This window comes from Puma concolor, chromosome B3, assembly GCF_028749965.1.
Source record: "Puma concolor isolate L17-30 chromosome B3, mPumCon1.1.hap2, whole genome shotgun sequence".
Lineage (NCBI taxonomy): Eukaryota > Metazoa > Chordata > Mammalia > Carnivora > Felidae > Puma > Puma concolor.
The window spans coordinates 145,528,863-146,673,326 of NC_141672.1; the positions used below are offsets into that span (position 1 = coordinate 145,528,863).

The following is a 1,144,464-nucleotide window of genomic DNA, read 5'->3' on the forward strand; positions in this document are numbered from 1 at the left end:
AAAATAAATAAACTTTAAAACTGTATTGCATTGAAACACTGTAACTTACTTATCTCTGCTTTCACTTCTGCATCTTAGAGATCCAGGAACTAAAGCCACATCAGATGTTTATTTTAAGGAGCTAGAGAAACATCTAAGTCCATGCACCAAATGAGACAGGTAAGACACATGGCACCAGGTATGAATATTTGAAAATTATCTCTACGAAACAGAAACCGTATTAATGAATAATCTCGGGGATGAAGAGAAAACCAGTGGCTGATAATGAAGGCTTCGGGGATTCCAACAGTTACTGGATAGTAAGCTAAGAACCCTGCATATTAAATAGAGGAACATTTATTTAAATAGAATAGAAGCCCTGTCTCCTCAGTAACTACAGGAGACGCCTGCCAACCTAGGCACTAAACGTTTGCTGGGTTGGACGGAGCGCGCGGCCGGAGGGAGAGGCACCTGGGATGCGGGAAGAGAATTCGCGGACGGCATACGTGTTGGGGCAGGGGCTGCAGCGCGCAGGTGGTAGTGGAATCCACAGGAACAGCCACAACTCGTGCGAAGAGTGTGGAGGATGAGGAGAGGTCAAGGGCAGAGTCCCGGGCACGCTGGCGGCCGAGAGCGTGGGGAGTGTCACGGTAGCCCGGGGCTCTGAGCACGGCCTCGTCAACAACCCCACCCCAGAAACTCTTCCTGCCCGACCCGGGTGGACGGCGCTGGCAGGAGGGCTTGGGGACCTTTAGGGATGTCTGGATCAGCAGGGGACTTGGGAGGGGAGAGCAGGGGAGAAGGGTTTTAGGGCCTAAAAAGAGGTCCCTATCACCAGGGACCTGAAAAACGCACAGAACTCTTCCTTCCCTAACAATACAGTTTCCCCTGAAAATGGACCTAATAATAGGCCTCACACTACTACCACGGCTAAATTGGACTCCACTGACTCACAAGTCTTTTTATGTCTTCAGTTCCGATCCCTGCTTCCCATACAACTCGGTAAATGACAACACCGTTGTTCTTTCGCCGAAGAATCTATTTCAGGGACGGGCAGTGGATGGTCTCCGGCTGTGTGCTATTATTACCTGCGGCGTAGCGGGGCCTTTTATAGCATTCGTTTCAAACATAAAGGAGAAGGGGGAATGCAAAATGAAGCGGAGTGCTGTCTTGCAAGGCAAATCTCCTGAGATGAATGTCTTTCTCCCGAAGTCCCCGGTGTCAGGGGGAAACACCGGACGAGACGGCCACTCCATAAATCTTGCCGCACGGTGTTTGCGCGCATCCTCGTGGGTTAGAAGCAGCATTCGACCGAGAGAGTCTGTTGAGTGAAACATCACCGGCTCCCGTTTGACCAAAAATGGCTACAGATAAACAAGTCTCATCCCTGGCAGGATGCGGCTCCGTCTGGCAAATGTTTATCAAGCGCCAGCTGTGTTCCAGGGATGCAGAGGCGGAGAGCCACGGTCCGTGGCCCCTGGTAGCCCCCGGGGTACACCGGGAAAGGACACTCTGGGTCATCGATGGGAAGGAGGCAGTGCCTTCGCAAAGAACGTGTATTGTTCACTGTCAATTAATAAACTAGCATCTGGTTTACTCAGAAACCGGTGGGGGGGGTGTGCTAGCTTACACAGCTTGGTTGGCAGAAGCCAATACTCAATAGCAAGCAACTCTGATCTCTGGATGTTTTCAGCTGAGGCCTGGATCGTGCCACAGGTGCAGGTCATTAAAAATCCCTGGGGGGGGAGGGGCGGGAGGGGCAGGTAGAAGAGGCCCAGGGTCTCCTTCCTGCCGGCAGGGTGCTTGGTGCTTGGTGCTAACACTGTTATTCCCTCAGTCCTGAACCAGGTGAGGGAACAGCTGGTGGCCAAAGGCAGGGGATGGAGGGAGTGGGTGGAGGTGGAGACAGACAGACAGGCAGACACACACACACACACACACACACACACACACACACACACACACACACACACAGAGGGAGGTGGACAGATGCTGTTGGGGAGGCACAGACACTAAGGGTGTCTTTTTTTTTTTTTTTTTTACTGTGACACCCTTTTCAAATTTTAGTAATTGTGGCACTGAGAATGTCTTACCCTGACATTTCTCTTTGGATGTGACAACTCTTACAGTGGAGAATTTATTTAAATATTCAAATGGATTTTAAAGGATTCCTGGAAGAAGCTATGGCTCTTAGTATTATTAATCTGACTCTGCTGAAGTCAGTTCGCTTCTGGACCAGGAACTCAAAACCCTCCCTCTCTGTGGACAGAGAGAACGGGGGGGCGGGGGGGAACCAGCCATTGCTGCCAGAGCCATGATTCCTATCACGATTGTCATCTCTCTGAGGGGACACATCCGGAGGCAGATGACTCAAGGTTGGATGTTTGAACGCTGAGATCCCAAGTATTTACTCCTGCCCCTAACATTTTCCGGGCCCCAATCTTCTGTGCTCTGTGGTCCTAAACGCTGGGCTTTCACTCGAGTGCTCGCCATCTGTTCAAACAAACCCAAAGCCACTGTTCTTTCTTCTCTCCCGGGTAAGTTACGCACCATAAAATGCACCCGTCGTATTTGTATGGTCCAGGATTTTTAGCAAAGTTATGGACCTGTGTAACCACCACCACTATCCAGCCTTCAGACGTTTCCATGGACCCCCTAAAAGCTCCTTCATTGTCACCTGTAGTCCGTCTCTCTCTCCCACCCAAACCCCACAATCACTGATCTGCTTTCTATCTCTATCAGAGCTTCTTTTTAGAACACAGTTTGGGTTGTGACCATCCATAAATACTTCTACATGAAGCTGGGGTGGTCCTCTGGGTAAGAATACAAATTGCATTCCTCAATTTAAAAAAGATTAAAAAAATATTTATTTATGTTTGAGAGAGAAACTGTGAGAGGGGGAGGGGCACTCAACCGACTGAGCCACCCAGGCACCCCTGCACTCCTCAATTTTTTACAACAGAATGTAACCTCACGCCTGTGTGTCTGTCTTTGGCCATGACCAGTCCTGCCCAAGGAAAGCAGCGCAGTGGACATGAACGGAAAATTGTTAGGCCTTGCAGTATAGGAGCAGGGAGAGGGAGATTGCTGTGAATTCTAGCACACACGACAGGAAGTTCAAGGCCTAGGATGTGGCTATCGGGCCCAAGTAACTTGGCTGTCCTCCGAGTAGCAGACAGACAGCTTTACATGGAGGTACAAGCTGTTTCTGGGTGATAAGCAGTAAACGTGGTTCTATAGGTATTGGACCCAGCGGACATCTCATTTTGTGTGGGCTCGCAAGACACGCCTCAGTGAGATATGGAAGAGGCAGGCATCAGAGAACTTCCTGGGAGCGCCTGGGTGACTCAGTCGGTTAAGTGTTCGACTTCCACTCAGGTCATGATCTCACGGTTCGTGAGTTTGAGCCCCGCTCTGTGCTGACAGCTCAGAGCCTGGAGCCTGCTTTGGATTCTGTGCTCCCTCTCTCTCTGCCCCTCCCCTGCTCACGATTCTCTCTCTCTCTCTCTCTCTCTCTCAAACATAAACATTAAAAATTAAAAACACACAAAAAAAGAGCTTCCTGATTCCTTTCCTCATTTGTACGTGTTGCATCGCTTTCCTCCTGCTTCAGAAATAAGCCAAAGCCAGATGCCTGGTGGCTCAGTCGGTTGAGCGTCCGACTATTGATTTCAGCTCAGGTCATGATCTCACGGTTCATGACATCGAACCCGGTGTCAGGCTCCACGTTGATCGTGGAGACTGCTCATGCTCTCTCTCTCTCAGAGAGAAAAAACAAACAAACCAAAGTAAAAGTAACTACGAACCATGTCTCCGCTGTCACGCAACACCCGACAGACTGCGTTCCGGCTCGAGCAGTGTCTCACATGAACGCACACGGCATTTGCCTCGCTCACTGCCACAAACATCTGGATGCTCCTTTCTCAACCACAGAGGGCAATCTCGACTGGCCTGTCATACAGCTCGCTTCTCAAAACTCCAGAGCAGACGTCTCGTTCCTTAGCTTCTCTGGTGCCCCTTCCCTGGGAAGGAGAGGGTGGGTTCCAATCTCGCTTGCCCTGATGCTTGTGCGAACTTGGGCAAGTTACCCGTCATCTCCAAGCCTTGTTTGGACAAGTCAGGTATCTGCCTCGGTGGGTTATCCTGAGGATAAAGGAGATAATGTAGGTACAGAGTACTGCCCGCTGCCTGGCATGTAGTCCGTGCTCAGTAAACAGCAATGGTAGTGGTGTTTCGACATGACTGGTTTCACAAGCCTGTCGCCCAATGTTTGTATCACAACGTGTCCCTGCTCAAACCAGGAGGTCAGAATGTTTCACTTCGGTTTGGGAAACAGTGAGGGAGTCGAGGGGGCACTAACATTTCTTAATCCTTATCATCTCCACGGTGGAAAATATCAATCGTTATCATCTCATTTTAGAAATAAGGACACTGAGCCTCGTTCTTGGCGGTAGTCGCTCAGGTTGGCCTGCATGGGAAGCCGGTGCCCCTCCCGGCTCAGGATCTCAGGGCACCTGGGTGGCTCAGGCAGGTAAGCGTCCGACTCTTGATTTCAGCTCAAGTCATGATCTCACAGTTCTTGAGTTCAAGCCCGGTGTCAGTCTCTGCACTGACAGCTCAGAGCCTGCTTGGAATTCTCTCTCCCTCTGTCTGTCCCTCCCCTGCTCACTCTCTCTAAATAAATAAACATTAGGGGAAAAAAAGTTACAGCAAAAAAAAAAAAAAAAAAGCTAAAGATCCCTGTAGAGCAAAAGCTCTCCAGTCACCTGTTGGCGGGGGAGGCAGACTCTCACCTGCCTGGAGGGAGAACAGAGTCAACTCTCAACAACATCTAACTGGAATTTGCTGAAGTCGAAGAGAAACACGCATTTCCCCAAGTCAGCAGAGGTCACAACTCACATTCCAAATATGACAGGGATGATGTTACACGGCGGGTCTGGGGGGGTGGGGGGTGTCTCGGGACAGAGGGTGGTAAAGAGCTCTGCAAGTTGGCCTGAAGGAAATGGAGAAGCATTGGGAGTCTTGCTCCAAAGAATATTCAACAAAGAGTAGCCTGTCTCCATCCTCCACACCCAAAATGCATGGTGCATGTGTGTGTATATGTGTGTCCATGTGTTTGAGCACTTGCTGGAGACCCGCCACCTTCCCTAAATGTGTTCGGGTTAATTTCACTTGCTCTGAGTTTTCCCTCATCCTAAAGTCAGTCTACACTTAGGTGTGTGGCTGGAAGCATCTTTCCCTGCACTGCAGTCGGGTTCCCTTGTGCTGTTGTCCATCACGTGTATGCCACGACATGACCATCTTCTGCTTGACTCTTTGATGAGATCCCGAGACCGTGTTCTGCATTTTTTCACTTCTCTCCATTCCCCCCAACATTTAACCCAGAAATATGCTGGAAATGGATAGATGCTTATGGAGTGATAAAAAAATAAGCAAGGTCACAAATCCGAAGAAAGACTTTAGATCTGGGTTTTTGTTTTTTTTTCCTAGAGTTCTATCTGAACAGAAATCACATGTTAAATAAATGACTAAACTTTGTGTTAGAGTTCACAAAAAATGAGCAAATTAAAGTGAAATGCCAAAGGGGCAAGGGAAATAACTTTCGCTACAGAGAAATAATGAACTTTCGGGTCATGTCTAGCCAATGGGGGCTTAGTCACAGGGAAGCTGTCAAACACCTTTCGGAGAAGCTCTCGAGGCACACGTATCACTGGGGGAGTGCGTGGAGGCCGGCACCGGGTGCAGCCGGGCGCCTGTGACCACGTGCATGCGTTGTTTTGCTGATGTTCCCGATCCCGTTGGAGGGTTCACCTTCCTTCTGACTCACTGTCTTAAATGTTTCCCTTTGTATCTGCCAACTGTTGGAATTGGTGTTTCAACTGTTCTGACCATCTGCTGGGAGAAAACTTCCAGATTATGTCACAGTTTTCGGAACCTCAAATCACACAGTTTTGGAGTTGGAGGACTTAGGAATCAGCAAGCCTAACTCCTTCACTTGCGGGCTCACAAATGCTTCTGCTCCGCCTTGAGTGTCGGCCCCAGTGCCGGGTGCTGGGGAGGCAGAGATGGCTCATGAGGTCCTGGGGCTCCCGGCACCTACACTCCAGCAGGGAAATCAGATTCTGCAAGGTGACCCAGGTGCCCCAATAAAGGGGTGTCCAAGGGACACATACGCTGTGCACGGGAGGGGGGCGGAGACTTTATACATGGTTGAGTGTTTACTGAGCAGGGGACAATGTAAGTGGGAAAAGATTAGTCAAATATAAAACTGGAGAGGAAGGTAGGGGCCGGATCAGTAAACATTTACTGAGCACCAGTGACGTATCAGGTCACCAGACTGTATGCTAATTGCCAAAGATGTGAAAGCGACAGCTTTGCCCTCAAGGAATTTATAATTTAGCCAGATGTGACTATATACATTAAAGATATACAGGAAGGGATCATCGGCTCTCCTTGGAGGTGGGGACAGAGAGGGGTGTATTGCGGAAGGTACCCGAGGATGCCGTCTCAGGCTAAGGCTTCCCAGGTGGACCAGAGTGGGGAGGGCATTGTAAACGGAAGGAACAGCAAGTATCCAACACAACACGAAGTCTTTCAGGAACCTGAAACAGTGTGATATGGTCACGCATTTAGCTCACTTGGGGAGAGTGGCAGGGGATGAGGTTGGACAGACAGGACAGACAGGACAGAGTGAACTCTTACCCTGGAACTCCACACTCAGCAGCTTCGAGTGTGCCCTGGAAGTAATTAGGAACCTGTGAGAGGTGAATCGATCAGGGGACAGATGCAATCAGGTTTCTGTTTTGGAAAGAACCTACTGTGGGCGCTCAGTTGGTTAAGCATCTGACACTCCTTTTCGGCTCAGGTCACGATCTCATGGTTTGTGGGATTGAGCCCTGCATTGGGCTCTGTGTTATCAGCTTGGATTCTCTCTCTCTCTCTCTCTGCCCCTCTCCTACTCTCTCTCTCTCTCAAAATAAATAAACTTAAAAAAATAGAAAGGACCTACTCTTAGCTGGCTGGTACACAAGAATTGGTTATACCGTTATCAATTCTTTTCTGTATGTTCCATAATAATTACAGAAGAACACCCACTAGCAGGGTGGACAAGTGTCTGATGTCTGACGGGGAGCAAAGATGGGTAGAGGGACCAGTTAGAGGCTGTCGCCTGGTCTATGTGGGAAGGGATGAGAGTCAGAACCAGTGGCAGTAGTCTCTGAGTTTGAAGAGCTGGTCAGGAGCTGAGGTCCCCCGGACGTGGGGTGGGGGGAGACTGGGCGTGGGGGAAAAGTCCAGGGTGACCACCAGCTTCCGGTGTGGGTAACTGGGAAGGACGCATTCTCCGGAAATGGAGACTGAGGTGGATGAACAGGTCCAGGAAGAAAGATGAACTCACATGTAGACGTGTGCTGGAGATGCGGGTCAGATAAGCAGATAGAAATTTCTAGTAGGCAGGAGGATTTATGAGTCTAGAGCTCAGGTAAAGTAAAGTAGGAAGCAGAGAGGAAACAGTGACCTGGGGCCAAGGAGGATCCTGAGAAACTTGGAAACGAGGGGAGAGAAGGTGTAAGGGAGGAGGGAGAGGAAAGCGTCGGAAGCTGCACAGATACTGAATAAAGTGAAGTCACTGCCTTTGGCCCCAGCTCAACTCTGTCCCAGTGAACTTTGCCAGAGTGGTTTCAGTGGCCCGTCTGGAGACAGAAAAGGGGGTGATGTACTACTGCAGGTGTGGAGGGCTCTCTTCAGGGACTCACCGTGTGGAGAAAGGGGATCCGAGATGTTCAGAGGACACAGGATTGAGGACAGGGTATCGGTGAGACTTAGAAACTTGAGCAAATTTACGTGGTGGGGGCGGGGGCAGGAGGAGCTGGTAAAGGGGGGCAGCTGACAACAAAGAAGACAGAAGGAGTGACTGCAGGAGCATGGACCGGAAGAGCAGGCTGTGCACTGACCAAAGACACAGCAGCAGCAAGATACTGGCAGACAAGAGGTGGGAAGGGGCAGAAAGTGGTCACACCACAGTTACGGGATTGGGACATCGAGGGAATTGAGGCTGAAGCCTCAACTTCACCTGTGAAGCGAGAAACGAGGTGAGGAAGGGAAGGCCCAGAGAGGTGGTAACTTGCATGACAACCGCTAGTTTGCCAACTGTCCCCGGGACACTGAAGGCAGGGAGGGACCAAAGAAACAGGCAGGCCGCTCCAGACTGGTGGGTGGTGGGTTCGAGAAACATGGGAACTGACATTTGAGGCTTATCTTGGGCGGCTGCAAGACAAGCAGATTTCCACACCGTCTGCCAGAATCTTAGGAGTTCAGCCACGTATTCAGGACAGACGGTCTCAACACCTTGCTCTCTCAAGGCTGCATCCTTGAAAACAGCTTGGGCTGCGGGAAGGCCGGCAGGACGTACACGACCCGGCTGGGGAAGAGGTGAGGGGCCTCCCATTGCTCCGGTACCGCCCAAGGAGCAGCTGGCGGTCACAACCTCTCTATGACCTCCTCCAACAATAACCCACGGGGAGTAAGATTTTAACTCAAGTGTCTTGACTCCTTGCCTGGTGCTCTATTCCCTATGTTATACTCACTTAGGTTGAAGATACTTATGTCACTTGGAGATATGTTAAAATGGGGCTTTTTGGACTTTTCTCTTTTTTTTAAAGTGTATTTATTTCGGGGGGGGGCAGCGCCTGGGTGGCTCAGCCAGTTAAGTGTCCGATTTCGGCTCATGTCATGATTCACAGTTTGTGGGTTCCAGTGTCGCATCAGGCTCTGTGCTGACAGCTGGGAGGCTGGAGCCTGCTTGGGATTCTGTCTCCCTCTCTCTCTGCCCCTCCCCCACTTACACTCTGGCTCTCTCTTAAAAATAAACATTAAAAAAAATTTTTTTAAGTGTATTTTTTGAGAAAGAGAGAGAGAGAGAGAGGGAGAGAGAAAACGTGGTCACTTGGGGGAGGGGCAGAGAATCCCAGGCAGGTTCCGCACAGTCAGTACAGAGCCTGACATGGACCTCGAACTCATACACCGAGAAATCATGACCTGAGCTGAAATCGAGAGTTGGATGCTTAACTGACTGAGCCACCTAGGCGCCCCTGGACCTTTCTTTTGAAAGATCACTAGACAAGGCTGGCTTCATATGAGGGCAGAACAGGCCGCCTTGTCATCAAAGACAAGAAGCTTGTCAAGACCCTGGATGGAGACCTTCTGAAAATGGGGAAGACAGCAGAAGTTGACCCTCAGATAAGGATCCTGACTTACTCGTGCCACTCCCAGGGGCTTAGAACTGCGATTTTCACCTCGGTGAAAGAGATTCTGGGAAACTACCTGGAGAAGAGCATATGGAGGCGTGGGGGAAGGAGTGGTTGAGAGTGAATTCTGCTCAGGTCTTTTGGCCTCTCTGTACATTGCCCTTCGGAGCGTAACGTGCATGTCTGATGAAGAGGTGGATGGGAACACGACACTGAAGCAGGTCAGGAGAGCTGGCCAAGGGGGCAGGCAGAGAAAGCAGCCAGGAAAAGCAAAGGAAGGACGCTAGAGACGAGAGCCATCACGGGGTCTTGCACGGGCCCCGCCAGATGGAGTAAAATCAGGCAGATACTGCGCAACTGGAATCCCAATCACCTCCACTTAGAAAAACACAGCCTGTGCTCTTGTTTCCGTAACAGGCATTAGGAAAAGGAGAGGAGAAACCCTTCACGTCGCAATCACAGATCTTAGAACGGGAAGAGACTGTGCTCCCAACCTATTAAGCCCAATTCACAGCCTCTTCTTCCCCCAGATTGCCGGTCTTTCCCCCTTCTGTGATTTCTTCAATGATACCAACTGGCTTCTAGGGGCAGTAGTAAACTTGGTTGGTTGAATGTCAAGCAACATTCAGGCCAGGTCATAATCTCACGACTTGTAAGATAGAGCCCACACCGGGCTCTGTGCTGACAGCACGGAGCCTGCTTGGGATTCTCTCTTCCGCTGTCCCTCCCTCTCTCTCAGAATACATAAATAAACATTAAAAAAATATTTTAAGGGGCGCCTGGGTCACTCGATTTGTTAAGCATCCAACTTTGGCTCAGGTCTCATGATTCATGGGTTCGAGCCCCACATCAGGCTCTGTGCTGTCAGCTCGGAGCCTGGAACCTGCTTCAGATTCTGCATGTCTCTCTCTCTGCCCCTCTCCATTCATTCTCTGTCTCTCTCTCTCACTCAAAAATAAATAAACATTAAAAAAATTTGTAAAATATTTTAAAACTCAGGTAGCAAACAAACATTGGCTCGCTCCCTACCCCGCACAGAAAAAGTCCCCTACACAAAGGACTTTTCACATGGGAGGGGGACACTGAGGGGCGGAACTGCATTAGGATCTTGTCATCTCTGATCAGAACAATTCTGTGTAATTAAAGCCACAGGGCTACAGATGTGAATCTGAACCGATGCCTCATATAACCTGAAATGTTTTCTTGGAGCTTAAACATTTATGTAACATATAATAACTAATTGTCACTAGCATCCACATAGCATCTTTCTTCACTTGAGCCTAAAGCACTTTATTTATGTTAATTAATTCTTACCATAACCTCATGAGGAAGAGAAGCAGCGAGGACTATTATTCCCATTTTGCAGAGGATAAAGTCAGGGCAGGGAAACATGCTGACATTCCCCCAGGTCTGAAAAAGTGAGCAGAAGGCAATCATAATTTAATTCTTGTTTAGGAACTTATTTATTGGGTTTCATTCATATGCTTGGCTCTGTGCAAGATGGTCAGTGTGCTTATGGATGGGGTGGGGAGGTTTGGAGTGCGGCAGGGAAAGGTCGTTTAAATAACACACTATAAAGATAGAAAGACACAGGCGCCTAGGTGGCTCAGTGGCTAGGTGGCTCCCTGGTGTTTACTTTTTCACTTGTTCATCTTCCCCATGAGAATGGAAGCCCTCTGAGGGCAGGGCTTTTATCCTTATTCATTAATGTTTTCAGGGCCCAGAACAGTACCCGGCATCTAGTGTGTACTGAAAAGATATTTGTTAAACCAATGAAGAATGCCTGAGGTTCACAGTTCCAGTTCTGCCACTGACCAGTTTGAGCTTGGAGAAGTCATTTCATCTTCCAGGGCATTAGTTAAAAAAAACCAAAAAAAGTGGGGTGCCTGGGTGGCTCAGTCAGTTGAGCATCCAACTCCTGATGTCAGCCCAGGGCATGATCCCAGGGTTGTGGGATCGAGCCCCGAGTCAGGCTCTGTGCTGAGTGTGGAGCCTGCTTAGGACTCTCTCTCTGACCCTCTGCCCCTCTCTCTGCTCGTACGCTCTCTAAAAATAAAAATAAATTTAAAAATAAAAATAAATTCTTTAAACGGTGAGGAATGTGAGGAAATAGGTATGTAGCCCTGGCTGCACTTTTTGGTGGGGAGGCCGCAGGGGCAGAGTCCTGTCTTCCGCGGCTCCACATCCGTCTTGGAGTGGAAGAGTCTGGGCAGTGGCTCATGATGTGTGGAGTATGGAACGAAAAGAAAACTGTGTTTCACTGTGGAAAGAGCAGCAAGGCTTTCTGAATCATCACTGACTTGATCCAAATCCTGCTGCCACTTACAGCTGTGGCCTTGAACCAATTACATAACCTCTGGAGCCTCAGTTTTGTCATCTTTAAAGTGGCCATTGTCCCCAAACAGCCAAAGCAATCTTGAAAAAGAAAACCAAAGCAGGAGGCATCACAATCCCGGACTTCAAGCTACACTACAAAGCTATAATCATCAAGACAGTATGGTACTGGCACAAGAACAGACACTCAGATCAACGGAAAAGAATGGAGAACCCAGAAATGGACCCACAAACGTATGGCCAACTAATCTTTGACAAAGAAGGAAAGAATATCCAATGGAATCAAGACAGTCTCTTCAGCAAGTGGTGCTGGGAGAACTGGACAGCGACATGCATAAGAATGAACCTGGACCACTTTCTTATACCGTACACAAAAATACACTCAAAATGGATCAAAGACCTAAATGTAAGACAGGAAGCCATCAAAATCCTCGAGGAGATAGCAGGCAAAAACCTCTTTGACCTTGGCCGCAGTAAATTCTTACTCAACACGTCTCCGGAGTCAAGGGAAACAAAAGCAAACATGAACTTTTGGGACCTCATCAAAATAAAAAGCTTCTGCACAGCGAAGGAAACAATCAGCAAAACTAAAAGGCAAACGACGGAACGGGAGAAGATATTTGCAAATGACACATCAGATAAAGGGTTAGCATCCAAAATCTATAAAGAACTTATCAAACTCAACACCCAAAAAACAAATAATCTAGTGAAGAAATGGGCAAAAGACACGAACAGACACTTCTCCAAGGAAGACATCCAGATGGCCAACCGACACATGAAAAAATGCTCCACATCACTCATCATCAGGGAAATACAAATCAAAACCACAGTGAGATACCACCTCACACCTGTCAGAATGGCTCACATTAACAACTCAGGCAACAACAGATGTTGGCGAGGATGCGGAGAAAGAGGATCTCTTTTGCACTGCTGGTGGGAATGCAAGCTGGAGCAGCCACTCTGGAAAACAGTATGGAAATTCCTCAAAAAATTAGAAATAGAACTACCCTACAGTCCAGCAATTGCACTACTAGGTATTTATCCAAGTGATACAGGTGTGCTGTTTTGAAGGGACACATGCACCCCAATGTTTATAGCAGCACTACTTACAACAGCCAAAGTATGGAAAGTGCCCAATGTCCATCGATGAATGAATGGATAAAGAAGATGTGGTATGTATATATATATACATACATACATATACATATATATATATATATATATATATATATATATATATATATAGTGGTATATATATATATACATACACACACAATGGAGTACTACTTGGCAATCAAAAAAGAATGAAATCTTGCCATTTGCAACTATGTGGATGGAACTGGAGGGTATTGTGCTAAGCGAAATTAGTCAGAGAAAGACAAACATCATATGACTTCACTCATATGAGGACTTTAACACACAGAACAGATGAACATAAGGAAAGAGAAGCAAAATAACAGAAAAACAGGGAGGGGGACAAAACATAAGAGACTCTTAAATATGGAGAACAAACAGAGGGTTACTGGGGGGGTTGTGGGAGGGGAGGTGGGCTAAATGGGTAAGGGGCATTAAGGAATCTGCTCCTGAAATCATTGCTGCACTATATGCTAACTAATTTGGATGTAAATTAAAAAAATAAAATTAAAATAAAAAAAATACAGTGGTCATTGTCCAAGGTCACTCACAGCCTCTGAATGAAGGACTCTTTAGCTGCCAGGATTCCCCAGGGACGTCTGCTGGTGTATTTTGCCTCCAGATCACTGGGTCAACGTGAGGCTTAAAATTATGGGTAAATGAGGTTAATTTACAGAGCTATTTGAGGAAAAGTCATTGAGATATAACACTAATAACAGAGACAAAAAAAATGTCAACTAACATAGGGCAGTCTTTTCCAGATGTGTCAACAGGGCCAAGGACTTTACTACCCGGCAGAGCATAACGGATGCTGTGACAGTAAGCTTTAGTTGCCAAGAGTAGTTTAAATCATGTCCCATTTTCTGTGTTCATGGCAGAGAAGTACTACGTTTTATGTACATTTCTATCAAAAGTGGTTCCAGTGAGGCGCACCTGGGTGGCTCAATCGGTTAAGCGCCCAACCTCGGCTCAGGTCATGATCTCACAGCTCATGGGTTTCAGCCTCGCAACAGGCTCTGTGCTGATGGCTCAGAGCCTGGAGCCTGCTTAGGATTCTGTGTCTCCCTCTTTCTCTGCCCCTCCCCTGCTCACACTCATGCTCTCTCTCTCTCTCTGAAAAATTAAAAAAAAATAATAAAAAAATAAAAAAAAAATTTTAAGTGGTTCCAGAGAAAACATTTTAATGCTTAAAGGCTAAATGTCCGTTATCTGAAAAATTTCTTTTCATGGAACAGATTATTCCCCAATGATGCCAGAAAATGAGGTATAAAACTGATAAAATATCAGACAGAATATAAGAAGACATTATGGGCAGAAATAGTCTCACTTGAAATTGGTCAGAATTATCTACAGTTCTTCCCAGAAACTCTCAGAAGCTTGGAGCTCCTAAGCGCTTACGAAATTAAAGAAATCACGCTCTTTCCGGTGCGAGTCCTCATTACCTAGAAGTAATGCCCTAATAAAGTCAGAAGGCAGTCAGCAAACTGCTCAACAGCCCTCTTTTTCCCAAATATCCTCCCTGCCTCCTGATACCAGGTGGGGAAGCAGTTTTCTGAGTTTTCCAACTGTGACATTGCTACCATGTATTTATTCTCATCTTTTCTTCCAAGTTTATATTTCCTATTCCTGCCTCCTAAATAGGAGTATTTCCTGAGGCGTAGGCCTTGGCCTTCTGCTCTTCTCTATAAATACTTTCTCTTTTGGAAAGATCATATACACTGAGGAGTTCAACTGTTGTTTCTTCACGGATGACTCACACACTTATATACTGTGCCATAACCTCTCTGTCTTCAGCCATCTCATAGTCTCCAAATCTGTTTGAGATCTGAGCTCATTTTTTGCCTTGAAACCAACCTACCCTAGGGGCACCTGAGTGGCTCAGTCAGTCGAGCGTCAGACGTCAACTCAGATCATGATCACACGCTGTTCACGAGTTCAAGCCCCACGTCTGGCTCACTGCTATCAGCGCAGAGCCCACTTTGGATCCTATGCCCCCCTCTCACTCCCCCTCACCCGCTTGCGCTCTCCCCAAAATAAACATATATTAAAAAAATTCACCCTATGGGCATTCAGTCTGGATTTCTTGGCTTACAGAACTGGAGTCCTCCCTGGTTGCTCATAATCCTTTCCCCCCACCATCCACTCGGTCACTAAGGAGAGCGCTACTCAATTATTGCAACCTTGCTCTTTCCCCTCTCACCTTTACTATCCAAGGCGAGTAATGACTATCGGAGCTCCTCATCCATGCTGTCCTAGTCACTTTTACTAGGTCGGTGCTTCTAAAACATGGCCTGGAACGCTGGCAGCTCCACATTCGTTCTGCATTTACGGAGTGCTCGCTTTATACAAAGCACAGCGTCACACATTCCAGGATGCAGAAGTGATGGAGGTCTGTTTACAGGCTAGGAGGGGGAGGAATTGTACACCCCGTTTTAATTCGAAACTACGAAGTGGTAATAACTGAATGAATACATGAAGAATGGTTTGGAAAGTATGATGGACATTCCAAAGAAAGAAAATTTATTTCTAGACGGCGAGGTCACTATGTGGCTTTAAACAACGGGCAGAATTTCAACAGTGTACGAAGATAGGGAAGAAGAGTATTCCTAAGGAGGAAGAGCCAGGAGCAACCTTTAGAAGGTAAAGGGAGGTCGGGAGAGATTCATACGGTCTGGTTTCCCACCAAGGGAGGAGGAAAGGGGGACAGCAGAAAATCGTTCGTTTTGAATCCAAGTTCACAAATTAGGTCCTTAACCTACAGGCAACAGGGAGCCCGTGACAATTTCTGATCACAGCTGTGCTTGAAAAGGACTACAGGGTTGGCAAGTGACTGACGCTAGAGGAAAAGTACTGCACTTGCCCCGTTGAGGGGACGAGACCCTCGAGGAGGTGCAGGCAGTGTGTACGCAGAGTGGCTGGATGCCACAATTACTGCGGAGGTAGAATCGATGGCACCTGTCAACTGACGGGAGCAAGTACAGGGGGAAAAGGGCATCAATTGTGGACGTCAAAGTTTCCAAGGAGAAACGGGAGGTAATCCTAACAGAAGCGGGGCGCACAGTTCCGAAAGCCAGTCGCGAGGGCGGGGGCGGGTCACGTCTGGGACACCCGGCACTGATGGAACCGCAGGGCCTCCGAGAAGAAAAGGTCACAAGGTCACGGCGCCCGGAGGTAGCTGGGCCCTGACGACTTCACTGCTGCGGGGGAGGGGGGGGGAGGTGTCGGGAAAAACGGGCACCAACGGACTGCGGGCACCTTACTACCGGGGCCTGGCCAGGCAGAGGTGAAAGCTGTGGCCTCGCCGCGGCGCCGCCCTCGCCTCGCCCGACCCCGGGAACAGGTGGCCGGAAGGGGCCTCTCCCTCTCCTCCCCGCACATTTCCTCAGCGTCCGTCCCCGCCCGCCACCGGCCCCTCGCTAAGGAGGCCTCACGCACAGCGGTGTCCTGTCCAGGGAGAGCGGGCCGAAAGCGCACGCGGGTCACCGCCACCTCCGGCGCGACACCCGACGCCCTCCGCGCGGGGCTCGGGAGATCGAGGAACCAGGAGAAACCTGCACTACGGTCCCGAGATCTCGCGAGACTTGGCAGGCCGGCCCCCCGCGCTGGCCTGCCGGAAGCGGAAGTCGGCCTGTGGCCCGAGTGGCTCCGTTACCTTGGAGAGCTGAAGTAGTGGGAGATCCCGTGGCCGCGCTGTCGGCCGGAGGTGGGTGCTCCTGCGCGTGTGGCCGGCGGGGTGCGGCCCGAGCTGGGCAGACGCAGCCCTCGGCGGGCGATCGTGGCCCCGGGGAGCAAGGAGCCGGGCGGGCCGCGCCGAGTGGCCTCCCCTCGCCCTCGCGTCTGGGGAGGGAGCAGGCCTGCCAGGGCCGCGGGAGACCAGCCCAGTGCGCTCCGACAGCGGACTGGGAAGCCGGTGCGCTTCCCCCCGGGCAGCAGAAGCCCCCAGTGGTCATTCATCCCCAAGGTCGCACGCCTGCACCACTGCGCCGCGCGGTTTTACTTGTGCTCGAGACCGGTCCGAAAGGCTGAGCCCCTGCCTTCCACCGAGGGGCACGTACCTTGTGCCGGTCGTGCCTGAACCGGCTTCTGGGTCCTGAAGGCCCCGCGCTCTCCGCCGCCACTCGAGCGCTCGCGCTCGCTTTCCAGCCAGCGTGGCAAGTCTCCGGAGCGCTTTTAGGACAGCCCCTTCACTCACTGAGGCCCTTGTGTTCCTCGCCCTCCCCACCACCTTTTGAGGGTTTCCTTCCAGGGAATCAAGCGTTTTTCTCCCTTCCCCCAGATCGAAACAACATAAACATTAGACAGTACAACTGCCTCAAAGTGCTGGGGTAAGTAAAGCTCAGATCGATTAAAATTATATTTAAGTTTCATTGTCGTGAGTAACAATAGAGATTTTTGTTTACTTGTGAGAAGGGGACCGTAGGAGAACATAGAAATAGAGTGGCATTTTTGCCTTGTCTTGTAGTTTCTACTCCCCATCTGGTTGGGTATGGGTCATCCTTCTGGTGGTTTCTGTGATTCCTATAGAAACCCAGGCATGATGGTCATTGGCTGAACTTATTATTACAAATCATACCTTGGGTTTGAGAATTTGACATCTGAGAAAGTGGAAAGTCTGAGAGCAGCAGCCTAAGAAAGATTAAAACGTCTAGGTATTGCTTCTTGCATCCACACAGTAGTCTTGGTTTAATATTGCTGGGATGAGGTTAGAATTATAAATATTTGCATATGTTTTGGGGGATTTGGATGAGAAACAAACTAATGAAGAAACTGTCTTCCACTATCACGTCTTTGTCAAAAAGTTTTATTGTAAGTTGAAGTAATACAATAAGAAAAATAATTGCAGGATGTCCGATTTGAAAGTTTTCGTATGATGTCACATATATCCCAAGTCATAAAACAGGTGTTAGGAGTCTTGAGGCAAAGAGTAGAAAGATGAAGTCTGGGTTAGGAAAGACAGGGATGGGAGTCCTCACCAGTATGTGGTCAAGGAAGACTGGGAAGGGGGGACCTCCCTACAGCACGCTGATTGGCTGGCTTCCAGGTCTTGGATAAAGTTTGAAAGAAGCGAAGTCTTTGTCCCTTGGCGTCTCGAGGATGAGGCCTTTTGTCACCTAAGCCAAATCTTTTCTTAGAGGTAGAGGGCTCCCGGAGAATGTGGGTAAGGAAATACTACTTGAACGAGTCCAGAATGGGCCTGGGAAACCCAACTAATACAGGTTTGTTAGACAGTGTCTATAGTAGTTTTCATTTTGTCACAGTACAGGAGCGCATTGGATGCCATTATAAAGTACCCTAAACTTGAGTAGCTGTTCATTTAAATGCCTGTTTGCCTTTCCATTTTTGTGTCTCTCCTGTATTTTCAGTCTTTCACTTTTTTACTGGTTCTTTTTTCTTTTCCTATAAACCTAACCTCAGGTACTTTGTCCTGGGAAAAATTGGAGATAATTTTCCAGTAACCCTTTAGCTACTGCCTTTTTCTCGTTTTCAGCGAAGCTTCCTGAAAACTTAGTCCGTAGTCAGTGTAGATTTTTAGTTCCTTACCTTCCAGTTACTTTTCAATTAACTGCAGTCCTGTTTCAATCCCTAGTACTCTAAAATAATCACCTCCTAATGGCTAAACCCAATTAGTTTTCTCTTCTTGGTTCTATCATTGTACTGTTCAACATTGAGGACCATTCACTCTTTATTCTCTTGCCTTCTATGGTAAGCTCACTTTGCTGGTTCTTATCGGTTTTCTTCTTTATCTTCAACTCCCTTATACGTCGGTGTTCTCCAGGATTCTGTTCCTTGATACTCTCCTTATTCCACAATCTTCCTGAGGAATCTCCTCCATTCTGACAGCATTAACCACCATCAGAATTGCTGATGTCTCCCGTATTTATCATCAACTTGCTTCTCAGTCCCAAATAGGTAACTGTGAGCTGACTCTCCGTGTGGATGGGCATAACGTAACTAACTTCAGACTCTTGTGAACCCTTGCCCACCCTTCTTCCTGTGGTTCCCATGGCACCACAGGCCGTGCGCTCATTTGGCTAGAAGCCTGGAAGTGATCCTTTGTCTCCCCTGCCACCCCACAACATCTAGTGAGTGATTAATTTCTCCTGGAATCTTACGTGTCCTCACAGTTGCTTCCTCAGACTGAGCCCTACAGCAGTGCAGTAAGCTGCCTTTGGTCTGTCCTCGCTGCTCTGTGCTCTGCCCGGTTAGAAGAGTGATCCTTGTAAATAGTCGGCTTGCTCTGGAGACTTCTCTGCTTAAACCACCTAGGACTCCCCATTTCCTACCAGAATAAGTGCACAGTTGTTTGTGTGGAATACACAGTTTTTCACAATTTGATCCCTGCCTCTTTTTCCAGCTTCATTTCTTGACATTCACTGGTCCTCCCTTTATACCACGTCTGTCTTACGCTGTAGACCAAGAGTTCTTTGGCGGTAGAGACCACGATATATTGTTCATCTTTGTATCCTGGGTGCCCAATTAGTACATCTATATTACAGAAGTCAAGAAACACTGAATTGAATGTTTATAACTATCTGAAGTTTAAAAGTACACAAAGACGTTTATGAATACCCTGCCTAAAATTGTTCATCTCTTGGTTTTTCACTATCTGGTAAGATAATGTGACTTTTTAAAAAAATTCTCAGAGCACTGTATTAAAAACAACAGAATTTCAGGATGACGGACGCTTCTGAAGCTGTTCCAAATTTTGAAGAGATGTTCGCCAGTAGATTCACAGAAGATGACCAAGAATACCAGGAATACCTGAAGCGCCCTCCTGAGTCCCCTCCGATCGTCGAGGAGTGGACTAGCAGAGCCGCTGGGAACCAGAGAAATAGAGGCAATCGGTATGTATCATGGGAGGACACCTGCGGATGGCTGACGTGGGAGAGGACGGCTTTAATCCGTTAGCCCCCGAGGCCAGCGAGGGCAGGGACCGATGTTTTTGTTTGGTACTCCTGGTGCCGACCGCCTGCCTGCACGGAGCAAGCGGCCAGTAAACGTGTGCCTTAGTATTTTGTCGGCACCGTGTATTTTTCCCTTGCTGTTCAGTTGTGTGTGTCTTAATGTTCTTTTTTAAAATGTTCTTCCTGTGGACATTTGATTTTCTTTGCAAATATACTTGAAAATCCCAGAGTCTTCTATAAAACTCTGTGTTAGATTCCATAGAGAAGGTACTGTCTTTGGCTTACACTTGAGAAAGAAATTTATACAATAGAAATTATGTCTATGTAATAATTCAAAATACATGAATAGATAACCATACTGCTTTTGTACAATCGAATAGAATTCAGTTTGAGAACTATTCTGTTGTTTTGGGTTTTGTGTTGCGGTCTGCCTATTTCTCTGCAAAGCGTATCCAGTGTGATAGTGGAAGAATGATTTAAATTTTGGGAATGTTTTGACCAACTGGTGCTATAACATTCTGCGGAGAAAAATGTTTTTTACCCCCTTGTGGACGGAATATTAGACTGAAATAAAATGCACTGGGATAGAGTTGTCATTTGTGTTTTTTAAAAGAGAAGTATAAAAATCTTTTTGTTTTGCTGTTGTAGGTTGCAAGATAACAGACAGTTTAGAGGTAGGGATAGCAGACGGGGGTGGCCCAGTGACAATCGATCAAATCAGTGGCATGGACGATCCTGGGGTAACAATTACCCGCAGCACAGACAAGAACCTTACTACCCCCACCAGTACGGACACTATGGGTACAACCAACGGCCTCCCTATGGTTACTACTGATGGAAACGGCAGCAGCTTTTAGTAAAACCATTACTCTGTTAACATGACAAAAGTTTGTATCTTCTGTTGGTCATAGTTTTACGTTTGATTTCAGAGAGTGGATTATTAACTTTTTGGCACTTCTGACTTTTTTTTTTTTAAATGAGATCTTACCGGAGACATTATGGTTGCTGGGAATAAGAATGCCTCTAAAAAGTTGTGGATTTAATACCTGACTTCTACCTCAGATTTCTTCTTTGTTTCATGACTTAACAGTCTTTGAACTTGCCGAGTGTTTTCTTTGTTTGACCTCCAGGAGTTCTGTCTTTGTTTTACACAGAAATAAAAATTTTAAAGTAGAAAATGCCTGATTTTACTTTTTTTTTTTTTTAATGTTTATGAGAGAGAGACAGAACAGGAGTGGGGGAGGGGCAGAGAAAGAGGGAGACACAGAATCCGAAGCAGGCTCCAGGCTCTGAGCTGTCAACACAGAGCCCAATGCGGGGCTTGAACTCACGAACCACGAGATCATGACCTGAGCCACCCACGCACTCCTGCTTGATTTTATTTTGTAAGATAAGGAAGTATCCATTTACTCAGATATGCTCATTCCGAAGTTTTTGCAGAGGTTAGTACAGTCAACTCATGAATGCACAATTATGCCTACTTGTACTGTGTTGTGTGTGACCTCAGCAGTTGAAAGGTAAAACAATTGTAGATACTTCTTTTGGCTTTTGTTATGACCGTGGTACTTTATAATTACTCCAGGTATGAGTCAGCTCCACAATCATTTTGTCTCTTTTTGGAGGCATGTCAAGAATAAAGCTGTAAAATAAGGAAGGAACTCTTCTCAGTTTCAGTGTCTTGATCTAGTGGTGGGTGAGATTAGGGCACACGATCATTTCATACAAACTATAAGGCTTTTTGCCAACTTAAACCTAGCAGATGAAAACTCATGTTATGCAAAAGTTTAACTCTGTAAACCCTTTCTTTTCCAATGGTATGTATATAACGCTGCATCCTGACCGCTTTCATGGTATTTAACGTGGACTGATTGAACAGTGTTCTATCCACTTCCAAATGTGCACCTTTGCTGCTTCCTCTTGTATAAATAAAGTGACACCGTAACTTGCTTTTACACTGATCGTTTTGTTTCAGATTATTTTAATGGCCACTACAATGATGTTATTCAACTAATAAAATACTTAAGATGAAACAATTTCTTCCTCAAGTTTTGGCAGTTGATGTGATGAACCTTCTGGTTTTTTATTGCTCTTTCCTTCATATCTGTTGAAAAGTTTATTTGGCTTAAGAGTAATGTTAAGAGTAGAAGTTTCATCATAGGGAAAAGGAATTTAAAGGCAACTTCTTAAATCTTAAACTTAAAAGTTTAAACTTTTTAAACTTAAGAAGTTTAAAAAAAACTTCTAAATCTGCCTTCTGCTGCCTTCTCTCTTAACACTCCACTCTAGGCCCTTGAGGTTGACTTCTCCATGCTCTGGAGCCAACTCTCCCCTCCCCCCTTCCTGAAGAGCCATCCTTTCAGGTAACTTTTATTGGAAAGGATCTAATAAGATCAGATCTTCACATTCAGATGTGAATGAAATTTTAGCAATAAGCGTTTTCCCTGTACCCCTCTAATTACATCAATAGGCACAGTGCTGTTACAGCTTTATCTGGATACCACAGATACTTAGCCTAGAGAGTTAAGGATAGCCTCACAGCACCCCCAAGATCCTGTCTGAAGGCAGATGGGTTATTAAAAATATCTGTCAACTGGTAAAGCACAGGCACTGACTCACCCGGATAGTAACTGGCCACAGCTTTACAACAGGATCTCTGCCGTACCGGCTCCTGGCCCTAATTAGGGAGACCGATGGGCCCACGGGGCAGGGCTGGAGTGAGGGATGGGTCTCAGGAAGCTCAAAGGAAAGGTTATTTTCTAATAGTATTTAAATCTCTTAATCCTAGTACGGTAAGATCACAGATGGCCTGAGACTCAGCCCTGCTTGAAAACAGGAGTCCTTTTAACGCGAGTTATTTCTGCATTCTGCTAGAGTAGCCTATATGGTGGTGGGTTTTTTTCTTTTTTTTAAACAGCAGTCACCATTAGCCTGTCCCCTATATGCTTAAAACTGAGAGGAAATAATAGACACGGTTTCTGCTTCATGTGGGAGAGACTGAAAGTAACATTTAAAAAAGGATAATTTAAGAGTGAGAAGAATTAAAATCGTGTCAAATGGAATTAATCTCGAATAGACCGTCTGTTGTTGACAGCATCTAGCATTAGCATAAGGAGTCCTGGCTTCCAGTCCTGTTCTCACAAGGTGTGTGACCTTGAGAAAATCACTTACACTTGGAGCTTATTTGCTTCCCTGTCAGGATAAGGAGAACACTCACCCTGCTACTCTTCACAGGGTGATCGTGAAAAGAAGTGAGCAAACATACAAGGGCTTAAGGTAGAAATGAGAGCTTGTGACCATTACACCCCCAGCGGTATGTAACCGGTGCCGCATAAACGTTCGTTCCGTCAACGGGAGGGAAGGACGTGGTGAGTGGTGAATCACAGCACGGCTGTGAAGCATGTGGAGTAACTGACAGAAGATGGCGGAAGAGCAGGAGACACTGCGAGTGAAGACTTGTGATTCTTATGTGAATTAATACACGAACTAGCAAAAGAAGAAATTACATGCTTCAGAAAATAACAAATTTCAAATATCAAATGTATATAAACATTAAGCTAAAAATTAGTAGCATTTGCTATTTGGAAATCCCTGATTTTAAAATGTCGAATGCTGATGATGGAAGCACATCAGGTTAATACTGACTGAGACCAGCTTGCTGGAGACTTGAGATGGAGGGGTTGTTTTTATTTTCTTTCTTGAGTGCTAGAGGGATTTGAGGTTATCCAGAGTACTAATAACCATCGGTCACAGCTCCGAGTACAGTTTGAGTTCTTGAAACCAGATAGGAAAAAGAGATCTGGTGAGACTTCTAGCATGGTTTTGGATTTCAAAGCTGCCTTCCTTATAATGTTCAACAGACAGGATGTAATTTTTCCCTTTGTAATTGATTCGCCTAAAGGAAAACACAGAACTCTGTGACAGAATTAAGAGTAATGAAATGTCAGTTTTAAGTTTAGAATACTAAAATGGAAGGAAATGATTTCTGGCCCTGAAGATTATTGATATCATAATTCTGAACTCTAAAAAAGCCCTACACTTTGTTTCTAAAACACAGTTATTTTAACACCTTTAAAATTTTCCCAGACCTATTCCGTTTGATTCATTTAACCCAAACAAGATTTGGCTGTGTATGGAAATCTGTACCCCTGGCCTTTGACTTCTTTTAATTAGCACTGTTTATAGTGAAAGGGAATTTTTTTTTTTATTAGGAAATGTGGGAAATATACTCCCAGCTTGAGGCAACTTGTACCACTTAATAACTTCAATCAGTTGGAAAGATTACTTGTGAAAGTGCTTCCTTTGGTAATGTTAGACAAATTGAGTTATCACAAACCATTCACTGAAAACCTTACTTGGGATTTCTTTCAGTATCTTGTATTTTGACCAAAGAAGCATATTTGAGATAGATAAGGATTTTGAAATACTAAATAGGCTTTGGCTAATTCTGTGTGAAAAACCTAATTATATGGGTCCCTCAGTGTCTTTCCTCTATTTATGAATTTAGAAATGTGTGCTTTTACAGTCCTCTCGCTTTTAATTTAGAATGAATTAAGGCCAACAGGAGTAAATACTCTTGACATTGGTAGGAGTTCGTGATGTTAGTTTTTAGATTACTACTTCAGAATTCACATATATTCTCTGTATTCTGAATTACCTAAACCAAGATTTCTCCTGGCTCCTAATTACAGAGCCAAATAAACAACTAGATTCAAACAGATTATACCACTGGACTCCACGGTAGACTTGAGCAAGTACTTCCTCCTTTCCAGAAGTCTAGACCTCTACTAGGACCAGCTTTTGAGGAAAATAGGGACAGTGACAGAGATCCTTGAGCCCGTGGACATTCTGGGAGAGAACGGCCCCGGGTCAAGCTGGCCGCATGGGTCTCATCAATAAGGCTACGTGGTATCGGGAATGTGCCAGAGATGAAGAGGAATTAGCTTCAGCCCCTGGAACACTGTCGAAGCCACAAGGCGCAGTGATCTGGGGAGCTGGTTATCAGTGCCCTCAGTGCAGAAAAGTGGAAAAGAGGGGCGCCTGGGTGGCGCAGTCGGTTAAGCGTCCGACTTCAGCCAGGTCACGATCTCGCGGTCCGTGAGTTCGAGCCCCGCGTCGGGCTCTGGGCTGATGGCTCAGAGCCTGGAGCCTGTTTCCGATTCTGTGTCTCCCTCTCTCTCTGCCCCTCCCCCGTTCATGCTCTGTCTCTCTCTGTCCCAAAAATAAATAAAAACGTTGAAAAAAAAAATTTTAAAAAAAAAAAGTGGAAAAGAGATGTGGGTAATACCACCCCAGATCTTTAGATTTACGGGACAGTATGGGAGAAGCAGGTTAGTGATGAGGACGTCTTCCATCAAAACGGCTAACATGTCATCGGACTGCCCCCTCGCAGGACTAAGTGAAAGCACTTCCACGCTATGCATCACGGGGCTGGGCACATTGCAGGTTGTGAGTCCGTGTCGGCTGTGTGCCTCCAGAAGTAGTAGTGGGGTGTGGGGCACCTCTGGGCCGACGTGGGTGCAAGAGGTGTAGCTCGCAGGTCCTTCGCCAACGTCTCCATGAGCTGGCAGGCTAATTCGGTTGGTGTTTTCATTCCTGTCCCTAAGGGCCCACAGAGCCCTATGTATCGATTACCAGCTAGATTTTCTCCGAGTTTCAGCAGCTTCTCTTGAGACAGCTTCAGGGCTGATGTGATGATGATCTCATGGTTTTTTCCACCACCCGTGCCTTGAGCTCCCTAAGGCCCTCCCGCCTTGCTCTGAATTACATAAATGAAGCTGCTCTCATTGCTAAAGGCCGGAGCTTTTTCATTTGAGTCTGTTTTTCTCCTTTAAAAATTTCTTTCAATATATATGTTCGGTGTGTATACAAAATAATAAATGTTATAAAAAAGTGAAACACTACACCTAGGAAGGATCTGCGCTCACCCAGCGGTCATGGCCTGTTGTGTACACTTCTCTTTTATCATGCCCACCCAAATATATATAAATTAGATATGTATTTTTCCTTTATTACAGATTATATATGTGTGTGTGTGTGTGTGCGCGTGTGCACACACACATATACACACACACACACAGACACGTACATTATTCTTTGTTCATGCAACATAGACATCGCTCCAGGTCAGTAACTATAGATTAAAAGCTAATTTTAATAGCATAATACTCTACAGTATGGATTTGCTGTTGATTATATGATGAGTCTCCTACAGGCAGACACTTAGATTGTTACCCTTTTTTTGCCCATATACTCTGGCATTTTTTGTGTTCTATGAGGCATTCTCAAAAAGTAGGATTATTAGATTAAAACACCTGTATTTTTAGTAAGTGCCACATTTTCTAAAACACTGTAGCAATTCACATTCCCATTAGCAATGGGAGTGTACATGTGTGTGTCTCCCCCCTCCCTTCCTAGGTTTGTCTAGATGGCCGTAGGCTTTTTTGTTTTTGAAGTCAGAGAACTTTACTAGGTTGTATCTCCTTGTCAACCATTTGTCCGTATTTCCCCTGGGACACTGCACCTTTTATTCCTTAAATTCATATTTTATTTTTTCAATATTTTCTTCATTTTATCTTGAAATCTTTGTTCTGCTCCAATTTGGGGGGGGTTCTTTTTCAGGACCCCAGTTATGTCTGTTGACTGCCCCTTCCTGACTTCTAGATCTGACATTTTCCTTTCTTTGCTCACCTCCTTCTATCCTGCCCCCCAAATTCTATGCCGTATTTTCAACCTTGTGTTTCCAACGTGGCCTTTATTTCCGTGATGCTTTCATTAAAAAAAAAACTGATCAGCCACATTTCAAGTGCTCAGTAACCACATGTGCCTAGCAGCCGCCACACTGACAGCACAGCTTTGGAAGAGGGCTAAAGGTTTGGAGTCCCGTTGACGTGACTCCCTCCCTTATTCTCCACGGCTCTCCGACCCACCCAGGTATCTCTAGAGAAACATAAGGCTCTGAAACCATGTGAAAGCCACTGTGACAATAAAGCCACATCGTGGAGAAGTTTCATGTAGAAATGACCACAGAGTCTATACAAACTGCTGCCAAGTTTGGGGTTCTCCCCCGCTGACTCTAACAGCAAGGGGACTAGATGCATCCTGTGGCACACACCTAGAAAAGGATTAGAAAATGCTGAGAACCGTATCAGTTGAATTCTGAGGATTGTCTGAGGACAGCCCACGTGGGCAGAAGTAGGTGGTCTTCTCAGAGCCTGGAAAAAGGGAGCATCAGTGTCCAGTTGTCCCAGGAGAGGGGCTGAGGAGACAGAACGGGTCTATCGCAGATGGTCAGAGCTCCCTGCTCCGCCCTCCTCCCTCCCCTGGTTCTGATCCCAGGCTCTCCAAGCACTCTTCAGATGCTGACTGGCTTCGTCAAGAGACTTCCCAAAGTGACAGAATGTTCTCGCTGGAGGATCCCACTATACAGTCTGTTTGGCAGGTGTGTTCTTCACTCAAATTAATAAATTGGCATCTTGTTTCGAAATGAATTCCTTGCTAATTTTCCAGCCCAATTCCATTTTCAATCACCAACTAAATGGGATTTCTGAAAGCGGCAGAATTAAGGGAGACACTTAAGACCATGCTGACTCCACTAAAGCACTGAGCCAGACTCCTGAGTACCCAGCCGAGTAGAGGGCAGTTCACACACCCTGGCCTGAACTGAACTCAGGGAATGAGGGGATAAGCCTAAGAAATGTCTCCCAGACCAGACAGAAGAGTGTGGGACACTGGCGGGCACTAGAGACTTCCTACTCGCACTGCTCACTTCAGATTAACGAAGCAGCTTTCTGCCGCTGCATTATGATGCCACCTCTTGGACGTAAACTGCAAATCCAGCTTCTTAAAATTTTTAGGCCCTAGTCACACGCATTTGAAAATTCTGTAGTGGGGGCCCTGGTGGGTTTTTACATTTATATTCTGCACTACGGTTAAGGAACCACCTATGTGTTTGGAACCTGAAACACCACGAGGGTGCCACCCCATCCTCTGGTTCTCCCCCACCCCAACCACCAAGGAGTGGGGGGAAGCCGAGCGGGAGCCCGCTCTTCCGAGTGGCGTCTTTTCCTGCCGGCTGCGGGGGGTGGGGGTGGGGAGGGCGGTATGTGGACGTGAGGCCTAGGGCTGCTGCCTTTTTGCCTCCAAGTGGGCACGAGGCCGAAGCAGGCGCTGTCAGCTGCAGTGGGTCCTTTATGATGACACTGAGCTGCTGCCTCTGGACTTGCCAGGTATCAGGCCAGTGAATCTTTATCGCGTAAACCGGCTGGAGTTGGGTTTCTGCTACTTGTTCTTAAGCCAAGACCAGGTCCAAGGGAGACACATCTGGAGGCAGTATGACATAATGGCTTAGAAAAGAAGGCCGTGGAGTGGGACCCATGCTCTGCCATTAATACTGACCGTGACCTTCTCCTTGGTTCCTATCCACAGAATAAGAGTTGACCAGATGACTGTTTCCCAGCCCTTTCACCATCAACAATTTTTATTATTGTTCCTTCTTTGTGGAATTTATATTTTTAAAGATTTTTGGGGGCGCCTGGGTGGCGCAGTCGGTTAAGCATCCGACTTCAGCCAGGTCACAATCTCGCGGTCCGTGAGTTCGAGCCCCGCGTCAGGCTCTGGGCTGATGGCTCAGAGTCTGGAGCCTGTTTCCGATTCTGTGTCTCCCTCTCTCTCTGCCCCTCCCCCGTTCATGCTCTGTCTCTCTCTGTCCCAAAAATAAATAAACGTTGAAAAAAAAGATTTAAAAAAAAAAAAAAGATTTTCGTTTCCCCGTACATTTTCTCAGGTACTTGGACAAAAGCACACAACTGCTTTGGTTCTGATCGGCAAAGTAATGAAATTATGTACCTTTACCAAATCACTATAATTTGCATTGGAGATTTAAAAACAAGATCTTTATTACTCGCTTTTGAAGCTTGAATATACATATGATTTCTGACAGGCCTTTACCAATACTGAGAATAGTTGCCAGGTCCTCCTCTCTTAAGGCTCTCTGGAGAGTCTTCAGAAATACCAGATTTGAAGACTGCAGCTAGCATCCAAGGAGGACGAAAAGTCAGTGACTTCCCCGAAATTACAAGTCTTAATTGTTCTTGCTTACTTTTTCACAAAATGCTCCACAGAGTTTTAAAAAGACACAGAAAACATTTTCGTATTTAGATATGCCTTTTAAAATACAAACTAAGAGCACAAAGCAGTGTGACAGGTTTTCTTCTGTCACCTGTGAGCTGGACCTGAAGGCGATCCTCGGAACCCTGAGGTGGCTGCAGAAATAGCACTTTAATTCACAATCACGATGAACTGCATCCAACCAGGAGTCCAGGGATCGGGTTCCAGCTGCCACCCTGCGCCATGAGATCCCGAAGAACTCTCTCAACTTCGGGACATCCGAACCCCCATCACAGAACGAAACGGACTGAGTGAGGTCATCTTAAACAACTTTTCCAGCTCTCTTATTTTGTGATGCCACGAAATCAGAGTAACATACTCCAAGCTGGGGTCAGGGATTTTAGAACCTATATTGAACGTAGAGTACTTTTAAATTCCTATTTCTTGCGTTCTGTTGTTAAACATGTATTTTTTCCATGTTCTTCTGTGCACTGAAATAGATTTTCTTATTTAACAGCGTCTCCATTAATAGCAATAAAAAAGCTTTCCAAGGATGTGTTTTTCTCAAAACTGGCTTTTATTTCTTTTCCACTTGCTGCTTTAATTTCTCCAAGATCTCTTCTGGAGTTGTGGAGGCCAAAAGCTTCACCACTTTCTCACGAGATTTACCACCCTGGACCAAAAGGAGAAAATGGTGTCAGGATAACCCCGAGACAGCAGACCTCAGAGGCACCCATCATGGCAGTGTCCTCATGGGGCCAGCGTGGTGGCCTGGGGCTGTCCTGACAGCTTAGCCATCGCTTTCCCCCGGTCATTTCTGATTTCAACACAGATTAGCTCAGATTCCACCTTCCTACCAATTTTTGCACTCTAGACCTAGGGATTTTACATTCAAGTATCAATTTCTGTAATCATAAGAACTGGCATTACAATTTCAAAATGAATAGAGTCCAGATGTAGAATGCTGTTTTTAAATAACTTCTTTGTCGAAATTAAAAGTTAAAATTATTTTTTAAATTACCAAAGCGAATATTGCAATTTTATATAAACTTTGTGTAAAAATAATTCCAAACAAATTGTTCTCTCTGTTCCACATTTCTGAAAACTCCAAACGAAAAGCAAATGCTATAATACTCGTTTTGAAACATCTTTTAAAGAGGGTAAAATGTGAGCAGGGATTATTTCTAGGGGTAGAAGTTGGACTCGCAGAGGAGTGGGAAGTCCCCTTCAGGCAGATGTCAGGGCACTGGCAGAGAGTCAGGAGTTTCCTGCAACACAAGGGGGATGTATCGAGGGTAGGGGCCTGATGGGAGAATTTTCAGATGCAGCCTATTAACCAAGAACTCTGAATGCCAGCTGGGACCTAGATCTAGAGAGTGTATCACGAGAAAACAAACTGAGCTTTAAGAAACATAAACGTGGTTGGGTCTTACTCCTGCCAAGTCTATTTCAGTGAGTCTAGAGATGTCCAGGAACCTGTGTTTTAGAAATCAATGCCAGGTGATTTTGATATCTACCCCTAGAGCAGACCCGTTGTGTGAATAACTTCATCTGGCCTCTCTTCCTGATCAGCTTTTCCAGGGAGCAAGGATAACGTGGGGAGACCAGAAACACCTGACAGACTCGCTAATGGAGACGATAAGCAACAGGAACCCTTTCAGATTTTTAGAATGATGACGAAAGAAGAGACAAAACCAATCTGCCAGCAGATACAGGAAAACATGTGGAAAGAGGGAAATGCTCGAGATGGTGGCAACTAAGGACTAGACATACAGAGCGTGGTCACTCTGAGTAAGGGCTGAGGCAGCAGGAATGGAGGAAACTAAACAGAATTCACATATTTTCGTGATGAAATGAATGGGAGTTTTTTCAATGATTTGGAAAAGAAAAATCAGCATTAACATAATAATATCTGACATGTAATAATCAAACTGTTTTGAGAGAGAGACCTACCTTCTCCAAAACCACATCGCTCTTGCGGAGTTCTAAGACCTTGGAAAGATAGCGACAGAGCTCGGCATTAGCCTCTCCTTCCGACGGAGGCGCAGCAATGGCCACACTCACAGCTTCAGGTGTCAAGTCTGGAATGAGATCAGTATGGACTTGACCCTTAAGGAGTTGTTTTTCTTCAAGAGGTGAAGCTATTTTGTAAAAGAGTTTGCATTCACCTGGCACATAGTAGGTTTCCAATGAATAACTATTGCACGAAGAAATGAACGAGCAAACTACTCAAGCTTTAGGGAACACAAATATGATAAATAAGCCCTCACCACTTCAGGAAAGAAAGCCACAGAAAGTCTACATCTAGCCCCATCCTGCTGATCAAGAGAAGCTCAGAACCTGGGCAGTGTCCTGGATGTAGGCTACTGGAAACTGCGTGGGGTGGCAGGACGAACCCCAAGGCAAGGTCAGGAGCTGGGTCAGCAGTGTCACAAAGGAAGCGGGACGGAGGCAGCTCACTGCACTGGACAAGGGTTGTTCGGGGCTCAGGAAAGGAGAGGACTGCCTGGTTCAGCTCGCGTGAAATGCCTGTTTCATGTCTTTAAGGTGCAACATTTAAACATTTACACAGCACTTGCGCACGGTAACTTGAGGGCACACGTGTTTTAGGGACTTCACAGATATTAACTTGTTTAATCCTCATAAGAACCTCACGAAGAAGATATTCATACTATTATTATCTCCAGTTTACAAACGAGGAAACCGAAGTCAAGATGTGCCCAAGGTCACCCGGTGATAAAGTGATGCTGTAACTCAAAAGTCGTTTGGCTACATGCTTTGAACTCCAGGGCCAGTCTGCACAGTGGCCGTGACCCCCATCAGTACAGCCTCTATAAAGGGCGGCCCGCCTGCAGCCCTCCACTGTCCTTCCGAGAGCGGAGTTCTCACAGTAGTTCTCAAGTGGGCTGAACCTGGTCCCCGACGTAGGGATTCTCAGGCGTTCTCACATGCTTACACCTTGCCTATGTCAACCACACGGCCACAGAATCTCGTACAACAGCCCGCCTCCTGGCCTGTCACCAAATCTAATTCCACCGTGCGCTGTGTCAGTACCTTTCAAATCCAGACACATCTCACAACGGACGGAAAATCAAGTGTTCGTACGGATTTTGTCTTGCTGGTACACAAAATACCTGTGTACCTTCTAGCTGATGGCATCTCAGACGCGATGAAACATGGTATGCTGACACGAGACAGGGTCCACAACAACTATTCAGAAAAGGCAGAGCCTGGTGGGTGCGGCCCATGCACAGCCAGACTAACACGGCCACCAGCACAAACCACAGCCTAGTACCCCAATTCTGAGGTCTTGTTTTCAAAGTGTAAAAACAAAACAAAACAAAAAAACAAAAAAGAAGGAGCTTTAGAGGTAAAAAAAGACCTTCAAAATAATTCAGATCAATAGTTTTCAGACTTCTCATTCGGAATACAGCCCTTCCCCGCCTCCCCGGCTCTGCACCCACAGAAGTTCCCCTGGGCTCCCAGCATTTAAAATAAATGTAAACATAGCTGCCTGCTGGCCTCCCCTTGTCCACCTAAAACACCCCTGAGGCACCTTTTGGGCTCCAGGGAATAGCCTCAAAGCTTCCTAGTCCAGTATCTCCTCCCATAGATGAAAAGAACTGGGCCCAGAAAAGCTCTTTATTGTTTTAAAACAAGTCTACACAGGAGCTGATGATCAGGACTCTCAGACACCAGGTTTTCTCTTCCTCCTTGGGCCAATGGTCATTAAACTCGACCAAAATGTCTCTTCTTTCTTTCTCTGGCTAATGTCTGCAGTTTTGAAACAGGACAAACACAGTAATTCTACGCTGCACATGTTTCCGCGTGTGTCCTTTTCAAAATACCGTATTAAAAAAAAAGAAAATACACAATAGTTCATCTCACTTGGTATGCTGCAAATATCATATACTCACTTTTGACACTGGATTTACTTACACTTTTACATTAGAATCTAGAATCTTAAAACGGAGAAGCCTCCAATCACGAATATGAAAACCCTGACTGTACAGACCAACTTTCCGCTAACCAAGGCAAAGGGAGGATGGAGGAGAACCCCCCCCCCCAGCCCCAGCCCCTTCGTGACCCCCACCCCCGGGGCCAGATGTACCTGTTACAGCGTTTTGTTTGGAACCAGGTTTGGCATGGATGGCTACGGTGACACAACCTTTAGGATCAACTGCCACAGGACCTAAGGGAGGAAGTGGTGTCTCTGGCTCCTTGGTCTGGCTTTTACCCTAAAACGACAACAACCACACTACAACTTTACAAGCTATAAAATATGTTTCCGCACATCTGATCCTTCCTCTACTCCCTTTCACCCTTAACCAAGACGAATGACTCGTGTCCAGGGATTTCTGGCCACCCGGAAAGGTTTTCCAAGCATTCCAAGTCAATTCTTCCACGAAGCCCTCCAATCAACCCAACGGAGTGTTTTGTTGCTGCCTTGGGGGGCCGGGACTCTGGCTTCCACACCTGAGTGCTGGTTCCTACCGTCTGCGCTGTATCCCCCGTTCTCCAGGCGCAGACACCACTTACTACTCATCTCTGCATCCCCTGCAGCCCGAGGTGAGGACCGTCCGCGAGCAACTAGGCCGGAAGCGTGTGTGTATTGGGGAGAGAGGAAGGGACGACGGAGGTAGCTCTCTAGCAGAGCCTCCCATGCCTGGACCGGGGCAGCAGGTGCGTGCCCGCCAGGAGCTCAGCCCCCGCCGCCCGGGACCCAGAGCGGAGGGCGGTCGGGCCGGGGGCGCCGCCGCGAGCCTCCCACGCCGGGTGGCGCAGGCCGTGCGGGGACCGCGGGGGCGCCTAGCCTGCGTGAGGGGCGGGCCCCCTGGGAGCGCGGGGACCCGGCCTCAGAGACGGCAGACGGGTCTCGGGGAGCCGCGAGCTGCCGGCGACCCTCGCCCACCCGCGGGGCCCGCCTCTCTCCCACGCGCCGCCCACCCTCCCCTGCCACGGGGCTTGCCACTGGCCTTGCTCGTCGCACCAGCTTTCTTGGGCATCTCCGCACTTAAAGGGAGCCGGCCGGAGTCTCCAGCCCCGCGTCCCGACCCGAGCCGCCTCAGCCCGCGGCCCAGCCGCAGCATCCCCGCGGGGAAGCCGGGCGGAGGCAGAGCGGCGCCGGAAGAGCGCTCTGCGCCTGCGCGCGCGGCCGGCGGAAGCGACCCCACAGGCCAGCGCCTCCGCTCCGGCCCGAGGGCGACCCCTCCCGGCCGGCGGGAGCACGACCCCTCATCCTGGAAAGTAGCCCTGGAGACGGAGACCAGGATCCCGCCCCCCACCCCCCTCCGGCTCCGCACACGCAGCAGGTAGGTAGGCGGTGTTACTCTGCTCTTCTCTTTCCTCCCAAGAATAAAGGATCGCAGTGAGAGGCAAGGAGTGCACCGGGGCAGGTGTCTTGTGGCTCCCGCTGCCACCACCATGCGGACGCTGCTTCCCATGGCCCACAGGTGGACGTGGAGCCTCGTGCGGCCTCAGCCCTGGGGTGTATCCCACGTGCCGATGGAGCACCTGCCTTGTGCCGGGCGCTGAAGATTCCACCGTGTCAGGGGCGAGGAAAGCACATTCTGGTGTGGGATGTGCGAGACGAGACCGGAGAAGTGGGCAGAGGCAGGACTGGCGCGGTCCAACCCGTGGTGTTTGAGAAAGACCGCCGCCTGCAGCGTGGCCCGTGGACGAGGCGCGGGACCTGCCGCTGACATGCCAGACGGCAGTGGGACAGCGAGCTCACGGCGGGTCAGGGCACGGATATTCGGGAGGGAGAGACCTGGCTTTTCATCCTGCCTCCCCCCTTACCGACCTTGTTAAATGTGACATTTCCCCGCCTGTGAAGTGGGTGTTAGTACTTACCGCAGCCTGACGCGAGACACAAGTGAGAACGTGTGGCAGGGACTCAGCGCAGAGCCTGGCACACGGGAATCACTCTGGTAGCTGCTAGTGGTACTACCCAGTGGGGACTCAGTCCTCACACAAGTCTTCCTTCTCCCCCTCCCGAGATTAGAACAGGCGAGAAAACCCTGAGGCCAGTAAAAAAGGTCCAAGAAGCACAGAGGCAACAGCGGTCATTGCTGCGGTTCCGACGCGTTGCTTTAAGGCAGCAGCAAGGCGCTCATATTTTGTGCTGCAATAAATACCTCCATTCCTTACAAATAACGTTAAAACCTCAATTAACTAGAAACCTTGTTCCAGAACGCGGTTACACTCAACTTTCGGAAGAAAAAGACAAATGACCAAAAAATAAATACAAGGATAATATTTATTTTTTAAAAATTCCAGGGGATGTCCCAGATCCGTAAACAGTTCCGGTTCTTGTACGTTCTGTAGCACCTTCAGTTACAATCCTTGTTCAGTGCAACGTACTTGAAAAGCCCTTGAAATGCCTCTAATGTCAAAAACCATGAACTTACTTACCTATTCCACACTTTAAGGTGGAAGTACTTTCCATAATGGTTACTACAGCTGGTTAATGTGCCTGCCAGTTAATCTGTAATTAACCACAACGACACATTCCATAGATATTCCAGTTAACTGAGGTTTATGTCCATATGATCATGTTACCAGAGAAAAATTTCCCTTCTTCAGCGATTTTGAGACCTCTGCCACCGACACACATCACTACCTCCTTGAAAATATAAAATGAAGTACTATTTTAAATGAAATTTTTTGTCCTAATTACTATTTAGAAAAAATTCTTTTTAAGCTGTTACTTAAAGAATTGTGATTTTTTTAACCATCTTCCCAAACTATGTGATAGATCTTAATTACACATAGGGTTTTTTTTTTTTAACAAGATAATCGTTTTCAAGGGAAAAAGATGTTATTTATATAAAAATTTTGCTTTATAAAAAAGTATATAAATGTTATTCTGCCAGGTATACTTCCTATCCCCTCCCAAAATGGCTATAACCTGTGACATGAAGGAGGTATAAACATGAAACATACCTTCCTGGGTAGAACTGTGTCGGTGACAGAAAGTACACTTTTCAGCAGGAGTGATGCTGTTGGAGATCTTTAAAATTTCAAAGTAGTTGTCAGAAAGGTTAGTATTTTATTCAGTTTCCTGTTGTGTTAGATTATCGCCACAATGTGGAACTGATGCCCGTGTAGCCAGTCACCATCTCAGTCTCGGGCATCCTCAGGACCATCCCCCGGACAGCTACCAACAAGTGCAGTGGTGCACCTTAGTGATAAAGAATCCAGTCCTAGACTATACCTTTAGATCCTCTGTTTATATCACATTATTGTGAATTTGTACCAACTCCATTTATAGTTTAAAGCTGTACTATGTAACACATGACTATACTATTATAAAATATCCTTTTTTGTAAATGCATTGAAAATGTTCTTGGGCATTTATTAGGCCTGCTTCTAGAAATATTATGAATGCTAACAACCAGATATTTCAAAACTCCAAATATAAGGTCAGTTTTCTTAATTTTCTGAAATCAGTTATTTGAATTAATAGGAATTCTGAGGGAATACTGACCCGTCTCATCTCATGTAATCTTCAAAATAGATAAGCCTAGAAGTCCATCTCATCTAACCCTCACAACAGTTAAAACAACAACACAACCATCTGTCTAAAACAAGAATCTTTCAATTATAAAACTGTGCAAAGACCATGAGTCAGCTCACCTATGAAATTATACAAGATAAAGCTGAAACAGCTTTTTTAAGGTTACACCCAGTTCTCTTTTTCCCTAAGGTTATAAGAAAAAGGAAAATCTGCTTTTAAACCATGCAGAGATTTAAATCAATATTGTTCATCTCCTCTAAGAAACCAAAATGTTTCTTATCTCACAATTATAAATATTCATGACATTCAGACTATTTTTTGTGGCCAGTTTTATAGGCCTTTGAGACTAGACTGTATGGTACTCTTTAGCCAAGATGTATCAGAATGCTGGATTATGTATAAAATATGATTTCTGGTATCTGTCCATCTTCTATCGAAGTGCCGTTATTATTGCCCGGGGAACTAAAGAAGAAAAAAACAGTCTTGCCAGCAGCAGGTGCCTCATGCACAACTTTCTTCAATCCTTTTGTGCCATAGTGGGAATCTGGGCCCTAAGTGAGAACAAAAGGTTCGTTAGTAATTTTCATTTAATAAACACTCAATTTAATGTGGTGTTTTAATTAGGTTAATGATCTATTGTATTTCATTACTGTTCTTGTATGAAATTTTATGCTATGTCACTTCATAAAAAATGGAATTTTTGCTACAAAACTAGTTAACGATTAAAAATAATGTAGAACTCCGCTTTTAGAGAACAGGGAAATGGTTTTAAGAAAATAATTATTTTATCTTCTGTCAAACATTCAATCTCCTACTCAAGCAAAGGGCTACTGCTTATAAAGAGCAGTAGCTTCTTTTCTCCAGAGCATGTCAGAGCAGAGCTTCTTTTCTCCAAGCAGTGGAATATTTCAGCTCCCAGCTTCCTTCTTTCCCTTCTTCCTGAAGGCTTTATTATCTGTGACTCTCCGTTTCTATGGAGAACACACTCTCTGTAACATGGGAGAGGAAACCCACCAGTTCACCATCGAGAACATTCCGGAAGGCTCTTACTTTGAGTGTGGCGCATGCTGTGTAGCACACATTGGGCAGGATCTCTATAGGTTCTTTGAACATGACCCTGAATGTGTTAGCAGTCCCATCACAACTGAATCCGGTATCATTCTGTCCCAGAGTTTGTTTTTTTTCATATTCAATGATCTGTAATTTTTCAAAGACAAGTTACACTTAAGTGAAATCAACTGAAGCAAAGTTTCACAGAAAAGCCCGCGGAGCCCTTAGGAACAGTAGAGTGTAAGTCTTGTCTACTTCTCTCTAACCACCAGAGACGGCTGGAACACGCGGTCGGGGTGGGGGGCGGGGTGGAATGCCAGCTAACCGCGACTCGGCTGCAGGACACAGGGGCTTGCCCAGGAGACACCAACCCGGGGAACTGGTTTTTAGAACACCTGGATTTTAGATACCTGAGGAAAACAGGCCTCTCCTCCTTGCTAGCCTGTGTCTTGCTGCTAGGAAATTCCCATAGCGTTTCCTATGTCTAAATGTTATTTACTGAAATTAAGATGACCTGAAATGCAGTATTCAGGTATGCAGATATTAAAAATGTGAAAAGCCCATTTTTTCAATTTAGTTCCATAATCTGTGCCAGACACTGAGGGTCACGCCCTCAAGGAGCTTCCAGTCACTAGACACGTGTCCAGCGACAGTGCATGCAGAACTGGCAGTAAAAGAGCAATGCAGAAGATGAGAATTTTATTTTGCCAGGAAGGAGGGAGAGTTGGAAGAGCTCCAGCCAGGGCCTACCGGGTTACAAAGGTACAAAGGCACAGAGGTCCATGCGAGGGAACATCACGTGCAGAGGCAGAGGCTCACAGACCTGTCTGTTCACATACATTAGATAAAAACAGTAACAGTAAAATAGGCCAAAACAATCAATGCTGTGCCAGGTCCGGGCAGAGATCACCTCCGCAGGGACAGTGACTGGAGAAGACCACAAGGGGGCTCCCGGGGCGCTCTACATGTACGCACCATGTACAAATATGTGCACTTTTCTACATGTATATCACAGTTCAATAAAAAAAAAAAAAAAAAAAACAAATAAAAAATACAGCACAGTGGTGTCCTGGGGTAAAGTAGGGAGACCCAGGATTTGGCTGTGGAAATCTAATCCATGGCAAACCGCTACACTTCTGAGCTGCAGTTTTATTGTTTACTTTGGGGGAAACCTTGCTTTGCCTTCTTCCTCAGGCTGTTGTAAAAATCAAATTAGAAAATTCCAGCAATGGGGCGCCTGGGGGGCTTAGTCGGTTAAGTGTCCAACTCTTGGTTGTGGCTCAGGTCATGATCTCACGATTGTGAGTTTGAGCTCCGCGCCAGGCGCTTATGGTACGGAGCCTGCCTGGGATTCTCTCTCTCCCCCTGAGCTGTCAGCACAGAGCCTGATGCGGGGCTTCTACTCAGGAACTGTGAGATCATGACCTAAGCCGAAGTCGGACACTTAACCAACTGAGCCACCCAGGCACCCCGCTAATGATGAAATTTGAACACAAAGTTCACCAAGGTTTTTGCTATTAAAAATAATATGTTAGGGGCGCCTGGGTGGCTCAGTCGGTTGAGCGTCCGACTTCAGCTCAGGTCATGATCTCACAGTCTGTGAGTTCGAGCCCCGTGTCAGGCTCTGCACTGACCGCTCAGAGCCTGGAGCCTGCTTCCGATTCTGTGTCTCCCTCTCTCTCTGCCCCTTCCCCGTTCATGCTCTGTCTCTCTCGGTCTCAAAAATAAATAAAAACATTAAAATAAAATATTAACGTTTTAGAGAAGGCAGTGTTTTTCTACGGATAAAAGTTTGAAAGTGTTTACTTCCTTTTCTATTCTTTGTGTTTTACTATAGAAGCACAGTATTGTATATGTACAGCTTGTAAATACAAGTCCAGCACAGACATGTTTCAAAAAAAATTTTACTAACTGGGGTGGACTCTCAAAATAGTGGGAGAATACTGGTCTACTGAAGGGAATGAGAGAGGTATTTAACGTTCTTCCCGATTAAGAGCTGAGGTGGAACAGATCTAAAGACTAAGGCAGGGTATATAGTCAGACAACTGGAAATCAGAAGGTGTTTCACAGTAGTTTTGAAAAATTAGACCGTTTCAAGCCCTAGAGTTCAAAGTGCCAGGAAAAACAGCCTACAGATGTTTTTAGACAGTCAATGCGCAGCAGAAGGGAGTGACAGAAGGGGTTTCCTGGAGAAGGGAGGCTCCTTGTGTGCTAATGCTTCTGTGAAGGACCCCAGGAGTCCCAATTCTCTGAAACTGCTTTTCATCGGTTGTAAGACAGAACTCTCTAGGCCTTCTGATGCCTTTGAGAACTATACTGAAATTTGACTTTGTCAAAATGAGATCTTACTATAAAATTACATTTGTTGTATTTCAAGATGATAAACAGTGAGGAAGAACTGTACCTGTATATTCACTTGATAATCCGTGGGTCCGTGGATAGATCCATACAAACCAAATCCGACTATAGAGATTCTTCTATTAACTGTGAACCTGAGAGAATGAAGCCAAATATAAAATAATATACATAATTCATTAAGTATTCATAGTCTGAAGGCCTATAAAATTTTTAAGTGCTACCTGGAATACATTTTGCTCATAAAAAGGAAAACTGTCATAAATTTGATATCCTTGGAAGTGTCATCTGCTTACCAAAAAACTCTTTCAAAAAAAATTTTAACTTAATGGGAACTTAAGTAGAAGTTGTTTTCTGTACTGTACATTTTTGAGAGTCAAAGGAAATTATTTAACCTAAATGCCCACTTTTGTTGTAATGACCATCTTAATGATGTCTTAGTCCAAATGTCTGCACATCTTCATGATACAAAGGCCCAGAGCCCAGCAAGTCCAATCTGTAACAACTTACCAGTTCTATGAATACTTACTAGGGGCCTGTCAGAGTTAAATACTGGGCACCACACTGCGTTTAGAGCCCAAAGGAGGACATGAATAATAAAAAAGTAAACAAAGGGATCAGTCAACAACCGTAGGTTGGGGTTAAGAGTTGAGAGGGAAGCTGCTGTAACAGAACACTGGTGGTGCAGGGCTGGGGCCAGGCCCTCACTTACACAGATGGATCAGAATGAGGGTTCATACTAGAACAATCAGCAGGAACAGTTTGGTCATAGGAGTTAAGAAACAGACCCATCTTGCTCCACTTTACCAATGTAGGAAAACTGACCGAGAGTACAAACAGCATGAAAGATGTAATCAGAGATAATCCGTCACATCAAGCAGTCACCCTCCACACGTTCAGCAGCAACTTCGATGATCAATATTGTTGCCGCCACGCCGAGTACTTCCTGTGCTGGGCGCTGCCCGGCCATCCTTTTACATGAATTATTTCCTTGAATCATTGTAATGGCTGCATAGACTAACACAGTGTTGTTCGTACCCCTGGTCTTTACAGTGGAGGCAACTGAGGTTTAGAGAAATTAACTTGCCTGGGGCAAGAAGTGTGGCGGGCCAAAGGGCCCGCACTCCCCCACCGCTATGCTAAAACTCCCAGCACAGGGCGAAGACCACCTTAACATTTTTTAAATATGTCATTTATAATATAGTTTTTCCTTATTTTAAAAAAGCAATATATTCTCTGTGGGGGCAAAAAAAGTAGAAATGCAGCTAATCAAATACGGAACATTTTAAAGCATCTCTAGATCCCATGTAGCTTTTGGTGCTTTCTCTTTTTAGACTTAGTCCTATCTTTTAGCAATGGGAAAATAGACTTGTTTTCTATGAACATGTTATTTACAAATCATCTCAGTTGTATATATGTGTATAAATACTTCTTTTTCATTTAAAAAGGTAAAAGATTACTACTGCTCCACTAGATCTGATTTCTCATTATTGGATAATCCAGGTTATTTGCAGTTTTTATTATGTGACAGTGCCATGAGGAACAATCTTGCAGCTAAACCACTTTGCGGAGCCTTAATTATGTCCTGAGAATAAATTCTTAGAATTGCTGAGGAAAATGAAAGGCGTGTTCTTAAGGCTTTAGATAAACGTTATCAAACTGCTTTCCGGTGGAAGTGTTCACCCCACAGGGAACGAAGATCGTTTCTATCTGATGCTCGGCAACTGTGAGTATTTCTATGTCTTTGTGCCACTGACAAACTGATGACTGACAAATTCTATTCTTTTTTCTTGGATTATTAATGAGTTAAAACATTTGCTCGAATATTTACCGTCTACTGGATTTTCTCTTTAATAAAATACTCATGTTCTTTCCCCATTTTTCTCTGCTGCTGAGTATCTCTTTCATGTGGATTTGAAAGACCAGGTTATATAGCTATGCTCTGTCAGTAACTATCCATTATGGCAAGTGTCCTGTTTGTCATTTACTTATTAACTTCATGGTGGCTGTGGACACAAAAACTTTGGATTACCTGTAGTCGTATTATGACCCTGCCAAGTGGAGAGAGGCCTATCTCCTCTGCATCACAGTCACGTGTTCTTTTTTTTTAATATTAAATAAATGGATACAAATATTGGCAGATGATATCAGCAGGGAATCAAACTGTATTTTCCCAGTGGTTGATCCTTTCCTCATCTTCTAAGTTTCTCCCCTCACATTCTATGCTCATTTAGGTCAGTCTGCTTCCTGGACTCTGTAGAGTGTTCCATACGGCACGAACTTATTTTAACTTTACAGTAGTCTTACATTGGATCCATACTGCTCTTTTAAAACGAGAAAATTTACTCTTCCAGCTTAATTTTAGAGTAACTGGGCCAAGCCAACGCTTCCTGCCAAGAGCACGTCACTCCTGCAGGCAGCTGCAGTCCACGCACTTAGCTTGGCAAGACAATGGCTACGGGCAAGGTTCTCCCGTTCTCCATGAAGGTGCTGTTCTGTCTGCTTCCTACGGAATCTATTCCTGTTCCTTTATGTTGTCACCGTTGTAAGCGAGATCTTTTTTTTTACTTAATATTGTAACTGAAAATCTAAACACGTTTAAATTGTATCTTTTTGTTGTGGCAAAATATGTAACGAAATGTAACATCTTAACCATTTTTAAGTGTGCAATTTAGTGGCACTGAGAACATTCACATCGCTAGACAACCCTCACCACCATCCATCCGTCTCTGTAACTGAATTCTGAGGACATACAGGACCATCACTGGGACTTGTATATACATTTCACAAATGGCCACTATTCTCTTTTATTGGTTCTAATAGATTTTTACTGATCCTGAGGTCATCGGGATGGATCAACTGTTCTCGAAAAGAGTCCCGGCCCCACGGAGACCATGCTCTGTTTCCCACAGAGGCTCAGGGGTTCCAGTGGCAGCAAGATTTACTGCAATGATCAGGACGGTGTCTGAAAACAAAGAATCCCAGCCAATTTTCAAGTGTGCTGTCGGAATTCATGTAGGTGAAAAACTTGTTTATAACTACAAGAGCTCAACCTAAGTGTCAACCACTTTCTTGACAAACTACAGATTTCGGCATCGTTCTAAAGCCAGATTACTCCTGCAGACAGTGTGTGTCTCCCGTCTGAGCACAGGAAGGACTTAAGGGATTACACTCAACCCCCAGTTCTCCTTGCAGAGCAAGGGTCCCCGAGTCTTCAGCACCGCACAGTGTTTCAGCACAAACCAATCATTTTTATGGCAATTTTAATATTCAGTGACTTTTACAAGACGTTACTACCATATAAATAGAGGAAATATTATACAGTCAATTCTCACTATTTGTAGTAATCATATTCTATAAAGTTGCCACAGATACTAAACCATTGCTCCTACGGGGAACATGCGTACACACGGACCCACACACCCCCCTCTCACATGGGTTGTAACCTTAAATCCCCCAAACAACTCATCCTCGGAGGTTCCATCTTATTTTACAAAAGAGAAAACAGGAGTTCAGAAGTGTCAAGTGACTCGCCTGAGGCCACTCCCAACAAGTGCAGGGTTAGGGGTCAGCTGCCCAAACGGCCCCGGGGCCAGTGTCTGGCTCTACACTGCGCTGCCCCGTGCTGTCTCCGTTTCCTCAGGAGGGGGGTCACCTGTGCGACCTCAAATAGGAACATACCTCCGGGCAATTCAGGTCTGTGATAAGGAAGCGCTGCAAGTATTGATTTGGGAGTACAGAGAGGCTTTAGTGAGCAGGTGAGCTGCAAATCTGGAAACTAAACAAACAGGATTGACCGTACTGTTTTATTTGAAACCTTTAAAAAAATGACATGATTGGCAGCAACGCTGCTCACGCTTTTTGACACATCAACATAACACACCTGCCCCGGCAGCCTGTGTGGCACGCACACGGGTGCTTCCGGCTGCCTCCTGGTGTCCTGCTCAAGCATCTACGTACTGAAGGACGGGTTTTATTTCGTCTCCGTTACGTTTACTGCTCCGTTACATTAGAGCTAGGTCATTATGCTGACCAAAAACAACGCGTGAGGTATGCAGTCTATGAATTTCACCAGGTTACTAAAGAGGGAGTACAAAATGTTTTATTATGAGAAAGGGAAAAGTGGTACTAATGTAGACAACGTCATCTGCAAATTCGGAGAAAGACTTCTTCCCTTCCAATATTCAGGGTTCTAATTTCTTCATCCTTCGTGACGACGTCACCCAGAATTCTAAGAATGCTGCTGAAGTACAACGGTGCTGGCCAGCATCCCTATCCTGAGGTTTCAACAGTGAATCGCGTTCAAGATCTTCTAGACCTAGTCTATTAGTAGTTACATCTGGAATGAAGGTGAAATTTTATCAAGCCTTTCTGATACCTACTGCAACGATCAAATCGCTTTTCTTCTTTCATCTGCTGCTGTGGTGAATATATATTAATACATTTTTTCAATCTTCAAATAAACCCTGTTTGCTCAGGTATTATTTTTCTGAGGTATTGCTAGATTTAAGACACTGATACCTTACGTAGAAGTTGTTCTTCTCTATAAATGAGATTGATCTAGAAACTTTCTTGTTTTATCAAACTCCTGTATAAGGGTTATGCTTCTTTCAATAATGAACCAAGAAGTATTTTCTTCTTTTAATGCTCAAGGACCTGTTCCTTGAAGGTTTGATAAAACTCACCTGTAAAAACCACCTTGTGAAGGGACAGTTCTGTGATAACTTTTAATTCCTTCCATTGGTAACTGGTCTATTCAGGCTTTCTTCTTCAGTCAATTTTGATAATTTATATTTGCCTATAAAATGATCCATTCCATCAAGATGTTCAATTTATTAGCACAGAGTAAACTCAGAATTAAAATAAAAACTGCCTTAGTATATGATTATATTCCCATTATTTCCAAATGTATGTTTTCTTTCTTTACTATCTCTGCCAGAAGTTTATTTATTTTATTGATCTTTTTAAGGAACCAACTTATGGATTTCTTAATTCTATTTTTAATTCATTAATTACGAGATTTATCTATTTCTCTTTCCTATTGTTCTTTTGGCTATTTGTTTTTTAGCTACTTGAGTTGAATGCTTAAATCATTTATTTCTACTCTAGTTTATTTAGTAAAAGTAGATCATTGTTACTGTTTCTTTGTGTGACACTTTGGCCTCATCTCATAAATTTTCATATATGATATTCTCATTGTGAGTAATTATTAAATAGTCCACAAATGCATTTTAAATTTCCATTTTAACCCAACGTTTCTGAGTTCTCGCCCCCAGAGTTGTTTTTTTAACAAGCTTGTTATTAGCTCCTAGCTTTATACTAAAGTGCTATTATAAATAAGTAAAAATCCAAAAGGTATATTTTATGGAAACTAAAACATTCTATTTTGACATCTAGCCTAAAGAAAACAAGGTAGGGCAAAGATAAATTCCTCAACAGGATTATATACACACGTCTCAAGATTCTAGATTTTTCACTCTTTTGTAACCGTACATAGAACTATCTCCCGTGCAGTATCTTTGCAAACATAAAGCTCACATTAAACACAGTAGAAGCAAGTGTTTGATTAATGAAGGTGTAGACCCTGCTCTCCAGCAGTAGAGATCCAAACAGAATCCGTGCTGTGGAAAACCCCACCCGGCCCTCTCTAAGTTCACTTGTTTCCTGAGAGATCCCCTCACTCCCAGTGCAGCGAGGACACTGCTGTATCTTCCTGACTCTGGACTCCTGTAGTAACTCAGAAATGTACTAAACAAAGCAGAAAATAAAACGTGGTCAACTGTCTCCCACGACATGAGGACAAAAGAAAAATGCTAGGTGCGGCCCCATGTCACCCCCGCGCCTGCAACGCGACAGACACCTGATTCGGTCGCTCGTGCCGCTGTAGCCCCAGCGGCTCTCCACTTGCTGGAACCTACGGATACAGCACTCCTTTCCTCGCAGGCAGCACCTGGGCCGGTCGATGTATTCCACTCGGGGCTTGGGGTTGACCGTAAAATGGAGAAAGAGATTTACCACCTCCCGATCTGACAAAATTCCGGACTGGGCAGGACCTGCAGAAATAAAAATCTGACCTTAGTAAAAGCGACTGGATTTCAATCCCTAACTTTGTAACACTCCAAACGAAGTGAATTCAAATCCGGAAGAGGTAAAGTAACAATGAGGCAGAAAATTTTGAGCATGTATTTAATTGTAAGGATTTCAAAATCCATTTGAAGTTAACCTAATAGGTCCTAAGTGTGAAAACCATTAGTAAATAAATCAAAGCTTAGATGAAACCCTGAAATCACAGAAGGATCTCTGGATTTTTCTATCCACCCACCCCCTCTGTGCACCACAGACACCTGTTCACCAGGAAGAAGAGTCATTCCCTACGGGGGCAATGCTCACGTGGTAGCCAGAGCTCTCGCTACCTCTCTACCCCCCACCTAGAGGGGGAAATACATGGGAGGGTGCTTGCTTCCGGCGTTCAGAAAGCAGAGGGCAGAAGCTAGGACTGGATGAGCTGTGCAAGCAGCACGTCACGTATGTTACAGTGTTCCCATTCACTGCTTCTGAAAAAGCCCGTTCAGTTTAAACTTATCCAGGAATAAATGCCACTCCTAATAAAAAGAAGCCAGACCCCTTACAAGACTGGTAAAAGCAATCTAAATAAGAGACTGCACAACACTAGAAATTTGGTTTAGAAGTCCTAAATTCAGACAGTACTGTAAAAACCCCCGATTTTAAACATTAGATCAATCTATCAACCTGCCAGACCTGGCCCCAACAGTGATTTGCAGCCTCTGGATGAGGAAAGAGTGTAAAAAAGGGAAAAAAAAAAAAAAAAAAAAAAAAAAACTAAAAACTTAAAACCTGCATTTTAGTAAAAAGAACAGAACTGGGAGTGCTAATATCAACAGAGATGGGGATGAACCCATGTGACTTTCTCAGAATGACGAGGACTAACATAACACAAAAGAATTAAAATGTTCCAGGTGAGTAAAAACGATAAAAAGCAGGGACACACATACAGATCACAAGTGTTCCTGAAGAACGAATAATAAGAAATAGGACGCAGGGGCGCCTGGGTGGCTCACTCAGTTAAACATCCAACTTGGGCTCGGGTCATGGTCTCGCGGTCCGTGGGTTTGAGCCCCGCGTCGGGCTCTGCGCTGACAGCTCGGAGCCTGGAGCCTGTTTTGGATTCTGTGTCTCCCTCTCTCTGCCCCTCCCCCACTCACGCTCACTCAAGAATAAACAAACATTAAAAAGAAAATTAAAATAAAAAGATGATGTAATAATTCAAAACTATAATAAAACTTCCTTAGTTGAAAAAAGAAGTCTTCGGATCAGGAAACTGTTCTCAGATATGAGCCATATACCTACTGCAAGAAAGTAATCAGATACGACCTAGTATGACCTAGAACCAGGCCCACCACAGTTGTGTCACCGTAACGTGTTGTGTGTGTGTGTGTGACCAGTCACCGAGTGGTCTGCAAAGGTTGAAAGGAATAACACACCACTGTAACTTTCTTATCTCCAATAGGGATGAGCAGTAAGTATTGTTTTATTGTGAAATGGAGAATTAAGAAAACTGAGGGGGGAAAAATAAACACAGAATTTCTAATTTCCAAATCTAGACAGGGAAAAAAAAAAAGCAAACATACTCAACAGCAAAATAGATAAAGGGAATTCTTCATAAAAACATTTTTAAAAGCACAATACAGAGGTAACATAGGGAAAAGAATATGCCTAATAACAAAAGAAACATTATTTGACTACATAAAAATACTAAGGAGTGTGGTCTGTAGGATGGAATCATCTACATCACAGAACAACTATGGATGAAATACATAAAATAGCTATTTTTAAGTTGACAACAGCTGAGGCGGTCAGTGTTTGAGAAGGGAAATGTGTTGAGATGAAGCCATATATTTGTCACTATTTCTTCCCCTTGGGATATTTGCTAATCGGCTTCACAGGGCATAAATGCCAAACAGAAACAGGCAACCTAGAAATCATGTAATCCTCACTGGACTGAGGAGACAAACACTGGAATTTAAAGCTACCAAAGCAGCCAGACAACAATGCTGCAGAAAGGGGGTAAGAGAGGTAAGACCAACATTTTCTGCACAATTTCTCCAGGAAGTGTTTGCTGATTCCTAAGCTATGATAAGCAAGGGAAAATTATGAGACCAAGAAACCAAGCAGAAAGAAACTGCTAAGAAACTAAAGATTTAACAGAAATTTCAGGGGTCTTAAAATGCTGGGGGGAGAAGTCCCCAAATATTTGAAAATTTGGCTGATATCATGGGTCATAAAGAAAAATCACCATGAAAACGAGAGAGTATTTTTTATCGAATGATAATGAAAATACGTATCTAAACTTGTGAAGTGAAGGGCACCTGGGTGGCCCAGTCGGTAAGCGTCTGATGTCGGCTCAGGTCATGATCTCGCGGTCGGTGATTCGAGCCCTGCACTGGGCTCTGTGCTGACAGCTCAGCTTTGGATTCTGTGTCTCTCTCTCTCTGCCCCTCCCTTGCTTGCACTCTGTCCATCTTTCTCTCTCAAAGATAAAAATAAACATTCAATAAAAAAAAGAAAGAAAGGAAAAAAAACCCACAAAGACCGACAAAATAATCCCTAGCAAACTAAAATCAAATGAAGGAAATAATAAAAAAGCAGAAGTTAATGGAATGGAAAACATACATACAATAGAAAATATTAATAAAGCCAGAAGTCGGTTCTTAGAAAAAATTAATTAAATGTATAAACCACTAGGCAAGGCTGATCAAAGAAGATACAATCTACCAATATCAGAAATGAGTATGGGAGGGGCGGCTAAGGGCTCAGTCTGTTAAGAAACCAACTCTTGATTTCGCCTCAGGTCATGATCTCACTGGTCCTGAGTTTGAGCCCACTTGGGCTCCAGGCTGACGGTGTGGAGCCTGCTTGGGATTCTCTCTCTCTCCCTCTGCCCCTCTGCCGCTTGCTCTTGTGCTCGCTCTAAAATAAATAAACTTAAAAAAAAAAAAAAAGGAAAGAAATGAATATAGGGACACAATTTAGACTCCACAGATGTAGAGATAATAAAAGGATATTGTAACATTCATGTTAAAAAAATTAAAAGGCTAGAGGCAACGGTTACAAAAAGAAATAGTGCTATGCTACTCTATCTAAGAAATTGAATCTCTAATTAAAAACCTTCCACAGGGGCACCTGGCTCACTCAGTAGTGTGCAACTCTTGGTCTTGGGGTTGTGAGTTTGAGCCCCATGTTGGATGTAGAGATTACTTTAAAAAATTAAAAAAAAAAAAAAAAAGATCTATTAAAAATGTTCCATAAAGTAAACTCTGGATCCAGATAACTTCACTGGCAAATTTTCCTAAACATTTAAGGAAAAAAAACAACACCAATCTTACACAATCTTTTCAACACTGAAAAAAACAAGCATTTATTAAGTTTTGGATGAAACCAGCATAAATTTGGTAATCCACATCTGACAATTACAAGAAAGGAAAATTATAGACTAATTTCTCTCATGAAATAGTCATAAAAATATTTTAAAATTTAGCAAATTGGATCTGGTAACATAGGATAAAGCGTGACAACTAAGTCTACCTTACATAAGAAATCCAAAATAGGTTTAATTTGGAAAATCAGTCTAGTTCACCAAGTTAAGAAAATAAAGCAAGGAGCATCTCTCTACTTGCGAGATGGGATGCTGCCCAATATATGAACCGCTTAGTAAGGCCAATTACAAATAAGAAAGAGAAAATAAAGGGGAAAACCACTGTATCATGACAAGATGAAGAGAAGTATTTGATAAAATTCATTATAAAACTCTTAGCAGACTAGTAACAGAGGGAAACTTGCTTAATCCAATACGAGGCACCTACAAAACATTTACAGCAAGCCTACTCTGGGGAAATAGTAAAGCTTTGTGTGTAACACTGGAATGAGACGAGATGTTCACTACCAGCACTGCTATTCACTAATATGCCAGAGGTCCTAGACCACATAATAAAGCAGGAAAAAGAAATAAAATGTCTAAGGATTAGACAGGAAGAAGTAGAATTATTACTGTTTGCAGTGGCATGATTGTACATGTAGACTATGTACAGTGATCTACAAATAAATTATTAGAATCAGTGAATTTAGCAAGTTCACTAGATACAAGGTCAATATAGAAAAATCAACTGTATTTCTATCAGTGAACAATTGATTATAACATGGAAATTTTAAAGACAATCATTTACAGTAGCATTTAAAAAATGATGGGGCGCCTGGGTGGCGCAGTCGGTTAAGCGTCCGACTTCAGCCAGGTCACGATCTCGCGCTCCGTGGGTTCGAGCCCCGCGTCGGGCTCTGGGCTGATGGCTCAGAGCCTGGAGCCTGTTTCCGATTCTGTGTCTCCCTCTCTCTCTGCCCCTCCCCCGTTCATGCTCTGTCTCTCTCTGTCCCCAAAATAAATAAACGTTGAAAAAAAAAATTTTTTTTAAAAATAAAAATAAAAAATGAAATATCTAGGGGCGCCTGGGTGGCTCAGTCGGTTAAACGTCCAACTTCAGCTCAGGTCACGGTCTCACAGTCTATGAGTTTGAGCTCCGCATCAGGCTCTGTGCTGACAGCTCAGAGCCTGGAGCCTGCTTCGGATTCTGCGTCTCCCTCTCTCTCTGCCCCTCCCCTGCTCATGCTCTGTCTCTCTCTGTAAAAACAAAAACAAAAACAAAAACAAAAAAAGAAATATCTAGGGGCGACTGGGTGGCTCAGTTGGTTAAACGTCCGACTTCAGCTCAGGTCATGATGTCACGGCTTGTGGGTTTGAGCCCCGCATCGGGCTCTGTGCTGACAGCTCGGAGCCTGGAGCCTGCTTCAAATTCTGTGTCTCCCTCTCTCTCTGACCCTCCCCAACTCGTGCTCTGTCTCTCTCTCTCAAAAACATTTAAAAAAATAATTTAAAAAAAAAAAAAAAGTATCTAGGTTAGAATAAACCTCCCAAAAAGCACACAAGACCTCTACCAGAAAACTCAAAATATTACTAAAAGAGATTTTAAAAGACTTAGATAAATGTTGATGGATTGAAAGACTCAATATTACAAAAACGTCATTTATCCCCACACCAATCTAAGTTCCAATCAAAATATGATAATTTGCGGGGTGGGGGGTGCAGGGGAGAGGTAGAAATTGACAAGGTGATTAAAAAATTTACTTGTATGTGGGGCACCTGGGTAGGTCAGTCTGTTAAGCATCCGATTCTTGGTTTCAGCTCAGGTCATGATCTCATGGTTTGTGGGTTTGAGCCCCGCGTCAGGCAGGCTCTGTGCTGCCAGTGTGGAGCCTGCCTGGGATTCTCTTTCCTTCTCTCTCAAAAAATAAATAAACTTTAAAAAATACATTAATATGAAAATGCAAAAGACCAAAAATAGCCAAGATAATCTTGAAGAAGAACAAAGCTGGGGAGTTTTCACTATCAGATTTCAAGATTTGGTGTAAAACTATAGAACTAAAACTATGCAGGATTGGTACAAGAATAAACAAATGTAACAGTGGAACAGAATACAGACACTCCAGAAACAGATTCATTCACACAAAGTCACCTGATTTACAACAAAGTTGGCCCTGCAATGTATGCGAGGCAAAGATAGTTTTTTAATATATGGCTTGATAGGGAAAAAAATGAACTTTAACCTTAACTTTTTTTTTTAATTTTATTTTTTATTTCTTAAAATTTACATCCAAATTAGTTAGCATATAGTGAAATAATGATTTCAGTAGATTCCTTAGTGCCCCTTCCCCATTTAGCCCATCCCCCCTCCCACACCCCCTTCAGTAACCTTCAGTTTGTTCTCCATATTTATGAGTCTCTTCTGTTTTGTCCCCCTCCCTGTTTTTATATATATTATTTTTGTTTCCCTTCCCTTATATGTTCATCTATTTTGTCTCTTAAAGTCCTCATATGAGTGCAGTCATATGATATTTGTCTTTTTCTGACTAATTTCACTTAGCATAATACCCTCCAGTTCCATCCACGTAGGTGCAAATGGCAAGATTTGGCATGCAACGGAAATGTTTACATATGTCTCCTAAGTGACATGTACAAGAATGTTCTTAATGGCCACCAAAGAGAAACAACCCAAATGTTCAACAACAGTAAAATGCATAAATAAATCATGGCACATTCCTATGGCAGATTATACAACAGTGAAAACACTACCTCAAGGATGAATCTAACAGACATAACGTTAAGAGAAAAAAGCCAGGGGTGCCTGGGTGGCTCAGTCGGTTAAGCATCCAACTCTTGATTTCGGCTCAATTCATGATCTCACAGTGGGTGAGCTGGAGCTCCACATCAGTCAGCACAGAGCCTGCTTGGAATTCTCTCTCCCTCCCTCTCTCTCTGCCCCTCCCCCACTCACTTACACACTCTCTCTTAAAGATAAACTTTAAAAAAAGAAAAAGCCATATACAAAAGAGCACATACTGTATGTATGATTTCCTTTATATTAAGTTTAAAACACAGAAGACATGAACAGACATTTCTCTAAAGAAGACACAGAGATGGCCAAGAGACACATGAAGAGGCTCAACATCACTCATCATCAGGGAGATGCAAATCAAAACTACGAGATATCACCAGAATGGCTAAAATCAACAACACAAGAAATAACAGGTGTTGGCAAAAATGTGGAGAAAAAGGAATCCTCTTGCACTGTTGATGGGAATGCAAACTGGGGCGGCCACTATGGAAAACAGTATGGAGGATCCTCAAAAAGTTAAAAATAGAACTACCCTACGATCCAGCAATCACACTACTAGGTATTTACTCAAAGAATACAAAGACTCTAATTCAAAGGGATTCATGCACCCCTATGTGTATAGCAGCATTACCTACAATAGCCAAGATATGGAAACAGCCCAAGTGTCCATCAATTGATGAATGGATGAAAGAGATGTGGTGCATATGTATGTGTACACACACACACACACACACACACACACACACACACACACACAATGGAATATTACTCAGTCATAAAAATGAATGCAATCTTACCATTTGCAATAACATGGGTGGAGCTAAAGAGTATAATGCTAAGTGAAGTTCGTCAGTCAGAGAAAGATAAATATATCGTTTCACTCATATGTGGAATTTAGGAAACGGATGATCATAAGGGTGAGAAGAGAGAGGCAAACCAAGAAACTACAGAGAACACACTGATGGTTACCAGGGGGAAAGGGGTGGGAGGATGGGGTAAACGGCTGAAGGAGAGTTGGAGGCCCAGGCCGTCAGTTATGGGATGAACAAATCATGGGAATAAAAAGTAACAGCACAGGGAATATAGTCCATGACACCGTAGTAGTCTTAGGTGGTGACGGGCGGCTACACTTGCGGTGAGCATACAGCCCCGTAGAACAGAATCACCACCTGTACCCCAGAGACTAACGTAACACTTGTGCACACTACAGTCCCCACCCAAAAAAGAAGAACCTAGTGCACATATCAAAAAAAAAAACTAACTTACAATGTTATCTTGAAGGGCTACCAGAAGTAAAGGAAATTACACACACCTCCATGTGTCATGTGACTAGAGCTCAGTAAGTACCAGCTTCTTTCCCTCTTTTGCACAGGGAGGCTGGCTGACTGCCTGTTGGCATAGTTTCACACAGATTTTGGTCAAGTTATAGCCCTACCTGCTGCAAACTCTTCAATGGTCATCAGTGGAAACCGGATCAAGGACAGTGCTTTCCCTAGAACTTTCTGTTTGTTTCCAAAAGTCACAGGCAATTGTTGTCTTTGACATTCCGCTTCTGCCCATCGTACAACGGCTCCAAAAAGTCGACTCTCTCTAATACTAAGTGTGTCTCTTTCCAGAACGGCACAGAGTGTGTCTACAGGGAAAATACAAGAATAAATCAAATTAGGAATATTTTGATCTTTAACAAAACACCAACAAACAGACTTACATTAAGTTTTCAAATCTCAATTAAAAAAGGAGATTAGATACTTAAAACTACAGCCCCTATACTTAAAAATATTAAAGAATGAAAACAATTAAACAGCAAAGTTTTCTTTAAAACAGTGCTATAAAGTGTGGTGCCTGGGTGGCTCATTTGGTTAAGCTTCTGACTCTTGATATCAGCTCAGGTCATGACCTCACGGTTCATGAGATCAAGTCCCATGTCGGGCTCTGCACTGACAGCACAGAGCCTGCTTGGGATTCTCTCTTTTTCCCTCCCTCTGCCTCTCCCCTGCTCACGTACTTGTCTTTCTCTCTCTCTCTCAAAATAAACATTAAAAAACAAAACAAAACAGAGTTTAGGGGACATCTGGGTGGCTCAGTCAGGTAAGCATCCGACCTCAGCTCAGGTCATGATCTCACAGTTTGTGAGTTCAAGCCCCACGTTGTGCTCTATGTTGACAGCTCAGAGCCTGGAGCCTGCTTCAGATTCTGTGTCTCCCTCTCTCTTTGGCCCTCCCTCGCTCATGTGCTCTCGCTTCCTCTCAAAAATAAACGTTAAAAATTTTATTAAAAAAAAGAGTTTAAATAATTGCTATGAAGTTAATATTCAACTTTTTCTTTACCATACGTGGAAGCTTAGGTACAGTATCTCCTTGTATATTTGTGCCATTTATTAAGCAAACTCAAATACCCAGAGTAAGATTAATTGTAAGTCTGAGAAAAGGGCTTCAAATTAGTGACATACATAAATCTATAAAGACTACAGATAACCATTCATTCGTTCCCCAAATATTCCTTATTAAGCACTCACTGTGTGTCTGGCACTGTTCTAGACGCTAAGGATACATCACTGAATAAAAAGTTAAAAATAAATCCCTTGCCTTTATGGAGCTTACATTCTAGTGGGGGTTAACATTAAACATAAATAGATTTAACAAGTTAGATGCTAAGTGTAGGACAGACCGTAGGGTGAGAGGAATCCTAAGTGCAGTTTAAAACAGGATGGCTTTGGGGCACTTGGATGGCTCAGTCGGTTGAGCATCCAACTTCAGCTCAGGTCATGATCTCACGGCTCATGAGTTCGAGCCCCACGTCGGGATCTGTGCTGACAGCTCAGAGCCTGGAGCCTGCTTCTGCTTCTGCGTCTCCCTCTCTCTCTGCCCCAACCCACTTGCATTCTGTCTCTGTCCCTCTCAAAAATAAACATTAAAAAAAAAAAATTGTTTTTAAATAAATAAATAAATAAAAACAGGACAGCTTGGGCAGCTCGTCTGAGCCAAGACTTGACGGGGGGTATGGGGGAGTCAGCCAGAGGCCTAGCCAAAAGTGTTCGGGATGTCCAGTGTGACGGCTCTCCCATCAGTGTGCCTGGCATGTGTGAGGACCAAGCCAGGAGGCCAGTGTGGCTAGACTGCAGTGGGCAAGAGGGAAAAGAGGTAGGCGAGGAGGCCAGAAATGGAGGGAAATGGGGTACAATCTTATAGTACCCTGTCACTCATCTGGCTTTTACTCTGAGTACAAAGGAGAACGAACCCCTGGAGGATTCTGAGCTGTGACATTTTATGTTCTAGAAGGATCACGCTGGCAGCCATGTTGAGAGGAGACTCTAGTGGAGGTCAGAGTGGAAATGAGATCAGTTAGAAGGCTCCTGCTCTGATCCACATCAGAGGTGATGACGGCCTGGACCAGGAGGAAGTGGTGAGAAACCATCAGATTCAGGATATACTCTGAAGGAGGACTCAGTGTGATGTCCTAACAGACTGAATACTGGGGGTGATAGGAGTCAAGGGTAATTCCCGGGTTTATAATCTAAGCAACGGACAGACAACAGTGGCATCAACTGAGATGGGAAAGCCTACAGAGGCGGCCTTGGGGGATGGTGAGAGGGGGATCTGGAGTTTCGTTTGGGACATGTGAAGTGTGAAATCCCTATCTGACGTCCAAGCATAAACGTCCTGCCCAGAACTCAGGCCCTCACTCAGAACCTTTCTCCTTTAATCAGAGGCAAAACTCGAATCCGCTCAGCTTTTCTATAGTAGACCAAAAGCAGGAAGTCCAGAGACAGGCCATAGAGGCCAACAGACCAGAACAAAACGACAGGCTGCACCCAAACAGAGACAGAGGAGAGAAGGAATGTGTGACAAGTAGATGGAAGTGCTTGAAAAGCATCACAGTCCAAAGAGTCTTTCTGAAGAGGAAGACTGAAAACCCAAGACAAACAAAAAACACATCAGAGGCCTGAGGGCTTCGCTAATACAATAACTGATACTCATAATAACAACACTTAATCATCACAGGATTCAAATAAAAACGAGGATGCCGTACTCACATATATTCACTATGCTTAAATTACCCAGTAATACACATCTAAGAAAAATTTATTGAAAAGAAATTCGATTCCGTAATGGTCTACACATTCATACTACATCCAAACATCTGGTCAGTATTGAACCACAGCTATCATTCGAGCAGGTGTCAGCACAGGGGCTCAACATTATGTTAAAAATGAGTAGGTTATACATAATTTTTTTTTTAAATCAAGTTTTTCCTTCTCTGGTAGCTGAGCAGATGAATACAGAGTACGGTTCCATAAAGCTTTTCCACAGGTAAATGAATGTAAACCAATATACCTCAATATTCTGTAGGATTAGGAATATACACTGACCAAAATTAATCATTCAGTGGGAAAACAGACAACTTTGGATCCACATATCTCTACTTTGTATGCTAATAAACTTCAGTAAAGATAAACAAAGAACCTTAACATATCAGCAGGGGAAAAAGCACATTATACTGGCCTTGGCATAATGTAAATTTGCTTTTTTCTATCAATGTGACACAGTACCTTCTTCCTTTAGCAAAAAGCTCTAAGAGAGAAACAGCATCTCTCTGGAGGAAGCACATGCCTCCAGAACGTATATTCAAATCCCAGAGGAGAAAAAGCTTCTCTAGAATCTAAAACTATAAAAAGAGCTCCTGGGGTGTTCTGGGTGGCTCAGTCAGTTGAGCATCTGACTCTTGATTTCAGTTCAGGTCATCATCTCATGGTTTGTGAGCTCAAGCCCTGCGTCAGGCTCTGTGCTAACAATGTGGAACCTGCTTGGGATTCTCTCTCCCTCTCTCTGACCCTACTGTGAGCTCTCTCTTTAAATAAGCAAACAAACACACATTTAAAAAAAAAAAGCTCCTGAAGCATGGCCCAACCTTCTTTCTCTCAGCTCCTAGACTTCTCTTTCATCCCAATTTTTAACAAGTACACTTGAAGCAAACTGGACTATGGTATGGAAACACACAGGTCTTCTATTGGCAGATATGTTACAGTAAGAAATTACAGCTGAGAGCCCAGTAAAGATCATAAAAACAGCTAAGATTATGTTTTGTACACGTAATGCAAGACTAGATTTTAATATAAGCAATGGTGAATCAAATCAAATCAACAAATATTTCAAGTATTTACACTGCACAAGGCACCTACTTCAAGACCCCCAGGCTCCAATGGCACGCCTAACATAGGAGCTATTTACAAAACAACTTCCAGGACAAGTCGCTCAGATGCAAGCAATGCTATTTCAAACATAAACTGAATTACAAATGGAGTGACAACCCCCTAGGGGAAGAAAATTAGGATTAAGCAATGTGTCCCAGCAATGTGAGCAGTGCCTGGGGCTCTCAAACATCCAGTCAGTGGATATTATGTATAGTGGGGAGGACCCAATCTAGCCCCTGCCCTTCAGGATAATTAATGCAAGATGATTGTACATCCTTCCCGAGGTACAGTGCAATAGACAGACAAACTCACAATGGGATGTGGTTATAACAGAATACACTAAATGTCATGGAGGAGGGCAGGGTGTCAATTCTTAAGAAAGAAGTCACTGCAGAAGTATAATTTTAGCCAAGACATTAAAAATGAGTGAGAAGTAGGGGCACCTGGGTGCCTCAATTGGTTAAGTGTCCGGCTCTTGATTTCAGCTCAGGTCATAATCTCACAGTTAGTGAGTTCGAGCCCCATTCGGCTCTACACTGACAACGCGGAGCCTGCTTCTCTCTCTTCCTGTCTCTCGGTCCCTCCCCTGCTCATGCTCTGTCTCTCTCTCTCTCAAAATAAATAAACATGAAAAAAAAAAAAAAGGATGAGTGAGAACTAGCCAAGGTGGGAAGGAAAGGAAACATTCTAGACACAGTCCAGTTGGTCAACAAATACTAACTGAACAGGTACTATGTTCTACTGTCTTTAGTGTTACAAATACAGTGGTAACCCAACAAAGTCCCTGCCTTCAAAGAGTTTACAATCAGGGTGCCTGGCTGGTTCAGTTGGTAAAGCACGTGATTCTTGATCTCGGGGTTTTAAATTCAAGCCCCATGCTGGGTGTAGAGATTACTGAGAAATAAAATCTTAAAAGAAAAAAAAAGATTACAATCTAGCTGGGGAAGGTAGATAACCATCATAAACGTACACAGACAAATACACAGACACATACAAAAATACCTACTTAAGAATTTCAGATAGTGAAACCTACTGTGGATAAAATAAATCAGAGTAACAGAAAAGGATTGTTTAGGGGAACATGGTATCTACTTTGACTAAGGTCTGGGACAGCCTCTCTCAGGTCTCATCTAACTTGGTATCAGAATGATTAAAAGGAGGAAGCCACATACAGATTCAAGGCAAAAGGATTCCAATTCGTGGGAATAGTAAACACAAAGGCTTAAAATAGAAATAACCCTGGCTAGTGTTTATGAAACACAGTGAATAATGGGGAGAGTGAGAGAAGACAAGGTCAGGTACAGACAGAGACAGGCAGTGAGTACTGGCTGTTTACAAAACATCTGTTTTCTCCTCTTCTTGAGATGTGACTTGTAGCTCCTAGCTTCCTCTGAATTTAAGTGGGATAATGTTACTGAATCCTAGACAATGAAGTAAGAACCAAGATGAGGGTGCCATACCGAGGCCAAAGCTTTTAAAATGTGGGTGTTTTCCCTGCCCATACTTTTTCCTGTCTACTGGCAAGACAGATAATAACATAATAATACACAACAGATAACTAATATATATTTTATGTTCATCATGATGAAGAGAATATTTAAAGCCATAGGCCTAGATTAGCTGTCTCCTCTCCTGCAATAACAACATTCAGACTCCCCAGCCTCATCAGACGGGATGTGGTTATAACAGGATACACCAAATGTATTTAATGTACAACCTGGTTTACCCTGCCTCGATCTCACACACACTTCCTCATGGGGCTCCACCTGCTTCGAATGTCGCCCTCTCTTCACTCCCCAAATACTACCCATTCTTTAGGGCCCATGGCAGAATCTCCTGTCAAGACTTTCATAACACTACTCAATTTGAGGTAATCCCGCCATATTTTGGATTTGAAGAGTAATTACTTTCTATATGTGTAGCTTAGAAAAGGTAAAAATCACATTTTACTGTATGTTATCCAGATTTTTCTATTAAATCTTAATTTTTACATGCTTGTTCCTTGATTCCCCAATTAGATCATAGTTTCCTTAAGAAAAATCACATCTTACTCCTCTTCGTATTTTTTTAAAATAATTTTTAAAAGTGCTTGTTGGGGCTCTTGGGTGGCTTAGTCGGTTAAGTGTCCAATTTCAGCTCAGGTCATGATCTTACAGTTGGTGAGTTCAAGCCCCACAATGGGCTCTGTGCTGACAGCTCAGAGCCTGGAGCCTGTTTCGGATTCTGTTGTCTCCCTCTCTCTCTGCCCTCCCCCACCTGTACTCTGTCTCTCTCCCTCTCAAAAATAAATAAACATGTAAAACAATGTTCGTTTACTGATTGATTGACTGACTGATTGGGCGGGGAGCTGGGGGGGAGCAGAGAGAGGGAAAGAGAGGATCCCAAGCAGGCTCCACCGACAGTGTGGAGCCCAATGTGGGGCTTGAACCACAAACCATGAGAGCATGACCTGAGCTGAAATCAAGAGTCAGATGCTCAACTGACTGAGCCACCCAGGCGCCCCTCTTCTTTGTTTTTCTGAAATGATCCTACTATAATGCTGTGCACATGGTGCATTCGGTGAATATTTATTTATTTATTTTTGAATGTTTATTTTTGTTGAGGGGGGAAGGGTCAGAGAGAGAGGGGGACAGAGGATCAGAAGTGGGCTCTGCACCAACGACACACAGTCCCACTCAACCACTGAGCCAGCCACACAGGCACCCCAGTGAATATTTATTTGATTTGACATTTTGTAAAAGGTGATAACGTAGAATTTATCACCAAAATAAAGAAAGCAAAAATTTTTAAATGTAGACTTATTTAATTTGGAAAAACCACTATTTTAAAAACAGCCCGTTCACCAGAAAGGGTGACTGTTAAGGTGTTACTGTATTTAAACCATATGATCTGGGGGCACCTGGGGGGCTCGGTCGGTTGAACATATGCCTTCAGCTCAGGTCATGATCTCACGGTTTGCAAGTTCGAGCCCCACATCGGGCTGTCTGCTTCAGATCCTCTGTCCCCACCTCTCTCTCCTCTCCCCTGCTAGCTCTCTCTCTCTCAAAAATAAACATTACAAAAGTAAATTAAATAAACGGCACAGTTGGAATCCTGGAGGACTCACCTATATCGATATCAGTAAAGCCCTCTGCACTTATCGCATCCATCGTGCTTTTGTCTATCGTGTCCAGGCAGAGACTAGCCAACTGAGGTTCATCAAATAATCGGGCCTAAACATACAGAGAGACAGTTATTTTATTCTCATAGTTATCTTACTTTTAGACAGTACGTATTCAGTTAATGCTGTAGTTACAATTGGTAATTATGTAAAAACACCAACTTAAAATACCATTATAATGTGTATATATTCTTAAAAGTTTCCCTTCCACAATCAGAAATGAAAAGCTAAGAGCACAAATGCTCTGCTTAGATAACAAATACACACTGATGACCTGTTATTTTCCTTTCCATCTGCTCATATACACACACTGCCTGGTTTCTTATACATTACTTATTTTGATCCTTAACAAACGCTGTAGGTTAGATAAGGCAGACATGATTATCCCATTTTCCAGATGTGGAAACAGGCTTAGAAAGGTGTGCTGACTTGCCTAATAGGATCTGGCTAGTCATGCTGCAGAGTCATTATTAAATCCGAGTTATAGGATACTGTCACTAAGTTATATCAATTGTCAAGCATACAGTACAAACAGATCAGATTTATTTTCTTCCATTTTCTGTCTTGATGTGGGGAGAGAATGAAGTACAGGAATTTCAGAGCACGAAAGCTCTGGGAACCTAAGCAAACAGCAGGACAACAACTGAAAAGCAAATAATAGACACACGACAATCTTATACGACAGTGAGGATGATCTACAACTACATACAATAATATGAGTGAAACCCACAAACACAATGACAAACAAAAGAAGCCATAGTATAAACTGAGCAAAAAAATATATACTGTATGATTCCAATAAAGCTAATCTCGGCTTTAAGAATTCAGAAGCCAAGCTTATAATACGTGATTAATCAGGATGTGTATTATAATTAAAAAAAAAAAAAAAAACAACCCAAGTTTAAAAGCCAGGCATCGGGGAAGGGGTGGGAGGATCCAAACTCAAATGAGACTTAAAAAACTGTAACACTGAAAACAGATGTGATGATAGGTGTGCCAGGGACCAAGCTTTCATTCTGGCCTAGTATCAGGTCCATTTACATTTAACAGTATGGACAAACGAGACGCACACAGGTACTCATGCTGGCAATAATGCAATTAATTAACCATTATTTGGCATGGCTGATGACTCTTATTTGTAAAGTAAAATTCATTTTCAAAGGATTCAATAACTCAGGTGCTACTGACCTATCACGTTAACAAACATCCCTAAACTAAAGAGTTATCTTGTGTTTTATGGGGGAGAAAAGACAGCAATAAACACACTGGAATGAATTTAAAATAGATACACACATTACAGATGATATGTAACTGTACTTACATGTATAAAATATGCATATATTTTTAAGTCAGTAGAACATTTCTTAAAATTATGCAATACTCAAACATGTCTGAAAATGCTCTTCTTGAGGCCCTTGGGTGGCTCAGTCAGTTAAGCATCGGATTCTTGATTTTGGCACCGGTCGTCATCTCGTAGTTCATGGGTTCAAGCCCCGTGTTGGGCTCTGCACTGACAGTGCAGAGCCTGCTTGGGATTCTCTCTCTCTCTCTTTCTCTCTCTCTGTCCCTTCCCCACTCTCTCTCTCTTTCCCAAAATAAACAAATAAACTTAAAAAAAATTGTTTTTAATGTTCTTCTTAGATTATATATTGGGCTTATATTAATTTGCTTAGTCAAAATTTTCCAAAAAAATAATATAAAATCTGTATTTAGTAGAATAAAATTAACTCTATTCCTTGTTATTTTCCCTTAAAATGTTTTTAATTTAGAAATAATTTCAAATTTGCAGAAAAAATGCAAGTAAAAAGAATACCCATATACCCTTTACCCAGATTTACCTATCTAAATGTTATTTATCTAATATTTCACCTCTTTATCATTTGTGCTCTCTATACACACACAGGCGTGCGCGCGCGCACACACACACACACACACATTATATATATATACCCATATATGTATGCATATATATGTATATATAAGTGGGGAAATAATGTATAAGAAAACAGACAATGTATAGTGAGTGTGTGTGTATTTGAGGTGAACTATTCAAGAATAAATTACAGCACCACAGCCCTTACCCTTAAATACTTGAATATTTCTTATATAACCATAGTAATTAACTTTGATAAATAACCATACAATATTTTTATCTCATCTACTGTATTTCAGTTTTGCCAACTGACCCAATTTTTTATAACACTTTTCCTGCTAGAATAGGATCCGGTCTAGGATCACAGTCTAATGAATTTTTAAAATATGAAAAACACATTTTTATCAAATGAAATTCTAGACATTTTAACTGGCAGATATTTTAACTGGCCAACTCAACTATATTTCCAGTGTTCATGCAAAAATTGATCTTTCACTCTAAGAAAAACAATTTTTATAAAAATTATTTTATTCAGAACAGCAATATTTCAGTTACTCTTCAGTTACACAGGCAATATCAAGTTTCCTAGGGAATCTATTGTTGCTCCTTAGGGTAAAATACATCCTTCTCAAAATTTAGTTTGAGTCTGGCATCATCTCTGAAAAAAATATCACTTCCTAACAAGCGTCTCTTCCCGGTCTCACTCATGCTGGTACAGCACACTGGCCTCCTGTTTCAGCGTGAAGCTGGCAAAGGTCCTCTCAAGTAATTGACATGCTCAGTGCAAATGACTCACTTGGCAGGAAGAAGAACTTCACATGACAATTCGTGGGCTAATTCACATGACCCCACCAGTGAAAAATGTGCAGTAAAATTGGGTTCTCAGACCAACCACACGCTGAAAAGCTCCTTTTCTTTCTCGTAGTGACAGCTGTTAACCCTTACTACTCAAAGTGTGGTCCAGAAGCACTGGCATCATCTGAAAGCTCATGAGAAATGCAGACTCTTAGGTCTCACCTTGGACCTGCGGAACTAGAAACTGTATTTTAATTGTCAGAGTTTAATTCATTGGTTTCTGAATTTTTCCATAAGCTTTTAAAATAAAAGTAATTAAGTGATCCCCTCCACATACCTTAAAACCCTTGGACGATAAAGAATCTTAGGAATATCAACTTCCATAATAGATTTTCATCACAAACTCAAAAGAGGGGGAAATGCAAGGATATGCTGCTTAACAGTTCTATGACCTTGGTCAAATTGATTCATATTTCTGCCTCTGTCTCCTTACCTGTTAAGTGGGGACAGTAAGAAAACCTACCCCTCCCCAAGTTACTGTAGAAGATTAAATGAACTAATGCAGACAAAGTCCTGATACACAATCACCACTCAAGACATTCTGCTATCATCCTTACTATCAGTATCACCACACCTTAAGAACGACTGGTTGAAGGTTGGGATCTTAGGTTTAGCACCTGCCGTCTAACGTGAAGTAAGATATTTACCCCTTTACACTTCCATTGCTTCAGCTTTAAAATGGGGACAACAGTAAATAGCACCACAGAGCTGCAATGCGGGCTAACTGTGATAATACACGCAAAGTGACTAGCTTAGTGTCTGGCGCACCATGTCCAGAATGGAGTTCGGCGATTACGTCCATGAGGTGACATCGGTCTGCTCTTTCTTCCCTAACCTCAAATATTTGTTGACAGATGACTGAACAAACAACAGCAACAAAAGGTGCCATCATACAATTTCCGTATGACAGAACAGACTCAGTGCCGGGCAACCCGAGCTCTGGGCCCCGGCCCCAGCCAGCCTGCTGGGAGCCTTTGGGCAGGTAGTCCATTGGCCCAGGTTTGAGTTTTCCAGTTGGAAAATGAAAGAGGTGAACTAGGGGACATCTGTGACCAGTTCCAGTACTAATAGTCAACAGGATTATATATTATCAGCTTACAATTGTTTTCTCCTCATTTTAACTTGCTTACCTCTGTAAAGACCCTATCTCCAAATAAGATCACATTCTGAGGTTCTGGGAACTGGGATTTCAACACATAAATTTTGGAGAAACAATTCAACCCTTAGCACATGGTATAGGCTGGCTTGGAACTTTTTAAACAATTCATACAAGGGTATTATAACTTGGTCTAAAAAGAAAAACAAGTGATTTATTTATATCTGAAGTAAAGCTCAGATTACAGGCGTTTAACAAATGCTAAACAGTATGATATAGACGGGCTAATAGTTCCACAGATGTGTTCAGTTTGTAAAAATTCATCAGACTGAGTGCTTAAGATAATGTGTACTTTTCTGCATGTATACTATATTTAGTGGAAACTTTTAAATATCAGAGAAAGAACATTTCACATAAACCTGAAATTCTAATTCCTCCAAGCTTTCAGATTAAGTACAAAGACAGTAAACCTTGGAACTTATCTGGACTTAAAAAGTCCAGATCCAACAAAAATCTTTATTCCAGATCCAACAAAAATTGAGACAAAAGACGTCCAGAAAACCCTATGCTATCACATGCTCAATCACAGCAGGAACAAACTGGATCCCAATTCCAATTCCAATCCTAAACATCCGTGTGACTTTGAGTCACAGTAGTCTGCTTACATAAAGCCTCAGTTTCTTACATGATACTGTATTGACTCTAATTTGTTTTTCTAAAATCATATGAATCTGATATACTTCCCTGAATGGTACCATAAAAATAATTACATATACTTTAAGTTAATCTAGAATTCTCTAGGAAATACTTAATACTCATGTAGTTATGAGGATACGGACCTTAGCTACATTTACTTACCTGAGTAAGTAACATAAAGGCATTATCTGCCCTAAGATGTTTGGTGAGAAATTCCACACAGTGTGCTTCCAAGGCTGGGACTGCATATTTCTTAGCAGTATAAAGAGTGGTCATAACCGTCTCTGGGCCAATTTGAACTTCATCTGAATACAGAAATCTGGAAAGCAAATGGGAAATTACAGAGATGGCCATTAGTATTTTAGAGAAGCAATCCACCAGCATGAAACCTCTGAGGAATATTTTCAAAGATAATGAGCACACTGAAAAACCACCTGAAATTTACACCCAACTTTGCAGGGCTACGGGGCCTTTGCACGTACATCATCTTATTCTTACTCAGTCCTCAGTAAGGCAGTGTCTCCATTTTACAGACAAAACTGAAGTGAAGATCACAAGACAGACTCCTCCCTCTTAAGCCAAATTTTCAGAGGTCTTTTAGCAGCTCAGGACAGGAATCGTTCACTTATCTTTCCGTCATCAAAGGACGTTCATTTAAACAAATCTACGGATAGCTGAGGTTCATACCTCTAGGGGTCAAACATTCATGTATTTGCTGATAATGGTGTCTTGTTATTCTGGGCATCTTTTAACCTTTTATTATTATTTCCAAATTAGCAAAATGCCCACAGACGATCACTGGGGCTTTGGAGGAATAAACAATTTAATAATATCTTAAATGACCCCTGTTATGTGCTTTTGGGTATTTAGGTCCAATGTTCTCTCAAAACACTATCAGTCCAATACTGCCTCCTCCCAGTTTGCTGCTGCTAACTGCCAGATCGCTAGATAGATCAGCTTCATAGAACTGCGAATAAAGCATACGATTCTCAGTGAAGGCCTGCGCAGTTCTTGTTGAACTATCCGGGAGCTTCTACATATCAACTCTAGGCCCCTGTTGTGGCTCCTCAGAGACCCTGCACGGACTGTCCAGTTCCCAACCACATGCAGGAAAGTCGAGGGGAGAAGTATGGCATTAAGAACAACTGCATTTGATGGGGCGCCTGGGTGGCGCAGTCGGTTAAGCGTCCGACTTCAGCCAGGTCACGATCTCGCGGTCCGGGAGTTCGAGCCCCGCGTCGGGCTCTGGGCTGATGGCTCAGAGCCTGGAGCCTGTTTCCGATTCTGTGTCTCCCTCTCTCTCTGCCCCTCCCCCGTTCATGCTCCATCTCTCTCTGTCCCAAAAATAAATAAATGTTGAAAAAAAAATTAAAAAAAAAAAAAAAAGAACAACTGCATTTGAGAGATACTAACGACGTTACAACGCTTATTACACGTATATTCCTGGGCCCCAAGTCCTAAAACAGGAAAACCTATTAACATCTTTCAGAACCTTCTATGCCCCGGGAGGCCGCAAAGAAGGGAGGCTCTATTTCATGTCCCTATCCTCCGGCTTTCCAGTTCCTCTCCTTTCATTCCTGTGTCCGTAGTCACCACCCAAGGCGAACCGCTAGCCCCTCACCTCCCCGCAGCCTCTCGCCACAACCAAACACCGGCGCTCCCCTCATAGCATCAGCGAGCTTACAACTATCCCAGGTGGAGGCTGCTCGTGCTCATCCTCCTCCATAGCTCAACCTTGACAGTGAAGGCTGCTGTGTTTCAGGATTACACCATTTCAAAATACCGTATTATTTTTTTCTGGGGCGCCTGGGGGGCTCAGTTGGTTAAGTGTCTGACTCTTGATTTCGGCTCAGGTCGTGATCTCACAGCTCCACGAGTTCGAGCCCCATTGGACTCCGCACTGACAGCACGGAGCCTGCTTGGGATTCTGTTTCTCCCTCTCTCTCCCTGCCCCTCCCCTCCTCTTTCTCTCCCCAAAATAAATAAACTTAAAAAATATATATTTTTTTCCAAAAACCTCCTTTTAGAGACTCAAGTCAACATTCTGTATCACCCTCATACTATTTAGCTTAAAGTTACGTGCCACACTTTGTGAAGAGCACAAGGAATTAAAAACCAAGGAAGGCACAATCACTTACAGTCAGGGGGAAAGGGATGAACAAAAGGAAGAGAGAAAATGAACATTTGTTGAGTGCCTGCCATGGGACAGGTGCCAGTTCATGTAATCCTCCCACAAGGAAGGCAGGTGCTGTTACCTGCATTTAGAAGACGAGGAAACACAAAAGCTGTCTAACATCAACACCCCCTTTCTGCACTGTCTGCCTCCAGTGCTAGACTGTCATGCCCACCAGGTGAGCGCCATTTTATCTGTGTGGCCTCAGGAAGAGATGGCTTGGGTCTGGGCCTGTGCCACCACCTGCCAGCCATGTGACTTTAAACAAACTACCATCAGTGGTGCTCCCTTCTGAAAAGAGAGGAGAGTGACAGTCTCCCCTTCATAACGTGCGCATGAGGATTAGTAGAAATTATAATTCGTGAAGTGTTTTAAATAGTGCCTGACAAATACTTAGCCTCAGCAAACGTTAGCTATTTATTTTTACGTTGCTTCATTATTTTATGTCCGCTATTTTCCTCTGTTTTAGAAGATCTTGCTGTTGTCTCCCGGCCCTTCTGTTTTTCTTCCCAGCAATCACATGCTCACATTTCTAAGAATTCCTAGTTGTCCTTTTTCACCTCCACAGCATCATGTCTGTTTTATGGATGCAAAAATGTTAAGTCTCCAAGATGCTATTAACCAATGTTTTCAAGGTTCCTTTCCATTTCCTGAATGATCTACTTCCTCCAGGATCATCTGTTTCGGTCTTTGTCGTTCATGTTCTCATTTTCCTCACATGTCAAATGCCCAGTGGTTGTCTCCGGTTTGGAATTCTAGTAGCAGGCTTTCTCTGCGTCTGTAGATGGGCCTGTTTTCCAGCTAAAACCATCCCCCAAATGAACGGGCCAGCTGAGAGCTCTGTACGTGGGGACTTGCCGAACAGCACCTTGCATGGGAGTGGGAAAGGAGCTGGGGCAGGGGCCGCCTCACGCCATGACTCTAGGGTCCCTGAGCTGTCCCAGGCAGTTTGCTCCGTTCATTTAAAGAGGAGCCTGTCCCGAGGTCGTCATCGGCAGTTAGTCTGCAAGAGCTGGCCAAGGATGTAGTCTGCAAGCCAGTTTTAAATTTGACTCCCATGTTATAGCTCACCTTCTCATTTCCCCCCATCCTCACTACCCACCCGGGCCTCGAGGGCCTCGAACTGCGCGGGGCTGAGCCAGGGAAGGCAGCGCCCACCCCCGCAGCCCCCAGGCTCTGGACTCTGGGCTCCAGTCATCTGCTTGTTTTCATTACCAGCACACTTTCAACTGCTCTGTCCCTTTTCCACACTGTTGGCTTCCAATCCATTTCCCTTCCTCTCTTTCCATGAAGGGATTTATTCTCTTTTGTATCTTCTTACAGTCACTTGAACTGGGAGAGAGATAGAAGGCTGACTGCAAGCTCACTTCCCCTCTTGAATTAGAAACCTATGACGTTTTAATTTTAAGGGCAAGGTAGGAAGAATCTTTACGTCTATCTGCTTTAATTTTTTTTTTTTCAGGCAAAAATTACTAGAGTTACAAAATAAAGAACTGAAATGTGGGGCCTTTATTACCATTTGCCTCTGTATGTGAGTAGATTCAAACTTCAGAACACAAGTACATGGCTCTGTAAGCATCTACAAGTGGGGGCTTTGACATCTGCAAAAGTCCCCTAGAGAAATTTCTACTTGAGGGACGATCTAAAAGATGACCAGAGGGTGGGAAGAACACGCCAGGAACGAGAGAGAATTGCAGTTTTAGACTATTCTATTTGAGACACACACACACCCCGTTCAATTTGCTTTTATTAAGTTACAATTTGGTATTACACCTTCGGCTTACATCAAGGAATATTTAAAAAAAACATCTATATCCAAAAACGCGGATTAAGGACACTGTTCATTTCAGTAAAGCCTTCTTTATGAGGAAACCTCGCTAGGAATTTTTTCACTCGTCTGATTATCAGACAGAGCTGTGCATCCCTAAGCAGGTGGTTTCTTTTCAACCTGACAAATACTATGTATGAATTATAACTGACCAGCTAGGTTTCTTGTTTTGCATTAGCTGCTAAAACAATTAAGGTGAAATCTGTAGTTTCCCGATAGCATGCATTTTTGTGTTAGCTTCATCTTGGCTTTATTTATCTTTGTGTTTTTTGGTAAGACGTTCTAAATTCTTTCTGTTGTATGTAAACAACAAGAAAAGGAACTCTATGCTTCTTGTATTTTCCCCCAACATCTTTCCTACAATACCAGGCACAGTGTAGGCACACGGCTAACCCTTAATATTTACCTATTACCTAACTAGACAATTCCATACAAGCTTCTATGTAACACAACAAAGGAATCATTTTCATTTCTAATGAGAAAATAGGCTATTTAAAAATCCAGGAACTATCTTGGTTCATATTTTACTTACATGTTTTCTTACATTCTATTTAATTATTAAAATTGCTAGAATATGAAAATAAGCCAAGCCTTACAAAATATAATTACAAATTAATGATATTACCACAATTCTTTTTATTTTAAAATGAACATTTCAGCCCTCATTTACTACCTTTAAGGACAAAGCCCTCCCAAAGACTAAAGGTTTTCCCAAAAGAGAAAACTCAGTATTTAAGCAAAAATTTTTAAAAGCAATGGGAAAAATATGATTTTAAATTAGAAAAATTGTAAGATTTTTATTATTTGATTATAAATAAGAAAAATTATAAGATCGCGTATACGAAACTTTGTATCACCACTGACTCATTCATTTTACTCAAAAACATTTACTGAGGGACTATAATACCAAGCACTGGGATAGGTCTGAGAAATACAAACCTGGATAAGACAGCCCTGCCCGCAGAAAGCTTACGGTTTGGTAATGAAATGATTAAAGAGTAGCGTCACAATTACAACAGAATTATTTATCAGGCACAGTGTGATAACTAATCTCTAAAGATAGCCCGAATCAATCATGCCTTCTATTATCCATGGCCTTATATAGATCTGTCCCATAATAAACCTGGGCTGGCCCTGTGTGATTCCCTTTAACCAACAGAATGTGGCAGAAGGGACACCGTCCCCATCCGCGGCCTCCCCTCGGAGGATGTCTGGCGGCTTCTGCTTCTGTATTCTCAGAAGACTGGAGCTGCTATCCAAGAAGTCGAGATGCCCGGCTGGAAAGATCAGCTGGAGAAGCCACGCAGGGAGGAGAAAGGCTCAGTCACCCCAGACTCTGCCTCACACCTCCAGGGGACTCCAGCTCCACTGCCATAGGACTATGACTGCAGGGGGACCCAAAGGAGACGTCACAGAACCACACAGCTGACCTCAGTCAACCTGCACAACTGTGAAAGATAATAAAACTAGACTTAAGCCGCTAAATGCTGGAGTGTTTTACTCTACAGCAATAGATACTAAACTTGCTATGAGAGACATCAGATGAGGCAGTGCTCAATTCTGCCTTCGGGTGGGATTATGTTTTACAGAAGAGGTAAAGCCTATGTGAAGTCCATCTCAAGTGCAGTGATCATGAAGACCTTCTAGCAGACAGACTGAGAAGTACAAAGGCCTCAGAAGGTAGGCATTAAAGGGGCGCCTGGGAGGCTCAGTTGGCTGAGTGTCCGACTCTCGATCTCGGCTCCGTCATGATCTCACGGTTCATGAGATCGAGCCCTGCACTGAACTCCGAGATGACAGTGTGGAGCCTGCTTGGGATTCTCTTTCTCTCTCTCTCTCTGTCTCTCTCTCCTTCCCTCCCTCCCTCTCTCTCTCTCTCCCCCTTGTACTTCCCCCTCCCACTCCAAAATAAATGAATAAACATTAAAAAAAGAAAAAAAAGAGGGGCGCCTGGGTGGCTGAGTTGGTTGGGCATCCAACTTCGGCTTAGGTCATGATCTCACTGCTTGTGGGTTCGAGCCCCGCATCGGGCTCTGTGCTGACGGCTCGGAGCCTGGAGCCTGCTTCAGATTCTGTGTCTCCCTCTCTCTCTTCCCTTCCCCCACTCACTCTCTCTCTCTCTGTCAAAAATAAACATAAAAAAAAAAAAAAGGAGGGCAGGCATTAAAATAAGAAATGAGAGGCAATTAGAGTTGAGGCACTGAGTAGTGGAAAGAGGAAAGGGAAGATACAGAGACCAAGTCACAAAGGTCTTGTGTGTCCCCTAAGGTGCTGACACGTCATCCTGCATGCAAAAAGTCAAAGACTCAGGGGAATTACATGAGACTATATGGACATTACAGAGATAACCCTGTTAACAATGTAGAAAGTGAAGACAGCTTAGACTAAAGGCATGGTCTGGTTGAAGCAATGCAGGAAAAAAAAATTAGGAGGAGGAAGTGGAACCCTCAGGAATGGTCCGAAAAGGATGAGAAACAGGTGGGGCAGACTGGAACCAAACCACAGCTTGGAGTCAAGCCCACTGAAGTCACTTCCCAACTGACCCACAGAGTGAGAATATTCATGGGCAGGAATGTTTTTCAAGTCCCCCAACACCCTAGGGTGCATTATAGCATTACTGTGGCAAAAGCTGACTGATAAAAGAGTGTAATAATAGGAGTGTCTGCTCTGGGAGCCTGGCTGGCTCTGTCGGCAGAGCACGTGACTCTTGATCTCGGGGCTGTCAGTTCAAGACCCACTTTGGGTGCAGAGATTACTTAAAAATAAAATCTAAAAAAAAAAGAGTACCCGCTCAAAGACTGTGGGAATTTAAGTGCACATAAGGTACTCAGCAACAGTAAGTGGCACGGTAAACACTCACTAAATGTCACACTATTCTTATCATTTCCATGTTCACCTGCATGGGTACTAGACATTCATTTGTGAATGTGCGGCTGGAAGTGGGATTCTAAAACCGAGTGGAAGTCTGGCCACATAGCTGGGGGAGTATATTAACACCAGGAGTTAACAGAAAGGACGAGGGCAGCTGAAGACAGAATCCGGTCACCACTCCGTTTCTGTTCCTTTCTGCCACACAACTCCTTGAGAGAGCTGTTGAGAGCAGCCATCTCCAGTTCCTCACCTTCTATTTTCTCCCCAACCTATTCTAATCCAGCTGCTAAAACCACTCTTGCCAGGGTTATCAACGGCCTCCATTTTGTCAAAACCAATAATCGATTCAATATCCTCATTTCACCCACATCTCGGCAGCATTTAACATGGCTGACCACTCTCTCTTTATCGAAAGGCTTTCTGCAACTTGAGTTTCAAGATACCCCGCTCCTTGCTTTCCAGGCTAACTCCACTGGCAGCGGTCCCTCGGCCTCATTTTACTCTGCCCCCGGCTACGTCTCTCTAGGTTGGAGGCTCCCCGGGCTCATCTTCATACCTGTCTTCACAACCCGCATTCCCTCCCTACGTAACCTCATTTGGTTTCATGGTTTAAAGACCAGTCATTCACTCTTAGCTTTCAGATTTATGTTCACCAAGAAGCTCTTCCCCAAACTCCGGGTTCGTATTTCTGGCTGTACTCTTGCCCTCCTTGGATGTCTTAGAAATCTTCCTGGTTCTACCTTCAAAATACAGTTGACCCTTGAGCAACACAGGAATCAGGGGCGTGGCCTCCACTCCCCATTCCCCTCCCTCCCTGTAGTCAAAAACCTCCATATAACTTTTGACTCCCCCCAAAACTTTACTAATAGCCTACTGTTGACCTGGAAACTTACTGATAACGTATAAACAATTAACACATATTTAGTATACGCATTATATACTATATTCTTACAATTGAGGAAGCTAGAGAAAAGAAAATATTATCAAGGAAACCGTAAGAGAAGAGAAAATACATTTACAGTACCGTACTTTACTTGTTTAAAAAAAAAAAAAATCTGGGGCGCCTGGGTGGCTCAGTCTGTTAAGTGTCTGACTTCGGCTCAGGTCATGATCTCACGGTTGGTGGGTTCAAGCCCCGCATCGGGCGCTGTGCTGAACGCTTATTCAGAGCCTGAAGGCTGCTTTGGATTCTGTGTCTCCTTCTCTCTCTGCCCCTCCTCCACTTGTGCTCTGTATCACTGTCTCAAAAATTAATAAACGTAAAAAAAAAAAAAAATCTGTGTACAAGTGGGCCCACGTAGTTTAAACTCGTATTGTTCAAAAGTCAATCACGTATCTGCAGCCCGACCACTTCTCCCACCTATCCCCACCACCCTGGTATAACCCTCCACCATATGTCCTGCCTGGACTACTGCAAAAGCCTCTTAGTTTAACTCTCTGCTGCCCATTTTACTCCCTCTGCAGTCTAATCCCCGAACAACTGCCAGAATGAGTTTTTAAAAACGTAAATCAGATCACATCACTTCCTACTGAAAACTCTCCAAAGGCTTCCCTCCTAGCACATACCCACGTCCTTCCCTGGCTATACAGCCCTGCACCACCTTGTCCAGCCTATCCTCCTGACCTCATCTTCCACCACTTTCCCCCTTATTCACTCCGTTCAAACAGCACCGGTTGACCTTTGCAGTTCCTGCAACAGGAAAAATCTAGGGCCTTGAACACGCTCTGCCTTGCTTAGAATGCTCCTTCCCTCACGGCTTGATCATTTTTCCTCAGCACACTTACCAGTACTCGCCATTACATCTTTGTTTCTCCTTACTAGATTATGAAGTACTTGAGGGCAGCGGCTTTTTCTTCTTCACTGCTGCACCCAACATCTAAAACACCAACTGGTGCAGGGAGGCACACAGCATTTCTCAAATGAACAACTGAAGAACATCACTTAAAGGTCAGGCAGATCAAAACAAGTAGTTTCTTATAATGTTAACTGATTCAATTTGTAAACATAATAAAAATAGGCCAAGCTAACCTGTTGTCCCCACTCAGCAAGTACTATGGGACACCTGTTTGTCACACAATAACAAGCAAGGACGGCATCTATGTTTCACAGGTGGCCAATACCTTCCAGTCCAGATATCATTTCACAATAGAACAAGACTGGAATCGGGGCACCTGGGTGGCTCAGTCGGCTAAGCGTCTGACTTCAGCTCAAGTCATGATCTCACGGTTCGTGGGTTCCAGCCCCATGTCGGGCTCCCGTGCTGACAGCTCGGAGCCTGGAATCTGCTTCAGATTCTATGTCTCCCTCTCTCTCTGACCCTCCCCAGCTCATGCTCTGTCTCTCTCTCTCTCTCTCTCTCTCAAAAATGAATAAACATTGAAAAAAAAAAAAAGAACAAGACTGGAATCTGAAGGACAAATACCATAGCCACACTGAAAAGAGGAAAATTTCAAAGACTTTACAGTTAATTCACTTATTTTCTGTTGATAGGAAAGGACTAACGGCTTCAGTAAAAATACGAGCTAAGCATTTTTCCCTCTACATTCTTATTTACCGATCTCTATTTTTTTAAAGGAAAAAACTCCTCGGCAATATTTTTAGAGCAGGGGCTCTCAGATTTAGCTGGTATTAGTATGTCGGAGAGTATTAAAAGGGCTCTCAAGGTCCCACCTCCAAACATTACAATATTTTAGAGAGGGAGGAAGGGATCTCGAATTTCACAAGTACTCAAAGGGATTATAATGAGGTAGACCAACAAATCACTCTAAGATACTTATAAACGAACTACAACAATCCTCTCATCAGTTCAAACCAAAATCCAAAATGACCCAGATCCTAGGTTTTTAGCTAATTTTTCTCTCTCTTCATAACTGTAATTTAACTAAATTGCAGAAAACATGAGAAACAAAGGAAAAAAGAAGAAAAAAAAGCATTATCATTTTACCGGTCCAATACAACTTTGGTTAGCATTTTGTTACGCTTCCTTCCATCCATGTCACTAGGTATATGTTTGTTCTATTACTTTTCAGTTTTATTCACCGTGCGCAGTTTTCAGGGCTATTTATTACACACGTTTCTCGTGTTCATATAACCTAGTCTTCATCAGTACCATGCTCAGTGGCATTAATTCCATCTAATGCACCCAACGTTGTTTATCTAACCATTTCCTCCAGCTGACTACTTCCATACTACTATAAATAATCCAGCTGTAAATATTTTTGTACACATTTTTCAGTACTTCAATACTTCGGAGGGGGGGAGGGAATCTGTAGTGCCAAACTGTTTTACCATCTTCGTCACAGAGGGCTTCTCCAATATATATATTTTTTTAATTTATTTTTGAGAGAGGGGGAGACTCAGAATCCAAAGCAGGTTCCAGCCTCTGAGCTCCCAGCATGGAGCCCTACGCGGGGCTCGAACTCACAAACGTGAGAACATGACCTGAGCTGAAGTCAGACGCTTAACAGATCGGGCCACCCAAGTGCCCCTAATATTATCTTTAAAATACTAGGAATTTAGTATTCGCTTCGCGTTTAATTTTCACTTCTTTAATTACTGAGGTTAAACATTCTTTGTCAATTAGTTGTTATCTTTTCTTTACCTAAGTTATCTATCCTGCCCATTACCATTTGTTTATGGGATCTTGCTATTTCTTTTCTACTCGTTTTAACTTTGTACTCAGTTTCCTACTGATATTCCCGGTTGAGCTGTGAGCCTTTTGTGGGCTATTTATCCGTTCACTGACCTCTTTTTTTTTGCCTCAGTACCACCCAAGACTCTGCTCCTTTCCGAAGAACCCACTGTGGTCAGGCAGCTAAAACCATCTCCATATAATAAAATACACATGGTCTTCCCTAGGAGTTTGCTGTTACCTCCGCCAGTCACTGGACTTTTCTGGGCCCCGGTCCCATTTGTAAAAGTGTGGAAAACAACACCTCCTTAACTGGACTTCTGCGAATAAAGGCTATTAACGTCAAACGATAACGTTATCCAATATTAACGTTACCCAATATTAATATCCAAAATTAACCAGAAGTCGATGTATTATCGACTGAAATAGGCAAAAAAGGAAACTCTTAACACCCGCGGCTGGATTTGGTTTTTAAGCAAATGTGACGTTGTCTGCAGAAACGCCGAGCCAGGTAAAGCCACACCTACTTGTTTTGGCATTCCCTTTCCTGGGTCCCGACAACTAATACACACACAAACGAAAAAGGAGTCAGAATTTAAAACAAACCAACCAACAGGGGGAAAAAAAAAAGCCGTCGGTCCGCCAAGTCTTCTCACCTCTTCCCCTCTCCCCCAACAACAAAAAAAAACCCCTGAAACTTTGCAAACGGGCCATCAAGACAACCTGGTCCACACCCGTTCCACGCCCGTTCTCTAGTCCCGAAGGTCGGGTGACAATGCCGGACTGGAAAGGAAAAGCGCTCGCTGAGCGGACGCAGACTGAGACCGTGACCCCGACGACCGGCGGTCGGCCGTGCGGCCGGCAGAGGGGGACGGGGACCCGCCGCGCGTCCCTGACCCGGGAGGAAACTGAGGCCGCGGGGGAGGCTCGCGCGCAGGGGCAGGCCGGGCGCCCGCCGCTCACCTCAGCAGCGCCAGGAAGGCGGCGGGCTCCACGTCGGGCAGCTCGATCTCGGCCGACGTGGTGGCCATGCCGCCGTTGAACATGGCGTCGAAGACGGCGCTGCCGGCCGCCAGCACGAAGCGGTGTGCTGGGATGCGCTGCGGGCCCCCGGCGGCCGCGCCGCCGCGGCCCTTGCCCAGCACGAAGCGCACATCGCTCAGCAGCTCCGAGTTGAAGAGGAAGGCGAAGCGCTCCTTCAGCGACGCCTTAGTCGCCTGCCAGTTGTACAGTGGCTCCCGCTGCAGGGGGAGCAGGGGCCCCAGAGAGGACGGCGGCGGCGGCGGCGGAGGAGGAGGCGGAGGCCCCGCGGCGCCCGGCTCCGCCTCGGCTCCAGAGACCTGCTCGCCCGCAGCGGCCGGCCCGAGAGAGGCCATCCTCCAGCGGCGCGGCTCCTCGGGCTAGGCAGACAGCTCCCGCCGCCCAGCCGCCATCGCCGAGGCCGCCCCCGGAGGCCGGCGCCGCCTCGGTGCCTTCCGGGAAAGGCGCTTCCGGCGTCCGGACGCCTCCCCGGCCCCGCCCCCGCCCTCGCCCCGCTCCGCCCCGCCCGCAGCGGCCCGGAGCGCGTGCCCGCCACGCGGGGATGCGGGGGCGCACACGGCCGCCCCAGCGGGGCCGCGCGGATCCGCGTACTGCGCTGCTGGATGGTCACCCTGCTCACCTTGTGCGAGCCCCGCGCTTGCAAGCCCAGCGCCTCCTCCGGCCCGCGGCCCGTCCTTCTCTCGGACCCCTCCTCACCAGCCGCGGCGCTTCCCACGTGTACTAGGGGCAGGTCCCTAGGCTGTCCCTCCTGGAGCTTCCTGCCTGCGTGGTGGGGGACGGGGGCAAGGCCCGGGACAAGGCCCAGGGAGCACGTTGGAGGGGACGACAGGATTCCCCTGGGCTCCCTTTTCCCCATCAGTGTCCTAGTCACCACTCCGGAGGGGAGCGGAGCTTTCAACCCCTTCTGTGTCCAGCAGCCCACATGCGTCCTGTCTTCTGTCTCTGTTTTTTTCCAGTATCACTGTGGACTCATGGAATTCTTTTTGAATATGTTACAATCCGTTGCTAAAAATTAACAATATTTTAAATTTTTTTTCAACGTTTTTTATTTATTTTTGGGACAGAGAGAGACAGAGCATGAACGGGGGAGGGGCAGAGAGAGAGGGAGACACAGAATCGGAAACAGGCTCCAGGCTCCGAGCCATCAGCCCAGAGCCTGACGCGGGGCTCGAACTCACGGACCGCGAGATCGTGACCTGGCTGAAGTCGGACGCTTAACCGACTGCGCCACCCAGGCGCCCCAAAATTAACAATATTTTAAATCTCCAGGGGTGCCTGGGTGGCTCAGTTGGTTAAGCCTCTGACTCTTGGTTGGGGGTCAGGTAATAATCTCACTATTCATAGGATCAAGCCCTAAGTAGGACTTCACGTCAGGGGGGGTCCTGCTTGGGATTCTCTCTTCCTCTGTCTGTCTCTCTCTCTGCCCCTTCCCCCCAAAATAAAGAAGTAAACCTAAAAAAAAATAGATCTCAAAAAAAACTCTCAAATGTATCAGAGCAAAACTAATAGAGACCACATTATCTGGTACCGAGCAATGATCATAATTTAATAGAAAATATGAGGACGCTGCATATCAAGACTTATGGAACGCAATCAAACCTGAGTTCAAGGCTAAAGTATAGCCAAAAACACTCCCTTTGCCAAACGGGAAATGATAAAATTAAATGAAGTAGGGGGCTCTGGGAAGGTGGCAGAGAAGGAAGCAGGAATCTGTCTCCCCTCCTAGACAGCAGCAGCTGGCAGGATCTGTCTGATGTGGCTATTTTGGAGCTCTGGAGCCTGTTGAAGGCCTGTAACGCCTAGGCGAAGACTTGGACAAGAAAACTTGCTGTTAATTTCCACCAATGTCAGCTCTTTGCACAGAAGGAGCTACCATCCCTCATCCTCAGCCACATGGAAGGCAGATGTACACATGTTCATGGAGCATGTGGGCACCATGGTGGGCAAAAGGAAACTGTCCTCCAAATATCTGGGCCCTAGGCACAGATTCCTGCTAGTAACCAGTGTCCAAAGAGGCAGGTGGCATTGTTGTTGCACTTACCCCTTTGTTGCAAGCATCTCCACCCTCCAGCTGAAATGACTTCCCAGGTATTTAAAGGGCCAGCACCCAATTCACCCTCCTTTTTTTTTTTTTTTTTTTTTTTTTTTTTTTTTTTTACCTTTTCCCTTTTGGCAGCCAGACATTAGAGACTAGTACAATTGAAACAAAAACAAACAAACAAAAGTGTGCAATGGGGCAAATTAGAAAATGACCATCCATACCCAAGGAAAGGCTGAGAGATGACCTGGGAAGACATTAAGTTTACACCCCAGGCTGATCCTGGCACAGAGACAATAATCCTACAGCAACCAAAAAACAAAACAACAAAAAACAGCAAACGCTGGGGAAGTGGGAGAATCTGATTTCCAGAGTTATCATGTTACTAGATTCAAATATCCAAGTGTTCAACAAAAAGTCACAAGGCATACAAAGAAATAGGAAAGTATGGTCCATTCAAAGGGAAAAAATAAACAGAAACAGTCCTAATGGCAGATATACTAGATGAACTTTAAAACAACTGCCTTAACGTCGTTCAGGGAACTTAAGGAAGATGTGGAAGAGACCAAGAAAACTATGTGTGAACATAGTTGGACATGTAAATAGATAGAAACACAACGGACATGTAAATAAAGAGATAGAAAATTTAAAAAGAAAGAAACAAACAAACAAAATTCTGGAGCTGAAAAAAGTATAACAATCAAAGTGAAACATGCACTAGAGGGATTCAAAGGCAGAATTGAGCAGACAGAAGAAAGAGTCTGCAAACTTGAAGATCAGACCATAGAAATTATTGAGGCAGAGAACAGAAAGAAGAAACTTAGAGGAAAAACAAACAGAGCCTAAGGGAGCTACTGGACATCATAAAATAGATCAACCTACACATCATGGGGGGCCTGGAAGACAAGAGGCCGGGGGGAGAGAGAAAGGGCCAGAGAGAATATTTGAAGAAATAATAGTTGAAAACTTAACAAAGCAAAAACTAATAGGATTGAAGGGAGAAACAGATCTACAAATAACAGTTGAAGATTTATTGAAGATCCCACTCACAATAATGGATAGAACAACCAGACAGAAGATAAATAAGGAACTAGAGGGCTTCATAGAATAAACCGTCACATTCTTGGCACACATTCTTGCCAAGGGCACATGGGACATTTTCCAGGATAGACCACAGATTAAGTCCCAGTAGATTTAAATAGATGGCATACAAAAGATCTTCATGGGCCACAAAGGGATGAAATTAGGAATCATTAACAAAAGGAGAACTGAAGGGGTGCCTGGGTGGCTCAGTTGGTTAAGCATCTGACTGTTGATCTCAGCTCAGGTCTCCATCTCAGGGTCATGAGTTCAAGGCCCACATTGGGCTTCACGCTGGGTATGGAGCCTACAAAAAAAAAAAAAAAAAAAAAGGAGGGGCGCCTGGGTGGCTCAGTCAGTTGAGTGACTGACTTCGGCTCAGGTCATGATCTCGTGGTTTGTGAGTTGGAGCCCCGCGTCGGGCTCTGTGCTGACAGCTCAGAGCCTGGAGCCTGGTTCTGATTCTGTGTCTCCCTCGCTCTCTACCCCTCCCCCACTCATGTTCTGTCTCTCTCTGTCTCAGAAATAAATAAACATTAAAAAAAAAAAAGGAAAACTGGAAAATTCACAAAACTGTGGAAATTAAACAACACCCTTTTAAACAACCAATGGGTCAAAGAAGAAATCACCAGGGAAATTAGAAAATACTCACAGACAAATGAAAATGGAAACACAACATACCAAAACTTATGGGACACCGTAAAAACAGTGCTAAGGGGAAAATTTAAATGTTTACATTAAAAAAACATGACAGATCCCAAATCAACAACCTAACTTTACAACTTAAGGAACCAGAAGAGGAAGAACAAACCCTAAAGCTAGCAGAAGGAAGGAAGTACTAAATGTTAGAGCACTGATAAATGAAATAGAGAACAAGAAAACAGTACAGAAAACCAGTAAAACCAAAGGTTGGCTCTTTGAAAGATCAACAAAATTGATAAACCTTTAGCTAGATGGACTGGAGACGGCGGGGGGGGGGGGGGGGGGAGAGAAGACTCAAATTACTAAAATCAGAAAGGAAAGAATGTTACTACATATGTTACAGAAATAAAAAAGGGTTATAAGAGAGAACTATGAGCAATTGTGTGCCCCTGAAATTGGATTACCTAGAGGAAATGTTCCTAGAAATAGAGAACAAAAACCTTTTTTCAGTACTCGTTAAAGTGGTCAGGAAGACTTTATTCAAGACTGTTGCAGTAGGGGAGAATAATCAGGCTCCACTCTGAGGGTGGCAATAATATCTGGGGATTTACAGCCAACCAGCAAAGTTGGGGACGGGGGTGTGGGTTTCAGTGGATGGAAAATTACCAAGAGGAGGCATCAAGGGTAGGGGCATTCTTGCTAAACGAATTCAGAATTCTTGCTGAAGGCAAGTCAAGATGATCAGATATCAAGGGTGGGGAATAAGGAACCTGATCGGATACAGAGAATAACCAGATAAAGGGTGAGGGTATTCTCACTAAACTAACTTAGTGGGATTCTTGCTAAGACTGAGTTAGGCAGACCAAAGATAGGCCTGGGGCCAAGGTTGAGGTCCACTTGAGAAAAAAGACCCAGAAGAAAGCTCTGGCTAAAGTTTGGTCAGATGCAGTCTCTGTCAGTGTCAAAGAATAAATAATACAGACAAGACGTGAGGGACTGGGGTCCTTAAGGGAAGAACTGACCTTTACTTCTGCTTTTTCCCTGAGAACATTTTCTGATCCCTCGCTTGTTTCTCAATCAGTAACAACTCAGTTGACAGAGTATGAAACTGCCGAAGGAGTTGGGGCAAAGTCCTGGAAAGAAGGGAACTACCGAGAAGTGAAACCCCCAAATCTTCCTACAAGTTCACTTCATGCTCTTGGATAGCTTCTTCTTCTTTTTTTTTTTTTTTTTTTAATGTTTATTTATTTTTGTGAGAGAGGGAAAGAGAGATGGATAGAGGGTCTGAAGCAGAGCTCTGCACTGACAGCAGAGAGCCTGATGCGGGGCTGGGACTCACAAACCATGAGATCATGATCTGAGCCCAAGTCAGATGCTTAACCGACTGAGACGCCCAGGTGTCCCACCTTGAATAGCTTCTAAGTGGCACATGTACAAAGAGAAACAATAGCAGTGGGAGGCTAAGAGCTAACTAGAGACGTCACCCCAGCTGCACAATGCCGGGGAGACCAAGCTTGTAGTTCACGCCCACCAAGGTGGAGGAGCCCTCGTACAGTAAACACGAGGGACTTTTGGTTGAGATCCCAACGGGATGTGCCCTAGAAGTAAGGGTTACAAACCAGTAGTAAGAGAAAAATTAATTGGCTAAAACCAATCTTTGAGAGATTTAAGGTGCTCTATATAAGCCACCACAAGGACACTAAATCATATTAATCAAGATATACCATCCAGAGACTCAACATTTTTTTCTTCTACAATGTTGTCAGGAAAACTTAAAATCATGAGGCATGCTAAAAAGGAGAGAGAGACCGAGAAGGACAGAGAATAGACAACAGAACAGATCTATGGATGATTCTGTTACTGGATTTATCAGACAAGGACTTTAAAATATCTAGGATTCATATGATGAGGAAAATAAAAGAAAGATGGAGAATTTCACCAGAGAATTAGAATCCATGAAAAGGGGTCAAATGGAGGCTCTCGATCTGGAAAAATGCTATGACAAATGAATACCTAAATAATATGTGTTTAATAGCAAATTAGACGGAGCAGAGTAGATGATTAGGACAACTAGGACACAAGTCAGTAGGCATCCAAACTGTAACACAGTTAGGAAAAAGGACAGAAAATATGGAAAAGAATAGATGTCTGTTAATCACACAAGAAAGGACTAACAGATGTATAAGGTAGTACTAGAAGGGGAACAGAGAATGAGGTGGAACAGTATTTGAGTAAACCCCAGCTGGATATTTCCCAGAGCAAGTGTCTTGAGAAAACCGGGTAAAGCTGCATAACTTTTTGGGGCATCGCCTAGAAGTCATGCAAGGTCATATCCACTGCGTTTCATTAGTTATAAATAAGTCACTAAGGCCTGTCTGGATTTGAGGGGAGGCCGATACCCTACCTCTTAATAGAGGAGTATCAAAGAATTGGTAGACATGTTTTAAAACCTCACACTACTAAAGCTCCAGCCATTAAACTCCTGGGTTATATATCCAACAAAACCCGAGGCTTATGCCCACCAAAAGAAAGTATGTGAATGTGCATAGCAGCTTTACTAATGATAAATGGCCAAATGGGGGCACCTGCGTGGCTCGGTCGCTTAAACATCGGACTCTTGATTTTGGCTCAGGTCATGGTTATGAGCTGGAGCCCTGACAGTGAAGAGCCTGCATGGGATTCTCTCTCTCTGCCCCTCCCCTGCCTGTGCTTTTCTCTCTCTCTCTCTCTCTCAAAATAAGTAACAAAAAACTTTAAAAATATACAGTATATATAAAATAATAAAAAAATAAATGGCCAAATGATTACCAATAGTAGAAGGGATAAATGGTGGTATATTCGTATAACGGATGAAAAAGAATAAACCCCACTCCTGAAACAACCTGAATTAATTTCATAAACCTATTGAGCTAAAGAAGCTCAATACATAAAACATAAAAACACATCACATTTCCATTTATATGAAGCTTCACAATAGGCAAAAGTCGTATGTGTTGCTAGAGGTCAAAGGAGCAATTACCTTTTGCTGGTTGGGGTGGTTGACTGGAAGGGTGCCTGAGGGAAACTTCTGGGCTAACAGAAATTTTCTTTATCTAGAGGTGGTGATAGTTACATGGGTGTTGCTCATGGATAGTTACACAGTAATATACAGTGTAAGAAACCAGCCCCAAACCCAGCGGCTTGAACGATTACTTGTTTTTCTCATGAATCTGGAACATGGGCAGGACTTGGCAGGAAATGGTCGTGTCTGCTCCTCCCAGAATCATCTGGGGTGTCTTGACTAGGACTAGAGGATCTCTTTCCAAGAAGGGCTCACTCACGTGGCTGGCCAGTTGATGCTGGCTGTTGGCTGGGAGCTCGTTGGACTTGAGGGCCCAGAACCTTGTTTTCTTTCCACGTGAGCCTCTCCATGTGATTGGGCTTCCTCACAGCATGGTGGCTCCAAGGGCACATGGTGGCCTGAGAGAGAGAGAGAGGGAGAGAGAGAAAATTGCAAGCAGACTTCGTGCTGTCAGCACAGAACCCAACGTGGGGCTCAATCTAACTGTGAGACCATGACCTGAGCTGAAATCAAGTCAGATGCTTCATTGACTGAGCCACCAAGGAGCCCCTGTTGCCATCTATTTTTAATCTTGTTTCCTCCACTTCCCATATACTTCTAGGGATGGGTCCCAGAGGATCCAATTTCTATTGTAACAGCCCCATGTTGCGTATAGAGATTACTTAAAAATAAAATCTTAAAAAAGAAAAAGAGTCCGGCCCTGTACTCTTGTGTCGTGATGCTGGGTAGGTTGGCACAATAGGGCAGGGGGAGTATTCCTGGAAGCTATTTCTACAGTGGGCATCGAGCAAAATTGACTGGTAACTATATGAGGAAATCCTTCTAAACCTAACTGAATGTATCCCTGACTCAGCTTCTCCTTAATGCCAGAGGCCACTCCAGTGCCCCCCAGTGACATAAGGGGATTGTGATGCAAGATTCATCAGGAACAGCAGTATTAACCAATTGTGATTGCAATACCTTATTCTCCAAATTTTACAAAAATATAACACTGTGTGAATAGCTTGCTAGAGCTCCTCCCAGGATCTTGGAGGAGGTTTGTGCTATGGAAGGGGTCCTGAAGCTCAAGCTTCATTAGTTTCAGGATTAAATCTGCCTCTGCATAGACTTGATGTGACCTTTAACTGAATTAATATATGGAAAGCATTTGGAACAGCCTGACAAGGAAGTAAGTGCTCACTATATATTATCTATTGCATACTACTGATATAGAAATAAACAGATAAATACAGAAGGCTCCAGAAGCAGGCTCCAGGCTCTGAGCTGTCAGCATAAGTGGACACTTAGCCAACTGAGCTACCCCGGTGCCCCTAAAGCATAATACTCCTAAAAGTAAAAAGACGTGGGGCACCTGGGTGGCTCAGTCGGTTGAGCGTCCTACTTCAGCTCAGGTCATGATCTCGCAGTTTGTGGGTTCAGACCCTGCATCTGGTTCTCTGCTGTCAGCATGGAGCCCGCTTCAGAGCCTCTGTCCCCCCTCTCTGTGCTTCTCCCCCACTATCTCTCTCAAAAATAAAGCATTTTTTTAAGTTAAAAAAACCTAAAAAGACAAAGTAGGAAGAATGTATAATTTATGATTTTATGAAAAGGGAAGTATCCTTTACATATAAAGAGCCCTTACGGATCAAGAAGACAAATAACCACCCATCTCCTTTTTTAATGGACAAAGGACATGAACAGGGAATGCATAGAAATAGAATCTTTCTTTTCTTTCTTTTTTGTTTGAAGTACAGCCTTTCTAAAGAATAATTTAGAAATGAGTTTCCACAGTTTAAAATCTATGTGTCTTTTGTGCCAGCAATTCTACCTATGGTAATGTATCCGGAGGAAATAAGAGCTGGGTACAAAATTAAAAAACAACAACAACAAGGATATCAAAACATTATACTTTTTAAAAATGAAAGCAACCTAGACAATGATTGGTTAGGCAAATTATTGAACAATCAACCATATAATGGGGGCAATAAATGCCTATTGAAGAGTGTTTACTGATATGAGAAGACGTTCTTGGCCCATTATGCTGAGTGGAAAAGCAGGAACAAGGCCTGGAGCATCCCATTTTGTGCTATGGGCTCACGGGACACCATCTTGTTTAAATGCCTATATTATATACATAAAAGACCATGAGTTTATAACCACTGCTATAAATGCAGTATATCCCAGTGTGATGAGATTCTGAGTGATTTCTCCTTTTTTTTTTTTTTTTTTGACAGTAAGGAAGGTTTTTTGTTTTGTTTTGTTTTGTTTTTTAAGTAAAAATATTGTGAGATTTGACTGCATATGATTTTTTAGTTAACTAACCGGTAAGCTATCGCAAGGACAGTAGCATGCCCACAGCCATAAGATAGAATTTCTTTCTTTGATCTTCTCTCAACTGTTAGGTATCGCTTCTCATTTGACTAAGTGCAACTTAATTCAGTTCAACACACGCTGCATGCCCCAGGTGCAAGGCACTAGACCTGAGGTTACACGGATGACTAGAACATATTACTTGCCCCAAAGACTCTAATAATTTAGTGGGAGGGGGAACCCTGCTGGGACCTGCTCAACTGGAAATAAAACTTCTTTTTTGGATTAAAAAAAAAAGGCAGCAGCAAAGGCAATTTGCCATGCCCCAGACTAAATTCAGCTTCTTGCTTATGGAGCTCTTTTTCCTTTGCTTGTCACTGTTTTCTGGAATTCAGCCTAGCGAAGTAATATATGTCACCATGTGTGCTGGTCTATAATTAGAACAAATGCGAGGACTTATGAGAAGAAGACCTATTGGCAAAAAGCGTTTAGTAAAGCTCTAGAAAGGCAGGCAAGGGAAAGAAGGAGGAAGAGATCTATTTTGGAAGTTAATTGAATGCCAAAGGAAGAGAAGACATTTAAAAAATATAAAAGGCAATTATATGTCCTTAGGATTTTTATATTCCAGGAGAGCATGAAAATGTAGCTGCTATTGGATTACCCTCTGATGAGCATTGTAGGTATAAATAGAAGCTAAGGTCAAGAAGCTAAAGGCAGAAAAAGACTCACGTGTCCAGCAGGGCCTGATAAGCATGTGAAATAATACCCTCAGCTCATAAGGCTGCACCTGTGCCCGTGACCCGGGCTTGAGCTCCAGGGAAGGAGGGAGGGTAAAAATCAGAAGGACCCGAGGTTGCCCTTCTCATAAATCTTTTTATTTTGTTTTAGAGAGAGTGTGTGTGAGCAGGGGAGGGAAAGGGAGGGAGAGAAAAAGAGAGAGAGAGAGAGAGAGAGAGAGAATCCCAAGCAGGCTCCCCACCCAACATGGACCCCGACGTGGGGCTCAGTCTCACAACCGTGAGATCATGACCGGAGCCAAAATCAAGAATCGAAGGCTTCACCGACTGAGCCACAGGCGCCCCAGCCCTTCGCATAAATGTTAAACCAGTCCCAGCCATCACCAAACCTCACTGTAGCACGAACACACAGTGGAGAATCAGTTCTAAGATGACAGTAATCTTCTCCCCACGCTTTACCTTTTTCTAGTCGAGCATCAACACGTGTCTGAAACGTGTGGTTGGCCTGAGCCCCAAACACCTACCCGAGGCTGCCCTCCCTTTTCAGGATCCATGGTTCCTGAGGGGACTCGGCTTCCCCAAGAAGACTTTCCTGGCGTGCCCCCAGGAATGAAGAGGCAGACAGGCAGAGGGTCACCCCTAGGCGGGAGCTGCTGGCTTCTCTACCACCTTTCACACCCTGGCCCCTCACCACGCTGACCTCCCCCCTCCCAGGTTTCCCACGTCCCGTTTCCCCCCACGGACAGAACAGGGACGTTCAGCTTTCGTCCTTCCCCACTGTCCTGTCAGCTTTGGTGGATTGACTGTCTCTTCTGGACATCTGACCCCCATCCCTACATGTCCGGCCTTTCTTCAAGAAGAGGAGAGACAGGAGTCTGGTCTCCGAGTCTTTCTTCTGGATTTCAACGAGAATTGAACGACTACTACACATTTTTAGTCTGGGACCCACCTGGGAGAGAGGAGACTTGTCTACCCATCCCCGACAGGTGCCTGGCACCAAGGTACTGGACTCATGGGTGAGAACAGGAGAGAGTGCCTGCCCTTTACCTTTTGGATCTATCCTACCTCGTAGGTCCCCTCAGGCAGTAACACTCCTTTGATCCAGCTTCCTGGGTGATGACCAGGGAAAAGTGAGGTCGTAACTTCAAAGGGCCTTGGTTTCTTAACTCAGACACAGGTCATATTGGCCGGACCCAAGACACATGGCCCATCTTTATTGCTTCCCCACCCTTTTTCTTACGAACCCCAGACCCCACGAAACTCTCGTGGACTCCCTGAATTCTTCATCGTATGTCAAAACTTCACTTCCTTCGTCTGACCCCGTTGGAGCATGCCATTATCCTGGGCCAGTAGAACAGAACCTAATGTTAGGTTTTTAATTGACTCATGTACAGGGGCTTGCTAAATAAAGAGGAGTGCACAGGGAAAGCTAGATTTGTTAATCAAGTAGAAATCAAAGTCCAGGCACTCTGAGGACTCTTTATTTAGATGCTGCCACAATAGTTCTAATGATGACTTCAAATATCTATTATGAACTAAATTTTTATAACTTTTTTTTTTTTTTAAACACTGGCCTATTGTTCTTAGATACGTGTCGTCTTTTACCTCTTTTACACATGTGGACCTCACAGGACACAAAATACTTTCCAGATCTAAATGTGAAAGGCCCCCCCCAAAAAATCTGAGAGCAAAAAAACATACAAGAGCATACTGGAACAGACAAAAATGTCACGAAAAAAAAAGCATTTCACCCGCCAAAGAAAAATTAGTAAATTGGATTATATTAAAATTATGAACTTCTGGGGGGCGCCTAGGTGGCTCAATCGGTTAAGTGTCCGACTTCGGCTCAGGTCATGATCTCGCCGTCAGTGGGTTCGAGCCCCACGTCGGGCTCTGCACTGACAGCTTGGAGCCTGAAGCCTGCTTCGGATTCTGTGTGTGTCTCTCTCTCTCTGCCCCTGCCCCGCTCATGCTCTGTCTCTGTCTCAGAAATAAATAAACATTAAAAAAAAAAATCTAAAAAAATAAACATGAAAAAATAAAGAAAATGAAATTAAGAACCTCTGTTTATCAAAAGATGCCAAGAAAGAATGAAAAGGGAGCCAAGGTTTAGGAAAAGATATTTGCAGTACGAACATCTGACAAAGGACTAGCATCCTAAGCGTGTACGTGGATAAGAGAAAGGAAGCTAACTGCATAGAAAGTGGGCAAGAGGTTTGGATGCGTACTTCATTGATGAGGTTATGTAAAAGGTCAAAAACACACGAAAAGCTTTTCCACATCACCATGATCACGGAAATGTAAACTAAAACTACAGTAAGATACCACGACACCAGGACCACAGTGGCTACCAATTAAGTGACTGATGACAAGTGTTGACAATCAGAATGCTCCTGTCCTGATGGGAATTGCAATCAGTTTGGATTTTTTAAATGTTTATTTATTTCTGAGAGAGAGAGAGAGAGACAAAGTGAGAGCGGAGGAGGGGCAGAGAGAGAGGGAGACACAGAATCCGAAGCAGGCTCCAGGCTCTGAGCTGTCAGCACAGAGCCCGACGCGGGGCTCGAACTCACAAGCCACGACATCATGTCTTGAGCCATAGTCCGACACTCAACTGACTGAGTCAGCCAGACACCCCTAGATGCAACCATTTAAGAAAACAATCTGGCATTATTTCCCAAAGATGAAAAAACCTATAATCTATGACCTAGACATTCGACTCCTAGGGATAACCCCGACAGAAATATGTACACACACGTTCACTAAAAGCCATGCCCGAGAATTTTCACAGGAGCGCTTTTTGTAGTAAATAAAAATATAGGCTATGCAAGTGTTCCTCGTCAGTAGAACAGAGATATAAATCGTGGCACGTTCACACGATGAAAATCCACACCAAATGAACCAATACATGTAATGGTATGGATGAATTGCACAAACATAACACTGAGTAAAAGGAGCCAGACCCCAAAGAGAATGTGATGTATAATCCTACATATGTAAAGAGCAGAACCAAAAAAAAAAAAAAAAAAAAAAACAACTTTGGTGTGAGAAGCCAAGTGATGGAAATGGCATGAGGTGGGCTTCTGGTGCTGTTGGTGTTCCATTTCCAGACCTGGGCGTTACTAAAGGGGTGTAGACTCACTTTTGAAAATTCACTGAACTGTATACCCTTAAGATTTGTGCAGGTTTCAGTGAAGACTAGACCTCAGCAGAGTTTTCCAAAACACGTTGGAGATTTTTTCTCCAAATTCTTGTATTTCTTTGGGATTTCTTTAGTCAAGAAGTTTTCCTTAGGCTCTTGCTTTTACTGTCATTTTCCTTAGATTGGTTTTTGCTTGCCTGAGTACTGGTGACAATGCTCTGAACTCAATAAATGGTTGTGTTTTATTTCCCTCTTACATAACGTTCCCTTGTAGCTTTCTCTTTCTCACATGGGAGGCTTATCTTCCCAGAGCAGGGAAGGGTGAATGTTTGGCCTCTTTATCAAGGTGAATGGTTTAAAATTCCCTGAGCCCCCTGAGGGGCTCAGTCGTTTGAGCATCCGACTTCAGCTCAGGTCATGATCTCAAGGTTCGTGGGTTCAAGCCCCGCGTCTGGCTCTGTGCTGACAGCTCGGAGCCTGGAGCCTGCTTCAGATTCTGTGTCTCCCTCTCTCTCTGTCCCTCCCTTGCCTGAGCTCTCTCTCTCTCTCTCTCAACAATAAACATTAAAAAAAAAAAAAAAGAAAATTAGGGTGGCTAGGGAGATGTATAGTTTCCTCCTGAACTTCTTTTAGTTCCCAGGAATGCAGGGTCAAGAGCCAGCAGCCCCGCCACGGATCTACTGGGTGGGGGAAAGGTGACCCCACCACCTGGACCTCCTGGTTAGGGGCCAGATGAACAATGTGGTAGCGATTCAGTGGAGCCCATAGGTCAGTAAAAGCCAAGGTGAGGTGGGGCCAGCTGGACAGCAATGCCCAGGCTCCAACCAAGAAACAACAGAACTGGACTACGGGTTACAGTGACCTCAGGGGTCAGCTGTGGACACCGGAAGCCAGGGCCCAGGCCAGCTGCCCTGCAGTGGTCACCAGCCCACACATACCGAAGGGCCGGCACGAGGCAGCAACAGCTCGAGGTCAGATGTGGCCCCTTCCCTGCACCCAAATGCTACGGTAGAGATAAGCTGCAGAGGGCAGTGGCTGAGTCATTTTGTCTCTGAGGCGGCCTGATGGAGACAGATCGGTCACATTCCCGGCTTGGACTAATTGTACTGGAACAGACTGGAATGCATTTGTTTCCACATCACCTGACCAGTGGGACCTGGTAGGACCAGATCACTTAAAAATAAATAGAGGAGCTATATTTCTTCAGCACTTCTGACAGTAACGTCACTAAATTTGCAGCTTTCTCTTTTAGTTTTCTTTGATTTTTCTTCTCAACGTGTTAAACCTTCATGGCTGCTGAAAATAGCTCGTGTTCGGAATTTTTCTAGGTATTTGAATAGAAGGTGGGAAGAAATCTCCTGGCATGGCAACTCCCCCACAATCATCCTTTTATTGATTAGTAAAGCGATTTAATAGTTTCTCTCACTTTTCCAAGTGACTCGTGATCCACCCTCTATGTAACCCTCCCAAATAATAAGCCCCTGCCAGAGTTTGAGCTAAGAGATGATCGGCAGTCCTCGCCATCAAGTTTAAGTGCAGAAGATGTGCAAACAGCAGACACTGTTCCACGGTCACCTTTCCAGGTGCCCACGTGGGCTCGTTTCCACTTTTGGCATCTTGGCATTTACACAGGCAGGCATCGTTCAAAGCCCTGGGCTCCTGGACCGTAGGACACGATGACAGTAGTCTTTGAGAGTGTCCTTGTTTTGTAGGATGTCATGATATACATCCGCTGCCCCAGACCTGGAATCAGCCATTTCTCTAAGGAACCTCAGTTCCCTTTACTGAGAAATATATTTAGAAACCAGAATCTGGCCTCAAAGGAAACAGCTCACTTCTTCAGGGCTGGTTGCTATTTCTAGTTCCCTTCCGTGGACAGAGATGAGAGAAAGAACACCAGGAGAGGAACAGATCTTGGAAGGTAAAAGAAAAACTAATTTTTTCTCAGTTTTCCCTTATCAATCATTGAGTATTTTTTATTATACTGAGAAATACATCTAGGTACTTTCATTTGTAGTTTTTTTTCCCCCTTTGAATTCATTTGCTTGGGATAATTTATTTCTGTAGGTTTATTAGGACAAAGGGCAGGAGTTCTCAGGTGCCTTAATTATCTCTTCAGAGGCTAGTCCTCTTTGCAGGACCAGCTGCACGATTTGTGGCCCCTGTAAGATGAAAATTCAGGCCCTGGTCCAAAAAATAGGAAAGAAGTACCATGAAGGTACTCAACTTGAAAACTTTAAAAAAATTTTTCCGCCGTCTCTGCCTCTTATCCCCCCTCCACTTGTGCTGGTGGTGTTTTATTTGCTATTTGATGTCAGGTTCCCCTAGGCACCGGGATACTGGCAGGCTGAGTGCCCACCTCACAGGTGCCCACCGGGCTGTCCCCTGGCACCACATGAGGACCATGCCAGCTGCTGACTTCCTCCCTCCAGCCAGCCACCTGAATGATGCCAGGGATGTTCGCCTCCTGTAGACCTGCTGCCCCAGCCACGGGGATGGGCACCCGAGGGCTCTGCAATCTTCGTGCCAGGACTTGGCAGGTGTCTAGATCTGGGGATGGGTGAGGGATTCACCCTGTGAATTGTCCGCTGGACTCCTGGGTCAGCTTCTGCCAGGCCTTCCCCTGAGTGCCCACGGGGTGTATGTGCCCGACTGGGATCCTTCCCGTGCTAAGCCAAGGCCCCCACCAGGGACGAAGGGGACAGTGGTTTCCGGGCAGGAGCAGGGAGGGGAGGCCATGTGAGGCCCAGGGCACCAGGGGATGAGGAACAGGTGACTTGAGTTGGTCCCAGGGAGACAGGGAGGCAGCAGAAGCGGGGACAGTTCATGGGACAGTGCTCTGAGCCTCGGTGCATGCCCCATTGTCCCATCGAACTTCACCTACAGAACACAAATTCAAAGATAAAATTCTTTGGGATTTAAAGACGGCAACTGCGGAGCATAAAACCCCAAACTCAGGGCTCTTGCAAGCACACGGTCCCGTGTGATTGCACTGGTCCTACGCCCATGAAGTTGTCCCTTCCTATACAGTAAACAGCAGCAGGTTTTAAAATATGATCAGGGCCCCTGGGGTTCTTGGACACACTTCCAGGGGTTCTGTGAGATCACAACTATTGTCATAGTAACACAAAGACATAACACTTTCACATTCATTGTCTCAGGAGCGCATGTTGAGGTTCTCCTAAAGCTGCCTGACAGTGGGGTATATTTTAACAGGTTGAATGGAGAAGAAAGAATCCAGATGTCTTTCCTGAAGCCAGTCATTCAAGAGGTTTTTAAAAACGTAAAGCGGGGCGCCTGGGTGGCGCAGTCGGTTAAGTGTCCGACTTCAACCAGGTCACGATCTCGCGGTCCGTGAGTTCGAGCCCCGCGTCGGGCTCTGGGCTGATGGCTCAGAGCCTGGAGCCTGTTTCCGATTCTGTGTCTCCCTCTCTCTCTGCCCCTCCCCCGTTCATGCTCTGTCTCTCTCTGTCCCAAAAATAAATAAACGTTGAAGAAAAAAAAAATTAAAAAAAAAAAACATAAAGCAATACTACTCTTTTCACTAATCTCTGCAGTGGAAAAAACAGTTATTTTTTCATAAAAAGTATTTTGCTCTTATTTGGAGATTTTACATATTTATTTCTATGTGTTTGTTTTTGTTGTTATTTTAAAATGAATGACCAAAGACATTTTACATTTCCCTGTTTTGATTCCTAACACAACAAAATGGGTAGATATTACCCATTTAAACAAAAGCCTGTGCACATCCTTAGAACTTTTTTAAAAAAGTTTATTTATTTATTTTGAGTGAGACAGGAAGCATACACAAGTGGAGCAGGGGCAGAAAGAGAGGGAGAGAGAGAATCCCAAGCAGGCTCCACACGGCCAGCACAGAGCCCAAAGCAGGGCTTAAACCCACGAACCATGAGATCATGGCCTGAGACAAAACCACAAGTTGGATGCTTAACCGATTGAGCCACCCAGGCACTCCTTATCCTTGGTACTTTTTAAGGTGAATACATTTCAAAAATTGAGGTTAAATTCACATAGCATAAAATTAACCATTCTAAAATGCATAATTTGGGGGCGCCTGGCTGGCTCCGTTGGCGAAGCATGCAACTCTTAATCTCAGGGTCTTGAGGTCAAGCGCCATGTTGGGCACGGAGCCTGGTTAAAAAGCAAAGCAATGAAGTGCACAATCCTGTGGCGTTTAGCACAATCACTGTGTTGTGTGACGACCTCTCTCTGTAGTTTCGACATTTTCATCACCGCAAATGGAAACTCCACCCCCACTAAGCAGTCACTCCCCATTCCTCCCTCCCCTGAGCCCCAATGAACCCACCGTCGTCCTTCTGTCCCCATGGATCTGCCTATGTTGGATGTTCCGTCAAGGGAATCACCCTACCCATGACTCTTCTCTCACTGAGCCCAATGTTTTTGAGGTTCATCCACACGGTAGCATGTATCACTATTTCATTTCTGTGTATACTCCATTGTAGGGTACGCCATACTGGTTTACCCATTCATCAGACCATGGATATTTGGGCTGTTCCCACCCGTTAGCTACTGTGAATAGTGCTGCCATGAACATTCGTGTACAAGCGTTTGTGAGGAAATGTACTTTCAGTTCTTTGGAGTATGATACCTAGAAGTGAATCATTGGATCATACGATAATTCTACATTACATTTCTTGAGGAACCGACAAACTGTTTTCCAGAGCAGCTGCCTCACCTTACTTTCCCACCAGTGACGTAGGAGGGCCCAATTTCTCCATATCCTCCACACTTGTTTTTTTCCTTTTTAAAAAAAATTTTTTTTTTTATTGTAGCCATCCTAGTGGGTGTGAAGTGGCAGCTCACTTGTGGTTTTGATTTGCATTTCCCTAATGATTAGTGATGAGCATCGTTTCATGCGCTTACTGGCCATTTGTACACCTTCTTTGTAGAAAGGTTTGTTCAAATCCTTCGCTCATTTTTAAATTGGGTTGCCTTGTTTTGTTGTAGAATTGGATTGTCTTTTGTAGGGTTGTGACAGTTTTCTAGATTTTAGATATTAAACCTTTATCAGATATACGATTTACAAATATTTTCTCCAATCTTGTAGGTTGTCTTCCTACTTTCTTGGTAGTGTTTTTTGATGCACAAAAGTTTTTCATTTTGACTAAGTCCATTTGTTTGGTTTTTCCTTTGTCACTTGTGTTTTTGGTGCCATTTCCGTATCATGCCAAATCCAAACTTATGAAGATTTACCCCTATGTTTTCTTCTAAGAGTTTCGTGGTTTTAGCTTTCACATTTAGGTCTATGATCCACTTGGAGTGACTTTTTTGTTGTTGTTGATGCTTATTTATTTTTGAGAGAGAGACACAGCACAAGTGGGGGAGACACAGGGAGAGAGGGAGACACAGAATCTGAAGCAGGCTCCAGCCTCTAGCTGTCAGCACAGAGCCCAATGCGGGGCTTGAACCCATAACCTTGAGATCATGACCTGAGCCGAAGTCAGACGCTTAACTGACTGAGCCCACCCAGGTGCCCCAGAGTTACTTTTTGTACATTGTATGAGGCGGAGGTCTAACTTCATTCTTTTGCATGTGGATATCCAGTTGTCCCAGCATCCTTTATTAAAGAAACAATTCTTTTCTCCATTGACTGGTCTTGGCACTTTTGTTGAAAGTCAATTGACCGAAGATTTATGAACTTATTTCTGGACTCTCAATACTATTCCAGTGGTCTAGTCTATATACCTGTGCTTATCCCAGTACCATAGTGCCTTGGTTCCTGTAGCTTTGTAGTAAGCTTTGAAATTGGGAAATGTGAGTCCTCCAGCTTCGTTTTTCCTTTTCAATTATTTTGGCTATCCAGGGCCCCTTGTAATTCCTTATCAATTTTACCATCACCTTGTCAATTTCTGCAAAAAAAGATCATTGTAATTTTCTTAGAGACTTCATTGAATCTGTGGATTATTGCCATCTTAACAGTATTAAGTCTTGAAATCCATGAACACAGAATACCTTGCCATGTATTTAGGTCTTTATTTTCTTTCAGCAATGTTTTGTGGTTTTCAGTGCACAAGTCATATACCAACATAGCTAAATTTATTCCTAAGTATTTTATTCTTTCTGATGCTATTATAACTGGAATTTTTTAAATTTTATTTTCCTAATGTTCATCACTAGTATATAGAAATACAACTGATTTCTGAGTCTTGATCTTGTGTCTGCCGACTTTGCTGAATTCATTAACTCGCTCTAACAGTTGTGTGTGTGTGTGTGTGTGTCTTCTTTGGGATATTCTACATATGATGTTATCAGCAAAGGTACTTTTTGTTCCCCCTTTCCAATTTGGATGCCTTTATTTCTTTTTGCTGCATTATTGCTCTGGCTAGGACTTCCTGTCCAGTGTTGTTGACTAGCAGCGGTGAAAGTAGGCATCCTTGTCTCGTTCCTGATCTTACGGGCAGTGTACTTAGTCTTTTATTATTGGGTATATTAGCTTTGTGTTCGTTGAGTGTTTTTATCATGAAAGGCTCAACAATCTTTAAGAATGTAGTGGGGTCCTGCTGGGATAGAGTATTCGTTAAGAACAAGGGAGTTGAGATCCATCTGCTTGGTTTGAACCACGGCTCGGTCACTTCCTTGCTTCATGACCTTGGACAATTTGTTTAACCATTCTGTGCCCCAGTTTCCTTACTTGGAAAGTGGAGATGACAACAGGGACATAATCTACCTCAGAGAGTTAGGCGAAGGTTCGATGGAGGAATACACATTAAAGCAGTGCCTGATGTGGAGTCAGCACTCAGTAAATGTTAGCAATTATTCAAAGAAATGAACCAATTGAAATGTTCACTGGCAATTTCTGTATTACTATTTACCTCAAGTCTACCCCCCACGGATTTGACAATTTGACTTTTGGTTTTGCTTATTTAATAGATGGTAGGTAGCTCATTTTTCAAATGGTATTTACATTCCCGTAATTACTGTGGAGGCTAAACAGCTTTCAAATTTTTGTCACAGTTGTGACTTCTTTCCCTTTTTAATCTGTTTTGACTGTCCTGTTGTACCCTCCTCATTGGCTGTCTCATATACTATTTTGATGCAATCAAGAACAAGATACGTAGCCAAAATTAGTCCAGTTTATGCCCCATTATCAAAGCTGTTGTCATGTTCATAAAAATAGTATTAGGGCTCCAAGGACATTCAGGAGCTGGAATTATCTGCCCCACTTGTTCTGAGGCTTTGAAAGAAGCCACGGAGACCGAGCAGTTGCTGAGACTGCCACGGCGATCTAAATGTGACCTTCCACAAAAAAGCATGTGAGGGCCAGAAATGAAATTCAAAACAGCAGGCTGGGTTTCAGAGTCCACATCGCTAGAACACACTGCCCCTCTGGTTCCAGGGAGGTAAATATAGAGCAGGCTGATTATGTGAACACATTTCCTTTAACTTTGCCCATCGCTACTCACGTCCAGCGACGAGATGAAGCCCATTACAAGGAGGTTGCCTGTTATCCCCGCATCGGCCTCAGAAGCTGCCCTCCTTTACAGGGCTGATTTCTCCGCCTTTGCTCTCCAGTTCATTCCCTTACTACCTGGCTGTACTCTTTCTCTCTTTCCTTTCTGGTGACTTGAATGTCTCCATTTCTACGGGCTCCATTTCTTCCTGGTAACCACAAATACATAAGTATGCCCCCTAACAGAAAAAAAATGTCCTCAGCCCTGTGTCAGCCTGGAAGTGTCCCCCCTTCTTCCTCCTTTCTATCACAGAATCTTCACTTCTTTATCTCCGGCCACTCCCTAAGCAACAGTGTGGCTTTGGCCAGTGCTCCACTGAGCACCTCGAGGCTGTTGACTGGTCATCTCCTCACCGCCAAGTCTGGTGAGTCCTTCCTGTTGTTTCATATGACCTTGTGGACGTGACAGGTGACCACCCCCTTTGCCTGCGTTTTGTGATGCACTTGCGTGATTTTTTTTTCATACCTTTCCTTTCCAGTTTCTTGCATGATGAGCTCCTCGTCTGTCCTCAGTCGTAAGCGTTGGTTCTACTCAGGGCTTCATCCTTGGTGCTCCCTTCTTTTCTCCCCTCCAAACACACTGTCTGCATGGCCTCATCCGGTCCCATGATTTCTGGGAGCCACCGTGCTAGTGATCCCCCTGTCTCTGTCTTCATCCCTGATCGTTCTTCTTAGGGTAACATTTGTTTCGGATATTCAAATGTCTACTAGAAATTGCCTCCTGGACTCCCCCAAGCACATTGAACTGAGCTAAGGACATCTTCCCTGGAACCTCCTTCAAGACCTTATAAGATAAATTGCTGCTACTATCAACAATAGCCAAAGTATGGAAAGAGCCCAAATGTCCATTGATGGATGGATGGATGCATAAAGAAGATATGGTGTGTGTGTTGTGTGTGTATATATATATATATATATATATATATATATATATGGAGTATTATGAGGCAATCAAAAAATGAAATCTTGCCATTTGCAACTACATGGATGGAACTGGAGGGTATAATGCTAAGCAAAATTAGTCAGAGGAAGACAAAAATGATATGACTTCACTCATATGAGGACTTTACGAGACAAAACAGATGAACATAAGGGAAGGAAAAAAATAATATAAGAACAGGGAGGGGGACAAAACAGAAGAGACTCATAAATCTAGAGAACAAACTGAGGGTTACTGGAGGGGTTGTGGGAGGGGGGGATGGGCTAAATGGGGAAGGGGCACTAAGGAATTTACTCCTGAAATCACTGTTGCCCTACAGGCTATCTAATTTGGATGTAAATCTAAAAAAATAAAATTAAAAAAATAAATAAATAAATTGCCGCTACCTGGCTAAAAAAAAGAAAAGAAAAAAGAAATCAGCTGCAACCCTGGCATTTGTCAAAGTGGAAAGAATGTCTGGCTGTTGGACTTTAGCCTTTGGCCTCAATAGATCAACTGATATCAGAAAGCAACAGAAGTGTGTTCTGTATGTCGTAAAACCGTGTTTGGGAACGAGGGAAGCCGAGGGTTCACACCTGTCTCAGGGAATGGCTCTACCAACCAGCCAGCAGCCTGCTCTGGCAGGAAGTCCCCGAGCCGGGGTCCCTGTCCTGGTCTGCTCATGCCTCACTGGGTGAGTGTGGGCAGCATTTCAGCCGCGCTAAGCTGTCACTTCTTCATCTGTCAAATAAGGATAATAACATAGCAGTTTACCCACCTTAGATAACCCCAAATGCGAGATCCTTCCATCAGGCTCACAAGAAATCAGAGATGTTATCCCATATTGGCCTTTTCTCGTAACTCAAGAGATACACGAGGCTTTGAGATGGGAGACCTGAAGTCTGGGGCGTCCAGAGTAGCTCCAGATCCTTCCTCATCACGTACGGGTGCATCCTGGCCCAGAACGAACATAAGAGGTCCCTGAGGGCTGCGCGTGGGACACCGCTTCCAAAAAGGGGGCAGGAAACAGCTTCATTTTATACTCTGGTAATTACACAGCTGATGCTCATGTTTTCCCAGAGTGGGGGGCGGAGGGCGGGTAGGCCCCACGGAATCCTGCATTTCAGGAGTGCCTTCCACAAAGAACTTAAACAGACCTGTTAGATCCTGGCAAGTGCCTCGCAGAGATAAGGCCTTTGTGTTTTCTTTCTCATGGTAAATGCCAGCAAGAGGGATTTAGGAGGGAGCTGACCTGGGTCATTCCTTTTTGTCTTTTTGTCCCCCCTCCTCCAGGGTCTTGAAGGCAGGAAACTTGACTTAAGGCCACTACCTACCTCTTATCTCCTCTTTCTAGCCTGTAACAGCTGATTTTATTTGGGCAGCAATACCTGTAGGGGCTGCCCAAATAAAATAGCTCCTTGTGAGGAAGGAGGACTGGTCCCCAGGCCTCAGAGGAAAACTACAACTGGTTCGAGTCTTGCCATTTGCCCTGGTAGCCACGGCTTCTGAAGTGAGCGCGCAACCAGTTTGGCCAAGGAGATGGGAGAAGCCTGGGAGCGGGCCCTCGGGGAGGATTTTGCCGTCCAGTTCACGGTAAAAGCCCAGGGGCGCCTGGGTGACTCAGTCGGCTGAGTGTCCGACTCTTGATTTCAGCTCAGGTCATGATCTCACCGTTTGTGAGTTCGAGCCCCGCATTGGGCTCTGTGCTGACAGTGCAGAGCCTGCGTGGGAATCTCTCTCTCTTTCTCTGCCCCTACCCTGCTTGTGCTGTCTCTCTCTCTCTCTCTGAAAATAAATAAATAAACTTAAAAAAAAAAAAAAGCCAAGAAAGGGCTGTGTGTCGACCCGCTTAAGGCTGAAAAGCCACTGTGCTCAGGATGGGGATTAGAAAGACAGGGGGTGCCTGGGTGGCTCAATCAGTTAAGTGTCTGACTCTTGGTTTCGGCTCAAGTCATAGATCATGAGCTCAAGCCCCACGTTGGGCTCCGTGCTTATAGCTCAGAGCCTGGAGCCTGCTTCGGATTCTGTGTCTCCCTCTCTCCCTGCCCCTCCCCGCTTGCACTCTGTCTATACCTCTCAAACATAAATGAAAATGTTAAAAAAAATAAAAAAAAAATACATCCTATATTTCTTACAACTACTACCCAACCGTTTTTTCTTCTTTCTTTCTTTCCTAGTTATAAAACTTGGTTTTATTTGTGCAGCAATCAGCACAAGGGAGGAGGACCGTCTCCAAGCCTTAGAGAAAAACCACCATAGGTTTCGACGTATCTCAGCCTCCTGGTTCCCTCTTCGTTTCCTTCTCCCCAGCCAGCTGCCATTCCGTTTTCTTTTTCCTTTTTTTTTGTTTTGAGAGAGAGTGCACAAGCAAGTGAGGGAGGGGCAGAGAGAGAGAGAGAATCCCAAGCAGGCCCTGTACTGTCAGCACAGAGCCCGATGCGGGGCTCCATTCCAGGAACCACGAATCATGACTTGAGCTGAAACCAAGAGTCGGACGTTTAACCGACTGAGCCACCCAGGAGCCCCAGCTGCTGTTCCTAAACTCTTCTCTGGTCCACACCCTTCACATCCAAGTAGTCACAAGCCCTGGGGACTCCATTCCTAATTAGCTTCTCCTTTCTACTTGTCACCGTCTCTGCCCTGGTTCAAGACGCTTTCATTTTTTGGCTTAGATCGCAGCTCCTCTCCTCCCTCTGCCTCCTGTCTTATCCCTACACCTCCGTCTCTCCACACCTATCAGGGCAAGCTTCCGAAATGGCCAACCTGAACGTGTCCCTCCCTCTCCAGCTTGAAATCGTCACGAGTTCCTCTGCCCCCAGAGGTGGCTGGTAGCTCCCACGTTGTACGATGGTATTTTCGTCTCTGTTCCACTCTATATGTTCTAGGGAACCTCTTTCTGAGGTGCTCTCTCTGCTCTGGTCCTTCTGGGAGCACTTCCTCTGACTTGGCTGCCTCCCTGGCTAAATTAAGCACTCTCTCCCCTGGACACCTTTGAAATACATTATTTTTGTCCTTCTCAGGTACAACTTTGTGAAAGTTTGCTTGCATGGCTGAGTCGCCTGTGGATGGTGAATGGGTTGGTAACTTATTCACACTTTCCAGTTTACAACCACAGTGTAGCACACTGTATTCAGTCAATAAATCAGTGTGCATTGAGTGGGTGAAGTTTTTTTTTTTTTTAAATTTTTGTTTATTTTTGAGAGAGAGGGAGAGAGACAGAGCATGAGCAGGGGAGGGGCAGAGAGAGATCATGAACTGTGAGATCATGACCTGAGTTGAAGTTGGACGCTCAACCGACTGAGCCACCCAGGCGCCCCTCGAATGGAGGAGTTTTAAATTTGATTGCATAGGCGTTCAGCTAGCTCTCCAGTGCTTGGAGCTGGTTCTAAAATGTAAAGCTTAGGGGCACCTGGGAGACTCAATCGGCTGAGCATCCGACTTCAGCTCAGGTCATGACCTTATTTATGGTTTGTGAATTTGAGCCCTGTGTCAGGCTCTCTGCTGACAACTCAGAGCCCGGAACCTGCTTCCGGGAGTCTATGTCTCCTTCTCTCTCTGCTCCTCCCTCACTCTTCTGTGTGTGTGTGTGTGTGTGTGTGTGTGTGTGTGTGTGTGAAAAAATGGATAAACATTAAATTTAATTCAGGGGTGCCTGGGTGACTCATTCAGTTAAGTGTCCGACTTCAGCTCATGATCTCAAGGTTCATGAGTTTGAGCCCTGCGTCGGGCTCTGTGCTGACAGCTCGGAGCCTGGAGCCTGCTTCGAATTCTGTGTCTCCCTCTCTCTCTGCCCCTCCCCCGCTTGTGTTCTGTCTCTCTCTCAAAAAGAAATAAATATTTAAAATTTTTAAAAAAATTAATTCAACTCAACACAAATATTTACTCATGCGTACTGGATGTCAGGTGCCTGGCTTCACTGACCAATGAACAAATCAGGCAAAGACTCCTGTCCTCCTGGAGCTTATAAGTTAGCAAGGAGAGACAGGTCATAAATAATAAGCGTAATGGGGGCACCTGGGTGGCTCAGTCGGTTGAGGGTCCGACTCTTGATTTCAGGTCATGATCTTGCGGTTTGTGGGTTGAGCTCCATGTCGGGCTCTGCTCTGACAGCATGGAGCCTGCTTGGGATTCTCTCTCCCGCCCCCCCCCCCCCCGCCCCTTCCCTATGCATTTACTCTCTCTCTCTCTCTCAGAATAAATAAATAAACTTAAAAAAATAATATGTGTAATGACTAAGAAAGCTGTATAGTAGGGTAGCAGATGGAAAGTGTTCTGGGAAAAGGAAGCGAGCAAATCAAGGTAAGGGAGGTTGGGAGAGTTTGGTGGGGGGAGGTTAGTCTTTTTTCTTTAATTTTGCTCAGTGGGCCTTCTCAGTCTGGAATAGTCATGTATTTCTTGAACTTAAGAAAATATTGTTGTTACTTCTCTGGTTATTTTCTCTCTCTACTTTCTCTAGTCTTTCGTAATTGGACAGACACTGGACCTCTTGGGCCCTTCTCCACGATCTTATATTTTCTGCCTCTTTTTTTTTTTTCCCCCTTGCTCTACATTCTTTAAGATTCCATGATTCTATATTCACTGACTGGTCTTTACCTGTGTCCAAATTATTACTCAGCCCATTAATTGAATTTTTCCTATTGCAATCCCATTTTTAATTTCCAAGAATATTTTCAGGTCCTTTGTATTTTTATGATAGCCCCTTCCTCCCTTTTCTCAGCTGCCCCATCTCTAAGGACATTAACTGAACTTTTTATAAAGTTCTCTGTTCCTTCCTAAACTGTCTCTGTTTCCTCCAAGATCATCTTTTCTTTTGGTTCAACTTGAGCCGTCTCTTTCATGCTATTGGTTTTCCTAACATACCTACAACTTTGCTTTCCTGCTTAGAGATGTGAACGAGAGCTATGTTCCTTACGTGGGAAGCTTTCATGAGCGTCTTTGCGTGTTGGTGGGTCCCCGTCCGGCCTCTCCCTTGGCTGACAGAGCTGTCTGAGGGCGATCCAGAACACAGAAACCTTTTCAGGTATCAGGACAGGAAGCAAGTAGTCAAATTACGGACCCTCACAGTGGTCCCAGTGGGTTTGGCTTCATTGTCAACCTGCCTCAGACATTCTCCAACCAACAACCTGCCTCAGACATTCTCCGTGCAGATCGCCCACCTACCTGGGAGAGCAGGCTTCCTGGTTAATGCTGCACAGGGACACCCTTGCTCCTGGCCCTTCCGTGTTCGTGTCCGACTCTCTGCATGGTTCTCGGTGCTGTCCCTGAACGCCCATCCGATGTCTCCTCTGGTTCGCATTTATTTGCTGTGAACTCGGGCCTGCACCTTGTCTCCCTCAGGAGGAATCTGGTGTGTGAGGCTTACATTTCCTCCGTCTCCTTCCCAGGTGTCCATTTTTCGGGTATCTGCTGCTACATGACAAAACACCTCAAACTCCAGTGGCTTAAAACACCAAAAATGTGTTATTATTATTTTTTTAATGTTTATTTATTTCTTTTGAGAGAGAGAGAGAGAGAATGCGTGCATGTGTGTGTGCAGGTGAGGGGCAGAGAGAGACAGAGAATCCCAAGCAGGCTCCACACTGTCAGCGCAGAGCTCATTGTGGGGCTCAGTCTCACGAGCCATGAGATCATGACCTGAGCTGACATCAAGGGCTGGACACTTAACTGACTGAGATGCCCAGGCGCCCCCCAAAATGTGTTGGTTTTTTTATGATTCTGTGGGTTGACCATGCAGTTGGTTTTTTTTTTTTTTTTTGGTTTTTTTTTTTGTTCGTTTGTTTTTTTGCTTTGTGGGGTGTTGATGTTGGGATGTCAGGGAAGTCCAAACCAACCTTCTTCCCTGTTGGTGTTGGCTAGAGCCTGGGATCTCAGCTCAGGCTGTCTGCCAGGGCCCTTGGTTCTTTTCCGTGTCAGCCTGTCCATGTGGCTGCTTGGGCCTCCTCACTGCATGGTGGCTGGCTTCCAAGAAAGCATCTCAAGGGCACAAGCTCTAACGTGCAAGCTCTTATAAGGTTCTGTTTCAATGATGCTACCTAAGGCCCCATTGGCCAAAGCAAGACAGCCACATGCCGGGTCCAGAGTCAGTGTGGCAGGGGTCTATAAGAGGGCCTGAATAAGGGGAAGTGTGGTTCAAGGGGCCCCCAGTGTAAAAGCCACCACAATCTTCTTCTTTTTTTTAACATTTTTTAACATTTATTTTTGAGAGACGGAGAGAGAGCACGAGTGGGGAAGGAAGAGAGTCAGAGTGAGACACAGAACCCAAAGCAGGCTCCAGGCTCTGAGCCGTGAGCACAGAGCCCAACGTGGGGCTCGAACCCATGAACAGGGAGATCATGACCTGAGCTGAAGCTGAGGCTTAACCGACTAAGCCACCCAGGCGCCCCAGCCACCACAATCTTCTACGTTTCTTTCAAATTTATGCTCAACTAGGAGTACCCTTTCCTGTTTCAGGCACTGTATTATTTATTCTTAAAAAAATTTTTTTAGGGGCGCCTGGGTGGCGCAGTCGGTTAAGCGTCCGACTTCAGCCAGGTCACGATCTCGCGGTCCGTGAGTTTGAGCCCCACATCAGGCTCTGGGCTGACGGCTCGGAGCCTGGAGCCTGTTTCCGATTCTGTGTCTCCCTCTCTCTCTGCCCCTCCCCCGTTCATGCTCTGTCTCTCTCTGTCCCAAAAATAAATAAACGTTGAAAAAAAAATTAAAAAAAAAAAAAGTAAGAAATCCTTTAAAGAACAAAAGGCATCTAGAGGGAAAGTCAAAAAGTCACTGTTATGGAAACCCCCCAATCTCCCCTCCGGTCAGTTCTCTCTAACCCAAACCCTAACACAAGAGTGAGGTCTGTTTGGTGTCCCTCAGGAACAGCGTGAATACTGCAGCAACCTTGGGTTAGGATTGAGTCTTCGCCCAAGTGCTCAGTCCTTTCATGCAAGAATGTCAAGCCGACCTCCGTTTGTTTGCCCGTCAACCACAATGTTCTGTCCTTACCAACAGAGAATATGTCTTCTTTCCTGCCAGCCCCTGCAATTTCAAACTCCCTACTGCCTCATTGGACTGAAACATTATTATACGAAATACCATTCCTAGAGCATTGCCTGAAGGATATGCCTGAATACCCTCTGATCAGAGCTGGCGGACAGAGTCAGGCTGGCAGGTGACAAGATCCCTCCGGGGGTGCCCCGTTGAGAAGGGCTGTGAGTCTCCTTCCCTCCGGAAGAGAGTTTAGTGACCACTGCTGACCTCTGCCCCGGCCTTGGACTGGAAGCAATGGTGTGCCTGTCGGGAAGGTACTTTCCCTCCTGCCCCCCAATATTGTAGAATTTATCGCTGAACCAAGCCAAAGCTTCGGAGAGTTGCTGATCTGTGTGAAATTCTTGTGGCTCCTGGAGCGTATTGAGTGGGTCTGGTGCCACGCCAATCACCCGCACCCAGGGTGAGCTGAGACGGGACTGTTCAGGATTTGATTCTATATTTATTGTAGGAGTGTCACCAAGGGCACACCGTGTGACACGGTGTTCCCTTTAGGAGGGGCCAGGGGAGCCATTCTGAACAACGATCTGCTGTTATCCTATGGATCCTGTGACTGTTGTAATAGTATGTTTCCTTCCTTGCTTTGGTTGCTAGGAAACCCAGGGCAACAGTGCAGACCTCATCTGGCGACTGCTAGACTTCTGCACCAGCGTTTTACACCTTACTTTTCTCTCCTTTCGTCTTATTTTCTTGCCGTTTTCCTACAGATTTCCATCCTACCCTGTCCCTTTACTCTCTCTTCATCTTTTCTTTTTTTTCTCTTTTTTTTTTTTTTTTTAATTTTTTTTAATGTTTATTTATTTTTGAAGGAGAGAGAGACAGAGTGTGAGTGGGGGAGGGGCAGAGAGAGAGGGAGACACAGAATCGGAAGCAGGCTCCGGGCTCCGAGCTGTCAGCACAGAGCCCGATGTGGGGCTCGAACCCACGAACTGTGAGACCATGACCTGAGCCGAAGTCGGACGCTCAACCAACTGAGCCACCCAGGCGCCCCCATCTTTTCTTTTTTAAGCCCCACCTTCCGTTCTTCCTCTCCCCTTTTTTTCTCTTCGGTTAACATTTATCGGGCATCTGCTCCATGGCTGGCACCCTGTTAGGGGCTGGACAGACAGCAATCGTCACCCCAAAATATCTGTGTTACTAACTGCAGCCCTTATCAGGGCGCTCATGGTTACCGAAGAGAAACCTGGTGCTTAATGTAACTTAGTGTTTCTCTGAGTGGACTCATCACTCTCTGGTCCCTGCTCCGGACAGGGTTCTAATGATCTACCCACTAAGGCACACCAGCCTTACCCTGGTCACTGTCCGGTCACTGTCCCTATTCACCCCACAGAGAGGTCTGTTTGATTACCCCTGGCACATTCGTCTCGAGTGTGCAACTGTGCATAAAAACACAAACACAACTTTTATCGGAAGGATTTAGAAGGGGGGAAACTGCAGCATGTGACAAGGGAAAGCTCTGGGGCTGGGGTTCGAGCGGCCTGCGGGCTGACGTCTACATTGCCCTTGTAGGAGAGTGTTACTCTGTGTCCCCCCAGCCCCTGCCCGCACGTTCTCGGTTCCTACCTGCCCAAGTTCCCCCTGTTCTGCTTTCATTTCCCCTCCACGGCAGACACCGGATTGGGGAGGGGGGCTTCGATTTAATTCCTCATTAGTCAATTATTTTGAATCAATGTGACAAAAACCTGTGTCTTTCTCATCCGAGAACGGTCAGTGGGCTCACCTCCAGGTGTCTATTTTTCCTTGCAGGAAGCTTGGGGTCAAATTTCACAGCTACAGTATTATCTTCATGGCTTGCAAGATGGATGTTCCTAAAACACACACACACACACACACACACACACACACACACACACCACCACCACCACCACCAAATAAAAAACCAAACAACTTTACTGTCTGAATACCTTTTAAGTCATGTCCAACCCTCTTTCAAGATAGGAATTTAATACTTACTGATGGGCATGGAGTAGAACTCCAGACCTCAGCTTCCCGCACGAGTCAAGTGGCTAAATCATCTGCCATTTCTAAGGCGCCCAACGTGGTGCGTGGTCAGCCGTGGCATCCCGGGTATAGTGACTGAGAGAAAATCTGGATTCAGGTTCACCCTCTCTTTTGACTTTGGGCACGTCATCTCGCCTCTTTGAGCCTCAGTTTCCCCATCCATAAAGGGCTCTATGTTCTTCAGACAGCTGCTGTGAAGATAAGAGAGTTAATGTCCATGCAAATGCATGTGAGCCCTTGAAAAACATGGGTTTGGACTGCATGGGTCCAGTTACACGTGTATTTGTTTTTTGATAAATACAGTCCAGTCCTGTGACTGTATTTTCTCTTCCTTATGATTTTCTTAATGTTTTCTTTTCTCTTAGTTTCTTGTAAGCTTTATGGTATAATATATGCAACATACGAAATACATATTAATCAACCATTTATGTATTAGTCTGCCAGTCAACTGTAGGCTATCAGTATTATGTTTCTAGGGAGTGAAAAGTTACATGCAGAGTTTTTTTTTTTAATGTATTTTTGAGAGAGACAGAGACAGGATGATTGGGGAAGGGGCAGAGAGAGAGGGAAAGAGAGAATCCCAAGCAGGCTCCACGCTGCCAGTGCAGCGCTCAAACACACCGAACGGTGAGATCATGACCTGAACCAAAACCAAGAGTCAGACGCTTAACCAACTGAGCCACCCAGGCACCCCGACATGCAGAATTTTGACTGCACGGGGGGTCGGCGCCCCTAACCCCTGCCTTGTTCAAGGGTCAACAGCACTTTGGAGTCTACAGAATACTGTAGTGTTGTGGAATGAGATTATATTCCTGGGGGAACCTGTTCACCACTCGTAATTTTGGCATTAAGAGAAATTGTTGTCAATAAAATCCTAATCCCCAATATGGTTATCACAGTGTCCAAAGCTTTGTTGTGGCCCTTGAGTCTCTTACAGATTCTGAGGGAAGAGCTCTCAGGGTTGGGATGTTGGATGCTTCCGCCATGGTGTTCAGATGCCTTTGGGCTGCCCTGCTGGTGGCAGGTGCTCACCAACCCCTCTCTGATGGCGTCTGTTAGTGTTCTCTTAGACCCTCCCCTCCTCCTGGGAAAATGAATTCATTTCCTTGATATTCAGCCATACCTCTAGGCTCAGGTTCCCCAAATCTGAATCTGCGCTTTTGCCTCTCTGGCTGCCATAGACCAGTATCCCCAGTTGCCTATGGGACAGCTCCTCCTGGGAACCCCACGGGCCACGGGCACTGGCAACCCAGCGTGTCCCAAACCAATCCCGTGCTCAGCCCCTGCCTCCCGACTTTCTCCCCTTAGAATTTCTATCCAGATCTTTCTCATCTGCCTTTTCTTCCCTTGGATTGCATTGGTTCTGGTCCTTGTCATCTCTTGCTGGGACAATTGTCATTATTCCTAATTAGCCTTCCTGCCTCCTGTCTCTCCTCCTAAACCATGGTCCACACCAGCTGCCAGGCAGGGCTTTAAAGATGCTACTCTTGGGGCGCCCGGGTGGCTCAGTCGATTAAAAGTCTGATTTCAGCTCTGGTCATGATCTCATGGTTTGTGGGTTCAATCCCAGTGTTAGGCTCTGCACTGACAATTTAGAGCCTGGAGCCTGCTTCCGATTCTGTGTCTCCCTCTCTCCGTGCCCCTCTCCAGCTTGCGCTGTCTCTCTCTCCCTCAAACATAAATAACAACAGTTTTTAAAAAAAAAGATGCTACTCTTTCTCACTCACAAATCTTTAAAAAAATTTTTTTTAACATTTATTTATTTTTGAGAAAAAGAGAGCAAGTGCAAGCGGGGGAGGGGCAGAGGGAGAGGGAGACACAGAATCGGAAGCAGGCTCCGGGCTCTGAGCTGTCAGCACAGAGCCTGATTCAGGGCCCGAAACCCCATGAGATCGTGACCTGAGCTGAAGTTGGACCTGAGCCAAAGTCGGAGGCTTAACCCACTGAGCCACCCAGGCTCCCCTCCCACTCAAATCTTAAATGCTCCCTGCACTTGAGGTCTTCTGAGATCGAGGCCCTGGTCACCTGTCTTCACTTCCTGCCAGCCCCCTCGTGCGTGACATCCCAGTATCTTCAACCAGAGCAAATGGCTTGAAGTTCACCAAGATGCTCCCACACATTTCTGCCTTGGACACGTGCTGTCCTCATTGCCTGGGAAGCCCCACCTATTCCTGTCTGCTTGGCCAGCTTCTACTGGTTCGTCAAGTCTGGTCTAAAGCCTCACCTCCTCTCTGAAGCTTTTCTTGGTTCCTCCAGATGGAACTGTTGGTCCCTACGGCAATCTGTACACAGATCTTTTACGCCTTGTATGGTAACTGTTTACATATCTCGTTCTCATGCCAGACGGTGGTCTTCTCGGGCAAGATGTACTTGTCATTCATCTTTGTGTGACCACGTCTTAGAACGACGCTGGAAACACGGTAGAGTCCCTCAGGACATTTGAACAAGCTTATTAGCGATGTAACTGCCACACCCATTCTTAACAGCAGCCAGCAGAGAGCGCAACTGAATCCGGGTCAGCATGACAGGAGGGGTAAGTCCGATACAGATGCCACTGGCGCTGTGACTGCTGAGTCCTTGAAAGGTGGCTGGTCTGAAACGGAATATACTGTAAGCGAAACACATAAAATTTCAAGGCATACAAAAAGGTCAAATATTTCGGTATCTTTGACATCTATGACCTATTGAAACAATCACCTTCGGACATGGTAGCTTAAATCAAATATATCGTTCCACAATGAATTTCACGTATGTCTTTTTACTTTTTAAAAAATGTTTCTTTATTTCGAGAGAGAGAGAGAGGCAGACACAGAGAGCGTGCCCACGGAGGAAGGAGCAGAGACAGAAAGAAGGAATCCCAAGCAGGCTCTGCGCTGATGGCACAGAGTCTCAATATGGGGCTCAAACCCATGAACGATGAGATCACGACCTGAGTCAAATCAAGAGTTGGATGCTCAACCAACTGAGCCACCCAGGCACCCCTCTATTTGCTTTTGTAATGTGACTACTGGAAGGTTTAAGGTTACAGGGGCCTCTGGCTGGGTTGGTTGGGAGAGGATGCCACTCTTAATCCTGGGGCCATAAACACAAGCCCCATGCTTGGTAGAGTTTACCTAAAAAAAAAAAAAAAAACCTCCAAAATTAGGTTATACATGTGGCTCACATTCTATTTCCATCAGACAATGATGATCTGAACATTCATCCCCTGAGCAAAGATTTCTTGAGTACCCACCCTGTACCTCCTCTGTTAATCTGAATGATGGGAATAGAACTGTAAGCAAGACAGATAATTTCCTGATTTATCTTTAAGGAGCGTACATCATACCGGAGAGAGGGACACAGAACAGAAGGCAGACATGTAAGCGAGATAATTTTGGATAGTAAGAGTGACGTGAAGGAAGCGAAGCTTGACGGAGAGGGTAAGGGAAGCAGGAGGGTGGTCAGATGAGGCCTTCTAGAGCCGGTGGGATCAGAGGCAGAGAGACGAGGGGGTGGGGGGGGGGCATGGGAGACAGAACAGACCTGAACAGACAGTAGGGAGTAGGGGTGCAGATGGGGAGGGGCAGACGTACCTGACAGGCGTTTGCTGCAACCAGAGGGATTTGGGATTGGCCAGAACTCAGGTGGACTCCCAGGGGTCCGGCTTGGACGACCAGGTTTGTGGTGATGCCACCAGATGAGAGAGAGCTGTGAGGTGCCTGTGGGACGCCTCTGTGGCAGCACTGAGGAGAGGAGTCAGTCCTAGGGATGGTAATTCGGGATCTCTGAGCATAGACAAAGGTATTAAAACCAAGCACGGGGGGTGCCTGTGTGGCTTAGTCCGTTAAGCCACTGACTTTGGCTCAGGTCATGATCTTGCAGTTTGTGAGTTCGAGCCCCGCGTCAGGTTCTCTACCGTCAGCGAGGAGCCTGCTTGGGATTCTGTGTCTCCGTCTCTCTGCCCCTCCCCCACTCTCTCTCAAAAATGAGTAAACATTAAAAAAACACAAGTGTAGATGAGAAAGGAGAGAGAGTAGGTGGCAAAGGGGAGGAACCTCTGGCCCAGGGAGCATCCTTGTACATTGGGACATAGTTGTGTATGTGCCTTGGTTGAGGGGAAGGACCCAGGGCAGCCGGAGGGGTTCAGGGTGTGACAGAGAAGGCAAAACTGACCCAGTCAGGTTTGGGCAGTGATCGAGGGGCTGGACTGGCCTCAGGGGTTGGGTGGGAGGACAGAAAGGGGCTTTAGAGGAGCTATCTGTTGTCCGGAGGAAGTCAGAGGTATTTTGTTTTTTAACGTTTATTTATTTTTGAGAGAGAGAGAGAGAGAGAGAGAGAGAGAGCGCGCGCGCATGAGCATGGGAGGGGCAGAGAGAGAGAGGGAGACACAGAATCTGAAACAGGCTCCAAGCTCCTAACTGTCAGCACAGAGCCTGACGTGAGGCTCAAACCCACGAACGGTGAGATCATGACCTGAGCTGAAGTCAGACACTCAACCCACTGAGCCACCCGGGCGTCCCTAGAGGAAGACAGAGTTTAAGGGGAGTGACATCCAGGTCACAGGTGAGGACATCTCTTGGGAGAACTTTGGGTGTGTCACAATTTGGGCCAAGGTTTTCTCATTCTGTCCTCAGAGTTGGAGAAGCCTCTAGGAAGCGCCAGGATAGGGGATTAGGGGAGCCAGCTTGGGAAAAGTTGAGTGGCCCAGAGCAGGTAGGTCACAGCCTCTCTGTGGCTCATTTTCCTGGTCTCTAAACTGAGCTGAGTGATGTCATCAGGTCGCTGGCAGTGGTACCCTTCCTACACTAAGTACATGCCACCTCCCTGGGTTGTTTGAGCTGCACTCTGTTTGAACCTACTTTCCTTCCCTTTCCGGGACAGTAGACTAATCCAGGCTCAGTCCTGGGGTGGGGGGGGCTTTCTGAGACCTGGTCACCAACATGGTCAAGCAGCCAGGGCAATACTCGGCTCCCTTCTCTGTAACTAATGGGCATCTGACAGCCGTCTGAGCAGGTCTGAGCAGCGTCCTTGTCTCCCAGTCCTTGTACCCGTGCAGGGCCCAGCGCAGGCTGTCCGGGGTGACCTGGCCTCCAGGAACGCTACCGGGGATAGAAACGAATGGTGCTCTTGTGTCTTAAATCATAGCATTTCTCCCTGTGTCCGTTTCAACCCCCAGAACGGGAACGGCGGGAGCCGGCCGTGGCCGACGCGCACCAACCAGCTCAGTTGCTCCCACAACCACACCGCCCCGGGTTACCCCCATTGTCAGGGAAGGGAAAAGACACAGGACTTGAGTAACTTGGCCAAGGTCAACAGCAAGCTGAGGGAGCAGCCAGGGCTTGAAAGGGATATTCGCATTCTGCCCCCTGTCCGCTGCCGGCCCAGAAGATCCAAGCCTTCGGGATCATCCGTCCCTCCGTCCCCGGCCCTAGGGCTCCCCACGTGGACACCCCTCCCGGGTCTGGCTCCACCCCCCTCCGCTCTGCCGGAGCCTCTCCAGGTCGTCGACGACCAGCCCCCGGCTGCGCCCCCACCCCCCACCCCTCCCGGGCCGCCGCCCTCCCGCAGATCCCCGCCCCCCCCCCCCCCACCTGTCCCGGCAGGGGGCTGTCTCCGCCCCCCCTCGGCGCCGCCCCCCGCTGGCGGCTGAGCCCCCGCGGCCCTCAGCAGCGCCCCCTCCCGGGACTGCAGGGCGGCGCCGCGCTGCGCTCCGGGGCGGCTGCGGGCCGGCTCGCCGAGGGGGCGCTGCTGAGGGCGCGGCGCGGGACGCCCCGAAGGGCACGGACTGGGGGCGCGGGCGCTGCCGGAAGCTGGGGCGGGGCGCCGCGCGGGATGCGCTGAAGGGCGAGCGGCGCGGCGGCGGCGGCGATGAGTGCCTCTGCGGCCACCGGGGTCTTCGTGCTGTCCCTCTCGGCCATCCCGGTCACCTACGTCTTCAACCACCTGGCGGCCCAGCACGAGTGAGTGGGCGCGCGCGGCGGGGGTCGGCGCCGGGGGACGGGGGAGGGGGGCGGCCGAGCAGCAACTTTTCCGAGGGGGCCCGAGCCGCACCGGGCGGGGGCCGGGCAGGGGAGGCGAGGCGCGGGGTGGGGGTGGGGGCGCGCGGCCCTGGGGGGCTGGTGGGGGTGCGGCTCGGGCGGGCGGGCGTCCGGGACCTGCGGCGCAGCCCTGGAGCCAAGTGCCGGGCGCCCGCGCGGTGCGGGCACCGGGGAGACAGAGGTCAACGAGGCGATGCCCCTGCCCTTGGGGAGCCCAGGGGCAGGGGTCCCGGGCGGTGCAGCAGCGACAACCACGAGCGCGGCCGTGTTCCCCCGGCTCGTGCGGTGAGCGTTTCCACGTAGGGACACACATGCTTCTCATTTCTTATTAATTTTAGAAACTGTTGTGAATGACTAGCAGAAATAGCCCAGGACCAGCGGGCAAAGACCTGGGTTCTAGGCGTGGCTTTGGCACTGCCCCGGGGCGGGGGGGGGGGGGGGGGCGCTGGCCTCAGTTTTCCGGTCTGTCAAATGGCCTCTCTTTGTATCCCTGTTGTCAGGATCCGAAGAGACCTGTTCGCGAAGAGGCGCTGTGCAGGACAGACAGCTCAGGGGCGAGAGGCAGGGCCGTTGGAGGCTAAGGAAATGGGTGGAGCCCAAAGCCGGCCTCGGGCTCGTGCGAGGGGTCCCTGGCTGAGCAGCTGTGCACCAGGCAGCTGCGGGCCCGGCCGGGCAGTGGGACCGGTGCCAGGCCTCTGTGCCTGCTGATGTCCCCCCGCTGTGTGTGGGGACGAGGAAGTTAACCTGTTATGTTTCCCACAGCAGTTGGTGCTAAGGAAATTGCATCAGTCTGTAGCTGCAACCCCCCTCCAGACCTTCAGGCTGCGGATAAGTGTCTGCCCACAGGGCGGTGACCTCCTTCTCCCCTTCTGTGTCTCTGTCTCTGCCTCTGCCCCTCTCCTGGGGCCACCACTTGCTGACAGCCTCACCCACCCATACTGAGCACTCCCCAGGCACTGGCATCGACTGCCCTTGGTCTGACCCAGTCTTGGGGTGCAACTCCTGCAAGCAGCAGCTCTGGGCAGCGAATGTCACGAGTCTGTGAATACAGTGCACGGGGGACCCTGCGTTCCTCCAATGGCATTATGCGCAGTTCAGCAAACATTTATTGAGTCCATAGGCTGCGCGCGACTCTGTTCCAAGAATTGGGGATATGGCTATAGACAAGCCAGGAAAGGTGGGGGACACGAGTGTTGAGACAGACATCAGTAAGTAAAATGGGGCAACCCGAGTGCCTGGGAAGGGGACTGGTGGTCAAGGAGGGTTTCCTGGAGGAGAAGACTTGAGGTGCAGGAGGTGGCCACCGGAGGATGTGGGGACAGAGCCTTTCAGGGCGGGGTGGGGGGACGTGGCTGGGTGTGGGGGTATTCTGGAGGGAGGCGGGGCAGCTTACTGAGAGACTGCATGTCCTGGAGAGGATTTGAGGATGACTCTGAGATTTTGGCCTCAGCCACTGGCAGGATGGCGATGGCATTTACCGAGCACACACTGAATTATGTATTGCTGTGTATTATTGAGCACACTGCTAAGCCCTGCAGAGTTCTGAATAATTGCTTCTAGGCATTCTTCCCTTCCCCCTGTAGGTTAAAATTCCAGTGGCCTCTGACTCCTCTCTCTTCTTTCTCCACCACCCACCCCGCCACCGTCCCCTTCCACAGCCACAGTGACCCCAGGGCTGGGTTAACATCTGTTTCCTCCCTGCAGTTCCCCGGGCACTGGCCTGCTGGAGCTTCCCTGGCCCAGCCCTTGGATGCTCCTTAACTTCCTGCTTCCTTGCCCTTCCTCATGCAGTTCCCTCTGACTGGAGGCCTTCCTCCCTGACCTGACTTTTGAAGCTGCACCAGGACTCTATGGCCTGGGGTAAAATGCCAAATGCCTCCTCTAACTTTTCCAAACCCTCCCTCCCAGTAGATGTGATCTTTCCCTCCACCCGGCCTCCTTGGATTGCACTTTTCCCACCAGTTACTTTCCTGTGGCCAAACTCACCTTCCCAGACCATACATAGCTCACCTGAGTATTGTCTTGCCCAGCACAGGGCCTTGTGCATAGCAGACATTCAGTTAGGTTTGAAATAGTTGGATTAGTTGAAGCTTCCTTCCCACCAAACCTTTTACGAAAGCCTGAAAAACAGAAAAAGCAAGTCAGGTTAAGGAGTCAGGGAAGAGTTGGGATGTCTCTCTCTCTGTCTCTCTCTGTCTCATACACACACACACACACACACACACACACACACACACACACACACACGCATGCACACTTTCTCTCTCTGCTCGTACTCACCCATACATGTCCCCTTTGTGTAGGTGTCCTTTCGTGGACACCTTGTAATGCCTCCCATTCCAAGACCCATGACTAGCAACTTTTTCACCCTGGGGTGAGTCTCAGCCCTTACCCCATCTCCCTCTCCCCCTAAGTCCCTGCTGGGTTCTGCACTGGGCTGCGACTGGGATGCACACAGGATCTGCTGCCTCAGTTTCTCTTCATGCTTTGCTCCTCCCCCAGGTGGCGAGTGTGAGGGGACACGTGAACCAGTTTACACAGCTCTCTCATACTGTAGAAGAGCACCAGCTGCGTGATCTTGCCGGCTGTAGGCATAGGTCCTTGGTAGGAGCAGGAATGGGGGTTACTTTCTGGCCGCCACCTGACTCAGGCTGTGATTAAAATGCCTGTCAGCTTATATAGCACATCTAACCTCTTCCCTCTTCACGGGATGCTTCAGTTCAGTATCATGTTCCTGACCCACATCAGCTTCCTCTTCTGTCGTCTCTTCGTTTTGCTCATCCCTACAGGAGGAGCCTGGAACAGCCACTGATGGGCACCCCTAGAAACTTCCTATTTCAATTTCTTGCCTGGACATTGACAGTCGTCCTCATTCTTATCATAGAAGTGTGCCATCCATGCATCCATCCACCATCTGTAATCTATCCATCTGACCATCCACCCATCCACCCATTCATACACCATCCACCATCCATCATCCATTCACGCATTCATTCACCATCCATCATCCATTCATCCATCCACCCATTCATTCATCATCCATCATCCATCATCCACCATCCATCATCCATTCATCCATCCATCCACCCACCTATCCACCCATTCATTCACCATCCACCATCCATTCATCCATCCATCCATCCATCATCTGTCATCTGTCCATTCATTCACTATCTTCCTTCCATCCATCCATCCATCCATCCATCCATCCATCCATCCATTTATTTCTCTTTCCTGGCTTACTCTCCCCCTCTTTCCCTCCCTCATCTATCTATCAATTCTTGTATACCCTAGCAGAAGTCCCCAGGCAGACTTTGTGGCATATTCTCATGCCCTACTCCAAAGTATTCAGATTCTGCAGGTCAAGGTTGGCCTATGCTGATGCCCAGTGTCCATTCCCTGACTCTTTGTGGGGTCTGGGGCCAGGTGCTGAGGATACCGCTCTCCTGCCCCTGCAACCAGTCTCCTTGGGGCCCATCTACCTGAAAGTTGGATGGATCACTTCCCACTTCCCGACTGACCTCTCTTACATTGGGGGCAGATTTCTGACTGGTGCCTAACACCCATTCCAGCTACAGGTGTGTGGAGCGAACTTCAGCAGGAGTTTGTCCTTCAGTTACTGGTAGGTCTTATTGGGTTGTGGAGCCTGTGACTGAGAAAGGTACTTTCCAGAAGTCTCAGGGGCAATGGCAAAGGTTACCCAGCAGTTCTCCTGTTGGGCTGGAGTAGTGTGGAGGGATTTCAGCTGAGGAGTGGTGCCTGTGGGAGCTCTCGAGGGCTGTTGAGGGGGCGCTGGTGTAGCAGGCTATAAGAGAGGGCCAGGCAATACTTTTGTCTATAACTGCAAGCCCAGTTGGTGCTGGAGGTGAGAGAGAGCATCTGTGTGTACGACTAGAGGTTACCTCCTGGGCGAGAGAGCTCAGAGCTCATTCAGATGGGACCCTCCGTGGAGACAGGGACCTCCTCCATGCATCCACCGTGCCTGGTACATAGGGGTGCATAATACATTTTATCCTTAATAGGTTTAAAATTAGTTCATGAACAGGTGATGAGACAGCATGGCTTTGGCACAGCTGCACAGTTGGGCAGTGGCTGCGTAGGGGCCAGAGTGCAGGGGCCTTGACCGGTGACTGGGCCCAGCCTCACGCCCTAGTGCTGCCCCATGGGGAAGGTGGCTTGGCTTCTGGCATCCTCGGCGCCGTGCCCTTTCCCTGTGCCCAGCCTCGCCTCACCTTAGCTCCCGGGTGTGGGGTGGACGCCGGCTTGCTGGCCTTGGGTGTGGGGAGCTGGCTTCACTCTGGCCGCAGGTCGGGCCACACGCTTCCACCTGGCCCTCCTTCCTTGTCCTCCTGAAAGGTCTGTGCAGTTGTGACTCCCGTGGCTCCCTGGAGCTCAGTCTGAGGGTTTCTGGCCGGCCCTGAGGGAGGTGGCGGGATTCGGTGGTTAGGCACATCCGTCCCCGGAGAGCAGGGTTTGGGGAGGCGGGTAGGCAGAGGCCATCTGCAGGGGGGGGATGGGATAGGATAGGGGGGAGGGTGCTATGCAGGTGGGCAGCATGGGACGAGTGAGAACCTGGTGGCTCCAGTCCCTGAAAGTCACATGGGTGGCCGGGGAGGGGCCAACGTGCTGCAGAAAAACGTCAGGAAGCCCACAGCACTAGAGCTGTAGGCAGAGGCAGAGGTGGGAGCAAACGCGATCAACAGCCAGGAAATTCCACACACTCATGTATTTATTTCGATAAGTGACCACCTCCCTGTCCCGGTTGTTGCAGTTCCTGGACAATCGTAGGGGTTGCTGCCCTCATCCTGCTCCTGGTAGCCCTGCTGGCTCGTGTCCTCGTCAAAAGAAAACCACCCCGGGACCCGCTGTTCTATGGTACGTGTCCACGGGCCCGTGGGACGGAAACTGTTGGGGTCCACTCAACAGCACAACACTTGACTTTTGCCTGCATTATGTTTCTTCTATGAACAAGAAGTCTGCCTCCAATGCCCTGAGCCCGCTGGTAATGTGGTAGGAAGCGTAGGAGTAGTTCAGGGCCACACAGTCCTCCCTCCTCCCCTCCAAACTAACGCCTCCTCCGGGCTGTGGACCCCACCCTTTCCCAGCTGAGATCAGGGCGGAAGGTCACTGCCAGGGACAGCCAGGCAGGATGCCCCTCTGTTCCTCACTCCAACCCCAGCCGTGCTCTGACCTCTGATCTCCACTCTCCTTCCTGCACCTCTGGCCCTCTGGCAAACAGCTTCACCTGGTGTGGAACTTAGCTGTCCAAGTACAGTGGCTCGGTCTGCACGTTTGTATAATGAGGAAACTAACAGCACTTACCACGGAGGGCCGGGGCAAACATTAAACAATATTTGTAAAATACTTATAACAGCGCCTGAAAAATACACACGTGCATTAAATAAATAAAAACACCACTGATTAAGCACTTAAGAGTGTGCCTGGGGGCGCCTGGGTGGCTCAGTCAGTTAAGCGTCCGACTTTGGCTCAGGTCATGATCTTGCGGTCCGTGAGTTCGAGCCCCGCGTCGGGCTCTGTGCTGACAGCTCAGAGCCTGAAGCCTGTTTCAGATTCTGTGTCTCCCTCTCTCTGACCCTCCCCCATTCATGCTCTGTCTCTCTCTGTCTCAAAAATAAATAAACCTTAAAAAAAAAAACTGTGCCTGGTCGTGGCCACTGCAGCAGGAGTGTTTTATTTATTTATTAAAAAAAATTTTTTTTTAACATTTATTCATTTTTGAGACAGAGAGAGACAGAGCATGAACGGGGGAGGGTCAGAGAGAGGGAGACACAGAATCTGAAACGGGCTCCAGGCTCGGAGCCATCAGCCCAGAGCCTGACGCGGGGCTCGAACCCACGGACCGCGAGATCATGACCTGAGCTGAAGTCGGACGTCCAACCGACTGAACCACCCAGGTACCCCAGGAGTGTTTTATTTAATGCTTACAACAAATACCCTCCAGTTACAGATTAAGAAGCTGAGAGATGAGGTCACGGTCGCATCCTGAGACCGGCATCGACCCCAAAGCCCGTGACCTTTGTGGCCCGAGCCGTTACCGCCTTCAAGCGCTTCCCCTGCCGGGAACTTTGCTGGGCGTTTACTCATTCAGTGTCTGCTTTAGCCAGGCTGCGTGTCAGACACCCCCCAGGCCCCAGCTCCCTGTAGCAGCGGCACGCGCTTTCCATACTCCCCCCGCTTCGCTGAGATGCAACTGACAGGTGACCTTGTGCGACTGTGAGACGGAGGCTCGTATGACGCGATGCGCGCATACGCTGGGAGATGGTGACCACGACCAGGTCGCTTGCCTTCAGTAAGGTCCTTCACCTCCCGTAATCACCCGTCTCTGGTGCGCGGTGGGAACATGAAGCACGCGGCGCGGTGTCGTCGACCACGGTCACCACGCGGCAAATCAGATACCGCAACTCACTGGTCTTACCCCCGGAAGTTTGTTTGGCTGCCATCTCCCCGTTTCCCCCGCTCACCAGCCCCTGGCAACCACCGTTCCAAGCTCTGTTTCTGAGAACTCAGCTTTTCTAGATTCCGCCTGTAAGTGAGGTCATACGGTATTTGTCTTTCTCCAGATAACTTATTTCACTTAGGACAATGCCCTCGAAATCCATTTATGTTGTTGCCAATGGCAGGATTTCCTTCTTTTTTTTATGGCCAAGATTCCATTGTGTCTGTGTATCTTCTTTATCCATTCATCCATCAATGGACACGTAGGGTGTTTCCATGTCTTGGCTATAAACATCTATTTTCCTTCCTCACGGGTTGGCCAGAATGCTGTGCTTCAGGCTGTGGGTCAGATCCAGGGCTGTGTCATGTGTCTCCTTGCTCTTGGACCAGTAGCTCCCCAAGGTGTGCCCTCCTCCTGGCACAGGAGACTTGGAGTTGGCCATTGTCAAATTCCACTGGCCACACGTTCCACTGGCCACAGCAAGTCATGTGGCTGAGTCTATCACCAATGGCATGGGGCACATTCTCTGCCCGCAGTGGATCTTGGCAAAGGTGGGGAGGCAAAGAAGAATTGGGAGTAACTAATTTCTCCCAGCTTGCGTATAAAAAACCCTAAAGTTGAGGGGCGCCCGGGTGGCTCAGTCGGTTGAGCGTCCGACTTCGGCTCAGGTCGTGATCTCACGGTTCGTGAGTTCGAGCCCCATGTTGGGCTCTGCACTGACAGCTTGGAGCCTGGAGCCTGCTTTGGATTCTGTGTCTCACTCTTTCTCTGCCCCTTCCCCACTCGCACTTTGTCTCTCTCTCTCTGTCTCTCTTTCTCTCTCTCTAAAATAAACATTAAAAATTTTTTTTGAAAAACTGTGAAGTTTAGGTAAATGATGCAACTTGCCTAAGATTGGATAGCCAGTCAGTAGATTAGCTGGACCTGTCCCAGTTCAAGGCCCACATCTTCTCCTGCCCCACACTACCTGCCTTTGCTCTGGCCCTGGTCCACCTTTCTAGACAGGTCTCCTGCTGCCATCTTCCCCCCGCCGGCCCCCCGCCACTCTGTGGTGCCCATACTTAGCTGACTTGTGTCTGTCCCGACTCCCCAGGGTTGAGCACCCTTGCTCCCACACCCTCGGCCCTCTCTCTTTGTCTCTGTCACAGCCTTGAGCACACGGAAGCCTCAGGGCGGGTGCTTACCACCTGTGACCCAGCATCTGATGCTCCTGTCAGCTTCAGCGAGGGTGGAACTGTCCAGTGATCAGACGCTAAATGCTTCCTTTCCTGGGAGACATATGGTGACTGATCACTGATGGCCGACCCCAGACTACCAGGCCTGGACCACAGGCCTGGGAGGCAGGGCGTGCACGGCAGGGCAGCCGTGGGCCTTCCGCTCCCAGTGAGAATGTGAACCCCGCGGCCCCAGCTGCAGACTCGGCAAGGCCAGCTTCCCCTCTCTGTGAATTAACCTCTGCCACTCTCCTCCCCACTTACTTTTTCATGGCTTCTGTTTTATTTTTTTTATTTTCCAATGTTTATTTATTTTTGAGAGAGAAAGAGACAAGACAAGCAGCGGAAGGGCAGAGAGAGAGAGAGAGAGGGAGACACAGAATCTGAAGCAGACCCCAGGCTCCGAGCTGTCAGCAGAGCCCGATGTGGGGCTCGAACCCATGAACCATGAGATCATGACCTGAGCTGGAGTCGGACACTTAACTGACTGAGCCACCCAGGTGCCCCTGAGTCATTATTGTAAACATACCCACCTCATGGTCACCTCTATTCTTGGCCACTGGTTACTGGTTTTGTTCCCTCTGTGCAGATGGGGTCCTGGGCAGCCACTTGTAGGGAGCGGAGGACGGATGGGGGGGCCTGGTAGAATCCTGTGGGACAGTTAGCAGGTGAGTTTGTCATTCTGTCCCCCTGGCGGGTGTCTCCTTGGACAGGGCACTTGGGCAGTGACACAGGCAAAGGTACCAATGTGTGTGCAGGAGGGACCTTCTGTTAGCCCATGATGAGTGTCCACAGTCACATTAAAAACAAGTCACTGTTACTGGTGAATGCCAAGCTCTTAGTCATTGTCTCCTGACCTACTGCTTTTTGTTTTTTTTTTTTTTTTAAATTTTTTCAACGTTTTTATTTATTTTTGGGACAGAGAGAGACAGAGCATGAACGGGGAAGGGGCAGAGAGAGAGGGAGACACAGAATCGGAAGCAGGCTCCAGGCTCTGAGCCATCAGCCCAGAGCCTGACGCGGGGCTCGAACTCCCGGACCGCGAGATCGTGACCTGGCTGAAGTCGGACGCTTAACCGACTGCGCCACCCAGGCGCCCCTGCTTTTTGTTTTTTTAATTTAATGTTTATTTATTTATTTTTTAGGGGTGGGGCATGGTCAGAGAGCCAGGGAGAGACAGAACCCCAAGCAGGCTCTGCACTGTCAGCAGAGAGCCCGGATGCAGGGCTCGAACCCACAACCATGAGATCGTGACCCAAGCCAAAATCAAGAGTCAGATGCTTAACTGAGCCACCCAGGCGCCCCCTCCTGACCTACTGCTTTTTAAACTACCGCTTTCTCGGGGCACCTGGCTGGCTCAGTCAGTGGAGCGTGCGACTCTTGATCTCAGGGTTGTGGGTTTGAGCCCCAGGTTGGGGGTAGAGGTTACTTACAAAAAAAATGTTTTTTTAATTAAAAAGGAAACTCTCGCTTTCTTTGCTCTAGTGTATGCAGTGTTCGGATTTACCAGTGTGGTGAACCTCATCATAGCACTGGAACAGGACGGAATCATTGACGGGTTTGTGACGCACTACTTGAGAGAGGTATGGCATCGCTTAGCAACCGTAAGCCTGACGCCAAACGGTCAGCAGCCTCAGCCATGGGGCTCAGAGACGAAATCCCTCCGTTTGGTGTAAGCAGGCACGGTCCGTGGCATCGCTCACTGCCACGGACGCAGCGGGTTTACTCACGTGCAAAGCGGGGGGCACTCCTCTCCAGAGTTCGGCCGTACACCTGTTCCCTCACACCCGCTCCACTCCCCTTTTCCAGGAATGAGATCCTCCAAGTGAATTCAGTGTTTGGTGTCTGTTACCGTGAAACCATTACTACGGCCAAAAGCTCAGGCTGGTCTTACATGTGGAAAGTGGCGACCACCACGGCACTTACGGAAGCCACTTGATTGCGATGACCATCCTTCCCTCCCCGTCGTCATGTGCTAGTGCTGCCCGGCACTTGAGACACCTAATCCTCCTCCCTGTGTTACGGTGGACGAATCCGGCCCCAGAGAGCTTAGGTCACTTGCTCAAGGTCACGCAGGAAATAAGGAAGGAGCAGAGCTGAAAGTTTCGCCTTCGTCTGTGTTTCAAATAATGGAGAGCTTCGTCTGCAAGCTAAGGGGGTTTGGACTTTATCTCACACTCGAGGGAAGATTTTGAGCCAGGGAGCGATGCAGTCAGCTCTAGGAAGGATGGGCTCGAAGGGGAGGCTTTTGCAGGGCCAGTGAGGGCAGGCGGGTGGCCAAGCACAGGAGGTATGGAGGAGGGACGAACTTCAGAGAACCGGAGTCTTTGGAGTGAGCGGGACCCAAGGATGAGTTGGGGGTGATGGGAAAGTAAGACATCCTGCCTCCTGCTTTTGGAAGTATGCAGGTGTTATTAAGCCCAGAGGGGCGAACCGGAGGAATTTACTTCTAAAGACAGTAGCCGGAGTAGACTGTGGGGTCACGAGACCTGCTTTCTCCCGCCAGGAGCTGTCTCAAGTGGAGACAAGTCCTAGCTGTCCTAGGAGCAGTGATGGAGGCACACACTGGGCACACCGTATGGGCACACCTATGAGATATCACGGGTTCGGTCCCAGCCTGCTGCGTTAAAGCAAGTATCATGACAGAGCACCTCACATGGATGTTTTGGTTTCCCAGTGCATGTGAAAGTTATGTTTATGGGGCGCCCGGTGGCTCAGTCAGATAAGCATCCGACCTCGGCTCGGGTCACGACCTCACAGCTCGTGGGTTCAAGCCCCGCGTCGGGCTCTGTGCTGACAGCTCGGAGCCCGGAGCCTGCTTCGGATTCTGTGTCTCCCTCTCTGTCCCTCCCCTGCTTGCGCTCTGTCTCCCAAAAATAAATAAGTAAACATTAGAAAAAAGTTATGTTTACACTACACTGTAGTCTGTTAAGTGTGCAATAGCATTAGGTCCAAAAAGCATACATACCTTAATATTAAAATGCTTTATTGCAAAAACTGCCAACCACTGTCGAAGGTCTCGGTGAGTCATCTTCTGCTGGTGGAGGGTCTTTGCCTCCATGTTGGTGGCTGCGGACTGATCAGGGCGGTGGTCGCTGAAGGTGGGGGTGGCCGTGGCCGTTTCCTAGGATAAGACGACAGTGACGTTTGCCGAGGACAGGAAGATGCTGTGCAGGGAGGTGCAGCGGTCAAACACACCCAGCAGTTGCTACGTTCACCGTCTTGTGTGGGTGCGGTTCGTGGGGCCTCAGAACAGTCACAATAGTAACAGCAAAGATCACCGGTCACAGATCACCGTAGCAACTCTGCCAGGAATGACAAAGTTTGAAATATTGCCGGAATTACTAAAATGTGACACAGAGACACAAAGTGAGCAAATGCGGTTGGAAAAACGGCCCCATGAGACTTGCCTGATGGAGGGTGGCCACAGAGCTTTAATTCGTAAAAAAACAAAAAACAAAAAACACAAGACAAACAACTCAGTGTCTGCGATGCACAATGAAGCAAAAGGGCAGTAAAACAAGGTGTTACCTGTGCACAGAGGAAGAACTAAGTCCGGAAGCAGTCAGGGGAGTCCCCATCGAATTTGTGATACTGCTCTAGCATTTTTTAAAAAAAATTTTAATGTTTATTTTTGAGAGACCAAGCATGAGCAGCGGGAGGGGCAGAGAGAGAGGGAGACACAGGATCCGAAGCAGGCTCCGGGCTCTGATCTCAGCACAGAGCCCGATGGGGGGCCCGAACCCATGGACTGTGAGATCATGAGCCTAAGTCGGACGCTTAATTGACTGAGCCACCCAGGAGCCCCTAGCATTTTTTTAAATGGCAATGACAGTGGATGATAAACATTTTCCAGATGGACTGGGGTGGGGGCGGGGGTGGAGGGCATTCCGAGGGGAAGGGACAGCTTGAGCGAAAGCTTGGAGGTGAGAAACAGCAGGTGTCTCCCCACAGTCAGCCTGGGGTGCAGGTTTGCAGGGATGATGCTGAGTTCATCTGGGGACGTGTGGAGTTTTGGGTGCTTGAGGGACATCCTGGCAAATGTTCTGGTTGGCAGGGCTTGAGCGCTGAGGAACATTCCTGGCGGAGAGATTTGGGGGCCATCTCAGTGGGAGCCTGCTTGGAAGAAGTGGGGAGAGAGGAGATGCCGGAGGGTGGAATATGGGAGGCCGTGACCAGAAGAGCCCCCTGAAGCAAACTGCGAAGGGACAGGCCGAGACGCCGAAGGGAAGACTGGGGAGCCTGGGGCCACTGGGTCCAGAGGGGGCAGGTTTTGGGGAGAAAGTGGCTGCTGAGAGGGCCCGGAGGTCGAGCTGCTGAGAGTGGTGAGCCCTGAGGCAGACAGGGTGTGAGAAGGTGGGCCGGTGTCACTGTGGGAAGGTCGGCAGGGCCAGGTTCTGGGCACCCGGCTGCCAGATACAGGAGGCGGGCCTGGTCCCGCAGGCGGAAGCTTGCTCTGGAAGGCTTTGGAACAGAAGAGCAATGTGTTAAGAGCTAATGACTCTTCATTTGGCAGGTGGATTGGAAGGAGAGCAGGCAGCTAGAGGGACCGTTTGGGAATGGCTGAGTGAGGGGCAGGGAGGGTTTGAACCGGAGGGAGGGTGGCCCGTGGTGACCTCATAAACAGAAATGAAAGGACGTGCCCACACACTGCATAGGAGAGAGGGGTGGAAACAGGACCCTGCGGCTTTGAGCTGGGCAGGCAGGGTGGTGTCATCCTTAAGATAGAGGCCTCGGGGGCACAGGGATGGGGGTGGGGGCAGGGAGGGGGATGGGCGCTCAATTGAGCATCAGCCTCTTGATCTCCGCTCAGATCATATCTCACAGTTTGTGAGATCGAGCCCTGCGTCGGGCTCTGTGCCGACAGTGAGGAGCATGCTTGGGATTCTCTCTCTCTCTCTGCCCCACCCCCTGCTGGCTCGCTCTCTCTGTGTCTCTCAAAATAAATAAACTTAAAGAAAAAAAAGAGAAGCCAGCTGGGGCTCAATTGAGGGCAGGAGCTGATGCGTGAAAACTCTGAAGGGCCCGTGGGGCATCTAGTTACAAATGTCCTGGGGCACCTGGGGGTTCAGTCGGTTAAGCCTCTGACTTCAGCTGAGGTCATGATCTCACGGTTTGTGGGTTCGAGCCCCGCGTCAGGCTCTGTGCTGACAGCTGGGAGCCTGGAGCCTGCTTCGGATTCTGTGTCTCCCTCTCTCTTTGCCCCTCCTGCCCTCGTGTTCTGTCTCTGTAAAATGAATAAACCTTAAAAAAAATTTTTTTTAATTAAGAAAAAAAAGTGTCCATGAAGCCACCAGGGGAGCCAGCACCGGCTCCGAGAGCCCGATGTGTAGGCATGAACAATTAAAGTCATGAAATCAGATTGGATTGTTCAGTCGAAGCATGTCAGGGAGAAAAGATGTGCGTCAGGCGTGGGCACAGAAGTCCAGCTGCTGTGTTATTTCTGCCTCCTCGCTAGTTCTCATTCCATCTCGCTTGCGGGGAGAGAGGACCGGGCAGGCCCTGCCCCGGGCACACCACGCTTCGGAGGGGCCCCTCCTGGCTGGCTGATCTGACTGTTCTGGCCGCAGAAAGGACTGAGGGCATCTTAGGAAGACAGGCCAGAAACAAGGCGGGATGGCATGGACGTGGGAGAGAGAAGAAAGGAACACGAGACTCAGAAGGAAACGAAAAACCCATGCGAATCGGACAGTGATCTTGTGGTAGCCTTCTGGGAGCACGACATGTCGCTCGTCATGGGATCTCATGGCTATAAGATGAAAAAATCCTCAGGAGAAGTATGGCTTTTCTTGACAGTATGCTCTGTGCTAGATGTCAACTGTGTGACCTTAGGCTGGTCTCACAACCCCTTGGCGCTCTGTTTCATCTGTAAAATGGAGTCAATCGTGGTCTCTCCCATAGGGCGGTTGGGTGCCCGTCTGTCTGTCCATGTGTCCAAGTGCCTTCCTCGTCCTCACTCATGCAAGCCTGGGGATGAGCACGTAGGTGAATCGGGAGGGTCGGCCAGTGGCTCTGGTGAGCAGGGTCTCCTCTGGCCAGAGCTAAGCGCCCTGAGTCTCATTTTTGACTTGGCCTCAGTGCGTTAGCGGATTGTCCACGAGGCTGTCTGTCTTGTATCGCCATCCACGGGCACTGGCCCAGCTGGTCAGACGCTGGCTGGGGATTCTTCAGGGCCATCCCGCGGCAGGCTCCAGTTTTGGGGGCTCCAGGGTAAAGCTGTGTTTTCATGTGCCTACCAATTTGTAATCGTACAGGATTCTGCATAGTTTCAAGTTAGCAGACAGACACAAGCTGGTTCTGCTGTTTCATTTGACTTGAAACACAGGTCTGGAGTTCTGTGTGGAGATGTCCGAGTCGTATGTAAAGTAGACTCATTTCTTAATCTCTCCTTAGGGTGAACCGTATCTGAACACGGCGTACGGGCACATGATCTGCTACTGGGATGGCTCTGCTCATTATTTGATGTATCTGGTGATGGTGGCAGCCATAGCATGGGAGTAAGTCGGTCCGTCTGCTGTGTGTGCCTTTGCCTTAGCAACCGGTACGCGGGTACGGAAGGAAAACACAGATGTGGGGGCAGATACACAGACAGGCATACACGGACATGAACATATGCTCCTTGGACACAGGTTAGACGTGGCTTTGTTTTCTTGGCATCGCTGCCTTTTGAACATGGCCCTCTGGATCGTCCCCTGCCGTGGTGACAAGCTTGGGCAGACCGCTCGAGTTACTGACTGTGTTCTAAGGACCGTCTTCATTTGCTGGAGTGAAAGCCCAGTCCGTTCTGGTTTTAAACTTCCATCTCATTTCGGTTCGAAGCTCTGTCTTTCCTCCACCTCCGGTTCCCGTGTGGCCCTGAGGCGTGGGGGTCTGCACTGAGGTCAGGGCGTATGGCCTCTCGTTTTGTTCTTTCTCGAGTCGCCGTGCAGCTGGCCTCTCCGGGAATGTGTGTGTACGTACACGTGGAGCTAAAGGAAGAGGGGCAGGGTCTTAAGTGACACTTAGTTTTCTGGGGATTGATGCCCTCCGTTAGGATATGCTAGGTCTGTCACGTGGAACACGTGTGGCCTCTCGGGAGACCCTTCCACAGGAACCTGGGCGTTGCAAATCCAAGCGAGCAGAGCTCTCTCTGGCTGAATGCGTGGGACTCCTCTGCCATTGGTGGTACACCCGCAGCTTCTTTCCGTTGGGGTCCCTGTAATCTAGATCGCATACCCTTTGGGGTAGGATCTCTTCAAGCCCAGCTAGGTTCCTGGGCCTCCCCTTGGCTCCAGGTTAGAGAAAATGGTGCATTCTTGCCCCATGCCCCTGCTGCCTCAGTCATGAACTCAGGGACAGCTCCCGCTAGGTTTTGGACTTTTCTGGGCACTGGCTTCTCTCATCATGAAAGGTACCCAAGTTCCAGGGACCACGTCACGTATTTCAGAGAATGCCTGGGCTCTGCTCGGAGGCTGCCGGGAGTGGGTGAGTTTTGTGGCTCAGTTAGCATCCTGCTGGGGAAGAAGATTCTCCTGCTGACAATCCCAATCATTGTGAATCTGCTGCACTTGGTTTGGGAGGTGGGGTAGGCAGAAAACACAGTATCGGCCACCTGTTTCCCTTCAGATAATCTCCTTCTGATTCCTCATAGCCCCTTGTGGAGGTGGGCTGTCGGGGTTATCGGCTGAAAGAGCTTTTTGTCCACACTGCCTGGTAAGGTCAGGGGTGTCTGGTGGCTCCTTTTGAACACGGGGGAGGGGTTACATATTATCTTTGTCTCTAGAGCTCTGGCCAAAATTCTGACACCATGAAAAGTCCACTTACCATCCTATCACTCATACTTACAGTGATTTAGAATATGGGTCCATTTCCTTTCTTTTTGCGAACTTTCTTTTTTCCTTTCCTGCTGGGAACTTCTTACAAAACCGTCAAAAATGAGGGACTTCCTTTGACAGTGATTGTGCTGTAGATTAACAGACGACCAGTGTTGCAAGCGAAATTCCTATTCAAAAGGACACAAAGAGGGTTCTATGGTATAGATCACAGGTGGAAATGAAGTTTGATCACCAGGGTCCCCGAGGGTTGGTTTTTAACTATCGATTCAGTAAGTTTCGGTTCATGGACTTTACTAGTTAGGATACCGCTAATAATATGGATCATCTTTTGCTAATGGGTGTTCTAAGACAAGTGCACTAAACCAAGATTTTTTCATTACAGGGAAAGCTATAGAACCATTGGCCTCTACTGGGTTGGATCTATTATCATGAGCATTGTTGTTTTTGTGCCAGGAAACATTGTGGGTAAGAAACTTTATCTTAAAATTCACTTTCCTTTTTCTGAAACAATGGGGAGTGTTCTTAAATAGAGGAGGTATCTTGGTTGTAACAGAATCAAGAAATTCCAAGCTTATCACAACGCTGTTTGGCAGAATTCTTCCTTTTCCCCTCCTTAATCTCACTTTTTAAGAAACGGCTTTTGAGCAATTTTTGGAAGTAGACACTGAACAATTAGACAATGTTGTATCAGGGCTTTCTGACATATAGGATCTAGAGGGGGTGAGTATTGTGTTTGCGACTATAGGCAGTGTGCAAATGCTTCCTACAGCTTTGTGTATTATATGTAACTCGATACATTCGATAAATACATTTAAAAATGAAGGCTCTCAAAAGCTAATGTAAAAGGTAATTTACATGCGCAAGAAATCAGGGCATTATATTAAATATACTTTAAAAATACAGTGGATAGAATGTGCCTGTTAAAAAGCACCTGATAGTTTTAATTTGACCTGTTTTTTTGTTTGGTTTTTTGTGTGTGTGTCTCATTTAAGAATATTACCTGGTCCCCAGCACAATTTTAGACGGCTTGAGGTGGGGCGGTATCCTAAATGTTGCTTGTGTTTACACGTGCTTGTGGCAAACTTTTGACTTTTTCTTTCTTTCTTTTAAATAGGGAAGTATGGAACACGCATTTGCCCTGCTTTCTTCTTAAGCATACCATACACATGTCTTCCTGTCTGGGCTGGTTTCAGAATCTATAGTCAGCCGTCAGAAAATTATAATTATCCCTCAAAGGTGATTTTATTACGTTAACTGTAACCTGTTCCCAAGCGCACAGGGCTCACTCACATCTCCTGGTGATTGCACTGAACCACGCCTCCGTGGACGGGAGCATCTGGGGCAGCTGGTTTGACTGTATCGATTCTGTGCATCGGTCACGCCTTAGTTACAGTGGCAAGGGAGGGTGTTTCTGTCTGCTTCAGACATCTGCTTCAGTGGGCCAGGCCGTGCTGTTGGTCCATACCGGCTGTTCCCATCAGATGCTGCATTAGTGCATGGCGTGTGTGGTTTGTCTGAGGCTGTTTATGGCCTGGCATTTGAGCATCCGGGCCCCTCTTTCAGAGATGCCAGTGCATGTACTGTCCCAAGGGGAGGCTGGAGAGATGCTGCTATTCAAGGTAGCACACACAGCCACAGGGTGTGATTTACCCAGAGATCCAGGCACGTGGAGACTGGCTCCATGACGTCTTCTGAGACCCCTCCCATTCACAGCCAAGGTGGTTGAAGTGAAACAGTACTGGCTGGGGGCGGGGGGGGGGGGGGAGGGGGTACTCTGTTAAGGTCTTCATTTCCAAGGTAGTAACGTCTTTCTAAGTTTCTCTTCCTTTTTATAGGTATTAAATCCTCAGGCAAGATTCTTTAAGCGAAATGATATATGAAAACATGAATTACCAGAGATAATCAGACCGTGATTACTCACACTCATTTTACTGTAAGATTTACGTAGAATTCATTAACATCCATTGTGATTTGCAAACACTTCATTTGTAAACAAGTAGACACCTGCTGAGTAAACTCAGGTTGGGGCACTGCTGGCTTCTGTTCCCTTACATCCTTTTGAGGAACCAGGGGGTAGCCAAAAAGAAAAAGCAAGCAGGAACCATAGCCTTGGGCTCTGCTGCTTTTAAAGTCCCCATGTCAGTGCCTCAATGGAGTGTTCATGTCATAAGACACATACAACTGTTCATGATCATTTTTTAAATGTTAAAACACAGTGGTGGCCAGGGAGAAATGGACACGGTCACACAGTGCTGATAGGAATAAATTCAGAATCGCTCTGCAGAGCAATTTGGCAGTGTTTATCAGCCTTGAAATATTTAACCCCTTAAATTCTGCGTCTAAGGCCCTACCCTCAGAAAATCATCAGAGAGATGCTAAGACTTATGTACAGAATTGTTCAACGTCACATTAACGGTGAAAACGCATAAATATCCACCCGTGAGAGAATGGCTACAATATGTTGTTTCCACATGATTTTAAAAGTTTTAGGAGAGTTTTTAATAATGTGGCAAAGTGCTCATAATATAGGTAGATGTTGAATGTCAAAAGAACACTCAAATTATGTCAAATTATTTATACATAAAGTCATAATTTTGTAAAATATAAATGCGGTGTATGTATGTGTATATATATATATATATGTGTATATATACAGAAATTGACATATATGTATACGTATATAGTGTGATGGGTTTATGGTTTACCTTACTTTTAAAATGACCGTATCTCATATAATGATAATCACAAAACTGCTATCTCAAGAAAACTTTAAGGACTCCTAGAGTTAGAAGGAAACTTCAAGGTGACCTGGCCCAATCTCCTCATTTCACAGATGAGTAATCTGGAAGCTGAGAGGAGGAACATGATTTTCCTAACTTATGTGCCTAGTGGTTTAGGATATGAATCCCTCCCTGTCCAGCATCTCAGCCCTCCTGCTTCAGTAGACCTCAGACTCTTTCTTGGCGCTTTGGGCCTGCTCATGGGTTACAAACTCTATTTTAGGTCGTTCAAGAAGTGCAAGCAAAGGACCTGCTGAGAAGACCATTTGATTTAATGCTGGTCGTGTGTCTCCTCCTGGCAACTGGATTCTGTCTGTTCAGAGGCTTGGTAAGTGTAACAGATCAAAGTAACATTAAAAAAAAGAGAGAGAAATACATATTTAATCAGACTTTCTAGAGTCTGGAGGCCTGACCCTGCTTGCTGCCACTCCCACCTGTGGGGGTCACCCCCAGGCCTTCCTCCCTCCAGGGTGGCCCCTGCCTGGTCCCTGGATGCCACCTCCTTCGGGTCCCTGGATTAAGCCCCACCCAGGGGTCTCTTCCTTCCCCCGTTTTAGGGTGCCTGAAAAATTAGCCATTAGAGTTTCATTCTTTTGGTTTGAATGTTTCTGATTCTGATGTAAATGTCTTTGGGAAGGGTGATACCTGAAGAGTCCGGTAAGGCTGTGTTCTCAGGGATTGAGGAAGGTCCCTAGAAGGAGTTAGAATCTTGGCTATTTACCTGCTGTATGGCCTTCGGAAAATGACTTAGGGTCCTTGACCTCAGTTCCTTTCGCTATAAAATAACAATACCTACCTAATGGTATTGGGTTGAAGATTAAATAAGATAATAGACATCAAAACACGTACAGAGGACCCTATACGTGGTAAGTGTTCAGGAAACGGTTGGTGTTACTCTTTTTATCAATAGATGATCCTTGGTGATGCCCCAGTTTCGTGATTTGTTTTTAGCAGAAAGAAATAAAAGTGGCCGGAATGATACGGATAATTATACGCATCGTCAGTGGCAGTTACTGCCCTAAGGCTGCTGGCATTGCACAACAGTTGGGGAGCCAAGTGTGAGCTGCTGTAGCTGATTGACTGTCTTGGGGTCCTGTGCTGCTGGCTGGGATCAGCGCGAGAGGCTGTCTTAAGAGCTGTCTCTATCAGGAGAGCAGACATTTCCTGCAGTAGCATCTGCTGACGGGAGGAGTGGCCCAGGGAAGAAATGCAAAGAAGCAAGGCTTTACTCAGACCACAGAGCAGTTAAACTTTTGGTTTTTTTCTGCAGTAATCTCCATGCCCAATGTGGGGCGTGAACTCACGACCCCAAGATCAACAGTCGCAAACTCTACCGACTGAGCCAGCCAGGCACCCCCAAAACTGTTCTTTAGTTTGCTGTCGTTCCCAATGTGAAAAGAAACACAGGAACAACAAAACGAGCCCCAGCTGTTCTCACACAGGAGAAAAATGTGTGCATGTGGGTGTTTGCACACTCGGTGGGCGGGGCTTAGGCAGACGGGCTTTTAAATTGGGGTCCATTTTTACCAACTCTGCCACTGGTCTGTGTCCATGGATGTGATCTAGGTGGGACAACATTCATGGCTGCGGACGGGAGGGGCGATGCATGAGGGCAGTGACTCAGAGGGGACCCCGTAATGTGCCAGAGACACTTTGTTCTGTGTTTCCTTTCAAAGTGGACACACGATGTGGCTTCACACAGGACTCTGCTTTTAAATCCTTATCCTTTACTGCCCCTAAAGGCCATATACTCTGAGGCACTTGCTGGAGGGAGGAGGATGCTATTTTTAGAATATTGCAAAGCACAGTAAGATGAATTTGGTGTGAACACGAATGGGCTTTTCTTAAGAGTGGGCCAGTGATTTCCAGGAAGTGAAACTGGTAATCCAGCGTGAGCTGTGCTTTGGCTGCTGAAGTCTAGATCCTTAAGCTGAGTCCTCAGAAGGTAGCAAGAACAGAGCATTAGCCATTTCCTGCTCCTCTCCTAACTCTCCTTCACGTCCTCAGAGTAGATCTGTAGACTTTCTTTTCGTTCCCTTTTACTGATGACCTTCTACAACACACAGTTTTTGTTGAACAGCTTGTGGCTGTACTTGGAACGTTTAGCCTTATCAGCAAACCATAAGAATCAGATGGGAGTATGACTTTATAATTAATTCGTTTTTCTTCTCAGATTGCTTTGGATTGCCCAGCTGAGCTCTGCCGATTTTATACACAATTTCAAGAGCCCTATCTAAAGGATCCTGCTGCTTATCCTAAAATCCAGGTCAAGTAGTTATGAAGCCTCAGATTTTTCTTTTTCTTTTTAAAAGAAAAAAATTTTTTAATGTTTTTATTTATTTTTGAGACAGAGAGAGACAGAGCACGAGCAGGGGAAGGGCAGAGAGAGAGGGAGACACAGAATCTGAAGCAGGCTCCAGGCTCCGAACTGTCAGCACAGAGCCTGACGTGGGGCTCAAACTCACGGACTGTGAGATCATGACCTGAGCTGAAGTTGGATGCTTTAACCGACTGAGCCACCCAGGCGCCCCAAGCCTCAGATTTTTCTAATGTTAATTTTCTTTCTTGAAGAATGGGGACATGTGGGGGCACCCGAGTGGCTCAGTTGGTTAAATATCCGACTTGGGTTCAGGTCATGATCTCACAGTTCATGGGTTCAAGCCCCTCATCGGGCTCTGTGCTGACAGCTCAGAGCCTGAAGCCTGCTTCGGATTCTGTGTCTCCTCTCTCTGCCCCTCCTCCGCTCTCTCTCTTCCTCTCAAAAATGAACAAACATTAAAAAGAAAAACAAAGAAGAATGGGAGCATGTGGATCCACGTAGGAGATGGGAATTAGAAACGTTCAATCTCTTGTACTTTTCGTCGTGTGCGGTTAACTGTTACTTTGCTGACGGTGTTCTTTCTCTGTTCAACACAGATGCTGGCATACCTGTTCTATTCTGTCCCTTACTTTGTGATTGCGCTTTACGGCTTAGTGGTTCCTGGATGTTCCTGGATGCCTGACGTGACACTGATACATGCTGGAGGTCTAGCCCAGGTACCCAAAACACGCTCTATTAAGAAAGTTCGCTGGGGATTTGGCTGTCATTGTTGAGTATCTGCAAAACATCTCTGCTTGGTGTTTAAGGAGTAGGAAATAGTTACTAGACACATCCCCTTTCGTTTTATGGTTCTTTGGAAGACGTTTCTGCACGTGCATTTTATTTAAATCTCACAGTAACTAGATATGTGATGGTTGCTGTGCCATCCAGTTATACAGATGAGGAAACTGAGGCCCAGTGAGGTTACATGATTTGTCCAAGGTCACATACCCAGCAGGTGCCACCACAGCCTTCCAGGACCCTTCCCCAGGCTCTGAACAAAAATACTTGAGAGCTGTTATCTTTAAGATGCCTATCTAAAGTTAAGACTTCAGAATTCTGTTACAGGACGGTATCCCGAACCAGGGAAATGGGTTTGGAGAAAGTTCCATTCTTTCCTCTTGCGACTTAGCCAAGTCCCTGCCCTAGAGTGAATGCTTATTTCATTGAACTGGAATAAATTTATCTAGGAAATTGTATTATTATACAAAGCACATTTTTACAAGATAACTAGCAAAACAAACTGATCTTAGGAACAAGGAAGAAAATTATTAAATGATTTTATCTCCCCCCCCTTACTATAAATAAAAACAATAACAAACGAATTCATCTTTTTAAAATCATTCTCTGCATCTTGCTCTTTTCAAGCTGGCCTAAGAATGAGGTTCATCCGGAAACTGTCAGCATGTATGGCTAATTATGCTCCTGGTTATAGTAACTGGGATGGCAAAAGAACACTTTAGAATTTACAGGGTGGAAAAACAGCTACGGTATTTATGGGTTAATCCTTTGGGCTAAATCCTTCCAGTCTGAGGTCTTTAAAAAAATTTTCTTAAAACCCACGAATCAACTGCGAGATCATGACCTGAGCTGAAGTTGGACACTTGACTGAGCCACCCAGACACCCCTGAGGTAATTCTTAATTACAGAATTAGAATATTAGTATCAAAAAAGCTGATGCAGCATCCAGAGCAAGGGTTCCTGTTCTTTCCTTGGAGGACTGAAGGGGAAGAGAACCAAGATTTACCCTCTTAGCAGACCTCTGAAGAGGTCTTTATTTCCATATCTTTCAATACTATAAGCTGACTTCCAATTTTCTGTCTTTAGCTCCAGCTGTCCCCAGACTCCTATACCTAATCCCAAACTCCGTGTTTTCACGCGGCTATCTCGGAGTTAGTGTCTAAATGCAACAGGACTCCTGACCCTCCTACACCCGCTGTCTCCCCACCGCGGCCTGCAAACAGATCCTCCCCCGCTTTCAGCAGCTCCTTCCCATTCCCTCACCCCTACCTTCTAGCCCATCACTAGGTCATTGGTCCTGTCTCCAGAGTAACCCTCAAACCCCAGTGAGTTCCAGCCCACTGCCCTGCACTGGTCTGAGCTCTCCTCTAACTTGGGTGAGGCAAAGCAGGCTGTGCTCTACTTACCTACTTGGGTAGGGACAGGCTGTGCGCTCTGCCGGGGTAGCAAATACTCAGTGGCTTAACACACTAAAGTTTTATTTCTTGCTTGTGCAAAGATGATCATGTGGGAGAGTTTCCACAGCCAGGTCTGGCACCACCTCGGCTGCAACGGAAGCAGACAGAGGCGGTCTTCCTGTGTGCCCGTGCCCTGGAACCGTGCAGTGAACCCACAGCACTCCCGTGTGCCCGTGCCCTGGAACCGTGCAGTGAACACACAGCATCCTCCCTGCAGATTTCTTAAAAGCTAAGAGAGCTGAGGCTGAGGACAGCTTGTTACTCGCCTGGGTCACAGTTACTAAACGGCAGGCAGAATAGGGGAATAGGGGCACGGAATCCTGTCTGACCCCAAAGCCCATCTTCTTCTCTACTGTTCTCTCTCTTCTCCTGCAAGCAGCGAGCCATGGTAGTGGCATGGCTCAAGCAGTGAGCACAAGGCAAGACTTCATATGGGCACGGAGGCGCTGGAGAGCCTCGGGGGGGGGGGGCGGGGGGTGGGAGGCAGTCACACGTGAGCGGGCTCTGTGGGCTGTCAGGCTGGGCAGGGGTGCAGCAGGCCAGAGGGCAGGGTGAGCCCTGGCCTGGGTTTTCTTGGCTGCGTTCTCCTGAGTTCCCCCGGAGAGGGCTCCCGCTCAGCTCACTCTTACCGGCCCCCTCTCTTCGAGGATCATCAGCTTGCTCAGGGTTGGACACGATCGGATTTCCTCTGTGTGTCCTGTGCCTTGCTTGGTCTGCCCCCCGCCGCAGGAACACAGGGTGTCATCATCTAGGAGGCTGACAAAGGGAGGCCAGGTGTAGGACCCAGTCAAGTCTCGGGAGACAAGTGGAGGAAGAGGCAGGAAAAGTAGGTCAAGGCCCAGTCACGTGGGCAGTCAGCAGTCAAGAGGCTTGGGAAGGTCATACCTTGGGGGCAAGTGGGTGCTTGAACCTGGGGCACTAGGGCTAACCCTGGGTTGTACCTGCTGGGGAGGGCTAAGCTTGCAGACAGGCACCCGCGACTCCAGCCGGGTGGTTCTGGGAAGGGCAGTGTGGATGGCAGAGCCCCGGGCCGCAGTCAGCAGCTTCAGCCAGACCCCCAGGCCTCGCAGGAGCCCTTGGGCTCATCCGTCACTGCCCACTCGGACAAGGCAGCTGGAGGCTACAGACTAGATCCTGTCAATGTCAGAAGGATGTTTCTCCCAACCCAGTAGAATGCTGGCATCCGAGAACTGTTGTGTCTGACATTTCCATGACTCTTGGCTTGGCTTTAGTATTTACATATTCAGAGAGCTCAGCCTAAGGAACAGTTACAAATCATAACACAACAGTGCACGCGATGAGAATGCTGAATTTGTTACGTGATTTGTTTCCTACCTAGCCAATACTTGCTCATGAAATGAATTCTCGCCTTGGGAGGGTGACACATTCATCACAGAAAACACCCTCCATAACCCCGACTAACATCCCTAGCTTGCTAAAACGACCATTCCTCATTTAGGGGTTTTGTGCATTCCCAACCCCCTAACTTGATCAAAACCTGCATTTCTTGAAAGGCCTAGTGAACTCCCAGGAGTCTATGTGATTTAATAAGGAAAACAAATCTTTGAAAAATTCCTAGGTCAGTACAAGTCAGTGAAAAACATGTTAGTTATTGAGCCCCTGCCTTCAGATCATGGAGGAATCTGCCAAATCTCCTGCCTTCAGAAATTGAAATATCCATCAGAAAGTAAAAGAAAACAAAATCAAATCAAACCACGACACATTTTTTACACCAAAGAGTTCCAGTGGGGACTTATTCAGAACCCAAGTGTCTCTTCATATAAAATTCTTACGTAGGATTAAAGTTGCAAATCTAGTTTGAAATAGGCTGCTCAGACCCACTTATATATTAGTACTTTCTAGCAACTGAACAATTGTTCTCTGCTAAAATATCACTGGAAATTAAAAGAAAACAATCAGAGCCAATATAGTCAAGATGGTTAAGAGCATGAGCTCTGGAGACAGACTGGCTCATTGCTCAGACTGTCACTGATGGGCTCGTGACCTTGGCTACCTCGGTTTCCTCTTCTGTAAAGTTAGGATCATACAGGACCTTTGTCATAGAGCTGCTGAGGATCACGTGAGGTAATAATACATGTAAGAGGCTTAGAACGGTGCCTGGCACAGAATGAGCTGCAGATTTTTGGTGCTCCTCCTCTTATTGGTAGAAGATTCCCAGTAGGAGTCTAGAAATGCCTTGTGCTGCTCAGAAGATTCATTCATTAATCTGTGGCCATCTGTGGATGTTAGTACCTAAATGGTAATGTGTGGACATTATTACCTAAGCATCAAGGATGCTGGGAGGAAGCCCTGGGACAGACTCACGGCAGGCCTGGCAGGGAGCCTGTCACGCACCCAGCAACACCCATGGAAACACAACAGCCCTGCTTCAGCCAGGCCCTTCCCGCTTGTTGCGCAGACTCCCCGGCCATGCGGGTGCCACGGACCTCCTCACACGAGGGTCTGGAAGCTTATCTGTGGATAATATGGTTTGTAGAGTTGACTCTGCTGGAGGCGAATTTTGTCCCCCCACCCCCCCACCCCCCCATGGAAACCTTTAGGAAATATCTAAAAGATTTAGGAAGCATGTGGATAGCTGGGATACTAATGCAAGTCCTATTTAATAATTTGCTTCCAGTGTAATTCATCACGATACACCTTTAATTAGTATCGAGGTTAGACTTTGGGTGTAAAGTCTTCACATGATTATCCTTTGGTGGAGACAGTCTTAAAATTGTCAGCAGGTCAGCAAGGGGATCTGAAAACGAAGAGCCCACCTGAGTTCTCAGCCAAGCAGAACCCCAGGTCATGGGCAGGGAATTCACCTGCCACTCTCCTAAGCACTTCACAAAGATCATCTCATTGCACCGGCACAGCAACGTGCCCTTATTATCCTACTTTTACAGATGAGGAAGCCAGAGAGGTTACATACCTAACCCAGGGTCATACTGCTGGCTTGTGGTACAGCTGGGACTGGGCACTCTGTATGGTTCCAGATTCAGAATTCTTAACCACTGGACTGTGCTGCTCAGAAAACCCTAAAAAATAACACAGTTCTGGATTAGCTACTTCTGCTGTATCGGCCAAATAGCCTGGCTGTTGCCCCAATGTTCACATTAGTTTTGGCCTGTGATACTCATGTGGACACATAATACTTTCAGCTCTTCCTTCTGGAACCGAGATTGTGACTTTTTAGTCATCCTTTCCAGGCTGTCTCTATAAATATAAGAAAAGAGAGCTATTAAAATGTAACCGTTCTTTGCCTTTATTGCCTCGTTTTCCATCCCAATCATCCATTTCTTTAAAAAAAAAAGTCAAAGCAGATCTTTTAAATTCGTTCGAGGTGAAAACAGATTTAGAATGATAAGAAAGATGATGAGAGACTCCACCTCACATCACTGAATTCTGCAGACATTTCTGGGCTCTACAGGTTGCACCTGTCACCCTGGGTGACAGTTGGTTCAGCAGCCCCAGGCCAACTGAGCCACCGACCCAGCACCAGGTGCCCGGCTGAGCTCTGAGTCCTGCCGTCAGGAGGCCTTGTGTGCCGGCGGGAACAGGACCCACGAGACACCGTGCAGGCCCTTAGCAGCCCCGTGCTTAGGAAGGAAACTGTCCTCAGGGGAGGCTGAGGTTTCTCTGAAACTTCAGAAGCCGGGCACTGGACACCGTGTGCGTGGGGAGGAAGCTGTGGCTGGGTGCTCACTCAGCGGAAAGGCGTGGCCACCAGCAACACACCCATTAGAAACTGCACAACACTGGGCTCTGGGCTTGGGCCCTCGTTAGAGGATTCTGGAGAAAGGAGGCCTACGGAAATAGGTATAAAAATAGAGAAATGCTTTGCGGAAGCTGTTTGTATTTTGACAGTCACAAGACCATTATTGATTAACGTTTATTGAGCTCTAACAATGCGAGAGGCGCCACACAAAACATTAGACACAGTACCTGCCCGGTGGGCTTACAGTCTACTCTAAGGACATGACCATTTTGGAATGCTGCCAATGATTTTTGCTGATTTTGAAAATGAGGTATTAACTGCACTGGTCAGTGCAGGAAGAGAGCCTACGGAATCACTGACTTGGTGCAGGTTCCCCTGTGCAAGTAGGTACGACTGCTCGTATCACTCAGTCTCTCAAAGAACGGTCGGCACTTCCCCGAACGTGGTGACTTTTGTGACGTAGTACATGTGTCTATAGAGACACCAAACCCACATTTTTGAAAATCAAGGTTCAAACCTGGCCCCTAGTCCAGAAGTTTGGTTATATTAATTCAGAAAATCACTGCTGTTCAGAAGAGGCTCTAGGGAAAAGTAGGGTTAACGACAGGGGCCACGCTCCTGCTCCGTGTTCCCAAGACTGTACAAGAGCAGCCCCCCGGGCAGCCTCTCGAAGGCCCCGGACTCTCCAGGTCTTGTCTTCAGAGCCCAGCAGATGGGACGCTTCCCATCTGCTGGGCTCTGCTCGGCACCTGCTCTGGGGGACGCGTGCTTGAGGGCAGAGCCCTTGCCGAGCCTCGTGGAGCACGAGGCGGAGGGCGTACACAGGCTATTTCTGTGGTCCTCGCGACACATCACACTGACCGCTTATCTCCAGAGAGTAGCGAGACTGTACCAGAGGTCCCAGGACGTAGCAGCAATCTGTTAAAATACCTGCAATGGACACAAATCCATACAAGTGCCACTTGTGAAAGCTCATCCTTTATTTGTCATGGAAAAGCCGAATTTTGTCTGTTAACCACTTCGCAGAATAAACTGGTTTCATACGGAAGGAAATGTAAGATAGCTTGTATGTATTTAAAGCGAATTATTTAATTTTTCATTCTTGGATTCTGTGACTTCTTTCCACTTTGATCCTGATGAACTAATAATTCATCACTTCTTATATTTAGATTTCCAGTCCTTTATTCACGTACAGCGTGGATTTCAGTAAGATATGAAAACACACACTGCAGGGTTGTGTTCTGTAAGGACATGAGAATGCTGAGGAAATCCTCACACAGAAGCGTTTTCTAATACAGTTTTTCCCTGTGCTTATGAAAAGTATCAAACAAGATACATTCTGAATGTATGTTATGAACAAGTACTTAAGTACAAATGGGAAACTGGTCTCAGGTTATGGTGACAAGCTGTACTAAATAAAGGAGAACTTGATATGAAGAGGTCGCCTGCATGTACACATGCCATTTTATGAAGAGCAACCATAATCCTACCCTCACCCACGTTGGTAACAACCTTACCGACGAAACAACCCTTAGTAGTTTTTAAAGTTGCATAAGCAACAAAAACGTGAAGAAGTAAACAAAAAACATGTAATGAAGGGCTTTGGGCTCTTGTTCCAAGGAATAGGTGAAAAGACTGATTAATGAAGCTGAGGTCCCCATTGCTTCTCTTTAAATGGCTATATAAAAATATTTTTGCTTTCTAAGCTCTGTACTTCCTTCATTTTTGCCGAACACACTTAGTAAGCCACAACTGAGTGCCTGAGTGTTTAGGATCTCCAGAATGCAAATCAGGGGGAAAAAAACCAAAAAACAAAACGGAGATTTTGTTCAGTTTTTCTTTTAAATTGAGCCACTAATGTTGGGTAAGGGGCACTGCATGGCATGATAAAGCCAAGCTAAGGAAGGTATACTTTGAGTCGTTACATTAAGACTGGTCCTGAATTCAGTGAAATCCTGAAGACTGTGGATTGTTTGAAAGTACTGGTTTTGAGGGCACAGGAAACATGGTCTGAATGAATCGTCCGGAACACGTTGTGAATCCGACTGAACACAGAGCTCATGCTGACCTCCCCCCCTTTTTTTTAAATGCAACAGGCTCAGTTTTCTCACATCGGTGCTTCTCTTCATGCTAGAACCGCTTATGTCTACAGAGTCCCTGAAGAAGCGAAAAGCCTCTTTCTAGCGTTAAACATAGCATATGGAGTTCTTCCTCAGCTCTTGGCCTATCGTTGTATCTACAAACCAGAGTTCTTTATAAAAACAAAGGCAGATGAAAAAGTTGAATAAAAGTATTATTTCTTCCTCTCTACATGACTGACTTTTATTCCTGGTACTGATCTTCTGTCCCATTTTACTCCCTTCCCACACAGCAATACTTAAAAATATGTAAATTCGGGCTCCGCACTGTTATGTGTGAGCTCTCACATGGTATTGTGTGGGTAAATTTTCTTCTCTTGAAGGATAAGTGAAGTTGAGAAACAGTTTAAAGAAATCTATTCAAAATTATTTGTGAGTAACTTGACCATCTATTTCAATATTCTGTCTGCACATATTAAATATAACTGTAAACATATACAATTTAGCTCCTACAATAGTGAGCACGAAAATGAAACTATTCAGAAGTGAATATGGCCTGTGCATATTAAGGAATTTAGAACAGCAGATACATTCAGGAGAAATACTTTTTGCATATAAGATATATATGCATCATTATCAACCTCAATATAAAAAGCAAATTATCACATTATTTTAAAATGTTATTTGACAAATGTTTTCCCAAGGAAAGTATATTATTCACTGCTGTTATAAACACTGCTTTTAATAAAAAATTTTTTGTGAGTCTAAATGGCTAAGGAGGGATCGGTGACTTTATCAGTACCCTTAATGAATACCTGTTTTATTGGTGACTGGAAATATTTTTATTGTATTTCTGTGTATATTTTTAATAAATTATTTTTGGCCTTTTATGAAAACAAATCTTAACGAATTTGAAACATTTTGTATTTTTTTTCCAAAAGCAGTTTTGTAGTCTTTAGGATTTTTATTCTAAAAATCTGTCAGTTACATGTTCCAATTCAAAATGTCAGCTACATTCTCCTTATGCTTTAGTGTGAGCAATGAACAGGACTTTTGAGGAACTGATTACATTTCACTAATTTACAATTAAAGTAAAATATTCAAAGTTAAGAAGTACTCTTCAAGGAAAAAGAACTGGATTGGCATCCCTAGTATCTTTTAATGAACTTTTCATATCTGGAATGATGAGTATAGAGAAAAATTACAATTTGCTACATGAGAGAAACAAACCAGAAATACTAGCCGCCTTCTCAGAGCCTTAGAGGGGTAGGTAGACTGGTGCTTTCATACCCTTGGCTGCCATAATCGTAATCCCATCACCACCACCATCGTCAATGGCCCTGGGCTCTTAGAACTTCTCACATTTTCTCTTCATGTTATTTATTTAGCTCTTCACCAAAATAAGAAAACAAAAAGAAAACAGAGTCCAAGTCAACGCATGGATAATGTCAAGTGTGCGCATTTAGGGTCCACTGAGCTGGTAAATAGTATCTGAGACGTGCAAGCCATCATGTAGCCATTCCTCTCCCTCCCCCATGTTTACAAAAAACCTAAAACCCCGATGTTCAAAAAAAAGAAAAAAAAAAGGAAAAGAAAAAAAAAGAAAACCCTCACCTGCACTTGATTCTCTTGTCAACTTGCTGTTAACAATTTTTGCTTTAATATACGAATTACATTAATACCTCACATTACATATATAAAGCCAAATTACACTAACGTAGTTGTTTACAACCTCAAATCTTACTCCCAGTACACATTCCAATAAATTTATTCTGTAAAAACAATACATTTTTTTGTTTTTGATTTTTTTTTTTACAGTAAACTTTTCAACTACAAACCTCGAATACGCGAAAGGTGGTCCAAGGACAAGCATAACAGGATTGGTGAAACCCAAACTGACCAAATGAGCTCTCACAATATAAGCTGGCAGAAAAATAAATAAAATTCTCTATTATCACAATAGCAACAATAATGTACACGTAATAATGGTTTGTGGATGAGTATCAACTATTCTAACTCTAGCTCCAAAAGAAAACAATGGTTCATTTAAAAGTCAATGCTTTGTCTGGTTTCCCATAGGGCTACTGCTGATTCCAGCTTTAAAATGTAAAGTATCCACCCTTGAGTGATTAGCTCAAATTGTACTGGCATTGGGAAAAAATAAATCCTTGCCTTTATTTTGGAATAACACAAAAGGACTCACTAACTTCACATATAAAAACTGAGTTTGTGTACATAACAGTATGAGTTTTGAGAAGTATAAGCTGTTGACTAGCTATTTCTAATACGGAATAGATATTTTACAATATGGTTAAACTTTACACATGGCCTCAAAACTGAAGGACAATTTCAATTTTATCTTCAATATGCCAACGTTATGTGTTTAGGAACCGGTTCCTGGGTTCTGTCACAGAGAAGAAATCCCTTAAGCATTATGTGGAGTGGTCGTTTTAAGAAAATGCTAATTTATCTTTAACTGAGCCTCTGGTGATAGTGGAGTCAAGGCAGGAGAATGGTGAACACAGCCACCTTGATAAAAGGATCCTAGACATGTAGAAGTTTGTGCAAAAATCTTGATAATCCTTAGTGGTTAAGGGCAACTTCATGCAACCAAATAACATGAAATCAAATAACCTTAAAAAAGGCTAAAATGTCTTTTTTTCCCCCAAACACAACAGAGAGGAGTGTGAATAATGTACATACAAACTGGGGCTCTGTCAATGACAACAAGGAGTATGTGTTGGTTCATATCAAATCCGAGATTATTAGACAACCAAGTGTGTAACCTTCTTGTGGTTTCTCTTAATATGCAGCATTCGTTATGGTAGTTAGGTCTGTAAAAAAAAAAAAAAGAAAGAAAACAAGCCTTTAGATGACTTAGGATATGAACAATAAAAGCGATCCATACCTATAAAGTACATAGCTGGGATTTTCTGAGATTTTAATCTGTACTGCAGTGGAAATAATACTTAGCAAGAACAGCCCGTGAGGCTTTGCTTCCTACTACCTGTCAGTTCGATAACCTGGAGGAAGCGCTGGGGCATGTTTAGTGCCCCGCTGAAAAAAAAAAAAAAAAAAAAAAAGGAAACAACACACGTTGTCTACTGTTTGGCAGGGCCCAGAGTGGTGTGCACTCTATACAACTCAGGACAATGTGTATTGCTGGGGTAAAGTCCATGGAGAAATTGAGATAACCCATCTTTGTGAGGACTGTAGTGTTAGAAAGGTAATAAGCATTTGGAATGTATGCAAATTATCATGTATTATAACTTAATTACTTGGGACACGCGGCTGGAAGAAATAACGAGTGTTAACAGAATCAAGACGTATGAAGAGAAAGGAAGTCGAGATTTCTTTTAAAATTTAGATGGCACATCTGTGTGACAAAATATTTCCACTTCCTAAAAGAATGATGTTTCAATCTGGGTCCTAGTTTAAATTGTGTCAGGTTACATTTCCTCATAGGGAGGCTATTTTTGTTTTCTTCATCATTAACCCAAATACATTAACCCCCTCGTAATGCTCCCAAGGGATGAACGAAAGAGGGAACTCAGGCCCCAATATTTTTCCTAAAACACCTTGCTTCCATTCTTTTTCCTTCACTGAGTGAACAAACTTGCTTGTGAGCAAGGAGTGCGCTCACTCATGGGTATGTTCTCAAGTATCCAGCCGAAATCTATGTGTTCGTTATACCGCGTATCAGTAAAGAGGAAAAGGTACTAAACCTCAAGATCCCAGACATTAGTTCTCTTGGCCTGCTCTGCTCCTACCAGAAGGAGACAGCCAACTTTAAGAAAATATTAAAAGTCTACTTAAAATCTGTGAACTTGCAAAATACAGGGACTGGTCACTCCTAATTATTTATTGACAAAAATACTAGATACATTATACTTATAGCCTTTGGAGGATTTTCCTCCTTTGTGAAGGAGGAAGACACCCATTTTAAGCAATGAAAAATTGTTAACCGAAGACATTTATTTAACAGTGTCTTTTTATTAATGTCAATGTGAAAAGCAATAAAATCTATGTTTACATTGGTAGAAAATTCATAGTAACAACTACTCAATCCACATTGAAAAACATTTTTGGAACAGATGGTCCCACAGCAGCATCAGAATAGAATTCATGCCCGAAACAAAGTAGCAGTGGTACCAGAATATAACCACAACTTTAAGGACCTGGGGAATTTTTTGGTCTTTAAACAAGGTGCTGTCAAATAAGTGCTTAAAAGCAAATTATGAATCCATGTTTAAAAATTTCTCATACCATAATCACTCTATTTGCATCTGTGCATCAAAAAAGTATCTTGCTAGAGCACCTGGGTGGTGGCTCGGTGGGCTTAAGTGTCCAATTCTTGATTCCAGCTCAGTTCATGATCTCAGGGTCCTAGGATCAAGCCCCATGTCTGGCTCTGTGCTGGGCATGGAGCCTGCTTAAGATTCTCTCTCTCCCTCTCCCCATTACCCACCCCTCCCCACTTGTGCACGCTCACTCTCTCGCTCTCTGTCAAAAAAAAAAAAAAAAATCTTGCTAATCATAATGGTACGTTCTGGGCATGGAGCTCGGGGTGTTGACTAGACAGGAAGTCTCTGGGGAAGCAGCCGGAAGTGGTTCCTTATGTGCTGGCTACCGTGCTCTGTGCCAAGCCACCCTCAGCAGACAATGGCTGACTACTCCAATCAGATTCTCTCTTGAGGCATCTGAATTCGAGGCACATTAAGAGGCTGCAGGGTGGAGGCAACGCTGAAGGACAGCCCAAACACAGCAGAAGTTAGGAGACAGTATAAGTCATAGGATCTTTCCCTGGAGCACCATTTTCACTTGAAAAAATGATGGCAGATAAACTATGGTTATTCAGACACTCTGTCAGAAATAAATGAAATGAGCCTATTACATCAAGGAAGACAAGTGGCAGTATTTGTTGCCAACAATAACATTCAAACTTTCAAGTGAAACTTAGAATTCTGGAAAACTTACATCCTCCATGATCAAAATTTCCCAGTGAAGGTTTTTCTGACAAGATATACTTGATATTTAAAAACGTGATTGTGGGCGCCTGGGGAGCTTAGTCAGTTGAGCATCTGACTCTTGATTCCGGCTCAGGTCATGATCTCATGGGCTGTGAGTTCAAGCCCTGAGTAGGGCTCTGAGATGACAGTGTAGAGACCGCTTGGGAATCTCTCTCTCCCTCCCTCTCTGCCCCTCCCCAGTCCGTGCGCACGCTCACTCTCTCTCTCAAAATTAATAAATATTAAAAAATGTGATTAAAAATACTTCATGATGAAATATTTGGAAGACCCAAATAATGCAGGAAACCAGCATTTTCCAAATGGGTAAAAGTCATTCAAAGTGCCAGACTGTCCAATGGATTTTAAACTAACAGAATACAGAAAAGTTCAGATTCCACACTGCAACTAACCTTTAAGAAACTACCACTTACAGAGCTGGTCTAATACCAAAGAATATTCGCAATGGTCTGGAGAAACTATTAAGATACTCACTCGTATCTCCACTTTCAACTACATGTCTGTGTGAGGCCACAGCTCCTTCATATACCTCAACTGAAACAACATATTGCAAGAGACTGAGTACAGAGACAGATGTAAGAGCCCTTTCTATTAAGTTAAACAAAGACATTTTTAAAAATGTAAAACAACGTGGGGGGCACACTCGGTAGAGTGTGCAACTGTTGATCTCAGGGCCATGAGTTTGAGCCCCATGGGTATAGAGAGTACTAAAAATTCAATAAAAACTAAAAAAGAAAATGTAAAACGATATCATTTTTCTCAAAACAAAACACTTTCTGAAACATGTTCTTTTTCATAAAAATGTGTTATTTATGTTAAATAATGAGTATTTTTTATAATGAATAAATTTTTTAAATTAACATTTTAAAATTTGTTTTTATTCCTGATTCAATAAATATCCATGGTTGTAACAAAAACTCTTGGGGCCCTCAATTGCTTCCAAGAGTATTAAGGGGGTCCTGAGACCAAAAAGTTTGGCGAACCCCTGGCTTTGAAGAAATGAGAGTAAATGGTGAGAGATGAAGCCGGAAAGATAAACTGGGGCCAGAGTGCGAAGGCCACTGCGTGCTGCAGTAAGGAGTCTGGATTCGATCTCGAGGGCAAGAGTAGCTGGCCCTCTGCTGGCCCTCTGCTGAAGAAAGCGGGTCCAGAGCCCGAAGAAGAAAAGCATGGACATGGTGGTTATGGTGATCGTGGCAGGTGTCCTCCCAAGATTTACTCTATCCTCTGCCCTTCCCTGCTACTCTGTGTGGCCTTGTGATTCGAGGACCTGACTCTAGCTCCAGCGGGGGGGGGAAAGGGGGGGTAGAGCCTGACTGGTCCAAGCCAGTTTCAATCTCTTTGTTATCTGTGGTTAGTTTGGGGATGGGCAACTTTCTGGCACTGCAATGAGTCCTGCTTCCTGGTCCTCATACCCTTGTGTGACCCCCTCCCCTGCTTCTGTCTTGCAAGCTCTCGCTCTCTCTCTCTCTCTCTCTCTCTTGCTGATGAAGCTACCTGTCATGTAGGAGCTGCCCTATAGAGAGGCAAATGTGTCAGGGAACCTAGAGGGCCTCTGGCCAAAGTTAGTGAGGACCTAAGTCCTGCCAACAACTACTTGAGTGAACTTGGAAGGGGACCAACCCCCAACTGAGCCTCAAAAGGATTTGAGCGGCTGCTAATACCTTAATCGCAGCCTTGGAGAGACCCTGAGACGAGGGACTCAACAAATTGTGCCTGCCTGGAGTCCTCATCCAGGGGAAAATGCCAGACAATAAATGCTACTTGAAGCCCTAAGTTTTGAGGTAATTTGTTACGTGGGGATAAACAATACAGCAGCCCCGAGCCAATCAGTGCACGGTACCCGGGTCGTGAAGATTAGTAACCTCTACGTCGTGCCCCACGAATCGACAAGGGACGCTCCACGTGAGCCCTTTTCTGCTTTGTGCTTCCCCTGGCAGCAGTGAGGACGGAGCCTGAAGGGGGGGCCCCAGAACTCTGTGGGTTCCTAGTAAGAACCCTTACCAATATGTGTGACCTCAACACCCCCACGCCTCGAGACTATCAAGCCTTTTATCCTTCTATCCTTAGGCTTATCTCCGTGACCACAGATGGGCTCCTGAGCATGTCACTTCCTAGACTCTCATCCGGTCAGGTTAGTACATGTTAGTCTATGACCTCATCTCTCTCTCCCTCTTTTTAATGTTTTTATTTACTTTTGAGAGACAGAGAGAGCGAGAGCATGAGTGAGGGAGGGGCAGAGAAAGCGGGACACAGGATCTGAAGGACACACGCGGGGCTCGAACCCATGAACCGTGAGATCGTGACCTGAGCCGAAGTCGGACGCTTCACCGACTGAGACACCCAGGCGCCCCTGTGACTTCGTCCCTTACACTCTCCTGCTTCCACCCAGGTTCCGCAGTCTCTTCCACTAGGCCCCTTGGACATCACAGCCACCAGCAAATCTCCATATTCCCCACAAGCGTTTCTCAGGTATTCTGCCCCCCAACTTGTTCACAAGAAAGGTTCCCCCTGGGGATCGTGCTGCTGCTTCTGTGACCTCTTTTCTCAGCCACAGCTCTTGGACTGCTGGCCCGGCGGTGGAGGCGGTGTTCACCCAACCCTCCTCACCTTGAACGTCCATGCTGTGAACCACCCCCTCTCCTGCCTGCAGTCACTTCCGGACCCCTGGGGTCACTCCCTACAGATTTCAGCTCTGCCTCACCATCATTCGATATTATAATCACTGGGGATGTCTCTCCATGTAGACGGTCTTTCCAAAACTCTGACCCCTCAGTTCCTCGGCTCTCCCCTCCAGAGAGCTCGTTCTCCGCCCTACCTCACTCACCCCCATGGCTATTTCTCAGGCAGGCGGTTCTCAACCACTGGGAGTGCAGCAGTCCCCCCCCCCCCCCCCCCCCGCCCCTGATGGGTGGTTTTGCCTTCTTTGGTCAAGTGTGGTCAGGAAGCAGTAGCCTTCACTTTATCTCATCCTTCATCGAGCAGGGAGGGTGAGTGCCGCCCAGGAAGATATTTTGAGGGGGATCACGTTCACTTAACTTTTATTGCAGTATATTGTTACAACTGTTCTATTTTATTCTGAGTTACCGTTATTAACCTCTCACTATGCCTAACTGATACGTTAAGCTGTATCTTAGGTGCGCGCGTGTAGGAAAAAACAGCATACGCCGGGTTCGTGTCATCCACAGTTTCAGGCATCCATGGGGGGTCTTGGAATATGTCTCCTGCGGATAAGGGGGGACACTGTATCTGCAAATATGGTTTGAAGTCACCGTTCTGGGGGGCAAAATTATGGAAGCATTTTAGGTTGTCAGAAGAACTTGGGGTTTCTTTGGCCTCTTACAGGCAGGAGTCAAGGGGACTGTGTTGTGAACGGTGCTCACAGGATGAACTGTCCGTGCAAACACCAGCACCAGCTGCCTGTCAGCGGCAACCACTGGTGTCTCCAGCTCTCTTTGTAGCTGGACTCCACCTCTTCCAAGTGCCTACTCGGTCCCATTTCCTGCCTCTCGAAATTCCAACACTTCTTCCCGTTACCTCCCTCAGATGCTGACCTTGCTTCCTAAGAAAACGGACGCAGTCAGGTGAGGACTCTTCCAAGCTCTCACCCCTAGTGCCCGCTTACCTGCCTCCCCCCTGCAGTGGGGGAAGCAGGGCAGCCCCCCGCACGTGCACTAGGTCCTGTGCCTTGTCTTCCGAGGAGCACTGCTTGCGCAGCTCTTTCCTACGTGATCATTGTGCGATCATTCCTCATTTGACTCATTCTTACCAGAACGTGTGCTGTAAATTCTCCCATCGAGAAAAAAAAACCCTTTTTGCTTTTCTATCTTGGACTGTGACTATTACATATTTGAAAAGAAGTTTAAGATCAGTCTGCTGGCCCCACGAGACATCAGCATTCATTATAAAGCTGCTATCACTATGAAAAGCATGGTACTGACCAAAGGAACTGAACAGAGAACCCAGACAGAGAGCCATGCCTATATGACAGAGGACACTGAGACCAGAGAGGAAAGGAGGGACAGCTTCATACATGGTATGGTTCAAATGGTGACGCTGTGGGAAAAAGGCAACAGGACCCTACCTCGTACTGTGCCCACATCAATTCCAGATGGACTAAACAGCAGCATGTTAAAAACAAAACTTTATGATTTAAAAAAGGAAATACAGGAGCATACCTTTCTGATCTTGGGAAAGGGACAGGCTTCGTAAACAAGAGAAAAATGCTAACCACAAAAAGAAGTTTGAGACATTTGACTACAACAGAGAAAGTCTGTTCACCTAAAGGTATATAAGAAATCAGACAAGCCACAGATGTGGAGAAGGCACCTACAATGCACATGACCAACCCCATTAGTTAGAGTCCAGAATATGTGAAGGAGCGAGTCCTACCAATCAGTAACGCAAAAAATCCCACAGGAAATTGGGCAAAAATGCAAAATCCAGCACCGCATGGCAGAAGAAACATGGGTGGTAGGTAAATCTGAAAAGAAACTCAACCTCACTACTAGTCAAAGAACTGCGTGGAGACTATCATTTATACTCACTGTACGAGCAAAACTTTCAAGTTTGACAGTGACACGTTCATCACAGGGAACTTGTGCATTGAAGGTGGGTGCGTAAACCGGTCCAAACACTTAAGAACGTAACTTGGCATTATCTTGTAGAGTTAAAGACCCGAACTCACGAGCTGCCGTGTCCAGTTTGGGTTTATATACCCTCAGGGACCTCTTGCCTATGTGCGCCAGGAGGCAAGCAGGAGGCTGAGCCCAGTAACACATGAAAGTCACAAAACTGAGTATTATGCTGCCGTGAAAGATGAATAAACCTTTCTATACATGACCACGTGAAGGACTCTTGGAAGCATGGTAGTACGTAAATGTCACCATTTTTCTTAAGAATCTCAAATGATTGGCAGTATGGCGCAGGGATTAAGAGCATGGACTCTTGACTCAGTCTATTTGGCTCTGAATGCCAGCACTGCCATCCATCAGCGGCATGATGGGGAAACTGCTTAACTTCTCTGTACCTGATTTCCACATATGTAAAATAGTGATAATAAAAGCATCTGTCTCAAAGGGAAAAAAAATTTCAAAAATGAGAGAAACTAAGGAATATATTATTTAAATATATACCTATACGTTAGATAGGAGTTAAAATTCTGAAAATGAAAGGAAATAATAAATACAACACAAGTGGTTATCTCTGGGTATAAAGAAGATGGGGCAAGGGAAGAATATGTAATTAGATATAAGTTATGATTCTGTTTTAGTTTTGGGGTTGACTGGGAGGGTCACTGGTATTCATTGGAATACTATGTTTATTACTTTACATATATTACCTATATATTCTTTTGTATAAAACAAAAATATTATTAAAAATGGGTTAAAAATAAAAGGATCTGACGTTTAACAGAGTGGGTATGAAGGGAAGATAATTCAACAAAATAAAGGCCATCTATGAAAAACCCACAGCTAACATCATACTCACTGGTGAAAAACTGAGAGCTTTCCTCCTAAGATCAGGAATAAGTCAAGGATGTCCATTCTTGCCATTTTTATTTAACATACTAGTGACGTCCTAGCCATAGCAAGAAAAAAAAACCCAAACACATCCAAATTGAAGTAAATCTGTCATTATATGCAGATGACATGATATAACAGATAGAAAACCCTAAAGACTCCACCAAGAAACTATTAGAATAAATGAATTCAGTAAAGTTGTAAGATACAAGTTTAACAGAGAAATTTGTTGTTTCTACATAGTAATAACAAAGTAGCAGAAAGAGAGATTAAGGAAAGAATTCCATTTATAGTTGCACCAGAAAGAATAAGACCTAGAAATAAACTTAACCAGAGGTGATAGACCTATATTCTGAAGATAATAAAACACCGATGAAAAAAACTGAAGAAGACACAAACAAATGGGAAGATATCCCATGCTCACTGACTAGAAGAACAAATACTGTCAAAATGTCCACACTACCCAGGGGTGCCTGGGTAGCTCAGTCGGTTGGGCATCCAACCTCAGCCCAGGTCATGATCCTGCGCTTTGTGGGTTCTAGCTCCGCGTCGGGCTCTGTGCTGACAGCTCGGTGCCTGGAAGTCTGCTTCGGATTCTGTGTCTCCCTCTCGCTCTGCCCCTCCCTTGCTTGTGCTGTCTCTCTGTCTCCCCAAAATAAACATTAAAAAAAAATTTTTTTTAAATGTCCACACTACCCAGAGCAATCCACAGATTCAATGCAATCCCTACTCAAATACCAAAGCATTTTTTAGAGAACTAGAACAAATAAATACTAAAATTTGTATGGAACCACAAAAGACCCCAAACAGCCAAAGCAATCTTAAGAAAGAACAAAGCTGGAGGCACCACAATCCCAGACTTGCAAGATATACTACAAAGCTACGTTAATCAAAGTGTATGGTACCGGCACAAAACCAGATACGTATATCAATGGAACAGAACAGATAGCCCAGAAATAAACCCATAGTTATGTGGTCAATTAATCTTTGACAAAGGAGGCAAGAATATACAATAGGGAAAAGACAGTCTCAATAAAGGTTGCTGGGAAAACTGAACAGCTACCTTCAAAAGAATGAAACTGGACCACTTTCTTAGAGCATACACAAAAATAAACCCAAAGGAGATTAAAGACCTAAATGTGAGACAGGAAGCCATGAAACTCCTAAAGGAAAACACAGGCAGTCACCTCTTGGACATCAGGTGTAGCAACATTTTTCTAGATGTGTCTCCTCAGGCAAAGGAAACAAAAGGAAAAATAAACTATTGAGACTAGACCAAAATAAAAAGCTTTTGTTCAACAAAATGAAAAGGCAACCTACGGAATGGGAGAAGATATCTGCAAACGATACATCTGATAAGGGGTTAATATCATATATATCTATATATCTCATATATAATTATCTATCTATCTTTCTATCTCATACAACTCGAAACCAAAAAAATAGCTCCTATTAAAAAATGGACAGAGGACCTGAATAGACATTTTTCCAAAGAAGACATCCAGCCAGATGGATAACAGACACATGAAAAAAGGTTCAACATCAGTAGTCATCAGAGAAATGCAAGCAAACCAAAATGAGATCATGTGACACTAGTTACAATGACTAATATCAAAAGAACAAGAACAGGAAGTGTTGGTGTGGTTGTGGAGAAAAAGGAACCTTTGCGCACTGTTGGTGGGAATGTAAATTGGTGCAGCCACTGTGGAAAACAGTATGGAGGTTCCTCAAAAAATTAAAAGTAGAAAAACTGTATGATGCAATAATTCCACTAGCAAAGAAAATGAAACCACTAATTCAAAAAGACATATGCACTCTTGTCTATATTGCAGCATTATTTCTAACAGCCAAGTTATGGAAGCAAACCAAGTGTCTACCGACAGATGGATGGACACAGGTGGTGTATATATACAATGGGGTATCACGCAGCCATAAAAAGAGATTTTGCCATTTGCGACAATGTGGATGGAACTAGGATGTATTGTACTAAGTGCAATAAGTCAAAGAAAGACAAATATCGTGATTTCGCTTACATGTGGAATCTAAAAAACAGAACCAGACCCATAAATACGGAGAACAAACTGAAGGTTGCCAGGGAGGAGGGTCAGGGGAGGGGCAAAATGAGTGAAGGGGAGTGGGAGATACAGGCCTCCAGTTATGGAGTGAGTCATGGGACACGGTACAGGACAGGGAACAGTCAATGACACTGTGACAGCACTGTGTGGTGAGCACAGCATAAGGCAGCCTTGTCAAATCACTACGTTGTGCACCTGAAACGAGTGTAATATTGTGTGTCAACTGCACTTCAATTTAAACGAACGAATGAAAAAATGAATGGATCTCAGGCTCTTGTTCTACATTCAGGCTCTTACCAGCTATGTGACCCTGGGCCAATCTTTCCAGCCTCAGTTTCCCCAGGTACACAACGGATAAGACCTCCACCTACATCCTGGGATTTGTGTGGGGATTAAATGAGACAATGCATAGATAGCATTTAGCACAATCTGTGGCACAGAGTAAACTGTGAGCCATTACGACTCTGACTCTGCTGCTGTCGCTACTGCTAATGGCAAGTGTTTCCAGAAGTGCTTTCAAGATGTTCGAGTAGAAATGGGTTTCATAAATGGTTAGAAAAATGGATCTACGATGCAGGAGGTACAGTGGGACGTCATCAGTAATATATCGAAAACAGCTGAAACCACGAGAGTGGAGAAGATGGACGCGGGGAAGCTTTCAGAAGAGTAGCGTGCCAGGAAGGAGCTCTGCAGAGGGACTGAGAAGAGCTGTTGTGGAAGCAGTAGGTGGCCTGGAAGCAAAGTCCGGAGGAGAAAGGGGTAACGGCACTAAATGCTGCAGAGGTAAAATAAAGACTAAAAAAGACCCTGGACCTGGCAGGGAGACGATCGGCATGGACCTCTACAAGGGCAGTCGCACTGAAACGGTGAAGAAGCACCTCGAGTGTAATGGAGTAAGGCGGGTGTGTGCAGGTGAGGAAGTGGATGCTGGGAGGAAGGAGAACTCCTTTAGGAAGTTCAGAGATGAAGAGAAAAGTGAAAAGAACAGGGTATGTGGGGAAAGGCAGGTATGTTTGAGGTTAAGGGAGGCCTGATACTGTTTCTAGGCAGGAGAAAGAAGAGAAAGGTACAGGATGACTGGGTTGGCCTTGGAGGAAGGACGAGGAGACGACACTCTGGAGCCTGGTAACAGAAAGGTGCAGATTAATGCCTCTCAGACTTTAATGTGCATATAAATGACCTGGGGAATTGGTTAAAACAGATTCTGACTCAGAAGGCCTGGGCGTGGGCCTGGGCTTCTGCATTTCTAACAAGCTGCCGGGTGCTGTTGATGCGATCTGTCCATAGATCACAGTCTGAGTGGTACAGGTGTAAGCCATCTTTACCTCTGTCACAGGAAGGGCAGCCAGAAGTGAGTTTGGTCACGGGAGAGACAAGTTGTGCGGGGTTTGCTGTATGCATACTGAAGCCACCTGGGGTGGGGACGGCAAGTGGGATAAAAAGAAAATCAAGAGTCAGGTACTCAGGCCCTCGGTGACTGTTAGGGATGGTTCCCAGGAGGGCTGCTGGCAAAGGTGATGACAGAGGACTCTCTACCGAAGAGGTGAAAAGAAGAAAGATCCTCAGAGGCAGGAGTAAAGCTGAGTGGCTAAGAGGGATAAGGGAGCCGTTAGAATCGTAACCGGGGAGTAATTTTGGAAAACTGGATGAAGGAGGACTTGAGAGGTAAACAGTACTGACAAGAATAGTCGAGAACTCGGCTGAAACCAGAATCTAACAGAAGAACAATCAGAATGTATTTTGTGGATTATTGTTTCAAAGTGATTTGCCGCTGTCCAATTAGTCTTGAAAGAGAAAAGACTAACGGAAGAGGACCAGGGGCAAAATGTGCCTTTGCTAATAACACTTTTACGAAGGCGGACTTGCCTGCCACCTAACAAGTTAACGGAAATTAGGACGGAAGACACGCAGACGGCCAACAGTCCCGTGAAGAGACGCTCAGCACCACTCATCGTCAGGGAAATGCCAATCAGAACCACAACGAGCAACCACCTCACACCTGTCCGAAGCGGCTAGAATCAAAAAGGTAAGAAGTAACCAGTGTTGCAAGATGTGGAAAAAAGGGAATCCTCGTGCACGGTTGGTGGGAAGGTAAACTGGTGCGGCCGCTCTGAAAAACAGTATGGAGGTTCTTCAAAAAGTCAGGTTTACCAGTAATTCCACTTCTGGGTATTTATCCGAAGAAAATGAAAGCAGCACTTTAAAGAGAAACATGCAACCTTATGTTAACTGAAGCATTACTGACAATAGCCAAGATATGGAAACAACCCAAGTGTCCACTGACAGATGAACGGACAAAGATATGGTGTGTACGTGGACACACACACACACACACACACACACACACACACAGACACACGAATATTATGCAGGCATAAAAAAGAATGAAAGCTTGCCACCGGTGACATCATGGATGGACCTAGAGTATATTACGCTAAGTGAGATACGCCAGAAAGAGAAAGACAAATGCCATATGATGTCACTTACGTGGAATCTAAAAAAACAAAACAAACAAACAAACATAACAAAACAGAGTCCCAGATACAGGAGGCACACTTTGTCTACCACCAGGCGGAGGGGCTGAGGAGTGGGTGAAACGGGTGACACAGGAGAAGGGGACTAAGATGTACAAACTCCCAGTTGTAACACAAGTAAGTCACGAGGGTATAAAGTACAGCACAGGGAAGAGAGTCAGGAATATGGTAGCAACTTTGTCTGATGACAGACAGTACCCAGGCCCATCACAGCGAACACTCAGTAATGCCTACACATGTGGACTCACTGTTGTACACCTGGAACGAACACAATATTCTATGGCAACTATACTTTAAAAAAGAGTTAACAAAAATTCAAAGTGGACAAGTCTTCCCCTTCGGTACTTTAAATACCAATGTTCACGTGTTGTTTGAATCCTTAAATACTTAAAGCCCTGTGGGTATATTAAAGTACAAACAAACTGCTTTTAGGAAAGAAACAGCGGCATGAAGTCTCCTATTTTGGACATGCCATTCATCTTATAATAAAATAAATCTAACTGTAAAATTCTGAGATGGCATTTCATAATTTCAGTATTTCACATCTTACTTTTTAAAAGACTCCCAGTTGGGACACCTGGGTGGCTCAGTCGGTTAAGTGCCTGGCTCTTGATTTTGGCTCAGGTTATGATCTCACAGTCATGAGATCAAGCCCCAGGTCGGGCTCTGCGCTGACAGTGGCAGAACCTGCTTGGGATTCTCTCTCTGCCCCTCCCCTGCTTGTGCACAAGTGTTCTCTCTCTCTCCCCCAAAGTAAGTCAATAAACACTAAAAAGAAAAGAAAAGACTCAAGCTGCTCAAGTTAGTTTAAAAAAGAATGAACTGTTCACAGAGTTCCACACTGACAGGCAGGTGCACTTCCCACCTGGCTCTCTCTTGTTCTCAGACTCTATGCAGCTAATCATTCATCCAGGAGCTGCGTGCACATCCACGTATCAGGCTGAGAATCTTTCTCCATCTACTAGGACAGTGTTTACCAGTGACTGTGAAGCACTGCTGATCTCTAGCATCTTCTAGGTTAGAAGGGCAGGGAGGTTACACGCCGTCCTTACCCCTTCACTGGTTTTCTGCAAGTCTGAAGTTGTGTTTCTTGTGTCGTTGCCGGCGTCTCCACCCTCGGAGCTGCTTTTGTTCTCCTCTTCTTTGCAGTCCTTGTCATCTTCATCTCCTGGAGACTTCCGGGACTGTTTAGAGGATTTCTAAACGTTTGGACAAGTTAGAAGTTAGAGTCAAAGGGACAAATCCTGACGCACAAGGGCAAGTAAGAGCTGCCGAAGTGGCTGACCCACGGCCAGTCTTTGTGGCCCCGCCACCGGATATACGAGTGCAACCAGGCGGCGTGCCGAGGCTGGGCGAGGTGGCCCGGGTGAATCGTTTCGCCTCGCTGGGCCTCAGGGTAACAAGCTGGAGAAGGAAGTAGAGGTGAACTACATGACCTGTTAGTCCTTTCCAGCGGTGCCATGTTAAAAGCAGTACATAAAGGTTCGTGTACCCAGGACAGTATTCGTGAATAAACAGTAGCTGGATGGACACCACCTTAGGAGCTAAGAGTGAGAAAGCACCGTAAGGCCGTCCTGTCCTTCGTCGTCGTTTTACAGTAGAAACTCAGGTCCACAGAGTGAGGTGGACTATCTCACATGATATAGGAGTATTCATGTTAAGAAATCTGCTGAAGCTGTTTGGTTGACAGGATCCACGTAATATAAACTACTTTACTCTTTTAAACTGCAGACAGTTATTTAAGAACCCAAGGGAACTAGCCCCCCCCCCCGCTTTTTTATCACCATGCATTTGAAATCAAGATGAGCTTAAGGAAAACGAAAATACAATTATAGTTTATAGCCAAAGCTGCTTTGCAGAATAGCATTAAAAGGATCAAAAGCTGGCCCCACTGTGCATCTTTAAGAAAGTAAAATGTAGCATTTCACTAACATGTCCTTTTTGAGGACTTTTAAGAGTCTTTAAGCACCTGGCAAATAAGAGCTGAGGCAAAACCGGTTTGGCCAAGTCACCTTTGGTCTTCCAGAAATGAATTAGCAAATTGGAGATTCCTTAGACAATCAATATTTTAAATACAACTCCCAAAGAGAAAGTATCTCCTAGCTCTGTGATAGAGCACATAATTACATTGCTTCTGTTTTACTTAACTGAAACTACCAACTAAGCCCGAAATGTCAGCTTAAAATGAGGTCATCTTTACTTTTCACACGAAGGAAAAGCAGAGATTTAATAATCCAAACGTGGAGTGTCTACCGTTAAAGCTAAGATCAAGTAGGACAACATAAAAAGCAGAATATTTTTTGTTTTCCTAGTAAATACAGTATAACTATCGAAATAGAGTAACTCAAATAATAATTCTCAAATAATAATCTCTGACCTACAGTTCTTAGAGGTAATCATTCACAACTCCCTAAAATTTCTAATGCTTACAAAGGATACTTATGAGTAACCCCACGAGTGAATTTATACGCCTTATAATTTGGCATTACACAGACCAGAATCAGGCCTTTCCTCAAGTTTTGCTGTCGAGCCACAGTCAGCATTCTAAGAAACCTGGCCCCCAGGCTGTATTTGGTAACCCTGAAAAGCTCTTACTGTGCTGCAAATTCAGATCAGGGCAATTCCTGTAATTGTGGGGAGGGACCCTTTATCTGTTTCATCACTGTGCTCCTGAATTGGTTGTGTCCAACTGTTGCCACCTTTGGTTTTTTAACTTAAGATTACTGGTAGTTTAGCACCATCATCAGTTTACTCTGCTGTGAGGCTCTCTGATTTGCCCTACTTTATGCAGTAATGTGCATGCAAAATATTTTGACCTATAATTTTCCAGGATCTGTGATGGCTCATATATGAATCATCCATATACTTACTGCCAAAGAGATACACATAAATCTTCAATTATGTTCAAATCTGCTTTTCACTGTGAACCACTGCTTTTCAGTGGCAAAGGAAGATTATTCAACTTTAAGAAACAGGGGTAAGAAAAGATCACCATATTCGGAAAAAAGGAAACATTTGGGAAGTCAAGGACAACAAGGAGGTTACGTCAGGTAAGCACTTCTCTAAATGTGGTTCCCAGATCAGAGCCATCAGCCTTACCTAAAACTTTAATTCTCAGACCCCACACCCAAGACCTACTGAAACAGAAATTCAGGGGGTGAGGCTGGGCAGTGTGTGCTTTAACAAGCCCTCCACATGGTTCTGAAGCAGGTGGAAGTTTGAGAACCACTGTGCTAGGTTCTCAGTTAATACTGAAAATGAAAAACCATTTATGTTCTTCCAAAGTCTTTGTGTTTGTGCATAATTCTTTTGACAATAAATAAAACAGTAAAAAGTGAAAAGAAAGTCACGGTTCTTAAGTGCTTGTGAAAGTTGTGATCTGGAAGGAAAAGCAAAAAAAGATGATCCCTTAATTGAACACAGAGAAACCGCAGTATGTAAAGTATGTCTTTACCCCTTCACTGCTTTAAATCACCTACCCGCACTAGGTATGAGCCCCATTACTTCTGGGCACCACAACAAGCAATAAAATAATGACACTCAAAAGCCCCATATCCACACTATTAAACGCTGCTACTACGTCAGGTAGCTTAGATAATGGAGGGTGGTACAATACACTGCACAGCTCAGCAGGCAATCATAAATTTAAAAAAACCAATTCGATTGGGTGTTTAAGTGAAATTCAAAATGCTAAAAAAAAACTCAGCTTAAAAATGCAATGGAAGGTACGGTCTGACAAGGAAAATTCTAATTATTTTTTTGTGATTTGCAAACTGTATCCCCATCCAAAGCAAACACCATGTTTTTCGTTAGGTGCAAAGTAATATGTATTCATACGTTTTTACCTGTATGCCTGTGGGGTAGACTTTACAGATTGTAAAAGAAAATGCTGATCATCGAATAAAGTCTTGGGACTTGGTTCTTAAGGAGTTTCCCAAGTCTGGTGTCCAGCTACTAAATACCAGAATCTAAATGGAAGTAATTTATTCAATCGTGTCACAGGCCAGTTATAGTGAAACTTGTGCCAATCTCTGGTTTTCAAAGATCTATCTTACTTCCAGTTTCTAAAGGTGAACAGTTTTTACAATGTCATAGTTTGTTCAACTGTATGTCTGGATTACTGTGAAAAACCTAGACTTTCAATTTGTAAATCTAGGATCACGTCACTCCTATTACCGTCACACTGGGAATAAATCCAAATTCCTTCAGGTGGCGCACAAGTCTCCGTGACTGAGCCTTTGCCTGCCTCTCCCTCTGGGTCATGACCCCCAACCACGCTGGTCTTCTAATTCAGGCCAGGCCAGGCTCTTCCTGCGTCACATCTGGGCTGCTCTGTCACACACGCCCCCTTCCCCCACCCCCAGCTCTTTCTTCGGGCCTCAGTATGAACTCTGCCTCTTCTCTTCAGAAAGGCCTCGCCCTCTATCTAAAGAATGTTCTCCTACCACTTGTTTCCTTCAGAGTCCTCTCTTCATTTACATGTATTGTGTGTACATTCCTTAGAGCAGAAAGACAGATTAAGGGTGTATCTTTATATTTACCTAGACTTGTCCTCAATCGTACTGAGTCTCCTATATTCCTAAAGTCTTCAGAGCTCATTTGGAGGTGACTGTAGGAGGCACACCTGCTCTTGTCCCCTTGGCTGAAGAACAGACCTTCTCCAACTGAGCGGCAGTATTTTCAGTGCCAGGTCGGCCTTGAAGGGTCCACAGCCAGCTGCCCTCACGTGTAAGGTCACCTGTCCTATCCCCTTGGCTGTATTACTGTCCCTAGAGGCAGAGGCTCCACAGAGCTAGTATATTTCTATGTGCCCAATGGAGGAATTAAAGATCATCTAATGAATGTGCATATAACATTAATAACAATGGAAACGGTTCTCAGGCACCTTTGAAGTGTAGGACTTTTTCCGTTTAGAGCCCGCTTTTTCATTCTTTCTTTTGCCTTTTCCATCCTCTTCCACTCTATCCCCTTCCTCCTCACTGCTCGCATCTGCAGTATTTCCACCTTCTCCCTCCGTTTCCGAGGAGCTCTGTTGCTGAATTGCCTACGAAATAACAAGGTATTGGCTAATTACATTTTTGAAAAATTTTCACGGACACTGTGAAAAAAACATTCTATTTTAATCTAAAAGGGTTCAGCTTACTCTTAAGATTGCAAAATAAAGAACTGTCAACCTCAATTTTCCAGTGACCACTTGACTTGAACCCCCTTGAGTAACAGAATTGCATTTAATCCAAAATATTACCGGAGCTAAATTCTGATTTCAAATAGATGGAGAGTAACTACTAGTATAAGAGGACATATAACAAAGACCCCAAAGAGAGTTAAAACCAAAGAAATGAGATCTAACAACGAAGCAAAGCATTACCTGGTATCCAGTGAACTTCACTCCTGGGTTATTCTCTATTTCCCACAATCCTTCATTAAATCCTTTCCGTTTGTTTGACTTTCCAAACTTGTCTTTGTATTCCTTATATGGAAAAAGGTCTTTGGGACCTAAAAATGCACTGCAGAGATATTTTAGAAATAGGATACATTTGACCTTCAAAGGTACAATATTTTTAATATCAATATCAACAAAGGTGTCAGAGCATATTTTAGTAAACAAGTTAAAAGTATAATAAACCCTCTGAGTTAGGCACGTAGCACAAAATGTTTTACACATGCACTTCAAAGCAGAAAAAATAGATAGCTGGCTACATAAACCAGCAACTCTAGACTGTGCTTTGATCTTACTTAAAAAAAAATTTTTTTTTACATTTATTTATTTTTGAGAGACAGAGAGAGAGCACAAGTGGGGGAGGGGGGGAGAGAAGGAGACACAGAATCAGAATCAGGTTCCGGGCTCTGACGGAACAGGGCCTGACGTGGGGCTCGAAGTCACAAGCCGTGATAATATGACCTGAGCTGAAGCTGGAAGCTCAACCCACTGGGCCCCCCAGACGCCCCTGATCTTACTTTTAAATTACCAAATTATTTTTGTTTTAAAACTGGCTTTTGGTTACAAAGATAGTTTTAAACCTTTAAAGTTTATTTATTTTTGAGAGACAGAGCATGAGCAGGGGAGGTACAGAGAGAGGGAGACACAGAATCCGAAGCAGGCTCCGGGTTCCGAGCTGTCGGCACAGAGCCCGACGCAGGGCTCGAACTCACAAACCGGGAGATTACCACCTGAGCCCAAGTCGGAAGCTTAACTGACTGAGCCACCCAGGCGCTCCACAAAGGTAGTTTTAAAGATGTCCCCTCTGACCACTTAAATCATCATCTTAAACTAAGCCTTATTTATGCTAATCTATACACCACATTAGCAAATTATTCACTGTTCTTTCTGTAAATTAAAAAATCACATTGGTGCTTAACGAGGCACTAAACAAGAAAAAAAATCAGAAGTACTAACAGATACGATGGTACACAATTTCAACCCTACCTTGGACGAATCACAGCCATAAAAAGAAAGTCAGTCAGAATAAATCCCGCGGTTGGCTAACAGATCGGAGCGCTCACACTAGCGTCTCGGCATGACCACCCGTGACATCAACCCGGCGAATGAGACAGCGGAGGCCCGCATCCCGGCTGACACCCAAGAATCTTCCATTCCAAACTAAGGCTCACGTGTCCAGCCGTGAGACAGACCTGAGCGGACGCCTCGGACCAGTCAGGCACCACCGCGGTGTTGCGGCTTCCGGGGGGAACAGACGAACGCCCCCAGCTCAGGGAGCACGCGGTCTAGCAGCGCGAGCGGGGGTTCGGACAAAATCGGAAAGGAAAAACCACCGTACCGCGTGCTAAGAGAGACCAATCAGGGAAGGGGTGGCGAGTGCGGGGGTGGACTTCACCACCCCGGACACTGAGGTCACGGGCGGCCTCGCGGACGAGGCAGCGATCCACGCGAGGAAACGAGCCGCCCGTCACCCGGGGGAGAGCGGCGCGGACGCAGGGCGGGGCGCGGCCGGAAGGCCCCGACGTGGGAGGCGCCCGCTGAGTTTAAGAAACAGGCCGGCACGACTGGGATGAGGGGGGCAGGGAGGGCAGGGCGAGGGGAGGCCGTTGAGGGGGCTGCGTCGGGACACAGATGAGGTGGGCCTCGAAGGCCGCCATGGAGGCTCAGGGTCAGACGAGAAACCACGAAAGGTCTGAGAAGAGAAGTGACAGCTTGTGTTCTAACAGGATCCCTTTGGCCACCGTGCTGAGAACAGACCGAAGGAGAGGGCACTGGGGCAGAAGCAGGGAGACAAATCGGGCCACTGAGGTAATGCCGGTGACTTGGGCCAGGGCGTAAGCCGTGCGGTCGGTGGGAAGGCGCGGGTTTCTGAATTCACTCCCAGGAAAGGGCTCACACGATTTGTCAAGGGGCTGGAGATGGCACGTGAGAGGGATGGAGAACTGAGGTTGTCTCCAAGGTTGTAGACTGAGAAATGTGAAGAACAGATTTGGCGTTTACTGAAATGAAAGATTTTCTTTTTATATAAAAGAATTTTTTTATGTTTATTTTTGAGAGAGAGAGACAAGAGAGTGAGCAGGGGTGGGGCAGAGAGGGAGACACGGAATCCGAAGCAGGCTCCGGGCTCCGAGCCGTCAGCACAGAGCCGGACGCGGGGCTTGAACCCACAGACCGCGAGATCATGACCTGAGCCGAAGTCGGACGCTCAACCGACTAAGCCGCCCAGGTGCCCCTGGAATGAAAGATTTTTGAGAGAACAAGATTTGAGGGTGAAAAGCTCAGATTTCGATGTTAAGTTTGAAACCCCGGTCTGACATCCAAGTGAGGAGGTCAAGTAGGGAGCCGGAGAGGCGATTCTGGCACTCAGGGGAAAGGTCCGAGCTGGAGGTATCTATTTGGAAATTATCTGCAGAGATGTTGGAAACTTTGAGACTGTTATTTAATAGGTTACTGTTGAGTGTTATAAATTCCACTTTCTGACTGGGGCTTCGTACTGATTCCTCACTGCCTAGCTGATGGAAGTTTTCAAGTTGATAAAAACACCCATGGAAGCTTTCTGCCCCCGACCACCACAACTTCCTTGACCTTTGACAGCTTGGTCAACATGACTCTATCTCACTGAATCCAGACATAATTTTGCAGGTCACTGGACATTTTAATCAAAGGATGCCAGTGTCTTGCTTGACAAACTGAACAGGAGAAAGAAATGGACTTTGTCGATATTCCTTTTAGAGAAATGTGTCCTGCATTGTTAGACCATGGCTTTTGACTTTTCTCCGGCCTCTGACGCCACGTACAGGAGCTAACTGCGGGCTAAGCTGCCCGAGGTTCGCGTCAGCTACTGATGCTCGCCAGGGCCTGCCTGCATTTCTGTGCTGCCACGGGAGGCAGGGTTAATATGCAACTGGCCACGCCAGCTGTTGCCAGAAAGAAGAACCCCGAATGAACTGTTCTGAAACAACTACTTATTTGTTGATACACAATGTTTTTTCCTAGAATATAGACAGATAATTCCACAAATCAAATCTCCTCCCAATTGGTTAATTTTCCTGCATGTTTTACAAACCTTAAAGGGTAGGCCAGAAAACAAAATTGTTCAAAGTTCCATGCTCTGAGGATGTTATTTTTTTTTCTCCTGGCCAAGGCTGTCTTGAAAATTGTCCAGACTAAAACTACTGGGGTTAAGTTATATGGAACAGAAGAATTTGGGGGTCCAATTACCTAACTGTCTGGGCGTTAGAATAAATTCCAAGCCATGTTCTGAGGAAAATTCTAGTCTGCTTAGGGGTGCTTGGCTGGCCTGCACACAGCTTTCTTGTGAAGTTCCTCACCTTTATTTCATTTAGTGAATTTTATTCATCCAACAGCTATTATTTTAAGCACTTCCCACTGGCCAGGCGCTGTGCTAAGCACCGTGTCTACAGGAGCGAGCAACACCCACGTGTACTCTGCCTCCACAGACGGGCTGAACATTAGGTACTTGCCAGGGCGTATAATCTCAGGTTCAGGGACACCCGATCCCTAATAAATGCTCTGCTGCAACAAAGTCCTGGCAGGTTTTTTTGAAGTTAGTTTTCCTCTAAATGTTTCGAAACCTACCTCTGTATAATCTAACCAGTAAAAAACGAACATGTTGACTATATTATATCGCTCCTTGGTAGAACTACTTTTACTGAACAGAGCCTCGGAAGGATGCCGTTGACTTAGATTAGTAATGCGTTAAGAATCGGTTCCGGGAAACCCTTCACACTGTTCACTGGGATGACTGTTACCCTCACCAGCTGCACACCAGGTGGTAAGCTCTTTATTTATAGTGCTTTAAAGAATGCCCAGAAAATGTTTACTAAGAGAAGTGACCACACAATGTTAGTAAATGGTTGATTTGTCCTATACAACGAAGAGGGATAATCTTGTTTCTTAAATCCTGCCAGGTCCCAGCAATACAATCAAATCATTTGGAAACCGGTCTCAGAGAAAAAGCAAAGTAATGGTATAGATGCAAAATGGAGAAAGGAATGAGGCGAATGTAAAAATACGTAGCACGAAGCCCTCTGCGCTTATTATAGATAAAACATTTACTTCTAAGCTTTCTAGCAACCTCTCTAAGGAGGAAATCATGGTAAGCTGGATATGGCACAATGACTACTAGATAAAAACAAAAAAAGGATAAAACTAACTTCTTGAAAGAAACGCAACTATTTCTCACACGAAGACAAGAAATAAATACATCTTAAGGGCCCCCTCTCCCCTGGCTAGCTCTCTTTCGAGGCGAGCATGAACAAGGTACCAGAGTGGCAGAGGCAGCAAGCTAAGAAAAAGTTCCCGCCTGGCCCTACTGCATTCAAATGAACACAGGCACAAGGGATGACCCTGAATTTGGAGATTTGTAAGATTTCATGACAGGTATTCTTTTTTAGAAAACATTTTTAAGTTTTATTTATTTATTTTGACAGAGACAGAGCAAGCAGGGGAGGGGCAGAGAGAGGCAGAGAGAGAGAGAGAGAGAGAGAGAGACAGAGACAGATCCCAAGCAGGCTCTACACTGGCAGCGCAGAGCTAGACAGGGGGCTCGAACCCATGAACTGTGAGATCATGACCTGAGCCGAAACCAAGAGTCGGATGCTCAACCAACTGAGCTACCCGGGTGCCCCTCATGACAGTTTTTAGCTTCCTCCACACATACAATCCCTATTCCACTTGTGTCCTTGTGTGACGGACCACACACGTTTTTAGTGTGTCGAGACTGACCATCATCTCCTGGTATCTAGTAACCAGCTTCCTTCTTTCAATGATGAATTATTCCTTCCAATTTTCTTCCCTATTACAGTTGCCTAAGCTAGACACTATGCTTCCCATTTCCCGATGGCAACACGTGGTCACAGGACCAGGTTTTTGCCACAGCTGTGCGTGCAAGTATAAGTGACATATGCAACTTCCTTGTCACTTCCTTACACACAAGTGTCCTGTTCTTCATGTTTTCTAACCACCCTCCACTCCCCTCTACCTGGAAGATGTACAGGTGATGCTGAGCCAGTTTTCATTTGTTTTTAAATAGCAGACAAGGCAACACCCCAGGCGATGGCAGGACAAAGTGACAGAAGGAACCTGGGTCCCCAGAGCAGAGCAGTCTACACACCCTGAGCTACCTGCCTACCTCTGGATTGTTTCAAAGCAAAGAAAGAAATTTCTGCTATCTAAGACGCTGTATTTTCAGCTCCGTTTATCCAGCAGTTTAGTCTGTACTCTAACCAACACAATTTAAAAACCTTATTAAGTTGGTATGTTTGCTTCAGGGTTCAACAAATTGAAAGGGCCTGAGAGAACCTAAGTTTGTTGTATGAAATATGAATGAAGGAAGTCTCTCCAGAAGGGAAATATACAAGAGCAACAAAAGAAATTACTGGGAGTGGGAAGGAGACCACCCAAGGACTTACAGGTGTCCTAAAGGAGATTCTGGGTAATGTCCAACATTTACACAGAAATAACATTCGTAAGTAAAATGAATGAAAAATCTTCACATTAAGAAAAATACATTATTGGGGCGCCTGGGTGGCACAGTCGGTTAAGCGTCCGACTTCAGCCAGGTCACGATCTCGCGGTCCATGAGTTCGAGCCCCGCGTCGGGCTCTGGGCTGATGGCTCAGAGCCTGGAGACTGTTTCCGATTCTGTGTCTCCCTCTCTCTCTGCCCCTCCCCCGTTCATGCTCTGTCTCTCTCTGTCCCAAAAATAAATAAACATTGAAAAAAAATTAAAAAAAAAAAAAAAAAAAAAGAAAAAAAAAAAAGAAAAATACATTATTAAGCTTGCCGATTTTATATAATTGTGCTCATTTTAATAAGACCAGGTATAAACAACGTAGCCTCGTAGACCCAAATTAGAGGTGCTGAAATTTCAGGTTGTTTTGTTGACTTACGTTTCATGGGTGCCAAAAAAGAAGATAGGATATTTGTTTGCTGGAGGCTTCACAGCTCCCTCTGGGAGTTCATCAATCTGTTAAAGATAAATTTAGTTTTTAAATATTCAGTTAAATCATGTAAAATAGCATAAACAAAATATTGTTCTGATAATTTTTTTGCTAATTTCAAAATAAAATGATTCTAATCAAAATCCCAGTAATTTTTCTTCTTTTGAACCTTCTAAGTGATTCTAAAGTTCGTATTTGGCCCACCACATGGACAGTAACACTGTAAATTGACTATAACCATTATGGTGATACATCACCAGGAGCCCAAACTACTCATTTCTTCTGACTCAACAGCATTACTTCTGGAATCTGTCCTAGCAAAATAGTTAAAAAGAATAACAACAACAACAAACAAAAAGATGGCACTTTTTGGAGAGGACGGTGAATTTACACACACGCACACACTACACCTAGAAACATACATGCTGTAAGGCAGAGAATTATTATGGAAAATTAACTCAGTGAAATATTATACAGTCATTAACAATCACCATCTCTTTCCTGGACTATTCCAAGTCTCTCTCCACTCGTTTAAGCTGGAATTACATTTAAAATGCACATTTGATTATCTCACATCCCTGCTTCAAATCCTTCTATGGTTTCGCATTGCTTAAAGCATCCTTAACTGTGCACATGAAACCTTTGGAACTTTAAAAAAATGATACTTAGGGTGCCTGGGTGGCTGAGTTGGTTAAGCGTCTGACTTTGGCTCAGGTCATGATCTCACAGTTCGTGGGTCCGAGCCCCATGTCGAGCTCTGTGCTGACAGCCTAGGGTCTTGGAGCCTGCTTCAGATTCTGTGTCTGCCTCTCTCTCTGCCCTCCCCCACCCGCACTCTGTGTGTCTCTCTCTCAAAAATAAACAAACATAAAGAAAGAATAATGTTACTTTAGTCCCCCCCCCCCCCAGACCTACTGATTCTTATGTATGGTTAAGGTTGAGAACCTCTAATAAGATAAAGTCCAAATTCTTTAGGCTATGGCTATTATATAGTTACATATTCATAATTCCTTACAATGTTTCAAGAAACGGAAACTTGCAAATCTCCATGTGTAGCCCCAACCTTTCCTTTGAATTCCCATAATTCCGACAGGATTATGTTGAACTGCAGGCATGAAATTACCAATGTCTACAAACCATTTCTATTTCCAGGTCCTACAAGCAGCTCAAACTAAAGAAAAGGCTACAAAGAGGAGAGGCACACTGGAGTTCAGAGAGCAAGAGACCAGGCCTGATACCCCATGTCTGGAAGAGATCTGCGGGCTTCCTTCACTCACATGTGGCAGCAGCCTGGGGGTCACCCCACAAGTTCGTCTCTGAACTGAACGAACCATGTGTCAGAGCAGACACTCTGTGTACTGGGGAAAGACGAACTTTGAGTCTAGAACTCGTAAAGTCCTGCTTCTGATTTTAAACTGTGCCATCGAGGGCTTCGTTTCCTCTCCTGGGGCCTTGACTTTCACATCTGTAAAATGGGATGGTTGCACTTGGTGACCTCTGGGTCTCCTTCAATCTTGAAATCCCATGGCTTGTCTAAAACTGAACTAATTTCCCTTGAATCTAGTGTTGTTTTCTAACTTAATTATTGGCATAGTCTGTTACCAGGAAAGAAACCTTAATCTTTTTATTATTTCCTCAAGCCCCATATTCAGTTTTTTACCAAATACTCCCAATTCAGCTCCAGGAATGTCTCTCAAATTGATCACTATTCCCCTTAGTAAGTGTTGTTCCCTAAACAAGTTCTCATGATCTTTTAACAAGGCCATTACAGGTCTTTCAAAGTACCTCCTTGTCTCCAGGCTTTCCTGTTACATTCAATACGACCCTCCAAAGACAATTTAAAATGAATAATTTCATTTGAATAAATTCACTAAACGTTCAATAATGTGTGTCTGTGTGCGTATATACGGTAAAAAACACGACATAAAATTTTCCATCTTAACCATTTTCAAATATACAGTTCAGTAATGTTAACGATATTCACACCGTTGTGAAACAGATCGCCAGAAAATGAGTAACTGTACTTTAAGTGGACCAAGGATAGAACTTAAAATGGAAACGCATGGTGACCAGGTGACAAAACACCGTCACGTCATGTTGGGTTTTTTTTTTCACACTCAGAAAAAAACTGCAAGTAAACAGTTTAAAAAGAACTCTTTTAGGGGCGCCTGGGTGGCCCAGTCGGTTAAGCGTCCGACTTCAGCCAGGTCACGATCTCGCGGTCCGTGAGTTCGAGCCCCGCGTCAGGCTCTGGGCTGATGGCTCGGAGCCTAGAGCCTGTTTCCGATTCTGTGTCTCCCTCTCTCTCTGCCCCTCCCCCGTTCATGCTCTGTCTCTCTCTGTCCCAAAAGTAAATAAACATTGAAAAAAAAAATTAATAAAAAAAAAAAGAACTCTTTTAAAACTTTCTGTCAATACAGCTTTTGGATGAACTTTTTCTTTGCTATAATGTTACATGAGTAACATCTATTGCAGAGGCTGCACAGCGACGGCCCTCAGGCCATCTCTGGCCTGAAGATATATTTTGTTTGGCTCGAACGGTGTTTTTTTTTTTTCCCCCCAACTGAATTAGTTACCAACACTTTAAAACAGGAAGATTCACATTAAAATCCAGAACAGCTTGTGTGAAAAAAAAAAATTACAGATAGGGATGAGCAAGCATTCCTACAAGGAAACGATTAGCCAAGATGTTCAACAGATGCAACAGATGCCACCTTGAGACCAAGTATGTTACACTTCCGCCACACTCTAGAGAGTGTCAATGCCTGCGTTCCTCATTCATACCTTTTAGCCGGCCCCTTTGGAGTACTTGAATGTGGCCCCTGTAATAAATATTGTCAACGATCTAGTAACTGGCCTGACAATCATGTTGGTTCCCCTATAAAGGTGTTAAGTAGGTTGACTTGTATTGAGTCTTGTTTTTTTTTTCTGCCTGTTCATTTTTGAGAGGGAGCGCAAGAGAGTGTGCACACAAGCGGGGGAAGGGGAGGGAGCTAGAATCTCCAGCAGGATCCACGCTGTCAGTCGGCCCAGAGTCCCACGGAGGGCTCGAGCTCATGACCCTGATATCATGACCTGAGCCAAAACCAAGATCGAACACAACCGACTGAGTCACCCAGGTGCCCCAAGAGTCTTGTTTTTAACTTTTTTGAAAATTGTACTTTGGCATTTTTGGAATAACAAGTTGTTCAAATAGATACACCTTCCTGAACCAATTAAAAAGTGCACCTCCCAGGCACTGTTTTTTGGCTTCTACTGTGAATACCAAGTGGCAACAGAATTTTACTTTCAGTTTCTGTTTTGTTTTGTTTTACTGTTTGTTTTCCTGACTTTGTATTTTTACTTTTGTTCCCAGTTCTCAGCTACGTTTGTTAGGATTCTGGTTTGCACACAGCCCATGTGTTATTCCCCATTACAGGACGAGGGTGACCTACTGTCTTTTGGGTGTGACGTGGCAAAGAATCTGGTATGTTAGTCTTTTAGTCTGTAGAATGTCTTGCTTCCTTTGGACAGAAGAAGAGTCCTTTTGAGACCGAGATCAGTGAATGTGTGTATTTTATGTTACCTTTAACCTGTAGCTGAAGTTTCAGACCTGAAGCCAGAAGCTCTCTGTGTTTGTACTTTGACAGAGTGTTTACTCCTTCTGTGATTTTGAAACATTTTTCTACTTCTGGAAAGGGTCTTAACAAATTGGGTATAATTTTCTTAAAAGATCTGTTTCTATTGGTTTACAGATAGTAATATGACATAAAAATATAAAGGAACATAAGAATCCTCAGGAATTAAAACAGTGAATGTACAATACTTTCAATATGGTAGCCTTTTTGTTAATGTTCTTTATTGATTTGTCTGCTTTGCTCATTGCAGAGACACTCAGGGGATGTCAGTTAGAAACCAAGCCTGTAATCCCTTGAAGTTTATAAATCCACAGCCCTATGGACTCGGGGCAGGAGGGAGGCAACCTCATATTTCCTAGAAAACGTGTCCTCAGAGTTTCATCTCTGCACCATCACCATCAGCCGTTACATGGGGACTCATCAGAAATACTAGTTCTGAGTCCAGAATTCTGACCAATTGACTTAGATACTTTGGGAGTTAAACCCAAGAGTCAATGTTTTAAGAAACCTCCAGCTGATTCTGAAATACATTATAAGACATTCCCCCTCTTGCTGTGGTTCCTGTGGATGGACTGCCTTCATTTCTTGTGCTTAACAGGAGTCTCATTATGTCTGCAGGATTTCTGCAATGTGATTGCAAAAATGTACCAATGCATGATTGCTTTCTTAATGCTTTAAAATGTACAAAATAGCAAAATTCCTATTTTTTATTAAAGGAATACCACATTATATTAAATGTGGTGGCCTTCTAAGAAAAAAAAATCCTTCTCACGGAAACTGACAGGTCAGAGGCAGTTATACGTAAAAAACCATGGGGCGCCTGGGTGGCTCAGTCAGTTAAGCATCCGACTTTGGCTCAGGTCATGATCTCATGGCTTGTGAGTTTGAGCCCCACATCAGGCTCTGTGCTAACAGCCCTGAGTCTGGAGCCTGCTTCAGATTCTGTGTCTCCCTGTCTCTCTGCCCCTTCCCTGCTCACGTTCTGTCTCTCTCTCAAAAATACACAGAAACATTAAAAACAAAACAAAACAAAAACAAACCAAATTTAGGGGTGCCTGGGTGGCTCAGTTGTTTAAGTGTCCAACTCTTGATTCTGGCTCAGGTCATGATCTCATGGCTGTGAGATCAGGCCCTGCATCGGGCTCCCTGCTGGGCACGGAGCCTGCTTAAGATTCTCTCTCCCTCTCCCCAGCTCTCTCTCAAAAAAAAAAAAAAAAAAAAAATCCAAATTTAAGCAATCAAAGTGAATCCTTGAACAAATCAGACTGGTTGATAATTCTGTTGTAAAAACAATTCTGTCTGAATTTAATCCTTATAGAATGTAATATAAGTATATGTTTTACTTTTTAAGTAAAATTTGGGTTTGTTTCCTCATGAAGACACTAATTACATTGGGACTTCTTAAACAGGTCTACTGATAAGCTAATGCTGCTTCCATATAATGTTAATGGTTAAGGAAAATATAAATATAAACGAATTATATTTCTGACAAACTTTTCTAAACCGACAGCTATTATATTCTGTGGTATATTAGATTAAACATAATTTCCAATACTTAAATTTAAGATGCTGGGCTAGTATTAAATTGAATTAAAGGATAATCTTTGCATCCTTGAATAATTTCCACATAGAACAGAATACTGAAGCACTGGGAGCCGTGTGTGGTTTTGTGTCATATACAAATAGGGATTACAAGTAGGGATTAAGTCTGCTACTCTAAGATCTAAGACACAGGAAGGATATGTGCATTATGATTGTCCATGAGCTTTCATCGTTTGCTAAAACACTTGTATGGGACAGTAATTCCTCAGGTATCTGGCTCTCTGTAAAACAGATGTCACTCTGGGTAAATTATAATTAATATGGAGATTGAGACTCTACAGAGAACAACACTGGCACAGAAGTATAACCAGGCAGGTGAGGTAACAGGAGGTGTTTTCGTTTACTAATGGGAAAAGATTAATTTTGTACTTGAACTCAAGTATTTAGGTTGTTCCCACATGTGGGAGAAGATTAAGGACAAGGCCCAGATGAATGCTGAAAGTTATAGGTTTGTGGAAAGGGAAACTTACTTGCCTTGGACTGTGTAACTGCAAGTGGTCTAAAAGTTTATGCAATGAAATATTAAAATGTTGCCAAAGTTGGATGTTTGGTTTTTATCAACTGAATTATAACTGACATATAACATCCTGTTAGTTTCATGTGTACATCACAACCATTCAACATTTTTATACATTATAAGATGGTCCCCACGGTGAGTGGTCGTCATCTGTCATCATATGAAGTGACCATGACATTGGCAACTGTATTCCCTATGCTGCACTCTACATCCTGTGACGGTCACTAAGTTTGTGCCTCTCAATCCTCCTCACCTACTTTGCCTGTCCCATCTCCAACTCCTGCCTGTTCTCGTAGCCAACAGTTCCCTATATCTATGCGTCTGTTTGGTTCATTTTACAAGTTTCCGGTTTTGTGTTTTTTAGGTCCCACATACAAGTGAAATCATACAGTATTTGCCTTTCTCTGACTTACTTCACTTATAATAATACCCTCTAGACCCAGCCATGTTATCACAAATGGCAAGGTTTCATCCTTTTTTCTTCGGTAACATTCCACTGTATACAGATCCCACATCTTCTTTATCCATTCATCTATCGATGAACACTTGGGTTACTTCCATATCTTGGTTATTATAAATAATGCTGTAATATATAGGGGTGCATGTATCTCTCCAAATTGGCATTTTCATTTTCTTTGGATAAATACCCAGAAGTGGAACTGCCTGTTTGCATGGTATTTCTAATTTTTTGAGGAAACTCCTTACTGTTTTCCATAGAGACTGCACCAGTTTACATGCTCAGAACGGGGTGTGAGTGTTCCCCTTTTTCTACACCCTTGCCCACACTTGTTATTTTTTGTCTTTCTGGTACAGCTGGCTCAGTTTTGATTATTTATTCATAAGATTAAAAAGGGTGAGCTTACAAATCCATTAAGGTCAGATATTTATTAATACAATACCAAAATTTGGTTTTCTCTGTTAAAATAACAAATTGGTCTTGGGGTATCCTGTCTGTTCCTAACAAGATGTGGTAAAAAAGGTTATTCCCTAGCCTCAGAATAATCTGCCATACTTCATTAGAATAACTCCCAAGACTTTGTGCTGTCATATCCTTAAATTTGTTTTTGAACAAACAAAAGTTCTTTGCTGAATGAAGAGTTTTGGTCCTTAAAAAAAGTGGGCTACCATCTTCTATGTGATTTTGAAACATTGTATTATTACTTTAAGCCATTATTCATTATTCTCAGACATCTAAGTTCCTCTCCTAATCAAGTGGTCACATCTCTGAGAAGTCTCATGACGTTGCTGAGATTGAAGTGTTCACTGGGAAACAAATTCTTTTGGCTCCGACTGTGGTAGGAGATCAGAAGCTCAGTATTGCCAGTGCTCTGAATGATTCGAACAATCCAACCACATCGTTCTGTGGGGGCCCCACGCTCTCAATGCTACAAAGCCCACCTCTCTCGGCCCCCTGGCTGTCCACTCTGTTCCTCAATGCAAACCCCAAGTGGCTCTGGGTGGCATGTGGTATCACCTCTTCCTCTGGGCGACGCGGGTGTGAGTTTATGTAACTAATAAGCGGGGGTCTATCTCATCTGTCCAGTGTTGAGTGTCGAGCCATTCCCATAACCACTCCCTCTCAGCAACAGGGCGAATAGAGGATGAAAACACAGACAGGCACCAACATCAGGGGAATCTGATCGGAATACTGGGGGTCAGGGGTCCCACATGGTGGCAGCTTCATGGTTTCACTGCAGTCCACCTGGTGGTTGGGGGTGAGGAGGAGTGGAGGGTGAGAAGTGCTGAGAGCCAGAGGGTAGGTACAGACACCCAAGCGCCCTCCTTCGGCAATGCCCTTGCTCTTAGAAATGCTCATGGACCATTCCCGTACTTTGTTCAAATCTCTGCTCAGGTAGTACCTCATCAGAGAGCCTTCCCTTACAACCCAATTAAAAATAGCACCTCTCCCCCTGTCCTCCTCTGTTCCCTTATTCTGCTTTATTTTTATTCTTAGCACTTTCCTGACACCGAGTATTTTGTTGGCCTCTTCACATTAGAATATAATGTCTGTGCTGGGGAAACCTGCGTCTTCACCACAGTAGCCCTACTGCCTAAAGCAGTGCCCGACACACGGCAGGTGCATAACAGATATCCCTTGAGTTCCAAGGCTTCCTTACTGACTTAGGACCTGAAGAAGCCTACACTTGCTCATGGAGGAAATCAGTGACCTCAACTACGACACGGAAGACAAAGTACATCATGGAACGCTTTTGATAACAGATTACTAAGGAAAATTATTTCAAGGTTATGGTATAAAGGAGTCTCTACGCTTAAGAAAAAAAATGTGACAAGCAAACCTGTCTATTCGACTATGCCAACAAGAACAATTTGGGGGGCTAGGAGCACCTGGGTGGCTCAACTGGTTGAGCATCTGACTCTTAGTTTTGGCTCAGGTCATGATCTCTTGGTTTCGTGAGTTGGAACCCCATGTCAGGCTCTGTTCTGTCAGCACAGAACCTGCCTGGCATTCTCTCTCTCTCTCCCTCTCTCTGCCTCTCCCCTGCTCATGCGTGCTCTCTCTCTCTCTCAAAATAATAAACTTTAAAAAAAATACAGAAACAGGGGCGCCTGGGTGACTTAGTCAGTTAAGCATCTGACTCAAAAAATTAAAAAAAAAAAGATAATAAAAAAATTAAAAAAAGAAAGATTTGGGGGGCTAGCTGAAAAGAACAGGGAGAGAAAAAAAGACTATTTGGGGTATAAAACTGTATAAAGTGAAGTTAAATTACACAGGGGAAAAAAAAGCTTGCATGATGATGTTACAAAAATGGCTTTAGATAGAGAGGTCTACAAATGAGTCAACAAATTTACTGCAGGCTAAGAAAAGGGAAGCACATCATGAAACAAGGAAATGTGCACAAGATAAAGGGGAAAGAATTTTCTAAATGTGACTATATTTGGCTTAATAAATAGGTTACTCATCAACTTAATATTTGAAAATGACACTTTGTTAAAAGAACCACAAACACAACTATATGGACATAGCTTCCAAAATAACAATTTGAAAAATCTGTAGGGGCTCTCGGGTGGCTCGGTCTGTTGGGTGTCTGGCTTTTGGTTGCAGCTCCAGTCACAATCTCAGAGTTCATGAGTTTGAGCCCCGCGTCATATCCCGTGCTGACGGTGCAGAGCCTGCTAGGAATTCTTGCGCTCTTCACTCCTCCCCTTCTTGTCTCGCTCATTCTCTCTCAAAATAAATACACAGGGGCGCCTGGGCGGCTCAGTCGTTTAAACGTCCGACTTCAGCTCAGGTCATGATCTTGCGGTTCGTGAGTTCAAGTCCCGCGTCAGGCTCTGTGCTGATGGCTCAGAGGCTGGAGCCTGTTTCAGATTCTGTGTCTTCTCTCTCTGACCCTCCCCCGTTCACGCTCTGTCTCAAAAATAAATAAACGTTAAAAAAAAATTTTTTTTAAATAAAAAAAAAATACACAAACTTAAAAAAAAAAGAATGAAAAATCTCTAGGAAATCGGTCCCTAATATCTTTAAATACATAAAAATCATCACCTATTACTTGATAGAGCTATTTCATAAAGACATTTTGTTTTCCACGTGATGAAACTTTCAGAACCTTGACAGTTTTATCTTTAAAAGAATTATAAATAATTCTGAGAAGATACACTTAGAACGCAGTGTTTTTATTTGTGATGGGCTCTCTGTAGGGGACAGGCCAGATGACTTCTTGAGGGCCCTCATTAGTGTTTTCTGTTATGGTTTCTGGAGAAGGAGCACGTGTGGGCAGTCATCCACCCTCTGCCCTCACAGGGCACCTTAGGGAGAGCCAGTCTCTGACAAGGGGAGAAGCTCAGGTTGAAGGGTAAAAAGCGAGGGATTTGGTTTGTGACTGTCATGGAAGATCTCCACTTAAACGTCCACGTCCTCTTTTTTCAATTTCAGAAATCATGTTTACAAAAAACTTTTTTTAATGTTTATATTTATTTTTGAGATAGAGAGAGAGCATGAGCAGGGGAGGGGCCGAGAGGGAGACACAGAATCCGAAGTGGGCTCCAGGCCCTGAGCTGTCAGCACAGAGCCCGACACGGGGCTCGAACTCCTCAACCGCGAGATCATGACCTGAGCCGAAGTGGGCCGCTCAACCAACTGAGCCACCCAGGCACCCCCAGAAATCATGTTTTAAATGGAAATGCCTAAAATTCTGGCATGTTCCCTCAACTCTCCTTTAGTCCCCATGGTCTTCTAAGCAACTGTCCCCACAGCTTCAATTTTGAAGAGGTACAAAATACACTTGCTTTTAGGGTTTATTTTCAGTTTTCACGAGAAGTTGATACATCGTATACCCATATAACTAACCTAATCAAGTATATAACATTTAAGTCATCTCAGAAAGTTCCTTCATCCTCCCTACCAGTTACTTCCCACCCACCACAGGCAACCACTATCCTGATTTACATCCCCATAGATCAGCTCTGCTGGTTCCTGAATTCAAAATTAAAAAGGTAAGAAGTCTGGGTATTGGCTTCTATTGCTCAGTGTTTTTGAAATGAACTGAATTCCTATTACAGAAGTAGTTCCGTCTTACACGTGGCCAAGTTATGTTCCACTGCACCCATTCTCCTACAGATGTACTGATGGACATTTGTTGTTGTTGTTTCTGTTTTTGGACATTTGTATTGTTTCCAGTTTTGGTTACCGTGAATAAAACTGCTATAAATATTCTTGCATTTTTTTTTTTTTTTTTTTGATCTATGGTTTTACTTCTCTTGGATAATCCCAGGAACAGGATTACAGGGTAATAGCACAGGTAAATGTTTAACCTTAAATGTAAGAAACTGCCAGACTATTTTCCAAAGTGGTTATCATATCATTTTACATTCCCTCACACAACATAAGAGAGCTCAGATGTTCTACATCCTAGCCGTCGTTGGTACAGCCAGCCTTTCTAGGAGGTATGAAGGGGTATCTACTGTGATTGTCTTTTAACATACGAAACTGTCACATCCTCTCTGCACGGACTCAAGAGACATGAAAGCACATGTCCACAGAAAGATCTATATAAAGATGCACACAGAGCTTTATTCATAGTAGCCCAAGTGTGAAAACAGCCCCAGTGCTCATCAGCATGAGAGCGGCTGAGCAGGCTGCGTGTGGTGTATTCAAGGTTCACACAAGGGAATACTATCCAACAACGGGAAGGAATGAAGTTCTAGTCAGACAACAACATGGACTAATCTCAAAAACATGCTAAATGACAGAATCTCACATAAAAGAGTAATACTGGGATACTGTATGATTCCATTTATATGAAGTTCTAGAAAAGGAAAAGCTAATTTACGGTGAAAAGATGTCTAAACAGTGGTAACTTCTGGGGGAAGGTGGGTGTGGTGACTGAATGGGAAGACGCGAAGACGCAGGAGAAAATTTTCTGGGGTGATGGTAATATTTCATATATTGATGGGGGTTGTGTTACACAGATGTATACGTTTGTCAGAACTCATCCTGTGAAACACAAGATTCATGCATTCACTGTATGCAAACTTTACCTCAAAAATGTAAATAAATTTTAAATTCTAGTTAAGTATACATATGCTGAAGTGCTTAGGATGAAATAACATATGCAAATTAACTTAAAATACAGGAGAAATAAGATGGATGGATGGATGGAGAGAGACTGTTGGAAGGACAGAAGTGTGGTAAACAAACCCAGCAAAATGTTAATTGTAGGGTCCCAGAAGTGGGTATATGGGATTCACTTTACATTCCAACTTCTTCTGTATGTTTCAAAATTCTCATAATAACATTTTGGTGAAAATAGTAGGGGAAGGGAGGGAATATGAGGGTAATATAACAAGTTGGTTACATCCTTGTCTCTTAAGCTAGAAAGTCAGTGGACTGTGTCTAGTCAATAAGTGGAGGAGACAGGAGACTTGTATTCCGCTGTAAGTAAAAGTTTTTTGTTAAAACCATGTACGTACTTTAGCTAAAAACAATTCAGAAAGAATTTTTAAAACCACCAAACTGCCAATTACAGAGATCGTACCAGTCACACTTCCACCAATAATATGTGAGTTTCTATATTCCCGTAACTTCACTATTCATGGGTATTAGCAATATACATATATATATATATATTTTTTTCTCAATTTGCTATGTGAAAAATGATGTTTTGTTTTAATTTGCACTTTTTTTTTTTTTAACGTTTATTTATTTTTGAGACAGAGAGAGACACAGCATGAACGGGGGAGGGGCAGAGAGAAAAGGAGACACAGAATCGGAAGCAGGCTCCAGGCTCTGAGCCATCAGCCCAGAGCCCGACGTGGGGCTCGAACTCGCGGACCGCGAGATCGTGACCTGAGCTGAAGTCGGACGCTTAACCGACTGAACCACCCAGGCGCCCCTGCACTTCTTAATTAGAGATGATGTTGGGACATCTTTTCATACATACTATATTTTCTACACACTGCTTTTTCACGCCCAGTACTCACTTTTCCACTGGGTTATGGGCTTTTTGTTATCGATCTACAAAAGCTCATTTTGTCTATATCTCTCTATATGTCTCATCTCTTTTTCTATCATATGCTACAAATGTTTTCACCCATTTGTCATTTGTCTTAATTTCATTTGCAATGGCTTTTTGGCCAGGAGAAATTTCTTCATTTTTATATTACAAGAGCTATTCATCTTTTTCTTTGTGGCTTATGGTTTTGTATCTTGCTTTTAAAGTGCTTTCCTATCCTAAGACTACAAAAAAATTTTCTCCTGTTTTCCCTTGTTATTACTTTTGCGGTTTTAATGAATTATTTTCTTAAGCTAGAAATGTGCTTAACAGTGAGTGCAGGGAAACCAGCACCCACATACACGATTACACAAATGAAATGTAAATTGCTACAAACATTTAAGAAGCGGATATGATCGCATACATTATAAAATTAAAAACATACATACCACACAGCCTAACAATTCTACTTTTAGGAACCAATCTATTCTATAGAAATAAGAGCACGAGCATGTAAAGATAAACAAACCAAGATGTTCACTGAGGTTCTCCTGCCAAAAGAAGAAACAACTAACGGGCCATCAGCGAAGAGACGATTAACTGAATTATGGCGCAGCTATACCATGGCATACCCATAGCCAACATCTATATGTATTGACTTGGAAAGCCAGCAGTATGTCAAGGGCAAGTGAAAAGAGCAAGCTGCAAATTAAAAAATGTCAACTGCATCAAACTCTGAGCGTGTGCGTGTATACGCATGTGTGTGTGTGTGCCCGCGCGCGCGTGTCTGCATGCGCATGTGCTTCTTTAAGCCTAAGAAAATGTTAGGAAGGGTACAATGCTACATCGGGGTAGGAGGAATGGTAGTGTCACAAAACTGTATTTCTCCTGAAATTAAAAAGAAAAACGTTAACTATTTTTATTTTTTTATTTAAAAAAATTTTTTTTTCAACGTTTTATTTATTTTTGGGACAGAGAGAGACAGAGCATGAACGGGGGAGGGGCAGAGAGAGAGGGAGACACAGAATTGGAAACAGGCTCCAGGCTCTGAGCCATCAGCCCAGAGCCCGACGCGGGGCTCGAACTCACGGACCGCAAGATCGTGACCTGGCTGAAGTCGGACGCTTAACCGACTGCGCCACCCAGGCGCCCCGTTAACTATTTTTAAAAAGTAAATCAATGAAAATACTAATGCTCAGGGCCTGTCCCAGAATGTCTGATTAAAAAAAAGAACTGCAGAATGGAATCTGTATTAGGTAAAGAACACGTGGACAGTTAAACTTACTGGACTCTTCTACATCCGTAGAGGATGACTTCTCCTTTAAACTCAACCACGGGGACCTTGTCTGATTGGATACAAAGAGCACCTTTTCCCACCAGTCTCCAGCTCTACACCTGGTTTGAATTCCTAGGAAACTATATTTGCATAACTTTGGCCTTGCCTTTCCCATTTCCTTAGCAAGGAGTCTTAGCTGGTCCTCCACCAGCAAAACTTCTTTAATTATACACAAAATTTATAAATTACATTTTAATAGAGAGAGAATTTACTGCTTTATGCAGATCTTCCAAACCCTGCTTCCTCCACCAAAAAACTCAGAAAGATGATCATGTGGAACTAAATTTGGATACTTGTGAATCCAATTCACAAGACTTACGCCAATTTGGGCACATCTTTTATTTTTGATGTCAATTTCATTGGCCTTTATGTTGTCAATATAAAATGATATGCACTATGCTTTTTTTCCCCTTAAATTCTATTTTGTCTGATATAAATTACTGCCTTCTCTCCATCTGTTTTATTCAGTCTGATAAATAGATCCTTCCAATTTTGGAGTAATTTTTACCTCCCACTATTTTGTGTTAGGTCAGCCTCTTACAAACATTGTTATTGTTGGATTTTATTTATGGATCTAAATGGAGAACATTTATGCTTCCAGTATGTCTGGCTTTTTATATGCCTCTTTTCTCTCTTCATGTTTACCTTTATTCTATGAATTAAACTCAAATTTCATAATTTTAATTCTACAAGTGCCTCAAACATTTCAAGAACACCATTAAAACAATAATAATTACACAATAACATGAAGACAATATTTATCTATTTATTCTAATCTGAAACAAAATAAGGTATTTAGTGCTTTCCCCCATCTTCCTCCCTTCCCTTTCTCATTATTTATTCATCTTTCTCCCATCTCTTCTCTCTTATGTTCCACTGTTTGATTTAATAAATTGGTAATTATTTTTCTTGTTGCAATGACTGTAGGCAACCACCCAAGGCAAATGCCTTCAAAGGATTAGGAAAAAGGCAAACAGTAGATGAAACAGGATGTCAATATGGAACTACCCGAGTGTCAGTTTCAGCTGAGGATCCAAGAATGTTGTCAAAATGGCTCGTAAACCTTAGCTCTAGCAAAAAAAAGGTTACAGATAAGGAGAGTTCAGAAAAGGACCTCCTTTCCCCACCCTGACCTAGGAAAAGAAGCTTCAACAAGACCACATGGAGAGCGTGGGACATGTCTTCTAGACCTAGGGAGTCCTAGAAGACCAGTGACTGACTCAAAACTGAGAAATCTTGAGAAAGTACAGGTTTTCTGGCTAGTTGCTCTGGTGGTAGACTGAAATGGGTGGTGACTATGCTGCGATTGGCCTGCACTCCCAAGTTTCTGGTGGTAAAGGGTGCATGTTTTCCATGGACCATTAGCTAGAGATGGAGGTTGTCTTAAATCCTGTTCAAGAGGGCCACCTGGAGGTGAGGGGACCAGAGAAGAAAGATGTCCAAGGGGGAGGGAGTTATAAGTGACTACTCAGAAGAGAGATACATTTGCCTTTATCAAGAGAAGTGAAGATGAGATAATCCCAAGAATACTGGTGACGGGGTGGCAGACTGCTTCTAAAATGGCTCCCAATGATCCTGATTTCCTGGTATTCATGGTCCGTGTACCGCCCTCTTCTTGAGCGTGGGCTATATCTAGTTACTTACTTCCAATGAACGGAATATGGCAAATATGGTAGGGTGTCATTTTCAAGATTGGGTTACAAAGGACTGTCACTTCCATCTCTTTGACTCTTGCCCTTTTGCTCTGGAAGCCAGCCGCTATTATGAATTGCTCCATGGAGAGGTCCATGTGGCAAGGTACTAAGGGAGGGCTCTAGCCAACAGCTCATGAAGAAATGAGGCCATTAGGTCATTAATGCTTGAGAAACTGAATCCTGCCAACAACTACTGGAGTGAGTTTGGAAGCGAATCTATCCCTTAGACACGCCTTAGGATGACTGTGATCTTGTGAGAGACACAGATGTAGAGGGTCCAGGTAAGCCTTGCCTAGAGTCCTGATCCACAGAAATTGTGATAATAAGTGTGTGTTGTTTTAAGCTATTAAGTTATGAAGAAATTTGTTATGTGGCTAAAGGTAATTAATACTGGGTGGCTCTGAAGGAGCTACAAAAGCGCTCATGAGCAAAACAATCAGCTCTAACAGGTGCAAAATCCAGCTAGCAATCAGCACCAGCTCACAACAGTTATAGTAAGTTCCACTAAAATCTTTCTTGCCACCTTCTTCCCCACCTCGTCACTAGAGGGTTGAAGAATGCTAGAAGAGCAGTCAGTATGGTAGTAAAGTCAGAAAAATTAGTTGACCTTTCCTTCCCACTGTAGTAGGCCAACCTACTTCAGGAGTTATAAGCTTCTTTGGAAGGGAGAAATTTTGGCTTTAAAGACAGTTTGGACTTTTAAATTATTAACTGACCATATTAACTATTGAACTTGGTCTGCTTTTATGACTAGAACTGATTTGGGGGCTTTTCATTAGCAGAGAATGACCAGAACAGATACAGGATCTTATCCAGAGGGACAGGAACAATCTAGCATCACATAATGGCTTTGAACACAGAGTAGAAGCAAAACAAAGCTTCAAACAAGTAAAATGAGGAATGAAGACACAGCAGCTAAATCACAGAGAAAGAACAAAGGTGGGCGACGGGTCGAGATGAACACCAAGTAACACGCGAAACAAAGACAAGAGAAAATCAGCCCAGGCTAGATCCCACCTTCTGTAAATGGTAGTTTCCTAACCCAGAGGCTCCCATGGATGCTGAGAAGTTCACACAGTTAATGGCAACCATGATGTCTGTGTTAATTTCAATTTAAAAATCAGTAAATACACTTAAACCTGTCAGAATGGCCAGAATAACAAGTGCCAGCAAGGATGTCAGGAAAAAAGAACCCTGTTCATTGTTGGTGGGAATGTAAATTGGTACAATCACTGTGAAAAACGGTATGGAGATTCTTCAAAAAATTAAAAATAGAACTACCAAATGATTTAGTAATTCCACTACTGAGTATTTACCCCCAAAAATGAAAACATTAATTCAATAAGATATATGCGCCCATGTTTACTGCAGCATTATTTACAACAGCCAAGATACAGAAGCAACCCAAGTGTCCGCCAATAGATGAATGGATAAAGAAGATACTGTATTTTTACAATGGAATATTATTAAGCCGTAAAAAGGATGAGATCTTGTCATTTGAGACAACATGGATGGACTTAGAGGGTATTATGCTAAGTGAAATAAGTCAGAGAAAGACAAATACCATATGATTTCACTTACTTGTGAAATCTAAAAAACAAATGAATAAATAGCAAAATCAGACTGATAAATACAGAAAACAAACAGATGGCCGCCAGAGGGGAGGGAAATTAGGGGATGGGCAAAACAGGTTCAGGGGAGCAGGAGGTCCAAGCTTACAGTTATGAAATGAGTAAGTCATGGGAATAAAAGGGAATATAGTCAATGCTATTGTAATGGTGCTGTATGGTGATAGATATAGCTATACTTGTGGTGGGCACAGCATAACATACAGAGTTGTCAAATCACTGTGTCATGTACCTGAAACTAATGTAACATTGTGTGTCAACTATACTCAAATAATAATTAAAAAAAAGCATACAATACATATTATTAAAAAAATCAATACTAAAAAAATCAATGAATATATTTTCTAATATTGAACGGTATAAGACCCTCTGTACCTCCTGAGCAAATATGTACACGATAGTAAATATTAGATCGCTCTGTTCATGGTTCAGATATGCAGTCAGGTTCATCACTCAACAGAATATACCTAGCTAGCTACTTGTGGGTTTGCCTGCTAATCTGTTCTAATTTTTATTTTTACTTTATACCCAGAACAAACTGCTGGTTAAAGACTGAAAGCTAAGAAAGCAAAAGGAAAACGGATACTGAAATAGAAGTTAACAAAGAGCATAAAATGGTAATAATCTTGTACACATAAAATTATTCTTTAGAGGGGTGCCTGGGTGGTTCAGCCAGCTAAGCATCCAACTTTGGCTCAGGTCGTGATCTCACGGTTCACGGGTTTGAGTCCTGTGTTGGGCTCTGTGCTGACAGCTCAGAGCCTGCAGCCTGCTTCAGATTCTGTGTCTCCCTCTCTGTTCCTCTCCTGCTCATGTTCTCTCTCACAAAAATAAACATTAAAAAAAATTAAAAAATTATTCTTTTGAAAATGGAATTTATCTTGTCAATTTCAAGATTCTCCATTTAAACCAGCACTGAAAGGAGAAAAAAACAATAGTGACAAGTATATTCCAATCTAGCATTTTATTTTAAAAAGTTAAATTATACCTTAAAAAGTTAATTATACTTTAGGATTATAATTTTAGTGATGATCTTCTCATGTCTTTTATATATAGGCACAAATATTCTACATAAATGGGAAGTATCACAGAAGCTGTTTTATCTTGGGATCCTTTTTCTTTTAAACAGAGATGTATGTTTGTTTATTGACTGAGTGAGTAGAGGCTTACCTCCAACAACCTTCCCCAGATTTACTTATTCTCAGGCAATCGTTATTTAAGAACTATGCTTTTCTCGGGGTGCCCGGGTGGTTCAGTCAGTTAAGCGTCCGACTTTGGCTCAGGTCATGATCTCATGGTTTCACAAGTTCGAGTCCCACATCAGGTTCTCTGCTATCAGCACAGAGCCTGCTTCAGATCTTCTGTCCCCCCACACCACCCTTCCCCTACTCTCTCCCTCTAAAAAAAAAAAACCCAAAAACACAAAAACTTACCTTTATATATATAATCATCTACAAAAGTTTTATATACACAGGCAGAATGAAGGGGACTATGGTGTTTCACACAGCACACACATGCACAATTGTATTTTATAAAATTCTCTGCATCGTGAAAGGTCCTTGACGTCAACTGGCTGCATAACAATCCAATAATTAGACAACCTACAATTTAATCAAGTTTTCCATGAAAGATGGGTATTGACTCTACTTTTAGTGTTTTTGCCCTTTATTTTTATTCATTAAAAAAAATTTTTTTAATGTTTATTTATTTTTGAGAGAGAGAGAGAAACAGAGTGTGAGTAGGGGAGAGGCAGAGAGCGAGGGAGGGAGACACAGAATCCAAAGCAGGCTCCAGGCTCTGAGCTGTCAGCACAGAGGCCGACGCGGGGCTCGAACTCACAGACCGTGAGATCATGACCTGAGCTGAAGTCGGATGCTTAATTGACTGAGCCACCCAGGCGCCCCTGCCCTTTATTTTTTTTTTTTAAATGTTTATTTATTGTGTGAGAGAGAGATAGAGAGAAAGTTCTTCAACAATCAGTTCTTCAGACCCCTCTCGCTCTCCCTCTCTCTCAGGGGGAGGGCAGAGAGAATCCCAAGCAGGCTCCATGCCTGGTACAGAGCCCGATGTGATGCGGGGCAATCCTACAACCTTGAGATCATGACCTGAGCTGAAATCAAGAATCAGATGCACACAGATGCCCTGTTTTTTCCCTTTAAAAAAGGCTATAATAAACATACTTAGATTTTTATGCACTGGTGCTCCTATTTCCAGGAGACAGATTTCTAGGAGTGAGACTGTTGGATCATAGATTTTTCATTTTAATAGAGATTGCCAGACTGCTTTCAAAAAAGGCTGTAATCATTCACATTTCCCCTAAGGTATGAAAATGACCTCCCTTCCAATATTTGACAGCATCAGGTATTACTGCTCTTTTAAATTGGCATTTCCCTGATTAATGGTGAGGTTAAGCATGTTTTCATAGGTGTACGGGCCATTAGGATCTACCCTTCACTGAAGTGCCTCTTCATCTGATTTCTGCATTTCTCTACAGAAGTCTTTTTACTGTTCTCTCAAAATACACTGACCTGGGATCTGTAATCTCTACTGCAAATGTATGTTTCCATTACATAACATGCCTACTGAAACATCTTCTAGAGTTCCTGAAAGCACAGCACAGCCCCTGGCACTTCCCCCCTCACCGCCTCCCTCCACAGCCTCCCTTCTCTGCTACACTCACTCCCTCGGTGCTCCCTTCCAAGCTTTTGAATGCCATGTACACGTGCACGTGGATGAGTCTCCTATTTCTACCCCTGAACTCCAGACCTCCCTTCTGAGAGCGTCAGGGTCACATGTCTGAGCGGCTCACGGGCATTCCAAATTCAAGAGGTCTAAGAACAAACTCTTAGTCTCAGGGCCCCACCCGCTCATGTTTCATTCCCCATGTAAATGGCATCACCGCCCACCCAGCTGCTCCCAGTGGAGACTCCCTCTTCATACAGATCTACCCCATCTATCACTAAGTCCTTTCAATTACACCCCCCAAATATATCACTGAACTAACTAACCACCTCCTTCTGGATTCGCCACTGTCCCCTTGGTCCACCCCACCCTCACTGAATGCCTGCACTTCCACAAAAGCCTCCTAACTGGGCCTTCTGCATCCTTCCCCCAAGCCCTCCACCTCTGCCCCCAACAATCAGTTCTTCAGACCCTAAACATAAGTCAGATTATGTCATTCTGCTCAAAATTCTCCAATGACTTTCCATATTTTTAGAAAGCCTATACTTATTACTAAAACTGAGACCCTACACAGTATGAATTTTGTCCACCCCCTGGAACTCTCTCTCCTGCCCACTCCCCCTTGTCCCAGCTCATTCCCTATCAGAACTCATCTGCCTTCTTGCTCTTCCTTGTAAATGCCAAGCTCCTTCCTACTTTCCCCTCCAGAAAGTTGTAACACTCTCTTCCACAGGATGTTCAACTCTTCCCAAATGTTACATTTGGAAAAAACCCTCCCTTGAGCCGCAAAGACAGACAGACAGACAGACACACACACACACACACACACACACACACACACACACACACACACCATCAAATCATATGCTATCCTTTTACTTTGCTTCAACTTTTTCCACAGCTCTTATGATTATGTTAAATTACATATTGTTTTGCTTATTTATCCATCTGTTGCCCTTAAACTAAAATGTAAGCTTCATGAGGACAGAAAACTTGTCCACCTCTTTCACTGCTGTCCTTAGCACCCAGAGTGCTGTCTGGCACAAAACAGGAATGCAGCAATTTTTTCTTAAAAAAAGAATGAGTAAAATATTGTTTTATTATCTACTTTTTGACACGAATCATTGTAAAGCTAGCCTGTCTGCCCTGAAAACAACCAATGTATAGCTGTAGTTCATTAGGTTTTAATGTTGTATGTTTTTTTGTCAACATACCCTAACTTCATATTCCATTCTTTGTTAAAGGACATTTGGGTTTTTTCCACATTTCTTTTTGCCATTACAAATCGTGTTAGTGTGAATATTACTGTCCACGTCTGCTGGTATACATGGTTAAGTTTCTCCAGGGTACACAACTAGGATTAGAAATGCTGAGTCAAAAGATACACGAAATTCAACTTCACATCATAAAGTTGAATTGTTTTTCAAAGTGGTTGGACCAATTTATATTCTCTCGGTGGTATACAAGAATTCCTGTTGATTCACATCCTCTCCAATATATGATCTGGCAAATCTCTTAATTTTTGGTAATCTCAGTATGATCTTAATTTGCATTTCCCTAATTACTAATAAAGTTGAACATCTTTTCATAAATTTGTAGGCCTTAGGTATTTCTCCTGTGAAATGGCTATTCATGTCATTTTGCCCATTCTTCTATCAGGCTGTTTGTCTTTTTCTGACTGATTCATTCTGTATACTAAAGCTTTATTGGTTCTGTGTGTAGCAAGGATCTTCTCCCAGTGTGTGACTTATATTTTCAAGTTCATCAGAGGATTATTTTGTTGTTGTTGAACAGAGCACTTGACTTTAATATACTCAAAGTTATTAATCTTTACTTTCATGGATAGCCCCTTCTGTGTCTTCACGGGAAATTCTTCCCATTCCAGGGACATAAATATTTCCCCATATGCCCTAAAAGCTTTTCACTCTTTCATCTATATAGAAATGATTTTGTATACTGTGTGAAATACAGATCTAATATTTATTTTTTTTTATTTTTTATTTTTTCAACGTTTATTTATTTTTGGGACAGAGAGAGAGACAGAGCATGAACGGGGGAGGGGCAGAGAGAGAGGGAGACACAGAATCGGAAACAGGCTCCAGGCTCTGAGCCATCAGCCCAGAGCCCGACACGGGGCTCGAACTCACAGACCGCGAGATCGTGACCTGGCTGAAGTCGGATGCTCAACCTACTGCGCCACCCAGGCGCCCCCAGATCTAATATTTAAATCATAATAGTCTCTCCACATCCCCTTCCTCTATCTGCAATGCCACCCTCGTCACATATCGTGGTTCCATAATCTGTGGACCAGTTTCTAAGTAACCTTTCTGTTCTACTGTTTAATGCATCTCTCCCTGAGACAAGCTTTGTCTACTACTAACTACTTTTTGAAGAATTCTACATTTCGATATTTGGTAGGCTAAATCCATCATGTTATTCCGATTCAGAAACACCCTGTCTTGGCTTTCCACCCTTCTATATACATTTTAAAGAAGAGCAACAAAAAGAAAACATTATTTACAAACAAACACACACATTTATAACAGCAGTAGAAAGTATAAGATACTTAAGGATATATTTAAAAAGATGTGCATAGAAAATTATAAAGGGGTGCTTGGGTGGTTCGGTTGGTTAAGCATCTGACTTCGGCTCAGGTCATGATCTCAGTTTGTGAGTTAGAGCCCCGCATCAGCTCTGTGCTGACAGCTCGGAGCCTGGAACCTGCTTCAGATTCTGTGTCTCCCTTTCTCTCTGCCCCTCCTCTGCTCGTGCTCTTTTTCTGTCTCTCAAAAATAAATAAATGTTGAAAACAAAAATTAAAAAAAAAAAGAAAATTATAAAACAACTTAAAAACATTTAAGCAAGCCCAAATAATGGAAAAATAGACCACATTCACGTTTTAGAAACCTCAATATTATTAGATACCAATTCTCCCCATATTAACCCATAGATATAATCCAAATCCAATCAAAATCTCAATATAATTTATTGTGAATCTCAACTGTTTGCCCCCATTCCTTGATTGCAAGCATACAGAATTTTAATACAAGATGTAAGACTTTGACCAATGTATGTCTTGGAACCCAAAACGTGGCAAGCCTTATCTATTTCTAGTGTTAGAAGTTTTTTTTTTCCCCTATTAAAGTCTAGAACATTTCATTATAATTCTGATAATCAGTTTTGAACTGTCTGTCCTATCTTCTTCTAGAGTTCATGTTATTTGCAACTGACTTTTTCTGAAATAGATTTGATGCTTAATTATCATCTCTTTCCTTATATTTATCTCTAACCACTTCTTTTGCTTTTTAGGTATGTTCCACGAAGTCTGTTTTCTGTTTGGCTATTTTTCGTAACACTGATTCTGCTTGCTGGTTGGGAATGTCTATGTACTCTCTACTCTGGCCTTACTTAATACTCATTATTTACATACATTTTTCTTTAATGGAAAAAACATTTGAGGAACGCAGATGTGGTAGACTACCAGAAAAAAGGGCTTTGGACAATCATAAGGCATAGCACAAAGGACTTTTAAAAAGCCTGGGAGAGGGGCACTTGGGTGGCTCAGGCAGTTAAGCATCCAACTCTTTTCAAGTGCACATGGAACATTCTCCAGGAGAGATCATGTGTTAGACCACAAAACAAGTCTCAATAAATTTCAGAACATATTGAAATCCTATCAAGCATCTTTCTTAACCACAATGGTATAAAACTAGAAATCAATTACAAGGAAAAAAAAAGAAAACCCCAAACATGTGGAGGCTAAACAATATGCTACTAAACGACCAATGGGTAAGTGAAGAAATCAAAGGTGAAATAAAAAAATACAGGGAAACAGATGAAAACACAACAATCCAAAATCTTTGGGATGTAGCAAAAGCAGTTCTAAGAGGGATATTATAGTGATGAAAGCCTACCTGAAGAAACAAGAAAAATCTCAAACAATCTAACCACACACCTAAAGAACTAGAAAAAGAAGAATAACCAAAGCCCGCAGTAGAAGGAAGGAAATAATAAAGATCAGAGCAGAAATAAACTATATAGAGATTAACAACAACAAGAACAGATCAATGAAACCAAGAACCGGTTCTTTGAAAAGATAAACAAAATCAACAAACTTTTAGCCACCAGACTCAAGAAAAAGAGAGGACTCAAATAAAATCAGAAACGAAAGAGAAGCGACAATCTACTAAAATACAAAGGATTATAAGAGACTACAATGAAAATTATATGCCAACGAACTGAATAATCTGGAAGAAATGGGTAACTTCCTAGAAACACACAATCTGCCAAACCTGAATCAGCAAGACAGACAATCTTCATAGACCAATTACTAGTAACCAAATTGAATTGGTAATCAAAAAAACTCCCAACAAACACCAAGTCCAGGACCAGATGGCTTCCACAGCTTAATTCTACCAAACATTTAAAGAAGAACTAATATTTTTTCTTCTCAAACTATTCTGAAAAATAGAAGAGAAAGCTTCCAAATTCATTCCACGAAGCCAGTATTACCATGATATTAAAACCAGACAAAGTCATTACAAAAACACAAACAACAAAAACCTCACTATAGGCCAACCTTGATGAATACAGATATAAAAATCCCCAACAAGATATTAGCAAACTGAATTCAATAGTATTTTAAAAGGATCATTCACCACAATCAAGTGGGATTTATCCCAGGAATGCCAGGATGGTTCAGTAACTGCAATGTGATCCATTACATTAACAAAATGAAGGATAGGGGTGCCCGGGTGGCTCAGTCGGTTGAGTGTCCGACTTTTGCTAAGGTCATGATCTCATGGTTCATGAGTTCAAGCCCCGTGTCGGGCTCTGTGCTGACAGCTCAGAGCCTGGAGCCTGCTTCGGATTCTGTGTCTCCCTCTCTCTCTGCCCCTCCCCAACCTGCACTCTATCTCTCTCTCAAAAAGAAATAAACAGTAAAAAAAAATTTTTTTTTAAATGGAGGATAAAAACTATATCATCTCAATACAGAAAAAGCATTTGGCAAAATCAAACATTTTATTCATGCTAAAACTGTCAACAAAGTGGCTTTAGAGGGAACATACCTCAACATAAAGGTCATGTGACAAACCCACAACTAATAGAATACCTAATGGTAAAAAACAGAGCTTTTCCTCTTAAGATCAGGAATGAGTCCAGGATGTCCATGCTCACCACTTCTAGTCACACAGTACTAGATGTCCTAGCTGCAGCAATCAGACAAGAAAAAGAATAAAAGGTATCCAAATTGGTTAAGGAATAAGTAAAATTGTCACTATCTGCAGATGACATGGTATCGTATATAGAAAACCCTAAAGACTCCATCAAAAAACTAGTATAATAGGGGCGCCTGGGTGGCTCAGTTGGTTAAGCATCTGGCTCTTGGTTTCAGCTCAGGTCACGATCTCAGTGTGTGAATTCGAGCCTCCTATGTTGGGCTCGGTGCTGACAGTGTGGAGCCTGCTTGAGATTCTCTCTCCCTCCTTCTCTGCCCCTCCCCTGCTTGCTCATTCTGTCTCTTTAAAAAATAAATAAAACTTAAAACAAAAATTAAAGAAACTACTAGAATAAATGAATTCAGTAAAGTTGTAGGATACAAAATATACTGAAATCTGTTGCGTTTCCATATACTAATAATGATGTAGCAGAAAGGAAGATTAACGGTCTTATTTACAATTGCACTAAAAAGAATACCTGGAAATAAATTTAACCAAGGAAGTGAAAAGACCTGTATACTCTGAAAACTATAAAACACTGATAAAAAAAAAAAACTGAAGACAACACAAATGGGAAGATATACTGTGTTCACAGACGGAAATAATTAATATTGTTAAAATGTCCATACCACCCAAGCAATTTACAGATTCAATGAATCCTGACCAAAATTATCAGTGGCATTTCACAGAACTAGAATAATCCCAAAATTTGTATGGAACAAGAGACCCCAAATAGCCAAAGCAATCTTGAAAAAGAACAAAGCTGGAGATATCACAATTCTGGATTTCAAGATATATTATAAAGCTACAGTAAGCAAAACAGTATGGTACTGGCACTAAAATAGACACACAGATCAGTGAAACAGAATAGGGAGCCCAGAAATAAACCCATGCTTATATGGGTTTTAATCTATGATAAAGGAAGCAAGAGTTTACAATGGATAAAAGATAGTCTCTTCAATAAATGGTGCTGGGAAAACTGGACAGTTACATGAAACTGGACCACTTTCTCATACCAGACACAAAAATAAACTCAAAATGGATTAAAGACCTAAATGTGAGACTGAAACCATGAAACTCCTAAAAGAAAACATAGGCAGTCATCTCTTGAACATTGACCTTAGCAACATTTCCCTAGATATGTCTCCTTAGTCAAGGGAAACAAAAGCAAAAATAAACTACTGGGACCACACCAAAATAAAAAGCTTTCACACAGAGAAGGAAACCATCAACAAAATAAAAAGGCAACCTACTAAATGGGAGTAGATATTTGGAAATGATATATACAATAAAACATCAATATCCAAAAATACATAAAGAGATTCTACAACTCAATAGCATATATATCTTTATTTATTTTATATATATATATATATATATTGTGTATATATATATATATATTTTATATATATATATATATAATATATATATATATATATATTTTTTTTCCCAATTAAAAAGTCAGCAGGGGACATGAATAGACCTCTTTCCAAAGAAGACATACAGATGGCCACAAACACATGAAAAGATGCTTAACATCACTAATCATTAGGGAAATGCAAATCAAAAGCACAATGAATTATGACCTCATACCTGCTAGAATGGCTAGTGTCAAAAAGGCAAGAAATAACAGGTGTTGGTAAGGATGTTGAGAAAAGGGAGCCCTTGTACACTGTTGGTGGGAATGCAAATTGGTATAATCACTGTGAGAAAACAGTATGGAGGTTCCTCAAAAAATTAAAAATAGAAAGATCCAGGGTGCCTGGGTAGCCCAGTCGGTTGAGCGTTCGACTCTTGATTTGGGCTCAGGTCACGATCCCAGGGTTGAGCCCCACGTTAGGCTCTGTGCTGAGCATGCAGCCTGCTTAAGATTCTCTCTCCCTCTGCCCCTCTCCCCCACTCACTCTCTCTTCTCTTAAAAAAAAAAAAAGTAGACATACCCTATGATTCCAGTTTTTATACTATGGAGAATTTACCCAAATAAAATGAAAACGCTAATTCAATAAGATATATGCACCCTTGTGTTTACTGAAGCATTACTTACTATATAATAGCCAAGTTACTAAAGCAACCTAAGTGTCCACTGATAGGTGGATGGATGAAGAGGATGTGGTATACATATACGATTATTACTCAGCCATAAAAATGAAATCTTGCTATTTGCAACAACACAGATGGACCTAGAGGGTATTATGTTAAGTAAAATAAGTCAGAGAAAGACAAATGCAGTATTTCACTTACATGTGGAATCTAAAAAACAAAACAAACAAAACAGAAACCATCTTAAATACAGAGAACTGGTGGTTGCATGAGGGGAAGGATCTGGGGGATAGATGAAGGGAATTAAGAGATACAAATTTCCAATTATCAAATAAATACATCACAGAGATGAAAGTACAGGGGAATAGAGTCAATAATATTGTAATAACATTGTATGGTGACAGACGGTAACTACATTTTTTTTTCAACTTTTTAAAATGTTTATTTAATTGGGGCATTCACTTTTGAATGCCCCCTCTCTGTAAAGAGAGCTTTCATACTATTCTTCCTTTCTGATCTTATATTCTAATAAACTTGTGCCTGCTGCTCAATAAATAAACAAACAGACAAATAAATAAATGTTTATTTATTTTTGAGAGAGCAAGAGTGGGGAGGGACAGAGGATCTGAAGCAGGCTCTGTGTTGACAGCATAATGTAGAAGATTGGTGAATTGCTGCCATACACCTGAAACTAATATAACACCAAATGCTAACTATACTTCAGAAACCAAAAAAAACCCCAAACACCCAAAGGACTTGGATGCCATTTATGGAAAGAATTTCAGAATACAAGGAAAAAAGTGAAAGTAAGGAAAATAATCATATTGGCTAAAACTAGAACCTGCTCCAACATAATAGAACACTATAAAACAAAGAAGCCAAATCACTAAAGAAGTGAAGGAAATAAATAAGGAGACCAAAATGGAAGATAATTTGCAAAGACATTATTTGCAAAAGGGAAAGCATATTGAACAGAGGGGAACAAGGTAGACACTGATTCACTGACAAGGAGAGACAACTAATAAAAGAGGACACTTTTAAGATTAATAGGTTTAGACTATTATTGCGTTTTGCATTCACAAAAAACCTGTGAAAAAGGTTAATCTGTATTCAGTTTCATGTGTACCACCATGTGTGTTGGCAGGTTGGGAAAGCTGGAATAGGGAAGGAAATGACCTTAAAATTATTTACTAAAACTAGTTTGGTTTTTAAAAAAAATGTGCACCATGACCAAGAGACTATTTTGGGAATGCAAGGTAGATTCAACAAATCAAAATCAATCAATATAATATACCATATTAATAGAACAAAAGACAAAGACCACATGACAATCACATTAGACACAGGAAAAACATCTGAAAAACTCCGACATCCTTTCATGATAAAAACATTCAACCAAGTGGGGATAGAAGTGGGAATAGAAGGAATAGACGGAAACAACCTCAAGCTGATAAAGGGCATCAATAAAAACAAAACAAAACAAAACAAAACAAAACAAAACACCTCAGCTAACATCATACTTAATGGTGAAAGACTGAAAAATTTCCACGTAAGATCAGGAACACGACCAGGATGTTCACCCGCCATCGCTTCTAGTCAACATTGTACTAGAGGTTCTAGACAGAGCATTTAGACTGTTGGGAGGGGCGCCTGGGTGGCCCAGTCGGTTAAGCGTCCGACTTCAGCCAGGTCACGATCTCGCGGTCCGTGAGTTCGAGCCCCGCGTCAGGCTCTGGGCTGATGGCTCAGAGCCTGGAGCCTGTTTCCGATTCTGTGTCTCCCTCTCTCTCTGCCCCTCCCCCGTTCATGCTCTGTCTCTCTCTGTCCCAAAAATAAAATAAACGTTAAAAAAAAAAAAAAAATTTTTTTTTTTTTTTTAGACTGTTGGGAATGTAAAGTAGTAAAGCGGCATTAGAAAAGAGTCCAGCAGTTTTTCAAAGGGTTAAACACAGAGTAATGATACGACCCAGCAATTCCATTCCTAGGTGTATACCCAAGAGACTGAAAACATGAAGTCCACATAAAAAATTGTATACAAATGTTCACTGTGGCATTATTCATAACAGCCAGAAGCGGAAACAATCCAAATACCCATCAACTGATGAGCGATTTTAAAAAATGTGAAATACCCACCCAGTGGAATGTTATTCAGCTATAAAAAGGGATGAAGTGCTGACACTTGTTATACACAGATGAAATACGAATAAACATAATGCTAAGTGAAAGGCCAGACACAAAAGGCCACACAGTCTAGGATTCCATTTATTTATTTATGTATTTATTTAAGTTTAATTTATTTTGGGGGAGACGGAGAGAGAGAGGCAGAAAGAGGCGAGAAAGAGAGTCCCACCAGGCTTGGTACTGTCATTGCAGAGCCCGACGTGGGGCTCAATCCCGTGAATCGTGAGATCATGACTTGAGCTGAAATCAAGAGCTGGACACTTAACCAAAACTAAGCCGTCCATGTGCCCCTATGATTTCATTTAAATAAAAGGTCCAGAATGAACACATTCATAGAGACAAAGTAGATTTGTGATTGTCGGGGTCTGGGTGGGTGGGGAGTGACTGCTTAATGAATACAGGGTTTCCTTTTGGGGTGATGAAATGTTCTGGAATTAATGTTAACGGCTGTACCAAAACTTGTGAATATAATAAAAACCACTGAATTGCACAATTTAAAAGGATGAATTTTATGGCACCTGAATTACATCTTAAAACACACACACACACACACACACACACACACACACACACACACACACACAGATATGTTTATATACTGAGACAAAGTAAGGTATATTCCAAGTATGCAAGTATAATTTAATATTTAATCTACTTATATAATTAATACAAAGGCTAAAAAAGAAAACTTATATGATTATTACAACGGATGGTAAAAAGACGGTTGGCAAAATTTAACTTAAAAAAAAAAGTTTATTCTCAAGCAGGCTCTGTGCTATCAGCATAGAGCCTGACGTAGGGCTCGAACTCATGAACCATGAGATCATGACCTGAGTTGAAATCAAGAGCTGGAGGCTTAACACTTTGAGCCACTCAGGCACCCCAAAATTTAACTTCTTAATAAAAATTATTTAAAAAACAAGAATAAAAGAATATTTCAACATAATGAAGACAGCCAAATCCAAATACAGTAATAAAACAAGATATATTCCTTAAAATCAGGAAGGAGGCAAGGATGTCAATTGCCTCCAGTGCTTAACACTGTTCTGGAAGTTCTAGTTAATATATTAAGATAATTCCGGGGCGCCTGGGTGGCGCAGTCGGTTAAGCGTCCGACTTCAGCCAGGTCGCGATCTCGCGGTCCGTGAGTTCGAGCCCCGCGTCGGGCTCTGGGCTGATGGCTCAGAGCCTGGAGCCTGTTTCTGATTCTGTGTCTCCCTCTCTCTCTGCCCCTCCCCCGTTCATGCTCTGTCTCTCTCTGTCCCAAAAAAAAATAAAATAAACGTTAAAAAAAAAAAAAATTAAAAAAAAAAAAGATAATTCCTACCCCACTTTCCAACAAACAAATATTGCAACAGAAAAGACAAAAGAATCATAATTTGCATGATTTATGAAAAAGTATATCATTAGAAAAACAGAATTAAAGTATAGCAGGATGACAAATAAGTGAAAAAAAAGCCTTGGCATGTTATCACCAGAGACCAGATTTGAAAATATAAAAGAAAAAGACTGAATTCAATCCTTCTACAAATATTTACTAAATGTTTTTTTGTGAGCCAGTCACTGTTCTAAGTGTTAAGGATACACCAACAAACAAGAGGCAAAAATCCCTGCCCTCAAGGGGGAAAATAAAACAGCAAATAACTCTAATAAATAAGTAAATTATTTAGTATGTAAGAATATGAAAAAAGAGCTGTACAAAATGAGTCAAGGACAGGGTTGTAATTGTCAACAGGATGGTTTAAAATCTCTCATTGGAAGAGGCAGGCCCGAACAGACTGGAGGGGGTCTGGGTGATGCCCGGAGGAGGGAGCCGGGACAGAGTCCCTGAGGCAGCACTGTGACCCAGGTGTAAGGAACAGGGAGGAGGCTGGGGCTGGGCTATATCAAGGAAGGGAGGAGGCTGGTCGACCCTCTATGTTAACGGGATGACTGTTGCCCTTGCTGTACCGCTAAAAAGAGACTTTCAGAGGGCAGGGGTGGAGAGGGAGAGCAGCTAGAAATCTACTAGAACAGTAAAGAGACAATAGCGGTATAGACAAGGATGGTGGCGGTGGAAGGGTTTGCAACCTGCTTGTACTCTGAAGTTGGAATGAACGGGGTTGGCCAGCACACTAGGTATGGGGAGTAAAAAAAAACTGTTAAGTCAAGGATGATGCCAAGGTTCTTATTCTGAGCAACTAAAATTCAGTTTATAAAAGCATCAGCAACAGCAAATGACACCCAGTAATTTTTTTAAGAAGTGTGGTTCCTTTAGGAAGAAAACCTCAAAACTCTACTAGACAGAAAAAAAAAAAAAAGAAACATTCCATATTTCTGGCTGGAATGTTTCAATATTGGTAAAAGCGTCATTTCTCCTCGTATTAATTTACAATTTAATTCACTTCAAACTAAAATTCCATTGAGATTTCTCTTGAAATTCATTCAACGTATTGCTAAAGTCAATCTAGAAAAACAACTAAGTGAAAATGGTTAAGAATACTTATTCTTTGTTTTTTATTAAAAATTTTTTAATGTTCATTTATTTTTGAGACAGAGGGAGACAGAGCGCAAGTGGGGATGGGGCAGAGAGAGAAGGAGACACAGAATCCGAAGCAGGCTCCAGGCTCTGAGCTGGCAGCACAGAGCCCGATGTGGGGCTCGAACTCACGGAGTGCATGACCTGAGCCAAAGTCAGTGGCCCAAACGAATGAACCACCCAGGCGCCCCCAAAATACTTATTCTTAATAAAAAGATTACTTCTGAGAAACTTGCTCTTCTCTGCCTAAAATGCTTTCCCCACAATATCCACAGGGCTCTCTCTCCTTCAGATCTCTGAGTTCAAATGCTGTCCTACGAGAGAGGCTTTCCCCAAACACTCGCTATACGACACAGCAAGACCCTTGCTTCCTCTGTACCACTGCCAGCACTCCCTATCCCCTTCGACCTCTGGGTCACGTTCTGCACTATAAACTCCGCCTGGAGTAGAGGATGTGTCCGATAAATAGCTGTTCAATGAATGGACGAATAAACATTCATTACCAGAGATAAACCACACAATGTACTGGAATGGTTTAGAATACAGGCTGTGGAGCCCAGTATCAGGTTTATCATTTACTGTAATTGGGCAATTTTTAAGATATTTAAAATCTTTCTCAAGTTCAGAAAGTTTTTTCACATGTAAAGACAGGGGGCGGGGGTCATGAACATCAACAGCACAGGGTTATTGTGATGGTATATAAGAAGAAATGGCATACAAGCTCAACAATTAATGCTAAGACTTTCATTTAATTCTTCTTCCTTAAAATAAGCCCACTTAAATCAGTTCCCTCAAAATTTCTGTCCCCTACCCTCTTGCACTGTTGGTGGGAATGCAAACTGGTGCAGCCACTCTGGAAAAGTGTAGAGGTTCCTCAAAAAATTAAAAATAGAATTACCCTATGACCCAACAATAGCTGGGTCCCCAGCACTAGTAGGAATTTATCCAAAGGATACAGGAGTGCTGATTCGTAAGGGCACATGCACCCCAATGTTTATAGCAGCGCTATCAACAATAGCCAAATTATGGGAACAGCCCAAATGTCCACCAACCGATGAATGAATAAAGAAGATGTGGTGTATATATACACAATGGAATACTACTTGGCAATGAGAAAGAATGAAATTCTGCCATTTGCAACAACGTGGATGGAACTGGAAGGTATTATGCTAAGTGAAATAAGCCAGTCAGAAAAAGGTATCATATGTTTTCACTCATACGTGGAATTCAAGAAACTTGACAGAATACCATAGTGGAAGGGAAGGAAAAAATAAGTTACAAACAGAGAGGGAGACAAACCATAAGAGACTCTTAGATACAAACTGAGGACTGATGGGGGTCAGGGGCTGAGGGGGCGTGGAAAATGGGTGATGGGCATTGAGGAGGGCACTTGTTGGGATGAGCACTGGACGTTGTATGTAAGTGATGAATCATGGGAATCTACTCCTGAAGCCAAGACTACCCTGTGTACACTCTATGTTAGCTAACATGACAATAAATTATTTTAAAAAAATTTGTCCCCTAACTCTAGTTGTAAAAACTATCAGAGGACAGAAGAAAGTAGTATTTGTTTAGGTTCAACCATGTGTTAGGTACCTTTAAATAAGTTCTCTCAGTAACTTTGTGGGGGTAGATAACACTAATTCCACTTTAGAGAAGAAGAGGCTAAGGGAGATTAGGTAATTTGCCCAAGGTCACACAGGTAAGTGGCAGAGCATCATTTGAACCCGTATGTCCTTAGCTCCAGAGCACATGCTCTTTCTGCTCTCCTATACTTCCTATTTCTTCTTTCGTAGGAGTCCCTTAAATATTTGAAAATTACTATCGCTATGTACATCTTTCCTTCTTTTACAAAACATTCACATCTCTTATTATTTCCTTATATGTCTTTATTTCTAGATCCCTCATGGTCAAGAATTCATTCTAGTTTGTTGAGGCCCCTTAACAAACATGGCATCTTATGTTTGAACTGCACGGGACCACATATACCTGAATTTTTTTCAAAAAAATATAGTATCGTAAATATATTTTTTCTTCCTTACGATTTTCCTAACAATATTGTCTTTCTCTAGCTTACTTTATTATAATAAACATATATATGTGCTAATCAACTATTTATGTTATTCATAAGGCCTGTGGTCCACAGTCGGCTATTTGTAGTTAGGTTTTTAGAAAGTCAAAAGTTATACCTGGGGGTGCCTGGGTGGCTGAGTCAGTTGAACATCCGACTCCAGGTTTCGGCTCAGGTCACAATTTCACCATTTGTGGGTTTAAGTCCCATGTGGGGCTCCGTGCTGACAGTGCAAAGGCTGCTTGGGATTCTCACGCGCTCTCTCTCTCTCTCTCCCCACCCTCTCTCTCTCTCTCTCTCCCTCTCCCTGTCCCTCCTGTGCTCACCCTCTTTCTTTGTCGAAATAAATAAACTTAAAAAAAAAATTTATACTTGGATTTTTGACTGTGGGGGTTGGTGCCCCTAGTCCCTGTCCCCTTGTTGTTCAAGGGTCAACTATAATTGTTTTTAAAGGGAACAAAATCTTGCAGACCCCCATAAAATTTTATGATAATGTTCTGAAACATGCACAAAGATAACAATTGTACTCACAACCATATACTATAAAACCACGATTAATTTGTATATCAAGCAGAAATAAAAGGACCTCAATAAAATCCAAATTAATAATATTAATTTGATGTCCTATTGCTTTGTTGAAATTACACCTTGTTTGTCACAACACGAATGTCTCAGGTTCTAAGGCATGTAGCACCCCTACTTTGCCTTGCGCCGTGTGAGGAGTCCGATTTCACAGCACTTCTCTCTACGTGAACCTTAGTCCATCTTGACACCATTAGGTGACCAAGTAAGATGTGGGAATTAAAGAAAAAAGAGCACCTGGGATAATCTGAGGTCTTTGTTTTGGGGGGTGACTGGCCGGATAGTAATTTTTTACTAAAATAGGAAAACTTGAGGGGCGCCTGGGTGGCTCAGTTGGTTGAGCATCTGACTTTGGCTCAAGACGCGATCTCGCAGTTGGTGAGTTTGAGGCCCACATCCGGCTCACTGCTGTCAGTGCAGAGTCCACTTCAGATCCTCTGTCCCCGTCTCTGCCCTCCCCTGCTCGTTCTCTCTCTCTCACTGCCTCCCTCCCTTCCTCAAAAATAAATAAACATTAAAAGAAAGAGAAATACTTAGGTAGGGAGGGATGACTAGATTAGTTCTGACCACGAACTTGTGGTACCGGGGCTATTAGTCAGAAAACGGAGGTGTGGATTTGAGTCAGGGCCTGAAACAGAGGTCTAGAAGATATTATTCTGAAGATGGTGGCTTGAAGTCAAAAAAGACACTACAAAGGCACAGAGAAATAGAAGAACCTTTCAAGAAAAGCAATACATGAGGGAAGCCAAACAAAGGAAGAGCATTTTTTATTTTTATTTTTAATTTTTTTTTAATGTTTATTTATTTTTGAGACAGAGAGAGACAGAGCATGAATGGGGGAGGGTCAGAGAGAGAGGGAGACACAGAATCTGAAACAGGCTCCAGGCTCTGAGCTGTCAGCACAGAGCCCGATGCAGGGCTCGAACTCACGAACCGCGAGATCATGACCTGAGCCAAAGTTGGACGCTTAACCAACTGAGCCACCCAGGTGCCCCTCGGAAGAGTATTTTTTAAAAGGCAGTATTAAATTCCACCGAGGCAAAGTAAGGATGGAGTGCTCTCTGGATCAGCACATCAGGGTGACCTTTGGGGGAGGGGGAAGAATGAGACAGTAAGAGGACCATTTCTGGTCTGAGGAGAAAGAATTCGTCAAGGGGAAGAGGCTGTTTAGGTCAACCCTAGCACCTGTTAGAGCACTTGGGATATAGCAAAGATTCAAAAAATATTTACTGAATGTTGATGAAAGAAGGAAAAGGGAGGAGTCATGCAAGAGGAGGGTCTTAATAAGCAGCACAGGGAAGAGGTGAAGGGGAGGGAAACAATTTTTTAATTACGTTAAACTCCAGGCTGTTTATGTTCAGAATCCTCGAAATGATAAGAAAAAGTTGTTATTGTGCCCATTTTACAGATGAGTCCATCGAGGCCGAAGGGATTAGGTAACCTACACGAGGTTACTCATCTACTCAGATGTGGCTTCATCTGCCCACAAGACTCTTGCTCTTCTACTTCACCCTGAAAAGGAACACGTGAAACCTGAAAGTAAGAGAATTTGCTGAAAATGAGGGGAAAGAATCTGAGCTGGAAGAGGACAATGAAAGTATCTCGCCACCAGCAAGAAGAACCATGACCAGCACTGGGGGCCCAGATGAAAGCAATCGGGGGCGGGGGGGGGGGCCGGCCCAGGCTGCAAGTCTTTGTGATTACAGCCAGTTGCTTGCAGGAGACCGTTTGCTGGAGCAAAAAAGGCAGGCGAGAAGAATGGCCAGGAAGGGGCTTCTAGAATGAATGTATCAGAGTAAAAAGGGGGAGAGCAGTTCAAGTGATCATGTGGGTTCCTTCATGTAAGAAGGAAGGGAAGCCCAGAGGCAGTGGACAGACCAAGAGGAAATGGGGAGGTCAAAGGCTTCCAGAGTTTACAGTAACACTGAATGAGAAACAATTTTCACGGACAAAGGAGGAGTCCTCGGTCACCGTCACCTCCATTTCACTTCGGCAAACTTCTCCAACTGCCCACTCCTGGTAAACTGCTCTACTTCTGTAATTTGCTCTTGTGACAACAGAAAAACAAGGGACACGTTTGTTCTGGGTTACCTGATCCCTGGGAGTCAAATAATCTTTGCCCCAGACAAGGAACTTATTAAAAACAAACAGTGGAAACCATACTTCATAACTCTAGCAAAGGCTCTGTCTCTTCCCTCCACCTGGCCTCCCACAAGGTAGAACCAGCAGACCACAGCAGTGACAGAGGGACTGAGCTGGACAACAACCAGAGCTCTTGAATACCTGGCATAACATGAAGATTAACCCAATCGTACCCTTTCTGTTCCAAGATAAGTTCCATTTAGTACAGTGGGGTTCTTCTCTCATAGAAGTGTACTCGTTTTGTGTGAGTCAATCAGCCAGATGTGAGATCTAAAACTGTGCTTACTGTATCTTTTCAGAAAGGTATCTTTTACAGAAACTGAAGAATGCCTCACTATCCTCAATACTAGGTTCTCTCTCTACTGAGGCTGCTGTATCTAGTAATAGCAAGAAGTCTCTTTTTGATTAGACAAAGTGATTTAAAAAGGAAATATAGGGGCGCCTGGGTGGCTCAGTAGGTGGGTCGGGTCACGATCTCACGATTTGTGAGTTCAAGCCCCACATCGGGCTTTGTGCTGACAGTTCAGAGCCTGGAACCTGCTTCAGATTGTGTCTCCCTCTTTCTGCCCCTCCTCGCTCAAGCTGTCTCTCTCAAAAATAAACATACATTTAAAAAAATTAAAGAAAAAGAAATACAGAACCATTAGAAACGTGTTAGTCCCGTGACTTTACACCCACTTCAGAAACTACCACACCGCCGCCCCCCCCCCCCCCAAGTACAAGTCTTCTGGACTTAACAAAAGCCCTTCATCCTCAGTCCTGGATAGCCTGATACCTCCAGGCTAGCCTCACAAACTCAAGAAATCCCCAGAGCTTCAATACTATCATCCAGGGAACACCATGTAGTCAAACACTGTTCTGTAGCTGGATAGTTAAGAAATACATGGAGCTTAATATCCTTAAGAAGGCATATATATGAAGCTATAATTAGCATCAACAAAGTTGTAGATCCATGTGCAGTTTAAAGATTAGAAGGATGATGAGAGTAGAAACACTATATTTATATACCAAGCCTTTTGAGATCAAGGGAAAAACTGGCCTGGATGGTTAAATGACCTAAAATAATGTAACTTTCTTTTCTTACGTCCATGTGATTTTCATGTAAGACTGCGGCTACAGCAGAATAAAAAGCTCAGGACTGCTAACTCGTCTCCAAAATCCATACACACAAGCAAAACTCACACAGATCAATTTCCCTTTGGCCTAACAGACCAGATCAGTGCTTTTTTCAAACTATAGGTAGTGAAAGTGATTTAGTGAGTTACAACCTGATTTTACACAAAATAAAAATATAAAAATATCAGAATGCATCACATATAATATGATTTGGTGAAAACTTTGTTCTAGTGTGTGTATGTATATATATGTGTGTGTATGAAATTAGTATTTATGGGCTATAGTAAAAAAAAAAAAAGGGGGGGCGGGGCTGAAAGCCATCAGACTAGACTGCATCAGAATCAAGCAACAACGATGACTCACTGCTAAAATCTAAATATTTTCGAAATTATTGACTTAATCCTCACATCACAGTTCGAGGAAGGAAATAAGAACAGTTATATGCCTTGTTTGAAAATAGCTGGTCTCATTTTGAAAGTCAAACAGAGGTCTAGAGGGAATTAATTTTCAATTCACTCAACATATGCTAATTCTAAAAAAAAAAAATGAACCAAGAATCTGTCATACTGCTCCCTGTGAATAAGCATTTCCTCCTAAGTTAAAGATGCCCTTAGCATAAAAGTTCTATTTCAGTGATAAAGAAAAAGGAAGAAGAGATCTAAAGCGATGAATTTATTTTTTGACATTTTTTCCTCCATAAAAATTTTCGAATCTTCTGTGACACTCTTTTTTACATTGCTTACCACCTCTGAACCTAACATACCCAGCACTTCTAACAGCTCTCATCTTAAATACATTTTGCAATAAAAACCTAGAAGTTAATGCTATGCTAGCAAGAATTTTCCAGTCCCCATGGAGGTAACTTTGTTGTTACCATGGACTCTCCTATACTTCGAAAACCAGATAACCTCCACTTCTGGGTGGCCTTACAGACTATAATCAGACTTAGAGAATCCACTCCGAGCTCGCATTTCAGTGATCTAGTGGACTGAGTAGTTTATTCAGAGGCCTTTTTTGTATGCCACATTGTCCAACTTAGTTTGCCCCCAAATAATGAAACTATTTGGAACCTCTAGAAATGGCCATCATACTCAGGAATCTGAATAAGGGGTAACAATGACAAGTCCCTACAATGGCTAGAGCCTAGAGCTAACTCATGAAGCCACGAGGAAACTACTGAAAGACACCCACCCACCCACGAAAGCATTTGCTGAGACTTTACTAGGTTTCTAGCATTGTACAGTAAGGAGTTTGGTGTTCCTGGTGGGTGACTGTACCACTACACTACACTAGCAAACACTAGCAAACACTTCTTTCATGTACATTTTAACACATGATTACTAGGGAAGAAGAAGGGAAAGTGAGTAAGAATTTGATAAACACAAATATTTCACTGAATTTCTTTGGGTACAAGTTAGACAGAACAGATATATCATCTATGATCCTTAACTAGCAAACACTATTTCATGCACGTTTCAATATTTGATTCCAAGGAAAAAAGGGAAAGAGAGTAAGAATTATCATCCTCCCTATTTTACAACGAGGTTGTAGTAAAAGATGCCCAAACCTGACAAATTGAGACAGTGGTGGAATGAACTATGTTGTCTTTTAACTCTTGGCTTCGTTGTTCTTCCCAATATCGTAGGAAATCTTGTTCAGGTATCTGGAGGATCCTTCTAAAGGCTTGAGCTCACCAATTTTAGATTACTTCATTCTTTTTACCTCTATGTAGCTCTCTGTGACCATACAGCTATTTACCTAACTGCAGCAAATTCCTAGTGGTAAAAAGATATAATAGAAAAATTCACTTACTACCATAGCTGAGAAGCAATTACATATATGAACGGCAGTGAAATAACACAGGAAAATGCTGTTATAGGGATTAAGAATGCAGTAAACTGGCAAAAAGCTACACAGGCTAGTAGTAGTCCTTATGATTTAGCTTCTAGGCTCTACTGAACCGGTAACTCTCGTTATACCTGCTCTTCAAAGTCTATGTGTTCCATCACACATAAAGGTTTTAGAACCTAAAACTAAAGTCAACACTATGCTATTCATTCAGAATGGATTTTAATGGGATCTGCTTTCTTTATATGCATAACGGATATCTTATTTACTTTTATACTGCCTTGTGTCAAAGGGCTTTCAAAGACACAGACCAGAGAAAAATAATAACAAATGTCACAATAAACGTTTTCTGACTTGAGAGTGCTGGCCTCCCAGTAGCTTATAATACATACACATACATATACATACACACACACGCACACACACACGTATACATATACACATATGTAATATATATAATATACATACAGTCTTCTTACACAGTGCCAAATGCTTCTTCAGTTCCTTCACCTCATCTATTTCCACATTTTTTTAAAGTTTATTTTTATTTATTTTCAGAGACAGCGTGTGTGTGGGAGGGGTAGAGAGAGAAGGGACACAGAGAATCCCAAGCAGGTTCTGTGCTGTCAGCACAGAGCCCGATGTGGGACTGGATCACAGGACGCTGGGATCATGACCTAAGCCAAAACCAAGAGCCATACACCTGACTGAATGAGCCACCCAGGAGCCCCTGTTATCACATTTCTTATGTTCCTGTGGCATTCTTAATGGTCTAGGATTAACACACTTCACTCAGTGTATAACCTTAGGTGAATTTCTTAAGTCTTGGTTTTCTTATGGGACTATCTACCTTAGAGTAGTGTTATCATATATTCATCCTAATTTGTAATCAAGACATATAAGATACATGATTCATATATGACATATATATTCTGCCTCAATTGTCAACGAGGAAATTAATTCTATTAAATATCTGTACTTATTAGGTTGACAAACATTTTTTAAATTTTAAATCATCTCCTTTTAATGAATATGTGAGAAAACAGGTATTTTCTTATTCTGCTACTGGTTAAGATGGTTAAAACTTTTCTGGAGGGCAATGTGACAATATAAATCCGAAGTTTTAAAACATGCACGTGCCCTTTGACTAAGAAATGTGATTCCCAGATACCAATCCTGAAGAAGTAACTAACGGTTTAGCTAAAAGCATGTGTCTCAGAGTATTATTTTACAGTATAAAAAACTGGAAATAACCTAAATATCAGTATAATAGGAAGTTATATATGGTTATATGGTAAATATGGTTATAATTTATAACAAATAGGTCTGTACCATAAATTACCAGATGGCTATTACAGATAATGTTATAGAAATACATTCACTGCCACTGAAAGACATCTAAGATACAGTGTTTAAGTGAGGATAAAAGGTTGCAAAACTGAATGTATTATAAAAATTATGTACTTACACATGTAGGTGCATATTCATGATGCTTGTTACTAGGTAGAGGGATATTAATCTTTCTACAATGAACATTATTACTTATGTAATAAAATTTTTTTACAGACATGAGGTATTTATAACATAAAGGTTAATCCATTCTCTCTTTTAAATAGTTAAAGATAGGTTAAATAATTTACAGTATAAGCAGGAGTGCCTGGCTGGCTCAGTCAGGAGTATGTGACTCCTGATCCTAGGGTTGTGAGTTCAAGTGCCTCATTGGGTAGAGATTACTTAAATATAATATCTTTAAAAATCAGTTCACAGTATGAGCAGGTAGTTTTAGATGCAAGGAACTCTACTGACCTTTAAGGGTTCTCTATAGTCAGTATCCATTTGTGGTGAAAAAAACAGCATTTTTTGGTTTGTTTTTAATTTCTAATTTGTTACAGATGGGCATTTTTATAAAATACATGAAAGAGTAATTATTAGAAAAATAAAATTAAAGGCATATAAAATACAAGCCTCATTTTATTTATTTATTTATTTTTTAAACATAGATTTATCAACGTTTTTTATTTTATTTTTTGGGACAGAGAGAGACAGAGCATGAACGGGGGAGGGGCAGAGAGAGAGGGAGACCCAGAATTGGAAACAGGCTCCAGGCTCCGAGCCATCAGCCCAGAGCCCGACGCGGGGCTCGAACTCACGGACCGCGAGATCGTGACCTGGCTGAAGTCGGACGCTTAACCGACTGCGCCACCCAGGCGCCCCACAAGCCTCATTTTAAAAATAAGATTCACAAGGGGTGCCTGGGTGGCTCAGTCACTTAAGCATCCGACTCTTGGTTTTGGTTCAGGTCATGATCTCACAAAGCTGGTAGGTTTAAGTCCTATGTCGGGCTCTGAGCTGACAGTGTAGTGCCTGCTTGGGATTCTGTCTCTCCCTCTCTCTGCCCCTTCCCCGCTTGCACTCTCTTTCTCTCTCAAAACTAAATAAACTTAAAAAAAAAGTTTCTAAACTTTTACTCTCAATTTCTGCACCTATCTTGTCACTGTCACCTATCCTGGCCACAGACCATACTTCCAGTAGCACGGCTCTAAAGGATAAAAAGCCATTTTGCAATGGACTAACAGCTATCAAGTAGACTAGCTTCTGACTATCTGGGCAATCTTCTGCAATCGAAGATAACTTTTTCCAATGAAAAGGAGCATTTGGGCTCTTCCCCTATTATGTTTACCTTATTTACAAGCCTACAATGTTCTTCTTATGCTAACAGACATTTTCAACAGTCATATATAATTTTAAACCATCAATCCTTTTCCAAAAGAATCAAATACAATCTCATATAGTAGAAACCTGACTTCAGAGAATTAACATTTTACAAATCATGGGGAAAACAGTAGTCATTAGGGCATTCCAAAGGGGATGTGCCAGAAATACAGATTCACCTGGGTGAAATGGGAGCAATGGAAAATGTACACGTTCGTATTGAGAGTTTAAGCTGCCTATTTGTTCCCAGAGTTAAGCAGAAGAAAAGGAGACAATTTGCCAGGTCCTTGCAACACGAATACAGTCCCTGGGGAAAAGGCTGACTGAATCTGTGTCACTCTACCTGAGGAATGAAACAATGACGGACTCGTTTGGACTCACGCCAAAGAAATGGAAAGTGTAAACATCTTACTTTATGTTGAGATTAAAAAAAGTTTAAGTCTCAAGTGATTCCCTGAAGCGATGTAGCCTGGTCTCCAAAAATAAAGGTTCACAGTTTATTGTCAAAGATAAAAAACGGAAAGTGCAACGGATCAGAAACTAAGGATTCTCAGCCTTTGTATTAATACAAGGCATAGAAACACTAGTTATTTAATTATAATATTTTTAAGTTGCTGCAAATTTAATCTGTTGGTAGAAAAATGAAAAACTATACCTAGGCACAGTGTCTTACACACAGTAGGTGCTCAACAAAAGCTCACTAAGCATTTAGCTCTTCAAGATGTCATAGAATGGTAGGTCAAATGCTGTATTCTTAAGTTTTATCAAGTGAGAGGTTGAGAGCTAGATGAGAAATAAGAGGAGCAATGATTTAATATGAAAGGAACAGAAAGACTCTAATATATAAACAAAAGACAGAGGCAGAAACCAGAACTAAAAAGAAATGTAAAGAAAAAGCTGTGAAGTAGTAAATGAAGTTTCTAAAATAGTCAAAAGGGAACAGGAAGATGCAAATCGGTAGCACTGAAGTCTTAAAGGGAAAAAACTTCTCACTGAAAGCCAAGAATGGTGAAATTCAATCCGTGAAGAAGTTTGGAGTATTAGATTCTTTCTCCCCACTTCATACAAAGTATGCATTTTTAAACTGAGGTATAACATATACAGTCTGGTGCACAAATCTTAAATGGACAGCTTGATATATTTTTACACATGTACACTTCTGGGTACCCACCAGTCAGATCAAGATACAGAACACCTTCAGGGCTTCCTCCTCCACCCACCATGAACTAATCACCACTGATCAATTGTGCCTGTTTTGATCGTCATGGTTAGCATACAGAATGTGCGCTCTGGTGTTGGCTTTCTTCACTCAACCTCAAAAATCTTGAAATACATCCATATTTTTGTGGGCATCAGTAGTTTGTTCCTTTTTACTGCTGAGTAGTACTCCACTGCACGAATATACTACAATTCTGCTGATCCGTTCTCCTGTTGATGGACACCTGGGTTGTTTTCAATCTCCTGCTATTATGGATAAAGCTGCCATATATGAGCATTCTTGTACAAATCTTTTGGTGGACACAAACACTCATTTTTCCTGGATATATGCCTAGACCAGACAGCTAAATTACAAGCTAGGCGTGTGTTTAACTACAGACGACCAGGCCAGCTTTCTAAAGTGATCATATCAATTTACTCTCTGATTACTCCTATAAAGTTTTTAAATTTAAAAAAGTTCTTTCGTTGAAACACAAGAGTTTTGAGACCTTTTTGTTTTGTTTTGTATTTCTATTTTTTAGAGCAGGGGTAACATAGGCAGAGTGCTCATATCTCAGGGAATGTACAAGATGATGGGGGCTGGGGAGGTGTGAGAAGAAAATAGTGCAACTTCTATTTTAGTTTCCTATTCTTTTCCCTAAAAAGTAAGTTTTACTAATATTTAATACATAAGTTGACACTGGTGTCCTTTTTCAGATGGTTGTATTTATTCACTTTGGGCCTACTGTGGTTTACTGCCATTTGAGAGTGCCTGGTTGAGCAAAATTATGGAATATTCACTTCTAACTGAACTCTTGCCAAATGAACAAGTGGCTAAAAGGAGTCCTATAAGAGTACTAATAACGTAAGCATAAGCAAACAAGGAAATGGCCAAGCTGACAGTTCTGTTATAGAAAATCTCTTTAGATGATAAAAACTGTGACTAGCTAGTCAGATCTCCCATGAAACAGGCAAAAAATAACATTAATATTTTTAAAAATATAAACAATCTATTACTCTTAATATTTTGCTAATAAGAATTTAAAAATTTTTAACGTTTATTTATTTTTGAGACAGAGAGAGACAGAGCATGAATGGGGAGGGTCAGAGACAGAGACACAGAATCTGAAACAGGCTCCAGGCTCTGAGCTGTCAGCACAGAAACTGACGTGGGGCCCGAACTCACCAACCGCGAGATCATGACCTGAGCCCAAGTCGGACGCTTAACCGACTGGGCCACCCAGGCACCCCGCTAATAAGAATTTTAAAATTTTTTTTTCAACGTTTATTTATTTTTGGGACAGAGAGAGACAGAGCATGAACGGGCGAGGGGCAGAGAGAGAGGGAGACACAGAATCGGAAACAGGCTCCAGGCTCTGAGCCATCAGCCCAGAGCCCGACGCGGGGCTCGAACTCACGGACCGTGAGATCGTGACCTGGCTGAAGTCGGACGCTTAAGCGACTGCGCCACCCAGGCGCCCCAAGAATTTTAAAACATAAATTATTTATATCATTTGTCACTCCCTTCAGATTCTCTTGTATTTGTTTCATAATGTACAGAATAGTACAAAGTACATGTATACATAATTTTTTTAAATGTTTATTTATTCATCTTTATTTTTGAGACAGAGACAGAGCATGAGCGGGGGAGAGGAAGAGAGGGAGTCACAGAATCAGAAGCAGGCTCCAGGCTCCGGAGCGGTCTGACGCGGGACGCGAACTTGTCAACTGCGAGATCATGACCTGAGGTGAAGTTGGACGCTCAACCGACTGAGCCACCCAGGCGCCCCTATGATTTAAAGTAAGTTTACACAAATTTTTTTTACCAATAGGGTACACAATCAAAAGGGTTCAGAGACTCGTTTTAGTATATTTTTAATATTAAGCTAGTTAATCCTTGGTTACAAATGAACTTGTAATTTTTAAGTCATATTTAATCAAGTATACTCCATTAGAAACAGCTAGCTGGCTACTGAATGTTAACACATCTGAACTGGGAGGAAGACAGGAATTAACTGAGAAGAGGAAATGGGGGAACTTTCATCGGTACTGATACTATGCTGTATCTTGCAAGAGGTTTGGACTATACCAGTGTACGTATTTGTCAAACTCACTGGTACATTTAAGTATGTTTCAGTTTATGTAAATTTTACCTCAAAAGGCAAAAAAAAAAAAAAAAAAGGATCTAAAAAAAAATATTGACCTCTAGTTAACGATAATTCATGCTGAAGTGTCTAGGAGTAAATTATACTGATGTTGGCAACTTACTTTAAAATGCATTAAAATAAGATGGACTGCTATATGGATAGAGGGATGGATATATGAATAACATGATAAAGCAAGTACAGTAAATGCTACTTATAGAATTTGGGTGACGGAGAGAAGGGTGTACGATTCTTATAACTTTTCTGTGTGTTTGAAATTACTCATGATAAAATGGTGGCAAAAAAGAATCAATCTACTCCTAAGTTGAAAATTAAAAACAGTATAGTGATACAGGCTAGAAATTCAAGCTAGAAATTCAAAAAGGAAAAAAAGGCAGGAACATTCAACCACCAGTGCTTGATGCTTTTACATACGTTAAATCCGTGAGGGCTGAATTATGTCTATTTCGCAAACTAAAACTTAGAAAGATTACAGAACATGCCTAAGGTCAGAGAGTATGAAACCCAGCCCAAAACTGAATCTAACCTGACCATTTTCCTAGATGCCTGAATCCTCTTGGCCCACATTCCTCACAAGGGGCTGCCTAGAACCAAACGTCTTCACTGCAGCACAGAAGCTGGTTCTCCATCCAAGCATGGACCACCTCCGATAGAAAACTCCCTACGGTCTGAACCGAAATCTGTCTCCCCCACAATTTGCCTCCTACGTCTGATCGTCTGATCGCTTGGGGCCATATAGACTTTAATCCCCACATGACTGGTCTTCATAGCAAGCGACAGAATTCAAATAAGTAGAGTTTTTTTCCAGTGAGTCCTTTATAACATCATCTACAAGCTATGACTGGGTGTAAGTGGGGATAATGCCTCACAGAACTGGAGAAGAAATAAAATGAGAACATATGTGAAGCATACAGCACAGTAACGAACAGAGTAGGGACTCAAATATCTTTTTCTAACCCTTACCTTCCCTTGGAAATGATAACATGCCACTCACTATAAAATAATACTTTTTTAATTTAAAAAAAGAAAGACTTAGGTCCTTCCCTTAAGTTTATGTTAAATGTGAAGAGACTTAGATTTTTCTTTCCTGTATTTACTATACCTAACAACCCAACTGACTTTGTTTCCTCATTTCACTTTTCATTTTGCCTTGTTTTGGAATTACAAATTCTAGGAATTTTATGTGGATTAGATATACAACTACGACCACTTCTGCAGCACACGTTTTTGTTTCAAAATTACTACAGGTGGCCAACCTATGAAAGCAACTTGTTAAGGAAACTTTAAGTATTTTCTTTTTGACTCTCAGAAGATATTTACCAAAGGTAAGATTCAAGGAAGCCACTGGATTACAAGGAACCGACCAACTGGTGGTGATAATCTTTAATTCACTTTTGACCATGTGTATACCAATGAACCCTATAGCTGTTTATTTCTTGATAAGTATACTCGGAGATTCCCTAAAGGATGCCTGAAGTCACAAATCTTGCCCCTTTAAGCAGGATGGCACTTCAGTATGAAAAGTAACTACTTATCCTACCGTGAGGTTGAGGCCAACCTACAGTTCGCATGTGGAGAAGAGTGATTTTCACAGCCTAATGGAACCTGAACCTCATTTGAGATCTGAGGTTGTCAGTATTGGAAGGAATCCTACAGATGATCATTTTAGAGTTGCAGAAATGGATATTCAGTTGAAATGATTAGCCCACAAAGACCAAATACCAAGGCCCCCAATTCCTGGCACAGTGTTCTCTCCATTTCACAATCATGTCAAACTAAATACAAAAAAAAGTGATCATAACCATCCATTACTTCAACTTCACTAATTTCAGCCTGGCCACCCGTGATGTCACTTCCTTTTGTGAATGGGTGGGTTTTTTTTTTTTTTTTCCTTTCTTGGTCTAGCTATCTGCACTTTACTGTAATACAACATTTTAGAGCTCACACTCTTATTTATGCCAGTATTTCCCCTCATCTACCTCTGTTCCCCAAAGATACCAACAAGCCTCCAAGATGCCTTGACCCTCCTTTTCACTGTATTTATTTCAAACAACTAACTGCCAAGTATGATCAGAATTAGAAGTAAAACTGATTTATTTTTAAAACACAAAGCACACACGGTAGTGTTGATCTCTTCCCCAAAAGGCCTGCTTAAGAAAAAAAAAAAAAAATCGAATGCTGTGCGTTACACGCAGATGCTTTCTAGAGAAAAGAGCCCGGCGACAGCCTTGCTAGATAGGAAAGAGAGAGCTATTGTGGACTGTAGTGGAAGGCCAAGGAGAAGGTCTGGGATCCGACCTAAAACAAATATGGAGGTGAAAAGGCACGAGGAGCTTCCTGGACCCAGCCGCCGGGGCCAAGCGGCGAGCCCCCCTCCCCCCCCCCCAGCTCCTCCGGGTGGGCTCGGGAGAACGATGGGCAGCGGGGATGCACGTACCCCAGGACAATGATGGGGCCCGCGGGGAACCCGAAATCGCGCGCAGGGAAGACTCAACAAGTCTGGATGGCGAAGGATGCGCCGAGGGATGGATGAACGGCTGCCAAGAGGCTCCCGCTGGCCTCGGGACGGCCACGGCCCCTTTCCAGGATCCCCGGCCGCGCGGCGTCCGCCGGCCCGCCGCCAGCCATTTGCATTACGCTCCCCTACGTGCCCCGACGTTCGCCCGGGACCCGGCTTCCCACCCGCGACCCTGCCCGCAGCGATGCCTGCCGCCCAGGCCCGCCGCCCGGCGGCGCGGGCTCCCAAGCCCCGGCGGCGGGCCTGCCCGGGCCGGAGCCGCGTTCGAAAGTGGGCGGAAGGATGGCCGCCCTCGCGGGGAGCGGGCGCGGCCCGGAACCCTCGCCTCCGGCCCGGGCACGTCCGCCGTGCGCAGCGCCGCCCGCGCCTCCGGCCCCGGCCGCGGCCGGCTCGGGGCGCCGGGCTCCCTCCGGGCGCCGGGCTCCGGGCTCCGGGCCGAGGCGGATGGGGACGGGGGGGGGGGGGGGGGCGAGCGCGCCATCATGAAGGGGAAAATGGTGGGCGGGCGGGCCCGCCCGCGGCCGCCGTACTCACCCGGGCCGGCCAGTGCGGGTAGCCCTTCATCTTGGCAAAGACCAGGTCGCCCGCCTTGTACTCGCGGGGCCGCGGACGCGCCATCCCGGCCGCTTCCTCCCCCGGTCGTCCTTGGTCGCCGCGAAGATGCCGGGAGGCCGCCCCCCCGCGGGCCGACGGACTGCGCCGCGCTCCCCGCGGGCCTCGAGCGGGCGGGCGGACGAGCGGCCGCTCCGACGAGGGGAAGCGGCGAGGCGGCGGCTGAGGCGAGGGGTGGGCGGGGGGCGCAGCAGGCCCGGCAAATCACGGCCCGGCAGCGGGGGAGGGGAGCCCCCGGCCGCTCGGCTCTCGCCCGCGCCGAGGTCCCCGCCGCCGCCGCGCGCTGCTCACAGGCGCCGCGTCGCCTGCCTCATGCCGCCACCGCCGCCGCCGCCGCCGCCGCCGCCGGCCTCCCTCCCGGGCTCCCGGGCGCGGCGCGAGCGCCGGGCCTCGCGCCTCCTCCGAATTCCTCCTCGGGCAGCGACCGCAAACACGATCTTATTATTGTTCTCGCGCGCGCTCAGCATCCCCCCCGCCCCGCTTCCCGCTCCCCTCCCCTCCCGCGCCGGCCGGTTAATTCCTAGGTACACGGCCGGCTTTCGCCCAGAAACCGAGCGCGCCAGCCCGGCTGCTCGGCGGGCGGGCGGGCGGTGGGCGCGTCCTCCCCCAGCACCGAAGCCCGCGCGGGGCGGGCGGGAGCGCCTACTCCGGAGGACGCCCGCCGCCCGCTCTCTTTTGTTCTGGGCCCGGAGCTGCCTGGCGCAGCCCAGCCAATCACCACCTGGCCGCCCCCCTCCCCGCCGGCCAGCGCCACACTGGGGGGCGCTCCCCCCCCCCGCCCCCGCCCGGCCGCCCCCCGCGGCCACTGCTGCGGATGCTCTCCGGTGAGTGGGGCACAAAGGCGCTCCAGGCCTGGGGGACGACTGCGGAGGGGACCCGAGCATCACCCAGGCTGCTTGGAAAGAGCACCGCTCCGGAGTCGGCGATCTTGTCCGGTTCTCGCCCCAGGTCTGCCCTTGACAATGGGTTGTGACCCACCTAGGGCAGGCTCTGGAGCCGGGGTCGCGGGGGGTGCCGTCCTGGGCCGAGCGGCACAGTCGGGATTCGAACGCGGACCCGCGCGCCTCCAAAGTCCACAAAAGCTTATGCTTCTCCTTGCGTGGATCCTTACAGGCCTGCAGTTTTGTGGAAGGGACTGAACTCTGGCAGGTCACTCGTTTCCAATCCTGCCAACGTTTTGGACAACGTGTGTTGAATCTGTCTAATGATGACCGCTACTTCTTTATAGCATCCTGAAGCCCACCTTTGGGAAGTCAGCGGGCGCAGCTCCTGAGTGTAACCGACTTTCTGTGGCCTTCATCTTGTCACAGGAACAGTTCTTGTGTGCGTCTGTCCCCTCTTCTGAGCTCTCCTGCCCTCCCCCCCTTTGATAGCAGCTATTTCTTTCTATCAGCATCTGCCTCCCTCACTTGCCTTGTAGAACTGTGTGTGTGTGTGTGTGTGTGTGTGTGTGTGTGTGGAATACCAACCCTTGCTCCTGTTCCTAGTGCTGGGCTTCCAATAATGGAGCTCTAAAGTCTCTAGACTTTCTGATGATTATGTTGTTACTAGTGCTTGACATGACCCCCTAATGCATTTCCTTACCACTTGCACCTGGTGATTTTCCTTTTCAGATATGACCCCTTCCTCATAGCTCCTACAGGCTCACCTGTCTTGTTTTCTCACTGTACAAAACTAGTCTAGGTCCTTTGGCCTCCGTTACGATAGCCAGCATCAGCCGGTTCAGGCTTCTATAACAAAGTACCATAGACGGGGTGACTTAAAAACAACGGAAAGTTTATTTCTCGCCGTTCTGGAGGCTGGGAGGTCCAAGAACAAGGCAGTTCTGTTTTTTTGGTGAGGACCGGCTTCCTGGTTCATAGAGGACAGTGTTTTCCGCAGTGTCTACCCTGTGTCCTTCCACAGGTAGGAGTGGGAAGAGGGCATGGGGGCTCCCTGGGGTCCCTTTTGTAAGGACACTAATCCCATTCATGAGGGCTCCACCCCATGACCTCATCCCCTCCCAAAGCCTTCACTTCCAAATACATTTGACATTAGGATTTCGCATATAAATTCAGGGAGGACACAAACATTCAGTCCATAGCAGTCTGCTAATGTGTCTTCCATTTGCACCACCTGTCATGTGTATCTGTCATCATGCCATCATGCGCCGTCCGTGAACCTGTGAATGGTTCCTATGTCATCTTATGTGAAACTCAATCCCTCTGACTAGCTTCAAAGCCCTGGCTGTTGGCTGCCTGCCCCCTATGGTCCAGCCTCCCTGTGGGCCTAGGGTGGAAACAGGGGAGAGGAAAGGAATGAGAACGGAAGGTTGTCAGTTGGAAACCACAGGGAGACTTTCAGCAGAGAAGGGACATGGTCCTGGTTTGGGTCCAGACGAATTACTCTGGTGGCCAGCGCGGAGGTGGATTTGAGGCTAAGAGTCTGGAGGCAGGAGCTTAGCTGTGGTGGTGGGTGCTGTCACCAGGAGACAGAGGGGCTGTGACAGGGCTTGCTGACTCACTGGGTGGTAACTAGGGAGGAAGAACCAAGTCAGAAACCCTTCCCTGGTTTCTGGGTTAAGCAACAGGATGATTAGTTTTGGCACTCAGATGAGGAAATCCATGAAGAAAGGGCAATTTGGGGATGAGATTATAAGTGGTTTTGTGTGTTGAAATTTCCATGGGGCGTCTGGAAAGGGATGCTTAGCGGACAGCTGAATATACAGCTTAGAGAAGGTGGTCAAGACAGAATATAGAGATTTCAATGATACCATGATACCAGTGGTGGTTGAAACCCTGAGGGAGGTTCCCAGGAGACTGTGTCCAATCAGAAAAGCAGTGGCCAAGGATGGAGCCTGGTAACACTGACCTTTAAGGATCATGCAGGAAAAAAAAGAAAGAGGAGTAGAGTGCTGGGGAAACCAAAAAAATCAAAGAATGTCTAAAAGGAGGGATCCTTCCAGACAGATGCCCACAGGAAGGTCAAGTGGAATAAGACACGAGATGGACGCATCGAATCTGGTGACCGAGAAGTCTTTGGTGACGTTGGTGGGAACTGTTTCACTGACATGGTGGAGGGGAAGAAACCAGGGAGCAGCAGCGGCCCAAGAAGCAAGTGAGATGCGCGCATGTGGAGGCAGCCAGTGTAGACCCCTCTTTCCAGGCAATGGAGGAGGACGAGCAAGAACGCAGGAAGGGTGAGCTCTCCTGTCGTGACTGGCTGCTTTTTAAAAGATTGGAGAAACAGAGGAGTTTACAACGTGGAGAAGCAGTCAACGGAGAGGTTGAAGACAGAGTCCGAGGGGGGCGCGTCACTTGTGGGGCCAGGAGATGCCTCCCAGCTGGGCGTTGGTTTCAGGGTTTCGTCTGAGCCTGATCTCACCGCTCAGCACACGTCACGTGCCTGCCTCCCATGCCCTAACCAAGTCAGCCTTAATAACAGACGCACAGGGCATCCCCCGTGATCCCCTGGCTGGTCCTCAGGAACCTCCTAATGTGCCTGGCTGAGAGCCCGTCCGTCTCCACGTCCAGGCTGAATGCAGACCACCTTGTCAACACAGTGCTGCTGGGGTTGATGCACTGCCCTGTGGCTTTCACTGCAGACAGGGCTTTCAGACTGGTTCCTCTGCTTTTATGCAAAGGACTGTTCCTGTGGTGATACCAGAACAATGCTCTATTCAAATATTTAACAGATAATAAGTAACCCTTTAGAGACACCAGGAAGGCCATTAAGACTCTGATGTATTTTATTTTAGTTTGGCCCCAAGAGCCGGTCTCGGTCTCTTCGTTATGTCAAAATAGAACGCATTAATTTTACTTCTGAAACTTGGAAAGAACTCCGTTCACAAATGGTTATAATAACTTCCTTTGATCACTTTTGATTTTATTATCCTAAAATACCTCCGGGTTCCTACTTCGCCCTGCCCTTGGCGCTCTGGCCTTTTTGCCACTCCTCTTCCCTCTCACACACATCCACATGTCTGGCTGACCCTGTCTGGTTTTCTTTTCTCTAAAATTTTTTTAAAAGCTTATTTATTTATTTTGAGGCAGAGAGAGAGAGAGAGAGAGAATAAGCGTGGGAGGGGCAGAGAGGAGGAGAGACAGAATCCCAGGCAGGCTTCACCACCATCAGCTCAGAGCCCAGTGTGGGGCTGGGACACACGAACTGTAAGATCATGATCTGAGCCTAGATAAGTGTTGGACGCCTCACTGACTGCGCCTCCCACTACCCTGACCAGTTTTCACCTTCTCCTTTCATATCTTTACTCAGGTTCTTTACAAAATTCTAATAGTTCCTTCAAATGGCCTTCCCTCCCCCCATTCACCCACTCTATGATGCTTCGTTTGCCTAAAATCAATCCCTCCTCCCCAAATTATGTATGTGATGATACATATAAAGCACCTAGCACAATCAATGCCTGGCAAATAGTAAGTACTCATTCAACATTAGTCGATAGTCTTACCTTTGTTTTTGTTGTTAACATGGTGCAGTGGAAAGATTTGTGGAAAGGGAGTCGGGAAAATTTGGTATTCTCTCACACACACACACACACACACACACACACACACACACACACATCAGTTTGTCCCCGGGAGCTCCCTGAACTTTGCATCAGAGTTCATTTCTATTACTTTTGCCACTAGAGGCACCTTTCAAATGTCCTCTGACCTGGTCCCAGAGGAACTGGTCTCTCCATTCCTTGAAAGAGAAGTGGCTGTAAGATATTGACACCTTCTTGAGAGTCAGGGAAAGGACTGGAATGTACTACTTGTGGTGAGAGAGAGAACACCACCTCGGCGTGAGCATCGGGCAATTCTAGGTTGGCAGAAGGAACCATAAAGTCAACATGGGCCATGATAGGACAGGGTATGGGTCAATGGTTGGGGGCAGTCATCACGGCTGGGTATAACAGCAACAAATGTACTCAGATCACCAAAGAGGGGAGAAGAGAGCACCCCGATAATGATCCCAGAAGCATGGTGATGGTCTCTGAAGACACTACTTGAGCCACCTGGGATCTTATCTGCAGAAAGAAAGGAAGATTGTTTCCGGTCCTGGGAATTCTCCCTGATACTCAGAGCCCAAAGGCTGTTTCCATTGAGATTTCTCTCATTCTCACCCCTTCACTGTCCTGTTCTGGGTCGAGGAGCAAACTGGAGAATGTTAATGAATTACTAGGTTTTTGTAGGGGAAGGGATTCAGGATGTAGAAGACCTTAAAGACTTACCTTAACTTTGCAGATTTGGCTACCATTTTGGCTAGTATAGTTCCAATATTAGCACAGACGCTGCTGAAGAAAACACTGGGTCAGCAGCTTGCATTCATTTCTTCATTTATTGAAAAAAAACATTTGCTGGGGAGTGCTATGCGCCCACCACTGTCTGAGGTCTAGGGGCCATGGAGAATAGGGACGATGGTGAAGGAGTCAATACCATGCTGGATGAAGTGATGTTGCAGCAGTTTGGGGAGAGTACGGCAGCTGAGTTCAACCATCTGACGGGCTACTTTGTGGACTGAAGGATGTGGGAGAAATGATGCCTTGCTAGTTCTAGGCCTAGGCATCAAGGCATAGAGCACCTTCCATTTTCACCCTGTTGGCGTTCCGACCTACCGTGCAATAATTACAGATACCCTGCTGGTATGGAAGGGGAGGAGCACGTGGAGAGAGACAGGCCCTAGAGAATGGAAAAAGTGGAGAGAGAGAGAGAGACATCCAGCCAGCCCCCAACTCTTCCGGTCCCCCTCACTGAAGTGCCAGACATGTGAGCGAAGTCATTGTGGATCCCCAAGCCCCAATTAAGCTAGCCTAGTCCACGTCACATGGCCCAGGGACATACTGTCCCTATTGAACCTTGCCTAAATTGCAGAATCATGTGCAAATAAATGGCAGCAGTGGTTTTAAGACACAAAACTTTGGGATAGGTTGTTACGTAGCAACAGATAACTAAAGTGGAGAGTAATAGTAGATTAGATACAGCTAAAGAGAGCTAGTGATCTGGAAGATAAATCAAAAGGAAAAATATACAGACTGAAGCCCAGAGAGAGAAAAGGGAAAAACAGAAAATATCATAGTATAGTCACACCAGCTTTCTGTTGGTTCGTATTTGTAAGGTGTTTCCTATCTGTGTGTTACAATTGGAAAGTGTAATATGGAGTCCCAGAGGGTGAGATAATAAAGAGAATGAGGTAAAAGCAATATTTGGAGCCACAATGGTCACAAATTTTCTAAAACTAATGAAAACTATTATGCCATGGGTTAAAAAGTATTTTGAGTGCCAATGCTGATAAACAAAACCTCACCCAAGAACATCGTAGTAAAATTGTTGAAACCCATAGACAAAGAGAAGCAGAAAAACACATTCTCTTCGAAGGTGTAGCCAAAAGACTGATGACTGATTTACCAACAGAAAGAAAAGAACCACAACCTGAAATCCCACGCCAAGCCAACGGCCTTTAAATAAAGAGAAAGATAATTGTTAGGCAGGTATAAACCTAGAGAACTCAGCAATTGTAGATCTCACTAAATGAAAGACTAAAGGGAGTTGGTCAGGCAATAAGAAAATAATCCCAGATGGAGGCGGGAGAGGCAGAAAGAAATGAAGAACAATGGAAAACATGAATATTCAAGTCTAAATAAACATTGACTATATAAAGTTAAGAAATGATGAATTGCTTTGGTCCTATTTATGGAGAAATAAAAATTCACACGATGTGAGATTGGGGTAAATGGAATAGAAAGATCTACAGTCCTCATACAGAAGGTTTTAATGGAACGACACAGAAATTGGTACACGTCCGCACATTACATTTTCATAGGTTAGAGATACATGTTGTGACCTCTAAACAACTAAAAGAAAAATAATAAAAGGATGCTCAACTAATGGGATGAATAAGAAAATACTAAAATAATACAGAACCCAAGAAAGTAAGAAAGGGGAGGAAAAAAAGAACATGGAAATAACAGAACATGGATATAACAAAAAACATAGAACATGGATTAAATATGAAATAAATCACATAGCATATTTATTTTTAAATGTTTTATTTATTTTTGAGAGAGAGAGAGAGCACGAGCAGGGGGGTGCAGAGAGAGGGAGACAGAGGATCCAAAGCAGGCTCCACACTGACAGTAGCAAGCCTGAAGTGGGATTCGAACTCATGAACAACAAGATCATGACCTGAGCCAAAGGAGGATGCTCAACTGACTGAGCTACCCCGCTGCCCCCATATAGCATATTTAAACCCAAACATATCTGTGATCATATTAAAAGTAAAAGTGACAAATAACTCCAATTACAATTAAAAGATTGTCAGACTGGATTAAAAAGACAGTCAACCTAATGCTGCTTATGAGAGACACATCGTTTTCTTTTTAAATAAAGTTATTTTATTGAGAGAGCGAGCGAGCACAAGGGGGTAGGAGCAGGAAAAGAGGGAAAGAGAATCCCAAGCAGACTCTGTGCTGACAGCACAGAGGCCTAGACGGGGCTCGAACCCACGAACTGTGAGGTTGTGACCTGAGCCGAGATCAAGAGTCAGGCGCTTAACCGACTGAGCCACCCGGGCACCTCAAGAGGTGCCTCTTAACTAGGGATATTGAAAGGCTGGACGTAAAAGATTTTCTATTGCAAATACCAATAGAAACTGTCTTTGCTAACAATCAGACAAAATAGACTTTAAGGCACAAAGCATTGCTGTAGATCAGTGGTTCTCAACAAGGAGCGATTTTGCCCCCCAGTGGACATTTGGCAATGTCTAGAGATAGTTTTGATTGTCACAGCTTGGGGTGGGGCTGCTACTTGGGGTGGGGCTGCTACAGAACAAGGATGCTGAAATATCCTACAAGACATAGGATGGCACACCATCCCCCTAACAAAGAACTATTTTGCCCAAAATGCCAACAGTGCCACAACTGAAAAATACTGCCATAAAGAGACATTACATTAAAATAAAAAGGTCGGGGCACCTGGGTGGCTCATTGGTTAAGCATCCAACCCTTAATCTCAGCTCAGGTCTTGATCTCAGGGTCATGAGTTCAAGCCCCGTGTTGGGCTCTGGGCCGGGCATAAAGCCTACTTTAAAAAATATAAAATTAAAAGGGCAACTCACTAGAAAGAAATAAAATGCTTAATTTATAACACTAATAACACAAAAATATATAAAGCCAAAAGCTGACAGAATTAAAAGAATAGACAAATTCACAATTACGGTGGGAGATTTCAACACAGTTTTCTTGGGAGCCAATAGAACTAGTAGACAAAAAAAAAAAAAATCAGTAAGAAGATAGATGGTTCGAATAACAGAAGTAACAAACATAATCTTGTTGTAACACGGCACCAAATATCTGTAGGATCACAGCATTTAAAAAAATTTTTTTTAACGTTTATTTATTTTTGAGACAGAGAGAGACAGAGCATGAATGGGGGAGGGTCAGAGAGAGGGAGACAGAGAATCCGAAACAGGCTCCAGGCTCTGAGCTGTCAGCACAGAGCCCGACGCGGGGCTCGAACTCACGGACCGCGAGATCGTGACCTGAGCCGAAGTCGGCCGCTCGACCGACTGAGCCACCCAGGCGCCCCCAATCACAGCATTTTTAAACACACATGGAACATTTACCAAAGTACCATATGTTGGCTCATAGAGTTAGCCCCAATAGCTTTCAAAGGATTAAAATTAGGCATGGTTTATTCTCTGACCACAGTAGAATTAAGCTAGAAATCAACAGCAAAGAAGAAACTAGGAAATTCCCCAAATGTTTGGAAATTAGACAATATTTTTGTTGCCTAATTTTAAATAACCTATGAGTCAAGGAAGAACTCACAATGGAAATAAAAATATATTTTGAATTGAATAATACCAGAAACACAATGTATCTAAGATTGTAAGATGAAGTGAAAGCTGTTTAGAAAGTCTTAAATACATATATTAAAAAAAAGGATAAAAAGCAATGTTTATGCATCTATCTCAAGAACTTAGAAAAATAACAGAATACCCTTCCCTAAAAAAAGAGAGAAGGAAGAGAATAACAGAGAGCAGAAATTAATAAGCTATAAAAATACATCATAGAGGGGATCCTCGTAGCCAAAGGCTGGTTTTCTAAAAGGACTAATAAAATGAATAAGCCTCTGTCAAGACTGATCAAAAGAAATAGGGAAAGCACAAAAAAACAAATATGAGGAATGAAAAAGGGGACACTGTTTCAAATTCTACAGATCTCAAAATAAGAAGAAGTACATGGTGGACAATTTTATGCCAATACATTTGAAAATTTAGATGAAACTGACAATGTCCTAGGAAGACACAAGAAGAAAGAGAAATATGAATAGTCCTAAATCTACCAAAGAGAGAAATTTCATCTGTAAGTAAAATCTTCCCCCAAAGAAAATTATAAGCCCAGATGTCTTCACTGGTATATCATACCAAACATTTTAGGAAGAAAGAGTGCCAATCTCACACAAACTCAGAGAACAGAAAAAGAGAGAAGCCTTCCCAACTTGTCTTATGAGGCCAACACAATCTTCTTTTCTTCTTCAATATTTTATTTTTAAGTAAAATCTACACCCAACGTGGGGGCTCAGACTTACAACCTTGAGATCAAGAGTCGCATGTTGTACTGACTGAGCCAGCCAGGCACCCCCCAACACAATCTTTATACTAAAACCTGACAAGTACGATACAAAAGACAAAAAACACATACCAGTCTCTCTTATAGATGAAAAAAATCTCAACCAAAATATCAGCAAATCAAATCCTGGTATATACAAAAAGAATAATATAGGGGCGCCTGGGTGGCTCAGTCAGTTAAGCGTCCGACTTCGGCTCAGGTCACGATCTCACTGTCCGTGAGTTCGAGCCCCGCGTCGGGCTCTGTGCTAACAGCTCAGAGCCTGGAGCCTGTTTCAGATTCTGTGTCTCCCTCTCTCTCTGACCCTCCCCCGTTCATGCTCTGTCTCACCCTGTCTCAAAAATAAATAAAACGTTAAAAAAAAAAAAAGAATAACATATCATGACAAATTTGAATCTAGTCTAGGATACAGATTGTTTAACATCTGAGAATCAATGTCATTCACAACATTAATACATGCAAGGAGAAAAATCACATGATCCTTTAAAGAACTTTTTTAAACGTTTATTTATTTTTGAGAGAGAGACAAAGTTTGAGCAGGGGAGGGGCAGAGAGAGAGGGAGACAGAATCTGAAGCAGGCTCCAGGCTCTGCACAGAACCCAACAAGGGGCTCGAACTCATGGACCTCGAGGTCATGACCTGAGCCGAAGTTGGACCTTTAACTGACTGAGACACCCAGGCACCGCACACGATCCTTTAAAGAGATGCAGGAAAACTGATAAAACTCAACATGCATTTTTTAAAATAGCAAACTAGAAATAGATATGAATCTTCTTAATGGAATAAAGGGTATCTATCAAAAACTTACAACAAACTTCCTACTTAATAGTGAAATATTGAAAAATTTCCCTAGGATTGTGAGTAAGGCAAGGATATTTGTTATTACTTCTTTTCAAGATTCTTATCCTATGGAATAAGGTAAGATGAAAATGCAAAAAATATGTGGCATCTGGGTGTCTCAGTTGGTTGAGTGTCTGACTTCAGCTCAGGCCATGATCTCACGGTCTGAGAGTTCGAGCCCTGGGTCAGGCTCTGTGCTGACAGCCCAGAGCCTGGAGCCTGCTTCTGATTATGTGTCTCCCTCTCTCTGCCCCTCTTCACTCACACTCTGTCTCTCTTTCTCTCAAAATAAATAAATGTTAAAAAAATTAATAAAAGAAAACAATGCAAAAACTAAAACTATTGTTTGCAGATGACATAATTATGTACGTAGAAAGTCTAAATGAATCTTATCAATAGACTATCAGACTAAGGGAATTCAGCAACGTCACTGCACGAAAGGTCAATATAGAAAAAAACATCATTGCATTTCTGTATACCAGCAATAAACAATTAGAAAATGAAGTTTTAGGGGCACCTGGGTGGCTCAGTCGGTGGAGCATCTGACTCTTGATTTCGCCTCAGGTCATGATTCCAGGGTTGTGGGATCAAGTCCCGCATCGGGCTCCGTGCTGAGTATGGAGCCTGGTTGAGATTCTGTCTCCCTCTGCCCCTCTCCTCTGCTCGTGTGTGCTCTCTCTTTCAAAAATAAAAAAATAAATCAATAAACAATAGAAAATGAAATTTTAGAAATGATACCATTTGCAATAGCATAAAGAAAACATCAACTATGTGGAATAAATCTAATGAAAGATTTACACAGAAAACTATAAAATATTATTTAGAGAAATTAAAGAAGACTAAATAAATGGAGACAGATATTATTTTCTTAGATTGGAAGACTCAATGTTATAAATGTGTTGATCCTCCCCAAACTGATCTGTGGGTCTCAAGTAAACCAAATTAAAATCCCAACATCTTTTGTGTATGTGTGGAAAATGACAAGCTGATTTCAAAACATATGAAATGTAAAGAGGCAAAAATAGCCAACACGACACTAAAAAAGAACAAAGTTGGAGGACTTACTTTACCAGATATGAATATTTATCAAGGTAAAGTGTTTAAGGCAGTAAACTTATAGCACCAAGACAGATAAATAAACAATGAGACAAAAACACAAGAGAAACCAACCCACATATATATGGATATTTGACTTACGAAAAAGATACACTTTGGGGAAAGTTCTGCCTTTTACATAAAGAGTGCTGAGTCAATAAAATATATTGACTTTTATCTTAAGATATATGCAAAAATCAATTCCAGGTATATTGTGGTTTTAAATGCGAAAAGCAGAAGAATAAAGTAATGAATGTGGGGAAGGCAAAACTTTTTAAAATAGGATACCCCCTTCCAAATCCCTGAATAAACATAAAGAATTGATTAATTGAAGTACACTAAAATTAGAAATTGAGACTCCATTAAGCCAGTAAATAGACAAACTATAGAGTGTGAGAAAATATTTACAAGACATGTAATCATCAAGCGGCTTATATCTAGAATATAAAAAGATCTGTTAATCAGTAAGAAAAAGCAACAATCCAAAAGAAAGACAGTTAAAAAACTTGAACAGGCACTTTACAAAAGGTTTTGGACATACGGCAAAGAAACTAATGAAAAGCTTCTCAAATCCTTACTTATCAGGGAAATGCAAATTACAGTAACAATGAAATAACACAACCCTGCCACAAGGCTTAAATTAAAAGTACTAACAATACCAAGTGTTACCAAGGATGTGGAGTAACTGAAGCTTCCCAACACTGCTAGCAGAAGTACTAATTGGTGCAACCCATTTGGAAAACAATTTATCTTACTGAAGTCGAAGATATGATCCACTCAAGTTTAAGAGAAAAAAAAGACTCCTTCTCTAAATATATAAATGCGAACATATGTGCAACAAAAGTCACACACAAGAATTTTCTTAGAAGCATTCTTCAAAATTGTCAAAACCTAGAAACAGTCCAGTTGTCCATCAGCACTAGAACGGATAAACTGTGGAATGGTCATATAATGGAATACTTCATAAGAATGAAGAAACTACTCTCACGTGCAGAAACATGGAATGAATTAATCTTACCGCGTAGAACAAAAGAAGCCAGACCCATGGAAGAATCGATACTGTGTGATTTCATTTGCAAAAAATTCAGAATGTATCTTTGCTGTTAGAATTTGGGACAAGCGATTACCTTTAGGAAGAAAGATGCAAATAATTGTTGGAAAGGGGCACAGGCGATTTTTGGGTGCTGGTTATGTACTTTTTCTCCATCTGGGGAAGTGTTCGCACAACTCTGTTCACCTTATGACAATCACGCTGTACGCATGTTTTTGTTTTTTTTTTCTACATCTTTATAATTTCTGTATTTGGATAAAGTTAATTTCAAAATAAAAATGAGGCTTGGGTTTTTGGGCCATGGCTAAAAATTCTGAAATCAACTCCATTTAAGAGCTTTTATGTCCAATGCTGCTTTCTTTGAACAAATTCCTAAAGGATGAAGGGCATTTCTAGCTTTCAAAGAGATTTCAAGAACTGAAGGTAATTCTTAGAAGGTATATAGATTTCCAAATCATTAAGGGCCACTTACCAGTCAGTGGGTAAAATTCTGTAAATTCTCCCCCTTGAACTTCTCAAGGGGAGAAATGATTTCATTCACTTCTGGATGCCCGAGACCTATCATATGAGCGGACTCAGCTCTATACCAGATGTGGCTGACAGGTTTCACTAACTGTGTCAACTCTAAATGGTGCCAACTCTAATGGCTTCCTAGAACACTGTGTAGGAGAGAATGCATTCTGAAACTTCACCCAGGATCAAGATTCTGTGATCAGTTAGCAATGTCTGCCATGGGTACCAAAACCAAAATGGTGATCTATGCAACTCGTACAATTCCCGTGGGGCTGAAAGGTGCCATGACCACGGAATCTTGGCTGATGATGCAGAACACTGAATTAAGAGCATCATTTGTCCAGGAACTCACCATAGGACCAAAAGGCTTTGAGGCTAATGATGGCCATTAGGAAAGAAAAGTCAGTGAATGAGTCAGGAAAACTAATGACTGTGGAGGAAGCAATGTTTGATGGAGAGAAAAATAATAGTAAAGGAAGTTGGCAGTGAAAGAGAGTGACACGGAAAGAATTCAGAAATAGTACTTAGGACCTTCAATGTCGACACATCAACTCGTCCCCAACGAATGTTCTGCAGAAAACTGCCCTTTTAGGACATTCCTAAGCAGGTTTGCTCCTAGCATTGTGAGACCCCAGACAAGAACATAAACTGAGGCCACGTATCAAATGAAAATATTTAAAACTTATAAATCATGCTAACATACTATTAGATAAAATGTGTTCTGCTCATCTACTTTGGCAAATAAATGTACCTTCGAAATGATAATACTGAAAAATGTGTAAGTCTGTATCGTCTTCATGTGATTAAAAGATGACAAAAAACAAAGATGATGAACATAATTATTACTAATGTCCGTGATATATAACTGTAGTTCTTGGGTGGTTTTTTTTTTTTTTTTTTTTTAATTTTTTTTTTTTTCAACGTTTATTTATTTTTGGGACAGAGAAAGACAGAGCATGAACGGGGGAGGGGCAGAGAGAGAGGGAGACACAGAATCGGAAACAGGCTCCAGACTCTGAGCCATCAGCCCAGAGCCCGACGCGGGGCTCGAACTCACGGACCGCGAGATCGTGACCTGGCTGAAGTCGGACGCTTAACCGACTGCGCCACCCAGGCGCCCCTCTTGGGTGGTTTTGAAAAGTTATTTCCATTGGGAGAAATGCAGGTCTGCCGTAAAACTGTAATTGGCAATAACATTCTCAAAGCAATATCTGGATTTGGAAATAAACCGAGAATTTCACATGCCATGTATATCATGATAAGCAGCAATGGGGCTGCATATATAAAATGGTCATTATTACAGAATAAAAAAAGTTTTATAATGTTTACTTAGAGAAAGACAGAGTGGGGGTGGGGGAGAGGCAGACAGAGAGGGAGACACAGACGCAGAGAGGGAGACACATACAGAGAGGGAGCCATCAGCACAGAGCCTGATGCAGGGCTTGAGCCCATAAACCATGAGATCATGACCTAAGCTGGAGTCAGACGCTTAACTGAGCCACCCAGATGCCCCAATTACAGAATTGTTATTAAAATATTTTAATTTCAGAGTGCCTGGGTGGCACAGTCAGTTAAGCATCTGACTCTTGATGTTGGCTCAGGTCATGATCTGACGGTTCATGAGGGCAAGCCCCGCATTGGGCTCTGCGTTGACAGTGTAAAGCCTGCTTGGGATTGTCTGTCTCCCTCTCTCTCTGTCCCTCCCCTGCTTTGAAAATAAATAAACATTTAAAAATATTTTAATTTCCTCATATGTTATTAATATTTATATCATGATGTTTATTATCTCCTAAAGGAACATCTGGATACTCATGGTACTTCTTTTTTTTTCTTTTTAAAAACAATTTTTTTTTTACATTTTATTTATTTATTTATTTATTTAATTTTTTTTTAACGTTTATTTATTTTTGAGACAGAGAGAGACAGAGCATGAACGGGGGAGGGCCAGAGAGAGGGAGACACAGAATCTGAAACAGGCTCCAGGCTCTGAGCTGTCAGCACAGAGCCCGATGCGGGGCTGGAACTCACAGACTGCGAAATCATGACCTGAGCCGACGTCAGCCGCTCAACCGACTGAGCCACCCAGGTGCCCCACATTTTATTTATTTTTAAGAGAGAGAGAGAGAGAGACAGAGCACAAGGGGGGGAGGTGCAGAGGGAGGGAGACACAGAATCCAAAGCAGGTTCCAGGCTCCCCACAGCTGTCAGCACAGAGCCCGACGCAGGGGTTGAACCCATGAACCGTGAGATCGTGACCTGAGCCTAAGTCAGTTGCTTAACCGACTGAGCCACCCAGGCGCCCCACTCACGGTATTTCTTAAGTTCTTACAAGATATTTTTCAATGTTGAGATATTCCAGAGAAAACAAAAAATAGCAGTATCCGGCTTGTTTCAAATTTCTCTTTAATTGACATACTTTTATCAGAAAGTGGCCTCCATAGAAATTAGTATTAGAATCATTTTGTAAGTAAACCTTCTCCTTCAGAATCATGCACACTCTTGTTTCCATATTCTTTTTTTTTAAATTTTTAAATATTAATTTATTTTTGAGAGAGAGAGACAAAGTGTGAACAGAGGAGGATCAGAGAGAGGGAAACACAGAATCCGAAGCAGGCTCCAGGCTCCAAGCTGTCAGCACAGAGCCCGACGCGGGGCCCAAACTCATAAACTGAGAGATCACGACCTGAGCTGAAGTTGGACACCCAACTGACTAAGCCATCCAGGCGCCCCTATTGTTTCCCTGTTCTGATATCCTAATATTTTATTGGGCTTGTACCCATTGTTGTGTATTTCATCTGCAATTCTCAAAAATATTTTCTCTAAAATTAAAAGATTCTAATCCTTTTTAAAAGTGAAATCGGGGGCGCCTGGGTGGCTCAGTCGGTTAAGCGTCCGACTTCAGCTCAGGTCACGATCTCGCGGTCCGTGAGCTGGAGCCCCGCATCGGGCTCTGGGCTGATGGCTCAGAGCCTGGAGCCTGCTTCGGATTCTGTGTCTCCCTCTCTCTCTGCCCCTCCCCCATTCATGCTCTGTCTCTCTGTCTCAAAAATAAATAAATGTTAAAAAAAAATTAAAAAAAAAAAGTGAAATCTTTTTTTTCCGATTAAACTTTTGCTAACAATTTTAGTAGCTAGCAACAGTTAATGCCAAATAACGGCAGATAGCTCAAATTCAAAATTATTTTTAATGCCCAATGAACACCATGACTCATTTTTTCATTTGAGAATTTTCATTTATTTCATTGAACTCTTTTTGGGCATTTCATATCTCATCTCTATTAAATCTAACTGCCTTAACAACATTCAGTTGGATTACTAGTTAGCGTCCCAGAATGGCTTTAAGGTCAAATTTGGTACATTTTCATCAAGAATGTCTTATCTTTGTCTTATCTGTTACTGGGGCCTCAAAACGAAGCTAATAAAGGCACACACATTTTACTTCATGTTAATATTTAAATTTTTATATGTATGGAGGCCTTCATAGAAAACCAATTAAGACCACAAAGAAGTGGTTACGCCCGGGACTTAAATACCATTTTAACAAAGGGTGATGAACGTGGAGAAGAGATAAGACAGAGGAAAAGGGGTTTATAGGTTCCCAGAGGTGGTCAATTGTGGGAAGGTGAGGATATGGGGGAACTAAGGGAAGATAATGATTATTTTAGCAAAATATGTTTGTGCACAGCACCTTGGTGCTGACTTTCTGTCTGCAGTAGTAAGAACGGTTCCCCTGATACGGGAGGGTGGGGGCGGGACTATCTTCACAAATCTATGTCTTACTTTTAGGAAGATAGGGGGAGGGCAAAAAGTTGGGTTTTTTGTTTTGTTTGTTTTATTTTATTTATTTATTTATTTATTTATTTATTTATTTATTTGCATTTGCTGCCTTATTGCCTTCAGCTCAAAACAATCCTTATGTCAAAGAGGCACATTTTGAGATGGCATATTCTGATGTCCTTCAATATCACGTATAACCTTTGAACTGTTTCAGACAATGTCTCTGTCAGAACAGATGAGGCTGCATCTGATATCAAATTCAAATAATATGCCACATACGGCATAAAGAACATTTCTGGATTTGGGGCCAAAAATCTGGCTTATGCACTCTTCTCTTTATTAATTGCTAGTGCCATTGACAATTTTTTTCCAGCTTTATTGAGATATAATTGACATATAATGTGAAAGTTTTGGTACATAACAGGAAGGCTTGAAATACATATATGTTGTGAAAAGATCACCACCACAAGATTAGTTAACACACCCATCACCTGATGGAGTTAGCATCTTCTCGTGTGTGGTAGGAACTTTTAAGATTTACTCTCTTAGCCGCTTTCGAGTATATAATCGGTATTGTTAACTATGGTCACCATGTTGTACGTTAGACTTCCAGAACTGAGTCATCTTGTAACTAAAAGGTTGTACCCTTTGAGGGCGTCTCGGTGGCTCAGTTGGTTAAGCGTCTGACTTCAGCTCAGGTCATGATGATCTTGCGGTCCATGAGTTCAACCCCCGTGTCGGGCTCTGTGCTGACAGCTCAGAGCCTGGAGCCTGCTTCACATTCTGTGTCTCCCCTCTCTCTCTGCCCCTCCTCCGCTCACTCTCTGTCTCTCTTTCAAAAATAAAAAAAACATTAAAAAAAATTAAAAAACAAAGGTTGTACCCTTTGACCACCGTCACCCATTCCCCACCCTCCCCCGTCCCTGGGCAACTGCCAATCTACTTTCTGTTTTGTGACTTCAGCTGTTTTTAGATTCCATGTATAAGTGAGATCATACAGTATTTGCTTTTCTCTGCCTGACTTATTTGACTTAACATAATGCCTTAAAGTTTTATCCATGTTGCTGCAAAGGGCAGAACTTCCCTCCTTCTGGTGGTTGAATTATAGTCTATTGGGTATACACCACACACACACACCCCACATTTCTTTATCCATCCATCTGTTGATGGGCACTTAGGTAATTTGCGTATCTTGCCTACTGTGAATAATGCTGCAGTGAACGTGGGAGTGCAAATATCTCTTCGAGAGAATAACTTTACCTCCTTCAGATAAATACCCACAAGTGGAATGACTAGATCATATGGTAGGTCTATTTTTAATTTGTTTAAGTTTATTAATTTTCAGAGAGGGAGAGAGAGAGAGCGTGCACTTGAGTAGGAGAGGGGCAGAGAAAGAGAAGGAGGGAGAGAGAATCCCAAGCAGGTGCAGAACCCGATGCGGGGCTCCCACCCATGAACCATAAGATCGTGACCTGAGCCAAAATCAAGAGCTGGGCGCCCAACGGGCTCAGCCACCCAGGCGCCCCAGTAAAAGCGGTCCTCCACAATTTTTGATATGACTCACATTATTTGTATAAAACCAAAATGTTTTAATTTGAACTTTTAAATTAATTAATTAATTTATAAGTAGGCTTCATGCCCAGCGCAGAGCCCCAATGCAGGGCTTGAACCCACGACCCGGAGACCAAGACATGAGCTGAGATTCAGAGTCGGGCTGAGCCACCAGGCACCCCATTAATTTGAACTTTAATTAAACTTTATATTTTCAGGAAATAAAACTAGTTGCCATCCACAAATAACATGTCTACTTTGGGCCAAGGTGAAGAACTGGTATCACATAGTGTTAAATGTAGGTGTATGTACATTTACCATTAGTTTTAATTGTTTAGTGTTGCAAAATGTTCTTCAGCCCCCCTGTGCAACTATTGGCTGGTACTATGCTAACTAACACTAGACAATGAATGGGAATACAAAGAAAGGAAAAACAGGAAGCTGAGTCCCACCTGGAAAAGATATTTTGTTATGCAAAAATGCATTGTATTCAAGCTATCAGAGAAGATTGGACAAGTTTATTTTTCTCTTCTCTCTCCTAAGCCCTTCTCCCCCTCAGCTGTTGAGACCCAACTCCCAGTGCTGACCATCCCCTCCCCACCCCCACAGCAGGGCTGCCCACAAACGTCTGTGTTTTGACTTAGTCACCTTTGGTTTTAAGGTCGCAGGGAAACTGACGGACAGAAGCTTTGCTCTGAGTCCTGAGCACTGTTTGTGACAGGCAAGGCCTAGGGACAAGGATCCCTGTTGCCTGGATCTGTGACTGGTACGGTAGTAATAAGTATAGGGCAAAAAGAATTTCATGATCCTGTAAGATTGGTAAACGCTAAGTTAATTCACGGTTAAGCCATCTTGACTGTGGGGATTCTTAGAGCTTCTAATTATGTTCGAGAATCTAACCCAAGAGCCGTAAATCCAACAAAACAGGGAATCTTCACAAGCGGGACAAACTATGTAGCTCATCCCCAACAGATTCACCCGCGAGGTCCTTTATTCTTGGGAGAACTCGTAGGACCGGGGCTCCAGGGAGCAGAGTTGGGGAAATGTTGGCAAACCTCAGCACACAGGTTTCCTCTCCACAAGGGATGGGCAGGCAGGATCAGGAAGCTACCCTGTAGGGCAGTGCAGTGTTTGTGAAGAAGCTCTCGCTCACGTCTTCTAACCCAAGTCAGGGGGGCCCCAGGAGAATCATTCCCAGAATTTGGGGAAGGCGGTAAGAAGGGGGAGACTGAGGCTCGCATTCCAGATTGTGTGCTTGCGTACTCACTCCGTTCGTGCTGCCAGGGCAAGGGAAACGAGGGTTGGAGAAGTGAGTACGGGATGGTCAGACCGAGAGGGGGCCAGGACCGCTTCCCCTACTTGCCAGTAGCCCAAACAGACGAAGAGAGATCCCATAGAAACCCAGGGGCCCACAGACAGCAGAGGACGTAGGGAGCCCGAATCCTGCAGGGACCACTTGCAAGAGGAATGAAATGGTGCCGACATCTAAGGAATGCAGCATGATTCCACCAACGGGAGATGTGGCCGCGTCTCCTAACGGCACCAGTACGAGCCCCGCCCCCGTCGTCCACACCAAGCCACTGGGCAATGAACTGAGAGACGTTTGTGACGTGGAAGAGCCCAGTTTTCTATCCTTTCTCCTGCCTGGAGAGAAGTCACCGGGAAGAGGTGGGCATGGGAGCAGACCTGTCCTGCTGCCTCCATTTTACAATATGACTCTCGTCAGGGAGATGAGACCCAGGGGGAGCTTTAAGCCACATTTGCAATGGACACATTAGAGTCAACTGAACTGGATCTTAAAAAAACAAAAAGGTGGCTATTAGCATGAGAAGTGAAGAGAGCCCTCCATCCAGTAGTGTTTTTTTTTCTTGTTTTAATTCTTTAATGTTTATTTATTTCTGAGAGACAGAGAGACAGAGAGTGAGTCAGGGAGGGGCAGAGATTGAGGGAGACCCAGAATCCAAAGCAGGTTCCAGGCTCTGAGCTGTCAGCACAGAGTCTGACGCGGGGCTCGATCTCACGTACCTCGAGATCATGACCTGAGCCGAAGTTGGACGCTCGACCGACTGAGCCGCCCACGTGCTCCTATACTTAGCTTCTGGAGGAACCTCCATACTGCTTTCCAGAATGGCTGCACCAGGTGGCATTGCCACCAACAATGCAAAAGAGAGCCTCTCTCTCCGCGTCCTCGCCAACGCGTGTTATTTCCTGAGTGGTCACTGGTAGCCATTCTGACAGGTGTGAGGTGGCATCTCATTGTGGTTTTGATTTGTGTTTCCCTGATGTGACTGTTGTCAAGCATCTTCTCACATGTCTGTGAGCCATCTGGACGGAAGACTTTCTTTTTCGAAAAGGTATGCCACACCTGCTCCTAGGAGAATGCTGAAGGCATCATGTGTCTAATGTCACTTGATGTGGGCCACCAGTGGCTCAGTTGGTTAAACAACCCGACTCTTGGTTTTGGCTCAGTCGTGACTTCACGGTTTGTGAGATCAAGCCCCTCGTGGGGCTTTGCACTGACAGTGTGGAGCCTGCTTGGGATTCTCTTGCTCCTTCTCTCTCTGCCTCTCCCCTGCACGCTCTCTCTCTCTCTCTCTCTCTCAAAATAAATAAACTTTAAAAAGAAATGTGATGTGCTTTGATACCAAAGCAATAAATTGGACATGATTAAAAAGTAATCTTATCAAAAGAGTATTGATTAGTGGATTCCTGGCAATCGGGGGACAGGCTCTGGTGATATGTACCTGGTCTCTATTTTTGGCCTTGTTCTGATCAGCAATTAGACATGACTTCAACATGTGAATTAATGACCTGATGACCCCCCCCTTTTTTTTTTTTAGATTGTGTAATGGGAAGATATCATTAACACCCTGGAAGAGAATAAAAAACAGATTTTAAAATTTAGTTAAACACGTAGAATAATATCTTTGTGTTATTTATAACATGCAAAGAAATACATAAAAGTAAAATCCCCCACCTCCCATCCCATCCACTAATTCCTTATGCAGTCTCACTCGCTAGTTCACTATTAACATCTTCTAGTTACAAAAATCAAGAACAGTATCCTCCGAAACGTACTGGTCTACAACTTGCTTTTCTCATCTAACAGTCAACTGTAGGTAACTCTTCCTGTCTGGAGATAAAGATGTATCTTTACACTGTCTCCAAATTTTCACTAACAACGCTGCCATGAATATCATTGTGGATATAGGTCTCCATCATTATGGGAGTGCTCTTGAACAAAATTCCTAAAAAATAAATTAACTGGGTTACAGGTAGAGCTGACCCTTGAACAATGCAGAGGTTAAGGATGCCAGCCCCTGAGCAGTCGAAATCTATGTGTAGCATTTGACTTCCCCAAGACTTAACTGCGAATAGTCTACTGTTGCCTGAAGGCCTTACCGATAACATAGACAGTTGATGGACACATATTTTGCATGTTACATGTATCCTATACTGCATTTTTACAATAAAGTAAGCTACAGAAAAAGAAACGTTATTAAGAAAATCAAAAGGAAGAGAGAATACATTTACAATACCGTATTTATCGAAAAAACTGCGTGTATAAGTGAGCCCGCACGGTTCAAACCCGTGTTGTTCAAGGTTCAGCTATACACACATTTGAATTTTTCATCAACATTACCTCCAAAAGTTTACCAGTGGACCCTCCCAACTGCAACACACCTGTTTCTTAACACACTCATCCACATCCATCTTTAGGTATTTGCCAACCTCAGAGGTGGTAAACCCACTGATGTGCAAGGTAACCAGCCTCCAAGATGGCCTCGGATCATTCCAACCTCCCGGTATGCGCACCTGAGTTTCCTCTCACACTGAGTTTGCTCTGTGTGACTGTGGCTGGCTTCAAAATTTGCAGGGCTTGGTAAAAAATAAAAATGCTTTTTCCAAAAAGCAGGAAAAAGTGCTGATAAAGGGACTAAAGGTACTATAAATAAAGGTTTTTGTCTTTCTTCTGCAGTTCTCAAGGTGTTTTTTTTTTATTTGCTAAATTTATGTCATCTTAAGTAAAGAAAAATCAAAATGTTAAAATTTTACTAAATTTTACCATTCATCTTTGTATGTGCAATGCCAGTTTTAAAGGCAATTATCAGAGCACTTAACTCACATGTGGAATCACCCAGATCACACAGTTCATATTACATAGCTAATACATATTACATACATATTACATAATACATAACATACATATTACATACATTACATACAAACATACGTATGTTTTTCTTACCAGAGCAGTGGAAGTGATGTACAAAATTAACTTAACTCTTTTTATATTTCATTTCTCAATAAAGGCACATTCTACCAGCACTCTGGGAGCTGTGGTTTCCTAAACATATTGACCTTGTCCCTGCCTTTTTTTTTTTTTAAGTTTATTTATTCTTTTTGAGAGAGAGAGAGAGAGAGAGCCAGAGAGAGCACACACAAGCTGGGGAGGGGCAGAGAGAGGAAGAGAGAGAATCCCAAGCAGGCTCCATGCTGTCTGAGGCAGGGCTGGAACCCACAAACTGTGAGATCAAAAGTCTGATGCTTAACTGACTGAGCCACCAGGTGCCCCCACCTTGTCCTTGCTTTGAGTCTCACTGAATCCCCACCAAAATTCTGTACATTGCTGACACTATACGCAAAGGGTTGGCAAAGAGTAGCGGTGCACCCACGTACATGTATCTCCTCTGCTCCCGTGGAGTCTCCATTGCTCCCATGGACCGCGCTTACAATGATCCAAACATAAAGTGATTAAGAATATCAATATGGCGACACGCCTGGGTGGCTCAGTTGGTTAAGCGTCCGACTTCAGCTCAGGTCATGATCTCGTTGTTTGTGGGTTCGAGCCCTGCATCGGGCTCTGTGCTGATGGCTCGGAGCCTGGAGCCTGCTTCTGATTCTGTGTCTCCCTCTCTCTGCCCCTCCCCTGCTCACGCTCTGTCTCTGTCTCTCAAAAAAAATAAACATTAAGAAAATTAAAAAAAAGAATATTAATATGGCCATAGCAGAGCTTCAAACCGACTGCAGGGCTTTTGTGAATGCGGATCCTGTGTGACTGCGCAGGATGCACGCCCATGAAGCCGGCCCCAGGGGACCAGTTGAAGTGGCATACCTGACTGCCAAGGCTGGTCATACATGTCCCTGTAGCTTCTGCTTCGCTCCCTTGGATTGCTTGTCTAGGGAAGTCAGTCACCACATTGTGGGAACACTCACACAGCACGCCGGAAATGCCCGCTTGGGGACAATCTTGCTAGTCAGGTGAATAAGCCACCTTTTGCAAATGGCCCCTCAGGCTCCATTCATGCGTCCCCATGACTGAGGGGCAAGGGAGCATCTTGATGGCAAATGTAGAAAGACCGCAGACAGAATCTCCCAGCTTAGGAGCTCTGAGTCCCCACCCACAAAAATACCAGAGATAATAAACATCTATAGTTGCATTCAGTCACCCCAAATTGGGTGATTTGTCACATAGCCATAGGCAACCAAAACGATGCTTTCATTCACATTTGCTCTATTTCAATATGAGTTGGCCTTTTTTGCACGTTGGATGGCTACTTATCTTCTTTCTTCTTTCACTTGCTCATTTAATTTCTTTATTTCCATCAGGTTATCTTCATCTTACTAATAAAAAAGAGTTACAGCAAGGAAATCAGCCCTTTGCTGGTCGTAGGTACTGCACGACGTTTTCACAGTTTATAATTTGTTTTTGTTTTGTTTTTGTTTTTTACTATATTTCCCATTACGGGAGTTTTAAATTTTTATTGCGGTTTAATTGACCAATGTTTCCCTCTATGCCTTTTAGGTTTTGTTTTAAACTTATTAGAGGTTTTTTTCCTTCCACAGTTATAAAATGTTTACCGTTGCTTTGTTTTAGTACTTTGATGATTTCATTTACATTAGAATTTTTGATTTAATAATCAAACTTTTTTTGGGTGGGGGAGTACATATTGTGTGGGGGGGGACAAAGACAGAGAAAAGAGAAACACAGTCTCTCTACTTCACAATATTAGCCCATTATACAATTTCAATTATTAAATAATCCTCTCCCCACTGATCTGAAATGTCATCTTTATCACATCCCAGACACCTATTTTGGGGTTTATTTCTGTATTCTCAATTCTCTTCCATTGTTTTGTTTATTCCTGTGCCAATGTTACTCTTCTATTTCTGGATAGCCTGGATATTTTCTATGGGTTTCATTTCTCTAGAACGATCTTGGAATCAGTTTTCAACTTCAAATAATTAAGTAAGTGAATCAACATCCCTTGATATTTTTCCTGCACCAGATTTATGAAATCGAGTATCCCCATGAGAAAAGTCTGCCTTTCCATGAATTCACATCTATTTTATGGTTTTTTAAAAAATTTTTTTCATGTTTATTTCTGAGAGAGAGAGAGAGAGAGAGAGAGAAAGAGAGAGAGAGAGAGAGTGTGAGCAGGGGAGGGGCAGAGAGAGAGAAGGAGACACAGAATCCGAAGCAGGCACAGAGCCCAATGTGGGGCTTGAACTCACGAACTGCGAGATCATGACCTGAGCTGAAGTCGGCCACTTAACCAACTGAGCCACCTAAGCACCCCTATTTTATGTTTTTTGATAGACTTTTAAGATCTTCTTCATTTAGGTCCTACATATTTCTTATTAAGTTTATTCCTAGGATTTTTTATTTCTTTTTTTAAAATTTTTTTAATGTTTTTATTTATTTTTGAGACAGAGAGAGAGCATGAGCAGGGGAGGAGCCGAGAGAGAGGGAGACAGAATCTGAAGCAGGCTCCAGGCTCTGAGCTGTCAGCACAGAGCCCGACGCGGGGCTCAAACTCATGGAGTGTGAGATCATGACCTGAGCTGAAGTCGGATGCTCAACCGACTGAGCCACCCAGGCGCCCCAATTCCTAGGATTTTTTAAAAGTTTATTTATTTATTTTGAGGGGCGCCTGGGTGGCGCAGTCGGTTAAGCGTCCGACTTCAGCCAGGTCACGATCTCGCGGTCCGCGAGTTCGAGCCCCGCGTCGGGCTCTGGGCTGATGGCTCAGAGCCTGGAGCCTGTTTCCGATTCTGTGTCTCCCTCTCTCTCTCTGCCCCTCCCCCGTTCATGCTCTGTCTCTCTCTGTCCCAAAAATAAATAAATGTTGAAAAAAAAAATTAAAAAAAAAAAAGTTTATTTATTTATTTTGAGAGAGACAGGGACAGCCCAAGTGGGGGAGGGGCAGAGAGAGAGGGAGAGAGAAAATCCCAGAAGGCTCCATGCTACCAGCACAGAGCCCCCATGCGGGGCTCAAAGCCAAGAAGCTGTGAGATCATGACCTGAGCCAAAACCAGAAGTTGGATGCTTAACTGACTGAGCCACCCAGGTGCCCCAAGTTTATTCCTAGAATTAAAAAAAAACTGAAGTAAAACTGATATACAGTAAACTGCATGTCTTTAAGGTGCACAACTTGGTAAGATTTTTTTTTGTTTTTGTTTTTGTTTTTAAGTTTATTTATTTATTTAGAGAGAGACAGCGCCAGTTGGGGAGGGGCAGAGAGAGAGGGAGAAACCCAAGTAGGATCCACAGGGTCAGTACAGAGCCTGACGTGGGGCTCCGGGGCTCAAACTCATGAAACTGTGAGATCAAGACGTGAGCCAAAATCAAGAGTTGGACACTTAACCGAATGAGCCACCCAGGTGCCCCACAACTTGGTACGTTTTGACAAATGAGTATAATCACAAAAGCGTCAATGCGATCGAGATAATGGACATACCTGTAACTCTCAAAAGTTCGCCCTTGCCCCTTTGTAATCATTACTTTCCCCAAGTGACCACTGATGTGCTTTCTGTCACTTACAGATCAATTTGCATTTTCTAGAATTCCATCCAAATGGACCTGTATAGTAGGTACTCTTTTATGTCTGCCTTCTCTTCCTCAGCATAACTATTTTGAGATTCATTCACATTGTTCCATGTATCCATAGTTTGTTTTCTGCATTGCTGAGTACTATCCCATTGTATGAATAAACCACAACTTGTTGATCCATTCAATTACCGAAGGGCATTAGGTGGGTGTCTAGTATTTGGCTATTACATACAAAGCTTCTATAAACACTTGTGTACAAATCTTCGTATTGACATGTGTTTTCTGTCTTTTTTCTTTGATAAATATGCAGGGGTGAGATGTTTGGGCCATATGATAAATGTATGTTTAACTTATGAAGAAACTGCCAAGCTATCTCGCCAAGGGGCTACACCGCTTGACATTCCCACCAGCAATGTAGGAGAGTATTTGAGATCTTATTTTTTTTCAATATATGAAATTTATTGTCAAATTGGTTTCCATACAACACCCAGTGCTCATCCCAAAAGGTGCCCTCCTCAATACCCATCACCCACCCTCCCCTCCCTCCCACCCCCCATCAACCCTCAGTTTGTTCTCAGTTTTTAAGAGTCTCTTATGCTTTGGCTCTCTTCCACTCTAACCTCTTTTTTTTTTTTCCTTCCCCTCCCCCATGGGTTTCTGTTAAGTTTCTCAGGATCCATATAAGAGTGAAACCATATGATATCTGTCTTTCTCTGTATGGCTTATTTCACTTAGCATCACACTCTCCAGTTCCATCCACGTTGCTACAAAGGGCCATATTTCATTCTTTCTCATTGCCACGTAGTATTCCATTGTGCATATAAACCACAATTTCTTTATCCATTCATCAGTTGTTGGACATTTAGGCTCTTTCCATAATTTGGCTATTGTTGAGAGTGCTGCTACAAACATTGGGGTACAAGTGCCCCTATGCATCAGTACTCCTGAGATCTTATTTTTTTTTAAATTAATTTCTAGCTTGATTGCATTACTAAAACAGAATGGGGTCCGATTTTATTCTACTTTTTTGAATTTATGTAGGTTTCCTTTATGGCATGACAAAGGATTGATTTTTATAAATGTTCTGTTGGTACTTGAAAGTGTTCACTGTGCTCAGGATACGGAATGCAGCCTTATTGATTATATAATTCAGAACTTTTATAGCCCTATCTATTTTTGTGTCTGTTGTATCTGTCATTTGCTCAGAGAAATGAATTAGAGTCTTTTACTGCTAATATGCTTTTGCCAATTTCTTCTTCTTCTTCTTTTTTTTTTTTTTTTTTTTGCAGTTTTGTATTACGGAGTTTATTTATTGCAAAAAGATTCACAACTGCTATAACATTTTAACATTCTAAACCACTTTTTCACTTAATCTAACCGTCTGATTTTAAATTGTTACCCTGATATTATTTTTATTAAATCTTCAAAACTTTTCATTGTGGAAATTTTCAAACATGGGCAAAAGCATGACAAAATAGTATAATGGACCCACATTGTATCCATTACCCAGTTCCAATTATTAACTGATGGCCAGTCTTGTGTAAAGTCTGGAAACTCCCCCCATCCCTGGTTTATTTTGAAGCTGATCTTATATGACTTTATCTGTAAATATCTCAATGTGTATCTGCAAAAGATAAGGACACTGTAAAAATAACCGTAATATGATTATCATTCTTTTAAAAATCAACAGGAATTCTCTAATATCACTATGAAAAACATCATAGCATTCAAACTCACCTAATGGCTTCCTAATTTTTTATGGTTTCTCCAAACCATGAATCAGATAAAGCCCGTGTATTGCAATTGTGTTTTAAGCTACAGGTTTTCTGCTGCACCTCTTTCTTTTCCTTGTAATATATTTGTCAGAGACACCAGAGTTTTCTTCCTCTGTAGCATTTCCCGGAGGCTTGATTTTGAAGAGTTCTCCCCCCTGGTTTTAATGTGTTCCTCAAGCTCTTGTATTCCCTTCAAAATGGTATTTAGATCTAGGGGCTTGATCAGATTCAGGTTCAACACTTCTGCAAGAATCCTGTGCTGGTGGTGTTATATACTTCCATCAGTCAGCACACGATGTCTACTTTCTCATTTTGCTAATATCTCATTTTCAAAAGATCCACTTATTCACTCTGGGTTCAAAAATGGTGCAACATCGTATCCTATAATTTCTTCTTCATTTATTAACTGGATTATTTCTCTAAGAAGAGACCTTCTAATCAACTATTCAGTTACTTCGGGGTACAGTTCACATGGGAAAGTCAGTTCTGCTTACTTAAATTTTCAAAATAATGAGTTGGTATTCCAGCATTCACCAAAGGTAATCCATGAATGCCTCCCTTTTTTTTTTCTTTTTCTTTTTTTTATTTTGTAGTGTTACTATGAACTCATAGATTTAAAAATATTTGATGTCTGGGGCACCTGGGTAGCTCAGTCAGTTGAGCATCCAACTTTGGCTCAGGTCATGATCTCACGGTCCGTGAATTCGAGCCCCGCGTTGGGCTCTGTGCTGATGGCTCGGAGCCTGAAGCCTGCTTCAGATTCTGTGTCTCCCTCTCTCTCTGCCCCTCCCCCGCTCCCATTCTGTCTCTGTCTCTCTCAAAAATAAGTGAACATTAGAAAAAATTTAAAAATATTTGATGTACTGGAGTTCATTGGAAATTGTCATTTTTATTGATGTTCAAGTCGTCTCAGCTCCGGACTGTGGGTGCTCCTCAAGTTACATTATGAGTCCTTTTGACATGACAACCATAAAAGTCTTTGGTATGTCCCTCGCTTCCTGATATGATGAGATATCCCAGATTTAGTTTTTTGTCCCATATATGGAGTCAGTCATTCCTCTAAGAAGTTCTGACTCTCTTGAGCGGGTAAAGATATTTAGAGATCATAACTTAGGTGCTAAGCACTGTTTTCTTTGTTTTCATTTTCCTGCTATGCCTGTGTCCACACTTTGCCTTTCAACCTTTCAGAGATGTTGTATTTAAATACACGAGTTAGGTTTTGTTCATTAATACATTCTGAGATTAACAAAATAATCCATAGTTCTTTAACGTGGATTTGAAATCTTTGTATTTAGCAACTGCAAGACTCCTACATCGGCCCCCTGATCTGTGTGAGGGCTACTATGATAGGAGGAGCCAAGAACCTTCCTCCCCTACCAGGACGTAAACCAAAAACATATCTGGAGGAATTTCTGAGGTCAGGGCCACCTCAAAGACTTAAAAGCTACAGGGAGGTTAATTCAAATGCATGTCTGTTTCCCTTGCCTAGTTGGCCTGGACAGAGGTGGTTGGATCTTGGAGGGTGACAGTTGATTATCATAAACTTATTCAGGTGGAGATACCAACTGAACTTGCTCACAGAGTCACACTGGGCTCACGAGGAGTCACAGTGGTTGCAAATATGGTATTTTTCCTGGGGCAAATCAACTCACTCAGCTCCTTCTATTTAGTACACAGCTATTGAAACGGCAAATGCTTCTCCTTCCGTATCAGTTTGCAAGATCTCCTGAAGCAGTTTACTTTCACCTAGCAGAGAGAGTGGTACATTTGCCCCTCATGCTCTCTACCATCGTCTAATCAGTAGGGATCTTGGTTGTCTTGACATCCTATAGATAATCAAAATAACCTACTACACTAATGGTATAATGACGGCTGGTTCATAAACAGGAAGTAACAAGTATCTTCGATGTCTTATTTAGATGCATGTGTGTCAGAAGGTGGGAACAAAGAACTACAAGATTTCAGGGATGGGCTTAAGAATGGTTTTTGGAAGTTCATGGGTCTAAAGCATGCTGGGATATCCCTTCTAAAGGGACTGACACATTACTCTCCCTTACACTGCCCACCATTATAAAAGAGACAGAGTGCTTGATTTGCCTCTTGGAAGTCACATACGCCACACTTGAGTGCGTTCCAGTCTTTCATAGCATACCCTGTCACTTCCGAAGGGGACTCCAACAAGAAAAGACTCCGCTGCCTGTCTAAACTGCAGTGTAAGCTGCTTTGACACTTGGGTCTTATGACCCAGATGTACTTGGAAGGTCTATGGCACAAAAAGAATGAAGTCTTTGGAAAGCCGTAAAGGAGAATACTGGGATTTAGAAGCAAAGTCATGCTTCCAGTCTCCAGTTTGAGGACCAGCTCCTCCTGGGTTCTGGTAGAGCCAGAATGTTTAACCACGGGACATTGAGTGGCCATGTAATCTGAGTTCCCCACCCATGAACTGGGTGTTATTTGGCTCACTGAGCCATAAAGTTGATCATGCACAGGAGCAATTCATAATTCAACAGAAACCATGTAGTAGAGATCAAGGTTAATTCAATAGACACCGTGTAGTAGAGATCAAGGTTAAGCAAATCCTGAAGGCACAAATCAACTACACGAGCAGTTGTCTCAGACTTGTATGATGCTCACTCTTGCTTCACTGCTGTCTCTTCCACTATGAATACCTAGAATTTAGTGGTGATTTCCTTATTACCAATTGGCCGCGGAAGAAAAACTCAGATCTGATAGATTCTTCACAAGATACTGGCACCAACAGGAAGCTGACTGCTGTAGTATTGCAACCTCAATTAAAAGTACTCTTAAGAGTACTGAAGAAAAATTCTCTCGCCTAGCAGAACTTCAAGTGGTCCCTTCTGCTGGCAACTCAGTCAGGTGAAATGCCTAAGGGCAAGAATCTCTGTTGATCTGTGGGTCAGGGTTAATGAGTTGGCCAGCTGGTCAGGAACTTGGAAAGAACAAGATTGGAAAATGAGAGAAAAGGAGATCTAAGGAAAAGATATAAAGATACAGAGATGAACCTTTTTGTATGTATGTATGTATTTTAATTTACATCCACGTTAGCATATAGTGCAGTAACAGTTTCAGGAGTAGAATCCAGTGATTCATCCCCTACATATAACACCCAGTGCTCATCCCAGCAAGTGTCCTCCTTAATGCCCCTTGCCCATTTAGCCCATCCCCCCTCCCAGGACCCCTCCAGCAACCCTCAGTTTGTCCTATGTATTTTAGAGTCTCTTATGTTTTGTCGCCTCCCTGTTTCTATATTATTGTTGCTTCCCTTCCCTATGTTCATCTGTTTTGTATCTTAAATTCCACATATGAGAGAGGTCATATGATATTTGTCTTTCTCTGACTAATTTTCGCTTAGCATAATACATTCTAGTTCCATCCACGTAGTTGCAAATGGCAAGATTTCATTCTTTTTGATTGCCGAGTAATACTCCATCGTATATATATATACACTACATCTTCTTTATCCATTCATCCATTGATGGACATTTGGGCTCTTTCCATACTTTGGCTATTGTTAATAGCGCTGCTATAAACACTGGGGTGCACGTGCTCCTTCGAAACAGCACACTTGTATCCTTTGGGATAAATACCTAGTAGCGCAATTGCTGGGTCGTAGGGTAGGAGATGAACCTTACTGAAGGGGCACAGAGTAAGGATATTTGTGTCTCATGTGGTTGCTCACCAAAGGGCGTCTACCATAAAAGAAGTAACTAGAAAAGAGGACATGATTTGAGGAGGTTAGCCAGTCTCTTTCCCCAGCAATCTCAGTGCTTGCTCAATGGGACATGTTCGACGTGGCCCTGATGGCAGGGCTGGGCTCAATAACGTACGCGTCTTCCTCACTAGATGTTACTAACTTGCCGAGAGCATAGGCCAACGATGATACCCGAACATAGAGTGAGTACTGATTTGTTCTCATCAGAATAATCACTTATTATAGATACAGATTTACCTTTTCTGTCTGCAATGCTTCTGATAATACCACCCTGCCTGGATTTAGGGAATGCTTTACTCACCATAAAAGTACTTCATACATCACTCTGACCAAACAACTCCTTTCACAGCAAATGAAGAGTCACAATGGGCTCAAGATCTTATGATCACTGGTCTTACCATGTACCCCCACACTCAGAAACAGCTGGCCTGGGGAACAGGGGAATGGCCCACTGAAGACAGCTGTAAGTTGGAAGACAACTGAAGTTGGAAGACAACACTCTGAAAGGTTGGGGTATGTCCTACAGGATTTTTTTTTTTCTTTTTAGATCAGTGATCAGTACATGTGCTGCTTTGTCCATACTCTAGGACACTCAGGTCTGGGAATCAAAGGGGAGAAATGGGAGCATTCCCTAATAATCTGTCTGCAGAATTTTTGCTTCCTATCCCTGATAGGTTCCTGCTGGTTTCAAGGTCTTAATTTCCAAGAGAGGAATGTTTCCACCAGGGAACATAATGGATTTACATCCATGATTTGTAACTTGGGACTTCCATTGGCCGTTTAAACTCTATGTGCCACTCAGTCAATGGGCAAAGAAGGAAGTTTATTTTAGTGGCTGGAATGGTATCAATTATGTTGAGGAACTGAGTTGCTAAGATACAATGGAACTCAGTGGCTTCTTGAGGCCACCTCTTCCATGTCCAATAGAAAGAAGGAAAATATAAACTAAATGAAGACTAATGGGGATTAGACCTTTCAGGAATGAAGGCTTGGGTGAACCCCAAAGAATCTGGATGTGCTGAGATATTGGCTGAGGATAAAGGGGACTGAAATGCATAGCAATGTAGGTACATATGGCTATTGATAGCTGCCGCTTGAGTACTGGTTACAGACATGGGGTAGAGTAGCTACACATATTTTTCCTTGCTTGATATACAGATGCTTATACATCTGTATATATATGTTATTTTTTCCTTACCATTTTCCCTTGTTATTTTTTTAATGTTTGTTTGTTTTTGAGAGACAGAGAGAGACAGAGCAGGATTGGGGCAGGGTCAGAGACAGAGAAGGAGACACAGAATCCGAAGCAGGCTCCAGGCTCTGAACTGTCAGCACAGAGCCTGACACGCTGCTCGAACCCATGAACTGCGAGATCATGACCTGAGCCAAAGTCAGACGCTTGACTGAGCCACCCAGGCGCCCCCATTTGTTTACTCTTTATTTAGGAATATCATTTATCTGTGTGCTTCTTTCATAGTCTTCATTTTTTCTCTAATTGCTTTCATTTATTTGTCTTTTTCCTTTCTGTGGAATTTGTGTGTGTGTGTGTGTATGTGTGTGTGTGTTTGTAATTCATTATCTTCCGTAAATTTTATTCTTTTTTTTGTTTATTTATTTTTTGGGGGGGAGAGAATCCCAAGCAGTCTCCATGTTGTCAGTGCAGAGTCCAGCATGGAACTCAAACTCACAAACTGTGAGATCATGACCTGAGCTTCTGAAATCAAGAGTCAGACGCTTAATCGGCTGAACCCCCAGGCACCCCCTTGAATTTTATTCTTGTTTATGAATATGTTCCATACAGACCCTGTTTTTTGCTCTTCAGTTTCGTTCTTTGGCTCTGAAATCTTCCTATTATTCTTAGTCTATTGAATTATATTTAGACGTTTTAACCTTTTCTTTTTTTTTTTTTCAACGTTTATTTATTTTTGGGACAGAGAGAGACAGAGCATGAACGGGGGAGGGGCAGAGAGAGGGGAGACACAGAATCGGAAACAGGTTCCAGGCTCCGAGATGTCAGCACAGAGCCCGACGCGGGGCTCGAACTCACGGGACCGCGAGATCATGACCTGAGCCGAAGTCGGCCGCTTAACCGACTGCGCCACCCAGGCGCCCCTAACCTTTTCTTTTAGACATTTCATGTTCTTTAACTTTGAGGACACAACACATTTATTGTCAGGTATTCCTTTTTTCCCCCTAGGGTACCTCTATTGCCCATAAGGACTTTTCACTTGTTCAAAGGTCTGGAATCATTTCTCTAGGGAGTGTCAGTCCATCCTTTGTGAATGGCCCGAACCATCATTATTACACTTGTTCACCCTCCCAAAGAAATTACCTAAGTACTTGTACCAGTCAGAGTTCTCCAAAGAAAGAGAACCAAATAGCATGTATGTATCTGATGGGGTAGGGTGGCAGGCTGGAGACTCAGGGGAGAGTTGCAGGTGGAGGCCAAAGGCAGTCTGCTGGCAGATTTCCCTCCTTTTCAAGAGAGGTCAGTCTTTGCTCTATGAAGGCCTTCACCTGATTGGATGAGGTCCACCCATATTATGGATGGCAATCTGCTTTACTCAAAGGCCAATTTAAATGTTAAATGTTAATGTTACACCATATACAAAAATAAAGTCAAAATGGATTAAAGACCTAAATGTGAGACTGAAACCACAAGACCCCTAAAAGAAAACACAGGCAGTCATGTCTTGGACTTGGTCTTAGCAACAGATTTATGAATATGTCTCCTAAGGCAAGGGAAACAAAAGCAAAAATAAACTATTGGGACGACATCAAAATAAAAGGCTTTTGCACAGCAGTGGAAATCATCAACAAAACAAAAAGGCTACCTATTGAACAGGAGAAAATATTTGCAAATGATATATCTGATAAGGGGTTAATATAAAACACGAATAAAGAACTTATAGGGGCGCCTGGGTGGCTCAGTCAGTTGAGCCTCTGACTTCGGCTCAGGTCAAGATCTCACGGTCTGTGAGTTCGAGCCCTGCATCAGGCTCTGTGCTGACAGCTCGGGGCCTGGAGCCTGCTTTGGATTCTGTGTCCCCCTCTCTGCCCCTCCCCAACTCATTTTCTGTCTCTCTCTCTCTCTCTCTCTGTCAAAGATAAATAAACATTAAAAAAATTTTTTATATATAAAAAAGAACTTATAAAATCCAACATCAGAAAACAAATAATCTAAGTAAAAATAGGCAGAGGACCTGAATAGACATTTTTCCAAAAAGACATCCAGATGGCCACCAGACACATGAAAAAAAATGCTCAACATCACTTATCATCAGGGAAATGCAAATCAAAACCACGGCGAGATACCACCTCACATCTGTCAGAATGGCTAAAATCGACAACATAAGAAACAACAGATATTGGTGAGGATGTGGAGAAAGGGGAACCCGCTTGCACTGCTGGTGGGAATGCAAACTGGTGCAGCCGCTGTGGAAAACAGTATGGAAATTAAAAATTAAAAATAAAATAAAAATAAAAATTAAAAATTAAAAGTAGAAATACCCTATGATCCAGTAATTATACTGCTGGATATTTACCCAAAGGAAACGAAAACACAAATTCAAAAACATACATGCACCTCTATGTTTATTGTTGATCGCAGTACCATTTGCAATGGCCAAGATATGGGAGTAGCCCAAGTGTCCAACAGTAAGTAAATGGATGAAGAAGATGTGTGTGTGTGTGTGTGTGTGTGTGTGTGTGTGTGATTGTGTGTGTATATATACACACATATAGCAAATAAACAAACAAACTCATAAATACATAAAATAAACTAGTCTTGCCAGAGGTGAGGCAGTTGGGTGGACAGGTAAAATAGAGGAAGGGGATAAAGAGGTACAAAGCTCCAATTATAAAATAAATCATGGAGATGAAAAGTACAGCATAGGGAATATAGTCAATAACATGTAACAATGTCATCCGGTGATAGGTCCTGACTCCACTTATCTTGATGAGCGTTGTGTATATAGAACTGTTGAATCAAAATGTTGGGAACCTGAAACTAATACAACATATGTCAAGTATACTTAAATAATAAAAATTTAAAAAAATGTTAATCTCATCCAAAAAAACCTTCCCAGAAATACACAGAATAACAGTCGATCAAATATCTGGACACTGTGGCCCAGCCAAGCTGCCACATAAAGTTAACCATAACAGTACAGGCCAGTATTTTCTGAACGGGTGGTGTTGAGAAAATGGGTAACCAGAAATGGACAAATTATCTTCAGACGTGTAAAATGGATTTCATGAGCCAACGGTACTTTCGAGAAGCCCAAAGCTTCTGAGGTAAATACCTGTAGTCTTTAATACAGGTTGATGCAGTAGATGGCATTTTATCCATTCAAGAGGATGGCAACAATTACCAGTGACGAGTCAGTAACTGAACTCACAGCTTTGGGAAGATCAAAATTTCTTCCAAGCAATCAGAGAAAGCAGGGAACTTACATCAGCTAATGACGAGAATAAAGCACCATTATAACTCACATGGATCTTACCAGATGCCCTGTTACCAGCTTTGTGCATTTTCTCTCTTCCCTGACTGCCCTTTGTTTGAGGGTTCCCTCCCTTCACTCCCCAGTTCTGTTCACTTCTCCTGTACCAACCCTCCCTGCCCCCCAGGGTTTAGGCCCCTCTCAAATGCCGACTCACAAACTGTGAGATTATGCCCTGAGCTGAAGTTGGACACTCAACTGACGGAGCCACCCAGGTGCCCCAAGGGTACACTTTCTTGAAGATTCATGTCTTATCTCTGGACACACATGTGGGCAGGTAATGAGCTATTCACATCTGTCCAGAATGACACTATACACTTTTTCTTAACATCGTATTTAAATGGTGCTGTAAAAGTATAATATCTTTATATAAGATTTCAGGGCTAAATGGCAAATTTGAGTAAAGCCAACTTACTCCTATCTAAATCCCAACGAAAATAAACAGGGGGAAAAAAAAACACTGGACATTGTTTTATCCCTTTCTATGGAAGAGGACAGTCACATGACAGTAAATTAATTTCTTGAAGTCACAGTGAGCTGGAACATGGTCAAGAACACCAGGAATTAATTTGTAATGCCCTTTCCAAGAGAGCAGCTTGAGCTGTGCATTCTTAAATCTAAGAATATTTCCTAGATTTCTTTCTTTTCTTTTTTCTTTCTTTTCTTTTCTTTTCTTTTCTTTTCTTTTCTTTTCTTTTTTCTTTCCCTTTCCTTTTCCTTTCCTTTCTTTTCTTTTTTTTTTTAAGGTAGAAGGAAACATTCAGTGTTTCAGTGTGGGCTAAAAGACACATAGGTAACACTCAACCCAGTACCTTCTTGTCTATAAATATCAGTAACATTTAAGGACCTTGGTTCATGGTGCAGAATTTCTACTAGATATAGCGAAGATAGAGACCTTTGCCCACAGCTCTGGCCCCCTCCCTGCTCCCTTTGAGGGACTTGATCATAGAACCATAACAAGTTCTTGACCTTAAGATATGAAGGAAGAATGCGATCAGTACTCGAGGCATGCATGCAATGATCGAAGAAAAATGGAGGGGCAAATACAGGCATGGCTGGAGCTCTCGGCATCCAGGTCTGAATAAATACATGTGCACACACAAATAAGCAATATTCTGTGACTTGAAAGGAGGCTAGTAAAGTGCTCATGAACCAGAAAAACACATGTTTGCAGGAGACATTTTGTTTTGGGCTCTCAGAGTGCAAGAGAACTTCTAGGTATTCCTGGATGCTGGTGGCCCCCTAAATTTGTATCTTCCCACATTTCCTCCAAAACACCATACAGAACCACAAGAAAAAGAAGAACAAATAAAACCACCTTTAACCTATGCCTTAAGCATACTAGAAGACAAAGAATACTACAAATTCACATTCATTTAATGTATTTAATTATAGCTCTAAGACTAAAAGAGGAGGGAAGGGGTGGAAGAAAAATATACAAAGGGGACAGTAAACTAAGTTTATGGATTGTTGTAGAGGCGCTAGGGAGAAGTCAGAGAAGTCACTTTTCAAAACTGACAAACCAAATGAGTAAAAAATACAGGACAGAGATTATTGTATAGGGTTTAACTATAAAGGCAACAACTAAACAAATATTCTATGACTTGGAAAACCTTCCTAAATATCAAAACAAAATGTAAAAATTAGAATAAAGAAAACATCAAATACAGAAAGAAACACAGTAAATACACATACGTAGTAATTATAAAGTAATAGGACAGAATTGAGGCCAAATATATAAACCATACTAATAACTGTTAGTGGACTTAACTCACCTAATAAAAGGATTTTCAAGTTGGCTCATAAAGCCGATAGATTTTCAGAAAAGAAAGGCAAAATAAATCAGGTAAATGGAAACAAAAAGAAAGCTGGAATTGTGATATTGGTATCAGACAAATTAGTATTCAAGTCAAGAAGCATTAAGCATACCAAATAAAGATGTTAAAACCACACCTTATAGTTAAGATATGATAATGAATAGCCATGCACCAAATAACACAGCAACCACCTACAGAATGAGAAACTATGGAGAGGCAAGGAGATACAGATAGAGATACACTAATAACAGGAGATTTTAACATACCACTATAAGTACAAGACAGATCAAATGGTGAAAAAAAGAGCAAGAATAATGACTTAAACAGTGTAACCCATAAGGTAGATTTTATGCATATATAAAAGATTTACACCCTGATTATGAGAAATACATCTTCTCAAGCACACATGAGTCATTAGCAAAAACTGGTCATACATAAGGTCACAAAGAAAATATTAAACTCCATAAGGTAGAAAATTACTAATACTAATAGTACTCTCTGTTAATGGAACTAAAAATTAATTAAAAAATGTAAAAGATCCTTCCACTTAGAAATTTTAAAATATTCTATTAGGCTGAATTTTTCCAATGTCTTTGGAATATCTACAAAAACTGATTGTATATTAGGCTACACTGAAAACCCCAATTAATTTTTCAAAGCTGAAAATGCATAGGTCACACTATCTTATCATGATATAATAAAGTCAGAGAGTAAAAACCCAAGATTAAACAAAAAAATATCTTATAAAACTTAGAAATAAAAACACTTTTTATTAAATCTTGGATCAAGACAAAATAAAAGTTAAAGTCAAAGCACACAGAAAATAATAATAATAATAATAAATAACAATGGCATAACATTTCAAAACCTCCATAATACAAGGAAGATTCTTGGTGAGAGAATAAAGAATTGAGCATTCAACTCATGAAAATAGAAAACAAGCCCAAGAGAGGCAGGAATAAGGAATTAATAAGGATAAAGTATGGTTTTCGTGAATAGAAAAATGAAACAGTGTTATTAATAAACAAGTTGAAGGAAAAAAATAACACAGATTTCTGGCCAGATTCATCAAGAAGGAGTAAAGAAAGTGCATATTTAAATTACCAAAATTGCTCAAATAAAGTATCTAACCTCACACCTAAAGGAACTAGAAAAAGGAGAACAAACAAAGCCCAAGGTGAGTATAAGAAGGAGATAATAAAGATTAGAAATGAAAAAATGATGTAAAGACTAAAAGAATAGAAAAAAAAATCAATGAAACTAAAAGCTGATTCTTTGAAAAATTGAACAAAATTGACAAGCCCTTAGCCAGACTCATCAAGAGAAAGGACCCAAATAAGTAAAATTAGAAATGAGAGAGGAGAAGTAGCAGCTGATACCACTGAAATACAAAGGATTATGAGACTACTATGAAAAATTATATACCAACAAATTGGACAACCTACAAGAAATGGATAAATTCCCAGAATCATATAATCCCCCAAAACAACCAGGAAGAAACAGAAAATCTGAAAATACCAATTTACAAGTAACCAAATGGAATTGGTAATAAAAAAAACTGCCAAAAAATCAAAGTTCAGGACCAGATGGATTCATATATGATCAATACCAGACACTTAAAGAAGAGTTAATACCTGTTCTCCTCAAATTATTACAAAAGATAAAAGATGAAGGAAAGCTTCCAAGTACATTCTATAAGGCCAGCGTTACCCTGATACCAAAACCAGACAAAGAAACCACAAAAAATCAAAAAGAAAAAAAAAGAAAAAAAAAAAAGAAAGAAAACTACAGGCCAATATCCCTGATGAACATAGATTAAAATCCTCAACAAAATATTAGCAAAACACATACAGCAATACATAAAAAAAAAAATCATTTACCATGATCAGGTGGGATTTAATTCCTGGGATGAAAGGACTGATTTAATATTCATACACCACATCAGCAAAACAAAGGATAAAAATCATATGATCATCTCAATAGATGCAGGAAAAGCACATGACAAGATACAACACCTGTTCATGATAAAAACTCTCAACAAAATGGCGCTAGAGGAAAAATACCTCAAAACAATAAAGGCCATATATGAAAAACTCACAACTAACATCATCCTCAATGGTGAAAACTGAGAGCTTTCCCTCTAAGGTAAGGAACAAAACAAGGATGTCTATTCTCACTTTTATTCAATATAGGACTAGAAGTCCTAACCACTGCAATCAGAGAAGCAAAAGAAATAAGAGACATCTGTATTGGTAAAGAAGAAGTTAAAATATCACTATTTGTACACAACATGAGAATATACATAAAAAATCCTAAAGATTCCACCAAAAAACTGCTAGAAGTAATGAATGAATTCAGTAAAGTGGCAGGATACAAAATTAATATCCAAAATTTGGTAGCGTTTCTATACATTAAGAATGAAGTTGCAGGAAGAGAAATTAAAAAAAAAAAAAACAGCACCATTTACAACTGCACCAAAAATAATAAAAATCCTAGGAATAAACTTAACCAAAATGGTGGAATACCTGTATTCTGAAAACTATAGACCACTGATGAAAGAAATTGAAGAAGACACAAACAAATGGAAAGATATACCATGCTTATGGATTGGAAGAATTAATATTGTCAAAATGTCTGTACTACCCAAAGCAATCTACAGATTCAGTGCAATCCCTATCAAAATACCAAACAGCATGTTTCACAAAAATAGAACAGATAACACTAAAATTTGTGTGGAACCACAGAAGACCCCAAATAGCCAAAGCAATCATGAGAAAGAAGAAGAACAAAGCTGGAGGTATCATAACTCTAGACTTCAAACTATACTACAGAGCTGTAATCAAACAGTACAGTAATCAAAACACTACAGTACTGGCACAAAAACAGACACACAGTTCAATGGAACAGGATAGAGACCCCAGAAATAAATCCACACATATGTGGTCAATTAATCTATGACAAAGGAGGCAAGAATATACATTGGGGAAAAGACGATCTTTTTGACAGTGTTGGGAAAACTGGACAGCTACATGCAAAAGAATGAAACAACTACTTTTTAACACCACACACAAAAATAAACTCAAAATATATTAAAGACCTACATGTGAGACCTGAAACCATAAAAGTCCTAGGAGAAAACAGGGGCAGTAATTTCTCTGACCTCAGCCATAGCAACATTTTTCTTTTTTTCTTTTTTATTTTTTTTAAACGTTTATTTATTTTTGAGACAGAGAGAGACAAAGCATGAATGGGGGAGGGTCAGAGAGAGGGAGACACAGAATCTGAAACAGGCTCCAGGCTCTGAGCTGTCAGCACGGAGCCCGACGCGGGGCTCGAACTCACGGACCGAGAGATCATGACCTGAGCCGAAGTCAGCCACTTAACCGACTGAGCCACCCAGGCGCCCCTTTAGCAACATTTTTCTAGATAAATCTCCTAAGGTAAGAGAAATAAAAGCAACAATAAACTATTGGGACTACATCAAAATTAAGAAATTTTCACAACAAAGGAAACAATCAACAAAACAAAAGACAACCGAGGGAATGGGAGAAGGTATTTGCAAATAACATATCTGATAATGGGTTAATATCCAAATTATATAAGGAATGTATAAAATACAACATCAAAAACCAAATAATCTAATTCAAAATGGGCAGAGGACCTGAATAGACATTTTTCCAAAGAAGACATCCAGATGGCCAAGAGACACGTGAAAAAAATGCTCAACATCACTTATCATCAGGGAAATGCAGATCAAAACCACAGTGAGATATCCCCTTACACCAGTCAGAATGGCTAAAATCAAAAACCCAAGAAACAACAAGTATTGTTAAGGATGCAGAGAAAAAGAAACCCTTGTGCACTGTTGGCGGGAATGTAGATTGGTACAACCATGGTGGAAAACAGTATAGAAGTCGCTCCAAAAATTAAAAATAGAACTACCATGTGATCCAATAATTCCACTATTGGGTATTGACCCAGGGAAAATGAGGACACTAATTCAAAAAGATACATGCAGCCCTATGTTAATTGCAGCATTATTTACAATAGCCAAGATATGGAAGCAATCTAAGTGCCCATCAGTAGACGAACAGATAAGGAAAATGTGGCATATATATACACACTGGAACATTGCACAGCCATGAAGAAGAATGACCTCTTGCCGTCTGTGACAATATGGATGGACCTAGAGGGTATTATTCTGAGTGAAATAAGCCAGAGAAAGACCAATACCATTCTATTCCATGCGTAAATGGAATCTAAAAATAAAAATAAAAAATAAACAGGGGCACCTGGCTAGCTCAGGCAGCAGAGTGTAGGACTCTTGATCTCGGGGTTGTGAGTTCCAGCCCCATGTTAGGGGTAGAGTTTACTTAAAACAATGTTTTTTTTTTTTTTGTTTTTTTGGTTTTTTTTCATGAATAAACAAACAAAAAGCAGAATCAGAATTAAAAATACAGAGAACAAACTGATGGCTGCCAGAGCGGAGGGCGGTGGGAAGGTTGGCCAAAATGGGCGAAGGGGCGAGGAAGACACAGGCCTCCAGTTACGGGATGAATAAGTCACGGGAATAAAAAGCAGAGCATCAGGAATACAGTCATTGTAATAACGCTGTTAACGGGACAGATAGAGCTATACCTGTGGCGAACACGCCATCATGTGTAAACTTGTCAACTCACCAAGCTGTATACCTGCAACTGATATAACATTGTGTGTCCACTGTACTCAAATAAAAAGCGAAAATGCCAAAATAGGAGAATTACTTAAAATGTAATAGAATCACTATTAACATTACCGTCAAATGACTATGAAAAGAAAGTCATTTCCCCCCACCTCCTACTACTCCCTCTCTCAAAGCTCGCCAAAAAGCATATAATTCAGGCTCTGCAACAGGCATGAAGAGAGCCCAGGGCAAAACAGTGGATTCCGTTTTCTGGAAGGGTGGCTGGGAGGGGTCTGGCTCTGGGTGTGCTGTGGCAGAGTTTCAGGGCATCTGGACCCAGCGACCACAGGTTCAGCCGGTGCATGGTTTTCAGAGGCAGCAGAAAAAAGGTCTTTGCTGGGTGAGTCCTGCTGTGGGGACGGGCAAACATTGCTTCTGGCTGGGTAGCTTCGAAATCTGATGAACTCACCTAAAGGTTCTGTGAGCTACTTAATGTCCCTTGATAAGTTCCTTTTCTGATTAAAATCGCTGCAGTGAGTTCTGTACTTAATGACCAAGAACCTTGATCGATAGGAAGGAAGTCAGAGCCCTGAAAGTCTATTGCTTGGGGGAGTCTTCTCCAAAAATTTTTTGATGGCAATCTATTATCGGAATAAACTAGATGAACCTGAAAATGTATTACCCTAGAGCTTATATACGGACAATGATATATTCATGAGTCATATAAATGATAAAACAGATTGAAGTGTAAGTTTTAATCTGATGAGATAGAAATGGGCTAAATACTTAAAACCAACTCATTTTTCTTTTATTTATTAATGGTACATCTTGACTGATATAAAACTCACTCTCCAAATAATTTTCTTGATAAAACCTGGCTCTTTTTCTTTGGACTGACTTTTGGTAGATCCGATGAGATTGCTGTAGTCTCTAGTTTGTAATGAAGATTCATTGCTGGCAGGAATACGGCTGCTGTTTCTGTCTTACGGTCTTGCTTGTACTCGCATTTGTATTGTCTTCAGGCCACAGTTTTTTGTTTTTGCTTTTGTTTTTGAGGGCGGTGTTTTTTGTTTTGCTTTGTTTTGTTTTGGCACGGATTTTTGTGGAGCCCTCGTTCACTTGGTGCTGGGTAGGCTTTAAAACTACGTACTACAATTGCTAATCCTCTAAGCTAGGCACACATAACTGCACTATTTTGTAATTTGCCAAGAAGGATGAGGACAGGAGCCACAGCACCGGGAAGAGTGACTCAGCCTCTGAGCCAACCACCCACTCGGAAAGTGGAATAGGAGGCGAGACTTATTCCCAAGACATAGGAAATACTGGGGGAGCCACTGCTATTTGGCTAACTCAACAGACAGTTCCAAAGTTTCTCTTTTTTGTCACCCCCCCCGTAGAGGCAAGGCTTGAATATTTGCTTTCTCTTCTCCCCTGCTGCTCAGTGTGGCCGGTGACATGATTCTAGTCCAGGCTAGACAAGTAGGTTTCTGCTAGGGCCTTCTGGGAAAACATTTGCTTTTCTTGATAATACAGAAAAACACATAATTAGTGCCACTCCTCTACTCCTTTTTCCTACCTTCAGTTCAGGTGTGATGCCTGGAGCCACAGCAGCCTCCGCTGTTCCCCGAGAACACGGAGGGAGAAGTCAAGCAGCTTGCACGGATGATGGCCCTGACCAGGCTGGGCCCCTGACCAAATACCAGCAATTACTTGTGCCTACATTCCTCGTTATTTGGAATACATTCTGTTTGCTTGACACTAGTTGTTTTTTGTTTTCGGATTTTCTGTTGTAGGCTCTAAAGCATTCCTAAGCACTGCAGGGCACCCACATTATACGGTAAAATTACAGACCATTTCCTCCGCCACCCAGCCTGTCTCATCTCTGCCTATTCTGCAGCACGAAGCCAGCCCCATTCAGAGGAGAACTCGTTGCAAGCAAACTCGTCCAGGTTTTGGGCAAAGGGAACAGCAAAAGCAAAGGGGGAAAGAACCATAGGGCAGTTGGAAACCATGCATCTCAAGAATTACTCCTTTGAAACATGGAGCTAAATAAATACCGTATTATCCAAAATAATAGAAACATGATAGCCAAAATACATATTACTTAGATAATGATGAAAAGTAAATGCTTAAACACTCTCTGCCTCCCCACCCCGCCCCGTTTAACCAGAGAAAGGAAACAGATGAAAGAATGTTGGCAGGGTGGTAGCATTGTATGTGATCTTTCCTCTATCTTTGTCTTTTTTGTGTGTTTCCAACCCCCTGCCCCCAACCCCCCCTGAGTTTGTATTACTTTCGCATTCAGAAAAGAACCCCAGTATTTGAGAAGAGTTCACACGACTATATTCTCAGGTCTCTACTCTGGTGGCTTGGGTTTTAGGTCAGAAAGTAAGAGCTGTGCTGCCCTGACTCTCTCTGTATGTATCCATTTCTTACCCAAGCATCGTGCGGCACCGTTGTTCCCTACCCCGTCCCTCTGATGCTGACCTCAGGCCAGTCCAGCAGCAGCCCCAAGAGCCCTCGCCTGAGAAGCTTCCAGGAGCCCAGTGGGGTCTGAGCTGCAGGCAGTGGATGCGGAACTGAGTAAGGGCACCCGGTGGCTGGCACGCTCCTGACCACCGGGCCGTGGAAGTCGCCGATCCAGAGACTCAAGCAAGCCTCAGCGCGCTGGTCAGGAAGAGGGAGGTCAGAGTGGAGGAGGGGACAGGAAAGTCAGGATCTGGAAGTAAGGACAGCAGGTTGTTGAGAACGCTCACCTGTGTCCTTCCTTCCCAGGCCACAGGTCCTGTGGGGTAGGGGTGGGGGGTGGGGGGGACACCTGGCCAAGGGCTGTCCCAGCTCTGTGGCCTCAGGCCCCTACGGCTCTGTGCACGTCTTTACCTGTAAAATGGAGCTGCCTCTGTGGCCCTTATGGGGATGTTGTGAAAATGAACTGTGTTACCTGCTCTTGAAAATTATACGGTGCTTTGCAAAAACACAGGCGTTATAATTAATCAATATAGTTTATCAATAACAATGAAAGAGTGGTGATGGGTTAGTTTACCTCTGAGTTGCTGTTTTGTTTTGTTTTGCCTGAAAGCCTCTCAGGTATTTAACACTGAGGTTTGGGTCTTTCATGACTAAGACAGTTGGATTTTTCCCAGCAGCTACTATGGATTCAATTAAAGCATTTCAATAGATATGGTGATAACTTTAAAAAAGTTATTTGTTGGGGCACCTGGGTGGCTCAGTGGGTTAAGCGTCCAACTTTGGCTCAGGTCATGATATCACAGCTTGTGGGTTCAAGCTCTGCATTGGGCTCAGTACTGACAGCTTGGAGCCTAGGGCCTGCTTCAGATTCTGTGTCTCCCTCTCTCTCTGCTCCTCCCCCACTCGTGCTCGTTCTCTCTCTCTCTCTCTCAAAAATAAATAAAAGATAGGGGTGCCTGGGTGGCTCAGTTGGTTGGGCATCCGACTTCGGCTCAGGTCACGATCTCGTGGTTTGTGAGTTCGGGCCCCGCGTCGGGTTCTGTGCTGACAGCTCAGAGCCTGGAGCCTGCTTCGGAATCTGTGTCTCCCTCTCTCTCTGCCCCTCCCCTGCTCATTCTCTGTCTCTCTCTGTCTCAAAAATAAAAAAAATGTTAACATTAAAAAAAATAAATAAATAAAAAATTAAAAAAGCAAAAAAAATTATTTGTTTATAAACACAACAGACTTAAGTCTCCATTTTTCCATAGCAAGAAGAAAATAGTTAATGCCTAAAATGGATGATTAAGCAACAGCTTTAGAAGCACATGACTTTGAAATATAGAGACAGATATCCTGTGTTCATGGAAGAATTATTATTGTTCAAATGTCCATATTACCCAAAGTGATCTCGAGATTCAATGCAGTCCCCATCAAAATTCTAATGGCACTTTTCACAGAGAGAGAAAAACAATCCTAAAATTTGTAAAAGACCCCAAATAGCTAAAGTAATCTTGAGCAAGAATAAAAAAGCTGGGGCATCACACTTCCTGACTTATTACAAAGCTAGAGTAATAAAAACCACATGGTACTGGCATAAAAACAGACACATAGGGGCGCCTGGGTGGCGCAGTCGGTTAAGCGTCCGACCTCAGCTCAGGTCACGATCTCGCGGTCCGTGAGTTCGAGCCCCGCGTTGGGCTCTGGGCTGATGGCTCAGAGCCTGAAGCCTGCTTCCGATTCTGTGTCTCCCTCTCTCTCTGCCCCTCCCCTGTTCATGCTCTGTCTCTCTCTGTCTCAAAAATAAATAAACGTTAAAAAAAAAAAAAAAAAAACCAGACACATAGACCAACGGAATAGAAGAGAGAGGCCAGAAATCAACCCACACATATACAGTTAACTAATTTTTGACAAAGGTGCCAAGAATATACATTGGGGAAAAGACAGTCTTTTCAATAAATACTGTTGGGAAAACCAGATAGCCACGCACAAAAGAATGAAATTAGACTCTTACACAATACGCAAATTCACAATGGATTAAATACTTAAATGAGAGGTCTGAAACCATTAAACTCCTAGGACAAAGCACAGGATAAAACGTGCTTGACATTGGTTTTGGCAGTGATTTTTTGGAATTGATACCAAAAGCACAGGAAACAAAAGCAAAAATAAACCAGTGAGATTCAGCACAGCAAAGGGAATCAACAAAATTAAAAGGCCCTGTATGGAATGGGAGAAAATATTTGCAAACCATCTGTCTGCTAAGGGGTTAACATCCAAAAAATCTCAGGAACTCCTAATTCAATGGCAACAAACAAACAAATGAAAAACCTGGTTCAAAGAGGAGCCAAGGAGCTGAACCTTTTTCCAGAGAAGACATCCAGATGGCCAACAGACATGTGAAAAGATGCTCACCATCACTCATCATTCGGGAAATGCAAGTCAAAACCACAGTGAGAGATCACCTCAGACCTGTTAGGATGGTGATTATCAAAGACTCACAAGATAACAAGCATTGGCGAGGATGTGGAGAAAAGGAAATCTTGTGCACTGTTGGTGGGAATGCAAACTGGTGCAGCCACTCCGGAAAACAGCATGGAGGTTCCTCAAAAAATTAAAACTAGAACCACCCTCCGATCCAGTGCTCTCTCTTCTGGGTATAGATCTGAAGGAAACAGAATCACTATCTCATGTTCACTGCAGCATCACTCACAGTAGCCATCAACTTGGGAAACAACCCAAGCGCCCACTGACAGATGAATGGATAAAGAAGATATGGTGTATATACACACACAGTGGAATATTATTCAGCCTCAAAAAGGCAGTAAGTCCTGTCATTTGCAACAACCTGGATGGGCCTGAAGGACAAAGTGAAACAAGCCAGACACAGAAAGACGGATGCTTTATGGGCTCACTTCTCCATGAGATCTATAAACAGAAAAAAGAAAAAGGTGAACTCACAGTAACAGAGAGGAGAATGGTGTTTTCCAGAAGACTGGAGTTGGGGGAGGAGAGGGAGATTCTGATCAAAGGGCACAGACTTCCAGTTATAAATTCTGGGGGTCTAATGTAAAGCATGGTGACGGTGGTTAATGATAATGTATTATACATCTGAAACTCACGAGGAGAGTAGATATCGAGTGTTCTCATCATATACACACAGAAAACTGACGCGCAAGGGGATGGATATGTTAATTAGTTTGATTGTGGAAATCATTTCACAATGTATACATACATCAAAACATTGTATTGTACACCTTAAATACATATAGTTTTTATTTTCCAAAAAATAAAATATTTTTGATATTTTCTGTTTTTAAAATTTATTTATTTTGAGAGAGAGAGGGATAGAGAGAGAGTGAGTGGGGTAGGAGCAGAAAGAGAGAGAGAGAGAATCCCAGGCAGGCTCCTCACTGCCAGCAGAGCCTGACGTGGGGCTTGATCTCATGAACCCTGAGATCATGACCTGAGCCAAAATCAAGAGTCAGATGCTTAACCAACGGAGTCACCCAGGCGTCCCTGTATATATGCGTGGGGAATAAGCTTCGAATTCCCTGAGGCTGCACCGATGGGTTAACAAGGCATAAAGAATTAGAAAGCCACAGAATGAACACACCCAAGTTTGGGTAAATAAGATTAGGTAAATATTAGGTAAATGAGGCAAAGGCCCCCGGTATAGGACAAAGGTACAGGACAACAGCAGAAAGCTGCTTTCACAGGAAGGAAGGACCAAATTACGTAAGCAGGTTAATAGGGTTATGGACCTCAGCAAAGTTGCCCAGAACGGAGCTAATTAACAAAAGAAAGATGCCTTGTTGACGCTGAGGCAGCATGCTCTGTCTTTCTTGTCCCCTAGGCCAGTTTAGGTAAACAGAGGTGGGGCCTCACGTCTGCTGTAAACAACCTTTCGCCCAGCTCCAGGATTTTGTTTTGTGTTAACCCAAACCCCTAACACCACATATCTCCAAAACCCCCTTTCCCCCACGCCCATGAGTTAATGTTCATAGTTTCATTGTCTCTTTGTGTACAACCATCACATGTTTGTAAGCCTTCCCATCCTAATAAAAACGGAGCAAGGACCCTTATTCGGGGCTCTTGTCTCCTCCCAGACATTAGCCTCGCTCACATTTTCAATCCTGCGTCTTGCTCTCTTGCTGGACAAGAGAGAACTCCAGACCCAGAGTCTACAACAAATATAAATATAAATATAAATATAAAATTATATAAAAATAATATGTATATAAAAACCTACTTAAAATATAAATATATATATTTTATATTATATATACATCATATTTATATATATATTTTAAAATAGGCTTCATGCCCAGAGTGGAGCCCAATGTGGGGCTGGAACTCACGAACCTGAGATCAAGAGCTGAGCTGAGATCAAGAGTCAGACACTTACCAACTAAACCACCCAGATGCCCACCCCCAAAAAATATATATATAAAAAAAACAGAGATAAAGGTGTAAATATCTATAAAGACCTTTATAGCATTTAAACCAAACTTCACAGGGTCTGGTATTCAGCATCAACCATTGCCTCAGACTTACATTTTAAATGTGAAACTTTAGAAAATGTACAACGGGGTGAGCCAAGGAGCCAAGTCACCAAACCTTACAGACCAATTCCGGTGAGCTTGTTTTTACCGACCAAACACAATGTCCTCTTAGAGGACGGGCAATGACTCTGGAATATGACAAGGTACGGAGCTTGCTGCTACAAAACTGGCTTCGGAGGGGCCATTAGCACACACACTGAGCTCTTACTTTGGGCTGGGTGCTGTTCAGGGCGAAGAAGGAGATCACCCTCAGCCCTTACGATTCTCTTTAATCCGGCTTGAAAAGCGGGGCTGGGTGGCATGTGGTGTGACACTGGGACACGTCTCCTCACAAATGTCCATAGGGCAGGAGTCAGAGAAAGTGCTGGAAGGACTTGAGAGATCATTTACTGTCATGATTTTCAAAGAAGAAAGTCTTTCTCTCTCTCTCAGCAGAACACAAAACAAAATACTAAGCCCTAATATATACAACCAGGTAGAAGTGGCAGGGACTCTGGTGACGGAACTTGCCCGCCGGGCTGCTTCTCATGTTCCCTTTGGCCTGCGAGGCTTCTATGAGGTCCCTGGGGTCACCCCAGAGTACAATCTGAAACCACCGTTTTACAGATGAAGAAAGAGAGAGACGTTTAAGGTGCTGCAGCTGGGGGTATGCATTGGAGGAAGCAGGAGCCAGGAGCCCAGGGGGCCCCACACATGTGCCTCCTAGCACATCACTTCTCCACGCATGGGCTGGGTGGGGAGTCACAGGGACCCTGTTCCAGGAGGGCTAAGCTGGGGAGTGTCGGAGGGGGGGAGAGGTCTGTGTGAACCCGACCCTGACGAGTGTCCTAGGCCCTAACCAGTGTCCTAGGCTCAGGCACTCAACTCCAGGATGCGGGCTTAAGAACATTCAGGAAACACATCCTCATTTCAGCCAGCCTTGGAGCTGGAAGACAAGGTCCGCTCACCAGGGGAATTTCCAAACACACTTGCCTGGCCTAACGGGACTCAGCCGCAATCGCAATAACCAGAAAATTCCAGCAGAGGGCACTATTCCCCAACAATATGAAATGCGAACCAACCTCCAGGAACGCTGGAGAACCCAGAAGCTTTTAAAAAATGGTCTTCTCCCTCACCGCCCAATATTCCCGGCCCTCTGCAAAGAACATAAAGAAAGTATAACAATTCACACTAATTAAAGCTCACCAATTGCACAGATTCCTAGGGTGTAGCTTTAAAAGCATCAGGTGACCAACAGACATTCAGTTCCTTATGTATTTTGCTTGTATTGTGGCCACTTTTAACATTTCTTGGAAAATCTGGTTTTTAGGACTAGCCAAAGATTTCTGGCAAAGAAGGGGCTACGGGTGAGGAGGGGAGGGCGACAGGGACTGGGCTACCTGATCAGGACTTCACACCTGGTGTTGAGAGTTCCAGACGCTTCTCTTGTAGCCAGGGAGCCGGGAAAGGGATATCATTTCCCCAGGCGAGGAAATCCTGGTTCAAGGGTATTGCCTCATGGGGTCTCAGGCCCTAGATCCCCCCGGGATCTGGGAGGAGAGTCTGAGAGAGCTTGCCCAAGCTAGGGACCAAGTCTGTTCTCCTCTTGAATGGGATGAGTGGCAGGACCCCTCCCCTTTAGGTATGTTCTAGACCAGTGGTTCTCAATTTGGTCATCCAGCCCACCAGGGCGTATCTGGCGATGCACGGAGACATAATTAGCTGCCGCAATTTTGGGGGTGCTCCTGGAACCTAGCAGGTAGAGGTCAGAGAAGCAGCTAACCACCCTACAATCAGAGGGCAGCTTTCTACCCAAGAAAGAATTATCTGGCTCAAAACATGACGAGTGCCAAGTCTGAGAAACCCTAGTCCAGATGCTAGATCTGGGATTCTCAAAGTGTGGTTCTCAGACCAAGTGCATTAGCATCACCTGGGGACTTGTGACACGTGGCCTGCGTCAGACCTGCTGAATCAGAGGCTCCAAGAACAGCCTGTACTTTAATGAGCCTTTCAGACGATCTAATGCTGCTCAAGTTTGAGAACCTCTTGCCTACAGATGACACTGCTTGAGATTAAGTACTCTAACACTGTACTTCTAAGATATTAGTGTGTTTACAATCACTACAGAACTGTTAAAAGGCAGGTTCTGATTTAGTAATAGTTAGAACGTTCATTTCTTACAAGCTCCAGCTGGCGCTGGTGGGGGGCCCACATTTGGGGAAGAATCCAAGATACTGGTTCCCAAACTTGCCAGATCACAAGACACCCAAAGTGTCTGTTGAAACTTCAGATTCCCAGGCTCTCCCCCTCCACCCCCCGGGGCCCACTAAGTACTGAGGACATCTCCAGAGGAAGGGTCTGGGAATCTGCATTTTCTTTTTTTTAATGTTTATCTACTTATCTTAGAGTGAGCAAGCAGGAAAACAGCAGAGGGAGGGAGGGAGAAAGAGAGAGACAGATAGAGACAGAGAGACAGAGCGAGAGAGAGAAATCCCAAGCAGGCTCCACACGGTCAGTGAAGAACCTGACACAGGGCTGGAACCCATGAGCCGCAAGATCACAGCCTGAGCCTAAATCAAGAGTCGGACACTTAAGTGACTGAGCCACCCAGGCGCCCCTGGGAATCTGTATTTTCAAAGAGTGCCCCAGAACATTCTCATAATCAAGCAGGTCTGAAGACACTGACTTGAGAGGGCAAGCTATTGATTAATGATGTTATCTGTGAGTCCCTGTGTCTGAAATCCTCAACCTGGGCTGGGAGAAACCCCTGGGGAGCTTTGAAACTCTCCGTGCACAGGCCACAGAGCAGACCGATGATCCCAGACCATCTGAGGGAGGGACTAGGAAGCAGTACTTTAAAAAATGCCCAGAGTGATGGGTATTGAGGAGGGCACCTTTTGGGATGCGCACTGGGTGTTGTATGGAAACCAATTTGACAATAAATTTCATATATTGAAAAAAATAAAAAAATAAAAAAATAAACAAAAAAAAAATAAAATAAAATAAAAGATGCCCATATGATTCCAACGTGCAACCGTGCTTATGAATCAGTGCCTTTATAGGGTGCCTGGGTGGCTCAGTCAGCTGAGCGTCCGACTTCGGTTCAAGTCACAGTCTTATAGTTTGTGAGTTCGAGTCCCGCATCGGGCTCTGTGCTGACAGCTCAGAGCCTGGAGCCTGCTTCCGATTCTGCGTCTCTGTGCCCCTCCCCCCCACTCATGCTCTCTCTCTCAAAAATAAATTCACATTAAAAACAAAAGAATCAGCGACCTTATGGGGTGCCTGGGTGGCTCAGTCTGTTGAGCATCTGACTCTTGATTTTGGCTCAGGTCATGATCCCAGGGTCGTGGGACTGAGCCCCAATTTGGGCTCCGTGATGAGCATGAAGCCTGTTTGGGATTCTCATTCTCTCTCTCTCTCTCCCTCTGCCCCTCTCCCCTCTCTCTAAAATAAAAAAAAAAGAATCAGTGACCTTAGAAAACAGGCTGGTGTCAAACACACTTACCGTAAGACCCAACACTTCCAGCCTTAGACACAGACCCACGTGAACAGAAAACATGCGTCCAAACAGAAACTCGTACGCCCGTGTCCACAGCAGCATCATTTGTGACAGCCCCAAGGTGGGGACAACCCACATGTGCATCGACTGATGGGTAGGAAGACAAACTAAAACGGATGTGGTAACTCCACACCATGGATTCTTCTTTGGCCATAAGAAGCAGCGATGTATGTTACAACATGGATGAAACTTGAGAACTTCACGCCAAGTGAAAGAAGCCAGATACACAGGACCACGTCGCGTGCGATTCCATTTACATGACATGTCCATGCAGATCCGTAGAGGCAGAAGGTAGATTAGTTAGCAGACTGATGGGGAGTGACTGTTACTGGGTACAGGGTTTTATTTTGGGGTGGTCGGAATGTTCTGGACTGGACAGAGGTGGACGGCATAGTGAGCGTACTAAATGCCTCTGAATTGTACACTTTATTATTTTATTTTTATTTTTTTTTAATGTTTATTTGTGTTCTTGAGAGAGAGAGACAGAGAACACTAGCAGGGGAGGGGCACAGAGAGGGGGAGACAGAGAATCCGAAGGAGGCTCTGTGCTATTCGCACAAAGCCCAACGTGGGGCTCGAACTTTCGAACCATGTGATGCCAACCCGAGCTGAAGTTGGACACTCAACTGACTGAGCCGCTCAGGCACCCCTGAATTCCACACTTGAAATAAAGTTTATGCTGTGCAAATTTCATCTCAATAAAAAAAGGAAAAAAAGAAAAACAAGCAGTGATGTATCAGTTTTCCTAATCGAGGGCGATTTTGAGAAATCAGACAAAATCTGGGTGTGGGACGATTAGCCACTTAGGAAAAACACCCCAAGCTAGGCCCAAAAAGCCATACGTGTGGCCCCTCCCTGGTCTCTGACCCTCTGCTAGGTTAGGCAGTAAATGGGGTTTGAGAGCTTGGTCACAGGAGTCCATAATATCAGATCCCCGTGATTAGGGCCAAACAGCCCGTGTTCGTTCATCTGTCTGCTGAAGTCGTGTTGATTTGAAAGTATGCTCTCAGGACCCGGGAGGCTCGTGTCTGCTTTTCTTACGTTCAAAGGCTGATGGGGAAAGTGATTGCTGAGGTCAGTCTTCTGAAAGGCGGGGGCGGGGAGGAGGGAAGTCTCATGTTATTTAATTTGAACGTAAACAGAAGGATGACCCCACGAGGCTGGCGGTTTAGGGATGTGCCCGCAGCTGACAGCTGAGTTACATTTATGTAGCCACACGCCTGGGAAGGGAGACCCGGAGTCCCAACCTTGAGGAGGTGAGGTCACGGGGAGGTCACAACCCTGTGCCCTCGGGCCTAGCCGGGACGGGTGCTAGCCGGAGACACTGGACAGAGAGACCTCTCTTCTGGGAACTAAGCTTGCATAAGTTTTCATTTATTTGTTGACTTAACATCTGTCCTCCTTATTCTAAATTCCACAAGAGCGAGCCCTGTGTCCACGGCATGTAGCAGAGTGTGCTCGGCGGTGCCTGACGCACAGTAGGTGGGTTCTCGGTCCATCTGCTGACTGACAGCTGGAGGCCCCTCGGTGAGGGGTGGGGATGGCGCAAGGCAAATCCGTGAGCAAACCCTGACAACACAGGGGGGCCCAGAGGGCTGGCTTTACTCCACCCTGGGAGGGAAGGAGGGGGAGGTCACGAGGGGCTTCCTGGACGAGAGGGCACCCGAGCTGAGTCTCAGGGGAGGACAGAGGGTTTGGGGTCAGAGACTGGCAGGGTGGTTCCCGGAGACAAAGCGACACAGGCAGGGCTTTGGGGACCGACAAGCCGGGGTCTGTGGGGCGACCGCGGGGGTCAGCCTGGCCGGGGCCGGCCTGGGGGGACCCCACCCTCACGAGGGCAGCGGGAAGCACCTGGAGGAGGAGGGACAGTCCGCTCTGTGCTGTTGGGAGGGCTCCCTGGGGCTGCTGTGGGAAGGTGGGCTGGAGAAAGCAGCAGCCGCAGGAGGCTCCTGAAGGTCTCGGGAAAGGAGGAGGAGGAAGCAGAGGGCCGCCCTGTTGAACGGATACTGACCAACCGGCACGAGGAAGGGGAAGGATCGGAGGGCATTTTCCGGTAGGCAGGTTTGTTGGAATTTGGTGACGGATGGCCGCCGCCGGGCGTGAGAAGAAGAGCAAGTCCGGGGTAGAGACGACGCTGACAGCGATGAGGACGACGGTGACAAACAGGATGGTTACGGCGAGGTTCGCGGAGCCCTTACGAGGCAGCGCTCACGTGTTCCACGCCCTTGAGCCTCATGAGGATCCGCTGAAGTAGAGACTCTTTCTGTCCTCATCATATGGACCAGAACACGGAGACCCAGAGAAGCTGTGAGGTGGCCCAAGTCGCCTGGCTGGCGTGTGGAACAGCCGAGGACAGTCAGACTTGAAGAGCCACGTTCTTGACCACAGGTGGTGGTGTCCCTGGGGTTTTGGTGTGGGTTGGCCACCGCTCCCTCACCCCGAGGAAACGCAAGGGGGAAGATGATCGGTGGTGTGGAGGACGACAAATTGGGTTGAGCACCAGCTGAGCTGGATGGGGGTGCTGTGGATTATTCTATGACTAGCAGCGGGCATCTGCTAGTCACGAGGGCAACTCCGGAGGTGTAGACTCAGAGGCGTCAGCCGACAGATAGCAGTTGGTAGTCATAGGGATGAACGAGACATCCCAGAGAGCATGAGTGTGAGGACAGAAAAGGCCAGAGGGGGACGAGGGTACACCACAGAACCAAAGGTGTCCTTTGGATGCGGCCGTCTGGGGGTCACTGGAAGCTTGGTGAGGGCGGGGCCATCGTCAGGGTAAGAAAGAAATGCAGTGATTAGGGGAGAGGCAGATCTATTGTAAGCACCTGGCTGTACAAAGCCAAGGGAGGAGGAAGGGCCACCGGAAGGGGTCAGGGCTCTAGAAAGCTATGTTTTCTTTCTTTCAATTGTTAAGATGAGAGAGATTTTTAAAAAATGTTTATTTTGGGGACGTCGGGGTGGCTCAGTCGGTTAAGCGTCCGACTTCGGCTCAGTTCGTGATCTCACGGTCCGTGGGTTCGAGCCCCGCGACGGGCTCTGTGCTGACAGCTCGGAGCCTGGAGCCCGCTTCGGATTCTGTGTCTCCCTCTCTCTCTGCTCCTCCCCCACTCATGCTCTGTCTCTCTCTCAAAGATAAATAAACATTAAAAAAAATGTTTATTTTTGAGACAGCAGAAGCAGGGGCGGTGCAGAGAGAGGGGGACAGAAGATCCAAAGGAGGCTCCACGCTGCCGGCACAGAGCCCGAGGCGGGGCTCGAACTCACTACTCGGGAGAGCATGACCTGAGCAGAAGTCGGACGCTCAACCTCCTGAGTCATCCACGTGCCCCAAGATGAGAGGGATTTGCAAGAGTTCTAGGCTAGTGGGACGGAAGCAGTAGAAAGGATATTTGATAATGGATGGGCAAGGGAAGAGGTGAGGGGGCCCCCATCGTTGAGACAGCCGGAGGGCTGAGTGAGGGCATTGGCCTTCCAAACGAACGTGGACGCCACTCTTAAGTTCGGAGAAAAATGCAGGCTTGAATCCACCTTGAACAGGACCCAGGGGCTTCAGATAAACACAGGACTTGGCCAAGGGCTCCAGGTACTGTGCTCTGAACCCATGGCCACATTTGCACGGAGGCCACACTTCCCACGGGCTGCTTGCAGCCAGACTGAGGGTAGCAGGGATACGACCCCCAGGGAACCCACTCCTGGGAGAGGGGCGACTGCTCTGCTGGCTGACCTGGGTTAGAGACCGCCCCCCAGGGGCCTTGCCCCAACCTTCCCCAGACCACACGGCAGTCTCGGATTCTCTCACGCAACCTTCCCTCCTTCTCTCCTTCACTAGGAGGTCAGATCTGCATGCCGTCTGCCGGCTCCCCCAGGCTCCCTGGCTCCCTCCTGTTTCCTCTCCGACAGTACGGTCTCTCTTCATAACACCCTCGCACATTTAGTCCTTTCGGTATCTGCTTTGGGCGCCAGTGGAGAAAATCAGAAAGGCTGTGCTCGGGGAACTCAGAAGCCTCGGCAAGGCCACGTGGGGCTGAGTGTGGCAGCAGAGTCTGGCCAGATGAGACCATGTGAGGACAGGCGAGAAGGCAGACAAGCTGAGCAGGGGTCGGGGGTGGGGGGGCGGTGGTGGTGGGGGGTGAGTCCCAGGGGTTCCCACCAGTTCTCTGAGGGCAGAAAGTGAGGTCGGCTACCGTAGCCACGATGAGTCGTGGGGTGGCATCCTGCAAAGTGGGGGTTCAGAAGGGTGACCACGAGGGAAGACAAAGCCCACAGAGGTTGTAATGCAAGGTGAGAGGGAAGGATGGAGAAGTCGCAGGCGTGGGAAGACGTTTCAGGACCCTGCTGGCCTCGAGAGAGTCTCTGGATTTTATACTAGCTGCTACCGGAGGGTTCTGAGCTGGGACACACACCCGCTGGTGGCTCCCTCCTCTTGATCCCCCTGAAGCAGGGACGTGGAGTCCTCCCCCGACAGAGGGGTCAGAAGGGAGAGGGGAGCATGCTTTTATCTACTGGAAGGGCAGATAAAAGAGGTGAGGAGGTGAAAAGATTAATTACAAAAACCTGACTCAAAAAAAACCACAACAACTCTGCACGTTTAAGAAAGAAAGAAGCTGAAATTCATTCTACTTTGAGCCCTGGCTGTTAAGACTTATCTTTGACAGTATTTTTAAGCAATCATTGCATTTAATTTTTGAAAAAATGTTAACGTTTTATTTGAGAGAGAGAGAGAGAGAGAGAGGGAGAGCATGAGCAGGGGAGGGGTAGAGAAAGAGGGAGACACAGAATCCCAAGCAGGCTCCAGGCTCCGAGCTGTCAGCACAGAGCCCGACACGGGGCCCGAACTCGTGAACTGTGACATCACGACCTGAGCTGAAGTCGGACGCTCAACCGACTGAGCCACCCAAATGCCCCATTTTTGTATTTTCCTTAATAATAAATTGATACCTGGGCGCCTGGGTGGCTCAGTCAGTTGAGTGTCCGACTTCGGCTCAGGTCGTGATTTTGCAGTTTGTGAGTTTGAGCCCCGCGTCGGGATCTCTGCTGTCAGCATGGAGCCCGCTTCGGATCCCCTCTCCCTGTCTCTCTGCCCCTCTCCTGCTCATGCTCTCTCTCTCAAAAATAAACATTAAAAAAATAATAAACTGACACCCAGCCCCTCTTCCCCGGGAAGTAACCACTGCTCTTTCTTTGGAACTCATTAATACTTGCAACTCCTGTTTGGATGTGGCCATAGTTACTGACGCTAGCACCTGTCTGCCCGCCTGCCCTGGGTTTTCGGTTCTGTAAAATTCATTGTGTGTGTGCCTGTGTGTGTGCGAATGACTGCAGCACGTGTACAACACGGCGTCCATATGACAAAACCAGCCTTACAAATGTTTGCCTTTTTAAACAAAAACATGTGGCATATATTTTTATTAAATCATAGAAAACTCATTTGTATACAAATTGGTTCCACTTTGGGGAAACTGGAATAATAAACAGCTGGGTAACAAAACGGTGGAAAGATACGTTTCACTTTACGCAGAGACCAAGTGTTGTCATATTTATTTTTTAAAAATGTTGAAACAATCCGTAACAGGTTGTTGGCTTTTTTTTTTTTTTTCACCCTTGTGCAGGAGGAATAATCTCTCTCTTGTAACCCCCGCTTCTCTCTGAGGATGTTTCTCATTACTTAAATCAACGGTAAGCTTAAAAGACGGTTAACCTGAAGTCTTAGTACGAAGTCAATTTCTTTCCCTGCCACGGGCTTGCCGAGTACCGTGAATGTCAAATTTCAAGAGATGGTCTCTTTTCATAGGAACTGATTAAGCTTCCTTTCTACAACAGCACATGTGTACAAGGGTGTGGAACACATTTCAGAATAAGTTAAATATTAAGACGTACAGTATGGCAGTTAACGCCCTATTTTTCTCCTACCGGGTAAATCGGAAAGTTCATCCTAACCTTACACGTTTATAAAAGGGTGAGGGCCGAGGGACCCAGTGATACCAAAAATGCACCACAACCATCAGAACCGTATTCTCTAAGCGCTCTGGCCGAGTATTTACAACGGGTCCTGCCACAGTCACGCCTGCAATCCTTCCACGGAGGATCAGAACGGACCAGACTCCGAGGTTCACCACAAGACCACGGGCAGCGGCTTTGAAGTTCAGGCCGACATACTCCTTCTGCCCTGGAGCAGGGACCCAGGGGTCACACCGTGACGCGTCTGCACTCACCCCGACTACTCACGTAACAAACACAAGTTAAATATTATCAAAATTACTTTAAATTAAATTGAAGACCGCGATGTTTAAGTGCATGAAATCCACCCCCCGCCCCCGAGCTTCCTGAACGCACACGACACAGCAAGAACGGACATCCTTGGGAACGACATCCACGTTCCTCTGTGTTGAAACCCATCTGCTTCCTCTAAGCACTGGAGGTCCGTGAGACCCCTGAAAGGGGAGGGGAAAAAGAAAAAAAAAAAGCAATTCTCCACTCCAAACGGAGGCATAGTCTCAAAAAGTCATTTTCCCCAAACCTGAGTCTGGATGGCAGACTCATTAAAGCAGGAACTGAAAAATGCGCACTTTGGGACTGGCTCCTCACCCGTGGCGGCAGTCTGCTTCCCCGGGACACTCAGCTGACCCTTAACACTCGTGCAAGGCTGACATCAGGCTGCCCCCAGGTCCTGGGCCCCTGTTGCCAACCTGCAGACCTGGAGCCCTCCCAGGGAACGTGTAAACAAACGTGGGGAAAACGGTGTTTCTGCCAGTTTTTGCCAGGTCAGGGAAAAGCCTCTTGGGCCACGACAGAGAACAGGGCCTTAGTGCGGCCCCAGTGCTGACTTCCTCCGAGGCTGGTTTTTTGCGCATTCTGCTGCAGCAAGACGGTGAAGTCAACTCAAAGCCTTTTTGCCTGGCTTGCCCCAAGTGGTGTTAAACAAAACCAGAGACGATTCTTTGGACTACCTTATTCCTGAATTCTGATCCGCACACGTGTCCTTGCACACCTGCTCCGCCCTCTTGTTACTGCAGGTGACCCGGGGAGGCGGCCAGGCTCTTGTGCAGGTTGGGATTCTGGCTGTGTCTGTTCCGGCTGCGGACAGATGAGAACATGGTGTTGCAGCCCGGAACTTTGCATTTGTGGAGCTGGCGGAGATGCACAGTTTTGTAGTGAGCCCTGAAGGTCCCTTTGTTACTGTACGTCTTTTGGCAGAGGTGACAAGTTATGGGCAGCCCAGAAGGCAGGCTGGCAAGGCTCTGGTCGGCCTTGTCCATCAGGACACAGATGGGGTACTCATCTTCCCCAGGGACAAGGCTCGGCCCGTTACAGTCCTCATCACTGTCCTCCATGAGCACGGTGCCTTCCTCGCTCGCCCCGTCTGAGTCCCAAGAGGAATGGCTGCTGTTCTCAGACTTCATGCTCGAGGTAGTACTCAAATCCAAGATGGTGCCCTCGCTCGGCGGACCAGAGCTGTAGCTCTCCGGGCCGGCACTGTGGACTTGGGTTATTGGGTAAACCAGACTGCTCATCCGACTCGTTCCCTTGAAGATGACAGATGTCTGGGGGGCCTGCTGGGTGAAAGCCACATCCCGATAGGTCTCCTTGGCCACATCTTTCAGAAGGTAGGCTGCATGGAAATGGTCTTCGGTGCTCTCCAGTGCCTCTTGGCTCAACACTTTTTGGTGGAGACTTAGGTTTGAACTGTGTCTACAAGAGGGAACATATGGTTAGCAATAGGTCGGGCTGTTGTAAGAAACAGTCAACATTCCAAGTGGAGACACGAGCTGGATACCGCAAAAGGCTCGTGGCACGGAAGAAGCGATGATAAGGGGAGAGGGGTGAAATGCAGGTCTAGTGGATGCTGGCCCAGGGCTGTCCACCACCCGTCAGAAGTTAGCATTGAGGAGGAAAGCGGATAGTCTGGAGTCTGGGAATACGCAGTCCTTCTTAACTTAACTTCGTGATGGACACGAACTTTCCTGGACCTCATCTAGAGAGAATGCCTAGACTACTTTGATCAGGTCAAGTCACCTGGGACCCTGCAACCAGGGGACCCCAGAGAAAACTGGTCCCAATAAGGAATTAAGTGGAGCACTTTGTTTCAAAAAAAATTTTTTTTTAAGGTTTATTTATTTTTGAGAGACAGAGAGAGACAGAGCACAAGCAGGGGAGGGGCAGAGAGAGAGACACACACACACATACACACAGAATCCGAAGCAGGCTCCAGGCTCCGATCTGTCAGCACAGAGCCCGACGTGGGGCTTGAACTCACAAACCTTAAGATCGTGACCTGAGCTGAAACCAAGAGTCGGTTGCTTAACCGACTGAGCCACCCAAGTGCCCCTTGAGCAACCTTTTTTTTTTTTTTTTTTTTTTAGTGTTTATTTATTTTTGGGAGCCAGAGAGAGACAGAGCACAAGCAGGGGAAGGGCAGAGAGAGGGAGACACAGAATCTGAAGCAGGCTCCAGGCTCTGAGCTGTCAGCACACAGCCCGATGTGGGGCTTGAACACATGGACCGCGAGATCATGACCTGAGCCGAAGTCAGAGGCTTAACCAACTGAACCACCAGGCACCCCACGTGGAGGGCTTTATTTCAAAGAAACCAAGAAATATCTTCTAGAGCTGTACTGTCCGGTACGATAGCTTGCTCATTCGTGACCACGGAGGCCCTGAAACGTGGCTGCGACATACCCAGAAATGACAAGATTTCGGATAGACCGAATGAAACAAAACACATTGTTAAGGCTCACGTCACCGGAGCTTCTCATACTTTCTTAACGTGCCCACTAGAAAATTTCCAATTTTCTGGGTGGCTTGCATCATGGTCTATGGCATTAACACACCTGTCAAGTGCTCACACAGGTGAGCAAACCTGATTGGCTAGAAATTGTGTGTTCTAGCCAGAGAGAGAGAGAGAGAGGAGGGAGGGAGGGAGGGAGAGAACGCTAAGTTCGGTTCATATTTGCAACGTTTCACTATAAACCAGACAGGAGTTTTGCAAGTACAGCATTGAACACACTACCAGCCTTCTACCCAACGATTATTCCTGAAGGGCAGACACATTATGACACATGCTTACTCACACGATATCATTTAGACATAACTTGTCAATCAATGGTGGCCTCGCTCACAGATCCCCTGCTAACTTCTGGCTGGCAGAAACAGCCCTGCCTGCAAGGGGTACGATCTTACAGGTGACAGGACAATGGTTCCAAGTGGAAAAGAGCCTCCCCCACCAGGACAGACGAGAACGTGTGCCAGGCCCACGCTGGGAAAAACGCACGGCCCCCTCCGCAAATAGCTAGGAACTGAATTTTCTCTTCGAAACCTCCCAAGACGTGGTGGTGGGGGTGGTGGGGAAATGGCTGGAAATTGCATCCCATTTCAAGGAAAGTGTAAAACCTGCTCTTCGACTCCTCCCTCGTATCCCTCGCACGTTCTTTTTCTGGACGTCCTCAGCACCGCAGTCTCGGATCGCCTTGCCAACTGCACTGCTGCCCTGTGATTATGTCAGCGTGCCGGGCTGAAGGGGCAGGTATGCGTCGGCAGAAAACCAGACGTTAGATTGACACGTAGGTCCCGGGACGCGAGAGTGGTTAGAAAAAAGTCAGACAGACACGCTCGCTGGAACTTTGCACGGGAAGGTCCCTGCCGTGACGAGGCCAAGCTGTCAGCCTGAGCACCCCCAGGAACACCGAGTGAACGTGTGGGATCCTCCAACCTGCTCCTTAAGCCTTCCTGGGGTGCCATGTGCCCTTAAACCAGTCACTACCACAAACGCAAAACCCACTGGCCCGTGTGCCAGCTTCCCGCTTCCAGGATTGCTAATGCTGTGCCTGCTGGCTGTGTGCGTGCACGCGTGCGTGCGGGTCTTCCCTGACACTTCCATCCCTGTCCTCCTCCCTCGTCCTCCCCGGTTTCTGCCTCCGTAGACTAGTGGTTCTCAAAGTGTGGTCTGGGCACCCCTAGTGGCCGTGAGACCCTTTCAGGGGTACCCTGAAGTCAAAACTCATTTCATAAGGACACGAAGACATGATCTGTGATGACATGATTTGTCTTTTTCACTGTCGTTCCTTCCCGAGCGTACTGTGGTTTTCCGGAGGCTACGTGACATGCGGTCTTGGAACAGGCTGAACGCAGAAGCTGATGTAAGAAGGCAGCTATTTTCTGCTAAGCCAGACGTTACAGAGATTTGCAGAAACGTAAGAACAAAACCAGTCTTCTCATTGAGCTTTTGCTTTGGAAAACAGGCTTCTTTTTCATTAAATGCTATGTGTATTACTTTAAGGGATGAAATATTGATTTTTTTTTTTCAGTTTTAATCTCTAATGCAGTAAACACTGATACTTATAAACCCAACTAGACCACCCAACCGAGGGCTCTTGAGGGCCCTCAGGTTTTAAGAATTTGTGAAGGGGTTGAGACCAAACCGACTGAGAGCTGCTGCTTTAGTCATGCCCCTTCTTCCAAGAAGCTTTCCCTAACTTCTCAGGGGCCAGTAGGTACCTCCACTATGTGCCCACAGCAGCCTGTATCTCTCACATGATAGCGGCCACCACATTCAGCTGAAATTGCCTATTTACTGGTCTGTCTCCTCCGTGGGCCTTGTGAGCAGTGACTGTGTCCACAGCACCTGACAGAAGGTTCTTGAATACACACACACACACACACACACACACACACACACGGCTAAAGAAGCATCTAGGGTGCTATTACAGTCCCTTCCTGAGGGACCCTAGTGACTGCTGCTGGCAGTGGCTCTAAGAAGGGAAGAAAATCATCCTGACAACAGAGTTCTCATCTCTGACCCCCAGAAGAGGGGGGTGGCCCCAGGCCTGCCCACAAAGCTCCTTTTATTTATTTATTTATTTAAAAAAAAATTTTTTTTTTCAACGTTTATTTATTTTTGGGACAGAGAGAGACAGAGCATGAACGGGCGAGGGGCAGAGAGAGAGGGAGACACAGAATCGGAAACAGGCTCCAGGCTCTGAGCCATCAGCCCAGAGCCTGACGCGGGGCTCGAACTCACGGACTGCGAGATCGTGACCTGGCTGAAGTCGGACGCTTAACCGACTGCGCCACCCAGGCGCCCCACAAAGCTCCTTTTAAAATGGTGCCACTTCGGGGGCTCCCAAGTGGCTCAGTCAGTTAAACGTCCAGCTCTTGATTTTGGCTCGGGTCATGATCCCACGGTGTGTGAGATCGAGCCCGCATCAGTCTCTGCACTGACAGTGTGGAGCCCGCTTGGGTCTCTCTCTCTCTCTCTCTCTCTCTCTCCCCCTCTGTCTGACCCTCCCCTCCGCTCGCTCTCTCTCAAAATAAATAAACAAACATTAAAAAAATAAGAGAAAATGTGCCATTTTAATCAGATTCTAGGCCAAATGCCTTCCTAGTTCTAGACCACTAAAATCAGGAGTTGAAATTTAGAATTCAAGATGCGTTCCCGTGGTGGGGGAGGGGGCCTTCTAATTTGGTGGGCGCTGTGGGCCAGAACGCTGTCATAAATATCGAGGATAATCTGCCTGATAGAGCTATCTCTTCTTCAACAGAACAGCCTTGTCATGAACAAAGCCTCCTGTTGGAGGATGAAGGAAAAGGGCACGTTCTCCAGTCAGGGGATCCTGGTGGTTTGGTTCAACACGCCAGCGAGAGAAAACAGGAATTTTAACTCCTAACACCCTTGCTCTCTCCCCCTCGCTCCAGGCGAGTATGTTCTTATGAGCCCGCTCCAGGAACGTGCGGGCAGTGCCTGTACCTTCCCCCTCTTCAGGAAATCAGGTGTTACGCTTTGGACGAAGGTAGCTAGCGGGGATGCTGAACTGCTTCAAGTCAGGCTTGTCTGAGCAAATGCAACACGGTTAATATTCTGCGAACCCTCTAGCATTTATCATATGGCATTTCATCAGAGAGCTAGTCTTTTCCTTAAAGCCTCCTGGGGTCACCTCCTGGTTACGCACAAGCTTCCCTTCACAGGCTGGGGAGGAAGGTGGCCCGAGGGGTGGTTATGGGACTCAAGTTCCCGAAGAAAAGCACACACAAGGCAGCAATGCCCGTGCTGTGTCCCGGAGTGATGAGAGGCGCTCTGTACCTGGGCGCTTTGCAAACAGGTTGACGCTGTGTTGTGCCTCACAACACCCAGTACCCAGTGACTCTCGCTTTTCAACCAACATCACAAACCCCAAAGGAACCTACTAAGTGTCTTTTTTCTTTGATGTCTTAATGATTAAAAAATCTTCAGGGTGCCTGGTGGCTCAGTCGGTGAAGTGTCAGACTCTTGATTTCGGCTCAGGTCGTGATCTCACGGTTCACGACTTCGATCGGGCCCCGTGTCGCTTGGGGTTCTCTCTCTCCCTCTCTGTCTGCCCCTTCCCCACCGCTGCGTGCCCTCCCTCTCTCAAAATAAATAAACTGAAAAAAATAATTTAAAAACCTTCAATCAAGCAGCTATTCTTTTTTTTTTAACGTAGCTGGTTAAATAGACATAAAAGAAAATATTTCATCCGGTGGGCTTCATATCATAAAATGAAAAGCAGACAAGTTTGGGGGAAGTTACACTCAGGATTGTAACGCCCCTCCCCACCACTGCCTCATGTGAGACCAGCTCACGATTCCTTACCCCCAACCCTTTGGGCCAGATGTGTTTCTGAATTCAGAGTTGCTTAGACTTTAGAAAGGCAGAATCATTGCGTACACTGTAATATGTTGTTCATGTCCCCATAATGAATCCATTAGTATTTCTGCATGGAACATAGAATAAGAAAATCCACGCGTAGGGAGATTAAAAAAAAATAAGATTAGCAACAGGCTCATGTCATTTCAGATCAGGTTTTGTGGCCAAGGGCGTTTAGATTTGGAACTGAGAATTCGGGAATGCGGATCCGTAGAACAGTGTTTCTCAAACCGTGGTCCCTGGAACAGCAGGAGCGGTAATCCCCTGGGAACTCAGAAATGCAAACTCTCGGGCCTCCCCCCCCGCCCACCGTCTCCTGACCTGCTGAAGCAGAAATTCAACAGGCAGGGCTCAGAAGTATGTGTGTCTAGGTGACTCAGACGCACTGTAGAGTTTAAGAATCGGTGCCTTGGGAGACACGATTACCGACGGGTGTCTTACCTGTCTCTGCTCCTGCGCGAGGGGAAGGTGGCGTTACAACCTTCCACTGTGCACACGTGGGTTTCCCTGGCGTGCATGTTCTTGTGGTGCATTTTCACGCCGCAGGCGTTCTTAAAGGTCTTCTTGCAGACATCGCACTGGAAGCGGTTTTCTTCCTTCTGCCGGCCGAGTGCACGCTGACCCGCGACGTCTGGCTCTTTAGACTCTTCGAAACAAGGAAAAGCCATCCCTCTGCTGGACAGAGCGCCCAAGAGCCCGCCGGCCAGCAGGTGCTGCTGCAGTCTGATGTAGTCCGGAAAGGGCACGCAGGGCTCCGTCCCGGGTGTGAGGTGAAGCTCACGGCCGCCGTCGTCCGGCCCCCTTGGTACCGCGGGCTCCTGCTTAGCCTCGCTCTCCGCGCACTGCGGGGCCTGCTCGGGGCTTCTGCTGATGGCTCCGCCGGCCTTCATCCCCGAGTCTCCGCGGCAGCCCGTCTCTCCTCCTGACCGCATGTCCTGGTCCCCGGGGGCTCTGTCCGACTGAGGACTGCAGGCCTCCGGCTCGTCCCCGCGGGCCACCCGCGGGGGCACGTCTTCATCCGAGCTGAGCACCTGCCTCTTCTCGTTGGCGATTCCCACGGTCTCCTTCTCGATTTTGATGGGCATACTGGATTTCCGGGATTTCTTCTTGGGAAGGGCGTCAAGCGGCCCCTCGTTCGACACCAGCTGTTCCGGGATGGAAGATGACAGGAGAGGCAGAGAAGGCAGCACCCCGGGCGTGTTCGCCAGCTCGGCCGGAGTGGCCGGGCTGCGGTAGAAAGGCAGGACCGGCTGGACCGTCTTTAGGTTGGGGAAAAGCACCCCGTTTTGCCCAAGGCTGGGGAAGGCCGGCTGGCCCCCGGAAGCCTCCCCCGCACCGAAGCCGGCCAGGGGCCTGCAGTCGGCAGAGCTCACCGTGAAGGCCGGGCGTTCGTAGCCGTCCGAGGCGGCCAGGTTCAGGCTGCTGCGCAGGTCTTTGTCCCTGTTGTTCCTGTTCATGGGCATGTGCAGCCGGGGGTTGGGGTTGGCGCTGTGGCGGTTCCGGCTCCTGAGGGAGCTGAAGACCATGTTACAGCCCTCGATGGTGCACTTGTGCTTGATCTTCAGGTGGACGGCGTTGTAGTGGATCTTGAGCGTGCCCTTGTCGTAGAAGGTCTTCTCACAGGCCGTGCAGAACACCCGGCCCTTCTTCGCGCCCAGGCTGGTCCTCTCGGGCTTCGCTTTGGCCTCGGGGGACAGCTGTGTCCTTTCGAGCTTCGTGACGATGTTGTACGGGCTGGAGTCACTCAGATGGGCGTTGTCTTCCTTTTTCGTCACCGGATCCGGGCAGTTTAGACACTGCTCTCTTTCCACCTGAAATGGTGTGGAGCTGGAGGTCACAAAGCCACTGCCGGGGAAGGGTCCGTGGATGTCCTGCTTGGGGTCCTGACTTTGGTCCTGACCCTGCTCCAGCACGTACTGCTCGGGCAGGGACCCTACGAGTGTGGGAGGCACAGGGTTGAAGAACTGGAAAGGCAGCATGAAGGTCATGTTGTTGATGAGGTTCTCAAAGGGGTGCAGGCTGCTGGGGTTCCCCTTGTCCACAGGAGCGGGGAGGCCGGCACCCCTGTGGCTGCAGCTCTCGATGAAGGCCCTGATGTCCACGTTCGCCGTGGACGGCGGGATGATGACGGACCGCTCTTCTTTTTCCTGAATTGCCATGAGCTCCACGATGGACTTGGTCTCCCCAAAACGAAGGAACTGCTGCAAGGTGGCCACCTCCTCCTCGCTGGTCATGATGCTCCAGTGATCCAGCACCTTTCCCGACGCATCCTAAGCCGGAATTAAAAAGCGCAATTAATTTTACTGCTCCTCGCCTTCTTCTCTAGAAGGAGTCACGCGGTCAGGGCCCCCACGAGCACCGCAGGGCGCCCTGGCGCATACTGGAAAACGAAAACGAAACGCCCCCCCGGACGAGCACGGGGCTCGCAGAGTCCGGCCCACCCCCCCCCCCCCCCACCCCGGTCACACTACTCTCCTAGGCCAGAGACTCTGTGCAGAAAATAACCTGCACCAATTATAAGCGGTGGTCCAGAAGAGAGAAATAAAATTATATTACTCAAGCCTAAGGGAAATTAAGTGATTATTTTCCATCTTACTTCAAACCAATTGGTTGTCTGGCATTAGGCATAATAATTCCCCCCCCCCCCCCCCGCCCAAAATTAAAATATGTATCATTTGAACAACAGTAACTTCTTTATCTAAAAAGTATAGACAGAGCAATCAGGCCTAGCACAGCTCAAGTATTTATTTTGCTGCGAGTTTAATAATCTTCCCAAGCAACTCACATCAGAAAGCAAATGAACCTGTATTGATCCACTGGCCGTGTTTGCAAAGCAGAGATTTAATTACACTGGAGTGTTGGAGATCTTTCAAACTCTAGCAAGGCCTAACTTTTCCCAAAACTACAATAAATATTTTATCACAGAACATGTATTTGATGGCCTACTGAGATCTTTCACAATGCATGTAAGAGTTCTGAAGATGATGAGGGATGTAACATCATAAATTTTTGATGCACTAGAGGTTCAAGGTAATTGATTCCATATTTTTAATCCTAACACTAGAAAGCAAGATTATTAGGATCATTAAATATTGATCTATGTCATAATGTAAGATCATAATGCTACTCTACATAAAAGGTTGCTTTGAGCCTGCTGGGGGTCCTGCATCCAAGGTGAGCAAATATGCCTTTAGAGGAATATTGTGGGTGTCAGGGTTAGAAAGAAACGGGTTCAAATCCTGGGTTGGCCACGTATGACCTGAGTGGCTTTGGCCACGATTCAGAGGCACTTGGAGCCTCTGGCTTTTCAGCTGGAAAATGGGGATAATTGACCTGCCTTGTGAGATTTTACCGGAAGAAGGTCCAGGTCGATAAATGGTTGTAAGTGTTCGTGTTAATGACACGGCCTACCTGGAGGAGACTGAAGCGAATGTCCGTTTCAGGGAAATTGTGACATTTCCTAGCGTGGATGTCAAAGCAAGAAAAAAGCTGCAGCTGTGTCAGATGTCAGAGAAATGCTACCATTCGTACCAGGAAGGATGTCCTTTGCTTGCAGATATGACACGTGAGGCCTACCTCCACGACCTGGTCGAGGAGGAGGTAAGACTACTCTGCAAAATAACGGAAGGGGAGAAGGGGAGGAGGGCACGGCACAGCCGAGAGATGAGAACACGTGCGGGGGCCGGAAGGGAGTCCAGGAGCGAGAGAATGAGCGGGAGCCGGAAGGCAGACACATCCCAGGAGGGTGGAGCCCGGGAAGGAAGACCGGAAGTGGGGCAGCAGGAAGCTGTTAACGGTCCGCCGTGCGGTTCTGGAACTCCTGTTCTCCCCCACCCACACCCTCAGTAAAATCTCGCACAGGCAGGGCCTTGTGTCAGTAGGTGGCTTGGGGACGGACAGTAACGTGGGGCAAACGCTTCATTGCAGGAGGGCCAGCTCGGTGGAATCTGAGTCAGAGAACATGTAATTGCTCCCACATCCGGAAGTTTCACGGGTATCTGGGGGAAAGCGCTGCGTTTTCCCCAGAACGCGAGGTGGGGGCTTAAGCCATTAGAAAAAATTTTTAAAAAGATTTTTTTTTAAGTTTATTATTATTATTTTTTATTTTGGGAGAGACAGAGACGGCATGAGCAGGGGAGGGGCAGAGACAGAGGACGAGAACAGAGAATCCCGAGCAGACTCCACACTGTCAGTGCAGAGCCCAGCATGGGCTCGAACTCCCGAAACCATGAGATCGTGACCTGAGCTGAAACCAAGAGTCAGATGTCAGATGCTTAACCAACTGAGCCACCCAGGCACCCCAGGAAAAATATTTAAGGGGATGATGCCCACCAATGACTGGAGCACTACAGGCGACCGGGTTCCATCATTTACTGGAACATGGATTCGAGACGACGTTCCAGGAGAACTATGGCCACGCTCACCATACCTGTAGCACGTATCCACGGATATAATCCTGAAGGGTCCAGTCCAGGGCATGGAGAATCTGGAGAACCTCATCTTGCTTCAACACACTGAAGAGCCGGTCCAGTAGGATTTTCAGGCGAACAGGGATGGCCTGGGTCCCGTACAGCATGAGGCTGCTGATGTCAAACACCACATTGGACTGGACAATCTCCACCTGGCTTGTGGGATACACGGGAGGGATCCTCAGCTTGCTTAGAGCTGAAAAATCAAATTGAAGAAAAGAAAGTCCATTTGTAAAGATCCTACTGCTAAGAGAAACACGGAGAAGGTGGTAGGCTAGTGTGAGCTCTCAGGTGTGTGTTCCAACAGAAAAAAACAGTAACATGCAAATGTTAACAATCTTTTTTTTTTTTAAGTTATTTTGAGGGAGAGAGAGAGTGCGTGAGCAGGGGAGGGGCAGAGAGAAAGAGGGAGGGAGAGAATCCCAAGCAGGCTCTGTGCTGTTAGCATGGAGCCCGACGTGGGGCTCAAACTCACGAACTATGAGATAATGACCTGAGCCGAAATTAAGAGCTGGACACTTAACCGACTGAGCCACGTAGGCGCCTTTGATTAACCACCTTAAGAGCTATCAGGCTCTAAATTATTCACAAGAACTTCTAAAATAAAACGGCCCGGCTTGAGATTCTTTTTTCTTCCCTGTGTCATCCCTAAGGAGTAAGAAATAGCCCCACGTAGGACAGACACAAGGACAAGGAGTGAAGACAAATGCAGCAGGTGCATAATCAAAAGATAGAAAAATCAGGAAGAACAGGGTCTGCCGGTGAAGATCTGACGGATCTGGGTTCGTGCCCTCGTCTGTCATCAGGCTCTGCCTTGTCGTCCAAGTCATCAGGCTCTGCCGATTTAAGCCACCGAAATCTATGCCGTCCAATGTGACAGTCATCAGGCACGCACGGCTGCTTAAATTTATTTAACTTTTTTAACTTTAACTGAATTATTTTTCAGTTAAACTGAAAAATAACTTTACTTTTAATTTTACTGAATTATTTTTAACTTTAACGTGTTTAACGTGTTTAACTTTACTGAATTATTTTTACCTTATTAAACCATTTCATTCATTAAATTCAATCAAACTGGAAATGGAGTCCTTCAGCCACACCAGTCACGTTGCAAGTACTCACCAGCTGCACAGGGCTGGTGTGGGGTTCTGGGGTTTGGCAAACTGAAATACAGGACGCCCAGTTACACACGAACGTGGATTTCACATAAACAGTGACTGAGTGGGATACGTTTATACTAAAAATATTCACGGGGACACAGTTAAGCTTAAGTTGTTGTGTCTCTGAAATTCACATTTAACTGAGCATTCTGGGTTGTATCTGGCAACCCTGGAGGCCGTTGCATGAGCTGCTGTCGCTGCAGAATGACCCAGCACACCCCTCACGCAGGGTCGTTCAGGTTCAAAGGGATCGTACACAAAGCTCCTGGCCTGTTAGCCAGAGATCGGGGCCACACACAAGGGTTCGCCGTCTGGGAAGGGATTTAACGTTAGCCGTTCCCAAACCACTCTAGGTTATTCCGAGGGAGCACGACAGGCCACGGGAAGAGGACACATAGTTACCGTGGGCCACCCATCCGTGTCTGCACTGCTCACACTGGCGGTGGTTGATCTTCCCCGGCTTGAAACTCTGGCAGCTACAGTTGAGAGTGCAGCCGATAGCCTGCGGGAGAGAACACAGGCCCACGGGGAGCGTGAGTGACACACACAGGGCTTTGCCGAACACCACGCGGTCGGTCCTCCATTCAGTGACATTCGCCGAGCAGCGTGTGCCCACCGTGTCCCAGACCCAGGCGGGTACGCGGTGCCCCGGGAAGATGAGCAGTGGCCCGGGAGGCGAGGAACACGTCACCAGCTGCTCTGCATGCGACAATGGGCTGGGAACCAGTTCCGTAAGAGGAGAGCGCGGGCTGGGAGGGGACACCTTGCTTGTTACTAAGAGCACGGGAGGGGTGAACAGTCCTATTTTCGCCAGTCTCTATGTTGACCAAAGCAGTCGCCCCAGACGGTGACACAGGGGCCGCCCTGGATGATCTGAAAGAGTGTGATCTGAATGGAGAATTATCCAAATGTGGACGTGGTTACCCCCCAACGTGTGGTACAGGCTAAAAGTCCACCCAGATGGTGGACACGATGTGGCCAAGCACACTGAGGACTCCCTGATTCCACCCTCTGGGCTGTGTGGCTCACAGCCCTGTGCACACGCCCAGCTGCACGTTCAAGTGCTGCACGTGTGTGGGGGTGCCCGGTGTGCAGTGGGGAGCACGGTGGGGGTGCACGCTGTGCAGACACACGGCTGAAAGAGAAGACAGGGAGGTTCTTGTCAGCTAAGTTCTAGTATTAAGAACAAGCTTCCCATATATTTCTAAGATGAATTCCTCAAAAGGGGATAGAGGCCTGAAGAATATAACGTATTACTAAAGAGAGAAAGCTCTCACAGGAGTCCCGACACAGAGGCTCTGGGGAATAGCTGCTGGGCGGAATCTCCACGATTCCGGAGAGCCCTGAACCTGGGGAGTGCGTGTGTGCATTTGGGGGGTTCCTCCATCTTCCAATTGAGGGGCTATGCGGTGCCGTATGGGGACAGGGAAGGGTAGACTCCATCCCAGGACTCGGGAAACCCAGCGTAAAGAGTGTGTATCTAGTCTTCACTTAAAAATCAGTTGCTGCCGGGATTGTAGAAATGGTACAGCCACTTTGGAAAGCAGTCTGACGGTTCTTCCAGAAGTTAAACACGGGGTTCCCATATGACCCAGCAGTCCCACCCCTAGGCACATGCCCAAGAGAAATGAAAAGACAGGCCCACATAAAACCTGGTGCCTGAATGTTCACAGCAGCATAATACTTATAGTGGCCCAAAAGCAGAAACAACCCCAATGTCCGTCAACTGATGAATGGGTCCATGATGGAGTATTATTAGGCCATGGAAAGGAACAAGGTGCTGCCGTGTACTACAGCACGCAGGGAAAGATGCTAAGTGGAACAAACCAAGGACAAAACATCACAGGTTGCAGGATTCCATTTACATGAAATATCAAGATGAGGCCAATCTCCTGATGTTACCAGGGGCTGTGCAGGTGGGGAGGAGGGACGTTTAATGGGTGGCGGGGGGGGGGGGGGGGATTTATTCTTTTTGTTTGTGCTCATCTTTTTATTTTATTTTATATATTTTAAAAAGTTTATTTATTTATTTTGAGAGAGAGAGCAGGGAAGGGGCAGAGAGAGAGGGAGGGAGAGAATCCCAAGCAGGTTCTGTGATGTCAGCAAAGAGCCTGATGTGGGGCTCGATCTCATGAATCGTGACATCATGACCCAAGCTGATATCGAGTCAGATGCTTAATTGATGGAGCCACCCAGTCACCCCTATTCTGATCTTTTTAAAAATAGCTTTTTTTTTTAAATTACAATTTTTTTGGGGGCGCCTGGGTGGCGCAGTCGGTTAAGTGTCCGACTTCAGCCAGGTCACGATCTCGCGGTCCGTGAGTTCGAGCCCTGCGTCGGGCTCTGGGCTGGTGGCTCGGAGCCTGGAGCCTGTTTCCGATTCTGTGTCTCCCTCTCTCTCTGCCCCTCCCCCGTTCATGCTCTGTCTCTCTCTGTCCCAAAAATAAATAAAAACGTTGAAAAAAAAATTTTAAATTACAATTTTTTTTGTTAATGTTTTTATTTATTTTTGAGACAGAGAGAGACAGAGCATGAGCGGGGGAGGGGCAGAGAGAGAGGGAGACACAGAATCCGAAGCAGGCTCCAGGCGCTGAGCTGTCAGCACAGAGCCTGACGGGGGGCTCGAACCCACGTACCGTGAGATCATGACCTTAGCCTAAGTGGGACGCTCAACGGACCGAGCCACCCAGGCGCCCCAAAACACAGCTTTAAGTTGAGACGCAATTCTACAATTCACCCACTTAGAGTGCAAAATCTGTGATTTCTAGCACGTGCACAGTTGTGCCAACATCATGATCTAATTTCGGAACGTCTCCATCACCCCCAGAAGGAATCCTGCATATAACTTGACGGTGGACATACGTATTCACTTCTATTTCTTCCGGGTACATTCCTAGGAGTGGAACTGCTGGGTTACCGTGTAGTAATTCTGCTTAACTTTTTAAGAAGCTGTCAAGTGGTTTTTCAAAGTGGCCGCACCACTCTGTATCCCCACCAGTGATGTACGAGGGATCCGATGTCTCCACGACCCCAACACTTGTTGTCTGTCTTTTTCTGTAACAGCCATCCCACTGGGTATGAAGTAGTCTCTTACTGTGGTTTTAATTCGTATTTCCTTGACGGCTAATGCCATTCAGCATCTTTTCAGCAGCTCATTGCCCATTTAGTTGTAGATCCTCCCTAGGGACACATCTATTCGGATCCTTTGCTCATTTTTCAATTGGGTTGTCTTTTAGTATTGAGTTGTATGAGCTCTTTATATACTCTTGGTGCAAGTCCCTGAACAGGTTATGATTTGCAAATATTTCCTCCCACCTGTGGATTATCTTTTCACGTCCCTCATGGTGTTCTATGAAGCACAGATGTTTTAAATTTTGACCAGCAATGGGGAGCCTGGGTGGCTCAGTCGGTTGAGTGTCTGACTTCGGCTCAGGTCACAATCTCGGTTCGTGAGTTCGAGCCCTGTATCGGTTCTCTGCAGACAGCTCAGAGCCTGGAACCTGCTTCAGATTCTGTGTCTCCCTCTCTCTCTGCCCCCCCTCCCCTACTCATGCTCTCTCTCAAAAATAAATAAACATTGAAAAAAAATTTTTTTTTTTAAATTTTGGCCAAGTTGCTTTTTTAAGGTGAAGGGGATGTTCTAAAATTACATAGTAGTGATGCTTGCACATCTCTGGGGAACATAGTGGAACCACTCCATTGTATACTTTATAAGGGTAAATTTTATGGTAAGTAAATTGTCTTAATAAAAATATTACTGAAGAAACCAGGCCATTACACTCCTATTAGAATGGCCAAAGTCCAGAACACTGACAATACCAGATGCTCACGAGGAGAGCAACAGAGACGCTCACTCACTGCTGGTGGGAATGCAAAATGGTGCAGCCACTCTGGAAGACGGTCTGGTGGCTTCCTACCAAGCCAAACGTACCCTCACCGTCTGACCCAGAAATTCTGTTCGCTGGAGCTGAAAGCATACGTCCACACGAAAACCTGCACGTGGATGTTTTACAGCAGCTTTAGTCATCACTGCCAAAACTTGGAAACACCAAGATGTCCTTCAGGGGGTGAATGGATAAGTGAACTACGGTCCATCCAGACAACGGAATGTTGTTCAGTGCTAAAAAGACACGAGTTGTATCAAGCCACAAAGAGACACAGAGGAACCTTAAATACATATTGCTAAGGGAGAGAAGGCAGTCTGAAGAGGCCACCCACTATGTGATTCCAGCTACATGAACCTTCTGGAAAAGGTGAAACTATGGAGGCAGTAAAAAGCTCCATGCTTGACCGGGGTTAGGTGAGGGCGGGGGGCTGTGAACAGGCAGAACACGGAGGATATTTGGGCAATGACAATACTCCGTGCGATATACTATAATGACGGATATGTGTCATTATACTCTTGCCTGAACCCAGAGGGGGTACAACACCAAGAGTGGATTCTAACGTAAACTGTGGTCTTTGGGTGATAATGACATGTCAAAGTGGGTTCATCAATTGTCACAAATGTACCCTCCGGTGGGGGATGTGGATAAGGAGGGGGTCGCTGTCCATATGCGGGGCCAGGGGGTATATGGGAAATCTCTGTACTTTCAATTTTGCTGTGAACCTGAAAGTGTTCTAAAAAATAAAGACTTATTTTTGTATTAAAAATTTTTTTTAGGGGCGCCTGGGTGGCGCAGTCGGTTAAGCGTCCGACTTCAGCCAGGTCACGATCTCGCGGTCCGTGAGTTCGAGCCCCGCGTCGGGCTCTGGGCTGATGGCTCAGAGCCTGGAGCCTGTTTCCGATTCTGTGTCTCCCTCTCTCTCTGCCCCTCGCCCGTTCATGCTCTGTCTCTCTCTGTCCCAAAAATAAACGTTGGAAAAAAAAAAATTAAAAAAAAAAATTTTTTTTAGAGGTGCCTGGGTGGCTCAGGTGGTTGGGTGTCCGACTTCAGCTTGGGTCATGATCTCGCGGTCCGTGAGGTTGAGCCCCATGTCGGGCTCTGTGCTGGCAGCTCAGAGCCTGGAGCCTGCTTCGGATTCTGTGTCTCCCTCTGTCTCTCTATACCTCCCCCACTTGCACTCTGTCTCTCTCAAAAATCAATAAACATTTAAGAGAGAGAGTCTGAAAAATAAACATTTAAGAAAGAGAGAGAGAGAGAGAGAGAGAGAGAGAGAGAGAGAGCGCGCGCGCGCGCACACATGCACCAGTGGGGGAAGGGCAGAGAGAGAGGGACACGGAATCCGAAGCAGGCTCCAGGCTCTGAGATGTCAGCACAGAGCCCGACGCGGGGCTCGAACCCACAAACCAGGAGATCATGACCTGAGCAGAAGCTCAACCGACTGAGCCACCCAGGCACTCCCAAAATAAGATTTTTTAAAAAATCAGTGAGCTGGCTTAAATACAGGTTAAAAATCTCCCTGATTTGACTGTTTTCTATGACTCCCTTTGGATTACAATGGGCCCGAGCAGATCAATCAGACAAGAACTTCTCAGGCGAAGGAACAGGGCTGTTCATAACGGAGGTACACGGCCCACAGCAGTGCGTTACCCGATCCCTCCCAGAGGCTATCGGAAAACAGAAAACACGTTTGCTCTTTGTAAAGCCATCCAATATCCTACAGAGAACTCCCTGTGATCACAACGTCCTCTTACGGTAATAATCCACGCCTTCTCCTCCGGGGTGATACCATCCCGAGGCGGTGAACACTGGCCTTGCGGGGAGGAGGTATATATATAAAGCACAGAAACACATACGTAAACAGAACACCGGAACGTGGTATAATACTAAAACTCCCCTGGGTGGGCGGGGGGGGGGGGGGAGGCACAATTAGGAAAATAAGAAATCTAGTCTCCTCGGGTATACGGGGAGTAATGACAAAAAGATTGAGAAATTACTGCTTTAGAGCCAGAAATTATTTCACCTTCTGGCTACAGAGATTCTACTCCTATACATGTAAACGGATGTGTTAAATACACAGACGCATACGTCTATATTCCTATACACGTAATTACATAGTTATCTCGACCGGGAGGAGAAAAAGAGGACCGGTTTAATGCCTGTTACACACCGTCCCAAGAACTGGAAAGGCACCCTTAGTTTTGTTTGCAGCACACCTAATATGCTGTCCGGATTCTCAAACGTCCCTGCGGCTCTGAACGCCAGCTGACCAAGGAAGCAGCCATCTGTATTCTCCACAGCTACCAGCATATTCCGCACTAAGCCTCTGCAATATTTCACAACCTACCTTCCCATCGACAGGGCTGTTTCAAAGGAAGTTTTGTTTTGTTTTTACATTTCTTTATTTTTGAGAGACGGAGAGAGACAGAGCATGAGCAGGGGAGGGGCACAGAGAGAGGGAGACATAGAACCTAAAGCAGGTTCCAGGCTCCGAGCTGTCAGCACAGAGCCCAACACAGGGCCCGAACCCACAAACCACGAGATGGTGACCTGAGCCTAAGTCGGACGCTTAACGGACTGAGCCACCCAGGTGCCCCTCAAAAGATTTTTAAAAGCAGAGAAATTCTTATTTGGGGATCCTGTCCCTCAAGATGCCATTCATTCTTTGCCAGCAAGATGCTGGAAGCATACACAGAAAATTCACATTCACTGATGCAGAAAGTAGGACCCTGCTCCAATCAGAGAAAAAAGACGTGCTTCAGCACATACTTCCTCTCCTTCCTAAAGATTCTGCTTAAAAGGCTCTCACTCAGGCAAAGCCTCAGGAAACTCTGGGTGATCCTACCTCGGGCCCAGCACGGTGAAACTTCAGACGGAACAACTCCAGGCACATTTCATAGCCTGAGATTCAAACTCACTTTTTCTGTATCTCTTGACATCTGACTCAGGGTTTTTCAACTGCAGCATTATTGACATTTTGAGTCCAATAATTCTTGGTGGCGGTGGCTGTCCTGTGTGCTGTGGAATGACTGCTATGTCCCCAGTCTCTGCCCACCGATGCCACAGAAACGCGTCTCCCTCTTACGGTTGCGAAAACCCCAAATCTTTCCAGACTGCGGTCAAGACCCACTGACCTATCCTGACTATTTGCTTTTAGCAGCTTCTAGTTTAGGGACAGATTTGTATCTATGGGGACATAAACCCAATGTATGAATGCTGTTTTTTAAAAATGTTTATGTATTTTGTGAGGGAGACAGAGAGAGAGAGAGAGAGAGAGAGAGAGAGAGAGAGAGAGAGAGAGCATGAGCAGGGGAGGGGCAGAGACAGAGGGAGAGACAGAACCTGAAACAGGTTCCAGGCTCTGAGCTGTCAGCACAGAGCCCGACGTGAAGCCCGAACTCACAGACCATGGGATCATGACCCGAGCCAGAGTCAGACGCTCAACCAGCTGAGCCACCCAGGCGCCCCATGAATGCTGTTTTATAAGAAATATTCATGTGGCTCTATATGAACCTATTTGAATAAGGCTTAATAAAGCTCATTATATATCCATGGAGATAAATCTCAGAGGAATTATTTATGAACTAAAAAAAAGCTAATTACAGTGCCTTAAGAAAACTTCCGATATTAAGGGCCCAGGGTTTTCCCACTCATATCGGAATTCCCACAATGTGGCAAAAATTATAGCACCATTATTTAAAGAGAAATTAACACTTCTAAAATGAAATCAAACCCAAAAATTCTAATTACAGGATGAAAAGTACTCATGCAAATCGATACGGAAAACTCTTAAAATGTACATCCTTGGGGCGCCTGGGTGGCGCAGTCGGTTAAGCGCCCGACTTCAGCCAGGTCACGATCTCGCGGTCCGTGAGTTCGAGCCCCGCGTCCGGCTCTGGGCTGATGGCTCAGAGCCTGGAGCCTGTTTCCGATTCTGTGTCTCCCTCTCTCTCTGCCCCTCCCCTGTTCATGCTCTGTCTCTCTCTGTCCCAAAAATAAATAAACGTTGAAAAAAAAAATTTAAAAAAAAAATGTACATCCTTTCCTTAGGAATCCTAATACTTGTTCCATTCTTCGGAAACATAAAGCAGATGTTTTACAACATTCTGAACTCATCAAGACATGATAATTGCTTTTTTATGCACTCATTTAAAAAATTTTTTTTAACGTTTGTTTCTCTTTGAGAGACAGAGAAAGAGCATGAGCAGGGGAGGGGCAGAGAGAGGGAGACACAGAATCTGAAACGGGCTCCAGGCTCCGAGCTGTCAGCACAGAGCCCGACGCGGGGCTCGAACTCACGAAACGTGAGATCTTGACATGAGCTGACGTCGGACTCTTAACCGACTAAGCCACCCAGGTGCCCCTAAATTATTTTATTTTTTAAGTAATCTCCACACCCAACGTGGGGCTTGACCCCGAGGTCAAGAGTTTCATGCTCCACCAACGGAGCCACCCAGGCGCCCCTTTACACACTCATTTTAATCAGACTATTTCCGAATTGTTACTAGACACTTGGATGTGCCACCAATCAACATCCGAGGTTCTGGCGTGCTTGTCCGTAACTGTCACTTGTGCTCCAGACATCACCGATGCCCCTGGCATGTGACAGACGAGTGGTTACCTGCAGTGTCGGGATGGAAAGCTGGGACCTCGTTTTTAGGTTCTGTGTGAGGGTCTGTCTGTCCCTCCCTCCTTTCCCTGCTCTGCGTCCAGTTTGGGGACCAGGCGTCCGGTCAGGACAGGCTGCCTTGAATCGCCAGCAGCAGCGGGTAGCCACACGGACATCCACCGCTGGACGGTGCAGGCCTCCGAGGGGGTTCGAACGACGGAGCTGGAGAATAACGAGTGTGCCTCCGCTTCAAAGCCGACTCATCTCCTGTACATGCAGACGTTTTCCTATCTCTCAAGATAAGGACTTCAGCGGGGAGAGTCTCAGGGAGAGACGGGAAGAGGAAGGAACAAAATTACACACAATTTCAGCAAGACTCTTCGGGGTTTCCAGGTCCACGGGGTTGCCTCTTTGAGGGGAGCCGTCTGTGAAGCGGCTTAGACACAGGATCGAACTGCGTACCGGCCGGGCAGCTGCGTCGGCTCCCGGTCCTCACTCTGCCCTGTCTGATACGGTGGCCGCTCGCTACCGTCTAAGTCGTTCAAATGGCCAAATTTAAATGTGGCTACTTACGCTAATTATAATAAGACAGAATCAAAAGTTCAATTCTTTGGTGACACCAGCCACGTTTCGGGTGCTCAGCAGACGCATGTGGTTTAGCGGCCACCACACTGGATGGTGGAGATACAGAACGCACCCATCATCACGGAAAGTTCTACCAGACGCTTCTGAGGCCAACGGTGAGGCAAGGTGTCCTTCCGGCATCTGCCCTCCGCGTGGTAGTGTGAATAGGTGTTCTCACGTAACCCTCCCTACGTCGTCGTGGGGAGGGGATTATTCTCAGGAAACTTATATTTATACGGAAGGTCAGTGATTTTCCCAAAGTTGTACGGTTGGTGAGCTTTCCTGAGCACTTAACTGCATGCGAGGTATTGCACGAAGCATGCTCGTGTACTGTCTCGTTTCTTTCTTCCAACCTCCCTGGGAGGTAGGTAATACTATCCCCATCCTAAGGCTGAGGGAGCCAAGGAACTTGCAGCCTATCAGGGTCGTCTCCAATCTGGACACTGGAGGCAGGGTATACCTTGAAACATCCATATTCGGTGCAAACCGTGCTTACACTTAAGGTTTCATCTAATGCCTACGGCAACTCGGAGAGTGAGGCATTATCAGCCTGCATTGAGGACACCAAAGTTTCACACTCTCAAGAGACTTCATAATAAATGAATAAGTGGTTACTGAACATTAATGAGCCAGGAACTGTTTGTTCGAAACTCTGGGGGTCAAAGTGTTGAATAAGACGGACGAGGTCCCTGCCCTCCAGGGGCATAATCCCGAGGAGACAGAAAATAAACAAGTAAATAATCAGCACCATTTCCCAGGAAGCTAGTGCCATGAAAAAACGACACAGAACGATGCTAGCAGTTTTACTGGGTGGCATGGCGGGATGGGGTATAAGTAAGTGCCTTTCCAATATTTTTAAGAACTATTATTTTTTTGAGAGAGGAAGTGAGCAAGGGTGAGAGGAAGAGGGAAAGAGAATCCCAAGCAGGCTCCACACTTAGTGTGGAGCCTGCCGTGGGGCTGGCTGGATCCCACGACCCTGGGATCGTGACCTGAGCCGAAACCAAGAGTCAGACACTCAGCCAACTGAGCCACCCAGGCGCCCCAGTAAGTGCGTTTGAGATAAGGTCATCACTGAAGATTTTTGAAGTGGTGACATTTGAACAGAATCAAGGGATGGCTAGGAGCCAGTGAAGACCTGGAGAGGGAGGAAAGGTTTTAGGGCAGAGGGCATGACAAGGGCAAAGGCCCTGAGGCACAAAAGAGGCTGAGTGCTCAGGAACAGAAAAGGAGCCAGAACCTATGTAGACGGAGTGAGTACGGTTAATGGTAGGAAATGTGGGTCAGAGAGGTGGCAGGGAGCATTCTGCAGAGGACCTTGAGGGGCAGGCCGAGGACTCTGGAGTTTGTTCTCGGTAATCCTTTGAAAACAGATATGAAATGAGTGTGATTTGCCTGTTGAAACGATTACTTCCGGAGGCAGAGGTGGGGAGCCTGCACGCCTCGCCCCTCGCCACAATGAGCCTCTTTCCCGGGATGGTGGTAAAGGGTACTGGTGGCTTCAGGTGACTTAGGTCTTACTTCCCATTAAACCACAAAACCTTCAGCTCCATGCCTTGGACTCTGACGGAAACAGGCTGGCTATCTGTTTCTGCCCACCCTGGAGTTCTATCAGCCATATGAATGAGGATACACAGGTAAGAATCGCAGAGACCGATTGGTACAACCAGAGCGCTGAATCACAGCAAGGTTCGTGGGTCCTCTGGGCTCTGGTGGTCTGACTCCACTGACAGAGCTACCAAAACTACCTATTACAAAACCCTCCATAGAAGTTGCTGCACAATGAATCGCTCCAAAAAGAGGCAAGGGACCAGCTGAAACCCCAAACCAACAACACCCAGCCGCTAGCAGGGGGCCGGATCCTTCGTAAGCCCTGCACTGGTGTTATCTGAGAGAGTAATGAATGAACCGAGACGGCAGTGGCACTGTGCTTCCGAATTACAGATGCCCATCCCATAGCCTTTCGTCTCATCTTCCCTTCTGAGTCTCTGCTGGGGGCCAGGTGATGAAGTACTGGCCGATGGTATCCAAGTAGGAGTTACCAGGTGGAGCTTTACAGAAAACCCCTTGTAAATGGGAGCTGAGTCAGCTGGGACACTTCTTTGCTGTCCTCCTCCTTCCATCCTGGGATAAGAATATGATGGTTGGACTTGAGATGCCATTTTGTAACCATGAGGCAACTTTGCGGTCATGCCCTGGGGGACGGCTGTGCAGGAAGGATGGCGACTGTTATTTGGGAGCCTTTACTAGCAGCCAAAAGTAGTTCCTAATTTATACACAGGCTGTCTGCTGGCGATGGAGAGGGCCACATAAAAATCGTGTAAAAATGCCTAACTAGGAGAAATCACCAAGGCCAAGTTTAGAGCCTGCTGCCCTCTCTTAAGTGTGAGATTCCAAGGCTGTGCCAGATTCTCGGTGATAAGGATCATAAAAAGCCAAAGGACCCAATCTGCTAAATCACAAATCACTTTTGAAGTCATTAAGCTTTAGAATAAAACTATTTCAAGTTTTTCCAAGCCGCGTTTTTAAATGCTGATACAGACGATTGTTAATATGTTTGAGTCTCAGAAGAGTCTGGTGCAGATCAAACCGTGCCAGTCAGGATCTATAACACGAAACACCTCCTAAGGCAGCTGGACCACCCTCAGCTTATGGGGAGGGGACCTGGTTTCTCTTCACTTACAGCAAAATTGTCACCCCATTCTCTCTGTGGCTGCAGAGACAGCCTTCGGGGTTCCGGAAATTGCATCATTCAAGAAGGGGTGGGGGGAGGTCTCTACTTCTTAGATACATTCTGTGCTGCTTCTTTTAGGAGAATTTGCCTTTTTTTTTTTTTTTTTTTTTTGCTCCCTAACTCTTCTCCTCCCATTTTTTCTCTAACTTCTTTCAATTTTTAACTTTTCCACTGTTTTCGTTACATACACCAACTTGCAGAGGCACAACTAGGATTCTGAACGCAGTATCATCATTTGCCAGACGGGCGACAAGGACAACTGGGAGGAAGAGAAGAGAAAGGCCAGGTGGGCTTCTCGTAGGAGGCAGCTGGCAGCATTGGACGGAAGCCCACCTAGGGAGAGACACAAGACCAGACGTTCATGCCATCTTTCTGCACGAGTAGTTAACGAAGTGATACAAATTTATTTAACAAATTGCTTTTGTTGGCGGTGGTGGTTCTCATTTGTTTTTAAAGCATCTACTACGTACTGATAATTACAAGGAGCCTCCCGGGGATACAAAGCTGAGGAACTCCCAGTGTCTGTCCTAGGGGGTGTATGTGTTCATCAGGGAATAAAATTCTACAGCTCGACTGGTCAATGACAGCAGAGAATAAAGTTTTTGAATTTGTCAAAACCTCACATGATTCATTCACTATATTCAAATCTAGAAAGTCAAGAGATACTAAAGACAAATGAAAAAAATCATTAGCTGCCTTTAGGGAATGCTAGGGAACCAATTCATTGTCCCCAAACCTGGTAAACAAAGGGATAGATCGAGTATAAATCCTTAAAAAAATTTTTTTTAATGTTTATGTATTTTTGAGAGAGAGGGGAGGGGCAGAGAGAGAGGGAGACACAGAAACCGGAAGCAGGCTCCGGGCTCCGAGCTGTCAGCGCAGAGCCTGACGTGGGGCTCGAGCCCACGAACCGTGAGATCACGACCTGAGCCAAAGTGAGACGCTCAACTGCCTGAGCCACCCAGGCGCCCCAAGTATACATCCTTTTTAAAAAAATGGTTTATTTATTTTGAGAGACAGACAGCACTTGTGAGCTGAGGAGGGACAGAAAGAGGGGAGTGGGGAGAGAATCCCAAGCAGGCTCCACGCTGTCAGCATAGAGTCTGACACAGGACTTGATCCCACGAATTGTGAGATCACGACTTGACTGAAATCAAGAGTTGGAAACTCGGGGCGCCTGGGTGGCTCAGTCGGTTAAGCGGCCGACTTTGGCTCAGGTCATGATCTCATGGTCCGTGAGTTCGAGCCCCACGTCGGGCTCTGTGCTGACAGCTCAGAGCCTGGAGCCTGTTTCAGATTCTGGGTCTCCCTCTCTCTCCGCCCCTCCCCTGTTCATGCTCTGTCTCTCTCTGTCTCAAAAAAAAATAAATGTTAAAAAAAAAAAACTAAAAAAAAAAAAAAGAGTTGGAAACTCAACTGACTGAGCCACTTAGGTGTCCCAAGTATACATCCTTTTTTATACAAATCGTGCAAACCACTGATGAGACAGAGATTCCCTTTATAGAAGTATCTAGTGAATAAATAAATGAAGAATTAGAATACTACCATTCCACAATTCCAAATGTAGAAGTTGACAACCAGGTCAGTTGCCTCTGATTGGAAAGATACGTTCTACTACAGATGGGGTGTTCTTATGAAAAAAGTCCAGATCTGGGGTGTCTGGATGGCTCAGTTGGTTAAGTGTCCGACTTCGGCTCGGTTCATGATCTCACGTTTTGTGAGTTTGAGCCCCGTGTGGGGCTCTGTGCTGACAGCTCAGAGCCTGGAGCCTGCTTCCGATGCTGGGTCTCCCTTTCTCTCTGCCCCTCCCCTGGTTGCACTCTGTCTCTCTCCCTCAAAAGAAACATTAAAAACAATAAAAGAAATAAAAAAGTTCAGATCTGAATCAGATCAAGCCCCTTGGTCAACTCTGGTGCACAGAATATGCAGGGGACAGAGGAACAACCATAATGTAAACAATACCACAAGGAAGCAGTCACTAATTCAGACTGGGGGGCATTGTGTAGAATAAATGACCCAGCTTTTTCAACAGATACATTGCAAGGAAAAAGTGAAGTGTAAACCTACAGATTAAGAGAGACAACATATGGACCTTACTTGGATCCTGGTAAGGAGACACCAACACTTGGGGCGCCTGGGTAGCTCAGTCAGTGAAGCGACTAACTCTTGATTTCGGCTCAGTTCACGATCACCTGGTTCGTGGGACTGAGACCCACGGGGGGCTCTGCGTTGATAGTGCAGAGCCTGCTTGGGATTCTCTCTCTCCCCCTCTTTTCTCTGCCCCTCACCTGCTGGCTCTGTCTTTCAAAATAAGTAAAAACATTAAAAAAAAAAAAAAAAGAACATGTACTGACCTTCAAGAGTTATGTTAACTTTTTTTAATTTTTATTTTTTTGAATGTTTATTTATTTTTGGGAGAGGGAGACAGAGAGACAGAGAGAGACAGCGTGAGTGGGGGAGGGGCAGAGAGAGAGGGAGACAAAGAATCCGCAGCAGGCTCCAGGCTCCGAGCTGTTAGCACAGAGCCCGACGCGGGGCTCGAACTCACGGACCATGAGATCATGACCTGAGCTGAAGTCGGACGCTCAACCGACTGAGCCACCCAGGCGCCCCAAGAGTTATGTTAACTTTTATAGGTGCTGCATGAGGCCAGGGGAGGCTTCCTCCACAAGGACCAGGAAATGCCATGGTCCTAGGCTCATTCCGTACATGAGCGTGAAACCCAGGAGGCCAGCCACAGAGTAGAGGCTTCTGTCCCCGGGCCACGAGAGCACACCTCGAAAGGCAACAGCAGGTGAGCTGAGCGTGTGCTGTCCAGACCGGCAGCCAGGCCTGTTGGCTTCATGGAGCCATCGGGATTCCCAGCCGCAAGGAGACACCCCCTTTCCCATGAGCGCAGTTGTAAAAAGGGACCCGGGAAGCCTCAGAAACCAGGAGGCATCATTTGCAAATACAAAACCCCCACCGAAGACCCACCCGACAGAATCTGCTTTCTCACTGCAAGCAGGGGGATGAAAAGAACAGATCCCGGGGGGCTCGGGGCTGGGAGAAGGGTCTGGAAGGGTCTGGCAGAGGAAGGGGCAGCTGGGAGGGAGCAGGTACAGATGTTGGGCCAAGTCTACCTGTGAGGAGAAAGCACGCGCGACACCCTTGCCCCCTTCTCGTGCTGCTCGTCTTCAAAGAGGATGGTGGGGAAAATACTCGTTCTTTTGATCTCTTTAAATCAAAGTATAAACTCTGTGCCAAAATCATCTAACAGCTGTGCCCTTTTTTCTTAAAATTATTAGTTCCGAAAACAGAAAATATAAAAAGTAGAAAGATATGCAAGTGTTACTTTATGAACCTAACCAATTATTTCTTCATTAGAAAAAACACACCTAACAACAACAACAAACTATATGGAAATAAAAGGATATGTACACATTTCCCCCCCCTTTATAACCTAAATTTGGGAGGACCTCAGAGGCAATCTTCAGAAACCTTTGGTAACAAAAAACAGAGGGACGTTATAGGTGTAGGGAACTTTTGAACGCAAGAGACAGCTCTGGGGGAAAACACACAAAAACCAACACAGAAAAAGGACATTTATACTTCAGGATAATTTTAACGAACGTAGCCAGTTCTGCAAGCATTGCAACTTCACGTCCATTGCAAGATAACAATGAAAGGGTGAACATTTCTAAGTAAAATTTTGCAGACACTTCTTTTCAGGGCTTAACGAGAACTCGATTTTCAGAACTGAGTGTTAAAAAAAAAAAAAAAAAGAAACAAAAAGCGACCTTAGATTTTTCAAAATGAAATTTTGAAAAAGAAAAGGCCAGAGTTTGCAAATTACCGTCCTTGTCACTGCCTTAAAATCCAGCCTGGAGAATCACGAAGCGCTCGAGTTGTCCGTATAAAAATTTTATCTTCATAACGAGTAACGCGAGAAACCATCAGAGGGCTACGGAACCAGGCCAGTGCTTCTGGAGGCTGGCGCAGAGATAGAAACTACTTGTGATGTTTGTTTGGGTGTATGGAAGGATCCTCCAAGGGAGAGTCTGTAAGAGGAGACAAACTCACACAACCAGATGCAAGACAAAGTAGCCTGAATGAAAAGTTTACCTTCACGGAGACAGTCATTTCCTTCCACATAGGTTGTTTGGAGCTGGCCTTGACAACATTTTATCCCTCCGTCTCTCTTTGCCCTCAAGCTAGCCCTGGGAGATCATCCCCCCAAGGCAAACTTCTCCTATGATTTGCTAGGCTGGTTTTCAAATAATGAGTTCAGGCGTGGACGAGAATGGCGGTGGCCCTTTTCCCTGCAACACCCCAAGTTTGAGAAGGCCCCAGATCGGAGCATGGCACAGCGGGTCTGCTCTTTGTTTTGATCCACTGTTTTCTGTTTTTGGTTTTCGGGGATAAAAATAGGCACGTGTCCATGCAGAGAAAGGGGGCTACACCGGGAACTTAGGATTTCCAGAATTAGGAGAAAGGGCTTCAAAGGATGACAAGATAACAGAAGATAAGGTTTTCAGGTGGAAACCAATTTAAAAGGAAAAAAAAAAAAAAAAACAACCCCACAAAACTTTCCAGATGTCTCTTCCGCGCAGAACCCAGTTATCTTTAACATCTCACAGATACGGCATCAAAAATAAAAGAGGCAAATAAATAAATAACTACAATAAAAATCTGCAATAGGGTATTTGGAGGAAGGTAATTAAAAAATATACTGGCTCTCTAAATCTTGGTCTTAGTTATCAAAAAAAAAAAAAAAAGTGTGGCTCAGCAATGAGATTTCATCTAACCTAGGGTATTTCTAGGTCTTCTTGAACAGGGCTGTTTCTGACAAAAGTAACTCTAAATGCCATCTGTAGAGGTGAAAACTCACCCGGGGGGGCGGGGGGTAAAGCTTCCTCCTCCTGCAAGTAATTTACCTTGCGGAAGCTTCAGGGCAAGGCACTCGCTTAATGGCCACTGTCAAAATAGCTTCTAAAGCCATATACAAAGGCTAAAAGACACTTCTGCCCCTCACCCCACATGCAGCAATTTAATCTTACCGACAAACTGAACTTTCACGATGTTTATGTTTATCCCTAGGCATTCATAAATGATAACAGTATGCTTAAAGAACAATTATGATTTGTTCTGCAGGGAAATCTCTATGGCTTTTCTCACCCAATGGGGTGGATCCTCCTTTCCAAGCTGAGGGTTCTCAGACACAGAACATGGGCCTGCGAGGCCGGCCTAACGGCTGCGCGAGAGAGTTGTAACAATACACAAATAAAAATAACGCTCTATGCAAACCTCACGCTTCAATACACAAATAAAAATAACGCTCTATGCAAACCTCACGCTTCCACAGGAATTATTTCATGTTGGTTAACATTTCTGATGTGAATTATTACCAGAGCAAACATGATTGTTTCTCATCTTAGCAGGGATCAAGGGCCAAATAACCCCTCCCAACTTAACCACTTTCTGACTGGAGGAGGGGCCTCTAGCTAAATCCTTGCTATTCTGAATGGAACAGCATTTACAGGTACGGATGATTTTCCAAATGAAATTATGCAGGTGTCTGAACATAATTATGAGTTCCCAAAGCATGAGCCGCGCTTGAGCTCAGAGAAGATTTCACCACCTTTTCCAGGCATTGAACTAGAACAGGAACACGTTCAACCAACAGTTGAGTTCAAATAGTAATAATTTCTCGGTGAAATTAAAGTTAGCAAACCTATCAGATAAAAAATCAAATGATGACTCACATGTTACTCTCTTAGGTACGCCGGAAAAGATAAAGTTATCAACAATATTTACCAGAGCAAAAATGGTGTCTATCTGTTCACACCCATTTAAAGCAAAAATCAGAATCCTGACCAATTGCTAACATTTGAAGTAATGTGGTTTTTTTTTTTTACACGACATCCGAAAATTTTATTTTGACATATTACACTTTAAATGAGGTTTTAATAATATATATCAACGTGTTCGGGAAGGGACAATTTGAGAAGCCGGTGTATTTATCACTGAGCAGAAGTTTTAACACGTAAGCATCTAAGTGCAAGCGAAGAGTCTAAGGGATCTTCTGAAAAGATCCCATGAGCTCCAACAGCAAATTAAAACGAGAAGCAAAGAATGAAAAGGCACCAGAAAAAAAGGAGAAAGATAATCTGCCCAACACTATTTTTCAATTCACTTACTGTCAAATCAAAAATCTTTGTCACTCTGATGAGAATATATTAAAAAACAAAAAATTTGTTGCTACATCTGCTGTGTGGGCCCAGAGCATGCAGGAACACATGTTTTCCCCAGCACGCGCGCACGCGCACGCACACGCACACACACACGCACACACGCACACACTCACACTCACTGACAGGGATTCCCAGGATACCACTGGGGCCTTTTTTTAGGCCCCTTAAGTGTTAACAGCAGAGGCCTGGCTGCGACCAGGCGTCTGGCCCGGTTTAAATGCCCTGTCTTCAGCAGAGCTGCGGTGAACACGGCCATAAACCTAGGGGGACATAACTGAACCTTAGAGTGTCTGACACTCACCTCTCCACCCCCCACCCCCCCGAAACACACACACACAAAATTTTACTCCAACAATTAAGGCTGCTAGTTGGCATTCCATTTAACTGTCAAACGGCGACCGGTGGCAGCCCCACGGCCACAAAGAGATGCCTTAAATGAGAAGAGCATGTTTCTACACCGCATTTGAGAAAGTTTGGCTCCGAGCTATGCACTGATTAACATCAGATCTCCTCCTTCCCTCGCCTCTCCGCAATCTTGTCACATCTGGCTGACAAATCCGTAGGGGCCGACGCAAAGCCAGGCGGCCGGCGGCGGGGCTGGGGTCTGGCGGGGGCAGGGGCGCCCGAGGGGGCAGGGGACAGGCGGCGCCCCCCGCCCGCCTCCCCGCCCGCGCGCCGCGCGCGCCCCTGCCCCCGGGAGCCGACCCGGCGCTGTCCCCCCACCTGCCCGAGTCCCGGCTCGGGGCGCGCGGGCAAATCAGCGCCTCCGCGGGGCCGGCCGCCGTCCCGCCCCGGCTCCTGCCCGCCGGCTCCGCGGCCCCGGCCCTCGCGCCTGCAGCCCGGCGGCCGCACCCCCTCCGCGCCCTGGCGTCCCCGGAGCTGTCGGAGCGACCCGTCCGCGGCGCGCTTCGCGGGGCCTCACGAAAGATCGGGCGCCCCCGGGCCCGCACGTCTCACACCGACCCGAGGTTCCCGCGCGCCCAGTTCTCGAGAAACAAAACCCGGGGAGGAAGACGGCCCGTGGCGAACAGCGGCTGTTCCGGCGCGTGCGAACGGCCTCGGCCTCGCGGCGGGGGGCGCCGAGGGGCCGCGCGGGGCAGGCTCGCTCGCCGCGGCCGCCCGGGCCCCGAGTCCCGGGCGGCGGGCGCCCCCGGGGCTCGCGCGGACCCCGCGCCCCGGACGCGCCCAGGCCGCCCCGGGAACCCGCCCGGTTCGCGCGCGCGCCTGCGGCTCGGGGACGTCGGGCGGCGACGGGTCCCGGCGCCCCGGAGACGCTCCCGCGGGCCGGGCCGCGCCGCCGCGCAGGTGGCCCTCGGGAGGTGGCCCCGGGCGCGTCCCCGGCTGTGCCGACGGAGCCCGGCCGAGCGGCGCCCCCCCCCTCCACCCCGGCCGCCCCGCCCCGCGCGCCGAGGGGCCCCCCGCGCCCGGGGAGGGAGCCGCGCTTACCTCGGCCATCCTGCGGCCGCTGCAGCGCCGGGGCTACCGGCGCGCGTCCCCGGCCCGGGCCGCCCCGCGTCCGCCCCGGCTCGGCGGGCGCCGCCGCATCCAAGCTTCGGCCGTCGGGGCCCGCTGCGGCGAAGTGGGCGGCTCCCCGGGCGCCCCGGCCGCGCGGCGCGGTGGCCGCCCCCGCCCGCCGCGCACCGCGTGTGCCCGCACGCCCGCCCCCTGGCGCCCCGGGGGGTGCCCCCGCCGCCCCGCCCCGCCTCCCCACCCCCCTCGCCGGGCCGCCGCGTCGCCCGAGGCCGCGGGCGCCGCCGCGCCGCCCGGGAAGCGCCTCCCGCCCCGGCCGCCCGCGGCCGCTCTAACTGGGCGCAGCTGAGGCGCGGGCCGTGCCCCCGCAGACGGCGGAGACCTCGCCGGCGGCCGGCGCGGAGGTGTCTGCCCCCGCCGGGCTTGAAGGCACTTGTCGGCGGAGACCCAGACGTGTCCGTGTTTGCCTCTCCCGGGGAAGGGCGCAACGCTCTGAAGTTCTCTGGCTCCCGTCTCGGGGGATGATTCTGCCGCCCTACCTACCCCGGGGCGCCCTCGGGGTCCCACCGCGGCCAAGAAGAGGGCTGCGCCACCCTCGCCACCAGAAAGTTTACTTCCAGAGGAAGTGTGGGTGCGTGGCCCGGGAGGTGGAGAGACGGGGTCCCCGGGAGGCTCCAGGAACTCAAGAAACACCCCTCTCCCCTCTTCCTTTCGTGCCCGGCGTTACAGCCCCGGCTTTACCACGGCCCCGGGAACAAGTGACTTTGCTCTCTGAGCCTCGGTTCTTTCCACTGTAAAATGGAATTCTAGTTTGACCTCTCCTATTGGGCGCTAAGGATAAAGTGAAGTGAAATGTCCCGGAACGCCAAACAGGAGCTTGGCCCCCAGGGACAGAGAGGGAGGAGCCTTTGGGAGAACCGGCTTCCTGGGCCCGAGTGGAGAAGGCTTCACCCCAAGCTGCTCACAGAGATGGCCCACAGCTGCTGAAGCTGGGCCCTGACCAGGACGACACAGAACCCGAGGGGGATCGGGCCTTCTCTCCTCTCCCATTTCAGTTCCCTAAAAGATTCTCTAAAAGCTGGGCGCGGGGGGCGGGGGGGGGGTGCCCCGCTTCCCCATCCTGCCCTGTTATTTTACCTACCTTGCTGCTGGTGTCAGTCCTTGGGCGGGGGGAAACAAAACCCATCCTTGATCTCAGGTGGGGGGAGAAGACGGGAGATGAACGGGAAAAACAAGTTGCTGTCAGGTGGACAGAGGGTGCCAGGTTCTGGCTCCGAAAGGCGCAGACCCCTGAGGGGAAAGAGGAAGGAAAGGAGCAAACGGGGGCGTATGTGGAAGAAGGCGTGGGTCCCTGGGCTCCTGGGTGTCCCGAGGGCCCTGCTGCCTCTCCGGAGGCTGGACACACATACCTGGCCTTCTGGCCACCTAGGTGCCCTTCCTAGTGGGTCTGAGGTCACCTGCCTTACAGGTACTGGGAAGATTCGTGCTTTCTCCCGTTGGCTAACTGTAGCAAGAAGCTTTGCTTGCTGAATTCCACACCTAGACTGCTCACCTTCCATTCTTCTGCGGACTCCCCCGTCCCCACCAGGGTTCAGCATTCAGGCCTTCTTGCTCCTCTCTGCCTGTCGCGACACAGCGCACCCTTCAAGGCCTTCCTCGAGTGCCACTGCCCCTCAGAAGCCTGTCCCCCCACCCGCCAACCCTTCCCTGCACCGCTTGTATCTGCCTGTCTTACTGTGCTTCTGACGTTCTCCAGCCTGGCTGGGATATGTCCTCGTCTCAACTTCTTCGGTCCTTGCTCACCTCTGTGGCCTCCGTGCTGTGAGCTGCCGTAGCCGGCAAAGCTCAGGGTTTGGGGTGGGGATGACCCAGGTGTAGCCAGTTCCCAGCAATTGGAAACCAGCCGCGGAAGTCCGTTTCCTTGGCCTCACTGTCCTTGTCTGTAAAAGTAGGTATGAAACCCTGTCCCTGGCCAGATTGGTGGGGGCTAAATAGGATGGTCTCTGTTCTACAAACGCTGCTCTCTTCCCTTCCTTTCTGCTGCACATAAAGCTGGCTTTTGGATTAATTTAAATTTGTTACCAGAGGAGTCCTTGTTTGCGGTATTACTGAATGGCCATATATGCTTATTACAAATATCCCAAAATGTCTAAGTCCCAGGCAGTGGCCCATGGAAGTACTTTTAATCTGCCCAGTGGAAACGTTTTGGTCAGCATCTTTGTGTTGGTTCCAACTGAATTACATTGATTTTAGTAAAAACTTCCACTGGCAACAAATAGTAGGATCAACCCGTTTATTTCTGGTTAAAAACACAAGGAGGATTTTTGGCAATAAGTAATTCGAAAACCTCAAAACAGTCTACTTCTCCCAACGCACACCATCAGGATCAGCAGAAGCGTCTCTTCAAATATGACAAACCTGACCGGCCTGCAGGGAATCAGTAGGTCCAGACTCAAAACAGAATGTCTCCCCTCACTTTACATTACCAGGGATTTAAAAAAAAAAATCTTTATTAAAAAGAGGAAAAGTTGGGGCGCCTGGGTGGCTCAGTCGGTTAAGCATCCGACTCTTGATCTCGGCTCTGAGGTCACAATCTCACGGTTTTGTGGGTTCGAGCCCCTCGTGGGGCTCTCTGCTGATAGCACAGAGCATGCTTGGGATTCTCTCTCTCTGCCCCTCCCCCCTTCATGCTCTCTCTCTCTCTCTCTCTCTCAAAATAAATAAACATTAAAAAAATTTAAAAAGAGGTAAAGTTGAGAAGACACAAAATCAGAAAATCCCTGTGACCCGTTCTTGTGGAGCTGTCTTGGGTTGGTCTGTCCCTGCGTGTGGGTGTGCTGAGACCCTGTATCCTGAGAAATACCCACTAATGTTGGGGCGCCAGGCAGGTTAAGTCAGAGGGAGGCAGGGCAGGTGCGGGGCCGTGTGAACCGAGAGCCAGTGCCGTCTGAAGCAGGCAGTTGTTACTTTACTTGCCATCAGCCAGGAATGTGAGCTCGGTTTTGCCAGGTTTCCTGAGTTTTCAAGAGAAGGTGGAAATATTCTGATATTTAAAAGTTGGCAACAAATTCAAATTTTTTGATAGATATGGTGTGAGTCACACAAAATACGTTTGCAGGCTGAACCTGGCCGACGTGCTGTTCATCTGCACCTACTGTTCCATGCGGTGATGTCTTCTTGAGGCCTGGGCTTAGCACCTAGTAGGTGTGCAATAAACTTCTGTGGCGTGTGTATCACTCTTGAGGGGAAACGGCTCGCAGCCTGTCTGAACTGCACATTGAATTGTCAACAGCCACACAGAGATTAGTAATGACCTTTTTGTGTTGCCTAGCAAAGTCCACTAACGGGCTAATAAGCTTTTCCAACATTTACACTCTGGGAAGGCTTGCTGTAGTTGTTCATAATTCTGTTAAATGCAGGATAGCTTTCTCCTTGGGAAGCTAATTCTCACAAGAAAACTTTCCCCAGCAGCGACAAACGAATTTGAAAAAAAGATTTTTTTTTAAATTAAAAAAAGGCATTTTAAAAAATGTTTATTTATTTTTTGAAAGAGAGACAGAACGTGAGCAGGGGAGGTACAGAGAGAGAGGGAGACACAGGATCCGAAGCAGGCTCCAGGCTCCCAGCTGTCAGCACAGAGCCCGATGCGGGGCTGGAACCCGTGAACCGTGAGATCACGAGCTGAGCCGAAGTCGGATGCTTAACCCACTGAGCCACCCGGGCACCCCCCCCAAAAAGGCATTTTTAATCATGGGATCGTTGTATTAAAGAGAAAAGAAACACCTTTAGCTATGGAGGTTTGGGAATGAATGCTGGAAACTGCATATCACAGGAGCCAGGCCGGAAGCTGCTTCAGACCCGAGCCCACTCTGGTTCGGGGGCGGAGCCAGCCCTGGGGGTGCGGGCAGGACCGCGTGAGGGTCATGGGCGCACGCTGACAAAGTCTTTTGACATTGCAGCGCGGCCAGAGAACTGTGGCTCTGTCAGGCTTCCCGAGGTGGCCTGGCCTGGGTCCTCCACATTCTTCTGGGGACACTGTTGGGAAACAGCAGGAGGCAGGAGTCACAGTTGTGCCGTCACCTCCCAGCCCAGACGCAGACACCTGGTGGCGGCAGGTCCGGGCACATCCACAGCTCAGCTCTGCCTGGGAGCCTGACTAAGCAGCATTCGGGCCAAGCTGCCTGCTGGGGGGCAGGCCGGCCCGCCACAGGTCTGGCTCAGGTGTCGCAAGCTCCCTCCTCCAGTCCCTGGGCTCTCCCTATCGAGAGAGAGACAGGAAGCCATTCCAAACGTGGCACGGGGTTTTGGTGGCAGAGAAGTGACCCCCCTCCTTCACCTTTCACACAAGGTGAGGGGTTGAAGGGACCGGAAAGGGCTGCAGGTCCCGCTAACACAGAGAGGAATGCGCTTTTGGCTTTTGATAGACAAGACTGCCAAGTCTCAAGGAGGCGATGTCCGTGGGGAAGAGTGATAAATAACAATCGTAAATTCCAAACTCAACACAAACCCAGGCCTGATTCTACCCAGTGGCTTCCCTGGACGCACGTGCCTGGGGTTTGCAACTTGAGGGCATCGGGGCACCCTCTGCGATCAGGAGAGGGTACTCATCTCCGACACGGACAAGTGGAAAGCTTCTGATGATGGTTCTTCCAAGTGTAAGGCTCAGGGGAAAATGTGGCAGATTTGGCTACCGCTGTTTTGATACGTCTGGGGCGGGTGAAGCCAGCCTGTCCTCCGTGGCCTAACCGCAGTCATACGAAGTCTGTGACCTGCTCTCTAAACAGCTCATTCTCCCCTCAGCAAGGCGGTGGGAGGAAACTATCACAGGCAGGCTCCTCCCTGGACACTTCATTTATTCCTCCAATTTTTTTACTACTCAATCTCTGAACTTAAGGGGCTCTATTTCTAATTTTTTTTTTAAGTTTATTTATTTATTTTGAGAGACAGAGACACAGAGAGAAAGAGAGAGAAGAGAGAGAGAGAGAGAGAGAGAGAGAGAATCCCACGGAGGCTCTGAGCTGTCAGTGCAGAGCCCGATGAGGGGCTCGGACCCACGAACCGTGAGACCGTGACTTGAGCTGAAAACAAGAGTCGTACGCCTATCCAGCTGAGCCACCCAGGTGCCTAAGGGGCTCTATTTCTTTTTTTTTTTTTCCCCCCAACGTTTATTTATTTTTGGGACAGAGAGAGACAGAGCATGAATGGGGGAGGGGCAGAGAGAGAGGGAGACACAGAATCGGAAACAGGCTCCAGGCTCCGAGCCGTCAGCCCAGAGCCCGACGCGGGGCTCGAACTCCCGGACCGAGAGATCGTGACCTGGCTGAAGTCGGGACGCTTAACCGACTGCGCCACCCAGGCGCCCCAAAGGGGCTCTATTTCTAACTGAAGTGTAGAGGAGATGCTTAGTTATTGAAAAGCCCCGCACTTTGCATACTGAGTTGATGAATCTGGGGTGAGTTTTACGAGGACAGGACAGGCACTACTTTGATAAGTTTTCCAGAGGCTGGTGAATGTGCATCAGAAGAAAAGTTTTAAGGCTCATTATACCTTGGAACATGGCATCTTCTGCACATTTAGTAACCCCTTATCCAAACTGAAGGAGAGACTATTTGGGCTATTCTCATAGCCGAGAATTCCAAATCAGCTTCATGTTGCTTTTGGAAGTTGAGAAGAAAGGGTTAGGGACGATGGGCTATCCAAGGGCAGATTTAAAATAATTCTCAATTATTCACTTATACCCAACTTTAAAAAACATTTCTTTGGGGTTTTCAGTGCATTCTTCAGGGCAAAGAGACTACGAAAAAACAAACGCAGAGTCAACCCATTCTGTTATGTGTTTGAAAAAGGAAAGCCATCTTTAAATATCTGACTTAGCAAGTTTATAGAGGAAATAGATTTCTCTTTACAGAGCTTGTATCTGATATTGAACAAAAATCAGTTAGTGATCCAGAGTCTGTGGATGAAAAAGGACTGTAGCAGACTTTATCTACGCTAGAATTGCCTTTTCAATCTCCATTTCATTTCTCCCCTAGCAGGTAGCAGCCACATCCTCTAGGTGGTACCCCACCTCAATCCCACAGGTTGACTGGTGTAGGTAACATGCGTAAACCAATCAGCACCCAGGTGTTTTTCTGGCCACAGGGATTGGCTCCAGAATGGCCCAATCAGCTCAGAGCTCAGGACTTTTGTCTGATGGTCATGAGAAGCCAAGTTCTTCTTTTCCTATAGTCTTGAAGAAAAAAAACCTCAAAAACCACGTGGTCCCTGTCGTTGCTGGCAACATCTTGTCACAATAAAGGAAAATCAGAAGGGAACAGCACTGACACATGGAGTTGAGTAGAGTTGAGGGAAATTGTGGGTGGAGTCACCTGAAGCCCTGATCAAACCATGCCTGAAGCCTTTGGCCTTTTCAATTTGTGAATAATTAAATCACTGTTATCATTTTAAGCCAATTTGACATTTTCATTTGTTTGTTTTTTCCAGTAGAAAGCTTTTCAATGGATATAGAAACTTAATTCAGTTTTACCAGAAGAATAGTTTGGGCTGAAGGGTGAATGAAATACCAAGTACCCTCTGTGATAACAGTCTTCGTTCTTTTCCTTTTAGATGACGTTGGTGATCCACAAACCCTGGGCCAAGTGAGGAGATTCTTCTAATCAGAGCACACCGATGCTGTAGTCATGGTCTTCTCCTTGATCGTAAGTATTTTCCAGAAATGTACGGACCACATATTTTAATTCTTGAAAAGACTCGTCTTCCTGGACTTTGGGGAGTAGGGTCTGCTGATTTTCAGTGCAGCTAACACTTTTGTAGCAGCAGATGCTCCATAAACGTGGGCTTTACCCATCCGTGTATAAATGAAGAGATTTAAAAACACATTCCTGACTTGTAGCTGCTTAAAAGTACCTTCTTGTAAATGGCATAATTGAGGACTTCTACAAACGTAATTGCTAACTGCACTTGGAAATCCACTTTGTCAACCCGTGGCTTCTAACACCTTGTCTTTGACACCGAATCAGCTTTGATACTGACGTTTCCCAGAGGTGTGGCTTCTAATCCTCAAATTACAACACAAGTTTCAACAGGCCGTTTTTTTTTTTTTTTTTTTTTTTTGTCTGTCACCAGGAGTTTAGTAATTAACAGAAGGCCCCGTCACTAATGGTTTATCAAAAGGCCAGTGAGCAAATAAGAGCCACGACGCAGGGAACGGACCTGGTATGCTCACTGAAGGAACCCATGTGAGGAGCACCTGTTATAGGTCACGCTCAATTGGGGCCCACTCCCTGAAGTTCAACGTAGGGCCGAGAACAAGGGGCCAAAAGCGAGCCCTGGGCAGAGATCCTACGTAGGAACAAAATCCAGTGACCTTCTTGATGACCATTCTGGAATCACACACCCTCAAATCATTTTCACAGCCACGGGTCTTTTGCAACCGGCTTCTGCTATACACGCTTCCATAAAAGCTAGTGGTTTTCCTGGGAGTCTGAAGCAGGGCGCATAACAGCCAGTGAGTAACCCGCGAGTAATGCCCGTGGTGACAGTTCTCCTCTGTTCCTTTGGAGCGTGAGAAGCCGAGTCAGGACACGGGTCGTCCTTCATGAGGGCTGGGAAAGCCAAGTCTGCACGCTCGAAGCGGGGAATGTTCTCTTTATCTGAGGTGCCTGCCAAGTCTTAAACACTAAAACGTGTAGGTGTACTTGGGAAGCGCGAAGGCCCTGACATTTTAAAGATGGCTTGATGGAAGATAAGAAAGAAGAGGAACTCGGGTGTTGGGGAGAGATGCGCGCTCACCCCTGGCAAGGTGACCTTTTTCAGAGCCTCTGTGTCCTCAGATCCTGGCGGGAAGGTCCACACACATCCTCACGCTTGCGTTTCTGCCGAGCGGGCTTTCTGCTCGAACCTCACCTCTCACTTTCTCTTTTCGGGACACCCCTAATGGATTGCAGATGTCCCATTTGGTTAGAAGCACGTTCCAGATACATCTGCCCTTCTTGCTTTCATGCAAGAAACACCTGCAAATCTTTATCTCCGGTTAGATTTACCACACATCGGAAGCTTTGAAATTTTGGTCCGGTGGGAAAGAGGAGTATGTCACCACCCTCCTTCTTAAGTTGGATTCCATAACGGACGATAGCCTTTGGGGAGATGTTTTCATTTTTCTTGAAGGAAAATAGGAAGGCCTTAGGAGCCTCAGACCTGCTCAGCTGAAGGCTAACTAATTTCTTTAGTCCTACAGAGTCTGTGGAAAAAAAAAAAAAAATCTACGGTGACCATAGGCGGACAGCCATTGCGTGTGCGTTTCTCTCATTTTTCGGAGTCTTAACAAAGATGAGACCCCAACGGCGGAAAAAGAGAGAACAACGGGATGTTGGCAAGCTGGCAAGGATACAGTTACAGGACCAGCTTCCTTAGATGTGCCTTGAAAATACATGTGATGTATTTCCAATAAGTGAGTAAATCCCTCAAGGCAGGGTTTTTTTTTTTTTTTTTTACCACTCCCTTTATTCATTTGACTTCAGGATATTCCATCCCAGCACCCAAAGAATGACAAATGCCATTTAAATAGTTTTGAGGTAATCAAGCCATGGGCTGCCTCTGGGAGGGCTGAGAAGGAAATTCACACCCAGTGTGGTTTTATAAGGAGGAAGGAAGCTCTGGCTGGCCGAACACAGGCTGTACCTTTGAGCAGCACATTTTGCCTTTCGGAGCCTCGGTTTTCTCATCCGTAAACTGGGGATGCAAGTCAGTTGTTTATTCCACCAAAGCTATGACGACTGAGTGCCTTAGATGTGCCCGTCACCCCAGTGATGCCCGAGGACACCGCAGACACAGTCTCTGCTCCCACGAACGGCCCCTCGGCAGGGCTGTGTTCCCTGCTGCCCCTGGGGACCGGCTTAGACCTTTACACCCCGCCCGGACCTTCGCTAATTCCTGGATTTCAATGTTCATGTGGTCTGCCCGTCCGTAATCCAGCCCTACGATTCTTGGACCTCCTCGGGCTTCACCTTCTTTCTCACATCTCCAGTCACCCTGGAGCGTATTTTGAACCTATCGAGATCTCCAGATGACTCTCTCCGGTAACCCTCAATTCTCTGGGGTCACTATCCTCCCGTGGCACCCCACAGCCAAATTCTCAACTTGGATCGATACTACAGTCAGCCTCCTCAGCTTCAACATGAGTGTGGATGAAGGAGCAAGATGGCCGTGGAGTTGGTGTTACCACAGATGGTACCCTGGGGCCACGTGTCTCTACCCTGGTGCCACGTTTCCATGGACAACTCCCCCTTTAACTCCCCTCAGCGATTTAACCAAAACATACCCATACCTGTTTTTAATCTCTCTTCCTCCAGTCTCAGATGATGGTGCTCCTCTCCCTGCCCCCACCGAATGCACCCTCCGGGACCCTGTTAGTAAGAATCTCTACTGTATCTTCAATGTCTCCCTTTCAATTAGTTTGGGGTCTGGCTATAAACATTTTTAACTCTGTCCCATATTAAGGGACAAAAACCACCCTGCCAGCGGACGATTGTGTTCACAGATCCCCAGGTCTCTCTGTATGCACACCCTTGGGTAGTCCCCTCCCAGGTGGACCCCAGGCTTGACCATGTAATTTGCTTTGCCTAAAAGGTCATTAGCAGGTGGGGTACAAGCAGAGCCTTGGTAAGTGCGTGCATACTGAGCTTATCTCTCTTGGATGATTCCCTTTTGGAGCCCAGCCACCATGTTGTAAGAAGTCCAGACTGTCCTGCTGAAGAGAATGCTCACGTGGAAGAGGCCCTGGCGTAGGAGCGACCACTCTGGGAGAGAGGTCCTGAGACCACGTGGAGAAGCCGAGTGTCCCAACCCTCCCAAGCAGATGACCCACCAGCTGCATACAGCCCCAAGAGTGACCAAAGGGGAGACCAGCAGGAGAGCTGCTGCATTCAACCACAGAAGCCTGAGAAATAACAAATCCTTGTTTTAAGTCGTAAGTTTTAGGGGCTCAGTCTGGATGGCTCAGTCGGTTAAGCATCCGACTTCGGCTCAGGTCATGATCTCACAGTGCGTGAGTTCGAGCCCCGCATCGGGCTCTGCGCTGACAGCTCAGAGCCTGGAGCCTGCCTTGGATTCTGTGTCTCCCCCTCTCTCTGCCCCTCCCCCCGCTTGCGCGCGCTCTCTCTCTCTCTCTCCTTCAAAAACAAACATTAAAAAAAATTAAAAAACAAAGTTTTAGAGTGGTTTGGTATGCAGCAGCAAATATCTGAGACAACCTTGGAAGCAAAAACCAGAATACTCCCTTGACCTCAGTCCTCCTCCACTTTCTCTCCTTGCCCAAGCTTTTCCTCCTCGTCCACACTTGCTGTCTCTCTCCATCCTTGGTTTCTTTTTTTTTTTTTTTTAACGTTTATTTATTTTTGGGACAGAGAGAGACAGAGCATGAACGGGGGAGGGGCAGAGAGAGAGGGAGACACAGAATCGGAAACAGGCTCCAGGCTCCGAGCCATCAGTCCAGAGCCTGATGCGGGGCTCGAACTCACGGACCGCGAGATCGTGACCTGGCTGAAGTCGGGACGCTTAACCGACTGCGCCACCCAGGCGCCCCTCCATCCTTGGTTTCTGATCTAGTTGCGTGTTACCTGCCTCCCTCGTACCCACTGGTCTCTGCCGACCGCAGTCTCCCTGCACGCCATGCGCCCTGGGTTCTTGGCTCTCTTTGTTCCTCTCTTGCCTGGTAGTTTCCACGGCCTCCGTGGGCTCCTCCCCCACCTGCCCTTTCATGCTCCTCGGGTTCTGTCCACAGCCACTTGCTTTTTTTATGATTCACACTGCCTCGTTTGGTTTCAACCCGCTGAATACAACACGAGAGACGGGAGGCATAGTTCTAAGGCAGCGTGGGATGGCCTCACGCACTCAGCTGGAACATCGCTCCCCACACCTCCCTTCTGGTTCTTTGAGACTTAGCTCAAGCACACTGTCCTCTGAGGAGTCTTTGCTGGGAACCCCGTTTTCCCTTCCCATGCTGGGCTAGATGTCCCCACTCCTTGCTGCACTCTGAGAATACCCTGGGAGCTCCTGGATGGCAAGGATCATATCTTACTTGTCATATTTCCCGGGGTTTAGCACGGTGCTTGGGGGTACCACCTGTGCTCAGTTATAGGCACTCGATAAGTGGCTACTGAGGGACTGAATTGCAGAGGTCAGTGTCCCATGGCATTCTATCCCATCTTAGGTTTTCGTGTAAGGGAAATTGGCCTACAGCATGGAAATCAAAGAAGTCTGGACTCCACGGACACGTTTCTTTTGTGCAATCAACTGGTAGCTTCCCGCTTTCCCAGGGCCATCAAAGAGGTTTTCCGGGGCACCTGGGTGGCTCAGTTGGTTAGGCGTCCAACTCTTGATCTCAGCTCAGATCTCGATGTCAGGGTCGTGAGTTTGAGCCCCAACCTGGGCTCCGCGCTGGGTGGGGAGGCTACTTAAAAAAATGAAAAGTAAAAAAATTTTCTAACACACAAACGATCTGCTTTTCTAAGATTTGACAGGACCCTCCTTTATATTCACTTATTCCTGATACCTGGTGACACGGGTTGAGATTTTGTTTTTACAATTTTTTTCCTATTCGTATTCATCTAAGTGTCTTGTTTCTTTGATTTCAATTATTCACTTAGGGAGCAACGTCCATCTAACTGCTATTTTAAAATTCAAAAGCACATAGATTTGTACCATTACGTAAAACTTAAAAATATGTTATCGCTCTCGTTATGGCGATTTTCTCAATTCTAATTTTGCTTCCCCCCTCCTCTTAACTGGATTTGCTACTATCTTGTTGATGTTATTTGTTTCTTCAGAGGATCAGCTTCTTTCAGCTTTCTTATTTCCTTCCTCTCATTTTCCCTAGAATTTCTTTTTTATTTATTTTTTTTTAATTTTTTTTTATTTGACGTTTATTTATTTTTGAGACATAGAGAGACAGAGCATGAACGGGGGAGGGTCAGAGAGAGAGGGAGACACAGAACCTAAAACAGGCTCCAGGCTCCAAGCTGTCAGCACAGAGCCCGACGCGGGGCTTGAACTCACGGACTGTGAGATCATGACCTGAGCCGAAGTCAGTCACCCAACCGACTGAGCCACCCAGGCGCCCCAAGTTTATTTATTTTTGAGAGAGACAGAGAGAGCGAGTGCAGGTGCATGCACCTGAGTGGGGGCAGAGAGAGAGAGAAACAAAAAGAGAGAGAGAGAAACCCAAGCAGGCTCTGTGCTGTCTTTGAGGAGCCTGATGTGGGGCTCAATCTCACAAACTGTGAGATTATGACCTGAGCTGAAATCAAGAGTTGGATGCTTAACTGACCGAGTCACTTAGGCACCCCATAGGACTTCTTTTTCATTTTAATTTTGGAAGGTTTAGTTGAATGCTAAATTCTTTTTTTTTTTTAAATTTTTTTTTCAACGTTTATTTATTTATTTTTGGGACAGAGAGAGACAGAGCATGAACGGGGGGAGGGGCAGAGAGAGAGGGAGACAGAGTTGGAGACAGAGTCTCCACAGAGTTGGAAACAGGCTCCAGGCTCTGAGCCATCAGCCCAGAGCCTGACGCGGGGCTCGAACTCCCGGACTGCGAGATCGTGACCTGGCTGAAGTCGGACGCTTAACCGACTGCGCCACCCAGGTGCCCCGAATGCTAAATTCTTAAAAGAAATGAATTTCCTCCTGTAAGTTCAATGTATATCTTTACTCTCATTTTCTGTCTTCTTGTGTAACGTTTCCACAACCATTTTTTCTAACCCATCTCTTCTTACACTATTTCCCTTTGAGCCAGATATTATATAAGGCTTTCCAGTTAATCGATGGCTTTTTTTTTGTGTCTTTAACTGATGATTTCTCACTTTGTGACCCTATGACCAGAGACTGTGGCTGGTGTAATTCCTACTTGCTTGAATCTACTGTGAGGGCTTTGTCAGAAATGATGTTTCTGCTTATGAAATTTCATCTACTAATTCTACCTTAACATTGCATTATCCATAGTCTCTATTCTCTAATTCTTCTTTGTTGCATACTCTGTTTAATCTGTCACAACTAATAACAGTGAATTAAAAATTTTCATTGCAGTCCTGTGTGTGTATGTGTGTTAGGGGTTGGGAATCTTGGAAGGCCACTTGGAGGAGAATGTGGATAGTTCCAAACAGAAACGGTTAACAATACCAAGGTGGAAAGAGTCACATCAATCAACTCTCATGTCCTGTACTCTTCTGGTGGTTTGCACTTTCAACTCTGTGTTGCAATTGCCTGTTTACATGGAGTCCGCCTGGCTCACCAGGTATCCCCGGAGGTGCCCAATAGATGCTTGTTTATGGAATAAGTCAGTATTGTTGGATTCTCTTTTTTTAAACCAACCTGAGACTCTTGGTTCTCTAAAATAGTACCCGATCTAAATGTTACCCTCATTCTGCCTTTACAGATCTCATTTCCTACTTTCTTAGTGTTTCTTTTCTGTTTGTTATGCTGATATATGATGGGGCCCTGTTTACTTTTGGCTCTTTGGAAGTCCATCACTATGTTGTCTACCCTACTCATAATTTTGTTGAAACATGTAAACTTCTGTTCTGTCCTCCATCAAAGCTGGTATCTTCTGACTCCCCTTCGTGGAAAAAAGAAACAGTAAGCCCTTCTGAGGCCTTTTCTCTTCTTTTCTTCCTTTTCCTGTTCTTCTAAACTCAAAAATCTAATCAGATGATAGGTATATATTGCCGCGTAACAAATTATCCTAAAACGTAGGTGCTGAAGGCAACGAACTTTTAGTCTCAGGATGTGGCTTAGCTGGCTCCTCTGGCTCAGAGTCTCTAGTGAGACTGTAGTCATCTTAACCGGGGAAGGATTTGTTTTCAAGTTCACCCATGTGGCTGTTGGCAGGCCCCAAAAGATCCACTTCTGGGGCACCTGGGGGACTCGGTCGGTTGAGCGTCTGACTTCAGCTCAGGTCACGATCTCATGGTTCATGGGTTCAAGCCCCACGTTGGGCTCTGTGCTGACAGCTTGGAACCTGGAGCCCGCTTCGGATTCTGGGTCTCCCCCTCTCTCTGCCCATCCCCCACTCACGCTCTCTCTCTGTCTCAAAAATAAACATTAAAAAAACAATAATAATAATAATAATAAAGATCCACTTCCAAGCTCACTCACGTGGCTGTCGGCAGGCAGCAGGTCCCGGCTGGCTGTTTGCCAGAGAGCTCAGTTTCTTGCCACATGGGTCTAACCACAGGGCCGCTCACAACATGGTGGGACTTTGCTCAGAGCAAGCAGGGGACGGAGCAGAGGAAGCAGGAGATGGTAAGCAAGATGGAAACCAGAGTCTTTCCATTACCGAACCTTGGAAGTGACAGTGCATCGCTTCTGCTGTACTTTGTTCGAAGAGCATCACCAGGCCCAACTTACACTGCACCATAAGAGAGTTCACAAAGACCTGAATCCCTGGAGGAGGGCTCTGTGGGAGCCCTCTGAGAAGCTGCATACTGCAACACAAAATGCCTGCTTTTTATCCTCTTAAGATGTTTTTTATTCTTTTGGTCCAATATCTGTATCCGTTATTTAGACACCAGTAACACTTTGTCCCCGTCGATGGTAAAAACCTAACGTAGATTTTTAAACTTCACTCCATCACTTAACTTCAATAACAATCACTATTTTTTTTCCATTGTCACCTGGCAATGAATAATTGTCTCACTAATTTTGACCACAATGATTTGAACACTCTTGAAGAATATCTTCATAAGCAGCACCAAGCTTATTAATGTTTTCAAGTCTCTGCAAATCTTTTTTTTTTTTTAATTTTTTTTTTCAATGTTTATTTATTTTTGGGACAGAGAGAGACAGAGCATGAACGAGGGAGGGGCAGAGAGAGAGGGAGACACAGAATCAGAAACAGGCTCCAGGCTCTGAGCCATCAGCCCAGAGCCCGACTCGGGGCTCGAACTCGGACCGCAAGATCGTGACCTGGCTGAAGTCGGACGCTCAACCGACTGCGCCACCCAGGCGCCCCATAACCTATTCTTAATCAGCTGTTCCTTCTTTATTAAGAACGTTCCATTCACAGTTTGGCTGTCAGGTCGGTGTCCTGTTCTTATCTATTGTCTTCTTTCGCCTCATTTAAAATATTTTATATTGGGGCGCCTGGGTGGCTCAGTCGGTTGAGTGTCCGACTTCAGCTCAGGTCACGATCTCACAGTTCGTGGCTTTGAGCCCCCCATCGGGCTCTGTGCTGGCAGCTTGGAGCTTGGAGCCTGGAGCCTGCTTCGGATTCTGTGTCTCCCTCTCTCTCTACACCCTGCCCACTCACATTCTGTCTCTCTCTCTCAAAGATAAACATAAAAAAAAAAAAAAAAAAGCCAGATGCTTAACCGACCTGAACCACCCAGGCGCCCCAGCTCTTATTGCTTTTAATGAAGACCCGCTTTCAGCTATTATGGGTATAATTTTGTTGCATTCTCTTTTTATGCTGACCTGTTTATTGATATAATGAATTCCTTTATCTCACTGGAAACAGAAAACAGTTTTATCTTCAGGTTAATTTATTTGAGGAAGAAGATTTTCCTTTGGGGTCTTACACGTTCCTTAGTGCCGCAGAAGTTTTTTCAGGTCCCATGCTCCTTTGCGTTTTTCTAGAAGTCTTTAGTGTGTCTGTCTGGAAGACTAGAGGGACTGGATTGCTAAAAAAGCCCCACATGCCATGATTCATTTAAACATGGAGAGCTCTCCCTGGGATTAGCGCCAAGGGTTCAACCGAAACACTGCCAACAACTCCCTTGGGAAGCTCCTGGATCTGAAAACGAAGGATAGACCAGGAATAGCTTCAGGTTAGCTAACCTAAGTCTTTCTTGGAAGAAGACTGGAGTATAAATCAATCAGTAGGTGCAGATCACTGATCCCTCCTCTGCCGGATGGTTGAACAAAGATCTCGAGCAGACTAAGGAGTTTCTTATTCACACTGGTGAATTCTTTCTTTGTCTTGGCTCATGTTTTCACATTTCCTCCTTATCTGAAGCATCTTCAAGGTAACTTCTCGCCCAAATTTATGGTCCACAAGTGAATCTACCAATATATGGTCTCCCTAGTTAGAGCTTTCTTTGTTCACATGCCATTCTAGCCCCTGGTGTTCACTTTTCTTCTTGCTGAAGTAAGTCCTTTGGTAGTCTTTTCCGTGAGGATCTGTGAACGGCGAATACTCTGAGACTTTGCAGACCTTAAAAGATTGTAGTTTGGTCTTACTTGCCAATGATAGTTTAGCTGTGTGAAGAATTTTGAATGGTGGTTTGTTTTTTTTTTTTCCCTTTCAGCACACGGACCATGTTTTCCTACGAGAAATCTCTCGGCTTCTGAGACCGCTGAGTGAGTGAGTGACCCCTGTTGGTCTAACATTCTGTTGCAAGAATAGGTCTTGCTTCTGGCGTAGCTTTGATCTTTTTTTCCTTTTTATCCTTGGTTTTCTGCAGCTTCCTAATGATGGGTCTAGGGAGGATTTGTTTTTTAGTTATCCGGCTCAGTATTCGGTATGTTTATTCTTTCGATATGAGGAAAAATTCTCGTCCAACATTTCCAACTATTATTCTACCTCATTTACTATAGGCTCTTCCTCCAGACTACTGTTAGGCCTATCCTGGAACCTGCTGGAACCTCTCTCTCCATCACCTGGGTTCTGATCTCTCTTTGTTATCTATCTTTATTTTGCTGTGCTCACTTCTGTGTAAATTCCTGGTGCTACCTCTCAATTTGCTACTTTTTTGTGCCCAACACAGAGGAATGTTTTTTTACCCTAGTGAATATAGTTTTCAATTCTAAAATTTATTATAAGTTCTTTTTCATAGTCCCCTGTTCTTGTTTCATTTCTACCTATTTTGTGTCATAGCTTTTTTAAGTGCTTGTATGGATTCTTCATTTACCCCTTGGAAGACCCTCAGATAGTCATTTAAAGTCATTTCCAGGCAGCTCTCTCACGGTCATGTCAGCTGGAATGAATTCACCTACTCACCGTTGACTTAAAACTTCATGCAAGAGTCATGACCGGATCTAGGATCACTATATAAAAAGTGAGATCAACATGGGACTCCCTTACCCATTAAAGAAGGCTGAAGAAAAACAAATATGGCCTTTCGGGTGGTGACGAGCTCCCCATGAGAACATGCCCCTCATGCAGGACCTCCTCCACACGTCCCCAGGAGAGGAGAAGAGCAAGTGGAAGGAAGGAGCGCCTAGTGCAGGGCCCCAACTCCTACTCCACGGATGTGAAGAGCCCGGGAGGCTATGAAACCACCACCGTCTTGAGCCATGCACCACCAGCAGGAAGGAAGGCAGGCTTACAGAAGGATGCTCCTTTAGACGGAAGCAGCACTAAAAGCACCCTGAACCAGAGTGGGTGGGAAACCACTCCAATAAACACATTTTGGATAAAACAAATACGCTACGACTGTCACCTGGCCCCCTGGCTCTTAAAAAGCCGCGTATCTCTGGAGGTGGGAGACATCCCACCTGGTATCCAGGGCCCGAGAGAAGCCACCTCATTGCTCAGGGTTTGAATCTGTGCTGTTTTGCAGTAATCCTGGGTTTTGGTTTCCTGTCTCTCATGGAGTACTTTTGAACCCGTCAACTCTGCTTACCGCTTGTAAACTAGTATTTTTGATAAATTTATAGTCCATGGAAGTATTTCTTTTCTGTTTTGAGCTTGGCTATATATTTTTATTTTTATGTATGTATGTATGTATGTATGTATGTATGTATCTATAAAGCTTATTTATTTGAGAGAGAGAGCACACATGCAAGTGGAGTAAGGGCAGAGAGAGAGAGAGAGAGAGAGAGAGAGAGAGAGAGAGAGAGAGAATCCCAAGCAGGCTCTGCATTGTCAGCACTGAGCCCGATGTGGGGCTCAAACTCAAAAACCATGAGATCATGACCTGAGCCGAAATCAAGAGTCGGATGTTAAACTGACTGAGCCACCCAGGCATTCTAAGCTTGGCTACATGTTTCTAGTATTCTGTTTTTACATTTTATCTCATTGTCACCTGCAGAGGTAGAGAGGAACTCAAAGTGTGAACCCAATTTTGACTGAGTCCTCCTTCCAAATGTATAATTTATATTGGAAGTTCAGTACGCATTCACATCTTCAGTGTCTCTACATCTTAATAAGGCATTCTGACTTCCAGGAACAAATTAATTAATTAATTAATTAATTACAAGTTTATTTATTTATTTTGAGAGAGAGAGACCAAGAGAGCACATGGGGGAGGTGCAGACAGTGGATCCCTAGCAGGCTCTGCACTGTCAGTGTGGAGCCCGATGCGAGACTCGAACTCACAAACCGTGAGATCATGACCTGAGCCCAAACCAGGAGTCGGACGCTTAACCGACTGAGCCACCCAGGTGCTCCACCAGGAACAATTTTAAAGTTCACTTACGACACGCAAGTGTTCGATATGGTTCTTTCATTTTGAATTTCTATTTTTATCACCTATATTGAAAAGCAGCATAACCACATTACACGTTATCGTCCCAACCACACCCTAAATGCCTTATGGATCTCTGGACTGTAGATTTACGGCAAGGGATGTGGACATTCTACTAAACAACTCCCAGTGTAAGCTATTTCCAGCTCACAGGTCTTGTTTATACAGATTCGGTTGGTTCTCCCAGACAGAGGTATTTATTGATGACTTTGTGCTCTGGCTCAAGGGCAGTACTGGGGCCTGGGGACAATCAAGTGCACCAGACATAGGTCAGCAGGGGCTCTGGACCTCAGTGCACGCTTGCCTCATTAAACATCTGTGTAATAGCCACAACAAAGCGATAACATGGTGGGGGCGGCAGTGATGTCCCTGCTGATGACTAGGGAAAAGATTTGAGATGATGGTTACCCCCATATCCTCTCCTTTCCATCCCACAGTCACCAAAGTATCGCTGCAACCTCTCTCCTTTGCTTCTTTGTCCCCAGGGTGCGTGTGTGGGAGTACAGACACAGGTATGTGCCCCCTCACGCTTTGTAGCTGCAGGGTATAAACTTTTCAGATGGCTGTCTTAGCTCCCCATTGTCCCGCCCGGAAGGGAGGACTCCTGTGCAGGGTTTAATATTTGGTGCTAGGAGCACAAAACAGAAGGGCATTGAGAGGGAAAGGGCTCAGGGCTCCTATCAGGAGCCAAATCCAGACTCCAGGGGCCAGGACTGCATCCTGGTTCTGCGGGAGCCTCTAGGATCATGCACCTAGCAGGTGACAGCTACTCAGCCCGCCCACATGTATTCCCACCCAGAGAGTGCCACAGAATGGGGAATGCCGGGGAGACTGTGGCTCAGAGAATTTGCTCATTCGCTCATTCTGCCGGTTTCAGGTGAGAAAAGTCAGACGCATAAAGTCATTAATACCCACCCGGACACTTGCGCTGTTATGTGCAAGACAAAGGAGGGATTTTTTCATGTTCCTCAAATCTGGGGATATGATATAAATTTTGTTTCCCATCTTGTTATACAGGAGCTCTGGTAAGTGACTCTTGTCCCAATCCATGACCTTATTACAAGAATGCACCCCCATATTTTTATTTTGTTCTGTTTTATTTTATTCTATCAGAGTCCATTTTATTTAAACACAAAAAGTCAAGTGTTCATGAACGGATGAATGGGTAAACAAAATATGGTATCTCTCTCTCTCCCTACAGATATATAGATATCTCCCTTATGGATATTTATGGAACGAAATGCTATTTCACCTTAAAAACGATGGAAATCCTAGGGGTGCCTGGGTGGCTTAGGCGGTTAAGTGCCTGACTCTTGGTTTCAACTCAGGTCACGATCTCTCATTTTGTGACTTTGGGCCCCAGGTCGGGATCTGCACTGGCAGCACAGAGCCTGCGTGGGATTCTCTCTCTCCCTCTCTCTCTGCCCCACCCCTGCTTGCACTTTCTGTGTCTCTCAAAATAAATAAATAAGCTCTTAAAAAAAAAAAAAAGATAAAAATCCCGTCATGTGCTATCACATGGATGAATCTTGAGGACATTACACTAAGTGAAATAACCAGGATTTTAATAGGAAATACTAGAAGGCAAACACTGTATGATTCTACTTATTATATGGGGTACCTAAGAGTAGTCAAATTTAGACAAAGAAAGGGGAAGGGTGGTCGCCAGGGGATGGGGGAGAGGGAAGAGGGGAGCTGTTGATGGATACAGAGTTTTAGTTTTACAAGATAAAAGAGTTTTGGAGATGAATGGTGGTGCCATTTGCACAAAATGGCGACTATTCTTCGCATGATTGTTATGTGGTATTTGTTGTTGTTTCAACCACACACAAAACGCAATGAGGTAATTATGACAAAGCAAGTGGGTTTTGATGGACCCCCAAAACTCTGGGGTCAGTCAGGGAGGTCTCCCCAGAAGAAGTGGCATTTAAGCCAAGACTTGAGGGATGCGAAGTTAACCATGAAAAGGGATGGGGGGACAGGCTGAAGAAGGCTCTAGACTGTGACCAGGTGAAGCAGGCCTTATCAAATCCCGTGTGGGTTACTACCATCAACTGGCTTCCTGTTTTCAGTCTCTTTCCACGTACACGTGGATACCAGATTAATTTTCTAGAACACTACCTGGATCATGGCACCTTGCCACCTTCCTGGCTAATCCTTCCAGAACGTTTCCTTTTTGCCTGCTGCATACCGCCCCTGCCTGGCCCTGCAGGCCTTCTTCTCCTGGCCCCACCCTGACCATTCGGGCTCCCTCTTCCATCGCCAGCCCCCACGTGTGAACCCTACACCAGCCACGTCCCTCGGCCACGGTTCCGTGGACACACCTCTGCTTATGGCATTTCTCCTGCCACGAATACCCTCCCTGCCCCCCACCCCCCCATGTCCTGGTCCCTTTTGTTCCTTCAAGCACCCCCTCAGCTCCCTTTCTGGATTCTGTAACATGTTATTTCAGCGTTTGCTTTCTTATCTTTTAACTCTGCCCCTCCGTCCCGTGAATGGAGCCTTACTCACGCGTGGGTCCCTAGTGCTGAGCGCCATGTCCTGGAGACTGACCACACTTCTCAGTGCCTAACCGTCATCCTGAGAGTGAGTCCTGACTCGGGGGCTGTGGCCCGCCCAGGGAGCTGCGGGACCCCAGGCTGCTGTGCACCAGGGGGCCACCTGCTTCCCTCGGGCCCCAAGCTCGGCTCCCGCACACTTCCATCTGCGCCTGGCATTCTGGGCATCTCCCCAGCAGGCCCTCCAGATGCTTCCCGGGGTGATCTGCCCAACAGCACGGCCCTCCCAGGTGGGCGATTCTACCCAGGGAGAAGCGAGGGCAGGAGAAAGCACAGAGGCACATTTTCGCCAAGGCCAGAGGGCACCCTCTGGGGCTGGTGTGGCAGCCAGGGGCACCGGGGGAGGCGGGGGCGGCCCTCCTGTCCTCAGAAGCCACGCCAGTGGTTCAACTAGGGAGAAATGCCGCTTCCCGCAAACTGCAGATTTGCACGGTTTGCACAGTGCACCACGCGGCCAGCCGCGGCTGCGGGCGGCAGGGGAGAAGCGGGCCGGGGGAGGAGGCGCGGGGGTTGGGAAATCCACCTGGACGCCATCAGTCTTGCCAGAGTAAACAATGCTGACAGGAGTGCTTGCCGGCAGCCTGGTACAGGTTAGGGGGGGGTCACGGAAGCGGCCTGGTGACCCGCCTGCCTTAAGGTGGAGACGCTCTGGAATCTGTCACAAAGGACAGAGCTGAAAGCCAACGGCTGGTGGAATGATCCCGTGTCCTGGCATTCCGCACAACCTGGGAGTGCACACTCTCAACATGTCTTGAATGTAAATCTGAGCTGGGATCAAATACACACATTGGAAGCCAAACAAAAGAAAGATCCACCCCCAGCGACCTCCGAGCGGGATCCATCGCCTACGTGGCGCTAGCAATAAAAAAAATATATATATGTATATATATTTTTAAAAGCTGTTTCTCGGTTTTTCTTGAAGCTCGAGGGTCTAGAAAGAATTGCTGGAGTTATAAGGAGAATCTACCACCTAATTATCTAGAACTCTCCAAAACCACGGCAGAGCCTAACTCGATCGAGCAAAGGTCTTTTGTTAACATCCTAGAATACGGGAGGTGGAAATCACTGTTCCTCTTCCTCAGAGCCGAACCCTGCAAACACCCCCTTCTTAGTGCAAATGTGAAAGTGACAGCAGCGACACGTTTGGGATACTCAGGGGGAGAGAAACTGTGAGCAAAGGGGTTTGGGTAGCTCATAAGGGATTCTGAATCGGAAGCACCAGCATTTTCCCTCCCTTCAGCCGACAGGCACCGAGGGCCTGTTACGTGCCTCAACTATGTCAGAGGGGGTGTGTGTGTGTGGGGGGCATCCAGACACTGCAAGTCACGGCCAAGGTCCTTTAGCTGAAATGACACACACATGGTTTCTTCTGAAGAAACCCTGTAAGATGTCTGGCTAATCTGTCTTGTGACCTTGGGCAAGTCACTTTACCAGCCCGGGTCTTGTTTCTTCACCTATAAAACACAGATAGTAAAACCATGGTGCCTTCGGGGTATTCCTGGCACTAATGAAGGCTCATAAAGTGCTTTGAGATCCTTAGGATGAAAGTCTCTTCAGAACAGTAAAGCCTGATTATTACGCTTCGAACATGACATTCCCATGAAATCCCTGGTCAGGCTCGTAGCCCGCCTCTCAGTGAAGATTTAATAGCAGAGACTTGTCGTAAGTTCGTAAAGGACAGAGACCTCCATTACTGATACAAAATATGCCGCAGTGAACTAGTATATTAAGGGCTATTATCATGAATAATTAAGGCCAGGTTCTACTTACAGATTAATGAACCAAGTCTATGTTGTGATGTAGTGGGTTTTCATTGTGGCTTCCTCAACCAGCTCATGTCATGAAATTTACTTATTCTCAGCGGATCGTCCAAGGTTGCATGGATTAGCAGGTTTATCCCACAACATAGGTTGGCAAAGTAAACTTCTGAAGGATACTTACATGCCCCACTGTAAGAAATAAACCCAATTAGAGGTCTCTTAGTGCAGATGAAGAAGGTTCATTAATGATAATGAAGGGCTGACCTACCCCGGGCCCCTAAGTTTGTAATTAATCTTGTACAGACCTTGCAGCTTGACTGTATTGAAGAATATCAAAGTCATGTACGTTACTCCAGGCTAACACACACGCACGTGGAAAGGAGAACTCAGGCTCCTGCGCACTTTGGACAAGGTAATGTTACGTCTGATGACGCATTCACTTGAGAAGGTAGAGCCGTATTAATTACATCAAATAAAAGCCTTTAGATAACTCTCGGAGTTTGAATATAAAAATCCGTAATTTCTGGGGCGCCTGGGTGGCTCAGTCGGTTAAGCACCCGACTTCAGCTCAGGTCATGATCTCGCTGTTCGTGGGTTTGAACCCCGCGTCGGGCTCTGTGCTGACAGCTCGGAGCCTGGAGCCTGCTGCGGATTCTGTGTCTCCCTCTCTCTCTGCCCCTCCCCTGCTCGCACTCTGTCTCTCTCTCAAAAAATAAATAAATACTTTAAAAAATCCATAATTTCTGAATTCAACAGCATTAAGGAAGGGATGTCCAGGGTAAAGGGTAGAGTGTGGATTTTAAACAACCTGGCAAAGAGGAATTATAGACAGTAATGTGAATGTACTGATTAGTGGCATGACGTAGGCTAGAACTGTCCCAAGACGAGTTAAAGCAAATATCTAAAGTATTAGTGTTTATATCATGTGCTCCTTTTCTCTGATTGCCATCTTCTCCTGTGATTTGTAAAATCATGCTGCTATTGGAATTAGCCAGCAGAAAGTAATTAGCAACATCAGTGTGCCTGTGACTGCATACAGCGAGAGAGAAAACGAGATTCCTTTCTGCTGGAGATAAGGGTCACTTTTAGAATTCTGGAACGTTATTTGAGAAGGAAAGGAGCTGGGTCACAGAAGAGGATGTTACAGCAGGGAGCTCTGTCTTTGCAGCTGGGGGACTCACCTGCAGCCCACCTGGATGGGCCCAACACTGAAAAACATAGTTAACGCCATTCGGAACCATTAGGTTTCTAGATAAGCAGGGTAAACTAACTTTCAAGGGAATGTGGAATTCTTTTCCTGACTCAAAGCCGAGTTTTCCAAACATGCTGGGCAGTGGTATGCCTTTGTGCCTTTGCTCAGCAAGGACCTCCACCCACTCACCTCCTCCTCTGCCGGGGAGACTCCTAGTCGTCCTTCCAGATGCAGGTCTAAATACCTCTTGCTCTGCCCAAGCCTTCCTTGGTGTTTGCAGATAGAAGTATACGCGTCCCTCTTGCTGCCGCCTCACACTCCGCTTACGCCTACGTCTTCTTCGCGCAACTATCCTATTGGAAGGACTTCAGTGCTGAATTCCCCCTCGAGGCCCGAGCCTTCAAGCACCGGGGCCACCTCTTAATCACCTTTGTTGTGGATCTAGCAACAGCAGTGACAAGACAGAGTGCCTGGTGCCTAATACGAGTCCATTGATTCTAAATGCCAATGTTTACAAACCAACATGGCACGGGCTGACCCAATCAGAGTAAATTCTGGCTGTCACCAGTTGTTAGGGCTGTTCTGGAATACAGCCCTCCACAGACTGCACAGCACACACTGGATGTTTATTAAAATAAGTTCAGCTGCAGCCAGAGTTACAAAGCAGGGCTTTTACAGCACCAGGGCTGGGTGTCACCATTCTCCCACCTGTGACGGGAGAGCAATGCCTTCTCCACGATGTTGTTATCAATCCGAGATGAGAAATCAAACGAGAAAGTGCTTCGTGCTTAATACGGGCTGACTGGTTCCAAATGTGTCTGTGCTTAAGTCGCCAAGTATTAGAAGCTCTAGAAGAGTGGCCCTAAATTCATCATTTCGAAAGAGATCGTTATCTTCCTAGTGGTGAGGGATCCTTTGGGGAGTCTGGCCTGGACCCCTTTCCGAGAAGGTCAGCTTCAAGGGTCTGGGTGAGGTTGGTGGTTCTATGACCAGGAGGCCCAGCCCTAGGTAAAGGAGACCAGTCAACCTGGGGATAAACAGTGCCTGGTGGAAAATGCCCTGGGCGGTTCTCAAATTTTGCTGCACATTAGAATCACCTGGGGGAGCGTTAGAAACTGCCCTCCAGGCTATTCTCCAGGTAAATTAAATCAGAATCTCTAGGGGGGTGGGGGGTGAGGGGTGTGGTGGGACCCAAAGACGGGTATTTTCCAAAGCCCGCTCACATTATTCCAACGGGCAGCCAAGGCTGAGAACTGGAGTCCAGGGCGTCATGGCCACAGAGGCCTGGCAGGCCAGGTGACAAGCCTGTGCAAGACAATTGGAAGTAGTGAGGACCGCGGCAAACTGGAAAACACACGTCCTGTTTGCAGATTTTCCACTTTTAGAAAACAAACACGCCACTGAAGCCAACGAAACACAGCTGTGGGCCGGATTTGGCCCATGGGATACGGGTTTGCAAACCCCACCTGTGCTAACATTGCCTGCGAGGCCGCGGAAGGTTCTCAGAAGATGTCAAAGCCGGGCCTCAGGAAGCCATCGGCTGTGTACTTCCCAAGGATTTCCCCTACGTTCCCCTCTCTTTTTCCCCAAGCGGTGTCTCCCCAGATGCTATTGTTAATTGGCTTTTATTTATTTTACCTGCGTTTACATTTCAGGCGCCTAGAAAACGTATTTTTAGATGCCGCCACAGCGCGTGCCTGTGGAGGTTCAATTCCATCCTGGCAGAAAACGGATTCCCTCTGATTCCTGCTGACACGGCTCTAGCGGGTCAGCCAGTCCCGGTTCCTCTGTTTCAAGGGGAGGAAGCAGATCGGGCCGGCAGGCTGTTCCTTCAGTAGAACGGTCCGGTGTCTGTAGGACGGGGCTCCTTTTCAGGACCAGCCTGGCCACGTGGGGCATTTCTCTTCTGGAAGAGGACGGGATTGGGCCACACTCGCAGGAGCGCGTTGACATTTTTATTTCAAAGCCCTCGGTCCAAGCTCCACTGTGTTCCTTTACGTTCTCCGGGTTCAGAAGTCGTTGACTAAACTGGGTGTGGCCTGGACAAGGCTGAACGAGTCCTATCATGTTTTCCTTCCAGCCCATCCCCACCCGTTGTTAGTAAGTACTTCCCTTACTATGCCGAGGTCCCGACCGGGCCCTGATGGCGGCCAGCCTCGGTGGGGTGGCTGGGACGCAGCCCTTCCCAGGAGGTTCGGCCCTCCTGCACACCGGCAGGTTCCGTTCCTTCAGCAGGTCTCCATAGACGCCACAGAGCGAACGGACCACGCTAGCTTCCCGTGTGGAATGTCTGAATCTCCTTCCAGAACCGTCCCCGCTTTGCACGGAGTTGCCATCCCTCCGGCAGCTCTGCCGTTTAACGCCTTTCACAAATGAACTCGCTCGGGTCAAGGACTGTAAAGAAAAACAAACGCCACTTTACCGTAATGATAATTGCATAAGAATAAACCAGCACACGCGGAACAAATGAATGAACGACGGCCTCACCCTAGCCCGTATTTATTGCAAACCCGTAGCGGACAGGTTTCACAGGGAAAGAGGAGGACAGCGTGTGATTCTCTTCTCGGTGTCACTGAGCAGTTTTGAGCCTCTGCTCTGTGTCCGTCCCTCTGTTACAACTGGGGGGACAGAGAAGAACTAGGAAGCGCCTGCCCTCAGGTAGCTCCCCGCAGAGTGGGGTGATCTAAGCGCACAAGCCAGCGAGCCCAGTGCTCTAACAAAGGGGTGTACAGAAGTTCCTCCAGAAGGAAGTGACTAACCCTGCCTTGGGGCACAGGGAATGTCTTGCAGAAGCTGGGACATCAGGGCTGGGTCTCAGAGGCACGCCCTTTCCCAGCATGAGCCTGACTCCAAGTTGGGGACAATGTCTGCCCTCAAGGGAAAGTCGAAGTTGGGCCCCATGCCTGGTTCCCCAGCTCCGGTGTCCCAGATGCCTTCGCAGGGGCGGACAGGGCAGACACAGCCTTTAAAGGCCAGTCCCCTCCCCCTCTCCCATCACCCATTTTCCTCACCCACCACTTGGGGGACAAAGAACCCCAGTGAAGAGGCAGGGCATTGGGGGTTGATGACTCACAAATAAAATGGCAGAAAGCTGGGAATGAAAGCTGGTATGCAGTATGCCCAGGTGTGTGTGTTTGGGGGGGGGGGCTGGTGGGAGAGACCCAGATTGGGGTCCTTTATCACTGAAATTGTTTGGAATTGTTGGTGCATGGAGATGATAAAAAATAGATAGACTTTGTGTCAACCATCCTTCAAAAACAGACAAATGAGCAGGTCGAGTTCTGTTATTGTTTTGAATTTCTCTAGAGACAACGTGCTCCCTTATTCCATGCACTCCAGGTGGACTCCTCCCATGCTCCTGGCCCCATTTGTCACGGAATAAAATAACTTCCTGAAAATTCAGAAAAAAACCTGAAAATTCCAGAGCACTGCCCACGCCTCGGGATTTCAAACAGGATCCGGCTCTTGGTGTGCCCGGCATGTCACAGCCGGCAGGAGGGACCCGGGACGTGACTTACAAGTCCTGAACCCCCTGAGGATAAGGTGTTATGAGGATCCATCATGCCAACAGCCCAATGGTTGCCCCCCCCTCCATCTTGAACCCATGGGGCAACGGGATTGGGGAGCAGGGAAGGACCTAGGGGGTCCAAGGAACCCTGCCTCTCCGGGATCCAGAGTGGGTGGATGTGAGATGATGCAAAATGTGTCAACGATTACTCTGATCCTCTCTGGAAGAGACACCAGAGCCTCGTGGGGAGGTAAAGAAACTTTCCCAAATGACAGCAGCAAGAAGTTTGTTTGGACCCAGAAGCATAAACTTACTGTTTTTTTTCAATATTAAAAAACATTTTTGAATGTTTATTTTTGAGAGAGAGAGAGACAGTGAGCGAGCAGGGAGAGGCAGAGAGAGAGGGAGACACAACATCCGAAGCAGGTTCCAGGCTCCGAGCTGTCAGCACGGAGCCCGATGTGGGGCTCGAACCCACCAACGGTGAGATCGAGGTCTGAGCCGAAGTCAGACGCTCACCCGACTGAGCCCCCCCTCCCCCCCGGGGCCCCTGGATGTATAAAGCTATTGTTAAAAAGTCTTATAAAGACTCTACAGGCAGAATGTTTAGATTTGAACACTGTGAGCTTAGGCAAGTTACCTCATCTCTGGGTGCCTCAGGTTCTCATTCTAACATGGGGATAATAATAGTACCTAGAGCATTGGGTTGCTGGGAAGATTAAATGAGTTAATACGTGGAAAACACTTGGCTCGGAGCCTGGCAAGTAGGAAGTGTTGAACGACGGTAACCATTCTCGCTAGTGAAGGTGACACCCGCTAAGGTGTTCAGGTCTGATGTCCTTACCTTCCCAGTGATCTGGGGTCTCTGACTTCTCTCCCACAGGAAATATTTAGGGAAATAAAGATTTCTCCAAGAACACAGGGTACTCTTCAAGAAGCACCGTCTCCCTGAAGTTAGCAAGTGGCCTCAAGAGCAGAGCACCTCTGGTTAGCAGAATCCTGTACTATCGTGGTAGGAATCCGGCAGAAAGAGAGGGGCCCCTAAGGCATCTCTGCCTCATCCTTCAGTGGACACATCGCCCCTGGTTTCCATTTCCTGTCCATCAGAGTGTCATCGGAGAGAATGGAGTGTCCCCCTCAATTGTACGTTACATTGCTTTCAAAAGTGAAAATTGTTTCCTTATTACACAAGCACTGCAAAGCGCTTGCAGAAAAAAACAGCTTGAAAGAAAAAAATCCCCCATCTATGCTCCTCACCTAGACACCTTCTGGAACGCCAGGTGTATGACTTTCTGGATCTTCTACATCACATACACAGCGTAAAAAAAAAAAAAAAAAAAAAAAACCCAAAATGTTGGCTCAGTATATATATAATTTTGTAACCTGTATTTTCCATTTGAGAGTATATCATGAGCATTTTTCCATGGCAGTAAATATTAATTCTACAACAACATTTTTTAATGGCTGAAGAGCATTTCATGTAACAGTCTTTCCATACAACTCTTACTGTTTCACGCACAGCTCCTTTCTGATTTTGAAATCTTTTGTTTTTTAATGTTTATGCATTTTTTGACAGAGAAAGAGAAACAGAGCGTGAGCAGGGGAGGGACAGAGAAAGAGGGAGACACAGAATCTGAAGTAGGGTCCAGGCTCTGAGCTGTCAGCACAGAGCCTGACGTGGGGCTCGAACTCACAAACCGTGAGATCGTGACCTGAGCCAAATTTGGACGCTTAGCCGACTGAGCCACCCAGGTGCCCCTGGTTATATTTCAAAACTGAGATCTAGACCATATAATTCACCATTTTAAAATGCAGAATTCAGTTGGGTTTTAGTATCTTTACAAGGTCACGCGACTATCACCGCTAATTTCTAAACGTTTTCATCACCACCCCACGATAGAAACCCTGTACCCATTACTCTGCTTTCCTCCCTATCCCAACCCTCGAAAACCGTGAATCTGCTTTTCGTCTCTGTGGATTTGCCTGTCTGTGGATATTTCGTAGACATGAAACCATACGCTATGTGGCTTGTGTCTGACTCCTTTCATTCAGCGTCATGTTCCCAAGGTTCATCTGTGTGCTAGGATGAATCAGTATTTTGTTCCTTTTTTATAGTTTTCATCGTACAGATATGCATTTTCTTTATCCATTCATCAGTTATTGTAATTTTATAACACGTTTTCTAGTACCTCAGTGGTTCTTATAGTCCTCAGGCACTCAGCATCACCTGGGAACTTGTTCAAAATGCCAATTTTCAGGTCTCACCCAGACCCACTGGAATTATAGCCCCTTGGGGGTGGGGCTTAGCAAACTGTTTTAGCAAGTTTTTCATGTGATTCTGACGCCTACTTGTTTGAGAACCACTAGCATACCTTATTACACTTCTTAAACACTTTCTTGGCTTTTCTGGGTGTATTATTCCTCTGGCCAAAGTCACTAGTGTTTTGGAACGTATATCCAGGTTCAACTTTCATAAGCTGTTAAAGTTCCGAAATCTTTCATCCATGCTTCTTTCATTGTTAGGGTCAATAGTTACCTGATACTTAAATTCTCCTCTCCTCTGTTTCTCTTGTTTCTAAATCCAGTCTGGGGTATTAGATCCAGATTATTATATATTTTTTCGAAATGTAGATTGTCTTCAAGAAAAAGATGTTCACCTTTGTATTCGATTGTGTGTTATTTAGAAGATCATCTGTTTTAGCTGGTGTTGGGGGCCCACTGTAATTTCTCTGTTCTTGGGCTCTTTCTTTGATACTCTGAGTTGCTATCGAGCACAAAAACTACAATTCCCAGAATGCACTGCGACCAGGGTTCTTATGTCTCCATTGCCTCACTTGTGGAGACCACATCTCAGGATAGCCAGTGCGTGTCACCCATTTGCCTGCCTTCTCTGTGTAGAGAAAGTTATACTGGGTGGGGTGGGGTGGGGCAGGCATAGTGCCCAAAAGGCAGAAGGCTAGTGGCCTGGTTTTCTGGCAACGATAAGGAAGCTACAGATATCATCCTTTCTTTTCTTCTTCTGTTGGTCTCTGTTTTGAGACCCGAAAAAAGATCATTCCACGAACTAAAAACAACAGTACATTTATAACATTTTTGCTCTGTCCACCTTATTGTTTAGTATCAGTTTCTCCAAGATTCTGTCTGTTTCTTGAAGCAAGGGTGTCTTCGTTTTCAGCAATGAGAATTAAAAAAGATATATTTCCCTATGTTTTCATGGGCACGTTGAGAGAGATTGGTTGGATATGGCGGCCACACGCTTGTTTGAAATAGGGCAGCACATTCACCTCAGAGCCTGTGTCTCAGGTTCACTTTGGTTTAAAAAAAAAAAAATCACATTTGGACTGAAAGGGAAAGAGATAGTACAAAATGAAAAGAAGTCTTTGGACTCCCAGAATTCTATTGGTGAGAAGCAAGCAAAATTATGCAGCTGCAAACACAGGTCACCTTTCATGGAAAAGGAAGAAAAATTTAGACGTAGAAATGAGAGCCATGAGAATCACTCCTGAGCAGATATGGGACTGAATCCTAGACAAGGAACTTCCAACATTTGCCCAGCTGGATTTCAGGACGGCTACCAGCCAGTGGCTTTGGTGTACCTCCCGGTTTCTTACCCCCTTTCGAACAGGTGCATCTATGGTGGTTACTCTGTGCCTGTCCTGTCATCATATGTTTGGGAGGGGGGGTGGTTTGGTGCAGATAACGTGTATCTTTAGTTCACAGTGAGGGGAAGTGTATGTAAGGGGCTGCACTCAAAGAACTCTGCCCGAGGAGCTTCAGCTGCATCTGAACTTGATTCAGACAATGAGATTCTGGGCTTTGAGCTGATGTTCAAATGGGTGAGAATTCTGGTGGCCTTGGAAGGGGATGACGGACTTTTTACATATGGGAAGGATGTAAATAATTTGTGGTTTGGAGGGGGACTCTGATGGTTTTAAAGATATAGCCACAAGAGGATATACTGTGATACTTCTCCTTCAAGAGGTGGACTTTAATTCCCCTCCCCTTGAGTGTGGGCTGGACTTAATGACTTGTTTCTGATGAACAGATATGGTAGGAAAGATGATGTGGGACTTCTGAGACTAAGTGATAAGAAACACTGAGGCTGTTCCTTCCGCTCCTTCTTACCGGCTCTGGAGGACACCAGCCGCCATATTGTGAGGACACTCAAGCAGTCCACTGGAGAGATTCACATGGTGAGGAACTTAGGCCTCCTTCCCACAGGCATAAGTCATACTGGGCGTGAATCCTACAGACTTAGGTAAGCCTTCAGGTGACAGCAGCCCCTGCCAACAGCTTGCTGCAACCTCCTGAGAGAATCTGAGTAGGACTGCCTGGCTAAATTGTTCCTCGACTTCTGACCTACAGAAGCTCAGAGATAATAAATGTCTGCTCTTTAAAACCACTAAGGTTTTTTTTTTTTTTTTGGGGGGGGGCGGTAATTTGTTACACAGCAATAGATAACTAACACACTACACTGTAGCAGAGCTTGAATCCTGATACCTTTTGATTCTTGACATGGAAAGAAGGATCCAGGCCAAGAGCTCTCCAGGGACAGTACATGTAGCAGAGAAAGGTACCCGTGTCATAGGCATAAAACTCAATAAATCTGTACAAACTGAAAACCTGTGCAATCAGCACCTAGCTCAAGAAGCGGTTTATTGTCAGCACCCTGGAGCCACATCTCATGTCCCCTTCCAGTCCTTATGCTCTCAAGGGAAGTTACTATCTTGACCTCTAACAGCAAAGACAAGTGTTGCCTGTTACTATACCTAACATACATGAAATCATATATTTTTTTTGTCTGACTCCTTTTACTCAACATCGTGTTAATGAGATATGCCCAAATCGTTGTCTATAGTTGTGGATTGCTCATTATAATTGCCCTGTAGTATTCTATTGTGTGAAATCCTACAGTGTATTATCCATTCTGTTTGTGATGGGCATCTGGATGGTTTCCAGCCTTTGGCTATTATAAATAGTCCAACTATGAACATGTAAAGATAGGTTTTATGATGGATATGTCTAAAGATTGACAAGTCGATAGGCAGATGACTTTCCATATCTTAATTTTTGGATACGCAAAAGAGGAAACTGAAGGTTGTCATAATCGGAATCCGTGTTCCCAAAAGCTAGTTTGAATTACTTCTGAATCACAAAAGGGTTTCCGTTGGGACTGTTCATTCCTGCACATTCACGCTGCCTACCGTGTGCAAAACTCTTGATAGTGCTGTATGTCAATGAGACCTTAATTAAAAAAAAAAGATCTCTTGGGGGAGAGCCTGGTCCTACTCTCCAGGAGTTTTCTACGTGGCACAGATTAAGGGGATTGGGCAAGGAGCCACGTGGCTGCAGGGCAGGGCAGAACTCCGTAAAAGCCACAGAGATACTTTAATGAAGGGAGTCAGGGAGATGAAGGGGGGCTTCTTGGAGTGTGGGTCTTGGATAATAGACATAATTAGATGCTCAGAGTTGGGGATGGGGTGGATGAAAGGACATTTCAGGGGGAGGAAACGGGAGGAGAAGAGTCACAGAAGTTGACGTTATTTATAGATCACCCACCTCATTAAAAATGATTTGAAGAATCTCAAGGGTGGGAAACATATCTTCATTCCAGTGCCCGCCTCCCCCCTCCGCTCCCCCCCCCCCCCGCTTCTCCGTCATTAAAATGCACGCAAGCCATTTTGTTTCCTCCTGTAAAGAAACCTTAAATCAGATGCAGCTTCCTTTTGAACCAAAGCTTACTTTATCAGAGATGGGTAGGTCTGAAAGATGCCAAGTTCATCCGTTCATCCACTGAACATCGCTTGCGTGTCTGAGTCATGGTCCCCGGCCACCGGGGGTGCAGGTGGGTAACGGATGGCTCCAGACAAAGCAATCCCCAGCCATGCAGTGGCTGTAAAATAACTAAGCAGCAAATTCCTGGCCAGGCCTTGCCACAGGGAGCTCGCTGAAATGGATGATTGTATCTGCACGGTGGGGGAGACATTCTTCCCTTCACCGAAAAAAAAAAAAAAAAACAAACCCACAAAAAAACAACCCAACCCTCTTGGCTGCAGTGGCGGTCAGAGAGGCAGACTGCTGAACGGAACGAGCTTCTGGACAAGGTGTGCACGGCACAAAGATAAGGCTCTGCTAGAGCTGTGCGGGGCGTCTGCACTGTGTGTGCACAACTCACGGCGTGTGCCAGTGCCGGCGGGGGAGGGCTACCCGGAGCCATGTGAATTGTGTTCATGACAATGTGCTTCCTGCGTGACCTCTGAGCGGCCGTGGGTGCAGAGATGCAGTCATCGCTATTGATACGGGAACAACAACCAGGAAGGGGGGACCTCCCCGTCTAATCTGTGTTGAAGACGGCACAGGACGTGGAAAAGGACACCGGGCTGACGTAAATCCCAGACGAGGACCAAAGAAGGGGTTCAAACAGTGTGTGAGAGGCCTTTCCACACAGAGCTGAGGACCTCAGCGTGCAGAAGCGGACGCGGACATCGGAGCCCTGACGTGGTAGGGCATCGCGTCACAGTAACACACGCACGCACACACTTGGCGATGGTTCCGGAAGCTGTGCATGGCGCATTTTGTATGATAAGTTCAATTCTCAGTAACGTGAGGTGCCTGGATGAGACCAGCCCAAGACGCAAAAAGACCAACCACAGTATAATTCTTCATACTGTCTTTAAAGTCCTGAAAAAAAGCCTTCTCAGTATATTTCCGGACAAGGTGGACTGCACCCCAGCGACTAGAGTCCATCGTGCGGAAGGGCTGGGCCGCACGGGCTGCTCCGGCCAGACAGTGAGGGTCCCATGATTCGGGTGTTCTCCCTGGGGAATGTCTTCTAGTTCCGCCTCAAGATCGGCTCTCAAAACACTGTTGAGTCCATGCAAAGTCGTTGTGCTGGCAATCGGCATAAACTAGACAGCGAACTTGGCCACCGAGAGGGAAAAGTCCACCCTCCTCACGTGGAAAGCACTCTATCGCCCTCCTACCTGGGGTTTTCAAAGTTATCCACCTCGCCCCACCTCGCCCAAGCCCTGTGAGCGAGGGAGCGGTGACCCATCAGACGTGCCCTCGGCTCGGAGCGCTCTCGGAAGGAACCTCTTCTCGGGAGGCCGTTGAAGGGCCTCCTGTCATCAGCGTGGCCAAACGCCGAGAGGGGCCCTTGGGGGAGCGTGAGGGAATGCAACTCCTCACACTAGAGTTAGAGAAGGAAGCTAAGGGAGGCGCTCGTTCAAGAACCCACGTTCCCAGTGGGCCTCCCCCACCCCCCACCCCTGCTCTAAGCAAAACAGCTGTGTGTTTAGGCTTTCTTATAATCGGCCTGCATGGTGCAGATGGGGAGCAGAGGGCAGAGATGCTGTGGCCTGTCCAGGTCCCGCTGACAGTCAGTGTCGTACCCAGGCAGAAACAGCCCTTGTTCTGGACTCCTTCTCCAAGATCCTTGATCCTTCCATTAGCACCTCCGCTGTCTTGCGCCCAGAGCCCCCTTCTCCTGCTTCCCCCCAAAGCTAACTGAAAACCCCTCCGAGCGGTTGCCCTCAAATCTAAAAATAAAAGGAAAGCTGTGTCTGTGTTGCCGAGGCCGGTCCACCCCAGGTCAGGTCCTCGTGGCTGCGGCTGCTTCTGGCAGAGGACGACGGGTCAGGCGAATGGACACGTCCACCCCGCCTAATGACAACGGCTGCTGAACTGAGATACGGGGTTCTGGAATACTCAGAAGGGCTTAATCCTCTCTCCTGCGGCCTTTTCTCCTGGTATTTCCTGAGGACAGTTTGAGTCCTGCAGCGACTTGCTTTGGGTCTGACTAAGCGTTTTCTCTGGAGAGGAGCAAGCTACAACGAGGGCCTCATTCCTGGACGGGAGCAAGGCCCAGGAGAGGCCCAGCGAGGAAGAGAGCCGGGGCTCTGGGCCTGCGGCCTGGCTGTCCCTCACAGAGGGGAGAACATGTGTAGCGTGTGGCTCTACATTCGCAAGGGCAGGAGTTTAGCTGCAAGATCCCCTTGGTTTTTTCTGAATCGAGAGCAAACCGCGAATTCTCCCCCAGGGCCAAAGACAAAGTTGTCCTCCGGGAGCACTTCTTCCTCCATCGTGGAACATCGGGTCCAGGAGGACCCCTGTGTGCTGTGACACACGGGCGGCACAAAAATCCTTTGATCTGAGCCTCGACTTGGCCCTCCCGGGCACCTTTGTGGCAATTCACAAAACTGCTGTCGTTTGCGTATGCGGAGATGTTTGTTAAGCGGCAAGACCCCGAAAAGAAAAGGGCCCTTTTCACTACTCCGTGGTGACAGAGAGACTGGAACGGGGCGGGGGGGGAACCTTCACGGGTGGGCTGGTGACAGGGAGGGGTACAAGGGAACCTTCTGGAGAGCTGGGAAGGTCCTAAACCCTCGGCCTCTGTGGTGGCACTGGGGGGCACGTGCATGTGTGAAAATTAAAAAGTCACCACGGTGTATGCTTCAGATCTGTGCCTTTTGGTCGGTGTAAGTTATGCCTCAACGCAAAAGAGAAATGCCGTTTTCATTGCTTGGATACTCCGGTAGTTTGGGAAGGGGACTTCTATGTCCAAAAGCTAAAACATGCGTAACTTCCATATTTCAAGCCATCCCTGGGCTCCCTCCTACGATACCTTCTGTGCCCAAGCTCTTACCTCATAAAACATGACCGACTTTCAAGGGTCAAAGATGATTTTTCCCCATCTGTCATTCTTGTCCGTGGCGAATGTGGACATGTCACTTGGAATGTAGCACGGAGGCCCTGATGAAATTGGAAAAGCATGTGGAGATAAAAATCATCCTGGGATGAATCCAGACACTTCCTGCCACTCTCCAGATGTCACGGAGCTGGGAGCCACCCTCCCGGGGGGGAAGTGATTCAGCCCGCCCCGGCCAGATGTGTAGGAAGCCGCCTCGGCCCCGCATGCTAACACTGTCCTGATTGTGCAGAGCATATGTGTCCGGTCAAGAGTGAAAAAATGCAGGCAGGGGCACACGCCAGGAGTCTTTCAAGCGTGGCCCACCAGTCAGCCTACAGCGCGAGGCCCCGATCCGTCCAGTCAGCAGATGTGTGTCACCGGGACGCAGGCTGAGGCTGGTCAGACGGTAACAGAGCTCAGTGACCTCATGCACACACTCAGCCCTCCCTGAGAACCTCACGCTGCAGTTGTCATGCCGTGGGACGCGTGTCAGCTTGATTCCGAGGCTGCCTGCCACATCCACGCTCGAACGGCACCGAGTGGCAGAAACGCCCTTTCCTGCACCCAGCAGCGTGCCGGGGACTTCCACCGGCGGGCGGACGGGACCAGCACCCCCGGGTGCCCCAGCGCGGACTGCCGACTCCGGGTCACTTTGAGCCGTCTCGAATGCAGCCGCATGCAGGCTGTTTGGGGGAAAAAATGTCCCATCGCCAGGTTGTCTCTCCCTCCTGGTCTGGCCGGGGGCCCAGGCTGCCCACGACACCCCTGCCCTGGTCCCCCGGCAAGCCTTCAGGGCTCCCACCGGCCCGGCCCGTCTACAGCCCGCCCTGAATGTGGAGTTTCTCCAAATGTTCTACACTTACTGAGAAAGCCTTTGCAAGAGCCCTGGCTGCTCTCACGAAAGAGGGTTAAACGTGCGTGCACTCTCGCACAGGCACACATGTGCATACACACACACACACACACACACACACACACACACACATTCCTCGGGAAGAAACAGGGAACCACATACGATGTCACTCAGAGAGAGGTGGACAAAGGGCAAGGCCAGAGACACTCTGGACGAAGCCAGAAGGCCTCGTCAGGAAAGCCTCTGTGTGCCCACAACCCCTCAGTTGGCCAGCAGCGGGGGATACTGTTCCGAAACAGAAGTCACGGTATGTAGTCCTCGTGGGCGAATATGGCTGGGCAGATGTAGAAACATTTCTCAACGCTTGTTCCCACCAACTGCTTAGAAACCAGGTCTTGGAGAGATCTGCACCCGCCCCCCCACGGCTTTCACCCGCAGACCTCCCAGCCTCTGAGGAATTCACGGCCGGCACAGAAGGACTCTGTTCCCGGGGCATCCATAGTCCTCGTGGGCTGTCATTTTTGGCAAAGGCACACACCTGTTCTCTTTCCACCCAGACACCAGGAAAGCCAAAAGGACTTCAATCATCACGTCAGCTCATCCAAAAACTGTTGCCTTCCTGTCCACACAAAGATCTCCCTTTACAATCATGGCTCTGGTTGCTGAAAAGCTGACCCTCAGGACGGCAAGGCCAGGGGGCCCCCCTCGTCCACAGCACACCCCCTTCCTGCAGGGAAGTGTACCGTTCTGGACTGTGCAAACCGACGTATCTGCCAGGCCCCGTTTCAGTTCCAGGCACCGAAAGCGGTTGCTGAAAAGCTGACGGAACATCAGGGCTGTGGGGTGGATCCCCTCCCCTCGCAGGGAGAATTCTCCGGGAAAAGCAATGGTCGTGATAATACATACCTGTGGCTCATCACCAGTCATTTACTTGGCTTTAGAATTTGTTTTTGTGCTTACGTTGGAATATGGGTCTGCCTGAGGCTGTGGGAATTCACAGCACTTTAGATAAACTCCGTGTCCTTCCCCTTAAAGACCTGGCTCAGGCAGAAGCAGACTGGGCCAGTCTGCTGTGCTGCCTCCCCGCTCAGAACCAGACATCACGACGACCTCCCGAGGCCATCTTTGGCTGCCACTGTGCTCCAGGAGGTGACAAACCTTCCCTGTCCCGCCACCTGCCTCTGTGCTCCCAGGTCACCGCCTCCCTCTGACATCTAGTCTCCTAAAAAGCTTCTCACGTAATGGCAGGGACTTAAGCGGGCCACCCTGGGCATTTCTGCTTATTTGCTGGACACGGTTTAGATGGCTCATTGCCTTTAGGGAAAAGGACTAGAGAGGCGAATAGTGAGCAGGAAATTATGGGGGAGAAGAATATCGTGTCTAGAATGTGAGCGTCCCAAGGGCAGGGGGTTTTTCTGTGGCCGCTTCTCCAGCACCTAAAACAGCACTAGCAACATCATGGAGAGTCAACAGACATCTGTCAAGCCAATGAGAAGGATCAAGGACTTCCCATCTCTAGAAATTCTGTGACATTGTTTTCTTAAAAACCACGAGCAAATGAGCCCTGGGAAAACTCCAGACAAAAATCCCCTCAAAGCATTAACTCCTGATTTTCTGGGGAAATGGTAAAGCAGGTCTACTCGGGTTTATTTGCGCCATTCAGCACACATTTCTCACCCCCAGTCACGTGCCAAGGACGGGGCCCAGATGTGTGGGGCTGGAGCTCTAGGAAGGCCGGCAGCCCCCCTCCCCACCCCTCCCCGCCCCCGCCCTGCACCGGCCGACAGACGGGGCCTGGTGATCCCGCACCACACGGTGTGCTGAGTGCTTCTCAGTGCTGGAGACGGGCTCTGGCAGCCAGGGAGGGAGTGACTAACTTCTCACTTTGCCCGGGGGCCTTGGGGAAGGCTGGGACTTGAAGCCTCAACAGGAGTTCACATGCCTGGCAAGGGGCAGAGAGAGAGGGAAGGAGTCCAAATTCTCATCTTGGACCATGGTTCCATCAGATTACACATTTACCAGAGTCGCTGACAAGGAGCCAAACGGACAAGCAAAGGTTGGCTCTTCTCTCCTTTTCTCTCTTCTCCGGAGAGGGATGCTAATAATGAACAACGGTGGCCCAGAGGCAGGTGAGGGTGAGGAAGACACGGGGAGAACGGGCCGCCTGGACAGCCAGCCCCTCCGAGTCACTGGGGCCTGGCCGTATGTGCTGTTCGCCACGCAGATGGGGGTCTGAGAGCCACATGGCTTCCCCATCAGGCTGGGCCCTCGGAGGTCCCCGCCACGCCGTGCACCTGCCTGGCACCTTACAGACAGCCGGCCGCCGGGGGGCTGCTGCATCGGGACGACGGACAACAGGACAGACAGGCAGTCCTGAGACAAAGGGCGCTCTCAGGAGAGTGAGTGCTGCTGAAAACCTGCTGCCCGTTAATTGCCGGGGAGTGAAGGATGCCAAGGTATCTTAATTCAAATCTTACCTCACCGTCCCAGGGACCTTTTGTTGCTGTAAGTAAGGATGGTCCTCGGTTCCAAGAAGAAAATTAAAGGCTGCTCCCGAGATGAGCACAGTCATTTGGATGAAAGAAAACACACAGTTGCATTTAGAGATCAGATCTCAACAAGACGGGGCACCACCTCCCGCCCAGGGAGGACCGGGCCACAGGAGGCAAAACTGGAACTCATGCGAGAATCCTTTGCCCCTATTACAGCACCTCTCGCCGGGGATCTTGACACACATTTCAGGCGCTAATTAGTTCTTGCGGCTATTGCCACGGGTGCATATTACACATGTCCATTTTCCTGATGGGAAAACTGACAAGGACATGGACAGGAGAGACGTTCTTGGAAGGAAACCATCCTACGTCTGCTTAACCGGGTTTGCCCAGGGAGAGCTGTGGCCTTGTCGCTTTGGCCTGGGGGCACCGTTTGCTGCGGAGCTCAGAGGCTCTGCCCTCCTGGGTCTGGTGCCACCATCTGTCCCCGAATTGGGAATAAAAATGGCAAAGGCTTATTCTGGAAGCTGAATGCTCACGGGAGTGCTGCCTGCGAAGAATAATGCCGTGGCAAAGGGCATGACCTCCGGAGCCAGCTTCCGTGGGCTTTTCTTTTTCTTCTTCTCCTTTTTCTTTTTCCTAGCTTCCGTGGGTTTAAACTCAGGCTCTGGCACTTACCAGCTACGTGACGTTGCTAAGTTGCTAAGTTTCTCCAGTAAGAAACCAGGCCCAGGTTTCCTCAGCTGGAACACAGCCTTGATGGCAATAATAGTTCTTTTCTCACAGGATCCATGAGCCTTCAAGGAGTATTTGTGGAGGTTTTGAAACAATACCTGAGCCACAGAAAAAGTTAAGCATTGGGATGACACGTACGGAGTCACCGGCATCTTGAGCACAAGAGCCCCAGCTCCAAGCCGCGGCTCATTCTAATTCAATAACAGAGAAAGGGCTTTATTTAAATATCATTTACAAAACAATTAGATTTCTCGTATTTTCATATCTCATTGGTATTCTATTAGTTACCGCCAATTTATTACTGTATTTATAATATTGGTTGGTAGTATGCTTTTTTAAATGTTTTTTGTTCACTCACTTATTCAAATACACTTTAAACTAAAAAAAATTTTTTTTAATGTCTATTTACTTTTTGAGAGAGAGAGAGAGAGAGAGAGAGAGAGAGAGAGAGAGAGGGCGAGGGGCAGAGAGAGAGGGAATCACAGAATCCGAAGCAGGCTCCAGGCTCTGAGCTGTCAGCACAGAGCCCGGCGCGGGGCTTGAACTCACAGACCTCGAGATCATGATGTGAGCCGAAGTAGGAGACTCAACTGGCTGAGCCACCCAGGCTCCCCCAAATATACTTCAAAAGCAATGTGTAATACCCCCCCTTTTATTTTATATTCATCATGATGCATCACAGGACGGTGTTGGGTATCATGTGCCTGAATTGGTAAGCCAAGTTGCAGGTAGGAAATGAAGGGATCAAGGTGCCCGCATTCTAGGTTAGAGAACCATGGCCTGGGGCTGCTGGGGGAAACACTGTGGCAGGAAGTGTGAGCATCACCCCCACTTCCCCCAGCCACAATCCCCCAACAATGGCTATAGAGACCGCCAGGCCAGGTGTGCCCGGGGAGCTGGGAATGGAGAAACTTCTGTCTTTGAAGCGGGGGAAGGAGGCTTGGGGAAACCTCTGTCACACTGGTGGGGTGGGGGTGCGGTGCACTCCTGGCTCACGCAGGGACCAATGGGGGCCCTGACCCAGCCTGTCACCGCGGTGCCCGGGGTGTGTAGGAGCAACGCTGGGGGCAGCTGTGTGTTGGGAGCCGTGGGTGGAGACCGGGGGGCGGGACCCACCCCCCCATCTGTTGGCCCCTGATCTGGAGTTTCCATCCCAGCTGGAACATGAGATTGATTCTACATGTGCCCACGGGTCTAAGAGTTGGCCTGCTGAGGGTACGTGTGTTTGGGAGCCCGTGACCACACTGAGGGGAGCATCGGATCTGCACCAGGATGCTGTGAGCTGGCCAGGAAGATACAGGCCCAAAATCTAAATGGGCCATCGATGGGGGGCTGCCCGGAAGGGAGCCCTCCTCTGGGGCCTCCTGAAGGCACCACCGGCCAGCATCAAAGCCATGTAGAGTACAGTATTGCTGGGTGGGAATTATGTCCCCCTTGCTGGGCCAAGGGAGATGACAGCTGTCTTCCACTTCTTCCTCTAGGCCCCAACGCCGGCTTTGTTGTGAAAAGCCGGAATGAGAACGAAGGAGGATGAGAGAGATCACCAGAACAGCCAGCAGACACAACCACCGGCCCCGCAGAAGGAGAGGAACTCTGGGCTGGGTATAATAATAGCCAAACTTACACAATGTTTCCTTTGCGAGCTTGGCACTCTTCTTTGAGAGCTTTAATTGTAGCGGCTCACTTACCCCTGGCAATACTCCTTCCTGAGAGGCAGGTACCATCATCATCCCCATTTAACAGATGAGGAAACTAGGGGGCACAGAGAGGTGAAGCAACTTGCCCAAGGCGCTCAGCTCGTTAAGTGCAGAGTTGGATTCAACCCCGGCAGCTGGCTCCAGACTCCGTAGTTTTTCACTGAACAACACTGAATCTTAAAAAATAAATAAGACCGTTGGAAGCAATCACAACCAAAAAAAGAGGATGAACCAAAAATAGCCAAGAAGTTATAGAACTGGAATGACATACCATCATGGCTGCTACTCCCCGACAGGAAAGGAGGGTTTGACAGAACATGCCTAATGGCGAGCTTTAGATAAATAAAACAATTCCTTGTTTACTCACCCCCGTGAGTTGAGATTCCCTGATAAACTGCCTTCCCACAGCCTTCTCTGTTCCTTCCTGCAGGCCTGTGAGGCAGGCACTGCCAGTATTCTCACTTTACAGACAGGGAGACCAAGGTTCAGAGGGGTTAAATGAGCTCCCAGGGTCACCCAGCTACAAGGTGGGTGTTTGAAACTAGTTCTTACTGGCTTTAGAACCTGAGCTCCGGGGAGCCTGGGTGGCTCAGTCGGTTGAGTGTCTGCCTGTTAATTTTGGCTCAGGTCACGATCCCAGGGTCATGGAATGGAGCCCGGCATCGGGCCCTGCACTGACCATGGAGTCTGCCTGGGATTCTCTCTCTCTCTGCCCCTCTCCCTGGCTCCTGTGCTCTCTCTCTCTCTCTCTCAAATTAAAACAAAACCAAACCAAACCTGGGCTTTGAACGTCTTTGGTGCTGTGGAGGATACCAACATAAAGCCAACGTGGATGGTGCCATGTTTCCGGTCTAGTTATGTGAGGGAGAAGGCACAGACAGGTGGTGAGAATGACACGTGGGGCATCCGGTTGGGCCAAGGGAAAAGAAACTCCAAGTGGCACTTCCCCAAAGGACTTAGAAATGACAGGACTAATGACACTGTGGGACAGTGCCAGTGATGGCTGACATTTTGAGCCCTTTACACTGGATACATATGGCTTCACGGTGACCTGAGGACAGAGGGAGTGTCCACTCCATGCTGTGCATGAAAACCCAAGGCTCAGTGGTGCACCCAAGGTCACACAGGCAGAGGCAGGCCTGGACGGAAGCCAGGCCCCTGCAGTTTCCCTGACTTGACCATCCACAGGGACTGGAGGCAGAGGAGACCCTGTTATTCCCACCATGCGGGGCGGGCGGTGCCGGACCTCTCTCTGGCCGAACCTCTCTCTGGAGCTTGTACCTGCACGTGCAAGGACCCGCTGGACATCCTCCACCCGGATGCCCCCTGCCGCTGCCTTCCGCCCACCACAACCTGCCACGTCAACTCGTCTTCCTCCCAAACTATTCTTTCATTTTCCCATTTTCTCGTTGACCTGGTCAACAAATGCTCTCCTCCCCAGGCTCTGGAGGAAACAGCGAACATCTCTGTGGCCAGCAATACTTTCCGCCTGGTTGCCTTAGCCACGAACACGGAGACGTTCCCGCACACCCCACCCGCCAACCCTCCACAGCCAATTATTCACAAGTTCTTGTACTGCTCCTATGAGATGTCTCTGCAACCCATCCATACCTCCCCAGCCTCAGTCACCCTCTCCCTCCCCGGGCAATTTCCACCGGGTTATGCTGCACTTGTTTTCTTGTTTTGGTTTCTGGAGCTTTGTCACAGCACTCTTGCCCCCCCCCCCAGGGTTTCACACATCCTGTCCCCTCTGGCAGAACACTCCTCTGACTTCTTCACCTGGCTGATACCCGTGTGTTCGTCTGATTTAGATTTAAATGTCTCCTTCTCAGGGAGTCTTCCTGGACCCCGTGTATTGGCTGTCCAAGTACCCTGTATATTTCCTATCCTGCCGGCCATCACTCATTAATGTGTTAACTTATTCAGCACATCTTCTCTGCAAAGACCGTTGTCCTGCCCACCAGGGGATCCTTAATGATGGAATGAACGTATGAACGAATGGAGCAATGAGTGGATGGATGAAGGCCCAGGCTCGTTAAGATCCATGGCAAAGTCAGGACAGAGGAAGGATCTCTGGGGGCTCCGGCAGGGAATCTGGGGGGAGGGGCAGAAATGCCAGGTGAGGATGGAGAAGTAAGCAGGAGCTGGAATAGGGTGGTCCTTGTCAAGGGTTTGAACATCATCTTGCAGACAGGAGCGTTCTGTTCACCGGAATAGATGCTCGCTCTGGAGACAGATCTGCCTTCCTCGTAGGCAACACTTCCGTCAAAATTACCATCTGTGGACTCACAGGATGCCTTATCCACCGTCGTAGTATTTCACGCGGCATGGTTTCTGAACAAGAAACTCACTTCATAGCGAATGAAGTATGGTAATGGCTCACGCTCGTGAAATTCACTGGTTTTGTCACGTCCCCCACCATCCTGAGGTGGCTGGGAAACAGTGGAAAGGCCTTTCTAAGACTCGGGTAGAGCATCAGCATGGTGGCAGTACCTTGGAGGCCGTGGGCCAGGTTCTCCAGAAGGCTAGATAGCCTCTGAATCAGTGTGCAATATATGGTGGTGTTTCTCCCCTGGCCAGGATTCACGGGTCCAGGAAGCAAGGGATGGAAATACGAAAGGCACCATTTACCCAAGCATCACTACTATGGCCCAGACCCTTCGCAAATGAAGGGTTGAGTCTTCCCACCAGATAAAAAACCATGACCGACAGAGGTGCTTGCAAAGGCATATGCAATGGGTAGAGAAAGAAGGTGTTATATATAACTACCAGCTATGACCATGTAACCAGTGACAGAAATGATTATTTCTTTCTTATTCTGTTATGAATAGGAGTGGGTGTGTATCATGTAACATAAGATGGATATATTGACTGTATAGGATAGTATTTAAGTATTAACAATTTTTCCCAGTCTTATTCAGATATAATTGACACAAAACATTGTGTAAGTTAAGTCTTGCTAACTTTACATCACAGTATTCAAGATATAAGATATCAAGAAGAGTAAACATCACTCAAAGAGTTTGTGCCCTCTTCTGGGGAAAGGGTTAGTTCTTTTTTTATGTTTATTTATTTTTGAGAGCAAGCAGGGGAGGGGCAGAGAGAGGGGGGGCAGAGGAAGTGGGCTTTATGCTGATAGGAGTGAGCCTGATGTGGGGCTCAACTCACCAACAGCGAAATAATGACCTGAAACCGACTGAGTCACCCAGGCGCCCCCAAGGGTTAGTGTGATTTTGGTTGTATGAAGGATAGTTATATTATGATAGGCATAAGTGTGACCTTGTTATTGTCTTTATTCAGAGATTACTTTTTTAATTCTTTTAAGTTTATTTATTTACTTTTGAGAGAGAGAGAGAGAGCGAGCAAAGGAGGGGCAGAGAGAGGGAGGGAGAGAAGGAGACACAGAGAGAGAGATTAAGTAGGGTTTAATGAGATGTGTATGCCAAGTTGACAAGGGGTTAATTTCATGTGTCAGTTAGGCTGGGTCATGGTGCCGTGGTATTTTTTCAGACATCATTCTGGATGGTTCTGTGAGGATGTTTCTGGATGAGAATAATGGTTAAATCAGTGGGCTTTGAGTAAAACGTATTTCCCTCTATGATGTGGGTGGACCTCATCCAATCAGTTGAAAGCCTCAACAAAACAAAGACTAGCCTCCCCTGAGCAAGAAGTAATTCTGCCAGCAGATGGACTTTTGGACTTGAACTATAGCAGTGACTCTTCCTTGAGTCTCTGGCCTGCTGGCCAACCCTGCAGATTTTGGACGTGTTGGCCTCCATAATTGTGTGAGCCAATTCCCTAAAATCTCTTTCTCTCTCTCTCTCTCTATATATATATATGTATATAAACACATACACATCTTCTGTGTCTCTGGAGAACCTTGACTTATACAGTTGTCCCTTCAGACTGTGGGACAAGCTGATCCTCTCCGCACCTACTTGACTCATCATTCTCAATCCCCCAATCTGTCCACATAAGTCCCAACAAAGTACCTTTGGGAGCCCCTTGTCCGTGGGGCCAGCTCTAGTGACCGAGTCCCTGCTGCTTCCTGCATGAACAGAAGATGTGTCCTGATGTGTAGCTCAGGTAGGCTCCTTCCTAAGAGATCACCTGGACTGTCACTGTCAGTTCTCAGATGGGGAAACTGAGGCCCAGAAGAGGAGACTTACCCAAGGTCACAAGTCAATGACATGCAAGGCTAAGTGAATTACGTGTTAGAAGCAAAACCTCCTTGCCAGGTTCTTGTTCTAGGGCAGGTGACATGAATACATCATACTGCTCATCTGTTTTATCTCAGTTTATTTATTGTTTCCTTCAGAACAGGCCCCCTACACAGAAAAGCACAGAGCTAGACAGGAGCAAGTCCAGTCCTTTGCACTCAAAAGGTGAGATTTTAAAATAGTCAAGGGATGGTTACTGATCGAAAATACTTCACTGTCTCAGCACAGTAAACACTTAGATTAACAGTGTGATAATGGGTTGTAATTCATAATGTCACAAGGTGGTTAACAAGAACTTGGAAACATGATCCATGACAAGTGCTCTTTAAATGGTTGTAAATCTAAACTGGGTTTCCTTTTGTGTTCTAATTGCAGGGGTGTTCAAAGTTAGTCACACAGCACAGTAAAGATTTAATGCCACTTGGGCTATATCACCAGAAATACATACAAAAAATTAAAAGGTTGTACTGACATTTTAATTGATGATAGTGGAAGTTTCTCTTAAATATTATTTAATAATAATATTGAACAAAGAATATTAAAAGATACGGGTGCCTGGGTGGCTCAGTCGGTTAAGTGTACGATGTCGGCTCAGGTCATGATCTTGTGATTCGTGAGTTCGGGCCCTGCGTGGGGCTCTGTGCTGACAGCTCGGAGCCTGGAGCCTGCTTCGGATTCTGTGTCTCCCTCTCTTTCTACCCCACCCCTGCTTGCACTTGGTCTCTGTCTTTCAAAAAGGAATAAACATTAAGAAAACTTAAAATAAATATTAAAATAAAAATAAATAAATAAATAAAAATAAATAAAATAAAAATAAATTAAAAATAAGTATTAAAAAATAATAAAAAATTATTTAAGTTTCTCTTAAATATTTTCAGGCACAGCCACCTTACAGTTGAGGTCCAGGTAAGAGCCTCTCTTGAGAGTATCAGGCTCTTGTATTGAATAATTCTGGAGATTTGCTATTTTCCCTAAAATCTAACTGCGGAAATTCTACGTTTACCAGACAGGATATGCTGTGAGAACTGTATTGAATATTTGATCAAGTCAGGGTTAATGAGATAAAACGAAAACTTACCTATGTCAGGTTCCACCTTAGAATAGGACAAAAGCTGTTAAAATCTTCCAGTAGTCCTACCATTTTTATTGCTATTGAAAATGTTTTAAATTTTAGCATTTTTATTATATATCTTTCGATTAAGAAGTATCTTTGTTGAGAATTTTCATGCCTGTGGGGACTGTAGTGATGTACCCTTTTTCATTCCCAATATTGGTTATTTGTGCCTTTTCTCTTTTCTCCTTGATGAATATTGCCGAGGGTTTATCGGTTTTGTTGTTCTTTGTGCGGACTCAACTTTGGGCTCCACTGGCACTCTCAACTGTCCTTCAGATCCTTATTTTACTAATTTGTGCTCTTATCTGAATTCTTTCCATCATTTAGTTCTCCAGCTTCCCACAATAAATACTCAAATAACTGACCTCCTGCTCTCCTAATAGGTGCATGTAAAGCTATCAATTCCCTTCTGAACCTAGCATTACTGGCATCCCATGCACTGTGATGTCAGATGTGACTTATCATTTAATTCAAAATATTTTACAATTGCTATTGCTATTTCTTCTCTGACCTATGGGTCATTTAGAAGTATACTACTTAATTTCCAAACATTTAGGGGATTAAAAAAAATTTTTTTTAACATTTATTTTTGAGAGACCGAGAGAGAGCATGAGTGGGGAAGGAACAGAGAGAGAGGGAGACACAGAATCCGAAGCAGGCCCCAGCCTCTGAGCTGTCAGCACAGAGCCCCATGCGGGGCTCAAACTCACAGACTGTGAGATCAGGATGTGAACCGAAGTCGGAAGCTTAACCAATTGAGCCACCCAGGTGCCCCATATTTGGGGGATTTTTTTAAAAGCTATATTTGTGTTACTGATGTATAGGTACTTTTACTGTGATCTTACAACATATCCCGTATAATTTAAAAACTTTGAAATTTGTTGAGAGTTAATTTTTGACCCAATAGAATATGGTCACTTTTGGTAAATGTTCCCAGGTATACTTAAAAAAGAGTGTGCCCTCTGCATGTAATAGGTAATGTGTACATTGTGTTGTGTTGTGTATAACAAGAGCAACTTTGTCCAATTCTTTCCACATCATATCTTCTGTCCGCTCATCATCAGTTACTACCAGAAGCATGTTGATATCCCTTACCACGAGGCAAAGCTGGGCTGGCTTTAGGGCTGGTGAGTGCTGGTCTATCCCTGGTTCTTCCTTATTCCTAGAGCTCCAGTCCTCCAGGAGCCCCGGATGAAAGCCTGAATGCTGACCACAGCCTGTCCTCCTTAGTGGGCCCTGAACATTTGTTCCTGGCCAGCCCCGTGAGGCTGCTAAAGGTTCTGCTCAGCTTCCCAGCTGCCCTGCCCCAGCTTTCTGCTCTGCTCACAGCTCCCTGGCGGCTGCCTTCCAGGTGACAGATGCCTCATGGGGGAAAAGTGTGCTTGCTTCTCTTCTCACCAGGATCCTGCCCCACCTCCACTCCACCCCCCACGCCACCCCCCAGCTCGGCTGCCTGCATAGCTCTTGGGTGACTCTAGAGAGGTTGTATCTTCTTAGTATTTATCTGACTGATGTCGATGGAAGGTCGGTGGGCAACAAGATATCTGCCATTGCTGGAAGGAGACCTCCTTTTTCAGAGAGTTTTTATCTTTTGGAAACAAATATGAGGATATGAGATTCAAAAGATTAAGAGGAAGCTGACCCCACGTGGGAAACAGTGCCATCTTGACATCGTTCAACTAAGAGCCTAAATCTCGGGTGTGATAACTGATAACTGATTTTTCGCTTTGGGTTCCTCCTCCCCAGTTTTATTCATTACAGAACGAATAGTAACAAAGAAAAGCAATCAATTACCCACAATCTCATGCTCCCAACACGCTGCTATTTTAATTCTTATTTTTGAGTATGTGTGCTTATAATCTGTACTTGTGCATAAATTCTACCTACAGTGTCCTAACCTATATATTTTTTCACTCAACATCACTTCATAAAGATACCATAGCAGCTTATGCAATCCTAACTTTAATAGCTATGTACTGAAGCTGAGTTGCTTTAAGTGTTTTTTTTTTTTTAATGTTTATTTATTTTTGAGAGACAGAGTGTGAGCAGGGGAGGGGCAGAGAGAGAGGGAGACACGGAATCCAGGCTCTGAGCTGTCAGCACAGAACCTGATGTGGCGCTCGAACTCACGAACCATGAGATCACGACCTGAGCCGAAGTTGATGCTTAACGGACTGAGCCACCCAGGCGCCCCTCAAATGGCTTTCTTTTTTTTTTTTTTTTTCAACGTTTATTTATTTTTGGGACAGAGAGAGACAGAGTATGAACGGGGGAGGGGCAGAGAGAGAGGGAGACACAGAATCAGAAACAGGCTCCAGGCTCTGAGCCATCAGCCCAGAGCCCGACGCGGGGCTCGAACTCCCGGACCGCGAGATCGTGACCTGGCTGAAGCCGGACGCCAACCGACTGCGCCACCCAGGCGCCCCGAAATGGCTTTCTTTTAAAATCCACACTATTTTATTTACCAAGGTGTTTATTTATTTATTTATTTTTTTCTTCGCATAGTTAAATCTGTCAATATGTTTCCCTGGTGATTTCTTTGATTACAGAGAAACCAAACCCTAGCTGGCCCCTTGCATTTGCTGAGGATATACTTTAGAGTCCCCCCCCCCTCCCCCCGACTTTACAAGAAATTCTACGGGTATTGCACTAGTCCCCTCCTAGTATAATAAGAAACAGGTGTAGGTGCACAGAGGAGACAAGGGTGGAGACAGGCTCTTGCCAGGGACAGGCTTGCCCTCCACGCAGGAGGGCAGGGATGGTAAATATTCTTCACACACAGCTACTCATGCTAATCCAGTTGTGATGACGATGTAACAGAGGCGTCAAGAAAGTAGCTGGGAAACAGTGGAAGAAGTTAGGGGAAAACAAGGTGAGTGTTTTGCTTTCTTATGGTCCTTCACACTGGAGGAATCAGGGCAGACTTAGCTGAGAAGGTGAGTGAAGTAGGAATGGTCAGTAGAGAAATAGAGGGGATTCTAGGCAGATAAGGAGCTCATGCCAGGACACGGAAGCCTGTGACTACATCAAGGAGCTTATGGTAAGTCCAGGAGCGGCGCGCGAGGCGCACTTCACACCCAAGGCCAACGTGGGAAAGTGGTGGCCGACGCGGCCACAAGGATAGGCTGAAGCCTCTCTTACTTCTTTGCCCATCAAAATTCCTCTTCTCCAGGTGCTGACATCAGCAGGGATTGACTGCAATGAGGTTTGACTCTAAGGGCTTTTGAATTGTCATCCAGATTAATCTAATTGGTGGAGAGCATATGGAAAATGTTTTCTTGAGCAGGGCACCTCCTGTACCTATTCCAGACGACCATCCCCTCCTCTCTGGGAGAAACCATTCCTACCCTTTCCTTTGCAATTTGGACTCAGGAAATATAAATATTTATTGCTTAAAGTTGGCACAGGGAGCCATGGACATTTTCATCCGTCGGTTAATGAGAATTTCCGAGTGACTCTTTATGAAGAGACCCGGAATTAAATATTAACTCAGATCACTGTTTTCAAGAACCCAACCATACGCCTATCTACACCATTACACTGGATTGGGTGGTCACAGAGAAGTCCTTCGGTTACTCTTGGCAACTCTAAATCAGCATTAGGGTAGTAGAACACAATTTATTTGTTTGTTCTTCAAGGAGAAAAACCGGAAAGAAAAAGACACCACGGTTTTCACCCTACTGACGAACTTTTGTCATGCTTAATTCTCGCTTCTTTCCTGTTGGCATCGTACCACGTGTGTCTCCATTCTTCCTCCTTGCGTCCTGGCAGACGTCACCGGTTGATCTTGAGGACTTTCCAGCTGAGCCACAGTGTGGCCTCAGACGCTTCACAACCTTACTCCCAAACATCACAGTCGTCGGATGCTAGGTGTTTGTGACATGAAACTTATGTGCTACCCTAGCATCGTCTCTGCTCTCTGACACAGGGAACTGGTACACTTAGAACACGAGTCTCCAGCTCTGTGACATGCATGCGTCCTACCCCGGTTCTGGCTACATTCATAATTTTATTTTCCCTCTCATTCTCTGACCACAGAAGAGTCTCCTAACATCCACGTGACAGAAACATCGACGGCAAAACAGCCAGGCTGGGAACTTCTACAGCAGCAATGAATCACCCACATAGCAATCTCTTCTAAATCCCAGGAGAATTAATTCTAAACAAGAACACGAAGAAACCAGTCTCTTTCCCAAAATATTCCTAGCGGTGAGATTCCCTGAAAAGCCTTTTTTTTTTTTTTTTTTTTTTTTTAAGTGTAAATGATGGTAAAGAGATGGCCCTGAAACAGCCCCAACTTTCTGGCACAGAAGGCTTTTCTTTATACAGCTTCTGTCTGAACTCACACCAGACTATTTACATTACAAAAACAGTGCATATGTGTTTATTGTAAAAACAGCCACAAAATATAAAGTAAAATGCAAAAGTCCCCACTCTCCTTTCCAATTCCCTAAGGGTAATTACTGTTCAAAGATCTATAAGGCAGTCTTCTATGCACATATAAATATACCCCTATGTGTACTGAGAACAGTTTTTTTTATTTAAAAAAATTTTTTTAAATATATTTTTAACATTTATTTATTTTTGATATGGAGACAGAGTGCGAGCGGGGGAAGGGCAGAGAGCGAGGGAGACACAGAATCTGAAGCAGGCTCCAGGCTCCGAGCTATCAGCACAGAGCCTGATTCGGGGCTCGAAATGTGAGATCATGACCTGAGCCGAAGTCGGACGCTTAACCAACTGAGCCACCCAGGCGCCCTGAACAATTTTTTTTTTTCCAGCAAGAATGAGAATATATCATATATTATTCTGAAATTTGCTTTATTTCCTCCACACGATCAATATGTGTGTGTATAGAAACATATTTTTCCACGTCAATACTTATATCTTCCCCACTCTTTTAATAGCTGAATAGTTTTCCATATTAATAGACGTACCACAATTACTGAACTACTCGGTAACGACTGGACTTTCACACTGTTGCATATTGTGCTGTGAGACCAGCTTTACGTACTTGAGTGTAAATACTTTTCTACTTATGTGATCGTTTCTATAGGACAGATAACCAGAAATGACATTTCTGGATCTCAGGATACGTGGCAGATTTTATGACACTTTTACTAACACTAGGTGTTATCAGTCTTTTTGATCTTTGCCAAAATAGTAATCTTTAAAGAAAAATCTTTACATTTCCCTGATCACTAGCGAGGTTAAACATTTCTCCACACATTATTAGCCATCTGTATTTCTTCTCTTTCTACCTTTTTATGTGCTTTGCCCATTCTTCTATGAGGTTGTCTTTTTATTGTTTTGAATGTGCTTCACTGTGTTGAGCCCAGGGATTCTGGGTCGCAGCTGCCTGGTGGAATCCCCTAGGACACTTCTCGATCCAGGTCCCCCTTGAGGAATATTCTTTTTTTCTTTTTAAAAAATTTTTAATGTTTATTTTTGAGACAGAGAGACAGAGTGTGAGTGGGGGAGGGGCAGAGAGAGAGGGAGACACAGAATCTGAAGCAGGCTCCAGGCTTTGGGCTGTCAGCACAGAGCCTGATGTGGGGCTCAAACTCACAAACCACGAGATCATGACCTGAGCCAAAGTTAGACGCTCAACCGACTGAGCCACCCAGGTGCCCCTGGAATATTCGATTCTAATGGGTTGTGGTGAAGTCCAGGCTTCCCAGGTGAGTCTGAAATGCAGTCAGGGCTGAGAGTCACTGGCCCAAGGTGTGGCCACAGCAGTGGGTGGTTTAGGCATGGAGTTCAAGGTCACAGGAAACAAGAGGTCAAGGCACTGAGAGGCCAGAATGTTGTGTGTGGGGTTGGAAGTCTGCTCTGTTAAGGTACCACAGCACAGTACCACAGACTGGGTGACTTAAACAATTGTGGAGGTCCAGGTCTGAGATTCACACTTCTGGAGGCCAAGGTCCGAGATTCACACTCCCGGAGGCCAAGGTCCGAGATTCACACTCCCGGAGGACGAAGGTCCGAGATTCACACTCCTGGAGGCTAAAGGTCCAAGATTCACACTCCTGGAGGCTGAAGGTCTGTGATTCACACTCCTGGAGGCTGAAGGTCTGTGATTCACACTCCTGGAGGCCAAGGTCCAAAATTCACACTTCCAGAGGCCAAGGCTCGAGATTCACACCTCCGAAGGCCGAAGGTCCGAGATTCACACTCCTGGAGGCCGAAGGTCCGAGATTCACACTTCTGGAGGCCAAGGTCTGAGATTCACACTCCTGGAGGCTGAAGGTCTGTGATTCACACTCCTGGAGGCCAAGATCCAAGATTCACACTTCCGGAGGCCAAGGTCCAAATTCACACTCCTGGAGGCCAAGGTCCGAGATTCACACTCCCGGAGGCTGAAGGTCCAAAATTCACACTCCTGGAGGCTCAAGGTCCAAGATTCACACTCCTGGAGGCTCAAGGTCCAAGATTCACACTCCTGGAGGCCAAGGTCCGAGATTCACACTCCTGGTAGGCCAAGGTGTGAGATTCACACTCCTGGAGGCCAAGGTCCGAGATTCACACTCCCTGAGGCCAAGGTCTGGCAGGGCTCGGCATCTGGTGAAGGGTCTCCTTCCCGCTTGCAGACTGCTGCCTTCCTGTTGAGCCCACACAAGGTGGGGAGAGAGCTCTGTTTCTCTTTTCCTTCTTCCAGAAGGCAAATTTCAAGGGGGGGGGGTGCTGCATCCTCACGGCCTCATCTAAACCTACTCACCTCCCAAAGGCCCCGCCCCCACATACCGTCACTCTGGGCTTCAGCACACGCCTTTGGGGGGACACAGACATTCAGTCCATCGCAGGGCATGGCAGTGTCCGTTAGTGCGTTACTTACGTTACTTTGAGTTTACTGTCTCTTTTTTGCGAGACTAGTTAAGTTTTCTACGTCAGTGGTCTGGTCTTTGCGTCCTTATTCCCTACATCCCCTCCGTTGCAACGCGCTTCTGTTCCCACAGTCACGCCGAGATGAAGTTCAGGTGGCAGCCAGTTTGGAAGGTCTCGTTCTTCAGCGTTTACCCCGACGTTCAGATAAATAAAAATGCTGGTGAGTGGAGATTAGTGGGGAAAAACGCTCTTGTACTGTTTATTCTCAGCCACCCTCAGTAGACCTAGACGGTACCTAATTTTGAGGAGAGTTCTGGGGGGCAGAGTGACGTAGGAGCGACCAGGTTTGGACTGGAGGTAGGAACACATGCCTGCAGCCACGCGGAATCCTTACAGCTGATACGTGGTTTCAGTTTGATCAAAAACGCCCTCGGGGGCACCTGGGTGGCAGAATCAGTCAAGCGTCCAACTTCAGCTCAGGTCAGGGTCTCACAGTTCGTGAGTTCGAGCCCTGTGTAGGGCTCTGCGCTGACAGCTCAGAGCCTGGAGCCTGCTTCAGATTCTGTGTCTCCTTCTCTCTCTGCCCCTCCCCCACTCATGCTCTGTCTCTTTCTCTCTCAATAAACAGTACAAAAAAAAAAAAAAAAAAAGCCCTCGGCTGAAAGCAAGAAGGCCAATAGCAGTGAAAATAAAAGGGAAAGTCAACAGGGAGATGTGAGATGCTTGCTACACAGGAAGTCAGGAGGGTGGTCCCAGACTGGCCCCGTCCCTAACTGCTCCCACTGGTAACAGAAGGGGCTAGTGGGATCTCCAGGGTCTCTTCCAGGCCTACGTGCCTTTGGCCTGGAAAACCACATCCGTCGCAATTCTGCGTTTGGAATCCAGTTGTGCTGTGATACAGGCTATAATGAGATTTGCACGGTACCTTCTCCCCACTTTACAGGGCTTTCTCAGAATGAAATCCTTCAGTTGAGTGGAAAGAATTGGGATGATGTGGTCTAATGACATCCAATGACATCTTTCCATCTGTCCGTGGTCTCAGCAGGTGCAATGTTTTGTTTTTTTTTTAATTTTTTTTTTTTAACGTTTATTTATTTTTGAGACAGGGAGAGACAGAGCATGAACGGGGGAGGGTCAGAGAGAGAGGGAGACACAGAATCTGAAACAGGCTCCAGGCTCTGAGCTGTCAGCACAGAGACCAACGTGGGGCTCAAACTCACGGACCGCGAGATTGTGACCTGAGCTGAAGTCGGCCGCTTAACCGACTGAGCCACCCAGGCGCCCCTAGCAGGTGCAATGTTTGACAAGTACTGGCTGCTTGGTATGGGGCCATTTTATCCCATGGTGGTGTTGAAAGTGAAGAGGAGTGGCTTTCAAATATGAATATTAAAATGTTTATAATACGTACGTGTAGGTCTATTTTTAGAAAATTTAAAGGAAAAGAGGGTTTTGTGGCACCAAAATTTTTTCCCGATTTCCTTGCCTGCCTTCCTTCTATGCACAAATACATGAGTGTCTTCTATGTGCCCGCAGGATGACTAATCCCCCCAGGTTTCCCTGGACAGTCCCCGTGTTAGCACCACATCCCACGAACACCCTCCTTCTCAAACAAATGGGGCAGCTGTTCAGGCACTCTACAAGACACCGGGTATCCAGCGGTAAAGGGACAAAACCCGAGCAACTATAATTGCTCCTATATCCCAGCCATTGTTTCAAGATAAAATCTGTATGAGGGAGAGAAATCACTTGCACCAGACCACCTACTTTCCCACGGAGAGCTCCTAAGCTCTACTTCCAGTGCAAGTCTGCAGATTACCAAAAGGTGGATCTCTTGTATTTGGCCACCGTAGCATGAAAACACCGAGATTATGAAGGAATAATTAACACAACGTGGAGTCGTCCCTGGGCACCGACACGGCCAGGTCCCACATGAACTCAACATCTATTCAAGACCGTGTTAACGACTCACGGCCAACTTTACTGCGTTCTTTCATCTTTTTCCTCAACGAACAGTTTAATAGCGATACCGCTGGCCATGTCTGTACAGAGCGTTAACTTATAAGGAGTTTTATAGATAGATGTGTGATAGATACACACAGGTACCGTGCAGCTTGGAGAACTGGGCACAGTGAACACACTGGGGTGACCCTTTGAAAGCAGGTGCACCTACGTCATCTCATTCACCTGTCACAGCCACCCTGCAGGCAGGCAAGACAGATACTATTATTTCTGGTCCACGACCGAGCCACCTGAACTTGGTGCAGGGTCTCCCTGCTGGGATTTGACCCCTGGTCTCCCTGATTCTTGCTGTCAACCCATGGTCTCCATTTCCTGTGTTGGATAATTATATATGCGGCAGAAAGAAAGAGGGAGAGGAAAGACGGAGAGACCTTACCAAATCACATTTCTGGGCAATGGGGCCCCAAGGGGAATAACCGCTCATTTGCTTTCGGGAAAGAGAAAATTCAGATATTCAGCACAATCGGACTTAACATTAAGACCTCTTTCCTTAAATCTCACCAGAGTCTATAAACAGTAATTTGTCCTCAAATGTTCCCAGGGTGGGACGGACACGGAACAGGCACGCACGGAGCCTGTCTGCAGTGTGAAGAAGACAGTGGACACAAAAAAGATTAAGGACGCACGGGGACTCCTTGGGGACGCGGAAACTCGTAGGTGACACATCACCCAAATGGCCGCGTCTCAAGAGCGGCGAGGGCAGCTCCACCAAAGTGGGCTAGTGGGTGAGCCGGGCCTGGGAGGCATTTAGTTTGAGAAGGGGCGGGGGCGGGGGGAGTGGTTCAGGAGACAGGCCCTGGGTGGGTGAAGGCCGGGGAAGAGAAAAGCAAAGCACCTGTTGGGAAACAGTGCCTCCGTTGAGCTGGGGGGGCCGGGCTAGAGGAAGACGGTGCTTTGGTTCCTCAGCACATCCCAGCGCTTTGCCGGGACACTTGGGCCGGAGCTGTCCCTGCACACACCTCTGCTGATGCAATTTACCTTCTCCCACGGGGCTAGCTGAGGGAGCCTGTGGATTCATATACCTGGCCGTTGGAGAACGAAGGGCAGACACAGCCTGAGGTCACAGAGTGAGCTGGTAGTAACATCGCAGATTCCCAAAGGGAAGGGCAGTCGGGCTGCAGCTGCGAACCCCCCAGGGCAGGAGGCAGGCGTTAGCTTGGCCTCCAACACGCGCCCCTGAACACGCTTTTTCTGACCGGAGCAGCCAGCGGGCTCAGTACACAGGGGAGTCCTTCCGTGTGGCCTGATCCGACGTGCTTCTCAGTCAAGAATCAAACCCACAAGGGTGTGCCTCCCAGGGGACACCTACAAAAGGCCAGTGCCATGGGCAAAAGGCTTCCTTCCCTGGCTTAACGGGTCTTGAAACGGTTGCTAATTCTGGCTGCCTTTCGGAGATCACGGCCCGCCTGGACCGCACCGGAGAGCGTCGGTACAGATGTGGACGGATTTAAGTGGCTACGCACGAAAGGGAGACAACCGTGCCCGGGCCTACTAGGCAATGTGCGTTTTGTTTTAAAAACAGAAACCCATTTAGAACCCAGAATTCAGCCCTGTGGCCCATGACCGAATGTTAGCAGGTCTACCTTTGAACAGAATCAGAATCCAGATTAGCTGTGCCGTGAACTACTGACTCGTTCTGAGCAGTGGAAATGACCGAGGGCACTCTGGTCCTTTCTTGACCGCCGACGCTGAAGTTTTCGCTTCAGGTTAGAACACATCCCCTGATCCTCCTCGAACATGTTGTGGTCCACAGGCTTCTCCAGGAGAAAGTGGGTGTTTTAGGAACAGAAGCATGTCCGCACCCAGACAGACACACATCCCCTCGGTCTCCCCGACAGGGTTCAGAGACGGGCACTCTGTGGGGTGTCCTGCTTGCAGATTTACATCCGATTCTCAGCTGCCCCGGCGGGGGGTGCTGGTCGGGATTCTTGCAGGCACTCTCTTTGGTCAGAGCCTGCCCCACAGGGTGACAAGAGAGGAGGCCCTCTGGGCTCCCGCCTCCGGGACCCAGGTGCTAATTCACAGGCCCAAGATGTAAGTGCTCTGCTCCCCTATTTTACAATAGTCCAAAAAAAAAAATACACTTCGCATAGTATTTTTCTCTCACGTCATCCTGCAATTGGAATCAATGCACACAGCTCAACTCAGAAGAATTAAATGCACAGTCAGGCCCTGCCTGAAAGTCAGCCTCGTTGCTGAGCCATCGGCCCCCTGCGCAGCCTGCAGACCTTCCCGGGGCTCACGGCCGGCTGCCGGGGAGGGCTGAGGCGGGACGTGGGAACGTGGAGCCTGCTTGGAGCCTCACAATCAAAGTGTGAGCCTCTCCTCTCCCCTCCCCTTCCCTCCCCCCCCTTCCCCGTTCTCTTTGGGGCTCTCTTAAAGCAGTCATGTCTTCTACGAAAGGCAAGGCCTGTCTGGACACGAAGCAGCCACGGAAGGTCCTCCAGGGAAGGCTTCCCATAGACAATGTGGCCAAATTCATAAATTAAGTTGAAAATTTGATCCTGCTTTTGCTGCCAAGCGGGGCTAATTAATTTCTGTAGAGACTGACGAACAGGAAGCACACTATTCATATTATTTCATCAACAATTAATTCACTAAGCTCGGATTCATTAGTTTCTTGGCATTCGCCATCCTAAACAGTGTTGGAAGGTGTTTGTGGAGGGAGCCCGGCTATTTTAAGCCTCTTGGAGAACACCTGAGGCTTAGCTGCCTCCTTGCAGGTGACTTCACCCTCCCCTGGAGAGGACTCATTAAGGATTGTTTTGCAGCCCCGGGAGGCAGGCCTGGGTGGTGCTTCATTCCTCCCTGGGACGTTCTGGAACTTTGCGGCCTCCCTGGCAGGAGGAAAGTCATGCTCTGGGCCTCATAGTAATCGCTGCCTCACTAATGAGCCTCACAAAGGCCCCCAGGTGCTCCCAAGGACAGGAAGCTGGGGGGAGTGGCACTGTGGCCCAGTCTGCTTCAGGTTGGTCTCCTCAGCCCCTTCGGCCCTCCTCAGGCTCCCTGCGTTCTAGAGCAAAAGGTCCCCACGTCAGAGCCATCATCAATCAATCAGTAGGCACCAGATGCAATCATGGCTGCAGCCCGGGAAGACAGAGGAAGAACAACATAAATGCTCCGTAAGAAAGTAAGTGCCACTAGGGTAGGGACCCCATCTGTTTTATACCTGTATGTCCAGCTCCTAGCCCAGGTCCTGATGTACGGTAGGTGCTCAACAAATATGAGGGACAGGTGGAGATGACAGCCAAAGCCATGCTGTACAGTTGTATAGGTTGTGCACTGCATATTTCTAAGGGTACCCCTCACACCTCTGTAAATCTAGAATTATGCAGTCTGCAACCTGCACAACTGTTCACAGCAGTCTTAGCAACATGGGGATAAAGAGAGCATTTCAGGAGCACCTGGATGGCTCAGTCAGTTAAGTGTCTGACTCTTGATTTCAGCTCAGGTCATGATCTCATGGTTCGTGAGCTTAAGCCCTGTGCTGGGCTCCACACTGACAGCATGGAGCCTGCTTGGGATTCTCTCTCTCTCCCTCTCTCTCTGCCCCTTCCTCACTTGCACTCTCTCTCTCTCTCAAAATAAACAAATAAGTTAAAACGAGAGACAGAGAGAGAGCACGCACATTTCAGGCCGAGGGCACTGCATGTGCAAAGGCCTGGAAGTAAACAAGAGAAAACAAGAGGGTTGAGCGACTAACAGAAGCTCAGATTAGCTAGAAAAAGCCTTGAGGGTGGAGATTGGATTTTCTACTTCCCTGGTCTTCCTCACGGTACCTGTCACACAGCGGCAGGTGAGGGATGGTTCCTGAATTTCAGTAAACCTCAGGGTTCCTGCTAGCACGAAGAGATCCTAAAACTCCATACTGAGGTCCAGCTCTGTGATCCTTCCCAGCACCACAAAGGGGATGCTCACTCTACCGGGGACCTCCCACAAGGGAGAAGAGAGGTATCTCACATCTAGGCATTGTGCTACGGCCCTAGGAGGAGAAAGAGAACTTTCGGGGTTCCCTGCTTTCCCTCTCTCCCTTTGGCACAGTGACTTTTAGGTACCCACGGTCTGGGTTTATGCTGTACTATCTCAGTGTGTTAGAGCCATAAAGGGCCGTGGAAATGGTCTTGTCCAGTCCCCATTTCACTCTGCAGGAGACGGTAGCCTGGAGGGGGAAAGAAAGTCCCCAGAGCCACCCTGTTAGTTAACAAAGAAATCAGAGCTCCAACCTTGTCCTTTGGAAGTTCCCATATATCACAGCCTCAGCAAACATTCCTCCCCTCCAGCGCCCGCCTCCCCCAAACAGGCATGGCCAGCCTGAGGCGGGTAAGGTGTGGCCATCTGTCCTAATCTGCTCTAAGTCAGGAGGGGCTTGTCTTTTCTTGGGTCCTGAGTGACACTGTGAAGGCCCATCCCAGTCACGTGGCCCCCCAGGGCAAGCCTCTTGACCTCAAAAAGTGTTTGCGAGACTGGCTGGCCGAGTGGGCCTTGTAGGAGAAAGGAAGGTGACAAGGTGTGGACAGAGTCACAGCCGGCCCCTCCCAACCCCCAGTCCCCAGGAGGCTGCACAGGACAGGCAAACCTGGCTTGGTGACCACGGGCATCCTCATTCAGGCTGGGGAGCAGCCATAAACAGCCCTGCAGAGACACGCTTCCGTTGGCCGGCCACGGGCTTGCACACAGACAGCTGGTCAGGTTGGTTTACCTGCTGGGGCTCCACCCTTGTCAATGAGGAAGATTCCGGCTCTGCCTCTTGGAAGCAGCCGTCCACCATACCCTTGACCTCCTCTCTGCTCATGGATTTCCTTTTGAGTCTGTGCATAGTAGAGTGTTGTGGCTGCAGAGGGCTTGGGCCCACGGGGCGGGCAAGTCCGAGCCCTTGATGGTGGCTTTGCACAGAAGCCCTGACTTGCTCAGACCCTGCATCGCTGCGGAGAAACCACTCACATTTCGCCCTCCTGTGCTCTTTTTTTTTTCCCCCTGGGAGGCTTTCTCTCACCCCTGCTTCCCCATTTCCCCCGGGTGGTGCCAGAAACAGCATTTTACTGAGGCTCCGATATTTGAAACATTTTGCAAGAAATATTAAATACCGCCCTCTCTCTCCCATCTCAAGCAGGGAAGACAGGTTGCATTGCAAAGCTGAAATACTTCAGAAAGATTTCGGGTTGAACAAGCAAAACACGGCACCCTCAGCTCTACGGGTAACACGGCCCCTCTTCACAACTGGAAAATTATGGAAGAGCCATAAAAATGGGGGGGGGGAGGAGTCTGGATTCATGCTCGTAGCTGGGTACAGGGTGCCAAACGACTATCAAAAAGTCTCAAGGGGTTTCTGTTAGGTTGAGAATAAATGGTACAAGATGAAAAGTTCACCCTGTAACCAACCGAGTTTCCCGATACAGGAGCAAAACTTCGGGGGAGAAGGGGGGCAGGTCCTGGACCTCATGAAATGTCTTCTAGTTTAAAGGGGTAAAAGGTGGAGGGAGAGGAAGACCCAGGGGGGAGCCCAGGCTCAGAAGCAGCACAAAGCTGGAGGCTTGGGGGATGGGGAGGGGGTGCTGTGGAAGCTGCCAGCCCAGGCCCAGGGTTGGGGGGCCACCGAGCAGAGAGGCTCACAGTGATGGCAGGAAGGGAGGGCTGTCTACGCACGGGGCTCAGGGTCCCGGTGGAGAATCTGGTAGCAGAAACATGCAGTTTCAAGAATCCCTCCTCTCTCTCCCTCCATATACTCCGGCGGCTGGACCCCTGTTCTAAGATCAAACAGCACACCACGTCAAATGGCAATACTGAGGCCAAGGGGACGGGAGGGAGTATTCTGGAATCACCGAACACCGGGTTTGGTTTATGTTTCGTGGGAAGAGGGGAAACAGGTCTGAAGAAAACTCTGTGCAAGGGTGAGAAATACCCAAAGGAGAGGAGAGTCTACGAAGAATCTATAAAATAAGGAAGGTGATGCTACTCCTGAAATCATTATTATACTATATGTTAATTACTATGGATTTAAATAAAATAAAAAAATAAAGTAAAGATGATCGTAACAATAACAATTCTAGCAGTGGCAGCTAACACTTGTTACAAGTTACTAAATGCCAGATACAACATTCTAAGTGTTTTAGTCCTCAAGAAAAACCCTATGGGGGCGCCTGGTTAAGCATCCGACTTCGGCTCAGGTCATGATCTCACGGTTCAGGGGTTCGAGCCCCGCATCAGGCTCTGTGCTGACAGCTCAGAGTCTGGAGCCTGCTTCCGATTCTGTGTCTCTCTCTTTCAGACCCTCCCCCCACCAACTCACACTCTGTCTCTCTCTCTCTCTCAAAAATAAATATAAAAAAAAAGCCCTATGAGACTTCTTAGTGTCGCTCTCCCCATTTTATGGATGGGCAAATAGAGGCTCAGAGAGGTCAAGGAACTTGTAGGAGGTGGAGGGGAAGGAGTCACTTCTGAAAAAATATTCGCGGCAAAAAAAAAAAAAAATACATCTCACATGGCATCCGCTTTATTCTCTCTATAAAATTCAGGAATGCCTTCAAGACACAAAACCTGAATTAAGATGAAAGAAAACATAGGAAGGAAGTCGGATGACATAACAATAAAACAATGTGAATCTCAAATGTTACAGTGGAATTTGGAGCCTTAGAAGCAGGAAAGAACAGAATTTATCCCGGAGAAAATGAAAATAGAATCCATTTCATCCTCTGCTGACAGCCTGGACAGAAGGAGGGGCGAGGGGGCCAGGCTAAGGTTTAGGATCATTAGAGGCTCGGGCCCACGACTTGATTCTTTCACTGGAGACATTTACACACTTTCATCCGCCTGGAAGGATCTGGAATTGATCCCACCCAAAGAAAGAGGGTCAAACTAGATGACTCGGGTTGCTTTCCAGCCCTTCTAGTCCGTGAGTTTTTCTATCGAGTTGGGTAAATGGGTCCTATCAAAAGTTAGGTTTGAGGTAGAGTGATGTTTGGGGGGTGGGACTCTTTACCTTTCTTAGATTAAGTAAGAAGTCCGGTACCTTGCTCTTTCGATGGGGGCTCTGCCTGGCCTACTCTATCTGTGGTTTGGGTGGGCCTCCCTCCCCACCTTCCCCTGGCTCCCAGGGTGGACACAAGCATCTTCAGTTCTCTCTTTCCCGTGGGCTGCAGTACATGTCTTCTGACCCCCCGCAGGAGACCCCGTCTGAGAACAAAGTCAGCACACCGCGAGAAGGGAGCCGGGCTGAGTCAAACATAGCGTTTGGACCCTGCCTGCTCAACGGTCAGCTCACCACTGAGCCCAACTACGCCAGGACTGTCCAGTTATCACAGGCCAACAAATCCCCTTTCTGCTCGAGCCAGCTTGAGTTGGGGTTTCTAGCACTCGTAGCTCCAAGAGTTCCAACCGGTTCCCCCGGGGCAGAAGAAATCAATCCTGGAGTCTAAAGGTAACCTTACTTTTCTGAGAGCCTGCAGGGTCCGATGCAGCATTAATCCTGACGTCCGTGCACGTGACAGCACTCCATCTGAAGATACTTTTTAAGAACGATCCACGGAAGGAAAATCAATGAGCTGGACAGAAATGGCACGCACAGAAACACCACTCCACTCATGTGTGCTTTTAGTATTTCAACGGTCCCCAGGGGCGGCCTTCCTAACCAGGTTACCGACCCTCAGGGCCTCCAAGACCAAAGGAAGTAAGAAGCTGGATGAATTGAAAGTGACACGTCCCCCTTCCCCAGCACCAAGCCCACCCGGTCTGCAGAGGGGGCTGGTGGGTTTCCGAGTGGGCAGAAACAATCTCTCTCGAGCTACGCGTGGCCGTGTCCGGAGAGCGCAGAGGGACAGGGGAGACAATGTCTTCTGTTCGTGGACCCAACATTCTCCCACCCTGTCAGGTCCTTAAATTTTCCCTGCTTTTTTCTGCTTTTTCCTCCACATCCGTGTCCCTTCACAATGTCAGCCTCTACTCTAATCTCAGAGGGTAGCCTAACAACAAAGCACCTGTTGAATAAAGCCACGTAGGAATCCGTGCTTTTTTCCTTCTTTGGGGTTAAGGAGGATGAAGGAGAGCGTTTCTTCGTACATTATTTTTGAACTGAGATTTTTTTTTTTCCTGCTAAAAAGCTTTTTCTTTACTGAAAGGCTGCTATACTATCAACTGATCTTGATCTTCTGTTTCTTCGGAGGAGGGGAAGGGAGGTAGGCGTGCTTGGAGCCGAGTGGAGGAAGGAAATAGGGACCGGGTGCCGCCTAGAAACAGGGTCTGTGAGTTTATCTTTGTCTGGATGCTTGGGTGGCCTGTTTGGAGGAGGAAACAAGAACCACGTGGATCCTACTTCTGGAAGGGAGTCTGACCTCTGCGGCCGGAAGTCAGGTGGTGGGTTCTGGTCGTCGGTTCGAATTCTGATTTGGAATAAAAGAACGTTAATCCATCAGCCCTGCTTAGAATCTTCCCGTTTGCCCCTCTCCCAAGGCCCTGGAGAACTATGAAGAGAGAAGAATATGCAGGACAGAAAAACAAGCCCTCTCTCTCTCCTTTAAAAAGTTTTTTTTTTAATGTTTTTATTTATTTTTGAGAGAGAGAAAGAGAGAGAAATAGAGCACGAGCTGGCAGAGAGAGAGGGAGACAGAGAATGTGAAGCAGGCTCCAGGCTCTGAGCTGGCAGCACAGAGCCCAACGTGGGGCTCGAACCCACGATCCGTGAGATCATGACCTGAGCTGAAGTCAGACGCCCAACTGACTGAGCCACCCAGGCCCCCATCTCCTTTTATTTTATTTTATTTTATTTTTTATTTTTTTTTAGAGAGAGGGAGAGGGGCAGAGGAAGAGAGAGAGAGAGAGAGAGAGAGAGAGAATCCCAAGCAGGTCCCGGGCTGTCAGCAGAGCCCAAGATGTGGCTGAATCTCACAACCATGAGATCATGACCTGAGCCGAAGTCAACAGCCAGACGCTCGACTAACTGAACCACCCAGGTGCCCCTCTCTTTCTCCTTTTAAATAAAGTAAATGATGCCTCATCAATTGGGGGAATATTATGGATCCATTGAATAGTTGATAAAAATGTGAAACACGATCATGCTATAGAATTAAATCCGAAAACAGAAACAGAAGCGGGACCCAATCTTTTAGCTACAGAACAGTGCACGGCAGGGCCTGGCTTACCACCCCTCCTCCTGGGGGCCCTGCCCTCTGCCTCCACCTTCTACACCCACATTTCACTCACACCTTCCCCCCCAGGACTACCTCCCTCCCCATCATGCACAGCTGCCCTCGATGCTGCAGGCCTCGCCTTAAACATCTCTCCTGCCGGAAACCGTCTGCTATACCCAGGGCCTGAGGAGGTGCCCGAGGTCAGGTGCCTTCCCTATGTGACTTCAGGCCACCACACTGGACAAGGGTTCCCCTCTCTCTCCATCTGTGACTTCAGTCAGAGAGCACAGAATCCTTCACTGGCCTAGCCCCCAGCACCGTGCCTGGCACAGGGTCTCAGGAAGAATTTGTGGAACACAGACCGGAGGGAAACAGCCCAGAATGTCGCCAGTGGCTGCCTCCAAAGCGGGGCAACTCACACCGGTTTATGTTCCTTCTTTATCCTTGTCTGTATTCTCCAAATTTCCTACGATAAGCATGCATTACATCTGGGATCGAAAACAACAGCCGCTCTTTGATCGTAAAATATCTGGGGAGTACGTGAATAGGGGGCAGTATTGAGAGCGTTTTCTGTTTTCATGGGACGGTGGGGTTTAGGTCCCACGTAGGAAAAACACACACGCCCGTGAGCGAGAGTAATGGAGCCGGCGGGCTCAGCGAGGACATTCTCCCAGGGAGCTGCATACGCTGGCAAGCCCCACCCTGGCAAGAACAGGGGCTTCCTCTCTGTTCCTCCAGCACCCGACTCAGGGTCTGGAACAGAGCAGGCGCTCACACACATTTGCCGAATTCCCTGATACCAGTTTTAGGGACAAAACGAACTCAGGCGATGCAAAGAAACACACCGTGTGTTTCGTGCCGTCGTTCCGGAAGTCTGGGCTACATGACAGGGAAAGTTCCCTCTGCTACAGAAATACCAGCACGACGGGCAGGTGTGTAAATGCAATTACACTCCACTCACCTAGAAGTAAGATTTAGGGAACCTCAATCGTCCAGACGATGACTGAAAACAAAATCAAGCAAAAAAAAAAGAAAGAAAGAAGGAAAGAAAGAAAGAAAGAAAGAAAGAAAGAAAGAAAGAAAGAAAGAAAGAAAGAAAGAAAAAGGGTACAAGAAAAGAGGATAAAAAAACAGAGAAAAAGGAAAGAAAAAATAACAAAAAAAGGTCACAAGGGCATGGTTCATGCCCTGGAAATGCCCAAGAGCTTTGCAGAGCCTCCTTCTGGGACTATGTGTGGGACCTTGGGTTCCACTGTGAAAGCAGGAGTCCCAAGGGGTCCCAAATCGTCACACCCTGTAGATGTTGCCACAGGGGACACCGCCTTCCGCTGCAGAGGCATGCAAGGACTGTACAGAAAGCACATTCTTCTTCAAATCACACGGCCGAAACAGTAAAACTGTGCTGTACAACTAACAGATCAAAACATCACAGGCTCCCGGCTCCCTGTGCCAAGGAGGGAGCTGAGGGTCAGCATGACCGAGTGAGGTCAAGGACGGCAGGGGAGCGAGCCCTGTGTCGTAGGGTGATTCCCAGCAAACATTCTTCTCATAGTTTCTTAATTGGTTCCGAAGGCTGATTACCCTCAGTCGTCTGAAGTTCTGACTTCTGGGCAGAGTCCCACTGCCCCACGTTGCCGGACAGAAAAAGTACTCCTTAATAGTCATGTTCTCCATCCGTTGTTGCAAAATGGGTTCAGAACAATCCCTCCCCCCCCCCCCCCACACACACGCACACACATGTTTTCGATGTCAGCCCATTGGGCAGACTGGGTGCTTTCTGAAGGCAGGGTCCGACACGCCTATTTCCATACAGTGTGCCTGGGGCAGTGCTTTTTCTGGGTGAATGAACAGATGAGTGAACAAATGAATGCACAGTGAAGTCTTAGTCGTCCATGCAGCACGCCCATGTCTCGAGGCCAATTCTTAAAATCCACAATGTAGACACATTGGGTATGACAGGAAGTAATTAACACAAACCCTAAGCACTGAGGGGGAAGGTTGTCAACACTCATTTCTTTAACCAACGAACAAAGTGGAAACTGCATTTTTCCCTGTAAACGGGGCGGGGGGGGGGGCATGCTGACAAGCAGAAACGCGGAAAAACCCTAACACGGTATGTAAAATCTAGTCGGGAAGAAAGAAACCACACACGGTGGGGATCGTCTGTATTTTCAACGCAAGATTTACAACCATGCAGTGTTTTGGGGTTTTTTTTTGGGGGGGGGAGGAATTTTAGGCTCTTTATTACATGACCTTTATTTCATTCCTTCAGTCATTGTTCTATCTTTCCAAATAACTTTTCTCAGGTACAAAGACATCCACGGCAACCATCTGCAACACACGCGCGCGCACACACACGCACACACACACACACACACACACGTAATTTTGCGTTTCTTTTGCTAACTCACCTTTCCCTCCACGTGTAACTGTTAAAACCATCCTCCTCCCTAGGTCCCTTATTTAGCACGTCCTTAAACGTCAAGCTATTATTTCTTTTAATGAGCAAAATTTGGGGATATTATCCCACTCATCTGCTCTTTTCTGAGACTACAAATTATCAGGACGCACCTCATGTCTAGACATCCACAGGTGTCATTTGAATCACTGATTTAAGCTGTTTACACCCCACATGGTTTTATTTATCCTTCAACATCAGGTCTCTGTTTAATTAAAATTTTGCTTTGGTCCTCCCGGCGAATGCCGGCACCTTCTCCATCACGGTGCCCTCCTGAATTCCAGCTTTGCCTCTGTGTGTTCTAGAAGGTTCCCCGAGCTTGCTTCCCCCGAGTGCCCAGAGTCCTGAAAACCACAGGCACTTGCCAAGGATGCCTCCCATTTACAAGCTGTTCTCCAGCTAACGCTGATCTTCCCCAGACGCTAAATCATAATCTTCATGTTTTTCGTATTTCACATTCTAGCCACAATTTCAACATCCCATCCCCGTGACATTAGGGAATGATAAATCAGCAGGCGGGACAGTTCCCCTGCACAGACTGGTACGGGCGGACCGGGCTGTGCCAACACCCTCGCTCCCGCCAGATGTCGGCGCCCGCGGGGTTAACCCTTTCCCGGAGCTCTGCCTCGGCCGGCCGGCCAGCCAGCCAGCCAGCCCCCCGGGAGCTACCCCGGGGCGGCTATTTTTAACAACATGCAATAGCTTTTCTCTCTTTTCTTTTTAAACTTGCCTCTTTTTCTCCCCTTCCCTCCTCTCCTTGCCTTGCTAAACCTCCAGGTACTTTTAAGGCAGATAAAAATGCTCTCAAACCACAGGCAACGTAAACATAGTGTTTTCTTACACGGGTCTGTCTGTATTAACATCTGTCTGCTCCGCTCTCTCCTCTTCACCGAAGGGGAGGAGGGTGGATAAAGCATATTTGAAGGTGGGGAAATGCCTAATGCTAATAGTTGGCTGATGGTGTTGCTTTTTAAGGAGCTTTACTCAAGTATGACTTACCGACCATGGAATTCATCCATTTTACGGGACAATTCAATGGTGTGGGGGCATATTTATAGAAGCGTACAACCGTAACCATAATCTAACTGTAGAACATTTCTACCACCTCCCCCCCCCCAGCACAAACCCCCCATTTTCAGTACTTGCCACCCCCCTCCCTAACCTCAGGTAACAGCTAATTTACCTTCTATCTCTATGGGCATTTCGTACAAATGGAGGCATACACGAGATGCTCTTTTGTGCCTGGCTTCTTTCATTTAGCCTAATGCTTTTGAAGTTCAGCGCTAATGGCTTTTATTAGTTGGCAAAGCCGTTTGGACCGGCCAAACTGTCCCAGAAGACTACATAATCTAGTGTGTACATGCTAAAGTGTGCTCTCAGAACACACGCTGCATACATGTGTCCCATGCAACAGAGTGAGAAGCTCACTTTTTCTGTGTAGGGTCAAGTTCTAAGGTGCTGCAGGGGAGGACGGCCAGCCAAAGGGCCGTATGCAAATAGAGAGCGTCTCAATTACCAGCTGGTATGTGTTTTGACTTAGAGAGAGAAAAATCCAAACCATTCAATTCACCTGTTGCTTAAATGACGGCTCAGGGCCCAGGGACTTCTAAGATAAACCTAAGGGCCTTTAAGCTTTCTCCTTTTATACTCTCTAGTGAGACTCTATGTTAAAGTACTTTGTATACAGCAACGATATGCTCATGGGGAGTCTTTTTTTTTTTTTTTTAATGTTAGCTAAGATCATATATCTTTGGAGCAGTGAGAGAGAAAGTAAAGACAGAATGAGAAGTCAAAGGCAAGCAGAAGGAAGAGGGAGGGCTGGGAGGGAGGCAGGTCTGGGGGCAAGCAACAGAGCAACCTTGTCTGTCCCTGCCCCAGCGGCTCTCAGCAGCGAGACTTTGTAGCTCTTTGGCTGCTGTTTCAAACTTTCACCATGGAATGTTCACAGCAGGTGCCCTGACAAGGAGCCCTTCTTCTACCTGGAGCTTATGGCTCCGAGCACTGGCTTCCAGCCACGGCTGCACATGAGAACCCCTTGGAGAGCTTTTAAAGTACACCCAGGTCCAGTCTCACCCTAAATCTGTTCAATCAAAGTCTCTGGAGGTAGGGCCTGGGCATAAGTACTTTTGAAATCTCCCCAGGTACTTCTAACTCAGGGCCAGGGCTGAGAGCCTGTAGGCTACACCGCTTATCAAACTTATATGCATACGTGTCACCTAAGGATCTTGTTAAACTGCAGATCCTGATTCAACAGGTCTGGGGTGGCTTTGAGAACACGCTCTCGGGTGATGTTGATGCTGTTGGCCCCCAGAGCACACTCTGAAAAGTGGGGAGCTAGAGAAAATCCAAGGTTTTGCATGTACAGGGCGTTCTATCATCTACTTCTGTTCCCGACCAGCAAGCAGGATCAGCATCACCTGAGAACTTGTTAGAAACGCAACTCCTTGGGCCTTACCCCAGATTCACTGAAGCAGAACTCTGGGGGCAGGACCCAGCAGCAAACCTGTTTTCATCAGCTCTCCAGGTGATTCTGATGCACGTTATGGTTTGAGAGCCACTGATCCGCTTGTATTTCCTAAACACGAAATGCCCCTATTCGTGTATCCCTTCTGGCTAGATGACTTTTCTTCCTCCCGATCCTCCCTCCACCAAACTCCTATTCATCCTTCAAAACCCATCTCTTCTGGGATACTGTCTATCTAGTGCCGCACCAATAAAGTGTTTAACGATCGGCCCTCCAGAAGCTGCTTTTGGAGCCTTTGTCAGTTTCAAGCTATCAGTTGAAGATTCAGAAGGCAGAACTGGGATGAGACTTGCTAGCAAGACATGGGCTCTGGCCAGCGGCCTCCAGCACACCACTTCCTCGGTCCTATTCATACTTAACCCACTGCAGTAAGTATCTGGCTGGGCCGGCTGACTTCTTGCTGGACGGTGAACTCCTTGAAGGCTGGTTCCATGCTTTTCCTCTGCCTCTCTCCGTCATCCTCAAATGGAGGGGGGGGGGCTACATATAGAAAGTCCTTCGTGAACCTTTCCCGAACTGAACCCAACCTCTGTTGTGACAACGGCATATACCCATTCCCCCCCACCCCAATGCAACTGAAAATTTCAAAATGCAAATTGCTCATTGGCGGAACGCCTCGGGGGCTTCAAAGCGTCCGACTTCGGCTCAGGTCGTGATCTCACGGTTCGTGGGTTTGAGCCCCGCGTCGGGGTCTGTGCTAACACAGCAGAGCCTGCTTGGGATTCTCACTCTCACCTCTTACACTCTGCCCCTCCCCTACTTGCACTGTTTTTTCTCTCTCTCTCTCTCTTAAAATAAATAAACTAAAAAAAACTTAAAAAATTAAAAAATAATTTTAGATTGAGCATAATAACAGGTACCATCTAGAATTTATTCCAAGATTTGGGCACATGATGTATAATTAACTATGATGGTGTTCACTAGAAGTCTCCTGAATTAGAAGCACTGCTTTGGTGTAAAAGTATGCACAGAAGTGCGGGGCTGTGCATGGTGTCCTTATGTGGTGGAGGGACCTTGGGGCCAGGAGACATATCCCAGGCTCTGCCACTGACCTGGTCTCAGGGCTCCCCGCCCTGCTTTCCATCTGCGAAGGGAGTTGCCTCACCCGATTACTAGCTCTCAAGATCTGTCTCTAGATGTTAAATAAACAATTTAGGACTCAAATGCTTTTTACGTAGAGAAGAAAGTCTGAATTCAGAAATGTTTTCCCCATTAAAAAAAAATAATAAAACTTCCTATTTTTTGGAAAGGGTTAAGTACCTAATATGCCCTCAAGCATTAAGGGCTTGGCATCTTGTCTTTCCTCCTGATGAATTGCCTGACACTTCCCTGATCCCGCAGATCTTTTCCTTAGAAAATAACATTTGGCTCCAGTCAGGGCAGAAGCCTGGGCTTTGCTGATTTAATGCTATAAAGGAATGTGACAGCAAATTTAAATACTTTCCTATCTACAAAAGCATGGGGTCCTGAAATACACATGTTAGCAGAAAACACTCTGTTGGTTTGTTACGCACAATAGAGTTATCTCCAATCGCCAGTGGTTCATGTGTCACTCGCACGCCTGTCATTCTCGTCAGCAGCGGCGCAACCTGAGTTCGGGGATCGCTTTCTGTATTGCTAGACCATGTTAAGACTGGACTGTAATTTCCGAGCTCAGATCTCAACGGACTGACTTTACAGCATGAACGACGAGGAAACACGCTTTCTCCTTTTACCACGGCCCTGCATCTCATGAGTGATCACAGCACGGATTCTGTAGAGAAAGAACTTATCGGTACACTGTGTTGTGGTGTTTGAAGGCACAAGTAAGCTGTGCCGATAGAAGAGACTAGTTTCCAAAGATTCTCCGAGGAGGCTTATAATGTGTTTGGCAAGTGGGAGGCGGGAGTTTAGGGATAACTATTCCCCCTGCAACTCAAAAACATAAATTAGGATCCTTGTTCTGGAAAACAGAGAAGGAGATGTGCTGATAAGTTTGAGCTCCAATTAAATAGTGTCTTTTTCAGCTCACGCTTTGACTCTAGCTACGTCTCCCTTTTGGGAGTTAACACTGTCCCAAGACCCACCGACTTCAAGATCATTTGTCTTATCCCTTCCTCTGGGTTGACAACTCGGGTTTCCTCATTAGGTAGAGGAGAACAGAAGATGGTTCTGAACTGAAACAAATAGTGACTTTCAGAAAAATGCCGCCGCAATGGGTTTACTCATTTCCTACTGGGGTCTCCTTATTAATGTGTCAAACTGAAGGTGTGACAACTTATCTAGCTCACGCACGAAAATCAGGTCAGGGTTTCTGCAGTTCCCTGGGATGCCACTTTCCGTTTCACATTCCAGAGGGCTTTGCTTTCTTCCCTCTCTCACCTTCCATATCCAGACCATCATTAAATCCTGGCCAGCTATTGCTTGTAATGCGTCTAGAATAGACCCTCTCATTTTTTTGTTCCTTCTCAGTGTGAGAGTGCATCATAATCGCCTAGGGAGCTTCGTAAAAATGTACCACTCCGGGACATCCCCCCAAGATTCTGATTCAGGACGTCCAAGCAAGGTCCCGAGAAGTCTGTATTTGTAACAGTGCAGACAGGTGACTTGGGGGGCCGGGGAGGGCGAGTAGTGGCAGCCAGATTCGGAGGGAAGAAACATGTTCCAGACAGTGAGGCCAGGAGTGAGAGCCCTGGGCGGAAGGGGGGGGGGGCCAGGAAGGAGGGACAGTACGGACAGAGGGCAGGGAGTAGCCTGACGGTGACCTCCCATGCGGGGGCCTCCCAGACCATGTGAAACAGGCCTAAACAGTGATGGGGGTGGTTGGTTCCTGGGTGGCTCAGTCGCTGAAGCATCCGACTTCGGCTCAGGTCATGATCTCACGGCTCGTGGGTTCGAGCCCCGCTTCGGGTCCTGTGCCGACAGCTTGGAGCCTGGAGCCCGCTTCCGATTCTGTGTCTCTCTGCCCTTCCACCGCTCGCACACTCTCTCTCAAAAATAAATAAAAAACGTTAAAAAATTAAAAAAGAAAATAGCGATTGGGGAAGGTGAGCCAGCAGACGGTACAGGAGGAAGAGAGAAAAGTACTGTAAAAACCAGGAAATCAAAGAGAAAGTGGTTAACTATGTGACCGTCACTCTAGCATTTCTCTGTGCCCTAAATCGAGCAGGTATATGAAAAAAAGTTTTCTGAACGGACTGGAGAGGCTTCCAGATCTCAGCAAGGTAAGAACTATGGGGAGGTTGTTGAATGGAGCACTTAGAGGGTCCCTGCCCACCCCCCCCACCCCCCGCCGACCCAGGCAAGGGCAGCCTCAGTGGAAGGGGGGTGAGCGGCTCATAGGTGGTCATGGAGGAACGGAGTGGTGGGGTGTGTGGACGGCAAGTGTAGACGCAGAATAAGCCTCTGAACAAGGGGAGGAGAGGGGACGGCAGCCAGGTGCAGAAGCGGAAATGAAGGCTGTTCGATTTTTCCCTGGATGGGTGACCCCGTTCCATCTGGGGTACCTGGGCTTTTGACCCCTGAGCTAACGAGAGACCTTCCCTTACAGGCCTCCCATCTTTGTCCTCACTTGCGGGCTGTTCAAATGCTATCGTCAGGACTTCCTGTGTCGAAGAAACAGTTCCTTAAATGGCCACGACCTCTGCTTTCCTGACCCACGGGATCCCTGACCTAATGTCGTCTGACCGGGATGCGTGTGTGAGGTGCCTCTTCGGCAGGGCCCGAGGCCATCCCCCGAGGGGGCGGGCTTTTGTTCTCACTCCTCCAGGAGGAAGGTGGCCTGCAATGTCCCTCCTCCAAGAGGTGGTCAGGCTGGGATCCCAGCCGGGCTCTGTCTGACTCAGAGGCCTCGTCACCGCGCTGGGCCTGTCCCGGCTTCGACTGGGTGCACGTTCCACAAGGACACCACCGTCGTTCCTCCAGAGTCCCTGACCTTGTTGCATTCCACACAGTTCTCCGTGATGGAGGTGGGGTTTCTCCCCCTCCGTCTGCCTCACCCCTGCACACACCACACAGGGACCCGGCCGAGGGGAGCTATCTACCGCTCCCCGCGCAGAAGCACACGGCCGGCCCGCACCGCACCGCCCCTGCCTCACCCCTGCCTCACCCCTGCCTCGCCAGCGCAGCGTGCCCGGGCCAGCCTCGTGTGTGGTCCCTCGGCGCTCACAGAGCCCCTCCCGTCTTCCAGAGAAATCGCCTCCATGTAGTACCCTTGTCAAGTTGCCTGGAGGAGGGCATCTCGCTGCGCCTGCCTCCTGCCACGAGCTAGATGCTGGCACGTCCATCCAACATCCGAGGCGATTACACCTGCGAGGGGGGAAGTCACTTCCAGGGACACCTACTCAGGGGGGCAGAGCTCGGACTCAATTCTTGCATCTTTTTTTTTAATGTTTAGTTTTGAGAAAGAGAGAGAGAGAGAGACAGTGAGAGTGCATGCACAGTGGAGGGGCAGAGAGAGAGGGGGGCAGAGGATCCCAAGTGGATTCTGTGCTGACAGCAGGGAGCCTGATGTGGGGCTCGAACCCACAAGCCGTGAGATCATGACCTGAGCTGAAGTCAGACACTTAACGGACTGAGCCACCCAGGCACCTCCAAAATATATCTTTTTTTTTTTTTTTTTTGAGAAGATATTTTTATTTTTTATTTTTTAAATTAATAATTTATTTATTTTTTAATTTACATCCAAGTTAGTTAGCATATGGTGCAACAATGATTTCAGGAGTAGATTTCTTAGTGCCCCTTCCCCATTTAGCCTATCCCCCCTCCCACACCCTCTCCAGTAACCCTCTGTTTGTTCTCTATATTTAAGAGTCTCTTAGGTTTTGTCCCCATCCTTGTTTTTATATTATTTCTGCTTCCCTTCCCTTATGTTCATCTGTTCTGTGTCTTAAAGTCCTCATATGAGTGAAGTCATATGATTTTTGACTTTCTCTGACTAATTTCACTTAGCATAATACCCTCCAGTTCATCCACGTAGTTGCAAATGGCAAGATTTCATTCTTTTCGATTGTGGAGTAATACTCCATTGTGTGTATATATTATATATATATATATATACACACCACATTTTCTTTATCCATTCATCCATTGATGGACATTTGGGCTCTTTCCAAACTTTGGCTATTGTTGATAGTGCTGCTATAAACATTGGGGTTCATGTGCCCCTTAGAAACAGCACACCTGTATCCCTTGGATAAATACCGAGTAGTGCAACTGCTGGGTTGTAGGGTAGTTCTATTTTTAATTTTTTGCGGAACCTCCATACTGTTTTCCAGAGTGGCTGCACCAGCTTGCATTCCTACCAACAATGCAAAAGAGATCCTCTTTCTCCGCATCCTCGCCAACATCTGTTGTTGCCTGAGTTGTTCATGTGAGCCATTCTGACAGGGGTAAGGTGGTATCTCATTGAGGTTTTGATTTGTATTTCCCTGATGATGAGTCATGTTGAGCATTTTTTCATGTGTCTGTTCACCATCTGGATGACTTCTTTGGAGAAGTGTCAATTCCTGTTTTTTGCCCATTTCTTCACTGGATTATTTGTTCTTTTTGGGTGTTGAGTTTAATAAGTTCTCTATAGATTTTGGATACTAACCCATTATCTGATAGGTCGTTTGCAAATATCTTCTCCCATTCTGTCGGTTGCCTTTTAGTTTTGTTGATTGTTTCCTTTGCTGTGCAGCAGCTTTTTATTTTGATGAGGTCCCATGAGTTCATTTTTGCTTTTGTTTCCCTTGCTTCTGGAGACGTGTTGAGTAAGAAGTTGCTGAGGCCAAGGTCAAAGAAGTTTTTGCCTGCTTTCTCCTCAAGAGTTTTGATGGTTTCCAGTCTTACATTTAGGTCTTTCATCCATTTTGAGTTTATTTTTGTGTATGGTGTAAGAAAGTGGTCCAGGTTCATTCTTCTGCATGTCGCTGTCCAGTTTTCCCAGCACCATTTGCTGAAGAGACTGTCTTGATTCCATTGGATATTCTTTCCTGCTGTGTCAAATATTAGGTGGCCATACGTCTGTGAGTCCATTTATGGGTTCTCTATTCTGTTCCGTTGATCTGAGTGTCTGTTTTTGTGTCAGTACCATACTGTCTTGATGAGGACAGCTTTGTAGTACAACTTGAAGTCTGGGATTGTGATGCTTCCAGCTATGGTTTTCTTTTTCAAGATTGCTTTGGGTATTCAGGGTCTTTTCTGGTTCCATACAAATTTTAGGATTGTTGTTCGAGCTCTATAAAGAATGCTGGTGTTATTTTTATAGGTATTGTATTGAATATGTAGATTGCTTTGGGTAGTATCGACATTTTAACAATATTTGTTTTTCCTATCCAGGAGTATGGAATATTTTTCCATTTTTTTGTGTCTTCTTCAATTTCTTTCATAAGCTTTCTATAGTTTTCAGTGTATAAATTTTTCACCTCTTTGGTTAGATTTATTCCTAGGTATTTTATGGTTTTTGGTGCAACTGTAAATGGGATTGTTTCCTTGATTTCTCTTTCTTTTGCTTCATTCTTGGTGTATAGGAATGCAACTGATTTCTGTGCATTGATTTTATATCCTGCAACTTTGCTGAATTCATGGATCAGTTCTAGCAGTTTCTTGGTGGAATCTTTTGGGTTTTCCATATAGAGTATCATGTCATCTGCGAAGAGTGAAAGTTTGACCTCCTCCTGGCCTCTTTTATTTCTTTGTGTTGTCTGATTGCTGAGGTGAAGACTTCCAATACTATGTTGAATAACAGTGGCTTCAACAGTGGCTTGAATAAGAATGGCTATCCCTGTCTTGTTCCTGACCTTAGCTTAGGGGGAAAGCTCTGTTTTTTCCCATTGAGGATGATATTAGCGTTGGGTCTTTCATATATGGCTTTTATGATCTTGAGGTACGCCCCTTCTATCCCTACTTTCTTGAAGATTTTTATCAAGAAAGGATGCTGCATTTTGTCAAATGCTTTCTCTGCATCTACTAAGAGGATCATATGGTTCTTATCCTTTCTTTTACTGCTGTGATGAATCATATTGGTTGTTTTGTGGGTATTGAACCAGCCCTGCATCCCAGGTATAAATCCCACTTGGTTGTGGTAATTCTTTTAATGTATTGTTGGATCCTGTTGGTTAATATCTTGTTGAGGATTTTTACATCCATGTTCATCAGGGAAATTGGTCTCTGGTTCTTGTTTCTAGTGGGGTCTCTGTCTGGTTTTGGTATCAAGGTAATGCTGGCTTCACAGAATGAGTGGAAGTTTTCCTTCCATTTCTATTTTTTGGAACAGCTTTGAGAGAATAGGTGTTAACCCTTCTTTAAATGTTTGGGTAGCATTCTCCTGGAAAGCCATCTGGCCCTGGACTCTTGTTTTTTGGGAGATTTTTGTTTACTAATTCCATTTCTTTACTGGTCATGGGTGAAAACATATTCTAATCGGAGATGTTACCAGGTGGCTTTCACTGCCAGATGTGAAGCCACTGATCCAAAGACGAGGAAGATTTAGCTTGAAGAGAGGACAGAGAAGAACCACTGGGGGGGGTGGGGTGGGGAGCAGAAATGTTCAGGTCAACAACACTCATCTGCTGGGCCACCCTCAGCCTCACTCATTCTGGAATTCAAGCGGAGCTGCACAGTCCACAGCCTCACAAACATTCAGTGAAGGTGTGGCTTAGGGTGCCCACACCCCCTTCTCTGGAGTGGGGGGTGCCAGTGTACTTGGTCTCAGGACCTGTGGAGCCTCCAGCTGGGAGGTGTGCAGCTGCCCAGGACCACAGCCCGGACTCCAGCAACCTGGTCGGCCAGGGAGCCTCCCTTCGGCCAGAAGAGCAGACGCTGTGCAGAGCATTCAGCACCCTGGCTGCTGGAAGGGTCTGGAAGGGTCTGGAAGGGCCGGAGGGAATCCTCCGTCATCTCCACTCCCCTTGCCAAGATGGGGGCAGAGGAGGGATGAGCCACAGCACACCTGTGCCCAGCTGGGAAGGAATTCTCAAACATTTCTCTCCCATGTGGAACCCCTGTGGATTTTCAAGTGGAAAGCAGAGTAAATTTATGAAAATTTATAGAGCTTTCCTAGTCTTTTGGTCAAGCAGTGAAGGGGTTCCTCAGGAGTCTCTCAGGCAGTGTGTAGTAAGATGCCCCTGGAAACAGGGCCCGAGACACCCTCTTTCTTGAGTTGTTCTGGAGTCATGGATCCTAGCCGGCCATCCAGCCCCGAGGTAGAGATCTAGACCTGAGATTCACGACACAGTACTGTGGGCTTCTGGAGCTCTGGGGACCCTCCTTAAGCATATGCAGTATGTTATACACATTCTTTTCTCTGTAACCATCACCGGAGTCTTAAGGGACCCACGGACGAAGAGGCCAAGTGCTATTTGCCTTGTGTTTTGTTTTTTATTATTTTTTTTAACGTTTATTTATTTTTGAGACAGAGAGAGAGCATGAATGGGGGAGGGTCAGAGAGAGGGAGACACAGAATCTGAAACAGGCTCCAGGCTCTGAGCTGTCAGCACCGAGCCCAATGCAGGGCTCAAACTCACAGACCGCAAGATCATGACCTGAGCCGAAGTCAGCCGCCCAACCGACTGAGCCACCCAGGCGCCCATTGCCTTGTGTTTTTGAGACAGTGGTCAGTGGGGCTGTTTACAGATGGGAAAGAGAAGGCTGTCAAAAGACTTGGATTTTATTGCATTAAAATTTTTTTTTTCTAATGTTTATTTTTTTTTTTTATTTTTTATTTTTTAAATTTTTTTTTCAACGTTTATTTATTTTTGGGACAGAGAGAGACAGAGCATGAACGGGGGAGGGGCAGAGAGAGAGGGAGACACAGAATCGGAAACAGGCTCCAGGCTCTGAGCCATCAGCCCAGAGCCCGACGCGGGGCTCGAACTCACGGAGCGCGAGATCGTGACCTGGCTGAAGTCGGACGCTTAACCGACTGCGCCACCCAGGCGCCCCTCTAATGTTTATTTTTGAGAGAGAGAGAGAGAGACAGAGAGCGAGTGGTGGTGGGGGGGAGGGGTGGCAGAGACACACGCACACAGAATCTGAAGCAGGCTCCAGGCCCCGAGCTGTCAGCCCAGAGCCTCACGGGGGACTCAAACCCATGAATCATGAGATCATGACCTGTGCCGAAGTTGGACGCTTAACCAACTGAGCCACCCAGGCGCCCCTTTTTTTATTTTGAGGACCCTCCATACTCTTTTCCAGAATGGCTGCACCAGTTTGCATTCCCACCAACAGTGCAGGAGGGCTCCCCTTTCTCCTTCCTCACCAACATCTGTTGTTTCTTCAGGGTGTGCTTTGATAAGCTGATTTTATTTCTGTTCTTCCTGGTACTGGGAGGGGGGGGAAGGGGAAGTCAAAAAAATCCCCTGAGAAATCCTGCCTCCTTTATAACCAAGCTTCTTTAAAGAATTGCCTATCCTGGATTCTCTGCATTTGTTCCCTCATTCATCCCTTAAACCTCAGTGATTTGACCTCCTCTCACCTGTGTCCCGAAATCGCCCACTCCAGGTCACCAATCCCACTTTGCACCTAACTGTCCTTAAGATGCTTTACAAGTCCTGCCCTACCTGCCTTGCTTGTAGTTCTTCCTATGGACTTAAATAATTAATCTGTATCTATCTTTCTCAAAGCATGCACTGTCTACAACACTATCAGCCATCATTCACAAACTCCCTAGAAAAAACAAAGATTCTTAACTAAATTTAACCACAAATTCTGACCCTGCTAAATGAACTTGATATCAGTATTCATCCATTCCTTAAATAATTGTTGAGGACCTATTGGGTGCCCGTCACTGTGCTGGGTCCTGATGATGTAACGCTGGCCCACCCTGTGCCAGCAAAGTAGCATTCTAGAAGCTTTCTAGAAGGAGTGAGTGACGTCTGGGTGCTCTTAGGAGAATTGCTCTGTGGTTGGGATCTCAGCTGCTCCTACTGGAACTACATCATTCATCTGGGCTGGTCTAGGCTCCCTGGAGTGTTTAGTCCTCACAAAGTTAAGACAATCAAAAAGTACTTTTCCATTACACACACACACACACACACACACACACACACACACACACACACACACAGAGACACGAGTTAGCAACAGTTCAATAGTTGGGCTAAAGCGACCAACAAGGCTTCAGTTTTCTAAAGTACTCAAGGGACCTCAAAACAGATATAGATATATAGATATAGATATAGATATAGATATAGATATAGATATAGATATAGATATACATATACATATACATACACACACACACACAAAGAGAAGTTTGGCCTGAACTACTTAAAGACTCAGAAAATACAGCATAGTTGCACCTCCAACTTGAGAAGTTTCCAATCTGTCAGCATGAGAAGGCTCAACGTGTTGCCACTGTGGATGTGAATGCAGGGACAGTGGATGACTAATCAGGCAGTAACAGGATGAGAGAGGGATTTTCCTGTTGTCTTGGAATCACAGTGAAGTCAGCAGCTGAATCTCGAGAGGATCCAAGGTCTTCCAGGGAGAGTGGCCACTATCAGCAAGGCTTGCTGGGAGGTGCAAGGACCAATCCCACTTTCAGAGACTCACTTGCTCTCCCACCCCCAACAGAAAGGGCCATGAGAAGGTTTCTGGCCTCAAGGGGGTTGTAATGTATGGGCTACTCCTCCCCTTCTCCATGTGGAAGCGGGGAGAATGGAGGTACTCCCCTAAAGCCAAGTGATGGAGACTCTAAGAGAATGACCACTGAAGACCGCAGGGTCTAGGCAAAGGGGGCTGGGGTGAGGGATGGTGGTGGAGAGGGGCTTCAGTTCCTGCTGGCTGAAGCAGCAGAACCTGCAGGTGGTCTGTGGAGGAGAAGCACAGGGGTGTGGGGGGTGGGGGGCGGAAGTCCCATGGGAAGAGAATCCTGGGAACATAGGCGCTTCAAGAATTGTCTTTTTGTCTTTTCAGGTCCTATCTACCCACTTTTCTAAGTCCTCAAGACCTCCAGACCACTTCCCAGGCTACCAACCCTCCCCAGCTGACTAGAGGCCACACTACATGACCCCTGGGGCATTTCCACTAGACCACAATGCGAGCTGTGCAAATGGCGGCCCTGCCCATTGTGCCCGCTACGATGTGCTCAGCTGCAAGTAACAATAAACCACAAATGGCTTCATCCAAAATGGCGCTTACTGTTCCTTAACAAGAAGTCTGGAGCTAAGCATACTAGCCATACTCTGTCATTCTCAACATGTTGGCTTTTTAGCCATTGCCTGTCTCCTTGGGGTTGCAAACGGGACCGCGGTGGCTCCAGATATTATATTTTGACACCAGTGGCTCAAGGTGGAAGGAGAGGGGCAGGGAGAGAAAGCTACGTCTTTTGACAGAAAAGGGCTGTGGTCCAGAGTTCCTTTCTGTCTCATTGACCAAAACAGAAGAGAATAGAATTGCTCTAAATGGTTCAGGCCAACCATGGTGCTTGCCCTGAAGTCAAGGACCCACGAGCATCCTTTTATCAGTAGTCAATAGGTTGAGTAAACTGGCTGAACAGGCAATGACCAGACCCCTGTTTCTGCCTTCAGTTGTTTTCTTGATGAAGCCGGAACACAGGCTCATTTCAGGCATCGCCTCCTTCACTCATGAATTCGACGACTGTTCATGGGATAACGTCCACATGGCGGGCTCTGTGCTAGCCAGGTCCTGGAATCATGGGTCAGTCTCTTTAATGACACACTCAGGAGTTCCCTCGGTCTCTTGGTCCTATCTTCTTCTTCTTCACCACCTCCTGACCCATGCCAATTCCAGTCGAGCCTCCTTGGTTCTCACTCCCGGCTGGAGCCTTGCTGACCGGTCCATTGAAATACTAGATGTTCAGCCTCATAACTGGATTCCTGACACATCCCAGCAGCTCTTACACCCACCCCCAAGGCGGCCATTCCAAATGTCCCCCATTGCCCACCAAACCCCACCCTACTCTTCTCATCAGATATTTTCTAGTTCCTTCCCGGGCAAGCTGAGGTCACGAATGTGTTCTTTCATCTTTACTCCCCTCGAGAGGCACACTTAGTTACCGTAAGTTCACTCAGTCTCACCTGGAGCTACCGTTTCTTTTCTGGCCCTTCTTTTAAAGCCCAGCTCAAAGGTCACCTCCTTTTTTATGTTTATTTATTTATTTTGAGAAGAGAGAGAGGAGGAGAGGGGCAGAGAGAGAGAGAGAGAGAGAGAGAGAGAGAGGGAGGGAGAGGGAGAGAGAGAATCCCAGGCAGGCTCTTCACCATCAGCAGAACCTGATGCGGGGCTCGATCTCACGAATCATGAGCTCATGACCTGAGCCGAAATGAAGAGTGAGATGCTCAACCAACTGAGCCGCCCAGGCACCCCAGTTACTTCCTTTTCAAAACCTTAATAGGAATAATCCCATCACTAGCATTTACTGCATATCTGACCCTGGGCTGAGCATTTGGCATGAATTACCTCAATTTTATCCTCGCACGAAACTACGAGGGGGGGGGGCATCATGTCCATTAGGGAGACAAGAAACGGAAGCTTAGATTAAGTTATTCCAGGGTGGGGCTGGGATTCAAGCCCGGATCTGCCTGGAACTCGAAAAGTCCTGCTCCTCAGCACTGAGCGGAATCTCCTCGGGCTCACCCAGTCCCTGTCACTTGTGTCCGCCCTGCACATGCACACGCATCCTCTCCGCAAACAATCACCCCACTGATGACACCTGTCTCTCTTCTTGTCTGTTTCCCACCCTGGACTGGGAGTGGCCCCCGGGGGCGCAGAGATCCTGTCTGATTCACAGTGTCCTCCCCGACACCTGCCATTCCTGTTACGCGGCAGCCACCGGTGGAGCCTCAGTCATGACCGAGGGGGCTGAGTGACGCCAGCGGAGACCTGGGCTGAATCAGGACTGGTTCCCAGCAAAAGGGGTGCTTTGCCACGAGGCGCACCTTCCTGCATCATTCACTCAGCAAATATGTGCTGGGTGTCTTCTGCGTGCCGGGCACTATTTTAGGTGCTGGAGACAGAAAAGCAGATAAAGATCCCCACCCCTCGGCAAGCTGACAGCCCAGGGGGGTGTGGGCTCAGGCTTTCTCCAGGCACCGTGCCCAGCTTTCTACTGCCCTGTTTCCCCATTTCCCCTCAACGCTGGGACACTCACAGCGTTTACTGTCAACCTGTCGTGTATCTCCTAAGACTTCTATCTTCTAAGTTCATCACTCAGGCTAAGCGGCTGAAGGACCTTCAATAAAAGCAGGTACCGAAGGGACAAAAGCTGGAGGCTTAAAAGAACCGCCCCGCCCTGGCCAAACTGCCACCCTCCACAGGGCTCCTTCTCTAGCCGCTGTCTGTGATTGTGAGTCGTCCACTGAGCTCCCCGGGAGGGCACGGGGTGCAGCGACTGCCTTTCCCTATGACATCAGGTCCCCTTCCACCGTCCCTCTTGAGGATCAGATCACCTCCGTTCTGGAGCGCACCCATTTCCCCCCGCCCCGCGCTGGGGGTGAGAATTTGCCCTTCAGGACTGGGTGAGACGAGGGGCTGCTTGCAAACCCCCCAGACCTGGACCAGAGACGGCCCCGATGGTCATTCCACCAAGACATCCGTCCGTCTGCAGCCTGACCGTCAGGTACATTCTCGCCACGCGTCTTCAGGAGAGACCGCAGACAAGGAATGCAAGTCCCCACGGGGTAGCTGACCCCCCAAGCTCTTTGCTCTGGGTCACACCATCCAATGCACCCGGTGCACCTCCCTGGGGGTGCGGAGAGGGAGGTGCACACGGCAGAGGGCTCCGTCCGTGAGCGCTGAGGTCACCCACCTCTCCATGCCTCTCGTGGCTTGACAGCCAGAGGCAGGGGGCGCGGAGCTCAGTCTCTGCCTCTCCCAGGAGCCCCTGTTCCCGCCGAGGACGACGACTCCAGGGCCGGGAGCCGTGGGCTCCACCAGTGACGGCGTGTCTCAGGCCGAGCCACCTCCGCCTGGAGCGTCCAACCCCGCCCTTGGCCCTGGCCCAGGAGTCCCTGCCACGGTCTGCCCGCTTCTCGCCCCGCTTTTCGCGGAAGGGACGTTCCCACGCTGGGCATGTCCTGATTGCTGATTCCAGAGTTACGGGTCCAGGGCAGGGCTGGGGGTGAGCTGAGCCACCGACATGTGCCCAGGGCCGGCCAGGTGTGACCGGACAGGCATCGGTGCTCCTCCTGTTCTACTTTTTTTTAATTTTAATTTTTGTAATGTTTATTTTATTTTTGAGGGAGAGAGAAAGAGACAGCATGAGCAGGGGAGGGGCAGAGAGCAAGGGAGACACAGAATCGGAAGCAGGCTCCAGGCTCCGAGCTGCCAGCACAGAGCCCTATGCGGGGCTCGAACCCGCGAACCGCGAGATCAGGACCTGAGCCAAAGTTGGACACTTAACTGGCTGAGCTCCCAGGCGCCCCAAGTTCCCCTCTGTTCTAAATAGGGCAGTCCTGAGCCTAATTTTCCTGCCAGGCCACCCTTCTCACCTCCCACCTCCACCCCCTGCCTCCAACACCCCTGTAGCCCCGTCCAGGGGTCCGGAGTGAGCAGGCCCACCGAACCCAGGCTCCAGTGGAAGGAGCTGGTTTTGCAGCCACATGGCGGGGGGTGGGGTGGGGGGTCTGGGTTTCCCAAGGCCCCGCAAGAGGGCCCAACCTCACAGGAGGGGACGCAGGAAGGGTTTGGATGGGCAGCGGCCTGCATGCCAGATCCAGGCTCCGGAGTCCGCAAGGACATTAAGCCTCCAGGATGCATCCTCCTGGGAAGAACCTGCAGGCGGTGGCCTCGGCACGTCCCAGGACAGGCCACTGTGCCTCTCCCAGACTAAGCCCCGGGCAGACGCTCCCCAGCCCCGTCAGCATGAGGTCACCCTGCCGGTAGGAATTTCCTGTCCCCCAAACACTGAGTGGAGACGGTCCCACCCTCCACCCCATCCGTGGGCTCCCGGACTCACCAAACACCTCGGGCATTCATTGCCAGGCAGCGCTGGATCCTGGCCTCCGGGCCTCATCGAGGCTGGAGACAGGACAGGGTCCACCGTCCACGGCAGAAAGCAGAGCCAAGGGGGCGGGCCTGTTCCGTGGCCGGTGCTCTGTGCACCAGACAAGCCTGCTTTCCTGAGCAGCAGACCCACCGAGCCCCATCGTGATTGCACCCTCCCGGTACTTAGCACAGTGGGTGGTGTGGGATCCCGGGTCTCTGGGGAAACTGAGACCTAAGCGACAAGGTACACGATCGGGTGAATCCTAGTCAGATGATGGTGACAGAAACCTTTCCCGGCTGGGACGCGAGCCCAGGCATGCACTTTGCCACACGCTCCGCGAACCCCGCGAACCCGCGAACCCACCCCAGTGTCCGCTGTGAGGAGGGGGGAGATGGCCTCAGAAGCAGCAGGCCGTGGTGGCTGGGCTGGGCCAGGACTCGGCGTGAGGTTCCCCGAAAGCAGGACCGAAGGCAGAAGTGGAGGGGCTGTTTGCGTGTGTGGGTAGAGACGCGGAAGGACAAGGGGGCCCAGCTCTCAAAACGTGACCAGAACAGGAGAGAGAGGCCGCTGTTCACTCTGGAAGGGGCTCGGGGTGTGAGGACACCAGGCGCCTGGGCCTCACGAGGGCCTGCTGTTTGCACTCCTGGGACGCAGAGTCCTCGGATGGGCGGGCGTCCTGTCCAGACAGGTCCCTCCGGTCACAGAATCAGTCACAGGCGCCCTCAAGTGGATTCACAGCGGCAAGAGGAGGAGGGCGGACAGGACGGTGAGCATCTGTCACACCCTACCCCCTTCCGGAAATAACCTAGCGGGGCTTCCAGGCGGCCAAGAGTGGCCCGAGATGGGTCACGAGACACTGACACAGAATGACCTCTGATGGCGTGCCCACATTTGTGTCCACAGGCCGGAGAGATCGGAGAGAATCGGAATATTTAAGCAGATGGGGTTTTAGTCCTTACAGTTCTCATTTGTCCCCCAGTAGAATACCACTCGCTGAGTGTCTTCGCATTACAACTCAGTATTTGCTCGTGAAGGACATGTGGACGATACAGAGGAACCAGAAGAGGACAACAAAGGTTACTTGGAAGCGTTTCTCCACAGGTAACTACTCTTCACTTTCCGTGTTACGTAAACACACTGCGTTGTGATTCACTCTATCCTCTTAAAAGTACACTATGAGTCGCTTCTCGTGTCAACAAACGCTCTTTGACATTCTTTTCTTTTTTTTTTTTTTAATTTTTTTTAACGTTTATTTATTTTTGAGACAAAGAGACACAGCATGAGTGGGAGAGGGGCAGAGAGGGAGGGAGACAGAACTGGAAGCAGGCTCCGGGCTCCGAGCCATCAGCCCAGAGCCCGACGCGGGGCTCGAACTCACCAACCGCGAGATCATGACCTGAGCCCAAGTCGGACGCTTAACCGACTGGGCCACCCAGGCACCCCGCTAATAAGAATTTTAAATTTTTTTTTTTCAACGTTTATTTATTTTTGGGACAGAGAGAGACAGAGCATGAACGGGGGAGGGGCAGAGAGAGAGGGAGATACAGCATCGGAAACAGGCTCCAAGCTCCGAGCCATCAGCCCAGAGCCTGACGCGGGGCTCGAACTCCCGGACCGCGAGATCGTGACCCTGAGCTGAAGTCGGACGCTTAACCGACTGCGCCACCCAGGCGCCCCTGACATTATTTTCTAATGTCACTTTAGCATGCCTTTCCTATAAGCCTGACAGAAATTGTGTAACCAATTCTTCTATTGGCCACTAAGGCGGCCTACAACCATGAGCCGTACAATTAAAAGCTGTGTGGACCAGCCAGAGAAATCTACACACACACACACACACACACACACACACACACACACACACACACCCCTCATTCTGAGGATGAATTCCTAGGAAGATACTTGCTGGGCAGGTGGTATGCACATTTTTAAGGCTTTGATACACATTGGCGAGTTGTCTTCCAGAAAGGTTGTTTCAATCTACATCCCCACCTACAAAGCCGGAGAATGTCTCTAGCTCCCCAGCCTCCCCCACAATCCCCTCCGGGCCTCCCCCTGCACACCGCAAATGGGGATTATCCGTCTTTTATAATCTTTGTCAACTTGCAAGTAGAAAGTGGTCATTTTTAGCTGTTTAAATACCCATTTCTTTGATTTTTAGTAAGGGCAATCAGAGCATCTTTTGACTATTTTCATTTCTTCCTATGGAATTTGCCTGTTTACATAAATTATTTTATTACTGGATGCTTATTACGTCCCAGACATTGGGCATTCTCTACTTGGTGTGTTCACCTTTTCCTTACCAACCTTTAGGAGCTCTTTATAGGATATTAATATTTGGCTTTTGCTTGTCGTGCTATAAAGACTTCATCCCTGGGGCGCCTGGGTGGCGCAGTCGGTTAAGCGTCCGACTTCAGCCAGGTCACGATCTCGCGGTCCCCGAGTTCGAGCCCCGCGTCAGGCTCTGGGCTGATGGCTCAGAGCCTGGAGCCTGTTTCCGATTCTGTGTCTCCCTCTCTCTCTGCCCCTCCCCCGTTCATGCTCTGTCTCTCTCTGTCCCAAAAATAAATAAACGTTGAAAAAAAAAAAATTAAAAAAAAAAAAAAAAAAGACTTCATCCCTCTTTGTCTTTTCTTTCTCTTTTTTAAAAATCTTTATTTGTTTTTGAAAGAGAGAAAGAGAGAGAGAGAGAGACAGAGTGGGAGCAGGGGAGGGGCAGAGAGAGAGGGAGACACAGAATCGGAAGCAGGCTCCAGGCTCCCAGCTGTCAGCCCAGAGCCCGACGCGGGGCTCGAACTCACGGACTGCGAGATCATGACCTGAGCGGAAGTCGGCCGCTCAACCGACTGAGCCACCCAGGCGCCCCTATTTGGATATATTAGGCAAAAATCTAACTTTACCTTTTCCCCAAAGAGTTACCCAACGGCCCCCAGTAGTGTTTATGGAGTAATCTTTTCCTTTCTTATTGGAACTGTCACTTTTATCACACACTAAATTCCTACAGGTACCAGGTTCTGTTCGTTGGCGATATTCTGCCTCTGCCCTGCTTTTAACTCTGAGATTTCCACCCTACAAAACCACAGTCCTGGACCGGTCCAACCTCCGTCTTCCCACACCTCCTCTGGCTGCCGAGGGCTGATGGGAAGTTGCTCGATTCCGCTGGTTGGTGCTGTCCCGCGTCCACAGTGTCGAGCCTCAGCTGGGCCCCAGCTCTGCCTTGCAGTCAGGCCGCCTCCCACTCCCAATCCCATAACAGCCATTTCAAACCCCCATCTCCTTCCTCCTCCACCCCATCACCAAGATAACCTTCCCTTCTAGCTCAAGAAACAATAGAAGCCCTGTTGGATCTTTCGCAACTTCTGTACCCATCAACCTTCCCTCCTTGAGGAAAAACAATCGCCAACGTTTGCTGAGTCCTCACTGTTTTAGCCACTATACGTGCGGTCCGTCCTCACAACAACTTTGTGGAGCTGGTCCTCTTATCCCCAGATAACAGCAAAAGAAACCGGAAGCCAGGTTACGTAGTTTGTCCAAAGTCACACTGCTAATAATGGCGGAAAAGTGTGACTGGACTCCCGGGCAGTGCCTTGAGAGTTCAAGTTCCTGACCACTCACTCTTGTGTGTGACTCTTTTCAGTCTTGCTGTGCGTTAGCACGTGGGGAGTGCGGATTACCGCGGCTTTAATCTTTGTTCTCTGGTGTGGTAGGAAAATCATTCCCTTTTTCGTTTATTCCCCAAATACTGGAGCCCCTCTTATGTGCCAGCCACGGTGCTGGGGATCCAGCAGGAGGCGAAACCAGACACAATCTCCATCCTGCCAAAGCTGATGGTCTGTTGGGGCCAACAGACATTGACCAAAGGATCGTATCGCCAACAAGCACAAAACCACATCCCAAGCAGATATCCCAAAGGACAGGAACGTGGCTCTGTGGGAGTGGCCAGTCAAGGCTTGAGCAGCGGGGGTGGGGGCGCAGGGGAAGAGCCTTCCTGAGAAAACGGCCAATGAGCTAAGGACCTAAGACCGAAGGTGAGGAGGAATCAACAGGCAGGATCCAGGCGAGGGCAGGGTATGTCCCAGTGTTCCCTCCACGTTTAGTGACATGCCGGGAGAGGCCTCCAGGCAGACGCAGACACAGGACTGTCCGGGACCCCCCACGAAGCTCAGCCCACGGCTGCCCCAAGCTGTGGTCAGGAGTCATGAGTCGGATTTGCAAGGTGTGGGATGAGGAGGTGATCTCCCTGTCCAGTAGTGTCATTAGTGACTGCAGCTGTCGGCCCCGCGACTTGTACCCGTATATGAGGCCACATGACCTCATCTGTCCACAGACTCTCCTGACTTCCAAAATGTTAACTGTTACATTTTTTAAAAATGTTGGTTTAATTTTGAGAGAGAGAAAGAGAGAGAGAGAGCACACACAAGTGGGGGAGGGACAGAGACAGAGGGAGACGCAGAACCGGAAGCAGGCTCCAGGCCTGACAGCTGTCAGCCCGGAGCCCAACGCGGGGCTCGAACTCACGGACCGCGAGATCATGACCTGAGCTGAAGTTGGATGCTTAACCGACTGAGCCCCCAGGTGCCCCAAAATGCTAAGAACTCTTATTGGAGAGTCATGATGATTCTCTGTGGGGGGAGGAGGGATGTCAGGGTCTAAAGCAAACCTGGCTTTCATCCACGTTTGGGGAAGACCATCCATTCCCTTGTTGTCATGTTTTCTAGTGCAGGAACTTCTTGCCTCTAATCCTGATCCTTACTCTCTTCATAGGAATGAACCGAGTTACTGGATCAAAAAGAGGCTGACATACGCTGGTTCACATTTGGAGGAATGTGAACTCTCCTTCCCTCTACCTGGGACAGGTGCCAGGCTGCCATCCTGGGTGAGTATACGTCGATTACTGACCTGAACTTTCCCCACGTGGGCTGTCCCGACGCCTGTCCAGGGGCAACACGGAGGGGCACGTACGTAGCCAGGGCTGGTGAGCCCTCTTGGCCAGGCGTCTCAAGACGCATTTTCCAATCAGCTCGTTAATTACAAAGCCGATGGGTTAAATCTCCACCCATCTGTTTCACATGTCTTCTATTTATCAATTGGTTCCATATTTGGGAGATGGAAAAAAAAAAAAGGAGTGTTATTTATCCATCGCCCTCCCCACCCCAACCCACCTGTAGGACACATATTGAGAGTATTTTCCCTGCTTAAGGCTCTGGGGTCCTAAATCAACTTCTGTAACGAAATGCAGGTGAAGATCTCTTAGAACCCAAGGATCAATGCCCACTCCCTTCCTCCACCCCCTGCTTGGGAGGTGATGGGGGATCTGAGATGGGAAACCCCGAGACAACAGTTCAAGCCTCCGACGTTATGTCTGAAGCTATTTTCCAGGGCACCCTCAGTTAACCACCACCAGCAACACACAGGCCGTCTCCCCATGATTCACGATGTTGGATCATCTGGGCCTCTTCAGCCCTCTATTAACACAACTACTTGGGAGATGTTTCCTGTGGCCAAGAGGCCAAACCAAAGGCGTCCCAGGGTCCCTCGAGGGCACTGGAGGCGGGGGGAGACCCTTGCCCTCGTCGGGGGTCCTGCCTCGCATCTGTCAGTAGGCGACAGAGTTCTCACAGGTCATCTGGTCCCACGGCAGAGGGAGGGGCTGGCGCTAGGGTCAGACGCTGTTCTGGGGACAGCGGCGGTGGGGGGAGGAGAACAAGGGGTGACCCCTGAACAGAACCTTACGTAAGGGAGTAGGCACTCAGGGGGTGCTGTGGAGAGACAAAGGGCAGTTGTCCATCATCAGAGTCACCAGGTGGAGACAGGGTCGTCGGCTAGGGGGTGGGAACGGTACTGAAACCTCGAAAGGGGCTGGTTGACATCATCATCTCTGGGCCCCCCTTTGCCAGTCTGCATTTTGCCAGTGGGAGAGGTGGGGGGGGGGACTGAAGAGAGGTGGAGGGCGGGCACTGAAGACGACTGACCTGAGTCAGGGCTGCCTGTCTGGGAAAACCCATCAATGTGGAAGTGGATTCTTGGTGATCTTTAAAGGCTTTGTGTTTGCACAGCTGGCAAGGGCGGGCCCATAGCAGCAACAGCGGCTGGCATTTTTGAGACCTTAAAAGTATGCTAAGCATCATGCTAAGCCATTACATTCCGGAACGCTTCCCCTGGGGAATAGCAGAGGGCGAGAAGGGGCGAGGCTAAGGTTTGGCTGAAAGCGCACTTTTAGGAGGAAGGTCTGGCCTCTGCCTAGGGTGCCAGGGGCAGCCCGGCACTAACTCATGAGAAACATCCTAACAGCCACTGTCTGAGGCTGCATGGCAGCCTGGGGACTGTCTGGCAGGGAAGTGTGACTGGAGGACACCAGGTGGTGAGCGGGCGGGTAGAGGCATCCACGGAGGCCTGCCAGCCCTCTGCTCCACCATCTCCTGGGGGCCCCAGCATCTCCTCTACCCTGTGCCCTCCCACACGGGACAGGGGGCTCGCTGCCACCTCCTGGCCTCAGCTTGGGGCAGCTCTCCCATCTCAGAGGAAGGGCAGTCCCACCCCCACCCGTGTTTGCAAACGCAGACTTGAGAAGGAGCAGGTTCCTGGACCTCTCTGCACACCTCCCCTACCATGAGGCCGGCTGATAATCCCAGGACTCCCACAGCCTTTGACCTCCTCTTCGCAAGAGAAACGACAGCCCCTCTCTCCTGCCCCTGCTCTGGAGGAAACACGACCTGGTGTTTCTGGAATCCTAACAGGCACACGTAGGTCCAAGCTCAGGTTCAGGAATGGGCTCCTCCTCTCAGCCAGAGAAGATAAAAGAACCAAGACCTAGAGGGGCAAATATCCCTGTGGACGCTCACGTCTTCCCTCGGCTTTATTTATTTTAAGAATAGTTATCTCGGACCCCCAGAGTTTACAGTGTTTCAGTCGGCTGCAGGGCTCTGACGCGGAGCCTGGTGTGCAAAGCACACACACGAGGGGGGAGGCTGCCTGCAGAGGGAGGAGGTCATTTTAAGAGTTTTAGGGAAAAGGTAGAGCCTAAGCCTTCTGAAACCTTAATCATTATTTATGGCTGGGATGCTGATGTGCCCGAGAAGGATCAGGGCTGCTGCTAGCAAACAAAACCAAATTTATAAGCAAACAGGGCACTGCCACGGCCGTGTCAAATATTGGGCAAATTAACGTATTGTTAAGTCTTGAATATCGCAGGCCTTAGCCAAATCTCTCCCTCTTTTTCTCCGTCCCCCAGACTCCATTCAGTCCCTTTACAGTATTTGAGAAGGAAGCACTCCTAAGCCCAGAGAGTCTGGGTTCTCTATTTTAGCTTCTTGAATTTAAAGTTAAGTATGTGATTTGTTCGCTCAGCAGTAGTCTTTGACGGGGATGTTTATCTTGTCTGAGAAATGTTTGGAAGTATGAAATATCCTAGTCATACTCAAAAGTCAACTTGGCCTGCTTCTCTTCCAGGAAAGGAACCCCCTCTGCATAAGGAAAGGAACCCCCTCTGTATAAGTTCTGTTCCAGGTTGAAACACAGAAAACTCAACTGAAAGTAGGCCAAACAATAAAGGGTTTTATTGGCTTTTGTAACTGGAAGCCGAGAAGTAGTTGGGTGGGCTTCAGGGTTGGTTTGATCCAGCAGTTTAGTGAGGAACTTAAGGATGGTAATTTTTTGCTATCTTTATGCTCTTGACTTCACCCTCTCTAAAAGCTTCATTCTGAAGCTGGTCTCCCTCATGATGACAGTTCCTGACTTCACAGGTGCACACCATGCCCTCCAGAAGATCAGAGAGTGTCCTTGCCTACAGTGCTCTTGGAAAGGTGAGCATTTTTATTTTTTGGAAGTGCTTCATCTCATGGTCCAGAGAACTAAATTGGGTCACAAGCTCATGGGAGAGTGCTATGGACTGAGTAGTTCAGGCAATCATAATGACAAAGGATTTGTGATTGTCCTGGTTGGCTTAGACCAAAAAGAACTCGCTCTTGGAGCACTCCTATCACACGTGCTACACCGTGGGGTGTGGGTAAGGGGTGGACGTTGCGGACATTACCACACAGTCCACCCCATTCTCCCTAGCACTGCCGCCATCTTTGGCAAGGAGTTACTCAGCTTTCCGTCTCATGGGTGGAAAGCACATCACTGCTGGGACAGCTCATGCTGTGGTAGGTCAGCTGCGACATGGTCCCTTCTCGTGCGGAATAGGGCTGCCTCAACCTTCTCGCATCTCTACCTTCTGGACCGTCAGAGAACAAAGCCAGCTCCCCATTTTCATCGGCCCTTCTTTCTTCTGAGCAGAGGAGCCGGGGAGATACTGATTTTTCAGGGACTAGGAGGAAAACGAGTTAACTGTCCTTCCTTCCACGCTTTTATCAGGGTTCTTCCTTAAGAAGGCAACTCTTGGGGCTGTGTCTTACACCAGCACCCGTGGCAAAGGAGGCATAGTAATGAGACCCTAAAAGAGGAGGGGGGAGATCTTGAAGATGCTTGCCTTGGGATGATCCTGTGGGTTCCTCAAGCAGTAGCCCTGCTTCTGGTAGGTCTTGTCCATGTCTATGGATGGGATGCAGTTCCTCTCCCAGAGCCAGTTTGGGGAGCACGGAATGTGGTTCATTCAGAGACTACAATTACTCCTGATGGTCACGTTTCACCTGGCCTTGTGGGTGCCACACAGACAGGTCTTTGTAATATTCTCGTCACTACAATTTCAGCAATAAAATAAGTTACTTCTTGCCCTCCCCGATCAACCCACTGGCCTAAAAGCACATCTTGCCCCAGAGGCTAATACCGAAGACGGCAATGAAGCCACATGAAAATAATGACGTGGGTAAACTTCTTTTCCAATCTTTGCTCCCCATTTCTTTTTCATGTCTTATTGCATAAAAGAACCTTTCTATGTTAATAACGATGGTAACGACTAGACAGTAGGCTCCCTGAGAGCAGACATCACTTTTATACGGCTTTGTATGCCAGCACCAAGCACCTGGGATATACCTGAGACCGTGTGCACACAGACAATGATGAGACCAAGTATAAAAAACAGAACTGTGACTTCCATCCTGCAGCAACGCACCCAGGAAACCAATCATTCTATCTGCAGTAATTAGTCTAGGAAGCTGCTAGAAGCCAGACATGCAGGAGGCCAGACTGCTGTCTCTAGCAGCAATCCAGGAAGCTAAGCTCTTTCACAATCAGCCCCGAATGGCCAGACTTCACGAATAACTAAGAGCTTCCTTACATTTTGTCTTTGTTTCCAATTTAGGACCAACCAGAGCCAGCCAGATACGACCCCTAACCGATCACATCGGATGTCCTGCTTCTGGTTAGTTCACCTGCCGCCTCCCCACTCCCAGCAGCCTCCGGTCAGGCCACACCTGAAGCCTCGCCTTTCTCCACGGTAAATCTTGCTCCCTGCCCTGCCTGCCTTCGAGTCTCTGCCCCGATGCAAGTGACGGGGATGGACTCCCGTTCTACAGCGGGTTCAGAATAGATTTTGCTTGTGTTATTTGGATTTGGTTTATTTCTACATAGTCGGTTCTCAATAATTGTTGCGTGGAGGAAGAAAAGGATTAAAGATGTTGAGGAAATCTATATGGAATACAATTATCCCCAGCTTTACTGAGCTACAACTGCCACCATGTTGCGTAAGTTTAAGGTGACTTGCGACACGCACAGCTACATAATTTTTATTCGCCAAGCACATGTAACGAAGCTGGGAAAAATCCACATTAAAAAAAAAAGAGCAAAGGAAGGAAGTAGGGAATCTGTTGTTTCTTTGTGTAGAGGGACTACTAGATTTTTGCCGTTTGACATAGTTTTCTCCTTTAAAAACAATCAGGCTGAGAAAAGAAAATTCAACATCTCACGTGACTGAACCATGAGGTTAAAATGTGGGTTCTGATCCAGTAGGTCTGGGGTGGGGCCTGAGGTCCTGCGTTGTGACAAGGTTCCGCAGGGAGCCGGTGCTGCTGGCTTGTCCCGCACTCAACGCAGCCAGAGCTTCGAGGTCTGGGAGGTAACTCCAGGCGGACCGCGCCATTTCTGTCCCCAGCATCTCAAAACCAAGATGGACAGCCTACGTCTCAGATAGAGAAACTGCATGTGACGGTCCCCGGTGGAAGTCAATTCCTCTACAGGTTACCAAGAACACAGAAAACAATGTATATTTTGATTCCAATAAAAAAAGGGAATGATGTTCCCCGGCAGCCTTCCTGTTCAGAAACAAAAACTCCTCCTCATGCTTTGATTGAAGGTGAGGTGCTTTCTTAATCTGGACTTATTGACTGCACAGCTGGGCAAATCCCGCTGCGGCAAATTATTGCCAAATGTTGCGGAATCTCCCTTGCCATGCTGGTTCGACGGTTTGGTTGGAATTCTGAGCTAGGGGGAGAAGGATATTTGGGAAATTATTTTGCCTCGCTGAACGTGACAGACCCTGGGACTCGTGTGTGATGATTACCAAAACCAGTACTCACGAGCGCTTTCCCAAATTAGGACTCATTCCCCTGAGCCGACTCTTTACGACATGCGCTGAGCCCGACCCATCCCGATCGCCCCGTTTTGTCATCTGACTTGCAGACGGGTGCCTGATCTCCTTTGATATACCGTACATGACATCCTAACAAACCCTTCTCTCTAATCAAAGGGATCGGACATATGCCACCATCAGGAGCCGGGCGAGGCGAACACAGACCAGATGTGCTCCTACAGGTCCGACAGAATGAGTGGATTTGGAACATACACTTGCCATAGTCTCGAAATTAACCCTAGGATCTAATTTTAAAACAAAATCCCACATTTTTTCACAAGACAGAGACAACACAGCCAGCCAGCAGCTTTCAACAGCAGCAATACAGCAAAAGTCCTGGGATGACTTTTCAGGCATCCGCTTAGAAGTAAAGCATCATCTGTGAAAGTTCTTAGGCCAGACGGTCTCTAACGGGACTGTTTTAAAATATCTAACGGGAAAACACTTCCACAAACACCAATAGGCATATGTATCTACGGGTTTTAAACCAGCCTTGCAAATAAAGGTAACTATAATATTCGCCCACACGTATTGATTTTTAAAAATCTTATTGCCGCATGGATGTCTACAATAGGATGAAAGTTAGGTCTTTTTTCTAACAATTCTGTCAGACTGTTTTCTTTCAAAAGGGGAATGAAAGCTCAACAAGGAGGCTGTGCCCATGGATGTGGTCAAGGAGTGCCAGGATGAGAGGAGTCCCTGGGGGGGCTCAGTCGGTTGAGCGTCCGACTTCGGCTCAGATCACGATCTCACGGTTCGTGAGTTCGAGCCCCGCGTCGGGCTCTGTGCGGACAGCTCGGAGCCTGGAGCCTGCTGCGGATTCTGTGTCTCCTTCTCTTGCTGTGCCCCTCCCTGCTTGTACTCTCTCTCTCTTTATTTCTGTCTCAAAAATAAATACACACACACACACACACACACACACACACACACACACACACACACACAAAGAAGTGCCGGGATGAGAGGCAGGTGGTGAACCAGAGGCTGGTTGAATTATCTAGAAGGGCCCTCGAAGCCGGAGATGTCTGAGATTCTACATCTGACATACCCACTCATTTCCTCCACTCCAACTCAAGACTGCTGCACGTGGCCAGGGAAGGGCCGTGCTGGCCCCTCGGTGTCATTTCTGGAAAGGGACAGACCAATCGAACCGCTTTCCTAGACCTTCTCTCCCTCACCCATCACTGTCACTTCTGGGAGGCAGAGCAAGAAAACAGTCTGTATTCTTTGCTTACACAGATCTGAGTCCTAGCTCCCCACTTATCATCCGGCGACCTCGAGAAGGTCGGCTACGGTTGCTCCAAGCTTCTTTAATTGTCTTGTTATTTCTGTACGTATTCAGTGCGTACTGAGTGTTTACTGCATGTCAGGGTTGACTGTGCTGGGTTTGGGGAGTGTGGCAGTGAGGAAGACACCGCCCCCCGCCCCCACGTGGAGGAGATGGAAATAAGGAAGGAAACGGCAATGCGAGGTGTCGGTGACAGCACGGTCGGGGTGACAGGACGCAGGACGACAGCCAGCCTCCTCTTCTCTAAAGAGGCAGCTTCTGGTGGCAACGAAGCGTCAGTGCCAGTCGGACGAAGGATGGGGCACGGCAGGCGGAGGGCACGTGGGGAGTCCAGGGGACGGCACACTGTCCGTCGTGGCCACAGCCCGGCATCGGGGAGGGGATGCGGAAGGCGGGGAGACGAAGTGGAGAAATGCAGCTGGCAGAACAATCCGGAAGCAGAGCGTAAGCCTCGAGATGAGGACACGGGCTTGAGGCATCTTGTGGGGAGTGACAGGTCTTGGTTTCTCTCCTTCTCCGTCCTGCCTCGTCCACGTCCACAGAAAGTCCCGCTTCTCTGCTTCTACAACACACCCCAGACCCCGCTCCTCATACCCACGGCCCCCCGGTTCCGGCTGATGTGAGTCCAAACAAGCCCCAGCCCGTTCCTTCGGCCCGGGTGACAGACCCTGCCGGTCCGAAGCAGTGCAGGGGGGCGGGGGCAAGGGGGTCCACCCCCGGGGGGCAGGCAGCCTGCTAACACTGAGCTGGGCGCTGCAGGTGAGGAATCCGGACCCGGTCCCTGTTCTAGTGCATGTTACTGTCCTCTGGAGGAGGGAGGAATTAATAAAAAGTCACATAAGTAACCGTAAGGCTCCAACAGTGACAAGTGCTCTGAGGCACCTGCCAGGTACAGGTAGCATCTGGCCCAGTCAGAGCCTTTGACGGAGGATGTGTCCCTTCTAGACGGTCAGGGAACGCTTCTCCAGGGAGGTGCCCGAGCTGGAAAGGGAAGGGGCGGTCATTCCAGGCAGGGGGACCTGGAGAGGAGGACACGGGAGCCCGGGGCGCCCAGAGCACGGCAGGGGCCGTGTGTGCGAGCCCGGGCTGGAGAGGCGCGTCGGGCTCGGGGGCCCGAAGGCGTTCGTCGTCCTCCAAGGAGCGTGTCACAGTGGCTGATGTGGTGGAGACGGCTCGACTTTTGACAGGCACACTGCTCCTGTGTGGACACCGGGTCCGGGGTCACTGGCGGGCAAAGGGGGTGCGGTGAGGAGGCTGTCGATGGGGTTTAGGGGAAGAATCATGGGGCCCTGGAGCAGAGGTGTGACGGGGGAGCTGAAGAGAGCGGATGGTGTCTTTGGGAGAAACTGAGGTAAACCCGACAGAACCTGGGGATGGAGAGAAGTGTCCACGGTGAGCCCCGGAGGTCCCTCCCAGACCTGCCATCTGATACGTGGAACCCGGTGCACTGAGCTACGGGGGGGTGGGCTGGGGAGGCCGTCCCCAGCTCTGCGGTCAAGTGTTCGGTCCACACGCATGAAGATCTGTCATTGAAAGGAAGGAGAGAAGGGGTAATAGGGGACAGTCAGCATCTTCCATCGTAGGGAACCCACTAAACACTCGTAGGAAAACACCACACTCCACTCCAGTGTGGTCCTCGAAGACCTTGTGGCCTTTCCCTGAAGAGTGGAAGAATCCGAACCCCGTGTTGGGGCCGAAGGAGGGCCACTGTGCTCCTAGAGGAGATGCCCGGGCTGGGCCTCCCGAGTCCCCTCATACCAAGGCTAAATGTCTTCAGCACTTGAGCTGACCGGTGGTGGGTTTCTCTAATGAGGGTGGGAAGGGAAAGACTCCACTGGAGGAGAAAAATGGAGAGGATGAGGGGCGCCTGGGTGGCTCAGTCAGTTGAACGTCCGACTTCAGGTCAGGTCATGATCTCACGGTCTGTGAGTTCGAGCACAGGGCCCTGTGCTGACAACTGGGAGCCTGGAGCCTGCTTCGGATTCTGTGTCTCTCTCTCTGCCCCTTCCCTGCTCATGCTCCATCTCTCTCTGTCTCAAAAATAAATAAAAACGTTAAAAAATAAAAATAAAAATAAAAATAAAAAAAAAATGGAGAGGGTGGCATCTCTGATGAAACTTGCTTTGTGTTTTATGGCCGTCGTGTGCTGCTAATGCCCCCGGCAAGCTGCCGCGAGGTGGAGACAGGCCTTGCAGCGGGACAGGCAGTTCATCCAGACCGCGCCGCCTCCTGGGCCTGCACAGGGACAGTATTTTATTTTATTAAAAAAATTTTTTTAACGTGGGGGAGGGGCAGAGAGCGAGGGGGACACAGAACCCAAGCAGGCTCCAGGCTCCAAGCTGTCAGCACAGGGCCCGACGCGGGGCTCGAACTCACAAACCACGAGATCATGACCTGAGTCGAAGTCAGATGCCCAACCAACCGAGCCACCCGGGCGCCCCTGCAGAGGGACCGTCTTTATGCCACAAGAAACTATTCATTAAGCAACATTCACCGTGAATACCGTTCAATGCCAGCCAAAGACACTAAATTGTGCCTTAATATTCCATGAGGACAGGTGCTCACACTAAGAAATATTTCCGGACCCCCCAAGATAAGAGCAACCTCAGGCAAGTGAACCCTCGTAACATTAAACTGCTGCATCTGGCCTGACATGCGTGCCATCCCATACCCTGTGCCTTAGCTGTTTATGCACACGTTTTCATTTCCCGTTCTCAGCAACCTACTTGGACGAATGACATACTTGAGTAAATGGCACATGAGTTGAACAGTTTTCTAGAGAGAGAACCACAGAATGCTCAGAGGTGTGGCCTGGCTGCTAAGACTGTAACATACACAACGTGCCATGGGGTTTTGGTAGAAGAAACCGAGAGAGGAGCAGTTGACCCTGAGGGAGGGAAGGCCTTTGCTGAGCTCACGTAGGGTCCCAGGCAAAGTAGCTGCTGGGCATATATTCATTTTTCCTCTCTACGCAGAATTGAGGGGACAAACTGTCACCACATGGAAGCATTTCCACCTTGCAAAATTATTAATTTTTTTTTTTCAACGTTTATTTATTTGTGGGACAGAGAGAAACAGAGCATGAATGGGGGAGGGGCAGAGAGAGAGGGAGACACAGAATCGGAAACAGGCTCCAGGCTCTGAGCCATCAGCCCAGAGCCTGACGCGGGGCTCGAACTCACGGACCGCGAGATCGTGACCTGGCTGAAGTCGGACGCTTAACCGACTGCGCCACCCAGGCGCCCCAACCTTGCAAAATTATTCCAAGGAAAGAAGAAATGGTTGGCCAAGAGCAAAATGCAATGTAGACTTTCAAACACTGCCAGAACCACAAAACCCGTCTGAAATTAAGAAGTGTCCCAACGATTTGAAAAAGAAAACCCATTCGGAATGGAAGTGAGGGGACAGAGATGGGACAACAGTCTTCCCACTATCCCTAGTCCAGAAGTCCACTTCCTGCAGCCACATCATGAACAACTGTCCAGTGAGCATCTCCGTGGGACTAAAATCACAAACAACGAATACAGACTTGTCACGTTCAACTGTTCTGTTTGTAGACAACACCTGAGGCTTTGAAATGGGGCGGGAGACGCAGCCATACTCATGCGAAAGCAACACGCTTTTTCCAGAAGACCACAGTCAATAATGGGAAATGCCTGCTAGCAGGAAGCTTTTAAATTACCGAGACCATTAGATGCAGTGGACATGACTTGAGCACACATACGTCTCTTGGAGTCAAAATATGAATGGATAATGGAATCTATGAAAGAAGGGATCAATGAAGCATTGCAATCTGCAAACCAAGGGAAGTGGACAGATGCCAGAGGAGACAGGTGAATGTTGGGATTACACCTCGCCCAGCTTTTTTTTTTTTTTAAGTTTACTTATTTATTTTGAGAGGGAGAGATAGGGAGAGAGAGCAAGGCAGGGCAGTGAGAGAGAGGCAAAGAGAAAATCCCAAGCAGGCTCCAAGCTGTCAGCACAGAGCCCGATGTGGGGCTTGATCCCACGACTGTGAGATCATGGTTTAAGCCAAAATATGAGTTGGTGGCTTAACCAACTGAGCCACCCAGGCGCCCCATACCCAGCTTTTTTACAAAAGCCTTGAACTAGGAGTAAACAGACTGGCTGTAAAGAGTAGCAGTTATGAAATATTTGAAATCTTTTGTAAGATTTCGGTTTTATATACACAATGGAGTACTACATGGCAACGAGAAAGAACGAAATATGGCCCTTTGTAGCAACGTGGATGGAACTGGAGAGTGTGATGCTAAGTGAAATAAGCCATACAGAGAAAGACAGATACCATATGGTTTCACTCTTATGTGGATCCTGAGAAACTTAACAGAAACCCATGGGGGAGGGAAAGGAAAAAAAAAAAGAGGTTAGAGTGGGAGAGAACCAAAGCATAAGAGACTCTTAAAAACCGAGAACAAACTGAGGGTTGATGGGGGGTGGGAGGGAGGGGAGGGTGGGTGATGGGTATTGAGGAGGGCACCTTTTGGGATGAGCACTGGGTGTTGTATGGAAACCAATTTGACAATAAATTTCATATATTGAAAAAAAATAAATAAAAAATAAAATTAAATTAAAAAAAAAAAAGATTTTGGTTCAAGACAGTGTTTCTCAACCAGAGGCACTTCTGCCCCAAGGGGACGTCTGGCTCTATGTAGTGGGATTTATGGTTGTCACAACTGGGGGGCGGTGGGCTTCTAGTAGAAGCCAGGGATGCTGCTCAACATTGTACAATGGACGATTCTTCCATTCTCTGCCACAATGAATTATCCAGCCCTAAATGTCAATAATGTCAAGGCTGAGAAACCCTGGCCAAAGAGGAAAAAAATGCATGCAAAATTAAAAAAGGGACAATAATCCATGATTCCTTGAAATAGGATGTGTATCTGACAATATGAAGTTGGACCCTACTAAGGATGAGGCAGGAAAGCTGCATTCATGCCGTAAAACTTCAGAACCAAGCAAGAAGCAAAGACTTCAAACCCCGGGCAGTCCCTGCAGTTAAATTACTTGGTTTTTTATTCCAGTCACACTTTTTGTTGCTACAAAAGTTGCTTTGGAGAATCTTGAATACACAGTAAAGTAATAGAGACAATATGGTATTAAGAAACTATAAAAGGGGCACCTGGGTGGCTCAGTCAGTTAAGCGTCCAACTTCGGCTCAGGTCTCGATCTCGCAGTTCGTGGGTTTGAGCCCTGTGTCGGGCTCTGTGCTGACAGCTCGGAGCCTGGAACCTGCTTCGGATTCTGTGTCTCCCTTTCTTTCTCTCTGCCCCCTCCCTGCTCACACTGTCTCTGTCTCTCAAAAAAAAAAAAAAACACATTAAAAAAATTAAAAAGAAAAAGAGAAACCATAGAGAATGTGGCTTGTCAGTCATGTGGGCCACCTCAAGTCCCTTGGGTCCAGGTTCAAAGGCAGATGGGAAGTTTGGAGGGCCAGCTACTGCGCGGTCCAGATTCCAGGATGGGTGGCAGGCGGGGCCACGGTGCTGGAAAGGCTCACTGTTGTGGCGTTGGGCTCAGGAGCCCCACCTGGGCATACTCTTCCACCAACAGACATCAGGGGGTCTGCTTTTACTGTGCTACCTAGCTCTTTACCGTGTCCTCTGCAGTACGTGAAAGAAACTCATCTGTGCTCACACACCACACGATAAACCAGGACTGGGAGCTACAGAGGATTTTGTCTCAACTCCTATTTCAAGTTTTTAGATGCCCATGAATGAGCTGTCTCATTTTCTTGCTTTCCTTACTCAAAAGTGACTCATCCTCACTTTCCTGTTAAGCTCAGAAGAAGTACACCACATCTTTCCAAGTTTGTTGTCACAAAGGATTCTGAACTGGGTCTCTCTTGGAGACTTGTATCAACTTTTCTCTTTTTTCTAACTTCTCTTGTTCCATCTCCTTCCTTGGAGCTCATTCAATGACTGTTGATGCAGGGACATAAAGGGCCAGCCTCCTCATTTGAACTTGGAACATCTGGAAAGGGCCATCTGGGCTCTAGGGATCCCCATGGGAAGGACTGAGGCTTTTGTCAAGAGAGCATTATGGTTCATTTTCTTTCTTTGCCCAATCCTGCCTTCCTCCCCTCTCTTCCAGAGGTGTTGATAACCCTAGGAAGGGTCCTGAACTCTCCACTCTGTCTCAGATTCTGCTTCCCAAAATACCCACTGGAGAAGCATATTCTGGCTCTCAGCATGATTTCCTGTCTCCATCTAGATTTCGCAGATTTGGACAGCTTTGACCCATCAAAGATTACATCTTTTCTCTATTTTTTTCCCCATGAATTTTGAGGTATGGGAAAGGAATAAAAAATACATTCATTCTTGCTGTGTAGTTCAAAAGAATACAGAATCAAAATAACTAACTCTTAAAACTTAATTTTGATACAATTTCAAACTTGAAAAGTTTGCAAAAATTGGACCAAGAACTGTATCCTTTACCCAGATTTATCAATTGCTTGTATATTGCCCCATTGTCTTCCTTATCATTCTCTGTGTGTGTGTATACATATGTGTGTGTGTGCCATATCTTTATGTATATTATTACTTGAACCATTTGAAAATAAATAACAGACATTGGCCTCTGTGATAAACTCAGTGTCTGTGCCCCCCCTAAATTCATATGCTGAAGCCTAATCCCCACTTTGATGGCATTAGGTGGTGGGGCCTTTGGGAAGGGATGAGGTGATGAGGGTGGAACCCTCGTGAATGGGGTTAGTGCCCTTAGAAATGAGCTCCAGAGAGTTCCATTGCCCCTTCTGTCGTGTGAGGACACAGTGGAAGGACGGCCATATATGTACTAAGAGGTCCTCCCCAGACACCAACTCTGCTGGTGCCTTTCTTGGACTTTCCAGCATCCAGAACTATGAGAAATAAATTTCTGTTGCTTTTAAGTCGCCCACCGTATAGTTTTCTACTAAGGCAGCCCAAACTGATGAGGACAGCCCCCTTATCCCTGAATACTTGAGTGTGTATTTCCTACGAACTAGGACATTCTCTTACGTAATCACAGTGTAATGATCCTAATTGGGAAGTTAACACGGATACAGTATCGTCAATCCAGGGTCCATATTCAATGTGTTCAGTTGTCCCAATTATATCCGTTATAGCTATTTTTTTCTGGTCCAGAATCAATTTTTTTTTTTTTTTTTTTTTTTTGCATTTAGTTGTGAAATTTTAGCCTTTTCAATCTGGAAGGGTTCCTCAGTCTTTGTTTTTGTTTTTGCCTTTTTTGACTTTGTTGTTTTTCGAGACTACAGGTCAGTGATTTTATGGAATGCCCCCCCCCCCCCATTTGAGTCTGTTCAGTGTTTCCTCATGATTAGATTTGGGTTTTTAGTTTTTGGCAGATATGGTGACAGTAGTGACTTGGGTCACTGTGTGTCATAGGAGGAGGGACAGGATGTCAGTTTGTCCCAGTGTTGGTGACGTGAATTTGCTCAGTCGGTTAAGGTGTCCACTAGGTTTCTTCTCTGCATTTAATATGCGATTTTATAATTAATTGTAATTAATATGCAATTTATGGCAGCTCCTTTGACATTATGTAAATATCCTGTTATTCATCAATTCTAGCATCCACTGGTGACTTTAAAGTTATTCCTACATTATTTTTCCCACGTGTAGGGAAGAGCGTCTGTATATATTTACTTACATCAGAGTGGACTAGTGGATTCTGACTTTATTCAGGGGGTTAGAATTCATTCACTGGGATGACATTGTTTCCTCATGATTATTTAATTTGATTCCCAAATGGTTTGAGATTTGGCCAGTGGCAGCCTCTTCAGGTAGGCTCAGGCTCTGTGTGCTGTAGACATGTTCCCACCATTGCTTGAACACATCTATATCTTCTAGTGGGACAAGACTTTTCAGGTTCATATCGTACTTTCCCTTCCCTATCCCTGGAATCAGCCCTTTCTCCAAAAAGCCATTATCCTTTCAGGAAGAGCAGTATTTAGACATCAGATCTGGGCACTGGGTGGGTTCATTGCTACTGGTATCATGGCTTCTAGGCCCTCTCGGCTGTCAGGGCTAGGAAATACACACACATACATATTTCTATTTATATATCAATGTGTAAATTAAAAGCCATATATCGTAAACCGTTCATACAATACCTCTCCATACCAACATTATTAAGATTTATTGTAGTCTTTCTTTTTCCATATTTTTAACTCCCTTCTTCAACAGTGAGAGATCTGGCTTCCATAATCCTCAAAAAATTTACTTATTTGTTCCAGCCTAGAACACACAGAAAGTGGCTTCTGAATTACTGACATACCCCACTGCGAAAAAGCGAACCCACTAATTAGAATGGAATATGTGTTTAAAGGTCTTTCACTTTGTTAGGTAAAATTTACATACGGTAAAATGCATAGATCTTAAGTACACAGTTCGATGAGATTTGATCAGTGTGTATACCTATGGAACTCTCATTACGATCAAGACAAAAGATATTTCCATTGGCCCAGAAAGTTCCCCCATGACCCCTTTTAGTAAATCCTATGCCCCAAAGGCAATTACTGTCCTGAATTTTATCACCACAGATGAACTTTGCCTAGTCTTGAATTTCACAGAAATGTTAAAAAAAAAATTGTGATAAATGTGATAAGTGTTGGCTTCTTTTACACAACTTTTTTTATTTTTGAGATTCACCCAGGAATCTCAAATTCATGTATAAATGAACTCCCTCATTCATTAGTACACGTTGTGGCATGTATCAGTTGTTACAAATAAGTTGGGATTGCTAAAAAGGAGCCCGTAGTGTGAATATATTACTTTTTGCTTATCTTTACTCCTCTTGATGGACATTGGTTGTTTTGGGTTATTATGAATAAAGTCGCCATAAACATTCTTCTACAAGTCTCCTTGAGGAAAAATGTTTTCATTTTTCTTAATACCCTGCATGTCTTACGACAGTTGTGTGCTTAACTTTGTGAGAGGTGGCCACACCATTTTCAAAGTAGTCATTTCTTTGTGTATCCCTACCGGCACTGTGGGAGAGAATTCCAGCAGCTCCACATGCTTGCCAATACTTAGTGTAAATAGTTTGCTTTAATTGTGGCCATTCTGGTGGATATAAGAAAGTGTCTCATTATGGTCTGAACACCCACCTCCCTGATGACAGGTGATGATGAACATCTTTTCTTAGGCTTATTGGTCACTTGTAGATCTTCTTCTGTGGAATACCTGTTCAAGCGTTTTGCCCATTTTAAACAGAGTGCTTTGTCTTTCTATTATAGCTGTGTAGTTCTCCATATTGTCTAAATACAGTTTTGGGGGTCACATATGTGTATTGTGATTATATTCCTCCAGTCTGTGGTTCTCTTTCTCATTTTCTCAATGGTGTCATTTGCTAAGAAGAATATCTTGATTCTCATCTGGTTTATCAAAATCTTTTTTTTAATGTTAGTACCTTTTGTGTCCTTTATAAGAAATCTTTGCCTAGCCTGTTTTTATTCTAGAAGCTTCATACTCTTAGCTTTTTTATGTTTATATCTATAAATCCACCTCAAATTAATTTTTGTGTGTGGTATGCCTAAGAGGTCAAAGTTCATGTTTTTTTCCCCCCCTGCCTGATTGTCCAGTCGTTCAACTCCATTTATTGAAGAACTTTCTTTCTCTCCACAGAATTGCCTGGGTGGCTCAGCTGAAAATCAATTGGCTTTATATGTGCAGACCTATTACTGGATTCTATTCTCTTCCATTAACCTATTTAGTCCTACGCAGATACCATATTCTCTTGATCACCAGGGCTTTATAATACATTTTGAAATCAGGTAGTGTCTTTGTTCTTCTTTTTTCAAGATTGCTCTGACCATTCTCCGGCCCTTTGCACTTCCATATATAATTTACAATTAACTCATCATTTTTCAACAAAAATCAGTGTTTCAACAAAAATCGTCCTTTGGGATTTTGACTGGAATTAATTTACAGGTTAATTTTGGGAGGGATTAAAGTCTTGACAGTAAGGTGTCTTCCGATGTTTGGACTTGGAGTGGACTTGATTTAGACGGTGACCCTTTGTATTTCCCTCTCACAATGTACGTGCGCATGTACGCATGCATTTGTGCATATGGCGGATGGTTCTACTCAATGGGGTTCCTTTAATCTTCTTCTACTGAGCTGAAAACTAATTCCAGCTGCTAGCACCTGTCTGCCTGGCTTGGAAGGAGGGATATTATGTATACAAGCTGATTCTGGGAAGAGTGGGCAGTAGGGATGATCGGGAGACAGGCACGGCTTCCTCTGAACTTGCAGGCATCACAGTTTATGCGTAGCATGTAGCACTGGTGGGAAACAAATGGGTAGAAATGGGGCAAATGCTAATGTGACGGAATGCGCTCGGCGGGGGGAGAGAGAAATTGCATACGTTCTGGCTGAAGTGACCGGTTATTTGAGGAAGTTGATGGAAACAGTAGCCGCCATAGGCAGATACACCCCCTGTAAATATATCTTCCTCAAAGGGGCTTGTATCCCCTTTGAGGCAAGTCTGTCTTTGGGTCTGAAAGATAAGCAGACTTTGACTTCCCAGGGCCGGGCACCTGTGGGGATATTTCCCTGGAGCAGAGAATACCAATACTATAACATGATATAAAAACAGCTACTATTTATTGGGCACTCATTCTGTGCCAGGCCCGATACTGCCATTCTACATTTCCTTTTCACAACCCTTTGGGATGGGTACTATTAGCGGTCTACCTTACAGATGAAGAAACGAAGGATTTGAACAGTAAAGTGCACCCGGACCCCACAGTTAGCAAAACGGAGACCTGGCTCTCAGCCCCGACCTCCTGTCTCTCCGCACAGCTCAGCACTGATTTATATTATCACTTTGAATCTCACAGTCCTGACGCCCCTGGGACCTCCTCATCCTGGGGGAAGCCCCGCTGATGTCTGATTCGCCTTCTTGGCAACTTCTCTTCTCCATAAATCTAGACCAAGGCCGGGGCGAGCTTCTCTGTCAGCTTCTGTCTCCGCCATATGCCTTAATTAGCCAGTGGATGTGGAGCACCACGGCCGTCAGGCCTGGAAATTAGACTTGGGGAATCCCTGGTGGTGTTTGGGCCATTATTACCCAGCCCGGGCTTGCTTCTGGGCTTTTAAGTGCATTAGCGCACCCTGCACTCGCTTGCCTGGCTGTTGCATGCTGGCTCGCCTGTCAAATTACCTCTCATTTGTACGGCTCACCTGATGCTGTTGGAGCACTTTCCTGGCAATGGGAGCTGCCGGTTCATCCTGAGGGATCTGGGGACCGGGCCTAGTTTTACAGACGGGGAAGCCGAGACGGGGCTGTATTGAGTAAGTGTGTTTTTGGTCTCCTCCATATGCTTAATGTTTGCAACTGGAGTGACTTTTTTTTTTTTTTTCATGTGGCTGGATCTCACGTTTCAATCTGGCAGTTTAATGAGCCTCTGAGCAAGGCTATGTTCGGAGTATCAAGGTGAAGCAGAGGGAACCGACTGATTATTGAATATGGGCCCTTGTAGACCACTCAAAAGAATACCTCGGGTTTGGGGGCTGACGGGCATTATCTCAGTTATCTGGATGCATGCGCTGGTGGTCTCGAGTTACCCAGCATACTCTAAATGGAAGCTGTTTCCCGGAGGCCGCCCAGGGGTGGTGGCACAATCAAGACAGCCCTGTGATCTTATGATGTCACCCGAGATCAATGCTACCTCTTTACTTGGTAGGAGAAGGGGCCGGAAGAAAGGGAAGGGACAATCTGTCCGTCCGTCTGTCCGTCCATCCATCCATCCTTGCAACCCTACAGCATGCTAGCTTTGGCACCTGTAGGTGCCACCTGTGATGAGGCTGGTTGCTTGGCATCTGAAGGGAATGGGCAACCAAGCAGAGTGCCCAGAAATGCTCCAGAAGCAACCAGCAAGCGGGGCGAGGGCCTCAGTCCCCCAAAGCACCAGCAGTGACACTAAACACAGGGACAGAGCAGCGGGCCATCTGGGCTGGATCACATATTGGAGGCGGAGCCAAGGTTGCTGGAAATGCCTCGTCCTGGTGACCCTACTCTACACCCTTATCCAGGGGAGGAGGGGAGCCTGCGGACTTCCCACCTCAAGTCTGCATGCTGGGGTGTAGGAGTCAGGCTGAGCTTTTCAGTAGGGACACTAGGCCACCAGGAAAGGGAGTGCGGAACGGCCAACATCGGGGCATGAGATAAGGGCTTGTCAGTAAAACTTTCCAGATTGACCAAGTTGGAAAACTGCTGCTCTTGATTGCTATTCTGCTATCAAGAATGCCCCCCCCCCCTTGCTAGCTGCACCCAGGTGCCCCCTCTGAAGGCACAAACCTCTACTTCAGTGAAGTTCTCAAAACTGAGGTTTGCAAAAATAATGGTGTGCAGCTGCTGTTAAAATGCTTTTATAATTAAAAAAATGTTTATTATTTTGAGAGAGAGAGAGTGAGAGTGCGCAAAAGTGGAGGGATAGGCAGAGAAAGAGAGGAAGGCACAGAATCCGAAGCAGGCTCCAGGTTCCGAGCTGTCAGCACAGAGTCCGACACGGGGCTCGAACTCGTGAACCGTACTGAGATCATGACCTGAGCTGAAGTCGGACGCTCAGCCGACTGAACCACCCAGGCGCCTTGCGAATCTGTATTTTCAACAAGCCAAGCAGATTCAGGGGCATATGGGGGAATCTATGGAGACATTTCTAGAAACACCACCAAATCCCACTGGCACTCAGCTCTGGCCAGGGCCAGAGGAGAAGGAGAAGCCCTCCATGTGAGGTTTGGCTGCAACCAGTTACAAGTAATACTTTGAAACTGAGAAACCTGTAAGAGCCAATGGTCTGGGGAGACAGCACTTTTGCACCCAATTCTGAATTGCTGGTGGAAAACAGAAGTTGAAGTTTCATGACGTTTCTTTGACTTTTTCTTCCGGGGAACACGGTTACATCACAGCAACAAGAGAAGGATAATTACAAAGAACTTGTGAATTTTGTTCCACAAACCTAGGACCCTGAGATTGGGTATCATCTGAATGAGACGTGCCCCTGTGTACGTCGAGTCTAAATTTCGCAGGAAAAGCTCTTTTCTCGGAACCCAGAGGCAGCCCCGGCAGGAGGTTTAAATCTGTGAAACTCATTTCTTGCCCCTCACTTCCTGCTCAGAACTATCGTCTGACTTTCCCACAATCTCTAGGACTCTCTGCTCAATTCATCTACAAACTAAATGAAGGAAGCAACCAAGAAATTAACAGCACGACAACAATGAATTCAATGTGTAACCACTACCAGGAGCATGTAGGTTTTAAAAGAGGGTCCAGGCTTCTTCTTCTTCTTTTTTAAACGTGTATTCATTTTTGAGGAGGGGAAGGGACAGAGAGAGGGAGACACAGAATCTGAAGCAGCCTCCAGGCTCTGAGCTGTCAGCACAGAGCCCAACGTGGGGCTCAAACTCATGAACCACGAGATCATGACCTGAGCCAAAGTCGGATGCTTAACCAACTGAGCCACCCAGGTGCCCAAGAGGCTCCAGCATCCTTCTAAATTTTCAGAGCCCACTGGTCAGTGTCTGCCTCATCTGTCATCCAGTGGTGACAGCTCAGGGTGACACTTTGGAAGGCAGTGACCATGGCAGGTAGCACCTATGGTTGAGAGTGAGCATTGACGCCTCCTGCACCAATCATTCTACACCGTCCTCCTGGCCTCAAGTGACTGGTCTGTTGATGGAGACCTGACATACATTGGGGTGAATCAGAGCCCTTTGGTGGGGCCCCAAGCCTGCCAGTGATCATGTTTCCAGCTCCTTCGGGAAGCTGGGCTGAGAGAAGGAAGCCAACAATAGGGAAAATCATGAAGATAGAAGATGAGACAGAATCTTCCATGATCCTCTGGGCACAGAGCGACTTCAGGGCTGAATGAGTTTGCTAGGGCCACCATGACAAAGTACCACAGGCTGGGGCATCACCAGCAGGAATTTATTTTCTCACAGTCCTGGAAGCTGGAAGTCCAAGATCAAGGTGTAGAGAGGGCTGGTTTCTTCTGGAGCCTTCCCCTTGCTTTGTAGGCGGTCGCCTTCTCCCTGTGGCTTCACGTGCACGTCCTTTTGTGCATGCCTATGTCCAAATTTCCTCTTCCTCTAAGGCCACCTGTCATATCAGAGTAGGGGCCAACCTAATCACTTCACTATAACTTAATTACTTCCTTAGAGACTCTACCGCCCGCGACACTCATGTTCTGAGGTCCCGGGATTTAGCACTTCAATATAAGAATTTTAGGGACACAATTTGGATCGTAACAAGGGTCCAGTGACAAAGCGTAGCACGTTGACTCTTCGCACCTATATGTACACCCCAGCCTCTCTCAGGCACTCCAAGGGGTCAGTGGCTGCTACTAATGGTATTTTTTTTTTCTTAGTATATTTCTACTTGGGTATGGTTAGTATGTAGAATTTTTTGCAAAGTTCGTCAAAGAAGGCCACTGTTTGTGACACAAATTGCAAATATTTTCCCAGTTTGTTATTGGAGCTTTGCTTTGTTCGTTGTTTATTTTTTATTCAATATAATTTGTTGTCAAATCGGTTTCCATACAACACCCAGTGCTCATCCCAACAGGTGCCCTCCTCCATGCCCATCACCCACTCTCCCCTCTCCCCCAACCCCCATCAACCCTCAGTTTGTTCTCTGTATTGAAGAGTCTCTTATGGTTTGCCTCCCTCCCTCTCTGTAACTTTTCCCCCTTCCCTTCCTCCATGGGCTTCTGTGATAAAAAGCTTCTGCACTGCAAAGGAAACAATCAACAAAACGAAAGGCAACCGACGGAATGGGAAGAGATATTTGCAAATGGCATATCGGACAAAGGGCTAGTATCCAAAATCTATAAAGAGCTCACCAAACTCCACACCCAAAAAACAAATAATTCCGTGAAGAAATGGGCAGAAGCTTTGCTCATTGTTTAAACCATACGATTAAAGAGAAATTATTGCTTTGGGTTTGAGCGAGAAAGGTAAATAAAAATAAGAAGGCAGAGAATGTGGGAAGATGGTTATAGCTGGGGTCTGGGAATACCAGACGGAGGAGGTCAGAGATGTGGCTGAAGCAAGTAAGCCTCTTGGGGCCTCGGTTTCCCTTCTTCTGGGATACATGCTTCTCTTTCCACGTTCCTATTCCCAAGCTCACCCTAGGAATAACCTTTGAAAAAAGTAGCTCTAAACTTTCCAGTGTCTGTTTGTTTCTGTCCAGGAATCCGGGGGAGGGGGACCTCAAACGAGTATATAGTTAACAACCTGTCACATTTCTCTAGTTTTCCATCAAAGCAAGTGTGGCCCAGAACACAGATCCTATCAGGTCAGGGGTAGAAGAGGCAGGGTTCGAGGACCCAGACTGGAAAATCATTAGTTGCCCTCCGGCCTGCTGTCTGGGACTGTCAGATCCAAGCAAAACTGGCCAAGATGTGCTGTTCTCTGAAGTAGGCTCAGCTCGGGGAAAACTATTGATTCTGACCACAGCCATCCCTGTTTCAAAAGCTATTTCACGTTCGAAAGAAGTGATGTAGTTGATGAAAGGAGATGAAAATGTCTCTACGTGCCATGCAGTGTCCATGAAATTGTGTCCTTAAAAATAGAGCTTTCGTGACTGCTGCCTCTAAAGTTGTCCCTTGGGAGGGGACTGGACGTTTATCCCCAGAGGCTGCCTCATTTCTAAAACTCCTGCTTACGGGTAACGTCCTTCGAACGATGTCCACACCCTATGAGGGCAAAGCAGAGTTTGGGGAACAATCAGAAGGCCTTCGGGGGACAGGGAGGTCAGCGCTTCTCCTCTGTGGTGGCAGCGGTGGGCTGATCAAGTTAATGCCCCTCACTTGCTGGGGCCCCCCCCAGCCCAGGATCTGCAGGTTCCCCTCCAGGACAAAGGAAAGAAAATAGTCAGCCCAGCACATCTCCCCTCAGGGTGCTGCCTGAGCCGGGCTCCCTCCTCCACACGTGCCGCACCCCCAGGGCAGCCTGCTTCCTGCTAGGAGGCCACCTCTGTGTCCCCCCACCCAACACCCAGCAACACCCAGACCCTCACTGAAGACAGTGGTGTGTGATTCCAGACGGGGCGTTAACACGAGGCTCTAAAGCTGATGCAGACTGTTCCTAAACTATCGATACTAAAAAAAGTACATTTCTATCAAGCATGCTTGAGGAAAGACTGACTTTTCTATTCTCTCTAGAGAACACAACAGCACAAGATCGGCGTCATCCACCAGCCCAGATCACGGAGGGGACGTTTCCCAGCAGGAGGCAGTTAATCCGGAAGGTCACCAAATACCCACCAAGGAACTTCACCACCTCAGATTTGAATCTGTTCATGACAAAACCATACACCTTTTTTCAAAAATTAATAGGGGCCCCTGGGTGGCTCAGTCGGTTAAGCGTCCGACTTCGGCTCAGGTCACGATCTCGTGGTCCGTGAGTTCGAGCCCCACGTCGGGCTCTGTGCCGATGGCTCGGAGCCTGTTTCAGATTCTGTGTCTCCCTCTCTCTCTGACCCTCCCCCGTTCATGCTCTGTCTCTCTCTGTCTCAAAAATAAATAAGCATTAAAAAAAAAATTAAAAAAAAATTAATAATACACAAATGATTGCTCCTGAAGGTCGGATTTCCAAACAGGATAACATTTTGGAGAGGAGATTAAATGTGTCATGGAATGGTGTGCGAGTTGTTTTATTATCAACCGGTTTTGACTGCCAGTGAAAATATTTTCTACGGATGATCCACCCCGTCAAGAATTTGTCCACGGAGGGTGGAAGATTTATTTATTTATTTATTCAGCTTTTAATGCTTTCTGGCTCCCTAAAACACCAAGGATGAGAAGTATCCCAATGATCTTCTCCTTTAACCAAAAAGGATTTGATTACAAATGCATAGGGATCTGCATGAATGAATGAATAAGTGAATGAATGAATCCTGGGGGCATATGGAGGTATTTCGTGTCAGGAGTTTTCGACGTTGGCCGATGAAAATGTTCATGAATTTCTTGTCTGTCTCTCCCCAAGAGAATGTGAAGATTCGGATCTGTTTTGTTCACGGTTTTATATTCAGATGGTGCTGACATATAATAACTACTTAGTACGTCTGTATTAAATGAAAACAAAACAACAAAACACGATCAGCGCGTATTAAGAGGTATTTGAAGTGTATGAGGCCAAAAGGGGCAAGAGAAATATACAGTAGGGTTGTGCTGAGCTATTAATGGATAGTGACAATGACAATGGTGTAATTTTTCTAGATGTTGGCGTTGTGCCAGTTATCACTTCCTTGTCTCTCAGCTCCCGCCCAGCATCCCACGCACCAGAGACCCACGGTAAGTAGTGAAGAATGGCAGCGGCGAGATCTTGGAGGCAAAGAAAACCCCGAATGTGAGCTCAGCATTAGAGGCTGCCTCCCCCCCGCCCCCCTCCGGGAATGTGCCTGTTCCAGAAGAGGCAGTTTGAGGAGAGAAGCCAAGCTCTTGTAGCCTCAAAGGCTAGAGGGTCATTGCTGAAACCTCCTTCCCTCATTCAGTCTGTCACCCAGTCACGTCTCTGTTGCCCGAGGATGTCCCTGGAGTCCATTCACTTCCGGCTCGTCCCCCAGAGCCCCATGTCTGAAGAACTGCCTCCCCATCAGTGCCCCTCTGAGCTGTTATCCACGCCACGGCAACCCCACCAATGCAGCCAATGTGATCAGGCCGCTCATCTGCTCACTGCTTTGAAAAATGTCAATTCCTCTCTATTTTCAGGATTCAGACCCGGATCTTTAACAGCACCCACAAGGCCGTGTGCGGTCTTGCCTCACCTATGGCTCCAGGCTCATTTCACGTCACACTTCCTCTGACTTCAGACGTGGCCCAGCACCCTGGCTTTCTTTCAGGCCTGTGCCCTCTCCTCAGCCACAGGGCCTCTGCCCATGCTCTTACTTCTGTCTGGGAGGCTCTTTCCAATCTCTGGCTCTATCCCTGGAGGGCATCCTGAAGAGGAAAAGGTGAGTATCCTCTCGTATCTAATCAGCTTTCAGGGATGGAAGAACCATCAGGACAAAGCAAAGGCTCCACCATTGACTGGTGCAGGGTTATCTTGAGGGACCTTAAAAGGGGAATACTCGGAGTGAAAGGGACCACGTGTTATAATCTGAAAGACAAGACACATTTGAAGTTGGCCTCTCCTTTTCCTGAGAGAGGTCCGGTATTTTCTCTGGAAGCCAATGGTTGTTTCTCTTACAGGGGCTCTTCCCTGCCCAGCTAACTCACCCCAACTGACCCGACTGGACCCTATCAGGCTGTACAGTGTAGAAACGGAGGAACGTTAAGGGAGAAAATGAGGTGACTTAAACACTGGTGGTCCTAGACCGTGCAGGCCAACAGTTTCCTCTAGTTGCCCTGGGCAACCAGGGGGCCACAGTTGCTGGGGGCAGGGAGGGGAGGCAAAAAAACCTTACAGGAGCGAATGGATCTTCTCCCCAAGCCTGAGAGGTGATCACGTGCGTTCCTGGGGGGCGCACGCTAATTGGGGTCCGTGAACATTGGCATTTCCAGCATGGCCCACGTGCGCGTTGAGCATCCTTAACAGAAAGGCAATTAATTGGTCATGTGTCTTACTTGCTCGCGCCTCCCTCAGGGAGACGACAGGAAGTACCCGAAATGGGGAAAAGCCAGGCTTGAGGGATTTCTAGGGGAGCGGGGCATTGACACAGCGCAGGAAAGAAACATGCCGTCTCTGAGAAAATTCACAATGGTTTCTAGATGCCAGATTTGCTGTTCCATCTAGAAAGGGGGCGGGGTCTGCACCGTGTCCCTGAGTCTACTGGGAGCGGCTGCACATCTGAGCGAGCCCTATGAAACCAGTGCCGGCCCTCCACTCGCTCTTGGTGGGACATCACAGCCTCAGAGGCACGTGAGCCTGTACCCTCCCCACGGTCACAGCGTTGTACCGCCGCAGTCCAAGGGCAAGGGCCACGCGATCAACCACAAAGGTGACTGGCCCGCAGCACTGCAGATTTCAGTAACAGCCTCTTCCAACGGTGTTTCAATGCACACCCAGACTTTCATCTCTTCAAGTTCAGAGTCTAAGCCCAAGTTTTAGTTCACTATTTTCCACAGATCAAACTCTCTCATTGAAGCACTACCTGCCAAAGAGCCTGCACTGCCGGACTCCCCCAGATCAGGTGACACCAGATCCAAATGCTCCCACATGAACAACGTTCTAAGATTTTATTACACTGAGGGTGACGGACTCCTCAACCCGGTCCCGAGCCTTCTTTTCAGCTTTCTCTTCCTCTGATCTATTTCCTATTTCCTATTTTCTTTTCTTTCCTTTTATTTTTATTATAGTTTTATTCTTTTCAGGCTTACTGTTACAGTTGACCCCTGTACAGCACAGGGGTTAGGGGTACCGAGCCTCCATGTTGTTGAAAACCTGAATGTAATTTTTCGCTCCCCAAAACTTCACTAGTAATAGCTTGCTGTTGACTGGAAACCCAACTGATAACATAAACAGTTGGTTAACACATATTTTGTGTGTTATACGTCTCATATACCGTCATCTTGCAGCAAAGGAGGCTAAAGAAAATGTTATTAAGAAAATCGTAAGGAGGGGCGACGGGACGGCTCAGTCGGTTAAGCATCTGACGCTTGATTTCAGCTTGGTCTTGGCCTCAAGGTCGTGAGTTCAAGCCCCTCATTGGGCTCCATGCTGTGTGTGGAGCCTACTTAAAAAAAAGTTGTAAGGAACAGAAAATACACATACAGCACTGTACCGTATTTATTGGGGGAAAAAAAAAACCCCATATGAGTGAACCTGTTGTAGTTCAAACCCATGTTGTTCAAGGATCGACTGTACGTTTTTGTGGTGAGAATAGGTGAGAAGTACTCTCTTGGTGACTTCAGCGCACCATACAGGCACGCCTTGTTTTAGTGTGCTTTGCTTTTTCGGGCTTCGCAGATACCGCATTCTTTACAAATCGAAGCTCTGTGGCAACCCTGGGTTGAGCAAGTCTATTGGTGCCATTTTTTTCAGCAGCATTTGCTCATTTTGTGTCTCTGGGTCACGTTTTGGTAATTCTCACACTACTTCAAACTTTGTCATTATTATTATATTTGTCATGGTGATCAGTCATCTCTGATGTCATGCAACGTTTTGTGTGTTCTGACTGCTCTGTCCACTAGTTGTCCCCCCTGACCCGCCCCGCTCTCCCCCGTCCTCCAGTCTCCCTGATCCCTGAGACACAACAGTGTCGAAATGGGGCCAGTTGATAACCCAAAGTGGCCTCTACATGTCCAAGGGAAAGGAAGAGTCACCCGTCTTTCACTTTAAATCAAAAGCCAGAAACGATTAAGCTCAGTGAGGAAGGCGTACTGAAAGCCGAGATAAGCCAAAAGCTAGGCCTCTTGCCCCAAACAGGCAGGTTGCAAATGCAAAGGAAAAGTTCTTGGAGGACATTAAAAGTGCTACTCCAGTGAACACACACGTGGTAAGGGAAACAGCCTCTTTGCTGATGTGGAGGAAGTCTTAGAGGTCTGGACAGGAGATCAAGCCAGCCACAACCTTCCCTTACGCTGAAGCCTAATCCAGAGCAAGGCCCTGACTCTCTTCACTTCCGTGAAAGCTGAGACAGGTGGGGAAGCCACAGAAGACAGGTTGGAAGCAAGCGGAGGTTGGTCCATGAGGTTTAAGGGAAGACACCGTCCCCATAATATAAAACTACAAGGCGAAGCAGCGAGTGCTGATGTAGAAGCTGCAGCAAGTTCTCCAGAAGCTCCAGCTGCAATCGTTAATGGAGGCAACTTCACTAAACAACAGGTTGTCGATGTGGATGAAACAGCCTTATCAGAAGAAGACACCATCTAGGACCTTCAGAGCTGGAGAGAAGTCAATGTCCGGCTTCAAAGCTTCAAAGGACAGGTTGACTCCGTTGGTAGGGGCTAATGCAGCTGCTGGCTTTAAGTCGAAGCCTGTGCTCATGTGCCATTCTGAAAATGAAAACCCTAGGGCCTTTAAGAATTATGCTCAACCTACTCTGCCTGGACTCTGTCAAGGGAACAACAAAGTCTGGATGACAGCACATCTGTTTTTTTTTTTCTAATTTTTTAATGTTTATTTTTGAGGGGGGGGGCAGAGAGAGAGAGGGAGACACAGAATCTGAAGCAGGCTCCAAGCTCTGAGCTGCCAATACAGAGCCCGATGTGGGGCTCCAACTCACAAATGGTGAGATCACGACTAGAGCCGAGGTCAGACGCTCAACTGACTGAGCCACCCCGGCACCCTGAAAGCACATCTGTTTATGATGTGGTTTCCTGAATGTTTTAAGCCCACTGTTGAGGCCTGCTGCTCGGGAAAAAAAAAAAAAGATTCCTCTCAAGGTACTACCGTTTATTGGCAATGCATCTGGTCACCCAAGACCCAAGAGTTCTGATGGAGATGCTTCGTGGCTGTAACACAACATCCATTCTATAGCCCATGGATCAAGGAGTAATTTTGAATTTCAAGTCTTGTTATTGGATAAATATATTTCGTAAGGCTACAGCTGCCATAGACTGTGATTCCTCTGCTGGACCTGGGCAAGTAAAATGAAAACCTTCTGGAAAGGACTCACCATTCTGGATGCCTTTAAGGACATTTGTGATTCGTCACACGATGAAGGGATACCCATAGTTTCTATGGGCCACCTCCCCAGGCATATCCTCCGGGAGGTCTGCAAAGCATCTCCTATGTTGCAAAATCAGGTGTGATCCCAGTCCCCAGTTGACATATCCATTCCCAAACCAGGTGCCCTTTTAGAAATTGCTGCACAGGTTATCATTATCCCTTGGGCTGGGGCCACTTTTACCGCTGGTCCCAAGGCAGGTACATCTGGACTCAGTCTTATGGAATTCAAGTGGGCGGGTCAGGGTACTGCACCATAGTTCCATGATCCTGGACAGCCATGGCCTTTAGGTTGGAAGGAAGGCTGGAGCAGCTGACAACGGAAATCAGTCTTACTGGTCAGCTGCTAGGCTAGCTCCACGTTGGGATCTCTTCAAATTGCTCTCGTCTATGCCGAAGAAATCCTCGCACCTGCTGGTGATTGGGGGAGCAGAGGGGTGGTCTAATCCTCTCCCAACCAAGAGCACACACACACCTAATTCTAAAGAATGTTCAACAAACTCTTTCTAAAAATGTCATTTAATTCTCACTAAAGCAAGATGTGTACATCATTTTAAAAGTCAAACGATACTCCATGACTTAAAGGAAAGTAAGCAGTTGTCCTGCCCCAGCTTCCGGAACCTCAGTTTCTGTTTCCCATCTCCACTGCTCACTGGAAATGCTTTAAAGTCTTTTAGCATTCTCTTTCTTTCTCTTTAAAATTTGCTATTTCTATACAACACATTTATATTAGTAATTGTGATTTGAAAAAATTTTAAGAAGTCACCTATTCTTACTTTTGAAATTCTGTTATGTTTTCGAGACAACCATACATCCCCTGTCCCCATCTTGCCAATTTACTTATATCACAGGTTTTTTGGGTCAAGTTAATATTTCGTATTGTCATCATTATGGTTATGCAAATGTTCACAGAGACCATGCGCCATATTGTGAATTTACTTCCCTTGTTACATTTTTATTCATTGCCTTATTTTTTTGCTGACTTAGTTTTACAGCAATTACTTATCACTGATCCATTCCCAAGCATTCTTTTTTTAAATGTTTTTATTTTTGAGAGAGAGAGAGAGAGTGAGCACAAGTAGGGGAGGGGCAGAGAGAGAGGGAGACACAGAATCGGAAGCAGGCTCCAGGCTCCGAGCTGTCAGCACAGAGCCCGACGCGGGGCTCGAACTCACGAGCCCTGAGATCATGTCCTGCGCCGAAGTCGGATGCTTAACCGACTGAGCCCCCCGGGCAGCCCCATCCCCAAGCATTCTAAAAGAACGACTGCTCTGTGTAGTCAAACATGCCTCCTAACCCATCAGCTGCATGGTTTTCCCTTTGAGCCAGCCCTTCGGGGGGCTGGCATTCGTGGGACTGAGTGGGGTGGCAGTCTCCCTGCACAGTCAGCTGACGTTCACTTCACGCTCAGCCAGCATTTCTCTGGTCCAGCCTCCCTGGAGACGAAGTCTTCTGTCTCCTGCAAAGACAGGCAGGGTCATTCCCGCAGCTGTGTGGGCTGGGCTTGGAATCCGGACACCCAGCTCCTCTTTATTCAAGCTTCACCCCAGTTCTGCTTTCTGCCTGCACCATGAACCCTGCTGTTCTCTCTCTGTGAGGGTGCTTGTGCCTCGGTTCCTGAAACTTCCCAGGCTTCTGTACTGGGAATCGGGGTTTTACCAGTTTTGTCTCCTCTGCCAGTAGTCAGAGTCCTGCTTTCACAGCTCGGCCAAGTCAGTGCCATTTATTCACTTTCTCCAAACTCGGTTGACGTCTCTGGTCTGTTGTCTCTTCTCATTCTCTTACTAAGTGTCCTTTGGTAAGACTTTGGGAGGAGGTGGAGATAAATGCCTTGTTCAGCCGAAAGCCTCCTTCCATTAATTCTTAACCTCGTGTTCGAGTGATAGAATCAATCTGTTTGGCATCCAAAGGGGTGGTGGGGACAAATCTACTTGGTTCATCTGCACAGACCATTCAAGAGTAGCAGTTCTTGTTCCTAGCGTTTTAGAGCAACCCTACAGGCAATCACGCCTAGTTGTCTGCTCGGGATCTCTTCCACACTTGGTCTCAGTCTGCAAAAATCCAGCTCTGTGCATGAGCGGAAACAGATCCCTTTGGAACTCCTCCTGGCCACCTAGCATCCCCACCCCCCACCCCCCGTCCTTTTATCCCTCATCTCCCTAACGTGGCTGCTCTGGCCATGCATGGCCTTGGTGTACGTGGGGCCTTTGGAGTAAACGTCTCTGGTTTTCCCAGACCCGCTGCTGGAGACAGGGTGGGGGAGCCTCAGATCCTGCTGGTGGGATGGAAAAAGGCCATTATGGTCATCTGGTCTCCAGGTGGATTATCTCAAAAATGTCAGCTACCTTGTGCTGTTGGCATATCTCCTGTATTTTATTATCCTGAAGCGTGTCTGCCTTTTCCCCAGACTTGGGTTATATTATGAACACTCTTCTCAGTTATCCTCCTTTTGGAAGGTGCAGGCTTTAGAGAGAACAGAGGACAAAAAAAAAAAAAAAAAAAAAAAAAGAAAAAAAAAATCCCACAAAAACATTTCTTAAATTTGTACAAATAATTTTGGAAGTACTGATCAGTATTTTGTGATCCCCAATTCATTTATGTTTATTTAGCTTTTTACTTTTGTTTTTTAAATGTTTACTTTTAATTTATTTTTTTGAGAGAGAGCGAGTACACAAGCGGGGAGGGGCAGAGCAGAAAGAGAGGGAGACACAGAATCCTAAGTAGGGTCCAGGCTCTGCACTGACAGCAGCAAGTCTGATTTGGGGCTTGAACCCATGAACCGAGGTCATGACCTGAGCTGAAGTCAGACACTCAACCAACTGAGCCACCCAAGTGCCCCATTTTTTTTTTAGCTTTAAAAACAAGGTTTAGTGGAGCTTAATATACTTATGACTCTTCCTTCTTTTCATTTTAACCATTGGGCAGGCCTCACTAACTTGGCCTAAATCCTCCATATGCTATAATTTACTTAATAATTCCCTATGGTGTACCAGGTTCTATAAAACTCGTATTTAAACAGTAAAGTAGAGGGGCGCCTGGGTGGCGCAGTCGGTTAAGCGTCCGACTTCAGCCAGGTCACGATCTCGCGGTCCGTGAGTTCGAGCCCCGCGTCAGGCTCTGGGCTGATGGCTCAGAGCCTGGAGCCTGTTTCTGATTCTGTGTCTCCCTCTCTCTCTGCCCCTCCCCCGTTCATGCTCTGTCTCTCTCTGTCCCAAAAATAAATAAAAACGTTGAAAAAAAAATTTAAAAAAAAAACAACAGTAAAGTAGAATTAAGACACTCCCAAAAGATAAATCTGATACTTTGGGTATCTAAGATTTCTGTCAATTTGTTAAATATGCACTAGGAACATGAAAATAAAGTTGAAGAATCCTTAGAAGGAATGGCTAAGACATAGTCACTGATATGATCAAAAGTAGAGTTAGACAAAAAGAGGAGACACAGAATATGTCCCAAATGAAGGAACAGGACAACCACAGCAAGGGACCTAAGAGAAATGGAGATAAGTAATATGCCTCATAGAGAATTCAAAGTAACAATCATAAAGATACTCACCGGACTTGAGAAAAGAGTGGAGGACATCAGTGAGGTCCTTAACAAAGAGATTAAAAGGAACCTGTCAGAGATGAAGAACACAATAAATGAAATAAAAACTATGCTAGGTGGAATAAATAAGAGACTAGAGGAAGCAGAAGAACAGATTGATGACCCGGAGGACAGAGTAATGGAAATTAATCAAACTGAGTAGGTGAGAGAAAAAAGTTATGCAAAATGAGAATAGACTTAGGGAACTCAGTGACTCCATCGGGTGTAAGAACATTTAAATTATAGATATCCCAGAAGAAAAGAGAGAAAGTTTATTTGAAGAAATAATAGATGGAAAAATCCCCAAGTCCGGGGAAGGAAAGATATCCAGATTCAGAAGGCACAGCGATCCCCTTACAAAATCAACCCAAGGAGATCCACACCAACACACACAGCAATTAGAATGGCAAAAAGTAGTAATAAAGAGAATTTTAAAAGCAGCAAGAGGAAAGAAAACAGTTTTAAATAAGAGAACCCCATAAGGCTATCGATGAATTTTTTAAAGTTTATTTGCTTATTTTGAGAGAGAGAAAACAAGCAGGGGAGGGGCAGAGAGGGAGAGAGAGAATCTCAGGCAGGCTCTGCACTGTCAGCACAGAGCCTGACACAGGGCTTGATCCCACAAACTGTGAGATCATGACCTGAGCTGAAACCAAGAGTCGGATGCTTAACCAACTGAGCCACCCAGGCGCCCCTATCAAGGGATTTTTCAGCAGACACTTGGCAGACCAGAGGCAGTGGCATTCACAGTGCTGAAAGGAAAAATACTGCAGCCAAGAATACTCTATGCAGGAAGGCTATCATTTAAGATAGAAAGACAGACAAAACAGTTTCCCAAACAAAAGTTAAGAGTAAACCAGTCCAACAAGAAATGTGAAAGGGGATTCTGAGTGGAAAGCAAAGACCATAAACAGGAGTAAGAAAGGTAGGAAGCATAAAAGCAGTAAAAATCAGTATATCCGTAAAAATCAGTCAAGGGACTCACAAAATAAAAGGCTGTAAAGTACGACACTTTATACCTCAAATGTGGGGGAAGAGAGGAGTAAAGAATGGGTTCAACCTTAAGCAACCAACAACTTAATATAGACGGCTATATGAGTAAGATGTTATATACAAACCTAATGGTAACCACAAATCAAAAACCAGTAACAGATATGCAAAACATAAAGAGAAAGGAATCCAAGTCTATCACTAAAGAAAGCCAAATAATCATGAGAGAGCAAGAAAGGAACAGATAAGAACTACAAAAACAACCATAAAACAAGTAACAAAATGGCAATAAATACATACCTATCGATAATTACTTTCAGTGTAAATGGAGTAAACATTCCAATCAAAAGACACAGAGTGATGGAACAGATGAAAAAACAAGACCCATCTGTATGCTGCCCACAAAAGACCCCTTTCAGACCTAAAGATACCTGCAGATTGAAAGTGAAGGAATAGAGGGCACCTGGGTGGCTCAGTCGGTTAAGCATCCGACTTTGGCTCAGGCCATGATCTCATGGCTTGTGGGTTCGAGCCCTGTGTGGAGCTCTGTGCTGACAGCTCAGAGCCTGGAGCCTGCTTCGGATTCTGTGTCTCCCCCTCTTTCTGTCCCTTCCCCGCTCAGTCTCTCTCTCTCTCTCAAAAATAAATAAGAACATTAAAAAAAAATAAAAAATAAATAAAGTGAAGGAATGGAAAAGCATTTATTATGCAAATGGAAGTAAAAAAGACAGCTGAGGTAGCAATACTTATATTGGATAAAATAGCCTTTAAAACAAAGGCTGTAACAAGAACACAGAAAGACACTATATAATCATTAAGGGGATAATCCAACAAGATGGTAAATATTTATGTCTCCAACTGGGAAGCACACAAATACTTGAAATAGTTAATAATAAACATAAAGAAAGTGATTGATAGTATTACAATAATGGTAGTGGACTTTACCACCTACTTACATTAATGGACAGATCATCCAAACAGAAAATCAGCAAGGAAAGAGTAGCTTTGAATGACATACTGGACCAGATGCATTTAACAGATATATTCAGAACATTCCATCCTAAAACATCAGAATGCACATTCTTCTCAAATACACATGGAGCATTCTCCAAAAAAAATCACATATTAGGCCACAAAACAAGTCTCAACAAATTCAAAAAGATCAAAGTCATACCATGCATCTTTTCTGATTACAACACTCTGAAATTAGAAATCACACAAGGAAAAATCTGAAAAGAACACCAATACATGGAGGTTAAATACTATGCTACTAAACAATGAATGGGTCAACCAAGAAATCAAAGAGGAAATCAAAACATACATGCAGACAAATGACAATGAAAACAAAGTGGTCCAAAACCCATTTTGGGATGCAGCAAAAGCTGTTCTAAGAGGGAAGTTTACAGCAACACAGGCCTACCTTAAGAAGCAAGTAAAACCTCAAATAAACAACCTAAACTTACACCTAAAGGAGCTAGAAAAAGAACAAACAAAGCCCCAAATCAGTAGAAGGGAGGAAATAATAAAGATTAGAGCATAAATAAATGAAATAGAAAAAAAAAAAAAAACCAAAAAACCAATAGAACAGATCAATGAAACCAGGAGCTGGTTCTTTGGAAAGATCAACAAAATGGATAAACCTTTAGCCAGACTCATCAAAAAAAAAATCAGAAATGGAAGGGGAAAAATAACAGCCAACACCACAGAAATACAATAAGTAAATACTATGAAAAATTATATGCCAAAAAACTTGATAACCTAGAAGAAATGGATAAGTTCATAGAAACATACAACCTCCCAAAACTGAATAAGGAAGAAATAGGAAATGTGAACACAGTGATTACCAGCAATGAAATTGAATCAGTCATCAAAAACTCCCAACACACAAAAGTCCAGGACCAGATGGCTTTCCAGGTGAATTCTTCCAAACATTTAAAGAAGAGTTAATATTTTTTCTTCTCAAAAGAAAAAGAAAAAAAAAGAAGAGAAAGGAAAATTTCCAAATTCATTCTGGGAGGCATGCCTTACCCTGATACCAAAACCAGATAAAGACACTACAAAAAAAGGGAACTACAGGCCAATATCTCTGATGAATATAAATGCAAGAAAAATCATTCACCATGATCAAGTGGGATTTACTCCTGGGAGGGCAAGAGTGGTTCAATATTTGCAAATCAATCCATGTGATACATTGCATCAGTAAGAGGAAGGATAAAAACCATATGATCATTTCAATAGATGAAGAAAAAACATTTGACAAAGTACAACATCCATTCATGATAAAAACCCTCAACAAAGTAGGTGTAGAGGGAACATAACTCAACATAATAAAGACCATATATGAAAAGCCTATCCTAACATCATACTCAATGGTGAAAAACTGAGAGCTTTCCCCCTAAGGTCAGGAACAAGACAAAGATGTCCACTGTCACCACTTTTATTCAACATGGTACTGAAGTCCTAGCCACAGCAATAAGAAACAAAAAAAGGAACAAAAGGCATCCAAATTGATAAGGAAGAAGTAAAACTTTCACTATTTTCAGACGACATGACACTCTGTATGGAGAACCCTGGAGACTCCATCAAAAAAGTATTAGAACTGATCATGAGTTCAGTAAGGTTGCTGAATACGAAATCATTGTACAGAAATACGTTGCATTTCTATAAACTAATAATGAAGCCATAGAAAGAGAAATTTAGAAAGCAATCCCAATTACAACTGCACCAAAAATAATAAAATATTATTAACCAATAAAATATTGTTAACCAAGAAGGTAAAAGACTTGTACACTGAAAACTATAAAATACTGATGAAAGAAATTGAAGACGCAAACTAATGGAAAGATATTCCATGCTCACGCACTGGAAGGCCACATATTGTTAAAATGTCCATACTACTCAACACAATCTACAGATTTAAATGGAATACCTATCAAAATACCAACAACATTTTTCACAGAACTAGAACAAATAATCCTAAAATTTGTATGAAACCACAAAGGACCCTGAGTAGCCAAAATAATCTTGAAAAAGAAAAACAAAGCTGGAGGTATTACGATACCAGATTTCAAGATATATTACAAAGCTGTCATAATCAAAACACTATGGTATTGGCAAAAAAAAAAAAAAAAAATCGATGCACAGATCAACAGAACAGGATAGAAGGCCCAGAAACAAACCCATGATTATACGGTCAATTAGTCTTTGACAAAGCAGGAAAGAATATGCATTGGAAAAAAATACAGACTTTTCAACAAAGGGTGTTGGGCAAAATGGATAGCTACATGCGAAAGAATGAAACTGGACCACTTTCTTACACAATATACAAAAATAAACTCAGAATGGATTAAAGACCTAAATCGGAGACCCGAAACCATAAAAATCCTAGAAGAGAGCACAGGCAGTAATTTCTCTGACATTGGCCACATTTTTCTAGATAGGTCTCCTGAGGCAAGAGAAACAAAGCAAAAGTAAACTATTGGGACCTCATCAAAATAAAAAGCTTCTGCACAGCAAAGGAAATAGCCAACAAAACTAAAAGGCAACCTACTGAATGGGAGATGATATTTGCAAACGACATATCCAATAAAAGCTTAGCATCCAAAATATATAAAGAATTTATGTAACTCAACACCCAAAGAGCAAATAATCCAAATACAAAATGGCAGAAGACATGGACAGACATTTTCCCAAAGAAGACATACAGATTTCCAACAGACACATGAAAAGGTGCTCAAGGTGAGTCATCATCCGGAAAATGCAAATCAAACCTACAATAAGATATCACCTCACACCTGTCAGAATAGCTAAAATCAAAAACACAAAATGCAGGGGCGCCTGGGTGGCTCAGTCGGCTGAGTGTCCGGCTTCGGCTCAGGTCATGATCTCGTGGTTTGTGAGTTCAAGCCCCGTGTTGGGCTCTGTGCTGACCGCTCAGAGCCTGGAGCCTGTTTCACATTCTGTGTCTCTCTCTCTCTGCTCCTCCCCCGCTCGTGCTCTCTCTCTCTCTCTCAAAAATAATTAAACATTAAAAAAAAAAATTAAAAACACAAAATACAAGTGTTGGCGAGGATGCGGAGAAAAAGGAACCCTCTTGCACGGTTAGCGGGATTACCAACTGGTGTAGCCACTCTGGAAAACAGTATGGAGATTCCTCAAAAAGTTAAAATAGAACCACGTTATGATGCAATGATTTCACTACTGGGTATTTACCTAAAGTACACAAAAGCGCTAATTCAAAAGGATATATGCACCCGTATGTTCAGAGCAGCATTATTTCAATAGCCAAGATAGGGAGGCAGCCCAAGTGTCCATCAGTAGATGAACGGATAAAGAAGATGTGGTGTATACATGCAATGGAATATTACTCAGCCATGACAAAGAATGAAATCTTGCCATTTGCAGCAACATGGATGGACCGGGCGAGTATTATGCTAAGGGAAGTCAGTCAGTCAGAGAAAGACAAATACCATGATTTCACTCATATGTGGAATTTAAGGAACACAAATGAACAAAGGGAAAAAAGAGAGAGACAGATGCGTAAACAGACTCTTCACTATAGAGCACACCAGAGGGAAGGGGGTGGGGAGACGGGTGAAATAGGTGAGGGGATGAAGGCGTGCACTTGTTGTGATGAACACTTGGTGATGTATGAAACTATTGAATCACTATACTCAAATTACACTGTATGTTAACTATGCTGTAATTAAAATTAAACAAATTAATAACAAAATTTAAATAAAATTAAAAAAAATAATTAAAAAAATGCAGAGGAAGCAGAAAGCTGTCAAAAGTTACCCCAAATACCTCCCGGAGAGTGGGCAAGGGTTCCATGGACAGTTGTGCAGGTTGTGCCCTGGACAAGGTGTCCAGCTGTGGAAGCAAGCTTACACTCCCCTCCCCAGGTTAGGTAACCATGGGAATGCACAGATGCCGTCGGGGACAGAGGAAGTCCTGAGAGCAGAGGCTACTTCATCATATGTGAACCACAACAGATATACGACTATACATTTTGGGGAAATTTATCATTAGGGAATTGATGCTTTGGCTTTTGGGCTAATTGGGCTTCTGGGGGGCCCTCCAGCAGTTTGGGAACCGGATCGAGTGGTGCCTGGAGCTTCCCTGCTGGATGCTTTATCTCGCTCTTGTGGAGGACGGAAAGGCCAGGCTTGGACCTCCAACTCGCAGGCTGCATAACAAAAGTGCCCCGTTTAGAGAGCTAAGAAGGTTCTAGGTACTCAGAGAAACTCAAGTGTTTCGGTCCATTTAATTAAAGTGTTTTCAAGAGCTGAGCATCCAAACTTTCAAAAGCACTTAAAATTAGGTCCCATAGATGTCTGGAAGACTAGCAAATGCAAGGCAAAAAAATCAAACCGTTAAGACTGTAGAAAGAGTGGCCTCACAGATCTCTGGGGAGGGTCCCGCCAATGTCCCAGAGGGGTGTGAAGGGAGTTCAAGTTATTTGCCCGAATTTAAAAGCCTTGGGAGTGAGTGGGAGTTGGGGGGGAGAGGGCAGGTCTGGGAGATCCTGAATTTGCTGCCTGTGGGGAGGGGCTGACCTTTCGGGAAGTTAGATGCAGAAAGGCAGAGAGGAGATGGGCTCCTTGCCCCCAGGCTCAGGGGGAAAGATGGGGGAAAACGGGGCTTCCCGGGATCGGATCGCATTGGTGGAGATGAGGGGGGCTGGAGGGAGCTAACACCACATGGACTCAATTTTCTATATAAAAATCAGGTGAGATCATCCAACGAGTGTCTGTGGGGGGAGGGCAACGCAGAATGGAAAACAGAGAGAAGACGGGCCGTTTTTGAAGTTTTTAGCCTTAAATGTGTTGCATGGGGGTGGCCAGGATTAGGTAATTGGTGATTTGTTTTGTTTTTAAGCAGAAGCATTGGGTCTGCCAAGGAGAGAATTCGGGGCATTTGTTCATCGTCATTGACTGAAGCATTATGATTTCATTTCTGCTTTTAAAATTGCTGCTATATGTAGTCAAAACCTTTCAAAGTTATGAACTTCATGCCTTTTTTTTTTTTTTTTGCATCTAGAAAGTGCCCATATATTTTAGGAGGACAGCTTAACGTTTTCTCACAGCACACACCCTCTTACGTGCCATGCACCGAGAATGAGAAATCCGACATCAGCAGCCCCCAGAAGCCTCATGGGTCTTTCCAGCCAGGACTGTTACTCCCAAGGGTAGCCAGCACCCCGATTTCTAACAGCATAGATCAGGTTTGCCTAAACCCAAATGAACTCTGAGGTCAATGCCTTCCTGTTCTTCAAAACCACAGGTCAGATCTTGAGTCATTCACTTACTTCTCCAATGCTGTGGGATAACAGAGTTTGGGGGGTTCTCGGCTAGTCAGAGTGGGTGTGGGTGGGCGTGTGTGTAAGGGTAGAAAGACACGCTTCTTCCAGAAGCTTGCTCCAGGCGAGCTCACAGTCCGTGAGAAGGATGGGTGGCTTGTGGGTGCACAGCAGTATGCAAGGTGCAAGTCCCAAGGATGGGATAGTGCCAGTATTGACACATGCTTACTCAAACTTACTAAGACTTTTTTAAAATTCCAGCTCCGAGTTTCATAGGAGAATGAAGCCACAACTCAATACAATGAGATAAGGGTCACATTAATGCGTAAAATAACCCAGACTCCAAATACACACCATGTGATACCATGTGAATATTCCTGAGTTACCCTGTTCAGGGGAAACACCCCAAGGGGTCTGCGGTAGGGACACCCATCAGCCAGCTCCCTAGACTCTGGCTTTTCTATCTCTCTCTCTCTATAAAATTTATTGTCAAATTGGTTTCCATACAACACCCAGTGCTCATCCCAACTCAATGCCCTCCTCAATGCCCATCACCCACTTTCCCCTCCCTCCCACCCCCCACCGACCCTCAGTTTGTTCTCAGTATTTAAGAGTCTCTTATGGTTTGCCTCCTTCCCTCTCTATAACTTTTATCCCCCTTCTCCTTCCCCCTGGTCTTCTGTTGAGTTTCTCAAGATCCACATATGAGTGAAAACATATGGTATCTGTCTTTCTCTGCCTGACTTATTTCAGTCAGCATAATACCGTCCAGTTTCATCCATGTTGCTACAAATGGCAGGATTTCACTCTTTCTCATTGCCAAGTAGTACTCCATTGTGTATATAAACCACATTTTCTTTATCCATTCGTCAGTTGATGGACATTTAGGCTCTTTCCATAATTTGGCTATTGTTGAAAGTGCTGCTATAAACATTGGGGTACAAGTGCCTCTATGCATCAGCACTCCTATGTCCCTTGGGTAAATTCCTAGCAGTGCTATTGCTGGGTCATAGGGTAGATCTGTTGTTAATTTTGGGGGGGACCTCCACTCTGTTTTCCAGAGCGGCTGCACCAGTTTGCATTCCCACCAATAGTGCAAGTACACTCTGGCTTTTCTTAAGACTGTATGGGACTCTTCGTGGAAACCTGCCCACGCATTTCAAATACCAGCCCCCACAAGACAAATTCTGATTCCTCTGTACTGGCCCAGCCCCCAGCATAAGGCCAGGTATACAGCAGGTGCTCAATAAATGGATGTTCAATGAATAAGCCCGAGTGATCTCAGAGCAAGGATATTCAAATACATCCAAGTCCTGATTCTCTCCAAGGCCAAAGCTTGAGAGGTGGATCAATTGCATCTTGTTGGGGGACAGTTCTCTCTCTGAGTGGGTCTCTACTCCCTGAATTGGAGACCACACGTATCTCACTTCTTTCCCCCCCGGCACGTGCAGGGGCCGCCTAGGGAGTCTGCCACGGCAGGTGACTGAAGGCCACCAGTTCCAAGCTTCAGGGGTGAGGGCACATTCCACTCTTAGGGTAAAATCTGGCAAAATCAGGCTCAGCATTCTACACCTACAAGGGGATGACAAATAACATTAGCCTCTAAAGTTTACCAACAGCGTCGCCGAGCCACAAAGGAGAAAATGGCACCCCCAAGGTCAAGGGAAAAGACACTGCTGAAACTCAGTTGTTCTCAATCCAGCCAGTTCATCAAACACAGGAACTGTTGGCCGTGCAAATTCACGATTCACATGACAAATGTATGTAAAGAACACTGCACCCTGGCTCTACAAGACTGTCATTTACAGCCTTGCAAGTCAAAGTGTGGTCCCTGGCCCTGTAGCGCTGGCATTGCCTGGGAGTTCGTTAGAAATGCAGAATCTTGGGCTACTGCAGACCCAGGGAATCAGCCTGCATGCTAACCAGATTCCCAGGGGACGTGCGCGCACCTTGAAGACGGAGGAGCACTGCTTTAGACAGCCAGGGAATCTCGTGTTTGACCATTCGGAGCTTCACGTTCTGCTGTTTCACTCTGAGGTTCCTACTGCCCCCTATAGGCCATAATAACAATAGCAAAGGACTAACAAAGATAAATCAATCCAGGGATAGATGCTGTATGAACCTTTCTTTTATGATTAGAGGCACATATAGCACAAGTGGCAGATTCTTGAAATGCCAGATGCTGAGTGCATGCTGTATCTGTAAACGCAGCCAATCCTACACTTACAGGGAACCACAATCTCTTAACGCAAGAGCAGCAAAAATAGGAATAGAAACCCCAATAGAAATAGGAAGTCAGTCTGGGGATTGACTTTCCCCCAGAAAATGGGGGCTCACAGGAAAATAGGTGGACAAAAGTACTTTTTAATAGCCCAGAAAACATTTTTTTTTAAGTTTTATTTGTTTAATTAACCTCTAAACCCAGCACGGGGCTCGAACTCATGACCCTGAGATTAAGAGTCACACACCCCTCCAACTGAGCCAGCCAGGCACCCACAGATAGTCTTAAGATTGAATATCTGTGGGGGCACCTGGGTGGCTCAGTCGGTTAAGCATCTGACCTCGGCTCAGGTCATGATCTCATGGTCCGTGGGTTCGAGCCCCGTCGGGCTCTGTGCTGACAGCTCAGAGCCTGGATCCTGTTTCAGATTCTGTGTCTCCCTCTCTCTCTTCCCCTTCCCTACTCGCACTCTTTCTCAAAAATAAATAAATGTTAAAAAAAGATTGAATGCGTCTTCTCTTTGGGTTTTCTTAGAATAAATCAGTGATCTACAATTCTATCACTATTATTGCGGAGTCTTGAGAATTGGTAGCTTTAATGTATTCATTCAGCACATTTTATAAAAGGAATGTGTTTTTTTTACCCCCTGGAGTAGAGACAGGTAGGGAACACGAGCGAGCCTGGACTGATGAGGTCTAGGGCCAGGATCCCCCCGGCTGGTGAGGGTGTCCGCACTTCTACACAGCCCCGAGCAGTGACCAGGAGAGGAATCAAGCCATGAGTGATAATGTTCCTGAGGAAAATGTCTCCTGTATTGAACAAAACTTCTGCAACACCTGTGAGAGCATTGTGATCAACCTCATGGTCCCCTTAAAGAGCTAATCGGGACAAGGTCACAACCAGATGGGAACTCCCCACCTCCAGGCTTCCCGTGCTCCCCAGTCTGCGGGCCATCCAGGCTCTGGCTGCAGAGTGTGTCCACACTGTTCCATGGAACAGCTCCCGTCACCTCGGCTACGCAGCGACACCTCACCGTGTCCTTGGCTCTTGGGGCCATCCACTTCCCACAACCCTTCCCTGACCACCACCCCAACTTCTTGCTGGTCTACATCCTCAGTTTCCCTCCTCAGAATCATATTTGTTCCTGACACGAATGGTTATGTGTATTGAGCAGCTCCGAGAGGCTAGTACGAAAGCAGTAATCACAGGGTTAACACGACTAATCACAGCTCTTGCCTAACAAGTGCAGCTGCAACTATTTACCCAGACCTTTTGCATTTGCCTTTTCCTTCTGACTCGACTCTCCTCCTTTGGGAGGAGGATTTGAGGCTTCCCCCCTCCCCCCGTGTCCTTGTCTGGCCGCCTTTAGAAGAAACACTTTCCTTGCTGCACACTCGATATCTCAGTGATTGTCTTTTTTTTTTTTTTTAAGTTTATTTATTTACTGATTTTTTGACACAGAGAGGGAGAGAATCCCAAGCAGGCCCCACACGGTCAGCGCAGAGCCCGGTGCGGGGCTCACAAACCGTGAGATCATGGCCTGAGTCAAAATCAAGAGCTGGACGCTTAACCGACTGAGCCACCCAGGCACCCTGGAACAGTTCTTGAGACTCATAACGGTGAGACCTGTAAGAGATTTCTAATTCACGGAAGTCCCGGATGTGATCTGGAATCTCAAGGTAACCAAGCTGTAGCACATGTTTACATTTAATGCCATCCAGATGGGCTGCTGTGACCTGACTGGAGAGGTAGGAGTGTGCTTCCTAAAAGCTCTGAAATACAAGGAACTCGCAGGTATGGAACCACTGGCCACCATGCTCATGGCTCCCGAAGGTTGACTTTGCCACTTCTCAGGAGCACCACAAGGTGGCAGGAGTAGTTTACAAAAGCCGCGGCTCCCATATCCCCGGCCCCAGGCGCAAACTGAACAATCCTTTATTAGAAGGGACAAATCAGTCCTCTGGGGTTAAGTGTGAACATGAAAATGGCATCTACGTAATTAACAAAGGCTAACTAGAGGAGCTGCATGACCCAGAATTCTAACTGTGCACAGAACCCAGAATAATGGAGTAATGTATTGGAGAGAACTGATATGCATTGATTCACTAGGTAATTATATTTGCTTTCATTGTTGAGAAGGTGCCCTTCACCCAGTTTCATTTTTGCAGAAATGAAAACACTTTGGGTTCCCCCCCTCCCACTCTACATTTAAAAATGAAGAGATTTCTTTGGCCTTTTCTTGACTGATCAGTTGGCTGTCCATTAGCTTTCTGTAAAACAATAAGTGAAGAAAATCTATACGTTTGTCCCCAGTTGTGATCTTGCAAGTTCAAGGCAAATTGCCATGTTCGACATGTGGGATTCATCATGTCTGCCGTTACCTCATCGTCGGGCACATATCTTTCCCAGATGTGCGAAATAAAAGGCCTATGAAGTTACGAGGAGAGCAAAAACAGTATTCATGCTCTCAACATCTTGCTGCAGCCAGGTAGGTGGGGGTGGTGGTAGACTGGGGCAAGGATGCTTCTAGGTCTGGTTAATCCCAATACGTGACCTAATGAACAAACTCCGTAGAGTGGCCCAAAGCCGCTCAGTAATCCAGGATGCCTCTCTGGAAGGGTGAACGGGTGAGCGCTTTCTTTAAGGAAAAAGAGAGAGAGAGAGCAATGTGGAGATCAAGAGAGGTCATGATTAGCCTAAGATCTGAGGATTATTTAATGTTTATTTAATTTTGAGAGAGAAAGAGAGAGAAAGAGACAAAGTGTGAGTGGGGGAGGGGCACAGAGAGGGGGAGACACAGAATCTGAAGCAGGATCCAGGCTCTGAGCTGATAGCACAGAGCCTGACGTGGGACCCGAACCCATGAACTGTGAGATCGTGACCTAAGCCGAAGTCGGATGCTAAACCAACTGAGTCCCCCAGGCGCCCCCTGAGGATTATTTAAGACATCAGGATTTGAAGTCAGCTCTCCAAGTTCTGCCTAGAAGTGCAGTCTGGGGCTTGCATCAGGCCATACGTTTAAAAACATAAAGTTCAAGGCAAATGGAAGATAAAAATCCACACTTCTTTGTCCCCCCCCCCCCCCCATTTTTACAAGATTCTCCTCTCAATGACCTTGGATCAGGGAGCAGTATGTTATCAATTTGCACTTAGAATTGTTCCAGTCTTTCATGCATTAATTTTATATCTGGGAATCTATTCTAAGGAACTATCCCTAAATACAGAGAGAAATACTAATATGGAAAAAGATGTTTAACGTGGCATTTAGATGAAAAATTTGGGGGAAAAACTTTTAAATTGAGTAGTGACAGAAAATAATAAAATTTAATGATACGTCTACACAATCGGTTATTCAGCTGTCACGAAAATGACTGCGTGAAGACTAGGCAGAATAAAAAGTTGCTCGTGTAATTAAGAGAACAAAGAAGAAAATAAGGTAGTTTGCACAGTTGTGACAGCATGTTTACATTTTGTGTCGGAAATCGACTGTAAAGGAAAAAGGTGCCAAAGTATTGAGAGTACTTGCTTCAACGGTGATTCCGAAGGTAAATTTGCCTCCCCTTTACTTTCCCGTAGTCTCCAATTTTTCTTTAGGTGTTACCATATGATGGAATATACAAACTTATGGAACCTTTTACTTTGGATTTAAAGTAATTTCACTATGCGTCCATCTCAAAATTCTGTCCAAATTGTCTCCTACGCAGCTTTGCCTCCCTGACTTGGAACCAACACCTTGCAGCCCAGTCTTCAGTGGGTTGGTGTTCTGTTTCCCACGAAGGGAACTGGACCCCAGTCTCTGCTGGAGACTTCTCAGATGGCTGGGGTCATTGCGGGAGCCAGTCTGCGTTGAAGGAGGAATGAGCAAGACACAGTCCAGGTGCCCTGGCTCATGGTCATCATGCTATGGCTTTGACATAACGTTTGATTGTTGATGTTGACCGAGACTGTAAGTTCAAATATTTTATAGAACAATGGTAACCACTGGTTGAGTGAAACTGGGTGTATAGTTTCCAAAAACAAAGGGGAAGAAGAAGTAAAACAGACACTAGTCATAGAAGCAACTATTTGAAGGAGGGGGGAAAGAAACCCGGATAACAAGCCATAAACTGACAAAACCGAGACCAAATATATCCTTTTCATAATAAATGTGAATGCTTGAAATCTTTCTAACAAAAGGCAAATACTCATTTTGGCCCAGAAGCAAAATTAAATTTTATTGTTTATAAGAACACATGCCCAGGGGCACCTGGGTGGCTCAGTCGGTTAAGCGACCAACTTGGGCTCAGGTCATGATCTCGTGGTTCGTGGGTTCGAGTTCCATGTCAGGCTCTGTGCTGACAGCTCATGGCCTGGAACTTGCTTTGAATTCTGTGTCTCCCTCTCTCTCTGCCCCTCCCCTGCTCATTCTCTCTCTCTCTCTCTCTCTCTCTCTCTCTCTCTGTCTGTCTTTCTCAAAAATAAATAAAAGCATTAAAAAGAGAACACATTCTTGAAACAGGCTGAAAGGTCAAAGGACCCATACTTGAAAGGTGTTAAGAGAGTAGGTCTTAAATGTTCTCACCATTAAAAAAAAAAAAGATAATTATATGAGGTGATGGAAGTGTTTACTAATGTCATTGTGGTGATCATTTCATAATATATACATGTACCAAATAATCACATTGTATGTCTTACGTATACACAATGTCATAGATCAATTATACCTTAATAAAGCTGTGAAAAAAGAGGACAAAAAGAGGACCAGTTAAAACAGACGAAACACATATAAACAAAAAGTAATACAAAAATTGATATATGATGAAGTACAATGGAAGCAAAAAGTCATAAATGGAAAATAGGTTACTTTCTATGGATAAAATTCCAACCCACAAGGAAGACACAACAGTTATACACACCGACAGACTACCATAGCACTGAAAACCATTCAAAGCTCAACTCCCAAACATAAGGCACAACAGACACAATCCTAATCGGAGACTGCAGACAATGGCCCTCGGTCTTCCAGAAGTGAAGAAACCACTAATCAGGATACAGATCATTTGAACGGTAAGTCCAGAAGACTTGATTTATGGGCTACATACTGGGATACGTTATCCTGCTTTAGACAATCACTACGCCCCCTCCCCCTCTGTCCCTACCCAGAGCTCTCCTGCTCCCATCCACGCAGGATGGTCATTCACCACAGGACCAGATACAAAGGTTGCAAATACTGGACTCGGAAGCGGGTCTAAGCATGAGAGAGAGAAAGGTCAGTGCATCCCAGCATAGCACTCTGTGTACCAGGGAAGGTACAGGGGGCGTGGGAAGCAAGGACCACAAGAAAAGGAACAGGAGAACACCTGTGCCACAACATGGGCCATGTATCCAGACTGCCAGAGACAGCCACGGCATCCCTCTTGTCACTGACGCGTGAAGACCACCGAATGCCCCCAGATTCTTCAGTTTAGAGCGATGCTTATCTGTGCCTCAAAGCTCTCCTACTCCCACGCAGGCAACGCCACCAAATAGCCCAAGACGTTTGTTTATGCCTTCCTAAACAGGTTGAGGAGCTGTGGCCCTTGGGTCATTGGAAGGTGACATAAAGGCTAAGCCTTGAACTGGCCAATGTGACTCCAGCTAGTATGAGTTTGAAATCTCCCCCTGAGCTAGGAGCTTCAGTGGAAGGTGTGCCCTGTTATGGATAAACAGAAAAACTGTACCACAAAAACAGAATACACATTATTTCAAACCTCTATGGTACATTTATAATATAGAACATTTAATGTAATAGGCTATGTAAAAAAAACCACTTTAAGATATGTTATTTGACAACTGTACGAGCCTAGAATACACAATGAATAAAAGAAATCAAACCACCTAGAAAAGATTTAAAAAAAATTTTAGTATTTATTTTTGAGAGAGATTTAAAAAATTCGAATATTTATGAGAGAGAGAGATTAAAAAAATTCTAATATTTATTTTTGAGAGAGAGGGAGGCACAGAGAGTGGGGAAGGGGCAGAGAGAGAGGGAGACACAGAATCCGAAGCAGGCTCCAGGCTCCGAGCCATCAGCACAGAGCCCCACGCGGGGCTCAAACCCACGAACTGCGGGACCGTGACCTGAGCAGAAGGTGAACACTTAACTGACAGAGCCACCCCGGTGCCCCCACCTAGAAAGGATTAAAAAAAAAAAAAAAAAAGCCCTGAACATTTAGACCAAAGAGGACATTAAAGATGCAATCACAAGTCTATTTCGAAAACAATCAGAACTGTACCACATGATGAAAACAAGGTATGAAGCCAAAGCCGTACGCAGGGAGAAAACCTGTAGCTTTATATGTGCTGATTATCAAGACAGGAAAGAATAAAAACAAGTAAACCACATGGTCAACTGAAGAGGTGACAGGTCCCCAAAGAAAGGTTAGTGGGCATTTGTGTTATTGTTGGTTTCTAGATCGTTGTTTCGGCTGCCTAGCCTGTGAAGCTGCTTCCTATATTAAGGAGTTCCACCATGGTGTACGTTTTGGACATCTAGAGCCGGGTACGTATATCATCGAGACTTAGCCAATCAGATGCTGCCCCCTGGAACTCTGCGTCTCCAGTGAGTGCCCGAAAGAAGCAGGGAGGAGCTTAGCCTTCCTTCTGGTAGCCACAGCCAGCATTTAGTGGCCGAGCCAGCACCTCCCAACAAACGACCCCACTGGGCTTGCCGGGGATCTGACCACCCAGATTCCTCATTCCTGCTCATTCCCCGACCCGGTCCCCTAGGCCCCTCTAAATCTCTGGGCCACCTGATATCCTTCTCCAATACATTCCTTTCCAGCTTACACTAATCAGGACCAGTTTCTCTTGTTAATAACCGTAACGTCCCGAGCAAAACAGAAGGAAACAATATATAAAAAAGGAATTAATGAGAGAACAAAAATCCATGGCAATGATGAGTCAACTCAAGAACCATTTTAAGAGAACAACAAAACTGGCAAACCCTCTCATGAGCCTAAGTTACTGAAAAAGTAAGATCGCAAATACTTTTACAAAGGAAAACACGTGCATGAAAGATTCTGACGTTGAAACATTATGAGAATATGATGTACAGCTCTATACCTGATGAAATTAAGAGATAAATTACCAACATTAACTGGAGTAGGAAATGAATATACTATCAGCAGTGGAAGAAATGCCAAAAAGTTGTCTTAAAAAATCACTCCCTTCCCAAACGGCCAGAGTTGGATTGGGTTAGGGTAAATTCCTTCAAATCTGTGTTATTTAAACCATTCGGGGTCACGGAGAAAAAGGGCAGATGAGCATGCTCCCAGGCAGTCCTGAAGTAGCCCAGGACAAAGGGGATCCCGACTCCAGTCCCTGCCCCCAGCTGCCTTTGCCTCAGTGGGTGGAGCCTACTGTTGAGTGGGGTTCAGCCCGCTGCCTAGACAGATCACCTTGCTATATTATTCTGATCCTGCTATGTTACTTGTCTGTGGCCGTAGGCCAGTGAAGCCTACGGCACTTACCTAAGCCATACTAAGTAATCCTTGGGATGGCCACCTTTATCTCCCACACTAAGTTCATTTTCTCCGTATCAGAGAAAGGATGCTTCTGCTCACTCCTGTCCACACCCTCTAAGGGAAAGCGAGGAAACATTACCCACTAATCCTCACTGGCATGATGTCAGGGATAAGGGAGTCGAGAGCTAATGGCAAAGGACTTTTTCTGGAGAAGCGCAGGACGCCCACAGCGAACGCCAGGGCACAGCAGGTGTAAACCAGGGGGGTCCTGGGCACACCATAGCTCTTGGTCATCCCAGGTGGGGCCTGTTGAGGGTTCAGAGAAGAGGAACTCCTTTTTCTTAGGTGGAGCCTGGAGGGGAAAGATGTCTGTTTAATTCAGTGCTAAGCATGGCTAAGAGTGGGTTGCACGTCTTGGGAGCCCCCGGGGGTCCTTTGGAGGCAGGGCTCAGCTCAGATGCCGGCCTGTTGGGGGGCAGCTCAGGCGCAAGAACCCACAGGACGCTCCAGGCCGCAGACTGGGCCTCAGCTGTGCAACATGACGCTCAGTAACCGACGACACAACTGGTAGGAATCACGGAGGGGGATGGGTCCCGCGTGCGCTGCACTCCCGAGGGAGGGTACGGAGCGCGCTGTTCACAGCTCCCTGGAGACAGGCGCTCTTAAGCAGTTGACAGTGGGCTTGGCGCTCCGTAGAGGCGAGCACCACATTTATTAGCAAATTACCCAAGTGTTGCCCCCCCTGTTGGCCAGAGTCATGTGGGCGGACTGCACCCAGGGCACCGCGCGGGGAAAGAAGAAACAGCCCCGCCGCCCTCCTGCCGCAGGTCCGCCGTCCGGTCGCATTTCTGTCCCCCTAAGCTGACCTGGGAGCGTCCCTACCCAAATTGCGCCTGAGGGAGGCGATGTTGCCCGCGAGCAAAAGCAGGCTTCGCACCAAGTCCCAAAAGCGCGGAGAGGTGAACCCTCTCCCCGCACCCGTGGCCGCGGTACAGCCTCCACCCCGCAAGAGGCCCCGCGTGGGCCTGCCCCCCACGCACCCGGGAGCTCCGCACGCCCAGCCCCCCAGCCCCGGGCCCCGCTTCCCGGTGGCTCGGCCCCCGGGTCTCCACGCAACAATGAGGCGTGGGCGGCCCCGGCGGCCTCATTTGCATACCGCCTCGGCTCGGCCAATGGGCTGCGCAGGGGCTTTGGAACGCCGTGTTGCCATCTGCGTGCGCGCGTGTGTGCGAGTGTGACAGCGGCGGTGGCCGTGGCCCTGGCCGTGGGAGGCGGGCCCGGCGGAGCCCAGCCGCGCGGGGACCGGCCCCGGCGCCCGCTCCCTCAGCGCGTCGCGGCCGCGCTGACCGGACGAGCCCGGAGACCGCCCCCACCCCCGGCCCCGGCCCCGGCCGGGCGCAGTCGCGATGTCGGTGGCGGGGCTGAAGAAGCAGTTCCACAAAGCCAGCCAGGTAGGGAGGCACGGGGGAGGGCGGGAGCGGGGGGAACCCGGGGCTGCGGTCCCCCGAGGCTTCGGGGCTTCTGTTGGGGGCGCGGACGTGCAGTGGGGGCCGCCTGCTCCCCCCGCCGCCGCCCCCCGCGGCCCCCCGGCTGTCACTCGGAGGGCTTCCGGGGACCGGGGGCAGCAGAGGTGGCGGGCCGAAGGGGCTCGCGCGCGGGAGAGGAGGCGTCCGGAGGCCTGCGCGCTGCGCTCGGCGCCGGCCCCCCTCCACCCCCCCCCCCCGCCCCGCGCTGGGCCGGGGCGCCCGGGCGCCGCCGGTCGCCTACCTGGAGGTTGGGAGTCCCCCGGGGTGCGTCCTGCAGCCTCGCGGTGGGTCCGGCGATGCTGGGCCCCGCGCGCTCCTGGAGGTGTACCCCGGCGGACCGCGCCGCGCTCCGGGGCTCCCCATGGCGGTGCCTAGCCCACGCGCCGTCCTGGCGGCGCCCGCCCGGCTCCTGCCCCCGGAGAGCGGCGGTCTGGCGCGGAGACGCGGGCAGGCGCGTAAACAAACAGCGTTAGACGCACCTCCGCGCGCAGAGCGCGGCAGACAGCGCGGCGGGGGCGTCCGGGAAAGCTTCCCGGAGGAGGAGACGCGTGGTTTGCGAATTAAGCACGAGCAGGAATTGTGGTTGCGGGTGGGTGTGGGAGGGGAGGGGGAAGGGCGCTCTGAGCCGAGGAGACAGGGAAACAAGAAAACAAGCGGTGGGGGTTGGCGGGGAGGCACGAAATTGCTGTGTGTGCGTGCGTGCGTGTGTGTGTTGACAAGCACATTTGAATTCCAAGATTGCGGTCCCCTCCGGCCCCGAGAGAGCTCAGATCGTAGAACCTGTCCCCCACCTGCAGCCCTGGGTCTGTTGCTCTGTCCCTCCGTCCCCTCCAGGCCCCCAGTTTGGCAAGCACCAAGGTAGACACATTTCATTCACGACCCACATTTATGAGGAGATCTCATCCTGCTCCTCCCACAGATTGACAAGCAGCTGAAATTAGAGCGTTCTCTCCTTCTAGCCTCAGTCCCAGGCTGAGGGCACTGCTGTCCCCTCACACCCCTCCCATGAAGAAACTGGGCGATGCGCTTATTCAGGTCGGGGACACTGGGTGAACAGTGGTGCTGTTCAGGGGGATAAGGAGCCCTAGGGGAGGGGTCAGCTGGGTGACTGGGGAGATGGTGTATTCCTCGCTGGCCATGGGCCCTTTGAGGGGTCTGTGTGACGTTGAGATGTCACTGGCCTGGGGGCAAGTGCATGTCCTGATCTGGGGCTCAGGGCATGAAGCCAAGATTGGAACTAGACTTTTGGGGATGTAAGCCCTAAATGAACATGGAAACATGGAAGTACAAGAAAGTCAGTGCAGGATGAGCTAACTATAGACTCTAGGGAGCAGCCACATTTAGGGACAATGTTTAACAGTGGCCACTCAATAAATATTTATTGAATAAAGGAAACTTTTGGGGGTGGAGGAGCACAGGAAGGAAAGAGCTGGTGGAAGGCAGGAGGGAGAAGAATGTCATGGAAACCGGCGTGGGGGGGGGGCATTTAAAGGCAGGAGCTTTCAACAGGTGCTGCTGTGAGCTAAGAGCTAAAGCAAGCTCTCAGCCTAGGCAGCGGGAAGGCTGGGTGCCCCTGTGGGCAGACCAGGGCCAGAGTAGTCTCAGGCTGTGCCTCCTTCGCTGCCTTCCTTAGCTCTGGCAAGGAACTGGCCTCCTGTTTTGAAGATTTTCATTTATTTGGTATGAACTTCATAGGAGCGCATCTCAGAGATGATGGAGACATAAGCCCTAGGATGATTCAAGTTGGTTTTGGGTTTTTTTTTTTTTTTAAGTTTATTTATTTATTTTGAAAGAGAGAGAGGGAGGGAGGGAGGGAGGAGCAGAGAGGGAGAGAGAGAGCATTCCAAGCAGGCTCTGCACTGTCAGTGCAGAGCCTGATGCAGGGCTCGATCTCCCAACCATGAGATCATGACCTGAGCCGAAATCAAGAGTCGGACGCTTAAACTGACTGAGCCCCTCAGGTGTCCCTCAAGTTGGTTTCTGACCACTAGCCAGAGTGAATGGTTGGAATCTTAGCAAGTTATTGGCATTGGAGAAATGTCATGCTAGCGATGAGGTCGTTTAGTTTCACCCCCTGTAAGCAGTCCATTAATAAAATGAGAGTGGGTCTAATTTAGGCTTTTTTTTTTTTTGGCATGAGCTGAGATCTTTTGTGCATTTATCTGAAAAGAAAGGCATCACAGATTCTCTGTGTGCTTTATAAAAACCACATTTTGTGGTCAGCGTGCCCAGTAGATACATTTTTAGCTGTTCTAGAAGTCTTTCTAAGAAATCTTGCAATGGGACAGATTTCGTGGAGAAATTACACTGGGTTTAATATAAGACGGAGCACGACATTAAAACATGCCAGACATTCATCTCAGGCAGCGTCGTAACAGCAGGTTTTAATTCATGTAGAACATTCCCAGGGCAGGGGAAAGGAGTCCCAGATGATGTCAGTGGCTTGATAATTCCCAGGGATCCAGGCCTGCCTCTGCCACTGACCAGCTCTGTGACCTTGGGAACGTGACTTAACCCATCTAAACCTTCGTTTTGTCTGTACCTTGGATTAGAGGATTTGGAAGCTATGTCTCTTTTCTAAAATTGATGGCAGTTTTGTTTGCGCAGCTCTGTGACTATTCCAAAACCATGCAATTGCATACTTCCAGCGAGTGACGTGTATGGTATGTGAATTGCATCTCAGTAAATACCTCCCAGTTATGAAATTCTTAATTCACGTAAAGTATGTCAGAGAAAGATGGTAAAGTGGATATTTTGCAAGTAAGAGAAGAAGGACCGTGGTGAATGGAGATGATTTTACTCAACAACAGGCAAGGTAAAATAACATAAAGCCTCCTGATGAACTGATCCTTCCTTCTCGGTGCCTCACCTATCTCCGGGGGAGAAAAATTCCCCTCATTTTACAGAGAATTAAGAACTGTAAACCCCAGGGATTATGCATCATTTTGGCAACACATGGAGACCAACAGGAAGAAGGAGAAATAAATGGCAAGAGTTCAAGTCGAGTTGATCACAAAATGTAGTTAATTGTTTTCTTCAGCACTTGGGACTTAGAACCCAAGTGTCCCTAGTTCAGAATTAAATACATTTCTCCTCTTGGAAGGATTATTTATTTATTTATTTATTTATTTTTTAATATATGAAATTTGTTGCCAAATTGGTTTCCATACAACACCCAGTGCTCATTGGAAGGATTTTTTAATTTGCCCTTCTACTGGTAGGGGTAGAGACTGAGTTATTAGAGAAAAATACACATTGCTTAGAGATGGTCTTATGGTTTCTTATTAAGCATGGTGCCTGATTAATAAAAATGCAACTTAGAGTCCTTGCATTAGTGTTACCGCTGATTGACTTGTATCAATTATGTTTATTTCATGGTACTTTTCCTGACAGTGGTTATTGTTGGTGCAGGATGCTCAGGCCTCACCTGTACTTCCTCTGGCCCAGACACTGTGCGAATAGCCGTATTCTTTCTCTTTCTGGACTTCAGAAGACTTGTTCCTCATCCAAGGAAAGTCTAGAGAGCAGTTTTTTTTTTTTTTTAATGTTTATTTAATTTGGGGGGGGGAGGGGCAGAGAGAAAGGGAGACACAGAATCTGAAGCAGGCTCCAGACTCTGAGCTGTCAGCACAGAGCCGGATGCGGGGCTTGAACTCCAGATCATGAGATCATGACCTGAGCCCAAGTTGGACGCTTAACCAGCTGAGCCACCCAGATGCCCCCTAGAGAGCAGTTTCTCTTTCCTCTTTTGCTGCTTCTCTCCTCAGGTTAACCTTAATAGTGATGACCCTGGATGGTGGTGAATTTACTTCTTCTTGCCCTTGTGTGGTGGTGCCCTTTAACCTTTGTCCTGTGACCCAGCAACAAGAGGGAATGTGTGGATGCAACACAGTGTTTTGGGGGTAACTCCCCCCTTTCTCTTTTAATGCATTAACCAGAAAAATGATGAGCGGTCATAAGGGGCCTAGACATTTTTCGTTTGACAACTAACTGCACATATTGGCCATTTATGAGTAAACCCTTCAGAGAAGGATGGTCTTTGTAAATTATGAGAATCTCCAGGGAGGCCATGAATGTCTCTTGTTTCACTGTCTCGTTAGAGAGAAAGATAAAAACGCACTTTACAAAATCCATAATGATTTATTTTTTTCTCTTAGAGGCATCAGAAAATATATTGAGCTAAAACGTTCTTGCTCCTTTCCACATAGACTGCTTGATAAATTCATCTATAAATTTTTGCAGTTTTTTTTTTTTAAGTCAGGGTGCTAGAATAGATGTCCAAGCCAAATTGATTTTGATTTTTTTAGACAATATAATCCAAACATTTCTTACCTCTGGTGACTTTTTTCCCTTTAAAATAAACGTAATTTAGGATATTACTTGGAATTTGGTTTAAAAAGGCACTTGCAAGCAGGGATCTATTTTGGCTGTTTTTTTCAGATTAATTTTTTAGCTTTATAAACAAATTGAATGTAAATTACATTTCTCAAAGTTAAGTGTGTGTGTTTTGGTGGCGGGGGCGGATCTTGTGTATTTGGGGGAACTGTTATTGGCATATTTTATTTTTTATTTTTTTTTAATGTTTTTATTTATTTTTGAGACAGAGAGAGACAGAGCATGAGCAGGGGAGGGGCAGAGAGAGAGAGAGACACAGAATCTGAAGCAGGCTCCAGGCTCCGAGCTATCAGCACAGAGCCTGATGTGGGCTTGAACTCATGAACCGTGAGATCATGACCTGAGCCGAAGCTGGGTGCTCAACCGACTGAGCCACCCAGGCGCCCCTTGGCATACTTTACCCAGGAAATAAAACTGCTGGTAAATAAACACTACTCCATTTGGCTAAATAATAGACAAATGTATCCTGGAGATTCTACATCAACAAAACATGGACAGTTGGATTTTGTTTTTCAGTAGAAACCCAGGAAAGTGTTGAGTTGGGGGAAGGGTCTGGGGGAAGCACTGGGGATGGGATTACGGAGGTTTTATTGCAATTATAACCATTCTACTTCTGTGAAACTTGTCTTCCCGTGCAATTCCCAGGGTCTTCCCCACGTGTTTTTATCACCGCACCAGCGGCAGTGACCTTCCCGGGCCCGGTGTTGTTCCTTCCGGCTTTCTTTCTAGTCCATCAGATGGCAGCGCCTTGCCCCCTGGCCCTGGGTAACTCTTTCTCGACCGCTGATGCTCTCTTTGCCCGCTCAGAGCATTTGTCCCTGGCAGAAGCTGTTGTTGCTCCCGGCTGGATGATTTTCCTCTGGCTTCCTCTTCCAGTCTCCACTGCTATTCTCATCCCCCTCGGGACATGCCGGAGGGCCCCAGGGCTCTGGCTGGGGCACCTCTCCTTTTCTTCAGCCTCCACTCTGCCAACGTGTCTTATCCAGCCCCTCGGATGTATAGGCAATCTATATGCCGATCACTCTGTAAATTGCATTCTCGTCCGGATGCTCCTTCTGAATACAGACTCCTGGCAAACTCACACGTCTCACCACCTACATCACCTCCCCCTCCTTGCATATTTAAAAGGCTGTCGAGCTTAAGATATCCGCACTTGAACCCTTAATTTTCTCCACCCCAACTTGTTCTGCTGGCGGTCTCTCTCTCAGTAAACCACGCCAGTGTGTGTGTGCTCAGCTGCTCAAGTAGAACAAAAGGCAAACTGAGAGTCCTCTTTGATTATTTTTTCTTCCCCCCCTTGGAAAGGAAGTTCATCCGAAAGTCCTTTCTCTTGGTTCTGTGTTCAGAATATACCCTAGTCCATTCATCTTTCTCGTATCTCCGCTGCCACTCTCCCCTCCCGGTCCTGGCCATGGCCTCCAGCCTTCCCGGCTGGAGCCTCCCGCCCAGCTCCCAGACCTTTATTCCTACCGGCTGCAATCCTACCCACCGTGGTCAGGATGCTGTTTTTAAATTGTGTCTCACACCATATCATTCTGCTTCTTGCAAATCTTTAGTCCTTCAGCGGCTTCCACTTGCATTTAGAATAAAACCCAGACTTCCTCCTCTGGCCTGTGAAGCCACACACATCACTTGGCCTCCCGTTTCCCTCTCCTGCTGACGCTCAGACGCACGGACCTCTCCGTTCCCTTAATGCGCTGAGGTTCTTCTGATCTTGGTGCTTCTGTGGGGTAGCTGTTTCCTCAACGTGGCATGCCTTTCCTTTTGTCTTTGCAAGGCATCTCCTTGTCACTGAGATCACAGCACAGATTACCGGTCTGCCTCATCACATGATTCTTCCCTGACCACCTGATTCAAATAGGTAATATACCTTTCCTATCACATCACCTGGGTTTGTTGTTGTTTTTTTTAAAAACACGCATTACAAATATTTTCATGTTTTGACAGTTGAATTCAGTATGATTGGTTTTCATTATAATCCTGTTTATTTTTAAACTTTTTATTTTGAGATGGTTACATGTTTATAAGCAGTCATGAGAAATAATGCCCCTGTACCTTTACAGGTTTGTTTCCCCCCTAGGTGACATTTTGCAAAACTATAGCACAGATTATAAGCAAGCTGCTTACCCTGATACAGTCAGGGTGCAGAACAGATCTGTCACTTTGAAGATGATGGCCAAACCCACTTCCCTCCTCATCTCGCTCCCCTTAATCCCCGGCAACCATTAATTTCTTCTCCTTACTTTAAATTTCGTCATTTTGGAAGTGAAATAAATGGAACCATGTGGTCTGTAACCTTTTGGGATTGGGTTTTATGTCAGCATAATTCTGTAATCTGGATTACATTAATTGACTTTTGAAAACTGAACCAACTCTGCATCCTTGGAATAAAATGCACCTGGTCATTGTGTATATTTCTTTTTCATACATAGAATACATTTAGAGGAATACAAGAATTTATTTGCTCATATTTTGTCATGGAATTTTTGGGTCTGTATTCATGAGGGATATTGGTATTTTGGTATTTTTTGGTACTGTGTACATATATATATATATTTAATTTAAGTAGGCCCTATGCCCAAGGTGGGGCTTGAACCCATGACCATGAGATCAAGAGTTGCATGCTGTACTGAGCCAGCCGGGAGCCCCTGTCTGTGTAGTTTTGTATCAGGTACTGGCTTAATAAAGTTACTGAATTGCGAAGTATTCTCTCCTATTCTGTTGTCTGGAGGAGACTGTGTAGAATCGGTGTTAATGTTTTTTTAGACATTTGGTAGAATTTTCTAGTGAAACCATCTGGGATTAGAAATTTCTCGTTTGGGGGTTTTATTAGTTTGTGTTTTTCAAGGAGTTGGTCTGTTTTATTTAGGTTATCAGTTTTATGTGTGGAGAGTCAGTGTTCTCGTATTTTAATGTTTATTTTTGAGAGAGAGAGAGAGAGAGCATGAGCAGGGGAGGGGAAGAGAGAGAGGGAGACACAGAATCTGAAGCAGGTTCCAGTCTCTGAGACATCAGCACAGAGCCTGATGCGGGGCCGGAACTCAGGAACCATGAGATCATGACTGGAGCCGAAGTCAGAGGTTTAACCGACCGAGCCACCTGGGTGCCCCTCCCGTATTATAATTTTGATGTCTGAAGGGTCCCTAGTAATACTAACATTGGTAGTATCTTCTCTCTTTTTCTACCAGAAGTTTGTCAGTTTTATTGATCTTTTCAAAGAACCAGGTCTTTGTTTTGTTTTCTCCATTGTTTGGCTGTACTCCATTTCGTTGATTTTGACTTATTTCCTTCCTCTGCTTGCTTTGGCTTATTTTGTTATTTATTTTATTTTTCTGTGTTCTTGAGGGAAATCAAGTCATTGATTTTGAGATTTTCCCTCTTTTCTAATATGCATCGGTGCTCCATATTTCCCCCTCGGCACGGCGTTAGCTGTATCTCACTAGCTTTGGCATGTTGTATTTTAACTTTCATGCAATTCAGCGTACTTTAAGTTTACTTTTTATTTCTTTTGAGAGAGAGAGAGATAGAGAGGAAGTGGGGGAGGGCCAGAGAGAGACGGACAGAGATAGAATCCCAAGGTGATAGCACAGAGCCTGACACGGGGCTTGAACTCGACGGAACCGTGAGATCATGACCTGAGCTGAAATCAAGAGTTGGATGCTTAGCTGACTGAGCCATCCAGGCGCCCCAGTTCAGTATACTTTTTGATTTCCCTTGAGACCTTCCCTTCAATCCGTTGGTTATTTAGAATCGTGCTTTTTAGTTCCTAAGTGCTTGGCATTTTCCTGTTACATTCCTGTTATTGATTCCTAGTTTGATTCCATTGTCATTAGAGAATGCACTCTGGGATTTCAACTTTTAAAAATTTGTTGAGGTTTATTTTCTGGCCCAGGATATGGTCCCTCTTAGTGTATGTTCTGTGGACACTTGAAAATGACATGTATCTGCTCTTGTTGGGTGGAGTATTCTAAATATTGATTAGATCCCCTTGGTCAATAGTGTTGAATTCTTCTATATCCTTATTGATTTTCTTTCAAGTTCTACTAATTGTTGAGAGAAGTCTCCTTGCACAGAAGTGTAGATTTGTCTTTTTCCTCTTTCACTGCCATCGGTTTCTGCTTTGTATAATTTGCATCTCCACTATTTGATATGTACACATTTAGGGTTGCTGTGCCTTCTGGGTGGATTTACCCTTTTAAATTGATTGTCACTATAAAGTGTCCCTCTCTGTCTCTGGTAATATTCTTTGCCCTGAAGTTTCTTTTATCCGCTATTAATGTAGCCATTTCTGCTTTCTTTTGATTAACGTTTGCATGATACAAATTTTTTCCATGCTTTTACTTTCAACCTGCCTATACTGCGATATTTGAAATGTTTCTTGCAGACACCATATAATTAGGCCATGCTTTTTTTTTTTTTTTTTTAATGTTCATTTATTTTTGAGAGAGAGAGACAGAGCACCAGCAGGGGAGGGGCAGAGAGAGTGGGAGACACAGACTCTGAACCAGGGCCATGCTTTTTAATCCCGTCTTCCAGTGTGTCTTTTAATTGGTGTATTTAGACCATTTACATTTAATGTAATTATTTATATGTTAGGGCTAAAGGATACCATTTAATTGTTTTGTTTTTTTGTTTGTTCTGTCTTTTATTTCTTGTCTTTCCCCCCCCCCCCCCCCCGCCTTCCTTTGTGTTACTTGAAGATTTTTAGAATTTCATTCTGATTTATATACAGTTGGCCCTTGAATAATGCTGGGGTTAGGGGTATCCTCACAGTTGAAAATCTGCATATACGTTTTGACTCCCCTAAAACTCAATTACCCATAGCTTGCTGTTTACCAGAAGCCTTACCAATAACATAAGTCGATTAACGTATAATTTGTATGTTACATGTATTATACACTGGAGTTTTACAAATAAAATAAGCTAGAGAAAAAATGTGATGAAGAAAATCATGAAGAAGAGAAAATACGTTTATAGTACTGTATTTGTATTCACTGAAAAAAAATGTGTACAGGTAGGGGAGAGAGGTACACAGTGGTAGCAGGGACAGGTGTGATCCCAGGATGCTGGTCTTTCACAGCTTAGTGGCCTCAGCTAGGCAGTTGCAGCCCTGGGTGGCCCCTGGGCTGCATCATAGGGCTGGGGGTACAATACAGGAGTCCCATCTGCCTGGAGGTGTACCACTGGCTTGTGGCCACTGGCGGCTACGGGCATGCGTGAATGTGCCAGCCTGGGGAGGGTGACATGGCTGGTGGGAGTGGTCTGCACCTCATGGGGAGGGGGCTGAGGTGTGTGGCTTCCCCGGTACAGCCCTGGAGCCCAAGTGTGTGCAGAACTCTGGTGGCAGGAAGGCCAGGGAACCTTCTGGACCCAATCACCCCCTCAGCACACCAGGGGACCTGTAGCCATGCCCGGTTCTAGATCCTTGGGGGAGCTGTTAACGGCCTCCACCAGGTCCCCCTACACTTAGGGCAGCAGGACCGACCTCTGCTCAGTCTCTTTGTTTAGGTCCCATGGAGAGTGGGGTGGACAGTTCTCAGTAAACGTTTTGTGGCTTTTGCCGTCAACCCTTAAAAAAATCTGCATATAAGTAGACCCCTTGCCGTTCAAGCCCGTGTTGTTCAAGAGTCAACTTTATAGTGTGTTTGAGTGTATCTCTTTGTATAGCGTTTTCAGTGGCTGCTCCTGGTATCATATTCTATCTACATAATTTATCACAGCCTCCTGGTGTCATCATTTTACCAGTTTTAGTGAAACGTAGACTTAGCTCCCTTTATGTCCCATTACCCTCCTCCATTTGTAATATAATCGTGTTAAATATTTCCTCTGTGTTGACTATTTCCTGTGTATGTTTGGACGCATATCAGACAGTGTCCTGTGATTATGATTTAATTGTTGTGATGTAATGAGCATCAGTGATTGCTTTAATCATCAATTGTAATTTAGAAAACTCAAGAGGAGGAGCCTATTCTAATTACTCATATTTTTGCTTACTATGTTCTTTCCTCCTCCTTGATGTTCTGGGGTTACTTTTATCATTTCCTTTCTGTTTCGAGAAATTCCTGGAGCCATTCTTTTAGGATAGGTCTGCTGGCAACAAATTCTCTTAGTTTTTATTCATCTGAGGATGTCTTGGTTTCCCCTTCATTCCTGAAGAATATTACTCTGGTTATAGGATTCCTGGTTGACAGCTCCTTTTTGTGTCCAGCACTGAAAATTGTGCCACTTTCTTCTGACCTCTGTGATTTTTGATGAGAAATCTATAATTTGAATGTTTTTTTCTTCTATACATTAGGTGTCATTTCTTTCTCAATGCTTTTAGAATTCTTTCTCTTGTGGTTTTTAGAAGTTTGGCCATGTTGTGTCTTAGAGTGGGTTTCTTTTGCTTTATCCTGCTTGGGGTTCGGCAAGCTTCTTGAATCTGTAGGTTTATGTCTTTTGCCAAATTTGGAAGTTTTCAGCCCTTATTTCTTCTAGTATGTGTGTGTTTTGTTCGTTTTGTTTTGTTTTCAGCTCTGCCCTCTTTCCTCTCTCCTTTTGGGATTCTGATGACATGAATGTTAGATCTTTCGTGATAGCCCCACCTGCCCCTGAGCTCTATTCTACCTCCCTCCCCCCCTCCCCCCCTCCCCCCCATTTATTTCCTCTCTTTTGTTCAGATTGGGTAATTTCTGTTGTTCTACCTTACAGGTCACTGATCATCTTTCCCCTCACTCTGTGGTTGAGTTGAGGGTTGCATCTTTTTATTTTAGTTATTGTGTTTTTCAGTTCTACTATTTCTGTTTTGTTCTTTATCTGTTTCTTTGTTAAAACTATTTATTTTGAGAGAGACAGAGATGGCGTGAATGGGGGAGGGGCAGATAGAGAAGGAGAGAGAGAATCTCAAGCAGGCTCCGTGCTGCTGGCACAGAGCCCAACCTGGGGCTTGAACTCATCAGACTGTGAGACCAGGACCTGAGCTGAAATCCAGTCGGGACACTTAACTGACTGAGCCACCCAGGCGCCCCTGCTGGAACTTTCAATTTCTTTGCTGAGACTTTCTGTTTTTTCTTTAGTTTCAAGCACTGTCTTAATTGCTTATTGGCTCTTTTAATACCTTTCTCACATAATTTTGATTGTTCTGTCATCTTGGTGGTGACATCTGTCGATCGTCTTTTCTTACTCCGTTTGAAACCTTATTGGTTCTTGGCACAATGGTGATTTTTTTACATTGAAACCTGCGCATTGTAAGTATTATTTTATGCGCCTAGGTCTTATTTTAATTGTCTGTTGCTACTGGCTTTCTTTTCCACTGCTCCAGCAGGGGAAGATGGCGGCACTGCCTTGGTACTTCCAAGTGGGGGTGGATACCCTGGTTCCCCACTCAAACTCTTGATACTCAGTGTGAGGGCTCCTCCTTCCTGTTGAGCAGGAGTTGGAGTTCTGGCTCCCCACGGGGCCTCTCACTGATACCTTCCTGGCTGGGGCAGGTAGAAGGGCCTTGTGACTGCTCCCCAAGTGGCTTCAGCTAATGCCGTGAGAGTGGGTGGCCTCATTACCACTGGACGGTGGTGAGAGTCCTAACTCTCAACGGGTCTCCCAGCGGGGAGGGATGGGGCACCTCATTACCCCTTGGGGAAGTCGAGGCTCCCTTCATAGTCCACTGACACCAAAGGTGAGAGCAGAGTGGGAGCTGTTACTCCCTGGTGGAGATGAACGTCCCAGCTCTCTACTTGGTCGTATCTGGCACGACCCCAGAGTTAAGGATGGGGTGAGGGTTTGGTCACCTCATTACAGCCTGGCAAAGGTCGAGGCTTCCCACTCACCCTATACTGGTGTGGATGTTGGCAGGGTCCTGGTTCTTTCTGTGTGTTTGGAATAGAGCTGGAATAGCACTGTTATTACCTAAACATTTTTTAAATGTTTGTTTATTTATTTTTGAGAGAGAGAAAGACAGAGTGGGAGCAGGGGAGGGGCAGAGAGAGAGAGAGAGAGAGGGAGACACAGAATCCGAAGCAGGCTCCAGGCTCCAAGCCGTCAGCACAGAGCCCGACGCGGGGCTTGAACTCACGGACCGTCGGACGCTCAACCGACTGAGCCACCCAGCCTCCGCAAGAATCCAGATTTTGTATAAAATGTCCTACTTTTAAAATCTTGGCAATTTAAAAATTTAAAAAGCCGTGCAGGTCAAAAGGAAAACCATGTGTGTCGAATTAATTTGGTCTATTGCCGAACGGTTGGCAACTTTTCCTTAAAGGTCTTAGACCAGCGTATGTTGCTTGAAGGTTTCCTCTACAGGTCGGCTTTTTTCTCGTTTGACTAGGAGATGGGGTGATTCCCGGTTGCCCGTGCCATTGCCGGGACTTGCTTAGGAGCTAAACGTGGTTTCTGTCAAGGCAGCTCTTGGCTTTTTGTCTGGGGATGTTCTTGGAAAGTTCGTTGGAAGGCGCATTGGATGGAGCTGAACTCAGCATTTGCCCGTGTGCTGTCGTGTCAGGCTCTCCAAAGGAGCTTGGCTGGCATAATGTGGGGACTGTGGAATGATCAGGTGCAAGGGCAGAGAGCTGTCGGGTCGTGGTACAGATTTGACGGTGCTGAGTGGGCAGGGTGGCAGAAGGCAGGCTCTGCAACGAGTGGGCAGCCTCACGCGGCTGTGCAGACACTGGCAAGAAATGAGGAGGAGCTAGTGCCTTGATTGGAGTGACCTATTTAGGAACATTTTGAGAAGAGGATGCGAGAAAAGGTAGTTTCTAGAATGTTCTAAGGCAGATAAGACCCCTTGTGTGGTGTCCTCGTTGAGCATTGGCGTGTCGTACGTAAAAGTCGTGTATCTCAGAACAGTGGTTCATACATGTTTTGTGACTCATAAAATTTGTTTTAAAAAAGTTAACCAGCTGGGGCACCTGGGTGGCTCAGCCGGTTGAGCGTCCGACTTCGGCTCAGGTCATGATCTCACAGCTTGTGAGTTCGAGCCCCACATCCGGGCTCTGTGCTGACAGCTCCGAGCCTGGAGCCTGCTTTGCATTCTCTGTCTCCCTCTCTCTTTGCCCTGCTCAACGCTGTCTCTCTCTGTCTCTCAAAAAATAAAACATGAAAAAAAAATTTTTAAAAAGTTAACCAACAGCCTTGAACTTTATCCATCATTGGATCCCAACTATTCAAATTGATAACTTAGACCAAATGCTTTTTCCAAGTCTAAAACACACGATCATGTCTCATTAAGGGCTAATTTCTCAACATGATGGAATGACATCTGGGCCATGAGTGATGTTGTACCGTTAGCATAGAAGAAATTTTGGACGGTAAATAGCATATAAAATCCCATAGTTTTGGGCATAAATAGCGAGGGTTTGGGCCTTTGGAAGCTCAAGAGCCAAGAATTCACTTCTTTTATTTCTCTTGCTTTTCAGCAGTGGCATCCTGTCCTGGGGACGGCGGGGGGTAGACCCAGCTTTGGGGACAGTGTGGGGAGACCCAGCTTTGCTTTGCCGGCATAGCAGCGGGAGTGTGTATGATTAGGAAACTAAGGGAATTTCTCTTTTCTTGCCTTTTTCCCCCTTGATGGCCATTGTTCGATCAAGTATATTAATTGTGCCTTTCATTCAACTACATGCTACAGCGTTTGGGGGCTAACCTTCCAGGGCAGAGTCTATGTTGATGTTGGTGGAAAAGCTTGGACGTGCAGAGGCCGGGTGTGTGTTTGTGGGGGGTCTGCCCTTGAGTAGTGGTTGTGCCAAGATGGAGGAGCTTCTGGCCCCCCCCCCCCCCATCCTGGGAACCCCGTGAGGGGGGTGGGCCAGAGGGCAGCTAGCAGGGAGCCCCCAAAGAGGGTGGGATTTGGGGGCGGAGGGAACGGGTTTCCCCTGTTTGCCGGGAAGTGTGACTTCAGGGGAGAGTAACTTAACTCCCCTGGGGGTTTGAAGCCCTCATCCCTGGAAGGGAATAATGAGACCCTCTCTCTGTTTATTGAGCGATTTTTGTTTGCACGTACTTTAGGTAGGTACTCAACACACATACATAAGGTTCACAGCAACCTGTTCGAGTGGTTGCTAGTTTCACCATGTTAACCAATGAGAAAAGATGAACATCCTCTCCAGCGTGCCTGGACCTCCTTCCTCCCTGCGTCCCCACGTCTGCCCCGGGGTCTCGTCCGCCTACCAGATGAGTGAGGAGCCCAGAGAGGCGGAGGCGTGTTCTCAGGCCCACAGAGCTGTCTCATCTCTGAGCAGGGGCTTGAACTCAGCACCTATGAAGGCCTCCGCGTGTGCTGCTTCTCTCCATGTAAGGAATACAATCTCTTAAGAATGGATGAATTAATGCGCAGGCCCGATAAACGCGTTCTTCTGTGGGATAGGGAGAAAAGGTTTGCAGTATTTTTGTTTGCCGTCATAATTTTTTTGTTTATTTATTTAAAAAAACCTTTTTAATATTTGTTTTTGAGAGAGAGAGACACACACAGAATGTGAGTGGGTTAGGGACAGAGAGAGAGGGAGACACAGAATCCAAAGCAGGCTCCAGGCTCTGAGCTGTCAGCACAGAGCCCGACGTGGGGCTTGAACCCATGAACCGTGAGATCATGACCTGAGCTGAAGTCAGATGCTTAACTGACTGAGCCACGCAGGTGCCCCTGCCGTCATAATTTTTAAAGTAACAGGTTAAGGGGCTCCTGGGTGGCTCAGTTGTTTGAGCATCCCACTCTTGATTTCAGCTCAGGTCATGATCTCACGGTTCATGGGTTCAAGCCCCACATTGGGCTTTGTGCTGATAGTGCTGAGCCTGCTTGGGATTCTCTCTCTCTCTGTGTTTGTCTCTGTCTCTCTCAAATAACTAAACTAAACTAAGATAATGGGTTAAGTGAAAAATTGAATCATTTATATGCATTTTATTGTCTGTGGCAAGGTTCCCAGGAGCTACATAAGGAGCACATAGGGCATGTTCAGTGAGCGAGCGATACAACAGGGCATCCGTGAACCTGCTGCTTTGGCTGATGGCCGTTGTTTCCCACTTACCTGCACATGCCTGGGAGGTGTGGTCTACGTGTGTGTTTTCCTTGCCTCTTTTCTTCTTGTTCCTTGGGTGTTCTTGGCTTCGAAGCTGGCATCCATCAACCCCCTCCACCGTACCCTGACCGCGCACGCGCGCACACACACACACACACACACACACACACACACACACACACACACACACACACAGTGATTATAGACCCGCAGAAAACGCCATCTGTCTCTTCTCTGTTACTTCCGTCTGGAACATTCCACTCCCATCTTTGTAGCCTGCATAACTTCACCTGGCCCGGCTTCCTCATACTCTTCTTTCGTCTCCAGAGCTCTTGCTTGCCTTTACGCTCCCCGAGCCCTGAGGCAGGCTGCTCTGCTCCATAATGCCATGTTTATGGTGTTGAAAGTATTTTGGTTACTTGTTGGGCCCCCGTTCTAGATACTGTAAACTGCTCTCACACAGAATTCTTCGGAGGTGCTGGCTGAGTGAATAAATGATTACTTATGTTGCATTCTTTTTCCACGAGTTCGAGCTCACAACTTTTCCAGAAATCTGAGGTTTCTAGATTCCCGAGAGCTGGATAACTGAGGTGTTGTACCAAACCAAAACGCCCTTGTATTGTGTTAGTTTTGTGTTGAACTCTGGCCATCTACTTTGTTTGGAGTTTTGGCTTTTATACATTAGGAGTCGGGATTTCTAAAAATCTTACCTTCGTATCCAGGAAAAACGATTTGCAGTCGACCAATCTAGCATTGCATGAGTATTATTGTAATGCTCATTGAGACTGGCTTTTCTTTGCAGAGGGGCTGGGTGCTGGGCAAAGTATTTTTAGAGGCAGGATCTCACTTCATCGCTACTGTAACTCTGTCAAAAAGGTACTTTTGTTATCTCCCTTTTACACAGGAAGGAATGAAGGCTGGGCAAGTTTAAATAAAACTTGTTCAAGGTCACGCAGCTGGAAAGTGGTCCTTGCGGGCACTCAAGGTCAGGCCTGTGTGATTCCAAGACAGGACAGTATTTGTCACCATCATATGAGATAAATCCATTGCTGTCCTCCACCCTCTTCCTCATGATTTTTAATATCTGCATAAATTCAAGCCGTTGTCTTCATCCTTCATTTGAAATAGATGCTGTCTCTTTAGACCCTGTGGGCTCAGTACAGCCCATCACCTATTTTTTTGGACAGATTGTGAACTAAGAATGATTTTTATATTTTTGTCATGGCCGAAGAAAATAAAAAGCAAAACAGTATTCTGCGACCCACGATAATTACATGCGGTCCGGACTTCAGTGACCACAAATAAAGTTTTATTGGCACACGGCCACGCACCTTGCACGCGTGTTGCCTGTGGTCACTTTTGCCCTCTCATGGCAGGGTGGGATAGTTGTGACAAGTGACAGCCCGCAGCAGAGAGCCTGAATTATTACTGTCTGGCCCTTTGCAGCAAAAGCTTGCCAACCTTGGCTCCGAACCGTTAAGTCTGGGGAATGTGCGTCTGCTGGTATGCATGTTTCTGAACACCTGGCCAGAGCATTAAAAACATTGTGTCCGCATCTGCAGTCGGGGCTGTGCATCTGCAATGGGGCTGTGCGTTTTTTTTTTTTTTTTTGGAAGCTCTCCAAGCACTTAGCGATTCCGATTCATCCCGGCGACCTGGGAAGGGGCTTCGCTCTGGAAATATATACTTACTGTGCAATTCAGGAGACTCCGGGACCCAGAAGTCACCTGTGCTAATGCCTCCCCTGGTGTTACGCACCTCTCCCCAAAGTTTACGGCGCTGGGGAAGAATGACCACAGTGTACTGGGACGGGGAAGCAGGGACCTCAACGTGTCTTCTGGTTACAGGCTGTTTGGCATTTTGTCGTGCAGCGTGTTGCGATTCCTCACACAGGGAGACCACGCTTGCTCCCCTGGCCGGGCTCCCTCCACTGGCATCATTTCCTTCTTGTTTTAATTATTCCGACTTTCTTTTGCTCCTCCTTTGCTTCGTTTTGGAAGAGACCCAATTTGCTTTTCTTGCTCTCTCCTCACTTCTCGGGCTCAAAAATGATTCTCGAGACGGATGTCATTTCCATGTCTCTCTTTCTTCTCTAGCACGACTTTGATTAAATATGTGTATTTTAATGGGTGAGCTGTGTTCTAAGGGAGTTGAACGCTGTATCTCCTCGCAGGGACCGTGGCCAGTCTTTGCCTCAGCTAACCTCAGTTGCTTTGTACAATAGCAGTGGAATGTTCTGGCTTCCGTTGCAGCAAGAGTGGATCATGTATGTTCCATAGGCTTTTCAGAAACCTCATGCAGAAATTATGTGAACCAGATGGTACCCTTTTGAGTTGCCAGACATGCATATTTTAAAGAAATATGGTGTATTTATTCTCCTTGGGAGACTTGGGGGGGGTTCTTTGGAGATAGAAGTCAGCTAAAATTGCCATAATTGAAGAATTTTTGGAGCTTGTCATCAAAACGAGGAGTGTAGGAATATCAGGAGGCCAGCACAGATTGTTAGGAAACAAATATTATTGGATTTATTTAATTTACTTCTCAGAACGAAAGCCCCGTAGACTTAGGTAAAAAAGGAGGATTAATCCATGATGTTTTTTCTTTGATAAGACTAATGATTTGCTCACTTCGAGCTCTTAGGGGGCTTTTGGGGGGGGCCCTGAGAGTAGGGGGTAGGAGGTGGGTTAGGCTGTCTGGGTCCAGAGGGTAAGCGGGGAGGAAGGGCCAAGGCATTTAACTACAAGCTAATGGCGCAGGGTGAGGAGAGGTCGCTCTGAGACAAGACTTGGGAGAACTTGCAGGTTATGGAAGGGGCAGAGCTGATGGGAGGCCCGCAGGGGGTTTCCCTGTGAGCTGGCAGGAGAGGCAGGTCAACCGGAGCCCCCCCTGAGCCCTGACTCTGAGCAGGGACCGCAGGGGAGGAAGCCGCATCCCTCTGCACACGGTATGAAGAGCGTAGTGGCCCAGCCAGCGAGGGAGAGCACAGCCTCCCTGGCTCTCTGCACCAGCACCTGCTGGGGAAATGTTTCCTTGTGCCTCAGTCTTCTTGCCTGTAAAACGGAGGGGATACTTGGTGGGGCCGATGTGTGTGTGAAGCTTACATTGTATCTGTTGTCATTCTAACTGGTAGGCTGTGGCGAGGCCCAGTCATTACTTATCTAAAGTGCTTTGCATACAATACAAGGTTCAATGGGAGGTGATTTTCTGATAATGATCACTGGGGCTGTATAGGTTGTATAACCTATTGGTGATGAATTTGGGTTCAGAGTCAGGGAGACCTGCTGGGCGTTCCAGCTCAGCCAGTTAGTAGCTGTCCGACCTTAGACCAGTCACTTCCCTTCCGCAAGCCTCAGTCTCCCTCTCTGTACAATGGGGTGAATAGCAGCTCCGGACGGGAGGACTTGCTTAGAGGTGACCTAGTGACCTAGTGCACGTGGAGCAATGAGCACAGGGCTCGTACATGATACACATGCCATGACACCAGCTGTGAGCTTTCTCTGCTGGCCTCTTGCCTGGGACAGAGAACCAAACTCCGCTCCTTCAAGCGAAGTTTGCCCAAGAGTCACCCTCACAAGCTCCTTATCCCCCACGAGAACCCTCTTCTGGGTTCTTGGGGAGCAGAAGACCTGCTTGGGTGACGATTCGGGGCTCTCAGCTCCTCCCAAGCCCTCCACGATGCCACATTTCATATTGCGTGTATTGAGTCCCGCACGCACTCACCAGTTTATGATTTAAGGGCTAGGTGCATACTTTTGGGGTCCTTCAAAGGTGAGCACATTTGAGATCGACACTGAAGGAGCACTCCCTGTTGCTTCATTTAAATCGTAGGCAGTGTAGCCTGATGGTTAGAGTATTTGGGGGGGGGGGGGTCGGGGTAGTATATTGCTGGACTTTGTGGTTTTTCTTGGTTTGGAGGTCCCAGAGGCAGACCTTGAGACCAACATTTCTGGAGAGGTAGTTTTTTTTTTTTTTTGGTTGTTGTTGGTTTTGAGGTGATCCCAGGAAAGCCAGCCGGAGAGTGGGGAGGAGAGACCACGGGGATAAATGGCTTCCAGTAGGAAGCCACCAAGTTAGTTACCTGTGAGGGCGCCTGGGCTCGGTCCTGCTGGGGAGGGGACTCCCAGAGACGGCGTGGAAGCCACCGGAGAGGTACCCAGCCCGAGGGAGGAGGCTGGGGGCCTCGATCCCCGACCTGCCCTGGCCACCATTGGCCGAGGGCTGCACGTGGGAGCATTGCCAGTTTGCCCGCCACGTGGGCTGATGCCGTTCACGTAGCTGGGAGAAAGCCCAACGAAAGCCAGCCGAAAACTTGCAGGTGCTTAGGGGCGCCTGGGTGGCTTGGTCAGTTACGCGACCAACTCTTGGTTTCGGCTCAGGTCACGATCTCGCGGTTCCTGAGATCGAGCCCCGCATTGGGCTCTGTGCTGACAGCCTGGGGAGCCTGCTTGGGATTTTCTCTCTCTCCCTCTGTCTCTCTCTGCCCCTCCCCCGCTCGCACTGTCTGTATTTCTCTCAAAGTAAACATTTTTTAAAAAGTTAAAAAAAATTCAGGTGCCTGCAGCAAACAGTCTGGAGCATCTAGAAGCGAGTCCTGGGACCGTGGGCAGGGCGCGCATGGCACAGCCCTCTGCCTGGGAGGCGGAATGTGCCTCTCCCAGCATCTGATCTTGGGTATGCTGTTGATTGTGCCTTGGTTTTTTCATCTGTAAAATGGGAGGTGGTAACAGTACCTCCTTCCTAGACTTGTGAAGAGAACTAATTGAATGGATATGTTCAAGGCGCTTGGTAGAATGCTTGCCATATAGTAATTGCTAATGAAAAATTAGCTTGTATTATCGCGTGATTTTTCTCCAGGTTTCTCTGGGTTGTTTGTCGGTGTAATTAAATTGGCCACGTTCATTGTGGTGTAAGATGAAAATCCTCTGAGGGAAAACTAATTTTTAGCTGTTTCCTTGGACATCTAAATAATTTCTCCAATTTTTATTTTAACACTATTGCAACACCAATGAAAAAAATGTAAGGTTAAAAAAAAAAGCCTCTTTAATCCTATCACCCTTACGTTCCCATTTTTATCTTTCTGTTTCTCTGGAGTTTGTCAATATAAATCCACATACCTACACCATTGTAGCAATTAGGGACCCACTCCGTTTTTATCACTGATCTAATACTGAAATAACAACCATGTATTGGGCATACATTCCAGGCTTTATCTCATAAAGTTATAGCAACTCTATAAAGATGCCACCGCCCCCATTTGACAGATGGGAAAACCGAGGCACACAGAGCTTATGCAGCTTTTTTCAAAACACACAGTTGGCACTTTGTGGGGCCCCTCATGTTGCGTGAAATAGAACCTACATTAGAAGTGTGTATCTGGGGCACCTGGGTGGCTCAGTTGGTTAAGCGTCTGACCCTTGATTTGACCTTGGGTTATGTCCCACAGTTCATGGGATTGAGCCCCACATTGGGCTCTGTGCTGGCAGCATGGAGCCTGCTTGGGATTCTCTCTCTCTCTCTCTCTCTCTCTCTCTCTCTCTCAAATAAATATTAAAATAAAAAAGAAGAGATAGTCACTAGGACATACTGCCTTTTGTGGTGCCTGTTTATTTGCTTGTTCTGTGTGGATTAAGGGAACTAATTCCTACCACAGAGAGTTGAAACACACTGAAATGACCTTTCAACAGCTGACTTTGCCCCTGACCGAGGCGACATAACACTAGGACATTAGGTGGGCATTGGATTTCCAGTAACTGGTCTGTTTTGCCCCCCTCAGGTGGAGCTGTATTTTGACCACCTCTGATCTAGTTCATTTGAGAAATGGCTTAATTTGTTGAGTTCCATTCAACCAGGCAAAGCATATTTTCTAAGAACAGAAGTCTCAGGCTGCAAAAAGGGAACAGTGCAACATTTTTCTTGAATCACACGTTTGAAAGAGCGCAATAGTGCATTCCGACGGCAGAACTTCGTATCCTAGAGCTGTGTGCTGGAAGGTTCTGGGAGACTCAGGGGTTGATGGTTTTTTTTTCTGAAGTAAATAGCCTCCTTCAACTCTTGCAGAGAAATCTGCGGTTGGAAATATGCGCAAGGAAAGAAAGCTGTCCTTGCCAAATCTGTCTGGCAGGAGTGCTGCTGTCAGAGGTCTGTTTTCTACCTGAGACCATCTGTCTGAGAGACGACACTTGCCCTTGGAAAGGCTCTGGGGTCTGGGGTGGGGGAACCCCCCCCGGAGGGGCGCTGGGGTTGCCGGGGGGGAGCCCCCGGAGGGGCACTGGAATCCAGGGTGCAGAGAACCCCTGGAGGGGTGCCAGAGTCCGGGGTGGGGGAGTCCCTGGGAGGGGTGCCGGGGTCGGGGTTGGGGGGAGCCCCTGGAGGGGTCCTGGGGTCTGGAGGGGGGAAGCAGTCGCTTTTCTTATTAAAAGAATAGGACAGGGGCGCCTGGGTGGCGCAGTCGGTTGAGCATCCGACTTCAGCTTGGGTCATGATCTCGTGGTCCGTGAGTTCAAGCCCCGCGTCGGGCTCTGGGCTGACGGCTCAGAGCCTGGAGCCTGCTTCCGATTCTGTGTCTCCTTCTCTCTCTGCCCCTCCCCCGTTCATGCTCTGTCTCTCTCTGTCTCAAAAATAAATAAACGTTAATTAAAAAAAAAAAAAGAATAGGATATTAAAGAGGGGACAGTCATTTCCAACGTGTCAGCAAACCAAAAAAGATGATTCTAATGCATCTCGTCACTTCGTGATGTTTGAGAGGGCCTCGTTTGGCATATACCCTTGCTAACCTGGGTTCCGTTATTTCCTTCTTTAAATTTCGCCATGATGATCGACGTAAAAACACGTTATAGTGTTTGGATTTGGAACACTGATTTCATAGACGTGCTTTTCTTCTTTTACAAGCTACCTTTATAGTAAATCTTTAAGTGTTTGGTTTTTTTTAATGTTTGTTTAATTTTTTTAACATTTATTTATTTTTGAGAGAGACAGAGAATGAACAGGGGAGGGGCAGAGAGGAAGAGAGTGACACACAGAATCCGAAGCAGGCTCCGGGCTCCGAGCTGTCAGCACAGAGCCCGACACGGGGCTCGAACTCACAAACGTGAGATCATGGCCTGAGCCGAAGTCAGACGCCCAACTGACTGAGCCACCCAGATGCCCCAATGTTTGTTTATTTTGAGGCACTCCCATCGTAAATCTTTAAAGTCAGATACTGGGGTGCCTGGGGGGCCCAGTCAGTTAAGTGTCCGACTTGGGCTCAGGTCATGATCTCACAGTCAGTGGGTTCGAGCCCCGCCTCGGCCTCTGTGCTGAGAGGCCGGAGCCTGCTTCAGATTCTGTGTCTCTCTCTCTCTCTCTGCCCTTCCCCTGCTCGTGCTCTGTCTCTCTCTCAAAAATGAATAAATGTTAAAAAAAATTTTTTTTTAAATAAATAAGTAAATAAAAAATAAAGTCGGATACTGTCAGTCCTCCAACTTTGTTCTCCTCCTTCAGTATTGTGTTGGCTCTTCGGGGTCCTTCGCCTTTCCAGAGAAAACGCTAGAATCCCTGGGTCGATATACCTCGGCCCCGTCACGTACAATTAACACCATTAACACTTTGCTATCTTGGCTTCACTGCCTTTTTCTTTCCTGAGCTAACATTTCATTCCCAAACCGTCCAGACTGCACGTCTCAGACGTTAGGGCATCTTTTCTGCTTAACTGCGCCGTGATCATACCTAACAGTGCTTCTTCGTATCACCCGACGCCCAGCCTGCATTCAGACCTCCCCTCGTGTCCCCAAACGTCTTTTCTAGTGGGCCTGAACACACGGCAGTCTAATCAAGGACCGCGTATCGTGTCCAGTCGTCGTGCCTCTTAAATCTCTCTCTTTGAAAGAGTCAGGGTGAGATTCACGTGGCACAATTCGCTGGCATTTACTACCTTCACGGGGTTGTGTTCTGTCTGGTTCCCAAGCAGTTCACTCCAAGATTCAGCTGCGTGCCCCCGAATGCCGTTACCCTCCAAGCCCTTCCTGCCCCTGGTCCCCGGTGACCACTGATCCGCTTGCTTTCCTTATGGATTTGCCTATTCTAGATATTTCACATAAGTGGAATTTTCCAATACGTGACCTTTTGTGTCTGCTTTTATTTGCCGTGATATTTTTGAAGCTCATGGCACGTCGCATCAGGGCTTGATTCCTTTTTATGCCTGCACAGTATTCCATGGCATGTATGTACATTCGTTTATCCGTTTGTTTATTGATGGACATTTGGGTTTTTCCACCTTGGGCCATCGTGAGTAGTGCTGCTGTGGATCCTTCTCTTTGTTAGCTTGGGCTGCTGGAACTAGGTGCCATGGAGACTGGATGGTTTTTTTTTTTTTTATAATTTTTGTTTGTTTGAGCAGGAAGGCTGGGAAGCAGGGGTGACAGGATCTGCCTTTTTAATTTTGTTTAATGTTTAGTTTTTTTTTTTTTAACGTTTATTTATTTTTGAGACAGTGAGCACGAGCGGGGGAGGGGCAGAGAGAGAGGGAGACACAGAATCAGAAGCAGGCCCCAGGCTCTGAGCCATCAGCCCAGAGCCTGACGCGGGGCTCGAACTCACAGACCGCGAGATCGTGGCTGAAGTCGGACGTCTAACCGACTGAGCTACCCAGGCGCCCCTAATGTTTAGTTTTGAGAGAGAGAGAGAGAGAGAGAGAGCGAGAGAGAGAGAGAGAGCATGAATTGGGGAGTGGCAGGAAGAGAGGGAGACACGATCGGAAGCAGGCTCCAGGCTCTGAGCCATCAGCAGAGCCCGACGTGGGGCTCAAACTCACGGACCGCCAGATCATGACCTGAGCTGAAGTCAGATGCTTAGTTGACTGAGTCACCCAGGCACCCCCTGAATGGTTTCAAGAACATTTATTTCTTACAGTTCTAGAGGTTGGGACACCCATGGTGCCAGCAGGTCTGGTTTCTGGTGAGACCCCTTTCCTTCTTGCTGTGTCCCCACATGGTGAAGAGCCCGAGCTCTGGTTTTCCTCTTCCTATAAGGGCACTAATCCCATGAGGAGGGCCCCACTCTCATGACCTCGGATAAACCCGATTACTTCCCCAAAGTTCCACCTCCAGATACCATCACACTGGGACTGGTGCTTCTGCATACAAATTTGGGGTGAGATGCAAACATTCAGTCTGTAGCATTCAGCTGCCTTGTGCCCTAAAACTCGTGCCCCTTTGGTATGCAGAATCCATTCATGCCATCACAACAGCCCCAGAAGGCTTCATTGCATCGTCAACAAGTCTATAAAGTCCAAAGTCTCATGTAAATATCCTCCAAATCAGGTGTGGGTGAGACTCCAGATACGAGTTATCTTGACGCAGAATTCCTTTCCAGCTGTGAACCTCTGAAACCAGGTGCGTTGTGTGCTTCCAATTTATGAAGTGACACAGAAGAGAGATTCCCAAAGGACGAGATCAGGAGGAGGGAGGGGGTGATGGGTCCCAAGCATGTCCCAAACCTAGCGAGGCAAATACCATTATATCTTAAGCCTTAAAAATAAGTCTCTTTGGTTAAGTGCTCTGTCTTTGGAAGCCACTTGGGTGCTGATCCCACCTTCAGGACCCCCAGGGTGGCCCCATCTCCCTCCATCCCTCTGTCAGTTAGAGTTGTGCCCCCAAGGCTCCGGGGACTCCCCCTACCATCCCACCCCACGTTGAAAGTGAGCACCCAGCTCTCATCACTCTGAATTGCCTTTGGAATCGTTCTTGGGTTGGCTTGCAGACCAGTGCATGTTCACAGCTAAATAGCTCTACGGTCCAGTCCCGTAGGATCTAAGAAGCCCCTTCATTTTTTTTTTTTTTTTAAATTTTTTTTAACGTTTATTTATTTTTGAGACAGAGAGAGACAGAGCATGAGCAGGGGAGGGGCAGAGAGAGAGGGAGACACAGAATCTGAAACAGGCTCCAGGCTCTGAGCTGTCAGCACAGAGCCCGATGCGGGGCTTGAACTCACAGACCGCGAGATCATGACCTGAGCCGAAGTCGGACGCTTAACCGACGGAGCCACCCAGGCGCCCCTGAAGCCCCTTCATTTTGACCTTACCCCACTTTGTTTCCAATTGGCAGTGCTCCTGCTGGGTGGCTGACTCGGTTCCTGGTTCACACCCACGTTGATCTCCTAATTAAATGGCTCGTCAGCCACACCGCTAGTGAGCTCTCAGAACGAGCTTTTTCTTTTCTCTTTTCTGTTCCTTTTCTTTTTCTGCTTCTTTTCTTTGTCTTCTCTTCTCTTTTCTTTTTTCAGTATGGATAGGCTGAGAATTGCCCGAATCTTTAGGTTCTGGTTCCTTTTTTGCTTAACAATGCGCTCTTCAATCAATTTCTCTCTCCTCCCATTTTAACCATAAGCAGTCAGGAGAAACCAAGCTGCTCGTCCCATATTTCGCGTAGAAATGTCAGCCAAGAATCCGCTTCCTTCGCTTACGCGGGCTGCCTTCCACAAAACCCTGGAACGTAGTTTCAGCCCCATTTGCTACCACTTTTCATCAAGGACCGCCTGTGCCCACTGCCCACGAACATGTTCCTTCTTTCCATCTGAGGCCTCCCCAGAGTGGCCTTTACTCTCGCTATTTCTGTCGACATTTTGTTCATGGTTATTTCTGTAGCTGTAAGAGGAAAGAACCATCTTTTCTTTCTGAGCTCTTACCAGAATCGCCCGTAGGCCCGCATTTCCAGTGGGCACCTCAGACTCCTTGAGCCTCGACCCGCCCAGTTCCAAACGTGCTTGCACGTCTCTAGGTATTTGTCACAGCAACACCCCACTTCTTGGTGCCACTGGCTTAGTCAGCTTGGGCCGCGTAACAAAATACCTGTCAATCCGATGGCTTAAACGTCCCTGGCTGGAAGTGCAAGATTCAGTTCCTGGTGAAAGCCCTGTACTGTTCATCATCTTGCCATGTCTTCAGATGGAGGAGAAATAGAGCTCTGGACTCTCTGCATCGTATGAGGATACCAGTCCCATCTTGGGGGGGGGGGGGGTGTCTCACCCTCATGACTTTATCTCAGTGTAATTATCTCTCAAAGGCTCCACCTCCAAATACCATCATTTGGGGGTTAGTGCTTTTAGGTGTGAGTTTGGGTGCGGACAGAAACATTCAGGACACAACAGTACTCGAATGTACGATATGTAAATGTTTGAGTACCTTTTCAGTTCTTTGGGTATACGCCTACGAGTGAATCGCTGGGTCATTCTTAAATCTCATGATCCAGAAGAGTTCCCTTCGCTTGATTTCTTTCTTTCCTCCTCCCTTCCTTCCTTCCTTCCTTTCTTCCTCTCTCCTTCCTTCCTCTCTCTCTTTCTTTTACTCTCTCCATTCTTTCCTTCTTCTTTCCTTTTTTTTTTTTTTTGTTGCTTTTCTTTTTTCCCTGTGACCTCACTTAATGGAAATGACCAGGCCAGCTGTCCCACCTTTCACCCTGGCCTAATAGTTTCCTCATGCTGCTTTTCAGCGTGTTCCTTGGGCGTCACATTTCCTGCTCTTTGACGACAGTGTTTTCATTTTCTCTGCCATCTCTGCTTTCCTCCCTCCATTCTGTTTGGCAGACTTGAGCCTTCTATTTTGTCCGGGGCCCGTGTTTGGGGAGTGCGTCCTTGTTTCCTGCCGTGGACCCGGAGCAAATGCTGCAGTAAAGCTTTGTGCAAGGGGGCCTTTGCTCTCAGTCCTCGAGGGGCTATTTTTGTCCTCCTATGCTTCAGATGCTGGTCACAGGCCTCAGACTTGTGCTTGTATTACTTACCCGTGAAAAGGCCCAGTGTCGGCTCGGGAACGTGACACACCGTTGGCTCACCGCGCCTCCCTGTCCTCACGGACAGGCCACAGGCCGGGGTCTCCAATGGGACCGGTGTGGTCTACGGCACGGCACGGGCAGGTCTTTCCTGGCTGACACGGTTTCTCTCACCGTCTGTTTTCTGACAAGTGGTAATACGGAAGTGGGCTGTGCGGGACCGGATGGGTCTTTCCTGCCGCTCCTTCCGGTGCGGAGGCCCCACGCCCGCCCAGGAACGCAGCCGGCCTGGTCGCCTCCCTCCATGCTGCTCCCTCCGCAAGAGCAGTAGATTCAGGATGCACGAGGGGTACGAGTTCTTGACGAGACAGGGACTCAGCCTCGTTGGAAGGTGGTTCCCAGCGGCGTTGGCCTGGGGGCGTGGCTTGGATCGAATCCCTTGGGACTTCTGTGTAGCGGGCAGCCGGGGAGGTAGGATGCTAACCCAAGTGGTGCTCTTTTTTGTGAATTAGACCTCAAGACCCTTTACTGGCACGGGGGGGGGGGGGGGGACACGGTCATGCTGGGCTGAATTTGTTAGAGCGGGCCTTTGCCGTGGGCCACAGCACACACAAACCTACATACGGTGCCTGCGATGGAGGAGGCCGGCCGTGTGGCCACAGTGCCACGTGCTCAGCTGCACACGGCAGCCACTTCGGGTTTGGTGGCTGGTGTGCGTGGTCAGTGACCGGATCCCCGTATTCCTTCCCGTGAGTAGAAGACCTTCTGGTTTTGCCACGTGTTTTTGGATTCTTACCTTTTCCGGACCTGTTGCTACCCGGTCCTCTCCAAACTCTCATTCGTTTTCGCGAGGACATCGGTGAGCATCCTGGCACTGTTGGTCACCTGCTTCCCCTAACCCAGACGGACCGTGGCGACTTCTTGACAGAGGTCCTGGCGAGCTCTGAGGCTGTAATGCCGTGTGGCAGGGATGAGCGGGGGGGGGGGGGGGGGGCTGACCGTTGGGCGTTGTCTGTGCCGGTAGGCGGGTGCTGAGTCGGTCGCTGGTCTGTTTCGTGGCTTAGGAAGTGCTTTCCTCCCGAAACCGTTCTCCAGGCGCACGTTACGTCCTGTGTGACTCCCGGGAGCTGAGGCTGGCTTCTGAGCGGGTCTCCAGGAATCAGGCTCATCGGTCTACTTTCTCTGATTGTGACGATCCGTACTTAGGCGTGAAGAAATTTGAAGCACACGGCAAAGCTGAAAGGAGAAGGCAAAAGACCGCCTCAGATTTCCACCATCCAGGGTCCACTGCTGTTACCTGCCCGTCTCTGCCGCGTTCCTTGTTTCCGGGATGACTCCCGCTTCCTGTGATGGGCTGAGGCCTTTTCCTAACCGCCCCCTCCCCAAGTCAGTGCCTGCTTTCCTCTCTCCCCGGCCTTAGCTGGCGTTTGGTGGCCCAGGGGCAACCTCAGGTGTTGCAATTTGCAATTCTACCGCAGTCACAAACACAAGGCTCCTTTAATGTTGAAGGACTCAGTGGCCCTGGGGCACAACAGTGGTAGATGCCATTGCTGTGTGTTCTTGGGTGAGTCCCTTCACCCCTCTGGGTCTCCACCTCTCAAATGGAGAGGCTGTACCAAAATACCCTTTCCAGGCGAACTCAAGCAGGGAGTTAGGCCTGTTTGAGAGAGAACAGCCTGTGGGGCACATTTATTCCCGTCGTCGGTGGACTCTGGTGGGAATTGTCTGAAGCCACGAGAGGGAGAGCTAGCTAGCTGGACAGACAGATCAAAGGGAACTGAACCGTGTCTCTGTGGCTTGGGCATTTCTTGACGGGCAGTGGGGATGGGATCACTGGGGACACGATTGTGTGGTTCACAGTCTGCTGAGATTACTGAGTCTGCTGAGACTGATGGCCTTGTGTGAGAAGCAACCTCCGGGAGAAGGACAAGGTCGGGCCTTCCGGAGGTCTCCTCGCTTGATATCTGGCCTGCCCTTCTCTGTGGGTCTAGGCTGCCTCCTGTCCACTGTGGTGTTATGTAAACACTCGCCCGCTGGTGACCTCTGCATGCTTCTTTCGTTGCTGTTATCTTCAGAGGACCTTCCTTAGCGGCTACTTTGCTCTGCATACGTCCTGGGTGACTCTTTTCCTTTTTTTTTTTTTTTTTAAATTTTTTTAATTTTTTAAGTTTATTTATTTTGAGAGAGAAAGAGACAGTGTGAGCAGGGAAGGGGAAGAAAGAGAGAGAGAGAATCCCAAGCAGGTTCCGCACTGTCAGCGCAGAGCTAGACTAGCAGGGCTTGAACTCACGAAACCGTGAGATCGTGACCTGAGCTGAAACGAAGAGCCGGACGTTTAACCGAATGAACCACCCGGGTGTCCCCTGGGTGACTGGTAACATACTGATCACTGGTGGACAAAGTCTAGCAGGACCCCGGCCAGCCATCAGGCTGGTTCGGTCTCCACATGGGGAAGAAGCCAAGGATGTCTTTCAGGGAGTCTGTTGGGGATAACAGGTTTTTTTGTTTTTGTTTTTCCTGGTAAATGTATTGGGTAGAGAATGTAATTTATAGGTTCTGAAATATCCATAGGCATAGTGAGGAAGGGGACGGTGCTCTGGAGGCAAACAGGAAGCTAGTGGTCACTCCCTCAGCCCAGAAGTAATGCGTTGACTAACCCAGTTCAGCCTAAGGTAGCTGTGTATATGAGTGCCCCTGGGTGTCTCTCTAGGGGGGCTGGCACCCAAATATCTCGGCAAACAGACCAAGCTCTCTTCAAGAGCAGTACCGGCCTCTGGAATTTGTTTGCCTTTAATTACAACTTAGCCAGGAGTTTTCATGTTAAGACGACCATCTTCCCGGGAAGGGCAGTGTCATAATTGTGAAGGACTGTCCTGAATCAGACTGTGAACGAATGGACGACATCTCCACCGGGATAACGTGAGAACGGCTGGGCCTGCCGCCGGGTCACGAATGGATGGACAGAGGTTGCGGGAGGTGTTGGGGAAGATGCATACCCTTCCAGAACCCATCTCGTCGGCCCAGAAGCACTGAAAGGAAAACGGACCCGCGGGCACACCTCACGTTCCCGTGCTCTGCCTCATTCTGCCGCACAGGCGTCGCGTGTCTTCCAGATCAAAGGTGTGCGGCCACCATGGCGTGAGCAAGGCTGTGGCGCCTCCTCTCACTTCCTGTCTCTGTCAGTGTCTAGTAATTCTTGCAATACTTCATACCTTCCCATCGTTAGTTGTTTTGGTAATCGGTGATTAGCGATTATGACTTGCCGAAAGCTCAGGTGATGTAGTTAGCATTTTTTTGTTTTTTGTTTTTGTTTTTGTTTTTGTTTTAGCAAGAAGTGTCTTTTAATTAAGTTTTGTACATTGGTTTTTCAGATATAATGCCGTTGGGCACTTAATAAACCACAGGATCGCGTAAACATAACTTTTATCTGCGCCGGGAAACCAAAATTCACGTTCGACCCGCTGTGTCGCCGTATTGGCGATATTGCGGTGGTCTGGAATGGTTAACCCGCCCCGTCACCAGGGTGCACTGTCCCTGCAGGCCTGTGTGGTGAATGGGGGCAGCCCTACATTAGCAGGGAGTGATGACAGAGCGAGAACTTAGTGTGCTGGGGCCCAGGCCCTCTGGATACCGAGGAGAGCGAGAGGTGGTACCTGCCCTTGAGAGGTCGCCATGCGGCTGTCAGGAGACAAAACCAGAAGTGGGCAATTACGGTGTGAGGGGAGTGCTGGGAGAAGATGGCAAGGGCCATGGCACTTGTCTAGAATGAGCCCCACTGCACCTGGGAAGGGGCTGTGTTTTGTATAGCAAGGCTTCTCCGTGATGTGACGTCATTGGACGTTCTGTAGAAGATAAGCAACACCCAGAGTGTCTACAATAAAATAAAATAAGGAAGTGTTTGATCTTTGTCCCTGGTTCCTGGCATACAGCTCCTAAAACCCTTGGAATTTCCTGAGTGACAAGTGTCTTTTATACGCACTTGGTGAGCGGGGCTGGGAACCCCCAGATAGCTTGAGGTGGGGCCGGTTGCCAGAAAGACCACAGTATGATAACATGGTTGGGGGCCTTGAGCCCTACCTTTGACTTTGGCGGGGAGGGGACAGAGGGGCTGGAGATGGAGTCAATCACCTGTGGACCACAATTTAATCAATCATGCCTACCTGATGAAGCCTCCATAAAAACCCTGAAATGAAGATGTTTGGAGAGCTTCTATGTTGGGGAACACATCGAGGGTGGAGTGGTCTGCCCACAGAGGGCATGGATGCTTCCGCCCCACGCATCTTTTCAATCGGGCTGTTCCTAAAGTGTATCCCTTAGAATACACTAGTTAGTAATAGTAAAGTGCCTTCCTGAGATCTGTGAGCCATTCTAGAATTATCATACCTGAGGAAGAGACTTTGGGGAACTCCCAACTTATACATAGCCAGCTCGGGCTGAAGCATGGGTACCCTGATACCTGGGACTGGTGTCTGAAGTGGGGGCTGAGCCCTCCAACCGTGGAGTCTGATGCTAACTCTAGGCCATTACTGTCAGAACTGGATGGAATTGTAGGACACTAGTTGGTGTTGGAATGTGGAGAAATGATTGGAGGAAAAACCCACACCTTTGGGGTCAGAGTGTTTTGAGTGAAAACAGATCAGTGTCTCTAATGGCTTTAAGACGTAGAGACTGGAACGTTGTTGGTCTGGGGTGACGTTGAAGGCGTTGGCCTCATCGGGGAGGTCAAGAAAAACTGTCCCACCGGAGGTCAGCATGGTTCCTAAGCTCATCAACACTTTAGTAGGTGTTTCTTGAATGAGTGAACTGGAGGCAGGTGGAAATGACGTTGGATCGTTAACCAAAGTACAGTGAAGATCCTTCCCAAACCTCAGTGGCTGTGGATATTCCGGATCTTTACTTGTTAGGGTTGCATGAAACACCGCATTGGACCAGATCATTCTCTGAATTTAACGTTCGCATTCCTTCAAGAGCCTTAGTCTGCTTCTTTAGTGCGCACTCTGTGGCGTTGCAATCAGCCGGGCAGACTTTCCTTGTGAAATACTGTAGATAAGATTGAGAGGCTCGGACTGCCTCTGTGCTTCGGAATTTGTGGAAGCGACGGTGTAAACGGATTCACACGTCCCAGATTCAAAGTCAGAAATACGTACGGTGCTTGCACGGCTCTGGGGTGTGAATTGTTCTCACAAGGAGCTTGATGTTTGAAAGGTGCTCTCAGGAACGAGAGAATAAACGACACCTTCAGGTGAGTGCGCCAAGTCATGAGGACACCTGCTCGAAGTCCGCCCGCAAGGCATCTGGATGACCCCGGGCCTGATTTGTTCACTTTGGATTTGCCTGGCTTCCAGCACGGGGAGGTGGTTGGCCTGCTTGGGAATATGTCGAATGAACCAACCCAACCAACCAATGAAACAGGAGGCAAGCTTGTCTCAAGCGAGATGACGTTTAATTGTTCGAGGACTTTCCTGGCGCTGTTGGAGGGAGGTAGCATCACCTATAGGTTTCCTCGTCAGAAGTTAGAATCAGGATCTGATCGACCTTGTAATTATTCAGTTTACGGTAAATATGCAAGGGGACGCATGGAAACAACACCAGTCTGGGGGTGCAATCTGCCAAACGTAGAGTGTGGAAATGATAAAGGATAGAGGACACATTTCGTCAGTAAGTGAGTGGCAAAGAGCCAGACGGGGAGGGAGATGGAGGGGACGTCGACTGGTAGGACTTGGGCTCATGCAGCTGGTGCTCCCCACACTCTGCACCTGGACGGCCTGGGGGCCTGCTGGCTGGGGACATGGCGACCCTCTGCCTGAGGGCTGTTCTCCAGCCTGGCAGAGCATGCCTGGCAAGCAGAGCAGAGCACCAGAGAATTAATGGCCTGGAGAGTTAATGTCCCTCAGCCTCAGCCCATGATGGACAGGGAGGTAGACAAATACCCCAGTGTCCTTTCCCCCTCCCGGGGTTGGGACACCCTCAGGGGCGCCCCACGCTTACTCCTGGACCTGTCCAGAGGAGCTGTGCTCCATTTGTCCCTGTGGCACAGCCTCAGGGGCTTTGTCAGCCTCCTTTCCCTCCCTGGCTCATGTCCCTGTTCTCCCACCAGTTTTGCTGGTGTCCCCTCCCAAATGGACTGTTTGCAACCTAAGTCATTGCCTCGGGGCCGTTTTCCACGGGAACCAAACTAGGACAGAGGCATATCAATCCAGTGCAACTTGCAGACCTTATCTGCACCCCACATTAAACAGACCGTCTGTACAAAAGGGGAAATATGAACACCAACCCGGATGTCAGATGATATTAAGGAATTATGGTTGAATTATTTTAGGTGTGAAAGTTATTTCTGCTGATGCTGAAAAAAGAGTACTTACCTCTTGGAGATACGGACTGAAGGATTTGCAAGTTTTGGGATTTGCGCTGGAATAATCCAGGGGTGGAGGGAGGGGTAGGGGGGGAGCTGGCGAAATAAAGACCATTTCGAACAGTTGTTGAAGCTGAGCGATGGCTCCGTGGCGGTTCATCACACTGGTCTGTCGCTTTGGTTGATACGTTCAAAATTTTCCAGCATAAAATGTGAGGGTGGAAGCGTGGGAACACCCTTGTGGCCCCCCCTCCTCTGTGGCAAGTTTATGCTCTTCCAGTCTTGGCGTCATGACACAGCGGCTTTGGTTTGAGTGGGACGGGGGCTCATGAGCTCCCAGCATCTCTGTTCTAGGCCCTTCTCACGCTGGCGATGCTTTTCCCCCACTGCATTTCCGTAGCCAGAGTAGAGACTGTGGCACCACTCAGACCTGCTTTATTCTGAAATCTTAAATCCCTTCCTACGAGCTTCTGCTCGAAAATCAACCTATTCCTGGGGCGCCTGGGTGGCTTAGTCGGTTGGGCGTCCGACTTCGGCCCAGGTCACGATCTCGTGGTTCATGGGTTCAAGCCCTGCCCTTGGGCTCTGTGCTGACAGCTCGGAGCCTGGAGCCTGCTTCGGATTCTGTGCCCCACCCCCCCAACCCCTCCCCTGCTCGTACTCTGTCTCTCTCTCAAAAATAAAACAATAAAAAAACTAAAATCAACCCATCTCTCTGGTCCTGTTATGTCTGCTTTCCAATCTGCAGGGCCCTTTCCCCCCGTGATGCATGCGGTCTTGACTGTTACATGCCAGAACTGACAGGGTAGGTGGTTGGGTGTGTGTCTGGGGCCTGGGGGGGGGGTCAGGCCAGGTTGTAGGGCTTCTCCTTTAAAGTGTCGGTCAGTAACTCCAATGGGATGTCCAGGAGGATGTGATGAGTTTGACCTTGGCAATACTCCAGGAGAGTCATGGGGGAGGGACAGAAAAGGGGGATGTGGCACCACGATTCTAAGAGACAGGATGGAAACCCCAGAGGTGGAGAAAGCTAGGGTTGCAGCCGGGGTATTAGCCAAGTGGCCTGGACTCTTCCAGAATGAAATAGCACAATCAGGAAACTGAAGCAGAAGTCCGATCTTGAGGACTGAGCACATTGGTCAAGTGGCGTGTCTACTGCCCAGGGCTTGCCACAGGTAGTCTGTGCTTTGGGGAGCAAACAGAATGGTAGCACTCAGCCCCTGGACGGGTTGGTGCCAGTGCCCCCTGGGGCTGGTTTCTGATGGGCTTGGTCACTGGAGCAGGTGCGTTGAGGGTGGCCACGGAGAACATACATGGAGGCTGAAGGTCTTTTATGTTTGTCTTATTTACGGAGAGGTCTCAGCTCTGTACGTAAATAGAAAGTAGCTTTATCTTTGTCCATCGCTGGTTTCGCTGTGCTGGAGTGAATTCTTCTTTGCTTCTATGGAGGGACCCTGCGGATACCATGGACAGAGCCGTAGCTTTCCTGCAATGCTCAAGTTTTAAGACATTTTTCATTTCTGTAGTTGTGGCTTAGCCTGGTTAGAGGCAGGCTCCCAGCTGCTAAGGTGGACGAGGGGCCGTGGTCGGGCTTTCTGGTGCTGGGTGCAGGGGCACAGCTGGGGAGGCCGAGTTCCCAGCGTCTCCCACCTGGGATGGTGTGTGTGCAGGGTCCCTGGCCTTGCCCTGGGTGAGTGGCTTTGCCCTGGTTCCTCAATTGCTGACGGCCCCCTGCTCCAGAGTGGTAGCTCTGTCTTCTCCCGTTGGTCCCACCAGTGGTATATAATCCCCCCTCTTCTCTGGTTTCATGTGCCGTCAGTCATCCCTGAAACTACCTGGAGAGCCCCATGGCCCCCCTTCTGCTGCTCCCTGCCTTGTGCCTTCTTGCTGAGTCAAGGGAACTCCTAGAGTCTTCTCTCGTACCCTCTGAGGACCACAGAGAACAGTACTCCTTCTTTGAAGGCATCCGCTGTCTTTGCGTGTGGTTTTCCTGGAGTGCTCTCCTGACTGGCTTTGGGGAGCGGAAGGTATTTCCATCAGGTTCCCACAAGAAGGGGAAGAAATAGGACAGTCAGCTAACACTGACATCGTGTGATTGATTTAATCATTGTGACAACCAGACTGAGTAGGCATTATTATCGCCATCTGATAGACGAGAAGTCTGAGGACCAGAGTGGATATGCAATGTCCTGGGTCACCCAGCTTATGAGTCGCAGTTCCAGGACTTGAACCCAGCTTGTCTTGCTTAGCTGTTACATGTTGCTCTCACCCTGAAGGGCCCTTCTCCCCACAAGGCCGGCCGCCCCCTTCCTCTTGTGTGTCCTCTCCCTAGATTGATTTGTGGAGTGTTTGGGTGGGAGGTGGGGCAGCTGTCGGGGATGGGGCCGGGGCTGGCATTGCTTGGTAAGTATGGTGTGGAGGCTTTGCTTGTGGCTGGAAGCTTGTTGGTGATGCTCCGAATGGGGGATATTGTTAGCCTTTGATCTTCAGCTTTGACCTTAGCTGTGATTCCAGTCAATAGGAAAGTTCCACTCAGCTTGCCATTTCTGATTTATCTCAGCAGCATGACGGCCCCTGCTCTTTTCCTGGAGCTCTTTCCCCAGAGCTGGGTATCTTATGGCTTCTCTTCCTCTCCTGCCTGCTTAGCTGCCACGCGGGGCAGACCCCTCCACACACCCCCGCAAGCCCCTCCCTGCATCCCCTTTCATGCTTCCTGCAACTCTTGAGCCCTGGAGCAGCCTGACATCTGTCTGCCCTCCTGCCAGGGGCTGCTAAGCAGTGCCGGAGAGAATCTTGTAACCGTGCTGAGGTTCCAAACGTGTGGCTTCAACTTCAGGATGAGTCACTAATCCTTATTACGCCCCCGAATGGCTCCCTCTTCCGCTCTCCGTGGTGGCTCTTCCTGACCCCCTACAGCCCCGAGACCTCTGGTCATCAGTCCTACCTCTCCTCCTCATCTTCACCCTCTACTTCACCACCCTTAGTCAACCCTTGCTTGGCTTGGTCTCCCTCCAGCCCCTCCCAGCTCACTTCTTTCTTCATGCCAGACTTTTACAAAGTGGGTCTCCACCATTGTTTCCCCTTCCTTACCTTATTGTCACCATCAGCCCAATGCAGTCTACCTTTCCTTCCATTCTCGCTGGAGAAATGCCTCGGTTACACTCACCACTGTCTCCCTAAGAGAACCCAGCAGTCATTTGTGTCTTTATCTTGTTTGCTTTATTGTGCACGTTGACGACTTCCTCCTTGAAACACCTTCTGCTGTGGTTCCCACTGCACCACCCTGCCGGGTAGACTCTTACTGCTCTGTCCACTGTATTTTGTGGTTCCTCTTTCTCCGTCCATCTCTTTAACCTCCGTGATCACTAGGAGTTGGCTCCTGGCCCTCTGTCCTCTCCCATGGGTGATCCCGCCTACTGTCAAGGTGATCCATGTGACCTCCTTCTGATAATTCCCAAATCTGTATGCCTCCTGACATTTCTCCTGAGCTATAGACAGCCTTCCTAAACATCTCTGCCTGGGAGCCCCACGCACATCTCAAACTGTCCAAAATTGTGCTTTTTTATTCTCCCCCCACCCAACCCTTTTCATCATTCCAGTTCTAGAAACCATGCAACTGTTGTTCCCCTTTGGAAGCTTGATTACCCAGGTTTCAATCCTTCCTTCTCTCTTGAGTGGCTGGGTGAGCTCAGGCAAGTAATATAACCTCCTTGTGTCTTGATTTCCTCATCTACAAAATAAGCACAGTAAACATTAACCTGCCTCAGAGGATGCATGTAAAGATGAAATTAGGTAATAAAGGCAGACCTCTTGGCAAAGGTCTCAGTGTGTAGTGATGCCATGTTTTGTTATTGTCGCCATGATTCTATTCATCATTCGACATTTGTTGATTGCCCTTATTTACTTGGCACTGTGCGGGGCACCCACTCCACACCCGCATTTCTCCACACTGTCCCCCTCCCCCACATGCTGTAGATTTTACTTCCTAAGTATTCTAAGATCTGTTAACCCCTCTCTGTACCCATTACTGCCTCGCTGACTGTCACCTACATGGCTTATATACTTTGCTGTGTTTTCTTCTTCTCCAGACCATCTTCCTTCCCTATGCTTCCAGTAGGATCTTCTGAAAACACCAGTTATGCAATACACCACTAAAAATCCTCCAGTGGCCTCTCAGGGTAAACCTCTACTCCTTCCCATTGCTTCCAGGACTTGTCCACCCTCTACCTCCATCTGCTGACCCAACTCTGGTCATCCAGAACCACTTGCGGTTGGGTTGAGTTACCACTTTGGACCATATCCATGCTCTTCTCTCTACTGATAGTTGCTTCCCTTCATCTCCCTTCATTGTCTGCCTGGTGATTGTCTTCTCTCCTTTCAGGAACTTATGCAAGCATCACCTACTGTTTTTTGTCATTTTTGCCTCTGTTTTCTGCCCCCTCCATCACCCACTGGGGGAAGTTGGCTGCTCCATTGCCAGTGTTCTTACAGCACACACATGTGTATAAATGGACACACCTGGCCTGTTGTGATCCAGGAGCTGTGACTTTCTTGTCCCTTGGTTTTTAATGTCTGAAGGTTCAGAAAGGGAGATTTATGCTGTCTGGTATTTTATCCAGTGTTTGATTCATTAATGTCATCAATGTAAAAACTGATTGTACGTTAAACTTTTAAAAACAGCTTACAAATGTTGTAAATGCATTTGTAAACCTAGTAATATTTGTGTTAAAAAGAAAAGCACTCATTTTATTTGTTCTTTGAATAATGCTCAATTTATAAATTTAACCAATTAAGCCATTCAATTAACACCATTTATATGTTCCATTGGTTAATTTAAATTTTTTTTTTTTTTAATTTTTTTTTCAACGTTTATTTATTTTTGGGACAGAGAGAGACAGAGAATGAATGGGGGAGGGGCAGAGAGAGAGGGAGACACAGAATCGGAAACAGGCTCCAGGCTCTGAGCCATCAGCCCAGAGCCTGACGCGGGGCTCGAACTCCCGGACCGCGAGATCGTGACCTGGCTGAAGTCGGACGCTTAACCGACTGCGCCACCCAGGCGCCCCTCCATTGGTTAATTTAAACATTTTACAGTATAGCTACAAGTTCAGTGTGTGTAACTTTCATAAGGCTTAAAACTCCGTAAAAGGTAGACACACACACACATATAAAAATGCCTACAAACATTATTACTATTATTGTACCTTACTAATCATTATATCCAATTCAGAAGCATTCACACTAGAGATTTCTTTCTTTTAAAAAAATATTTTATTTATGTTTGAGAGAGAGAGAGAGAGACAGAGAGAGCACCAGCAGGGGAGGAACAGAGAGAGAGGGAGACGCAGAATCCGAAGCAGGCTCCAGGTCCTGAGCTGTCAGCACAGAGCCCGACGTGGGACTTGAACTCACAAACCATGAGATCATGGCCTGAGCCAAAGTCAGACACCCAACCGACTGAGCCACCCAGGCGCCCCTCCACCAGGGATTTCTTTATTCCAGTTGTGGCGCCCAGCATTTTGAACCCAAATGCAGTCAAGCTCCATGCTACCGGTTGGAGATTGGCGGGATCTGGCCAGAGATTGTGGGGTTTCCTTCTAGAAGGATTATCGAAGCTGGCATCTTTGCAGTGGGCGCCCCTCACTGGTGTCAAGTCAATATCAACAGTCAACAGGGCTTCCCTACCCTGTTCCTGTCAGTGGGATCTTGTCCAATTTTATATGTCAATTTTCAGCCAACGGTTACCTTTTCCTTAAATGACACATCTTCTAGATTATCAGGGACTTGCTAGGCTCTTGGATTCTTAATTTCATTTTCTAGAAGTTTTCTCAGATCTCCCCATTCTGTGCCCAGGCCCTGTTGTGTTGTATAGTTGTCGTGTATTTGTTTGCACCTAAAGCCCTGAATACTGATGGGGTTTCATGTATGTTACTCAGGTTGCAGTAACACTAGTTACAACGCTGGCGATCGTTTGCTCAGGTTTATGATCAGTATCATTCTCATTGTGTATTCTGTGGTCGTTTTATTGATTCTTAATCACCGAATCTCTGGGCCCAGAGCAGTGTCTAGAGCACCTGCTAGGCTTTCAGTCCACATTTGTCTAGAAATGACGTCATTCCTTGAGTAGACTTGGATCTCTGTGAGGAGTGGAATTGTCTTATTGTTTTGCTGGAACCTAGTACAGACTGGGCTGGATCGTGGTACCTCCTCATTACGTACACACACATGAACGAACGAGGCAGAACTTGCTGAGTGTGATTGCCGACAACATTAAAACAATAGGACAGGGGTGCCTGGGTGGCTCAGTCAGTTAAGCGTCCAACTTGGGCTCAGGTCATGATCTCATGGTTTGTGGGTTTGAGCCCCGCGTCGGACTCTGAGCCTGCTTCGGATTCTGTGTCTCCCTCTCTCTCTGCCCCTCCCCTGCTCTCACTCTGTCTCTCTCAAAAATAAACATTAAAAATTTTTAAAAAATAAATAAAACAATCGGACAGAGTCTTATTTTTTTTGAAACACAGACCTCAAGCATCTCATGAGATTCTCTCCCTTGCTGACTCCTTTTGACCCTCTCCTTCCGAGCACCTGACTGCTGCCTTGGCAGGCCCCTTACAGAGCTCTCAAAGCAGGCTGGTGTTCGCAGGTGAAGCCCTGGGCCAGCGTGGCCTTTGGGCCCACAGGCTGAGCTCTATCAAATGCCAAATCTCCCTCCACGTTTGGTCATGGGTGAAATGCCACACTGCAGAACACGGGGCCTGCTTCCTGAGTGGCTGCTAATAAGGGCTGGATGGTGAAACCCAAAAGGTTGGGTCCTTGGCTTCCTGTGACGAGCCTTAACCAATGGGACATGCTCAGAGGGAGCTGCACAAATAAATTTTCCTTTCTTTCTCCCTCCTGTGGGCTACTCTGAGGTACAGCTTGTTCTTATAGCTCTTCCTGGGAAAGTCTCAAGTACCAGGTGGATAATACACCTGCCCAGTGGCCTGCTGCCTCTTCCCGGCTTATCTGGGAGACGCCCAGCACCATCACCTACTGCATTGCAGACCCCCTAGTATCTTCCCTGGTGACTCTCTCCCTTCTTCCTCAATCTCACAGTCCTGCGTTTGTGCCTCTCAAATAAATTTAACCCTTGCCTCAGGCTCTGCTTTCTGGAAGACACAAGCTAAGAGATACACTTTGGTAAAAGTTAATAGTCATGAATTTCAGAATATTTCCCTTTGCCTTCTCACTGTCTCTGAAACTTAGCACTCTGGGCGACTGGTTAATGCAGTCAATGACGAGAAAATGTTACCTTTTTTGTTGTTTTCATCTGATTTGTTTTTCGATGTTCTGCAATTGTTATATGCCGATCAGAAACAGGCAGGAGCTCTGCAGTTCTTTGAAAGCCAACAGTTTTTTACTCTGTTGTGGCACAGTTAACAATTTTATGAAGTTTGTGAAAGTAAATTGAATAATTTGAAATTGATGAATGGATAAAGATGTGTGTGTGTGTGTGAGAGTGTGTATAAATATAAATATTTGCAATGTGGATGGAGTTAGAATGTATTAGGCTAAGTGGAATAAGTCAGGCGGAGAAAGACAAATGTCAGATTTCACTCATATGTTAAGAAACACAATAGATGAACATAAGGGAAGAGAAGGAAAAATAAGATAAAAACAGAGAGGGAAGAAAACCATAGGAGACTCTTCATGATGGAGAACAAACTGAGGGTTGCCAGAGGGGAGGTGAGGGCAGATGGGATAGATGGATGATGGGCATTGAGGAGGGCACCTGTTGGGATGAGCACTGGGTGTCGTGTGTAAGCGATGAATCACTGGGTTCTACTCCCAAAACCAATACTGCATTGTATGTTAACTAACTTGAATTTAAATAAATAAACTTAGGATAAAAAATGAAATTATTTTCTGAAAAAAAAACAAACCCTGTAGTTTTACATTCTATGAAACCTAACAGTGTAAGCAACCCAAGTTATAAAGGATATAGTTCATATCTTGAGAAAAATTCTAATTTCATATTTGTAAAGTGCATCATAAGAGTACTTTTTGACCTAATAATTGTTTTCTCCTCCTGACCTACAAATTAAAAAAAAATTAATTTTGCTAATCTTGATCCCGTTGAATATTCTTGGAACAGTTAGAGGTGGTATTCAGAGTAGGATTATTGGTCACAAGGGGAAGAGACATTCAAAGGTCAGTTTACTCATTTTCTTATTTGAGTGCAAGATCTCAATTACTCATCCTGGACATGTGGGAATCTATTTTGCATTTAAGACTTAGCAGCCTCTTTCTGGACAGTTTGTAGGAGAGGAAGGAAACCCAATGACTCATTAGAAAAATAGGGGTTTTATAAATCATGTTAATTGCAGTATTTCACATGCAGACAACTCCTATAGAGACCAAATTCCTCTCTAAGAATAGTATAAATTTCTCATCTGTAGAATGAGTTAACATCATCACCAGATGTGGTTAACTTTTTAGACGGAGTGACAACTATGTGTCTAAGTTGTAGCTGTCTCTCCTAGAGTCTAATTTACTGTTTCAGGATGACCTTCTCCCGGGTAGAAGACATCCCCTTCACCAGTGTGCAGAAGTGGAAAACAGATCAGAATTGCAGAGCTAAGGTTGTAGAGCCTTTATAGGGCATGTGATGACCCTAGACAGGTCGTGGTGCTGCCTCAGAGGCGGTTCTGGTGCCCGGGGTGAGTGAGGTCTGTAACAGCTGCTGTTATCGGGACTCTAGGTATAAACCGGTAGGGGAGAGGGTGAAGCCATGACCTCTGTGTTCAGCCACACCTGCTTCCTGAATTCAGTTGGGGTTGATTTTTCTTCTCCATACCTCTGTCTCCTGCCCCGCTCAGGACCGGGGCTTAACCCTTTCTGCTTTGTCTCCTGGAGCACAGGGCTCTGCACACTGGAGGTGACCTATACATGAATGAACGTGTGGGAACGACTGGGCCTGAGGTTCTCTTACAGGTTGACTTGCTAATTGTCTTTCTCCTGGTATAACTCGTTCACGTTGTTTGCCTGTTCACCCGTTGAAGTCCTAAGCCAATTCGGATGAGCTCCCAATATACATATCAGAGGCTTCTGTGACCGGAGGCTGGCAGGAACCTAACCTCTATTTCCACTAGGAGCAATGGCCCGGTATTCACTAATTAGGGTTGGAGCTGACTTTGTAGAACACGACTACTGAGAATAACGAGAATCCCCTGGGATTGGGCCTCAATGTCAGGGGCCGTGAGGGAGCCAAGGTTGTGTGAGATCCCACTGCTTCGATCAGTGGGCTGCGGTTAAATACACGTACTTAAAAAATGTGACCCTCTCTAACATGTGATGGGGTGCTGAAATTTTCAAACCTGTAGGTGACAACTTCATACCTCTTGGTTTTTCTGTGTGCAGCGTTTTGGATCTTTTAGTTTGTAAATTAATCATGTATTTCACACATATCTTGTTCATTGAAGAAAAATTGTAAAACACAAGGAGAAAAGAAGAAAAAAGGCATCCGCATCTCATTACCATGCATTTATGTTAATCTTCATATTTGGTGTATATTCCGTATGATTACATTTACATTTGTTTGTGAAAATATAAAAATAACATATACCCGTTTTAAGCCTGTTTTTTTTCTCTCACCTGACACATTGTGACCATATTTATACCCTGATAAGTACAGATCCACATTGTAATTTTTAGTAGCTGTGTAATAGGGATGTCCTATAATTTATTGAAGCAGTTTCGTATTGTTGGATAGTAACTTTGTTTCCAATGTTTTGCTGATAGTCAAAGTTGAGTGTGGTGTCAGGTGATGAATTAGGATGTTGCTATGTGTTGCAACCTCACGAGACCAGAGCCGGAACCCCCCAGCTAGGATGCTTCTGGATTCCTGAGCCTCAGAAACTTTGTGAGGTAATACCCATTTGCAGTGTTAAGTTGCTGAGTTTTGGAGTAATGTTACATAGCGATGGATAACAAATACAACTATTCTGACTTTTTATACTAATGATTTCCTGGCTTATAGTTTTACTAGCTATGTGTGTGTGTAAACAATATAGTTTAGTGTGGCATACAACTTTTAATTTTTATGCATGGGACATACTGTGTGTGTGTGTGTGTGTGTGTGTGTGTGTGTGTGTGTAGTAATTTAATGTTTATTTAGTTTGAGAGAGAGTATGCAAGAGCAGGGGAGGGACAGAGAGGCAGAGAGAGAGGGAGACTGAGAGCGAGAGAGATTCTCAAGCAGGCTCCATGCTGTCAGCGCAGAGCCCAATGCAGGGCTTGGTCTCATGAACCATGAGATCGTGGCCTGAGCCGAAATCAAGAGCTGGTTGTTTGAGCCACCCAGGTGCCCCTCATACTATATTTTTTAATTGGGTCTTCAATATTATGCATATATGTTTATCCACGTAGTTTCATTATTTTTTAAAATTATTTTATCTGCAGCCGAGAAATCCACCGTATTTAGGTATCTTTTCTCCTGTTGATGTTCATTTACATTGTTTTCCAGGTTGGTGGGCTGTTATTAACAGTGTGGCAGTGAATATTCTGGACACATTTCCCATGGCACATTTCACAGGTTTTCCTGGTGGTACAATCGCTGGGCTGAAGGGTGTGGGTGCCTTCATGTTTCCTTTAACTTTCCCAGATAATGCCAGATTATTCTAATGCACACTTCCACCTTCAGGATATGAGAGTTACCATCGTTTCGTGTCCTTGGCCACACTTGGTATTGTGAGACTTTCAGATTTTTGCCCATCACGTAGTGATGACTCATTGGGATTGCAATGTACATTTCCGTGGAAACCAAGCGGTTATAAACTCTATCGTTTATGTGGTGGCCACTTGAATTTTCTTTTTAGTGACCTGCTTGTTCAACTATTTTGTCCGTTTTAGAGTTGGCCGTCTTTTTCTCATATGTGGCAGTTCTTTATAGATACTAGATACTAGTTCCTTCTGTTGTATGTTGTGCATATCTTTTCCTACTCTACATAGCTTGCCTTTTCACCCTCTAAAGACAATGATGTCTTTTGATAAAAACATTTTTTTTATTTTAATGTAGTAAGATTTTTTGTACTCAATTTTATTAGTCTTTCCCATTATAGTTTCTGATTTTGAAATTATATTTAGAAAGGCCTTTCTGCTCAGATTACAGGATTACACAAATATTAGTTCATCAGGAATCTTTTTGACTCTGGGTTGATGGCAATGTTTTTTTTTTTTTTGTTTTGTTTTGTTTTTTCCTCCAGGGTCATGAACATGGTCAGTGAGGTTATAGACTAATTTGACCTCTTGCTACCAATCTTAAATGCTACTTGTATTGTAAAATTGCATCCTGGATATATTGGCTTTATTTCTGAAGTTTCTGTTTTGTTTGTTGTCACTTTTGCTGACTTAGGCACTCTCTGCTTTTTAAAATTACTGTAGCTCTGTGGTACATCTCTAGTAAAACCTGTTCCTATTCCTTGGTGTTGTTCTGCAGCATTCCTGACTTTTTTTTTTTTTTTTTTTTTTTTTTTTTTTTTTTACATACTTATTTTCAAGAAGAGTCCTAGGATCCTTTTGTCCATTTTCTCAAAATATTAACATCAGAATTATTGGGGTTGTTATAGATGTATCTGTGGGAAAACGGACTTGTTAGGGATTTTGAATCTTCCTGCTTATGAATGTGGCATGAATCACCATTTACTTTCAAATTCTTTTATGTCCCTCGGTATAAAATCTTGCAGGTTTTATTTCAACATGGGTCTGGCAAATTCTTCTTCAGTATTCCAAGTATTCTTCAGTATTCTTAATATTTTCTGCTGCTGGCGTGAATAGCCCCTTTTCTTCTGAGTGTTTTATTTTTTTATTTTTTTTTTAATGTTTATTTATTTTTGAGACAGAGCATGAACGGGGGAGGGTCAGAGAGAGGGGGAGACACAGAATCCGAAGCAGGCTCCAGGCTCTGAGCTGTCAGCACAGAGCCCGACACGGGGCTTGAACTCACGGACCGCGAGATCATGACCTGAGCTGAAGGTGAATGTTTAACCGACTGAGCCATCCAGGTGCCCCACCTGTATATATATTATTTTTTAACAAATGACCTTTATTGATTTTATTTTTGTGTGTGTGTGTGACTCATCTTGGATATCTAGGTATTCATTCATTCATTCATTTGAAGCGTCTTTATTGAGTACCCACTGTATACCAGTACTGTTTTAGGTGCTCGGAATGTATCTGTGAACAAGACAGATGAGTGTATTGTATGGTAAGTTCAAAAGCGATAAGGACTGTGGACAAAAAGAAAACAGAGGGAAGATGGATAGGAGCGTTAGAGGCAACTGTGGGGCAGTCGTATTTAAGATAGGGTCGTCAGCGTAGGTCCCATTGACAAGGTGAGGTCTGAACAAAGACTTGGAGGGAGGAAGTTGGCTGTGCAGGTATCTGCCGGAAGGGTGCCCTAGGCAGAGGGAACAGCCTGAGTGAAGGCCTTGGGGCAGGCGCGTACCCAAGGAATTTGAGGACCAGGAATGAGAGCCGCTGGAGGAGACCGGGTGACGGGAAGGAGGGTGGTCTGGGAGGATATGAGGGACTCTTCATGTGGGGCTCACTTTAAAGACTCTGATTTCACACCAAGTGGTAAGGGGAGGCTTCTGGAATATTACAGGAACAAAGTAGATTGACATTTTAAAAAGATCATTCTGGGGTATGTGGGTGGCTCAGTCGTTAAGCATCTGACTTCGGCTCAGGTTGTGATCTCACAGTTCGTGAGTTCAAGTCCTACACCAGGTGAGCATGAGCCCTGCTTCTGGTAAAACACGAGTCCCAGGTGAGCCTCAGTTCTCTCTTTCTCTCTCTCTCTCTCTCTCTCTGCCCCTTGCTCACTTGCGCCCTCTCTTCTCTCTTTCTCAAAAAGATCATTCTGGTTGTTCCATGAAAATAGACTTAACTGGGGCAAAGGTAGAAGCCAGGAAGCTGTTAGGAGGCTGCTGTTGCAAAGGCCCAGGATGTTCCTGTGAATCAAGACTTGGTGAGCCTTTATAGAATGAACACTTTGATTTTTTATACACATGGAGTATTTTAGTATGCTTTAAAAATGCCCACACATTAGGGGCGCCTGGGTGGCTCAGTCGGTTGAGCGACCGACTTCGGCTGAGGTCGTGATCTCACGGTTTGTGAGTTCGAGCCCTGTGTCGGGCTCTGGGCTGACGGCTCGGAGCCTGGAGCCTGCTTCGGATTCTGTGTCTCCCTTTCTCTCTGCCCCTCCCCCACTCGTGCTCTGTCTCTCTCTGTCTCAGAAATAAACATTAAAAATTTTTTTTTTTTAAAAAAGCCCACACAGGGGCGCCTGGGTGGTTCAGTCAGTTAAGTTCCAACTTCAGCTCAGGTCGTGATCTCGCAGTCCGTGAGTTCGAGCCCCGCGTCGGGCTCTGTGCTGACAGCTCGGAGCCTGGAGCGTGCTTTCGATTCTGTGTCTCCCTCTCTCTCTGCCCCTCCCCTGTTCATGCTGTGTCTCTCTCTGTCTCAAAAATAAATAAACTTAAAAAAGAAAAAAAGCTGCTGAGGATTCAACTCAGTTAAAAAAAAAATAAAAATAAAAAAGCCCACACATTTAAGAAATATACATTTTTCTTTGTAAAGTTTTTATTGATTGATTCTGAGAGAGAAAGAGAGAGGGTGAGTCGGGGAGGGGCAGAGAGAGGGGGAGAGAGAATCCCAAGCAGGCTCTGTGCTGTCAGCGCAGAGCCCATCATGGGGCTCAGTCCCATGAACTGTGAGATCATGACCTGAACCGAAATCAAGAACCAGATGTTCAACTGACTGAGCCTCCCAGGTGCCCCAAGAAATACACATTTTTTTTAAGGAAAGAGGTGGAACAAAAGAGTGAGGGTAGCAGGGTTGTCTGTGGAACAGGGCGTCGTGCTCGAGCCTTGTCTTGCATGGGGAAAAGTAGGAAAGGGAGCTCGACAGGCGTTGGAGGCCAGGAAGCAGGAGGCGTCCCCTGCATGTGCTGGGATCAGAGCCCGGGGATGTTACTGGGGTGAAGTCCCTCTCCCCAGCCCCTCCCGGGGCGTGCCAAGGACTTACTCTGAAGTCCGTGTTTTGCTACCAGATGATCCCTGGCTGTCAGCTTTAAATTAGTGTTTATTTTCTGCCGTCTCACTTGGCTCGAGCAATTCACCCAGGAGCTCCGAACAGCTCGGTAATTTGTTGCTCAAGAGTGGGAGTAATGAAGAACTTTGTTTTAAAGTTAGGACGCCCTATTTCAAATCCAGTTTTGTTCGTGTGATAAAGGTTAGTTTCTGTTAAATCCCAACAGGTTGGGTCCATGCTGGTGCCTGTTAAACTTAAGAACCGTGTTTACACTTTAAGAAGACGATTTAAACTTTTGGAGAAGGAAGGAGGGCCAACTTCTTTAAAGGAAATGCTGTTTTTATAATGCCTCTGAGATTATCAAGAAATATGAATAACTCAGGGGTTTAACCCTAGAATGAGTAGAAACTAGTTTTCACCGTCTTAGAGGAGCTCACCATCACTTTGGGGAGCTCACACTTTCCGCCCTCACCTCCAATTTTATTTCACACCCTTGGAAGATACTCAACCAAGAAGAGCCTAGAAACATTTGGGGTGGAGTTTCTTTGCCTTGGTCCTTTTGCTGTGGGCCCACACACACTTTCTCCACCCTTCTGGGGCATGCCCTGTGCTAGGCTCGAAGTGAATGCATATGACGTATGGGTTCGCCAATTGGCCTTATGTTGAAGGAAAGACAGAAGAGAGTGTCATGGAAGGCTTAAGGATTTCTTTTCTTCTTTGGTAGTACAAAGTGCTTTTTGTTGTTAATGCATGTGCAATCAGACAGCTTCATCCACAATGCACAGCAATTCAGTAATATGGCTCTGCCTGGTGCAAAAATACCTCATTTTGTATAGAAATGCAGAATCGCTTCATGTAGATAGAATAGAAAGAATCTTTGCTTTATTCACATATGAATAAAACGTCTTTGTTCATGGGAAAGAAAAGTGCCTCTTATTGTTTAGAAGCTCTGTGAATTGTAAATTAAGCTGATGGCCCGCTATATTATATCTTTCAGGGACAAAAATAGCTTTTCTTCATACGAGTTTGGGCCCTACCAGCTAATATGGTGGCATAAAATGATTTTTGCTTTGCAGTTTGGTTATTACATAAAAAGGCCTTACGTTTGCCTCAGCTATCACCTCTCAGCGAATGGTTTTAGCAAAATTTTATAATTTGAACTCAAAAGTTATTTTTGTTTGTATTCTCTGTCCCACGTAGGATTTGAAGGAGCTTGTAAGAAATTTAAAAAGTAAAATGTTAACTAGAATGATGAATCATGATCAGGGAAACTATAAATACATCGTGGTAAAGTCAAGGCTCGCGGGGGTCTGTGGGAGTCGATGTATATGTAAACACATCTGTAAAGAGGTCAACAGAGTTGCTATCATTGATCCTCAGATTTGATGTTGAGCTTCCTATCAGCCAAAGGGAAAAGAGGGAAGCGGTCGGTTAATCCTCTCCCTGGCTCTGCAAAGGACTACTTTCGAAGCATGCCCACCACCCAGCAGGGGTAAGGCGTTCAGGCTTTCCCAGAAGGGAACTGGCCAATCAGAAGAGCAGAGTGCATAAAAGGATGCCTTGGGCACTGGCACCCCAGGGTGCATGCCGGCCTTCCCCTCCATAGGAGGCATCTGCTCCGGAGAGCCCCCCGAAGGACTACAGGTAGAGTGCCTGGTACCCACTCAGACAAACTCTCCAGCTCCACGTGTGGATTCCTTCTCTGAAGTGTTCACTGGTCCTCCGCAAAATGAGGAGAGTTAAAGACAAATACGGAAAAAAAAATGAGTTTCTGTTGAATCTGAATTTCCTTGATTTCGGAGATCATGATCTACTTATAATTTTAGTATTTAAAGGCAGCAGCAGTAGTTTAAAAAAAAGAAGCATTGAAGTAGCCTTTCCTTTTTAAAATTTTTTTTAATGTTTATTTTTGAGAGAGAGAGAGAGAGAGACAGAATATGAGCGGGGGAGGGGCAGAGAGAGAGGGAGACACAGAATCCGAAGCAGGCTCCAGGCTCCGAGCTGTCGGCACAGAGCCCGACGCGGGGCTCGAACTCTCGAACCGTGAGATCATGACCTGAGCTGAAGTCGGACGCTCAACCGACTGAGCCTTTCCTAAGAATGAATAGTTAGAAACACTTTGTTGTATGGAAGCAATAATAGTAAATTATTAATAATTACTGTAATGTCTTATATTTATTTATTCTATAAAATAAATACATATTTACAATATATATTTTATAGTACCTACGTAATACATTTGTAATAATATATTTTTTATTGTTCTTACGACTACTAGTACTACTGTTGTTATTTACTGCCTTTAAAATCCCAAAGTTTTGTGGGGCGCCTGGGTGGCCCAGTTGGTTGAGCATCTGACTCTTGACATCGACTCAGGTCATGATCTCACGGTTCGTGAGTTCGAGCCCCAGGTCGGGCTCTGTACTAACAGCACGAAGCCTGCTCGGGATTCTCTCTGCCTTCTCTCTGCCCCTCCCCGCAACTCGCTTGCTGATGCTTCTCTCAAAGTAAATACACATTGAAAATGTTTGCGACGTTTAAACATTTAAAAAGTTTGCACACTGCCGTTCTCTTGGGCTGTGAGCATCCCTAACCACCTGCTGTAGTCTCCAGGGTCACGATGAAAGGGCCCCAATTGCTCTCCCCAGGTGTTCTGCATGTGTGTTCTCCCCTCCACCCCCAATTCATGATGGCTCCTGAGAAGCCACACCCCCTTACCTTTGCCACCTGTCCTGGGATTTTCTCCTAGCACCCCCACCTCAGACCTGGCGGGTGTGGGGTAGTGCCTTTGCCTTAGGGTTGCATATGGATAAGCTCACGGGGGTCCCAAGGCAAGAGGGGGCTTTGTCACTTGGGGCGATACTGGACCTAAAAGGGGCCAGGCCCTCGGATGGACAGTCACTCATCCTGTGGTTCTGAGTGGTGTCGGCAGGACAGACTCCCTGCCGTGGGAGGGTCACGTGGAAAAGCAGTGATACAGGATCTTCAGACCAGGTCCCACGAGGAGGTCTGGGATGTCCCTGATAGGTCCTCCCCAGGGAGGCAAACACCACCTGTTCCTTAAGGGACGTGGCCCAGCCCTGCTGGGGGTTTTGAAAACTCCTCAAGAAATCTTACTGCCAGCGTTGGGGCTGTGGGTGAGGTTGCCTTCCTGGAATGAGGGACGTGGACATTAGCTCCGTACCAGAGTAAGAGACAGTCTGTATTTAAGGCATAAAAAAAAAAAACAACCAAAAAACCCACCTTGGGTAAAATGTATTTAATCTTTGCTTTCTTAACAATTCTCTGTTTATTTAATATGAATCTAATTTCTTGCCTTCTCTGAGGTCCCCTGACTCTTGGAGTCAGAAGGCTTCTGGGAGGGGTGCCTGGGTGGCTCAGTCAGTTAAGCGTCTGACTTCGGCTGAGGTCACGATCTCATAGTTCGTGAGTTCGAGCCCTGTGTCGGGCTCTGTGCTGACCGCTCAGAGCCTGGAGCCTGTTTCAGATTCTGTGTCTCCCTCTCTCTCTGCCCCTCCCCTGTTCATGCTCTGTCTCTGTCTCAAAAATAAATAAACGTTAAAAAAAAAAAAAAAAAAGAAGGCTTCTGGGAATTTAGGTTCCAAAAAATTTACTTCCAGCAGCACACAGAGCGTGAAAGCGTGGTGCTTTTCTTGTCCCCGATGTCAGCAAAGCTGCTTCTGGTTCTGATGGAAGCTGCTTCGGTTCGGTTTTCGAAACCTGCAGATTGGAATTAGGAAGGTCTTCTGTCTCTCCGTTCCCGTGAGGGCAGCCAAACTGTGGTCCTGTGCTGGCCGTCTTCTCCCTGACCTTGGCTGTCTTCTCCCTGACCTTGGCCGTCTCCTCCCTGACCTTCACGCCTCTCTCTCTCTCTCTCTCTCTCTCTCTCTCTCTCTCTCTCCGTGAGTTCGAGCCCCGCGTCGGGCTCTGGGCTGACGGCTCAGAGCCTGGAGCCCGCTTCCGATTCTGTGTCTCCCTCTGTCTGCTCCTCCGCTCCTTGCACTGTCTCTCGCATTGTCTCAAAAATAAATAAGCGTTAAAAAAATAAATAGATAAGAACAAAAAGATTGTGTCTTTCTTCCTTCCAGAGCAATGTGAAAACAATCCTCTTTAGAAAAACTTAGACACCACCGGGCCTCACGACACATCCACGTGCCCTTTCTCTCCAGTCAGGTCTCAATGGCCATGTAATGAGGTAGAGTCCGCAGTACACAGAAGTTGTGCTTTTCCTGTCGTGTGTCTGTCTTTCTTCGAGGGGCGTGTTTGTGATGTCTTCCTTGGCCCACCTCCTCCCGGTGGTCCCTTAATCCCAGCAGAGTTCAGAGGCATGCAGTTGGAGGGAACTTGGAGAAGTTGTTTAACTGAGATATGACTAGGTCCAGGTTTTGAATTTTAAACTTGTAGGGTGTGAGGCACCTGGGCGGCTCAGTCGGTTAAGCGTCCGGCTGTTGGTTTACATGATCTCGCAGTTTTGTGAGTTCGAGCCCCATGTCAGGCTCTGCGTTGGTAGCACGGAGCCTGCTTGGGATTCTCTCTGTCCCTCCCCCACTTGTGCTGTCTCTGTCTCTCACAAAATAAATAAATGTGAAAAACCTTACAGGGTGTTAATTACTTGGTGATGGGAAGGAGATTTCTTTCTCTGAGAGAGCGATCGTGACTGTGGAATAAAGACCGTCAAGTAATACAACATGGCGTCCCAGCGTTCCTGATCTACCCAAGCCCTCCATTGTTGAGCCACATCGGGTGTGTCACCTTCTGTGCCTGGACACGTGGCACCTGCATCCCGTGGTGCATTGGCTCATGCTTTCCCTTCACTGGGAATTCCCTTCCCCCTCCTCTCAGCCTCCCCAAATGGCGCTCAGTCTCCAGGGCCTAATGGCCATCCTGCTCCCGCCCAGAGCGCTTCCCTCACCCTCTGCCCTAGACGTGACTTCCTGTCGCTGTGCTCTTTGGGGTTTGCACGTCTGTCTCTTCCAGTGTATGCTGACCCTGTGTTGATTTCTGCCTCCCACTCAACCCAGGGCACGATGAATCTTTGCCAACTGGAAGTTTTTCCGTTTCATCCCCAAAGTGACCAAGAGCAGAAACGGTAAATGAGTAAGGATCAGAAGGGGTGATCGTCATCGTACGTGGATGGTTATGAGACGGACAGGAAGTACGGAGCGCTGTAGACGTGGTGGAATAGCTCTCATCCCAGAGGGGGTTTCAGTTTACTTAGGATTCGCACGTAGAGAAAATAATGTGAAACAACCCATCCCTGAGGGTTGTTTTCCGTCGTTGTTCCCTCTGTGCTGTTCGTGGGCGGCTTTGCTGAGCTCCTGGTAGTGGAGGGAGACAGTGCCCTGCAGGGACCTGCTCACGAGAGGTCTGGGGACCCAGGGCGTGGGATGAAATAATGGGAAAAATAACTTTTCCGTGATACAGTGAGGTGTGATGCTCCACTTTCCAGAACGATGGCTCATCTTCTTTGAATGTTGGGACCTGAAGAGACTATTTCCCTTGGAAAACTTTTCCCACCGACATTTCAGCCCAGCAAACTCTTTTAAAAGCTAAAGTGCACGGGGGTGTGTTTAGGGTCGAGGGGGGCATCACGTCTGCCTATGTGCTCAAAATGGCTTAGGGAAGAGAGAGAGGGAGGGAGACAGAGGGGCTTGGGGACTAAAAGGACATGAAGTGACATTTGGGAATTGGTGAAGGGTATTGGAGAGCTCTGTAGCACAGGGGAGCTCTCTGTAAGAGTCTCGCAGCTTCCCTGTAAGCCAGACGTTTATTTTAAAAAAGCTATTTTTAAAAATTCTTTTAGCGAAGCAAAAGAGAGGGGCGCCCGGGTGGCTCTGTCGGTTTTGCATCGGACTCTTGATTTGGGCTCGGGTCACGATCTTACTGAGGTGAGATCGAGCCCGTTGGCGGGGGGCTCCATGCTGGATGTGGAACCTGCTTGGGATTCTCTCTCTCTTCCTCGCCCTCAGCTAAAGAAATAAAGAAATAAAGAAATAAATAAAAAAGCAAAAGAGAATTCTTTGAATTGTTTTCCAGTTAGAAAGAATGTGGCAGTTGTAAAAATGATGGTGGTTGTTGTTGTTGTTGTTGTTTTTAATCTACGGTAGTGCATTGTAATTAAGATAGTTTTTCCAACATCACGAAGCAGTGAACTCAATTCTGACGCAGTCTACCTGCAGGCAGCGTCACACCCCACAGGTGAAGGGCTCCGGCCCACGTGACCGGCCCCTCGCTCCTGCTTCTGCCACCAACTGCAACTCCAGGCTGTCACCTGTGCTCCTGACTTACCAGCTGTACCTAGGAGGTTCCCACACCCCCTTCTTGGGCTCATGAATCTGCTAGAGCGGCTCACAGAACTCAGAGAAACTTTGTACTCACTAGATCACCAGCTCATTATGAAAGGATGTCACTCTGGAATGGCCAGATGGAAGAGATACTTGGGACAAGGTATATGGGGAGAGGAGAGGAGCTTCGGTGCCCTCTTCGTGAGCCACTGTCCCCAAATCTCCACGTGTTCACCAACCCAGAAGCTCTCCGAACCCTGTCCTTTTGCGTTACTATGGAGGCTTCATTAAGCAGGCTCGACTGATCACATCATTGGCATTTTGGCAACTGATTCTCCCCTCCCCTGGAAGTTGGGATTTGGACTAAAAGTTCCAGCCGTCTGATCACTTGAGCTTTCTGGTGACCAGTTCCGTCCCAAGGCCCCCACCCTGAGTCCTTCATTGGCATAAACTCTGGTGTTGCTCTAGAGAGGCAGTCCTTATGAACGAATGACCAAAGATGCTCCTATCGCTCAAGAAATTCCGAAGGTTTTCAGAGCTCTCTGCAGAAACCTGGGAGGAAGACCACGTACATTTCTGCTACCACAGTAGTTGAACGTCTGTTTGTGCCCCTTGTTGCGTTTGTGCCTCTTGTAACCCTGTCTTAGGTCAGACCTCTGCTACCTGGGTGTGAGCCCCTAAAATGTCCGCGTCCTAATCCCTGGAACCTGTGAATGTTACTGTATATGGCAGGGGAATTTTGCAGACGCGATTAAATGAAATCAAATTAATTAAATTTAATTAAATCAAATCTTGAGAGATGGGGCGATTATCCCAGATGACCTGGTCGGGGGTCTGATGTAGTCACAGGGTCGTTACAAAACACTGGAAGAATGGAGGAGAAGGTAATGTGAAGATGGAAACAAGAGGTTGGGGTGATGTGATTCAGGGGCCAGGGGCCAAGGGATGCGGTGGCTTCTAGAAGCTAGAAAAGGCAGGGAGAGGGATCGTCACCTGGAGCCTCCAGAAGGAACGAGAGGTGTGGACACCTTGATTTTCGCTCTGGGAGACACATTCAGACTTCTGACCTTTAGGACTGTAAGGAAATTCATTTGTGCTGGTTTAAGCTGCTAAATTGTGGTGATGTTTTATAGCAGCTGTAGAAAACAAGTATACTGGGTGAGGGCTTTTCTCCATGGGATCATAATTAAGCCAGGAAGACGCCTAAATAGGAGCCTGAGCTTGGATAATCATCGTTAGCATTTCAAATACACTGTTCTCACACTTCACTTACCCCCTGTGCCTTAATTCGGTCCCCAGCTTTGATCACCTGTATGACAAATGGAACTGGAATGACTTTCAGAGTCAACAGGCAGAGAGCCTGACATCACCACATGGAAATGATGTGGTTTATTTGGGAGGTGTTTTGCTTGAGAGGGCCTGGCTTTTGGTGGCAAGTTGTGGCCCCTGGGGATGACGTGGGGAAGGGGGAGGTGGCAGAGCGAAAGCTGATTCCCAGGCAGGGTTTCTCAAACCCGTGTGAAGGAGGGACCCGGCTTATAAGGAATTCCTTGTGTTGAGTTAAGTTTAGTTTTGTTACGAATATTGTTACTTAAATATGTGTAAACATAAAAGTGAGTGTGAACTTACAGCTTTAAGGCAACTATGGAGTCCAAAGTTGTTTCGAATTAAATGCAAATAAAACTGCCAACCCAATTTTGCATTTGTTTTATTTGCTGAGTCTAAATGGATGCTCTCGACGTGACCTCGCACACACTTGTGAGGTTCTAGCACGCTATCGTCGTTCCAGCGGGACCATGTTTAATTCTCTACAGAGATACTATGTTGAAGAAGCGTATGCATCACGGTAATTCATTGATCCGTCAAGAGCAGTTTTCAAACCCAAATGCAAACATTAAATCGATTCCCATTTGTATACAGATCAAAACAGACTGAGGCGAACTGTCGTATTTGCTAGTGTCCACTTCGCGGGTAAAAGTCAGGAGAGTGGCAATCTTGGGGGTGGGGGGAGATGGTTGTACTGCAAAGGGGTGCGTGGGGACCTTCTGGGTTGCTGTTGGTGTTCCATGTCTTAACCTGGGTATTGTTTCTTTAGTAGTTTTTTCTCCCCCTATGCTATGTTTTTAGAGTATAAAACACACGCGTGCAGACCTTTGGATTATTATAAATTGAATAGTCAGAAATCAGAAATAGAACATTACAAGCACCCCCCAGAAAATGTACTCTGTACTCCTTCTATTTATAGCCTCCTCATTCCCCCTAAAAGTAGCTCCCGTCCTGCCTTCAGTAGCAGTCACTGACTGCTTTTATTTATAGTTGTACAACCGAAGTGGGGACCCCCAAATACTATGGTTCCTTTTACCTAGTTTTGAACTTAAAGAAAACGAAGTCACGTTGTGGGCCGCAGGACAGCTGGCCGCTCCGAATCTGTGCTGTCTGTCTGTCTGTCTGTCCACGGTCTCTCAGGCGGTGGCATACCCTGTGGAGGTAGGGCTGACGGGGCTCTGTGGATGGTGGGGGAAGGGGGGGGTACCAAAGAGAGAGGGTCAGGAGGGGAGGAGTCGTCTTCTTCATCAGATCTTCAAATGTGTTGGTGTCCACCCAGAGAAAAAGCCACCATTTAAGACAGGCCCGCATGTCTCTTCACCTGTTAAATGTTCCGGTATAAAGTTGACTTGAGAATCTGAAAGTTGAGTCATGGGGAGTGTGGGGCCCAGAATTAGCTGCCTGTCCGGCTGGCCTCTTTCTGCGGTTTTAGTTCCTTGTTACCGATACTGGTTCTTCCCTTTCCAGTCTGAAAACCAGTCTCCTTGGCAGAATAGATGGTAACCAAATGTCCAGACTTCTGCAGTGGAAAGTGAGGTTTTGTGAGTAAGACATGAAATCTGTAACGGGAGTAAACAGACGGTCGAGCGCAAGAGATCGTGTATCATAACTCACGGAGCAGGTAGGCTGTAGGAACCACGCTGAGTTTTTCACGTACGAGGGGTTTCTGCTCAAATGGGGGCTGGGGGGCTGAAGGAACCAGCATGGAAGCCGGAATCATCTAGAGGGTAGGAACTCAAGGAAGAGGGTGCTGCCTGCAGGGGTGCGGGGCAGAAGGAAGGGGCGGTACTAAAAGCCCCATGCGGTCAGAGGGGAGGAGAGGAGAGGCTGTCCTGGGCCGTGCCCGCCTGCAGGGATGGTTTGAGCTGGGACACCAGGTGCCCGAGCTCCCGGAAGGGTGGAGGCGGGACGCAGCGACAGCACCCTTTTCTTCCCTCTGCCTTTGTTTCCGCTGTTGGAACATAACCAGAAGCCCGAGCGATGCAGATTTTGGAGTCCCGTCCCAGAGCCACCAAGCAGACGCAGAGGGTGGGGCTGGAGCGGAGACGAGGTCGTCGTCCTGCCTCAACACGAAGGCCGTAGTGCGCTTCGATTGCTGGTTCCAGAGCATGTGGCCTGGGGGTCGTTTTGGGGTGGTGGCCAGCTCTCTGGTGTTTGCGCACCAAGTAGTGGCTCCTGGCAGGGGCCGTGTCCGCACTGAGGCCGGTCTCCTGTGGTCAGCAAGGGGGGCTCAGGGGCAACAGTTGCGTCTGATCATTTCCCAAAGGCAAGTTGGATTGGTTTGAGATTTTTGTGCCTTTTCCAGGTCAGAGCGACAGGTCACGACATCCGAGGTCTTGTTCTGGGTCCTCTCCCAGCCCCCTGGGTCTGTGTGGGTCTGGAGCTGTCTGGGCAAGGGGGCCAGGGAGAACAGATGCCGGGTGGAAGGGGGGATGAGGGGTCTGGGGCATGTCGGCTTGGACATCCAGGAGGCAGCTGGGTGTGTGCATCTGGATCTCAGGAGAGTGATTTGGGGCTGGAGCTGCTAATTTGGGTGCTTGGTGGTAAGTGAACCTTTGAGAGTGTGCAGAAGTTTCCAGGAGTGTGAGAAGAGGTGAGGGGAAAGTTGAAACCCGACCTTGCAGGACCCCCAGCATTTTCTTTTAAAAAAAAATTTTTTTTTAACGTTTATTTATTTTTGAGACAGAGAGAGACAGAGCATGAACGGTGGAGGGTCAGAGAGAGGGGGAGACACAGAATGCGAAGCAGGCTCCAGGCTCTGAGCTGTCAGCTCAGAGCCCGACGCGGGGCTCGAACTCACGAACCATGAGATCATGACCTGAGCCAAAGTCTGACGCTTAACTGACTAAGCCACCCAGGTGCCCCGAAAAACTATTTTTTTACAGAGCTTAACTAATTACCTTTTCCCCTCAATCATAAGAGATGTTCAGCATTTTAAGAGAAGCTGATATACCCACATATGAATTTATATGACAAATAGAAGGGCGATTTTTGCACCATTAACACCCTTTCATTTTTTTTAGCAAAGGATTCTTCGATGACACTTTTAAGCCTCTAAAGTGAATTTAAAATGTGTTTTGAATGATGAAAACCAGGTTTACATGCAATTCAGGGACACATCCTGGAGAGGAAGTACAGTTGTGAAATGTTGAGCAAGGCCGCGGAAGTTTTCATAGGAAGGAAGAGAATGCAGTATTCATTTCTACCTTTCCTTTTCTCTTATCAGCATCTCAAAATAGACCGGCCATACATTTTATTGTTACTGTTTCTTTGCTACTACATCAATGACAGTTCACTTGATTTTAGCCCTGTAGCCTTGGGCTAAGATGACATCGTGAAAACAAATGAGTATTTATTTATTTATGTATATACTTACGTATTTATTTATAGAGCGTTTGCACACCCAGGAGCGGGGGAGGGGCAGAGAGAGAGGGAGAGAGAAAATCTCAAGCAGGCTCCAGGCTGTCAACGCAGAGCCTGATGTGGGGCTTGATCTCATGAACCGTGAAGTCATGAGCTCAGCCAAAACCAAGGGTCCGACGCTCAACTGACCGAGCCATCCAGGCGCCCCCCCCCAAACAAATGAGTATTTTAAGGTGCCCGTCCTTGGAGGAGTTTGGAAGGGCAGGGCTCATGGGAGGGTTTGCTGAGAGGTGCGGGGTGGGTGCCCAGGAGAGTGGCAGAACATGTTGGAATAGAGTTGGGAAGGAAGGTCCCGAATGGCACATGGTAGGACCCTAACTGAGGGTGCCCTGTGATGGGTGTGGATCCCAAGCCATTCCAGACAGCGCTGTTTCCTAACCCAAAGTTTGGAGTTAGGAATGAGTTCACATCCTCAGTTTTGGGGAAACTTCTATGAAATCCTGGAGATGTTCTGGCCTTCCTCACTAGGTGCAGACCCAGCCTTAATTTATGCATCTGGGATGGCCTCTGTTTTGTTTTTGCCATTATTCTTCTCATCCCTCACTGGCCTCAAATCTCCAAAAACACCTGACTGTGAAGTCCGAAAAGATTGTCTTCCCGGCTACGAGAGCCACGTGCTGGCGAAGGCAACAGCAGTCCCCAGAGATCACCAAAACCCTCCCGCAGTGAACTGGGAAGGCCAGAGTTGGTGCCCAGCAGTGTTCAATGTAACCAAACAGCAGAGGTCAGAGGGCGTGACCAAGGCCATAGAAAGTGATCATACTACACAGATGATGTCTTCTCTGCCTGTTGGGAAGCTATACTTAAGTCTGCCTATTTTTTTTTAATGTTTGTTTATTTTTGAGAGAGAGAGAGAGAGAGAGAGAGAGAGAATCCCAAGCAGGTGCTGCATTGTCCACCCAGGGCCCAACTCACGGGGCTCAAACTCACGAACCATTGAGATCATGAGCTGAGCCAAAGTCCGATGCTTCACTGACTGAGCCACCCACATGCCCCAAGCCTGGCTTTTCTGAGAGTCTCGGGGAGTGAGGCAGGGGAAGGTGGCAGTGGGTCACATGCACCGGTCGGGAGCTCTGAAGGGCCTCTGTGGCCCCAGAGTCTTCATTTGCAAGGTGGTAGGTGAATCAGCTTTTTCTCCCCAAAGCTTCAACACATCCAAGTTGCTTATACTGGCCGTTTTCTGTAAAAAAAAAATCTGGGTTCTGTATTCTTTGTCGTTCCATTACGAAGGATGTCTCTTCCCATGTCCAAAGAGAAATTGTGTAGCTATGTGCCTTTCACTGGTTATTTCTGTTCAGCTGTTTTCTTTTCATAGGAGGAATTTTTCAAAAAGCTTTTTGGGATTACATCCCATATAACTCGTGTACAGTGATGCAGATAAAATCATAAATTACTAATTCTATTCTTTTTTTTCTTTTTTACTAAAGTTTACTAAACTAATAGGTTTGCTTTCCTTTAGTGAATAGTCATGATTTTCTCTTATTACCATCTAGCAACTCTGTGATGAGATTTTTTTTTTTTTTTTTAATAATCTTTTTAACTTCACTGAAGGTCTCCAGGCCAGGAGACCACATGTTTTAGAGATCTTATGGTTATTTCCTTGCTATCATTCAGGGCCCGATTTCCCTGGACTTTAATTGGAGACAAGTGTCACTAATAGAAATTCAAACAATATCGTTAACGTGCCCTTGAGTGCATTTTGGGGCAGTGGTCTGTGGTCAGGAGTCAGGACAGACCTGTCTGGTATGCACTCTTCTGGTGGTGGGGACACCATGACGAATTAGGCAGGCACAGTCTTGTTTCCAGGGATCTCAGAGGCCATTGCGAGAGGCTACCACGTCATAAACTGCTGCGTGGGGTGATAAGGGGTGATAAGGGCTGCATTAGCACTTACTGTATTTTGGTTTTGGTTTATTTAAATCCAAGTTAGTTAACATATAGTGTAATAATAGTTTCAGGAGTAGAATTTAGTGATTCGTCACTTACATATAATACCCAGTGGGGCGCCTGAGTGGCCCAGTCGGTTAAGCGTCTGACTTCGGTTCAGGTCATGATCTCGCGGTTCGTGAGTTTGAGCCCCGCGTTGGGGTCTCTGCTGACAGCTCGGAGCCTGGAACCTGCTTCGGATTCTGGGTCTCCCTCTCTCTCTGCCTCTCCCCGACTTGCGCTCTGTGTCTTTCTCTCTAAAAAGATAAACATTAAAAAGTCTTTAACACCTGGTACTCCTCCTGACAGTTGCCCTCCTTAATGCCCATCCCCCAGCTAGCTCATCCCCCTACCCACCTCCCCTCCAGCAACCCTCTGTTTGTTCTGTTTGCCTCCCTCTCTGTTTTTATTTTTCCTTCCCTTCCCCTGCGTTTATCTGTTTTGTTTCTTAAATTCCACATATGAGTGAAGTCATATATTTGTCTTTCTCTGACTTATTTCACTTAGCATAATATACTCTGGTTCCATCCACATTGTTGAAATGGCAAGATCTCATTCTTTTTGATCGCCGAGTAGTATTCCATTGTGTATATACCACATTTTCTTTATCCATTCGTCACTTGTTGGACATTTGGGCTCTATCCACAATTTGGCTATTGTTGATAGCGCTGCTATAAACATTGGAGTGCGTGTGCCCCCTTCAAATCAGCATTTTTGTATCCTTTGGATAAACACCTAGTAGTGCAATTGCTGGGTCATAGGGAGCCCTTATTGTATTAAGGGGACCCACAGGAGGGGCCCCCAGCTAGGTCTCAGTGATGCAAGCTGGCTCAGTCCAAGAGCCCTGGGCCCTCAGGACCAGCCAAGAGGGTTCTTGGCTTTGCACAGGATAGAAATAAAGTGTGAGCTGAGGGGAAGTGAGGACAGGTTATTGAAGTCATAGAGAGAGTGTAGATATAGACAGGGCATCCGGGAAACTCAGAAAGACCAGAAGAAGGAGTCTCATCTTTGTGTGGTCTCTGGGGTTTTTATTGAGGATGTGGTCCTTCTCAGACATCCACAAACAAAGGTGTCCTCCATAAGTCACTTGTGCCCTGGACAAGAGTCGGTGGTCTTGGAAAACCAAGAGTCGTCATGAAGTTCATGATGACTCTGCCGGGTCACTCCTTATATGTTACCTGTTGTGCTGGAGGACTGCAAAGAAACTCCGTGACCTTTATGAGGAGGACATCCATATCTGTTCTATGCGGCATGTGTGTGGCAGGGGCATAGTCCTAGCAAGAACAGAGCAGGAAAAGGAGAAACAAAAGCAGGTTTTCATGGGGTCCCTTTAGTTTTCCCTGTCTTATCAGGAGGCAGGCCACACATGGCAGTGACACTTGAGCTGAGCCTTGAAGGTTCGCTGGGTGGGAAAAGGCTTGTGGATAATGGAAGCAGCACGTACAAAGGCAGGAAACAACAGGCTACTTTGGGGCGCCAGGGTGGCTCAGTCGGTTGAGTGTCTGACTTTGGCTCAGGTCGTCCTCTTGCGGTTCATGAATTTGAGCCCTGAATCAGGCTCTGCAGCTGGTGGTGTGGAACCTGCTTGGGATTCTCTCTCTCTCTCTCTCTCTCTCTCTCTCTCTCTCTCCCTCCCTCCCTCCCTCCCTCCCTCTCTCCCTCTTTCTGCCCCTTCTCCGCTTGTGCCCTCTCTCTCGCTGTCTCTCAAACTTAAAAAGAACAGGGTGCTTCTATGTGACTCAGAATTTAGGAATGGAGGAGTGTGGGGTGCTTATGGGGGGTGGCAGTGAATGAGACTGGAGAGAGGTGGGTGGCGGCCAGATCACGGAGGTCATGGTATGGTGTGTTTAGGAGTATGGGTTTTCTTTTAAAGGCAACAGGGGCCACTGAATCCGTCTGGGGGGTGACATTACCTGGTTGGTGTTTTGGATATCTCACTGGCAGCTGGTGGAGGGGAAATGGAGGAGCCCGTTTAGGAGGCTGTTAGAATAGTTTGGGGGTGAGGTGATGGTGGCCTGACTGAGGATGCATTCAAGGGGATGGAGAGAAAGAAATGGAATTGGTGGCTGATTAAGCGGCAGGGTTGGGGGGAGAAAGCGTGGGACAAGTGAGAGGGAAGACAGATTGGTAGCATTTTGGCAGCTGCTCACTTTCATTTCTATGAGACACATGCGTGCACGCACACACACGCACACTCGTTTTTCTGGGAGTCCCTTAGAGTTTCTGTAAAGTCTATGACAACTTTATCAGATTCCAGACTTTATCAACTGTGCGAATGGTGGTTCCACCAGTTGAGAAAGGGATATGGGCCAAGAAGTCAATTTGAAGAACAGAATGATGAGTCTGTTAATTTTTAAATTGTGTGTTTGAGGTGTCTTTGGAATATCCAGAGAAAATGTCTGGCAGACACTTGGGGTGTGAAAAGAATTGAAGTTTAGGAAAGAAGTTTGGGCTGGAGATATAGGTTTCCAAGTCAGCAGCATATATAGGCTGATCTAGATGGGTAAATCCATGGGAGTGGGTTGAAATACCTGGGGAGATCCTATAGGGCCAGAGAGAGAGGGATGGCCGAGGCCTAATCACGGTCGAGTAACACAAAATCATGAAAGTACTTAAAGAGTGTCTGGGGAGTAGGGGGAGAACACTTAGGCCACGGAGGCCAAGAAAAGGGAGACTTTCCAACAAAGAACGGTCAGTAGGGTCCGAATGAAGGCAGGCCATGTAAGCGAAGCGCTGAGATTTATTTGGGGGATTTAGAAATGAGAAGATCCCTGAAGAGAACAGTTTAACTGGAGCCAGATTGTAAACTGCACCGATTAGGAACAAGTTTGGCTGCAAGTAACCCCAACCACGTACAGATCTGGGTTTATTTTATTCAGATAATGCCAAGCCCAGAGGCGGGCGGCTGCTGGTGTGTGTGTTTCGCCGCTTAATGATACCACGGCTGCAGTTCTTAAAGCCTTTTCCTTGTAGTCCCTACTGGCTGCTGCAGCCTCGGACACCAGGGCTCACGCTCAAGGCCGGAAGAAGGAAGAGGGAGTGTCACCCCAACAGCTCACCTTTACACCGGAGTTTCCCGGAACCCCCCCCCCCCCCCCCCCCCCGCCAGCGCACGTCCGCTCGGGTCTCATTGGCCCTATCGGGTCACGTGATTAGCTGTGGTCGCGAGGGATGCTGGGAGAGCTGGGGGCCGGGACGGCACCTGCCGCCTAGCGATCCTCCGCCCGGCCTGGGCGCATTGCCACCTGGAGCAAAGCCCGGGCGCCGCGGGCACCGGCGACGGATGGAACCGAGCGGGCGGCCGGCAGTGTGGTGCTGGCCCTGGCAGGCGGGGACGGGACCGGCCCGTGGGAAGACGGGGATGATCCGCGTGAAGGCTCCCGAAGAAGCGGTTCTGAGAAGTAAGGGCTAGACTGGCAGCGTGCGGGGAATGCAGGGAAACGGTGCACGGTTCCGTGGTAGGACGCGAAAGGCGTGAGGACGGTGAACGTCGATTCCGGGGAGCGGGAGACGTTGAAGAGCCAGGGTTGGTTTTCACAGCCTGGGCCGTCCGCCGTGAGATGGGGGTCGGGGGAGCATGTCCTTTCCTTCACCTTTGTCCGGGGGCCTCAGCGGCCTAGGAAGGAGTGCACACAGGTTGCGGGTGTGGACGTGTATCCCCCTAAAGCTGTCCACCCCCAGCCTCCGCGTGTCCCCCTGTGAAGGCCGCTGCTTACGCGTGGCACACGGGGTCAGCCTGGCCGAGAGATCTTGCAGGCCCCTGCGAGCATCGCAGCCCGAAGGGTGCCTGGAGCGGGGCTTCTCCCCTAGCCCGGCCGGGGCCAACCTCAGCCGGTCCATTGCCATCTGGGAGGGTGCGCCCCCGTTTTTCTCTCTGAGCCTCCTTCCCCAGAGCTGCTGGCCCCCAGGATTTGGAATGTGCGGTGGGAGAAGGGGACAGTGGGGCGGGGGAGCTTCTGGGTGTTGTGGACGATGCACATGCCTCTTGTTGGTCCCTGACGGGTGCTCAGAGCAGACTTGCTTCACTCTTGGGCCTCTCTGGTTGGTGTTTGCTTGACCCCTGCCAGGAATGCACTTTTTTAATGCTGGTGGCACTAGCCCGCTTTTTCAAGATCCTCATGGGGAGGGTCCCTTAAAAATATTTTTTTAAATGTTTATTTATGTTTGAGAGAGATGGAGTGCAAGTGGGAGGCGCAGAGAGAGAAACACACACACACACACACACACACACACACACACACACACACACACACACACAGAATCCGAAGCAGGCTCCAGGCTCTGAGCTGTCAGCACGGAGCCTGACGTGGGGATTGAAGTCATGAACCGGGAAATCATGGCTGGAGCTGAAGTCGGACGCTTAACCGACGACTGAGCCACCCAGGTGCCAGGGAGGGTCCCTTTAATACCACCGGCCCCACTTCTGGCCCCAGGGTGTGCTGACCTTTGATCTGCCCTGAGTTTAGGGGTTCGGTTACTTCCCAGAACAGCAGTATCTCTTCTCTCTTCCTCATGTTGGCACAGGACAAGGGACTCTGGACCTTTTCTTCTGTCTCTGGGTTTTTAAAAAATCCATAAATTAGTTGACCTGCTAATGCAACTCGCAGGGGCTCCATGAAGACTAAGAAAAACCAACGGGGAAAAGCCACTTGACTTTATAAAAAGAAATTAATTTTTTTTCCAGGATAAAGAGTTCTAAACATGAGTATCAGAAAAAATCCTTCCCTTAGTCTTTCCTCAGTAACATTAAGTGCCAGAAAATACTATAGCTCGCAACATCTCCAAAGTATTGAAGAGGGAATAGATTGACCTCCAAATATTGTATGTAGCTTGGTGCCTAGAGGGCACTCCAGTGTTTTCTGTTGAATGAATTCCAGAATGCGAAGGTCTCTTCTTTGGGGTGGTTATAAATAAACATGTATAACTTATTGTTACTTTTGTAAACAGAAATGTGTGTGTGTGTGTGTGTGTGTATGTGTGTGTGTGTGTGTTTAAATTAGGTAAGAGGTGGGAAAAACTATCCCTACTGTTAACAGTGATTATACCTGGGAGTAGGGGGACTTTTGCCCCCTTAATTCTTGTACATGTCAGATTTCAATTGATAATGTTTTACATTTTGTATTTCTCATTATTTTAATTTTACAAAATGCCATCTACATAAAAGAGCGCTATCATAGGTCAGGGCCTAGGTATGCAATTTTAAAATTCAAAACAAGGGGTTCCTACTTACTCATGAAAAGAAACGCACAGGTGTATCATTTGTGCCAGAACTCTCTTTAGACCGACATTTATTGGTGAGCGTTAGGAATAAAACGTTCTCAGCATCAACTTCCTACCTCCTTTTGAAGGTGCTGAAATTTTCCTGGGATGACCCAGGTGGCTTAATAAGAATGAAATACCTTTTTTCCAGCCAGACTGTTTCATGTGGTTCAAAACGTATTATCTCATCTGATCTTTTGTAACTCCCCTCAAGAGCCATTTGATCCTGTCCTCATGAGGTCTTCGCCTACTTAGGTCAATGCCAAGGGTTCATAACAGAACAAATCAAAAGAAAGGAAAAGAGTAACTTCCTCCCGAAGTCCCAGTGGAACTCTGGGCTCCAAAGTGGGCCTGTCTGTGGTCTGGACCCCACGCACAGGGCCCCAGAAAGAGAGCAGCCTTCTTGATTAATTACATTCCTGAAAGACTCTGCCTTAACCGTGCAGGGTCTTTTACAAAGGAAATCCTGCAAGATCACGTTTTGCTCTGAAAGGGATCAAACACAGAATACAGGCTAGAATCCAACTTTTGAAAAGGTCAGACTCATAGAGCCCTATAGCTAATGATCATTGGATTGGGTACATGTGAGCAAACTTTTAAAGAAACATAATGACATCTATGGGGAAAAAATGTCAATCTCATCCATCAATCCTAATTGAAAATGGCCAAAGAAATATAAAAATGGATGGAAACCGGCATCAGTGCTGGAAATAGAGAAGTCCTCCATTTATATGTCTTCAGCTTGGAGGAAATTCTGCCCAACAGAATGCAGACTTTCTCGTTGGCCAAATCATAGCTGTCTCTTCTTTTTTTCAACGTTTTATTTATTTTTGGGACAGAGAGAGACAGAGCATGAACGGGGGAGGGGCAGAGAGAGAGGGAGACACAGAATTGGAAACAGGCTCCAGGCTCTGAGCTGTCAGCACAGAGCCCGACACGGGGCTCGAACTCACGGACCGCGAGATTGTGACCTGGCTGAAGTCGGACGCTTAACCGACTGTGCCACCCAGGCGCCCCATAGCTGTCTCTTCTGAGAAAAAGCAAGGGTGTGCAGAAAATGAATAGAAGAGATTCTGGTACACTCTGCTCTTAGTGATAGCCTCCAATTTCTAGGTGTGGAGCTGACAGGGTCAGGCTCTGAACTTACTGGGACCATTTACTCCCTTTCCCCATGGTGGGTCCACAATGTAGGATCAGCTTCTGTAGGGAGCCCAAAGTCAAACCTGGCCCGAGGACAGCAGGCCTTCCTGATAGAATGGGTGGGATGCCCAGAAGGGGGGTGGTCCTGGGCACACAGCTAAAAGGGGTCGAGCGAAACTTCTTTCTCCTTCCCATCTCTTGTTGGGTTTTGCTGTAGATTCTGGGACACATTTCCTTGACTCTGTCTTCCCAATAAGCAATTCATATTTCAGCTTTGTCCGTTCTGTGCTCACCCTTTTTTTTTTTTAGTTTTTTTTTTTTTTTTACCTCATTTTAATAGCTCCTTTTTTTCATTGGAGCCTTTTCTTGTTTTATGTATACAGTAACTTCTCAAATATCTCTGTGGGTGTTAATGAGAAGTTTTAGAAGTTCCCCTCTGCACCTTGATCATCTCTGCTTCCTTTGGGTCATAAACTTTCCTCTTTGACACTTCCCCTCATGCACCTAGTTTTCCTTAAATTTCCATGATTCCTGGCCATTGGTTGATAAGAATGAGGGACACTGTCCAACACTTAGGTAGTTGGCTTAAGTTTTGTCTATTTGTATATTGGCAGACAATGGAAGGACTGAGTGTTGGGTGGGTGTGGCAACCAGTGGGCTTCATGCTAGAGTGAGGGCCACAGGACAGCAGACAAGAAGGCTGGAGAAAAGGGTTTTACCCTGGAAATGGAGTTCTTCTATTCTTGGGCAGTACTGCCTCTCCATGTTTCCCATGGTATCTGTTGGGATGTTTGGAAGGATCTCTTGCATCTCTCAGGTCTTTATACCCACTTTGGGGCCCAACGATTAGAGCAGTCTGCTCTCTTTAGGTTGCAGGTTCAGGACAAACACCCTAGCTGCCTGTTTCTCAGTGGTAATATTAATGGTTCATGTTTAAGAAGACTTAACAATGTCAGATGCTTCCCATGCATTAACCCTTATGAGATCGTTACTATTATTATTTTATCCGTATCTTGCAGATAAGGAACTGGAGACACAGAGAGCTTCCCTAATTTGCCTGGAGTTACGTCTCTAGTTAGCAATTTGAGCCAAGATGGTGTAACTTCAGATCCTGCCCTCGCGTATAGAGGTGGGCACAGAGATGGGGCTGGAGGGGCTCCATTGATCCTTATTGCTTTCTATACAGTTCTTTTATCGTGTCTCTTGCTGATCTCCCAGGGGCTCACTCTCTTCTTTTCATGTTTACGTTATTTAGAGTTGGAATTTCTCTGTACAGTAGTCCCCCTCCCTGCCCCCATCTGTTGTTTTACTTCCTGTGGTTTCAGTTACCCGTGGTTCGCCCTTCATAATTTCAGTTACCCGCTGTTTCATTTATCCATGGTCAGCCATGGTCCTCAAGCTGGTGATCCTCCTTCTGACATATTGTCAGCGGGTCACTAGTAGCCTGATGCTGCGTCAAGTGCCTACGTCATTCACCTCCCTTGATCTCATGATGTAGGCATTGTATCCTCTCACGTCATCACAAGAAGGGTGAGTACAGAACAGTGAGATACTTTGAGACAGAGAAACCACATTCACATAACTTTCATTACAGCTTAGTGTACCTGTTCTTATTATTAGTTGTTGTTAATCTCTTACTGTGCCTAGCTTATGAATTACATTTTACTGTAGGTATATATGTATAGGGAAGAAAGTAACATATGTAGGTTTTGGTACTGTCTGTGGTTTCAGGCATCCACTGGGGGTCTTGGAATGTACCCCTTCAGAGAAGGGGAGACGACTGTATGGGCTTTGGGCTTGGGAGCGGGTTTCTATGGTGTAGGTATTGCCCTGTTGCTTCCTAAGTTCTCTGGTCCCATCTGCTGTCTGTCTTCTGGGCATTTGTCACCATTTATGACCTACTGCTGGCACCGTTTTTGTTTCTCAGCCCTGTTATGTATGTGTCAGATGCCTCTCTCTCTCTCTTTCTGTATGTTTACAAGTTCATTTAAAGGTATTTGGTACAGGGGCGCCTGGGTGGCTCAGTCGGTTAAGCGTCTGACTTCGGCTCAGGTCATGATCTCACGGTCCGTGAGTTTGAGCCCCGCGTCAGGCTCTGCTGACAGCTCAGCCTGGAGCCTGCTTCAGATTCTGTGTCTCCCTCTCTCTCTGCCCCTCCCCTACTCATGCTCTGTCTCTGTCTCTCAAAAAGGAATAAACGTTAAAAAAAAAATTAAAAAAAAAAAGTATTTGGTACAGTGGAGTGGAAGATGTATGTATTCAGTCCACGATCTTGATTCCATGTCTGATAGTTCCTTCCTGTATGTATTTTCTCTGCCTCCTTCCCCTTGGCGAGATGAATGAATTTCTTTATTATGCTGCCCTAATAATTAAATCTGAAGTAGCAGCATTTAGGGTGCAGAGGACACAGTCACCATATAATAGCCCCTGGGGCTTTTTTTGTTCTTTTGAATATAGATTATTAGGTTCTGTATGGTTAAGTCATGATTTGACTGAGCAGAGACTTCCAGATGCGGATAGTCAGATGTGAATGTTATTTCTACTGGTCAGATGCAAGAGCAGGAAACAGGCCAGCGTTGTTTGTTAAGCTTCCTTAGAGACAAATAAATCATGGGAAGTGTGACGGGTGCACGCATTGAGAACACCGAATGCAGGGTTCACGGGAGGGTGTGCTTCAACATTTTCTACTGAAATAAAAACACATGCAGGGAAGTGACAGGTCCTGTGGGTGCCACTTGCTCTGTTGTGACAAAGTGAGCACATTCATGTAACCAGTTCTAGACACAGAATATTACTAGCACCCCAGGGAGCCCTCTTTTATCATAACTTAAAGGTAACTGCTACACTTTCATTACCACGAATCAGCCTTTTCTGTGTTTAAATTTTATATGAATGGAATGATACAGGATGTTCCCTTTTATTTCTGAACGTTTCATAATCAGAATCACACGGCACGAGAGTGTTCCATGAGAGTGTTCCGTGTTCCGTCTGAAATCTACCTATGTGTCGCATGCGGAAGGAGTACTTTCTCCTTTTTAATTGTGATACCGTATTGCATTTCTAGAAGTAGCTGTGATCTCTTCACTCTACCATCATTTAGGTGGTTTTGGGTTATTGTGAGTAATACTGCTTGTATCTGAATTTTGGTTACTTATAAGGTGTTTCTTTCAGGCCTTTACCTAGGAATGGAATTACTGAGTCATAAGAGTATGGCTTTTTATATATTCAGTTATAGTAGACTATAGTAGACCGTTTTCCCAAGTCGCGATACCGATGTAAACTCCCTCCAATGGCGTAGGAGTGTTCCTTCCGGTTGCCCTGTTAACCCTTGGAAAAACTTGTATTATTGTTGTTTTAAAATAATTTTAGTTACTCCGGCAACGATGAAGTGTCATCTTCTTGTGGTTTAACTTGCATTTTCATGGATGATCGTGAGACGAAAATGTTTTCGTAGGCCTGTTGCCTGTTTGGATACCGCCCCCCTCCCCCTTTGTGAAGTTGCTTCCACAAGGCTTTTTTTTTTTTTTTTTTTTTTTTTGCCCATGCTAAAAAACAGGAGTATGCTGCCTTCCTCTTAGGGACCCATAGGAGTTCTTTTTAATATCTGAATGTGATTCTTTGTCAGGTAGATTTATGGAAAATATCTTTTTCTACTCAGTGATTTGATTTTTCACTCTCTCAGTCTTGAACGGAGTCTGATATATCCGGCTTTTCTTTATAGTTAGCGTTTGGGAATTGGTCAAGCTGTCTCCTGTCCCAAGGTAATGTTATCTTACAGAATCTTTCAAGTCTTACCTTTTGCATTTAAGGTCAACAAGGAATTGTTTTTGATATATGGTGTAAGGTAGGGGTCTTAAATTATTTTTAAGAATATCATGAGATCCTGAAATGAAAGAGTTTGAGAACTGGTGCTTTAGAGCTATACGATCTCCTCTTAAGAAATAGCTCTAGAGGGGCACCTGGGTGGCTCAGTTGGGTAAGTGTCTGGCTTTTGATTTTGGCTCAGGTCATGATCTCATAGTTCATGAGTTTGAGCTCCGAGTTCTGTGCTGACAGTGTGGAACCTGCTTAAGGTTCTCTCTCTCTGTCTCTCTGTCTGTCTCTGTCTGTCTCTCTGCCCCCCCCCCCACTTCATGCACACGCATGGATGTTCTCATTCTCAAAAATAAATAAGCATTTAAGAAAAAAATAGAAACAGCTTTAGCTACATCCCACAGTCTTAAATACATCTCTGTATTTGGTATTACTCACTTATAAATATTTTCTAACCTTCATGGTGACTTCATATTTGATTCAGTTAATTTTGACAAGTTTAATTTTCAAATAATTTGGGAAATTTTTCAGGTATTGATTTCTGTGTTAATTTCACTGTGGCCAGAGATCATACTCCGAATGATTTTCGTCTTTGACATTGTTGGAGTTGTGCTTCATGACTCAGCATATGGTCTCTTTTGGTAAATGTGCCATGTCTACTTTTGAAAACCATCGTTATCAGGGCACCTGGGTGGCTCAATCTGGTCGGCATCTGACTCTTGATTTCAGCTCGGGTCATGGTCTCACTGTTCATGGGTTTGAGCCTTGTGTCAGCCGCCCTCCTCCCCTCTCAAGATAAATAAATAAACTTTAAGAAAAAAAGAAAAGAAAACCACCTTTATTCTGCCCTGTTTGCTGTAGTATTCTCCATATGTAAATTAAATTGTTCAAGTCGAGTCAATCTAACTGGTGGTTTTTTTTTGTGTTTTATGGGTTGCAGAGAGATGTATAGAAAAATTAAAATATTTGGAATCATTTATTTATAGTTTTAGTTTTGTAAGGTTTTCCTTTATACATTGAAGCTATATGATTAAATGCATACAGATTTAGGATTCTTATTTCTTAATTTTGGATTGACCTTGTATCATTTAAAAATTTTTTTTAATATTTATTATTTATTTTTGAGAGAAAGAGACAGAGCACAAGTGGGGGAGGGGCAGAGAGAGAGGGAGACACAGAATCCAAAGCAGGCTCCAGGCTCTGAGCTGTCAGCACAGAGCCTGACGCGGGGCTAGAACTCACAGATCGCGAGATCATGACCTGAGCCGAAGTCGGACGTTTAACCGACTGAGCCACCCAGGCACCCCTACTTTTTATCATGTTTTAATGTCCTTCTTTATTCTAGTAATAATGTTTTTTGTCTAAAAGTATATTTTATATGTTAGTATGAGTTTCTCAGTTTTTTTGTTGTAGATGTTAGTGTTTGATACAGTCTATCTCTTTATTTTCTTACTGTGTCATTATATTTAATGTGCATCTCTTATTGGCAGAAAACAGTATAGTTTAGTATTTTATGATCTTGGCTGATGCTTTTTATTTTTTACTTGAAATATTTAGTCCATATACATTTAAAGTAATTACTGACATTTTTGCATTAAATCTATTTTTTTATTTGTCCCGTTGATTCTTGTGTCTTCATTTCTCCTTTTTTAAACTTTCTTTTGAATTAATCATTTTTATTATTCCATTTTATTCTCTAGTGTCTTGCCTGTTATATATTTATGATTATTTAAAAGCAACCCTAGAGATTACAACATGTATTTTTTATGTGGTGGAGTCTTTCTTAAATTAGTACCTTAAAACTTCCAAGCAATAAAAGACCCAGTAACAATTTATCTCTACCTCTTTAGTGGTGGCTTTTGTGTCATTGTTTTCATGTTTTAAAATTTTAGATATGTTTAAAACCTCACAAGATAATTGTTTTAAGTTTTCAGTATTCATATAGATTCATCTTTCTGGTTCTCTCCATTTCTTGCCTTATTTCCTTGTTTCCATCAGGGATATTTTTCTTTTATTTGAAGAACTCCCTTGAGTGCTTCTTTTGGTGTGTGTCTGGGTCTGCCAATGAGAAATTGTCTCACTTTTGTGTGAATATTTTTATTTATTATTATTTTGTTAAGGTTTTTTTAAATGTTTATTTTTGAGAGAGAAAGACAGAGACAGAGTGTGAGCAGAGAGGGGCGGAGAGAGAGGGAGACACAGAATCCGAAGCAGGCTCCAGGCTTCGAGCTGTCGGCACACAGCCCGATGCGGGGCTCAAACTCACAAACCACAAGATCGTGATCTGAGGCATAGTCGGACGCCCAGCTGACTGAGCCACGCAGGCACCCTCTTGTCTGAATGTTTTTAAAATTTTGCCTTCATTTATGAAGGGTATATTCGCCGAGAATGGCATTTTAAGTTGGCAGATGATTTCCGTCAACATGAAAAGATGTGATTTCATTGTCTTGTGGCCACACTGTGTGACCATTGTCAGCTCACAATCTTTTTGTTGCTTTTTTGGTGCATTTTTTTTTTTTTTTTATTAAGTTTTCCTGTCTTTGGTCTTTGGTAAAAGACTTGTTCAGGGTATGTTTTTCTTCATATTTATCCTGCCTGAGAGTCATAGAAGAGCTTTAATTTGGAGCTTGATGTCTTTTGACAACATATATTGAGTAATTCCTGGCCATCTTCTCTTCAAATATTGCCTCTTCTCAATTATTCTGTCCTCTCATTCTGGAAATCAAAAATACACATATGTTAGGTGTTTCCACTGTGTGTTCTATGTTTATAATATTTTTTTTGGTGTTTTTAATCGTCTTTCTCTTTATGTTTCAATTTAGATACTTTCCAGTGGTTTATCTTCCAGTGCCCACGTGCTCTCTTTGTCAGCATCTAATTGTTATTAAAGTTTGCTGTGGAACTCTGAACTTCAGTTATTGAATTCTTCAACTACAGTTTTCATTTGTTCTCTTGAAATGTTTTGCAGTGGTATTTTACATTGTCATCTATTTTTAAACTTAGTTTAAGGGGCATCTGGCTGGCTCAGTTGGTAGAGCATGTGATGCTTGATCTTGGGGTTGTGGGCTCAAGCCCCATGTTGGGCACAGAGGTTACATCAAAAAAGCATAAAGAAAATTTAGTTTCAGATTTTGTTGTTGTTGTGGAGTCACCTGGTATACCAGATGGGTTTCTTAAATTATTGTTTTAATGCCAGATACCTGTGTGCAAAGACTTGGCAGCAATTTAGGTGATGTCTCCCCCCAGGGAGGATTTAGTTTTATTCTGACAGATAACAAGGGGAAAGGCAGTCCTGAACTCCAGTTTTGTCTCTTGATCACTGTGATTCTGCAGAAATCTCTGCTTAGATGTTTAGCCTTCTAGCAGCCTCCTCACACTGGTATCTTAGCATCCTGCCTCGCATATGTGCAGCCTAGGAATTGTCAGAAACCTCTAAAGGAAGTTGCATGTAAACTGTCGTGTTCACTTCTTTATGGTCCTGGAATTTTGGCCTCTTAATGTCTTGGTTTCCTTGGTTACAGTGCACTTCAGTTTTCCTCTCCCCAGCCTAGGGAGATTTCTGCAAGTTCTAGGCTGGTGCTTTCTGCTCAGCTTGTATGTTCTGTGTTGTAAGGCAGAAATTTTTCCAGAAGGAAAAAGCAGCTGTAAGTGTCTGACTCTTCCCAGTGAATTTTTCTTCATCAGATCCTGACTGCCTTGTTTGCTCTCTGAAACCTTCAGAGATTAAAAAAAGAATTAATTTTGAAATAATTTAGACTCAGAAAAGTTACAAAACCAGTACAGAGAGCTCGCGTATGCCCTTTTCTCATCTTCCCCTGATATTAAACTTACAAATAACAGTTCGTCATTGAGTAATGCCATATTTTCCAAGCTGATAAATTCAGAGCATGACTGCTAATTGTTTGAAAGAAAAAATAAAGGGAGCTAGAGGACAGGGTGACATTTTGGTGCAGGGCTTCTCAAAGTAGATTTCTCAGAAATCTTCTCTGAGATTTTTCCTTGTAAGAGACATCTCCCATGACCAAACGAAGGTGGAGAATGCTACCTCTTATATGCCCCTCCCCTCCATGGAAATCCATGATGCCATTTTCATTTTAAAGCCTGTGAAAAATGTTTTGGTACAGAAATCTGCCAGTTCTGTTTATCCCAGCATTTCCAAACTAACATGACCAAGGAGTTCTTCTTTTGCTGTGTGCAGCCAGTGTTTTGTGGCCCACAAACTAGAAAGTACTGTCCTGGAGAAGTTTCTAATTTATCCTGGGGTATAAATTTGCTTTTTTACATTCTCTCCTAGGTTCTGGCTTTCTTGCTGTTTAATTTCTTGCTTCATTAAAGGGAAGAAGATGGAGAAGCCAAGGTTTCTTTGAAAACAGACATTTGCACAAGAAGGCGGCCAAGGCTGTGTTGACATTTACCACTAAAACCCCAGCGCATCTAGCTGAAAAACCAAATGCAAAGGCTTTGTGCTTCCCAAATACACTTCTTTTACATCAGTGCTGTTGCGGTCTCTGAAAACGCCTTTTGTTTTCCGATCATCGATGAAATTGGAGGCTACCCAGAAGTAGAGGGCCAGTGAGGGTTCTCTCTGTTGCACGGAGGTACCGTGAGACAGGCCTCGTTTCCGGCATGATCTTTTTCACATGGGCCACACTGACTTGGCCACACGACTGTATTTTAAATTTGCAGCTTCTATCTGGCGAGCCCAGGTCAGACGCGACGTTTGCGATGGGGACGCTGAATAGGTGAGGGCCGTTGGTGTTTGAAGTTGAAGAAGGTAGTTGGGAGAGTTTCGGAGTTGAATTTTGACACTCTTCCCTCGTCTGCCTAGTCTGCCCCTTCGTGTGGGCATCCCTTGTGATCCCCACGTGGAATCTCCCCGTCCGCCCTCTGGTGGCTCTCCAGTGCCCTTCTCCTGTGGGCCATTGGCATGATCTTCCCGGATGAAAGGCGGACCTGTTCGTACCACTCACCTGCTTGAGCGTCTCCACGGCCTGCGTGATTGTGCGTTCATGTTCTCCTGGGGTCAGTCTTTCGTATCAGTTACCCTTGTTGATTGCTGTTTCCCGAATGCCCTCATGTCTTGTGTCTGAGCTTATGCTGTTCTCTCTGCCAGAAATGCCACTCCTCCTCTGGTCTCCTGGGGTGCACACCATATATCCTTCTAGGCTCTGTTCTTGGCACCTTCTCGTCCATATGACTTGCCTCCTCTGTCTGAGTTCTAATAGCAAATTCCGCATCTGTGTTAAAGGAGGGTACTTCCCTCGTTGTGTTCTGGCCATCGGCCTCTGCTTCGCAGTGGCCCGTGAGCTCTGGCCTGGAGAGCGATCTTCGTATCTCTACCGCACGGATGTAGTCAGTGGACTTTCAGATATTTGTTGAATTGGATTGAATGGCATCGTGTCAGTTTGAGATGTTAAGCTGAAGTGGTTTTTTTGTTTTAATGAATTTAAAGTGATACGCTGATTTCTAAGTACTGCCTTTGCTGTCTTCCCACACAGGTTTTGATGGATACGATTTTCATTGTTAAATTAAATAGTTTTTGAAATTTCTTCTAGGGCTTCCTCTTTTTTTTTTTTAATGTTTATATTTGAGACAGACAGAGAGAGAGAGCACAAGCAGGGGAGGGGCAGAGAGAGAGAGGGAGACACAGAATCCGAAGTAAGTTCCAGGCTCTGAGCTGTCAGCACAAAGCCTGATGTGGGGCTTGAACCCATGAACTGTGAGATCATGACCTGAGCCGAAGTGGGACACTCAACCTACTGAGCCACCCGGGCACCCCCGATCTGTCAGTTTTCTGGTAGAGTGGTGGTAAAATCTATGATTGTGGACTTCACTGTTTTCTCTCAGTTTTTGTATTACTAGTTTTTTGAAGCTGTGCTGTTTGGGTGCATCATTATTATAACAGAATTTTGGTGGAATGTTCCTTCTATTATTAGATCAATTCTCTATCCCTACTGATGTTTTGCCTTAAAGTCTTTTTTGTCTGATGCTATTGTTATCAGCTTTTTTTAAAATCAGTATTTCCCTAGTAGGTGTAATTTATCTCCTTATTTCCAGTTTTATTTTAGGTGTCTCTCTTAGAAGCTACATGTAGTTGGATTTAAAAAATCTACTCTGGGGGTGCCCGGGGGTGCCCGGCTGGCTCACTCAGAAAAGCATGTGACCCTTGATCTTGGGGTTGTGAGTTTGAGCACCACATTGGCTGTAGAGATTACTAAAAAAAAACAAAAAGAAAAAAAATTAAAAAAAAATCCACTCTGTCAATTCATCCTTTAACATTTTCAGTTTCATCATTTATGTACATAATAATTACTGATGTATGTGGACTTATTACTGTCTTATATTGTGGTTTCCATTTGTCATCCCTTTCGTTCTTCTCCCCCCACCCCCGCTTTGCCAACCTTTTTTTTTTCTTGTTTTGTTTTATTTTGTTTGCCTGGATTGGAAAAACTCGATTTTCCACCAGTGTGCTAGTGTGCGTGCTGTGTTGTAACATGCCTAGCATACATAACATATACGTGTATTATTGTTTTATACTTTTAGTCGTCACCATTAATTATGTAACCCAGACAATTCTTCTCTATTATTTCAGCAATGTTCAAGTTTGTCCATTTCCCACCTTCGCCTGAACACGGGAGAAACACTCTAGTGCTCAGAGTATCCACTCAACACCCTCCTTCCCATCTTGTTATTACTTAAGGTTGTAATTTGACCCTTTTATAAACTCATATATTTGTTTTTATATATTTGTTTTAAGTAACAGTTGAGGGAGACACAAAATTCTGGATTTTTCACATTTCTAAACACCTTTGAAACTGATCTCTGGTATCTGCTGTTGCTGAAGAGAAATCTGCTGTTAATTTTCTTGTGGTTTTATTCTCCTGTGGGAGTTTTAGAATTTTTTATTCTTGAAATCTCAACATGTGAATTAATACCTTGCTTAGCACTTGAATGTACTTCCAAACTGTGGGCTCATACCTTTCCTCAGTTGTATACAAGAACACCCCCCCCAAAAAACCCCCCAAAAACAGAGCTATTAACTCTTAAAATACTGAGTCCCCTATATTCTGTCCTTTTTTCTGGAGTGCCTGTCAGTTATAGCTCATCCTCTAAACTGTTTAACTGATATTTCATATTAAAAAAAAAAAAACCCTCTTTTTTTCCTTTAAATATTTTTGTTCTTTCAGTATATTCCTTAGTAATATTTTCTAGTTTACTGGTTCTTTCTCCAATTGTGCCCAGTCTGGAGTTGATTCCAATTATTGGATTTTTCATTTTCATTTTTGTGTGTGTTTTATTTCCAAGGTTTCTAAATTTTAATAGCAATTAAAAATTTTCCATTTTGTGTAATTATTTGCCTTTTATTCATAGAGGTTATTCCTTCATTTATCATATTGATAATATCCTAAGCATACATATAAAGTTTCTGTCCTATTGTTTCAGAAGGTTATTTTCACCAGAAGTGAATTCATGTTGCAATCTGATTTTGTTGGCTTTCTTACTTGGTCTTGCATTTAGTCATGTGCCTTGGAATTTAGATTTCTGGGATTTTTATTGGGGAGGATGTTTTTTCTCTTTAAAAAATTTTTTAAAATTATTTACTTATTTGAAAAAAAATTTTTTTAATGTTTATTTATTTTTGAGACAGAGACGTAGCATGAGCAGGGGAGGGGCAGAGAGAGAGGGAGACACAGAATGGGAAGCAGGCTCCAGGTTCTGAGCTGTCAGCACAGAGCCCGACGCGGGGCTTGAACCCACGAGCTGTGAGGTCGTGACCTGAGCTGAAGTCGGAGGCTTAACTGACTGAACCACCCAGGCGCCCCACTGTTTACTTATTTTTGAGAGAGAAAGACAGACAGACACACACACCATGTGAGCAGGGGAGGGGCAGAGAGAGAGGGAGACAGAATCCGAAGCAGGCTCCAGGCTCTGCACCATCAGCACAGAACCCAACACAGGGCTCGAACTCACGAACCGCGAGATCAACCTGAGCTGAAGTTGGATGCTTAACTGACTGAGAGACACCTAGGCGCCACTTCCAAAGGGGTATTTTAAAACAGGGATCTTACACGTGGGCTTCTGCAGAGGGTTTCAGTAGCCGTTAGAAATTACAGGCAACTGAATCAGTCAATTTTTTGCTATGTAACAAACCACCTTAAACCATAGCGACTTACAATGAAAAACCATTGATTCACAATTTTGTGGGTTGGTATTTCGGGCGGGGCTCACTGGGCTGCAGGGCTCACTGAGCCCAGCTGCTTATTCATCTGTTGGTGGTGAGCTGCCGGGTGAGCTCAAGGCCTGGTGCTCTGAGATGAGTCACCTTGGAGGGTCATCTCTGCTCAGAGTGGGCATTCATCCTCCAACGTGGTAGCTCAGGCTAATTCATGTGGGGATGGTTACAGTGGACCTCAGAGGGTAAAGTGTCTACACAGATACTTTGTAGCTATAAAGTATTTATAAGACCTGAACTCAGTACTCTCCCAGTGTTGCTTGCATTCTGTTCTATTGATCAAAGCTAGTCCCTGGGGAGAAAAATAGACTGCGTGTCCTAGTGGGAGGAGCGGCAAGGCATTGTGGCCATTTTTTCAATTTACCATGCAACAAAATGAGTGTCCCCCTCCCCCCCCCCCCCGGGGTGTGGTTGTATAATTTTCATTAGATTCTCAGAATATCACCTCCAAAATTAAGAACTAGTATTTTAAATTATTTCACATCCTATTTTGGCTCAGGTTGTGATCTCACCGTTTGTGAGTTTGAGTTCGAGCCCCGTGTAGGGCTCTGTGCTGACGGCTCGGAGATTCTGTGTCTCCCTCTCTCTCTGCCCCTCCCCTACTCACACTCAGTCTCTCTCTCTCTTCTCTCTCAAAAAATAAACATTAAAAAAATTAAAAAAAAGAAATGATTTCACTATTTTTTAATGTTTATTTATTTTTGAGAGAGAGATAGCGTGCGAGCAGGGGCGGGGTAGAGAGAGAAGGAGACACAGGATCTGAAGCAGGCCCCAGGCTCCGAGCTATCGGCACAGAGCCTGATGTGGGGCTGGAGCTCACGAACCGTGAGATCATGACCTGAGCCGAAGTCCGACACTCAACCGACTGAGCCACCCAGGCGTCCCAAAATGACTTCACTATTGAACAAAAAGATATTTGGGGGACCTAACTGATGGATACTTCCACGTAAAGACCTTTGTGTTTAGCAGTGGGATTACCAGTTGTTCCTGTTGATGCTTATACCTTGTACCGAGGCCTTAGGACAGTCCTCTCTGACTTCTCGACAGAGCCTGAAAAACCAGAACTATTGTCTAGTGTATCAGCCAGCTTCTGTCGAGTAACAAAGCATTCCAGTGTTTAGCGTCAGACCACCACCACTTACTCGACTCATGTTTCCACGGGTGAGCGGATTAGGCCGGGGGCTTTCTCATGTGCCTGCAGTCGCTTGCAGGTCCTCTGGTCCTGGAGAGTGACTGGTTGTCCTGATGGGGGTGTTTGGGCCACGTATCTCTCACCACCCAGCAAATCAGCCCAGGCCTGAATTCACTTGGGGGCAGCAGGGTTTCAAGAGAATGGCTGAAAGCATGCAGAGTCTGCTAAGGCCTGGGCTTCCGTCTGTGGTTCAAAACAAGCATCAAGTCCGGCCCGGAATCGCTCGAGGGTAGACAGACTCCAGCTCTGGCCAGGAGGAACTACAGAGATCTAGCGACAAAGAGATAAAGAATCGTGGCCACTCTAGTCATCTCCCCCGTCTCCTCTCAATTCTCTCTCACCTCACATTTAAGTTAGATTCTCTACACCTGGATTCCTCCTATTGACTAGTAATTCTGTGTTTGCGATAGTTGTGGAAATAGTAGCAGAAAGTCACTTACATTTAAAAGAACCCGCAGTTTTTTTTTTTATTAATTGATGCTAACCGCCCCCCCCCTTACCACTGGTTTTTATGTTCATATAAGTATTTTATTTTATTTATTTATTTTTTAATGTTTATTTTTGAGAGAGAGACAGAGCGTGAGTGGGGGAGGGCAGAGAGAGAGAGAGAGAGAGAGAGAGAGAGGGAGACACAGAATCCAAAGCAGGCTCCAGGCTCCGAGCTGTCAGCACAGAGCCCGACGCGGGGCTCGAACCCACGAACCGTGAGATCATGACCTGAGCCGAAGTCGGACGCTTAACCGACGGAGCCACCCAGGCGTCCCACACATAAATACTTTAAACATGTAAACAAATTATGTTGATGCGATTTTCTAAAGAAAACGATGTACTTTCCCCTTCCAGTCCTCTTCCGTGTTCTCTGATGCAACCCACTCTGCAGCCAGAGCTGCTTTGCTGAAGGATCTTCAGGGACTTCTCAGCCAGACCTGTTAGCTTGGCTTTTGAGAATTTGTGTGATCTGGCCTCTCTCCCTTTCAGCTTTTATTTCCCCCCATTCTCCCTCGATCGCTATTCATTATAGTTAAGGCGAAGGACGCGTTTGCCCTGCGCAGGCAGTGACTCCTAAGCGTCCAGAGACCTTTTGCGGTTGTCAGTGTGTGGGTGCCTGTGCACTACTGACGTTTAGTGGGCGGAGGCCAGGGATGATGTTCAACATCCTACAGGGCACAGGACAGCCTCCCACAACAAAGGATTATCTAGTCTAAATATCAGAGTGGCAAGGTGGCAAAACCCCATCCTACACGTTGCTGTCTTGGGGGGATTTCTAAGATGTCTCATGCTGTAAGCAAGGCTCCTTCGGCGTTGCCTGTGGAAATGTCCCTTGTCCTTAAATGGGCAGCTCAAATGCCAAGCCTTGTAGGAAACAGGTCCTGGGTGGGTCCTGGGTGTCTCCCTGCCTCCCCTCCACTGCAGGCTCTCAGAATCATGTCTCTGAACCACTGAAATGTCTATTACTTGGTGTGTTGACAATCATTTGTACCCGGCACTATTTTGCTCGTATTTTTCCTCCCTTATATTGTAATCGAGTGTGTGTTTATTAACTCTTCTGCCGCGCTCTGGGTTCCCGGATGATAAGGATCTTATTTATCTGTGTTTCTGCTGGAGCACCTTCCATGTGCTTTACATACAGTAGTTGCATAATTAATACCTGTTGCGCAGGTGAAAAATGTGTATCTTCCCATGTCCTTTGATAGGGTTACTCCTTCCAACGATTTTCTTAAAGGACTTGGTAAAAAAAAAAAAAAATGCAATGAGCTGAATGGAAGTTTTTTGTTGTTGTTGTTGTTGGTTTTGCTGGTAATAATTTGAGTCAGAAATTGTGGTAACAAATTATCATACAACGCAATTACTTTGTTTATTTCTGCAGCTATTTAGCGAAAAAATAAGTGGCGTTGAAGGAACGAAACTAGATGACGAATTTCTTGACATGGAGAGGGTAAGAGAGCACGCTGTTAATGTCAACTGTATTACAAACTTGATTTTCACGTGATATGAGATGTACTGATACTGTAAAGGATATTAGAGCGGCAGCCAGGGATGTAAAGACCCGCTAAGGTGGCGATGGGATATGGGTAGTTGGTGCCCTCTAGTGGACAAAAGTCAGAATGCTCAAAAGACGGTCAATTTTGGCAAACCATTATTGCAAGGAAAAGACCGTAGTAATTGTGATGATTTTGATGATCTATCCTAGAAAATCAAAATATATTTCTGGGACGAGACCATTCAAATGCATAAAGATTGATACACCCATGTGGTGTACCAGATTCTGACTCCGTTCCCATGTGTTGTAGTAGCTGTATAACAAATAACATTGATCTGGGTTCTGAGAACTGGCAGCGTGAACTTGGATAAGCTTTTTCCTCTTTTCTGACCAGTGACACAGGTGGATAATGTGTGCCCTGCTTGCCTTACATGGATTTGGGGATAATTATGCCTAAAAATTAATGAAAAATATGAAAGCACCTAGGAAATATGATGAGCTTGTCATAGAAATGATTGTAACAGTCTCCAAAGGAAGACTGTAGAATCTGTGTCCTTTAACCTGTTTCCTGGTCAGCTGTGTGGAATAGCTCGGGTGGAGGTTGAACTGGGACCACTGATAGTTCAGCTTCCTCAGTTTCCTTCCCCTTCGTCTTGGGCCCTTTAACCGTAGCCTTGTTTTAATAATTAGACTCCCCAGATGAGAGAGGGCAGAGAGAAAGCAGAACATCTACCTTCAAGTGTAACATCAAGGATACAGGAGATTGAAGGTTGTAGAGCTATCAGCAGGTACAGGGGAAGAAGTCCAAGCCCAGGCTGTGGCTTGGGAGGTTCCTATCTTCCGGATACCTGGCCCTGGCCAGACTGTCTTCCAGGAAGCTCCTTACTTTCTGGATGAGCACTGCTAAGTTTCTAGAAGTGTTAGCACCTTGAGAGGAAAAAGCACGTTTTGTTTTGCTTTTGAAAAACATAATTTCTAAAAACTGAAAAACATGGAAATAGTTTAACATCGTTGGCCTACCCGAAATGACTTTTAAAAATCCCTTGGTATGTTAAGATATTATAGGTAACTTTATTACTAAGAAAATGATTCAGTTTAAATGTTAAATTTATAAACACATTTTAGCAATTTCAGTTTCAGTTGATGGACTGAGATCTCTCTTGTTTACTTCCTTTCCCTCCTAAAGCCCCAATGAATGACAGAAGAAATATAAAAGTAATATCTATTTATTTCCTTACAACAGTGAAAAGCAGGGAAATATCTAACATGTGACCAGAAGTTTTAAGGACTTTCTGGAAGAGATGAGTTAGATGGTATCAGATCCACCTAAAACATGACATGGAAATGACAAAGGAATGGAGATATTTCTTGACAAATCCTAAGCACACAGAAGTAGAGGACGAATAGTAATGTCAAAGTAAAATTTGATGCAAAAAACACTAAGTAGAAAAGGTTATAAAAAAGTTAATAAAAAGATGCAGTCATGCAGTCTATCAGGAAATTGTAATGGTTATGAATCATTATGCACCATATAACATGGCATCTAAATACGTAAGGTAAAAGTTGTCCAAAATACATGGAAAATTGACAAAGTCCAGAGTAGAAGATTTCGCACACCTCTCATAAAATAACAGAGTAAGTTGACAATAGTAGATTGGCTCATAGATGATTAGTACAAAATATGATTCATAACTTTGTTTATAAATAGATACAGACCTCAAGTTGAGAATCTATATTCTTTTTAAGTCCATTTAGAACAATTAAAATAGTCAATCATACATTAGGCTCCAGAAAAACTAAAAAAATTACAAGGAAGGTATACTTTCCCAATTCTGGATGTTTGGAAATTGAAAAACATGTGATTATTCTTAGTTGAAAGAGGAAATGACAAGTAAAATCAAAGTTCATTTGGTCATGAGAGACCAAATTCTGTATGTTAGAACCTGCGGTATATGGCTACATCTTACGTACATTTAATAGAAAATATATGTTTGAAGGAAATGAATAAATCATTTAAGCCAGGAAGCTAGGAAAATAACAGCAAATGAAATCACTCTAGGTGGAAGGACAGAATTGTAGAGATCAATAAAATAGGAAACAATAACGACAAAACCAGGCACTATTTTGTTTTCAAAAAGCCACCTCTACCAAGTGTGACTAAGGAGCACAAACACATTACATAAGGAGTAAGAAGGAGATAATGACAGCTATGGATTCTTCTTTAAAAAATTTAAAAATAAACCAGCATTGCTAGCAGCCCTCTAGCTGAGGCTGAGGTCCGGGATAGTCCGTGGCAGAGGATTTGGGGCACCAACATTTGAAGGGAATTCCAGATTTAATCAGCCAACAGAGATGCCTTCACACCAGGTAGACATCACAAAAATAATTTTTACCTCTGTACTCCCACCTGTCTGTCACGATGGTTTGCAGAAGCCGTCACGTGGCATTTTGTCAGCTTGAACGACCCCCCCCCCCCGACATTCTCAGTTATTCTGGGAGGGAAGTTTCTATTCATTAATTCATTCATTCACTCATTCATTCATTCATTCATTCACTCATTCATTCATTCATTCATTTTTTAAACCACATGGATTATTTTTCCAGTGTTCGTCTTGATTGCCCATGTTTGTCAAAGTGGTTAGTGGGTGTCCTCTTTATTTTCTCAAGCGTTCGTTTGCAGTTTTGATTGCTGGGCTGTCCTAGAAGCTGTTCCAGGATGGGCACGTCAGGCTGTTAGTTTTTGGCCATTTGGTCCTTGGCTTTTTTTTTTTTTTTTTTTTTTTTTTGCCCCCAAAGAGAGAAGGATCTGAAGTAGAAAGTACCCCTGCCCCAGATCTCACTGTCACCCTTCCAAGATGGCTCCTGATTTCCTGGTACCTTTTCATGTCCGAAGAGGGTTGGATACATGGAAAGGAACACTTAATTACTGTCAAATTTCTATAACTGGAAAGTTACCAACCTAAAACCTAGTTTTTCTTAAGCTTAAGCTGGACTTACGAATCTTATTTATAAATTTAGTAATTTCAACATAAAAATCATTTTCAGTTAATCTTCGTGTTAGTTTCCATTAAGTCATAGGCTTAACAGGTTAAATCCTTAAACATTTATCTCGAGTTACATAATTAAGCAAATTCCCTTAGACATTGCAAATTAGAATCACAAATGCAATGCATGGAACTCGCCCCAACGTCACATCAGATTTAGAAAAGCGTTTTCCAGAGCATTTAAATTTCTCGAGACTGTAATAATACAAACGTTTGGGTGATCATATTCTCTTAAACATTTCAAAAATCTTCATAAACAATCGAACACACAAGAGAGTTCAGAGCTTACAAAACTCGCTACAAGGCCTGGTGCACATACGCACAGCTGGTGTGTGTGCATCAGTAATACAGGTGTGATTCGTTTCTTCATCATTTACGTGCTGTCTTTTTAAACCTTACTGGGGCCCCGAATTTAGGCGCTCAGCTAATGGGAACAAATCCAATTTCAGGCTGGTTGAGCTCACTTGGTTGGAAGCTTCTGACCCTGACCAGATCATAGATTTTTGAACTACAAAAATGAATTTCTTGTATTATAAATCACTCTACAACTTGCTTTCTTTCCTTGACAGTGTGCTGTGGGCATCTTCCCAGTACATATGGAGCTTCCCCCCCCTTTTTTTTTTTATCTTGTGATTCAGGAGAATTCCTTTATTTGGATGTCTCACAGTTTACCTAGCCAGTCTCTTACCGCTTATAATTCAAGTTGGTTTCAGTTTTTAATAGACATAGAATGGCCTGACATCCTTTTACGTCATTGCCATTGGCTGGTGTGTTTCCAGACGCTAGGTCCCTGGAGGTCTGCCCATTAATAGGTTCTTGTCCCTTGATCCGTTTTGCACTCCCAGTGTGTGTGAAAGCGCCCATCCCTCCTCCATACCTGTATGACACCTAATATTGGGTCGGATTAATAAAAAAAAATTTTTTTTTGTCAATCTGTTGAGTGGAAAGTATCTCCTTTTTGATTTACAGTCTTTCTGGATATTTTGTCAACTGTTTGAACTTGTATTTTTCCCCGTTTGTTTTCTTGCCAGTTTATATTCTTGTCCTTTCCAATTGGGTTGTTTTATTTGCTGCTTTTTTTCTTAAATGGGAGTTTTGAGAATCCTGGACGCTAAGCATGGGTCCTTCATACAGTTTCCTTTCTGTTTCATTTTGCCACTTTTGTCAGACTTGGTGTTATTACATCTATTCACTGTTCAGTCTTTAATTTTACAGGGTCAGAATTTTGGGTTTTGTGTTGTGCCTAGAAGATTCTTCCCACCCCTGTATTTGGGAATATTCTTCTGTGTAATTTAGTGCCTTTGTAGACTGTTTTTAGGTCTGTATTTGTGATCCAGTCTGTAGTATGCGGCGTGAACCTAAGTTTAATATTAATTTGCCAAATTGTAACCAAAAAAGAAAAAATTAAAAGGAACATAAGATTTGAATTAATTTTATGTGTTGATTTGGGGGAGGACTTACATCTTTGCACAGTTAAACTTTCCCGTGTAGGAACATGGCTCTTCAGATAGATGTTGTACATTTTCTCCTTATATTTATTCCTTATTGTTGTGTATTTTTATGTTGCTCTTATGAATGGGATCTCCTTTTCCTTTATATTTTCTTTCAGGCTGTTGATGGTATGAAATGAAGCTATTGAAACGTGCCTGTTTAACTTTATTGTATATTCTCACATTCGGTGTTGGGCTAACCAGTAGCCAGTGTCCAGAAATGGTTTTGTGGGGGGAAAGATTCAGTCTCAACATAGAAAACCTTTGATATTAACATCTGCCCACAGGACACTTGGGTGTCGATTGTGAGTGGTAATGTTAGGGAGAATGATTCTTTCGTTGTTGGTTTACTGCCGTAGTTTCTAATGTGAATTGCTATTAGGGAGTCCTTATAAGCAGAGACACTCAAGTACGCCCAGCAAATAAGGAAAGTTGGGCTGAGACATGCCTGGTGTTGGCTGGAGAGGCCTTCAGGTATGTCCAGTAATCGAGTGGAGCATAGTAACTCGTCTGAGTTTTGTAAATAATACATGACCGCTCATTGTATGTTAAAAAGAAAATGAAATGAATGTTCTCCAACATCATGGGGAGGAAGAGCTGTCCCAATATCATAGTGAGAAAAATAACTGCTTCTCCCCCAAAATGTTGAAATTCATTTGGATTAAAATCTGTTAATAGTATTATACATATTAAATTAACGCATATTACCTCTGTTTTCCTGTGAATTCGTTGTTTGTCATTTACCAACATTTTTATGTTTGTGTGTGTGTGTTGTTGTTGTTTTTTTTTTTAAAGAAAATAGATGTTACCAATAAAGCTGTTGCAGAAATTCTTTCGAAAGCCACAGAGTATCTTCAGCCAAATCCAGGTAAAGTTAGAAAATGTCTCGACATAGTCTATTGTTCATTCACTGTCATAGACTAACAACCCATGTTTGCTTGGCATATGGCTGACGTAACTTAGAAACAGTGTTTTCTGTGTCCGAATAATGCATTTCAGTTTTTTAAAGTCAAGCCGCCAGCGACCGAAGGTAGTTTCAGGGAGTCCTAGCTGATGAGAAACAGAGCAGATAATCCCGTGGTCTATGGTGACATCATGTGGATAGAGACTTGGTCTTAGCAGCAAGGCGCTGCTCAATAAAGACATGTTTTAGGAGATGCCTCAGAGACCCACTGAATGTTTGGTATGTTTTCTTATTCAGGCGTCTCCTCTTTTAGAAAAAAAATCTGTCATCCTGCTCTAAAGGTATAATTGAAATTGTAATTTCACTTTGTAGCTCGGATGCTAAAGAAATGAAGCAGGAAAAGCAGCATGAAAAGGCCCCTTGTTGCATCAGCTTCTCGACAGAAGGTTCTTAGTTCCGTGGTTGTGAAGCAGCATCCCTTGATGGGTTTTTCCTGGGTTGTAAATGACAGAAACCGACAGGGGGCAGGGCCCCCAAGCCTTGAATTCTGCAAATTTCCCAAACTGCCTTCCTTTTTAGGAACGTATTATTTGCAGGGAGTCGCTGTGACTCCCTTGGGCGTTAGGACTCTCCTACAGACCCAACCACCTGAAAATCTAGACAGGAACAATTTCAAAACATAAATTTTATGAAAACTGCGTCCAGGGAGGTTGGCGGGTATAGAATTCTTTGGAACTGTGTAGAGGTTTGTAATTTCAAGGGCCGCACTCCTGCCTCTCTTCTCTGGCCTCCTCAGTGTCCGAGATGAGCTATGTAAGTTCCTTTTCCCGATAAATCAGCACAGATTTAGCGAGGGCTTCCTCTTGGCAGAGGGGCTTTCCCGGTTCCTGGGACCCAGATCCCATCCTCAGAGCTGGCGTTGGAATGGGGTAGGAGCGGGGTTGGCCAGCAAGGACAGAGGCCTCTGGCCGTTGCCAGTTTAGTGGGTGTCAGCCACATGCCTGCCACCTCCCAGTCCCCACCCTGGAAGTGGGAAGGAAGAGCCACGTTTGCGTGTGGCTATTGGAGCACAGGGACCAGAAAGAAAACTGCTTTTAAGCTGAGGCAGGCAAGATTCAAACAGGCTGGCACCAGAAGTGTCTGAAGCCTTGCTCCTCAAAGTGTGGTCCGCGAACTAGCAGCCTCAGCCACACCCGAGAGACTGGGAAACGCAGAGCCTTGAGCTCATCCCAAACAGACTGAACCAGACTTGGCGTTTTAACAGGATCCTCGGGTGAATTGTAGGCACCTTAAGAGTTTGAGAGGCACTGGCCTAGAACACATGAAAACAAGTGTGATTATTAAAGTAGAAGAAAATGAAAGCGTACCTCTTTACTTCCTGGAGTTATCACAGACGCCACAAGCTGGTACGTGATTCGCTCTCTAGCCCGGGGAATAAAAGCCCAGGTTCTTAGCTTGGTATTCAGTTCATAGTCGTATTTTCCCATAGATCTCTCCTGATTCATCCTGGTTTTGTTTTGTTTTGTTTTGGGGGGGGGCACAAGTGAGCGAGGGGCAGAGAGAGGAAGAGAGAGAGAAGCGAGGTTCACTTAAAGCAGGCTCGTGCTTCCCTGATGTGGGACTTGGACTCATGAACCGTGAGGTCATGACCTGAGCCGAAGTCAGATGCTTAACGACTGAGCCCCCCCCCCCCCAGGCGCCCCCTGATTCATCCTGTTTTAATTTCAGCTTAGGTCAGACTGGCCTCCTCTTTATCTGTTGGTTCTGTACCATAAACATCCCACCTTCTATACTGTTGACATGATATCTGCACTTTGTAGGCACATCTTGCTATTTGTATTCAGCATATTGTTATGGTCACACCACACTTTATTTGCCCGGTGCATCTCGTATATTCTGTCCCGCAGCGACTAGCTCTGTGCTCCTGTAGGGCAGCCGCTGTCCTGGGTCCCTCTGGAGCCGGAGGAGTTAGCGCTGTGTGTCACACAGAGCCGGGATCAGTAAGCACTGATGGCCTGAGTCGGGGAAGAGAAGTTGAGAAGCAGTGGCCGCCCGTCCTTTCCCTCGTGGCAGGGCATCTGACCTGCACCGTGGAGCATCAACACAGACTCCTGTTCACTCAGCAGGAGTTCGTCTCCTCCCGTTGGCTCTTCTTCCTCAATGGGAGTGCGCCAAAGCCCTTCATCAGGATATTGAATATAATCACTCCGAATAAATTCTTGGGACAGGGAGGGTGACAGGGGCCTTTTGGTGGTTTGAAACATCCACCTCAGCGATGCCGTCCTTGGTGTTCTGTTGGTCCCCGGGAAGGATCGCCTCCCCGGTACTGGCATCTGGCTCTGGGCGTGCGTGTTGCAGGCCCTGCTCGTGTGTCCCTGTGCAGCGGGGACACTTCTGATGTTCGGAGTCAACGGCGTGTGCGTCGTTTCCATTTCCCCTTGCTTAGCAACCCCCTCTTCCCCCCACCGCCCGGCCACTTGGAAAAAGAATCTGGAAAATCATGTGAGAGGTGAAATAGGTCACACAGTCCCTTTCAGATGCTCCAGGTGTCCCACGTTTTGCCCACCGGGGTGACCTCAGTTTTGGCGTCATTTGTTAAATGTGATGTACCTGTCACTCCGCCTTGTCATTTTAAGGAATTACAAATGACAATGTTTTTAAGCATACAGAGCTAAGCTAGGGATGCTGAACACTGTGTCGAAGATCCGAGGACAGGTGAAGACCACCGGGTACCCGCAGACGGAAGGCTTGCTGGGCGACTGTATGCTCAAGTACGGGAGGGAACTCGGGGAAGGCTCCACCTTCGGTGAGTGTTTGCAGATCGCCTGGAGCGCTTTGTATGAGTGTGTGTGTGAGTGTGTGTGTGAATGAAGGGGGGAGGGAAGGGGAGGGACAAAGAGAGGAGTGGGGAGGCTCCACCTTGGGTGACTGTTCGAAGATTGCCTGGGGGCTCTTTGTGTGTTGGGGGAGAGGGGGAGAGGCAAAGGGGGGAGGCTGCACCTTCGGTGACTGTTCACAGATCACCTGGGATCATTTTGCCCCGGGGGAGGGGGCAGGGTAGGGGGAGGGGCAGAGAGAGGAGAGAGAGAAAGGGAAACCCAAGCAGGCTCTGTGTTGACAGCAGAGAGCCCGATGTGGGGCTTGAACCCACGACGCATGAGATCATGATCCAAGCTGAAATCAAGAGTCGGACACTCAACTGACTGAGCCACCCAAGCACCCCACAATACCTTCATGTTAACAAGCTTTATTATTATTATTTTTATATCACCCAAGTAATACACGTTCGTTGCAGAAGGCTTAGAAAATATAAGCTAGTGAAATACAAGAAAGGAAGTGCTGACATCACCCACAATCACGTATCTGGTGATGGACCTTTTGTGTATTCTCATCCCTAGTCATGTACACCTTCACAGCCCTTTGTGTATTCTCATCCCTAGTCACATACACCTTCACAACGTTTATTCTCATCCCTAGTCACATACACCTTCACAGCCCTTTGTGTATTCTCATCCCTAGTCACGTACACCTTCACAAGGTTTATTCTCATCCCTAGTCACGTACACCTTTACAAAATTAAAATGGAGTTATGGTATCTCTACCTTTATACCCTTTTGTAACTTGCTTATTTCTATCGACTGAATCAAGATCCATGTCATAAAATGATTAATCTTCTATGATACTGTTTTTTTTTAAACTTTTTTTTCTTAACGTTTATTTATTTTTGAGACAGAGGGAGACAGAGCATGAATGGGGGAGGGACAGAGAGAGAGGGAGACACAGAATCGGAAGCAGGCTCCAGGCTCTGAGCCATCAGCCCAGAGCCCGACGCGGGGCTCGAACTCACAGACCGCAAGATCGTGACCTGAGCTGAAGTCGGACGCTTAACCAACTGCGCCACCCAGGCGCCCCTATGATACTGTTTTTAACGGCTGTATAATAACCCGTCTTTCATGGCAGACTTTGTTCAGTCAACCCTAGTTATTGGATATTTAGATACTTTTTTCTGTACGTAAAAAAATTTTACATAGCATTTATAAAACCATTTTCATAATCTTTAGGGATATCCAAGATTATGTTCGTGGATTGAAATCCCTGGTAGTGAAATTGTTGGGTTGAGAATATGCGTGTTTTTTTCAGATTTTTGAACCATATTCCCAAAGGGCCCTCCAGAAGGGGTGTGCCAGTTTGATACTCTCGCCAGGAGTATGTGAGAGTATGTTTCCCAGCACAGTTATTGATTGTGGGAATTACTTTTTTAGCTTACTTCTGAATCACAGGTACTTTGATACATAGCGTATAAAATTGATCTCTTAGTGCTGTGTTAACTTCACCTTTTGGATTATGTGTAAGGTAGATTTCTTTCCTCTTTGTCATCATTTTTGTGAAATGTATATTTGTATTTTTTGCCTATTTTTTCATTAATACGTTCATTTCCCCCCCTTACTGGTTGGCGAGCTCTTTCAAGGGTTAGGACATTTGCTCTTGGTCTGCCTTATAAGTTACGCCCCACGTAGGCATTCGCCTTCTGACCTTGTGGACGGAGGCCACTGAAACGGAGGAGCTTTTGGTTTTCATATAGTTTATGGCCTTTATGGTTTATGGCCTAACTCTTCCTTTATGGTTTATGGCCCTGTTGCTTTGTTTAGAAAAACTTTTCCACCCACCCACCCCCACAAATCGTGTCAATGTTTATTCATACTTTTCTTTCGAAACATGTTTCCTTTTCTTCCCTTTAAATTTCCAAGCTCCTGATTTTAATGGGCAGATACTGTGCAGTAGGGTCCTAATTTTGTTTTCTCCCAAGTAAGTAGCTGGTTGTCCTAATACTCCATTGAAAAGTTCAGCCTTTCCCCTCTGGAGAGAAACGTTTTGTTACAGACTAAATTTTTATATTTTAAGTTTGTTTCTGATCTTTTTTTTTTTTTCTCCTGTTTTCTTGGTCTGTACCTTGTTTTTGCTCCAGTGTCGTATTTTAAGAATTGTAATTTAAAAGTATATTTCAATATGCTTAACTAAAATCTCCCTTGGTTATCTTACTGTAAACAATACACGGAGATGTTTCTGTCAAAGCCAAATTCGACACTCTGTGGCTTGGGCAGTGGTGGCCGAGGGTCAGAAACAGTACCCTCCGTTTCTAACCAGTTGGGCAGGAAAGAGTCCCTGGGCTAGGAAGGGATGTCTCCTCTTTACCTTGGGATGATTTAGAACCTGACAATGGAGAGCGAGTTAAGGAAACTTAGGAGGGATGAAGCTACCAGTGGAATTCTGACCAGTGGTAATTTAGCGTAACTAAATTTCCACTTCTAGTTTTCTAGTTCATTTCTTAAAAACAAAAAAAGAGGTGAGGCTTCATCGCTATTGCTGTGTTACAGGTGAATAAACTATGCATGGCTGGACCAGTAGGTGTGACATCTTGAAGGTCAGAATTTGCTAGAAATGTGAATTCTTGGGCTGGCCCCTAAGGTCTTTTTCTAGCCTGGGAGTTGAGAGACCCCAAACTACATTTTCACGAGGTCGATTTGGAAAACTCCAAAACAGGAAAAATAGTTTGCTTTGGTGCCTCATGTCCCAGAGATGCCTCTTAGAGAAACGGCCTCTCGTTCTGCTCCGCTACCAGGACTCCTGCTTGCACATTACTGCGGGTCAGCTGACACTGAGATGCCAGAGTGCAGGCCAGCAACACCTGCCGGTCACAGCCCCCAAGGCCAAGCGCGGCTGGCTTGGGGCTCATCGCAAGAGAAGGCCTTGCCCATCCCGCTGAAAGGCCGTCCCATGTGACACGGCCAGGCTTTCTTTGACATCAGAAAGGGTAAGGAGCCTCGGAACCATCTGAAGGCTCTGGGGACTGACCTCAAGATCTAGGAGCTAGAAGCTGACAAGAGGTTTTGTTCCCTTATTTCTATTGTAATCTTTATTCCCTGACACTTAGCCCTGATGAATGAATCCTTTTTAGAGTTTACAAAGAGCAATTTTGTTCTCCAGCTTCTAAGGAACCCTAGGTGCCAGTTCACAAAACTACAGATTTCCCTGCTCTCCGAAAGTAGAGCATTGCCATTGTAAAGCCTTTTGTAAACCAAAATGGCGTAAAGCAAAGAAATTACCGTTAATTTATGTGGAAAATGTTTTGAGCATGACCAGACCCCCCAAAACAGGCTCTCTTACACTTTTCTGACATCTTAGGATACATCTTGCTAATGCGTGCACAGAATAAAATCGAGGCAAAGCTCAGATGCTCACGGACGCAGTTCAAAGCTGCCGGGACGGGGGGCTGATGCCAATGTTCTGTACACAGTTCAGTTCTCACTACCTGGGGTCTGGGCTGCCTCTAGTGGCTCACTGCAAAGCGGGGGCTGAATGTTTTCTCATTTTCGTCTTTTTTTTTTTTTTCTTTTTTGGTGAACACAGAAATCCTCTTTGGATTTCTTCCAGTTAGCAAAAGCAGGTACTAGTTATTGTAGGTCTCTGGTAAACTGATGGGGTGCGGCACAGACCTTCGAAAAGCAGTGTGCCTGTCACCAGTTTGAGAAAGGAGCTTTATCCCCATCTAGTGGCCAAAAGGGTAAATGCTTCGGTCTGTCTGAGCCTCCTACCTTTATTTTGTAGCGCAGACTACAGAACGTAGAGAGGAAAATACAGAAAATAAGACGTTCAGAAAAAAAAATTTTTTTTTTTCTCTGAGTCAGGATTCAGCAGTCTCAGGGTGATTCGCTTGTTTCCATGGCCCTCCACAAACGTTTGGGAAAGAATGAAGTCAGTATCACCGCTAACCTCGAGGACCCTGCCGAAGACCCTTTTTTAATTTGTATTTTCTATTCAAGGTAGTGCATTAATAGAAGTCGGTGAATCCATGAAGCTCATGGCTGAGGTGAAAGACTCTCTTGACATTAACGTAAAGCAAACTTTTATTGATCCACTTCAGTTACTACAAGACAAAGATTTAAAAGAGATTGGGGTAAGTCTTGCGGGCTCTAAATCTACCCGTTGCTACTTTTTTTTTTTTTTTAATTTTTTTTTTTTTTCAACGTTTATTTATTTTTGGGACAGAGAGAGACAGAGCATGAACAGGGGAGGGGCAGAGAGAGAGGGAGACACAGAATCGGAAACAGGCTCCAGGCTCTGAGCCATCAGCCCAGAGCCCGACGCGGGGCTCGAACTCACGGACCGCGAGATCGTGACCTGGCTGAAGTCGGATGCTTAACCGACTGCGCCACCCAGGCGCCCCTTTTTTTTTAATTTTTTTTTTTTTCAACGTTTATTTATTTTTGGGACAGAGAGAGACAGAGCATGAACAGGGGAGGGGCAGAGAGAGAGGGAGACACAGAATCGGAAACAGGCTCCAGGCTCTGAGCCATCAGCCCAGAGCCCGTACCCGTTGCTACTTAAAGTGAAGTTCATATTTAAAACCATCAGAGTGTTTCTGTAGGGATTCCGTGAAAGCATCGTCTTGTGGGTGGTGAAAAAAATAACTCCTATTTACCTGGCTCACTGGGAAAGAGACCCGGGACCTCTTAGCTTTTTATTCTGTATCTTATTTTTTTTTTACTTTCTTAGGGTTTTTATATATTTTTGAGAGAGAGAGGAAGAGAGAGAGAGAGAGAAGATGAATGGGGGAAATGCAGAGAGGGAGAGAGACACAAAATCTGAAAGAGGCTCCGGGCTCCAAGCTGTCAGCACAGAGCCCGACGTGGGGCTTGAACTCATGAACAGTGAGACCATGACCTGAGCCGAAGTAGGACGCTTAACCGACTGAGCCACCCAGGCACCCCTGTTCTCTATCTTATTAAAGCCGGCTAGAAGCCAGGATAAAGGAGCACATTTCCACAGCCACTTCTCACATAACAAAATGATCCCATAACTTTGTAGTGGATTTTTGATAATGAAAATCACAACGGTGTCAGTCATATCTTTTGATACTTGGCACCAGTAGTGATTATTTTGTGCTGCTTCTCAAGGAAACCAATAAACAGGAATTGACATTTCATGTTTGGAAAACTGTTAGAAGTGGCCTTCCAGAGCGTACATGTGAGCTCTCAGGGACCTGTAGGTGATCATGTGCCTCTTGCTTAGTGGTGTTTGTGCGTATGTGCACAAACAGCGTTGAGATTTCTGCCTCACTGGACTTGTACTCTGGCGGGGCAGCCTGTGTTGACTTTACGCTGGCGGGGCAGCCAGCTGCCCCGATGACCTGCCCCCAGGTATCTTCAAGAGTGATCTGAATGCAAGTCCAAGCCAGCTGGGAAGTCATTTGAACCTTGGCATCCATCCTTCCTTCCTTCCTTCCTTCCTTCCTTCCTTCCTTCCTTCCTTCCTTCTTAATGTTTATTTGGGGGTTGGGGGGATGAGGGGCAGAGACAGAGGGAGAGAATCCCAAGCAGGCTCCGTGCTGTCAGCACAGAGCCCAACACAGGGCTGGATCTCATGAACCCTGAGATCATGACTTGAACTGAAATCGAGTCAGACGCCTTACCGAGTGAGCCACCCAGGTGCCCCGTCCGCTTTCCTCCCTTTCCTTTCTCCGGGCACGGCGCATGTCATGGGGTGGCCCCTGGACCGTCAGCATCAGCATCACATTAGAAAGGCAGATGCTGGGGCCCTGTTCTAGGTTTCCCAGACGGAGAGTCCTGGATGCCTGGAATTCAGGAAGGTTGAATGAAAAACGAAAGCAACCATTCAGGGACTCCCAAGAACATTCTGCTGCCCCCCCTCCAGAATGCCCCCCTCAGCCCCTTACTCGTGGTCTCTGTCCCATCCATGTCAGGGAAAGCAGTGTCCTTCCTGACCTCCGAGGTCTGTCCTCCACTGGACCCCGGAGTCTGTTGCCACATCCATTGTCCTCTCTCCTGAATCTCCATTCTCTCCCTTTCTATCACCTCCTCTCAGTTAACATCTGGACACATCCACACAGCAGCCCTTGACTCCCGGCACCACACCCAGAGCAGGCTTCCTGAGACGCAGACTGTCGGCAGCTGCCCGCAGGGGAGGGGGAGTGAAGATCCACTCCAGCCTCTCCTGCCCTCTGGGGCCGGATTCTCTGGCCTCTCCTGCCCTTTGGGGCCTGACCTCGGCCCCTTCCTACTGTTACCTTTAGCCCCCCGGGGTGTTTTGCTGTGTTCTGTCCCTCTGTTCCTGGCCTTTCTCCCCCTCCCCTCCCCTCCTGGCTAAGTCATGTCACCTCTCAGATCTCAGACGCTCTTCCCTTTGGGAAGCCCCTGCCCTCCCCTCACAGAATCAGGGGCTCCTGCGCTCCCCACATGATGGCACTGAGCGCCTCGGGGGTAAGGATCCTGCCTCGTCCACTTTTGTGGCCACGATGTCCAGCATGGCATTTGTGCTTCCAAATTACTAAAGAACAGATGACTCTAGAGAAGGAGGGGTGTCCTGGGGACAGGGGGGACCAGAACAGCCTTTCCAAATGCCGAACCTTAAAACCAAATGCCCCCTTTGTTGAAAGATGTAATACACCATTTCTTCTCGTGCTGTCGTCCTTGAGGAAAACCACAAGTCCGCCCCACAATGTAGGTCTTCCGTTTGACCTGCTTCAGAGCCGGCTGTGGACACAAATGTGGGTCGGACTTGTGTGCAAAATCCACCTGTACTTAAGTGTTGGCATTCCCCATGCAGCAAAATAGTACTCTAAATGGCTTCCTTGTTACTCAGCTGCCATCTGATACAGAAATGCTATAAAGCTACACTTAAATCCTAGAACGATCGAGAGTTAAGAGTCTACTACTCAGAAGCCATTCATAGTCTCGACCGTGCTGCTGCGTCTCAGACCTCAGGAGTGGGGAACCTGCCCATTTAACACACGGCTGACTTCTATCTGTAAGGGGTTTTGTGGGTTCAGTTCTTGGCCCGTCAGCAGCCATCACCCCTGTTTTACAGCCACACACGGAGGCACAGAGGGAGTCACAGATCTGCCCAGAGTCACGGAGCACATAGGAAAGATGCTTCTGGGTTTTTATCCCATATGCTCTCTTCACCTCTTCATTATGGAAGTGGAACCGGTGTGTTTCATTCACTAAAGTGCTAAGTGATGTTACCTGCATACTTCGCTGGGATGGCCTGTTCTTGTGTGTACGTTTGATGTCAGATACCTGTTTTCCAAGGATTGTAGGCATAATGCCTTGCCCCATACAGCTGTCCTGCCGACAGTATTTCTGACATGGGATCCCTCTGCTGGAATACAAACTGTGATGGGGGAACTTACTACCACACAAGGCAGCCCCTTCCGTGAATGCACACGTCTGATATTTACAGTTGTTACATTCTGTTAGAGATTCTTTTTTTTTTTCTTTTTTTCTTTTCTTTTCTTTTTTTTTAAAGAAATTTCACCGTTCCAGAGGTTGTGAGTGTCTGTTTCTCAGTGTGTACATGTTCACTGGTGGTATTTATTCAACTTGTTCTGTAATTGTTTGGGAACTTTATGGGAGACGCCTAAGTATTCTAGGGGCTACTAGAAATTTGTGCTTTTATAATCTCCTTTTTGGCAAGGACTTGACAGTTGTGCCAAAGGAAACATGAATGTTTTTGGCAGAGTTAATTGGCTGGAAATTATCTGGATGTGTTATTAGAGAACTGAAGTGAGGGGCCCTATAGACAACTTTGGGAAATGGAATCTGAGTGCTGATACTGTGTCTTTATGTTCATATAGGTATTCATTCTGCCATCCATTTATCCATGCATCCATTCACCCACCCTTTCCTCCACCCACCTGTCCGTCCATTGATCCGTCCATCCGTCTAACCATTCCCCATGACTTGAGGACTGTCAGTAAGGGTAGCCTCTAGTGGATGCTGGGGACACACAGACGTGTAAGATGCGTCCCTCCCCCTAGAATTTAGGTCACCCGGAAGCAGTGGCTGTGATCATGGAAATAACAAAAGTTTCATTGCCCCGTGTTTTGAATGTACAGTTCTCTGAAAGACTCTTTTGTCTTGTTCAGCACCACCTGAAAAAGCTGGAAGGCCGCCGCCTGGATTATGATTATAAAAAGAAGCGAGTAGGTAAGATACCAGATGAAGAAGTCAGACAAGCGGTAGAAAAATTTGAAGAGTCAAAGGAGTTGGCTGAAAGAAGCATGTTTAATTTTTTAGAAAATGATGTAAGTATTTAAACCAACCAGGAGACTTTAATGTGAATGAAAACATTGACCATATGAGTAGGATCAACATGTTGAGAAGCTCTGGAGCCTTAGTTTACGAGAGCTTCCAGAATTTTCCATAACCATTATGTCCTGCCTCAGAAATAGCTTCAGACATTTGGCAAGTCCCAACTCAGACCTCAGATCTCAAGAAGGCCTGTTTATCCCAGGACTGTTCCGGAGACATGCTCCAGGTAGCCCCGGGGAGGGGGATGGTTTGGGGACTTGCATAGCAGACCGGCCTTTGTGTTTGGGGCCATAGCATTGTGACTTTGCAGTGGAACGCGGGGCCCACGTCATGCGTAACGTGCGCTTTTGCTAAGACTGAGAGAAGCGCGCTGTGAGGCAGGTGTGTGAGGAGGAGAGGCTCTCCGGTGCCCTGACTTGTCATCGCGAACATGCAGGATATAAAAGCGTGACCTGCGTTGTTCAGCTGTACCATAGCGGTACCTGTGAACTCAGGAATGATGAAGGTCTGGACACACATCCCTCAGAGACGCGAATACCCTGTTGTGCTGTAATTGCCACCACCAGCTTTTATTTTATCTGTTCAAGTGAAGTTGGATTCGGCATCCCTGAGGGGCATGGCAATCCCCACCGGGGCACCATGAAAGCCGAAGGCCTCCCTTCTTTGCCTCACTGACGAGTCCTTGGGCGTTTGTCGTTACTGCCTTTTTCCACCTGCTTCTGTGTGGCGTCCCTGCCCTGACGCTGGCCTTGCTGATGCCCTGAGCCGTTTTGGCCCAGCCTTAGCTTTGGGCCCCATTTGCTGAACTTTCAAACCCGTGGAGACAAGTCAGAGGATTTATTTATCTGCAAAACCATGTTCTACTTACAATAGTTTATTAAAAGGTACATCAAGGTCTTGCGCTTTTGAGTCAAGTCAGACAGAACGTACGGAGCATCTTTTTTATTTGCCGTGGTGACATGGGGGGCGGATTAGTATGGTCAGTATTAGCAAGACATTAGTTTCAGAGATAACAATTTGAAAATCCCCGCGTCCATTAAACCTGAGTGCTGAAAAGCACCCTCTATTATGTTTCTCCTTTTAACATTTTATCAGGGCGCTTACATCTTACAGGAAGTGGGAAGAGGTCTACACAGTTGGCTGTTTTCCTTGTTTATTTATTTTCCCTTAAAAGTAGAACTTGCCTCTTGAGATTGTCCCCAGGCAGTAGGCGATTTTGGTTTTGTCTCCGATTGCTGCATTTGATTCTTTGACGTGTTGAGAAAGTGGGTTTGAAGTGCAGCATGTCAGGTGCACGTCATCCTTACCAGGCCGTTGCCAGCGTTGCCCTTCCCGTCCTGTGCCTGTTTGTGGCGGATTTGAACTCTGAAGTTGAGTCTCGTGCATCAGACGTGCTGCTCCCTCAGCTCAGGGCTGGGTCCACGCCTCCGCCAACGGGCTGTGCTGGCTCATTTTGGGGACGGCCTTGCGCCTTCTGGCCTGTCCTTTGACAAGAGCTCCTGGAAACCAGCCGTGGAAGTGGGAGGAGACCGAACTCCTTGGCAGCTGGGGACTGTCCCGCTGCCTTGGGACTGGGCTCCTTCCTCTTCTCTGCCCTCCTGCCCGTGGCCGCCTTTAGCCGCGGTGGTGAGCCGGGTGCTCTGGTTGCTGACTCTTGCGGGAGTGGCGGTGGTAGTGCCCAAGAGGTGGCTGGTGATGGCGATGCCGACAGTGGCAAGGGGGCCATTTCTTGAGTGCTCACGGTAGAGCGTATGGGGTCCTAGGGGCGTCCCCTGTGTGACGACACCCCTGCTTTTGCCTTTCCCCTTCCCGGGGTTATAGTTGAGGAAACCCGCAAGTTACTGACTGTGTGAGCCTCAGAAGGCTGCCTTCCTTCTGTTCGTGGGGCACCAGCGGGCAGACCCAGAAGGGGACCGCCCTGTCCTTTTCTGTGTCCGTGTGTCTGGGCAGTCCCTTTGATGAGACGAGGCGTGGAAATCTTCCCCAGTTTAGCCCTTGGACCTGCCATGCTAATGCGGAGGTGGTTGTGTTTGGGGATCAACAGCGGGCGACTTGGTGGGGGAAGACGGGGAAACCAGTGCATGGAGGGAGGAGGCGTACGTATGTGGAGCTCTCAGCCCCGTCCTTGGCCCCTCTCTACAACCAGGCCAGGTCCAGCGGGTCTGCAGCCCTCAGGACCCTGACTTCCTGCTCTCTCCGGGTCATCAACCCCACGTCCAACCTTGCCACTTCACCCCTCGTACCTGTGTCTGCTCATCCCGTAGGAGGTAGCAGGTTGTGCTAATAACGTCTCTGTGGTCAGATGAGTTTGGCGGACCATAGCGGAGACAAAATTCGCAGCCTTCTTTGTCACCAGACTTTTCAGAGTCTTTATATGATAATGTGAAAAATTAATCTCTATGAGCTTGCTAAGGCAGGATACTCTGGGAAGTCTCTCAAACTTGTTTGGCCACAGAGCTTGTCTACAGCATCATCGTTATTGCTGTCATTTCAAGGGACGGGTGCCATGTGGCATAAGGTACATTAGGAAATTCCGGACTCGCTGAAAGAAAGCTCCCAGCCAGGAGTGGACGACCTGAAATCTGGTTCTGGTCTCACTTCTGCTCAGCTGTTTGCCCCTGGAGAGTCGCTTCGACCTACAGGTATCGGGCCCGACGTGAACAAGTGCAGGCAAGACACCCTTTGGAAATACGAAGTGGGGAATAGAAGTATAAGAGGCTGTTATGTCGGCTACCGCTGTCATTGGCTTGCTCAGACTTTCTCAGAAACTCTGAATAAAGCTCTTGCCCCATTGGAAAGGGCATCTGTTTGTGATCAGACTCCTTCAGCTTCTCCGAGGAATTCAGAAAGAGTGGAGGTCTTTGAGACGACAGAGCAAGAAGTCACTTTGATGATAGCGATTCCTATCGAAGTTGGCCTCCCTTGGAAACGTGCCATTTCGGTCGTGAAAGGGGACGGCTTGTCACGTTCCAGAACAGGTGCCTTTCCCTCATTCAGGCATGCCAAGCACGCTGCAGACTCCAGAGATCTGGGCGTAGGGCATTACCTACTCGTGCCCAGTATCTCTCCTCGTGCTGTGGCCCTCAGAACGTGCCTCTCGGCCCACCTACCTGGCTGCTGACCAGTCCTGGCAACTGACTTCTGAAGATTCTGAGGAGGACAGTTCACAGTCCTGCTTCCATACCACCCCCCCAAGATAGAGAGCTGCCCTTATTACAGTCTGTAAGCCTTTGAGCCCTTCTTCCTTTGGGTTCAGCCCTAATCCTTTGCCCTTGGCCCACTGGCCAGCCAGTGGCTCAGAGCTCATTCAGGTTTCCACCACCCTGCCCCGCCCCGCCCGGGAACCCCTGTATTCCCAGTGCACAGTAGTATGGGGACGTCTACACTCTGCCTCCATCCCCACGGCTCAGAACCCCCGGCAGCCTCATTGGCTTATAACCGGCCACTGGTTTGCAGCTAAAGAGAGGGTTTTGAGGTAGAGTGCACCCCCGGGCGACACCCAGTCGATGCACGGCCTCTCGCCCCTGGGAAGAGAGCGAGGAACCACGGCGCGGGGTGGAGTCAGCCGTGAAGTCCCCAGGCTCAGCCACGCGGGCACGTTCCCCACGGAGTTGGGTTCCTGTAAGTCTCAAGGCAACAGCTCCCGTCCCCCGTGAACAGGGGACCCTGACCAGGGCTATTTCCCTTGCTAGGTTTTGCTTCTTTTGAGAGAGACTAAAGTAGCTCAGAAGTAGCAGTTTCCTCTTCCTCTTGTAACGAATCACCGCACGCGTGTGCCTTCAAACAACACAGACCTACCGCCTTCCAGACGGGAGGTCAGAAGTCCTCACGTCACGATACTGGCAGGGCTGAGTTCTGCCTGGAGGGTGTGAGGGAAGCAGCCACGTCTTTGCCTTTCCCACCCGCCAGGGGCACCTGCTTCTCCTTCAAAGCCCCCCGTTTGGCATCTTCACACCTCTTCCTCTCTTCCTCCCATCACCTTCTTTGACCCCCCTGCCTTCTTCTTCTAGGACCCTGTGATGCCACCGGGCCCACCCACATAATCCAGCTGATCCCCTAGTTCAAGACCCTAGTTCAAGGCCCTTTTCCTCTCCACCACAAGCTCTTCCTGGTTCTGTTCTGGTTCCCCTGGTCGCTCGTGTGGCCTCCTCCTCCCTCACTGTCAGCTTACTGGGAAGTCTGGTCGAGTTTCCTGCCTCAGGTGCCTCACATGTGCCCCCATCTGGATGGCCAGGGCAGTTTACTCTGAGACGGGAGTCAGCTGTCTGGCGGTTCTCCCCTGCGTGTGTCGTGCGAACCCTTCCACGGGATGAGGTCACACCTTACTTGCAAGGTGACGCCAGCAAAGGGGTGGCACCGGTCTCAGCGGAAGCGGAATGAAACCTCTTTTCTCATCCCAGTGACCTTCCCCGAGTCAACAGATGGAGTGGTGTGGCCCGTGGAAGAAACGCTCTACCTTCTGGACAGGCCCTCGCAGGGCCTGGCTTTATCGCTGCCATGTTTCTGCCTGTCCTGGTGTTTGATTCCAGCTGGGGATGGGAGGCAGAGGCCACCCGCAAAACACCTTGCCGCTTATGGCCTGGAATCCTCCCTGTCCTGGCATAAAGGGGCAGATGGTCCCCTTGTGACACCGCGTGGCTTCGCTGTCAGCCTGAGACTTTGCAGCGGAGTCCCAGCTCTGCAGGAGTTGTGTTGAGCAGGTGCCGTGCCCCACTGCAGTCCCTCCCGGGTTCTGAGGGGCCTTGGGGTTCCTTTCCTTCCCGGAGTCAGCCAGAGAATGAATAGTTCCAAAGGCACCTCTAGATCGCCCAACCTCTTTTAGCCAGCCAGACAGGACAGCTGGTAGTCTTTCCGTCTGCACCTCCCTGCTCCCCACCCCCCCCCGATATGTTTCGAGGAATATTCACTTAGCTCTTTCGCTGTTCCTTTGAAAATGAGAAACGTCAAACATATTTCAAAGTGCGGATTAAAATAGAAACTAACTTTACTGAAGATGGGGAGGTGTGGCCCAGAGTTGACCCAGATCGCAGCTCTCCCACCGTCGGGAGGAGAGTTCCTTCTGCCGCGCGTTCTCCTGTGGTCAAGTTAGACCGAGGCACTGGACTTGTTTGAACGTCAAAGCCAAAGAGGTGAAACTTAAGAGATCCATAGGATTTTGTAGGGGCTCGGCTGTCTTTGTTTTGTTTTTTGGGTTTGGGGAAATTTAAGGCCTGGCTTGTTGCTTTTCTAGCCCCAGGGCGTGGTATGGTCAGTGTAACGCAGCCGGATTTCCTCGTTCAGATGCTGATCACAGTGGGGCACAAGCGGAACGGATGGCTCAAGTGTGCATTTGAACCCATGTTTAAAATGCTGGGCGCGGGTAAGGAAAGTGAACGAATAGGCAGCTGAAGCTTGGTCTGGAACAACAGATGGGAGCAGCTGGGGTCTTTGAAGGTGAATGAATCCATGGCTGGTTTTATGGGGTGAGTATGTAGGGGTGAATGAGCAGGGCAGACTTTGCCCCAGAGCTACTTAGGACTTGGAGGTGATACATTAGGCTTTGGGGAATCTTTGGAAGAGGGGGATTAATTTCGGTGTGTGTCCTCTGGAGTTCATGGGACTCGTGCTGGGGTCCTCGTCACCTCAACGCAGAGGTTCTGCCTCTGAGGCTGGCCGACATCAGCCTAAGGAACCCTGCTTTTGCATAGCAGCTGCTCAGACACGTTGGGGAAGCAGGGAAGCTCCCAGGCCCCACAGGAGAAGTCTCTTCCTCGATTCATGCCTCCCCAGGTCTTCTGGGCTTTCTTACGTGACTTCGTTTTTTTGACATCCACTGTATTTTGGTCACTAACTTCATGAATGTTGTGATTCATGGGAACGAGAGATGCCAGAGGCTGTATGGTTCATTCCTTCTTGCTCTGTGTTTCAGGGCGATGATTTTGTGCTGATGGCAAAAAAAAAAAAAAACAAAAAAAAAAAACAAAAAAAGCCAAAAACATCTAGGGAGCAGGCAAGCCTTTGCCCTGGTGCACACTCTGTCGCTGATTTCGCTTCTTACGTGAGAACAGTTTCATTTACTTAGTTTCTTGATTCGACTTAGCTAGAAAATGCCCGTAGAGACATTTCACTAAGAAAGCAGTTCATTTACTAAATGTTGGCCTCATTTGTAATTGGAAAAGCTTTATCTCTCTGTTTTCAGATCCATGAACATTAGAGCGCAAAAATCTGCCGGGAGTATCATCTAATTGGAAAAAACAAGCTTTTATCGAGTTAAATCAAATTTTAATCACAAATAAATTTGAACATGGTTTTCCAGAATATATAGCTTTATACCGTGACCTGGGTGATTATTACGTGGGGCTCCGAGATAAAAATGAAATGAAATGAAATGGACCAGAGCTGGGGAGGACACAGGGCTTCCCTGCAAAGCTGGCTCTCTGTTGCTGGTTTCCCTTCTCTCTGAACACTACATAGGCTTTGGAATCATTTTCCACTTTCGCTGCAGGTAGAACAAGTCAGCCAGTTGGCTGTGTTTATAGAGGCGGCTTTAGACTATCACAAACAGTCCACAGAGATTCTGCAGGAGCTGCAGAGCAAGCTACAGATGCGGTGAGAACCTTTGCGTTCGTTACAAGCCCGGGCTGCAGGGTTGGACCCCATCAGAATCAATCCCTCTGTCTGTCCCATCGTCTGCTCCTTCCCACCACACCATCCTGTTTTGAATTTTCTTTAGCTGGCTTCCATGCTTGGGTGTGGGATAGCACTGAGAGAATACGGGGCTCTGGCCAATGGGACAGAGCCGGGAAGAGCAGTCTGGCAGGCTTTCTCCCTTTTCGTGTTTCTAAAGCCCTTTTCTGTGACCTGTGTTCAGGGCACTCAGACACAGTTGCTCACCTTACAGAACCGTCCTGGCTTCATGGCTGATTTGGGAACTTAAGCTGGGGATGGCGATGGCTTATACCTCCTTGCCAACATCTAGGGATGTGGAGAAGTGTGACACGATACTCAGAAAATATGTAAAAAGATGTGTTTTTACCTCACCAGTACAGATGTGAGGCCAAGTTCATACTACTGACTCTTAGAGGCGTTGAAAGAGTCCAAAATAACCTTCTGAATGATCAAAGAAAGACTGCTGTTTCTCTTAGCCTTTAATGATGCTGTGTTCTATACTTCTCTGAAAATCAGTAGTATCATACGTCATGTGCCCAGTGACCCTATTAATTAAAGTAACGGGTTAACAAATCTACCCTTTTTCTTGACGGGGTTTTGTAACAGAATATTGTTTTTGTATGAGATTATGATAATGGGAGAACTGGGAGGGATGTTTGCTTAAATCAGTGCCAGAATTCTAGAGGGAAGACACAAGGTGGGGCTGGTCTCTGAAGCATCCAATTCGGTAGGCGGGGCGTGCGCGCAGCGCTCACGTGAGCGTGTTTGCGTAATCCTCTCTCTGTATGAGCAGAAGGAGAGAAAAGGCAGCCAACGCTGTGGAGTGTCCAGTGTAACCCTGGCGCCTGACCGATGCCTCAGAGACTCTTACGAGAGACACGCTCTTGCAGATACAAAGTTGAAAAACTCCACTGGGCACCTACACCTATCACTTTGAGCTACTCACGAATCAGTGCGTAAAAACCACCCCCGTCACAACTGCCACCCGTCACCCAAGTCTGTAGGCTCCTCAAGGCAGAGCAACTGTATGTCTGGAGACTCGGGCTTCTCCCTCGGAAGTCTGACCGGTCTCAAAATATATTTCAGAATATCGGCCGCATCCAGCGTTCCCAGACGAGAATATAAGCCCCGGCCCATAAAAAGGAGTCCTAGTGAACTCAATGGGGTGTCCACCACCTCATCAGCGAGGACAACAGGTAAGATGACCATTGTGTGTTGCTGAGTGTGCTCTTCAAGGAGGTGCTGCCCGAAGCTTTTGCTTACTGCTTGTTGCTGTATTTGGCGTGACCCTGTATTTGACCCTGACTTTTTTTCTTTGGCTGTTGGGTGAATCCCCTTTCCCGCCCCATTAGTGCCCCTTTTCCTGCTTCCTGGTTTTGGATACTTCTGTCAAGTTTTGAAAACCAGCACCAGGAAGAATTCCATCACTTACTGCCTTCTAATACGTTAAAACCTTGGCCGTGGAACCTTCGTGCTACATTATCCTCTGTCTTTACATTTTTAACTCTTTCAGAATATTTCCCTAGTTTTTAGAAAAGTGTGAACATTTGTTGAGCTCCTGCAAAAGCTAGGCACTGTCTTAAGTGCTGCATCATTATTTTTTAATTAGACAAATGACACATATATATTTTTGGCTGAAAGGATCCAACAGAGAAAAACAACATTCAGGTGGTGTAAGTCATGCTGGAGGTCTTTTGGTCACCCCCTCCATCCCTGTCCCTTCCCTAGATGTAGCTGCTGTTAACAATTTGGTATGAGCACTGTCCTGTTTATGTGCACGTATACGCATACACCCGCACTGTATACGCACAGTTTTAGATTATTTCTGTTTCTCAAATACAAGATCTTACTAGGTGTATTCTTCTGCGTCTTGCTTTTGTAAATGCATCGCTATCTCTTGGAGTTATTACTGTGTCATGCGCATAGATCTATCTCTGCCCCACAATTTTTTAACGGCTTCATAGTTTTCTGTTATATGTTACCATGTCCCTATTAGTGGACGCTAAGGTTGTTTCCAATTATTTGCTAAAAACAGTATACTTTCATCTGCCTCCATGTGCTCATGGCAAGTCTTTCTTGGAAGTGGAATCCTGAGTTAGAGAGAATGCAAATTAGAAGTGATAGTAGCTATTGCCAAATTACCTTTCAGAATGGGCACAGTACTTTTGATGTAGTAATGCTTGTTGCCCCACACCCACAGCATTCGACTTCCATTTTTGCCAACCATTCATGGGTAAAAAATTGTATTCTACCTTCCTTGTCGTAAATAGGGAAGTTGAACATTTTCTTCCTCTCTATATTTTAGTTTGCCATTTGTATTTTCTCATGTCTGAATTGTCTGTTCGTGTAATTTATTTGTTTTTTCTTTTAGTCATTTACTTTGTCTTATTATTCATAAGAATCCCTTACATATGGGCATATTGATAGCTTTTTTTCTGTAGTTTGTTGTTGTGTATGTGTGTGTGTTTCATTTTTTGTTTTTTGTGTTTTGTGTTCTCGTTTTTTAGTTTTATTTAAGTGATCTCTGTGCCCAACCTGGGCCTCAAACTCACGACCCCAAGATCAAGAGTCACATGCTATTCCTACTGGGGCCAGGTGCCCCAGAGTTGTGTTTTTAGAGTTCTTTATATATTGTAAACACAAGTCCTTTGACAAATACGTGGTTTGAAAATATTTTCTTTCACTCTGTAGCCTTTTATTCTCTTAATAGGGTTTTTGATAGATCAAAAGTTTTTAATTTTGGTGCAGTCCAATTTCTCATTTCTTCCTTTTAGGATCATGCTTTTGGTGTGAAGTCTTAAGAATCCTTTGACTGGCCCAAGATCCTAAAGATGTTCTTCTGTGCTTTTTCCCCAAAGTTTCACACTTGCACATTTCAGTCCATGGTCCACTTTGAGTTAATTTTTGTATGACACTGAAGTTGAAGTCTCATTCGCCCATGAATTTCAAACTTCTCTGCGGCACATCTGCCCGTGGGAGCTACACGGTCTGGATTTTCTTCCAATGCTATCACTATCCTTTCAGATTTTTTTTTTCAATTAAAAAATAAAAATGATGGGACTAATATGTGTATATAGTCCTAAAAAGAAAATGGTGCTACAAGGCCTTTAATGAAAAGCAGCTGTCTCCCTTTATGCCCTCTCCCCATCTTCATTTCCTGTTCTCGGAGGGAAGCACTTTCATCTCTTTGTTGGCTATTTAGCTCCATTGTTCTAAATAATATGCTGTTAGTTCTTGATTTTTTTGGTTTGGGATAATATCTGTGGTTTCCTGATACGGCAGATGAGCTCTTTGCTCCCTGTCCTCGGCCTCCCGTACACTTCCCCGTCCCACTTCCTCCTTCCTCCTTCCAGGTTACTCATAATCACCATTTTCGTTGTAGAACCATCACTTTGATCATGCAGAACTCTTACGGTGCCTCCCCTCTGCGCCTCGTTGTTGTGTTCAGTGTGGTGGCCTCTGCTGCTTGAGGGAGACACGGGCGGGCCCGTGACATTTCTGGCTGCTCTTGGGTGACTCACTGGAGTGTGTGAATGCAGGCACACGCAGCACTCAGAGCGCTGCCTCATGTAATAGTCACCGTGCCATCTGGATTTGAAGCTGGGCTTCCCCATCTCAAGCTCTGGCCTGTTATGAGTGTGAAGATTGGTGTCAGGAAAGGGGTTGTAGTTGGCCTCTCCTCTCTTTTTCCGTCTACCACTTCTGTTCTTAAAGCTCCAGGGAGCATATTTCCAGCTCTCTTACAAGTCTTTTTAAATGTCTCTCTCCCTCGGGGTACCTGGTAGCTCAGTTGGTTGAGCGTCCCAACTCTTGATTTTGGCTCAGGTCATGATCGTAAGGTCATGGGATTGAGCCCTGCATTGGGCTCCACACTGAGCATGGAGCCTGCTTGGGATTCTCTCTCTCTCTCTCTCTCTCTCTCTCTCTCTCTCTCTCTCTCCCTCTCTCTCCCTCTCTCTCCCTCTCTCTCCCTCTCTCTCTCTTCTCTCTTCTCTCTTTCTCTCTGTCTCCCTCCCTCCCTCCCTCCCCCCCCTTCCTCTGCCCCTTTCCCCTGCTCGCACTCTCTCTAAAAAGAAAAAAATCTCTCTCCCATGACTTGTTGTGAAATAAGAAAAACATAAGACATCCCCCTCCTTCAAGCTCTCCAGAAATTTCTCTAAAAACCCTTTCTCGTCTCCATCTCCTGACCCATCTATAGCATAGATGAGTTTGGGGTCAAGAGTTGTGAAAACTGGTTTCCCATCTCTTCTGGTTTGGTTTGTGTGTTTGCAGGTTCTACGTGGCGGTCTCATGGGCATCCATTTTTCTTTTTTAAATAGTTCTGGAGCCTTAGATACGACTTTGATTTTCGTATCCTATAACAACCATTTATAATGTTATGAGCATAAAAATAATATTCACAGCAGTATCACATAGTGTTCTATCGTTACATTTCCATTATCATTCATACTTCTGTTGTCTTGCTCGCTTTGGCCTCATCGTAAGTCTTGAAGTAGGGCGGTGTTAATTCTCTAGCGTGGCTTCTCTTTCAAAGTGGTTGGGTTGTTCTAGTAGCATTTCCATGTGAATTTTAGCATCCGCGTGTTCATTTTTACAACACAAAGCATGCTCAGGTTTTGAATTGGTTGAGGTTGAACCTGTACATCAATTTAGGGGGAATTTACAACTTAACAACATGGGCCTTTCGAGTCTTGAACACAGCCTACTTTATTTTCCACTTATTTAAGTTTTATTAATTTCTCCAGCCATGTTTTACTATTTTCAGCAGATAGGTCTGGTACATTTTTAAATCAATCTCTCAATACTTCAAAAATTTCATAGGATTTTAAATAGCATTTTAATAAAATTTCAGGTTTTAACTTCTTATTGCTAGTGTATAGGTATACAGTTGGTTTTTGTGGATTGGTCTCATTTCCTGCCATGTTGCTAAATTCACTTATTAGTTCTAGCAGCTTTTTTGTAGATCCTGTAGTTTTTCTATAAAGATGATCATGCCATCCACAAATGAAGGCAATTTTACTGGATGTCAGGATGGCTTTTATTTGTTTTTCTTGCCTTTTTTGCACTTGCTAGAACCTCTGGTATCATGTTGACTAGGGGAGTTGGAGTGGACATGCTTGCCTTGTTCTTGATATGAGAGGAGTGGCATTCGGCATCTCATAGTTAAGTATGATGTTAGCTGTAGATTTTTCATAGATGTCTTTTTTCAGATTGAATTCCCTTCCAGGCATAGTTTGCTGGGAGTTTTTTATCAGGAATGAATTTTAGATTTTGTCAAATGCCTTTTTTGGCATCTGTGGAGATGATAATATGTTTTTATTTTAGTTTGTTAGCATGGTGAGTTCAGTTAAATTAATTAAAGCGGTCTTATATTCATGGGGTAAACCCTTTGTGAGAAAGGTTGTTTTTTTTTTTTTAAAGTAAACTTAATTTTAGAATAGTTATGGGTTTATAGAAAAGTTGCAGAGACAGTACACAGCATTCGTATATAGCCGTAACTGTTTCCCTTGATGTTTTTCTCCCCTTATTATTAACATCTTACTAGTTTGGTAATCCAGTGAGACTGTATTGATACATCATTAACCAAAGTCTGTACTTGATTCACATTTCCTTAGTTTTTACCTAATGTCCTTTTTCTGTTCCAAGATCTCCTCCAGGACACTGCATTGTATTTAGTCATCATGTCTGCTTAGACTCTTGACTGTGACAGGTTCTAAGACTGTCTTGGTGTTTAATGAGCTTGGCAGTTTGGGGGAGTAGCGTTCAGATATTCTGTAGACTGTTCCTCAGTTGAGATTTGTCTCGTTTCTTTTCAGGATGAGACTGGGGATTTGGATGTGGAGTCAGGGTCACACCACAGAGGCCAGGTGCCATTCTCGGGGTATATTCCATCAACACGAATTATTTATTACTATTGATGTTAATTGTAATCGATGCTGTCGTTGACCCCCCTGGCCAACCCAGTGTTTCTCAGCTTTCACTGTAAAGTTACTCTTTAAAATAAATGTTTCCCTGTGCAGAAGTTTTTTTAACCACAAATTAAATTTCCTTACAGATCTCAGGCTATTGAGGGCATCTGTTTCTTCTGGAGTGAGCTCTGGTAGTTTGTGTCTTTCAAGGTATTCGTCCATTTCATCTAAGTTGCCAGATTTACTGGCATAAAGTTGTTCATATATTCCCGTATTTTCCTTGTAAGCTCTATAGAGTTTGTAGTGATCCCACTGCTCTCGTTTCTGATAGAAAATTTGTATCTTCTCTCTTTTTTTCTTGATCAACCTGCCTATTGATGCCTCGGTTTTATTGCTGTTCTCAAAGAACCCGTTTTCTGTTGCATTGATTTCTCTCTTGCTTACTGTTTTGTAGCTCACTGAGTTCCACTTCGATCTTTGTTATTTCTTCTCTTTTGGATTTCGTTTGCTCTTCTTCATGTAATTTCTTGAGGTACAAGCTGAGGTCACTGCGTCCTTTCTTCCTTCCTAATCTGTGTGTTTAGTGCTGGTCTTTCCCTCGAAGTACCACCGTTAGCGGTAACCCATAGCTCTTGGTATGTTGTCTTCATTTTCGTCCTCTTTGGAGTACTTTCTAGTTTCACGTTTGATATCGTCTTTAACCCATGGTTTACTTCCCTACATTTGGAGGATTCTCCAGATACCTTTCTGTGTTAGATTTCTAATTAATTCCATTTTGGTCGACGACGTAGTCCGTGCGAACTGTACCCTTTAACATTTTTTGAGACTTGCTTTATGGCCCAGAGTAGAATCCATCCTGGTAAATGTTCTTGACTTGAAATGCACGTGGATTCTATTCGTGTTGGGTAGAGTGTTCTACAAATGTCAATTAGGTCACGTTGCCTGATAACGTAGTTCAAGTCTCCTGTGTCCTTATGGATGTTTTGCCTATTCTTTTCTATTAATTTTCAGGTGAGGGGTATTGGATGCCTGACCCTAGTTGTGAAGCTGTCTTTTCCTCCTGGCAATTCTAGCAAAATTACGGGAAGATCGGTTATATTCCCCTACTCACCCTTAGTTCTCACTGACCCTTTAAATCTTATTATTCATATTGTTTTTTTTTTTTTAATTTTTTTTTCAACGTTTATTTATTTTTGGGACAGAGAGAGACAGAGCATGAACGGGGGGGGGCAGAGACAGAGGGAGACACAGAATCGGAAACAGGCTCCAGGCTCTGAGCCATCAGCCCAGAGCCTGACGCGGGGCTCGAACTCACGGACCGCGAGATCGTGACCTGGCTGAAGCATCGTTTTCTTCTTGCTTTCTCTGTCCGTGTTGTTTTCACTCTGCCCTCTGGGGAGATTTCACCTTTTATATTTTGTTTCTTTGACTGTTCTGTACCCATTCATTTATTTAGCCCATCTACTGAATTTCTTTTTCCAAGTGAATTAGCTTCCCGCTGGTAACAAATTACCACACATTGTATGGCTTGAAGTAACACACATTTATTCTCGGTCTTACAGTCTTACAGTTCTGGAGGTCAGAAGTCTTAAACCAAGGTGTCGGTGTTCCTGGCTCTGGGGGAGAATCTATTGTCTCTTCCACCTTCTAGAGGCTGTCTTGTAGCCTTGGCTTGTGGTCCCTTTTTTATGTTCAAAGCCGGCAGTTTACGATCTTCAAAACTATATGACTTCTGCTTCCATTGAAGATACATCTCCTTCTCTGACTCTGACCCTCCCGCCTTCCTCTTATAAGAACCCATACAGGTGATTACGTTGTGATAAAATTGGACTCGCCCTCATAATTCAGAGTTATCTTTCTGTCTCCAGACCTATAATCACATCCTCAAATTCCCTTCTGCCATGTCAGGAAGAAATCTACAGGTCCTGGGGGATTAGGATGTAGACATCTTATGGGGTGGGGGTGAAATGGTTATTATTCTGCTTATCACCCCAATATTCTAATTTTTTTAATTTTAAGATTGAATTTTACAAGTAATTAGATTCTTCATATCCCTTTGAGAATATGAATTAAGCTTTTACAAGTCTGCATGTGATGTCTCTGTTAATTCTCATCTCTTTGTATGTTTCTTGGCGTCTGGTATCTATTTTACGAAGCTGTCTCTCATCCGGCACTGGATGTTCGTGCCTCTGTGCACAGTTTTTTATGTGGGATATCATGTCGGTTTGCCCATAGTGCCGTGTCTGTGCCTGCTGGGTCTACTGAGTGAGGTGCACCGGTTTCGGGTTTTGTGGGTGTTTGCACCCTCAGGGCACTGCTCCGACTTTGTGTTCGGGTCCCTGCGCTCACTACTCCTTCCTGGGGGCAGATGCCTCGGCCCCCAGGTGCTTGGTACAAACCCAGAATGGGGGGGGGGGACTCCCCTGGCCGCTCTTTTCCCAGAAGGCCAGCCGGTCACCCAGCTTCCAGTAGGCACGGAGTCTGCTCTTCGGGCGTCTTCGGGGCCCAGTCTGGAGCATCCCTGTTCGGGAACCATTTTGAGTTTAATTTCTTCCATCTGCCACCTTCCCACTCTCAAAATATCCCTCGTGTTCTTCGTCATTTTTGGTCTGCCAGTGGTCATTCTTGTCTCCGAACTTCACTTGGAAACTTAAAACATACCTACTTTGTAATTGCTGGCGATTCGGCATTAAAGCCAGGCTGCAGCCTGTACTCAGTATCAGCGCAGGACTCTCTCGGGTTGTACGGTGCCACACGTCCCCCTAGACGCGTCTCTCTGATGCTTGTTGCCTGGCACAGCTCTAGGTGCTGAGTGGTGCAGGCCTAAAGGACCTTGAGTGACACCGTAAGAAAAGCATCCTTCTCTCACTCCTTGACACCAGTTGGTCTTCTTGTTTTGTTTTATTTTGTTAAAAAAAAAAAAAGGACCCCAAAGTGCAGCCGGTGCTCAACAAAACGGGGTCTTCTCAGTGATGCAGCAGCCCGGGAGAACACTCTTAGATGGGCTGTGTTCGCGTCGTCCGCGGAGCCCCCCACCCCCGGGCTGGTCTGATGGCCTCTCCGCCAGCCTCACTGCGTGGCTTCCGCACCGTCCTGGCCGTTGCCACGCCAGCCACCAGGCAGGGGAGAAGGAACAGGCTAGACACTGCCTCTCGAGCCCGAGAGGCGGGAGTGACACACACACCCGCGGTCCCGGGAGGAGACCTGGGTCGGACGCCCGCAGGTGGTGGCGGAGCCGGGAGTGCGGTCTCTGGCTGGACAGCCACCCGGTTCCCATGGGGACGTGCGGCAGACACTGGTCCCTGAGGGACGCGGGATTCTGCTGGACAGGCGTTGCCAGCACCCCGTCGCGTGGCCGTGGCAGAGGTCCCTTGATCAGACGCTGGTCCTGCTCTCGGGAAGGAGCAGGGGACCTCCCTTGGCCCGGGCCCTGTGGTCCCGAGATCTGCCCTCTCCGGGGTCCTTCGTATCGTCCACACCCGCACTTCACGTCGGAAGCGGACCATGGAGCCCGCCCCCTTGCAGAGGTGCACTCCCTGTGCTTAGGGGCCTTGCAGGGGCCCTTCAGGCTTCAAGAGATGCAGACGTGTTCGGGTTCCACCTGTTGTCTTCCCTTCACGCTTGGTGCCTCCGGAACCTCTGCCTCCTGGCTGGTGACCCCCCCCCCCCCCGCGGCCCTGTCCTAGACGTAGCTCTTCCGGCCACCTTCTTTCCTCCTCTTCTTGTCGAGCCTTTTTCTTTTTAATTTAAATTCAAGTTATTGATTGATTGAGCACTGCAGCACCGGTTTCAGGAGCAGAACCCAGTGATTCCTCGCTCCCATCCGACACCCAGTGCTCCTCCCAGCAAGCGCCCTCCTCGGCGCCCATCCCCCATCTAGCCCCTTCCCCCCCTCCCCTCCCCTCCGGCAACCCCCAGTCTGGTCTCTGTATTTAAGAGTCTCTTATGGTTTGCCTCCCTCTCTGTTTTTACGTTAGTTTTCCTTCCTTTCCCTGTGTTTATCTGTTGTGTCTCTTAAATTCCACATAGGAGCGAGATCATATGATATTTGTTAAATCAAATTTCTCTGACTTATTTTACGTAGGATAATACACTCCAGTTCCATCCACGTTGTCGCAAACGGCCAGATTGCATTCTTTTGGATTGCCGAGTAATATTTACATTGTATACGTTTACCACATCTTTATCCATTCGTTTGTTGATGGACATTTGGGCTCTTTCCATACTTTGGCTATTGTTGAGAGTGCTGCTATAGACATTGGGGTGTATGTGCTCCTTCGAACCAGCACACCTGTATCCCTTGGATAAATACCTAGTAGTGCATTTGCTGGGTCGGAGGGTAGTTGTATTTTTAATTTTTTGAGGAACCTCCACATTGTTCTCCAGAGTGGCTGCACCAGTTTGCATTCCCACCAACAGTGCGAGAGGGTTCCTGTTTCTCCACATCCTCTCCAGCCTCTATAGTCTCCTGATTTGTTCATTTTAGCCACTCTGACCTGTGTGAGGTGGTATCTGAGTGCGGTTTTGATTTGTAGTCCCCTGTTGATGAGTGATGTTGAGCATATTTTCACGTGTCTGTTAGCTCTCTGGGTGTCTTTGGAAAAGCATGTACTTATGTCTTCTGCCCATTTTTTCACTGGATTATTTGTTTTTTGGGTCTCGAGTTTGGTAAGTGCTAGCTAGATTTTGGATACTAACCCTTTATCGCACGTGTCGTTTGCAGATGTCTTCTCCCGTTCCGCCGGCTGCCCTTTAGCCTTTCTTAACCTGTGAAGGTTACCTCGAGGCTGTCTGAGTCAACACGGGACTGGGAGTGGGGAGGCAATACTTTTAACTTAATCCTTGCCGCAAAACTGGGTCCTTCATTTGGTTTAGAGAAGTCCCAGAGTGATTTGGGATGACACCTTGCTCATCAAGCAGTTAGCTTTTCTTTTTTTTTTTTCAACGTTTATTTACTTTTGGGACAGAGAGAGACAGAGCATGAATGGGGGAGGGGCAGAGAGAGAGGGAGACACAGAATCGGAAACAGGCTCCAGGCTCCGAGCCGTCAGCCCAGAGCCCGACGCGGGGCTCGAACTCACGGACCGCGAGATCGTGACCTGAGCTGAAGTCGGACGCTTAACCGACTGCGCCACCCAGGCGCCCCAAGCAATTAGCTTTTCTAACGCACTGCAATCCAACCTCGGCTCTTTTCTCTCCTCCCTCTTACTTTTGCTTGCAAACTGGGCAGTTCTTGTTGTCTCTCTTACAGCAATTTGTGGCAGCACCACGGAGCGGCGAACACGCACTAGCGTTCTGTTTTATCCATCTTTTTTCTTTCGAGCTGCTGGCACGTGATATGCTCTCCGACTGGTCATAGGCCAAAGTGTCACCAAACACTTTGCCACGACCCAGCGAGGTCGTGGCTTCACGCCTGTTATTACCCGCGTCTTCCTCATCACCTCCTGCCCGCAGAGTCGGCACCACAAGTCTCGTGGTGGCAAGACCCCACTTCTGGCGCCGTGTTGTGTCAGTTAGGTAGTAGTTGCTGTTGTGTGGACACTCCAGGAAGCAAGTGTTCAAAAAAGGTAGAAATTCAGACTGGGAGCCCAGGCCAGAGATTCCCCTTTAGGAAATGAGCCCCACATGGCTCACGTCTCTTCCACTCCCAGTCTGGCAGGAGCGGAGCCTGATGGCCTCACTTGGCTGCAGAGGCTGAGTTGGGGGCGGCTGGGGGGGGGGTGTGGGGAGAGTCACATCCTACCTGTGTTGATAATCCTGGGGAAGAAGGGAAGAGGGGGTTTCGTGGTTAGCTCGTGGCTCGTACCACACTCACCGACCACACACTTGTTGTGGAAGAAGACCTCTGTTCTGTCTCGCTGACCTCCCTGTAGGTCCCACATAATTCATTTCTGTGAGAGTGTGGTCCCGCGTCCGTGCCCACGCTGCTTGTGGGAAGGCGTATTAAGGTAAGCGAGAGCTGGCAGATGTCTTCCGTCGGGGGCCGAGTGGTAAATACTTTAGGCTTCGTGGGCCGTACGGGCTCTGTTGTAACCACGTGACTTGGTTACAGTGGGAAGCGGCCGTAGACAGCGTGGAAATGAATGGGCAAGGCTGTGTTCCATTAAAACATTATTTGGCCTGCAGGCTATCATCCGTCGACCCCTGGGGTGACTCACTGGGAAATCAATTTAGCGGTATCTATCAAAATTAATAAAAATGTTTATGCATTCTCAGTGGCTTCATGCCCGGACATGTGTCCTAAGGAAATAACTTAAGCAACAGCATATTCCCCGTTCTGTTACACCACTGTCTAGAGAAATAAAAAGTTATAAGTGAAAATAACCTAATGGCCAGCATTCATTTATATATATTTGTCTGTAATAGGGCAACGGTACATCAGAGGGGTTGTTATGCAGCTACTTAGACTTATTACTGTGGACATTACGTAGATGCATAAGCCTGTGTAGGTCTGAAAATTGAGTGGAAAAGAGACGCAAACTTGTAAGTACCCTGCGATTGCAGTTCTGCAAATCGGTGTCTGTGAAGACCAGGTTAGTTGATAGTAGGATCACGGACAACAGTTTCCTTTCTTTCCGAGATACTCTTTCGGTTGTGTTTTGATAAGAACATTCAAATAAGAACATTTGGATAAACCTCCAGGAAGCTCAGTGCCGGGTGTGAGGAGAGGATCGTGGGGACCATTAACGCGACTGCATCTGGCTCACGTGCTTCTCCTCCCCTTGGGCCACGGCAGCCCTGTACCCTCGTTCGCTTGGGACAGTCCCCGTAAACTGTCCCAAGACAGTCCCATCTCCGTCGCTCTAGTTCAGTTTGTAATAACGCCCCGCTTTTACTCTCGGAAGTTCTCCCGTTTGGATGACAATATATTGTTTCCCTAGTGTTTGTGGCTTTGCTTCTCTACTTCTGGTCCAGAAACACTAGATTCTGAATACGTATATTATTATAAGCCACTTCACAATTTCTGTTTGAAAAGAAGCGGGATATAAAAAACTAAAAACTTTGAAAGTGAGTCCGACCCCAGGCTGCCCATCACCCCCCTCCCCCCCCCCCCGCCCCCTGCACCGTATTGTGTCTGAGGGAAGCCCAGTTAGCAGGAGCCAGGGGCCAGCTCCCAGGATGCCATGCTCTCATTTGCTAGGAGAGAAAACTCAGCTCTCCTTTGCGAGGGGGTGTCCTCGCCTACCTGGAGGATGCTAACTGGACCTCTCAGACTGACAGGGTGAAAAGCACTGTACTCTGGGACAGTGAAGGTGGATTTTAACTAAAGCATCACTTAAGGCCATAAGGACGTAGCATTGGAGTGCCAGAAATATGCCAGGTATCATTATTTGATGCTTTATATACAGAACTCATTTCATGACCATAACAACATTTCAAGGAAGTGGTAATAGTAGAAAATAAGAGAGTAACAAATAATAATATAACAACATAGCAGTTAACACTTCCTGAGTACTTATTGTGGGTCCGGCAGTGTACGAAATACTTCATACACATTTCTTAGATTGTTGTTATGCACATTTTGCAGATGCGTAAGTGGAGGCTCAGAGGGGTTAAGTGAGATCTTTCTCAAGGCCACAGAGCCAGTAAGTAGCAGTGCTGGGCACTTTCCCTCACAGATATTTCACTTTATATCATTAAGAAGGAATCCAGGGCAACGTCTAAAACGTCCAAGAGCATTGGGGATGATTTATTTCCAAGATTCTTGATCGCAGGGACGCTGCAGCCAGCAGGTGGTCGCACAGAGAGTTGGTCGTATGCATCTGACCTGGAAGAAGAAAACGCGGATAGGACAGCGAGTTCCCTGGCTTTCTCGGCCAGACTGTGCATGTCAGTGCTTTCGTCCCCTCCTTCTTGGCCAGTAGCTAGGCCCCTGGGCAGATTCAGTTGTTAGAAGGGCCCTGGTCGGCCAGAGACCAGACCACAGATGTGCAAGAGATGGTCTCTGGGAGGCTCCGGGTCTAGCCGCCGGATTCTCGGGTGCTGCAGGCTCCGAGTGCCACCGTTCGACGCGTGCCTGTGCCTTCCCAGGCTGCCTCTCCGAAATCGCCCCTGGCGGGAGCCTGGGCCCCGGACTCCAGCATCGGGCTTCGGTGATTTGTGGGTGGAATCTGCGAGTGTAAGGGGGTCCTGTACTGTTTGTTTCTGGGGCACGGTTTCAAAAGAAAATGGCATTTTATAGCCTGTATCAATGGGAAATTACTTTCCATCAGGATTCTGGATGATTTGCACATAATGTTTATAAAGTGAAGGAAAAATGTCAAGCATTTCACTAACAATTTAAAGCGAAGCTCGCAGGACTCTGCCAGGAACGAATTCCAAGAACATTTTCTCCATCGTTTCTTTCTAAAGGAAAAGAGGGAGATGAAAAGGGTGCAGGTCAATCAGGCACAATCCGTCGGGACTGAGATGGAATCTTTGATAACATCATTTCTCGCTGCTTAAGAGAACGAATAGAATGAGCCAGGAATGGAGAAGGGGGAGGGGGATGGTGGTGGAAGTCACGTGTTGAGATGATGAATTGCAGAGCCCCGCTGTCGCCCTGGCTTGGAGAAAGCACCGCCCGGCCGAGCCCGTGAGTGCAGGGTCACGACGCTTCACCGGCATGTGCTGCCCCTGGGTCCCCAAAGACACGAGGGGGCCAAGAAAAGTCTCCAGGCTGAAACGTGTGCCTGGGTTGTTCCCAGAAAACCCTGGGTTTTGCAGAAAATAGTGTAGGAGTTTGTAACCTGTGCTCAAGTATCTTCCTGGCTCATTTTTACCGGGCCCCACATTGTCACTTAGTGCGTTACAAAGTATAGGGGCGCCTGGGTGGCTCCGTCGGTTGAGCGTCTGACTTCAGCTCAGGTCATGATCTCAGGGTTTGTGAGTTCGAGCCCCGTGCCGGGCTCTGTGCTGACAGCTCGGAGCCTGGAGCCTGCTTCTGGCTCTGCCTTCTCCCTCTTTCTCTGCCCCTCCCCAACTTGTGCGCGCGCTCTCTCTCTCTGTCTTTCTCTCTCTCTCAAAAAAAAAAGCATTAAAAAAAATTTAAGAACCCTCTAAGTTACAGTAATACTTGGCTGTCCTATCTGTTGGGTATACTTTCTTCAGTTTGTTGTTTTTTCTTCTAAGTTCTCTTTAACATAAAGGTAAGAACAGGGGCGCCTGGGTGGCTCGGTCGGTTTAGCGTCTGACTTTGGTTCAGGTCATGAGCTCGCGGTCCGTGAGTTTGAACCCCCACGTCGGGCTCTGTGCTGACAGCTCGGAGCCTGGAGCCTGCTTCCGATTCTGTGTCTCCCTCTCTCTCTGCCCCTCCCTGGCTCATGCTCTTTCTCTCTCTCTGTCTCTCTTTCTCTCTCTTTCAAAAATAAGTAAAACATAAAAAAAAAAAAAAAAGACAAGGTATATTTTATGTTTTTTATCAACTCGATTATGTGTGGAGGGTTCCCCCTCCCACTTGGGTTCTTAAAGAGGGTGCCACTTTATATATTCACGATTTAGGGTTAATATGCTCCGGCCTGAGATGGGCTGAGATCTGTGAACAAGTGTGGGCTGCGAGTGCATGCCGTAGGCGTTTCAGAGCAAGGCAGAATAAATCTCTCAAAGGGCCTATGTGAAGACAGTCCAACTCCCTTCAGGTATAAAGGAGACTTTTATAAAGTTCTTGACGCTTCTCAGAGGGGCTCGGAAATCCCGTCTCGAGTCTGAGTCGTTCCCCCTGTTGGGGCAGAATCTCTGGGATTACGTTAGAAAATAAACATCTCTTCCAAAGTAAAGTGTGAGGCTTGAAACTCGAAGAAGACGAGCACTTTGCAAATAGAAATATGTGCTTTTTTTTTTAACCTAAATTTCCAAAGAGGAAATTAAAATGTCACTTAACAGCGACAGTGGTGATTGCTTCGTGGGCAGGTTGGTTTTTACTTTTTCTTCTTTCCCTCCCACAATTTTCTTGCTTGTTGCCCTCCCCACACATCCGTTTCTGTATACTATCAGCGGTGGGTCAGTCAGTGCTATTGACAGGAGAGAAATAAACAAGGAAGTGCAGGACTCCTGTATTGTAGCTCAGATCCATGAGCTGTGTGACTTTGGGTGAGTTTCTTAACATCTCTGGGCTGATTTGACCTTGTTCCTGAGTAAAATGATCGGCTATAACACCTTCCAAGTTTCTTTCCCAGCTCACTCTGTGGCTGTAGTAATTATCTTTTATGAACACCTAACATTCTTAAAAACTTGAGAAGTGTACAGACTTGAACATTTTTGTATGTTCTGTGTTTAAAAAATATTTCTTTAAAAAGGTGAAATTGAACCATGATTCTTATTGTTGATCAGCAGCCATTGATTCGAGAAAGGAGAAAAGCCCTTCTCTTATTTTTCCTCCGAAGGAAGCTTTAGAGGGAAAGGCTCTCTCCCTGCAGGGAATGGTTTCCTGTAATTCTTCGAAAAAGTCTATGAAAAGAGGTTTCCAAAAGCTGTAAGATGTAACTTGTAACTTAGTTGTGGCAAGTTTAATACTACTTGGCTGAGATGGTGATACGATTCTGTTATCTCAAATGCTGCATATTTAAAAATGTTGATATTTTGCAAGGTGTTTAAGCTAAATTTTAAAATGTCATTATCTAAATATTAATATAGGTACTTATATATTTTTAAGTGTTTATTTATTTTGAGACAGAGGGCTGGTGAGCAAGCTGGGGAGGGACAGAGAGAGGCAGAGAGAGAGAGAGAGAGAGAGAGAGAGAGAGAGAATGAATCCCAAGCAGGCTCTGTGCTGTGAGCACAGAGCCCGACGTGGGGCTTGAACCCACGGACCCCAAGATCGTGACCCGAGCTGAAGTCGGACGCTCAACCGACTGAGCCACCCAGGCACCCCAATCAATCTCCTGATTTTTAAGTGTTGGCATCTAATCCATACTATACGAAGCGAGGAGCAGAGCAAAGGAAACACATCTGCAGGCTTGGCCCCGTGCCGGCGGCCAGGAAGCCACCTGTGATTAAGGCCACCGTTTGTTTTCTGCTTTCCCTTCACTCGGAGTGGCGAAGGGGACCCACAGACGCTGGGCCTGATGGTCACAGAGGGTCACCTCCCAGGCCTGGTTGTCACAGAGGGCCACCTCCCAGGAAGCTTCCATAAGTACAGGGGCCTCAACCTTCGAAATTACATCTCAGGACAAGCAAGGCTGTGCAGGGTGGAGGGCACACGCCTTACTGGTCACACCGGGGTGTTGCAGTCTTCATCAGCTGGGGAGGACTGGTATTAAGGGTAAAAGAAATCACACATGCTCATTTTTATAGACGAGAGTAGAATCATGAAGCTTGAGTTCCGCTGACCAGCAGTTTCAACAAGTCACATCTCCTGTGGATGAACACAGATGTCTTATTTCTAGAAAGACAGTTCGTAGACTTCAGTAGATTTGTCTTAGCTAGCTGGGCATCTGTCGCAGAACACCACAGACCAGGGGCTCAACCAACACACTTAGTTCCCACAGCACTGGAGGCTTGAGGTCCAAGGTCACGGTGCCAGCAGATTCCGTGGCCGGTGAGGGTCCGCTGCCTGGTTTGCAGACGGCTGTCTTCTTGTTGTGTCCCGACATGGTGGCTCGGTCCCATTCCTGCGGGTCTGCCGTCGTGACCTAATCACCTCCCCAGAGTCCCACCTCCACTTACCACCGCACTGGGGACTAGGCTTCAGCGTATGCATTTGTTGGACATTCAGCCCGTAGCATTAACCACAGATTAAAGTTGAAAGTCAGGGCCCAGAGGTGACCTAATCCAGAGCTAGAAACCAGGGATCTGAAGTCCCTGTCTACTTTATTACCAGCGGACAAAAATAGGATTTTATTTAATTTAATTTTATTTATTTATATTTTTAATGTTTATCTTATCTTTTGAGGGAGAGAGAGAGACAGAGTGTGAGTGGGCGGGGGGCAGAGAGAGAGGGAGACACAGAATCCCAAGCAGGCTCCAGGCTCCGAGCCGTCAGCACAGAGCCCGATGCGGGGCTCGAACCTACGAGCTGTAAGATCATGAAGCCGGACATTCAGTCGACTGAGCCACCCAGGCGCCCCAAAAATAGTGTTTTAGAGGTGCTAAACAAAATAGGCTTTGTGGTATTTATCATAATTCTGCTGTGTCTGGGTCAGCTAGCGGGAAAGTGTTTAGCTTCCAAGGAATTTTTCTACAAGTGCTTGAGATTTTAGACTGATTAAAAGAAAAAGAAATTATAACTTGCACCAAATATGCTCATTCTAATTCAAAAGAGGTGGCATCTCCTGGGTTGAGTGTGGGGTCTGGCCCGGAGTGCCTGAGAACGAGTCTGAACTGGAAATAAACTTGAAAGTTTGAAACCGGTCATGCGTCCCAGCCTGTCAAGAGCTGAGCTACCCTATCGTCCGATGGTGGGGGCACAGCCACATCTCAGGGAGGTCCTGGTGTGCAGCTGAAGCCCCCCAGAGGGGGTAAAGGGTCCCCCATTCCTGCTTGGGTTAACTCCATCCATTGACAGGAAACTCCCTCTCTGCCCCTTAGCGGCCCCACCAGTAGTGTTGGTGATAACGGAAACACCTCTGAGCTTCCAGACTTAAGACCAGGAAGGCGGCAGAACCTGAGCCCGCCCGGCTGCGATGGGTGTCCCCTGCAGTCCTCACTGTCAGATGGGCTCCGGAGCCACAGAAGTGCCCACACCCTGGCTCTCACCCCGTGCCTCTGGGTCTCGGTTTCACCCTCAAAAGGATGGGAATTAGCACCCTGACCGCACAGGTTTATTTGAAGGTTGTGTAAATCGAGGTGCTGGGCATGCATAGGGCTGCAGAGTAAGAGCCCACGACCCAGTGGCTGTTGATGTCACCTAATGGTCCTCTGATTTCCTAGCCTACAGCAGACTGGAAGCAGCAGATTAGAGAGGCCAAGGGACAGCTTCGGGAAGGCCCACTCACGGCATGACAGTGACGGGTCGTGGCCCGACCACAAGGGAGGCAAGAGAAAGACTAAAAAAAAAAGCAGGAACAAAACACTCCAAAGGCACAGAAGTCTGGGGCATTTACTAAAAGACAAAGAACCCTCCTCAGGTCAGTAGCTTCTGGTAGATGGATCGTTCGCCAGTAGGCGCTCACGTCGGCAGCAGGTGTGCGAATCACTTCTCTCTCCCTCCCCTTTCCCCTCCAAACTATAGGAGTTGGGGGGTGGGGTCGTAGCTTGCCTTGCAGTTAGTTGGGGTGCTCTGCGGGGGGGGGGGGGTTCCGGGTAACGGGATGCCCAGAGTCGGGGCCAGCAGAGGAGAGAGCAGTGGGGGCCTCTGAGGGTCTGAAAACAACCCAAGTTTAAATGCGGCCCAAGATGGCGATGTTTTCGTGCCGCGGAGAGAAGGATTGCCCCCCGCCCCGCTGACCGCTCGCTCCCCGTCCCCCTCCACCGCCGGCAGCGGCAGGGGCAGAGACACGGTCCTTGAGGGCAGGCCGGCAGATCCTGGCACGTGAGCAGGCCCGGCTGCAGAATGCCAGGGACATCTGACGCCACGTCCACTCTGGTGGCTAATCTGCCACCTGCGGTGGATGCCAGTGTTTGTTTTGTTTTTTAACTGAAGCCTGAGCTGCTCACTTAGAAGCAGAGGCTCAGGCAGAGGCAAGCGGGACAGAGAGTAAGTACCCAAAGGACGTCCTTTGAGCATGACTGGCAAGGCGAGGTGGGACCTGGGTGGGCCTCGGAGGACCAGGGAGGGGTTTAGGGGGGACCGCTCCCCAGAGGGCATCCCGGGGCCTCGGAGCTCCCCCGAGCGTGCCAGGCGGAGGACACATGGGCTCACCGAGCCCAACGGATGGACCCCGCCCTCCCCGCACCCCAGCTTGGGGTTGGCTCAGAAATTAGGTGGAGATGGACCCACCAGCTAATGACTTTCAGATCGAGGGTGGGCTCTGGACCCAGATGGAGGCGCGCCGTGTTGAACCTCTGTATGCCTTGGTTTCTCCATCCATCCCACTGGGGGAAGTAATGGAACCAAAGTGGGCCCACTGGTACCAGCGAGGCACTCGGGATATTGCCCTGGCCCGTGGTAAACACGTGTCACCCCTGTCGCCGACTGGCGCTGAGGACCAGGGAACCACCACTGGAGTAAGATGTGCTGGGTACCTCTGTGTGAGTCGCCCTCTGCGGCAGGGACTTGGGGGCACGAAGGGCTGGCTGGGGGAAGGGCACTCCCTGGAATTTTACCGTTGTTAAAATAATAAGGGGGGGACCCGATATTGTTAGGAACGAGGCCAAATTATCGCCTAGAGGGAGGGAAACTTATTTTAGGGAGAACAGGAGCTCCCTGCCTGTCGTGTGCTGCCGACAGGGTGCTTACGGACCAGCCACCTTGAAGCTCTTGTGTTCCAGCCTCCTTTGTTTCTTTTTCTCCTAATGGTGTGGATCAGGACAGGAATAATAAATATTTAACAGGGATACTCCCTTTTCTCTGTTAAAATAATCTTTGTTTCAGGGCTTTAACAAGGAAGACTGTGTTTTTCCCACCTCTGCTCTCGTGTTACGTTAAGCCAGGTCTCAGGAGTAAGAGCAAATAAACACAGGCCACTGGGCCAGGGCGGGGGCGGGGGGCAGGCTGGGCGGTGGGGGGCTGGGGGGTCAGCTGCCTGCTGTGCAGCACACGCGTGCACATCGGCCGGCGAGGTACGCGAGAGCAGCTCCCCGCGGGTCCGGGGCCACTGCTGCGTGTGGGACAGCCAGAAGGTGGGCGTGGTCGAGGAGCACCAGTTGCCAGACTCCAGGGGGACAAAAGGCACACGTCGTCCCCGAGGATGGGACGCTGGGTACAACCCATCTTTTCTCACGTGAAGGTTTCAGCAAAGGTGCCGGCTTCTGACTGTGGGAAGTTGGGCATTCGGGCACCTTGCAGACGTTTGTGGCTGGTCCCGTTTGGGAGACCCCACTGAGGAAACGTGGTCTGTTCTGCCCGGGCCTTTGGGCTCCAGCCCTGGTGATTCTGACTCCTCTTTTGTGGAGAGGGAAAATTCATACATTATCACTTAGGTGGGCAGAAACTTTTATTTCTCTTTAAGTGAACTGAACTTGCCTCCATTTAGACCAGTGGCGGAAACAAGTTAATCTTTTTTCCATTTCTACTGTTGGCCAAAAAAAAAAAAAAAAATTAATCTTTTTTCCATCTCTTCTAATGGTGGAAAAAAACATAATCTTGCCATTTCAAGGTAACTCGGTCTCTTTCAATAGAAAGTAGACTATCCACTTATTACTTGGTCAATTTAGGACTTAAATTCACTTTAAGCCCCTGTCAGGGCTGTTGGTTTTCCTCACCGGCCCTCTTCTCCCCACGTCTCGACCCCAAGATGTGGCCCGGCTGCCAGGGAAAGGTCACTGGACATCGTGGTGGCCGGCGAGGAGCTTGTCTGGGCCTGACCTGCTCGCACTGTTGAGATGACTTATCACTACAGGCCCGGGCCTGGCTCTGTGGTCCAGGCCTCCAGCTCTGCCTTGTGGGGTCTCTGCCTCCTGTGTGCCCACCCCTAGGCCGCGCCCGGTCCAGCTGCCACCCCAGCACCTCCTTGCTTCCAGGGGTACTTGAGATTTGTTCGCGGGTCACAGGGAGCCAGGGGTGGCTTAGTTACACCACCCCACCATTACCACTGTTTGGCCCCCCACCCCCTGTGGGGCTAGAGCACTTGGGGGGGCGGGGCCCGCCTTCTCCCAGAATTCCAGTGGGAAGTGGGGCCCAAGACCACCACCCCCTGCCCTGGATGGAATCTGGGGAGCATTTCAGCCTTCTTGCCCAGCCTCTTCTCTCTCTGGCCTCTAGAAAGAGCTTGTGTATCCCCTCTGGGTGGCAGGGAACAGCCCTTCCCTCTTCGCGGCTTGTAATAGGATCTCCTTGCTCTGAGTTCTTCACATCCTGGTTCCTTGGACCCCAGGAGTCAGCCTATCTGGCTGTCGGTGTGTCTCTCTCTCTCTGCCTCTTAAATCTCAGAAAAGCCTACCTGGCGCCGGCATGAAAGCCGTTCCCCGCTGTTTCATAGCTGAAGTGGCATTATTTTGCAACTTAGAACTTGCCACATTGACTGCACTGTCCACGTGCGGGCTCTCCCCTTTCCATCAAGTTAGGGAGGCCACCGCCCCTTGGATTAAGGGCCCCAGACCGCAGACGCGAGCCAGCATGACAAGTGCGTGGGATGATCCTCCAGAATATCGTCTGCTGCTTGTGTCAATCAGGACGGCCAGCCCAGCTCTAGCCGGAAGGTGTGGATTTACGTGGTGCCCACACTGCCGGAAGTGTGTTCGGGGCCGGGGGCGGCGTGGAGCTGGCCGGAGAGAGCCAGGTGTTCAGGCCTCACCTGAGTCAGGGAACTGGTGTCCAGGGGTCTCTCCACTCAGTGGTCTCAGCAGAGACGCCCTGTTTGGGGCTCATCTGCTGATGGAGTGTGATAGGAGTGCTGGTCGCTCTCCAGCTCTTAGAAAATCTAAGTGGGCAGCGTGGCAACGGCCCCTTGCCTAGAATAAATGAGGTGAGAAGTGAGTAATGTGTCTTTCCCCCGATGTGTTCGGTGTGTGTGCTGGGAGTGCACACGTCTACACATGCAGCTGGTGGTCGGGGTCAGCGCGTGCCTGCAGTTTAGCATTTATTTTAGTCGTTGCAGGTAGCTTGCAGAGTAAATGGGAGGAAAAAATACATACACTTAGACCCGTGGTCAGGGTGGTAGCTCATAAAATGGCTTGGCAACCCTGAGTAGCGTCCTGGATCACGTAGGAGGTGACGTCCGTCGGGTAGGTCACAGGCTGGGGTCTGGAGCCCTGGCGTCCGGCCCTGGCGCTTCCATTAGCCCCGGGGCCAGGCTGTTGTCACCTCTTAGAGGCATCACTGTCTCTCCTTCACAAAGAGAAGGGTCCGTGGGAGGACCACCAAAATACCTTTCTGGCGCTGACGTTTCGCGTTCAAGGAAGTGCTTCCCGAGCCTACCGTGTGGTTTGGCAGCTGCCTCCGGCTCCCTCTTCATTGCACTGGTAGAGTGCTGGAGATGCTCAGAGGACGGTAATCACCTTCATAGACCACATTAAAGCACGTATCCATTAATAAAGTTGACTGTGACTCAACGGCCCAAGTTGCCATAGATTTTCGGTGCCCCAGCTCACCGGCCAGGCTTTGCGTTTCCAGAGGAGAATGAAAAGTTCTGCAGGCAAAACACTCCATTTCCCAGTGCTTTGAAGTAATTGCATGTTATCCTGTTCAAATTCAAGACGATGAGCCGGGCCTCCACATTGAAATCCTCCCACCGCCATCATTGTGACAAAAGTTGGGGTGGCATGGAGGTCTGTCGTGGAAGGAGCCATCAGAAAGCTAGGAACATCAAGTACATTCTAGAGACCGTAGTGCAGGTGCATCCAGATTCTAAAAGGCTGGTCTACGTGTAAGTCACCACATGGGAAGGAGCTTCCTATCTGGAGAGGGAGAAGAGGATCCCGTTCCCTACCATGACCACTTTCCCTTTCCCCAGCGGCTGAAACGCCATGACACTGCCAAGCTCTGGTTGACAAAAGCAGAGGGAGGGGGGAGGGCCGTTAGGCTGATGATTTGCAGCTTCCCTTGGACATTGGAATCCCCCGAGAAATTTTAAGAAGCCCTGACATCCAGGCCCCACTGTCAGAGCTTCTGATTTAATCGGCCTGGGGTTCAGAGCGGCTGTGGGCGTCCTAACGTGCCGCCGTATCGAGAGCCGCGGTAACAGGAAGGCAGTGGGGTCCTGCTGAAGGAGGGCCGCGCCACCAGCCAGAGAAACGGGCAGCGCACGGTGAATTTGCTGCCTGGGACAGAGGGGCTTCTCATTTGGCCAGACACAGAAGTACCCAAATCTGTATTCTCTTTATGTGGACATAAAAGATGCGGTGAGGAAGGAACACAGTCGAGGCAGAACTTGCCTCAACTCTCAGTTGAAGTTAGAGAAAGGAAACTGTTTCCTGATTATGGAAAAAAGGAAATCAAAACAGAAAGCATAAAAGAGGGTGGCAGAAGTGAGACGATCTAGGCAGATATTTCCGTCACGTGCAGGGGTCAAGCTCTTGTGAAAGGACACAGACTGTGAATCCGATGTGGTCTTGTCCTGGGACACTGCCTCCCGCCTTTGCAGACCTCCCTCTGCTCCTGTGACAAAAGGAAGCCGTGAGGAGTCGGCTGTCGATGGTGTGGAGTCCTCCCTGGTCTCCTTCTGGATGGCCTGCTCTGTCTTCTGGCGGTGGTCTCTGTCCACGGGGCGGTTACCATGTACACGGGGCGCGTGGTTTTCCCGGGGTGGGGCTCAGCTCCCTTCCAGCTCGTTCTTCACGGGGACAGTCACATCTGCTCTGCGTCCACCAGTGGTCCGTGAGCTTGACCCTCTGGTCAGGCGTCACCTCCCCTGGCCGGGGCAGCCTCTCCGCTCCTGCTCACCCCCTCGGCTCCGCTCCTCCACAGGGAATCATGAGACTGGCTGAGGCCACGCGTCCTGTTAGAGGCTGTCGTGCCCTGGAGTGGGGCCACACACCTCCTTTGTGGACACTCTTATGTTACTGCCACAAACTATCCAAGAAAGCATTCCATGTTCAGAAACCCATTAGCCTAGATCACTGGGGGCAAACGTTCTCAAACATTCAAGACTGAATATTTTGGAGAATAGAAAACAAGTTTCTGGCATGTTCTGATACCAAAACCTGACCAGAATGGAAAAGGAGAGTAATTTCGCTTTTGAATAGAGATGTGAAAATCTTAGATGGTTAACAAACCCGGTCTCTCTGTCGGATGGAAGTTTAACACACGTGTAAGTGGTTCTTTCAGGGAACACAGATCATCGCTCATTAGAAAACCTCCTAAAACTAGTCTTAATACTTAAAAAAATATGATCCACTTGCAATCAAAATGCAGTTCTTAAAAAGTAATCTCTCTGCCCAGCGTGGGGCCTGACTCATGACCCTGAGATCGAGAGCCACATGCCGTACCAACTGAGCCAGCCAGGTGCCCCCAAAGTGGGATTTTTATTGGGGGGACAACACTCAATACATTGATACTTAAGTTTGCCTGGTTGAATGATTTCATGAGAATAGAAGATTTTGAAAGATTAGAAAGTGATGAGGAATTTACCTTATTAGTAATTAACGTTTACTTGAAAGCCACAACATTTAAAATGATGCATCGCTGCAGGTGCCTAAATCGATCAATGGGAAAAAAATAGAAAATCCTGAAATACATCCAAGTGCACGTGATAATTAAATATATGGTAAAGGTAAAAGTAATATTTGAAGTCAGTAGAGGAAGAAAGAATCATTTAATAAGTTGTGTTGAGATAACCCTTGAGCATTGTTAAAAGTAAATAACACCTCTATTAGCCAAAATTCAATGGAGTTAAGAGTAAACATTTTCACGTGAAAAAGTTAAATCATTGCTGGGATTAATTTAGTTGAATATGTACATACGAACGAGGAGGAGGAACCTGGGATGCAAAGGTTGATGAACTTGACCTGTATGTATGCCAAAACCAAACAAGACCCCCTTCCCTGCCCCACCCTCAGGACACATTCCAGAACAGATTGAAGAAAGCATGATACACTGGGAATAATGCTCACAGAAAAATGACAAAGTATAGTAATTAGTATAGTATAGTATAAAAGGGGGCTCCTAAAACTTTTAAGACCAAAAAACAATAGACAAATAAATTGAAGAAAGGGGGAAAGAGGAAGGAAGGAGGGAGGGAAGGAAGGACCTTAACTATCCAGCAATAGGAGGTTAGTTAAAGAAGTCATGTCATTGGGGCACCTGGGTGGTTGGTTAAGCCAGTTGGTTGAGCGTCCAACTTCAGCTCAGGTCATGATCTCCTGGTTCGTGGGTTTGAGCCCCGAGTCGGGCTCTGTGCTAACAGCTCAGAGCCTGGAACCTGCTTCAGATTCTGTGTCTCCTTCTCTCTCTCCCCCTCCCCCATTCACGCTCTGTCTCTCTGCCTTTCAAAAATGAATAAATGCTAAAAAAATTTAAAAAAAAAAAACTTAAAAAAAATCAGGACACCTGGGTGGCTCAGTCGGTTGAGCATCCCAACTTCGCCTCATGTTGTCATCTCATGGTTCGTGGGTTCGAGCCCCGCGTCGGGCTCTGTGCTGACGGCTCAGAGCCTGGAGCCTGCTTGGGATTCTGTGTCTCCCTCTCTCTCTGCCCCTCCCCAGCTCACACTCTGTCTTTCTCTCTTTCTCTCAAAAATAAATAAACATTAAAAAAAATCATGTCATACTGATATAGTTGACAACTGCTCAGCAATTAAAAGTAATCTGGAGAAAAAGTCACAATAATATGTATAGGAATGTCCTTTCATGAACATATTTATGTAAATACATATGCAGATATATTCATAAACACATCTGGAAGCTTCTCCACCAAAACGTTAAATCTCACATTGGTTATTTCTGGGTTAGTGGGTTACAGCTGACTTTCCTCGATTTTGCATATTCTTCTCCCTCCCTCCCTCCTTCCTTTTCTTCTTCCTTTCTTACCATTGCCATGTTTTAGTTTAGAAATTAAAAAATAACTATTTGGAAACCATTATTCCGAGAACTTCCTATAATCAGCCCAGCACGTCAGGCTGGTCTGTGAATAGTCCACCTGTTCTCTCCAGCATCACATCCTGCCTCATTCCGTGTCCCGGTCACCAGCTCCGAGAAGATGTCCCGACCACACAGGGCTTTTCTGCTCCTTCCTTCTCTGAGCTTCTGAGCTATAAGTGACTCAACACCTCATCTTTGTCCTTCAAATGTTGCACGTGTATTGTCCGATCTTCACAAAGAAACCATAAGCTCCCTGAGGGCAGGGGTTGGGCCTTGTAGTTCTGTCTCTCCCTCGGGCTCCATGCAGAACCAAGGAGCTGCTTCAGGAAGGTAGGCCGGGCCTGACTCCTCTGGATGGGGGTACCCAGGGGAGAAGCCGTGGGCCCAGGAGGTCTGCGAGGGCGTCATCTAGTGAGGGGCAGCCGGGACAGACCCCAAGAGCGCAGCATCAGTGGGCCGGGTTGAGCCAGCCTTTTGGGGAAGAAGGCAGATGACCTGGTGTTCATGACCCCTCCAGCTCTCCACCTTCCCCCTTCTCCAAAGATCATGTGTCCCATTAACCTGTACTTTTTGTCTCCGTATGACGTGGACAGGTTCTAACGTTCCCATGGACCAGCCCTGCTGTCGTGGTCTCTATGATTTTGAGCCAGAGAACCAAGGAGAACTAGGATTTAAAGAAGGAGACATCATTACATTAACCAATCAGATAGATGAAAACTGGTATGAGGGAATGCTCCATGGGGAATCTGGATTCTTCCCCATTAATTATGTTGAAGTGATCGTGCCTTTACCTCAGTAAATGTGTAACTCAAACTTTGGACCTACTTTCATAACTGAAATGAATTCACACCAGTGTTCTCTCCGTGTGGCGTTCTGTGACATCCTTGCTCTTTGACCCACTTAATGACTTTTGTATGTGTGTTCTCTTTATAATGTATTTTGTATCAATTTAATTTGTATAAATGATTTTCTTGTCTTAGCTACATGAAAATATACTTTCCTTTCTCGCTTAGTGTTCTAAAAGTCTTCGGTTGAATAAATGTCCGTGCTTCTCGTTGCTAAGAATAAACCACACCCATTGCAGTTATGTTAATGAATTGCCTATATTCCTCAGCTGCAACGGAATGCAAAATTTGAAACTTAAGAAATGCTAAATATTTTGTTTCCTGACGTTACTGATGTCATCTGGTCTTTCCTTTCCTCCTGTTTTAGCTGACCTGTGAATAGCCCAATAAATATGACACACCATGTTGGCAAAAGGCCGTGGTTATTCTTAATGTTGAATTGGCTTTCAAGCGTGGCGGTCCAGCTGTAAACTCCCCCTGTGCCCCGTGGCTGACCGGGGGGCGCCGGCGGGGGGGGGGGGGCGGTGGGCGCAGTGTGGATGCGTGCATGCTTCTTCCAGACTAAGTCCGCAGGTCTGAGAGGGGGCTTTCACTGTCCCCCTGATTCAAACACAGCACACCCTCCTTCCAGTTCAGGGATACGGGACTTTTCCATGCACTGTCAAGTTTATTTATAATAGAACCTAACACAAGCTTCTGCAGCTGCCAAATATCGGGTAGGTTTTTCAAGCAGGTCCCGTTGGAATGCTCTGGAAGGAGCAGAATGGGGAGTTGGGTTGAGTGCCAGTAACAAGATTGCATAGTTTCAGAGAACCAGCCCCTGGCCTCACCCAGGGTATGCACTCGTCACGTACTTTGATCCAGGGGCGGCCACAGCTGTCCTGGGGGAGGGGGCAGGTATCCTTTCTCCTGCAGAGAAGGAGGCTCATTGGATGGCTTGCCCAGGATCAAACAACGGTGGTGTGAGAGGCAGAGTTTGAACTCAGATTATTCACTGAACCCCACGACTCACTGAAGTGCTCACCCAAGCCTTCTGCAGAGGCCAGGTTGGTCTAAGGTGACCAAAAGCAGATTTCTCAGTCTTCCGAGTCCGTGGTACATCAGAAAATTCCCAACATCCGGGATGCTTTTCCTCCTTTCTTTTCCTACCAGTCCCTCTCCCCCACACCTTCTCTAAAACAGTTGTATCTATAGTGTCTGTAATAAAATAATGGTAACGGCTTTTATTGAGTACTTACTCTGGGCCAGGTGCTACTCTAAGCATTTAAATGAATGAAGTCACTTAATTTTCATAACAGTCCGTTTTGCAGATAAAAGAACTGAGATGTAGCAAGGCTAGGTAATCTGTCCATAGTCACACAGTCTTTTTGAAATGCCACAGGTGGGCTCCTAACCTAGGGAGTCTCCTTGCCTCTCCTGTGCTCCTCACCCCTGCCCACACCGCCTCTCCGACCATGCATTTTCCCACATACACTCACAAAGGAGCTTTTTGTACCCCATCAACTTTTCTTTTCCAGCTGCCATATTTGAAATGTATCACACAGAAGGAGAAGTCCAGAGTCATTCTCAATGCCTGTACTGTGCTTTGGCCTCTTGTTTGGGAAACAGGAATTACAGCTACCTGAGAGCTGTAGACTGGGGGGCTCTTGTGAGGCTCCAGTAAATGGCTCCCCTCTTCCCCTTCTGAGTTCTACAGAAGCTGGGGCGTTAGTCAAGGGGGAAAGCAGAGGAGAACCAATATGTAATTTGCATTGTAAAGGCCGTGTCACAAGATGTAGCTTAGGATGAGAGCAAAGCATCTGCTGAGCCCCGAAGGAGTCAGACACCTGGTCTGGGGGGAGGTGGACCGTCCTTACCTCCTCTTACGGCGACAGAGCCTTTAACACCGAGCTTACTGCAGAGCTGGCAGCAATCAAGAATGCACGTTCCCGGGTGTCCAGGCCGCTCAGTCAGTTCAGCGTCCGACTTCGGCTCAGGTCGTGATCTCGTGGTCCGTGGGTTCGAGCCCCGCGTCGGGCTCTGCTGACAGCTCGGAGCCTGGAGCCTGCTTCGGATTCTGTGTCTTCCTCTCTCTCTGCCCCTCCCCTGCTCATGCTCTCTCTCTCTCTCTCTCTCTCTCTCTCTCAAAAATAAATAAACATTAAAAAAAAAAAAAAAGAATGCATGTTCCCTGCCTGCAGGCCAGCTTCCAGGGAGACGGGGGGGCTATGATACTCGTGCCCAGTTGCTAACCCGAACTCAGTCCACTTCCTCAACTAGCTAGGGCTACTTGGAGAAAATCCCTCCTCATAGAAACTGGGAGAATGGGGAAAAGGTATTGCCCTCTAACTCTGGGGAATGGAGATGGGAGCATACCTCAAGGAAAACTCAAGTTGAGGCCCAGACACACCTATATGAAAGGGGAAAGGGAGACATGTGGAAGAAATACCCTTTATAACTTCTTTAAAAAATGAGTGTATATCCGTGCAATAAGGCAAGGAAAATAAAAAAGTGGACTAAAGATTGAAAAGTAAGAAACACAACTGTCTTTATTTGCAGAAAACAAGATTGAATAGACAATTATTAAAGAAGCTATAAAAAAATCTAGAATATGTATATATACTAATGTATATACTAGTATATATGCTAATGTTATATATATATATATATATATATATACACACACACACACACTGTAAATTTGTCAAGATCCTGAGATTGTATACAAAAACCAATTATGTTTCTATATACTGGAAACAATTATTAAATATCAAATTAATCATATAATAGTGAAAGGCAATGTCATTTGTAATAGCAGCAGAAAGTACAAAATACTTAGAAAATATCTGAGCGAAAGATAAGCAAGACCTTGGCCCTGAGAACTATATAGCTTTGCATATAAAAATCGAAGACCTAATAAATGGAGAGAGATACTCAGTATTGTGAAAATGTTCTCCCCAAAGTGATCTATAAATTCAATGAGATTCTAATCAAAACCCCAACAGGCTTTTTGTTTAAATTAACTAGCTTCTAGATTCTAGATTCTAGAATTTTATGGAAATGCAGTTAGCAAAACAGTATGGGATTAGCACAAGTTTGGAGAAGTAGGTCAATGGAACAGAACAAAACGTCTAGAAATAGGCTCTTGTAAATATATGGTCAATGTATTCTCAACAAAGGTGTTGAGATAATGCAGTGGGGAAAGGAAATCTCTTTTCAACAAAGTAAAAGAAACTTTGATCCTTACCTCACACCGTACATTAAAATCAGTTTTAAATGGGTCATAGACCTAACCATAAAAGCTAAGACCTTGAAGCTTTTACAAGAACACATAGGAAAAGGTCTTCATAACATAACCTTGAGGTAGGCATAATTTCTTAGGACACAAAAAGCAATAGCCCCAAAAGACAAAATTGATAACTTAGACTTCATTAAAATTAGACATTTCTGCTCATCTAAGGACAGCATAAAAAAATAATAAAAAGACAAACCATAGGTGAAAGGATTCACAGAATGTATCTGGAAGAAAAATATCACAACTCCTATCTCTCAACTATAGACGTATGCACAGAATATGTGAAGAATTCTCAAAATTCAATAATAAATAACTAAGAAGCCCAAAGATTTGAAGACACACTTCACAAAACAAGCTGTACAAATGCCCAATAAACACATGAAAAGATGCTCAAATCATTGGCTGTTATCAGGGACTGGTCCTTGGGTGGTACCAAAGAGGCTTGGAATTATAGCATACTACATAAGATACCCCCCCAGTTGCCAGGCTAGCCCCATTCCCAGAGACATTAGCAAAGTGAGGCCCAGGACTAAGACACTTACCAGCTAATTTGTAGCAAATAGGTTCTAGCGGTCATTACTGAAAAAGAAACAGTAGTTTAGAGCTGCATACCTACAGAAACATAGGCAAAGGGCAGGGACTGTTGTGTCCTAAGGTTTCTAAATATCTGCCCAAGGTGATACCATCCATAGATGTAAGAGTGGAGCCACTGAAGATAGGCTGAGCGATAGAGTCGTCCAGAATGTTGAAGAAACTCCCACTGAAGTCTACTCACTGGCACAACAGCAGAAACTGACTAGACATATATTTTAAATATTAAGAAAAGTAGAGGTTCTGGGTGGCTCAGTTGGTTGAGCATCAGTCAGACTCTTGGTTTTGGCTCAGGTCATGATCGCATGGTTCGTGAGTTCAAGCCCCGTGGTGGGCTCCACGCTGAAGGTGTGGGGCCAGCTTGGGATTCTCAGTCTCTCTCTGCCCCTTTCCCCCACTCTCTGAAAATAAATAAACTTTAAAAAAAGTCTTTGATTAGCAAATTCCCATGAGGAAATGAATATATTGTGCCTGGGTCCTGATGCTGAACACATGAGCTGCTGGTGACTGCTGGTGGATCCGAAAATGTTACCAAGTCACCCTCACAGAAGCTGTGTTGCTCCCCTGAATACATGGTCAGCATCAACGATGACAACCATGGCCAATACCCCTCCTCCCTCTCAAAATGCAGACGCGCAGGCAGCCAGCTCTGCCTCTCCTGGGCTGATTTGTAGGGTCTGAGCTGGGCAGCTACTCCTGACCTTGTCCCTTCTGTGTTTTACCAGACACATTTCCTGAAAACCCAACATTCCTGTTAAATTTTGAATTTCACTCCGTATATCTATGCTCCAGATCCCTTTCAGTCTAGCACAGATCCCTCACAGTCTAGCACTGCTAACCAGGTGAGTTACGGCCTGCAGCACAAGCACTCACGTGATGGACCCACGATACTCTCTTGCTTCTGGGATTCTGTGGTTGTCTCAAGGAAATCAATCTAGGGAGGATCTAAGGAAAAGAGTTCATCAGACAAAGTGGTTGCCGCTGACCTGCCCTTGTAAAACTCCCCTATCTGTAGCATGGGCAGATACAGGTGTTCTGCGCCTTAACTCAAGTACTGACCCCTAGGTGCCCGCCCATCGATAGCAGGAAGGACTTTTCCTGTAGTATGAGGAATGACAAGAGGCAAATAACCCAGGCTTCTCCTCTCTCTGATATGTTTGGTTAGGCCAACAATGTAATACAGGGGGTTTTGAGAGGTCAGAAGTACACCCAACATTAGGTGAGGCCAAAGCCGGTGCCCAGCCATGGCCACACGCAGTGTTTCCCACATCAGCCCGTGTCCCTCACACCATGTCAGGCAACGTGTTCAGACGCAATTTCAGGTGGGACAGAGAATACAGAATATAGAGATTAAGCCTTGGTGGTGACAGTGGGCAGAATAATGGTCACCAAAAGGAATGTCCTAGTCCTAACCGCCCGGAGGCTGAGAACGTGACTTTAACTTGGAAATAGGGTCTTTTACGTGCAAGAAAGGGTCTTTTAAAGTCCAGGGTTCGGGGCGGGCCCTAAGTCTAATGATTGGTGTCCCTACGAGACAGATGCAGGGAGAAGGTCACGTGAAGATCACGTGGAGACAGAGGCAGAGATGTGGGGGGCACAACGGCAAGCCGAGGAAGACCCGACGCCACCAGAAGCTGGAAGAGGCAAGGAAGGATTCTCCCCTAGGGCCATCGGATATAGCGCAGAATTGCCAACACCTTGGTTTCCGACGCGTGCCCTCCGGGACAGTGAGAGGCCACCTTTGTGTTGTTTTGAGCCACTCACTTGCGGTCATTGGGTATGGCCGCTCCGGGGAAGCTAATGTAGAGGCCTTGGGGTTCATTCAGGTGTAGTATCATTCAAATTCCCGAGAGTCTTCCAGAAGAAACTGTGTGCTGCCCGTGACAACACTGCAGCAATGGCCTCCTGAAGACAGGAAGGGGCTTTCTCTAAGCACCCCCTGGGAGTGCTGGGGTTGGGGCTGGTGGCCGATCCTTCTTCTCTACTTCGGCCTCTGTGCCACATACAGTTGGCTTTGCTACTTTGCTACGCTGCCCTGTCTGCACCCTCTAGTTCCTAAGTCCTGGGCCCAGAGGGCGACGGAATCAGCCGGTGACTTTGGAAAAGGGGACCAAGGGCCTGGGCAGGGGTCGCTAAGCCGCTCCCTTCCTCTTCTTGGGAGCAGCGCATCAGCAGAGAGTGGACAGATGCCCAGTCACCACGGAGATGCTGTGGTCTTCCCGTGCGCTCCTCTTAATTGCTCAAGCTTTGGGCCGAGAGACGGGGGTTGCTCCCCGGTTCCTTTGAACGCGCGCCCTAGCCATAGCTCTTATTTCTGGCTTTAGGCTGGCTGATGCTTATTATCTTACTGTCCTGTCCTACTTCGGTCTACATGTATTCATTCAGTCTATATGGATGCGCTTATAATTGTCGGCACGAAGCCACAGGAGCCGTAAGAGATGAAATTATACGAGGACGCGAGGCTGCCTTGCTCTTGGCCATCACGGACTCCACCTCCTGGATCTCCTGGAGTCTCTCCGACTTAGGAAATGACCCTTCTCCGAGGCCCAGTGACTCGCGAGGGGTCAAAGATGGAGGGGGTTGGCGATGGGAAGATGACCCATCTTGGTCACCTTGAACCGAATATTTCTTTAAAACCATGGTCTCTGGTTTACATAGCCAAGAGGAAGGCAGAGGAGGAGGCTGGCAGGAAGCAGCTAGGAAGGTACCACACAGGGGAGAGCCCCCCATCACACACACACACACACACACACACACACACAGACTGTCCTTGTCATGTCGCAGGCCAGACGCAGTGAAGAATCAGTTGATGTTGAATCTCCCACAAGACACCCACGGAGAAGGCCAGCAGAGAGCATCGCTAGCCTGCCTCCTGGCGCTGGGTTGACACCAATCCGCTTCCAATCGACCGTTGCAAAGAAAACCGGATCATGTGCTTGTGCCTAAGGCTCCCTATCAGCAGGATTTCACATCCAGAAGCATGTTACACAATGTGCATCTAGCGTTCTTAAAGCTGTTCTGTCTCTCCCAAAGACCCAGTCGCCACATCAACCTTTCCTCTCATTTTCTCCTGATCTCTCAACCTCTGCCCACTGCTCTCCTCGTCTCTCCCCCTGGATCCTTTCTTCTCTGGGTCGGTCCCCATAATTTATTAGTAGAAATCCTTCGGCTTTTTTCCAAGCCCAAGAGCAGTCTCACAGCTGACCGAGCAGGGAAAGAATCACTCCATCCTTGAAGGCAGAGCAGGGAAAGCAATATTGCCGACCTGTATCATTTGCTTTTTTTCTTCTGTACTTGTCAAGAACAGTCTCCTTACCTTCCTGGCAGAGTCAAGGGAAGACATTCATGGCGCACGGCTCTCTTCCCGCATCACGAGGGCCATCGTTGGCAGAGTTACGGCTACTCCTGTGTCTCATCAACCCTCTGCGCCCCAGCGGTGGGGATGATTTCCTTCCCCGGTTTCCAGCACTAATGTAGAATTTTTTTATCCTATCCATTTAGTGGCTTCAGTGGGGGAAGGCATGGTTTGAGGAAAAAATTTGAGCTCAAATCATCTTCTTGGATCAGAAGTCTCTGCCTGACCTGAAATTTCATGTCAATATCAGTTTTTTATTTTAAATTTTCATTTCCATTTTCTTTCTTTATACTTTGCAGAACATGGGACATTGTGTTCTCAATTTTCCCGACTACACACGTGAATTTAGGAATATTTGTTTCATACAGTCTTTTGGTTTCTTTCTTGGTTTTCAAAAACAACAATAAAAATACACTGTTCCAGCACATATTTAATGAAATAGCATTTAGCAATTTCATGGGGAATGCCGAGTAAGTCCCACTCTTGCTTTGATGGTAAACCAGGGACCCAGGTTAGGGTTGAATGTCATACTTGCCTTGGTGGATTCGGGTGCTTCTGGGTGTCTTTCAGGCTGATGTTTACAATGGAAAAGCAAGAGAACGGAGTTGAGAGAACATCCTTCAGGCCTGAGCCTCTGAACCATATGAGCGAATGATGAAGATAAAGGCAGAAGTCAAAAGTGGCTCAAGGTAATTGCTTCTTGGTTTTGTTGTGTGTGTGTGTGTGTGTGTGTGTGTGTGTGTGTGTGTGTGTGAAAAAGACGCAAAACTTGATATTTTCACTGTTTAGGGGAATTATAACATATTATATGCACATTAGAGAATATTTAAAAACTCCTTTCCCCATAAACAGACATATGGACAGATGGTGGATGGGCAGATAGCTGTTTTCACGCACACTATCAACTTCCATGGCTTCAAGGGTTAACCATATGCTGACAAGTGTCAAGCCTGAGTCTCCGGCCCAGGTTGTCCTGATTCTAGACCACAGGCATTTCCCGCTCAAACTCTTCCAAGTGAAGCCATTGTCTCTGTGCTGCCTCTTCCCACCCAATATGCTCCTTCTCTTATGTTCTCTGTGTTAGTGAATGACAACTGCCACTACCCAAGGCCAGTGTCAAAAACCGGGGCGCTCGCCTTGACTCGTCCCTTCGTGGTACCCTACATTGAAGTCATTCGCCAAGCCTTATCAGCTCTAACAGCTCTCAAATACACCTATTTCCTTCTGTCTCCACGACCACTTGGGCCAGGTTATGCCTACGTGAGCTCTTGCTTGGATCGTTGAACATAACAGCCAGAGCCATCACTACTAAGATCCAATCTCGTGCCATTTCTGTGCCAGATGTTATACTAAACAAGCCCCTGTGCTTAGGGTAAGTTCCAAAACCCCACAGCATGGCCTATGTGCCCTTCACAAACTCGCCCCCTGCCTACTCGTCTATTTAACTTGGGCCAATCCCCGATTTTCACTCTGGACCCCACATGTATTAGTCTGCATAGGCTGGTGAATGCTGATGTAACAAATAAGTAAAAGGCGTCAGAGGTTCAACAGAAAAAGGTGCTTTCTTGTCCGTGTGAGATCGAGCATAGGTCGGTTGACTCTCCAAGCCAGCCGTCCTTCGCGGACCAGCCACCCGGGATCTTTTCATTTGTGGTGCTGCCGTAACAACACACAGCATCTATGTTCACTGCCCAACTTCTCCTGCGGACAAGCCACAGCAGCTTTCCACCGCCTCGACCAGGAAGAGATATGCCGCAACTCCAGTCTTATTTCACCGGCCAGAGCGAGTCACGTGGCTCTGCAAGAAGGCTGGGAATCGTAGCCTCCGAGAAGGAGGCGTAGGAGAAGGGATTCGGCCAACTGGCAGCCTTCCGTCCGCCACGCCAAACCTTTACAAAGCACGTGGCTGTTGAATTGGAACGTTCATCTTTGGGTCTTTGCACGTTTTCCTTTTTGTCTGGAATTCTTACTTCACACCCAAACCTTCTCATGAATAATTCCTGCCCAGAACTATTTTGGGGAGGAATGCATGGGAATGCCAGGCTAGAACCTCTTTCTCAGGATTATGAAAGCTGGAACAGTACTCTAGAAGCTGGCTTTTAGCTGGCATCCTTGAAGTGAGATATAAATTCTGTCCTTTTAAATTTGATTTTCAAATCAAATGGAAATGTTTATTTATACAGATTTTTCACATCTTCCTCTATGATATAAAGAAGTTATGCTGGATCTGATGTGTTATCCAGCCCCTTTCACACCTGATACCACTGAGAACATACTGGGAAAGAGACAAGAGATGAACAAGGACCCTTAAGCTAAGGATCCTTAGCTCCTTGCCACACGAGTGTCTCTGTTATTGGCTCAAGTCATCACATCAGACAAGGGAGAGTCTCCTGGCAGCAGGGAAGTGACAGTGTTACATCACTTACTCAAAGAAGTGCTGTCCCAATGACTTTGTCAAATTCTTTTTTGTTTAATTTTATGGTTCTATTAACACAAATACAACATGCACATAGACTGCCTGTTCATTTTCTTTGCTGCACAGCCTGGCATTGGGACTGGGGACTCTGATGGCCGGCGGGGCTCCTCTTTCCACAATGGCTTTGTGGTTCTTGGAGGGGACGTGAGCAATCTCTGAGGCGCAGTACGATTTGTTGCACATCAGCAGCTCTGCAGACTCCTTGATATTGTGGACCAGGAACTTCTGGAAGCCACCGGGCAGCACGTGCTTTGTATCCTTGTCGCTCCTGTATCCGCTGTCGGGCAGCAAGACCGGGCCCTTCCACGCACCCCATTGTCAATGCCTCGGGGTTCCCACTGGTTGTGCCTGATTTTGATACGGTGTCTGGCCGGTGCTGGATGAACTTCTTTTTAACGATCCTGGGCTTCGTCGGAGGTCTGGGGGTGGCCACGATGCCTAGCAGGAGATGGCTGTCACCTCCGCAGGCAGCACCGAGGAAGAGAGTCCTTTGTCATATTCTATTGCTAGAAGTCACAGGTCCTGTCCACACTCGCAGGGAGGGGATTACACAATGGTGTGCATACCAGGAACAAGGATCATTGGGGGCCCCACTAGAATGTGCCTAGATACTCTACAATGTTCCCACGATTCCTAGTCTGAAGGTGCAGGCATATCACATGTGTGACCATGATGGGAGTGGTCACATAGGGTTTGTCCTAGAGCATGTGATGCATTGAGTCATTCTTTCCTAGATCTACACCCCTCACCCCAGCCATTTATATGGTTTAAAAATGTCTATTTGGAATAGTAGACTGTTTCTCATTGGAGGAGAAGCACAGAAGGAGAGTAGCTTTTTTATTTCATTTTATCTTAATTTTTTAAAGTTTATTTATTTTAAGACAGAGAGAGTGAGAGAGAGAATCCCAAGCAGGCTCCGCACCACCAGCACAGAGCCTGACATGGGGCTCTATCTCCTAAACTGTGAGATCATGACCTGAGCTGAAATCAAGAGTCGGACGCTTAACCAACTGGACCACCCAGGCCCCCGTTTTTATTTTAAACCAGAAGATACTGTGCCTGCACTTAAACTTCAGTTCTCAGCTGAAATATCACCTCTCCTAAGAAATCTCTAACACCCCCATGACTGAATTAATTGCCATCCTACCCAATTCTTTTCTAGCTCCCTGTTCTGACACCTCTGGGAACACGTATCCCACCGTATCTCATTTGCTTCTTCGGGGAAGAGGCAATGTCTTATCACACCATCGTGTTCTCAGGACCTAGCGCATGCCTGACACGAAGTAGGTCGTCGGCTAATATACACTGCATTTCACTGCATTGCACTGAAGTTTTCCTTAGGTTTGAAGCTGACCCATAGTGGATGGCGGGATCTGAAGGAAACTGGTTCTTCATCCTCATCCATAGAACGTTTTGGCCTGAGTCTTGGTAAAGAAGGGAGAAAAATGCCTAATCGGCTATCAACACCATCCCAAAGTTAAGTGTGTTTTGCAAAACAATGCTTTTTGTTGTTGTTGTTGTTGAACTTATATGTGAAAAGAGACTTTCAAGTATTTCTTGGAGGCATTTCCAACCCAAATATTGCCAGGCCGGCACAGCAAGGGGCACGTAGGAAGCCGAGTAAACAGGCAGGTTTTTGGGGCAAATCGATCAATGCTGGAATAAGACGTTGGTCTCCAAGAGTTGCCAGAGGTGATGTTCGAGATGTGAATTTTCAGAAGGCTGAGAGCAAAGAGGTAAAGGAATATATATTGCTTGGTTTTGTTTTCTTTTTCATAAATTGAACCCTTTTGTGAGTGAATGTCTTTCTAAAATGTTACATGTACTTCCATACATCCGTAAACAGAAGCTAATGAACAAATGCATTTATAAATAATCTGGATTCGTGAACACAGGACGGTGCCACGACATAGTGATTTTCTCGAGCCTTCTGAGGGGGAACAACACGGTCCCTGACTATGGTGTCTTTTTCACTTCTTTTGTGCCTTTTACGGTTTTTCTGTAGTGACTTTGTTCTTATCTCTTTTCTTAGCAGGCTTTCTTTTCCTTTCAAATTTACAGCTCTAAGTTACTCTTGAAAACTAGAACTATGTGCAGAGAAAGAGTCAATAGTCGAGCGAGACCTAAGTGTTTGCTCATATGCGATATGCTTAAATCTGATGTCAGGTGGATGTTCAGAGGCCTTTTCTTTTCTGGCTGTGGTTAGACCCACAGAGACTGCTACAGCTGAGTTCTAGATGGGGAAGGTGTTGCTCTATTATACAAGCAGAGTATGAAGACAATCCTGGAGATGACAGTGGAAGGACCTGTTGTCCACAATATAATGGAGAAAGCTGGTGCTCAGAGAGGTGAAGCGATTTGCCTAGAACCCCCCAGTTTGTGGCCGATTCTGGGCCACAGGAGTGGATTTCCTGATGATAGCTCCATGTTCCCCACTCGGCCTGTGCCTCTAAGGAGAAGATAAGGGTTGTCAAGGGCGGAGTGAAATGGTTCAAAGGCACTAGCAAATCCATTCTTGCCTGGGAACCTGCGGTTTGCTCCTGTTCCACAGTGGACTCTATCTGCACATACGTGTATGTGTGTGGGTGCAGATTATCAGAGTATGAGATGCCCACAAAACCGGGTCAGGTCAGCACCTTCCTAGCCCTGGAGGCCACATGGGAACCGGCCTTAGTTTGGGGCACAGAGAAACCTGGTTTGCCGGCCCTGGGAAGGGCCCCAGCACTATTCTTTTGTAACACTTTGGGGCACCCTAGCCCTCCTTATCACACCCCTAAAGATTCGAAACTTTCTAGAAAAAGTCTGTCCGACTTCACCCACCTGACAGAGAGATCCTGACTGGCTCAGACCTCCAGAACCGCAGCAGTCCTCATTCCTAAGCTCCTGACTTGCAATCATGGATCCGGCTGTTCTAAGAAGTCATGAAATCATGGATCTGGCAGCCCGAGGCGCTCCTTGGGGATCTCTGTGCAGGATGAGAGGAAAAAGCAAGAATGAGGCTGTGCCAAGGCACACAGCGCCCCTCACCAAGTGGGACTGCCTCCTGTCCCCCTCCTCTCGAGGGCTTTTTTTTTTTTGCTTATGAGGCAGAAAACTTGAACACATTTTGTACAGCAAGTTTCTCTTCCAAAGAAGGACTCCACCCCGCCCCCCCCCCCCCCGGCCCCAGGCAGAAAACTACAGCCCATAGGTGAGCATGTTCCCCACGTGGGGCTAAGGAGACCCGAGAAACTGCGTAGAGCAGATGCTGTTGGTGCAGATGTCCCGTCAGACCCTCATCATTGGCAGGTGTGCCCATCCCTCAGTTTAAGAGAATGTGGCTGCCAAGGGCTCACACCTGACGGCTTCTCTGGAGAGCTGTCTGGTTTATGGGAGCTGCCTGGGGAGTTACAGCACCCCCCAACTCTAGGGGAGGCAAAGCCTGACTGCACGTAGATTCCACAGCTCAGTCCTGTTGTCTTAAGACAAGGCACGTCTTGGGGCGCCCGGGTGGCTCAGTCGGTTGAGCGTCCGACTTCGGCTCAGGTCATGATCTCACGGTTCGTGGGTTCGAGCCCTGCGTCGGGCTCTGTGCTGACAGCTCGGAGCCTGGAGCCTGCTTCGGATCCTGTGTCTCCCTCTCTCTCTGCCCCTCCCCCGCTTGTGCTCTGTGTCTTCTCAAAAATAAATACACATTTAAAAAAAAAAAAAAGAAGGCAAGGCACGTCTATGGTGGAGCTCCTGCTCTAGGGCACCTGAAGTTCAGGCAAAGGTGAGACCGTACCTGGGGCACAGGCTTGCTCTCTGCTCTTACCTCTTCCCTGTCCTGCGCTCTACTCCCTTACAGTTTTTTAAATGTTTATTTTAATGTTTATGTTTGAGATGGGGGAGGGGCAGAGAGAGAGGGAGACACAAAATCTGAAGCAGGCTTCAGGCTCTGAGCTGACAGCACAGAGCCTGACACGGGGCTTGAACTTGTAAACCGTGAGATCATGACCTGGGCTGAAGTCGGATGCTTAACTACTGAGCCATCCAGGTGCCCCCCAGTTTTTTTTTCTGTAAAAGCACCCCCTTAGCAGTCTTGCACCCCTAACACACCATGCTCACTTAGCACTCTTGGCCTCTTGTCTCCTGCTGGCTTTGGGTGACAGCATGTCCTTTGCACCTATTGTAGGCAACTGCAATTTCCATAGGATTTGTCCCCAGAAGCTCTTCCCTCCCAGCCTCCAACAGAGTCTTCTTAAGTGTGTTTCCTGAGCCCATCTCACAAGTCCTGTAGGCAGAGAGAGCAATTCTCTCTCAAGATTGATGCCCTGAAGTGACTTCCTCTCTCTCTCTCTCTCTCAGGACAAAATACACACATACTCCAACAGTGGCATCGCCAGGAGTAACCTCTCAGGTCCTCCCTGCACGCCTTGTATACAAATGCTGCATTGTTATGCTGGTCTGGTTGGGGTCAGCAGGCCAAGCTGGGAGTAGGGGCAGGAATCCCCAAAACTCTCCCAGGGAAGAAGCAGATCCTGTCACTGGTAATGGAAACCAGGAACTCTGGAATATGGATCATCAGGTGAAAATGGAACTTGGTTTCTTAGACCTCTCAGGGTTGGTGACATTGCTCTTGGCCTTAGGTGGTGGGAGATGTCTTGGGGGAGGTGGGGTAGTCCGAGGCCTGAACCCCCAGAAATAGATTGGGTGGGCATCTGTGCCCGATGGCCTAATCCAACCGACTGACTTTCTTGGGGGTTCATTCTCTTCTGTTTTTCCCATTCCCCATTCCTCCCCCACCTCTGTGCCTTGGGCGATGTCTTATTGAAAGGTTTTGGCCAGATCTCAGGGGAGGGGAGAGTGGGTGGGCGACCGAGGGCAGGTTTGGGGTCTACACTTGGGCAGAGTGGTGAAGGAGAGTCCTAATGGGGGGTCAGGCAGGGAGTCTGGGGGCAGGACCTGCAAGGTCCAGCCAGCCCTCCCTGAATGGAGTGTACCTTCCATGGCTCTCTGTTATCCTAACGCACAGTGCCTGAGCCACAAACAGGATGGATTGCTTGATCTGTTCCTCCAGATCAAGGAGGAACTTCTCCATCAGGGTCTCGGTGATGTTTTCTCTTCTTTTCACTCCCAACCAACTGTTTCTTGAGGGGCCGGCCTGATAGGAGATGTAACCCGAGGGAGAGAAGCTCAGCCCTGGCCTCCACACCTGATGCAGGGCACTGCCTGGGGGGTGGCTCAGGAATCAAGAGTGCCTAAGGGAAAAAGAGACAGGAGTCCTGCGGAGCCATTAATTCCAGGAGAGGAGCGGCTCAAGTGTTCCCAGCACACCTTCAGCTCCAGAGACCTTCTCCGTGCCTTCCTGAACGGCAGGCACCGGGGGCTCAGCTCACCCCAGCTGCACGGGCATAATATCTCTTTGAATTCTCTATTTCATCTTGAATATTCATGTGATTTTTTGCAACAGACTCCACGATACATCAGGGCTGGTTTTAGAATAGAACCATGGGACGTTCTAGCTGCTAAGAACATGAGGTTAAACCTGTCCACCGTGGTCTCGTTTGTAAAATGGAATAAAAACCATACCTACCCCACAGGCCACGGGGATGACGGAGCTAACGCAAGTCAAGTAAGTGCCTGGTGCTCCATAAATGTTCTGAAATGTTATTCTCCTACTGATAGCCTGATAATGAGAAGTGCATACAGTGGGTCCTCATTATTTGCATATTCCACGTTTGCGAATTCACCTACCTGCTCAGATTTATTTGGGTCCATAAATCAGTGCTTGCAGCTCCTCTCGTGGTCATGTGGCAAAGGGGTGGAACCCACGAATCGCCTGATCCATGGGACCGGGAGGCGTCCTGCTCTGCCTTCTTGTTTCATGGTCTGTTCAGTGCCACTTTCCGTATTTTTGTCTTCTTTGTTGGGGATTTCGCTGTTGAAAATGGCCCCCGAGAGCAATGCTGGAGCGCAGGCTCACTGCTAGGCACAGGCTGTGACACGCCCTGCAGAGAAAAATCCTCGTGTTACATGAGCCTCATTCAGGCAGGTGTTGTACCGCACCGCTGGTGGCCGTGGATTCAGTGTCGATGAATCAATAATACATGTTAAATAAAATGGTTTTAATGAGAACCACGTATAAAATAAGGCTGTGCATTGGTTGGTTGATAGACGGGACCAGAAGCTGGCAGGAACCTAACTGTGTTTCAGGGGTTCAGTATTCATTGTTCCCGTGGCTTCGTAAGAACAGAACTTTGTATGGCAAGTGACGAGAGCTGATGGTACGTAGGTGCGTTCTTTGTGGTTCAGCCTGGCCCTCCCTGCCGCTGACTGACTGACTCTTCCCCTGCTTCCTGCCCCTCTGCCCCCTTCACACTGAATGTCCTCTGCTCACTTTTCCACGAGATTCCAGCCCTTTCACATGGGGTGGACGGTCAGGAGAGCCAAAGGAGTCACCCGTCTAAGGAAGGTAAGGAGGGGAAGCAAGGCAGGCAGGGGGTCCACCTCTCTTGGTAAAGCTCTAACACTATCTGCAATGTACCCCCTACAGACAGGCAGGCAGCAGCTTTGGGGATGGATAACAGAGGGACTTCAGAGGGAAGAGGTTACCAGCCCCAAACTTGGCTTCGCAACTCACTGTGTGCAACTTATTAATCTCCGGGGCCTCAGCTTCCCCACTGTGAAATGGGAATAACGATCCTAACCAACGCCATGGGGCCCGTGGTGGAGACCAGACGCACAGGAGGAGCTGGGCGCAGTGGCCGGCACACACGGGGCACCCAGGGACACGATGCGGGTGACCGTACTTAGGTGGGGGCATCAGGCCGACTTTGCAAGCAATTCCCCAGCCGCTGGCTTTCTACCGCCGAGGTTAGGCCAAAGCCGGGGACAAACGGTTCGTCTTAATCCCACAAGGAAAGTCACCCCAGTCCCCGGTCCTGACACCCCAACCCTACCCCTCGTCCGGGGCCTGGCACCCCATTACTTGGGCAGCGGCGGAGCTCTGTGCCCGAGCCCGGCTCCCACGAGGCGGCGGCCGGTACCTGGCGCGCAGGCGCCCCTACCCGGGCGCTCGCGGACCCCGCAGCCGGACGTCCGTGGGTGGGGTGAGCGAGCTCCGGGCCGCGGCACGGGGTCGGTCCCGAGGTCGGGACGTGTGGGCCGCCCGGGCCGGGGAGGCTCGCGGCGGCGGGTGGGGGGCGACGGCGGCCCTCCTCCCGGCTCCGGTCGAGGCGGGGCGCCCCGGGCTTGGCTCGCGAGGCCGCGGCCGCCTCTCCCCAGCGCGCCTGCCGGCGGCGGCGGCGGCGGCGGCGGTGGCGGCGTCGGCAATCCCGGCTCTTGGCACCACGCCTGGCGGCCGGCCCAGGGCGAGGAGTGGCTTCCAGGAAGCGGGCGGAGGAGCGTTCCAGCCGCGTCTCGCCGTCGCCGAGGCCCCGCGCGCTCCGAGCGGCCCGCGCCCGGCCCCCTCACGCGCTGCCCCCGCGCCCCGGCGCCCCCCGGCTCGCGCGCAGGGCTGTGGCCGGCCGGCCGGGCGCGCCGTGCACTTGCCGGGCGGTGCAGGTGGCGGCGCGCGCCCTCCGCCGCTGGGCCCCGGGCCAGCGCCGCGCTGCGCGCCCGGAGGGGGCGGGAGAGGCGGGGCGGCCCCCGTCCCGGCCCCATTTAACTGCGCGGCGGCGGCGGCGGCGCCGCGGGCTGGAGGCCGGCGTCGGGGAACGTCCTGGTCCCGGGCTCCGCACGAGGTGCCGCGGCCCGCCTCTCCGCCGCGCGCGCCGCCCGCGCCGCACGTCCCAGAAGCTTCTACGGCGCCAGGTGGGAGTCGCGAGCTCCGCGCGGGGGTCGAGGGGAGGCTGTCCCCGGGAGGCGGGCAGGGACACCCGGGGCAGTGGCCCCCGGGCAAGGTTGGAGGGGTTACCTCGCGGGTCCCGGGGCGGGGCGGGGCGGGGGGGGGGGGCGGCCCGGAGACCTCGGGCCGGCACGCTCCGTGGGGTCCTGGAGGACCCGGACAGGGACGTTCGGGGCTGCCGGCGGGCGGGGATGGGGGCGCTCCTGAGGGCGGGGGCCCCTGTCCGCGAAGGCGGGGGGGGGGGTCCTCGTGTTGGGGCTTCCCCGGCGGAAAACGGGCTGACAGCAGCCAGTGGCCTTGAGCGTCGGCGGGTCGCGAGCGCCTGGAGCGCGGGGTAGCGGGCTGGGGCGGCGCGGGTGCGGGCGCGGGAGGAGCCTCCGCCGGGCGGCGGGCTCCGGCGGGGTGTGCGGCGGGGCGGCCGGTGCGAGCCGGCGAGGGGGGCGCGCGGTTCCCCGGGCCCGGCACTGGCCGCCTCCCTTCGGCCCAGAGTCGCCGCCTCAGGTCGGAAACAGCAGCACATTTGCGGATCGCATTAGGCCAGGCCCTTAATGCTTTCTCCAGATGGAGAGAAGCCACCGACCCGCCCCCGGACACCGGCTCCGCCAAGGCGCCCGCGAGGCGAAGTGAGAGGCGAGGCGAGTGTGACCTCGGCTTTTCCAGTCTCGGCTCGTACTGATTTCCCTGTAAATCGTCAGGGGGACTCTGCAGGCCCCCCCCCCACCCCCCTCGCTGCCCTCCTGGGCTCAGGGGGCCTCTGCCCGTTCGCCCTCACCTACTTTTGGCAGAGTGTGCCCGCGGGCGCTGAGGCTGTGCGCTCTGAACCTCCCTGAACTCAGCTCTCAGACCTCTCTGGCTGCAGGTCTGGGGCTTGGACGGTGGCATCTCCTGGGAGAAAAGCCTCGAACTGTTCGAGAACAGTCACCATCGTGCTGTGTGACCTTAGGCAGGTCCCTTCCCCTCGCTGGGCTGCCTTAGTTGGCCTCAGATTCATTTTTGCCTGAAGTCGAAGAAGCTGGCAGGTGCCCTAATCCTTGGCTCCATGCTGGCTTCCTGAGTCAGAAGCCAATCGCCACACCCTGCTGTTGACACATGAGCTGGAAAGTGGCTGGTGCAGAGATGTCTCAGCTTCTGGAGGACTGGCCGTGTGGGTTGCACATGGGAGGCAGGTCCAAGTGCCCTCCTGACCTTGATGTGGATGCCTCTTAAAGATAGCCCTCCATGGCCTGTACCTTGAAATAGGCACCCCATCCTGAATCTACACAAACCTTTTCGAGACATTGTTGGCGGGGGGCGGGGGGGGGGTGGTTCAGGGTCCCTCCCTCTGATGGGTCTCTTAAGTCATGGGTGCCGCCACTGGGGACAGAGCTGGTTGGAAACCAACTTTTTGCTCTCTTGTAGGCTCAAGAGAGACTCCCAGGAGACCGGACCCGATGGCTTCGTGGGAGAGTTCCTGGTGGCCGCTGATCTGGATGGTCGTCATGCACTCTGCCTTCCTACAGGTACTGTGCAGGGGAAGAAGGGTGGTGAGCTTCCCTCTGCTTGCTCAGAAGCAGTGTTCTAGATCACCTAAGATGTGGTATGAGCAGTGTTCATCCTATCCCAGAGAGAATCTCATTTTCTCCCTTACCCCTGGCAAATGGCATTCTGGTTGACCTAGCTGTAAGAATGATCCAAATCCCTTGGGTCCTCGCGGAGCCCTGAGCAGGGCTCTGAGACCGCTTGGGTGCCATGTACCAGCAATGACTTGGGGGGCTGTCGTGGACCCTGTCTTTTCAGTCTAGAATGGCTGTCTGCATGTGCCCAGTGGAGGCTGGGCTGCTAAAGGCCAGGGCACAACGAAGGGGCTGAGCCCACTTTCTGACCTTTGCTCAGCCACGAAGTAAGTGTTCTGAGTTTACTTGTGTCAACACACATCACACTATTTTGCGGTTCTTTCTTAGGCTCCTGTCTCTCCCACTAGCCTGGGAGGGCCCAGCTCACCCCTTGCGTCCTCATTTGCCCACAGGGCAGACTGAAGTAAAGGTAGCATTGCCGGAGAGACAGGAGGAAGTGGCGGAGACAGTGACAAAGTGGATGGCTCATGCCCCATCTAGTGAGAACAGCCGCTGCCCCACTCCAGCGGAGCCAGGTGGGAACACAGGCCCAGAATTGCCGTATCTTCTACTTTTTTAAAGAGGGCTGGATCGTTCAGACCTCCTAGGAAACCTCCCAGGTTTTAAAGCCATGAAAGCCAGACATATATGTTTGCATCCTGGATTTCGCCTAGCAGTTTGGAGCCCATAGTCTAAAGGTGCAGACTGAGTCTTAGTGTGATGTCCCCAGGGCCACTGTTAGCCCAGTACAGCACCTTATGTGGGTTGGAACAAGGCAGTCCCTCTCTTCAGGCGTAACTTCTTGGGCATATGGCTCAGGGGCCTGTGTACCCTCCGGGTCTAGCAAAGGGCCTGGCCCTTTAGGAGGGCTTTGATATCTTTTCAACGAGGTTGCACACTTGAATAAAGAGACACACTGTGGGACAGATTGATCAGGCTGAGTCTCAGTTCACTTTCTCGGACACGGTGTTTCCGAAGCCTCTTTCAGCCCCAGTGCCCCACGATTGCGGTGGCTCGTGGAAGCTGGCTGTCAAGGTACGGTTTCTCCCCCGTGTCATTGATGCTGTTCCGTAATCACATTCTAATAGATACGTTTCGTTAGCACAAAAATATATATATATTTTTTAAATTTTTTTAACGTTTATTTATTTTTGAGACAGAGACAGAGCATGAACAGGGGAGGGGCAGAGAGAGAGGGAGACACAGAATCTGAAACAGGCTCCAGGCTCTGAGCAGTCAGCACAGAGCCCGATGCGGGGCTCAAACTCACGGACCGCGAGATCACGACCTGAGCCGAAGTCGGACGCTTAACCGACTGAGCCACTCAGGCGCCCCAGCACAAAAATATTTTTAGGGTGATTTTAGGGTTCCTGTAGTCAGTGAGGTGTAGGGTTGTGGCGAATGGCAGAGACTCACTTTTCGGTCCGGTCAGCAGATCTGAAACAGGCTGTGAGAGCTTCGCATATTTCTTCCTGGGCAAATGGGGCTGAGGCTTCAAGGCACAGCGTTTCGTTTTGTCTTCTCGCACCCTATAAAAAATTTAAATGTGCTTTGAGGCAGTCTGCTGACCTTTGGCCAAGGGCAGCGTTTGCCCAGCTTGAATCGCTCAGTGACCTCTTTTGGATTTTTCCATATCTATGTGCCTCTGGCAGTGCTGTTTCCACGTATGGGGCGGCGGGGGCAGGAGGTCGTGGAAGGAGGGTTCAGACTACAGCGCCCTCTACTCAGTCCACCGCTGGAATCCCGGCTGCACTACCTCCTGACCCGTCCACCCAGACTTCTCCGCATCTGTTTCCACATCCGTAGAGAGGGGTGTCTACCTCAGAGAACCATTTGAAGGAGTTAATCCGCTGCAAGTGGAGAGAAGGAGCAGACAAAACAAAAACAGTGTCTGGCGTGTAATAAGTGTGCAATAAACGTGAGCTCTCTGTGGGGGCTGTTGCCTGGGAACACCAGGGTTTAAGGGGTGCCTGCAGTTTCCGCTGTGGTACTGTAGGGGGCGCTCAGGAGGCGTCAGCCGGAGAGAGAAGGCGCTGTACAGGCGGGGAGGAGGTGGGGCCGACCTTCTCAGGGGAGTCTCCCGGCAGGTGTGAGTGGGATTAGCCAGGGCAGTCTCGCTATGTGGGCGGTGGGAGAATGTTCTAGTGTAGGGTAGGTCAGTCCTGAGATTCTACTTGTGGGTTGGACACTTGGCTGTCTGCCTAAGGTCAGCCTGGGTTTGATTCAAAGCTGCCCCTCTGGGATATCTTGAGATTTTGGTTCGTGTTTGGGGGGCCTTGAGTGTTCTTCAATATCTCCCCTTTCTTTGTTTTGTTTTTGTTTTTGTTTTCTTTTTGAGAGAGAGAGAGAGAGTGAGGGAAGGACTCAGGGAGAGGGAGAGAGAATCTTAAGCAGGGGCGCGACCCGGAGCTCCATCTCACCTGGGTGAGATCAAGACCTGAGCAGAAATCAAGAGTCGGACACTTAAAGACTCAAGACTGAGCCGCCCGGGCGCCCCTCCCCTTGCCTTGTCAGTGTGGCCGCTAGGTGGCTGGTAGGGAATTAAAAGATGCGAAGCCGAGCCACAAGGAGCAGGGGTGTGCCAACTCGTTTAATAAAAACTAGATTTCCTTTATTAAATCAGCAAAAAACTTAACCTCTTCTATTCACTGACCGCAAGCAGTTGTGACAGATCGCAGAGCAAACGCATGAGGTCGGCCGCCTTGTGTTTTTCTAATTTGTTCTTGAGTGTTTCTGGAGCAGCTTCCTGTTTCCCTCGCCCTTCTGGGTCAGGGGCCCCGGCCGCGTCCTGTCGCCCCAGGTCCTCTCCTTGGGGACCCCGGTCTTCCCTGAGAAGTCAGCTGCCACCGCTCCAGTGCTCCCCTGCAGCTGCCTGCTTTGGGAAGGTCTTACACCCACTCAGGGGGTATGAACACGCTGCCAGTCGCCGGCTCCAGCCACGCTTTGGCCCATCCCCTCCATGTCCATTCCTTAGTGACGTCTTGGGCAGATTTACTTTCATTTTTTTTTCATTTTAAAAAAGTCCAGTCCGATTTCAAATTTGGATTCCCCGCTTTGGTTTCAATGTCACCTCCCTTCTGTCTCGTGTAGGCTCCACACGTGGCTCCAGGCATGTGACGTGACGTCCTGCCGTGGTCTTTCTCGTCTCACCTCAACCAGTGGTGAGGACTGGTTCGGGGATACTTCTGCTGGGTCCAGCCTTCCTGGCACTGGAAACAAGGAGGGGGGACGGGGAGAAGAGCAGACAGCTTTCTGTGTAACTGGACACCTCTCTCTGGTAGTTGCCACTGCCTGTCGGGCTGTCGGCGACTCTCCTGTCCTCGGGTGGCTGGTGTGAGTTCTTCAGTTCTCCCTTTCCTGGAGCAGGAGGCCCAGCGTGCCCATTGCTGCTGAGTTCTCCTTGCCTAGCGGGCAGCTTCGTGGGGTGGGGTCCAGGCATGCAAGGCGTTGTAAACCCAGCTCCCTAGCAGAACACACGGACTCACCCCATCACCATCTCGTCCACCTGCAACAGACGTCGCATTGTGTGTCAGCCACACTCCAGTTAAAGAGAGACACCCCAGCTCCCTTTGTCATTGCCCGCTTGATCTGTAGGGAACGCACGCTTCCTTGCCGTGCAGACGGTGGAGGCATCGGATTCTCCACGCCGCCTCCTCTCTCTGTCCTGCCAGCCGCCTTCGGTTCTCCACTTCTTGCTCGGGGAGGCCCAGGGACGTATCAGCAGAGCCAGTCTGAGCGGATGCACATCTGGGGAGTGGAAGGCCAGTCTTGCCTTGCAGCCCCCCCCCCCGCCCCTCGTGCGTTCTCTGTGAATGATCTTTTTCTTCAGTGAATCTCAGTCGGGCTTAGAGAGTAGGGAGGTGATGCAGGACTTGGCCTTGCCCCTCCCTGCGAGCTCTGCGGCAGGTGTGTGCCTCATGTTAGCCCCTCTCTTTAGAATGTGAGGTCCTTACCTCCCCTTTGTCACCACTTTGGCCCTTAAGACCAATGTCTTAAGGTCTTAAGGTCATTGGGAAAGGTCCCATTGAATGTCTTGACTCCAAAAGTAGACACTGAGCTCTAGTTAGTGCGAGTCGTGGTTGCTGTTCTGGTCCCAGCGATTTGGGTTTCAGTGGTTCTGGTCTGAAGTTTTAAGGGTTGTTCTTTCATGTGGTTCTTGGCAGTTCTGGTCTCACTGATCCCCTCCGGTGTTATTTCTGGTCTTTGATCCTTCCTTCTGGTTCCATCAGTTCTGGAATCGAGAGGAGTTGTGGTCTCAGAGACTCTGGATATTTTGGTGGTTCGGGTCTCAACAGCAGTTTTGTCTGGGTGGCCGTCACCTTGGTGGAGGCCTCGGCGTCTGTGGTGTTGGCTCTCATCTCGGTGTTGGCTGTGGCCATGGTGGTGGCTCTTCCCTTCTCTCACCACAGACATTACACCATAATAATTAGACCGCTTGGCCTTCACCCCGTCCCTGTTGCATCAGAAGGCAGAATCCAAGCACAGGTGCAGAAATCCCCCTTCTCCTCAGAACCTGTCCCCTGACCCGGGAGAGGAGGGCGGCAGACTCAGCCGAGGTGACAGGTGTGTCGGTGTGCTCTTGATTGACTTGGGTCCTGCATGGGCAGTGGTTGTAGAGCCACGCACACCTACGCTCACCCTTCACAGTGGCTTCTTACGGCACCACGGAACCCCCAGTAGAACCGTTTTCCATCCCTCTTACTCTCACCTGCCTGATCCCCCACCTTCAGGACTTCCTGGCCAAGTTCTGGGGCATTTTTCCGGCCACTCCCCATCTAGAGAAGAGGTCTAAGAGAATGACAGTGATGAGTCGATTGAGCTCCTTGCCATAGCTTGACATCCTGTGTCGAGCGGCACTGACCGCTAGCAGGTAAGTTATGTGCATAAAAATTTAAGTTGTAGAGGGGCGCCTGGGTGGCGCAGTCGGTTAAGCATCCGACTTCAGCCAGGTCACGATCTCGCGGTCCGTGAGTTCGAGCCCCGTGTCGGGCTCTGGGCTGATGGCTCAGAGCCTGGAGCCTGTTTCCGATTCTGTGTCTCCCTCTCTCTCTGCCCCTCCCCCGTTCATGCTCTGTCTCTCTCTGTCCCAAAAAAATAAATAAACGTTAAAAAAAAAATAAAAAAAAAAATAAAAAAAAAAATTTAAGTTGTAGAAACATAGCGGAGGTAGATAATGAAAGGAAAATCAAAGTAAAAAATCTGCCTTACCCCTACCACCCAGCAACTATCGATGTTTTCATGTGTGATCTTCCAGGCTTTGTCTATGCACCGATGTCATATAAATACACGTGTCATGTTTTGATTAGTGGGATCATGCTAAACACACTGTTAGACATCATTGTTTTCAGTCAGTATATCATGAATATTTCTCCCTGTCGGTATGTATATGTCTGCGTTTCCATTTGGAATGGCGGTGTTCATTGCACTTATGGATATACCGTAATAATTTGTTTACACACGTTGTTTCTTTGTTGGACCTTTGGGTTGTTTCCAAGATGGTTCGGTCGCCTGTGTTTGCCATCAGCTACCTGTGATGGACATCTTACGCTCACGTCTTTGCTTACTTATTTGAATATTCCTTAGAGTAATTTTTCCGTAGTTGAATGTGCTTTGCTACACATTTGGTACACCTCGTGGCGCTTTTTCTCTTCATCCTGTTTTATTCTGGGTGGAGTTCTTCCAGCACTCTGGGTTTTATGTCACACGTGCATTCCCTGAGTGACGTCCCCCTCCACAGTGATTTGGGATGCAGATTCCAAGCTGTGCTGATTGACATGACAGATCCTGAGCAGAAGGACTTAAGCTTGTCCTGGAGGCAGAGTCCGCCTTCTTACCAAGCTGCCCCCAAGGCCTGCACCTGTAGGATGGAGTCATTGGGTAGATCCCGTGAGAATCCAGTGGAAGAATGCAGGGGAGCCCTCTCCTCATTTGTCATTGTGACGCCTGATGCCTTTCTCTTTGTCTCTGTGTCCTTCCCATCTCTGGCTCTTTTTACAAGCTGCTCAGTTCCAGAATTCTGCACATTGTCTCTTCTGTCTTCATACGCTCTCCCCAGGCATCTTCCGTCAGTCACTCCTCTGGGTTTGTCTCCAGAGCCTCCTGCCTGGGGCTTATCACCAGGGGACCCAGATCTCAGAGTGATTCAGGCTTTCAAAAGTTCTCTTCAAGTAAGTTTCTGCATACAATCAAAAGATAAAAAGGTATCTTCTATTTTACATTAACTTCTAAATGTAAACATTGGAAATAAAACACAAGTTTGGTAAGTCTCTTTTGGCTTTTCTTTTCTTTTCTTTTCTTTTCTTTTCTTTTCTTTTCTTTTTTCTTTTCCTTTCCTTTCCTTTCCTTTCCTTTCCTTTAGTTCCTTTTCCTGTCTTTTCTTTTTTCTTTTTCTTTTCTTCCTTTCCTTTCCTTTCGTTCCTTTTCCTTTCTTTTCTTTTCTGTTTTCTTTTCTTTCCTTTTTTCCCTTTTTTTCTAACTCAAACACTTCTCCAAAATGGAAGAGGCGCAACATCTCGGAGAGGCTTCTGACTGTCTCTTCCGTGAACTGCACATCAATATCCATGAGCTACTAGTCAGCTCCCTAGGATATTCCCTGGGGGCCTTAAACATGATACCTCCTAAAGGGAAGTCCTCAATGCCCTCCCCCCCCCCACCCCACCAACTCTGTCTCAGTGCTTAGATTCTCCATCATTTGGTCATTTGAGCCAGAATCCTGGGATCACCATAGATGTGTTCTTTGCTGCCCTGCCCTGTACCCATTCTGCCACCAACTTCCATTTGTTCCATCTCAGAAATGCCTCTTAAATCAGTTTCCACCCCTCTGCTTCCATTGATACCATATGTTTGAAGAGTAGGGTACGTGGTGGCACCAGGTATAAACAAAGGCAGTTTGTGGTCATACCGGACAGGACCTTGCTGAGCAAGTTGAATAAGTCATTGATAAAGAGGGCTTTCTTTGGCGGGCAGCATGGAGTCCTGTGGGTGTTCAGGAGGTGATGGGAGGCACCATTAAGATTCCCTCGGACCACTGGTGATGCACATGAGCAGAGGGTACTCGTGAGGCAGCTGGCACCGGTCCAGGTTGGTAATGAGTCCTTCAACTCAGTTCACGAGAGTGTGTGGGTGGGAGTTAGCCATGGACAAGAGGGTGAGTATGGAAACATTTTAGAACCTGATGAGCTAGATCCTGACAAGTGATCGTGTGGGATAGAGAGGGGCGGGGGAAGAATTGGAGATTTCTTCAGGTTTTGAACAAGTTTTAGGGGCACGTGAAAATGAAAACTTACCCTGATCTTGTGAAATGGTTGGTGATGGCTGAAGGAATAGTTTCAGGGCAAGATGTCGATTGCAGAAGGTGAGGCACTGAATAAAGGACATGTGTGATGCTCTTTGAGAGGGAAGTAGGCTGAGCAGAGTGAGCATTTCAGTATATATGTACTCCTCAGGGAAGTATCTAGGAGAAAAGAAGGGATTAAAGATACAAGAGGAAAAAACCAATTTTACGTAATTGTTTCATAACAGAAAAGTGGGCAGCGTTCCCCCACTACGTTGCTAATGGATCTAAAAGCACCAAAGCTGACATCTTATGGAAACCACATTGCAAGGTTTATGATTGTGATTGCTCTCGGTTTATTTTTACAAAGATGCTAATTTCCATAAATAGCATGGAAGCATAAAGCAATTTCCTCTCCAAGTATTTTATGCAATTACTTTCTGGAATTTGTCAGCACTGAACAGCTCCAGCCAATGTATGCTATAAATTATTGTGGTCAAATACTCAGAAATGCATTTGTTCTCCAAGCCTTCGCTTATAAATATAATAGCCTTTTATTTTGAAAATACTTTTTAAAAAGGAAGAATACCTATTTTATTAATAAGAACTCATTTATGGCATTAAAGGACTTTAAATTCTCTTCACTCTTTTGAAATTTCCATTGTATTTTTTCCTGATTTAAAAATATAAAACATATTTATTAGAAAAAATATGGAGAACACAGGGAAAGACAAAAATGCTAAAAATAACCATTAATTCTACCAATTATTAGGATTTTGTGGTATATATGTATTGCTAATATTCTTCCTGGAATATTAACATGTGTAAGCATCTTTTAAAAAGTGATTACACTGTATTTTGGTTATAACTTTTTAAATATTTAACAGTGTGAGGAATATTTCCATATGTCCTCAAATATTTTTTCTATAGTAGTATTTAATGTTTTCATAATACTGCATCATTTAGATGTCCTATATTTTGTTAACTAATTCTTTACTGCTGAACCTTCAGGTTGATTGGTTTTTTTGCTATTACAAATAATGCTGCTACAAAAACTCAAGCAGAACCATCCTTGCTCACATTTGTGATTATTTTCTTTGAATACATTTCTGGAAAAATGTATTCGTTGAGACATAATTTGGGGGTCAAAAGCTATGTGCAGTTTTAAGACCTTAAATTTATATGATCAAATTGTCTTTTCAGAAAGCTTCTATCAATGTGTGTTCTTACTTTGCAAAAGTTAGCAATATCAGACTTAATTAAGGAAATCTTAGTAATGAGAGATTCTCAAAAATACTTTTGGGCTCTCCTTATTACTGGTTTCGTGTAAGGTTTCCTTAAGACGTTAGAAATAGTATAACAGATTTTATCTTCATATTTTTGCCTATATTTTTCTACTGAGAATTTCTTGTTAATTTGTAAGTGTTCTTTATATATAAAGTATATTAACCTCCTGTCTTTCACATGTTGCAAGTAATTTTCCCATTTTGTCATTAATTTTTATCTTTATATTTTGGATACACTGACATAATTTTCAAGTCGTATACTTTGCCTCTGCATCATGCTTGGAAATAACTGAGAGAAAATATATGCACGTCTGTCTTCTTCTAGTCTTTTTTTAAACATTAACATTTTAATTTTGGAATATATTTAGTTAATTAATCTGTCAGTGTCTTCCTGTGCTAATACCATATTTTTTAACAAACTATTTTACTATAGCTTTATGGTGTGTTCAGTATCTATTAAGTCAAGACCTGTCTTCATTATTATAGTTTTGACTAATCCAGAGGTCTTTCAAAGGATTTGGTCAAGTTCCAAGCACAAAAATTCTGCTGTTTTAAATGGGATTTGGTGTAATGGGGGAGTAACAAGGATTTTTTTCCCTCAAAACTACACAAAACAGACACACAACAAAAAGAACAAAGTTTATCTTCAGTGTAACAAGGAAATGGAACTGGCCTCTCAACACAAACCGTGAAGCATTTTTTTCTGAGTTCTGTGGATTCTAGACCTGAGTGAGAGAGGATCCTGGAGGCTGACATGTGTCTCCTTGGACTGTGAGCAGGACAGAGATTTCCCCAAGGGTGACTGTCACAAATTGTGCCTATCTAATAAACTTTTGGTAAGGACAGTGGCATTGGGAGCCTTGATGGGGCTCAAAAAGAAGTGGGTATTGTCCCCAAAGAGGCCTTACTTGACATCAAAAATGGCAAGTGACCCAGAGTTGAAGGGGAAAATTCTTGACACACATTTTTTTTTGTCTAGATGTTCAAGGTGACCTTCTGCCCAGGGAGTCTGCTGAAGGGGAAAGGGAAAGGGGATGAGGTAGGGGGAGGGAGCCGCACTTCCCAGAACAAAAGGCTGTGGATTAGGGGCTCCTCCTAGACCTCACGGACCTTCCAGTGGTGACAGTAAAAGGAAGATACTGTTCTCGAGAAAAGGAGAGACCTTAATTAGAGGATGAGCCAGACAGCAAAGCAGAATTGAAGCACTGGATGGCTCATCCCTCACGTCCTCCCCTCCCTCCTCCCTGTGCTGCTCTTCAGCAGTGCCGACTCCATGAGGAAAAGGAACACAGTGGGTTAAGCAGCTGGGGATGTGCCAGATCAACGGACCTTCTACCCAATGGAATATGAACAAACGAATACATGACAATCGAAAACTGATGAAAGAAGATCCAACATACGTATAGTTAATATATCTTAAAAAGAAGAAAAAAATCAACGAGTTAAAACGTTTCTCACTTTTTCCCTGAGGTCTTTGTAAATATCGACTCCGGGCCTTTTGGCGTTGGATATTACTGAAGAGAACTGTGTGGCCAATCTGATTTTTTCCCCTTGTGTGTGCCTTGGTTTGTCTGCCATGATAGCTATGTGATTTCTTCTCTGTTCTGAAGTCCTGTATTTTCATCTGGACATTATGTATATAATTTTTATGTAAATAGTTTTTTTTTTATCTTTATAAGTGTGTATTGTGTGTGCAGGAAAGGCTTTTTACTGTGATCTTCAAATTTGTAATGTTTTGGGGCACCTGGGTGGCTCATTCAGTTAAGCATCCGACTTTGGCTCAGGTCATGATCTCATGGTTCCTTTGGCGTTGGACCCTGCACTGACAGCTCAGAGCCTGGAGCCTGCTTTGGATTCTTTATCTTTCTCTCTCCCTCTGCTCCTTCTTTGCTCTCTCTCTCTCTCTCTCTCTCTGTCTCTCTCTCTCTCTCTCAAAAACAAATAAACTTAAAAAAAGACAAATTTGTAACGTTTTTATTTTTTATTTTCACCATTCTTTTTCTAAGCTCACTTTTTCCACAATCTTATATGTTTTCTTTAAACTTTAATATTTCCACTGAGCTTTTTAAAAGAGCGATCAGGTTGTCTATAATTTATCTGTGGCTGTTGTTCTGAGAAATTTATCTAGTGATACGTGTTCATTGACTACATTTTGCTTATGTTTCTATTTAAAAAAAAATTGTATTTGTTGACCTTGTGAGGGTTCTGTTCTGATGGGGATTTTTTAGAATGGGGGTCTGCTCCATGTGTCTCTTGTCCCCCCTTGGTGAGACCAGCAGGCTAGCCAGGGGTCTTCCTCTCTTGATAACAGACACACACGGGAATAAGTCCGAGTGCACAACGGTCTTTCTTGTGACTTGTACTGGAGCCATTTTTGCTAACATCCCATTGGCCAAAGCAACTCACATAGTGGAAGCCATAGTCAGGGAGTGGGGAGGTACCTTGACCTGCTGTGAAGCCTGGGCAAGTTATAAAGCTAAGCCCCAATCACTGGGGTGGGCAGGTAAGCTCCTCCCATAGAGATTATGTGTGTGTGAATGTGTGTGTGGTAGTGGGGGGTGAGGGGTAGGAGTGAATTTTTTTTTTAATGTTTATTTTTGAGAGAGACAGAGACAGAGTGCAAGCAGGGGAGGGGCAGAGAGAGAAGGAGACACAGAATCCGAAGCAGATTCCAGGCTGTGAGCTGTCAGCACAGAGCCTGACATGAGGCTTGAACTCACGAACCGTGAGATCATGACCTGAGCCAAAGTTGGACGCTCAACTGACTGAGCCACCCAGATGCTCTGTGAGTATTTTCAGTTAATCTAATCTAATCTGGTAAATCCAGGATTTTCTTTTTTTTTTTTTTCAAAGTTTGATTTTAACTCCAGGTAGTTAATATACAGTGTTAAATTAGTTTCAGGTATACAATATAGTGGTTCAATAATTCCATACATCACCCGGTGCTCTTTACGGCAGATATATTCCTTAATCCCCATCACTTATTTCCCCCACCCCCTCACCCACTTCCCCTCTGGTAACCATCAGTATGTTCTCTATAGTTAAGAATCCATTTTGTGGCTTATCTCTCTCTCTCTCTTTTTTCCCTTTGCTCATTTGTTTTGTTTCTCAAATTCCACATATGAGTGAAATCATATGGTATTTGTCTTTCTCTGACTGACTTATTTTGCTTAGCCTAATACACTCTAGCTCCATCCATGTCATTGCAAATGGCAAGATGTCATTCTTTCTTTATGGCTGAATAATATTCATTTGCATGAGTGAGTGAGTGAGTGTGTATGTGTGTGTGTGTGTGTGTGTGTGTGTGTGTGTGTGTGTGTGTATCACATCTTCTTTATCCATTCATCAACTGATAGACACAAAACCAGGCTTTTCAACAGAGTGTAGATAGCTCTGGAGAGCACGCTTTAATCACCACATTTACACCATCATCATCAACTAATATCACTGAACTGGGAAATTGTAGCAGTGTCTCACTTTGCGATGTAAAGTCAGCCAGGAAGAAGTATACTTTACATCATGACTCAATGCATGTATGTATATATGTGTTCATATTACTGGAACAAAAGTTTCAAGAAACAAGGCTTATCCTTTCTATGAAGCCTTCATGGTGACATTTGCTTTTTTACCCAGTCCATTCCACTTGATCCTATGGGGAAAAAAATGGCTGGTTAAGACCTAATAAATTAAATTCATGACCCACTAGTGGGCTGTGTTTACAGTTTGAGAAAACACCACCCCAGTCAATAGACCCCATACTCTGTGTCCTTTTGTGTGTATTGATTGTCCTTCTCTGACATTTGGCTGGAGGGAGAGGGTTGATGAGGGTTGATCTGGTTACCCCTCACCCAGTGTAGCTCTGGTCTCCCCGGAGTGGTAGGTTCTTCTGCTGAACTGTTGCCAATGGTGTGCCCGGAGAAGTGTCATTGCCAGCATGCATGTTATCAAGGCTCTTCAGAATGATCTAGATGCTCATATTCTTTTACTCCTCTGACCTACTAACACAATGAATCATATCAGTGAGCTCCCTAATATCGAATCATCTCTGTGCTCCTGGCATTAACTGTACTTGGCCATGATATATTGTCTTTTTAATATTCAGCTGGATTCGGTTTGCACATATTTTGTTGGAAAGTACAACATCTGTATTCATAAGTAATGTTGGTTAGTATTATATTTTTCAGGTTTTTATGTCAAGATTTTTGTTCACTTCATAAAAATGGGTTAGAGCATTTTCCATCATTTTTTTTTCTTTTCTTGATCTGTTTAAATAGCAAAGGAATAACCTGTTCCTTGAAGATTTGAAAGAACTTGATAGTAAATGGGGCACAGAACCTTTTTGGGAAAGTATTCTCTGAAGGCTTTTTAAAAATTTTATATGATTATTGGAATATTCAGGTTTTCTCTCTTTTTTATTTTTTTTTTAATGTTTGTTTTTGAGAGAGAGAGAGGTAGAGGTAGACCGTGAGTGGGGGAGGGGCAGAGAGAGAGGGAGCCACGGAATCCAAAGCAAGCTCCGGGCTCTTAGCTGTCAGCACAGAGCCCGACGTGGGGCTCGAACTCGTGAACCGTAGTGAGATCATGACCTGAGTCGAAGTCGGACGCTTAACCGACTGAGCCACCCAAGTGCCCCATCAAAAAAAATTTTTTTAAAGATTTATTAACTTCATCACCCTTAAATCTAGAGAGAAGCAACTGCCTTGGTTTTCAGAGCCTGGAATTCTGAGCGTTGGTGTAGCTCATTTAGGAGTATATTTTAAGCAATGCTATGAAATGGATTAACTATGACTTTATAATTTTATGAAAAAAAGAGGCCCATACATGTTAAAGTCCAAAAATACAGTGCCCGTCAGTTGGGGGAGGGGTGGGTAAAATTACAAGGAAACTTGCTGTTACTCAGTGGGATCTGGGAGACAGGACTCCAGATGATTCTGGAAAGGAGAAAGCAGGCAGAATCTTCTGCTGGGGTGAAGGCAGGGCTTATGAAGACATCTTCTGCTTGTCTGGTTCGGCTCATTGGTTTGGATTCATGCCCGTTTGCTGGGACTGAGGGTTGGAGGTACTGATGGAAAGACGCCAGCCCGAAGGTCCAGGGCATGGCTGTCCTTCTCAAGGAAGGGTTGCCCATCTGTTAACAATAACTTGTGTTCATCCTTCGCTCGGGTTGGGAGGGAAGAGAAGAAGGGAATGTGTGCGATGGGCAGGTTGAAGCGGGTCCAATGCCCTGTGGCTGCTTAAAACAAATTCCTTTCAACGCACACTTTGCACTTAGAACACAGAGCCTCCTTTCCCTGGAGCGGTGGCCAGTGGAACAGTAGCTACTAATACTCCCTCCTTCATGGTCCTCTGATGAGAGAAGACCTTCCCAGACCCTGGCCAGGCCTTTGCCTCGTGCTTCAGGACGGGCTTTGTGGCCTTGCGTCCTGGCGGAAGCCCGGTGGCTGTGAGCTGACCTCCAGGCCCTCCCTCCCATCCTTGGGAGGCCCAGCATGTGGCAGGCGTCACCGTTCACGGCTTCGAGGGGCAGAGCACTTGCGCTGCAGGCTCTGTAAACCCTTTCTGGGATGCATCTGCAGCTTCCATTGTGAGAGCCAGGAGCGCATTTGGTGCGGGGAGTAGGGAAGGGATGCGTGGCGTGGCAGGTGGCCACGGTCTGGTGGGCTCCGTTCAGCCCCGGTGGGAGGCCGCTGTTCACCTGGGTGGTGCCCGCTGTGTACCGGGCTGCTGACTGCCGGTGGCTGGCACGTCCTTGGCAATGTACTTAGCGACCTGGCACTTTAGCAGACAACGGGAGGAGCCCAACACAGGCTGCAGAATGAGCGAGCTGCGGTTGATTATGTAGTTAATTGATGAAGCCAATAAATAGGCACCCACACACATAGGGGCACACGGTGACACAGACGGTGTGCCGATGCAGGCTCCCGTCCTTCCTCAGTAGGGCATTGGTGAATCCCTTGGGAGTGACAGGCCACGTGTCTCCGTCCTTGTTGACCTCATTCTGGTTGTTTCCTGTGTCATCCGCTGATCTGCTTTGGGGCCCACCCCAGGACACAGGTGTTTTGAGCAAGCCTTGGCTCCCAGGATTCTCCCTTGGCTAGCCCTTGAGTGGTTTCCTGGAGAGAGTTAACGGATTTTTCCAGTCTAGGAATAGCCAAGGAAGCTTGTCCTTCCAAAGGCACGTGGCACATAGGACGTGGGCATCTTTCTGTAACTGCCATGTGGATGTACTCACTGAGCTCAGAGCTCTGTTTTGTATTCAAAGACAGTGGGGTTAGCACATAAGTCTGAGATTCAATTAACAAGTCCATTGACTGACAGTCCCTGATGAGGTCAAGAAAGAAAGAGATCTTCGTGTAAACTAACAGGAGACCAGAGCTGGCGGTAGAAGTTCACAGGGCGGCCTAATCTGTGTTCCGCATTTAGAATTCAGATATCCTTCCCCGCTTTCTCTTTGATAGAATGGTCAGGATAACGAAGGCGTTGTAGCTTCTCTGGTATGTTAGAATTCTCTCTGTGGGGTTTGCTGTTTGCAAGTATTTTTTCCTGGTCTGTAGCTTGATTTTTTAAAATCCTCTGACGTATGGTCTTTTGTAGACCAAAAGTTGTCAGTTTTGATGAAGTCAAGTTTATCCGTTTTTTTCTTTCTTTTTTCAATTGTTTTAATGTTTATTTATTTTTTAGAGAGACAGAGACAGAGCACAAGTTGGGGAGGGTAAGAGAGAAAGGGAGACACAGAATCCGAAGCAGGTTCCAGGCTATGAGCGGTCAGCACAGAGCCCGATGCAAGGCTCGAACTCATGAACTGTGAGATCATGACCTGAGCTGAAGTTAGATGCTTAACCAACTGAGCCACCCAGGTGCCCCTCATTTTGTTTTGTTTTGTATTTTTTTTTCATTTGTGAATCATGGTGTTTGTTGTCATGGCTAAGAACTCTGCCCAGCCCTAGGTCCTGAAGATTTTCTCCTATGCTTTCTTCTCAAAGTTTCATATTTTGTTATACTTTGTGTTTAAATTCGTGATTCATTTTGAATTTTGTATAAGGTGTGAGGTTAAAGGTAAGGCTTACTCTTGCCTGTAGATGTCCAAATGCTCCAGTGTCATTTGTTGAAAAAACTATCCTTCTTCCAATGAATTACTTCTGCTCCTTTGTCTGAAATCCTTTGGGAAAATACCTGTGGGGGGTTACTTCCGGACTCTACATTTTGTCCCATTCATCAATATGTCTATCCCTCCTCCAACATGACATTGTCTCTGTTACCGTAACTATAAAGTAAGTATTAAAGTCGAGTACAATGCTCCTTTCCTACCTTATTAACTTCTTTATCAAGATTACTTAAGCTATTCTAGTACCTTTGCATTTCCATATAATTTTGGAATAAGCTTGTATATGTACAAAAAGTCTTCCTAGAATTTTGATAGGAGTGATGTTGAACCTGTTGATAAGTTTGAGGGAGGATAAACATCTTAACTATCTTGAGTCTTCCAATCCATGAACATGGTCTGACTTTTTATTATTTACATCAATTCTGACTTCTTCTGTAAGTGTTTTGTAAAATCCTGAACATGTCTTTTAGATTTGTACCTACACGGTTCCTCTTTTTTTGAATGGTTGTAAATGGTATTGGGGTTTGCATTTCATTATCCACATGTTAATTGCAAATGCATAGGAAACAATTGGTTTTTGGGTATTGCTCTTAGAGCCTACAACCTTTCTAAACTCGTATATTGTTTCTAGGAGGTGTGTGTGTGTGTGTGCGTGTGTGTATTCCTTAGGATTCTGTAAATAGATGACGTGGAGTAAGGTGTAAAATTAAGGCCCGATATTATGTGCTATGTCGATATCTGGGGAAACTGGGAGGGTCTAGAACGGTCTTACTATAGGTTCTCTTCCCCACTCTGCTCCCACAGATATGGTCCCCTAGACAAGCAACCTTCCTTATGTAGAGGGCCAGGCAAGATTCCTGCTTTTTTTTTTTTACTACTTATTTTTATTTTTGAGAGAGAGATAGAGCATGAGTGGCAGAAGGGCAGAGAGAGAGGGAGTTGTGGAATCTGAAGCAGGCTCCAGGCTCCGAGCTGTCAGCACAGAGCCCGATGTGCGGCTCGAACTCACAAACCGTGAGATCATGACCTGAGCTGAAGTTGGATGCTTAACCGACTGAGCCACCCAGATGCCCCTATTCCTGCTTAGATCCGAGTAGTGGATTTCAGTTCCTTGCCAGACTACAGAATTACTCAAACAAGCCAATCACATCCCCCATAAGGAACCAAGAGGTCACGTCTTGATAATACCTGCCTGCCTGCCTCTGTCCCTGCTTGTTTATTCTGTTCCCCAGTGACACCCCCATGTGCCACTGCATGGCATGATGTGTCCTCTTCTCCCTGGGCTATGAGTATGTGATTAGTAATCCGTTGTCTGTCTCATTGGTCCAGTGTCAGCTGTCAGGTGTCTGGCCATTCCTATAACCCTGGAGGAGAATCCCTCCCTCTCCAGTTGGGCAAATTGGAAGTGATTAAACAGATAATCACGTCATCTCTTCCTTTCAATCTGTATGCTTCATTGAGGTTTGTTTTCAATGTCCCAGAATGCGGTCTCTCTTGGTGAACGTTCCATTAGACGAAAGAATGTATATTCTGCTGTTGTTGGGTGGAGTGTTCGTTAAATATCAGTTACGTTTGGCTCTTCGACAGTATTGTTTACTTCTTCTCTATCCTTGCTCATTTCCTCGCTAGTTATTCAGTCAATTACTGAGAGGAGGGTGTTGAAATCCCCATTGTGGATTTGTCTGTTTTTCCTTTCAGCTTTATCAGTTTTTGCTTCACGTGTTTTGAAGCTCTGTTGTTTGGCACATAAACATTTAAAATTCCTGTGTTTGCTTGGTGGACTATTCCTCTGGGTCCCTGGTAATTTTCTTTGCTCTGGAGTTCATCAGATATTAATGTAGTCTCTCCTTTGTAAAAATTGCTCTTAAACATAATACTAGCACAATATAAAATTTCCTTTTACTTTAGTATTCTTTCATTTTCAACTTATCTATATATACCGTTATATCTGAAGGGAGTTCCTTATAGAGAGAATATAGTTGAGTTGTCTGTCTGTCTAGTGCATTCTACCAGTCTTTATCTGGTATACCTGTGCGTTTGGTGTATTTCGATCATTTACATTTAATGTGTTTATTGATATGTTACAATTGTATGTTATGTTAGGACTTTAGCCTGCTGTTATTTTTCTTGTTTCCTCTGTTTCTCTCTCTTTTTAAAAAAAAATTTTTTTTAACATTTTATTTTTTTAAGAGACAGAGGGGGACAGAACACGAGCAGGCGAGGGTCAGAGAGAGAGGGAGACACAGAATCCAAAGAAGGCTCCAGCCTCTTAGAGCTGTCAGCACAGAGCCCGATGAGGGGCTCACACCCATGAAAGAGAGATCATGATCTGAGCCAAAGTCAGAAGCTTAACTGACTGAGCCACCCAGGTGTCCCTCTCTCTCTCTTTTTAAAAAATACTTAGTTTTGAGACAGAGAGCATGAGTGGGGGAGGGGCAGAGAGAGAGGGAGACACAGGATCCAAGTCACATGGCCACACCTGACTTCCAGGGGATGGGAATGTGGACTCCTGCCATGGACCCAAGAAGGAAACTGGGTGTCTTTAGTGAACAAAACATCTGTTCTACCATAGTTTCCCCATTGTTTGCTTGGGTACCATAGAAATCCATCTTTAAGATTGTGAGGAATGGATCTGGGAAGAGTTACGCAACTACCACCAGCCTGGCTGTAGCCGTAGTTACAGCTGACATCTGATTGGCTGGTGCCTGTGCCTTACTAGTTGTTAAATACTTTAAATACCGTTCTTGATCATATAGTTTCTTTTATCACAACTTTATTCATCCAGCACCATAAAGGGCTGATTGTGGGAGCTGGGAGCACAGACTCGTTTTGGTGTGGCTTCTCGCTTTCCCAGCTACCTTTGACTTTGAGCCATGGTTAGAGACTTCCAGTTAAGTTGTTCCTGCCTCCCCTGTCTTTGTTATGGTTCCCAGCTGTCATCCCTCCACATCTCGGAGTGATGTCATCCCTCCACATCTAGATTTTGTTTACTTACTCCCATAATGTTCCTAGGCACCACTTCCCTAAGAACGGACGTTTAAAAACCTGCCCTGGGGCGCCTGGGTGGCTCACTTGGTTGAACATCCAACTCTTGATTTTCGCTCAGGTCACGATCTCACAGTTGGTGGGATTGAGCCTCGCTCAGTGCAGAGCCTACATAAGATTCTCTCTCTCTCCCTCTGCCCTTATCCTGCATGCACCTACACACACTCTCTCTCTGGAAAAAAAAAAAAAAGATTTTCTCTCTCTCCCTCTGCCTCTCCCCCCACTCGTGTGTGCTTTTTCTCTCTCTGTCTCTCTCTCTAAGAAAATAACAAAAATAATAAAAATAAGGATCTGCCCTTAGTGACTTTTTCTTCATCTGGTCCTGCCTGCACTTGATAAAAAAAAAAAAAAAATCTTAGAATTTGTATCATATGATTAGCATCATTTCAAGTCTCTTATTCAAAACTATTGGTATTCCGAAGGTCTGTTTTTCTTGGGTCATTTGGGACAGTTTCTGGGTAGGGGAACTTGATCATGTCAGTTACCTGAATGCTGATGTTTTGACCCTCTGGCTCTTGGGGTGGGCTCAGCACTGTAGCAGTTTTCTCCGCATCGTCTCTGGCATCATGTGGGGTAGACCAGTTGTGTTTAAAAACTCAGGGATAGGAGGGGCGCCTGGATAGCTCAGTCAGTTGAATGTCTGACTCTTGATTTCGGTTCAGGTCATGATCTCAGGGTCATGGGATTGAGCCTGTTTGAGATTCAGTCTGTCTCCTTGTGCCCCTCTCCCCTGCTTGCGTGCACGCGCTCTGTCTGTCTCTCTCTCTCTCTCTCAAAACAAACAAAACAAAACCCCCTCAGGGATAGGACAAACAGAACACCAAAGATCACGGAGCCCCCAAACCAACCTAACAAGGTCTCGGGACAGGCGAGGGTCAGAATGAAGACTAGATCCTCTTCTCTAGTTCACTTGGTGTTTTGTACTAGACAACCTACGGCATCAGTGCCAGTGGCTCGTGGCTGAGTCACTCTGCCTGGCACTCTCTAGGGCACATTTTCCTTTGCGTCTTTTCTGTGCTTCCTCTTCCACCCATTTTACCCCTCTTCCCCCACATATGTCAGGTCTGCCGAAGGAGCCTACCGGTAGAGCTCATCCTTGCTCTTGGCACTAGGTACCGAATAGATTACTATGTGTTGGAAGGAGGAGACATGTCTAGTTGGAGAACATTGGTGTGAAAGGGTAGGGAGATTCAGTATTTTGTTTATTGTACCGGGAAGCGTGATAGTGCTGTAGTCTAAATAATACTAATTGGGCTTTCTCTTGGCTTGGCCTGAATCATGCTGTTCTCCTTAAATTTTCCATCAGAGAGCAGATGTCATCCAATGACTTTCCTACAACTGTTTGCTTTCTTAGAAGTCGGCTGTGTTTATTTCTGCAGTTACAAAAATGTGTTGTTTATAACTCGTGAAGAAATGTGAATGGATTCTGATTTGCTTCCCATCCTCTTTTCTCACTGGGTCATTACCCGGCCCGCTGTCAGGTGGACCAAACAGGCTCCATGGTGTGGCGGTGGAGGGAGACATCCCAGGTAGGCCTTCAGAGTTGCCTCATTCATCAGAGGTTAAGGAGTAAAAGGAAGTTGACTGGGAAATACTTGGACTTAGGCCACGTAATCAGTTTCAGGTATTGGCTCAAAAAAACTGGTCATCCTTTGAGCCAAGATGAAATCAATGGGCAGAATGGAAGTAGGTAGACAGTTGCTCACACCTTCTATTTGCGGTCAGTGAGGAACCACTGTTGAGTTGTTACTCTGCCTTTGTATGTGGCTCACCATTTCTCCCAAATAGTTGGCTGGTCGTGTGTCCATGCCTCAGCCGAGCTGAACTCCTGTTCACACTTTCTTCTGCTCATTCTCCCCCCTCAGTCCTTTCTCCACGTGCCCCTCTGTTCTTAATTCTGGCTATCTTTCCAGATTCAAGACGATCGCAGAGTCTTTCCCAACCCTCTCGCTTCCATAAATCTCTCCTTTCTCGTGTCCTACCTTGTCACTGAATTCTTTCTGTACGTGTCTTTTCCTCCCATTGGACTTCACATTTGACTTTTCTCGCTCATTCCTTGGGGTCTGTGTCTGCTTTCCCTTTGGGCCTGAAGTCTAGCCACATCCTTGGGCATTGGGAGGACTCATTTGAGGGCATGCTCTCTGCTTTGGAGGAAGTTCATGTTGAGTTGGGGAGAGACAAGTAGGTGACGTGAGAAGCATAGAATGGGTCCTGATGTAGCTTTCCACCTTCCCGGTGTCTGATGCAGCCATGCCCCTGGGCCCTTGCCAAGTTTGGTAGAGTGTCCCTTGTTCCTCCCAGTCTGGGGCCTTTTCCGCATCTGCCCCATACTTTCAAAACTTGAGCCTCCCAGGTGCCTGGGTGGCTCCGTCGTTTAAGTGTCCAGCTTTGGCTCAGGTCATGATCTCACAGTTTGTGAGTTCGAGCCCTGCATTGGGCTCTGTGTTCATAGTGTGGAGCCTGCTTGGGATTCTCTGTCTCTCTCTCTCTCTCTCTGACCTTCCTCTGCTTGCTTTTTCTCTCTCTCAAACTTAACAACAAAGCAAAACGAAAAAAATGAAACTGAGCCAATCATATGGGGCAACCTTGGCCGTGAGACCTCCCAAAGGCCTGGCTTAGCCTTTGACAGCCTGAGACCGTTTATTCTAACCTCTTTTGTTTGTATTTTCTCATTCTGCTGTTTGGGAAAACATTTAGAGTTTCTCCCTCATATAATAGTACTTTATGTCCCTGGCTGCATGCTTTATGCTGGTACTCGGATCTTAGGGCTTCCTGGTAGATTGGAAATTCAAAGCGAAGCTTACCTGTTTATGACTTGTCAAGACCAGCATTGATTTATCTTCTGAGAATCCTTGCTTATTTCTTGTAAGTATTGTGTTGTTTTTGAGATTGATGCTTAGTTTGCTAAGATCTTTCTACTGTGTAATAATTAAGAATTAGAAAGGATTAAATAGTAATAATACAGTGCATACTCACGTACCACCTTTTAGTGTAGGAAATAAAATATTGTCAATACAAAGACTCTCTCTTTTTCTTTCCCTTTTGTCCCCACAGGTAATGACTCTTTGAATTAAAAAAAAATTTTTTTTAATGTTTATTTATTTTTGAGAGAGAGATACAGAGTGTGAGCAGGGGAGGGGCAGAGAGAGAGGGAGACACAGAATCCAAAGCAGGCTCCAGGCTCTGAGCTGTCAGCCCAGAGCCCGACACAGGGCTTGAATTCACGACCCGTGAGATCATGACCTGAGCCGAAGTCGGACGCTCAACCGACTGAGCCACCCAGGCTCCCCGACTCTTTTGAATTTTGAGTTTATAATTCCCTTCCTTTTCTTTATACTTTTCCTGAATAAGTAAAGGATGTGGTGTTGTTTTGTACTTTTCAAGCTTAATATAAATGCAAAGAGACCTTGAGTGTTCTGTAGCTTGCTTTTCTTAGCAGTCTGAGCAGTGAGATTCACCGATGTTGTGAAATGTAGCTTTAATTCATTTATTTTTGTTGCTGAACAATTCTGTACATCTTCTTTTTGGAGATTAGTTTCTCTAAGGTCTGTGCCTAGGAGTGGAATTTCTGGGTGAAATGATGCATCCGTCTTCAACTTTACCAGCTACTGCCAAATTATATTTTCCAAAGTCATGGCACCTATTTATGGTCTAGCCAAAAAATCCAGGAATACCCACACCATAGTAGCTCCAGCCTGATGTGGTCAGGCTTTTTCATTTTTGTCAGTTTCTTGGTTGTTAAATGGCACCCTTTTGGTGTTGTAATTTGTATTTTCTTGATTACTAGTAAAATGCTCACCTTTTCATATTTACTGGCATTTGGGTTTCCTCTTGAGAGTTGCTTATTCATGCTTTTTGCTCATGAGTTTTCCTGGTGTTTTGGTCTCACTTATTTGTAGATCGTAGCTCTGTAATCTAGACACTAATCCTTTGTCGTTCACATGTCTTTTCTCAGTCAGTGGCCTATATTTTCACCTTTTATGGGGAACAAAGGTGTCCGTGGGAATTTTAATGTAGCTTCTCCCTAGCGTTATACGTATATCCCTGGAGACTAGGGGTTTTGGTCTCTTTTGTGCGGCGATGTATCCCAGGTGCCTGGAGCGGTATACGGTCAGTGGCTGAGTTTCCGAAATATTAATTGAATAAAGGAGTGGATAAGCATTTATCCCTCTTGTCATTTATAGTTTGCCTTTTTTCTGGGTCTTTTTAGAGAAATCCCTTCTTGCCTCGACGCTGCGCAGATATCCTTGCCACAGATCTATATTTTCCTCTCAGTGCTGAGCCTCGTTAATTTTTTTTTGCCCAAGGAAAAATTATTTTATATCCTGTACGGCTCTGTGAAGAGGAAATGAATGCGTTTTCCAGCGGGCTTTGCTGCTTATTAGCCATGAGGATAGACAGCTCTCTTTACCTCGAGAACCTCAGTGTTGACCCCTTATTTGAGAAAGGGGGAATGATGTGAACTTGCCTTGCAGGGCTGATGTGAGGTTACCTTAGATAGACTGTGCCAAGCACCTGGTACATGCCTGGGACGTAGTAGGCCTTCAGGAATGTGGCTGCCCGTTCCTGCTCTCTCGTTCCTTCACTGAGGACAGCAAGGCCCCCGGAACATGAGACCGTCTTTCCCGGTGACTTCCCCGTGGACGTGTAGAAACCCCACGATGGGCTCTTTTCGGCCTCTTTTTGTCAGCTGGCCCCTTCCCCCCCACCCCCCCACCCCACTACCCCACTCCTTCCTCCTGGTCTGGCCTCATCTCCTCAGCCTGGGTTTCTGCCCTAAGCCAAGTAGCAGACGTCTCTTTTTTACAACCTGTCATGAACCCCTGAGTAGGTGCAGGCAGGCCTTCGAGCCACAACGCTGAGCTTCCCTCTAAAACACTTAAAGACACTTTTCATCAGAACAGAGCTGTTTCAAAAAAAATTGTTTTAATGTTTATTCATTTTTTGAGAGAGAGAGAGAGAGACAACTGGGGGTGGGGCAGAGAGAGCGGGAAACACAGAATCCGAAGCAGGCTCCGGGCTCCGAGCTGTCAGCCCAGAGCCGGACATGGGGCTCGAACCCACGAACCGCGAGATTGTGACCTGAGCCGAAGTCGGACGCCTGACCGACCGAGCCACCCAGGCGCCCCTGGGCATCGCTTCTAACAGCGGGCGTGAGCTAGGCCGAGGAAAATCGGTGTAGCCACGCTGTTTGTGTCATGTTCACATGCGGCTGCTGGGAACGGAAGGCGTGGAAGATGCTTCGTGTTCTTACGTAGCACGCACCACCACAGTGGGGATGTTTGTGCTGTTTTACGGCTCCTTGCTCAAGAGCCACGTCGAACGTAGTTGTTTGGTTTCATTTTGGCATTGGCGTGCGGGACTTTTGAGGTGCCATCTTGCAGGTAGGCCTCTCACGCTGGTTTGTGTTTGATGGCCTTTCTCCTCAGAGCCAATAATTGAGGCGCGGTTGGAGACCCCTTAGCATGGAGACTGCGACGCCAACAGGGCCTGATTATCCCTTTCTGAAGCCCCTCCCCAGGTCTCATGCTTAGTCGTGGCCCCAACGCGGCCTCTTGGTGAGTAGGGGGCGCCAGAAACAGCCCCCTGTCTTGGGTCAGTGGGCTTCCTTCTCTTCAAAACTTTCGGGGAAGTAAGGACTACTCCAGGATCCTGTCTTGTGTCGTTCAGCAGAGATGTGATGCCAGTCACAGAGGTAACCCTACACTTTCTAGTGGCCACATTAATAAGTGAAAAGAAACAAGATTGGTTTTTGCAGTATGTTTCATTTTGCCCCAAATACCCAAGTGTTATTTCAACATGTAATCAATACACAACTTCTTAATGTATTGATTTGGGTTTGTTTCTTTTTTTTCCATCCAGAGTATTTGAAACCAGGTGTTTATTTTCCACTGACAGCCCATGTCAGTTCAGAATACAGGAGTCCCCCTCTTATTCCTGGTCACATTTGCCACAGTTTCAGGTCCCTGGGCTCTGCTGCGGCCCTGAGGCAGATGATGCTCTTTCTGATGCGTCGTGAGGTCAGTAGCAGCCTCACACTACGTCACGCGTCCGCGTCCCTCGCCTCACCTTGTCTCCTGCTCTCGCAGGCGTTGTGTCTGTCACCTCGGCACAGGAAGGGTTATTAGCACAGACCAGGAGGATATTTGGAGAGAGAGATCACAGTCACATAACTTCAGTGCAGCGTATCGTGCCAGGTTCTATTTTATTATTGTTTTTTGTTGTTAATCTCGTACTGGGCCTAATTTGTACGTTAAACCTGATCATAGGTATGTACGTATAGAAAAAAAATAGCGTGTACAGGGTTTGGTGTAATCTGTGGTTGCAGGCATCCGTGGGGGTCTCGGAGCAGATAAGGGGGGGATGACTGTAGTCATGTTTCAGATACTCAGTTGCCATGTCGCCTAGTGGCTAGTGGTGTGTCGGAAAGTGGGACTTCTCGGGAAGACGTGGGAATCGGCATTCCGTGCCCCGTGTCTCCTGCATCACTTCGACCGCAACTGGCTAATTTCTGGTGTCCTTTGCTCCTCGCAGGGAGATAACCGGGGTGGGGCCGGATCTTCCATGGGCTGGAGTAGGTAGAAGCCCCATTCCCCTTGCTTTTCCGCACCGATTAGCTACTTAGGACTTAAATGTGTTCCGGAAAGTTAATATTTACACACGAGTAACTTTGAGTGTTGTTTCAGCACTCCCCAGTGTTAGTTTTTAGGTTGGGAGGTAAAGCAGGCATATAATTAGCATATTTTAAAATTGGCAAAATTTGCCCGAAATGCTCTTATGATAATTGCTTTAGAATATAAATTTCTTGAGGGGAGAACTGTGTCTGTGGCTCTTACTGTCGTGTCCTCAGTGCCTCCCGCATGGCCTGGCACAGACCTGCTGCTCAAAAATACTGAAGGAATGCATCCGTGAATGTGCTAAGGTGTTTTATCTTCCCCGGTGTCCTATTTGTATTGTAGGTTTAGCTATGTTAGCTTTTTAAAAAAAAATTTTTTTTAATCTTTATGTATTTTTGAGAGAGAGACAGAGTGTGAGCAGGGGAGGAGCAGAGAGAGAGGGGGACACAGAATCTGAAACAGGCTCCAGGCCCCGAGCTGTCAGCACAGAGCCCGACGTGGGACTCGAACTCACGAACCGTGAGATCATGACCTGAGCTGAAGTTGGACGCTCAACCAACTGAGCCACCCTAGCTATGTTAGCTTTTAAACTTGGATTTGTTTTGAGATTGTATTTGGGATGCAGAATTTTTTTCTGCACATTAAAACATTTTTTCTTAATGTTTATTTTTGAGAGACAGAAAGAGAGCACAAGAAGGGGGAGGGACAGAGAGAGAGGGAGACACAGAATCTGAAACAGGCTCCAGGCTCTGAGCTGTCAGCACAGAGCCTGATGCGGGGCTTGAACCCATGAACCGTGAGATCGTGACCAGAGCCGAAGTTAGACGCTTAACCAACTGAGCCACCCAGGTCCCCCCAGTGCACATTTTTAAAGTTAGGATTGCAGTGTGTTCTTTATTTGAATTTAAACATTTGAAAGTCCAGTTTGCTATATTGTGTTTCAGACATGAACCTTGCCAGCAGTGGGTCGTATTTTAAAAAGTCTTTGCCAATCCGATAAGCATTTGGAATTTATTTTTTATTGCTGGTGACATTCCTAAGCTTAATAGCTATGTTCATTTCTTCTTTTATGGGTTTCCTATTCATGTTTTTGCCCATTTTTCTATTAAGCTATTCCTCATCTTCTTACTGATTTTTAAAAGTGATTTTAATTAATAGCTAATAGTTAATAACCTTTTCCCTGTTAGTTATGTTTGAAATATTTTAATGTTTTATTTTTCACTTAGAAGTTTTTCTGAAAGGAATTTTTTAAAAGTTTTTATTTAAATCCCAGTTAGTTAACATACGGTGTAATATCAATTTCAGGTGTACAATATAGTGATTCAACACTTCAGTACATCACCAGATACTCATCACAACAAGTACCCTCCCACCTCCCCTCTGGGGACCAGCAGGGTGTTCTCTATAGTGAAGAGTCTGTTTCTTGGTTTACCTCTCTCTTTTTTCCCCCTCTGCTTGTTTTTGTATCTTAAATTCCACCTGTGAGTAAATTCGTTGGTAATTATCTTTCTCTGACTGAGTTATTTCACTTAGCATTATACTCTCTAGCTCCATCCATGCTATTGCAAATGGCAAGATTTCATTCTTTTTTTATGGCTGGGTAATATTCATTGTGTGTGGGGCTGTGTGTGTGTGTGTGTGTGGCTGCACCAGTTTGCATTCCCATCAGCAGTGTAAGAGGGTTCCCCTTTCTCCACATCCTCACCAACACCTGTTGTTTCCTGTGTTGTGTTGTTAATTTTGGCCATTCTGACAGATGTGAGATGCTATCTCATTGTAGTTGTAATTTGCGTTTCCCTGATGACGAGTGATGTTGCACATCTTTTCATGTGTCTGTTGGCCATCTGTAGGTCTTCTTTGGAAAAGTGTCTATTCATGTCTTCTGCCCATTTCTTAATTGGGTTACTCCTTTTTTTGGTATTCACTTTTAAATTTTACCTAAAATTTTACTTTTGACATTAATTGAATACATATTTTTATGGTTTCTGCCTTTGGAGTTGTGTTTCTAAAGATTTTTCCCCCACACCAAGATTTTATAGGCATTAAACATATTCCATTCTGTCCAGTAGCTATACCAGAATCATTTAAGGTCATGCAATCGTATGGTGATAGCAGATCGAATTGGTTCATGCGACCCTCTCCTCTGAAGCCATTTAAGGCCATCCACCCCTCTGGCAAAGGGGTGATTCTGGGGCTGGTGGGCAGGCTGGTCTGGAAAGAGAGTCCAGGCTGTACCAGCTCCTAATGCAGACTGTACATTAGGATACAGGCTCAGGGCTTTCTCCCGCTGGGAAGAGAAGGGGGCTCAGGGTCAAAGGCGACGTCTCCTTGTGCCCTAGGAGACCTCCGAGTGGCCAGCTGGTTCTCTGGCGCCTTCAGGGACATCGGTTGTGTGTCCTCCTTGCCCTGGCTGGTATGGCAGCCTCTTGGAGCAGACTCGAGCAGCATCACGGATGCAAGAGCACAGAGACCCCACATTTAATTCCAAAACCATCCAGGGTCCTTAAGGAGATTCCGCGCCAGCCCCAAATGGCTTTCTTAAACTGAAAATAACTGAGGCTTTCAAAGCGAAAATGCAGTGGGTGAGTTGAAGGAAATGCCAGGGGACGAAACGCTGTGTAACACAGTGGAAAACCACCAAGTATCAACCATGAGGGAAATGCTGAGAGCCTTGGAGAGCAGACCCCGACTGAGGATACCTGGTGTCCACACGACAGCCACAGCAGGAGAGAGAGGGAAGGATGGAGAAGAGGCCACAGTGAGGGGACTCGAGGGGAGAGCTTCCTAGAATGAGGAGAAGGCTGGAGCCTAGAGGGTTACAGTCAGGGCCGATGAGAAAAGACCCAAACGGAGACGTACCCGTATTCTGATAAAACGTTTGACTTCTAAAGATGCCGATGAGAAGCTTTCCAGAGATGCCACATTATCATATTTAAAGTGTCTAGTTTTCAACAAAAATTTGCAACCCAAGCGAACAGGAAAGCATGGCCCATGCACACGAACAGACAGCCATCAAATAGAAATGGTCTTTTTAGGAAGCCACATTCTTTGACAAATGCTTAAATCAGCTTTCATACGTACGTTCAAAAATTCCAGATGAAAGAAGTAATTTACAGTGGGAAGACAGTCAGATGGCTGTTAGACCTTTCTTTCATGATTCTTGATTCTAAAAAAAGGTATATCGGGGCGCCTGGGTGGCGCAGTCGGTTAAGCGTCCGAATTCAGCCAGGTCACAATCTCGCGCTCCGTGAGTTCGAGCCCCGCGTCGGGCTCTGGGCTGATGGCTCAGAGCCTGGAGCCTGTTTCCAATTCTGTGTCTCCCTCTCTCTCTGCCCCTCCCCCGTTCATGCTCTGTCTCTCTCTGTCCCAAAAATAAATAAATGTTGAAAAAAAAAAAAAATAAATAAAAAAAATAAAAAAAGGTGTATATATATATATATATATATATATATATATATATATGGCAAGATATGTTTGATGTGATGTATTTGATATGATATAACATACATATTTTAGCCATTATATTTTTCCACATGGAATTGATTTTGGTGCATTGATTGAAGAGGAATCTGAGTTTGCCCTTTTTCCTCCTAATTTACCTATTGTCCTAAAGAATTTCTTGAATGAGCCACGACTTTCCCACTGATATAAGAGGCTGTGTGTATTTAGTGTTAAATATAAACATGCATATACTACAGGTCTAACGTGAAACTTATTCTGTTATCTATAAGTAAATACAGGTAATATATCTATAAAGCAACTTATATAACATGAGTTTTTCCAGTTTTATTCAGAGGTGATTGACATACATCACCGTATGGGTTTAAGATGTGCAGCATAATGGTTTGACTTACATATATTGTGCAATGATTACCACTCTAGGTTCATAACATGATTTTTACTTTATTTTATTTATTTTATTATGTATTTAGCTTTTATTTAATTCTGAGAGAGAGAGAGAGACAGAGAGAAGGGCAAAGAGAGAGGGAGACCCAGAATTCGAAGCAGGCTCCAGGCTCCGAGCTGCCAGCACAGAGCCCGATGCAGGGCTTGAACTCGCAGACCGCGGGATCATGACCTGAGCCGAAGTCGGGCGCTTCACCAACTGAGCCGCCCAGGTGCCCCTAAGAGTCAGTCTTGATTGTTTAGATTTTTTTTTTCTAAAATGTTTTTATGTCTCCTGATGTTTCGAACATATTGGCATAATTTTTTCCTTGAGTTCTGAGACACGTTGTGGCTCAGTCCCCTCTCTGTTCTCATTGCCACCGCTGGTTCTCTAGCAGGTTCTCTGTCTGCTAGTCTCTCGGCCTTCTGTCTGCCCCCCTCCTGTCTTGTCTCCATAGTCGTAGCCTCGCTTCCCTGCTCAGCGTCGGTCATGTGCTTCCGAAGGTTGAGCACTGACTTCTGGATCTGTCAGTGGACCCCCGTTGCCAGCCCACGCCTGCCTCTCCAGCTCTCCCTTGCTTCTCGCTCGTTCTGTGCCCGGCCCCTCGTCCAGCCTGCCCTCTTGTCTCCAGTCTCCTGTTTTGCCCACACCGTTCGTCATGCCCGCGTTCTTCTAGAAGGCTCTGCTCCCCTCTCCTTGTCTCCATTTCCCCAATTCCTCCTTGTTCTTTACGTGGCGGCGTGGCGGCTCTGGTCTCCAGGATGCCTTCTGTGTGACCTCTGTCCTCGGCCTCATGCGCGTCCCTCTCGCGTGCTCCCGCGGCGTTCTGCTCCTCCTCTCCTGGGAGCCCTCCTTACGGGGCTTCAGGCGGCCTGTCCTGTCCCCACCGGGCCGCGGTGGTGCCCCGGAGGACGTGCCCTGTGCCTCGTGTGGCCTCTGATGGTAGCACGGCACCCGCAGAGAGGAGGTCCGCGGAACGCTCACATTAAACACGCGTTTTGGGGGCTTCGTGACGACAACGCTCATGCTGTCCTACACCGTGCAGCTTCTTAACATTTTAAAGAGCACGGCCATTTGCGTGATTCCATTAAACAGTCACAGCCGTTGGGGAGGTAGGAGGTTTTTACCGCCGCTTTACACGTGAGGAAACGGAGTCTCCCTCCGACAGCACAAGTGCACCTTACGCAAGCTCTCTCCGTGGTGGGCGGGGGGGAAGACTGGACTGACGTCTGCAGCATGGGCTCTTTCATCCTGAAGATGTGTCATCCTGGGTTTTTCTTTAAACACCGGGCTTCGTGAGGCTGCATCTGAGGGGCCTTTGAGTCACTGAGGGGGGGTCACCGTGCTGTTCTCTCCTGGGCCTGCTTTTGCTTTAAGAAAAATGCACTGACTCTTAACCATGAAAGATGCCAGAGTTTTACTTTGACTGCTGGGGATTTTTTTCTCTTTTTCTTTTCTTTTCTTTTTTGTTTTTGTTTTTTGTTTTTAATATATGAAATTTATTGTCACATTGGTTTTCATACGACACCCAGTGCTCATCCCAAAAGATGCTGTCTTCAATACCCATCACCCCCCATCAACCCTCACTTTGTTCTCAGTTTTTAAGAGTCTCTTATGCTGTGACTCTCTCCCACTCTAACCTCTTTTTTTTTTTCCTTCCCCTCCCCCATGGGTTCCTGTTAAGTTTCTCAGGATCCACATAAGAATGAACACATATGGTATCTGTCTTTCTCTGTATGGCTTATTTCACTTAGCATCACACTCTCCAGTTCCATCCATGTTGCTACAAAGGGCCATATTTCATTCTTTCTCATTGCCACGTAGTACTCCATTGTGTATATAAACCACAATTTCTTTATCCATTCATCAGTTGATGGACATTTAGGCTCTTTCCATAATTTGGCTATTGTTGAGAGTGCTGCTATAAACATTGGGGTACAAGTGCCCCTATGCATCAGCACTCCTGTATCCCTTGGGTAAATTCCTAGCAGTGCTATTGCTGGGTCATAGGGTAGATCTATTTTTAATTTTTTGAGGAACCTGTACACTGTTTTCCAGAGTGGCTGCACCAGTTTGCATTCCCACCAATAGTGCAAGAGAGTTCCCATTTCTCCACATCCTCTCCAGCCTCTATAGTCTCCTGATTTGTTCATTTTGGCCACTCTGACTGGCATGAGGTGATATCTGAGTGTGGTTTTGATTTGTGTTTCCTTGATGAGGAGCGACGTTGGGCATCTTTTCATGTGCCTGTTGGCCATCTGGATGTCTTCTTTAGAGAAGTGTCCATTCATGTTTTCTGCCCATTTCTTCACTGTATTATTTGTTTTTCAGGTGTGGAGTTTGGTGAGCTCTTTATAGATTCTGGATACTAGCCCTTTGTCTGATATGTCATTTGCAAATATCTTTTCCCATTCCGTTGGTTGCCTTTTAGTTTTGTTGGTTGTTTCCTTTGCTGTGCAGAAGTTTTTTATCTTCATGAGGTCCCAATAGTTCATTTTTGCTTTTAATTCCCTTGCCTTTGGGGATGTGTCAAGTAAGAAATTGCTACGGCTAAGGTCAGAGAGGTCTTTTCCTGTTTTCTCCTCTAGGGTTTTGATGGTTTCCTGTCTCACATTCAGGTCCTTTATCCATTTTGAGTTTATTTTTGTGAATGGTGTGAGAAAGTGGTCTAGTTTCAATCTTCTGCATGTTGCTGTCCAGTTCTCCCAGCACCATTTGTGAAAGAGACTGTCTTTTTTCCATTGGATATTCTTTTCCTGCTTTGTCAAAGATGAGTTGGCCATACGTTTGTGGGTCTAGTTCTGGGGTTTCTATTCTATTCCATTGGTCTGTGTGTCTGTTTTTGTGCCAATACCATGCTGTCTTGATGATTACAGTTTTGTAGTAGAGGCTAAAGTCTGGGATTGTGATGCCTCCTGCTTTGGTCTTCTTCAAAATTTGGCTATTCGGGGCCTTTTGTGGTTCCATATGAATTTTAGGATTACTTGTTCTAGCTTTGAGAAGAATGCTGGTGCAATTTTGATTGGGATTGATTGCATTGAATGTGTAGCTTGTTTTGGGTAGTATTGACATTTTGACAATATTTATTCTTCCAACCCATGAGCATGGAATGTTTTTCCATTTCTTTATATCTTCTTCAATTTCCTTCATAAGCTTTCTATAGTTTTCAGCATACAGATCTTTTACATCTTTGGTTAGGTTTATTCCTAGGTATTTCATGCTTCTTGGTGTAATTGTGAATGGGATAAGTTTCTTCATTTGTCTTTCTGTTGCTTCATTATTAGTCTATAGGAATGCAACTGATTTCTGTACATTGATTTTGTATTCTGCGGCTTTGCTGAATTCATGTATCAGTTCTAGCAGACTTTTGGTGGAGTCTGTTGGATTTTCCATGTATCATATGTCATCTGCAAAAAGTGAAAGCTTGACTTCATCTTTGCCAATTTTGACGCCTTTGATTTCCTTTTGTTGTCTGATTGCTGATGCTAGCACTTCCAACGCTACGTTAAACAACAGCGGTGAGAGTGGACATCCCTGTCGTGTTCCTGATCTCAGGGAAAAAGCTCTCAGTTTTTGCTCAGGAGACTTTTTCTAAATTCATACCAACAATACTCCTTTGATACTATAAAAAACGCAGTAACAGTAAAGAAACAAAATCACTACATCTACATCTTCTTGCCTGGTTTTCCTCCCGTCGTGGGGCATTTTGGAGCTCGCCGAGGCTGGTCCCCGTGTTTAACGATGTGGCAAGGAAGCCCTGGGGATGAGAAGGGTGTGTGGAGAACCACACGTCTCCTGTGAAGGTGGGCGGGAGCCCGGAGCCCGGATTCCCAGCTGCAAATCCGGCTCCCTTTCTAAACTTGACCGTCTGTCACCAGTTGTAACAGGTGTTTGGTGTTTCCAAGTGTGGCTAGTGTATGAACGTGATCCTCCACGTATCCAGTACCATGAGTAAAACGAATCCTGTGTTTACTCAGGACTTAAAAACTACATGCCATTTTCGTGTCAAACACATATGGAATGGTATGATGATGTTGTCAGCCCTCAAAAGAAATGTGGCAACTTACACACGTAAACCTGTATCATGACCCACATCTCACTTGGATCAAAGGCTATAGTTTGTATCTCCGTCTCTCACTTTTTTTTGTAACGAGAGGCAATGTGTTCGTAACGCTTTCTTCTGCTGATTTATGGTTCCAACATGGCTTTGTTACCATTGGGGTTGATGTTAGCATCTTCATTTTATAAAAGTAGCACTTTTTGTTTCCAAGAAGTCCTTGGCATTTTATGTGACAGACCCCCCAGTTTTCACACAGTTTGTGGAAATTAGGGGGATGCCCTTTTATACACACGGACCAAAGACACCCTGCCTCTGAATCACTCTCTTCCTGTGTCTTGCTTGTTTAAGAATTCCGAAAGACAGGAGCATCCCAACAGCGAACTTGGCCGCTCTGCTGACGTGTTAGCGCTGAAAACTTCCTGTCTTGCTAAGCTCAGAAAAACAAACCGGCTTATGATGAATATAAGTGTTTTTCCGAGTATGTGCAAACAGCACATTTCTGTCTTTTCCTTCTCTTGGAAGGCTGCATTTTGGAAGGCTGCATGATTTCAGGCACACAGACGAGCTGTTTCCTGAAAGAAATAAAGCCGTAGGGGTGAGAAAGATCTTGAATAAACACGAATATGTCCCTGGACTGTGTCAGGTTGGGTGGTGTCTCATTGCCAAATCGGGAAGAACTGGTAATGTTCTTCGTTTCCTTTCCTTTCCTTTCCTTTCCTTTCCTTTCCTTTCCTTTCCCTTTCTTTTCTTCCTTCCTTCCTCCCTCCCTCCCTCCCTCCCTCCCTCCCTCCCTCCCTCCCTTCCTTCATTCCCTTTCCTTTCCCTTTTCATTCTCCCTTCTTCTTCTCTCTTTCCCTCTTCCTTCTTTCCTCCCTTCCTTCCTTCCTTCCTTCCTTCCTTCTTCCTTTCCTTTCCTTTCCCTTTTCATTCTCCCTCCTTCTTCTCTCTTTCCCTCTTCCTTCCTCCCTCCCTCCCTCCCTCCCTTCCTCCCTTCCTTCCTTCCTTCCTTCCTTCCTTCCTTCCTTCCTTCCTTTTTCCTTGCTTTTCCTTTCCTTTCCCTTTTCATTCTCCCTCCTTCTCTCTCTCCCTCTTCTTTCCTTCCTCCCTTTCTTTCTTTCCTTCCTTCCTTCCTTTCTTTTTCTCTTCTCTTCTTTCTTTTTTTCATGGCTGCTGAGTTAATGCAAATTCATACGTGAGGGATACACAGAGATTTGCTGATACTCAGTCATGGGCTCTGAGAGACACCAGGCCTGCTGAGTATGCCCTCATCTTCTAGGGCTGTTTTCTGCACACTTTTACACCATGCTCGTGTTATTGGGGCCTGCTGCCGGCTGGGCTGTGGCTCGCTGGAGGCAGGAGACCTGGGAACAACCAGGGAGGAGCGCCAGGGCCCCGCCTGGCTGGAGTCGGATGCCTGTGGAGGCAGAGTGGCACTTGGGGCCAGGGAGTCCAGGGTCCCACCGCCGCTGTGGGCAGGAGCAGACGAGTCCCTGCGGATCCCCGCCAGGGTCCTGGAGAATGCAGACAGTTTGAAACCTCCAAGGAAAATGGCAGGTTCCAACTTGTCAGTTCAGAAAATTAGAAAATGAAAACAAGTGATTTCTCAAGGGCATCCGGACCGACCTTGGCCTGCCCTGACCACTCCGTTTGAACCTGCGGTTCGTACTTTTCCCCCGAATCTTTTCCCGCGTGACGTGATGGACACCTTACCTGTCTCTTTTGTTCATTTTCTGCTTCCCCTAGTTAAGTCTATAAGCTCCTTGGGAAAAGGGATTCTTGTCTGTTCCCTTGACTGCTGAACTCCCTGTGTCAACAACAGCCCCGGTCCGTAGTAGGTGCTTATTAAACACGTGTGGACCGCGCGTCTGAACCAATGCCCTGGACCCAAGAATTGCTTGGATGTGCCATGCTTGGGGATTACCCCTCTCCGCCACTTTGGTAAAATAAAATACTTGTTTGTACTTTATTCAAAAAGCAAAAATGCCTTCTCTCTGCCAGAGAGATAATCATGTGTGTTAGTGGTGAAGAGGCTGTGGGAAAATGCACCCTCCACTTTCGGATCAAAGTGCAGATCCCAGTGGCCACACTGGGCCTGAGGGTGCTGCTTCCTGAATGTCGAGGCCCTGTCACGGAGCAGGGAGGGTCATGGATGTGGCCCCAAAATACCAGTTTGCCACGGTCGTTCCCACATAGCACCCTCACCCCACAGTGGCTGCTCCTGGTCCTTAAAAACTGGGGGTCCCCTCCTCTGCCGACTTCTGGGGTGACTGGACCAGGGGGTGGGGTGGTGGGAGAGGGACGGCCTGGGTTAGCGAGTTCACAGTCTAGCCAGGTTTGAGATGACCATGCACCTGGTGGTTTTTTTTTTTTTTTTGGCTTAAAAAATTTTTTTTTCATATTTTCGTTTATATTTGAGAGACAGAGACAGGGCCGAAACAGGCTCCAGGCTCCATGCTGACAGCACAGATATGGGGCTCAAACCCAGAAACCGTGAGATCATGACCTGAGCTAAAATCAAGAGTCCGACGCTCAACTGACTGAGCCACCCAGGCGCCCCATAACATCACTGATTTTTAATGTCTTATTTATTTTTGCGAGAGAGAGAGAGAATGAGAACAAGCGAGGGGGAGCAGAGAGCGAGGGAGACACAGAATCCGAAGCAGGCTCCAGGCTCTGAGCTGTCAGCGCAGAGCCCGACATGGGGCTCGAACCCACAAACCGTGAGATCATGACCTGAGCTAAAATCAAGAGTCAGACGCTCAACTGACTGAGCCACCCAAGCACCCCATAACATCACTGATTCTTTTTTTTTAAATATTAAAAAAAAGTTTTAATGCCTGATTTATTTTTGTGAGAGAGAGAGAGAGAGAACGAGAACAAGTGAGGGGGAGCAGAGAGCGAGGGATACACAGAATCCGAAGCAGGATCCAGGCTCTGAGCTGTCAGTGCAGAGCCTGACACGGGGCTCGAACCCACAAGCCATGAGATCATGACCTGAGCCAAAGTCGGACGCTTAACCGACTGAGCCACCCAGGCGCCCCTAGTGTTTTTCTTTACCAGTAGAGCCCTGTTTGGGGGACACAACGTTCAGTGTTTTTCCCCTGAGGTATTTTAGGGCAGAGTTATTTCCATGCGACCTTTTGCTAATTGAAGCTGATTCCAGTGGGTCAGCTTACTTCAAGGTCTTGAAAAATGAACTCTTAAATAAAATTGTTTTGGGGGTGGGCTCCGGCAGAGGAGGATCTGGATTGTGTTTATTGGCAGGGCGAGGCTTTCCTTCCTCTCCAGGCTGAGAGTCATCGTGGAGCTCTGAAATAGCCCCTTGTGAAGAAGGGCCAGCGTGGTATTCAGGCAGAGCATTTTGGTCTTTCTGTGGTGGAGAGAATATTCTGGCGTCAGTCATGCAGGGCCCTGCGGGGGCGGAGGGGGTGACCTGTGTGGCTTTGATTGGGAAAGAAAGTTAATTGTCGGATGTCTTCCATGCACAAAGCCCAGCTCTGAGCACTCAAGACGGCTGAAAGATGGGGGGAGGGAGTAGGACTCCTCTGCCAGGTTTTCTCCTTTAGGGAGCCAGAGATGAAGTCTGTTCCAGCACGATCTTTTCACCCATGACTCTTGGTTCTGCTTTGTCAGTGCTGTTTAAGATGTGTTCGCCTTTGTGTGTGTGTGTGTGTGTGTGTGTGTGTGTCTGTGTAGGGGAGAGGGGAGGGAAGGAGAGAAAGAGAAAATTAGAGAGTACATATTTAGAGGCAGGATGACTAGTGCTGTGAATGATGTTTATCAGCTCCAAATTCCAGTTTGCTAACAAGAGTCTTAACGTGATAAATTCAGGGAAAGACCTGTGTTTAGCAGCTCATTCTGAATATGCACGCCCAAAGGCACCCCCCTCCCCACTCACAGCTCCAGAAGGGATCCAGGAGGGTCTGCCGTTCAGATTTCTTTGGCAAACGTGACCCAGAGTGACGCTGAAGTTTGAAACTACATGGCATTTTACCTGAGGTGTACTGAGATATTTATCCAAATGTCCAGTCTTTCAGCCCAGCGATATTAAGAGAACATATTAATTAGTTGCTGGTGAGCGGGGAAGACAAATCTTTTTAAATTTTTTTTTAAGTTTTATTTATTTATTTTGAGAGAGCATGTGCATGAGCAGGGGAGGGGCAGAGAAAGAGAGGGAGAGAGAGAATCTCACACTGACTCCACGCTGTGACCCAGAGCCCAACGTGGGGCTTGAACTCAAGAACCATGAGATCATGACCTGAGCTGAAATCAAGAGTCTGCCACTTAACCGACTGAGCCACCCAGGCACCCTGAGAAGACAGATCTTAAGTCCCTAGCATTAATTTGTAGAAACTAACAACAACAACAAAAAAAAAACCCGGTAAAACAAATTTTCTTTCAGCCCGCTTTTCCAATCCTGCCAAAGTAAATATTATCATATTTAATCAGGGAGCGTTGGGACACCTAAGAGTTTGAAAAGTCTTGGAATGATGACATCCTCCTTGAAAAAACAAAATGGAAGGCTTTTTGTTTTGTTTTGTTTTTAACCTTCAGGTTCAAGAAACAAAATGCACGTTGTGCTTTTTGGAATGAAACTGTAGTTGGTATGCTGAGCTTAAATAGTATTGGTTAACCTGATTTCCCCCTTCGTGGGCTTTGGAAGGTGCAAACTGTAAGGTCCTGTGCCATCCAGGCCGCTCCAGAGAACAGAGTCCTTGCAGACTGTCCCTGAGGTCTGGGGGTTCTGGCTGCCGCACCTGCAGGGCACTCTTCTGGACTCATCGAATGTTACCATTGAAAGGCGTGGTCCCAACCTCCCATCCAGGTAGTGAGCTCACACCCGCAGATCTTGGTTGCCATGAATAGAGATCGACTTCCTGTGCACTGATGTTCCAGACGGGAGCCTTGCCAGTTTTCTGCTAAGCGCTGGTGTCTTGAGGAACCGTCCGTCCTGCATTAGTGGCTCAGGGCTTTGCTTTCGAGGGGTTCGCTTCTGTCCCAACCTTACTAAGATCTGGTGGGATCTCGGCTCTCCCGTGTACCATCTTACTTCGTGGGCTGTATCACTGCAGATGTGAAGCATCTGGCAGGGTGTTTCTTGAATCCCTAAGTGGCCAACATGGAGACATCTGAAATGAAGGGACTGTCAGTCCGGAGACAGGCTCTTGGTGGCTTGGTAAGGGGCCCGGCCACCGGCCCTGTTCCTGCTCCGTGTGTGTTGCAGTCAGAAGGATGCACAGAGGGCGTGCTGCTGAGATTTGGGCTGACACAAAGCCACGCGACAGCGACGTGGCTGTCGGTCAATGGAGCTGGGATCCAAAGCCTCGACGGGCTGGAGGGTCTTGAGAATGTGGACGGCGGGGAACAGTGCGGTCTGGCTCTCAGACTGCGGGGTCGTGGCTTTGCAGTGGCACGTGGCTCAGAGGCTTGGTGGCCTTCACTGAGCGTGAGTCTGTGGAGGTTAGCGGCGTGGCGTTCGGAGGGAGGGAGATGGATGTTCCATGTCACATGTGTGTTCAGAACAAGCTGGGAGAGGTGCTTAAACAGGAGTCACACTGTGTAAAAGTCACTGCTTGACTTTTGAGGCACGTGGGGCCCCATTCTGTGCTGTAGGATGTCCTCTTCTCCTTCTGGCTCTCTCTCCTTCTGGTATGTCAGCCAGACCTTTTGCTCAGTCCTGATAGGCATTCCCCATCCTTATGGAGTACAGACTGAGGCCTGGGACACTGAAATCTGGTCCTTGACTTGCCATCACATATTCACTCCCTCCTGCCAGAGTCAGAGCCTTCAGCTGGAGGGGGAGTTGGGGGGGGACACAGCTGCGTCCCCAGGTCTCAGATTCACAGTCCCTGGAGGGGCCATTTGGATTCCTCCTGACCCCGTCCCTGGTGACTCGGCAGCTGTGGACAGTGGCTGGGGGGATGATGCATTCTGGCAGCTTCTCTCCGGGCCCTGGATCTGTGCCCTGGGAAGATTGCACGCTTCCTGGCCCGGCTTCCCTCCCCCTGCCTTCCCTCTGACTCTCGCTACTTAAGGGCCTGACATCTTGGGTCACCTCGTCCCGCGAGGAGCCGCGCACTGCCACCCCCCTGACACGTAGGAAGTCCGCTGCCTTCTGGGCGAGGATGTTGGTGCTGCAGCCACCAGTGAACTCAGCCGGTTCTCCCGAAGGAAGGCCCACTCTTCCGCAGACTGGTTTCCCCAGAGGGAGGCAGGGAAGCCAAACAGAGGTGAACTTGCCCTTGGCAGCTGGGAGCTCATGTGCCCCCCTGCACAGAACCACCTGCCCCCCCCGTGTCTGGGTTTCTTCGGGTGAAATGAGGTGAATGGCACCCATGTTGCAGGGTGCATATGAGGACACAATGAGACCGTCTACACAAACCCTGTCTGACAGCGATGCTCGGTAGGCTTGATTTCCTTCTTCCCCAGCCTTCTCTCCAGAGGGCCTCTAATGAATGCCTTGTTGGACGGTCGGAGATGCGGGCTGGGATTAAAGCATCTCTAAAGTTCCCCGCATTCCGTCATTCTGGCACTCCGATGCTCACTGTGTGCAGACTCTGGAACCCAGCTCAGCATGTGTGTGTTTGGAGGGGAGGTGCAGGGGGCGGCTGGGGGAGAGGGCGGCCAGAGGGCAGTGCTGGTGGCCAGGGCACCTCATACCTCCACCGGGGAGCAGCGGACCTCTTCTGACCAGTTGGGCGTCTGTGAGCTTGCTAGATTCTGACACATCCCTGTTGCCTTGGTAGGGAGGGAGCTGCTCATCATGAAAGGTATTCAAGTAGAGGCTGCAGGGCATCTGGCAGGATTTCTGAGGTAGACAGGCTGGATTAGATCACTGAGAAGGTCGTTTCAAGTGCTGGGCGTTCATAACCCTGGGATGACACAGTACAGCTCTTCAGACATCAGGCAGCCATGGCCGTGCCCTGTGACCTTGGTGCGGCCTCGTTGCCATCCCAGGGAAGGGACTTGGGCTGTACCAAAGCTGTGGAATCAACTCCAGAATGATTGGAAATTTCCTCAGGAGTAAGGGACTTGATAAAAGGAGTCGAGTGCAGAGTCTTTTTAAAAAAAATTTTTTTTAATGTTTATTTATTTTTTGAGAGAGAGAGAGACAGAGAGACAGAGCGTGAGTGGGGGAGGGGCAGAGAGAGAGGGAGACACAGAATCCGAAGCAGGCTCCAGGCTCCGAGCTGTCAGCACAGAGCCCGACACGGGGCTCGAACCCACGAGCTGTGAGATCACGACCTGAGCCGAAGCTGGACGCTTAACTGACTGAACCACCCAGGCGCCCCAAGTGTAGTCTTCATTGTCAGTAACAAGGACTGGGATGCGGGTGTGGGTGTGGAGAAGGATCTGCCTGGCCCGGGGACCAGTGACCCTGAGCCCCCTTGGCCCGGGGACCAGTGATGCTGAGCGTCTACAGGTGGAGCTGGGGCTGCTGAGCAAGCCGACCCTGGCCTGCGGGGCTCAGGTCGTGCGGTCCGCCAGTCTTTCCTTCCCGCTGCCCACACACCTACTGTGGGGACACGGCAGACGTGGTAGAGACCCTGTTCTCAGCCTTAGGGAACTTCCCCCAGAATGCAGCACCAACGTGGTCCTGGCAGGAGAGGCAGAAGCCTGGGCAGGAATAACACGTGGGGCAAACATACCTCGTTTTACCCAACCTGAGCTTAAGGGGACAAAAAGAAAGCTCACGAAAGGAGCTTATGAAAGGTCTGTAGATATTTTGAACAGTCTAGAAACACAGCGATGAATGCTCTGGCTACGGAGGACTGTCGTGGTGTTACAAAAGGAAGCTCAGAAGATTTCAGGGATGCCCGGCTCGGGACGGCCCCACCTTGCCAGCGAAGGCGGCCGGTGGGGAGGAAATGCGGGCCATGCATTCTTTCAGGTGTGGGACGGTTCCAGAGAGGCCAAGGAAACAGCAGCTCTGAGGCCAGAAAGCCTACTTGGGAAGCAGGGTGATAGAAACAGGTGCGTGATCTCAGGCCCCGTTAGAAGGGTGTCTAAGGAGTAAGCCCAGGGAAGACGGAGGGTCCAAGTCAGGAGTCCGCCAGTGCGTGTGGCGTGGGGTAGACTTAATTCGCCTTTATGACAGCCAAGCTTCTCCACGCACAGCATGGACCCATTCCTCCTATCTTCTCAAGGGCTTGGCACCTGCGGTGTCTCGTCTCCTCCACAGTCCCTCTTACCACTGGATGATTCCCATAACCCAACAGACGTGCTCTGGTTTCTCCCGTCTTTACCAGTTCTGCCCGTACCTGCGCGTTCCCTCTAGCCGTTGCCTGGTTCTAAGGGTCCCTTCCTGGTCTCTTCTTCCTCTTATCTTAGCCACTCCTCAAACCATTTCCGTGGTCCCTGCAACTTCACTGTACCTCCTCTTGTCCAGGTCAACAATGACCTCCTTCTTACCAGACCCAGGGGACCCATCTCTGGTCTCATCTTATTCAGTCTCCCAGGGCCGTTCAAGGTAGTCGGTTGCTCTATTTGATGCTGAACCCATCCATGGTCCGATATTTGTCTTTTTTCCCCCTTTATTCCTCTCTAAATGATGACCAGTTTTAATCTCTTTGGCTGGCTCCTCCTCTACTCACGGCTAGACATTAGAATTGTGGAGGGTCCCAGACAAAGCCCTCTTGTCTCTTTTCTCTTTCAGGAGGTGTGTATATATGAAAACGTAAACAATGACTTCCAGATCTCTGGCTTCAGGCTGAGACTGCTTTTCTGAGCTCCAGACTTGCATATGACACAGCCAACCCAAGCTCTCTACTTGGATGCCACGAAGGCATCTCAGACGTCACGCGACTCAAACACAGCTATCACCTCTCTGCCCCTCTCTTCCTGCTGGGGCTGCCCATCTATGGTGCTCCTTTATGGCCTGCTGCTCAGGCCAAAACCCCAGAAATTATCTTTGATTCCTCCCTTCTTCTCACCCACCAGCAGCTCTTGGAGGATCTACTTCTAGCCTATTCAGCTCTCCCTTCTCCACTGGCATCATTTCGTCCGGGGAGTCATCTCTTCTCACCTGGATTAGTGCAGCCGCCTCCCAGCTGGTCTTTATGGCTCCATTGCTGCCTCCTCTAACCCCTCCTCCATGAAGCAGTCAACCTTTGAGATACTCCTGGTGGTTCTCTAACCCCTTGCTTGGGCCCACAGTGCTCTGAATGTCCTGCCTCTTCCTTCCATTCTCTCTTGTCTCCCCTTCAGCTGCTCTCTTCCTCATCCACATGGGATCAGCCTCACTGACTCTTTCTGCAAACTCAACTTTATTTTCCTATCACCCTGTTTGCTTCCTTTAGAGCACGTAGAACTTTCTTCCTCTTGTTTATGGATTTGTTTACATACTAGGTGTCTCTTCGCCTTAGAAGGCAACCTCCATAAAAACAAGGACCTCCTCTTTCTTGTTCCTCAGTGTACCCAGAGCTCTTAGAATGGTTCCAGGCATATAGTAGGTGCTCAGTAAATACATGTGGAATGTATAGGTCACTAAATAGAAATCACTATAGTAGGGGGCCCCTTGTATTCAGGGAGCTGTTTTCAGGTGATGCTCCCAGACACCTCCCAACGACCCCCCCCCCCCCCTTTTGGTAACTAGATCTGTGTCTTCACACATAGCTGCTCATGGGTTCTGGGCCTGGCTTCTGCTCTGTGGTGCCAGGCACACATGGCAAGTCTCCTTAGGCATTTAAAATTATCATTCTATGAACACTGAAGGCAAAAGAGGCAAATCACAACTATAGCAACTAATTCTCATGGACTATTCGCTAGGCATTTTAGTAATCAGGTTACCTGAACTGTCTTAAGATGAAGTCCATCATTTTCTTGCAGTTATGTAAGATTTCCCCTGAGCTTTACCTAGATGTGTTTTTCTTTGGTGAGAATAATTGATCTTTGACACATATTCAGACTTCCCAGGAAACATACACAGAAGTAAGAAATTGTATCATTAAATTCACCTCCTATTTCTACATGGACTTTTTTATTCCCATATCACTGTTTTTTTAATTTAAAAAAATTTTTAACCTTTATTTATTTTTGACAGAGACAGATTATGAGCAGGGGAGGGGCAGAGAGAGAGGGAGACACAGAATCTGAAGCAGGCTCCAGGCTCCAAGCTGTCAGTACAGAGCCTGACGCGGGGCTCAAACTTGTGAACTGTGAGATCGTGACCTGAGTCAAAGTTGGACAGTTAACCGACTGAGCCACCTAGGCACCCTCACTTTTGTTTTTTAAGCCTGATAAAATTGAAAGATTGGAAAAGCAGGTCAGAAAGCAGAAGGTAACCAGCCATAGCTATAATCAAGCTATTTTTTTTTCCTATGCTAATAAATACCGAGGAGTGAAAACGTTAGTACTGGAGAGGTTTTTGCTTTTTCTAGTATTTCATGTGGAGAGCCATAAAAGAGCACTAAGATGTGTGAGAGCCATGTTGTCTCTGTGGGGTCTGTGGTATTAGCTCCTCTTCCTTTTCTTTCCCAGGCCACTTAAAGATAATGTCCAGCAGTGATCAGAACGCTGGCTGGCCGCGTGTGATAGATGCAGTCTGTACCCCTGGCGGGGCCTGGACAGACTTCCCTGCCAGACCTTTAACACCCTGGCTTTGCTGCAGGCTGCAAGTGTCCCCATAACTTTGGCAACACAGCCTTCTCCACAGAAGCTGGCATAATAGAGAAAACCTGCCCAGAACACAGCGGTGGTCTGAACACTGAGGTGACAGGCCTGTGTCAAGGGAGGCTTTGCTGCTTAACAGAACTTTTACAGGTGATCTTCCTATTTTCCTCACTTCAGACTAGAGCAATCCAGACTCAAGCAAGCCACTCTGAGGGAAAGCAAGGGGGACGTGGGGATGCATGGCTCTGGGAAGATTCCTGTCACCCACTTGGTGCTGCAACCCTCATGTGAATGAAATTTAATAAGAAAATCTTGAAATGTTTGTGAACAGTCTAGGGCTAACCAAAAGAGAGAGTTATCTGTTCTATGTGCCTTCACAAAGGTATCACATACTGATTTCTCTCTCTCTTTTTTTTTTTTTAAAGTTTATTTATTTTGAGAGAGAGAGAGCTTGTGAATGAACACACAAGAAGGGCGGGGGCGGGGGGATCCCAAGCAGGCTCCTTGCCGTCAGCACAGAGTCCAACGCGAGGCTCGAGTTCACGAACTGCGAGTTCATGGCCTGAGCTGAAACCAAGAGTCAGATGCTTGACCTCGCGCCACCCTGGCTCCCCTGCTTTCTCTTCTTAAAGCGTGGTGTTCAAATGGATGTTTTGCTTTAACCAGAGTTCCTGCTTCAGTTTGAGAATGTGACCATTGGGGGAGCAGGGTATTTGAGGGGTGCTTTTATTGCTCACTCTTCCTGTTTGCAGAGAGTGTTTTCCTCAGTAACACCTGTGGCCTCTTTCTTGGATTCTTAACTCCTGCCCAAGCAGGCGGAGTGAGGTCCCCTGTGGGAGACGTAGTCCTTGATCGGCGTCCTTGGATCGGATGGGGCTGCACACTGGGGGCTCCCCACCTCCTGTGTCTCTTTCATCCATTTTCAACAGTCAAGGCAGTGATCCTGGGAGACACCATGTAGCCTCCAGCACCTTCTCGCTTGGGCTTCCCCAGGCTGGAGGTGATGACAAGTGATGGTAGCAAGTTCACTGGGTCATTGTACCCAACCCATAGTGTCTAAGAGATGACGTCCTCCCTCCTGACTCCCCTCAACCCTGACGGCAGGGGCTTATGTCTAATGCTTCAGTCGCCAGCGTATGAGCTTTTCCTTGAACCAAATGGAGTCTTCCTGCAAGAGCCATGTTTATTTCATCTTGGATTTTTACATAAACATACAAAGCATTAGGAGAAAGTAAAGTCTCAAAGGAAATATGCCAAAACAATTAAACGTGGTTATTATAGGTTGAAGGGATTACGGGGCGATCTTTGTTTTCTTTTGTGTTCCTCCGTATCTTCAAAGGTTTCTTCGATGAATGTGGATTTCTTTTGTAGTAGGGAAGAAAATTTGTTTCTCACTCCTTCACCAAACAAACAAAAACAGGAAGGAAGGAAGGAAGACAGGAAGGGAGGAAGGAAGCAAAAGAAAGAAAGTCCTAGAAACAATGGATTTGTAACAACAACACTTAATAATCAAGTTAACCGCAGGGTGCCTGAGCGGCTCAGTCAGTTGAGCGTCCAACTTCAGCTCAGGTCATGATCTGTCGGTCTGTGAGTTTGAACCCTGCATCGGGCTCTGTGATCACAGCTCGGAGCCTGGAATCTGCTTTAGATTCTGTGTCTCCCTCTCTCTGCTCCTTCCCTGCTCATACCTCTCTCTCTCTCTCTCTCCTTCTCTTTCTCTCAAAAGTAAATAAACATTAAAAAATTTTTTTTAAAATAATCAAGTTAACCACACTGTAGCTGAATCATTGGAAGGTTGTGGGGAGGGGGCAGGTGTCGGGGAATAAATAACCGTGTGCGCCAACTTGAGGTGAAGCTGTGTGATATCCTAGCCTACCAGTGCCTCAACACAGACACCTGGTGCTTCTCACCTTGGCCTTTACTAAGAGAGGTCACTTCCCTTTTCTTAGTACAGACTTTAGTGGGTACAATCACGGTTTTTCGGGGGTGCTCACTGGAGCCTCGTTTGTAACCAGGTGACCTTGCCTTTCAGACCGCAGCAGAGAAGTCTCCTGGAGCATATTTCCTTCCTGAGTTTGCACTTTCCCCTCAGGGAAGTTTCCTCGAAGACACAACCGGGGAGCAGTTCCTCACCTACCGCTATGATGACCAGGTAAGAACCTCACAAAAGAGCTTACCTTTGGCTTTGCCATTTGCTGACGGGCAGGAAATGGTTTCTCAAAAATAACTTCAAAATAATTATATTTTCCCCCTTGGCACAGCTAACACAATAGGCCTTTGACTCTCTGGAGGGATCCCGAGACTGCTGGCCTGCCCATGCTTGTATACAATTTCCTACGCAATGTGTGGCTCTTGCTCTGGTGGGGAGGTTGGCTTGAGTCACTTTTTCTTATTTTCATCAGAAATATACATGACGGCTTTGTTCATTTTACTCATCACCAAATTTATTATTCAGTTCTGAAGTTGTCCAACGGCACTGTTTTCTGTTTTCTTTCTTTTTGTTTTTTTAAATATAAATTATTGTCAAATTGGTTTCCATACAGCACCCAGTGCTCATCCCAACAAGTGCCCTCCTCAGTGCCCATCACCCGTTTTCCCTCTCCCCCACCCCTCGTCTACCCTCAGTTTGCTCTTAGTCCTTCAGGGTCTCTTATGGTTTGCCTCTCTCCCTCTCTGTAACTTTTTTTTTTTTTTAACCTTCCCCTCCCCCGTGGTCTTCTGTTAAGTTTCTCAAAGAGCACTGTTTTCTGATTAGGCATTAATTTTTTCTCTCTCATAGCTTTTACTTCCTTTCTTTTAACTGTGCCGACATTGATTTTTTTTTTTTTCCTTCCCAAGCCCATTTTCCAGAAGGGAACAGGGTGGGGGTGGCTGTGTGTGTGTGTGTTTCAAAGACTTCCCGACGGCTCACCGCGGAACAAGGCTGTGCCTGGCGGAGGCGTGCAAGCTGGGCACTGGGCGCCGTGATTCTCTTCCACTCGCGGCTCACGTTGTCGCCTTAACGGCGTTAAGGGTCATATACGTCTTTGAGGTCACTCACACCTTGTCTGCAGCAGCGTGGGTCAACTCTGCCAGATGCAGAGGGTTCTAGCCGGTAGGGCCTGAATTCACTGGGCGGTCGGGAGGGTTTTGGAGGATTTGGCGGATCTTGGTACCCACAGGGCCAGGTGCAGATGCAGAATGGGGCTACACTGTGTTCACAGGGCACACGATGGGGTGGAAGAAGACGGGCCTATGACCGAGGTGTCCTCCTCTGTGTGGTCAAAGCTGGCAAGTTCGGGCTTGAGTGCAGCAGCTGGTTCGCAGGTGGAAGGTGCTCCTCAGGAGCAGAGGCTCTGGCAGCTTGGGCAGATGTGAGACGTGACAGCAGGGAGCGGTCCGGCTGTGGGCAGGCCGTTCTGATCCTCTAAGCTGCCGCTGAGTGGCCTGTGCTCGGGACATTTGGCCGTGGGGCTGGGGTTGGGGTGAGCTGCACGGGGACCCACCTGTGGGCAGGGAGCTACCTGGGGGCTCAGGGGCAGGAGTGAGATAAAGACTAATTGTTTTTTTAAGTCTGTTTGTTTTGAGAGAGAGAGAGCAGGGGAGGGGCAGAGAGAGAGAGGGAGAGAGAGAATCCCAAGCAGGCTTCGCACTGTCAGTGCAGAACACGATGTGGGGCTCGAAACCTCAAACCGTGAGATCATGACCTGACCTGAAAACCAAGAGTTGGGTGTTTAACCGACTGAGCCACCTGGCTGCACCGAGACCAATTTTTAATAAAAAATTTCGACATACGATCAGGATTTTCAAGTGTCTTGAGAAATGAGTGTGTGAATAGTTACTGTGGGCAGCACGGCTGGGCAAGGGATGATCCCGTGTTCACATAATGGGGCCCAGTTAACACTTCGGATGGGCTTTGGGGCCTGGTTGCTACGTTCTCATTAAGTTGCTTTCTGCCCTTCTCCCCGGTGGATTTTTACAGGGCCTGTAATTTATGGCTCCTTGTAATCGAGAAATCAATGATCCAACAGGTTTTCATAGGAAAACTTCAGGGAACTAATTGAGAAGGCATTACGTGATAAAAGAGGGCATCTGGAAAACCATGAGCTATGTACTTTGTAATTAAAGAGTGGTTAATGCCCGCTCCAGGTTCTACAGACATTATCCTTAATATAATAACAGTGTTCAAGCTGGAGGAAAGTAAGTTCCCTCAGCCTTTTCAAAAGGCCTAAAGAAGACTCTAAAAAAATGTTTTTTAATGTTTATTTTTGAGAGAGACAGAGACAGAGTGTGAGCAGGGGAGGGGCAGAGAGAGAGGGAGACACAGAATCGGAAGCAGGCTCCAGGCTCTGAGCTGTCAGCACAGAGCCCGATGCAGGGCTCGAACCCACGAACCGTGAGATCATGACCTGAGCTGAAGTTGGACGCTCAACTCACTGAGCCACCAGGCACCCCAGGCCTAAAGAAGATCTTAAAAGTGTGTGGCATACTGTGGAAATGTTGTCCTAAGACATGGTGTTCCAAAAAGCCCCAGCGAATAGCATATGAAAACATTCTGTATTCTCCCCAGCGTGTGTTTCCCTTAAGGGAAAGGAATAAGGTCACACTAGAACCAGTCGATAACAGCACCTGCTTTCTGCTAACAAAGACCAAGCAAACAGGCTGCACAGGCCTTTGCACCAAACTTGGTGTATTTCCTGAATGAACTTCCAGAATGTTCTCAGCTAGAGACGATCCATCACCCCATGCCTTGGTTCCCTTTCCTCTTAACGCTGAGCGTGCTGGCTGCATCGTACTAGGGGAAGCCTCTCGGGCAGAGGGACGAGAGAATGAGTCCAACCTCGCCCAGTGAGAGAACTCCCCTGGGTCTGCACCGTGCAGTGAAACATGAACACCAATTAAGAGCATTGCTTTGGTTTTGAATCCCTGTTGTGACACGTGACCGCTTGACTTCCCTTGTGACTCTGGACCCGTTACTTCACTTCGCACGTCACACTTCCTGTGTGAAATGCGGACGTGGATGGTCTCTACCCTGTGGAAATGCATTAAGGCTGAATGGAGGTAATTCATACAGGTGTCTCTGCACAGGGCCTACTGCGCGTAAGCACTGAATGTAGATACTGTTATTACTGATATGCTTCTCAGGGGCCCCATTCGGAGAATCTCAGATATGCTTATGCTGCAGAGGAGGAAGAGACATATTCTCCATTGACATCGGGGGACCTTGAGCCATACTTAAATTAACTTATTAAGGCACGGCACGGTATAGGCAAGTGCACGCGTATCTGAAGGGGAGAACTTGACGAATTTTTAAATGTCTTTATACCTGTGTCGTCGCACCCAGATCAAGAAATGGAGCGTTTGCAACACCCTAGTTTCCTCCCACTGAAGAAATCACGCCGTTCTGGCTTCTGTCACGATTATACTTCTGCTTTTTATTTGTAATTTTACATGAATGGAGTCGTATAGCACGTAGCCATACGTGTCTGGCCTCCCTCATACGGCATCATGTCGGAGAGATTTGACATGTTGGCGGGTCCGACATAATTTAGGCTTTGACGTCCCTGTAAGTTGTATTCTTTGGAACAAGTTGTCCCGTACTGGGACACCACAGTGAATTCGGTGGCATGAGGCATTGTTCCTGGCTCAGAAATTCCCCAGCTGTCCCTAAAAGGTTTTCAGGGCTGTCCCTCCCTCACCGAGCCCACATCCGGAGGGTGGTGGGGGGCAGTTGTCTGGTGTACCTGTCACCTAACTTCCACCCCCCGCCCCCCATCACCTGCTGGCGTCGCCTGGCTAGGAACAGGTGCGGGTGGGTGCGAGTGGCCGTCCAGGCTGGTGTCTGTGCTGTCACACTTGCAGATTTGTGCAGACGCCCCTTTCTGCTGGGGCAGAGGCCTGAAGCCAGAGTGACACAGAGAGCTTCTGTCCTTGAGGCTGCAGCCTGCCTCTGGGGGTGACTGCATCGGGACTGGGTTCCCGAGGATCGTCCTACCCACAGAGCGCTCGTTTGATAAAATGGGAAGCGGGCAGGTGGTAGATCGCTAGTTGCCGTCTTCAACCGTCCTCGTAGGGCTTTTTCGAGTATTTCATCCCGGCCTACTTTGCACGAAGACCTTTAAGGTCACCCTTCCAATGGCTCCTAGAGGAGGTGTCTGGAAAACGCATAACCCTGAGGCCAGTAAAGCACAGCTGTGATGTAGGCTGCGTTTAATGAGTCACATAAAAGGCGCACTATGGATTATGCAGGGGCCGAGGCGGCTTCTGGTGCAGGAAAGCAGTGCCGAAGCCAACTGGGTAACCGTGTGGTTCGGGGCCGACCGGCTGGTAGTCAGGCAGCCCTCGTCTTGCTTCTGCTACGAATCAGCTCGTAATTTAACAACGGCTTTCAGCATCTTTGCCGTCAGATTTCAGCGTCAGATTCTCCATTTGTTTTGAAAAACAAGGTGACTGTGTTGCATGATCCGCATGCCTTCCACTTTGAAATTGTTGGGTTTTTTGTCTGTTTATTTTGTTTTGTTTTGTTTTTTTTAAACTACAGCTAGAATAGTCCACACTGCAGAGTGCTAATTGGATCATTCCGATTCTCAAGGTGGACCTGCCAGCAGTACAGTAAACTGTTACTTAGAGAATCATAGAATTTTACAGCTGCCGCGGACCTTGGCTCAACGCCTCGTTTTACGAGTCAAGGAAACAGAGACTCTGGATGTATAAGTGACCAACTCAAGGACACCCAGACAGGTGTTTGCAAAAACTAACACTACTGCACTCCGATTTCAGGCTGCCCCTCTGAGATATAGCTGCCTGCTCCTTTCAAGAGAATCACCCAGAAAATGATCTCCTTTCCTCGTAATCCTGCTTCTGCTGTTAAACCTTAGCAGACCGTACTAGACCCAAGGGAATGACTTAATATCACTGAGTTGCTTCCTCAGCTCATTCTTAACTTAGCACCTTCAGGACTTAAGAATTAGCTATGCCGATGGCATTTATACACATGATTATTATCACACCAGGAACGGCATTTTTCCTTCAAAGTCCGGGCGGAACATGATAGCTGATGTTAAAATGGCGCTGACTTCCCATTTGGTGAGCATATCCTTGCAATGGAAGCATCCTGACATTTGGTTGCATCAGTCATACAAGGTGGTTAACCCGTGTTCGGTGAAGGGCTTGTGGTCCAGAAGGGGTAAATTCTCTGGGGTAAATTCTTTTGTCATTGCTCATGGTGGTTTTGGAGTTTATCCCAGGGAGGACCTGTTCACAGGCAAACGGCTGAAGGCCGGTCGGTTCTAGGAAGCGGAGTCTTGAATTGTGCAGTTTGTTCTTTCTCTGTGGCCGTTGTGGCGGTCAGTCACGTCACCCACGTCTCCTTCTGGGAAGGAGGAAGGCAGCCCTCACCATCCTCGCCTGTAGTGCACTGAAACTTTAAACTTGGGGCCTCCAAAGTTTATTATGGGGACAGATTTAAAAGTCTGTTCCAGGCTAGTCTTTCTTGGTGGGAAGTCATTTCTTTTTTTTTTTTTAAAGTTAGCGAAACTTGGGGCACCTGGAATGCTCAGTCCTCTAAGCGTCCGGCTTCGGCTCGGGTCATGATCTCACAGTTCGTGGGTTCGAGTCCTGCGTCAGGCTCTGTGCTGACAGCTCAGAGCCTGGAGCCTGCTTCGGACTCTCTGTCTCCCTCTCTCTCTCTCTCTCTCTGCTCCTCCCCGACTTGCACTTTGTCTCTCTCAAAATAAGTGGACGTCAAAAAAAAAAAAAAAAAAAAAAAATGGAGACTCTACATTGACAAGAAAAAGTTAGCAAAACTCTTTGTCTTGCACAAAGTCGTCTCTTATTTTTGTGGGTTTTCGTTATTGTTGTCGTTGTTGTGTGTGTATGCGTTTAGCGTTTGTTAGGTGTGGGGAAATACGGAAGGTGTGTCTTCCCAGACCCTGTGGGTTTGCTGGAATACTCTTCCTCTTACTGGCAACCATCGTGGGATACAAGGAGGTTACGCACACTTAGGGATCAGCGCCCATGTTCGTTTTCCCGTGGTGCGTGCATGGTCTTCGCCTGCATACATGCTGGTGTAACGTGTGCCTGGCCACCTTTCGAGGACGAGACACACAGAGGCAGAACAAAGCTTTAGTAACTTGGACTCCAGGCAGGCAGGACAAGGCTGGGTGTTGAGTTAGTGGTGGGTTCTGACTTCCCCCAAATCAACCTAGGGTGAATTCCGATGTAAGCGGGTAGCCATGCAGAACACACCTTGATTTCGTGTTGCAGAGGTCCTTGTACACCTGTTTGTATCCATCATGCCTTCTCCTCTGTGACCTTCTCAATTAGGTTCAGTTACTACCTTCAGTTAGGTAAGGAGCCCCTAATTTGGCATGTGTTTTGTCTCTTCACTGCCCACGGTTAAGTGGATTCAAGATTTTTTTTTTTAAGTTAAAAATTCTGTTTCCTACACTCTGATCTATCACTTCCCTCAGTGACCAGTTGATTTTCAAACACTTACTGTCTCTTGCTACTTTTCCCTATGCCCTTTAGCTCTTACAATCTGACTTCGCACACCTCCCTTGCCCTGCCCCAGCCTTGCCTTCGACGGATGTCCTTTTTAAGAATTTGAGTTACGCTCCCAAAATCAAACCCAGGCTCTCACGTGACTCATTCCGTGTCTGTAAAATTGTGTACTCGTAAAATCCTAAGGCGTTATGATGCTATGGATGCGGTCACAGTTGACTCTTTCCTTTCTTGGACGCCATTGACCGCCTGTTGGTGTGATTTCTCAGTTCAAAATGCCTCTCCAACTTGTGTTTTCTCTACTGTTTCCATTGCCGGGGAGGCGGAGGGCTGGGTCTGTGGCCCTGACAGGCATTTGGAATTATAGCAAGTCAGAGTGGGAAGGACATGTAGGGATTCTGTTTTTTCAGGTGAGGAGCCCCAGCCCCAGAGAGGAACAGGGTCTTACCCAAGATCACACAGCCAAGGCGGTAGCAAAGCCAAGTGCCTGTTCTTTGCCCTTAAGCTCAGTTAAGACATTTTTACATCTAATCTGTGGGAAGGAAAAGTATGAGAGAAATGTTTGAATGAATTTTTAATACTAGTAGTAATAATAATATATTAATAACGAAGTCTTTGTAGAGTCTCATTTCCAAACTTCTTTTAAAAGTCTTTTTTCTTACACCCTTACGACAAACCTAATTTTCCTTCTCCTTAATGTAACTATTGACTTATGCATTTTTTTTTCCTAAGGAGAAGAAATGTGTTTGCTGTGAGTACGTCTTTCTCGAAGGAACTTCTTCTGAACTTTTCATGAATATCTTGGCGATGAGCTTCCTGGTGGTTCAGCTGTTGGCAGGCCTCAAGAAATATCACTTGACATTTCCAAGTTATTTATGTAATAGTTTGTAACTTGGGAAGTGTATACCAACTTCTGAAATTTCTGGTGGAGGGAGACAGACACAGCCCTCGCACGTATAGGGTATTGTCAGCTCCTTCCCCGGTCAAAATGAACGCTCGCGTATTCTCCAGATAGGAGAGTTTCTGTGTTGTTTCTGGCCTGTGTGGATAATGTTTTTAAGCAGCGCGCCATTTGAGCTTGAATAGCTCATTCCTTTGTTAGTGAGTAATCTTGGTCAAATGCAGTTATGCTCCTTAAATATTCCAAAGATTTAGCGATCTAATGAGAAAGCGAGCTCATGGTCTGTGAGGAGAAGACAAGAATGTGTTAATTGGAATAACTTGTACTCTGTTCCCAGTCGAGGCACAGAGCAAATACATGAATGTTGTGCATGCGGCGGGACATGCTGTTCTGACCGGCTTTGGCACACGTGAACGCTGAATGTCATTATCATTGAGCTTTTTGCAAATCAGCTGATTCTCAGGCATGAAGAATGGGGTCTGTTATTGGAGACTCGGGCTCTAGCTTTTGAACTATGCAGACACTTTCCTCTTCTAACGCTGTCTTCCTAGACTCATTTGGGGGGGGGGTGGGTACTGTGTATTATTATTATTTTTTGTCACTTTCACCAGGTAGGTTACATGGTGGGTATGGGTGCCGTAAAGGTCAAGACAGCCCCAAATGCAACTTCCCCTACAAGTCACGAGTGCTGAGAGACGGGTCCCGTCCTGACAATGCCCTTGCTGTCTGTGCTCAGACATCCCTTCTCCCTGAGAGCAGGCTGGTCCCTGCTCAGAGATGCTCTGTCTTCAAGCACCGTGAGACTGGGTCACTTCAGGCAACTCCACTGCGTCACCCTCTCTGCTTGGACAAAAGTAAGTGCGCTCACCTCTCAACCTCTCATCTCTGCCGCCGAACACGAGTTCCTCTGCAGGGGATGCCAGGGCTGGTATTCTGCTGTGGCAAAGGCAGAGGTCTCGTTCGTGTCTGCCATCTTGGAAAAATGCGGGACTTGGGACAAGGAGCTGTACTGGTAGCCTTCCTGTGAGGATGAAGTGGGGGCTGGGGGGAGCCTTCTCGTTTCTTTCTTTGGTCCAGGAGAAAAACCAGAGATCGAGAGAGCCACAAAAAAGAGGTGAGTTTATGTGCAGGCCAGGGGAGAGAGAGAGAGAGAGAGAGCGAGTGAGCCATGTCCGGCAAGAAAAGACATAGGGCTGGATGTGGAGGCAATAATGGAATTTATTCCCTATCATGAGGGATTTTAAGCATTATGTTTGGATTGGCTTATTTGGAGTTTGGAAATGTTTCCTTTTGTTGGGCCAATTCTGGCCTACATCGCAGAAGTGCAGGCATGGCTTGCAAAGAGGCTCCTGACGGACTAAGGTTCTGTGAGGCTCGGGTCATTCTGTGGACACACCGTATTCTCTTGGATCTGGATTGGGGGCGCGCCGAGGAATTCTTGAGGGCTCTTTTGGGTGGTGGGGAAATGGCTGTGCCAGGCTGATGCCTGGGGCCGGGTAGAGAAGTTTCTTGAAAGTGTCTGTTGTGTTGCTCTGTATATTGAGTTACTGTTTATAACGCTCTTTGTATGAGTTATGTAAGCTTCTGTAGGGCGGCCAACTGTCCCGGTTTTCTTGGGACCGAGATGGCCCAGGCAGACTGGACGCGTGGTCCTCCACCTTCACAGCCTGGACTTGACTGTCCCCTCTTGGGCTGCGGTTACCAAGTGGGATCTGTGGTCCCGAGGCGGGTGCTGCTGGCTGCTGTACTTGGTAGGACATTCCAAGGGCAAGTGGGGGACGAGCATGTGGCTGTTAGGGATGCCCCACGTGGATGTGCTCTGGGCACTGCCTCCCAGTGAATTTCCGGGCCTGGTTTTACCTACGAAGCTTCCCCGTGTCCTTTCTCGTGGCTCTTCTCCAATGGCAGACATTGCGCAAATTGTCCCAGTTCTTGGACCATCGCCCTCTGCCTCTTATGCCCCGTGTCTCTCCCCTGTCATTCATGCGAGCCCTTGTTTATGTTCTAGTTCAGTCATTACGTTGTCAGGGGAGCCCCTGATGCCGTCCTTGCCTTCCCTTCCCACCCAGGTGAGACTTGGTCTGCTTGCTTGCTGGCTTCCTTCCTTTAGCATCTTAGGAATTATTTTCTTACAGCATTTCCTGCCTCCTGAGCGGACTGTGACCTTCCTGGGTGGTGGCGGGGGTGGTAGGGGGGCGGGGGCTGAGGAGAGGAGAAGGCGGCTGTGGTCCGAGAGGGCACTTGGGCAGTTTGAACTTCTAGTGCTCGTCTGGGTGGCTCGTTTATCCAAACAGCAAACCCCGTGGGGATGCTGCATCACAAATGGTTCCAAGAAACCCAGTCCAGGATCTGAGGTTTGGAGCACTTTCTGCTGAGCCTCACGTCCCCGGGGTCAGCAATGATAGTCCTGGACAGTGACTGATGGCCTTTAATATTGCCTCTTCCCAGAAGTGATTCCAGTCTCTTCGTCATTCTGCACACGCGCAATTGTTTTGGACAGGTTTCCACTTCTGAAAGTTAATAACGTGTGGCTGCTTACATGAATACATTCGAGTCGTGTAGAAATTAACGAACATCACATAATGTACGCCTCCCTTCCCAGGGCTGGGTCTAGCTAATGAAGTACTTTCTCCATCAGTCTTCCCTCATCCCCTTGGAGGTTCTCCCATCGATTACTCATCCTCAGCCCCCAGCACGGCGATAATTTCCTCCCTTGACTCTCCCTCTAGACTCTGAGCCCCTTAGGGGCAGGGGCTTCTGCGTCTTTTCGCCATTATACTCTCAGATCTGACTCACAGCCTGGCACAGAGTAAATGCATAGCGGACATTTATTTGTTGAAGGTTCTATCCCTTGTCAGAAACCTTAAGTGGGCCCCATTTGTGCCCTCCTCTGAGAGTTCAACCCCTGAACAACATTGACGTTCTTACGTAGCTTGGCCTGGGCTACCTGGCTTCTCTTGTCCCTCATTTCTTTTCTTTTTTTTTTTTTTTAACTTTATTTATTTCAAGAGAGCGAGAGAGAGAAAGAGAATCTCAAGCAGGCTCCATGCGGTCAGCACAGAGCCTGATGCAGGGCTCGATCCCATGTGAGATCGTGACCTGAGTGGAAATCAAGAGTCAGATGCTTAACTGACTGAGCCACCCAGGCGCTCCTCCCCCATTTCTCTCATGTGCCCAGTGCTGTAACCAAACCGGACCTGCCTTCTTGAACCTTTGCCAACGCTGGGCCCTTGGCATGCCAAGCTCATCGGTGAACATCTGTGACTCCTGCAATGCCCACCATAGGTACTGTCTCCTCCATCCGTCTCCAGGGAGGTCGTCAGCGTATAGTGTTTTTTTTTTTTTGTTTTTTTTTTTCCTGCTCTTTGGTGAACAGCAGCTCATTCTTGCTTGGGACCCCAAAGCTTCATTTGGGTTTGTAATTATTTGCATGGACATCTTCTTTCTTCTTCTGGATTGAGAGCAATTCTGGAGCAGGCCTGTGTGACTTCTCTGTGTCTCCTGTGGACACAGAGTGAATAGAAGGTCTATTTCCAGGGGTGACGAGACTTGACAAAATTCTGATTATACCTTTGTTTCTGAGTTTTCTTTAAGGAATAAGAGAAAATCTTCAAAAATGTTCATTATCCTTTGTCATAACAGAGTCTATCTGGATTTCTTTCTTGTGTGTATGTGTGTTCAATCCTGTGTGTTCAATCCTGTTCTACCTGAAACTGAGGAAATAATTTCTTTCTTCCAAACACTGTTAGTCCAGAGGCTTGGTTGGAGAGTCACATCATTCTCTTTTTGGACACTGGCTGTTCTGCCTCTAATTCTCTGCTCTTTCCACATGGCAGGTCACCAAGGACAGTACTCCTAGTCCACTTAGATGATGCCTTCTCTTGATCCCTTCCCTCTGGCATTTAATGCTGACAAGCTTTTAATTCTGCCAAGTTCAAAATGGTTGAGCAGAGTTTCCTTTCTGATCAGGACAAGGCAAGGTTTCGGACTCAAAATTTTTCCTGTGTATTAGGTTTTCGCTACATTAAAATATACACGTATCGAATAGAGCAGTGATGTGTTAAATGTATGCATTAAATGCAACCATGCTCCATTTAAAAACCTAATCCCAAACACACTGTGCCCACGAAAAGATTAATGATGCTTTGCACTGTGGCCTTTGTGTTTGGCGTCCGTGCTGGCAGCTGTAGGAAGTCTAAGGAGAGTTATTCATTCAGGGACTCATTCAGACGTTCCCTCAGCAAATATCCAGGGACTCTCTACAGCGTGCCAGACACTGTGCTGGGTGTGGGATGAACAATAATGTGAGAAAGGATTGTCTCCAGGGTACCTCATGCAATTCCAGTTGAAGACTAGAGAAGTGGGGGCTTTTTCTTCTTTGGAGAAGATTATAAGATACAGATAAGATTCTAGTTGCCCTTCAGTAAGTGACCTCCATGTACAGGCGTACTGCGTGTGCGTTATAGTTACAGCTACTTTGCAAAACAATCGTCTGTGTTTGCTTCAGGAGCACATCTACTAAATTACCAATACAGAGAGTATTAGCATGGCCCCTGTAAGGTGAGATGAAGTTTGTGGAGAGTTGAAAACAAAACAAAACAAACCCAAGAGCTAACATATGGGAAGAGAGAGAATAAGGTATAGAGGAGAAGGATGGGAGCTAAACTTCTTCCTATTCATCTGTCTTAGACATTTTACTCTGGAATCTGCAGAACTTTTTACAAAATTGTAAAATGACATTACATTTAAAAAGTATAATCTCTACAAATCGAAAATAAAGAAACAAAGCTAAAGAAAAATCTGTGCTTTCAGTTGGTGGCATTAACCGCACAGAGAGAAGAATCATTCCAAATGACTTTAACACATATAAGTTTGACTCTATGCGAGTATATCCAAGGACAAAGAGAACTAAAAACGATAAAACTTTCGACGGTAATCTTATTGTGGGTGGCAGCATTTGAAATGCTACCTGAGACCGCTGTGTGGGTATTGTGGGATAAAGCAAATGAACAATGCAGAAGTGATCGTCCAATATATTTCTGGTATTCTTGAGAGCCCAGCTTCTTGGTGTGGGAGAAATGAGAGATGGGTGTAAAAGAGAAATGAAAACCTGATAGTCCTAAAGTTGAACTGTAAGTATCTGTAAGAACCCCTGAGGAATTTGATCTTAAACAAAAGTAACAAAATAGGATGTGTTTTCTAGCTCCATTCACTGAAAAGTCTTAGAAACAATGACCAAATGACCAGCTTACCTGCAACGGCACCCCTCGTGCCCAGATTATGGTTTCTAAATATCATTTCCCACTTAGCAGGACCTGGGACTCATGGGACAATGGCTCGGGGATGGAAATCTGCAAAATGAGACTGGAAACATTATGTAATTAACTCTGGTAATCAGGATTCCTAGAACTTCATCACAAGGACTCAGGAGCCAACTTAGCATAGGCTCTTACGAGCATAAAATGGGACAGTCTGGGCATCAATAAGAATAAAAACGACATGGCGGCACCTGGGTGGCTCAGTCAGTTGAGCGTACGACTTCGGCTCAGGTCATGATCTCACAGGTCGTGAGTTCGGGCCCCACGTCGGGCTCTGAGCTGACAGCTCAGAGCCTGGAGCCTGCTTCTGCTTCTGTGTCTCCCTCTCTCTCTGCCCCTAACCCACTCACATTCTGTCTCTGTCTCTGTCAAAAATAAATAAACATTAAAAAAAAAGAATGAAAATGACAAAGGATTTAAATATATGAACTGTGTTTAATTCCCTAAATTAATAATGATAGCGAAATGCATTCATCAGTGTTGGTGGGTGCAGTCGTACCACTGAGTGACCAGTGGTAAACGAGGAAAATATATCTTTACAGAAGTATTCCATCTATTAAAGAAGGGATGATAGAATGAGATAATCATTTTGCAACCGCCAAGGCAGTGATGGTTCTAAGCGCAGTATATCAATACCTGCTAATGAGATCACAAAAAGAGACACCTAAACATTGTGTGTCTCTTGATGAAAAACACAATACCATCTATGAAGTACTCTTGCCCTCTGTGGTTCCTACCCCCCCCCCACCCCCGCTGCATGTGAAAATCACGGCTCCAGATCTAACATCCAGTTACAAGGAATCCAGCGTTCAGAGAAATGTGTTAAACCAAGCCATGGTTCTGCAACCACCAATATCCAGACAGTGGGAAACCTTACAGGACAAACAGCCCAGTTTCTTCAACAAATATATTTTAAAGGAAAAAAAAAACACAACAAAAAAAGAAAAGAGTAGATGGGTAACTGAAATGATCAAATGAAACTTAAAAGATACATCAAGCATTTGCAATATATGGACCCTAGTTGGATCCTGACTTTAACTAACTAACTAACTAACTAACTAACTAACTAACTAACTAACTAACAGGAGTTACAATACCATTGATGATATAAGAAGATTGGAAAATTAATATTTTATTGTCAATTGCTAATTTTTAAGCTGCTAAAACAGTATCATGATCGTGTTAAAGAAGAGTATCTTTTATAGATGCCTATGAAAATATTTACTGATGCAATGACACGATGTTTTGTATTTGCTACAAAATAATGGGGGAAGGTGGGTAGTGGGTGAGTCAGGATTGGCTTTGGGTTGTTGATGGGGGGGCTGAGTGAGTGGCCCTTGGGGTTCCTTATACCATTCTATCTTTACACTTGAAAATGTCCAGAGTAAAAAGTAAAAAAAAATTAGCAATTACAGAACAAACAACAAGAAAATAAACCCTATGTTTATTTATGAAACCCAACGTTGCTATGAGGTGGTGTCATTGCATTATTAGTAAGGAGCCTGAAGGTCTGGAGGAGGCAATGACCTCACCAAACCCAGGTCTTGCTCAAGGGAAAACATCTTTACTTCTCACTGCCCTAGATCACATACCTAAAATTAAACAATGCAATTTAAACTATATCAGATTCTCAAGAAAATCAATGAATTTAGCAGCAAAACATTCTATAATTAGTTGCCTCTTCTATAGGTGTTTCTTAAATGTGTGGCCCCTGACCTCTGTCACACTGAAATATGAGAGAAAATAGTTCTGTGTTTTGTCCAACATTGCAAGTATCGTAAAGTAAAGTTTAATTTTATTCGTATTCCATTGGGCCTGGTGAAAGCATCCCATGATGGTTCACACATTCTGACATGAGCACATGTTTGAGAAGCATTGATTTAGGGGTTGGTGACAAAAGGTATTGGATTGTCAGCATTTACAAAGGTTAGAATGTGTCAGTGAGCCTTACACTCTGAATAGCTATGTTAAGCACTAAAATATTTTAATGACAGAAAATATGCCCTGCTATTGGCAGTGAAACTGTGTTACCATTAGCATATTTTACAAGTTGAGTCTATTTTGTGTTCTGACTTGAAGCAGCTTAATTTCCTGCCCCATTACAGGATAGTGCTCTTATAACATCAAGTGAGTGTCCCAAATTCAGCCCATTTTAAGACATGGATTTATAATGCCATGAACTTAGTGTAAACCTTTAGCTAAAATGTTTTAAAAGCATATTTTTTCCTCACTGTTCAGTCTTACAATATTCTACTCATAGTTTTTAAGTTAAAAAAAAAAAGACATCATTAAACTTGCCAGATTTTATCGTAGAATATTAGAATAAGAGCCTGCAAAATAAATGCAAAAAACATTTGTTCTTTCCCAGGTTCAGATGAGTATAGAAAAATATTTCTGTACAACTTAGTTAGCGATTTTTATATTTTTATTTTTTAATCTTATAATTTATTTAAGTAAAAAAAAATTTTTAAATGTTTTTATTTTTGAGAGAGAGAGACAGAGACAGAGTGCAAGCTGGGGAGGTGCATAGAAAGAGGGAGACACAGAATCCGAAGCAGGCTCCAGGCTCCAAGCTGTCAGCACAGAGCCTGACACGGGGCTCGAACTCACAAATTACGGGATCGTGACCTGAGCTGAAGTTGGACGTTTAACCAACTGAGCCACCCAGGCTCCCCATAATGTTGTAATTTATTTAGATGCAGCATATTTATTCTTTAATTTAGCAAAGTGGACTGGACCCGGGATTGGAGCTATTTAGCATCGCTGTAGGAGGTTGCCTTGAAGCTCAGTTTTGCCTGCCATGCGTGATCTTGTGGCTAGGCTCTACACCTGCTAGGGCCAACTGTTGCCACATGCCATAGGAAATCTTACTTTAAACAACCAGAGTTCATCTGATCAGCAATATCATTAAACACCTGGCAGGCCTTATCATTCGTGAGCGTTTTGTAGTGTTGGACCCAATGGCCATGGTGTCTTATCGATATGTGCACACTGGTGATTCAGACTCACACATTCCTTAGTAAAGGATTTGGGTGAATAAGGTTCCTTGCCCCAGGGGTCTTTGAGAGATCTCCCTTCCCAACTCCTAATTCAGCCACTCGGTTATTACCCAGATCCAGATAGATCAGCCTCTCGAAGAAATACAAGCAAGGAATACCCCCGAACCTACAAAACGTTCTGCGGTTTGCGAGAAGGGGACCTCCACTTCTCTAAACGCTCCTAGATGTTGGCTTCCTGCAAAATAGGTGTACAGCCAGAAACCTAAGAAACATGGGACACTGACTTGTCTTTTTACAAGAGGTTGCCCCCGTGAAACTAGCTTAGACTCTCAGGAGGCAGGGTGGCCTGAGGTGACAAAGGCTGGAAAGGGAGAGGCATGATTTCGGGTGAAATTAAGATGCAGGAGAAACGGAGCGTTCTGGAGTCAGCAAGGCATCAAAGCTGTGGAGACAAGTGTCAGTAGTCCAGTCACACAAGAAAAGGACAGGGAGATAAAATTGATGACAAGGAGACTGTAACTATGTTGTAGAGATAGCAGAGAGCCAACCGATGGACTCAAGAAAGAGGTGAGACGGAAGAGACGAAAAAATGAAGTAAAGGTCTTAAGACATCTTTGATTTACTAAGAGCTCGCGAGAAAAAGAATCCCCAGAACTCACTCACTGTGTTGATCGTGAGATGTATTGCATTGTGATTTCAAAAATCGAAGAAAAAAGAAAAAAACAACTATGAAAAGTGGCATTTTAGAATTTAGGAAACACAGAAATAGAAAAAAAAATCAGATAAGGAAATTGACACAGGCCACATTCTCTGAGCCTAATGTGAATAGACATCAGGGGAGATACTTTGAGATACAAACTGTAAACGTTTAGAAATCTTAAGATATTCTCCTAAAGCAATTATCGACCAAGGAGAAAATAAAAACTACAGTGATACACTGTGTAGGAAATAACAAAAATGAGAATATCTCAAAAGTTGTAATGTCACTGGAATCTCTGTTGGAGAAGTGAATATTTTACCTCAAATACTTTCAGTAAATGCGAGCACTTAATATATTCAACAAGTGGTATATTGGAACAATTGGTTAACTATTTAGAGAAAGTTAATTTAAACCTTTGCCACATGCCAAAATAAATTCCAGATGGATTGAAGAGTTAAATAAAAATTAAACCATAAAAATATAAAAAGGCCATAAAAGTAGATGTTTCTCAAATTTCTAAAAATTACAATAAGAAACTCACAATGAAGGGAAAACGAAATGTATTGATGGATGGGTCTACTTAGAAGGCTTAAAATGGGTATTTGTCGAAAAACATTCAAATGAAAAATTGAAGAAAAATGACGTGTAATGGAAGCGATGTGAAACTGCTCACTGTACAAAATAAAGTTTTTTTCAGGTAGGCAAGAAAAATGGAAGGTGGTAGATGAATATTTTAAAGGAAAAGAATCCATTCTTCTGTTTGGAAAGCCAGTGGTTAGCAATCCCTAGGAGAGATCCAACTTATAAGCGATACGATGTAAATTCAAGCAGTGACCAAAGAGCATTCTTACCCGTAACATTAAAGAAAAGAAAAAGTATGAAAACCTCGTGGTGGAGTTTGCGGGGGCAGAGATTAGGTGTCTCGTGCTACTGAAATAAATACAGGGCTTTCGATAAGCAGCTTTGCGACATATCAAGACGCTCAAAACTATCTTTACTTTCGGATCCAGCAAATTGCCTTTCCTGGGACTTTTCTCAGGGGAATGTTCTAAGTGAAACAAAATGTTTTATGCAAAAATACATGAATATCATCGTTATTTATAACACGTGAAACTCAGAAACAGTCCAAATCTTTGTAAAGAAATGGCTGAGTAAATTATGGGATCTCTAAGATGGAATATTACAAATTTTTATTATATTTACACTTTTGAAATAACATGGGGAATGTTAATATTACATCCATAACTTAAAAGATCAGGTCATAAAATCTTACAAGTCTCCAATTTGATTCATAACATGAACAGAAAGAAAACATCAAGAGACACCTCAAAATGTTAACAGTGGTTGTCTTTGGATGGTGGAATTATGAATGTTTTAAATTTCCTTTTCAGTGGATTTCTCAGGTTTTCTGCAAGTGAGGATGTAATACTTCGATCTGGAGCACATGATAAATACTCTTCCTAAGTGGTGATGAAGGAGCACTCCGGAGGAGTGACTAACCCCTGTGCAGGCTGGGGGCAATTTCCACAAACAGGAAGGATGGGGGAGTTGACCTCCGGGACCAAATACTTATTTAATAGTGTCTGCCTTTTTCTGTGTCTGGTGGGGAGTCCCCTTCTGGTTTTTCTTTGAGGAACTTCACTAAGAGATGATGACAGAGCTTAACTTCCCATTTTTCTTCTATAGAGAAAACTCTGTTGTCTTGTGGCACCCCCCCACCACCCCCGCCCTTTTTTTTAAATTCCTTTTTCAGAACAGGTAAGTCTACAGGATTCGTGCTGGGACAATGCATGTACTCAGGTGTTCATTTTCACCTGCACAAACCCACACGCGCATTGCCCCTCCTTCTAACGTTTGGGTGAAACCTTTTAGTAAGGTCAGTATGAATATTCATCTATCAATACAAAACTGGTCAAGAGTTGGTTTGAAATCTTAGCTTGCTTTACTCCTTAAAGTTGCTCAGATCAAAGCATTTAATGGAATATTTTTGTGAGTAAAAAAGGTATTGGGGCGCCTGGGTGGCTCAGTCGGTTAAGTGCCCAACTTCAGCTCAGGTCATGATCTCACGGTTTGAGTTCAAGCCCCATGTGGGGCTCTGTGCTGACGGCTCAGAGCCCGGAGCCTGCTTCGGATTCTGTGTCTCCCACTCTCTCTCTGTCCCTCCCCCGCTTGTGCTCTGCCTCCCTCTCTCAAAAATAAATAAGCATTAAAAAATTAAAAAAAAAATTCACTGGGAATAAATACTGTACCCCTGTGGATCTCCATTTGAAAAAGACCACCCAAGACTATGGTTTGGCTTTAATCTCTGAGGGACAGAATTGTCACAGAGCAGGGCACCTAGTGGCGTGGTTGGTACCTGACCTACAGGTCCTAGCCTTTCTCTTTAAGAGATGCATGATGTTGGGGCGCCTGGGTGGCGCAGTCGGTTAAGCATCCGACTTCAGCCAGGTCACGATCTCGCGGTCCGTGAGTTCGAGCCCCGCGTCGGGCTCTGGGATGATGGCTCAGAGCCTGGAGCCTGTTTCCGATTCTGTGTCTCCCTCTCTCTCTGCCCCTCCCCCGTTCATGCTCTGTCTCTCTCTGTCCCAAAAATAAAAATAAACGTTGAAAAAAAGAGATGCATGATGTCTAAAAACCAGAGTTAAAAATCTAATGTTTAAAAATGACGTGGAACTTTGTAGAGGGTGCCGGGTTGCTTATGAGTGCTGACTGCCTGGAGGAGGGCTTGCTGACGAGGCCAAGAGCCCTGGCCACCCACGATGGGCCCAAACGATGGATTTTTCTAGGCGGGAACTCTATGCCTAAAGCCTGCAGGGTTGAATCTGAAATGACATCCAGAGCCTGCAGTGGTAAATCTCTTGAGAAGGATGGGCTGGAGAATCTTCTGTGGAGCGGGGCCCAGGTCACTCTGTGTGGCAAGGACAAAGGAAGGGGAAAAAGGCCGTCGGAAGCTGGCATGGAGACTGGGGTAAAAGAAACCGTAGCACAGTTTCGCAGCAAAGGAACAACCAACCTCAGGGACTCGGAAGCTTAGCAGTTGGCAACATTTAACAACACAACAAACTTACCCATTGCTTTTATAATAGTGAGTGTTCCCAGAAATGATCCTGAGCACCAAGAAGGTGTTAAATTATTGTCAGCCCTGTCTAAAGGCTGTTATGTGTCCTTTCCATTTAAAAAGAGCTAAACTAAAAATGATATTTGGGAGAGCCACCGTCTATTACCTGGAAAATAACTCATTTTCCAACTGGTGTCAGATAAATTAGTTATCACTGTATTTTATCTAACAGATGCTTCCTCTGTCAGATCAAAACATACATGAGTCAAACTGGGATTCAAAAGAACAGGTTGGGGGCGCCTGGGTGGTTCCGTCGGTTAAGCGTCCGACTTCAGCTCAGGTCATGATCTCTTGGCTCATGAGTTCGAGCCCCGCGTCGGGCTCTGTGCCGACAGCTCAGAGACTGGAGCCTGCTTCGGATTCTGTGTCTCCCTTTTTTTCTGCCTCTCCCTTGCTCACACTCTGTCTCTCTTTGTCTCTCTCTCTCTCAAAAATAAACGTTAAAAAAAAAAAAAAGAACAGGTTGGGATTGATGTTATTCCTTAGAGATGGATTTTCCCAGAAAATTCTGTTCTGTTTCAATAATAATGGGCAACAATAAGAAAGGGCCATTGCTTCTACATTTATTAACGAGTTTGGGTCACGAGAAATCTTCCCGGACTATATTAGAAGTTGTGTAAACAAGGTTCAGCTCTGTTTTACCCAGATGATTATATTCCATAAAACCATCATTTGTATTCCACTGACATTTCATGGAATTTATTGACTTTTCCTCACTTGTACCAGATTGTCTTCCCACTTCTCACGTATGGTTGGATTTTCATCAGAACATCACACATGCCTATTTCTCTCTCTTCGTGGGGAAGGGGTATGTTTCTTTAGAAACTGACAGCTTCGGAGACGGTGTTGCTCTGAATGTGATTCCCGTCAGGTGGCAGTGAGTGCAGGTAATGGATATTGTCATAAATGACATTTAGTTCATTGGAACCCGCCAAAATGCGCTGGAGAAATGATGGCCCCTGGAAAGAGCACAATACCGCATTGTATCGGGAAGCACACTCTTCAGGAATTCCTGCGCTGGCATTTATTACAACCCGCCACATCATTTCCATTTTCTGCGTTTCATTAAATTGACCGTCTGGGTGTAATCACAAGAGTGAAATGGGAAATGTAATGTAGAATGTCTCCTTACACCCTCCTGAACAGAAGTGAACGGCGTCTTTCATTCAATCAAGCAAGGTGAGCACCTCCTATGCCCCGGCTCGCAGGGGAAAAAACGAGTTAGCAAGACAGGTTCTGTGTCTTAACTGGTCCTCAGCCCAGCAGGGAACCTGAGTGGACACAACCGGTGCTAATGTGATGCCGTGACAGAGGTGTTGATAGAGAGTATCACGGGGGCGAGGGGTGGAGGCAGGGATGTCTACGATCTAGGCACCCACGTGGGTGAGCAGAGACTGTGAGTCACGGCCTCTAAGTGCAATTACAGTTCTGGGGCTGGTGCGAAGTTCACTGTCTTTCGGCATTTTTGTGGGCTGCGCGCATTATACGGGTGGAATTTAATGTCGTTTTAACTCACCAGAGAAGGTTTGTGGGTCTAGAGGTTTGGAAGATAATTCGCTCGGCAATGTGCTCCATTTTCGTGCAAACCTTTCAAACGATTGCGCCGTGCTCGCTAAGCTTTGTCTGATGGAAGCTGTCTTGCTGTTTGGAGGAAACGGCGTTGATTAAATTTACAGGGGGATGACTTTATTTAAAAATCCCCTCTAGTTTGTTGACAGCACTCATGCTTCATAAAACAGGGTGCACGGTCCTGAATTTCATATGAGTAAAAATTTATTAATTTTGGCGTCTATTTTGAATGCTTTAGATCATTTACTTGGCTTAGCGCCCAGCAAAAGCAGGAGAGTGACTCCGACATCAACCGCAAAACAGCCCAGGGACTCCTTCCCGCTGGATAGACATCTGGAATGGTACATGAGGAGTAGACATCGCAGGCGGACGCTTAATTAAAGGCTGGTATTCAGACCGGAGGAAAGTGTGGTGAGCCTCCTAGCATAAAGGGAATAATGAGTCTCTGCAACAAAAATTAATTTTTTTTTGTATTTTATACTAATGCTCTACAGCTTGAACCACTTTCACCGTAAAATACAAACTATGAACTCATAACGACATCAAGTCCAGATAGTAATTTTTACGGCAACAATTTACGAGGCATCTGTGTGGGTTCCTTAAAGGGGAAAAAGTCTTTGACGTGTATTTTGCAGTTTGTGTGCAAAAACAGAAAAATCCCCTCTTGGGTGTGGGATCTCTTTGGGATCTGAGTGAATACGGCAATTGTAAGGATTTTATGGAGTCATCTATTAGGCTAATCTGGATATCAGAATAACTGGCGGAGATTATTCCATTGGTAATGACACTGACAAGAATAATAATTTAAAACAATGACGTTTTGTTAATTTCTAAAAAAAAAAAAAAAATTCATCCTCAAGCTGTCACTAAGCTGGTATGGGCATAACTGGGGCAGAGCTGGGAAAGTCAGGGACGGGAGTCCTAGCTCCCTGTTCCCGGAGCTGTTCATACAGGGGTCCCACGACCCCATAGCTGAAGCTGTTCAGCATCACAGCACCTGCGCATCTGTCTTGTGATAAGCTGTCTCTGCTGACTTACACCTGCCCACTCAGGTACAGGTGTAACCACTTGGGGAGGGCGGATGCTCAGGAAATAGTCCCGTGGTTTCTAGATATAGGCACCAGGCATAAAGGAATTAGAACATCTCTCCTCTAAACCGTGCAGGCACAAGTCATCATTGGAGCTAAGAAGAAGCGGGTCTCCTTTTCAGACTCCACGGGGCATCAGGCTCAGCCCTCCCCCAAACAATTCCCATCTCACCTTGGGAATGACCCATCTTTTTTTCCGGCTCCTTCTCTGCTAGCGGGGTGGGTGAGAGGTGTCATGCTCCATACTGCATCTCTGGTAGGAGGTCATCCATCCAGTGGGGCCTCTACTCCCACTACGGGTTTTCTGTTCGGATTATGCTGTGTTCCGAGCTCTGCTGGTAGTTATACAAGTCAGTCCATCTTGACGACAGTGAAACTCTATCCAGTAGCCTTGTTATGCAAACGTTTCAGAGTAAGAGTTTTTGTTGTTAAAAAGTTACGTCTGATTTTAAACAAGGCAGCCTATAAAGAGCTTGAAAATCTGATCAATACAGGGCACCTGGGTGGCTCAGCGGGTTGAGCGTGACCTAGGCTCAGGTCATGATCTCGCAGCTTGTGAGTTCAAGCCCCACATCGGGCTCTGTGCTGACAGCTCAGAGCCTGGAGCCTGTATCAGATTCTGTGTCTCCCTCTCTGCCTCTCCCCTGCTCGCGCTCTGTCTCTCAATAAATAAATAAATAAAATAATGTTAAAAAATTAAAAAAAAAACACCAAAAACCTTTCTTTAGGAAAAAAACCTCTGATAAATAAACCAGAACTGGCTGCAAAGACAAGGTGAGAGGCACACGTTTGAGCCAGGAATAAGTTGCACGAAAGATGCAACCCACAGCGTCCCACATACCTGCTATAGGATGGGAGAAGGTTCCATTCTGAGCTCCCTAGCAGACGACATGGAGAGAGAAACCCAATCAATTACATAATTGACAGAGTCCATAAGATAATAAACTAACAGTGTTTCTCAGGAGCAAAACCAACCGTTGTTTATTTTAAGATGGCAAAAGCTACTGATTTTATAAGCAAGTAGCCTCTAGTCCACAAAGATCAGGATACTTGGCTTTGAAAAAATAAATTCCCGTGATAGGCTTCCTTAACCTTGCTTACCAGATTCATAGCTTCAATAATTACGTTCTAGAAGCTTCTTCCATTAAGAATCTTATAAGTGTTTATAAGAACTTTTTTGGGGGAGATTTTTAATAAACTGAAACATGTTTTTATTTATTTTTGGCATCTTAACAACCTAAAGTAGGTTGGTTGGTTTCACTACTAAGCGGCATTTGTGACACCAGCTGCTTCATACATTTGCTTCATAAATTAAATTGGGTTTGGGTTTGCCGTGACCTGCTGGTGACAAGAAGAGAAGCTTCACCTTGATGTACCTCTACACACTATAGAAAATTGAGGGAGTCTTTGCCTAGAAAGTTTTAACAAGAAAGTTAAGGAGCGACACTTTTTAAAAATTTTAGTTAACCTACAGTGCACTGTTGGTTTCAGAAGTAGAATTCGTCGGTTAAATGCACCATCCCATACTCATCACAAGTGCCCTCCTGAGTACCCATCACCCATCTAGACCATGTCCCACCCACATCCCTCCATCAACCCTCAGTTGTTTTCTCTGTCATTAAGAGTCTTTTGTGGTTTGCTTGCCTTTCTTCTCTACGGCCCCCCCCCCTTCCCATATGTTCATCTTAAATTCCACATGTGAGTGAAATCATATTATTTGTCTTTCTCTGACTGACTTATTTCACTTAGCATAATACATTTTGGGTCCATCCATGTCATTGCAAATGGCGAGATTTCATTCTTGATGGCTGAGTAATATTCCATTATATATATATATATATATATATTCCATTATATATATGTACACACATATACACATTATATATGTATATATACACATTATATATATATATACACATTGTGTGTGTGTGTATATATATACACACACACACACACACACACACACACACGCACACAGACCACATCTTCTTTATCATTCATCAGTTAGTGGACATTTGGGCTCTCTCCATAGTTTGGCCATTGTTGATACTGCTGCTGTGAACATTGGGGTGCAGGGACCCCTTCGAATCTGTATTTTTATATCCTTTGGGTAAATACCTAATAGTGCGATTGCTGGATCATAGGGTAGTTCTATTTTTAGGTTTCTGAGGAACCGTCACACTGTTTTCCACGGTGGCTGTACCAGTTTGCCCTCCCACCAGCAGTGCAAGAGGGTTCCCCTTTGTCCACATCCTCACCAACACCTGTTTCTTGCGTTGTTAATTTTAGCCATGCTGACAGGTGTGAGGTGGTAGCTCATTGTGGTTTTGATTTGTATTTCCCTAATGATGAGTGATGTTGAGGATATTTTCATGTATCTGTTAGCCATCTGGATGTCTTCTTTGGAAATGTATCTGTTCATGTCTTCTGTCCATTTCTTAACTGGGTTGTTTGTTTTTTGGGTGTTGAATTTGTTACGTTCTTTGTAGATTTGGGATGCTAACCCTTTATCATCAGATATGTCATTTGCAAATGTCTTCTCCCATTCCATAGGGTGCCTTTTAGTTTTGTTGATTGTTTCCTTTGCTGTGCAGAAAATTTTTATCTTGATGAGGTTCCAATAGTCCATGTTTGCTTTTGTTTCCCTTACCTTCAGCGATGTGTCTAGAAGGACCTTGCTTTGGCCAAAGTCACAGAACTTACTGCCTGTGTTCTCTAGGATTTTGATGGTTTCCTGTCTCACATTTAGGTCTTTCATCCATTTTGAATTTATTTTTGTGTATGCTGTAAAAAAGTGGTCCAGGTTCATTCTTCTGCATGTTGCCACGTTAATAACAGAAAGGATAACAACCGTATGATCCTGTCAGTAGATGCAGAAAAGGCATCTAACAAAATACAGCATCCATTCTTGATTAAAAACCCTCAACAAAGTAGGGATGATTGGAACATACCTCACCCTCATAAAGGTCGTAGATGAAAGACCCAAAGCTAATACCATCCTCAATGAGGAAAAACTGAGAACCTGTATGCTCAGGAATAAGACAAGAATGCCCACTCTCACTTTTACTATTTAATACAGTACTGGAAGTCTTAGCCTCAGCAACCAGACAACAAAAAGAAATAAAGGGCATACAAATCAGCAAGGAAGAAGTCAAACTTTCACTATTTGCAGATGACATGATACTCTATGTAGAAGACCCAAAAGACTCCACCAAACAATTGCTAGAACTAATACATGAATTCAGCAAAGTCGCAGGATATAAAATCAACACGCGGAAATCTGTTGCATTACTATACGCTAATGATGAAGTAGCAGAAAAAGAAATCAAGGAATTGATCCCATTTACAATTGTACCAAAAACAATAAGGTATCCAGGAATAGGGGCACCTGGGTGGCTCAGTTAGTTGAGTGGCCGCCTTTGGCTCAGGTCATGATCTCACAGTTTGTGAGTTCAAGACCCACACGAGGCTCACTGCTTTCAGTACAGAGCTCACTTCGGATCCTCTGTCCTTTACCCCTCCCCCACTTTCACTCTTTCTCGAATATAAATAAACATTAAAAAAGATACCTAGGAATAAACCTAACTAAAAGAGGTAAAATATCTGTATTCTGAAAATTATAGAAGACTTATGAAAGGTATTGAAGAAGACACAAAGAAATGGAAAAACACTCCATGCTCATGGATAGGAGGAACAAACATTATTAAAATGTCTATTCTACCCAAAGCAATCTACACATTTAATGCAATCCCTATCAAAATACCACCAGCATTCTTTGCAGAGCTAGATCAAACCATCCTAAAATGTGTACAGAACCACAAAGACTCTGGATAGCCAAAGCAATCCTGACAAAGAAAAACAAAACTAGAGACATCATGATTCCAGATTTCAAGCTATATTTCAAAGCTGGACTCATTAAGACAGTACGGTATTGGCACAAAAACATACCCATAGATCAATGGGGATAGAATAGAAAATCCAGAAATGGATCCACAACTATATGGTCAACTCATCTTCAACAAAGCAGGAAAGACTATCCAAAGGAAAAAAGACAGTCTTTTCGACAAGCGTTGCTGGGCAAACAAGACATAACACTTTGGATCAAGATGGTGGCCAATAATTTTGCCTCTACTTTATTGCATATTGCAAATCTTTTGAAATGCCCTCAAAGATGTGTGAAGAACAAGAACTCAATGGCAACCCCAGAAAAGAAGAAAAAGTTGTGCCAACAAACTAGAAATTCTGGGGAATTACTAACATTAGAAGTAGGAGTTCTTCTAGACCCTAGGAAACTGTAGCCTGCAAAAATACTCAAGAGAAATTCTGTGGTGGAAGGCATTCTGTGGAAGTCCTAAAGCTAGAATTAGCAGATGAAAAGGGGGTGGAAGGAGAGTGTGATGTGGCTGTTTCAGCTGAGAAGTATAAGGCAATAGTATTTTTTCTTACATAGCAGTAAGTGGAACACTGGTGCCGTAGAATCAGGCTCATGGTCCAGGAAGCCAGCGACCACTAGGAGAGAGGGGATGGGGAGCCCAAATCTAGAAGATACCTTATCATTGTGCTCCACAGACCACACATCCTCTCCTAGGTATAATTAATACAAAGTTGAAAAATTAGATACAATGGATAATTTTAATATAAAACCCAAATTTCTAAAATAAGTAATAGAAAACATAAACTATAGAAGAAGTTGAAAAAGTGACCGGCTGTCTCGTACTTAGAAAGACACCAGGCCAAGATATTTTTCCATATAAATTCTAACAGCCATTCAAGGAAGCATGTAGTTCCTATTATTATAAACTGTCTACAGCATAGAAAGAGCTAGAAAGCTTTCTAAAAGGCTAGTACGTTATGGATACCAAAACAGCAAAGATAATCCAGAGAAGGAAAATTATACCCTAGTCTCATGAACCAAATGCTAAAATCCTAAATAAACTATTAATTAGTGGAATCTAGAGGCTTTTTTTTTTCTTTTTAGGTTAATATATCACAACCAAGTGTGATTTTTCCCCCTAGGGATGAAGGAATAGTTTAAAGTTCAGTCATTTTAGATGAAAAATTCAATCATTAACAGATTATAGAATTGTCTCCATATGTTGTAAATACTCAACATAGAATACTAATAAGGACTTTTTTTTTTTTTTTAGCATAGTAGGACTATAAGGAACATGTCTTAGTATTATCAACCAGCATAATACCTGGTGTTAAAACATCCTATTGAAATGAGGAAGTGGATGATAGAATCATATAATAATATTAAGTATTAATTTGGAATCCCTGCCAAAGCACTAAGAAAAGGCAAGGCAAGGGATGCCTGGGTGGCTTAGTTGGTTAAGTGCACCCAACTCTAGCTCTAACGAACTTACGGTTCGTTAGTTCAAGCCGCACATCAGACTCTCTGCTGTCAGCACAGAGCCTGCCTTAGATCCTCTGCCCCCAATCTCTCTGCCCCTCCCCGCTCTGTCTGTCAAAAAATAAAATAAACATTTGAAAAAAGGCAATAAGTAAAGACTTCAAAGAAAGAGACAGAACTATAATTATTCAAGGAAATTATGATCAATATAAAAATTTAAGAAAACTCCAAAACTATTGGAAATGAAAGGTGAAATCAGGAGGGGGATATAAATTGAAATAAACTCAGCACATTTAATCTAACAGGTTTATACTGGACTCTATGTTTCCCAAATACAAAATATGTTTTCCTTTAAAAAAACAAATTATGGAAAGTTCCAAAAAATTACCATGTATTAGTTCATAGGGAAAAGTCAGTACGTTTTCCATATTAGAGACATATACCTCATTTCTTATCACAATGCAGTTAAAATTAGGCATGTGCAACAAAAGTAGAAATTAAATAGATGTAGCCATTTGTAAATTGATGTAAGCCTGTCTCTTAAGCCAGCAATTATTGGATCAAAGAGGAAATAAGATCTGCAATTATAAGTTATTTGGAAAATAATGAAAATGAAAAAAAAAAAGCCTCACATTAGAACATACATTAGGAATAACAAAGTAAAATAACATAAAAATAATAAAATAATCCGTGGCCACTATGATTTTTCGTAGCTTGTAACCATGTATGTTTTTCCTGTCTGGAAGCTTATGAGATTAGTTCTCAAACTCTTTATTGCCAAAATTTTGCCTGGATGTGCTATTGTGAGGGTGTCTTTTCAGTGATGTTGCCTGAAATGAACCTCTTCAGTCTCTGGGGGGAGATCTGACTTCAGCTCGGAAAACATTCTTCCTATCACCATCAGCAGCACTGGTTATTTGTTATGACATTGTTCTTTGATGGCCACAAGTATTATTTCCTGTCTTGTTTTAATTTGCTGATCCTTTCCATTAGCATTCTGAAAGAAGCCTTAATATTTGCCTGTTCCTTTTGTGATTCAGATTGATGTATTTTATTTTCTGCTTGTTAGCACTTAGGTTCATCTTTAATTCTCCTGGCCTATTACGACTGTCCTTATATGTTAGCTTCATCTATATCCGCTCCCTTTGTTAAGAGTTCGTTTACCTAATCATTCCCTTTTTATTTCTTCTGCCATTGTGTCTATCTGCCTTGAATTAATTAATTAAATTCAGGTTAGTTAACATATAGTGTAGTATTGGTTTCAGGAATAGAATTTAGTGATTCATCACTGATGTATAACAGCTGGTGCTCATCCCAACAAGTGCCCTCCTTAATGCCCATCACCCATCTAGCCCATTCCCTTGTCTCCCTCCCTCTGTCAACTTAGTTTGTTCTCTATATTTAAGAGTCTCCATAATTATGGTTTGTCTCTCTCTTGATTTTCATCTTATTTTATTTTTCCTTTCCTTCCCCTATGTTCATCTGGTTTTTTTCCCCTAAATTCCACATATAAGTGAAATCATGATATTTGTCTTTCCCTGACTGACTTATTTCACTTAGCATAATAACTTGTATTGCCATCCATGTCATTGCAAATGGCAAGACTTCATTCTTTTTGATTACCAAGTACTCTTCCATTGTGTGTGTGTGTGTGTGTGTGTGTGTGTGTGTGTGTGTATCACATCTTGATCCACTCATCAGTCGATGGACGTTTGAGCTCTCTCCATAAACTGGCTGTTGTTGAAAATAGAACTACCCTATGACTTAGCAGCTGCACTACTAGGTATTTATCCAGAGGATACAAAAATGCTGATTTGAAGGGGCATGTGCACCCCAATGTTTAAGAGAAACATTTGCCTTGAATTTAAATGAGAAAAAAGAGGAATCTGACATTACTTCTTTTGACTTTAACAGATGTTTTTAAAAATATGCTTTCCCTTGCCTTTTGAGTGGTATACTCTTTTGGTTTCCCTGCACAAGCATCTGTGTTTGTAATTTGTTTGACATTTATGAAATTTAATTTCTCTGCCTGCCATTGGGGGAGGATGGGGAGACTAATAAAAGGTAGATGTTAGTTACTAGAGTCTAACATTGTGCCTTAAAATATAATAGATAGCTTTTAACGGTTGTATGAGGAGATTGAGTGAGAATATTAAAAGTACTGAATTTTAATCTAGTGTCATAATTGATGTTTATAACAATAATAGATCTAACAAGAAATGTTTCTTCAATGCAAATAATACCTAAAGAGGCAAACTTTCTTTATGTGGAAAGTTCATTTATGTAGCACGGTTAGTTCTAATCATTCTAGAAAAGCAGAGCATTGCTGTATAAGAGAGATTAAACCACATCCATGACTTAATATTTGCCAAGAACACCAAAGATACTTTTGTTCAAATTTCCGTAGTTCAGATTCCACGATTTTCTCCATTTTTGCCTTGTGTAAAGGAGAATCCTTTCCCCTTCCACTGGATATGAGAGGAAGAACTCCCCCATACTTCTCTCACGGCTGCTCAAGCAAAGGTGATCTCTGAGCATTAACTTTGAATCAGTGGTCTGTCTGCAAGACTTCAGTGCTTGAGATTTCCCACATACGCCTTTCTACAGAAGCCATTTGTAATGTCAAAAGGGTATGTTTGTTTATTATATAAAGTTATTGGCATTAATACATGAAATGGAAATACATAGAGCGGGACTTGGTTTATGCCATTGGGCAGTATGTGCTATGGACAAATGTAATTTTTATGGTAGCCTACTGTCATGGAAGGAGGGCAAGCTTTGGAGTTGGACAAACCTGGATGTGCCAGGTGCTTTACCAAATGACTTCGATATAATATCTAGTCTCTACGATAACCCTGTATCATTTGAGTATTTTTAGCTGCAAGAACATAATGCTATACCAATAGTTACTTAAGTAAGGCTGGTACGATAGGTCAGTGACACCATCAGAGATCCAGTCTGCCTTTCTGTTTTCCGTACTCAGTGTGTTGTCTCTTCCCCTTGTCACTGCAAGATGGCTATCGCAGCAGCAGACACCACACTGAGGTGCTGGGAGGAAAGGAGGGAAGAGGAATGGAACCACTTACGTCCCATTAATCAAAACAGCGATCTTTGCTCAGCACACCCAGGACAAATGTCTTCCTACGTATTGTTGCCTGGAGCGGGGTCATGTAGCCACCCAGCAAGGGACACTGGAGAGTGGGAACGAGATGGTCATGTTGGGTTATGATTCGCCACCTGGGATTCTGTTAGCAAAAAAAGAAGGAAGGTGTGGATGTTAAGGGTCAACCAGTCGTGTCTGACACAAATCCTCTATTTGTTGTACACACGGCAAAGTCCAGATTCAGATAGGATAGATGGGCGAAAATCACCAGCCTTTGGGTGATGGTAGATCAACAGGGGTCTATTTTACTGTTTAGCCCGTGCTTCTGACTATCATGCGGTAAGCCAGGGCCATTTTGCGCAGGACATCAGGGAATGTGCGTGATGTTCACAATATCGGTCAGGCGAGGAAGCTAGCCTTGGGTGAACACAGTAACATTTCAGCTTTGAAGTAGTTTTTCATTTTGTTCAACGTGAAGCAAAAGAGGAAGTTTCCTTCCCTGTCATTCTGATGGAATGATTAATTTCCGGTAATGTAAGGCAAAGATTTTTGTCATAGATTTTCCGGGGGCGGGGGCGGCGGGGAGTGGATCCAAGGACTCTGGTACTGCCTGAGAATTTCTCTCTGTTTGGACACCAAGCAAATGTCCAAAGCTAACAGAAGGGACAGGTCAGATTGGGTTTCAAAGGACGCTGCCCAGACAGCATGGTCTAGGCGTAATTCGGAAACTGCATTATATAAGGAGGTGTCGGGTGGCCCTCTTGCTGCGAGTGCCCGGAGTCCCCCTCAGCTGAGAGCCGGTTCTGACCGTGCCCGAGGTTTCCTGCTTCCTTGGCCCCCTCCCCTTGCGTCCTGTTCCCGTTTGACTTTCCTCTCTGTTCATCTTGCACTTCCTCTGTCCTCACTTGGAGAAAGTATAGAAACCACATTTCATGACTTGGCCCCTCAAGGCGGTGGTGGTGTCCCTGCTTTGGACCGTGTCTGCCCTGGCAGAGAAGGAGAAGTGGTTTCGGTACATTTTTCCGTCCCCCCCCCCACCGCCCCCCCCGAGCTATCCTGTCCCGGTCAGATCTGTCCACACGTGGGAGACACGGGCCGGATGCCGCGCCTCTGGCCAGCTGGGAGCGCTGGTGACAGCGCACCTTGCTGGAAGCCGGCGTCCGGCGTCAGCTTTGGTGCCTTGCCCAGAGGCTGGGGCTTCACGTTCCTTCTCAGGCTGGGCTCGCGTGTCGCAGCATTCGGGCCTTGGCTCTCACTGCCCGTAGCGGGTCGTTGGTGAGTTTTGGTCTACTGCGTTAAGAGTTACCGTGATCCGGTTTTGTTTCGACAAAGACAGACCCTCGTCTCCCGAACACCTATTGTCTTCCGTGAGAAGAAAACAAGAGGAACGGCTTGGCTTGGCTGTTCAAGGGTGGAGAGGCGGCTCCTCCTTCAGAGTGCGGATCATTCTGGGTGGACGAGGGCAGCTTGTGGTGGCGGAGGCAGACTCACTGGCACCGGAGAGGAGGGTTCTCAGCAGGTGTACACTCAGTGTCATCCAGAGTCGTTCAGGCCTGGGAGAAAGGCCTCGTACGACCTTCTTTCCGTGTCGTTCCCCTTAAACATTTCTCCTGCTTCTCTTTCTCTCCTCCCCTGCTCTGCTATGGCTCGGAATACAGATACAAAAGCACTCTCTTCGGCGCCTGCTATAAAGAACCAGGGAGCGTCGCCTGGGGGGCTCAGTCAGTTGAGCGGCTGAGTTTGGCTCAGGTCATGAGCTCACGGTTCGTGGGTTCGAGCCCCACGTCGGGCTCTGTGTTGACAGTCAGAGCCTGGAGCCTGTTTCAGATTCTGTGTCTCCCCCTCTCTCTGCCTCTCCCTGCTCTCTCTCTCTCTCTCTCTCTCTCTCAAAAATAAATAAACATTAAAATAAAATAAAAAACAGAACCAGCGGGGATAGCAGTACTCTGCTCTCAGGCACCTGTAGTCGGGGGAGAAGAACGGCCCTGGAGTTGAAATGGATTGTCCATTCGGGATTTGTTAACGTCATCGTTATCGCCACCAATGTTACCACGCGTCGGTCCTTCACGGTGTACGTGGCGTGGGGCTCGTTCTTGAGGATACAAGCAGGTGCAAAGCACAGTGGGTGCTTTTGACACCACGGACCTATGAGGTCCTCAGCGGTACGGGGCAGTGCCTATGAATGGGACGTAAGTGACAGGGTCTGTATGTGCTACAGAACTTGCGAAGAGCGGGGGCCCGGGGTGTAGACGTTGAAAGAGAACGGAGGCTGGCGTTTTACAGCAGGGAGTGTCGCCTGCCGGGTTGTCCGGGGAGCAGGCTCTGAGGAGAGCCCAGCGTACGAGATGTTTGTTTGGGAGTGACGCCCACGGAGGAGGGGATGGGAGGGAGGGGGGAGGAGAAGGAGGACAGGCAGGGGGAGAGGTGGAGCTGTAACGCAGCCCACCCCGCAAGGAGCTCTGCAGCGAGGGAAGCCTTTAGAGTTGCCGCAAATTGCACTGAGATGGCCAGGCCCTCGGACCTGCCCTCGGATTAGTCACCGGCTGCAGACTGCCCCTGGGCATGACCCTAGAGAGACGCCTTTCTTCCGCATCTCTTCCAGAAAGGCCGATGGCTCTTTGATAACACACTCCTGCAGCCGAGGCAGTGAGCTTCATCGCTGGGGATCCTGGGCCCCCACTCACGCATCCCCATAGGCAGAGGGCACAAGCGAATGCAGGCATGGCCTGTGTGATGATCGCTGAATGGTGCTGGCTGTCCCTGCAGTAGGAACAGAGCAGGAAGTCATGCTGATGTGTCGGCAGGAGGCAGCAGGTGGAGGTCTCGCCTGCCCGGGCCAGAGACTTCAAGTTAATCCTGTAGATGTTAGGAATATACTGAATAGTTTGAGCAGCGGGTGAGTGTGACAGATGGGAAACTGTTTTCAAGAGGAGACATCCGGCTTAGACATGGAGGATAGATACTCGTGGCAGAAGGTGAAAGGCAGAAAGGCTGTAGGTTAGCCGTTCTTGAAGGTGGGCATCGCGGTTGGTGAAGAGTCCCGCGTTGCAGGCGGAGATCGGCAGTCCTCATGCGAGCCCGCTGGCACCCAGTTCACTGTGTGGCTTGTCTCTGGGCCTCTGTTTTACCACCTGTAGAAGTGATAAGCCTGGGAGTTCCTTGGCAGCTCTGACCACTTGTGATTCTACGTTAAAGTTACCTATGACTTTGTGTGCCTTAATTGTGTGTGTTTTTTTTTTTATTAAAAAAAATTTTTTTTAACGTTTATTTATTTTTGAGACAGAGAGAGACAGAGCATGAACAGGGGAGGAGGGTCAGAGAGAGGGAGACACAGAATCTGAAACAGGCTCCAGGCTCTGAGCTGTCAGCACAGAGCCCGATGCGGGGCTCGAGCTCACGGACCGCGAGATCATGACCTGAGCCGAAGTCGGCTGCTTAACCAACTGAGCCACCCAGGCGCCCCCTTAATTGTGTTTTTGAGAAAGATGCCACCAGCTAGTTTAGTGCAAAGCCAGACTTCTGGAAGCTTTGGTTTGGATACTGAATGTTATTTGATTCCTTCACACTCATGGCCTTCCAAATACCACGATTTATTTTTCTTTAAATGTGTATTTATTTGTTTTGAGGGGGAGGGGGCAGAGAGAAGGAGAGAGAGAGAGAGAAAGAGAAAGAGAGAGAGAGAGAATATCCCATGCAGGCTCCACGCTATCAGCTCAGAGCCCAATGCGGGGCTCCAACTCACAACCCATGAGATCATGACCTGAGCTGAAATCAAGAGTTGGATGCTTAACCAACTGAGCCATCCAAATGCCTCTCAACTCCCTCTGTTTCTGCACACATTTTCGAAGCCAGTGGATTACAGACTCAAACTGAATCTGAATCCTGTATCTGCTGTTACAAGCCTGAGAGTTTTGTGTCTTAATTATAACATATCCGGTAACTTAGCCCAACTCCACAGAAGACAGAATTAGCTTTCCTGGTCGTACAGAGATGTATGTGATGTCTTCACCTAAGCTTCTGCTTAAGTAGCAATGAAAAAAAGAATTACACTGGCAATTAAAAAAATGAGCCAGTTTGAGCCCACACTCGTTGAGGATTTAGGTAAGATCTGTTTCTTTCTCTCCCTTGTTGGTTCTGTGGCATAGTTTGGTGTCATGACCAGAATCAAAAGGTCATTTAGAGAATGACAAAAACAAGACAATAAACAAAGATAAACTCACTGATCAGGACTCTGGCCCCGTTTGCCTTCAAAATGGTCCATAGAGAAAATTTTCTATATTGGAGAAATTTCAATTTCTTGGTTCGTTATCTCAAAACATGAATTTTTATCCCTACACATATATTATTGAAAGTATTAACTCTGCATGTGTTTGCCCATTAGCTAAATTACTAATTCATACATTCCTTTAGTAAATATTTTTATTAAGAGCCTCTCGTATATCAGGTCGCATGTCAATGCTGGAGATACCCTGGCGGATAAAACTCGATCAAATACCGGATTTTATGGAGCTTGCAATCTAGTCGATGAGACAGACATTAACCAGATAATCACACGGTTTTCTTCTTTTATTTTAAATTTTTTAATGTTTATTTTTATTTTTGAAAGCGAGAGAGACAGAGCGTGAGTGTGGGAGGGGTGGAGAGAGAGGGAGACAGAGAATCGGAAGCAGGCTCCAGGCTCTGAGCTGTCAGCAAGAGCCCAACGCGGGGCTCGAACTCACGACCTGTGAGATCATGACCTGAGCCGAAGTCAGCCTCCCAACCACCGGAGCCACCCAGGCGCCCCCACATGATTTTCTGTATATAGTAAACTCCTCCCTTATCTATAGGGGATACATTCTAAGACTCAGCGGACACCTGAAACCAAGGATGGCGATTTATACCAAGCCCTGTCCATACTATGTTTTCTTCCTATACATATATACCTGTGATGAAGTCTAATTTATAAATTAGGCACAGTAGGAAATTAATAATAACCAATAATAGAACAATTATAACAATATACTGTAATAAAAGGTATGTGAATGCGTTCTCCCTCTCAAACTACCTTATTCTGTACTCACCCTTGTGATGCGGATGTGAAGTGGTCCAATGCCCACGTGAGGAGAGGAAGGGAGGTGAGTGACGTTGACACGGTGACGTAGCGTTAGGCTACTGCTGACCTTCCGACGCTGCATCAGAAGGAGCATCGCCTCCTTCCAGGCCACGGTTGAGCGGGGTCACTGAAACCTTGGGAAGCAAAGCTGCAGAGAAGGCAGGGAGACTAGTCGCAGGCTGAGGTCCGGGAGGATTCCTCCGAGGACACGAAATGGAGCTGAGCGCTGGGGATGAAAGCTTGGTAGACTCTGGTGATCAGTCGAGGTGGGACTGAAGCTTAGAGTCACTGATGAATGTTTATGTCAAGGGCATTAAGGTTTCCGGCACTCTGTTATCATGGGAAAAAGAAAAGAAACCCACTACCTGATTTAACCAAGTGTTGGAAGTCATCCAGTAGTTTAGAAGCAGAGTCAGGTTTACCGTGGACTTGAAGTCATCTCCAGTGACAGGGAGACAGCCATGGTTCTGCTTGGAGCCTCATTGGCTGGTGCTGCTGAATGGTATTTGGAAGCTCCGGGTCCAGGCAGAATCAAGCACCAATGGGGCCACGCCAGACGTGAACCTGTGGGCATTTGTGATTTCTCCCAAGTAGATTTTTCCCCGACATGCTCAGGTCCTTTCTCAGGAGGTGAGGAGCCCTGCCAGGAAAACACTGGTATGAACAGAAAAGTACACATGGAATTCTCATTCTTGGAGGAGGCATCCTTAGTAAATGCAGAGGAGAAATTGTAGAGGCGATACTGTCTCTTTGGCGTTAATTTCAGTCTTGAGTCACACAACCCGCCCCTCATTCATCGCCCAACCCTAGGTGTGAGGAATGTGCCTCTAGGGTCCAGATGGGAAGTGAGAATCGATCCGCCGAATGAGAGCCTGTCCTACAACATTTTGGGGCAAACACCAGCTCAGAACAGATCACTCCTTGTACAATGGATGAAAACCAACAACAGTAATGTGAGAAATGTGAAAAGAAATATTTACGTATTGTGACCTAAAACTGTATCCTAAAAGAGGTAAAAAGGAATGTTTAGAAGGTAATTTATTGCAGGACATAAATATGGCTTAAATTACGTTTGCTTTGGCAATAGATGAAATTGAAGAAAACATCAAGTATATGAAAATAACAAAATGAGATGAAAAAGGCTTAAAAGTTCAGACAGGTATGCAAACAAATGATGAAATAGCAGGATTTTGATGGCGCGATAAAGGACAAAATTAGCGTGGAAAAAACTGAATCCATGACAGAACATACAGAAATTAAAATGCTCATTTTTGTTTATGCCTACTCTCATTTCTGTTATTTTTTTTTGCTTTATTCCTTTATCATGTTCATATTTTGGGGGTACAGCCCAATTTTTGGTACATTTCTTTATTTTTGGTACTTTTCTCTCCAGACCATAGTTTGCTTGAATTCATGGTCTCTGATGATTTTGAAAGTCTTAAGTTCTGTAATTAAAAATCCCCACTGGATATTTTTAAGTTAATCACACACATGATTAAGTAAAATAAATGATTGGCTTAATAGTGTAAGGTTGTATCATGCATGTATGCATGTGTGTGTGTGTGTGTGTGTGTGTGTGTGTGTGTGTGTGTGTGTACATACTGACCTATACGCTTTGTTTTCCAAGAAAATTTTTGGCTTTGCTTTCAGATTTGTGACCATATTTCCAACAGTCATTTATACCATTGATGTCTAGCAGAACTTTCTGTAATTATGGAAGTTTTCTGCATTTGCACTAACGCAGTAGCCACACGTGTGCACAGCAAGCACTTGTAATGTGGCTGGTGTATTTCAGGTCCTATTTTGAGGTAGATAAAAATCTCACGTACATGATACAGAGCTCTACAAGTGACCATAGTCCTTTGATTACTCTATGTGCAACCCACTCAAATTTATACAAGTATCTCCTCCCTTCCCCACAAATTACAGAGACTCTTTGCTCAGATATTCACTGCGAGGGTTTCATAAACACCTCTTCATCCACCAAGATTCGGCCGGAGTGGCACCTTCTCAGGAAATGATCCTGACTTCCCACGCTGAGGGTATTTGTCCTTTGAGCACTCAGTACCTGCTTGAAATCATGTGCTTTCCTTTATCTTGTTACTAGCTCAGTCTTCTTTAGGGCAATGACTAAATTAGGCTTGGTGAAGTTTAAGTTTGCTAAACCTGTGGAAACTCTGGCTAACTCTCCGGAAGACTCAATGGACCTGAACGTCAACCATTTAGCAGTGACCTAAACAAGGCCATTGTCATTTAACCAGGGAGACTCTCCTGCCATTTTTAGTCAAGGATTTGTGGTTTTGCCATGAACTCGTCCAGTCTTGGGATGTGCAGAATGTTCCGGTTTCTCTCTTTACCCGCAGTGACATGCCACGCAGGGGTAGCCCAGAGCTTGCAGACTGCCAGCCAATCCCAGAAGGAGAGGCATGAGATAAAAACAACATGCTGGCTTCTTTCATTACTTACTTTTGTAGCTGTCAAATAATATTTCTTGTGGGAGTTTGTTTAAAGCCTGTGCCCCTAAAATGTGGTCTGGGTAATATTCTCGATGAGTTGTTGGCACAAAACCTCTGTTTTTCTATGTGAAATGGCTAACCATGGATGGAAGTAAATCACTGAGAAAAGTCAAAAAAGAATTTTTTAAAAACTTGGTATCATTAAACTTGAAAATCTATGCTGCTTTTTTCCTGGGAAAGAAAAGTCCACTGCGGATTGTCAAATATGAATGCTTTGAATATGGTTTGAGGTATGTTGAAATTAAGAGCTTCTTAAGGCTATTTTGTGGTTCTTAATGTAGGGCAAGAAAGTATATAAAGTAACTGTCACAAACCTACGTTAAATAAAGTAACTGTCACAAACCTACGTTAAAATAGGAAGAAGCATTATACAGACGCAGGGTACGATTTTGTTCCGTGGCGGTGAGCATAGGTAAAACCCTTTGCGTTGTCTCCAGACAGTGCCAGACGTTGACCGGGGCGGGGGACAAAACTGCCCAGTTTGAGAAGCATTGTTCTAGAACATTCGTTGCAATGTGTGGGGCTGGAAGTTAATAATCTGGAGCATCCGACTGCTGGCCTTTGTCCAGCAGCCTTGAGATGCCCTGAGGCAGTTTCCATAAATACCCCTTCCAGGAATGCCAGCCCCCAACACCGGCTTCTTGGCAAGCGTTCACCGGGGAGACCCTGAATTGCCTTGGGTTTCGAAGCCACAGCGGGGTGACTTCTTTGGATGCAGGTTGGACTTGCTCATTTATCAGAATAATTGACATGTAAAAAAAAAAATGTTATGACTGCTCTTTAAAAAAAGTCCAGCAGTATAGAAAACTGCAAAGAAAGCTACAAATCACCCCCGTATCCCACTTTCTAGAAATAACTAGCGTTTGCATTTGGCAAATAGCGTTTCTGGACATTTTCAACACATTACACAAGGAAGACTTTGCATGGGATCAAGAAATTGACATAAATCTATGAAAATGCTATCCCAGGATGTGTGCCATTTTAAGTTAGAAATATTTAATTTCTGTGAATTTAGTAGATGATAAGGAAATTAAGGACTTGATAACCTCGGGATAAATGCTTCACAGGAGAATAAATCATTTCCCCAGGGATGTCCCTAAGAATGAGATTATGAAAAACACAAGGAATTTGTGGTGAAATTTCAGACGATATTTACTTGACTTCCTTACGACTTTCCTCCATTCACCACCACCACCCCCCCCAGTTTTTGTTATATTTTTACTCATTTAATATGTTCCATCCTACAACCTTCATGGCTCCTGATGCTGATTCATGGTTCCATATTGATGTGGATTCGAGACTCACTGTCGTTCCTTTTGTACAACTTGTACAATCCCGTTCTTGACAATTTTGAATCCTCTCCTGGTTGACTAGACTCCTTCATCAACTTTTTAAAGAAGGGCTCCGTTTTCTGAATTTTTTGCTTTCGTCATTTGAAAACGGTAGTGTTGCTTTTCTTCTTTCTATTTCATTCGGTTTTCCATTTCATGTGGTAAAACACACGCGACATAAAAGTCACCGTCTTAACCGTTTGTAGGCGTGGCGTGCATGGTGTTAAGTAGATTCACACTGTTGTACAAACACCCCCACCGTCCATCTCCAGAACTTTCTTCATCTCACGAAACTAAAAGTCTATACGCGTTAGACAACGATTCCCCATTCCTTCCTCCCCCCAGACCCTGCCAACCACTATTCTGCTTTCTGTCGCAGTGAATTGTCTATTCTAGGTACTTCGTAAGTGGAATCATATGCTGTTTTTGTCCTTTTTTTTTTTTTTTCTGGTCTGGCGTCTTTCACTAAATATCATGATCTTCATGGTTTATCCATGTGGTAGCATGTGCCAGAACTTCATTCATCTTTCAGGCTGAATAATATCGCGTTGTTTGGATATATCACACTTTATTTATCCAGTCATCTGTCCCTGGACATTTGGGTTGTTTCTGTCTTCTGGCTATTTTGAATAAATGCCGCAGTGGACATGGGAGTACAAATATCTGTTTGAGTCCCTGCTTTCAGTTCTTTTGGATATATACCCAGAAATAGAATTGCTGGATGACACAGGAATTGTATTTCATTTTTTGAGAAACCACCAGACTGTTTTCCACAGGAGCTGCACCATTTTACGTTCCCACCAGCAAAGTACAAGGCTTCTCATTTTTCCACATCCTCTTCAAAACTTTTTTTTGTTTTGTTTTTTTCTGGTTTTGTAAAAAAAATGAACAGTCATCCTGTGGGTCTGAGGGTGGTATCTCATTTTGGTTTTCCTTCACGATTCCCTAATGATTAGTGATGTTGAACATCTTTTCATGTGCTTACTGGCCATCTGTATGTCTTCTCTGGAAAAGTGTCTATTCATGTCCTTTACCCAGTTTTTAATTGGGTGTTTATTTTTTGGTTGTTGAGTTGTTCTCAATATATTCTGGATATCAGTCTCTTATATGATATATAACTTGTAAATATTTCCTCCCTTTCTATGGATTATCTTTTTACTGTTAATTGTGTCTATGGATGCATAAAAATTTTAAATTTTGATAAAGTGCCATTCTTTTTTTTTTTTTAACGTTTATTTATTTTTGAGACCGAGAGAGACAGAGCATGAACAGGGGAGGAGCAGAGAGAGAGGGAGACACAGAATCCGAAACAGGCTCCAGGCTCCGAGCTGTCAGCACAGAGCCCAACGTGGGGCTCGAACTCACGGACCGTGAGATCATGACCTGAGCCGAAGTCAGACGATTAACCGACCAAGCCACCCAGGCGCCCTAATAAAGTGCCATTATTCTTGAATAGGTCTTGACTGAGTACAATATATTCTTGGATGGTACTATTTTTATTTATTTATTTATTTTTTAGAATTTTGTACGCATTACTTCTGTGTCTTCTGCCATTAAATGTTGCTGTGGAGGGGCACCTCCTGGGTGGCTCAGTCAGTTAAGCGTCTGACTTCAGCTCAGATCATGATCTCATAGTCCATGAGTTGGGCTCTGTGCCGACAGCTCGGAGCCTGGAGCCTGCTTCGGATTCTGTGTCTCCCTCTCTCTCTGCCCCTTCCCCACTTGTACTTTGTTGCTTGCTCTCTTTCAAAAATAGATAAACATTAAAAATTGTTTTTTAAATGTTGCCGTGGAGAAGGCAGACTTTTCCCCTTGCAAGTGACTTGCTTTTGCTGCATGAATATCTCACAATTTCTCCCTATCTACATTCTCCAAGGAGTGCTCCCCACCCCCTTTTTCAATTAGAAAAAAAAAAAATCTAAAGAAAAAGAAAAATGCAGAGACTAGTGTAACAGACTCACGCACCCACCATCCAGAATTAATTAATACTAATGTTTTGTCATAGTTGGGTCACAGTAATTTTTTTAATCAGTAGTTTACATGTATGTAGTTTAAGAAATTTATTGGGTTGGGTCCTGAGAGGCAGAGCTGAGATGATGAGGATTCGTGTCCAAGTAACTTATGGGGGATGTAGTTCCAATGGAGCCCAAGAGGAAGTGGGAAAAACGAGACAGGGGAGGGAAAAGGGAAGGAGCACAGCAGAGGTAGGATTTCAGGTGGAGTCCCAGCCTCTGCCTCGTCTTGCAGGGAGCTCTGGAGACCAGTCTGCCGAGTTGGTCTTATCTCAAGGCAAGGGAGCTGGGCCTGCCTCTCAATTTTGAAATATACTAGTATACAGATAACATCCCCCACCCTCTTGTTTTAGTACACAGCCTACAAGACACTCATTTTATTTTATTATTTTTTTTAATTTTTTTTTTCAACGTTTATTTTATTTTTGGGACAGAGAGAGACAGAGCATGAACGGGGGAGGGGCAGAGAGAGAGGGAGACACAGAATCGGAAACAGGCTCCAGGCTCTGAGCCATCAGCCCAGAGCCCGACGCGGGGCTCGAACTCACGGACCGCGAGATCGTGACCTGGCTGAAGTCGGACACTTAACCGACTGCGCCACCCAGGCGCCCCAAGACACTCATTTTAGACCCAAGAGCACCTGCAGATTGAAAGTGAAGAGACGGAGAATTATCTATCATGCTGATGGACATCAAAAGAAAGCCAGCATAGCCATACTTATATCAGACAAACTAGATTTTGAAACAAAGACTGTAACAAGAGATGAACAGGGGCATTGTATCATAATTAAGGGGTATAGCCATCAAGAAGAGCTAACAATTATAAATATTTATGCCCCCAACTTGAAAGCACCCAAATATAAATCAGTTAATCACAATCATAAGCAAACTTGTTGATAATACCATAATTGTAGGAGACTTTAATACTCCACTTACAGAAATGAACAGATCATCTAAGCAGAAAATCAACAAGGAAACAGTGGCTCTGAATGACACATTGGACCAGATGGTCTTAACAGATATATTCAGAACATTTCATCCGAAAGCAGCAGAATACTGCTGCTTGAGTGCACATGGAATGTTCTCCAGAATAGATTTGGAGTCACACATCAGCCCTCAACGGGTGCAAAATGATTGAGATCATACCATGCATGTTTTCAGATCACAATGCTATGAAACTTGAAATCAACCACAGGAAAAAATTTGGAAAGCCCCCAAATGCATGGAGGTTAAAGAAAATCCTACCAAAGAATGAATGGGTTAACCCAGAAATTAAAGAAGAAGTTAAGAAATAAACGGAAGCAAATGAGAATGAAAACACACAGTCCAAGCCCTTTGGGATGCAGCAAAGGCAGCCCTAAGAGGAGAAAAACATTGCAATTCAGGCCTATCGTAAGAAGCAAGAAAGGTCCCAAATACACAACATAACCTTACACCTAAAGGAGCTAGAAAAGGAGAAGTGCCTTCAGACTCTGTAGTGATGCTCCAGATTTCATTCTTGGACTTGATGTTTAGTGATTTTTCTCTCTTTTTTCTTCAATAGTCTTGCCAAGGAATTTTATCAATTTTATTAGTCTTTGTAACAAACAGTTTTCAGATTTGTTGGTTCTCTTTCTTCTATTTTTGTTTTCTGTTTTGTAATTGCTGTTCTCATCTTTATTATTTTCCTTCTACTTTCCATGAGTTTTATTTGCTGCTGTTTTCCTAATGTCTTGAAATAATTTGAGATTGTCGATTTGTTCAACTTCCTCCTTTTCAAATATCTATATTTAAAACTAAAATTTCCTATGTTGTCTTCTAGGAGTTTTACGGTTTCAGGTCTCACATTGAGGGTTTTAATCCATTTTGAGTTTATTTTTGTGTTTTGTGTAAGAAAGTGGTTCAGTTTCATTCTTTCGCATGTTGCTGTCCAGTTTTCACAACACAATTTGTCAAAGACACTGCCTTTTTCCCGTTAGATATTCTTTCCTCCTTTGTCAGAGATTAATTGACCATATAGTTGTGGGTTTATTCCTGGGTTCTTTCTTCTTTTCCATTAATCTGTGTCTGTTTTTGTGCTGGTACCATACTGTTCTGATTACTGTAGCTTTGTAATATATCTTGAAATCTGGGATTGTGATACCTCCAGATTTATTTTTCTTTCTTAACTTTGTTTTGGCTACTGAGGGTCTCTTGTGGCTCCATACAGATTTTAGTATTATCTGTTCTGGTTCTATGAAAAATGTTGTTAGATATGGTGTATACAAACACACATACACACAATGGAATATTACTCAACTGTAAAAATAATTAAATCTTATCATTTGCAAAAACATGGATAGAGCCAGAGGGTATAATGTTAAGTGAAATAAGTCAGTCAGAGAAAGAAAAATACTATATAATATCACTCATATATGGAACTTAAGAAACAAAACAAATAGACAAAGGAAAAAAAGAGACAAGCCAAGAAACAGACTCTTAATTACGGAGAATGAACAGATGGTTACCAGAGGGGAGGTGGGTGGAGGAGTGGCTGAAATAGGCCCTGAGAAATGTGTAGAATTGTTGAAATTCCATAACATTTGTAGTTGAATTGTGTCAGTATCCTATACTGTTACTGATTTGTCATCTGTTCAGTAAATTAATGAGAGTTGTGTTAAAATCTCCCACCATGATTGTGGATTTTTCTCTTCTTTAAAGAAAAAAAATTTTTTTTGCATTTATTTATTTTTGAGAGACAGAGAGACACAGCATGAGCAGGGGAGGGACAGAGACAGAGGGAGACACAGAGTCCGAAGCAGGCTCCAGGCTGAGGTGGGGCTCGAACCCACGAACCGTGAGATCATGATCTTATCCGAAGTCAGATGCTTAACCGACTGAGCCACGCAGGCACCCCATGGATTTTTCTATTTTGCTTTATAGTTCTACAGTTTTTGATTTGTGTATTTTGAAGTTATGCTATTAGGTACTTTTAGAATTTTTGTTCTATCCCAGAGAATTCAAACTTCAAACATCATAAAGCATCCCTGTTTGTCTCTTCCTCTTAAAGTTTGACTCTGTCAGAGCACCTGGGTGGCTCAGTTGGTTCGACATCTGACTTCGGCTCAGGTCATGATCTTGTGGTCCGTGAGCTCAAGCCCTGCGTCGGGCTCTGTGCTGACAGCTCAGAGCCTGGAGCCTGCTTTGGATTCTCTGTTTCTCTCTCTCTCTCTCTCTCTCTCTCTCTCTCTCTCTCTCCCCCCCCCTCCCCCACTCATGCTCTGTCTCTCTCTCGAAAATAAACATTAAAAACATAAAAATTAAAAAAAATTAAAGTTGACTCTGCTTTGTGTAATTAGACTAAATTTATTTTGTTTAGTAGTCTTGTTGGGTCTCCTTTCTCAATCTTATTTTCAATCTTTGTGGTCATTATGTTTAAAGAATGTGTCTTTTAAAAAAAAGAATATAAAAGGGGCACTTGGGTGGCTCAGTTGGTTAAGCTTCTGACTTCAGCTCAGGTCATGATCTTGTGGTTCGTGAGTTTGAGCCCTGCATCGGGCTCTGTGCTGACAGTTCAGAGCCTGGATCCTGCTTCAGATTCTGTGTCTCCCTCTCTCTCTGCCCCTCCCCTGTTCGTGCTCTGTCTCTCTCAAAAATATATAAGCATTAAAAAAGTTAAGAAAGCATATAATTGAATTTTAAATTTCACCCTGATAATCTTTTAATTGGTACATTTTATTTGATTTGGATTTAAAACAGTTGTTGATATATTTGCATTTAAATCTTACATTTTGCTCTGAGCTTTTTAAATGTATTCATGTTAGCTATGTTCTTCTCTCCGTTTTGCTTTCTCTTGGATTGATTCAGTATGTGCCCTTAATGTATGTTTTCCCATCTATTAATTTGGAAGTTATCATTCTTTTCTGTTCTTTTAGTGGTAATGCTAGAGATTAAAACATGTATCCTTGAGTTACCAAAATCAATTGTTAATTTGTCCTTTTATCGTCTTCCTAGATGATATTGACTTTGAGTATATTGACTGTTACCTACCGCTCTTGTGACGCATACGCCATTGTTATCACGTAGCCTGATTACATATAAATATTTTAAGCCCCATAAGCCATTATAATTGCTGTTTTATGTAGTTTCTCTCCATTTAGGTTTACTTACATGTTTGCCGTTCCGATTTTGATTCTTCATTTCTTTCTGCATTTCCGGTCTTCCTTTAACCCTAAAATCACCTTTTACTATTTCCTTTAAGACTGGTCTGATACTGATGATTCTGTTTTTGTCTGAAATGCCTTTATTTCATTCACAGAGAATATTTTTTCCTTTTTGGTTGCCATCAGTGGGATGTTGATCCACATTACCTAGCCCACCATGACTGTCCATCAGTCTTTTACAGTTGGCAGCATTAAGTGTTCTTTGCTGGTCAGTCTTACCGGATGTTGTGCTGGACATGCCTCATGATGGTATCTTACTAAATCTTTCTCCACGTAAAGTACATTTGTATTTAGGAGTTTGTTTTTAACAAAAAATAAAACGAAAACAAACCAAAACAAAGCCGTCATAGTATTTGGGCATTTTTATTTATGTATCTTAATATAGTTGGAAAGGAACTGGTTATGGTTCTTTTCTAACTTGTCCAGTAGCCATGGAAATTGCACTTATGGTGAGAAACATTACCTAGATGTTTGCATCCACAATCTAGGATTGTGCAAGGGTTGTGATGGAGAGGTGGCCCTGGGTGATTCCTGGGCTTCCTGGGGACCATGGTGTCCCATGTGTTGGTGCCAGCATAGTATCTTCCAAAATATTTGTCTGCACTCTGGGAATTTTTATTTGGGCTCTTAAAATACACTAATATTTTGGGGGCACCTGGGTGGCTCAGTCAGTTAAGCATCCGAATTCAGCTCAGGTCATGATCTCACGACTTGTGAGTTTGAGCCCCGTGTCGGGCTCTGTGCTGACAGTTCAGAGCCTGGAGCCTGCTTCTGATCCTGTCTCCCTATCTCTCTGCTCCTCCCCTGTTCACTCTCTTTCTCCCTCAAAAATTAATAAACATTAAAAAAAGTATAAAAAATACACTAATATTTTATATATAACTACCCCAGAGACAAATCCCTTAGGTGCAAGGGGAGTTAGAGTTTAGACAACGAGCATCATGGAATAACTTCTTACATTCTGCTTCTGTGCACCTTGCTGAACTCACTGTCCAGTGAAGATGAAAAAGTGCCCTTTGTTTTCATTTTAAAGTTATTTGTATCTGTGCTTTTTACTTGTGTTTCTTACTTGTTTCTTACTTTCTTATGTGGTGTTGTTCTGCAGCAAGTTTGTAAAGAATCTGACATCAGTTATAAATACACATGCCTATTGATTACCTCCATACCGACAGTCACTTGTCACCAACAAGCTCCCCATTTGGCCTCCAGGAGCCAGGAAGATAGTGTGAATCCTCATAGGGGCTGGATGAGGTCTGTGAGAAGTGGAAGTCATGGGCCCTTTAGAAATGTGGCCATATCGTGGCTCTTGTAAATAATGTTGCAATAAATATGGATGAATGGATAAAGATGATATGGCATATATATTACAGTGGAATATTTTGTTAAGTTTACTTTGAGAGACGGTGAGCATGAGGAAGGGAGGGTCAGAGAGAGTGGGAGAGAGAGAGAATCAGAAGCAGGCCCCATGCTGTCAGCATGGAGCCTGATGTGACACTTGATCTCACAAACCGTGAGATCATGACCTGAGCTGAAATCAAGAGTAGGACCCTTAACTGACTGAGCCACTCAGTCACCCATATATTACCGTGGCATATTACTCAGCTATAAAAAAGAATGAAATCGTGCCATTTGCAATGACAAGGAGGGAGCTAGTGAAATAAGTCAGTCAGAGAAAGATACGTATGATTTCACTCATACATGGAATTTAAGAAACAAAGGAGCAAAGGAAAAAGAGAGCTAAGGACATACTAAGAAACAGACTCTTAACTACAGAGAACACACTGTTGGTCACCAGAGGGGAGGTGGGTGGGGAGATGGGTGAAATAGGTGATGGGGATTAAGGAGCCACTTGTAATGAGCAGAGGGTGGTGTATGGAAGGGTCGAATCATTATATTGTACACCTGAAACTATTATTACACTGTATGTTGATTATACTTGGAAAAAAAAAAAACCCACGCGGCCATGCTTAGTTCAAATCGTTGCCATGCTGGGATGTGGGTCCTATATTGATTTCTTTCTTCTTTTCTTTTTCTGAGAAGTCGGAAGTATAGGTTTTTATGTAAAATCTCCATATTTTTAAACATTAGCCAGTGAGTACTTTTTTTTTTTTTTTGGTAAGATACTCAATTACAGTTAAATAAATCACATCGCTTCTCAGCCTTTTGGCTAAGATCAAGTGTACAGTTAAATAAATCAGATATGCAGTCAGATTCCTCCTGGGACCACCGGTTCACTCCCTTTATCTTAGCCGTCATCCAGGCACTGCTTATGTTTTATGCACAAGGGCACTGAGAGTCTCACCTCAAGGGTGGGGTTGGAAGGTGGTTGTGAGGCCTGGAGACGTGTGAGATTCACATGTACCACAAGCCACTTAGTACGGAAGCCCAAGTCGCCCTGGCACCCCTTTCTCCCTGCGGCTGGGCAGCTGACACGTCCTATTGATTCAAGCTCCCGAAAGCTTCATGTCTAAGAAAGTCGACCTTCAAAGTTCTCATCCCAAGAAAAATACATTTTGTCTCCTCTTCCCACGGTCCTCCCCCACATCCCTACCAGAGCAATTTTGCCAAAGCAACCATTTGCCAAAGTCTCTTCTCTGTTCAAAATCATTCCAGTGAGTCGGGGCACCTGGGCGGCTCGGTCGGTTAAGCATTCGACTCTTGGTTTCGGCTCAGCTCATGATCTCACGGTTTGTGAGTTCGAGTCCCTGCATCGGGCTCTGTGCTGACAGGATGGAGCCTGCTTGAGATTCTCTCTCTCCTTCTCTCTCTCTCTCTCTCTGCCCCTCCCTTGCTTGCATTCTTTCTCTCAAAATAAAATAAATTTTAAAAAGTGTTCCAGTGAGTCAGTAAATTACTGTGCTGGAAAGCCTCCCTCTGCCCTCCATGCCCTCTCTCTGCTGCTGGCCACCATGTGCCACACCCACCCAGGAGGCAGGCCTGTGGGGACCGCATCCATGGTCTCCCTCACCCTCTGGCTCCTGGCTAGATCTGACTGCCAGTTGGGTGAGGACTGCAGGGGATTAGCAAGAGGGAGGAGAGCCGTGTATCTGTTTCCTCAGCTCCCACCTTGTGGGGTTGATGTGGGCTGTAATTCTTTTTTTTTTTTTTTTTTTAATTTTTTAATGTTTATTTATTTTAGAGAAGAGAGAGGGGGAGACACAGAAGCCGAAGCGGGCTCCAGGCTCCGAGCCGTCAGCACAGAGCCCGACGCGGGGCTCGAACCCATGAACCGCGAGATCGTGACCTGAGCCGAAGTCGGATGCTTAACCGACTGAGCCACCCGGGCGCCCCTTGTGGGCTGTAATTCTTAACCAAGGCCTTAGCTCCTCTCAGGCAGCCTTTGGGCCCAGGGTCTGCCCGCCCTCGCCCCATCTTTCATGCAAGGCCCAGGCAGATGACAAGAATGTCAGCATTCACAGAGCCGGCTCGGTACCGGCCCCTGGGGCGGAGGGGGGTGCTGCAACAGCTCTGGGGTTTCCCGGTGCCCCGTCCACACCTTGGTAAGCAGTGGGTTTTTAGGATGCTCCTCGAGTGAGCCCCATCTGAAAGTGGCCTCGGTGTCCCCACTGGGACCTGGTCCTCCCACCTAACACAGGGGACTACGCTGCTCTACTCGGGGCTGCCTCACTCTCGCGGGTCTGGACGTGCTCAGCGGGGGCTCCTTCGTCTGCACTTGGAGAAGCCTTGGCTGCCCTGATTTGGGAAGTCTTCCTAACATTTGTGGGAGACAGGAGGTCCAGCCACCTCCCAAATTAGGAGTTTGGGGCGAGGGTGTGGACGAGGAGGTGGACCCCGCAGAACCCGGCTGACTCGGGGGAGGGGCTAGATGAGGTGAGGAGTCCCAGGACGGGGGCGCTGCGTGGCCTCCCAGGTGCTGGGGCTGGCGGGAACCATCCAGGTAGCGACGTGCTTCCTCAGAAGCTCTCCTGGACCGCACTGACCCCAGGCTCAGGGAAGATGGCCCGTCTGGCTCTCCGCTCGCTGGTCTCCTGCAGAGAGGGCTGCCCGACGAGGAGGGTCTTTATACCGCTTCGGAGTTGGCCACGGGACGCAGATGTGCTTGTGTCTGGGGGACAATGAGAGTTCTGGTGTGCTTGGATCTGGAATGTGGTGTGAGCCCGAGGCGTGGAAAGGGGGCTGGAGAAAGAGGTAGAGCGGGTCGCAGAGAGCCAGGAGATAGAGGACGTGTGTCTTGAGGGATCGGTGAAGGGTTTGAAGAAGGTGGTGAAATAATCAGGGCCACGTTGTTGGAAATGGTCAACCGAACCCCAGAGGTTGTTGACTATCAGGGTCATGAGTTGTGGATATTCAGGAGTCTCCCCCCTCCAATCGTGGTTTCGGTCACTGGAGATCAACCACAGCATCACCCTGAGGGAGACGATCCTCCTTCTGACCCAACGCCAGAAGGCCAATAGCACCCCAAACTGCATCACACGCCCACGTCTTTCACCTCCCTTCCTCTCCTCAGGTAGGCATTCTGTCATCTCACATCATCACAAGAAGGAAAGGGGAGCGAGAACAAGAAGATATTTTGCGAGAGGCTGCATTCACATAACTTTTATTACCGTGTATTATAATCATTCTATTTCATTACAAGTTATTGTTATTCATTTCTTACTGTGCCTAACTTATAAATTAAATTTCATCATAGGTATGTATGTAGAGGGAAAATATCGTACATCGAGGGTTCAGTACTGTCTGTGGCTTGAGGCATCTACCTGGGGTCTTAAAACATATCCCCCATGGATGAGGGGGGACTACTGGATACATTTTTCAGTAGAGGGTCCAAAGGGCTGAAAAGGGAGAGGGGAGATACAGGGTTATGGAGCGTTTCTCAATAGTGCCTCGCACACCACTTTAGATACGTCCGTACTTAATATATTCTGGTTGAATTGAATTGTTGAGTCTGTGTGACAGCTTGAGTGGCATTTTTATGTCATTTACCTAATTTATGTATTTTAAAGATTTTTGTTGTTAAAGACCTTAAGGTCACATTAACCTGAAAGAATGTATTTACTGTTAACAAAATCTGGGTCATTTGAGATCTCCTTAAATAACCTTTGTGGTCACATTGGAATGAACATTTATTTGATGTCTGGGAAGTAATATCCCAGTGGAACTTACTTTATTTTGGGTTGTTTTTAATATGGAGCTGTTAATATAGCATTTCCAATAAGTGACCTTATATGTGAAATCTGTGTTTAATTACTAACATTTTTGCAAGACTGGTTAGAACTGTACTGTTCATTATAACTCTCAGATTTAAGGACTTGTCAGGAAAATATTTTATGATTTGATTTATGCGTGGAGATCCAAGAAAGGCAGGGAGTCCTAGAGTCTTTATGAGATTGTGAACACACTTATTCCTGCAATACTCTTGGCTTTTACCAGTCCTATTATATAATGAGTAAACAATATCTCTTTTGAATTTTTCATCCAAAAATATTCCCCAGCTATAGCTTCACGTAGGAAAATATGATTTCCTAAGAGATCTCTAAGCCTGATAGTTTTAACCAAACAGCACAAGGCACAGTTTACTTCTCTGGACGTGTTTCTATAGGTTTCCTTTTAGTGGTTCCCCCCCCCCCCCCACCTTAAAAAAAAAGAACTTTTATTGGGTGTTTTATTGCATAAACTGTACATGTTCACTGTATAAAATGGGGAAATATAGATGAGCAGAAGGAAAAAAATCGGCAAGCATTATAATTCTATCACAGTTCCAAAATAGAGATGAAATTAAGACCACACTTGCAATCATGTTGCAAGACAGAGGTGGAAGGGGTGCTTGGAACAGCAGAATTGGTGCATCCTTGGAAAGCGCATGTCCCTAACGGGGTAGCATTGCTTCTTCGTCAGTCTCCTCGCTCTGGGCTCCTGTATCTGTCGCTGTCCAAGCCCAACGGCTGATTCTGCATCACCGCGTCCCTCCAGGGTCTGTCACCTGCTGCCTGGCTGCCCTGTGACCCGTCCAGGCTGGTCCTCTGGGGACACCATGTCTCGAACATCAGAAGCCTTCCGTCTCTGTTTGTGTGTGGGAAATTAACAAATGTGTCTGGGTTGTGAGCATGTTAAGAATGTGTCTCGCTCGTGAAATAACCTAGATACAATCAAATACAAGAAACAGAAGCACAGTTCTGCTCAAAACACAGAGGAAAAAAGAGAGTCTGCACTGAAATAGCAGGGGAGCTCTGTGGTCAGGTGGGGTCACAGCAGCAGGTCCGCCGCAGGGGAGTGCCGTGGTCAGGAGGGCCACCGCAGCAGGTGCTCTCACTGCGAGTGACGGTAGGGCGGCTGCTGGATTCATTGGGTTCCTGGTCACAAACGCAGCGGGGCATCCATGAAGAACACACAGGCTCGCCAGGGTCAAACAGAAGGGGGTTCCCCCTGGGCTCCCCCTGCGACACCCGACATGTGGTTCTCCAGGCCACAGTCGCTCACCTGTCAGAGGGGGCTGGTAGTACCCCCCTGGAGGGTTTGTGAGAAGGTTACAAGGACTGCAGGGAAAGCGCAGACAAGCAGTACTTTCTGGGGGTAGAAAACCTATAGATAGGGTTCAGGCAATGGCTTGTAGCGTACTTGCAACATGGGCTTTAGATAATTAGGCAAGACAGTGTATGGAGATGTGGGGGGAGAGGCTGCCTCTTCGGGGTGACCGTCAGGCCAAACATGGATCTGCTCTCCAGCAGTCAGATTTTACCGTCACTGCGTCTCAGAGCTGGGGCTGACAAATGCCCCTTCTCTCGGGAGGCTCACCACCACACTCAGCCCAGGGACATGGGCCCCACCTGATCTAGGTCCCCCGATGGCAGGTTTCTTCCCTCCCCTCCCCTCCCCTCCCCTCCTTCCGCCTCCTAATATTTGATCATGGCGATTGGTATTATTTCGTATTTTCACTGTAACATTAAACTGTGTTCACAGATTGCAAGGCTGATTAGTTTGGCCGCTTACTTGGCATTATGGTCTGCTTACTGTTTAAAAAAAAAAAAAAAGCAGAAATATGCATTAGTGGAATTCTGTAAGATTAGGAAGCTATGGCCAGCACATTTATCGGGGACTTGGGCGGAACATGGAAGCTGCGAAGCTGAGCGAAATGGCTCAGAGACGGGTGACAGGATCAGGATTCCAACAGATCTCAGCAGGCCGGTGTTCTGGGCCAAAAGCAACAAGAGGAAATTCAGCAGTGATTAACGTTAAGGCTTGCAGGAGTAAAAACGGGGGAGAGCTGGCCCTGCTGTGGCTGCTTTGAAAAAGATGTGCTTTTGCAGGATAACAGCTTACACGTATCAAGACATTCACTTATTACGTTTATTGAGATGATGTGTGGTTCGTGATATATGTGTTATTTTATTTAAATCTTGCTGGGGTGAAGGTTATCATCTCCGTTTTATAGATGAGTTTTACAAGGGTTAAGAAACGGGTCCAAGATTGCACAGCTTTTAACCATTATGTGATACGGCCTCTTTGATGAGATCCAAGAAGCGGTGTGACTGAAGAAGGAAGGAAGGAGGGAGGGAAGGAAGGAAGAAGAAGGAAGAAAGGAAGGAAGGAATGAAGGGAGGAAAGGAAGGAAAAAGAAGGAAGGAGGAAGGGAGGAACTCAGATTTTACTGGAAGAAAGCTGGAGAGTGGGGCAGTGCTTAGTCTGTGTGATTTTCAGATACAGTGCTGTATTCTGGACTCTGCATTTTAAGACTGAAAATGTACAAACATAAGTGTGTGCAGAGAAAATATCGACGGAAGAGCTGGGGTGGTTGAAGGCACGAGATGGCTTGAGAACACTTGGGGAGGGCTGTTGTGTGGAGGTGGGTGGGGGCCCGCTGTCCCCTGCTCTGGGAGGCCATGGGGTCCAGGAAAGAGGTTCGGTGTTGCTGTGAGGACGAACACACGGACGCAAATGTCCAGGAAGGACCCAGGTGGCCTTTGTCCTTCCACAACAGGGCTTTTTTCCGAACGTTTGTGCTGTCTTCATGCTCCCAGCATCAGTGGGGAGCGGCGGGATCCAGGTAGAAATAGGGATGCTCTTGCTGCTGTCTGGGTCAGAACAGGGAAGACTGGCTAGCCGGCTGGGCGCTGGGGTTTCAGGGCAAAATCCCAACTTCATCTTCACAGTCAAGGACAGGAGAAAAACTCAAGGACCCCTCTTGACATGTGATTTTCTGTTTTCTTAGGGGGAAAATCTCTTACCCAACCAGAGAAACCAAATGCCTGCATTTATAACATGTCTATTTTAGTTATTCTAGAATCCAGATTTTTTTTTTTCTTGTAAGTAAAGGTGGAGAAGTTATGGAAACAAACCGGACTCTAACTATAAACCGAACAGATGGGATGGTGGGAATAAAAACAAATTAAAACAATATTGCAAAGAACTCTCAACTTTCATTTAAAAATATATATGATGATGTTTTTCAACTTCTCACATTCAACCTATCGGTAGATCGAGTGACAAAATGAAAAATCAATTTCAGCTGTGTGTATTTTAAACGCTTGCCTAAATGGTTTGGACTCACCGACCTAAACGTCCAGATGAATGCATTAAACTGACTGTGTTTTTTATGAATTAAAACTTTATTTTATGTTATGTTACAGACAGGACACAGCTCCATTTGGTGACGTTTAGTGTAGAAAATTGAACTGAACAGTGATCTAATTAGAACAGTAAATAGTATGGGTTTAATTAGCCCTTATTCGTGATGACAGATTTGATCAGTTGCCAGATATATATCCTTTCCTTTCACTTGACTGTTCCTGAAATATTTGCCTCTAGTAGGGCTTCTTGCTGTGCTATAAATAGGTAGCTTGGCAGAAAGCCATGAAATCCACTGACTGGTGAGTCTTGGGTGGAAGTTATTGGGAACCCCTCCCCCCACCTTGCTTCATTATTTCATTTCAGTTTTGAAAGTCCTTTCTACAGATCCCCCTCTTAATTTAAAAAAAATTTTTTTCTGGTTGGATGAGGTCATGTGGCCTAAGGGCTTGAGGAAGCCTGGGCAGTGTCTCGTTCAGCTGTACGCTGTGGTTTATTAGCATTAGGGTTGCCTTCATAAGTGTTCATTGACTGTGACTTAGGGCTTCCCTGTTAAATTCCCCCTGACTTGAACTTTTCTGCCTGTCAGCAGGATGTGTTCTTTGTTCGTTTGACTGCCTGCATTTAATTCAAGTTTGAAAGTGTTTGCTTAAAAAAAAATTTTTTTTTTGTTTTTTTGTTTGCAAAATGCAGAGAAAGAAAAACAAAAGAGGATAAAATCCTCCAGAGTCCTTGATCCCGGAAGTAGCCACGGCGAACATTTTAATTAACTCACTTCTTTCTTAATGCAGGTACCTGGTTACCTGTATGAAGAGTGACAGAGACTTATACTGTGCTCTGAGGATTATCTTTTACCCCCTCCATTAAAAAAAAAAAAATTTTTTTTTTAAAAAGGTATTTCAAAAAAAATTGCAAGTTCAGATACAGCTAATATCTGTTATAACACTACGTGGCTTCATCAGATGTAAGGTTTTGTCATATTGGCTTCAGATCTTTTATGAGGGTGTAGGGGATAGAAGACATTCAGTCAGCATCCCTTCTGTGTCTTCCGTGAACAGCATTGGCTCCTAGCCCCACATTTTCCATTCTCAGAGGCAGGTGACTGTCTTTCTTGCAGCCCGTATACTTGTACTTTATGCATTTTGTGGGCGTGCTCACATACATGCACCTTTATCTGAAGGTGAAGAGACAGGAAAGGCCTTGTGTGTTCGCATTTTAGTGTGATTAAACCTTCCTGCCTTTTCCTTTGTGGTTTCTACTTTTGTTGACCTATCTAGGATGGTCTTGCCTACGTCAAGTCTATACGACTGTTAATCTATAATATTTCTAGTATTTTATAGTCTGAGTGTTTTTAATAAAAATTTCTCATATATCTGGAAGTCATTTTTGGGTATTTTGTGAATGAGTCATCTATGGTTTTTGTTTTGTTTTTAAATACCTTCACGTTGACGTGTGGTCCCATCCTATGTCCTTCTACTTGAGTCTGCTTCTGGACTCCCTCACCCCCCCCCCCCCCGCCCAACCCTTTTTTTAATTTAATAGATTTCAAATGCTTATTACTATGCCAGTTCTCTACTCTTAATTGAGGCAATTTCCCTCCAATTTCCCTTCTTTTACAGTTTTTGTCTTGGCTCGTATAGACATTTATTCCACTAGATGAACTTTGGAATCATTTTGGTGGGTTCCAAGAAGGTTCTCTTGGGGATTTTGATTGGAGTTGTTATACATTTATAGATTAATTTGGAGAGAATTAACATTTCACAGTACCAAGTTTATCCATTTACGACTATGATACATTTCTCCGCTTATTCTGTGGAGCCTACCGTAGGCCCTTTAGTAAAGTTTTATAACTTTATGTAAGCATTGCACATCATTTCTTTTCACAGCTACACTTACGTATGTCTATATATTTTTAACTTACAACTCTCCCCTTTTCTCCAGAGTATTCCAATATAAGTCAATGATGGCAATTTCAGAAGACTAATTAAACCAAAATGTATTCATAATGGGCCCTTCTCTGTTTTCTTGGATCCCCAAGGCTTTGTTTACTTTGTTTTCTTGGGATGGAGCCCTTTTCAGGAGAGAGAGTCCACGAATCCTTGTGCAGAAGCATTTCCTTGGAGCTGGTGCCCGTCTGTCTGATGGATAGGCAACTCAGAATTTCAGTGGTGAGAAAGTGTTAGGTGCAAGGTGTGACCCTGCTGTGTAGGTTATAAAACATGATTTAATCTATTTAAATTTTGGAATGATAAAATTTCAGACTTAAAACTGAGCTTAGAGGGGCACCTGGGTAGCTCAGTTGGTGGAGCATCCGACCCTTGATGACAGCTCAGGTCGTGATCCCACGGTCATGGGATTGAGCCCTGCATCAGGCTCTGTACTGAGTGTGGAGGCTGCTTGAGATTCTCTCTCTCTCCCTCTCTCTGCCCCTGCCCTGCTCATGCATGCATGTGCGTGCACACTTTCTCTCTCTCTTTAAAAATAAACAAACGTTAAAAAAAATAAAACTGAGCTTAGAAGCTGCCTGGACCAAACCTTCATAAGGTGGAAAAATACTCACATGCCACTAGTTTCCATATAAAACTATCTGTGTGTGTGTGTGTGTGTGTGTGTGTGTGTGTGTGTGTGTGTGTGTGTTAATGTAGTCATCAAGGCAAAGCATCTTTAGGCAACTTTGGTCTCTGTGAACAACTTAGAATAAGACTCTGGGAAAACTGGGGAAGCTTTGGAATATTTCTAGCATATTTGTCTACAGTGTATCGTGTTTTCTTTTTCATGTTCTAGACCTCAAGAAATGCTCGGGCCGAGGAAGACAAAGACACCAACTGGGATGCTTGGGGCAGCTGGAGTGACTGCTCCCGGACTTGTGGGGGAGGGGCATCATACTCTCTGCGGAGGTGTCTGACGGGGAGGTAAGTGGGGGCTGGTTGTGGGATGTCAGGGTCTTTGAAGGGTGGGGCTGGCGAGACAGCTCGGCTTCCGGCCTCGGAAGGTACTATGATGGTGATGTGACATCTGCTGTGTGTAAATATTAGTTATCCTCAAGTTACCATAGTTAAATAGTAATGGTCCCATTTTCACGAGTGTGGCCATAGTCCATCCACGTGAGACCCCCAGCTCAAAGGAGCCTGGGGCACTAGGCGCTTTAAGCTTTGCAGGAGGGAAGGCCTGGCGTGTTAAGTTACTGGCCCCACATTGTCAAGATTAGGGATAATGGCTCGAGTATTTTGGGTGCCACCCTTGAGTTATTTCACTTTTAATTCATTTCTTGTTCACTTTCTCTGAGCATCCCATCCATTAAAAAGGTAAAGCGAGTTCTGTTTTCACACCGTAGGTATGCTTATATTAAATAACGTGTTAAAATACAAGATTGGCTTCTTAAAAAAAACACATTAAATTTGTAAGAAGCCCATGGTCATCACTGCGTCTGAGACAATTTGAGGTAACCCTTCATAGGGCAGTTTAAGTCCCAGCCAAGAATTCACCTCGGGTCTCAGAGAAGACAGAGCCCCAGGTTGATGGAACCTGATGTCTTGGTCCTAGACCAAAGGAAGGCTCCAGGATTATGGCAGCCATCGTCAGATTTGGGATATTGTCAGGCAGAAGGGTAACTTGACGTTCCCTGAATAGTGTCAAAGTGTAGATCAGAAATGCAGGGAGAGAGCATCCTGTGTCTGGCTCAAGCAGGGTTTCGTTGATGTTGCTGTTTTATGGGATATTAAAGAGTGACCACATATGTCCTGCAGTTTTCTTGAGACAGCACACAGCGGGGCAATTGGGAGATTGTGATGTGGCCTTGGAGAAGGAGGATGCTTAGTCCACTGTCGGACAGCAGGGGAAGGCTATTGGAGGCACTGTCGGTGTCACTGCCCCCAGGCCGAGTTCCCGCTCAGAGCATTGACCCTAAGTGCGTGGTTGCAGAACTGAAATCTAGGGATTAGTCTTGCACAGACAGATTGGCGTACCTACACCCCCTGTGCTGTTGATGTGGGGAGGAAACGAAGGCTCTGTTACTCTGAGTGCGTCGTGCACTGTGCAGGGATGGTAGGGTATGTGCTGTTTGGTGCGTATTGATGCCGGTGAGGTCTGCAGTAGGAGGGCCTTAGGCCTGTGGGCAGGGGTCAGGGAGGGACTTCTCATGTGTGGGATAAGATTTTTCCCACTGCCATTCAGTCACCTGGGGGAGAAGTTTCCAGCCTAGAGTCTGATGTGTGGAAGGTAGGACTTTGGCTCCACTCTGTGGCCTCCAAATCTGGGGGTCTGAATAATTTGCATTCACTGGTGGGGTTTGGATGGGAAAGGAGTGGGGGTTATTTGTGTTTGTCCTTTTTTTAAAAAATTTTTTTAAATGTTTATTTATTTTTGAGAGAGAGAGAGCAGGGGAAGGGCAGAGAGAGTGGGAGACACAGAATCCGAAGCAGGTTCCAGGCTCCGAGCTGTCAGCACAGAGCCCGACGCAGGGCTCGAACTCATGAGCCATGAGATCATGACCTGAGCTGAAGTCAGACACTTAACCGACTGAGCCACCCAGGTGCCCCTGTCCTTTTTTTTTTTTTTTTTTAAAGTATGTACTTTTATTTGTTAAAAACAATTGGAGGAATATATTAACGACCATGAATGACCACTTTAATTCTATTGTCATACAACCAAAATGCTCACATATTCATTGATTATTTTATTAATTAAAAAATAACCTTGACTTGGGAATATAGTTTTGGTAATTGATCTATCTCCGTGTGTGTGGATTTGCATCTTGTCTCTCCTAACTGGGGCCAGCTGATCATTGAACGCGTCAGATAAGGAAGGGAGGTGGCCGAGTTTCTTCTGTCTTTTCTGCACCTTCCAGGAAAGGAAATTTGGGATGAGGACAGCAACAGGAGAGGAGAGGTCTGCCTTGACTGTAGCGAGCAGGCCTCGGTGCTCTCTGCTTCGGCAGGTGTTTGAAGCTGGCTGCTTCTGTTGTGAACACTTGGATGGATTTCTCTGAGATGCCGTGTCCCCTTTGCCCCCAGTCCCTTGGCCTGTCTTGGCAGCAGTTCCCTCCAGATGTGTGTTCAAAACCCCGTCTTGCTAATACTGCGCCTTCTTCGGCTCTTGGACAGCTGGGCACCCTCCAGGCTTCTTCCTGTTGATGTCTATCCTCACCCCTTGGCGGCCATCTTGGTAGGTTCCTGAGACAGCGCCATGCTGCCTGTGTCGCACGTGGCCCGCGTCTGGCTCACCAGAAACCGTCTTGCCAACTTCGCTAAATGAATTCTCGAAGCTCAGTGAGCCGGTGCGGCAACAGCTACTCTCCGTACACAGGTGCTGCGGCCAGTCTCTCTGCCCTTAAATTTCTCAGGTATGGATTAGCCACCAACCAACGGCCGGAGGTACAGATTGAACTCTGTAAGTGCTGTCCCTAACATTTCTCCCCCTTGGTTTGGGGTTAGCAGATTGAAGGCCTCATCCCTTCTTTTTCTTGGTGGGGCAGAGTGAAAGGTAGGATCATTACACAGATTTCTCAACGCTTCAGAAATCTTTCCACTCTATAATCCTCCACTGATCTTTCTGTCTCCAAGCACCAGACCCTTTTAAAAATTTATCTGTCTGCGTATCTATTTAAATTCCAGTTAGCTAACATATAGTTGTATTAGTTTAGAGATACAGTATAGGGACTCAGCAATTCCGTACATTACTTAGTGCTCATCATGGTAAGTGTGTTCTTAATCGCCTTGACTTATTTTCCCCCAACCCCCATCCACCTCTGGTGGTCACCTCTATAGTGAAGAGTCTGAGTTTTGGTTTGTTTCTTAAATGGTATTTGTCTTTCTCTGATGGACTTATTTCACTTAACATCATACCCTCTAGATCCATCCCTGCTGTTCCAAATGGGAAAAATCTCATTCTTCTCGATGGATGAGTACTATTCCAGTGTGTGTGTGTGTGTGTGTATGTGTGTGTGTGTGTGTGTGTGTACCAAATCTTCTTTATCTCTTCATCCCTCAATGGACACTTGGGCTGCTTCCATAATTTGGCTATTGTAAATACTGCAGTAAACATAGGGGTGCATATGTACCTTTTCAAATTAGTATTAGTATTTTCGTTTCTTTGGGTAAATACCCAGCATGGAATTACCAGATACTATGGTAGTTCTATTTTACATTTTTTACAATTTTTTGACGAGCCTCCACACTGTTTTCCATAGCGGCTGCACCAGTTTGCATTCCCACCAACAGTGCACAAGTGTTCCTTTTTCTCCACATTCTTGCCAACACTTGTTGTTTCCTGTGTTGTTGATTTTAGACATTCTGAAAGGTGTGAGGTGGTATCTATTGTGGTTTTGATTTGCATTTCCCTGATGATGAGTGATGTTGAACGTCTTTCCACGTGTCCGTTGGCCATCTGGATGTCTTCTATGAAGAAATGTCTGTTCATGTCTTCTGCCCAATTTTAACCGGATTGTTTGGGTTTTATTGGTGTAGTGTTGTGTAAGTTTTTATATGTTTTGGATGTTCACCCTTTCATTGATGTGTCATTTGCAAATATCTTCTGCCCAGACCCTTTTTATATCTTGACGTACGCAAGAGTTTAACAATTGTGAAGGACACTAACACAAAGTCTGCCCCCGTGGTTCTTATAGGGGAGGGATATGGAACAAAATATTCAAAGGGTGGGAGCAGCGTGTGTAAAAATGCTGGAGCAGGAAATGAAAAGAGGCTTTTATGCTTGGAGAACAATAGAGAAAGGAGAAAACAGAACGGGCCAGTATTGAAGAAGGAGGTAGATCTGTAGGCCAGGATTCAGAATCTGGTTCTCAGACTTTTGAATTTCAGACACTTGTAAAATTTCACAAGAAGCATATTTGGAATTGATATAGGTTGTCAATTTTTTATTTCATTAAATAAGGACAAAAACAACAACGAGCAAACAGAACGCAGCTATGGTCTACCATCACAGCCTTTTCAAAAAAGAATTACAATCAGGGTCTTTTCATTTTAGCATCTAAAAGCAGGGCATACTCTTAGATTTAAAAAACCTGCCTTTAAATTGAATTCACTCAGCTTTCTGAAAATCCACTGTTTATCTCTTATTTGTCACACTTCACTTTGGACTAATATGAACTATCGCAGGTATTAACAGCTCAGCGATGGGCAATAGGGAAGCAGAAATTGAGAAGTAAACATAGTCATGGACTCAGAACTTGAGATTCTAAGATCCCTAAAGGAAGCAATATGCAGAAAAGTGACTTTATCTGAGCCATATTTTTCATCCAGGCATTCACTGATTCTTAAGCAATGAGAGGTAGAAAAGCCAAGCAGAAGGCAGTTACAAAGAGGCTGAGACGGTAAGCAGATTTATTGACAGTCTCATGGTCCTGGGACATAAAAATTGGGGTTCAAAGCCCTGGTAGACACCTCAGTGATAAGCTGGTATCCCTGAAGAACTGTACCCTAAAAGTAAGGGGAAAAACCAGTTCTAATTAGACTAGATGTTGCTAAGACTAAAACTTAGTCTTGAATGAGCTCAACCCCAATTTGAGTGATAAAATTTGTCACTATTCCACCTGCCTCCAAGAAGCTTTAAAAAAGACCCTAAAATACCCTGGAGATTACATGGATTTTCATAGATCATGCCCATAATGTAATAAAATTACCAGTCTTACCATGAGACAGGATCAAGATGAAAAACAGAATAGAAACAGGTACCGGAGCTGTTGGATCTATGTGTTGAAAAACACGACAAAACAAAAACGCTGTAATAAATGTGTTTGGTACGAATAGATGACAAAATACAGGATCTTACCAGAGAACTGGGATCCATGAAATAGCATCAAATGGAAATTTGAGAACAGAAACGTATGATAACTAAAATTGTGAACATAACCACAGATTAGAAATAACAGAAAAGAGGGGCGCCTGGGTGGTTCAGTCGGTTGAACGTCCGACTTCGGCTCAGGTCACGATCTCGCGGTCCGGGAGTTCGAGCCCCGCGTCGGGCTCTGGGCTGATGGCTCAGAGCCTGGAGCCTGCTTCCGATTCTGTGTCTCCATCTCTCTCTGCCCCTCCCCCGTTCATGCTCTGTCTCTCTCTGTCTCAAAAATAAATAAACATTAAAAAAATAAAAAAAAAAAAAGAACAGAAAAGAGTATAAAACTATGCTGGCTAAATTATAGAGGGGGGAAAACACAGAAAATAGAATAAAGGATATATGGTATAAAGTAAAAAAGTCCAAAGTATGTGTAATTGGAGTCCTAAAGGAAAAGAAATGGGCATAGAGTACAAATACGATTTGAAGAGTTAGTAGCCGAGAATTTCCCAGAACTTCTGAAAAAAGTTACTGCTCTGTAGGGATCAAGCCACAAATTGATGCAGCCCTGAAAACCCCAAATAGAATAAATACACATAAACCCATTATAGTAGAAGAAAGTCTTAAAATAAGTCAGAGAGAAAACACACATTATCTTCAAAGGAGCAAAAATCAGGTGACTGTAAATTGTCATCAGAAGATAATGAAATGACCTGCTTAACGTCTTGAAAGAAAATAACTATTAGAGTAGAATTCCCCATGAAGGAAAAGAGCCTTCAAGTGTGAAGGTGAAATAAGGTATTTTCAGGCAAACAAAAACTTTAGAATTCTTTGCTACTTGAACTGTGCTAAAGGGAGTTCTTCAGGTAGAAGGAAGGTGACCCCGTCTGGAGAGTGGAAACTCAGGAGGAAATGGACAATTGAGAACAGAAATATAAATGAATACAAACCATTTAAAGTAATAATAGTATGTTTTGTGGGGGTTTAAGTATATGTAGAATAAAAAAAAAAAAAAAACAAACCAGGGAAACCATCACATGAAATTTGGGAAGGGGGTAAATGGAGTTAAAGTATTCTAATGTTTTTGAATTGCCTAGGAAGTCATAAAAGTGACTAACATTTGACATTTCAAAGTCACGGGTGCATCTTGTAAGTTTTAGGGTTACCATTAAAAGCCTAATAAAGAATTCTATAACTACCAACCAGCTATCATAGAAATAGAATAATGGTAAAATGTTTGGTTGATTCCAAATAACTCAAGAAAGAAAACTCATGGAGAGAAGATGGAATATGGAGAAAGTGTGACAAATAGAAAACAAACAGCAAGGTGGTAGATGTGAACCCCTGAATATATCAGGGTTTATATTAGATGTAAATGGACTAAGTCCAGTTAAAAGATAAAGGCTATTAGAGGCAAAACACCAATATCATACGCTGTTTACTAGAGACAAATGTGAAGTGTACGGACACCCAACGACTGTAAATAAAAGCACAGGAAGAAGCCATAACGTGACACTAATTAAAAGAAAATTGGTAAAGCTGTACGGGTATCAGACAAAGTAAAAACTAAGGAGAGAGGAAGCATTATCAGAAATAAATCTTTTGGAATAGTAAGCTCAAGCCATCTTTGTAGGGAAGTGTATAGCCCAGAATATACATATCAGAATATACATATCAGGGTTGGCTGAAAACAATCAATGGTCTAAGCTTCCATTTAAACAATAAGAACAAATCTGGGGCGCCTGGGTGGCTCAGTCGGTTAAGCGTCTGACTTCGGCTCAGGTCATGATCTCGCGGTTTGTGAGTTCGAGCCCCACATCGGGCTCTGTGCTGATGGCTCGGAGCCTGGAGCCTGCTTCGGATTCTGTGTCTCCCTCTCTCCCTCTCTCCCTCTCTGCCCTTCCCCTGCTCGCTCGCTCTCTCAAAAACAAACATTAAAAAAATTTAAACAAACAAATTTAAAAAAATAAGGATATATGTATATGCGTGCGTGTGTGTTTTATTTCTGAGTCCCTCTACTCCAAATAACAGGGATCTGGATTTTTGGTCAGAATGTGATCAAGTCCCTAGTTAATTCAGTTCTGGATCTCCATGGGAAAAATGCCCTTTTGTCTGGGTAAGAATCACTGTTCTAGATGTACTGCATCTTTGGGTCAGTATCTCCATACTGAAAGATCAACAGGAAGCGTGGTTGGATGGCATTCATGGGAAGGAATATTGCCTTTCTGCTAAATGAATTTCTTTTCTATGATTTTCGTGGCTTGCTTTTATTTGGAGATAGTATTTATGGTACCTATACTTTATGTAACCTTTCCAGAGTACCCTAGCCCGTGTAGGCACTGAGATACCACAGGGACCTCCATCTAGTGGGATCTTAGGTGTCTTTTGCTAGTTACCCCCATCCTGTTATTTGCAAGGAATTCTGGCTACATCGTCCACTTTAATTTAGTGGGTAAAGGTAGGTTCTCACTTAGCCTCACTTTTATGTACAGTGAATGGTATATTTGTGCACCCCCTTTAACTTGCTAATTTTTTTAATGTTTATTTATTTTTGAGAGAGAGAGAGAGATAGAGCATGAGTGGTGGAGGGAGCAGAGAGAGAGGGAGACACAGAAGCTAAAGCAGGCTCTAGGCTCTGAGCTGTCAGCACAGAGCCCAACGTGGGGCTCGAACTCATGAACCATGAGACCATCATCTGAGTTGAAGTCAGATGCTTAACCGACTGAGCCACCCAGGCACCCCCACCCCCTTTAATTCAGACTTGCTTACATTATATCTTGAAGTTCCTGGTTTGTGTATAGCCTCTGTGAATTTCCACGTATAATATAGAGATGTCCACTTATTAATGTACTAAGGTGGTCATTTCACTAGGCATTTTTAAGAAAAGGAATTCAATATATGTGCTCAGATTACTATTTCTATTTAAAATCTTTCTCTTTTTTTCTTATGTTTTTGTCTGAAATTTAACCTCTGGTAATTTGGAAATTATATATATATATTATATATAACATATATATATATTATATATTATATATATAATATATATATTTTGCTGCCGATGAAATTGAAGATGTTTGAAAGCCATATTTTAATAATTACTTTATAGCTACCAGTGCCAATGCCAACAATAAAATAGGTTTTTTTCTGATTTCTCCCTGTACAGACGATGAATATTTTATGCTTTTCCACTTCACTTCCACCTCTTGGGTTTTGTCGTTATTATTTGAGATTTTACATTTCAGTGTATTGGCACCAGTATTTTGCTTTATAGCTTTTCTTTTATGATCATATTTCAGACCTTTGTTGAAACTTAATTGTGTGTGCGTGCGTACATTATTTCAGTGCTCATTATCTGTCTTTGTAGTTTCTTCATTTTGAATCATCGCTTTGTTGGCAGGGATATGTTTTGAGCAGTGCTTCTGGAATTTTAATGTGCATATGAATCACCTAGGGATCTTGTTAAAATATAAACTTTGATCCAGTAGGTCTGGAGTGGGGCCCAAGAGCTTTCATTTCTAACAAATTCCCAGGCGATGTCAATGCTGCTTGTCCATAGACCACACTTCAAGCAACAGGGCTTTATAGCCTTTTTAATTTCGGGACAAAGCTGTGGGTCTTATACTTTACGAGTCCTGATGTATCTGAAAATGTCTTTTTCCTGCTTTCACACATAAACAGTGAATGGCTTATTTGGGTATAAAATACCCAAGACACAAATTTCCCTTCTCAAGGCCCAGAGTTCTTTTTCCATAATGTTTGGTGTCCGTGTTGCTGCTCATAGACCCCTCAGGCCAGCTTGGTTGTTGTTTTTGTTGTTGTTGGTCTTTGTAGATAACCTATTTGTTCTGTTTGGCGGCCTAGAAAAGACTTAGGGTTTTTTTTTTCCTTCATAAAGTCAAGAATTTTATAAGATTGTGTCTAGCTCTCACTCTTTTGAAATTCATTTCTCCTTGGCACATAATAGCTACTTGTGCAGATTTTCATCCTTATTTATTGGAGGAAAATTTTTCTTCTATTATATCATTCACTGTTGGTTCTTGCCCCTTTGTCCTGGCCTTCATGACCATCAGTTGTTTCTGTCTGTGTTCCACTTTTATTGCGTTCTCACCAATCACTTTCATTGCTTTTTTCTTTAAAAAATTTTTTTAATGTTTATTTTTGAGAGAGAGAGAGAAAAAGACAGAGACAGAGAGACAGAGCATGAGCAGGGGAAGGGCAGAGAGAGGGGGAGACACAGAATCTGAAGCAGGCTCCAGGCTCTGAGCTGTCAGCAGAGCCCGACGTGGGGCTCAAACTCATGAACCGTGAGACCGTGACCTGAGCCAAAGTTGGTCGCTTAACTAAGCCACGCAGGTGCCCCACTTTTTTCTTTTTCTGTATATTTGAGAGCGATTTTTCAAGATCCTTGCCACTTGAGTTTGTGTGTGTGTGTGTATGTGTGTGAAAGGGAGAGAGAGACAGAGACAGAGACAGAGACAGACAGAGACACAGAGAAAGACAGAGAGAGAGACAGAGATCTGTTGACTTCTAATGAAGTTTTAAAATGCTCCTGTGGCATATTTCTTACCTTACATTCTTTCCTTCACATTAAACCTGGTCCTTTTGTGTATCAATTGCCTTAATCACTTGCATCGCATCAGGCAGACTTTTGTCTTTTTTTTAAGTATGATATCTGGCTAGTTCATACTTAGTGTTCAGGGTCATCCTCATTTAGGAAGTCTATTTTGATGCCTTGCTGTAGCTTTGATGTTTGTCTTTTGTGCCTTTTAAATTGTTGGCAAAAAGGATTCCTTTTAGGGAAGGGTCAAACACTTCCCCACTCCAACGCCTAACGTAGTATCTGACATAATATTGGGACCCAAACAGTGCTAAGTGAATGGGTGGGTGAACGTGAGCTCACTATCAACTTTTTTTTTTTTTTTTTTTTTTTTTTGGTCATTGCTCCTTCTTTCTGACTAAAGTATCTTTTTCTCCTTTTCCTGGTTGACACATAGCCGACCTTGAAAACGCCTTTGAATCCTCGTTTCTCCCGTTAAGCATTCGTTGGCAATCCCTACCCTTTCCTGGGTTATGTGCACCTCTTCGGTGCTTCCTTGGGATCTTGTGAGTGTTTTTACGAGAGTGTTTCTTCCACCATGTTGTTTTATTTTTCTGTTCTCCACAGTTGAGACTAAACTGAAGTTGTGTGGATTGTTTCTTTCAGCCCTTTACTTTACGTTCCGTGTTACTGCTGACATATATTGGAAATTTAGTAAACTTTATTTTACAAATAAATAGCTGAATTAATACATCCCAGGGCTGATTTAGAAAAAAAGCCTGTTTGACTATAGTGCACGTCTGTGGGATGGGGAAGCGTGGTTCATGTGGTGAAGAATATTGACAGCTGTGTTGGGGAATATGGACTTTTTACAGTGAGATTTGTAAAAAAGCTTTTACATGTTTATTTATTTTTTCAGAGATGTACAGGAATATAGTTTAAACAGCCAAATAGCTCATCTAGGCTTGAGGTGAAAAGCAACAATCTCCTGATCCCCTTCCTGCCGTTGTTTGATTCCCCAGGGGCGGCTGATTATTTTTATATTTATTCTCAATTCCTAACGCTTCTTTTGCAACTTCTTGATTGTTCAGTTGTGGGCATTATCTCTTAGATTCTTATTTCAGAAGATGCGGAATTTAGCAATCTTTCACATTTCTTGTTTCCGGACTGTGCATGTACGTACGTTCGCATGCACACACACACGTGCAAATACTCTCTTTTAGTTCCTCGTCTCGGTGTCATGTGCAGCTTTGGCTAGACCACTGTTCAGGGTTTAAATTATTACAACTTATGGGGGCACCTGGGTGGCTCAGTCGGTTGAGTGTCTGACTTCGGCTCAGGTCATGATCTCACAGTTCATGGGTTCAAGCTCTGCAACAGGCTCAGAACTGACAGCTCAGAGCCTGGAGCCTGCTTCGGATTCTGTGTGTGTGTGTGTGTGTGTGTGTGTGTGTGTGTGTGTGTGTGTGTCTCTGTCTCTGCCCCTCCCCTGCTCACACTCTCTCTGTCTCTCAAAGAAAAAAAACCCAAAAAAACGCTAAATAAAATAAATTATTACAACTATGATCTTTCTACTACTCACAGCTGAGTGATGTAAAATAGTATGACTATTTTTCCTTTCCAGAGTGTATTTTTCTTTTCTCTAGAATCCAAAATTGGCTCATTTGTTTTCTTAGTTTTGTACATTTTTATCACTAATTAAAAAAAAATAGTTATTCGGATTTTCACTCATTTTTCTCATATTCATTCTCTTTCATCTTCTTTCTCTTGGATTTCCCTCCTGGAGAGTTCCTAACAGCTTTTTAAGCTGAGCTAGTTGCCTCTATAGCTAGGAGCTCAGGGTGTCCTGCGTTTCATCGTACTGTCATCCCGGGAACACCATCTACCTCTCTCCTGGGTTAGATCTCCTGTTCCCCAATCACTTCTCTCTCTTTTTCTCTCTCTTTTTTCCCCCTTAACTTCCTCCTTCTTTTTAATTAGTACATTTTTCAGGAGCTCCCTGGATATTTGAAAATGTCTTTATTTTACTCTCAAAGTTGAAGGATGATTTTCGAGAAATAGGATTATATAAAAATTATTTTCCCTTAGAAACTCAAAGGCATTGCTTCACCGTCTTCCAATATACAGTGGTGGTATTGTGACATCCGAAGGCATTCTGATTTCCTGTTCTTTTTTCCTCCTCTCTGGATGTGTAGAGAAGCATTTGTCTCCTAGTTCTCTGAAATGTTATCATGCTGTATCTTGATGTGGGTCTGTTTTAGTTCGTTGTATGTACTCACCATGGATTCTTTCGCTATAAAATTTATTCCTTTCAGTCTTGAATTCTTTCTTTGATGATTTCTCCTCTTCATTTTTTTCTGTTTCTCTTTTGTTGAAACTCCTATTATTCAGATATTAGATTTTTTATTTTCTTCTCTTTGTTCATTTGCCCTATTTTCTGGGAAATTTACCTAAACTATTTTCCAGCTTGACAAGCATTCTAAATGTATATGTATATGTGTATATACATATATATATACACACACACACATACATATGTATATATATATTCTAGAATATTCTGTATATTATATATAGAATATATGTTCTATATTATATATGTATATACACACATACATACATACACACACACACACACACACACACACACACACATATTCTCTCTCTGTTTTCTTTTTCTGAGATATTTTTTGTTCCTCGAGTTAAAAAGAATATAGCATTCTGTCCCTGATTTCCAGATGCAATATATTTTCTTTTATTTCTGAGTATATAAATAGACTTTTTGAGGACAAAGTTTTCTTCTCACATAGCCTTAGTTCCTTCCAAATCACGGTTTTCTATTTCATGTATGTCATTGTGGTTCATGTTAGAGACTTTTGTAAGATTTCAGGTGATCCTTATTTGTTCATATTTAAGAAAAATAATTGTGAGCTTGATTGTAGGGGGTGTGGCTAATCTATCTTATTACCTAATGATGCTCTAGGTGTTTTATTTTGGGCTGGTCTGTCTTGTCAGATAAGGATCTTTTTTTTAAATGTTTATTATTTTGAGAGAGAGAGAGAGACAATGAATCCCAACCTGTTAGCACAGAGCCTGATATGGGGCTTGATCTCATGAATAATGAGATCGTGACCTGAGCCAAAACCAAGAGTTGGACCCTTAACTGACTGAGCCACCCAGATGCCCCCAGACAGGGATCTCTTGATTCCAATAGTCTGGAAACCAGTGGAGCTGAAAACTATGGTCTTAGCACTAAATAGATGAATTTTTAAATTTAATCCTTGTTTTCAATATGGTTACCTTTGCCCTTAATTGAACCCAGTTATCTCTCAGTCTGGAAAACTTTTTGTTTTACTGTCTTTAGATAATAACATGCAGCATTTTGCCAAAGTAAGGAAGGAGAGCTGGGAGTCTAACTGCTCCTTGGGCAGACTTTCAACGAGTTTTACTGTTTTTGGCCCCAACTTTATCCCACTTCCAGAAATATCTGATGTGCCTTTTCTGGAGCCTTTTGTGAATTCTGCAGAGCAAATTGAATTGCTTTTAAAAATTCCCCACTGCTGTCTTTGGATTTTCTTTCTTCAGTCTGTGAAATCCAAACATATCCTTAATATGAAGGAATATGTAGCTCCATAACTATTATGGAAATTGAATTCATAATGTAAAAACTATGTACCCCCAAACAGTCTCCAGGCCAAGATTGTTTCACTGATGAATTCTACCAAGTGTTTAAGAGGAATTTACACCAATTCCACATATTTTTTTCCAGAAAACAGAAGAGGAGAGAATACCTCCCAATTCATTTTATGAATATAGTATCACTCTGATATCAAAACCAGGTAAAGACGATACAAAATATAAAGCTACAGACCAATATTCCACATAAATATAGGTGTAAAAATTATTAACAAAATACTATCAAATAATATTTAGAAATGTATAAAAAGAATTATACACTATGACCAAGTGGGGTTAATTTCAGGGATGTATGGCTGGTTCAGTATTTGAAAGTCAGTCATTGTAACCACTTAGTTATCAAGCTAATGAAGAAACATTCAAGGTGCCTAGGTGGTTCAGTCGGTTAAGCATCTGACTTTGGCTCAGGTCACGATCTCATGGTTCATGGGTTTGAGCCCCATGTCAGGCTCTGTGCTGACATCTCAGAGTCTGGAGCCTGCTTCAGATTCTGTTTCCCTCACTCTCTCTACCCCTCCCCTGCTCTCTCTCTCTTTCTCTCTCAAAAATAAATGAACGTTAAAATTTTTTTTTAAAAAGAAGAAAAACTTCATAGAATCATATCAGTTGATGCAGAAAAAGTATTTGATAAAAGTCAACACCAGTTCATGATAAGGAACTCTCAGAAAAATAGGAATGGAGGGAGCTTCCTCAACTTGATAAAAAAGTATCTAAAAATTATACTTAATACTGTATATTATGATTGATGGTAAAGACTCTCTAAGATCAAGAATAAGGCAAGAGAGTCTATTTTCACCACTCTGGTTCAACCCAGTACAATAAGGGAAGAAAATAAAAGACGTATCAGTCCAAAAGAAGAAAATGAAACTGTTCTTATTTGTCTTGTTATGCCCAGAATTCGTGATCCCCAAAGACCACTAGGGAGCCGAGTCCGATGCAAAAGCAAAGAGCCTTTATTCGAGCTAGCTCGAGCTCAATCCCCTACCTGCACCGACGCAGCGGTGAGATACCAGGGAAAGAGAGCGAGTTTCAAAAGGACAAAGGTTTTATTGGGGCCTGGGGGCAGTTGGTGAGGTAATGGCTATGGCCTCAGCCAATTGGCTGGGGAAGGGTCCTGGGGAAGGGTCCGAGTCCTGTTAGGCAGGTGAGGGGGGGTTACTCAAGGGGAGGAGGTGTGGTCAAGGTGAAGGACACAGAACAAGATGGAGTCGGCTGGCGTAGGCCTGCCCTTTCAGTCTATGTAGAAAATCTCAAGGAATCTACAAAATAATTCCTAGAACTAAAAAAGTGAGTTTGTCAAGGTCAGAGGATGCCAAATAAACATACAAAAATCTATTTTATTTTTCTTGTTAGTGATGAGTACATAAAAAGTGAAATTAAAAATATAATACTATTTACAAACACTCAAAAAAAGTTAAATGCTTAGTTGTAAATCTAACAGAATATGTACAGGACTTGTATGCTGAGCACTGCAGAGTTCTGAGGAAAGAAATCAAAGATCTATACTAACGGAGAGGTTATGTTCATGGGTTGGAAGATTCAACATAGGAAAGATGTCAGTTCTCCCCAGATTGATTTACAGGTTTAACCTAATTTCTCTCAAAATTCTAGGAGGATTTTTTGTAGATTATTCTAAATTTTTTTTTCAACGTTTATTTATTTTTGGGACAAAGAGAGACAGAGCATGAACGGGGGAGGGGCAGAGAGAGAGGGAGACACAGAATCGGAAACAGTCTCCAGGCTCTGAGCCATCAGCCCAGAGCCCGACGCGGGGCTCGAACTCACGGACCGCGAGATCGTGACCTGGCTGAAGTCGGACGCTTAACCGACTGCGCCACCCAGGCGCCCCTGTAGATTATTCTAAAATAATTATTTCAAAACAACATTATTCTAAAATTTATATGGGAAGGCATAGGCCCTGGAATAGCTAAAACAATTTTGGAGAAAAAAAAAAAACAAAACAACAGAGTAGGAGGATTCAGTCCACCTGATGTAAAGTCTTATTATATAGCTACTAATTAAAGCTGTGATAATGTCAGAGGGATAAACATATAGATCAGTGAGAGAAAATATTTGCAAACCACCTATCTGACAAAGGACTAATTTAACTTAAGAAATCTTAAAAATCAATGATTAAAAAAACACACAATCCAATTATAAAATGAGCAAAGACATAAACAGATGTTTCACCAAAGAGGATGCATGTCTAGCAAATAAGGACATGAAAAGATGCTTACCATCACTGTCTATTAGGGAAATGCAAATTAAAACCACAATGAGATATCATTACATACGTAACTTGGCTAAAAAAAATAGTGACATCTTTAGATGCTGGCAAGGATACAGGGAAACCATATCACTGATACATTGGTGATGGGAAAGTAAAATGGTATAGTCACTGTGAAAAACAGTTTCTTTAAAAAGTAAACATACAACCCATCAGGAGTACTCCTGGGCATTTTTAGCAGAGAAGTGAATACTGTGTTCACACAAAAACTTGTACGTGAATATTTATAGCAGCTTTACTCATCCAAAAAGAGGAAATAACTCAGATGCCCTTCAGTGAGTGAATAGTTAGAGCGGGGTGCTTTCATACCGTGGAATACTATGCAGCGATAAAAACAAATGAGCCAGTGATACATGCGACAACCAGAATGAATTAACACAGAAATTGCTGAGGTAAAAAAGCCATTCTCCAAATGTTGCAAACTATGTAGTATTCTTAAAATAACAACAATAACAACAACAAATAGAAACGGAGAACAGATTAGTAGTTGCCAGGTATTAAGGAGGAGGTAAACATGAGAAGAAAGAAAGTACTACAGTTATAAAAGACAACTTGAAGGATCCTTGTGGTGATACAAACGTTCTATATTTTGACTGTATAAATGTCGGTATCCTGATTATGTTATTGTTCTATACTTTTGCAAGATGTTAACATCGAGGGAAATAAGGTCAACTGTACGTGGGATCTCTTTTCATTATTTCTTACAAATGCATGTGATTTACACTTATTTTTAAATAAAAGATTTAATTTAGTTAGAAAAAAAACTCCTAGAAATGCCAGGTAAAATAGAATATAAATCTTTAAAAAAAATAATAAAACCTAATGAAGAGTTACTCCATGTTCATGGATAGAAAGACTTAATACTGTGAAGATGTCAGTTCCTCCCAACCTGGTCTATAGATTCAGTGCAATCCCAATCAGAATCCCAGCAAGTTATTTTGTAAGATACTGACAAACTGATTTTAAAATGTATGTGGAGAGGCAGACCCAGAATAGCCAACAAAATGTTGAAGGAGAAGGACAGTGTCGGAGGATTGACACTATCTGATGTCTAGATTTACAATAAAGCTGCCATAATCAAGACAATATGGTATTGGTGAAAGAATATTAAATAGATCAGTGGAACAGGATAGAGAGCCCAGAAATAGATCCACATACATATAGTTAAGTGATCTTTGACAAAGGAGCAAAGGCAGTACAATGGAGCAAAGATAGTCTCTTCAAAATATGGTGTGAAACGACTGGACATTTTCATACAAAAAAACCAGAATTTAGATACATATTTGCATCATTCATAAAAGTTAACTCAAAATGGATCATCATATACATAAATATAACACAGAACTATATTCTAGAAGATAGCATAGGAGAATATAAGGATGACCGTCAGTATGGCGATGACAATGACTTTAGATACACTACCACAGGCACTTCAATTGAAATTAAAACATTCTGCTCTGCAAAAGACAATGCCAAGAGAATGAGAAGGGAAACCTCAGACTGGGAGAAAATATTTGCAAAAGACACATCTGAAAAAGAAATATACTAAGATCTGTAAAAAGATTTTCTTCAACGATAAGAAAATGGACAACCTAATTGAAAAATGGGCCAAATTCCTTAACAGGCACTGCACCAAAGAAGACATACGGATGGCAAATAAACATATGGAAAAATACCACCCATCATATGTCATCAGAGAAATGCAAATTAAGCAACAGTGAATCACCACTAGACATCTATTAGGTGGCTAGAATGTGAAACACTGACAACACCACTCGCTGGCGAGGATGTGGGACAACAGGAACAACACGGTGGCTGGTGGGAATGCAAAATGGGGCAGCCACCTTTGAAGGTGGTTTAGCAGTTTCTTGCAAAACTAGACATTCTTTTACCACCCTAGCCAGCAGTTGCACTCCTTGGTATTTACCAAAAGAGTTGAAATCTGATAGCAACTCAAAAACCTGCACACGGATGTCTGTAGCAGCTTTATTCATAATTACCAAAACGTGGAAGCAACCAAAATGCTCTCCAGGAGAGGAATGGATAAACAAACTGTGGTCCATCCAGACAATGGAATGTCATTTATTGCTAAAAAGAAATGGGCTATTAAGCCATGGAAAGACATGTAGGAACCTTAAATGCATACTCCTAAGTGCATGCAGCCAATCTGGAAGGCTTCATACTGTGGTTCTAACTGTATGACATTGTGGAAAAGGCAAAACTATGGAGACTGTGGTTGTCAGGTGTTGGGGGTGGGGAAGGGATGGATTGGCAAGGCACAGAGGATTGTTATGGCAGTGAAAATGCTCTCTGTGATGCCATAATGATGGATACATGTTGATATACTTATGTTCAAACCTAAACCTACTGGATAAACCTCAAGAATTAACCATAACATAACCTATGGACTTCGGGCGATTATAATGTGTCAATGTAGATTCATCAGTTGTAAATAAGGTACCACTCTGGTTGGGGATGTTGATATTCGGGAAGCTGTGCTTATGTAGGGGCAGAGAGATGAGTATGGGACCTCTCTGAACCTTCCCCTCAATTTTGCTGTGAACCTAAAACTGCTTTAAAAAATAAAGCCTTCTCACCAGCAGTGCTTGAAGTTTCCTTTTTCTCCACATCCTCGCCAACACTTGTTGCTACTTGTATTTTGATTTCAGCCATCCTGACAGGTATAGAGTGATATCTCATTGTGGTTTTAATTTGCATTCCCCTCATGATTAGTCGTGTTGAGCATCTATCCAATGTGTCAGCCATCTGTGTGTCTTCTCTGGAAAAATGTCTATTCAGGTCCTCTGCCAATTTTTAATTGGATTATTTCTTTTTTTGGTGTTGAGTTGTGTAAGCTCTTTATATATTTTTGGAATAAGCCTCTTCTTGGGTATATCATTTGCAAATATGTTCTCTTATTAAATAGATACCCTTTTTGTTTTTTGTTGATGGTTTCCTTTGCAAAAGTTTTTTTTTTATTTTTTTGCGGTCCCAGTAGTTTAGTTTTGCTTTAGTTTCTCTTTCCAGAGGAGACATATCTAGAAAAATATTTCTATGGCTGATGTGGAATGCTAACTGTGCAGTTACTGTAGAAAACAGTGTGGATGTTCCTCAAAAAAATTAAAAATAGAATTACCATATGATCCAGTAATTCCATACTGGGTGATTTACCCAAAGAAAATGAAAACACTAAAAATACTCCTCTGTTTGTTTCAGCATTAATTATAATAGCTAAGATATGGAAGCCACCCAAGTGTCCATCTATAGATGAATGGCTAAAAAAGATGCAGTACGTATAAAAATAGAATAGTACTCAACCATAAAAAAGAATGAAATCTTGCCATTTTCAACAACATGGATGGAGCAGGAGGGTATAATGCTAAGTGAAATATGTCCATCAGAGAAAGACAAATAGCATAAGATTTCATTCATGTGTGGAATTTAAGAAACATAACAGACAGAGGAAAAAGACAAAAACAAAAACAAAAACAAAACAGACTCTTAAGTACAGAGAACAAATTGGATGTTGCCAGAAGTGAGGAGAGTGGGGGATGGGTAAAATAGATAATGTGCTCCTCCTGGTAAGCATTGAGTAATGTATAGAATTGTTGAATTGCTCTATTGTATACCCAAAACTAATATAATGTTTTATGTCAATCAAACTTGGATTTTAAAAAAACATAACATTAAAAGTTTTAATGAAAAAGTGAAGGTGAACCTACAAGAAATAAAGGAAATCAACAGAACCAAAAAAAACACAGAGGTACCTGAATGCCAGACCAGTCAGTGCATACCTGATGCCTACATGGAAAATGGAGAGGGGGTCTGTTGGTCTCCAGAACTCAGGCTGTTGAGTTTTAATTCCTTCATTTTCACAAGAGATCAGGTCTTGAGTGTATATGAGGCACAGTGTAGGAACTCCAACCATAATATAAAGGCAGGACTTTTGAAGTCCATATGTTTACTAAAAAGATGGACTAGGACCTCCCTCCCAACCCTGCAAAAAAAAAGGGGGAGCCATATGCCAGCATAGAGAATTTTAGATTCTTGGTTTTAACACCGAATTTAAAAAAGTTTCCACTTTGGAACAATAGACCTGTTCTTCCAAGAGTTTGAGGTACAGGTATATTGATTTACATATATCAGGTATATTGAATTAATGAATATATCCCATATTATTGTGGAAGCTTTGAGGTGAGAAATTAATGTGAAAAGTGGTCTTGTAACCCTTGATAGTATGAAGCTACTAGCGGTAGTAAAAGATATGGAGGGACAGACCACCAAGGCAGACCATAAGGGATTCCTATTCCTATCAGTAGATCCCTGATTTAAGATTAGCTTGCAATCCTAAAATACATAATACAAAAGGAAACATTTGCCATGAGTAAGCACCATCAAGCACAGCATTGATGATGTAAGAGAAAAATTACAGTTATCTAAATCCATGCAACTTTTTTAATAATTGAGAAGAAAAATTTAGCAAAGTAGAAATAGAGGTGTGCTCTTTTGGTCTATGGTAGATATCCTCCTTCCGAATAAAATGTTACTGTACTTTCTCTGATATTAGGTATAAAATAAGGATGCTTGGCTGTCATTGTTTATATTTGTTATTGTATTTGAGGTCCTAGTCAGTGTAATAAGGCAAGAAAAAGAAATACAAAGTATTGGAAATACTTATTAGTATAAGAATTAGAAAGGAAGAAATAAAGTTCTCATGATTCAGAGACTACCTGATTGTCTAAGAGAACATGTAAGAATATCTCCACATTAAAAAAATAGGACTAATAAGGGTCCCATTGCTGGAAACAAGATTAATGTACACATAACAACTGTATTCTTGTACACTAGCAAGAACCAAGAAAGCAAAATTTCAAAAAGATGCCATTTATACTACTAACAAAATATAAGGTACCTTGTAAAATATTCAGTAGATGTACAAGACCTTTTTGAAAAAGTTAAAATCTCATCTGAATAAATGGTGAGATGTAATATGTTCATAAATAGAAAGTCACATCATAAAAATGCCAACTTTCCCCCCTAAAATTAATCTTTAAATTAAGTGTAATACCAATTCTAAGAATCGAATGGAGGGGCGCCTGGGTGGCTCAGTCAGTTGGGCGTCTGACTTCGGCCCAGGTCATGATCTCATGGTTCATGGGTTCAAGCTCCGCATCGGGCTCTGTGCTGACAACTCGGAGCCTGGAGCCTGCTTTGGATTCTGTGTCTACCTCTCTCTCTGACTCTCTTCTGTTTGCGCTCTGTTTTTCAAAAATGAATAAATGTTTAAAAAATTAAAAAAAAAGAATCAAATGGAAATGCAAAGGTAATGAAAACAGTTTTTCAAACAACAGAATGAGCAACTTGCCCCGATACTAAAATTTAAAATATTTAACTACAGTAGTAGCCAAGGCACAAATAATAGCAAAATGTAATGAAATATAGCAAAATGGAGATGCAAGAAACAAAAACATGCATATATAGAAGTTTGCTATGTATTAGAGGTGGCATTAAAAATTTGTGGAGAAAGGGTGGATATTCAATATATGGGGATCACCTATGATTATTGATATACAAAGGGAAAATATTAGAAAATGTCAATGCACATAAAAAATACATTCTAGGTTTGTTAGAGTCTATGTATGAAAAGCAAAGCTTGAAAATATTTAGAAGAAAATACCAGAGAATGTCTTTATGATCTCTGGGTAGTGAATTATTCCTTAATTAAGATACAAAGAGTTTAAGTTACAAAGGAAAATACTGATAAATTCAAGCACACTACACAAGCACTTCTGTATCATAAAAATGTACTATAAGCCAAAAGAAAAGCCTAGAGTAGGAGGCTCTTGACAGTGAATATAGCCAATAAGGGACTAGTGTCTGAAATATTTAAATAACTTCTACTTAACAGTAAACCGAAACCAAAGCTGTAGAAAAATGAAGAAAGGATGTGATGGGAAACTCTGCATCGTCAAAAACAAATGACAAAATTAACCTCATTACCAAAAAGATGCAAAAGAATACAAAGTGAGATATTTTATGTTCTTCGTGTTGGGAAAAAACTTTATAAGTTTTTAAATGCCAAATATTGGGGTGCCTACGTGGCTTTAATTGATTAAGTATCTGATTCTTGAGTTTGGCTCAGGTCATGATCTCATGGTTTGTGAGTTCAAGCCCTGCATTGGACTCTGTGCGGACAGTGTGGAGCCTGCTCGGGATTCTGTCTCCCTCTCTTGTCCCTCCCCTGCTTGCTCTCTCTCTCTCTCTCTCTCTCTCAAAATAAATTAAGATAAAATAAAATAAAATGCCAAATATTGACCTAGGCATGTAAAAGCTAGAACCTTTTTGTGCTACAAACTGGGGTGAAAATCAGTATTCCCACTTTAAAGAGCAATTTGTCAATATCTAGTAGCAGTGAAGATGTAAATGCCCACAACAGGGCGGTCCCACGCAGGTATATATCCCAGAGAAATACGTGCAGATATGCCTAAGGTGGTTGTGTGAGATTGCTTATTGCAGAATCTTCAAAAACTTTAGGAAAATTGATCAATAGAAAATAAAAAGAATTGATAAATTAATGGTGGTGTATTTATACATTGGGTTACTATGGAACCATAAAAACAAATAAATTAGAGTTGCATCTATCCACGTGGATATTTTCAAAAACATAGTGTCTATAAAAATTTTAAAAATCAAGCTGTGGAAGATTATGCACACTGTGATACCATTTACTTAGTTGTCCCTGCAGAGGGAGGCAGGGAAATAGGATTGAGGAGGATTGGCAGAGAGCATCCCCCGTATTTGTAATGATAGATTTCTCAAAAATAAATCCAAAGAGAGATGCCTGGGTGGCTCAGTCAGCCGAGTGTCTGACTCTTGATCTCAGCTCAGGTCTTGATCTCAGGGTTGTAAATTCAAGTCCCTCGTTGGGCTCCACGCTGGGCATGAAGCCTACTTTAAACTAAGATAGATAGGTAGGTAGGTAGGTAGGTAGGTAGGTAGGTAGGTAGGTAGATAGATAGATAGATAGATAGATAGATAGATAGATAGATAGATAGATGATAGATGCCTACTATAGATAGATAGATAAGATGGATAGATGATAGATACCTACTATAGATAGATTAGATAGATAGATAAATAAGTGATAAATAAATCTGAAGAACACTTTCAGAAATGATGAAGCTTGCTGGTGTATGTATGAGTTTGTATCATTCTTTTATTGTGGGCTTAAAACATTTCATAATAAAATACTTGTAAGAACACAAAACAATTCAACCCTAAATATTGCTACTATGTTTTGAGTGCCCATCTCCAAAGTAGTACTTGCTTATTTTTTTTTCATTTTTTTAAGGATTTTAATGTTTGGGTTTGTTTTTTTTTTTTAGTTTATTTATGCACAAATCTTAACCTGTATTCTGAAACTTGCTCTTAGGCCTGAGAATCTCCACATTTGTTTATTCCCTGAGCTCATCTAATTTGAAAAAAATAGGTCCGGCTAGAAAAGATCCTAATCAAATATTAAACAAATTAAATGGGTGGGGGGGGCGCCTGGGTGACTCAGTTGGTTAAACACCCAACCCTTGATTTTGGCTCAGGTCATGATCTCAGAGTTTGTGGGTTCAAGCCCCATGTCGGGCTCTGTGCTGATGGCACAGAGCCTGCTTCTCTCTCTGTCTGCCCCTCCCTCTATCTCTTAAAACAACAACAAAAACAACGACAACAAACAAACTTTAGAAAAACATTAAAAAAATTAAATGAGAGAATTAAATATAAGATAAATGCATGGCAATATATGTCCTGTTCCAGCTTGGTTCCTGGTATGGGGCCAGGCCAATGGCACACCCACTCATTCCGTGTCTTCCATAAGAACTGGGGACAGCAACGTTATTTCTCTGCATAAAAATTAAATTTGCAGCGGATTTGTTACTGGTTCACTCATCCCTACTCCCCGTCTTTCAGGAAGCATCAAACTAATCACTCGTGACCCACTCACATATTAAGAACTTTTACTGTCGTTTTGGAAGTACTCCGAGGGGATTGAGAAGGAAACCTCCTTCCCTTGGAAAGCTTATCAGGTCTCTTTATCCTAGAACAGCCTTAGAGAGTTGTTAAGTCTTCATGAATATTGAGCTCTGTGGTCAGTTTGTCTTGGAAAAGGAATATGGAGGTGGTTACATACAAAATCAAACAAAAAGCCATCCCAAAGCTTTTGAAAGCATTTCAGTGCCCTCTGTTGTTATCGGGGCACTTACTGAAATTCATGATTTAGGGAAGGGGATGAATGTGGCTCTTCTGCTCATTTATTTTTTGTGGATAATTTTTTTTTCAGACTTTGATTATATTTAAATACACAGTCATTTCTTTTGCACTGCAAAGCGTGCCCCAGCCAGGATGTCTGTCTTGCAGAAATTTGTAACTTGATATTCTAGTCAACTGCCAGCCATGGGGAACACAGATTTAAGTTAACTACTATTTAAAAAATTAATATATTTTTATTCTTCAGACACATGCTTCTCAGTCTTTAAGACACTAGTGTTTGAGTCAATATATCATCAAATGAACGTAATAAATTATCCTGCTATAAACTCCGGGGAAATTTTATTAATGTTTTTAATGTATCCTCATGTGGAATCAACATATGTTTTTTATATATTCATAAATTTATGGCTTCAAAAATCTCCAATTTCAGGGTGTTATGAATGTTGTAATGGATAGAAAATACATAATTGTGAAATGATGTTCTTGAATTTTCATATACTCCTGATAACCATTAGCTCTTGCATATAATAATTAGAATGAAATTAAAAACTTGGAAGCAATATTTCTGTAGCTCAGTTGCTGCAGGCCAAAGGAATTATTTCCAGAATAAGCTGGCAGGTTCCTGCTTGGGGAATTAGGACTCCAGTGTCCTTAACTTTAAAATAACTTGCATTTCATTTTATGCCTGTTTCATAAAGTGGTGATTCATTTTCATGCTAAATTGTAACCAAAGCCACATCAATAGAGACCAGTCAGCGAGTTTACTGTGTGCTAGGTAGAACATTAAAAATGTTGGCCAGATGGTTGGGTTAAAAAAAAAAAAAATTATATATATATATATATATATATATATATATATATATATATATATATATATAAAACTACTGGGTTAAAAAAATATTTATATATATATACATATATATATATGTATATATATACACACATACATACACACATACTGATGTGTTAGGGGAATTGAGAGATAGTGTCCCTGAATCTTTATATCCACATCCTGGTACATAGTACTTCCTGGTAAGAAGTTGCTGGAGAAGGATGAATCCAGAATGGTCCTTTATATTTTGAGAATTCATGCGGTAAAATGCTCTTTCCATACCATTTTGCTGCTGTTGTGGTGGGATTTGTAGTGGAGATACACTGATGTTTCACATGTAGATTTTCAGGCTCACCAGTTGGGGTACAAGTTCATGCCTCCTGGATGCTAGGCTTATAATCGGGACCGTGGGGTGTGGACCATGACTATATGGGCCACACAGCAGACCTGAGACACAATCATCAGCTGTTTTCACCTCATAGGCTCTTTCCTTTTAGTTTCAAACTTCTTCTAAAAGTAATTTTGTTTTTCATTTAAATGGCTGAAGTCAAGCAGTTGGGAAAAATGCATCAGGGATAATTTTTTTGAAGTCCCAAAACGCTTTTAGAGAAAACTCCATGCTTCCTAAGTTTTGACATTTTTTGTATATCAGTATTTAGATCAATTCAGATACTCTCTTAAAATGTACCTTTGCCATTTTCCTGCTCTCTGGAAATGAGAATTAAAAGCTTTTTAGGGTTCCAAGTCAGCATGGTTCAAAAGTTTTGGTTATCACTTCCCTAATCTATTAGTTGCTTTCCTCATTCGGGGCCTTTCCAAAATAAACAGAGTACTTTAAATTACCCTTTCACTTTTTCTGTAATTTATTTTCTTCTTTTTTTCCACACATAAAAAGCACAATGAAATAAGTTATGTAAGTACATGACCTTGTCCACTGGCATAGCTGTTGTCTCCCAGGAGAATGGCGTCACTTCCCCTTGACCAAGAGAGAGCCTTCTCCACCCTAATACTGTTTTCCCGCCAGCCTCCCAGTGTGGTGCTTCTTGAATATTTAAAGTTTGATGTAGCCTCACTGAAGGTTTAATAAATTTCAGAGCCATATACCTATGACAAGACACACAAAAAAAGGATATAGGAAGTGTTACAAAATACCAAGACTGGATCAGCCTTTTACAGTAACATCTGGGAAGATGTTCTCATCCCAAAGTCATGAGAATTACATTAAAAAGGGGCAACTAATCGGATACCTTGTCTGCCTTCAAGTTCAGCAATTTAACTATCATGTAGATAATGCTTTTGGAGGCAGCTATGATGCTTTTATTTTTTCACCCCCAGACTTCCTCCCATATGCCTTCTCACTTCCATGAGGGGTACATTCTGCAAATGCAACAGAAAGGAACATGAATATGATATGAGACATAAGTGGGGAAGGGGCAGTTTGAGAAGGATGGCAAAGGAAGGAGAAGTGAAAAGCAGGATCAAAAACCAGGAGACATAATAAAATACAAAATAATCACTACGTGAAAAGCAAATGAGTCAGGGGGAGGGTGGATTTGTAAAACCTCATAAAATTGTACACCGCCCCCCCAAAGTGAATTTCACCGTATGTAAATTTAAAAACTACAGGGGGAAAAGGAGGCAGCATAAATAACCATGAAAGGTAATGTTTGTACTACAATATGGATATACTTAATGCTGAGTTGTAGACCTAAAAATGGTTAAGACGTAAATTTGTGTTATGTGGATTTTACCACAGTTAAGAAAATTTTAAATTCAAAACTATAAAAAGTGTAATGTCTGCATAATGGACTTTTATGTAGTTATTAAAAGAATTTCTTCAAAGAATTAGTAGTAAAGCGGGAGGAATGTTTGCTATCTTAGATCAAAACTAATACAAAGTTGAATTAGTAGTATGCTTTCACATCTGTCAGTAAATCATGCAGAAATACTGGATGATTGGATGCCAAAATATGGAGAGTGTAAATCTTGGTGATGGGATTTGGAAAGATCGATTATCCTCCTTTATACTTCTTGGCATGTTATTAGTGTTCACTTACTCTTTTTGTAATCAATAAAAATAGCATCGTCAGCGTGTGCCATGAATTGTATATTGCTGAAACAGATTGTGAATCATTTCATATAGGCTCTTATTTAAGCCATACCAGCAAAAAATCAGATCCACTCGGTAAAGATTTCTCTTCTTCTAGGGCTAAATATTTTAAAACAATTGAAATAGTATCAGTTGACTTTTAACACAAGGTGATGAGTGAAGCCTGTGGTTAGCTTTCTTTGCTGCAAATCTGCCATTGAACTGACCAGGAATACCAAAGGTAAAAACACGTAATTGAAAAGTTGGGAGAGGTGCCATTAGTGGATCGGATAACTTTAAGGAGTTAATATAAACTATAGACCAGCGAGCGCTGACTGGGGAAAGTTCCTGCCACAGGGAACTTCAAACATCCAAGGAAAAATCTGCTCAGAGAGTGAGTGGCAAAGTTCTAGAACCAGTGGCTGGAGGGGAGGAAACGGTACGCGGTGACCCTTTCTAGAGGATTCTCAAACCTGTATGTGACTTCAGACCCTACAGTACTGGTTTCCCGAGAAAGCCCCCCCGAACCCTATTTTGTAGTATCCATTTAGTAAGGCCAGTAGTCGAAATCAGAAGTGGACGCATCGCCTCAAGCAGATTTCTCGTTGAGATCACCATATTGATTAGAGAAGGAGGTCACGGAATGCGCGGCTGACTGAGGTTGCTTCAGTGAGTGAGGGGCGTGGTGCCCACATGCTTCTACCCGTAGTTCAGGTATGCACACACGTTCATTTCAGTGGTCATATGGATCCCAGAGTAAAAACTGCACATAAGTAATATCATGACATGAATTCAGCTCAAGAATTCACTCTCTTTAAAGTGACACTTTCATGAGACTTTTTTGCCCTCCTGATTTTTGAAAGTTATTTCTTAGAATTTAAACTTTGAATCTCTGAGGTGACATAAACAATAAAAGTTTTATCGGTATCACCTTGTATTTATTGTTCTTCCTTCCTTCCTCCCTCCCCTCCCTCCCTCCCTTCTCCATCCTTTTCTTTTTCCTTCCCTTCCCTTCCCTTCCCTTCCCTTCCCTTCCCTTCCCTTCCCTTCCCTTCCCTTCCCTTCCCTTTTTTCTTTTGTGCTGCTTGCCACTTCTATGAAATCATTTCTTTGTCCCCTTTTTTCCTCTAGGAATTGCGAAGGGCAGAATATTCGATACAAGACGTGCAGCAACCATGTAAGTTCTATAACACAAATATATAATCCAATAAAATAAGTTCATGTTTTAAGTTAGAGTATTATAATGTGTACTATAAAGCTAATGGCTTCTTGGTACCCTTTGTGGAAAATTTAAGTATTTTTTAATTGACAACAGATTTTTGTATATCTCGTGCTTTCCATTTCTACTACCTTTTGAGGCCATTTCAAATGTACAAACTTATTTGGCAAGTATTTAATAATTTCTGAATTCATCGAAACAATACCTAATACCTGTAAAACACCTTCAAAGTTCAAAGTGCTTTTAGGTACGGTATGTCATTGGACCTTCACACAGTCTCTGAGATGTAGGCAGATGAGGTGTGGTTATTTCTTTTTTGCAAATGAGGGGCCTGGGGCTGAGAGAAGTAAAATTATTTTCCAAGGGTCTCAAAGGAAGAGCACAGACTTGAACCGGTCTCTGCTTTCTTTCCCTGCTCCAAACCACCTGTCCTGCCCACTGCAAAATATGTTAAGAGAGCTCTATAGGTGATGCAAGAAAATCCCACATAGGGATGGGTTTAGAAGCCTCACTCTTATTCTACAACGCTGAGCACTTAAAAACAAAATGCAAACATTTTGCTTTACAGATCTGAAAACGCAAAATAGATATCAGAAGGAACCAATCCTATTTCCACTTAAAACATTTCCCTTGTTAGCGATATATACCCAAATCAAAATGAAGGGAAATAAAAGGAAACTATGAGAATCTGGAAATCTAAGTGAGATTTGGATTTTCTGTAAGTCCATTTTCCTCCGTTGGTTGTGATTAATTTATTTAAAAAATTTTACTCACTGGGGCTTTGTCCCTGTCTCTCCCTTCTCTGTCCTGGGCCAGTGTGAGACAGAAGTCCTGTCTGAGTGCTTGTCTTCCGCAGACCAAAACTTTTCCTGGGGGAGCAGCCCTGGGCACACAGTGTGAGTGAGACCTTCTGACTGCGGGGCTCAGCCATGTTTGCGGTTTTTATCAGTGACCAAGCAGAAGTATTTTTCTTTCTCTTACAGCTGGTTTCAAATTTAAGTGGGAAACATGGGCACTTATTTATTGGGCAAACTCCAATATCACTCAGGCCTTGGGTGGCCAGATTGGTGTCCATTATATCCTCGGAGAAATTTTGGGTGACAAGGCAAATAGATTTCACATGTCCTACGACCAGATAGAGGTCCAAGGAATCGGAACACACACGTGTGCATGATGCTTAATTCAATGAGCTGAGGTCCAGGTTGGGGCACCAAAGGCAGAGAGATTGACCTCGGCACAAAGGTGGGCATGTGGATGCAAACCCAGTCTAGCATTGTCTCCTATACAAGCACGTGAATTCATTAACAACCTAAGGGTTTACCTAAGAGGCAGTTAGGTCTACTGCCTTTTGCCTGGGTGCCTATTTTTTTAAATTGTTTTTTATATTTAGGGTTTTTTTGAGAGAGAGAGAGAGAGAGAGAGAATCTTAAGTAGGCTCTACACTAAGCGCAGAGGCCGATGTGGGGCTCAATCCTGCAACCCTGGGATCATGACATGATCTGAAATCAAGTGTTGGACGCTCAACCAACTGAGCCATCTAGGCGCCCCTAGGAGAATTCATTTTAAATGCCCAGATCAAGGTGTGGCAGTTTGAGATTTCATTCTTGGGTCTCTGCGTGCGTGCGTGTCTGTGTGTGCTCTGTGCTCTCGCGAATTCCAAGAAGGCATCTTCTTCAACACAAGTGTTACGAGGGTCTGGGAGTGTCGGTCATACAATGTGGGCACACAACGTAATCTACTACAACCTACCACATCTCAGGTACAAGGGCTAGGACTTTGGTGCACTTGAGTGAAGATCCCATGCCCCTGAGGCTCCGTGGGACTTGGGGGGTCCCTGTGGTCTCTAACTGAGGGCCCCTCTGGGAGGATCCTGCAGGAACCTTTACCACCTTCTAGGCTGGGGAGAAATACATGTGTAGAAGGTGGTGACCAGCAGAGAGGAGAGCAGTGTGAATGTTGCTCCTTGTAGTTCTCAGCGTTGGAGTCCTTACAGAGATTTCATAAGAATGTGGTGTTAATCTCCATGCCTGCCATCACAAGCTCAGAGTTTTTCCACCGAATTCCTTTTAGGCAAGGAAGGGGGGTTGTGGCAGGTCCTTCACGGCCGTGGGGTGCAGTCGTGCGTGCTCAAGTCCTCCTGCAGACCAGAGGGGGTCCGTGCAGCCCCAGCTGCTGGGGATCTCTGAGGAGTCTGTTCCTTCGCGGGAGAGATATACAGTACGTTCCTGGGAATATACATAGAAACGTCACAAGGAGGTCAAGTGCCATAAGTGAAGTAACCCCATGAACTCGGGGCACAAAGATAGTCACATCTTTTCTGGAGTTGCTTCCTGCTTTATTATTTTTTTATGTTTATTTATTTATTTTGAGAGAGACGGTGAGAGCACCAGTAGGGAAGAGGCAGAGAGAGGGAGAGACGGAATCCCGAGCAGGCTCCGTGCTGTCAGCGCAGAGCCCAGTGTGGGGCACGATCCCATGAACTGTGAGATGGTGACCTGAGCCGAAACCAAGAGTTGGATGCTTGACTGCCCCAACCACTCAGGTGCCCTGCCTCCTGCTTTGTTAATTGGGGTTTAGACTCTCCCTTTTGAAATCGCCACCTCTGTGTTGCGCAGGGTGGTGCAGAGGGCAGGAGGGGGACCAGTCTATGACCTACCTCCAGGAAAGAGGGAACCGGGCTCCCATCAGTGCACCCCAGCTTCTCGCTGTCATTCAGTGTCCCGGCTGAAGGCCGGCCATGCTGGCACCGCAGCCAGTGGCTTCCCGTGTCCCTGGAGATGGGGCCCGTCACCCGCTTTTCTGAAGGACGCTGCCTTTTGTGATTCCATGATGAAGCCCTCTTATGAGGGAGATTTGCCTTGTGGTTCAGAGATGTCCACACCTATAGCTCTGGGGCCTGAGAGCCTATCCCATCGGGCCGCGAGACCTCCCATTCCCACCGGAGGGACCTCACCATCTCAGTGATCAGGGAAGCCTACTCCATGGAGGATCAGAGGTCACTGCCAGTGAGCCCCAGGGACCTACTCTTCCATCCCATCCCGGAGATGGCTCGTACTTCTGTTCCTCCTTGTCTGAAGCCTCAAGCTCTCATCCTCAGAACCACAGAGTTTGTCATCTATGTGTACAAGCTTTTTAACTGTTAGCAAAAATCACTGATGATGATGATGATGATGATGATGATGATGATGATAATAATAATAGATCACACTAAGTACTTCCTAAGTGCAGGCATTACTCTAAGTGCCTGACCACGAACAAACCCATGATAGTCCTCATAGCATCTCTACAAAGTAGGTATTATTTTTATATCCACTCATACACAGGAGGAGATTTAGGTAGCCTGCCCAAGGTCACAGAGCTGAATTAAACCCCAGGCAGTCCACCCCCAGGCTCTGGAGTGCCAGCGTTAAGCACTCTGCTACACCAGCCTGCCTCTTGGAAAGGAGCCTGAAAGGTCTTGAGCTTTGTTAGGGGATGGGATAACACTACGGACGGTGGTTTAAGACATGGCTGCTTTTCCCGACCCACAAACACATGACTGACTGGCAGGGGCGGTTGCCAGAACGTTCCCCTTTCAGACACCGTTACAGAAGCTGCAGGAGAGACCTCCTGAAGATTCACAGTCGGCCAGTGACAGAGATCAGGGAACAGCAGAGAAAGGACGAGGAGAAGCAGCTGAGGGAAGTCATGGAAATGAAGCCCTCCGTGGCATGGGCTTTCCACTTCAGTGGCCCAAGGGGTCCCCGGCACAGGGGAGGATCTGGCTTGATGCGGACAGACCCCGACAGCCGCGTTCCTGACTTGTGCCCACTTCAGTAGAAGATATCTGAGAACGACAGGCTCCAGGCGCTCGAAGATCGAATATCCTTTCGTTGTGAAGTGTGGATGCATTCGGCACACACATCAGAGGCCCTAGAAGGAGAGATTCCACTCCCCGTGTACAGGAACAGGAGGCATGGCCAGGAAATGAGGACCATGCTGCCCCCCCTGAAAAATCAGGCTGTGGTTCTGCGGCTCTCCCTGGCTTCGTTCTGTCAGGGAACATGGTGCTTTGGGCTGAGGGCCTGTAGGATTAGGGGAGCATCCCCTAATCCCAGCTACCTGCCGTCTTCAGAGATAACCCTCCAGTCGTGCTCAGCAAAGACCCTCACAGCCAGGGCCAGGCCCCTGGGGCCTCGGGAGAGAGTTTTCCTTATCAGGCGTATCCCAGAGCCAGTGGAGACTTTCCAAAGGAAGTCATATGCGTCAGCAAGGAGTTCTAACACTTGAATTTGACTACTCGTTTTTATATCAGGGTGTATGGTACCAAAGGCAATGCTGGGAGAGAGCCAAGGGAAAATACCTTTAAAAATGAGTCTATCATAATTGGGTGAGCGTGGTTTTGCAAGCATGAGCGCATTTTTCTGTGAGCGCAGATGGGGAGAAATGGTTAACTCTGCACCGTGGGGTCCCTGGTGGCTTTCTAGAAGAGGCAACATTTGATGTGACCCTCGAGAGACTCTTCATACTATGGGTCCTATGGATGGCTAATTCCTGGCGGTTTCCCCTGAGAGGTGTTCTTTGCTTTCTGTTGTCACAGCTCCTACCCCTGTCCATCGGCCATCTCACCGGCCCTCCTAAAATGCCGTGTTTTCTGTGCCAGTCCCCTCTGTGAATCCTTATTGCTTTTAATTCCCCTCACTTGCTTTCAGGGACCTCCGGAAACTGGTTAGACTTTTCCGTGTTGAGCTCTCGTCACTTCTACCCTCACTGGACAAGTCCGTTCCCTGTCCCTCATAGCCACTAAATGTATTTCTGCTGTTTCTCTGTCGCTTTTGTAGTTTCCCGCGTGTTGTCCCATTCACATCATGCCGTCCCTTAAATCTCATCTGAAATGTCATTTTTCCATGATGCGTCATTTGCTGACTGTGGCTTTTTTTTTTTTTTTTAATTTTTTTTTTTCAACGTTTATTTATTTTTGGGACAGAGAGAGACAGAGCATGAGCGGGGGAGGGGCAGAGAGAGAGGGAGACACAGAATCGGAAACAGGCTCCAGGCTCTGAGCCATCAGCCCAGAGCCCGACGCGGGGCTCGAACTCACGGACCGCGAGATCGTGACCTGGCTGAAGTCGGACGCTTAACTGACTGCGCCACCCAGGCGCCCCGACTGTGGCTTTTTATAATGGTCACTCGCAGTAATTTATTTCCGGGCTGGAAATTTTGGCATTGGTTATACAACAGGATCCCCAAATTTACCTCCTAGTACAGCTTGGATATGAAGACAAAATAAAATTTTAAAATTTGCTTACAACAGAAATCGCATGTCCCCTAAGTCCCTACTCACTGGTTATCCGGGAAGAATTACCTAAATATATAATCCAAATTAAAGCTTGGTTCCGTCCTATTATATAAATCATCCCCTAGGTAGTGGTCTATCTCTTTTGCATAAAAATGCTGTGTGTCTTAGGTAATCTCCCTGTCTTGGCATTTCTCCCTCAGTTGTCCATGAGAATGGTTTATGTATTTTCATAGCTTTAGGAGGGAGAAGAAATCTCTGTCTTTAGGGTGGTCCTCGAATGGGTGCTAGTTGTTACCCGTTTTGTCCTCCTTCCTCTCCTTCTTCCTCTTCTCCTCCTAATCTCTGTCTTCCTCCTCCTCCTTCTCCTTTTCTGTGCTTTTCAGTCTGGCTGCCTACTCCTGTTTGAGTCAAGTCTTCCCAATGTAGGATCTCTTCTTTACTTATTCCACTCAGTCAAGTTTTCATTTAACACTTGGACAACAATTTTATTGCTTTCATTGCAAAGCTGTACTTATGCATCTATAAATACAAACAATGCACCAGTGTATTTCATGCATGTGGATGCTACATCTCCAAGATTACAAGCTCTCTAAATGACAACGGTGGGTTATTGTTTTATGTTGTCCATGGCATGTAACATATACAAAACCCATAAAGTATACTTAATAAACGTGTTGTCTTAACTGATAGGGAGAAATGCTTCTTAGGGAAATCCCTAAGAATGTTTAGCATTCAAGCTTCCTGAAGGTCAGCTAAACTACTGAAGACACAAGAATCCCTACATTGTCTTGCACCAGGGCAGGGAACCCAGCTGAAGCCGACCAGACAGGCTTACTGTGGACACTGGAAGAATGCCAAGTAAAAGGAAGCATTTAATGTAAATCCTCAATGTCTCCCAAGATTACCAGAAAGTGGTATCATATAATGGAATGCTTGTTACGTTGGGAATCAGTCTCGGCCGTGTCATATTCTAGCTGTGTGTCTTTGGACTAGTGACCGAAGACTTCTTAGATCACAGTTTTCTCCATTTCTAAAATGAAGGAAATGATAATTCTGACCCACCTCCGTCAAAGGGTGGTGGTAAAGAAAGAATGTCAGTGATGATCCCTGATAAACTAGAGAGCGCGACGCAGATACAAGGGTGTCTTTCTTCATCAGGATCATCATTTGCCAGGAACGGAGGCCACTCTAATTAGCTCAAGAAAAATGGGATTCACTGGATGGATGTGCGGATATTTACTGGAATTTGGGTATCAGCACACCTTGAGGGCCTGGCGCCAGGAATCAGACAGTGAGAAACCCAGGTTATGTACTCCTGGTGAAATACCTGGTTTGTCAGCCTTCCTTCTTTTGTGTCTGGTGCATTCTTCTTTGCTGTGGGAACTGGCTGGCTTCACTTCAGCAGGCATCTCAGGAAAGAGAGGGCTAGCCCCGCCCCACAGCCATGGGAGTCCTCCGCTCTGGCTCTTCTGTTGCCATCCCAAATTCCTGGCCTGGACCAGGTGTTTGCCTCCGATAATCAGCTGTGGCCAAGGAGGCTGGGTCCCTTGTCCGAACCTGGTCACCCTTTCAGCAAGGACTAACTGTAGGCTGGCATCTTAGGCTGTCTGTTAATTAAGCCTTGTTAATTTGGGGAAACTTCATTGGTTTATGGTGTCGAAGGCAGTCAGGAGTCAGACAGCAAGAAATTTCAGTCCCTAAAACACGCTTGCCACACCAGTGAGCCTAATGCAAGGGAAATCATTTTCACTCTGCTCTCTTACACCCCTTGGCATGGGTTTCAAAGAGTCAGATACAGAGAAGACTGGCCATGGTTAGGGAGAAGGGAGGCTATATAATTTTATCAACTGATTATCTTCCCTGGGGCCAGCTAGAAAACACATTTCAAGAGAGAAAGGTCAACCGCGTCCAGTCTTCAGTTTGACTCTTCCATCCGTGTGACCTGTGTTAAGGTTTAATCTTGCTGAAACAATAAAAATGTGGATACTCTACATTCCAGGATTTTGGAATGATTCACAGCAAACTAATACAACCAAGCCCAGGGGAAGTTTATTTATTATATTTTATTTATTCCCTACCTACTTCCAAAAAGGATTTGAAGCAGATTATGAAGGCCAAAAGCATAAACACCGTAAGACACAGAAGTCAAGTAGTAAAAAGGGGAGAAATGAAAGAAGTCATATTTTAAGATCCTGCCTGATAATTTATTAATAACTGTTTGTAGAAAAAATAAAGTTAGGTTTCTACCTTATACCATCCATCAAAGGAAATTCCAGACGTAACAAAGAGTTAAATATCATTGCTAAACTAGAAAGGAACTAGAAACATGCATTTCAGTATTTATCTGTTCTTAGGCGGGGGGTGGGAAGCATTTCTGAACTCATGAATGAGGGAAGAAGATGTAGAGGGAAATATTAATAGAACTGACTACATGAAACATAGAGTTTCTTGACTTATAAAGCACCAAAACCAAAATTAAATGGGAAAAATATTTCCAGTGTAAGATGATGGAGTTGATAACCTCATTAGGAAAGTTGATAGTTTTATCTGTTAAAAATAATAAAAAGGCAAACATTCCACTAGATAAATGAAGGCGAGAAAACAAGAAATGTTTGAAGAATGAATACAAAAGGCAAATAAACATGAAAGCTATCAGACCTAAATAATGAGAGGAAATGCAAATTCAAGCAATGAAATGCTATTGAACACGGACGATTGGAAAATGTTTAGAAAATGGTAATATCCAAGCTGAGAAGAGAGACAGAGAAAAAGGGAATTTATGGATCCTGGTGATGATAAGGAGGGAAATTCCTGGAGGGCAGTTTGGCCATGTTTTGAAAAGCTCATGAAACACACCCTTTTTCTCAGAAATTTTATTTCCAGAAGTTTGTTTCTGGGGAATCATCAAGGATTTGTGTAAAGATTTAGGTACAAGAAACTTTGTTATTTATGTTTTTTTTTTCCATAAAAACTATTTGTCGAAAGTTTTTATAAGGGCCATTGATTACTTTTGTAACAAGAAAAAAATATATAAAATAATGCCTTTCTGTGTCTGTTCTTTTTTAGTTGGGAAATTAGTATAGGATTAATTAATTCCCATCAATTGGGAAGTTTATGCTCAGCTTTGAAGATTAAAGTAACATTTTTTCAGCCAGCATCTGGCTTTGGAAATAGCAGATGGGAGGGATTAGTAATTAAGTAAAAAGATTTCTGAGTCATCAAGCCTTGCCCAGACACTTTTTACTATTATTATGAGAGCTCCCTGGAGCATTTACTTAGAATTTCCTTGCTGTTGTTGTAGACAGAAATTGAAAAGGCTGTGTTTATCTTTCCATCGTAGATCCAGTTGAAGGCAGGCACCAGGTTCTAGAGAAGAGCAGTGACTGCCCACCCCCTGCCCCCTTCCCCCCAAAAGGGAAGAAAGGCACATGAATTAAACGACAATCACAACAAGCAGAAACAAAGAAACAAACACAAATTCTCACAAAACACAAGGCTTTGGGGGCCAGTTAAAGTAAGGGCCAAGTAATCCTTCATGCTGAAATGGTTCTTGAGGGCACGGATGATAATTAATGTTCCCTATAAAGACCTTGAGTCACCTGGAAGAATTAAAAGCGTTACGCGTCCCTTGTTTCAAGAAGAAGATGACCGTGTAACGCATTTAAAAACTTATACCCGAGGTGGTTAAAACAGAGCAAAATTTGGCATTTAAATATGATGGGCTTTAATTATTTGGGGGAAAAATACCTGGGTGGAAGAGTGATCAGAATAAATATTGTCTCCATTATCACGGAGCTCCTAGTAGAACTCCACGGCTATAGATTCGGTCTTGAATTCGAAAGGACAACGGAAGAAATGACGGGACTCCAAGGTGAGAGGCACACGGTGGGGTCTGGGCTCGTGAGACTTCTTGGAAACTTGTTCAGCCCCCTGTTGGCTTATCTCCCTGAGTGATGTGCACGTGGCCTTTCTTCTCTGCTTCCAGGACTGCCCTCCTGATGCAGAAGACTTCAGAGCCCAGCAGTGCTCCGCCTACAATGACGTCCAGTATCAGGGGCGTTATTATGAATGGCTTCCACGATACAACGATCCTGCTGCCCCCTGCGCGCTCAAGTGTCACGCACGGGGACAGAACTTGGTAGTGGAGCTGGCACCCAAGGTACTGGATGGAACTCGCTGCAACACGGACTCTCTGGACATGTGTATCAGCGGTATTTGCCAGGTAAGCCACACCTGCTGCCAGGAGGGGCCACGCCCACTCTCAAGACAGAGACTCGTTTCTTTACTTTTGTTCATGCAGGTGGAATAGCGTCTTTGATAATTTTCACGCAAAAAACATTTTAGAGAGGATTACTTGCCTTTAAATTATGTGGTACTTACTGAAAAGAGTGTAGACCTTGTCCACGTAGAATCAAAAGATTGCAATATATGACATCTTACAACTCCTCTAGGTCAGTGGTTTCTCCAACTAGAAAATGCGTCAGAATCACCCTGAAGAACTTGTTAAAACACAGGGTGCTGGGCCCCTGCCCAGAGTTTCTGAGCCAGTAGTTCTGGGCTGGAGACTGATAATTTGCATTTCTAATAAGTTCACAGGGAGATGCTGATGATGCTGGTCCAGGGATCCCATGTTGAGAACCTTTACCTTAGAAGGGTAACCTCGGTAGGTTCTTAGAGCCTTTTAACTCATTGTTTTCTTAAAGTTAATTTATTGTCAGGGCACCTGGAAGGCTCAGTCGGTTGAGCGTCCGACTTCAGCTCAGGTCATGATCTCATGGTCTGTGAGTTCGAGCCCCACGTCAGGCTCTGTGCTGACAGCTCAGAGCCTAGAGCCTGCTTCCCATTTTGTGTCTCCCTCTCTCTCAGCCCCTCCCCTGCTCATGCTCTGTCTCTCTCTCTCTCTCTCTCTCTCTCTCTCTCTCTCTGTCAAAAATAAATAAACATTAAAAAAATTTTTTTAAGTTAATTTATTGTCTTGGGTCTTTGGGAGCGTGATTTATCTCCTGCAAATTTAGCATGAATGCATTCCAGCAGGTTGTTCAGAGTAGAGTTTGCAAAGCTATGATGCATGGAACTGACACCTATCCCCTCCTCAGCTTCCAGGCTGTTCCCTTAATCTCTGGAAAAATATTTTAAAATAATGCTTGTGTAGTATTCCATCTACCCTATTATGTTTGTAACAAAAACAATATTAATAACAGCAAATGAGCAGCCTAACCACCCACCAAGTGTAGACACTACCAGCCCTCTCAGACATCACAGAGACGAACCATGATCTTGCTATTCAAAGTAGCTTCTCTTTCCTCCGTCCGCTTATCTAGAAATTGGCCTCTGCAAAATTTGGAGTCATTCTTGATTCTCCTCTTCCACCACACGCATCTCATCCATTGTCATTCTGCCTTCAATGTCTTTTTTGAGTCCGACATCCCTGCCTGCATGACTTCTTTCTTAGTCTAAGCCTCTGTCACCTCTGACCTCAGCTATCACCGGCCTTCTCTCCTGATCCCCCAGCTTCTACCACAGTCCCCCTCAGGTCCATTATCCACACAGCAGCCCAAGTGATTGCTTTGAAAGGTAAGACAGAGTTTCATTTTAAGAACTTGTCACTCACCAATTGAAATCCCTCAATGACTTATCATTGCATTGATGTTGAAATCCATGATCCTAAAAAAAAAAAAAAAAAAAAAAAAAAAGAAATCCATGATCCTGGCTTGCCTTTTTGTTAGGGAGTACATTTATTTTCACGAGAAATGTTGGCCTGTGGTTTTCTTGTAACATCTTTGTCTGGTTTTGGCATTCATGGTAATGCTATGCACATAGAATGAGTTAAAAAATACTCTCTCTTCTTCTATTTTCTGGAAGAGATTGTAGAGATTTGGTATAATTTCTTTCTTAAATTCTTGGTGGAATTCACCAATAAACCCATCTGTGTCTGGTGCTTTTTGCTTTAGAAGGCTATTAATTATCGATTAAATATCTTTAATAGATAGAGACTCATTCAGATTGTCTTTTTCTCCTTGTGTGAGTTTTGGCTGATTGTGTCTTTCAAGGAATTGGTCCGTGTTATCTAGGTTAACAAACTTGTAGGCAAAGAATTGTTTATAATATTCTTTATTATCTTTTAATTTTTTTCAAGTTTAGTTTTTTATTCTGAGAGAAAAACAGAGAGAGAGCAAGTGGGGGAGGGGCAGAGAAAGGGGGAGACAGAATCCCAAGCAGGCTCTGTACTGTCAGTGCAAAGCCCGATGCGGGAAACTCACAAACTGTGAGATCATGACCTGAGCTGAAATCAAGACTGGGATGCTTAACTGACTGCGCCACCCAAGCACCCCTCTTTATTATCTTTTCAATATCCATGAGATCTGTAGTGATGTCCCCTCTTACATTTCTTCCAAGAGTAATTTGTATCTTCTCTTTTTTCTTAGTTAGCCTCGTTAGAGATTTATGAATGTATTGATCTTTTTAAAAACCAACTTTTGGTTTCATTGATTTTCTTTATTGATTTCCTGTTTTCAATTTCACTGATTTCTGCCCCTAGTCTTTGTTATTTCTCTTCTTATGATTATTTTGGATTTAATTTGTTCTTCATCTAATTGCCTAAGGTGGAAGCTTAGATGACTGATTATAGATTTTTCTTTTTTTCTTATATATGCATGAAATGCTATAAATTTCCCTGTAAGCACTGCTTTTACTGCATCCCACATATTTTGGTAAATATTATTAATTTCATTTTCCTCAAAATATCTTAAAATTTCTCTTGATGTCTCCTTTGACTCATGTTGTTTAGAAGTAAGTTGTTTAATATCCAAGTATTTTAGAATTTTCCAGCTGTATTTCTGATAATTGATTTCTAGTTTAATTCCAATGTGGTCTGAGACTAGATGGTGTATGATTCCATTTTTTTTTTTTTTTAAGATTTGTTAAGGTGTGTTTTACGTTCCAGAATGTGGTCTGTCTTGGTGAATGTTCCATGTGAACTTAAGAAGAAAGTGTATCTTGTAGTTCTTAGAAATAGTCAAGAGATGGAGCACCTGGGTGGCTTAGTCGATTGAGCGGCCAACTTTGGCTCAGGTTATGATCTCACGATCCGTGAGTTCGAGCCCCGTGTCGGGCTCTGTGCTGACAGCTCAGAGCCTGGAGCCTATTTCAGATTCTGTGTCTCCCTCTCTCTGACCCTCCCCCGTTCATGCTCTGTCTCTCTCTGTCTCAAAAATAAATAAACGTTAAAAAAAATTTTTTTTAAATAAAAAAAAAAAGAAATAGTCAAGAGATATCAATTATATCCAGTTCTTTTGATGATGCTGTTGAGTTCAGCTGTGTTTTTACTGATTTCTCCCTGCTGGATCTGTGCATTTCGAATAGAGGGGTGTTGAATTCTCCTTACTCTAGTAGTGGATTCATCTATTTTTCCTTGCTGTTCTATCAGTTTTGCCTCATTTTTTTTTTTTTTTGACATTCTCTTGTTAGGCACGTACACATTAAGGATTGTTAATGTCTTATTGGAGTATTGATCCCTTTATCATTACATGAATGCCCCTCTTAAACCTGATAACTTCCCTTGCTCTGAAGTCTGCTCTGTCTGAAATTAATATTCTTTTTCCTGTTTTATTTTGTTTAATGTTAGAATGCCCTATCATTTGCCATTTAATTTATTTATGTCTTCAAAAGAGGGTTCTTGTAGACATTGGATAATTGGATCTTGTTTTTTTGATCCACTCTGACAGTCTTTTCTTTTAATTGGTACATTTAGATCCGTGGTGTTTAAAGTGATTATTAATATGGTTGGATTAATATATACCATGTTTGTTCCTGTTTTCTATTTGTTACTCCTGTTCTGTATTTCTATTTTTCCTCCACTGTTTTTCTTCATTTTACAGTTTTTGTTTTAAATTTTATTTTAGAGAGAGTGTGTGTGTGAGTGGGGGAGACAGGCAGAGGGAGACAGAGAGAGAATCTGACGTGGGGCTCAGTCTCACGACTGTGAGATCATGACCTGAGCCGAAATCAAGAGTCAGACGCTCATCTGACTGAAACACCCAGGAGCCCCATGCGTTTTGCAGTTTTAAATGAGCATTTTATGATTGAATTTTCTTTCCTTATTTGATACATCAGTTATAATTCTTTTTTTAGTAGTTACCCTATAGATTGTAGTATACATTTACAACTAATCCAAATTTACTTTCGAATAACGGTCGACTTCTTCACTATAACCAAAAAATTCTGATTCCTCCCTGCATCCCTTTTATCACTGCTGTCATTCATTTCACTAATGCATAAACACATACACACACACACACACACACACACACACACACACACACATATACATATACAAGCATACACAATTGAGCGCATTGTTGCTGTTACCATTTTGATAAACCATCATCTTTTAGACCTATTAACAATGAGAAGAACTAATGTTTTTATTTTACTTGCCTTTATGCATTCTCTGATGCACTTCCTTTCTTTATATAGATCCAGTATTCTGACCTATATCATTTTCATACTCTGAAGAATTAGGTCTGCCAGCAAAAAAAAAAAAAATTCCCTCGGTTTTTGTTTGCCCGAGGAAGTCTTTATTTCTCTTTCACTTTTAAAGGATAATTTCCTAGGGTACAGAATTCCAGCTGGGTGTTTTTGTTCTCTCAGCACTTGAAGTCTGTCCCTGCACTGTCTTCGTGCTTGCATGTTTTCTAAGGGTAAGTCAGATGTAGTTCTTATCTTTGCTCCTCTGTAGGTAAGGTGTTTTATTCCCTCTGGCTTCTTTCGAGACTCTTTCTTCATCTTTGATTTTTTTCTTTTTTGCAATTTGAATACGATGCGCCTGTGTGTAGTGTTCTTTTGCCAGTTGTCTTTCTGGGTGTGCGTTGAGCCTCCCGGAACCGTGATTTTGTGTCTGACGTTACTTTGGGGGAAATTCTCAGTCATGAGTGCTTGAAATACTTCTTCTGTTCCTTTCTCTCTGCTCCTTCTGGTATTCCCACTATGCTCCTGCCACACCTTTTGTAATTGTCCCACAGTCCTTGGATGCTCTGGTTTTTATTTTTTCAGTCTTTTTTCTTTTCGCTTTTTTATTTGGGACGCTTCCACTGACCTCTCCTCTAGCTCAGAGACTCCACTCTTCTCCCTTTTGTGCTGCTTTTCCAATTCTGCCAAAGGGGCAGAAAGCTCCTACACATGTTGTCCCTACCTCCTTCTACCTTTGCTCCTGGCTGCTCTTATTATCTTCATGGTGTCAGCTTAATATCACTTCCTTAAGAGGTCCGCAGGGATTACTCTACCTAAATTAGTCCTCCTTTTCTATTTTGATACCTTTTAATTGCACTGATACTGTTCCATAAGTACACATTTATTTGTGTGATCATTTGATCCTGATATTCTTCCACACCAGAATGTAAGTCCTTTGGGGACAGGAGTCACATGTGTCGTGCTTTCTGCCATGCCCCACAATGCCTATGCTGTCTGGCCTCTGCTGAATGAATGAGTTTTATCTACGTGCAAATTCAGACGTTATTCATATATCTCGGTCTCTCTCCTTTATTTCTCTCTCAGTTTTCAATCCTGCATTTCTAGCTCAGTTTGAAGTCCATTGTTGGAGATTCCACAGATTCCTTCGATTCAGATGCCCCCTCCTCTGCTCCACAGGAACTAGTATTGTTCTTCCCAGATCTACTAGTTATCCTAACTGCTATGCCCACTCGTTTCTGTTTCTGGCTCCACAGTTCTCAACCTTGCCTTCCCGAATTCATATTTGAGTTAATGTATTTGCTCACGTGTGCTCTCTATCCTGCTACTTCTATTAGGTATCTCACGTTTTACTGTTTTTTCCCCCTTTCCCCTTTTTACCCCTCCAGTTCACTTTTGGGCTCTTTCTCTAAATGCTGAGAAGCTAATCCCTCATCAGCAGAATTATGCTTTTTCATTTTCCAAGTTTTTGACAATGAGTATGTGTTGCTTTCATAATTAAAAAGAATTGTTATTAAAAGTAATTTAGCTTGAGCTGAAGAATACTCTGGACAAGGTAACGTTTTGACATTGAGGTCTTGAAAAGTTGAGCAGTACTTACATAAACCGAGGTGAGAAAGGAAATCACAAGCAGAGTGAATAGCACTGGAGAGATATAATAATAGTAGGTATATTGAAGGACCAGTGACTCAGTCTGTAGAGTTGAGGTGGAAAATACCTGTGCAACAATGCTAAAAGTTGAGGTTATGGGCATCGGTGGAAACCAGTCATTAACATTCTGAAAGTTACAATAGGAGTCAATGAAGAATCTCACAAGGAGTAGCTCAGTTGGGATTGTCTTTAGAAAGGTCACTCAAGTGGCCACATGGCAGATTATTTGGAGAGGGCACGGTCTGGCCAAACAACAGGAGGTCAAGTGTGGGATAACCGGAGCTTAGGGTAATCCAGAGGGAGGCTGAATGGAGAGGATACGGCGAATTGTAAAGACTAACGAAGGAATCTTTTCGGACTGGGTGTGTTACTGGATGTGGGGAATGAGAGGGAAGCTTAGCAAGATGTCTGGATTTCTGACAGGATGATGAAGTAGATGATGAGGCCATTCCTCAAGACAGAAAATATTGGGTGATATATGAATTTAGAGCTTAGGAGAGAATTCCAAATGAGAAACATAGATCTGGGAGTCTGTGGGTCACAGGGTTAAAGCTCATGTATGTCCTTGGAGTCTGAATAAGAGAAGCAGGTTTCCAATGACGGAGTCCTGGCCGCCTCATTTTAGGAGGAAGCCTTGGAAGGGGTACACTTGATGGGGTAGAATTTCTTTGTAAGTTTTGGGTGGTTGAGTGTTTAAGAAGAAAAGTTAGCAGCGTCCAATACGTATTCTCAGAGATATCAAGAGAGATAAGGACAGAGAGATGCTTGCTTCATTTGGACCAGACAGATACATACTGGTGATCTCAGCTTGGGGGAAGGGGGGGTCTCAGTGACACGGTTGGAGTCGACACTGGTGGCAGAATGTGCTCATTTACTGTGGCCGCTTACCATAGCTGAGCCTTGGTCTTTTCAGTATGAAAGAGGAGGTATTATTCTCGATGTAGGTCCTATTTTAAACTCGTTCCTTCACAAACACATTCCAGGAGCCCAGCCCAGAAACAGTCAGGCAGGAGGCCTGCAGTCAGCACAGGCTGCCTCTCCCTGCCTCCCCCCTCGGGCTCACTGACCAAGGCCCCCTCTTCATATTCGTTGTCTCAGATGCATAGTTTGCTCCAGTGATTTCCCAGGCTTGTAGGGGCCTGCAGGAGAAATGTGATTTTCGACACAGAATTAGTTCCATCTTCAAAGCGTGCTTCCCATCACGTTTTTGTGATGCTGATGGGGAAGCGGATTCCTCAGGATACCCTGGTTGCCCAAAGCTGAGTGCTCTTTCGGCAAGGCTATTTGGAAGAAAAGGATTGTATGCAGTCTCTTCAGAAGTGACTGAGACACTCTCAGGAGAATTCAGATCTTTCCCTCAACAGGATAAAGTTGACCCGCATTCCCTTTCTTGGACGATGTGGCCATGGCCTTCAGTGATAGCTAGGACCAGAGAGAAGAAACTGTGTGTGTGATTCGTGCCGCTTGCCTGAGGATAAGCAGACTGAGCCCTGATGTTTCCTTGGCACGGACTACAAATAACCTGTACGAGTGTGTTTACAGCGGGCTCATTTAAATGAGCACATCACTGTGCTCCTGGGAACAACCTGTTGGGAATCTGAGCCCCACAGACAGCGGGAGACAACTACGCTCCCTGAGTGAAATTACCTTCCGTTTTGCAGGTCTGAATTTTATGGGAAACGGGACCTGGTTCCAACCAGTCTGACTTACCGTTCATGTTTATTGAATTCCCTGACAGCTGGGTGGATGAAGAAACCACTTGTAGTTACAGTGAAACTAATAGCCACGAACATTCACTGGGTTCTTGATAGGCATCGTCTAAAGCACTTGGCTGTGTCAGCTCGTCACACGTATGAGGCGGGTAGTCATTAGCCCCACTTGGTTCGCGAGGAAACTGGGTGTAAGGGGGTTAATGAACTTCCCCCAGGTTGCATAGCTGGAAATGGGGACAGCTAGACTTGGACCCATGCACCGAATTCCAGAATCTGTTTCCTTAACCGTCGCACTATACTGGTGGTATTTGTACTTTTTGTATTGCCCAAAGTGTAGCTGAAGTTTGTAACTGGAAATAAGATGTGGTCTGGTAAAGGATGGCCGGCACAACAGGGGCTTATGTGCAGACAGCAGTCACGTGTAGACAGACTCAAGTATCTCCCCACCTGTCCCAGACAGAAAGTAATCGGGTGGAGTCATGCTGAGCACGAGGGCTGTTGAGACCTGGAGAATTGCTCCTTGTGAAGGGGGCAGCTACGTATAAACACACCAGAGTCTGTTTGTCAACAGGAGCCAGAAATCTGGATTAAAAAAATTTTTTTTGGATGTTTTTATTTATTTTTGAGAGAGAACAAGACAGGGACAGAGAGAGAGGGAGACACAGAATCCGAAGCAGGCTCCAGGTTCTGAGCTGTCAGCACAGAGCCCTACGTGGGCCTCGAACTCACGAACCGTGAGATCGTCAGACGCTTAACCAACTGAACCACCCACATACCCCTAGAAGTCTGGATTTTAGTGTGAAATGTCCAATTTGAAATAACACCTTGCTGTTAATGACCTTCCTGTGTCCATTAATGGTTAAATTGTAAAGACCTTCCTCTTTACAACACTGGCTAGGCTTTCCTGCAGTAACTAACAGCCGCCGAAGCTGAGTGTCTTACAACAATGGAAGATGACTTCTTGTTAATGTGCCCTGTCTGACACAGGGTCCACGGGGTTCTCTGCTCTTGGAACATCCCAGTGATCAGACTGAGGGGGGCTCTATTAGAACACAGGTGTTACGGGGCGCCTGGGTGGTGCAGTCGGTTAAGCATCCGGCTTCAGCCAGGTCACGATCTCGTGGTCCGTGAGTTCGAGCCCCGTGTCGGGCTCTGGGCTGATGGCTCGGAGCCTGGAGCCTGTTTCCGATTCTGTGTCTCCCTCTCTCTCTGCCCCTCCCCCGTTCATGCTCTGTCTCTCTCTGTCCCAAAAATAAATAAAAATGTTGAAAAAAAAATTTTAGAACACAGGTGTTACATAATAACTATAGTAGTAAGAAGGGGAGCATGTGACTCATTCACTGACCCTTAAAGCTTCTCACAGAAGTGACACCAGCACTTAGACTCCTATTTGATTGGCCCAAGACAGTCAAGACCACACTCACCTTCTAAGGGGGTGGGAAGTACCATGGGCTGAAGGAGAAGTCCCATATTTTAGAATATCTCTAATGACTACTGTAGCTCCATGCACTCTGGTTTTCTAGGCAGGAATCTAGAAGTTTTTCTAAGGTAGAATCCAGTTGTCGGGGGTCTCAAACAGAAGTTGACTCAAAAAATTGGCCCTTGAAAGAGTAAATTAGACTCACCTAAAAAGATTCAGATGTGGCTTCATATGGAGGAATGCCGCTTAATTCCAATACTGTCTTCTTTTAGTTGGTTAGGAAGTCATGTGCAGAAACTGTGAAATAATCCTTAGCTGATGTGATGATTTATGTAGGAGAATTTCTCCGTGGAAGCGCTGCTCATATACTTTAAATATTTGTTTAAATAAGATATCTTGTGTAATTTGTCTCATTAACTGCACTGTAGGATATGAATCTTGTCTTGTTAAATTATTCCCCGTGGTGCCTGGCTCTACAAAAGTTGGTTATTTAGTAGATGTTAATTTATTGATATGTTTTCTCAGTTAGTGGTTTTTTTAAATCATTACGATTAGAGTTCTTGACCTCAGGAGATGTCACCGAGGTTGAAAACACCCCAGGCAGTTTTTTTTTTGTTTTGTTTTGTTTTGTTTTTTTTTTTTTTCAATGTTTATTTATTTTTGGGACAGAGAGAGACAGAGCATGAACGGGGGAGGGACAGAGAGAGAGGGAGACACAGAATCGGAAACAGGCTCCAGGCTCCGAGCCATCAGCCCAGAGCCTGACGCGGGGCTCGAACTCACGGACCGCGAGATCGTGACCTGGCTGAAGTCGGACGCTTAACCGACTGCGCCACCCAGGCGCCCCTCAGGCAGTTTTTCAAAAGTTGCTTATTATTGGTTCGGATGAGATCTGAGAGACCGAATTTAGTAGTCCCTTCTTTTTTTTCTTAAAATAATTTTGTTTTTAAAATTTTTGAGAGAGACAGTGAGCAGAGGAGTGGCAGAGAGAGAGCGAGATCCAGAATCCAAAGCAGGCTCCAGGCTCTGAGCTGTCAGCACAGAGGCCTACGCGGGGCTCGAACTCACAAACCACGAGATCATGACCTGAACTGAAGTCGGACGCTTAACGGACTGAGCCACCCAGGCGCCCCAGTAGTCCCTTACTTTCAGGGGCAGTTCTGACTTATACCCCATGAATCATAAGGCAACCAGACTTTCTTTTCAGGTATTTTTTTTTTTCTGTGATGTTTTCACATGCTTTTTTTTTGGCTGTAAGTTTTGGATGAACTGTCACTTGAAAGAAAATTCTAAAACGAATGTAAGTGCTCAGGGAGGTACTTGCTTGCCTAAGATCTTACAAGGCGCTAAACACTCTTCAAAACAAGCCCATCCTAGCTCCTAAACCCACACCCTTTCTGGATGACCAGATAGAGAGTGGTGGTCATTCTCATGAAATGCAGGGTGCTCAGGGACATGAATTGTGAGGACAGAGCTTGGCTCGGAAACAGTGTTTCTATAACTTCATGGTAGAATTATTCCCCTTGGAGAACGTTGCATGAACACAAGTTACTCATTGATTGAATCCCAACCACGCAAGTGCGTTTCCAAAATCAATCACCCTTAATTCATTCCACATGTACTTGTAAATATTCATATAATTGCCTGTGTGACTCAGTTCTTTGTGGTCCGTCTGCCGGTGTAAAGATGGGGAAGGTGTGGCATGGTGTGAAGATTCTGGGATCAGTCGACCTGGTTTTCAGGCTCTTCCTGATGATGCTATTTACCAGCTGTGTGATACTGAAAGGCCAGTTGACCTCAGTAACATTCAGATGCCTTATTTGGAAAATAGGGGTAGAAGACATCACCCGAGTCATCAGGTTGCTGTCAAGATTTAATGAAATAATACGCGTACGGTGCTTGGCATGATGCCGGACATGTGGCAGGCATTCGATAAAAATCAAATATTACCATCATTCTTTCATTATTAGCCTGAGAAAATCATCTAATCAGGATGAGAGGATCTCAACAGTCTTTGGAGTTAGCTACTCCTCAGATAATTTAATCCCCGCACCAGTTTTCCCATCCTGCCTAGCTCCCAGTTGAATACCTGTTCTTGGAGAACCCTGGCTCCTCAAACCTTCCGATATTGAACTAAACTTAGGCTTAAACCTGTAGCTTTCACCGTTTGGAAACACAAAGAACAGATGTAAACCCTTGCCTCATGACAGCCCTTTGTGAATTTAAAAATATCTTTAATCATGGGCTTTTCCTTAAACTTCCTTGGAACTTTTCCTACCTCTCCCTGAAACTTTTATTTGATCTTTCTCCTTCCCTTCAGCACCGAAACTTTGGGAGGAATCATCCATATATGTGGTTTCAACTCCCTCCAGTTTTATTTTGTCTTCAACACCTCGGATACAGTGTCTGATTCAGCAGCTCCCCATGCTGGCGGCAGGGGGGTGGGGGGCGACATGCCCAGGAGTCAAAACGAAATGAAAACCAGAGAAATGATAGAAGGGACCCTTTTTTATTGAGCCTTTTGAAATGTTCTAATCCCTGTACTGAGAGTTTGTACATACATTTTCTCATTGTATCCTTACCAGACCCTATGTGAAGTATGTATTATTATTTGTATATTACTACTCATTTATTTTTTATTTTTATTTTTTTATTCTTGAGAGAGAGAGGGAGGGGCAGAGAGAGAGAGAGAGAGAGAGAGAGAGAGAGGGAGAGGGAGAGAGAGCAATTCCCAAACAGGCTCCACACTCAGCACAGAGCCTGATATGGGGCTTGATCCCATGACCCTGGGGATCATGACCTGAGCCGAAATCAAAAGTCGGACGTTCAAATGACTGAGCCACCCAGACGTCCCTCTTATCTCTATATTACTCTTGAGGAAAATGGGTCTCTTGAGAGTTTGAATTGTTGGTCATCCCGCATCTTGAAAGCATTGGTGGGGCTGGGCAGGGAGCTGTCTGCCTCCAGAGCCCCTGCATAAACACCAGGTATAGAAATACAAATAAAGTTGAGTGAGTGTAAGGAGGGTAGAGATAAAATCGCTCACTAGGTAATATCAGTGGGCACATACTATGTAGAAGATGTATCTGTAAAATAAAAAGAGACGTGGCATAGCCCTTCGCCTCATATACAGAAGCTCACAATCGGGTAAAGCCCCACACATGCACGCACACACAGATTGCTCACAAAAATAATAAGTCACAATTATGAGTAAAGACTAAAAGGTAGCAGTATAGGCATATGCAGTGAGACATCTCTCCCATTCATTCCTTTCTTGCATTTAAAAATGGTTTATAGGGGCGCCTGGGTGGCTCAGTCAGTTAAGCCTCTGACTTCGGCTCAGGTCACAATCTCAAGGTTTGTTGAGTTCAAGCCCAGTGTCGGGCTCTGTGCTGACAGCTCACAGCCTGGGGCCCGCTTCGGATTCTGTCTCCCCTGTTCTCTCTGCCTCTCCCATGCTCACACTCTGTCTCTCTCTCTCTCTCTCAAAAATAAAGAAACATTAAAATAAATAAATAAAAATGGTTTATAAAGATACGTACGTAGGTATAACGGCAGAGGAAGGACCCAAGGTGTGGGTATAAGTAGCGATAAACAGAAGGAGATGTAAAGATATACAACAGAGCGATGGGTATGTATTGATGTTGAGATAGTGTGGAAATGGAGATAAGAACAAAGAAAAAAGTGTTTAAAGCAAAACGGTGGCCCAGAAGGATATAGCGGACTTCAGGATGGCAGTCGTTTTGGGGAGAAAAGGAGAGAAAAGGACCAGAGTAGGGTCAGAGGAGAGAGGGGAGGGGTGGGGAGCCCGGTACCCAGCGGAAACAGTATCAATAGCGTTCCGTTCAGTTTATATACGTACAAGTTTATGACTCAAATTAAAAATATACATAAAAAAAAAGAGTAACAATGTGCAGGGAGGGGCCGCGTCGGTTCCCCCCTTTCCATTAGATGGGGGGCGCGTAAGAGCCCCCCCCCCCCAGCCCCCCAAGCGATATCCTGCAAGGCTTTACGGCTTGCATAGTTTGCAAACTCTGTCCTCGTGGAAGAGAGCCCCCTCCTGAATCCAGGAAGGCTCCCACCGGGAGGATGCTTCTGGAAGTGTCTAGAGCTGCAGCCCCGCGTTCTCACGCTCCCGTCGCCCGCTTCTGTCCGCAGGCGGTGGGCTGCGACCGGCACCTGGGGAGCGGCGCCCGCGAGGACAGCTGCGGCGTGTGCGCCGGCAATGGCTCCACCTGCAGGCTCGTGCGGGGACAGTCCAAGGCGCACGTTTCTCCGGAGAAAAGTAGGTCTGACCCCCGCGCCGCTGCACCGCCCCTTGCTGGACACCTTTTCCTATCGCTGAGCTGCTTCGGTGCAGAGCGCTTCCGACCCGTGCTCCGCAAGTCCCATTTCTTCCGGAAGGTGTCTGTCACATTCTCGGTTCGGTGAACTTCTCTGAGACCCCCCGTTTCTTTGAATCTTTACCGAGACAGGTGTTTTTTTTTTTTTTCAAGATTTGCCATTGTTTTAAGGTAAAGCATGAAGTAGTAATTTTTTTATTTGCCTCCCATGCTTGCTAACAAGGTAGAGAACACCGCCTTGTATTTCTTACCCCATCTTTCCAGACCCTCTCCTCTTTCAATGAACCACAGAAGTCACCTGTGCGTTTTTCCGGTTGGATGTTGGTCTTTTCCGCCAGGGTTTGTTACGTCACGAGTATGAACCGCTTGCGTGTTAACTTTCAATTTTTGGTGATCCCTATTTTATTTTATTTTTATATTAAATATAATTTATTGTCACATTGGTTTCCGTACAACATCCAGTGCTCATCCCAACAGGTGCCCTCCTCCGTGCCCATCACGCACTTCCGTGACACCTATTTTAAATATTGGCTTCGGTTTGTCGTTTGGCTTTCAATATTGTTTGTGTTTTTAGGATCGATAGTTTCTAATTTTACATCCTCAGAAATTTTCATTTTTTTTTTTTTTTTTAATCTCAGTGATGTCTGCCTTTTGTAATCCCACGATTTGGGGGTCAGTAAGCATTTTGGGTAAAGGGCCAGGTAGGGTTTTAGGGCTCGGCAGGCCGTATATGTTCTGTCTCAACTACTTAGCACTGCTGTTGCAGCCCCCCCCCCCGCCACCCCCAGACAATGCCGAAGCACAGAGCAGGGCTGTGTTCCGATAAAGCTTTAAGTGCAGGGGTATCAGTTCAAGCTAGACTTGCTGTAGAAGTCAGCCATGGAAACTGGGCATAGCAAGAAGTACCCCAAGGCCCAAAGATGACCATGGCAGCAAGCGACAGTGATGGGAAAGGGCCCGAGGCCGAGTGGCCTGCCACCTGTTACTGACCGCAGGAGGTGGGGAAGCCGGCGCCTTGAAGGAGGTGCGGCTGGTGACCCACGGGCCAGTCTGTTACATCCCTGCCTCCTTAGAGCGCATCCCGGCGGAGAAGAGGTTCCGCCAGACAAGCTGGTGCCGAAGCAAGTGAAAGCTTTGAGGGCGGAGGCCACTCTTCTGATGCCAGAGAGACGCTAAAGCCGGACTGCTCGGCCAGTGTGCATCCAGGGACCTCAGCCCTGAACGTACTAGCAAGGACCCTTCCCAGAATGCCACGCGCAAGAATTGCTGGTCGCCCTGGACAGCCCCCATCGTGGGTGCCGTTATCCTAGGTTTCCCGCATCTTATTACAGGTCAGAAAGCAGACCCTCTGGAGGGGACCTTGTTGAAGTCTGGAGGGGTAACCCTTCCACCCCCCTCAGCGGTGACTGTTTCGGAGGCCGCAGTGATGTCCTCCTCTCAGATCCTGCTGGGTGTGTTCTTCCTGCTTTGGCACCCACGTGGTGGGACAGCCATCCAGCCCAGGCCTGGGGCCACGCCCTCCACCTCCCAGAGCCTTCCTCCCAGAGCACCGGCTCACTGTTTTGTGTCCTCCCCATCGTTTCCTAGCTTCTAGTTTCCATGAGCACCTTTATGTTGCAAAACCTTCTTTTTTTAAATTTGAGAGAGAGAGAGAGCGTGCACACACAAGTGGTGGAGGGGCAGAGAGAGAGGGAGAGAGAAGATCCCAAGCAGGCTCTGTGCTGTCAGCACAGAGCCCAACACGGGGCTGGATCCCATGAACCCTGAGATCACGTCCTGAACTGAAATCAAGAGTCAGATGCTCAAGCGACTGAACCACTCAGGTGCCCCTCAAAATCTTCTTTTATAGTTACAGTCCTTATGTCCTAGTGACATTATCCTTTGGTAAAAAGGCTTGCTTTTCAATACTTTGAATGCACATTAGACATTCATAAAATAAAACAGCACACTTTGGTTTTGAAGCTTTTCTTTTTCCATTTTTAAGTAAATCTATATCTGTATAATAGATAATATAGATAATAGATATAGATATTTATTTCTGATCAAAAAAACTAGACTTGTTATACATTCAGGAGATTAAGTGTCATCTCTCTAGTATTTAAGCAATGTCTAAACATCTAAGAGAAATATATAAGCATATATCCAAATATATAGAAAAAAATGAAAATGAAATCAAAATGGCTTATAAAAAATTAGTTAAACTCAAAACAGGGTAGTAATGGAGGGGAAAATACAAGGCATGCAGAAATTTTATTTATTTTTATTTTTACTTTAAGTTTACTTATTTATTTTGAGAGAGACAAAGAGAGAGAGAGAATCCCAAGCGGGCTCTCTACTGGTAGCACGGAGCCTGATGTGGGGCTCGAACTCATGAACCATGAGATCACGACCTGAGCCAAAATCAAGAGTTGGACACTTAACCAACTGAGCCACCCAGGTGCCCCCAAGGCATACAGAAATTAAAAAAAAAAAAAAAAAAAAAAAGAGGAAACAGACCTTATTTACAAAAATAGGCAGCAGGCTGAATTTGACCCCCAGATTGTAATTTGTAAACCGCTGCCTTAAAAGGAAAAAATCTATTCCTGTGTATTTTCTGCCAGCACCCCTATGGTTCTGTTTTCCTCATGTAAAACCTTCCGTTCATTTGAATTTATTTTGATGTAACTTATGATATAGGGATTTTACTTGTTCTCTGCAGGTGGGAGAACACCATGGGAGGGTGTAGGGTGGGGAAGGTTTTCCAGGTGGGGGAAACCCAAAGTTGATGCCATGATGCTCACGAAAAGCCTAGGCGTTCTTGAGAAACTGTTAACATGTTGCTCAGGCCCGAGTCCTGTTCCGCACTGGACGGGATGAAGGAGGAGACAGATGGCATTCAGGAGGCAATCATAAGGGCCTTCCTTGTCGTGCTGCACACGTCACTTAGGTGGAAGTTAGGCAGGGGAGTGACGTGGTTAGATTTGTGTTTTAATAAAATAATCTTAGCAGCATGTCGAGGCTGGACTACCTGTGAGGGGAGCCCGGAGGCAAGGAGTCCGTCTGGGAAGCTTTTTGTAAATGCTTCAAAACTACTTTTTGTAAATAGAGGGTGTTTGAGATAATGAGGCCTTAGTCCAAGGAAGTGTGATGGGAGACAGACCAGAGAGATCTTTAGGACATAGAATTTGCAGAGTCCGATAATCCTTGGAATGAAGACCACAAGAGAAAAGAAGTGAGGCTGATTCCAGCTCCCAGCCTGAGCAGAAGGGTGGATATGCTCGCTGTTCACTTGGGTGAGGGATTCACGCAGAGGAGTCACATACCGACAATAAAGCTCACCTCCTCGGATTTTCCTTCTCTTGGGAGATTTGGCCCCATGAGTATTAAATATGTCAGAATCTTTCTGGTACCTTCAAAGAGATGTTGATTGTAATTTGTTTGGGGTTAAAGGATTGATCTGAAATACTCCAGTCCAGGGGCATCTGGGTGGCTCAGTTGGTTGGGTGTCCAACTTTGGCTCAGGTCATGGTCTCGTAGTTCACGGGTTCAAGCCCCACATTGGGCTCTGTACTGACAGCTCAGAGCCTGGAGCCTGCTTTGGATTCTGTGTCTCCCTTTCTCTCTGCCTGCCTCTCCCACCCCTGCCCTGCATTCATCTTCTGTGTCTCAAAAATGAATAAACGTTACAAAAAACTAAAAAATGAAATACGCCAGTCCATTGTTGTCTGGTAGCAAAATCCCCTTATTGGTGATAAATAAATTAGGTAAGTCCACCCAAAAAGAGTGTATAGAATATATCCCGGGGCTAAGAATTGCATCCTGGGGAGCACCTGAGGTCAAGGCGTTTAGCCAGCAAAGAACTTTAAAGGAATTTGAATGAGAGAAGATAGAAAGAATAGGTAAATTCAGGACTTCGCAAAAGCAGTATCATGGACGCCAAAGGACTGAGTATTTCCAAAAAGGAGGTGATGGTCAACCATGTTAACTGCTGCTGTGATACCAACTGGAATAGGAGTCCAACATGTGCTCTTTGGCAATTCAAAGACCACCCGTGACCTTAGCAAGAGTGGTCTCAATGAATTTCAACAGAAGCCAAAGCCTGACTGCAGTGGGTTGAGGAGTGAACAGAAGTGACCAGAGATTATATAGACAGAGGATTTACCTGGGACAAAAGGAGGGTGCACACCCGTGCCATGTCAGGAGCTGGATAACTATACAGGCAGGGAACATGGACAGGAATTAGCAGTATTCTAGAATATTGGATTTTTTTTTTTTTTTTTGGTACTGTTCATTAAGAGGTGAGAGTCAGCTCTGGAAGAGCGAGGGCTCTCAGAGACTTGAGAGTGTTCCCATCAAAGAAAGGAGGGGAAGGAACTTATCAAAGACAGTAAAAAGCTAGAGTGATCTCTGTGAGGGCTCCCTGAGATGGGGGACCATGAATTCGTAGAGGTTCCCACCGGTGGACGTCATGAAGGAGCTGGTTTTGAGTGGTGGTGCACCAGTGAGGAAGGCTTTCTCCTACATATCATGGAAAACCCAACTTACAAATACAGGACGGTCTGCAGTAGACAGCCAAGGTTGGAGAAGCCGTTCTACTGTGTCTTTAAGGAACCAGACTCGTCTCTGTCCTTCATCGTCATCATCTCCATCATCATCCTTAGAGTGTGGCTTTCGTCTCTGTCAGTGCAAAGTCACTGTTCGACATTCACACCCATCCACACCCAGACAATAAAGGAGGTAGTGCAAAAACCATTCCTCGAATGCAGTACCCTTTGTTCAGGAAGGGAAGTCCTCCCCGGGGAGGGCTGCCTCATCACCCAGAACTGTGGCCTGCACACTCACTGGCTTCTACAGAGCTGGGAAACCACAGATACAGCTTTCCACCCATTCCGTTATTACTGATATTGATACAGTGCTTTCGAATGCCCGGAATTGTCCTCAAGCATGGCGTACCACTTAGTTCCACTACCCCCCTTACGTGATAGTTTTGATATCGTCAAACCCACCTCACCGATGAAGAGACTAAGGACCAGAGATGTTAAGGACCATCTCTCATAACTAACTATGAAAGACACTGTGGGGAAGTAGCTAAGAAGTTGGGTTCTGGGGGCCAGACAGCCTGGGTTTAAATCCTGGGTTGGTTGCTTACTACTGTGTATTTTGGTTTTCTCATTTTAAACTGGAAACAGCAATAATACTGCCTTTGTAGAGGTGCTGTCAGGATTAAGTAAATCAATCGTGCTGAGCATTCCAAATAGTGTCTGGCACCTAGAGAGTGCCCAGTGAATGCTGGCAGTGTTTTTATTAGAAATATGACTCATTTGGGTACCAAAAGATGTCATACCTCTCACGTACATTAAATGTAAATGTGAATATTTATAAACAGATGTCCAAATCAGCAGTCGGTCGGTCTGGGTGTTGTTGTTGTTTTTTTTTAATTTTTTTTTTTTTTTTACATTCACTTATTTTTAAGAAACAGAGTGAGACAAAGCGTGAGCGGGGGAGGGGCAGAGAGAGAAGGAGACACAGAATCTGAAGCGGGCTCCAGGCTCTGAGCAAGCGGTCAGCACAGAGCCCGATGCGGGGCTCGAACCCACGAACTGCGAGATCATGACCTGAGCCAAAGTCGGACACTCAACCGACTGAGCCACCCAGGCACCCCACGGGTGTTGTTTTTAAGAAAGCTGCTGATAGGGACGGAGGGGCACCTTGTCAGAAGTGTCAAGGACGACTGAATTGTAGGAGACAATAGCGCTGGAGAGGAAAGATTCAGATCAGGGGGAGACCATGAGGAGCCAGGCTGGACTGGGAGGAGTTAATCCAGGACGGCTTTTGGACTGGAAGTGGGGAAATAATAGCTCGGGTGTTGGGGGAGCACCTAGAGTTAAGCACTGGCTTTGAAGAGCCTGGAAGTCTCAGCAGAAAGAGACTCCATCTTGTCAGGGTCCAAGAGTGATTAGAAATCGCGGTAATTCTAATTGAACCAGGGTAGACGCTGCGTAAAATTGGGTCAAGAAACCAGTCTTTTGGAGACATGAGCCGAGGAGGCTCTGAAATGCGAAGGGATGGGATGGGGTACAGTTTCTCACTCTTGGTAAGGTAGAACAGATTCTCTCTGTCTCTCTCGCTCTCTCTCTCACATTGGTTTCGGTTTGTGGATTAGGGATCCCTATGAGACTGTATTGGAAATTGTGTATTTTTTTCTCCAGGAAAATGCACTTGTAACCCCAACCCCCAAATTTGCCATTCTGGTTTGTTTTTGGGGGGGTGTCTCAGACCCCTGTGCCAGTTCAGGACATTCCGGGTCAAAAGCCCCTAAAAATCTAACAGTTTTGATTAGTTTCTACAAAGAAAGGGCAACTGGCACGTAGGGACAGATTGTCCAGCACGGCGGGTGAGGTGACGTGCTAAAGGTAGGGGCAGCTGGGATGTCACCCAGCTCTGTATGTTTGTGCCTGGGCTGCGGGGAAAGTGAGCAGATTCCTGCCTGCATGAAAACATGCTGCTTCTCGTCCTTGACTTTCATTACAGCCCCTTCAAGTCTGTTACTGCTCTGAAACTGGCCAGCTGAAGCCGTTCTTGGCCGGGATTTTCCGTGGGCCATATGGAAGCACTTCCCTATAATCATGCTTTGTGTGAAAGAAATGTGGGGAGTGAAGCCATGTCTCTCCCCAAGTGTGCATCTCCGGGCCTGCGGAGTCCACGAAGTTCCTCCGTCCTCCCCTTGCCAAGCAATCATTCCTGTCTTCCTTGGGAGGCCCACCGAGCGGTGGGGGGAACACGGCCGTGAGACGCCGTTGGCACAGCCTCACTCTGGACAGAGTGCTCAAGGTTGCTCGCACACTGTCATTTCCACCAGGCAGCGAGGCAGATTCAAGGTCTAAGCGCCCAGAGCCAAGACTTTCGCTATGAGAAAAATCCGAAATCAGTCCAGGTCCAACACATACATTTCCTGTTCCATGGGGCAAGGGGAGACGCTCAACTAACGATGGCACAGAGAGCTTTGGAGGTTGGAACAGGGAGGCAGAGGCCACTCGGTGTCGAAAGAGAGGAAACTCCGTACACAGAGAAGCAAGCACGTCTATTTGGAGTCTTGGTTTGGACTCGGGGGGCTCCGTTGTGTTTCCAGATTTGTCCATGATTTGGGTCTTGTCCACATAAAGGCACACGTGGCCTAAAGGGGAGTAAATAAGCTTAGCTTGTCCCGTCTGGGCTCTTTGTACGTTTTTACCTGGTGCATCTAAGCCTCTTGACACAGGGATGTCCGAGGCTGACCTGGAACACCATCATTTCGCTGAACTTTTGATGTCAGGGCAATAACCGCACCCTATTGCCAAACATCCTGTGCTTGATCCTGTTAAGCACATCCTATCTCCTGATGGAAATAGAATCCTGGACCTGGCTTCTTATTACGAGGACATTTTCCCTTTGACTGTCGCTTCCTAAAATAACCTAGAAACCGAACTCAGTCCGTAACAGGGAAGACCGCATCAGCTGTGACGTGGTAAACAGACCGTCTGCTCACATCGTCTCTTTCTGCCTCCCCATTCGTCTTTCCAGGGCAAGATGCTGACTGATAGTGTTCCTGTACCAGAGCTGTGTGTGGTTGAAGGAATATTTCAATCTAGCCCCCGACCGTTGTCATGGGATATTGTCCCCCATTTATTTATTTTGAGAGAGGCGGGGAGGGGCAGAGAAAGAGGGAGAACGAGAATCCCAAGCAGGCTCTTGCACGGTCAGTGGGGTCGATCTCACGAACCATGAGACCGTGACCTGAGCTGAAATCAAGAGTCAGACGCTTAACTGACTGAGCCCCCCAGGCGCCCCCTCCCCATTTAATTCAATGAGAGACGGCATGGAGTGGTAAATGGATCCTGAGACTGAACACCTGGGGCCCGAACTTCCCGCTGCTCCTGGCTCTGTCACGCATGTGTTTGTGTGTGTTCTGTGTCCTCTGCATGAGGAGAAGCAAGGGCAAAATGATATGCAGCCTCCGTTGAGAAGTGCTCTCGATTCTGCTTTTCACGGAGTGCTCAGACTGACCGTGAATCCCCCAGCCTAAAACCTCCCCATGGATTGCCTTCCCACTTAGGCTAAAATGCATACCTTTCCATGACCTTCAGAGTCTTGCACGGCTGCCTCTGTGTCATGTCACGTGTGCCCTTTGGCCCCTCATGCACGAGGCTCCAGTCTTACTGTCTGGAAGATTCTAGAGTGCCGAGTGCCCTTCCTGTCACGGGCTTTTGCACTGGCCGGTCCCTGGGCCTAGCATACACTTCCCCTGGCTCTTAACATGGTTGCCTCTTTCTCCACCTTGAGCTCAAGGGTCAGCTCCTCAAGGAGCTTTCTCTGACCAATCTACCAGTCTGCCAAGCTCTTCTCTTCTCTTTTTACTTCCTGTTTGGCCTTTATGAAGCATGTCCTAGGAGCTCAATACATGTTGAGCTAACGAACACAGGCACTTTGCTAGAGACGATTCGGCTTTCCGTTATGGTTTCAGTGGGACTCAATAATTGTGCAACAGAACTGGCCTGGAAGCCAGAGACTGGGTAATAACCTCAGCTTGGTTGCTCACTCTCTGTGATCTTAGGCAGAACCACAGGGCCCTTGGCTTTTTCATCTGTATACTGAGAGCCTCAGCACAGATGATTTCCAAGACCTCTTCTAGCTCTGGGAGTCTATTAAGTATATCTGTAATTTATTTCTTGTTTTAAGAAAAAGCAGATCTTGGGTTGGAATGGAGATCGTAGAAATAGACCCGGGATCTTATATAAAGACATGTTCCAAAGCTTTAACGAAAAGGTTCAACAGAGGTGGCTTACGTTTATTCTTAAAGGGCCCAGGAAGTTTTGCATATGCAAGAGAAGTGAGTTGTTTGAAGTCTCCTGGAATCTCCCGTGAACCACTGCTTGGGAACCTTTTACATGCTACCATCACGACCTGCACGGGAGGGATTTTGTGTACGCGCTGAGCCCCTCACTGGCATGTGAGCTCATCGAGGGCCTTTCACACCTGGCCCAGTACCTGGCACCTGATGTGTTTGCTATAAGGGTGTATTGACTTGCCTAGAACAGATCGCATAACCCAGTTAGACCAGCTGCCCACGTGAATGGAAAGCGGAAGCAGCCTGTTGGTGGCCAAGCCCTGTCACACCTGGCGTCACCCAGGAGAACTGACATCCACTAACCACGGAGTGCTCTGGGATCATTAAGAATAATAATAATTATCGGGACGGTAATAATAGTAGGGGCCTCCATAGGCTGTACACTTATTTGTGGGTGCTGTGCTGAGTACTTTTATGTATGATACGGTTTATTCCTCACCATAACCCTACAGAGTAGGTACTATTTACAGCCTCCCCTTTGACAAACATGGACAGTGACCCAGGGGCTCAGTGAAATGCAATGCCTTGTTCAAAGTCTCACCCCAACAAGTCAGTGCCCCAGCGGGTCTGACTTCAGAGTTCATGTGCTCCCCAGCCTCCTGAGAGGTCTTCCCAGATGAGCAAGAAATGTGCACTGAGGTCTAGAGGGATGGGGTCGGAACACAGGTAGCACAAAAATGGAAGCAGAAGTGGAGCAAAGGCTGCCGCAGCCAACCTGCCCGTCGTCCCCCCATCAGAGCCCGCCCCCCCCCCATCAGAGCCCGCCCCGTGGCTCGTACTGCTGCATGCACATCAGGACCCTCTGGGGAACTTGGTCCGTGTTCTAGCCCTCAGGCCCTACCCTAGAGTTTTGGGGGATAAATCTGGACAGTTCCACGTCGCCAGAGTCTCCAGGTAGTGACTCTCATCTGTGCCTCTGGTTAATGCCTCTGCTTTTCAGCCTCTGACGTCCCTGCAGTGCAGGAAAGATCATTTTCCCTCTACCCTTCCAGGTTCTTGGTTCACAGCCCCTAGTAATAAGAAGACAGAGTAACAGGAGAAAAAGAAATTTAATTACGTGCGTACATACAGGAGCCCCACAGAGACAGGAGACTCAAAGAAGCGGCCAAAGCGGGAAGCTTTTCTACCTTTTAAACAAAGGAATGATAGATTCGTGGAGCGTTGACAAGACAAGGGGATTGGGCTGTGGTAGTAAATGGTGAAGTAGTTACAAGGTTTACCCATGAAGCCTCCTCAGTCCTCAGTTCCCTGTCTCTGGAGAGAAAGCTGCTTCTAACCCCCTGGTCCAGGGAGGAGGCCTTTCTCACAGGAGATTTAGCTTGTGCATTCAAGAGGACAGAGGAGGGGCAGAGCGTCCCTCCTGCACCTGCTGCTTCGCAAGTACCTTTAAATCAAAGTAATCAGCATGCCGGGGCGCCTGGGCGGCTTAGTCAGCTGAGCATCCGACTTCGGCTCAGGCCATGATCTCACAGCTCATGAGTTCGAGCCCCGTGTCGGGCTCTGTGCTGACGGCTCGGAGCCTGGAGCCTGCTTCAGATTCGTGTCTCCCTCTCTCTCTACCCCTTCCCCGCTCACGCTCTGTCTCTCTCAAAAATAAGTCAACATTAAAAAAATTTTTTAAATAATCAGTATGCCAAAGTGGCGTATTTGGGGTGACATATCCCGCATCCCGACATCCCGCCAGAGTCAGTAGGCAAATGACCATCTAACCCCCACCAGGCTCTTGATTTCTTAGATGCAGTATAAAGGGCAGAGGGGACAGTTATGCCAGGTTGCTGGGCAGCATCTGGACAGAAGGTTGTTGCCCGCTGCTTATGCGTAACGTAGCCCCCGCCCCCGCCGCGGCATGCCGTTCAGAGTGAGTCCTGGAAGTGAGCACGGGAGGGGACACTCGCAGGCACCCTGCCTGTCACCACGCTCTTTTAGGGCAAGGCGTCTGAGGCCAGGAAAGAAGCGCAGCTCCAGGTTGGGAGCTGATGGTTGTGCATAGACACAGGGGCTGACGGCCCAGGACGCTCAGGTGCAGGTGCAGGGATATTAGACTCCCGTGATGGAGCATGGAGTTAGCTCACGGCAGGACCAGGGATGTCATAGCAGGGCAGGTGTGGGTACGAGAGGCCGTTTATCAGCCTGCAGCTGGTTGTTCTTGCCAAATCAGGTCTCCAGCATGTCCCTTCTCTACATTTATTTATTAATTTATTTATTTAAGTTGATTTATTTTTGAGAAAGAGACAGAGCATGAGCTGGGGAGGGGCAGGGAGAGAGGGAGACACAGAATCGGAAGCAGGCTCCAGGCTCCGAGCTGTCAGCACAGAGCCCGACGCGGGGCTCGAACTCACAGACCGCGAGATCGTGACCTGAGCCGAAGTCGGATGCCCAACCGACTGAGCCACCCAGGCGCCCTTCCTCTCTACTTTTAAAAAGTGGTTGTTGGTGGGGCGCCTGGGTGGCGCAGTCGGTTAGGCGTCCGACTTCAGCCAGGTCACGATCTCGCGGTCCGTGAGTTCGAGCCCCGCGTCGGGCTCTGGGCTGACGGCTCAGAGCCTGGAGCCTGTTTCCGATTCTGTGTCTCCCTCTCTCTCTGCCCCTCCCCCATTCATGCTCTGTCTCTCTCTGTCCCAAAAATAAATAAAAAAAAAAAAAAAAAAAAAAAGTGGTTGTTGATTTCTGAGTTTGACTTTCCCCTGTCTTTGCTCCTGGCATGTCTCATTTGTCCCACCTCGAGCTACAAAAGGCGGCCTGGATGGCGGTCCAGCTGCAGGACCGGTGTCTCCACACGCTGACTTTCCGGTCATCTGCCTCCTACAGCCCTCTACTGCACACACAGAGCGGCAGGTGAACTTGAATCAAACCTGACTCCCTGACTTTGGAAAGTTATCGTCCCCTGCTCTGCACAGCGTCACACGACTACCCCCTTCTAGTGTAAAAGACACCAAGCAGCAATCCGTACGTGAGAGCATTCACAAGCACCATCATTTCTCAGTTTACAGAATGCTTTCACGGCCGCTGTCTCATTCGAAAGGAAAATAGATATTCTTTCCAATTTTTCCATAAGGTTGTTGTTATAATTTGCATTAGCATTTATTGGGATGCCTTTCTTCCTTTTTAAAAACACTCCTTCGTTCCTTGGGAATGGAGACTGGGGGCAGGATGTGTGTGTCAGTTTTAGCCTAAAGAAATATCTCTAGAGGGGCACCTGGGTGGCTCAGTTGGGTAAGTGTCTGGCTCTTGATTTTGGCTCAGGTCATGATCTCACAGTTCATGGGTTCAAGCCCCACGTCGGACTCTGCACTGACAGCGTAGAACCTGCTTGGGATTCTCTGTCTCCCCCTCTCTCTGCCCCACCCCTCAAAATAAATAAATAAACATTAAAAAAAAAAAAAAAGAACAGAAGGAGACATAAATGTGCAAGGTCCAGAAAAGTAACATGTAAAATACCTGACAAAAAGTTTTGTCCAGCAGAAAAGCCAACCCACCAAATTAAGAAAATAAAAAAACAAAACAAAACAAAAAAACGGGGAGTGGGAGTGAGGTTGTCAAAGCGAACATAAAACTTCTTCTCTTTTCCCATATTACCGTGGAACAGATAGTTCAGGTTGGTGCAGTTCTAGTTGGACTTCACTGTGAAATAAACAATCTGCTATAAATTACAGTCCTGGGCTGACCCTGATGTTTATTGATTAGTTAATATTGTGTGGACAGTTTATTTCCCGTACATCTTGCTACTTAGTGGAACTGCGATCTGCAGCAGGAAATGAGACATACAAAAAATATGATGGAACAGCTGGGGTTGAGCACTTATGTGTGGGAGGGAAATCCGTGGAAGCAAATTTAATGGATCCTTAGGTCAGCCCCGAGATTGCAAAACAAGTGAAACCCATGAAACAGAAAGTCTGTGCTGCACAGGCTTCTGATGAGCGAGTTTGGGTTTACACAATTATACTTTGGTCTCACGGTAGAAGAGTTAAGAGTAACTTTTGGTTTTGACCTCAGCCCTAGTGCCTTGGAAATCTGTGATCTTGGCAAAGTCATTTCAACCTGAAAAAAAAAAAAAATCCAGTTCTCTGAACTGTAGAAAAGTTAATAAAATTTTTATTGTAACTGTATTAGAATAAAGGAGGTAATTTATCTCAAGTTACCTGGCATTCTGCCTGGGGACGTAGTAAGTGCTCAGTGAAGTTTGAATAACTTACCCTTACCCAGCCCTTCTGGTGGTTAGGTTCTCTTCTAAGCCCGGTGCGTAACTTACCTCATTGAACCTCCTCAAAACTCCCTTGAAACAAGTATGCTTATTATCCTTATTTTACAGATGCATCTGAGGCTCAGAGAAGGCAAGAAACTTGCCCCAGGTCACACAGCAGTCCCAAGTGGCAGCAGTGGTATTCCAACCCAGGTCATGTGGCTCCAGCACCTGTGACCCTGACCCCCATCCATATGGCCTTTCCCGATAGTTTGTAGAGTAAACATAATGCAGGTGACATTTAATGTGTGACAAGAAGCAGCCCTGGGAAATGGCCCAGTGAGTAGCAGTGTGAAGGATCTTCTACTCCAAATTTAAGAGACACATATCCTGATTTCACTCATATGTGGAATTTGAGGCACACGACAGATGAACATAGGGGAAAGGAAGCAAAAATAAGATAGAGACAGAGAGGGAGGCAAACCATAAGAGACTCTCAAAGACAGAGAACAAACTGAGGGTTGCTGGAGGGGAGGTGGGTGGGGGGATGGGCTAAATGGGGGATGGGCGTTGAGGAGGGCACCTGTTGGGATGAGCACTGGGTGTCACAGGTAAGAGATGGATCACTGGGTTCAACCCTTGAAGCCAAGACGACACTGTATGTTAACTAACTTGAATTTAAATGTTAAACACGTTTTGGAATAGTTCAAACACTGAAAATACTCAGCCAGAACCGGTAATCTGTCACCACCACCGCCGTCCCCACCACCACCAAATCTGAGTGCTCCCAGACGTGGACCTATTGCCATCATATTGTAGGATGGGACAGAGAAGGAGTCTTCCCTCCGCACGCTACGCTCTCAACCATTGGATCCTGTGCCATTAGAAGGTGTATGTTAAAGCGGCCTCCGAGTCAGATCTGATTGGTGGTCTCTTTTGCAAACTTGTGATAAGACACGTTAAATGGTCTGTATGTCGCGTGCCCGGAAACATGAGGATCAGCCTGCTCCCACTGTACTTAGCCTCCTCCCTCCTGCACGATCTCCAGCTCTGGGTGGCTCCAGACTGAAGGGGAATTGACCAGGAGGACTCTGATAGACCAGACAGACAAAGCATGATTGCCGTATTTATATCAGAGCGAGTAGAATTTCAGGCAAAAAAGAAAATAACAAAGGTGAGTACTTTAGATCCATCGGTAATCAAAAATCAGTTTTCAAAATTGCAAACAAATTGCAATCAAATTGCAAAATTGCAAACAAATTGCAAACAAATGCCGTTCCGTCAAAATATATAAAGAAGAAAAAAACCCTTTAAGTGTGTAAGAAGAAATTGGAAGAAGTAACTACTATGAGAAACTTTGACACACAATGTAATTATTGTTACACGAACGGGTATTTCTGGACATTGCATTTGGAGGGAATATACTGTCTTTTCAAGCAGTTATGGGCCATTTAGAAAAACTGATTGTATGCTAGACTCCAGAGAAGATTGTGAAGAACATCTCCGTAGAACAGAAACCACCCGAAGAGACCTCGCCCTGCAGCTGTGTGCAATCATGCCTTGCTGCCTCCTGTTCTAGAAGCACAAGGGTCTTTCTTTCCAGGGCTAATTAATCTCTCCATCTGTGTTCTGGATTCCAGCCCCTCTGCTTCCTCAGAGATCTCACGCCGCCCATGATCTCCTCTCTCTCCTCTATCCCTCCCTCTCTTCCTTTCCCATCAGGGTTCAAAGAGACCCCAGATTTCTCCCACTTTAAATGCAAGTATAATTTTTTATCCGAGTATAATTAACACAAAGTGGTATATTTCAGGTGTACAATACAGCGATTCAACAGTTCTGTACACTTCTCAGTGCTCATCACGACAGGTGCACTCCTGGTCCCCATACCCTAGTTCACCCACCCACCCCCGCCTCCCTCCCCTCCAGTGGCCATCAGCGTGTTTGTATTTTCGAATCTGGGTTATTTGTTTGTTTTGGTCTCTTTTTCTTTTCTTTGTTCGTTTGTTTTGTTTCTTGAATTCTTGAATTCTTACATATGAATGAGATCATATGGTATTTGTCTTTCTCTGTCTGACTTGTTTTCATTTAGCGTGGCACTCTCCAGCTCCATCCACATGGTTGCAAATGGCAACATTTCATTCGTTTTTATGGCTGAGTAATATTCCATTGTATATACATCGCCTCTTCTTTATCCATTCATCAATGAATGGACACTTGGGCTGTTTCCATATCTTGGCTATTGTAAACAGTGCCACAGTAAACATAGGGGTGCGTGTATCTTTTCACATTAGTGTTTTCATTCCCTTTGGGTAAATACCCAGGAGTGGAATTAGTGAATTATATGGTAATTCTATTTTTAATGTTTGAGGAACCTCCACACTGTTTTCCACAGTGCCTGCACCAGTTTGCATTCCCACCAACAGTTCACGAGGGTTCCTCCTTCTCCATACCCTCCCCGGTACTTGAGATTTCTTGTTTTTGATTTTCGCTGTTCTGACAGGTGCACAATCGTCTCTCGCTTTGGGTTTAATTTGCATTTCCCTGAGGATGAGTGATGTCAAGCAAGTATAATTTTAACGATTGTGTGTGCATCACATATAAAAATATAGGTATTTTAAATTCTCCACATCTTTTGCTGCTACCCTAATCTTTCACCTACCTTTACTGACAGCTTTTGGCAAAACTGCTTATACTTCTGCTCTGCTCTTTCATTGTCGCTTCACTTCTCAAACCACAGTCTCCTGCGCCCACTACTAATTGAAACTGCTTTTACAAAGCCCATTGACATTTTTTTTTCCTAGTGCTATGGACATACTATTGTACTGTTGGTACCTCCCTCCTCAAAGTCCTCTATCTTACTAGACTTCTCGCTGCATTTCTGGTCAAAGGTAGAGCTCTGCCATTTCTGCAGGAAAGGTGAAGCCATGCTGACAAGTTTGTGACCGTGGCACAGGCCTCCCTTACTGTCATCAGGACCGGCGTCTCCCCTCTCTCCGCCCCGTATCAGTGCTACGCACAGCAGGGCTCACAAGCGTGCAGAATCGGCACCCCTGGGAGGCTGCGAGATGGGCACATTCTTGAGTTCCACCCTTTGCTTCTGGGTCAGGATTTCAATGGCTGGGGCAGGAATCTGTGCTTTAACAAGTTCTCCAGGTGCTTCTGGGAGGTACAACCCTATAAAAGTATCATCGAGACTTCCTCAGATGTATCGCGCTGTCCTGGAGAGTTACAGAAATGATAGGAGATTGCCCCTTGGGAGAAGGTGTTTAACACTGGAAGTACAGGTTTCTTTTCCCGTAATTCTAGGGACGTTAAATCCTTAACACTGGATTATAGGTTATCCCCCATCCCTAGCTGTCCCCTGTCCCGGCTGCCCTACGATGTCCGCTTCTCTCCAAGGTTAGTACTGTGAACAACTGGGGATTCGTTGCCTTCTACGCAGCAGAACATTTGTTCCCAGGTTTGAGCTCTTCTGGCTAAAATCACATGCCACGGGTTCTGGTCTGAAAGGTTCCACTTGAGTGTGTAACAGTCAGTGGGTGGTGGTTAGAGCACGCACGCACACACATAACGAATATCTGTAGTGCCAGCCCCTAAAGAATGGAATTGCTTTGGAGTTTGTGAGGTCATAGAAGGTGACTTACCTTCCAGAGTATATCCTTCTGTCCCTTTTCATATTTTTAGAAAAAAATATTCCTTAATGTTTTAACTAATTAATTAAATAATACCGTAATATTAATTAATGTTACCATGAGTTATTAATATATGTTATACATAGTCAACAATTTCCCAGCACCCCAAGAAGAATACACAATAATATGATAACATATCGGTGTTGTGACTGATTCATGACATGCTTACTTCCTTTGCCTGGATGCTGTAAATTTTGTACAGTAAACAAATAGCACATTGTATATGCAATAAAAGTTTGTTCTGAAAATGCATGTAAATTAGAAGGCTTTCTCCGAGCTGACAGAAACCTATCCGGGCACATCACTTGGGCTGAGCACTCTTGCAAAACTTTACGAGCTTAGGCTGTTGTGTCTTATGAGTTGTGTTTGTCCTGTGTGAATAACATAACACAGACCTTCATACACGTATGCATTTGAGAGCCATACAGAACCAATCATTAAATATAATTTTTTTACAACTGAATTTTATCACTGAGGTTTTTCCTATTACTTCTCAAAAGTCTGCTTTATCTTTTTAAAGTGTTGGCCTAGGAAGATGTGCCATGATCTATTTAACCAGACTCATATAAATGAACATTTAGGTTTTTTTCTTGGTTTTGCTGTGCTGGTTCACCTTTGTACAAGTGTATCTTTGATTATGTGTTTTTATTTTTCAAAGACATTGCTAATTTTTCCTCCCATAGGATTTACCATCATCCTCACAAACAGATTAAAATTTATGAGAGCATTTCGTTTTTACTAATGGGATAAGCGAAATGTATCTTGTTTTCAGTTTGCATTTCTGTGATTACCAGTGAGTTGGGCATCTTTTCATAATCTTCTGGTCATTTTAATTCTTGGGGCACCTGGGGTGGCTCAGTCGGTTAAGCGTCTGACTTCAGCTCAGGTCACGATCTCATTGGTTCGTGAGTTCGAGCCCAGCGTCGGGCTCTGTGCTGACAGCTCGGAGTCTGGAGCCTGTTTCAGATTCTGTGTCTCCCTTTTTCTGTCCCTCCCCTGCTAACACTCTGTCTTTCTCTCAAAAATGAATAAACATTAAAAAAAAATTTTTTTTAAAGAATCGAAAGATACGGGGCACCTCCATGGTTCAGTCGGTTGAGTGTCCCAAGTCTAGGTGCTTTCTCAGGTCATGCTCTCAGAGTCGTCATTCAAGCCCCACGTTGTGTATTGTTATTATTAATAGGCATTTTCTCCTGTTTCTCCTTATGTTCCTATAGATTTTGCTTCATATATTTCAGTACCATTAATCTAAAGCACATATGAAGGTCATGATAGCTGAGTTATTCCCTAGATTATTATGAAGTGCTCTTCCTTTAAATATTTAATGTGTTTTTCCCTTGAGTTAAACTTTGTCTGACAATCATATCATGATTTCTGTTTTATTTTTTTTATATATTTTCCAGGGTATTAAGTTTAAATCTTAGACCTTTATTCTTCTAAATTAAGACTCTCTTTAAAAAAAAAAAATTAACGTTTATTCATTTTTGAGAGACAGAGAGACAGAGCGTGAGTGGGGTAGGGCAAAGAGAGAGGAAGACACAGAACCCTAAGCAGGCTCCAGGCTCTAAGCTGTCAGCACAGAGCCTGGTATGGGGCTCAAACTCAGAACGGCGAGATCACAACCTGAGCTGAAGTCAGGTGCTTAACCGACTGAGCCACCCAGGCGCCCCTAAATTAGGACTCTTTAAAAACGTAATCACAAAGCCATTATTATATCTAAAAATTAACACTAATCCCTTAATATCATCAAATATCCAGTCTGTGTTCACTTTTTTCAGATCATCTCATAAATATTATACTTTACTTGTTCAGTTTAAATATGATTTCTTTCAGTTCTTTGAGCATATTTAAAATAGCTTGTTTAAGGTTTTTGTCTAAAATTCCAACTCTGGGCTTATTTAGATACAGTTCCTATTGGTTGCTTTTATTTTTCCTGTGTATGAGCCATACTTTCTTATTTTTTTTTTGTAGGTCTTGTAACTTTTTGTTGAAAATTAGACATCTTCAATATAATCTTGCATATCTGGAAATCAAATTCTCCCCGCCCCACCCCACCCCTAGTGTGTCACTCTTGGTGGCTACTGTTTGTTTAGTGATTTTCTCGGACCCAATTTTGTGAGGTCTGTATCCTTTGTCCCATGTAGCTACTGAAGACTGTGCTCAGTTGGTTTAGCGGTCAACTAGTGATTGGATAGAGACTTAAAATGTCTGAAATCAACAAGTCTTTGCTGAAGGGCTCTATGTATGTGTGGAGGCACAATTCAACACTCAGCCAGGCATCTGACAACTCTGTTATAATCTGCACTTCCTTCTTGTTGCAGAGCCTCAAGGTCAGCCAGGGGTGAGAACGTAGGGCCTTTTCAGGTCTTTTCTGAGTATACTCACAGCCCTGACGTGCATATAGCCCAGCCTGTATGTGTGGCCTTCTAGATTCCCAGGAATACGATGGAGCTTTCCAAAGCCCCCTGTGGACATCTCTATTTCTCCAGATGTCCCCTTTAAGCTTTTTGGATAGCTTATGGTTTTCTTCAGCTGTTATCTACCACCTTGGGCAGCCTCAATGTTAACAAATTGCCTCTGATTGTTTTGGACAAGCGCCCCTCAGGAAAAGGCTGTTTGTACCGGGCAGGCCCCTAGGTACGTAAAATAAAGACAGCTTTGTGAGTGAGGCCCTCCAGGGAACCACTGTGCAAGTCAAGCAATGACAGTTGAGAATTGGGGCTTTGAAGGAGCCCCAACCATATTCTGCCCCTGCAGCATCTTCCGGCATCTTCTGGGCTGCTGATTTTCACAGTGATAATGCTGTTGGTCTTTAAGGTTACAACAGAGGCTGAGAATGGGGAATATGGGAACAGGCTATTTAAAATGCCACAGAATTTGTGGTTCTTATCAGGGGATTTTCTTTAATCAATTTTTCTCAGATTTGAGCTCAGGCTTTGCTCTACAAGCCTTAAGTTACTTTCCAGAATTTTGAAATGGTGAATTCTGACAGTTTTTTCCTAGTATTTTCATGAAAGAGTGGCTTTCAGAGTCCTTACTCCATCATTTTTGCTTACTTATTCAAATTAGTCTCTATATAAGGTCTGTATGTTGCATTTGGATGTTATGTCTCTTCGTTATTTTTTAATTAGAAGTATGTTCTTCTCTCTTTTTATTCTTTTTTTTTTTTTTTTTTAAAGTTTATTTATTTTTTTTTGAGACAGAGAGAGACAGAGCATGAACGGGGGAGGGGCAGAGAGAGAGGGAGACACAGAATCGGAAACAGGCTCCAGGCTCTGAGCCATCAGCCCAGAGCCCGACGCGGGGCTCGAACTCACAGACCGCGAGATCGTGACCTGAGCTGAAGTCGGCCGCTTAACCGACTGAGCCACCCAGGCGCCCCTCTCTTTTTATTCTTAATTATGTTTAATTCATTTTTCATTATAAGCACACCCTTCTATTTTTTTCCCTTGAGATTTATTTGTTAAGGAAACTGTTTATTTGTCTAACAGGTTTTCCCATAATCTATATTTTTCTCATTACATTTCCATGATGTGGTATATTATGTTCCTTTGCACTATACATTTCGTGTGAATAGGTAGTTAGATGTAAAGGCTTGATCATATTCCGATGTATTTGCTTGTTCTGGTAAGAATAGTTTAAAGCTGGTGTTATGCATTTCCTATCACATCATATTAGGAGGCACATGACGTATGGTTTTCTGTCTTGTTGTGATGCTATAGCCATCAGTGATAATTAATGTATAAATGATAATATTATGTAAGTGCTTCATTTATCAGCTTGGATACTTCTATAAAGAAAAACTATACCTCATAAACTATTTGGTTTCCCTGAAGTGTAATTTGTGTGGAAAGGCATGGTAAATGCATTATTCTTTTGTCTTTATTTACCATTTTTCAAAATAATGAGTTGGCTTGTAGCATCCTCAAAATGTGACCAGTGATTTTTTTCCAGTGTTAGGATGAGCTTAAGGATTTAAACATACTTCATGTGATCTGCTCCATTGCAGTTATTATTCTTATTAATGTTCAAATTGTCACATTTTTGCCCAGTTGGATACTCTTATGTTGACTCCCTTTCATGTAATTCCAGTTCAGTTCACATGACTCATGTCTTTGAGCGCTCCCATACTTTTGTTATTCCATAGTGTTCTAGGATTATCTAGTTCATTTTCTGACCCAGACCTGGACGGAACCATTTCTTTAAAGACGCGTTGGTTCTTTTTAGTGGGAAATGGTATTTGGAGACACCATATGGATGCATGGGTGTTCATTGCTACTGAGTTGGTTAATATTTTTTGGATTTTCAGGAGACAGACTAGGAATAAATACTGGAGTGTATGTATATATATGTAATATTGTATATTAATATATTAATCTTTTAATAAGTATAATATATATTAGCTATAAAATATCGTTATAGTATATAATTAAATATTAATTAAAATGCAGGAAAACAGTTTATTTAATATCAATACTTTCTGAATTTTGGGGGAGTTATAGTGTTTTTCCCCAGTTTTATTGAAAAGTAAATGGCAAACATCACTGTATAGGTTTGAACCATACAACATGACTTACATATTTTGTGAAATGATTACCATAGAGGTTTAGCTAACATTCATCTTCTCATGTGGATACAATAAAAAGAAAAGAAATAAGAAAAGGAAAAAGGAAAAAAAAATTCTCCTTGTGATGAGAAAATTTCTCCTATATGTTCTATATCACGGTTAGCTATCGTCATCATGCTGTACATTACATCCCTATTCTTAAATTTCTTGGAAATGGAAGCTTGTACCTTTTGATCACTTTCTTCCAATTCCCCCTCCCCTCTCCCTCTGTCTCTGGTAATCACAAGTTGGATCTCTTTGTCTATGGATTTGTTTTTTGTTTTGTTTTGTTTTTAGACTCCGCATATGAGTGGAATCATACAGTATTTTTTCCCCATCTGACTTATTTCACTTAGCATTATGCCTTCAGGGTCCACCCATATTCTTGCAGATGGTAGGATTTCCGCATTTTTTATGGCTGAATAATATTCCAGTGTGTGTATGTGTGTGTGTGTACACATACATTTATATAGACATAGACATAGACATAGGCATAGATTGACTTATATCTGTTCATCTATTGATTTCCATGTTTGACTTTTGTAAATAATGCTGCAGTGCTCATGCAGGTGCAGATATCTTTCTGGGTTAGTGTTTTCATTTCCTTTGGATATATTCCCAGAAGTGGAGTTGCTATATCATATAATTGTTCTAGTTTTAGTTTTTTGAGGATCCTTCATACTGTTTTCCATGGTAGGTGTTACAATTTATAATCCCACCAACAGTGCAGAAGGGTTTCCTTTTATCCACATCTGTGCCAGCATTTGTTATCTCTTGTCTTTTTGATTCTGGCCATTCTGACAGGCATGAGGCGATGGCTCATTGTAGTTTTAATTTGTATTTTTCTGATGGCCAGGAGTGTTGAGAATCTTTTCAAGTACCTGTTGGTCTTTCATATATCTTCTTTGGAGATACGACTATTCATGTCTTTTGCCCATTTTAAAATTGGGTTTTTGTTTGTTTGTTTTGCTGTTGAGTTGTATGAATTCATTATAACTTTTGGATATTAACCCCTTATCAGATATATGGTTTACAAGTATATTTCCCATTCCATAGGTTGTCTTTTCACTTTGATGATGGTTTCTTTTGCTATGCAAAGCCTTTTTAGTTTGATGTAGTCCCATTTGTTTATATTTTATTTTATTGCTTGTGCAATAAAAATGTTGACAAGACCCATGTCAAGGAGCACCTATTCCTATGTTTTTTTCCAGAGTTTCCTGGTTTCCCATTTAAATCTCTTACATTTAAATCTCTAATTCATTTCAGGTTAATTAAAAAAATAATGTTTATTTTTGAGAGAGAGACAGAGATCAAGCAGGGGAGGGTCAGAGAGAAAGGTGGGGAGACACAGAATCCGAAGCAGGCCCCAGGCTCTGAGCTGTCAGCACAGAGCCTGAGGCGGGGCTCGAACTCACAATCTGTGAGATCATGACTTGAACTGAAGTTGGATGCTTAACCAACTGAGCCACCCAGGTGCCCCATTTCAGGTTAATTTTTGTTAATGGTGTAAGATATCGGTCCAGTTTCATTCTTTTATGTGTAAAAATCCAGTTATTCCAACACGTTTATTGAAGAGACCATCTTTGCTCCATTGAGTATCCTGGGCTCCATTGTCAAGTATTAGTTGACTGTATGTGCTTGGGTTTATTTCTGGGCTCTTAATACTTTTTGTTGGTCTGTTTGTGTTGTTGTTATTATATACCACACTGTTTTAATAAGTGTAGCCTGTTAAGTCTAGCTTTGAAATCCAAAAGTTTGATGCCTCCTGCTATGTTCTTCCTTCTCAGAATTTCTTTGGCTATTTACAGTCTTTTGTGGTTCCATGTAAATTTTAGGACTATTTTTTCTACTTGTGTAAAAAATGCTGTTGGAATCTTAAAGGGATTGTATCAAATCTATAGATGGCCTTTGGTAGTATTGACATCTTAACAATACTAATTCTTCCAGCCCATGAACTTAAGATGCCTTCAGATGTATATGTATCTTCAGTTTCTTTCATCATGGTCTCGCAGTTTTCAGAGTAGAGATCTTTCACCTCCTTAGTTAAGTTGATTCCTAAGTATTGTTTTTGATGCTATGGTAAATGAGATCAATTTCTTTACTTTTTTTCAGATTTACTTTTAGTGTATAGAAATGCTATTGATTTTTGTATGCTAATTTTGTATATTGCAACTCTACTGAATTTGTTATTAGATCAACATGTTTTTGGTCATGTCTTTGGATTTTCGAGATAGTTGACACTTGAACAGCAATGGGTTTGAACTGCATGGGTCCACTTATATGTGCATTTTTGTTTTGATAAATACAGTCCAGCCCTGTAAATGTGTTTCCTCTTGCTATGGTTTTCTTAATATTTTCTTTTCTTGAGCTTACTTTATTGTAAGAATGTAGTGTAAAATACACATATCATACAAAATATGCATTCATCAACTGTTTATGTTTTTGGTAAGGCTTCTGGTCAAGAGTAGGCTATTAGCAGTTAAGTTTTTGAGGAAGTTATAGGCAGATTTTTGATGGCGTGAGTGATTGGTGTCCCTAATCTCTGCATTGTTCAAGGGTCTTTATGTAAAATCACGTCACTTGCAAATAGAGACAATTTTACTTCTTCTTTTCCAATTGTGATGCCTGTTATCTCTTTCTTGCCTGGCTACTCCAGCTAGTACTTCCAGTGCTGTGTTGAATACAAGTGGTGAGAATGGGAATGTCTGTGTTGTTCCTGATCTTAGAGGAAAAGCTTTCAACCTTTCACCATTGAATATGATGCTAGCTGTGGGCTTGTCATATATTGCCTTTAATATGTTGAGATATGTCCCTTCTATCCCTAATTTATTAAGAGTTTTTATCATGAGTGGATGTTGAATTTGTTAGATGCGTTTTCTCTGTTTCTATTGAGATGATCATATGATTCTTTTCGTTTATTCTGTTAATGTGATGTATCACATTGATTGTATATCGAACCATCCTTGCATCCTAGGAAAATAAATCCCGCGTGATTTTGGTGAATGATCGTTTTAACGTGCTGCTGAATGTGGTATGCTAGCATTTTGTTGACAATTTTTTCATCTGTATTCTTCAGGGATATTGACCTGTAATGGATTTTTCTTCTTGAATTTTTACTTAGACAATTTACAAATAATGGCATTAAAAAAATTTCTTTCCAATATATATTTTTATATGTTATTTGTTTTCTAATTACATTGAGTAAGAAAGTGATCCCCAGAAGAGTATGGAAAAAAATGGTGACTATAATCCTCATTTTGTTCCTGACTACATGGAAATAATTCTAATGTTTCACCACTAAGTCTGCTCATGCTTCTGATTCTTTATTAAATTAAGGATGCTTCCTTCTATTCCTGGCTTTAGTAGGAATCTTATAATGTATGCTGAATTTCATCAGATACCTTCTTATATTCATTTAATGATCATAACATTTAACTTTTTTGATCTCCTAATATAACCAATTATATTAACAAGTTTTTATCATGTTAAATCAATGGTTTTTAGCATATATTCTGTTTAGTCATGGTACATAATTCTTGTGATACAATCTGTAATTAATTTGCTTTGTTTTAGTTTTTATTTTTATATCTATGATCATAAATAAGATTTGGTTCATCTGTTTATTTTTGTGCTGTGTTTGGTTTGGGTATCTGAGTTATTTTAGTTATATATTACTGAGAACCTTTCCATCTTCTTTTTTTTTAATTTTTTTAATGTTTATTATTGAGAGACAGAGAGAGACAGAGCATGAACATGGGAGGGACAGTGAGAGGGGGAGACACAGAATCTAAAGCAGGCGCCAGGCTCTGAGCTGTCAGCATAGAGCCCGGTGCAGGACTCGAACCCACAAACTGCGAGATCATGACCTGAGCTGAAGTCAGACACCCAAAAGACTCCACCCAGGTGCCCCTCAGTCTTCTTTTTATGTGCAACGTACCTATTTACTTAAGGTTTTCCAAAACTCATCCAGTAAAACTTTTTGGCCCTGGTCCTTTTTTTCCTTTCCAGTTTCTATCTTCTTTTGTAAAAAATGTTACTCGCTTTATAATATTGTATTTGAAAAGTAACTCATCAGTACATTGCCATTATACAAAAGTAAAAAAATACAGAACTATGGTCTTCTTCAGTAATTTCTGGAACTTTCATCCCTTTCCCCAGTTAACCACTGTCAACAGTTTGGTGAAAACTCTTCCATGAATTTAAAGGATTAAATAATTAAAATCTCACTCTGTTATTTTCTGATATGCAGTTGCACAGTGCTATGCATTCTCATATTATTATGTTTATACCATGTTATTCCATGTATCCATATACAACACAATGTATTATAATATGTACATGTATATATTGCTATAAGTTACATATACACGGGGGTGCCCGTGGGTGGCTCAGTTGGTTGTGTGTCTGACTTTGGCTCAGGTCATTATCTCACAGTTTGTGGGTTTGAGCCCCACATCGGGCTCTGTGCTGACAGCTCAGAGCCTGGAACTGTTTCAGATTCTGCGTCTCCCTCTCTCTCTCTCTGCCCCTCCCCTGCTCATGTTCTGTCTCTCTCAAAAATAAATAAACATTAAAAAATTAAAAAAAATTACATATACATGAGAATGCAATACTTAAACACATGTACTTTATAATGAGTTTGTGTCTTACACATTTTTAATGTGGTAAATTATGCATAACCTACAATTGATCATGTTAATCATTTTTTAATTTTTTTTAATGTTTACTTATTTTTGACACAGAAAGAGACAGAGCGTGAGTGGGGGAAGGGCAGAGAGAGAGGGAGACACAGAAGCAGAAGCAGGCTCCACACTCTGAGCCATCAGCACAGAGCCTAATGCAGGGCTTGAACCCACAAGCTGTGAGATCATGACCTGAGCAGAAGTTGGATGCTTAACCAACTGAGCCACCCAGGCTCCCCAGTCATGTTAATCATTTTTAAGCGTATCGTTCAGTGGCATTAAATACGTTCATGTTGGTGTGTAACCATTATTACCACCATCTGTCTCCAGCCTTTTTTATCTTGCAAAACTGAAAGTCTGTACCCACTAAACAAACAAGAACTCTCCATTGTCTCCTACCCCAACTCCTGACACCCACCGTTCTCCTTTCTGTCTCTGTGAACTTGACTACTCATACGAATGGAATTATACAATATTTATCCTTTTGTGACTGGCTTATTTCACATAGCATAACATCTTTGTGGTTCATCCGTGTTACACAGCATGTGTCAGAATTGCCCCCTTTAAGGACGAATACTATTCCATTATATGTATTTACCACGTGGTGTCTTTCCACTCATCTGTGGATGGACACTTGGGTTGCTTCCGCCTTTGACTTATTGTAAATAATTTTGTAAACGCGGGTATGCAAGTCTCTGTCTGAATCCCTGCTTTCAGTTCTTTGGGGTTTGAACCCAGACGTGGAATTGCTGAATCATGTGGTTGTTCTGTATATAATATTTTGAGGAACTGTTCTTTCTGGTGGTAGAACCATTTTATATTCCCACCAATGGTTCATGGGTATTCCGATTTCTCCTCATCCTAAGGATTATTTTCTGGTTTTATTTTATGTTTTTTTTTTTTTTTTTATAATGGCCATCCTAATAGGTATGAAGTGGGATCTCATTGTGGTTTTGCTTTGCATTTCCCTAAAGAGTAGTGATGTTGAGCATGTTTTTATGCACTTAATGGCCATGTGTATATTCTCTTTGGAGAAATGTCTGTTCCAGTCCTTTGCTCGTTTTTACCTTAGGTTGGTTGTTCATTGTTGAGTTGTACAAGTTCTTCGTATGTTCTGGATATTAACCCCTTATCTGATATGTGATTTGTAAATATTTTCTCCCGTTCCGTTTTTACTCTTGTTCACAGTATCCTCTGATGCACAAAAGTTTAATTGTGATATAGTCCAATTTATTTGTTTTTATTTGTTGCCTGTGCTTTTGGTGTCTTATCCAAGAAATCATTGCCCACATATATTGTTTTTTAGCTTCCCTTTTTTAGTCATCAGTATGTATGTTGGCTTTAATTCCACATCAAGTCCTATAGCTTCTTATCTTTACTTTTATCAGGTGTAGAGTATTCCTGAGTATGTGTGTATCACTGTTTGTTTCACCTCTCCCCTTAATAGTGGACATTTAAATAGTGTTCATTGTTTTGTTTTGTTTTGTTTTGCACCTATGTATATTAGGAACAAACAAACAAAATCTGGAAAGAATATTTATCCAAGTGTTAGAGGTGATAATCTCTGGGTAGCAGGATTAGAAATGGTTTTATCTCCTTACTTGTTTGCATTTTTTTCAATTTTCCGTAATAAACAGGTATTTTTATGTAATGAAAACTTACAGACAAGTCAGCAAACATAGTAACATCCTTTGATCCAACCATTTTGTCCCAGAATTTATCAAAAGAAAAAAAATGTGTTCTCTGGAAGTTACACAAAAACAGTCTGTGCTCCAAGTAATTCATATCAATGATAACAGGCTAATATCATGGAGTAACAGACTTAATGTTCAAATGGGGGACTGCTGGGGTAAAATTTTGTACATGAGCCCAGATTATCATGTAGCCATGAGAATTAATTTCAGAATGCGTAACAGCATGGAAGAAAAGAACATCTCTAAAGACTAGGATAAAGACACAAGGTGATTACCTAGGCGAGGGATCTTCAGACTTTTTTCTTTGAAGGGCTAGATAGTAGAGAGATTAGGCCTGTGAGCCTTGCTCTCTTGCTTACAACCACCCAATCCTGCCTTTGTGGGTAAAGGACATAAGTGAATGAGTGTGGCCAGGCTTAGCCCGAGGGCCCTAGTGTGTGGACCACCCCCCATCAGAGCACTTGAACGAGGCCTGGAGACGGAGGCTGAACAGGTGGTAGCATTGATTTTAAACTTTAATTTAGTCTTTTAAAAATGCATTTAAGGGGCACCTGGGGGGCTCAGTTTGTTCAGCATCCAACTTCGGCTCAGGTCATGATCTCGTGGTTCTTGGGTCTGGGCCCTGTTTTGGGCTTTGTGCTGACGGCTCAGAGCCTGAAGCCTGTTTTGGATTCTGTGTCTCCCTCTTTCTCTCTGCCCCTACCCTGCTTGTGCTCTTTCTCTTTCCCCCTCAAAAATAAATAAACATTAAAAAAAAGTTTTAGGGATGCCTGGGTAGCTCAGTCGGTTAAGTGTCCGACTTCAGATTAGATCATGATCTCACAGTTCGTGAGTTCAAGCCCTGCCTTGGGCTCCACACTGATGGGGCAGAGCCTGCTTGGGATTCTCTCTCTCTCTCTCTCTCTCTCTCTCACTGCTCCTCCCCAACTCGCTCTTTCTCTCTCTCTCTCTCTCTCAAAATAAATAAATAATAACTTAAAAATTTTTTTAATGCATTTAGATAAAATTATGAGTAGTATTAATATGCCTTCCACACAGTAAGTGCTTTCCAGAGATTTCTTGATAATAAGACAAAAATGTGGTTAAAGAACCCTTTGCAAATACCCTCAGTTTTCACTGACTCGCTTATGTTGTTAGGCCTTCCACACACAAGGTTTACTGTATTTGTCTTGTGTTCTTTCCCAGGGGAAGAAAATGTGATTGCTGTTCCTTTAGGCAGTCGAAGTGTAAGAATTACACTGAAAGGACCGGCCCATCTTTGTAAGTACAAGTTAATCTTGACATGTTTTTATTTCCTGATAGTTTATGTAGCCAAAACAAAAACCTTCCATTGTGTTCTCAGGTAGGTAGGCAAACGTCTCAAGGATTTTGCCAGCCACTCTGAAATCGCCTCCATCACTGGGGAATGATCAATACCCTGAATTTTTCTGTTCTCCTGCCCCAGTGCACGGAAATATACCAGTCGGAATTAATCCCCTTGTGGGAGAAGAAATGGAGTTACAATGAGGATAAACTATTTTTACATGGAGATTAGAATGGGGTTCAAGAGTTTTCTAGAAATTTCAACAGTTTGGGACAAAAAGAATTTTTTTAAACACAGAACCATATCAGTGATTATGGCTGAAAAGTATAAGCTTTGTTGCTAGCACATCACAACATCGGGTCCAGGGGCTGCGAGAGTAAACACTGGTTTCCCAGAATACTGAGTTTGAAATGATAGAAGATTGTCGCTATATTGTTTCTTTGGCCAAAGTCAGATGGCATCTCCTCTGTCTTTGTCTTCTGTTCTCTTAGGACCTAAAAGAACAGGAAATACCAAAGTTTGCTTCTTTCCCAAGGTCTCCTTGTGGCCAGAGGCAGGACTTCCTCAGTCTTATTCTCAGGAGAATGGGTTTGTGCCAAGACTGGCTCCCTGGCCTTGAGGAAGCTTACTGAGTTCAGCAATCTCTTTCCTTAAAAGTACAAACCAGTATTTATAACTATTTTAAAGGTACACAAATCAAGGTCCACTGGATCCAAGTGCTACACAGTTTTTGCCATTTTTCTTCCGAGCCGCTGTCCTAGATTTTTTATTATAAAATTTTCTCTGGGCCACAAGCATATTACATCTTTGGTAGCTTTTAAATGTGTGTGTGTGTGTGTGTGTGTGTGTGTGTGTGTGTGTGTGTGTTTTGAATTCATTCAAACCAGAAATGTTCTCTGAGAAAAGGTGATGTCAAAATGTTTAAGTAAACATGTTTAAGATCACCAGTAATATAGATTAAAATCTTGAAAAGAAAAAAACCCAAGAAATTCTGCAGTACATTATGATCTAAATCAGAGAAGCAACAGAATGTCTTTGGGGCAGTAAGGGTGAATAATTGTTTGAAAGGTTTTGGTTTTTTTTGTTTTTTTACCCTTAACTTCATTTTATGAATTATGACCAGAAGAGTGTGACCGATATTTTTTAACTAAAATACCAAAATGTTTACAGTCATATAATGGTTACTTTATTCAAGGCTTTTTCTGCAAGGAAGCATCACAACATTCTCTCAGCTTCTTTTTAAAATGGCTTACAGCCTAGAGCTCTTGATGAGAGTAAATCTTCATCCTTACAAATGTGAACTTGGTTTTTTGAAAACAGGTAAAAATCGTTCAGATCCAAGTTTTGTGGATCATTTGAGGGATCCCATTGTGACATATAATTCTGGATTCAAAACTACAAAGTGCTGAGTGTTAATAGTAGCATTATTCATAATAACCATAAAGTGAAACCAGCCCAAATGTCCATCACCTGATGGATGGATAAATAAAATGTGGCGTATGTAGAACATTACTTTGCTGTAGCAGACAACGAAGGACCGACCTGTGCTACAACGTGGATGGCCGTTGAAAACATGTGAAAGAAGCCAGATGCTAAGGGCCACATATTATATGATTCCATTTATGTCTAATGTCCAGAATAAGCAAATCTATGGAGACAGAAAGGAGACTGATGGTTGCCTGGGGCTTGGGGGAGTCAGATTCGTGGGGAGATGGGGGCATGACTGCTCGTGGGTATAGGATTTCCTTTGGGATGACAAAAATGTTCTAAACTTAGATCATGGTGATGTTTTCACAACTCTGTGAATGTACTGAAATCGTTAAACTACAGTTTAAATGGGCAGATTTTATGGCTTGTGGATTTTATGGCGTATCAAAAAGATGTTTAAAAAATCTTCAGCAACTGGGCCCAATTTTCTCATGATGCTCAAGGCAGTTCCCCAAAATTCAGCTGCGAAAAGCAAAAGTAGGTTTGTAAGTTCCAAAACCAGAATAGGTAGACGGTAAACAGAATAAGTAACAATGAATACTTTGAGGGAAAATATTCATTTACATGCAAATATGTTCTGGCATACTAAATATAACTTTATACTCAAAACTGGCACTGTTCCAAGAACAGGGCTCAAAAATGTTCCCATTTCTCCCAAGGTGACAGAGCTGTTGTTTGGAACATTTCTCCTTCTGAACAGTCTTGCAATTGACTCTGGAAGGGTTTCTGAAAGTTCTCGTTCTCTGCTGATGATTAGAACTGGCTTCATTTACAAAGGATTTAGTTAGCATTTCTGAACATCTAAATATAGAAGTGGTTTTATTTTCTTGATTTATACAACTGTTTTCTTAATTTTTTATTTGAAACAAAGATACATTCCTGAAATAAAGCTTACTTTGCTGAAATAAATCATTCTTTGAAGATCTTCATTAACTACAACCTTCCAAAAGGCTACATCATTAAGAACTGAGAACACTCAGTAATGTTAATGTCAGTCTCTTTGCTGTGGAATGGAATTTAATTACAGAATGTCTGTCTTACCTACTGCCTAGAGGTGTTCAGATCCTAAATTTCCAGTCCTGTCCAAAGCCTGGCCCCAACATAGTCCCCCATTTCCCTAAAACATCAAAAATGGAAGCAATAAAAGGATTCCTGGGAAGGAGATTTTATTATAGCAAAGCTTTGGCGTTAAATGTGTTTGACTAGCAGTAAATGTGAGAAGGCATGGTGCCATAAACTGAAAACCTGCATTATTGGTAAAAAGAATCATTTTTGACCATGTGTAGACATGTACAGTTGACCTTGAACAATGTGGGGGTTAAGGGCACCAACCCCTGCACAGTGGAGAATCTGCGTAAAACTTTTGACTCCCCCTGGATTGAACCACCAACAGCCTATTGTTGAGCAGAAGCCTTACTGGCAACTTAAATAGTCAGTTAACGCATATTTTATATATTATCTGTTTTATATACAGTATTCTTACAATAAGGTCAGCCAGAGAGAAGAAAATGTGATTAAGAAAGTCTTAAGGAAGAGAAAACACATGGACAGTACTGGGACTGTGTTTCTTGAAAATAAATCCCTGTTATCAGTGGACCTGTGCGGTTCAAGTCCGTGTTGTTAAAGGGTCGACTCTAAAAATACAAGCGTAGATGCATAGTGACCAAAGGAAATGACTAGTGAGTCTGGTCGCACGTACTGTAAATGCAGCACTACTCGAAACCCGAGTTTGATGTATTTCTGACTGCCATAGCTGTGTGAACGCTCTGTATGTTTACCTAACAGGACTTTAGTGGCCTTGGAATTTAAGGAGACCTTTTGAGGATGGTTAGCAGAAGGCTAACCTCTTTCAAAAGAGAGATGCCTGGACTGGTGCTTCTCCGTGCACACCCTTCCGCTGGAAGCAGCTAGAAGCTTCCATCATCTTTGTAGATATCTCTCTGATAAACAACTGGAATGAATCAGAATATTTATTTATTTATTATTTTTTACATGTTTGTTTATTTTGAGAGAGAGACAGTGTGAACAGGGGAAGGGCAGAGAGAGAGAGAAAGAGAGAGAGAGAGAGAGAGACAGAATTGGAGGCAGGCGCCAGGCTCCGAGCTGTCAGCACAGAGCCTGACATGGGGCTGGAACTCACGAACCAGGAGATCATGACCTGAGCCAAAGTCAGATGCTTCACCAGCTGAGCCACCCAGGTGCCCTGGATCAGAATATTTAAAGGCACCATCATAGACTTGAGCTGTGAAGATTTGGGGAATTTGAAAGCATCTTGACTTCTGATTCTACTTTTATCTGTTGGAGACCGCACATCATCTTTGTCTTCACTCTTCTCTGCAACCCCCCACCGTTTTAAGCCTGAGGAGGAGAAAGAAGTCAGCGGTGGACAGCAGGGCTGAAGGCACACACCCTCTGCCTTTAGTGGTGGGTATGTTTAGGGGCTTCCTGGTCTCCACCCAGGACAAGCCCTCTTGCTGCAGAAACCACAGAGGGGTCCGGAAAAGCTCTATCAGCTGAAGGGCCGTGTGCATTTCTTAGTAGCCACGAATCGTGCATCATCACAACATAGGGCTGCAGTCAAATACAGCAGAATGCTCAAAATTAATAAACACTTAAAAATGGATTTATAAGTCAACACATCATCTGAATTGTTGCTTTCCACCGGTCTCCACCTCGCCTGTGGATTCATCACAGTGGCTCTGTTAGTCCATATTATCTGAATCACTTGTATCCATGATCTCCACTTTCATGAAATCCCTTCCCCTGTCTTTAGTCGCCCACTTTTGACTCCTACACAGTAGCGATCAGAGAACCTGCCTTGCACGTCCTACGTATGCAGCCAGCATTTGCAACCTAGAGAGCTGGAAACCTTCTGAAAAAAAAAAAAAAAAGCCATAAAGACAGTTTTTTCACGAGCATATATGTGTCAGTGGAGGGAAAGAGTGGTTTGGATAATTCACCTGCCCTTGAAAAAAGGGCAAAAAGAGTGGATTTGCTCCCTGAAGTTCTCATGCCCTTGCCACTAACAGTCCTGGACACTGTCCAAGTAATGGAATAGATTTGATAGCAAAAAAAAAAAAAAAAAAAAAAAAGCCAAAACACCAGGACCAGACTAACAGAAACGCTGGTCTTTGGTTTCCAAGCCTGGATGTCCGACCGGCCTTCCCCTTCCTCCCAGATTCCGGCATCTCTGCTGTGACTCCGCATTCCGATGACACTTAGGAAGCTGTGATCCTAGCAGAGGCTAACGCAGTGCTGAAGCAACCCCAGCACAGCCGTGGAAGCCGCTGAACACTATCTGCATTTAACCTCAACTCATTTCAGGCTGAACCTCCGTCTAGAAGCTCGGTGTCTTTCAAGCCCTCTGTGTGGATGGATTTTGTCCAGTCTCGCCGTGTGTTTTGATGTTGCCAGAATGCTCGCTGTTGCTCCTCCTTTACTGCAGAGGGATAATCCATGCAGTGTGGGGCCTTCTTACTATCTCTAGTGTCCCATCTTTGTTTTTCTGACAGCTCACTTTGTAACAGTTTTATGTCTTCATTGGAACCGGGAAATGAATTTAATCTCACGCTTTCCAAAAATCCACTGCGGTCGTAGCGATCAGGGCCAGCGTGGTTGGGGTTTTGTGTGCCTGAGAGTAGCCGTCAGTATTCTTCGACCGCTAATGACTCCTGTAGATCAAGGAGCTCTGAATTTTCTCAGAAAAGTTCCCAGCCTGCCTGTCAGGCATAATCAGGGACGTCTCCTAATGCGTGTTATGCAGTCTGTCCAGGGCTCTTGGATTCCCACAGATGCTCCAGAGAGCAGAGAGAAATCAAAGGAAAACAGCCAAACACAGCCGCGTGCAGATAGCAGCCCCCGATGCCAGACGGTTTTGTTGTGTTTTCTCAGCTTTCCTGGGGCTCGGGTTCTGTCGTGTCCTTGGTTCAAGGTGGTCGAAGGGCCATTGAATATGCATGAATCAAGTATAGGTTTCAGAGCAGAAGATCTGTGATATTGTCTGTTCTGACTCCACATTTTAGAAACAAGACAGTGAAAACCCAAGGCAGAGATGGAAAGAGAGCTGGGGTCAGAAATGCATGTGCCCCGGGCCCTGGCCACACATTTTTAAAAAATTTTTAGCGTTTATTCATTTTTGAGAGACAGAGAGAGACAGAGCATGAGCAGGGAAGGGACAGAGAGAGGGAGACACAGAATCTGAAACAGGCTCCAGGCTCTGAGCTGTCAGCACAGAGCCCGACGCGGGGCTCGAACTCATGGACCGCGAGATCATGACCTGAGCTGAAGTCGATGCTCACCCGACCGAGCCGCCCAGGCGCCCCTGAATTTTTTTTTTTTTAACCTTAGACCAGAAAGAAATATCCTTTACAAAAAGTAGAAATGCTGTTTTGGTTCAACTGTTGACATTTTTCTGTAGGAGGTCTAAAAGCCCTTCTGTTCATATAAAAGCAAATGTGAATGAAGAGATAACATGCGGGGGAGAGATCTTTGTGGTGATGAAATAGTGCTGTGTCTCCATCCCGGTGATGTGTGATAAAATGGCATAGGAATGCACACGTTTTACCGATGTCGATTTCCTGGTGTTCATACTGCAATGTAGTTATTATATAAGATGTAACTGTTCCTTTGGGCAAAATGGTGCATAGGACCTCTCTAGTATTTTTGCAACTTCCTGTGAATCTATATTTCAATATGAAAAGCTTACTTGAGAAAAGAAAAAAGCAAGTTCAAAATTCACGGTGGTTTTGTCCAAATGAAAGACTGGGCTTAAGATCTTCTCAACGGATGGGGCGCCTAGGTGGCGCAGTCGGTTAAGCGGCCGACTTCAGCCAGGTCACGATCTCGCGGTCCGTGAGTTCGAGCCCCGCGTCGGGCTCTGGGCTGGTGGCTCGGAGCCTGGAGCCTGTTTCCGATTCTGTGTCTCCCTCTCTCTCTGCCCCTCCCCCGTTCATGCTCTGTCTCTCTCTGTCCCAAAAAAAATAAATAAACGTTAAAAAAAAAAAAAAAAAGATCTTCTCAACGGATGATCAAATGAGTAACATATCTTTACTTTGAATAATAGCGACATCATGAAAAAGTAGGAAGAAAGAGATGTTTTCTCTTTCCCCTTATTGCGGGAATGGCTCCAAATTGTTGCGTAGACCCAATTGGACCTCACACCTTTGTGGACGACTAAAAAGCTTGCATATGTATCCCACCAATCTGAGTCCATGTAAGCTAAGTGGCTATGTTGATATTGGGTTGATATCATTGTGGTAGGGTCCCCTCCCTAAGGAAAAAACAAAAACTCAAGGCAACCTGGCTATACGTGTATGTGACAACATCCCTCACGACCTTGTAACATGAGACCGCTTATTCAGACTGCATGTTTGTGTGTTATCATCTATGGGAGACAAAGAAAGAGAAAATGTATAAGAACCTCTGCCTCGTGCTGTTCGGGGCTCAGTTTTTCAGGTATGAACTCAACTGAGCGGTGCTGGCACAAATAAAGTTAATTCCTGGAAAGAAAGGCCTCGCTGTCACGACTCTCGGTGCGAGAATCCTGCTACTTCCGATGCTGGTATACGTGTAGTGAAATAATTTTTGAAATAGAACGAATGCTTTCAAGATAGTTCTCTCATTTCACTTCTGTTTTTAAATTTTAGTTATCGAATCAAAAACACTTCAAGGAAGCAAAAGAGAACACAGCTTTAACAGCCCTGGAGTTTTTGTTGTAGAGAACACCACGGTTGAATTTCAGAGGGGCTCGGAGAGGCAGACCTTTAAGATCCCAGGACCTTTGATGGCTGATTTCATTTTCAAGGTACGATGCGCCTTTTCGCAAATGTCCTGCATCTGAAGCTCCTCACATCTTGAATTTTTGAAACGCTGCGTTTGTTTACCAGGAAGTCATCAGTGATTGTTTCTACACTGAGCGTGTATCATGCATCTTTCCATCTTGGCAGCGGCTTCCTAAAAATTGTTCATCTCCCTCTAGTTTCTGCTCCTCAACCCCACCAGTTAAGAACAAACCTCACTTTTTTTAGGGGAGGGATTGTTTTTGCATTTATAGACTCTGGTTGTGTTCAGTTTCAAACCTCTAGGCGGAGTTTCGTGAAAATGGTCAACGGTTCAATGCTGCATGTCCTAATGTGTTGTGCGTGCTGTCTCCTTGCAGAGAAAATGGGGGCTCATCCCTTTCCTTCCTGGTTTGTTTCCTCAGTTGTATCTCATCACATGCGCTCATTGGGCACGTCATAGGGGTCCTTCTAAGAACTCTTCTTGTTTCTAACCCTGAGCCTCTGTCCCCTCTCTGGGCGAATCAGGGTGCATCTTTCCTCAGTCAGAGGATATGAAATAGAGTGGCCAATATATTTCCAAGGTAACACAGTGTGAAAATTCTTCTGATGAAATTGAAAATACCCAAGACATGAAGAAAAGAAAGGGCATTTCCGTGGGTGGTTTTGTCCCAACCCTTTTCAGAAACTCATTCCAAACAAAAATGGAGAAAAGCAAGTAACGGCCCGGAAGGGCTTTACCCGTGTACTCAATGCCTTCGAAAGACCTGTCCGTGTACCACATAATTATCTGTCACAGAATGTTCCTGGTTGCACACCGGTGTCCTGTGCTCCAGATTCAGCCTGCAGTGTGGCCAGCCAGGCGTTGAGCTGCACAGTGTTGTTTCTTTGAGTCTGAGTTGTACATGGTCGACATTTAAAAATCGAGGAATTTAACATAAAACTATCAGCTATTTTTATGCTTCTCTTTAAAATGGGAAGATGGAACTCCTAGTTCACATTTGGTCCTAGCAAGAACTGGCTGCAGCAGGTTACCAGGGGCTTTCCCATCAGGGCACACTCCGTCCGCGCCGTGGTCCCCACTGCTCCCTGTTGGGTTCATGACTTTGAAGGCATGAGCGTCGGTTCACAGACATGTAGGTTGCCTTTCACAGACACTCCTTGCTGTTCACAGATGTCTAAGTGACTTTTGTGTCAGACCCTTAAAGCATTAAGCCCGTGTTAGTTTTGGACAATCGCATTTTTAAAAGGCTTTTGGGAAGTATAATTGCCATCTTCCTTTCCTTCTATTCTTTCTCTCGGGCGCATTGTTATCCCAAAGTTCTGTGCTGCTTTCGCCCCTGAGGGTTTTCCCATTTGATTCTCAAGTAGTTAAAGTACACCCTTGCATGCACGCGCACACACGCACACACACAGTCACACACACGCACACACGCACACATCTGCACACACATGCACGCACACATCCACACACATGCATTCACACCCACATGCACCCACATGCACTCACATCTGCACACACATCCACACACACATGCATGCACACATGCACACACATAGGCACCTTTTCTTTTTTTAATCCTGTTTTCATTCCTTCTTAGACAACGTGTGTTCTTCTCAGGTCATCTTGGAGATCTCTGCATGGGAGGTCCTTGTAAAATGATGGAACGGAAGGAATAGCACAAAGGTCACCCTTTCAAGATATTGTTTGGTTGCAGCATCAGCATGGAAAATATACTTTTTATTGTCACCATGCATAAAAAAACAACATACACATAAACCATATATTTCTACATGTTGGTGTGTGTACATTTTTTTTTTTAAGATTTGAGAGGATGTGGGGCACCTGGGTGGCTCAGTTGGTTAAGCGTCAAACTCTTGATTTTGACTCAGGTCATGATCTCATGGTTCATGAGATCAAGCCCCACGTCAGGCTGTGTGCTGACAATGCAGAGTCAGCTTGGGTTCTCTCTGTCCCTCTCTCTCTGCCTTTCCGCCCCCCTCTCAAAATAAATAAACATTAAAAAAAAAGATTTGAGAGGATACTGAAAACATAAAAAAACTGAAAACATAAACGATGGCTATTTTATTTTTTATATTACTGTTTTTGTCATTTATTTCTTTTTTTAAATATGAAATTTATTGTCAAATTGGTTTCCTGAGAAATGATGGTTATTTTATTTATTTTTTTTCAATATATGAAGTTTATTGTCAAATTGGTTTCCATACAACACCCAGTGCTCATCCCAAAAGGTGCCCTCCTCAATACCCATCACCCACCCTCCCCTCCCTCCCACCCCCAATCAACCCTCAGTTTGTCTCAGTTTTTTTTTTAATTTTTTTTACATTTATTTATTTTTGAGAGACAGAGTGAGACAAAGGGAGAGTGGGGGAGGGGCAGAGAGAGAGGGAGACACAGGATCGGAAGCAGGCTCCAGGCTCTGAGCTGTCAGCACAGAGCCCGACGCGGGGCTCGAACCCACAGACCGTGAGATCATGACCTGAGCCGAAGTTGGACGCTCAACCGACTGAGCCACCCAGGCGCCCCTTACCTCTTTTTTTTTTCCTTCCCCTCCTCCATGGGTTTCTGTTAAGTTTCTCAGGATCCACATAAGAGTGAAACCATATGGTATCTGTCTTTCTCCGTATAGCTTATTTCACTTAGCATCACACTTTCCAGTTCCATCCATGTTGCTACAAAGGGCCATATTTCATTCTTTCTCATTGCCACGTAGTACTCCATTGTGTATATAAACCACAATTTCTTTATCCATTCATCAGTTGATGGACATTTAGGCTCTTTCCATAATTTGGCTATTGTTGAGAGTGCTGCTATAAACATTGGGGTACAAGTGCCCCTATGCATCAGCACTCCTGTATCCCTTGGGTAAATTCCTAGCAGTGCTATTGCTGGGTCATAGGGTAGGGCTATTTTTAATTTTTTGAGGAACCTCCACACTGTTTTCCAGAGTGGCTGCACCAATTTGCATTCCCACCAACAGTGCAAGAGGGTTCCCATTTCTCCACATCCTCTCCAGCCTCTATAGTCTCCTGATTTGTTCATTTTGGCCACTCTGACTGGCGTGAGGTGATATCTGAGTGTGGTTTTGATTTGTATTTCCCTGATAAGGAGCGACGTTGAGCATCTTTTCATGTGCCTGTTGGCCATCCGGATGTCTTCTTTAGAGAAGTGTCTATTCATGTTTTCTGCCCATTTCTTCACTGGATTCCTTGTTTTTCGGGTGTGGAGTTTGGTGAGCTCTTTATAGATTTTGGATACTAGCCCTTTGTCCGATATGTCATTTGCAAATATCTTTTCCCGTTCCGTTGGTTGTCTTTTAGTTTTGTTGGTTGTTTCCTTTGCTGTGCAGAAGCTTTTTATCTTTATAAGGTCCCAGTAGTTCATTTTTGCTTTTAATTCCCTTGCCTCTGGGGATGTGTCAAGTAAGAAATTGCTACAGCTAAGGTCAGGGAGGTCTTTTCCTGTTTTCTCCTCTAGGGTTTTGATGGTTTCCTGTCTCACATTCAGGTCCTTTATCCATTTTGAGTTTATTTTTGTGAATGGTGTGAGAAAGTGGTCTAGTTTCAACCTTCTGCATGTTGCTGTCCAGTTCTCCCAGCACCATTTGTTAAAGAGACTGTCTTTTTTCCATTGGATATTCTTTCCTGCTTTGTCAAAGATGAGTTGGCCATACGTTTGTGGGTCTATTTCTGGGGTTTCTATTCTATTCCATTGGTCTCTGTGTCTGTTTTTGTGCCAATACCATGCTGTCTTGATGATTACAGCTTTGTAGTAGAGGCTAAAGTCTGGGATTGTGATGCCTCCTGCTTTGGTCTTCTTCTTCAAAATTACTTTGGCTATTCGGGGCCTTTTGTGGTTCCATATGAATTTTAGGATGGCTTGTTCTAGCTTCGAGAAGAATGCTGGTGCAATTTTGATTGGGATTGCATTGAATGTGTAGCTTGTTTTGGGTAGTATTGACATTTTGACAATATTTATTCTTCCAACCCACGAGCACGGAATGTTTTTCCATTTCTTTATATCTTCTTCAATTTCCTTCATAAGCTTTCTATAGTTTTCAGCATACAGATCTTTTACATCTTTGGTTAGATTTATTCCCAGGTATTTTATGCTTCTTGGTGCAATTGTGAATGGGATAAGTTTCTTTATTTGTCTTTCTGTTGCTTCATTATTAGTGTATAAGAATGCAACTGATTTCTGTACATTGATTTTGTATCCTGCAACTTTGCTAAATTCATGTATCAGTTCTAGCAGACTTCTGGTGGAGTCTGTTGGATTTTCCATGTATAATATCATGTCATCTGCAAAAAGTGGAAGCTTAACTTCATCTTTGCCAATTTTGATGCCTTTGATTTCCTTCTGTTGTCTGCTGATGCTAGAACTTCTAACACTATGTTAAACAACAGCGGTGAGAGTGGACATCCCTGTCGTGTTCCTGGTCTCAGGGAAAAGGCTCTCAGTTTTTCCCCATTGAGGATGATGTTAGCTGTGGGCTTTTCATAAATGGCTTTTATGATGTTTAAGTATGTTCCTTCTATCCCGACTTTCTCGAGGGTTTTTATTAAGAAAGTTTGCTGAATTTTGTCAAAGGCCTTTTCTGCATCGATTGACAGGATCATATGGTTCTTATCTTTTCTTTTATTAATGTGATGTATCACATTGGTTGATTTGCGAATGTTGAACCAGCCCTGCACCCGAAACGATGGTTATTTTAGAAGGGATAGGTGCTTTGGGGGGAGTGATCTTAGCTTTATTTACAGTATTCTGATACTTAAAACAGTTCTTTTTAATACAACTTTTTAAAATGTTTTTATTTTTATTTTTGAGACAGAGAGAGAGAGAGAACATGAGCAGGGGAGGGGCAGAGAGAGAGGGAGACACAGAATCCGAAGCAGGCTCCAGGCCCTAAGCTGTCAGCACAGAGCCTGATGCGGCGCTCGAACCCACAGACCGTGAGATCATGACCTGAGCCGAAGTCGGATGCTCCACCGACTGAGCCACCCAGGCGCCCCTAAAACAATTCTTAACGAGAAGAACACAGTCATATATCACTTGCATAATTAAAAGTTCTTTTACACCTTCTGGCCCAAATTCTGTGTTCACCCCCTAATAGAATATATTTCAGTGACATGTTGCCCCAGTCTGAATTAGTACTATTTTCTGTGTTCCTCTCTGGGTTCTGGTTTTCTCAGATTTAATAAACAATTCTGGGCTTTAACTTCAACTCCTGGAAAGCTTTTGATCTCTCTTGACGGAAAGGCTTTTAAATATACATATATATATGTATATATATATATATATGTATATGTATCCATCAAAGAAGGTGTCGCATACAACTGTCTGAGTCACACATAACTGCAGCCTGATTTTCGTGCCTGTGGCCATTTTCTTTCATAAATGTGGTGTGCGCTCGGTGGGAGAGAATTTGGCAAAATCAGACACCGTGAGGAAGCAGTATGACTCTGGTGTTGTTTTTTCCCTGACTTATAAGCTTGTCCAAATAATGTGGGTTTCTAGGAAATATACTTTTCCACCGGTTACTTTTTCTATTCTTTTTTTCCCCCTTTTTTCTTTCTTCTTCTTCTTCTTTTTTTTTTTCCTGGGAACACCGTCCTTTTACCCAGCCTGTGTTGTCGCTAAGGGGGGGAGCTCTGGTTCCGCTCACATCTTCGCGGCTCATCATACCATCGGGTGTGGCTGCAGTTGGGGAAGTTGAAAGTGCGCATGAGGTCGCCAGCGATGGGCGGCGATGTGTTTTGCTGTATCTCTTCCCGTTCCCATCAACCGAGAGCAGCTGGTCTAAAAATGGAACATCTGACTTCAACCCAGGCTGTAGAGAGGAGACCGGCTCTGCCCGCTCAGTGCCAACAGAGCACAGTCATGGGTGCGCCCGGGGATACTGAGGCACACTCTTTCATACGGGCACAGATTAGACCTTACTTCTTGGACTTATAATAAACAGACTGTTAGAAACCATTATATTCTGACATCACGAGTAACCTCTGAAGTCCTCGGTGGGATGTCAGATTGTTCTGTGGCTCTTGTTCGGATTGTAAAGCCTAGCAATCCACTGCACCAGTGAGACAAAAAAAAAAAAAAATGTCTTTCTCCTTTTTCAGAAGCTATATTTTCATGATTGGACCATTCTTGAAAATGACACTTTTTTTCTTTTTTTTTCCTTCCCAGTGGATTTATGTATTTTTGTTTTCCCGAATGACCTTTTTCTCATGGATGACCTTCATCACAGCGCTACTGGGTCACAGTATTTTGTGTTAGCGCCCCTCAAGTGTTCGTACTTAGCTTTTCAAATATGTGTATGCTGCCACCAGGTAGCAGTAGAGAGTCCTGATCAGGTACTTCATGTCTAGGCTGTGTTGATTGGAGGGTACTGTAGGCACTATCTGTTCCGGGAGAACTTTCTGAACAGTTGCATCTGTGAGTAGATGTTTGTGAATATCAATTTCAGGAGTATGCCCATGAGACCAAAACGAAATGGTTTTGGTAAAGACCTCTCTTTCCATGGTTCACCACTTTGTGCTGGTGGCTTCCCTCTCTTTTGCAACATATCCATCTTAAGGGAGGGGGAAAAAAAAGCTCTTCTTCCTTGTGGTCTGCAACCTTCCTCTTTATTCCAGATACCTGTCATCTTTCTCCCACTCAGATATTTTGTGTGTCTGCGGGAAAAGGTTTTCTGATATCTCTTCCCACTCATTTTCAGCCAGGCAAGCCTCTGCCGTCAGTTTCCCCCAACCTCAGCTCTAGATACGTGTTATGTTCTCTCTTTACACCGTCTCTCCTTTCTTTATGGGCAGTTATGAAAGCACCTCTGCGTGATCCAAGGACGCAAAGCTTTGAAACTGTCTGTCCTCCTTTATTGCAAAGAGCAGGTGTCTGCAATGTGGTGCAGACAGTGACTGAATTTGCACATTCACGGGTATTTCAGAACAGAGCAAGACACAGTTGTGAGGGGCGGCGCCTGCGCTAGGTTCCCGAGGCTCTTGTGAAAGCACCTTTGTAAACTGGGTGGCTTGAAGGACAACAGATAGTCGTTGACTCCCAGTTCTGAAGGCTACACGTCCAAGATCAGGGTGTGGGCAGGACTGATTCCTTCTGAGGGCTGAGGGAGAGTCTGTCTCATGCCTCTCCCCAGCTGCTTGTGTCCTCGAGCATTCTCCCTTGGCCTTCTCTGTCTGGGCATGTCTGCCTCTGCACCCACATTTCCCCTTTCTCTGAGGACACCAGCCATTTTGGATTGGACCCACCCTAATGACCTCGCATTCACTTTACTAGATCTGCAAAGACCCTACTTATTTCTAAATAAGATGGTATTCTGAGGTACCATGGGTTAAAACTTACACGTATCTTTTTGTGGGGGAACCCAATTCAGCCCATACTAGTGCCCAACAGCAAAGAAAATTTACCTATTTTCATCATGTCCATCGATCAGAATTCCCTCTCGACCTGAGCATTTGCCATTAACCACGGAGGCAGAGACTTGAAATCTCACCTGATGTTTGCCATCATGTGATGTGTTGAGAGAAATTTCTCGGTGAAAGCAGTTCAAATACTGTTCTAGTAGTTACCAGAATTCACAGCTAAATTATATGCGTAAACTGGATACACACATTTATTTAAGAAAGAAAGAAAGAAAGAAAGAAAGAAAGAAAGAAAGAAAGAAAGAAAGAGAAAGCAAGCAGAGTTTTGTATAAATAGCTAGTCTGTAAATTTTGGAAATTAATTTGAAGTGGCCAAGTAAGGTGGTTGAATCTGAGTTTATTTTTCTTACCATTGTTAGAAAATCATTTTCTTAATGAAACGCAAGTAATATACTTCTGCACATGTTAATAGGCACTTCTTCATTGCTGTTCTGTGTACTTGACCGTGTGCCTCGTCAGCAGAGCAGTCGGCCCTGGGGGTTCGAAAGTGGCGGTTGGTGACTGGGGTTTGTTAGCAGGAATGCAGAGAACGAGCATTGATGTTCAACTTTCTGTTATTAAGGTGGGATCTCCTTCCTGCTCTTGTCTTCCCCCTCCTTCTTCGTTTCCTCCCCCTCCTCTTCCTCCTTCAGTTCAGACTTCTGTCTTGAGAGTCAGGCTTATGGAGAGAAATAAGGCTTTTTATAAACTGATTCAGCTCCCATAACGTGTCAAGGACCAAGCTCGGGAGACTAAATCCTAGTGTTTCTTCTTCAGGGTAGGGAGGATGCCCGTTCCCCCATAAGGCTGAGCCCTGGGCTTAGTGTCCTCAGCACTCCGTGTTTGGGAGAGTGTATACTTTCGTGAGAGAGTCTGGCAGGGATGTGCAAAGAGACAGGCTTGAGGAGGTGAGGCCAGGAGACATGTCATGACGGCGGTCACTGTCCAGAGCAGGGAAGCATCTTAACTGGGTTTCAAAGCAAAGGCAGAAAAGGAGCTTATGCTCCACTGTTCATCTAGAAGCCCCAGAGGAGAAGGCCCCGTAGGGTATTTACTTCTGTCAGCAACAACCTGGGGGGAGGGGGGAGTCACGTTGGAACAGAATTGGCATGAGTGTGAGTTGAGCTCCCTGGACGCTCCCTCGGCCCCACGTGGCATGGAAGGGACCTGGGACATTCCCTGTACCCTTGACTGGGCAACCTTGGAGGGGCTGACACAGTGGGGGCAAAATGACCCTGCGGCCGAGGGGTAAAGGTAGAGCTTCTGTGCCTCTTACTTTGTTCAGGAAAGACCCAGTTTGTGCCTGTGGCTCTGGCTTAATTCTCAGTGGCCCTTCCTTTCACTCTCAGAATCGTCCTGGCTCAGGCAGTAAAGCGTATGGTGTCCTAGGTAAGGGGCTCGAGGCCAGGCCAGGGACTGGGCGGGAGTGGCAGCCACACCACTGACAACCTGCCGCACAAGAAGGGCGTGGACCAGGCAGGTCACCAGAGGAGTCCACTATTCCGTGGCCAGGAAACAACACAGCCGAGGCCACTGGGTCTGCAGCTCCCTGCGGTCCTCCCAATGGCCAGAGGACCCGGCGACAGGATGAGGACCTTCACACACGGATCCAAGCTGTCCCTCCTTTCCCGACTCGGGCGTCCCAAGTGGAAAAGCACCGTGGAGGCGGTCGGTCTGAAGGACAGGACAGCCGAGAGACGGGCCACTTCCCCGCCTGACATGACAGGGCGTGGCCTAAAGAGACGCAATGTTAGGTGTCAACTTTTAAACAAATGAACCGGCTTGTAATTGCCCTGCATTCAGACTGGAAAGCTAACGTGCAGAGAAGGCCTTGTCCAGACGCTCAGGAGGGTTTTTTATTTCTTGTGAACCTACTCAGCAGGGAAAACTTTTCTCAAGAGCTCTGCAACAGACCTGTTACCCGTCTCGTTGACAAGACTTGGGTCATGTGCTCGCTCTCAGCCTTTCCCTGGGCGTTAGTCCTTCTGGGTTCATCAAGAAGCGGATGCCCTCTTGAAACCAATATTGCACTGTATGTTAAATAACTAAAATTTTTTATTAAAAATTTATCTTAATGTTTATTTATTATTTTTTTATTTAAAAAATTTTTTTAACATTTATTTATTTCTGAGACGGAGAGAGACAGAGCATGAATGGGGGAGGGTCAGAGAGAAGGAGACACAGAATCGGAAACAGGCTCCAGGCCCCGAGCTGTCAGCACAGAGCCCGACGCGGGGCTCAAACTCACGGACCGCGAGATCACGACCTGAGCTGAAGTCGGCCGCCTAACCGACTGAGCCACCCAGGCGCCCCGATGTCTATTTATTTTTGAGAGCGAGAGAGATTGAGCAGAGGAGGAACAGAGAGAGAGAGGGAGACACAGAAGCTGAAGCAGGCTCCAGGCTCCGAGCTGTCAGCTGGGCTCAAACTCAGGAACTGTGAGGTCATGACCTGAGCCAAAGTCAGATACTTCACGGACTGAGCCACCCGAGTGCCCCACTAACTAAAATTTAAATTAAAAAAAGAAAAGAAATGGCTTCAAAACAAATGAGTAAAAAAAATAAATAAAAATTTAAAAAAAATGTACCAATATTGATTCCTCAATAGTAACAAATGGACCACACCAATGCAAGATGTTAATAATAAGGAAACCGGTGTGTGTTGGGTTTATTAGAAGCGCTGTACTTTCTGCTCAGTTTTTCAGTAAATCTAAACTTGCTCGAAGGAGGAGGGGGAGGGGGAGGGGGAGGAGATGCCAAGACAGGACTAGATGTGCAAGACGTTTATGGGCGGGATACCCACGAGGAAGAGGCAAGATGGCACCAGGAGAGGCCGGGAGAGCTGTCCGGCGGTAGTGAACATCTGACTTCAGCAGCAGAGGAGAGACGGAAGGAGAGAAAGTCGGGTGGGAGCACCTTAAACTGAAGGGTGGTCCTGGGGGATTCAGCAAGGCTGCGGGGGAGGCCCTGAGCCAGAGTCCTCTATCACACGGTGCAGTGTCTCCCAGGAAACGGCCTGCTTCGGACCGTGGGGTGGGAGCAGCCCACGGGGACCTTGACCTGCCACAGGCACTGCCGAGCCGTTACAGTCCGCAGTTGTGCGAGTGGGAGGCGCATTCGCGTGGGTCCCACACCTGCTAAGGCAGCTGTGACCGCCATGGTCACATGGGGCAGCCAGGCGCTAAGACACATGGGGGAGGGATGAACACGGGAACAGGCGTGAGCCTTTGGCGGCTGGGAAGGGGAAGTGGATATTGGTCAACAATTAAATGCATCTGCTCCAGTAAGGGCGTCATCTCTTTATGGAGAACATCTGGGCTTAATGCCTTTTCTGTCTTTCTCTTCCTCTTTTTTTTCTTTTTCTTTTGGTGATAATGGTTGGGACTCAGAAAACTATTTTAGTCCCTCTTAGGCATATTGATTTATTTAGGGTTCTGTTTTTGAGCCAAGTTTGAAATTTATATTTTGCTAGAGAAATTATCCAGTTCGTCCAAGTCTTCCAACTCTTCAAAGGGAATCATGCTGCGTTCCCTTATCATTAAAAAACATCTCCATTGTACCTGTAACCATGTCTCTTTCATTCCTAAACTTGTTCACTGGTTCCTTATCTAATTTTCATTTCATTCAGATCATCCAAAGGTTTGTCTCTGAGACAGCCAAGAACCAGATTTTAGTTTTCCTGATTAACTCAGAGTGTTAAAAATATTCAATTTATGTAAACTTTTATTTTTCTTTCTTTTATCTTTACACTAATTTATTTTGGTATTGTATTTTTAGCTTCTGGAGCTCAATTCTTAATTCATTTTATCTTTCCAACTTCTTTTTTCTCTATTACATGTATTTAGGGCATTCAGTTTTCCCATTCAGAAGCTCTTAATTTTGTTGTAGTGCAAAGCTATAGATTTTTAGCTTCATGATTGGACCGTTTGTATTTTGGTTAGGAAATCTTTGCCTCGTTCAGGATCAAGGGCTATGAAACTATTCTTCTGTGTTTTTCTGTGGAAGCCTTATTGTTTTACTTGTCATATTAAGAGCTGTAATCCACCTAAAATTGATTTTTGCGCATGTTGTGAACTACAGTCATTATCTTTTAGCACATCTATCCACTGACCCAGAACCATTAGGTGAAAAGATGGTCCTTTCTCCATTTGTCTTAAATTCAAAACTATATGTGTGTGTGGGTCTGTTTCTGGAGTCTGTTGTGTTTCGTTGATGTGTCTGTGAGTACCATTGTGACTTAATTACTGTAGCTTTGAAACAAGTCTTGATATTTGCTAGTGTGTGTTCTCCCACTTTGTTCTTTTAATTTTTTTTTTTTTTTTAATGTTCATTCACTTTTTTGAGAGAGAGAGACAGAGCGTGAGCAGGGGAAAGGAAGAGAGAGAGGGAGACAGAGAAACCAAAGCAGGCTCCAGGCTCTGAGCTGTTAGCACAGAGCCTGACGTGGGGCTCGAGCTCACGAGCTGTGAGATCATGACCTGAGCTGAAGTCGGACGCTTAACCGACTGAGTCACCCAGGTGCCCCTCCCACTTTGTTCTTAAAGATGATCTTTGATCTTCTTGACTCCTTGCACTTCCATAACAATTTTTAAGTACGCCTGTCAAATTTTATAAGATTCTTTTGGATTTCAATTAGAATCGCATTGAATCTATGTGTCAATTTGGAGAAAACAGAAAACTTTCCCATCCCAATTTTTCCAATCCATAAATATGGTATCCCCATCCATTTATTTAATTTAAAATTTTTTCTGTCAATAACATTCATAATTTTCAGTGTGTAAGTCATATATTCTAAGTTATTCCCAGTTGTTTGCTATTTTGGTGTTATTATAAATGAATTTTTAAATTTTTCTATTTATTTGTACTAAAGTTATGGAAATTAACTGATTTTTGTATATTGGCACTGTATTCTTGCTATATTAACACTTATTAATTCTAATAGTTTATAGATTCTTTTGGATTAGGTATACGCAATTCTGATACCTGTAATGATGATAATTTTGTTTCTTCTTTTCCAACCCATGTATATTTTATTTATTTTTCTTACTATATTGTACCACTTAGGACATTTGGTATGATATTGAGTAGATTTAGCGACAGCAACTATTTTGTCATGCTTCTCATTCAGAGGCAAAGGGCTCTGTAATTCTTCATCATGTTTGATGTTTGCCATGAGGTTTTGATAGTTTATCTGATGAAAGAAATCTTTTTCTAATTTGCTTCCATTGTCACATACAAGTGTGGAATTTTTTCAAATGCATTTTCTACATCTTTTGAAGTGATTGTATATTTTTTCCTTTAAGATAGTGAACTGTTGATGTTTAAATGTTAAACCCATCTTACCTTCCTGTAATAAACTTCACGTGATTATTATCATTAGTATAATTTATTAGTAGCATTTACTTATATTTATTGTTTTATTATTAATAAAAAGGATTGTCCTTTTATGTATCACTGGGTATAATTTTAAATTATTGTATTTATGATTTTTTTGGTGGGTTTTGTTCTGGAAGAGGTTTTCTTTCTAATACTGTATTCGTGTCAGGTCTTGGGTATTAATTTATACTGGCTTTACAAAACAAGTTTAGAAATATTTCCTCAGTTTTCATTCTTTGCAACGGTTTGTTTAAAATTGGTGTCATTTCTTCTTTAAATATTTGGAGATACTAAGCAGTAAATTTTTAGAAGTATGCATTCAGTGTCTTTAAAATATACACAACTATTCATACTTTTAGTTTCCTTTTGTGTCAGTTTTATTTCAAGGACTTTGTCTATGGGTGCACCATATTTTATTGCACTTTATAGATTTTCTTTTTTCTTCTTCTTTTTTTTTTTTTTTTACAAATTGCGGCAAAGATTTATGACATTCCTGAGTTGAACAAGTGTAGAGGTGCAATTTTTACAACATTTGCTCATTTTGTGTTTCTGTGTCACATTTTGGTACTTCTCACAGTATTTCAAACTTTTTTATTATTACTATATTTGTGATGGTGATTTATGATCAGCGATTACAAGCCGCTGAAAGCTCAGATGGTTGTTAGCATTTTTTAGCAACAAAGTATTTTTAAACTAAGGTACACACATTGTTTTCTTAGATCTAATGCTACAGCACACTTAATAGACTACAGTGTAGTGTAAACATAACTGGGAAACCAAAAACTTCATTTGACTCGCTTTGCTGTGATATTTGCTCTGCTGGTCTGGAAGAGAACCCACAATATCTCCAAAGTTCAACTAACTTTTTAAAGGTTATTGGCAGAGATCTTTTCATATTATCTTCTTACTGTTTCTTCATTGTCTCCAGGATCTGTAGTGAGTCATTCTCATTCCTGAGACCGATTATTTGTCCCTACTTTCTTTTTAACTTGATCAGTCACTTTGGAGGGCTATCACTTTAATTAGACTTTTCACAGAAACACCTTTTCATTTACGTTATTTACATTTTAGTGTAGTTTCCTTTCCATATGATTAATATCCAGTCTCATCTTTGTTATCTCCATCCTTCTTCTATCTCTGGATTTAATAAGCTGTTACCTTTTTATCTTTTCTAGTTGGATGTCAGGTCATTGATTTTCATCCTTTTTTTCCCCATAACACATGTATTTAAGGCTATGAATTTCTCTCCAATCATTCCTTATATTTTATTATGCAAATGTTGATATGAAATCTTTTCCATCATCATTCAAATTGTATTGTAGCTTTCATAGTGATATATTCCTTGACTTAAAGAATATTTAGAAGTATACTCTCTAAGTATGTAGAAATTTTGCAGTAATCTCATTCTTATTTTATTTTATTTTAGAGAGCATGAGCATGGACAAGGGAGAGGGCAAAGGGAGAGAGAGAAAGACAGAGAGAGAATCTTAAGAAGGCTCCATGCTCAGTGAAAAGCCTGACGTAGGGCTCAATCTCATGACCCTGAGATTATGACCTGAGCCGAAATCAAGAGTTGGACTGAGCCACCGAGGCACCCTACTCATTATTACTTTACCGCTTCATTCTACTATAGTCAAAGAACATATTCTATATTATGTCAACTTTTTTTGAAATCTCTTAAAACTTAATTTGTGGCTCAGAACATAGCTAATATTAGAAGATATGATGTGTGGTCTCCTGTTGTTGGGCACAGTGTCCATACGTCAATGTGGTCATGTTTATTAATGGTTTTATTAAAAATTGTAACCTTACTGGTTTTTTTGTCTGCTCATTCTGTTAGTTACCACAAGAGATATGGTAAAACTACCACTGTGACTGTTACCTTTATCTAATTTTTTTTCTATTCTTGTTAATTTCAAATTATTTATCTTTGAGGCTAGGTTGTTAGGTCCGTTCACATGTAGAGTCGTTACCTCTTCTAGTGACTTGACCACCTTACCATCACGAAACTATTTTCTATTAGTGCATTGTCTTCTGGCTTCCACTTACTCTTAAGAAGCCAGCTGTCAGTCTTATTTTTGTGCCTTAGAAGGTAATGTGTCTTTCTCCCTGTCTGCTTTTCAGTGTTTGCTCTTTGGTTTTCATCAATTTTTTAAGATTGTTTACGTATTTATGTATGTATTTATTTATTTAGCAAGCACACACACAAGCTGGGGAGGGGCAGAGAGAAAGGGAGAGAGAGAATCCTAAGCAGATTCCATGCTGTCAGCACAGACCCTAATGTGGGGCTCGATCCTGTGAACCATGAGATCATGACCTGAGCTGAAATCAAGAGTCGGACGCTCAACTGACTAAGCCTCCTGGGTGCCCCTGGTTTCCGTCAGTCTGACTGTGATGTAATTAGTGACTTTCTTCTGCTTGAGGTTTGTAGAGCTTCACAGCCATGGCTTGATATCTACCATCGGTTTTGGAAGATTCCCATTGATTACCTCTGCAGATATAGTTTCTGTGCCATTCTCTGTGTTCACTTTCTCTGGGACTATACTTACACCTTCACCTGTCATGTCTACTTTCCGCTTCCTTCTTCCGTGTCTGTTTACTGATTCTCTCTTTAATTGTATGCAATCCAGGGGTCAGCAGATCCTGGCCAGCAAGCAGAGTGGAGTTTTACTGGAACACAGCCACAGCCATTTGTTTACAGGTTGTCTGTGGCTGCCTTTTCCCTGTGCCAGCCAAGTCAAATCACTGTAATGGGGACTATATGGCCTGAAAACTATGTCTGCCTTCTGATTCTTTACGAAAATATTTGCCGAGCCCCAGTCTAATCCATTGTCAAGTCTGTCCATTTGCGATACTGATTTAAGTTACTGTGCCTCGTTCTCTTAGAATTGCCATTTTATTTTTGTGGCCTCTCTGTTTCTAGTGAAATTCTCTGTCTTGTCACTTAACTTCTTAAGCATTTTCACCATCCTGTCTTAGTCCAGACTTTCTAAAATACAAGAGCCCAAGGAGGGAGCCATGTGCTAACGCTGAGGTTTTAAGACCCTGGCACCGTATGGGGTATTGTGAAACACGACCTGAAGCCAAAGCTAGAATTTCAGGGGTGGGTAGCCGTATAACTAGGTGTTTAGGTTTCTATCTGGTGATGCCACTATTTGGATATTCTGTAATTCCATTTATAGCGTATTCCACCTTTTCTGTTGGTTGTTAAATCTTATTTTTTGTGTGTGCCTGGTTATTTTTAAGTTTTTCTGTATATAGTAGGTGAAAGATTATAGATACGATCTGAGACTGGATTAATTTCTGCTTCTGGAAGACAGGTTAGCAGCCAGGTACCTTCAGCCAACAAGCGATTGAAATAATTGGGACCTGGCGTTCATTCCCTTTGAAAAGTGGCCTACTTCCAGTTCATGCTTCTTGCTAGGATAGAGCTTTCTGGGGCTCCCATTTGGGCACGTGGAGCATTTACTGGTACCCCCCTCGGCTTGGTGGGCCTAGAGCTCCAGTGTTTGTTCTCAGACTCATGAGTCTGATGACAGCTCTGCTCAGCTTCTCAGCCACTCAGTCACCACTTGCATGATGGAAAATGCCGGGAGCAGAAATGTGGTGCCAGAGGTGGTGCCAATGTCACGCTCGCCTCTCTGGGCTTCCTTTGTGTCTGGGGTCTTGTCCCTGCAAATGCTCACTGGCGTGGTCGTTCTCTGATGCCTTCAGATACATCAGAAATACATTTTAGGCGAAGCTCTCACTCTCTCTGGCAGGATTCATCAGAGACCAGCCATTCTTCCACAGCCAGAGCACAACACTTTCGAAGTGTTTCATGCCTCTGTGACGCTGTGCATCCTGCCCTCCCTCCCCCCACCTCTCCTCCCCCCACCTCTCCTCCCCCCCACCTCTCCTCCCCGTTTTATGATCAAATACATCCAAATATTATCTTTTAGTCAACTCTTACTTATGTTTATGAATCAGCTTTACTGACTGATTTCATCATCACTGCTTCTTGCATCTACTCCCTCCTGCTTTTATATTTGCTCTTGTTCAATACCTTTTCATAGTTTTTTCCTTTTTTTTTTTCCAGTGAGGGTCTCAAGTGGTACCGTTTCAGTCGTTCTGTGTCTGAAGATATCTCTGTTTCCCTGGTTCTGATAGATAATTTGATCATCGCTTGCTCATAGATTGACCATTGATCTTTGACTGTTGATTGATAGTTTAGTTACAAAATTCTAGACAAAAAGTTATCGTTGCTCGGCACTTTGAAGGTGTGATTTTGCTTTCTTGCATCCAGTGTTGCCTATGAGAAATCGGACGCCAGTGTGATTCTCACTGTTTCATAGCTAATCATTTTTTTTTTTTCCTTTCTGACAACTTTTAAGATTTTTCTTTATCCCAGTTGTTGTACTTTTTCAAAATGTCTGCCCAGAACATTTTTAAACTGAGTACACCTGTCTTTCTCAAGGTCTAGGAAATTCTCCGCAATCATATCATCCAATATTGGCTTTTCATTGTGTGCTCTCTTGGGTCCCCCGCTTGAAGTCCCTATGGGCTTTGGCATTTCTGGACGGATCCTGCGTGAACTCTATTTCTTTTTCTCCTCTCCTTGCATTCTGGGAGTTTCCCCTGGTTCACTCATTTGTTCAGTCAGGAGGGCAGAAGAGAAAAAAGCAGGAGGAGAACGTGCTCATTGAGTGTCATCCCTCAGCAGTATCTTCCCTCTTCCGTCCGCTGGCTCACGCACGGTGGTACCCCTTCCCTTTAGTTAGATGCTGGGACGCTCGAGTATGAACACCACATATTTGTGTCCATTTGCGTTTCTCCAGTTGTACTTTCCAGAAGACCTTTTCGGAGGGATTTGTGTAAAGATGAAAGTGTAAGAATTATTGCAACTGTAAGAACTCCAGGCATGTGGCATGGTGCAAACAAACCCAGACTGTCTCAGCCCCTGCTCTCATGGAAATTAAACTCAGATGTATCAGGTAGAAAAAAAAAACAGAAGTTACGCGAACAAACAAAAAAAGGCCACCTACACGTTTGAGAACTCCCTTCCAGGCATGGAGTTGTCTGGAAAAATGACTCTGGGGAGCCTGGTTGAAGGTCTTCTGATCCCCCCTCTGTGGCAACCCCGAATGAAGTGTTATCACATGTTAGAATTTTTGGAAACTTCATGTGCCGGAGTTGGTTGTGAAAGATCTGAAGATCTGAGATTGCATACTTCAGTGAAGTACATTGATCTCCTTTGGAAAGCCGTGGGAAGTGTTAGACCGTTGCATGTAGATGCGTCACCATGGTTCTCTGTGTCCAGACCAGGTACACGGTGGCCAAGGACAGTGTGGCCCAATTCTTCTTCTATCAGCCGATCAGTCATCAGTGGAGACAAACCGACTTCTTCCCCTGCACTGTGACATGTGGAGGAGGTGAGGCACAGACTTCGTTCCTGAATGTTCCGAGCTCAGAGTTAGAAATGACGTACCTGTGTGTTTTTTTGAAGCTGACTGTAACATTGGTGTGGTGACGGGTGACGAGTGATCACGCGGCATCCTGCCCAGCAGCCTGGACCGCAGTGGTGTGAACGGATGTGTGTTTGCCTTTATTCTTGGAGACAGGTGCAACAGTCTAGACAGACTTCTAGCAAAAAGCTGGAGACCTGTTTATGTGTGTCCTTGCATTTCTTGTCTTAAGTGTCTGTAAAGCATGCATTATTTTTAATTTTCCACGGAAAACCTGAAAAACAGACCAAGCAGCTTGGTGAAGGGGTCGCGTTGATTCTAACATTTAGATTTCCACCCCGTCCTCCCTCAAGGTAGGTGCCCTAGCGTAAATTACCAAAAGGGGAAAGGGTAGCCGCTGAGTGGTAAGGGGAAACTCCTGCCCGCTGCTCGCTTAGTTCAAGGATTTCACAGACAGTGAAGGAAGGTTCTGGGCTCCACACACGTGCTACACGTATTTACAGGCTCAGGTGGCGGGAAATCGGCTGTTTAATATGGAGAAAGCGTCTGCCTGGAGGAAAGGAGGCCGCCAGAGCCTCCATTGTAAGTCCCTTTTAATAAAGTGAACTTTAAAATTGAAGAATAAATGGTTCTGAGCTCGTGCCAACACATGAACCGTGGTTCCTTGAATTGCTAGAGGGCCTTATGTGGATAACTTCCCCTAAAAGCACCAGGCAGCAGTGTTGGGCATTTCCATGTGTCAAGCCACGTGATGGGGTGTTCATCTTCACATTTATTCTTGCAAACAACCTTAAGAAAGGCCCCTTTGTGTGGCTGTATTATGTGTGAGCAAACAGAAATGTATTAGAGGTAAAGGACGTACCCCCGTTTGCTCAGCTGGTGAACAGCTCCCTCTGAGCCCCCAGCTGAGTGTCCCCAGTCACTTCTGCCTTTCCTCCTTTAAACTCCAGGCTTCGGGTATCAGGGACGCCTTCGGGTTCCTGGCAATCTGTATCTCAGGACTCTCTCCTCTGGGATTTAGGCTCCCTGTGAAAACAGCAGGCAGGTGCTTTTGTGGGGAGCACTTAGCCCAGACCCCAGAAGGAGCTTGTGTTGCCGAGAAGGAAAGAGAAACGGTCTAGGGGTTGAATGGGGCTCTGGAAACCAGCTAGAAAGTTAGTCTTCCCAGTTACTTCTTCCTAGACTTGGCTTGGGCAATAGACCACTAGATTATGATTCTACAGCCGTGGTTCTCAAAGTGGGGTCCCCGGGCCAACAGCATCAGCATCACGTGGGAACTTGGTGGAAATGCAGATTCTTGGGCCTCACCCTGGACCTACTGAATGAGAAACTCTGGGAATGGGGCCCATTAATCCTTTTCAACAGTCCCCCCCAGGAAATTAGGGTACACATTCAAATTTAAGAATCTTTGGATATCAGCTGTAGCCATATTAATCACTGCTTTTGCCATATCTGTGTTACCCCTGCACTATTATTTACTTAAGGTTTTTTCTTTAAATGGATGTTTTAAGAAATTTAAATGGAGGCATCTGGGTGGCTCAGCTGGTTAAGTGCCCAACTTCAGCTCACGTCATGTTCTAATGGTTTGTGGGTTCGAGCCCCACGTTGGGCTTTGCACTGACAGTGTGGAGCCTGCTTGGGCTCTCTCTCTTTCCTCTATCTCTGCCCCTCCCCCTCTTGCTCTTTCCCAAAATAAATAAAAAATAAATAAACTTTAAAAATGTTTAAATAAACATATTCACAAAAACAATTTAATTTTACCTCGAGGAGGCAAACTGATCTCCTGCCGTAAATAGAACACGATCACAAAAGTAAATACGACTTAAACACAATGCTGGAGATCATCTTTAAGTCCCTGCCAGCGCTAACATTCTCTCGGTTTTTCTCGATTCCACCGAAAGTGAAAATGTATTTTGCTGAACATTACAAGCATTGTTCCGAGGCAGAAACTCCTTCAGAGCTTTGAGTCACCGACCTTGCGTCAGTGACCGCCAAGGAAACTCTTCAAACACATTTGATCTCGTTGAAAGCTGATTGAGGGAAAACAGTGTTGGGAGTTGAGACCGTGATCTGCATAAATTCAGTGAGTCTCTCCAAACCCGGGCCTCAGACTCATTTTGGCCAAACTCGTTCTCCAAAAATGGCATGACGACATTTCCATCAAGAGGCAGGGTGGCCACAGAGCTGAAGTTCAGGGACTTGGACTCACTTCTTGGCTTTGCCACTGCTTAGCTCTGTGCCATCTTTGAAGCTCAGTCTGCTCATCCATAAAACAGGATGATGCCCCTTGCAGCACTGTCGGGGAACAAAATGAGAGGACACAGGTCAAGGAGCCTAATATAGTGTCTGGCAGTTAGTGGGTACTCAGGAAATACCTGTTATGTCCGATTCTAAAGAAACAAATTCAGCATCATCTCCAGGGTTGTGGCCGCCCCCCCTCCTGGCATTCTCCGGTGGTGAGTTATGAGATACATACATGACTCAATGCTCTCAGGGTGAGTGGGACATACCCACAGATTCCCTGCCTGCATGTTTTATATCCAGAAGCAGAATCCCACCACCTTTGAGTCAAGTAGACCATGGTTCCAGCGATGACCATCTCCCATGGACCCCCAAATAAAAGCAAAGAGCGGGCAGCGGTGGGGGAGGGGGTTATTCTTACTCAGCAAGTGGACAAAGATCTCTTTCTTTCTAATGTCTCCCCTCTCCCACCTGATCACTCAGAGAGACATTCCCATTCAGGCACATGAGAAAAAAAAGGAGCTTTTTCACTCTGGGAGGGACATTGGGAATGGGACTCGGCTTAGTCAGTTGGTTAAATTCTTGGGAGGGAAACAGATGTGCCTCATACTCAGGTGCAGAAGGAAAGACAGCCCTGCTGGAGCCATAAATGGGAGCACCTGGCAGGGAAACTGTCCGCCAGAGACAGCAGTGGCTGTAAGAACAGAAGGGAAACTTTAGGCTGCTCTTGGGGTTCCCTCTACGGCCTGCCATTTTCTGCACACAGGCAGAATTTCAGTACATTGGTTCATAACGTAGGAAGGCAACCTGCCTTGTTTCCTTCACTTTCAGTTATCTCTGTACCTCCCTCAAATTAAATTAATTGTCTCTCCTTAAATTGTATGCTTTTTGTCTCCTAGAAGTATGTTTCCATTTAGAACAGAGGTGTTCCTTTGCTTCGAGGAGGTATAGTCTCGTTCTGTACTTGTTTTGGAGGAAATAAACACAACACACATAAAACCCACAAGGAAAGCATTACCAGAGTTTAATTGCATTACTAATCAAGTCGCCATGATTTGTGTAAATGCCATTTCTGAGCTGTTGGGTCATCAGGCAGGTCAGTTCTCTGCTCCCTAAGGTCCCGGGATGCTGGGCTTTTCTGGCTTGCCTGTAATCATCTACACGGGACTCTGAAGATCAGTCTGGAGAAAGTACTGGATTGATTGCCCCTGCCATCTGATATTGTAGACTTTCTGGCAGATACTGGCACCCGAGTAGCATTTTATTGACTCCATTTGGATTTTCGTTCTTGCGGTTTCAACCTTGCTTTTCATAACGCATACCAGTCTGTCCTTCCCCACGCCGTGTAAGTCCAAGCCATGGCTTGCGGAATGCTGTCTAGTGGTTTATAAAATCAGATTCCTCTCGGCAATCAGGCCCTTAAATGTATTTTTAGACCTTTAGACCAACTGGCTGAGGCTGAGAGCTTAGCTTTGAGCCTTTTTTTTTTTCCTGAAGAGCTCATTCTGCTTTTGAAAAATTGCCTTTTTTTTTTTTTCCTTTTAAACTTAGCATGACACTTATGTAGTGACAGGAAGCCTGGGATCAGATCTTTCAGGAAGTAGAAGCATCATTTTGTGAGTTGTTTTTTAAATCTACGGCACTCATCCATTTGGAACGCTCACTTTCCTCAGAGACTGTGCAATTTGAAATTCACAGAATCGAGAGTGAGTTTTCATCCCTTCTGCTCTGAAGGATTTTGAGGCAGGGGGCGGTGTAGGGGATGGGCTTTGTTCCTCCCAGTATAGACAGTGCTTACTTCCCCAGTTAGAGAAGTTCGTTGGCATCCGAGGTGTCCCAGGTGCCCCCGGACAGCAAACAAGTAAAACGCAGTGTCCCCAAGCAACAGGATATTGTGCGGTGGAAGGAGGCACCGGCCGGGGCATGTGGGTGGCTCTTAACAGTGTCGTGCTGAGTGAGAAAAGCAGACAATAGAACAAGATTTAAAGTACCTATCTAGTTACAACAGGTACACACAAGCAACATTGCATAAGGCACATGCAGATTTGAGAACGTGTAAACAAGAAATAGGGGTCTCTGGGGGAGTCAGGATGGGAATAGTAAAAACAGAATATGGGGAAACAGGGGGCCCATGGCGCAGGGCTGTGGGGACATTCGGGAGACCGGCCAGCAAGTGACCTTCCGCCCCGAGGTCTGAGCATTCCGTAAAGGAGTCCCTTGCCACTTTCTCGTTAAAAGTGCTAAGCAGGGCATCTGGGTGGTGCAGTTGGTTAAGCATCTGACTCTTGATCTCAGCTCAGGTCATGATCTCACAGTTTGTGAGTTCGAGTCCCACATTGGGCTCTGCACTGATGTTGCAGAGACTGCTTGGGATTATGTCTCTTCTTCTCTCTGACCCTCCCCCTGCTTGTGCGTGCTCGTTGTCTCTCTCTCTCTCTCTCTCTCTCTCTCTCTCTCTCGGCCACACATCTTCATCATCTTAGAAGAACCTGAAGATCATTAGAGCACACAAACCAACCCATTTCCTGGACTGAGCCACCCAATGTTTCTGCCTCAGTTGGACCATGTAAGGACCCGGGCACTGCTGTGTGCTAGAAGCTCCCAGCGGTTCCCCTGCATAGTCAGGGATGAGAACCACGGAGTTAAGTTTCTTCTGGGGGAGGAAGAGTCTGTGCCAAGGGGTCACTGCTGTGGGAAAACGACACAGTGCGATATTCACAGGTGCCTTTTCTTTTTCCCATTAGGCTATCAGCTCAACTCGGCCGAATGTGTGGATATCCGCTTGAAGAGGGTAGTTCCTGACCATTACTGCCATTACTACCCCGAAAATGTGAAACCCAAGCCCAAACTAAAGGAGTGCAGCATGGATCCTTGCCCTTCGAGGTCTGCGTCATTGCCCTTAGTGTTTACTCTAAAAAGAAATCAGCCAACCGCCACCAAGACCAGTCCATCTTTGCAGAGCGACATTTGCACTGTGCGACCTTGAACACACGCAGGTGGTAGCTACCCGCGTTCGTAGCCCCGCTCAGCGGGGACGAGGCTCGCCAGCGCACACAGCCCTGCACTCTCCTGTCTGGCTGTGCGTGCATGTGCCCTGATATTCACCCCTCTGTAAGGACCCTCAGTGAGCATCTACACACACAACAGGGAAGCTCTCTCCATCCAAGTACGATGTCTTGTCCATCTGCCAGTCATAAAAATCTTGAACTCACCGTTTTCACTTTTAAACTGGGTCACCCGTTACCCCGTGCTGACTTTCGAAGCGTTTGCATTAAGTTCAGTATAAATAATGCATTGCTCAAGCAAGTAAGAAGTTTCAATGCCAAGGCAGAAGAGCGATGCATAAACTATCCCGTTGCATAATTTAGTACCTGCTGACTTGGACTGCCTGGGGAAGTTTCCTGGCTTTCCTACAGTATCTTAAAATAACAGCCACAATATCAAGTCCTAGAATCCCCCAGACAGCTGCCAGCTGGCTGAGGCAGAAGTGTGCAAATGGAAAAGGAAGCATTCTCAGTGGATTTCATTTCCTGTCACTGAACTACCCGTTTCCTGGAATCCCAGGTGAACATAATTATGAATAGAGACCTTTTCAAAGGACAGCTTCTATGAAACAAAATGTCTTTCTAAAGAGTCTACTAAGATGATAAAATGTTAATATCATCAACATACCAAAATAACCTTCTTAGATGATGAAAAGTAGGTTTATCTGAATGAAGAGACACTCTTCCCTTTGATTAATTCATACCACTGGTTTCTGTAGTTCCGTGTAACTGGAGATGGCGTGTGCCCCGGATGTTCCCGAAAACCAAAAAAGATGGTGGGAAGTTTTGGGGAAGGGTTCACAGCACTTGCCATGTTTCGTCTTCAGTCTGAAAGGGCTCTGTCTTTTGGGATGTCAAATCTGTATGGGTTAAATTAGTATGTCGATTGATTTAGAAATGACACTGTCACCATGATTTCATTTGTAGCGATGGATTTAAAGAGATCATGCCCTACGACCACTTCCAACCTCTCCCTCGGTGAGTTCTGTGTTTCTGTTTTCCACTCTGTAATTTGCTCTAAGTAGTTTGCAAGGAACTGTAGTATCTGCAGCAACAGCCCAAAATAGAAGAGGGACAGACACTAGATCCTTTTCGGGGAGCTACGGGAAAACAGACTTCAACTCCATAAGGAAGATGTGTCACAGAATCGGATGGAATACACTGCCTCAAGCGGCCACGTCTCCCGTCACTGGGGATGTCCGACCATTAGAGAGGGAGCTCAGGCCTTGCAGTTGGTCAGAAATTTGAGTCCCCCTTTTATACCTGGATGACGAGTTTCCGACCTGGAGATTCTCTGGTTCTCTAGTAATATCGTCCTTTAGTATTGATGGTCTAGAGACAGCTCAAGGAACGCTTCTGGCAGTGCTTTTCGCTGTCGCGTTTGCAAGCTTGAAACAGACAAGCCAATGACAAACAAATAATGTGTTTTTATTTGTTCGCTTTTGAGCTGGGAACATAACCCTTGGACTGCGTGCTCGGTGTCCTGCGGGGGCGGGATTCAGAGGCGGAGCTTCGTGTGTGTGGAGGAGTCCATGCACGGAGAGATACTACAGGTGGAGGAGTGGAAGTGCATGTACGCGCCCAAACCCAAGGTCATGCAGACCTGCAACCTGTTCGACTGCCCCAAGTGGATTGCCATGGAGTGGTCTCAGGTAAGATTCCAGACCGGACACTTTGCTTTTCATTTTTATCTTATTTTATTTTCTTAATTTATTGAGATACAGTTTTTTGTTTTTTTTTTTTTTAAGCAGTCTCCCTGCCCGGCGCAGAGCCCAGTGCAGGCCTTGAACTCATGACCCTGAGATCAAGACCTGAGGCGAAATCAAGGGTCTGACTCGTAACCGACTAAGCCACCCAGGCACCCTAAGGACAGGACACTTTCATTGAAACCTCAGATTTGAACGAACATTGACTAGGGGCTATCGATCCTTTTGTCACATACCCCCTAAAAGGTGCTCTCAAAATTAAATACCCCGTCACCTCTATTTAGGTTGACATCTAAAAGTCTTGATTGTAAGTTTGAGTAAAAAGTATCAAAGAGTGTCATTTCTAACATGTGAATGCTGACATTTTAAAATAAAACTGTTACAGCATTTAAAGAAAAAAATGTGTTCAGCAGAATGTAAATGCCATGATGATTTCTATCTTTGCCATCTTTCCCTTAAAAAGCACACAAAGAGGTCCTTCTTGAACAGTTTGTGGATAGTTTGCATTTTTCCCCCTTGAGCTCACGTTCTGAATCCACTCTCCCCACAGAAATTTATCCCAGCATACTGTACCTTTATGCCGTAGTCTTTTATTGATTACACTATTCTACTTTTTCCCGAGAATATATGTATAGTAATTGAAATCGTTATATTTTATTTGAAATTAATTTATTTCAATTTCCTGTGGCCATAGGCTCTAAGTATTAGGAATGTTCCCCTCCCCTGGATTGTTATTATCACAACAATATAAATATATTTCAAATTGGTAAACACTTATTACACATAAAAAGTAAATTTTTTAAATATAAAATTTATTGTCAAATTAGTTTCCATACAACACCCAGTGCTGATCCCAACAGGTGCCTTCCTCAATGTCCATCACCCACCCTCCCCTCCCTCCCACCCTCCATCAACCCTCAGTTTATTCTCAGTCTTTAAGAGTCTCTTTTGGTTTGGCTCCCTCCCTCTCTAACTTTTTTTTTCCTTCCCCTCCCCCATGGTCTTCTGTTAAGTTTCTCAAGATCCACATAAGAGTGAAAACATAAGGTATCTGTCCTTTTCTGTGTGACTTATTTCACTTAGCATAACACTCTCCAGTTCCATCCACGTTGCTACAAAAGGCCATATTTCATTCTTTCTCATTGCCACGTAGTATTCCATTATGTATATAAACCACATCTTCTTTATCCATTTGTCAGTTGATGGACATTTAGGCTCTTTCCATCATTTGGCTATTGTTGAGAGTGCTGCTAGAAACATTGGGGTATGAGTGCCCCTTACGCATCAGCAGTCCTGTATCCCTTGGGTAAATTCCTAGCAGTGCTATTGCTGGGTCATAGGGTAGATCTATGTTTAATTTTTTGAGGAACCTCCACCCTGTTTTCCATAGTGGCTGCACCAGTTTGCATTCCCACCAACAGTGCAAGAGGGTTCCCATCTCTCCACATTCCTCTCCAGCATCTATAGTCTCCTGATTTGTTCATTTTAGCCACTCTGACTGGTGTGAGGTGGTATCTCAGTGAGGTTTTGATTTGTATTTCCCTTATGAGGAGCGACATTGAGCATCTTTTCATGTGCCTGTTGGCCATCTGGATGTCTTCTTTAGAGAAGTGTATTTATGTCTTCTGCCCATTTCTTTACTGGATTATTTGTTTTTTGGGTGTGGAGTTTGGTGAGTTCTTTATAGATTTTGGATACTAGCCCTTTGTCCGACATGTCATTTGCAAACATCTTTTCCCATTCTGTTGGTTGCCTTTTAGTCTTGTTGATTGTTTCCTTTGCAGTGCAGAAGCTTTTTATCTTCATGAGGTCCCAATAGTTCATTTTTGCTTTTAATTCCCTTGCCTTTGGGGATGTGTCAAGTAAGAAATTGCTACGGCTAAGGTCAGAGAGGTCTTTTCCTGTTTTCTCCTCTAGGGTTTTGATGGTTTCCTGTCTCTTTCAGTTGGAATCAATCCAGAAAATGAGGGTGGGTGGCTTAAAAAATTGTCCATTCCCAGAATGGGTTCAGACCTGGGTTCCACAATAATTTTATTCTTAGTTTTTACTGCTGGTTTCTTGTTCTGTTTTGTTTTGCACGTGCTTACCAGGAAAACTTGTTCACATTAGTAAACAGAACTGAGGCGGATTTTCTTACAGCAAGGCCATTCCATTCTTGAACTCCTGACATATGTGCCAAAAGTCACGCTGTGATCTATCATCAGAAATCAACATTTTTACCTCTATAACCTGCAGAGCTCATTTTTAGCTCTTAGAAGAGTCCCATCCATATGTTTTGTGTTGGCTTTAGAGCTTTCATACCACGACCCCACATCCTCATCAATATCGTGACTTTATCGTCACTCACAGTATCAAAAGGGGGGTCGCTAACCAAATCATCTCATTTACCTTTCTCAGCTCTTAATACTTTTCATTTGTTTGCAAACATCAAATACATTCTCAGTAATGAGAATTCGTTATCATTAAGGATATATTCCTCCTCCAAAGAGGAGTTCTGGAAATTGTAAATACCGACAGCATTATTAGGGTAAGTGTCCAGCTTCCCGGGGGGGAAGGGGGTGCTATGTGAGAGGAGACAATACTCCTTTGGATTGACCAGTCCTGGTGTGGTTATACCTTATCATCCATCGTACTGTTTTCTTTCTCTTTGGGCAGAGTTCTTGTTTCTTTCTTGGCCGATACGCAACAGCCTCTGACAGTCACATATATTTCAAGTTGATAAATCTTGGGGTAGGGGAATCGACTTCCCAGAAATAGGGTCTAATCTCAAACCTCACTCAGTTCATTAGAATATTTGTTCAATGGCAAGAGGAAATCAGATAGGTTTCCTGATAGCCTTTTTTTTTTAACTCCCTATTTTTAAAAACTCCAGTAGAGTTAACATAGTGTTATATTAGTTTCAGTTGTATGGTGGTTCAGTGGTTCCACATCACGACGAAGTGCACTCTTACTCCCTTTTCCTTATTTCATCCATCCCCTCCCCCCACCGCCCCTCTGGTAACCGTCTGTTTGGTCTCTGATGATACCTTCCCTTTTTGGAGAAGTGAGTATGTTAAAAAAGGCCTTCCTGTCCTGTGAAACTTGTCTGTGACCGTGTAGGAAACATCTACAGACTTAAGAAAGAGCCCTTGAGCTCGATGTGTCAGTGGCAAAGTCATGGTTTTGGCAACGAGAGGCTCCAGGATGGATCCGCTATGCCCCTTGGGAACTGTGTGACCTTGAGCAAGGTCCTTTGGTGGTGGGCTATTTCCTCATCTGTCGAATGGGAATGAGGCTACTGACCTGAAGGTGCGTTGGGACATGAGTAAGATAACCCCCGCAGGCCGCACCTGTTCATAGTGGATGTCCTAGGACTTTCAGCCCCTCCCTCGGATGGATCCCAGAATTGGGGAGGCCTGAAGTGTACACAGTTTGGACTTTGAAGAAGAAAGGATGCAAAATAAAAATATCAGGCACCTCAGAGAATTTTTACTTAGAATAAGCGAAGCAATTGCAAAATTTTAAAAAACTGACAATGACCCCCAACGTGAACTGTGAACTTTAGTTAAAACAATACAGCAGCATTGGTTCCTCCATTGTAATAATTGTACCACACTCACACAAGATGTCAGTAATAAGGGAGACTATGGGGGTGAGTGGGGGCAAAGCAGAACTCTGGACTGTCTGCTCAGTTTTTCTCTAAACATAAAATGGTCCTAAAAAATAAAGTCTATTAATTAAAAAAAAACACATACTTATACACATATGTACTCCCCAACGTATGTACATAAATTGAAATGATATCCGAGACTTTCATGACAGGAAAATATTCCATTTGTCAGTAAGAGAACCTTCCAAATCATAAATAAATAATTCAAGGAAAAAAATACAGCACAAACCATGAAAATTCAGACAAAATAGCAAAATGTTTATTTAGAAAAGTTTTTTTAATCTATTTATTTTTGAGAGAGTGAGACAGCATGAGCCAGGTCGGGGGGGTGGGGTGTGGGTACAGAGAGAGGGAGACACAGAATCCGAAGCAGGCTCCAGGCTCCGAGCTGTCAGCACAGAGCCTGACGCGGGGCTCAAACCCACGAGCCGTGAGACCCTGACCTGAGCCAAAGTCGGAGACTTAACCGACTGAGCCACTCAGGTGACTTGCAGAATGTTTTTATGAATTTTAACTGCTTGATATTTCTACAGTATTTTTCCTGAGCTTTGTGGCTGAATATGATGGCCTCTTCGTGTGATCGCAGTTTTGCAAGATCGATTTCTATAGACAGAATGGGAAGAAAATCCTTTAGTGTGACTGATCAGAATTTGATTTTTTAATTAATAGTTTAAAAAAGTTTCTTTTTCCCATGTTCTCAAGTTGTTTTGGATAATGTCATTACAAATTTAATCAAATTTGAGAAAACCTATATCAAGTCTCTTTCATATTGAACAGAAAATTTTCGGGTCATTTCAGTTTTTCTTGTGCTGTGGCCTCATCTGAAATACTTCTCAGGTTGAGAACTGGACAGAGACCTTGCAAAGGGAGGGGCCCTGAAACATAAGAATCAGAGAAAACCAGCTTCTATCCCCTTCTTTACATACTGTTTGTCTAATGGTCTTTTGTGTTTAATACGTAGATCAGGGGCTCTCCTTGGCTTGAGTCATTAATGCCTTTGTGGATCTCCTCGTGGACAAGAGTTTCACTGGCTTCTCGTTTCTTCTTTGAAGTGCACGGTGACTTGTGGCCGAGGGTTACGTTACCGCGTCGTTCTGTGTATCAACCACCGTGGGCAGCACGTTGGTGGCTGCAACCCACAGCTGAAGTTACACATCAAAGAAGAATGTATCATCCCCATCCCGTGCTACAAACCGAAAGGTAAGTTTGTGGTGCATGTTAAAGTTAAATCAAGTGGTGTTTTCCAGCTCTCATTCGAATATCGCAGGATTTACATTTCAACTTAACCGTCTTAGGAAAACTGTCTTACCGACAGATGGCAGTTAGACTGTCCACCAGGTAAAGAAGCTGGACCCACTTGATAAATTGATCTCGGGGGGGGGGGGGAAGCTGAGTGCTTATCGACTCAGTACGTTTAGAGTGGCTCCTATCTGTCTGGGCTTACACCAACATTACTCGCTGGACACGGAATAATCTGATGGAATCCCTGCTTTGGAGAAAAAGAAGGAGGATGAGGAGAAAGAGAAAGGGGAAAAGAAAAGGAGAAGGATAAAGAGAAAGAGGAGGAGGAAATTTCCCCCAGGGTTCTCGTTCTTTTTTCCCCCGCAGTATTTTGTACATACCTTACCCTGGAGTGTATGTCTCTTGAGGGAGGGACAACATCATCTTTATCGCGTGTCCTGGTGCCTACCTACCGTGGAGTAGGTGAAGACTTTTGGCTCCCAGTGCAGATCTCTGGATGCTTTTTGAATTTCTTCTATTATTCCTATTTGTTCCCCAGGAATGAGCAGAAATGGGTAGCATCCACGGGCAGGAAGTCTTGGCATCATCTCTCGGATACACAGTCCTTTCCATACATGGTTATTTCCATGTACTTGAGTGAGGTATTACCAACCCTTATGACAAGTATTTCCTTTCTGGAAATGGAAAAAGGATTATCCTCACTGGTTGGTCCCAAGAAGTCTTCCTTAGTCTTTTAGAAAGGATGGTACAATTCTCCTTCATTATTTCTCAGTTCATTATCCATACATAGAGCCTTATAGTCAACGCCGTTTCACAAATACTTATTTACTCTGTCCGCCCTTCAGAAAAGCCACGTGGTTGCCCCACGAGGTGCAAGTAATGGCTGTCTAACGTCGTCGGTGAAGTCTTTCCTCCTGCCTTGTGCACTTGATAGTTCTTTCACAGCCACCGCCTCAGGGTCTGTGATTTCCCTGAAGCAGCCCAAAATTTCCTTTCTCATTTCATAACCCAGTGCGTTCCTTTCTTCGTGTCTTGCGAGGCTTAAAAGCACAGAAAGGAGCACGCATCTCCCTCCCGTGTGACGGGTGTAATCGGCAATCAGCTCCCGCGACAACTACACCGATAAAAGTTTGAGTAAAACCTCCTCCCAGTTTTCTAAACATCTACGTTATTTGATTTTCTCCATTGATCTATCTTTATTCTTGGGCAAGGGGGATTTGTGGCAAAAGAGAGCAAGCTGATACGGTTGAAGTAAGAGCTTTAATATGTAAACAACAGAGATTGGTATTGGTTTATAGAAGGCATTTTTTTTTATATAAAAGGCATTTGTATGCTCACTTGGAGAACATCTTCAACTGTGCTATGGGATCATCTGGTTGCACTGGGATAATGTGTTAATGAAAACAATACACGACAGAAATGTTTGGTTCACTCCAGAAGCCGCTTCAGGTCCTGTGATAAAAGACTCCACTTTGCATTCGAAAAGCGTGACTGCTTTATTGATGAAACCTTTCGCAAATAACGATCATGTATCCGGCTGCTTTAAGCTTGTTGTTTGTGTTCCCTTTTTCTTAGAAAAAAGCCCAGTGGAAGCTAAATTACCGTGGCTGAAACAAGCCCAGGAACTAGAAGAGCCCAGAAGAGCAACCGAAGAACCATCGTGAGTACAGGGCCTTTTATGGCTGTAATCAGGGCATAGCCAGTTAACATGATCTATGTAATTTTTGTACTTATTGGAATACAATGATACATTTCAAATCCAAATGACCTGAATTTTCAGACTCTAGAGAGCTCGAGCTGGCTGGAAGTCTTCTTTATTTCACAATTCAGCAGTTCTACTTTGGCATTATCTGTGAGAAGCACATAAAAGAACAGTGTGTGTTAACTCAAAGCAGACCCAGTGGCCTGTTACAATTAAGAGATTGGGGGTAATTCCTAGATCTAGATTAACACGTATGATTTGACCAAGGACCATGACAACCTTGTACAGATCAATCAGTCATTCCATGGTTAAGTCATGGCCAACCTCTATAAAACCAATTTACTTGAAATGTATCAGGGTGGCCCACGTGATTATAAGAAGAAATCCTGGAGCCGCTGTGGGGAGGAGCAGTGGAAAGAATATGGCACTCTGCATCTTGGAGCCTAGAACCGCCACTTTGAACTGTGTGACCGTAGACAAGTCTTTAGTTTTTCTGCGTCTCACTCTCCTTACCTATGAAAGGAGCAGGCTGAACTCGATCTCTCCAGGGTCCATTCCTACTTAAAAATCTAATGACTTCTATCCACATGTGATTTGGCAAGTCTGGGGTGGAATGGTGTCAGTGGAAATGGAGAATTAGGAGTAAACCAGAGACACCTTCCGGAAGCCGAGGGTACGGACCTAAAGAGAGCAAGGAATCAAAGGCACCCTGAGATTTTTCGTCCAGGAGTCTAGAAGAGCAGCAGGACCAATGACAGACTCAAGTAATTGGACAGGACAGCTGAATCCCTGTCACATACGTGAAGTCTGTGGCGCTGACAGCCTGTTTGCCAAGGGGGCAATCCCTAGAGTGTTCTAGGAAAAGGGATCTCAATATGGCTGGTCTCCAGCTCAGAGCAGGTCTTTCTTCCTCAGCACCTTCAGCAACAGACAGAGCTCCCTGCATTGAGAGACAGCTCATCCTTCTGTTGAACCTCAGGAGTTATAGGCAAGATTTTTTTTGCCCCTGTTGAGCTAAATATACCTCCTTCAAATTTCGGATTTCTGAAACAGGAAAACAACCCACAAAAACCCACATCTATGCCCCATCCCACGTGACGGGTTTTCACAAATTTGAAGAAAGCTGGATCACAAGAGTGCAGCCTTTCCCGGGCTCATCACTCTTAGCGTTTTCCAGTGGTTTTCATGTGTTGTTTTGAGATCCCTTACCAACCTCATTGCTGTTTTCAGAACACGCTCATTTATCAATGTCCTTTCCAACTGGGGACCAGCCCAGTGAGCCCCTGAGGAATGTGGATTACTTCTCAAGAGAAGGCACCATGCCTCTAGCAATGCGGGCCAAGAAAACTGGCACATCCCACGTAGGAAATGCGCAAAGAGAACTTTTCCACGTGGACTACTGTCGGGCCTGGAAGTGAACCCAGTGGTTTCTTCTGAATGACCCCAGAGTAACTAACTGAAGAGAGAGGGGTTCTGGGCTCATGACTGAAGCTTGGTGATCTAGAGGAAGGGGGGGGGGGGCGGTCACAAGAAGTGGGTAATGCAGGAGAAGGAGTAATGAGAAGAGGAAGGAGGGGACACAAGGAAGGACCACAGTTGTAAAGACCAAGGCAGTATAGGGTTTAAGGAGAGTTGCAGATCTCATAGAAAGCCAAGGAGAAGCTATGTGGACTGAGGAAATACTATTTAGATGGACAAGAGTCTTTTCCAGTTAATGTTAGGGTAGGATCACTGAAAGGGTAGAGAAGTAATCATTGTAGAGATTTGAGAAACGGATTCCCAGTCAGAAGGAAGTGGATATTTGATGACTGAAGAACGAGTAAAGATTGGTAGTCAAGTTGATGGAAAGAAGTCGTTATATGTATGTTTGATTTTTAATTGTTTTTATTTGAAGCTAGGATGACCTTAAATATATTAACAAGGTAATAAGGATCGTACGCCAGTCAGTTAACATGTCTGCACCTCCCAACTGTACAAGAAGGATATTGGGCTCAGCGTTACTGGAACCTTCTCCCCACTCCAATCTCCTGTGATTCTGGAAGCGAAGGAAAGAGAGAGATTTGAGACACTCAAAAGGGAGTGTGGTTGTCATGCCGGGAAGGCTATAGAGTTGTCAGACTGGGGTGACACATCCTACCAGGTTCTTCTGTCCCCAGAACACAACGAGATCATGATGGCTACTCCTGTGTATCCTCTCTTGGCTAATGGGATTGCTGTCCAGTTCCCCAAACCGCAAGCTTGGAGTCATTCTTGCCTGTCTCTCATTCTTCCCTTATATGTCGTTAACCACCGGCTGTGCCAGTCATATCCACCAAAATCTGTCTCCATTCCAGCTCCTTCCCTCCCACCATCCTCTCCAGGTCCTGAACTCACCCTTCCAACAGCCTCCCGATTCGCTTCCCCCTCAGTCCCTTCGAACCTACCCATTCCACAGCTCTTGGACTAGACCAGCCAAGGCACAAATCTGATTCTTTCCTTCCAATGTTGCGAATACCCCAGAGGTTCCCCATCACCCAAATATTTACACTCGTTCACAAGGCCAACCAGACTTAGCAGGGGCCATCCCCCTTCCCGGCTCCTGGCCTCATCCCTAACCACTTTCTTGCTTTGCCTTGAGTGGGACGTTCCAGCCACATGGAGCTGCTGGTCGTGCCTGGCCTTCGTGAAGCTGCCACTCACGTCCACGCTCCCCTTGTACTAATTTTCTTATTTGAGTGTAGGTGACGCACTTTCATCAGAACCACTTGTGGTGCTACGTAATTGCAGATTTCTGGGCCCCGCGTGGCAGACGCTGGGGGGTGGGGCTTAGTCACTAGAACGTTTTCGGCTCTGCCAGATACCTTTTGGTGTGTGTGTGGTAAAACATGCATGACAAAATAGGTGCAAGGGATGAAGAGGTGCAAACTTCCAGCTATAAAATAAACAAGCCACGGGGATGAACAGGGAACAGAGTCCGTCGTCGTTCGTAACTTTGCGTGGTGACCGACAGTGCTGATGCCCATCATGGGCATCGTTTTCGTAACATGTAAAAATATCAGCCCGCCCTGATGCACTCCGGAAGCAGCTAGAATGTCGTATGTCAGCCGCACTTCAATTTTAAAAATTACCTCTTTAACCATTTCTAAGGGTACGGTTTAGCGGCCTTAAACTACACTGATGCCGTTGTGTGACCAGCCCCACCACCCACCTCCAGAACCGCTTCATCTCCCCCAACATACACTCTGTACCCGTTAAGTGCTAACTCCCCATATCCCCCTACTGCCCCCCCCCCCAGCCCCCAGCACCTCGATTCGACTTTCCGTCTCTATGAATCTGCCCCCAGCGTTTTTAGCAAGCACCCTAAGTGACTGGGGAGGGAGCATCCGAGTTTGGGAACCACTAGATCAGAGAGTCCGAAGGGTCCCTTTCAAGGTCTGAAAATCCCATCCATTTTCTCCTTTTCTAAATTTTTTATTTTTATTTATTTATGTTTAATGTTTATGATTTATCTATTTATTTATTTATTTATTTATCTATTTATTTATTTATTTATTTATCTATTTATTTATTTATTTATTTATTTTTGAGAGAGAGAGAGAGAGAGAGCTCAAACAGGGGAGGGGCAGAGAGAGAGGAAGGCACAGAATGAGAAACAGGCTCCAGGCTCTGAGCTGTCAGCACAGAGCCCGACGTGGGGCTCGAACCCACAAGCTGTGAGATCATGACCTGAGCAGAAATCAAGTCGGACACGCAGCCACCTGAGTCACCCAGGAACCCCCCCCTCCCTGCCCCGCCCCGGTCTACCGCCGTTCATTTTATTGGAAGGGGCAATACCATGTAAGCTCCAGGAGGTCTGGGCCTCGTATTCATTCCAAGCCTGCTTATCCATCAGTCACCCTGCCTTTGCTGGTGGTTCCCTCCTCCCCTGACTCCCTGAGCAGAGTTCATGTGCCCTTTCCTGCAGAAAGACCCCACTCGTGTCTCTCCAGCATGGAAGAATGAGCCTGCACGCACCTGTTCCCGGCCTCCTCCCCACTTCCTCTCTCTCTCTCTGTCTCTCCCTCCCTCCCTCCCTCCCTCCCTCCCTCCCACCCTCTGTGGTCGCTATGCAATTTTCCTTTATAATTCACGCTGCTGGCAGGTTCTGGTGTGTTCCTGGCTGTCTAGTGCGAAGTTTATAGTTTCCTCCCTCCCACCACTTCTGACTCCGTCCATTCCCTCCATTTCCAAACAGGACCGCAGCATACCTCAGCTTCCAGTTCATCCCTTTATAACCGCTGTCCTTTGTGGTTTGGGGATGCTCCCTTGTTGACAACGGAGGGGAAGGCGAACGCAGCTATGTTTCAGATCCCTCGAGCAAAGCCTGCCAAACCCTCCTGGAGAAGATAAATATTTCTGCCTCTGTGGTTTCCCGTGGCCTGGGCTCTGAATTTACACAGGGAGCGGATGTTCTAAAGCTTTATTTATTTATTTTTTTAATTAGGAAAATAAAAATTACAGCTTATAAAGCTAAGCCAGGGAACTACAGTTTTGACCTTCTTAGCTTTCCGCTGGGGAACGTGTTGACAGTCGATACGGTTATCCTTGTTCTCAAAGGCCTTCCCGGGAGGCCTGCGACTTTCTTTGGGGTTCGCGATGCTTCCGCAGCTGGGTCGCCCCATTCTCCCATTTTTCATAGACGGAAACCAAGGAAACAGGGCGGGTTTGGAGCGCTTTGGGTGTTTTCCTCGCTGCTGTGTTCGCGTCTCCATTTGTGGAAGCTGTATCTGCTACCATCAAAGTATGTCTTCTTTGAGACATCTGGTTTTCCTGCAAGAGCAGTAACGGCTAATACTGAGGACATCGTTTGTGCCAGGTGCCTATGTGGTGGGTTAGCTCACTTAATTCCAACAATGTCCCCACGAAGAAGTGTAATTATTACCCTCACTTTAGCAGTGAAGAAAGCAAGGCACAGAAGAGGTTAGGGAATTGCCCAGCCCTTCAGGGCTGTTAAGTGGTAGACGGTGATTCTCTGGCACGTGATTTTAGGAAGCGCTTTAGTTTTGCCTTACGTGACCTGAATTCAAGCTGCGCGCATCCGTAGGTTGGTCCGAGGACCTGCCTTCAGGACCTACCCGAACTTGAGATGGTCTTGAGATGCACACGGGCATCAGAAGAGCCGCACGTCAAGTACGTGGGATCGTGTGCAGGCCGGCTGGCCACGCCTGGATGCTGACGTCCGGAGTGTGGGGAGGGGCCGGTGGGGGAGAGAGGCTGGTAATGGCAGCAAGGATACAGCGGGGAGCTTAAGCACGTCTTGGAAAACTTCTCGGTTCACTAAGGAACTGGGACTTCGTTTGGAGAAAGTGGGAGGTTTTCACAAGTGAGGCCATCATGATTACACCCTATTTTATTTATTTATTTTTAAATTTTATTTAAATCCAGATTCGTTAACATATAGTGTAATAATGGTTTCAGGAATAGGATTTAGTGATTCATCGCTTACATACAACACCCAGTGCGCGTCCCAACAAGTGCCCTCCTTGATGTCATCATCTGTCTAGCCCATCCCCCACACCCAACACCCCTTGAGCAACCTTCAGTTTGTTTTCTGGATTTAAGAGTCACTTATGGTTTGCCTCCCTCTCTGTTTTCTTCTTAGTTTTCCTTTCCTTCTGTGTTCATCGGTGGTGTTTCTTAAATTCCACGTGTGAGTGAAATCATATGGTATCTGTCTTTCTCTGACTGACTTACTTCACTTAGCATAATACACTCTAGTTCCATCCATGTTGTTGCTAATGGCAAGATTGCATTCTTTTTTTAATGTTTATTTATTTAATGTTTATTTTCATTTATTTCATTTTATGTTCATTTATTTCAGTTTATGTTCATTTATTTAATGTTTACTTATTTTGAGAGAGAGTCAGAGAGTGTGAGTGGAAGAGGGACAGAGAGACACAGAATCCGAAGCAGGCTCCAGGCTCTGAGCTGTCAGCTCAGAGCCTGATGTGGGGCTTGAACCCATGAACCATGAGATCATGACCTGAGCTGAAGTTGGACGCTTAACCGACTGAGCCACCCAGGTGCCCCACAAGATTTCATTCTTTTTGATGGCTGAGTAATATTCCATTTGTGTATGTATGTGTGTATACATGTGTGTGTGTGTGTGCACACGCACCGTATCTTCCTTATCCGTTCACCATCATGATTACATTTTAGAAAGATCTTTCTGGCTGTCTGCAACTTGTTTCTAATCATTCACTATGATAAAATAGGAACTGTGGAAAATGTCAAATTACACATCTCTGTGTAGACTGGACACATTTGTTGGGGTGGAATTTCTGGGCCAGGAGGCACATCGAAGGCATTGAATTTCTTTGGTCAAATTGCATTTCCGAAATTCAGTACTGATTTGCCATCCAAAGCAGTCCTGAAGCCCACCCTCTTTCCCACACGTCCGTCAAAATGAGGAAGTTTCCTTTTTTAAAAAAAAAAAAATGCTATTTTCTAGTACAGTTGACTCTTGAACAACATGGGTTTGAACTATGTGGGTCGACTTACATGTGGATGTTTGCAGTGTGGCACTGTAAATGTATTTTTTTCTTATGATTTTCTTTCCTTTTCTTTTTTTTTTTTTAGAGAGAGAGAACACACATGTGTGCACACACATGCATGAGCAGGGAAGGGACAGAGGGAGATGGAGAGAGAATCCCAAACCAGCACAGAGCCCAGTGTGGGGCTTGATCCCAGACCATGAAATCATGACCTGAGCTGAAATTAAGACACGGATGCTTAACTGACTAAGGCACTCAGGCGCCCCCCCCTTATGATTTTTTTAATAGCATTTCTTTCCTGTAGCTTACTTTATTGTGAGAAGACAGTATATAATACATAGGACATATAAAATATGTGTAATTGACTGTTTACGTTATGGGTAGGGGTCCATTGGTTAAGTGTTTGGGGAGTGAGAAGTTGTATGTCGATTTTTGACTGTAGGCAGGGGGATGAGGAGAGGGTCAGTGTCCCTAACACCCGAGTTGTTCAAGGGTCAGCTGTATTTTCTTTTTAATTTTTTTTTAACGTTTATTTATTCTTGAGATAGAGACAGAGCATGAGTGGGGGAGGGGCAGAGAGAGAGAGAGAGAGAGAGAGAGGGAGAGAGAGAGAGGGAGAGGGAGACACAGAATCCGAAGCAGGCTGCAGGCTCCGAGCCATCAGCACAGAGCCTGATGCGGGGCTCGAACCAACGGACCGCGAGATCATGACCTGAGCCGAAGTCGGACGCTCAACCGACTAAGCCCCCCAGGCGCCCCAAGGGTCAGCTGTATTTTTTAAAAAAAATTTTTTTTAATGTTTATTTATTTTTGAGAGACAGAGACAGAGAGAGGCAGAGCATGAGTGGGTGAAGGGCAGAGGGAGAGGGAGACACTGAGTCTGAAGCAGGACCCAGGCTCTGAGCTGTCATTACAGAGCCCAATGTGGGGCTCGAACTCACGAACTGTGAGATCATGACCTGAGCCAAAATCGGACGCTTAACCGACTGAGCCACCCAGGCACCCCAAGGTCAGCTGTATTTTTAACGTTTTCGTGGTTTACCTTTAACTTTGACCCATGGAGAATTTACTCTGACGTGTGGTGTGTGGTGTTTGTCTAACTTAATTCTACCTTGAATAATTAACAAGCTGCCCCGCACCATCTAGTGAATAATCTAGTGCTCATGTTGAGGTCACAATGCCTTCATTGTGTAAATGGACCACTCCATCGTCAGTGCCAGAGTATGGAAATTACTGCAACTTTTTAGAACTTTTTTCTATCAGGTTCTGCGAGGGCTGTCTCATTGTTATTCCTTTTAAACGGCTCATGACGGTGCTCAACTAATCTCCCATAAAACCTTAGAGTTGTCTTGTCTGTTTCCAGCCTCCTTCCCCCTAAATCGGATCGGAACTGCGTTCATTTGCTAAATCAATTAACAGGGGACGCACATCTTTAGTGTTGAGTCTTCCCATTCAGAGGCATGTGCTGTTCTGTCCAGCGAATCAGATCTCTGGGGTCAGAACCCCTTCAGTATTTTGTGGTTTTAATCATACCAGCCCTGTGCTTTTTTTATAGAGTTTTTATTCACAAGCTCCCGTGTTAAGCCTCAGTCTTTTTTATCTGTAAAATCAGGAAAATAACAGTACTTGTTCATAAGGTTGTTGTGAAAATTACATTAAGTGATAAATGTAATATTCTTTGCACGGTGCCTGGCAATGAATGCCAGCAGCAAATGTTGGTTGAATTTTGAGAAACCTGGTAGTTTTAGGATAGATGGATAGGGACTTTGTTTTTTATTATTATTAGAGAGAGAGAGCGTGCACAGACAAGTTGGGGGGGGCAGAAGAGGGAAAGAGAGAACTTTAAGCACACTTCACGCTCGATGTGGAGCCCAACTCAGGGCTTCATCTCAAAACCCTGGGATTATGACGTGAGCTGAAATTAGGAGTCAGGTGCTTAATTGACCGAGCCCCCCAGATGTCCCATACATAGGCACTGTTTCATTGAACTCGTATTTTTTTTCTAAAAATTTTCAATGAACTATACTGTTTTCCATAGTTATATCATCGTTAAAGAATCACTTCATCTTCTTTCCTAAAATTTGTACCTTTTACCTTTCCTTATCTCATTTTGTTATTCCTTATACTTTTTACATTTCTGAAGATTGCATTTGTATCCTGTGTAGATTTTGAAATTAGAGTCTTTGTATTTTAATAAGAGAGTTTAATTCAGTTAAATTTATTATGATTGCTGAGAGTTCTGGCCTCCATTTTTTTCTTTTTTTCTCTTAAGGTTTATTTATTTTTGAGAGAGAGAGAGACAGCACGTGCGAGAGAGAGAGCATGAGCAGGGGAGGGGCAGAGAGAGACACACAGAATCCAAAGCAGGCTCCAGGCTCCAAGCTGTCAGCACAGAGCCCGATGCGGGGCTCGAACCCACGAACCATGAGATCATGACCTGAGCTGAAATCAGATGCTTAACTGACTGCGCCATCCAGGCACCCCGTTCTGGCCTCCATTTTAAGTTATCTCCTTGTTTCTCTTAATTTTCTAGATGATGCATGTTTTCTGGATTCATTTTCTCCAGTAACTGGAGATCAGTCCTTTGTAATTTCATCTTTTTCTGTATTTTTTTTTTATTACCAACATCCCTTTTCTGTTGACTTCTCCATCTTTAAAATGAGTAAGTTGACATAGCTGGCTTTCTTACCAACCTATTTCAAAGCTCCTGGTTTCTAAAAAGAAGTTTTTAGCCAGGTGTTTTCCTTTTCTATGGCCGCAGGAGCAATTTACCACACAACTAGTGGCTTAATAAACATTTTCTATCTCAGTTCTGTAAGTCAGGAGCCCAGTAGATTGAAGTGGTTCCTCTGCGCTGGGTCCCACAAAGCCAAAATCAAGGTGTCTCTCAGCCTGAGCACCTGTCTGGCGCCCTGGGGGAGAATGTGCTTCCAGTCCTATTCAGGTAGTTGGCAGAATTCAGTTCCATGCAGTTGTAGAATCGAAAGTCCCATTTCCTTGCTGGCTGTCGGCTAGTTGTTCTCAACTTCAAGGGGTCGCCTGCACTCCTTGGCTCCTGGCCCCTTCCGTCTCCCAGCCAGCAGCAGCTGGGGTGCTCTTTTCCTGCATCTCTCTGACTTCAGCCAAAGGAATTTCTGTTTTTCAGGACCTGTGATTAGATTATCCTGCTAGAATAATCTCCTTATCTCGAGGCCCATAACGTTAACCATATCTGCAGAATTCCTTTTGCCATGCAATATAACATATTCATAAATTCTAGAGACTAGGGTATGGGCATCTTTGGGGTGGCCATTATTCTGCCTGAAACACATAAGTTGGTTTTTTTTTTAATTTTTGTAATGTTTATTTATTTTTGAGACAGAGAGAGACAGAGCATGAATGGGGGAGGGTCAGAGAGAGAAGGAGACAGAATCTGAAGCAGGCTCCAGGTTCTGAGCTGTCAGCACAGAGCCTGACACAGGGCTTAAACCCAGGAACCACAAGATCATGACCTGAGCTGAAGTCGAATGCTCAACCGACCGAGCCACCCAGGTGCCCCTAAAACTCTAAGTATTTATGTTCATCATTTTTTATCACTTTTTCCTGGGAGATAGTGTGCCTTTCCAAGCTGTATTGTAGGCACTTTTTTTTTTTTAACATGTTTTATTTCTGAACACTTTGTCTGTTTGTCTTGTGTTAGAACCTCTACTTGAAGAATCCAGGCATCTTCAGTATCGGATTATTTCAGTTTTCTCTCATTTTGTCTCTAAAAACTACCAGGGTGCCTGGGTGACTCAGTCAGTTGAGGGTCCAGCTTCAGCTCAGGTCATGATCTCACAGTTTGTGGGTTCGAGCCTCACGTCAGGCTCTGTGCTGACAGCTCAGAGCCTGGAGCTACTTTGGATTCTGGTCTCTCTCTCTCTCTGTGCCCCTCCCCTGCTTGCATTCTGTATCTCTCTCTCTCTCTCTCTCTCTCTCTCTCTCTCTCTCTCTCTCTCTCAAAAAAAAAAATTAAATTAATAAACTTAAAAATAAAAACTGCCATTTAAAAAAAAAATCCGTTTTGAAGAGGTAGAATTTACATACAGTAAGCGGTGTCTGTTTAAAGTGATGAGTTTTAACAGGTGTAAACAGCCACCCAGCCCCAGCCTCAGGCAGGATACCGAACACTCCCATCACCCCCAGAAGGTCTCCTTTGCAGACTGTTCCTCCCTCCCCCTGCTCTAAGTGCTTCAAAAGCTCCCCTCAGGGCCCCTGCAGGGCTCAGTCACTTAAGCCTCTGACTCTGCATTTCGGCTCAGGTGCTAAACTCACATTTGGTGAGTTCGAGCTCCCGTGTACTGACAGCACAGAGCTTGCTTGGAATTCTCTCTCTGTCTCTCTCTCTGTCTCTCCCCCCACCCCGTCCCCTCCCTGCTCATGCGCTCGCTCGCTGTCTCTCGAATAAAAAAAAATCTTTGTTTCAGTAAGCACTGAATGAGTGCTGGTGGCTCATGAGGCACCTGGGTGGCTCAGTCAGTTGAGCATCCAACTCGTGAGTTCAGCTCAGGTCATGATCTCATGGTTCATCAGATCGAGCCCCATGTCGGGCTCTGCACTGACAGTGTGGAGCCGGCTTGGGATTTTCTCTCTCCCTTCCTCTGCCCCTCCCCTGCTTGTGCACGTACTCTCATGCTGTCTCTCTTGAGATAAATAAATAAACATTTAAAAAATAAATAAGTAAACAATACTAATAATACATAAAAAATTGAAAAAAATCCACAAAGACCATCATGCTACTTTATACATAAAGTTTCTGTTGCCATAGCTCCCCTCCCCCCCTCCCTTTCAAACCCTCGTGGCTAATTTGGACAGTTCTCACATCTGGTTTTTAAGAGGACCCCTAAAAGGGTCTCTGAAAGCCAACTTGAAAGGTCCAGGACACCTTAGGAAAACACTGGATGTGACCATCACTTGCCACGTTGGGAACTGAGGTGAGCCTTTCCTCCAGCCCCATCTTCTAATGGGGCTCTGAATCACAACAGACACAGGGGTTCCCTGTGAATGAAAAGAATCTACATCTCAGTTTTCAGTTTTTATCACTAAGGAGAGAGGAGGGGAAAAGAAGGTGACCATAAACGTACAGTGTGCACAGGGGCACCTGGGTGGCTCAGTTGGTTAAGCGTCCGACTTCAGCTCAGGTCATGATCTCGCGGTCTGTGAGTTCAAGACCCCGCGTTGGCTCTGTGCTGACAGCTGGGAGCCTGGAGCCTGCTTCGGATTCTGTGTCTCCCTCTCTCTCTGCCCCTCCCCCGCTCGTGCTCTGTCTCTCTGTATCTCAAAAATGAATAAACGTTAAAAAATTAAAAAAAAAAAAAGTACAGTATGCACATGGTTAGAAAATGCAAGACTTTTAAAGCTATAAACAGAAAGTGGAAGCTCCCACTCCACACACTGGCACGTGCAATCGATCGCTTCCAGAAAAGAGACATTGTACATTGTACGTAAGTCATATACAGGTATGTGTGCTATAAATGTTTTAATTAAATAACATATACACTACATATACATATGCATGCCTTTCTGTGTGTATTTAGACAAAAGATCCCAGTATATGAGCCATCCCACACTTACTTCATTTAACTCTCTCCAAGAGGAGACTATTCCTTCTGAATTAATAACAGACACACCTCCTTCTTTTAATTGACCTCATGTTATTACGTTGTATGTATATTACATTGTATCGGTGCCTCGTCTTAAATTTAATCAGGCTTTTTCTTTCCAGTTCTACCGGGGAAAACAGCAAGGAGAGAAAAGAACGTGTTCAAATATTATGCCAATACTCCTCTCTGCTGGGAGGTTGGGCGAGCCCTCTCCTGGCCTGGGGTAGGGGAGGGAGTTCTCCACCAAAAGGTTTCAATGCAGTAAATAGAATTTGGAGGGTTTACTGTTTGCATGGCTCTTTACGGGGCTCATGTATCCCAACGGTGTTTCCTCCTGCTGATTGGATTGTGGACAAGGTGATGAAGTCTTGTCCAGGGAGAGAAGGTTGGAGGACTCTGAGAGACCCTTACTACCCGTTCTGAGATTTTTTTGAACATGAACCCTTGGAACTATATCTTAGCCGTTTTCTGAAGTGACTTAGTACGTTATCCTGTGAACAGAGATCTGCGTTCACTTTAACTCAGGAAATGATGCACGCCATATTCCCCTCTTAGGCATTTATAGTATGCATTCATGTATCGTGGTCTTTGGAAAAGTTTTGCAGTAATTAAACCTGTGGAGCACTATTGCACCCATGGTTTCCCCAACTTACATTGGCTGGGCTCTTCCTTGCCTGTCACTTGTGAATATCTCACAATGCAAGTGTTGCTTCGGGATGACTTAACTAAGCATGTCCCTGCTGAGTCTCTGCTTTTCAATTCAGTGCAGGAATCAGTAAACATCTTCTGCAAAGGCCCAGATAGTAAAGATTTTAGGCTCTGTGGGCCAAATAGTCTCTGTGGCAAATCCTCAGCTCTGCCATGTAGCATAAAAGCAGTCATGAACAAGAAGTGAGCAAGTGACCATGGCCATATTCCAATAAAACTATAATTATGGATACTTTAATTCAATGTTGTGTCACTCAGAAAATATTACCCTTCTTTTCCACCCCCAACCATTTAAAACTATAAAATCATTCTGTAGTCTGTAGAGAAACAGGTGGGCTGGACTTGACCTGTAGGCTATAGGTTGACAACCTCTGATTTAGTGGATAATAATTCAGAATCAGAAATAAATACTTTATTCAGCCATATTGTATCTAAGATATTTTCAAGAAGATGAAATTCAGTGTAGTGTAGTTGAGGACAGAATATGAAAGCTTCATCTACCCTACAGAAAACACATATTATCTTAAATATTGAGAGTTTAATAAAGTCCTACCTGTTAAAGGATAAGCCTGATAAAGATTCATTGAATAAATATTGATGAAAATTCTCCGTATTATAAAAGAACTCAGATTAGAAATTATCACTACATAATGGTTTATTTATGACCAAATTTTTGAAAAGCCTAATTTTAATGATATTATACAAAGGTGATAGCACAGCATTTGAGTTTTAAAATGGAGGCAAACTTTTGGGGCACCTGGGTGGTTCAGTCAGTTAAGTGTCTGACTCTTGATTTCGGCTCAGGTCATGATCTCATGATTTGTGAGTTTGAGCCCTGCATCGGGCTCTGCGCTGTCAGACTTGGGTCTCTCTCTCTCTCTCTCTCTCTCTCTCTCTCTCTCTCTCTCTGCCCCACCCCTGCTCTCTAAATAAGTAAATAAATAAGCAAACAAATAAATAAAATGGGTGCAAACGTTCACTAGATCTCCAGTGAAAAATCCTTTCTGTTGCTAATAAGATTGGACAATTTGTTCATGACCTAGTTGAGCACCAGAATTCCCTCTGAGCGAAGTTATCTCTTCCCTTCAGGGAAGGCCTGTCGCTCCTGCGGGGCCGGTGTATAACGGGGACTCCTGGGTCTTCTGTAGGTTCATCCCAGAGCCCTGGTCGGCCTGCAGCACCACGTGCGGGCCGGGCGTCCAGGTCCGGGAGGTGAAGTGCCGTGTGCTCCTGACGTTCACGCAGACGGAGACCGAGCTGCCTGAGGAAGAGTGCGAGGGCCCCCAGCTGCCCACCGAGCGGCCCTGCCTCCTCGACCCCTGCGACGAGAGCCCTGCCTCCCGCCAGCCCGACGCCTCTCCCCGGGAGGACAGCACGATGACCTACCACTGGGAGTACGCTGGCTTCACCCCTTGCACGGCCACATGCTTGGGAGGTATTGGATTCTCTCTGGGGGGTGGGGGGGGTGGGGGTGGGGGAGGAGGACAGCGGCGTCTTGTGTTGCTAATAGTTTGAGAAACCACTGAGTTGGCTAAGCCAAACATGCAACTTAGAAAAACCTAAAGGAGGTAAAGTCATTCGAATAACTGAAAACTATGCCTTCTCTGTCTTTATTTTCCATTGTGATTATTCCAGGAAGATAAAGGATAGTGTGGCAGTATATCCTGACCCCCCTCCCCCCCCAAAAAAATGTTATGCTCCTTTGGCCTCAGCAAATGTATAAATGAGGTGGGGAAAGAGGCCACTGATTAATATGGAATAAGTAGGGGAATGCAGAACTGGTAAGTCGAGGCAATCTCGCCCGTAAGTCAGTGTTACAAACTGAGGTGGCCTGGGATTGCCATTTCTGATGGGACTCTGTCAGGAGTCACCCTCATACCTGCACATTGGGCTGGAGACCAGGGAAGAGCACACTGGTCACTCTGGTTTATGTGTGTGCACGTATGTGTGTGTAATGTGCATAGCCAGTGGGCCTGTTAGGATTAGGAAGTGCTAATATGGCCAGGTGGCCTCAATAGGGTGCACGTTGGCACCAAGATTATTAAGCCCTCCAGGATCCAAAAGAGAGTTGATGAGCAGAGAGCAGGAGCTCAGATAGTCATTCTCCAGGGCTCTCTTTTTTGGAAGGAAAAGATAGAAATAGTTGGAAAGCTAGCTCTTCTGCCGACGTGAAGGAGACTCATCTGATCAGGACTCCAGGACCCCTGACACCCTGACCCTGGATTCCAGCACTTGTGGCAAACCCTGGTGGCTAAATGTGCTCTGACTTCAGGGGCGCCTGGGGGACTCGGTCAGTTAAGCGTCCGACTCTTGATTTCAGCTCAGGTGATGATTTCACGGTTTGTGAGTTCGAGCCCCACGTCGGGTTCTGCACTGACAGTGCAGAGCCTGCTTGCGTTTCTCTCTCTCTCTCTCTCTCTCTCTCTGCCCCTCCTGCATGAGTTCTTTCTTCTCTCTGTCTCTTTCCCTCTTCAAGATAAATAGATAAACTTTAAAAAAAGTGCTCCGACTTCAGTCCCAGCCAATGGTGAGAAGAATACAGGAGCTACTGCCTTAGAAGGTGGTTAGTTCAGTGAGTTCGGGCCCCGCGTCGGGCTCTGGACTGATGGCTCAGAGCCTGCTTCCGATTCGGTGTCTCCTTCTCTCTCTGCCCCTCCCCCCTTCATGCTCTGTCTCTCTCTGTCTCAAAAACAAATACACGTTAAAAAAAAAAAATTTAAAAAAAAGAAGGTGGTTAGTTCAAGTGCATGCTCCAGCCCTCCTGGTGCCCCTGAGCCCATTACTTGGAGCTCCCTATCAGGTGTTAGAGCTCGTGATCCTGTCACTGTACCTGAGTCCCTCCCTCTTTGTCCTCCGGGCCCTTAAGTGAATTCCCAGTCCTTCCCATCCAGTCTCCAAGACTTGGTGGTATTTGTCTTTGTCCTGTCCTAATTCAACCTCTGAACCCACCTATCCTGACACAGACACCTGTTCTCTGACATTGCCAGCCTGCAGTAGACCCAGAGGAAGGGGCATATGTTTTAGCCCCAGCCTTCAGCTAAGCTACTACCTTTCACATGGAGTTATGCACGTAGGATTTAGAACAGGACACTTGGCTGCTCCCAGATTCTCTCTGCTCTCTTACTTGCTTCTCCCTGGTTTTTAGAAGCCCACCCAACTGACTAGGAGTTACTCACCTGGACCTCAACTGGCTGCTGTGTCTCTTGCCTCCAGGGCACACAGTCTCAGCCCCAAGTCCACTGCACACCTATGCTGCCGCTCAGAACTTAACGCCTGCTCTGAGTTCAGCACCCTGGACACCACCCTTGTTATAGCTTGGAAACCTTCACGTGAACATGCCCTTGGAGACAATAGGAACTAGTACTTTCCTGATGAGTCTTGAGGACCCCTCCAGAGGTAGTTGCCGAGATGCAAAAATGGTCCCCCATTCAACTGCCGTTATAGATGGCTGGAACTTCCTATGACATTCCTGGAAAGTATCAGCTATCTCTACCACTTCTGAACCAGCACGTTCCTGCAGTATCACCAGGAGCTGTGTCTTTTATCATGAGAGCAGAAACAAATCCTGCTGTTGCTTGCACAGCCTCAAATCTCTTAATCTCAAAACTCTTGAACGTTGCCTTTGGTAGAATTACTATTTCATCTAGTACTCTGCTATCCTTGAGTTTAGTTTTTTTCCCTGACTGGGAAGGCCCCTCGATTTGGGGAAGCGTGGCATGTTGGGTCCTCAGAACTAAGAGAGCAGTTGGAGTTGCCCAAGGAAAGATGACCAGGCGAATTCTGATTCAGTTGGCGGAGTCTGTTGGACCTCATCTTTGATAGATAGATAGATTGATTGATTGATTTTGAGGGGGGCGGGGAAGGGAGAGATGGAGAGAGAATCTCAAGCAGGCTCCATGTTATCAGCACAGAGCCCGACGCAAGGCTCAATCTCATGAGCCGTGAGATCATGACCTGAGCCGAAATCAAGAGTCAAACGCTTAATTGACTGAGCCATCCAGGCGGCACTAGACCTCATCTTTGAAGCTTGGTACCAAGATGTTAGAATCTGCTGTTGTGCTGTCTACTGAGGTAGCTCTAGGAGGCACCTCCAGGATGGCTGAGCCTATGGGAATGACTTTCTTTTTTTATTTGCTAATAGTTTTATTGAGACGTAATTCACATCCCATACAATTTATGCATTTGAAGTCTTTATTCAATTTGGTGGGTTTTAGTATATTCACAAGGTTGTGCAAACATCTTCATAATCAGCGTCACAGCACTTTACCCCCACAGAACCCCGTACCCTTAAGCAGGTCACTCCCCATTTTTCCTCAAACCCCCATTTTCCCTGCCAGTGGCAGCCCCTGGAAACCACTGATCTACTTTCTGTCTATTCTGGACATTTCGTATAAGATGAATCACATAATATGGGGTCCTTCGTGACTTTTACTTAGTATAATGTTTCCAGTTGAGGTCCATCCATGTTGTAGCATGAATCAGAACTTCATTCCTTTTTATGACTAATACTCTTCCATTGTAGGGATAAACCACATTTTGCTTATCCATTCATCAGTTAGAAATTTGGATTCTTTGCATGTCTTGGGTGTTATGAATAATCCTACTATGGCCATTCAGGTACATGTTTTTATATGGACATATTTTTTCATGTTTCTTGGGTATGTATCTTGGAGTAGTAGAATGACCTTTGAATCCACTTAAAACATACAAATTTGGGACGCCTGGGTGGCTCAGTCAGTTGGGCATCCTATTCTTGGTTCTGGCTCAGGTTGTGATCTCATGGTCGTGGGATCAAACTCCATATCAGTCTCTATGCCAAGTGTGGAGCCCGCTTGGGATTTTCTCACCCCCCACTTCTTTCTCTGCTCCTCCCCTGTTCATATGCATGCATGCATGCATGCTCTCTCTCTCTCAAAATAAATAAATAAACCAACTTAAAAAAATACAAGTTTTGCGAAACCTGGCTAATTGAGTTTATCCTTATTGGCCCTGTGGACCTTTGGGCTGACTGTGAGAAGACAGAGCACCTTGAACATGTCAGAAGTGCAGCTCACTGTGCAGATAGTTGATGTGGAGTGCCCGTTTATTGTCTGGCATCCTCTTGTGAACTTGGAACACATTTTACAAGTTTTAACAGAGATCAACTTGGAAATCTTTCAATACTCAGTTAAACAGCAATTTTGCCTTGTGAGAGTGCATTGTATTGTGCAATCCTAGAATAATACCATTTAAGTGAACCTTGGATACCCACTAACCCAAATTTTACAGTTAGGGAAACCGAGGCTCAGAGGCCATCATGCAGTCCCAAACAGAAAACAGTTCTCATCCTTTAGAGAGAGCTGGCCATATAATGGGTGCATATAATAAGCCTTTTAACTTGGCAAAAAGTAATATTTTTAACTTTGGGGGTTCAAGCTTAAATTTTGCTTTTAAATAAGTAAATTCTGTGAAACGTAAAGGGTAATGCTTGAAACCAGGATCCTCAATAAAGACAGGGAAGCTCATGCCTGCTCTGTGCTAGACTTCATGGCTCTGGGTTCTGGGCTCAAAATCGGGATATAAAACGAGTAGCACACAGTCCTTCCTTGACTTGATGGTGCACAGCTTTTGGTTATCTTGCCTTTATCGTCTTGACCGTACTAGCTACATACAGTGACACTTGCCTCTCGGTGATCCATTTTAATGTGGTTTTGGAGGCTCAGCCTCTACAAGTCCACTTCTGTGTGATTAGCAATGTCGGTTTGAACCCTCCCCTTGCACACGAGGAGAGTGGGTCTGCCATAACTAAAGACCACAGGAAGATAGCATTTCCACAGGCACACAGCCGTTTCTCCAGCTTCCTATTTCTGGTAGAAAAAATAATAGATGCAAATGACAGATTCCTGCAAAGATCGTATCCTGATCCTCTGTGTACTTGTATTTTCCAACTAATCTTCATATCATACGAGAAATAAAAATACATCTGTTTGTTGTAATTGCTGGTACTTAGGAATCTTTCCTAAGTCGGCTTTCATTTTGGAGTGGCAACAGAGAGTTCTTTTTTAGTTCCTGGAAACATGAAGAATTCAGACATTGGATTTCCAGCTTCCACAGCGTATACACGTATGCGTGCAGCATAGTGTGTGTGCACGTGCGTGCGTATATACGTAGACCTCCCGGAAGATGTGCCTGCCTTTGTAACACCCCCTGGTAAGGTTTTGTAATTTCGTACATCATCAACATTCCTCACCAGAATTTTTCTTTGTATTTTATGTTATTTGTTGCATTTAGGCCCTTTCATTTTTACTTTTGTATTTTTAAAACAATTGTTTAATGTTTATTTTGGAGGGAGAGAGACAGAGACAGATACAGAGACAGAGTGTGAGCAGGGGAGGGGCCGAGAAAGAGGGAGACACAGAATCCGAAGCAGGCTCCGGGCTCCGGGCTGTCAGCACAGAGCCCAATGCGGGGCTCGAACCCACGAACCGTGGGATCATGACCTGAGCCGAAGTCAGATGCTTAACCCACTGTGCCACCCAGGCGTCCATACCTTTGTATTTTCTAACAGCACAGGCTAGGAGCAGATTCATTGACTTTGAAGCCTGACCCCACTTTGAACCCTAGCCCTGCCACTCTCTTCGGGCTGTTATAGAAGTTTGTAGAGGCTCATTTTTGCACAATGAGAAGAGCCATACCTCCTTCATGAGGATTAATGAGGGGATTAAGTGTCCTCATGTAACAGGATGATGTTGGAGAACTTCTTAATCACAGTGCCTGGCACACGGTATAGAATAAGTGTTAGTGGGATGATTAATTTATAATATAATAACAACAGGGTGTTCTTTTTATAATGCCGCCATTTTTTCTCTTTAAAAAATCTGATTAAATTGCTGAACCCCCTTTTATTTCTTTTTTTTTTTTAAGTTTATTTATTTTGAAACAGAGAACACAAGCAGGGGAGGGGCAGAGAGAGAGAATCCCAAGCAGGCTCCACACTGTCAGCACAGAGCCTGACGTGGGGCTCAAACTCACAGACTGGGAGATCGTGACCTGAGCCGAAACCAAGAGTCAGATGCTTAACCAGCTGAGCCCCCCAGGTGTGCCAAATTGCTGAGCTCCTTAATGCATCTACCAGTTTTAAGTTCATTCTTACCAATTCTCTTAAGTAAAATAACCATCTCTAATTCATGATGATTTTATTTTTCCCTTTCAAATAGTTATTTATCTTATTTGAGCCTTTTTAATCTTATTTCATTGTCTAGAATTTCAAGAACAATAATAAATAATGTGGGCAGCACCAGCCCTGCCACCTCGCCTTTGTCCTGACAGTTAGCAGGCACCTCCCCGTTGTTTCATTTAAAAACATTTTTGGGGCGCCCGGGTGGCTCAGTCGGTTGAACGTCCAACTTTGGCTCAGGTCACGATCTCACGGTTTGTGGGTTTGAGCCCCGCGTCGGGCTCTGTGCTGACAGCTCAGAGCCTGGAGCCTGCTTCGGATTCTGTCTCCTTCTCTCTCTGCCCCTCCCCGCTTGTGCTCTGTCTCTCAAAAATAAATGAATGTAAAAAAATTTAAAAAAAAATTCTGCAGCTATCTATTGCACGTTTCTTTGTGGTAGGCACCAGGCTGGGTGACAGTGACTCTAAGTAGTTCCTGCTTTTGGAACTCAAGTCTAGTGGGGAAAATGCACTGATCACATAATCACCCACATGTGTAAACCACAGCTGGTTATAGCAAAATAAATGCATGGTGCTAGGAAAACATATAATAGGAGGAACTTGACCTAATTAGGGAAGTAAGGGAAACCCTCCCTAAAAACAGTTACACTTGAACTTAAATATGAAAGATGGGGAATTGCTGAAGCAAAAGGGGCGTTGGAGGGGGTGGCCTGGAAAGAGTTCCCAGCAGAAAAAAAAAAGGCAGGTACAAAGTCCCTGGGTGGCAGGAGGGTTCATGGTCCATCCCCAGAGTGAAGAAGGCAGGTGCGGCTGGAGTAGTGAGAAAGACAGCGAGGTGATGCTAGAGGAGACGGCAGGGGCCAATGAATGCCTTGTGGGCAAAGCTGATTTGGCTCTTTATCCCAAGATCAGCGGGAGACCATTCAAAGAATTAAAGCGGGGGATGCATGATCCAATTTTTCTGTATCTCAGAAAGGTGAGTCGAGCTGTATCGTAAAGAAACAGGTTTGGGAGGGATAAGAGCAGATGTGAGGGAGGCCGTCTACAAAGCTGTTGCCTCGTCCAGGCAGGGACTTGTTCTTGAGCAGTAATGACAGTAGACGTGGAGGGCAGTGGATAACTCTGAGAAATATGTAGAAGGTGAAAGTCTGTTGGTGGAGGCGTGAGTGCAGGGGAGGTGTCAAAGCTGAGTCCCAGGGCTCTCTTCCAAGATGACGCGTGCTCGGTGGAGGTCCAGCTGGGCACGAGGACATCATGAGTTCCGTTTGTGGACGCAACGACTTAACGTGCCTGTGGACTTGCGAACGGAGATGCTAAGTAGGCTTTGTGAGTGTGTGAATCTGAAGCAAAGCACAAAGATCCAGATTGAAGTATACATTGGTGAGTCATCCGTGTGCGGAGAGGATCGAAGCCAGGGTAGTGGCTCAACCTCCAGGAAGAGAATGGGTGGCCATTGGTGACTCGGAGTCAGTTCAGTGGAGTGTTGGACACAGAAGTCGGATTTGCAAGAATGGAGGAAAGGGTGGCAGGTGACAAAATGGAGGTGAATGGATTTTTTTGTGGCAAAATTTATGATAAAGAATGCAGAGAGAGGGAAAAGGCTAGAAGGCGTCATGGATTGACGGAGAGCTGGGTGCGTGTTATTTCTTCATGACTGAGTGGCTTGGGTACATTCACAAGGCAGCAACAAAGCTCTCGGATAAAAGCGAAGGGAGAGGTAATCAAATTTCCTGGGAAGGTGGAAGGGAGTGAAATCCAGCAAACTCCTAATTGAAATAGACAAGGAAAAGGCCAGGATGCTTGTGAGATGGTGGGTCTGTATGCCCGAGGGCAGGAAGTTCCTGGTTGTTTCGTGTTTTGTGTGTGTGTGTGTGTGTGTGTGTGTGTGTGTGTGAATGATTTGGTGAGTGAAGGGATAGATGGTTGAGGTTACAGTGTAATGTTCTTTCGTTTTCCTGCTGACTACAGTGCTAGTATTTGATTTAGGGTTTCTCATAGATATATGCAAACTGTAGATGAAATAAATAGAAATGCTATTGATGCACGGAAGTATTGTCCACATAGCATGGGGGAGTCCAAGCATGCGTTCCCATGAAAGGGAATGTGGGACTGAAAGCTGAATTGTCCCACCATGGGCTCACACTGGAGTACTCCCTGTGGACATGTGTTCCCGCCACGAAATGTTAGCGGTCCCTATTTCGTTCTCTTCAGGTCCCTTCAAGTCATGACAGGCCCCTAGCCATACTTTCTCCTTGACATATTCGGTCACTTCCTCTCAGGCTCCAGTGACATCCAGTGATCCCCTTCCTGCGGCCACATGGTTTCAACAGTCCTTAATCTTTACCGGCGGTCTCCTCAAGTCGTCGCTAAAAGGAACCCACCTATTTGCAGTGCGTAAAACTCGGCATTTTAACACCACGGATGATACTGTTCTCCACAGTTCTCCCAGCCCAGAACGTACTCTGCTTCCTCTCCTTCTCGTTCCCTGGGACTTTAGAGTGGCACCCACTCGTTCACAGTGGCCAGTCAGCTGAGAGAGCAAAAAAAAAAAACCACATATTAACTCTTCTTTTCAATATGGCCCTGGGCTTGTGTGTGGAATACAACACACACTCCTGGTTGCCTCACAAGGCAACACCACATGAAGGAGGTGTGTTCATTTATTTTCTTTTATAGATCCCGACATCAGGGTTACAGTCCTTTTGTAAATGAGAGTTGGAGTCTTTTGTACCTTTCAACCATCTTCAGTAGTTTATGTCATGGATATTATCCATCCAAGAAGCTTGAAAGCACTGGTTCCTGCAAGTGTCTGAATCTCATTCTTATTTTTCCCTCCCGGGGGCGGGATTGAGGGGAGAGGCATCATGGCTGGATCGTTAACATCATTTCCAGTACCCTCCCTACACCCCCTGCTTATTGTCATATTCAAGATTTTAATTTTTAAGTAAATTCCTCAATTTAGGTTTTCTTGGGGGGAAAAAAGTCATCCATTTTATGACAATATTGAAATTATCATTGGGTGGTTCATCCGGGGGCACCTGGGTGTTTCAGTTGGTTAAATGTCCGACTCTTGATTTCAGCTCAGGTCATGATCTCATGGTTCATGGGATTGAGCCCCACGTTGGGCTCTGTGTTGACTGCACGGAGCCTGCTTGGCATTCTTCCTCCCCTTCTCTCTCTCTCCCCACCCCCTCTAAGTAAATAAATACAAACAAACATACATTAAAAAACAAAAAAGAGTTGTTCATCTGGTCTCAGGTTGCTTTAAGCCTCTCTCCTCTCTTCTTTCTGGTCAAAGATTATGTGTAATCCATTCTGTCTTTCTGACCTAGCAGTTATGTAGGGACTGACTTTTGGAAAATTCTAATGGTTGGATTTGAGCGGTCAATTGGCTCCTATTCATTTATCGCTGGACTCTGTTGTGGTCAGAGAATGTTACCTGCTTCTGGCTTTTGGAACTCACTGCAGTTTGCCTTATAATCTGATGTAGGACCAGTTTTTGTTAATGTTCCATTGGTGCTTCAAAAGAGCATATTACATCTATTTCTGGGGCCCAGGGCTACTTGGTTATTAAATTAACATACTTTTCTTACTCATTTTTTCATATTTATTTTACAACTTGATGTATCAAATACTGGATAGTAATTGAAAGGTTCTGACTAGATTTCTTCATTGTTCTTGGTATTTCTTAGAGAGAAAGAAAGAAAGAGGGATAGAGAGAGAGAGAGTGAATAGATTTCTTCATTGTTCTTGGTATTTCTTAGAAAGAGGGAGAGGAAGAGAGAGAGAGAGAAAAAGAGGCAGAGAGAGAGAATGACTAGATTTCTTCATTGTTCTTGGTATTTCTTAGAGGGAGAGAGAGAGAAAGAGGGAGAGAGAGAGAGTGACTAGATTTCTTCATTTTTCTTGGTATTTCTTAGAGAAAGAAAGAAAGGGATAGAGAGAGAGTGACTAGATTTATTCATTATTCTTGGCATTTCTTAGAAAGAGGGAGAGGGGGAGAGAGAGAGAGAGAGAATGAGTAGATTTCTTCATTGTTCTTGGTATTTCTTAGGGGGGGAGAGAGAGAGAGAGAGAGAGAGAGAGAGAGAGAGAGAGAGAGAGAGAGAGACTAGATTTCTTCATTGTTCTTGGTATTTCTTAGAGAGAGAGAGAAAGAAAGAGGGATAGAGAGAGTGACTAGATTTCTTCATTGTTCTTGGTACTTCGAGAGAGAGAGAGAGAGAGAGAGAGAGAGAGAGAGAGGTAGAGGGAGAGAGAGAGAATTATGTTATTTGGCATGTTGAATCAGTCAAGACTTGTGAACAAGGAGCCCAACTCACTCTAACCTTCAACAGAAGGAAATGTGTCAGTTCATTTATTGTCTCCATTGCTCTTTTTAGAGTCCCTTTTCCCCCCTCATCATTAATTCATTTCTTGACGAAGGCTTTGAATATTATTTCTGCTCCAAAGAGACCCTCTCATCATGACGCTGTAGAAGGTCAAGTGTGAATTGAAGGGTGTTGCTTCATGCTTCCAAAAGGATTTGTTAGGAAAATTACACCATGATTTCAACACTTTGTTTTATAGCTTCTAAACACATCACTATTGTCACCCAAATTTTGCCAAGTAAAAGGTGAAGCAAACTTATATTTTTTTATGTTTACTTTTGAAGGTAAAGGTTTTATCAAGCCTCTTGAAGTGAAAAGCCTTTAGGTCGAGTATGCGGGATAGAAGATACTCTTGTGGCTGCCCTTGGAAAATACATTTTTGTAGCCGTGTCCCCTTTGTATCTCAAGTTAGCCAGTATGTATTAAAAAGTAGTTCATGGGAGATCCTTGGAGGTTTAAGACTGCATCCTGCCATGGCCGGAAACATAAGATTACAACTATAGAAAGGAGAAAACATAGCAGAAAGCACTGCACAGCACACGTGTATATTTTATATATTCTTTTGGCCTATTCTGCATTCTGTAAAATATTGTAAAACGGATGAATTGAGACATGGCATTTGGAAGGAGAACCACAGTCTTCAAACATAATGGAACACACATTCTTGCATGAAACTGAATACATTTGCATATTTCAAATAGTATAGTCCGTTGCTGTTGCAATTTTCATTTGATTTTTTTTTTCATCAAAACTTTGATTTATATTTCGTTCTCAGTTCTGATTTTTCAGTGATTCTTTTAGTGTCAACAGACAAAGAATAGTGGTTGGGACGCAGGCTTTGGGGTCAGACAGAGCTGGCTGGCCTCAAAGGAAAAACATGCCTGTGGGGGCTCCTATTTGCACAGTCTCTGCCTTGACCGGTTGACTGTATTGTATTTTGGAATCCCTGGAGTACAGAGAAAGAGCACTCACATAGGAGATAGGAAATCTAACTTTTTTTAATGTTCGTTTATTTTTGAGAGACAGAGCGCAAGCAGGGGAGGGGCAGAGAGAGAGGGAGACACAGAATCCGAAGCAGGCTCCAGGCTCTGAGCGGTCAGCACAGAGCCCGACGCGGGGCTCAAACCCATGGACCACGAGATCGTGACCTGAGCTGAAGTCAGACGCTTAACCGAATGAGCCACCCAGGCGCCCCTTAGATTTTTTTTAATGTTTATTTTGAGAGAGAGAGAGAGAGAGAGAGAGAGAGAGAGCATGAGTGGGGGAGTGGGTGAGGGGCAGAGAGAGAGGGAGACACAGAATCCAAAGCAGGCTCCAGGCTCCGAGCTGTCAGCACAGAGCCTGACACGGGGCTCGAACTCACAAACTGTGAGATCATGGCCTGAGCCGAAGTCGGACGTTTAACTGACGGAGCCCCCCACGCACCCCTCTAATTTTTAGTTTTGAGTCTACCATTTTCTGCTGCCTTAATTTCTCTCTAGGCTTCAGTTTTCCTTATTATTAAATTAATGAGATGGAGATAATGATACCATTCTTTGGACCTCCCGATTCCCGTGGGCCCAAACGGTGCCCGCGAAAGCACTTCGTACACGCCAGAGCGCTTTCCCGATGGGAGGTATTGCTGTTGTTTCTGCCGGCAATGGCAATATCACGAAGTATAGTAATAGCGAACAGGAGTTCAGACCATAATGAACGCTGGAGTAAGGATTGTACATCAAAGTTAGCACATATGCAGTGACATAGAAAAAATGTCACTCTTTCGCGGCTGACGTGAAAATCCCTCTCCGGGAACTACTAGTGTGTGGTTTGGAGAACACTTGGGTGGTTCGGTTGGGGGGACTTGGATTGGGAACACAGGTAAGTCTGCAGGTAGACGGGGAGTCGGGATGTCCTTTCATGTTTCAAGGTGAGTATATTTGGGCGGAGAGGGTAGTGGTGCTGAGTTGAAAAGGTGACTGAGAGAATATTAAAGACTGGAAGCCTTTGAAAGATGCCCAGTCTGCACGCGCACCCTGAAATGCAGCCCACAGCCAAGCGATATACTCAAAAGGCAATGGCTAAAGAAGTCCCAAGACCCTGTTTTCCCCCCCACAGTGAGTTACTCTAAGTCACTTGCATTTGTTTTCCTCTTCCCAACCTCCAGGCCATCAAGAAGCGATAGCCGTGTGCTTACACACCCAGACCCAGCAGACAGTCAGTGACACCTTGTGTGATATGGTCCACCGCCCTCCTCCGATGAGCCAGGCTTGCAACCCGGAACCCTGCCCGCCCAGGTACGTGCTGCCCTGCGCTCCTGGGACACTGCGCCAAAGGGAACACCCTCTCCTGCAGAGACCCCCACGTGTGCACAGAGGCTTGTAGGTGCACCCGAGGTAGGTCACCTAGCCTACGTTCTGTATTTGTTGAATGACTGAGTGATCTCCTACTCGTTACCTGGAATTCACCCCATGTTGGTTATTATCCTTCCCACTGACTTGCCTTAGATCGTAGGTTGTGGGGTGTGATCTTGTAAGCCCCAAAGAATAGGTGAGGTTGTCTTATTTTTGGTTTCCTTGGTCTGAAAGGTTGACCCTGAAAGTTAATCTTCTTCCTTGCTTAAGTCCGTAGAAGATCCCAGGGAGGTTTCTTGGAAGGGAGGGTAGATTTTCCTCATGTTGTGCTCTCCCCGGGTGTTGCTGGCTGCCGTGGATTTTGACTCAGCAGCATTAGTTTCTCGCACAAGAACTTCCAGGATCCAACCCCCAGTTTTTTCCTTCTTCTCTCCCAACCCTTTGTTGTCTTGGTCATGCTTCCATGATAAGAATCAGTTGCCCAAAATATCTATATTTTAGACAATAAAATAGGGATAAGAGTAATATCGTATTCCCAGGCAGCTCCCCTCCCTCTTTGCCAGATTCTCTGAACCACCTCTTGGTACGTGTCGCCCATCTATTGAGGCACCTTTAGCCCCCAAAGTCAAGTTTGCTACGTCTAGGACCCTAAGTGACTGAAGAAGGTCATTGTGTTCCTCCGGCCATACTGGCTGGCGTAAGGACAGGTGTATTTTATGTCTATTCAGGAAATAAGTCTGATTCTGGAATTCTCTTGACCCTTCTCATATTGATCCCATGAAATGTGTTGGCTGTGATGTAAAAACTCCTGCCTTGATGGTCTGAGGGTGATGGGGTAGGGACGGAATAAGCCAGTGCACCCTAGGAATCCAGCCCTCCCCATCCTACAGGTGGGCCCTTTCCTTCTGAATCTGCGTCTCCGACCTGCACGCTCTCAGGAGGAGGGCCTGCCCCTGTGTGCGCTTCATCTTCGGTGAGGACACCCCTGCGAAGAGCCAGGCACAGTGTTTCGTACCCATTACCGTATTTCTGACTTCCGTCGTAGGCCGAGGAGATGCCAGGGACTTCCTGACTTGTGTTCCAGCCATCTTGTTGTGCTCTGCTGTGCTCCGCTGGGAAGCAGTTAGGACCTAGGCCCAGAAACAGCACAGGGAAATCTGCTTCCCCGCTCTCCCCCACCCCTGCCCACCCTGGGCTTGCCGCGTTGTAGAACCATCCAAGATTGCGGAAGAGACGTACAGGAGGGGTTTGGGGAAGGTCTGTTCTAACTCCTGCTCAGGGTGCCCACTTCGCAAAGTGTGTTCTGAGCTTTCCAAGGGCATCGAGCACATCAAGTGGATGTGCTGTTCTGAGCGCACATCCACTTCTATGGCACTTACGCTATTTGTATAAACCCTCAACACCCAAATCACCTGTCCAGGGTTCTCAGCCATTGGAACCAGTGACTCAGACAGTCTTGGAAAAGCCAGGGTTTCTTTTTTCCTTCCCTGACACATCCCTCCCCTGAGGCTCTGTAGGTGGAAGCGGACGGCTGTCTGTCTGACCTGGAGTAAGGGACAAGGGGAAACAGTGAGGGGAAGAAGCGTACTTTACTCTCCCGACATGTTTTCCCCTGAGGTTGGAATCAGGCGCAAGCTCCCCTTTCTCTGCACCAGCCGTCTTTCTGGAAAGAGGACTATAAACGAAGTGATTTGGAATTTATACCAGGTTTAAATGGTGAGTGCAGTTTGGCGAAGCACACGGCTCCACAGCCATAAACAGAGAAGGGTAAAAAGAAGAAAATATTACCCCCCAGATTTGGAGTGTGCTTTATTTCTGGTTTCAAGTCTCATTCCGTATCAACATAAGGTTAGTCTTCACCCAGTTGTGTCTTTTCTTTCTAGGCCCAGTCATTGGCAGGTGAGGCCATGGGGACAAGTGGACAGGTGGACAATTAAACAGAAAATGGAAACAGGAGGGGTTTGCACAGCACAGGGGTCGGGGGCGGGGCTGACGCCACTGTTGTAAAAACTGGTTGTAAAAACAACCCGGTTCCTGATCTTGCTCTGAAAGTGAAGACAGCCCTAGTGGGTCCTCGTACAAGTTTTTTAGGGGGAAAAAATGAATATACAGAACAATCCATTCTGTCTTCATTCTACAAATGAGTCTGCGCAACTGCAGTCGCCACCTACATTTGGTTCAGTGTTAGGTAAAAAGTCGATTCCTTACGTATTAGTGTGATTTTTAAAGACTAAATCCAAATCAAACATTTCTCTCTATCTATTCTATTTATCCTAAAATTTGAGGTCCTTCTTAAAGTGGCTTCACGTTAAGTGGCCTTTTCTGGTTTCATTTCTCCTCTGGTGACACGGACATGATTCATGCTGATTTATCCCCTAACATCTCATAAACTTGTCCTGTCCATTCCTCACTGCCCCTGCCCTCATTCAGCTGTGTTTTGCGTGATCTGTTTCAGCAGTTTCTGCATAAACTCCTGCCTCTCGTGTTTCCTGCTCTGGTCCACAGGCCCATGTATGACCTTGAAAGATCTTTCTAAGTCGTGGTGACCGTGTCAAGCCCCCAGGTGAAACCCTTCAGCACCTTTCCTCACCTGGGGATTAAAACTCCACACTCTTTACTTTGGCATATGGAGGAGTCTCCTGGGACTACCTCGGACTAGGGGGCTTAATCAGCAGGAACGTATTGTCTCAGTCCTGGAGGCTGGGGAGTCTGAGATCAAGTGCTGGCAGGGTCGACTCCTGCTGAGGCTGGGAGGGAGAACCTGGTCCAGGTCTCTCTCCTGGCTCTTGGTAGCCGCCGGCGTTCCTTGGCTCACAGATGCTGTTCTGCCTGTGTTTCCGTGTTGTCTTCCTCCTGTTTGTCTCTTTGTCCAAATGTCCCCTTTTTATTGGGACAGCCCTCATATTGGATCGGGGCCCGTTCTAATGACATCATCTAAGTTGATCATTGGCAAAGACCCTCTTTCCAAATAAGGTCACATTTACAGGTACTAGGACTCAAAGCTTCGACAACTTTTAGGGGGAAGCAATCCAATCCGCTACAGCCTATAAAGTCCTTTGTGACCCTGGTTTTAGGTTTGAACCCTGTCTCCCGTCACTACCACCCTCACTGCGGGCGTGTGCACACACACGCACATGCACACACATGCAGAGGAACTTCCTCAGCAGCCATGGTGAATTTTCACCATGACCCACGCTCATGTTTGTTCATGCCTTCAGACCTTTGCACGTGCCAGGCCCACTGTCTGGAGCCCTTTTCTACCATGAAACAAGTTTATTCTCTCCCCGGGGAAGTGATCGCTTCTCACTGGTACAATGAAGTCCAATAGAATGAGAGGTGGGACCCTCATCTGAGACCCTTGTTAGAGGGGAGCTCTTAGGAGTGGAGAGAGGACCGGGGGTGGGTCAGGGGCGGCACCCCCGCTCGACCCCCTCCGGCAGTTTCAGAAGGTGCCTAGCCCTCCGGGCTGAGCTTCTCCATCTGAGTAACGATGGGAGATGCTGCACATTGTGACCCCCAAGGTCCTTTCGGTGCCAGCCTTTCACTGTAGAGGGCGCTTTCAGGTTGCGTTTTTCACTCACATCTTCAGAACTATGCCTAGACCCTTGGGTCTACTCATGAGTAGTTGGAAGTGCTCAGGGCTCATTTTAGTTCTAAGAACAACAGCCTTCCCTTGACCTGCCCAGGAGGTCACGGCAGGGTTGAGCTCAGTCTGCGGTACTGCTCTTTCTTTGCTCGCTGAGCCAGAGCAGGATTTAGGAACAGGTCCGGACCTTGTTTCTTAAGGCTGCTGAGGGACGCACGCTGGTGTGCCCTGTGTGCAGCAGAGCCTCTGTCCCCTCTTTGCTGTGCCTCAGCAACAATGATTGCACGTTATCTTCTCCAGCCACGTCTTGCCCACAGAGCTTCCAAGCTGGGAATAATAGAGCACACGATATGTCTTGGCCTCTTTGCAAAATTAAGAGTCTGTTTTTATGTGAAGGGAAACACTCTTCCTCGCTTCAAAATTGCAAATTTAATAAACTTTTCGAGCGTTGAGAGTTATGTTGGAAAAAGCCCAGCAGAGACAAAGGGTCGGTGCCAAAGTAAAGGTAAGTTTACAAAAATGTTTTAGGTTCTAGAAACCAGTGGTGTAGGAATAACAGGAACAGGGTGTTGCGTAATATTTTCCACACAAATATTTACTGACTCCAAGGGCAATAGCAGTAAAATATCACCCCAGGGTGGAACTTACCACTGAGATTGGGTTGGACAGTCAGTGGATCTTTATTTACCCAAAGGCAAATGCATTTGATGTATTTGCCTAGACTCTCCAAGGTGGGGTGTTGTATGTTTATTTGCTCTTATGGGGTTACTCCCCCTGGTCTATGCTATAACTGCTGAGTGTCTGCTATTTATGGAGTTTGCTTTTTCCAGGAGCGAGCCAGCAGCTTGCAGAAACAGGCAAGGTTACATAATGGTCCCACTCATCTGAGGAAGGCTTTCTTCTCTGACAGCAGTCAGCACTGCTAGGGAGGGAGGTCAGAAAGCAAGAGGCAAGAGGGATGTGTTCCTCCGCCTACTTGTTACCCAGTTCTTGAACTTGAAAAAATTCTGTATTTAGCCCATTGTCTGTTAAGAAGAAACCGCTACCCATTTCTTGAATAACAGTGGTTTCATTTCCAGTCCCTTGTGCTTCTGGTGGCTTCTTCTAGCTCCATACTTTCTTGAAAGATAAATATCCGAAGTCACTCCAAATAAGTTATACATCTAAGCCCAATTATAGTGAGACAATGTCCTTTTAGTTACTTACCCATGTGGCTCAATTATCATCAAAATGTGATGTATGTATCTACTGTTGGTGATTGCCCTCACCTCGAAAGCTACTGGAAATTTATATCTAAAATCACATTCTAATTACTAGGTTTCCAACGGAGATAGTGTTTTAATTTTACATTCTGTTCCAAATACAGATTGATGATCAATGCTGTATAAGAACAGGGAAATTAAAACAATATACCCAGGGGAAAGTCATGAAAAGAACTATCTGGGCCAGGAAAGGGACGGAAGTGTGAAGTGATGAGTGGAAACAGACCTGTGGTTCTTGAGGGCTTGAGGCCCCAAAGCCGTTGGGGTACGTGAGAATTCAGTGCCTATGGAGAGGAGGGACTGAATACCTTCCTTTTGATTGATTAAGAAGGAACCACCTCCACTGTTTCTTTGCAGGAAAAAGGTACTGCCGAGCACAGCCTGAAGCCATTGTGTGAAGGCTGTGTGCTTGGGGAGACAGAGGACAGACACAATGATACAAGCCCAGATTACATGTTAGCTCGGTGGTTGGACCCCCAGTGCCCTTGCTGTGCTTTTGTGCCATGTTGTCCACGCAAGACTTGGTTCCAGACTGGAGATCCTGGAGGGCTAGATGGAGACAAGCAAAACTGTAGACAGAGAAGGGTTAAGGGTCAGAGAAAAGGATAAAGGGAGATGAGGAAAGAGAAACCTTTCTCCACGTTGAGCCTGCAAAATGAAATTCCAAAGCACATGAAGAAATCTAATGCTAATGAAGATAGTCACTGGCATCAGCAGCTGAAAGGTGAATTCACTCCAGAAGAAATCAAAATACCAGAACAATCCAAAAAAGACTTTAAATATTACTAAGATCTTTGGTGATGTAAATTGGTAAATAACATCCATGTGAAGAACTGGAAATTACAAAACAGACATAGGCAGAAATGTGGTAAGAATAGGTGAGTCTTAAAAAGAACCAATTAGAGGCATGCCTGGCTGGCTTAGTTGGTTAAGCGGCCAACCTTGGCGAGGGTCATGATCTCTCAGTATGTAAGTTCCAGCCCCACACTGGGCTCTGTGTTGACAGCTCAGAGCCTGGAGCCTGCTTCAGATTCCATGTCTCCCTTTCTCTCTGCCCCTCCCCTACTTGTGCTCACTCTCTCTCTCTCAAAAATAAATAAACATTAAAGAAGAACCAATGAGATAACCTAGAATTAATTCTTTTTTATTTATTTTGAGATATAGAACGTGAGCAGCAGAGAGGCAGAGAGAGAGGGAGAGAGAATCCCAAGGAGACTCCATACTGTCAGTGCAGAGCCCCACATGGGGCTCAATCTCACAGTATGTCCACTTCATTATAAGCAGCTCAAGTCATATGCTTATCTGTTGGATCATGGTCAGATGTTCCACCATAGTGAGGCTTTTAGTATCTAAAAGGGCCCGGGACTAGGCAGGATCTGTTTCTTAAAAGGAACTTTGTGACATTATAAAAAGGTAAATTTTAAGTTATATAAAGTATATCTCAATAAAGCTGTTCTTCAAAAAGGGAGAATGAAACATTTAATACTTTACTATGGTTGCATTTTCATTTTTGTTTTCTCTGGAGTTTATAATTGCCTTCATTTTTTTTTTGTTTTCTTAGTTCCTATGATCCTGTCATTAATTTATTCTCAAAATATCTACCAGGGTTTAACTATCCTTGCAGTGCATTCAAATACATCATGTATTCTGTTACATCATTTTCTTGGGGATATCCCTCTCAGAGCACTTCCTCTTCCTGCTCCAAATTGGACTGGTTGCTCCTTCCTAAACAGCTTTTGTGTCCTTTCACTCTCATATTGAGGGTTCCTTGCATCTCTTTTACATTGGATTCTTTGTTTTCCACCCTTCATGTTCCATGCTTTCCTCTTTCTTAGGCTGTTCACTATTTTTTGTTGGAGCACATAAATCCAGGAGCTTCCCAACAAAGCTAGGGATTAAGTTTTTGCTCTTGAATATCTGGAAATGTTCTATTACACCTTAATCTTTTGCCTGGGTGTAGATTTCAAAGTTGCATATCATTTTCTCTCAAAAAAAAATTTTTTTGAGACACAGAGAGAGCAAGAGAGCACATGTGTGTGAGCAATTAGGGGAGGGGTAGAGAGAGAGGGAGAGAGAGAAGATCAAGCAGTCTCCATGCCCAATACTGAGCCTGACTCGAGGCTGGATGGCAGGACTCTGAGATCATGACCTGAGCTGAAATCCAGAGTCGGACACTTAGCTGACTGAGCCCAGGTGTCCTCCAAACAATTTCTTGAAGCATTGCTCCATTCACTGAGTTCTAACATCCAGTGCTGCTTTGAGAACTGCTTTGCCACATAGATCCTTCATCATCCGCGCAGACCTGTTTTATTACCTCTGGAAGACAGTGGAACAATGTCATATGCTTTGGCGTAGCTCATTGTTATCTTTTGTGCTGGGAAATTGGGAGGGGCTTTAAAATCCTAATACTTCTTTCCATTTTGGGAAATTTTCTCGAGTTATTCTTTTCTTCTGCTTTTTAAATGAACCTCCCATTGTATAATGTTGGACTTTCTGAACTGACCCAACTTTGCATTTCTTCTATTCCTGCTTTTTGAGAGTTATCTTTACTTCTGTTTCTCAATTGATTGGTTACATTTTTATTTAGTTATTTTTAATTTACACAGGTCTTTTTGGTTCTCTTTAGGTTCCTAGTACCTTTTTAAACAACATCCTGTTTTCATTTCATGAATACAGTATCTTTTGTTTCTTGAGAATATGAATTATGAAGTTTTTATTTTATATTAGTTTTGTTTTCTTTTGTACCTTGCATTCTGTCTGTTTTCTCCTGTATGCCTGTTTTGGTTTCTTTTTTCTTAGATGTTTTAATTAAGTATTTTATGTTCCTTGACTATTCATTTAAGTATGATGTATTAAAAAAGGCAGATTGGAAGCCCTGTGTATATGGACAGAATTTGTTGAGTGGTAGGCTTCACTCTAGAGTGATCTAGATGGGCTGCTTCATAGGGAGACCTTCTGAATTTGATTTTTGCTCTCAAGCTAGTTAATGTTTCTTTTTTTTCCTTTTTTATTGAATATCTTTTAATTTATTTATTTTTTAAATTTACATCCAAGTTAGTTAGCATATAGTGCAATGATTTCAGGAGTAGACTCCTTAGTGCCCCTTCCCCATTTAGCCCATCCCCCCTCTCACAACCCCTCCAGTAACCATCTGTTTGTTCTCTATATTTAAGAGTCTCTTATGTTTTATCCCACTCCCTGTTTTTATATTACTTTTGCTTCCCTTCCCTTATGTTTCTCTGTTTTGTATCTTAAAGTCCTCATATGAGTGAAGTCATAGGATTTTTGTCTTTCTCTGACTAATTTCACTTAGCATAATACCCACCGGTTCCATCCACGTAGGTGCAAATGGTAGGATTTCGTTCTTTTTGATTGCTGAGGAATACTCCATTGTGTGTGTGTGTGCGTGTGTGTGTGTGTGTGTGTATAGTGCTGCTATAAACATTGGGGTGCATGTGTCCCTTCGAAACAGCACACCTGTATCGCATGGATAAATACCTAGTAATGCAATTGCTGGGTCGTAGGGTAGTTTAATTTTTTGAGGAATCTCCATACGGTTTTCCAGAGTGGATACACCAGTTTGCATTCCCACCAGTGGTGCAAAAGAGATCCACTTTCTCCGCATCCTCACCAACCTCTGTTGTTGCCAGAGTTGTTAATGTTAGCCATTCTGACAGGTATGAGGTGGTGTCTCATTGTGATTTTGATTTGTGTTTTCATGATGATGAGTGATGTTGAGTATTTTTTCATGTGTTGGTTGGCCATCTGGATGTCTTCTTTGGAGAAGTGTCTATTCATGTCTCTTGCCCATTTCTTCACTGGATTATTTGTTTTTTGGGTGTTAAGTTCTTTATAGATTTTGGATACTAAAGCTTTATCTGATATGTCATTTGCAAGTATCTTCTCCCATTCTGTCAGTTGCCTTTTAGTTTTGCTCATTGCTTCCTTCACTGTGCAGAAGCTTTTTATTTTGATGAGGTCCCAATGGTTCATTTTTGCTTTTGTTTCCCTTGCCTCCAGAGACATGTTGAGTAAGAAGTTCCTGCGGCCAAGGTCAAAGAGGTTTTTACCTGCTTTCTCCTGATGGCTTCCTGTCTTACATTTAGGTCTTTCATCCATTTTGAGTTTGTTTTTGTGTAGCTGGTTAATGTTTCTAGTGAGGATTTCTCCAACCTTTTGTCTGCATGGGAAAAGGATACAAGTCTGACTGGAAGTATTTTCTCTGAGCCAAGACAGAAGAACTCTAATGGTCTCACCTGGCAATACGTAGATCCTCACTTATTCCTCATTCTTAGTACAGTCCCCCACTTTTTGCTCTTTGCCAAGTCCTTAAGCAAGTCCCTCGACCTTCTGTTGGGTGTGGGAGAATAAATCGCCTTCATGCCTCAGACATGCAAAAGGATTTCAGGTTTATATAGACTTTAAGTGAATCACTTTCAGTGAATTTTCGCTTCAGCTATGCCCCAGTTTTAGACATTTGTTGTGTCTGATCTTCTCATGGCTTCTTGCTTTTGGACTTTCCCACAAATACTGGCTTAGTTTTCAGAGTTCTCCAGGCTGCTAAGTTAAACATCACTTTCCATCTTCTCTCCGGCTTACAAAATGTTTCAAATGCATCTCTGATAGTCTCTTTGTCTTTGTGGTTATATGCCTTTGTTTGACACCACTTTTATCCCTTTGCTCTCTTTTTAGTGGGTATTTTTGGGAGTGTGGGTGGAAGGAAACAGAAGGAAGCATATGCAATCAGTCTGCTATTTCCTGGATCATTATTAGCCCCTAAGAATAAAAAAAAAAAAAAACCAACATAGTTACATTAAAGTTTTTTAAGACACTATAAAGATAAAGTGAGTATTATATTAAAACCAAATGTGGGAAATAGTACATGCTATACAAGTAGTGCTATTGTTATTTCTATTTCTTTAGGGGAGAATTCTGTCATCTGTTGAGTGTGTCTGCTCGCTTTCATGTCATTAATTTTTTTTCTCCTTGGACCTTTTGGTTTGCAAGCTCATATTGAATGGGAGTTACGTGTTCTTCTCTGGAGTTTTTGGCTTACCTGAATAAATACCTCTCCCCAAGAGCCTCAGATCAGAACCAGGTCTCATATTGCTTCCTTTAGGTTCTGATCCCAGGTGAGATTTTGCAGAACCCTTCCCAGATTATATGACAGTTTGGCACAATAACCAGGCTCCAGTTATCTCCGTTCTTTTATGTTATCCCAGACAGCTGATCAATTTCAACCACACACGCAGTCTACTTTTCTTCAGCCTTCAGTTACGGGTCAGGGAGTCTTGCCCACTGTGTTTCTAGAAACGAGCCTAGCTTCAGTCACCCCCCTCACTGTGGTGCCAGGTGTTTACTTTCCCCGTAGAAATTGGACTCCCAGCTGTTATGGCAAGTTTTCAATCCTGGCATCCACTAAACCTGGATAACCTTAGTCTACTTCAGCACTGTTTCCATTTGATTTATGGTCTACTGAGATGTTTATTTTGTATGGGAAATTAGCTTGAGCCTTATGTCTTTCATTAACTGTTACTGCCTTTTGTTTTTTAAAGAGAGAAGGATGCAGATATCTTGCTCTATTCTCCTCCGCTGCCCCCACCACTACCATTTGCTTTTTTGGATGCACTTATTCAGATTAAGAAAGTTCTCAATCGCGAATATTGGTGCAATTATCAACTGTTTTTCACCCTCTATTGAAACGATCACATGATTTCTCTCCTATGTTTTGTTAATATCAAAAACACTGATTGATTTGCCAAGATGGAAGCCACTTTGCCTTCCAGGAATAATCCCAACTTGGTCACGATGTAATATTTATTTATCATTTCATTGGTAATATTTTGTTTAGGATTTATACATCTGTGTTTATGAGTGACATTGACCTAAATGAGTCAGGAAGTTTTCCCTCTTTTTCTATTTCTGGAGAATTTATATAAGGTTGGAATATTTATGCATTAAATGTTTAGTAGAATTTCTCCAAGGAAGCTGACACTTGAGCTTACTTTTCAAGTATTTTAAATTACACATTTAACCTAATAGATATAGAACTATTCATATTTCTCTCCATTTATGTGTTAGTTTGGTAAGTCAGTTTTTGTAGGAATATTTTCAGTCTATGTAAATTTTTTAATTTATTGACATATAGTGTTTTCCATTACACACTTATTCTCTTTATTTTTATTTTATTTTTTTTAATGCTTATTGATTTTTGAGAGAGGGAGAGAGAAAGAGACAGACAGACAGACAGACAGAGGATCCAAAGCAGGCTCTGCACTGTCAGTGCCGAGCCTGATACGGGGCTCAACCTCATGAATCATGAGATCGTGACCTGAACTGAAGTCAGACACTTAACTGATTGAGCCACCCACGTGCCCTGTACTCTTTATTTTTAATGCCTTTGAGATCCCCTCTTAAATTCCTTTTGTTGGTAATTATGGATTATCTTTTTGTTCTTCCCAAATCACCATGAGTTTATCCATTTTATTAGTCTTTTGAAGGGGTAACTTTTGTTTTCTGGTCCATTCGTATCTGTTCTCATGTATTTTGTACCTCTCTTCTACTTTTTTTTGGGGGGGGGTTAATGTACTGTTCTTTTTTTTAACTTCTTTGAAATGGATACTTAGGTTATGATTTTAAGCCTTTCTTTTTAATATATTCATTTAAGGCTATTGATTTTCTTCTAATCATGGCTTTAGCTGCATTCCACAGGTTTTAGCACTTTGTATTTTTATTAGCAAGTATCTAAAACATACTGTCTAATTTCCATTATGATTTCTTCTTTGATCCATGAGTAATTTAGATGATTATTTCTAAGTATTGGGATTGTCTCATATGGTTCCACTGTGGTCAAAAAAACATGCTATATTAATCAGCCCAAGCTGTGATAACAAAATGTCATAGATTGGATAGATTAAGCAAAAAATTATTTTCTCACAGTTCTGGAGGTTGGAAAGTCTAAGATCAAGGTGCTGGAAAGGGCACAGTTCTGATGAGAGCTCTCTTCCTGGCTTGAAGACACCTGCCTTTTTTCTGTGTCCTCCTGTTGGAGAGAGAGAAAGAGAGAGAGAGAGAGAGAGAGAGAGAGAGAGAGAACTCTGGTTTCTCTTCTGATAAGGCCACTGATCCCATCATAAGGCCCCCACCTCATGACCTCATCTAACTCTGATTACCTCCTAAAGTCCCAGTCTCAACTACCATCACATCAAAATTGAGGACTTCAAATAATTTGGGGGAGGGATACAACCATTCAGTCCACAGTGTGTACTGTTAGTATTGTAATCCTTTGATTAACTTCTCTTTTACTTGGGATTTATACTTCTCTTTTATTTAGGATTCAGAATACATCATTACATGTAAAACTCTTTATGTATATTTGCAGATTTTGTGATCAAGCTTTTTCCTAGCTTTGTGATGCATGAGAATATTTTAATCTTCTTTTTTACTTTGGAGATTTTAAAATAACATGGGAATTCTCCTGTTTCTTGAAAATTTGTAGAAACTCAACCACAAAATTAACAGGATCTAGTCCCAATCTTGAATAAAACTTTTTGTAATTTCCCCAAAATTTATCTACGTCATCAAGCCTTCGAAATGTGTCACTAAATTTTCTATATTCTTATTTAAAGTTTGCCTTCTTGATATACCAGGGGCTTAGAGAAGTATTTTATAGCTTTTAAAATTTTTTATTACTTATGCTTCTATTTTCCTTATATCTAACAGCTGTACTTTATATGTATATTTATACTTTTTATTCAGTCTTCATACTTTTATGAGTATTATATCTTCATTGTGAACTTTGCCTTCATAAATGAAAGTTTTCATCTTTTTGTCCCATTGCATTTGTCTCGCATACTTTTCATTTTGTATTTTTCCTCTTATTTGCACAAGTAAAACATATTTATTATAGAAAATTAGAAATCAGAAAAACTGAAAGTCACCCTTATATAAACACTATTTTTTTTTCGAAGAACTAACTTATTTTTTCTAACAATGAATGTTTATTTTAAGGAAAATCAGGGGAAATACTGGCAAGAATAAAGAAAATAAAAATCCTATCATTTAGACCTCATCACTGTTAACATTTTGATGTGTAATTATCCAAGCTCTTTTTCTGCATGCATTTATAAATGCATAAAACAATATGATTATACAGTATTTTTGACCTGTTTTCTAATAAACATGTATCATGAATTTATTTCAATGTCCATAACTATACTTTGTTTTTAAATGGCTGCTAGCATTGTGCTGCATGAATATACAGTTATTTAGTTTACCCTTTATTGTTAAACATTTAGATCGTCTCATTCCATTTTATAAAATTTAATTAAATTGGCTTTTTGTTTTTTGTTTTTTTGCTATTACCCACCACCTAGGAGCAAACATCCTTTTATGTCAATTGTAAGCATTTTAAAATTGTTTCCTTATGATATGTCTTCACTGGTTAAAAATTTGCGTTCGCTGATCATTAAATACCCCCAAATTAAGATAACTATAACGTCCAATCGTTCACCCATCAGGTGGGCAGGGATGCTGTCCGGTGTGGGTGACAGAAACCACGCTCTCTCACATGCTTCTAGCGGGAGTGTGAATTGAGATTCAAGAGAATCTTCCTTGAATGCAGTTTGGAAATATGTATCAAAAGCAGCTGCCCTGGGTTTTCATTTTTACAGATGTTTCATGAGAAAACCTGATTTTTCCAAGATCTTATTGGAAAGGAATCCCATTATACGTACGTGTTGTAAATCCAATCCTAACAGAGAAGAATTTTCTTAGGGATATTCCAAATAATGAATCCAGGTGCCCTGAAAATTTCCTGAAGTGTGCTTTTAAGCATTTAAAATTTCTTCTGACACCCATATAAATCATGCTTGCCTTGGGGCTCTATTCAAAACAAAACCAAGATTTTATTATTGATATATGGTGGCATGTTAAGAACGGGGAGAGATCTGCTCCTTTTGTCCTCTGGGCTTTCCCAAGTGGGTTAAAAATCTTTAAACACTTTCCCCGCGTTTCTTGCCTGTGCATATTATATGTCTGTATTTTAACCGCCATCTGTCGGTGGGGATGCTGTGGTCTCGGGTCTGCGCGTGGAGTGTGAAATCTGGGCGCCCAGAGAAGAACTTGAAATCGTTGATGCTCGGACCGTTGCACGTGGTCTCACCGGCCACTTCAACTCCCCCGTCCCTTGTGTTTTGATACAGGTGGCACACCGGCTCTTGGGGGCCCTGCTCGGCTACCTGTGGCGTCGGAATCCAGACCCGGGAGGTGCACTGCCTCTACCCGGGGGAGTCCCCGGCCCCCCCCGAGGAATGCAGGGATGAGAAGCCCCACGCTTTACAAGCCTGCAGTCAGTTTGATTGCCCTCCTAGCTGGCACATCGAGGAATGGCAGCAGGTACAGCAGACCGGGGACCCCACGGTCCACCACGCCCGTGGCCGTTCAAGCCCCGACCCACCTCCTTCCATCTCCTCAGTGTTCCAGGACCTGTGGCGGGGGGACTCAGAACCGAAGAGTCGCCTGCCGGCAGCTGTTAACGGACGGCGGCTTCTTGAATCTCTCCGATGAGTTGTGCCAAGGACCCAAGGCGTCTTCTCACAAGTCCTGCGCCCGAACAGACTGTCCTCCACATTTAACGGTGGGAGACTGGTCGAAGGTAAGGACTGTCCCCAACCTTACTTCCTTTTCGCCCCCTTTTTTGTTTCAGCCTCTAATTATTTCCCCCACAAGATTCTGCGGCATGCGTTTGGGGGTGTGTATCCTGGGGCCTCCAGTGGGGGTAGAGAGGCCTTCTGACATCAGACTCCATCTCAACAAATAAGAAAGGGCAGTCCCTGACCCGGCTGAGCTTCCCTGAGTCCTCAGTCCCGTGCCGGGCTCAAAGCCTGCAACAGTCCTCTGGTCATACCATCCCACGACGGTGCAGGAAGCAGACGTCCCCTCCATTTCTGTGGACGAGGACACAGAGGCGCATTTGGATTGAGTGACTTTCCCAAGGGTAGAGCTAGGATCCGAGGCCACGTTTGTGTGATCCAAGGTTCATACGAGGGTGTACGTCTTTCATGCAAGAGCGAGGGGTTTTGCTCCAGACGCACCCACGATGGATTCCCAGCTCTGTTGCCTGGAAACCGGGCGTCCTTGTTCAGCGTGCTTAAGCTGTCTGAGCCCCATTTCCCGTTATTTATATGCAGTGGTTGCCGTGAGCTTAACGTGAGATATTAGGACAGAAGCACCTGGCAGAGTGGACCCTTCTCATCTTCCCGAGGGAGAGCGCACATTCCTCTGGCCTAGGGTGGGTTGGTTCGCAGTACCTCTGCCTGCTTGTTCTCCGGCTTTGTATGTTCCTTGTTTTAGCGGTCTAGCTCAATTAAGTGCCAGTATTCAAACACTATCTTAATTGACAAGCTACCACTCATTGTCCTCATCTGGGCCACTGACAGTCGTCAATACATGTTTCCCTAAACCCTCAGAAAATGCTCAAGAAACAAACCCGTCCCTCCAGGGTCTGCGGGAGGAGCCCCAGGATCCAGCGACCGCGCTCACTCTGTCCAACTCCCAAGGAGCCAGAGCCAACGAGTGGCCAATACTCTCCCCCATGAATTGCTAGGTTGTAGGTCAGAAACACGAGGGGCAGGAAAATCGTTTCCTCCTACAGTCAGGGTCTGGATGGACAGATGTGGCTGCTAGAGGCGAGGCATCTTTCCGAGGCTAGCGACGGGGAAGGACAGGTAGGAATCTGCCCTGGGGATCTTCATCTGTAAAAGCTGGCTTGCTTTGTTTCCCCTCCTCTGTCCCCAAGAAACAGTGGAAGTATTCCTTTGAGACTGGGTCAGGCGGGGGGAAGTGGGCTAAGGTGTTAGACAGGAGGGTGTCTAGGGAGGCTGGTGGGCAGACAGTATTGATGGCAGTCACCCAGCTGAGCCCCAGGTGTGAAGACCTGCTGCTCCCCCTTGGAGGAGGTCAAGGGCCCAGTTACCATCTCCACGAGGTTAGGGAGAGAGCTGCAGGGGACAGAAGGGCCGGGCACTTGTGCAGAGAGCTCTCAGCACTGTGTGATGCTTCATCTCCTGGCTACACTAAGGGTGCCCAGATCCAACCACGCGGGCATCTCTTGAGAAGCTGGGAGCTCCTGAGAAATGAAGAATCTTGAGCCCCCCACCCCCACCCCCGGCCCCCAGGCCAGCCCTCACGATCCGAATCTGCATCTCAACAAGCTCTCCAGGTGTTGTAAAGCACATCAGAGCTTGAGAAGCATTTCCCTACCTGCCCCTCATCCTTATCAGGGTTGCGCAGCCCTTGAGTTTGTGTCCAAAGTGGGAATGGCTCTGGGTAATAGTCTCTCTGGGCAAGTGCTGTCCTAACCTGAGGGGAAAAGGCAGGAAGGGAAGGGCAGGAAGTGAGCAGAGGTCATGGAGAAAACAGGCACCTTGTTTTGGATGCAGCCAGGGAGGACCTAGAACCCCTCCCATGCTCTAAAATAGGCCATTCTGCTTCTCTCTTTTCTCCTTTTCCCTAAGAACAGACAGCCCTTGTCAGTTCCATCTTGTGTTCTAGAACAAACTCTTCTCATTGGCCTTTTAGAGTGGAGACTGGGCATGTGTCCCTCTCCTGTCCATTCTTGATGTGAGCAGTGAATTTGCTGCTCCTGGTTCTGCATCACTGAAGTAACACCGTTATTATGTCCAGCCGTGCTTGCCCGTTGGGTCCTTGCTCTTGTCCTCGCTCTCAAATCGTGGATCCAGGCCCGAGCTTCCCTCTTCTGTGAAGTCTTCCGCCCCTGAAATCGCACAGCACTTCCCAGCTTGAACTCACAACGACCCAAGGTTTTATGGCATTTCCCTGGGGAGCTACTTCCCGAGCGTGCATATGTTTTCCCGTCTGGACTACAGTGAGTGTCCTTGCGGCCAGTGGCCATGAGACCTGTGACAGGTCCTGGGGCCCAGCAAGCTCTGAACAGGTAAATACCCTTCCCCAAGAGTCTTTGCAAAGTCAGGGGGAAACACGGAGTGCTGTTGAAGTGATGACCTTTCGAAAAGCTCAAGCCTGCTAATGAAGACAAGCAAATCTTTCATCGGGAGGCTTGTTGCTGGGAGGAAAGGGAGACAGGAGAGAAGGCTACCCACGCGAGCTGGCTGGGACCTGAGGCTCGTCAGTCTCCTAGGCAACCCCTGGGCAGGGCGAGGGCAAGCTGATGGGCACCGCAAGAGATCAGCGCAGGCACAGGCAAGACCTCGTCCGCTCCCAGCCAAAGCTGCATCTCTAGAAGTCTTCCCTGCGAGAGCGAGGGTGGGTGTGCTCACATGCCCGGGAAGGCAGAGCCGGCCTCGGGCTCTGAAACCAAAAGCCAGCATCCAGACTCGGGCCCAGTCAGGCACACGTGTTGGGTTTCCTGCGGGGTTCAGCTTGTCTCCCGTTAGTAGACATTCCCTCTCATCTCAGACTTGCTTTGTTTTGGCAGAGAGTGATGCCAAAATCGCCACCCTCCCCAAAGGTTTCTGCCAGACCAGTCCTTGTGCCACAGGCTGGCTCACTCGGGGGCAGCCATCCATCCTGTGGTTCTGGATAAGGCCTTTCTGCGTTGAAACTGGCCACTAACCCTGGACACAGAAAGGCTCAGGAGCCATGCCAGGATTTCCATCTCTCACCGAGCCAGACCTCTCGGCCTGCGGCCGGAACAGCCCTCTCTCCTGACACTAGCTCCATTCATGGCTGCGGGGGCTTTGTTCGTTCGTTGGCTCGTTGGGTTTTAGATCTGAACTACGCTTCAGGCAGAAAGAAGCCTTCGACTCTTACACTGCATTCCGAGTTGTAAGAAGGGAGCATTGACTCCTGCGTGGGGCAGTCTTCCCAAACGGCGGATTTCTGTGATCCGCGGACCCCTTGCTGAAATCCGTTCCTTGACTGAAATCCAGAAACCGTTCCTCATTGTGTACCCTCTATATCTTGATGGAGCATTTGACCATTTTGTCTGCCTTCATCATTCTCCTTCATGATGTTTCTTGGTGGTTTTTTTTTTTTTTCATTTTTCCTGTTTACCTAACTACATCTTGTCTACTGGTTTGTCTTCCTCCAAGTCTCCAAAAAGCTCAACATTTGATCAGATATTTGATGCATATCACTGCATTTTTCCTCCAGAGCTGATTCTGTGTCCTGACCTCGTCCCTGACTTCTATAAATAATTCCCTATCTCCAGGAACAGTCTCTAACCCTCTATTCAGTATGGTGTCTGCAGGTGTCCAAATAGGATGTGCCTTCATCCTGGGAAAGCAAAGAGACAACCACTTAATTCCCAACCGCCTCCCCACCTTGCTTCTGTCTCTTGTTGGTATATCACCACCTTTCCAACACTCGTGATCGTCTCTGACTTCTTCAGCTCCTGTGTTCAGCCACCAACGTCTGCTAGCTCTTTAATTCTTGAAATACAGCCATATGCCAAGTATAAAGGAGATCTCTTTAATGAGAACTTTCACAAAGAACAGCTCAAGATATGTCCTGGACACATGGGTTTATAAATACGGCGTTCTAATTTTTAATCGACTTATTAACTGTGACTCATGAGAGCAGTGGTGTGTTGGGGCCCATCCATTCCAGCTTGTGAGAACCAGCTGTCATCTCTTAACTCGTGCTCGGTTGATAGCTTGAAATCAGCCATGGTGGAAGCATTCACGCACAGAAGTCGGCACATGTTATAGTCAGTGCTGTCTCCCCAAGAACTTGTGAAGCATTTAGCAGCACACAACTGTATGAGAGGGTTACACACACACACACACACACACACACACACGCACACACACACACACTTCTCATTAATGAGACACTTTTAGCTTATTGATAGTTACTTGGGATGGTAGTGATCTCAAGAAGTTCCAATGTCTGGGGGCATCTGGGTGGCTCAGTTAAGCATCTGACTTCAGCTCAGGTCATGATCTCACTGTTCGTGGGTTCGAGCCCCGTGTCGGGCTCTGTGCTGACCGCTCAGAGCCTGGAGCCTGCTTCGGATTCTGTGTCTCCCTCTCTCTCGGCCCCTCCCCTCCTTGCAGGCTCTCTTGGTCTCTCTCTCTCTTTCAAAAATAAATAAACATTAAAAAAATTAAAAAAGAAATGAAAGAAGTTCCAATGTCTGGATTCTTTCACAAAGTTTAAGAACCTTTTGGGCTTCTCTAAGGTGTTCTTTATTTTTATCTTCATAATTGGTGTTTGGTAAAGCTAGTTAATATCTTATCTCTAGATGGAAATCCATTCTCTCAGTCCTATCCTTCAGGATTAGTTTGATCTTGATCCAAGGTGATTAATCTAAATACATTAGGTATTCCTTCTATGAACAGAAGAATATTCCAGCTTACAAGGTTTATTCTAAAATCTTCCTTTTCCTCTTTTTATTATGTAGTATTCATTATATGTTCCTTAATATTAATAATTTTGTACATCACCACTCTTCTACTTGAATAGTAATGTCTTTTTAGACTTAATATGGTAGTTTGTTCTTACATTTTGACCCACTTGAAATATACCCAGTGCATTCAAGTCCATACACTTCTCTCTGTTCTATTTATGTTAAATAATACACACACACACACACACACACACACACACACACTCCTGAATATGCCTTATTTTCTTGACTAGGTTGTAGATGCCAGAGGGGAAGGACCATCTCTGCATATATGTATCCCACTTGGTGCTTGGTAAATACTTGTTGACTAAAATAAAGAGATTTATAAAAGCTTCTTCTAAATTGAACATGCCTGATCAGTTCACCAGCAGACATTGACCACACACTGCTGTATCGATTGCCCTGGGCACTGGGGACCTGGGACAGCCAAGAACGTGGTCTTCATGAGATCACAGTTGAATGAGGCAGATCCAAAAAATTGTGACTGACAAGCCAGTAAAGGGTTCCCATCTACAGAACTGTGTGAAGAATCGAGGGGAAACATCTAGGTCTGCATGGGTCCTGGGAAAGTGTTGCAGAAGATGCAGGTGTAAAACTGGGTCTTAGAGGCTGAGTGCAGGCCGAGTGAAAATGAGACAAAGGGGGTCCAGGCAGTGACAAGAGTGCACACAGAGGCACAGGTTATGAGCTTGGCGGTCTTACGTGGCTTGAGACTAGATTGCAGCAAAGAAATGGAAGAAGGTGAGACAGGTGGAGAGGAGAGGTTGCCACCAGACCGGGGAGGACCTCGGTGTGTGTGGTTGTCCCTGCGGTCATTGAGGGCACGGAGAATGGTTCTGAATAGGGGAGTGAAATGCAAGGCTTTCAGGCATGTGGTTCCGGCAGCAGTGTGAACAGCGTGTTGGGGGAGAAGGAACCAGAGCCTAGGAGACCTTGTTAGATGGGTTGGAATAAAACCAATGAGAATAAGAAAGCAGTCAGGCAGAGAACAACAGTAGATAGTGTTGGGAGATGTTTCTTTAGCAGATAGAGTGGGCAGATTTGGTGACTGAACTGGTAAGATCTGAGCGGAAAAGAGGGGTGTGGTCAAGGGATAAGAGATGGCATTAAGTTTAAAGTTAATTGGGTAAGGAAGAACACATTTGGGAGATGACCCGAAAGGGAGACAAAATGAGTTTATTTTGAAACGTGTGTAGTTTGAGGGTCTGTCAAGGCACCAGTAAAGATTTGCAGCTCAAGAGAGATCTGCAGGATGGTTATAATTGGGGGAAGCATCCACGTTTAAGGGGTAGTTGAAGCCATGGACAAATGAATACTGTGACACGTCAGCATATATTGTCCATGGCAGTTCCTCTGAAAATAGTTAGAAAATAGTGAAGAAAAACCACAATGGCAGCACAGCTGTATAATATCCCCAGATCCCTCGTGGCGAGGGGAATGAAGAGGTACATACCTCCAGGCACAAAGAAAAGAAGTCACAGTGGTGAGAAGCACAGCACAGGGAATGGCATCAGCAGTGTCGTAATAACTTCGTCTGGTGACAGAGGTGACTCCACGTACCGTGGTGAGCATTTCTTAATGCGTAGAGAGTTGTCAAGTCGCTAAGTTGGACACCTGAAATGAATATAATACCATGTGTCAACTATACTTCAATTTAGGGGCTCCTGGGGGCTCAGTCGGTTGAGCGTCTGACCTTGGCTCAGGTCATGATCTCACAGTCCGTGAGTTCGAGCCCCGTGTCGGGCTCTGTGCTGACCGCTCAGAGCCTGGAGCCTGTTTCAGATTCTGTGTCTCCCTCTCTCTGTGACCCTCCCCCGTTCATGCTCTGTCTCTCTCTGTCTCAAAAATAAATTTTAAAAAACATTAAAAAAAAAAACTATACTTCAATTTAAAAAACAACGCAGAAAACAGAGCAATGAGAACTGATAAAGGAAAGAAAAAAAAACACAGTCACGTTAACACAAGTGCTATATATGTGGGTGAGGCCAAACCATACCCAATAGTGGAGACTGTGCAGGAGCTGTAAGTTTAACAGCTAGACTGACATGGAGATGATAAGAGGCACAGAAGTCAACCATACGTGACCCCTCGGGGTCTGAGACCAGTAAGTGATGGGAGAGGACTCCAGGGCCAGGCTGTGGCTGAGTGCAGGGGACATCATGCACACCTACGCGGGCCTTAAGAGGGCTGGAGAGCGCAAGGGGAACACATATCCTTAAGAGTGTGAAGAAATACCCAGCAAACCTGCCGCGATTGTAATCCAAGCTGAGACAGGACACAAAGCGGAAGTGATGGATGCCCGGACCCTTGGGCGTGGAAGAGTCCAGAAGATAGGAATCTCGGAACTGTGGCCACACTGTTGACTACTTCTCCTTAACACCAGAAGAGGGAATAGTAAGGACCCTGAAACACTCCCACCTCCTAAAAGTACACTCTCCTAAAAGTACAGAAAAAACAGATCTCATTTAAATAGGGGTGTCAGCACACCCCATACAAAGATGCTGTAAAAGTGTCAGTAACATAGCAACATCATGGAAATGTGGCCTTGATGCAGATGAAAATATAACTTACTATTTTGAAGCGAGCTAAGAGAAATTAAGAAATACACAGGAACAGATCGGAAATAGAAAAGCCCGGAAATGAGCTGAATAAATAACCGGGGTGTGAAGGAAAAGAGCTAACGTGGTCCAGGAGAGAACCAGAAAACTTAAGGGAGGGTTCCCGAAATGGAGAGTAAACTAGGAAGAAGTGTAGTAAGAGAAGTGGTAGAAAGGAGGGAATTGAAAATAATCAAAGAGAAATAGGAAGAATCCAAGCAAAAAATATTAGATAGAAGGGAGGGGAAAAATCCAACGTGTAAGTATTTGCTAGAGTTCCAAGAAAATAAAACCAAAACAACAGAACGAAACTATAAAGAAAATCACCATGTAACACAAATCGCGGTATTGAAAGGGCACACCACGCCCCTAGGAGAAGTGACCTAGTACCGCCAACGTCAAGACATCTTCTGCTAAAAGTGCCGGAGTTTAAAGATGAAGAAAAATGTTATTTGTATATCCAGGCGAAAAGGCCAGGTCACTTCCTAGGGAAAGAAAGTTGAGTTAACATCAGACTTCTCACCAATGCCACTTCACAGGGGAAAACATTGGAACAACATGTTTAACAAACGAAGAGAAGGGAAATGTGAGGCGAGGATTCTCCAGCCTCCCAAGGTGACCTCCAAGTGTAAAGGTCACAGGTACTTACAAAGTTGTAAGAACTCAGGGTGTGTTGTTCCCATGAGCTCTTCCAAAGGAATCTACCAGATTTCTGTGGCATAAATAGTAGAAGCTTTGGCATATGGTTGCTGCTCTGTGAACTGTAATTTATTGCACTGATTCTGTCACTTTCTCTCTCTCTGAGTTGGGAACATTCTCTAATGGCACCCTAACTTTGAACTTAGTAGACACGAGGTCACATCAGACCTCCATCCCGAAGAGGGGTTTGCAAAGGATGCTCCCATTCATGATGGGGAGGGGGAAATAATCCTGTATTTATCATTAGAAATGGCTTATGAGTGGAGACTGGCAGTGATGTTACTCACTGTTACATGAACCAAAATTTAAAAGTTGACGTTAATTTGTTATTATATGGGAGACTCCTAGATGATGATGTGACTTGGTTAAAAAAAAAAAACAAATCATAACGTGGCAAATGGCAGTGTTAAGTTATTTATTCAAAAGCATACGAAAAGCTTTTCTCTGTACTGAAAATATTAATAGTTTAGGGCTTTCTGTTAAAGAGGACACTCAAGGATTTTAATTTATTTTAATGTTTATTTATTTTTGAGACAGAGAGAGACAGAGCATGAACAGGGGAGGGGCAGAGAGAGAGGGAGACACAGAATCCGAAACAGGCTCCAGGCTCTGAGCGGTCAGCACAGAGCCCGACACGGGGCTCGAACTCACGGACCGTGAGATCATGATCTGAGCCGAAGTCGGACGCTTAACCGACCAAGCCACCCAGGCGCCCCATCAAGGATTTTAAAAGAAAATTGCATTCCCCTCCTTTGAAACTCAACATAAAACCCACAAAGAGAATGGAAGAGAGGGAACACTCTGTCTTCAGTGAACAATGAAGTGGCCGCAATCCCAAACTGTAAATCATGGAACGCACCTGCCAAAGACCGTAACATCTGGCCCCAAACAAGAAGGGAGCCTGGCAGAAATCCCTCAGGTGCCGAGTGCAGTGTAGATCCCCCCGGGAGGACGCGGGACAGCCCTCCAAGGCCCATTCAACAGTCCTTTGACTACAGAGAACAGACGAGGGCTAGACCCGGAGCTGCCCTTGTGTCCCTGCGGAACCATGGGCCAGGTGGCGCCGAAGGACATGCGGCATTGCAGGCCTCCCAACCCAGGAGGGCAGCCAGAGATGAAGTGGCGTGTGGTGGCCGTATTATCACACAGGGAGCCGGTCATCGAAGAGACGGTTCTCGGAGTCCCGCCAGCCACTCGAACGCCAAGAGCTGAACAGGGACGCGGGCAGCAGAAATGAAATTGTGGTGCCAGAGCGTCATACACAAGTGAGGTAAACTGCTCATCCCTTGCCCGTGTTGTTCCCAAACAGCTGCACTCATGACTCCAGTCTAAAACCTAGGCATCCCCATCGGGGGATGGCGGGGGGAGGGAGGAATTGAAGGCGAAGGAGGAAATCAGGTCTCCGGGAAGGGAACAGAAAGCAGTGGTCACATGAACGGTGGTAACATCTTTGGGATGTTCCAACAAGTAGAGTTCCAACAAGTAGAGTCTGTGTTCCCAAGAAAATTACAGTCATGGCGTCCGGGGCGGAAGGTGGCTTTAAAATTAGGTTTGAGCTCAAAAGGAGATGGTAAGTCAACAAAAGGAGGAGGAAAGATAACTGGAACATTCATGGGGGGAAAACAACAGAAAAGAAAAATTAAGGAGAGCAGAAATACAAGGTTACCTTACAAGCAACAACAAAATTAAAGTGAAAACCGAGATACCGTGTGCAGGCTGGAAGGACTCGCGTACAGGGATAGGAGAAAGAGTACAGATGTGAAGTTGGTTTTCAGAGGCAGTGATGGATGTGGGAGACAGAGAGGAGATCACACCCAAGCCCATTGGAATTTCTGAAAAGAACAGAACAAATGGAACAGAAAATGAAAGAGAATGGGGCACCTGGGTGGCTCAGTCGGTGAAGCGTCGGACTCTTGATTTTGGCCCAGGTCATGATCTCATGGTTCGTGGGTTTGAGTCCCACGTCAGGCTCTGCACTGACAGTGGGGAGCCTGCTTGGGGTTCTCTCTCCCTCTCTGCCCCTCTCTGTATCACACGTGCTCTCTCTCAAAAATAAACATCAAAAAAAAAAAAAAAAAAAAGAACAGTCAGCAATGACATCTCAGAACAGAATGTACGTATCAGAAACCCTGACGTTACCTGGACAGCATCATGAATGCTACCTGGAGGTTTGGAAGGAAGAGGTGGCAGGAATGAACGGGTTTATTTCCTCATCTTTCCTAGCCAGTAGATACTCTCCTAAGTCCAAACATGTCATTAAAAACAATCATCTAAATATCTTGTTGGTTTCTACAATTTTTGTTTTTTTAATTTTCTTTCTGAACATTAGAGGGTTCTTTTTGGGAATTCATTGCCAGGGTGAAAAAAAAAAAAAAAAAAGGTCAGACATTCACCTTTTTTTTTTTAAGAAATTAATTTTATAAAAAAAATGTTTTTAGGTTTACTTATTTTGAGAGAGTGTGCAAGAGGGGGAGGGGCAGAGAGAGTGGAAGAGAGAGAATCCCAAGCAGGCTCCACACTGTCAGCACAGAACCCGACTGGGGGCTCGACCCCATGAACCATGAAATCATGACCTGAGCTGAAATCAAGAGTCAGATGCTTACCTGACTGAGCCACCCAGGCGTCCCTCAACATCTCTTTTAATTCTACTTTAGTTCCCTTTTTTTCTAATACACCTAATGAAACTGCATTACATTTTTCAATTAAAATTGCATGTACACACAGTGATTATCAAATATCAATGTTATACACACATGGATGACCAAATATTAATGTGACTTTATGTGAAGCAGTTGGAGCGGGGTTTTTTTTTTTTTTTTAATTTTTTTTTTCAACGTTTATTTTGGGGACAGAGAGAGACAGAGCATGAACGGGGGAGGGGCAGAGAGAGAGGGAGACACAGAATCGGAAACAGGCTCCAGGCTCTGAGCCATCAGCCCAGAGCCTGACGCGGGGCTCGAACTCAGGGACCGCGAGATCGTGACCTGGCTGAAGTCGGACACTTAACCGACTGCGCCACCCAGGCGCCCCGGAGCGGGTTTTTTTTTAAAAAACAAAAAACAAACTTTCCTTTTGTGTTTATTTCTTGAAGTCTTGGTTGTGGGTATGTATCTTTTTTTTTTTAAAGCACAATTATCTTACTTTATAAATAAATAGCTAAAAAATAAGTCAGATATCAATCACAATGCCAAAAAATCCTCATGACGGGAGATTACTGGAAATTAATTGCCGTCTCAGGAGGAAGGAAGGAAGGAAGAAGAGGAGGAAACTTCCCATATTATAAAAGATAAGTAAAAAAAAAATAGTGGGGATGAAAATATGGCGTAGGGAATGCAGTCAGTGATACCATGAGAACATTGTGTGGTGACGGCAGGGGACAGCACTTGCCATGGTGAGCACGGAGTACCGGATCGACTCGTCCAATCGCTGTGTTGTACCCCTGGAGCTCATGTAACATTGTGTGCCACGTATACCTGAGTGAAATAACAGAGAAATAAAAAAGAGGAGGCGTTCGCGCCCAGGAACCGGCAGCCGCACGTACAGCCCCTCTTGTTGTCCCAGTGGAGACGTGGCTGTTGGCTGCGTCGTCGGCTGACGCTCCATGTGACCGGTGCACGCTTCTCCTTGCAGTGTTCCGTCAGCTGTGGCGTTGGAACCCAGCGAAGAAAGCAGGTGTGTCAGAGGCTGACCGCCAAGGGCCGGCGCGTCCCCCTCAGCGAGGTGATGTGCAGAGATCTCCCAGGGCCCCCTCTCGTAAGATCTTGCCAGATGCCCGCCTGCAGTAGTAAGTATGGAGTGGCCACGCTCCGCTGGGTGTGCCCGTGCTGTACCTCTCGTCCCGATGGCTTCCTTTCCCGTAAAGCAGCACATTTCTGATCTGTGGGGAAAGCAGACCAAGCAGAACTCAGAATTGCTGTGAGCAGCAGCCGGTGCAGTGTTGAGTAGGAGATACAGTTGTAAGGCAAGCCGGCCTTAATATGTCCACCCACCTTGACAGACGGCCTCTGTTCTGTGGCCTCGCTTGGGTTTATACTTCCTTCTTCCTTCGCTTGAGCACGGTTTCTTCCACTTATGATTAATTCATGAGTATTCCTTGTAGAGTGACGCCAAACCAGTCTCCGGTTTCCTTCGCCAAGGATGCGTTCGGATCCATTCTAGTGAGAGTGGAACAGTTAAGTAGGTTTAGGTATTCAAGCATCTCTTCTTGTGTAGACAGTAAAACCTTGGACCACGGTGAGTAACTTGTTCTCCGAGGGTTCCGCAAGAGGAGCAAACATTTCGAATAAATGTTAACTTGAGAAACGAGCGATGTCTTACAATACGAGTAGGACATGATGCCGAATGTCACGTGATTTATACCTGAGCCAATGGCTCTTGAGTTTCGCTTTGATTATACAAGTGCTTTTGACGACAGGCATGTTTCTGGAATGAATTATGCTCGCAAACCAAGGTTTTACTGTAATCTGAAACCAGCAAGGAAAACATGAAACACTGCTTCAATTCTAAATGATAAGCTCAGCTTCAGGACTTAATAGGGTAGCTTCATTATATCCAAAAGCTAATATGCATATGTCACATTCCTCTGTATTTTCAGTGTAGATGAGAGAATGTTTACACATGCCTCTGTGGGTTCCAGGTAGGATGATGGGTGGTAACAAGTGAGTTGGGGGCTGGCCCTACAGCAAATGAAAATAACCAGGAGAGGTGGAGTTCGGAGCTAGGGGGAAAGCCATACCAGGACTGTGCAGCTTCTGGGTATGTTTCTTGCTTTGTTTTTCTTTTTTTTTTTTTTTTTTTAATTTTTTTTTCAACGTTTATTTATTTTTGGGACAGAGAGAGACAGAGCATGAACGGGGGAGGGGCAGAGAGAGAGGGAGACACAGAATCGGAAACAGGCTCCAGGCTCTGAGCCATCAGCCCAGAGCCCGACGCGGGGCTCGAACTCACGGACCGTGAGATCTTGACCTGGCTGAAGTCGGACGTTTAACCGACTGCACCACCCAGGCGCCCCTCTTGCTTTGTTTTTCACTGTGATCAATGACTCACCTGTAAAGTAATATTAATTACCTCAGGTACCCTCCTGAGCTTATGGTAAGAAAAAAAAATCAGAAATTAACTATTATGTTCATGCTGCTTAAGGGAAAAAAAAATCCTTAGATATAAAATCCAAATTTACCCACAACTTTCTGGGAGAAACTCATAAGGCAAAGTTTAAAAAAAACAGTTACAACTTAAAAAAAAGAAGTGGAGGCTCTTTTTGGCTGTTAATTGAGCATTTATTGGTTGGAACTCCTCGCATGCACTAAGCCATTCAGCCCCCAGCAATTTGTGAGACACATATTATTCCCATTTAGAGATGAGGAACCCAAGACTTAGAGAACGTATGAGGCTTGACCGAAGACCCGTAGCTGCCGGTTGGACGCCTTGGCCTGTTTGACCACAGGTCTGTGTGATTCCTGAGTCCACAGTCTTAGCTGCCTCTTTATGCTGATTGATAGACAACGTTAACTTTTTCCCTTGGGAATTCTTTGAGAACAGATTTTCAAACTCTTGAGACTCCACGTTCCATCGTGTCCTGGAATTTAAGAATGCCTGTGGCCTAGGGCACAGGGTCGTCCTTCAAAGTGCTTATCGACTTGGTTTTTAGTAATTGTGGACAGTTGCATATGGCGGTGCGCTTAGACCGCAAGCCGCCTTCGAGGAGAGCGAACGTCAAGGCGTCCAGGCGCTTCCTCGAAGATCATCGCAGCATGTGGCGCGCCACGTGGTGCAGGTGAACTTAGAAACTGTCACGGCGTGCAGCGCAGAGCAGGGTAAAATTACAAGTTTTAGAGAGAGCGAAAAAAGCAAACAAAAGGACGCTGATACTTCTCTTTCCCCACCCCATTCCCTGGCTTGCCAAACGCATGGGGCATGGAAGGCAGAGAAGGGAGGGGAACGCCCGCTCCCAGCCTCACCCCAGCGGGGCCTCGGCTTCCTCCGTGGCCTGGCTCCCGCCATCACCTTTGCTCAGTGGCCTTTGCTTGCTGAAATCTGGCTTCTCCCTTTGCACCGTGATGGGGCATCCTCTTCTTCCTGGAGCCAGGAGGTGCGCTCAGGGGCTCACAGGTCCTCCGGACCCCTGCGGTCTGACGTCTTCCCTGCTTCCCCCCACCCGCCCGCCACCCTGCGCTCAGCGCCAACTCTGCCCTCGACGTAGCTTCCAGGGCATCACGTGCAGCGGTTAAAGCCTCACTGCAGTATTCTTGCTCGCTCTGCACCCCCTGCCTCGATCACCTACTCCAACTCTGGCTTTACTTTTCAGGTGATATTTGTTTGGCTTTGGGTTCCCCGGTCTGAGCTACTAGGATTTGCTGAAGGAAATAGCATCACATTCTTCGTGCTCATGCTGATTTACCTGGGCATCGAGTGTTTTTCTTTTCCCCCGTGTTTCCTAAGAATTCCTTAGACATTCACCATAGAAGCTATTGTTAACTACTGCGTTTCCCATTTCTCTGTTAACTACTGCAACTCCTAATTTCCCACTTCTCTGTTGATGGACTCGTCTTTTATTCCACTGGGAATAGCAAGGCCTATCTGCCATAACGTCCTCTGACTTTCCGCCCCCCTTCACCTCATTTCTGCCCCATCTGCCCCCCAAGATTGAAAATGTGTGGTCTTCTTTGTGGGCCCGACCCCTGCATGATTGGAAGGGGCCTGAAGACGAGAAAGACCGAGTCCACCTGTGCTGTGATCTTTATTCCCTTTCAAGCCCCCACCTCTCCCTAAGCATCCTAACTGGTGCCTCCAGTTTAACTAAAACCCATCCTCTTTGTTTATTTTTTTAACTATTATTTTTTTTTAATTTTTTAACGTTTATTTATTATTGAGAGACAGAGAGACACAGAGCGTGAGCAGGGGAGGGGCAGAGAGAGAGGGAGACACAGAATCCTTAGCAGACTCCAGGCTCCGAGCTGTCAGCACAGAACCCGCCTCGGGGCTCGAACTCACGAACTGTGAGATCATGACCTGAGCCGAAGTCGGTCGCTCGACCGACTGAGCCACTCAGGCACCCCATTAACTATTATTTTTGAGACAGAGAGAGAGACAGACAGACAGCGTCAGCTGGGGAGGGGCAGAGAGAAAGGGAGAGAGAGAAACCCAAGCAGGATCTGTGCTGTCGGAGCAGAGCCTGATGCGGGATTGAGGCCACGAAGCGTGATCGCGACCTGAGTCATGATCAAGAATCCAATGCTCAACCACCTGAGCCCCCCAGGCATCCCCAACCCATCCTCTTTGGATGAATGAGTTTTGTTGATCTTCATTTTGACCATATTCATGGGCAGTTGGGTGGAGGGCGGGTGGGAGAGATGTCTTGAGCACCACACGGTCCGGTTATACCCCTGCCTGGGTCCCCCCTACGTTCCCTGCCTCCCCCCACTCCAGACTTTGATCGTTTCTTGAATTCTTTCTCCCGCCATATCTAGCAACTGACATTCTTCTTATTCCTGAAAGACCAACGCAAACCCTGCCTTCCCCCACGATCTTTCTCAGTGGAACCTTCTCTGGAAGGTAATACAACCCCCCGAGTTACAATCCCAGCCGTTGCCTCGCCCTGTGACATCAGGCAAGTTACCTAATCTCTGCCAGGCTCTATGTTCTCATCTGCAAAATGGGAATAGTAATTTCATCTACCTTGTACGATTGCTCTGAGACGTAATACCTATAAAGTGCTTAGAAGCAATGCCAGACGCTGACTGAAGGCTCAAAATATTAGTTATTTTTAATGCATCCCTTTAATTCCTGTCACAGCTTTGAAGACAGGACACGTTGTAACAGAGCAACTTGTGTCTTCTGTCCCAGGAGGGTGCAGGGTACTTGAGTGGGGCAGGTACACAGTAGCCCTGGACTTCTCCATCGAGGCCCCCCCAAAGTGCTTATCATGACTTCCACCCATAGAGTTGCTTTTCAAATATCTCGGACTTGGATTCTCTTCATATTGCTGTTGGAAGTCTTGTCTTCTAATTAGGGATCTGAAGGGGGGAGAAACATAACGGAAATGTAGTATTTGATTGTAGACTTTTTAAATTTTATTTTGACATTCTTTATTTTTGAGACAGAGAGAAAGCACAAGCTGGGGAGGGGCAGAAAGAGAGCGAGACGGGAACCGAAGCAGGCTCCGGCTGTCAGTGCAGAGCCCGACGCGGGGCTCGAACCCACGAACCGCAAGATCACGACCTGAGCAGAAGTCGGATGCCGGAGCCGACCGAGCCACCCAGGCGCCCTGATTTTAGACTTTTTTTTTTTTTTAATTATGGCTCCAGGTTTCTAGGGTTCCTGAGTTTTGGTGAAACAGATTCGTATTTGTTGTCAAAGTACTGAGATCAGGATGGTTGGGGCAGGGGGAGACAGCCAGGCTGACAGCGTATACACCCCATCCCTTCCCAGGGCTGTCTCGAACACACTCATTTCTCTGCAGCTCAGGGTCTCTCCCTGAGACCCTCTCTCCCTCTCCCAAGGCTCTGCCTTGTTAGCTCTCCCGCCTCCCACACACACCTTGGACTCTAGCATAGAACACACGATGACAGCATTTCCTTATTCTTTATGCAGCCATTCACCAAGTGCTGCTGTGTCTCAGATGTTATGATACAAAGCGGAAGACACATTCTCTTGTGATTAAGAGCTCATGGTCCAGTGGGAGAGAAATCTGCGTAGAGAAATGAGACCAGGAAAGTGCCATGAGTGCCGTGATAGAATGCGGAAGGCCAATGCCAACCGGGGGGGTGGGGGAGGTCAGGAAAGGTTTCACGGAGGAGGCTCCCTTGGGCAGGGTTCTGAAAGATGGGCATCCATTCTCCAGACCCACACTGGGGAGGACACAGGAGACAAAGGTAGGGGGTGTCAAATGGACTTGTATGTCCGGGGAAACCGTAAGAAATACCGTGAGATTAGAACATAGGTTCAAGGCTATGACAAAAGAGAAAGCTTGAGAACGTAGCTGTAGAGGGTGTTGGGACTCTATGCTAAGAAGTTTAGATTTTATCCAAGAAGGAGATGAGGCGGTCAGGTTTTATTTTGGTTCATTTACTCCAACAGCTATGTGGATACATTGGATAAATACGAGGGTGCAGGCTGGGAGTCTGGGGGTGGGACTCTGGCAGTTTCTAGGTGAGAGAGTGCCAGGGCGGAGCCCCACGATGCCGCAGACATCCCGCCTTAGTACCCGGGGCTGGGGGCCACGGCCCAAGGGCAGGGGAGTGCTTGTACGCATTTAATGGCCAGCTCTGGGGCAGAGGGTGGTGAGGAGGGAGGGTAGCAACCCTTTGTTACCTTTGCTGATTTCTGCCCAGCGAGGACTGCCATCGTGGTTGGCTTCCGGCTGCTGATGTGATATGGTTGAATGCAGAGTTGGGGACAGGTAGCAACAAGCTCGCTGACCTGAGAGCCCGTGAGAGGTAGGGCCAGCGCGCCGCTGGGCAGGGAGGCCTCACACTGACTTTCTGGTTTCTGACTTGGGGTAACTGGGGGAAAGTGATGCCATTCACTCAGGGAGCACAGGAAGAGGAGGATACTGGGATGGGATGGGAGGCAGACATAATGAGTTTAGATTCTAATGTTTTAAACTTGAGGGCGGCTTAGTCGGTGAAGCGTCCGACCTTGGCTCAAGTCATGAACTCGCAGTCTGTGGGTTTGAGCCCCGTGTTGGTCTCTGTGCTGACAGCTTGGGGCCTGGAGCCTGCGTGGGATTCTGTGTCTCCCTTTCTCTCTGCCCCTCCCCTGCTCATGCTCTGTCTCTGTCTCTCAAAAATAAATAAACGTTAAAAAAAAAATTTTTTTTAACTTGAGGTACCAGGAAGAGATTTCTGGGAAGCAGTGAATAGAGGTCCAGGCTAGACAGATAAACTAAACCTGATAATCTAGAACTGACAAACTAGGGCTGATACACTAGGCCTCCATAAGCTAGACTGATAGGCCTGATAGACTAGATGTGATCAACTAGACCAGATAAACGAGACCTGATAGATAGAGCGCACAAACCAGAGCAGCTAGACTAGACAGCCCACAGTTGCTCATTGCATCCGCAGGGTCGCCCAAGGAAAAGCTTAGAGGAGGAAGAGAAAGCCACTCTCCGCACAGCAGGTGAGGCTCGTACCTGATCAGGCTGGGCCAGACTTGTAGTTCAGGGGTGTGTCCAGGGGCAGGAGGATGCAGTCGCCCAAGGCCAGACCAGTTCTTGCCCAGACGCCGTGTCCGATGATGTCATGCTCCAGGCACTTCTCCAGAGGAACTCACGGGAGTCCCAATAGGAGAGTAGGTCCAGGCTGTGGAACCCGGCAGCCTGGCAGGGCCCGAACCCCGGGTCGCTCCCCAGGCACACCTGCTCCTAATATGCTCTGTACCCAGCGTGAGCCCTTGCCACAGCAGGGTGAGGATGGGACCGGCTGGGGCCACACCACCTACCTTCCAGCAGATGGGCAGGCAGCCAGAGGGAGCAGTTGGCCCTCACGTGGCTCACCCACCACTTGGGCGGGTTCCTCACCAAGGCCGAATGCCGCCTGCCACCTGCAGGCTCCCCAGGCTGTCTTAGAAGGAGTCAGGGCCCCATCTAGTTTAAGCCTCGGGCTCAGCTGAGGGACATCTGGCCACCAGTGGACCTAAAGGTGCTTAGAACCCCCGTCCATGCTTGCTTCTAGAGCATCGGGGTACTGTGTGGGTTTATACCAGCCTCAGATCATCCCCTCAGACCACCATTCAGCTACACGGACGTGCTTCCTTTCCACGTGGCCTTCTGCGTCCCAGGAAGTGCAGGAACGTCCAAGCTATGACCTCATCCTTAGCAGCACGGCTACCCCCCAAATAGTCAGTCTCCTCACACCCTCCGGTGCCTGAATTTAAAAACCTGACTCTAGGGGTGCCTGGGTGGCTCAGTCGGTTGAATGTCCAACTCTTGATCTAGCTCAGGCCTTAATCTCAGGGTTGGGGGCTCAAGCCCCACATTGGCCTCCTTGCTGGGCGTGGAGCCCACTTAAAAAAACGAAACAAGACAAAAACCCTGACTTGGACCCAGTTTGTGTTGTGACTTTGAAGCCATCCATGTGCACATCCATCTTTTCCACTGTCCACCTCCAAGGGACCAGGGACCAGGCAGGGTGTTCAAATAGGCCTTTAAAATAATTGTAAGAGCTCTGTATAGGTAGATATACAGATATATATGCAGACGTGCACACATATACATACCCGGCCTTGTGACAACAATAGGCCACTGTTACGTATTTATAAAACGTGACCAGATAAGTAAAACTAGAAGCATCTAAGGAATAAGAAAGGAAGACAAGGCTAATACATGATTATGCCTTGAACTGGACTCTCCTGTTAGTGCACGAGCACAGATTTGGCTCTATACTTGTCGCCGTAACAGCAATCTTGAAAAAGCAGGCTGGTCCATGACACCGTTCTGCATTCACTGGACAGGACACGAACTAATCCCTCAGAGTTAAGTGTGATGATTCCTGAGGCTGAGGCCAGAGAGAAATCCTCCTACAGTCTTCTTCCAGAAGGCTCCGCATGTTGTAAAGACTTTGGCAGGGTTCGCACAGAAAACATGGCTGCTACCTCTTATCTCTCCTTCCCTCTTGACCAGCAACATCCCATCACATTGTCCTTCAATAAAAGAAGTGGGGTCAGGAACACCTTTCTCTGCTGCCTTGGTTTCACCCAGTGGTAGGCGTGGGGACAGTGGTTCTCAAACTTTGCTGCACCTTTCAGGCACCTGGAGAGCTTAAAAAAATTCGTAGGGCCCCGGCTGTTCCCCATAGGTCAGAAGTTCTGGGGATGGGTCCCGGGGCATCGAGATTAAAAATAATAATAATAACGGATGTTTCTAGCAGGAGCAAAGTTTGAGAGCTCCGCAGGCAGGAGCCACCTGACCTCCCCATAATCTAACTATGACGGAGGGGACACTCTGAGAGTAGTGTGACAGCGGGACCCCACTCCAGCGCTACAGCCGCCGTTGCTTCTGGTTGGTGGCACCCTTGCTGTGCACATTGTTGAGTTTTGGACAGCATCTCTGCCTGTAATAATGGATGAGCTGTAAATCTACCAGTGAATCCATACATTTTTTTTTTTTTTGCCTGGTTTTGATCGCGGTTGAACAACAGTACGTTCAAAATTCTGTGCTACCACCTGAAAGAACACCTCTGTGCCTCAAGTGTCTGGGGTGAACTTGACACCCTCTGTGGAGATTGTATCCGGTGGGGAAGGCGGGGTGCGTGGCAGGTCGTCCAGTTCCACTTAGACCCGAGCTGACGATCATCCACGGGCAGAGCCCTGGACAAGTCCTCACCTGCTGACTCCATCTCTGTGGGGTTCGCATGCAAGCTCATTATGCCTGTCCCTCACCAAGGACATCCTCTGCCACAGAAATTGTGGGTCCACCCCTGTTGTTTTCCTGATCGCACTGGTCCCGCCGCAGCCCAGCCGGCAGCTAGACCCTCACGGGGCTCATGAGCCACCCAGGAGGACTCCAAGAGTTATTCTGGAAAACCAGGGTCAGGCCTGAGAGGGCCATCTAAGTGGAGACCTACTCTGACTTTTCTCCTAGTGTTTCCTTGCCAGTGCCTCAGCCAGGAGGACCCCTAACCGGGATCCTTCAAGGTAATGAGGCCCCCAATCCCATGTCCTGAATCCAGCAATACCTCTGACCAGAGTCCAGTCTCTTCTATCACTCCCTGGTGCTCCCAATCCTCTGTGTGCCTGTGGACCTAAGTACATCATCAAAGAGGCCCCAGACTTCCCCCCACATCACCCCTCCCTCACTTCCAAGCCATCCCGGGGCACACTGAGGCCTTTCTGTGGGCTCTTCTTCCAAAGGAGAGACCTAAGGTGCCTCCTCTTTGGCTCACGGCCATTAACTGGAGGCCACATCCAGGAACATGCTAGAGCCAGCCCTATGTCTCATCCCCTCTGGCACTGCCCCGCTGCTTTCTGGCCACACCTCCCATTGTCAGGTGTCAGGGCCACAGTGGTCGTATGTGAGAGCGTATTGTGTGCCCACTACTGTGCACGCATTTGGTGTGAATGCCCAACCATACTTTCACACGCCTCTGATGAAGGCACTGGCACTAGTCACGTTTTCTGAATTGTTTTTAATGTTTATTTTTGAGAGAGGCAGAGCATGAGCAGGGGAGGGGCAGAGAGAGAGAAAGGGAGACAAAATTCGAAGCAGGCTCCAGGCTCCGAGCTGTCAGCACAGAGCCCAACGCAGGGCTCGAACTCAAGAACCTCGAGATCGTGACCTGAGCTGAAGTCAGATGCTTAACCGGCTGAGCCCCCCAGGCCCCCTGCCCACGTTTTCTAGGCGAGAAAATTGAGGATCAGAGATCCAATGACTTGTCCGAGGGGCAGAGCTAAGATCCAAACTCAGTGCCCATTCTCTCTCTTCTTCTTAGACCACGTGCTTCTTCGGGCCCTGCTAGTTTAACGGACCCGCTCGGGTCGTCAGCCATTGGCCAGCCTCATAGTCACCTTAAGATCTTTCGGATGCTTTCTCTCACTTCTCCACTCTCCCTTTCTCTCCCATAGCTGACGTGTCTCTGGCCAAGCCATATATTAACTCCCCAAAGGCTCATACCTACCGGGTGGTGATGGCCCAAAATATCAGACATCCCCTTATCGATGGAAACATTTAACGTCACAGCTCCCCAAACCAGGGCTTTGCAAAATAATTTACGTGTTTTCATGCCCTTCATCCAAACTTGTGTTCCTTGCTGCTCCAGCACTCCATGTTTGTGCATACTGTTATCTGTGTTCTACTTGTCAGATGTTTTAAAAGAGGAAAGAAAATACAACTGTTGACTCGTATCAGCCTTGGAAGATTGCTGTCAGAAAGCTTTTATTATTGAGATGTTTGTTCGTATTTTCTTTTCTTTCTTTTTTTTTTCCCCCTGCAGAAATGAAACCAGAGGTGGAGACAAAACCTGGTGAGCAGGGGCCCCAGATCCTCGGTGTCCAGAGAGTCTATATTCAGACGAGGGAGGAGAAGCGCATTAACCTGACCGTTGGGAGCAGGGCCTACTTGCTGCCCAACACGTCTGTGATTATTAAATGCCCAGTACGACGATTCCAGAAATCTCTGATCCAGTGGGAGAAGGATGGCCGTTGTCTGCAGAACTCCAAGCGGCTCGGCATCACCAAGTCAGGCTCACTAAAAATCCACAGCCTCGCGGCGCCCGACATCGGCATGTACCAGTGCATCGCGGGTCCTGCCCGAGAAACCATTGTTCTGAAGGTCATCGGTGCCGACAACAGGCTGGTGGCGCCCCCGGCCCTCGGAGGGCCTGTGAGGGACCAGCCTGGGACGGACCACAACGACGCCAATAGCTTGGGCTCCACCTGGCAGAAAATGAGGCAATTGTGGGGTCACACAAATGAGCCTTATCCGGACAACGGCCAAGCTGATAACCAGCCTTTCCTGAGAGCGCTGTTGGGCCACTGTGGCACTTCTGCGGGGAACCCCCACTCCTGGGAGTTTAAGGATAAGCAGCTTGAAGCGGCCGTTAAGCAGGGAGCGTACAGCATGGAGACCGCCCAGTTTGACGAACTGATAAGGAACATGAGTCAGCTCATGGAAACCGAGGAGGTCAGTGGTGACCTTGCGTCCCAGGTGATCTATCAGCTGGTGGCCGAGCTCGCTAAGGCACAGCCAGGGCATCCGCCATGGAGGGGCGTCCAGGAAGGGGTGCCTCCCGCAGCTCAGCTAAGGGGGACAACAGGAAGTGTGCCCCAAGGCTCGAATGCAGGAAACTCAGGCAAGCTGACATTCCAGCCAAAGGGACCTGTCCTCCTGAGGCAAAGGCAGCCCACCTCGGTTTCATTTAATAAAACGGTAAACTCGAGGATTGGAAATACAGTATACATTACAAAACGGACAGAGGTCATCAACATCCTGTGTGAGCCCGTCACCCCCACTCAGGCCACATATACATGGACCAAGGATGGGGCGTTGTTAAAACCCTCAGAAAAGTAAGTAAAAGAATACAGTGTTCCGTTTGTCATACCTTCTTAATGGGCATCCCAGTTTTCTTGAAAAGGTTTTCAAATTCCTTCTCCTGAGAATGTGTGTCCAACAGGATTCTTTAGGAAAGAAACTTAAAAAAATAAACGTGTTAGGATGTGTTTTTCACATACAGGCTGGAATTTTATTTTATTTTATTTTATTTATTTAAAAAAAATTTTTTTTTCAACGTTTATTTATTTTTGGGACAGAGAGAGACAGAGCATGAACGGGGGAGGGGCAGAGAGAGAGGGAGACACAGAATCGGAAACAGGCTCCAGGCTCTGAGCCATCAGCCCAGAGCCTGACGTGGGGCTTGAACTCACGGATCTCGAGATCGTGACCTGGCTGAAGTCGGACGCTTAACCGACTGCGCCACCCAGGCGCCCCCAGGCTGGAATTTTAAAAATTAAGCTGTACTATCCCGATCATTGTCACGTAGGGGTGATACAAGACTGGGTAGAGTCAGACCGAAGTTCAGCACGTATAGACTCTCTCTTTGCAGAGCACTGAATGTTTAAAAATAAAATCAATATGGGGCGCCTGGTGGCACTGTGGCAACTCTTGATTTTGGCTCAGGTAATGATACCAAGGTTTCATGAGTTTGAGCCCTGCGTTGGGCTCTGTGCTCATGGCGCGGAGTCTGCTTGGGATTCTCTCTCTCCGTCCCTCCCCCTCTCGTGTGCTCGCGCTCTCTCTCTTTCTCAAAATAAATAAACTCTAAAAAGGAAATAAAATCGATAGAAGGCCTCAAAAAAGTAATCACCCTTGCAGGAACCCCGCACTACGTAGGCACTGCAAAGCAGAACTCAACGGGGCCTTTCTCTACCTAGGAGACAGGGCACCTCATTGGAGTTCACAAGAGTTGGCAGGGCAGGGGTTAACGGTTGTCTGATGAGGTCACTGAGCAACAGAATCCCAAGACTAACTCTTGGCCGGTGGAACCAGGGACCTGATCTCCTCAACACTGTCACCGCTTCCAGCATCTGTGTATCACACAAAGAATCGCCTTAATAGAAGGATTGAGAATCTGAAGTAGTTTTCTGTGTCATAAAATTCGTTGCCATCGCTGCAAAAAATAAGGATCAAAATTTCTGAGATGTTCAGAACCCAATATTAAGTCATATATTTTGTATTATGACCCCGCACGTCAGCACAGACACATCACGTTTCCTTCATTTCACGTAAAAGAGCAGGGAACGGCAGATATTGATACATTTCTGTATCCTTCACTGTCTCTAAGTCTTGCTGTTTGTACACAGGACGGGGGACATTTTGCTTTCCCTTTATTTGCATTCAGAGAGCCCAAGCTGCCTCTGGGGATTGTTGAAACAAAACAGCAGGGGCGCCTGGGTGGCGCAGTCGGTTAAGCGTCCGACTTCAGCCAGGTCACGATCTCGCGGTCCGTGAGTTCGAGCCCCGCGTCAGGCTCTGGGCTAATGGCTCAGAGCCTGGAGCCTGTTCCTGATTCTGTGTCTCCCTCTCTCTCTGCCCCTCCCCCGTTCATGCTCTGTCTCTCTCTGTCCCAGAAATAAATAAACGTTGAAAAAAAAAAAAATTAAAAAAAAAAAAAGAAAAAAAAAGAAAAAAAAAAAAAAAAAGAAACAAAACAGCAGATGTTAAATTGTTTTGCAGACCCAGAAGGTACTTTAAAAATGCAGACTTTATTTTCATCGTGTCTTTTAGTGTGTTGAGCCTAAAATGTGAAACATCAGAAAAAATCTAGGTAAAACTCAAGTTTTTATAATAAATTATTAGGCTGTCTCTTAGAATGAAAAGGTAGAGCAAATCTAACTTCTTCATTTTTCCCTCCTGGAACTCTGGACACAAGAGCGTTAAGGAAGTTTTCGAAGTGGAATAAACTTTGCAGATCAACTGACTAGCTTAGCAGTTCACAAATCTTTTGGCCTTCGGACGCTTTTGAACCTAAAGAACTTTAAAAACTTCTCTGAGAAGCCCAGAGAGTTTCTGTTAATGTGAGTTACAGCTATCGATATTTACCATATTAGAAATTAAAACAAAGAAACATTTGAAGTGTCTGTTTATTAATCCATTTAGAAATAACCTTAAGGGGGCACCTGGGTGGTTCAGTCGGTTGAGCGTCCAACTCTGGCTCAGGTCATTATCTCATGGTTCATGAGTTTGAGCCCCACATCGGGCTCTGTGTTGTCAGCTCAGAGCCTGCTTCGGACCCTGTCCCCCTCTCTCTCTGCCCCGCCCCCACTCATGCTCTCTCTCAAAAATAAGTAAACATTAAAAAATAAAATCAAAATCAGAGGAAAAAAATAAAAGAAATAACAGTAAGAAGTCCATCGTGTGTTCACATAAATAACAATTTTACACAAATACAAGCAGTATTTTAAAAAAATTACTGATAACAATGGCATTGTTTTATATCTTTGCAAATCTCTAATGTCTGGTTTAATAGAACACAGCTGGAGTCTCCTAAATGCTTCTCCATTAAATCTGTTGTGATATGTTGTTTTAATTAAAGTTTATAGAGAAAATTTGGCCTCATAAAGACATGTTATTTGGAAAAAGAAGGAAATTTTTATAGCCTTTTCAGATCATTGTGGCTATTCTTTAACACTACACTAAAACTGGACAAGGGCTAGTTTCTTAAATGTCAGTTGCCTGAGGAATCTAAAACCATATTAATGAAATTTTGTTACTGTGTTACAATGGAATAATGGCTTATCTTGCACTTAAAAAAAATGTTTTTGCATTAATTTTTTTGAGAGACAGTGAAAGTGTGAGTGGGGGAGGGGCAGAGAGAGAAGGAGACACAGAATCCGAAGCAGGCTCCAGGCTCTGAGGCATCAGCACAGAGCCTGACATGGGGCTCAAACTCACACACTGTGAGATCATGACCTGAGCCGAAGTTGGACGCTCAAGCAACTGAGGCACCCAGGCACCCCTTATCTTGCACTTTTAATGGATCTTTTACCTACACATGATTTTATATAATATCACACATTAGTCATTCGGAAAATATTGGCTCACCAGTTTATAGAGGTCTTTCAGATGTTGACGCATTTCCTTGTACAATGTAAAAAGTATACATTTTCTGCAGTATCACTACTCATCCCATCAGAGAAGTCTTCGAGTTTTGGGAAAATGTCAAGTTCACAGTGGAGGATACTAATTTTCCAAAATTTTAATTTTCACCTGAAAGTTCGAATTTGATCATTGCCAACAAATAAACTGTCAGTTGTTTTCTTTGAATGGCCAGCTCAATTTAGTTAAATTGTTAAAAATAGCTGCCACATACTCAAGTCTGAATAATCAGTTTGTCTGAGAGCCGTTCTTTAAGTAAAAATGGGGTTCCATGAAAAAAGTGGCTAGTTTAGCTAGGAATTGAAACACGCAAAAGTGTTTGTGTGTACTTCCCGTTTTGTATACAGAATGTTAAAAATAGACATACTTGAGGGGTGAAATTTTGTAAAATTAGTAAGTCTCCCTGCTTCTATTCAGGACATTCTTTTTTTTTTATTTTTTTATTTTTTTTAGTGTTTATTTATTTTTGAGAGAGGGAGAGAGACAAAGCATGAGCGGGTGAGGGGCAGCGAAAGAGGGAGACACAGAATCCGAAGCACACTGCAGGCTCCGAGCTGACAGCACAGAACCCAACGCGGAGCTCGAATTCATGAACTGTTAAGATCATGACCTGACCCAAAATTGGAGACTGAACCGACTGAGCCACCCAGGTGCCCCTCCGTTCAGACATTCTTAAGGGAAACTGTCATTTTTGTTTTTGTGTTAAGTGTGTGTTGGTCAAGAGGACGAATGGCATACCCTGGTGCCAGGATCGTATCCACCACTGTGTTTACTAAGCAGTGAAAATGTCAACACAGCAAAAAAAAAAAGGTTCATTTTACACCTTTTAAGGAAGCAGCGGCTGAGAGAGTTGAAGGGATCGATTCACCTATGGCCACACATGTCCTTCAGGGATGCGGTAGAGCGTGGCCAGTTCAAGTAAATGTTTGTTGAGTTGATTTTAAGTAGTGTGACTTGATCACATGGAATCACCATGAGCTTCTGAGCCTGAGACTCCCGGAGGTCATGGGAAGAAAGGTTTTGACACGGCACTTCCAGCTCCAATGTATTTCTGCGTACTTTAAGGATCAGCTGTTTGATACAGAAGCAATTCCATATGGCTATTAAAAGTTTTTAAGTTTTTTTTTTAAGTTTTTTTTTAAGTTTTTTTTTAATGTTTATTTATTTTTGAGACAGAGAGAGACAGAGCATGAATGGGGGAGGGGCAGAGAGCGAGGGAGACACAGAATCGGAAGCAGGCTCCAGGCTCTGAGCCATCAGCCCAGAGCCTGACGCGGGGCTCGAACTCACAAACCGTGAGATGGTGACCTGAGCTGAAGTTGGACGCTCAACCGACTGAGCCACCCAGGCGCCCCAAAAGTTTTTAAGTTTTTAACAGAATAAACTAGTAAGATCCATTCTTACTTCCATGTTCTTCCTCAAACTTACCCAATTAATTTGCTCAACTTGCATTTAATTCCCTTTATGTAACAAAGTCTCTCATCTTCGGATATATTTTTCGGAATCTCGCTTTTCAGTTGAAGGAACTCAGAAATGGAATTCTATTTTTGAGAGCTGCTCTCCAATGAGAGGAAAGAAAGCGTGTAGGCATTTGGATGCACAGTGTGTGCCATTGTGCTGTTGTATCGTGACTATTGATACATTCGGTCATCGGAGGCTTCTGAGAACTTGCTGTACAACTGTCACTGTGTCAAGCTCTGAAGATGCACACCTGTGAATAAGATTTGGTCCCTGCTCTTGAAAAGATCACAATCTGGTGGAAAGAAATAGATATTTCATCAAATAAATATATGAACCAGAGCAGAAAGAGCCCAGAGGGGGAGAAGATAACTCTAGGAGTATTGGGGAAAGCTTTACAGGGAAAATTATATTTGATCCAGGATTCAGTGGGTAAGTTGGAGTTTGCCAGAAGGAGGGGGTGGGGAAAGGGTACCCTGAATACGGTGAACAATGTATGCAAAAGCTCAGGGTGATGAAAGATCATGGAATGTTCTGGAAACTGTTAGAGGTTCATTATGGCTGGAGCATAGGGTAAGCACCATGAAATGAGAGGAAATGGAGAAGTGGCCCAGCTCAGCTCATGAAGAAACACAGCATTTAGCAGTCAGAACAGCCCGTATTGCTAAGATCTGGAAAGTGGGAGGGTGCAGGGAAAAAACAGCTCATGGACTACTGATCCAGGTGATCTAGAAGCAGCTTCAAGTCATTAAGAAAAAAATTAAAATAAAGCAGAACAGGCACCATTCTCCATTCCCTGAATAATCCCCTTATCTGTCAGGATACACCTGACCCATTTGGGTCCTCGTGGTATTACCTGCAGGTGTTTATGGGTACCAGTAATTGGGAAACCATATGGCGCTCACGCAGTGTAGACTTGATTCTTAACAGCATGCTCAAAGTCCAGGATAACGCGGCCTTAGCATTGCCGCTTCCCCTGACTTCTTCCTACGGCGGTAGTGAGGTAGCAATTAGAGCCAAACAGCGTTAACCAACAGCCTGCTCCCTTCCGGGGTGCAAATCCAAGCCGAAAAATCCACACCTGCGGTTCCACGAGGAAGGATTTGGGCCCAAAATGAGGGTTTCACATCCTGCCAACTGAGGCTTGCTAGTTCGTCTTTCTGAAAACGTGGTGGGTCAAGCATTGTGTCCTTCCTCCAAAGTCCACACTCACGCAGAGTGAGACAGGAAGACGGGCTGTCCAAGCACCATCTGGCTGCCACGCTGCTGAGTTCCATCAAGCCCATGAGGAAGCCTTTTCCACCCTCCAGTCTCACGGGCGGGATCCTTGCCAGCCCAAAGTCTGATGTCATAGTCTTTCCCTGCGACGTGCCAGGGTCCTGGGGCCGTGAGGTACATTAAATGAATGCACCCCTTCCTAACTGTTCTGCAGGATCATCTTGGATGGAATGGGGAAAATGCAGATACGGAACCCGACAAAGAAAGAACAAGGGATGTATGGATGCTCCGTAGCTAATCGTCTGGGTTCCGACGTGGAGAGGTCTTCTGTGTTATATGCAGGTAATGCCCGTTGTTCAAACCCGAGCTTGGGGTTTTCTTTCCGTTTTTAACATAAAACCGTAGAGCAGCAGTTCCCAAAGGTCAGCAGGAGCACCTGAGGGCAGGTGGTTTGTCAGAACGCAGAGTTCTAGGACCCCACCCCCATTCCTGGAGGTTCTGATGCCGTAGGTCTTGGAAGGGGTCCAAGAGCTTATATTTTTAACACGGTCCCAAGTTATACGGATGCTGCCGGCTTGTGGACCAAGTCTTGAAAACGGCTCCTTTCGAGCTCGCCTTCCGAGAACTGGGAATGAATGAGAATTTAATTAGCAGTGTGGATAGTAGGGCCTTGTCATTTTTTTAAATGCCACCAGCCAGTGAAAGAGAACAATTATCCTTTGAAGATGACCGTGGACCTCCAAAGGCATAGCTCCCAAACCTTAGAAACGGTTTCAGGAAGTCGTAACCATAAATTAGTGTCTTGTCTTCACGGGAGGCAGACAGTGTCATTTTAGTATGAAAACGTGCTCAATTGTAAAGGAACACTCCTAGGTGGTAAGTCGTAAGCAGGGCTTCCTTGCGGTGAGCTCCTGTTCTGGGATTAAAAATGGAACGAGACCCGTCCTCCAGCCCTCTGCCCTATGGGCTCTGGTATCTGTGGCTCACAGGGACTGAGCGGAGGAGAGGAGCAGTAGCAGGCATTAGAATCCAGCATGCAGACCACTAGGTTGAGCGCGGTAGCAGGTGCACCATAGCTCCACACGGAGAAGGTCGGACCACTTGATTTTTTTTTTAAATATTTTTTTTCAACGTTTTTTATTTATTTTTGGGACAGAGAGAGACAGAGCATGAACAGGGGAGGGGCAGAGAGAGAGGGAGACACAGATTCGGAAACAGGCTCCAGGCTCCGAGCCATCAGCCCAGAGCCCGACGCGGGGCTCGAACTCACGGACCGCGAGATCGTGACCTGGCTGAAGTCGGACGCTTAACTGACTGCACCACCCAGGCGCCCCAGATTTTAAAAGCTCCTTGAAGCAGAAGGCCTGACTTCCTCCGCTGGCTACATTCCCAAGGCAGGGCCTTCAGACCTCGATTCTCTGCCCCACCCTCCTGGGTTGTTCTCTCCTGTGAGCATCAGCTTCTTCCCAGAAAGCGTCTGTCCCCAGGTTCTGGAATTCCGGGGAGGAATGACAGTCCCCCTTGTGGCTGACAAGTCTCCCCTTAAGCCCATCCCAGGACGATCCAGGTTCCTGAGAGAGCATGTCCCCTGGCTCCTGAACACGTGGTGACCAAACAGTCCACTAAAATGCCATTCTTGAGGGCACCAGGCACAGGTGACAAAACAGGTGAAGCAGACACACCCTCGCCTCCAGCAGCTCACACGCTAATGGCGGAGTAGAGAAGGCACTCGTGGCGGTCGTTCTCCAGGAGAGGGACGCTCTGTCAACACCCCCTCTGGGCTGTTGTCTTCCCTGACCCTCGCAGGCTCCTGAGAGGCGCCTGGGCAACTGGCACCTTCTTCCATCTCAACAGCCAGCACCCTGTCCTCTTGTTCCGCTCAGACGCAAAGTGTATCTCCTGAGTGAGTTAAGGAATGAAGCTGTTAAAAGTCCATGCTTCTCAAAATTCAGGGAAATAAAAGCCCTTGAGCAGGTTCTTGGTTCTTGGCGACCTTGTCTTTGCTTATTTTTCCATGCAAGTTTTATGCAAGTTTTTTTCTCCCAAGTTTTCCTTCCAGAGAAGGAGTCACCTGGTCGCAAGCGCTGGTGTGTTTGACCAGCTGTGCTTCATCCTGCGCGTCAGAGACGTGTCCCTGCCCTGCCGCGCCTTCCTGGCTTCTTAAGAACTTCTGAGTTCCTTGTCTTTCAATTTGTTGAAGAGGCATTTATCCTCAATTTTGCTTATAAAACCAGAATAGCCTCATAGCATATATATGGTTGTGGCAGTGCACCTGTGGGTACCTCTTTGAGTGCCTTCATCCATCCATCCATCCCTCTGCCTGTCCATCTGTGCATTAAGCACCCCCAGGCTGTGTGTGTGTGTGTGTGTGTGTGTGTGTGTGTGTGTGTGTGTGTGTGTGCAAGTCCTAATGGGACACCATGAGGGATATAGAGAGAGCTGGATTCTGCCCCTGATCTCCAAGAGCTCAACCCAGTTTACCCAACGCCGCACGCTTTCCCAGAGCAGAGCCTGAACCTAACACCGTTTCCCGCTCCCTTTGAATTAAGAGGCACCTGCCATCTTGGCTATTGCGAGAAATACCAGCAGACGGGAGCACAGCCATCTGTCCGTTGTGGTTGGAGGCACCGTGGAGGCACCCCTGCAAGCAAACGTGACAATCCGCTGTCCTGTGAAAGGCAAGTGTGGGCATTTCCGTTGGGGGCTGGGGGGTGCCCATGGCCAGCCCGGTGTTGCCGGGAGGTGCCAACTGGCAATTTGGCATCTTCGACCTCAGCCTGAGTGGCTCAGAGGTCTGCTTTTCCAGGGCACCGACAGGAGATCTCTCAAGGGCGAGACCAACCAGGAGCCCGGTGTGTAAAACGGAATGCCCGTTAACCGGTTTCCAGGGAGGACTGTGCCTCCCTGGCACACTGACATGTTCCCACTGGCAAGGCCGGAACACAGGACCTACACGGGAGGCCGGCTTCTAGTCGTGGGGCTGCTGGGTGAGCGTAGCGTCAGTGAGGGGACTTGTTGGAAATTGTCAGATGTATCCTCCAGCTAGGCAAGGCCAGGCCTGGGGGTGGGAATGTCAAGGTCCCCTGGCCAACGCTCTCTGTTGTGGACTGTCCTAACGCGAGCGTGAACCGGTCTGATGCCTCGGGGGCTCCTTGCACTTTGTTTGAGCTGGCAGATGAGCCCTCTTTCTAACCGACTGACTCATTCGTTCCTCAATAGAAATAACACTTTCGGTCTGACCTTGCCTTGATGTCTTTTAATTCTTGCTCTTTAAATCACAGATTTTTGAGTCTTAATCTGGGCCCACGCATCCCCAAACTGAGACGAGCATTCTGTACGACACCCGTGTCCATTTGAGGGGGTCAGTGTGAATAACTTTGATCAGTTTCTCAGGGAGACCTGTGAACCCTTTACAATTAAGATCTGTTTTAAGATGACTTAGCATAAGCTTGGGCATCGAGTCACTGCCAGGACGACCGTGTTTCCCTCGTTTCCAGCTTCTTCCAGGTTCTTTCCAGGTTCTTGTCAGCTACAGCCACTCGGGATGAGTCTTACTAGGCCGCGGCCCCGATAGGCAGGGTGACCCGGGGAGTCCTTGCGCTGTCCTGGGTAACACAGTGACCGTGCATGGAGGGAAGGGAGCCTAGGACACACGCGTCCACCTCCCTCCCTCCCTGTAATGGCCCCTTCCTTGCCATGTTTCCAGACCTGCATATTTGGCTCCACAAGCAGTGGAAATTTGCTAACCCCCAAGGTATTATTTTTCACCCCTTGGAAGTCCCTGCGGTGTTTGGCCTTACACAGACTTGAAAACTCCCTCCAGCCTCCCAACTGACTCCACCCACAAATATGTGAGTGTTCTGGCAAAGCGCGGCCACCGGTTACAGAATGGGCCCGCGCTCTCTGGCCTCGGCAAGGAGAAAAGCAGAACGGAACTTTGCAGTTGCCAAGCCGCAAACGGCTCGAGTTTCTACAGCCCTACACCTGCAGAAGGTTCTGCAAAATAGATCTGACTTCTATTAAGAGAAACCTCAACGTTTAACATTATTCCTAAATGTCTTACTTCCATAATAGTTTAAAGTCAGGCACCCGGGGGGATGAGCCGTTAAAAGTCGTCGTGGTGTATTATTTGCTGTCGTAAGTCAGGGGCTGGGTCCAGTGGCAAGTGTTTTTGCGAAGACCATTTACTCCAGGGGGGTTTTATTCTCTGGGCCAGGCACCATCGGCACGTGGGCCATCTCTGACCTGCCCCCGACCCCGCAGCCCCTCTGGCCCTCCCTGCTGCGCCTGCTGGGGCAAGGGCGAGGCTCCGTGCTGGGAGCACCCCTCCACCTCCCCGCTCCCTGCTTCCCCCTTCTGGGAGCTGCCCCATTTGGTCTTTTTTACCTGGCAGCCTTCCCCTGTGGACTGGACCCCAGGGACTCCTCAGGAGTCCTTTCCTTCTCCAAATAAAACCGCCTCTTTGTGAGCTATGTGCCATTGCAAATAAACCTGAAGGGAGTTTACTGTGTTTTCTTAAGGGCAGAAGCCATACTAACTGAGCCTTTTATGGAGAGCCGTCTTTTTAAAGACCGATGGGAGAGTTGGTGAAGGGTCAGAAAACTTGGGCTTTCCAGGCAGTTCCGTCACTAGTTTGTGTGGGACCTTCCTACCCTCGTCTCCACGGTAGGAAATATACCATGTTAGTGGAAGGAGGGACTTTGGGCTGCGTCGCGTCTAGCCCCTCATTTTACAGATGAGGGCAGTAGCGTACTTACAGACTTGAATCCTGCTTCACAAAATTACATTTTCCTATTGCAAACTGACACTGCTTCCGTGAACCGGTGGCAGGTATAAATTTTCCTTTTGCTTTTCAGTTGCCCTTAAAATATTTTCCGCTAATTATAATGAGCTCACCTATTCGTACCTTTCAGACAGATTGATAGTCTTTTGTTAAATCCTAGTATGTTTTATTTAATTCATGTATATAGACATCAAAAGTCATGGTCTCTGCTCTTTCTTAGGTGATGTTTCTAATAACTGTATGAAATACTAGAACCTCAAATCTGGATGTTTAAAAGTTAGGCTTTTTTTTTTAAATGTTTACTTCATTTTGAGAGGGAGAGACGGAGCACGAGCAGGGTAAGGGCAGAGAGAGAGGGAGACACAGAATGCAAAGCAGGCTCCAGGCTCCGAGCTGTCAGCACAGAGCCCGACATGGGGCTCGAACTCACGAGCCGTGAGATTATGACATGAGCCGAAGTCGGACACTCAACCGACTGAGCCACCCAGGTGCCCAAACCCGGAAATCTGGATGTTTAAAAGTCAGAGGTTTTAAGTTGCAAGAGTTATTCTTCTTGCTCTTAAATTTTTTTTTTTTTTCTTCTAAAACATGGAGCAAGAATTGAAAGTGTGTCCTCTCTGCCACCTTCTGGTAAGAAAGGAAAAGCTCATCTGAGAAAAATGACCCATAAATCGTAATAGCTGGGTAGCTTTTTCTTCTGGTCTCCATGCTTAGTGACAACATCCTTTATCTTGTGATTTCCTGTGCATTCTGTGTTGCTTGTTTTTCTCTCTCATCAAGCGCATCAGAAGGTGCAGCTAAGCCGAGTGTCTGCTCTCACGTCTTCTTGTGTGTCAGGTTCCTCGTGACACCCCACACTGGAAATTCTTTCTTTTTTAAAAAAATTTTTTTAATGTTTGTTTATTTTTTTGAGAGAGACAGAGACAGAATGAAAATGGGTTAGGGGCAGAGGGAGAGGGAGACACAGAATCCGAAGCAGGCTCCAGGCTCTGAGCCATCAGCACAGAGCCCAACGCGGGGCTCGAACCCACGAACCGTGAGATCACGACCTGAGCCAAAGTCGGACGCTCAACAGACTGAGCCACCCAGGCGCCCCCCCCCCACCGGAAATTCTACTTATGAGGGTGGCCCTCTTATCAAGGCAGAGACACAGTTAATAGAACGTATGATGCAGCTTTGTTTGTAATAATAAAGAGCAAAGGGGAGAGGGAGAGATTAAAAGTGAGAGGAAAAAAAATGTGAAAGAAACAACCTAAATCCCTCTCAGCAGGAGAAAGAGTCCATGAAAATATATTCATCTCCTTGAATACTAGTAGTAAAATGAATAAATTAGAGCTACTGGTGTCAACATTGATAAATCTTTAAAACGTAATCTTTCAAGAGGCGCCTGGGTGGCTTAGTCAGTTGAGCATCTGACTTTGGCTCAGGTCAAGATCTCGCGGTTTGTGAGTTCGAGCCCCGCGTGGGGTCTGTGCTGACAGCTCGGAGTCTGGAACCTGCTTTGGGTTCTGTGTCTCCCTCTCTCTCTTCCCCTCCCCTGCTCATGCTCTCTTTCTCTTTCTCTCACTCTTGAAAATAAATAAACATTTTAAAAGTTTAAATTATAAAGCATAACTTTTCAAGAAGGGTACTAAAAAGACTCGAGCGGGGAGAGCATCATCTTTTCCACAAACGGGCTAGTTCTACTGGACATCTGCTTGTGAAAAAACGTAGTGGAAATCCTACCTCAGGTCATCTACAAAACATAACTCACAGTGAATTGAAAACCTAAATTTAAAAGCTAACGCTATGAAACCCTCAGCATAAAAACAGGCACAATTCTTTGTCACCTTGGGTTAGGCGGTAATTTCTCGGGACGCAAGTACCAACCAGAACGAGTAGATAAATGGGTTTCTTCAAACTGAAAAACTTTCAAGCTGCAAAGGACATTCTCAGGAAAGCGTCAGGACATCCCACGGAATGAGTGAAAATGTCCTCAAGTCATGTATTTGGTAAGAGAGTGTCCAAAATACAAAAGGGACTCTTGTACCTCAGCAATAAAAAAGACAACCCCATGTAAAATGGACAAATGATCCGAATGGACATCTCTCCAAAAATGTGCAGATGACCAATAATCACATAAAAAGATGCTCGTTGTCATTAGTCATCATGAAGATGTAAGTCAAAACCACAACGAGATGCCACAGTCCACGCTGTGACGGCTGTAATCAGAAAGACAGATGCCCAAAGTGTGGAGAATGTGGAGCGGTCAGATCCCTGTTGCCCCGCGGGTGGGAATTTAAAATCACGCAGCTGCTTTGGAAGACGGTCTGGAAGTTCCCCCAAAAGTTAAACCCAGAAATTCCAGCCCTAGGGGTATATACACCCAAGACCAGTGAAAACACACATCCCCACGAAAACTCGTGCATGGGCGTTGACAGCAACAGGTAGGAGTAACTTCGATGTCCGTCAGCTAACGAACGGATCAACAACATGGAGTATATCCATCCGATGGAATTTTCTTTGGCCATAGAGAGGGATGAAGGACTGATACATGCTGAAACACGGATGGATCTGGAGAAATTACGGTAAGTGAAAGAAGCCAGACGCAGAGATCACATATTGTGTAATTACATTTCCATGAAATGTCTAGAACAGGCAAATCCTTAGAGACAGATAAGAGGCTGCCAGTGACTTTCCAGAGACTGGAAAATGGGGAGTGATGACTAACAGGCACGCGTTTCTTTGGGGGGATGAGAATGTTCCGGAATGATAGGTTAGTGATGGTTGCACAGCTTTATGAGGATGCTAAAGAAATCACTGAATTGAACACGTGGAAGGGTGAATTTTATAGTCTCTAAACCGTATCGCATCAAAACCGTCATCATAATACCCACACTATGATAGAACTACGAAGTTTTAAACCCTACAGCACAATCATGCTATTTATCAACATATGAGTATATGGCAAAAATGCACAGATATTCATGGGAAGGACATACTCTAGTGTCAGGATTTTTGGTACTCCTGGGAGAAAAGAAGGAAAAAGTTTGGGGAAGGAAATTTAGCCCGGCTCTAGGGCCTTATCGCTTAACCAAGAACTAAAGCAAATACTAAAGCTCGTCCAATGGGAACGTGCACTCATTTTGCATACTAGACCTGTGGTTATCTGTTCTACTGGTATTTTGGATTCCCCTCCCAGCCCTGCCTCTGCCGTGCTGTGAGACACCCAGGCCTGTCACCTACTCACCCTGGCCCGTGGTTTTCTGTTATAGAATAAGAGATTAGGGCATATGACCAGCGAGACCCCTTCCAGCCCTAAAATCCTATCCTGGACCCCTGGTCTTTGGCAGGAATCTGGGACAAGTGGAAGGAAAAATAGGAAGAATGCTTGAACTAAGATGCCTACCCAGGTAGGGCTTAGCGCTGAGTGCCAACAAGTCAACAAGTGTCCTCACCCAGTTTTTGGAAGACGGAGGAGGGAACCCAGTAAGGAAATCTCTCTCTGAATAGCCAAAGGGGAGATGGCGGGGAGCACGGGTGACATGGGCGAAGGGGATGAAGACGTACGACTTCCAGTTCATGGGGATGAGAAGTACAGTCGATAATATTGTGATGTGTTTATTGTCCTGAGCATTTCCTAATGTGCATAATTGTTGTACCACCAGGATGTACACCTGAAACTAACTTAATGTTATATATCAACTATATTTCAATTACAACTTTTTTTTAATGAGAATAAAAGAGGTAGATACGATGTCCCTGTCAAGGACCTACTTGGAGCTAGAGCACCAGCCCAAGGAAAACACATGTACCTCTATTATGACTCAGAAGTATGGTTGTGATGAAAAGGAAGGAACCGAATAACGTAAGAATCTGTGGCCTGGTGAAACCAGAATTTGATCATTTGAAAAACGTCTTTCATTTACTTACAAGCTGATGTTTAGGGCAAAACAAGTTAACTGGAGGACAATTAGTACAGAGGGTGATTTGAAGCAACTTGGATGGAAACCAGTCAGGCCTTGGTCTCCAGAGCTAGATACGGAGGGACCTTGGAAGTCTGTGAATCCAGCCCTTACGTTTTGAAACAAGACCCAGAGAGGAGAGACCTGATCAAAGTAATGAATCCAGTCCACGGAAAGGTCTCGGTGAGAACCCTAGCACCGCCTCTGAGGCTGCCGCTGCTTCTGCTCTGAACCCGTCCCCTGGTTTGTGCTTTCTGGCCTCATTATAAAAAGTGACACATGCTGGGGCACCTGGGTGGCTCAGTCGGTTAAGCATCTGACTTCAGCTCAGGTCATGATCTTGCGGTTCCCGGGTCTAAGCCCCGCGTCGGGCTCTGTGGTGACAGCTCAGAGCCTGGAGCCTGCTTTGGATTCTGTGCCTCCCTCTCTCTGCCCCACCCCTGCTCTCTCGCGCTCTCTCTCTCAAAAATAGATAAACGTTACCAAAATCAAAAAAAAAGTAACGCATTCTAGAATAATTAGAAAGCATAACCAAGTATTAAGAAGCAAAGAAACTCCTGTAATCTCATCACAAAGACACAACCATTGTTTCCCCTTCGTTACGTTCCCATAACCCTTTCTCATTAAGTCAAAGAATGTTCTCATGACACTGAAAGAAAATCCCAAGTATCATTTAATTGCTGCACCACTGAATGTAGCACGATTAAGCCAGTCCCTTATTTAGGGAAACTTAAGCAGCTCATCCGCTTTATGGTTACGTGCAGTGATGTGAGCAACATTTTTGTGTCATTGAGATGAATTTTTTATTTATCTTTTATTTTTTTACCATTTATTTATTTGTTTTGAGAGAGAGAGAGAGAGAGAGCTTGAGCAGGGAGAGGCAGAAGGAGGGAGAGGGAGAATCCCAAGCAGGCTCTGCACTATCAGCACGGAGCCTAACGCGGGGCTCGAATCCACACACCGTAGATCATGACCTGAGCTGAAACCAAGAGTCAGACGCTCAACCCACTGAGCCACCCAGGTGCCCCAAGATTATTTTTTTTAAACAGATGAACAGGATTGGAATTACTAGGTCGCAGGGCATTCAACATTTTTATAACATCATAAAGCATGACAATTTCTGTAACTCAGAATGCATGTCACACATTGCCTTCTAGAAAGTGAAACCTGCCGGTGATGCAGGTTTAAGCCCTACATCCTTATCACCGTTAGACAGGAGAGGGTAGGGAAGAACATAGGCAGAATTACAGAATTAACCCCTCACAGTGTTAGGTACAAGCAGGTGGTGGGACCCTCCAGTGTGACAGGGGCGGGGGAAGGGGGTGCCGGTGGGGTGCTTGGTGCTCCGTAACATGAGTAGGGGGGAAGGATAGCTTCTCGCGTCTAAGCGATCGTGGCCAATTTCAGAAGAAACCTATTACATACGTGGGAAGTGTTTTCTTAATCATGGGATTTTTTTTAGGGTTAAAATGCTATGGAGTATCCCTAAAGTTTCGTCGAGTCTAACAGAATTCCTAGCCTTCTTTACCAGGCTTCATAGTTTCCTTTACGGGGGAGGATCTTGAGAAAATTTTTGTGGTGCAGCCAGATTATGTGGTTAAATTCCTATATGTAGTCTCATCTCCCTGATAATTATTTTCCCCCGTCAGCCACCAGCTTATATTATATAGTGTGGAATTAAGTGGTAATGATGTAACATCTTTAAATCACAAATCCCTTTGATCCTCTCCAGAAAGAGAACCATCGCTCCAGAAAAAGACATTTACTGACCCAGTTTTGCATATAATTTTCACAACTCTTAAAAAGAAAACCTGAGGATCGTCTGCTTGCTCCTGTTTTAGGAAATGAACATTTTCTTGCTTCTTGTGGTTTTCGAAATGTACTCCCTCTTCTGTATTATGTTGACCTCTTTTTCAAACCATGTACAACTCTTGAAATAGCTAAAGTTATCTGTAAGTGTATTTAAAACCATTTGTCCCACTCAGAAGGGCTAGCCACCCCTTGCTTTTTCCACTTCTGCCTGTGATTCAGAAGTGTTCCCAACACCCTCCTCTCTTAATGCCATACTCAATCAAACAATCAGTCATAGGTGGCGGGAAATTCCATGCATTCTTCCATCCATTCAGCAAGCATTGACTAGGCGTCTACTAAGCCCAATCTAGTTCGTTAACGTACAGACGTGAATAATACCTGGTGTCTGCAGCTTTATAGACAAGGAAACTATGATACAAGAAATGCCAACAGCTAAGCGTTTATGAAGTGCATCAGACGGCTACAGGAGAGAATAGTTAAAGCTTCTAAAGGATCAGAGGTTTTTACAGAACAGATGGCATTACAACCGAGCCATTTGGAACAAAAAGGAAGGCCGTTTGAATCAGAAGAAACAGCCTATGTGCAAAAGCATGGAAACACGAAAGCTTCTGGCTTATTTGCGAAACCACAGGCAGAGGCATGGGACTTAAGACAGAGGGTGTACGGGAGAGTGGGAAGGGGAAGCTCTGGAAAATGTAAGTGGGGACCCGATTGTGAAGGACGTCTAATATCAGGCTAAAACCCTTGCACCTCATTTCACTGGCAGTGGGGAGACAAAGTTCGAGGCAGGGCAGTGGCGTGAGCCAATCTGTGTCTTAGAAAGAGCATTCTGCTTCCAGATGAAAAGCTAGAGGGGAAAGAAACCGCATAAAGCCATAAATTGAAATCAGTGGACTTGTATTAGGGTCATTGATTGGATTGTTGGACCAGTGACTGAAGATATTAAATCAAGATTCCATGGTTCTGATTTATCCAAGAAGGAGAGCAGGCGTATCGGGCATCTCGCAATGGATGTGTCATTAATTGAAGATCTGGGACATAGGTGTCCCCAGGCCAGCCCTGGAGTGTTGGCACATAGCAGTTGAGTCGAACACAGAGAGACGCTACAACGCAAAGAGCTAAGGAGTGTGTGCTGACAGACAGCCCCTCATAAGGAGCATATTGAAAATCCATCAAAACTCATCATCAAAAATAAGAATAACTTGGGGCGCCTGGATGGCTCAGTGGGTTCAGCATCCGACTCTTGATTTCAGCTCAGGTCATGATCTCGTGGTTCGTGAGTTTGAGCCCCTCATGGGGCTCCCCACTGACAGTGCAGAGCCTGCTTGGGATTCTCTCTCTCCCTCTCTCTCTGTCTCTCTGCCCCTCCCCTGCTTGTGCTGTCTCTCGCAAAATGAAGTAAAAAATTTTTTCAACTAAAAAAAAAAAAAAGAATACCTTGATGGGTTAAAGTGTTAAAGTCTGAACAGCTTATAAAGTGGATATTATTCTATTTGTTTTGCTAACGAGTCAATAGCCTCAGCATAGCCGCTTGCCCCGATCTATATACCTAACCAGGGGATGAGCTAGGATTTAATCCCAAGTCTGTGTGACTCCAAGGGAACTGGACGGAGAAGAATCTGGACTTGAGACAAAAGAATTATCCCAGAGTGCTAGCCAGAGAGAGGGAGGTCAAAAAAAAAGGCCTGAGGGAGGAATTAGGGAGTGCCACACCTTAGGGACAAGGGTTAGAGGCTCAGGCATAGGCGACAAGCAGGGCCTGAGGTCACCTGGGGAACTGCCCCACAGTGTGAGAGCTAGGGTCCAGGGAGGGTACGCTGAGAGGCTGGCTCTTGCTGGCGGGATGCCGGCCGGTGTTGGGTCAGCACCCAGCTGAGGGGGGCCCCCACCCAGACACCCCACCATTACTGCAGCAACCGGAAAGGGATGTGGCAAATTGTGGGCTGCGTGGTAATGACTCTCCAGTCCCTCACCTAACCCTTGGTAGACCTGCCCCAGATCTCTTTGTGTTTGTATTTGGGTTATTGATTAGTGGATTGAAAAGACTCATTTGTAAAACCATTTCTATTCTTTGAAGATCTGCTGAATCTCTATTCTGAATCCTTCTTGAGCGATGATTTTCTTCTCATCTTTCATCCACATCAGTTTCCCATGTGGAGCAAACATGAGTCTACACAATCCAGAAGGAGCGAGAAATGCTAGAAGAAGGTAGCTGAATGTGCACAATGAAAAACAGAAAGGGCTATTCGAGAACCGATCAAATTTCATACTTACTGCTGAAAGCCTCGTGCTTGGGCGTATGTATGTCTGCAAATACTGAGTCATGCCATGTCTTGAAGCCGCCAGACCACAGCTCTTGTGGTCTGGTTCTGTTATCAACAACACTGTTCTCACCATCAAGTGTCTACACCCCGCTTCTGTCTTCTGGCCCTCCAATATGTTTCTGTGCCCTGAAAACGTCACCGACATCCAGCCCCACGTTAACCTTCCCTTCTTCTCACGGTAAAAACAGACTGAGCCATAAGGCCTTTTATCACATAATTTCTCCTCCTGTGCCCATCCTTTCCCTGTCTGCAAAAAATCTTTCTTCTGTGCCCCATCTGTAGACCAGTGGATTGGCCAGCTGTCAATTTCATGGAGCCTTGTCAGGGACCCCACTCTTACCTTTCTATCCTGCCTACCCTCTCCCCCAATATACAGTTAACTAAAGGACCACCATGTTTTAGAGTTTTATAAATTGGACTTTCTTCATCAAAAAAAATTTTTTTAATTGGTTCTGCTAGCAGTGTGTGAGAGCCACTGGTTGGAAGGCTAGAGGAGGGCCTATGACCCATGGCAAATTTCTGCTCCCGAAATAATACACAGCTTCTCCACAATCGTATCTTATTTCAGATTTGAAATAGCTTTCACCTCATGGTTTTTTCAGTACCGTATTTCTGATACGAAGACTCATGAAGCCCATCTAAATTTTAATGTTAATAAAATTTGCAATTGTAAAACACATGGAAATGGTGAAAGCCATCCAACGACCCATCCATCTGCTCGCATTCCTTCGTCCCAACTGTGCCTTCCTAGAGTACAGCCCGCATGACCCGTACCGGGTGGGAACTGAAGGAGAGAAAAATCATGTTGGAATTCAACCCCTAGAAATAAAAAAGCATGAGGGCTTCTTGGTATCTTCTGCAAAAGACATTTAGGACTTGGTGATGGAGGAAAAATAGTCATTGTGGGGAAAACACCATGGGACCTGAACAGAATTTCAGCATCTCTGCTAACATCCCAGCACAGGTACCCCTCTCTTTTCGCTTATCTTTCATTTATGTCATTTATCTTTTCATTTATTCCCCCTGGTTATATACTTGATAACGCAGCAGTTATATATTCATTTTCATGACACATAATATACTAAAATCATTTTATTATCAGGGATAGTGTCAATTCAGGTCTAGAATCACCTCCCTCCCCACCCGCCCTACCCCAGAGAGTATGATTTAATGTGTCTGTAGTATGGCCTGAGAATGGGTTTGTTTTTTCAAGTTCCCAAGGCAATTCTTTGTTTTTTAAATTTTTAAAAATGTTTGTTTACTTTTGAGAGAGAGAGAGAGAGACAGACAGAGCATGGGGGGGCGGGGGTGGGGAGCAGAGAGAGAGAGAGGGAGATACAGAATCCAAAGCAGGCTCCAGGCTCTGAGCTGTCAGCACAGAGCCTGATGTGGGGCTTGAACTCCTGAGCTGTGAGATCATGACCTGAGCCGAAGTCGGATGCTTAACTAACTGAGCCACACAGGTGCCCCTAACTTCCCAAGGTGATTCTACTGCGTGTCCAAGGTTAAGAACCAATGCGTTAGCCAGTAAATGGGGCCAAAGAGTCTCCTGGGACTTCTCTCGACTGTTACTGCAAAATGAGAGATATCCTTTGGAAACAGTGGGTAACAAGGAGTGAAGCAGAAGCTGGGCTACATGGCAGGACCTTGTGTCCATTCTCTGGGCTCATTCCGAAGGTGGATTCAGATGTGTCAACAGCTGAGACCTCAGTGTTCAAAGGTCCACAGAAGAGGCATCAGCTTCAGCATCAAGGAGAGTCAGAGAAGAGAGGGCCTATGGTGGATCTGTAAGAATGAGAAGAAATTTTCCAAGCGGTAAAGAAGAGTACCCAGTAGAGATAACAATCCCCAGTGGAGAGAGGAGCCCACAGAAAATCTTAGCATTACACCCAGTGAGGCATGTTTGGAGAACAGTGAGGCCCCCAGGGCTGGGGGGCTAGCTCTTGTTAGCAGTTGGGACCCATGAATTGAAAGGGCTTTCGTGCCTTTATCCTCCAAGAAGAGGACATATTGTGGAGCTGGGAAAAATGAATCTTACTCCCCACCAGTCCTAGGGAGAAAGGAGCCACTTTATAGAGAAAGTGGGGGCAGCCCAGAAAAACAAGAGAAGAGCCAGAGCCTTGAGGGAAGTAGACAGGGAGCCTTGAGGAATCAGCCCAGCCTTGAGATGTCCCCCGAGGAGCTCCCCTTATGGTTTGAATTTGGTGGTGATAGCAGCAGGACCAACTTCATGGTCATGGCGTGTGGCTTCCAAATGAGCAGTACTTTCCATGTACCCTTTAGGGACCTTGTCCTAGCTATTTATTCATCCACATCCGGATGTTACATTGATAGACGTTGAAACTTGCTCTTCATCAGGAAGGGCCTCCGGAATGTCCGAGGTTCGTCCCCATCTGAGCTGTAGTTCTGGAATTCTCTGTATCGAAGTGGGTAACTTACACTACTCGTGTATCTTCGGTGTGCATCCTGCACTTGATTTGCACCACTGCTGAGTCTTTTTCTTCAAGGAGACACTGGAGGGTTTCGATCTTGAGATACTATGTGGAATAAAATCATGGGCCTTTGCTGGCCCATAAACGAGAACCTGGAGGACAGCATCCAGTGGTGGCCTGTAGCACTCATGGGATATGACTGGTAAACTTAAAGAGATCTGTCCAGTCCCAAGCAAAGCAGGGCTCCTAAGAGGCCCGGGATGTTGATACCTTCCCTCCATGTTAGAAGGAACATATTTTAAAAGCCTCTGGGGAAAGTCGCTTGAATATGGAAATGGGGACAGATGCCGTGACCCACGTTGTTTCTAATTCCTCAGATCAAGTTGCTTGGGGACCTGGTGTTGTCAATCTGTTGACATCATTTTGTTGGAGAAGAGAAAGTGCTTCGGCAGCTACTCAGGAGAGTTTTGTGATGGGTAAAAGCCATAGCCTCTCATTTGTCAGAAGTTCTGGGTATGGCATCAGTGATGGCTCATCCTTTACATCCAAAAAGCATAGATTACATATTGCCAAAAAGAACAGAAGAGTGTGCAGTTAACTCAAAATGGGAGCATTTCTTACCATATTTACTACATTGTGAACACTGGCCCCACATTCAAGAAGAGTATATATACTCTTTGTGCTGGTCGTGTTGAGGTGTTTGTCTCTGACACGGGGACGGTGAGCTCTTTCCTGTTTCCTCTATTAGTAATGTCTCCCCTTGTGGTTTGTCTATGCTGTGTTCAATTTGCCTCTTATCCTATGGATTGACAATACAACTTCTTCATAGCCCCCCAGAGGTCACTAACGGTAGTTGAAATTTCCCGTCATCACGTGTGAAAAAAATCCAGAACATTGTCTAAGTGTTGAGTAGCTTGGGGAAATCAAGAAATGAACAAAACCCTACAGGTATAATATCTGTGATACATTGATATAAAAATCTAGCATTTTAGAGCCGTCCAAACAGGCCAAGGATTTTGTAGTGTGGAATGTTCCGTGGGCCTTTCGAGGACGAGGGATATTTGTTTTTAAACAGTGACTATTTTTAAAGACACCCAGAGGTTCAGACTTGCTGCAAACACGTGTTTTACAAACCCTCCGGAGCTGAACTTTTTTTTTACCACCACATTTGCCTTCCAAAAACGATTCCGGCATTGTGGAAACAGAACACGAAGTATCTCAGGGCTGCGTGTCTTAGGGGAATAGCCTGTCTTTGAGGTTAGGTAAATAAGTTTAAACTATTTCTGACATTCTGTCGCTGTTTCAACAGAGCACACATTTGTTATTTTGAAACACCGTCAAGAGCAGTGGTCAGAAGGATCTCGTCTGAGTTTCCTCCTGCCTCTTCCGTTCTTTGAACATGTTCACACGGGTAACGACGCTTCTAGGTGCTGAGTTGCAGGGGGTCGGTTTCTTTTTTATCCACCCTGGAGACCTACGTGTCTCCTTTTGCATCTCAAAACTGGCTGGGTTCTGCTTTGAAATCTGAAACTGCTGGCTCAGGGAGAATATCCCTGTGTGTGCAAACCCAGTATCATACCCTTGCTGTTCTGAGGTTGCTCGTGGAGTTGTCTCTGACTCTTGTCAGTTCCAGAGGCTGGAAATTCGGGAGCCTTCTGGAACTGACTTCTGGCAGTTATGGGGGCTTACACTGGGCTGGACCCTCTGCCTCTGGCTTCTTCTTGTACTCACCTGCTATGTGCACTCGCTCTCTCGCTCTCTCTCGCTCTCTCCCTCTCTCCCTCTCTCTCTCTCTCTCTCTCTCTCTCGCCCTCCCATCAACCAGGATACAAAACTCAGTTCCTTGACTGCTTTCTACTCATAGCAAGACCTCCATTGTTACCAAGCACTTGACAACCTTTTAAAGCAAGGCTGAGGCTTGAGAGATCATGGCAAAGGCATCCTATCCCCTTGCCCCTCTGCTCTCTGTTCTCTCTCATCCCCTCCTCTGCTTTCCCCAACCCCTAGGATTGCTGTAGGGACTCTAAGTTCTTCTCTCCCTGTTATGTGGCCCTTGCCTACAGATGCATGCATCGAAATCTTGCAAGATGTCCTGAAGGAAGAGTGTCCACCCTCTTTAGAAGACAGCTGGAGGGGCGCCGGGGTGGTTCAGTCGGTTAAGCGTCCGACTTCGGATCAGGTCGTGATCTCACAGTTTGTGAGTTGGAGCTCCACGTCGGGCTCTGTGATGACAGCTTGGAGCCTGAGTCTGCTTCTAACTCTGCCTCCTTTTCTCTCTGCCCCTCCTCCGCTTAAGCGCTCGCTCTCTCTCTCTCTCTCTCTCTCTCTCAAAAGTAAATAAACATTAAAAAAAAAAAAGGACAGCTGGAATTATATACAGAAGAAAACAATGTCTCCAGCCTGTAGTCGGTTCTATTGAATTTATTTATTTATTTTTAAGTTTATTTATTTGTTTATTTGGAGAGAGATGGAGTGCAAGCCGGGGAGGGGCAGAGAGAGGGAGAGAGAGAATCACAAGCAGGCTCTGCACTGTCAGCACGGAGCCTGAAGCAGGGTTCAAGCTCACCCAGTGTGGGGCTCAAACTCATGAACCATGAGATCATGACCTGAACTGAAGTCAGATGCTTAACCGACTGAGCCCAACAGACACCCCTCTTTTTTCCCTCTGTTCATTTGTGTCTTAAATTCCACATATGAGTGAAATCATATGGTATTTGTCTTTCTCTGACTGGCATTTCACTTAGCATAATATACTCTATATCTGTCCACATCATTGCAAATGGCAAGATTTCATTCTTCTTGATCACTAAGTAATATTCCAGTGTGTGTGTGTGTGTGTGTGTGTGTGTGTGTGTGTGTGTGTGAGACACCTTCTTTATCCATTCATCTATTGATGGACACTTGGACTGCTTCTGTAATTTGGCTATTGTAGATAATGCTTCTGTAAACATCGGGATGCCTGTATCCCTTTGGAATTAGTGTTTTCCTATTGTTTGGGTAAATACCCTCTACTGGAATTATTGGATCATAGGGTAGTTCTATCTTCAATTTTTTTTAGGTTTATTTATCTACTTAGAGAGAGACAGAGCACACAAGTGAGGCAGGCTCAAAGCCTTTAGGATAAAAGCCAAATCTTCACTATGACCTGCAGTGCTGTGATCTGAGTCCCCTCCCCACCTGCCACTTCTCTGCCCTTGTCTCCTCCATGTACCTTCCTCGGTCACACCTCTGCAGCCACAGTGTTCTTTCCTGCTCCTCCAAAGTAGGAGTGTACCCTGAACTCCAGGCTGATAAAGCCTATGGGGCTGCTTCTTCGAATAGCATTCTCAAAAGCAGAAAACAAAATACTTGGTATTCTAAAGAAAGCCAGTTCTAACCAAAATCTCAAATAAATAGTAAATCAGAAGTGGCATATGATGATATAAGTGCTTTTTCCTGATGCGCTCAATTCCAAGTCTAGCATTGGATCCAATAATTGCCATGATTTCAAAGTAGTGATGGCATACGAGATATTTTGAGAGCTCTGTAACAACCGTAACATGACACGAAAGTGTTTACCTGTGGTTTCCGTTAGCTGTGTAGTTGGAGATCCTGCCACCTTGTTTTGTTGGCTATGTTCATAGTTGCTGGAAATTCTAAATGTCAGCTAGGGTGAGTGAAAAGGCCATGGAACCTTGACTTCCATTTATGCACCCAGGTGGGGTTAAGGGACTCCATGTGAGGAACGCTGCTTCAGGGCTGAGGCACGTGCTGTTCCTTCTGCCTGAAGTTAGACCTCTACATGGCTCATCTAGCCTGGCTGAAGGCCTTCAGTAAACCTCTTTCATGTAGAACTTTACAACACTGTTGTTTACACGTTTCTTACCATGGAGGCGTGACAAATAAGCCAATGTATCTGAAACTCTTCAGGGTCTCTTCCCATGAGAGGCTTTATAACTTGAGAAAAACTCCATTTATTTAGACTAATTGTAGGAGACGTGTCACAATTAATGGAGATTCTTGAATTGTTATGTTTTCAAACTCACGTCTCTTTCAAAAATGTGTGGTCACTTAAGAATTACTCAATAGGGGATCTTAAATTTTTTTTTTCAATGTTTATTTATTTTTGGGACAGAGAGAGACAGAGCATGAACGGGGGAGGGGCAGAGAGAGAGGGAGACACAGAATCGGAAACAGGCTCCAGGCTCTGAGCCATCAGCCCAGAGCCTGACGCGGGGCTCGAACTCACGGACCGCGAGATCGTGACCTGGCTGAAGTCGGACGCTTAACCGACTGCGCCACCCAGGCGCCCCAATAGGGGATCTTAAAGGACTCTCCTTTAATTAGTAAAATAATTAAGTTCACGTGTATGGAAGCTGGTGAAATGTTTGAAGAGGTTTTTGATATGGTTTGCCCTTTTTTAATCAAAATATTTAAGAAGATTATTTGCTTCCTGGCAAGTATAGACCTTCCCTAAATTACCAGAGATCCCAAAATAATTGTGTCTGAAGGTGTGAGGACTTACCACAGAGTCTGCATTTTACTATCTTCTCTGTTTGGAAGAGAACATTGCCATGAATAACCAAAATCACGCAGTTGTATCTTTGAGATACGATGATTTTCTTCCAGAAGATCTACTCCCTGTTCATGTATGCATTCAGCAAATATTTATATGTCTGCTCTTTGCCAGACACTGTCCCCACAGCTTACTGGAGAGGCCTGAGATTAATGTGGTAGTGATTCTCTATGAGAGTGCTGGCCATAGAAAGCACATAAGAAAAATGAGTTGAGGGGCGCCTGGGTGGCTCAGTCGGTTGAGCGTCCGACTTCGGCTCAGGTCATGACCTCATGGCTCGTGGATTCGAGCCCCTTGTCGGGCTCAGTGCTGACAGCTCAGAGCCTGGAGCCTGCTTCGGGTTCTGTGTCTCCCTCTCTCTCTGCCTCTCCCCTGCTCACGATCTATCTCTCTCTCTCTCTCTCAAAAATAAAGATTAAAAAAAATTTTAATAAAAAAAGAAAAATGAGTTGAATAAATATATAAAAGGAAGGGTGAGTTGATGAATGAATGAATTGATCCCACACGTATCTCAGAGCCGAGGGGATAGTTTAGCATAGTCTCTTGCCATTACTCTTGTCCAGTTTTGAGAAGTATGGTCTAAGACCTTCAGGAAAACACAAATTTACTCCTGTGGTCTTGAGGCAGAAAAGTTGCCCTGCCTAATGTTACCATTTGAAATAAGAATAAAGTGTGTAAAAGACATCAGTCATCGACAGCACTGAGGCTGAATGTCCATTTGGGCCTGGATGAGGCCACGAGGAATTTCTGCCCAGTAGAGCTCTGTGTCAGCCTCTGAGCTGACGCTGAGCGCAAATACGATGTTGGACAAGCATCAGGAAGCACACGAAAAGCGTTGGTTGTATCAAAAAAGTAAATGTTAGGGACACCTGGGTGGCTCAGTCAGTTAAGCGTCCGACTTCAGCTCAGGTCAAGATCTCATGGTTTGTGAGTTCGATCCCCGCGTTGGGCTCTGTGATGACAGCTTGGAGCCTAGAGCCTACTTTGGATTCTGTGTCTCTGGCTCTCTCTGCCTGTCCCCTGCTCACACTCTGTCTCTCTCTGTCTCAAAGATAAATAAACATTAAAAATTTTTAAAAAGAAGTAAATGTTAGTATAAGTGTTATGTCTCCCCTTGCCCCCCCCAAAATTCTGGAAAAGCAAGATGAAATCAAAGAGAAATTTTAAAAAATAAGACTGTTAATTTGTTAGTTTATTTAACTGAAAGTTGCTGAGAGAGTAGATCTTAGATGTGCTTACCTCAAAAAAGAAATGGTAACTCTGTGACACGATGCAGGTGTTGGGTAATGAACGGGATGGTGGTAGTCATTTTGCAATCTACAGGTGCATCAAACCAATGTGTTGCACACCTTAAAACATACACAATGTTCTGTGTCAATCATATCTCAGTAGAGCTGGGGGTAGAGCCACTAAAAGAGAGGCAGAAATAAAAATCATGCTGGAAAGAATGTTAAAAGCCAATCACAAATAAAGCCAACATTAGAAGCAGAAAATAAAATGCTCCAAATAAAATGAGGAAAATTCTGAGGCAAGCTCAGAATTTCTTGCAAAATGCAGAGAAAAAGAACGGAGAGCTAAAAACAATGATACCTAGGGCAATGGGCATGGAGAAGAAAGACTAATAATCACATGATTGGTGTTCCTGAGCAAGAGAAGGAAAAGGAGTAGGCACAGAATTTAAGACTTAAAGATAGACAGACAGCTGGACGGATAGATAGATGGATAGGTAGATAGGTAGATGGGTGGATGGATGGATGGTTGGATGGAGAGCGATAGATACATGATTGATAGATACATAGATGATAGATAAATAGATAATTGACAGATTCATAGGTGATAGATAGATGTATAGGTAATTGATAGATTCATAGATGATAGATAGATAGATAGATAGATAGATAGATAGATAGATAGATAGATTATTGATAGATTCAGAGATGATAGACAGATGATAGGTAGATGATAAATAGATGATGGATAGATGAGAGAGACAGAGAGAGAGGAATAGAGAGAGAAAAGGAGGAGAAGGAAGGAAGGGAGGGGAGAAAAAAAAGTTTTACTGAATGGAAGCAGTGACTATAGTTTGTAGATTAAATGCTCAGAGTGTTCCAGGCAGAACTGACGAGCAAGTAATACTATCTCTTGATCGTATCCCTGGCAAATTTTTTGAAAATTTTAGATCACAGAATCCTGCAGGAATCCAAAAAGAAAAAAAGAAATAACGACAACAGATTACCTAAAGGGGAATAAAAAAATAGGCCTGCCTCGGACTTCTTCAAACTATGAAAGCCCCACGTGACAAGGGTCGGCATGAGCGGTGTGGAGGAAATCGCATTACGGCACTCCAGTTCTGTGGCCAGCTGAGCTGTTTCTTAGTGAGGAGAAGAGAAGACGTTCCTACACACTCCAGGATTCATAATCTGTCCTACCCACTGACCTTCCTACCTTTGTGGGAAAAATACTCCCAAAAGCCTGCCCTGTCAAGCAAGACATGAAGCTTAATTATGATCATGGAGACATTGCAATATTAAGGGAGTCATAATAAACATTGAAACAACTTAAATATAGAATTTAAGAATTTATTTTAGTGACTTAAAAATAGATTGCAAATCTATGGGGCGCCTGGGTGGCTCAGTCAGTTAAGCGTCCGACTTCAGCTCTGGTCATGATCTCGTAGTTCATGAGTTTGAGCCCCACGCCAGGCTCTGTGCTGACAGCTCAGAGCCTGGAGCTTGCTTCGGATTCTGTCTCCGTCCTTCTCTGCCCCTCCCCCATATTGATGTTCTGTGTCCCTCTCTCTCAAATATAAATAAACATTAAAATTTTTTTAAAAATAGATGGCAAATCTCAAAAAAAATTTAAAGAAGATATATGATGAAAAATAAAAACGTAAAATGATCAGAATTGCAATCCTATATTCTATCAGAAGAAAGAAAGGATGAAGAGGAAGGAAAAATTCACATTTTCTCATCCTAGGAGGAATATTGGAGATCTAGGAGATATGGTTTGAGTTTTTTCAACTTTTTAAAATTTGAAAGTAGGTGAGGCATTCAGCAGCCATCATATGATGAAAAGTCTTGGCTGTCACCTCTGTTCCTGCCCCCTTTGCACCTGTGCCAGGGTATCAACTTTGTTAGATTCTTCTGTCTCTTTGCAAAGATTCTCTATGCAAGCACGAAGACTTATTTTTTCCTCTTTTTTATGTAAAAGCCTATTCAACACAGCATTCTACACCTTGCAGTTTTCAGTTGAGAACATTTCTTTTTTTAAAAAGTGTCATTGAGGGGCGCCTGGGTGGCTCAGTCGGTTAAGCGTCCGACTTCAGCTCAGGTCACGATCTCGCGGTCTGTGAGTTCCAGCCCCGCGTCGGGCTCTGAGCTGATGGCTCAGAGCCTGGAGCCTGCTTCCGATTCTGTGTCTCCCTCTCTCTCTGCCCCTCCCTCGTTCATGCTCTGTCTCTCTCTGTCTCAAAAATAAATAAACATTAAAAAAAAAAAAGAAGTTGGCTCCTGTCAACTGTTTAAAAAGTGTTATTGAAATATGATTGAGATACAAAAAATTGTGTATGCCTAATATACACAATTTGATGAGGTTGGATACATGCATATACCCATTAACCATCATCCCAGTCAAGGTAATCCACATATCCGTCACCTCCAAAACTTAACTTGTATACTCCTTTTTTGTCATCAGTTGGCCATATTTGCATGGGTCTAATTCTGGGCTCTTTATTCTGTTACATTGGTCTATGTGCCTGTTAGTTTTTTAAAAAATTTTAATGTTTATTTATTTTTGAAAGAAAGAGAGGGTAAGTGAGGGAGGAACAGAAAAAGAGACAGAATCTGAAGCAGGCTCTTTGCTGCCATGCAAAGCCCAATGTGGGGCTCAAATCCATGTACTGTGAGATCATGACCTGAGCCAAAGTCAGATGCTCAACTGTCTGAGCCACCTCAGGCACCCCTATGTCCCTGTTTTTTTTTTTTAATTTTTTTTAACGTTTATTTATTTTTGAGACAGAGAGAGACAGAGCACGAACGGGGGAGGGGCAGAGAGAGAGGGAGACACAGAATCAGAAGCATGCTCCAGGCTCTGAGCCATCAGCCCAGAGCCCGACACGGGGCTCGAACTCACGGACCGTGAGATCGTGACCTGAGCTGAAGTCGGACGCTTAACCGACTGAGCCACCCAGGCGCCCCGCTATATCCCTGTTTTTAATGCCAGTACCGTTCTGTTTTGATTGCTATAGCTTTGTAATATATTTTGAAATCAGGAAGTGTGATACCTTTAGCTTTGTTCTTTTTCTCTTAATATTGCTTTGGCTCTTTGGTGCCTTCATTGGTTCCATATGAATTTTAGGATTGTTTTCTCTATTTCTGTAAAAAAAAAAATGCCATTGGAATTTTGATGAGTATAGCATCAAACCTGTAGATTGCTTTGTGTAGTATGGACATTTTAAATATTAAGTCTTCCTGTCCATGAAAATGGGATGCCTTTCCATTTATTTGTATCTTCTTTACTTATTTGCATGGATGCTTTGTACTTATCTCTGTGTACATCTTCCGCCTTCTATGTTAAGTTTATTTCTAAGTCTGTATTCTTTCTGATGCTATTATAAATGAGATTATTTTCTTCATTTCCTTTTTAGATATTTCATTGTTAGTGTACAGAAATGCAACTGATTTTTGTATGTTAATTTTGTACCCTTCAACCTTACCGATTTTGTTTATTTGGGGTGTGTGTGTGTGTGTGTGTGTGTAGTCTTTAGGATTTTTTACATAAAAGATTATGTCATCTGAAAGCAGAAATAATTTTACTTTCTTCCGACCCAATGCCTTTAATTTCTTCTTCTTGCCTCAGTACTCTGAGTAGGACTCCCAGAACCATTTTGAATATAGGTTTCAAGAGTGGGCATATTTGGTTTTCTTTCTGATCTTAGAGGAAAAGCTTTCACTTTTTCATCATTGAATATGATAAGGGTGATAAGCTATGAGCTTATCATATATGGATTTTATTATGTTGAAGTAAGTTCCTGCAATATCTAATTTGTTGAGGTTTTTTACCATGAAAAGAGTGTTAGATTTTGCTGAATACTTTTTCTGCATTTATTAAGATGATTATGTGTTTTTTATCCTTCATTCTGTTCATACGATCTGTATCACATTAATTAATTTGCATGTATCCCAGGGATAAATCCCACTTGGTGATGTTATAAGATCCTTTAAATGTGTTATTGAATTCAGTTTGCTGGTATTTTTTTTGAAGATTTTTACATCTGTGTTCATCAGGAATGTTGGCCTGTAGTTTTCTTTTCTTGTAGTGTTTTTGTCTGCCTTTGGTATCAGGGCAATGTTGGCCTCATAAAATGAGTTTAGAAGTGTTTCTTCCTAGGGGCACCTGGGTGACTCAATTGGTTGAGTGTCCACCTTCGGCTCAGGTCGTGATCTCACAGTTTGTGAGTTTGAACCCTGCTTTGGGTTCTCTGCTATCAGCGCAGAGCTTACTTCAGATCCTTTGTCCCCCTCTCTTTCTACCCCACTAAAAAATAAAAAATAAACATTAAAAAAGAAGTGTTTCTTCCTCTTAAATGTTTCAGAAGAATTTGGAAGGATTGTATTGAATCTTCTTTAATGGTTTGGTATAATTCATCAGTGAAGCCATCTGGTCTTGGACTTTTGTTTGTTGGGAGGCCTCAGATTACTGATTCAGTTTCCTTATACATTATTCACACCTGTTGAAGTTGTCTGTTTCTTCATGATTCAGTCTTGGTAGTTTGTATGTTTCTATGAATGTATCATTTCCTCTAGGTTTGGTGTATAGTTATTCAAATTATGAATAATTTGTGATCCTTTTGGTTTCTATGTCATCAGATTTCATGTCTCCTTTTTCATTTTTTATCTTACTTATTTGAACCCTTTTATTATTTTTAGTAAGGATGGATAAGGGTTTGTCAGCTTACTTTCTTTTTTCAAAAACAACTCTTATTTTTGTTAATATTTTCTATTGGTTTTCTATTCCTTATTTTGCCTACTTGTGCTCCAATGCCTGTGTTTTTTATCTTCCTTCTGCTAATGTTGGGTTTAGTTTGTTGTTCTTTTTCTAGGTCCTTGAAAGATAAAGTTAGGTTGTTTGAGATATTTCTTCTTTTTAAAATTTTTTTTTAAATTTTTTTTAACGTTTATTTATTTCTGAGACAGAGAGAGACAGAGCATGAACAGGGGAGGGGCAGAGAGAGAGGGAGACACAGAATCTGAAACAGACTCCAGGCTCTGAGCTGTCAGCACAGAGCCCAACGCGGGGCTCGAACTCACGGACTGCGAGATCATGACCTGAGCCGAAGTCAGACGCCCAACCGACTGAGCCACCCACGTGCCCCTTTTTAAAAATTTTTTAATGTTTATCTATTATTGAGAGAGAGAGCGCACGCGCAAACAGGGGAGGGGTAGAAAGAGAGGGAGATAGAATCCAAAGGAGGCTCCAGGCTCTGAGCTGTCAGCACAGAGTCCAACATGGGGCTTGAACTCAAAAACAGCGAGATCACAACCTGAGCTTAAGTCGGATGCTTAACCGACTGAGCCACCCAGGTGCCCCAGATCTGTCTTCTTTTGTAACGCAGGCATTTATTGCTTTAAACTTCATTCCTACTACTGCTTTTCTTGCATCCCACAGATTTTGTTAGGTCCTATGTTTATTTTCTTTCATATTAGGTATTTTCTAATTTCCCTTTTGATTTCTTTTTTGACAATGGTTGCTCAAGAGCATCTGGGTTAATTTCCACATGTTTGAATTTTCCAATTTTCCTTCTGGTACCAATTCCTAGTTTTTTTCCAGTGTGGTTAGAAAAGATACTTGGTGTGGTTTCAGTCTTCTTAAATTTGTTAAGACTTGTATTCTGGCCTAACATGTGATCTGTCTTGAAGAATGTTTCATGTACACTTGAGAAGAATGTATATTCTGCTATTGTTGGGTGGAATATTCTGTGTCTTTCTGATAGGTCCATTTGGTTAATAGTGTACTTTAAGTCTACTGTTTCCTTGTTAATTTTCTGTCTGGAAATCCTATCCATTGTTGAAAGTGGGATATTGAAGTCCTCTACTATTACTGTATTGCTATCTATTTCTCTTTACAGATCTGTCAATGTTTGCCTTGTATATTTAGGTGCTTTGATATTGGATGCATAAATATTTATAGTTATTATAGCTTCCTGATGAATTGACCCTGTTATCAATATATACTGACCTTTGTATCTTATAGCAGTTTTTGACTTAATGTTGTCTAATATAAGTACAGACACCCTGCTCTCATTTGGTTACCATTTACATGGAATATCTCTTTCCATTCCTTCACTTTCAGTCAATGTGTATCTGTAATTCTAAAGAGAGTCTCTTTCAGGCAGCATATGGTTAGAGCTTCTCTTTAAATCTATTCAGCCACTGTGCCTTTTAGTTGAAGAGTTTAATCCATTTACATTTAAAGTAATTATTGATAGGTAAGGACTTAGAATTGCCATTTTGTTAATTGTTTTTCTGTCTTATTTGTGGTTCTTTTGTCTCTCTTTTCCTCTATGTCCAACTTCCTTTACGATTTGCTGGTTTATTAATACTGCCATGCTTTGCTTTCATTTTTCTTTTCTTTTTCTTTTGTGTATCTACTAAAAGTATATTTGGTGTGTGATTACTGTGAGGGGTTAAATAAAACATCTAATAGTTATAATTGATTATTTTAAGGTGATAACAATATAACTTCAATCTAATACAAAAAAACTCTACACTTTTACCTCTCTGTCTTCCTACTTTATGTTACTGATGTCACACTTTACATGTTTTTACATTGAGTATTATTTAAAAAAAAATTTTTTTTTAACGTTTATTTATTTTCGAGACAGAGAGAGACAGAGCATGAACGGGGGAGGGTCAGAGAGAGGGGGACACAGAATCTGAAACAGGCTCCGAGCTGTCAGCACAGAGCCCGACACGGGGCTCGAACCCACGGACCGCGAGATCATGACCTGAGCCGAAGTCAGCAGCTTAACCGACTGAGCCACCCAGGCGCCCCTACATTGAGTATTCTTAACAAATTTTCATATTCGAAGTCTTACTTCTTTTTGTCTTTTATTTCTTTTGCTTTTAATAATCTATTTATTTAAAATATCCCAGAGTATCACAAAATAAGTACATGTTTATTATATTCTTATGTTCACCTAATATATTCAACAGCATATAAAAATAACTATTCACCATGATCAAGTGGGATTCATTCCTGGGCTGCAGGGCTGGTTCAATATTCACAAATCAATCAGTGTGAGACATCACATTAATAAAAGAAAAGATAAGAACCATATGATCCTGTCTATTAATACAGAAAAAGCATTTGACAAAATTCAGCATCCTTTCTTAATAAAAACCCTCAAGAAAGTCGGGATAGAAGGAACATACTTAAACATCATAAAAGCCATTTATTAAAAGCCCACAGATAATATCATCCTCAATGGGGAAAAACTGAGAGCTTTCCCCCTGAGATCAGGAACACGACAGGGATGTCCACTCTCACCGCTGTTGTTTAACATAGTGTTGGAAGTGCTAGCATCAGCAATCAGACAACACAAGGAAATCAAAGGCATCAAAATTGGCAAAGATGAAGTCAAGCTTTCACTTTTTGCAGATGACATGATATTATACATGGAAAACCCGATAGACTCCACCAAAAGTCTGCTAGAACTGGTACATGAATTCAGCAAAGTCACAGGATACAAAATCAATGTACAGAAATGAGTGGCTTTCTTATACACTAATAATGAAGCAACAGAAAGACAAATTAAGAAACTGATCCCATTCACAATTGCACCAAGAAGCATAAAATACCTAGGAATAAGCCTAATCAAAGATGTAAAAGATCTGTATGCTGAAAACTATAGAAAGCTTATGAAGGAAATTGAAGAAGATACAAAGAAATGGAAAACATTCTGTGCTCATGGATTGGAAGAATAAATATTGTCAAAATGTCAGTACTACCCAAAGCTATCTACACATTCAATGCAACCCCAATCAAAATTGCACCAGCATTCTTCTCGAACCTAGAATAAGCAATCCTAAAATTCATATGGAACCACAAAAGGCCCCAAATAGCCAAAGTAATATTGAAGAAGGAGACCAAAGCGGGAGGCATCACAATCCCAGACTTTAGCCTCTACTACAAAGCTGTCATCATCAAGACAGCATGGTATTGGCACAAAAACAGACACAGAGACCAATGGAATAGAACAGAGACTCCAGAATTGGACCCACAAAACTTTGGCCAGCTAATCTTTGACAAAGCAGGAAAGAATGTCCAATGGAAAAAAGACATCTCTTTAACAAATGGTGCTGGGAGAACTGGACAGCAACATGCAGAAGAATGAAACTAGACCACTTTCTTACACCATTCTTTTTGTCTTTTAACTTTTATATTGGAGTTAAGAGTGATTTATACAGACCCATTACAGTATTAGAGTATTCTATATTTGTGTATATATTTAGCTTTTCTGGTGAGTTTATACTTTCATATGCTTTTGTGTTTTTGTTTTGTGTCCTTTCATTTCAACTTGCAGAACTCTCCAGCATTTTTTATGAGGCAGGTCTGATGATGATGAACTCACTCGACTTTCATTTGTCTGGAGAAGTCTTTATTTTTCTTTCATTTCCAAAGGACATTTTTTGCTGGGTATATTATTGGTTGACTGTTTTTTGTTCTTTCGGTAATTTTGCATATATCAATATTTCATTACACTGATGTACTACAAGTTAGTTAATGGGTCCCTGTTGGGTACGTGACTTGTTTCCAATCTTTTGCTTTTATATAACTGCATAAATACAGCATTTTTTATGCAGGTATGTTGATAGCATTAATTCCCAGAAAGGGGGATTATGAGATTCAAGGATCAATGTGATTGTAATGTTGAAAAATCTGGTCAAATTAATGCCAACTAGTTTTTTTTTTTTTTCAGTAAATTGTAACATTATTGGAACTTTAAACACAGCGTTTAGTTTCCACTCTACAAGACAAAGGGAACAAAGAAAGGATAAGCAGAAGTCAAAGGCCCATAAAATCAGAAGGTCTAGAACAATGACAATGTAAACCTAAACATATGTGTAATCACAATAAATTGCTAACAGGGTTAATGCTGCAAAGGCTCTTAGATTGGGTTTCCAAATAAAACCTAATGATATACAATTACACGAGACATTGCTGGAATAGAATTATACAGAAAGTTGTAAAAATTGGACAAAAGTATATTAGGTAGAAGAAAACAAAATAACCAAGAGTCATAATAGTAAAATCAGACAAGATAGATTTAAGACCCTAAAAAAGGATAAAAAGACATCCATTTAAAAAAAAAAGAAAGTAAAATCCACAGTAAAGTGGAGGCAACATGAACTGTCATGTGCTGGATAAGATAGAATACATAACAACAAAAATGGGGAAAACATAAAAAATGTGGTAAACATAGTAGACGGGAGCGCTTTTTCTGGACGTGAGCTCTCAAGGAGAAGCAGGTTAATAAGGACACATACTAAAAGAAGATAATAAAATTTCATTCTTGTAAATATTTGAACTTTACACCCTAAAAAGAAATAGCATACTTTCTTTTCAAGTATGCATAGAACATTTGCAAAAAAAAAAAAAAAAAAAAAAAAAAACGAAATGATTGTGTTAGGCCATAAATGTGCCTTAGAGATTTCAAGAAACCGTTGTACAGATTACCTTTTCTTTTTTTTTTAATTTTTTTTAATGTTTATCTATTTTTGACAGAGAGAGAGAGCGCGCGCGCGCACACACACACACATACATATGAGCAGGGGAGGGGCAGAGAGAGAGGGAGACACAGAATCCGAAGCAGGCTCCAGGCTCCGAGCCGTCAGCACAGAGCCCGACACGGGGCTCAATCCCACGAACCGTGAGATCATGAGCTGAAGTTGGGCGCTTAACCGACTGAGCCGCCCAGGCGCCCCTCCCTAAAGATTTCATATTTTTTTTCTAAAGTAGGAGCATTTTGTTGGCTGCGTGCAGCAAACAACTTAAAGATTCACATTAGTATTTTTGTTTTCCGGAGACTCCTCTGTGTTAACCCACCCCTGGGAATGTCTCTGTCTCTACCTCCAGCTCCACCAACCCCTCTTCTCCCACCACCCCACTCACCGTCACATTTCTTTCCTTTCCTGATACAGAGCAATCCTGCCCTCTTTGGCTCCCATTGAGTCGCATCCATAAACCAGTCAGGTACACAGTAGCCCAAAGCCCTTTGCTTTAGCAGGACCCCCTCCCTGCCGTGGAGGAGCTCCAGACCTAGAAATAAATAGCCATCTCTCGTACTTTATGTAATTCACCCCGTTCGCTGCCGTGCGGTCAGAATGCTAAACAGTATCTGTCCTGTGGTTCTGTGGCCCTATTCTTAAAGGAATTTGCTTTTTGTCATATTTGTTTTTATTCCAAAGGTGTCCCTCAGCCTAATATAACTTGGTTGAAGAGAGGAGGACCTCTGAGTGACAATATTTCCTTGCTTTTCAATGGATCCCTGTTGTTGCAGAACGTTTCCCTTGAAAATGAAGGAACCTATGTCTGCACAGCCACCAATGCTCTAGGAAAAGCTACGGCAGCATCTACACTCCACCTGCTGGGTAAGTGTCGGGTGCTTCCGGTTCAAGTGCTTCCTGTCATACGTACAGAGCAGGACCCGGTTTCTTCCGTCCTGGAGTCGCGGAGTAAACGGGATGGACGTTAAGTGGTTGTAACCCTGGCTTTGCCTCCGCCCGCTCACACGCTGCGCACTGCATCTGGCACTTTGTCTTACCAGGTCTTCTCTTAGAAGGCTGTCACTTTCCTGCTGCTACTTCCGTGGCACACAGTTTTCTGCCCAGAATCCAGACCTTTTGTGTTCTGCCTGTGTATTTGCTCATCTGCTGACCCGACCCCCCTTCCAGGCCAGCAGCGAGCTCTGTTCCAGTCGGTGTGGTTTCCTGCGCCATGATCCCATGGAACCCCCCACCCACATGTGGTTTCCCTGGAAGTACGGCTTCCAGGAGCGCTGCTCTCCCAGGAAGAGGTGTCCGTCACTGCCTTTGTCACTGGATACATGCAGGGCCAACTTCTGTCACTTACACAGGGATTCCTGTCTCCTGTGTGACTCTGATTTCATTTGACCTCTTTTGCCTGGTCTTACCGTTTGGTATCTGATTGAGTCCTAACACACGTTGCTCTCCAACTGTTTCCTCTTTCATTTACGTTTCCTCAATTAAATTGCAGGTCCTTTCATGATAGAGACCATGTCTGATATCTTATCTTTGCAGCCCTGAGGATATAATATAGTCTGGGGGCGCACAGTAGGTTCTCAGTAAATACAGATCACTTGAGTCTTAAGACACCTTACCATTGGGTGCATGTTGTAATTTGGAGATGCTCATCACAACGCGCCCCTCGACACAGGATGACAATTGGGGATGATATCTGGAGTTCATTCCCTTCCCCTGCGTTCATCTCTTTTGTTTCTCAAATCCCACATGGGAGTTGAATCGTGGTATTTGTCTTTCTCTGACCGACTTATTTCGCTCAGCATAATACACGTTGTTGCAAATGGCATGATTTCATTCTTTTTGATCCCCGAGTAACGGAAGGAAAAATAAGATACAGACAGAGGGGGAGGCAAACCATAAGAGACCTTTAAATTTTTTTTTTAACGTTTATTTATTTTTGAGACAGAGAGAGACAGAGCATGAACAGGGGAGGGTCAGAGAGAGAGGGAGACACAGAATCGGAAACAGGCTCCAGGCTCTGAGCGGTCAGCACAGAGCCCGACACGGGGCTCGAACTCACGGACCGTGAGATCATGACCTGAGCTGAAGTCGGCCGCTCAACTGACTGAGCCACCCAGGCGCCCCCATAAGAGACCTTTAAACACAGAGAACAAACGGAGGGCTGCTGGAGAGGAGGTGGGTGGGGGATGAGCTAGATGGGGGATGGGCAATGAGGAGGGCACTTGTTGGGAGGAGCACTGGGTGTTGGATGGAAACGAGGAGTCCCTGGGTTCTTCTCCCGAAACAAATACTACACTGTATGTCATCTAATTTGAGTTTAAATAAATAAATTAAAAATCTATATTTGGAGTTCAACGAATTCTTGTCACCAAAATGGGCTTTAAATTGTTGAGATCCGGGGCGCCTGGGTAGCTCCATTGTTTTAGCACTGACTCAAGCTCAGGTCATGGTCTCACGGTTTGTGGGTCCGAGCTCCATGCCGGGCTCTGTGCTGACAGCTCAGAGCCTGGAGCCTGCTTCAGATTCTGCGTCTCCCTCTCTCTCTTCCCCTCCCCTGCTCACACTCTGTCCCTCAAAAGTAAATAAACATTTAGGGGAGCCTGGGTGGCTCAGTCGGTGAAGCGTCCGACTTCGGCTCAGGTCATGATCTCGCGGTCCGTGAGTTCGAGCCCCGCGTCGAGCTCCGTGCCGACAGCTCAGGACCTGGAGCCTGCTTCGGATTCTGTGTCTCCCTCTCTCTCTGACCCTCCCCTGTTCATGCTCTGTCTCTCTCTGTCTCAAAAATAAATAAATAAATAAATTAATTAATTAATTAAATAAAATAAATAAAAATAAAAAAATTTAAACTGTTGAGGTTTTAGGACTCAATAAATAATACTCCTCTCTCCTGCCAGGGTTTGGAACCAAGTGAGAGTTGCTCACAGAAGTCAGTCAGATGGCCTTTAGGGATCATTCGATAATCCTGTCTGTAGCTCCAGCACCTACCACAGGTGTAGTAAGAGCTAAATACGTGTTTCACAAATGAATGGAATTGAGTCATTGGTGGACGTGGTATGAGATTACCATAGGTTCCACTGCTGAACCAAGAGGATGATGGGAAAGAACCTTCTCCATGGTTTTTCTTGTTGGCAGTTCGAGGAGTCCAGGGTCATAATAGGTGGGAGGTGCCCATGTGGGGATTGGAACCACTGTTGGGCACGAAGCACTTGGATGTTCACTCACTCCTCTGACACAGTAGCACAGGGTTGGGGCAGTCATTTTTATTTTTTTTTCTTTCTTTTTTTTGGGGGGGCGGCGGTCATTTTTAATCCTGGTACATACATGAGGAGACCCAAGAAACTCACAGGAAGTTTTCCTAAAGCCCAAATATATATCCTTCTCTTTTATTTTATTTTTTTTTAGATTTCCTAATATTTATTTATTTTTGAGAGGCATAGAATTCAAGCAGGGGAGGGGCAGATGGAGACAGAGAACCTGCTTCCATGTTCTGAACTGTCATCACAGAGCCCGATGTGGGTCTCAAACTCATGGACCGTGAGATCATGGCCTTAGCTGAAGCCGGACACTTAACTGACTGAGCCACCCAGGCACCCTTATAGCCTTCTCTTTGAGCGTTCTTCATACTACCCCTCTTGGACTGGCCGTGCTGATCAGGAAGGCACTGGTGTACCTCCCTGTGGCCCTTCCCAAAGACCTCTGTGGTCTTCTAGGATCTTGGAATGGAAGATTCTCAACCGATGGGCTTGACCAAGCCTGTATGATTGCTGAATGCCTTCCCCATGCTCTGAGAAGCGCCAGCCTTATCCCTCACTTCTGCTCCTCTCCACTCCTGAACCTGCATGGCTGCCTCAGCTCCGCCCTGCACACCTCTTCCCTTAGGGGTTCCTCCTGCCGAGCAGCTCATGACTTGGCTGAGGAATCAAGAACATCTTACATTGCCAATACATGGCGTCCCTCCGCCACCCTGCCCTCATGCTCGAGTTTCACTGCCTTTCAGAAAGGCCATCTCCCCCATGGGAAGCCCCTATAAAACGTCACCCGTTCTCCTGCTGCTGAGGTGTCCCTCAAGAGGAGGGGTTTTGCTGTTTCTTAGATGCTTCTTCCAGTCCCTCTCGGCATTAGGGGGACTCCATTTTTTCCATCGTCTTAGGCTATAAACCCTGAAAACATGCAGACGCCATGTTTTAGCACAGCTGTTCTAACTGAACCCCGATAGCACCCCACACACCCCCACAGAACCCCCAGATCTGTGTGGGCCTGAGCAGCCGGGACAGAACATTTCATCGGCAGGAGCTGACTTCCTAGCGGCTGTCTTCTTTAAGAACACCCAAGCTGGGGTAAGAGGTAGATAATGTTTAACTGGTAAACAAGTGCTCCTTCTTTCTCTCTCTCAGAACAAAGACGGTTGGACAGTGAAAGTGGATTTCCCAAGGACCAGAAAAAGCATAGGCCCCAGGCATCTGACACAGAGACCAGCAGCAGTGACCCAACAGGAGAAGCCCTACCGTCAGGTCGGAGACTTTGACTTCTTAAGGATTTGCCATTCGAGAGGCATGTGCGAGGAAAAGGATTTAGCTACAGGATGCTCCGTATCTTGCCCTTCTCAATAAGTAAAATTATTCCTAGGCACTTGGCCGGCTTTTCCCTTGCCCTCAGGCTTCTGTAGCTCAACTTGTTCCTTCCATATCGAAACGGTTTTGAAAAAGAAATCGCTCCCGAGGAAGCCCGCGGGGCTCATGTCCCAAATGTGCATCATTATTTGTGATAAAACAGGTGTTGGTTTTCCAGTTTCTAAACGATGGCCAACTTGGTAAAATATTCACAGAGGGGAGATTTGCTAGGAATTCTGGAAATGATTCCTTCATTCTTCTCTTTTTGTAAATTCTTCCCTAGACTTACTAACTTTGTTAGGCATCGGTGTTCGGTCAGGAGAACCTGATCTCAGTATTCCAAGCTTGCAAAACTCTTCAGGAGGCCAAGAGAGAGAGGTAGGGTTAAGAAAGTCAGAAATTCTGAAAGCACAGAAGACCAGTACTGATGATCTCAGAGTCTTGTAGCTCAAAAATGGGTAAATCACAGAAGGACACAGAGAAGCTCCTGTTATACTTCATGCTTTAGTTTCTACAGGAACAGTACTGGCTGCGTCATTTCACCCTTTTAAATCTTGAACGAGTGCCTCTCCTTTGCAGAAAGTATCCCAAAGAATAACTGTGTACATAGGGATTCTAAGAATGTAGTTCCCAGGCTCCCACCTTCTCGGATGCAGGAAGGGCCTGGAAGAAGAGAATAGTGCTGGGCCACCCATCAAACAGGCCAGCTCATGTTATTCATGTTATTTATGACATCATTCTCCAGGAGTATTTATATATTCTTCTCGTCTTTCAGGAATACTACTACCATTAGGAAATGCACTATTATCCATTTATGCAACATTTGTCTTAGTCTGTTTGAGCTGCTATAACAAAAACCACAGACCGGGTGGCTCATAAGCAACAGACATCTATTTCTTACAGTTCTGGAGGCTGGGAAGTCCAGGATCAAGGCACCCGCAGATCTGATGTCTGGTGAGGACTTCCTGGTTCACAGCTATCTTTTCACTGTGTCCTCCCATGGCAGGAGGAGTGAAGAAGCTCCCTGGGGTCTTTTTTATGAGGACTCTAGTCCCAATCATGGGGGCTCCTCCCTCATGACCCCGTCCCCTCCTGTGGGCCCCCTCTCCTATGACCATCACATTGGATGTTAGGGTTTGTCATCTGAGTTTGGGGGAGACACACACATTCAGTCTACAGCAGCATTCTGCAAGTGTCTGCCCAGCACTGGGGGGAAAGAGAGGACTCTTCCCCCGGGAAGCTCTTGCCAGGCTGGGGAAAAGAGAGGACCTAGCCCCTGGGAAGCTCATAGTTTGAAGAGGGAGGCAGTCATGTGAACAGGAGTTCTGAAGCGGTGTGACAAGTGCTCTAATAGAAGGATGGCCAGGTCCACTGGCAGCACTGAGGAAGGGGCCCTAACTCTCTCTGGAGGAAACAACCAAGTCCTCACGCAGGCCTCAGGGCTTGTCCTGGGAAGAGGAAGGACAGCATTCCAGGCAGAGACACGGGAGGTGCAAAGGCAGATGGGGTTCCATGCAGAAGGGCACATGAGCCTAAGGAACTCCCTCTAATCAATTACTTTAAAAATTGGATATCAGAGTCTGAAACCACGGGGACAGTTGAAGCCTTTGGAATATTTCAACATTGGCGTAACCAATGGCGCCTATCTCGTTTGACTACCTGCTACACACACATACCTACACACACATACACAAATACACATCCATGTATTCACCAACTGGAATATGCCAGCCCTTCGGTGGATCCCTACTTCAGCGTTTCAAAGAGACTCATTTATTAATTTAACGAAGACTGGTTGAACACCTAATATATAACGTGCCCTGTCCTGGTGGTGAACAGGACAGAAGAGCTCCCCATGGAGTTGGTGCTCTAGTCAGGGAGGCGGACGACAAACAAGGAAACACACACATAAGATATTTCTCTGTGGTGAGTGCTATGAAGGAAACAAAATGGGATGATAGCACGGCAATTGCACATGGCCATTTTGGTGAAGAAAGTCAAGACCAGCCTCCCAAGGAGGTGATAGTTGAGCCCAGGTCTAGATGATGACATAGAGCCATTCATGCATAGGGATGAGGGAGGAGCCTCTCCCGCAGAGGGAAGTGAGCGCAAGACCATTAACTGGGAACAAGCTTAATGTGGTCAGGAAACACAAAGAGGGACACCTGGGCGGCTCAGTCAGTTAAGTGTCGAACTTTGGCTCAGGTCATGATCTCGCTGTTCGTGAGTTCAAGCCCCGCGTTAGGCTCTGTGCTGACAGCTCAGAGCCTGGAGCCTGCTTCGGATTCTGTGTCTCCCTCTCTCTCTGCCCCTCCCTAACTCGTGCCCTTTTCTCTCTCAAAAAATAAATAAACATTTAAAAAAACTTTAAAAAGAAAAGAAACACAAAGAAAACTCACATGATGGGGACACAGGTGTGGGGGAGAGGAAAGGATGGATGAAATGAAGTTGGAGGGTTGCTGAGGACCAAATCATTCAGGGCTTTGAAGGTCAAGGTAAAGACTAGAATTTATTCCTGTTTTCCCAGCACCATTTGTTGAAGAGACTATCTTTTCCTCATTGTATATTCTGTCCTCCTTTGATCCTGATGTCTGTTTATGTGCCAGTACCTTACACACAAAGAATGAAACCGGACTATATATACATATACATATACATATACATATACATATACATATGCATATGCATATGCATATGCATATGCATATGCATATACATATACATGCTGTATATGTAAACAGCATATACAAAAATAAACTCAAAATGGATTAAAGATCTAAATGTGAGACCTGAAACGATAAAAATCCTAGAAGAGAGCACAGGTAGTAATATCTCTGACATTGGTCATAAAAACATTTTCCTAGATATGTATTCTCAGAAAAGGGAAACCAAAGCAAAAATAAACAAATTGAACTACATCAAGAGAAGAAGCTTCTGCACAGGGAAGGAAACAATCACCAAAACAAAAGACAGCCTACTGAATAGGAGACATACCTGATAAGGGGTAATATGCAAAATACATGAAGAACGTAGGCAGCTCAACATCAAAATAACCTATAGTCTGCCTAAAATGGGCAGAGGACCTGAACAGACATTTTTCCAAGGAAGACATACAAATGGCCAACAGACACATGAGAAGATGTTCAACATCACTCATTATTAGGGAAATGCAAATCAAAACCATGATGAGATATCACCTCACACCTGTCAGAACAGCTAGAATCAAAAAGACAAGAAAACAGCAAGTGTTGGTGAGGATGTGGAGAAAATGGAACCCTTGGGCACCATTGGTGTGAATATTGGTAAATTGGTGCAGCTGCTGTGGAAGACACTATGGAGGTTTCTCAAAAGCTTAAAAATAGAACTACCAGATGGCCCAGTAATTCCACTATTGGGTATTTAGCCGAAGAAAATGAAAACACTAATTTGAAAAGGTATATGCACCCCTGAGTTTATAGCAGCGTTATTTAACAATAGCCAAGATAGGGAAGCAATCCAAGTGTCCATCGGTAGATGAATGGATAAAGAAGATTTGGTGTATATATACACAATGGAGTATTAGCCATAAAAAAACACAAAATCTCGCCACTTGCAACACCATGGATGGAGCTAGAGGGTATAACGCTAAGGGAAATAAGTCAGAGAAAGACAAAACCACATGATCTCACTCGCATATAGAATTTAAGAAACACATAAACAAAGGAAAAAAGAGATTAAAAAAACACTCTTAAATACAGAAAACTAACTGATGGTGGCCAGAGGGGAGGTGAGTGAGGGGATGGGTGAAATAGGTGATGAAGATTGAGTACATTTATCTTGATGAGCACTGAATAATGTACAGAACTGTTGAATCACTAGATTGTACACCTGAAACTACTGTAACACTGTGTTAATTATTCTTCAATTAAAAAAAATTCTAGAGCTTATTCCTAAAATACACAAAGCTATTGAGAAGTCTTACATGAGAGTGAATGTGATCTTTTCAAATGCTCTTGTATCCAAAATCATTAACCGTAAACCAAAAAACGATCAATTGGAACTTCATCAAGATTATTAAAATCTGGTCATCAAGGACACCATTAAGAATATGAATAAGTCATAGATTGGGAAGAAAGATTGGCAGAACGTATGTCTGATGAGGAATTCCTATCTAGAATATATAAAGAACTCCTACAAGATAATCATGAACCCTCCCATCCCCCAAAAAAGACAATGGGCAAAACACTTGCACAGACGGTTCACAAAAGAAGATATACAGTGCCATGGAAACACAGGGAAATGACAATTAAAACCACTACTGGAAAAGTGAAAACAAAAACACCGACAGTGCCAGATTTTGGCAAGGATGTGAAGCTGCCGAAACTCTTATACATTGGTGGTTAGTACGTAATCTGGTACAGCCCCTCTGGAAAACCGTGTTGGTGGTTTCTGATAAAGCTAACCACACACCTACCTTTGACCCAGCAATTCCGCTCACAGATATTTATGCAAGAAACGTGAAGACATGGTCACAAAAAAATGTGGCCAAGAATGCTCATAGCAGCCTTCCCTTCATGATGACCATCACAAGGAGAATGGATAAACAAAGCATGGTATATTCAGACACTGGAATATTATTTAGCAATAAAAGAGAAGGGGCTACTGATATGCACATCAATACAAGTGAATCTCAGAAATGTTATGCTAAGCAAAAGAAGCCAAATGCAAAAGACTGCATGCATGAAGTCCCAGAACAGGGACACTAATAATGAATACTGATGGAGATGAATTAGTAATTGCCTGGTGGGGGAGGGGAATTGATGAAAATAATTCAGATTAAAATAATTGATTAAAATAACCTAATTAATCATTAACACTGATTAAATTAAGAGGAAACTTTTTGGGTGATGAAGCGTGTTATGCCTTGTTTTGGATCACAGTTACAAATGTACATACAATTGGGAAAACTCATAAAACAGCACACCTGATTTCCGAGCATTTTATTGTATGTGAATTACACCTCAATGCAAAAAAAAAAAAACAAAAAAAAAAAAAACCACAAAAACAAAAACCCACGTTTTTAAAGAAATGCACGTGTCCTGCCTTGAAGTGCCAAGGTGTGTTTGTGAAGTATGACATAGTAGAAAAAGTTAGATGTGGGGTCAGACACACGTGGAGGTCCTTCCTTCTGGTTGTTCCTTCTGGAGGAAGGACCTTGTGCAAAGTCACTTGGCTTTTTTCCCCACTTTGGCAAATAAAACCGATCTAATTCACAAGATGGCCACAAGGATAAGTGAAAAATTGATGGCCAAGTATCTAATTCCATACTCGTCACCTGGGAGGTTCTCCATAAACCCAGCTATTTTTAAAAAACTGTTTTAAATAACTGTAATCCTGGAGGCCCCACTAAAAATATGTCCTGTTCTGTTTTGCCAATGATGCCATATGCAACTTAAGACAAAAATTCAAAAATCAGCAGGAAAATCTGGAAAACAAGAAGTTACAGAAATCGCTCTGCTCTGTGAGGGAGTCTGTGGACACAGCTGGTAGCCATCAATTACTTGTGATTGTGACAGGAAAATCTGGCACCTTCTGTGGTCGCACACACATCTTTCATCATCGTATTGTACCTCATCTTTTTACCGAGCGTCCAAAGGGAAGGGAAAGGCCGTTTGGAACGAGGACTGAAATTAATAAGCCACAATTCCTGGAGGTGGTCAGCCTCAACTTTGCTAAAGGGAACTCCCATTTTCACCTTTCCAGATGTCTCCGTGACAAATTATTTATGCAGTTCCAGGAGTAAGCTGAGGTTTAGATTAAGAACTAATGGAAAAGTAAGAATGGAACGAAGTGCATTTTTAACCTGACTGCTTAATCCAAGGTCCCGCTAAATGGCCTTTCATTTCTCGGCCTGATCCACTTTTGAGACACAGGACTGGTGAGAGCAGCCCCTGGAGACCTCCTCCCTCCTGTCCTCTTGGCTCTGCTTGGAGAATGCCGAAGAGGCAGCCTGCTGCCCAGAACACCTCCTCCCTCTCTCTGGGATGCTTCTGGCAGGTCCAGCTGGTCTCCAATAGCCTCTCTTCCAGCCTGTGGCCCAAGGGGCCCTCGCCGGCCACCGCTCCCACCAGTTATTACAATCAGTCAGTGGAGGGAAAATGAAATGCACTGTGTGATGGGTTTACTCTCTCTGTGCTCCTCAAAGAACCAGACCGGCAGCCCCTGGTGGTCTTCGGCCGCGTCCCCTCCAGCCTCATCATCATATCTCATTCCGGGCTGTCGTGACATGTCATTTCCTTTCTGCAGAGCCTTTTTGGGAGCTCGGTAACTGGACGCATTGTTCTGCCAGCTGCGGGCCCTTGGGAGCCCGAGTTCGGAGACCCCGGTGTGTGACGGCCAACGGGCAGGAAGTGAGTGAGGCCCTTTGCCATCACCTCCAGAAGCCGCCGGCTGGGTTTCAGCCCTGCAACATCCGGGACTGCCCCTCGAGGTAGGTGTCCTTGCCCTTACCAGTACCAGCTTTTTGCTTGGGTTCGAAGGCTCGCTAATTTGGATTTACCGCCGCGATCGCGGAGATGCGTTTAGCTGGTACTCGGTACCAGGCATTCCGCTAAGTGCTCCGTGTGGCTCATTTTGCAGGCACCTCGTTAGTTTCCTGTTTTGTAGGTGGGGAGGTTGCCCCAAGGCCACACAGCTGCAAAGGCCAGAGTTCAAAGGGAGAAGGTAATCTGTGTTCAGAGCCTTTGCCCTTGATGGCTGCTCAGGTCTGCTCCCTTGCACTCACAGTGCTACCTCGTCCTTAGTGGAGCTGGTTCTGTGGGTCGAGCCTCGGAGATCGCGTGGAGGTCCTGTTCAGAGTGCCCATCCCTAGATTCCACCCTGGCGGTGAAGACCACTAATGACCTTTCTATGTAATGGATGACAGAAATCAGTAATTTTTGAACGGCCAAAATCCAACTCCTGATCTCCACCGAGCCCGTCCCGCCACTAGGCTTCTGGATTCAGTGACCGTGCCCCAGGCCCCCCGCTTTCTCCCACCTGCATCTGTTCTTGTCCATTTCCACGGTTCGTGCGGGAGCTCACGCCATCAATGCCCCTCACGTGGACTGCTCCAGGAGCCTCCTGATTCTTGTCCCCCACCCCGCCCAGAGGGCTCTTCCCACTGTAAGCAGAATCGTCTTTAAAACACAAATTCGCCGTGATGTTTCTTTGTTTAAAACCCTTCAAACACTTCTCGTCATTCTTAGGGCAAAAGCCGAAATCCCTAGCACTGGGTTATGTATGTCTTACGCATTTTTTCACCTTGTGTCTAAAATAGTGCTTTACGTGGGGCACTTGGGGGCTCAGCCGGTTAAGCCTCTGACTTCAGCTCAGGTCACGATCTTGTGGTTCGTGGGTTTAAGCCCCACGTCGGGCTCTGTGCTGACAGCTGGGAGCCTGGAGCCTGCTTGGGATCCTGTGTCTCCCTCCCTCTCTCTGCCCCGTCCCCGCTCGCAGTCTGTCTGCCTCTGTCTCTGTCTCTCTCTCAAAAGTAAACAGACATTAACAATCTCTTAAAATAGTGTCTAACACACACACACTTGCTGCCTGACTGATGGCGTGAGGCCAAGAACAGAAGCCCCTCCCTGCTTGGGTCTCGGGCTGCCACTCTGTGTCACTGCTGGTCTCATCCGGCCTGGTTATCTGACCTCCACTCCACGCCATTTTCTTGGCTCTCAGATGCGCCATTCTCCTGACTCAGAGTCTTTGCACACGCCGCTCCCGCTACCTAGAACGCTGTTCCCTCTCTTTCCGTTCGCCTATTTTCAGGGAGACCGTCCCTGACCTTCCCCTCTGAGCACAGCCAGGGCCCCGTGCTGCTTGGGTCTCCTGCTTCTTTATCATCTGTCTTTATCGCTCTTCCCACAGTCCGTCTCGTTGTCCCACTAGACTGTCTGCCCTACAGTAAATCCACAGCTGTTTGCGGGACACTTTATCCCAGCACTTAGCACAACGTCCGCCCCATTATGCACCCTCCACGGCTATGTGTGAAGTGAATGAATGATTTCATTGAATCACATAGTCCCTAGCAGAGAACTGAGCAAATAGCACCAAAGTCTCCAGGAAAATAAAACAATAATAATAATAATAATAATAATAATAATAATAATAACAACAACAACAACAACAGTAGCATTTATTGAGCACAACTATGCGGCAGATACTATTACCAACCTCATTTTACTGAGGAGAAAATGGAGGCGGTGCAAACGTTAGAGAGTCTGTTGCCCTTGTGCAAATGCCCACGCCGGATCCGCTGACCTGGGCCTTGGAGGAGGTGGGGGGGCAGGTCACACCGGGAGGACGTTCTCAGAGGGCCATGGCTGTTGGAGGCCCCCTGGCCGACGTGTCTCCCGGTGCCCGTCATTGGAAGGTCTCTTGGCTGAGTCATCGCTCCCTCAGGAAACAGCCATCTGATGCCGCAGGAAGGCGCAGGGGCTGGGTTGTGTCACCTCTTGATTCTTACAACGTGAAAAGAAATTTATCAGCAGCCTCATTTATTAACTGTTCTCAAGCTTTTGCGCATCCCTAGAGTACACAGTCATACGCTTTCACACCTACAAGGGACAGACAGAAGTCACCCCACTCTGGGGCCCTTCACGTCGAGAGTCCTTTGTCTTTCTGTGCTGTGGATGCCTCTGGATTGCCTGGGGAAGCCTGTGGCTCCCTTCTCAGAGCAAGGGGTTTTGTTTGTTTGTTTGTTTTAAGATTTTTGAACATGAGCATGAGTGGGGGAAGGGTAGAGAGGAAAGAGACACAGAATCTGAAGCGGGTTCCAGGCTCCATGCTGTCAGCACAGAGCCCGATGCGGGGCTTGAACTCACGAACTATGGGATGGTAACCTGAGTCCAAGTTGGATGTTTAACCCACTGAGACACCCACGCGCCCCGAGCAAGGGTTTTAAGTCTGTAAAATAGAATATATTTGATCACAAAGGAAACCAATTATGCTGAAATACAGTACTAAAATATTTAAAAATTATGATACAATAATAGGTTTGCTTCTCCATTAATACACTAAATGGTAAGATCTGGAGGTACATTAGTTTTGCAGCGGTGATGAATATACATGGTATTTTGAGATGCCTGCTACAATTGTAATGTCATGTAAAAATATCTGTGGTTTCCATTGGTAACAAAATCACACAGGTATTGCTAAAACTACTGTATTTTGCAGCTGAAATTCTTATAACTGAAGGAGGACTCAAATTATATCTCAGTGACAGTGAAGATCTAATTCTTTGCCCATCCAGGCCCGTGGTCCCTGGGAGAGCCACAGGGCTCAGGTTAGGAACCCGTGCTCTGCGGTAAACCAGCCAAACTTCAACATATTTAGTGACACAGCACTCCATCTCAGACACGTCCATTCCAAGTGTCCTGTGTCATTAAAGTGTGAACTTTAGGGTCAGGTAAACCTAGAATCCAATCCCAGCTCCGTTGGCATGTAGTTATCTGTGACCACGACCAAGTTATTTACCCCTTTGGACGTTGGTTTCTTCCCTCCAAGAATAGGGATAACATGTAAATCTGTCAGAGCAAACAGCACATCGGTGCTTTGAAAATATTTTCTTCCCTTTGGTTTCAATGAATTGAAACCCACTTTTTTTTTTTTTAATTTCCACCTCATTTTGCCCTAGCTCTACTCTCTGGAGCCGTGCAAGTGCTCTTATATACTTGGAGACGGCCCTACCCCACCCCTGTGTTCCTCGTTTCCACCTGCTAATTCCGGTTGCTCCCCTGAATAAAAGAAAAGCTGGGAATAGAGCTGGGAGTTCTCTGTGGTGCTGTCCATCCCCCCAGAGAAGTGTATGGCCCCCAAACGGTCGCCCCCAAATGGTGTTAGCATTGTTCTTTTTTTCTTTCGAGACACTCCCTGTGGTGTCTGACATCCCTGTCCTTCCTAAGCTGCCGTAGTTTTTGTTCCCAGGTGGCTCACAGGTGCCTGGTCGGAGTGCTCTGTGTCTTGTGGGGAAGGATTCCGCAGTCGCCAAGTGACGTGCGTGCACACCAGAGCCAATGGAGCCACGCAGGTGATGTCTCCGAGGGCCTGCGCTCCCAAAGACAGGCCTCTGGGAGGAAGGCCATGCTCCAGTCACCCGTGCGGCCAGTGGGTCGTTGGACCGGGGGGCCAGGTAAAGTTGGACGAATCTAGTGTTTTCAGAGTACCGGAATCATCACTTAACTTCTAATGCATTATTTTCGATTTGGGGGGGCGGGTGGTCTGATTGATCTCTAAAACGAATGTAGGTGCCTGACCTCCAGGATTAGAGCTGGAGTGTCTCTGTGTCTTCTGATACAAAGGCAAATCACAGTTGGGTTCTTTGAATGCAGCCGTGCAGGAACAAGCTCCCAGGCTGACGAGCAGCCTCCAAGAAAAGGAGCAGAGGGACATTAGTAATAAGGGCACAGAAGTCTCATAACCCTCCCCCAATACCACCTGGAACAACAGTATAAATAAAAAAATATTCGGGAAAACAATTCTAAAGAAATGTGTAGGAACCTTATTAGCCTGCTACGGCTGCTGAAACAGAATACCACGCGCTGGGTGCCTTCAAGAGCAGAAGTTTATTTTCTCACAATTCTGGACGCTGGAAATCCAAGATCGAGTTCTGTCAGAGTTGGTTCCGGTGAGACCTCTCTTTCTGGCTTAGACAGTCACCTTCTCACTGTGTCCTCATGTGACCTCTTCTCTGGAGAGAGAGAGACAGAGAGAGAGAGAGAGAGAAAGAGATTTCTGGGGCCTCTTCCTCTTCTTATAAAGACAATATTCCCAAGAGATTAAGGCCCCACCCTTACGTCTCCATTAAACCTTTAATACCTCCCTATAGCACCTGTCACATTGGGGGTTAGAGCTTCAACATATACATTTTGAGGGGACACAGTTTGGTCCATAACATTCCACCTTCTGGTCCCCGCCCCCAAATCCATGTCCTTGTCGTGCGCAAAGTACACCCATCCCATCCCAATATCCCTAGAAGTCTTAACCCATTCTGTCCTCAGTTCAAGTCCAGAGTCTCACTAAATGCCACATACGGCAGGCATGGGTGAGAAGTGAGTCGTCCTGAGAGAGAATCCCTCTCCTGCTATGAAGCTGTAAAAGCAGACAAGTTATGGCCTCTGAACTATGGGGGTGGGACAAGCAGAAAAAGAAAGAAAGAAAGAAAGAAAGAAAGAAAGAAAGAAAGAAAGAAAGAAAGAAAGAAAGAAAGAAAGAAAGAAAGAAAGAAAGAAAGAAAGAAAGAAAGAAAGAAAGAAAGAAAGAAAGAAAGAAAGAAAGAAAAGAAAGAGAAAGAAAGAGAGAGAGAAAGAAAGAGAAAGAAAGAAAGAAAGAAAGAAAGAAAGAAAGAAAGAAAGAAAGAAAGAAAGAAAGAAAGAAAGAAAAAGAAACTGGAAAAAGAAAGGGGTGATGGGTCCCAGTCAAGACCGAAATCTATCAGGGTCAATTCCATCAGATCTTAATGCTTGAGGATAATCTTCTTTGGCTGGATGCTCACCCTCCAGACCCACCAGGACAATGGCATTGCCCCCGTGGCCCTAGACAGCAGCCTCCCCCATGTGACTCTTTGGAGTGGTCCTGCCTGTGACGCACTAGGCAGGGGCAGGCGGGCCCACAGGAATTGAGAGGGGGGCCCCACCCTCTGAAAGTGAGGAGCAAACAGCCTTGCCCCTGTGTGCAGTGGGACCGACAGCCTTGGTGAGCTCTGAATCCAGGTCATTCTTCCCTCTTCCTGAAGGATGAAACATGTTGGCAGCTGAATGGCTTTATCCCATCCTGTAGAATCTATAGTTTCTAAAGCTTTCTTTAACCGGGTCCCAACTATGTTCCTTTGGTCCAAACTGGCAATGGCTCTGGCTCTAGCCCTGGCTTCCACTGAGATGGCTGAGTGACTCCATGGCCAACCTCCTTATACAGCGATCGCCCGGCCACACCCTTCATGTTCTCTCCAGAACGTATTCTCTCATCCTTCGACATGTGGATAGACTGACACTTTCCGGAATCCTCCAGTTGTGGTTCCTTTTTGCCTAACGGTTCCTTCAGTTTATGTCTGTCCACTGATGTTCCAATATCAGCAGTAAGAGGAAGCCAGGCTGCACGTTCCGCACTTTGCTTAGGAATCTCCCCAGTGAAATATCCAATTTCATCACCCACAAAGTCTAGCATCCACAAAACACTAGAACACGATTCGCCCACAGTTTTGCCACTTTAGAGTGATGTTCACCTTTCCTCTGGTTCCTAGAGGCGTGGTCCTTACTTCCCCCTAAAACCTCGCCAGAATCCCCCTTAATGTTTGTACAGTAAAGCTTTGGTCTGCGAGCACAATTCACTCTGGAAACACACTTGTAATCCAAAGCACTTGTATCTCAAAGCGAATTTCCCCATAGGAAATAATAGAAACTCAGATGTTTTGTTCTACAACCCAAAAATATTCCTATAAAAATTATTATGGTACCATAATATAATACAAAATAATAAGAAAATACAAAATATAGAGAAAAATAAATTAACCTGCACTTAACTTTGAAAACCTTCGTGGCTGGTGTGAGAGAGACAAGCAAGAGGAGGGTGATTGTGTAGGACGACTTTCACGATCACTGACGGAATCACTGCTATTGGCCAATGGAATCTTTTTCTTTTCGTGCAACTTTAACAAGGAGCCTATCCAATGACCTAGAATGAGCAAAGCATTCTTAAGCTCGCTCTTGTCTGGAAAAGCAAAGGACTGTCCCGAGGTGCTTTGAAGTGACAAAAAATACACCAGTGCCAGTTGTGGGCACCTTCCAATGTTCTGAAAAATCGCTGATCTCTGCCAAACACCGCAGCCTGAGACCGAGCATCTGAACGTGGGAGACGATCACCCACAATCCTGCAGCGAGAGAGAGCGAGAGAGGGAGGGAGAGAGAAGGAGAGAGAGAGAACCACTGGGCTCAGTTGTGATCATGTGATATCCCGTGTCACGTCCTACTCGTATTGCAAGCCATCGCTCGTTTATCAAATTAAAATTTATTAGAAATGTTTGCTCGTCTTGCGGAACACCCGCAGAACTAGTTACTCGCAATCCAAGGTTTCACTGTACTAATAACAACGTCCCCTTCAAGGCAACCAAGTTTTTTCTAGCACCTCAAAACTCTTCCAGCCTCTACCCATCACCCAATCCCTGAGCTGCTTCCACACTTTTAAATATTTGTTACAGTAGCACCCCACATTTCAGTACCAAAATCTGTATATCTGCATTAGCCAGGGTCCTCCAGAGAAACAAACCAAGAGGGTGTGTGTGTGTGTGTGTGTGTGTGTGTGTGTGTGTGTGTCAAGAGATTTATTATAAGGAATTAACTCATGCAGTTATGGAGGTTGACAAGTCCCAAGAGCTGCAGACAGCTGCTATTGTCATTCTAGCCCAAAGGCCAGCAGGCTAGAGACCCAGGAAGAGCCAGTGCTTCGGTTCAAGTCCAGAAGCAGGAAAAAGCCGATATCCCAGTTCAAAGACAGTCTGAGTCAGGACGAGTTCTTTCTTACTTGGGGGGGAGGGCCAGTCTTTGTGTTCTCTCCAGCCCTTCAACTGATTGGGTGGCGCCCACCCACGTTAGAGGGAACAATCTGCTTTCCCCTGACTACTGATTTCAATGTTTATCTCATCTAAAAACACCCTCCCAGAAGCACCCAGAATCGTGCTTGGCCAAATATCCGGGCACACCGTGGCCCAGCCAAGCTGACACACAAAATTAACCAATAAAGAAAATTATCCCATGAAGACAAATAGAAGACATGGTTGAAAACATTGTTGAAAAGTAGGCCGAATAAAGGAACCCTCTATACTGTGAAGGTGTCTGCTTCCTTAAATGGGCCGAAACATGTGATATAATTCCAGCTAAGACTACGGCAGAACGCTTTTGGGAAACTTAAGATAATTTTGACATTCACACGGGAGAACAAATGAGCACAGGAAATTTTGGGGAAAATCCACTCACTAGAGGTGTGGAGAGACCTTCTGAATGTGGTGTTTCAGCTGCTGCGAAGCAGTTGTAAGTGAGATAGTACAGTGTCAGTGCGGGACAGTAGCCCCGAGTCGCACAGTGTAATGGTATGACACACACAGACCCATGTTAAGCGGGTTCAATGTTCAAAGGTAATTAATCACAGGGGAAGAATTGCTTAAAAAGCTAATGTTAAACCGCCAAGGTTTTTTTTTTTAAGAAAATTAAAGAAGATCTAAATAAATGGAAAGGCATCCCATATTTATGGATCAGAATACTTAACGTGAAGCTGAGAACACTTTCCACATTGATCAACGGATTCAACACAATCCCTGTAAAATCTCCCAGCTGGCTTCTCTGCAGATACTGACGAGCTGATCCCTAAAATTCATATGGAAATAGAAAGGACCCGGAATCGCCAAAACCATCTTGAGAAAAGAACGAGGTTGGAGGGCTCAGACTTCTTGGTTTCAAAACTTAGCACAGAGCTGTAGTCATCCAGGCAGTGTGGGTAGACAGGGGATAGACCTAGAGATCGCTAGAATAGACTTTAGCTTAAGGTCGAGAGGTAAATTTCTGTATCAGTGTCGGTTGGCTTCCTACAAGGGGGACGAGACCATTCAGTGGAGAAAGAATAACCTCTCTGGCAAATGGTCCCAGACAACTGGATATCCGCGTGCACAGAAGAATGAAGTTGGACCCCTAGCTTATACCGTATGCAAGAGATTAACTCCAAGTGTATCAGAGACCTAAATTCAAGAGCTGAAACTACAGAGCTCTTGGAAGAAATGTAGATATGAACCTTCATGCTTTGGGTTAGCAAGTGGATTTTTAGGTATGATAACCGAAAACGATGACAATGTAGTTGGGCTACATGAAAATTAAACACCTTTGTGCTACAAAGGGCATGACTGAGAAGGTGAACAGGAATAGAATCAGCATGAGGGCAAGGCCTTTTCAAGGATAAAACAAAGTATAAGGAAAAGGTAATATGCATTATGACATGAAAATTTAAGAATTGCACGTCAAAAAACTTTTTTTTTTTTTTCTATAACTGAACTCATCCTGACACAGAAGCCTCCACTTTTGCACAGGGCAGGAAAACCCAAACTTGACAGTTGCCTATGCTTTTTTTTTTTTTTTTTTAATTTTTTTTTTCAACGTTTTTATTTATTTTGGGGACAGAGAGAGACAGAGCATGAACGGGGGAGGGGCAGAGAGAGAGGGAGACACAGAATCGGAAACAGGCTCCAGGCTCCGAGCCATCAGCCCAGAGCCCGACGCGGGGCTCGAACTCACAGACCGAGAGATCGTGACCTGGCTGAAGTCGGACGCTCAACCGACTGCGCCACCCAGGCGCCCCTGCCTATGCTTTTAAGCACAGTCCTATCAGGACCTAAGCCCTGTCGATTACAGATTGGCCCTGTTCTTTTCCCTTCTCCCCAGAGATGGTCTAAGTTTCCGGCCGGGGGAGGGGGAAAGTGGAGGTGGAAGGTCCTCGGGTGTCTTCTTGGCCCTGAAGGAGGGCTGCCTGGTCCTCAGAGCTGCACCCCCACCCTCCCTGACCTCCCCTGGGGACAGCTGGTTCCCTGTAGCCGACCTTCCCCTGGCAGTGCCCCTCCGTACGTGACCTTGGTACCACAGCATGCCTGAGCTCACAAGGTCATCCGTGCTGCACTCTGATTTCGTTACAGTGCCCTGCGCGTTGCCTGGGTCGCACAGCGAGGATGCCGCAGCATCGCGCAGCTTGTCAAGGCCACAACAGCTCTGACTCGGGCTGTGACGACAGAAGCAGGTACTGGCCCTGCCCTCGGGCGACGCGAAACCTCTCCCGCCTCGGTCAGTGGCTGTGGCCACCTGGGAATGGAATGATGTCTCCTGTCTACTCCCTTCTCCTAATTGACGATTCCTATACCGCCATCCTGGGCAGTATGCATTATACTGAAATATCAGTTATCACGTACTGTTACAGTTACAAATCATTTGAACGTTAAACAGGTAGAGAGGTGCCCCAGAGAGGGGAACAAAATAGAGTAGCAGTGAGAATAGATATTTTTCCTTCCGTACACAAAGTTGGTAAAGCCTAATAACACTGAAGTTCACAGATTAAATCTTCCTCGTGTTTTCAGTGAACTACTTACTGTATTTCCCCGCTTAGAAACTATTTTGATAGTTTTGTTTTGTTGAACTATTTTGGCACAGTGGTTTAGCAGAGAATGACAGAGGCGTTTGCCTTGTTAAGGGGCTTAAACCGGAAAGGACTCTGCTTCCCTCTTAGTAGAAGTCTAAGCTGGTGGATGGCTTGGGGTAGAGGGTGTTGTTCCATGAGGTCACGCAGAGACCCAGACTCCTCCCCCCCCCCCCGCCACCCACCGTCCCAGAGAGGCGAGCCCCAGCCAGCCCAGAGTGGGGGAGAGAGCCGAAAGCACATGAATGAGAGACTTTGGACTTCTCCCACTCTCGCGTTGTGTGATCGGGGTTACCTGGCCTCCTCGTGTGCGGGAGGGAGCGTTACCGCCCGTGTACAATTACAGTTGGGAGGTTTTGAGTAGCTGCTCTAATGTAAAGTACCTAAGAAGCCTGGATCATCGAAGATGCTCCATATATGGCTCCTTTTCCCTCCTTCTGCCCTGAGTGTTGCTGGAAAAAATGAGATGACCTTGAAAGCTGGCTCACTTTCCATCTTGAGCCTTCAGTAAGGCTTGGCGACATAGCATCAGCTGTGGTTCCTATTCCCCACAACACAACTCAGGCCAGAACTATTTTCCTCAAATGGAAAATGTTTGGAACAGCTGCCCTCCTTCTCAACAGGCAACCTAGTTCTGTCTTTTGCTGAGAAGACAGAGACCACACACAGATTGGTATCAATTATCCCAGATGTTTTGCTTTGCATTCCCAAAGGAACACTTACAACACAGACACTTACCTGCGTGGATTGAGCTTTCTGGATGTATTTTCCTCACACTTGTTTTTTTCTCCTTATCGATACTTCCTCCCCATCTTAGTACGTAAGATTCACTTTTCCTTCGTTGTATTCCGTTCTTTTCCGTCGTCGTATTTCACATTACCTCACTGCATTGCTGATGGACATTTGATTGTTTGGGGTTTTTTTTTGTTTGCGTGTGTGTTTGTTTTTGCTATTACAAATACTGCCGTAGGCATTTTAGGACTGCAGTAGGCATATATCTTTCTGCACGAAGGGTTGTATTCTTAGAGGATAGTTTTTGGTATGGAATGGGATTGACAGGGCTGTTCATTCTGATACTAAGTTACCATCAAAATTGCCTATTCCGGGAGTATATGAGAGTTCCCCCCTTTTCATGAACATTTTAATAGGTTTTCAGTCTTTGTGAAAATTTTTGTCAATCTGATGGGTGAAAAATCACATCTTACTGTAATTCATACTTTTCTGATTACTTTTTATATGCCTTTTGGCACTTTGTATTTTTTTCGCAAACCCATCCACTTTTTTCCATCCCTCCCATGATTACCGGCAGCCACGCCGTCCAACTGGTCACCCTCCACCTGCTGCTCCTTTCCAGACCAGCCCCCACACTGCAGCCTGAGCAATCCTTTCCAGAACCACGTCTGATCGCACCTCCACGACACCCCACCGCGCTGTGGGATTAAAGTCCCGCTAGAGGCTTCCCTTGCTCTGAGTGGGAAGGGTGGCCAAAGTATGCGACGTGGCCTAGAGAACACTGCACAGTCAACTCTTCCCTGCCCTCACCGCCTCATCCCAGACCTCACACACCCCCACTGTTGGTGCTGCAGCCACGTTGTCTTTCCTCCAGGACACGTGCTAGATTCGCCACGCGCTCTCCAACCAATGGCAGCGAAAATAAGATGCCAAGACATACTAGAGAGGATCAAAGGCATGGAGGGGTCTATCAGGGGGCTCAGTTGTGTGACAAAGTGGGGTTTTAGGAAAAGAGTTGTGGAGATGAACCGAAACGGTGGAAGCATTTAGAAGAAAGAATAGAAGAAAAATTCCTGGAGCTGGGGGGAGGCGAGGAGGGGTCAAGTTGCCTTTCGTTTTCTCCATCATCTCTGCTTCCTCCAGGCTTGGCCGCCCTGCTGTTACATCCCGGTGCTTTTCTCTCGCGCTGTTAGCTTTCCCAAGTTGAGACATTGAGGAGGACTCGTAGAAACAGGGTTGCTTTGTGATTTTTAGCACCATTTCTACTCTCCTGTTTTCTACAGGGAAGCACAGGTGTGTGTAGCACCCATGCCCAGACTGTGTCCCCCTTGCTCAGATGTCCCCACGTCCCCATCCCCAGTCCTGTCCGGCTGGGAGGAGGTGGGATCTCTGTGCTGGACCAACCTTAGGTTCTTTCTCTGGGTCCTCAGTCAATGCCCAGCCTCCGGAACTTCTGCTTCCGCGTTGGTCCCTAGCTCCCCGCGTCCTCTCATCTGTCATGGGCTCTGCGGCTCCTCCTGCCCGCCCCTTCCGCTCCCCACCCCGGGACCTGCCTTCCATCAGAGCAGAGATTGGCCCCGTCAGTTTGGGTCCTTCGGGCCCCTGAAACAACAAAAGTCAGCTCGGAATGATTGATGCAGAAAAGGCGGGAGATTTCTCGTTAAGACAGGACCGCCCAGCACTTGGGCGCAACAGTTTGGTCTCCTTTTAAAACACATGTTTTTGTGCCTGTTCGGTGAGTATTTGTTCCACCTTTTTTCAGTAGTAAAAGCTCATCTGTGCGTGGTATGGCTGAGCAGTGCTGGGTCTATGCCCAGTTGTCTGAAACAACTACGATTCATAACCACTGGGGAAAATAAAAGCCCTGTAATTAATAGGATAGCCTCCTCCTCTTCCCATGTAAGATCTTAAAGAGTTTGAGGGGATGGTGTTGTTTAAGTAAAAACATTTTGATGGAGTCTCCCCCTCCTGGCTAATCAAAGTACTGCTTCCAACTACATGTAACATTCTCTCCCCTGGAGATGATCAGGTTATCACAATTTTCTCCATCTTCCTCCATGTCCAGTGGTGTTTCTACTCTCCTTATGGATCATGCGCCCTGGTAAGGAGCCTTTTTAAAACATTTTTTTAAATGCTTATTTACTTTTGAGAGAGATAGACAGAGCGTGAGCAGGGGAGGGGCAGAGAGAGACACAGAATCCGAAGCAGGCTCCAGGCTCCGAGCTGTCAGCACAGAGCCCGACGCAGGGCTCGAACTCCCAAACTGTGAGACCATGAGCTGAGCTGAAGTCGGGTGCTTAACAGACTGAGCCACCCAGGCGCCCCTGGTAAGGAGCCTTTTTTTTTTTTTTTTTAATGTTTATTTATTTTTGAGACAGAGAGAGACAGAGCATGAACGGGGGAGGGTCAGAGAGAGAGGGAGACACAGAATCGGAAGCAGACTCCAGGCTCTGAGCCATCAGCCCAGAGCCTGACGCGGGGCTCGAACTCACAGACTGCGAGATCGTGACCTGAGCTGAAGTCGGACACTTAACCGACTGAGCCACCCAGGCGCCCCAGGAGCCTTTTATGGGAATATACAGACGTGTCTCAAGAATTCAAAGGGAGAGAACGCCGTCAGACCACAGGAAGGACCGTGACCAAGAAATGAGAAGTTCCTGGGGGTTTTCCCCCTTTGTCTCTGCCGCTTACTGTGTTTCTGCTTCATTCTTTGTCTCTTCTGAATATTTTTTTTTCCTATTTCTCTGGCCTGTGTGGCACAACATGGCCACCATTGCTCCAGCCTTCAGGTTTATAGGTCTTATTCCAGAAACCTCCAGGCTCACGGAGGAAAGACAGTTCTTGAACCGGCTCAGCCAAGCTAGGGCTGTCTTCCATTCACCTGTGGGGTGGGAGACATTCCCATGTAGCGCAAAGATACCTCCCAGGAGCCCTGGCTCGGGGAGCAAGTGTGGGCCCTCTAGGGTGGCTCTGCCCTCTGGGTAAACGTCCTCAAAAACCAGAGGGTACCAACCTTCTGTTCTGTCCTAAAGGGTAAGGAGCCACAGACAGATCCCTCTCCCCAGATGGTCTTTGCTAACTCTGAGCATGAGGCCTGGTGTGGCCATATTGTAAATGGAAGAGTGAGTGCCGTCTCGTAGCAGACAAGGTTGCTCGCACAGATTCGCACTCATGCCCGGACATACCTCCAGGGCTCAGATGAACAAAACTCAGCTTGCCAGCAAAGTGGAGGAAGCCATACAGACCGTGAGCCGTGCCTGCTTCCTTGCCTAGACTGACCCGCTCTGGCTTTCTCAGGACAGTGTGTCTTTTGCGGGGGGGGGGGGGGGGGGGGCGTATCTTGACTTGGTGTTAGAAGTGAGTGGAAACACGTGTGTGCTCACCTCTCGCTGTCACGACGGGGCCACCGCCTTCCTCATCAGCCAGCCGTGCCCAACACAAGTCGGCTTCCTGGCCAGCAGGGTCCGGATCGGCGAACCTCGAGGACACGGAAAATAACGGCACGGGAAAAGGCTTGATCTCAGCACGAAGTGACACCCTGCTTCTCCCATTTTCCATTTTTTTTTTCCTTTTTCTTTTTTTTTTTTTTCCCCCTCTTTCAGACCCACCTCGAAGGGGAACTGCTCGTCCGGGGCGTGTGACGCGTGCTGGCGCCCCGGCCCCTGGAGGCCCTGCACGGCGGCCTGCGGCAGGGGCTTCCAGTCCCGGAGGGTCGACTGTGTCCACACCAGGAGCTGCTGGCCCGTGGCTGAGAGACACTGCGTGCAGAAAAAGAAACCGGCTTCCTGGCGGCACTGTGTGGGGCCTTCCTGCCATAGTACGTACCCCTGTCGGGCCTGCCAGCGCCCCAGCCTTGTCCCGGCCAGACCCGGGGGTGCCTCCCTCGCCAGCGGCTGGTGGCACGGCCCACGGGCCATCCGGGGTGCAGGTGGCATCTTGGGGCACGGGGAGATTAGCCCCTTGGATGCGGGTACAGCTCGGTGTCCTTTTGGGAAGAGCCGTCGAACCAGCTGGATGTCCGCGGCCTTGGCTCCTACTGCCTCCTCCCACCTGTCAGCCTCACCGCACCCCCTTCTGCCTGCGGCTCTCATCTGCTGGGACAGCGATTCTTAAAGATTTGACCTGTTTGTACGATTATATGTTCACGTAGGCATATATTTTTATGTTATTCATATATTATAGTTATTATATGATTTTTGCAAAATGTAATCATAAATATATGTAGCCAGGGAGCAGGCTCCTAGCTTGTATTGGTTTGCCAAGGGGTCCACACCCCTGCCGTTCCAAGCACTGAGAGGAAAGACGGAGGCCAGGAGGGCGGCGAGGCCCCGGAGAGCGGCGTGAGGCCGCGCGGCCGGCTAAGCGGGGAGCCCACTGTGCTTCTGAGCCTAGTGCAGAGTCGTGGCTCTAACCCCAGCCTCGTGGGGGCTCTCTCCGCTTTTTAAAATTTGGGTCCAGCTGACACACAGCGCTGCATTAGTTTCCGGCGCAAGACGTAACGATGGGACATTTTTTTTTTTTTAATTTATTCTCAAGTTAGTTAACATAGAGTGTCGTCTTGGCTCCAGGAGTAGAACAGAGTGATTCATCTCTTACCTGTAACACCCAGTGCTCGTCCCAACAGGTGCCCTCCTCTACGCCCATCCCCCGTTTAGCCCATCCCCCTCCCACCTCCCCTCCAGCAACCCTCAGTTTGTTCTCTGTCTTTAAGAGTCTCTTATGGTTTGCCTCCCTCTCTGTCTTTATCTTATTTTTCCTCAAAAGATTAAAAAAAAATTTTTTTTTCAACGTTTTTTATTTATTATTTTTGGGACAGAGAGAGACAGAGCATGAACGGGGGAGGGGCAGAGAGAGAGAGAGGGAGACACAGAATCGGAAACAGGCTCCAGGCTCTGAGCCATCGGCCCAGAGCCCGACGCGGGGCTTGAACTCCCGGACCGCGAGATCGTGACCTGGCTGAAGTCGGACGCTCAACCGACTGCGCCACCCAGGTGCCCCAAAGATTTTTTAAATGTGTATTTATTTTTGAGAGAGAGAGCTAGAGAGTGTAAGCGGGACAGGTGTGGAGAGAGAGGGGGAGAGAGAGAATCCCAGGCAGACTCCATGCTGTCAGCACAGAACCCTATGTGGGGCTCGCACTCACAAACCGCGAGACCATGACCTGAGCTGAAGTCGGATGCCCAACTGACTGAGCCACCCAGGCGCCCCTCAGAGGATTTTTTTTAAAACTACATCTCAGGGCTCCTGGGTGACTCAGTTGGTTAAGCATCCGACTTCAGCTCAGGTCATGATCTCCTATGGGTTCGAACCCTGTGTCGGGCTCTGTGCTGACAGCTCGGAGCCTGGACCCTGCTTCGGATTCTGTGCGTGTGTCTCCCTCTCTCTCTGCCCCTCCTCTGCTCATGCTCTGTCTCTCTCTGTCTCTCAAAAATGAATAAACGCTACAAAACCATTAAGGGGTGCCTGGGTGGCTCAGTCCCTCTCTCTCTGTCCCTCCCCTGCTTGTGCTGTCTGTCTCTCTCTCTCAAAAATAAAATAAAAACATAAAAAGAAACCACAGCGTTTAAACTGCGTTGCCCACGAGCACTGCGTTCCACGGATATCTGGTTTTTTCTTCCCTGCAGGAGCCTGCATGGACACCACACACTACTGTATGTTTGTAAAGCATCTCAACTTGTGTTCGCTCGATGTCTACAAACAAAGGTGCTGCTGGACGTGTCTGGAAGGGTAAACCTGTGGAAGGGTCGTAGCGCTGCTGTGAAGAAGAGACCAGAAGTGTAGAAGCTCTTTCCCCCACGTAGCTGGTTCAGAAACATGTTATTTCTTTAAAAAAAAAAACACAAAAAACACTCTAGATTCTGCATGCAAACAGGTCGATGCAAACTCACCGCTGGTGGCGTTTTGTGCTGTCGTTTTCCCCACGGCCGGTCTTTAATTCCAGCTCTTTGAAGCGATGCATCCGGGACCAACGAGCGTACCATGGCAGGCGTGCCGTGGCACGTGGGACCTCCCCGTGTCCTCCTCATCAGGAAATCGCCCAGGTCCCCAGGACGTGGTCGCATGCTTCCTCCCGTGACGCGTAGGCTAATAGCATACAGCGTCCCGAAGTCTTGAGGGACACATGGCAACCGATGACTTCCTCTTCTCTCCCAAGCTTTAGGGTTTCAACAGGTTTATAAAGCGTTTACACTCTGGAAGCCCTGGCCAGTCGCCGTTAAGATGGCGTGATTGGTGCCAGTGGCGTTTTGATGGGTCCCGAAGCCCAGGCTGTGAATGAGAGGCAGTCGCACCGACTGATCCGAGGATCCTGGGGCGGGGAGCTGCGTCTTGCCCTTACGCTTAGGGAACCGGTGGAAGAAACCACAGAGGAAACCTTGCTGCCAGCTTCACGACCATGGAGCTCTATCTGTGACCAAATGAGGCATCTCGGAAATCAAAGGAGAGGGGGCATTCACCTTTTCTACTGATTTTGCAGTGCAGTCAAAGCTTTCTTTTAAGAGCTGTGAATGAGACTTCTTCTGAGCACTATTCTCTTGCACACAAACAGAAAATCAAAGCCTTATTAGACCTAATTTATGCATACGATAGTATTCCTGAGGGTTCTTATTTCGGGAAGATTATAAGAAAGTAATCTAAATATGAAACACGGTGGTTGGAAAGACTTGTTTATAGTAAAGCATTGTTTTCCTTCAGACTGATTTGTCGGTAAATCCAAAGTGAATTTGGGTGAGGCTAGAAGTTACAGTTGGGGCTAGAGGTCAGGGTTAGGATTTGGCGAGTAAGTGTAGGGTTTGTGTTAGTTTTAGGACTGGGTTAGCTGAGAATGGAAATTACGGTAGGGTGAAGGCTGGAGTTGGCTTTGGGGGTTGAGGTTAGGGTCGGGACCAGGACGGGTTGTGTTGGGTTGCGTTCGAACTGGCGCCAGTGCTGGTGTTGGTGACAGTGTCAGGCTGGAGGGTAAACCTGGAGTAAGTGTTTCTGCGGAAGTAGTCTGGGGCTAGCATGAAAGTTCGAAAGCCGATTTGGTTATGGCGCCCCTTCCCTTATATCCTGCCGATTACTGCTCTAGATGGCACACAAGCCCAAGTCAGTGGCCGTCCGTGCTTACGTGGCGACCCAGCCACCCGCACCCGTGTGCTGCCCCCAGCGCGCCGGCCACGACATCCCCCGAAGCAGGTGGCTCTGGACCTGATCACAAAGACGTGAGCAGCGCGCTTGGTCTTTGGACGTGTCTGTGGACGAGCTCGCTGAGTCTCTCGACCACATTCTGAGCACCAGCCCTCGTGTTCTGACTTTAGCCTCACGGACACTGGTGATAAACACTACTGTACGTGGAGGGTTTGGTGGCCGGGATGGATGGGGATGGGGAAGGGCACACACACCAGCCCGCGGGTTGTTAATCATCAATCACCCTTGATTGTCGAAGGATTTTAAATTAAAAGAAAGATCATTTGTAAAATACTCTTTGTATATATTTATTATATGACTTAAAGGTGCAATATTTTATTTTGTACAGTATGTAATAAAGACATGGGACATATATTTTTCTTATTAACAAAATTTCTTATTAAATTGCTTCACCTTTGTATTTAAAGTCGCTAATTTTCTTGTACTTTTGTTACCATTCAAACGATGTTCCTGTGTACTGTATTTTACTACTGTTTCCATAACATAAGAGTTAATGTTTCTTTCATGACCCTTAAGTGATTCAGAAATAAATTTGATTATTCAGTGGCATCCTTAGACACGTGAGTGGCTTGCTTGTATTGTTTTTTGATTTTGTCGCCTGGGTCAGCCTTCTTGTGGGTCTGGGAGCGGACCTGATGGGTTCCCAGTCCTGGATCGTCTTGTGAAATGGGGGTTAGAGGATTCAGGGCGGATCACATAGAAATTCAACTCTCACTCCCTCGCCCAGTCGTTTATACCCTGCGCATTAGAGTGAAAGCGATGTCAAGGGCAGAAAGGGTGGAAAGAAGTCCCAAATGGACAGCCTGAGACAGGTTTAGAAGTAGGTGGTGGTAAGAAAACAAGAAGTACTAATCATCTTTGATTTGGGATCATTAAGAGGGTTATAGGGACTGACCGACTGTGTCTGCACCTAAAGACTTTTTGGCCGCAGTTGGTGAGGAATCAAAGTCCCTCGTTCAACACTAGGATTCACTCTTAGCGTTGCCCGAGCAGTTCTTACAAACCACAAGGCCTTTCTTTCTAGTCTCTGGGTCTGTGGGCTCATTTTCCGCAACAAGGATCTGCAGGGAGACCCGTGGAGATGGGGTGGGGTGAGGCTGGAAATTTCCTACTGCCTCTTCTCTCTGGATTGTCCTTCTTTCTTCATTGGATTCGTCCAAGTTTGGCCTAGTGAGAACTCCTTCTAGAATGTGGCAGGCTGTTAAATATTACAGGTTTCCGGTGCTGTTACAATGGGGTTTGTGTGTGTGTCCCTGCACAGCACATATTTCAAGGAGACCTTAAGGCGATGGCAGGTCAGGTGACTCCAGCTTTCCACCACCACATTTGGAACTCGCTTTTGCACAGACTCTGGAGATCACTCTGTACCTGCGTTCATGCTGTTCCCGCTGTCCCGCTTTTCCTGACCTGGCAAGTTCCCGCTCACCATTCCAGATTCAGCTCAGCTGTCCTCTCCTTAAGGAAGCTTTCCCCGAATTCCCGGGCTAAGTGGCCCCTGTGTACTCTCTCCCAACGTCTTATTCACGCCTATTATATTGGGTGTTAGATCACGGGGAGACACCATTATTCAGCTCTGTGTCCTCGGCCCAAGTCACATTGCCACGGGAAACCCCAGGGTGAGTTTACTATGGGGAGCCTTTGTCCAGGGAAGAGACCACCCCCATTAGATTACAGAGGGATTTGCATGTCCAGCATCAGAAAATGGGCCAGGATGAGAGTGCTATCATATTTTCTAATTTTTCATTTTGAGTATATAATCATGTTTTTTATTACAAAGGTAAGAATATCTAGTTATGTACAGGTTAACCTAGGTAAGAGTTCATGACAAAGGCCTCTTTTCCAGAGAAAATTTTGTGCAGAAATGACTTCATGAAAATGCATTTTATTGATGCTTTATTAATGTTGCATAAATACAGAATTCTACATGTCATAATTTTCACTAATCAATACAAACGTACATACACACGAGCTACTTTCAAATAAACGTTTTAACCAAACATTGGTGGACCTATTCTCAAGCACATAGTTTGAAAGAATTCTAAAGCTACAAAAGACTACACTTCATGATAAATCATACTCTCCCCTAATGCAATCATCCAGCAAGGAAAAAATAAAAACAGGAGTTTAATTCGTTAGGAAACTTTCAGCATTTATAAATGCAATATGTTCTTTCTGCTTCACTCACTGACATCATTCTTTCCCTCCCTTCTTAGCGCTTAGCTCACGCTGGAGAAGAAGGACATAATTATGCCCCAGACCGAGCCTGCTGCTTCTTCTGAACCATGACTCCAGGCATGGCAATTAGGTACGTCATGACCCGGGGTTACCCTGAAGATTCTTCAGAGCCATCAGTCATTCCTAAAACTACTCGAACACACAGTGTTTTCCTTCCTACAAATACTGTCTTTCAAACCACGTGACTCTCCTAGTCCAAGCTCTCTATGCTCTGTAACGGGTTCTCAGGCGCTTGATTGAGGACAAGACTCAGAAAGCTTACTCCTCCTAAGCTCAAAGCAAATTTGGTCATTTTCCAATCCTTGCCTCCGGCCAGAAAGTGAGTGTTGAGGAGGTAATGACCCTCGTTTGGAAAAGGAGAAAACAGGTTCAAAAGAGAGACTGAGGGACTTCATAACAATCTCTGACACTTGTTTGGCACTTTGACTTTTGGGTTTCGATGAACCATCTGCCCTGATGCTCGAAACGATGTTTGTGAGCTGAGCAGAGCAAATGTCCTTTTACACATGGGGACACTGGGGCTCAGAGACACCCGTCACTGGCCTAAGGTGACGCAAATAGAAACTGTTGTCACTGGAACCCGAACTCAGAGCCTTGATTCCCCGTGCGCAGAGCCATTGCTGGTCACACGGCGGCTCCTCTTACGAACTTGAGCATGGTGAGGAGCGGTGCAGTCATCCCTGGCACCGCTAACCACGGTGCAGGGTGTCCACACCCTGAAGTCTGAGATGAAGACCGTCGTCCCGGATGAGGAATCCACGTGTCGTGGTCAGAGGTGTGCTGGACAGTCCCAGTGCACTTGACACATGATAACCAGGTTGTGAGTGACCATGTAATTGTTGTAATTAAAAGCATAAGTATAAAGGGTAATCGATCAGAGACAAGCGACCAAACGGTAGGTTGGGGATCAAAATAGTTCGGGTGGGAATGCCCGTTATTCAATTTTCAGAATAGCAGAGTAGAGAACAATCTTGGTGAGAGATCAATGCAAAATAGATTTTAAGGTCCTCGCTTCCCATAGGTAATTTTCCAATTTTCTTGTTTAAAATTTTAAAATGATTTCTTTTACCTCTCCCCTCAATTATTTTCACTACCAAAAAATTGGCTTTGCCTTTAGAAAACCAATATCCTGTTAGCTTCCTTTCAAACGTGATTTGATGATTAGGAGGCCTCCACCGTGGGTGTGATCTTGCGGAAGAAGTGATGACCTCGAGAATTTGTATTTTCAAAGACATAACCCGGAGGAGAGGGAAAGCTAGCGGGGCAGATTTCCCGTTTCTTTGGTGTGTACTCTAGACAGTACATGGTTGTGTCATCGAATGGAGCAGAAATCTTCACGGGAGCGTGCACGGGTTTGCAGCTCTGTGTTGGATTCAGCTCATGTGGCACATAGTGAGACCTGAAAGTGGTCCAACCATCAAATTTTCCAGATGGGTTGGGAATCTGCTGCTGCTTCTTAATAAGTCCTTGACGACAGCTTTCCCAGGCTGGAAAATCTTCCTTTGTCGTGCTTTTTCCTTGAAAAGGAAAGTTGTTATTTCTTTTCTGAGAAACTGGCCTGATGGGAGCAACACGTTTGGTCTGATAGGGAACGTAGTCAAGATGGCTTGTGCTGTTTAACTGCATGGTGCCTGTGGGAGGGACATACTCTGGTGTTTTCTTGACTGCAGGTGGTGGGATTTCCCATGGTTGAAAGCTCTCGCGGAATTCGGTGCTCCCTTCAAAATGAGCATTTTGGGTCACTCTGGTGTATGGAGGTCTGCAGAGTTTTGCAGATTCGCCAACAAGGCCCTGAAAGTCATACCGGTGAGTTGTGAGATCCTCAAAGGGTTGGGTGGTTGGCTTGTAAACCTCTTTTGGCCTTGAAAACTTGAATTCTAGCTGATAAGGTACATAGTCAAGACGGTGACTTGTGTCACCATTAAAAGGGACAGTAGAACATTTGATCACAGGGCTGGGTTTAAAGCTTTGCCGAGGCCGTATCTCCTGAGGAACATAATCATCCTGAAATGTAGTTGAATTTCCAAATTTCACGGCGGGGGGATGATAAGTTTGCTCTGGTTTATAAAGGTCCATTTTCTGAATGTCCCAAGCTCTGTAATCATCTTGAAAATAAAACAGAGAGCATTTTAAAATACTGAAGAAAACAACCATCTTCTAAAAATCATGGCTTGCTTACTTCTCTCATTGCCAAACATCTTTTCATTTCCTTCATAAATCTGGACAATAATCGAGTATGAAGTTGCTCACGTTCCCCTGGTTTGTTTCTTCTTCATGTTCACCTGTCTCTTCTATCATCCCACTTTAGTACATATAACTTTCTACTTCTAGACTTACCTGAATACGCAACAAGGGAATGGAACATCTGAGCTGGATTGTTGACAGTTTTTGAAAGCCTGTGTTTTGGATAAAGGCAGAGTTTAGGAGATTATGGTTGTGTTTTCCAGGAACTGCTTGGGGTTTTCACTATAACTCAAGAAATGCTAAAGGAAACCATAAAATCTAGGGATTAACATGAAATCAAAGGCCCTGATGTGTGGGCAAAAGTGACGTGGGTATTATTCCTTGGTTTCGGAGGGACTCCTCAAAGGAGAGAGAATTGCAATTCCATTATACTTTAGGAACAGGACTCTCTGAGCAAAGATACAGAATAACTTGTACTATCCCAGAAAGTTCATTGGCTTCAACTTTAACTTCTCAGAAAATGGACTTCACGTCATTCCCCAAAGATAGGGGGCCATCTAGAGGCCAGAGGCCTGAAATGAGTGCTTTCAAACATGTCAGAAATTGTATGTAGAATTTACAAGTGAACCTCAGAGCTAAGTCTGAGATTTAGCGTTAAATACCTAAATTCTGCTTCTTGCAGCCTACCTAGACCATGGATGGGAAACTGAAGTACTTATATTTCAACTGAGGGTTATTTAGTTTTTCTATTTCTAGATGAGAAAGGTAGTAAGATAAGAAATACTGTGGAAAATGGGGCGCCTGGGTGGCTCAGTCGGTTGAATGTCCGACTTCGGCTCAGGCCATGATCTCACAGCTCATGAGTTCAAGCCCCGCGTCGGGCTCGGTGCTGACAGCTCAGAGCCTGGAGCCTGCTTTGGATTCTGTGTCTTCCTCTCTCTGCCCCTCCCCTGCTCATGCTCTGTCTCTGTCCCTGTCTCTCTCTCTCAAAAATAAACATTAAAAAAAAGAAATACTGTGGAATTGACTTTACCCAAAAAAGATGTACACTGAAGACTAATTTATAAAAGACAGAAGTCATACAAGATAACATATAAGAGTCTAGGCTACAGTCCATGCAATGTCTATTGGAAAGGCCAAAACTCAAATGCTTTTTATGGGGATACCTCCTTTGGAGAGAAGAATTCCTCATTCACAAACAGTTCTGCCACAGTGGCCAACTTTGGGACCAAACGATCACTTCCATGTCATCAAGTACTGGTGTTTGGATGAGAGTGGATGCCTGGCCTGAGAGCAGATCATCTGTAGGCTAGTAGGGATCTACAAAACAGCCTGGCAAGAAGAGACGAGCTGGGTAAGCAATTCTTGTCCTTGTGAACCCAAATTTGAAAACATGGAGCCAGATAAAAGCGAGAGATGAATCTACAAGGATGCCATGTAGTAGATAGAATTGGAGAGCTATGGTAAGCCGAAGACTTCAAAATCCACCTGTAGGGCAACAGAATTGATAAGTAGACAGAGGAGCCCAGGTAGTAGAGTGGCAGTCAGAGCAGATGCATGCAGAGAAGTGAAGAGGCTGTGATAGAACCCATGGGGCTCTGGCAGAGAGGCGGGGAGGGAGGGAGTAGCTCCGCCCTCAAGCTTCCTCTGTACCCGATGGCTTTCCACTACCAGGTCACGGGAAACTCTCTTTTTCTTGAGGCACCATGAACGAATCTCTGTTGTTTGCAATGTCAAGTATAAAATTATAACACTTTTTCACAAGCTAGAAGGAAATCGTAGGGTGCTATTGAAGGTCTGTAGTCCGGCCTTGCTGCCAAAATGACCGAGAAAAAGATGTTAATTTCAAAAAAAAAAAGAAGAAACTAAATAGAAGAGGGTAGTTCTCCCTTGCCAAACGAGCTTCAGTTTTCAAAAGGGAAGCAAGAATTTGGAGACCGAAACACAAGACTTCACAGCACACATTACCATGGATATCGGTTGCAGATAACTGCAGAAAATTGATTTTCCTTTTATACATATGCCTATGCTCATATGCATGGAATATTGATTGTTCATTCTGGAGTATTTATTGATAATGTTCAAGCAACACCTTTAAAACGTAATATTTATTAATATAATCTATTTTTCGTGTCTTGTGACACTGATAGAAAGGACAAATGTAGTGCCATGCATATCTAACAGTGCAGTCTGGTCCTTTGGCAACTGCGGTATTGCCCTGGTTAGATAAGGGAAATTCTGTTTCCTCTGCTCATTCTTTTGATTTCTAGCCACTTGCTCTCTTCTGATCAGCTTTACATCCATGTGTTTGCTCACCATCGATGTTTGAATGTAGAGCTCCATCCCCATCCTTATATAATGAGCTGTTCTAGGTTCCTCTTTGAGAACAAAAGTCCTGAGTTGCACATGCTAGTTCTTCTCCTTGGTACTTTGTAACCTGTTCCCTGTGGCATCTTATGGCACCAAGGACTTGGAAACAGCTTTTACAAAGCCAGGGAGCTCCACCCTGAGCATTTCTTTCTCAATCTGTATATCATCAAAGAAGTCCCATGGTTTTAATTCTACCTGGAAGCTGATGATTTCCAGAAGTGAATCTCCATTCCAGACGTCCTTTCAAACACCAAACCCACATATATATCTTTCTACTAGATATCCCTGTTTCAAGAGGTAAACTGAAACTTAGTATGCTCAAACTGAAAAATCAATCTTGAAGTGTTAATTGAAATTTTATTTCATTTACATTTAATGTAATGAATGGTCTAGTTGAGTTTAAGTTGACTATATTGTTGTTTGCTTTTGAAATTTGTTCCCACATGTCCTTTGTTCCCTTACCCCTTATTTTCTGCCTTGTTTTAGATAAAGGGTATTTGTATTATTCCATTTTATCTATTAGCACTTTAATTATAACTTCACATATTTTAAAAATTTTTTTAATGTTTATTTTTTGAGAGAGAGAGAAACAGAGTGTGAGCGGGGGAGGGGCAGAGAGAGAGAGGGAGACACACAATCCAAAGCAGGCTCCAGGCTCTGAGCTGTCAGCACAGAGCCCGACGTGGGACTCAAACTTATGAGCAGTGAGATGATGACTTGAGCCGAAGTCAGACGCTTAACCGATTGAGTCACCCAGGTGTCCCAAACTTCACATGTTTTTAGAATGAAAATGCATTTTTGTCCTATTAGGGGATCTTTTGGACCTACTTGAACTTAAATTGATATTTTTACCCCTTCTAGAACAGTGGAAGAAACTTTCAACAGTTTAATGCCATTTACACCCTCATGCTGTCTTTTGTGCTATATTTTACTTCCATATTTATATAAAAATACATAATATAATTATTATTGTGACTTTGAGAGGTCAGTATTCTCTTATATTTACCCACATAGTTAACCTTTCTGTGTGTTTCATTCCTTCCTGCATTTCATGCTGCCCTCTAGAATCATTTGCCTTCCACCCGAAGACATTCCTTTACTACTTTTTGTAGTATGGGTCTGTTACTAACAGATTCTTTGAGTTTTTTGTTGTTGTTGTTGTTGTTTTCCAAAAACATTTTTATTTTGCCATATTTTTTGAAAGATATTTTCATTAGATGTGAAAATCTGGGATTCATTGGGTTTAAAGTTCTTGGTTCTTTTTTTCCTTTCAACACTTTAAAGATGTCATCCCATTATCTTCTGGATTCCATAGCCTCAGATGAAAAGTTAGGTATGTTTCTGATTTTTCTTTTTGTGAATAATGTGTAGTTTTGCTACTTTTAAGAATTCATCTTCACTTCATTTTCAGAAGTTTGATGGTAATTGCCTAGCTGTGGTATTCTTTGTATTTATCTATTTGGGGATTTGTTGAGCTTCTTGAATCTGTGGCTTGGTTCTTTCATCAGTTTTGGAAATTTCTTGACCATCTCTCCAAATATATTCTGGTTCTTCTTAGGTCTCATATTTTACCAAGTGCTAGATGTCACATATAAGAAAGCCAAAGACATTGAAATCAATGTTATTTTCAACAGGAGAAAGCTTGCTTTTTTCAGTGTTAGGCCGATCTCCTTGATCCAATCAGGAACTGAGCTAGGTTCGTGCTCAGAGGCACTTTTAGTTAGACATGGTCTTCCTTTAGATACAAGTGTGTCAAGGACAAGAACTGTGGTGTGTTTGTGGTAAAGCCCTCATTCTGTGGGACTTTGTTTCCTAAGCACCTACTCCCAAGTACAACTGTGGGATACTTCTGTGGGATTCTTTCTGCCCTAGTCTCCTAGCCCACCATGCCCCCGAAACACTCTGCAAACACTCCACAAGGAAAACCAGCCATACATCTGGAGGACTTACAGATTCCAGCTTGTCATATCAAGCCCACATATCAGGCGCTCCACTGGATTCCCTTCTCCCAGTAGAGTCTTTCTGCTTATGCCAAGCCCAGTCTTCAGCCTTGGCCTGGATTTGACAAATGGTCCAAGGGATGTAAACAGCTATCTTAGTTCACCTAGAAAGGCATCCACCATCTCTGGAATTTTAGTTCTTTCCTTCCACAGCTGTCTAATGCCATTAAAAAAAGTTTTTTTCCAGTTAAAAAATTTATACATGGGGGGCCTGGGTGGCTCAGTTGTTTAAGAGTCTGACTTCAGCTCAGGTATGATCTTATGGCTTGTGAGTTCGAGCCCCATGTTGGGCTCTGTGCTGACAGCTCAGAGCTTGGAGTCTGCTTCAGATTCTGTCTCTGTCTCTCTCTGCCCCTCCGTTGCTTGCACTCTGTCTCTCTCTCTCTCTCTCAAAAATAAACATTAAAAATAATAGTAACAGGGGCACCTGGGTGGCTCAGTCGGTTAAGTGTCCAACTTCGGCTCGGGTCATGATCTCAAGATTTGTGGGTTCAAGCCCTGCGTCGGGCTCTGTGCTGACAGCTCAGAGCCTGGAGCCTACTTTGGATTCTGTGTCTCCCTTGCTCTCTGCCCCTCCCCTGCTCACACTCTGTCTCTGTCTCTCTCAAGAATAAACAAACATTTATAAATAAATAAACAAATAAATAAATAAATAAATAGTTTATACAGATCTTTAGCTGTTGCAGTGGAAATGATGCGGTCTGCCATTCACTATAGGCTACCTGGAAACAGAACTCACCCACTTTTAGTAGCTATGATAAAAATGTTAAGCACCTCAGTCTGTGATCAAGGCTTCACAATCTGATCTCCATCTACATTTCTAGAATTAGACCCCAATCTCGCATTTCCTCCTCTGATGTTTACCCAACAACCATTGTATTTTTCTGGCTTTCTGCGTTTTTGCTCATTTCACCCTAGTTTTTGTGATGTCCTTCCCTTTCCTGTAGACCAGTACTTACTAGTCTCTGATACATTCCTGGGCTGGCCTGAAGTGTGATGTTGCTCAGTCTAAATTTTTGAAGCATGAGTTGTTCCATCAATTTTCCAGTGAATTATCCTCCTCCCTAGTAATAACACATACATTTTTTTAAGTTTATTTATTTTGAGGGGGTGGGGGAGAGACAGAGAGAGAGAGAGAGAGAGAGAGAGAGAGAATCCCAAGCAGGCTTCGTGCTGTCAACACAGAGCCCAACACCGGGCTTGAAGTCACGAACCATGAGATCATGACCTGAGACAAGTTCAAGAGTCAGACACCTAGCCAAATGAGCTGCCCCAGCACCCCAATAACACATATTATTTATTTCTACTAAAGCTATTTAATTTTTTATGCTACTATTGCTTTTTTTCCTCAACCATAAAGTTTCTACTTGTCAACAACTATGTTTGATTCAGATCTCTGTATTCCCTACAGTGGCTAGCACAGAGCAGAGAAATCCTGAAAACATTTATCAAATCAAACACTGGCCTATTTTCATCATCTATGTTTTAATATGAATGACCTTCTAAAGTGAGGCTTCTGGGGGCAGATGCATTTCTGAGAGTAGCCTGTCTCATAGAACTACATCTCCAGAACTAGATGTTACCCTTCTCGCCACCACCCTACAGGGTTTTTTCTTCCTTTCTCTTTATCGTATCCCACTTCTGTCTTTCCTCTGTTGTCTGATTCTCGATGAATAGCGAGAGGGTCTCTTACTGTGATTTCTTGTCAGCTACACGCCTGTCTTTAAATAGGTGTCTATAAAATCCTGCAATACAATCATCACACAGAATGATGAGTTCTGCCTCGGCCCTTAATATTTATGGTCTCATGCTCCCAAGCCTGGAAATACAAAAATAACCTCTCCGCACTAGGAAAGATCAGAAGTGAGAAAACCAGAGGGACCCCAGGAATCCTCAACATTGGCTTATGGGGGTGAAAGTATGGAAATGTACAGGAAACCCAGGTAATGAGAAGCTAGAACCAGTGTGTGTGTGAGTGTATGTGTGTGAGTGTGTGTGTGTGTGTGTGTTATGTGTAATAGTCACAACCTCAGGGAATATCAATATTAGTGATACTTTTCCATCGATCTTGTAGGAAAAAGAAAAGAAAATCTTACCATGGTTGTTAAAAGACCCAGTCATTTTCATCAAGTACCTTCTACATCACCTTGTTATGCAGCACATGACCTCCTCTGCATACCAGTAAATTCAGATCTGCGATCGCTAGATGCTATATTGCATTATAACAATATACTTATTCACCATACACATTGTCTTAAAACTTCGTTTTAATGTTTGGGTAGCATCTTACGTGATCGCAGCTTAAAAGACAGAAAGCACGTTGCCCCCGACCTCCCTACACGTAGATCCTAGAGTACTGATAACAGGCACTTACCTACGCATCAAACTGGTGAGGGGGATATTTGAAGAACACATAGACCTTCAGCTATTGCCCATTTAAACTATAAACCGTTGCTTTCGTTGTGGGTGACATCACTGTTACAAAGGGGTTTCATCTGAGGACATACCATTCAGCTATATCACGTAACTAACGAAAAGGATATCAGCTTAAAAACGCAATTACGTTATCAAGAAAAAAATATGGAAAGAATGTGTACTAACAAGATAGGCTTTAAAAAGAAAGACCCCGTTCCCCAAAAGCAATAGAGTATTTTGAAGTCAACTTGGTTTTTGGAAAGAAACTAGCCATACACTGTCCAGCCTCTTACTCTTCTAAGTCAGCGGCCCACAGAGAGAAGGTGTCATCGCACTTTGTCCCCGCTAGAAGCCTTGGAGGAGTAAGTTCCCTAAGCGGTGCACCACCATTGTCCCCGGATGGATAAGCCGATTTTGTTCTGCGTTCAGTATCAGGAGGCATCTGTGCCCAGATCTAAGCCTTGTTCTTCACCCTCGCCCTTGCCACTCGAAAGGGAATATTTGGTTCTGCGTCTGCTCTTTTGCTTTCAGTGGGCTCAGAACTTAAGTGGTGAAGGGCGTCGCTCTTTACTTGACCTTCTCAAAGACTCCAGTCCGCTCGGTAGAGTTTCAGCTCATTCTGGAATTGCAGGAAAGGAATGGTGCCAAGTAACCATGGCACAATGCGACAAGGATGATATAATGCTTGTTCACTGGCAGCCTTTGCTTTTACGCTTGACCCTTGAACAACACAGGGGTTAGGGGCACCGACCCCCCCTGCACAGTCAAAACTCTGCACATAACTTTGACTCCCAGAACAACTAATGGCCTACTGTTGGCCGGAAACCTTAACGACGGTTAACAATAGTTAAGGTTCCTATACATCCACAGTCAATGTATATTTTGTATGTTACATGTATTCTGTGTTATGCTCTTACAACGAAGTATAAGCCGGAGAAAAAATGTGATTCAAAGAATCATAAGGAAGGGATAATACATTTGCAGGGCTGGGCTGGACTGTATTTCTGGAGAAGAATCCACACATACGGGGACCTGGCTCAACTGTATATGTTTACAGACAGAGAATGTGAATTAAGTGGCTACATTTGGAAAGAAACCCAGGTCTTTTAACTCTCAATGAGGCAAATGGTCTTTCTTCACTATACAGTGCTGCTTTGACCAAAGCCAAAAAAGGTTCTCCTGAGTCGTGGGAGCTAAGTTTGGCCACACACCAAATTATGATTTGACGTTGGATAGAAGCGAGTTTAGGTTTTTTGGCTCCTTCATTTTTGAAATGCCAAGTTACCTTTATAGGTTGGGACAGTGTCCAACTTTCCTTGTTTAGCTTGTTGTCTCTCCAAAGGCCGGACGATGGCCACAGGCTGCACTTTGTAAGAATTGAAATCCCGTTTGTACGTAGTGCCAAGATCAATCTCCCCCTGTTTTGGTTTATATTCTTCTGGTACCTGGCGAGGCTGTTTGACTATTTCATAAGGACGATAATCTGATCTGAAACATATAAATTTGAAACATAGCCTCACAATTTCTTAATTAGAAATAATCATTATCTCAACGCAGTATTGAAATTTTCAAGGTTTTGTTTTCATTTGAAAAGTCTAAGAAGATATTAAAATGGTGGCAGTTGATAAACTACTTGAGAGAAATAATTCCTTTATGTCCTATCCAGTGACTAAATATGTTAAGAAAAAAATATGTCAAAAATCCTGGTTTTCAAAACATCATTACAATGGCTCTTCAGTTGACTGGATCTTACATAAATAGAATCTTTAAGTAACGGAATTTTTTTCTAACCTAGAAGGAAATTTTCGGATTTCATGAATCTAAAATCTACCCCCTGGGTCCACTTTGTCCAAATCTTTATTCGTCCTACTTGAAGACTAAGCTATTTGGGCATGCTTTCTTCTTATTGAGATCATAAGATCTTCCTGCTTTCTATTGAATCATCAGTTACGTGGATAATTAACACCTGAACTCTGGACTTCAGCCTTAAACCGCATTCATAGTATGGATGTGATTCTGTCTCATCTCTGGACCTCCCAGAAGCCCTTGCCACAGATGGGAGCTGTGTGGCGATGCGGCCACCCTGGGCATCACGTAACCTCATGGGGCAGAAGGAGAGCTGCAGACACTTGGGTTGGCTGGTGGGGTGCGGAAGGGAGGTGACAGACCCAGCGTGATCAGACTCCCTGGGTCCGAATCCCGGCTCTGTCATTCACGAGATGCGTGACCTTGGACGACTCGGTTAACCCGCCTGTGCCCCAGTTTCCTGACATATAAAATGGGCCGATCTTGCCATGTACCTCACAGGGTTATTTCAGAACTGGCACATGTACAGGCGTGCACGCACACATATTTACGAGAGCTTGGTGCCCAGTGAGGGCAATACGTTAGCCACTACTATTTATTATTACTACAAGTCTTCAAAATCGCTTTCTTCTCTTCTGGACTCCCCTGTGTCACTCATTTTAGTTGTTTAAACCATCGTGTACTAATCACTACTTTCTGTGTGTGTCCGTAAGCAACACTGAACGCTTGTTCCCTATTTAGCGAAAGGCATCCCGGCGACTTGAGCTGCACAGTCGGAAAGCCAGGACTCGCCGTCAGGCCTCAGCTCTCCTGTCAGCGCGGCCTCCGAATCTCTTGCAGACCCCACCATTTCCTCCTCCGTGGCGCTACCAGAACGGCCCAAGCTTTCCTAATCCCTGTTCAAACCTTTTAGCTTCTCTCCAGTCTGGTCTCACGTTGCACCCAAAGGAATCCTCTCACTTGTAAGTTGGATCAGGTCATTCCCACCGGTATCTCCCTCACCCCCTCCAAATGCAAACAGGTGGGTGGACAAGAGAAGAAACTTTCAGCGGCTTCGTGTGGCTCCAAGGACACGGCAAAAACCGCAGGGGGCCTCCTCTGCTAGCCTCAGCACCTGCTTCCTCCTGCAGGGGGAGGCGGCCTTCTCCGGGAATTGCCTTCTCTCCCCTCCCCTCCCCTCCCCTACAGGCCATCTTTGCCAGGAATGCACTTCCTCACCTACCTAATTCAGTCAGTTGCTTCACACCTGTCGGGATTTAGCTCCCTCTTCTCTTCTGCCTGATAAAGTCAAACCTTTTATTCTGGCTCTCAAGTCACCTTGTGCCTGTCCTTCACGCACGTGATCACTGCTGCGATTTTGTCCTTCTTCCCAGTGATGTGTTGCTACCTTCGCTGGACTGCAGAATCTGTGAGCACAGAGATCATGGCCGGAACCCCATGCTCACCGCTGTGTGCCAGGGGCTTAGCGTAGGGCCCGACACCTAACAAATGCTTAGTAAATATTATTTAGTGGATAAGTGGTAGAAATCGCATACCTCTTACTCTCCAGACATCTGAGTTGTTCTTTGCTCTTCCCAAATGCCAGCTAGAGGGGAACGGGCTAAAACGCGATCAGGCAGTGGAGGAATCAGGGAGATGACAGAGAGAAAGCGTAGAAGTCTTAGTTCCTCTAGGTGGATTCGCTAAGTGTTAGAAAGTATACCTCCAAACCCAAAGCAGTGGTCTATGGAGACGTGGTAGTGGGTAAATGCACTCTCGGCCATCGGATTGGCCCCATACGACGTGTCCACAATCATACTTCGGGGCGGGCTTCCTAGCTACCCTGGCAGACATCTAGCTGTCCTGCAGCTGTGACGTTGTATAAAGCATCGAAAATCTTAGAGACAAGTCTAGACATCTGCTCGTTACAGTCCCGTCCTGTTACAGAGAAGTACAGAATGACCCTTCATTGTTCGTACCGGCCCATCAGCTGTTGCTGCTTAGTGGACAGTCAACATGAGGGAGCTGAGGAAGGGTTCTGAACCCCTCGCCTGCGGCCCTCGGAAGTGCTGCTATTCGCAGTCAAGATACCAAGAAAAGGTCCAATGTTTTACTAAGTGTACAGACGGTGATTTAAAAAACGGAAATTATAGTTGCCTGGGCATATTTGGAACTTTTGGGAGCTGGGACATTTTTTCTTTCTTTTGTCTTTCTGGTTGGTTGGTTGGTGTGTTTTGTTTCATTTTTACCATTAAGGGATGCTTGATCAAGTCAACTGACAAAACCAGAATTATGAAACAATTGCCTTTTTAAAGAAAGGTATGGCACGGGGCGCCTGGGTGGCTCAGTCAGCGAAGCGTCTGACTCTTGGTTTCGGCTCAGGTCGTGACCTCACAGTTCCCGAGTTCGAGCTCCATGTCAGGTGCTACACTGACGGGGGTGGAGCCTGCTTGGGATTCTCCCTCCCTCCCTCTCTCCCTCTCTCTCTCTCTCTCTCTCTCTCTCCCTGCCCTTACCCCCACTCCTGCTCTCTCTCTCTCAAAATAAATAAAAACTGAAAGATATGGCATGTCATTCTTTCCCAATTTTAACATTTAGAACTAGTTAAATGCGAAACCTTTATTCAAAAAATATGCATATTGTGACATTTATTTCAGATCTCCATTATGACTCATTAAGGCATCAAGGAAGAATGTTAAGGTGAAGAAAAAAATGAGCAACATTCCCATTTGCCCTCTCTCAATTGTTCTATTTCTTCACCTCATTTTCAATAGTTATAGCTTGTTTATTTACCCGAGTTTTTGTTTCTTGACTGCTATCCTCACAAGGCTGTAAGCAACACAGGGGCCAAGTCCCTCATGGCCCACGTCACACTCAGGGACGCTGTAGTACTTGACCCACTGCACTGAATCTGTGGCAACAGACTGAGCAGCAGTGCTGGTTAAAGATGCAGATTCCTGGGACCTGCGGTTTCAGGTGGAACGCTGGAATCTGCAATTTTAACCCTTCTGGGTGATTCTAAAGCACACCGTATCTGAGGACTATGGAAGATCTTCCAATCTGTGGACGAGCCACACGTCTACAGAAGTCGAGTGCAATCACCAAAGCAGTGCTACCTCAAGGGCGGCCCGAAACGTTAGAGGGACAAGTACTGGCCTGAGAGTTCGAAGGTTTCAACCTTGGCTTATGCAAGGACAATGGGCTCTAAAATGAGAAGAAAACGGGTAACACTGCAGATTAAAGTGGGTACGGAGCATTTTTAAAACCCCAAGTTATAGAAATCTGATGTGTGTGTTTCCTGACACCAGAAACTTCTATTTATTGATTTTTATACTTAACACCTAAGATTGTGCCTTGAATATGGCGTGCACATTAACAGAATAAAGACAAGAATTAACTCACTGACAAAGGTACAAAACAAATTAAAAAAAAAAAAAAAGCTAAGTCTGGGGCGTCTCGGTGACTCAGTCGGTTGAGCGTCCGATTCTAGATTTCGGCTGAGGTCAGAATCTCACAGTTTGTGGGATCGAGCCCCGCATGGGGCTCTGTGCTGACAGCATGGAACCTGCTTGGGATTCTCTCTCTCTCTCTCTCTCTCCCTCCCTCCCCCACTCCTGCACTTTCTCTCTGTGAAAAATAAATTAACTTAAAAAAACAAAAACAAAAACAAAACCAACTAAGTCCCAATGGAAAGTTCAGGGTCAGGAAGACTTCTTTTTGTCTATCCAACACCGAATAAATATGGAGTGTCTACTCTGTGCCAGCAGGCCTCCCACTAGGTTCCTGGAAATAGAACGCGAAGATGAGAATAGACAGTTCCTGCCTGTGTGGGCCTCTGAAATGGAGTTAATGATAAATAACTAAGATGCTTTGAGGCCTTACATAGGGGACTTTTACCCAGCCTGCAAACTGGGTACAGTGTCAGGGTGGTAACTAGGTTGAGACGTACAGGCTAAGTGGGCATTAACTGGGGTAAAAGGGAGGGAAATTTCCAGGCAAGTGAAATAATATACTGGAAGGCTCTGTGGCAAGGGAGACCTGAGATTTTTCAAGAAATGAAAAATGTCTTGTGGGATGTGACATTAAAAGAGCACGGTGAAAATAAATTAGAGAGGCAAGTACAGACCAAACCATAAAGGGATTTTGGTGGCTATTAAATAAAATGGGAAAGCGTAAGTATTTTAAGCAAGGAGGTGATAGAATTAGAACTGCATTTTATTTAAAAAAAATTTTTTATGTTTATTTTTGAGAGAGAGAGAGAGAGAGAGTGACAGAGTGTGAGTGGGGGAAGGGCAGAGAGGGAGACATAGGATCCGAAGCAGGTTCCAGGCTCCGAGCTGTCAGCACAGAGCCCGACGCGGGGCTCGAACCCACGGACTGCAGGATCACGACCTGAGCTGAAGTTGGACGCTAAACCGACTGAGCCACCCCGGGGCCCCTAGAACTGGATTTTAAAGAGGTCATGTCTGCAGGGTAAAGGATAGGAAACAGATCAGAGATGTAAACACTAGAAGAGATACAGAAAATACCGGAAGCTACTGCATTCCTCTAGTTGGGAGACAGTGGAAAGCAGATGTTAGAAGAGATTTTAAGTGGTTAAAACAACAAAGCTTTTTGTTGCCCTTTTTCTTCTCACTGTTTGCCATTCTAACCTAACACTCGTTTTTCTGTGTTTCTCAACTTGCGACTCAACTGGCTCCTTGCTTCTTGGGTTGGTTCAACTTCAATCAACCTAATAGTTCAATTTAAAGAATAAAACAACTTTATTAAGCCCAGAAGGGTTGGAGAAAAGTAAAGCAAATAGTTTCTGAATATTTACTTAAATGTCGTTATCCCTTCCATTTTACCACGGCATGCTTGAAACTCTTGCTTGGGCTTCAGACTTTGAGGTGGAGGAACATTGCCATATGTAGGATATTTTTCCAAATATTCAGTTGTGGGGCAGGATGTGCCAGAATTTTCATAAATCCTTGTGGTTCCGTGTGGACAATGATGCCGCCTGTGCAAACATAAATAAACTGAAAGATTATTTTGGCTTTCAAAAATATTTTTTTTTTCAACGTTTATTTATTTTTGGGACAGAGAGAGACAGAGCATGAACGGGGGAGGGGCAGAGAGAGAGGGAGACACAGAATCGGAAACAGGCTCCAGGCTCTGAGCCATCAGCCCAGAGCCTGACGCGGGGCTTGAACTCCCGGACCGCGAGATCGTGACCTGGCTGAAGTCGGACGCTTAACCGACTGCGCCACCCAGGCGCCCCCAAAAATATTTTATATAACTGCATCTTAATCAGAGAACTTTGATAAACACACAATCTCTAAATTTAAAAGAAGCTTTACTAATACACACAAACACACAAAAAAAACCTGTTTATTCTGCAATGGTGTTTACAAAAATAATGAATAAATTATGATATATCCTTCATGGTAGAAAAAATTATGGTATTTCTTCTGACAATGATTTAGAGTGTCTTTTTTATTTTACTTTGTTAATGTTTACTTATTTTCGAGAGACAGAGCACGAGCAGGAGAGGGGCAGAGAGAGAGGGAGACGCTATATTTGAAGCAGGCTCTGGGCTCGTAGCTGGCAGTGGAGAGCCAGACGCGGGGCTTGAACTCACCAACGGTGAGATCATGACCTGAAGTGAAGTCAGCCGCTTAACTGACCGAGCCACCCAGGTGCCCCTGGAGTGTCTTCTTATACTAAGAAGCTGAAAAGCTAACATTTCCCAGGCTCTTGGCAGGCAGGCCCCATGTACAATTTAGCTTTCAACTGTTGGGTGTGCTCAGCTGATGCTCTCAGACAGCACTATGCAGGGAGAGAGGCTTGCAGGGTTGTGTTAGAGGCACAGAGGGGCTGGAGCAGGCAGGCGTCAGGCAGCGTTCTGGTTTGCAAGGTGGCTTCCTGTCCGGCAGCTTCAGCAGGAAAGGGGGGTTCGGCAGGAGGGAGTGGTTCTGAAGCCCGCCGCTCTGTTGCTGTTTCCCGGGTATTGGCAGGGGCAGTGGCTCCCTTGGCAGCCCAGTTCTGAGGTGAGAGTTTTTGGGAATTTTTCCTGAAAAGCTTACTTTGAAAACTGTTTCTTCCGTTCTTCCAACAATTCTGTGAGCTGCATATACTCCTTAATAAATTCTTTTATGCCTCGACTAGGCGAGAGTAGATTATATTGTCCATGACTAATAACCCTGACTAATATATCATATAAGCTAATAGCAGGTAGTTGTTAAAGAGAATAGGGTTGATCTTAAGGCGTGGCCGTTGCCAGACGCGGAGATTGTAAACAGTGAAAAAGTGGGTTGCGGAACAGTATGTATAATACACTCTATTTCTCTTTCCTTCTAAAGAATGCAAAAACAAGTCTTGAAGAACATTTATTATTTCTAGGACTAGGATGATGAGGGATTTTCACTATATTCTAGATTTTTTTGCCTTGCATGTTCATACAGTGCCTCATGTATATTCATTTCATAATCAGAAAAAAAAAAGATAAAGCTCTTAACAAAACAAACATAAAAATCCAAGCAAACAAAAAAGAAAAATCAGCTCCTCGGGTCTCATATCATTTCGGGCTCCGGGCTATGTGTGAGGACTACTAATCCAAGCCCAGGTAAGGTTGAAGAAAATGCATACACTCTCTGTAGATGAGTCAGAACCGGCGAGGATATCTAGACTCAGTGAACCCCGGGGGAAGAACATAAGAGAGATCAGCTGTTTTGCACGGAGGTTGCTGGACAGCAGGAAGGATTGCAGTGTGCAGAAGGGTAGAGAGGTGGTGTCATGGGCTATTCAAAATTCAAAGTCAGAGGAGTGGAGAGATTCGAGATTACTGGCTGACAGTGGAGGCTTCGGGAAAGTCCTAAAGTGATTTAGGACCACAGATGGTCTCTTGGAACAATCAGGGACGGGGAACATAGGTCATGCATAGAGGTTCTGATACAGGTGCACTGAGTTACAAGAATCAAGTCCAAGCTCTGGAATTTCTCATTATTCTTAGTTTTATTTCTTATGCAAGGCATACATTCACATTGTAACAAAACAAGCTGAAGAGCTTATAAAGGAAACGGGAAAAGCCCGTTCTCCCAACGTTTCCAGTCTCTAGAAACTACTTTCTGACGATCATCTCTGCTTTTTAGTTTTTCTGGAGGCTACATCTGCGTTTTCATTTTTTCTTTTCTTTCTTTTTTTTTTTTTTAATGAGCTTTTAACATCTTGATTTATCCGCTTAGATTTACTAACTTTCAAATCCCAACACAGAAAGATTTAATTTATACCGCTCCACTCACTTCCTGTTACATGGTCACTCATGGATTCCGTGGAATCCACATGCTCATAATGTTTCTTTAGCAAACGGTGATCGAATCCGTGGGGCCAACAGTGACTCCGCGGAAGAAGACTGTGTTTACAGGGGATGGGAGGTTGTCACCAATCTGGGTTTCGGGGTGCAGGCTGCTCCCATCTCGGTCGGTCAGATCCCCAAGGGGCACTGCTTGGAGGGGAATGGGGCTCCAGCCAGGCTTGGATGGAAAGCTGGAGATGGAAGAAAGCGTGGCGCGGGCTGAGAGTTCATGGACTTGCAGATCGTCCTATTCCTATTCCTTCCTTCCCCTTAAGATGTTGGGGGCGTGCACTCTCCCAGCGGGATCTGATCGCACCCCTTAGCAGGCTCTGGACCCGCCGCTCCCGCGCAAGCGTCCTCCGCCCACCCGGCCGGCCGGCGTTCAGTGTGCACCTGGCCAGGGAGTCTAAGAGCAGAACTGTTTCACCCGGGAGCCGGCCGGTGCGGACCCGGGGAGTGCGGTCGCCGCTTCCACGTCCCTTCATCTCCGGGGGGCGGCCACCACGGGGCTCCGGCCACCCGCGCCCCGCCCGCCGCCACGCTGCGCGTTCCTTACCCGCAGGTGCAGATCTGACACAGACACCAGCTCCTCATGCTCGCGGCTGGCCGCTGCCGCCCCGGCCGGCAGCTCCGCACCTGCAGCTACGGCCCCGCCGCGGCGCCCGCGGTCGTCAGGGCAACCGCGGGGCCAGGGAGACGGACGCGGAGCCGGCTTCCGGCGCGCGCGGGTCAGAGGTCGTGCGCCCGGGAGCCCCGCCCCTAGCGTGCGCGCGCGTCCGGGACCGCAGGGCAGTCGTCGCCGGAGACGCGCGTGGTGTGGCGGGGCCGGTGGCCGAGCGGGGCTGAGCCGGGCGGCCGCAGCTGGTGAGTGCGGGCCTGCTTTGGCTGCCGGCGTCCTCCTCGGCCGTCCGGGGGCCGGGGGGCTCGGGGGGCCGGGGCTAGCGTGGTTGGGAGCGGCCGCCTCCCGCAGCCTTGGGCGCCCCCCCCTCCGCCCACGCCGGGGCCACCACCTCCCCGAGCCCGCGGACCCGCGATCCTGGAGACCACGAACGCGGGGCCCCAGGGAGGCGAAGGGAAAGTGGACGGGGTGGGGGTGGGGGATTTTTCTTTTGAGAGCGAGGAGAGACTCCAGTGCACCTGTGGGGCCAGCGAGCGTGCGACCCGAAACTTTGTTCGGGCTGGGTAGGCGGTCACACAGCCGGTGCTTTGGTGTCGGGTGAAAGCGAGCGGGGGTGCTGGGAGGAGGGGCTCGGAGAAGGACCGAGGAGCGGAAGGGACAGGTGTCCGCGTCTCCCCTCCCTCCCGCAGGCGCTCATTCCCCGCGTAGGGTCTGCCTCTGGGCAGTTCACTGCTTTCACCGCCCCGACGAGCTGCGTGACTCCTCGCGGCGGTCCAGTCCCGGAAGGGTGAGCCACCTCCGTCCCACAGGCGTGCTGTGGCCTTCGCTCAGAGGCTCGGAGTGGACTTGGATCTGGCCGGGCGAATCCCTTCAACAGGCGTTCACCGGGCGCCTGGGTTAAGGGACCTGGGAACGCTTGTCAGTTCCCAACATTACGGGGGGGGGGGGGGGGGGGGGGGATGTGAGGCTTTGGTGTTTAGCCCATGTGCCATTTGTAACACATCCCTAATTTTTAGTCCCAGGAAAGAAAGGACCATGGTGCTCAATAGTCTGGATAAGATGATCCAGCTGCAGAAAAACACAGCTAACATCAGGAATATCTGCATTCTGGCTCATGTCGACCATGGTAAGACTCCTTTCCCAACGGCTTATTTTCAGTCATTAGGGGGGTGTGTCTGCACATGTGTCAGAGCCGGGAGGGGACGCTGTGGGCTGTTGAGCCTGACGCTTGCGGAGAAGCAAGTATTCCTTTGGAAGGTTGATGTCCGCGGCGCCGGCCATAAAAGCGTTTGAAATGAACACGGTGAACTAGTGATTAGCATTCTTCGGTGGGGGTGTATTTCATTGTGTGTTTTTTTTATTTTTTTTTATTTTTTAACATTTATTTATTTTTGAGTCAGAGAGAGCCAAAGCATGAATGGGGGAGGGTCAGAGAGAGGGAGACACAGAATCGGAAACAGGCTCCAGGCTCTGAGCTGTCAGCACAGAGCCCAACGCGGGGCTCGAACTCGCGGACCGCGAGATCATGACGTGAGCCGAAGTCGGACGCTTAACTGACTGAGCCACCCAGGCAGGCGCCCCTCATTGTGTGTTTTTTTTAAACGAGACCTTGAGGTTTTGTTGTTGTTGTTGTTGTTGAAATAAGCGTATTTTGTTTTTGTTTTTTGTTTTCTTGAAATGGCTTTGTAATCTAAAAAAGTCTAGTCTAGACACAGTGTCTCAGAGCCTGTGTGATGTGATTCTGCTTGACTCGTCGGGTGTTTCTTGAACGTCTGCTAGATTCGGGGGGTTTTGCTGCCTGTGTGGGAAGGGCAGAAACTTGTGACTGGGGCAGCAGTGGAAGCCTGGAGGAGATCTGGGGGTTGAGGCAGCACGAGGTGAGGGGCAGAGGGTGGACTCCGCAGGTCGGGACAGCTGGAGGGCTGGGAGGGCAGGGATGGGTTAAGAGGTTTCACAGCATAGTTGGTGTTAAAGGTGACCCTCGCAGGGGGACTCAAGATGGCAGGTGGGGACGCACGTTCCAAGTGGGGACGGCGTCAGTAGGCGAGAAGGGAACGCGTGTGACCGAAGCGCAGGACGCGGGCAGCGCAGAGGTAGCTAGGGGACGATGATGCGCTGCTGACAGATCCCGTCTTTGCACCACCGCGTTGCTTCCTGCTAAGCGTGCTCTCCCTTTCGCACCCCTTCCTCCTCAGAGGAGTGGGTGTGGTGGTGAGGCGGTGAGAGGGGAACGTGACGAGGCCGCCTGGGCCATAGCTCACAGAGCGCTTCGTGCCGCCTAGGACTGGGATCCGGGTGAGCGCCACCCCGCCCTGGAGTGAGACAGCCCGGGGTCGGAACTCCCTTTGAAGTCACCTCGCCCTTGGGAGCGTCAGCACGCAGCGTCTAGACCTGGAAGACTCTGCCTGCCTTACGGGGCGGAGGGGGTCACCTGGGACGCTGGCGAGGAACCCTTGGCAGGTGCGCGCCCTGTCGTGACTCTGGTGGTTAACATTTGCCGTTGGGTACCAGGGAGCCACCGGGAGAGCAGAATAAAGCAGGGGTGTTGTAATCAACACCGTGGGAAGATTGGTCCGGCGGGAGCGTTCAGTGTGGATGGAAGGCAGAGAGGCCCGTTAGGTGGCCGTCGCTGTGGGCGGAACAGCCGCAGCGGAGTAGCCCGGGAGCTGAAAGGGCTGGTGGGGTCGCTTCGTGGGTGACGCCCGCCCACGGGTTTGTGTAGTTATGCTGTCCCCATTGCGAGGACCTGAGCTTTGACCGAAGTGTGGGTGTGTGTCCACGTCTGTGTATTTGCTTCGTGAATTAAAGCACGTGGCAGGTCAGTGGTGTGTGGTCCCAGGGATACAGCCAAAGTGCTGAAACACGGTGCTTTCTCAGCACCTGACGTCCTCGGGGAAATCTGCCTGCCAGACCTAGAGTGGTACCCGCTGGACGGCGGGGGAGTGACGCCCCAGGCCTGTGCGAACACACAGTATTTACGCGCCTCACGGAGAACGCGGCACGTGTGTTCTTCGGTGCTCCCGCTGACTGCTGTCTGGTTTGTACGGTTACCCATTCCATGGCTTTGCTAAAATTCTTAGAGTGTACCAGGGACTTGGTTGTCCTAAGAAAAGACCCTCCGTTTGTCACTTCAGCCCAGCATTCTTTAAACAGTTATCTGTTTGTTGCACTTCACACTGTGTAGTCTTTGTAAAATCTCGCGTGAAACTCAGTGTGTGCCCGAGTCCAGACTTTACCCCAGAGGAGACCCTGGGGTGTGCGTCCCGGATCTGGGTGGCCTCAGTCGTAGCTGCGCTGTGGCCGATGTCGTCCGCAGGCTTGCCCTCCGCGGGAGGCGAGGGTGAGCTTCTTGGATTGCTTTGCTCATAAGTGTTTCCCGAAGACAGTTTAACTGGCAAGTGCCAGCTCGGGCCATCCTTGGGGACATGTGGCAGGTTATATTGTTGTCCCTTGGTGACGTCGTATGCCGTGTACCGTCCAGAGACGGACGTGAGTCTTCTGCCATCGTGTTGTTCTGGCCACCGAGAGCTTCAGTCTGTGGCATGGCCGTTAGGGCTGTCACACGATGAATGTAGCGATACTTGATCGAGTTCTCGTGGGACAGAGTTTAGGAGCCACGTGGACGCTGCGCGTCACACGTTCTCTCTTGTCGCCGGCATGGTAGTGTGTCTCGTCACTGAAGAGTCTGCATTTTACTCTGTCGGTTATGCTTCAGTTAAAAAAAAGTTGCTCAATGACTTTTCGGGGGAGGGTGATGAGATCCACGGGTTGGAGCTACAGATTGCCAGCCCTCTGGAGCGTTAGGGTCTGTGTCCTTCCAGGTGACACTCCGTGCAGACAAACTCTCTGAAATGCTTATTATGTCTTAACTTCACTCAGTACAGGTAACTGGGAAATCTTGGCTTAACCAGTTCTTAAGGTCAGAAATTAATTCTGTAGATAGGATACATCATCCTTCCTCTTTAGGAAAAGAAATAGATTTGAATTACTATTGTTATTTTAACAGGAAAAACTACTCTGGCCGACTGTCTTATATCTAGCAACGGGATCATCTCCAGCCGCTTGGCAGGCAAGGTAAGTAGTTGCATTCGATGAAGTCTTGTTGCCTTTCAGTAGGTAGCAGCTGTCCGAGGTGTGATGTATTCGTAGACATCCAGGAAGAGTGCAAAGCCCAGTTTATGTGTCTGAGAAGCTGCTCGTCTATTTAGCAAGATAATATACATGTTGAGAAAGGTATTTTATGTTGCTGTATAGTAATATGTCCTAAATGCAGAAATGAGTTTTTGTAACAAGTCCGGTGACGGCTGGCCCAGCTGTGGAAGCTCTCACGGAGCGCGAGGTTCTGTGGACGACGAGTGTGTGGTTTGGGGAGACGCCGGCAGGTGGGGGAGCACAGTGGACAAAGGGGATCGGGGCTGATTTGGGTGCTGTCCTAGATTCGGGGGGAGCATTTGCCTGGAGGCCCTGGGAGAGGAAAAGTCCTGGTGGAGAGAATGCCGGATTCCGGAAGAACTTGAAGGCAGCTGGAGTCTGAGGGTCATGATGAAAATAGTGTCTTAGGAAATGAAATTAAAGAGATCTTTGTTTCTAGCTGCGAGTGTAAGTTACTCGCAGTAGAAAAATAGAGCAGTTCCTTCCCCCAATGAGTTGAGGATATGATCAGTGGAGTTGATCACAGAGCTGGCATTTCCGATCTGTAGGGAAGAGACGAGCCTCTCCACGCATTGTCCTCGGACAGTTGGTTATCTGCGGGGAAAATAAATAAAATTGGACTTCTCCTTAACACCGCACACAGAAATCAGCATGTAATTGAAACAGTTGTATGTGAGAAGCAAAATTATAAAACTTGGGAAAAGAATATAGGAAAGTACTTCTGTGACCTCAAGAGAAGGTTTCGTCAATGAGACGAAGAAGTACGTCCCGTTATGTAGGTTTGATCAACTCAAGTACATTGCAACTAAGAACATCTGTTCATCAGGAAATGCCATAAAAAAAAGTGAGAAGACAAGCCTGGTAAGTGGGAGAAAATAGTAATAACACATCATTGACAAAGGTCTAATATTCAGGGACTGTAAATAGCTTCTATTCGGAACAGAGCAAATCTGTAATATAACCATTAAAAAGATGGACAAAAATCTTGAACAGGAAACTCCCAGAAGAGGAATGCCACATGGCCAGTGTGGCAAACTAGGATACTCAACCCCACTGACAGTCGGAGAGATGTAAATTAAAAAAATAATCATTTATCATCGTTTATCAGTATTTGTTTATCATTGATCATGGAAAAAGGAGTGAAGGCTCCTGATGCTTCTAGAGATCTTCGGTTTCAGTGTTTGCCCAGACTTCGTCAGACAGCCTAGGAGCAGGGAGAGAACGACCGGCCCCCGCGTGCTACATGCCGGGGAGGGCGTGCGGAACTGGAATGCGTGCGGAACGTGGTGCTGTCTCTCGGGGCGTCCGCTCTCTTCCCTTGGCAGCTCACCTTCCTCACCCCCTCCCCACGTTAACAAACTACAAAGCTTTTAGTTTAAAAATGATGCGTTTAAAGCAAAAGTCCAGCTTAGACCGTCTTAGTGTCAACATTTCACTGGGAAGTAAGGATGCATATGTTGCATTTTACAGTTAAGGTACATGGACAGCAGAGAAGACGAACAGGTTCGAGGGATCACTATGAAGTCGAGTGCCATTTCCCTACATTATGCCAAAGGTAAATCAATCTGTGTTTTTATTTTTAAATTTTTTTTTTTTTTAACATTTATTTTTGAGACAGAGAGAGACAGAGCATGAATGGGGGAGGGTCAGAGAGAGGGAGACACAGAATCTGAAGCAGGCTCCAGGCTCTGAGCTGTCAGCACAGAGCACGACGCAGGGCTTGAACTCACGGACCGTGAGATCATGACCTGAGCCGAAGTCGGCCGCTTAACCGACTGAGCCACCCAGGCGCCCCAATCAATCTGTGTTTTAAAGAAAAATAGTTTGTTTCTTCAGTGTCCTCCTTTCTGTTTCCGGATTAAGTGTACGCTTCCGTTTCCATGCTTTGTACTCCGCGAATTTCCTTCTGGCCTCTGATGATCTGATGCCAGAGTCAGGCTGTCCAGACTCGAACGCAGATGGGGACCTCTGACCGGCCTGAGGGTGAAGAGCTGGCAGTTCACACCTGCCCACGTCCCCCCAGGTGATCGTACGGATTTCTCCACCAGGAGGGTCGCAAGGCCTTAGCCTTCCATTCCTGGCTGGATCCTTCTTCTGTCCTGTGGCCTCAGTACTGGCTTTAGAATCTTACTCACTTGGGTTGCCACGTTCGTTACAGTTTGCTCTCCCCTAAATCGGGATGTCGTTTTGACAGTAACACTTGCAGAACTGATGTGACAGAAGTAGTCGTACAAGTATATGACATATATGTGAATACTCACCAAAAAGCCTGTGTTAGTAAAAATAATGCCGACAACCTTCGTGTCTGCCTTTGGAAAATGACCAAGTAAACTGATACATCCGTGCCGTGAAACGCACGCAGCTGTTCAAACCACTGTTTGATCTGTATGTTGTCGTGTAGAAAAAATGTGTTGACAAAAGCAAGTTGCAGAGTAAATATGTGTAAGATGGGAGTGTGTTTTGGGAATAAAATACCAAGTGTGCAGATAAAGATGTCTGGAAGGCAACGTACCGAAGCCTTAACGCCAGTATCCGCGTTATGTGAAACTTAGTTTTCAAAACATTTACTTTTGTACCATTTGGAAATTTGACACAAAATGTGTATTTTTTTAATTAGAAGAAAATAATAAAGTTCTGTTTCATTTCCCTAATGGATCTGTGGTTCGTCTTCCGCAGTGTTCTATGTCTGACACTGACTCCCAGGAATATTCTGGGAGGTGTGACTGTATTGTCTTTGACGCCGGTCTTTAAAATATTTTTGTGCTAAACCAGCCTTGAAGCTCTTGGATATTCTTGGTCAATTCCACGTGTTTAATATTTAAAGTAATGCCCTATGTTTTTAAAACTACCTCTCACGTTTTAAAAGGTATGTCCTCATTCTGTGAGCCAGCCAATGGGGCAGCGCTCCGTTTATTTGCCACCTCCCCTTATTTTTATAGACCTCACGAGCTTTGCAGCCTGCCTTTTTCCACATTCAGACCGTTAGTCTCTCTTTGTTGGATGATTCCTCTAGGGTCAGCTTCTGGATTCTGTCTCCAGGTCCTCCACCCCCTTTTGCAAGCATCACGGTTTACTTTCTATCGATACCACTCGCCCGTTCCAGTGCACTGGTCTCTCTGGTTTAGCGCGGGAGGAGCCCGGCTCTAGGGCCCTGGAGGTTGAATGGTCTGCCCTCCGTTTTGTTCAGCTCTGACCTTGGGCGCCTCACTCCCAGACTGTTGTAGATGCGCTCCCTTGACCACACAGAGCCTAGGCTTAAGCCCGCATGTGCTGCGGAGGGTTGGCTTATTGAAAGAATGTGTGTGCTATGACATTGGAGAAATGTTCCTGAAAACCGAAAACCAGGAGTGTTCATTGGAGTGACGGCTCATAGAAATTGAAGGCAGACGTTGATTCTGGATCCCAGACGGCCCCAGGTACCGTTGGGACAAGTTAAGGATCTTCCCTCTGCAGCCCCACCGTGAGGTACCCTTGGGTTTTGTTCTCTGTCTTTGTTTCTGTTACCCTGTGAGTCTTTTCTCTGTCACAGCTTTTCCCTCCTCTTAGTGTCCCCGTCTGCAGAAACTCCCCTCGGCCCGAACTCTGTTTTTTCATCCTGTTTCCATTGCTTACTGCTGCTTTCTCTTGTGTTTCCGATCGCACATTCTCAGGAGCAAGATGTGGCCGGGCTTATCTGTTCTGCCAGGCCCGGGCAGAGGTGGCTCCTGTGGATGGGCCACCCGCGGGTCGGACGGCCGCCTCCTAGTCTGACTAGTGCCGATGGGAGTGTGGAGTCGTAAGGTGTCAGCTGTGTCTCTCTGGGAGCGTGACTGCCTGGCGGGGGCTCTGGCGTAGACATTTGTCACACCTGACGGCTGGTGCGCAGTCTCCTCTCCACACGTACAAAGAGTGGGGCACATGCCCTCAGACACCTCAGACATGAGATACGCTCCTATCTATGTCTCAGTCCTGATTCTCTGCAAGAGGGTGTTCCTGCCGTGAACGTGGGGCCATCCGAGCGGGACCTCCTCCCGGAGGAGGGAAACCTGATGGTGAAGAAACTCCATGGGTGGTTTTTGTTTCCTGTGTCTGCCCCTTCTTCCTGCCCCCCTCCAAATAACCTCTTAATTAACATTTAGCACAGAGATTCTTTTCTAAGTGCTTTCTGGTTCTGACACTTGATCTAACCGGCTTTCAAAAATTTTTTCAAATCCTTATTTGGATCGAAAGAGTATTTTTCTAGTTTAAAGTAAATAAATAGGCTTACAAAACCCAGGCACGTATTAGAAATGCTGTTGAAAACCCAAGCATGTTCTAGAAGGTGATACAGTATCACCTTCTATATCGTCCTCCAGGGACCCAATTCTTCCTTGAGAAGAAGATGGAGCCTCCTGTCTTTACCTTTGTCACCAAAGTTTGCTTCAAGGGTCGGGACCCTGTTGTTAAACCTTGTTATTTTCCTGTTTTGTACCTCTCTCTGTGTCCTTCCCACAGGGATATCGTACATTTACCCGGTCAAGAGTTAGGACATACTCCTGACAACGTACTTTCTATAAAAAAAAAAATTCTAAGGGGATGTAATTCCTTTGAATCGTTTAGCCTAGAGTTCAGATAAAGATGAGAGAGATGTCTTTAAGTGGGTCAGATAGTTTGAAATTCATGGACTGTTCTTTGAAGAGTCTCAAGGCATTTTTGCTTTCATTTCTATTCTATAGCCATTCTTTACACCGGTTCATAAATATTGCTGTCCTAGAACTTCTGAAATGAAGTGTTCATTCTAATTCATCTTTTTAAAAATTCTAAATAAATTGGGGTGCTTGGGTGGCTCAGTTGGTTAAGCCTCCGACCATTGATCTGTGCTCAGGTCATGATCTCATAGTTCGTGGGATCGAGCCCCGAGTGGGGCTTTGTGCTGACAGTGCAGAGCCTGCTTGGGATTCTCTCTCTCTCCCTCTGTCTCTGCCCCTCCTCCGTGCTCTCTCTCGCTCGCTCTCTCAGAATGATAAACTTTAAAAAGAAAATTCTAAATAAATTTACACGTTTCACATTTGTGTGTATTATAGAAAATTCTATACATTATGGAACACCCGAATGAAATAAAAATCACTCCAGTTTTACCATGTCATGTTTTCACATTTTACGTCTAATCCAGCCGTACTCGTGTGTGTGTGCATGTGTGCATATATGCACATGCAGGCTGTGAGGTCTCTAACTAAATTTCCCCCCCAAATAATGAACTACTAACTACAGTACCAGACAGATGTGATTATCACCGTATTACTGGTTCTTGATGTGGTGTTGGTGCGGACACCTCTACGTGAGCGAGGCCATCCGGGTAGGCCCATTAAGGGCTAGAGAGTGCATTGTACCCACCCGTGAAATACCCCGTAACCTCCAGGCGGGGACGGATGCCATTCAGCCGCAGCAACTGATGCTCTGTGGGAATCTTTTTCAAGAAAAGGTGGCATTGAGATTTTGGTAAAATCTTCCAATTTTTAAACTACTGGCAATTAAAAATTTTTTTAAACACCATGTAGAACAAATTGTAGTGGACTTTAATTCTTAGGCTTTCTGTTTGTAATGTGAGGCATACACTAGGTAACAACCTGGTTCGGTGGGACTTTCCGGATCCAGCCGGGAGGCAGCCACGTGTGGCTCGGAGGCCAAGAATAGGCAGGGCGTTGTGCGGGCTCACCTGCTCTTAATCTCCAGAGACCAGGCCAGGGGAGGGGACTCATGCCACCCACATTCACATGAGGCCAGCACGCACCAGAAGGTTCTTCTCACTCAGACGCAGTAGCTTCCCTTTCCTTCCGGAAATGTGAACAATAACCCACAGTCCCGATGGTTGTCCTAGTTGTGGGACGGAGGCTGGGAGGGACGGGCTCCGTTGTCCCTTGTTTGACTGCAGGTCAGACATTTTCCTCTTAAGATAATGCTTGTCTTTGTGAAGCATTCCGTTGGTGGCAGGCGTAAGAAAGTGGGATCCTGGGCCGGGAGCCTCAGATACGGGATTTTGTGTGATCGTCACGGTGGCTCTGGAGACGCGTACTACCCTCATTTTACATACGTACTGAGTGGAGTTCGTGGGGTTTCAGGAACTTTCCCGGGGAGAGAGTGGCTAGCATGGGGCAGTGGTCCTGGGAACCACGTGCTCACACCCCCAGCTCGCTCAGCTGGGCCCGGGTCTGGAGGAGGCGGGTCAGCGCAGACCGTGACCGGCGGCTCCCGTCCACAAGGGATCGCGGGGGCTACGCACAGATGTCTGGGGCCAGCGTCAACCACGTGCCCGCTGCGCTCGGTCACTGCCCTCGATGGAAGCCTCTCCAGCGTCTCTTCCCCGCGTTTCTGTGGCTTTACCGCCCTCCGTCAGCCTCCCTCCGCTCCTCTCCTTCCCGAAACTTACACTCTGCGGACACTCCAGGGGAAACCGGCATCCCTGCCTCCTTGCCGTCTCGCCGCTGCCATTCTCTCCGCCGCCTCCAGGCTGTTTTCCCAGGACTCTGCTCTGCGTGTCCTTCTTTCTGGTGAACGCTGCTCCTTCCTCCCGCATCTGTCTCTGGGGTGAGACGCGGGGTTGCCATTCTCTTCGTTCCCTGGTCCTAGTTCAAAGCTTAATTCTTCCAGCCTTGTTTTGACACCCCATCTCTTTTGAGACTCATGCCGTCTAAGTGCTCTCGTCTCTCTTGTCCTAGTCGGCTCCTGATGACGGCGCCTGCTTGTTACTGACTTTGGGGCCTGGCTCATCATTTCCCTTTTTACCCAAATCTGCCAAGTTCACCTTCACCGTGCCCGACAGTGGCGTCTCCGGCAGCGTGGGCTCCTGCTTCTCCACCCGCTCGCTGTCGGGGCTCCTTTCTCGATTGCAGCCTTGCCTGGAACTGCCCATGGTGACGTTTCGGGATCGAAGGCTCCCTTGCCTCCAGTCCTGATTCTCTCCCGCTCTCACCTGTGTGGTCAAGCACCCATTCTCGGACTTGATGATGTTCATGAGTGCCCTTCATTCACTCCCGGCCTCTGACAGCCCGGATTTGTCATTCTGCCGGCAGTCTCTCCAAGGTCCTCGGTGTCTTTGCTCCCTCGGCCTTCAGTCTTATTTCTGCTGGCAAAAGTCTGACCCTTGACACAGCCAGCTCTACACCCTTTCCTCCCATCCCGGCTGCGGTCCCGGCCGGTCCGCGGGGCTGTGGCACTCCCCTCTCTCCTCTGCCGGGTCTCGTGCGTTCTCTCCAGCGGGCCATTTGAACCTCCTTCTGGACCCCCGCCCACCTCCCTTCCCCTCCCTCAACCTCGGCTGGCATCCTTACCTGCTGGGTCCCACAAATGGAAAAGATTCAGCTGCTTGCCAGCTGAAATTTGCCACGCCTCAAAACGTAATGGTAGTAGTTTGGTTTGTTTTTTTTTTTTAATGTTTATTTATTTTTGAGAGAGAGAGAGAGAGACAGACACAGAGTCCGAAGCAGGCTTCAGGCTCTGAGCTGACGCGGGGCTTGAACCCACAGACCACGAGATCATGACCTGAGCCGAAGTCGGACGCTCACCCAACTGAGCCACCCAGGCACCCCAAAATGTAATGGTATTAGTATCTTCGCTGACTCTTCTCCTGTTACCATGAAAGGGCCGTGCTCTGGACTTGTGTCCTATGGAGTGTCTTCTCTCCTGTAACTTCATCCTCTCTGCTTCTAAGGATGCTCAAGGCTGCCTCATCTTTAGAAAGATGACGTTCATACACCCTTCTAGCCCCATGTCCCCTGTGCTGTCCTGGTCAAAGGTGTGCTGCTGTCACTCAGCTTCTTGACCCTGGGACCCGCACCTTATTCATGGCACATACGACCAGTAAAATTGAGTAAGAGGCCATGGTCCCTGACCTTCCCTCCAGGGTGAAGTAAACAGATTCCAAGCAAGTTGCCAAGTTTGGAACCCTCACGTAGGTTCCGAGAAATGAACGTTGACCTTTTTCTTATGCAAGGCTTCTTTATCCTGGTTCCTACTCATACATCCTTTTGAGCGAAAATGTCAGTGATGGACGAATCAAGACGGCGTGGACGTGTCGTTACTAGATTTACTCCCCACGCAGCAGGGTTTCAAAGGCGGAGAAGCTCTCCGTGATGTCAGTTCAGGATGTGGCCACGGGCTGAGCTGCGGTGTCGGTGGGCACACGCAGAGCCCAGGGCCGGTGAGGTAAAGCGTAGCCAGGGGAGGCCCACGTGTGGTCTGACCTGTTTCGTGCTGGGAGGAGTCTGGAGAGGACTTCGGGATGGGCCGTGCGGCAAGAAGCCTCATTTGTCGGCCATTCAGGGTTGCATGTGGATCACTGTATCCTCCCTCCTCCCTAAACCACCTCACGTTTGACGTTTTTGCTGGTGGGGTCAACCACCCATGACCTCTTCCTGTAACAGCCTTCTCATGAGCACACGCTCAGTTCTCCTGCTGGGACCTTTTCCCTGTGTCAGCAGATGGGAGAGAAAATGCATCGCGTGGTTCCGTGAAATAAGCCATATCGGTTGATCTTACATGATTTTATACATTAATTTAAGATATAAAAAGGGACGACTGTGGGATCTCCTGTGGAAGCCTGTGGCTGCCATATAGTTGGGGTAAATTCATGTCCATGAGTGTTCCGTGTTCTAGGCGATGTCCTCAGAAACACGGTCTCATGGCCCCGGTTCTGCCTGTATTCCCGACACTTCGGTTGTGGGAAGTGGCATTCTCCCGGTGTGCTGGCGCATAAAGACGCCTGTGTGATGTACACATCATCGTCCACGAGAGGAGTGTGTCTCTTCCTTCGTTTGAAGCACGTTTTCTCTCCTCAGCTTTCCGCGTGTGTGTTGGCGAACATCTCCAGTGTTTTGGGGATTGAATGTGACCTTACGGGAAGTTTCCTCTTCGCAGGGATCTTTGGCAGGTGCTCGTGACAGATGTGTATCTTCAAATGAAACGATGATCCGTGTGCTTTAAAACTGGAGGACTCACGGGCAAGGGAGACATTATTTTCCCATAACTCCCTAATGGCAGAAATTTTGTGGAAGGTGCCTCCCATGATTAACTTCAGGTCTTCCAACTTTTTCTTTTCCCCAGTTGCCTGGAACATAAAAAAAAAAAAAAAAAAAAAAAAAAGGATTGGTGCTCTGCTGATTAGACCAGTGCCTGAAATGAAGGAGCATATTTTGGAAGGCCTGGGATGGATGGTTTAATGCTTTAGCAGGAGTCCGTCCTGTGCACAGCTTCAGGACTGAGGGACAAATCAGAAAGATCATTTAGGGGGTGCCTGGGTGGCTCAGTCGGGCATCTGACTTCAGCTCAGGTCATGATACCACATTCCATGAGTTCGAGCCCCGCGTCGGGCTCTGTGCTGACAGCTCGGAGCCTGGGGCCTGCTTCGGATTCCGTGTCTCCCTCTCTCTGCCCCTTTTCTGTTCAGGGAAACAAGTCAGGGAGGCACAGTGTGGCTGAAGACAGCAGACCAGTTGTGCTTACTGGCTTCCTTCCCCCTCTGAGGGACATTGGATTTCTTTTCCCTACTTTTGACATTGACTTTGAAGGTATTTGGAAAGAGTTAAGATGAAAATAGTTGTTGCGAGTCAGAGACCGGCCTGTGCTGAGCTCGGCACTCGTCAGCCACGTGACTGAGAAGGGCGCTGGTCTTCCCCCATCAGACACACTGGGGAGGTCGGACAGGCTTCTGTGTTACAGGGCTCCTCGAGCCTTTACTAGGGTGTATGTGCGTGGTGAGCCTCTTCCTCACCCCTCCACCCCGCCACTGCGTTTCCCAAAGGGTTTTGATCACGCACTCTTTTTCCCACGTATGCAAGTGAAAACACTTGGTGTGTCCCTCGCTTTCTGTTGCTTTCTAGATCTGGACTTGCTGTCCCTGCGTGAGTTTCAGGGGGTCTGGATTTAGATGCCTCATTAGAGGAGTACAGACAGACAGATGGCTAGAGAGATAGGTATGTTTGTTTTTTCTGGGTGTTACTCGAAGTTCTGTAACCCCCGTAAAAGGCAAGAGCCCGAGGAAGGAAGCCCGAGGTTTCTCTGGGAGTGCATTTTTAAATTCTGTGAAGAACCTGACAGCAGACACGGTCTCTGCAAGTTCTGGATCCGGTCCGGGTATTCCCGGGCGTCAAGGTGCTTACGGTTGTCCCACACTGGAGTCTGGAGTTCATCCAAATGAACGAGCCAGGGTTCCCCAGCTGCACAGCATAAAGGAGTCAAGACCTCCGTGTCAGACAGACCTGGGCGTGTTTCCGGCCAGCTACTCAGTGGCCTTGGGTACCTCTCCTCCCTTCGGGGGCGTGCTTATCTAGGAAATGAAGGGTTAGGCTAGGACAATGCAGAGAGATTCTAGGCGTCTCACGGCTTCTGTTTCACGTGGCGGGAGCTGATAGGACCCTGGACTCCCTTGCCGCTGCTCATTTTCCTCTGGCTTATTCTATAGAGGGCGTGGGCTTATCCCAGAGGGTGCTGTGAGTCCTGACAGTAAGGCCCCACTGAGGCCCAGGGGCCACTGCCCCAGGGCCCGGGGTCTTTGACAGCTTTGGTCTTCTTTGGAGCTGTCCAGGTCCTCTGTCTGCTTGGAGCCCTCCCCGGTGGGGGCAGCGGAGCCAGAAATCCGTATAAAGCAATTTGCACGAGAAGACCGGGAACACGTTGCGGGTGGGGATGTGTAAGAAGCAGCCTGTTGCTAATTGATGGCGGTCTCTCCCACTGAGCCCCAGTGCACCTTGGAGTCCTTAACCCGGTGCTCAGAAGTCCCCGACCGGTGGAGTCTGGGCAGGAGAGATGACCTTGGTGCCGTCCTGAGTGGGGTGGTTAAAGTATGTGTTCGGAGTCTGCCAGGTTTAACTGCCACACGACCATTTGAAACTCTTTGATCTCGGGCGGTTTACCTTGGATTGCATTCTACCTAGAAGTCCTTGAGAAGGACGCTTAGCTCTTCTGTGCCCGAGTTTCCCGCTCTGTGAAATCGGGCTCGTGGCAGCGACAACCTCAAAGGGCGGTGGGCTGGTAAACGCAGGACAGTGTGTGTAGAATGCTTGGGGCGGAGCCAGGCCCTGAGAGTCCAAGGACATGGGCCCTGGCTGTGCCCCTTGTGGTGGTGGCCACTCTTAGCCCCGTCCCCTGGGGCGCAAGGCACGTCGTCAGGGTGTTCCAGCTGGATGGGGGGGAAACGGGTCTAAATGGCCTTCCAGGTGTAAATCTGGCCCTTGGGTTCCGGAGTGGTTCTGGAGCCCGTGGTTTCTCTAATTGTGATCTGGCATGACATGTCTGTGCCCTGGGGTGACTCATCGTCCTGGCCTGTCTGGAACTGACTTAGGGGTGTTAATGGGATGTGGGACTGACTTGGGGTTTGATAGAACAGGGACTTTCAGGGCTTGGGACAAATCGCATGGTCATCACCCTCCTAAAAGCTGAATGGTCTTCTTCCTCGTGAGGCCTCAAGGGGGTGATCCGCGTGTGCACGCGGCACGTAGCGCACCGCTCGACGCGTCGTGACTCCCCGGATTTGCGTGTCTAAGTCTCAGATGCACACCCTGCTCTCTGCGAGCTTGTAGGGAAGCCGTGGCCACGTGCTTTGTGTCTTTTTGAGTCGGCATTTCCTGTTTGGGCCCCTCTTGACCAGCTTTTACACCCAGGCGTTGTTTTCTGCCGGTCTCGACTTCCAACCTGTAGAGTGAATGTGGTAATAATGTTCACCTCACGGGGCCCTGCTGAGGGTTCGGTAACGTGGGATTGCGCGTCCTGAGGCACGTCTAGCACAGTGCCTGGCTCACAGAAGCCCTTAGTAAGTGGCCCCTTCTAGAAGAACGAAGTCCGGCAACGTTAGGGAGAGATGCCCCTTGGGGTCGGAGGTCCGTCAGTGGGAACCCCCACGTCGGGGCGACGTTGGTGGGTCGACCTGTTTGGCTTCTTTAGCTCTATTGTGTCTCCCGGCCCCTTTCTCATTGTGAATGCCTGGGAGGGAGCGCTGTGTGCCCGCACAACGGAAAATGTGTGTTTTCTGGCTCCGTTGTAGGTGGTGAGGACTACCTGATTAACCTCATAGACTCTCCAGGACACGTGGACTTCTCTTCCGAGGTGTCCACAGCCGTGCGCGTGTGTGACGGCTGCATCATCGTGGTCGATGCTGTGGAAGGAGTCTGCCCACAGGTAGGAGGTCCTGATGTGGGGATCTGTCACTGGGTGAGGAGGGCGGGGACGGGGGGAGGGACTCCGCACAGACGGCTCTGTGCCATTCTGGACATTCTGCTGACGAAAAGTTGGCTGTACGTTTCATTCGAGAACGTTCTGTGATGGAGTCAGTCACCCACATCTTGAAGGGATCATAGCGATGATGACCGTCCCTTTCAGTACTTGGCAGTGTCTACGATGCCCTCTCAGAGAGGATCTGGCCAAGTCTGGGGGTGTTGAACTTGAGGAGGATTCTCATGAGAGGTCGTTGATGGCAAGAGGCAAATCCAGTTGTCCCCCGCGTGAGATTCTCTTCTGTGGGCTTCTTGGGCTATGGTTCCGCCCCCGCCACCTCCCCCCCCCGCCCCCCTCCCTCTCCCCCCGCCTCAGTGGGAAAGGAGGGGGTGTGTGGTGGGAGCTCTCCAGGCTTGGTTCTTATAAGGCCTTGTTTGGAGGCCTTACGTTTTATCTTAAAAAACGCCGTCATCTTTGTATCCTACTTCTTAACATACCCTCGTACGTTTTACTATTAAAAAAATTTTGGGGGGGCGCCTGGATGGCGCAGTCGGTTAAGCGTCTGACTTCAGCCAGGTCACGATCTCGCGGTCCGTGAGTTCGAGCCCCGCGTCAGGCTCTGGGCTGATGGCTCGGAGCCTGGAGCCTGTTTCCGATTCTGTGTCTCCCTCTCTCTCTGCCCCTCCCCCGTTCATGCTCTGTCTCTCTCTGTCCCAAAAATAAATAAACGTTGAAAAAAAAAATTAAAAAAAAAAAGAAAAATTTTGGGGCACCTGGGTGGCTCAGTCGGTTGAGCGTCCGACTTCGGCTCAGGTCATGATCTCGTGGTCTGTGAGTTCAAGCCCCTCGTTGGGCCCTGTGCTGATGGCTCGGAGCCTGGAGCCTGCTTTGGATTCTGTGTCTCCCTCTCTCTCTGCCCCTCCCCTGCTCATGCTCTGTCTCTGTCTGTCACAAAAATAAATAAAACATTAAAAAAAAATTTAAAAAAAAATTTTGTTTAAGTTTATTATTTTTGAGACAGTGTGCAAGCGGGGGAGGGGTAGAGAGAGGGAGACACAGAATCCTAGGAGGCTCCAGGCTCTGAGCTGTCAGCACAGTGCCCAACGCGGGGCTCGAACTCACAGACTGTGAGATCGTGACCTGAGCCCAAGTCAGATGCTTAACCGACTGAGCCATCCAGGCACCCCAATATTTTTAAAAAAGGATAACAAAAGGTTTAAATTACTCAGATGGAGGAGATTTGATAATTGTAAGAAGTTGTCCCGTAATTGTCCTGTTGCTTCCCCTCCGAGCCCTGAGGGCTCAGGTTCCCCGACTTGCGAGACAGAGCCTTCATCTCTGTCCTGAAAGGATAGTGGTGTTAATGCACCTGACTTCAGAACAGCAGAGCAGCGGTTTGCTCTGAGAGGGGATTGTGGGCAGAGAGGTGTGCGTGGGCCTTCTGGGGGAAGGCTCTGTTTTTGGGGGCCTGTGTGTTGGCAACATGAGCATTTGTTTTCTAGTTGTTCAGAAAAGTGTGTGTGTGTGTGTGTGTATAATTCCACCAAACTCTGCCATTTTCTGCACAACTTACCCTTCTTAAGTAACTTGTCAGTTCCGCAAAGGCAAAGACCGTTTCTTGTCTGTAGCTCTTTCCCTCTGTGTCACGGACACAGAGTCCGTGCTAAGTGCTAAGTGAGCGCACCTGTGCGAACGGTGTTGTCTGAGTTGTGATAAAGGAGTATGCAAATGAGCTGATTGTTCATCAGGGTCTTTTAAGGTGCTTTAATTATTTCGAATCGTGAGTTTCACATTTTCTTTTCTGTTTTCACCAGACACAAGCTGTTCTGCGACAGGCCTGGCTTGAGAACATCCGTCCGGTTTTAGTGATTAATAAGATAGATCGCCTGATAGTGGAGCTGAAATTCACCCCCCAGGAGGCCTATTCTCACCTCAAGAATATTCTAGAACAGGTATTTCATCCTTCCCTTCCATACTTTAAAACTCGGGGCTCGAAGAAGAGTTGTAAGGAAGTCGGTAAGTTGAGAGTAACGCGTTGCCACAGAACTTCACTTTTACGCAGCGTTTCCACCTGAGATCCCCATGTGTTGGAGTCCTCGTGCTGCAACAGGGGACACGGGACACGCCTCCCCTCGGGAGCCCCTCCGTCTCCTGGAGGCATCCTCGGGTACAAAGCGTGCATGATAGGATTAATGCTGTCCTTTAAAATCTTGTAGTTTGGTTCCAAACTGAAGCAGTATTAGGAGGCTTTTCTTTTTTTGTTTGTTTGTTTTTTTAGCATCTATTTTTCGATAACATTTTACCCAGTCATTCATTTATTTCCCCAGCCGACATTTACATAGCTGCGTGTTGAACGGTGAATTCTGGGATGTCCTTTGTGTGATAGGGGTGAGAATGTGACTACAGGTCAGAATCCCTATTTTCGAAGATCTCACAGCGGTGGGGAGATTTTAAGGAGAACTTTGGAGACCATGCGAAGCCCCAGGCGTGGTTTTGAGGGCCACCACACCCAGCCTGGGTCAGGAGCGGGGAGAGTTAGGCAGAGTGGCAGCAGAAGCTTCAAGATGGAAAAAGGTGGGGATATCGCCGGGGCCTTTAGGAAAGAGGGGATGAGATGTGCAAGGTCGTAAACGCCAGAAAGAGCACGATACGCTGCAAATGGCTGGTCCTACCTGGAGAATGAGGTCACGTGCGGCAGAGGCAGGAGGTGGGAGTGGGAAGGAATCTGGGGCTTAGATTATGGCGACCCTCGTGTGCCAGGCGTGAGGCTTTGAACTTTGTTCAGGACGGTGGGGCACCCCTGAGGAGGCCAACTGAGAATATTTCTTGGCCGGAGGGCGGAGACGATCAGAGCAGAGCGGCACAGAAGAGTGGATCAGCGGATCCGGTGCCCCGTAGAGGCGGACCGGCATGGCCCCGGGCCAGTGGCGTTTGCAGCCACGAACGGGCTGGCAGGTTGGAATAGGGGTAGCTTGCAGGACTTCTGAATAAAATGTTCCATTTTCTCTCTGCGGTAGGAAATGAGGTGGTGACTTGGGAGGGAAAGAGTCGAGGACTGGTGGCCGGGAAGGGGGCCTGACGAGAGTGGAGAAAAGTCCAGGTGTGAGAACTGGCCGGGGAGCGGGGGCTCAGCCTCTGAACTAGCCTGTGAACTCACTAGGGACCGTGAGTCCCTAGTGACGCCAGGCCAGGTGCTAGAGACGGGCCGCAGATACCGCCCCCTCGTGTCGATGTGACATTCCCAGTCACAGAGGTGACCTTTCCAAAGCTTCCAGTTTAGTCTCGCTGGGTTCGGAAGGAGAGGGCTGTAAGTTAGTCACTGTTGTGCGCCTCACCTCCGCCCGTGGGTGCTTCCCAGGAGCCCTGCGTGACTGGTGATCCTCGACCGCGCATCTCCTACGCCTCCGAGTGACGTTCCGCCTTTCACCGTCTCTCCTAGATTAACGCGCTCACAGGAGCTCTTTTTACTTCGAAAGTCCTAGAAGAGAGAGCAGAGAGAGAGACTGAGTCCCAAGTGAATCCAGGTTCTGAGCGAGGAGAGCAAGTGTATGACTGGAGCGCTGGCTTGGAGGACACGGACGATTCTCACCTCTACTTCTCTCCGGATCAGGGCGGTGTGGTGTTTGCAAGTGCGGTAGACGGCTGGGGCTTCGGGTAAGTGTCCGAGCCTCCCGAGCTCCCCTCGGGGACTGTTTGCAAGGCTGGTCTTCTCCGTGGAGCTTCTTGTTTGGCCACGATCACCGACGCATGTGTAGTTGCAAGAAAGGCTAGAGCCCTCCTGTACCCAGGTCCCAGTACCCGCCGCCCCGCCCCCGCCCAGCGCTGATGTTGACGTCGATACAGTGCGTCACCGCAAAGACCCCCTCACGTACCCACAGCCGCTTCCTCGCACCCCCGGCCCCACCTTCCCCCTCGCAGTCGCCAAATGTCTTCCATCTTTATAAGGTGTCGTTTCAAGGATGTCATAGAACCAGAATCAAACGCTCTGCCACCTTCTCTGGATTGGCTTTGTCACTCGGTGTAATTCTCCAGAGACTTAACTAGGTTGTTGCACGTGTCGGCAGTCGGTTCCTTTTTATTGCTTAGTAGCGTTCCCCGGTGTGGACCTACCACGGTTTAACTGTTCACACATTGGAGGACACCTGGCTCTTTTCCAGTTTGGGGCCGTTCTGCGGGAAGCTGCCACAAGCATGCCCGAACGCCCGGGTAGGTGTTTCGGGGAAACGAGTTCTCATTTCCCTGGGGTGAACGCGCGGGAGTGCTTTTGCTAGGTCGTGTGGCAGCCGTGTGTTGTGGGCTTAGCGTCGAGCTGTTTTCCCAAGGGGGCGAACCATTTCACGTCCCGGCCGGCAGCGTCTGGGTGACTGGTCTGGATTCTCCACGTGTCACCACTGTTTGGTGTGGTCACTTTTTTTTTTTTTTTTTTTTTTTTAGCCATCCTGACGGGTGTGTATTGGAACGTGACTGTGGTCTTCATCGTGTTTTCCTGACCGCCGGTCTGGTGGCACATCGTTCCGTGTGCCGATGTGTCGCCAATTTGTCACCCGGGTATCCGTGGGAGAGATGTCTCTTCGTGGCCTTTGCTCGTTTTCTTGTGTTTTCTTTCTTTTTTAATTGCGGTATAAATGACATACAACATCATATTAGTTGAATGCGTCTGTATTTGTATATACTGTGAAATGGTCACCACAATAAGTGTAGTTAACTGTACATAGTTACAGAACAGGATTGTTGTCTTGCGATCGGACTTTTAAGGTTTACTCTCTTAGGAGCTTTAAAATCTGCAGTGCAGGGGGTGCCTGGGTGGCTCAGTCGGTTAAGCATCTGACTTTGGCTCAGGTGATGATCTCACGGTTTGTGATTTCAAGCCCCACATTGGGCTCTGTGCTGACAGCAAGGAGCCTTCTTGGGATTCTCTCTCTCTCTCTCTCTCTCTCTCTCTCTCTCTCTCTCCCCCTCTCCCTCCCCCTCCCCTCCCCCACCCTTGCTCTCTCTCTCTCTCTCTCTCTCTCTCTCTCTCTCCTTCTCTCTCTCCCTCCCTCTCCCCCCCTTCTTGCTTGCTCGCTCTCTCTCGCTCTCTCCCTCTCCCTCTCCCTCTCTCTCCCCCCCTCCCCCACTTCTTGCTTGCTCTCTCTCTCTCAAAATAAATTAACATTAAAAGTCCAGTCTGAGAACTCTGCATGGACCCTAGATCCTGAAGATTTTCTCTCAATTTTTTCTAAAAGTTTTATGGTTTTACTTTCTGCATTTAAGTCTGTGATCCATTCCGAGTTAATTTTCTGTGTAGGATGTGAGACTAGGGTCCAAGTTCTTTGTTTGTGGCTATGGATGTCTGAGTACTCCAGCACCCTTATGCCGCCTCCATTGAATTGTTTTTGTACCTTTGTCAAAATCGGTTGGACATACTTGTGTGGCTGTTTCTGAGTGTTCCGTTTCATTGATCTATGTGTCTGTCTTTCCACCAGTAGCACCTAATCTCGATTACTGTAAGTACCTAGTTAAGTCTCGAAATTGGGTAGATTGTGTCTGCTCACATTCCACTTTTTGGAAGTGGTTGTTTCTGCTGTTTGAAGATCTGTGCCTTTCCATATGCATTTTATAATAATCTTCGCCTGTATCTGCAAAAAACTTTTGTTAGGATTTATATTGAAAATGCACGGGGAAACCTCTATATCAATTTGAGGAGAAGTGACATCTTTACGACGTTGTCTCTTCTAATGCGGGAATACTCATTTTGTTTTTAGATTTTCTTTGATTTCTTTCGTTAGCATTTTGTACTTTTCATCGTATGAGGATTGTACCTGTTGTATTGGTTCCGCACCTAAGTTTTCATTGTTTTTGAGCGATTATAAATGGTATTATGTTTTTAATTTTGGTGTTCACCTATTCATCCCTACTTTTTGGAAATACAGTTAATTGATTTTTGTATGCTAATCTTGTATACCGTGACCTTGCTGAACTCACATACTGGAGTTTTCCCTAGGTTCCTTGGGACTTTTTACAAGACAGTCACCTCGTCTGCAAACGGGGACCTGCTTCACTTCCTCCTTCACCATGCTGCTTTCTTCTTTCCTTGCCTTACTGTGTTGGCAAGAGCTTCCAGGACTGTTGGAAGAGTGGGGAGACTAGACATCCTTGCCTTGTTCTGATCTTAGCGGGAACGCGCTCAGTCTTTCACCATTTCGTAGGTTACTTTTAAATGTTCTTTAGAAAAATTTTGTTTTTAAAAAAGGGGGGTGCGCCTGGGTGGCTCCGTCAGTTAAGTGTCTGGCTTCGGCTCCCATCTTGATCTCACGGTTCATGGGTTCAAGACCCCCCGTTGGGCTCTGTGCTGACAGCTCAGAGCCTGGAGCCTGTTTCAGATTCTGCGTCTCCCTCTCTCTCTGCCCCTCCCCTGCTCATGCTCTGTCTCTGTCTCTCTCAAAAATAAATAAATGTTAATTTTTTTTTTTTTAAATCTCATGTCTTTGCCTCTTCCTCTAAAGAGGAAAATTCTAGGGGTGCCTGGGTGGCTCAGTCGGTAAGTATCCGACTTTGGCTCAGTTCATGACCTCACGGTTTGTGAGTTCAAGCCCCCTGTAGGGCTCTGTGCTGACAGCTTGGAGCCTGGAGCCCGCTTTGGATTCTGTGTCTCCCTCTCTGCCCCTCCCCTGCTCGTTCTCTCTCTGTCTCTCAAAAATAAATAAAAGTCAGAAAAAAAATTTAAACGTTCTTTATCAAGTTGAGGAAGTTCCCCTGTATTCCTTTTTTCTCAGTCATCTTTACGGATGTGTGTCAAATTTTGTCAAATGCTTTGTCTGTAGCAATTAATATAATCCTATGGTTTTTCCTCTTTAACTTGTTAATATAGTGGATTACATTGATTTTTGAATATTGAACCAGTTCTGCATCTCTTTGTGGGTTTTAAGTACAAATGATTTTTTTGGAACTCTATTCTTTGAATATATTTTTAATTCCAAAGGTACAAAAATGTGTACATGGGAGATCATGAAAAGTCTCACCCTGTCCCTTAGGATTTCATTTCATTTCCCCACAAGAAATTAGCGCCCTGACAGTTTCTGGTATATCCTCTGGAGGTTATTTATGAGCAAATACATTCAGCGTAACGCGTATTCCACATGAACTCTGCACTAGCAGGAGTTCGTGTGGAAAGAAGCCAACTCTGTTGAGAATGTGCACATGCTCGATGTTGACCGAGTTATTTTGCTTAAATTATTTCATTGAATTCTTAGGATGATCCTTTTCAATAGACGTTACGATTTATTACCTTTGACTAAAAGACATCCAGCAATCGTTTGACCTCACTCAGCCACTAAGTGGAAGAACCGATTGATACCAAAGTTTATGCTCTCTTACTTCCGTGGGCTCTCGGTCCTTCTGAAGGCCCCTTCTGGATAGGTACACACAGGAGCCATGGCATAGTGACGTCAGTTTTAGATTGTGGGAGGCAATAGATAATGTTTCTTAACCGCAACCATTACTGACTCGTGGAATCCAAAAATCCAAACATTAAAGAATTACTACTTGGAGAGAAATGTCTGCGCTTGAGTCAACAGCTGTGGGACCGCACTGAGGTTCACTGTAGTCGTGGGCTCCATCTTGCATGTACCGCAGGATGACAGAAGCAGACGCAGTGCGCCAGGTGAGAACAGAGCCCATCGCCAAACGTGTCGGTTTGGAAATGGGAGGGAAGAAGGGATCAGAAATGGACCAGAGCGCACGCCTTGGGAGGAGCCCAGCCAACGTTGGCTGTTCTGTCCTCCTTTTCATAGGAACTTGCCCTCCACTCCCTTTTGACAGAACAGATTTTGCCGTGACAGTGAAATCAGGTCTAATATCATGATTTTTCCTTGTTGGTTTGCCAGCGGTTGTAGATACCATAGTCCGCTCGGTGCCTTAGGAAAATTCAGAGAATGGATACGGCAGACCCGCTGAGAATGTGTACTTTTCACACACGGTTGAGGACTTGGTAGCATCGTCACTTTGGGCCTCAGTTTCCTCTTCTGAAACATAAGAATATTGGGCTCAGATGATTTCTGAAAACTTTTTGAGCTAAAAAGTACAGTGATTGATTCGGTCACATAACCAGTCAGACCTGTTAGTTTCCTGATTCCTAGGTGTTTTGCTAGTGAGTCACGGGGTGGGGGGCTCGTCCTTTCCTTGGAGTGATTTCCATAAATAGTGTTAATGTTTTATGCAAATTTTAGTCTGAATCTCAGAAACTGGCGGAAGCCTACTGTGGAAGGAGAAGGGGTGGAGAGAGGCTCGCGCGGATGGAGGGGGGTGGCTGCTGTGTCCCTCACGACCTTGGACATTTTCACGTGCTCTCCGTCAGTCAGCGGGTCGCCCTGTGTTAGGCCGGGTCACCTGCAGACGTCTGTCCGTGCCCGCCGTTGGCAAGCGGATGTGTTGATTTATAGGAAGCTGGTGGTGGAATGAAGGCACTCGAGATGCTTTCCTGTGGATGTTCCTGCCGCGTGCCAGCGACTAGGGAAGGCGGGCCACCTGGTGTGTCACTGGAGGGGGGGACTGAGCACGTTTCAGAATGGGGAGGTTGACTCTGCAGACTGTCAGGGGCAGGCCAGGATCAAGTGTGACTAGAAGCCGAGCCTGGGCGAGCGGCCTCAGCCTGTCCCGACACAGACGTGGATCCGGAAGAACACTTTGTGCGGACACAGAGACACTATGGCCGGCACGGGCCGGAATCCGGCTCTGGTTTTAGACAAGTAGAACTGAGACCCCGACCCTGTAAAACAGGGACAGGAGAGAAGGGCCAGTAAGACGTCCTCCCTAAAGCGGTTTTGTTTGTCCTTGGACACCGGTGTTTTCAGATCCTGCAGCTGAGATCAACCCACGGGGCGGCTTGACGCAGAAGGGCGTGTGACCCGGTAGTTAGCTCACCGTTGGCCGTGCTGCTGTGCAGGGGGACGGGCAGGAGATGGGGAGGTCCCCGCAGGCCCCCAGGTCTCTCCCGGAGCTTCGTCGGGAGGTGCTCGGTGGAGGAAGTGAATTAAAATAGAGTCCAAGAATGGAGAAATTGGCATCACTTTAAAATGACGACTATCTAGGGGCGCCTGGGTGGCACAGTCGGTTAAGCGTCCGGCTTCAGCCAGGTCACGATCTCGCGGTCCGTGAGTTCGAGCCCCGCGTCAGGCTCTGGGCTGATGGCTCGGAGCCTGGAGCCTGTTTCCGATTCTGTGTCTCCCTCTCTTTCTGCCCCTCCCCCGTTCATGCTCTGTCTCTCTCTGTCCCAAAAGTAAATAAAAACGTTGAAAAAAAATTAAAAAAAAAAAAATGACGACTATCTGACGACACATGAATAAAAGCACAAAGCACCAACGGGAGAAGCGGTGATGTTAAGCAGGTCTGATGGTGACTATGGGATGAAGAAGAATGGGAAGGATGAGAACCAGGATTTCGAAGGATTTCTGTGCCTGTGTGTAAAGGAACGTGGCCTGGGAAAGGAGTTGAGGACAGTGCTGCACTTGATGATTCCTGTGCTGCACTTGATGATTCTGGTAGAGGTCTGAGGGTGTGGAAGCTTTCAGTTTACCACTTTTCAAGTGGAAAGCAGGACACGTCTCTGACACAGGGTTGGACAAGATAAAGAAGATACAGACGTCTGGGTACCACAAATCAACGTTTTAAAAGAATCCCAGAAGCACCAACAGAAATCATACTAGAGATCCCCCTGATCACAACAGTTAGGACACTAAATGCATGAAGTCCCCCACCGAGGAGAGCTTTTGTAAAGAAGGAAATTCAGGGGTGCCTGGGTGGCTGAGTCACTGAAGAGGCCAAGTCTTGATTTCGGCTCTGGTCATGACGTTACAGCCCTGAGATCGAGCCTCACATCAAACTCCGCACTGAGCATGGAGCCTGCTTGAATCTCCCTCCCCCTCTCTCCCTTTCTCTCCTCCACTCTTCCCTCTCTGTCCCTCCCCTCTCCCTGTCTCTCCCTCCCCTCTCCCCTCCCTCTCTGTCCCTCCCCTCTTCCCTCTCTGTCCCTCCCCTCTCCCTCTCTCTCCCTCCCCTCTCCCCTCCCTCTCTCTCCCTCCCCTCTCCCTGTCTCTCCCTCCCCTCTCCCCTCCCTCTCTCTCCCTCCCCTCTCCCCTCCCTCTCTCTCCCTCCCCTCTCCCCTCCCTCTCTCTCCCTCCCCTCTCCCCTCCCTCTCTCTCCCTCCCCTCTCCCCTCCCCCTCTCCTCTCTCCCCTCTCCCCCTCTCCTCTCTCCCCTCTCCCCTGTCTCCCCTCTCCCCCCCCTTTCTCTCTCTCCACCTCCACTGAAAAAATAATAAAAAATAAGTAAGCAAAAAAGGAGATTCCATTAAAAAAAAAATCCAGGGGCGCCTGGGTGGCGCAGTTGGTTAAGCGTCCGACTTCAGCCAGGTCACGATCTCGCGGTCCGGGAGTTCGAGCCCCGCGTCAGGCTCTGGGCTGATGGCTCAGAGCCTGGAGCCTGTTTCTGATTCTGTGTCTCCCTCTCTCTCTGCCCCTCCCCCGTTCATGCTCTGTCTCTCTCTGTCCCAAAAATAAATAAATGTTGAAAAAAAAAAAATTAAAAAAAAAAATCCAAAGGTTTGCTACACAAAATAGATAAATAGCATAGTTGACAGAGGATAAATACCAAAGCTTTGGCTCAATATGTCCATCAAACGTGAGCAGAAAGAAAGTTCAGCAGTTTTGATGAACAACGCAGAATTTATAACAAATGTATCGTGGCATAAGCATCCTTTTTATGTGGATAATGGACAGTTTTCAGTAGTTGAAGAGGTTCATTCTCTGTCAGTGATCACAACAACAGAGTGCATGAGACAAAAACGAAGTAGAAGTAGAAATGTGTATGGCTTCGGGAAGATTTTATATCACAGACTGTTAACAGGTCCAGAGAAACATAAACCATGTGAATCGTATAATAACTAAAGTCAGAATTTAAGTGTCCCTGAAGAATATACAAAAATCGGTCCTGTATCAGGCAAGAGAAAACAAAAAAACAAAAACGCAGTTTTGAAAATACTGAAAGTTCACCGTGTTAGTCACACGGTCATTACCTTCAGTTTTAACCATGTAAGAATAGACCCAGGTTGCCAGTATGGTGATCACAGGGCGCGCTTTATCCATTGAGGCCCTGGCAGGCATCACCATCACCGTAAAGGTTAGGGCTCTCGGGTGGAGTCGGGTTGGAGGCTGTGCTGGGACCTCGGCGGTCTCCCTCCTGGGGGTTCCGGAACGGGGCTGCGTGTCTGCGTGGCGGTTTGCACCGTACCCGGCAGGGTCAGGTGTCGATGAGCAGAAAGCCACAGGGAGGTGGGGTCTGCCGACCTGTGTCTGGAAGGGGGGTTCTGTGCCTTGCTCTAAGCGTGCTTAACCACAGGAAGCCGGGGAGGGGGTCCCTGGAGCAGGCAGCAGGACAGAGTCTGTTTCTGTTTGGAGGCTTGGGAACTGCGTGCACTCGGCCCCTGGCCTCATATGTGGAGTAGCCCCTACCGCTGCGAGAGAGACCGCTGCCGCTCCTTCCAGCCTTCCACGGCGGGAAAGCTGTCGGTCTGTGCCGCGAGGCACGAATTTATGGAGAGGAGGGTTCCCTCCTTCAGAAACAAGAAAAATGGTAATAGTGTGGCAATGATAACATGGAGCGTGTGTCTACAGCTGTATATATATATATATATATATATATATATATATATATATATATATATATACAGATATATATATCTATATATATAGATATAATAAATGTAAATAAAATGACAATAGAAACTAAAGTTTTGGAAAAATTTTTAAAAACTTCAGCCGAACAAAGAGCTGTTGGATCAAGCGGGCAGTGAAGTTTCTAATCGCCGATTGCTTTGAGGTCGCGGCCCGTCGAGGCCACCTCCGGAGCACCAGCGGCCTGTGACCGTAGAGCTTGAAGTTTAATTCCCGGTTGGGTATTTCCTCTCCCTTCGCCCCCAGGGAGGGGGGACACTGGGTGTTTACCTTCGGATTCTGTAGCACGTGCTTTTGCTTCTAAGCTGCAGCCTGACCCTCGTCACACTGCTGGCTCCGACCGTCATTAGTAACTTCCTCCCCTCTGTCCACCTCCTGCTCGTCCCAGGCCTCCGCTGTCGCCGGAGAGTGTCAGCTATAACAGGACAAGGTTGCGGTTAACCCCCGGTTCTGGCACGACCGCGGCTGCTGGCGGATGCGGAAAGATTTGTCCGGGGTGTGTTGCCTTCGGACTCCTTGTGCGGCGGGAGGACGGCAGGCATCTTCCAAGATGCTGGTACTTTGAGAGCTGGACTCACAGCTCATGCTCAGTAGGCTGCTCCCCGCAGAGAAGAGATTTTTTTCCCTAGGTCTTCCGTCCGGATGGCACAGACCTTATATACGGTGCCCTTAATTGTCCGGTTATTGCTCTCACGTGGCCGGGGAGCGAAGCTGGCGCCAACTGGTTTTGCCGCGGGCCCGGGAGAGTTGAGTACTTGTGCATGTGTTTTCAACCCAGGATGCCAAAAAGCCTTTTCTGGCTGGCTCTGGCGGTTTCCCTTTGTGAGCAACAGGCAACCCAGAGCAGGGAGGGGCTGAGACAGAGCTTAACGCTGGCGTGGCTGCAGGGGGCAGCCGGGGCCCTGTCTCCTCGGCCCCTGTGCCTCTCGCCTGCCTTCACAGGTGCGGATGTACGACGGGGAGCGGCCGCACGCCTTCTGATTCCCGCCAACGCAGAGCGAGTGCCCGGGGGCGTGGGCAGCCGCGTCGGGTGGTACCTGCGTGGTATCTCGGTGCCGCCGCCTCTCCCGTAAAACGCGGGGGTGCCGGTACCAGCTTGTCGGACGGTGGAAACGACTGCGTCCGCGGGGCGGTTAGAGTCCGCTGAACCTGCCTCGGAAACGCTCCAGTGTCAGCTGCGCTCGGCCTTGATTATTGTTATCGGTGACAAGAACACTTGATTTCCTTCCAGGATCGAGCACTTTGCCAGAATCTACAGTCAGAAAATTGGCATCAGGAAAGAAGTCCTTATGAAAACCCTGTGGGGAGATTATTATATAAACATGAAGGCCAAGAAGATTATGAAGGTTGATCAGGTGATGTGGCACGTTCTCGCCCTGTTGAGACTTGCGCGGTAACACCTTTACTGTCCTTGGTTCACGTGGGTCAGTCCACGAGGGGCTTTTTCCTGTACACCTTTGGTTAAAGCTCGTGTGTCTCATTTCCAAGTGTCGTTCTTTAAATACTGGGTGTTTAAAGAGACGCGCTCTCGGAGCAAGCTGTACCCCAAGGCTCCGCTGAGGCCTCTCTCCCGCCTAGCGCCGGTCACCGCGTGTGCTCACGGGGAGAGGTGGCTACTGCCCAGCCCTTCCTTCTGTAGGCAGAGGGGATGCCGAGTCACGGAGCCTCGAAGGATACGTCCTTAGGGCCGGGTTGTTGTTTTAATGTAAAATTCAGGATTTTATAAATTCATTCTCACGGAAGAGCACGTATATTCCTTTTAGAAAATGCTTGTGAATATAAAGCCACAAGAAAAAGAAAAAAACAGAAGCCAACACTGCTAATGCTGTGGTTTTAATTTTGTGCGTTCTCATAGGATAGAGACATACATCCCTCAGTTGATTCTGTTATTTACATAACGGAGCTGGTGGTTTGCTTCACATCATACTGTGAACATCTCCCCTTGCCATTAAAAGCTTTTCATAAACAGTATATTTAAAAAAAATTTTTTTTTCAACGTTTATTTATTTTTGGGACAGAGAGAGAGCATGAACGGGGGAGGGGCAGAGAGAGGGAGACACAGAATCGGAAACAGGCTCCAGGCTCCGAGCCATCAGCCCAGAGCCCGACGCGGGGCTCGAACTCACGGACCGCGAGATCGTGACCTGGCTGAAGTCGGACGCTTAACCGACTGCGCCACCCAGACGCCCCATAAACAGTATATTTTAAAAAGGAGCCAGCGTGGCGAGGTGGGTCGAGAGTCCGAGTCTGTGGCTGAGTCTCGGCCCTGTGGCCTCTGTCTCTGTTCTTTCCTCTGTGAAATGGGGACAGTAGTTCTTACCTCCTCGAGCAACAGGGCGTCCGTTTATGTTCCGTCTCCTGTGTGTGTGAGGGCATCCTTCTGCTGGTGCTCTTGCCATTATTTTGCATAGACCTTTTTGGTAAGAAAACGATAGGGCTTTTTGTTTTTCTGTTACCCTCTTCCTTGAAGTTTAGCGTTTTCCATGTTTAAGAACATTGTTCGGAAGAAGTTCGTGGAAGGACCTGCACACGCGGAGTGAATTTTCAGCTCCCGGTGTGGGCATCGTGTGCCCCCTGATGGCAGTGGGGGGAGGCGGCGGTCCCAGCGACTCGACCCCCAGCCGGTCTCGTCGTTTGTCGAGTCTCTGGTTCCCAGAGGAAGAGAACAGTGGTTGTTACTGACTGCAGATTATTGGCTGTTTAGTGCATATTTATAACTGCTTTCTGCCACTTTACTGCTAAGTAAACATCTTCTAGTAGAAACGAGACATGTTAATACAACACGTCGAGAATGAGTATGTAGGCTGCCTGTTGAATATTGGGAAACTTAAGTACGTGTGTTCTTTTTTACAGGCGAAAGGAAAGAAACCTTTATTTGTACAGTTGATCCTGGAGAATGTATGGAGTTTGTATGATGCGGTCTTGAAAAGGTAAGACTGCTGTAGTGCTGGGTCTTTGGGCGCTGTGATTTGCCCCCCTTCCAGCGTGATGGGTGTCGCTTCACAGAGCTGGGCCGGACGGAGCAAGGGAATGGACCCTTCACAGATGGGCTGGTCCTGGGGTCCAAGGTAGAAGGGCATGTGGTGCAGGTAAAGGTGGTGGGAGGGACTGAGGAGCAGTCTGTGCTTCTGGAGGGCTGAGACGAGGATATCGACGAGATGGGTGGAGGGAAACACTGGACCTTTGTTTGTATAAACCCAGTTTGAGATGAAATCGTATTTGTAGTGGAAAGGGTATTTGACATGTAGGATCATTCACAGGGAACTTGGGAACCGACTTGCCTGATACAAGTAGAAAGAAGGTTTGCTTTAGTAAATTTTCATTCAGAGTTATCTGGAGTTGGAACTGTGACTTCCAGCACTCGTACATAAAACTGCCTCTCCAATCACCAGAGCTCGCTAAGGGGATTGGGCTCGTGCTCCAAGGGGCTCTGAAGAAGGGGTCATTGGAAGGAACGGAGTAGAGATTGAGCCGTCCTCCACTGTGGCTGGAGCCCCTTCCGGGTGTGTCAGGTTTCTTGTAGGAGGAGTACGTGGGGAGGAAGCGTGTCTAGTTCTTTTTTTTATTAAAAAAGAAAAATGTTTTTTAATGTTTATTTTTGAGAGAGACCGAGCACGAGCCAGGGAGGAGCAGAGAGAGAGGGAGACACAGAATCCAAAACAGGCTCCAGGCTCCAAGCCGTCCGCACAGAGCCCGACGCGGGGCTCGAACTCACAAACTGTGAGATCGTGACCTGAGCCGAAGTCGGACGCTCAACCGACTGAGCCCCCCAGGCGCCCCGGAAGTGTGCCTAGTTCTTGTGGAAGGAGTGTGTCTGGAGGAAGTGTGTCAGAATGTGGCATTCCTTTTCCTCTCTGCCCCTTGGTGTCTCTCTGTGACCTCCCTGTTTGTTTGTTTCCTACAGGGACAAAGAAAAAATTGATAGGATCGTGTCTTCTTTAGGATTGAAGATTGGAGCCCGGGAGGCACGACATTCTGATCCTAAAGTTCAGATCAATGCCATTTGCAGCCAGTGGCTGCCCATTTCCCATGCTGTGCTTGGTATCCTTTGTCCTGATGGTTTTTAATGAAGTGATAGTTTTGACAAAACAGGAAAAACATGTGACTGGCAAACAGGAAATCCTTTGGAAGTAACACATTTCAATCCAGAGTAAGTCTTCTGTGGGGCGCCTGGGTGGCTCAGTCGGTTGAGCGTCCGACTTTGGCTCAGGTCATGATCTCGCGGTTTGTGAGTTTGAGCCCCGCGTCGGGCTCTGTGCTGACAGCTTAGAGCCTGGAGTCTGCTTTGGATTGTGTGTGTGTGTGTGTGTGTGTGTGTGTGTGTGTGTGTGTGTCTCTCTCTGCCCCTCCCCCACTTACGTGCGCGCTCTCTCTCTTCCCCTCCTCCACTCACGCTCTCTCTCTCCTTTGGAAATAAATAAACATTAAAAAAAATCAAAGTAAGTCTTCTGTGGTTATTTCGTATTCCACCACGAAACTGTATTTAATGCTTTTAAAAATGAATATCCTGATGCTAATTTTTATTCTTACTAATACCAATTCAAATGAATGTTCTTTCAGGAAGATGTGTCTTTTTGTTTAGTAGACTGTGACAACAAAAAATTCTATTTTACTAACATTTATGTGTAACTAGATAGTTTAGATGTGTATGTCAGATCAGTGTTTCATTTTAGTGCCATATTTTCTTAGCATATTGGTATTTCTTGTTATATTACTGATTCGAGGAAGACTTGATTTGAGATACATTAGAGTAATTAAAACAGTTTTTTTTACATTCATTTATTTTTGAGAGAGAGAGAGACAGAGCATGAGTGGGGGAGGGGCAGAGAGAGAGGGAGACACAGAATCCGAAAGAGGCTCCAGGCTCCGAGCTGTCAGCACAGAACCTGACGCGGGGTTTGAACCCATGAACCGTGAGATCACGACCTGAGCCGAAGTCAGAGGCTTAAACTGACTGAGCCACCCAGGTGTCCCAACTAAAGTAATTTTATAGGTAAACTATCTTCTTTTCATTGATCTGCGTGTCCCAAGCAGCCCCCGGTGGGCTGTGGTACAGTGTCCCGGGCGTGGGCCAGCAGTGGCACCTCAGCCCGGAGCTGGGATGGACCCACACCTGCAGTGACACTGGCTCGGGGAGGGGAGTTTCTCGTGTCATAGCCGGCGACTGATGTTGTTTCATAAAAGTTTGTAGAGACTGAAACTACGTGAAAAAATTTTAGGACAAGCTACTGAGCTCTCCTCACTTGTTCCGTGGGCTGTCAGTGTATTAGGATGTCTGTCTTCAGAGTCCTTCCTGGGACGGGGCACCTGGTGGCTCAGCCAGTTAAGCGCCCGACTTTGGCTCAGGTCATGATCTCGCAGTTCGTGGGTTTGAGCCCCGTGTCAGGCCCTGTGCTGACAGCTCAGAGCCTGGAACCTGCTTTGGATTCTGTGTCTCCCTCTCTCTCTGCCCCTCACCCCCCCCCCCCCCACTGGTGCTCTGTATCTCTCTCTCTCTCAAAAATAAATATACATTTAAAAAAATTTAAAAAAAAAAATCCTCCCTGGGCTTGAGAGAGTCCACGAACTCCCTGAACTTGTGTCTGTATTTTGAGACGTGACGCGCGATGTTTGACAGCTCGGGCGTTTTGTGTGTGGCTGTCCACTGCTACCTCAGGAGTCGGCGTGTGCTGTGAGTCTGTGCCTGGGTGGAGGGCACTTGTTCACGACTGTGAGTCCTTAACCTCCAACTTCAGCGATGGTGTGTCAGAAACTTCCTAGCCCCCTGGACATTACGGCCGAGCGGGTGGAGAAGCTGATGTGCACGGGATCACAGACGTTTGACTCTCTTCCCCCAGAAACCCAGGCCCTGAAAGCAGGTGAGCCGAAGGTGGACGCGGCAGGGGCTTGGTTGAGCGTCCCAAGCCCAGGCTGCTCTAGACCAGTTAGCCCGGTGGCCGATTCCACGGGCAGTTCCACAAAAGGCCCTGTTGCCAGTTTTCTTTTCCTGCCAAAGTCGGAGTTTTGCCACGGCCGTTTTGTCCTCGCTGGGCTGGGAGAGCGGAGGCTCTGAGACGCCTCCCTTCTGCCCCGGTCTCGTCTCCTGATCTCCTGGTGACCCTGTCTCCCGGTCCCTGGACGAGCAACGGTGTGTCCCTGAGCTGCTCTGCCGCCACCATGGCTGGGTCCCTGGGAGCCACGGAAGGGGTTCCACGGCCGGGCCTCTCTTTGGCCCCCACAAGAGGGGACCCGCCGGTCCCAGGCTTCGTCAGGCTCCATGACAGGCAGATGCAAGGACTCGCGGCCTCCACTTTCCCTCCGATTAGATGTGCAGCCTCCAGCCCAGAACCACTCGGCCGCTGTTCTCGGGGCCCCTCTTGAGTGTCCTCGTTAAATCCTCTGACCGGATCCGTCACGAGTGTCTGACGGCGTAGATCACTCCTCCCCCCGGGAGACACCGTCTTCTCGTGACTTCGGGCTTCCCCCTGCTTGTGCTTTTCTCCCTGTCTCCCTGGCCGCCCATCCTTCGCGTCTTTCCCGGCTCCTCGCCCTGACTTTTCCGGGGTGGGACGCCCCAAGCAAGGCTCGGCCTTCAGACCCCATGCGTTCCCTCCCTGCATCCGGTCCCCTGGCGACCTCCTCCACCTCAGGGCTGTCCGCGACAGCACACTCACCGTTGCCACCCACCTGTGCGGCTGCAGCGCGCGTCTGCCCCCCCCCCCCCCCCCCCCCGCTCCCGTCGCGGCACCCCCCCCCGCCCCCCACTCTGCGCTCCCGTCGCGGCACCCCTCTCTCCCGTCGCTCCCGTCGCGGCTCCCCACTGCCCACCCCCTCTCCGCTCCCATCGCGGTACCCCTCGCTCCCGTCGCAGCACCCCACCGCCCGCCCCTCCGCTTGCCTGCCCCAGGCGCGCCCCCCCCCCCAACCTCCCACGCGGGGCTTCCTCCCGCCGCCCGAAGCCTGCCTCCCCGACTTCCGTCCCACGAGGTCCCTTCATTCTCCCGCCCACTCCCACACGTGGCCGTCATCCGGGCTCTGTGTGATTCCGCACCCTGCGTGGCCTTGCTCCGCAGTCTGTCCAGAGCGGGGCATTCGGCATTTCTGCGTCTGCCTCCCTGGGCCGCACGGTGATCTCTCACCTGCTTGAGAGGACAGCTTTTCGCCCGGGGTCCCTGCCTCTGCCTTGGGTTCCCTTCGGTGTTGTCCCGGTGCGGCCTGGGCGGTCCTGGTGCGGCGGGGGGCCAGACCCGCCACCCTGCTCCTCCCGGCTGTGCCCCGGTGCCCTAGGCGACACGCCTGCTGTGTGTTCACTTCTGACTTCCTGTGGCTTTGTTCTTGCTTGAAGTTTACTGTCGGCCTCTTTCACTGACGTGCACATTATTTTGGTGGGGTCATTTTCTTTCTTTCTTTCTTTTTTAATTAATCAGGGCACCCGGGTGACTCAGTTAAGTATCCCGGATGACACTTGATTATGGCTCAGGTCATGATCTCACGGTTTGTGGGTTTGACCCCACATTGGGTTCTGTGCTGACAGTGTGGAACCTGCTTGGTGTCCTCCCCCCCCCTCCCGCTTGTGCACCCCCCCCCCATGCACCCTCTCTCAAAATAAATATAAGCATTAAAAAAATTAATCAGTGGTTTTATACCTCTAAGAGGTAAAGAAAGGTGTCAATACGTTGATAGGAAATTGTGTTAGATTGTGTAGATTTAGGGGAAATTAACACGTTATACTACTGAGTATTTCTAAGGGTTTTGTTACTGCTATGATAAGATAGTCCCTTCCGTTTTCTAACTTGTGTAAGTTGTGGGTATTTTATTAATGAGCTACCTTGTTGACTATTGACACATGGGAACATTCCTCAGTGTTCCCCCTTGCTCACTGGGTCTGGGGAAGAATTTGTGAGGCTTATGGCGTGGGGGGTGGGGGGGTGCTTTGCTGGCTTCAGCTCCGTGTAGGGTTGATGGGAAAAAGAGTGACATTTTCACTCCCTGTTTGTGTAGCTTTCCTGAAATGTGGGAGTGAAGACACTGCTCCTGTTATCATCTTTGTTTCCAAAATGTTTGCCGTTGATGCCAAGGCTTTGCCGCAGAACAAGCCCAGGTAAGGATGGGGGTGGGCCGGGGGGGGGGGGGGGTCACGTTCCCAGGGTGGCCCAGAGGGGGTGTGGGCGGAGCGCGCCCCTGCTTTTCCTCCCCAGCCCCGGACTGCTGGTGAGCCTCCCCTGTGGAAACATACGTGTGCACCCTGCGAGGTGAAATCAGCGCCGGGACGGTTGGTGTGCACTGATGTGAAGTCTGAAGGAGAATATAGTGACAGTCGTAGCCACGGGTAATTTTTAGGGAGCATCCGGCAAGTTCTCCAAGCCTGGCTGGCGACCTCAGTGGAGATTCATAAGCGCGCGAGCATCTCTGCTGATCTGCGTGGAGGTGGGGTGTTGGCGCCTCCGGAGATGGATGATTTCGCACGGTCCCCGAGTCTTGGAGAATCTGTTCTACAGCATCCGGGTTTTTCCGTCCCGGCCCCGCTCCCTCCCCCTGTAGTTCAGATCCTGGTCCGTTCTTGGGGGGATTACTGGCGCCTCCCGGCCAGCTCCCCTGCCCCGGGCTCCATCGTGTGATGTCGGGGTGTGGAACGAAAACTTGACGTGGGTGCCTGGAGCCCCTCTTGTGTAGTACCCGCATCTCCTCTGGCCATCCTTTGTAGGCATTTTTCCAGTAACCCGAGAGAAGTACCATGAACATGACGTCTTAAGAACGTCCAGTACACCGGGGAGCATCTTAAGTCTGGTTCTTGTGTGTTATAAATAACGACGCTCCGCTCACTGACCGCACCCACCGAGCTCTCACAGTACTCGCGCCCCACCGCTGACGGGCCGTGCGGACCTGACAGCAGTCCTCCAGTGGGAGAAGTTAGTGTTTGTCTTGTACCTGCAAGAGAAGCCAGGCGCCTTAAGAAGACTGAGTTCCACGCTCAAGGTCACAGAGCTGGAAGGAGGCCACAACAGTGTCTGAGTCCAGGTGTGTCCGCTTTAAAGGCGACAGCCTTTCACTCCCTGGGTGGAGTCTGGCCTGACTCATCCACTGTGGCTTTTCTTTCTTTTCTTTTCAAGCACTTACATTTAAAAAAAAAAAATTTGTTTTCATGTTTATTTATATGTGAGAGAGAGAGAAAGCATGCGAGCAGGGGAGGGGCAGAGAGGGAGAAACAGAGACAGAATCCGAAGCAGGCTCCGGGCTCCGAGCTGTCAGCACAGAGCCCTACACGGGGCTTAAGCACACGAACCGAGAGATCATGACCTGAGCCGAAGTCGGACCCTTAACCGACTGAGCCACGCAGGTGCCCCTTAAGCACTTACATTTGAGTATGTTCTTCGTTTAACTTTGAAAATGCTGCTGTAGTCAAATATTGAGCCAAAAGCAGCGGCGAGTAGTGAGCTGTGACTCTCCCCCCTCCGCGCGCTGTCTGCACGGGACCCCGGCAGTGAGTGCTGTCCCCTGGCCCCGTGGGAGGTCAGGCAGGGGCCGCCCCAGGATGGTGCCCCTCAGCCTCGCTTTGGGATTTGCGTCACAGGCCACCGGCTCTGCCTGGTGCGTGTCTTCAGCCTCTTCTGCTTCCTTCCAGCAAAGAGTTTGTCAGGAGAGAAAAAGCCATTCTGAGGACAGTTGACCTTAAATTCAGTGATCTGGTGACCCTTTTCCTATGGACTACGGTAAATTGGCAGGACTTCATTTGTCACACATGTGACGTGTCTGTGCTTGACGGCGGCCTGGGTGAGAGGCCAGGACGGTGGTTCAGTTGTCACGAGCAGACGCTGGCTTTGAGAGCCACACAGCGTGTCAGCCAGCTGCGCATCCCCACACGAGAAGGCGTCCTCGCGGAGCAGAAACTGCATGGTCCTTGCGGTCTAAAACCATAGTAACGTCTCCTGGCTCCAGTCTTGGTCCTTGGTCCCCTTCGCCATGGAATGTTACCTTCCGGCTGTCCTCATAACCTTTGCAGTGAGAACTTCTAGAATCTTCTCTCGAGCCGTCTTCCTTCCGTTGCAGCTTTCACATCCGTCTAGCGCGGATCCATGCCCCACGGCCCCGGCACCGCACCACGCGCCCCGAATGTACTGAGCCGCTCCGGGCTCCCTCTTCTGAGTCCTTGCCTGCGTTCCAGGTCCTCCGCAGTCGGGCCGCACACTGCCGCGCCTTCTGTCCAGCCGGCCCCACGTTTGTTCTTTGGCAGAGCTGGCGCTCTCATACCGTTACGTCACTCTTCTGAGATACCTGGGAGGGGATGCGTGGATGCGTGTTTTTACCTCTCCTTCCTGCCGGCGCCCTTCCTCCTCCCCCGGAAGGATGTCCCTGGGAGACCGAAGCCCCCAGCTGCACCTTCCTTAGTCGCTGTTCTCCTTTGTCCTGCAAGTCTCTCTCTGTAGCAGAGAGCACTTTGCTCTGCCGAAGTTTGAGAAACCTGTGTAAACTTCTGTCCGTCATCTGATTCTTACCAGGGTGGTGCTTCAGGGCCAGTTTCTTATAATTCTTCCCAGTGGCGTTGGGTTTGACCTCCAAAACATCATATAGTAAGTGGTTTCTTCCACCATTTTGTGCAGCCGGTGAGCAGGCCCAGGCCAGAGTGGGGAGCGGGAAGGAGCGCGTTGCTGGGCACAGTCCTCGGCTTCTCCCTGAGTGTTCTGGAAAGTTCCGCCTAGTGTGGCTTTTCACCCTTCACTCCTAAATCTAAGGCCGGCGGCCATCCAGCTTCCCTGCCCTTTTCCCTCTTAGATTCTGGGACTTTGTTTTTGCTGTTCCCAGCCATAGTCTATCACAAGTTCTTACTAACACGTACGTGGTCTACATGTGTGCTCAGGAACACTTTACTGGGAATTTTTTATTCCGTTCTTCTCCCCCTGAATGTCTGCGTCTGTTGCTTTTGCCTCCTTCTTGAGAAGCAGCTCTTTCTGTAACAAGATGCTGTCTTCAAACAGAAGTCACTCTTTTCTTTTTTTAAAAAAAATATTTATTCATTTTTTGAGAGAGACAGAGGGCAGGTGGGGCAGAGAGAGAGGGAGACACAGAATCTGAAACAGGTTCTAGGCTCTGAACTGTCAGCACAGAGCCCGATGCGGGGCTTGAAGTGTGAGATCATGACCTGAGCCGAAGTCGGATGCTTAACCAACTGAGCCACCCAGGTGCCCCCAGAAGCCACTCTTCTGGGTTTGTCGCTTCACATCCTCTCAGCTGCCTCTGTCCCAGCTGCAGCGGCCTTCCAGCCTGTTCTCGGATACCCCAGCCCCCTCTTGACCAGGGTCACAGAGGCCAGAGCAGGAGCATTCTGCTTGGAATCTGGAGGGTGGATGGATTTGTGTTTCTGCCTCTTCCCTTCCCCGCCCCCCCACCAGTTCACCTGCCCAACCTTTGGGTCAACGTGCTCACCTCCACTCTCTTCCATCTCATGTTAGTAACTGCTGTCCCTTCAGGAAGAGTCAGCCACAGTTAGTCAACTACAGCCTGAATAACTCATCGCCCACGGCTGTTCCTTGGCTGGTAGAACTCAGCTTTCTTGCGTATAAATTCCTCTTTGTTCTCAACAAACGCTGGATACACAGTGGGTGCTGGGTGTAGTCCTTGCTGATTTCTGTCTGGCTCTCTGCTGTTGCCCTGCACGCCGGTCCCGGCCCACGGCAGTGCCGGGCACGGAGCAGGTGTTCCCTGGACGGGCGGATACGTGCGCAGATGGGAGCAAGCGTCCATACGTTTGGCGCTAACTTGATAAATATAAATGCTAATGCTCCCCGACCGTGTCGTGAATTGAGGTGGAATGAGGATGTAACTTACGTGAATGGATGTTTCTTTTGACCTAAAGCTAACATCATCTGCTTAATGTGATGATGATTTTATCCTCTTTAATTCCTTCTGAAGGGGAGACATCCTGGGGATAAGGAGCACAGGGTTTGGAGTCCGAGCTGGATTTGAATTTCGGCTCCTCCCTCTATTTTCTGTGTGACTTTGGGTCAGGTTAAATTTCCTGAGCCTCTGCTGTATCAGCTGTAAACTGGAGATGATGGTGTCTGTTTCATTTAGTTGTTGTAATAAATATGTACTGTCGTACATGTAAGGAGATTAAGACAAGGTCGAGATTCTGGTGATAAGCCCGTTGAAACAGACTGTGTCTCTTCACCTGCAAACAGGTGTCTCATATTTTCTTCCTCCCTGTTCTAACGATAATGTTATATTTTGCATTTCTTTTTTAACTCAGATACTCGTGTAAGAGGTTTTAGCAAAAGTCTTGAAACACAGTAAGTCATCCTGGGGCTGACTGAAGAAACAGCTGGAGGCTTTGGCTTGCAGCGGAGCAGGGAGAGAGGGGCCCGAGTGCAGGCCACCGAAAGGAAAGGGGGAGTGAATTTGTTGGATGTCGCTCCGGAGCACAGGACTGCAGCCGTGGCTAGAAGTTGTAAGGAAGGAGAGTCCATCCTGTACTTGAACACGTGGAGCTCCCGGGAAAGAGAGGCTGGTCTCTTGCAGGGGAAGCAGGCCTCCAGCACCAGTAGTTCTGGCTGCCTCGTGACCCCTGATCACGCCGCTCTCGGCCGCTCATGTTTTTGTGACCTGTGACACAGCCCCACAGGGACATGGGTCTGACTGCAAGGGGACAGCCCCTAGAACCAGACTCATCCATTTTGAGGGGTAGGTGCAAAGGGAGGTAGGACTAGTGCCCAGTCCTGGTGGGAGACCTTGTCTAGCAGGTGGGAATCTTTCTACACAGCACTGGACAGTCAGTGATGTAAGCGGTCCCCTCCCCAACTGGCCCGCAGTGGGGATGTAGGCGGTCCTCTTCGGGGCTGGCCCGCAGCACTGATGTAAGCGGTCCCCTCCCGGACTGGCCCGCAGCGGGGATGTAGGCGGTCCCCTTCCAGGCTGGCTCACATGAAGTAAGAAGGAGGAAGAAGTTTTAGGCCCCTGGTATAGGAGCTCCGAGAGTATGTGGCCATGTGGAATGCACGTGAACGGTGCACTTTCAGAACGGATATCTGAACGGGTTCCAGAGCTTAGGGGAGCGGAGGGGAGAGTGGCATGGCAGTGTGGGGATGAGACCACCTGTCAGGTGTCAGGACAGCGGTCAGGGAGAAAAGCAGAAATCATGGGGAGGAACAGCAGGAGGGAAGCGCAGAGGGACAGGACCACACACAGGAGGGAGGCGTAGAGGGACAGGACCACACAGAGTAGGCCAGCTTCCAGAGCTGGAGTGTCCAGTTAGGACCAGAGCACCGGCCCGAGAGTCTGGACGCTCAGTCCCGGAGTCCGGGGCTAAGACACTGTAGTCCCGCCGGCCTCAGGGAGGCGGTTGGTCTTGCCTTGTGCCGGGGCTGAGGGTGCAGGCGGGTCTGCGCAGGCCCACACGCGGGTGAGGAGCCTCGTTCTGGGAATCCGTGCACCTGCTTGGCTTCTGCCTTCCAAACTGAAGCTCCCCAACAGTGCGCGTTTTTATTCAACTTAGCGCTCCCTTTTCTAAGACCCTCTCTGTGGCCTGATCGACATGAGGGTAACTCTTTAGGAAAACAGCTCCTTCCCCTTCCCCCAACCAAGACTAACCCCCAACAGACAGATAGCCACACACCGCCTTTTCTGTGCTGGTACTTGTGTCTAACGCAACGGCTGATAATCACAATTTGACCTTTTAGTCCAGCTGAATTTCCAGCGTTCAGCCTGACCTTAAACCCTTCCTCTTGGACCCAGGTTCTTTGTGAACATGTATTCTTTTTTTATATATATTAAATATAATTTATTGTCAAATTGGTTTCCATACAGCACCCAGTGCTCATCCCAACAAGTGCCCTCTCCCTGCCCATCACCCACTTTCCCCTCTCCCCCACCCCCTGTCTACCCTTAGTATGTTCTCAGTCCTTAGGGGTCTCTTAGGGTTTGCTTCCCTCCCTCTCTGTAACTTTTTCACCCCCTCCCCTCCCCCCTGGTCTTCTGTTGAGTTTCTCAAAATCTACATATGCATGAAAACGTGGTATCAGTCTTCCTCTGCCTGACTTATTTCACTCAGCAGAATACCCTCCAGTTCCATCCACATTGCTACAAATGGCGGGATTTCATTCTTTCTCATTGCCAAGTAGTATTCCATTGTATATGTAAACCACATCTTTATCCATTCGTCAGTTGATGGACATTTAGGCTCTTTCCATAATTTGGCTATTGTTGAAAGTGCTTCTCTAAACATTGGGGTACAAGTGCCCTTGTGCATCAGCACTCCTGTATCCCTTGGGTAAATTCCCAGCAGTGCTATTGCTGGGTCATAGGGTAGGTCTATTTTAAAAGTTTTGAGGAACCTCCACACTCGTGAACATATATTCTTAGGCATTTGTGGGGAAAACCTCAATTTTTTAAAAAAAAATATTTATTTTTGAGAGAGAGAGTGCATGAGTTGGGGAGGGGCAGAGAGAGAGGGAGACAGAGGATTCAACGCAGGCACTGCACCAGTAGCATAGAACCCGATGTGGGTCTTGAACTCATGAACTGCGAGATCATGACCTGAGCCAAAGTCAGAAGCTCGACCGACTGAGCCACCTAGGTGCCCCCACACCTCCATTTTTTGCCAAGGTCTTATGCTTGCTTCTCAGCAGGGGTGTTCTGAGCCCTGGTATCTCACTCGTTTCAGCCTGTCCTCGTTGTTTGCCTCATAGAAAAAGGTGGGCATCAGGGTCAGGCTCCGTGCCGTGGCGTGTGGCTGTGTGTGGGGCCGTGGACTCTTGTGTGTCTGTTCGTAAGCTCAGAGTAGCTCATGCGGCATTGTAGAGAAGACATCGCTACTGCGGGGGGAGAGCTCGCAGAGACCGTGCCTGGAAGGGGCTTGGGACCCGTCACCGTCTTATCCGGCCCCGCTGACCGTTGCCCTTTCCCTGCGCGAGCGGACCCAGAGGTGCTGGTGTTGCCGGGTGTTAACCTGTCTGTGACCTCCTGTAGACCTCTCACACAAGAAGAAATTGCACAGCGGCGTGAGCGTGCAAGACAGAGGCATGCAGAGAAGCTCGCAGCGATGCAGGGGCCGGCGTCCGTGGAGCCCCCGGAAGACGGCGGTGCCCTGGAAACAAGTCCAAAGGGAGAAGAGACGAAAGGTACAGCTGTCCCTAAGTAGGTTTGGTGCGAAACAGTTGTTTTAACTTAGGACGCTCCTCCCCTGACTCTGGAGCTTGGCTTTAACTGTAGCTTTAATCAGTGTTCTGTCATTCTTGGTGTTTCTTTCCTGAAACTGGGCCACATGTCTCTTATTCACCGTCTGCTGTGTGTTTTTAGGCATCTCCTGGACTGGAGGGAGCACTCGTGGCATTCATTGTCCTCTCGTTTCTGGCAGGTGATGAGCACCAGGTGGAGGGTAAGACCCTTAAACCTCAGCCCGAAGAAGGAAGCAACCACGAATCTTTCGTTGCTTTTGCTCGAGTGTTCAGTGGTGTGGCTCGAAGAGGAAAGAAAATGTTTGTCTTGGGACCCAAATACAGCCCCGTTGAGTTTTTGCGGCGGGTAAGAATTAGAAATAAAATGTCACTGTAAATGTGTTTTGTTTTAAGTTTATTTTGAGAGAGAGAGTGTGTGAGCAGGAGGGGCAGAGAGAGAGGGAGTGTGAGGAGCCCCATGCGAGGCTCGAACTCACGAACCGTGAGATCGTGACCTGAGATGAAATCAAGTCAGGCACTTAACCGACTGAGCCACCCTCGCGCCCTCAAGACGTTAGTATATTGTTTCACGGTTCTTAAATGTTTCTGTATCGGTTGAGATTACCTGATTGGTAGGTTTATTTTGTCTCTAGAAAGGCACGTTCAGATGAATCCATATATCTCCTCTTAATATTGCTTTGGTAACATTTGGTAAATCTGTCTCCGTGGCATTTGGAAAACTGAACCAGTATGTGAACTCAGTTTTCAGGCCTTATTTAACTGTGAGGCTTTCCAAGGCCAGAGGAAAGGGCTGGTTAAGAACAGCTGTCATGCGGGGGCCACGGCAGCGGCCGGACTTCATGAAATACGGAGATCCAAAAACGAGGGGTCTCAGGCCAAGGGGAGGGGCAGTGAGCAGGTGACAGGCCGCGGTCACGGTCACGGCACGGCAGGTGGAGCCCAGAAATTGATCAGGAAGGTCTGTAAGCAGGTGAACAGCCAGCATCCAGTTACGTACACCTGAGCCGAAGGGCAGAAAACCCCACAGGCTTGAGCGACCTCAGGTCACTTTTGGACGTAAGCAGAGCGTATACATCGTAGTTAAATCGTGAAGGTCGCAGGATGATGAGGATGCCAGAGGTGCAGGCGGTGAGTCAGGATCAGCAAGAAGCCGCGAGAGCTTGTGAGAGTCGCTGCCTCACGAGCAGAAGAGCACACGGTCCTCTCCTTGCGGGGAGAGCAGGGAAGCTGCAGACTCGGCCGCGGCAGAGACAGAGTGGCAGGGGGAGGGTCTGCCGTCAACTTGCCTTGCCTAGAGTGCTCTGTTCCGTCAGTTTTAGCTGTTTAATCCTTGGCGATGACTCTGCTGAGCGGCCCTCGACGGGCTGTGGCATGTCGTGCTTTGGCGAGAGGGAGCGCGGCAGCGGGCGTGGGGACGGGGGGCTCGTGTGTTCACAAACCCGTTTACGCTCGTTGACACGCTGCTTTAGACGTAGTTGATGGTTTGTTACTCACCAGTAAGGCTCGAGTGGTGGCCCGTCTTCTTCCTTCTTTGTTCTCTGTACCGTCAAGGTGAGGAAGAAACTGTTGTTACTTGGCGTGGCACGGAGTTAGTGGGCTTTACGAAGTCCACGAGCCGTCCAGTTTATCTTCTCTGTGGAGCGCAGCTCTGCTCTCGAGGGGCTGGCGGCTGAAATCCACTCGTCCTGTGCCACCACCCGAGGGGCAGTGACGGAACACGTTGACCGCATGGAGGACTCCGAACTCCGGTGGCCGGAGCCCCGGAAGGTCTCCTTCCCACCTGCTTTTCTAAACTGTCACGGGTATCGCACACCCAGAGATAGACCTCACGTGGACTTGGGGTCCTGTCTGCCGGGTAGCCTGCCTGTTACAGACTACCGCGGATGGAGCAAATCCACGGTCTCCATGTTTCTGTGGAGCGGGAGTCCACGCCGGAGTGTAGACCAGACTGTGTTCTCCGGAGGCTCAACCGGGAAGGGGTCTGCCCCCGGGGTGGCTCGGGTTGCTGGCCGAGTCGCATCCCGGTACCTGGAGGGCTGAGGGCTCCACGTTCTTTCTGGCCTAGAAGCCGCCTGCGGTTTCCCGTCATTTGGCCTGTCCCGGCTTGGCGGTGCCCCTTCCAGCTGGCGAGGAGAGTCTAGGCTGAATTTATCAGCAAGACGGTCTCGTGTGCTGTTACTCAAGCACGAGAGTGACGTCCGCCGCCTTTGCCAAACGCTGTTGGTGAGGAGCGAGCCACCGGCCCCGGTCACGCCCAGGGGAGGGGGTTGCGTGAAGGCGTGAACACTAGGCGGCAGGAGTCATGGGGAGACCACCGTCAGTCTGTCTGCTACTCTTTTGCCTTTTTTTTTTCTTTTTTTTGTGGTTTTACGACTTGTATATGCACTGAGAAAAATCTCTTCTTTTTGAATTTTGTATAGATGGAATCTTACTGTCGGTATTCTTCTACAGCTCAGTTTTTTTCACCTAACATTGTGAGGTGGATCTAAGTCGACACCTGTTCCTGTACTTCGTTCGTTGTTCGTTGCCGCGTGGTATTCCGTTGTGTAGACAAACGTTTTATGTTTCCATTTTGCAGTTACTGTGTATTTGGGCTGCATTCATCTTTGGCTCATCTAAACAATGCTACCTGGAATAGTTTCGTACAGATTTCCTTAGGCACATTTGCGAGAAGTTCTCGGGAATACACCCTTAGAGGGATCCTCTGGGTAACAGGATCTGTACATCTCCAGCTACCTGGTTAATTCCAGATCGTCCTCCAGAGGAGCGTCCCGTGTGTCACCAGCTCCATTTCCACGTCGTCCCCAAAATGTGCTGTTGTCAGGGTCTTAATTTTTGCCAGTCAGATGTAGATGACCTGGTCCGTTCAAGTGGTTTTAATCCACATTTTCTTCATTACCCTTTTAATATGTTTATTGGTCATTCGTGCCTTTTCCTGTGGAGATATCTTTGGGTCATTTGCATATTTTTCACTCGTGCTGGATATATTTTTAATACTGGTTTTTAGATGTTCTTTGTAGAAGCTGAATGCTAATTTCTTGTCAGTCCTAAGTTTTGCAGATTTCTTCTCCAGCTCAGTACTTGTTACATGTTCTGTTAGTACATTTTAATGTAAAGAAGTTCTTAGTTTTAACGTGGTGGAATTTACCAGTCTTTTCCATTATGAGTTTTGGTTTTTGTATCTTGTTTGAGAAAATTAAAATTATGACCACACGGAAGCCCAATTTTTGCCTGTGTTTCCTTCTAAGGTTTATGTTTTGCCTTTCACGTTTAAATGTTTGGTTCAGTATTGATATATTCTATGAGGAAGGGATCCAGTTTTGTTTTTGTCCCCATACAAACACCAGTTGTCCTAATACGATTCATGAATGTCCATCTCAACCCACCACTCTGCCATCTGTCCCTAGTCGCGTTTCGTTTGCGCCTTGGTCTGTTTCTGGACGAACAGACTTCATTTTCTCTGTTTGTGTGTCACCGTGTCTGTTGAGTGCTGACTTCACTTCTAAATGTTTTGATATATCAAAGGCTGTGCCCTCTACCGTGTCTGTCTTTGTGAGTGCCTTGCTTATTGCTAACTCTTTACTCTTCCATATAAAGTTGATGGTCGGCTTGACAGGTTCCACGAGAAGCTCCTTTGAGAGACCGATTGCTTTAAATCAGTACATGTGTTTGGTACGAGTCAACCGTTTGTAATATAGAATCTATCTGTGAATCTATCAGGCATACCTACCTGTTTATTTAGGTTATTTTAAATGCTTTTCACTAAAGTTTTACAATTTTATCCATAAAGATACTTAATCACTTTGTTAGACTTCTTCCCAGCTATCTTATATTTTGTTGCCGTTCTAAAAGTTACTGTTTAAAAAAATGTATTTTTTCTCTTGCTGATGTAGGGACAGCTAACTGTCGTATAATGATCTTATGTCTAGCCACCTTGCTCACAGTGTCTTACTAATTATCATTTATCTGTAGCTGGTTCTAACTGGATGATTATATTATCTATAGATAATTTTTTTGTCTTCCAATTTAATCCTTTTTAAAATTTCTTTCCAATTTGTCTTTAGAGCTATCCTGCAGAGCTGTCATTGAATCAGAACATGTACGTTTAAACGTAGCATGCGCCCGAAAGGCCCACATTTTCATGGGGTTTCCAAGTTCACCCTAACGCAATAGTTTCTCCCTCCTCTGAGTGTCTGTGAATTTACTTGCCTGTAGTGCTTTTTTGTCACTCACTCTGTTTGTGATGTTAGTTATCTTTGTATATGCTGTAACTTAACATTTTTTCTTTTCATAGACAGCAGTAGCACGGTGCCTTGGGCCTGTGGGTACCAAAGGTTAGCTGGTTGATTTAAAGGCCTTTAGGGTACTTGCGCTTATATGGAGGTCGCTGAATGATACTGTCTTGAATACTGAATAATTCTTGACGAAACTTAAGATCAAATATGATATGAGGTGAGCACATAAATCTGTTATCCCTGCAGCATATCCCTGCGGTAACTTGCTCCATCTTCTCATCAGTGTCCCCGGTATTCACGGCCTTCCAGATTAACAGCATAGCATGTAATAACCATGTTTGGCCATTTTCGTGGTGTTTTATCACTGGCTGCTCTCCCGCGTGGTCATTTCCTTGTGTAACTCAGTACCAGCACCTGCTCTTGCCGAGTGCTTGCAGGGCATTATGATGAGATTAAAACAATTAAAACAATTTTTTTAATGTTTATTTTATTCTTGAGAGACAGAGAGAGACAGAGCACGAGCCAGGGAGGGGCAGAGAGAGAGGGAGACACAGAACCCGAAGCAGGCTCCAGGCTCTGAGCCGTCCGCACAGAGCCCGACGCGGGGCTCGAACCCACAGGCCGTGAGACCGTGACTTGAGCCGAAGTCGGACGCTCAACCGACTGAGCCACCGAGGTGCCCTTAGATTAAGACAATTTTAAGTGGTAAAAAGTGTGGAAGTAATAGCACAGTGGTACCAGGACTGGTGTGTGGCACGGTTCCCGTAAGTACTGGCCAGGGGCTGTGGGGATTTTTGTGTTTTGGCTAATATGGCGGTACTAGGTCACAGAATTTATATTACTTAGTCGTAAAACTGATGACTGTGTCCCTTTCTTGACAGTTTTTAAATACTTGAGAAATTTAGATTTTTTCATAAAGCGTGGCATACTTTCTATCACTTCAGATTTCCGGGCTTCAGGTTGACGTGACGTGACCGCACCATCTCCCCTGTGGATCAATGTAACCTTATCGGCACGAACTGCGTTTCTATTTGACGTCTCCTAACTTCTCTCCCATCGTTTCTCTTTGGCCAGGTGCCGTCAGGCTTCTCCACCCCACTGGACGACCTCCCCCCGGTCCCCCACATGGCGTGCTGCACTCTGGAAAACCTGTATCTCCTGATGGGGAGGGAGCTGGAAGGCCTAGTGGAGGTGCCTCCAGGAAACGTGCTAGGTAAGGCGGCGCTGCGGGCCCGTCGCGAGCCTCGTCTACACTCCATTCTGAGAGGTCGCCCTGCCCTACCTGCCACACAGACTTGTGAAATTTTGGAGGAAATGGAAATGGCTTTGATCTCTTTTTCACCTTGATTATTTTTTTCTGGCGTCCTGAGCCTTTAAGTTTGTGCGTTTGAGCAGTTAGCATGTGGATCCGTAACTTGCTGTGGGTTCTGGAAGTTCTGTTTTTAAAAGTACTGCCTAAGTAATTGGTGAATGCCCTGTGTTTTTTTGTTTTTTTTGTTTTTTTTTTTTTTTTTAACGTTTATTTATTTTTGAGACAGAGAGAGACAGAGCATGAACGGGGGAGGGACAGAGAGAGAGGGAGACACAGAATCTGAAACGGGCTCCAGGCTCTGAGCTGTCAGCACAGAGCCCTACACGGGGCTCGAACTCACAGACCGCGAGATCGTGACCTGAGCTGAAGTCGGATGCCTAACTGACTGAGCCACCCAGGCGCCCCGTGAATGCCCTGTTTTAAGCTGGGGCTCTGTTTGGTTGGGAGCAAGAAGAGGGATTCCTGCTCACTTAAAAGTCAGTCTGGATGAGTAAGACACTTCCGGTTCTCGTTTATTGGAAACTATTCTGATGTAAAGTTCTATTTAACTCATTTGCTCTGTTCCAGTATTTTTTATCCATTAAATGTTGCTTTACTAATAGTAGTTATCAGGGCAGCTGGGTGGCTCAGTCGGTTAAGCATCTGACTCTTGATTATGGCTTGGGTCACGATCTCATGGTTTGTGACATCAAGCCCCGTGTCAGGCTCTATGCTGACAGCACGGAGCCTGCTTGGGATTCTCTTTCTGCCCTTCCCCCACTCATGCGCGCGCGCGCTCTCTCTCTCTCTCTCTCTCTCTCCCCCCCCTCCCTCCCTCTCACACACACATACACACACAAAATAAATAACCTTAAAAAAAAAGAGAGAGAAAGAGGGGTTCCTGGGGGGCTCAGTCAGTTAAGCGTCTGACTCTTGATCTCGGCTCAAGTCATGATCTCCTGGTTCATGAGATTGAGCCCCACGTCGGGCTCTGCACTGACAGCACAGAGCCTGCTTCGGATTCTCTCTCTCCCTCTCTGTCTCTGCCCTTCCCATGCACACGTGCACACGTGCTCACTCTCTCTCAAAAATAAATTAACTTAAAAAAAAAAAAAAAAAAACTAATAGCGTTTATCAGTTTATATCCATAAATACTGTTTGTCAACCCTGCAGTGTTTCTTACTTACTTGGCTTCGGCTTCTGTGGGCAGAATTCACGTTTTGAGGTCCTTCGTGAACCCTGAAGTCTCGGATTGAGGGATTTTCCTCAGAGCATCACGGGACCTGAAGTGTGTGAAGTGCTCTACGTCCTGTGCTGCTGCTTTCTGAGCCCGTAGGGTGCTTGTCGGCCATAAAGCTGTGTACTGGGTGATTGCTCGGCTGGGAATCCTCTTTATGTTTTAGAGAAATGGTCTAGACTGCGGGTCCACGACAGCTAATGACTGATCTGGATTTTGTGAACTTGAGACCAAGAAACTTGCCTGAGCATTTTGCCACGCCTTCACAGAGACCCATTCTTCTCTTTATGCTTGAATTCTTTTCTTGTGGAGGGGCATGAAATTAGTGGAATTCCTAGCTTCTCATCAAGTGTTCCCCATTCTCTTCCAACCCTTTGGAATATGCCAGAGGACCTTGACGGTTGGTATGTTTGTGAGCTGCCGTAGCCAGCAAAGTACCGTATCAGGAAGGACATGGGAAGAAGAATGAATAATACTCTGTCTTTGTTTATAAGCCTTCCTTGGGATGGCCGTGTTGCTCAAATTCAGCCCATTTAGTTTCTTCAGTGAAAGGTAAGGCGGAAGATCTTGGACCTAACGCTCAAGGGCAAGAGAAGGGATTTGTAGAGCGAATGGTATTTGCCATGTCTCCTCCCGTTAAGGCCCGGCATTTGTAGTCTTTGCCTGGTCGAGGTTGGGAACTTGACGGGCAGTCGTTCTCTCTTCTGGATTTCCATCTGCCGTCCGGGACTGAGGTTCTGCAGCTGATAAGGAGGGACGCCATCTCTCATCTGCTTCTCCAGGCAGCCCTCCCCTGCCATCTGCGGCAGGAGACCTACTGTGAGCTAGAACTTTCTTCCTCTTGGAGAAGAGACATGTGCCCCCTTCCCTTCTCCTGATATTTCAGAATAATTGCGAGGTGATGGTGAAGGTGCGTAAACATTTGCTCACCAGATGTAGCGATCTGGAAATAACACAGACGGACGCACCACTTTGGGTCAAAACACGTGGAGGGGGAAGCCGGATTAATTTTGCCGAAGAGCTAAGCTTGTGCGTAGTTGCAGGTAACCGAAACCCAAACGCACGCTTGTGACGAATTTCACTTACCAGGAAGACTGAGCACAGACAGTCCGGGGCCGGGGTGACAGCTCTCCTGTGTCCTCAGCGAGCCAGGTTCCTTCTGTGGGCCTGTTTGCAATCCTAGATTGCGCCCCCAGGGAACCAAGGTGGCTCTAGCATCTCCAGGAATCACAGCCACGTTCCTGGCAGGAAGAGGGCACTAGGGCCAAAGGCCTTCTCACAGCGCTGTTGTCATTTGGGAAGAGATGCCCGCTTAGCGACTTCTCTGTAGTCTCATTTTTTGTGGCTTTTGTCACGTGGCCGCCCCTAGCCGCAGTAGGAGCAAGTTGCTGAGTATCTTACTCTGACAGCCTCCGCAGTTAAGACAAGGAGTTTGGCTTCTGAGTGGCTTTTGACCAGCCGGTCCACACGGCCGCCCACGCTTTCCTCCCACGCTTGTCTAGCGCTGCCTGCGGCCCCTCTGTCAGGATTCTGTTTCTTTGCATTCGGGAGGGCCGTGCACCAGAAGGGTTATGAATGTGGCATTGAAGGAGCTGGAATCCAGCCAGCCACTCTGACTTGCCTTCTGACTGGAAACGAAAATAATTGTTTTCCTTTTATTACTCCAAATCTGACTGAGCCCCGTGCAGGACTAGAAAACACGAGGATACAAAAATTCTGGTCATGGTTTTGCTGGTTATTAGCCTTAGTTATATGGCCGCAGGCCAGTTGTATGACCTTTCTGGACTTGAGTTTCCCCAAATGATTTAGACCAGAGCAGTGATTGCTAACGTTTCGTGTGGTAAAAATAGACTAGCCACTTTAAATTTGTTTTAAGAAGACTATTTGTGGGTTCCCAGGACTTTTATTATATTTCTCGCATACTGTTACACTTACCATACATTCTAAATGTTAAGGACAGAATATTAAATAGCATTCTATGGCGTACTTTCTTTGGTCTAGCTATAAAATATACACAGAATTACATTTTGTTTGTAAAATACGCACAACGTTCAAGTTTAAAATGGCCAATTATTATGGTAGGTTGACATTTCCGTAAGGATGGGGGGAGGTAAAAATTCTTAGTACATACGTATGTCATGAAAACCTAGAGTGGGTTATAACAGTTTTCCACTGATGAAAAAAAAGTCCAAACTACATTCTCTCTCAGGGCCCGGCTTTAACTTTTCAGGCTTGTGTTTCTTAGAGAAGAACCTTCAGATCATTAGGAATTAGGGTATCTCCCTCCCTGGTGCCCCTTTGGAAGAATACTGGTTACTTGGTTGGGTCGATAACCCATTTAAGTGGCCCCATCGGAACCTCTTGAACCTGGTTACCAGCCTTGGAGTCGGAGTGACCCTTGTAGGCAAAAGCCACTTGCTAATTGGTTACAAAACTGGAGCACTTGTCATAGGAGCAGCAGTTTCAGCAGCCACGTGTTTAATAAGGAACTTTCCAAAGCTGGGAGGAGGTTCAGGGAGGAACAGAGGAGCAGGCCTAGGGCTGCGGCGGGTTGAGTGGGGAGAAGCCCTCTGCCAGGAACGGACAGGACAGCCCAGGGGAATGGGAGCTGGGCCGCCAGCCCCGAGGCTGCCAGGCCGGGTCGGCTGAGCGCGCAGCGGGGGGTCAGCACCGGTGGGTTTGCTGTGTTTACTGGTTGTGTTTTTCTTTCATTTTTTTTTTTTTAAATGTTTATTCATCTTTGAGAGACAGAGAGAGAGTGTGAACAGGGAAGGGGTAGAGAGAGGGAGACACAGAATCTGACGCAGGCTCCAGGCTCCGAGCTGTCAGCACAGAGCCCGACGCGGGGCTTGAACCCACAGACCGCGAGATCATGACCTGAGCCGAAGTCGGACTCTCAACCGACTGAGCCACCCATGCGCCCTGATTTTTATTTTTTTAATGTTGATTTATTTTTGAGAGCGAGCACATGCAGGGGAGGGGCAGAGAGAAAGGGAGACACGGAATCCGAAGCAGGCTCCAGGCTCCGAGCTGTCAGCACAGAGCCTGACGCGGGGCTCAAACTCAGGAACCGTGAGATCATGACCTGGGCCGAAGTCGGACGCTCAACCGGCTGAGCCACCCGGGCGCCCCTGTTGGTTGGCTGTTTAACTTAGAACAGGTTTGTCTTCTTGGGAGATTTCAAGTTAAAAAAAAAATAAGATGGGCAGCTGAATTTGGTGGAAGTAACGTACATGTTCTGGTTACCTGTTGCTGCATAATGAAGCGGCCAAAGCCTGAGAGCTTAAAACAAAGTCGGCCGTTACTTTTTCACAGATCTGCAGTTTGGGCATGGCTTAGCGGACAGCTTGTCTGTCTTTCCCAAGGTGTCCGTGGAGCTGCCCTGGGCGCGAGCGTCCCTCACTGGCTGGGGGCTGGTGCCGGCTGGCTGGGACCTTGGCTGGGGCTTGGGACTGGGACTGAACGCGTAGCCTCCCCCAGGGCTCCTGGCCTCCTCACAGCGTGGTGCTGGGCTCTGCAGAAGCTGTATCAGCGTTCGTGACCTAGCCTCACTGGCTTTGACCTCACTCCACACTGGAAGTGAGTCACCACGACTGGCCCATCTTCAGAGAGAGGAGACTGACTGGCAGATATGTCATAGAATTTGTGAACATGTTTTAAAGTGACCGCACCATGAACTGCAGATAAACTCCTTGTTGTCTTTCATATTTTAGCAGGCCCATGACAGGGCGCATATCGCAAATTAAGATGTGGCGATGTTTACAGCGATCGGGGCAGGCCTATAAATTGCGTCTATTTTGCTCTTGTTAACTTAGAGAAAAGGTTGTAATTCCTACTTAATAAGAAAGTAACAGAGAATGATATGCCTTATGTCCATATGCTTTTCATCAGAAATGATACTGAGTAGGATTTATCAAATGCAGATGAAAATTTTTGTTGGAGAAGGAAATGAAAACTCATATGGCATTTTTGCACAATTCAGGGTATATAGTCAAAGTCCAAAGGAAAGTTCCTTTATTGGCACTTGGAAAATGCAGATTTCACATTTGAACTCGGCTATAACTCACTTGGAGAACTTGCATTGACTGATAAGTGTGGAATAGATTTTGTGGTCTGGAAATAGTTGATTTAGAGTCTCAAATGATTTAATTCCAACCTGATGTCTAAAAAACTCAGATAGATGGGACCGCAGAGACCTCCCCATGTTTAACACACAATGGCCTTTTGTTCAGTCCCCTACCAAGAAAGTCTCTGAAAATAAATGTTTGCTACAGGCTCCTATTAAAATGTGAGGGGAAATTGAATTAGGATTCCAAATCTTTAGCCTTTTCTTCTACGCTTTCAGATCTCTTCCATATGGCTAAATCTTTAAAATTTCAAGGCCATATTCTAAGAGGAAATGTGATATTCCTCCTGTCACAACAGGAGGAAAAGAATATTAATTAGCTTTTTTTCTGAACTGACTTTAGTTCTTCACGGTTCGTCGCTGGGTGGTAGGAAGTCAGTGAAAAGTGAAAGCTGAACGAAGGGTGTGCGTGTCTGTCCGTCTGCCTCTGAGTCTGTCCGTCTTTAGTCAAGTGGAGCAGTTGAGGAGCCAGATCCTTCCAAGGGCACTACACGCAGATTTGATGTTGTTATTTCAAAGGAAATCTCCACAGTCTGTGACTCTTAAGTCTTTGTGGTAATTTTTTTAATACATTAAATTCACTTACTAGTGAATTTCTTTTAAATACACCTTATTATCAACATTGCTTCACTTGGAAAGAATCTGTTTTAATCAGTAAATGACCGGAGCCTTACTTAGTGTTAAAAGTTTCAGCTGGTTTTCCTAATTTTCCTTTTACAGATGATAGCGATTTTATTGTTTCCTTATCACGTGTCTTGTTTCTTATTTTTATATCTGCCTGTAAAAATATGATAGGTAATAATGACCGCTGCTGTACTCTGATATTCTGTCTGGTTCTTCCGTAACTTTAATGAAAGTACCGATTTTAGTCTCGGGTTTTGCTGGTACCCATTGACTCATGTCTCTTATTTACCATGCCATCAAGTATGCTTTTTTTTCCAACCGAGAATAGATACTAAATTTTATGGGTGTGTTCTCAGCAGCTTTTCTAGTCGCTGTAATTGATGTCGTGGATCATATTTAATTATTTCCTGATTATTCTTCATTGCGCTTGCATTCCTGGGGGAAAAAAAAAAAGAAAAGCAGCCCCTGATCATTGCACGTTCTTGTCACACACCGTTCTGTTCGGCTAACTAGCATTTCGTCCAGATTTTTCTTGGATGGTGAGTAAGTTTGGCTCTTATTTTCTTGGTTATTTCCAAAACAGGAAACTTCATCTCTTACCCCCTCTAGAGCTGCTCCGTGTGACGGCAGTCAGTAGCCTTGTGTGCTTTTTAAAATTTAAATAGGTTGGGATCAAGTAACATTAAAGGTTCCCTCCATCAGATGCACTAGAAACCACGCGTCCCTCCTGGCTACCGAACTGGATGTTGCCGTTCTAGGGAAATGTCTGTAGAAGGTGAGAATTATCTTTCCTTTGCAGGTTTGGAAGTAGTTCACATGTAAAATCATCTGGACTAGGTACCTAAAATGTTTGATTCTTTGAGTCTGGTCTGTTGTCTTTCTCCTGACCCGTTCTGTGTGTGCGTTCTTTATTTCTTTACTATGTAAGTTTGTCTTTGTATTTTGATGTTTGAGCTCATATGTGAATTCTAAGGGTTACGTTTTAAGTTCTCTGTAGAGGTCGTTTTCAGTATCGTGTAGGCCAAAATATACTAGCTCCATTTGAAATATGCAGATAATGAATGAGAGTTCTCTGCTAGGAGAGGGATAACCACCAGGCTCTTTATATCCACATATGAACGTTTGTTTCTTAAAATTGTGGTAACAAACATAATGTAACATTTATCATCTTAACCACTTTTAAGTGTGCGGTTGAATCGTGTATTTTTGATGTAAAATTAATCACGCTTTCTGTTTAAAACCTGTACGTATTTCTTTCAGAGATGATCTTCTCTCATATTCATAGCTTTTTGTGTCAGTATGTTTGCTGTAACTCCCAGGACAGGGATGCACGGGGGTGCAGTAGTGGTGTCTCATTCCTGACGGTGTAGGAGTCCTCAGGTACATTATGCTGTGTTTCCACGGGATTTCATCTGCACAGTCTTTATAATGATACAGTGACTGCCATCACTGTTTGTTTACTAGAGTAACTTTTTAAATGTGGGGGTGCCCAAATGGCTGCTCTGTTTGGTGGCTGCCTTCAGCTCGGTCATGACCTCATGGTTAGTGAGTTTGAGCCCCGCATCAGGCTCCCTGCTATCAGTGCAGAGCCTACTTTAGATCCTGTCCATTCCCCCCCCCCCGCCCCTCTGCACACTCACGCTCTCTCTCTCTCAAAAATAATCATTAAAAGATTTTTTTTAATGTACATAGATGTTGACATTTATCAAATAGTCTTTTCTACACCTTTCAGGTGATGTTTTCTCTTTCTTGAGCCACTTACGCCATGAATCACAGTAGTAACACATTTCTTACTATCAAATGAGTCACGTATTCCTGGAATAAGCTATTTGTTGAGTGCATTTCAATACGTTAATAAACCAATGAATTCAATTTGTCGCTGGTTTTTTTCTGTGTAACGTGTTTATGTTTGTAAGTTCGGCTGACCCGTATTTTTTTTTTAACCTTTTTATTTTAATCTTTACTTTTGAGAGAGAGAGAGAGACAGAGTGTGAACAGGGGAGGGGCAGAGCGAGAGGGAGACACAGAATCTGAAGCCTGCTCCAGGCTCTGAGCAGTCAGCACAGAGCCTGACGCGGGGCTCAAGCTCACGAACCGTGAGATATGACCTGAGCTGAAGTCGGATGCTCAACCGACTGAGCCACCCAGGCACCCCTGGCTAATCTGTATTTATATATATATATATATATATATATATATATATGTATATATATATATATATATATACATTTTTTTTAATATATATATATATATATTTATTTATTTTAAGTTTATGGAGTTTACATAAGAGCATCATACCAGCTGCATGAGGCAAATAACAAATGAGGGATAGTTTTCACTGTGTTTTATTTTATGGAATAGTTTAAATGGCACAAGGATTTTCTGATCCTCAAACAGTTTTGACAGTAACACCCGTGAAACCACCTACACCTGGTTGGTCATCAGCATACAGATTTGATAATTTTATCAGTTGTTATTCTCCCTTTCAGGTTCTTTTTACCGTTCCTTGTGCTGACTTTTGTACTTCATGCTCTCATATTATCTCAGATTGATTATTTAGTTCATTTGCATGGATACTGGCATTAATGTTGATTATAACGATGACATCCCGAGTTAGCATCTGTTAGTGCTTACCACGTGCCAGAACCTCCTGTGTCTTCAGGGCTGAGTATCTGATTTCCTCAGGGCCAAGGGCAGTAGATACATTTTATGGTGGGGAAAACTGAAGTTCACAAAGGTCACGTAATAATAGACATAGAAAGCTGGGATTTTTGTCTGCCTCCGTATCTGTAGTTATCTAACCTTCTTTGTTTCTATATTGATTTTTGTTTCCCTTTTCTTTGATCAGTCTTATTGGGTTGTTTGTTATATTGTATTTTTACTTCTATTCTTAATTCCTCATCTATTATAGGTTTATTTGTATTTTTTTGTAAGTTTATTTATTTATTTTTGAGAGAGAGACAGCGAGCAGGGAAGGGACAGAGAGAGGGGGAGAGAGAATCCCAAGCAGACTGCACTGTGAGCACAGAGCTCAATGTGGGGCTCAAACTCACAAGCCGTGAGATCATGACCTGAGTCAAAACCAATAGTCAGACACTTAACCAACTGCCTGAGCCACCCAGGTGCACCTGTTTTTTTTTTTCCTCAAATGTTTTTATTTATTTTTGAGAGAGAGAGCAGGGGAGGGGCAGAGAGAGAGGGAGACAGGGGATCTGAAGCGGGCTCTGCGCTGACAGCAGAGAGCCCGGAGTGGGACTCAAACTTAGCAACCGTGAAATCATGACCTGAGCCTCAGTTGGACGCTTAACCCGCTGAACCACCCAGGCGCCCCTGTTACAGTTTTTAATACATTAATGTAACACCCTTATGAAGCCTTACCTCCTATTTATCACTAATTGTCTTGTTTTATTACTATTTTTGAGAAGATTTGGTTCATGTTTTTCCTCCTCTTCAAATGAATGTGTTCATGGCCTGAATCTTAGTATAACCTTGGCTAGATTTCTTCAGTTTTATACATTGTTCTCTTTATCACTGCATTTGTCTGTGTGCCTCCCGGCCGGTGGCCGTAGCTGCACTTTACAAATGGAACCAGCTGTGGGTCCCTTCTGCTCCGAAAGCACCGGGCTGTGCGGTGGCTGGAATCCCCTTGTCTGTGACCTCACGTGAATTGTTGCATATGGTTTGGCAAAATGCTTGTTCCCTGGGTTAAGGGGTGTCCGCTGATCCTTTTTTCATGGACCGAAGCAATTGGCAGTAACTGTGTAACTTCTTTTGAATGACATAGGTTATCACAGGTTTATAACCTAAGGATTGTCTGTCAATAAGGTCATTGCCTTTCTAGACATTATTTGAGAGCAAAGGATTATTTGATGGAAATTTTCTTCCCCACCATCTCGAAATAGTACATTCTTCTTTTACTCTTAGATGGCACCTACAAGGTGGAGAGCAGATCTGACCTCTTTTCTTGGTATTTTTCACGCGTGACGGAATGGGGAAATGACGTGACTTTTGTAAATGGTTTAACGAAGGTTGGGAAGATGTCCTTGTTGATTGGTGTAATAGTCTTCTCGTTGACCAAGTGAGATTTGATTTTTTCCCGGCGGACAGACAATGGGCCCGTTGCCAGAAGGCTCAAAAAACACGCTCTCGTGCCCCTCGGTTGACTGCGTGACTCCAAGATGCGGCGAGCCCGCTTGCAGGCAGGCGTGTGTATCAGAGAAGCTTTCACGTCGGCTCCAAACGAGGAGACGTGGACAGGCGCGTACTGTTTAGGAGAGCAAAGACAAACAAACAAACCAAAATGGCAACACCGTAAATGTCCGTGGACGGAAGGGTGAGGAAGTAAAATGTGGTACGGTCACGAGGAAACAAATACCATCCCAAGTGAGAGTGAATGACACTGGGCACCGGCTGGAGTCAGTCTCACGGATACGGTGGATTTGAAAAGCAAGTTGCCGAGCATTTACGTGGAGGTTAAAAACCTGTAAATAGCAACAGATACATGCATAATAAATGATACACGGAAAGGCAAACCGCAAATTCAAGGCAGTAGCTCCCTGGAGAGAGGGTTTGGTGGAGGAAGGGGGCGCACAAAGACGGGAAATGTCTTTGTTCTTCCCGTGACTCGTAGGCTTGTGTTGCCTGTTCTGATTCGCCTTCTGAGTTTTTCACGCCTTGAGTGTCATCGGCTTTACTTTTTTAAGTTAGGAGGGAAGGCAGTGTTAATCTCTTTACTTGACATCATTGGTGCCGCCTTGGAGAATTTGTCCCCGCGGGTTGAGCTGAGAGGTGGCCTGGAGTTAGGATGCTTCGGGTTACGCTGCAGCCGAGCGGCGTTTACTTTGTAGTCTCAGGCGAGGTGCTTACCCACTCTGATCCTGCGTCCTACCTTGCAGATGACGATAACGGAAGGCTGTGGGGTGGCGACCCTTCTTTCGTTTCTAAAAATAGCAAACGGCAAAATGTTAAGCAAGGAGCTTATTACTGTTGATTTCCATGGGAAATGTTGTTAGTTGACTGCCAGAAGTCACACATGTAAAGACAATAAATCATGAGTGAAGCCCTTAAATATGAAGATTAAAGAACACTTTTCCAGCTGAATGTGGCATCTGTTTGAATGCACTTTCTTTTCTCTATGGAAAGATGTGCAGGTAGGCCGTCATAAGCATTTTGATGCTTCCCTCGTTCTGGGGAAGCCCACCTGAAGAATGTTCCAGCGGTCCGTGTAGAAATCAGAGGCTCTGGCTGTTTCTGAAACTATTTCTTGGCTCCCACTCTTCTTCCTCGGTATTCAGTTACAAAGAATCAAAACTTCTGTCAGCTTCTTCAGGAGAAAACACAGGCTAGCACAGATGACGGGAAGCAAGACGAAGGCACTATCCTTGCGACTCCTGAATTGTCCACATTGCCTTCGGACCCCCGCTCCAAACTTGGCATCAGAGCCGGACTCCAGAAGTAGGCTTCTGGGAGAAGGAGGAGTGGCTGACGGGCAGAAGGCTGTGGCTTGCACCTTGAGGGAGGTGGAGGCTTTTCTACCGAGAGCGCAAGCTTGAACACAGGGTGCGGAAGGAACAGATTCTTCCGTGAGCGACCAGGCCACACGTGCCCGGACAGCAAGGCCTTGAGCTGTTGAGGGTGGATTCAGAGTTAAGGTGTGATTTTTTTTTTTTTTTTTTTTTTTGCAAGACGTTATTAACTATAAACATGGGCATATATTCTTCTAAAGCGCTATTCTGAAAAAACGGGGATTCACAACACAGATATAAAGCACACCACAGGATTGCAGTATAGTTTGTTTCCTGAAAAGGAAGCGTATTAGGTTTTTAAGCTGTTAATTGCAAGGGAAATCCTTAGTCAGATGTCTGTAATTAGCAGCAGGAGCTGCGAGTACACGGGTTCTGCCTGGAATAAAATAGACTGTGGCCTGCTTCCAGTTTTGTAGCTGGGGAGGAGAGTCACCGCACCTTCAGCAGGGAGTGAAGTCCCTCCGTCCCGTGTAGGTGGGCACTCAGCTCATTCCATCCTGACATTTTACACAAGCTGATGTGGGGAGGGAGTCCCTTAAGGGGAAGACATCTCTTTAGAATAGTGGACACATTTTCTTTTCAGTGTAAATATTCTGGAATTTCGTAGCTGAGAGCGAAATCCTTTCCTTGGTCCGAACATTCCTCATTAAAGGGTATTGGGGTAGTAACGTTTCGTTTCAATGTGATAGGATTTTTCAGGACCCCGGAGCCACGTTGTCACTTGGCAATCCTTTGTCCCTCCTGCAGTGCGCTGAGTTGAGCTGCATTTTGCTCCCCTCGGTGCGACCAGGCGTTCTGGGAGGCTCACAGGTGCATCCTAGGCTGGAAAGCACAGGATGTTAGAGAAACAGAGACGTTCTGAGCATCCGCTCTTTTTTCTGCCTCGGTCCAGTCGAGAGAAGGGCACCGTTCTGCGCTTTGTGAGACCGCTGTTGGCCCCGGGAGCCATTTGAAGCCCCTTTCCTGTCTCCCGAGCTGAGGGTGCCCCCCCCCCCCGCCACTCCAGCCCCAGGCAGGCAGAACCCAGGAGCTCGTTGTCCAGAGAGCTGCTCTGTCCCCAGTTTGCGCGCTGTTCTCAGAGCTGTGGCCGATGGAGACCCAAGGCCCACTGGTACTTTCCTGTTCTCTCCCCTTTTTAGTCCTCTTGGTCTCCTCCAGATACTTTGTTCTGTTTCTTACTCTGCTCTTATTTTATATAAACCCCATGTGCTCATTTAAGTTCTTCTAGGCACGGACTGGCTTACCCGTAAACTCCTCAGCCTTACTTTTGTTCCCAGAGGCAAGGCTCTTGGGCCAACACTTTTATCGTTCAGTTCCCTCCGATGCTGTGATCTGTTATCGGGCTCTGTTTGCGGTTCTGATATATTGTCAGTCTGTAGTGTTTGGTTTTCATGGTTTCAGTAGTTTGTTTTTTAATCTCATTTTATCACTATTTATTCCAGTGGGTTTTTGGCTATCCTTGGACATTTATTTATTCTTCCTTGTGAACTTCAGATCATTTTATTACATTGCAGTACATTAAGTATTTATAGTATGATGTTTTATTTACAGAGGTAAATCACGATCACCTTTCTTTTACTGTAAATAAAGCTCAGTAATATAGAAGACCTAGGCAGTGTGATGTCCGTAAACATGCATCCGTACGTACATGTGCTCCCGTGAAAGGAAATAACGTTGTGTGAATCTGTAAGTACATTTGGGGAGAATGGCATCTGTATCCCGTGGAGCCATTTCTCATGACGGGGAGCTCAGGAGGGGGGCGTGACTCACACCCAGCACGACATCGTACCAGCCTCCTAACTTGATTACCACATCACGGAAACAATGAAAATTGTACCGGTGCTGATGTCTTCGGGGAAGAAGCCCTTTCCATTTTTATACAGGGTCTGAGCTGTGGGCCCCAGGCCTGCCTGTGTGCCCCTGAGCCAGCCGGCAGCTGCCAGAATGACTTCTTCTGCCGCAGGGTCTTCCCTGAAACGGGTTCCTGGATATTGGGGAGGTCCAGGGTCTCTTACTTTTAACTTCTGGAGAGAGCAGCTTCTCTCTTGGTGGCATAAGTTAATTCTGGCAGGCCTGGGTGACCTGTAATCTAGTTCTGGTTTTGAAAGTTTGGATTTGGATTGGACCAAGCATTTGGATGAGATCTTTCTCTGAGCTGACATAGATTTTCCGTACTTTTTCCCTTTCTTCGGACATTTGAGATTTGAGGGTGGGGGGATTTGGGGAAAGGAGGAGGGGACATCAGTGTCTCTGATAAGCCTCTCTCAGGATCCAAAGTCTCTTAAAAGAAAAATGAGATCTAATTTTTTTTTTAGCAGGTAGTGAACTGTTGTTTGCTTTAAAAAGACAAACTTGGGGCGCCTGGGTGGCTCAGTCGGTTGGGCGTCCGACTTCGGCTCAGGTCATGATCTTGCGGTCCGTGAGTTCGAGCCCCGCGTCGGGCTCTTTGCTGACAGCTCAGAGCCTGGAGCCTGTTTCAGATTCTGTGTCTCCCTCTCTCTCTGACCCTCCCCCATTCATGCTCTCTCTCTGTCTCAAAAAAAATGAATAAATGTTAAAAAAAGAAATTTAAAAAAAAAAAAAAAAGACAAACTTTTGTTTGCTTAGTTTTATAGACAAATTACTATCTTACATTCATGTATTTTGTGTGTATTATGTATTTGGCTCTGTGCTAGGTTGGGTTTTTCATGCTGGGTGCTTAAATTTAGTCTTCCCAATTATTTACAGATCTTTCACAGATTTGATCCCAAACCAGCCGGTAAGACAACCTGTCTGTTACGTGAGAGACAACCCTGGTTGGCCGATGGAGACCTCCGGCCAGTCGGCCACTTTGGTGGAAGTCAGGTTGTGTCCGTATGAAGTCAGGTTGTGTCGGGTGATGTCTTATGGCCTTTCCTTCTCTCTTGGTTGGCTTTCCAAGAACCCTCCTACACCTGCCTGGGTTCTCCGACGTCTCTTAGTGGCTCTGCTGTTCTCAGCAGCCTCCCCGCCCTCCTCTCTCTCTGCATTGCTCTAGGTGACATTCAGAAAGCCAGGGGTCCAGAGGCCATTTGGCAGTCAGGATAGGAATTTCCCCCCCTAGAGACACTTCTCACCACCAGGAGCTTTAGAAGAGCCGTCGTCACCCTGATTGGATGCATGGGGACCAGGCTGCACGTGGCTGTGCCCAGGAGAGGTCCAGGATGGCTCTCTAGGACTTGAGCCATCTCAGAAGCTCTGGCACTTTCTCTGATCCTTATTCACACCAGCCTTCATTTCTGGGCAGGGGCTGCGTGGGGCACGTCTGCTCTCAGAAGCCATCCGTCCCCCTGGGATGGTGGATGTGGTTCCAGCTCTTAGCCGGGGCTGCAGCTACTCCGAGATGAGCACAAGGGGGCGGCCTTTTCCATGGGTTCTCCGCGTATCAGAGGAGAGAGGAACAAAGGCAGGCGACTGTGAAGGCGTGCAGGAGCCCTGCCCTGCCCTGCCCGAGCCGCGTGTGAAACTTGGAACTGTGAACCGTGTGTACGAAGAGTGCTGAGCTGTCTGGTGAGGGGACTGAAGCTCGTTAATCCAGCCGGGGTTCTGGCGTGGCTGCTGTGAACCACACCCTCTTGCCCAGCCCAGGGCCCTGCACGTGGCACGAGGGCACTTTGGACAACTGCAGGTTTACAGGTGTCTGTCACCAAAGCAGGAAACTCAGTCGTGGTTTCCGCTTGGTGTTTGAGCCTGAAGAACAATTTTATAGCTGCCATTTAAATTTATTTTGGTCCTTCCCCCTTCTCTCCCTTCCTTCCTGCCCTCCTGCCCTCCTTCCCTCCTTCCCTCCTTCCCTCCTTCCCTCCTTCCCTCCTCCTGGCCCTCCCACCTCTGTTCCAGGCACTAAAGCCATCGTTTTAGCTGTATGTTTTTTCCCTTCGGTTTTCTCTTCATCTTAGAAACTGAGTTGTGACTCCTTGCATTGTTTCTACTTGGAAAAAGCATTACTATGAAAATGTATGCTGGTTCGTAGGCAATGAAGCAGAATATAAAACCTCACTAATATCCTGATCTCCCATGCATTTAGAAGCACATTGTCACCGGTTTTGTTTTATGTTCCCCAGATGACTGTTTGTTAATTTACAGCAGTTCGGTCACGTTTCAAAGGATTCGGGTCTGTTGGTTCAAGCGCAGATTTGAAGCAAGGGTTGCTATTCCTTCACCGTTGTGTGGGAATCCCTCTTACCATTTGAGTCTGGAAAGGCTGCAGGAAATCAGATATGCTTTGAAAATCAAAGGCAAAGCCCCGTCCCCCTGGGGGCGGGAATGCAATAGGGGCATGTTTTCCTTTAGGTTTCTACAGAAGCAGCAATTAGTAGATTTATTGTGTAATAATTGTTTTTCTTCAAAGCCACAAGCCTTCAATTTTTCCAAAATGACCATTGTCATTTCGTTTTCTCAGCAGTCCACATTTGCATATCTTTTGTTGACTGAGGAGGGAAGCCACATTTGTAAGTGCTGTTGAAGGACACATCAGGCCACCTGACCAGCACTCACGGAGCACCTAGTGCATGCTGGGTGTTACGTGAGTCACCTCCGTGTAGGTTCGTTCCCAGCAGCCTCACCGGACACTCGAGGGGCACATTTGCCATCTTTGTTTGCCCCTGGGAAGCCGGAGACCGGGGAGGTTTCAGTCACAAAGAGGACTGTCCTGGCCGCCCCTTTTGAGCTGGATTCCGTTTCCTGCACGGTTAGTTGTGTGGCCGAGATTACGTTGACTACTTCCGCCCCTGGCTCTCCTCGCTTTGTCCGATCTTCTGATCTTCGAAATGCTGTTATGCTGTGATTTGGGACCTCAGGCCTGCAGAGTCCTTGAATTTCATCCTTCCCATAGCGCAGTTCTTGCTTCCTGTAAAAAGGGAGCCTAAGACTCGGAGAGACACCGTCTTTTCTCAACTTGGTTGTGATGAGCGTGGAAGGTGGAACCCAGGTCTCTCCTTGATAAGGGAGAAAACCGTGGGAAGGACCGGAGGAGGAATCACTGGGCTGCTCCCCAAAGGGAGAAGAGAGAAGCGGACCACTGAGAAATTGTCAGTTTTCCCTGGTTTAGAAAGAGGCACGGGGCACCGGGGTGGCTCAGTCAGTTAAGCGTCCGACTTCGGCTCAGGTCACGATCTCACAGTCTGTGAGTTTGAGCCCTGCGTCGGGCTTGGTGCTGACAGCTCAGAGCCTGGAGCCCGCTTCGGATTCTGTCTCCCTCTCTCTCCGCCCCTGCCCTGCTCATGCTCTGTCTCTCTCTGTCTCAAAAATAAATAAAAACATTTAAAAAAAGAAAAGAAAGAGGCGCTGTGTACAGAGGTGAGGTAGTGAGACTCCCGTCCCCGAGGAGATGTCTTTTCCAGTGGCCCATGTATTTCTTCACTGCTGATACCACACCCTAGCGGCCTTGACTTGTCCTGTGTGTGGACCTCACAGAGCCTGCGCCCTCCACTGCACCACGCCCCCCCCACCCCCACCCCCAGCCCTGGTGCCGTGGCTCTCACCACTCTTGAATACATCAGGGTTTTTAAGAGTTTATTTTTATTGAGATGTAAGTATAACACTGTCCGAAGTTCATGTGTGCATTGTGTTCATCTGCATCATTTGGATCCCACGGTACGATTCCCCTGTGGCGTTAGCGTCTGCCCGTATCACGTCACATGATCGTTTCTTTTCTGCGGCGGGAACACATCAGATCTGGTCTCAGGACTTATTTATCTGCTGGTTGCAAGTCTGTCCCTGAAAACAACATCTCCCCTACTTCCCCCGCCCCCCAGCCTCTGCTGGGCACCATGTTACTCTCTGTTTCTGAGTGAGGCTTTTTCAGATTCCGCACGTAAGAGAGATCATACGGTATTTGTCTTTCCCTGTCTGACTTGCCTCACTTAGCTTGGTGCCCTCAAGGTCCACCATCCACATTACGGTGAATGGCAGGATTTCCGTCCTTCTTAGAGCTGAATAATATTCCATTATTATTCCATTATAGTATGACACACGCCACGACTTCTTTGTCCATCCCCCCGTTGATGGACACGTAGGACGTTTCCTACCTTAGCTGCTGTGAATAAGGGGGTGCAGATATCCTGTTCTCGTTTCTTCTGGATCTATACCCAGAAGTGGGATTGGAGAATCACGTGGTAGCTGTGTTCGTGCTGTTGAGACTCTCCGTATTGTCCTATGGCGGCCGCCCGTTCGCATCACCACCAGCAGCGTCTGCGTCAGATTTTCCTACGTGTGTGTTTCGGCCCGTGCCGTCTCTTCTCCCCTGGGTTCTCTTCTCCTTTGCTGCTGATGAACTCAGGCGCACATCCCAGCCCACAAGCCACTTCTCTGAAGCGTTCTCCCGCTGCTCCTGTGCACACATCTAGCTCCTTCCTTTGAATTCCTGGGTCTCTTTTAATACGTTGGTCGTAGAGCAGTAATTGCGTGCCATGGCTCATGTTTTCAGTTGTTGTCTCTGAGCTCCTGGGGCAAGGATCCCCCCATCCTGGGGCCTGCTCCCCGTGGGGGTGCGTGACCCGGCCGGTGCGGTTGACCAGACAGCCGCAGACTGGCCCTCCGCGTGCCCTTCTGAGCGCAGGGACGGGATGGAATTTTGAGCCAGAGGACGAGAGTCTGTGGAAAGCCTGGGAGATGTCATTACAGTTATTCGTTAGTTTGCTGGCGTTTCCCTCCAGAGCACGAATGGGAAGACCGAGGTCCTCCACATCAGAAAGGGCGGGTGGGGCCCTGCTGACTAGGCGCTTGGTTCCAGCCTGTGACCCCTGGCCACACCCTCTGCTCCGCTTCCCTGTCGCTTCTCGGGTTCAGTGTGTTCACCAGAAGGTGGTTTGTCCCGAGAGTTGACGTCGTCGCAGGACGTGCGGTCAAGTGGGCTGGGTGTGGCACACGTGCGACGGTGTCTCTCCTGCACAGAAATACTCCTCTGCCCAGATGTGAGATGCCTTGAGGCTGTTTGCGGCCTGAAGTCTCGTAGCTGTGAGACTACAAGTCATGTAACGGAGGTCGGACCCACATCTTTCTGAATAGTTTCACTTTTTGAGTAACTTTTTTGGATTTGTTTGTGCCATAGAAGTCTAATGTGTTCATAGTTACTTATAGTAAACTTGGAAAACAGTTCCCCTCACGAGGTTAGACAAGTTTACAACTGAAACAGGTGTGTTAACCTGCTTTGTGTTAAAATACAAAATTGTCTTTTTTTTTTTTTTAATTTTTTTTCAACGTTTTTATTTATTTTTGGGACAGAGAGAGACAGAGCATGAACGGGGGAGGGGCAGAGAGAGAGGGAGACACAGAATCGGAAACAGGCTCCAGGCTCCGAGCCATCAGCCCAGAGCCTGACGCGGGGCTCGAACTCACGGACCGCGAGATCGTGACCTGGCTGAAGCCGGACACTTAACCGACTGCGCCACCCAGGCGCCCCAACAAAATTGTCTTTAAAGAGAAAAGCCCAGTGTTTCCAAAACTCAAGTTATGACCAAATTTAAATGTATGAAGAAAATTTTTGTTTAATGTTTATTTTTGAAAGAGAGTGTGAGGGGGAGGGGCAGGGAGAAGCTCCAGGCTCTGAGCTGTCAGCACAGAGCCCGACACGGGGCTCAAACCCACAAACCGCGGGATATGACCGGAGCCAGAGTCAGACATTTAACCTACTGAGCCACCCAGGCGCTGTCCCCGCTCCCCTCCCCCCCCCGCCTTTTTAAAATCTTTTTTAATGTTTTACATTTATTTTTAAATGTAACAAGTTTGCAGTTATGTTCTTTGCAAACAGCACAGAGTATTTTTGTGTGTGTGAATCCTTGCTTGTTTTCCATTTTCTTCAGTATGCCCGCTGACCTTCAGACCCTGAAAACAGGACCGTGGTGGGGAGGGGTATGGGGAGGGGTGAGCCCCGGAGCCCATGACTGCATCTCCGTTCCGTGGGAAAGTGGGCCGTTTATCTTCATACCAAGGGAGACCCCCCAGCCTGGCGTGTGTGGGTTGTTTGCTTTATGCCTGTTGTCTTAGAGACGTCGTTGTGGCCCCTTTCCCTCCTGAAAATCCTAGTTTGGATGATGGATTGTGTGGTCCACTCCAGTTATGATCGAAATATTTGTACTTGATTATTTTATTTTATGCTTTGATCTTAATGGGGTTTTTCCCTGCATTTTTTTATACTATACTTTTGCGTACTGTTGGATTCCTTAATGTTTTACAAGGCATGTCCTATTTTTAATTGTATGAATTGTTGTCTTTGATTTTTCAAATCATTGTTTCAAGTTAAGAGTCAACACTGAAATGCTCTCCTCTGTATCCTACCGATTTAAGGCTGAGACTATAAATTCCTTCAGGATGGTACCTGACTCCTCTTTGTGATTGACGGGGCCTAGGAATGTGCTTTGAACTAGGTAAGAGCTCACCCAGTGTGTCTGGAATGAGTCTTGGGAAGCGGTTTGGGCATGTGGAGTGAAGGCTGAAGTCCAGTGGGTCTGAGATCGGAGGGACGTCCCGCCGATGGAGGAGCCAGGTTGAGCTGGGGCTGAGGAGTCCGCGAGCCCCAAGGCACCACTGACCGAACCCGGTTTCGGAAGAGATGCCGTTTATCTTGTTCTGTTCGCCGGGGCCCCCCAAGAAGTTCCCCGTGAACTCTTTTTCAGTTGGACTTGTTTCTCAGAGGTTCCACTGGTGCTAAATAGAAAGACGAAGGAGTTTTCACTTGCCCAAGCAGAGAGCAGCAGCTCGATGTGGCCAGCGGGACTGTCCGCGAGGACACAGACCGCCGTGAGGACGAGGAGTGTGGGGGGACGGTCACTGCAGAGCCTCGCAAGGAGACCACGGAAGAGGCCAGATTTCTCTGTGCATATTCCGCCGATTGAGCCATGGGTACTTGTTAGGAAAAGCCTCGGCTTCCTAATTTGAAAGCAAGGTGTATGTAGTAACCCTTACTCAGGTTTGAGCCAGAGGAGGGAAGGATGCCCTTTCTCAGAACTTAATTTGTAAAATATGGCTTGTACTTTAATGGGCATTTTATAACACCAGAAAAAGATGAGTCCTTTTAAAGGCTTTGCCAAATTTTACTCTAGCCAAGTGCCTTCAAGTTTAGGCAGGATATAGACAAACCTAACTGTTTTTACCTGTAATACTATAGACTGTCACGAATAAAAACCTTTGACAATGAGAAAGGACAGTAATCTTTGACTTGGTGTGGAGTGTAACAGTCGCTTATCTGCAAAGCTACAAGGGGATATAACTGAGTGTAAAAAGGGATGGGTGTGGATAAATTGGGTACAAACATTCTGTAAGTCCCAAGTTATTAGGTAGCTGTTTACAACATGATTGATGCTCAGCAGATGTAAATACCATCGAATATTGTTTTCCTCCAGCAAGTGTGTGTATTTGCTCATTGAGTTCACTGTTTCATTTTCAGGATCCAGTGGTCACAAACCAGAGCATAATCCTCGGGTGTTTTCATTTTTTTTTCAGTGTGTGTGTGTGTGTGTGTGTGTGTGTATGCACACACACACGCGGGTGTGCTTAAGATTTGAGTTGTTTTCTATACCTGCCTCTTCTTTGTTGGCAGATGTCACTGGTAGGCTTTCGTTTTGATTTCACTCGTTTGGATTTCAGAGGTAGCACGTGCTGATAGTTAATATCTGGACAAATACTGAGATGTCACAAAAGTAACAGTCTCGTCTCTGCCACCAATTCTTTGTTGTTACCACCACTAACACATTGGTGTGTGTTCTTCCGTGGGTGTTCCCCATACAGTAATACACTCCCTCCCTCTCTCTCTCTCTGTCTCTGTCTCTTTCCTCTGTTCTCCGGAACTGGTACTCAATATATCATTATTCCGGTGCGGTTCAGCAGACCCGCCTCTCACCCTCGCTCCCCGGGTTGGGAGGGATGTTGTGCGACAGGTGACAGGTGTGTATAACCTATCCTGTGCATGTATCACGTTCTTCTGACATGGCTTCAGGTTCATTACTGCCATCAATTTCTTTATCGATTCACACAAGGACTTTGCACCTTACCGAGCGGTGGAACCCACACGCGAGATGTTTGTTAGAACGCCCCGTCAGGCCTAGAGCAGTAAGGTCTGACCACGAGGGCTGCTGGGCATCATTTATGAATAATTCTAGCTTCTGTAATTCATAAAGGACAAACTGGTACATCCACTTGTGTTTTAATTATTTTAGTAGGTTCCGGACGTTTCCACACCTGGTCTTAGTGCATTTGTTACTTGCAGACCCGGTGTGCCTGGCCTGCTCTGCCCCAGCAGTTGTTAAAAAAAAAAAAAAAAATCCCATTAGCTGTGTCTTTAGCAGTTCTTCCGTATTTGTGGCTGGCTCTTGGCTGCATATTCCTGAGTGGATGAGCGTAACTCTATAAATGTCATTCGACCAACACGTGTGTGTTCGAGTCTGAGATTTCTCATGGTTGGTATTCCGTGTCCATTTTCCTGGTGATGATTTTTATCACCAACCAATTAGCTACAGCCAGAGATTGCCACTTTGCCACAAATACAGAGCTCTTTGTCAGAAAGACCACCCACAGCTCCTGAAGACCGACTTTCACACTGGATCACACAGTTTGCAAAAAGTTTTCCAAGGGAGTGAGCATGATGGGTTCGAGTGCAAGCCTGGGGCGCTTGACCAAAACCCCTGTTTGTGCCCGGTCACATATGGACGGGGTGTGATCGTATGAAGGTGCCTGGCCTGAGGCGCCCCTGGTGCGATGCCGAGCCAGACCTGGAGTAGAGTCTCACTGCTGTGTGCCGACGTCCAAGGTTGAAGGGCAGCGTCCAACTGAATGATTTCAGTTGGGGATTTCACGTCCAAATCCATTTCTAATATGATCGCCTTATGTTTTTATAGCATTATACGCTTTTCAGAATGCTTTTATCTGTCGTATTTGATCTGTCCAGTCTGCTCTTAGCTTCTATATTTCAAAGGCCAGTAATGGTTCGGTTGGAAGTAATACCTATTAGCCAGGGTGACTTGGAAAACTTTGAAATCATTTCCAGGTGCGTCCCACAGGCTGCGTTTGAATGATGAAACCGTAAACTTGCTTTCCTGTAAAAGAAAACTTTGCTGCTTTAAGTGATCTTTGAAACTAGCAGCCTCCCAGGTTTCCGTCTTCTTGTTGTTTTCCTCTGTCTTTGTAAGGAATGGATCCAGTTGACGTGGAGAATGAGTAACTTGTGCGGGGAAGCTGAGGATGTGACCGAGGGGAAATACGGGGCCAAGAAAAGTGTCCATTTTCCCTAAATACCTACGGTGCTGGAAACGCATTGTAAATAATTTTCATTATAGAAAATCCCTCTCACTTTTGGTTTTTGTTTTTTTGATCACCGTAGGGATACAGACTAGGATGGAGAAAACCCAAGGAGAATCAGAAAATAAAACAATAGCTGGGCAGTATGTTTATCGGGGACTTTATTCAGATTTTACCTGTGACCCAACGTCCCTTTTTATTTTTATTTATTTATTTATTTTAATGCTTATTTATTTTTGAGACAGAGACAGAGCATGAACGGGGGAGGGTCAGAGGGAGGGAAACACAGAATCCGCAGCAGGCTCCGGGCTCCGAGCTGTCGGCACAGAGCCCGACGCGGGGCTCGAACTCGTGGAGTGTGAGATCATGACCTGAGCCGAAGTCGGATGCTTAACCAGCTGAGCCACCCAGGCGCCCCACCAATGTCCCTTTTTAAAGCGTTCCACAGACTTTAAAGATAGGGTGCGTGCCCGCACACACACCCCTGATGTCTCGGGACGAGAACAAGTATCATTCGGCACAACAGTAGGACGCCTGTGCTCGCCAGCCCCGTCCATACCTGCAGACAATTGCCTCACTGAGCTGGCATAGTGAGTCTCAGGCCTCCCCTCTTCTCCTGAGGATTCAGGAGTCCCACGGAAACCGAGTCCTCTGGCGCAGATGATCCCCCTCCGGAGCGGACACGGAAGAGTCGGTGGACCTGTGGAGAGACGGAACGTTCCACAGAAGAGACCGGTTTGACCAGCGAAAGCGATGGGACCATCTGAAAGGTACTCCTTGTAAGAAACTGGGGAGAACCTAGGAAAATAAACGATCGTCCCGAGGTGAGACTAGCAGGGTGAGGCGCTGGCATAAACCAGAGCAGATACTCAAGAAAAACAAATGAACTGAGGACAGAAAAATAACTGATAGGGCTGTGGGGTTTTCAAACAGAGCAGTGGAGGGGCCGCTCCAAGACCGAGGAGGCCTGAGTCAGCGCATGAGGAGAAGGCCCTGCAGAAATGCCGAGTGAAGAGCTGGGACGTGGGGAACAGACGCCGCGGACTCGATGCACGGCTGTGTGTACCAACGTGCGTTCGCTGTCACACCAGAAAGAAATCCTGGAAGAAGAGTTTCCGGGGACAGAGCACGGAAGGGAGAGACACCGTGGAGGCTGGGGCAGGAGCGCACGAGAAGAGACCCCAGGGAAATCTCGAGAATTTCAAGAATAAAAAAATATATAGGGTCCCCTGGGTGGCTCAGTCGGTTGAGCGTCCGACTTTGGCTCAGGTCATGATCTCACGGTTCGTGGGTTCGAGCCCCGCGTCGGGCTCTGTGCTGACGGCTCGGAGCCTGGAGCCTGCTTCCAATTCTGTGTCTCCCTCTCCTTCTGCCTGTCCCCTGCTCGCACTCTCTCTCTGTCTCAAAAATAAATAAAAACATTAAAAAAAATTTTTTTAATTAAAAAAAAAAAAGAATCAGGGGGAATTTGGTGGAAGAAAAACTAGTATTAGAACGATGACAAGACTTATTCAGGGGCGCCTGGGTGGCTCAGTCGGTTGAGCGTCCGACTTCAGCTCAGGTCATGATCTCGCAGTCTGTGGGTTTGAGCCCTGCATCGGGCTCTGTGCTGACAGCTCAGAGCCTGGAGCCTGCTTCTGAGTCTGCGTCTCCCTCTCTTTCCGCCCCTCCCCTGCTCATGCTCTGTCTCTCTCTGTCTCAAAAATAAATAAAAACATTTTAAAAAATTAAAAAATATATATATATATATATATATATATATATATATATATATATATATATATATATATATTCCAGGACATCCACATAGTTTAAAGCAGGGATACCCACGAGAAAAAGAAAAAATTAGGTCAGCATCAGGCTTCTCTTCTGGTCCCCAGAATTCAGAAGGGGGGAAACCGTGATTCGTGAATTCTCTGTCCTCCCGGTTCCATCTCAGTCCCTTGTTAGAACATGAGCTTAATTCAGTAGGTGTGTATCCTCCCTTTCTGTGTGTGAATTAAATGTAAAAACTGGATTCTAGACTTCAAGCAAAATCCCAAGTCTGCAGAATAGAAACCGCAGAGGCTGTTATATCATAAAATAAACTAAAAACAAAAGTCAGTAATAAAGTCTTAATTCAAAATTATTCTCGCCAGTTAGATATTAAAATACCACCTCTTAAGTCACTTTTAGAGCAAAGTGGAAATTAAGTTTGCATCTACAGGGTGTAGTAATCCCTTGATTTGAAGCACTTGAATTTCATGGTAACCAAACGGTGTTAGTGGAAGTTCCGCCCATTTTACAGTAATTTTTTTCACCACTAGAAGTAGAAAGTGAAAGTGGAACTTTGACCATATATCCCGGCCTTGGCTCCCCTGCTCACTGGCAGGTGCTCCCCCGCAGGAAACTACTGCAGAGACAGCTGTGTTCGGTACCCCCGCCAGCTTCCTTTGTAAGGTGGTGTGTAACAGAGAGCATCTGTGAGATGGCGCTAAAAACGGATCAAAAACAGCTTACGCAAGAAAGTTCAACAAAATATCCAAGGGGTGCGGTGATCAGGAAGTTCAGGGTTCAGGGGAACGGTGAACAATTCAGCTCCAGAAAGTAGCTGACGGCCCTGCAGGCCGAGGTCCCAGTGGGGAGGAGCTCAGCAGAGGACCTGTGTGAGCCCCCGAATTACTGGGACCGGTCCCACAGCGCCGCAGGGGAGAGCAGCGTGAGCCCCCGCCGTCAGAGAGGACCCGATGAGCCCCCGCCGTCAGAGAGGACGCAAGCCCCAGGAATGCTGTTCCTTCAGGAACAGGAGCAGAGCCACGTCATGTCAACAGCCCCCTCCAGCAAGCTGCAGTGGCAGCTCGGGGTCTGGAAGAGCTGTCCTGGACCCTGCAGGGCAGGGAAGAGGGCGCTGCGGGGCTCACAAGAGCCAGGTGTTCAGTTCTCGGGAATTTTGCTAACCAGTTATTAAACTCAGCCGTGATTATAAAGTAAATGCTATAATTTGTAAGTAAGCTAAATTCTCAAAACTGAAGGTAATAAATATTCGAAAAAGGATCCAGAAATAAGCTTCTGGTGCTTCTGGCAAAAAACAGTGAAGCCGGAACATCTAACGTTCAGAAATGGTTCCGTTCAGCCCGATCCAGTGTTCGACTACTCAAGCAGCCATTTCCGTTTATTGTTTATGTAAAGAGAGTATAGTCCATGCTGGGCCTTACCAGAGAGGCAGACAACGCGGCAAGCACTTTGGAATATTTTTGTGTTATGTTAATGGCCTTTCCCCCTAGTGCCTGGTGCCTGGCATTTTATGGATATTATTTATTTATTTTTTTAAATTTTTTTTTTTTAATGTTTATTTATTTTTGAGACAGAGAGAGACAGAGCATGAACGGGGGAGGGTCAGAGAGAGAGGGAGGCACAGAATCCGAAACAGGCTCCAGGCTCTGAGCCGTCAGCACAGAGCACGACGCGGGGCTCGAACTCACGGACCGCGAGATCGTGACCCGGGCCGAAGTCGGCCGCTTAACCGACTGAGCCACCCAGGCGCCCCAATTTATGGATATTATTTAAAGGTAAAAAGGAGAGTACCTACTTGGATTTTGAAATCGACATAAGTAAGATTCTACATACCAAACCCTACAGATGTGGTGCTGAAACTCTGAGTATAAAAAAGTACCTTCTGCTTTTATTTATAAGCAAAAAAATATCAGTAAGTGACTCCACTGAAGAAAGGAGAGAAAGAACCAGTACCAGTATAAACATAAATAGGAAGATGGGAAGATATCAATACATCAGAGCTGATAAATAGCACGTAAGTTTGAAAAGATCAGTGTGAGGATGCATCTCTCATTGAGGATGGTGGGAATAGAGCGATACACTTACAGAGACCTAAACTGTGAGAGAATACTGTATCCTTCTCTAGGCCGAGAGTAGTACGACATTTAGAGCCCTGTACGTGTCAATACCAAATGGTACGGAGTTTTCATTTAAATTTGCATTTATTTTCTTATTAATGAGACGGCGCGCTCCATATCGGTTGCCCCTTGTGTTACCTTTTTTGAATTGTTTCTTTGTGTCTTTGGCTACGTTTTTTTTAAATTTTTTTTTCAACGTTTTTTATTTATTTTTGGAACAGAGAGAGACAGAGCATGAACGGGGGAGGGGCAGAGGGAGAGGGAGACACAGAATCGGAAACAGGCTCCAGGCTCTGAGCCATCAGCCCAGAGCCCGACGCGGGGCTCGAACTCACGGACCGCGAGATCGTGACCTGGCTGAAGGCGGACGCTTAACCGACTGCGCCACCCAGGCGCCCCTTGGCTACGTGTTTAAATTGGGCTGTATTCATTTTCTCATTTCTTTTTATACGTGGAGGCTACTAATCTTTGTTCTGATACACACTTTCCATAGTTTTTGTGTAGTTTTTGGTTTGCCTTTTAACTTTCATTTTGCCATGGAGGAATTTTTAAAACGTCTAGGCAAAGGTGAGATTTTTCTTTTCTTTTTTTTCTCCTTAATGTCTCTTAGGAATTTAGAAGTTGAAATTTGTTTGCTGGTGTTACTTAGCTTTCTGTACTTTATTGTTTCTTTCCTTTTAAGAAGACACACACTGTAACAAATTAATAAAGCAGTGGCGTGGCAAGAAGAGTGCTGGTCTCCCCCGCTCTCTAGTGAACATCCCCATTGGCTAGCGTTTGGCGTGGGGTTTGTAGGAGCAAGAACGAGTTCATGTCTCACTCCCTCATCCACCTGGTTTTTACCTTGCCCCGCCGTGTGAGGTGGTGTAATTTTAACTGGAGTCTTTATTTTTGAAACTAGTGGCCTGACATCCTGACCGGGTGGAGGGACGGAGGCCAGAGACAGGCACTGGGCACTCCCGGGGGGGCGGGGGGGGTCACACGTCCTCTGCGCGGCCGGCCGCACGTGTCCCGGGAGTCCCTGTGCGGGCCGCCCCGAGGTGTCGTCCTGCCCGGACCTGAAGACAGGTGTCTTGTCCTTCCCTGAGGCACCTGCTTGTGTCAGCACAGTCCGGGGAGTCGGGTCTCCTGACTTTGTAGCCGCTTGGCGGACTTCTCATCCACCTGACTCTGCCTTGTTCTTGTCCCAGGGCCTCACGTGAAAAAACTGCATTTCCCTGTTTTCATGATACATGTATTTTGGTGGTGGATCGTTTCACCTCGTTTCATCCAAAAATCTTTATCTTTCAACCCCCGAGGAATTTGGGAGTCTGGAATTTTCATCCTCTCCCTTACAATCCACCTAGCTTCCATTTTCTTCTAGAAGGTGGCGGGGGGGGGGGTGGTGGCAGGGGGATTCCCCCAACAACAGGAGGGGCACACGGGGCTGGAGGAGGTGCTGGGGGGGTGGGGTGTGCACCACCCCTCATCAGTTGCTGTCCGCCCCACGTGGGAACACGGGCGTGGTTTGTGGCCAGGGGGCCTGTAGGCGGGTCTGGCTGGGCCCCGATTTGAGGTGCGGTGCCTCCGACGGGAGGAGGTTGCCGGCACTCAGGAAGCCCATCGGCCCGGGGGTGGGTTCGAGCTCAGCGCTTCCCGCACCAGCCTCATCATCGCAGGAGCTCGTCTGGCCTGGTGTTTGATAACTTGGTTGAAACTAATGACCCTCCGTCACTCTGTGAGGTTCCCGGGAGTGTTGCAGTCCTGGCTGGAACTTTCCGGAGCCCTGCTCCTGTGGGTTCCGGGACCTGGGGTGGCCGCGCACAGCCCCGTCTGCGTGTCTCCACCGTAGACCTTCCGCGTGGCCGTGCAGCAGCTGGCCTTTGCAGGGCAGGCGTTTATAACGACCCTTTGCTAACGGTGTCGAAGGCGAAGTCTCAAGATTCAAAAGGATTATTAAGCACTGGTGATAATGACAGTGGGGACCCCGAGTCCCTGTTCTTGGCCTCCGTCTGGCCTCATTCACGTGTCCCGTCACCTCGGAGCCCTGCAGCGCCACAGCCCCACGGAAAGTAGCCGGGACCCGGGGTGGGACCGCAGGGCCGCTTTCCCCCGAAAGGTGAGCCCCTCGTTAATAATGTGTCCTCCAGGGCTCCTGACGTGACCTGACGTTCTCCCTCTGGGCGGGTGTCCCGGCGCTGTGCACTTTTTAGGGAACCCTGTGCTCGGTTTTGTTTCAGCCTTGGCTTCAGTCACTGCCTCAGAAGTGGGGCCAGCTGCCAGCTGACCCTGGCCACAAACAGAGAACAAGGGGCCTATTGTAAACCAGTGATCATACTCGCAAGGCTAGAGATGCAGTGCCTCCGAGCCACAGAGTACGTTTTCCTGGACCGTCCTTGGAGCGTTGTTATTACTGCGTTTCTTCCAGCTCCTTCTATCAGATTTAGGGAGGGCGGGTGCGGCTTCGCCACACCGGTTCTCCTCAGCTGGCCTCTGGGGCCGTCCGTGGGGCGGGGGAGAGGGGACCGGACCCGGGGGCAGTGACCGCTAACAGCGAGGGGCCCCCCGGGGGGGGGGATGACCCCACAGCGTAAGGAGATCAGCTGACTGAAGGAGCCATGAGAGCGGCTTCCGAAGGAAACAACCTCATGGCCACCTCGACTCTTACCACCACCCCCGCTGCCTGGACAGGTGGGCGGACCCCCGGGCGTGGGCAGCGCCAGCAGTTAGGAAGGAAACCAAGCTTGTGTTAAGGACAAAATCATTACAAAATGTGATCATCAGCCTTTCTTTCTCCCCACATTTGAGAAATCGATGCTCCTGGCTCCTTAGTATTCAGCCCGAGGGCGTGTGCGGTAGAATGCCCGGGACAGGTCCTCAGCTCAGCCGTTGCCCCCACAGACCCGGGCCTCCCATGGGCCATCACCACCAGCCCTCTTTCCTGCTGTGGGACCCCTCCCTCCTGCGGACCTCATCATTGCCTCTGTGTCCAGTGCCTTTGGAAAGATGCCCTCGGGGCACCTGGGCGGCTCAGTCCGTTGAGCGTCCGACTTCAGCTCAGGTCATGATCTCACGGGTCATGATCTCACGGTTCGTGGGTTCGAGCCCCGCGTCGGGCTCTGTGCTGTCAGCATGGAGCCGGCTTGGGATTCTCCCTCTCTCTCTCCCTCTCTCTCCCTCTTTCTGTCTCTCTTTCTCAAAATGAGTAAATAAACATAAAGAAAAATGCCCCGTGCCGGAGGGGCTCGGCCCGGACATACAGGGGAACCCGGCCTCCCTCCTGCTTGCTTGTCTGCAAGCTCACTTCACCCCACGTTCTGGCTCCTTGTCCTTTGTCCCCGTAAAATGTGACTTCCCGGCAGCTGGCCGTCCCCTCCTCCCTCTGGACACACTCAGTTTGTCTCACCTTTCTTAATGGAATGATGCGTCACCTGCGGGTGGCTATCGTGGGGACCCATGACTTGGTGAGCCGGCACCGTGCCTCGCGGAAGAAAACCTAAGGGGGAGGGAACAGCTTCCTCAGACTCCCGCTCACAGAGGCCCCACGGGCGGCACCAGCCGGACACCTCTGTCACGCAGCTAACTGCCGAGGCCTGTACCCGGAGGAGGGAGCTGGAAGTTTCTAGGGGTTTCCGTGGAAACGGAAGTGTTGGGGAAGACGTGGTAGCGAAAGGCTTGTGTTCTTCCAGCAAGTGAGAGCGGAGGCAGTGGTGTCCCTCGGAAGAAGGTGACAGAATCTAGCACAGGCCAGCCAGCAGGGGCCTGACAGGAGGCAACGTACGAACGCCCGCCGTAGATGTTCGCGATGAAGGAGTGAGTCCCCACACACGCTCACACAGCCAGAGGCCCCTCGTCAGGGAGGTGGGCTGCTGTGACCTGTCATCTCAGATGACAGAGGCTTTAAAAACTGTCTTCCTGGGGCGCCTGAGTGGCTCGGTCGGTTAAGCGTCCGACTTCAGCTCAGGTCATGATCTCACAGTTCATGGGTTCGAGCCCCACATCAGGCCCTGTGCTGACAGCTCAGAGCCTGGAACCTGCTTCGGATTCTGTGTCTCCCCCTCTCTCTGCCCCTCCCCTATTCATGATGTCTCTTTCTCTCTCTCTCTCAAAAATAAACATAAAAAAATTTTTTTTTTAAATAATAAAAATTGTTTTCCTGGACTTGTGTGCAAAATGCAGAAGTACAAATTAAGTCAGGTCTTACTAGTCACCTGGTCACTTTATCACAGTCCGTTAAATCCGGGACCGAATCCTGTACTGAGTCTCTGTAGAGTGAGCTGTTTGTGAACGGAACGGAAACCTGCTGATGGAATCGTAAGACCCTGGGTGTCGAGAGCTGCCTGAACTTGGGATATCATTTTGTGCATTCCATATTCTTTGGGAAGGGCCGACTGTAGGAATCTTGTTGTTTTTATGTTTACTCTTTTGAGAGAGAGAGTGGGGGTGGAAAGGGGAGAGAGAGAGAGAGAGAGAGAGAGATCTTAGGCTACACATGCCATGCAGAGCCCGAGATGGGGCTCGATCTCATGATCCTGGGATCATGACTTGAGTCAAAATGAAGAGTCGGATGCTCAACCGATGGAGCCCCCCAGGCACCCCTCGTTGATGTCCTCGACAGTCCGGTGTGCCCGTGTACCGTGTGTATCTTCTTCGTGCATACACCCGCGTGTTGCAGGCGAATCTCGCCAAGTCTCGTGATTCGTGCTGTTCTACTCTAGTCCCTTGTTTTATCAGCATATATGCTTGGATGTTTTATTAGTGCTGTATCCTAGAATCTGTTCTCACCTTCCGATTTACTATATTCTTTTCACGGCTCAATAAACTTTATGAATGGACCTCAAGTTTTTTAAACCATTCCCTTTCTGATGGGTAATAGATCATGGCTTTTCCTGTTTCAGAGAATGCTGTACTGACCATCACTGCATTTTTGTTGTGTTGTTGTTGTTGTTGTTGTTGTTGTTTGTTTGTTTGTTTTGCCAGTTTAATCAGTTACCTCTTCATTTTAATCAACATTTAACACAAATGCTCATTCGTTTATTTAGCAGATATCTGCTGAGGGCCTGCTGGGTGCCAGGCGTGGCCCTTCTGGTGTGTGTCCGGGTGGAGAGGCAGTGAGGCTATAGTTGGGGGGGGCGGGGGGGGAGATGGGAGCCGGGAATAGCGGTCCCAGCACAACCAAGTGGTGTTCGATGCGCCTGAGCTGGTGGTGTTGCCTGTGGAGGGTGTGAGCTGTTGGGGGAGACGGGGCTGGTGTTCTCTCCCGGTTTCTATCCCTGATCAGGCTTCAGTTGTCAAGGCCCTTCTCCCCTCCAAGGTTTCAGCTGATGTTCGTGTTAAAGCATCTTCTGTGTATGGAGCTGTTTGCAGATAGGGCCTTTGTCCAGCCCTCTGCTCCCTAAGGACGGTCCTGGGTGTAGACACCGGTGTCTCTGGGCGTGACCGCTTCACCCCCTCCGCCCCGCGTACCGCGTTCCCGACCCTGTGTGCTCCCAGTCGTGCGGGAGGTTGGGTGGCCCCCTGCCTCGTGCTCTCCACCATCTGCCTCCTTTCTTCTCCTGCTCTACCAGAGTGGTCATTTTTACTCTTCCTTCGGTGGAGGAAACTACAGGAGCAAGGTTTTCAGTGATTCTGGAAAGGAGCAGAGATGTTATGACTATTTATTGTCCTTGGAAAAATAGAGCTCATCCATCCGAATACATTGCAGAACGAGGGCGCAGAGGGAAAAGCCATGGCCTGGGTCGGGAACCTTGGGCTGTCACCAGGACTGTACCTTGGGATCGGCCTTTCTCCACTGTACCCCTCAGATTTCTCGTCTGTAAAACGGATGGGCTCTGAGAACTTGCTGGAGTTGACAGTTTATGTTAAGTCAAGGGCATCGCTGCTTTATAAGCAAGCTATGAAAGTTTGCAGAACTTTAAGGAAGGCCCTGATATCTAAAGCGGTGACGGTTTTGCCGACGAGATGCCTTTACCGGCCCGAACTGGTGATATTGGATCTGGAAACCTGGCTGTTCCCGGATTCCCTGCTGCCCTCCTTTCTGCCACCTGAGCTGAATGTCATGAGCCCTTTTCTTCATGTGGGGTAGTAACTCGGGTAGTGAACTGCCAGGGTCAGCCTCAGCACGGACCGCGTTGTCTTCTGGGGTTCGGATGTGTTCGGATGTGGGTCATTTCCAAGTGGCTGGTAGAACGGGCCCTTGAGGATGACTGAGGTGCTTCCTGGAAGGAAACCCTCCTAAGGAATAGGAAAGTACACACAACAGAGAATCTAGGAACGAAGCCTTAGTCTCTGGAGGGAGGAACAGTGTGATGCCGGCCCTGGATTTGCCTTTCGGCCCAGGCCCGTTGCTCCCGTGACCACAACCTTTGGAACCCGAGGGTACAACCTGCAAGAGTTGACCTCTGTGAGACGTTCGGTCGCGGGTGGCGTCTCAAAGCACCTAACAGAGCAGAGCGCCCAGAGAGCCCCGCACAGTCTTGGCACTTTCACAGCGCCAGTGCCTGAGTGTCTGTGGCAAGTGTGAGCTCTCGGGCCCTTGAGGAACAGCCCCAGAGAGGCGGGCGGACAGGTCCCAAAGGAGGCCCTGTCGCGACTGGTGGACAGGGAGCCGGTGGGAACTGGTTGTGGCTAATCTGGCCTCCCTGGTAGGCCTGGCTGGGAAGCCCTGAGAGAATGGTTTGCACAGGTCCGTCCTCTGACGCCTCCTTCGTAGACGCTGCATCAGCACTTCTGCTCTGTGGAGTTCTTTGGCTTGCGACAGGTTTCACTAGGGACAGGGCCTGGTGGTACGTGCGGAAGGGTACTTGTGGCCGTCTGAGGAGACGCACCAAGCGCTCCGGTAGAGTAAAGGTTTTCCTGACATCCCTTTTTAGGGGTCTCCTGTTTGGGGCCAGTTAGAAGTGACAGTCTCACCTCCCAGCATATTTCTGGGGTCTTTGTGAAGAGGCTCCCATACCCAAGGCCACTGTGGACCGTATTATGGAAATAATCGACTCGAAACGACTGTCACGTTATTTTGCCGACCTACTTTTCACAGCACTCTCTTTTCCTTAGAACTGGCGTGCACTCCCCATGATGTAAGTGGGATCATTTTACTCTAATGGTGGTCAGATTTCAGCACTGCTAGTTGGTAAGGGCGGAAGCAGGCGCTCAGAAATTCTTTGCGTGATGTGTTGGATGTTTTCTGTAGATAAAGGCAGCGGTGGAGAATTATGTGATGTTTGCTAGAATTGTTTTGTTTCCCTGAAAAATGAAGGAGACCAAAAACCAAAGAATAGTTTTCGAAACCATTTTGAGCATCTTCCAGTGGGGATTTAAAACGACCCACCTCTGAACAAACCGCAGAGTGGCAGGAACCAGAGGACAGACAGATGCCCACAGCCAGGAGGAGACGGGCTGCACTGTTTGGGGCCAGGGAGCGATTTGTCACGGACAGACAGTGTTCAGAAGAGTCCACGTAAGATCGCTGCTGTGGAAGACACATTTCATCAGTCACCGGACCACGTGGCGGGAAGATACAAGGGGACCAGCCACGTGTTCTTTCCTTTGCTGCCAATTCCACCTTGAAGGCTCGGAAACTGTTTACCTTTATTACCTGCAGGTAACCGCGCCTCTGAAAGACTCGGGAGCACTTGAGGTGGCCACGTAGCCGTGTCATTTGTGTCGGGTAACGTTTTTAAGTACATCTCGTTTGATGCGTAGCAGGCGTATGCCAGCCTTAAACCACAGGTTGGCAGATTTTCCCACACTGAACACGTGCCAGTGTCCCCAGCCTCTGGATTTGGAAACACAGCATAACTGGCATCCCTCCATTTCTTGCCCCCCCTCTGCTCCCCCCTCCCCCAAGGGTGGCCCCCACCCTGGCTTCCGATGTCACGGATCTGCTGTACCTGTCCTCAAGCTTGATATAAGCCGAATCACGGAACGTGTACTCGTGGGTCAGGCTTCTCTCGTTCAGCGTCCCGGCTGTGAGACTCCCCCGCGTCACTGCGTGGTCGTGACCTGTTCATTCTCTTCGCCGTCCCGTGTGTCCACCACCGCTTCTCCGCTCTTCCGGTGGGGGATGCGGAGTTTCTTGGCAGTGTTTGGCTATTATGAATGTTGTTGCCTTGAGGATTCCCGCGCACGTCTTGTCCTGCGTATTTGAGCGCAGGAAACGTGTGCTGGAAGAGGAGCTGCTGTGTCGTAGGGTAGGCGTTTGTACAGCCTTAGTGAGCGGACCGATTCGTGCCTCCCCAGGAGTTTGCTAAAAATTCCGGCTGCTCCATATCTTGGCCAACGTTTATTTTTGTTTTTCTTTTATTTGAGCCTTTCTGGTGTGTATGGAGTAGTATCTTGTATTGGTTTCCCTGATGACCCGCGAAATTCAGCTCCTTTTCATTTATTTATTGACCGTTGATTTTTTTGCCCATCTATGAAATGCCTGTTAAGTGTTTACCCACTGTTTCTAAAATTCTCTGACTTCTTTTACGTTGATTTGTAGGCATACTTTATATATTCTGCATTCAAGTCCCTGGTTGGATGTATTTACTGGAGATATTTTCTCTGACTCAGAGAGTTACCTTCTGCTCTCTAATGGTGTCTTTTGATGAACCGCAGCTCTTAATTTTAATATAGCGTAATATTTATTAATTTTTCATGACCAGTGCTTTTTCTGTCCCGTGTGAGAAATCTGCTTACTCCAAAGTCATGAAGACTGTGGCATTCTTCTGTAAGCTTTTTACTTTTATTTATGATATTTAGATTTGTGATCCTCTTGAAATTGGCCTTTGTAAGATGGTGTGGGTGGGACTCAGATTTTCTGTGGAAACAGTGGCAACTCCACTCTACTGGACCCTCCGTGCATGTGCTGCCCCCTGTGCTGTAAGTCCGATTATACGGCTTACGTTCATTTGATCCTGTTAATGGCAGCTCTTTAAAAACAAAAACAAAAACGAAAAATCCTCAGAAGTTCTTGTAGCTTGTGTCTAACAACTTTTCACGGTAAAAATTATGTTTTTTATTTAAAAATGGCCACACGTAATTTCAAGCCTAATACCATTACAGTTTTCATTTTTACTTATCTTTCTCTTGATTTAATATCTTGATTTGCATATCATCTTTTCTTCGTAGAATTGTATATTCTGCTTTATCTGTGTCTGAGTAAGTAGGTCTTCGGAAGTTCGGTTTGTAGCAGCTGTGTGGTATCTTATCGACAGGGACAGTGTGTTAGCCTGCTGCCTGGAGTTTAGGGCACTCTTACTTAGAGCAATGACAGCTGTCCCCGTAGACGTCTTACTGAGCTGTCATTGCACAAGGGGGCCGCAATTGAGAATCAACGGACCGTCTTGGGCCCCATCCTTACTTTCACTTCTTCTAAAGCTGAGTCTCCACTACTCCAGCCTCTGTTCCAGATACCTTGGTCCTTTTTAAGGGGTCGATACGGTACTAACCTATTGCTTTCATTTATTATAAAACTAAAACCCGTAACTACTATAACGTAAGCCTCGCTGATATTTAAAGTGATATATTCTTACCTCATTCATCCGTGATCAGTCCCTAGTAACAACTCCTTTGAGAGCCATAGGAGCTGGCCAGGGTACTGGCTTGGATTAAAATGACCTGCGTTTGCTTCAAATCTAGTTAACATTCTGATACTGTTTCTTTCTCCTCTTCCAAATTACATTTCATCCGTAGGCTCTGGTATGAAGCAAGTTGTATCTATGCGCTGGTAACTGTGCCGCATCAGGATGCTACTACGGACCAGTAGTCTCAAACAGCTCAAGCTCCAAGGCTCAGGGTTTGGAATAAACTACCAGCAGTCATGTGGCCGACTTTTCCAAATGCTCCCAGGGCGCTCACGGTAACAAAGTGCGAGAAACTTGAACGTGGGGTCTCCGGCTTTGTTTCCTTCTCCTCCATGGTGCTCAGCACCGACCTCTAAACCTAAGTAGTCAGTAGATCTTTGATGACCTCGATCTAAGAAGCACAGGAATTATATGGAACGTTCCTTCAGCAACTGTTTTGAGCTCTACTCTTAAATGAACCCCAGTATATTAGGTTGTAAGGTTCCATAGGCCCGTCCAGATTCTGTAATTGCTGCATTGACTTTGAAGAAAATACTAACCATTAATAGGCCATCATTACATATGGTAGAGGACACAGGGGTCCTGTCAGGCGATGTGGGCCCACATCTAGTGCCAGGATGGCCTGTGAGGGGATCTTCCGTGGAACTGAGAGTGAACGGGGCCTTCAGTCTAAGGCTGGCAGAGCCCTCACTCTCAGAACCTCGGTCAACCTCAAGAAGCATTCCGGCTCCCTATCAGATAGGAATCCAAGAGTCCCTCTGCGGACACCAGGCACCAGAGAATTCCAAGTGTGGCGGTCCAGAGGTGAGGGCACAGTTCCAGCTTCTAGGGCCCAAATGGACCCATGCAGGTATAATACACGTGCGGGATAATGCCAGCGTTCATTGCTGTGTGGTCATTCCAGCAGTGCAAGCGTCCAAGGCACAGAAGGAACCGAAAGGCTTGAAAATGCTCCCGTTTGGCTATACTGACGGCATAATCAAGTCAGCCCCTTGCAGTCGCCGTGGACGTGAGCCTGCAGATGTGGCTCCGTGCAGATGGATGGCACCGACGGCTCAGGGGCCGTGAGCGGCTGTCACAGTAAAGTGGCGAACAGCTCATTTGCAGAGCAGGCTTCCTGGAAATTCAGTGTATGTGAAATTGTGAAGAAAGTACTTCATCATTAAAACGGAGTTAGGTTTCAGCTCGGATCCTTGTAAATAGTCTCGTCCAGCAGAGTGCGCAGAAGCCACATGACCCGGGGAAACTCTACGCGGGAGACTTTTCTACACGTTGCAAGTCCCTGGTCCCTGGCCCTGCCCGCCGAATGCCCGCGGCAGGCCCCGGCTAGACACGCCCCCTCTGGTGACCGGATTGCCTAGATTTGTAGCACTGCTTGTGGGATGCTGTCAGTACACCCGTGCCCGTGGTCAACACCGTTCGGGACACGTGACTGGAAATCACACCGGTGGGTTGCACTGGCTGAGCTTGCACAATTGTTCTCCTGTGTGGTCGTGACAATCATGCCATCTCCAGGGCAGGACATCTTTGCCAGTCCGTGGCTTTTTCAGACAAACACCAATTCTGTTGGTGCGAAAAACTATCTCATTGTTTTGATTTCTGTTTACATGGTTAATTTTTTAGGTTAAGGTTCTTTTTTATATGTTTTCTGACTACTTAGGGCTTCCTTTCCTTTCAATGTCTTTTCTTAGAACTGCCTCTGTTCTTCACTTGTGTTGCTCAGTGGGTTGCCTGTTTGTCTCATTGATCTGTACCAGCTCTTCCAACGTTTTTTTTTTTTTATTTTTATTTTTTATTTTTGGGACAGAGAGAGACAGAGCATGAACGGGGGAGGGGCAGAGAGAGAGGGAGACACAGAATCGGAAACAGGCTCCAGGCTCTGAGCCATCAGCCCAGAGCCTGACGCGGGGCTCGAACTCCCGGACCGCGAGATCGTGACCTGGCTGAAGTCGGACGCTTAACCGACTGCGCCACCCAGGCGCCCCTGTACCAGCTCTTTATATATGATGCTTGCTAATCCTTTGTCTGCTTTAAACATTGAAAACATCTGTTTTGTAACTTTTTTTTTCCGGGTAGGCTTCATGGCCAGCAACAGGGCTCGAACTCACAATCCTGTGATCAACAGTCAAGTGCTTACCTGACTGAGCCACTCAGGTGGCCCCTGTCGCTTTTAATCTTGTGCGTATTTGCGATACAGTTTCTATCATATAGTAGGCAGAAGTTACCGGCCTTTAGTGTAGCATCCTGTGACTTGCGCTTTCAACTTGTATGTTTCACGTTTAGGGCTTTGATCCATGTGAAATTTATTTTTCTACATGGTGTGCGGCAGACGGACATGTATTTTTCCACTTCATCATCTGGTTGTTGCAGTGGCGTTCGCCCAGTAGTCCCTCCCTTCCCCCACGGTTGTCCCTTGCTCACGTCTGGGTTCCCACATAGGCGTTTCTGGGCTCTCCATTCATTGTCACTGGGTGGAATCAGACACCCAGCATGGCTGTGCTGTCTGCACACTTGTTACTTTCTCAAGGAAGGAGGTAGGAACCGACCCTTGTGAATTTGTCTTTAACCCCACCCACAGTGCATGGCTCGGGGTGCCCTGCTCTGGTTTCACGGCACATTCTGGTTGTCCTTCCCTTTCCTTCTCTGATCACTTCAGTCAGAATCTGCTGTGCACTCGCGACGAAGGTGCCATTTCACAAAGAAATGACTCCTCTTCCTCTTCCTGCTCTTAATTGGAAATATTTCGAGTTGAAAAGTAAGAGAAATCCAGTCATAACTTCCTGGTTGTAGAAAGCCATATCTCTTTCCTTTCTTTTTTTTTTTTTTTAACCTTAAGACAGATTTCCAGCATTGTTTTAAACTGTACAAGGCATTTTATGCTTCTCCTGTGGCAACCTTTGTTTCCCCATTTAATTAAATCATTTGAGTGGGAATGCATATCTTGGAGCATCACATAAAACTGTGTATACTGTGTAAATTTAGGTCAGTGGGACAGGATACAAAGCTCATGCATGGATCTAATTACGAATACAAATTTATGCTTTAAAGGAAGTTATTACAGCCTTCTTTACAATTGACTAGTTAATAGTGTGTATATAAAATTAAATAACAATTCATATCATACACCAGGAAAAACCCTAAACTTAACAACTTCTAATAAAAAAGCAGTACAGCCGTGCCCGTGGTAACCACGGCTGCCCACGCTTGCACTGGCCGCGTGCTGACTCTGTGCCTGGGACTCGGACACTCTGCTTCTCAGGCTCACATGTCCCTGTACCCGCACGTGCTGCGTGTGTGTGGTGTGCGTGTGGAAACTAAGACTTGGGAGAACTTAGGTGGCTGGAATAAGGCTTGAGCCAGAGGTAAACTTCCGTGCCTCCGATTCGGGATCCGACGTAACAGGACCGCGTGCTGACCGGACGGAAGAACCAGTGGCAGGTGCAGGGTCCCAGAGAAGTGGAGATAACGGGGGACACGTCTCTGCAGTCGTGCTTGCCCCGCCAGGGCCGCTGCGGGTCGTGACCGGTCCCTCACCGGCCTCCGCTGGTGCCCTTCTCCACCCCCATGCCAGCCTCTGTGTCTTCCGGGAACAGACCTCGTGTTTACTAGGTACGACGTTTATCGCAGCGTATGGTCACACGGGTCCTCCTGTGTCCCCCTCCGGAGTCTCAGCTCTGAGGACAGCACTGTGCTCGTGTTGACTCGTTCATTGAAGGCACTTGATGAAGTGTCTGTGGGTGCCCCCGCCCTCAAACTGGAATCAGTGAAGAACCAACAGAAGGTTGAAGAAATATTTATCAGTCCTTTGAAAGCACAGCTTTGTAAGCTTTCAAGCCTAGACACCAAACAGGAAAGGCTCAGAAAAGGTACTAGAGAGGAAAAGTAGACACAGAATAAAAGGAGCAGCTCTAGTCCGGAGGAAGGACTGTGAGTTAAAGTGTGTAGGACATAAAGAACGAACACGGCAATGGGAACAGTGAGCCCGAGACAAGGGCTCACAAGTGCTCTGAACAGGAATCACAGCGTCGTCGTCCATGGCCGAGATGGGGATCCTCGCCTCGCCTCCCCCCGCTTCCCCCTCGTCCCCTCCTCCTGGCTCCGAAGTGGCCGCCAGGGCTCGCAGCTCTGCCTCAGTTCTCACCCTTGCGCGGCCGTCCCCGGAAAGTCCACGGCACGGTGACCACGTCCCCTGATGCTCTGTCTCTGTTACGTCCAGCCTCACGCACGTTTGGCCCCCGCTGTGCCGTTACCCCGTGCGGCGGGCGGTCCAAAGCCCCTGGGCCCCCCAGCTCTGCGGCCCTCTGTGCTGGGTCCCCCCACCATGCCTTTCTCATCTATTTCTGCTCCACTAGAAAACGTTATTTCATTATTTTTAAACTAATTTATTAAGTGCTACCTCCTTTCCCCCGGGCTGGCCTCTGGAGACCCTTCGGTTTACTTGCTTTGAGATGGGACCTGAGGCAGCACCGAGTGCCCGGGTCGGTTTCCAGGCCCGAGATGGAATCTCTTCCACTATTTCGATCCTAGACCTCCCGGCCGTGGGAGTTCCCTGAGCCCGCGGGAGTGGGGGCCATCTGGCTCCCTGAGGACTCTTTCTTGGGGCATAAATCGAGACTGCACAGTGTCACCTTTACCTGGTGCAGGACACTGCAGGACAGGTTCCTCCCTGTTCCCTAATACAGACAAAGACAGCAAGCCTACACATCTCAAAAAATATGTATTACTTTGTCTCCTTACTGTAGTCTCTCCCGAGAAAGGGCCCCAGGTCTTAGTACAACCTGCCTGAGAACTAGTATTAACTGATTATGAGCTCCATCTGTCCTCTGAGAAGGAAACCGTTCCGACCTGGTGGTGTCACTGCTGGAAGGCTCTTCCCCAGGGCCTCCTCGGACACCGGGAAGCTAAGGGGCGTTGATCTGACGGACTTGTTGAGCACACCGCAGAAACTCAGCCAGTCCCCTGAAAACCTTCGCCAGGCAGTATTGGTCTACTTTGGAGCTGTTTATTAGCCAAACAAGCCTGGAAAAGGCCTAGATTATCTTTTATATGTATGTTTTACACTCATGTACCTACCTGCCTACCTGCGTCCGTGACAAGTTACGAAGCGCGTGGATCCCCTGGGATACCCTCCGTAGTTGAGTCCAAGGGGGGCAGAATCTGAGTTTGCGGTAAGATACAGAATAAGAACCGAAAACTTTAGGTCGAGGGTATGGGCTGCTTTGGTAATCCAGAGGCAGAAGGACCTAGATTTGAAGGTGGTCTTCCAAAACCAGTGGTTCTCTAGATTGGCACCACCCTGGGAACCCGTCCTTTAAAAGCAAATGTTTTTATCCAGGTGATCCTGGAACAACACACGTGTGAACCGCGTGGGTCCGCCTATACATGGATTTTTTTCAGTCAGTGAAGTCCAGTACTGTCAATAGATTTTCTCTTCCTCATGATTTTCTTAATAGCGTTTTGTTTCTCTAGCTTACTGTACTGTACGAATGCAGTATGGAATACGTGTGACACACAGAATCCATGTAAATCAGCTATGTTATCGGGAAGGCTTCCAGTTAACAGCAGGAGTTAACAGTTAGGAGTTAAGTTTTGGGGGAATCAAAGTGAATTTTCAACTGCACGGGGTCAGTGCCCCTGAACCCCGTGTTCAAGCATCAGCGGCGCTTGTCTGAATCCTCATGTCCCTTCTGAGGTCGTGTTCACTGCTCACACAGGCCTGAGGCTCCGTGGGCGTACGTGGTGTGTAACTTGTGTCCACTGTTAACTCAGGTGTATTAAACAGATTAAGAGGAACCAGTTGATGGTTCTTGAGAAGTAATATTAAAGTTGGCTTGGAACGTTGGCACTTAGGGACCATACTCCAGCTAGAGCACTAACATTTTGCCACGTTGTTATTGTTCTCTTGTATTCAGATACTAATTTTTAAACCAGCGTAGAAAGTGCACTTTCAGAATCCAGATGTCCCTGAAGATAGTAATGCTGTCCTCTGTCCAGACAGCAACGGGCTGTCCGCAGGAAGCAGTGTTAGAATTAAGTGACGGTTTCACCGTCTTCCTGCTGCCAGTGTGAGCTCATCGTGGAGTCATTCAGCCTGTGCACTGGGAGCTGGTCGGAATAGAAGAACGTCGTCCACAGGGGGCCGGTCCATCTCTCAGGCCCCACGGAGTATTTCCGGTGTCAGATCGTAAAAGAGGACACGTAAACGATGCTCCTCAATATTGTTTCTGGAATACTGTTTAAAGGGAAGCCTTAGAGAGAGCCTGGAAAAAAGCTGGGGCTCGACAGCATTTGTAACATGCTGATTTTCTGAGTAAGAAGAATTTGAAGGGAGTGGCACGCAGCCTGGCACGGGCCTGGGACGCGGTGCAGGAGGGCCGCGTGTCCCCCGCCCCGCAGCCAGCGGCCACACGCTCGCGCATCTGAGTGCACTTGTACAGAGAGGAATTAGGACCAGAGAGGACTTGGATCGTTGATGTTCAGCCACACAGCAGTTACCGGTGTTTGCACAGAACTGAGCTAGAATTTTGGGTGTTTAGTACATTGCTTTTACCCCATATTCCTGTTTTCTCAGCCTATTTTCTCTCTTTTGCTTACATCACGTGCCCTTTTTTGATAAACATTAAAAAAAAAAAAAAAAAAAAGCTTGTACTCTCTCCAGTCCTTCAACCAAATCAATGCCATGCTAATTTCTGATTTTTTTTTTTTTCTGAACTGTCACTTCTGTCCCAGAAATTCTGAGATGATTCTCTTGAGTGAACATGTCCCTTACCGATCCCCCCCCCACCCCCCCCCCCCACGCACACACCCTGCCAGGCTATAAAATGCTTTAGCAAATGTGCTTTCTGTGAAGGAGCTGTTCCCCCATGATTGTCATTGTGACTAAAGCAACCAGAGTAGAAGTTAGCAGATAAAAAGTTACGGACATTATAGCAATAAGTTATGTGTGCCTGTGGAAGGGGTGGGGGGGCGGGGAGGGAGAAATCTAGCGAAGTGAAAACAGTGACAGTCTTACGATGGCATGACTCTGGGTACACTTGTCTTTTTTCAGAATTATACTTGATATCATTTTAAAACAGAAAAGCTTTTAAAAATTGTGTTTTGCATGAGTATCCAGGCATACACTTACTAATTATCTGATAGTATTTCAGGAAATTCTCAAAGTGATTTTTTTTTTAAATAATTTCTTTGTGATTCACCCAAGTAACCTTAATGGTCCCTTTCCTGGATTTCGAGATTATATATATGTTTTTTAATATTTATTTATTTTTGAGAGAAGAGACGGAGCAAGAGCACGAGCAGGGAAGGAGCAGAGAGAGAGGGAGACACAGAATCTGAAGCAGGCTCCAGGCTTTGGGCTGTCAGCACAGAGCCTGATGTGGGGCTCAAACTCACAAACCCTGAGATCATGACCTGAGCCGAAGCCAGACGCTCAACCGACTGAGCCACCCAGGCACCCCAAGATTATATTTTAAAACAAGTAATAATGGTGCCATGTACAGGTGGTGGATTTTTGACTGTCTTTAGAGCATTGCTTTTTCTATAAATTCTTTTTTTTAAGTGTTTGTTTATTTTTGAGAGAGAGAGAGAGAGAGGGAGGGAATGAGCGGGGGAGGGGCAGAGAGAGGGGAAGACAGAATCCAAAGCAGGCTCCAGGCTCCGAGCTGTCAGCACAGAGCCCAACACAGGACTTGAACTCATAAACTGTGAGATCGTGACCTGAGCCGAAGTCAGATGCTTAATTGACTGAACCACCCGGACGCGCCTATAGAAATTATATAATTATAATCCTATTCACAAATCTGGACATGCCTAAGTAGCAAGAGTAGATTTGGTAATTTGAATAGCAAAATGTCGAGCAGAAGTTCAGTGTTCACAGTGTGCTGACCACGTGCAGCCTGCATCCTCGTGATGCACAGGAAGGAGCAGGATCTGCCTTTTCGGTGAAGGCACGTGCTGTGCGTGCAGGAAGGACACGTGCACTGGTCAGAGGTCAAAAGCAGGATGGGTGAGGTTTGGAGGGAATATTTACTGGGGGGAGGGGGTCTCCCAACCCCTGGCCCCATGGGAGATGATGTTATTTCTAGTAGACTTGGTGGGAACTCGGCCAGACCCACATCTGTGGGTCTTACCAGTGGGGGAGGGCAGCAAAGCTGTGGCCGGTCTAGACCTTTCTCTGTGCTGGGCCAAGAAGCACAGTAATGAGAAATGGATACCTTGACTGAACAAATGCACGGGATGCACAGGGACTAGACATAGTACCTTGGAAACGTCAGTCTGGAGAGGGTCCCCTGCACACGAAAGGTCTAGAAATCATGTCATGAGCTGAACAGTTAGAGGAGCTAGTGATGTTTAGCGTGAGGCAGAAAAGGCTTCAGAGGGTCTGACAAATGCCGTCAAAGTCCCAGGGGTGCCTGGTGAAAGTGGAAGCAGGTCTTGTGTGCACCCCGGGCACTGTCCTAACGCATCTGGAGGTTGGAGATCGGGGGTAGATGGGTTGGAGCTCTCCCTTGAGGCAGGGAGGGAGTGGGTGAGTTCTGGATGCTTTCAGCAGGGGCGGGGGGTGGGGGGGCGTTGCCCAGGCTTCCCCACCATGCGCTCACACTACGAGACCTCTCAGCTGCCTTTAGGTTGTGTGCCAGAAGCTTCTGTGTCCGTTCGCCTCCACCAGGCTGAGTGGTCGTGTGGTGTCCCGTCCTCCGGTGCCTACCTGACGTCCGTGTGTCGGCCCAAGGAGCAGTGCCGTTTCCTGTCCTCGGTGGTTTCTGAGCCCAGCATAAAGTGCTGGTCAGGGGTCCCTGCCCCCGTCTCCTGTGCCACCTTCCCCTTGAGCGACAGCCTCCTCTCCCGTGCCCTCCTCCGTCTTTAACCCCAAAGCGTGGAAACGGCCCTTGTGCGTGTCACTTAATTCATTCCAAAGTGTTGTCTGCTCTTCCTCTGGATGTGAGGCTCCGTGCGCCCCCTTTAACCCTCCCGTGGGGCGTTCTCCCCCATCTGCTCGAAGACAGATACCCCCCTGGGCAGTCTTATGCAGCCACCCCTGGGAGCCTGCAGTGGGACGGGGACAGGAGAAGGGGCAGGTGGGGGAAACCGATGTCCTCTTCTAAAACTGGGGTACTGTGAAGGGTGGTTTGGGTCAGGAACGCCACAGCAAGCTCACACTTGAAGTCTTTAAACGCCCTTGACCCCTGTGTAAGTATTTGGGAAAAGAGAGGATTCCAGTAGAGACCCCTCTTCGTCAAATCAACGTATTTTGAAAACCAGGAGTTATGAGAAATAATTAGCATCTTCAGACACACGTATCTGGACGTGATCGCTTCTGGGGTCAGAGTACCTATGTGTTAGCCCAGTTTGCGGTGAGCGCACGAGCTGCGCATCTGGAAAACAGGAACCAGCAGAAGGCCCGTATTCCTCACGGCAACCAGATAGCATCCAGAGGTGCAAAACCTCCGTGAGGCTCTGCCTCGTTCCGTGCAACATTTCTGAGTGTTTCCCTCTGTGACCTACGTTCCAGGTCGGTGTTCTTATTTTTCTAATGTAAATTCAGAATTTATCATCCTTCGTTGACCGCGTGCATCTTTCCTCCCTGCAGGCATAGGAGGCCTTCAGGACTTCGTGCTGAAGTCGGCAACACTGTGTAGCTCGCCGGCCTGCCCACCGTTCGTTCCGCTCAACTTCGAAGCCACGCCTATCGTGAGGGTCGCCGTGGAGCCCAAGCACCCAGGTGAGAGGACCTCGTTTTTAAAAGCCCGTGACGTCCTTCCCGCTTTCGAAATGCGTGTATTTCACGCTCGATTCCTCACGATTTGTGTCAGCAGTGCTGTGGATTTTCATTCCGGGTGTGTAACAGAAGAGAGCTTCCCAGGCCGGAGGCCCTCGCAGACCAGCTGCTTTTCCAAGGGGGTCGAACCTCCGTCCTGGGAACACGGTGTATTTAGGCTCCTTTGCCTTCCGGGGAAACCGTGTCCTTTGTGGCAGAGATGAGGTCATCTCCTTCCCCCCATGACCCTGGCACAGGCTCAGCAGAGCTCATGTTTTATGTGATTGGTTAGGATCTTCGACTCTTACCCCAAACTTCTTGGTTCCAAATCCATCATACTCTCTTGGCTCTAGGTTCGCTAGATTATCTGGACGCCGGGCGTGTCCTGTCTCTTTGGAAAGCACTTCCTGCCCCACCCAGTATGCCGGACCGTGTCTTTACTAGTGTTCAGTCTTTGGTTTGTGCCATTTGCCTGACCAGGCCTCGTTAACTCTTGTATTTTGCTTCCCGTGACATCGCTAAGCCCGCATTCCCTGTGACTTTGGTGTTTCCAGGGCGTAGTGGTCTTTGGGGGAGAATCTCCTGTGTGCTCTAAGGGAAGCGCAGGGCAGGTGTCGTAACATGGTGGTTCTCTGAGACATCTGTGGCGCCCTCGTTGCCCTTGCCCGTCTACACCCCATCTCGCCCCAGAGCCGGGGCCTCCCGCAGGCTTGTCTCTGCCTCAAGTTCTAAGAGACATCCTTAGCATCGAGGGTCCCTGGGAGCCTAGAGCAGACACTCGGAGGACGGCATCTCTGACCTGTGGGCTCAGTCCCGGTAAGCAGCCATCTTGGTTGGGCCCCAGAGACAGCCCTCTTCCCGGCCGTCACCGTAGACCGCCAGTGCTGGCTCGCTGCGTGGACTAACCCTGTTCTTGATGAGGCCTGCTTCCTCTCCAGGGGCTCGTCCAGGCCCTGGCCCCTCACGGTTGGCTCTTCTCTTGTGCCGGCGTGGCTCCGGCCGTCGCCGGCTGCCTCCAGCCCTGAGAAGTACGCACAGTACGAGAAAGTTCGTTTTACTGCAGTTGTGACACTTGAGTCTGGCAACTGCGGTTTCTTCTTCGGCATTTCTAGTATTTCTGGCTTCTTCTCTGTTCCATTTAGACCTAAATTTTTAAACCCGAGATCAAAGAAATAATTGCTAATCGAAACCATAATGTTTTCGTAGAAACTTATCATTTTTGGAGTGTGCCTGTCGGCCTCGTGCCGCCCTGGGCTGGAATCCCCGCTGGGGAGCGGCCGGGCCGGAGGGGCCCAGCTGGCTTCCTTCCCGTCCCGTGGCCGACTGTCCGGTCTCCTGCCCGTCGGCGAGGCCGTTTGGTGACAGGAGACGCGGGAGGGCTGCGCCGAGGCCCGTTTTCCTCGCGTGCTCCGTCGCGAGTTCCTCAGCCGTGTGGGAAACAAACCAGCGTGGGCGCCTGGGCGGCTCAGTCGGTTAAGCAGCGACTTCGGCTCAGGTCATGGCTCAGGTCATGATCTCGCGGTTCACGGGTTTGAGCCCCTCGTAGGGCTCTGTGCTGGCAGCTCGGAGCCTGCGTCGGATTCTGTGTCTCCCTCTGCCCCTCCCCCCGCTGGCCCTCTGTCTCTGTATCTCTCTCTCTCAAATATAAGTAAACATTGAAAAAAATTTAAAGAAAAACAAACTGACACGGTTAGAAGGGACAGTGGTTTTCTTCATAATTTTAGGAAGTGTGGCTCCTTTCCCACCCGAGTGTGCAGCCTGTGCCGGACTCACGTGCACGCGCCTGGCCAGGTGGCCACAGCGCCAGCGCCCGGTGTCGGAGTTGACCCCTCGTTCCATCTGGCACCTCCGTGTGCGCGGGGGATGTCTGGGGTGCTTCTCGGAACCGTGTCCTCGTTCCCGCCAGCCCCCGTGAGCCCTGGGGGGCGGTTACTGTGCGGCCCCTCCCCCCGCGGGTCCCGCCCGTGCCAGCGGACTGCGGGCAGAGCGCCCTCCTGTGGCCGGATTTCCTGGCCCCGCCCCCGTGAGCGCACCCTGTGCGCCGCGCCCTCTTCACCCCCTCGCGCCGCGGCCCCGGCCCGCTAGCCTGCAGCACCCCCCTTGCTCACCTTGCCGTGTGAACACACGCCTTTCCACTTGGCTCTCATTTCCGAGACCGGGGTCACAGTACCATGGTGGCCGCCCCTCTGTTCTGTGTCCCTGGGACAGAGAAGCCGAGGTGTCCCAAAGCCAGGATTGCTTCCCTCATCATAGATCCTTGCCACACACTAGGATTTCACGTTGATTGGTTTATTTAATCCCCTCAGTAGCCTTATGCAGTTTTTTATCCTCATCTTCTCAGAGGTAAACTGAGGCTTAGAGAAGATAATGCTTGCCCAAGGCCTGCAGTTAGCGGTCGGTGTCCCGCAGTGTACCGCCAGTCCAGGACACCGAGCGCCTCCTGTGGCCCGGCCTGGGGAGTCACACAGCACTGGGCTTGCTCTGCTGTCCACACGCCCCACCCCGGCCAGACCGCCAGGAGGGCGTTGCACCAGGGGGTGTGTATGCCAGGAGGGAGGTCGTCCGGCCCTCCCTCGTGGAGGTGGCTGCCGTGGTAACACTTCATTGTGTTTGCAAGTTTTCTCCTAACAGTCGGTGGTGCAGCCGTCCAAGGTGTGCATGTAGTGTCCCTTGACCTGTGGCTCTTCCCCTGGGAAGGGCACCTGACAGACCGTGTGGCCCAAATGGGACAGGTGCATCGTGGGCCGCCTTTGCTCTGTCACCGTGTCCACGTAAAACCCCCATTTAGCAGTTGATACACAAAGGTTTTGTTGAAACCCAGATAGTGAATATTTTTCATGATCTCACTTTTTTTAGATTAATTAAAAGATGTTGACTTTTTTTCATCTTTAATAGATCACTTGGAAGATTTTTAAACAGGAAAATCAGCGTCCAGATTTTAAGAGGTTTAATAGATGCCGTTTCTGGCAACAAAATGACTATCATTGTAAATAAACATTTTCAAACATCCGATTTCAAAATGTCTCCACATTCCAAATTTTGTTTGGAAAAACTTTCTTCTTTGCTCGTTGTTCGGCTCTCGCCTTTACCATGCAGAGAGAGATTTTAACGGTGTGTGCCTTTTTTGTTATTTTTAAGGAATTTGTAATTGAGCCAATGGGGAGCTGGCAAAAAGCTTTTTCCTTTATTATTTTTATTGTTCTCTCTGTGCCATATGTTATTCATGTTATCAGTGGTCTTTTTGCAGGAATCTTTTCAAACCAGGTGAAGTTAGTTAACACGGATAATCTCTGTAAACCCGCTTAATTAGGCAGAGGAGAACCACAGGATGCCGGAAAGGAACAGAAAAGACGGCCTGTCAACCCACGCTCAGTGGGGTCCCACTCTGTCTTCCCTCCGAGTCCACGCACCCACGTGTGGCTCGTCACTGCCTGACGCGTGCGGGTGCTGGCACCCTCCTGCAGGCTTCAAACCAGTGACTTTGACACAAGCTCTTGGCTTCTCTACCCGCCTCCTCCTCTTTAAAACAAGAACAGTACTCATCCTGGCCACACAGTTAATGAACTCATACCTGTGAAGTACTTGTTGGCACGTGGTTAGCTAATATGAAGTGTTACCACTAGAAAAGTTTTATTTCAAAACTAAGTAGACGTGGAAAAGTAAATCGATACGGAACAGACATACTAAACACCACTGATGGTAGAAAGTTCCCGTGGTTTTGTTTGTCTGGCCTGTTGAAAACCGGGCATGGAGGGGTTGCCGAGCCCCTCCTTCAAACGGAGAAGCGAAGCAGTGACGGGAGACTTCCTCTGCCTCAAATGACAGTTGCCGCTGACTACACAGGATGGGGTGGAAAGGCAGTTAGACCAAGACGGGCGTCAGAATCCCGTCCGTGCCCGCAGCTCCGGTGGGCGGTCAGGACACGCGGTCAGGGGCAGAGGCACGGGCAGGAAGGGGGTGTAGAAGGCGCCCGGGGCTCGCTGGGCACAGAGGGCAGCTCTGTTCTAAAACCCAGGGTCCTGTCGAGCGTGTCTCCATAATCGTCTCTTGACTTGAACACCACGTGAGGTGTTTCATTGTTGGTGATTGTAACTCTTCTCTGGGGAAGAGTTCTGTTGCACATGTAGGTGTATAATACATGCGTTTGTAATAGCACGTAGGTGGATGCACACGCACAGCGGTGGGCGTTTGTGTTTGCCGAGGATTTGGATTGCTCAGCTTCGCGGGTCCTGATGGTAACAGGTGTCTTGTGGGAGCTGTTTGCCGCATTATCTGCCAGAAAAGTAAACGTGTACTTTTCCCTTCAGTAGCCACGGGCATCGTCTTGCGGTTCGATGAGTCCTTAGTCCGTATTGAATCAGTGTTTCGTTCTGTTCACCTAGGTGAGATGCCTCAGCTTGTCCGGGGAATGAAGCTGCTAAACCAGGCCGATCCCTGTGTCCAGATCTTAATTCAGGAAACGGGGGAGCACGTTTTGGTCACAGCGGGAGAAGTCCACCTTCAGCGGTGCCTGGATGACTTGAGAGAAAGGTGAGGCGGTGACGGTCGTGGAGCGGTCGCGGCCCCCAACTCGGGGGGGGGGGGGGGGGCGCCGGTGTGCCCCGAACCAGTTGAACTCAGACAAAAATGAAGTGCCCTCAATTCAAACATGAACTGCTATGGTGTCGCTGGACCGTAGATTTCATTTTTAATAACTGACAGCATCTACTTCTGCACTTGAGTAAGTTTACATTTTTAAGCTCGAGTCATAAAGTATTTTCACACGTAGGTCTTTTCCTTTACGCGTATACACACGCAGCACATCACAGCAGCCAGAACCTAGTCCTGCGCTGTGAGCTTCGGCTGGGATGGGCCAGACTTCTGTCCTCGTTGATGGAGCGTCCGCGGGGGACGCCTGCAGGGCATCCCGCCATGTCTCCACGCTGGTGACGGTGCCGTCATAAGACACGCGTCCCAGGTCGCTTTGTGTAAATGCTCCGTAGCTAATGTATGTTTGGTGGAGCAGTCAGGAAGATACAGCGGGGGGAGAGGCACCGTTGGCTCCCCGCGCACAGGTGACCTCCGGGGCGCCGGGGCTCCACCCCCGGCCTGCTCCGTGCGCCGCGGCCCGTGTCCGCCGCTACCTGCATGGGCGGCTCTGGTGTTTGGTCGACGCGAACTCCTGGAGGTGGCGTTCCCGCCCCGAAAGTGACTGCCGGCCTCTTCGCTCAGCACGGTTTGTCTCGTTTAATCCTTACGACGGTCCGGCGCCGGCCGCGGTATTCATTCCATCACCGCAGTACTTCCGCCCCCGCCACAGTACCTCTGCTACTGCCGGTGATAGAGTAGGGCGCCAACAGGTGCGCCTGCGGCACCATCCCCGGGGACCTTGCGGAAGCTCCTGATGGAAAGGGGGCGCGTTCTCAGCTTCGCTTCTCGGTTTAAAAGGGCGTTGTGGCTTTTTCCTCCCTTAAGTGTTATTATAGCCATAATTAGCACGAAACCGGAAGGCACGCCTCCCTCTCTTCAGTGTTTGTTACCGTTTTTTTATAATTTCTGAAGAATATAACATTGGCTAGAGAATAATGCTAACTGGATAAATTTTAAGGTATGTTTTAAAATAACAATTCTCAAGAAGGCTTTTTAAAAAACCATCGAAATGTCATGTTAGTTTTTGGGGTCTTTGAACTGAATTATTTTCTCTTTTTTAATACTCTGCTACCAATTAAAATCCATGTTAAATAACCGTATGGGGCGCCTGGGCGGCTCAGTCGGTTGAGCGTCCGACTTCGACTCCGGTCATGATCTCCCGGTTCGTGGGTTCAAGCCCCACGTCTGGCTCAGTGCTGACAGCTCAGAGCCTGGAGCCCATTTCGGATTCTGTGTCTCCCTCTCTCTGCTTCTGTCTCTCTCTCAAATATAAATAAACATTTAAAAAAATGTTTTTAAATAACCTTACATTTCTCAGGCCATAAACTCTTCTTTTAAAAAATGTCTTTAGGGGCGCCTGGGTGGCACAGTCGGTTAAGCGTCCGACTTCAGCCAGGTCACGATCTCGCGGTCCGTGAGTTCGAGCCCCGTGTCAGGCTCTGGGCTGATGGCTCGGAGCCTGGAGCCTGCTTCCGATTCTGTCTCCCTCTCTCTCTGCCCCTCCCCCGTTCATGCTCTGTCTCTCTCTGTCCCAAAAATAAATAAACGTTGAAAAAAAAAATTAAAAAAAAAAAATGTCTTTAGGCACTTGGAGTTATATTTCAAATGTTTTCCCGTAAACCTAAAATGGATTCTAATTAATGATTACTTTTTTGTTTCTTTTTGAGTCTTTTCATGTTTACCTCCTGGTTTTCATTATGTGTACTTTTTAATCTCAGGAGGAAAACCTAGTTCATAATAAAAGAATTAGTTTCTTAGAAATATGCCCTTAACATAGCACTAAAATATTTTAATAAATCAGTTTATTTTGGCAGCTACTCTGTGTAAACCTTTTCAGAAAATATCCTCATCCAAATACCTGACAACAATTTACACTTACATTGAATGAGGCTAACAAAACCCAAAACATATCTGCTTTTCAAAATACATATACTGCTTTGATACAATACCTTCTAAACTCTGAAGTGTTTATCTACTTTTCCTAAAAATTCCAGTTTCTGAAAGTGATGACACCTTCCCCTCCCTTTGTGTGTGGCCCTGGTGTGACAGATAAATCCCGTCAAGCTCCGGCTTCTTGTCGTCTGTCGCTCCTCAGAGCGGAAACCTGGGCCCAAGTGGAAGGAGTCTTCTCTTGCACTTGTGTGCTTAGTTAGCAGGGGAGTTGCTAGACCAGGGGTAGGAGAGGACGACAGACAGATGGCTGCATCGGGACCCAGGCAGGCAGCATTTCATGTCACGTGCGACATGGGGACCCCGAGGGAGCTGCCTCAGCAGGTGTTGACAGAGGCCATTGCCTCCTCATGGCTCCCAACAGCATGTCGGAGTTCAGGGCACCTTAGGGAATTGGGGGCTGGGTCCCTCATCCTGGGCTAAGAAGCATAAGAACATTATGAGCAGTTTTATACCAATAATTTTGTTTGTTTGTTCACCTATTTATTTTGAGAGAGGGGATGTGAGCCGGGGAGAGGCAGAAAGGGAGAGAGAGAATCCCAGGCAGGCTCTGTGCTGACAGATGCAGGGCTCGATCTCACGAACCGTGAGATGATGACCCGAGCCGAAACCAAGAGTCGGACGCTCGACCAACTGAGCCGCCCAGGCGCCCCCCACTAAATTTTAAAGGAAATGGGCAAATTCCTGGAAAAATCTGACCCATAAAAAAGTACAAAACCTGATAGTCATAACTATCAAAAGAATTCAGAGTTGGAATAACATTAAAAGTGTCAATCAATGTGTATTTATTTACCAGATTAACAGAAGAAAAATCATCTCAGTGGACAAAGGAAAAACATTTAATAAAATTCAGCATTCACACATGCTCAGAGCTCTCAGCAAACCAGGAATAGAAGGAATGTGCTTAAAACTGATGAAAAATATCCTCAGAGTAACTAGGGCACACATGTACTTACTGTCTTTGGGGGTCAGAACTGAAACAAGGGTACCCCCTGTAACAAGGGCTGTTTCAGATCGTATTGTCGGTCTTGGGCCGCATTGTGAAGAATAAAACATAAAGGATACGGGACTCGACAAGGGACAGCTGCCACTGCCACCGTCTGCACACGGCATGACGGAGCGCCAGTAATCCAGAAGATGCGGGGAAGTGTTAGGATTAGTAAGTAAACCCAGCAAGGTTGCTCTAGTCAAGATTAACATGCAGAATTGATTGCATTTCTATATACTGTTAATAAACAGAAAAAGAAAATTATCTTAAGGTTACCATTTACAGTAACAAAAATATCAAATGCCTAGGAATAAAACGGACTCAAATTCCAGGCTGTCTGCAAAAACTGTAACACATAAAAGAAGGTGTCTGCCACTTTTATGGATTAAAAAAATTGTATTATGATGATGTCAGCTTTTCCCAAACTGATCATACATTCAGAGCAGCCCCAGTCACAACCCTGTTCACCGCATGTGTTGGCAGAACTTGACGAGTTGATTCTAAAATTTGTGTGGAAATGCAAAGGGCCAGTAAGGACCAAAACCCTTTAAGCAAGTAGGACAAGGTGGAAGTTCTTACTGCTCTGGAAATCGAAACTTGTTTGAAAACTGCAGAAGTTGACTTTGTGCCGTTGACACAAGGATAGACGGACGGACGGGAGGACTAGGGCAGTGAGCGTGGAAGGGGCAGGGCGGAGCAGTGGGGGCACCCGCCTCTCCGCAGACGGTGCTGGCAGCTTGGACCTCTGTCTGGGAAAACCTCTGCCTCATCCTGAACTCAGAAACCTATTCTGGGTTTGTTGTGGGTTGAAGCGTAAAAGGCAAAGTCATAAAGTACCTGGAAGATAACACAGAGTATCTTCGAGACCTCGGGATAGGGAAAAGCTTCTTAAGTAAGACGTTAAAAACACAAATGACAGAGTAAAGTTTGATGGTCAGAAGACACGATGAAGTGTAAGAAGGCAAACCCTAGGGTTAGAGAACACGTTTGTAATATGCACAGTAAACACAGGACTTCAAGCCCCAGTATATAAAGAATTCCTTCCGGTAGATGAGAGAGGCAGCAACCCCTAGACGGTGGAACAAAGGCTTGAACAGGTGCTTCACATCCCCAAAGTCTAAAGACCAAGAAACATATGAAAAGATATTCAGCTCCCTATTAATTACTGGGAGGAAGTTAAAACCAAAGTGGGATACGTCTGCATACCCACCAGAGGGGTTGAAATTTGCAGGTGGCCGTATCAGATGGTGCCAGAGATGGGCAGTAGAAATCCCCCTCCATAACTGGGGACACTGGGAGTTGGTATGACTTCGGAATACACTTTGGCATTACCTTCGGAGGGAGGAGGTGGGTGCTTGTTACGGCTTCTGGTCTGAGCCTGGCAAGTGTGCATTATGAACGTTCGTGGCAACAAACATTTAAATTTTTTTTTTTTTTTACATTTATTTATTTTTGATAGAGACAGAGCACAAGCGGGGGAGGGTCAGAGAGAGAAGGAGACACAGAATCCGAAGCAGGCTCCAGGCTCCGAGCAGTCAGCACAGAGCCCGATGCGGGGCTCGAACTCACGGACCGCGAGATCATGACCTGAGCCGAAGTCGGCCACTCAACCGACTGAGCCACTCAGGCGCCCCAACAAACGTTTTAATAGTCCCCAAACTGGAGACAACTCCCAACAGTGCAGTGGACAAATAAATCATGATACCTTCTTACCGTGAAATTCTGTATAGTAACCTCAGTGAACAAGCTATTCAAACATGGATGGATATGTCACAGCATAATACTGAGCCAGAGAACCCAACTGGAAAAAAAAAAAAAAGATTTGATCCTGTTTATATATATATATCCAGTATTAAAAGCGCGCCAGACTGAACTATAGCGGGTAGGGGTTACATGCAGGTTACATGTTCAGGCGGTAAGAATTTTCAAGAAGGGACTAGAGTAAAACCCGGGATAGTGGTTCTATTCTTGGGGTTGGGGGAAGGCATGAGGGTCCTTGGGCTGCTGACGTTCTGTCTCTCGACTTGAGTGGTAGTTTCCGTGGGTGTTTACTTTGTGGTCACTGACAGGTCTGTACATTATTGTTGTGTCACCTGTTCCATAGGACTATAAAATTTTACAATTGTACCTACATTAGGAGTATACATAAAACTCTAGCGTCTTTTAGCTCTCATAGGACAGAACCTACCTTCTAATACATGAGCTCCCTTTTCGACTTTGACACACATCTTCAGAAATACATCACGTGCAGGAGCAGGAGACAGGGGGCACCCTGTCGTGTCCGGGCCAGAGAAACCGTCACGGTTCTTAGCAACCAGATCTCAGGAGCTCAGAGATGGCAACATCTCCAGGTGGTGGTGATCAGAGACGGCAGGAAGTTGCGGGCGGTCAGAGCCTGCTGTGTTCCCGTGGAGGCAGGGGCCGGCTCCGCGTTGCCCAGATTTGGAGGGCCTTTGGCCCCGAGGTGCTCTGCAGGTGGGACAGGATGTGCACCCCCCTTTCGTGGCGCGGAGTGGTTCTCAGCAATCTCAGAGGTGATTACTGCAAGGGGCTTCTTGGGACCCCCGGAAACCGAAGGCCTGACGAGACTCCCAGCCCTTCCTACGTTACAGTACGAGGAAAAAATGTGTTTGCTGTCAAGAGTTGCGGTAGCTGTCGCAGTTCAGTTCTAAGAATAAGACCATATTTTCTCTAAATAATGATAATGTTAAAAATATCGTCCTGTGTCAGAGATTTTTACGTGCTTTCATTTTTTTTTTTTAAGTGAGGAATGGGTATTCAATTTAATTGAATGCGAATTTAGCATTTTTACAGATGGTTCCTTAGATTGGTTAGTCTATTTGACGTTTTCAATATGCTGTATTATTTTAACAGATCTCCTGATACAAATAAATTTTTATGCCCTATGATAAAAGCTACTTCGTGTTATGGTGAAGTATTCCTTTAATGTGCTGTTTACTTTGTCACTACAGCATTAACTGGGGAGAGCATGGATTCTGGGGTCAGACCTAGCTTCGCCACCGACTAGCTCTGTGACTTAGAGTGACTTTGTCTTTCTTACCTGGTTTTCTCCTCTAGACAAGGAGGATACTAATATACCTACTAAAGATAAACTACCTGTAAAACAGCACACTGTGTCATATGGAATAAGTGATTAGTGAAAAGAAACAGTGCACATACATCCTTTTTTTCCCCTTGTTATTTCAGATCTTATATCTGAATTCTTAGGTGAGGTTGAACTGCGGGTTTGTGTATGCTGTCTTCGTCAGGTTCGAAGAGGAAAATATATTTTATTTCATTTCTTTAATACATGAAAATGTGTAGGGCACATCCTGGTTTACATAGGAAGCACCAAATACGTGTTGATGTGACGTTAGCTATCGTTTTTATGAGTAGGCACAGCATCTTGAATAAAGTGGTACTTTTTTCTATTAAGTTTTGTGTTTTAATTCCAGCGTAGTTAGCGCACATCGTTACGCTAGTTTCAGGTGTACCATATAGCGATTCAGCTATCACTTTTGTTACTCAGTGCGCTCATCATGACAGGTGCACTCTTAATCCCCATCACACATTTCACAAAGATATTTCAGTACAATGTCGGGAAGACATCCATCCCGTATCTTCCGTAACGATAAGAGCATTGAAATGAGCTAATCCTTGACAGTGAACATGCTCACTGGCAAAACCAAAACCTTTCTCGGGAATAATTTTTTTCACATTGTTATTTTCCTCCACACATTCTGGTCCATTCAGGTTTCCTATTCTAAAATCAATTAGATTTGGTTGTACCTATTTTGGTAACATACTGTTTTTAGAAAACCATCCATTTATTGAGTTTTAAAATTTAATCAAAAAGAATAAAATCAAATAAACCAGATACCTGCCCCAGATCCCCAGAATGTTCTACAGAAACCAGAAACAAATCTAGAATCAAATGCGACCATTTCAGAAACTCTTAGTATTTAGTTGCCTTACTGCGTAACATTTCCCAGAGAAAAGCATTGGTCCACGATCCCAAGATTTCATATGACATGTATGTGTGAACAGACACACATACTTGCACATGCGTTTATGCACACATCCATCCACACTGCCAGTGGCAGGTAGAGACCTGCCCAGAGCCTTAGTGTTACCTGGGAATGAAGTAGACACAAAATAAAGAAAGATTGGGTGGTTTCATTGTTTTCCGAATCAATCCACGCCCATTTCCAGAATCTGCCCACCGTGAACTTATAACTCATTTGGAAGAAAATGCGGCATGGAACTCTACTTGATAGCATGTGGAAAAAGGGCTTTCTGAACTTGGTACTGGACCGAGGTGCAAGACTCTGTGGCCAATACAGTCGTCCCTGGCCACACGTGGTCATTTAAAATTAAAGCTAAGTGAAATTAAAACTTCGGTTCCTCAGTCACACAGCCACGTATCGAATGCTCCGTAGCTACGTGTGGCTATTTAAATGTAATTTAATTAAATAAAAAGAAAACTTCATTTCCCCAGTTATAGTAGCCACATTTCAGCTGTCCAGTCATCACAGTGCAGATACGGAACATTTCCATCGCTGCAGAAAGTTCTTGTTCAAGGTGTCTCTCTAGACAAACTCCTGGGTCACGCCAGCCTGGCTGTGAGCATTTATCAAAGCCAGATCCATTGTCAGGACTTGACTAGGTGTCCTCAAGTTCTGTGATTCCTTGTTTAGAGTTGTACTCATCGAGCTTTTCTTCTCCCGGTTTTTAAATTGGCAAATCATATTTTAAAGAATTCATATGTCAAATCTTACGAAACTATTTATTTTCCGCTCAAAACCATATTATCTAAATAGATGGTTGATTTGTTTTGAGAGCGAACAAAGCGGTGAAATTCTTATGTATGCGAAGAACTCCCTGAAGGTCTGTTCCCGTTGGAGGTGGTCCTTTCAATCCGAAATGAAAGTGGTGTTTGAATTTTGATAGAATGTAAAGGACCGATGTTTCCTAGTAAAATAATTTTCATGTTTCTGTGCTTCTTCAGAATCCTCATTGTGTCACAGTTCTGCATGCAAGTTTTGATGCCATTTTTATTGTAACCTTGTTATTTCTCTTGAATTTGTAGGTTTGCGAAGATTCAGATCAGCGTGTCTGAACCGATTATTCCATTCAGGGAAACAATTACAAAACCGCCAAAAGTCGACATGGTCAATGAAGAAATAGGCAAACAACAAAAAGTTGCAGTTATCCACCAAACAAAAGAAGATCAGAGCAAAATCCCGGAAGGAATCCAAGTTGACTCTGATGGGCTCATCACCCTAACGACCCCCAACAAGCTCGCCGTGCTCAGTGTTCGAGCCATGCCCCTTCCAGAAGAAGTCACACGGATCCTGGAAGAAAATAGTGATCTGATTCGTTCTATGGAGCAGTTGACATCCTCTTTGAATGAGGGCAGAAATACTCAGACGATCCACCAGAAGACCCAAGAGAAAATTTGTGAATTCAAAAGAAAACTAGAGCAGCACCTGACAGGGAGAAAATGGAGGAACGTTGTTGACCAAATCTGGTCATTTGGGCCAAGAAAATGCGGGCCCAACATACTCGTAAATAGAAGCGAAGACTTCCAGAACTCAGTATGGACAGGCTCAGGCGTCAAAGCCTCCAAAGAGGCCAGTAGATACCGAGATTTGGGCAACAGCATCGTGAGTGGTTTCCAGCTAGCAACCCTCTCTGGCCCCATGTGTGAGGAGCCTCTCATGGGCGTCTGTTTCATTCTGGAAAAATGGGACCTAAGTAAATGTGAAGAACAAGGGGCAAGTGACAAACATAATCAAGAGCGAAGGGACGTGGTACAGGAGGCACAGGCGGAAGGTGAAGCCTGTCCCGGCAGAGGCGAAAACGGGGGGCCGCAAGATGGCGGCTCTGAGCCCTCAGAGCAGAAGACATCCCAGAGAGGAGAGTCTTCGCTCACTGACTGCTACGGACCCTTCTCCGGACAGCTCATTGCCACCATGAAAGAAGCTTGTCGCTATGCCCTGCAGGTGAAGCCTCAGCGTCTGATGGCAGCCATGTACACGTGTGACATCATGGCCACCGGTGACGTTCTTGGTAAGGAAAAGAGGGTGAGGACCGAGAGGTCTCTGTGGTCAGAAAACTCAGACTCACTTAATTTTTGTTTTTGCAGAAGCTGCATCGTCATCTGGGTCACTAAAGCACTAAGGGCTCTGAAAGCCTTAAATAGTGAAATGGCAATGGGGGAGGAAACACGATTACCAAAGATCTTTTCGTTTGCAGCAGACAGGCTCCTTCCTGTCCCGACGTCTCAGGCGTAAGGTTTGACGTGCAGCGGTGTTCCCGAGTGAGTGGCCCTGTCGGTCCAGGTAGGCAGAGTCTCTCTGGAAACCATCAGAGAGTGAGGTGACATTCTTGCACACCTAAGGCACAAGGCCGTCTGGAAGTGCCGGGTCCTTTCGGGAGAAGAAGAGCATCGGGGGCTTTGTTCACCACTGACCATTCCGTCAGATCCTCCTCCCGATTTTTCTGTCTCTGGAACGTCTCTGGGATCCCTGGAGACACACAGCCCTGGCATTTAGTAGCTGCTTTGACTTTTGACTATTACTTCACGGAGACTTTGTTCACCTGTAAAAAGGAAGATAACCGACCAGAGGCTGTGAAGATTAACCCGAGAACACAAGTCCATGCTTTAGAGGGGTGCCTGGCCTGCGGTAGCTCTCCCGTGAGAGAGGCGGTCCTAGAACCGTCTTCAGGGGCCAGGACGGCGCTGGGGAGCTTGTAGGTTCCCTCTGAGGCCCTTTGAGTCAGTGTGTGCTTAGTTTACATTCTTTTTAGTAAGGTTCTTCTGCTGATCAGTTCCTAAAAACAGGCATCTAACTCGTCAGGGTATTTTTTCTCTAAAGAAATTTGGGCTTGCATCCACAGTAGGGTTCCTACGAGACGGGCCAAGCATCCAAAGCAGCGTTTCGGAAGCAGCGGGGTTGAACAGTGGCAGGGGGTTGGCCCCGCAGGACCGCCCGCCTGGAGCCCGTGTGTGCCACTGCACGCGTGCACGGTGTCTGCAGGGTGACAGGGAGCACGTGATGTGTCTCGGCCCCGTTTGGGCCAGCGTATCGTTACAAGCTCATGGGATCCGTGCGTTGGTGGAGGAACACCAGTTGAGACCATTCCCGGACGTTATTCTTCGTTTTCACCAAGAGCTTTCTTGATTTGCGGAGGCGGAGGCGGAGGTGGAGTTGGAATCGGGGAACCGTGCAGGAGACCTGGTTGCTCCGGTTACCCCGGCCCTGCCACGAACCACCGCCACCTGAATGCTTGCCTCGACGGGCAGCTCACAGCCTGTCCCCGGAGGAAGCATCGTCTTCCCTCTGTGGTCGCCTGCTGGTCTGCGGCCACGTGCACTGCCACGCGCCCCCCGCGCGAGCACTTCATGCGCCCGAGGAGCACATGAGTTTTCTGCTCTATGTCCCTGAGAAACCTCTCCGGAGCGTTCAGCTGATTTTTCACGGTGGGATTTTTGGTGCCCTTTCACCGTTCCCGGGGCTGTCCTTCGGGGCACCCCTCACTTGCTCCGCACCCGCAGGAGAGCAGCCATTGATGCCAACCGGCGTGGGCGCCACACGGCCCCCGGCGCGGTAGCGATCTTTCAGTGGGATTTAGCCACCGCCCCCTGTCGTGAACCCCTGGGAAGCCAGCGTGAGCCTCGTTCCCGTTTCAAGATAAGTCACGTCTTCCCACCCGTTCCCCAGAAAGCAGAATCCGAAGTTTGGCAACTGACCAGACCGTAGAGATGACGGAGTCCCGCAAACGCGTGTGTTTCCGTGAGCACCGCACACATCTGGGCAGTGCAGTTTTCCTCGGGCTTCTCACACACCCAGCAGTACAGGGAGGATTCTGGGAAGTGCCAGCACCACAGCTGTAACACACGGATTGTGTTTTCACCTGTCTGCTCTCGTGAGAACTGAAACTCAGTAAGGGGTGAACTGAGTGGGTGGGTGGAGTGAGTCTCCTTCGTGTCTGTAGGTTCCCCCGACGGTCACCTTGCCAACCGTGTAGAAGTAAGCTGAGGTTGGTGAGGTTTTGTGTCAGAAAGTCCATGCGTCTCCAGACGCAAGTAACTCCTACTCGCAGAAATATGTACAAAGCTCTATGATGTTTTCTTAAAACACTGCGGGGAATTGGCATATGGCTTCCTAGTCTGCAGTTTACAGAATCAGTGTTTTTATCCCCCCAGAAGTTCATTTGTTCCTTACCTTTCGCCTGTACTTCAGCACACCTCCCGTCATCGATAATTTCTCAAAAAAGACAAATTCTTTAGGGCTGTGAGATGTGTCCTGTCCCGGGAGACGGAACCCATTCAAGAAGGCCAGCTGCCTGCTCGTCAGATTCCTGGGGGTCCTGGGCCCCGGTGCGCTCTCTGCTGTGATTGTTCACCCGGCCCGTTTGTCCCCTGTTCTCCCCAGCGAAGAGAATGCAGGAGACGTGGATACCAGGACGCCCTGCTTTCCGGCACTTCTCTGTTGACGCCACACTCATTTCTCCACGCTGTGGGCACGTCTCAGCCTTATTTCCAAACTAACGCAGCAGACCACGCTTGGTGTCGTTCATTGGCCCTTTTATTTGGCGGGCTCAGCTGGCTCTGGTTTTAACAGCCCTCCTTCGTCCGTCGTGCGTGCCTTCCTACAATAGGCCAGGAGGGCGCAGCAACCTGCCCGCCTTGACCCGACACATTTATTTTGGAGCCACTGTTGTATTTTGGGGTGGGGAGGATCTCTCCTCCTTTTTCTGTCATTGGGATCATTCATGGTTGGTATTTCTCTCTCATTACTCCTGCAAGGAATTTTATCTTAGGACTTGTTATCCCAAAACTTGTTCTCCTTCTCCTCCTTCGTGCATTTGAAATGACCCACCTGGAAGTGTAGGGTCCACGCACATCTGTGCCTATCCCTCCGCCTTCCGGACTCCTGGGGTGATAATAGGAATGCACAGTTCCTCCCCAGGTTGCCGTCTCTCCTACATTATCTGTTTGGAGTGGCATCTGTCCGTTGCTTTCTGGCCAGGCAGATTTTCCCACCTAACCACCTGAAGCCAGAATCCGTGGTGGCGTTCATCCACTGAAATTCCAGGCAGACCGTCGCGTCTTCCCTGTCGAGCCCATGCTCTGTGCCCGCTTTCCCGTTTCCATTAGGAGTTCACAGGACCCTGCACATGACCAGGCAGCCCCAGGCCTGTCTTCCTCCTGGCCCTGTCCACCTGGCCGTCAGACTGCGTCCCGGCACTTGGTAGGAGGAGACGTACCTTGATCATCCGCAGGGTTACTTGCCCCCCCTTCTCTCTCAGGAGCAGAGTTAGTCTTTGTCTGGCCGCCTCCAGGTCACTGTCCACTGTGCTGTAGGTCCTTCTGGCCCCTCCGAGGCGGTGCCCTTTGCGTGGACTGCTTAGTCCCGGGCTCTCTGTCCCAGGCGCTCTGGCTGGCGTGATACATTTATCCCCAACCAGCTGGCTGCCACCTTACAGAGACCCCGTGTTTCGATTTGGTCTGGAGTCATTTCCTCCAGAGTCAGTTGGAGGCCCTGCTGCTCAGAGTTGAGGGTCTTCTCTTAAGCCCATTTTGGGTTGCTTCAAGGGGTCCTTTGGTAACAATAGCCACTTTCTTGTACCCAAGGTCAGTTTAGCCTCCTGCTCGCTTTCTGCGCTTTTCTTTTTCTTTCTAAATCACCGCCTTCATCCGGAACAAGAAACGAGGAGACCTTGGTGACCCTAAGGCCTTTGCTTCCTGCCCAGATACTCAGACATCTCCCAGACTTTGTTGACGGATGCTTTAATTCTCTAAGAATTAGCACAACTTGAGAGACAAATTCAGGTCTTTCTTATTAAGCAAAATGAGTGTTCTTAGTCTCTCTTAAAAACTGAGTTCTTTCTACACAAGGTGTTAAAGCGAGACATCGTCTATAGGTGGTCAGAGTAGGGCGTTCTGTAGAAGGACAGAAGCCTGTCCTATATCCCTTCATCGGGGGAAATGGGCCTCTTCACTTACAAAGTCTACTTTCTCAAAGGCCCGGTTCTGTTCTCATTTTTCACCCATGAAAAGTGCCCTTCACTTAGCGGACGTTAGAATTGGTTTGTGTTGTCACGTTCATATTTCTTCTTCTGACCTGTTAGCTTCTTTCATTCTTGGCTCCTCACCGTTTTTATCTGGCGGTGACATCACACGTTCCTGCTGGTGTTGGAGTTTCCGCCTTCTGTTTTCACCTGTAGGGTACGCGCTCACGTTGCGAGAACATACGTGCCTTGAGGTGTCAGGGACAGTCTTAGTAAGTGCCATTGTTTGCTTTTAAAAGCCTCCTCTGTTCCAGACTTGGGGTCCCTTTTCCATTTCATCAGCCTTTCCTAATTCACTTCAACAAAGCGTACTGACGTGTGTACGTGCCCACACCGTGTTGAAGCACCATCCCTGCTCGGAGAGAGGCGTTAGGCGACAAAGCCTCATTATAGGAAACAGCACGGCTGAATTTAGTGAATAAATGTGGTCTTCCAGCGAAATTTTATGAGAAATTGGGATTAGCAGAATTCGAAACAGGGTAGACTTTTCTAAAGTGATACTTCTTTGAAACGGGCTTTGATGGGTGGAATAATTTTGAGTTGAGCAGCTGAGTGTGAAATTGGCCTTCTTTGTACCACGGCACTTGAGACTGCCACGGAGCTTGGAGGGAACCCGCTCCGACTCGGTTTTATGGGCACTTCTGTTCCGCATTACCATGCCAACGCTGGCTGGTTGGGTGGTTGAAGCCAACGGTAGTAACACTTTGCGTTAACCCACACGGACCTGTGTCTTGTTACATTTGGGTCCTCACCCGGTCACCCTGATGCTGCCAAAGTATTTATTAGCCTTCCGGCCCCCTGTCAACTTCGGATCTGGTCATCATGCCTTCCGGACCCTTACGTTGCTGGTGACCGTCGTGAGGACACGCAGCCGCAGTCAGAACACGGACGCCCGCCTCAGGACATCTTGCCAGGGTGGGCATAACTTGTTGCTGTGCGTTTCCTGTAAACTCGTGGCTGGATTCATCTGCACAAGAGCGGCCGGCCCGCCTCCCCCACTCTGTCCACAGTACGCTGTAGCTCACGTTTGGTCAAAGCCCATCTGTATCCTGTCAACCACACGTGCCTGATTTAGCAGTCTGGTCGCTCTGTAACAAAAGGAAGAGAGGTTAGCGCGACCTGGTTTATAAGAAGTGCCCACCAATTTCTTTGTGTGTTTTAATTGAAGCTACACCGCAAGGGCCACCAACGATAACAGAAACCACAACATAAAAGAAGAATCTTCCTCCTTGAAAATCAACCTGTCATTTTCCACTCTTTTACAGTCTTTGTCTGTAATAGTATGTTTCACATAGCTGTAACCTTATGGTGGAAGCAGTTTAATGTTTTGCTTTTTGCATTTATTACTTCTTTTAAAAGCGTGCTTCCATTTGGCCACTTAGTATTCACAATTTTCATTTTAATCTATGCATAATATCCTATCAACTTGTTATGCTATAATTTACTTCCCATCATCCCCAGATTGGAAATCCGCATTGTTTCCTGTTTGTTTACCGTAAGAGAAAACATTGCTGTGAACAGCTGCTCCCGTTCCTCAATTTTGGAAAAACGAAACGAAACATACCTTTAATTGCCGAGCTCCCAGCTCTAAGGATTGTAGAGTCTCCAGACCAATCTTGCTGCCCATCAGAGAAGAAAATATACAGACGGGAATATGTAGTGCCATGAAAGAGAATAGGTTCAATGGAGCCCACATGGCGAAGAGGCCCTTTTGATCTTAGGGTACCACAGGAGACTCGGACCAGGTGGTTCCAGATGGGCTCTAACTCCGTGGAGTTGGCCGAGATGCACCCTAGATTGGAGAACTGTGCCCACAGCGTGTGCCGTGGCAGCGAGTGCCCTACCCCGGCTTAGGGCAGAGGGTCCACCCCGCATGCCATGGAGTCTGCGGTCCCCGTGGAGGGTCCGCCCCGTGTGCCGTGGGGTCTGCAGTCTCGGTGGAGGGTCTGCAGCTGTGGGATCTGCGGGCCCCAGAGCTTGAAGTGAGGGGTGAGGGGTTGCTGCCGGGTCACAAAAGGCCTTGAATTTGGGTCCAGACGTTTATCTGTTTATCTGGTGGTCCAAGTCCCGCCCTGATCAAAACTTCGCATCGATTAGACTTTTTGTTGCCATCTTTTTCCCAATGGATGCTTGTGTCTCGGTGCCTTCGCACAGCAGGTGCACCGTGACTTTTTGTCGAGTGCAAGGACAGGTGACTGACCAATAGTGGAGCAGGTGCCCTGGTGGAGGGGAGGCCATGTGCTCAGAGGCCGCAGGGTCACGGGTCCTCCTGGATGTGGCTACCATAATTTCCCCGCTGGAACAGTGGCCAGTTTGGAGGGTCTCCGAATGCATCCAAGCATCGGACACAGCTGTTGGGAAAGCCAAGTGCGTTTGGAAGGGTCTCTTTATAGTGGTTTTCCTTTGCTCAGTGATCCATCCCTAGGCCTCAGTTTGGGGATTTCGTTTTAGTGGAATTAAAACCGAATGGCCGAGAATTACACGATGAATGACGTTCGGTCTCCATTGCAGTACCTGGCCGGAGGCCCCTGGCCTGACCCACGCAGGAAGGGAGGCGCTGCGGACCTCCATGGCGGGGGCTTACGCCTGGAGGAGACCGGCCGTCCTTCCTGCGCTCTTCTTCTCGGCCAGCCAGGCAGCCGAGACTCCTTTTTCCAAGTGGCAGGTGAGCGGAGGCCTCAGGGGACGTGCCCGCCGGCCCCGCAGGTTCCTCACAACCGCGTGTGGTTTTCGGTTGTCCGTTCTTAGCAGAGTCGGACCCCCTCATGGCTAAAAGGATTCTTGGAGCACCGGAGGGACCCTTCCAGAAGCCGGCCTCTGTAGCGGGGAGACCTCTCCCTCCCGAGTGGGAGGCGGCATCGGGCCTGACTGCGAAAATGTAGTTAGCCAAGAGAAAGTGCGGGCATTCCTGTGATCTGGGTAGACCTTGTCATCAGACGGGAAAGATGCCACACACGGTTTCCAGGGGAAAAGAAATAACTTAACGCCACTTACGTGTTAACCAGTTTTTAAAAAACGTGACCAGACATCTCTGCGTGTTGTTTTCATTTCTAATATCAAAATGTTACTGTGTCTGTTCCTTGCTTACTGGGCCCAAATAGCCTCACGCTGTTCTCATCAAATCAATAATGTGTCATAATTACGAGTATTTCAGTGTGTACAAAGCCCAGGCACACTCGTCCCCTTGGGTTTCACACCCGGAGACTGACCGTCATGGGGGATGTTGCATCAAAAGGTCCTTTTCAAAGCCGCCCGCTTCTCAGGCCGTGTGAGGGGTCTGCCCTTCGGGCAGTGCGGTTTGGGGTGGTTTCGCCTTTCGTCTCCGATTTTTTTTTTGTCGCGTTACTTTTAAACACTTAAGAAAAAAGTTTTCATGGTTGTGTAAACCAGAATCCTCGGGAGCGCCGTTTCTCACGGGTGGACTGTTACAGGGAGCGTGAGCGGTCGCGTGTCTGTGTGGCTCGGGACGTGTCACCGGTCGGTGAATTTAAGAGCCGTGTTGCTTTCGCAGGTCGGGTCTACGCGGTCTTGTCCAAGAGAGAAGGTCGAGTGCTTCAAGAAGAAATGAAAGAAGGGACGGACATGTTCATCATCAAGGCGGTGCTGCCCGTCGCCGAGAGCTTCGGCTTTGCTGACGAGATCAGGAAGAGGACGAGCGGCCTGGCCAGCCCGCAGCTGGTGTTCAGCCACTGGGAGGTAACAGCCCAGCCCCGTCCCGCCTCCTCAGGCGACGGCATGCTCCCTGCAGATGACCCCGAGGGTGGCAGCCACCGCCGGGCCTCCGTGGGGCCTCCGCTCAGTCCCTCGCCCGGGAGAAGGCACGGGGCTGTTCTCCTCCAAATGGAAGGGTCCTGAGGTTACGTGGGGCCTGTGACGCACACATACACACACTCATTCTTCACTTTTGTTTGACGCAAAAGTTAAGACGCAGAGCGTTCGATCCTGCGTTTCCCTCTGAAGATGGCGGTTAGAATTTTAAGGGAAAAGTCACAGACGTGTTGAAAGTGAAGCTCTCAGGAACTTTTCTTCCAGGGGGGACATACTTCGGGCGTTTAGAGGGGAACGGTCGTGTTGGCAAGGAGCAGCTCTAAGCTCCCGTGCGTTCTGTGGCCCTCAGTCCCCGCCGCGGACTCTGTGGGTTTCCGCGACTTCCGTGCGCTGTGGGGTCAAAGGGTCCATCACAACCCCTCGCTGTCGGTGTCAGTAAAGGTGGGCAAAGAGCAAACCTTACCCGCACTTAAAACTGCAAACGTGGGTCCGCATTGCTGGGGGAGAGGAAAAGATGGTGAAGACATCGTTTTTTCACTTTTGGGGTTGGGCGGGGAGGGTAGTCACACGGAGTAGGGAGGTCAGACCAGCCTCCCTGAGCAGGTCCTGGAAGGAGAGCTAGCCGGGCACTGAGGAGGAGGGCGCCGCGGGACAGGCGGGCGAAGGAGAGTGGAAAAGCCTGGTCACCTTCCAGACCCGTCTCGGGTCAGGAGGAGGGTTTGGAAGCTACGGGATGTAAGAAGAAGGGCTGTTTTAGGAAACGGGCGTTTGCTGTCACTTTGCAGGGAACAGAAAGCACGGCCCATGGCTCCCTCTCCCGGGGAGGCCCGTGCCTAGTGGGACCAGCGCTGGCTGTGCTGCCACAGGTTCGGGTTGCAGAGACCCCCTCTGCCGCGTGCTTGGGCAAGCCGGGGGGGGGGGGGGGGGGGGGGGAGGCCCCGAGTGCGTCCCGCCCCTGGGATGGCGTGCTGACCGTGCAGCCTGGTGCCCGACCGCGGGAGGCTCCCGGTGGTGTGGACGCGCTCGGGGCTCTCTCCTCTAGCCCTGCCGAATCACAACGGTTTACGTCCGGTGCCGGGTCGTCCCTTTTCTCACTTTCTGTAGCCAGACGGGCCCCTTTCTCCAGAGCAGGATTTAAAGAAACCGTTGAAGTGCGGGTAAGAAAGGGGAATGTGGTAAGTGAGGGAGAACTTCCTTTTTAAAGTGAATTTTGTAGTCAAGGAAATCAGCACTTCAGAAAGCCGGACTTTGACGGCAAATCTAGTTTTAATTGGGCGGTTCCTGTCACCTAAACGGACACCAGGGAAGTGGCTGTCCAGAACTGGCAGTTGTGTCTGCTTTTCCTAAAAAAAAAAAAAAAAAAACGCACATCCGTAATGCTCGAAAGAACCACGGTTAATGTTCTGGTGTAGTCTCCTTTTTTTTCTTTTAATCAGTACAGTCTTCATCTTAACAGGGATTTACTATGAAATTTTCTTCATTTTGTCTCTTTGTCTAGAAACTAAATGAAGTTTTGGTGGTTTTATCGGTTTATATCAAAATAGGTATCATTCATTCCATGTTTCACCATGTAGAAAACAGGAGGTCCAAAACATTTATTTTTAAAAAAAAATTTTTTTTTTAACGTTTATTTATTTTTGAGACAGAGACAGAGCATGAACAGGGGAGGGGCAGAGAGAGAGGGAGACACAGAATCCAAAACAGGCTCCAGGCTCTGAGCGGTCAGCACAGAGCCCGACGCGGGGCTCGAACTCACGGACCGCGAGATCACGACCTGAGTCGAAGTTGGACGTTTAACCGACTGAGCCGCCCAGGTGCCCCCCAAAACATTTATTTGTTAATTTCTGAACTTAAGTGGGTAGTTATTTCCCACTTACCCAAACTTGGACCTTTTCAGCTTTGTTTTTGGCACTCGATTATTACAGAGGAATAAACACCAGTGAGGGATACAAAGAACGGATTTGTTCAAGCAGCTTCTGAAGAACTACGTCTGTAGTGAGTCTATTAGGGATGATCTTACTGGAACGGTCTCCAGAGTCCTCCCCCGTGTGTTTTAGGGACCAGGCGTGATTACAGGGCAGTGCAGCTGACATTTAGAACCGAAGGGGGGTTTATCCCACTTAGAGCAGTGACCTCGAGAGGGCAAAGCACCGTCTTCATCGGTGCTGCCGTTCCGAGAACCTCCCCAGAACTTGGAGCTCACCCGTCCGAACATCTTGCCGATGACAAGGTGTCCGTCTCAGGAAGGTGGCCTTGATCCCACCAGTGACAAGGCCGGGTTCTGGTATGTTTGACGAGAACAGAGAGAGTGCAAGTTCGTGATCCCGGGGGATCCCGTGTGCGGACAGACCCAAAGCAGGGATTCCGAGCTGTCGTAGGGGCATCGTGATTGGAGGAACTGGGTTTCTGAATTCACATATCCTGTTTGCTAAAAATAAGTGATCATTTCACAGTCAGCCTTATCCCTGAAAGTGGTTTTATAAAGCACATTTTTAAAACTCTACGAAGTTTTCATTGTTTCCTAATTGGCAAGTAAGCAGGTAAGACTGTTCTGTGAAAACCTTCTCAGAGTAGATTGTCTTCTTCTGGGGCGGGGGCCTGGGCGGAGGGGACTCCCTGGTGGGGGCGGGGGGGGTGCGGGGGCTCGCTTGCAGGGGCTCACTGGTGGGGGCGGTGGGGACTCACTGGTGGGGGTGGCGGGGGCGGTGGGGGCTCACGCCGGGCTGGCGGAAGGCGGGGGCGGGGGCCCAGGCTGCTCCAACTCCTTTGTCAGCACGTGGCTTCTGCTGAGGGTCCAGAGTGGCTGCTCTCCCTCGCACCACACGTCCGCGTCCCAGGCAGGAGGAACAGGGAGTGGGAGAACGGGAAGAGGAGGGCGCGTGCCCTCCCTGCAGGGACTTGAATGTCCAAGTGCCCACAGCCAGTCGCGCGGCCACATGTCACAGCACCCGCCTAACCAGGAGGTTGGGCAATGGAGCCCGACTAATCAGGAGTCAGCAGACGATGGCCCGTCACCTGTTCCGGTGAACGAAGTTTCCCGGAACACGGTCGTACCCATTCTCAGACGTGTTTTCTGCAGGTCCTGTCCAGAGACCGTGTGGCCTGCACTCTGGTTCTTTACAGAAAGCGTGTGCCTCCCCTCATCCCGAGCCTGAAATACCTGTTAGCAAAGAAAACAGGAGAAGAGATACTTAGGAACAGCAGGTTCTTACCACATAGGCAATTTTTGTTAACGTGAAAACCACGATGACTTTTCCATCTGCTTTTTCTCTCACTCACAAAAGAAAGGCCAGAAATCTTACGTACTTAATAGTAGCTGTTTTGTTTTGTTTTTTTTTTTAAATACTAGTTTCTGTCTTAGTTGGTTATTAAAAGTCAGTCTCTTGGTAAATTTAGAGACGAGCGCGGTCGAGAAGAGCCCGCTCCAGTTTTGTACCACCGTCTGCCGGCCCCCTGCCACCTGTCCTAGTCCCCACTCCCGACAGCTTCAAATCTGCGAAAGTCTTGAAAACGACGTTATAATTAAATGTCATTGATGTGATCGTTTTTGGCTGTCTCCGTCCTCCCCCCTGGTTGGGTTTAGAAATAACGCAGTCGTTGAGCTCTGGCTTCTCGCTCCAAGCCACTTTCTTCCATTTGTGTTCCATCACACCATATAATTTACAATCAAGAGCTTTTGAGAGAAAGTGCTTCAAAAAATAGAGAAAATAAAATTACAGGCATTTTCCATGAGGAAACCTTTGAAGTCAGCAATCTCATAATTTCTGGGTTTTACCCCTTCTGTGAAAAGGGAAGAAAAGGAGCTAATAACAGGCACAGAGAGAAAAATATTCCCACCCAGTGGAGTTCTACACGCATGTCAGCACAACCTCAAGCCTGGCTGCTCGATGCCGAGACCACGCGGGGGGCGGGCTGGAGTTCACCCGGGGTGAGGAGGCCGCGGCTCTGAGCACAGTAGCGCTGAAGAAGTTCATTCCGGACGCGGTGTCTCCCACCCGCCAGCCACGGTCCTCGCGAGAGCTGGGCACAGACCTGAGACGGGGCTCCCCACGCGCTTCCCTTCTGGGCTGTTGTCCCCTTTCCTCCTCCTCTTCCTCTTTCTGTTTTTGTTTTTAATGCCCAGGACAGCAGCTGGCACTTGGGAGCCTTCCTTCCCGTGCGCTAGAAAATGCCGTCCCCTCCAGGCTGTGGGGTTGCAAAACAACATTCTCGCTGTGGGCAGATGAATTCTGGGTGAACCAGTTAGAAAATAGCACCTTTTCTTCCAAACTGATGCGAGCTCTGCCCTGTGGCCTCGAGGGTGCCATTCTGTAGCGCACGGCCCGGTGTGGGCACCCGAGCCCCCCGGCGAGGGGCGGTCTGGAGCGGGACTCCAGAGGACCCCAGGACGGAGGTGAGTGCAGAAGGTAGGCTTCTAGTCTACCCTGGAGTCTGTGCGGAGGCCCACACAGAACGGGACCTTTTGAAACTCCTGGTCTTCCCGGTTTTGAAACAAGGACCGGTCTGAGTCTGGTGTCTCTCAACTAGCATAGTTCACTTGCTGCTCTATATAAAACGCGTCACTTTAGGGGCGCCCGGGTGGCCCAGTCGGTTGAGCGTCCGACTTGGACTCAGGTCGTGATCTCACGGTCCGTGGGTTCGAGCCCCGCATCGGGCTCTGTGCTGACAGCTGGGAGCCTGGAGCCTGCTTCGGATTCTGTGTCTCCCTCTCTCTCCGCCCCTCCCCTGCTCATGTGCTGTCTGTCTCTCTCTCTCTCTCTCAAAAATAAATAAACATTTATAAAAACGCGTCACTTTGTAAATAGGATTAACAGTTTCTTCACCACTGCCCCCCAGACCTGCTGAGAACATGCAGCTTCTTTACATGCTCTGATGGGCTTATGTGACGTGAGGGGAGGACGCCAGTAACCAGCTTAAAACTAGTCTCCCGCAGCGTAGACGATCTGTGGACAACTGCCCGGGGGACGTTCTGCTTCCCGGCTGTCCCCCCAAGGAGAGGGCTTCTGTGGCCGAGTGGTGCGAGGGAGAAGGGGGTCTTCACCAGGAAGCGCCACCGGGCCCGGCCTGGGGCACCGGCTCCTCACCAGACACTTTTTTCCGTGTTTGGTAGAAGTCGCCCTCGTGTGCGAGGTGGAGCTTCATCGTGGTTTTGATGTGCGTCTCCCTCGTGACTAATGACCAACGTCTCTTCGTGGCCTGCTGGCCATTCGCACATCTTCTTTGGAGAAAGATCCCTTTGAGTCCTCCACCCGTCTTTCCATTGGGCTGCTCGTCTCTTCTGCTGGGTTGTAGGAGTTCTTTATCCTGGACGTCGAGTCTGTTAATTTACGGGGTCTTCTCAGCGGTTCGCTATTTAACCTGCCTGCCGAGGTTCTTTCTTTTTCATCCTTCCGTCTGAATTTATTTCTAGGATTTCTAGCTCTTACTTTTTTACAGCTGTCTCATGTTTTATGGATGCAGTGCCCCCACACGCCCCTTACTTCTTGGAGAATTTTTAAGTGAACTCTGTAACTCTCTGTCACTCCGTCACCTCTCTTACTTGGTTACGAATGCTCCCTCTGTTGAGTCTGGTTACTGTTGATTGGGGTGGGGGTTTCTGTCGTGCCCTGTGCGAAGCCGTGTTCAGTCGGGTCTTTTCCCCCGCGTCACCCTGGGGCATCTCCAAGTCACCTGTCCCTCCCAAGCACCACAGCTCCGCAGCTGCTCAGCTCGGTGCCTTCACCAGGGCGGATGGCGCAGGACCGCGGACACGGGCCCGGTACGATCCATCCCACCCTCTGTCCCCCAGTGGTAGCCACGGCCCAGGGCACACGTGGTTCTTCCAGCTTCAGAAAGAGGGCCTGGGCTGTGTGGCTGGGGCCCGTCCTGAGCGGGCAGCGGACCTGGCCTGGCGCCCTGTGGGACGCGGACAGGGCTTTTACCCCCGTTTACTACTGTGGGCTCCCCTCCTCCTCCTCCCGGTTCACAGACCAGACCCTTCGATTTCTGGTGCTGAAGAGCATCTACTTCCTTTTCCGCCGTTTCTAGATTTTAAATTAAAAAGCGTTAGGATTTGAGGCCACTTAGTAAATACCACCCCTTTCTTTCCTGAATCGAGAAATGAGAGAAAACGACAAACCAGATAAGGTGTGTGAAGGCCAGACTCTCACCCTGTCATTACCTGTCAGGCTGACCTTGGAGAGTGTGGTCTCGACCGTGGAGGGTACGGAGCCCCTGCCGCCACGTTCCAGAATGAGACCAGCCAGGCCGTGGGGCTCCTGCCGCAGGGCCGGGTCAGGGCCGCTTCCGTAAGTGACGCGGAGGGACGGGGTGGACTGTGCACTTCTAGTGGAGAGGGGAAGAAGACCCTTGTCCCCCGGTCCTCTCTCTTCTCACACTTACCTGTCACATCCTGGGGGAACCCTTGGCGAGGAGGCAGAGACAGGCCACGAGTGTGCGGCTCGTGGAACCTTCTCTGCCTGCAGGAAACTGTCCGCCCCCTCTGTCCTGGACCTCAGGGAAGTCTGTGTCCAGCGTGGCCATCGCTGTGGGCCTCGTGACCCGGCAGCCGCTCATCCCAGAGGGGCTGGGCACCCCCACGTCACTACTTACAGACCAGCCCCGCCCCCCGCCGCCCCCCTCCCCGGGGCCCAGGCTCTGCCCTCTCCCTCCCGTCAGGAGGCGGCTCCCCTGGACGTGTCCCCCTCACCGTGAGGGCGCCAGCAGGCGGGGGCCCAGGCCAAAGAGGGAGGAGGGCAGTGCTGACTGCCGCTCGTCCCGACGGAACATGGGCCAAGCGGCCCGGCTCACCGGTCACACCGCGGAGTTTGGGAGCAAAAGCTCGGCGTGACCGGAAGTGGGCTTACGGGCGTTGGTCTTTGCTGGGGACGAAGGCAAAGTGGAGGAAAAGACCCCGCTGGGACCCAGATGCCTCCGAGCGAGAGGGGGAGCTTTTCCGTCACGTTATTCAAAGTTGGGAGTCGCCCTTGTTCCTCGGGGTGACGTCGTGCACCTTACGGGTTTGTTGAAGCTGCTTCCCTCTGTTCACGCGTCCCGTGATCCCTCACGACTGTTCCTTGCCCTTCCCAGCATTGGCTGTTCGCGGCTTAACTTTGGTTCCTCGGCCTCGCGCTACGAATCCGGCAAGGCTGTTTCAACTCCAAGTATGCTTGCCTGACCTGGCACGTTCTGTCCCCTTCTCTCGCCAGGTCATCCCCAGCGACCCCTTCTGGGTACCAACCACCGAGGAGGAGTACTTACACTTCGGGGAGAAGGCGGATTCCGAGAACCAGGCCCGGAAGTACATGGACGCCGTGCGTAAGCGGAAGGGTCTTTACGTGGAGGAGAAGGTGGTGGCGCACGCGGAGAAGCAGAGAACCCTCAGCAAAAATAAGTAACCCCGCCCCCGGCAGGGCCTCCTCTTGGGAACGGAGGCGTCACCCCAGGCCAGATACTGGGAGAACCTCTCTGAGCTCACTGTCAATAAAGTTGATGCTTAGAAGTATTTTAAAGAGGTGCGAGAGAACGTGTTTCCCAAGTGGTTTCGTTGACCCATTCTGGTGCGAGGCGAGAAGTTCCCGGCGTCCCGCGCCCGGGGGAGCTCGCCCCGGCGTGGTCCTAACTGATTCCCAAGTCAGGCCGCGTCCTCGAGAGGCCACTTGCAGTCCGACCCGGTCGTAGCTGACCCTCGCCCTGCTGGTCTGTGCGGCCACGCTGTCCCGTCCGATTGGCGCTGGCCTCAAACCTGCTGTCGCACTCCCTGGTAAATCACATCGCTCGCGTTCAGATAGGTGTTGGTGAGAGTTAGGCCGTAGGCCTGTTCTTTAGAAAAATAACTTCTGTAACTTCCTCGGTGGTTTCCTGTTAATCTTCAGGGACGTTAGCTAACGTGACGAGATTATTTCCTTTATTGCCAACACTCTTAAACCTCCTCGGTTGGGCCCTTCGGGGAGATCTCCTGGAAAGAGCCAATCCGATTCGGCCAAAAATAGATTTTGTAATTTTTGATGCTTGCTGCACTAATAATTTTTATAGCCACTTAAAAGAAGGATTCTCTTTCAAAACACGTACGACGATCAGATCAGACTTTGTTTTTGAGAGGCTTTCAATGGGCTTTCTTCCCACACACTAGGTCAATAAACGAGGTCCTCATACTAGTTATGGAAACATTATCTCTGTTCGTTGGAGCCATGGTCTGGCTGGTCGACGCTAACTGACCCCGACTTTGGCGACAGTGTGGCTACATAAGTCACCGTCAGTTTAAGCTTACCAGGTACAGATACTTGAGTTAACTCAGGAGAGTTATTCCGGGCATCGGTTTATCTTGAAAACTTTGATAGGGAGGAAAAGCTGGCGCGTCGATTGGCAGCCTTCGTAAACAGCACCCTTCTGAGCGCCACACATGCCGTGAGAAGTACTCTGGGACTCTGCCCCTTCCCGGCACTCGCTCATTTCGCAAGGAGGCGCAGCCCCAGACTTGGAGCTCTCTCCGCGGTCCCGTGGGGCCCTGCCAGACGCGCCGGCACGGGGGAGGTGACGCGGCACCGTCCCCACGTTGAGGGAGACGGTCACGAGTGGTCAAGTGACCCCAGAGAAGCCGGCCGGGGGGTGCGGCCAGCCCCTCGTGTGAGTCATCCACCCCACGTGCGCGCCGTGGTGCCCCCCCCCCCCCCACTCAGAAACCACGTCCCTGTGCGGCAGGTGTGGGTACTGAGACCCGTGTCTTTGCTCGCTCGTGCCCCGGGGCCGTGCCCAAGGCCTAGCCTCACTGGCAGCGGGAGTGTTCCTGTTCTTACGCAGGTGGGGTGTCTGTAGTCAGTTACGGGCAGGCCTCGGGCAGCGGGGGGCCACCAACCCAGGACCCTCACTCCTGGAGGACTTGGCATTGATGTCTGGGGACAGCCGTCCTGCTCTGGGGACGGGCACCGGACAACATGGCTGTAATGCCTTTTCCCCATGACCCTGGAGCACAGGCGGGCCAGGGGCCAGGGCGGGGAGAGAGGCAGAGGGACGAGCTGCTTGGGTCAGTGTCCATAGACGTGAGGGGAGATACCCAAGTCCTGTTGTGATCCTTAGGACACCACACACACACACACACACACCCAAGTCCTGTTGTGATCCCTAGGACACCACACACACACACACACACACACACACACACACACCCAAGTCCTGTTGTGATCCCTAGGACACCACACACACACACGCACACACACACACACACACACCCAAGTCCTGTTGTGATCCCTAGGACACCACACACACACACGCACACACACACATGTGTATACAACTGTACGTGCAAGTGTGTGCGTGCCAGGTAGTAGCTAAGTTCACAGCCCACAGCCCGGGGTCCCGTTTCTCATCCAGTTAACATCTCTTAGTAAGCCCTGTTCCAAGCGCATCACGAAAAGTTCCCAAGGATTATTGCCTGATCTGTGTTAGGATCGTCGACAGGAGCTGGGTCCTCACTATGGCAGAGGGAAGGACTTGGGGCATCTTTATATCTGTATTTATATTCTGTGTCTCCAGCCCAGTAGGCAAAGCTACTAACAGTAATGGTGTCCAAGTTTTGGAAATATATAATGGCTCCGTTTCTGGCTGGTAAGTTTAGAAAATAATTGATTTCAGAAATTAGGCCAGCCTGTGCACCTGGCATGGAGAGTAGGGCACTGGGTGAGGAATACTCCTCTCTGCCGTCTGACAACGACCAAAGAAGGCTTGGGGCCTCAGGCGGCTTGTCACAGAGCAGGAGCCCTCCAGGTGAGTATGTTATTAAATCTGCAAATTAGAAGGTGTTCATTGTGAAACAGTCAAACCCTTTCTTTTCTTTTTTTTTTTAAATTTTTTAATGTTTATTTATTATCAAGAGACAGAGACAGAGCATGAGCATGGGAGGGACAGAGAAAGAGAGAGGCATAGAATCCAAAGCAGGCTCCAGGCTCTGAGCTGTCAGCACAGAGCCCGATGCGGGGCTCGAACTCACGAACTGCGAGATCATGGCCTGAGCCGAAGTCAGACACTTAACCGACTGAGCCACCCAGGCGTCCCTCAAACCCTTTCTTTTTAAGGCAGAGAGCATTTTAAGCTTTCTAGGATAGAAAAGAAATTGATAAAAGTAATAATAAAAGCCAAGAATTTCTAAAAACAAGATTATGAATGTCAACCAAAACACAGGAACCAGACTGCAGAGGTGCTAACACTTTCCTTTGATCCTGCCGGTGGTCACAGAGCCTGCAGCACAGAGAGCGTCTCCTAGTGGCCTGGGAATGAGAAGAGGGAAGAGACCACCCTGCGGTGTATCTGCCCTCTGGTTATGAGCAGAGCCCCGTGCAGCAGGCTCTAGAGAGAGGCAGAGTGGTTCCGACCAGACAAGACGAGCAGGAAGGGAGTGAGGGGGCCGAACAAGTAAGGGTTCCCAGAAGGGCTGGAGTGAAGGGTCCAGGCCTTTCCCAACTTGGGCAGTCGTGGCCCAGGGCTGGAGGGCCAGAGGCTTGAGTAGCGGGATGGGGTTTCTTCCTCTGCACATCCCCTTCCTCTGGGCCCGGGTTGATAAGGACATTCCAGAGGGCCAGGCGACTCTCTCTATCCCACACCTCAGTCCCTCCCCCGGCAGGGCTAGAGCGTTCGGTTTGGGGGTTACTTCATTACCCTCTTTGTTGATTTTGCACGTCCCTCCCGGGTCTTGGGTCTGGCTGAGAGTATTTTCTACCTTATAGTAGATAGAGAAACCCTTAAGACTTCAAAAAAATAATAATAACAAAAAATAGAGGTACAGAGGGGAAAAAATCCTTTTCTCGGTGATTAGTTGTAGAAAATTTATAGGCTGAGTTTCTGATGTAATAAAATCCTAACGATCACTTTTTTTAATCACTAAGCCTTTCCACGTGTGTACGCCGTTATTTTAGGCTCGGGAAAGTAAGGGTCCTTGGACAGAACACTGATGGACGGAGGAAGGAGGCATTTGCCTGTGAGACCCAGTAGGAGCCAAGGAAGGGAGGGGCAAGCCGTAGGATCTGGGGCACCGATAAATGGGCCGTTAAGGGAAGAAGGCTGGATCACACCGGACAGCCTTGTTTGAACATCAGATTTAGATGTTTCTTTTTTTATTTGTCCGAACTCAGAAAAAGTGACCTTATGAGGTCTAGTTTTGACTGTTTACTTCTCTTTTTTTTTTTAAGTACATCTGGAAAATTCAGAGCTTGTGGACTCCTGTTCTGCTATCAGATGAGATCATTGGAAATACACACTTTTCATCTCATATGCTCCCTTTTCCAAAGACATTTTCTCTCACTAACACAACTTCGCTTTTAGGGGCGCCCGGGTGTCCCACTCTTGGTTTCCGCTTGGGTCGTGATTTCCCGCTTTGTGGGTTCGGGCCCCGGGTCGGGATTCTCTCTCTCCCTCTCTCTCCGCCCCATCCCCTGCTTGCTCTCTCTCTGTCTCTCTCGAGGGTAAATAAATAAACTTGGAAAAAATTGTTTAGGAAACTTCCCTTTTGAGAATGTCACTTGGAGGTGAAGTCATTTGGCCGCTTCACGGCGGCCTCGGAGTGTTTTTAAAATTGCCCCCCACCAAGTAAGCAGCATTTGTTAGCTCCCAGATGCGTAGCACTGAGCGTTTGGAAAGGGTTGGATCCAGACGGAAAAGGCGGTGCTTACCGGTCACATGGTTCTCCGAAGGAGGCAGAAGCCCCCGAGGTCTGAGACCACCCGCAGCCTCCTCTCTCCGAGAGCTGCTTCCCTTCCCCGGACAGGGCTGGCGCGTTTCTCAGGTGATGTGCACGGAGCCTTCCTCAAGGACCCGGCGTCTGCCCTGCCCGAAGGGAGCCCTGCGCCCATGGCCTGGTGGCCCGGATCACACTGCGGCTTCCCCCTCGGGACCAATGGCTCGGGGGGGGGGGGGGGGGGGGGGGGCGTGTCTCACCCGGGCCCGGGGTCAGATCCACGCTCTGCGGCCCCTGAGCCGCGCTCCCACCAGAGCCGTCGAGCTGGATTTTGTTTCTTTCTTCTCTCTCCCTCTTGGTGTTGTCGGAGGGGCCTCGGCGCAGCGGGCCTTTACGTCCCGGGCTTTGTGGCGTCTTGAGCAAGTCAGCCCCTTGGCAACCCGCCTCCCACACGAACAGACAGGTGCCCCGGGCGTCCCCAGGCTTGGGGATGGATTCAAGCGGCCGTCACTAGCGCACTCGAGATTACTACCTCCTTCTGTGACTCAACCAACCGTGTCTGCTGCCTTCCTTTCACGGTATGTTTCCCTCCCAGAAGGTTGTTCAGAATCCCCTACAGATGGGGGCAGGGGGGGCGGGGATGGCCAGCCCCTGGCAGCTGCGGGCCGGCCGGACAAGCAGCTTTGAGTAGTGGTCTCTCCCCAGCTTGGCCGTGCGTGCTAGAATGTACGGTGGTCATACGTGCACCCTGGGCATCTTTCTAGAAACCTCTCCCACGGAAGCATCACACAAGCGCGCAGAGGTATCCGCACGGGGCCGTGTGGAACGGCCCCCACCGGGAAGGCTCCGAACGTCCATCTGGAAAGAGCTGCCGGCTCCGTGGCTGGTTGAGGGCTGGAAGCTCCTGAAGGGTACGAAATCCCAAGATGCTATACTTTGCCTGAATCCGTTTTTACCACATATTTAAAACGTGCGTGTACGTCGTTGTCATGCGCTCCATAAAAAAACCGGAGACCTGGCTACGGACCTGTGAAATTTCTTATCGCCGGGGGCGTAATTAACAGAGCAGTTTCCTTTCTGCATTGTTTTTCTGTAAAGTTTTTCCTTTGCAAATCCAGCGTGTAGTACTTTGATGATCAGAAAAAGGCGATTCCCTGGGATGGAAAAGCTAACAAAGGGGTCCCGCACCGCCGCCTGGTTACCGAGGGCCCGAGGGGCTCTGCGTCCGCAGGGAGGCGGGTGGTGGTGGGTGGGGACGTGCTCGGTGCCGCGCTGAGAGCCTCGCGGGCCGAGTCGAATGCACCAGACAGGCCAGCACGATGCCGGCCCTGACTTCGGGAGGGCCGGCGGATGCCCGTTCGCCCCACAGACAGGGCAGCCCCCGTGTCTGCACCCCCCACGCCCCCCATACAGCGTCTTCGGAGGGGAAGGGCGCGGGATGCTCCTGCCCCAGGAGTGGGCATGTTCTGAACCACGTGGCTACACCCACAGGTCAGAGATCCAGGCACACTGATGATGGGTCTCAGGAACTTGAATAGACAATCGGGATCAAGAGCCAGCTGGGAGAGGAAGAGGAGGGGAAAGAGAAGACCCCCGAGGGGCACCTGGGGGGCTCAGCTGAGAGTTTTTGAGAGAGAGAAAGAGAGAGAGAGAATCCCAAGCAGGCTCTGTAACCGGATGAGCCACCCACCCAGGTGCCCCAAGCATCTGACTCTCGATTTCAGCTCAGGTCATGATCTCAGAGTTTGTGGGGTCGAGCCCCACATTGGGCTCTGCACTGACAGTGTGGAGCCTGCTTGGGATTCTCTCTCTGCCTCCCTCTCCCCCGTCTCATGCTCTCTCTCGTTCTCTCAAAATACATACATAAACATTTAAAAGAAAAAAAGACAGAGGTGCCCGTGAGAGGCCTTGGAGGTGGCGGGGTGGTGAGTCACCAGAAGCCCTGTGCTCGGCTCCTGGGACTGGGACCTCGGGCCGCTCAGACCCTAACCACACGTCCCCTCCGCCTCCCTGCGCGGTCCTGAGGCCTGGTCCCCTGGGGACCTCGGGACAGCCGCCCAGCTGATAACCTGTCTGGCTTCCCCGGCAAAGCCCTCCTCTGTAGGGAAACCCGAGGGGGGTCTGCTCCCCCCTAAAATGGGTGCACATGGAGTCCACCCACCCCTGGAGCCCCCAGAGTCCCTTCTGGCCGGAGTGCATTCTCCGCGAGAAACCCAGTGTGGAAGTTCCAGTGTAAAAACAATCCAAGTGCAGCCGCCCCGTTGGGAGCAGGGGGGAGGGGGGAGGGGAGCCTCAGACCCGGCCCCAGGTGCAGGTGGCAGCTCCCTGAGACCCCATGGGAATTCCCGGGGGTCTACAGAGCGCATCTGAACACCCACAGCTGTGGGTCCCGCTCCCGAGACGTGCCCGGCGTCCCTCTTTGCACGCCCACACCTTCCCTGGGGCCCCAGAATCGCACATCCGTGCACCGTGGCCACGTCCACTGCCACCGGTTGTAGGGCACAGCGCCCAGGTCAGGGGCCGCCGGCTGGTCACCAAGCTCTCAACATCTGCAAGCCCCGGGGGGAATTTGGGCGATCAGGTGCACATGTCCCAGGGGTCAGTGGTTCTCAGAGAATCCGCCGCAGACCAGCAGCACCAACCTGACCCGAGAGCCAGTCGGAAATGCCAATTCTCAGGCCCACCCGAGACCTACTGAATCAGAAGGAGGGAGTGGTGACTCCCTTCATCTTCCCGGCAGTCCTCACTTCACACGCCAGGGGGCCTGAGAACCGCCATCCCAGGCAGCGGTGTGAGAACAGCTCTGAGTTCACCTGCTCTGGAGATTTGTCTCCGCGGGAGGAAGCAAAGCAAAGCCCCCTCCCGGAACACACCTTGGTCTCAGCACACGGGGCTCCAGAGGATACGGCTTCCTTTCATACATTGGGCGCCCCGCCTCGGAGATGCTCCCAGGGAACTTCAGGGACAAAATCGGGGGCCCCTTTCCAAGGGTCAAAAGTCACTGCAGCAGACAGATTGCCCTGCATCTGTTTCTCCACACTGGTTTGGCTGGCAAAGCTCCCCTTGAACATAAATGGTACCTTTTCTGAGTCTTACAGGCTCTGGAAACTCACACACACACACACACACACACGCTGATTACCAATTCTTTCATTGACTGGAGCGACCCCTGGTCACCTTCCTTCTGGGTTTTTACATTATTTATGTGCAAGAAATACAGGTCACAGGGCACAGACGCCCTCACACAGTTCTTGGCTCTGGACAGGGTCACTTAGCATCACAGGGATTCCTTCTGAGATGGGTGCTGGTCTCATACATCATATGCTTACCCTGCCCATGACCATTCAGCATTTTTCTAACAACACCAGTCGTCATAACACTCTTTCGGAGCCCCCACCGTGTGCCAGGCTCCACCCCAGCAAGTTGTGTGACTACCCCCGGTAAACATCACCGTGATTCCCCGATAGCCCCTTCTGATAGATGAGAAAACCGAGCAGATTGGTTAGAGACCTTTTGCTCAAATATCACAGAGCTGTTGGCACACAGTCCATTAAGTTGGGGATCAGAGGGATGTTTCCTCCGTTCTGCTCTTCTGTCAAGGAAGGCGCTGTGAGCTTCTCAGGTGCCCGATGCTAACTGTTGTCAACCGGATTCTGCTCTCCTAGTGTCTCAAGTCACGGATGCGATGGGGAGCGGGGGCGGGGGGCGGGGACAGGTGTGGCACGAGTGGTCCAGGGCAGGGGGCCTCAGCTCCACACAGCCTGGCCTCGGACACCCCCTTTCCCTGCGGGTCATGACTCGAGGGCCACCACGTTTCACCAAAGACGAAAACGGTCCCAACCTGCCTGTAACTTCCAACTTCCCACTGTCAACTGAAAAGTACACTCCTGCTTTGAATCGAGGACAGGCCAGCATTATTGACTATTTCACTACTGCTTTCCCTCCGTTTATCTCCAGCTGTGCGGTTGCACTTTTCAAACTGGAGTGAGAAACAGTAACTCCTGCGCAAACCCTGGGTCTCCCATTCGGCCGCCTCGAATCTTCCACGTACCTGTGGTGGAGGCAGCTAGATCAAGGGGCTGAGGAGGTGAAGACCGGATTGAGTGGGACCAAAAATTACACTACCACCCGTGGCACGAACAGGTTGACTCGGAGAGCCCTGGCTGCCCTAGCTCTCGGCAAATCAGAGAACTCATTACAATAATAGCGGAGGCCGTGCGCTGAGCCCTTAGGTGCTGGGCGCCATGCCCAGCAATTTGCAATTCATCCTCCAGAAGCGTGAATAATTTACTCTCTGTGCCAGGCATTTGCAGGCCTCCTGACACTTGTCTAAGGCGTCTACTCATCTTACAGATGAGGAAACTAGATGCGGGAAGATGAAGCCAGCCTCCCAAGGCCCCGCAGCCAGCAGGGGGCAGCGCTGAGATTTGAACCCGGGCACCAGACCCCAAGCTTGCAAACGCCAGGCGAGCCCGCCGCCTGATGGAACAAAGTACGTACTGGTTATATTTCCCATTTACAGACGCCGCCCGAAGCATCGGTGGCGCGTGGGGCTAATCCCTGAGCGGCTGTGCTCACCCGGCACCGCACGGGCGTCTGCGTGCGGTTTCCCTGGCGGGGTCAGGAGGGCCGGAAAATGCACAGAAGCACAGCTAGCCGGGCGCCTTCCGCCAGACCAGGAAGACCAGGCTGCGGAGAAACAGGACACTTTGTCCTCCTTCATCAGAAACACATCGCTTCCAGGAAACTCACCCAATCTGGTTTCGGCAGAAGGACGCGCTATACGCGCCCTGGGATCTGCCCCGGGCGGTCCCGGGTGTTCCCGGGGCGGCCCCGGTGGCCACGGAGGGACCGGTGCCCGTTTCCACCGTGAGAGGCCAGCCGGGTGTGTGCTGAAGGGGACTGAGCTCCAAGGAGTCCGCCTCTAAAGGACTCCAGGCTGTGGGCTGTGGGCGGAGACGGAGAGGGAGGGGGTCCAGTGAGAGTGAAGGATCGGGAGGGAGATCCCTTCAACAAAGAAACATTTTCTGAGCTCCAGCCCCGGGCCGGGTGCCTGGCAGCAAAACAGAACGTCCCCGGTCGGGGAGGAAGACGGTCCAGCCATCGAGGGGTAAGTGCCTTTGAGGAAAAGACTTCAGGCCCAAGGCCCTGACCTACTGGGGGTCAGAAAAGCCTCTGCTGAGACTGGGGCCCTTGGGCATGTCCAGGCCGGGACGGGTGAGCCCTCTGCTCTGCAGGCCACCAGGGGCCTCTACCTGCTCCCCCAGCAGAGTGACCCGAGCTGCTTGCACTTGACCTCCTCAGAGTTTCCCCTGGTCCCTCCAGCCTCGTCCTTTCATCGCCTCCCCTCCTCCTTCTCCTCCTCCTCCTTCTTCTTCTTCCTCTTCTTAAGTTTATTTTGAGAGAGAGAGAGAGAGAGAGAGAAAGAATCCCGAGCAGGCTCCGCTCTGTCAGCACAGAACCTGATGCAGGGCTCGAACTCATGAGCCCTGAGATCATGACGTGAGCCCAAATCACAAGAGGGAGGCTTCACCAACTGAACCCCCCAGGTGCCCCACCACGCCTTCTTCTTACAGGTGGGCTGTCCGCCCCCCCCCCCCGCTCCCCCTGGTCCCTTAGTCACCACCCTGGGGGGGGCGGTGAACAGGAAGGAGGAGGGGGAGATCCCACTGGGCCCCTCGAGGGCACCTGCGGGCACCGGGCACCACACCCGCGCTGCCGGGAGGAAACGGCCCCGTCAGGCGTCTCCACGACAGTGTCCCTTCCCGTGGCCCGTGAGGCCAGTGTCTGGCGCAGCCTCCCCAGCACGATGGCGGGACACCGCGGGACACGGGAGGGACCTGGCCGCTGGGCGTCTCTCTCTGCACCCGCGAGCAGGTGCTCTCGCAGGCACCGCCAAAATGCCTGGTTTGAGGTTCTCCCCAAGCTTGAAACTCTTAGCGGGTGTACATGGTTCTGGAACTTTCCCGACTTTTCAAACCAGTGTCTTGTGGGAGGACCTAGCACAGGACTCCACGGAGGATGATGGGACCCAGTGTGTGGAGACGCTCCTGTCGTCTGGCAGGTGGAGGCTGGGGATCAGGGGGCAGGCCCCACAACAGTGAAGTGTGCGGACCCCAGTGGGGTCCTGTGATCCACGGTCCTATTTGTCCCAAGACAAGACAACGTGAAGACCACAACATTCCCATCGAGATAAACAGACAAAGTCACGCGTGTGCCCCAGGCGCTCCCCCTGAGCACGTTGGTGACGCGTGCCTCTTGCATTGTGGCCAAGAGTCCAGGACGGATTTCGCTGCCCAAGTGGACGGCTTTTCCAGGGCCACCTCGGGGCTGCCTCCTGAGACCCGCCGGGGACAGTGCCCAGCGTCCTGAGCGGTGGCAGAATTTCCCGGCAGGCTTGGCAATGTTGAGAGAAGGCAAATACTTTCCCTGTGGCTCATCGTCTGCTCCTCCGAAGTGCGTGGCCTCGCCCCCTCGTGGGGCTGCCTCGGGCTTCTGGAATGTACGGGGAGCCCGCGCCCGCAGGGCTATTCGTTCCTGGACGCACGCGCCGTCCAGGGCGAGGCAGCCGTGGACAGGACCGAGGGTGCCCGGTGTGAACGGGAGGCGGCTGGCGCTCCCCACACTCCCCACGCTCCCCGCGGCTAAACACGTGGTCTGAATGAGGCCGTTCGAGATGGTTTTCAAACCACGCCGCTCCGTGCACAGACTCCGATTGGATCCTGGACCCAGGAGACCAAGCGCAGGACACGTGCTGGAGACTCCGGGGGAAGCCTGGGCGCAGCTGGCGTATCAGGGGATGAAGAAGTCGGCGCTCGTCTTGTGTGCTGTGGTGACAGGGTTTTGGCTTCAGCAGGGCCGTGGCCTTGTTTCCTAGACGTGCAAATCGCAGTGTCTGACTCGAGATCGGCGTGGCCAACTGTGTTTTATCCTCTCCGCAGTGTATTGTCCTGCCCTTCCTCATCTGCTGAACATTTGCATAATGAAAAGTAAAGAACCAGACCAAGGTCCCGTGAAAAAGGAAAAGAAAATGCTCCCGTGACGTTGAGGTCAAGGAAAAGCAAGTGTGATGTGGGGAGAGGTCCAGGTCCTTCAGTGAGGGCAGCGCCCGCTCCCCCGACCTTCGGGGCTGGGCGCGGCTTCCTTCCTGCCTTGGACTCTTCTCCTGAACGTGGAGACCCTGTTGCCGCAGAGACAAACTCCGGCGGGTCCTTCCTCCATCCTCTCGTTGGGCAGTTGGTTCGTTTATCCAGTCATTCAAGTACGCTGTTTTGCTGCTGTCTGTGCCGGGTGCTGGGCGTGCAGTGACGGTGGAAACAGTCCCTTCCTCTCTGGAGCTCCTAATCTGTGGGGGAGGCAGGTGTCAGTCCGAAAGCTGCCAGGATGAGTGTAAAATGACAAGCAAACCAAATGACAAGTGCTATAAACGAGAGTATGGAAGAGGGGCGGGTGGCCGAGCCAGGAAGACCCAACAAACCGAGTTTGAAGGGAAGAGAGGGGATGTGCAAAGGCCCTGTGGCTCGGCTGAAGGCAACATCGCCGCCGTGAGGGAGGACGGGGGTACCCGAGAATTGGAGAGGACGGTAGCGGCACAGGTGGGGATGCTTGGTCCACGGGCTACTTCAGCTTCTGTCTCCCAGCTTTGGCGATTAACTTCAAGTTTGTCTTCTGTTTTGGTCGCTGACTTGCCCCTACCCCAACTCTCCGTGGTTCTGCACGGCTTCTGAGCGTCAGACACACCCTCCACCTGGCCCCTACTAAGATGTGCGCTCTGTGGCCTCTGTGGTGGGGTCCCCTCGCCCCTTACCAGGCCAGGTTGCTGGGTCTGAACCCGAGGTTCTCATCCGCTGGCACTGTGGTCGTCTGTAGGCTGGGGGAGAGCCGGGCAGCCCCACCTCAGGCCTCGTCTCTACCTAACCCCACCGCCCTGCATTTTCACTCGGCCTGACTGTTCCATGTAAACGTGACAGGTTCCCTGCGAGGGACACTGTCCCCAGAGCTGCACCCCCAAAGGCAGAGCGCGCCAGCCTCAGCCCATTTCAACGCCGACCCTGCCACACCCTGGGGTTGGGCTGGAGCCGGGAAGCCACGGCTTCTCCTCTGTCTCCCTTCCTTCCCGGGCCTATCAAGTGTCCTCTTCCTGTCTGGAAGTTTCCTGGCACACCATCTCCTCGTCCCTGCCCGGGTCCCACACTCCATGACCACTAGGGGTATCTTCCCCACATTCCAGAACACATTCTGTGGACCTCGATCTACAGGTTTGGCTCTAGATATTTCCACAAATAAGAGAGTATTGGTTTGGGGCACCTGGGTGGCTCAGTCGGTTGTGCGTCCGACTTCGGCTCAGGTCATGATCTCGCGGTTTGTGGGTTCAAGCCCCGCGTCGGGCTCTGTGCTGACAGCTCAGAGCCTGGAGCCTGCTTCGGATTCTGTGTCTCTCCATCTCTCGGCCCCTCCCCTGCTCATGCTCTGTGTCTGTCTCTCAATAATAAATAAACGTTAAAAAATTTAAAAAAAAAGAGAGAGTATTGGTTTAAGGTCCCCCAAACCACATCCTCTTAATAGCAGCACATTCAATGAGTGGCACCGGTTAGGATCAGGCCCCCTCTGGAAGGTTCCTTCTGGACTCCATAGAGCTACTTCCTTTTTGACCGAAGAGCCATCCTGGGCTCGTCCTCACCTAGATGTCTGCCTCTGGAGTCTTCAGTCTGGTGGTACCAGCTCCTGACTCGTGACGGAGCCCGGAAGGGTCTCGCAGAGCCGCTGTGTGCCCCTTGGGTGTTCCTGCTCGGGCGGGCAGGCATGCCGACCCATCCCAGGCCGGGCCCTGGATCCTGGCTCTCTGCCCCCCTCTGGTGGTGCCCTGCCATATTGCCCTGCCTGCCCTGACTTGGCCCTTGCCAAGGCACCAGCGGCCAGCCCCAGCCATTTGGCCCCATGGGAGAGGCGTGAGAGCGGTTAAGACCCCATCAAGGTGGCCCTCGTCGTATGAACCGGTGTTTCCCCCGCTAACTTGTTGCCAGGATAAAAATCAGGGAAGGGTAAAAGCCAAATACTCACGGAGTCCCTGGCACCTGCCAGGCCTTTAGTGACCACGTGCGTGTGTTCCGCAGGAGGGCGATGAGGCCGGTGCCGGTGTGGGCGGAGCCTAGCCGGGAAAGGAGCGTTCCAGGGGCTTGTCTGAGTCAGAACGTGCGTGAGAGGCAGAGCCGGGATACAGGACCACGGCCCGGAGCAAAGAGATGACAGGGAGGGCGCGGACTTCTCCTGCTCTTCGTCCCGAAGGAGGCAGACGGCAGAATGTCACAGGCTTCCTTCTGACGGGGCGGCCTCCTCCAGCTCGCCCCTCCCTCCAACTGCCCCACTCGCAGAAATCCGCATCCATCCAGGCCCGGCCGTGCCAGGCCGGCAAGCTTGGCCAGCGAACAGTCACGGCTGTGCTTCCCTGTGTGGGTCCCACGTCCCGAGTCATACCATCCCAGGGCTTCAGTGGGACGCCACCTTGTCCCTCATCCAAGTGTTTTGACTTTTTACCATCTGTTTGCTAGTGAGAACTGGACTTAATGAGGCAGATCTAGACTTCAATCCTGACTCTGCCTTTAGCTGGTAAAAGGCTTCACCCGGGACGCTTCACCCGACCTCCGAGCACTTCGGTTTGACATCTGTGCAAATGGAAATCATGAGCGTGTTGCTCACGTGCTGTTGTGGGGATTAAATGAGATAAAATATACCAAGGGCTTAGCACAGCTCTGGACACATAGTAAGGGCCCGGTAAATGGTAGAAGGTAGTGTTAGAATAAAGACCACTTCTCTCTCTCTCTCTCGAGCTTCAGTTGTGTTTTTTTGTTTTGTTTTGTTTTGTTTTGTTTTTCCGGTCATATTTGCAAGAATTGCATAGATTTGAACCCATAACCACTCCTTTTTCTTAAGTTATTTATTTATTTTGAGACACAGGGTACACACACAAGCAGGGGAGAGGCACAGAGAGAGAGGAGAGAGAATCCCAAGCAGGTTCTACGCAGTCAACACAGAGCCCAACGTGGGGCTCAGTCTCATGAAGTGTGAGATCATGACCTGAGCTGAAATCAAAGGGTTGGAGGCTTCACCGACTGAGCCACCCAGGTTCCCTGAATCCAAAATCACTTGTAATGTAAATATGTTTTGCAATCAACTTTCTCCCTTTACATTTAGTTTGGTTAGATTTCGCTTCTAAAAGATTAACATCTCTGCTGTTAATTCTGTTCGTGTTTTCTTTGATTACTTGAAACCTGAGAAAATTCAGGGCACCTGGGTGGCTCAGTCAGTTGAGCATCCAACTCTGGATTTTGGCTCAGGTCACGATCCCAGGGTCCTGGAATCCAGCCCTGGTTCGGGCTCCAGGCTGAGCACGGAGTCTGCTTAAGATTCTCTCTCTCCCTCTCCCCTGTTTGCATTCTCTTTCTCTGAAATTAAAATTAAATAAAGCCTGAGAAAATTCTCATTCCTCCATATGTCTGATACATCACTCTTTTCTTAAATAAGTTTATTTATTTTGAGAGAGAGAGAGAGAGAGAGAGAGCTGGGGAGGGACAGAGAGAGAGGGGACAGAGAATCTGAAGCAGGCTCCGAGCTGTCAGCACAGAGCCTGATGCTGGGCTCAAACTCACGAACTGTGAGATCATGACCTGAGCTGAAGTCGGATGCTTAACCGACTGAGCCACCCAAGCACCCCCATCCCTCTTTTATACTCCTTGTCGTGATAAAGCGATATATAAGTGAGCAGTCAGTGAGTGGAGCTGGGAAATACATGAGCTGGTTTCCCCAGACGTATCAGGGGGCCTCCCCTGCCAAGGAGGTGACGGAGATTGATAATGGAGAGGAGGCCCTGAGGCAGGTTTCCAGCTCAGCACTGGAGACATTTGGGGGCCGGATGACTCTCTGTTGTGGTGGGGGGGAGCATCTATCCTATTCATGGTAGGATGAAGACACTCACCATCCTGGCCTCTGCCCACTAGATGCCAATAGAGCCCTCAGTTGCACCAAGCAAAAATGTCTCCAGACATCGTCAAATGTTCCCTGGGCGGCAAAATCACCCTGGATGGGACCCGGCCAGGCTGACCGTTGCCCAGAGGCCTCAGTCTTAGTGTGGCAGTGCCTCAGGGCACCCAGGTTATCACAACCATAAAATCAGCTGGATGCAGCCGTTGACGGAGCAGAAGGCCTGCTGTGGGCACAGGTGAGTGATGGGGCCGCGGTCGGACTGAGGGAGGATCTCATCGAACATTGCTCGTTAGAAAGTAAATATTGATCTTTTGGGGCAAACTGCTTTCAGGAATTTTTCCCGGCGGTCAGTGTGTTCAGGTGATGCCGATCCTGAAGACGGCTGCCTCGGGAGGTCTAGAAACACAGTGAACCAGGCAGAGGCAGGCCTGGCTGGGGTGGGATGTGGTCTCTGAAGACAGGCTCCCCCCTCCGCCCCTGCCGGCCGCCTCCTTGCTCTCCCCTCCCACTACATGTGGTTTCAGCCATGTCCTGTTGTCCAACACTCTCCACTCTACCTCCAACGGTGACCATTAAACAGACTCGTCCTTTGGAGAATGAGCTCCCTGCCTCCGCTCCCTCCAGCTTAGGCCATGCTCTCCGGATGCCCAGGGCCTCGGGACCATAGCCCATTCCCACGGCTGCTGGTCCCACGCTGGACCTCGGAAGAAAGGTGGAAAGTCACAGTTCAGTGTTGGAGATTCTTGAACCGGTCCCAGCCCCAGGGTTCCTGACTCAGTGAGTCTGGGGTGGGGTCAGGGGATTTGCGTTCCTAACGACTCCCCAGACACTCCACTTTCTTTGATAACCACTACCTGAGAAACGCGAAGAACACGACGACGAAACTGGGGACAGCCGGGTGATGCGCCAAGCTAGGCGGAAGATCTGGCCCAGGAGGCCCAGTCCGTCTCTGGCCTGAGGGCGCTGCAGGGCCCCAGGGGCAGCTTCTGGCGTCAGGATTCCCATGTGCCGGCGCAGGGGTGCAAGCACCTGCCTTCCAGGCCGGGAGAGCCCAGGGCCCGCGTCCTGACCTGCAGGACGCGGGACTTCAGTGCCACATCTGGGAAAATCTGGGACATATCACCCCGCAGGCGGCTGCCAAGGGGTGGGGCTCCACGATGCCCTGCCCATTTGGTGGGCGTGTCGATCCCACAACCCCGCCCGTCCCTGCCCCTCCAATCACAGCTCTGGAGCCTTGGGCCAGCCTCTCAGGGAGGGGCCGGAAGAGGAGGGTGCAGCGACACAGCAGCCAATGGGAAGCCAAGAGGTAGGGATGCTCGGTCAAACTCCTCCAATCACCTGCGGCGTAAGCTCGGGGTTTCACCCACGATTGCAAAGCCGCGAACCTGGGCATGCTCCTCTGTCCCACCCGGACGTGGATGCAGGGCCGGGCTGTTGGGTGTCAGAGTGATTAGTACTGGACCCTGGGGTCGGAGAGCTCAGCGTCCGGGTCCTGAGGCGGCCGCTTGCGAGCTGGATGGGCTTGGGGCACGTGACCTCCCTGGTAGGTAAAAGGCGGTCGTACCCCGGGTCCGCGGCGTGGCGTCGGGGGCACGCGGAGCCGCAAGCCCAGGCCCAGCGCGCTGTCGGGGCTCTTCCCTCCCCCCGCGCTCACCGAGGGCCACCTCCGCCTGTATAGACGACGCGGAGCGTGCTGTGCCCCCAGATTCCCAGGTTGAAACCTACTTCCCGGTGGGGTGGTTCCGAGGTGGCGCCCAGGGAGGACATGGGGTCACATGGGTGGAGTCTGCGGGACTGGGGTTAGTGCCCTTCTAATAGAGACCCCAGAGAGCCCGGGGAGGGGGGCAGGGTCCCACGTTGGGGCACAGCCAGAGGGGCGGCGAGCGGGACTCAGCAGACACCTTATCCCGGACCTCCCGGCTTCCAGAACCCGGAGGTGCCAGCTGTCACTCGCGGAACCCCGAGGTGTAGACTGTCACCTGAGCCCCCTGCCTGTGGTGTTCTGTCCCAGCAGCCGCGGTGGACTTAACACAACCTCCCCCCGGCCATTGCACCTCCAGCCCAATGCCACAAAACCACGGGTCACTCCTGAAGAGACGGTGGCCCCGATGGCCCCGGGGACTGATGTGGGACTGCCTTCCAGGAGCTCGGACATGGAGGTCACCAGGACGTCCTTTCGTAGACTTCCTGGAGGTGGTTTGTGATGAGGGTCCTGAACCAGAAACAGATATTGGGGAACGAGGGGTCAAGTTTCGAAAGGTGTCCCCAGATCTTCCCTGGGGTCCTTGGAAGGTGGTCGAGGAGAACCTGTCACCTCCCCTCCCAGCTCCCTCTCCCCATTACTTCTGCTCTTTCCAGCTCTCACGTCCCCAGGCTACGCAGGAGCCCGGTGTTTGTCTCTGTCCCTCAGGTCAGCACCCACCGAAGAAGGCTGTCTCTGAATCCAGCTCTGGATGGGCCTTTGGGTCCCTCGCCCCTCCCCCTCTTTCAGGTCTCTTCCTTTTCTCTCTGCCCCTTTTCCACCTCGGTTCGGCTCCCTCAGTTTCCCCTCTTCAAGATCCGGTCGGGTTTTGTTAGGAGAGGAGCTGGGGAACCACAAGATGGGGGACCCGGGATGGCCCACAGCTGGAGGGGACGCTGGGCCAGGGATGGGAACTGTGTCATTAGGCTGTAGGGTTAAGACGTTTTTCCTTTCTATGCTTTCTGACCAACTTTTTTTTTTTTTTTTTTTATGATTTGTCATTGTTGAGATGGGACAAAAGTCACATTCAGACTACGTCACATGTCGGTGGTGTTGAGAGGCAAGCCAACCCAGCAAGAGGGGATCCCTCGTTACCTCGTCCCAAATTTCTTCTCCTTTGCTCTTCACCGTGCCCTGCAGTCTCTGTTCCACTGTCCTGTCCGTGCATCCCGAGAATAAAAGGAACGACCAGTAAAACCCCGGCTGGCGGGGAGCAGGGCAGTAGTGTTTCCGTGTGTGTTGTCGGGCAGGGAGGGTGACAGTAGCTCCCAGATCCTGGACAGGAAATACCACAAGGTTTTGTCCCTTCCGGGCACTGGGCGCATCCTGCTGCCCACAGGGGTGACGAGGGACACGGACCCAGCGGAGCACTGCCCAGGCACAAATGCCATTCTTAGGAAGTAAGTGCCCTTCGTGCCAGGCCGGCCGGGCTGAGGCCTCTGCCAGATGCTCGAAATGGGACATCAGTGGTGTCCTGGGAATCTAAGGATTGAAGCTAGACTCTGTTGCCGTTGCAGCCCCACAGCGGACGAGATGTTCACCGACCTCACGGCCACGGCGGACACGCAGAGGCTGTGTGAGAGCTTCTGGACGCACGGAGTGGCGGGCAGAATGGGAGACCAGGTGAGCAGGGCCCCGTACTTGTTGGTGAGGAAGGACACCAAAGGCAGGGGTACGTTTTGATGATGCCCCTGTAAGGCGGCAGAGGGGGAAGTGGGGCCGCTGGCGTCTCCTGGGGGTTCATCTGAGAAACTGGGGCGGCCTGGGCCGGTGTCCAGCCGTGGTCTGGGCAGAAGGCTCGTCTCTTGACTCTTTAGCGTGTCTGTGACCAGAAGAGAGCTTCTCTGTTGCCTCTCTTCTACATCAAAATACAGGATTGTGGCTACGTAATTAGAAACTTGGGGTTTCTTTCCCCTGCTGGACCGCAGGACCAAATTACTCCCATTCTTAGTGTGGGCCGCTGCTGGGCCATTTTCCCGAGTTCTGAAATGTTACATATTTGTCCTTGCGATGGTACCGTTTGTGGTGGTGAATGTGCAGTTATCCAGGAAGGTCTCGCATTGTTTTCTTTTACTCTCCATCGTGAGGCTGGAAGGAACTCAGCCCCTCCTACCAAGAGCTGCGCAGTTGGTCTGACAAGTAATTAGCCCGTAGAAGTGAGTAAGAAGCCTGCCTTCCAGGGGCCATGGACAGATTGAAGCGCCCCCGGGGGCACTTGGCTGGGCGGGAGCACCTGGAAAGCAGGTCAGATTACGAGAGGTAGAGGGTTGGGAGCCCTTCCCGACACCCCTGAGCATTCCTTCTTTGGGCACCTGCTGTCTTGTGTTTTGGTCCCTGTGGGTGTACAGATGTCTGAAGAGTGAGCTTTCAGAGATGAGCGATGATGCCAGATTCCATGTGACAGAATTACAGGCTGTCCGAGGTGGAGGGGCCCTTTGAGAGCAAGCTGACCCCCAGACCAGAAGTCCCAGGTACCCAGCTTGCTTGGTGCCATAGCCGGGTGGTGAGCAGAACCAAACGTACCAGCTTGCCAGCTTGTGCTTCTTTCCCACCATCTGCTGTGTCCGTGAGGAGTCAGGGGAGCAGGGGAGGGATGCTCACCCGTACTGTGTGCCAGGCACGGGGCTCAGCGTCGTCCAAGTTCATCGTTCGCTCGGTGCTTCAGGAGTACTTCTTGACCCAGGTCTAAGCTCCAGGCCAGTGGCCTGCAAGTATACATCTGGGGACCTTAGGTGGCTGTTGAATGTCACTTGGGGACTGACGTCTGTGCACCGTGGAAGAGGGAACCCGTGGAAGCACGGTCAGACGCCTGCTCTTCGGGTCCTCTTCTTCCGTCCTGGAGGCTCGGGCCCAAACGTGGTCCTCAGGAGCCCGGGCCACAGTAACAAAACAGCCACGGAGACCAGCACCTCCCGAGCGCCGAGGGGCGGGCACTGGGCACAGCGTCCCAGTCTGTCCTCACCTCAGCCCTGTTATCATCTCCTCGTTTCCAGAGGGGAAGATCAAGGGCCCACCCAAAGTCACCCGGCGGAGACAGGCTGAACACCACGTCGGCCCGACCGCAACGCCGGCGGTCCGCACCACTGACCCGTGCTCTCAGCAGACCGTGCCTTTTCACCGCAACATGGAACACCACAAATTAATTACCGACAGAGCAATTATAGACGTGTTCAAACAAATTGCAAATATGAGTACAAGTGCACTCTATTTACAAAGCCCTGGAAATGCTGTTTGGGAGTTTAGAAAAACACACACTAAGGGGGGGAGAAAAACAAGGAAGAACTCAAAACCGAATTTACAAATCGTTTGTACAATAATAACGAGAACTATGTATCATAACAAAAGATGAAAACTCAGCAGAAAAACTAGCAAAGGATGTGATTAGGAAGCTAAAGAAAAGAAGTTGCATACATGGCCCAAAATAAATGGAGAAAAGTTCAAATTTTTGGACTAAAGAAACAGAAACCGAAGCAAGAAAGGATTTTGGAAAATGACAAAACCCGGTGTGGGGGATGCTGTAGGGAGACAGACGGTGAGGAAGACACTTTCCTGTGCTGTAATGGGGAGTGTAAATGCTTTTGAGGACAAGGACCCTTTAGTGGCAATTTTAGCCTTAAAAATATGTATAACCCTTGACTGTCAATTCCGCTTCTAGGGATTTACCCTCAGGAAATAATCTTTAACGTATATAAAGAATTTTCTATTAAATGTTCACCACATTGCTAATGTCAGCAAAAATTTGGCAAAACGTTGAAATTTGGCAAAACAGTAGGAATTGTAATAAGTAAATATACTGTGCATATAACGGGAAACTAAGTTATCTATTAAAATGGTGCCATGTAAGAATATTCAAGGCATTCCAAACACCTGTAATAGGTTGTTCAGTGAAAACACAGTTTAAAAACAGCAATGCGGTGTAACCCCAATTCTAAAGCACTCCTGACCTTCCCCAGGTGGTGAATGGTAACATCACCGAGGGGGGGATAAGCCCATTTCGTGTGCATCAGGAAAGGGTGTACTGGGAAGATGCATCCTGGGGCATGTGTACCCCAGAATGCATAACCTGAATCATTAACATGACCATTAACATGATCATGATGGGTGACACCCCCCCCCCCCCCCCCGCCCTGCCAGCTGCGGGACGCCTATGAAATCACTGACCGCTGGCCTGGCTGCTGAGTCAGCAAAACAAGTTACTGTGGAGAACAGTTTTAGGACAATTGACGTCGTCTGAATATGGACTGTGGGCTAGATATCGAGAGATCGGTGTCGATGTTGGCACTATGGTTACCTAAGAGAACTACCTTATTCTTGGGAAACAGACCCTGAAACATTCAGGGGGTTAGGGGCCTCCCGCTTAATCGCGAACGGTCCAGAAAATAAATATCTGTCTATGTTAGAGTAGTATGTTGTTAGAATCGTCATTTTAATATCCGCAACCACACGGAATATATTTAACGTAACAGCAACAATATCTGTGGGTCTGTCTCCATTCATAGGGAGACAGAGAAGAGGTAGAGTAGGTCCGGGTGAGGCGCCTGGGGAGCCCCTCGTACCGTCGTTGGGACGTCTCTGCAAGTTTGAAGCGACGGCAGGACTAACGGTGACAAGAGGCACATTAGCAACGGCAACGTTACTCACACAAGCGGCAATAATACTTTTTCCTTGGTGGTGGGATCGCGCTCGGCGTTTATTTCCGTCTCTCTGCAGACACGTGTTTTCGAACATTGTCCGCAGCAAGCGTGTAAAACTGCGTTTAGCTGGTTCACCGAGCAGTCTCAACTCTGGGGGCGTCGCTGGAACTGCCTTAGAAAGAAAACCCCCCAGTCGCAGCCGCGTGCGTTCTCTTCAGGTCCTCGATGGCATCTCATAAACATCTATAAGCTCCACAGTCACTGTAATTTTTAAAGGACTCTGGCACAGGTTACACCGTCTGTCCCCTGTCCCCCTGAGAGCTCATCCTCTTGCCCCAACGCTGGTCTGGCCTCAGCCTGAGGGAGGAGGGGACATCTCCCTCCGCTGCCCCGGTCACCCTCCACTCTGGTCTCCGGGGTCGGGACCCTTCTGGCCGCTTCTCCCAAGGGTCCCTTGTGGGAGCTCTTCGGGGGGCCTTGAAGGGGCTTCCTACCATGGCTGCTGTGTGCAGCCCGTCACTGCTCTGGGTCCCTCAGCCAGCGGGCAGTTCATCCCAGTACCTACCGGAAGGCCCACGGGTCAAAGTGTCCCCAGCTGACCCGGCACCCCCACCCCCACCCCAAGCTGGGTCCTCCTCTGGCCTTTCCCACCTGGGTGCAGGCTACCACCCTCCACCCAAGTGATCCCTCCATCCTCACTCGCTTCCTCACCCATGCAGCGTACCCACCACGTCTTGTCTGCTCTGTTCCTGAGTATTTCCCCAAACCACTCAGTTTTCCCGCCTTATTTTCAGGTCACGCTTCGGTCACACCCCCTTAGTCCTGGTGCCCACAACCTGCGGTGATCTCTTGAGCTCCAGCTCTTTAGACGTACCCTCATCTCTTCCTCTCTGCCCCTCCCAGCCCCCTGGCCCTCTGTCCGTGGCCTGCTTGCCTCCTCTGAAGCTTCTGGTCCCGTGAGCGCACGGCTGGGATGGAGAAGGTCCTCAGGGGCACGGGTCGTGCAGATGGGGTTCCGAGTCCATGGGCAGTCCTGGATGAAGACGGGAAACCGTCCCGACCCGCCCCAGTTGGAGGGAAGGGATTTAGGGTGGGTGTGCGGACCGGCTGCTCCCGGGCACGGGGGTCACTGAGCTGCTCCCTCGGTGTCCACAGCCCTGTCTGGATTTGCCCAGGCTCCTCGGTACCTCGTCCCAAAGACAGTCGCATGTGGGGATTCGTGAGAGTCGGTCGGAGATGCTTTTGGAACTTCCGAGATTCAGCTCCTGCACGTGGTTACTGGTCAGCAGAGGCAGACAGAGCTTAGTGGGGTCTGCAGCTCATGCTTGAGGGGTCCCCCAAGAAAACACAAATTTTCACATCCACGGTGCAGAGCCGTGGGGGACCCCGCAAGCCTAGTTGCCTTAGCTTCCGGGTCAGTCGGCCTTTCTGGTCCGAGGCTACAGCTGAGGACAGCGACAGCAGGGCCACGGGACCCCCGTGGTCAGGGCGGTGCTGAGGTCGCGACAGGCCACAGTTGCGCCAGGGCCTCCGACTCGGGTCGGGCAGGCTTGGGGCGCGGTCTAGGCTTTGTGTGTGTCATTAGCTGCGCGGCCGTGGAAGATTGTTTCAACTTGGCACCTCGGGTTCCTCTTCTGAAACTAAGTGGGGTCACTGTTCTAAAAGGTTCCCCATTCCCCTTCCAGAAATGCATTCTTACAGCCGAATTCAAATGACTCCAGCCCGTTTTGTGCCAGTGAGGAAAGAACCAAGTGCTTGTAGTGATGATGACCTGGGGGGCCCTGGGTGGCTCAGTTGAGCATCCGATTTTGGCTCAGGTCATGATCTCACAGTTTGTGGGTTCGAGCCCCGCGTCGGGCTCTGTGCTGACAGGAGCCTGCTTTGGATTCTGTGTTTCCTCGCTCTCTCTCTCTCTCTCTCTCTCTGCCCCTCTCCTGCTCACGCTCTCTCTCTCTCTCTCCTTCAAATACAAACATTAAAAAAAACTTTTTTAATTTTTTTTTTTAAATCTGTAGCTTAACTATCCCAGGCATGAAAAGCATGGCGTAACCCTCACTCCCGCCCCACTTGGGAAAAGAGCACTTTGTCGTGGGCTGGGGACTCCCTCTGCTTATCTCAGGAGAGTTCCCTGGCCACCGCACTAGCCCTGAGGGCGAGGGCTGCCTCCCCCCCCCCCCACCAGTCTCTCTCAGACCCAGCCAGACTGGAGTCCAGCCTCGTTCTTTTGCCTGCAAATAACCAGGTTCCCAGCGCCAGTTATCGAAGAGACTGTCTGTTCCCCCCGAATATTCTTGGCTCCCTTGACAAGCATCGGGTGGCCACTCAGGCACGAGTTTCTTTCTGGGCCCCCCATCCTGTCCCCTGGTCCAGGTGTCTGTTTCTGTGCCAGGTTCTTACCATTTCGATTACCAGAGCTTTGTAATATATTTTGAAATCAGGAAGTGTGATGCTTGGTACCTTCTCAAAACTGCTTGTGACGCTTCCAGGGTCTTCTGTGGTTCCACAGAGGTTTTAGGATTGTTTGTTCTATTTGTGTGGAAAATGCCATTGGAATTTAAAAACAAAATTTTTTTAACGTTTATTTATGTTTGAGAGAGACAGAGACAGAGTGTGAGCGGGACGGGGGCAGAGAGAGAGGGAGACAGAATCCCGAGCAGGCTCCAGGCCCTGAGCAAGCCGTCAGCACAGAGCCCAACGCGGGGCTCGAACTCACAAACAGCGAGATCATGACCTGAGCTGAAGTTGGAGGCTCGACCGACTGAGCCACCCCGACGCCCCTGGAATTTTGATCGAGATGCATCGGGTCTATAGGTGACATCGGGTAGGATGGACATTCTAACAATATTAACTCTTCCAGTCCGTGTAGACTGGCTATCTTTCCATTTGTGTCTTTGTCAGTTTTTTTCATCACTGTCTTACGGAGGTCAGTGTAGAGATCTCTAACTTTTGTTTTTAAAGTTTAATTATTTATTTTGATAGAGACAGAGACAGCGCAATGAGGGAGGGGCAGAGAGAGGAGAGAGAGAGAGGGGGAGGGAGGGAGGGAGGGAGAGAGAGAGAGAGAGAGAGAGAGAGAGAGAGAGAGAATCCCAAGCAGGCTCCACCCTATCAACACAGAGCCTGACTCAGAGCCTGAACCCATGAAACCGTGAGATCACGACCTGGACCGAAACGAAGAGTCTGACGCTAAGCCGACTGAGGCACCCAGGGGCCCCGAGATCTCTCACTTTTTGGTTAAATTTGTTCCTAAGGATGTTATCGTTTTTGGTGCTATCGTAAAGGGCATTGGTTTCTTTATTTCTTTTTCGGGTAGTTCACTGTTGGTGGGTAGAAACACAGCTGATTGTTGTGTGTGGATGTCATGCCCTCGCAGCTTTGCCGCATTTATCCGTCCTGACGGTCACCGGGTAGAGTCTTCAGGATTTTCCTCACGTAAGATCACGTCATCAGCAAACAGATGACTTTCCTTCTTCCTCTCTGATCTCCGGTGCGTTCTTTCTCTACCCACTTTGTTGAGAGTTTTTATCCTGAAAGGACGTTCAGTCTCGCCAAATGCTGTTTCTGCTTCAACTGAGATGATTGTGTGATCTTTATCTTTCGTTCTGTTACCATGGTGTCCTATATCACTCACAAAAAATTAACTTGAAATGGATTAAGGGGTTAAATGTAGGACTTGAAAGTGTAAAACTCCTAGAAGAAGACATAGGAAGAAAGCTCCTTGACCCTGGTCTTGGCCAGGATGGTTTGGAAAGGGCACAGAAAGCACGTGAAACAAAAGCAAAACCAAGTAAGTGCTGCTTCGTGAGACTAGAAAGTTTCTACACAGCAAAGGAAACCATGAACGAAACGAAAGGGCAGCCTACCAAACAGGACACAGTGTGTGCAAACCATCTATCTGATCGGAGGTTGATTTCCAGAATATATGAGGAACTCCTACAGCTCCATCGCAGAAAGATAAAAATCGGACTTCAAAATGGGCAAAGGATCTGAACAGACCTTTTCCCAAAGAAAGTATGCAAATGATCACCAAAAGCCTGAAAAGGTGCTCGACAACACCAGTCAGAGAAATGCAAATCGAAACCACAATGGGGTGTCACCCTGTACCCCTTAGGAAGGTAGAATCCAAACAAGAGACAGCAAGTGCCGGTGAGGACGCGAGGATGCGAGGACGCAGAGAAAGGGGAGCCTCCTGGCTGTGGGTGGGAATGCGAACCGGGGCGGCCGCCCTGGAGCACAGGATGCAGGTGCCTCAAGAAATTAAAAACAGAACTGCCCTCATGATCCAGCAGCCACACTTCTGGGTATTTACTTGAAGAAAATGACATCACCAATTGCAGAGAATATGTGCACCCCCATGTCCGTCGCAGCTCTGTTTACAGTAGCCGAGCTATGGAGACAAGATAGGGAAGGACCCTAAATGCGCACCCAGGAGCGGATGGGCGAAGAAACGCGAGATACGTTACCTATTATTGTGTGTCATCAAGGAGGAGATCCTGCCATTTGTCGACGTGGATGGACTTCGAGGGCATTGAGTTTCCGGGAATGAGGCAGACAAAGACAGATCCCGTAGGATTGAATGTGTGTGTGGAAGCTAGAGGTGCTGACCTCCCCGAAGCAGGGAGTGGACTCATCATTGGTCACTGCTGGGGGCGGGGGGCAGATAAGAAGACGTGAGTCAAAGGGTACCGGCTTCCAGTGTCAGATGAGTAAGTTCCGGGGAGCTGACGCACAGCATGGTGACGGGGGCGAACACTACTGTGTTGTGCGCTCGAAAGTGGCTAAGAGGGTAGATTTGAAATGTTCTCACCACCACAACAGAATGGAGATCATTTGAGGTGAGCGATGTGCTAACTACCCCTTTTGTGGCAAAGATTTTATAACACGCGTGTATTATCGAGTCCTCATATCGCACCCCTTCAACTCACACGGCGTTGTGTGTCAGTTATACCTCAGTAGAGCTGGGGGAAGACAGACGTGGGGTCGGGGGCCGGGAGGAGAGAAAGAAGAGGAACACGAGGAGAGTCCCCTTTTCCATCCTGGGTTCATATGCGACCCACAAAGTCAAGTGTTGATGTAAGCAGAACGGGTCTTGACCCCCTCCCTGTGTGCTTCTTTCTTTCTGGGGCCCCTGCCCTCGGTCCCAGAGGCTTACCGTTAACCCCCCATGACCGCCTGGGCCTCCCTGACCACACACGGTGGCCCTTGTCCCTGGCGCATCCCACACGCGCCCTCCCCGGCCCTCAGTCCATGTGACAGCAGCTGAGGGCTTGCAGCAGAGAAAGCCGGTTGAACTAGGGTTTCATTCCCGGGCACCTTATCTACATGGGTTCCTACTTGTGGGAATATCGGACAGAATAAGGAAACGAATGTGAAACTGGGCTGAGTGGACGAAGATCATTTCTGGAAAGGAGGGTCAGGTGCCCCCCTAGACATGGACTTGTATTCATGGCGCCTCCCCTCTATCCCTCAGATCCTCACGTTCTCTGAATATTCCAGGTCTCTCCCCAGATGGAGGGGGGCGGCAGGGTCTGGGTGGGGAGGAGGGGGGCAGAGGCTGTTCACAGGTGCGGTTCGTCTGCAGGCTGGATGCCCCCTCGTGAGATGCGGGTCTCGGGGACGGAGGCAGGAGGGCTGGAGGGGGGGAGGGTGAACGGGCCGGAGAGCCCAGAGCCTTGCCGCCTGGAGGTGACTTCGAAAGCTCTACTGACTTAGAGCCATGGTGTGAGCTGTTAGAAGTTGCTTTTAAGGGGGCACCTGGGTGGCTCAGTCGTTTGAGCGTCCGACTCCTGATTTCGGCTCAGGTCATGGTCCCAGGGTCATGAGTTCAAGCCCCATGTTGGGCTCTGTGCTGACCGTTGAGCCTGCTTGGGATTCTCTCTCTGCCCCTCTGCCCCTCCCCTGCTTGCGCGCGCTCTCTCTCTCTCTCTCTCTCTCTCTCTCAAAAAAAAAGAAACTTTTAAGAAGGATCCACTTGCTGGGGATCAGGTCTGACTGCCCAGCTCAGGGAAGGGAGAGTCAAAGCTCTGAGGGTGGTTGTCCCAGGAAAGCAGACGTGGCCAGGGAACACCGGTGCCTTCCGGGGAGACACTGGTGTTTGGAGGGTGGGGAAGAACATTAGGATTCTCGTAATACCGGCAATGGTCTGAGGACTAAGGCTGTCCTCGCCAGGGATGGGCGCAGGCCGACAGGGCGGGGGGTGGGGGAACCACGTAGCCAACAGCTCAAGGGACCCTACGGCACACTCTGCTTGTCACTCACACGTTCCGTCGTGGGTCTGTGTTCATACGGGCACACCCGTGTGTGAATGTTTCCTTCGGGTAATTTCTGAAAAGTGGGGTTAGAGTATCAAAGGGTATGTGCGTTACTGACCTTGGCAAGACCCTGGAAGCATGCTGGAATGAGAAACCGCATTTGATGAGAGTGGGGAGAAGCAGGCATTCCCTGTTGCCGGTGGGATTGGAAGATGCCCCCTTTCTGGGAAGGAACGTAGCAGTCCGGCAGGCTTTGACATCTAGCGCGATCCGCGTGCCTGTCCGGTGTTTCCGTTTGGAGTCCGTCCGAAGGAAGTAAAGATGGGCAAAGATGTTTTTGCTAGGCTCTGGGCAGCACTGTATGTGGTGGTGAGAAATGAGCGAAACCCTCCCCCCCCAAGTTGTGGTGTCAGGGGACTGGTGGAGTAACACAGGACACGTCTGGGCACTAGAGTGCCCTTCCTTCAACGTCGTGCTGTTCAAGTGTGTGTACGGACGTCGGTGGTCTCCACACAGCGCGTGCGAATCGAGGCTCCTGGGGCTGAGATGTGCCTGCCGCCCTCAGCTCTGGGCCCCCGTTTCCTTTCTGAGTCAAGGTCAGTGGCGGGGCTCCACGGGGTCCCTGCGGCCCCTCCCCGGGCCGGATCGGCCTCCACGAGGGCTGATTGATGGCTGGGTGGGGTACCCGTCTGCTGGGCTCCCTTTCCCTGGGTTTTGGGGAAATAGGGACACTTTCCCCTAGCCGTTCCCGGCACTAACACGCAGTGTCCACTGTTCCATCCATGTGGACATCTGGGTCCCGGGGGAGGAGAGACCCGAGGCTCCGGGCTCAGAGCGGTGTGCGGGAAGGGATGCGGGGGCTCCTGGCAGCGTGGGCACTGGCTTCCACGGGCACTTCTGCGCCCCACCCCCTCGCCGGGACTGATGGACACTCAGCGGTCAGAATTTTATCCCTATGTTCTTATCTCCTGTGTACTTTTTCTAACCTCAGGATTGGGGTCGTCTCTAACCCTCCCCGCCCTTTTTTTTTTTGCTTCTGAGAACGTCTCGATGTTTTCCCTTGAAATCTAAGGAAATTGGTGGTGCCCAGTGCCCACACTCCACAGCGTTGGAGGAATTCTAGGACCCGTGGCGCTTCAGGGGCGTGTGGGGGCGTGAGACCGGGACGTCCAGCGGGACCGGGCCTGTGGGCTGTGGCTTCAGTGCCCGCACATCCCAGGATCCTACTGAGGGAGCGAGGGCTGGGCTGGGCGGTGACCAGGCACGCCTCGGTTGGCCGGGACTCGCTGATCCGCGTGCGGAACGTCTTTCCCAGCAGCGCCCGGTAGTAGACCGGACAGCAAGGTGCGATTCCTCTTGTTCTAGGACAACTGATTGCGAAGACAGGTGGTATAATGTATTTGATAATTTGAATTAAAGTAATATCAATAATACTAATAGCCATGACCCTTTGTTGAGAAACATAACATACTGTATGTTACCTGTCAGACACCATATATTATGCGTTCTGTGCTACATACACGTTAACATCGTTACACCTTACGTGTTACTTATTATTTAGAATATATCGTAGCCAGAGACTAGCAATTGTATCCTTCCTGCCTGAGCTCTCCTCATTGCTAACTCAAATCCAAATGTGAGTGGTTGGGTTTTGGGGGGTGGTGACGGTGGCCGGCAAAACCCTAGCCGTCAATTTCTGATGATCCGTTAGGGTTTTGTGTTTTCAGGATGGGGAAGGCAGGGAAGTGGCCTGAACCCTGGGCCTGGGAAGAGTAATGAGGCGGAGTTATTGGGCTGGTGGGGACTCTCTGGGTCGGGGGCTGGGAGGGGCACTGTGCGTGCAGGTTGGTGGACCCTCCGGGTGGGGGGCTGGGACAGCCGCTGTGCGTGCAGGTGACGGTCTGGACAGGGGCTGTAAGTGGCCTTGCTGAGAACCGCGAGGAGCAGGGGACAGGGGGCCAGTGCTCACCAGCAGCCAACGTGGGAGCCCAGGGCCCCTCCTTGCTTGGGAGTTGGAAGTTGGGGCACTTCTTGAAGGGTTATTGTAGGGTTCGCTTTGACTGTCGGTCTGGTTTCCCTGAGGGCCAGGTGAGATATGGGATGACAGAATTAGGGTTCAGGAGAGACCTCAGTGGGCCTGACTGCTGACAGCCGTGTGGCTCCCAGAACCAGGTCCCGGCCAGGCGTCCCGTGCAGCCATGAGAGGGAGCCGGAGAGTGTCCCACTGGAGAGGAGACGGGGCCTGGGCGTCAGCGCGACCCAGATACTGGCCCATGGGGCGTGTCCGGGGCTGGCGAGACCACACCTGGATTTGTCCTTGGCTCCGAGCGCCCCAGATGCCCCCTTTCTCAGCCCCCCGGGGACCCTCTCCCCTAAGCCCTGCCCTCTTTCCTTCCCTCCCTACCCGGGTGGCCCTGAGCCTCCTCAGCCTCCTTGTCCTGCCTCTAGCCCCTGGAGCCCAGCCGGGAGGCTCCACGACCCCCTCCTCCCCAGAGCCCCCCTGCCGGCCTTCACCCCACCGCCAGATGAGTCTCCCTCCGTGGGAGCATCGGTGGATGTGCGGCCCTGCGTCTCCCACCCCCGCCAGCTCTCCGTGAAAGCCTGGCCTGTGCGGGCCGTTCTGAGCCCGGCAGGGAGGTGCGGGCGGGGCGGAGACCGCACGTACACGTAGGGCTGTGGCTGCCTCCTCTGCGTGCCACTCGCCCTCCCGCACGCACACGCTCCGCGGACCTGCGCACTGATTTCCAGGCCCGAGTACCCGCCGGGAAGGAGACAAACAGCTGTTTTCCGAGGGTGCTCATGAGCGGCTGCTGTGCTCATGGTCACCCAGGAGACACGACTGTCCGCAGCAGGGCCCATGCGCCCCCGGATGGAGGGCACGGCGTGGCCCCGTGGGCCAGCTGTCCTGTGGGAGGAACCAGCTGTGCTGAGGGCCTGGGCCGCGCAGCCCCTGTGTCGAGAACTCGAGTGTCCACGAGCTCCGGGCACCTGTCTTCCCCGGGTGGGGGGGCCCTGGGCGTGCTTCCTCGGACCTGGTGCACCTGGTCCCCGCTGGTCACAGGGACCCGGTCACCTCTGCGAGCCTCTCCTGGCCCCTGGCATCCCCTAGGACATGCAGGCTCCCACGCCTGTTCCACGCAGACCCTCCAGGAAGGACACGTGGAAGTCTCCACGCTCCCCAGGTGCCCGAGACCCCGAGGGGGCCTCCCTCCCCACAGCCAGCCGCCCACGCCGACCGAAGCTCCGTCTCCCGCTCTGTGCCCCGCAGGTGCTCCCATATCCCCACCGGAGTGATCCCCAGGCACACACGTAGCCTGGTTTGTCTGCCGGTGGCGCGGCCCAGGACGTCCCGGGCCACCACGTATTAGCAGAGCTTCTTCGGGGAGCTGTGGGCCACCCAGCGGTTCCTGCAGGGGGCCACGCGCGGACAACTTACAGCCTCCCCCGTGACGTTCCCGTCGGCCAACCTGCCAGGAGGGCTGTCCCCGGCCCTTCGGCCCTTCCGCCCACGCAGCCCTCAGCCTCAGCCACTTTGCTGACTCTCTCCCCTCTCTCTCCCAGTCACCCCTTCTCAACTCCGCCCCTGCGTATCTGCAGCCGTAGAAGTGGCCGGAGAACAGAGGGTCTTACAGGGCCGGCTGCCTCTTCCTCAGAAGGCTACTGTGGTTATAAAAGGCAAAGAAATCGTCTTCCTTTACAGAGTCAAGTTTAACGAGCCAGGAATTCCCCATCTCGCAGGTTGACGTTGTACACGAGGGGCACCGACACGGTGTGCACGTGGGTCGCTGCGTGGGCTCCTCTCCTGGACTCCCCCCGGGAGTTTGCTCGCTTCCCCACAAGCCTCGGAGCGTGAGGGTGCCTCATTGCCCCCAGCGGGGTCCCCCCCACCTTGTGTGCTGACCGTGCCCTCCCTCAGGCCAACCCTTCATGGAGGCACTAAGGATTCTCTCTTCTTTGTTTTTGTTTTTTTAAATGTTTATTTATTTTTAAGAGAGAGAGAGAGAGAGAGAGACATATCGTGAGCTGGGGAGGGTCAGAGAGAGAGGGAGACACAGAATCTGAAACAGGCTCCAGGCTCTGAGCTGTCAGCACAGAGCCCGACGCGGGGCTCGAACCCACGAACTGTGAGATCGTGACCTGAGCCGAAGTCAGACACTTAACTGACTGAGCCCCCAGGCGCCCCAGGAATGCTCTTTTGTCCTCCTCCTCCACCTTCCTTGTTAAATTAATGGACTGTATTTTTTTTTTTTTTAATGGAATGGTTTTATATTTACAGAAGTGAGTGAACAGAACGGAGAGCTCCCGGGCACTCCCCTGCTGCCCCACAGACTGTCCCTTCTGATCATCACCGGCTTGCCTCACCATCGCGGTACATCTGTTAGAATTCGTGGAACAATTCTGGCACGTTGTTGTTGACTAAAGTCCAAGTTTACGGGCAGGATTTCCCCTAGCGTCTCTTCTCTGCTCCAGAACCCCATCCAGGACACCACATTACAGTCCTTAGTCCTCTGGTCTCCTCAGGCTCCTCCTGGTGGTGACACTTCCCCGGACTCTCCTTGTTTTTGGTGAGCTCGGCGGGTCCACTCTTTTGCAGCATATGCCCCTCTGTCGGAATCTACCGGACGTATTATGCACCATCAGACCAGGGCTCCGGGCTCTGCGGGGAAGGTCACGGGCACCGTCGCACCGTCTTCAGATGCCATCGGTGTTAGTGGCACACGGGCTGCCGACCCTGGCCGGGCCACCTGGCCGAGGAGAGCTGTCAGGCTGCCCTGGGAGGTCGCTCCTCCCTGCCCCTCCGCCCGCCGTGGTGTTTGAGGGGGGAGCACGCAGCCGCCATCAGGGTCCTGTCCACCTGCCTGAGGGCAGGGAACGCACACAAAGCGTTTGCAGTCCTTCCGCGTGGGACAGTTGTCTCTTCTCTCATGCATTGCTTTATCCCATCACTTATTTATAGCAGGATGGACTCAGCGGTATTTTTTTTTTTTTCAACGTTTTATTTATTTTTGGGACAGAGAGAGACAGAGCATGAACGGGGGAGGGGCAGAGAGAGAGGGAGACACAGAATCGGAAACAGGCTCCAGGCTCTGAGCCATCAGCCCAGAGCCCGACGCGGGGCTCGAACTCACGGACCGCGAGATCGTGACCTGGCTGAAGTCGGACGCTTCACCGACTGCGCCACCCAGGCGCCCCTCAGCGGTATTTATTTTACGCCCCGGCGTCTAATCGATACTGCTTCACTGACTTTGTTGCTCAGGTTGTTGGCGCTCGGCTACGGGGACTCTCAGTCGGTCTCCCGGCCCTTTGACAATCCCGCCTCCGCGCCCTGCGTGTTTCCTCACTTTCCTCGTGGGGCGAGCTGCTCCCTTCGCTTTTTTTCATCCCTGGCCCTGTTCTCAGCTCTCTGTTTTCACAGCGAAACGTGCCTCAGCTGCCCGGGGGCCCAGAGCAGGTCCAGCCCTCTCCCGTGGCCGCCGGTGGCTCTGAGCAGGAGTCATTCACTCCTCCTCGTCACTGCACAGGGACTTGGACAGGGGAAGTTGGCAGAGGACCGGAGTCCGAGCCTTCCCCTGCGGGGTGCGGCCACCTCCTTGCAAGTGGGGGGGGGGGGGGTGCCTCCTTAGCCCCCACCTGGAGCAGCCCCCCGCACTATGCTGCCCCCCGAGGGAACGCGGCCGTGGCCCCTCGGCCCGTCCCCGCCAGGACACCGCCCGGCCTCCGGCTCGGCTTGGGCTGTCGGCAGTGCCCCTCCCCAGCAGGTAACGGAAACACGCCCTTGGGGGTAACTCCCCAGCAGCCACCCGTGGCCCCGCGGGCAGCTCTGAGCTCCGCTCCCCCCACCCCCCACCGTGGAAAATTGTCCGCAGCGGCCAGGGGGAGGTGTGACCCGTGTCGAGTCGAGGTTACTCACCACAGGATGGCTTTGGGCAGGGGGGGTTTCAGTGACATTCAGCAATGGGAAAAGACACAAGCCTCACTGCTCTATTTTTATGAGAGGGCGTGCATATTTATATATCGGCCTCATATTTAAATGTTCCAGTTTGGGCTATGGTTTTTTGAAAAAGTACTATTTTTTTTTCCTTTTTATAGAAACAGAGTTCACTTTGAATTGTGGCAGGTTTTTTTGTTTGTTTGTTTTTCAAAGAGAAGTCTGCGTTTGAACTGCATGACAACCACATGAACAGGATTTCAAGAAATCCTACGGGACCCCACCAGAAAGGGAACGGAGGGGTTGTCTGCTGTGTTGCTCACGGCTAAACGTCATTGTCACTGGGGCCTGTGGTCCCGACCACAAACATGTGACCGAGGACACGGATGGGGAGGCTGAGCTGAGTCAGATCTTCCGCTCGCCTTAGCGCTGGCTCTGCAGAGGGCGGCGTGGGCCCCACTCCCGGGCCTGACTCCCCGGGGTCTGACTCCAGGGGCCGGGGAGTGTGGGTCTCGCGTCGCTGAGCCCACCAGGAGGGTGGGCGTTAAACGCTTCCACGGCCCCAGTTGGGGGCCAGACCCTCGCTCGCGTTGAGCTCGGGAGGGAGGATGATCTCGGGTCTTTGGATGCTGGGGCGAAGAAAACCACCCCGTGGAAGTCCACGTTCCGCGGACTGGCTCCCTGACGTCCGGGCCCCACGTCCCGCGCTCACACTCGCCACGGGATGGGCCCGCGGTCGCCCTACCAAGTGCCCCCGGTGGCGGTGTGGCTCCGCGTGCCGGGCACCGTGTCAAGTACACCGCGGGTTTGTGTGACCCCACTGGAGCCTCGTCCCCGCGTCCCCGCGAGCAGGTGACATCGCGCTCCTCCGTCCACAGACCACCGAGCAGGGGCTCGGGGAGGTCGGTGAGCCGTGGGGCTGGGGTCAGAGCCTTCACCTGCCCCCCTGTAACCACGGGTCCTGGCGCAGGAACCAGAAGACCTAGAGCATGGTTCCGTGTCTGTCCCTAACTGGCCGGCTTGGCGGGAGCAAAGCCACTGGCCACGTGTGACCCCCCGATGCCCTGCGGGTCACAGGGAGCCGACTGCCCCTGCCCCGTGCCCGTCAGGCTGCTCCGAAAACACACGTGTGTGCACGTGACGTGTCCCCGCTGCCAGTGGTGACGGGCCTCCGTCACAATGTCCCCTCTGGAGGCACGTCCTGCTCTCCGGGGGACGCTCCCACGTACCGTCCCCGGGGCAGGCCTGCGGGCGCAGCAGGAGAGGCGGCACCTGCCGTGGGCGCCGCCGGGCCCTCGTGCCCCGGAGCCGGTCGGAGGAGGTTCCGTGGCTCATCCTCCGGACCTCACCCGCGGTCAGACTCTGAACTTGCCCTCCTCCCAGCGGGACGAGACTGGGATGAGCCCACCCAGTCCCGGAAGTAGGCTGTCCTCCTGTCCCACCCTCCCCGGCGGGAGTTGGTATCTCCGGCAGCCTGTGTCCCCGCCACGGGGCCAGTGCCCACTGTGCCCTCGCCAAGCCACCCTCCACCCGGCCACGTAGACCCCTGCCCGTCCCCGTCTGTGGCCCACCCCCTTGCAGGGCAGCCCCGTCACCCTGGCTGCCGCCTTCCCCAGCCTCACCTCGCACCTGCCCCCGCCAGCCTCGCTCAGGGGCTCGGGGGGGCTCAGGGGGCCCCCGCCAGCCTCGCTCAGGGGCTCGGGGGGGGGCTCAGGGGGCCCCCGCCAGCCTCGCTCCCTGCTCTGCCTACCCTGACCCTCCCCTGGAGCTCTGCTCCAGCGACGCTCTTCCAGAAAAACCTCTGTTCCCATCACCCCTACTAGGGGCTTCTCCTGGAGCTCCCCCTCCGCCCCCCTTGGACTTCGTACTTCTCCCCTCCATGAGGGCAGGGACTTGAGGGGACAGGTCCTCGTGCCTGGTGAACACCGGCAGAAGGGATGTTCTCGGCTGGGTGGGTGACCGTGGGGCCGGGCACGCGGTGGCTGGGCCTCTGGTTGGACCCTGCTCGTGCTCCCCGAGGCCATGTGGGGGACTCCACCCCCTCTCGGGGCCACCCGCGCCCTGACCCTCCCACCCGTCACCGAGCCTGCAGGCTGGCCCCACACAGCAGCAGAGGTGAAAGGTGCCAGAGTGGGTGCCCGCTGGCCCCGCGGGTCGGGCTCGGCGAGGAGTCTGAGCGGCTCTCCTCCTTTTCTGGCGGACTCGGGGTAAATCCCCGTCGCTGGCCGGCATACAGATAGAAGAAACCAGCTGAAAATCCACCCGCTCCCCTGAGGCAGAAAACCATCAGACTTTACCACATTCCCTTGAGCGAAGAAAACGTCAGATTTGCTCAGAACAGGATAGAAAAGTGCGTCCCCTCCCGTGTGTGCAGTTGCAGCCACGTAATGCGTGATCTCCTGTCTTGGGGCAGATTCCTCCCTTAACACAGGTGCCACGGAGGAAGAGCCGCGGCCGTGGTACCCGCAGCCTGGATTCTACTGGGACAGGCCTGAGGGCGACGGGCGAGGACAGACGGGACAACGCCTCCTGCGCCTCCTGCCCGAGACCCTCCGTGGGCATTTGCCGTGAGCGGTAACCTCTCTCGTGTCTTGCCACGGACCTGTGAGGAATATAAATGCTGGTGGATGGGAGCAGGGCCCAAGCGGACTTCGTGGACAGAAATGTAATTCTTATGGAATGCAAACCAACAAACAAACTCAGCAAAATTCTCCGCAGTCTAGAATCTTCTGGGAAAGTGTTGCCCTAAATTACGGAGTCTGTTCATCGAGATGAAAGTCTGTGTCTCAGGACATAATTATTATTTTAACCATTTTGGAAGGAAATGATTCTCCCTGAAGGCTGAGCTCCTTGAAGGCAGAGTTGTGTCTGACTCCCCACATCAGCCGTGGGGCCCGGCCATCAGGATTGTCTTGCTGACACCTCTTTCTCGTTTTCTTCCTTTCTCCCAGAACCTACGCGCTGTTGGGGGCTTTCCTGGAACCCTTCCTTTCCCCCTTCTCCTCGCACATTGGAACAGTCAGTGAGATATGAGCAAGATTAGGTAAACCTTCCATGAGAGCTGTTTCAAAGAGGTCAATTCAGATGGGAAGTATGCCTCCCTGTCCCCAACACTTCCCTTTCCTCCTCCCTGCTGACTGGAATTTAGATGTGATGACTGGAATTGCAGCAGCCATCTTGTGATCACGAGGTGACTTTGAGGCTGGAAGCCACGTGCTAAGAATGGTGAACAAGAAAGATAGAAGGTTACTGATGAGATCAAGAGCCACCCCAGTCTTGGACTCCCTACCTCCAGGTTTCCTGTTATGTTGAAGAAACTGCCCCCCCCCCCCCCCCCGCCGTCCTGCCAGGCTTGGTTCAACCGCTTTTGTTTGGGGTCCCTGCAACTAGTGGCCAAAGCAATGGCTAACTAATGTTCTCGCAAAGAGCCTGACGTAGAGGAGGGACTTGGTAAAAGACCGGATGGACCCATGGTATGGTCTTGTAATGAGCCCTCAAGACCTTGAGGGATGCAAGGCTATTTGTCTTGTGACGTGATGGCCCAGATTTCACACTGACTCCTCGTTCACGATCTTTCCCGTCGGGACTTTCCGGCATGTTGGGTGCCACTTTCCAGCCTGTGCTGTTGGCACATTCCTCCGTCCGCTTCTAGTTTGTTCCTTCTGATCTGCTGTGAGTTTAGAAACCCTCCCTCTGATTGTGTTAGAGCTGCACGTTGAGTAAGAGCACAGGGGCTCTGGGTGAGGTGGACCGAGAGGCTGGCCTTTGAATCTGGGTGAGGAAAATGCTCCTGTGGGTGAACTGTGTTTCGTTTGGGCTGCTCAGAAGCCCTTGCGGTCATTCCCCCTTTGGCCACATTTCAGGCCCGCCAGTTTGCTGCAGAGGTGGCTCTAGAAGGGTGTGAATTCTGAGAGCTGCAGCCCAAGCTTCTGAGAGGCCGTGCACGGGGAGGGCGGGGTCAGCATCGTGAACAAATAAATACTCAGTGAGGCTTCGAGCTCCCGTCAGCCGGGCTGACTTTGGAACTAGACCGAAGTTCTAACGAGATAGGTGCCTTAAGTCACTGGTGGTTTTCAGGCCTTTCTTCTTTGTGTGCTTTGAAGGGTCCTGCTGAATTATTCGCTAAAAACAGTTCCAGGGCAGAGACGGATCTAGAAAGAGGCCATGACACGGACAGGAGGTGTTGACACAGGAGAGTTAAGAGTGAATGAAGCAGAGACACGAAGACTAATGTGGACATTTCCTAATTGGTCCCAAGTGTGCTTCCACTGACCCCTCCCATTTAGCCCCGAGGGCTCCAGTAAGGAGACCCGTGCAGACAGGGCCCTCCTACACAGGCGGGGCCGAAGGAGTCCCAGGCCCACGCTAAGGAGGCCCGTGTGCTTGCGGGAGGAAGCCGAAGATGCGGTGTTGTCGGGAGATGCCTGGGCACTTCTTACGGGGTGGAGACAGGTAGTGACCGGTGCCGGGCGGGTCACGAGGCGTGTGCTTGGCATAGCGTGAGCGCCCGTGTCCTTTGCACGTTTCAGTAATGCTGGGGTTCTAGACGCCGATGCCGATAGGGGTCCGTGTGCGGCGTCAGAAGGGGGAAGCAGGGCCCCAAGAATGATACGGGCCAGAGACACAGGGAGACTCCTGCTCAGCACGTGGGACATGTGCGTGTGCATGCACACGTGTGTGCACGTGGATGGGTGTGTGTGCATGTGCGTATGTGTGAGTGTGTGTGTGTGCTTGAACACAGTCGGTGACATGGACCCGGGCCAGGAAAGGGATCAGACGCGGTTCCTAAGTAGGACAATCAGATCTCTCAGGGTGGGGATCTTGGGGCCTAAAACTTCAGACTTTGGCCCACTCACCACTCACTGCAGGCCAGCAGCGGGAGGTACCAGAGCGTGGCCTCACCTGCTGTGGCTCCTGCCTGCACATGTGTCCCTTTGGCTGGGGACCCTGTGGAGAAGGAGTGGAGCAGGTATTTAATTAGATTTTACTTCATCTAATTATAGGCCAATGTCTTCTTGGTAATCGTTTCATTCAAAAATTAAGACAAATTAAAAAAAAATTTTAATGTTTATTTATTTTTGAGAGAGAGAGAGAGAGAGAGCGAGCGAGCGCGCGCGAGTGTGTGCACAAGTGGGGGAGGGGCAGAGAGAGAAGGAGACACAGAATCCAAAGCAGGCTCCAGGCTGCGAGCTGTCAGCACAGAGCCCGACGCGGGGCTCGAACTCACAAACTGAACTGCGAGATCACGACCTGGGCCGACGGACACTCAACCGACTGACCCACCCAGGCACCCCATCATTCAAAAATGTTTAAATTACAGAGCTTTTCATGTGTGATGCAAACCTTTTAAGCAATCCAGAAGCTAGTGCAGTAAACAGTGAAAATCTCCTGTTTCTCCTCTACTCCCCTTCCCAGTGCAGAGTGAACCCTTATGTGGAGTCAGACCTACACTTCCAGACCTTTCCCTGGGCAAACACACATGCACACACACACACACACACACACACACGCACACACACGGACACAGCGAGATGATCCTGTATGTATCCTAACCTACAACTGAAGAAACCTCAGTCTATCGTGGTTATCTTTCCGCGTTGATACATGTATATTTAATTCATTCCTTTCTTACCCGCTCTGTCCTGGTCCATTGTGTGGATCGTTGGTAATTTGTCGAGTCACCCCTTATCAGAAGGCATTAGATGGTCTCCGGTGTTCTGCTGTTAGAGACAAATTAACGAGGGCATGAGCAGTGAGGTGAGCGACCGGCACTTCGTAGGACACGGTCCTGGAGGAGGGTCACCGGATCAGAGGGTGTCCCGGCCACGGCCGGTCGACAGGCACCGTCGCAGTTCCCTCCCCACAGCGTCTGTGCCCTTGTTCCAACGAGCATGCGTAATGAGTAGCAAGCCGGAGCGCAAGCCCCACGCTGAATGTCCGTCCCCTCTCCTTCCCCACGCCCCTTGTTGGCCGACAGTTTGACCTTTGCAGTCACCACCAGCAGCGGCCAGCCCCGCGTGTCGACACGTCTGAGGACTGCAGGCTCCGTGCCCAGGGTTCCGCACGCTCCGTGTCCCAAGGGAGTCTGCCCCACGTGGCCTGCCCCTCGTGTTCCTCTGGACGCCGTCCTTGACGTGCCCACAGACCCCGCTGCCCCCCACCCCTGCTTCCACCGCGGCACCCACCACACCCGAAGCCGTTCGTTGGGGTCTTTACCTGTTTTTCCCAGGAAGTCGGGGACGGAGTGCCGGCCCCCCGAGGGTGGCGCACGCTGTCGAACGATCCGATGATGACTTCCGGGTAGTTCTCGGTTCACATTGGTGTTTTCCGGGCGCCCCCAGCCCGCCCTGAGGCTGGTGGCTGTTCGGGCCAGGCCGGTTGATCCGCTCAGTCGTTCTCAGGAACGTGAGCCAAAACGGGCAGCCCAGCGGCACGCGGGGGCGAAGAGGTGGCCGTGGGGGCTGGGCAGGGGTCAGCTAGTGTTGTGGGCGCAGACGAAAGTCGAAACCGTGTGGGTTCTTTGGGGTGCGAGGAGAAGAGTTCACAGGGAGCGACCTGACAGGAAAGGTCAGACGTCAGGGGGCTGCTGGCATAGTCAGGGGGACTTCCCGGAGGAAGGGGACTCGGGCGCCAGGCAGGTGCAGGTTTGAGTCCCAGCTCTGCCACTTATAAGCTGCGCGCCCCTGAGCCTGATATTTAATAAGCAGTGCCCCCCGCGCCCCCCGCCCCTGGTATGGCGCGCTGGGCGCTGAGAAAAGAGTGGAAGTGTGTCTTTTCTCTGCTCAGCACCCTTCAAACAATTAGCCGTGTAAATAGAATTGCTTATCTACTCTCTCCTCTGGAAGGGACCCTAAAAGACTGGCAGAGATGCATCGGTACTCCTGAGACCCCTTCTCCAGACCCAACACGCCCGGCGCCCGTCTCCCGGTCCTCCGACCCCGTCTCCCGGTGGTCCCCGGAGGGCGGCCCTGGGGTCCAGTGTGGTGCGGGTGCAGCTGACGAGCCCAGGCACAGAGGGCCCTGTCAGCCAGTCCTACTCACCCCTCGTCGTTAGTGAGCATTGACAGTCTTGCTTTTAATATTCCGGTCGTGCTGGTTGCCTTATAGTGAGCTCGTAGAGGTCAGAAACTCTTACGTACTCACTCTGACAACGTTTTTGCTGCTAGAGAAATCCTTTGCTGCCACGTCCCATCTTGATTGGGTGAGATCTTCTGGTCGTCGTCTCAGCTTGGTGGGATATCTTGGGTCCTCATTCCTCTGTCCGGAGACGCCTCCTCGAAGGTGGTGGCTGCAGCCGAGACGATGGTTCCTCACCGTCGTTGCCCCCTTCCTCAGGACGGGAGCCCCCCCAGGGCCCCCCCAGCGTGCCCCCCCCCCCCACGCCTACTGTGTGCTCTTCCCGATGCCTAAGCAGAGTGAGATGCTCTCAGGAGGTGGCCGTTCCTCTTTACTTGTCCAGCCTGAGACTGTGGCCCTTCTTGGCTTCCGCGGTATCTGCTCTCGAGCGGAGTTGCAAGATCTTTCCCCACGTGAAACCTTCCATTCGCAGAAGCTGCCGTCCGGAAGGCCATGGGCCGCCTGGAGTGTTTACTGAGAGTCAGTCATTTGCCCCAAGGGTGGCCCGAGCACACACATAACTACGGCTTGTCCTTTCCAAAGTGGAAGCGGGGGAGTCGGGCAGTGTCAGAGCACAGCCCTCCCCGGCTCAGGGGGTGGAGGCGGAGAGATCTCTCAGTCTCTCTGACTGCAGAGCGGAGCTCAGCATCAAGCCCCAGGGACAGAAACGCAGCGCACTCGCAAAGGTCTGAGCAAACGCGGTCCAACAAAGAGCGTTCCGGAATCGGCAGGAAACGCGTTTGCTCCAGGAGCACCCGTCCTCCGGGCAGGCGTTTGTGGTTCTCACACGCTGCTCGCTGACCGTTCGCTTTTGGCCCCTTCCCAGCCCTGCGTAAATAAAGACGATTTATCGCGTGAGACGCAGGACTTTCCCTTCATAAATCGCAAGAACGGAGTAACGGGAACGACGAGAGGCCGATTGTCTGGGAGAGGTGTGGAGTCACCTAACAGCACGGCCACGAGCCGTAAAGGGAGGAGTTGGCATCAGAACTGTCTGAGGGCACTCTCTGGGGTGATGGAAATGTCCCGTGATGTATGCTGTCCGGTGTGGTGGCCGTCGAGCACGGCCAGCGCGACACAGGCCCTGAGTTTTTGACTGCGTGGACCGTTGGTGAATCTTAAGTGGCCGCACGTGGCCAGACGGCGTGGCTCCGAGCCACGGAGCCGCAGTGTCACTCCCTCAGCTGTTACTCGGGAAGTTCTCTGAGCAGCCTCCACCTGCCCCATGGGAGCTGACCGCGTGCGCCTGGTGCGGGTCACAGGCCACGGCCCCGCTGTGCAGAGAGGTTAAAGTGTCTGGGGGCTGAAGGACGAGGAAAGAGACGGGCTGGTGAGTGTGGAAGGTACCAGAACACCGGTGCGCGCACAGCAGGACCCTGAGGGTGTCTGAGGGGCGCTAGGAGGGCTGCACAGAAGCGTGATGTGTAACCTCGTGTTTGGGAAGTGCTCCTGGAGTCCTGGGCCTGGTGCTCGCGGTCCGAAGGGACCCGGAAGCTGTGGCTGTAGCCCTCCCCCCTTTGACCCGCTTTGTGACTTTACATCGGCGTCTGCAAACCATACAAACACTTTTGTCTGTTTTGGTGTCATCCACAAGCCCATTAACCCAATACCGACTGGAGATGCGCTTTTCCCGCCGATGAGCCCCCACGCGCCCAGCGTCTCCTGGTCAGCAAGAAGGCCCAGGGGGCAAAGTGGTGTCACTGGGAATGCAGATGGGGTCTCCAAAGCAGGGTGTGAGTGGGTGGGCTTCAACAGAGAACAGATGCAGGGCGGCACACGGCGTCGGTTCCCTCCACACGGCGCGTCCAGGGCAGGCGCATCCGCGGAGGTTTCAGGGGTTGGGAGTGGGGGCTGGGGAGAGAGCAAGAGGCAGAGAGGAGGGTCCGAATGGGATAGAAGGAGCCGTGCAGGCAGGTTTTCTGCACTGATTGTTCCTCTGACTGTCCTCGCCTCTAGAACAGGGACCCTGCACGTGCCTACTTCAGAGGGTCGCAGGGAGGAATAAATGAGAAAATGCAGAGTGTTTTATCACAGTGCCTGGCATACAGTAAGGGCTCGATGCAGGGTGGTTTTATTATTATTCTCGCAGGTGCTGAGGGAAACGCAGCGGAAAACAGTGTTGGCGGATCGCCCCACGCCTGCCGAATAGACACCTGGGACCCCTGCTGCCCAGCACACGCGCAGATCGTAACCCAGCGTGCTTTGCGGGAGGAGCAGCGTGGCAGTGCAGAAGGGCCAGAGCCAGCAAACACGGTGACGAGCTCCGAGCCAGGACTCCCGAGGACGCCCAGGGTCCCAAGTGAGATGGGGCCTCACCCGCCAGGTGCTTCCGTAGTTTAGAGTCAGAAGCAGGCTTACCAACCGTCAGATGAGACGTGTTCCGCCCTCCCTCCTGACAGACTTGCGCAGCACTTAGAAGGCCAGGCTCGGGTGTGAAGTTCTCAGACTCTGGCCCCCAGGCCCGTCCTGTCCCCGGCTCCTGGGTCACCTGGCATCGGGAGTGACCTCGTGTGGCTGCGTGTGGGCAGCCCGGCTCCCACGTGCGGACTCGGTCCGCTGACCCAGGGCGCCTCGGCCACCCCTCACGTCCACGTCTGTGCCTACTGCTGGTGAGAATGGACCTCAGGAGGAGAGATCCAGAACGCACATCTGGAGATGAGCTGGGGGCCGCTGGGGCAGGGGCTCCTGGGAGGGTCCCAGGTCCCTGGACTTGAAGTGGGCAGGCTCCTTTGGGGGCTCGTCCTCACGTGGGGAGGGACGCAGCCAGAAGGGGCCGGGGGAACGGTCTTGCCTGATCTGAGTGTGGCTTTGCTTTGATCATTTCCTTAGAACGTCTCCGAGGAAGATAAAGGGGGAGAGTTCGGCAGGATTGAAGAGCCCAGGGCACTGCCGTGTATCTGACATTGGGGAAAACACACAAACAAAAACAACCCAGTGCCCGAAAGGAGGACGTGTTAAGACAGACATGGGGAAGCTGTTCAGGGAGATCGTCCACTACCGGTGCCACCGGGGAGTACCCACACGGCAACATGGGGTGATGTACGTGCAGGTGTAAGACAGCTGTGGGAACATCTGTGTACCCCAGGGGAGGCCTGGGAGCCGGTCTGCAGACGTGACAACAGCTGCCCACAGGAGGGTCTAGGAGGTTTCTTCCCCGGGCTGTCTACTGTGGCTGGGGAGAGGCAAGGACCTCGGGGTCTGGCAGGTGGGGCCCCGTGGGCAGGAGCCAGCTGGTTGTGGGGGTCGAGGGGCTGGGTGTGGCATCTTGTGCCTGCTTGCTCGGTCCTGCTCCTGGTTGCGGGGTCCGCCGGCTGGTAGCGGGGTCCGGCGACTGGTTGCAGGGGTCCAGCGGCTGGTTGTGGGTGTCCTGCACCTGGTTGCGGGGTCCGGCGGCTGGGTGCGGGGTCCGGCGGCTGGGTGCGGGGTCCGGCAGCTGGGTGCGGGGTCCGGCGGCTGGGTGCGGGGTCCTGCGCCTGGTTGCGGGGGTCCAGCGGCTGGTTGTGGGTGTCCTGCACCTGGTTGCGGGGTCCGGCGGCTGGTTGCGGGGTCCTGCGACTGGATGCGGGGTCCGGCGGCTGGGTGCGGGGTCCGGCGGCTGGGTGCGGGGTCCGGCGGCTGGCTGTTGGGTCCTATGGCTGGATGCGGGGTCCGGCAGGCTGGAGCGGCTGGTTGCATCGCTGGTTTTGCGCACTCTGCTCACGGCTGCCGGGATGCACAGACAAGCGTCTGTTGGCAGCCACTCGGGAGCCGGGGAAGCACTTCAGGCCTTCGGCCCCGCGCCTCCCCCGGATGCCGGCCCGCGCCACCAGCCGTGCCTTCGAGCCTGCTGTGGAGGCTCACGCTGCTCTCTGCCGCACTTACTGAGCGCTTACCGTGCGCCGGTCCGAATGTGCCCGTGTCAGAGCCCCGGCAGCCGTGGTGAGAGCGAGCCTGGGCACCGCAGGCCGGCGGGGAGCAGTGGCCCCACGTCGCACACCTGGGAGGGAGAAGCGGGACTCGGAACTGCAGGTTCCAGCTGTGCGCGTTCACCCGGAAACCAAAAGGCAGATGCCCCAGCGCCCCTTCGTCTGGAGGCTGGAGGCGGTCGGGGCTCACCCCCCGCGCCGCGTCTCCGCGGACCTCAGATGGGTCAGGCGGTTAAACGCGAAACCCACCGGGCGCCTGGGCGGCTCAGTCGGTTGAGCGTCTGGCTTCAGCTCGGGTCACGATCTCAGTTTGTGGGATCGAGCCCCGCGTCTGGCTCTGTGCTGACAGCTTTGCACCCTCTCTCTCCCTGTCTCTCTGCCCCCCTCAAAATAAACACTAAATGCGAAACCTACCAAGCAAACCATGGAACAAGTAGAAGAAAAAGCAAAGGCCTGCCCCCCCCGGGCAGGGCCTCTTCCTGGAGCCCCGTCTTCTGCACAGCTTCCCCTGTCAGTGTCCCGGGACACCAAGGCTGCTGGCCTGCCTCCTACATCTCCGGCCAGCCTCCCAGGCCAGCTCCCTGTGCCCGGCCTCTGCATGATGGAGCCCTGGGGCCTCAGTTTCTCACTTCTTCTCTTTCGTACTTTCTTCCTATGTGGTCCTCGGGGCTCTGGCCTTTGTCATTATTACTGCTGCCAACGCCTCCCCCCAATGCCTGTGACTCCAGCCCTGACCGCCAGCCTGCAGACACTTAACTATTCTCCATGGAGAGACAGGAGGAGTGACAGAGGAAAGGAGGAGAAGGTGTGTGTGAGTCCGTGTGCCTGTGCAGCTCCTATGTTTGAAAATAACTCAAAGTTGGGGCGCCTGGGTGGCTCGGTTGAACTTCTGACTTTGGCTCAGGTCATGATCTCATGGTTCATGGGTTTGAGCCCCACGTCAGGCTCTGTGCTGACAGCTCAGAGCCTGGAGCCTGCTTCAGATTCTGTGTCTCCCTCTCTCTCTGCCCCTCCCCTGCTTATGCTCTGTCTCTCTCTGTTTCTCTCTCAAAGGTAAATAAACATTAAAGAAAAATTGAAATAAACCGAAGAAGATGTAATTAGACTGAGAAATACTTGTGACATAAGCACAAAGAATGACAAGTGTGCGAAGTATTTGTCTGTTGGACGAGTACGCATCGAACACCTACTATGCGCTAGGAGGGGAGGAGACAGAACGAAACCAACACCGTCCATCTTCATGGAGCTTTGAGTCTGACGGGGAGATGAACAGTGAAAGTAAGGAAAAAAGAAACTGAGAGGTTCTGCTCTCATCTAACTGTGGTGCGATCTAGCCGTCACACGCGTGTCTCCCTGGCTCGGCCGGGAGCTCCCGGAGAGCCGCTCAGCTCCTCTCTGTGTCTCCATCGCCTGGCCCGTGCTTACTGCTCTGAGGTTTTAGAGGAAAGAGTGTGTCCCGTGGAGCGGGCAGAAGGGTTAGAACAACCGGGCAGGAGCAGAATGTCCAGAGCAATTGCCGAATTCTGCAGCGGGGGGCAGAGGAGAGTTCTCTTACGGGGCCCTCCGGGCACCTGCAGACCAAGGTGGGCAGGCCCAGCGGGTGGACAGCAGCCCTAGTCTGGAGAGACCACACGGGGCCCCAGAAGCCCGTGTCCTGCGTGAGAGGTACAGCACCTGCCCACATCCAGGACCGGTACAGATCTAGGACCAGCTCAGACGCCCGCAAGGGTAGAGGGCCGTGAGCGGTGGCCTCCCGTTCAGGAAGTGCCTCAAATTTAGACTTGGGGTTGTCTCTCAACGAGGTTATAAATACGGACACGGAGAAACACCAGTGGGATTGGAGAAAAAAAAAGCTTAATGGTTTCGTGCCTGTGTATCACGACCAGACTATATTGCTTCCCACGTATCGTGACACTTTTGTAAATAAATCCTGTCGTTGTCTGGGAGTTACCGTGATCCAATCGCACTGTCGTTGGTTGATGCAAAACGTTTAATGTAGATGTTCTTTTCTTGTATCAAAAAACATACTGGAGTCCTCAAACACGAGTGTGGTTTAAGTCTCTCTTGATTCTGATTGCACGTTCCAGGGCAAGAAGGCTGCCCGGGGCCCTCAAAACTCTGAAGAAGAGGGGCTCATGCTTATTTCCTTCGGGTCAGCTTTGTGTAGGTCGTCTCTGCTGTTAATTTGGCCCTTGTCGACTTCCCAAATTATTAAGGGTGCTATTAAGAAAAGAAGTTGCTGAGTGGGGAGAACCTTGGGGTCACGCCCCCAGTGTCCCCCCTGGGACCGTGCCTGAGGGGTCAGATTACAGGATGTCGCAGAGCTGGGATGTAGGGGGAGTGCCAGCCCTTGAGTGATCTCAGCCTTCCGACCGTTTCCTCACCCCGGCCCTTCCCACTGGAGATTCCGGAAGGGAGGTTTATGGGCCTGGGGTGGGTGGTCGAGGTCCTGAGACCTGCTGGTCCTGCTGGGGGAGGGCGGTGGGGACTGGCTGGACGCTCTCGGTGCCCCCCCCCCCCCCCCACACACACACACGTGCAACAGGGAAGACGCCCTGGCCGTCTGTAGCGGCCTGGGCAGCCGGGCATTCCGCTTTGCAGAAAGTCGCCCCGTCCCCACACTGGCCCGACTCCCTGTTGACATGTTTCCAAGTGCTCTTTCCGTTTGTTGGATCCCCGGGGCCTTCACGTTACGTGCAGTTTCCTTCCAGACTCTCGTTCCCACCAGGAACGTACTTCTGTAATCCTGAAGCATGAGTCGAACAGAGTGGCAGACACCCGTATTCTCAGAGCAGAGCCCCAAGTGGAGACCGTTGTTCACCATAGTGCTTCCAGAAACTAGGAAGAACTTCGGGAGGGTCTCGTGGGGGCACGCTGTGCCCGGCCGGGGGCGGTCCTGTGAATAGGACTTCAGCGCAAGTGCGTCTCCAGCTGCTGGGACGGCCAAATCCCCGCTGGTGGTGAGACACCCACCTTTCCCGGACATGCAGAGTCCCCGCAGCCCGGTGGCCCCGTGCCTCAGCAAACAGCGACCGGGCCTACAGCACTCTATACAGTGCTATAGACACTCTAGTCAAAACAAAATACCGACACTCGGTGGAAGCCAGTGCACGGGTCGGCCCTGCAAACTTAGTTCTAGTCGCCTGTGTGTTAACTTCGGCTGGGATCTGCCCATTGGCCTGGCCCTGCCCTAGCCCTCCCACAGCTGCGGTCCCCCTCGAAGGGAGAGGGTCTCTAGGACCAAGGAACACAACGCCTGAGCCCTGCGCGCCCTCTCCCGCGTTTTAGGCCATGTTCTGGGTGCCCGTGATGCCGGAAGTCTCTGTCCGAGTGCCTGAGGCCTGTCGTGAGGACTTGCCCAGGCTCTTCTCCTGAGTCCGTCCTCCTGAGGGCAGAGCCTGAGTGGTGAAGAAGGGGCAGTGTTGGAATGGGGGGGGGGGGCAGCGGAGCTCGGATGCGTGGGGGCCGAGATGCTCACCGCTTGTGTGAGGCGTCTCTCCGGGCAGGATGGAGCCAGACAGGAAGGGAAGGGAGGTGGGTCCGCGCTGGTGGCTGGCCCTCCCGCGCCCTCAGGGAGAATTCCAAGCTGCGGAGGATCCTGCACTGGGACCTGGCCTTCTAGGTCGAAAACGAAGATCGCGTATGTCACAGTGGAAGCATGGAAGCACGGGATATGCCGCCTTTAATAGTTTGTGAGCTCGATTGGTACCTTGTGAACGTTTGGACACGTGACGTGGATCCCCACTTGCACGCTTGCTCTGGGCTGCGAAGTTCGGGCTCGGTCCCCAAGGCCTGGAGCTCCTGCCAGCAACCAAGCCCTGGGCCTCACGCGCTCTCCTGGCTTTCCAGCTCTTGCATCCTGTGAGTGTTGGCTGACGGGGCCGAAACCGACCAAGAACGATGAAAGTAGTTTCTTTCCACTGGGTTGTAGGTTCGATCCCTCTGGCTGCAGAAGGGACAAACTGGCTGAAGCCAAGAAACTGGTTTAGCAGAAGAAAGACTCGCGGGGTCCACTTGCTTCACATGTGTTCGCATTGAGCTGCTCAGACCGCGGCGTCCGTCGATTGTCCATCCTGTTTCTCGGCTCTGCTTCTCGTCTGAGCTGCCTTCGTTTTGGGGCAACCACGACGGCCATGGGCAACTCCAGCGGAAAGAGAAAACCCCTTTCCTGACAGGTCCACCGAAAGTCCTGGCTGAGCCTCT

General features: G+C 46.6%; 10 protein-coding genes and 13 long non-coding RNA genes across 52 annotated transcripts; 10 read left to right on the forward strand and 13 right to left on the reverse strand.

The window, feature by feature from the left end:
* Positions 1 to 15,191: 15,191 nt before the first annotated feature.
* On the reverse strand, positions 15,192 to 16,311 carry LOC147580480 (uncharacterized). Its single transcript, XR_015252968.1, has 2 exons — positions 16,128 to 16,311; positions 15,192 to 15,889 (listed from the first exon to the last, which is right to left on the reverse strand). It is a non-coding gene; the product is annotated as an uncharacterized LOC147580480 (long non-coding RNA).
* RAMAC (RNA guanine-7 methyltransferase activating subunit) lies at positions 16,287 to 21,549 on the forward strand. 4 transcript variants are annotated; one of them, XM_025919481.2, is made up of 4 exons: positions 16,287 to 16,395; positions 16,969 to 17,017; positions 19,337 to 19,537; positions 20,246 to 21,549. In XM_025919481.2, the coding sequence occupies exons 3-4, from the start codon at positions 19,368 to 19,370 to the stop codon at positions 20,430 to 20,432; spliced, it is 357 nt and encodes a 118-aa protein (XP_025775266.1). In that variant the 5' UTR covers positions 16,287 to 16,395; positions 16,969 to 17,017; positions 19,337 to 19,367; the 3' UTR covers positions 20,433 to 21,549. The 4 variants fall into 4 exon arrangements, with proteins under 4 accessions (XP_025775266.1, XP_025775265.1, XP_025775268.1 ...); XM_025919480.2 differs by having other exon boundaries at positions 16,288 to 16,395; positions 19,359 to 19,537; XM_025919483.2 differs by having other exon boundaries at positions 16,288 to 16,395; positions 19,367 to 19,537.
* A 1,700-nt stretch (positions 21,550 to 23,249) lies between these two features.
* CB3H15orf40 (chromosome B3 C15orf40 homolog) lies at positions 23,250 to 33,840 on the reverse strand. 3 transcript variants are annotated; one of them, XM_086711659.1, is made up of 4 exons: positions 33,679 to 33,840; positions 32,814 to 32,940; positions 30,656 to 30,783; positions 23,250 to 23,489 (listed from the first exon to the last, which is right to left on the reverse strand). In XM_086711659.1, exons 1-4 carry the CDS (start codon positions 33,790 to 33,792, stop codon positions 23,448 to 23,450), a joined length of 411 nt encoding a protein of 136 aa, XP_086567785.1. In that variant the 5' UTR covers positions 33,793 to 33,840; the 3' UTR covers positions 23,250 to 23,447. The 3 variants fall into 3 exon arrangements, with proteins under 3 accessions (XP_086567785.1, XP_086567786.1, XP_086567784.1); XM_086711660.1 differs by lacking the exon at positions 23,250 to 23,489 and adding an exon at positions 26,944 to 27,140; XM_086711658.1 differs by lacking the exon at positions 23,250 to 23,489 and adding an exon at positions 28,474 to 29,375 and having other exon boundaries at positions 33,679 to 33,839.
* A 1,103-nt stretch (positions 33,841 to 34,943) lies between these two features.
* Positions 34,944 to 76,718, reverse strand: BTBD1 (BTB domain containing 1). The gene is made up of 8 exons (XM_086711657.1): positions 76,207 to 76,718; positions 64,902 to 65,058; positions 60,166 to 60,271; positions 53,304 to 53,501; positions 45,487 to 45,679; positions 39,676 to 39,763; positions 37,272 to 37,418; positions 34,944 to 36,772 (listed from the first exon to the last, which is right to left on the reverse strand). Exons 1-8 carry the CDS (start codon positions 76,617 to 76,619, stop codon positions 36,614 to 36,616), a joined length of 1,461 nt encoding a protein of 486 aa, XP_086567783.1. The 5' UTR covers positions 76,620 to 76,718; the 3' UTR covers positions 34,944 to 36,613.
* On the forward strand, positions 40,882 to 44,506 carry LOC147580482 (uncharacterized). The gene is made up of 3 exons (XR_015252967.1): positions 40,882 to 42,171; positions 42,450 to 42,641; positions 43,815 to 44,506. It is a non-coding gene; the product is annotated as an uncharacterized LOC147580482 (long non-coding RNA).
* A 3,676-nt stretch (positions 76,719 to 80,394) lies between the features above and the next one.
* On the reverse strand, positions 80,395 to 103,159 carry LOC147580483 (uncharacterized). The gene is made up of 3 exons (XR_015252969.1): positions 102,842 to 103,159; positions 98,460 to 98,635; positions 80,395 to 83,503 (listed from the first exon to the last, which is right to left on the reverse strand). It is a non-coding gene; the product is annotated as an uncharacterized LOC147580483 (long non-coding RNA).
* On the forward strand, positions 90,497 to 92,563 carry LOC147580484 (uncharacterized). Its single transcript, XR_015252966.1, has 3 exons — positions 90,497 to 91,194; positions 91,602 to 91,813; positions 92,490 to 92,563. It is a non-coding gene; the product is annotated as an uncharacterized LOC147580484 (long non-coding RNA).
* Positions 103,160 to 105,704: 2,545 nt separating the features above from the next.
* Positions 105,705 to 128,597, reverse strand: LOC147580485 (uncharacterized). The gene is made up of 7 exons (XR_015252970.1): positions 128,221 to 128,597; positions 123,365 to 123,701; positions 120,930 to 121,046; positions 116,958 to 117,142; positions 114,736 to 114,845; positions 108,933 to 109,316; positions 105,705 to 106,899 (listed from the first exon to the last, which is right to left on the reverse strand). It is a non-coding gene; the product is annotated as an uncharacterized LOC147580485 (long non-coding RNA).
* Positions 112,379 to 169,786, forward strand: TM6SF1 (transmembrane 6 superfamily member 1). 8 transcript variants are annotated; one of them, XM_086711705.1, is made up of 12 exons: positions 112,380 to 112,647; positions 117,497 to 117,600; positions 121,882 to 121,979; positions 126,790 to 126,893; positions 128,593 to 128,675; positions 129,325 to 129,446; positions 131,214 to 131,318; positions 133,164 to 133,256; positions 133,907 to 134,026; positions 135,591 to 135,667; positions 140,813 to 140,831; positions 141,362 to 141,575. In XM_086711705.1, the coding sequence occupies exons 1-12, from the start codon at positions 112,556 to 112,558 to the stop codon at positions 141,551 to 141,553; spliced, it is 1,209 nt and encodes a 402-aa protein (XP_086567831.1). In that variant the 5' UTR covers positions 112,380 to 112,555; the 3' UTR covers positions 141,554 to 141,575. The 8 variants fall into 8 exon arrangements, with proteins under 8 accessions (XP_086567826.1, XP_086567831.1, XP_086567825.1 ...); XM_086711699.1 differs by lacking the exons at positions 135,591 to 135,667; positions 140,813 to 140,831; positions 141,362 to 141,575 and adding an exon at positions 169,060 to 169,786 and having other exon boundaries at positions 112,382 to 112,647; XM_086711702.1 differs by lacking the exons at positions 135,591 to 135,667; positions 140,813 to 140,831; positions 141,362 to 141,575 and adding an exon at positions 148,441 to 148,503 and having other exon boundaries at positions 112,387 to 112,647.
* On the reverse strand, positions 143,096 to 216,782 carry HDGFL3 (HDGF like 3). The gene is made up of 6 exons (XM_086711706.1): positions 216,279 to 216,782; positions 167,857 to 167,933; positions 161,870 to 162,008; positions 161,387 to 161,545; positions 157,554 to 157,700; positions 143,096 to 144,177 (listed from the first exon to the last, which is right to left on the reverse strand). The coding sequence occupies exons 1-6, from the start codon at positions 216,360 to 216,362 to the stop codon at positions 144,172 to 144,174; spliced, it is 612 nt and encodes a 203-aa protein (XP_086567832.1). The 5' UTR covers positions 216,363 to 216,782; the 3' UTR covers positions 143,096 to 144,171.
* LOC147580486 (uncharacterized) lies at positions 212,649 to 216,272 on the reverse strand. Its single transcript, XR_015252973.1, has 2 exons — positions 215,664 to 216,272; positions 212,649 to 212,850 (listed from the first exon to the last, which is right to left on the reverse strand). It is a non-coding gene; the product is annotated as an uncharacterized LOC147580486 (long non-coding RNA).
* Positions 216,783 to 275,031: 58,249 nt separating the features above from the next.
* Positions 275,032 to 330,773, reverse strand: BNC1 (basonuclin zinc finger protein 1). Of its 5 annotated transcripts, XM_086711708.1 has the most exons (7): positions 330,289 to 330,773; positions 311,283 to 311,534; positions 308,641 to 308,789; positions 288,348 to 288,447; positions 286,746 to 286,981; positions 282,758 to 284,586; positions 275,032 to 277,351 (listed from the first exon to the last, which is right to left on the reverse strand). In XM_086711708.1, exons 3-7 carry the CDS (start codon positions 308,683 to 308,685, stop codon positions 276,667 to 276,669), a joined length of 2,895 nt encoding a protein of 964 aa, XP_086567834.1. In that variant the 5' UTR covers positions 308,686 to 308,789; positions 311,283 to 311,534; positions 330,289 to 330,773; the 3' UTR covers positions 275,032 to 276,666. The 5 variants fall into 5 exon arrangements, with proteins under 5 accessions (XP_086567834.1, XP_086567833.1, XP_086567836.1 ...); XM_086711707.1 differs by lacking the exon at positions 330,289 to 330,773 and having other exon boundaries at positions 311,283 to 312,477; XM_086711710.1 differs by lacking the exons at positions 308,641 to 308,789; positions 311,283 to 311,534 and having other exon boundaries at positions 330,289 to 330,770.
* Positions 330,774 to 333,079: 2,306 nt separating this feature from the next.
* Positions 333,080 to 349,701, reverse strand: LOC147580487 (uncharacterized). Its single transcript, XR_015252974.1, has 2 exons — positions 349,436 to 349,701; positions 333,080 to 333,864 (listed from the first exon to the last, which is right to left on the reverse strand). It is a non-coding gene; the product is annotated as an uncharacterized LOC147580487 (long non-coding RNA).
* A 47,763-nt stretch (positions 349,702 to 397,464) lies between these two features.
* Positions 397,465 to 403,668, forward strand: LOC147580488 (uncharacterized). Of its 2 annotated transcripts, XR_015252976.1 has the most exons (4): positions 397,465 to 397,510; positions 400,377 to 400,436; positions 401,876 to 402,865; positions 403,259 to 403,668. It is a non-coding gene; the product is annotated as an uncharacterized LOC147580488 (long non-coding RNA). The 2 variants fall into 2 exon arrangements; XR_015252975.1 differs by having other exon boundaries at positions 401,876 to 403,668.
* Positions 403,669 to 446,825: 43,157 nt separating this feature from the next.
* LOC147580489 (uncharacterized) lies at positions 446,826 to 448,725 on the reverse strand. Its single transcript, XR_015252978.1, has 2 exons — positions 448,407 to 448,725; positions 446,826 to 446,991 (listed from the first exon to the last, which is right to left on the reverse strand). It is a non-coding gene; the product is annotated as an uncharacterized LOC147580489 (long non-coding RNA).
* On the forward strand, positions 447,936 to 582,706 carry SH3GL3 (SH3 domain containing GRB2 like 3, endophilin A3). Of its 7 annotated transcripts, none has more exons than XM_086711712.1 (9): positions 447,936 to 448,090; positions 530,157 to 530,225; positions 535,600 to 535,672; positions 538,371 to 538,514; positions 542,530 to 542,663; positions 546,654 to 546,812; positions 553,304 to 553,407; positions 554,554 to 554,663; positions 582,271 to 582,706. In XM_086711712.1, the coding sequence occupies exons 1-9, from the start codon at positions 448,046 to 448,048 to the stop codon at positions 582,414 to 582,416; spliced, it is 984 nt and encodes a 327-aa protein (XP_086567838.1). In that variant the 5' UTR covers positions 447,936 to 448,045; the 3' UTR covers positions 582,417 to 582,706. The 7 variants fall into 7 exon arrangements, with proteins under 7 accessions (XP_086567838.1, XP_086567837.1, XP_086567839.1 ...); XM_086711711.1 differs by lacking the exon at positions 582,271 to 582,706 and adding an exon at positions 580,502 to 581,167 and having other exon boundaries at positions 447,937 to 448,090; XM_086711713.1 differs by lacking the exon at positions 582,271 to 582,706 and adding an exon at positions 572,223 to 572,418 and having other exon boundaries at positions 447,937 to 448,090.
* On the reverse strand, positions 579,669 to 584,497 carry LOC147580490 (uncharacterized). The gene is made up of 2 exons (XR_015252977.1): positions 582,610 to 584,497; positions 579,669 to 581,502 (listed from the first exon to the last, which is right to left on the reverse strand). It is a non-coding gene; the product is annotated as an uncharacterized LOC147580490 (long non-coding RNA).
* A 79-nt stretch (positions 584,498 to 584,576) lies between these two features.
* LOC147580491 (uncharacterized) lies at positions 584,577 to 598,176 on the reverse strand. 2 transcript variants are annotated; one of them, XR_015252981.1, is made up of 4 exons: positions 597,457 to 598,176; positions 596,165 to 596,418; positions 593,270 to 593,414; positions 584,577 to 585,563 (listed from the first exon to the last, which is right to left on the reverse strand). It is a non-coding gene; the product is annotated as an uncharacterized LOC147580491 (long non-coding RNA). The 2 variants fall into 2 exon arrangements; XR_015252980.1 differs by lacking the exon at positions 584,577 to 585,563 and having other exon boundaries at positions 592,088 to 593,414.
* Positions 597,713 to 951,613, forward strand: ADAMTSL3 (ADAMTS like 3). 3 transcript variants are annotated; one of them, XM_086711719.1, is made up of 30 exons: positions 597,804 to 598,222; positions 599,655 to 599,755; positions 645,764 to 645,883; positions 702,803 to 702,930; positions 730,638 to 730,683; positions 739,989 to 740,225; positions 753,410 to 753,536; positions 782,497 to 782,571; positions 789,748 to 789,905; positions 807,991 to 808,102; positions 813,121 to 813,259; positions 814,348 to 814,398; positions 814,868 to 815,072; positions 819,828 to 819,975; positions 821,593 to 821,677; positions 835,709 to 835,995; positions 848,229 to 848,358; positions 862,467 to 862,659; positions 862,739 to 862,918; positions 874,582 to 874,735; positions 884,880 to 885,951; positions 891,930 to 892,057; positions 894,265 to 894,393; positions 923,034 to 923,216; positions 926,744 to 926,860; positions 933,245 to 933,428; positions 936,905 to 937,109; positions 942,645 to 942,745; positions 947,473 to 947,687; positions 949,495 to 951,613. In XM_086711719.1, exons 2-30 carry the CDS (start codon positions 599,687 to 599,689, stop codon positions 949,599 to 949,601), a joined length of 5,085 nt encoding a protein of 1,694 aa, XP_086567845.1. In that variant the 5' UTR covers positions 597,804 to 598,222; positions 599,655 to 599,686; the 3' UTR covers positions 949,602 to 951,613. The 3 variants fall into 3 exon arrangements, with proteins under 3 accessions (XP_086567846.1, XP_086567845.1, XP_086567847.1); XM_086711720.1 differs by lacking the exons at positions 947,473 to 947,687; positions 949,495 to 951,613 and adding an exon at positions 945,014 to 946,216 and having other exon boundaries at positions 597,713 to 598,222; XM_086711721.1 differs by lacking the exons at positions 597,804 to 598,222; positions 599,655 to 599,755; positions 645,764 to 645,883; positions 702,803 to 702,930; positions 753,410 to 753,536 and having other exon boundaries at positions 730,636 to 730,683.
* LOC147580492 (uncharacterized) lies at positions 874,742 to 876,788 on the forward strand. The gene is made up of 2 exons (XR_015252982.1): positions 874,742 to 875,706; positions 875,956 to 876,788. It is a non-coding gene; the product is annotated as an uncharacterized LOC147580492 (long non-coding RNA).
* Positions 951,614 to 952,934: 1,321 nt separating the features above from the next.
* SAXO2 (stabilizer of axonemal microtubules 2) lies at positions 952,935 to 972,101 on the reverse strand. Its single transcript, XM_086711725.1, has 4 exons — positions 971,937 to 972,101; positions 968,867 to 969,046; positions 963,548 to 963,750; positions 952,935 to 955,398 (listed from the first exon to the last, which is right to left on the reverse strand). Exons 1-4 carry the CDS (start codon positions 971,972 to 971,974, stop codon positions 954,455 to 954,457), a joined length of 1,365 nt encoding a protein of 454 aa, XP_086567851.1. The 5' UTR covers positions 971,975 to 972,101; the 3' UTR covers positions 952,935 to 954,454.
* EFL1 (elongation factor like GTPase 1) lies at positions 972,098 to 1,095,544 on the forward strand. Of its 2 annotated transcripts, XM_086711722.1 has the most exons (20): positions 972,098 to 972,244; positions 973,016 to 973,125; positions 976,006 to 976,073; positions 977,622 to 977,706; positions 988,144 to 988,277; positions 990,128 to 990,265; positions 991,753 to 991,967; positions 1,001,252 to 1,001,375; positions 1,002,874 to 1,002,950; positions 1,003,925 to 1,004,061; positions 1,005,756 to 1,005,878; positions 1,008,001 to 1,008,100; positions 1,014,958 to 1,015,109; positions 1,015,346 to 1,015,512; positions 1,020,476 to 1,020,614; positions 1,066,479 to 1,066,610; positions 1,071,029 to 1,071,176; positions 1,079,303 to 1,080,285; positions 1,087,805 to 1,087,989; positions 1,095,249 to 1,095,544. In XM_086711722.1, exons 2-20 carry the CDS (start codon positions 973,035 to 973,037, stop codon positions 1,095,435 to 1,095,437), a joined length of 3,387 nt encoding a protein of 1,128 aa, XP_086567848.1. In that variant the 5' UTR covers positions 972,098 to 972,244; positions 973,016 to 973,034; the 3' UTR covers positions 1,095,438 to 1,095,544. The 2 variants fall into 2 exon arrangements, with proteins under 2 accessions (XP_086567848.1, XP_086567849.1); XM_086711723.1 differs by lacking the exons at positions 976,006 to 976,073; positions 977,622 to 977,706.
* Positions 1,095,545 to 1,112,059: 16,515 nt separating this feature from the next.
* On the forward strand, positions 1,112,060 to 1,142,217 carry LOC147580493 (uncharacterized). 3 transcript variants are annotated; one of them, XR_015252984.1, is made up of 5 exons: positions 1,112,060 to 1,112,228; positions 1,113,944 to 1,114,049; positions 1,138,446 to 1,138,655; positions 1,139,186 to 1,139,395; positions 1,141,315 to 1,142,217. It is a non-coding gene; the product is annotated as an uncharacterized LOC147580493 (long non-coding RNA). The 3 variants fall into 3 exon arrangements; XR_015252983.1 differs by having other exon boundaries at positions 1,138,446 to 1,139,395; XR_015252985.1 differs by lacking the exons at positions 1,138,446 to 1,138,655; positions 1,139,186 to 1,139,395.
* Positions 1,142,218 to 1,144,464: the final 2,247 nt, after the last annotated feature.

What these genes read in the sequence shown, in the direction of transcription:
- RAMAC (XM_025919481.2), top strand. Translation starts at nt 19,368, where the DNA reads ATGACGGACGCTTCTGAAGCTGTTCCAAATTTTGAAGAGATGTTCGCC. An exon ending in CAGAGAAATAGAGGCAATCG is followed by an intron (nt 19,538 to 20,245) that starts GTATGTATCATG and finishes TTGCTGTTGTAG; the next exon opens with GTTGCAAGATAACAGACAGT.
- CB3H15orf40 (XM_086711658.1), bottom strand. Translation starts at nt 33,792, where the DNA reads ATGCTGCGGCTGGGCCGCGGGCTGAGGCGGCTCGGGTCGGGACGCGGG. An exon ending in CAAACAAAACGCTGTAACAG is followed by an intron (nt 30,784 to 32,813) that starts GTACATCTGGCC and finishes ATCTCATTCCAG; the next exon opens with ACTTGACACCTGAAGCTGTG. An exon ending in GCGATGTGGTTTTGGAGAAG is followed by an intron (nt 29,376 to 30,655) that starts GTAGGTCTCTCT and finishes CTTTTGGTCCAG; the next exon opens with GGTGGTAAATCTCGTGAGAA.
- BTBD1 (XM_086711657.1), bottom strand. Translation starts at nt 76,619, where the DNA reads ATGGCCTCTCTCGGGCCGGCCGCTGCGGGCGAGCAGGTCTCTGGAGCC. An exon ending in GCCTTCCTGGCGCTGCTGAG is followed by an intron (nt 65,059 to 76,206) that starts GTGAGCGGCGGG and finishes TTTGCTTTCCAG; the next exon opens with ATTTCTGTATTCAGATGAAG. An exon ending in CCTTTATGTTACTTACTCAG is followed by an intron (nt 60,272 to 64,901) that starts GTAAGTAAATGT and finishes CTGTATGTTTAG; the next exon opens with GCCCGATTATTTGATGAACC.
- TM6SF1 (XM_086711705.1), top strand. Translation starts at nt 112,556, where the DNA reads ATGAGTGCCTCTGCGGCCACCGGGGTCTTCGTGCTGTCCCTCTCGGCC. An exon ending in TGACGCACTACTTGAGAGAG is followed by an intron (nt 121,980 to 126,789) that starts GTATGGCATCGC and finishes ATCTCTCCTTAG; the next exon opens with GGTGAACCGTATCTGAACAC. An exon ending in TGTGCCAGGAAACATTGTGG is followed by an intron (nt 128,676 to 129,324) that starts GTAAGAAACTTT and finishes TCTTTTAAATAG; the next exon opens with GGAAGTATGGAACACGCATT.
- HDGFL3 (XM_086711706.1), bottom strand. Translation starts at nt 216,362, where the DNA reads ATGGCGCGTCCGCGGCCCCGCGAGTACAAGGCGGGCGACCTGGTCTTT. An exon ending in ACCCGCACTGGCCGGCCCGG is followed by an intron (nt 167,934 to 216,278) that starts GTGAGTACGGCG and finishes TATCTTTAACAG; the next exon opens with ATTGATGAACTCCCAGAGGG. An exon ending in AAAAGTCCTACACTTCAAAG is followed by an intron (nt 157,701 to 161,386) that starts GTGCCTGAGAAC and finishes CCAAACGTTTAG; the next exon opens with AAATCCTCTAAACAGTCCCG.
- BNC1 (XM_025919797.2), bottom strand. Translation starts at nt 306,492, where the DNA reads ATGCGGTGTAGAAACATGCTCTTCTCATTTAAGGCATCTCTTTGTGGC. An exon ending in ACACGGATGGGTGGCCCACG is followed by an intron (nt 286,982 to 288,347) that starts GTAACTATGTGT and finishes TTGATTTTTCAG; the next exon opens with CTCTAAGCAAGCTGAGGATC. An exon ending in TCCGTGGATACGTGCTACAG is followed by an intron (nt 284,587 to 286,745) that starts GTATGGTGAGCG and finishes ATTCCGGCTTAG; the next exon opens with GATGCGTCGGGAAAGGTGCT.
- SH3GL3 (XM_086711711.1), top strand. Translation starts at nt 448,046, where the DNA reads ATGTCGGTGGCGGGGCTGAAGAAGCAGTTCCACAAAGCCAGCCAG. An exon ending in AATTTCTTGACATGGAGAGG is followed by an intron (nt 530,226 to 535,599) that starts GTAAGAGAGCAC and finishes TTTTTTTTAAAG; the next exon opens with AAAATAGATGTTACCAATAA. An exon ending in AAGATTTAAAAGAGATTGGG is followed by an intron (nt 542,664 to 546,653) that starts GTAAGTCTTGCG and finishes TGTCTTGTTCAG; the next exon opens with CACCACCTGAAAAAGCTGGA.
- ADAMTSL3 (XM_086711719.1), top strand. Translation starts at nt 599,687, where the DNA reads ATGGCTTCGTGGGAGAGTTCCTGGTGGCCGCTGATCTGGATGGTCGTC. An exon ending in CCTACCGCTATGATGACCAG is followed by an intron (nt 645,884 to 702,802) that starts GTAAGAACCTCA and finishes TTCATGTTCTAG; the next exon opens with ACCTCAAGAAATGCTCGGGC. An exon ending in GTCTTCTGTGTTATATGCAG is followed by an intron (nt 892,058 to 894,264) that starts GTAATGCCCGTT and finishes CTTTGAATTAAG; the next exon opens with AGGCACCTGCCATCTTGGCT.
- SAXO2 (XM_086711725.1), bottom strand. Translation starts at nt 971,974, where the DNA reads ATGAGGAGCTGGTGTCTGTGTCAGATCTGCACCTGCGG. An exon ending in TGTCAGATCTGCACCTGCGG is followed by an intron (nt 969,047 to 971,936) that starts GTAAGGAACGCG and finishes ATGTTTGCACAG; the next exon opens with GCGGCATCATTGTCCACACG. An exon ending in GAAGGGATAACGACATTTAA is followed by an intron (nt 963,751 to 968,866) that starts GTAAATATTCAG and finishes TATATGTTTCAG; the next exon opens with ATCAGATTATCGTCCTTATG.
- EFL1 (XM_086711722.1), top strand. Translation starts at nt 973,035, where the DNA reads ATGGTGCTCAATAGTCTGGATAAGATGATCCAGCTGCAGAAAAACACA. An exon ending in TTCCCTACATTATGCCAAAG is followed by an intron (nt 977,707 to 988,143) that starts GTAAATCAATCT and finishes GCTCCGTTGTAG; the next exon opens with GTGGTGAGGACTACCTGATT. An exon ending in TTGCCGCAGAACAAGCCCAG is followed by an intron (nt 1,008,101 to 1,014,957) that starts GTAAGGATGGGG and finishes GACCTCCTGTAG; the next exon opens with ACCTCTCACACAAGAAGAAA.